This window comes from Trachypithecus francoisi, unplaced genomic scaffold (assembly GCF_009764315.1).
Source record: "Trachypithecus francoisi isolate TF-2019V2 unplaced genomic scaffold, Tfra_2.0 Lachesis_group13, whole genome shotgun sequence".
Classification (NCBI taxonomy): domain Eukaryota; kingdom Metazoa; phylum Chordata; class Mammalia; order Primates; family Cercopithecidae; genus Trachypithecus; species Trachypithecus francoisi.
This window is the reverse complement of record NW_022681458.1, coordinates 79,733,061-80,555,484: the sequence shown is the minus strand read 5'-3', so window position 1 is coordinate 80,555,484 and position 822,424 is coordinate 79,733,061. Positions and strand designations below refer to the sequence as shown.

The following is an 822,424-nucleotide window of genomic DNA, read 5'->3' as shown; positions in this document are numbered from 1 at the left end:
ATCAATGTAGTGGACTAATATGGGTCTGTGGGATGGCAAGATGATCAAGGTCTTTGGAGATTTTAATATGACAGAAAGCAAGAGTTGTCACAGCCCTGGAATAAGATGGTGAAAATACACTGCTGTTCCTTCCAGGTGAAGGCACATTATTTTAGATACTTCTTACTTATTTGACTCAAGAAAAAAGTGTTTGCAGGTGAACAGCTCAGAGGCCCATGTTGTTTGATTCAGTAAAGTCACTCATCTGAAATGACAACTGAGCTATTTTCCATAATCCATCCTAGTTTTGCACAAGCTAAATGTGAAAGTTAATTAAGTATGGGATGGGGGAAACAGCACCTCTGCATCTTTCAGATTTTTACATAGTGGCACTAATTTCTGCACTTAGGGATGCAGTATTACTTTTAGTTTTCCACATTGTTGTGCAGGGGCAGTACCAGGGTCTTTCACTTGGTCTTTCCTACCTTAATGTCCCTTCTTGGGTCAGGGGATACATGAGCAAAGAAAAGTAGGAAGGCTCTAAGAGCTGCAAAAAAGCAAATAGATAGATTCTCCCCTAGTGCCTCCAGAAGGAACAGAGCCTTGGTGATGCCTTGATTTTAGCCCAGGAAGACCTATTTCAGACTGTGACTCCTAGAGCTGTAAGTTAATAGATTTATGTTATTGTATGCCACTCAGTTTATGGTAACTTGTTACCGCAGCAATTGGAAACCTAACATAAAGCAGGACAACAGTGATGTTTTTAACTCCAAAAAAATTGGCACAAACCCAGGGCTCATATTTAATAACTCCAGGGAGGTCTGATAATGTCCCTTTCCATGGGGCATTTTCAAACTTGGCTGTAAGTCATATGTCAGGTGTGTACTGTGACAGCATTTCAGAGTACCTCCTGAAAAGATCTGACCTCCATTTCAAACAAGGCTTTCTGGGTCTATTAACTGGTTTGAGTCTGAGAACTTGGTGAGAGGCCATTTATTACTACTGTGAAAACTTAAGTCAAATATCTGCCCATCACACCTAGAATTACTTTAATTATTTAAATCAAGCTATAATTTAGAATGCTACCTACTGACTTCATTCTTAAGTATCTCATGATAAATGAGCCACCACCATAGAAGTCAAGTGCCCTGATTATCATATTGTTCCTGCCACTGTTTATGGCAATATCCCCTTTAGAGAACCTGAGTCTTGGAGTTGGGGTTACCTAGGGTGAACTGTAGCCTTGAAGGGATTCAGCCACTGCCAGATTGCAGCACAACAAAGCAGATAAAAAGCTTAAGGAGTAAATACCTCAGTCTTTCTCTCTCCTTTCAGTATCTTGCTGGTGCTTCCCATCTGTTGAGCCCAATAAAGACAGAGGACTAAGGAGCCTGGCTAATAGAGAATATATATTCAGGGATCAACCCTGCAAGGCTGTGCAATGCAGGGAATAGAAGGGTGGAGAATGGATAGAGGGAGGGGGAATTTGAAAAAGAGCCACATAACCAGGCAACTCCATATAGTACTTATTATTTGCTAAACTGTCTCCTTATGGGGACTGGAAATGTTCCCTTTATTCCTTTGTCTTCTCATCTATCATTCTCTCCAGTGCCTAATAAAGTGCCTGAAATATATTAGTAGTCAGTAACTGTTGGTTAAATAAATTAAAACATGAAATGATAACTGAAGAAAAGTTCAGATCAAATCCTTCTCTGTGTTCTTGGGGGCTGGAACTGGAAGACAGAAAGAAATAGGATCTTGTATGTGAAGAGATGGCAGGGTGGAGGGTGGGGAGGTAAGGTGTGGTGGGGAACAGGGAGGGAAAGGAACAGACTTACTTCTTGTCCTCAGTTCTGAAGGATTAGTAAAGGACAATACAAAGGTACTTATTTGTTCCTTTGATCAGTGAACATTTGCCCTCCTCCTAATCACAAGTAGCTGCTCTACCTATGTGGGAATGACTTCCTGCAGTCTTAGTGCCAAACCCCACATTTCACCTCCTTTGGACTGAAGATCAAGTCTCACATCTTCCATGTTATCTTCACCATCTGTTTTTGATTTATTTTCTCTTTTCCCTACCAACCATACTCGGGAAGATTACGCTGCTTGTGTTCCAGGTTGAAGCAACCTTTAACAAAATTTATTTCTACCAAGAGATATGTATTAATAGATGGCAACTAGCTAGCTAGATCATCCTATGGATTTTGATAGATGAAAGGAAGTTTCAGGCCCAAGGGATAACACAAATAAGGGCTTGAGTAAGAAAGCTGGAAGATTTTTAGGGAATACGTATTACTTTCATTTTGCCAGGATATAGAGTATTCAAAAAAGTATTGGGAAATGAAAGTTGGTCATGGACATATTCCTGTCTTAAGTTCAATATTCACTATGTACCAAGGAGCCACTGAATTTTTTTTTTCTTTTCTTTTTCTTTTCAGGCAGAGTCTTGCTCTGTCGCCCAGGCTGTAGTGCAGTGGTGCGATCTCTGCTCCCTGCAAGCTCTGCCTCCCGGGTTCACATCATTCTCCTGCCTCAGTCTCCTGAGTAGGTGGGACTATAGGCACCCACCACCTCGCCAAGCTAATTTTTTTGTATTTTCAGTAGAGATGGAGTTTCACCGTGTTAGCCAGGATGGTCTCGATCTCCTGACCTCGTGATCCGCCCGCCTCAGCCTCCCAAAGTGCTGGGATTACAGGCGTGAGCCACCGCGCCCGGCCGCCACTGAAGCTTTACCTGGAAAAGAAACCCAATGAGACTTATACTTTAGATAAAAGCAAACAAACAAACAAACAAACAAACCAGGCAATAGTGTCTGTTGGATGGAATGAGAAAGGGAAGAACTTAAATTGGGGTGAGAGTCAGTAAACTCTTCGTGTTAGAAAATTAATTGGGTAAGTGCCTCTCTGCAAAGTTTGTTGTACAAGCATGTAAACCATGCTTATTTATTCTTGTTGAAATATGACTCTAAAAACTGTTTCTCAGCTATGGTCATGGTGTTTTCCTTGACCCAATTATCAGTGATACCAAATGAGGGGTTTTCTAACAGCACTCCATAAAGAAGTGCTTTTTCTACCTTTTAGACTAGAACCCAGTCGAGGGGTAAGGGCACTTTTGTGCTCCTCTTTGGATGGTATCCTTTGGATATTCTGTGGGTTTTGCAATTTGAAGAATTTGCTTATATTAATCCCTGACTTATGGAAAAAAAATATGACTTAATGAAGAGAACGTGTTTAAAAACCCGTGGAGCCTGATTCCACAACATGTCTGTAGCTATAATGATGTCTTCTCCTTAGTGTTCTCCAAACTGTGAACATGGGCTAGATGTGGTGGCAGGATAGGGGAGCCAGAGATCACGTCCAACCCCCCTGTAGCTCTTATGTTGCTCTTCTAGATTCAGCCATAGAGCTGAATCTAGAAACCAAATTGATATCAGGCAGATTAACAAGAGAAAAGCAAACAGATGTTACTGGTTTTTCATGTACATGGGGATCTTCACAAGCGATTGAAGTCTGAAGTGGCCAAAGCAAGATACTTTCTTACTTTTTAGACAAAGAATAACAAATCTGAGAAGAAATCACAGGACAAAGGGAATCTGACTAAGAGCAGTACATTTCTAGGGGAGTCACTAGGAGATATATGAGGGGAGGATGTAAACCTACTGGAAGATAAGGGCTACTTCATTCAGTATATTTATTCAGGTTCATTGCAGCCTCCGATCCCCAGTCTCTGTTGACAAGGGCTATTTTCTTGCTCCAGTAAGAAAATATTCCTCCCACAGTAAGAAATATTTCTGTTTTCTTGCTCCAGCAAGAAATATTCCTTCCAGAGGAATCTACGGCTTGCCACAAGCAGGAAAAGACAGGTCAACTAGCCCTTTCTGATGCTACAATTCTCCCAATGCTTTCAGCTTGAAATAATCAATATACCAATTTGACATATTTTGGGATGACATATCCTTCACTCCTCCATTTCCCCTGTCTGAAACGTCACTAGTCGTTTCCAACATTAAAAGCTGAGGTGGTGGCTGTGGAAAGAAATGACAAGTTGGTAGCTGTGTCATAAGGATTTCAAAACCAGAAAACAACCAATCTAAGCATTGTTCCCCACATTGCATTAAACCAGCCTCCTAATCCTGGGAAAAGTGCTATCCAATAAAATGGTTTAGCCTTATTTATTTGATAAAGAGTATTTGTCTTGTCTTTAAATGGTACAGATTAGGCTCTATTTGTCCCCAAGGATTTACATAGAAGCAGTGTTCTTCTCTAGTGTTTGTCAATGCATCAAGGACATGGGGATTCTGAAATACAGCAATGGCTATATATCAGCTTCTGACTGGAGTGCTTTCAATGCTTGCATAGAAATACTGAGCTCTCATTCTATAACTATGGAAAGATTTAGAATTGCTTTTTTAATCTCATATACTCCAGTGCTTGGGAAAGAAGCTCTCAATATTGAAAAGAACTTAGAATTGTGATATAAACATGAGTTTTGAATAGTACATCTAGTACATTTGTGTGGTACCACTTTATAAACAAAAGAGCCCAAGTTTGTAATTTGGCTAGCATTTAAAGTAGGGTACCTGGAGACAGAGGTGTTAAATATATGAGTCCACATTGCCTGGACCATCTAGGTGGGAATCCTTCATATACCTTGTTACCACACAAGAAAAAAGGCCAGTATTGTTCACAAATAAGGTCAGAGTGCAATATGTGACACCACAGGTTGGGGTTTATTGCACCTTGTTTTCTAGCATATTGACATCTGCTCACGTCTATCCTCCATGAGTTCTGTCAGTCCATAGGAATGCAAAAGGTTGTGAAATATCTGATATAGGAGGCTGTTCAGTTTTGGCAGCTATAAGGCTTAATTTTATTAAGCCAAGTCAGTCTAGAATTTTGATCAATTTATTTGTAATCTTTGGTGTCTGCTAGCCTAATGAGTCTCCCCAAGTTACACAGGGCTGACTTTGGAAGTTTTTATAACATCTGGTGATTTGGCAAGTGTTTGTATCATAAGAGTCAGTGTCAGAGCTGCTTATGACCTTCATGAAAGGCTGAAGGGTGCCATGGGCGGAATCAAATCACAGGCTTTGACTGCAATGCCTCATTGGTATGTTACTTAAGAAAAGTCCAGCATTATCCCTGCTTATATTGCAGAGGGAAAAATTCCTTTCTAACGACTTTATTAGAGCAAGGACAGTCTTTGAGCTCTTACAGAGATTCCTCTGTGTCCAACTGACTCAATGAAAGGAAAAATAATGTGTTGTTGTTTAGGTGGTGAATGCCATACCTTGACATACATTCATTCTCCAAACTTGATCCACTGGACACTTGAATTGTCAGGAACAAAAATAAGTTCAGGGTTTTTCTCTGCATAATCTAGATGTTGACATAATCAATAGTCAGACTGATTAGTTATCGTAGCCAGGGTTTGGAAGACTGGTACAAAGAGATGCTGCATCTCTGCCTGACCTATTGGAAAAATAGTGAGGGCTAATAAGAGCGAGACACAGTTTGAAGAAAGGTGGTAGTGGAGGAGCAAAGGGAGGATAGGTAGAGGGAGACAGTTTTCAGTCAGCTTTTAAAGTAGGCTATCAACAAATGGGGGTGGGAAGCATTTGTCACAAGGAAGAGATTTTTGTATATTTGCTTGTTTGTTTGTTTTAAGGAAGAGTATTAGGGAGACTTAAAAGGGGGGAGAAAATAGGTGGGAGTAAAATTTCTTCATCCCTGGTCTTGGGAAAAACTGTCTACTTTGCAAAAAATGCCATCTGCTTCTGGGGCCTGGGAATTAGCCCTTGAAATCCTTACTTTACGGTCACCTGTAGCGGTGATCTTTCAATTGACTTGGACGTTTTGATCAGGATCTAGCTTGGGGTCACTTGTTTCGTGAACTCAGGAGGGTTTTTCTTTTAATGGCAGCATAGATAGTCAGCTGTACCTCATAAGGGCCTTCCCAGTGAAATGACAGTGTGTGCTTTTCTCTAAAAATGTTGATGGACTCTCAGTCTCCTGGTTGAAAAGGATAGCAAGGCTTGTCAGTTGGCAGAGGCCACATCCTTTTTACTTGATGGTGATATGCTCCAAGTATATCAGTGAGTGCCTGTACATAGCTAGACATAACATCACATTGTTTACTTAAATCCACATACAGTCTATTCAGTCTAAGAATGGAAGGTTTAGAGATGCCAGTAGGCATAGGGTAGCCAAACACTATTTCAAAAGGGGTTAATCCATATTTTCTATTTGGAGTATTTTGCCTTTTTATAAGGGCCAGGGGTAATGCTTCTGGCAATTTAAGTCCAATTTCTCTAAAATCTTTTTCTAAAGTCCATTTAATGTCTAGATTTGCCTTCAGGATTGGGGATAGTATGGGGTATGAAATTTTAGTGAATACCCCAGAGTTTTTGCAAGCAAGTGGTTTATCTCTGCTGTAAAATGAGTTCCTTAAAATCCATAAAATGATGTGAAAGCAAGGAATAATCTGTTATTCATTTCTTCACCATTGTTGTGGTATTAACTTGTCTAATCCAATAGCATTCAGTCCACCCACTACACATACAGACAATAACCAAACCATGAGAAAAGCCTAAAGCTGGAAGTGAATCTATAAAGTCTATCTGGAGTTCTGCAAGGGAAGTATGAGCCTTGGAGAACTTGCTCAGGAATGTTGGTTTCTTGCAGAGATGTGGTGAGAGTTACAAGTCATGCACTAGAAAGTAATTTGGTCAGAAATTTTGTGGCTCCCAGGGCAATTATAGATCCCAATTATCTTTTAGAACCTAAATCATCCCATATCTGCATATATATATACACACATATATATACACACACACACATATATATATATCCCATCTGATGATCACTAATATCAGCCAAAGATAAAGGCAAGTTTACAAACTGGGTGGAAAAAGAATCAGGGGGCCTGTTTTTGGCTGCACAGTTAACAGCCTTGTCTGCCCTATCATCTCCTTAAGACACACTATCAGTCTCCTTAGTGTGGGCTGGACAATGAACATTGGCCATTTTAGCAGGAAGATGAATAGCCTGTCATAAGGCAGTCAGTGTATGTTCACTGGCAATAGGTGCACCAGCATAGGTTAGCAGTTCACAGAGTGGCCAGGTTGTGCCAACAGCATGGCAGACTCTGAGAGCATATGTGGAGTCAGCGTGGATACTGGCCGTTGTTCCTTTTGCCAGTGTGCACATCCTTCACTCGTTCAGTAGCATGTGTTTATAAGACAGGGATTGGGATCAGGGTGGAGTGGTGGAGCTGCACTGTAGTTGCCATGATTTAGGGAAAGAAGTAGCAAGGACCAGTAGCAAGGACCAGAACAGGGCTGGGGGCAGGCCTCAAACTATACTAAAAAGAGACAGCTAATTTGCCAAGCCAGGGAACACTTATTCTTTCTTGAGTGGTGGATCACATAATCAGAAAACCGTATATAAGAGGGCCTCCTAATTTTTATGTGTGCTGATTTGTGAATAACAATAATCAAGGAATGAGAGTTCGTGCTTATTATTGGATTAGAGTGAAAAATGTCTGTCATCCATTTCTTTTTAAAAAAAATTAGTGGTGAAATACACATAACATTTATCATCTTAACCATTTTTCAGTGTACAGTTTTTTTTTTTAATGAGAGCAATCTAAAGCTTATAATGTAATTTTGGTGAATTAAACATAGAGCTTAAAATTATTCATCTAGGACTCCCCTTTTTCTTGGCAAGATGGCAGAGTATGACTTAACTACTCACATCATATCTCTTTTGAACTGGCATCTTGTTTCTGCTGCTTGAGTTGCTCTTTATAAAGGAAATATAAGAGGGAAAATGATAAATACATGGGAAGTTGAGTCTTCCTAGTGACATCGTATAGTAGCTTTTGCTCCAGTGTATGCAAATACCTTTATTCTAGTGAGATTCCTCATGCTTTGAGAGGAGAAATGACAATAGTTGTAGTCTTTCAAATAAAAACAGTACCAATTGGAAAGATGTTTGGAGAGCCAGAAATTACAAGGCAAATGCAGTCCAATGGGAACGGTCAGATGCTGTTTGGCTCCCGAGCTGAAAAATACAGTTTTGGGTGGAAGCATTTACTTAGGTTCTGCAGACTGTTTCTCAGTGTTTTTTTCTTTTCTTTCTTTTCTTTCTTTTTTTTTTTTTTGGCAGAGTCTTGCTCTGTCGCCCAGGCTGGAGTGCAATGGCGCATCTCGGCTCACTGCAAGCTCTGCCTCCCGGGTTCACGCCATTCTCCTGCCTCAGCCTCCCAGTAGCTGGGACTACAGGCGCGCACCACCACGCCCGGCTAATTTTTTGTATTTTTGGTAGAGACAGGGTTTCACCGTGTTAGCCAGGATGGTCTTGATCTCCTCACCTCGTGATCCGCCCGCCTCGTTCTCCCAAAGTGCTGGGATTATAGGCGTGAGCCACCGCACCCGGCGTTTCAGTGTTTTTTTTTTTTTTTTTTGCTCGTTTGTTTGGTCTGTTTTGTTTCGTTTGTTTGTTTGTTTGTTTTGTTTTTAATTTATTCTCTACACTAACCTCCCTGACCCAAGCATTTTTGTTTTTTATTTTTTTGAGACAGTCTCCCTCTGTCGCCCAGGCTGGAGTGCAGCGGCCCGATCTCAGCTCACTGTAACCTCTGCCACCGGGTTCACACCATTCTCCTGCCTCAGCCTCCCGAGTAGCTGGGACTACAGGCGCCTGCCAACACGCCCAGCTGACTTTTTATAGTTTTAGTAGAGACAGGGTTTCACCATTTTAGCCAGGATGGTCTCGATCTCCTGACCTCGTGATCCACCCACCTCGGCCTCCCAAAGTGCTGGGATTACAGACCCAAGCATTTTTTAGACTTTTTTTTCTCCTGCTCATCCTCCATGAAATTTTAATAGCACAGATATACTCTATTGTATTTATATTTATGCACTATGTGGAATACATATATATATACACACACACACACACACACATATATATATTTATATTTATTCTGTGCTTCACTTGTAGGGAGAGTGATGCTTTTGCCCTCAATAACCAATTTTCATTCCTTGGGGGCAATATTGCCCTTATTCAGAATGCATGCTCTGGAGACACATGCGCTTCCAGCACGAACGTGTCAGTGACTCAGGATCAGCTGAGTATCACTGCTCTTTTAGAGTGCTGCTTCCAGCACATGATAGAAATACTGAATTCATTCTGGGAAAGCGCATCTCTGAAACATTTTTTGGTTTGTTCGCTTGTTTGTTTGAGATGGAGTTTCTCTCTGCTGCCCAGGCTGGAGTGCAGTGATGTGACCTTGGCTGATTGCAACCTCCACCTCCCAGGTTCAAGTGATTCTTTTGCCTCTGCCTCCCGAGTAACTGGGATTACAGGCATCTGCCACCACATCCAGCTAATTTTTATATATTTAGTAGAGACAGGGTTTCGCCACGTTGACCAGGCTGGTCTGGAACCCTTGACCTCAAGTGATCCACCCGCTTTGGCCTCCCAAAGTACTGGGATTAAAGGCACGAGCCACCACACCTGGCCTCATCTCTGAAATCTTAATGCTGAGAGACTGAATATGCAAACAGTCAGTGGCCAGACTGTACCTGACAACTGGACTTTGCCCCACAACCTCTATTGCAATCAGCCCAGAATAGTCAGGATTATAAACTTTGCTTCTAACTCAGGACTAACCAGAAAAAGATTTCTATGCTCCCCACATTCTAACTCAGGACCAACCAGAAAAAGATTTCTATGCTCCCCACACCAATCTCGTCAGATGTCCTGCTTTTAGTTAGCCTACCTCCTATTTCTTATGCCGACAGGCTTTGATCAGAACACACCTGAACCCTTTCCTGTTTTATCTATAAATCTTTCCCCCTGCCCTTCCTGCCTTTGAATCTCTGCCACCTGCTAAGTGATGGTGACTGACTCCCTTGCTACAGTAAACATTGAAAAAGTAACCCTGTTTGTTCTCATTTGGGTGGTTTTCATTTATTTCCACAATGCAAAATGGGGATGCAGCCATGCAAGGTCTCACACATTTAAGACACCCTTGATAATAATTGTTACACTCCAGTGTTGTGGCAACAAACATGTCTCATTCGTTGGTCTCTGTTGTTTTCAACTACCCCTACTGTGTTACCATTATTTATCTCACCCTTTTCAGCCACAGTATTTTAATAATTCAGATGATGTGTCTCTGCTATTTGACTACAGTAGCCATAATAGTCAAAGGTGCTTGGAAATGCAGGAAGTTGGTAAAAGACCTAGTCAAAGTCTTTCAAAGGAAATCCTACACATAGAAACCCTACTACTGAGCTGGTTAAATGCTTTACTTTGATGGTGACCAGAGAAAACACCCATGCTCAAATGTCTACTTTTTGAGGATTTCATTAGAAATATTTGTATATTTATATTTGAGACTTTCTGATATATCCACCAGAGTATTAGGATTAGTATGTTGGCAGATAAACTAAAAGTGGTCTCAGGAGAAGCCGAGGGATGACTCATACTTATTGAGAAGTTACTGTGCCAGGAAATGTCTTGGGAATATTAAGTTGAACAAATCAGGAGCATCTCCAGGATTACAGTTTACAAACCAGTTTATAGTTGTTAATCCATCTGAGCTTGCTAGCGAAACAACACAAGACTAAGTCCCAGATAACTAGGCTTTACTGCCCCCAACCCCAACCCCACATAAGCATTTTTCAGAGGAAGTGGAGGGAGGAGATTAGAATTCCTGGAGGCCACATTAATCCACTGGGCTATGGATCTGATGTTCAGAGTGAAGTGGTCCTCCTGGCTCCATCCTGTAAGTGTCCTGTTTCCCTCCTAGGTCCTGCCATCTCTTTTTCAATGGCTCTTTTATGCCAAGAATCCCCTTCTGTAGTATTTCCTTCCAACCAGTCCCCCTCCAAAGGCCCAACCTCTTCCTCCCTTTCTCTGCTATCAAACTTCATATTCTAACCTATTTCATTTTTTTAAGATTCCATATATAAATGACAGCATGCAAAATATAGAGATAGAGACTAAAACAGTGGTGACCAGGGTTGGGGATGGGGAGAAAATGGGGAGATGTAGGTCAAAGGATATAAAGTAGCAAATGTAGGATGAACAAGTTGAAAGATTTAATATACAACATAAGACCACTAGTTAATACTGGTGTATTGCCTTCAGGATTTTTGCTGAAGGATTAGATATAGCTGCTCTTGCCATGATGGGGATTGGTAACTATGTAAAACGAAAGGATATGTTAATTTGTTCCACTATAGTAACAATTTTACTATACGTATGTATCTTATATTGTATACCTTTTATATACAAAATAAAATTATTAAAAAAGAAAACCATCTATTCTGATATACAGACTTGATGGAGGTTGATAGGACTGACATATGCATTTTATCAGGACTTTTGAGACTGAGAGGCCCTTCCCGATTCTCAAAAGTTGTCCCAAATATGTGCCCTGCTCACATCTCCTTCACTGCCTTGAGCATATTTTATTAAAATGATCTGTTAAGTTTCTGTCTTTCCGACCTTGCTTTGAGTGTGGCAGCCATGCTCTATTGTTTGTATTTCTAGAAACTACACCAGTGCTGGGCTAGAGTAAACTTAGCCATGTGCCAAAGCTTGCAACATGGAAACAGCTGCTTCTAGCAGTCTCTCACCAGGCCACCTGCAAGGCCGTGGGGAGAAGGGAAACGAGCGAAGACTTTACGGTTAGACAAGCCTGGGTCTGCAATCCAATTACATGCCCTTGGCGGTTTTTTAAAAACTTTATTATGTGCCCTTGACTGTTTTTTAAAAAGCTTCTTCCCAGAGTTGCAGAGATTTAATGAGATAAGAACTTAGTCATCTCAGTGACTCCCAAGCCTTCAAATGTATCTCTATGCTGATGGTTTCTGCTTGTATTTCTCTAGCTGGGATCTCTCTTCTGGAGTCTGAGCCTCCGGAAGTTCCCCACCTGGATGACTCATAGGCCTATTAAATCTAATTTAGCCAGAGAGGGTTAATAATTGCCAACACTACTCCCCTATCCACTAGTCACCAAATTAGGTCCTTCTCTATCATGCTTTCCCTCCATGAGAGTATCACCACCACATGGCCCAAGCCAGAAATCCAGGAGTCCTCCTTGATGCCTGCTTGCTCCTTATCCCACACGCAGACCTCTCTAATTTCCCTTCTCTTTGTCCATATCTCTCTATGGTCTCTCTTCCACCTTTGCTCAGGCCTTCCTCTCTTCCAGATCAGGTCATTGCCCAGCCCATCTAACTGGCCTCTCCTCTTGTCATTTCTATCCATGGCAGCCTCTATTACTTTCCTGCTTAAAACTAGTGGCTTCCCCTGCTGCAGGATCAAATCCAAATACCTTATCCTTTTCTGGTCTCTGCTTACCCTTCCTTCTCATGGCTCCTCCCCAACGTCCCGCCACCTACACACTAAGCTACACGCATTCATTTCTAAGAATTGAAATGCAATCTCTGTTTTGCTCTCTCTTTTGCTTTGGAAACTTCAAACACAACGTTCCTTCCACCTGGAGTTCATTCCCTTTGTTTTTCATGTGGCTAAGGTCCTAGTCAATGATTGCAACTCCAATGCCATCTCATCCAAGAAGCTTTGCCCACCCACTGCCCTAGCAAGGTACATGGCTTCTGTGCTCTCCAACAGCCTTGTGCCTCACTGCTTTTTAACAAAGCACTTATCACTCTGTAATGCAGTTATCTAATGTAATAATTACTAAGATTCAGGACCCCATGCTAGGTGCTGGATATTCCCGTAAGCTCTTCACTTGTAATAGTTCATTTATTCCTCATAACAGCCCCATGCAGTAGGTACCTTTATCAGCCCTGCTTTGCAGATGAGAAAATTGAGGTGCAGAGAGGTACATCCTCTTCTCAGTATTACACAGCAAGTATTTGAACCCATGAGGCCTGACTCCAGAGCTGTATAATTATCTACTATTATCCAGTAATATTCAAGGATTTTGTCTCTATTGTTCACTGATGGACTCCTAGGGCCTAGAACAATGTCTGGCACAATAATAATTGCTTATTAAGTGTTTACTGACTCACTGAGTGAACAAATGCTGACTCAATGTGTCATTTCCTTCCTGATGGGCAAAGATTAGACTTTATTCCATTTATTTCCAGCAGCTAGCTTGGATCCTGGACATATGAAAATTGTTAAGTTTGTCTGTCTGCATAGGGTCTTTGCTACTCTGTGAGATCCATGATTCTGTTTTGCCTTTGTGCTCTTCTGAGACCCTGTATTCACCCTCCCACACCACAGCACACTTCGCTGTGTGTCAATTTTTAGTGCGTAGAAAAAAATCTGGTCAGCTGCTGCTTGACAGCTGGAAAAATAGAGCTGTACCTGAGCCAGTTTTGTACCTCAGAAAAGCAAGGGGGAGAGTCTCCTGCCTCACGCGGTGTGTGGGTGGAGGGCTGAATCATCAAGTTCTTTGAGTTCCTTGGAAAAAGATAACTCAAAGGAATATTACACAACATGGAGAAATAGGAGGAAAATAAGCAGAGACACAAAAAATGACTCAAGTGTTGAAAAATATGATCCACACAACTAAAAATATATTGCAATTGAGTTTGAAGAGGAAAAGACTGGGTGTCAGCATTCCAGTGGCCCAAATGGCTGTGCATGAATGGGCTTTGGTTTGAAGGATGGTGAGCAGATGGTCAACGGCCTCACAGAGAAGAGGGGTGTGCAAGAGGGCCTAGAGGCCCTCTGAGGATCTGAGACAAGGGGAAGAGGACAACTTTACCAGGAACAAGACAGTCTGAGCTTCAGCAAAACATTATAAAAGGGTATCCTAGGTTCCATATGACCCAGGCAGAGGGAGGAGTGATGGTAAATCCTGGGGGATTGGTGTATTGTGCATTTTTCTTTTCCAAATGAGCACTTACAATTCCCTGTAGATTAAACAATTTTGTCATAGATTTTTTTCTAGAAACTGAAAACTTTGGGTGGGAAGGGTGGGTCAGGCTTTCATGGATATACAAACAATTCTCATGTTCCATTCTCTGGCTTCTCTAGCAATTGACATTTGAGAGACACGTTGGTGTAGTAGATGGAACATGGACTTGAGACCCATACTTTTCTGTAACCTAGGGAAGTTGCTGCTTCAGGCTCTGCTTCAGTGTCTTTTTTGAGCAACACTTTGCAAATAGCTTTGTAAATACTAAAGAGGTATAGAGAATATCTAAAACACTACCTCAAGGGCACATGATATGCTTAATGAATGAGAATGAAGTTGTCATTAATATAATTTTTTAGCAGCTTTATTTTCTTAATTTCTGAAGTATTGCCCTATCATAAAAAGATTAAAGTAGATCCCCAAATCAGAAGAGTTCTTGATTAGAATGAAGGACCTGAATTGTTTTTCCAGATGGACTCACTTGTTAAAAGGGGATTGTGACAAGTATTTATTCAACAGTTTGTTCCACAGCCGGTGTTTGGGCTATTGGAAAGGAGGTGCTATATAAGTGTATTGTAATAATGAATGCCCTTAGGGAAGAGGGGAATTGTGTAAGGAGATGTATTCTGTAATTCTTTCATGTATATTCATCTTTTCTGTCCAAGTAGAATATACACCCTTTATGGGCAAGGACTACCTCGTCTAATTTGTATTTATAAACTTTCTTTTTTCTTTCTCAGGGCTTTCAAGGACTGAGAATGCACATATGGATAGAACAAATCTAGAAATTCAAGCTACTTCTATTGCTAAACAAGTATAGAGTTTCATATAAATATAATTCGTAAAAGGTATAAACGGCAAGAGTTTCTACCGAAAGATTTTGTGAAACACCTGGTATTCTGGCTACAGTGGCAGATTATGGCATCCCTTAGCCCTTCAGAAACCTCTGTCCTCAGCAGATGTGACTGCCTTCTTGGATCTCAGCAGTGCAAGGGTCCAGTGTGCCAGCATATCTACCTCTGAGGTCCTGTTGTTCTCTCCAGGCCTTCCAGCTGCTTTGAGAGAGAAGTGACCAAAGTATTCTCACTTTTGAGGGGAGTGAAATAAAACCTGGACAAACCAGGTTCTCAAATTAAAATTCATGGATCTTCCTATTTTCCCAAGAAGAGCCTGTTTTTTTTTTTTTTTTCTTTTTCGTATACTCTATTGAAGGCATTGCTGGTGGACAATTTTCAGTAGCGTTTTCTTCTATTTGTTTTGAAAGGCATTGATTAGTAAGTAGGACATTTCTGTTCAGCAATTGCCCTTTGAGGTTTTATTCAAACGTAGAATTTACTGTAAAACAGACCAGTCTTTATTATTTTAGTGAAAATCATAAGCTCTTAACTCAAGCATATACACAATCATATTTCTGGACCTCGAATCTACCCAGGCACCCCTGTGTGAAGTTAATTCTTAGCGATTGGTGAACTACTTTTAACGAGAGTTAAAAAATGATATTGGGGATAACATATGGGATATATACTATACGGATGTTACTTGCTTTAGTTATTTTACTTAATGATTATCAGGCAGTGGTTCCTGATAATGGAAAGGGATTTTAAAAATGCATGGAAATATTAGATTTGAGCCATACAAAACTGGTGATCCTTGACCTTTTTTGACCTACAAAAATAAATATTTAATGTAATACAACCTAATATGTTAAAGTTTGTTCATAAAACAATACAGTCTATATTATGTCAAATATAAAATTGACATTGGAATAGTGGCATAGTACACTTAAGAAGATAAGCTCAAAACTATTTTAAATACAGCTATAAAACGCCGTAATAAGACCGGGCGCGGTGGCTCAAGCCTGTAATCCCAGCACTTTGGGAGGCCGAGACGGGCGGATCACAAGGTCAGGAGATCGAGACCATCCTGGCTAACCCGGTGAAACCCCGTCTCTACTAAAAAATACAAAAAACTAGCCGAGCGAGGTGGCGGGCGCCTGTAGTCCCAGCTACTCGGGAGGCTGAGGCAGGAGAATGGCGTCAACCCGGGAGACGGAGCTTGCAGTGAGCTGAGATCCGGCCATTGCACTCCAGCCTGGGCGACAGAGTGAGACTCCGTCTCAAAAAAACCAGTCATTGATGACAAAATTATGGCTTTTTGTACCCAGTAATTAAATAGAAGCCTTATAATTATGGTAACTGATATAAACGAATATATTTATACCAGTTTACCATAAGCCTTGGAGTCAATACTATTTTATGAAACAACTCTTAACTGTGTTCTATGAGGTTTAGGAACTCTTCCTTTATCTCCCCAGAGACTGTACGTTTGTCTTAGTTCAGGCTGCTACAGCAAAGTACCATGTACCAGGTGGCTTATAAACTACAGAACTTTATTTCTCACAGTTCTGGAAGCTGGAAATCTGAAGTCAGGGTGCCCACATGCTTCAGCTCTGATGAGAGTCCTCTTTAAAACTGCAGACTAGGACTTTTTGTATCATCATGTGGCAGTAACAGAGCAGGTTAGCTCTCTGGTTTCTTCTTGGAAGGGCACTAATCCCATTCATGAGTCTCCCCCTTCATGACCTATTCTCCTCCTAAATGTTCCATCTCCAAATACCAGCACATTGAGATGAGAGTCTCAACATAAATTTTGGGGAACACAGACATTTAGTCCACTGCAATATTTCAATGAGAAATACTGTAAGAACATTAAAACTACCCTGCACATGAATAAAAAGTACTAACATGTAAAATTAATGAAATATGGCTGATAATAATTTGGGTTGACTGTTATAATAAGAACTCCAAGCAATATATGAAATATTTTTGTTTTGAAAAGGTTCTGGCTAATGTCCAAAAGTAATCCCTCCCCTGTTTATATTTTGGTCCCAGGTATAGTAATAATTTACAACTCTGAATTATCCAAAACAGTGAATGCTCTTCTTCAGTCTGTGTGCATCTCATAGACAGTCTTATTAATAAAGGAACTAATTAGTAGCTGATGGCATGGTGCAGCATAAACATAAGGAGACACCTAACAGGCTCACTAATCTAGGGGTAAATCATATCTTGTGGGAAGCAAGAAAATGCAAAATCATAGAATAACTGCATCTTCATCTGAGAGAAAAATGGATTTCCCCTCTGTCAATCCCAGGGTGCCAGATTGAAACTCCCCAACCCCTTCAAAGACAAATATCTTAAAACGCTTGATTACTTCATTACTAGAGATTTTCCCTCTGGATGCTGCAGTTTTTGTTTTTATTTTTTCAATAGAAGAGTTATACTTTAGCACTTATGAGAAATCTTTATTTTAATCACTGGGGAGTGGTCATTTAGAATTGTTTCCATGGCTGGGAGGGGTGACTCACACCTGTAATCCTAGCACTTTGGGAGGCCAAGGTGGGCAGATCACTTAAGGTCAGGAGTTCAAGACCAGCCTGACCAATATGGGGAAACCCCGTCTCTACTAAAAATACAAAAATTAGCCAGGTTTGGTCATGTACACTTGTAATCCCAGCTACTCAAGAGGCTGAGGCAGGAGAATCACTTGAACCTGGGAGACGGACGTTGCAGCGAACTGAGATCACGCCACTGTATTCCAGACTGGATGACAGAGGGAGACTCCGTCTCAAGAAAAAAACAAAACAGAATTGTTTCCATGTGGAGTTCTGTGTGATGGGATTTGAGCTGTATCAGTTGTCTCAGTGTTTTCCTTGCAGTATTTCTGAGGAACGCAACCAACCTTCCTAGTAGCCTACAGTGTGTTCTCCCTCCATCACATCCAGTCGCCAGACTCGGCCTTCCCACATCCCAGTCCCTAGTGCCACTTAGGACTGCAGGTTACCAGCACTTCTCTTAGCTGGGCCTGCTGACTCCAGGATTCTTGCCCACCTCATTTCCTACTGCTCCATCAATTCTCTCTACTCTGCTCCATGAGACTGTCCTCAAATGCAAGTGGGATCCTATTGTTTCCAATCCCTTAAACATGTCTGTAAATTCCTCTGCAATATCGCCTCCACTCCCTGCCACCTTCTTTTTCCTGACCTTTCCTTCATCCCAGGCATTTGCTTATTCAGGATCCTCTTTCAGGAATGCTATCCCTGAGAGCACTCTCAGTTGCCTGCACCTGTATAGTCCCTGTTTGTTTGTAAAGCTTCTGCTTGGATGCTGCTTCCTCCAAGCTGCCTTCCTAGATCTGGAAAATCTGAGTGTCCCTGGTACCTTTAGCTCCTTCCTCCTAGAGCACTAACTGCACTGTATTTCATTGTCTTTTTGCTTTTCCCAGGGCCTAGCACAGTGCCTAGCTCAGAGTAGTCACTGAATGCAGGCTTGTTGAATGAGCAAATGAATGAATGAATGAATGAATGAATAAGGACAGGCCTAGAAAATACGCAATAGTGCTTTGAGCAGAGCTTCTATTTTTGAAGAGATTACAGTCTGCTTTACTTTCTGTATATTGGATGATTATGTGGAATAATAAAAAGAATAACTTTTTAATTAGACCTAGCTTTACAATTTGCCAGTCCTGTCAATTTGAGTAATTTATCCAAATCTTCCTGATCTCAAAATATAAATCAGTACAGGGATAAAAGATGTCCTCCTGGTGGGGTTCTTGTGAACACCAAAGTAAGCACTGTTAAACGTGTGTCATAATAGGTGCTCCAAGATGCTGGCTCCTCCCCTCTCCGATGCACAGCTCTGCTTCCACTTAACTCACATCCTTGCTCACCATGTCAGTGAGCTTGAGATGCTCCTCCATCATTTATGTGACCACGAGCCTACATAATTTTAAAAATCATATTGAAGAAAAAATTAAGATAATTTATATTTATTAAAAACAATATTCATACCTATAATACATTAAAATTACATGCATAGATCAATAACTTATAAATGTTTAAAGCATTGTGTGTCAAATGTCATATCCTACTGAACAGGATAAGTAAACGTAAAATTAGATTTCAAGTCTGGGTGCGGTGGCTCATGCCTGTAATCTCAGTACTTTGGAAGGTCAAGGCGGGCGGACCACCTGAGGTCAGGAGTTCAAGACCAGCCTGGCTAACGTGGTGAAACCACGTCTCTACTGAAATTACAAAAATTAGCCGAGCATGGTGGCACACACCTGTAATCCCAGCTACTCGGGAAATTAAGGCAGGAGAATCACTTGAACCTGGGGGGTGGAGCGTGCATTGAGCTGAGATTATGTCATTGCACTCCAGCCTGGGCAGCAGAGTAAGACTCAGTCCCTCCCCGCCCTCCCCCCATCAAAAAAAAAAAAAAGATTTCAATACGCAGAGCTCAGTTCTATGATGTAGGGTTCAAATTTTAGGCTGCTACTTAATTTTACAGTGCATTATTTTAAATATCATTATAACTAAAAAGTACTTTTACAATTTTATATTTTCAATGGAAATAAAATATATAAATTGGAGTTGTATTTTTAAACATGGTAACTAATGATATAAATTTTAGACTACATTTTTTCTCTAAATAATGATAGTAACTATCTGCTTTATTTCACTATGTAATGAATTAAGAGACACACAGAAAAAAGATAGAACTTCTTCATTACTATTATTTTCCCAGTGAAACTGTATACCCTAAACCAGGACACAACAGAGTGTACTGAGATAGCTTTATTTCCACAAAATTTACAACCCAATGGCTAGTTTTGCATGCTTTTCTCACTGGCTGGATTGTGGCTAATCATGGCCAAGTGTTTTGATGCTGTTGGTTTGGCTCTTAAATGAAACTGGATCCTGACAACAAAGTTCAAGAATTATTGTCGGCTTCTCTGCATAACTTAGAAGCATCTCCAAAGGCATATGTACTATTGCCCTGGCAGACATATATACACGAGTGCAGTGTAACACCTCTATTCTCCATGCTTGGCAAGTTAATGTGGATGTTCATTTTTATAGCCGCTAACTTATTAGCTGTGGATTACGTTGTCACTTTGTGTGTTACATTTCCAAGCATAAGAAGTGTGAGTGAGTTCTAAGACATGTGAAATGAAGGATCAGCTCGCAAAAGCTGGTCTTGAAGGCATCAGAGAGTAGGGATAAAGACTTCATCATGCAGTTCATAGAGCCTGCCAATTTCTTGATTGACAGCTCTCTGTATGGCAAGTCTTGAGGGATTGGGTATTTAAATCTTAATTACAAAAAAGTGTTACAGAATACTAAAAATCATTCAAGGAAACTGGAAAGCTTATAATGTAGCATTCCTCTATTAATCTCTTATACAGAGTAGATTTGATTGACAAGATCCATACAAATAGTGTAAAGGAATTTAGAAAATCAGTACAAAACTGAAGGGAAAATTTAAAACTATGTGCCATAAACGTGTCCTATTTTATAAATTAAATTGCTCCACAATCATGTATGCAAAAATAAAACAGATTAAAACAAACTTTGTTTTAAGATGTGATTCTAGCTGGCCTAATAACTAAAATCTCATTAACAAGATTTAAACAAATAAAATTACAATATAAACAGCTGCTTTGCTTAGAAAAAAATATCACAAGAACTTAATACAGAAAAAAAAGAATTTGATTTCAACAGATAGAAATAAACCAACTACAAGGAAAAGTCATTATAATAAAAATTGAGCAACATTCAAGGACATGTCTTTGCATATCCATGTCATTCTCTTGCTAATTCATTAACTTAATTCGTTAACTCAACAAACACTAATTAAGAGACCTTAATTTAGGAGCCCTAAATTAAAAGTCCAAACCCATTGCCAAGTGCGGAGAATAGGGAGATAACAATGTCAGGGTCATGGTCCAGTGGAAAATGCTCATGAAAACAGGTCATAGCAATAGAATGTCATTGAAATATGAGTTAAAAGTCTGGATACTTTTTTCTCTCACATCCCTGTATCCACTCTCCATCCTTCTCATCTTTGCACTTTTCCTTGGGGAGGCTGATTTATATGACGGTACCAGTGGGTTCTTGTATTAGTCAGAGTTCTTTAGAGAAACAGAACCAATAGGATATGCAGTTGACCCCTGAATGTAGGGGTTAGGGGCACTGACCCTCTGCACAGTCAAAAATCCGTGTATAACTTTTGACTCCCCAAAACCTTAACTAATAGCCTACTGTTGACTGGAAGACTTCACACAACAGAAACAGTCAATTCACACATGTTGTGTGTTATATGTATTATATACTGCATTCTCATGATAAAGTAAGCCAGAGAAATTGAAGTGTTATTAAGAAAATCATAAGGAAGAAAAAACGTACTTACTATTCAGTAAGTGGAAGTGGATCATCATGAAGGTCTTCATCCTTGTTGCCTTCAGGTTGAGTTGGCTGAGGAGGAAGTGGAAGAAGAAGAGCTGGTCTTGCTGTCTCAGAGGTGGCAGAGGTAGAAGAAGAGGTGGAGGAGGTAGAAGAAAAGGCAGGAAGGCAGACAAACTCAGTGTAACTTTTATGGAAAAAAACCGATGTATAATCTCTCTCTCTCTTTCATACACACATACACACACACACACACACACACACGAAGGCCTGAGAACTCTGGGAGTAAGTCCTAGTCCAAGTTCTGAAGGCCTAAGACCAGGAGTGCAATGTCCAAGGGCAAGAGAAGATGCAAGTCCCAGCTCAAGCAGAAAGCAAATTCTTTCTTCCTCTGCTTTTTTGTTCTATTGTGGCCTTCAACAGAGTGGAAGACGCCCGGCTGCACTGGTGAAGGTGACCTTTTCTATTCAGTTTCCTGATTCAAATACTCATCTGTTCCAGAAACATTCTTATTCTGTTTCTGGTAAAACAGTGAGAAATAATGTTTTACTAGCTATGTGGGCCTCCCTTAGCCCAGTCAAGTTGACACATAAAATTAACCATCACAATTTCTTTGCCCTTTGGCTTCTAGTTGGGTTCAGCCAATGGGGATCCTGGTAGCAGATAAAAGGAAAGGAAAAGTGTGAGGTGGGTTGCTGAGTGTGTCCTCAACTTCTTCCACAGCCTATATCTGTTTCTCAGAAGTCACAACGACTTTCTAGTAATGTCCTTCAATTACTCATTGGAATGTGCCATGTGTTTCCTGCAAGGCCCTGACTGATACATTGTAGGAGCATTAAATCCTGCAGGAATTCCAGAAAGACTTCACAAAGGAAGCAGCACTTGAGCTGGGTCTTTATGGAGGAGTAGGAGTTCCTGAGGGCACAGGGGAGAAGCTCCACGGACTTGAGCAGAGGGCAAGTAGATGAAAGGAAGAAAAAAACTAAGATGATTTTGGGTGTGGATTGGAAGGGCTGTTTGGACTTAATATAAAGAATATATGCAATAGGATATTTTGGTGAATTTTTAAGCAAAAGGTAACTGATAATAGTAAAAATATAATTATTATGCTAACCCTTTCAATGAAAATATTTTCGTGGACATTTTCAGGATTGACTTAAATTGTTTTTATTGTAATGTGTATCCTGTATGTGTCAGTTTTAACTAGTTATATATAAATTCATTTTCCTTATAATTTTTACACAACTGAAGAACCAAAATTAACTTACATAAAAGATAAAAACAAAACCATATAAACTCTAAAATCCAAATTAATGTTAACTTAATGCAAAGGAGGAAGTTTTGCTGAAATAAATGTGTGAAAAAATGATTGAGTTCATTATTCGTAAAGGAGTTTAATATGCCTGTTTTAGGATGATTCACTTCTTCCATGTCTTTTCACTGCTGCAACTTTTGTGTGTCTTCCATCTGTACAATGTGCTGTGATGTCATTTGACCTTCATTTAATTTATTTTCTCCCTCAAAAGTTAGCTGCTGAAACAACGACTGTATTATGCTTATGGATTCTGTGAGTCAGGAATTCAGACTGAGAGCAGTGGGAATGGCTTGTCTTTGCTCCATGATACCTGGGGTTTAGCTGGGAAGACAGGTGCTTTGATCTTGACTGTCACCGGGGACCTCAGCTGCAACTGTTGCAGAAGCCTGTACACTTGCCTTTCCATGCAGCATCAGCTTCCTCAGCATCATACCCTCAGGGTAGCCAGACTTGGCTTCCAAATGTCTCTGTTCACAAAGTAGAAGTCTCCTCATGTCTTCCATTCTTGCTTCAGAAGTCACAGGATGTTACTTGCGCTGTATTCTACTGGTTACAGCAAGCCACAACTACCCGGATTTAGAGTGAGGGGGCACCGACTCCACCTCTCAGTTTCTTGATGAGAAAATGGTCAAAGGCTTTTTTGCTACTTTATAAAACTATCATAGTCTGTGATAATTTATCTTGTTAGACACAAATACAGATTTAGGACACTTAAAAAGCATTTTTTTTTTTTTTTTTGGTAATGTGGTGATCATCTGAATGACCCAGATGCTTATACTCATTAACAGTATCATAGTTGGGATTTTTTCCTTAAACTTTAAAAATGGTCATTAAGACCAAAAGCTGAGGACAAATGTGGTGGTAAGTATTTCCCACTTTAAAGGGCTCATCATTAGGCATTAAGTACACCATTTAGGACATAAGAAGTAGCAAAATGACAGTTTTCTCCTTTCTCATGGAAGAGAGAGTACAATGAGGTCTGCATGGAGAAACATATAGTGCTTGCTACTCTGCAAACCACACTGCATGGTCACGTGACCAAGGTGGCACTCTGCCATCTGGACATCTATCTCCTTCACCAGCCAGTTGCAAACCACTCATTCTGGCCAAGGGCCAATACTGAACAGCACTTGCGAATCACTTCAAATCCCCTCAGTCTACCTCTTCAGCCACTGTTGTGGTGAACAGTTCCACGCAGACTTAGCAGCTTCCCTCAGGTACCACCGGACAGCAGCTTTCCTTGAGACAGCTTTCCTCCCATGTGCCTCTTGCTTTCTGCCCCACACTTCTCAGGTGCCATGGCTTTGGGTTCCAGTGAGGACCAGCTTGGCACTCATGCATGCACAGCCTGGAGGTGTGCGGAAATGAACGCCTACAAAGCCATGTCTGATGCAGGAGGTGGAAACTGACAAATCAATGCTTCCCCTTTTTATTGCGTGGCAGCATTCTAAGACACATTTCAGAAGAATCCCCAGAAGGTCCTGTGGATTGAACATCAGTCACCCATAAAGGCAGCCAGTTTGTAAACACATCATTTGATTGATTTTCCCTTTTTCTTGTTTCACTCTCCCAGGTTCTAACCCCTGCACTCTGGACTCATTTCCCTGATAAACTACCCACATGCAAGCCTTTATTTCAGGGTCTTCTTTCTGAGATCCAGACTATGCTAAAGTCCATGGAGCTGCAGGTGGGAATTCCTATTATAGGTGCTCAAGGAACATTGCTCCAACTCAAGACCAGCAGTGAGGGGAAAGAGAGGGTGCCAGGAGAGCTAGGCTGGGGCTCCTGTGACCTTAAGGCCCCAGTCTCTGTCTTCACCTGTACTGCATATCTGTCCGTTTCTGGCTGATGTGCTCATTAGTGGCTTCGAAACTAGACAAGGTGGCTACTCTGTAAGGCATAAATGTATTCTGTAAACTAGAACTTCAATATGATTTAAAATAATTAATATGTGTGGCAATTTCCTTCCAAGGTGGACTCTAATGGTTCTTGTCTCCTCAAAGTCATGCCCTACAGTCCCCTCCCACAGTGGATAAGGCTCACTGACTAATCAGTAGGATATTGCGGAAACAACATCAAGTGTTCTATTCAAGACTAGGTCATGAAGAATACTGTAGCCTCCACTTTGCTCTCTCGAATCCCTTGCTCTGGAAAAACCAGCTGCTAAGTCATGAGAACATTCAAGAAGCCCTGTGGAGATGTCCATGTGGCAAAAAACCAAGGCCTCTTGCCCACAACAACCCACCAGCTGTGTTAGTTTTCTATTGCTACTATAATGAATTACACAAACTCAGTGGCTTGAAACAACACAGATTTATTATCTTACAGTTTTGGGGATCAGAAGTCTAAAATCAGTCTCATCAGGCTAGTCAAGGGGTTGGCAGGGCTTCTGGAGACTCTGAGGGGAGAATGTGTTTTCTTGCCTTTTTCAGTTTTTTGAGGCCACCTTCATTCCATGGCTCATGAGTCTTCCCTTGTATCACTCCAACCTCTTGCTTCTGTCTTCACATCTTCTACTACTCACCCTACTCCTCTTGCTTCCCTCTTAAAAGGATCCCCATGATTACACTGAGCCCACATGGATAGTTCAGGATAATCTTTCACCTCGAGATCTTAATATAATCACACCTCAAGATCTTAATATAATTACACTTGCAAAAACCCTTTTAACGTATTAACAAATTTTTGGGGATTAGGACAGGGACATCTTTGATGTGGCCGTTATTCAGTCTACCACACCAACTATGAGAGTGAACTACCTTGGAGGCAGACCTACCGTCACCACGCAAGCCTTCAGATGATTTGCAGCCTCTGCTGACAACTGGACTGCAAAAATGCCCAGCTAAGCCATTCCTAAAATTCTGATCCACAGAAACTTTGTGAGATGATATAAAGTTTGTATTCTTTTGTTGTTTGTTATATTGGTTTGTTTTATTATTTTGTTTTTTTGTGATTGTTGCAAGCCATTAAATTGTGGGATGACTTGTTACCCAGCAATAGATAACACAAAATGGAAAAGTTTATTAATATTTAAAAGTCTATTTACATTTTCATAGGAAATTTTAATACTAGATTTATTAAGGAGGAAATGACTTTTAGATTCTTTAGATTCTCAGATTCTACATTATAATTTTAGCTGTTGGAAATATTTGATGAGTTGTAAATAAATGAATTTACATTTTTACCTACTTAAAAGAATAAAGTTTTATTGATGCCAAATTCCAAAAAATATAAAGAGAGATTGTAAAATCTTATTCTGGGCCTGGCATAGTGGTTTACACCTGTAATACCAGTGCTTTGGGATGGTAAAGAGGGAGAATCCCTTAAGGCCAGGAGTTCAAGACCAGTCTAGGAAACATAGTGAGACCCCATCCCCACAAAAAAATTTTTGTTTAAAGTTAGCTAGGCTAGGCATGGTGGTACATACCTGTAGTTCCAGCTATTCATAAGGCTGAGGTGGGAGGATTACTTGAGCTGGGGGTTCAAGGCTGCAGTGAGCTATGAGTGCACCGTTGCTCTCTAGCCTGGGCAACTGAGTGAGACTCTGTCTTAGAAAAAAATAAAAATCTTATTCTGGGCTGATGGAGGGCAGTGAGGGAGAACAGGGAGTGAGTGCCAATAAGTATGGGTTTTCTTTTGGGAATGGTGAAAATGCCCTAAAATTAGATTGTGGTTAGGGCTACATAACTCTGTGATATCAAACTTATATTAAAAACCATTGCATTACACAACTTAAATGGACAAATTATATATCATATGAATTATATCTCAATAAAGCTGTTAAAAAATCTTATTTAGGCATAAATAATCTGAAGTTAGAAGTCAGGAAAATGGTTTCCCTGTGGAGGGGAGAAGTGACTAAGGAAGCACCAAGTGGGCTCTGATGAGAGTTTTATTTTATTTTATTTATTTTATTTTTGAGACAGAGTCTTTGCCTGTCACACAGGCTGGAGGCTGGGGTGCAGTGAGTGGCATGATCTCAGCTCCCTGGGACCTCCGCCTCCTGGGTTGAAGAGATTCTCGTTCCTCAGTCTCCCAAGTAGCGGGGATTACAGGCACATACCTCCATGCCCAGGTAGAGAGTTTTATAATATCTGGCTGCTGGCGACATGGATGTATTCATTCTGTGAAAATTATTAGGTACTTACAATTTGCCTCCTCTTCTGTATGATTATTATACTTCAATAAGTTTTACCTTTAAAAAATACACAAAAAAACCAAAATGGCATTATGCAAATCCTCGTTCTCAGTGATGTGTATAGGAGTACATAAAAATCATTGTTCTATCAAACAATGAAGGATATGCATAGAAATGAAAATTGTGACAGGAACGATGACCTTCAGAGTAGGTTTACTCACCGTTCCTGTATGCACATTATTCTTTCATAACAAAATAATTTATTTTAAAACATTAGTATATTAATGTGGAATGTACAGAAACTTATCATTCTAATAGTTATTATTAGAAAAGCCATGTTTAGAGAGTACATGGAGGCACTTCCTTTCAAAACTCTGGTATAAAGATTCTGTTCAAAGAAGCAAACTCCCTTCACTTCTTACTGCATATTTTGAAAAAATTTCATTTGGAAGTTTTACAAAAATTCAATATTTAGTATCCTCTCTCATGCATTGTATTGTGTTTTATCATAATATAATGGCATAATATAAAAATAATGTAATAAATTTTGTACCAGTCCCCAGAAAACCTTCAGGTTCATTCATGATGTGCCCATGACTAATATCATTTTATATGTTTATGAGATATTGAGAAATCTCTAGGACATGGTTTTCAAAACGTAGATGTCAAGAACTATGAAGTATCTGAGATTTAATCTTACTTCAAGCTAGTAGGTCAGCCTGGCACAGTCATAGATGCTGGCAGAAGTCATGAGATTCCTGTATCAGAGACAACAGTCTATTATTCACAACCATAGCAGTAGCCAGAGTACCATCAGTTTTGCACTAAGTTCATGAAAGCCCATTTCCAACATAGCAACATGAAAAGTATCAGGTGATATCTCCACATGCAATGGACTGTGTTATAAGAGAGGAACCCCAAGTTGTGGGAAACAGAATCTTTTATAACGGGTATTAGTCTTTTTTTAAATAAACTTTGTCACAGAGGGAGACATTATCTTTATTTTTATTTGACAGTAAACAAACCTGCCCTTTGCTCTGGAGGTAAATATTGTCTATATTCCCAAGATTGTTCACTATATAAACATCCTTGAAAAGATAGTCTCCATCAAAAACAGTTGGCGCCTATGCTGAAAGGCACACAGAAACATGAGAGATTAATGGAGAATTGTCTCCCAACAGTTGATGGGGAGCTCTAAAGGTCCAGGAGACCTTTACATGGGGACCCTATTAGGCCAAAACTTTTATAATTATGCTAAAATATTATTTTCAGTTTTCACTTTCATTCTCTCATGAATTTACAGTGGAGATTTTTAGAGGCTTACATGAAATGAGATGATGGCTATGTTTTTAAAGTTTCTGTTTTAATTGCTAATACAGTAGATCTCAATAGACATGGCCCACATAAACAAACACTCTTTGAGATCTTCAGTATTTCTTAGGATGGCAAAGGAGTCCTGAGACCAAAAAGTTTGAGAACTGCTGCCTTGAGACAATCAACGGAGAGAGAAGACCTTGGAGTGCTGTTTGTATGAGACTCTCTCTGAGTGGGAAGGGGCCTCCGAGACAACTGCTTCCAGAGATTGAGGGTACCCTAAAGGGAAGAAGAAGGGGAGGCAGTATTTCTTTCCTGAGCACATGCCTGCTTATGTAGTTGATTGCTGAACTGCTACTATGCTAATCCGTGCAGAAAGAGCAGAAATTCGAAGAGAAATGACAGGGTGGTGTGAAGAGCCAACGATGCAATTGTGGGCACTCCTGTTCATTGGTGTGGGAAGGGTGCATGGTTTTCCTGAGCCACGCAAACGCTTTATGCAATAATCAAGCTTCAGTCATCTTGCCAGCACCCCTTTCCCAAAGGGCTGTCCTCTGGATGAAGCTGCAAGAGACTGTGGGGTAAGTCACTCGGGAAAGGAGGTGAAAGCCATGGACATTCCAGTAAGTGCTAGTATATGTTTAACTGACTTTCCAAGAGAAAAAATAAAGTAGACCAGAGTTGTAATTTTTGCTGATTTCTGTAGCATAAATTCTCTCACCGTGGTCGATTTCAAGCTACCAATGGATTAACAACCAGCTCACAAAATTCCTGAAAATTTAACAATTGGCTGATAGGAGCCAACTTTAGTGTATAACTGGATAAAGAGATTGGAATAAGTGGATCAGGACAGCTATCCTATACCCAAAACAATGTGGTGAGTGGGTTCTCCCACAAGAACACACTGTGCCCTAAAGTGAATTTGCACTGTGTCCCCCCAAAGAGCTAGTGTCTTGACTTCTACCACATCAAGAAAGTGTAGCCCAGAGAGAACCATATGACAGCATTCATTAAGCAGGACTCAATTATCCCTTTACATAACTCCTATTCCTCCACCCACCCAGTCACCTAGACAGTGGGGACACCAAAAGAAAGTAAGGACAACACCTTTTATGTCCTTCAGGTTTCAGCCATGGGTCAAGCAGCATGAGCTCTGGGCAGAGGAGGGAACTCTATGAGAATAATGTTTTAACTGGATTAAAATAAATTAGGCTGGAAGTAACCTAAAAGTAACTGGTAAGGAAGGTTTATCCTAGCACAATTGAATGCAGCAAATTGGAGGAGAAAAAAAAAAAACTGTTTTAGGTTTGAACGCTTCCAGTTCAGACTGCTTGATAAACTAATTATGTGCATATTTTATTATTTTGAAGTTCATCACTGAAATAAACACCAAACAAAAACAATCTCCTAGATAACAGCAAGAAAGACACTCTAAATAGACTGAAATGGAGAGGTGAGTTGTGGAAAAGAACCATGGGACTGGCTGAGGCAGAAGAGGCAGGTTCCTACTGTGTCCTGGGTCAGGTGCTGTGGGGACAAATTTTCAGGCATGGCCATCAAAGTTTTGGTTCTTTGGAATCAGAGAATCCCACTTTTCTAAGTTAGGCAATAAGTAACGTGAAGAGGCCAGCACAGAGCAAAGGTTGAATATATGGTCTTCAGGGGCTTAATTGTTCCAATTATGTTTCTAAGATTTATCTGTACTCAGCTGTGTATAGCTGTAGTTCACTCATTTCCCTGATGTGTCTTCCATTGGGTGAATATATCCCTCCTTCTTCTTCTTTTTCCTCTCCTCCTCCTCCTCCTCCTCCTCCTTCTTCTTCTTCTTCTTCTTCTTCCTCCTCCTCCTTTTTGGACAGAGTTTTACTCTTGTTGCCCAGGCTGGAGTGCAATGGCATGATCTCAGCTCACTGCAATTCTGCCTCCCAGGTTCAAGCAATTCTCCTGCCTCAGCCTCTCGAGTAGCTGGGATTACAGGCATGCGCCACCACGCCCAGCTAATTTTGTATTTTTAGTAGAGACAGAGTTTCTCCATGTTGGTCAGGCTGGTCTCGAACTCCTAATCTCAGGTGATCCACCCACCTTGGCCTCCCAAAGTGCTGGGATTACAGGCATGACCACTGCCCCGGCCCTGACTATTCTTTAGTTGATGGATATTTGTATTGGCTTCAGTTTTGTGTTATAATTGTGCATATCACTGTGAATATTGTCATGGTATGTATGTCACGGATGCTATGAGGAAGAGGACAGGTATTTAAAATCTTTTAATTCTGAAGTTGGTGGTGGACTTCATAAGAGTTTATTTTATTGGTATTCTTTATAGTTTTTATATATAAACACCTATGGTCAGGAGTTTGAGACCAGCCTGACCAATATGGTGAAACCTCATCTCTACTAAAAATACAAAAATTAGCCTGGCTTGGTGGCGGGCACCCGTAGTCCCAGGTACTAGGGAGGCTGAGGCAGGAGAATCACTTGAACCCGGGAGGCGGAGGTTGCAGTGAGCTGAGATCACGCCACTTCCCTCCAGCCTGGTGACAGGGCGAGACTCCATCTCAAAAGAAAAAAAATAAGTTATTTTGTATGTATCAAATATTACATTTTAAAAGATAATAAAATAGGGCTATGGAGAAAACAAGTAGAAAGGCAGAAAACAAAATATGATATTATGATATTATTTATATAAAGCTCTAAAGCAAGCAAAACAATGTTATTATCACTAACTTAGTACATTTCACATGCTAAAACATATTCATCAGCTTTAACTTAGTTTATTGTCCAGATAGGACTCTTCCAACTTCAGCACCAATGTAAATTATGTCTTCTAAATTGAGGACAAGCAGCTAGAATCTACAGTCTACCTTAAAGTCTTCATTTTTACCAAGTATCATACTAGGATTCCATGCTTATTGGACATCTTCCTATAGTAGAGTTTTGGACAGCTTAAGTTCCAGAAATAGGTATAAAGATTAACCCTTCACTTTCCTTTTTTCTCAGGATGTTAGTTATATAATACACCATAATTTTTGTTATAAAAGCAATACATGTTCATTACAGCAAATTTGGAAAAATATAAGGAAGGAAAAATCACCCACATCCCAACCACCTTAACTATGTTCATGGGATTCTTTCTAGTCTTGTTTCTGTGAGTGTATTTATATATGTACCTGTGTGTGTATACGCATGTGTATTTTAACAAAGATTGGGGATGCTCTACATACACTGGCTATGTGGTCTGCTGTTTACTTAACTCGAATACTTTCCATTTACAAAGATTCTTTGAAAGCATAGTTTTCTTTTTGGTTTTTTAGTTTTGTTTTTGTTGTTGATTGTTTTTTAGGTACATGGTCTCACTATTTTGCTCAGGCTGGTCTCGAACCCTTGAGCTCCAGTGTCCCTCTTTCCTTGGCCTCCCAAAGTGCTGGCTTACAGGTGTGAGTCACCATGACTGGCTGAAAGCATAGTTTTTAATTGCTGCCAAGTACTTAGTTGTACACAACATTTATAAATCCTTTTGTTATTTTATTTTTAAATGTGTAATCACTTTGACAATCACATGGCGAAGCCTAAGCTAGTAGTCAGGACTACAGCTCTGAATCCAATGTTTATTTAACTATTATAAATACTTGAGGCTAGGTATGATGCTTGTTTGTCCTGGTTACTCACTAAAGATGGTCCCTTAACTAACCACACTTATATTCATATCCTTGGGTCATCTTCTCCCACAGTGAATCTGTGCTTGTCCTGTGTAGTCGATAGAATTCAGTGGAAGGGAGGCTGCATGACTTTGGGCTAGGTTGTAAGAAGCCTTACAGCTTCTGGCTTGGTCTCTGTGCTCCAGAAAAACTTGGAAGACATCTGACTACCTGAGGTTGCCTTGCTTAAGGAAGCCCACGTTGGCCAGGTGCATAGGCCATATGCACAGAGAGAGAGAGAGAGAGAAAGAGAGAGAGAGGGAGAGAGGGAGGGAGAGAGGAAGGGGGTGGGGAGAGGGAGAGAGAGAGAGAAAGAGAGAGAGAGAATGGTCTAGACAGCTCCAGATGTTCAGATGTTTCTAGCCATCCCAGCTGCGGGCACACAAAACAACTTGGATGTCCAGACCAGTCAGGCCTTCATATGCCTCTAGCTCCAACCGCTATATCTTTGTCACTACCTGAGCAATGCCAAGTGGGAACTGTCCAGCTGAGTCCAGTGAATTCACTGAAAGAGCATAATGAATTGTAGTTTTAAGGCATTGAGTTCTGAGGCAGTTTGTTACACAGAAACAGAAAATCAAAACACTGCTTCACTTCTATGTCTTCAGCACCTGGCATGAGGCTGGTGTAGTTGGTGTATTGTAAACACTTCAAAAACATTTGTTACATGAGTAAATAAGCTTACAAGATTACTTGCACACACAAATAACATGTGTGTAATTATGAAATTTCCTTATAATTAAAATGCTAAGAAAATAACTCACTTTCTATTTTGTTATTTCTTGTTTTTCTCAGTTTCATTTTCCACTGGACTGACTGGGTCAATAAACATTGAGTTGGTGTTTGTACAAACACAGTAGAGCCAAATGTCATAAATGGCTGAAATTTTTCCTTTCTCCAGAGTCCCACTTCTTTGATGAGATAGGCAATGTGTTACAGGACGGCCCAGTGCAGAGCAAAGGCTCAGCGAGTATTACCATTTCTTGTTGTTCAGACTCCTTGTTGCAGGAGCCTCAGTGTTCACACAACCACACTGCACAACTTCCAGGGAGATTTCTGCACATCTGAAGCATCACCTAAAATAAAGAACAATCTATGCCACTCAATATCAAAGTCTCTTTAGATGTTAGCGCAGGCCCTGAGATGGGCTCTGTCATGTATGAGAGGGCACCCCTTCCACTCTGAACTTGTACCATCTTGCCCCAACCATTGAGAAATGTGGCAAGCATAAGCAAACCTTAGAACTCCCACAAACAATTCCCATAAACACAAATCTCATTCTGAGGGAAAATTTTAGTAGAAATTACAAGCACCAACTTGAGACTTCTATAAAAACGACATGAAACACATTGGAAAAGGTGGGCCTACATAGGTTTCTGCCAAATTTCTAATTCACAAAGTTTTGTGCTCTTCTCAGGGTTGTTATGGAGTCCTGGCCACTTGCTGTGTACAATGGGAGATGCCTGGAGAGGCTCCTTCTCACTTTAACTTTTTTTCTAACTAATCTAATTCTGATTTCAGCTTTCAACATTTCAGTGCTCAGATTATTCACTTTAAACGGGCAACCCATGGGCTTTCTTCTCTGTTCTCCCAGAAACTGTGGAAGCTGAGTGGCTTTCCATAATATGCGCTACTTGGTCTCACCCTGAAGCAGAGAAGACTTTGCCTTGTACAACTTCAAAAGGCCCTTTGATAAGTTGTTTTGGCTTCTTACTTAAATATAGAGCAATCCAGCTTATTATCACTTCCAGTTTGTTTTTAAAATAAATTTTTCCTTTATCACATCTTCAAATCCATCTAAAGAATGTTTAAGTTCTCTTTAAACAATTAAGAAAAGTCACCCAAGGTATTAGCTGCAGCAAGGGTGAGACTTGTGGTGTGATGCAATGTCTTACAGTGTCCCCTCTGCTCCAGAGTCTTGTCCCTTAGTCTTAAAATTCAGAATATTCAGTTAACTGGCCACCTACAGGGTCTTACTGCATGCAATAATTCACATTTCCTCATAACATACTTTTATTACTACTTTGTAATACTATAGCAGTATGAACGTCCTGTAGGGAGCCTGAACTGTGAATATTTTGATAACCTTTCTTTATGGTCATGCTTGGTTTAATTTGGACATGATTCAGGAAAAAGAAAAGAGAGAAAAAAAAAAGGGCCAGATCATGACAGGCTTATTCTGAATGGTCAAACCCAGCAGGCCCCTCGGTGGAACAGTGGGCCAACCTGAATCATTTGCAATGAATGACAAACCAGGTCAAAGCCCAGAGCAACTGCTGCTAATAGGCATACTCTATCATCTACAGAATATTTATTGTTATTAAGCCTCATATTAGTGTTCCTTCATGTGTAGTTTGAGAAGTGCTGATTTAGACAAAATGGATTGAAACAATATCTTTAGTCTCTGCTTTAAAGATTCAGCTGAGTGTCCGTTGCTCCAGGGAGCCTTGTCTGACCCAGAGCAGTTTATCTCTATTATACCACTATTGTGCAATGCAGTGCTGTGGTTAGATGTCTGTTCCCCCACTGCATTTCTTTCTCCTGTTCTCCTTGAATACACTAATCACAAGTTTGGCTTTGAAGAGTTCATGAATGGATGGATGGATGAATGAATGAGTGAATGTGGTGTCAGATGTGTAATATTGGAAGAGCAATGACCACAATGGTAGCTGTAGAACTCCAGAATTTCTCCTGAGTAGTAGTGATAATATTATCCTTTTTGCAAGGTTGTTGAGGAGTAAAACAATGAGATAATCTGTATTATTTTATTTAGCAAATGTATAATTGAGTGTCTACTTGAAGGCAAATACTGTAAAAATATTCCAAAGTGCTTTAAAAATGATATCGTTTCTCTTTATTTTATAATAGAATTTGGTTGGCCAATTTCTCTAACTGTACATACACCACTAGGCAGGGTGGCTTTCCATTGTTCTCTAACATCCTGTTTTTAGATTTTCCAGCTAGGAATTCACATTTCCTCATAACATACTTATATTACTACTTTGTAATACTATAGCACTATGAACGGTCCTGTAGGGAGCCAGAACTGTGAGTATTTTGATAACCTTTCTTTATAGTCACGCTTGGTTTAATTTGGACATGATTCAGGAAAAAGAAAAGAGAAAAAAAAAAAACAGAAAAAGCAACACTGCAGATTTTTTTTTTTTTAATAATTCAACATAATCCTTTAAGGATGCAATGCTATTTTATTTTAATTTCTTATTTTAGTTTTTATTATGCTTGGTGTGTTTAATTAGAGTGGTTTGGATACAGAAAACAAGTTTGATAGAAATTTGAATTTAACTTTGTTTGGCAATTGGATACCAAAGACAAATGTAAGAAATATTTTCAAAATTTGAGAACATTTTGGTTCTTAAAAAGTATGTATTATGTAAGTTAATGTTTACATGGCTTTGAAATGGTACAGGCACTAATGTATGACTGAAAGGAAAACTTAGAGAAAAAGGCATCTTCACTTAGGAACAGCTGAATTTGGGAACTAACAAGAGCAAAGCAAATAATTCAGTTAGTTGTTGCATGGAATAAATTTACTATGGTAAAAACACCATTTACTTTGAGAACATTCCTATATTTTTCAAAATAACTCATAACATCATTTTGTATAATGGATGAGTTTCTTTTAGTGGTCATGGTTTCATAATTTGTAAAACCTAAAAAATGTCTAACCTTCTAGTTAGTTTTTATTTTTGTACTTCTTTTAGAAGTACAAAACTCTATGCTATGACATATTAATTTGCTATGGATTGAGTGTTTTAAATTCCAACAGATATGGCTTCCAAAGGCACTCAAATAAGCAGGCAGAAAGGACAGAGTCATTGAATCCCAGCAGTTATTCAAGTCAAATGGAGCGTATGTGATCACAGCTTGGATTGTGGTTCTGAACCAAGGCAAAGGTTGAGTTTCAAAACTATGAAGTTAGAGTCTCAGACTCATTTTCATAGGCACCCTGATGTAAATGACACGTAAATTTCCAATTTAATGGGTATGGTTGCTGGAAGGGTAACTCCAAATCTGAAGCTGGGGACTTGTCTCATTGGTGATGACTGTACTTGAAGCGTTGTTTGTAGTATTGAGTGAGTGGTCTCCGTGGTCCTCATGTCCTGAGGCTGAAGCCCTGTGAAGCGAGCTGCACAGCCTCATGTGGAGGACCATGAAGGTTCGATTCTCGAAATGGTGTCAAAGGCAGCAGATGCTTCAGGCAGCAGACGGCTGCAGAGGGAGAGTTTTGGGTTCCGTTGCTAGGGTGTTGTGGTGGTTGTAGTCCAGAGACTTGGAGCAACACTGGGGAAGACTCAGATGGTATTAGAAGACATGCTTGTGGGAGATGCTGCCATGTCAGAGACAGGGCAGATGTGACTGGGCTGCATATCCTTCATAAGTCCTGTCTCTAAGTCATGCTATTCTAGTTACTCGGCTGAGTAACAAGTGACCCCAAATCTAGAGGTGGAAAACAAACTTTTATCATGTTCATGGATTCTTTGGACAGGGTACTGCGAGGGCAGTTTTTTTCTATGAGGCCAGGAGCCATATCCAGAAGACTCAAAGGTTGGGGCTGGAATCATCTGAATGCTTGCTCACTCACATGTCTGGGGGGATGGTGCTTCTGGCTGTTGCTGAGGGCATTTCTAGAACTATTGCTGTGGACTGAATGTTCGTGTCTCCCACAGATGTGTATGTTCAAGTCTAATCCACAGTGGGATGACATTTGGAGGTGGAGTCCCTGGCATGTCATTAGGTCAGGAGCAAGGAAAACTCATTAATGGGGTTAGTGCCCTTATAAGAAGAGGCCAGAGAGCCAGCTCATTCTCCTTTCACCATCTGAGGACATAGCCAAACGTGCCTGTCAGTAAACCAATAAGAGATCCCTCACTAGAACCTGACCCTGCTAGCACCATGATCTTGGAATTTCAGCCTCCAGAACTGTAGGAATAAATGCTTGTTGTTTGAGATACCCAGTTTATGGTATTTGGTTAGAGCTGTCCAAGTTGACTAAGCAGCTGTCAAGTGGAATGGCTACACATAACTCCTCCATTTGGGATGGGCTTCCTCTCAACATGGTGGCTGGTTTTCAAAGACAAGCATCTTAAACAGGGATGGCTTCATGGGTTTGTGTCCTGTGTAGTTACACAAGGCTAACACACAGAAGAGGGCTCTGTGCTTGCCACTGTTTTGAAAGTCTTAATTTTGAATAAGAGGCTGCTCATTTTCATTTTCTCCTGGGTTCCACAAATTTCATCACTGGTCCAGATTAAGACAGAGAGAGAGAAAGAGAGAGAGAGAGAGAGAGAGAGAGAGAGAGAGGAGAAAGATAGAAGGGGGTGGGGAGAGGAACTAGTCAAAAGCTATATTGCCTTCTTTTACTTCATCTAGGAAGTCAGGCAGCATCATGTCTACTACATTGTATTTGTTAGAAGCAAGTCATTGAGGTGTCCCATATTCAAAGGGGAGATAATAGATTCCACTGCTTGATGGAAGGATGTCAAGGTTCTGGGAGAGTATGTGGGAACATAAATATTGCTATGGCCATTTTTGGAAAATACAATCTGCCACAAATGCTCTGCATATATTTCTGCAGGTGCCACCTACTGGGTTAGTTTTTATTTTGTTTCTTGTGTAATAGAGTGTTAAAATTAAAGTTAGAGACTGAGACACCAAGATAGAATTGATGTGATATTCCAAAGCCAGATCACAGTATGTGAAATTTACATTCCATGACTTGAATCCCCTCAACCACTTTCAGAATGGAAAGAGTTGACTTGGAGGAGAATTTTGAAATGACTTATTTGGAAAGATCAGTTGCTCCATTCAGATTTACCCCATGTTTAGTAAGGGAGACCTCCAGGAGTTCATTTGGAAAGTTCTGAATCACCTTCCTTAAAACTAGAAGCAACTTAAGCTGTAAAAAGTCAAAAAGGGTAAAGGCAGGAGGATAAGGCATTATCTTTATTTTTTATTAAAAATCTTGTATGTTATTAAAAGTTTGTATTTATTTTTTCATTTAAATTCACAGCTTTATTTTATTAAAATTAGCATTTTTTTCTTTCTTTCTTTTTTTTTTTTTTGAGACGGAGTCTCGCTCTGTCACCCAGGCTGGAGTGCAGTGGCGCGATCTCGGCTCACTGCAAGCTCCGCCTCCTGGGTTTACGCCATTCTCCTGCCTCAGCCTCCCGAGTAGCTGGGACTACAGGCGCCCGCCATCTCGCCCGGCTAATTTTTTGTATTTTTTTAGTAGAGACGGGGTTTCACCGTGTTAGCCAGGATGGTCTCGATCTCCTGACCTCGTGATCCACCCGTCTCGGCCTCCCAAAGTGTCTTTCTTTATTTTTTGAGACAGAGTTTTTGCTCTGTTGTCCAGCCTCGAGTGCAGTGGCACGATCTTGGCTCACTGCAACTTCCTTCTCCCGAAAGTGATTGATTCTCCTGCCTCAGCCTCCTGAATAGCTGGGATTACAAGTGAGCACCACTATGCCCAGCTAATTTTTTTTTTTTTTGTATTTTTAGTAAAGACGAGATTGTCACCATGTTGGCCAGGCTGGTCTCGAACTCCTGACCTCAAGTGATCTGCCCATCTTGGCTTCCCAAATTGCTTGGATTATAGGTATGAGCCACTGTGCCCAGCTTAAAATTAGTGTTTTTAAAAGGTGATTTAATCAGTAAGGTATTTATTATCACCATATAAAACAGACCCAGATAGGGGACTCCATGGTTAGGGAAGTTTGTAATTTGTAGGCTCAGCTGATACAACATAAGGGTGATAGCAGATTTGACCACATCTACAAAAAATACTCATCTTTCCAAGAAGCCCAGACTAGGCACCCCTTGAGGTCCCTAGGCCATTGCCAAGCCTTCTCAGAGGTGATGGGAAAGAATCTGTTCTAATGGGCCCAGGACAATCCTGAATCCTCACCAGAAAAGTGGAAGGGAGGCCAGGGAGCTTCTTCGCCTATGCACATGGAGATGACCTTCACAAACGTTGAATCCAGGCAGAATGGAGAGCTTATACCTTCAGATTCCAAAGGGTAAAGGAATATTTTCTGTGGACTAGCTCTGTGTGGGGTGATTGGGCAAGTGAGACAGTGTGGGTTTTTTATGAATTTGTCCACGGGCCCTAGATGGTTGAAGGGCCAGAAGCCAGAAGTTGAAGTTAATATCAGATAATTGAGGGCTACAGAAGGACTCATGAGTAAACTCTGACTAACCATTCTGGTTTGCCCGGATCTCAGAAGTTGCACAAGATGTAGGACTTTTAGGCTAGAATGGGAATATTCCTGGACAAGCTGGGATGGGTGGTCACCCTACCTACCTTGGACCACCCATAATAAGATGCATTAACCCAGGACAGGACTGCAGGGCAGGGGCCCACCAGGGACCCTACAGGATGCCCGTGAAAGTGCCTGTGAAAGAAAGACTCGTCTGCAAACATTTGCCAGGCCTGGAAAGCCCAAAGCCAGCACAAGAGGGACATTTCCTGGCCCTTTACCATGTCTCTCTTCTAGCTCTGGCCTTAACCCAGAAACTGACTAGCAAGCTGCGGGAGGGCTTCAGAAGGGAGGAGGGAAAGCACTAGGTGGAGAATAAAGCATAAACCATCCACAGTGGAGCAGCTGAGGTACAGGGACAGGAAAAGGTTTAGTGCTAAATCAGTTTCAGTTTCTGGTTATGTAAGATGTTCTGATTACTGAATTGCACTCACTTGTTACTAAAGGGATTGTAGGATGTTCTTGTCCTCATATACACATCCAAGAGTATCTAGAAAAGTCCTGGGATGCACCTGAATGTTCAAGTAGGGGCAAGGGAAGGTTAACTCCACTGAACACATGAAGGGGAGTGCTGTGATTTCACGATGGGCTGTCCTTGTTCAACATACTTCTTATACTTGAAATTTCAAAAATCCTGCTCCAATGTGAAGTGACAAATGACAGGTCAAGGAAATAACTTGTTTGTTCCTCTACTTTGTAAAGATTATGCACTTTCCATGGACTGTTTAAAATTTCTCAAATAATGAATTTAAGTTAAAGAGGGAAAAAAATCCATCTTTCCCGTCTCTCGCTCAGTCTCCAACAGCTATCAAACATCAAATATTTTCTTCTTCACTAGGCTGGAGGCCTAACAACTCCAGGAACTAAATATCAGATTTTCCACAGAGAATTGTGGGATCATTTATTCTTTGGGATGATTGTCAGATATTACTTGTTTTCCTCTACCTCCACCGTACCCCCTTAATCAGGTGAACCCACCTGCTGCGGCTACCTGTTTCAGCTCAGCTCAGCTCATCTGCTTCTACTGGGGTCCTGACCCTCATAAGTGCCCCTTTCACAGATACTGGCTTGTCAGTGTTGCTACTTATTTCCACCCAGCCCTGTGCCATCCATACCTGGCATCCACTCTCAAGGTCTGATGCTGATTCTCTGATCTCTCTTGACCAAGCCATCAGATGCTTCTGACTCAGTTGCCCAGGATGTCTGTGTTAGAAAGGAACTGCCTGGGAACTGCTTCTTGATTTTTCTGGATCAGGCTTCTAGTCCCAACTCTGTTAAAATTCCGGAATAATCTTAGACAGTTGTTTTAACCTCTGCAAGCCTCAGTTTCTTCATCTATACAATTAGGATAAAAATAGTTGTATTGCTTAGGGATACTGTGAAGAAATCAATTAATAGATGTGAAAACACTTTGTAAAAGTTGGACAGTAAATATATGCATGGTAGTACATATGTATGCATTAGTACAATCTGGTTACCACTGTGGAGTTGGGATTTTTGATATTATTACCCTTATCTTTACCCTTCCCTGTCATTACTGCATCTCTTGGCTTTTTGCTTAGATCCTTGATCTTCAGGACCTGATATGCTGAATGTCAATATCCATCCGTTCACTGAGATAATCTTACCAGGTTCAATGTCTTCTTATCGCTTCATGCAAAGGTCATTTTCTCACTCTCTTTCAGTCCCAGGTGAAACACCTGAGCCTTCTCTCTTCAACTACTTTTCTTTCTGACCTCACGTCCTAATGAATACGGAGACCTGTGCCATTCCAGTTCAACCAACACTCTGCTCTTTTCTGCCTTCATAGCTGTCACACAGAGAAAACCCAAGACAGCAACACGTTCTGGAAGCCAGGTGAGGAGAGATTTTTAAGAGGGAGAGAGTGAAAAATTCTGTCAAATGTCAAATTCTTTTCAAGGAAGGTGAAGCCTGAGAATTGAGCATTGAATTTAGCAATGTGGAAGTTACTGGTGAGCTTGATAGGAGCAAATTGGGGGAAAAAATGAAACAAATTTCAATTAGAGTAGATTCAACAGAGAGCAGAAAGAACTAAATTAGAGGCAATGATAAACAGCTCTTTCAAAGAGCTGTGTTTTGTTTTGTTACTTTTTTTCTTAAGGTAAGGAAAAGAATGGGCAATAGCTGGAAAGACAATAGGATGATGAAAGGTTTTACCAGACAATACAGACAAAAAAGAGAGGATACATTGATGAGACAGGAGAGAAGAAAACTGCTGAAACAATGACTTAAGTAGGTTAGAGCAGATGGGATCCAGGGCCATACTGGAGGGGCTGGCCTTCAGAAATGCAGATGGCTCAACTACATCGCAGGAAGAGAGCTGGAACATGTGTACACACATGCATCGGGGAGGACATGTAGGGTGTCTTCTGATGGCTTCAGTTTTCTTAGTTACACAGGAAGCAAAGCCATCAGCTGGGAATGAGGATGGAGGAGGTGGTGTTGGAATCTGAGAAGAGAGAAGGTAAGAAATAACCACGTAGGAGAGTAGAACAGTAAATTATCTAGGGATATACAGTACAATTGCTAGGCAGTATTAATCACTCTCATAATGTTAATGATCATTAATCTATATTGATGTCATTAGTGGATTTTACTCTAGATATGTTCATTTGTGTGAGTGTAGTCACAGTGTAGGCAGAATGTCCAATTTAACTAGGGTTTGGCTTTATCCAAGAGAGTTTGAGGAACAGGAGTAAGTAGAGAAACTGGGGGCAAATTTAAGGGAGTGATTATAACGACAGACCATGAAATGTAAGCAAGATAATGAGGAAGTGAGTGAGGTTGCAAGGAAAACCAACAGGATCAATAGACTGAAGATGGCAGGATGGATTTAGCCAAGTGACTAATTAAGGAAGAGAGCTCCAGGCAGATTGGAGATGTTTGTGAGGCTGGCCGACTATTGGAATTGGGGTTCAGGAAATGCGTTGAAAAAAATAGCAGTTATCGACCAGAATAGTAAGCTGCTCATAATTGATATTATGAAGGGTTTGTAGTTATGGTAAAAGCACAAGAATTAATCCATGGGAATCAGTGGCCAAGGTAAAGAGGAGAACGAGATCTCTAGAAGTGGGGAGGCCAAGGAACTGAGAGAACAGACATTGGAAATGATCATCTATAGGGATATTGAACTCACTAATAAGTAGAAGAGAATTAGAGGTAGACAGAATGAATCATTAGTTAATTATCTCCAAAGACTAACAAGGAGTAACCAGGAAGTGCTGGTGATAATGGCGGCATGAGGTTAGAGATGACCTCAACAAACCCAGTCACTTCCAGAATGCATACAGATCTGGCTTAAAACGTTCTGGTCAGGCCGGGCGCTGTGGCTCATGCCTGTAATCCCAGCACTTTGGGAGGCTCAGGCCAGTGGATCACGAGGTCAGGAGATTGAGACCACCCTGGCTAACACGTGAAACCCCGTCTCTACTAAAAATACAAAAGAAATAGTCAGGCATGGTGGCGGGTGCCTGTAGTCCCAGCTACTCGGGAGGCTGAGGCAGGACAATGGTGTGAACCCAGGAGGCGGAGCTTGCAGTGAGCCGAGATCGAGCCACTGTACTCCAGCCTGGGCCACAGAGCGAGACTCCGACTAAAAAAAAAAACATGTTCTGGTCATTCCACACAAGCAAGTGGGTAATGAGTGACCGTTGTTTCATGCTAGTGTTCTTATTCTTGCCATTATTCTTTTTCAGTTTTAATTGAGCTTGTGAATAATAGAGAAGTAAGAAAAAAGGGAAGAATGTGGAGTGATGATAATTCAGTTAGTTTAATCCAGCTCAGTAATTAATTTCAAAGTGTGATTTGGGAACTTCCGGGGTTCCCTAAGACCTTTTTTTCAGGTCATAACTATTCTCCTAATGAAACTAAGATGTCATTTGCTGTTTTTGCTGTTTTTGTCTTGGGAGTGTACAGTGAAGTTTTCCAGAGGCTAGATAACATATGATAGCAAAATATGATAAAAACTGAGTACAGAAGCAAACATGAGACTCTGTCTTCTATTAAGTCAGCAATTAGAGATTTCAAAAAATGAAAACCATGCCATTTTTCTTGTTATTTTTTCTGTTTTGGAAAACACAATCTTTTTCATAAAAATTATTATTTATGTTAACTTGTAATGGAACTTTTCTTTTAACTTAAATGAATAAAATGAATATTTAGGACTTTCTGTTTAATTTTGGATATGTTAAATGTTAATAGATATAACCTGAATAGACAAAAGTCCTTTGGGGATAGCCTATTTTTAAGAGGGGCCTGGAGACCAGAGAGTTTAAGAAACTCTGATTTTTGTCACTTACTAGAAGGCGAAGACTGGGAAGGCTGAGAGGTTGGATGTATCTAGAGAAATGGAGGTGAAGGGGTCCTGCATGAGCACTTCTAACCACTGTGACCTGCAACATGTTATAACATCAACTCCCTGAGGCTCTAGTAGGGGACATGCACAAGTCATAAAGTGTCTCTCCTAGCTATGGAAGTTCTCCTTACTTTGCATATCATTAGACATATTTAATGAATTAGTAATTGTTATGAAAAATTGAGCAATAAATCAATCTGTATAAGACAATGGTATATCTTTGAAATTTAAATAAAGCTCAATTGTTTTAAAGGTTTAGAAGTTTGCTTTTCTTTTTTGATTATGAAAGCAATACAAGTCACTGTATAAAATGTAGAAAATTCTGAAAAGCATTAAGAGAATAGGAGTTAGTTATAATTTTACCTCCCAGAGAGAATGAGAAATTGAGCAATAAATCAATCTGTATAAGAAAATGGTATATCTTTTAAATTTCTATAAAGCTCAACTGTTTTAAAGGTTTAGAAATTTGCTTTTCTTTTTTGATTATGAAAGCATTACATGTCACTATAGCAAATGTAAAAAATTCTGAAAAGCATTAAGTGACTAGGAGTTAGTTATAATTTTACCTCCCAGAGAGAATGAGTTAGCTTACTACCTATTTTCTTCTGTCTCTCTTTTTTAAACAAATATGTTATCATGCTGTATATATCATTTGAAATCATTACGTTTAATGGAGCAAAATATCCCATTTGAATTATATAATAATAAATGTAGTCAATCTACCTAGAGTTAGTTAGATGTGAAAAGGTTTCCCTCCATTTTTTTCATGTGTTATAATGTATGCTTGAATATGCTTCTCTCTATATCTCTATATGTTACTTTATTCTGCACAGGTACACACACACACACACACACACACCAAAAACTATGTATATGCAGTTGTCTACATCACTGGTTCAAAGCATTCATTTTGCTGAAGGAAATAAATATTGCAAAGTTGGAACTTCCTTCCAAATTGACTTATATTTATTGTTATTACTACTGTTAAATTTATTAGCAATTCCAGTACAAGTGCCATTGTAGATTTTTTTAAAAAACTGATTAAATAAACCTAAATTTCATTTGGATAAATTAATGGATAAAAAACATTTTGAAAACGAAGACATAATTGAAGATGAATAGTGGTGACAGCAGGTTTTAGAAGGTATTGCAAAACAAAAATAATTAAAACAGCATGGTTTTATAGTAAGGATTGACAGATAAAGGAAGGAAATTCCTAGGAAATATTGTCTAGCATATTTAAAAATTTAGTATATGATTAAAGGCAGTATCACAAATAAGTAGTGACACTAATGAATATTCAATAGCTAGTGCGAAAATATCATTGACTCTGTGGAAAGCAATAAACAAAAACAAAAACGCAAATCCCGTTTAAGTGACTGAGATAATTAGAATGGAAGATGTATGGTGCCATCTAGTGGTTAAACATGTAATTGCATACATATTGTTCTATGTAGAGTCTAATGGCAGAAATGTAAACCTGATGGAGACTTGAAGGGAGGTAAATTATTCATTAATAAAAAGGTTTACATCTCACACTTCAGCACTAATTTAAGAAAATATTTTTAAATACTGACTGTTTCTGAGAATATTATAAACGGTAGCCTATATAGTGATCCTGCATGAACATACAAGAAATTGCAGTTCCAGACATTCACATAAACAAGCATGCAAACCTGTTAGACTTTTTTTAGTAACACAATGAAACAAAAGAACAATTTGAGTAAAAGTATGCTGACTGGAAATTCATACATAAGAGCAGAGCCTTCCAGCAGTTAGAGTTATGAATAAAGAATACCAGGGGAGCAACCTATCCTCTGGCCCATGGGGACTAATGGAGGGCCAGAGCTTGCCCTGGGCCAGTGGCCAGTGCGGTTGGGTAGTTCCTGGTGTCAGTGGAGACCGCACATCTCCCCTTTGGCCTCAGGCACAAGCTGTACACACGCAACCATCTCCACACTGGGTCTGTGCCTCCAGTCTTCCCATCCGTCAATCCATGGAGGCTGCTGCAAGGACACATGGCTCATCTAGAAAGCAGCCCTGCCTTCCATCGCTGGGAACGTACTCTCCTTCCCATTCAGTGGCTGCAGCACCAGCTGCCCTGTTGGAATGCACAGAGCTTCCTGGCCCCAGCTCCTTGGTCCAGAGATGAGCTCCTAGACTAAAGCTGGGCCTGTAAGTCCTTTTCCTTGGAATTTTGAATTTGGAAGCAAGAGAATTGGGCCAGTCTATCTATGGATTGTCAAGACTGGGAGCTTAAAACTCAGAAGCTTTGGGTGTCCATTAGTGTAAGCTGGAGAAACAGAAAGAGCAAGTGGAGAGGATGAAGCCCAAAGAAGCAGCAGCGGGTGATGAATGAGGCAGCACCACTGTGCTCCCCCTCCCTAGCTCTGTTGCTTCGCTCCTTTTGGATGCTCAGTTTCTCCTTGGATTCCTTGGATTCCCAGTATTCCTCAGATAAGCCTTTCCTTTTGCTGAAGCAAATGTAAATGTTTTTTTCTGTCCTCTACATTGAAAAGTGTGCTAATAAATCTTTTGAAAGGACAAATCTGATCTGTATCATTCAACAGCTGCTCATTTCCTGCACATCAAGTGCAAGTTCTTTAGCATGGCCTTTGAGGCCTCTCATGACCTCTGAAGCCTCATCTCTGACTTGCCCTTGCTTTCTCCCTTCTCCCAGCCCCACTCTCTCCTCCCTGTCCGTTCTCCATGCTCCAGCCATATGCCAATGCCTCTGACCTCCCATACTGCTGCATTCTACCAGCTTCTCACCACACTGTTCCCTCTCCATGAAATACTTTTCCACCACTCCTGCTCCCCCAGAAGCACTGATTCGTCCTTCAGATCCCAGCTTAGGCATTATTTCTTCCCAAAGGTCCCCAAAAACGGGGTTGGTTGCTCTTTATATGTTATCCCATAGCACCTTGTTCGTGACTGTGTTATGGCTTTTATTGCTTGGCATCAAAATGGCCTGTTTATTTGGAGGAGACACTAAGCTCTGTGAGGGAGGGACAGTATTTGCCTCATTATTGAACCCCCCACCCCTGCCGCAATGCTCTGTACTTTACCTAGAATACAGTTTGCACCCAAATATTTGTTCAATAAACAAACAAATATATACAGAGAACCATGTCTGTTACCTAAGTGAGAACAACTGAGGCCCAAGTGTGCTGTAAACTTTTTTTCAGGAAAGTGTCCAATCAGCCTCATTTCTGCTTAGACTAGGGTCTGTAAATCTCTAATAACATTTTTGAGGGCTGCTGTCTCAGGCTTCACAACCAGACAAATGCTTTTAATGTATGCAACTTTCTCTTATGCAAAATCAGAGTGAAATGCACATGAATCGATAGAAGGCTTATCTGCATTTTGTGGACATGGGTGGTCCAGACGCCCACAAGGAGATAAATAAATGTTTGAGGTGGGTCCTTCAATGATTTTTACAACGGATGCCAATTTGGCAAGCTTGACTGGGCCCTACCAGTGTGAGGAACCATGATTTTGGTATGATGTTGGGGAATTTGTGGCTTCCATCTGCTGGTTATCTCACAAAATGTAGAGCTGAGAAAAATCACATACTGATTAAATCATAGAATCCCACACTTGGAAGGGACTTCATGAGATGATCTGGGCCCGCCTCCTGAAGGTCAATGCATAAATCATCTTGTGCAGATGGCTGTTTATACTATTTTTAAAGCTCTTTAGGGATGGAGATTACACAGCTTCCCTTGGTAGTCTGATCTTCATGGTCAAGAACTTCCTTTTTTAAAAGCCCAGCTCCTCACTGCAGTTTGGCTCATTTCCTCTTTTTTTCAGCTCTCTGTGAACATGGAGAACACATGATCAATCTTTCCTGCTAATTACCTCTGGCCCACACCTGTCCCCTTGCAATTAATTATTAGGATTTGTGCTATTTTCTCCCTCCCAAGCTACACAGTTGCAATTCCTTAATTTTTTCACAAGACTTATTTTTTCCTCCTCAATAACTTTTTGTAATTTATACTTTTTCTCCTTAGAGTCTGTCCCATAGCTCATTATATAAAACTAGTAATAGCAGCTCTCCTCAAGTCCTAATCAGCTGTAAGTTAACAGCAAAGCTTGCGTCTTATCTTACTCCAGTATCATATTTGCTGTTTAGATCACAGCACTTCCTTTTTGTTTGTGGTGTAGATTAGGTTCCACAATAAACCTCGAGCCTTTTACTGTCAAACTGCTACTTTCTACATGCCATATCTGCGTAATTTGCCTTTGTTTCCTTGATAGACTGAGTAAGGCTTCCCCACCCCAAAGATGTCCGTGTCCTGGTCCCCAGGACTGTGAATATGTTACCTTGCCTGCCAAAAGGGACTTTGCAGATGTGAGTAAGGATCTTGAGATGGGGAGAGTGTTCAGAATTATTCAGGTGGGCCCAATGCAATCACAGAGGTCCTTATGAAGTGGAGGCCAGGAGGATCTGGGTAGGAGAGAAAAGATGGCGGCAGAGATTAGAGTGATGGGCTTTGAAGATGGAGGAAGGTGGCACAAGCCAAGCAATGCAGCTGCAGGAGCTGGAAAAGGCAAGGAAATGGACTTTCCCCTGGAACTTCCATGGAGAAGCATGGCCCTGACTTGCCCACACCTTGATCGCAGCCCATTGAAACCTGTTTGGGTTTCTGATTTGCGAAGCTGTAAAGCAATACATTTGTGTTGTCTTAAGCAGCTAAGTTTGTGGTGATTTGTTACAACAGCAATAAGAAACATACAATTAACTAATGTAATGATCTGTGCTTGTCTTGAACTTCATGGTCTTACTCAACAGAGCATTTTTTGATTTATAGAGGTTTTCTTGATACTGTGTTCTCATCATCCAAAACCACATCAAAATGAGTGGGTATTTTCTAGATTATTGATAACCTTAACTTCTTATCAACTGTTTTAAAGTAATTTATGTACTAGAGGATTCCATTTATTGAACAGGTTCTATGTACCACGTATTTGAGCTTGGAATGTGCTATCTCACTTAAGCATGACAACAAAACCACAAGGCAGAGATTATTATCCGAGCCCCATTCTCCCGGGGCGTGGAGCGGTGCAGCAGAGCAGCTAGTTGCTGACGGAGTTGACGGTCAAGCTCCAGCCTGCTTGATTTTAAAGTCTATCTTCTCTCTACCATGATGACCTGCCACTGTGCTGTGCTCACTTTCTCTAGTGGAGTACAAAATTGTGAAGAATCTGAAGCATCGAATTTTCAAGGAAGATGTGTTACTATATGTAATTTTCTTGAGGAAAAAAAAACTGGTTTCCTAGAAACGCTATGTAATTATTCCAGATGTCAGATTGAAATGATTTCAAACACCAAAACCAAAATTATAATTGTTGAAAAGTGAGAGGGATCACTCAAAAACATTAGTGGGGAAAGCAAAAGCTCCCTCTGTCTTGGCAGGAATCTATACTTTCCCTGGGGAAATATCATTTCTAAGGAGCAAAACTTCTGAATTAGTTTTCAGCAAAGTATGCTTTAAATTCTTCTGTCCTATGAAAGTTTCTGACATCGTGTTATTCTTCAGTTGAATTTTGTTGCCTACATAATTTGACATGTGAGACAAGGAGGGATGCTATTTTGCTTCCATGATCCTCTTCCTTTTCTCGGTTCTCTCTGTTTGGGAGCGAGGAGAGTGCAACTTTATTTTTAATACTAACCTTTTCCAACGACGCTTTCCATGTGGTCTGCTGAGGCTGGGAGCATATATACATTTGTTTTCAAGTCATCTCATTTTAAACTGACCAGCAAATATTTAATCAGCCAACAACCAACCCTTGGTTCTGCTAATTAGCCTTCTCCCTCTCCCTTTTTACTGACCAATTAGTACATTTTCTTAATATCATAGTAAACACTATGCAGATACAGCTTCAATTTCGGCCTCTCTTCCAACCACACTGCTGCACCTATGTCCCTGATACATAAATCTGACAGCTTCCCTCCCTCTTGTACCTCCTGGCAAATCTTAAAAGACCACAATGATCTCTACTGTTATCTGCATCCCTTACTTCCTTGTCTCTTCTTACTGCACTGTAATTCACTCTGCCCCATCATTCCTTTGTGAGACCATGAAACTAGTCTCACAAAAACTTGGGTTCTTGTGGGTGGCAGTGGGAGTAGATGTCAACTTGGTATCTTTTATGTGTCCCAAGCTAAACCTCCTGTTTCCCCTTCAGCCTCTAAAACTCACTCTTTGACCTGTTTTTACCTTTCAGTGAATGACACAATTTTGAAGTCAAGCCAGAAATCTAGGATGTAACCCTATACTGCTTTCTTTTATCCATGTCATCTTCATTACCTTAAAAGAAGTGATTCTAGATCAGGCACAGGGGCTTATACCTGTAATCCCAGCACTATGGGAGGCTGAGATAGGAGGATTGCTTGAGCCCGGGAGTTCAAGAACAGCCTAGGCAACATAGTGAGACCTTGTCTCTACATTAAATAGAAAAATTAGCTGGGCATGGTGGCGTGCACCCATATTCCCAGCTACTTGGGAGACTGAGGTTGGGGATGGCTTGAGCCTGGGAGGTGGAGGCTGCAGTGAGCCAAGATTGTGCCATTGCACTCCAGCCTGGGCAACAGCAGAGCGAGACCCTGTCTCAAAAAAAAAAAAAGTAATTTCACTTACCTCCTTCTGCTCACTCTTGGTTTTTTAATTCAACCCTTCATCTTTTAAAAAAATTAGTTTTGTGGGTACACTATAGGTGTGTATATTTATGGGGTACATGAGATATTTTGAAACACATTAGGATAAATGAGATATCTGTCACCTCAAGCATTTATCCTTTGAACTGCAAGCAATTCATTTATACTCTTTTAGCTATTTTAAAATGGGGAGTTAAATTATTTTTGACTATAGTAACTCTGTTTCACTCTCAATTACTAGGCCTTATTCATTCTTTCTGTTTTTTTTTTTTTTTGTACCCATTAACCCACTTCCCCTCTCTTTCCTCCACTGCCCTTCCCAGCCTCTAATAACTTTCCTTGTACTCTCTATCTCCATGAGTTCAGTTGTTTCAATTTTTAGCACACACAAATAAGTGAGAACATGTGAAGTTTGTCTTTCTGTGCCTGGTTTATTTCTCTTAACATAATGATCTCCAGTTCTATCCATATTGTTGCAAATGACAGGATCTCATTCATTTCTACAGCCGAATAGTACTCTGTGTACATGTACCACATTTCCTTTATCCATTCATCTGTTGATGGACGCTTAGGTTGCTTCCAAATCTTGGCTATTGTGAACAATGTTGCATTAAACATGGGAGTGCAGAATCTCTTTGATATACTCATTTCCTTTCTTTTGAGTATGTACCCATCAGTGGGATTGCTGGATCATATGGTAGCTCTATTTTTAGTTTTTTGAGGAACCTCCAAACTGTTCTCCATAGTGCTTGTACTAATTTACATTTCCACCACCAGTGTACAAAGGTCTCTTTTCTCTATATCCTCTCTAGCATTTGCTATTGCCTGTCTTTTGGATAAAAGCCATTTTAACTGGGGTGAAATGATATCTCTTTGTAGTTTTGATCTGCATTTCTCTGATGATCAGTGATGTTGGGCACCTTTTCATACACCTGTTTGCCATTTTCATGTCTTCTTTTGAGAAATGTCTATTCAGATCTTTTGCCTGTTTAAAAATCAGATTACTAGACTTTTTTACTAGATAATTGTTTGGGCTCCTCATATATTTTGGTTATTAATCCCTTGTCAGATGGGATTAATATTTACAAATATTTTCTCCTATTCTGTGGGTTATCTCTAAACTTTGTTGATTATTTCCTTTGCTGTGAAGAAACTTTTTAACTTGATGTGATCTCATTTGTCCATTTTTGCTTTGGTTGCCTGTGCTTGTGGAGTATTACTCAGAAAATCATTGCCCAGACCAATGTTTTGAAGAGTTTCCCCAATGTTTTCTTTTAGTATTTTCATAGCTTCTGGTCTTAGATTTAAGTTCTTAATCCATTTTGATTTTGTTTTTGTATATGGTGGGATATAGAAATCTAGTTTCATTCTTTTGCATACAGATATACAGTTTTCCCAGCATCATTTATTGAAAAGACTGTCTTTTCCCAAATGTATGTTCTTGGCACCCTTGCTAAAAATGAGTTCACTGTAGATGCTTGGATTTGTTTCTGGGTTCTCTATTCTGTTCCACTGGTTTATGTGTCTATTTTTAAGCCAATACTATGCTGTTTTGGTTACTACAGTTCTGTAGTATAATTTGAAGTCAGATAATATGATTTTTCTAGTTTTGCTCTTTTTGCTTATTATAGCTTTGGCTATTCTGGGTCTTTTGCAGTTCCATATAAATTTTAGAATTTTTTCTATTTCTGTGAAGAATGTCTTTGGTATTTTGAGAGATTACATTGAATTTGTAGATTGGTTTGGGTAGTATGAAAATTTTAGCAATATTTATTCTTCCAATCCATAAACATGGAATATCTTTCCACTTTTTGGTGTCCTCTTCAATAGTCTTTATCATTTTTCAGCTAAATTACTGAAACACTCCCCAAACTGCTAGTTTCCTTTAATTTTTAAGTTTTTGTTGTTGTTGTTGTTGTTATTGTTGTTGCTGTTGTTGTTTTTATGAAACCAATGGGAACTTCTTAGGTGGAGGTGACATAGATATATATGTTCAAAGCAAAAGGCAGTTATGCTATTAAGATGGCCAAAGGAAGAATTTTATTACTATTATTATTATTATTTTGAGATGGAGTTTCACTTTTGTTGCCCAGGCTGGAGTGCAATGGTGTGCTCTTGGTTCACTGCAACCTCTGCCTCCAGGTTCAAGCAATTCTCCTGCCTCAGCCTTCTGAGTAGCTGGGATTACAGGCGCCCACCGCAATGCCCAGCTAATGTTTTGTGTTTTTAGTAGAGACAGGGTTTCGTCATGTTGGCCAGGCTGGTCTCGGACTTCCAACCTCAGGTGATCCACCCACCTCGGCCTCCCAAAGTGCTGGGATTACAGGTGTGAGCCACCGCGTCCAGCCAATAATTTTATTTTTAATGGTCAGAGAAATTGAAATGAGACTGAAGACATGGAAATGTAGGGGACAGCTTTGAAACATATGTGGACTAGTGGGCTCCTAAACACTCACCTTTCAGAATATTATGCTATAATTGAACACCAGTAGATAAAATGTAGTCTATGTGAGCATATATTATTCCATGAATGTTTGTGGTGGTGAGAAGAGCTGAGTTTTTAGAATTGTAACCGGAATCACCTGCTATGGCTTCAAAATAATGAGTTATTATTACTCAATATTATCATTATTTTGTCTTCATGGGTATTTTATTACTAACTTGGAACATGATAGCTTTTTTACTTTTTATTTTTATTTCATTTGTAATTTATTACGATACACTTATGACACGCAAAAATATATAAAGAACGATTAAGCCAGGCACGGTGCTCATGCCTGTAATCCCTGCACTTTGGGAGGCCAAAGCAGGCAGGTCACTTGAGGTCAGGAGTTCAAGACCAGCCTGGACAACATGGTGAAATCTCATCTCTGCCAAAAAATAGAAAAATTAGCTGGGCATGGTGGTGCATGCCTGTAGTCCCAGTTACCTGGGAGGCTGAGGTGGGAGAATCGCTTGAACCTTGGAGGCGGAGGTTGCAGTGAGCTGAGATCATGCCACTGTATTCCAGCCTGGGCATCAGAGTGACAGAGTGAGACCCTCTCTCAAAAAATTAAATAAATAAAGGTAAAAGAATGATTAAGTGAACACTCATTTACTCACCACCAACCTTAAAATATAAAATTCCAAATATGGTAATGATTGGAGCACCTGTGCCCAGTGACCCCTTCTCCCCTGCACTCCCCCTATTCTGAAATTTGACTTCTTTCTCCTTCTCATGTATATTTACTTTTAATGCCCCTATTTACAAGGGCTCTCACTTACCTAATGTAGGATCTCAGCTACTCTACCCAACCATTGAAAGCAGAAACTTAGGCTAATTCTTGTTTAATCACTTTTTTTTTTTTAAATCCTTGGGTGTGTTGGCACTGAGCTTACCTACTGAGGAGAGGCAGTTGTGCACATCTCTTCCCAAATCCACGTTCAGTTTGAGATCGCCATGGTGGGAGTAGTTACATCATGGAAATTGACAAATACTACAAATCAGGGATCTTCCCTGACCCTCCCAGGAGAAAGGTCTTACCTGCACACACTGCCCACTGCTCGCCTTCCACATCCAATTAGTTCTGTTGGTTATCACCCTGATTGTATTTCAGTTCTGCCCATTGATCTCAAATCTATTGCTACATCCTTGGCCAAACCATTATTGGCTTTTTCTTTTTTGTTTTTCTTAAATTAAGAAGTTTCGGCCGGGCGCGGTGGCTCAAGCCTGTAATCCCAGCACTTTGGGAGGCCGAGATGGGCGGATCACGAGGTCAGGAGATAGAGACCATCCTGGCTAACATGGTGAAACCCCGTCTCTACTAAAAAATACAAAAAAAAACTAGCCGGGCGAGGTGGCGGGCGCCTGTAGTCCCAGCTACTCGGGAGGCTGAGGCAGGAGAATGGCGTAAACCCGGGAGGCGGAGCTTGCAGTGAGCTGAGATCCGGCCACTGCACTCCAGCCTGGGCGACAGAGCAAGACTCCGTCTCAAAAAAAAAGAAGAAGTTTCATATATTAAATAAGACATTTATTGAGAGTAGGTAGTATTGGGCCGGGCGCGGTGGCTCAAGCCTGTAATCCCAGCACTTTGGGAGGCCGAGACGGGCGGATCACGAGGTCAGGAGATCGAGACCATCCTGGCTAACACGGTGGAACCTCGTCTCTACTAAAAACTACAAAAAACTAGCCGGCGAGGTGGCGGGCGCCTGTAGTCCCAGCTACCAGGGAGGCTGAGGCAGGAGAATGGCGTGAACCCGGGAGGCGGAGCTTGCAGTGAGCTGAGATCCGGCCACAGCACTCCAGCCTGGGTGACAGAGCGAGACTCCGTCTCAAAAAAAAAAAAAAAAAAAAAAAAAAATTTCTATATTATTTCGCTCAAATTCTTAATATTCATCCCTAAATTAAGTCTATATCAGGACATTATTACTCATTAAGAAATTAATGATTATTCCATAATATTATTTAACACCCAAATTATTTTCAAATTTCCCAAATTTTAACACAGTGCCTTTCTACACCCTTTGTTTGCTATATTTTTACCGTCTCTTGTTTCTGTAACAGATTCTTTCCTTTTTTCTTTTTTTTTTACAATTATTTGATAAACTCAATAATTTGTCCTATAGAGTATTACACATTTTGCATTTGGCTCACAGCTTCCTTGATATTCTTTATTAACTGATATTTAGATTAAGAGTTTCCATTAGATTCAAGTTCAAGTCTTTAGGCAGCACTAGCTCAGGGTGGTGTGTTCTATCACATTACATCATAATTAGTAGGTTCACATATTGCTATCTTGATCCATGCACTACCCAGTTCCACATCAGTTTTTCACCTAATAGTTTTAGTATCTTCTCATGATAATTGTCTGGATTCAGTAATTTTTTTTTTTTTTGAGATTGCAAAATGGTATTTATGGTATTTTGCTAATTCTATAATTTTATTTTCTATTTTGTAGCTGCATTTCTATACAAAAATCTTTCTCTTGCCAACTTTTTAGTTACTCTGAATAATAACTGGTGCAGAAAAAGTATAACAAATTCCTCTCTCTTTTCCTATATGTATAATTTTTTAGAGTAATGAGTTGGTATCTCAGCAATCATCAATGGTAATAAATAGTTTTTAAAAGAGCTTTTATAGGCCAGTCACGGTGGCTCACACCTGTAATCCCAGCATGTTGGGAGGCCCAGGCTGGTGGATCACCTGAGCTCAGGAGTTCGAGTCCAGCCTGACCAATGTGGCGAAACCCCGTCTCCATTAAAAATACAAATATTAGCTGGGGGTGGTGGTGGGTGCCTGTAAACTCAGCTACTCAGGAGGCTGAGGCAGGAGAATCACTTGAACTTGGGAGACGATGGTTGCAGTGAGCCAAGATCGCACCATTGCACTCGAGCCTGGGCGACAAGAGTGAAACTTCGTCTCAATAAATAAATAAATAAATACAAATATAAAAGTTTTTATAGAAAAAAATTAAACCTGAAGAAAAGTTGAAAGAATAGTATAATGAACATTTATATGCTATTCACATTCCAGGTACACCAATTAGTAGCATTGTCACATTAATACCTCTTCTTCCATTGTCTTTTTGAGCACTTCCGTGTTTTCTGGCACTACAAGATATTCCAAACTCACCTTGCACTTTATACATCTTGGAGGATTGAAGCATTTCTTTAAGGAGCCTTCAATTTTTTAGAGGGTTTTGAAACCAGAATTAGTGTGTGTGTATTCGTGTGTATGTGTATATACACATATGTACATACACAGTTACATATTTATTCATACACACACATCTACAGACATATATTCATGTATATGTATGTATACAAATACAGATATATTCATGAATATACATTTATATTAATATCACCAATTCAAATACACATAGCACTTACTCTCACCTTTTTTATTCCATGTATGCTTCTCCCTTCTCCCTTCCTAACAAACTCAATATATTTACTCATTTGTTCTCTCATTCACCACACATGAAGGAGGAGTTTCAGAATTAGTGTATCAATAACACTGGTAAAACCAAACCTATCTTTATGAACTGATACTCATCCTTTTTTTTTTAATGGTTACATAGTTCCCCATATTATGAACATATCGTGATTCATTCAATTAGTAGCCTATGGATGGCGATTTTGATGGTTTCTCAGTTTTCACAATGAATGATCAATACCCACAAAGAATAACCTTGTGTATATGTAGTTTTGAATGTTTGAATGTGCATCCTTAGGGTGAATTTCTAGAACTGAGGCTGCTGGGTAGTTTTGGCAGATACTGTCAAATTCCCCTCCCTGAGCAATTATTACATTTTGCATGATAGTCTTCACTGTTTGGAAGGCTCTGTGTACTCACAGACTTATCAACAGAAAGTATTGTTAGGTTTTCGAATTAGAAATACTATCTCATTGTAGTTTTATTTCATTTTATTTATATAGGGTTTGCGTATTTAAATTTATTTATTAAGGCATAGTTTAGTTATCTATTGTGAAATGCACAGGTCTTAAGCATTAATTTTGTTGCCTTTTGATAAATGTATGGGGTTGCCCAGGTTATCCACACCCCAATCAAGAAATAGAATGTTTCCATCACTCCAGAAAACTCTTTTATTCTCATTTCTACTTAGTTCCACACTTCCTTCTCCCAGAGGCAACCATTAAACTATTCTACCACCATTGCTTAGTCTGTCCTGTTCTTAAACTTTATATGTACAATCTTTTCTACCCATTCTTCTATTGATGGACATTTGGGTTGTTTCTAATTTTTTGGCTGTTATGAAGGCCACTGAGAACCTTATTCGAATCATTTAATGACTATGTATTCCTCAATTTTGTTGATGTAACTTGATTTATTCAACTAGTATCTATCTTACAGATGGCATTTTAGGATGTTTATATATTTGTATTAGTTTATATATACAGGATAGGTGTATGTTTAACTGTATAAGAAATTGTCAATTTTCCTAAGCAGTTGTCTAATTTTATACCATCACCAGGAGTATATGAGACTTCCAGTTATTCTACATTCTTGACACCATTTAGTCTGGTGCCTTATGCAGATTTGATATAAGTATATAATGCATTAATTCCATTTACTGATGCTTTAATGAGGAATAGGTGTTGATTTTTGTCAGAGGTCTATGCAGTACGTGTGAAGTTCATGATAAAAGGTTTCTGCTTAGATCTCTTAATATGATAGATTACATTAATAGATTTTCTAATATTGAGACATCCTTGACAATTTTAGAATACATTACATTTGGTTACAGTGGATTATTAAAAATTTTAATATGCTATTAAATTCTTTTTTCTGAATTTTAAAAGATTTAAAAATCAATATTCGTAAGTGAAGTTAATCCATTTTTCTTTATCAAGTTTAGGCATCAATGTTATACTCATTTTATAAAAAGAGTTAGGACTTTTTTTGTTCTGGCCTCTGGAACGATTTATATAGCATAATTATCCATTCTTTAAGAGTTCGGTAGAGGTTACATGGAAAACCATCTGGAATTAGTGCCTATTTATGAGATAGCTCTTTGGTACTTTTCTCCATTTCTTCTTTGCAAATTGGTTTACTTTTCACTTTCCACTGGCATCAATTTTTTTTTTTTTTTGAGACGGAGTCTTGCTCTGTCGCCCAGGCTGGAGTGCAGTGGCTGGATCTCAGCTCACTGCAAGCTCCGCCTCCCGGGTTTACGCCATTCTCCTGCCTCAGCCTCCCGAGTAGCTGGGACTATAGGCACCCGCCACCTCGCCCGGCTGGTTTTTGTATTTTTTTTTTTTTAGTAGAGACGGGGTTTCACCATGTTAGCCAGGATGGTCTTGATCTCCTGACCTTGTGATCCGCCCGTCTCAGCCTCCCAAAGTGCTGGGATTACAGGCGTGAGCCACCGCGCCCGGCCCCAAAGTTCAATTTTTAAAAATTACATTTTGTAAAATATTTTACCTATTTCTTCTAGATTTTCAAATACATTTGTTCAACATTTTCAATAGTCTATTTGTTTTGATTTTTTCTGTTTCAATGGTTGCTTCCCAATTCATTTTATTTTAGGTATTGTTGGTTTCTTTTTTACCTGCTTAGGTTGACTAGTAATTTTCTCTTTTATTGTTTCTCTTCACAGAATTATTTGATTTATTAGCGCTATTGTTTTTGTTTTGTTTCCTATCTATTTTTTTACTTTTATTATTTCCTTCTGAAAGTTTTAAAAATCATAAATAGGTTTTGAATTTCAACAAATGTGTTTACTTCATTTATTAAGACAATCATATAATTTCATCGTTTCTATTTCTGTTAATTACATCAATCGCTTTGCAAATTACAAATCAGCCCAGAATTTCTGGAATGTACCTTGTTTGTCTTTACTGTATTATTTCTTTTATATATTGCTGGATTTGATTCTTTGATGTTTATATAGGATTTTTCATTTATTCTCATGAGTTAGATTGGTCTGTTGTTTTTCTTTCTTGTAAAATCTGTCAGATTTTTGTATTAAGGTTATCCTGGTTTTATAAGCTGAGAAGTATTATTCCCTTTCTCCCTCCCATACCTTGAAGAGTTTATGTAATATTGGTATTTTTTTTTTTCTCCAAAATGTTTAGAAGAATTCACCTGGAAAGCCATCTGGCCTTGGAACTCTTTTTGCAGAGATATTTTTTAAATAACAGATACTATTTCCATAATAGATAGAGGACTATTAAAATTTTTCTATTTTTTAATCTGTTTCAGTAACATTTTTAAAATAATTTTTTCATTTCATCTAACTGTCAAATTTATCAGGCATATGGTCGGTATGTAACATATTTTTATTATCCTTTTATTGTCCGTAAGATTTTTAGAGATGCCACCTTTATTACGTAGTGACATTTTTCTTCTTTTTTTTCTTGACTAGTCTTGCTAGGAATTTATTAATTTTGTTAATCTATTCAAAGAACTAACTTACAGTTTTTTATTTTTATGATAGATTTTCCCTACTTTATTATTTTATCCTCTTTTTTATTTTCTTTCTTTTACTTTCTGAGATTTTCTGTCCCTTTTTTTCCAAACTTTTGAGGTAGAAGTTTTGCTATTGATTTTCAAAATTTTTTCTTTCTTACCATTGCATGTAAAGCAATACTTTTCCTTTAAAAACTGTATTAGTTGCATTTCAAGTTTGAATTTTATTGCATCTTCATTAGCAGACAGTACAAAAGTATTTTTTAATATTTTCTTTATGAGTTCTTCTTTGACCCATGGGTTATTTAGAAGTGATTGTCTAATTTTAAGCAGTTGCAAATTTTAAGATATCTTGTTATTGCTTTCTAGCTTAATCCCATGGTGGTTAGAGAGCATAGTCTGAGTGATTTCAGTCTTTGAAATTCATTGAAATTTTAAAATCCAGCATAAAGTCAATCTTGGTAAATATTATTTGTGCACATTGAAAAAAATGTTCATTTTGTTGTTATTGGGTATGATATTTATAAATATTGTTTATCTTGTTGATTGTGTTTATTGAATCTTACAGACTTTTCTGTTTTCTCTGTCAGCTATTAAACAAGTTGTTTAAGTCTTCCACTATAATTACAGATTCGTCAGCTTTAAACAATTCAGTCATTTTAAACCTCATCTATTTTTAAAACTATGTTATTTGTTGCATAAATATTTAGAATGATTATTTATTACTGGTGAATTGATTCTTCTATCATTTTTAAATGCTCCTCTTTATCTGTAGAATGCTAGTTTTTAAAAAGTCTACTTTCTGATATTAATATATCCACATAAACTTTCTTGTGTTAGTATTTGCATGTTATAAATTTTAAAACCCTTTTATTTTAATGAATCAATTTTAATAAAAATCCTTTTATGTTTTTATATATATATTTCTTTTAATTGTTGGTTGAATGTTTGTACTCAGTTGACCTTTGTTTTCAATTTGAGTATTTAATCCTCTTATATTTAGTTTACAACAAAATATGTTTAGTTTTATTGTATTTTGGATTATATCTGCCACCTTGCTCTGGTTTCTGTTTGAACTGCAGTTGATCCTCATTATTTACAGACACCATATTTGCAAACTCACCTACTCTCTAAAATTTATTTGTAACCCCAAATCAATACTCAGAGCACTTTCATGTTTACTCACAGACATGTACAGAGTGGTGAAAACTTAAGTCCCTCCATGCACACAATCCCAGCTGAATTAGAAAAAAGGTGACACTCTGCCTTTTTGTTTCAGCTCTCAGGCAATAAACAAGTGTCCTTTGAGCAGTCAGTTCAGTACCACTTTTTCACATTTTTATACTTTCTTTCGTGATTTCTGTGTTTAAAAATGGCTCCTGGCTGGTTGCTGTGGCTTTCGCCTGTAATCCCAGCACTTTGGAAGGTTGAGGCAGGTAGATCACTTGAACTCAGGAGTTTGAGATGAGCCAGGGCAACATGGCAAAATACAAAAACTACAAAAGTTAGCTGGGCATGGTGGTGCACACCTGTAGTCCCAGCTACTTGAGAGGCTAGGGTGGGAGGATTGCTTGGGCCCAGAAAGTTAAGGCTGCAGTGAGCCATGATTATGCCACTGCACTCCAGCCTGGGTAACAGAGCAAGACCCTCTCTTAAGAAAAAAAATAAAAAGGCTCCCAAATGTAGTGCTGAAGTGCTGTCTAGTGTCTGTAAGTGCAAGAAGGAGCTGAATTTGTGGATTCATAAGATGACTGCTAATTTATAAAAGCATAATGGACAGCACTGCTGTAAGGTTGAAAGCTAAAGAACTGTATAGTCACATTACCCAACGTCAAGAAAATGTTAAATCCTTTTTTTTTTTTTTGAGACGGAGTCTCACTCTATGCCCAGGCTGGGAGTGCAGTGGCACGATCTCGGCTCACTGCAAGCTCCATCTCCTGGGTTCACTCCATTCTCCTGCCTCAGCCTCCCAAGTAGCTGGGACTACAAGCGCCCACCACCGCCCCTGGCTAATTTTTTGTATTCTTAGTAGAGACGGGGTTTCACCGTGTTGACCAGGATGGTCTCAATCTCCTGACCTCGTGATCCGCCCGCCTTGGCCTCCCAAAGTGCTGGGATTACAGGCGTGAGCGACCGCGCCCAGCGTTAAATCCTTTGTAGGTAGTCCTGGCTTGTATATTTCAAAAGGTGATATAGCATGAAAAGTGTTAAACTTGCAGGTGAATGAGGGAGCTTCTGCATATCAGGAGGCTGCAGAAGAATTTTTAAAATACCTATTAAGTGTTATGTGGGGAAAGGTTATGTGGAAGAGCAGGTTTTCTTTTCTTTTCTTTCCTTTTCTTTTTTTAGTGAAAAATCTCTAATTCTTTATTTGAAACAATGCAATCAAAAGAATAAAAACACTCAGATTATAGAACTTAAAAGCAAAAACTTGCAAGATTTGCAATAGAGAAAGTAAAAGTATGACAAAACAGCAAATACTGTATACTCAGTCTCAGCAGAAAGATAATAATTGCAATTTAATTTAAAACTCTTGAGTATTCCTAATTTGACCTATCAAATAATATTTTTTTCATGTGATTATGAGAAATAATCCAAGGATGCCGACCAACGGCCTGCAATGAGCAGGTCACCCCACAGCACAAAAACTATGTAGCAAAAATGTTAACACTGGGGAGGTTGAGAGGAGATACTGTCCAGAATATGTCCAACCTCAATGCGTATATGATTCAACTGGGGATCTTATTCAAATGTCGATTCTGATATGGGGCCTCTAGGATGGGTCCAGACATTCTGGGTTTTGTAACTGTTTCCCTGTGGATATTGATGTATCTGACCTGCTGTGTAGTCCACTCTTTGAGGATCAAGGCTGTGGTCTCATATTAAACTCACATGGAAATACTTTGAGGACATCTCCAGCAAGAATCCTATGACATTTTATATTCAAAAATATATTTTGAATATTTTTGAATGTATCTACCTCCTCATTTTCTATTAACAAAATATTATATGTTCATTCAACTTGATTCCTTTATTCCTTCATGCTCATTATTTCATCTCTGTCTGTAACTAAGGATATAAAATGCTGTAAAAGTTTTATGCTGAATATTCTTCAATAATTTGTTTTGTTTTGTTTTTTGAGACAGAGTTTCTCTCCTGTGGCCCAGGCTGGAGGAGTTCAGTGGGGTGATCTCAGCTCACTGCAACCTCCACCTCCCAGGTTCAAGCGATGCCCCCACCTCCGCCTTCTGAGTAGCTGGGATTACAGGTGCCCACCATCACGCCCAGCTAATTTTTGTATTATCAGTAGAGACAGTGTTTCACCATGTTGGCCAGGCTGTTCTTGAACTCCTGACTTCAAATGATCCACCCACCTCGACCTCCTAAAGTGCTGGGATTATAGGTGTGAGCCACCACACCCCGCCTCTTCAATAATTCTTTGTTGGATGCTTTACTTGTATTCCATTCTGACGGAGTCCAGGGTTCTGGAAACCTGCTTGAACTTAAATCAGGCCAACACATCCCCACACTACAAACATGACAGTAAAGTGAGCCCTGGGTATTTCAACTCTGACTGTGGAAATATACCCTTTAATTTTAATTGTCTGCATAATATTTATTCTTTCCCTTGTTCTTACAATAGAATCCTGAATTTTCTATGGGATCCAATATATCCAGCTGAGAGACATTTCCCAGCCTCCCTTGTAGCCAGGATGGGTCATGGGACACATTTTTGGCCAACAAGACATAATTGAAAATCTGTTGGGTATTTTTTGGGAATGTTTTGCTTTCTCTAAATTGGTACATCACCATCCTGGTTATCAATTATCCTTGCCTACGTTTCTTCTCGTTTTTGTCTTTATCTTCTTCCTCTTTCTCCTTCTTCTCCTTCTCCTTTTCCTTTTGTGTCTTCCCTGGAAGGTAGATAAGAGCTGAAGATGGAGCAGCCACATTTCAATCTGGAGTTACCATGGGAGGAAAGCCATTTGTTAGAGATGGCAGAGCAGAAAGAAAAAGACCACGAGCTATCGCTGACATGTTTACCTTTGATCTTCTTGCCTCTGGGCTTCTGATTTTGCGAAACATATAACGCTTTTATCAGTTTAGTCTCTGTGGTTGGATTTATATTACATACAGTCAAACATAACACCTAACTGATATATTTCATTTAATTTCTACACTTGAATGACTCCTCACTCACTTCCTTAGCTTCCTTTTTCAATGACATCCCTTTGTTTGACTCTTGAACTTCAGGACAGACTTATCTTTTCTATTTTTGACCCTTGGCACTCTTTTGGGCTTGACTCACACTCACTGTCTTATGCTGTCCCTTCCATTTACCTCCACTACGTGCCAGTTTTCTTTGTGGACTACCTCCTCTCATTTGTATGAGTGCATCCTTTTCTGAAGGATGATGCCTCACTGCGTGTATCCTGAGGTGTTCTCAAGATTTTGACTTTGGTTTCATGAAAACACACACATACACACATGCATGCATGCATACACACACACAGAGGTATATATTCAGTTTCCAAATCAAATTTTAGTTATAAATGGGACATTTTAGGTCACCTGTGGATAATTGGTATAGGGGTGGTAAATATAACACTTTGCATAAAAGAAAACATAGTGAACATCTGAAAGTTGCCTTGAGCTCCTTCATTGAGAACTGTGAAAAATACTATACTTTGATCTTACCAATTGAATACTTTAACAATCAATGTAGCCATCTTCTACCTAAAAAATAAGAAAATGAACAAACAAAAGCCCTATGTGTGAATATGCTTTTGTAGCCTGTGAGCCTCCCTCATTGAGGTGTTTTGGAGGAAGATACGATGGTTTGGATTCTGGAGAAGCTGACAGACATAATTTTGACACATATAGTGGTAACTTCTGCCCTGACCTGCTCCATGACCACCATTTTAGGATGAATACTTCAGGATGCTATTTTTACTGAAATCTGATTGTAAGGCAAAAAATCAGTCATAATCAAAGACTTTTTAAAGAAATGATGGTGATTGGACAATTTTAACTTTGTATTTTCACATGAGGAACTTAGTTCCAGAGAGTTTATATGACTTGCTCAGGATCCTACAGCTAGCAGTAGCCTTAATTAGACAATTCTGGTCTTAAGATTTCTATCCATTTCAGGAAAAGCTCATCACTATGTAAACAAATAAGAGTGATCATTACAGGTATTAGTTCAAATTCACTACCGCTGATCAAAGTATAGAAGTAATTTGTAAATGTTAGAATCTTATTGGTGGGTAAGTCCACCCTGTGGGAGCACTATAGAGATAGAGAGTTGGCAATTGCTAAATACAGCAAAGAAAAGTCTCAGGCTTGGCAATCACTGTCAGACTGTCCCAAGATATTGGCCATTGCAGGACAGGGAGAAAAGGGTACAAGGCATGATGGGAAAACTCAAATGCCTGCAGGTGCAGTATGCAAGGAAAGTGGGCCAGAGGTAAGTTCCTTGATGTCTCCATCATGTAGGTGGGGTGTGGGAGCATGCATGGGCAGGTGCTGGGGACCTACAGAATCCCGAGAACACCTGATCCTTTAGTAAGAGGCAGCTGCTACTTAGCTACAGGATAGACTTGCCTTTTGGGTCTAATATTGCCTGATGACCTACTTTTTCAGGAGACGCTACAAATCAATAGTTTTCTATGAAAGATCCTGATTTTTCAATGTTGGCTCAAAATGTTAAAAGTTCTGTGCAGCCATTTGAAGCATGAAGTCACACCTGTGCACCAGATTTGACTTGTGGACTGCAGCTTAGAAAACAGGGGTGCTTGGAAGGAGTGGGGCATGAAAAAGGGGGACATAAAGAGAAAACAGACAATGGTAAAGAAGCTTGAAAATTTTATTTAATTGTATCTTTGATACATTGAAAGCTGATTATTTTTAAGACAAAGGTTTCAAGAAGAAAGTTATCTTTCCAGTTTCACCACTGTGGCTACCAGTTCTTCTCTTCTCCTATTATTATAATGCAGATATGTCATGATTGGAATAATCTACATTTATAAATTATATCATAGAAAAATAATTTTATCACTAAATGTAAACAGGTTGGGGTACTTCATCCAAAATAAGAAGAAAATAACAGAATCTAGCACTTTCATATTTTATAGCTGATATTTTAGCAATATTTTCACAAAACTTTATTCCATTTACAATTTTTGGCTACACAACACTAAAAGAAAATTTATTTATTGGCATGTAAAGCAATATGGCCTCAGAATATACCTCTTAAATTTACAGGACTTAACATTTCAAACATCCCACGTGACTGGCAGGTGATGTTGTGAAGATGATCTTGAATAGTGATATAGTTATTTCCTAGAGATTAAAAAAAGAAAATGATTTAACACAATTACAATGAAAAGATGATATGGTTACCTTATCCAGAAAGTATTTCAATGATTTATCTTGATAAAAGTTGTTTATTAATCCCTTTGTCTGTAAATCTCTCCATCCTTTGGACTCTTAAAATATTTTCATTTAAAGATTCTTTATCCTAAAATCTGCCCATCAAAGCTATCAAACAATTATTAATAATTACTAAAAAATCAAAATTCATCAAGATAAGTATTTTTTAGTGTCCAGTTCTCACTACTCTTCTTATTAAGCATGTAATATTGTATATGCTGCATTTCACCACTGTGCTAAAATTTCAGCATGCATAGCAATTTTTAATGCGACCATATGTGAATGATGTAACATTTCCAATGTTTCATTTCTATCTGTGTTTCTAGCTTCTTGACTCTAATAGACACTCAGTAAATGTCTCTGGAATAAATGAATAAATGTATACAAACTGTAATGATACAAAACAAACATAACGATGTACTCTTATATGACTTAAACATGCATAGTTATTTCTTATATAATGAGAGATTACAGACTTTCCCCCTACATGGGGAATAGCTTGTAGCAGTATGGCAATCAGTACTTGTGAAAGTTTGATGGTTTTCCGAATTAGCTAAAAAGCTATCACCTGTCTGTGATTTTGGTCTGAATCAACCAGTTTATAAAGTCCCTGGTGGCAAGATTATCAAGAACCGTGTTCATCTCATCAGAGAAAGAACCATCAGCATGTCTGCGGCCAAGTTCTTCAACAATGGCGACATCTTCTGGGAAACTAAGAAAATAAGGGGTTAAAATTAGCGTTTGATTAGACATTTTAAATAAATGATCATAGATTGTCTACCACTGGTAACATGCACAAGTGTCTTGAGGAAACAGGAAAGGATTCTGTTTTTAAAGGGCATGTTATGAAACACCTGATAAAAACCCACATGGACCGGTGACTGCCCGAAAGAGAAAGTAGTAGAGCTGGGATCTAATAGCAAGCCTGCATAATTTCATGCCCCTGTCAATCTTCCAGGTTGTTTTGAAGATTTTAGTATATTGACAATACAGGAACTATTGTTGAGATAATTAATTTGTCTGTAGTTCAACAAAATATAACATACCCTATAAAACCAGAGATTGCTGGAACAGCCTTACAAAATGCAGTATTAAGAAGTTAAAGCTTCGTCTATATTAGATTTTTCTCTTTCAGTGGTTTACAATTGCAGAATTTTTGCTATCCCTTTAAAACACTACAAAATATTGTCAAGAGTAAGAAACTATGTTACCATTGGTTTTATAAGTTTAATAATTAATGTTTTAAAAACCAACCATTATGCTGGTTCTCTTTCATCTTGAGATCTCTTTAAATTTCAGTAAGCTTGTTTTAAATCTAATTTAAAAATCAGAGTTGAACCTATATTCTCTGTCTCTCATATTTCATCTCTCCAAAAAAATCAGGAGAAAATGAGATGGTTCACGGGTCTGTTTGGTTGTGTTAAGATCCAAGCAAGTAATGAATGGTCTTGGTTGTTTTTCAACTTTGATTGTTTAATATCTATATGACAGCCCATACAAAATTGGATATGTAGTTAAATGTATGGATGTTTTTATCTATTTGTACTTTGAATATCATTTTATCAACATTTTATGTTTGGTCACTTTCAGTCTTCACCAAATTTTTATCTGAATATTTATTAACATATAAATATATGTTGATCACATATGTAAATATTTAAAGTTAAGCTGTAAATATTACATGTTTTCTTTAAACATTGGAAGTTTTCAGCACCGTTTCTTCTTTTTCCTTATCTCTAGCTCCCCTGGAACAGTCCTAGTTTAAACTTGTCTTGGTGTGTTTATTAAAAACACCCTATTTACTCTCAGAGGTGGCCTGGTTTGGCCAAAGATTTAATACCTAATTATAATGCAACTGTAAGGGGGATAAAAATGTAACTTGTTTGGCTCTATTAATACTTAGTACCAAAAACAAAATGGACTCAACTTTTGTATACTGTTTTTCATCAATAGGAATTATTTCCTTACTTTGCAAGACTACTAATTGCTTCTGTAATCCAGATCCATATATAGATAACTGTAGTCTTAAATTTTCTGCATCAAGGCAAAAAATGTCAAATAAGAATGTACAGACTTACTCTCGCCTTCCTCGGCCTTTCACCAGCCAAGCAATGAATTCCTTGGCAGCTTGGCCTTCCAAATAAGAACTTACATCACTGGTAAAGGTCCCTTCAGCATGTCTCTCAAATTCATCGTGACGTTTGGCAATGTTATTCCTGAAAGAAATGTGAAAGTTAAATTGAAGATCTGTCTCTTTGGCAATATGGTTCTCACCTATAAGCAGTGGCAACTTTGAGTTCAGGATTCTATGTAGAAGGGGCTTAGGTGATGAGAGTTGCTAGGGGATTTGTCATGAAGCTACGTTAACGTTCTGGATTGAAATTGGTGGAAGAGGGCTACTAACAATCGGTGGGCTAAAGCTCCCCCTCCCTTCCCAGCATACCCATCTGCAGTCCCCTGCTTGTGCATGCCATTGGTTATTAAAGCTGCCTTACCTTTGACGTTAGCCTCAATGAATACAGGCTATCCACTGTGCTATGTGACTTGCAAGCAAGGCAGCTGTTTATTATTAGTAAGTATGGGGTCAGAGTTAGTTAATTGATTTGAGGGAAAGCAAAGGACCATCTTGAATTGTCACCAAAAGGACCACTTGATAATGGATTAAAGAAAATGTGTGATCTGCTAGCAACAAGGAAAGCAAAGAAGATGACCCCATATCAACATCAAGTATGTGCAGAGCACCGTGGAGGTGAGCCGTCAGCTGCTGTCAGTCTCCCTGGCACATATTACACCATATCACCTCATCTTAAACACGTAGCCAACACTGCTTGAGTGTGAGGATTGCTTTACATCAATTTACCAAGTTGTGGCATTCCGATTCTAGAAAATGAGGGCAGTTGTTTGCATTTTTATAAATTTGTGATTTCTCACCTTTCACGTAGTCCTTAACAGGGACCTCTCCCAGTGTCTGCTCTGACCATGATAACCATCTTCCTGTGGTTGTACCCTCTATTTTAAGAACCTTTGGTTAGCAACTCTATTTCTCCTATTCCTCCTGCTTGCTTGTTCTCTCTCCCTCTCTCTCTGTCTCTCTCTCTCCCTATCTTACTCTCACTCTCTCTCTTCTCCATTCTATCCAGACAAATCTATGTCCTTTTCCTGATTTTTTTGATTGCTTCAGCTACTTTCTATGCATAACTCCCTTCCCCTTGTGGGCCACCCTCCAAAAAAATTGTGAAATTCCACCATCTCTGTGAAACCCTTGCGGATAATTTCCTCCAGTAGCCTAGATGCAGCAAAAAACCCAACACTCGTCAAAGAAAATCCAACATTAAAATGTATGCCTTCCGATAGGCTTGTGTTCTTATTTGCTGCCTTCTCTCTCTATGCTGTGCAGCTAGGCTGTAATTTTAAATGCATGTCTTGGATTTTATTCTACAAGAAAAAGAATGCATCTGTTTCCATTCCTTACCCTTGGCTGGGGGATAATTTTAATGTTGGGTTTGAACCCCACAAAAGAATGTTACATTTGCTCTATCTTTTGGTAGAAATTAGATTGGTAACCTCGTAGGTCCACAAAAGTAAATTTTCACTTTAAGGGAAAGTGAGTAAGCAAGTAAATATTGCTAGGACTACCATTGGGAAAATAGTTTAAAGTCTATGTCACACTGAGGTTGGGTGAGTGGTTTAGAGGGGTGCGGGTTAAGACATTCGGAGGCATAATACAAAGGAGAGCATCCACAACCCAAAGTATCTTCAAAATGATCAGAGCTTATGGACACTATTTGACGAGCATAAGAACTTTATAATGTCAATAGAAATTTTAGACCTATTTAATACATTTATGTGCAAGTTTGAACCAGGTTTAGACTCTTACCTGTTCCTCTTGGTATTCATCAACCACTGCACAAAATCTTGGGCACGCCTAGAGTCCAGATACTTGCTGTAGTCACTGGTGAATGTGCCCTGTGAATGGCGCTTGTCCTCATTCATCTGATCAGGATCACCGAGTGGGTCTGCCTGGGAAGCTGAGAATGATCTGTGAAGAACAGTGATTGGTACAACATAAATCTCTCTTCAAGAGTAGACTCATTTGAGAAGCATCTTCACTACAAAAATACAAGACCATATAAAACAGTAAGACAGGCATCTAGAGTATTTCAATAGGTAGTTTAGAGAGATCTCCTCAGCTTGTCATGAGATCCCATCGTTTTAGTATAGTTGCATACACTATAATTCTGAATTCTAGTAACATGTTTCTCAACTGACCTCTTTTTTTCTGAAATAGGATTAAACAAATCTTTTTCTACTAATTAATCTACCCATGATTATGCTAATAGTCACAGAAGAGAGTAGTGACTTGAATATTTTAAAAGAGTGAAGAATCCCAAATCATTTCTTTGGGCAGCAGATTTATGTTCCCAGTTTTGTTTTGCATATATTAATATGAAAACAGCACAATTATCTAGTTATATGGTGGCTAATAGTGGAAAGAAGACAATTAAAAGTTCAAAGAAAGGCAAGAAAAAGGACACTTGCTAATTTGAAACTGTATCATGAATAATCCATATGCCACTAATCAACAGTTGGTTGGCATGGTAAATACATGGGGAAATAGTCAATGTAATTAATACTCAGAAATGAGATACTATTTTTACCTATGAAATTAGCAAAGATTGAATGCTGAGGAGGATATTATGAGGAGTATTTCTACACTGTTGATGAGAGTGTGCATGCATATGAACTTTCTGGAAAGCAAGTTGGCAAGATATTATAAAAGGTTTAAACTCATTCAGACCCTTTGATACAGTATTTTTACAACTATAAACCTATGTGCAAAAAATAGTAAGAAATGTAGGAAAGTGTGTATACAAAATGTTGTTTGCAACATTATTCATGGAAGAAATTTGAAGACCTCTTAAGCTTCCCAGATAAATAGCTAAACAAATATTGTACATGTATGAGATGAAATAGTATGCAATCATTAAATATCATATGTTTAATAGATATTTTTAATAATACAATAAAATTGTATAATAATACTACATTAAGATATCAAGCATGATACAAAGCCATATAATGAGCCAAGAGATATTTATGTATGGTTTACATAAAACACAGGGAAGTAATACACCAAATTTGTTTACTTTGAACAGCTTTCTTTGGACAGTGGAATTTTGAGTACTTAGTATTTTTTGCATACTTTTCATACTTTCCATCATGAACATGCATGGCTTTTACATTTAGGAAGAAATAATGTTATTTTTTAAAGGAGGAAAAAAGAGAAAAGAGTTGGTGTGAATAATTGAAATAATCTATTATGCAGTGTGTGAGTAATGAATTGACAGATAGAATCATCTGTAGATTTCAAAGGGCTATAATTTCCCATGTAACATGTTTTTCAACATTTCTGTCTCCTTTGATTATAAAAAAACACATACTCTGATCTACACTCCAACAAAGTCTGCTTTTATCACAAGGATACTTTAAACATTTGATCATTGTGCAGAACATTTACTCTAAATTACTGAGACCCTATTCACTATTCATAGTTTTCACAGGCTTTATTCGAACCATATTGATAGGTTAGTTCGAGACTACCGATTTAATACCTGGATTTCTCCTCTGTGTCTTGAAGGGAACGTTGCCAGCTGCCTTGTACCAGCATTACAAACAATCCAGCCACAAAGTAAATGCTTTTCATTTCTGCTGTCTGTCAGAACACAGAATGGGGGTAGGGTAAGGGGGGCAGGCCAGCATTTTTAAACATGTTAGGCTAAATTAGTTAGATTTGACTAGATAAATATCGTAAGTAGAAAGAAAAAGCTAGTGTTATCAGTTTTATTCTGATTATATTTTCAGCTTAAATAGTGGATTATGTTTCTTCCCCAGATTTTTTGGAGGCAAAAAAGGACACAAAAGATGTGTTCCACCATTAAGCTTTTTCATTAATGTAGGGACACTTCTGTTTAATAATTAGAAGGCTCATTTCCCGACTGGAAATTAAAATGTCCACAATCAACATTTAAAATACCCACTGTAGATGATATGCTACATATGGTTAGCCGGAATGGCACCTTATCCATCATGCCACCCCCCTCACTATCAGTCTGGCTTTCAATTAATAGTCCTTCACTTTCAAGCATTTACATTATACTGCATTTCAACCATCTTAAAGCAGCCTCAGGCTACAACTTGGCATACCAGCTGTCGGTTCAGATGTATTATTCATTTATATTTTAAATAGTGTAACTTGGTCTAGACTTTGTAATTATAAAGCGGCCAACAGATTTGAGGTATTTTAGGGTGCTTTGACCTGTTCTAAATTAAAGGGAAAAAATCATTTTACAGACAAGCAATTTGCAACAAGAACTAATGCTTCTGGCAACGTGAACAATCACAACTAAAAAACTAAGAGATTACTATCTAAAAGAAAATTAGAGCTTACTTCTAAAGTCATAAAAGTCCCCAGGTTGTTTTCTAATTGGACTTAGATGAGGACATGTCATTCACAGCTGGTGACACCATAGACTTGGTTATAGGATGCACCTAATTGCTTGTCCTGTGTGTCACAAGCAGATGCCCTGTGAAGCCATAGTATGTTAAGGACATGATGATGCAGTGTGGATGAGGACTGGGACCAATGTGAATGTGGGACAGAGTGTCCCCACAGAGCAAGCTCTTCAATTTTCTGAGTGGGGACATCAAGTCCAGTATTTGTTATGGATCCCTGCTACTTTGAAACCCAATGGTGTTTCCTTTGAGAAGGGGGCATTTCAATCCAAGTTTGACTATGCTTATCCACAAATAATTTGAATGAGTATTTTTAGCAGATGACATTTGGTTTGGAATAAGGATTTCACAAATATTATCATTTTTAAACTATCAATCTTTTCCTTAACATCTTAGCTGTATTTGCTATCACTGGCAACAAAACATAGACACTGTAATACCTGCAGCAGTAACTTTTTTCTTTGAAATATTAAGTTTTTTTGTAGACTGAATGGACGATTAGACAAAGGAACATAATAGGAATGATATATTCACCCTTCTTCATTCATCAACATCAAATTACCATTTGACATTTTGCTATGCTTCAGTTTCACCAGTTGGCAGACTTTGGAAACCTTGCCATATATTTAGGTAGTGTCTTCTGATTACTTCTGATTATAACTCTCAATTGTTATATCCATGCTTTCAGGAATATTTAAATATTTAAGTAAGCACTTCTTTTTACAATTATACCACTGTTGGAAAGTTTCTTGTAAAAGCTTTCAGTCTTTCACAAGACTGAAAAAATACTCATTCCACCCAAAGTCCTAAGCATTTTGCAATATCTCCTATTATGTTCCATTGAGGCAGATTTAGAGCAGAAGGTATCCTGCCACTTCAGGAGCCGATGGAAGAAAAACAACCATAAACAACATAAAGAAGTGAGCGTTCTGTATCTAATAATATTACCAACATTAAATGACTTCCTCTGAAGAAAGAACTGGCTTTAAAAATCTCACTTATTTGTTTGTGAAAGTCTACCAAATTGTGGGAAAAAATAAGAATAGTGTTAATTGTTTGAATACAATTGCTGAGAAAGTAAATATTTATGTTATTTTAGTATCAAAATCTTATTCAATAAGAAAATAATTTCCAAATTTCCCCCTCTTTAGGTAGTCTAAAGAGAGGCTACAGTTTTGTAAGAACTACAAATTTCCACTTAAATTTAAAGGAAAGTATGATAACAATAATAAGTAGGAAGTCTTAGAGAAAGATTAATCTTAGACCTAAAAAAAGAAGACATTATATTCTATTTCCAAATATGTTGGCATTGTAGTCCACATAAATCCTTTTTTAAACTGGTTAGCTCATTTTATGTAATAGGTCTTCAGCATGTATGGAAAAATACACCACTTAATCATTTACTCCATTGAAGATCTTTGTAAATTTGTGTTTTGTCTTTACGAGCTTAATCTAAAAAGACAAATTAAAATTTTATTCCAGAGGGTAGCTATTTTAGATTTTATTACTATTTGTCCTCAATACATAGTAAATAGTTATTAATCTATGACTTCACTCAGATCCATCCAAAGAAAATCCCCAAATAGATACTTGTTCTCCGCACCAAGTATGCTATGTTTTATTTACAAAGAGTAGATTTCATGGACTTTGACTTTCTGATAGATGTCTGAAATTTGAATATTTGAAAGATGATATTTAATTTGCTCTTTTGGAAAACTAGAGATTTTAATTGGTAAAAAGCAATTTCTGTTATAGGCTCCCTAATGGACACATTTCTGCTCACTTTAAAAGACGCCTTCTGTTCAAAGTAGTGTACACATCTATCAAGTCCAAGAAAAATATTTATTCTTCAAAATGTTACCAATTATTTTAAAATACAATTCTCATAACAGTTAAGTATTATTACAAGTGCATTGATTTGAATCTTTGTTTTTCTTTCTATTTTATATTTTTGCATGGAATTATTTTTCCAACTCGCTTTGCAACTTCGCTATATTAAAGTACACGTAAATGCATTTGATATAACCTTTTCATCTCCGTTCCTCTCTGTCTGCTATTAGTAATAAAATCTAAGATGAAAGAACAACATTTTAATTTATAATACTTTGATCCCTTAAAAATACTTAACTGTACCCCAAACAGGATTTCCAGTTTTATAATCATCTTACCTTCCGGTAGCGTGCTGTAGAGCAGAGCAGGTGAAGAGAGAGCAAGCCCTCTTTGGGAACTTTTGATGTGCTCTGTGTTCTAAGCTCTGCACTTCTGCACCAAGGCGCACTGCTTTTATATACTCTCCAGCTCTGTTTAGCCTCACAGATATTACGCTGACAATATAAATTTCTCATCTGTAAATAATGAGTTTTTGTTACAAATGACTTCCCTCGCCCACTCACTTTGCTCATCTGCATTCAACGCTTACATTGGGTGAGAAACCTCAGAGACCTGGAAACTTTTTATACACTCTTGTGTCTTTTTTTTTTTCGGTTGGGAATGGGAAGAGCAGCTTGGAAATTCACCTTCCACTTTCAGTCACGCATGAAAACCACTTAAGTTCTCTAAAGTGAATTTTGATGTTGAAGACAAAAGACCTTGAAATTACATAGCCCATGGCCAGCCCTGTTTTGTGCATGGCCTCATTTGAGGTTCTTGTAAGTCTTTTGGTTTGCTACCTAGCCATGATGAATTTACCTGAATATAACAATCACTTCAGTCATTCGTCTATCCAAATAATGATCATTCATTCAACACGTAAGTATTAAAAATCCTCTCCCTCACTACATGGAGTTTATTTCTGTTGTGTTTATGGAAAATTTAAGGATATTGATTAAACCCCAATGTGTCCTGTTTTAATAAATGGAATTCAGGTAGAAAGGATGGAGCCAAATGAAGATGAAACATCCAAGATAGCTGATGCTGATAGGAAATTATCTGGCATTTTTTCCCTTCTAACGTACATTTAAAATCTAATTTTACTGATAAGAGAGTGGGGTACTAAGTTACAAAAGAATGAGATGAGGAAAACTGTTGAGATGAGATGCACGTTGTCATGTTTCCTGAGTTTTGTGACCGACCACATAGGCCTTTAATGATCTGTAAGATTTAGCAGAAATTGTTCTGGTCACTGCAGAGAAATAGAAAAATCATAAACAATCTGGACAGACAGCATAAGAAGTAGTGTCAGCATAATTCGATTTTAGTTTTCCTGTTATTGACCAGCTGTGTGACCTTGGTCAAGTCACACATTCTCTGTCTCTGCCTCCTTATTTGTAAAATGAGAGGGGTTGGCAAATGTCTTTTCTAAAATAAAAAATGTTATTCCATACTGCAAACTCATCACAATGTTTCCTAACTAGATTCCAATATTCTAATATAACCAACCGCATGATGTAACTGATGACTTGCGTGAAGGTAAATCACTGAGGCAACTGGAGAAATATTCGAAATGAACTTAACTGTTCAATTTGTGTATGAGACCAACGTTTGAATGTAGAGCTACTTAAAGGCCATAGAGATCAGTTTCAAGTCAGACTGGAAGACCTCATTGAGGGGTTTTTGTGCTGGTGATTATTGATGCTAGAAAGCCTTGCTTTGCAAAGTGTGGTCCAAGGACCAGCATCATTTGGGAGCTTGCTAGTCATGCAGAATCTCACGCCCATCAGAATCTGTATTTTAACAAAATCCTAAGGAAATCTGTGTTCGTATTAAAATTTGAGAAGCACAGCTGTATAAAATATCCGTCTCACTTTATCTCCTCATTGGCACTGCTGGTGTCTTGATCTGAGACCGGCTTCTTGGCACTACCAGCAGAGGGGGTGAAAGAGCAGAGAAAGGTGTCACGCCCCAGGTCGGTCTAGAGAGTAACACTTGTAAATACGGTAATAGCTTGAAAGAGTGGATTGATTTAATGTATGATTACCTTGTCTTTCTGTTTGGCTAAAATCTTCACACAACTATTAGCTATATTTTTAATTGTTTTGGCAGATTCAGTTCTATTTTTCCCGTTGTCTATTTGTCTATTTAAGTAGATGTTTCTTTCTATCTCTCTGTCTCTGTCTCCCTCTTTTCTTTTCAGATTGTACTTGTTTGTGAAGCAGCCCTAAGAAAGAAGATCTGCAGATCATGTATATAAAACTTTCAAGAAAGCACTGGCCTTGCAGTAACTATCCTCTTCCAATATTTAACTACCAAACATTTTTCTTTCCCTCCACTCTACTTGCTTCCATTATTCTAGAAGTGACTATCCCTAGTTGTTTCAGAAAATTTCCTGTGACTTTATCTCCAGCCCACTGACATTCCTTCTTGGGGCTCCCAGTGCCATAAGGGTAAGCATTCTGAAGATGTATAAGCAATAAGAACCCCACTGCACTGTGCCCTTCTCTCCTCTCTAGGAGGGACAATCAGGCTTCTTCATGGACACAGCACTGTCAGAAATTAAGACAGAACTCAAGTGCAATTTGGACTTGCAGATCTTCTTTCGATGACTGTTCCAGCATGAGCCTCTACTTGGCCTGTTCCCATCAATACAGTTATTCATTGATTTAGATGTGAGGCAAGGAAAGTGGCAGCCCTGTATTTCTATGACTAGTGTCATATATGATTTCTTTATGATGTTTAGTCCTAAGGACAATTTCCACAGATTTGCAATCTGTCCAGTTGCATGAGGCTGCATGCAGGACCTCATGCTTTCCTTAATACTTTTACCATCTTGAAATTCTTAATAATTTGCACAAAACCATGCCTTGTGGGGTTATTGTATGTTTGTTTTCTGTAGCTGCTCAGAATACTTAGGAATATTTGAGTATGGTAAAGATCCAGGTTCACAGTGAGCTGTGGTGGGAAGCCTATGGTCAGGGAGAACTCTCAGACGTTGCTGATTGGAGTACAGAATATTAACTCCTTTGAAAGGCAGTTTGGTAATACTTATCAAAGTGACAAATACCTATAGTTCTTGGCCCAGTAAAGCTAAAGCACTATTCTGAACATTTATCCCATACATATTGCTATGTAGATATGTAATGATGTAGGTACAAGGTTGAGTACAATAGTAACAGGTGGGAACTAATCCAAGGGGCCAGCAATAGAGCACTGTTTAGAAAAAAAATGAGGATGCTGTCTATTTACCAATATGGAAAGACTCCAAATATACTGTTAGTTGAAAACAGGAAAGTGCAGAATGGGTATGTAGTAGGCTACCTTTTGTTTTAGAAGGTAGAGGGGCAGAAATACATGTTTATTTTTCGTAATTGCGTCAAAAAATTAGAATAAACAAGAAGCTGATGAAAGTGCTTACCTGTAGGGGGCAGTGTGGATAAGTGAGGTGCATGTGGACAGGGACAGGATGCAAAGAATACTTTATATATACCTACTATGTGGTTTGGATTGTTTGACCATTTGATTGAATTATCCATTCAAAACAAACCAAAAAAATGTAGTTTAAAAAGGAGTGACAGTACAACTACTTTGGAAAAAGGTAAAACTTTATAGCTAAATGTACAATTATGCTTTGACCTAGCAATCCACTCCTGGGTATTTTATCCAAGAGAAATAAAAACATATGTCCACAAAATGACTTGTAAAAAAGTGTTCAAATAAGCTTTATTTACAATACTTAAAAACTGGAAACAACTGAACTATCCATCAACAAGAGAAAGAATAAACAAATTGTGATACGGAATTCATACAGCAACAAAAGTTAAGCAACAGCTGACTCAGGCAGCAATGTGGAAGAATTTTGCAGACATTATGCTGCATAAAAGAAGATGGACATGAACAACTATATACTGTATGAATCCATTTATAGAAGTTCAAGAACAGGCAAAACTGAAGTTAAAAAAACTCAGAACTGTGGTTGTTTCTTGGAAGAGGATGGGAGAGGATTGCCTAAGAGGGAACTTTCTGGGAGATGGAAATATTCTATATTATGGGTATGTGTTACCAGGTTTATCCGATTATCAAAATAGTACAGCTAAGATTCGTGATTTTTAATTTATGTAAATTTTACCTAAAAGGAAAAAAAAAGAATAGTTACAAAAAGAAGAAGTCTGAGGTGTGGGTGGAGGTACAGATGACACAACCATGGCAAAATACTGATAATTGTTGAAGCTGACTGATGGATAAACAGGGTTCATTGTGTGATTCTGCTTACTTTATGTTTGAAATTTCCCACATTAAAAAGTTAAAGCCACAATAGAATGATTGTGGAGATGGAGCATTAGCACTAAGTGGTCATTTATCACTTCGGAAGTCAAACAGTTAGACTTTTCAGTGACTGAGGATTAGCTAGGTAAAATAAGTGAACTTCACAGACCCATGGTGGCAACAGAGCCTGGATGGAAAACAGTAGCATAGGACAGGGCGAAAGTAATGGAAAAACAACTACAATGAAGGAAGAGAGAGGAAGATACCACTCAGAGGTAATGGAATCAAAATCACTGCTCCCTTCTTCTCAATGTTATTCAACACCCATCCCTAGGATTTGCCCAGCTCTGTTTGATAAAACTGCAGTAGCAACCAGTCAAGCTTTCCTGATATGCTTGAGGTTTGTTTTTGATTCTTGGACAGTATTTTAATACCCTGTGCTGTAACCTAGGAAGAGCACAGCGCATGTAGATACCACCCAAGGGTCCATAACAAGGGTCTTCTGAAAATAGATGTGAACCTTCAAAAGATCAAAGAAAAATTATGTATAGCATTTGAGGAAAAAAATTTATTGATTAGTTTTAACTTTGAAGATAAAAGGATCAAGAGCCACTTAACAAGAGCATTTGAAAAGCTAAAAATTAAGTACAGACAATATAATAATCAGATGTCCTTCACATCTCTATGGGTGACTTAATGGGCTCAGGGATCCAGGGGTAATAAAAGAAAAACTTTCAGGGGAAGTTCTGAGTTTGCCAGAGGATGTGAGAAATACCCTTCCTGAGAGATATTTAAAAATCAGTTCATGACCCATCCATCTGGAAGGATTCTGAGGAAGCCTACTGGGGTGGAGGGAAGATTCAGTAATAAGATCAACGGATAGTCTTCCTGCCCTGAGGCTCCGAGACCCTGCAGACAGCCCGCTCACAAGTCTGTGCAGGGGACTTTGTGGCATCATGGCTTTGCATTCGTTGATTTTATCTTTTGCAAGATCTCTGGTATAATGAGATGTTTAAAATTGTTCTAAGTTTCAGTTGTTATTTTTATTCCTAAAGGGAACAAGAAAGAGAAAGAAAACAAAATCATATTTGTACAAAAGAATCTTATCTCATAATTTACAAGCAGAATATATATTTATATGTATAAATACATATATATCATTGAATACATGTGTTATGCTACTATTTTTCGCATATTGTAGCTATAAAAAACAAACCATATGTCATTACATTTATCCAACCTCTTGCTCATCTGGAAAGACTTTTTTTCTTCAAGCTTCTAAGAGTCTTTAATGTGAACCAATTAAAACATTGCAATTTTTTAAAGTCTTCTGTAAAAGGAAGTAACTTCAGCCATTAGAAAATTTAAAATTTGAAGTCTGTATGCTAAGAAAATGCAGAGAATGCAAACCTAAGTTATAAAGACTTTTTCTTGTTCATTATACCTTGTAGTAAGATTTGCTCCCTGCCTGAAACCTACTCAGTATTGCCAATTTGTATTTTATCAGATGTATCATCAAGATACGCCCAGTTTTCTGATGAAATTGAAATGATATAATCATAGAAGGGAGGAAAATTCTTAAAGCCATCTAGGCTATTACCCTATTTTAAAGCAGAGCTTTATTTAATTTATTACAATTCATTGTTTGGCTATTTTATTCTTCAAGCCTGGAGAATAAATTTCTACATTTCCAGTTTGCAATAAATGACCAAGATAATTTATTTCTGCAGTCAGAAACATTTCTATGGCCAGAAGTATTTCATATCTGTGTTCTAGTCCTGGCTCTTACTGAAAGGTAAATCATTTATTTGTTGCCATGTTGTCAGAAGATGAAAAAGCTGACTTTTCACATCCGTTTTAATAAAAATTATTTTCTCCTCATAAAGCGCAGTCGACTAACCACAAGTCCTTTCTAAGGCTGAAGAAAGAATCTCCCTTTGTTTCTTATATGTCTAGTCCATGATTGCCAGCATTCTCCTCCATAAACACTTATCAACAAAACTCTAGAGGCTGAAGACCATGGCATTTACACCTTTGTTTGCATTCTTTTCTTTTTCTTTCTTTCCTTTTTTTTTTTTTTTTTTTTTTGAGACGGAGTCTCGCTCAGTTGCACAGGCTGGAGTGCAGGGGCACGATCTCAGCTCACTGCAAGCTCCGCCTCCTGAGTTCACGTCATTCTCCTCCCTCAGCCTCCGGAGCAGCTGGGACTACAGGCACCCGCCACCATGCCCGGCTAAATTTTTTTTGTACTTTTAGTAGAGGCAGGGTTTCACCATGTTAGCCAGGATGGTCTCCATCTCCTGACCTGGTGATCCGCCCGCCTCGGCCTCCCAATTTGTTTGCATTCTTTCCCCAGAAATAATGGGCAAAACTCATAGTAGAAAAAAAGGTGATGCAAATAATATCTTAAAAAATTATTTGATTTATTAAGCATCAATTTGCCTCTAATGTTTTTATGGACACTTGTTCTAATAAATGTATTGTTGAAGACTGTTGACATTGATGCAAAGAATCAAGTAAAAATTATAAATTCAGAGATACATTTGACTAAACACCGGGGGTAAAGTGTAATAGTCATTCCTTCCATTGGTTAGCACATAACTTCAACCAGCTGATTAGCTTATTACTTTTTTGATTTCTCATCTGGAATTCATATAGAGATTTAACTGTAAGCAACAGATTTAAAAATAATAATATGAGCACCAGTATTTTTTACAATTGAGAAATGAGGATCAAGCCCTCTAAGAATAGAAGTAACTACCATTTCCTGAATATGTACTAAAGGCAAAGTTGAGTATATTATTGTCTAATACTCGAAATACATAACGAGTTTAATATTTTTGGCTTCATTTTACAAATAACAGGACAAGGGCTTAGAACAGGCAACCAAGTTCTTAAAGCCATATCTGGGTCCGGATACAGGACACCACTACTTTGTAACCTTTCTAGAGTAAGGCTTTGCAAAGTAGTCCTGGAAGGACATGCAAAATCTCCTCAAATCAGATTTGACTGCTGTCTAAACCTATTCAGAACTTCCAGATAGCTAAGATAACAAGACAACTAAATGCTAAACAATTGGCGATTGAGGTATTTTTGGGCTTAGTTTTTAAAAAATGTATGATTCAATAGTTTTTAGTATGTTCAGAATGCTGTGTCACCGTTACCATTATCTAATTTCAGAACTTTTTCATCATCCATAAAAGAAACCCCATACTCATCAGCAGTCACTCCCCCTTGCCCTCTTTCCCAGCTCTTGACTACTGATCTACTTTTTCTGTATACACATTTGCCTGTTCTGTGTATTTTATATAAATGGAATCACTCAACATATAATCTTTTTTGTCTGATGTCTTTTATTTAGCATAATATTCTCAAGGTTCATCCATGTTGTAGAAGGAATCAGTACTTCATTCATTTTTATGATTGAAATGATTCCATTGTATGTATTTACCACATCTAGTTTACCCATCTATCAGTAATGGTCATCTGGATGGTTTCCACTTTGGGGCTATTATGCATAATGCTGCTGTGAACATTCATGCACAAATTTTTGTCTGGGCTATGTTTTTAATTCTCTTGGGTAAATACCTAGGAGTAGAATCGCTGGCTTATATGCTAACTCTATGTTTAACTTTTTGAGGAACTGCCAACTGCTTTCCAAAGCGACAGTGGAGATTCTGTTTTTTAAGAATCAGATCCACGAATTTTGGATATGTCAAACGATGGACTTTTTCATCCTTTTCAACAGCTACAGATTTCAATGAGGACAATAAAGGAGCATAAGATCGAGAGGTCAGTGGGGGGGCAGGTCTTGGTAAGGAGGAGAGACTTTGCTTTTTGTTTCCTCTAGACTGAATTGGAGCGTCCATGAGAAGGAGGCAAGATGAGGCTGGATGTTGGAAAAAGTCTCCTTGGAAGAGCTGCTCTGTTGAGTGCTGTTAAGCAGAAAACTGAAAGATGAAAATGTAGGGGTCAGAAAAGGGATTTTCTTATATGACAAGTTTAAGCATTTTGAGTGCTCATGGGCTGTAAAATGTAGATCTGGAATAAGTGGCGGGGGTGGGGTAAATCCTGTGGTTTCCTCTGTGCTTTGTACAGAGACATAGTGGTGTGAGTGGCAACTGGGTAAAACAAGTGTAACTTAAATTTAATTTTTTTCTTTCATTGAGAATAAAAATATTCCTGTTATTGGCAACAACAATGGATCACAATAGATTCTTATAATGCACCTAAGAGCCTAATTTTCTGGACTAGTCTATTCTCTTATAACAGAAGCTTTAGTCTATGATCCAGGAATAATGCAATAATTATTATAGATTACTCATACTGAAAATTATTACAAATAAAATTTTTAAAAGAAGTTTTAAAAAAATTATTGAGGTGACATTTACATAACAAAATAAATCCTTTTAAAGTGAACAATTAAGTAACATTTAGTACATTCATAATGTGTGCAATTGCCACTTCTATTAGATACCAAAACAATTCCGTAATTTCAAAATAAAAACCCATATTCAATAAGAAGTTTCTCCTTACATCTCTCTCCCCACATCCAGTGGCAGCCACCACATTGAATTCTGTCACTATGGGTTTACGTATTCTGAACATGTCGGATAAATTGAATCATACAATAGCTTTTTGTGTCAATGCATTAGAGATTCATCCATGTGGTAGTATATGTCAGTACTTCATTACATGCATGGTGCAATAATATTCTGCTGTATGTATGTACCACAATTTGTTCATCCATTCACCCATTGATGGACATGTGGGCTATTTCCGCTCTTTGAATATGGTGAATAATACTGCTGTGAACATGTTTGTACATGCATTTGTTTGAGTACCTCTTTTCAATTCTTTTGAGTATATATATATATGTGTGTGTGTGTGTGTGTGTGTGTGTATATATATATATGTAGGAGTGGAATTGCTGAGTTATATGGTAATTCTATGTTTAACTTTTTAAGGAGCTGCTAAAGTGTTTCCCACAGTGGCTGAAGCATTTTACATTCCCACCTGCAATGCGCAAGAGTTCCAGTTTCTCCACATTCTTGCCAATATTTATTTTTTGTTTTTTTCCGGAATAGTTATAGCCATTTTTGTTGGCATAAATATACCTCACTGTGGTTTTGATTGGTATTATTCTCATGACCAAGGATGCTGAGCATCTTTTCATGTGCTTGTTGGACGTTTGTATGTTTTGTTTGGAGAGATGTCTCCTCAAATCCTTTGCCCATTTTAAAATTTTGCTGTCTCTTTTCTTATTGTTGAATTGTATGTGTTTTTAATATATTCTGGATACTGAACCCTACAAATAAAGTTATATTTGTATATATGTAAATATGTAAGTATATATAGCTATGAGACATACATACAAATATATATAATGTATAAGTTCTTTATAAAAAATGAATAAAATTTTAATGATAAAAATTATACATTTTAATAAGTACATTCATAGTTTCCATGAGTTTACTTACTTTCTGGAAAATATGACACAAAGATGATTTGAATATTGAGTTGCTATTTATAAAGTTTATTATAAAATTGTAATACTTTGATAGTGATAGATTCCTAATTTTTGTTAAGAGAAAAACACATGCAGAAGGCTCTAAGTGTGCATCAAGAAACTGATAGTAGGATTTCCTCTAGCAGGTTTCACTGAGCACGGCTTTTTCATCAAAGAAGATTATGTCAACAATATTTTATGGCTCCTGATACTGTAACTTGAAAAAGTAAATAGCAAAAGTACTCCGGATATGTTGGGAGTACTTTTGCAACCTGGAGGTACGTGTGTGACCCTTTGAAATCATAAATTGATAGCCACTAACTAAAAATGGCGGGGAGACATAAAAGGCTTTTTTTTTTTTTTTTTTTTTTTGAGACGGAATCTCGCTCTGTGGCCCAGGCTGGAGTGTAATGGAGTGATCTCAGCTTACTACAACCTCTGCCTCTCAGGTTCAAGTGATTCTCCTGCCTCAGTCTCCCAAGTAGCTGGGATTACAGGCACGTGCCACCATGCCCAGCTAATTTTTGTTTTTTTAGTAGAGATGGGGTTTCACCATGTTGTCCAGGCTGGTCTTGAACTCCTGACCTCAAGTGATCCACCTGCCTTGGCCTCCCAAAGTGCTGAGATTACAGGCATGAGCCACTGTGCCTGGCCATAAAAGATATTTTACCTGTAATCTTCTAAATTGTACCTTTTTGTTCTTCTAAAAACTTAATCTAGAGGAATAAAGCCTCAGGTTTATACACTCATTGTTCCTTATTTCTGGAGCCTCTGCTTTGGCGGCCTGGGTGCAGTTGGCATGACACACTCAATGCCAGTTTGGGGACCATCCCTGTGTGATATCTTGCAAGTGTCCCCCACTACCCTGACCCATCTATAGTTCCACAGTCATGGTGTGGAAGTTGGCAGGAGAGCAAGTGTGGGAAGACACAGTGCAGAGGTAACATTGGTGAGAAGACATCAAGAAGCAGCAGCAAAGAGTGGAGGAGAGGCCATGGGAAGACTGAAAAGCCAACGCCATTTAGAGTTCAGTCATGAATTGGATTTGCATATTGATTGACTTGTTTGGACATACACACAATTTTGCTGAGGCCAGAGACAAGATGTAGACCCTGTAGAAGTTATTAAGTTATAGAGGGAGGCACAAAACTTCAGTTTCAAAAGCAACCTTCAAATGTTTGTTTAGCAGTCATTTAATGGTGATTTCATTATGTGTACTTAAATTCTAATAATGGCTTATAAGGGCCTGCTATTAGAGTTGTGTTTGTTTATACTCCATTATATATTCATTATTTGAATAATGACATTAATAGGCAAAAAAGCTATCTGAAAAGGCATTCCACATATTTCTTCTAGAATACCTAAGAAGAGACACTGCCACTGTGGTACAGAAACTGTATGTCAATTCAATTGGCATACAGGGAGTAATTGAATTGACGTGGATCTATGGAATCTTAGGTGAGTACTATAACTTACACCTTATTTTCCTAGTCAGAAATACATATATTTTAATTTCTAATTTACAGAGTTTCAAAAATTAAATGGAAGAATATATACGGAGCACCCGGTATACAATTCACATCCAAAAGAAAGCAATCAAATTATTCCTTAAAATAGAAATTGATACCCAAAGCCCAAATCTGGCACACAGATGAGTTTCCTTTACTCATAAATTGGTTGTCAAGGGTTCAAAATTGAGAGGGAATTTACATTTAAAACTCCAGTTTTCCAGTTTCTCTCGACAAAAATCACAATGTCTGGCAACATCATATTTCCAATGGCAGCAGTTTGAGTCAGTAGTTGCTATCCCTTTAGTGCAGTCACCAGCTCATTAGAGTTCCAGCCTTATTTTACCAGGAACCTCCTTGACTCCTTTCTTGGTTTGCTTCATTCATTCTGATCACCTGCCTGGACTCAGTAGTTCTTGAGATTGGGAACTCTACTCCAAGACTCCTGTTACATTTATCCAATACAAGATTTTCAGCTATCAACTTAACTCATATAAAATAAGTTTTATGAAATAAGATGTTGGATGGTGATGGTGATGGCAATCTCTTTGAAAATGTTATTGCCGGGCATGGTGGCTCACTCCCGTAATCCCAGCACTTTGGAGGCCGAGGCAGGTGGCTCATTTGAGGTCAGGAGATCAAGACCATCCTGGCCAACGTGGTGAAACCCTGTCTTTACTAAAAATACAAAAATTAGCTTGCCGTGGTGGTGGGTGCCTGTAATCCCAGCTATTTCGGAGGCTGAGGCAGGAGAATTGCTTGAACCTGGGAGGTGGAGGTTGAAGTGAGCCGAGATCGTGCCATTTCACTCCAGCCTGGGTGACGAGAGCAAAACTCTGTTTCAAAAATAAAATAAAATAAAATAAAATAAAATAAAATTTTATCATATGACCATCAAACAAGGTGCCATGGTGGGCCCCTGCCCTCACTTTTACTGCCTAAGTAGTTAGAGGCAACACTCCAACCTCAGTGTCTCTAAGGGATCTATGGTTGCCATCCAACCAAATATTTCCCACTCCAACCCCATAAACATGGCCTAAAAAGAGACCCATGAGACCTCCATATTGAGAGAAACCACGGTAATCCCAGCGGATGTTGAGATCCAGGAGAGAAAATAGTAAATGAAAACACAGGACTGACTCCTATTATTTAACTTACAGGCCTCCAATTGTGGAAGATGATTTAGGGATCAGGAATTGTTTTGCAGTATGCCCTAAAGGGACACAGAAGAATTCTTAGGGCTTGCAAAATGTGATTTGAAAGCCATGGATCTAGCCCAGTACCTGTGGTATACAGGGAGTAATTGAATCTCAGGAAGAGAAGGAGCTTGCCCGAATTACAAGAATTAGAACTCAGTTCTCTTGAATCTGTTTGGCAACTTTGCAGGCGCACAGGACTACATTCAGTTGCATCAATGGGATACTAGGAAGTTCAGTTCACCCATCTTGAATGATCAACTAAAAAAATATGATCTAAAATGCACAACCTTTATAAGAGACATTTCACTGATTTATTTTTCATGACTCCAAGTTTACCATCTGAATTTAAAAGAACCAACTTTTCAAACCAACCAGACTTTCAGGGTTTGAACATATAATTTGATCACGAGACAGAAACAGAATAAGCATGGGTCTCCTTGCTTTATAATGTAAAAGAAATCACTAGTACTTGAAACATACTTATTAAGTGAAATATATTTTTAAAAACTAGTGTTGTTTTTAAAATAAAAGCTGCTAGAGTAATCAATCACATTCCAGATATTTATTTGTCATTTCCAGCCTGAACATTTGTGCCAAACTTCCTCAGCCTGCAGTGTCCCGGTGGTGATTCATCTAGAGGCAGCAAGTATCTAAGTTAGGACAGTGAAGTAGGCTGTGTTTCCATTTCCTAATCCAAATTATTTTTGTTTCAAAGACTAACTTCTTTTAGATCTCTGGCTAAAATTCATGTCCTCCCTAACCTTATTCTCCTGACCGGGACACTTGCTGCTCAGGGATTTTTCTTTCTCTTTGCTTTGAGGACAATAGCAAGTTCCTATTACATACTAAGTTCCAGAAAGGGCATGATCTGTACCCACTGTCAGATTGCACGTCAGGATTCCAGTTTCATGGGCTCTCTCATCCACAGAATGTGAGGATACATTCAGCAAATATTGATTGAGGTCCTCCTACGTTATTCCAGGTACTGTCTAGGAGACAGAGAGGTGAAAAACAAACAAACAAACAAACAAGATCTCTGCACAGAGGGGGCTTGTACTTGAATGGAGAATCGGGAACAACCAGCATAAACATAAATCAAAGAATTTCTGATGCTTCTAAGTGCTGTCAAGGAAACAAGATTAAATAATGTGGTTGGAAGTCTCTGACTGTGGCAGAAGCAATATGAAATCCAATGATCAGGGAAATTCCCTCTGAGACAGTGACACCTGAGCTGAAACCAAATGAGAAGGAGACAGCCAAGTGGAAAACTGAGAAAAGATGTTCCAGACCCTGGCGCAGAAATAAGTTTGGCCCACACAAAATCCACAGAGGAGACCAGGGTGACTGGAGTTTTGTAGGTGATGAGAGAGCAGTGGGAGACAGGGCCAGAGAGGAGGGCCACTGTGGTGCTTTGCAGTCTTCACAGGAAGGTGGGTAAATTTACTGCCCATGTGCTTCAACTACACATTACCCTGGCTGTTTGTCTTTCTCAAAGGTGTTTCAATCACTGCTATCAAATATTAGACTCCTTAGACAGGTGTTGAGTGAGATACAAGGATGAACAACTCATTTAAGATAAGTACCAAGGAAGATGAGCTTCCTTGGATATGCACGACTTCAATATTGGTTATTCCTAAAAGGCCACCACCTTGTTTTAGAAATAAAGACTCATTAAAAAAATAAAATAAAGATTCATGTATAAATGATCAAGGACACTTACACTACATTCTCTGGTATGGGAAAGAAACTATTGGCTTCCGACTGAGGCTATTAATTTCTTGAGAATTAGTTCATTGAAAATAACCATTAAAAAGTAGTTCATTTTATGCATCTAACAGACACCTACAAAAGACCTACTATGTGTCAGACACTGCTCTACAAATGATAACTATTTTAAAACAACAATCAATTCCATGGGGTAAGAACTGTTATTATCTCCATTTTACATATAAGGAAACTGAAACAGAGAGAACTTATGAAAATTTATCAAAGTTGTATAGCTTATATATTACTGAACTGGGATTCAAACCAGATAGATTCACTTTAACCTCCATTCCCTTACCCACTACAGTGTTGTCCCTAAAATGCACTGTAGTGAACATGTTCTGTTTACAAGAGTGACAAGTGAGCTATGTGTTTCATTTGAAAGAAAGAAATTTATAACATTGCAAAGTATTGCTTTAATCTTCCGAAGGAAATTAGAGAGCAGCATTGTTTCCTGTGGATGTACAAAGCACTTGTATATATATCAAAGCATCTTCACTTTTTAATGATCATTTCTCAAATTTGGAAATTTTGTGTAGTACTAGTGGGGTATAAGGAAATTTCATCACATATCTAAAATGTTCCATTGTGTTCATGGATATCTAAAAGGGTGTTTCAATAAGAAGCCTAAGTCTCCAAATGGGTAGTAGTTTTTTAACATACAAATCACTTCTTCATATTCTACTGTTTCATTATGACACTTATTTCAAAAATTCACCTTCTGTAGCATTGACAAAAGTTCCTGGCCCTAAAAATTAATGGCTAGCAAAGATGTTCCGATCTTTGCTTGTCAACAAATAGTAAATATGAAAGAAGGCACATGAGTTGTCAAGCCACTGTGGCATGACCTTACCTTGACTGTACCTCTCTCTTGTTCACACAATACTGATCCTCTATAACCACAGAGCAAAGGGTGGAGTTCTATACCGAGCATCTGTTAAAATGTATACTGTCAATACAATGTTTTAAGTAAGTAAAAAATGGAGTATTAATTAGAAACCAATGGAATAGGCCAGGCGCGGTGGCTCAAGCCTGTAATCCCAGCACTTTGGGAGGCCGAGACGGGCGGATCACGAGGTCAGGAGATCGAGACCATCCTGGCTAACACGGTGAAACCCCGTCTCTACTAAAAATACAAAAACTAGCCGGGCGAGGTGGCGGGCGCCTGTAGTCCCAGCTACGCGGGAGGCTGAGGCAGGAGAATGGCGTAAACCCGGGAGGCGGAGCTTGCAGTGAGCTGAGATCCGGCCACCGCACGCCAGTCCGGGCGACAAAGCGAGACTCCGCCTAAAAAAAAAAAAAAAAAAAAAAAAAGAAACCAATGGAATAAAATCAGACTGCTCTAGCTTGCCAAAGATGTTACCTGTGTGTCAAAAGAAGTGTTTATGACCAGCATGTTAGTATTGCATGCCAGTAATCTGAGCAGGTGGTCATTAGAGGCTTATGCTAGAAGCCAGATCGTTTTCCCCATGAATAGCTTGGTAAGGTCTAAGCACTTATTTCTTCCTGAATTAAAAATTATTCCACTTCAAATTGCCAAGGTACCTGTCCATAATGCCAGGGAAGTGTTTTAGCAGTTCCCCTTCACAGACTGAGAATGATTTACTGCGTTCAGAATTTTTCAATCTGTTTTATTGGATAAACTCAAAATATCTGCTTTATTGGATAAATTCAAAATCTCTGTTAGGTGCCTTCTTTCTTCTTTACAAACAGCATAATTGAAAGCATTGTTTTGGTAGAATGTTCTCAGAAGACCACATTATCACCATTTAAATTAGCCCCAATTCATTTTACATTTGCTTATTTTACTGTTAACTTTCCCAGAACTATTTTTTTTTACAATTAGAACATCTGAATTTTAATTACATTACCATCAAGAAGCTCATTAAAGTCACTTAATTGGCAACATTTCCAAAAAAACCTTAGCTGGGTTTAATATATTTTAAAGAGTTACTGTCAAAGTATAATTTCACCATTACAAACAGCTTGGCAACAACATTTGCATAAAGATCTGTCAGTTTCTGAAAAATGCTCAAATGTTGGGAAAATCAGATTCGTTAAGTCGCCTTTACTGAAACAGTCTAGAAATGGAGAAACTGTCATATGTATTCATCTTTGTAACCCCTGAAGTACCCAGAATACTACTGTGCACAGCATAGGTATTCAATAAATGTTTTCTTAAGGAAATAAGTAATGCATCTTATAAATAAGGGTAGGTTTAAAAAAAAAACCAAACATTTAAAACTCCAATAAAAGTTCTCTCATTTGTGTTACATTTAACCAAATACTCGATTGCTTGCTGCTTTTTATCTTATTTACTGTAAGAAATATTAGATGCTCATCTAGAATTTTGAAACCTTTAAAAATAGCTCTCAGGCCAGCCTTATGGGACTAAAATTTGAAATAATGTTTAGAAATTAATTGTGTTATGACTTCTCTCTTGCACTAGATTTTTTTGGGGGGAAGTTCTTACCTACAGTACCTAAAATAGTGGCTTGCAATTGCAGTCACTGAATGAATGAATGAACAAACGAATGAATGAATGAATGAATGAATGAATGAAAATCTTGTTTGTCGAACGTGAAGGATGATTATACTTTGCAGCTTTAATTAGGTTATTGGGATACCCCTTTTCCCATGTCTCATATCCAAGAATAAAATGTGGTAAATGATAATTATTATTATACTCCAGCTTCTTATAGATAGAAATGGCAAGATATTTTTAAATCTTTCTTTTAGTTTGGCATTTTCTACTTAAAATCTCTCCCTTTTGTACTTCATGTACCTTTTATCTTTCTAGCCAAAATAAAAATCTAATAAAGCTGCATGAAAGGTGAACACTTAAAAAATTGCCATGCAAGTTGCTGCCTTGCTCTTACTACATCCTCGAAGTCTTGTACAGTGTTTGATATACAGTCAGACTCAGTAAATGTTTGTTGAATGAATGAATGAATACATAACTGAAAACATATGTTTTGAGGAAGACCTGGGAGATTCTACCTGAGGGGGTCAGGGAAGGCTTCATCAACAGTAATGTAGAAAACCTGAATCTTCCATGAACACAAAGTCTTTCATTAATTCAACAATTGGTGACTTTCGGCCGGGCGCGGTGGCTCAAGCCTGTAATCCCAGCACTTTGGGAGGCCGAGACAGGCGGATCACGCGGTCAGGAGTTCGAGACCATCCTGGCTAACATGATGAAACCCCCGTCTCTACTAAAAAATACAAAAAAAAAAACTAGCCGGGCGAGGTGGCTGGCGCCTGTAGTCCCAGCTACTCGGGAGGCTGAGGCAGGAGAATGGCGTAAACCCGGGAGGCGGAGCTTGCAGTGAGCTGAGATCCGGCCACTGCACTCCAGGCAGGGCGACAGAGCGAGACTCCGTCTCAAAAACAAAACAAAACAAAACAAAACAAAACAAAAAAAAACCATTGGTGACTTTCTGTGATATGCCACATTTCAAGACAACGGCGGTGAAGATTTCTCCAGGGTAGCATTAGGAAGATTTTCTCTAAGGTAGCACTAGGGTGTTCAGCAGCACTTTCTGTGATGATGAAAATGTTCTACATTGACATTGTCCAATATGGTGCTGACTAACCATGTGGCTACTGAGCAGGGGAATGTGGCAAGTGGGACTGAAGAGATGAACTGTAGTTTTATCTAATTTTAATCTAACAGTCTATAGAAGCTGGTATCAGAAGAAGGGTTTGGAAAACATGCATGGGGACAGATTGTCAAGGGCTCTTTCTGTCATGCTGATTTTGAATATTATTTTGTAGACAGTGGAGAATCACCAAAGGGTTCTAAGCGGGAAAATGGCACTATTAATTTTGTCTCAGCAGTTCCCTCTGTGGCAGTGGGAGCAAAGGCCTGAGGCTGGAGACCACTTACTGCACATTGATATTAGAATCTAGTTTTGCAAAGGTCACAAAGGCAGAAAATAAGTTGGAGAAATAGGATTTTTGTTCTTTCTATTTGCAATGACTGTGTAGTATCCCTAGATAGAGTATTAGACAATGACTGGTTGTTTTTCTCTCCCTAGATGGGGAGAGTGAATGATGAGAAAACTATGAGAAAATCTCTTGGGCTTGCTTCAGAGGCTGCTCTGTGCAGAACAGAGAGAGAGGTGGTAGCTTACTCTGATCCTGAGGGCAACAGCCATTGCATGGAGGAAGAAAAGACGGGCTGTGGCCAGTCCTGAATCCGGGAAGGTGTTGTCCAGAATTCCTGACCACCACAAAACGTACCTTCCTGATGTGTGAGGTGGAGCTATGTGGCCTGAGTTGGGGGCAATGGTTTCAGAAAGCTGAAGTGGAAAGAATGCTGGATTGGGAAAAGTCAGAAAACTCTAGAGAAGACTGTGTTTGTGCTCTTTGTGGTCTTCCTGCTGCAATGTTCCAGGCCAGGATTGATTCTTCTGGCTATAAGGCATGAGGGGATTCAACCTGCAACTGGAAAGAAAGTATCAAGCTAGGGATGGGGAGAAATTACCCAGGGCAATCCAGTGCTGGGGATCACACAATGAAAAGTCCCTTAGACAGCAGTATGGTGGATACTTCCAACATTCATTCAATAAATATCTTCTGGTGACCTGGTATGGATCTTTAAATTCTGAGGCAGTCACAGAGATGGCAGGTCACCGGTAGTTTCTAAATGTAGGTGGTAGTAACTGGCGATGCGTTGCTTTAGGACTGTAGGCATTACAGCTATTTTTTTCAATATGAACTTTATAATGTAGAACTAAAACCCCAGAAAAACCTCATAGATATAAAATTTTCCTCTCTAGCTATTGATGTCCATTTTATTTATTGATTTATTTATTTTTGTTTGGTTTAATTTGGTTATGGGTTAGCAATCTGAAAGCAGTTACCATTACTAATTCTAAAAATGGATTCAAAATAGGAACACTTCCAAATTAGAAGCATTTTTTAAAAGGAGCCTGAATTCAAAAGTCTGACTTTATCTTTATCAAATGCTTTTGGCAATGTTGAAGAAATCTTCTGGGAGAAATGAAATAAACATTTCTTGGAGGGACAGCATAGAGTGCAAACATCTCAAACGTGATTCACTTGCATTTTCTGAACAATGCTTTTGCCTACTCTGAGCTGTTGGTTCCAGTATTTGGAGTTCTTATGACAGAAATCCAAAACTGCTTCTAGATTCTTCTCCTCCACGACCACCCTAATATTATTCATGCCCTTGCTTTGTACAAACACTTCTTTCTGTGATAGAACCTGGAACCTGAAATCAGTGAATACAGACAACACAATAGCCCTTGAACTTCTGACTTTATTATTTTTCTTTAAATGAACAGGTGATAAAACACTGTGTTCAAAGCAAAATGCGTGACTCCCTTTTCTCTTCTTTCACAGAATACCAGAAAATGTAAACAATATTTATCTTGAACTTCTTAGTCTTCATCATTTTTTTACCAGCCTTTAGAACAACATTCATTTGTTTATACCAGCATTTTACAACATAAAAAATAAAACAAGCAAACCATCTGAGGGATTTATATAAAGTTTTCAGATTCTGATACACGCTTGCATCTGTATCGTTTTTAGTCTGACAAAGAAAAACACTGCTTTAGAAAGTGGGTCATGTGGGTGTATAAGTGGTTCGTGGACAGGCCGGATAAGCCGTGGTTCTGGTCAGAGTACCACTGAAACACAAAGAAAGAATCTTGTTTTATTCCTGCAGTCACAGAATGCATTTAGCTTGGACTCTTTTGTGTTCTCAGGACCTGATAATCTTTCTATTATGGGGAAATTCTATCTAAGAACACTCGAATAAATAAAATAGCTTACATGTAAATATTTACAGCAGGAAGAGCTTTCGTTAACCTCCACTACTGTTTCACATGCTTTAAACATATTTTAGATCTCAGTGGCTGAGATCTCACATCATCCAGCATCCTGGAAGATCAGGATCAGGAATCAGAGTTACCAGAAGTGATGCATTGAGTCTGTTACTTTGCTTCTTTGGAGTTTGGTTTCTTCATTTGAAAAACAAAGGGGTTGGAGCTGATTTTCCCTAAGATTCCTTGTAGCTCAAAAATTCCATGAGGCTTTCAACTTATGAATCTAATTCGTCTCTGTTGCAGAAAATCCACAATATAATGTATTCATATATAGCCATAAATACCCTTTATAGGAGTTAAAAATAGCATTTTAAAAAAGTGAAAGATAGTATTATAACTTTAAACTTCACTCTTGGAGAGATGCCACTAAGATTATTGCTTTCACTGAAAAAAGGTAGCAGCGGTCACGATGTAATAACATACATATTTACTAAGTTGAATTTACTTTGGGATCACAATAAAAAAGGTCAGAAAAAACTCACCTCACTCTTTGTATATTTTTTAACATTTGATATATAATAGTTGTATTATCTTTTGGGTGTACAGTGATATTTTGATAGCTGAATACAATGTGTAATGATCAAATCAAGATAACTGAAATACCCATCACCTCAAACAAATTTCCTTTATGTTGGGAACATTATAATTCTTCTCTTCCAGCTATTTTGAATTATACAATCAATTATCATTGACCATAATTTCCCTACTGTACTTTCAAATACTAGAACTTATTTTTTTTCTATCTGTCTTTTGTATCCCTCATCCGCCTTCTCCTTATACCCCCTCCCCCATTTCCTTGCCAGCCAGTACACTTTTTAAAACAAATGTTGAAAAGATGGGGGTTTCCTTTTCGGGGTTCTTGTTCAACTCAAGCAACTGAGGGAGCATTTGTGAGAGGAAAAGGTAGCTACCAAGAATGCCCCCTCCCCCAACTTTGGCGCTCACCTTATTTTCTTTTCTGGTTCCATTTTTCATTCCTCATGAAACCTGGATTTTACATTTAGCTCATTCATTCATTCACTCAGTAAGAAGCTGAGCATCTGTGACAGGCCAGGTGTATACCAGGGGATGAGAATACATAGGTGAAAAGTTCTCTAACCCCAAATGGAGCCATATGATTTCAGGGAGCCTTGTAGGTTTATGATGACATTCTGCAGCTGCTTCTTCCTGAACAAACAGCATCTTCTAGCTGCTTAAGGATGCTCAGGTTTTGCAGGGACTCTAAACATATAGCTGCACTTATTCACATAGGATTTCAGAACTACTAGATGTTTGAACTAGAAGATCATTTAATCTTGTGAACTCCTTTATTTTACATGACTCAACTGGGAACACGAGAGGTGATCTGGTTTGCCTTGGGTCCTTCAGGAGTTAAAGATCCAAGATTCATTTGCTAATGTTCTGCCTACTCTATCCTGCAGTCTCTTTGTCAGATTTTACTTTAAAAGTTAAAAAAATAAAAATATGAACCCCATCTTTTAGCTTGAGGGTCTAAGGCCATGAACATGAGTAAAACAAAATTATGTACCATTGCCTGGAAATCCACTTGTGCATTAACCAGAGCTTTAGCAATCTGTGCTGAGTTTTGAAAGTGCACATTATCTGCAACAAAGAGAGAGAGTTAAAGTGCGGCTAAATACCAGAAAGCATAGAGTGACAATGTACTGCCTGGAAATGAACACCAACAATTATCTAGTCATGCATTTGACATTGTCAGCAGTGAGGAATCACACTCAGATATGGAAATGTCCCTGACTCTTAGGTACTGACCCTGAGCATAGGCATAGGAGGATGCTTAATGTTTCTTAAACAAAGTGATGCTGGCTCAGTATTTTTATGTGTAAGAGTCTTGCTTAAACCTCACCATCTGCTGTTCCGTGGATGAGAAGATAGTCTACATTTCTGAAATATTCTGCTCTTGCCATCACAGTTGAATTCTGGAAAAGAGAAAAAAATTAACATTTTAGTTGCTGCAAGTTCTAATAGAAAACTAGCTAAATCATTGTGCAATGGACTTAGCACCAATACTGAAATTATGTATTGCTTTGCTTGATAAATATTTAAGAGTCAGAGCAACACATTTTCATCATCATTTGCATTACTTCCATCTGATTCTTAGTTTGAAAAACTGAAAGTTTATGTGTCATATGTTACATATGAGTGAGACCTTAGGCATAAATGATGCCCGCTCAAGCTGTGTAGGGGTTGGGGGTGGGGAGGAAGATTGAGAAAAGAGAGGTTAGGGAAGGGAGGATGGGAAAAGCAAGAACAGAATCCAAAAGGAGTAAAACCCTTTCTAATGATGTGTTTTGCAATTAACAAAAGATTATATTTGCTTGGGGACCCAGAATTAAAACTCTAAACTCTGAACTACTGCTTTTAAATTATTTAGCATATTAGAAATTAATTAATAACCTAAATAAAATGGAAACACTTACTTTATAGTGCTCAAGATTATCATCCTTTGTGGGAAGACCCATGAATCTTTCTGTGTAGACAGACGCTATAAAATACATAAGAATATACATTATTTGCATGTGATGCATGTCATGTCATTAACCAACAAGACCTTCTAGTTTAATAACTGTTTCTCAATTTTCCCATCTTGAGCTCTTGAGGTAAATTCTTGCTTTACTTTGCTGTAACGGTTGGTCTCAAAGAATATGTGTAATCTCTGCAATTTGCCTCAACAGAGCTAGAGAAGTACGAAGGAAGAGATTATGGAAACAGGAGCATCTAAATATTTTCTTTCTATGACTAGTCTTGATATTTTTCACTTCTACCCTCCTAGGGAAGAATGTTGAAGTAAGAATAACCTGTAGAATGGTCTCAATATATTTTAAAGAAAATCACAAAACAAACTATCTTTAGGACTTTTACTGGTGTCTTATTTCATCTGGAATGAAAATATGTTCCCCAAATCCATTCCCCCTACACACATACATAGATGCACACACTGTTTTCCTTAATCAAGATCCCCTACAACTCACAATTGTTTTATATCTACCCCAATACAGAGGAGAGAATCTGATGAAGTTAATTTTTGTATAATTATTAGAGTTCCTTCCAAATAATCATCCTGCATTGATGTAATGATAAAAAAATAGGCACACACAGGAGTATTTCTCCAACAAACTTTTTGTTTCTTTGATTTCTGGGGCAACGGAGCTGGCAATTGCTAACTGTGGCATGGAGGTGAATTGCTTGGCCTCTGGCCTGACCGTGCAGAAGATGTGCTTAAAAGTCAATTATGCTGTAGCTGTGTGCCTGCAAAAACAGAGTTAGCTCTGATTTTAAAGATTTGGTTCGGCAGGGGCTCAAGGTTTCTGGGAGAAAATAAAATATAGTGGATTATGGAAGAAGAGCCTTTCCTCACTCTTGAGGTTTCTTCGATTGTTACAATATGTTTATACAAATGATATAAACAACTTTGTTTATAAGTTATATTTTCCCCAGTGATGCTGGGGTGAATTTTACTGCATAATCCATTTTTCTAGCAACATCAAATATACAGTAATTATGTGTTAAATGCTTTCACGGTAATATTCATGAATGTTTCCATACCGTAATATTCCCAGCTGGAGACTGGAGCCACTGCTATCCCACATTTGAAAAGACCAGTTCCAGATGCAAGGGCCAGTGATGAAACGTATCCTCCATAGGACTGTAGAGACATTGTTATGAGTCAGACTCAGATTTACTTTCATAAGCTTTCCTCCATGTGTTTATAGCAACTCTACTCACAATCCGGACCGAAGGGAGCTGGAGAATGTGGCTAAGGGTGGATTACATGTCTATCTTACATCCTCAGCAGCAAGCTCCAGATAAATGACCAGACATAATGATCGTTTCATCCCTAATGCATTAAAAATACTTGGTGTGCTGATCAGAACAGACCCTCTTAAAACATGGTAGGAGCAGTTTAAGAGATAGAATTTCAATTTTCTTTTGCAAAAAACTTCTCCTTTTTTTCTCTATATCTTTCCAACTAGGACTGTGCTGGAACAAAAACAGGATTTTACTTGAAAGAGATGACTTGAAAGAGATGCACAGACAAGAAAATTACCAAAATTTAAATGTAAGATACGTTCTTGCAGTTTGCAAAAGTCCTGTGAGGCAGAACATGTATCTATGTATTTACTTATTTATTTTCACAACAGAATACCAAAGGAAGGCCATAAGAACTTTTTGGATAATTTAAGACATGGCCATAGTTTGTGTATGACGTAGTGGTACATGTTCTGTTTTAAGGATTTCTGACACAGCAGCTCAAAGGAGGAAAAGTCATCGGTGTCTTTAAAAACCTTATACTTCTTCCTGCAAATTTAAGGAAAAGGAAATAAATACAAAACAGGATGCAATTTGCAGAGTCAGGAGTAGGTTTAGCTCTCATAGATTTCCTTCTCCAAGGAATCAAAAGGTGATTCAGAAATGGGATCCTGTTAAGAGAAAGAGATCTCTGACCATGTCATTTGGAAATTTGAACTTTTTCTTAAATATGAAGAAATGAACAGGGCATCCAAATAAGGTTGCATTGCCTCGTGAGAAGCAAATTTGCTCTGTACAAACATGCTGTGAGAGAGGTGCTTCTCCTGGGAACGTGGACTAAGCAGTTGTCTGGGACATGGACCAAAAAAAATGTGTGCACTAGATGAGGAAGTGATTCTCTGTGTTTATTCTTGCCCTGATGCAAGAACGTCCCTAAAAATCATAAGGGGACAGCGTGACTCTCCAGCTAAAGCCATACCGCGTTTTTAGGACCTTATAACCACAGATTTCTGGGAATCACTTCCCTCAGATCAGGACAGATCATATCATCTTTACCAGAGAAAGTCATTCTTTAGAGAGGGAGAATGAGTGAGAGTGTATGTGTATGTGAGAGAGAGAGAGAGAGAGAGAGAGATGTAGACAGACATGGTGCTGGTAATAGGTCAGTGGCAGGGGTCTATTTTTGATTCATGAATTGAATGGAATGGGAGAATCAGCTAAACAATCTTGCTGAATCTAACAGTTAAATGAAGAATTCTCAAACTAATTTACAGTTTTATGTTTTTAGCTCTGGGGAATTTTATTGAAGACCTTTAGCTACAAAACACAGAATAAAAGAGGGAGCTCCGATTGTACCATGTCCTCTTTTTATTATACTTGGAGGAGAATTGAACCATGTTTTAACAGGGAAAAAGTATATTTTAAAAAAGAAGATACATTTGGGTTTGAAAATCCTTATTGCAAGTGAAAATTCTCTGTCTGGTTTAAACTTTCACTTATAATTTAAAAAATGACTTGTTTTGATTAGCAGGTTTGCAGCAACTACTGCTGAAATGGGAGGGCTTTCCTTCCTTCTTAATTTCAAGTTCAAATGAGAGCAAAGTAAGCCAGAGACCTTTAGAAAAAAAGTATTATCATTTATGGTTTTATTGGCAAAGTGTGTTTACTGCAAATAAAAATACTGGTTCCTGCTTCTCCTTTCCTATGCCCCAGAGCAGGAAATAAAGTGAGACCTGAGATTAAAATAAAAGCCTTTGCATATCCTGAAAAGGTTTTTGAATATTTCTGTTGAAAATCTTAGGAATTATTAATCTGTATCTATTCAGTGATTGGGTGAGAGTGTTGTATTTAAACAAAACTTTCCTGTTTTCAGAATGAATTTTCTCTGGGAATTTGTAAGAGCAAAAGCGACTGTATTAGCAGCACAACAAAAGAAGGTGTACTTTAAATTCTCGGGCAGCTTGGAAAAGCTATTCCTATTGTAGAAGGGAAGAGGGGGAAAAAAGAAAACCCGAGTTGACTTTTTCCTGCCCCCCCTCCATGAGTGGGGCTCCCAGGCAGAGTGGGTGGCTGTTGCAAGAAAAGAACCCACAGAGCAGATTGGCCATGAGAATTCTGGAATTTTGTCCTTTGCACTTAGACGCCTTGCCATTTTGTTTAAATGAAGGATATCTTTAAAAACATTCTTAGAAGGGCACAGGATTTTGAAGGAGGGTTTACGAAATACTCTTATTTGAGGCATAATGCACACTGGAACATTTTACCTATAGGCAATAATAATAACTCGCTAACATTTATGTGGTCAGGGTTATTGCAATGGCCTTTATGGTCTCACACAATCTGTCTCCCTTCTCCCACTTCATTTCTGCCCTTCCTTTCTCTTCCCCTTGCTCCCTGGCTCTCTTGATGTTCTTTGAACTCTCCAAGCATGATCTGGCCTCAGGACGTTTGCAAATGCTGTGACCTTCTGCCTGGAATGTTCTTTCCACAGACACTGGCATGCCTCACTTCCTCTCCTCTTCAAAGTCAAATGTCACCTCAAATGAGCCTTCTTTGCCGTTTTGATTTAAAATTGTACCAACTTGCACCATTCCTCTTTCTTGTTTTGTCTTTTTCCATAGCACTTAATGTCATTAAACACTGTCTATATTTTACATATTTATCTTGTTTATTGTCTTACTCCCCAACCATTCCCAACTCCGTAAGGGTAGATATTTTCATCTGTCTTGTCAATGAATGTATGCTTGGCACTGAAAATATAGCCTGACACACAATAGGAATGTAATAAATATTTGTTGAGTATATGACTTTGCTATTATTATGTCTAATCCTCACAGTGTCTTGGTGAGGAAATTACTGCTGCATTTCACAATGAGGAAACAGGTTCAGAGTAAACTTATAGTGGCTATGGAGTCAGTAAGCAGCAGAGCTGGGACTCAAACCCAGGACACTTGACTCACCAACCCATGCCCCTTCCTCTGTATCCCTATACTTAGGGCAACCTCTTTTGGGGAAACTGTAAGTTCAGAGTCTAATATAGTCTCATTAGAGGTGCATTTGTCCTACTTTTACATCGTTGATCACACATAGCAATTCAAATTACTTATAATTAGTCACTGGGAGAGAAAGGAACTAAGATTAAATCATGAACTAATGCTTATTCAACACCACCTGGCTAGGCCTATATTAACAAAGCGAAGCCCAGAAATGAGGCTGTTATTCTAATAATTTAGGCAAAACCCTCGCTGCTCTTCAATTGTCAGAATAATTGTGCTGAGTTTTCACTGCATATCAGGGTTTTGCAACTCTGACACTATTGACAGTTTGGGATGGATAATTCTTTGTTATAGGGGGCTGTCCTATGTATTGTGGGATGTTTAACAGCATCCCTGGCCTCTACCCACTAGATGCCAGTAGCACTCCCCCAGCGTGACAATTAAAAATGCCTCCAGACGTTGTCAAATGTCCCAAGGAGCAAAATCGTCCTGGTTAACAACCACTGTCATAAACTGATACTTCTTAGGCACTGTGGTGGGCACATAGTGAATATTTATCAAGGAGCTAAAACCAGGGCTAGTGGGCTTTGTTTTATGTGAGCCAGAAAATGAAAGGGGAAGATAAAAAGGTTTCTTCCCTATTTCTTGAACTTGATAATGGAGAGTAATGTGGGATTTGGAGCTTATTGACCAATTGACTCCAAAAAATATTGTTGGGTATGATGTATTTCCCAAACCACTACACTGTCTAAGACTTCATGGAAACACATATATTCTTCCCTAATACAAAACGCAATAAGAGCTAAGTAACCCTTACGGTAGTTTTCAATGTTTTTCTCTTTTCCATCTCCAATTTGCCATAGGTCCCTGCTTATTATATTGTATAAAAGCACACAGAGATATGACCTCTTCCAACTGCTACTTCACTGACTAATTTAGGCCTTTAATACCTGGCCCTGGTATTACTGCTCTTCTAGCCCCTTGGCCCATCCTCTTCCCACATCTCAGATTATCCTCCACTTTGCAGCCAAGATTATCTTTCTAAGACACCAATACCTTGCCCTATTGACTTCAAGAGCACTTAAAAAATTGATGTCCATAGAAAACATTGTCAATATGTGTTCTGGGATGGTGGAGGAAAAAGGAATTATGGAATCAAATACTTTTTGGTAATACTGTGTTAAACAAAACTTGACAGTATTTTTTACTAGTTTTTCTAGAGCCTATATACACTGTTACATAGAATTCGTGATTTGCCGAAGTATTAGACTATAGAACATTTTCCTGAAAAATCTCCTGGTACTAGTGAGACACATTCGAGGGGAGACATTGATTTATAGGATTAAAGTCAGTTTAAACAACATCATAGATGCTTGATGTGGCCAGGTATTGTGCTAAACAAGCACAGTTCTAACTCTGTGCTCAGAAACAAAGCAAAAATGAGACACAGTCCATTCCTTTGATGAACTTACATTCTTATGGGAGAAACGAACAGACAGACAAGATACAACATGGTAATTCCTGTAAGAGAAATACAAAGAGCTTCTGGAACACAAAGAAAATAATATCTGAGTTGAATCTTAAAGAGCAAGTGTGAGTTATCTATTTGGGAGTGAGGAAAAGGTGGGGAATGGAAGACAAGAATGGACACTACAGATGCGAGAAACAGCATGTACAAAACGTGGGAACAAAGAAGCACGGATATAATTTTTCTTTTTTTTTTTGAAATGGCGTCGTGTTCTGTTGCCCAGGCTGGAGTGCAATGGTACGATCTCGGCTCACTGCAATCTCTACCTCCTGGGTTCAAGTTATTCTCCTGCCTCAGCCTCCTGAGTAGCTGGGACTACAGGCGCATGCTACGACAACTGACTAATTTTTGTATTTTTAGTAGAGACGGGGTTTCACCATGTTTGTCAGGCTGGTCTCGAACTCCTGATCTCATGATCTGCCTGCCTCGGTCTCACAAAGTACTGGGATTACAGGCATGAGCCACCGCTCCCGGCCATAATTTAAATTACTTAAGGTACAGGTAAAAGCAGCAAGAGATGAGATTGGAAAACTAAGCTGGAGTCAGATTGCCAAAGGCCTTGCATGCCATGAAAGGTATCTGGGCTTTGTGTTGTAGGCAATGCAGAGTCCTATAAAATACATAAGCAAAAAAGCCACACAGTAAAAATTATTTTGGAATGATAACTTCATTAACCACATTGGAGCTTGTGAGGCCAAAGCAGGAGGACAGGTAAGAAGCAATTAGAATAGTTAAATTGAAGCATGCAACCTGTGCTCCATGGACCCAAACATCAGCATTATCTGGGGTCTTGTTGGAAATGCAGACTCTCGGACCCCACCCCAGAAGCACAGACTCAGAATCTCTGGTGTCCTAACAAGCTCTCCAGGTGATGTTTGTGCAAGCTAACGTTTGAGAATTTCTGGCTTAAATTACAAATGAAGAAACTCAAACTAAGGCAGTGTCAGTAGGGATGATGAGAACAGACTTTGATGTTTAAAGGTAGAATTGACAGAACTTACTAATCAATGGAATGTTGAAGTCAGGAACAGGGGGAGGTTGAAAGCAGCTCTCAGGCTTCTAATTTGGGCAAATAAGTATGTGGAGAAGCCTTAATGAAGATTAAGACTTGTTTTAAAATAGGCCTTAACAAGTTTATCTTAGGCGTAAGTTGAGGCCCATGTGAGACATGTGGGAGAGATAATCAGCAGGCATTTGAAACATGGAGCACAGACGAGAGGTGTGTGCTGGTGCCAGGGACCTGGAAGTCATCATCATCTTTGACACCACAAGCGTTTGCAGAAGGAAAGGAAGACTAATGATGGTCAAGGTGAGATCCAGACCCAGAAAAACACCAATATTTAAATAATAAATGGAGGCTGGTGCCATAGCTCATGCCTGTAATCAAAGCATTTTGGGAGGCCAAGGTGGGTGAATTGCTTGAGCCTAGGGGTTTAAGACCAGCCTGGGCAACATGACAAAACCTTGTCTCAAAAACGATAAAAGGAGGAGTATTAGCCGGGTGTGGTGGCATGTGCCTGTAATCCCAGCTACTCGGGAGGCTGACGCAGGAGAATCGCTTGAACCTGAGAGGTAGAGGTTGCAGTGAGCAGAGATTGCACCACTGCACTCCAGCCTGGGCAACAGAGAGCAATTCCGTCTCAAAAACGAAAAAAGGAAAAAAAAAAAGGTATAACAATCATAGAGGCACAAAAGAATGAAGAGAAAGGTGTCACAGGCATGCACAAAGCCCCCTCTCCTTTAGGTGGCCTAAGAGACTGTCTATTGTCTGTATACTTACTTATTCAGACTCATTTCCTATAATTTCCTCAAGATACTTTAGACTTTCGAAGTTTCAGGCATCCCTGGCCAGCTCAGTCTCCCCATGTGCACCATGCTCTTTAACTCAGGTCCTGGGCAATGTGGTTTTCACTGCCTGGAATGCTCCGTTCCTCAGCTATCTTCACCAATCTCAAATGCTAACTTATTTTGGAATCCTCCCTTAGCTCCCACAGCCATAATTATCCACTCTTGTCCCCCTGTACTCCACAGCAAGTTGCATCTCTCTTAACACTTGGAACATTGCTGAGCCATTGCTTATTTTGTTGTCTGTTTCCCCCACAAGAGGGCCAGGACTATGACTTACTCATCTTTTCATCCCTTAAGGAACCTAGTACAAGACCTTGTAAAAAATGTACTATGTAGATGAAAGAATGAACAAGTCAGTGATTAGACAGATGGATTAATAAACATGTCTTAAACCTGAAGAGCTGATTTTAAAACCCAGTATAGTATTAATGTCTTTATCCACATACTAGTTCCTTCTGCTCAGATGTTATATCACGTGGCAGCCCATTTCTTACTTTCTTTGCTTAAACTTGCTCTCAGAGTCGACCTCACAGTTATCACCATGTTGGAAAGTAAGCAATTGAGGGGTGGGGGTTTTAATGTACTATTTCAGTGGCATTTGCCCAACTAGATGCAGTGAGAATCTATTATTGAAGAATTTCAGGCTGATAGGGATATATTTTTGGGTGATGAGTGGGTTTTTAGAAAATCATCCCACGTAGATGGTTTTCTACCAAACTAATACCTAGAATGTTCTATAAATAAAATAAAAAGTTCTACTTTATGGTTATTTCAAAGCCTGCAGCAAAAGCAAAGTCCAACTCTTAAGAGAAATGTTAATGATTATATGTACATGTTCAACTTAAAATTAGAATCTTTCAAGGATTTGCTTTAGGAAACTTTATAAAAATGGATGATAGGGAAGGTATTATCTGGAATATTTCACTATAGAAATATTTCATTTATTTCTACTCATTTGAATTTCATTCTGTTTAGATATTTAACATTTGATAGTTTTAAGAAGGACCAAATGGCTTGAAGTAACAACTTTCTTCAAATTCCTAACAGCTCTTCATCTGGTCACTGAGCTGAGTGGAGCTGAATCCTGCAGATTCCCTTCAATATTGGGTTTCATTCCCTTCTTCTTGTGCAGGCCGCTCTCAGAGAAAACAGCCAAGAAAAACAACCCAGGCACAAATGGCTGCAAATTGACTTGCAAATGTACAAATTCAGACCAAAAAGTGAAACAGGAAATCTTCTTTGAAGGGTAATTATCATAATTTATAATGGGCAAATTTAAAGTCTTTCCAATATTTCTCTAAACTTTCCAGTGACTTCATTGCCCATAAATGATAAGTTTTGCCACTTCCTTGAAATGTGTATTTTCAAAATATGCACAGCTCCTCAAATGTGAGAAGTTATCTTCATGACCTATAATTAAGAAACTAAATAGTACTTTTCTCCAGTTAGTACAAATGAGCATTCGGTCTAGTAAAATAATTTGATTGCCAAATAAAAAGAAACAAAATTAAACAGCTAAGATATGACTGCTAGGCTAGGTACTAAGGAATTTATATTCTGAAAGTCCCTGTGATTTCAAATTGTAGCTCCGATTTTTATAAAATAGAAATATAAAATAAAAGATATATATTTAACTTTAAAATAACGAAGGAAATTCACCCTCTGATGGATATGGTTCAGTTCAGTATGCTATAATCTAGTAACAAAGACTTAAGTAAAAATATGTCAATTATGAGTTCACTTACTGTACAGGGAAGAAAAGATTGAAAAAAAGGAAGAAACACTTAAAACCACCATTTTGAAGCCCAGATTATCCAAACTGACTGTTTCCATTGACAGATTAAATTATGTTGCAACATTAATATTTCATGAGAAACCTTCTAAACGAACACTTTAGAAAATGATGACTGCTGAACTGAATAACAGGCATAAAAAAATATAAAACAACTCACCCAGCCCCATATGGCTATTCTTTTTTCATCAATGAAACCCATTTCTATGAATTTTCTAAAGTACAAGAAACAAATTTTTAGAATGTTAAGTGTGTACACATGACATTTACTTCATTACACAAGCATATTTAATCCAAAGATTTAATAGAAACACTACATTTTCTTTGTTTAAACACATGCATAATAAGGCTGCATTTACAAATAATTAAAATAATATTATCATGTTTTCTGCAAAGAGATAAAAGGATTCTCTTACACTCTATTGTACAGTTATTGAGTGGTAATCTCAGAGCGATAAGGCCTTGTATTCTAATCGTGGGGGCATACCTGAGACTCAGAGAGGCCAAGATACGGGGTCATAGTGACACAAGAAGTAGCAGTACCATTGAGCAGGACCAAATTTCCAAATCCCCAGCCATCGGAAAGAAGGATTTTGTTCTTGCTGCTTTAAATTATATTAATTTCTTATCATGTTGTTCGTTGAGCTGTTACTGATAATCACCACTTCATTTTGAGTGACATTTGAGAGAAATACACAACCCTCTTCCATTTCATATTTAGGCATCCTCCATTCATCGTGCATGGGGTCATTACATGTGTCTTTTAGAATATGGAAATAATTCCTTTTTAGCTCCATCACAGAAAAGCATTCATTTGAAAACTATTTTGATAATAACTCTTTCCTTAGGAGCAAGGGGCTACACTGAAGGACAACCTTTACAAAGTCATGGGAAACCCTCAAAATTGAGGGTTTCAAGCTAATTTCTAACATGTTGCCCTGAGAGCTAGTGTTCTAGAGCAATTGTGATTTATCTGCAGGTTGATTTCATAAAAACTCAAGAAAATCTCAGAGAAACAGAAGCCGGAGTGGAATGTAGCAAGCTGGATCAGCCATTGCAGTAAACACTGTATGCAACAGTAACAGGAAGGAGGGGAGAAGACCAAAGGGAGACATACAGTCTCTCCAGAAAAATACTATCTTCTTCTTCCTTTCAATTACTGTTAATGACCTTCCTCATCAGTTCTTCTCTGGAAGTAGAACTGAGTGATTTTCATTACTTGAATAATGTAGTTTCTTAAAGGGATTTCACAGCAACCATTTCGCTCTTGCATTGATTCAACATGCACGTTTCCGATGCACAGAGGAGTTGGGCAAATGCCCGGGACAAACAGATGGGAAGAGGCCCCGTTAGTCACAGCTTACCCGACACTGATTCTGAAGGACACTGAGGAGTCTACAGAGAAGAAATGCAGTAGCAAATGGAAAGTTGCTACCTGTGTGGATGCTGCTCATGGTATAGAAGAGAAAATGTGCAGCAAATTGTGACACTTGAGCAATTCTTGCACAAACTTCAAAAACCAAATGAAAGAAGAGAAGGTTCACTTTCTCGTTAAAAAAAAAATCTTGCTACTAGGGCTTGAAGACAGTTCTGAGAAATAAAGTCAATTGTGATTTTATGATCTCCCAGAAGCTAGCAATCATACTGCCTTACATCTGGGGTAAAAAGCAAACAACAGGTGATACATGGGAACAGGAAACTCTTAACAGCTCTCTTCCTAGGTTTATTCTGAAAGGATGACATTTACAGGAAAGGATGGTGCAATAGTTAACATGGAAATGAAACATTAACACTGAATGTGGCAGGACTAGGTTAAAGGTTAGCTAGATAATCTCAGCACTTCCAGACCAATGAGGCACTATAAAATTCACCTTCAAATTATGAAGGGTTTCCCAGAGGGTTGCAAATTCTGTTGATAATGTGGTTATATCAACAAAATGTCAGTAAACAAATGAAAAGGATGTTTTTCTAATTTTGGAGGCTGGATGGACTTTATAACTTTTCTCTCATAAAGATGGCCAGAGGCCAAGGTAAACTTGGAATCCTAGTGATCAATTATTATCCTATTTTAGAAATATTCTTATTCATACCATCTATAAAAGCATGATAGAAAATTTCGTCTCATGTAATTCTTCCCCACCACTAACCCTCAAGTTATATCAAATTTTAAAGTTGTGGGAATATCAAAAATGCCAAATATACTCCAAATGAGCAAAGTTGCCCTTATAACCACCAAAGTTTTAAGGGTCTCACATATGTACCATTTGAAGAGAAACCTAAAGAAAGCAGGTTCCAGTCTCCCTTATGTCTGTAGTTTCACAAGCATCTCCTCTGAAGCATTTTCTTTCATATAGACAGAAGTTATGAGACGATATGACTTCTTTTTTCCCCCTACTTTGCTTTGTTTAAATCTATTTGCTGGCCTTGAGTAGTATTTACTGTTGTTTCCAAATATGTACGTACGATTTTCTTTTGGTATGTCAAAAGCTTAGCCAGACTGCATTTTATAAAATATTCAGGGGACAAATTTTATTCTCTGAGAGGCAATTTAAGGGCTACAGTAGAAGGATTGTAATCTCAATTCCCCAGGTCAGGCATTCGATGTCTGATTCCTAAAACACTTCCTTAGGAGGTATATTGAATCATCCCCAGGATTATTATTCTAAGTCAATCCTATTTAGCTTTTGTTTTCTCAAAGCATTGGATTATAAGGCTTCCTTTTCACAGTTGCATAAGAATGATTTCAAGCAAAAACCAAGGCCAGCTCTGGCTGTCATCTCCACTGTTGTTTATAGGCTTTGCATGAGGCCACGCAGCTGCCCATATTCTCTGGGGTGTTTAAAAGTTTGATCTAACAACAATGTTGTCCCTTCAGAGTGTAGGTGGCTTATTTACTTTTACCAGATTGTAAGCACATTGAAAACAGAGATTGCAAATTGCACAATTTTATACAGAATGTACTGCAATGGCATGTATTAATATTAATATTTGATATGTTGTTAAATGGCTAAATATATGGGTGAACATATGTTTTCCTACATCAGGAAGACTTTCTCCAGATTCCATCCTAAAAATGGCTCAGAGAAAGTAAAGGTATCCAATTACCACCTCTAGTCCGTCTTCAATTCTACATACCAAAGACAAATTGGTGTTACTGCGAAAATCAGTAGAAGGTAGAATTTATGGTTTTGTGTCCTTTGTGTTGAACATCATGGCTCAGGTTTAAAATTTCATTTCATCCAAGGAAAATATTAAGAAGTTATTTCTTCTTAGGTTCAAATGGTGCATTTGTGGTGGTAAATACACGCATAAAAGTATAATCACATATTTTGTTGTTACTGATGGGTTGTGATGATAATGATGACGAAGACAGTGATTTTTTAACCAATGCCAAGATAAACCACTTTTTAGCTCTTTCAGCTTTGGAAAAGATCTAAATAAATTATAGATGAGGCATATTTTCATCTCTGTTTTCATGTAGTCCCCAGGATTACATGTCCTTGATGTTTATTGCATGGCTTAAATGCAAATAGATGTAAGCCATGGTGCTAAAAATAAGTCCCTCATGGAATTAGGCTATAATTCTGAGGATGGCGTTAATATTCTCATTAAGGCACACTACAGTCTTTATATGAGAAACTGAAACCTCAGTGGGGTTTTTCTTTGAACTATCTCCTCCAAACAAGTGAATAGTTGAAAGGCCAAAGTCTGAATCCCTAAGAAAGAGGGAGCTTCCAGAAATTGAGTGATAGCTACAGATTTTAGTGTTAGTAACCTACTTACTAATTTGTTATATTGTACTCAGATAGACTTGGTTTTTTATTGAACATTTTGTGTGTTCCTAGAATGAAAGAAGCACTTGAAAATGTATGGGTTATGGGCACTTTTTTATTTTCAAAAATAATTACTTGTGAGTCTAAACTCTTCTGCTTTGATTAGAGACAAAATTACAAAAAAGTGTTGTCTAGGCCTGGCTCCTGGCTGTTAAATACAATCTTTGTTCTGCATGTTGCAGTGAAATCATTAAGTATTAAGGACATTAAGGAGATAAAAAATGTACTAAAGAAATTTCTAAATTGCTCTTTGCCTGTGAAACAGTGTTTGACCTTTAGATCCGCACATGCGTATATATTCATGACTGAGAGTGCAAGTAGCCTGCTACCTTTTAGATTTACGAACTATTATTCTCTAGCTTCACCTACTCATAACATAATAACAGAAATTCAACAACTATAGAGACATTGCAAGAATTATTTGCATAGTGTTTCTAAAAAAGCCACAATTTTGGTGCCTATGTAGTCCTGTTTCAGGAAAAGATGATTGAACCATAAATCATGGTTGCAAATACATATAGTTGAGAAGAAGAAATCAGATTATGAATCTGTCTTTCCCCTAAATGTTTCCATAATATAATTTCTGTTGTGTGAAATGACTTTGTTTTTGTCAAGCGAAAATAGGCAAACAATTTCATGCTATAATGGTCAACTGATAGCAACTTTAACCACAAATGAATGCCTAACATCTAAAAGCATGTAGTGCTGATAAAATCTTGAGCTATTTCTAAACTTATGAGGTAGAATCCACAATGCTTGAGCAAATTCAGATGTTTGTTTCCCTGAAGATTATCATTAGAGTTCAAAGTTTTTCTATCAATTGTAAGAAATGGAACTAAATTAAAAGATATTAGAATGAATGACAACACTTCAAAAGAGGGTATTTGTGATTTAGCGCTTGAAATCATTTTTCTACACATTTATCAGCGCTCTTCCATGAAGACTTTTTTTTTCATATTTGGCAAAAATACCCCTGTAAGATTAGTAATAATTTTAGACTAAGTTAGAAAAAGAAAAAAAGAAAAAGAATTAAGTCATGAAGAATGGAGAAACACAATGGTGATTGCATGACTTTTGTTGCATGTTGACATCTGCTTGAATGAGAAGGTGCTCACCTGACAGCTGTAATCTGGTCTTCAACTTCATAAACACCCAGCTTTCGATACACTGCATACAGGAGTTTGTCACCTTGGAAAGCTGTTCCTCGACCATCCACCAAGGCAATGACCATCCCTTCCTTACTTGCAAGATAAGATATCCAATTAACAGCAAATACAGACCTTACACTCTGACTGCAGGGACCACCATACCTAAAGGAAAAAAAAAAAAGAATCTTTGATTTCTTTGTAAAACTCTATTTCCCATCCTGGCCAAGCATTGCTTCTAGTAATTCCAGTACAATTATGTGATAAAATAACAATGGCGTTAGAACTGGCTCAAAATCAAGAGGAGTCCAGGCTTTTCCCAGAGGTTTGCTACAAGGAAGTTGTTTTGGGACACAGCCTCTCCTATTCCCCAAAACGGATACATCTAGGGTTGGCATTTCAAGGAATATGTGTGGGTTTTTCGTCATTTCTGCCACCTGCCACTTGCTAAAAGCAGACATAAGATATACTAAAAAAAATGCATGGTGTTTTAAGCAAATTGTGTGTAGGTCAGCACTGATTTTGGGTGTGATTCCACTAAATGTATTCTATTCCTTTATTTCATTTCTAACTCAATTACATAAGATGTGAAGATGATTTACAATATTTTTTTGGCTGCAATTTCTCTATCTCAAAGGTATTCTGACACATTCGGCAAATTGCCATACAAAGGAAATTTAACACAGCCAATGCAAGCAAGTCCAGCTAAAATCTCAAAACTTCCTCAATCTATTTTAAATAGCCATATTTTATTTACTCTGATTAGTTGAAGAATATATAAAAACAGCATCAATAGGAACTGTTACCAAGGAGGATGGTTCATTCTATTTCATAAATGTGTATTTCATCTAACATATTTTCAGTAAATAGTTTTTACACCAAAGAAAATATTACATACACTTGAATTAGCAAGGGATACTTCTTTGATCTGTCAAATTGAGGAGGAAGAATCATCTTGTACCATAAAGCTTTGAGGAAAAAAAAAGGAGAAAAATCTTCATTCCACAGTACTCATAGCATCATTTATTATCTTTAATAGCAATATATGCCATAAAATCAATTTTCAACTACTAAATTGTTAAGAATTGAGGATATATTGAAAGTAACTTTTATTAAATTTTTGTGTTAAATGTATAAATAACTAGAAATCTTGAATTATTATTTGTTCTAGAAGGACACATTTTAAAATTAAAATTAGATAAGCTCTTTTTGAAAAATGTAAATGTGGAAAGGAAGCTATTGAAAATGTATAAGATCAACCATGTTCACAAACATATTAAAGATATTTAGTAAAACTAAAAATTGTTACCATAAGATTATTTTAAATGAAATCCTGTAATATTAATAGATCACAGAATTTGCGCTGTAACGTTCACCGTATGCTTTTTTAAAAGCAAGAAAATTGCTCAGCTTCATATCTATAAATGAGAAGTTTTTAAAAGATCTTACTAATTTCATCTACTTCAAGTTTCTTAATTTCCTCTTTAGGCAGCTGGATATTTTTCAAAGCATTTTCCAATTCCTTGTTTTCTTCCAGGATTTTAATTTCTGAAAAAAAGTTAAATGGTCATTTTTAATCAATAGTATTTCCGTAAACAATTTTTTCCCTTAAAATTCCTTTGACTTCAATATGGGTGAAACTGAAACTGTGAAAAGCTTGCTTAAGAAGTGAAGTTTCATATTGACAAATGTATTTATAATCAGCCTTTAGAGCATAATCAGCCTTTAGGAAGGACATCACATTTTAATCACTGTGTCTTTAACTAATTCTAATAGCATCAAAACACATTTTGAGCAAGATGACAGGAGCAACAACGTTTATTCAATCACGTTTTCCCATCTAAAACTGTTTTGTTTTTAAGTTTAAAGCCATGACCTAAGCAGGTGATATTTATTTTATCATATACTAAAAAAAAATGTAGTGGAAATACAATCTGGATTACTGGGGCCTCAAATTTAAAATAATTAATTGTGTAATTTCAAAATTTGTTTTTTAATTTTTAATGTGTAAAGTTGAATATCATTTCTGTGATTTTTAAAATCTTTCTTTCTTACACTTTCCTGTTGTACTTGATTAATATAAGATATTCTCCTTTTTTTGGAAATTGAATTATTGTGTATGCTATTCTTTCAGATCCTTTCTCTCAAGGTAGTGATATATCTGAGTAAGACAACAATATATATTGTGTATACACACACACACTATGCTCTTTCTCTGTCTTAAATCTTTAAAAAATCTAAAACCTGCTATTTATACTTCAGCTCAGTTATATTTCACACTTTAATATTTGAAAAGGAAGAAATCCATTGATCTCTTAAATCTGTAGATTGGTAATACATGCAAATAGGTTTCTAGCAATAGAGGGCTTTTTATAGACTTTATTTTGAACTTGGGATTGACATCAGCATTTTCTAGGGAAAAGTTAGTCTTTCAAATAATATGTGGAGTTTTAGCTTTATATTTTAAAAGAGGGGCTGGATGACTTGTGAGGTATATTTATTGCTACAAAAGATGTCCATGGACTTCTTGTTTTTATGCCTTTTTGAAAGAGTGGTCTCTGAAGAGAGAGAGCTGGAGGAGTGCTTGTAACTATACTAAGTTTGCCAAACCACTTCTCTTGTAACTCTCAGTTTTCATATACTCATGGCATTTTGCTCCAACATGTTATATTTAATCTTAGCACAAGTATAGATGTTTTGGGTATGATTTGTATAAGATACATAATGAATTTCACATTAACTTTGGGTAATCCATCAGGGAAGAGATACTTGTGACACCTTAAAAGTTAAAACCAAAAAAGTAAAATGAATACACAATTCTAAGTACAGCAGAGCCAACCCTTCATTCTTGCGTGGATTCTGTGTGTGGAGCTGCCATGGATAAATAGACTCCTGTGTGGATCAAGCACACAGAGTGGCTGATTGATTGACTGATTACTATTTGTATTATTTTACCACAAGCACTGGAAGTGGGAGACAGTATCCGGGTGTTGTCACGTGCTTATGGCTTTGACTCTTTCTCTGTTCTGTTCTTAGCTCCCAAACTTTTCTGATACATGGCTTAATGAAATGCCAAATTTAATCTAAATGCTTTTAGGGTTCAGCATTTAGAGTTGCATTTTTATGGATAGTGAGTGGGCAATTTTTCCACCTCTTGGAGTACAAACAGAATCTCACAGGGGGCAGTGGGGAGAGTGACAGTTGGCAGATGGGCTTCTCACTAAGGCTGTGCATTAAAAACCTATAACCTAGCAAGGGGAGTACAGGCCAGACTACACCTTTTACTTTCTTTCATCCATCACTGTATACTCAGTACCAAGCACACACAGCACCTAGTATCCGGCATGTAGTATCTGCTCCACAAGTATTTGTAGGCTCTTCATTGTGATGAAATTGAGTTATGACAGCGATGGACCTTATACTTGATTTCTGTTTGAATCATTTTAAAATCCCACATTGCTCATTAATTTAATTATGGGAAGAATCCATGGAAAGGCTGATTAATAAGGTCATGTCATGAATTAGTTAATTTTAATGAGCATTTTCTGTGCCGAAAGCAACTAAGCTTTAACTGGGCCCTCCCTGTCAATTCCAGCTCTTCTGGATTCCCACAGAATCTGGTTCAAGTACTACCTGCTATGTTCAAATAACCCTCCCCCTCTTTGCAGGGAAAATGAAGCCATTTCACTGTGTTCCAACTTTCATACAATTATACCAACAATTTCTTTATTCTCTCCCATCACATCACAAGAGATTAATCCTCTTATCTGTCTCTGATCTTCATCCTTTCTCAACTTCTTAGGGACCTCCCTCCTCTATGTTTTCATTCCATTTTTTCTCCTGATTTCCTCTATCAACATTCACTCATACTCAAATGTTTATCCTCTTTCAAAAACAAAATTAAACCTACATCAACTTTTTACAGCCATCATCCCACCAATCCCCTCTTCTCATCACACTCAGGCCAACTGGAAATACTGCTTTTTTTTTTTTTTTTTTTTTTTTAACTTACTTATACAGACCTAATTTTGCTTTAATCTGGCTTCCACCTCCACTGCTCCACTGAAATGGCTCTGACCAAGCTAATGTCAATCTCCCTTTTGCTAAGTCCATTAATTTAGAGCAAGTCTTCCTTCACTCTCTGCAGCATCTGGCACGGCTGATTATTTCCTCCTCCTTGAGTTCTTCTCATCCCCTGCTTTCCACAATACCATACTCTCAAGTTTATTCCCCTCCTTCTGTTGCTTCTTGGTCTCCTCTCCAGGCTCATTTTTCTCCTTCCATTTCTCAAGTGTTGATGATCCACACAGTTTTGTTGTAGGCTCACTCCCCACTAACCCTATCCACTCTTGTATTGTCACTCTGCTCATGCCATCCACTTCCAAGGCCTTAGTTACCACATGCTCCATAAACTAATGACTTTCATCAGTATCTTCAGTCCAAACTGATCTTCTGACATCCAGATCCAAAATAATGTCATTACAGAGCAACTCCACTTAAACATCCCATCAGTGCCTCAAGCTCAACATTTAAAACAAAATTCATCATCCTCCCAAAACCTGATCTCTACAGTGAATCCTCTATCTCAGTGAAAAACCATTATCAAACCAATCATCCAAACAGCATCAACACCTACTTCATATTCATGAGTCTTAGGCTTGTGGTAGCTATCATTAGTAAACATTTCCTAATCCCCCAAACTCAGATGAGCTGCTCTTCCTGTGGGCTTCCAGGCTTTCTGTAGTTCCCCTATCTTAGAACTTACCCCACTGTATTGTAACTGCTCATTTCCATGTTCATATTCCTTACTCATCTATAACCTCCTTGAGAACAAGGACATCATCTAACCCAGTATCTCTTTATTTTATAGATAGACCCAGGACCTAGCGCAGTGTCTGGTTTAATGTGGTAGAAGTTCCATAAATATTTGTTAAATGAGATTGCTGACACCAAATGCGATGTAAATAAGAGACACAGCATCTGCTCCAAAACAGCAGTTGAACATTTACTATTAAAAATACAAACTTCCAAGCATAACTTAAGATGTACCATATTAAAATCTTTGGGGAAGGCCTGGGAATCTGCATTTATAATGAACATAGGAGAATAATTTCACATTAGGTAAGTTGTGGAATTGTGCTCTGAAAGAATTTGAATTCTATTTTTTCAGTTAGCACTTATTTAATTACATCTGATATATCTGAGGATGTACCTATTTTGTAAATAGTGAGTGAAATAAAGGAGCTTCAAAATCAGTAAAGAGATCTGCCAGGAATCTAAGAAGGATCTCAAGAAAGTGGAAATTCATGCTATGGAAAAAGAAAGGCTGGCTATTATTTTGAGTCTTGATAAAATGGGAATTATACACTGATGGTGATTTCTATTAAAACAAAACATTGTCGACTTGAAATCAATCTCACTGACTGAGATGGTCAAATTAAGAAACATAATCTGTTATTCTTACAAGTATTTCCTTATTAGACACAAGGTTTAAAAAAAATCTTAAAATGAAACTAAATTCACAGTCCCATTATCACCATGCCTATCCTGTCCAGAGTTCCCAAATTGATTCTGTTTTTTTTCTCATTATTTTCACCTGTACTTGAGCCATTGAGCTGACAGCCAAACTAATCCCAAGGCAGTCTCCTGACTTGTCACCAAAGCTGTCCAGGAGCAATCGCAGGCATGAGTGCTGAAGACAGTGGCATCTGCCTCATTGTCCCTGGCCTCCAACAACTCCAACCCTATAATGTTGTTTAATAGTAAATCAAAAGATAATGGAGAGCCAGCAGGACAGTATCAGAGCAATTAGACACTCGGACAACTCTGTTGAGAGCAAAACCAGTCGTCTTTGAGATGTGAACTATTTTGAACTAATATCACAAATACAGGATAGAGGAGGACTGTCTTGATAGCAGTTGAAAATGGAAAGAGCCTCCAAATTTCAGGGCGTTCATACGTGGCAACAATGTGATGTAGCTGTTAAAACAAAAAAAGCTGGCATGACAGTCACCCTCTGCTCTGAACTGAAGAAGTTACATGTAGAATTTGTTTCTGGTTTGGGATGTTACCACACACATACACACACACACACAAACAACCCCCTACCCCCAACCCCCTGAGCAAAAAAAACAAACAAAACAAACAAACAAACAAACAAAAAACTAGAAATTCTATTTTGGAAGGAAGATCGTACTGAATGTGTTAAGTTTTTTCCCAATTCTAATCTGTGCTTTTTATAAGGCTGATTGGAGAAGATAGAATTAAACACTCTGATATAACTCATCTGTGTTATGCCAGGTTCTCACTGCAAAGAATTATTAAATTTCATAGGATCATGTTTGACCCAAATAATATCCAAATCTGTGCAATAATAAGTGGTGTGATAACAGGATTCCACCGCAGTTCCCTTGGCGGTGTGGAGAAACTGTCCTGCTTTCTCTTGCGGAGCATCGCAGAGAGTTCAGGATTACTTGAAACAAGATAAATAGCATGCAAGAGAGTACCTTGATCAGTGCGTCCATCATGAAGGGTGGAAATGGGGACACCTGGTCCTGTGTGCAGGATGAAAACAAAATCATGGCTTAGTGTTAAAATAACACTTTGTTTTCAAGACGAGCTGCTGGTAGTATTTGTGATTAGTGTCAAGTGCCAGCACATCTTTTAATTCTGCAGCTATTTTTTTCCCCATAGAGAAGAAAACATCACTTTTAAGTTACATTTAAACAATGCATGAGATCAAAGCCCACTCAAAGAACAGCTGTGAGAGAGGCCTTGCCTGTGCACTTTTCCAAGACTAATCCTGAATCGTTAATATCTAATTACACAAATGCACCTCAGAAGCTGCAGTGACAAATGGCCTTCTGGGAAGATGTCACGCTGTATTGGGCCAGTTTTGGCTGTGTCTTTATTATCAAACAACCTTCACCAGTACCCAGATTGTATTTTCAATCTGGTTTCTTGGTTCAATGTTCAGCTTATTTAGATGGGTAAAATCTAGTATTTCTTCCATGCAGTAATACATGCAGAAATCTATATGGGATATACTTCCTTTTACAATATGCTGTGGCAGGTCCCTGGGAAGCAGTCCTGGAAGGAGGTTTGTGGGGGTGGTATTGGGATGCACACTTGTGGGGGAAGAGGAGGAAGAATGGGGCAGGGGAGGAAGGTAGATGTCACTGCCGTCACATAGAGACCCCTAGATGGCTTGGAGAGTTGTCTCCAATGGGGCAACAAGGCCAGCCTTTATCCCCTAGCATGAAGCAGTCATTGGATGTGGCCTGGGAGAAGAGAAAACTCCAGTGTGTTGTGGGGAGTTAGGGTTAGGGGGCTGTTCAGCTGTAAGCTGTCAGCCACTAGCACTTTCAGCAGCTGAAGAAATGACTGAGTCAGTCCTGAAGATGGCGATGAAGGGATCTGGCTGGCACACCAGTGTCCACTACATATTCCAACATGCATTCAGCTTCTCTATGCAGAAACTGGCCATTTTTAGCAAGATTTACAAATAATTAAAAATGAATTATTCCTTATTTGAAATACAGGATCAAATAATGTCTGGAAATAAATCTTTTAAGCATAAATTTGCTCCGTCAGTATGTTAAAAGCAACAAATGTGGAGGTTGGAGGTACATATTCATTTGCCCCGCCTCCCCAGATAGGGTGAGGATGCTACCTTCTATGTGGAGGGAACCCATTAGCGTAGCATGCTTGGCCCATGCAAAGCAGAGGAGAAATGAATTTTTTGTAGAGTTCTGAGAAGACTTGGGTATGAGTAGCTCCTTCTGTCTTGCTTCTGGCATCTTTCTGCCTGCAGAGAACATGCTTTTGATCTGTTCCTCAGTGCTGTACCTGTGCCAGTGCCAAGCCCCATGGAGGAAGATGGTGGCTGCCCTGTCGTACCCATATTTGTGTAAGTATAATTCTGGGATGCAATATTGGGAAACCACACAGCTTTACCACATTTTCCAACTAGCCTTTACAAGTAATAAAGATAATATTTTGGTTTCCTGCCTGAATCCTAGTCTAATTTGGAAATGAGGAAAAAGGATGGTATTTATTAGGCTCCCTCAAGACCCAAAAGTTCCTGTGTGGAATCTCAGAATTTTATAGAATGTTATTGCAGAGATTTTCATTTTGGCCAGTTTTTCATCAAAGTTACGAAAAAGGACAAACATACATATTATATTTCCAGCCAGAGTGCAAAGAAATGAGACATGAATATAAATTTCTAGAGTCTAATCAACCAGCATCTACCCTGTGGAATTTTCATGAGTGTGTAGTTTCAATAATGGAAACTTGCACATCTTTTTTTTTTTTTTTCGCCTAAAAAATGAGACAAATAAATGACTGACTGCATTTGACACTGGACGGAAGGTGTGATCCTAGTGGCCTAAACATCAGTCCTTGAGAAGCCTACCTTGCATGCTTTTGTTCCATCAGCATCATCGATATGATTTTACCTGTTTTGATCCTATCATCTGGGACTTACTAACCATCCCTAGGGAGAGTTTGAAGTTACATAATGAGGCTTTACTCTTAGTCCCGAAGGGAAAGATTTCAAGGTTTTTCCTATGATGGCGCAGTGACTCATTTTACTGGAGCTTCAAAAACACCAGACGATGTGATGCTTCCCACACAGTATATTTTTTGCTAAATGGGAAATTACCATACTGCCGAGGAAGAGTGAGTGGTGGAAAAGTCAGGCGATTCAAGTTCTAGAAAGGACTCTTCCACCAACTTTTGATGAGAGCTTAGGCTTTTATTCTTCATCTCTTCAGTGGGCACACAGGCTCAAGTATATATTAGGAAGACAAACTAATATAAAATGTGAGATAGTGCCTTCCAAAAACATTAAAGCATTATACAAATGCAGAATGCATACACATACAAATGCATGGATGTAAATGTAGTGTCACTGATGCATTCATCAGCAAATACATCAGCACAAAACCAGTTTTTTGTAGACTTTGCAAAGGACAGCAATATTACCTCATATCTATGTTAATTCCACAAGCATTGAATGTCTATTATGTATTAGACATTCCTCTTAATCTTAGAAATACAAAGATTAAAAGAAAGTAGCCCCTGCCTTCCAGGAGAAAAAGATAGATAAACAGATGACTCAGTATGGTTAGTTCAATGATACTATGTGCCTGGCACGTAAGCTTTCAATCTATGTTGCATAAATACATAGCTTAGGTTGAAAAATGTTGCATACAACTTGAGAGGGACATTTAATGCATACCTTTAAATGCCAGTAACCACAATCAGCACATATGGTCATGAACAACAATCTCTTGACATTTCAAAGATGCCACTGACCAAACATTTATAAAAGTGTTATTTCAAACTGACATCTTTGTGCTATCTTGAAAGGAGCATTTGGGTTAAAATGCTTATTCATGTCCACATAGTCAAATGAGCTGCAGCTTAGGTTCAGGGGCCAGGTGGCTGGACTGAAGGAAGTGGCATGTTAGGGTAGCCTTCATTCTGGTTCCTTTATGGGATCTTCAGGACCTCTGCAACTGAACAGGGATATCAAGCAGCCAAAGATTCCATTTGTTCTTTAAGCCACATACCCCCCACCAGGGGAGCTGATACTAAAGTAGGAGGGTAGTATACATTTTGTAATACCTTTTTCCAAGTACTCTAACTCCCAGCCCCAAATTAGGAATAAGCTGTGGGAGGTGACAGAGATTGGAGAATTAGAGATTCCCAAGTCAGTTTTCCAAATCTCCATAATGACTTAGACCCCAATATATTTCATTGATCTATATTGGCCTCTTAACCTAACCTGTTTTATTGTTTGCCACATGCTCAAGATATAGATAAAAGGTTGTGCATAAAATAAAATTATATGGGTAGAAATTATTCATTAAATGTACGTATATCTTAAACAATCAGGAAATGTTTTGTAGATTTTCTTACTTATGGCTTGTTATATTTGAATGTATTATTCACGATGTTTTCCAAATTTAGAAAGGACATCTTGAGTGACAAAGGTTCATTTTCTATCCCCATTGAAATTACAGTTTGAGGAATGATTGACCTCCGAGGTGGGGATCTCAGGTTTCTAAGCCTTTGTTCATTCCCCTGGCTGTGAGAGTTTGATATTTCTCTGGGAAAAGGGGGCCGAGAGTCCAGCAACCATTTTATCAGAGAACATTTCTTTTATTGCTATTGCTCAAATCCTGTGAAGCCTAGATGATAGGTTGCCTCTGCATGCAATCTTAGTGCTGTGGAATGCGGTGGTTAAGAGCATGGGACTCAGAGGCAACAGACCCTTGCTTCAATCCTGGCTGATGTTTAGTCGCAGTGTGGACCTTTGGCAAGTTACTCTGTTTCCTCGAGCTCTATTTCCTCAGCTGCAAAAAAGTGAAGATAATAATACCATCCTATCTTCCTTTCATTTCTTTTTCTATAAGCACAAGATAAGATTCGTACATATAACAAGTGCTCATTAACTGTAGCTAAGAATTGATCAGATAGAGGTGAGGAGGATGACAACAATGCCCGTGGGGATGGTGTGCTTGTGTGAGGTCCGTTACCTACCATAGCAGACAAGTGCATAGTACTTGGCGTAGTCGCTGAAACTTGCTGTGTAATATTGGCACCTTTCTTTCCTTAGATGGCAAGTAACACACTTCTTGCTTGGAGGATAGCTTCCAATGCTAATTCTAGAGGGAAATGAAAATAAAACTAAGCTGAAATTTTGAGATTGTATTTATCAAAATGTACTACTCCATGTAAAGTGACTAATTTACATATTGACATCAAACCCACTCTATTTTTCTGTTGCCAATATCATTTAAAGTAAAGGGGAATCACAGTATTTTGATGTAGCTTGATTTTTGATCCATCTTTGCCTTAATAGGCACAAACCTTGAGGAAGAAGCCCTATGTGGTTTCCCTGGAGTGGGAGAAATATCTAACACCTCAAATGGCAGTGAGGTAGTCATTTCCCATAACCATTCATCTTTTACACTTTACAAAGTGCTTGGGAATGCATAGTTCTTCATCTTCCTATCTCTCTGTTTCCACCCCATGGCAAAACATAGAAGGAAAATCTGGCAGTATTACCAAGAAAAAGTCCCTGTTCTTACCATATATCAGGAAGGGTAAATTAATAATAGGCAAATTAGAAATAAGAAATGACAATTCTAAGTGCCTTCTGTGCCTTCATTCCTTTCAGCAGGAAATTTGGGCTTGTGGAAGCTCAGGCTGGGAATGCCCCCTCCACACAGTCTACACAAGCCAATCTGTGCTGCCCACATTGCCCCCACACTCACTCTGCAGAGTCATCTGTGTGGTTCCTGAACAGGTTGATTGGCTTTAATGTACAAACTCAGGGACCTTATCCTACACCCTCAGAATCAGAATTCCATGTGGAGGAGTTTCGATGATGTCATGCCAACGTCTGGACAGGTCAGGACCCCATGGTGGCTGTCAGGGTCTTCTGTGCCACCTCTGAGTTTCTTCTGCTGTCCCTGACTTTGCCTTGGGCATGGCAGAGAGTGGCCAGGCCAGAGACATTGCTGGACCCAGAGAGTGATTCTTCTTCACACATAAAGTAAGATCACGATCCAGGAGGGAACAGAGAAATATGACAGAGGGCAAATTTCTTATTTCCTCTGTTAGGGTTAGTATGTTAGCACATGTCCCTATTTGGGTGTGACCTTGGAAACATTAGGGAGGCAGTTAACAGCAAGGGCTCAGAGATCAGCATGTCCAGGTACGAATCCTGGCTCCAACAACATTACCTGCCTCATAGTGCTGTAGGAATTAAATGAAATTACATATGTAAGTCAGATTAAAAGGTACCTGGCATATAATAGACTACCAGCATGTAGTAACTATCGCTTTCCTTTCCACATCCAGAAAGGGCTGTCGAGGGCACCATTTCAGTCATCAAGGGGACAACTGGACTGAATTTAAGCACTAATATAGGGACAGGGATGGGTGGTGCCAAAGTGAGCCAGAGTGAAGGAAATCACATATTATCAGAATAAAAACAATGCCTGGTTCATACTGGGTATTCAACAAATGTGTGTTAAATAAAGAAATGTCCTCAATTTAACTATATGTAGTTAAAGTGTTTAGTACCAAAATAGTATTTAGTATTTATATGAGCATTAGAATTTCTTGTTTTTTCCTTTTGAAAACAAATACTTTGAATTGGCTAACATTTTGAGAGTGTGTGTTTTTTATACTGATGTAATATACAACATTCTCCAAATGTTTTCTCTCAATTCATAAATAATTTTTATGATGTGCCACAATTTAAAAATATTTTCCGTCTCCTGGAGATGATGACTTTTTATATTAAAATATCAATATATAGAAATAACAGAATGAATGGACATAAATTACCTGTAGATGTTTCTTCTTCCAGGGTAATCTTCAAATTCATTGCTAGAATAAAACCTGAAAATATATCCAGAAATTATTAAGTATTGATAAATAAGTGATAATAGAATTGTTAGTATTAATACTAATATAGTATCAATATAGGTAAGCATTCATCTAATGAAACTATTTATTAATTGGTGCTTAGGTACACAAATAACTGCTGTTAATAACTGAACTTTGTGTATTTATTCTGACTTCCAAATCATCAGAGGAAGATTAAATTATGCTGAATACTGTTTTTATTACAGGTACATTATACCCTGATTCATTATGAGCCATGCAAATTAACTAGGAAATTGTATTAATATCATACCTTGCCTTTTCCATGATTAAGAACAGTTTACCTGTTTCTCTGTACTATGTTATTTAATTTTATCTGTGATTCTGAACATATCTTGAATTTATTTTATAGAAACCCTATCAATAGATAGGTTTGCTACAAATTGAGGATATCACACTGGATACCACACACAGGGCATGTAAATTTAGCCAGATGTAAAACAAGTCAGAAGAGAACATGCTTGTTACTTAAGTATCCAGGTTCTGATTCTAACCTGTCTTAAAATAGCCATGAAGTGGAAAATTCAGTTTCGTGATGTGGTTTTCACTCTGCTGTACGTTCATCTGAGTATCAGAAACTGTCACTATTCTCCCCCAACGAATGTGAAAAGTTTGGGATAACCGAAGTTTGGTTGAATTCTCAGGACAATTAGGCAGTCCAGTTCTCACTCTGTCCTAGGTATCTTGAAAATCTTATTAGCACCAAGTAGAAGAAAAAAGCAACGGAATACAACTCGTTTATAGCACTAAATTTATCTCCTAAACTAACACCTCTCTACGCATCTTTACTAACTTTGCATGACTCCCATCATCCCTGTCCCTTGCCCTCCCCGCATAACCTCAAACAATCTGTGAATAAAGGACTCAGGGTCTTTCTCCAACAGCCCCCTGCCACTTCCTTGGTATGTGGAAGCTTCCCTGATTGTCTCCCTCTCTAACCCTTGCAGCTGGGTCCAGTTTGTCTCTTTTCTCTCTCTTTTCCCAGACAGTCTCCCTTCGCCAGTCCTGTTTAGCCTCCATCTGTCTTTACTGTCTATTCTGCTCTCTCTTCCATTTAGATAATGTGTATTGAACTCCTCTGTGTCAGGCGCTGTGCTAAGTGCTAAGGACGCAAACAAAGAAGGAGGTGCAGTTTTGTCCTCAGAGCATCTACTGCATTGCCACTATTCTAGTCCAGGTCTCTTATGACCAGAGCTGGGGCTCTCCGCCTTCAGTTTTTCCCCACCTCCTCAACACATCATGTCTGAAATGAATCTCCCACCAGTTTTGAGCATGTCCCTGCCCTTTACTCTAGTGATTTTAATGGCTGCTCCAAAGAAAGTCCAAACACCTTTGCCCTCCATTCAAAGAATTCCAAAGATTGATAATAGATTTCTGACAGGCTTTTATTCCATGAGCCTGGACTAATGGTCCTCACCTTTTTGCTCCTAGAATTTCAGCTAATAGTGGGCAGATTTTCAGCACTAAGAGAGGATCCCTAGATGCAGATTGTATTAGAAATTGTAGAAATAAAGTATACTTTTGTGATTAGAGCAGTTTTATCATAAATGATTATTTGAAGATGGTTTATTTAAATAGTATGCAGAATGGACTGAAGAGGAAAGAACTGTAAGAAAGCAGTCCTATGTTCAGGTTAACAATAACAGCCTTAGATTTAATGCTTTAGGATTGAATCTTAGTCTGCTACTAACTAACTGTGGCCTTTGGCCAAGTTAATTAAATTTTATGAGTATCCCTTTTCTCATCTGCAAACTTAGGATAACCATTTCTACTTTACAGTATCTGGTACACAGTAATTGCTCCATAAATGATAGCTGTTATAAATAATAATGTTCAACTTATATAACAATGAATCACTACAAAAGATGCTCCATATCTATGGGCTGCCCTCCAGGGTATTTTGAAACTTGCTCATTGCTTCAAGTGCTGAAGGGTAAAATTTGCCTTTAGAACCAGATATTATCTTAAAATTTGTATACTTTTTATATAATTACCTACCAAATATCAGAAGAGAAATTACCACCTACTGAAGACTTTTTTCCAAAAGAAAATCATTTTGACTAGTTATTTAAAATGTACAATGGTAAATGAACTCACAACTGTCTGAATTATAGAGTAACAAAAATCTTCTTAACTAAGAGAGTTGTTACAGTATCATTTACGTCCATCGGTGCCAATTAAAACCTGAATGGTGCATCGCGCTTCGTGCAATACTTACAGTGAATCCTGTGTTACTCTGAATATATTTATGGCCTCCCACTTGCCACTTGTAATTTGAATAGCATTTTCCTATAAAAAGACAAACATTATGTTGTGTGAAACCGAGCGTTATTTGAGCAACCTCAAGTGAATGATCTTTGAGGAGATAAATCTTGGAAGAAACGTACCACAGTGTCTTTGATATAGTGAATATGTTTGTAGCCATCCTTGTCACTAAATATTTTGTAGTATGAAATGGCATCATAGCTGAAAACTGGTGTTGAAACAAAGAACTGAAAAAAATTAACAGAGGTTGTGTTCAAAAGACAAACCAAACTAAAACCATAGATTTTGTTTTAATATATAAAAACGTTGTATGGTCATAGTTAGAGGAATCAGAATGTCTTGCCTCCTCTGTCTTCTGTCATTCACATCTGGAATCTCATTCTTTCAGATAAACAGCTTATGTAGTGATTCTAACAGGCACTTGAACATCCCAACCACTGCTTGGCTGCTACTGCATACCCCTGGATTCACAATGCTTAATTTGATTAAATTTCTAAGTCGAAGGTTATGTGGTTTGAAACGGAGTTGGAAGAATCACAAACGAATGTTGATATTTAACCAAACCAAACTTCAAATGAGGTATCTGACCAAAGTCTGATGCTCGTTAAGACTTATACCTCTTTTAATTCTTGATTTGTCTGATGCCAAGCACCTAATACCAATCATTCAATGAAGACATTTTGAAGATGAAAAGATCATGGCTTGCTAGCCACAGTTTTTAATGGTGAGGAGGGGCTTCTGGACTTGAGAGAAAAAGGTTGCCTACGTTGGGTGAGGTTTACTCCTTGGGCACAAGAAGCAGACTGCAGACTGTCCTCAATGCCCTAGTTTGACCTCTAACAGGTAACCCCACGCAGAACTTGCTGGGAACCACTTAACTACCTAAGGCACGCTAGGCTCTTTAGTGTGCCTTGAAACAGAACAAGTCACACTTCAACATTCTAAATGATAGATATAACTGAAATTCTGCAAATGTTCTTACACTAAATTTTAGAAAATAGTTTCATATATTTCCCATTAAAAAATTAATTGGCTTGTCTTACATTTGCTGACTTTTTTTTCTCCATTGGTCATTGTTTGGTGAAATGATGGCAAATCATTAAAAGAATTAGATGAGGAAAGAACTACTCTACATCACGCAGAGCAGATTTAAAGCCAGCTCTCTCTAGTTGGTATCCCTCCACATGAGAACTACATCAAGCAACAGCAACAAAAAGCTACCAGTATCTTTTAGCTAAAATATCTATCCTGGTGAGACCTAACGTGAGACCCATTGTAGAGCAAGAAGAGAGTGGGGGAAGTCACTGTAGGCTCCTTTAATGATGATCCCATATTTGATGCCTTTTTGATACAACCGATCATTATTTCTCATGAAATAATTATAATCATGTGACATTAAAATGCAACTTATTTGATGTGATGTCTGTAATGGACTAAGTTCCCCCAAAATTCATGTCCACGTGGAGCCACAGAATGTGACCATTTTGGAAATGCGGTCTTTGCAGATGTAATCAAGGTAGAAATTGAAGATGTGCTCATACTGGATTAAAGTGGGCCCTAACTCTAACGACTAGTGTCCTCATAGGAGGGGAAGACACAAAGAGACACTGAGAGATACAGGGAAGAAGGCTATGTGAAGACAGAAGCAGGGATTAAAGTGATACGACTGTGAACCAAAGAATGCCCAGGGATTTCTAGGAGCCATGAGAAGCTGGAAGAGACAGGGAGGATTCTTCTCTTGAGCCTTCCTAGGGAGCATGGCTCTGCTGACACCGTGATTTCTGACTTCCAGCTTTCAGAATGACGAGAGAATAAATTTCTGTTGTTTTAATCCACAAAGTTTGCCATAACTTATAGCAGCCCTAGGAAACAAATACAGTACCCTAAGTCTTACCACATTTACCTAGAATCAATAAATCAGTTAAATCAAATAAGCAAAAGGCCATTAACCTGAGGCTGTCTCTATAATTTGAGTTCCTATATAATGAAACACAGCCTTAGTACGTATACAATCCAAAACCTAACTACAAGTCCAGCAAAAGGGTTTCAGCCAGTCATAGGCAGCCATCATATCACACCACATCCAAATAAGGTAGATGCCTCATTGCTCTATGACCCAATAAGGCTGACTCCTAGTGTAGCCAACCAGTGATTTATCTACCTTGCTTCTGTGTTTGGCCTATAAAAGGTGGCTGCTCACATTGCTGGGCAGAACTCTCAGAACCTCTTCTGGTTCCGAGTGCTGCCTGATTTACGAATTGTTTGTGTTCAGATAAACTCTACTACTTTTAACTTGTCTAAAGTTTTTCTTTAAAATGAAAAAATGGAATAATGAGAAACAGCTGTCTCCTTACATGATTCCTGCATTAGTTTCATTAATAATAAGACCAACCTTGGTAGGCTTTTGCATATTGAGACTAATGCTTCCAAGTGAAATTAATAACCAAGAAGCCCAGGAATAGGAAACTCTGATTAGCAATTTTGTGGGTAGAATTTTATTACTATAAATGTTTGACAAAATCCTTCTTTCATTTCAGAATGAAGTTTCATCCTCTTATCTAAATGATAATATACATACTAGTAACCTCTTACAATGTCTCCTCTTTTTTTTTTTAATGGAGTTTCATTCTTGTTGCCCAGGCTGGAGTGCAAAGAGCATGGTCTTGGCTCATCACAATCTCCATCTCGCGGGTACAAGTGATTCTCCTGCCTCAGCCTCCCAAGTAGCTAGGATTACAGGCATGCACCACCATGCCCAGCTAATTTATAGTTGGTCAGGCTGACCTCAGGTGATCCACCCACCTTGGCCTCCCAAAGTGCTGGGATTACAGGTGTGAGCCGCTGCACCCAGCCTATGTCTCCTTCTTATTCCTCATTGTGAAACACAAAATTTGGTTCTACATTGCCTTAATTACTAAAATAAAACCTGAGTCACAATATTTTTTAAGGTACCACAGTAAAAAGAAAAATTGTCTGCAAGCCTGCAGTCAGTTAGTAAAGGACTTTTGAAGGAGCTTTGTTCTAGATTAAAACTTAACATCTCATTTTTATTGAAAATAAAAAAAAAACAGGGCAGAGCATTATGTTTTAAGATATTAGAATCAGGCAAACAGGAAGAATATTTCTGATAAGCAAGGACTGTTATCTTCTCCCCTTTCATTGCACACATTGAAGACAGCTGCTTTAGATGAACAGGTAACTGGGGTGAGGTAAAGAGAGTGTGAAATATGTCCACATTCATTTTGCTAGAGCTAGGCCCATAAAGTGTTCTGAGTTAAGTGCTTCTTGCAAGTCATACCTGGACCCTAGATAAAAGCACCCACATTAAGTTGTCCTCAGTTTTAATGAGGCCCTTACACTGGTTTCTTTATCATGCTTAGATTTTTTGATAGATTACTCATCTCTATATGAAGTGTAAAGCCATTTAAAATATTTTACCTGGAAGGTGAGATTATTTACTGCCATGTAATATCTTGCCATAGCTGTTAAATGACCTAAAGCGGATGCCCTAAACTAAGTGCACATTCAATCAAAAGCACAAGCTTTCAAGCATCAAGAAGAAAATTCATTTTTTTTTTGAACCAAGGGATTTTGCCAGCTGCCTAAAGAAGGTGTAGTGTGTTGCTTAAATTATTTTAAAATAATTGGTGTGACTTTGCAGTCTAAGCATAATGCCTTCAGTGCTTGTTCTCCAAATTTAAGGAATTAAGCACTAGGTTCCTTTGATTAACTCTTCACTTTTCTGTCTGTTCTCTACAGAGCAAAAAAACAAAACAAAACAAAACAAAAAATGTTTCAAAAGCAAATTTGTTGTTATTTTTTCTGATTAAATACCAAAAAAGGAGTTAGGCTTTTAATCCTAAATAAAGAGACTGGATGTGCCAGTGCTGGAGGGAAAAAGTGATAAGTAAAGTTCTCAGGAAACCTATTTGCTAGTTCTGTGCCTGCAACTAACAGATCAGTTACTTTTAACTAGACATTTAATCTCCCTTTTCTAATTCATTAGGTGATTTCTGAGAGTCTTTTTCCATTTTAAATATCTCTGACAAATTCAAAAGAAACCACATATCAAAAATAGCTCTTAAAATTTATACTAATACGACTAGCATGTATACTTTATCTAAAGACCCTATAAATGTTACTTGAACGAATGTCTGAAATACATACACATTTCTAGTTTTTTCTGGTTAATTTTATTAAGCCACTAGTTTCATTGTAGGTCAAAGGAAGCTATTAAATACACAATATAGTATTACATATGAGTTATGGCTATATAAAATTGTGGCCAGACTTTTTCAAAAGGCATGTCAGAACTCACAAAAGCTAATTAATAATCCATTTAAAGCAGGTGCCTTGGGAGGGTGTAAACTTACTCTTGAAAACAATCATTGCAAATACTTTTTGATAATTTCTCTTCTGGAATTTAGAAGTTTTACTGACTACTGAATACATGTGAAGAGATTGAGATTAGTATATAAAAATAAGTTGCTCCCAATAAAATTATAAAACTATGAATATTAAAATGATCTGGCACAAAAATCACATGTCCCAGATAAGTAACTCATTTACTCTCTAGATTTAGTTGGGAATGACTTTTATTTAATACAAGGACCTCATCTTCTCCCAAAGGAGAGGTATGCGCCTCCACTGAGGGTATTTTTTTTTTAAAGTTCTTCAGCTGGACTGGGCACGGTGGCTCATGCCATTTAGTTGGGAATGACTTTTGATTTAGTGTAAGGACCTCATCTTCTCTCAAAGGAGGCATATGTGCCTCCATTGAGGGTATTTTGTTTGTTTGTTTGTTTGATTTTGAGATGGAGTCTCGCTCAGTCGCTCAGGCTAGAGTGCCGTGGCGCGATCTCCGCTCACTGCAAGCTCCGCCTCTCGGGTTCACGCCATTTTCCTGGCTCAGCCTCCCAAGTAGCTGGGACTACAGGCGCCCGCCACCATGCCCGACTATTTCTTTTGTATTTTTAGTAGAGACGGGGTTTCACCGTGTTAGCCAGGATGGTCTCCATCTCCTGACACTGAGGGTATTTTTTTAAAAAGTTCTACAGCTGGGCCGGAGGCGGTGGCTTATGCCTGTAATCCCAACACTTTGGAAGGCCGAGGAGGGTGGATCACGAGGTCAAGAGGTTGAAACCATCCTGGCTAACACGGTGAAACCCCGTCTCTACTAAAAATACAAAAATTAGCCGGGCGTGGTGGCGGGCGCCTGCAATCCCGGCTACTCGGGAGGCTGAGGCAGGAGAATTACTTGAACCCGGGAGGCGGAGCTTGCAGTGAGCCAAGATCACGCCCCTGCACTCCAGCCTGGCGACAGAGTGAGACTCCATCAGGAAAAAAAAAAAAAAGATTTTAAAGCTTTGCAGGCAATTCATTCATTCATTCAGCTCAATTTGATGAGAATGCAAGGTTAGTGCAATACAGATTTTTTAAATTATTAAGATGCTGAAGATGCTTATAAATATGAGCTTTCAAAAGATGCATTCTAAAGTGTTTCAGAGTGTTTTGAACACTGCAGCATTTTCAAAATAAATGTGTACAGATGCTCAAGATAATGTCTTTGAAAGGGTTGTTGGTATCATTGTTGATATAATTATAAAATTACATTATTCATATACCTGTATAGCAAATCTAGTTATATTATCATCTTGGAGAACATAACTAAAGAATATTTTCAAGCACTATTTATTCTCTTCATTCTTTACTAGAAATATTTGTAATGGGAGTGGATTGGTAGATTAACTTTTTTTCCTCAAAATTTCAAATACCGATCTAAGAATTACCTTTCTGAAAGGTGAGAGTCAGAGATTCAGATTGATTAAGAATCCATAAAATTTAGAGAATACTTTTCTTTCACTGAATACTACTCTTTTTTCCTGTGATATTTAGCACAGTAGGAAAAGTGAGGTCAAATAGGAGTGGTTTTTTTTTTTCTCTGAATTACATAGTTATCTTTATTATCTTTTTACCTCAGAATGTAATTTACATTTACTGTATATAATAAAGTAACTATTCCCTAGTTAATGAATAAAACTGCAGTATCTTTTTTTTTTTTTTTGAGACGGAGTCTCGCTCTGTCGCCCAGGCTGGAGTGCAGTGGCCAGATCTCAGTTCACTGCAAGCTCCGCCTCCCGGGTTCACGCCATTCTCCTGCCTCAGCCTCCCGAGTAGCTGGGACTACAGGCGCCGGCCACCTCGCCCGGCTAGTATTTTTTTTGTATTTTTTTAGTAGAGACGGGGTTTCACCGTGTTAGCCAGGATGGTCTCGATCTCCTGACCTCGTGATCCGCCAGTCTCGGCCTCCCAAAGTGCTGGGATTACAGGCTTGAGCCACAGCGCCCGGCAAAACTGCAGTATCTTTAATTAAAGACAGAGTATAAATTAAACAGCATGTAAGCCAAAATCAACTGGATCCAGAAAAGTGTACAATTAAGAGTTTTTAATATTTGAAGGTTATCACTTTACAATTTATCTTTTTCCCAGCCAATTTAAGTTTAAATTTTTATATAATTTATCCTCTTGTAATTGATTTCTGACTTTTTTTTGTCCTTGGATCATGGGCTAATGTGTTAAACCAGGTCTTAAGAGTTTCCTTTTTCGTTGCATAATGCGTCCAAATCTTAGAGAAGTAGCCTTTCATCTTCAAATACTAATTGAATTGAATTATGTGTTTGTGGTAAGTGGCAGCATCTACCAACGTTCACTTACTCTCTTGTCTTAATTTTTATTCTTCATATATGATATAAAATACAATTGGTATTTACCTCAAGCATCATTTTTACATTAAAAATCCTCCTCAATTATTGAATAAATCTGTCCTAAACTTCCAAATATAAATGATCACAAAAAACAAAACACATGTTTTCCTGTTTGTTACCAAATCATTAAATACTGGAAGGAGTATACATATATGAAATTTAGTACATGTTATATGAAATTTAATAAGAGGCAGATTGTCTTTAAATTACAAGGATACCCAATGTATTTATTTTTTTAGATTCAGACGGCTAGTAATTATTAAGATTATTTTAACAGATCAAGAATTTTGTTTCCTTTTGAAAAATGATCTATATTGTATTTGTTTAAAAAGTAATATTAGTTCTAGATATCAAGGATTCAGTTGACAAACTTAAAACTGGAACATGAGGAGTATTATAAGTTATTTTCAATAGAATTCTAAAAAGATGGACATTGAAATTGTCTGGCACAAAATCACTCAAGAGATCACTACCTATATGTTTTATACCTTGCTATGTTTTCTATGAAAATAAGTAGTGCCAGTTTGGGTACATTGCAGATAGTCCTTTGATAGCTGAGAATCTGTCAAATTTCATTTGAAATTTACATAAGAAAAAGATAGCAAAATCATACTCCACCAGCCCATCCAGTTCTGCTTTCTTCTACATGCTCCTGGGTCTAAAAGACAAAAGATCACATCGAACATAGTATTAGGAGAACATTTTTTTCCTAAACATAATCTGGACATTTGGAAACAGTTAAGCTGCCTGATCAGAGTGTACCATTACTAGTCAACTAACTTAGTTGAGTTTAAAAGGACAATATTAAAACTCTCATATAACAGCACTGTTGTATATACATGGGTAATTTAATTGCAGATCCTTAATAATTATGCCTAAACCTTCCATGAGGCAGTGACTTGGAATTATCACAACATCTATGGAGGCCCAGCACAATCCACTTGATGTAGTGTAGGTAAAACAGTGGAGTTTAGGTTAAATTCTTTCTTTTCTGGGTCCCACGAAGTAGCTAAAATTTTAAAATTTGCACTGAATCTTATTTCGGGTTATATTTTAACATAATGTAATTGATTATTTACTGAACAAACATTTAGTAATCCTAAAAGAATGACTAGACTTTTCTAGACAAATAATTAGAAAAAGAAGAACATTCTAGGAAAAATAAATAGCATAGAGACCAGACCAGCTTAGTCACCCAACAGATGGTTCAGTATGGCTGAGTGGAGAGTGACTACAGGAAAGAGTTAGAAGATGAAGGAGAATGCATGTTTATAAGCAAGATCTTGGAGAAACTTTATGGCACCCTAAAAAGTTTCAACTTCTCCTGTTTGGTAAATCTTTTGAAGGTCTTCCAATTCACAATTTGGAAAATAAAATTATGAACATGATGCAGAGGATAAACTAGAAGTGGGTAAGAGGGAAGGAGGCAGAGAGACCAACTGGAAGACTATTGTAATATTTGGGAAAAGAATGATAAAGACTCTAATCAAGCTCAAGGCAGTGAGGATGGAACAGAGAAAATGAAGCCATACATATTGAAAAGTTCAAATCCTCAGAAATAAGTCTGAGAGTTATTGGCAAGTATACTAGAAAGCTCTGGTATAGATTAAAATTACCCAAAGTGAATAAGTACAGAGTTGAGACAGACAGCAGGATGGATAATCAGCAGACCATTTCCTCTTTTTGCTAGGGATACGGGTTGGAAATGTATTTCTCAGCCTTCCTTCAGTTGACTGTGGTTATTTGATAAGTTCCAGTGTGTGAACAGAAATGGGTTGCTTTTGGGCCTAGCCCATAAAAACCTCTCTTACGTTATCCTTCATTCTTTTCTCCATCCCTCAACTGGATGTTGATGCTCAGGTTTGACCAACTTTGGAATAGTGTTGGAAGCCAGTTAGCAGAAATGCCATCACCTGGGTTCCTGAATGACTATATGGAGCAGAGTACACCAATCCCCAACCCCCACCATACCCCACTTACCTGGACTCACTATTGGATGGTTACATGAATGTGCAATAACTTTCTACTGTATTAACCCACTGAATGATTGGAGGTTTTTATTGTTGTTGTTACAGCAGTTAGCCTACCTTGCAAATACATTAACTTGGAGAATAATAAGATTTCTAGAGAAGTCAGAAGAAGAGCTGGAAAGGAAAAGAACAGTCAATGAAGCAGAAGGAGAACCATGAGAGGGTGTACTGTCATAAAAGGCAAGGGAATAACAAATTTTAAGAACACAGTCTGGATTTTCTCTTATAGGGATAGGCCAGTGCCTCAGAGAGAACAAGTAAGATAAGACTTGGAAAAAATGGTGAAACTTTTTGGATTTATTATTTTTAGCCATAAAAGTAAAATTAATTTTAATTCCCTTTTCAGAGGAGGAAGCATAATATAAAAGATGTTTCTTCCCCTAACTACAAATGTCTTGATAAATCTCGCTATTAGAATTTATTACAAGTCGTTGTTATCAGTTTCCTTTGCCTCTTTGTTTTGGGCGTGACTCTCAGCATGAATTAAATGTTGCTGGGTCACTTAACCTTAAATATTGTTTTCATAGTGCGTGCACACACACACACACACACACACACACACACACACATCAGTCATGAGGATGGTTTCTGGGAAATTCAACACTGTTGTTCTCATATCTCAAAATATGTTGCATGTATTTATCAAACTATTTTGAAACAGAGGTGTTTAGAAATTCTAAGGTTATTCAAACATGATATTCTAAATTTAAGCACTGTTTTCTGGCTGTAAAACTAAAGTTTATATTCCAGGGACTTCCACACCTCATTGAATGAGCATCTTAAATGTTCTGTCAGTTTGGATTAAAGTTGTCTCAGATTTTGATAAATTAGAATTTCAGATTTCAAAGCAATCACAGTTTTAAAATTCCTAGTTTTAGAAGCTAAAAACTGTGTTTAAATTATAAATCTCATCATGTTCAAACTAATAAAATTAAAGCAATAGTCCCTAATACCTAGATTCATTGAAAAGTTTAAAGATATAGTCGCCCAAAGCTGACTAATCAGACCAATTGTTTCTAATTAACTAGCATAATCAAGATTAGTCTATCCTTTCTTTGCCTATGATACTGCATTAAAGCCAAAATCTTCCTGCTTTGTATATCAAAATATATATAAGATAAAAATACGCTTCTAGCATATTCCATCAAAATTAGTCAAGCCTCTCACAGACACAGTAGTGATTTAAAAAAATATTTTTAGCCTGAGTAATGTTGACTATTATAGTCCTGATATATTTCCAAACAGACTCATATGACTTTTTTCTTGCAAAACATAATGTCCTAATTTCTAAATGAAATTTAGTGATTTACTTTGATTGTTCTGTGCTTTTCTTTTTACTTTATAAAATATGATTATTCTATATTTGTTTTAATGAAACATTTCTTCATAATTAGAAGCCTCGTGAAGTATACCCATCAAATATCCTATTTAAAGAAAACATTTTGTATCTCTTAGACTCTAATGTGAGTAATTAAGAACAGACTTATTTTAAAGTTTATACATTGGTTAAGCGGTTTTTCTGACTCATTAATTCAACAGATTACATTTGAATTTGAGCAATAGAAACAATTAAAACTCAACAATAAATCTGTGCTTAGTTTTCAAGGCCTTTTTTGCCCAAAATTAGTAGATATCGGGAACTGTCCTAAGATAACCTGATAACAGAATAATTAGGTCTAATATCTTATGTCACATTCTCAGTAATTCTCATTTGATTTTAAAATCAAAATATTTGGGCGGGGTGTGGTAGCCCACGCCTGTAATCCCAGTACTTTGGGAGGCTGAGGTGGGCGGATCATGAGGCCAAGAGATCGAGACCATCCTGGCCAACATGGTGAAACCCCATGTCTACTAAAAATTAAAAAATTAGCTGGATGTGGTGGTGCATGCTTGTAGTCCCAGCTACTCAGGAGGCTGAGGCAGGAGAATCACTTGAACCTGGAAGACGGAGGTTGCAGTGAGGCCAGATCAACCACTACACTCCAGCCTGGTGACAGAGTGAGACTCCATCTCAAAAAAAAAACCAAAAAAAAAAAAAAACCAGAAATAAGAATATCTGGATTTCCTTTGATAATATCCATTTCCTTTATAATTTTTCATTTTTAATATTGAATAGAACATACATGCCCCATTTGCATTTCTTCTCTGGTTCTTTTGTTTAAAACATATATATTTACCTAGTAGACCCATGTTATGGTTTCATCTGCATTATTTTGCTGTTTATTGGACTGCCAATGTTATAATCTCAAAAGGTTGGTTTACCATCATAATTGAGAACCAGATATCTGATTTTCCCAATGTCATGTTGTCCCATTTTTAATTTTTGGCTATTCAATTTCAAGGTTTAAGTCATTGAAGAAAATAAAAGACATCCTATTTATTTAATAAAATGATGGACCCGTGAATACTGAGTGCTTTTTTGCAAAGCAGTTGGGAGTTGAATGCAGTAATCCTGGCTTTACAACATAAAATGTTAGCTATAGATGAATCCCCACTATTGTGCCTTGATCTTCAGAAATATGTATCTGTGATCTTAATATACCCTACCTTTGGACAATCCCATGTCTGCCAGTCTTCCCTGAAATCACATAAAGACAAGACCGAAACATTCTGGACTCTTTTTAGCCACTGCAAACATACTCGTTCATCAGTAACCCACGTGAGCCAACTGAAATAATAATCACTGCAAATAACATAGAAACAGATAATCACAACCATAAACCAGTTTCACACAAAAAATAATTTCTTAATTTTTGTTTTCTGAAGAATATATGTCATTAAGATACAACACTTATTTAATAGCTAAGGAAGAAGAAACATTCCTTTCTCTGGAGAGAAAGTTTAAATAGCTCTACTTACTTAAAAAGTATCTATGAGAGTTTCTTCATCTAATGAAATCATTTCATATGTGAGTTTTCTCCCCGTTTCTGGATTTTAACATCTTAGAAAAGAATTTAAAACATAATGCCAAAGCTACTGATCAATCTAGAGGGGAAACAAAGCATTAAACTGACATTTTGCAACAAGTAAACTCAATTTTTCACCTTATAATTAGTTGAGAGAGAGACAAGTGTGATAAAAGGATAATCTTTGTTCCCTGGCGGATTCATGTTGGAAGCTGTTTTAGCTGTGACTATGGTCAGGTATTGAAATTCAGGCTTGTGGAATGAATCACAGATGATGTATGCGAAGTAACTCAAATAGTGTTTGGCACATACTAGATGTCAGTGAATGGCAGCAATGATTCCATGACTCTGAGGATGAACTAGTAGGTAGAGAACATCAACATAAGATGAATCACAAACTTCTGGAAAATTGATGTAAAGGAAATCACAGAGCTGCAAGGGGCCTCAGGCTCAAATCCGGGCTTTGTGTCCTAATAGTTACATACCTTTAGGCCAGTTACGGCCAGTTACTTAACTATTCTATTTTTATATAAAATCAGAATAATAATATTACCTATTTTAAAGATTGCTGTAAAGATTGGCTGACAGTGCTTAAACCGCTTAAGAACTATGTCTGCTACATGATGAGTGTTCAGAATATGTTTGCTACTACTATTTTATTGTTAGTATTTTACAGCTGTTCAAACAAGCCTCTGGAATCCTTATGTTATGCTCATTTGCCACCTATGAAGAATGACACTTTTAAAAAAATGATGCATAAAGTTTTCATCCACTCGATCAGGGTGGGGGATAGCAGATAATTCAAAAATGTAAAGTCACGTTTGATTATACATGAGTGGACTCAGCAAGGCCCAGTAGAAGCCTCTCTGGGGTTCTTTTAAACCCTATTAATGATCAGTCACTTGATCTTGGCTATTCTTCATGAGGCAGAAGGAGAAGACCCAAGCTTGGCCCACTAGGCATTGGGAAGTGTTAAGAAAGCCCAACAGGCAGGGCCTTGGGCACCTCTTCCCCTTAGCCACTTCAGCCAGAAAGACCACAGTGGACTGACTGAAGGTTGCTGTAATCTGGACTAATCAGACAACGAGACATAGGGCATCATGCTCGGGAAGTGAGAACGCTTCACGTCTCTGCCTGCCTACAGTTCATCTCTAGACAACTCTAAAACCAGATAAATGAGAATACCCTGTTTCATAGTGAAAAATGCTAATTTTTTGAGAGGGTCAGCTTATCTTCTCTTATTTACCATACACATGTGATCCACATAGATCCCCAAACCCTGGCTTGAGATAAAGTCAGCCAAACTTGAAAGAAGCCAGGGTAAGGGCATGCATCATTTTACTATCTGCCTACTTGTCCCAAGTTCACATCTGTACATCTGAGGAAGGTTTCACTTAGATTGATCACTGAGGTGACATTTATATGTGTAAAAGGGCTAATTTTGAAAAACCAATTAAGGAAACTTATTTGTCAGCTTTAATTTTGTATGTCTTTAACTTTGTGTGCAACTCTTATTTACTTATTTGTTTTTGCTTCTAGCATGCACAGCACAAACTCACTAGAATATAGGATAGAAAGATGGGAGGGATCTGAGATGAATTACCTTGAGGCTATCATTGCTGGAACAGGCACTTCCTGGGGACCTACATATGCAGGGTAAGTGGTATCGATAATAAATATCCGAACAACAGGATTCTTAGCTCCGGCCTGCCAAAAAAATTGAGATATATAACCTCCTAAAATTCCAATTATCACCACCATTTTAAAGAAATTGTAGGAATTTAGATATATTTTTCTAAGTGAATAATCTTATGTATATCACTGTGGAATACATTCTATTTATAACATGACAAGGAATTTCATTTCAATTTTACCTGCAGGGCAATTACAAATGTTGCGTCAACCAGAGTGAAAATAGGTGTTTTAAATGCCTAATGAGAGAGCTTTAATTTATAGGGAAAATCATTTTGGATATGAAAGTGCAGTTCTGTGAACTATATTCTCTTTTCTGATTTCCAAGATGGAGCTCTCTCATTTTTATTGTTGGGATAATTATAATAATAATCATATCTCTGTATACCAAGGAGAGTTCAGAGGGGGATTAATTTGAGAGGAGAAGAGAAAGAAAAAATAAGTGAAAGACACTTTTTGCTTTTGCCATATGATTTGGTCTAGGGCAATCACCAAATGCTCAGTCTCCTACTTGCTTGTATTATTACTGCCACCATCTCCAAAAGATGAGGGAAATTTCACCTCCAAATGAAGTATCCATGAGATTTATACTTTTCTTGTTTTGTGCTTTCTGTACTACTGCATACTTAAAATTTACATGACAGTATAGCTCATACCTAGACAGTTTCTTAGAGTTCCTCTGTTATTTTACTGTAGAAAGAGAGAATCTTGCAGTTGCAATAAAACTTAAATTTATGAAATGTAGGTACACAGTATTTAATGACTCAGTGCTGTTTGAATTCATCCAAAGAACTGTTCAATCTCCCTTAGGACCTCCCTGTTTCACTCCCAAGTTTATCAGGGGCTCCCTTAGTTTTTTGGAATTGTCCCACATCTCCACCTAATGCCAGATGTTTTAGCAACTTTAAGCCTCAAGGAAATATGAGAATGTGGGTCCCAACTTCCCAATGAGTGCCAGTCACTCTTCAGTTCTGGGTTCCCCATCTCTTCCTGCTCCCTTAGGTCCTCCCAAAGATCTGAGTTCTTTTACATCTTGGGTCCCCCCAAAATGCTAGGCCTCTCCTAAACATCTCCAGCTTCTAGAGTTTTTACACAGCTTTTAGACTTTTAACATAAATATTAGATTGTCTGCAATTCTATTTCTTTCTCTATGGCCACTTTGGCTTGCTTAGAATTCATTTGTGTGTATGCCACATCCATCCATCTTTGTCACACAGGGACCCACTGTGTCCAGCCATGACAATGTTCCTCTTGGCAAGTAAAAGGAATAGGATCCAAAGAACAAAGAAGTGAATTCTAAAATCGCATCCGATTCCTTGTGCAAGAGGTGAATTTGTACTTTGATTCCATTTTTCTGATACAATTTTTACATTGAAATTAGGATATAATGCTTCTTCACTGAGACATGACCCATTCTCCTACTGCACACTGAAGTCTCCTCCCTCCAGACGTAAGACTGGATAAAAAGAATGTATAACAACTCTACAATGTTAAATATTCAAAAAATTGTGGGCTCACACCATGTCTAATTCCTCCAAGGGAGAAATTGAGACTTACAAATTTAACCTATCTTGTATATCCTGAAAAGATCATAACCCATGCCTGCTTCTACCTGACAGAAACATCAAATTCAACATTTGTATTTCTTATTCTAGTTTGCATTTACATGAGAATTCAAGAGAGAATTGCAAAACAGAACTTTACCCTGAATTTGGAGCATGAAATATGAAAAAAAATTAAAATTAAGTTAAGCTTGTTTTTCCTCCATGATCAAGACCATATGTTTTTCAAAGATTCTGCAATAGATTTTGCAAAGACTACTTCATCCAGCACAACCAGATGTCCAAAGCAACAGATGTCCACATAAATAATAGAGCACAGTACAATGTTTGCCTTACAATGCACAAGGATAGGAAGCTCTCCAAACTTGTTGATCCCACCTTCACTCATGGTAAATCATTGCTCATTTTGATACCAGGAAAATGAAAGCATCTGCTGAAAGTATTCAACATACCTTTGGGTATGGAATATTTATTGTTCTAGGATATTGTTCATCGCCATAATAGGAATAGGCAATAACTGGTATATCTGTATCATTAAATTCCGCATATGCCAAAAATTTTCCATTAGGAGACCACCAGAGAGCGTATTTTGTAGCAAGCATTTCCTCTGAAAAATAAGTACTAAGATATTAACTATAATTACATCTTACTCTTAAAATCATTGTAAATACTTCTGAATAGCTATTTATCAACTGAAATAATTTATTTAATGTGGATGTGACATATGTCATACTTTGGTTATGAAAAAAATTACATAATCTGAGTTAAGAGGAATAGTTTAACCTTTTACTCTATATCAAACATCAATTAGCCTTGTTAGAAAATGACATTAATCAGAAATGTAATTTTTTAAATGAATAATAAACATGTCGGCAATAATTTTTTTCTTTCAGGGCAGCTTCAGGTTTTTTAGCCACCTAAAACAGCCAAAACAGAAAGAACTGTAATTGTACTAGAGAGTGGCATAAGGCCGGGCGCGGTGGCTCAAGCCTGTAATCCCAGCACTTTGGGAGGCCGAGACGGGCGGATCACGAGGTCAGGAGATCGAGACCATCCTGGCGAACACGGTGAAACCCCGTCTCTACTAAAAATACAAAAAAACTAGCCGGGCGAGGTGGCGGGCGCCTGTAGTCCCAGCTACTCCGGAGGCTGAGGCAGGAGAATGGCGGGAACCCGGGAGGTGGAGCTTGCAGTGAGCTGAGATCCGGCCACTGCACTCCAGCCTGGGCGACAGAGCGAGACTCCGCCTCAAAAAAAAAAAAAAAAAAAAAAAAGAGAGTGGCATAAACATTGAAAGTTACATTTCCCGCCTAGGAATTAAAAAAAAAAAAAAAACAGAGTTAGTTTAGATAGATAGATAGATAGATAGATAGATAGATAGATAGACAGACAGAGACTAGAAGTCTTTTTAAAGTCCAGTTAATTCCTGAATTGTACATTACCAAGAATGAGAACAAAATCAACAGAGTATCAGAAAGTAAAAATATTTTCCCATAAGATAACATAGACAGTTGTTTAGTTTTGAAAAAAAAATTTTTTTTCTAAAGAAAAATAAACATGAGAAAATGTACTAATGCAGCACCTGAGGACCATATACATGTTTTTGGATTATAAATCATAGTAATGTTAATGAAAATCAATTCTACCAGTCTTGTGATAACAAGAATTTGTTCTTTTAAAATACGTATGCCCTATTCGTAACCTACAGACAATTTTCAGCAATGCTACCCTTCATGGAAATAAGATACTACTCATCTAAATCTTACTAAATATATGAAATTATTTTAAACTAAAAGCCTAAAGCATTAACAGTAGAAAAGGAATACAGCTTACCTTCATAAACCCAGTCTGGGATTCCATTAAATATTTTATTTTCTCTTCCATTAAATGTTATTTGAAAAGGTGGATCTCCTGGTCTTTGTTTCAAATATATATTGTTGTGATAGACATATGCCTAGAAGTGGTGGTAAGGGGAAATTCCACAACAAATTAAATGAAGGCTGTATATTTGTTTCAGTTATTCCTCTAATACCTTTAAACAGAGTGGTAATAAAGATACAAAAAAGATTCACAACTAAAATATCATTTTAATAGGTCAAAAAATCCAACCACCTTACATTAACATCAATTATAAATTTTAAAGTCTGAATCAAATAAAAAGTAAAGCCTATTATTTTCTTAGTTGTTTCATTACCCCCAAATAAATAATTATGTATATTGACAGAAAGTTGAATAAATCTCTGAATATTAATAGCTAGCCAGATCTAATCTTTATTTAGAGTCCTTAAATAAGAGCTTGGACCAAATTTCATGTTGTCTGAAGCTAGTCTGGGAAACTTGTGAAAACCATATTTTTCCTGAGCTTTCTGGCACAACGCATTCTGGCTGAGTATAAGGATAAAGTTTTTGACTGCTATATTTAAAGAAGTCTATCCATGAGCTTGAGATTTTGCGGAATTCTCAGATGGGTTTCAATTTATCAAAACTCTTCCCGTTTTTAACCACTAAAATAGTCATGAATGTATTTTTTTTTTCTTTCAGGCAGGGAAATTTAACAAAGGCCAAAATCAAATGGCTCCTCTTTTATTTACATGATTAAACACTTCAAAAATTTAAACACTTACTAATTTACTCCCAACAGGCGACCAGCATAAATACTGAATTGGACGAGGAAGCTCATTTCCTCTTACAAATTCTCTAGAAGGAAAGAAAGAAAGAAAGAAAAACAACAAATCTTGCTGTTTAATGCAAAAAAATTAATAATCTGTATAAGCAGAAAAAATAAACAAACAATTAAAATTAAGGCTCATTCCCTCCGCACCTACAAACCTAATGAAAAGAATGCAGGAATGAAGAACTGGAGACATAGGTGTTGATTTCTGTTCTTCCAGTTGTTACCTAAAAGTCACTTAACTTTTCTGGGTGTCAGTTTTCTGACCTTTATCGTGAGGTGAATAGATTAAATACTTACAGACTGTCAAAGTGGAGAACATCTCTAGAAATTATCTAATACAATCCTCTCATTTTATAGAAAGTAAATATGAAGCTTAGAGAGCTGATAGAACTTTTTAAGACCACATTGCTAGTTCTTGGCAGACCTTGAATTAAACTCAAGTCCTTTTAACCCCTGGGATTGTAAAATTTGCACACACTAGACTGAAATGGTCACTGAAGTGCCTTCCAGCTCTGAAATTCTATAATTGTGCTGAAGTTTAGTATGTGCTCTTCTACATTCTCATTCACAACCCCCATCTCTGTGAATGCATATGCATTTCAAATTTTTGAAAATAAGATGCCATTTGACAATCTCCCCAGGGATCTGACTTGAAATCAGAAAAGGAAAGGAACATCTGATCTCAAGCTAAACTGAAAAACGGATTGTATACTGGGCAGTATGCCTTAAGCTTGTAAAGTCCTCCACCCATGGGGAAATTTCAAATAGTCTATTGGCCAAAACTCTCACTTTGATGCTTAGAGTCACTCTGCAAGTATTCAGTTAAGTGACTTGCATTGTGGAGCTTTTGTAGTTCTTCAGCAAGAATGCATTCAGATTTTTATAACTGTACAGAGTCATAGGATGTCATGCTTACTTTTTGACTTTTGTCATCTTGAAGATTGGATTAACAGTTTCATCAAGACTGCCTTCATGGGAAAGCAAAGCAAGACCTGCAGCCCAAGCACAATTTGAAGAGCCTCAAAAAAGACTCCTGCCCAACTCATCCAAAAAAAGCTCTCCAACCTGGACCTAACATGTGCCTGACACTTCTGCCTTTCCCATTCTTTTAATGTTTGGACAGTTGTGAAGATCTGTAACACACACTGCCTTGATGTAACTTTTTAGGTGCTTGCATGAGACCTAGCAAGTAACGAGGGAACATGGCATAGTTTTGAGTAGGGAAAGTGATTCCCGTGGAAAGTGACCATTGTCGCTGCAATGAGAGTCTTGGCCGCCAGAGGGCAGTACATGAGCACCAGGCCCCTGGGTGATCGGGAACACGTTGAAAGGGATGTGAGATCCCGGTTAAGATTGACCCAGGCCTGGCCGGCTCTCTCACGCCAGTAATCCAGTAATCGCAGCACTTTGGGCGGCGGATTACTTGAGGCCAGGAGTTCGAGACCAGTCTGGCCAATATGGAGAAACCCCGTACCTACAAAAACACAAAAATTAGTAGTGGTGGCACAAGCCTGTAATCCCAGCTACTTAGGAGGCTGAGGCAGGAGAATTGCTTAAACCCGGGAGGAGGAGGTTGCAGTGAGCCGAGATCACACCACTGCACTCCAGCCTGGGAGACAGAGCGAGACCCTGTCTCAAACAAAAGAAGAAGATGTTCTTCACCTGGTTCACAATTTGGTCTCAAGCTCATGTTACCTTTGATACTGTAACATTGTCTCAGTTTTCTGCATGCAGTGGAATCATCTATGCAATCACACAGGCAGCAGTAAGCTAAAAATCTCAGCGCATGTCTCAAGCCACCACAGCTGCCATTTTCTGTTTGCTGAGTCACTAAAGGTATGAGAAAAGGCGAGGGAGGATGCTTTACAAAGGCGTTCATCTCCTCAGTTTTGCCTACCTAGCTTGAAACCAGTACTGTCTTGTTTTCTCTATGCTAGATTTTTATAGAGTCTTCAAAGGCATATAAAGACTTGAAATTAGTGGTATTCAGGGAGGCCTGGAATCTCAAACAAATTTGCCATCCATCCTTCACTTCCTAAGTTATGCTGTATTTACCTGACTGCCCCCTCCCCAACTCTGAAATACTAGATAGTTGTGCAGAAAACAAAGAAACAAACAACAAAAACAGTGGTTTGATTAAATTCACTGCTGAGAAACTATTTAATGCGATTTTAGGCCATAAAGCTTATATAATCCATGATTAAAATATTAGGATTATCATTTTTTTGAATGCTGTTCAATTTGGCGAGCCTCAACAAAAGAATTTCAAAATGATTAAAAGAAAAACAAAGACATGATGAGAGCCTTGAGAAATTGGACTGAAAGACTAAGATTCCCCACTCACTAATCGAAAGATTTCTTAAGAGTAGGGCTGGTGCCCCAAGCTCATTTGCATCTCATTGTTATATGTGTTTCACATAGAAGGGGCTCAATAAATATTTTTAAAATTTGGTGATAATATGGATTCAGAGGCAAGAAGGACTCAGAATGCATTAGATGAATCTTAGATTCTACTTTAAGAAGCACTTGCTATTTCTTAATTTGACAGTTTAAGTAGATCAGAGTAATTCTTTTCTGAACATTTGAAAGAAGTAGATAGATAATTTTTTTTTTTAAATTGTGCTCTTGCTAGACAAAAGGGGAAATAGACCAGAAGTTTTTTTTCAATACCTCTTCAAGCCATATAATTATTTCCCCTTTTATATAACAGCAAAGAGGATATCACATTAAGATGAGTAGCTAAGGCAATTTATTGTCCAAACTTAGCCAGGGTGATTTTTCTAAAGTGCAAATCTGATCATGTCATTTTCCATTTAAAACCCTTGAATGAATCCTTATTGTCATCAGAAAGAAAGATCTAAATTCATTTTAATGATTTCCTCATTATTATTTGGCCTATGCTTCCTGGCTTGGCTGTTCCCCAACCTTACACCACCTCCTGCTAGTCAGCAGGCCCCTCCCTCAATTTCAAACAAATTGACCTACTTTGCATTTCCCAAACGCACAATGCTCTCCCTCCCCCTTTTAGGCCTTTACATATTCTTCCTGTTGCCAGAAATTCTCTTCGTCAATCCTTCGCCTATCTGCACATTCATTTAATTTTTTCTTTTAAATGGTAAATGCTTCAAACAGTTAACATATATATATATATATATATATATATATATATATGGAAAATGGTATTTGTCTGACAATTATCTACCAACTAAATTCAAAAGAACATTTAGTAGTTTACATGTCAAATATTTTTCCATTTTAAAAATAATTTTAACATTTTGTCATTTTTATAATAATTGATTTTAAAACAATTAATGGAGTATGTGTTCAGACACAACTAATGCTGCATCTCTCTCCCTCCCTTCCTCCTCCCATCAGTGAAATAGCCGCTCTCCTAAAAATAGTGTCTCATTCCCAAGAATGTTTTTGTGCTTTCCTATATATGTTTTGTCCATAAATAGCACATGTTTAATTTGATCTTCAAAAACAGAAAATCCAAAACAATATTGTGAATAAAGATACAAAATATTAGTCAAATAAAGAGGTGGGTATCCCATATAAGTATTTTCTTGAATTTTGTAAGCTTTATGGGTACATATATACTGTATTACTGAAAAGTAAGAAACATAGATCAGTAAGAAGATAAAGTCTTCTTAACCCCAAATCAGAGTTTGGAATGAAAACATTCTAGGTATTAGATTTAAGTAGTATTGATAAACAGAGGTGATTTACCCATTGCTAAGGTCATAGATGTAATATGTTGCTGTGTAAGAGTATCTCCAAAGCTGTCAGAAAGAAGAAAGACAAAAAACAAATTGCAATTGTTAGAAAGCTTATATCAATAATGTATAATCATATATCATCCAATTCAAAGTTCAGAATTATAAAAGGACTACTTTCACAAGACACAAGGAAGAATATGTTTCAATTCCAAATGAGTCTTCATTTAAAGAGTCTTACTGTGGACTTTTGTGCCGTTTGTGCAAGTTCCAGAACTAATCTCAGCAGTGATTCAACCCTCACTCCATAAAAAGCATACCCAAAGAAATTTCCTAACATAAAAAGCTTATCTTTGCATACTCTATCCCAGAAATTTTCCCTTCATGTTTTACCTGTATTGAAGCAAAACCACAATGATTTCCACAGTCCATAAGGAATACCCTGCACCTGGGTAATTCATTCTAATTATACCCCTTAAAATTGGGTAAAGAGAATTTCATTCAACATGTATTTTTGCTGCAAAATGCTTGCCTTTCTTTGAGTATAGTTTTAAAAATAATAATTGAAACAAATGAGTAAGAATATTTGGCTTATAATTCTTCGTGAACAAAGCTCTTCGTTTTCTTGTTAAGTATGTTTGTGCTGTTGTTAATGAATGATGCAAGTATTATTTTGGACTCTGTTCCTTAAAGTGCTTTCACACTTAAACAAGCTCCCTAAGATTGAAACATGTCTTGCTGAAGATTATTGGTGACCAGGGCCTGAATATTTAGAGGTAAAGACAGACTCTTGCTTTCTCATTTCTCACTTTTTTAAACCACCTTGTGGATTAGTAGGAGATATAATTGGATATAATCAAATTAAATAGTTGATACCTTTGAATAATCACTTTCTAGATATACAAATTGCCGATCAGGTGATAAGCCGTAATTTGAAGCATTCACACTTTTCTGAAATAATGAAGAGGTTGATTAGAATGCAGAAAAGATAACAAAGAGCCATGTAAATTTGTAGTTTTAAAAGAATATTATATTATTAACATATTCCTACATACATAGACTTTCAATGCAATTGAAAAACATATTTTGTGGAACTAAACTATAATTCAAAGAAATTTGCTAGATACTATGGGAGAAGGATTCAAGAGATAGTATATACTTTGTGATTTCAAGAAACTTATGAACTTGTTAAGGAGTAACATACTACAAATTAGAATGTCCTATAAAAGATTCAATATAGCATTGCAAAATTATTAAGAAAGAAATGATTAAACTCAAATCAGAGGATTATTGATTGCAAAGAGAAAGAGCGTATGATCTAAACTTGGTTTTAAAAGATTAGTAGGTTTTTCAGAGTGGAGAGAGTGGGAGGACTGGCAGCCCAGGGGACGGAACAGTTAAGTGCCCATACTTTATAGCTACCACTTATTAAGGACTTATTCTATGTTAGGCACTGCCCTACGCACTTGTAAATATTATTTCATTTAATTCTTTTATTAAACAAAAGAGGCATTATTATTCCCACTTTACCGAGGAAAACACTGAAGCATAATAAGATTCGTGTAGTGAAATCCTTTACCCAAGGTTTCACGACCAGTAAGGGACTGAGCCAGGATTTGAACCTCAATTGGCCTGACACTAAGGACTGAGTTCTTAACTCCTATCTTATGCTATACTATATTCAAAAAAGAGGAAAGATGTTAGGTGATTTAGAAGAAGCCAAAGACAGTAGTCTAATGGGATTAGCAGACAGAACTGGAAGACTCTAGTGGAGTATGGAGGTGGGAAGGCAAGGTGTGTCCACATCAGGTGCTAAGACTTTGAACTCTGTTTCTTGGTCAATGAAGAGCTGGCAAAGGTTTCTGAGGGGGAAGATGATGTTGGATACATACCATGGTTCTGTTACTCAAAATGGTATATGATTGTCCTGTTTCAATATTATAAAGTACTATATTGTTATCTGCAGATTGATGAAGATATTCTTGTCCTTTAAACAAGAAAGAAAACAAAATTTAAATGGTCTCTGTTAACAGGAAATGCATTCCTAACAGAAGAAACCTCTCCTATTTCACAGACCTACTTTGTTTTTCCTCTCTGTCCAGTACACATTGCTTTGTGAAATGTAAAATAGTAGGTTGGTGGTAGAAGGAAGAAGGTAGAATGCTTTGTTCTACTTCACACAAAGATGCCACATTTGCAAACAGCAGTCCTATTTTAGCTGATTCAGGGTGCTTAGGAACACAATTTGGTTTTCTCTGGGTTACAAAGGGGATAAACTAGTTTCAAATGTACATTTCTTTTGCAATAATAAACATAAATTATATTTAGATTGTGTTTGGTTCAACTTAAAACTCACTTTGCATTAATTTTATTTTCTTAAGAGAAAAAATTAAAATATTCCATTTTGTTCAGTGACACAAGATATGCAACTAAAACTGCATAGACTATTTAGTTGATCTCACTATTTATTTGATTAGATTTACTTTATAACGTCCTATTTTGAAAAGCTGTATGAAAATACCGATTTCATGACCCTTAAAGGGTTCATTGTCAGATTGAGATTTGCCTGTTCTCGAGATTATCCAGATTAATAATGGAATTTCTCTTTTGGTAAAATTTTTGTGACTTCTCCTAAATAAGAATATATCTACCATTCTCAAAAGTGATTACAGACGTTCAAATTATTTCACCAATGCTTTTTCAACGTTTCTTTTTCTATTTAAAACCCTATTGGCCTCATTGCTAAGGAGCAAATCCAGTATGAATGGCTTTGTCAAAATAATGGTTTTTTGAGCACTTGAATCATTCAGATAATTGTTCTTTTGTACATTTCAACTGATACGGCTTCAGTTACTATAGAGATGCATTGGCACTGAAATAAAAACCAAACAAAATACATTAAAAAACCCCTAAAGATAAATAATGCACTTACCTGAAATCCAGTTTGGAAAAAATGTTTTGTAAGAAAATGTCCCATTTAAAATATCCTTCAGTGTGAGTGCTCTCATTGTATTTTCTTCAGAGTTATGAACTTTGGGGGAAGAGCAAACACATCCTTATTAAAAAAAAAGGTTAACAACTCAAATAAATTCTAAGCCTGGCCTTCATCTATTCTTTCTTATATAATAATATCTGGTATTTGCTAAGTGGTTGTTGAACTCCTTTTGTAATAACTATTAGTTATTAATAATAGTATCTCCTTTTTTGTAGATAGGATAAGTAAGAATTAGGGAGGTAGTTTCACTGCCTGGAAGGGAAAACTGGCTGGAAACTGTAGGGGAAGATGAAGATTACAAAGGAAGGCCATGCAGAGCATGGTTCTTCAGGCAGTGAAGAGTTGTCAACGTTTTCCAGAAGGAAGATGAGATGAGGTTCCAACAACTCTAGTCTTTGCAGAGCTGGGATTACAGACCAGGTAGGTTTGGCTAAAATCCCACTCTCTTATGCAATTCACTGTATTTCCTCACATAGGTTTGGTTCAGATTTCAACTGATTTATCAATGATGTATTTTAGCATCCCAGTTGATCAAATGAGAATGGCCAGAACCCTTGCCTTCAGAAATCTCAAGAGAGGCATTATGAATATAGGCTATTTTCTCATACTGACTATGGACTTTGAGAAAAAGAAAGCAGGCCGGGCGCGGTGGCTCAAGCCTGTAATCCCAGCACTTTGGGAGGCCGAGACGGGCGGATCACGAGGTCAGGAGATCGAGACCATCCTGGCTAACACGGTGAAACCCCGTCTCTACTAAAAAATACAAAAAACTAGCCGGGCGAGGTGGCGGGCGCCTATGGTCCCAGCTACTCGGGAGGCTGAGGCAGGAGAATGGCGGGAACCCGGGAGGCGGAGCTTGCAGTGAGCTGAGATCCGGCCACTGCACTCCAGCCTGGGCGACAGAGCGAGACTCCGTCTCAAAAAAAAAAAAAAAAAAAAAGAGAAAAAGAAAGCAGATCGAAAGGAAATAAAACCCCTTGATCTGTATAAATATCTTAGAAGTCCCAAGAGTAGAGGGTTTTCTGTAGAAAAGTTAATCTAATGTAGCTCACAAACCACAAACAAATTCAATCTATATTTGAATCCTTCAAAACCATTGTGTTTTTCAAACGTGATCTTATTCTCAGAACAAATATTCATTACAGAGCCCTGAAGCAGTCAGATACACCAGGCAGATAATAAGGCAACCAAATCCCAATGCCCTTTTATATCCATATTGCCATTCTCCATCTCTCCCACCTTACCCCTTCCACAGGCCACTAAAACTTACAGGAGATCCTATACCTTGAGTGCCATTTATGAATCTGGCATTTGCCCAGGTGAAAACAAAACTGTCAAAGATGGGAGTTGTAACTTTATTCTGCTATAAAACTCTTTTTTTGTAGCCCTCCATGACTCTTCCGGTAAAGATCACAAATGATGATCTGGATGGACTACAGGCACTTGCTGGTGTGGGACAGTCTACTCTGTCAGCTCTTCTTGCTCCTCTCTCATTACTTTCTAGACACTAACAAGCCAGGCTTTCTTCTCCTCAAATACTCTTTCTGTAAGGTGTCTACAGCCTTTTCTAGTCTCTCATCTTTACTACTTAATCCAAAAGCTATATACTTCCTCTGAGAAGCCCTTTCTGACCCTCTGGTTTAGATCAGGTTTCCTTTTACACATTCCCATAGACCATGTTCCTTGCTTTTAGAACACTGGTCTTGGTTTGTAATCGTGTGTATATTTGAGTGATTATTTGATTAATGTTTTCCCACAGTTACCATAAGGCCAGGAATCATGTCTTGTTTTTCTCATAGCACATCCCAAGCGTCTAGCACATACAGGTATCTAATAAATAGTTGTTGAATGAATGAATGCATGAAATGAAGCCTGATTGGATGGCCGGATGGCTGATTGGTTGGCTGGCTGGATGAGATGTGTGCCTTTTCTGAATTCCCTGCATGGTTTTTGGTAAGAAGATCTCTGGTGCTTTGGCTTGCTCACCAATATTATGAGGTACTGGACTAGAAGGTGTTGGCAATCTCTTCCAGCTATGCCATGCTAGATTTTGAAATCTGAAACTCAACCTGTTCTATTAACCTTGTAGTTACATTAATGTTCTGCTATGTATGTAGTAAGAGCAAAATAATAAAGTGGAATAATAACATCTTCTGTTGTTTTAACTGATTTACGCTGATGCATGTATGTGCCACACATTTGATTAGGACCATGAGTTTCTTTCTTTCCTTAATTTGCGGCAACTTATTCCATGGCTGTAAGAATAGTGGCTGGTGAACCCCTTTGCAACTAGACACTGAATACTTAATAGAATTGTTATTCTATTTTTTAAATAATTATCTTTCTGTATTATCTGTGCATCCTAAACAAGGTTGTGTACACTATACATTTATTTGTAATGAAATATCTTCTGTTTAATGAAATGGTCTTATGTAGAATTCGTACCATTGATTTTTTAATTCTCATTCAGTGAATAAAAGACCGTTTACTACAATAGCATTAGAATAATTGCCAAGTATTGTATTTAATGCAATTTTATTTAATTTTCCTAAGAACAAGTTGCAATCCGTTTCTAATGTAATAAAGGGAAAATTATTACACTATTTATAGTGGAACTTATTTTCCATTTGAAACGCACTTAGTTTGTGCCTACACAATGCTGAATATCTAGATGGAAAATTTAAAAATGTATTAAGTCCTTTTACTGTGAATACCAAGATCACCATTTTTTTCAAAGAATGTTTTTGATATTAATTCAATAAATGAATATAACCTTAGTTATTTTTTAAAAAGTATGAATAATGCTTCAGTTATGGCTGGTGACATAGTTTTCCCTATTTAAGTATCTTTGCATATAATTTTCCTTACTTGTATTATGCTTAATTGAAACATTTATAGCTGTAATTAATCTTCGTTTTCATAGAAGGCTAAATTAAGTGAGATAATTCAACTAAAACGTCTACCTCTATGTGTGGCACATGGTAGCAGTCAATACATGTTAACCTTTTAGCATTATTGTAACTCATCAGTATTTTTCAAATAAATATTTTAGATCAGTGTTTCCCAAACAGATTTGTCCACTGGGAATTTTTGCTTCTGAATATCTACTAAAACCACAGTTTGAGAAACACAGTTCCAGACAAGGCTATTAGTATATACAATTAAGCTTTACTTTTATTTTAGTTTAACAAAACTCATCAGTTATGCTTGAACATTTTGTCTATTGCCTAGCTCCATAACTGAACTGTTATAATTAAAATCATAAGTGTAATTAGTACTAATATTGTACAATGAATAAATAAAACATAAAAAACAAGAGTTTCAAATTGCTTTTTAAATATCTACTCATTTTCCTTTTCGTATCATTAAAAAGCATTTTGATCTTATCAGATTTCTCAAAAAGATTCTAAGAATTATTTATTCCTTTAAACCTCTAATTTTGTTTATCCAGGAAGGCTGGACTTGATACTATATTTCATATTACTTCCTAGTTAGCAATTAATTTTATATGAATGCATAGTAGCTATAAATGGCAACAATCAATATAGATAACTTAGCATATGACTCAAAATATCTGTAAAACAATTTTAAACATGTACTAATTGTACTACTAATTGTCATAATGAGACTAATCCTCACCATCCCCCAGGAAGTGATGAGCGGATGTATGAATAACATATCCACATGAGCCAGCTACATGTATGTGGGAATGGATTTCAGGCACAGATTGGGCTGGGATGATTACTCCTAACCTCATGTTAGCTTTGTAAACCATATCATATGTCATGTATCCAGGGCTTAGAAAGTGTAATTATGTTGATGTCAGGCTGGGTACATTAAGTTCATCCCCGATATAATCAGAGAAATTTAAATTAGGCATTCTACTCTTCCGGCTAAACATGACCACGTGTTCATAAACACAGTGCAGTAATGTGTATCCTTTGAGATGGTGCATTAAGTCACATGTTAGAATAAGAATAAAACATAAAGATTACTTAGAATTTTCAATCCAAGCTTTGATTCTTTGTACATATGGGATTTTGCTTTCTCAACATTTATCCAAATTTTATCCAAATTTATTGAACATGAATGTTTTTTCATCTCAGTGTGGCAAAGAATTGTATAAGACATAGGTCTCCACCCACAAAAGTAGAAGTAGTGATTGATTTTTCTCACTATTATATGTTCAGCTGCTAGGACAGTCCTTGACATAGCACGGGGGCTCAATAAATATTTGCTGAATAAAAAAATAAACCAACTTGACAGATTTTGTGTTCACTCGTTTTGGATAATTCCCCCGAGAATATATCTGCCCTTACTTTCCACCCTCTATTACAAGTTATAAATTTCATGTGTAGACTCTTTTGCCTTCATTTAAATATTTATAAAAACTTGGTCCTTGGAGCCCCTTGGAGTGTGCTTATATAAAAAGCAGATTCCTAGTACTTATCTCAAACCTACTGAATCCAGATCTCTGGGGGTGGGATCCTGGTAGTTTTAGTTTTTACCCAGCCTCTTTGATGATTCTTCTGCAAAGGTTCAGAATCTCAGTTTAATGATTTCACTGAATCTATTTTGCTCAATACACTCCTGTGCCTATCAGTAGGAATCATTCCTTGACTACAAACTCATTGTAGGTGGGTGAGGCTGGCCTGCAAAGCAATCCACATGTCATGGAGAAGAGATTCCACATAACTGAGTGTTCACCATGGCTTCCAAGGAATGTAAATGGCCTACGTTAATGTTTGTCCCCCTGTTCAATGACCTTGCTCATTGCCTTCAAATGCACTCCTTTTTAAGTATATTCCCTTTCCCACACCTGGAAAAGTGGACAAAAGGCAAGGGGACTGATTCTGCCCTAGACTAGACTTAAGTAAGATTATAGAAAAAGCATTGGGGTCATTATTTTCTAGTGTTTGGAATGTGTGTATGTGTGTGTCTGTGTGTAAGTCAGTATAAAATATATCTCCACAGCACCAAATACACTAAATGTTCTAGTCACCCAGAAAATATTCCATTAATAATTATTAGATGAATAAATGAATTTTCATGTCCTCTTCCAAATAATGTTGTAATATTAAATGTAATTATTAGATGATTTTGGAAGATTAGCTTTGACATCTATACTTTTTAAATTCTAATTGTTGAACAAAAGTAAACATGAATTCTGAAAGCATATCTCTCCTCTGTATATGTTAACACTTACTTGATTAGCTCTTAAGTTTTACCAGTGCTCTTAACTTCATTTTGGCCCATCTTTAGCATAGTTACTTATACATTGCTTAAACACTCTAATTAACTATGCTTTAATTATTTGCATTTTCAACTTATTAAAGCAAAGCTGAAAATTACTTCAATTATGAATCCAAGAAATTACAATTCACAGAAATGATTCACAAGCAAGTAATGATTTACTATTCTCTTAATTCTTTCTTAAAATGTTGTGCTTCTATTAGGTTTCTGTGTCTGTTTCTGCCATGTGATTTTCTAGTACTGAAAAATTAGGAATGGGTGTCAGAGCAGAGACATTGGATGTTAGTTCTAACGTTCAGCATAAACCAAATGAGAAAATTAAGTGGGCATGCAAATGGCTGGCAGGTCCTTTTGTTCTCACTTTTACACTTGATTTGTAATTGATGCATATGAGGTCATACCAAAGAAAGGAACTAGGGTTCCCAGGGAAAACACACCCATCTTCCTGATGGCTCTGCAGAGGTGCTACCTATGGGGAGGTATCATCTCCAATCATCACACTGGGTTTTGTTTGTTTCTGGAGTGAGTACCACAGGGGCAAGGACAGTAAATATTAGGGCAGGAAAGATACTATTTACAAGCTAATATGATCAAATTGGAACAAGACTGACAACTTTGAAAAACAAGTACATGAGGAGGCTTTAGATGAGTAATAGAAAGTGTTATAATTTATAAGTTATTGTACGTACCAAGCACTCTACATGCATAGTCCTGTTAAATCCTCACAACAACCATCTGAGGTAAATACTTTTGTGGACACCATTTTACAGATTAGGAAATGAAAATTAGCAAGGTGAGCTAACTTGCCTAATACATAGAAAAGCTGGAGTTTAAATTCAGTTGCATCTGGTTTTAGATACTTTGCCACTATACTATAATTAAAATGTAAGTGTACACATACAACAACATACAACAAACACAAAAGTAGGCAAGAACCAAGCAACAAACAAAGGGGTAGAATAATTACACCTCAAAACTTAGGTTAAGAGAAAGTGAGACAATTTGAGCTTTTTCAAAGCAAATAGGTTGCTAGCTATTATAAAGCTACTTACTGCTACTATTATTATTGTCTACTTGAAGAATGTCTCAACTCTAATAGCAATTTTCCATGGTTTTCTCTATGAACAGCACTGAGTTACATAAGTTATTCAAAGGATTTGCCGGGATTTAAAAATAGCCCATTTGTGTGTTATTTTATTGTTGTGTTACATTATTTTAATTAGAGTTCATTTATTTTTCAGGATAACTAAGGCTTTCAAAGATCCTAAGATATAATCAACATAATGTTTAAGAACATGAATGGCAAATGACCCTCTGGTGACCCTGAAGATGAAAGCAAGCCTTGTTTATTTTTGAAGGCCTCAGTCTCCTTTGCCAGCTCATTTTCCTCTAATCTCTATTTGACATTTTGTCATGGCTGTTACTGCTGCTACATGGGGCTGGAGAAAGAGCAACTTTCCCAAGTCATTTCATTCTCCCAGGATTTCTACTATATACCCCTGGGCTGAACCACCCCTAATCCCACTATCACACCTGACTTTCACTGGATTGTCTTTTTATCTCCACACATGTCTATTACACTTCCTCTTTAAAATCCTCGCTATATATCTCACAAGCACTTCAAAATCAATATGTTTAATGCTAAGAAAAAAATTCCATGCTCCTCTTCCAAATTTATCCAAGTAAATGGCACCACCTACCATTCATGTAGTTTCTCAGTACAAATATTTTGGTGTGATCCTTGACCTTCCTCTTCCTTAACCAGCACCCAGGCCTGCCAACCCTGTCTACTGCTTGTCTCTATTTCTACTGCACCCCCAGGGACAAACCATTTCACAATCGGTAGGCTTTAATGGATGCCTAATTGCTCCTCTGCAATTTCATTCCTGGTATTTTGTTGTGGTTTTGTTTTGCATTTTGCAGTGTCTAATGGCATTGTGCCTCATTCATGTGCTTATTAGTCATTTGTATATCTTCCTTAGCAAAATGTCTGTCCTTTGTCCATTTTTTAATGGAGTTATTTATCTTTTTATTATTGAGTTGCCAGAATTCTTTGTATATTCTAGATACATGGCCTTTATTGGATATGTATTTGCAAATATTTTTTCTCATTTTGTAGGTAGTCTTTTCACTCTTTAAATGGTATTCTTGGCCATCCTAAAATGTTAAATTTTGATGAAGTCCAATTTATGTATGTTTTCTTTTGTTTCTTGTATTTTTGGTCATATCTTAGAAAATTTGCCTAACTCAAAAACATAAAAATGTATCCGTATGTTTTAAGAGTTTTATAGTTTTTAGCTCTTACATTTAAGTCTTTGATCCATTTTGAGTTAATTTTTGTGTATGGTGTGAGGAATTGGGTCCAACATCTTTTTTTTTGCACACAGATATCCAATTGTTTCACCATCATTTGTTGGAAAGACTTTTCCTGTTGAATTGTCTTGGCATCCTCATCACAAATCAATTAACTAAGTATAAGGCTTTATTTCTGGACACTCAATTCTATTCCATTGATCTATGTATCTATCTTTATGCCAGTAACACACTGTCTTGATTACGGAGCTTTGTAGTAAGTTTTAAAATAAGGAAGTGTGATTCCTCCAAGTTTATTATTCTTTTTCAATATTGTTTTAGCTATTTTGGGTCCCTTGCATTTTTGTATGAATTTTAGGATCAGCTCATCACTTTCTGCAAAAAAAAGAAAACTATCTAGGATTTGGATAGAGATTACATTTAATCTGTTGATAAATTTAGGCAGTATTGCCATCTTAAAAATATTGAGTTTTATGATCCATAAACATGGGATGTCTTTCCACTTATTTAGATCTTTTTGGATTGCTCATTGGGAGTGTATAGAAATACTATTGGTCCTTATACATGGATCTTGTATCCTGCAACCCTGCTGAACTTTATTGTTAGTTCTAATAGTTTTTTAGTGAATTCCTTAGGATTTCTACAAACAAGATTGTGTTATCTGTTAGTAGAAAGAGTTTTACTTCTTCCTTTCCAATCTGGATACTTTATATATTTTTTTCTTGCCTAATTGCCTTGGCTAGAACCACTGATAAAATGTTGAGTAGAAGTGATGAGAGAGGACATCAAGTCCTGTTAATGATCTTAGCAGGAAAACAGTGTGACATTAGCTTTCATCTGTAAGAGTGATATTAGCTATGATTTTTTATTTTTATTTTTTGTAGGTGTCTCTGATAAGGTTGAGGAATTCTTCCTACTCTTAATCCATTAAGTGATTTTATCATGAAAGGGTGCTGTGTTTCGTCAAATCCTTTTTCTGTATCTATTATAATGACTATGAGGTTTGTGTCCTTTTTTCTATTAATGAAATTTATTATATTAATTGATTTTCAAACGATAAACCTACCTTCTATTCTCGGGCTAAATCCTAATTTGTCATGGTGTGTAATCCTTTTTATATATTGCTGGATTTGGCATGCTAGTATTTTGTGGAAAATTTTTGCATCTATATTCATAAGAGATATCGATTTATAATTTTCTCTTCTTGTGATATCTTTGGTTTGGGCATTATAGCAATGTGGGTAATACTGGCCTTATAGAATGAGTGGGAAAATGTTTTCTTTCATTTTTTGAAAACATTTGTGAAGAATTTGTAATAATTCTTCTTTAAGTGTTTGGTGGAATTTGTCAGTGAAGTCATTTGAGCTTATGAAGTTTTTTTTTTTTTTGGTGGGAAGTTTTAAAATTACTGATTCAATCTTTTTTGGTGTTATAGTACCATTCATGTTTTCTGTTTCTTCTTAAGTATTGGTAGTTAGTATCTTTCTATGTGCCTATTTCTATCTGCCTATTTCATTTGTTATCTGATTTTGTTTTGTTTTTGGTGGGGGGTGGGGAGACAGAGTCTTGCTCTGTTGCCCAGGCTAGAGTGCAATGGCACGATCTCAGCTCACTGTAACCTCTGTCTCGCAGGTTCAAGCACTTCTGCCTCAGCCTCCTGAGTAGCAGAAATTACAGGTGTCTGCCACCACTGCTAATTTTTGTGTTTTTGTAGGGAGGGAGTTTCTCCATGTTGACTAGGCTGGTCTTGAACTCCTGACCTCAAGTGATCCTTCGTCTTGGCCTCCCAAAGTGCTGCAATTACCACCACGCCTGGCCTGTTATCTGATGTTTTCTTTTGTAACATACAATTGTTATATCCTGTTCCTTAAGAAGTCCTAACATATCTGTTTTTCCACCAAGTATAAATCATAACTTGTATTCAAAATTTTAATTTAGATACTAAATGATACTATTTTTATTATTAATGGGAATAAATATTAATAAATATTGTAAGTTATTCTGTTCTTACTGCATAATATTAGTCAATTAAGAAGGATACTGGAAATGAAAAATAAGTTCTTGGTTCTCTATACACGAGAAATAAATTAAAAAGAGACTGATTGGGGGGAGGGGGGAGGGATGGCATTGGGAGTGATACCTGATGTAAATGACCAGTTGATGGGTGCTGATGAGTTGATGAGTGCAGCACACCAACATGGCACAAGTGTACATATGTAACAAACCTGCACGTTGTGCACATGTACCCTAGAACTTAAAATATAATAATAATAAAATAAAATTTAAAAAAAGAGACTGATTAGTATTTGATTAACTGTCCTATGAGAAAATCATTTTATTACATGCCTACTGTATTAATTATTGCTTTTTTAAAATTATACTTCAAGTTCTAGGATATATTTGCAGAACATGCAGGTTTGTTACATAGGTATTATATGTGCCATGGTGGTTTGCTGCACCCATCAACCCGTCATCTACACTAGGTATTTTTCCTAATGCTATCCCTCCCCTAGTCCCCCCACCCCCCAATAGGCCCCTGTGTGTGATGTTCTCCTCTCTGCGTCCATGTGTTCTCATTGTTCAACTCCCACTTATAAGTGAGAACATGCAGTGTTCGGTTTTCTGTTCCTGTGTTAGTTTGCTGAGAATGATGGTTTCCAGCTTCATCCGTGTCCCTGCAAAGGACGTGAACTCATCCTTTTTTACGACTGCATAGTATTCCATGGTGTATATGGGCCACATTTTCTTTATCCAGTCTATCATTGATGGGCATTTGGATTGGTTCCAAGTATTTGCTATTGTGAACAGTGCTGCAATAAACATACATATGCATGTGTCTTTATAGTAGAATAATTTGTAATCCTTTGGGTATATACCCAGTAATGGGATTGCTGGGTCAAATGGTATTTCTGGTTCTGGATCCTTGAGGAATCACCACCCTGTCTTCCACAATGGTTAAACTAATTTACACTCCCACCAACAGTGTAAAAGCATTCCTATTTCTCCACACTCTCTCCAGCATCTGTTGTTTCCTGACTTTTTAATGACTGCCATTCTAACTGGTGTGAGATGGTATCTCATTGTGGTTTGGATTTGCATTTCTCTAATGACCAGTGATGATGAGCTTTTTTTCACATGTTTGTTGATCACATAAATGTCTTCTTTTGAGAAGTGTCTGTTCATGTCCTTTGCCCACTTTTTGATGGGATTGTTGTTTATTTTTTTTTCCTTGTAAATTTGTTTAAGTTCTTTGTAGATTCTGGATATTAGCCCTTTGTCAGGTGGAGAGATTGGAAAAATTTTTCTCCCATTCTGTTGGTTGCCTGTTCACTCTAATGCTAGTTTCTTTTGCTGTGCAGAAGCTCTTTAGTTAAATTAGATTGCATTTGTCAATTATTGCTGTATTTTATGGCTCAGTTTGACTGTCTCTGGTTCTTAAGTCCTGATTCCACACCTCTGGCTCAAACTTTTCAATCTGGTTTTCAAGGTATATCTATGACTGGATGTTCTTGTCGAAGTTGTAACTCAATTTGCTTTGGAAATCTCAGACAGGTAAACGCCTCTCCATTATGAGAATCATACAAAGATTTGGATTTCTTTTTAAATTATTTAGAATTTGGCAAAACTCAAACAGAGTTTGCCAAGATTCATCTGTGATTTTAAAATTCACGTGCAAATTAGAGAACTATAAACTGCAAACTTGATTTCTTTATCTTGACTTAAAAACTCTTTTATATTCATGAACTTTCTGAAACTTCTTAACCTTTTAGACTTTCCCATATTTTCTCCATAAGAATAGTGAAAAAATAAGCTTAAAACTCTTAAGATGTTTGAGGGAATCTGTTTCACAGACTGAATGTTGGTCCTGGGAAAATATTTTAACCTTACAACTTACATATTTAAATCTCCTTTGAAGATGATTTTATCTCACTTATATCTTATTTTACCAAAGATGATTGTTGAAGTTATAGTAGTAACAGAATACTGATGGTAATAATAACAACAACAATGAATTTCTGACTAAAGTTCGGACTTCCCAGATGATATTTCTTCTTAAAAAATATTGATCTCTGTTCTATCCAAATTGTCTGTGGCCTTCACATATTTTCTTCAATGCATTATAAAAGGCAGGACTCAGCTAAATAATCACTACATATTATATATATATATGTGTGTATGTATGTAGAATCACAATTACATATGCATATACATATTCTCTTTGTTCATTTGTTTAAATAATTTTGGCCTCATAGCTCTATCAGTTTCCTTTTGGTTTCCTGAACTTCCCAAACACTTTTCTGATATTCAGCCTCCTAAATAGCTGGGACTACAGGTGCATGCCACCATGCCCAGCCAATTTTTGTATTTTTTTTAATAGAGAAAGGGTTTCACCATGTTGCCCAGCCTGTTCTCAAACTCCTGGGCTCAAGGAATCCTCCCATCTTGGCCTGCTGAAGTGCTGGGATTACAGCCATAAGCCAACACAGCCACCCACCCTTTCCTTTTTTACTCTCACTTAGCCTTATTCTCCAGTCCTCCACCCTTCAACTTCTTATATCTTTCTTCTTTCCTTTTGTTTTGCTTTTGCCCTAGAGCCATCAATGTTCTGTATGAGTTCTTCAGACACAAAAGTTTCTGAAACATTTGTTGTTTTTGGTTAAAAAAAAAAAAGTTGGGGATAGGAACAGGGATGATATTCTGGGATAAAAGCTCTCTACTCTCAGAATTAAGACATTTTTGAAATTGAAATACATCACACAGAATGGAATAGTTGCTATTGTTGAGTGTATAAGTATATATTCTCAACATGGAGAACACAGATGCAAAATGCTAGCTATCATTTACTACATGTTAGAAATTTTAGAAAACATTTGTTTTCTAACATTTGTTGAGTATTTGTTCATCATCATGTGGGGAACTCTATACTGAAAAGAATCTGAAACAAGGTCAAATAGCTCCTACAATTTCTTTCTGTAAGCCATGGAAGAATGGTCCAGGTATTCAGAAAATATAACTCATGAATCAAGTTTGTGTGGAATTTACCTGCAAAATTCCGCAACCTCGGTAACTTTTCACTTCTAGTTTTTTGCTTTTGTAACATCTGTTAAATCTCTTGAAACAAGAAAGTATGTATGTTTGTCTTTGGGGTGAACAAAAATAAGGGGAAGTCAAGGAGCCTTAGTTCCCACTCTCAGCCTTGTTGCATATTCACACAGGAAGAGGAGTGATGCTTGTGAAGAAGAACCTCAAAAGAAAAAGTGATTGGAGGTAAGAGAGAGGAAAGAAGTCAGTTGAAAGGGTGTAAGTTGAAGACAAGGACAACCTGGGAATAAGGGGTAGAAGCTCATGTGTGTTTCACACTTTGGCAAAACCAAAAAGGGAATATTTTACAAGTTTTGAAAAAAGTTTTTCCTTATAGTTAATATTTTGTAAGTGAGCTAAATGGATTTTCTCATTTCACTACTACATTTCATATTTGTTCTTACAGTCCAGTTTGATTATTCCTAAACACTTTTAATCCTGAGGCTGGTTCTCCTGGGATGAAAGAGCCTTTCTCTTTTTTTTTCTTTAGACCTGGTGTGAACTAACAGAAATCCTTCTCAGGTATCTGTGGTGTTGACCATGCATCTTCCGGTGCAGAAAGCACTGGATTCTTACTCCCCAACTTGCAGAGGAAATTCTAGACTGTTGCACCTCCATATCCTCAGCAACTGGCATGATGATGGGCAGGGAGTTAGTAGGACTAATACACTAATATGTAAATGAGTGAATGAATGTTTCCTGAGTGTGACTTTAAGTTTCTCAGAAGACTGTTCATACACTGGTTCATGAAATTCTGGGCTGAGGATACGAGGGCACCTAAGGCAAATCTGAGGTAATGGGATTTCTGATGAAGTGTGAGAAGGAGGCTAAGTAGGAGTTCACTTGGCTTTGAATTCTCTGTTCTTTTTACCCCTTCCTCCTTCCCTTTCCTTCCTTGCCATTCAGATCCTATTCTCATAGGCACTGGGCAGATGTGAGAGTGAGGACTGGTCCTGGCACTCCAGACGGGAGATGATTGACGAGTGAGATGTGAGAAGAAAGGAGGAAAGTCAGGAGGAGGCCACCATGCCTAACTTCAGGGCTGCCCGTGGCACTTACTTGACCAGGTCCTGCTCAGGAAAGTAGGGGAATGACTAGTGCCATTCACAAGCTATTTAGCTGACATTCTAAGAAGTTATTCAGCAAATTTAGAACAGAAGGAGAATGATATAGTGGATCAAAAAACAGTAGTTCTCACCTTAGTTATGATTTTTCTATTTCTGAATGAGTACTCAAATTTCATTGAGTACTCGAGTTTAATTTGATTATTTCACCCTATCAAGAAATCACTTTATTCTTTGAATTTTCCTATTAGTTGAAAACAGAGAATTGTATTATAAATTGCATAGGACTTTTATACTGTATATAGTTTACAACATATATTTATATGTAAGCTATACATAACTAAACTTGGAAAGAGGGTAAGGATTGAGATTATATGTGATCACACAAATATCTGTGTATGTGTATCTCTATACATCACTTGTAAATATGTAAATATAACGTATTTCTTTTTAGAAATTATAGCTTGAATTCCATAGTGAAATTCATCCTTCCCTGTGGACATGGAGGCAAGTGCCCTATAAAATTAACAAACTTTTGTTCCAAGAACATTTATTTCTGAGGGTGCACAGTATCAATTTCAAGGTTGAGTTTCTTTAAAAATCAGGAGCTAATTTTTAATGAATTAACATTCAAAGGATCTATATGACCTAATCCACTACCTGACAACTGCTAGTATGAGGGAAATGTGGCCCCAAGACCACTGAGTTGAGAGACGGGTCTGAAAATAATTTTAACATGAAAATTTATGAAAGATATGTACACGCACTACATACCTCTCAACAGCCTAAGAAGAATCTTGTGCTGGCAGAGAACAGAAACAAAGACTGAAATGAACACTGAAGATATAAGCTGACTTCATCTTATGGGTTCACCTATTCTATTTTGTAATTCTGTGAAAATCTCATGATTATTTTCAATTTTCCAAAACATTTTTCTATGTTCTTTTTAATAGCAATAGTTATTCAGGACTCATACATTCTTTAGCTGAAGTTATTTTATTGATCTTCGTTTACTACCAGTTAACTTTTAACCAAGATATTTCCCACATTTGTTATCATAAACTTTTAGCACTTATTAGTACAAATTTTTTCCTTTTCCTAGACACAAAAGACATAAGATCTGTTATTACTGGATTTTTTTTTCTATTTTAGAAGCTTGAGTTTCTCTTCATAAATATTTTCATAAAAAGCTATTCCCCTAATATCACTGGATTATCTATCAACATAGTCCTACTTTATATTTAAACTAGCTCTGATATCAGCCTACAGTACCTTCCAATTTTTAGCAAAGTGAGATCAATGTCAATCTAAGCCTTTTTTGTAAAAGGATACAATTTATGACTGATCATAATGCTTGCTTAACAATGTTTAGTTTTCTAATTTGATGTGCAGTGCTACTACATCTAAAACAACAACTTTGCTTTTTCTATACAGCTATTCCTGAGATCTGTATTCTCAACTTCCTCCCTAAATTTTTGGAAAGACAATTTAGTAATAAAAAAAGTCCATAGATTCTGTTTTAACTTTTCCATTCTTACTCATTTTTACTTTCCACGAGACAAACCTAATAATGAAAAGCAATGTTAGTTAAAAATGTTGTCTCTAAAGGCCTGTCAAAGCTTGTATTTAGCATATATTTTTGGGGGTTGTGGGGGTGATGCAGCATAGTTCTTAGGTTTTTCTGTTGCTGAAATAACACTGTAAATCTCTTCCTACCCATGCCTTAAATTCCTCAGTATTTCTGGTCTTGCACAACAACATATCTGTGAGCTTATATGTCTTCTTAGAAATAACAGACTTACTTTGGAACATAAGCACTTAGGAAATGTTCAGCCACTTGTGATCTTGCATTAGTACATTTTCCAAGCTATTCTAGGCAGATAGAGCAAATCAGAGAAAGTTCTTACCTCTTGAAGGGCGTAAGACAATGCACATCACCAATAAGGCAAGCACAGCAGAGGTGGCAACTCCAAATACGATTTTTACCCAAGTCTACATAAAATAAAGAGAATTAGGCATACACGTAGTTCCTGCTAAATAGTAGAAATGGCAAGATTTTGTTTACACCTAAATCCTATTTCTCTCGCCCCACAAAGCTTTTGATTGTCTTCCACTGATCCAGCTATAATTGCTGGAATTCTTCCAGCTCTGCAAGGACAAATGTTTCTACAGTATATGTGAACAATTTTCCAATCCCAACCCATTCAGGAAGTAAATACGTATGTACAAATCCTCACCTTTTAAACAATAGAAAACTCTGATCACGTTCAATCCAGCCAACCTTAATTTTTTTAACGATACTTGAGGTTGCTTATACTAACCTTCATTTTTCCAGATGTTTTTGAAAGTTAGCTAATTCTGCTTCAGAGCGTGGGTCACTGGATCTGTGAAAACCGTTGAAAAGGACCAAGTCTGTCTTTGTAGTTGGAAGCTGAAGCCAGGACAAGGTTTTTTTCTTTCCACGGACTTTTGAATACCGTGCCAAGTTTCAAAAGATTTCTGTAAAATTAGAAACAGATTTTGGGGGCGTTCTTGGCCCTCAAATGAACTGTGAGTGACTCAGGGGAGGTTTTATAGCTTTCTCATCCTTGTAAATTCTACACCAACATCTGCTTACGTTGACATACAGAGGTTTTTATTTTTTCTTTTTTACAAGTACAGGTTTATGTTGCATTTTCTTCTAGAATTCACTGAGAGATCGCTTTAGAGAGTCGTTGAGTTTTGTATAACATTTTTATTTGCCACTAAAAGATGAATTTAAAATAATGAAACTTGCAGGTCTGTACATTAAACATATATCTACTTTTTAACAGAGGAAGAACATTGAAGCCACATAAGATTTTGTGAGAAATGCACCATATAACTGCACTTTTTTTTCCTCTGGAAGATTATGAGGTATTGCAGACAGAAATGTTTTTCTTTCAGCACAATTTCTTTGTCCATATAGCACCATATGCACTTTCAGTAAATACAGAAGTTTAAAAATTCAACTGTCTAAACCCACGGCTGCTTTACTTTAAAGAAATAAAATGCCATCTGGTGAAATTTAGTATGGGTTAGGTGTGTATGCACAGGCTAGAAAGATGGAAAGATCAGTAAGAATAATTTACCAGCAGACCTTTGGAAGAATGGAAATGGCTTTACAAGAGTGGTATTTTTGCTTTCCTCTCAGAATATCTTCTGAGAGAGGAGAACATTTAGTAATTATAAAGATTTAAAAATAAATAAAAAAGCATCTGAAAAGAGAAGTAAATCTTATGTACAATTTCATTTTGGCTAAATCTACATAATTCCAAAGAAATTGGTCATCTTGACAGATTAGTAAAATGGTTGACTGAATTAAAAAAAATACACATACAACAGTTTCTTGGAGTGTTCTGTCTGTTTTAATGCAATTCACTTGGATAGATTTTGTGGTTCCACGTAAACACAGTTGTTAAATCTACTGTGTCCTTAATTTTTCCACTAATGGTTTTCTTTTTTGGAAGTTTATAATGTTCCCAACCTGATTAAAACACTTCATGGCAACCTTTCTTGGATTGTGCATGAAAGGTAATGGGGAAATGTTACCAAAACATGTTGCTGTTTGCCTTAGTCAACTTGTCTGGCTACCATGGGACACTTTCTCCAGCAAAGAGCAGGACAGTGGCTTGTGAACTTCCTTTCAGACATTCTCCAGACATCCCTCCCTGAATTCCAGCCTTATGAAACTTCTGTTGAGGAAAATGAGTCATTAGGCACTTACTGGCAGAGAACTGTGTTCCTCGTGGCTTGGGGCTGGGCCCTCTCCTTTGCTGTTGGTGGAGTCACCTCTTTACAAACTGAAGTAATCATTAAGAGTAACATCCAAGGTGTGCTATACACTTGTAGGTATCTCCAAGTGATTGTGAAATCCTCAGATCTGAGATAAAAGCCAGCAGCCAGGTCCTGAATGAAGTGTTTCTCTGTAAGTCCTCTCAGATTGATTATCTTCTCTGGAACACACCGTGTTCTCAGAAGTTCTGCCCTAGCCTGCCAAAGCCCCAGAGTACACAGGTACTTTTTAGTGGGTGATTTCCAAGACTTTACATTGTAGAAAGAAACTATAATAAATTATTAGGGTGTAATTAAAAGACCATGCTGAGAGCATATTAGCTCTAGCAATTAAGAATGCACTGACATGTGACTGGTCTGAGCACCACTTAGGATTCTATGACTGTGCGAGGGTGTCCACAGGATACTTATTTAACAGGCACTATGAAGAAGTTGGAGTGCTTTAAGACACATTTAAGTTGCAACTATTAGTAAGGGGGGGGAAATGATGAGAGTGAAACAGTGTCTGTTTAATATTTTTTGTTTTTTCCTTGGAAGGTTGGGTGAGTCAAGCTGTAACTTCTGGAAAATTCTTACTAGTTTGAAATGTTTTAAGAAAAATGAGACTGACTGCAGAAATAAAGATGTCGAGTTTTTCCATCTGATTTCATGCTTTAGGGAGGTATTGTTTTTATAGAGTCACACATGTTCATTCGTTTGAGACAATGTGAATGTGTTCTAATTTTCATCCAGACAAGAACTCCCATAAAATTTGGATTTTTAAAATATTATAACATCTTTATTAGCTTTTTTAAAATTTTGGAGTCAAAGTGAAAATGCTTTTGTTAACTTTTTAAAAACATTTAGGAAACTGACTCTTATTCCTACTTTATACAATTAGTTAACACCCAATCAACATTTTTGTTGAGAAAAAAAAAAGGAATCAGACACAGTGTGTGCCTTTAAGGAACTTACATTCTAGTACAAGTATGGCAGGTACGTTCTTACATACTTGCTTCCTTTTGCTTCCTAAAGCTCTTGTTCAGAAATAGCCTGAAGCTGAGTTTGTGTTTTGTAGAAAGAGTGTTCTCGCTGGTTGGTGATTTCTACACGGACCTGGGAAGAGGACTGGAAAGGACACATATCACATGCATGTAATTCTCAGTTCAAGTCTAACCTTTGTTAGGACTGAGACTTTTCTCAGAAAGCAATTCTGGGTCTATAAAAATGCTACAAAAGCAGAAAGGATGACGATTTGGCATGTACAAAGGTAAGGCCAGCAATTAGGAGAGTAGAGGCTTATCAACTGAGTTCTTTCCAGAGAGGGACCTTGTAAGACTGACTTTGGAATATGACTGCATTCTAGTAAGCCCGCTGGATAAATGAGCTATAACATAAATCCTTAGGTTATAAGGAGGAGAGCTTACTAGAACTATTTATTAATAGCCAATGTGTATCTGCCAAAAATGATTTTAATTTATATGTTTTCCCAGAAAACTCACTCAGCTGTGTATTTCTAGAGTCTGAAGGTAAGACCACGCTGAGAGCATAAGGATGTTATCTTTTTATTTTATGGTGGGGAGATGAAAGAGAGATGTGTTTATTAACCAAAAGCCATGACAAATTATTTAAAGACAAGTTACAAGTAAGGGGAATAATGATAGAAGTGCAGTAAAAATAAGCCTGATTTTATACTCTAAAGTAAAAATTTGCTTCTAGAAAACCTAAAAGCTCCTAACATCCTACCCATTTGATTCCTCAGATTCAATGAATATTTACTGTTTACTGTTATCTACAAAGTGATTTAATGCATTATTTCATTTGATCCATACCAAAACTCATTTTGCTGATTAGGAAACAGCCTAGAAAAACTATATAACTTGCCCAAGATTTTAACAGGACCCAGTGTTGCTATCTTACATTGCTTCTTTGTGATACTTCCTAAAATTTTATTCCAAAGTGATAAATATATATGTCTTAAAATTATAATTGACATTTCACCAACTTGCTATTGGGGGAAACTTTAAGGTTGTGAGAGTAAAATAATTAAGGCTAAAATATTAATGATCTTCACATCTTGAAAGTACCTTGTTACATATGTCTCAAAAGAACACAATTTCACTCTACAAGGATTGTGTTCAAAATATTAATTTGTTTAGAGTTTTTTTAAATTGGGGTCTAGTAATCAGATAATTATTTATACAGTGCCTGGGTTAAAAGCTCTTCCTCCAGGGACTTGCTTAAATCAAAGGATTGATCAAAATACCCGTCAACAAAGAGATTTTTGAGTTCCAAGCTAGAAAGAGTCCTGAGGTCTTCAAAGCTCAAAATAACTATCACATAGTTATAGATCTGGAAGAAATGGCATAATATAGCATCAGTGGGAAATGATATAGCTCAAACTATTTTTTGAATTTGATCTCTTTTCTAAAACCACAATTGTTACATAAGGGAGAGTATAAAGCCACATGACTCCCAGTTTGTAATTGGTATCTGCTACCTTCATAAAAGTTGTAATTAGATGTCAGTGTTTCATTATCCTATCATAACTAGGGCAAGGGCTCCTTGGAGACCCAAAGGATTAACTATCAAAATGGGATTAGAAAAGAAAGAGAACAGAGACACAACCCATTTCTTTGAGTGCTGAGGGCACAAAGACTCAGAAGAGAAATCAGTGCTTCATTGTCATTTAAACAGGGAAATACTACATCTCTTTAGAAGTGGTTAACCAACAAGAAGACTGTTTAAACAGTATAAATAGAATGTTTAAGCACCTATAGACTTTAACATAACTTATTGACACATATTGCTTTTTCACTAGTATTTTCAGGTTAGAGAATATTACTAATACTAGTTAATGTCTACTGAATACTTTTATTGATCATGACATTTCTTCTCAGCACTTTGCATGTGCTATCTCCTTTCATCCCCAGAACATTCATACTTTTATTATCCTCATTTTACAGATGAGGACATGGATGCACAGAAAATCTAAATAACTTCCCCGAAGTCCCACAACTTATGAGTGGTAGGGATGGGATAAACCCAGATAGTCTCACATTATAACACAATTGGATTGACCCATGCTTAGGGCTCTCAGAGGAGGGTATATATTGGTACAGTGATTGGGATGTATGATCCAGCTGGAACTAGGAGGAGCTGAAGATGGAAGGAAAAAATACATGGGCTAAAATACTGGACATTTTAATGAGTTCAAAGTATGAGTCCTAGTAGTAGCTAACAGTAGGATGGGAAATAAAAGAGATTTTTTATCAGATAGCAGCAGGTTGTATTTAAGATTTCAGCTCAAGTTACAACGAGGCCTAAGGTATGGTCACAGAAGTAAGTAGCTGAGATAGAAGAAAGAAGTGAAGGTCCTTAGAGAGATATAGTTGGCAAAGCAGTGAGAGGCTAAGATATCCTTTGGGATGTTCATCTAGGAACTTAATTCACCTCAAATTATGTCAATAATTAAGGGCAGCAGAGAAATGCCCTGAGTTATATCCCCAATTCTGTATAATATGGATGGAGAGATTTCCAGTTTAAGATGCCATATTGAACATATATATTGATCTCTTTGCCTTTGGAAACTCCATTAAGCTGATTGTAAAGGATGAAAAGGACACTGACATGACAATGAAGAGACTGAAGAAGTATCATCAATGGATAAAGAAATAGCAGCTGCCTGGACCATGCCTAGAAAGGAATCATTTTGCCTGGCAGAAGCATGAAACAGTTCCATATTTGAGATGGTATTTACCACCGAGGGTAAGAAAGGGAGATGGGGGCTGAAAAAAGAGTACCGGTTGGAAATCCATACATGGACTCTTCACCTCTGGGTGAAAAAAAAAAAAAAAAAAAAAAAAATCTGCAGCTAAGCATTTATCCTAGGAGCATGTATAGGAGTCAGTACACCAAAGTCAATCCAGTCCTCCAGTTTAATGGCTTTCTGACCTTTATCCTTAAACCCACCAACTGTATACCAGGATCTCTCCAGTCTCACCTCATTCTTAATCTGCAACAAAAATAAGAATCAGTAGACAAGAATAATATTTTTAAAAAAGAAAAAAGAAAAAGAATCAAAACCCCAAAACATGAAAGAAAAAACAATTTTTTAAGCAAGATGAATAAATTTTGAAAATGACCATAGAGATAATTCTGGGAACAGAGGCCTTTTAAAATGTTTGAATTAGCATTCTCAGTGAGATTCAACAAGATATTGCCACAATTTAGAGACCAAGTTTAAAAAATGCAACATTCAAAAAAACTTCTTGTGATAGATAAGTTTATGTGTCAACTTACTGGGATAATAGATAAGTTTATGTGTCAACTTGCCAGGATAAGGAATGCCCAGATAGCGGGTAAAACATTATTTCTGAGTTTATCTTTGAGGGTGTTCCTCGAAGAAATTAGCATTTGAATCAGTATCGAGAAAAGAAGATCAGTCCTTATCAATGTGGGTGGAAATCACCCAATCTACTGAAGGTCTAGATTGAACAAAAGGGCAAAGGAAAGATGATTCTCTCTGTTCTTGAGCTGGAACATCTATCTTGTCCTGCCCTAAGATCCTGGTTCTCAGACCTTCTGACTCTGAAACTTATACCAGGGCCCTTCCCCACTTTTAACCTCTATAATTGCATAAGGCAACCCATAATAAGTCTCCTCTTATCTACCTATCTAACATCTATCTATCTATCTATCTATCTATCTATCTATCTATCTACCTCCCATTAGTTCATTTCTCTGAAGAATCTTGATGAATATGCTCTAAGGTATTGAAAATATGATCACCAAAATTTATTTAAATCAAAATAGGTTTTGTGAAATAAAATCGAGGAAGCCCCTCAGAACAGAAAGGCAAAGTTGGATAATATAATGGAAAGTTAAGAGACATAAAATATAAACTCAGGAAGTTTGAGGATTAAAGGGCAAAGAAGGCAGAGGGGAGGAGGTTATTACAGAATGAATGCAAGGGAATTTCCCCAAACTGTAAAAGAAAATATGTTTTTCAGGGCCCACAAAATATCCAGCACAAAATATGATAAAAGACTTATACCTAAACACATAACTGTGAAATTCTATGATATTGATTATAAAGATAAAATTTTATATTCTTCCTTAGAAAAAAAATAAGTGTCATGTGAAAGAATCAAGAATTGGACTGACCACACACTTGTCACTGCCAGTCAGATTCTGCAAAACAATGAATCTATTTTTCAAAGTTCTGAAATAAAATGCTAATCAAACTAGAATCTACTTAACTAAGACACTGCTAAATATGAGGACAAAATAAAAGATTTTCAGATGTGTGATAAATCAGAGTTTATACTCCGAGGATTCTTTTGTAGAAAGGAACTCAAGGGTGTATTTCAGCAAAATAAAGAAGTAAAGTACTAGAGCCATCACTCAGAGAGCAAATGACAAGACCAGATGCTAACAACAAACGTTGTGTGACTTCCTATCTCCAGCCACTTCTGAAGTCAGATCTATTTTCTTGAGTAAGTAATTTTTTTCTAAGTTTGTGTTGTTTTTCATACCATTTGGAACCAAGAATCCTGGTAGTCACAATAATGTTTGGAGGTACTAGATGGACTGTAAAAGCAGAATCTCTAAGTAACTTCTTCGCTGAACAGCATGGGAATTGGTGCCATAGAGAAAGAAAAGTGATCCTACCAAACCAGTTAGCTCAAGAGCAATGCTTAAGTAGTCATAGTAATTTAAACTGTTTATTGATTTAAAATTTTTAGAAGTCACTGAGACCTTTATAGTCAGAGAAATTGTCAATCTTAACAAGTATAAAAGTAAATGTATGTGTAACCAAAGTTGGGAAGTGAAAGAGAGTGAAGAAAGGTAGGTAAGGTAGACAGAGGGCAGGAAAGCCCATGTCCTCATCTCCCAAAGCAGATAGTGAAGAGATCTCACCTGTGAAGACAAGAATAAGAATTGGAGGCACACATGACAGTCCCTGCCATGTTATCACCAAATGGTATTGAAAGCACATTGTAGGAAGGGAAATACATTCAGAGAAATATAGAAGCCACATGATTTTTAAATGTATTTCAGAACTTCAAAAATAAGTCTACAAACTCATGTGATGGATATTAGGTCTATTCCTAACTAGTCTCATACTATAGATGAAATTTGTGCTTGGTGTCTTTTTCCCTTTTTAGGAACATTTGCTCCACAGTGCAGTAAAAAAAAAAAAATTAAAATGTGGAAAGGACCAAAGCAGGCAGTTCATGCAGGCAAATCCACATATTCACAAAAGTTGAAAACGTAAAATTAAAAATGTTAAATGTTTCAAAATAGGATCATTTTAATTTGGATTATCAGAGATTAAAAAGACTAGAGAACCCTACTGGTAGCAAGGCTGTAGAGAAGCTGGCACTTTCATACTCAGATGGTGGTAGAAGAAGGACTGAAAACTTTCTGGAGGGAAATTTAGGAGTAAATGTCAAAATTACACGTATTTTTTGGTATAGCAAACCTAACTCTAGGAATGTGCTTTAAGGTTAACATGGATAAGTGTACAAAGATGCAAAGTCAAGAATATTTTTTGAAACTTCATTTACAATATCCAGAAATTAAAACTATTTAAGAATTCATCCAGACAAAATTAGACATATAAATTATGTAACACATAAAAATGAAGGATATAGGTCTAAATTGGTTGGCATGGAAAATGTCTAAAATCTGTTGCTTAGTATATATAATATGACTTTATTTTTGTGGAGGGGAAGAAGGAAATATTTATGTAGCTGTGTACATGGTGGAAACTCTGGAAATATATGTCTCAGAGCCATGAGTACCAAGGTGGGGCTTGGTGCCATGGTGTGTCCTGGAAGCAGGTAAGAAAAGCGGTGCAATGCCTACAGTATATTTATAAATAGTAGTAAATATCACTCAAAGTTGGTTGTCTGTTTATTATCACTATGTCCAGAAATTCTAAACTACTTTCAAGATAGAACACTTTTTCGTGCTGAGGCAGATGACTCTGCTCCTACCATACCCCTTCCTTTGTGTGCTATTCCATCAGAGGTCAAAAATATGGTATCCCAGTGAGAAAATAAAATTAGGTGAGAGGGCGAGCTGATCAAGAAAGTTATAGAACATATTTCTTTGTGTAATTAAAAAATACCAGGTCAAGTTTAGGACCTTCCAGTCCTTGCCTGGTCTGCCATGTGGACTTCCTGGACTCCCTGTCCTCCAGTTTGGCCGCTGGCCCATCAGAGGGAGCCTGGGGTCCACTCTCCGCGAACCTGCTGGCCATGCCATAAATGCAGCCTTTTTCTTTCGTAAGCTTGAATGATTTTTTTAAAAGCCTTATTCCCATGGCAAGTTTGAATTTTAAAAGAGAATCACTAAAAATGCCGTGCTTTAATCTAAAGTAATGAATATCTTAACGATGGTGAATTCAGGCAGCATGGCTGGCTGATGGGAAAGTTATGTAACTATTTCAGGAAGTAGATTTTAAGGCAGTAAAGAGTCTGGGAAAGGAGGAGACAGAAATTTGTGTAGCACATCTTACATCATATCATCATATCATACAGTTACCATGAGTAAGGCCAGGCCTCAGGTTTTCCAGATATAAATGAGATACTATCATAAAAAAATTAACTGGCCCTGACTCAAGGTCTGTGTAGTTTTAAGCCCATACATACATAATGTTTCTTTATTTTTTTTTTTTTTTTGAGACGGAGTCTCGCTCTGTCGCCCAGGCTGGAGTGCAGTGGCCGGATCTCAGCTCACTGCAAGCTCCGCCTCCCGGGTTCCCGCCATTCTCCTGCCTCAGCCTCCCAAGTAGCTGGGACTACAGGCGCCCGCCAACGTGCCCGGCTAGCTTTTTTTTTTGTATTTTTTTTAGTAGAGACGGGGTTTCACCGTATTAGCCAGGATGGTCTCGATCTCCTGACCTCGTGATCCGCCCGTCTCGGCCTCCCAAAGTGCTGGGATTACAGGCTTGAGCCACCGCGCCCGGCCTTTACATAATGTTTCTTACGTGTCTGGTAGAAGGCCCTGGGAAAGAAAAAGAGAATGATAGGAACATAAGATTTATGGATGAAAAAATAATAAAGACATTACCAAAATGGGCTAAGTCCTTGCTCGAATGTTACCTTCTAAATTAGGCCCAATTCCCCATTTAAAATCAGCTCCCCTTAGCTTCCCATTTTTCTGATCTTACTTTTCCCCCCCATAGATCTTACCACCATCCAACATCTTATAACATTTATTATTTTTATTGCTTATTGCCTCTTTTTCCTGCATGGAGCTCCATGAGGGCAAGTACTTTTGTTTATTTTGCTCATATATCCCAAGAGTTGAGGAACAATGGTTGGCATAAAATAAGTATTTAATCAGTATTGTTGCCTGAATGAATGAATGAATGGATGAATGTAGGACAGAGAGGATAGGGAGCTGTCCTGCGACCTTCTGTGGCCCAAGCTAGACGACTTCCAGGTCGTCTGGAAGTCGACTTCCAGATGTGAAGCACTTCCAGGTGTGACCAGGAAAGGGTCAAACTCCTTTTTTTTAATTAAACGATTAGATGTTAACCATTATTATCTAAAAATGGTCATTTAATCCTTGTGCTACTGCTTCAAGGGTGCCTTTCAAGATAAATTGCAGGTTTAAAAAAATTGTAATGTGGAGAACTAGTAATAGGAGAGTTTACTGCAGCTATTCAGTTATTTTTCCTGAGAACTGAGGAAAGATTACCAGCTATTTATGAGAAGTATCTGTTTCATGGATTAGTAAAGTGAGAATTAGTTGAACTCCATGTCTACTTCCTTTTGATGTTTTAATTAGTGAAATTTGAATGAATGTATAATCTAATAATACTGTATCCAATGTGATTCTTTTCAGCAATTTGTAGTTTATATAAAAATATACGGTAGTACTAGAATACTACAATTAATTATAAGAACAATCATTTGATTAAATTCTGGAAATGCTAGAAATCTCAAAAAATCCTTGTCAGGTTCATGTGCCAAAACTGTGGAACTCTTTTTTTAACAAGTGATTTACCAGGCTCTTGGGGGATGACTTGGTATAACATCAATTTTAGTGGCAATGCTAAGCTGATGCAGACAAGGAGTTGTCTGGGGGCCTCTGAGCTCTGCAAAGCCTATGGGGCCATCTGGACCATCAGGCTGCTGAGGGATTGAGCTTTCCCTCCAATTGGCACAAACTCTGATGCAGCAAGTTCTCCCTTTCATGCTGCCTCCTCCTCCAGACTCATCCTCTGGAAGAAAGCGTCACAGGGGAGGGAGTTGTGAAGAAGGATGGAGGAAGCAGTAGGCAGGAGAAAGGAAAGCCGGGGAAGGTGGACTCTCTGGAACTGCACAATCTGTTCAGGCATTAATTTACTGTCCTATTATGTGACTGCCACTACCATGGGCAGGACTTTGTGTAGCAGACAAGCCCAAGTTTTAAGACAAAGAGGATGTGATCTCCCCACACCCCATCTTTTAAAGTGTTAAAAGACTACCAGACGGGACTAGACTACCAGTCTAAGGCAGTGAAGAGAGTGTTTTGGGAAAGCAGGGACCCACAGACACCAGCATGGGGTCTTTATATTATGGGGTCATAAATATAAAGGCTAGAAGGGTGGAATTTCCCTGAGGAAGAAGAAAGAAAATGAAGGCAATGATTGCATTAAAAGATGAAGCTACTAATGTCAATGGCAGAACTGCTCTGCATCTCTACCCATGCAGATCAGCCCTGGAGAGTCAGGAAAAGTAAAGACAAGACAGTATTCTTGTGGTGTCAATACACGTATGGGTTACCATATTGTGCCATTGATATCTTTTTCATTTGGGGATATATTTCTCATGCTTTGACCCAATGCTGTTGCTGAACCTCAGTTTTGACCATGCCCTTTACTCAGTTGTCACTTTGATCTTTGGGAAAAATATAGGAAAAGAAAGGCAATGGGAGTGAACAGACATGAAGAGCCAGAGGGTAAGAGTATGTCCTAGCCTTGCTCGCATGTGGGGAAGTATAAGACACAAAAATGAATCAGAGTCTTGTTCTGCTTTTCCTCCCCTACCTCAAACACTGCTAATGATCTTGCCTTGGTAAAAAAGAGACTACTTTATATTCTCTTTTAAACTGAGTTTCCTGGAAACAGATTTTGAGATGAAGAGATGCAAACAGAGTCAGTTTATTTTTTTGGAAGGAGTAAGGGGGAGTTGCTCTTACAAGAGACACCTGTAGGAAAGTGAAGGAAACAGGATGGGGCAGAGTGAAATGCTGAACTGCAGTACAGTGGCAAAGGAGGCCTCTGTCAACCCTTCAGAGACTTCAGGATTTGGACTGTTCCTTCAGAGTTGTCTCAAGTGGAGTAAATGAAACAGACTCATGCCCCTCATCAGTCATTATTTGGCTTCAGGCTACCCTCCAGAGGGCATAGCCTGAGGGGAAGTAGTTCCCCACAGCCTAGGACAATACCCATCAAGAGAGGCAGCTGTGAACTGTCAGCAGCCATATTCATAGGCCCAGGAAGGTGAGTACCTTAACCCTGAAGAGGGAATCTTCACAAAAAATCTGTCTTAGTCCATTCCTCTGCTATAACAAAATACCTGAGATCTGGTAATTTATAAACAATAGCAATTTATTTCTCACAGTTCCAAAGGATGCAAAGCCCAAGATTAAAGCTTTGGCATTTGGGTGTCTGGTGAGGGCCTTCTTGCTGTGTCTTCATATGACAAAGAGTGGAAGGGCAAAAGAAGTCTAATAGCTCACTCCCGTAAGCCTTTTTATAAGGGTATTAATTCCACTCATAAGGACAGAGCCCTCATAGTCTGATCACCTCCTACAGACCCTTCTTAATGCTATCACATTGGGTCTTAGGTTCCAACATGTAAATCTTTAGGGGACACACACTTTCAAACCATAGCAGGACCACAGTGTCCATTATGTAGTCTTACAATTAATTGTTTTATGATATAAAGATGGGAGCAACCAGAAAGAGAAAACTTCAAGGAGTTAAGAGAAAAATAAGGGACTTTAAAGCCAGGTAATAACCCTCAAGAAGAAAACTGGGACTTCATATTTAAACAAACTGTGTCTATGTCTTTCTTAAAAAAATGAAATATCTAGAACTGCACTATCTGGTACAGTAGCCACTAGCCACATGTATCTATTGAGCACTTGAAATGTGGCATATCCAAATTGAGATGTGCTATAAGTGTAAAATAGCACATCACAATAATTTTTAAAGACTTAGTAAGAAAAAAAGTGAACTATCTTATTAATAATTTTTATATTGGTAGCATGTCTATAATATTTTGACTATATTGAATTAAATGACCTATTAAATTTAATTTTACCTACTTCTTGTGACTTTTTAAAATGTAGCTATTAAAAAATTTTAAATTAGTTATGTGTATCCCACCATAGTTTTATTGGACAGAGCTTGTCCAGGATAATCTTAAAGTCTGATAAAGTTGTTATCTCAGGCCACAGACTATAGCAGAGTAGAAATGGAAAAAGCAACATAATGGACATTCTTGTTACGCAACATTCTCAGTAACACATTTCCCTGGCCTTTCTAAGTTGGTAACCTTTTGGGCTCCTCATTTGGCTATTGAGAGGCTGTATTAGCTCAAGCTGCCATGCAAAATGCCAAAGACTGGGTGGCCTGAACAACAGAAATTAATTTTCTCCTCACAGTTCTGGAGGCTGTAAGTCTGAGATCAGGGTGTCAGCATGGTCAGGTTCTGGTGAGGGCACTGTTCCTGGCCTGCAGATAGCCACCTTCCTACTATATAATCACAAGATAGAAGGATGGGGGAGCAGGAGGAGCTCTCTGGTTTCTTCTTTTGCAAGGGCACTAATCCCATCATAAGGGCCACACCTCATTACCTCATCTAAACCTAATTAACTCTCAAAGGACCCATCTCCAAATACCATCACAGTGGGAGTTAAGACTTCAGTATATGAATTTGGAGTTCATAAAAAAAATTCAGTTCAAAACAGAGACCAAGATAGCACCTAGGTCCTGCCACTAGTTTGCCCTCATTGATAGAGCGGCAGTGAACATAGTAAGTACTCAAGACTCATTATGTCACTCTTCTAGGGAACCAGAATCTCTGGGAAGTAAAAAGATTTGCTCTATTCCTATTCAAAAGAGATTCTGAGTTGCTTTAAACATTTTCCTCAGGACAAGAGAATTATATCTGCCACGGCTCAGTGTGGATAGACTATGAAACAGCTGGAGCCCAGTGAGCAAGTTTTTGGGTACAATAAAATAGTTATTCCATATGCCAGGAATATGACTACATTTAGCACTAGTTGATGACCAAGCAGAACTATGAGTCATATTTAGGGCAAAAATAAGGTGATGCAAATAAATTACTTGCATTTGTTTCTATCACCAACTGTGCTATACTTTCATATTTATTTTATTTATTGCCATCAATGTCATGCTAGCCTCCTTTCCCCAGCTCATGATTTTATTTGAACGTCATCCAGAACCACTCATTCCTCCCATTCCCTCTCCCACTGCCAATGACCAAATCCAGATTTTTGTTAACCTCAGCTAGAATGACTGCAACCAGCTTTTTCCTTGATCCTTTTCCTTCCACTTTTTTTCTTCAATCTTTGATTTAGCCTGTTAACTCCTTGTAGGTCATCTTTTCTAAAACATGCCATTTTCCTGCTCAAGAATAACTTCATACTGGTTACCAATCAAACCCAGATACAGTATAACATTCTAGTACACAAGCAAAATGTGTTAGGCTTTCTTCTTCTTTCTTGCTCTTTATCTCTTTTTGGAAAACACTTCTTACTCCTTTCCTATCTTTAAATTATATTAAATATGGATCTAACACCTCATCATTTGAATTATTTATTTATTCTAATTCAGAATCTTTTCTAAAATAATCTAGAACTTCTCTTGATTGATCCCTGACTTTTATAAACTCTACAGTGCCCATAATTTGTATACCATGTTGTTGTTGTATGCCTATATTTTTTCTAATAATTTTATACCTATAATCATTGGACTCTCAACCAATTTGTTAACTCTCCCAGGTCAGAGATTACATTTTATATCTCAAATCAGAAAAGAAAATTAATATTTGTTGAATGCCTCCTCTGTGCCAGTAACTGTAACATGTTCAACATTTGTTATTCAGAATTCTCTGAGTCCACTTTTGTGTGTGTGTGCATGCTCTCCCTTCATCATTTCCACATTGCCCTGCCAGATAGCCCTGACTACTTATGCCAAATAACACCAACCCAAGTAAGTAGCAAGTTTACTAGTGTTTTAGGACAATGATGCTGGAATTTCCACTAGTTATTTCTTCTACTTGGGTTCCAGACTCCAGCCTGTTCCAGGACTTTGTCTTTCTTCAACATTTTCTTGCTTCCTTTCTATCTCCTTCTAAATGATCCTGTTTTGTGCAAAACAGGTAAGCTATTTCTTTGATTCATTCACAGCAGAGTCACAACAAGGTCTCATCTTAAAAAATAAATTCGCCTGTTAGGGAGTTTCTAAAGCAAAGACAGTTTCTCTTTCTGTCTCTCTCTTTCTCTCCCTAAAACAAAGGCAGTTTAGTTTTTTGCAAGCTATAATTTTTTTTATTTACTATGCAAACATTTTCTCATTTAATCCTCCCAACAATCCATTTCACGGCAGCTAGTGATACACATTTAATGCTTATTATGCACCAGGCACTATTCTAAGTGCATTATTCATATTATTTCATTTAACCTGCACTATAAACACAAGACACAGGTATTGTTATTATTCACATTTTACAGGCTTGGAGTGAAGATAAGCACTTTGTCTAAGAGTAAGCGAAAGAGCTGGAATAAAAACCTAGGCAGTCTGATTCCAGAGCCCAAACCCTCGATGTTGCTGTCCCGGCCCACAGAGAAGGAAGCAGACATAAGAGATTAAGTGATCTTCTGTGGTCACTCAGATGGTGACCAATGTTACTGAAGTCCTTGCTCTGTCTGCCGGGGTCTCATGTTCCATTCTTTGCTTTGTTAGGGAAAGCATTATTGTCCTTCCCTTGTCGCCCTCACTCCATTCTTTGCTTTGTTAGGGAAAGCATTATTGTCCTTCCCTTGTCGCCCTCACTTGGCTTCCCCAACAGGTACTTAATGTAACTTAATTGTGTATATTAAATTCACGGAGATCTGAAGGGGAGGTCAGCACTTTTATAAGACTTACCCTCAATTTCTCCTTTTGTTTGATTTCCTCATATCCTATCTATCAACAAATTTGCCACCAGTATGCCTCTTTTCTAGTCCATTCCATCACGATCACCCTATTCCACACAATAGACTTGCCTAGTACCATCTAACTGCTCTCTCGGCTTCTATTTTGTCCCTTTCAACCAATTTGTCAGAGTAGCTGGAGTGCATATCAGTTCTTGTCACTCTCTGGATGAAAATCTCCACTGGCTTCTGATTATCCTCAGACTGAAATCCAGCTCTAGACAGTGGCCAACGAGGCCCTGTGTGAGCTGGCTCTGCCCTTTTTTCCAACCTCATTTTAGGTCATTCTCGTTACTCATCACTCTTCAACCACCCTGGCCTTTTTGCAGTTCCTTGAACATTCCAGGTTTTCTTCACGTGGGACTCAGCCTATGCAGTTGTTTTTGTCTGGGAAGCCTCTTCCCTCCACCCTTTAAGGTGGTCCTTTTCTTGTTTTCCTCTTCTTGTTTTCCAAGTCACCCTCTAAAATGTCACCTCCATTCCGGGTCCTCCCTTAACCTTTATATTCGTTACATGCCATCTCTGTTTCTTATGTAATAGATGGATAAATAAATGGTGAGTAGATCCACTGGAGAATGGGTATATAAAACAGATGATATTGAACAGATAAATAAGTACAATGACTACTAGATCCATTGGAGACATAAAGCAAAAGTACATACAATGACTAGAAAACAAGTTTAAGGTAATATGTAAAAAATGTTTGTCAGTGTGTACAGATTAAAAGCATGATGTATGAGGGAAGCTAAAATAAAAGAGAGAAGATTAACATGGGGCTTACTCAGAGATGATTTATTGGAGGTTGGGAGACTTTGTTGTGAAATACTGCATGGTTTTGGACTGGAGGAAATTTTTATGCTAGAGGGAAACTGTAAGAAACCTAACTTCATAGGATCAGAGAGGTTATGCTGGAAGGTAATAATAATAACAATGTGGGGTCAATTTTTGATGGACACAAAAAGTGACATGTTCATATAGCAATTGTAAATTTATGTTAGTAATTGATTATTATTATTATTTTTTTTTTTTGATGGAGTCTCTCCCTGTCACCAGGTTGGAGTGCAGTGGCACGATCTCAGCTCACTGCAACCTCCATCTCCCAGGTTCAAGTGATTCTCCTGCCTCAGCTTCCCGAGTAGCTGGGACTACAGGTATGCACCACCATGCCCAGCTAATTTTTGTGTTTTTAGTAGAGACGGGGGTTTCACCATGTTGGCCAGGATGGTCTCGGTCTCTTGACCTCGTGATCTGCCTGCCTCAGCCTCCCAAAGTGCTGGGATTACAGGCGTGAGCCACCACGTCCGGCCTGGTGATTGATTTTTTTTAAAGTGTGGTAGAAATTTCACAGTCTAATACTGTCATTGTTGCTCAAAAGATTTTTGAATATTTCCTATGAAATGGCCCAGAGAGTATGATACGCATTTTTTTCTTCAACTTTTTTTTCTCATTTATTTCCTCCAGCAAATTTCTGCTCTTTTGCATTAATGTCATTTTTGAAAATGGACAAAAGTTATGTAGAGCCAAACCCAGTGAATGAAATGGTGATATGCTATTACTAATATCTAGGGTCAAATGTAATACCTCACTCTAATTATATTAATATCTTTATCTATATCTAGCTAGTTTTCCATCTATCTACCTTTGTATCTAGCTATCTATTCAATATGTTAATCTATTTAATATGTCAATAGTATGCTCAGAAGGGTTTACAACTGAAGACATTCCAAGACTTAGTGAGGAAGTTCAGCATAACTGGAATTTGAATATACTTCCCAAGAGGGAAAAAATTTCATTTACAAATATGGGTTCTGGTGCTTTCTTAAAAAATAAAAATTAAAAAAAAACTCTTCCTGCTTTTTTTAAGCTCCATTTTTTACTTAGCTCATAAGATTCTAAACACTTGTATTGCATGCAAATAGGCAGATTTTATAAAAAGAAAAGTGTCATTTTAAAGAATTGGCTACTTTGGTCAAGTCAGAGCTCCCTAAGGGATTTCTGTCCTCAAAGTCACAATACAGTGATTCTTCACAAGAGACGCAATGCTTGCTTTGGGATTCTAAAGGGAACATTAATATGTCTCGTAAAAATAAGGAATTCTTAAATGAATAATTTGTGTACAACACTATAGATAGTGCCTAGCACATATGGTATATTTAGTAAAAATTGGTTCCTTTTCCACGAATCATGGTTTGAGAATTCAATATCCTCTACAGTTTTATTTTACCTCTATCAGTGGTAACCTGCATGTTTTGAACAGGAGCAGGTACAGAAGTTCGGTAACAGGGGGCCAGGGGAGGGAGAGCGTCCAGATAAGTGGCTAATACATGCTGGGCTTAATACCTAGGTGATGGGTTGACAGGTGCAGCAGACCACCATGGCACACGTTTACCTGTGTAACAAACCTGCACATCCTGTACATGTATCCTGGAACTTTAAAAAAAAGTTAAATACAATTTTTAAAAAAACAAGAAGTTCAGTAATATTGTCTTTTATAGAAGATAGAAATTTTTGTTTCCGTTACTAGTATTGCAAAAGGGGTGTTTGGATTGAGAAAATTAAACTATCTTGTTATAAAATCCATTCTGTGATGTTTCTAAATTATTTGGTTAGAGAATTGGTCAGATGTGCTTGAGTCATTTCCTGTGTGAAACTGAATGCTCATACATAAGAGCAATTGGCTCTTTGGAAATTATAACTTCTTATGAAGTAATTCTCATATTTCGTTAGTTGTGATTGAATCAGTCTGAGTCCAGTCTGAAGGGAGAAACCACATAGTAATAGGAACAGATAAAGTTTGATATAAATAATTATGAACTATATCAGTATTGAAGTAACAGAGGATTACCTAATAAGAAGTAAAAATAATTATAAAGGACATAGAAATAGCAGATGTATGAAGCAGCTACCACCATTAGACCTGAGAGAGAGCATGCAAGGCTGAGATCAAGGCGTTACTGGAGAAGGCAGTTATGAGTGTGGGTCACTGAATGGTGGAGAAGTTGCTGTGGTGCCAATGGAACTTGCTGGAAATATTCCCCCTAGGGTGCTAGGGAAAGCTGTTCATAAGAGGTGTCACTTGAGGCACTCAACACAAAACTGCCCGAGGAGGTGCCAGCAGAGTTGCTGGCCACTGAACACTGCTGGCTGCAGTGCACTGTAAGACCTTGTTGCTGGAGAAAGCCACATAGACTACAGGAACTGGATGCTAGAGAAGCCACCCACACTGCAGGAGCTGGCTAAGCAAGCACACAAGAAGCAGGAAGCAAAACCCAACCCTTTTTTCCTGCAATGTCTCTCCAGTCCCTCCCACTTGCAAAGCCTAATATCTTGCCAGGAGGCAAAGAAAAAATATTTAAAGGGCCCAGATGCATTTTCAGAGACCTGACAAAAAAGTTGAATTTGGAGATAAAAGTCAACAAATTGATAACTGGCACTGTTGTTTTCTGATATTGTAGGGACTAAAAATATTAATATGAATATTCACAGAAATTCCCCCTCCCCCTATTCCCATTTCTAAGATATGAAAACCATTTGTGGTTCAGGCATCTATCAAGTCTGGGATACTGAACAGAGTGAGGCAAAGAAATAAACATAGTAAAACCATATTGATTTACATTATGAAGGAAGCAATCAGGGAGACCTTGGGAGAAAGGGCCAGGGAGATAAAGAGCTACACATGATGATTTTAGGAACATAATTTTAAGGAGAAGTACACTAAGAAGTAGTGTTCATGCTATACTAAATGGTTCTTTGGGAAATACAGAGTTAAAATAATTTTTTAAAATATTGTATAATATATAACTTTTCTTTGGAACTTTTTCATTTGCATGTCAGGAATAAACCTTTAAGTTGGTTTTATATTAATTTAGACACTGTTGTTGAGTTTCTTCTAAATACAACTCCATGCTGAGAGAAACCACAAAGAGGCCCAGCTTCAACTGGGTTACACTGATCACAACATTTTAAAGCATTGCAGATCTACTTGAAGGTGAGATTGGAAAGTGCTGAGCCCTATTTATTAATTCATAACTTTTAAATCCAAGTTAAAGCTCAGATGGTAGATGAGGCTATGGGAAGAAGACTACTTTTGGAAAGTAACACTTATGTGTATATATTGATGATATGTATCTTTTTGTTATGTCCATAGAAGATCTGGACATTAAATTGTCCCCCAGCTACACTGAATAGCATATTCATAGCAACGATGTTTCATTACAGATACTACTTACCTTTTTGGGATGAGTCTTTTGAGCCAATCATTGATGAAAGGGAGAGGGCTCCAATCTTGTTTATATCCTACTTAAATGTTAAACATAGATCTAAAATTCACTATTAGTATGCTATACCGTTATCCTATCCACACAGTAGACTTGCCTAGTGTCATCTAACTGCTCTTTTTGCTTCTATTTTGTACTACTGCAACTTGTGTAGACTGTTTTTGAGGTGTCAACAAATATCAGGTTTTTTCATCTATGTTTTTCATAGTAGTAGCTGAGGCTACTACAATTGCTGGTATTCTTCGGACAACTCCTGCTCCTATATTCTATACATTAATTCCTATGAGGTGACAACACCTAAACATGCTCCATGAAATATCCAAATTTTCATTAGAGTCCCTCAAGGTTGATATTATTATAGTTCCCTATGGTCTCAGAGAGATTAAGTGGCTTGCCCAAGTCACAAAGCCAGTGAGGATCCAAACCCAAGTTTGTCTCACTCTATGCTGTCCCTATAGAAAGGCTGTCCCTATAAAATATATAAAATCATCTATCTAGTAAGACTAAGGAGAAATGCACAAACTGAAGAATGCAGAAGAAGTTTCAAATAAACTTCATAAGTCTTATAAGGAAAAAACTAATTTTCTTATTTCTTTATTGTTATGACTCACATAATTGTTAGCCAGATTTTGGGAGTGAGAGTTTTATCACGCTCAGGAGGAGGGAGAGATACCTTCCATACATTTCTCTCCATTCCAGTTTAGAAAATGTGAACGGGCTAGATTCTGGGAAGTGACATTTGGGTTTTGTGTTTGAAGACCATAAAGGGTATCTGCTGAAGAGTTGGCAAAGAACAACTTCTAACCATGTGCAGAGGCACTCATTTGAGAAAGGATAAGGGAGACCAGAAAAGACTATAGCAGGAGCATTTGGTAGAATGTATCAATAATACCCAATAAGCAATTTATTTTGGAGTTGGACAATGCTAATATTTTATCACTCTCTATTATTCTTCCCCACTGGCACATATGTGTGTTTGAGTCTCTTAAATCTTAAAAGCAACAATGATAAGAGAAACTCCAACCCTCTTTGGCTTTATGGTTAACTGAATTGAAAACACCAGAATTCTTTTCTCTAAGGCATAACACTCTGCTGTAGGGACTATTAGACTGCAGAGAGGAATCTATAGCATTATGCACTTTCACAATTACTTGTGACATGCACTAATTAATCATCCTTTGGAAAATCGTATCTTATTTACGTTTGTGTTGCCATAATCAATGCCTTACATTCAAGATATTTACATAAACTCTAAGTTGCTGTATTTTAATTTCATGTGGTCTGAAATGATATCAAACTTTTAGGATTATGCTTTATATTTCTTATCAACCAGGTCTGTCAATAATCTGTTGGTTTGAAAATACTTGTTCTATAATTTCCTGGCACTTGGGGGCCTTTCGAAACTGCCCTAAGACACGTGACTCCAGACAGGGTACCTGTTCTGTGAGATCTTTACGATGCCTTTTAACATACATGAGCTACATTTCAATATGTATTGTACTGGGCAGGTATTTAGCCATGGTTGATATTACTACAAGTAATATCAAGGTCTTAATGAATGGACAAGGTATGAAACTGAAAGCAGGAAGTGAGCCGAAAGCATGGAACTATGAGGATGCTATAGTTGTAAGGGTCCTTTGATATTATCTAATCCAATCTCTCATTTTCCGGGGGAGAGAACACTGTGAACTAAGGTTGTTCAAAGTTACCCACCGGTTGAAGGTCTTTTTTCTTTTTTTTTTTTTTTTTTTGTGAGGCAGAGTCTCCCTCTTTCGCCCAGGCTGGAGTGCGGTGGCACGATCTTGGCTCACCACCATCTCCGCCTCCTAGGTTCAAGCGATTCCCCTGCCTCAGCCTCCTGATCAGCTGGGTTTACAGGTGCCTGCTACCACTAATTTTTGTATTTTAGTAGAGATGGCTTTTCACCATGTTGGCCAGCTGATGTTGAACTCCCGACCTCAAGTGATCCATTGTCTCGGCCTCCCCAAGTATTGGGATTTTAGGCATGAGCCACTGGACCTGGCCGAAGGTCTTATGGAGACTAAAACTCAGGCATTCTCACAGGCTGATGTCTAACATATTCTGTAAGTGACCCTAAAATATCACGAGTATTGAACTGTTCAGTGACAATCAGCTGAAATGCTACAATAATCATCGGTATTTTTTGAATGAAACATATGCACCATAGTTCAAGTTTTCAGGTACCATCACATATTAAATTTCACACTATTTGAAACATGTATTTTAAAACTTTAAAGTAGAAATAACACTTTTTTAATTGAAAAAAGTTACTGAAAAACATAGATGAAAAAACCTGATATTTGTTGACACCTCAAAAACAGTCTACATATGTTACAGTAGTACATTTAGCTATTTTATGCATTTGGTTTCTTGCATAGTTTCCAAAACATTCTAGAAGACAGCAATACTTTAAATGGAGTCAGCTGGAGTTTTAAAAAGTATTTTAAGAAAACTATCAATTATGTGTGTCTTCTTTTGTCCTCCTGTATACCCAAGACATCTCATTGGTTAATATTGATCTCTGCTTAGGCATTATCAAGGAAAGATTCAAAACTACTGTAATATCAACTCAATTAATCCATCAAAGCTTCAGAGGAATGTTCTTTTCACACCCTCCAACATTTTGTTTCTCCTTAGTCACAGGAGGTAACTGTTCCCTTGGAGCAAGCCATCTGTGAGACTTGTTAAGTTTTGGTTAAAATGGTCAATTGTGGCTTCTGTCTGAATCATGCAGCTCTTCCTTATCAAAAGAGGCTGCTTTTCTACTGGGAGAATTGTCCGCAGTGTTCTGGGAGGGGCAGAGGCAGACATTTTTCTCTTTACTCTCTAATAACACTCAGCATCTGCTCCCTGCTAACTCCAGTGTGAATCCTAGAGTGGGAGGTGAATGGCTGTCCAGGGACACGAGTAATCTTGTTGGCATTAATGATCAGCCTGGATTTAGCCACTACTCTGTTGTTAGGTAGTTCTGCAGCATAGTGCTATGTTCGTGGAAGGGAAGGTCTAGGAAGGAAGCCTTAAGCTACTTGATGCTGCTTCTTAACCGGTCTTTGATGGTATTTCATAGTTTTTAAAGTGCTTTCCTATGATATCATTTAGTTGCAAAAACTGGGCAAGTGATGTAGGAGGCAAAGCTCTAAGATTGTCCCCACAATTCCCACCGGCTGGGGTGATTCCCTGAATAATCCCCTTGCAGTGAGTGTGAGCAGAACCTACGGATATGATGAGACAGTCACTTCAATGTTTACAGTTAACCTATCTAAGACTCCATCTGAGCAGACTTGAAAGAGAGATTCTTCTTCTGACCCTGAAAAAGCAAGTATCTGTGCTGGGAAAGAGCCTTGAGCATGCTGTGTGGTAGGGGCATTGCTGGAGCTGAGAGCGATCCCCAATGGACAGACAGCAAAACAGCCATCCTAATCAGACAGCTGCAAGGAAACAAACTGCCAAAACTCTGAATGAACTTGGAAGTGGATTCTTTCCCCAGTGCCTCCAGATGAGAACACAGTCTGGCTGACACCTCAGTTTCAATTTTGTGAGACCCTGAGCAAAGAACCCTGCCCTTCTGACCAACAGGATATGTGTTATAATTAATGAGTGTTGTTTTAAGCCACTACATTTGTGGCAACCGGTTATAAAGCATACAAAATTAATAAAAAGCAAAACCAGGGAATGTTATGACTATTTCATCGATAAGGAGACTGGTTCCGAAAGATGAACTGATTTTCCTAATTGTATTCTGAAAATTAGTGGCAGACCTGAGACTGATACCTTGAATTCTCATTTGTACTTCAGCATTCTTTCCACAGGACTGTAATACTCTACACTAATGAGAATTATTGGTAGATTTTCCTTACCCCTGCCCACCAACAAGATGGATAATGCATAATATATTGTGTTCTTAAAAAGAGTTCAATGCAGAGTAAAACAATCATTTTATTGATTCTTATGCCAGTTCTGTAGCATAATGAATACATTAATCATAATCATATTAAATGTTTAACTGATAGTATTGTAAAAGAATCTTGAGTCAAGTGTTAATCCTCATCACTAAATAAACAGCATTCCGAATAGTCAAGATTGGGAAATGTGATAGGTAATTCAACCCACTTTTTGTATTGTTTCTTTGTTGAATTATTTTTGAAAACTACTACAAAATTCCTTATTTTGAGACAAGGCAAATCTAAGCCTTTGTGCACCATCATTGTTCCCCAAGCCTGGAAAACAAAAGAGAGAGCAAGAGGAAAATTAAATGCACATGCAATTAAACATTTCTTCTGGCTAAAGTAAAATCAGGCCCACAGCAATTTACTCACCTGGCCACATTTGCAGATGATTTCACCATTTGTTTGATAGTCTGCACACTTCTTTTGCAGGGCTTTGTTTTCTCTTACAATGTAAAGTTCCCTATAAGTATCAAAGGGAAAGAATCAGCACAGAGAACTGACAAAATACCAACGTGTAGTTCATGGGTTTTTGGACCTGGAGCTCAACCACATGCCTGTAGTATTCTACATGGCATTCCTTCCTTCCCTCCTGCTTGCCAGGCTTGTTATGGCAACTAAGGCAATGCTTCTCTTCTACACATACCTCTCAACCGGCATGTTGCCTTTTGTAACTTCTTTCAAGTCTGTTGGTTATATTAACTTGAGTTTAGTTGTTCAAAAATTTGAGAACAAATGATGAGCATACAAAAATACATGCCTTGGATCAAAATGGCTTTGGTTCTTACACTTCTCTTTTCCTGCACCAGTGCAGTTTATTTAAAACATAGACATTTAAAATAGGAATATAATTGAGAGGCTAAAGGAGAGGAAGTTGTAAAATAAATGAATCTCATTTGCACTATTTTGAAAGAACATTTACAATGCAACCTGCTTCACCCCTTGTGGAAAAATTTAAAGATGGGTCTTTCTGGACTCACTTGAATTCTGGGGTCATATTGACATGATGCATTTTCTCAATTACATGGATATCTTCCCCAGAACAGGCTAGCACGCTGCAGTTTTTGCAAAGGAAAGTTATTAGTGATGGGTTATTCTTGTAATGCTTGGCAATACTTCTCTTGGTTTTCATTTTCTTTTCCATTATACTTTGCATCTGTAATTCCAAAATCTGGACAGAGAAAGGAATAGTTAGTGGTTTCAGGTTTGTTTTCTTTTCTCAGTTTCATAGAAGTAAGTCTCCTGAAATTTGGAGGTCTTAGTTGTGAAAATATACAGTTAGCTCATGGTCTAGGAAATAAAAATAATGAGGTAATAACCCTCCCCCCAAAGAACTTGGTATATAATCATCTCCTGTAACCATGAAAATATGCAATCTTTAGGTGTTCAAAAAGTAGCCCATTCCATTTCAGAAAAGTTATATTGTGAGAAAGTCCTTAGCAATATTCAACAAAAATTCTCTGTCTAGCCTACCCATTTGTTTTTTTTATTTATTTATTTATTTATTTATTTATTTATTTAGATGGAGCCTTGCTCTGCTGCCCAGGCTGGAGTGTGGTGGTACTATCTCGGGTCACTGCAACCTCCATCTCCTGGGTTCAAGCGATTCTTCTGCCTTAGCCTCCCTAGTAGCTTGGATTCCAGGCACCTGCCACCATGCTCAGCTAATTTTTGTATTTTTAGTAGAGATGGAGTTTTGCCATGTTGCCCAGGCTGGTCTCAAACTCTTGATCTCAGTGATCCACCTGCCTCAGCCTCCCAAAGTGCTGGGATTACAGGCGTGAGCCACTGTGCCAGCCTATCCATTTGCTTTAATTCTGCTCCATAAAATAGGTCTAAACTTCCTCCCACATGGAATCTCTTTACTAAACACTGTTATTACATTACCAACGTCTTCTCTAATCTATGCTAAGCACCTAAATTCCTTTAATCTTTTTTCATGCTTTATAATTTTCAGACCCTTCACCATCTTAATCAGTCTACTGTTTACACAGTTGTGGCAGAAACTGCTAGTTTTGCCCTCAGTGTCCATTTTCCCTAACAGAGTCATAATTTTATTCTGGGTGGAAATATGCTAGCTAAATGACTACATTTCCAAACCAGCAGTCAATGACATGTAAAAAGCTGTTGAGTGGAATTTTCAGAAAATCTTCTCAAAAAGTAGATAGCTGGCATGTGTACCTTTCGCTCTTTCCATTTTCTTCTTACTTCCTGCCTAGAATGAGGATGTGGCAGCTGAAATTCTAAAAGCCATCTTCGACCATGAGAATGAAAGCCCAATGCTATAATGGCATAAAAGAGAGAGAAAAGGCCTGGATTCCTCATAACTTCATGGAGCCAATACTGCCTAGATTCCTTATGTGAGAGAATATGCCCATAAACATCTTTATTCTAGGCTCTGTGACTAGCAGCAGCACTTATTTTATAACAGAAATAATCTAGTTTATGTAACATATGAAAGTTGACATAGGGACTGACCAGTGTTTATACCAACACAACTTCATGGTAGAAAAATCTGGTTCTTGAATAATTTATCTCCAAACTGACCTCTCATAGATGAAATATTTATATTAAATTATGGAGGAAGTAATTGTTTTCTTTAAGACCGAGGGGAAATTTTCAGTAGAAGTAAGTCATCAGTGCAGATGAACAAAGCCCATCTCTTTGGCTCCTAACTCTACATTTTAGATCTCCCTTCAAGGCAGCCACATATAGCATAGAAAAGAGAATAAAACCTTGCAAGCAAGCTCGGAGGCTATATAATAGGTTAATCAGACAAGTACCAGGATGAATTTCCTATGTAAATTATACCAAAATACATTGAAATATTTTTCCCTAAAAGTTAAAATAGGTTACTTTTATAAGACATTTACAGTTCAGTGAGCTGATAAGGTAATTATAGGATCACATACATGTGAGAATTAAGAAATGTGTATGAATGAGTCAGAAAAAAAATAAAGCCAAGGTAAGTGTATGGATTTGTAATCACGACATCAGAAGCTAAAAGACTAACTCTAAAATAGCAAAGGAATTTGAAGTAACTAGAGGGGCAAACAAACAAACAAACAAAAGAACTCATAATAAATATACAAGAGGCACAGCTACAATCAGCCTAAGTCCAAATAGAGTGTAATAATGTAGCAAAAGTTGAATCAATGCTAGAGAAAAACATTTATGATGATCAACTTGCTCCTAAAAGTCTGATTTAATCTTAAGAAGCTCTGTTATGTATAAACTGTGTTTATAACATGGAAAAAAGATTTCATCTTATCTGTCAATTCTCATTATTCATTAGTGGTTGCCTGCAGATTGTGTTGAGAAGGATGCTCAAATTAGAAGAAAGTAAACATCTTCCCAGTAGCAATGTTTTCTACAGGCTTTGAACAGGTTACTAGTGGCGTGTACCCCTCCTTCCCCATTGCCACTCCTATTTTCAGTTCATCTACCCGAAGTCGTTTTAGGAGGGCAGATTTCTTGGCCAAAGGAAACCTAAAAATATAGTCCATTCTGGGGCCTCCAAAGGGACAGTGCCTTATTCTAAAGAATGTCTGGAAGAGTTTGACCCTTAAACTCCAGAGATTGTCCTAGTGTTGACCTCCAAAACATCAGTCTTTGTAAACATCTACTTGATTAATTCTCTTAGAATATTAACTGGGAGGCAGTAACTTTCCAGTGGCATAATTTGGTGACAAAAGTTTGATTTGATACTCTAAAATGTTTGCTTTGGCTTGTATTTAAAGCAGTTTTAAAATAAAGGTTTGTGCAGAAACCTGGTCAGGAAACCTTGGAGTTGGTAACAGCAATGCACACCAATTTGAAAGCATTCCTTTAGTGAAACTCTATTTAAGGTAGAGCCAATTCCAATGTTAAGAAACTAACATTCACACCCATATGCAAGGGTGTGAATTTTCTTCTAAATGGATTGTTTGCTATTATAGTAGTTACAGTCTTTAATTCAGTGGTATGGGGGATTTCCTGAAATACTATAGAAATACATTCTTTCTTCACTGCATTCCTTTGCACAACTCAAATGACTGTGCGTTAGTAAATTGAGATGTAGCTAGATGACATATTCTGTATTTTCTCATCATTCAGATGCAGCTTCAGTGTCACTCCTAAGAGACCTTCCTCAACCACCCAGTTGAAAGTATCCATCTAGTCTATGTAGCCATAAAAAAGGATGAATTCATGTCCTTTGTAGGGAAATGGATGAAACTGAAAACCATCATTCTGAACAAACTATCACAAGGACAGAAAATCAAACACTGCATGTTCTCACTCATAGGTGGGAATTGAACAATGAGAACACTTGAACACAGGTTGGGGAACATCACACACCAGGGCTTGTCGTGGGGTTGGAGGAGTGGGGAGGGATAGCATTAAGAGAAATACCTAATGTAAATGACGAGTTAATGGGTGCAGCACCCTGACATGGCACATGCATACATATGTAACAAACCTGCACGTTGTGCACATGTACCCTAGAACATAAAACATAATAAAAAAAAGAATTTCAAAAACTACAAAAAAAAAGAAAGTATCCATCTAGTCAGTTGTTTCATATCATCCTATTCTAATTCTCTTTACTTATCTTGATATGTTGTATTTCTTGTTTTTTAATGTTTGTTTACTGTTTCTGTCCTCCAAATCTCACCAGGCTCACACTAGAAATATAAACTTCATGCAGCAGGAGTCTTATGTGTTTTGTTTGCCTGTGTTGGCTATTCCTGTAATGTTACCTGGCACACAGTAAGCATTTCATCTACATTTCTGAAATTAAAAAACGGTGCCTTTACAAACAAATTGGGTCAAACCAAAATCACCATGTTGGATTGAATCAGTGAGTTGCAGCAATCTTTCTGGAACAAGGCAGTATAAATTTATATTATCAAAATTTATGGTTGATTTTACTGGAAGGAGCAATGGCTCCCCGATAATTTTCTGCCCACTATGGATCTCGATTCTCTGCATGTGAATTAGGATTAAGCACAGTTCACTAAACAGAAACTTATAATTCAGCACAATTTTTGTCTGGAGAATGAGTCACAGAGATATCAATGGCAACCACATGCCACCATTTTTAAATGAAAGTCAAATTCAGAGGTAGCCAACAATACCTTATGAGAATACTCCTCTGGTTTCATATTTTGAACACAGTGTATAGCTTTATACATCATCTTCTCTCGGAAATCATTAACTGTCTCACGTTCGATAACTCCTGAACCGCTGTGAGCAACCAGGACGTAGGTGCTCTCATCAGCTCTGGCTCGACCACGGGCCTGAAAACACAAATAAATCAAGTAAATGAATTTGTATCACAGCATACTGTGATACAAATCCTCCTGTTTTTTTCTGGGAATGATATTCATTGCTCAGAATGAAATGATATTGGGTTGTTCAGCATGCCAGCCTTTAAATGGGCAAAGTTAGTTATTAATCCATTCCTTGTAAGTCAGCTCTTTGAAACTTAAAATAGGCTTTAATACAGAAACAGTGTTCTAGAGTGATGATGATTAGGCCTCAATGACATAATATCATCCTGTCCAGCCTTTTTGCTCTCAGAAATTCTCTCTCCAACTATGAGAACCATGATCAATGACATGGACTGAGGAGTCATCTTTCTTGGTAGGAAGCTGGGAGGAATGAATGGAGAGAAGTGTCATCTCTGACCTTGACACCGGGGCTGGTGAGAAGGCAGGTCAGTTTCTGGCATCCTACATTACATTCTTAGCACATTTTCCCATGGGAATATGTTTAACATGTTGATAACTTTCTACAAGCCTCTTTAAGAAAGTGATATTCAGGTATATTTTGACTAATAGAAACTTCTGTGGCCTGGCCCAGGAGCCTATCAACTATAAAATTATCCTCAAGGAAAAATGTATTCTAAGTTTTATTACTAAGTTTATCACTGACTTACAAATAAATCCCTGAAATAAAATTATTTGCTAATTTGATGGCAGTCTGGTTATCTTAGTCTTCTATGACTTGCCTTTTATTCAAGGATGCAATTTAAATTATTTTAAAAACGCTTCAGTTAATTTTATAGGAAGAATAGTATATTAATCAGCATAAACCTATGCCTACTCAACAGAAGGTTACAATAATTCCATTAACACAGGTGGGTAAGAGATAACGTGAAATCTGAATGAAAACAGAACATCTCACTCTTTTATTTATTTTTGCATTTATAAGTCTGCCCCCAACCAACATTTTATCATGAAAACTTCTAAACATACAGGAAATTAGAAAGGATAAGGGAGTAAAATGCAGAAACAGCAAGGCTTCCTCAGGTTTGAGCATGTTACTTCATCAGACAATTGTGGGACAGCGTACTTTAGATTCCTTGTCCAGTCGGGGGCTCACAGACATCCTAGGAATGAGGAGGCTGCTTTTGACTCTTACAAATGGGGCTGGTGTCATGGTCCTGGAAAGCCTTAGGGTACAGAAGTAGCCAAAGAGGAGTTGTTGTTTAAACATACAACAGGTATCTGGTTATCATATGAATTTACAGCAATATGAAAGGCAATAGTGCACAGCATTTTTAAAATGCTCTTTTAACAGGAAAAGGGCTTTGTTTTAAAAACTAAAAAGATGTTTTGTGCTGTTTAACTAAAAGAAAGCAATTAAAATAGGAACACACAAATAAAAATTAACATAATAAGTAAAGATATTTGAATGTACCTGGACCATGGCTATTTCATTGGTGACAAGACCATAACGGATAACAATGTTACATTCTTTAATATCCAGACCTTCTTCTGCCACTGTGGTAGCGATAAGCAGATTTATTTTTCCAGTGCGAAATTTACTAATGACTTCTTTTTGTTCATTCTGTAGAAACATTTTAATAAATTAAATTTTGTGATGCTAAACACATTAAAATCTTCTAATTAGAGGAAGAAATAATAAATTGCAACTGGTCAGTGTAAATCAAAGGATTAGATCATACATGGATTTGTTGCCATCTGTTTTTGGCATTGAACAAAGACATAATGGTGAGACAACATTTGATTTCCAATCTGGGATTACCACACAATAACAAAAATATTTCCATCATCCAGTCTGGAGGTGGGAAGACCATATTTTATGCCAAGGAAATAAACTGATGGGTGACTCCAGAGGAAGAAAGGAGGAGCTGTCGGTTGAGAAGATAATATGACAATCAGAAAATAAAATGGGCTTTTCCCCCACTACATTAACTTCAGAATCTTTAATATTTAGAGGATAAGATGCAGAGATTCTTTGATATATTGTTTTCAGTTACAGACAAAATGCACACTGTATATGCATTTGCTCACTTTAAGAACCATTTGAGTGAGAAGCTATGGAATATTCCTAAAAGGACACAAGAGAAACTGAAAACATTGGCTGCATCTAGGGAGGGGAGCTGGAAGACCAGAGGTCAGTGGTATGCCTTGTGCCTTATTAATTTTGAATGAGGTAAAGATATTCTTGATTCAAACGGATAATATAAATAAAAATAAAAGAAGAGGTTATACAACTGTAATTAAAACTATTTTCAAATGAAAAAAGTCTGAATTTTGAAAGTCAATATAAATAAATTAAAATATGCCCTCTTATCCTTACATGGGAGAAATGAGTGAGCACAAACCTAGCTTGATATGGACGATGTGGTTTTATTTTCATAACCACTCTCATCAAAGCTTTTGGTCCAGTTGGCATTTGATGCACATCCACACTGTGTTTTGCCCCCATACATTAAACAAAAATAAAGCTGCCAGACCAAAACTATGTTCTTCCATCCCCTTCCCTTTCTTCTCAGAGGAGCGTGAGTCCTTATTTGACTCCTAACTGTTGGAGGACCCTGTAGAAAGGCCTCTTTTGAGTCTTCTCCGAAAATTTCTCCCTCCTGCCCTCACATCTCCCGATAAAAACTTACATGTCCTTAGGTTTTAGTAGAAGATGCCTGTGTCTTAATTTGAAGGAGTAACTTTAATAACAAAAATTCCAGACAGTGTCAGATCTTCAGGTCACATCACGTAGATGCCTAACACCATTGCTAAGGAGTTTGTCCACCCCAGTTTACAAGGTGAGGATGCAAGGAGTGGGGAAGGAAGGGAATATGTTCTGAATTTTGGCACATAGCCCCTAGGTTTGAAATGAGTAAGGAGCAGAAAGTAGCTTGAACATAGGCTTTTCATTTGCACTCTACGTCTTTTTAAAGAGAAGCTTAGCTGTCTTACAATGAAAGTCATAAGGCTAAAGCTAATATAAAATAAATTTAAAAACAGAACTCATAAGAATCAACACAGACGCTGTGAGACTGAACTTGAATTTTGCCTGCTAGCTTTCTGGAAGCTAAGACAAAAAGAAAAACATACTAAGCAAACTACGTCTCATCAAAAAGAAGGAAGCAAACTTGTTACCTAAGGAAAATAGTACTTTCTCTGGCATTAATTTTATTGGCAGTGCCTACAGGAGTACACGTAGAGGGTATATAAAGAGTTATAGTAACCATTTCAAGAATTTTTTCCCAGCAAACACTGAAACAGAATTAATTTGCTCCATTGGCTTGAATAGTGATAACTATAATAGAAAGGAAGTATTCATTTGTCCAGAAAGACTCAGGTCAATATGACCTTATCCCTCAGAAGAATATTTTACTCTAACAAGACATCATTGCTTTATGCATGCTTGTTATGTCTACAAGTGCCTTTTTTTCTTACCCAAGTGTTTTTTACTATGCTCACAGTAAGCAGCATGTAAACAAAATAAAACAAAACACCTTAAAAAGGAACAGAAAACCTACTTATCAGAATCCCAAATCTCTAATGTATCAAATTCTTTAATTTTTCCAAGTTTCCCTATAGGTCTCATTCTATGTAAACGTATTTTGCATAGTTCTAGTTATAATGCACACATTTTTGTGGGAGTTTGAATTTTCCACTTGATACAACATGGCAATCATTTCTGAACTTTGTTATTAAGTTTACCTGTCACTCATTTTTGCAAGGGAAACTTAGAAAGTTCTTGCAATTATTATGTGGGAAAAATGACTCCTAAAATAACATGTAACCTTTCAAAAACCACAGATTTGGTTGCTATTAGACTTAGATTTTATTTCAAGAACACATGTTTTATCCTGTAAATGTATTTGTGGATAGTGAGAGGATTGGTAGAAAAAGACTAAAAACAATTTGAGAAGAGTAATAACAGCATAAGAAAAGAAGTTCAGGCTGAGCACAGTGCCTCATGCCTATAATCCCAATACTTTGGAATGCAGAGGCAGAAGGATGGCTTGAGCCCAGGAGTTTAAGACAAGCCAGGGCAAGATAGTGGGACCCTTTTTCTACAAAAAAGATAAAAAAATTAGTTGGGTGTGGTGGTGCACACCTAGAGTCCCAGCTGTTTGGGAGGCTGGGGCTGGAGGATTGCTTAAGCCTAGGAGGTCAAGGGTGCAGTGAGTCTTGATCATGCCACTGCTCCTCAGCCTGAGTGACAGAGGGAGACCTCGTCTGAAAGAAAAGAAGAAGAGGAGAAGAGAAGAGGATAAGAGAAGAGAAGAAGAAAAGAAGAGAAAGAAAGGAAAAGAAGTCCAAAAGGATATTTATACCTGTGTCATGGGTTTGAACTCACTGCTGTGTCCAGCTCCTATCAGATGATGGGCTTTGACTCCTACTTCAGCAAATTTTTCATTTTCGGTAATCCATTGGGAAAGTGCATGTGCACTCTGTCGTGTTTTTGTGAAGATTATTCCTCGTGCTGATTCCTCAGTCCTAGTATATTGCTCCATTATGGTATTTCTTAATTTGGTCAGCTTTTCATTTTCATATTCTGGGTTTTCAGCCAGTTTTTTCAACATTTTATTGTTTTCTTTAAGAAATAATTACAGTTGATATGTTAACAAGCTTTATTTAGCCATTCCACAATGTATAGATATCTCAAACATTTTGTGCACCAAAAAAATCCAGTTTTGTTGATTAAAAATTAATTAATTTTAAAACTACTTGAAAGAAAAGTTTAGTAAAGCATACAACAAATTACACTAGAAGGTTTCATGAATTGTGGCTCATCTACAATCTTGCACTATATCTAATAATTAGGATGGTTTAATAAATAAATTCATTACAATTGTTTTGGCAATAAAACTGAATGACCAAATGACTGACTGTGATCATAGGGTAGTTAATCTGGTCATATAATTAGAAATAGTTCCAATCTGAGTGGGATTTCATCTTTCAAAACATATTTCTCTTTTTGGAGAGCTTATGAGAAGCAGTAACTTCATGTTGAAAAGGTAAATGAATGAGACCAGTATATGCTACTTTGAATCTTACCAAAAAATAAAGTCATGAGAAATCTATCTGTTTCATCCAGTTTCAAAGGTTTCCTGAAATCATCCTCATCTTCATCACCATCACAATACTCATCATCACCACCCTCATCACTATCATCTTCTATGACTGCAAACTTCTTATCTTTCTCTTCATTATAGAAAGTTTCAAGATGATTATATGCATCTATCATTCGAATTGTGTCATTAATCTGTAGGGCCTCATTGTACTTCCTCAAATGTTCTGCACAAACACGGTCTTTGCGATTTCCTTCTTTTGCAGCTGTGAAAAAATATATTATGTAAGTGAAATAATAAGCATATAAACCCCCTAAAATTGTGCCATGGACTTGAATATATTTATGTTACTAACTCCAAAACTGGCTTCGTTTTAAAATGGGCAAGTTAAGGCTCAAAATGTGTCCTGAGCTCTGAAACAGGGCAAGTTTTCCAACTCCTAGACTTGCTGCTTGAGTTCTGCCTGAGCAAAAACATGTAGCTGATGCACAGAGGAATGGCATGAAAATATATTAGTTGAGTTTGCCTTTGGAGACACAGCTATTAATATTTATCTCAATACCTTAAATATATGATAAATATAAGACTCTGGAGACAAAGAGAAAATTGGATAGTATTGGAATCTCTTTTCTTAGAAAAGGAATTAGAACATGTTTATTATACTTGTCCTACACAGAACACAGAAATTCTATTTGGAACTACTTTTGCTTTTAATTTCTTGGGGGAATCTGTGATATAGTCATCTGAAATCTTGGCATAAACATGGGATAAACTACGTGTTAGGTCCAAACCTAAATTACCTTTTTTTTCCATTTGAATGGCCCATTGTTCATAGGGTTGAGTTCCAAAATCTGACATTGGACTCATTTGACAATAAGTCTGAATCCTTGTCATTATTTCTAGAAGTTTCTCTTTAAATGGATCCTAAAAATAAAGTACACACTTATTCTTATATATTCTTATTGTTAAAAGAATAACATTACTTTTGTTAAAATAATGTCTAGGTTATAATAAATCTGATTTGGAATCTTTGTTTAGACAAAGTAACAGGTTAGTGTCCCATCACTTGTCTGTACATTTATTTTTGTCAGCTTCTCTTTTAAGTCTGCCATCAAGCCACACCCACACCAACACCTTGTTACCTCTGCTGTAATCTCCAACTTAAAAAGTAAATGAATGATATAAACCTTGTATGTTAAAGGTAACTTAGAAAACACATATTGCATTAATGCCACAATTACTTAGAAAGCTTACAATGTAATTTAAGAAACATTCCCCCTTTGTAAAACTGGGTTTCAGTATTATTTCGACCAAAATAAAAAGTTGAAGTACAGTCTGAATAAAAGCCAGAGATAAAGGAGTGCATGCTATATGATTCCATTTATATAACGTTCAGAATCAGTGAAAACTCATTTTTGTTTGAGAAGTCAAGATAGTGGTGACTCCTGGGGCATGGTGACTGGAAGGGGGAACCAGGAGCTTTTGGGGTACTGGCAATGTGCCGTCTCTTGATTTGGATTTTGTTTACATATGTGTATTCAGTTTATGAAAATTCAGCAATCAGTACACATATGCATTTGTACTTTTCTGTATGTATGTTATGCTTCAAAGTATATAAAAAATTAAAGTAAGTTTAAAAAATGGCAAATTATTTTAAAAATGTACCTGAGAAATGTAGTTTTGAAAATCTTAATGAGTAGAAATACGCATTTAAAATTATCAGGTAAAACCAAATAAGTAACAAAAAAGGGAAAGTGAATAAAATATATTCAACTGTAATAGTACAGCTGGAATAGATAGCAGTCTTTTTCAGAATTAAAAAAAGAGATATACGGAGGCTAGTTACTAACATTGGTTTAGTGCCTACTATATTTCAATCTTGTTTTATCTACTATTCATATATCATATCATTTGATCCCAACATTCTTATTTTCAATGGTATTATCAAGTACATATGGCCAGAATTTGTAACGCTGTCTAAATTTTACAAAATAAAGTATTGACATAATTTACTGGCCATAATGTTCAAATTGACTCTCAGTTTATTTTTATAATTCCTGAAAAATTCATCAGAAAGGTATCATTAAAGTAAATATTTCACTTCTTTACCATTGCACTGTTTTCCTAAGAAAGTAAATATGCAAGTATGCAAATTAGGTAGGATTCCCATTATCATTGCCAAATGTAATTTGATAGCAAAAAAATGGCTCTGTGGCATATCAGAAAATCAATCCTGGAATTCACCAAGAAAATTAAAAAGGCTAAAACGAACTGTCATAACCCCTCCAGCTTAGTTATACATCCCCCTGCTCATCGCCCCCCACTGTCCCTCATAATTCATATGTAGCAAACAATGAATGAGCTATTCCTCATGTAAATCAGCAAACTAAAAGAGGACTAGAGGGGAGAATTCACTGTAGTGCTTCACTGCCTAACATCAATTAAAAAAAAAAACCTGAAACTTGTTTGCTAAAATTTTTAAATAATATTGTTCAGATGGTCAGTATAATATAGCCTTTGTCATCTTTCAACTGAATGTGGTACTGCCAATCAAATAGATATAAAACATTGAGCACATACTTCTCTGGTGTCATCTGCAATTGCAAACTTCTTGCATGGCTCCTGTATTTGGTTTTTCAGTTGATCAAGGTTTTCTTTAACAGTTTTAATAGTAAATGCATCAAGATTGGCACATAGCTGGAAAAGAGACATTTTTAAATATTTATGCAATTATTTTTCCCATTCACTTTATTCAGTGTAGAATTATTTTTCATATAAAAATATGTAGCATTAAATTGTAGTATAAATATGTAGTATAAAATTTCATGCAAGTAATATGTAGCATTGCTTGCTAAATATAGCATTTTAACATTGTTTTATTATGGATCTCACTAACCAACAATCAGTAACATTTGTCCTAATATAGGAAAAAGGAGCTTCTAAATCAACTTGGTGGATAATTCCAGAGAAAAAGGTGTATTGATATTCATTCCTTAAATTCCATTTTCCAGGTGGAAAACTGACATGGAAAGAGTATAACAATTTACCATCATTGACAGAGAATGATTTTGAGATAACCAAGTTACATGAGGTATGTCAAAAATCATCTTGACATCCAAGGATCATACTACCACCTTCTTCTACACATAAAGCAGGCAATGCAAAGCTGGGAGCATCCTTAGCCTTGTTCCTGGATTATTAGACTGGAATTAGTCCTTAATCCCAGTAATAAATTATATTTTGGAGTCTATAATTGCATCTCTGAATGTTGTGTCTACTCTGCATAATTTGTGTTGAATTCAACTTGAAGTAAGGGACTTAAAATTCAAATGCAATTGCCTTGGTACCAAAATACTTCTTGGGCTACTATGATTTATTTAACACTCAAGTTTAACAGTAGTACTGTACTTGGTGTTACCATTTTGGGGCCGCTGACAAGCTCATCTTTAAAGATCTTCATATCCCTATTTCCCTTTGATTTGAATTACCTCGGTTCCTACAATCACATATGAAACACAGAAAACGTAGTTTTGAAACTCTTGGAGTAAGACTTTATCATGTGTGACAATGAGAAACTTTCACAGTTTATGCGTATTTCCATATCAAGTAGATCATTAAGTTTAACTATAAGAGTAGATGTTCAAAGAAGGCATTCTATTTGTCTCAACTTCGCATTAATTATATCACTCTCCATCATTTTTATGATATTGTTTTGTGTTATTGATATTTATTAAGGCATATTCGTATTTTATAGAAGACTGAGTATATGTATTGTACTAAAGCAAACAGATTTCACTTAACTGATGATCACAACACTTGAACTCAACCTTATTGAACAAGACCAAGAAGTCCTGGCATTTGTTTTAGCTTTGCTTTCATTGGTTATACATAAAATTATGACTTACTTTTAAAATGTGTTCTTCGGCTTTAGCTTGCTTTGTGGCCCCTCCAACACCAGGTGAAGCTGTTAGACCCAGTATCTGAGGAAGAGGAATCACTGGTTTGTTTTCTTTCTTGAGTCTATTGTTTTTCAACTTCTGCATCAAATAACGCCTCATGATGTTATTATACACTGCTTCTTTGTTGGTGTGATGACATTCATCAATGATAATGAGGGAAAAGTCTTCAAAGAAAATTCAAAGAGTTCATTTCTCCATACCAGCACACTACAGTGAGAAAATAACTTTAGACCAGTAATTGAGCTGCCTTGGGGATGCCTTCTCTTGGGTAGGACACAAGAGCAATCCACTTGCAGTTTTCAGGAGGGAGATCCAACTACACTAGCACCTGTACACATAGAAGTTCATATATACTAATCATGAAACTCCCTGTTAGATATTCTCCTTCTTTAATAGATAAGATTCAGAAAGTTTGTGGAGCATTAGATGTGGAATTCACATCCTGGCTTATTATAAAACAAATCTCAGGATTATACTTTTGTTCTTTAATAAAATATTTAATTTTAGGTTGGTGAATTTTATTTTTATTACATCAAGTAAAAACCACACTATTTAAAGAGGGAAAATTTTGCCTTGTTTTAACATTGCATTTAGTTACTATAAATTATTTTTACTTTTTTCCCATTCTTTATCCTACGTTCTCATCCTATACCCCACAAAACACAAGGTTTGTATTTTTATTCTATGTTTCCGGGAAGCAGATCTAACAACATTCACTAGCAAATAAAGGAACTTGTCAGAATAAATGGAAAATCCAGCGAGTGCTTGCCTTAATAATGGTATTCTTATGCAGAATAAAGTGGTCTAATTAAAAACTTACTTTTTTTGTTTCCTCCAGGAAGTAGAAGGATTTTAATAAAACCATAAGCAATAAAAGACAATTTAAACCAAAGTTAATTTTTATAAACATTTAAAAAATTAACAAATATAGACTTGTTATCATTAATATTACTATTAATTTTTTTAAAAAATAAACACTTAAACTGACCTGACAATTGAACACCAGCATCTTCTCCATTTTCCAAGTTTAAGAGGGAATTTTCAAGGATTTGAGCTGTACTAATAATAATATCACACGACTTGACAACTTCTGGAAATGATATTTTCAGTTGGGTATCACCACTTAATCCAATAACACGATACCATTTCTTCAAAAATGGTTTGAACTCCTTGCGGAAGAGCTGTTCAACTAACAGTACCTTAAAAAAAAGCGCGAAGATTTTTTAAAAGAGAGAAAGTTAGTCAAAGCCAAAGGTGTGTTGATCAGAGGCTTGTTTGGCATCCAGCAATAAAAAAGGTATTTACATCATCGGTGAATCAGGCATAACAACTTTCTCATCATTCCTTTCATTCATCTGTCAATAAGTATTTATTATACCCTTGTTAGGTATAGGCATTTATGTCTGGGACATAAAGATGTTTAAGATATGGTTGACAACTTTGAGGAACTCTGTCTAGCTGAGCATACAGACCAAGACTAAACAAAGCAAGACAAATTATTACAACACGATGTAATAATGCACCCCTAGAAACACACACAAAGTGACAGTTAAGAGAAGAAACAACTGATCACTCAAAAAAGGGGAATTTGAAGGAATTTGAATCTAGTAAGCCATGAGTCAGTGAAAAGATAAACTGAAGCTAAGGTTGAATAAGAAATACATTTTTAAATTTGTAGAGCAGGGCAGGTTATAAAGGGCTGCAACCATCAAGCAGAGTATTTTACATGTAGTATAACAGTTTACAGGATCCCTACAAGTTGTACTGTTGAAGTGATTTATTCCTGTTGTTTGTTTTGGATTAGACCAGAAGCACCAGGCCCACAGGACTGGAAGAATGAGGGAACCACAAGTGAGGAGTTAGGACACTGACTAGGAGAACAGATGTGAAGTGAAGAAATGAGCTGCTGAAATAGCTGTGATTCCTTTCATTCATCTGAGCAAGAACAAACCCACAAGTAGACCTGGCAAAAGAAGTGGAAACTTCTGGTCCTTTTCAGCTGATTCTGTACATTGTAACATCTGCTAAAGGTAGCTGGGTTGACACCTCAATGCTACACATTACTAGTCACTCAAAATACCTTCTGGATTAGGGGAAAAAATATAAGGCCATCTTGAAGGTCATACCCTAGAAAGATTTATGCAATGGAAGCCCAGCAGTGTACAATATGGCAAACGGAGAGTTGGCAGGAAGAGTTTCAAGGGCAAGCTTCAAAGAATGCCCATTATATTCTTCACTCTTCATATTTCTACTGGAAATGCAATCAGTGGTTATCTTTCTCCTAGTCTGTAGGGTTTGTGGTATTCATCTTTTTACTTGAGGTAAGCCCCACTTAGGTGTTACATAAGGAATGGTTGATCCCCCTGGCTCAAGGGAACACCTTTTGAAGAAAACTGGTTTACATTGTTATTTAGTGGAAATGATGGAGGCTTCCAAAAGTAGATGTCTGGGGGGCTAGAAGAAGGGGTGGGGAAGAGTTAAAATGAAATCCATAAATTCTAATGACGCAAAGTGGACTTAAAATCAGTAATTAAGTTGGTGAGTGGAAAAGAACATTACCTAACCACAAGGTGGAAAGGGTAGAAAGAGTAAGAAGAAAAACTTTCACTTCGTTCGTTTCTTTCTTTCTTTTTTTTTTCCAAAGTAAAGTCTCTCTGATCTACCTATTACAAAAACACTTGAGAAGTTTGGAAAATGCTGACTCCTAAGTCCCACTCAAGAATTACTGAATCTAGGGACCATCTATGGGGACAGAGGCTTGAAACCTTCACTTTAATGACTTTTAAGCCTTTAAAATTTGAGAGTCATGGTTCTACTCTTCTCTCTCTCTTCCACAAAGCCATTCCTGAATCATTTTCTGGAAGTATTCTTTCCATTCCACTTATGCAAGACAGAAGACTTCTGAGGAAAAGAATGGAAATTAAGTTTAGTGGAAAGAGATAGCATGACGGAGAAGGAAGAAAGCCCTGAAAACAGCTACTTTAGCCACTTACTTCTTGTATACCTTGGACAAGGTCTGAATCATCTCAATGCTCTCATTTTCCAGATTAGTAAAATGAGGATAATGTTAACCTATTATAGGGTTGTGAAAATTAAATGAAATAGAGGGTGCCATATTGTCAGTACTAAAATTTCCCTGATATTTCACCCATCCTTTTATTCTAGAAGGAGGGTGCAGTGGCAAAGGAAGACCAGTCGACTCAGAAGATAAAAGTTCATGTCTCATTTCTGCTGTTTCTTGGCTGGATGATCCCTGAATTGCCAATTAAAGTCTTGAAACTTCAGTTTTCTGATAGGAAAAAATGATAATAATAAAGACTACCTTATGGGGTTGCTGTGTAGATTTAATAAGATAATATATTTGAGAGTGCTTTATAAAGTACAATAAAATATTAATTATCATATTATCAACATATATCTCTCATCTCTCTTCTAGACTATATTCCTTGAGGACAAGATCTGAATCTGATTTGTCTTTAAATACACTCATGCTGAATGATTTAATTAAGAATCTCTGTATTATGGAGTGACATCGCACCACAAAATTCTGCCCATAAAAGGTGAGTCAAAAATCTTCAAAAGAAGCAGCACCTTCTGATGTACAGAACAAAAATAAGTTGTCACAGGAGATAGCAGGTGCTGGAAATCCTGATACTTGCTCTGGGTGGTGTTGACTTCCTACTGAAGTACACAGAGAAAGCCAGATGCAAGTCTGACATGGCTAATTGGGAGGTGTGTGGTCCTCTTGGAGCCTTTTCCTGAGATGTGACAGAGTGCCTGCCAAGACTAATCAAACCCAACTGCTACCCACTTCTGCTGAATCATATGGGGCTGCATTGCAGCATCTGAAGGAACCTGGGATTTATCTCTCATGATGTTGAAGCCCTAGATAGGAAATGGAAAGTCTGGGAACACAGGTGGTGTTTTCATTTCTCTCTGCATTCGAAGGCTATAACTTTGGAAAGGACGGAGGAAGGGAGATGAAAGTAAATGGTTTTAAAGAACAGGATTTCTCTTTTCTAGATCAAGGGTAACAATATCTTGTTGTTGGGCCAAACACAGGATTCAGGTTACATAGACTTATTGGGCCAGAGGTGTTCTGACTCAATCAAAAAGAATTAAAACTGAAATTAATTTAAAATTCAAAAAGATGGTATAGTAAACAATTATGACATAGATGGAAGAATTAGTGGAGGGATTTCTAGTAATTCTAAAGAGAGAAACAATAGAAAAGCGCTAAGGAATTAGAGTCAAGTCCCCAGGTGTCCACACAACAATGCAGTGAATGTGAATAATTAATAAGGATCAATTAACATTTAAACATAGCCATAAATGTGCATTCCTAAGAATCACCTAGATCCAACGCAATGAAAGATTCCTGCCTAGAATATAGCATTGAGAGGAGAAGGGAATATTATAGAAAGAAAGATGCATTAGACACATACAAAAATATGAGACTTGAAAAGATCAATAGTTAAAGAAATAAACCTAAGTATTTGAATTTAGGCTCAAAAACTGACTGCACAAAAATTAAGAATGTTCTACTTTAAGAGATTTTCAAATAAAAAAGAACTGCAGATTTTGAATTTATGACAAGGTCCAGATAAGTCTGTGGATGCCAGAGGCAAACACGGTCATAAGCTGAGTGTCACATCTCATCTGTTCTACGCTCTGTACTGGTAAGATCTTATCTGTAGTATTTTGTGCAACTCTGGACACCGCATTTAAGAGTGTCCTAGAAAAATATCTGAAGGAGTATGAGCACTAGGAATGATGACAGGTTTAGAAACCATGTTATGTGGAAAATAGTTAAAGGAACTGTGGACATTTATTCCAAGGGACAAAAAAAAAAAATGTAACTTAGGAGCCACATGATACTGCCTTCTCGATGTGAAGAGCTGTCATTAGGCTGGAAAATTAAGACTTCGTGTGGTTGCAGAGGAAGGAACTCTAACCGGTGATTGTGGGATTGAGAGAAACAGATTTGGATGAATACAAATAGGGCTTTCTAACAGTGTCAGTTGTTCAAAGAATGGCTGTCTTGTTAGAAGGGGGACCTCCTTGATATTAGAAAGTTACCCTGTAGAAGTGAGAGAACCATTCTGCAAAGGAAGAAAACTGAATCTCAAAGCCCCTTTTCAACTCTAGTAGCCTATGACCCCGTGACCAAATAAGGGAAATAAAAGAAGTAGTTGAATTAAAACTAACTCCTAGGTGTGGGGGCTGCATGCTTTGGAGGAGGTGGTATTACTAACAAAGAGACAGGTAAATGGGGAAGAAGAGCCTTTGGGAGGGTAGATGGTGAGGCTGAGTTTGAGAAAATGGCAGATGCTCAAATGATTTCAAAATTATCAGTTTAAGTAGCTTTGAATCCAGTTAATCTGGTTCTTTTCTCTGGACTTGACACTTAAGAGCCTCTCTGATTATGTTACTCAGTTTCATGAGTTATGAAGGTGAAGAGAAAGGAGCAGGAGAAAGCTAGTATTTCAGAGTGAAAGAAAGAGTCATTACTAGGCCATATATAATCCAACTGAAATTTCAGAGCAGGGTAGTTATTATTTCGTTCATTTTACAGATTAAGAAATTAAAGTTAGAGAAGTCACTAATTTGTCTAATTCAAACTACCAGTAGGTAGAAATAGGATTCAAACCTATTTCATTAAAATAAAAAATAATATCCTGTACAAAGGGAATATATGCAAGGTTATTGGCAAACAAATTTGAATGTGTCACCATTACTAGCAAAAGAAATAAAAGTGTTTTAATAGTGAGTATACAAGTATAAAGGAGAGCTCTTTGGACCTAGCAGATGCACACAAAATGCATTTGGAACTACATGATAGAAATCATTCAAATCATGGATTCTAAGTGCTGAAAAACAGGATGTAACTAAAACTTTTAGCATAATAGAAATAAAAAATAGAATATTTTACAGTCTACTGCTTTTTTAAATAAAGGAATAGATAAGAATAAAAAAAGACTTTCTGATGGAGGAAAAGGATAGTCATTTTTGTTCCATAAAATAGTAAATATTCATATCCCCAATTCATATATTTATAAATTAATAACTCATTTATCTGAATAAAGCTCAAATAACTAGATTTTGTTTTACAGGGAAGCAGACATATTTACTTATAAAGATGGCCTTCAAATACCCTAAGATACAAATTATTGAAGGAAAATTTCAGTTACATTTAATGTAATATGTGTGTGTATATATATATGTATATATGTATATACGTATATGTGTGTGTGTGTGTGTGTGTGTGTGTGTGTGTGTGTGTATACACCTCTTGAGCATTTTAAAATCTATTTAACTTGATTTAGACACCAAACATTCACTTAATTTTATCTCCAAACCGCATTATATGTATTCTGGATAAAGAGGACTTGCCATCTTTGACTAAGGGTCAACAGCTAAAGAGAAAGTAAAAAACAATATTTGATCCTTGATTCCAGTGATATTTTGGGGTCATTCATGTTCATTTGCAATGATAAATTAGCCAGTTAACCTTAAAGTATATCTGGGTTAATATAACCTGTGACCAGATAAGGGAAATAAAGGAAGCAGATGAATCAAAACTAACTCCCAAGTTTTGGGGCTGCATAAGTTATAGCTATTTGGTATAATGTCCTAGTTTTATTGGAAAATTTCTATTTTTAGGTTCATCACTTAGATATTACATATACCTAAAAAAGGATTAAAAATAAAATAAAGAGCTTATTTTGACATTACTCTTAATTAAACTGAACATGTGTGAGTCAATGCCACAAATGCCGTCATGTAAAAGTTTCAGAATAATACAATGAAAATGAACAACTAATGTTATATGTTCTTTGAATACCTTATTGACAAGAACTATAACTTTTCCAGGCTCAGATGCTTTTTTCTTCTTGTCTAAGTGATCCTTGGCAATGTAAACGGCCACTCTGGTTTTTCCACTCCCTGTAGGAAGGCAGATGATGATATTCTTCCCTTCCAAGGCTGGTTGGGCAACTTCCATTTGGTAAGGCCTGAGCTGGAGTTCTGGCTCCGGGGATGCTCTTGCTGCCACATTCTCTTCATCTGAAGAAGATCGAAAAGAAAAATAAGAGAAGGGACAACAAAATAACAGAGCTTAGGAAGCCTGAAACTGAACGTAGGCTTCTTGTGCTTTAAACTCCTTTTCACGTGTGGTCCAAACCAATTCATTTTCTCTTTTCTGTACCAATGAATGTCTGCTCTCTACATTTGCAGAATACAACCCAGGATCCCTCTCACAGAAGGAGTCTTGGGGTGTGGGGGTGCAAAGGGAGTCAACTGATTAGAGGACTGGGAAGGAGCAACATGGGGGAGTGTTTTTGCAGAGTGGGTGAAGCCAAGGCAAATCTGTAGAAAGGGCTGTGGTGCGGACTGGCAGGTATGGTTGTGAAGGCATCAGGCTTCCCATTTCTTTGTGGAGCCATCATGCCCTGCTTGTTTCACTTAGCCCTTCCACCTACAAAATCAAGAGCAGCTGAGAAAGTAGGAATCATTAGTCCTCCCAGTTCCGTATTTCCCCTTATTTTTTACTGCAAAGAAGGTATTACGGCTGATACTACTTTCTTTCATTTGTAGAAACTTTATCTGACAATCAAATACCAAAAAGCACACACACACACAAACACACACACACACACACAGACACCCTATCTATCTCAAATTCCTTTTTCCATCTGAGGCAAGTACGTTGTACATAAGTGATATTTAGAGAGTAGGGAAAAAATCTCTCCCTATGCTAGCCTTTAATTGGTAGGTTTCCCTTAAAAGGTAAAATATAATTTTGTTGGTTTAAACTAAATTATGACTAATTTTGCCATTTAGTTGTGAATTGTGATCTTTATTACTTCCTTATGTTTATGGCTCCAGCTATTCCTACTTTTTCTAAAATCCAAAGTATAATATATTGAAAATATTTTCAATTAACATGGATTTTAAATTTAAAATACTGATAAAGTAAGTTCTAACATAAACTTAATGAATATTAAAATAAAATTATTATAATGTATCTTGTTTCAGATAGAATATATTTTATTTAGAAGTGACCATATTAACCTATATTACCAGGGGAAAAAGATCTAAAAATGCATAGCTTATAACGTGAAATGAAGTAAAATAAATATTACACCAATTTAAAAGCCCATCTTATGCCTTATATAATCACAAGAAAAAAATGAAATAACAGTATTTATCAGTATTTCATCACACATGAAATAACTTCTTTTTCTTATCAATGATTGCAATAAAACTAAACTAACATAGTCCCATTAACTTCAAAAAAACTTGCTGATGGCTCCATTTCAGTCCCTGGATAATTCTATTTGAGTGGGTTTTAACTTGTTGTGATAGTACTATCTGAACAGGTAGGAAAATTCACACCAAATTCCACTTAGGATCATCTACTAACCTGGCAGGAAATTTGCCTTCTGTATGGATGAGTAAAAGCAGATGCAATACATTTAAGCTATCATTGGATCATCTGCTGATTCATTCAATATGATTTTTATGAAAAATTCATTTAAAATCACCAGCATTTAAAATAGACCTTTATAAGTTTCCATGCTTGTTTTGAACTCTACATTATTTACCATAAGTCATCTTGTATTATATTTATATAAGGCTCTGATTTATTTAAGAACAATGTTACCCCTCTGTAGCTTTTATAGACTATCAAAACCCTGATATTTCACCTCTATTAAGATCATTTATCACCTAACTTTTCCAAAAGAGCCAGTATATTTGCAAAGGAAGATGCATTATAAAGTGTCTAAACAAAGACCCAGAAATTTACTACCACTAAATTTTTATTTGATCTAGGAAGTTTGTTAAATATATCAATAAATCCTATGTTTAATTTCATCTGAGGTACATTTTTGCATAGATTTTAAGAATACTAATAAAATGCTGCTTCCTTCATAAGTTGCAGAGTAAACTATTAAAAGAGTACATTTTAATGATTTCTCCCATTTTTCATGCTTACGACTATATCCTTGGATAAGAAATATTAACAAGAGAAACATATAGTGATTTCCCAAGTCTCTTTCCCGAGAATATAGAACCAATGAGTAAAATATTAATATTACTCATGCATTCTAAACATTTATTATGCTGATACATTTAAGAAGAGTTAGAATGTTAAAAGGATTATTGTGTTTACAATTTAACTTCAGAACCGAAGTCGTGGGGTTTTACTGCTACTTAAGTAGGCATGTACCACAAATTTATTCTTCAGTCAACATTGGCTGGACACCTATTATGTGCCACGCACTCCCAATAATATAGTTGTTGTCTTGAAGGACTTCAGAGTCTGGGGCACTCTACCGCTGTTACATACACAAAAATACCTGGTTAGACAGATAGCTCAATAATCTTCCATATTTTTGATTTAAGACTAGGAGATTTGATAGGTGGCCCTAAGTTTAAAAAGAAGCACAGTGTGGATACAGAAAAAAATTAGAGTTGGATTCAATGTGAGACTAGCATCCAAAGAATAAAAGCTGGGTGAGTGCTAAATATTCAGCCTGATTCTTGCCTTACCACATCCTCTGACATAGGGATGGAAGAATTTATCCACAGAAGCAATGAAAAGAGTTTTCTCTGTCACCAGAAGGAGAGAACTGGGCTGGTATCAATGAGCCAGGAGCCAATTTCCTTTATAAAATAAATGTTTGGGTTTTTGTTTGTTTGTTGTTTGTTTGTTTTTGGCTTTCTCTGAAAAGCATAATCAATTAAATGAAAATAGCATTTAAAATATGCACAAGCTTGAATAACACTGTGCCCTCCCTCTACAACAAGTATTGATTAAAGACTTAAAATTATATTATACCATATAAATGGTCAAAAAAGAAAATCAAATAAGGCTTAAATAATAATATTCGATTGGAACTACACCATGTGGCAAATTTCATTCTCACATTGATTTTGACAGCTGAGTTATTCTTGGAGAGAAAAGGTCTGTCACTGCATGTGTTTGAAATCTACAAAGTATTCCTTTACCTATAGTATGTAACCACAGAAAAATACACCATTCCAGCTGGACAAATATTAATAGGCATTATCTTGAAATAGTAAGGAAACACTTTCTACATATCAGGCCAATGCGTATTGCCAAAAACATTGCCACTTTTTGAGAGGCAGTATATCTTTCTGAAAATGGGAAACAGAAAAAAAAAGCCTTTCATAATATAATTAGAAAATTTGTACTTTAAAAGTACCGGTAATTATGTTTACTACGGCATAACACTTCCACAAAGGAATAGAATATGATTGCTTTAGGTCACACCTTATGGCCCATATATGACCTCTGGAGGGTGAGGAAGGACATATAGAATAAAGTCCCTTTTGATGTCAACTTCAAAGATGAAAACACAATTGCAGATTCTGTAATATTTTTCAGTGCCTCAATATGTGTTTAACAGTTCACCAATTTATCCAAACCTCCTTTTGAATTGATTCCTGTTTTAGCTTATACCAGGCACTTGTGGGCAAGGAATTTCATAATTTTACCATTTCAGAAATTGACTACCCACTAGGCAAAGTAATTCTTTGCTCCTAAGTACTGATCCATCTAGAACTTCAAGTGGTGTTCTTTCAAATGTGTTTGTCTTCAAAAATGTATTTGCCTTTGAAAATGTATTTGCTTTTCAATAGTAGATTGCGTTCAGATTTATCATGTATTTCATGCCACATTGAGGACTAAAAATCAGCAAATACATTTGTTAACAGCTCTAAATAGGCAAGATGCCCTGCACATATAAGGTACACATTAAATATTTATTGAATGAATGGATATTGTTGAAAAGCCCTTACTTAGATGAATGAAAATTAGCATGATCTCCAAAAACTTTAAACAACCTATAAAGATGTTAAATATTAGCTAGAGTATCTATTTTGAGTTCTAGCATAGCATGTAATAGAAATGTTAATTATTAAATTGAACAATTTTATGACAAGGATAGAAAAAACAAATATAATCCACAGAAATAAGCACATGGCAAGAACTCAATAAACACTGACTGAATTGAACAGAAAATGAATTCACCCTTTTAAATGAAGATTAAAGTTGTGAATGACATTTGGTGAACTGGGTTTCCTCAAACTAATTTGTTCTAAGGGATTCAGGAGTGTCATTGTGATAAAAGGATATATGAAAAAAGAGGTGCTACAATCTAATTTGGAAAACATTTAGGATTGATGACCATCTTTCTATAAACTATTTTGCCGCCTTAGGCCTCTTGTGGATATCAATTTCTATAATTCTTCTGACAATGCAGGATAATCTGAATTATGTAATATATTCTTAGGGGAAACAACTCAATCACAAATGAAGAATAAAGTAATTTGTTTCTTAATTTATCATTTTTCCAATGCTTCTTAGCTGGCCCCTTGCAAAGTGTTTTCTTTTTGTTTGTGATTTGTTCATTTTAATTGTGAAATACTTCAAACACTTAGACAAATATAGAAAGGTATATAATAGACACTCACTAACCCATCACTACATTTAATAATGTTAACATTTTAGCTTAGTAGTCATCATGGAAATACACACTCAAAGAAAAGAAAGAAACAATTTGAAATCTATCAGACTAACAAATCAGGAAAACTGATAACAGAAAGTACGAATGAAGGTGTGGGGAATTAGGAAGAGGCACTCATCATTTATTGCTGGTAGAATATACAACTGATATGGAGAGTAATTTGAGAAAAACCTGGTAAAATTTTCATTTAGTGACTGAAATATTCTGCCTAATATCAAAAGATATTTATACAAATTTGACTTCTTTTACTTATATACAACTTCTAGTTATAACTTCTAGTTAGTCATACTTCTCATATTGATAGTATCAATTTTTTATTAAAAATGTACTTTAATTTAAAAAGTAGAGTTTGGAAGTAAATAAATGTACCAAATTGAATACAGTCTATTTAAATGCAGTCAAATTAATTGAAACAGATCTCATAAATAAAATAGATGACATGACTCTATGGAATGTGGCATATGCCAGATCAAAAAGATATGTACTGGATCAAAATTACAGAGTTCGGTTCTAAGACTTTTGTAAGTTACACTTTTAAAGAAAGTGAATGGCAAAGTTCCAAAACTATTTCACTGTAGAAAAGAATTGCTTTAATTGCATAAATACATTAGGGAGGGTATGAACAGCCCCCATGCTTCCACTATATGGCGTCTTATTTCACACTTTTTAAGGTTTACACAACAGTTAGGCAGTACCTGAATCACTTCCCATGGTGCCTGAATCACTGCCCATGTTGCTGTTATGTCCAAGACTTTCATCTAAGCAGCTGACACTTCCTTCTGCCAAACTTGTGTCTGATTCTGCAAAGGAAAACATTTTAAAATATTTTTAAAATATTTCTGAGAATAAACGTATTTTAACTGCACACCTCTACAGCACACAGTACATACAGTTCAATTCAAGTGGGGAAGGCACACCCAGACAATTATGAATAAAAGGTAAGCGCTTCTGGCAGGCTACATTAAAAAAAATCCACTATGGATGAGCAGCTGCTGGGTAGTGATTCAAATACATATTACCTACTTAAAGTACTACACATCCAATATGAGAGCTAAAGCAAATTCCTAAGGGTTTGTAACTTTTGTTGTCCTTCTACATGTAAATGTTGCCCAAGAAAACAATATTTAGGTTTGATATGTCTTCTAAACAAAAAGTAATACATAGAAACCTTTGAGCTCTTTTCATTTAAAATGATAGGGAATTAATAAAGTACAAAAAATTAATAAAGTACCTGGATCTACTGATCAGTTACGAAAATGATAGTTTGGCAATAAACATAAATGTAAAATCTCAAAGAGAATTTGTTCAAAAAGAATATCACTAAAGTCTGGCATCACAGTTGTACTAGAAGCTCATGTGAGGTTGGAAATAACTGTTTTTCTTTACTATAATTAGACTAAGCCTCTATCAAACAGTTATGGTTAATATGGATGGATGGCAGTGCACATCCTTCATTTATGAATCCCGACGTTCTGTTTTCAGAACTCAGGATCAATTCTTTTTGAAAACCTTCTTTCCCTCAAGAGAAGAATTCTTTTCTTACAGTTTATTTCCAAACACTTACACAATCTCATCCTTAAGCACCAGAACTATCATTAAACTGGTCAAATAAAGCAATGGTGGTTACTAATATTGGCTTTGGAATCAGAAGGACTTGCAAAATTTGCTATTCACTTTGTTCTGAACCTAACAAGTTCCTCTTATTTTAAAATGAGGCTAATCCCACTTACTTCACAGCCCTTGATAACCTTTGAGTAATATTAGATACAATAAGCTCTTGGCACAGGACTTTAATTGCTGGTGATTAGAAAATGAAATAAAAATCAAGAAATGATATATTCCTAGGATAGGAGTTCCACTAATGTTCTTCTTATAATTAAAAATATTTTATAATATTTATGCTTAAATAATATTTCATCCTAAAGCCCCTTAACAGACCAATGAGGTAGCTCTTAGCTATTTAAAACTAGTTTGAGTGTCATATTTAGGGCTGGAAATAAAAATGGATGAAAAAATAGACGCATAGTGTGTTTTAATAAAATTCTCTGAAAAGAGATGATATAATATTCAAAACTGCAAATATTTCCTTTTTCCTTAACTAGTTAATTTTTCCAAGTCAGCCATATTAAGGTATAATTTACTTACTAAAAAGAGTACTCTTTTTGTGTTTATAGTTTGAGAAGTTTGACAAATGCATACAGTTTTGCAACTTTGAAGAGTTTGACATATGTATACAGTTATGCAACTACCATCACAATTAAGATATTTCTAGCACCCCAAAAGTCTCCTCAAGCCTCTTTGTAGTAAATCCCTCTGGTTATCTGATCTGGTTTCTGTTCCAGATCAGATAACCAGTGGCAACCACTGATCTGGTTTCTGTTCCAATAGTTTTTCCTTTTCCAGAATGTCATATGAATGGATTCACGCAATATGTAGCCTTTATGTCTGTCTTTTTAAACTTAACTTATAATAATTGTGATTTATCTATGTTGTTGTGTGTATTACTAATTTGTTCCTTTTTATTGCTGACTAGTATTCCACTGAGAATCTGTGACATTTACATCTCCCATCCAATTTGGATGAGCCTATTTAGTTTAAGAGCTATAACAGAATTATAGCCAATGCCAATCAAATATGTAAGATATCTTTCTTAAAAATTAAAAGTAAGCTGATAAGAAATTTGTAGAAAAATTCTCAATGGACATACATACTGTTTAAGTATATTAGCACAACATAAATATACTAATGTGAAAATACTGTGCTTATCAGTTGTCACAGATTAGTTCTAAAACTCAGATTTGAGGAATCCCTTATGATCACACGGGAAAACCTGCATATCTCACTGAGAGATTTAAAATATGGCACTTTGCAATTCCCAGAGGTATGTCTTGTTAGAAGCTCAGAGGCGAGTGTAGGATAGAACTGTCAAGTAGAAGAGCGTTTTGGGCAGATGTACTGATGAAAAGAGAGTACGATTTGTAAGGAAAAGGCAAGGTGTAAAATGAGATGGAGAAAATGTCATCGTAAGAATAATTCTATATCTAGAAATATAGGCTAAGATTTTTGAGGCAAAAAAGTGAATTTTGACATGCTTTTCATTTGCTGTTTTAAATGTAATATTGAGAACTGAAGAGAATATCAAAATTACTGAAAAATACTAACAATTATCTAAAGTCTAAGACTGTATCATTAAATTTTCCAAGTATAATAGAAATAAAAATTGTATTTGATTTCCACTTCATTTTCTAATCATTATCAGTCAAACTTTAATCTTAAACCTACTTCATCTACATGTAGAGTCAAGATTTCTCCCAAGCTTTGTTTTAACATCCATAAGTTTTGGGAGGGAGCTATTTATGCAATGTGCATGAATAATTGATGAATTGTTTTAAAAGTTGCTACCCCAAATAGGGTATTATTAACAAAGCCTATTATCTGGAATATTTTGATCTAACAGACCAATCAGCAATGTGTCAGGAAGACACTGAACTCAGATGTAATGTAAATTTCATTTTAATCTCTCAACATTCTATGTGGTAGATACCCATTATCTCCTGTTTCATAGGCGAGAAACCAAGGCTCTTGAGAGGTTAAATGATATATCCAGATCACACAGCTACAGTGGGGCAGAATCCTTATTTCTGCATCTAAGTCCAGTGTTCCAGTGCTTTTTCCCCTAACACTAAGCATGGCTGATGATTTGGGTGAAGTTTTGTCAACACAGTGTTAAGAGCTGTGGTGGTGGTGTTTTTTAACAGCAAGAGACATTTTCATTGTATTGTCACATTTTCTATCCATCTTGAAACAGAGCTTATCTTTCCAAGAAAAGAACTTAGAGAGACGATTTTACTTTGCTAACATTTCTGGTTTCGTTGATAGATTTTCACTAACTTTACATTTAAGCGTCCACACTTCTTTTTAAACTTTTTTCTGCACTCAAATAAAAAGAACACCTCTGTTCTTGTTACATAAAATTAATTGCAGTAGAGATTATTATGAAAATGAAAGCGAATGTATAGAGCTCGATTTCTTTGTCATTTTAAGGGTATATAAATCTTCAGTTTCTCCACATAAAAATAATATTTTTTCCTAGGCAGCAAATTCTTATGCATTTTGATATGTTTTTGCTTTCATAGAAATGTAAGTGAAATTTAATAATAAAAGAAAATATAATGTATTTCTTACAATAGGGAGAACGCCTTCCCCAGAGATTTTCCTCCTGCATTCACTTTAAAAAACATATTACACACAAACATACACACATTCCCAAAAAAGCAAGATCAAGAAAGTGCTTGCGTGAAGCCAAAATTAAACCAACCTATTGAGTTTAAATGCCAAGAATTTCTGAAATTGATTTATTTAGGTTTATCTTGTTTTCTTCTTTGTATTTTTCAAACTATCTCAGTCTGGATTTAAGTCCTAATGAATAAAGTCCTGCGTTTATGATTTTACAAGTAGATCGTATGAAGTCAATTGGAGGCAGGCCTTGCCGTGAAAAGAATTTGTGCTTTGGAGTCCAACAGATCAGTCTCCAGATCTGAACTTAGCCACTACTTACAAGCGAATTAACCTCCTGTTTTAAAAAATATATAGAGAGAGGTAGTAGTCTCTATTTTCTCACTTATTGTGAGAATGATTCGGTTAGACCAAGAAAATGAAACTTGAAGAGAAACAAATTTTAAATTCTCATTAGAGGGGCTTTGAATATTGAAGTTATATTGTATAATAAGTTTAGTTAAGTTTTATATAGGTGTCATTTCCTCTAGGGAAAATATCAAAGCTAGCTATGAAACAGATTAGAAGATGATAGTAATTGAACTGTTAAGGAAAAGCAGTTATTCATATCAAAAGCTATTGGAATGAACAAAAATTGTAACTATCCAGTTAAGAGATAGGATTTTCTTTAGTAATTTTGTAAACAACACAAAAAAGAACAGTTTTGCCTACAATGACAGAAAGTGCCTAAGACCAGTCCAAAAGTCATGGAAAAAAAAAACAAACGCCTTATTTTGCAATCACATCTTGAGTATTTTGCTAATAAGGCAGAAATATTAACTGAAATCCAAGAAATTTCTTATTTAACATACTCTAGACCTTAAATACTTTAAAATGTTTTAAAATAATTTAGAAACCAAAAATACTGAAGTTTAAAAAAATTCAAACCGAAAAAAAAAGAAAAGAAAAACCAAGAGGTTGAAGGCCTTTTTAGATCTATTTCAATGTAAAGTCTGCCCTCTGCTGGAGAAAGCTAACATAGCAAGTAGTGGACAAGTAGGTATTCTTTACTCAACGAGCTAAGCTTCATTAGGTAAAATTCAAATTGATTCTTGCTTCTATTCCTACCAGGTAGTGCCTCTCCTACTTTTGGCCTAGAGGCATTTATCACCCCACAGAATATCTTTCCTTTCTTTCCCCTGGCCTCAGTCTATCACACACTATTTTTCCCGAAAAGTGGTTTTGCATTACAGCAGGAAACGTGAGGGGAAAGGGCCTCTGTGCATATTGAGAAAGACCACCATCAACTGCTCCTGTTCTCTTGCAAGTCAGTGGTGACAAGGTCTTTAGTCCACTTTCGCTTTTCATGGTAATTTCATATTTATTCTAGTTCTGACCTTGTGATGCATTTTAGCTTCACCTTTGCAGCTATCCCCACCTTCCCTCCAGTTTCATAATCCTCATGCCTGGAAGGTCCAAGCTACCCTGAAAGCTTGAAACATGTGTGCACGTTTGGGCACACACACACAAATACTGCATGGGCTTCTCAAGTGGGCTTACACTCATACTGCTAATAATATATATTTCCTTTTCTTTTGAAATAACTTAATCTTTTTTGAGAGGAAATAGATCACTTTTATTTTCAGCTCTATGTATATGGATCTACACACACGCACGCGCGCGCACACACACACACACACTCACATTTTGGTCTGTCAGATTTTCCTCTCCGTGCCAGGGAACATGTGTTCCCGCAGAATGGAGAGAAGCCACCTCCACCCACCTTGCATATTCTCTCCTGGATCCAAGCTTCTAGGAAATGAGTTCCCCAAAGAGAAAAATCACTCTCCTAGAGCCACAGGCCCACATGGCTATCCATGGAGCTCCTCTGCTCCTGTTTATAGAATTTCTACTGCTGAAATGTTTCTAACAGAATTAAATTTGAATTGTGTGTAATGAGGTTGGCTTAGACTGTATCATCTATGCCCTTTAGCCTTTGCACTTAGGTTCTAATAAAGAAAGGTAGTTATTAAAGCACAGGTTTCAAGGATAAAACCCCCCCACCAGAATGACCTATTCATTCACTGCCAGTCAGTAATGGAGGCAGAAAGTCCTAGAGTAGAGTCAGTTAAGAGTGAGGAGCCAGGTAACCACATGGGAAGTAAATCTTGGCAATAACAAGGTTTGGAGACGGCAAGGTAGAATGTGAACTAGAAACCTCTTTGGCCAGTAAGCACCTTTCAGGAAAGGCTACAGGAGTTAAGCAAATTTAAGCAGACATGAAAGGACGGAGGGAGATATGATTACATTAAGGGTGCCCAGGTAAATGTTCAACAACTGGCTCTTTGGTGGGGGGAGATGTGATTTTTAAAAGGTTTGTCAATTTCCATGGTGTAAATATTCGCACTGTGGCCAGTTTCCAACATGATGTCCTGAGTGGAGCTGGAAAGAGATGTGCACGCTGGGCTCTTACAAACCAGTAAGATCCAGTTCCAGCATTCTGCTAGATGTATTCCTCTACCTAAGAACTTACCTACAATCATCATCTAAGATGATGCTTGTACACACATACATCACAATACATTGGTATTTTATAATTATCCAAATGATTAATGGTATACTTTTAAAAGTGTGTATGTGAGGAAAAGTATTGTAAAAATTACTGAGAAATTCATTAACTTCCACTGATCTTAGAAGTCTTAAATCCTACTGCCCTCTCCACAAATGCTCTCTCTCATCAAACTGTTCCTCTGAACACATTTTGAGCTTTCTTGTGCCTGTGCTTTTGCTCATGATGTTTCTGAAACCTGAAATGTTGCCTGCCACCTCTGTTTACAAATCCAGCATAGTGCTCTCAAGGTTCAGATGAAATATCTGATATTCCTCATCTGGTAAGCTTTCTCATCAGTCTTCCTTCTTTCACAGATCTTGCATACAGATCTTGCAAGATCTATAATACAGATCTTGCATCTCTTTTACCATGGCTAGATTACAGTTTCTTTGTGGAGGCATGTCACTTGCTTTCCTGCATTAGAGTATAAACTTTTTGAGCAATTCCTCAGTGCTTGGTTCTCTCAATGAGACTATATTATCTGACCAACTCACCTCCTTCTTCCTATTTCTCTGGCTTCTGACCTCATTTGCATCCTAAAATTGTGAAGGGAAGATCTGATAGTCTAAATTAAAATCACTGCTTTTGTTAAAACTCCGCTAAAAAAAAAAGCTTTACGCTTGTAGTCATAAACGGATATCATGAAAATAAATCCAACACGTATTAACTGCACAGTAGGGAGGTTTCTTTCTGTCTTTCTGTCATAGTATCTATGTCCCCATTCCTGAGGTATGAATGGTAATCCTCCTAGAACTATTATGCAACTGTAAGCCATATAACTGACCCAGATACCTCATGCTAGGTTGCAAATAAAATACAAACTTACATAATCCTTTAACAAGTACCAATATCAGTATCAGCATCAGCATCCCTCTCTTTCTCTCAGCTCAAAGTAATATCTGTCTTTTGGATTGCCTCAGTAGTTCTGCTAGTTCTCAATAATCAATGATAACTAAATTTAGAATAATAAAAAAGTAAAGGAGTGTGCTATCTTACTCCAAACCAGTCCTGATATAGCATGAGTGATTCTGAAACAGTCTTATTGTAAACTACTGTATCAATTATTTTTTTCCACTTAGGTTTCAAATGCTATGGTTTTATTTCTAGAGATTCTAAAAATCTCTAGATTTCTAGAGGTTAGTGCTACAGAACATTATTCTGGTCCTCAAGTGCAAGGATAAATTTTGTGGCACTTTTACAGAAATTAGTATAGACCAAATCTAAGATTGGACTTTAGTCTATAAAAAGGCAAAACAAAACAACAACAAAAAAAGTGCTATAACAGATTGGGCCAGGGAGAAGAAGGCTGTTTTATAAAGGTCAATTTTTAAACCCCTCCTACAGAACATGATCTATGCAAAATATATCCACAATATATTCCAAAGCATAATGTCACCGGATAAACCTAAGGAGTGGAACATATGGGGAAATATGAGAAAGAAGGTATTAAAGTCTGAAAACAAGCAGGTTGGTAAGCTCATTAGCTGGGGTGGAATTTTAAAATCTTCACGTGAACGAATATATAAATCAAAATACACACATGCAATCACAGTCATGCGCACTGTATATTCACACATGGCACACTCTACAGTTACATTATAATCTTTCACGCTGAAACAGTGAAATTCCATTGGCTTTATAAATGTAAAGGCGCCCTCTGCTGACCAATCTGAGGCATTTGCACTTTCTAGTTTTCACAATAGGGCAGCTCTAACACAATGATTAAAGAATTTGGGGGGATTTTCTGCTCCACTCTGCATAAAAGTTTACACCAAATGCAATAAAGTTGATTCAGTTTTAAATGTCAATTAATTTTCTTTGATTTTATTGTAATGCATTAATTCCTAAAATAGTATAATGAAAAAAGGTTAATGTGAAGTAACTGCTCCCTTGTTTTGATAAAGCAACAGTAGCAGACAATTAAAGACTGATTGCACAACTAATTTTACTGTAAACTTATAGAAGTCAAATAACCCAGTAAATTATTTGCTATAATTAAAATGTTTTTAATAGAAAATGAAAGCAGGCTTTGTGTCCCTCTGATGTTTCCTAGGGAAATCTGGTCTAGAGAAACACCCAAGTTTTGCAGTTATCTTCTTGTTATAAGACGACCAGTGACTTCAGAAAGCAGAACTATAGCATCCAGCATTAAATTCCCATTAATAGTCTGAGAACTGTTCAAATGTCGTTTAGAAATTTTGTTAATTTGGAAAAGGGCAAATAAAAAAATGGATATATCTTAATTACTAACCACTTTTGTAATGAGAAGCAATTGATTGTAAACAGAGGTGGGAGGAGGAAAAAGGACACATATCAACCCCCAAGTTTGGAGATATGACGAAATCACTCTCTAGAACAATCCACTAGAGAGCTCTGATATGTCACCTCTAGTGCCAAAGAGATATGTGTTTAAAATTAGTTTCAAGGTGGGCCACTGTTACTGATGGTAGTGTGTCTTATCCATCAGATGTGTTACACACACACACACATAATCTTTGCATTAAAGCTATAAATAATTAACAACATTTGCGTAGCTCTAAGACTACTATGCACTGAGAAAATATTTGAGAAACTAGTTCAGAAATAATAATTATAAATATCTTAATTTAAAATTACAAATAATTTGAGTCTTTTCTTTTTACACATATAAAAAATCATATTTACAGACTGTGTGCAGCTTAAGGGACAAGTTCTTTTCAATGCTATCTTGGAAACTATTTGAAACTTTAACCTAATATAATGGAATTCAAAATAAAGACTAAACATTATCAATATCAAGAAGATACACAAAACAAAACCACAAATGCATATTAGAAGATATGGAGTACCTCCACATTTACCTCGATTGTTACTTCTGTCAGAAAATGCTTATGCAGGCAAAACCCTTCCATAGTAAATTCTGCAAGAAAAACTTCAATCAAAAGAACTCCAATAATTTCTCTGGACTAATGGTACTTTATAAGTTATTAATGTCAGTAATTCTTAGTCCTGAAGATAACAAGGAAACAAACAGACACTTGGAATGCCAGCAGCGGTCTCTAAAGCGAAGGTCTGAAGCAAACATGCTACATTTTCATAAATAAGTGACCCTTTGCTAGTGCTCTGGAAAGGGCCAGAATGGATTAAACTAACCTGCTCTCAAATCCACACGTGAAATCCATATATCATAAGGAACCTAAGGACTAGAAGGCCGTTAAGATGTTTGTGAACTGGATGGTTCGTCAGATTACTGTTCGGTTTACTGTATACTCTTACATGCTCTCAGACTATTATATATTTTAATACTCTGTGCTATTCTTTCATGGCACTTACTGCAAGTGTAGCTCTACAGTTACTACTGCTGGGCCAACACCTCCCTTAGTGGAAAATTCCATGGGGGCTGAAGCCATTTCTTTTTTTTTTTTTTTTTTTGAGACAGAATTTTTTTGCTCTTGTTGCTCAGGCTGGAGTGCAATGACACAATTTTGGCTCACTGCAACCTCTGCTTCCTGGGTTCAAGCAATTCTCTTTCCTCAACCTCCCGAGTAGCTGGGATTACAGGCACCTGCCATCATGCCCAATTAAGTTTTTGTATTTTTAGTAGAGATGGGGCTTCACCATGTTGGTCAGGCTGGTCTTGAACTCCTGACCTCAGGTGATCCACCCACCTTGTCCTCCCAAAGTGCTGGGGTTACAGGCGTGAGCCACCATGCCTGGCCTGACTCATTTACTCTTAATTATCTCTTACCATCACAATCTCCAGATAGAGTCAATTAGGCTCCGTGGCCATGAAGCCATTTCTGATATGTTCCTGAGTTCACAGTACACAACAAGGTGCCTGGCACATGATAGGAGATTGGAAAATAGTTGTTAAATTAAAGAAGTGAAAAGAAGAGAGGGAAGGAAGTTAGAGTGAAAGGAAGGAGGGAGATAGAGAGAAAGGAACCCAAGAGGAAAAAAAAAAACATAAAAACCTTTTCTGTCCCTTTTCTGTCATATATATTCTGATATAATGTCTAATATCATTATTAAGATTTTTTTCACAAGATGCATCTTTAAGTTTTATACTAAGAAGTAAAAATTTTAAAAATTGTAAAACTTTTGCCTTTAATTTTGTTCACTAAAAATTCAGAGTAGATTAACTACAAGCTAATGCAATGCATTAGTCTGTTCATCTTTGATGATAAACCCTCATTTAAGATGCAGCGCCATCTCTCAGCATTAGCTCCATCTTCACTTCTTTCTAGTGTGAATTTACAGAAAATGGCCAGTAACTCATAGAGATGTCGGGTAGCCTGTAAAGGACATTTATTAAAACATGAAAACTCCACACTCGGATAGCGGATTTTGGCATTCCTATAGAATCATGATTTCTAAAGGAAAGTGCAGCTGTTCAAATGAAAAATAAAACAACAACAACAGCAACAAGAACAACAACAGCAACAACAAAACTATCCTGTATAAGCTTTGCTATTAGCAGCAGCAGCATCACCAGAGTTTCTGAGAAAGGTGGAATAGCATTACATTAAAAAACAAACAGCAGCTCAAGTCTATAATCCCAGCACGTTGGGAGGCCAAGGCAGGAGGATTCCTTGAGCCCAGGAGTTTCCGGACAAGCCTGGACAATATAGTGAAACTCCATTCTCCATAAAAAATACAAAAATTAGCCGGGTATGGTGGTGCATGCCCGTGATGCCAGCTGCTTGGGAGACTGAGGTGGGAGGATCACTTGAATCTGGGAGGGCAAGGCTTCAGTGAGCTATGTTCATGCCACTGTACTCCAGCCTGGGCGACAGAGAGACAGCAAGACCCTGTCCCTGCCCGCCCCCCTTCCCCCCCAAAAAAAAGAAAAAGAGAAAAATCCACACTCAGGCTAAAAAGCAAGCTAACCGTGAAAACAATTGGTGCTATTTATGACAATGAATTGATATCTTGCATACTTAGGAAGCTCATATAAGCCAGCAAAAAGAAGATGAATACCCTAATAGAAAAGTGAATTTTAAAAGTATTGATAATTAACAAAACAAAGAGAATGAAGTTGTGAAATTCTTTTTCAGCAGAAATAAGAACATGTAAATTCAAATAACAAAATACCCTATTTAATAGCAGCCAAATTGAAAAAGATTGAACATGATAATATTATTCGTTCTCGTAGAAAAGAATTCAGGGAAATAAGCGCTCATATCGCATACTGTTGGAGAACATGTAAATTGGTACAAGTTCCTGGAGTGAGATTTGACATTAAGTATCAAATGTGTTGAAATTGTATAAATCATTTGACCCAGAAATTCCAATTATATAATATGTTTTTAAGAAGCAAACTGTGACATAAGTACAAAGAGAGCTATCGAGGCATTATTTAAATGTTCAACAATTGGTCAATTAATTATACTGCATCCAAATGGTGGGACCATTATTTAGTCATTAAAAACCAGGCTGTAGAAGAATATTTAATGAACATAAGAGAAATGACACTATATATACACATTCAGGTATTTTAAAAGCCCAGAAGCACACATACTCAAATGTTAAGTGTAATATCCATATTCTGGGAATATTGGTGACTTCTTTGTGTGTTTCTGTGTATTACAGATTTCTTGCAATGCATGCGTATTACTTATCTAAGTACAAAATAACAAGACCAGGCGCAGTGGCCCATACCTGTAATCCCAGCACTTTGGGAGCCCAAGTGGGCGGATCACCTGAGGTCAGGAGTTCGAGACCATCCTGGCCAACATGGTGAAACCCTGTCTCTACTAAAAATACAAAAATTAGCCAGGCATGGTGGCAGGTGCCTGTAGTCCCAGTTACTTGGGAGGCTGAGGCAGGAGAATCGCTTGAACCCGGGAGGTGGAGGATGCAGTGAGCCAAGATCATGCCACTGCACTCCAGCCTGGGTGACAGAGTGAGACTCCAGCTCCAAAAATAAAATAAAATATAAAAATAATAAACTTTGCAGTGGTGTGCTACAGTTAGTTTATATGGGCTCACAGGAGCTAACTGGTAACTTTTCAGGAATTTTCTGAGTTTTTAACCGTAGCCATTACAAAAATCAAATTATATTAAATTATTATTATTAAATTATATAAACTTACAATTAAAGAAATTATTTTCAAGCAAAGGTAATAAGGTATTTAAAACTCATTACTTAATCATTTAACTGTCATCTTTGATCTGGAGGCTATCTCCGTCTTTTGCATCTGTACAGTGGGAAAGCTGTACAATGCCGTGCCACTGCACAGCTCTTCCCAGCTTTGTGTTCAGTGAGCTTATGTTGGAGGCTTGAAATAAACCTGAACGAGAACATTCAAACCACAGAGACTGGCAAATGCTACAAACTAGAGCTTTTTCTTTTCCCCAGAGAGCTACGTGTTACATTTACTAGCACACCACAGGCTTTAAGCAACTATTTATTGTGAAAACAGAATAAGGCCTTTTGGCAGAGAAGGCGAGAGGTGGATTATCCTATTAAGAGCAGATTAGAAAGGGAAAAAATAATTAAGTAATTTATTTCTACCAGGGCTGTTTCAGTGTCAAAAAGGTGGACATGGTGGTCTTCAGTCCTCACCGATTAGTTAAGGCAATTCAAGCCAAACCCTAGTTCAGCATCCATTCATCTTCCTTTTTATAGCTTTGATTTTAATTTTTACAACCCAGTTGAATCTCTCTGAGCCATCCCAGTTTAAACCAGAGAAAAAAAGTAATGGCTCTGTTTTATTTTCAGGATTTTGGGTGAATTAAATTGACTGATCTATTTGAAAGTACTTTGAAACCCATGAAATATAGGGCATTCTTATGATACTTATCTTACAATGACTATGGATTTCTTATAAATTAAAATTAGATGCAATTGTGTTCATATTTATACCACATTGATATTGGATTAGTTTTATAAAGCATTTTGGCCAAGAATTATTTTATTTTAATCTCCTCTAAAAAATATTATTTTAATATAAATGTTTACTAACCTTAGTGCCCACATTTTCTCCCTCTGATTAATAGGTTCTGCCCAGTTGGTTTTCTGGAAGTAGTAATTACTGTATTAAAGTATGTATGCGTTTCAAGTACCTGAAACTGCAGAAAAATCTGCAAAAGATGATTCTGATGAGTTATTCTCCATGCCCCAGACCTCCTTCTCCAGATTTGGCTGAACTGTGGTTGAAAGAAGTTGCTCTTCCACTTGAGGACCATCATCTTGTGATAAATTCTCAATCTCTGTGAATAACAGTATTAGAATGCAAATCATAGGGCAACACAAGTTTTTGTAGAGCATACATAACTGTTACTGTTATTTTGAAAACAAACCGGAGGTTCCTAATAGAGGTTGCCTGAATGTTTTTAAATACTTTGAAGTTCTAAACAGAATGTAAATTGTATTACAATGGAGGATTTTATACAATATAAATCGCTGTTATTGTTATTTTGAAAACAAAATGGAGAGCCCCCAATAGAGATTTGCTTTCATATATTGTAATATGTTGATATTTCGAAAGGCTTTGAACGTGCTTCTGTTATGGTACAGTATTTTTAATTGTAATATGAACACAACGAGTAGTTCTTTGTAATGATTAGACTGTAGCTAAAAAAAAAAAATAAGGATTATGCTAATGACAAGAAAAGTGATTTCCTGTCTGACCATCACGTTTAGGAAGTAAGTTACTTATTCAGTGACACAAAGTTACATTTAAGGCTGAATTAATGAAAATGCAAATTTGGTAGTTTTCTTTAGCTTTGCTCTTGCCATTTTGTTTCCTCACTGTGTGTTCTGCATGAGACGTACATCTGCTTTAATGTCAGCCTATACTCATGTATTCTGAATTTCTGGGGATTTTTAAAACTTAATGAAATATTCTGTGTCCTTCCTTTCTTCTTTCCTCCATTCCTCCCTTCCAGCTTTTGCCACTTCAACTGTATGTAATGGGTATTTTATTAAGGGCTTATGTGGGTTAAAAAGAAAATCAAGAGTTTTTGCCTTTATGAAGCTGCAATCTGTCAGAGAAGACTGATGCCATAAGGAAAAATTTCTAACATATCATTTTTTATTATCTCATCTTAAAGAACACAGGGAAAATGTGCCCCACTTCGTATGGAAAATTTCCTAAAGAAAACTGTTGTGACTTTGGACAAGAAGAAAACTTGGCAATGTTTGCAGTTAGATATTAAGTATGTTAGGGACTATTATAATAGTTAATTTATTTTGAACTCACCATATAAATACTTTACATATATTAAGTTATTTAATTCTCAAAATAAACCTACATGGTAAGTAATATTATTGTCTGCATTTTACTGAGGTGATAAGTAATATTATTATCTCCATTTTATTGAGGAGTAAACTGAGGCACAGAGAAGTCAAGAACCTGGCCAAAGGTCACACATTCAAGGAAGGAGCCAGGATTTGATAAGCATCAGGATCTGATATGTATCAGGACCTAGAGTCTAAGCTCCTACATTAGTCTGTTTGTGCTGCCATAACAACAGGACCCAGAGTCTGAGCTCCTACATTAGTCTGTTTGTGCTGCCATAACAAAACACCATCAACTGAGTGGTTTAAACAACAGACACTTCTTTTCTCACAGTTCTGGGCACTGGAAGTCCAAGATCAAAGTGACAGCAGGGTCAATGTCTGATGAGGGCTCTCTCCTTGATTTGCAGATGGACACGTTCTCCCTGCGTCCTCACATGGTTAAGAAAGAGAGAGAAAGAGATGGATGTTTCTCTTTCTCCCTCTTCTTAAAAGGCCACAATTCTATCAGATTAAGGTCCTGTTCTTATATTCTTATGACTCATTTAATCTTTTTTTTTTTTGAGACAGAGTCTTGCTCTGACACCCAAGCCAGAGTGCAGTGGCACAGTCTTGGCTCACTGCAACCTCCCTATCCTGGCTTCAAGCGATTCTTCTGCCTCAGCCTCCCGAGCAGCTGGGATTACAGCTGCATGCCACCGTGCCTGGCTAATTTTTATATTTTTAGTAGAGATGCGGTTTTGCCAGGTTGGCCAGGCTGGTCTCAAACTCCTGACCTCAGGTGATCCGCCCACCTCGGCCTCCCAAAGTGTTGGGATTACAGGTGTGAGCCACCATGCCTGGTCTGGCTCATTTAATCTTAATTATCTCCTACTATCACTATCTCCAGATAGAGTCATATTAGGCTCCAACATATGAATACCGGGAGGACAAAATTCCATCCATAGCATTTTACCATTGGCTTCCCAAAATTCATATCTTTACTACATGCAAAATACATTCATCTCTTCTCCTCAGCCCAAGTGCCTTAGCTCACTGCAGCATGAACTCTAAGTTTAAAGCCAAAGTCTCACCTAAACATTGTTTAAATCAGACATGGATGAGACTGGAGGTGTGATTCATGATGAGGCAAATTCATCACCAGCTGTGAACCTGTGAAACCAGATGAGCTACATGTTTCTTTTCCATAATACAATGGTGGGACAGGCATAGGATGGACATCCTATTCCAAAAAGGAGATATAGGAAAGAAAGAAAGGGTGACGGGTCCCAAGCAAATCCAAAACTTATTAAGGTAAATTCCATCGTATCTTAAGACTTATAAGGCTTGAGAAAAGCTCTGTTTGGTTTGATGCACTGCCTTCCGGGTCCATGGAATAGCAGGTTCACTTCTAGGGCTCTGCAAGACAGCCTGCTGTCTCTTAAGGGCTCCATCCACACAGCTTTCTGTGAGGGTAGCTCTGCTTCTAAGACACTGGGCAGGGTCATCCTGCCCACTAGGCAGAGCTCACTAAAACCAGAGAGACAGGCTTGCCCTTTGAAACCAAAAAGGAAACTGCCTTGGCCCCTGGGCCTGTGGTGGAAGTAGCAACCCTGATGACTTCTGAATCACTTTTGGGGGCATTCCTTCCTTTCCTTGAAGAACAGTACACATTCACAGCCAAATAGCTCTATGGTCTGGTTCTGTAGAATCCAGAAAGTCCAGTATCCTTTTCTCATTCTGTCCTGCCTTCTCTGTCTCCTTCGGTTCAAACTGGAAATGTATTTGCTGGTATAATGTATCTATTCCTACCTTCTGCTGAAATGACTGATTAAGTCCATGAGTGGCACCCATGATCTTGTTATCAATTGGTTGTTCAGCCACACCCTTGGTGTTCTCTTTATAACACAGTTTCTCATTTTTTGCAATATGAATAGGCTGAGGATTTTCCAGATATTTAAATTTTGGTTCCTTTTTGCATAACAGCTCCTTCAATTAACTTCTCTTATTTTGCATTTTACTATAAGCAGTCAGGAGAAAACAAGATGCTCCTTAAACATTTTACTAAGAAATTTTCTCAGCCAAATATCCAAATCCATCACTTGTGAGATCAAGTTTTATGCCATTTTATAAAAGGATCACCTTTCTTCCAGTTTCCAATGACATTTTTCTCATTTCTTTCTGTGACTTCACCAGAATCACCCTTAACACCCATATTTCTACCATTCACCAAAAACTCTTACAGTCTCTATCAATTACCCAGTTCCAAAGCCACTTCCACATGTTTAGGTATTTGTTACAGCAGCACCCCACTTTTTATACCAAAGTTTTCATTAGTTTGGGTCACCAGAACAAAACTGCAATGATTATAATTAATGAATAGTTAACTTTCAATTTGTCTTTCATACGATATTTTTGGAAACACAGGATGCATACTAGGAAAAGAAAATAAGATAGCAGTTTAAGTGAGGTTTACAAATAATGTATGAGAAGGAGTTATAAAATGTTACGTTATTACTATTGTTGAATGCTTTTTAAAATCTCACATTAGGTAATGTTGAGATATATTGACAAAACAATCCTTTTATCAAATGCTTAATACATTGCTTAAAAATGTATAAAATGTTCAGAAGAATATGCAACAGATTTTTTATAACCACTAAAATACTTTCTTCCAAGGTATTTGTGTATATTCAATGTTAAATAATCTTGATAAAAATTTCTGGTAGTCATATCGTTTCTAAAATAAGGTAGTAGAAAGGGTGTTGGTTGAACTAAAAATGGTCTTTGATCAGTTGATTTTTTCCCAGGCATCAATTTCCTCATTTGTAAAGGTGATAAAATAGATCACCTTTACAATGATGACATATCACATACGTTCCACTCTTAAATTTTTGATTCTAAAAATCTTGGTGTTTAGCATTGTGTCTGTCTGCTTTATTGAACTCTCAATCACTAGGCGGAATAAAAATCTTCCTAAGTAAAATTACAAATACCTGCATTGCTTTCTGAGCAATCAGTGCCTGTTAACTCTTGGACAAGTTCATTGTTTCCTGTTTGACGAAGAACATCCAGAAATGGAGAGAACCAGTTTTCTTTCTGCACAATCCTTTTTAGTAGTTCTCTTACACCTGATTCATTTCCGTTGTTTTCTGCAGCAGCAATCTGTTGTAAGAGAAAATTAGAATTAAGTAAGATCAAACGTCTTCTGAATAACCTTAAACAGGAAATACCATTTAGAAAAACTGAGCAATTAAGCATAAGTATAAATAAAGGCTTACATTGAAACATTGAAGAAAATAGCAATGTTACCTGTAGCAATTCTGAAGTCGGCAGGGAAAAAAAAAATCTCTGGACCAAGTGTCCTTTTAAATATGAACCATTTTTTTAACGCTATTGAATTATTCAAACCTGACACCTAGAAAATAAATTTTACCTCAACCATTCTCGAATAAAGGGTAGAAGAGAAAGTATCTTTAGTTTGTAGCTATGTTATGTCTGTTTTCACCAATTTCTTTCTGTATATCTAGGACTGGCTATATTTTTTCAATCTATGGAGTCTGTAAATGGGAAATCAAACATTTCTTATCTAATTCTTCTTTCTTCATGATTATCATTATGAAATAAGTAATTACTACTGCAGATTTATATTCTTTCCTATTTAATATTTGCGCAGTTGATTATTACTATAATCAATTTTTCTCAAATTTATGTTTATTTAATGTGGGAAATTTGTTTTTATATCTTTTTTTGGAAATATGGGGCAGAATTATTTTTATATCCATTCATTAGAGTCTTTAGCCTTCATTTATTTTCTCTTTTAGGTTAATCTAGTAAATTCCTTTTAAATGTGGATCATTTGTGTAATCATTGTCACAGCTCATTTCCTTAGGTCATAATACAGCATAAGGATTTGAAGGAAAGATGAACTCAGGCCATGTTTAGACATGAAAGAAGTTAGGCAGGACATCATTAGCTTTCTGTGGCATTTGGCAATTTACTTCATCTCCCTTGACTTCGGTTACAATATGTGGAAAACAAGGCAGCTGAAAAGAAATTTTGGAGTTTCTATATCTTAGCTGCACATTAGAAACAACCGTAGAGCTTTAAAAAATACTGATGCCTAGGAAACACCCCTAAAAGATACTGATTTATTTTATCTATGTTAGGAACTCAGATATTAAAGAAAAATTAAAGCATCTCATGTGATTCTATCAACCTCCCAGATAAGAAATATTGCCTTTGATATTATCAAAGGTCCTTCTCAACATTTGCCAATCTTCCACAAGTATAATTTGGATTGTTTAGTTCTTTCCTATAAATTTATGTATTTTCTAGTTCTATAAATATATTCCATAACCTTTTATGTCAGAAATTTGGTAATGTTTTTGGAACAATGTCTGGCACTAGCTCAGTGTAAGAATTATTACGGATGACTGGGAAGAGTCATCGTTACAAATACCTCACCTGCACAAGCACATGCAGCATGGTCTCTACCCAAGGGATATTTCCGTCTTAACATCTAGTAGTTAAGAATGCTGTTCTAGGGGACTTGTATTAACCCAGCAGCCCAGAAGTAGGTACCAATATTAACTCATTTACAGATCAGAAATCCGAGGCACAGAGATGTTTAGTTATCTCTCTGAGGTCACAAAGCCAGTAAGTGGCAGAATTAGAATTCGATCCCAGGGAATTGAATTTAGAGGCTGAATCCTGCCTTCTTGAACTATAATTATAGCTTATAATTTTCTCCAATTTTAAGTTCATTTTCTGGCAAGAAGTGGTTAAAAATAACTATTTGAACTCAGTAAATTTCAAGTGAATTCAGTCCATGTCATCACAACATTTTCTAAGCAGATTTTTGCTCATTTTTTACCATTTTTTTTCTAACTCTCTTAGTCTCCTAGTGGAAATTCTTTGGCTTCCCTGGTGTTGTAACATCTTTATTATCATCTGCTAATTTAACAAGTAATTGCTATAGATGTAAATAAGACTAGTTTCAATGCCTTCTTTTAACTCAGCCATTCTCATATTTTATTACCCCATCCTTTAATCAGCTTTAAATATATTTGAAAGAAGCAATCAGGAAGGATTTCCTTAAAAAGAACCAGAGAGGCACTATAACAAATACTGTTATTAAAAAATCCCTAAGCATGTTCTATCCACAAAAGTTTCTTCAACTACTAATCTATTAAGTCAACTTTTACTGTGGAATCATATTTGTCAAGCTTTCTTTGCCTTTATTGAGTCCAAGCATGTAAGGATCATGATGTCATTATTTCCTAAACATATTCTTACAATTTGAATGTGAACTACATATATCTGTGCAATTTTAGCAGCCTCATCAAGATGCTGAATTTTTAAGAAATCTTCTCAGTTTTGGTGCTGGAAAGTACATCAACTCCCTTTGAAGCAATTATATAATTTTAAAAATTTAATCTGTTCTCCTAAAACATTGTAAAGATATTAGATCCCAATATGTAAACACAATTACAGAAATTCGTGGAAGGCAAATATTTAGATTTGAGACTGCAACAAGTCATAAAACGATTGTTACCCATGCCCCCACTCCACTCGAAGTTTTCTCTATGAAGTTAAAAATGGATGGATGTTTTCATGACTATGTAGTCTATTAATACATTGTTAACTAATTTATGAAATATAAAACAAAATTAATTTGGGGATAATACAACTCAATGTTTTCATATTCTAAATTATTTGATATGTTTTTTCTCTCCAACAGAAATCAGTGAAGAAACCCATGACATTTCCATAAAGCACTGGCTTGCCAACACAATTGTACAGTTTAATGCAAATGTTTTCTTCCCTTTATAATAATCTTAGATAGCTATTTAAATATAACAGTGTTTTTTAACCCAGCAGAGTTCAACTCTCAGATAAAAGTAAATCAAGAAGCAAAACCTGTATGTTAAAAATAAAGAATTTTAAAGAACTAGTTTCCCACAAAAAGTTAATGTCTTAACCCAATGAATATTTATTGTCACATTGACATAGCTAATTTCTCATTCATACTTTTTTTTTTTCAAATGAAATTCTTATCCTTCCTAATTTGCCAGACAACACAATATTCTTGGAGAGATTGACTTGGGTACTCAACTTGATGTTGGGAGAACTGGACTGTTTTTAACTGGACTAGTCATGGCATCTTTGGTTCTCCTGTGTAAAAGAAAGGTGTGTGGAGTCTCCAGGACTACAGATGCTTTGTGTTCTGAACTGGCCAGAGATGAAACATGTACCTCCCTTCAGCTGTTCAGCTTGATTATTAAGACACTATGGAAATGTTTATATGATCACTTCCGTTCCCAGAGTTCATGACTGCCTAAGTTGATGGGTGTGCCAAGTTGTAACAATGCCAAGTTGTAACTTAGCATCCTAAAAGAGGAGCAAAGCAGTACAAGGATCGCTTTATTATAATGATTGATAAAATGGCATATATTTATTGCTGAATCTCTAGTATTTAGAATAGTCCCTTGTATACAGTAGACATTCTTCCTTCTTTCCTTCCTTCCTTCCTTCCTTCCTTCCTTCCTTCCTTCTTTCTTTCTTTCTGACGGAGTCTTGCTCTGTTACCCAGGCTGGAGTGCAGTGGTGTGATCCTGGCTCACTGCAAGCTCTGCCTCCCGGGTTCACACCATTCTCCTGCCTCAGCCTCCCGAGTAGCTGGGACTACAGGCACCCACTACCAAGCCTGGCTAATTTTTTTGTATTTTTAGTAGAGACGGAGTTTTACTGTGTTAGCCAGGATGGTCTGGATCTCCTGACTTCGTGGTCCGCCCTCCTTGGCCTCCCAAAGTGCTGGGATTACAGGTGTGAGCCACCATGCCCGGCCTACAGTAGACGTTCTTTCATCAACACTGATGAACACTACAACACAACTTCAAGAAAGGACAAAATAGTCTCTGTGTTTTTCTCCTATCTTTTCACCACTAGCATGGCATCTGGCACAAAGATGCCACTCAATAAATTCAAACTGAATGAATGAATGAATGAATAAGTTTTTGGGTAATTGCTGGACACAAACCTATGTCTAAAGTCATTTTCAGAAGGCCTGCTGGAATAAGGGGCAGGGGCTAGGAAATGGGGTGGGAATCCTAAATCAAAATAATAGATCAAGTAGAAAATGTCTATGGTAAAACAGAAAAAGAATGAAAATACCAGACCATTTTATGGAAGTCTTGATTACTTATTTTAAACCATCAAGAAAGCAAATTTGGAAATCTTATTTTCATCATTCATCCATTCTCTAATGCCTGGCAACACAATTCAATACATCATGTGTTTTCAACACTTATTCCAGACACTTTCAGAAATAAATTCAATCAGTCTATCAATCAAGTAATCAATGCTTATTAAACACCAACCCTATACCTAATCCTGGTTAGGTTCTGGGATGAAAGAGGTAATTTCTTTTTCAAATCAGTATAATCTACGGACTTTAAGAAGTATATCTCAATTGCAACATGGGGAATTTACCTAAATCTCTCAAACTTAAATTTACAAGAAAATGTAATCAGATGAATAGTGATAAAAGTCAACACCATTATCATATCAAATAGCTCTGATTTATAAGCTTTTTCATAAACACTATTTCTGATTTGATGTTGACTGAAATACTGTGAGAAATTTTATGATGTCCATTTTCATGGGTAAATGTAGCATGAGGGAACCTAAATAATTTGGCCCAAAGTAACACATATAGTAAGAAGCCAAGATAGACCTCAGATCCATGTGTTCCCCTTCTACAGTCTTATCACACTTTGATGCTGTAAGGTAAACATTCATCAATGACCACCACCTCAATATAGATTATTCTTCCAAACATAATGCTTCCTTCTCATTGTCCACCATAGCTTATTTTTGGAACTGATAATACATGTAAAATGATGCACACAAAAATTATTCCAGACTCTCACAGAGATACTATTGCTTCCTAGAGAGCCTCAAATGTATAGCTGCTTAGTCTTTCGGGGCCTCCTTTGAAATGTGAATCAGAGGGAGAATTTGGGTTACATTGGCCTTAACTGCTACTAGTACACGAAAGTCCCTTTACTCTATATCTTCTTTGTGTCAAATCCTTTGCATTACTGCTAGCTGCCTCCAAGCTTGCCAGAATCAAGAACTTGGATAAAATCTAGCTGGCGGAAATTCAATCCAGGCAAGACAAAAGTGATGCTGATAGGCAGAAGTATTTAGAGTAAATAGGGAGAAGTGCTGTTTCGCTGGCAATCGGGACATCATACCCACCAAACATAAACAGCTTTGTGGTGTTACTGGACTCTGTTGCTTCTGGACTTCTAACAGCTACTGTGGCTGGAAATGCCATCTTCCATCTCCAGCTGGCTTGAAGGCTGCATACTTTCTTCCAAATTAAGATTCTGCCACAGTGATGTACACATTTGTCATATCCAGCTGGACTACTATAATGCGTTCTAGCTTGTTCTCAATATACAAAACGACATAAACATTACAGACAACAGTGCAAAGTAATTTACTTGTTGGGAAAACTGGCCATCAAAATTAGATGCATGTTTGGGTCTTTGGACAGGCCCTGTGTCTGTCAAGTCTACAAAAGATCACTAACTTTATTCACTAAAGACTAAATTACATCATAGGCTATAGCCAATCAATCAAATGCCCAGAAGTGTGTAATGAATATACAAACAATGGATGAACCAAAAAGAGAGGAAAAAAATGTGAAAATCATACAGTGGTGTAGACAAAGCCTTTGACTTTTAGCCATGGCTTTATTCATCTACATGTCTTCCAAAACAAGACTTTTGACTTGCGAGCCTGAGTAAGTCAGATTCAAACAGGTCAGCATTTATACACGTCACAGTATATCTTCACTTATCAAAAAACAATTCATATCACATTCAATGTAAAGTCATCAGTAAAATTCGCCCTGTCAAAATGCCACCTTAAGAAAAATCCAGTTTCTTCACTAATATGAAAAACTGAAATTAGCAACACATTCTTTCAATGAATTGTTTCTAAATTTTGATTCTCAGAAAATGTAGAAACTTTGATTAAAGAAAGAGAAAAGGGTGTGTGTGTGTATGTGTGTGTGTGTATGTGTGTGTGAGAGATTGCAATTTACCCATTTGGGCTAAGAACAAATGGCACAATGTGTAATGTGGGGCAAAGATTGGAAAACTTTTTCTCTAAAATGCCAGGTAATACATATTTTCAGCTTTAAGGGCACACAGTCTCCATCCAATTGCCTTTGGAGTAGAAAGGCAGCCACAAACAATATGTAAACAAACGAGCATGACTGTGTTCCAATAAAACTTTATGAACACTGAAAATTAAAAATTGAAAAATCTAAAGACCTTCCTTAGCCTGTGGGCCTGAAAAAAACAGTAGCAGGCTGGATTTAGCCTGTGGGCCATAGTTTGCTGACCCCTGCTCCATGGAGCTACATTAAATAAGAAAAACATTCAACACTTTGGGCAAATTATTCAACCTGTCTCAGGTTTCTCATCTGTAAAATGGAGTTAATAACATTAGGAGCCTCAGTGGGTTACTCGGAACATGAACTGTAGTAATACATTTTGAAAATGATACCAAGTGCATATAGTAAATGTTCAATACATGTTACCTGTTAATATACATTACGATTCTAAAGTTAACTCCTTTTTAGTTCAGTGAAAAGATTAGAAAAGTAGTTATTTTGTGTTTAAATTTTCGAAATTGTCTTAAAGTGCCTAGATGTTGTCTTCTCAAAGGAAGAAACTAGATTTGCCCAAAGATGTCAAGCACATTTGGAAAGGGGCAAACGCACAAGGAAACCTGCTTTGCAAAATCTGCCTAAAAGGCTAGCTCCATCTGAACAGACACCTACCCGGTTTCTGTCTTCAACTGTCAACAGTTCCTCCTCCATGCACTTATCCAAGACGTCTCTAACTAGAAGCTTGTCCACCAGAGTGGGCTGAAGGAGGTTCAGCAGTTGGAGACATTCATCATGAGTGTTCTCAAACGATGGAGAGGGCAAGTCAGTGAGCTCAGGGTTCATGTAGCGGGCGGCCAGAGGGCTGCCCGCTCTTCGGAGGGCCTCCACGAATTCCCGAGTCCAACCAAGGTGCCAGACTCCCTTCTCCAAGGTGCTCAGGAGCAGTTCAACTGCCTGCATGTTCCCGGAGGTGGCGACCGTCCTCTGAATCTGCTCCTTCACCTCTGCAGGCAGAAAGGTCAGGTAGTCCAGCACAGGCTCCACCTGGATGTACATTTTCACCCTAGGCCTGAAGCACGAGATGAGATAGCGGAAATTCTCATCTGTGGAATACCCATTCGACATCTTTCTTTCTCAGAGAAGGGAGAGGGTTCTCCCAAGCAGATGGTGCTGTTCTTTGCGGGACAGGTGAGATGTGAGTGCCGCTGTCCGCTGCCCACTTGGAGGAGCAGGGTCTACCTCTCTGTGCCTGACAACGACAAGGTTGCCCGCAGAGCCCTCGGCCGGCGCGCGGGGCTGCGGTCGCACCTGGGCAGGTGGGCAGGTGGGCAGCGGGGAGGCCTGCGGGGCCGCGGGCGCGGCACTTTGGTCTCTGCAGTGTGCACCCCGGGTCCCGGACCGGCACGATCCGGCTGCACAGACGGGTAGGAGCTTCGAGTCCAGCTTTCTGTCAGGCAGTTCTTATAGAGTTTCCCAGACTTTGGTTTCTGTTTCGATTCTCTTCTCAGGACTTTGCAAACGTAATCGGCCTAGAGGGGAGGGAGTTTCCTTAGGGAGGCGCCACCTTTTGGTCGGGGCGGGTGAAGACGGGAGGCTTTTGGTCAAGGACACCGCGGGAAACAGAAAAGGAAAGCGAATTCTCTCTGGCACCAAGACCAAAGCTCTAGCAAAGCTCCTCCTGCGGGTATTTTGTTTTCCCAGCGGGGTTCTGCCTTAACAATCAGGTCCTTTGTAGGCCAAAATGTGCAGTGCACAAAAGCCTGTGATTTGGGACTTTCCAGTGGGAAGTGAACAGAAACTGCCGCAGACCCGGCCATGAACAGGGGATTACCCTCGGCTGGTGAATGCAGCAAGGTAGGCCTGGCTGAGGTTGGTGAGACTGCGAGGGACAGGTGAGAGATGAAGCTCAGAAGACATCTTTGCAGAGATGCGGAGAAGCCAGGAGGAAGTCACCTCTGTGCCCTCCCTAAAATAAACCTGACCTCCCATGGGTTCCCAAACACTAACTTGTTTCCCTGGGAATTTGCAGGTGGGTACGAAAAAGTCAGTAACAATAAACAGTTAACTTTACTGCCTCATATTTAGATTGGTGGTATTTATGCAGCTTTGACCAGAACCTGGTAACAGATGTGGATGGACTTGAACCACCAACTCAGCTTATACGGAAGTCAAGACTGAAGGCTTCCTAGATTCCAGCTTGTAAGTTCCCTATATTCTTTAATATACAACTTTCCTTTAATAAAACAAAACAAAAAAATCCCCCAACAACTTATTTTTGATATAGCTGCCATTCTTTTCTTGGATTCAATACAGCAAGTTTTGGCTGGATCTGCTAGGAACTTAATTAGCAACTAATGTACCAACTTGTAGTAAACATCAACATTTGTCTATGTCATGAGAGAAAAAAACATATTCACACTGAAAAATGGCAGCTTCATTTTGGTACAGAAGCCACATGAATGTGAGTCCTTAAGGTTACTACTCATTTAGGAGGCATTCTGTAGCCACATGTGACTGTGGGTGGTAGGTACATACACACCATAACTAGAACCTCATGGTCTAGAATTATATAAAGGATGGAGAGATCATTTAGGTTATCAAAGAGACATATTTAGGAAAAATAATCTGTTAGCACAGTACATTCAATAAAGTCTGTGTAGGTCAGGAAAACCTGATAGTGTTTTGAACTGGATAATAGAAGTACAGAGTCTTGGTGAGTGTTTACTAGGGGCATACAAAATATCCAAATGAGCACTTTATGGTAAGATGTCTTATTTTATTCTCTAATTATCTTATGTAGCAAGACTTTTTCTACCCCTGAAGGATTGTAAGCTGCTTGAAGAAGGGATATATTTACACAGTAACTAGTACACTACTCACAGGTAGTGGGACCTTGATGATATCTCTTCTGGGAGTTGTATTTGAGTTGACCCCAGTGGCTGGCAGAATGTCAAATACACTGAAAGTTGAAGTAAATGAAACTTTGGACTTGCAGGTAGGCGTGATTTATACTGTTCTTTTCTGTTTCTTCACAGAACCCTACTCCTTTTTCACTTAATTTTGGGAGTTGACCTTGTGCCCAGATAGAGGATAATCCAATTAGATGTTTCTACAAAAGCACTCAAATTATTAATTTTAAGTATTAGGTCTATGAAAATATCTTTTAGGGCTATTGCAAAAACACACTCCTATCCTCCAGCTGCCAGTGGGTTTTATTCAACAAGTTAAAGCACAAACTAACCAACCAAAAAACATCCTTTTTCCTGGCACTTATCCTTCTGTTTCTTGGTTTCAAACATGGGGGAATGAGAAGGGGTTGCTGATTGAATACAGGGAACCAGTTAATGTTATTTTCTTCATACCACTTAATTGTTGCTCTGGAAGAGAAAGGATCAAATGTTTGGTATTTGACCTTTTCACAAACACCAAACATTTAAACCAAAGATATTTAAATATTTGGCATTCAAATTATATCATTCATTATATCATCCAGTCATTTAAAATATGTTTATTAAGTATCTATTACATGACCAGCACTGATCTAGGTGCAGTTAATAAAATTAACAAAGTTCCTACTTTTATGGAGTTCACATTCTAATGGGAGTGCGAAGATAGATGGTAAGTAATGGCTAAAAAATACACAATGTGCTATGTGAGGATAAATGCCATGAAGACCATAGTAAATCTAGATAATAATGTATATTACAATTTCACAGGTAGATTTCCCTAATAGTCATCCTCATCTAACCCTATGAGCATCACATAATACCCAACAATAGCAATTCATATTTTCTCACAAGTAGGAGTCACTCTGCTGGATGAGGTCTGAGTAATGAGGATTAGGTGTGGGTGGGAGGGACTTCTTTTTTAGGAATCTCCCATGGTCTTGATAGGACCCTTTTTGGAGAAAGGAGGTTAAGGAAACAAAAACCAAGACACAGTCTCTCACAATGTATCCTTTTTTCATCTCTATTTTTTGCATCATGATTTAGTTTATTTTCTGTTTTTCACTTGAGTAATTAATTGTTTTCCTCTGTCAAGTTTCTTCTAAGTGGTTTCATTTTAATCCTCTTCACCAGTTCCCAAATGTAAGTTTCTTTTTCCTTTCTCTTTTGAGGTAGGAGATCCTGCTGAACTATGTATTTTCCCATTGTTATGCAACTTTTCATTTGAGTTTTTAAAAAGTAGTAACAATAATAGCTGCCACTACAATTTAATGACCATGCATAGCACTAATGTCTTTTTCAAAGAAAATGACTATAATTTTAGTTTAGTGAGAAACCCTGGAATTGTTCTGTTCCTTTACTTGTTTGCTCATTTGTATCAATAATGAGCCTGCTTTGTGTAATTTGAAGTGTTAGATTCTCTTAACCTGGCAGTGTGGGGTATGGTTAAGCACAGAGACTCTGAGTTCAGGCTGTCTGGGTTCACATCTCAATACTATTTCTTAATTGCTGTGTTTCGAAAAATCACCTCAAATGCATCAGTTGTAAAATGGAAAGATTCTGGTACCATGTCATAACAATTGGTGCTAGTGTGTTACAGTAGCACCAGTCTGGCATGTTTATGTGCCCAATATGTGATTCCAACACACTATGCTTATATAAAAAACAAAGAAGAGATGGTGCGGTGCTAGTCTTCAAAGAATGCACAATATATAAAGGAAAGAATTTAGTTACATATATAATATATATACATGTACATATTAACACTATATAATAGCTAGTTTTAACTGAGACTTTAAGCAAGACTTTCAGCCATTTAACTGAAACAGATAGGCTGATTTAGCAGGAAAGTTTATTAAAAGGATACTGCCATAGCTTTTTATTTCAAAAATAGTATAGTAATCCTAAAATAGAAAAAAATTCTGGCTAAGTTCACTTAATCTTGATAATAATTTCCTAATCACTTTCCCTAATTCAATTAAAATTCTGGTTTTAAGTTTTTATATATAAAAAGTTTTCTACATAGTAGTTTTGGCAAAAAATGAAAGTCACATATCAATAGATAAGTTTTGGAACATTCATTTTTCAAGTACTCCTTTCATAGCTTAAAGTCTTTTCAAAAACAGTTAACTGCAAATGTTTTTGTTAAAACAGTACTTTTACCTCAAAGGCTAGATTGTAATTGTTTTATTTTAAAATAAATGCTTAAGAGCAAACTACAGTCAAATGTAACTAGACTACCGTTGTCTTTATCTTGCAATCATGGTTGACATTTAGCTAGTAGTGAGGTTTGGGTTAGATGTCCCAGTCTGTGTCCATTTTGAGTTGGGAGTGGCTATTCTAATTGCTTAATATCCACCCCATAGAAATTGTTAAATATTTTTATATCACCTCTGCTCATATTGAAATGAGAAAAGTTCCCTTGTCTCCCTGTCAGGGTGTGTGATGGGGGTGTGGCTCGCTTCTTCAGTGCCGCACTACTCAAACCTCTAGGGGAGCATGCAGACGGGCAGGCTGTGGGGCTCCGACCCATGGCAGCGTCTAGGGGTGGATGTTTATAGCTTCCGAAGCCTCAGTGGGCATGTGTTACAGGGTGATCTTTTAGTTTTGCCATCTATGGGTGGCTTGTCTTAACAAGCTCAATTAGACCCTCTACATTGTCACAAGGACAGAGGGTTTTCTGTATCCCAGGTTCTTGCCTTGGTATACTGGAAGAATTGGATCACACCTGGGCTTGGAGAATGAGTGCAAGCTTTTATTGAGTGGAGGTAGCTCAGGGGAAGTCAGAAGGGGGTGGGTGGGAAGCTTTTCCCCTGGAGTCAGACCACTCAGCAGCCTGGGCTCCCCTCAACTGCCCCAGCCAAACTCTGCGACGTTCTACTTCTGCTAGATAGTGGCCTGCCAGTGTGCTGGTGCCTTTTGGTGTGTTCCTCTCGACGTCCAGCCGCCTATGTGTTCTACTGATGTGCTTCTGTCAAGTCCAGCTGCCTCTGTATCTGTCTGCTGGGGTCTTGGAGGTTTTTATAGACACAGGTTTGGGGCATGGCAGGCTATGGTGGTCTTGGGAAATGCCACATTTGGCGGGAAATGCCATATTTGGCAGGCAATGCTTGTCCTCACCTAGGTCCATGAGGGTAAAACCCTAGCTCTCCATCACACCCTCCTTTACCCAGCACTTCCCTTTCCCCTTTCTGTATCATTTAAAGGGACCATGCTCTTCCCTTTCCAGCACTTCCGTATCATTTATCCCCTCTGAAGAGGTACAACTAACTGCCTTTAGAATATGGATGATGACCAGTTTTAGCTGCTTCCTACTGACAGGGGGCATTGTTTTGGTAAAAATGGCAGTCAGACTCCTCCCAGAGGTCTATCTAAGGGTTCCTAGCAAAGGAGAGCCATCGTCTGAGGCTCCAGTTGCCTGACTGTTTGGAATTTGATGGCTTCTAGGCATGGGAGAGAAAAAAAGACAAATTCTATAAGATTAAGTATGCATGGGTTAAACATGTGTATTACACAGGGAAAGAATTTAGTGCCAAAGACTACAGAGATAAGAAATGAAATATACTAACAACAACAACAGCATTGTACCCTGAGCTGTTTCAGCCTGGTGAAAGAAATTAAACCTTGTATGGGAGCAGTTAAATTTTAGAAGGGAGATAACTGTAGTTGCCGTATCCTTAGCAGTTAACAGGTGCACCTGGGGAATTCTGGGGTTTGTGAGCTTGCCTGGTGGCCACTAAAGCTTCTGTTTTTTTCCTGTATTTCCTTTCTCTTTCCTGGACCTCCTTGTCTCTATTTTATTTTATTTTATTTTTTTTGAGACGGAGTCTCGCTCTGTCGCCCAGGCTGGAGTGCAGTGGCCGGATCTCAGCTCACTGCAAGCTCCGCCTCCCGGGTTTATGCCATTCTCCTGCTTCAGCCTCCCGAGTAGCTGGGACTACAGGCACCTGCCACCTAGCCTGGCTAGTTTTTTTTTGTATTTTTAGTAGAGACGGGGTTTCACCGGGTTAGCCAGGATGGTCTCAATCTCCTGACCTCGTGATCCACCCGTCTCAGCCTCCCAAAGTGCTGGGATTACAGGCTTGAGCCACCGCGCCCGGCCCCTTGTCTCTATTTTAAAAGACCAAGGTGGCCATTTTCAGGAGGTCCTCTAATGTACTATCTGCTCCCAGGGCCCGTTTCTTCAAGTTCCTCCTGATGTGAGGAGCTGCCTGAGTAATAAATTTATCTTTTAGGATTAGTTGCCCCCTGACTGAATCAGGAGATAGAGAGGTGTGCTTTATAAAGGCTTCTCCAGGAAGGCAGTGGGATTTTCATCAAATTCCTGTCCTACATAAGCACTCTATTATGCACACCTGAAAGTGTCTCCTCTTCCAGTTGCCCATCTCATCACTGGGATCCCATTTAGGGTCATCCATTGGTACTGCTTCTCTTCCAGTTGGATAATGTTTGCCCCTTTCCCTGACACTATATGTGATACAAAGCTTATCCCCGAATCTCTCTGCGCTTGCTGAACAGCATGTTTCTCAGTGTCTGTCAGGGTCTGATTCAAAAGTAACATAACATCTCTCCAGGAGAGTTCAAATATTTAGGTGAAATTCTGGAAAGCCTCTATATATCTCCCAGGGTCATCTGAAAACTTGCCAAGGTCCCCCTTCATTTGCTTTAAGTCCTGTAGGGAGAAGGGGACCTGGACCTACTGGACCCAAATTCACTGGGCATCAATTGGAGAGGCAAGAGTAAGACTGAGGTTTGTTTAGGGTGAGGATTTCTAGACGGGGGCAAGTGAGAGGCTGAAGCTGGATAGGGAGGTTGGGGTGGACCCAGAGGAGCAGAGCTTGAGGGAGTTGGCTCCTCTGCTGTGGGTGCCTTTGGGACTCGTATCTTTAATTCGCTGGGCTTGCCCCTTGCAGCCTTCCTGAGACAGGAAACAGAAGGGCTGAAGCAACCCTACATTGTCGGCAAAGGTCTGGATTACCTTGCAAGGTATAGAAAGTTTGCACATATGGGGCCTCAGACTATCTGTCCTCAAGTCTACAGAAAAGTTCAAATTGCCAGATGGTATTTAAATGAATGGTCCCTTCCTGAGGCCAAGCCAGTCCTTCCTGTAAATCATAATTTGCACAAAGCTTTGTGCAGAGGGCTGTGAGGCAATTTTCCTCCAGATTCTGAGGGTCAAAGTAGCCCCAATGGCTTAGGATACACTCCAGAGGAGTATAAGTTGGGGGTCGTGAAGAGAACTGGCTGCCCATTCTGAAAGACAGGGAATAAAGGCATCCCTCATTTCCCTTCTTTTTTTTTTCTTTTCTTCCTTTTTTTTTCTTTTTTCTTTTCTTTTCTTTTTTTTTTTTTTGAGATGGAGCTTTGCTCTATCGCCCAGGCTGGATTGCAATGGCACGATCTTGGTTCACTGCAGCCTCCACCTCCTGTGTTCCAGCAATTCTCCTGCTTCCGCCTCCCAAGTAGCTGGGTCTACAGGCAAGCCCCACCATGCCCAACTAATTTTTTGTATTTTTAGTAGACATGGGGTTTCACCATGTTGGCCAGGCTGGTCTCAAACTCCTGACCTCAGGTGATCTGCCTGCCTCGGCCTCCCAAAATGCTGGGATTACAAGCATGAGTCACCACACCCAGGCTTCCCTTCCTTCTTTCAGTGAAAAACTCAGGGTGTGTTGGAGAGAGAAAGCGAGCATCCTCCCTCCACTCTCCACCCCTTATCCCTGAGCTCCAGAGACCTTGGCAGATGCCAGCCATAGGTACCAATGAGGTATGTACCCATGAGGCAGGAAAAACATGGAGAATGGGAATTAACTGCGCTTACCTATGCCTCCCTTTCTCCCTGCTGTCGGCAAACTTTTGAGTTCCCTGGGCCTGTTTATTCCATGATCCGTGGCTTCCTTCCGTGGGGTGGGTTTTAGTTGTCAGGAATTGGTTCTGCCCATTTACACTGTGCCTGTCACCTGGCTTTGGATTCCTCGGGCCCAGTTTTTCTTTCTTGGGCCTCAGTCTGAAGCTTAAATGGAGTTTGGGACCAAAAAGGTATTTTAAAGGCTGTTTATATCTGTTTAGAGTATCTCCTATGTGCCCTGCTGAATTTGCAGTTATCAGCCAGCAGGGGTCGCTCCTCTGTTAACTTCCCTATCAGAAATATTGTGGGGGGCATGGGGAGCTCTCTCACTCGGAAAAGGAAAAAAAGATAAAAATGGTAAAAGGGGCAAAAAATGGGGAATGCTGAGAGAAGAACCCCCTGCTTAGTGCAAGTGGGCCCTTTTAATCCTTATAACTTTCCCATCCTTCCCCCTGTTCAGACCAGGTTGAATTCCCTGGCAAGGGGAGGTTCTGTTGGCATGGCAGGCAAGAAGCATCCTGTAGGGTCCTGGCTATCACCTGTTTTCTCCTGCCCCTCCCCCAACCCCTGGGGCTGTTGGGCTCAGTCTTTGCCTGCTGCAGGCATGCCTAGGCACCCAAGCTGAGAGGGGAAAGGGTAAGGAGAGGTGCCCTGAGCCACGCATGCCTGTGGCTGTCAAGGCAGAGGCACACCTGGCACCTCTAGGAACAGTTGGTCTGATTTGCACCTTTGGTGGCTGGGCCAAATACTCATTTTACTTAGTAACATTGACACAGCCTGTAGCAAAACACTTAACATTATAAAGAAAGAGATGAGAGCCATTTCAAACTGTGTGAGAGAGAAAAAGTGACAAAAAGACAACAGAGGCTTGCCGGGTGTGGTGGCTCCACCTGTAATCCCAGCACTTTGGGAGGCTAAGGTGGGTGGATCACCTGAGGTCCGGAGTTTGAGATCAGCCTGGCCAACATGGCGAAACCCTGTCTCTACTAAAAAAAAAAAAAAAAAAAAAATTAGCCGAGAATAGTGGCGTGTGCCTGTAAACCCAGCTACTTGGAAGACTGAGGCAGGAGAAGTGCTTGAACCTGGGAGGGGAAGGTTGCAGTGAGCCAAGAGGAGCACTCCAGCCTGGGTGACAGAGCAAGATCCTGTCTCAAAAAAAAAAAGAAAAGAAAAGAAAAGAAAACAGAGCCTCTTACTCATAGGAAAGAAAGAGAGAGACCTGGCAGGGTTTCGGAAGAAAGGCAAACCCGACAGTTTCGCATTCACTCACACTCACCTGAGATCCTGGATGCGTCCCCAGTTGAGATGGGAAAAGTTGCCCTGCTGCTTAAACCTCTAGGGGAGCATTCAGACGGGCGGGCTGTGGGGCTCCGACCTCATGGCAGTATCTAGCAGTGAATATTTACAGCTCCTGAAGCCCCAGTGGGAGTGTATTACAGGATACTCTCTTAGTTTTGCCATCTATAGATGGCTTATGTTACCTAGCTCAGTTAAATCCTCTACCTTGTTGCAAGGACAGAGGGCTTTCTGTATGCTGGGTTCTTGCCTTGGTGAACTGGAAAAATCAGAATCACACCTGGGCTTGGAGAATTGAGTGCAAGGTTTTATTGAGTGGAGGTAGCTTAGGGGAAATCAGAAAGGGATTGAGTAGGAAAGCTTACCCCTGGAGTTGGGACTCTCAGTGGCCTAGGCTCTCCACTGACTATCCCAGCCAAACTCTGCATCATTCTGCTTCTGCTAGTCAGTGGCCTGACAGCATTCTGGTGCCTGTCAGTGCGTTCCTCTCCACATTCAGCTGCCTGTGTATTCTTCTGCTGATGTGCTCCTCTCAATGTCCAGCTCCTTCTATGTCTGCCTGCTAGGGTCTTGGGGTTTTTTTTATAAGCACAGGATGGGGGTGTCGCAGGCCAGGGTGGTCTTGGGAATGCAACATTTGGGCAAGAAATGCCTGTTCTCACCTAGGTTCATGGGGATGGAGCCCTAGCTAGGGATCATGCCCTCCTCTACTTAGCACTTCCCTTCCCCACTTCCATATCATTTAAAGGGACCACATTCTTCCCTTCCCAGCACTTCTGTATCCATATTATAGTTGACAAAGTCTTAAAGTAACAGTAGGAAGGCTGTAGAATTAATTAGTGAAATATTGAAATAAATTGAATCAAATTTTTGAACTGCTAAATCATGAAGGGTTAAACTAAGATTTTAAAATATGAGCATTATCAACTACAAGTTTTTTATTATCAATGCACTGAATTATATAAATTACATTTTAAAATCTTAATTAGTTTATCTCATTCCTTACTTTTTAGTTTTTGTTTTATTTTATGATAAATTATTATAGTTGTACATGTAAAGATTTTCTAAATGAATATACATATATTTACTGGGGTCCATGTTCAAATGTTTTTAAAGATAGTGATCAAAAATTTGTATTTTTATTTTATTATAATAATAATTATCATTATTTTTGACTTTTAAGTTCAGGGGTACATGTGCAGGTTTATTACATAGGTAAACTTGTGTCATGGGGGTTTGTTGTTGTAGGGAGACCCTTTGAAACTATTGCTACATAATAAAAGATGAAATGCTCCTGATTATTGTAAATACAAAACTGCATGCAGGATTGTGTAAAGACAATACCAGGTGGGACTGCCAGAATGAGCCAACAGTCAGGGAGGTTTCACATCACCAAGATTCCTATCCCAGAAAAGCAGATGTTCATAGCTCTGGGAATGGAATGTGACCCTTGTGGAGAGCCTATAAACGGATGCATGAGGGGCACCTGTTCATATGGATAAGATAGAGCTATAAATGCCCTCATCTTGCCATGGCTCTTCTAGGCCTCTTTAGGGTTAAGGCATACTCCTTTCTGAGAATTTCTGGTCTAATCGGTTGTCTAGCTTCACATCCTGTTTCTATTGATTGATTGTAACAAGCTTTTGCTGCAACTGTTACTGCTGATTAATATCTTGCTAATCATAAGTTATAGAAAGATTGTGTTTCTGTTTAAAGGCTCTGTTAGAAATTACTGATGCACATACTATATTGTAAATTATTCTCTCTGTATACTGTACTTCTGCATACAGATGTTATGTTAAAGAATTACTTCATCCCCATGTGACCATGTCACCTCATAATCAAAAAACCCTAAATCCCTCACTAACCTACCCCCGCCCTCACTAAACTTAATAATAAATGCTAGTATATCCAGTGCATTGCAGGATCAGAAGGCAGTGAACCCCCTGAACCCAGGTTTCACTATCTTGTGTGTGTCTATTATTTCTTGACCAGCCGATCCTCTTGAGAACAAAGAAAGAGCCCTGTTGCATTGAGGATTGCTGACCAGATCCTGCAATAGTTGTGCAGATTATTTCCTCACCCACATATTAAGCCTAGTACCCATTAGTTATTTTTCATGATATTTTCACTCCTTGCACCCTTCACTCTCCAACAGGCTACAGCGTGTGTTGTTCCCCAACGTGTTCTCATCATTTAGCTCCCACTTATAAGTGAGAACATGTGGTATTTGGTTTTTTGTTCCTGTGTTAGTTTGCTAAGAATAATGGCCTCTAGCTCCATCCATGTCCCTGCAAAGGACATGATCTAATTATTTTTTACGGCTGCATAGTTTTCAATGGTATATATGTACCATATTTTCTTTATCCAGTCTATCGCTGATGGGCATTTAGGTTGATTCCATGTCTTTGCTATTGTGAACAGTGCTGCAACGAATGCATGCACACAGGTGTCTTTACAATAGAACAATTTCTATTCCTCTGGGTATATACCCAGTAATGGGATTGCTGGGTTGAATGGTATTTCTGTCTTTAGGTCTTTGAGGAATCACCACACTGTTTTCCACAATGGCCGAACTAATTTATACTCCCCCCAAAAGTGTGTAAGCATTCCTTTTTCTCCTTAACCTTGCCAGCATGTGTTATTTTTTGACTTTTTAATAATAGCCAATAATTTTGATTTTTGACAGTAAGGCAATGCTACAGTAGGTCAAACCATTTTGTATGAATATTAAAATAAAAGAATGGCTCAAAGAATGCTACCAACTTGCTTTCCAGTTGTTTTATGTACCTAAATACACACATTGGCCTTGAAGAATATCTCCAATAGGAAGTGCTGACACGGCCCATTCAGTCCCTTTTTGTGGTGGCAAAGTGAGCCAAGTGACCACTTAGAAAGTTGTTCTCAGCCTATGTGCAGATTAGACTTACATGGAAACCTGTATAAAGTTATCCATTGCCTCACAGTCTCCATGGTTAGAACTTTAGTGTCAGTTATTTTTCTTTTCAAACCCATTTGTAATTTCATTCTTCTGTCAGAGGTGAGAACTAGGGATTAGGGCTTCTGCTAGCCTGGGGTAAACTGAGGATACCATCGACTCTCATTTTTGATGGTAGTTATATTCTATAAAGTCACTATAAGCACTGAATTTGTGAATACTGAGCCATTGCTTCTAGAGAAAACACAGGGTTAGGTTCCTGCGAGCCCCAGTCACATTTTTGTCTACTGATCAATACATAACCTTGTTTTGTGTGTATTTCTGTTTATAGACATTTTATTTAGTATATTGTTGATTCATTAACATTGAATTCACAACCAATTGCACTGTGACTCATACATGAACAAAGCTTACCTAACATAATTATTTTCGTTTGTGTTCAGAAGTATTAGACCACACTTCAGCATTGTGCTTGGGGGCCATTTTAAACAGTGAAATCACTAACAAAGAGCACAAAAATGTGAAAAATTGGCACTAAATGTACTACAAAAAGGATACTTACTTAGAGTATAAGAGCTGAAACAAGAAGGCAGAGCACTGCCTTGTTTGACCTCAATTAGGAATCTGAGAGTCAGGTGATTCAAATGTTTCATTGTTCTGCACATGTTTGCAAATGACTGTGAAAGGGCCACAACTATTGATTATTTGGGGGTTACAAATAAGTATTAGCAAGTAGCTGAATTCACACATATGAAACCCATGAATAGTGAGTATCAACTCTTTTGTGGTTTGAATTATTGTCCCCTTCAAAATTTATGTTGAAATATCGTACCCAATGCAACAGTGTTAAGAGGTGGGGCCTTCAGGAGGAGATTAGACCATGAGGGCTGTGGCCTAGTGGGCAGGATTAGCACCCTTTTAAAAGTGAGTGAGTTCAGCACATTTTGTCCTTCTGATCCACCATGTCAAGAAATAGCATTCATGGCACCATCTTGGAAGCAGAGGCTGGGGACCTCACCAGATGCTGAATCTATCTGTGCCCTTGATCTTGGACTTCCCATCCTTCAGAACTGTGAGGAAATAAATTTCTGTTCTTTATAATTACCCAGTCTCAGGTATTTTGTTGTAGCAGAACTAACAGATTGAGACAAACTGTATCTATATAGCTTGTTAGCCTAAGCAGGAGAATTTGGAAACTGGATTATGTTTTTTAGATATCTTCCTGAATCATTCATAATTCATTTTGGCTAAAGCTGTGATATAAGTGGACACATATTTTCAGCAATTTATGAAAGGACATGTAGTCTGGAACATTTGTCTGCTAAATTCATTGGCCTAGGCATTGTCACATATTTGCTTAGAACAAATAAAACCTATTATGCATTATAAAAAATATGCAACTTCGGCTGGGTGTGGTGGCTCACACTTGTAATCCCAGCACTTTGGGAGGCCAAGGCAGGTGGATCATGAGGTCAGGAGATCGAGACCATCCTGGCTAACACTGTGAATCCCTGACTCTACTAAAAATACAAAAAGTTAGCCGAGGGTGGTTGCGGGCGCCTGTAGTCCCAGCTACTTGGTAGTCTGAGGCAGGAGAATGGCATGAACCCTGAGCTTGCAATGAGCCGAGATCATACCACTGCACTCCAGACTGGGCGACAGCAAGACTCCGTCTCAAAAAAAAAAAAAAAAAAAAACACACAAAAAACTGTATATGTAAATACAATATTATATATATATATATATATTTTATATCTATAACCTCATGGCAGTAGACCTGTGGGCACTTTAGAGCATAAATCCTTAGCTAATATTTGGAAGAATCAAATTACATATGAATTCAACTGAAAAGTCCACAATGTCTTTAAACTGGAGACAAAGTAACAAGTGCAGGAAATCTGAATTAGAATTACTTGGAAGGATTTTTGCTTAACTCATGCCTACTAACAAGGCCCATAGCAGTCCTTCAACTTGTGGTTCAGGAAAGAGATTGAGGGACTGAAGGAGGAAGTCCTAGATCATTGAAAAACTGTCTTGCTTATAGTAACTGGAGTTTCCTTTACTTTTACCAAAAATGAGGAGGGAAGTTATAGAGACTATAAGGAAATTCAACTTCCACACAAAAATAATGCACAGTCACTTTTATTGCAAGCTTATCATGGCCTAGGTGATTAATATTTAAACTGAGAAGATTTAATGTGACTTAGTTATACATCCCTAAGATGGCGATGGAGAGAGTCTCAATGGGTGGATCACTGGGCCCCATCTGTACTCCAAAAAGAGTACACTTTTTAAAAAAAGTTCATATTTTGGGATTATGCATTTTTGGAAAGGCGTTTGAAAGTCTCTGCTGGGGGATCAAAACATGACGTACAAAGAATTCTCACAAAAATAGAAATATGGTATCAGGGCTTTCTTAGACTGCCTCACATTTATATACACCCAACAAGTAGCAGGATTAATTCAGCGCCGGCAGCTGCCTTTATCAACAGTTTTTCATTGAATCAAATGCTAAAAAAGTTGAGCAAGCTCTGGAACCTGTATACCATTTTGTTGAAGGTGGGAAAGGGACTTCAAATATATTATGCTACTACTGTTATAAATGAAAGAATGATGGATAAAGCCAGTAAATGAATGAAGAGATGAGACACCTATTTATTAAGATCACAAATTATACCATATTTTATAATGTAAATGTATACTGCATATTAAAATATATTTTCTGATATTCCTAAAATAATTAACTTTTTTTTTCCTCTGAATTCTCAATAAATAAGCTGTGTATTTATCTATCTGAGTATTTGTGTTGAGGGTATATAGATTTAACAGCTTTGGGGAGCTTGCATAGTCCCTCCTCATCCTTAAAACTCATTCAAAATTTTAGAACTTATTTGGCATAGATTATTTCATTTCATTCATCCTTTCTCCCTGAAAGGCAATAAGAGTCTCGAGGGACATACTCATAGTATGTGAGAGATTTTTAAATTATAAAGTGATCCGAATTATTTTGTTACTACAAATAATCTATTTAAAAATACTTCAAGATGAAGGATTTATGATTTTTAATAGACAAAACTAAATAAGGCAGCATGCATGGACTATGAGTGATCTCTGATAGATACCTCCGAAACGCTTCATTCATTTCAGGAACAGACTGCTTATGTGCTCACAAATGTGCTGCATGCTGTTAATTACCAATTAAGCATAATGTTAACATTTAATAATTGTGGAACACCCACAGGGAACCCTAGAGAAAACCTGAAACTTATCTCAAAAAAGGAATTCTGGAGGCTGACCAAAGTTCTCAGATGAGGCCAATTACTGCCTAAGGCTCATCTTATTCCCTGGAACCTTGATGATATGGTGTCTCCTTTGAAGAGGTGGCAGGCACAAAGCAGCCCAGGCCAAATCCTAGACATCGTCTTATCCATGCTTTTCTCAGAAAGGTATAAGTGGGAAAGCCTTCCCTTGCTTCCTTCCTGAGGCTTCTCCACACTGCCACTCACAGATGATGTTTCCTCTGCCGCCACCTAGTGGGGCTTTACGAATGAGATCTCAACTGCATTGGAACAAATTGATTCAGTTAAACAAAACTATAACTATGTACAATTATAGATTTTTTTGCCAGTTAACAGAAAAGGGAGATAACCTATATTTCCTACTATGAAGGTAAAATCATGGCTATAATTTAAACTTAAAATACATGTTATAAAGGCAGAGAAGATAACCTTTCTACTTCATTACCTCTACTGCTAGTGTTCTCTCCAATCTTCAGAAAAAAATCATTTAAAAATTAAGCTGCTCAGGGCCCAAGATACTTCTGCCACAGATTCAGGGGATAAGGGTTTAAATATCTATAGATGAGGGAGAAGGTTACATGTATTGAGGATGTTTACAGGGATTGTTTCCATGACTATGCCTATGTGACACCTCCCTGCACCTTTCTTTTGTGATTCGATGGCATCCTGAGCTTACATCTAGCCACAACACTCATCTCACTTTGTTACAATTGCATTTTTACTTATCTGCCATTCCTAGTAAGTTATAAGCTTCACAAGGACAGGCAACGTGTCATGTCTTCATTATTTTTGAATCCTTAATAGTAGTTTAGAGCTTGGCACACAGGAGGTACTCAATGCATATTTAGTGAATAAATGAACATCAAATGCCTACCATGTGCTAGGAGATGTGAGGAAAACAAAGATCTATACCTATGCTTTTCCTGTGCTTTCTATATGTTACTACATTCAATCTTCACAACTCCATGAGTTTATGAGTGGGCCTGTTGTTTTCTCTTGCTCAGTATTCATTCCTTCTGTTTTTGGTAAAACTGCCCCTAGATTTTCTTCTGGAGAAACCACCCATTTCCTCATCCTCAAACTCTCTTTGGGTAGGATTGACCCCTTTCCCAGCTATTGAGCTGGAGCCTGATTAGTTTAACCTATTCAACATATCCCACTCCCTAGCTATAGTGATTAAGTGTGAACATGGAACCTAATTAAAACCAGAGAAATCCTAGCACTTTGGGAGGCCAAGGTGGTGGATCACTTGAGGTCAGGAGTTCAAGACCACCCTGGCCAACATGGTGAAACCTCGTCTCTACTAAAAATACAAAAAAAAAAAAAAATTAGCCAGATGTGGTGTCACGCACCTATAATCCCAGCTACTGGGGAGGCTGAGGCAGGAGAATCGCTTGAACTCGGGAGGTGAATGTTGCAGTGAGCCAAGATCACACCACTGCGCTCCAGCCTGGATGACAGAGTAAGACTCCGTCTCAAAAAAAAAAAAAAAAAAAAAAGGACCAGAGAAATAAAAGTGGAGATTCCTTGCAGCTATTTGTAACAGTGGGTTATGGTTGTGTTAAGGGTTGGGAGGGGGCCTCCCTCTATGTTCTAAGAATGGAGGCAGAACGGACAGCTAGAGAAATGTGGGTCCTTGGAGAAACTGTCTATATGCCAGATGAAACTTAAAGATGCCCAGGAGTTTGAGTTACATGAGCCAATAAATTCTCTTGTTTAAATATATTGAGTTGGATTTTCTGTCATAATATTAAGAGGACTTATTGATCTTCTAATAGGGAGTATCCCCATTTTGCAAAGGAGGAACTGAGATTTAAAGAAGTTGCATTATATATTCCAGTGTCATACTGTGAACAAATGAACTTGGAGTCAATTGTCAACCCCTTCGTTATTTATTGCACAGTTTCTTCTAGAGTTAGTATGGACGATAATGACTGGAACCAATTAACCTAGTCTCTTAAAAACAGAATGTGTGTGTGAATTAATGAAATCAGTATTTAAAAAGTTAAAAAAGTAAAATGTTAATAAAGAGAAATTGTCCCAACTCTGACATTGGTATTACTTTATTATTTGCATAATGTGCTCAGCTGATAGGTAGTTTCCTACATGGATGTTTCCTAAATATTAATGAGGGAAAATATCAAAATTCAAGATCTGAATATCAGCTGATTTTTTCATTATTGTAACACTATGATAGACTCATAGCCTGAAGCTACATGTTTTGCTTAGTTAACAGTTGAAAGTTGAGTTCAATAATAATTTAATTTTTCAAATTTATACATGAAAAGCTATATTTTAGGCAATGCTTTCCAACAGAAATTAGTTTTGTTTGCTTCTAAACATGTATTTATTGATGTGTAGATTTATTTAAAATAATGTACAGAAAGATATTTCACATAGGATATCAAATACATAATTATTTGATATTTGTTATCTATATACTCAAATAGTTAAATGGTTTCTATGTCCCCAGACTTTTTTTAAATCTTCTTTTCATTTTAGTTTTTTGATATCAATAACTACAATTTTCTTAGACACTTTATGAGCAAACTCTAGCCTAAAGATTCTGTTGCTAGGTAACATCCTCCTCTTCCTCCCCGCCTTTCTTTTCTGCTGGTTACCAAAGAGCCACTCTTAATACGTGGCTCAAGCCCTGACTGTAATCCTGGAAGTTGAATAAAAACCTAAGTATCTCTCTCTCTTTCTTTCTGTCTTCTGTATAGCCTAGTTGCTCAGTGAAATATTTGGATTTAATTAAGTACCAGTTAATCATTCAGTATAATTACTCTATAAATATCTACTTTATGCAATTTATCTGGATTTTTGGTTTACCTTACAGAGCAATTTCATGGGTTGAAACTCTTACTGAAGAGTTGTTTGATTTGGGCAGGGTTGGGAATTTAAGTTCTGGAATTTCATTTTGATTTAATTAAATACAGAGTAATCACTCAATATAATTACTCTATAAATATCTACTTTCTGCAATTTATCTGGATTTTTGGTTTACCTTACAGAACAATTTCATGGGTTGAAACACTAACTGAGACTTGTTTAATTTGAGCAGAGTTGGGAATTTAAGTTCTTGAATTTCTTTTTCTTCAGTGTGCTTGACATTTTCCACCTGCCCATAAAGTTCTACTTTTCACCCTTCTCTGCATTGCTCTGTGCCGGGGGAGGCTAACTTTTGTGGATTGCGTCAATGAGCTCCCTTTTCCTCTAGCTTCTGATCAGATTCAGCCAATGGAAGCACTAGCAGGAAAGCAGAGGTGGGGAGAAGAGTGAGGTTTTGGTATTTATTCCTTAGGCTAATCTTAATGCAGGTCATGGTGCATCCGTGTACTAAAAGTCATGTGTCAGGGGACCCTCTTCATACAATAATTCTACCCAGGTTTTGGTAACTGCTTTCTTGCCTTGCATCTTCTGCCTAAGGGTGGTAATGGGTCCTCAATGCAGTTTGCACTGGGACGCTATATCAGGCCTAATTGGTTTATCTTACCTATGTCAACACTTTCGTAAATAGTGACTTTATTACAATCCATCAATTACTGTGTCTGAATGTGCCATCTGCTTTTTTCTGGTGGAAGTGGCAGCAGCAGCAACTGAGCTTTACGGCTAAAAGACAGGCAACAAGGAAAGTGTTGAAGGTAAGCTGAACTGAGCAGATCTTGGATGGTGCATTAATTGGGCTCATTATACCCACCCATAACTGATTATGGGTCCTCATCTACATAAGTAGCTATCACAGTTCTTACCCCTTTTTGTACCAGGAGAGTACTAAGTTTTTTTCTCTTTCTTTTACTTCAATTTCTAATTTCGGATAACTCAAGCAATGAAGTGTTTTATAGCTTGATTCTTAGGTTTTAAGTAATATTAAAGGCTCTAAGAATGGAACTTCATTTTCTCACATTCATTCAAAACTACACACGCACTGGTGATTGTGTAGTGAAAGGTGACAGCACAACAGTGAACATTATGACCAGGGTCTCCTGTTTGCAACTTTCAGATTTTCTGTGCTATTTCCTGAACATGAAAAATAATCAGTTCATGTTTTGTTTTAAAAATATTTTGCAACTGCTTTGATCTGTGTCTACATCCACAATGCAAGTTATTACTACGTTTCCTCTGAAGATGTAATTGGTGCTACTTATTTCACAAGATTGTTGTGAAAGTCAAATGTGATAATGTGCAAAACAGTTGTGAAAAATATCAAGTGCTATATAAAAGAATAAGTTGTAATTTTTAAATTGTTATTTCCAGATTTTATTTCGACCAATAATTTTACAGAAATATGAAGGGGGCACTCTTATTTTACACATACACAAAACACCTGAGGATTAATGTGGAAATGAGATGATCTCAGCATTTAGTTGGCCAATAATATATTTAAGAATTGGGCCATTTTTATGTTTCTGATGAAACTATTTTTAATTTTTTGTAACAGGACTACTCTAACTTAACTGACATACACAGAAGCGAGTTACTAACCAATGGGATAAGCACCAACATAAAAGAATTTAATTGACATATTTAATTTATATATTTCTAGACAGTCAACTTTGTGGGTATATCATCCCATGTTATTACAGAAGCGAGTTACTAACCAGTGGGATAAACACCAACATAACAGAATTTAATTGACACATTTAATTTATATGTTTCTAGAGAGACAGCTTTGTGGGTATATCATCCCATGTGATCTAGGTAGAATCTAAATGATATTCGTAAGCATGCAACTTGGACTTAAAATTTAAGGCAGGTATTTTTCTGATCTTACCTGAAAAGTAGATGACTTTATTGAGGCTTTTAATCATACTGTTGCTGTTCTTGTTCAGCATTAGTTGTGGACATATATTGTGATCAATATTATCTACATATATATAAAATTTCTTAAGAAGTTTTCATTGAATCCAAATTGCTTAATGGACTTAATAAAGTGAGGATGTATATATGCAGAAAGTATACCAATCATCACCTTGTTGAAGAGCCTTGTTAACAATTTTATGCTAAAATGCACTATTATTAAATTGCTTTAGAGTTTGTACTCCTGCCAAAAGAGTACTAGTATTTTCAGAATTAGAAACAGAAAACTGTGTTATTGAGAGGTTAGCTGAAGAAAGGTCAGTTTGTCAAGTGGCTGCTTGAGGTAATAAATGGTAAATAATATTTATTTTTGTCTTAGTTGGCATGCTTATTATTTTTCTTCTATCCTCACTGGTGGGCAGTAACCCTTAGAAAGATATTGAAAGGAACAACTTCAGGCTTAAAATAAAATTATTACTGGATGGCTTCACTTGACACTGTCATATTTTTATGTCTTATGCAAATAACACATATATACCTCCATTATTCCATATTAAAATCACAATGAATAATTTCTGGAAAAGTATGATAATTATTGCATGTAGATCAATTAAGGAAATCTATGCTAAGGAATATTGGAAATTCAATTAAGGAGTACATTTTAGCATAAAATAGATAAATACTAGGGTAGATCAAAGTGACAGCACAACAGCGGATATCATGATCAAGTGTCTCTTTTTTCAGCTTTCAGATTTTGTGTGCTATGAATGAAATGTTCCCCTCCCCAAATTTGCATGCTGCAACCCCAGCCACCAATGGGATGATATTTGGAGATAGGTATTTAGGAGATAATTCAGTTCAGGTGAGGTCATTAGGGTGGGGTCCTCATGATGGGAATTGTGCCCTTATAAAAAGAGGCCCCAGAAAGTTTGTCCCCTCTCTTGCTATCCTCATGCACCAAGCAAAGGTCATGAGAGGACACAGGGAGAAGGCAGCCATCTGTAACCAAGGAGAAAGGCCTCACCAGGCACTGACCCTGCGGGCAGCTTGATCTTGGACTTCTAGTCTTCAGAACTGTAAGAAATACATTCCTTTTGTTTAAGCCACACAGCCTATGGTATTTTGTTATGGCAGCTTGAGCTAACAGACACTGTGTATGTACTTCATGTTACAGGGATTTAGAAGTTGTCAGAATTATTTTCCATATGTAATGGGCTATACCTCTAATCCTCTAAGTCATAAAACTATTTATATTATTAATTTTTATAATCAATGATGCCCAAAGAGGCCTTAATTTCTTAGGCCCCTTTTGCTTTCATTATCAGCATCAGCAATTTGTTAGGGCCATTTTGGAGGAATCCTCCCTCTCTAAAAATAAATTATTTGCCACCTGTCAACAGTATATCACGTGGAGAAAGGTCTGTTAAGATGCAAATGCTGAGTGGCTGATAGGCACCCTCAACAGAAGTTGTTCACTCCAGGCAGCCTCTTAGATCAACAGCCTGACATAGTCACTTAGTATCACAGGCGTCTCAAATTTAACATCTCCAATATTAATTCTTGATTTGGCACTATCCCAAACTGCTCCTCCTCCAGTCTTCACCATGTCATTTAAGGGCAAATCCAAAACACCAGTAAATCCTGCTGGCTATACCTTAAAAACAGAATAATCATCTCACTACTTCTCACCATCTCAACTGCTATACCCTAGTAGGTCACCATCATCTCTAGATTACCAAGATTGCTAACAGATCTTGTTTCTACACTAACCCCCTTCTATTGTCAACACAGCTGAAAGAGTGAGCCTTCCTAAATCGCATCATGTCCCACTTAAATTTCAAACTCTTCGGTGGCTCTATAGCACACCCAGAGTATAAAAGAAAGTACTTAAAATGGTCTGTGAAGCCCTACATGATCTGCTCCAATGTCCCTGCTCTGCAACCACTCCCACTACTCTCCCTCTTGCTCAATCTATTCTGGGCTCACCAGCCTCCTTGTTATTCTTCAAATAGGTCAGGCAGGGTTTTGCTTTAGGACCTTAACTCTAGTTCTTCATGTGGAAATTTCTTCCTACAGATACCTCCAGAATGTCTAACTCATTCATGACCTCTAAGTTTTTGCTCAAATCTTGCCTTTTCAATAAAGCTACCCAATACTCCATTTAGAGATACAACCTACTCTGTCATCTCCCTACCCCTTAACCTTGACTTAGGTTTCCTTATTTTTCAATAGCATTTATCATCTCACATGGTTTATAATTTACTTACTCATCATCCTTACTTAAACTATTGTCTGTTCTCCCTGCTAGAATGTAAGCTCCAAAAAAGCAAGGACATTCCTCCCCTCCTATTGATGTATGTTTTCCACATCTAAAATAATGTTACATTATATATGTTCAATAAATAATTGTTGAATAAATGAATTGTTCTATGTAAATGAAATTTCTTAGTGACATAAAATAAACTCCATGAATGTTGGTTTTCATTAGCTGGTATGTCTTATTATATATATGTATATTATTTATATGAGGGAAGTAGGCTCTGGGGTTGTGACTGAAATTTGCTGAGGAGCTGTAATTCTTTTCTCTCCCTCATTCATATAGTGGGAAAGAGAAAATGAGGTGGCAACAGATAGGAAAAAGAACTGCAATTAATTTATTGTTTATATTTTACTGGTAAATGTGCTGGTTAATTGAATATCTCAACTTATGATAAGACCAATGCCAACAAGACTCAGAAGAAATTCCATAGTTAGACACATAATCCTGTAAGCTTTATGGTCACCAGAAAGGAGGTATCCTGTGTAAGAGAAGTAATTAAATTGGCTAATCTTGGTCAAAACAATGCATTTCCTTGGCTATTTCTCCAGTTATATTTTCTACTGCCATTTAAAAACTTTTCAAGCCTTTTTTCTTTTATGGTGTAAATAATTTTATTATATTCTGAAATACAGCACTATGGTTGGGGATGGAGAGAAAAGGGGACATACAATGTTTAAGAAACCACATTCTGCAGCCAGACTCTCAGATTTGCTAGTTATTATGCAACTGCAGTTGTGGGTAGTGAAATACAATTCTCCACCTGACTTTTCACGTTTGTAAAATGGGAATAATAACATATACCTGATGGAGTTGTTCTGAGAAAGAACACTTCACGACACACAATGCTTGGTACGTCATATTCACTCTATAACCATTTTTATAAAATAAAGGATTTTATTAAAAGAAAATATTTAAAAAGCAAAAGTTTTAAATAGACATGACATTTTCATAAAATGCTATTGTTCATACAGTATTAACTTGACTCATGGAGGCAAATTAACATTACTATTATTTTTTAAAAACTCTATGGCCTTATTTGAGTTTTTATACTAGGATATTTATAATTTGAAAGACCAGTTTTAGGGAGGGAGATGCTATGTTGTTCAAAGTCCTCCTCTGCATCTTCATGGTAGGAACTTTCTTTGGTAGCCCTTTCTCTAAGTTAAGATATATATTGGCAGGAACTACGAAGGATCTGATATTTTACTCTAGTTATAAGCAAACAAGTAGAGTGCCACGATTGCATAGAAATTGGCAGAATGTGTGAGATTCCTGAGTCAGAGACAAAGAACTTTATTACTCAAAGCACAACAGACAGCATGAGCTTCATACTTCCATAGATTCCCCTCATTCTGAAGTCCCACAGGGCGAAGAGGAGCTGCCAGATGGGTGCTGCACATGCATTGCGTTTGTTATCCAACTGGAAGAAGAACTCCAAGCTTAGGAAAGTCCTAAGAAGGCTGCTAGCAAATGTACCCAAACTTCACCCTGGCAGGAAATACTGTCTTTGAAATTAAATGTGCAGAAAGGCAAGAAACCCATGGGGACTTAACTTCCAACTACACAAATGCAGTTGCATCAGTAAGGCTATTTTGATGAAAACAAGATGTACAAAAATTGTGACCACAGAATTAGACTAACATTGTAAATGTAAACACTCAATCCTTTCTAAGCAGTTCTTTTAATATGTAATCAGTTGGAATACAATTTTGCAATGGTTTGTTCTTTCTAGTGCTTTACCACTTGATACCTTCATAAGCCATGCATTTTCCCTCTTATCACGTAGGTTTTACCCTCCCCCTCTATTTATTTATGCCAATAATTTAACCTTAGTGGCTTAAGTATTTCTTACAGCATTGAAGGAAATTACAGACACTTTCCCAAGAGTAGCTTCTACATCAGCAATCTTCCTTTCTCTCTGCCATTTCCTCTGAGAATTGTTTCACAAGGTCCAACATCCTCTTCTGTAGCATAGCTGAACAACAGATACTCAGCTCTGCAAGGCTGATTTCTTTTGTGAATAGTTAACATTTTTTTGATAGCCTTATTTTTAAGAAACATGTTAGCCCTTCTCTTGTTCTTCAGAGATAACTCAAAATAATATCATTTGGTCTATCTGTTCATAAGCCAAAGCTACAGCTGCCCTGTCTTTTTAAACTCAGAGCTACAGAATTCATTTGAGTTCCAGAGATAAATCAGACTTGTCCATTGCTATTACTTAATAAGCCAAAATAACTGAACATTGAACAAGAGTTTGCCCAAAGGCTGAGTCAGATTATATACAAGACACCGTCTGTATTATCAGTGTATAAACAGCAAATAACTTTTTAGTATATGTTCATGTCCTGTGCAATATTTGGGACATACTTACACTAAAAAAATTTATTTGGAAATCAAATTTAACTAGATATCCTGTTTATTTGCCAAATCTCACAATTCAGGTCACCATTTATCTACCGAGCACAATCAATAACCTGTTCGTCCAATGTGGCCTCAAGTGGGTTTTGGCGCAGAAGCGCTCCTTTTGGACTACAGGTGTGGTCCTGGTTGCAAAGTTCTGATGTGACGTCAACACTATACAAAAGTAAATGTAACTGCAAATTTTGAAATTCACAGATGGGTCTTTGAAGTCCAGCTCAAAAGCGTGGAGGAGTAGGTTAAAATAAGTCACAGACTTGCCGGTTTGGGGTTTCTAGAAACAAAAATAACTTGAGGAGTTGAAGGCTTGTGGAAGACATTTCCAGAGAGGGTGGGAAGTTGCAGGAGAAAAGGCTTCTTCGGGATTTAGAAAGCGAGCGCGCGAGAACCTGAGCTACCCAGTAAGAGCCGAGCAGGGACTGGTGGGCTCCCGACGGGGTGTAACCAATCAGGGCAGAGATGGGTGGGGCTAGGCTACGGGAAGGGGCGGACTGCAGCAGAGTTGGCTCCAAAGTGTGGGACTCAGCCAATCGGAACCGGGCAGGCCGGGGCTGGACTGCGGAAGGGGGCGGGTTCGGAGGAGTGTACTGTACGGAGAGTCTTTTAGCCTCACCTGCAGCTTCGCCTCCCTGCACCTGCATCTGTGCTGTTCTCCCAGCACTGCGGACGCGACTCGAGGGTGACGCTTGCTCCGCTCGTCATGGCCTACCCGGGATACGGAGGCGGGGTGAGTCCCAGCCGCTTGGCTGTGTCCCTCTCCCTCGCGGGGTGTGGCGCCCCCTCGGGGGCGGTGCCAGCGTGCCGGGTCCGCACTTGGCGGCTGCTCCTTGCGTCCGCGCCTGGTACTCGGCGGCGCGGGACTCCGGGGGTGTTAGGAGCCAGGGCCGCGGCGAGCATTGAGCCTGGGCTGACTTGGAGCCGTAGGTGTGGAGCCGAGGGAGTGATGTGTGTTTGGAAATTTATTTCCTGGAATGGAGGAAGAAGCCACCCTCTTCTTGTTCCAGTAATCTTTTGTGGTACATCCCTCCCCCGCCCCCCACTCAGTGTTGCTAGAGATCCTGTTTCTGAATTTCCTGACCACTTCTTGTTCTTTAAGTTCCTTATGAATAAATTAAGGTGTACGGTAAATAACTCCTAATCTTTACTGTTATACGAAGGGCAATCTGTTCTAGACTCCCTCCCTCGCCCCCAGGCGGGGGGAAGTTACTCTTTCTTATAACTTTTATCCTATATCACCTTTGGGAGTTGCAAGTTATAGTGGTAGAGTCCTGGTGGCTAGCCCTTTCTCTTCAGAAAGGAACCCAAATCTTTAGTATTGATGTCAGTGATCTGCAAAGTGGGTTGAGCACGCTATGTTAACAGAGTTAACATTAGCTTGATCCATTGCGGTGTGGGTAGAATATATTTTCTATTTTTATTTCTGTTTGTTTTTTACCTAAACAGAGAAACTGTGTTTTACTGATTTTAGCATAGGACTTGACTTTGGGCTATGGTTGTGATCTTCAAAAGAGTTACTCCTACCCCTGGGAGTTCATGGTTGTTGTTGTTCTTGTTCTTGTTTTAGGATATGAATTTCCAGGTCCTCAACTTCCACACATACTTGTTTCTAAAATTGATTTGCTTTACTTAAGACTTGCCTCTATTCCCTGTGGCACCTTCCACTTTGTAATGCATACTCCTCCTCAGTCCTTAAATTTAGGAAGGAAGTTTAAAGTGCCTAAGGAAAGTAAAGCCCCTTAAAGATTAGTCAAGATAGCATAAACCTGTGGGTCTTTAAAAACGTCCCTAGCGTAGACGTATTTTCATTTGGTTGACGCTGTTAGAAGTGTGATATATTTACTCCTCTTGGTATGCTCTTAATTCATATATGTATGGCAGAGTGAGGTGACAAGAGTAATACATTTTCATTCAAATAATTTGGTGCTTCCTTACCCACTTTTGTCAGAGTACTTGAATTTGATGGAGAGTTCCACGACACAATAAAGAGAACGTCTGTATATGTTTTGAACATTTAAATACCGTTTTCCATGAATTTAAAATAAACATCTCTTTTCAGCTGTTCTCATGCTCATTATTAATCGCTGGAAAGAGAAGTACCTCAATAGCTGAAGCAATGTAGATTAGAGACGCTGATTTTAAAAAATGTAATTGAAATATTTTAAGATACATTGGATAACATTTTGGGATAAAACTTACATGATTTATTTACTAGGAGAATATTAATAAGATAGTTGAGACATTTATAAATCATGTTAAATAAAGGAAACCCACACCTTATTAATGTTTCTTATATTCTTTTAACAAAATACAAAATGTCAGCTACTAGACCTAATTGTTTTGATAGTATACTTTTATCTAATTAAGTGTATGATTTATCTCTGTAGGAGATGCATTTCCAATAGATTTTACTTTCTTCTTTTAAGTATTGTTTATAAAAATTGTGTTGTTTTCTTTTTTTTTTTTTACTAATTGTATATGAATAAAAATTATAACGCAATATAAAGGACTTTTTTTGTTTGTTTCTTATTTTGGTCACAGGAAATGAAACAATCTAAAACTTTGTTACATGTTTTTATTTATACATGTTGTATTATACAAGCTTCAGTGTTTTCAATAATAAAAATACATTTTAAGCACAGAAAACTTACACAGAATAGATTTTCACACAAGAAATAGCATACAAAATGAATTCAAAGATGAAGAATCTGTCTTTAGAAATCACTTTTAATCTGTTTTGCCTTCCCAATTTGCAGCATTAACTTTCCCCAATCCCATAATTTGAGAACCTGGTGGTCAGATTAATGATGGTTACAAATTCTTTACCACTCCCCTTATCGAAAAGCACAGACTATTTCTCCACTTCCTTCAATCTGGGTTGGGCCTGTTTCACCTTCATCTGGTAGAATACAGTAGAAAAGGCACCATGGTGGTTCCAGACTTATTATTGTAAGAGAACTGGCAGCTTCTGTTTCTCTCTCTCAGAACCTGACTGCCATACTGTGAAGAAGTGAAAGAGCCATGTGAAAGGGCCCATGTGGAGGAGAACTGGGGCCCCTGGCCAACAAGGTTCATCCCTAAACATGGTTTACATAACTTCATCTTTCAAGTTGTCCTCTTGATAGTTTCAAATGAGTCAAAATTGATCATTGTTATTATTACCACATAATGTGGGTAAGGAAAGGCTTAGACAATATTTTCATGTCTAAGCCTTTCATGTTTCTGTTCATGTTTTTAATCTTTACTATTGCCATTTTGTGAGGGCTTCAGTTAAAACTAGATCACATGATCTATAACAACAGAGAATAAATAAGTCACAATAGGCTGAAAAGAAACAAGTGAGAGGCTAGCATATGGAACTCTCTCTCATCCCTCAGGATACTACCACAACCACCGCAGTTTCTTTAAACATTTTGGTTTCTGCCCCTTAAAAGATTTTTGAAAAACTGTATACCCTTTTCCCATATTTTATATTGACATATAACGTTTTTATTTTAAGTTTAAATAGTTGTAAAGAATACAATACCCAATATATTGCAAATGTTGACACTTAACAAAGTTTCATTGTATTGACACATATATTCTTCTAAGTATGTGTCTTGAGGTTTACTTCTTAGTTTTACTTTAGGTAAAATCTTGCATTGTTTTACTTTTTGTTTACTTCAGTGATGTTGGTAAACATTTTTTTAAATTGTACATGTTCCTCTGTTAGATTAAGTTCTTAGAGGCTAGTAGCTTTCTTTTTTCTTTTACACTTCTTTTAATGTTGGGTAATATATGTTAATGAATTGAATTATGTCTTAATGTAGGACATCTAACATTTTGTAAAGTTTTTGTGATAGGATTAGAAGCTTTTGGTAACTGTGTTTACTTTTTGATGGGCTTCTAATAATTTCTTTTAATCCAACTTTTATAGATAATAGGTAATATTTATATTACTAACCTTCTCCTATTTCACTCTTATAGTTTGGAAATTTTAGCATTCAGGTGCCAGGAATACAGATGGAACAGCCAGTGCCAGAAACAGGTCCAGCTGTACTCCTCGATGAATACTGTGGGTTCCCAGCATTTTCAGACACTTATTCCTCAGCTGGTGACTCTGTGTATACTTACTTCAGTGCTGTTGCTGGACAGGTGAGGTACTAAATTTATTGCATAAATATGTCTTTGAAAATTATTGTTTAAGAGAAATGTCAACTATTTTACTTAGAGTATCATTTTAAATATATATGAAATTTATATTTTAAATTTATCTAGACTTAATTTTTTTCCTGAGATCAGAGATGAGCATAGTCCTAATTATTTCATTTTAAAAGTCTGTTGTTGTGATGCTTGATACATTGTTCATTTGACTAAAAGAGGAAACCTTTTTTTTCATAGTGGGGAAATCTGATTCTTTCTTACTTAGTATGCTTGCCTTACTGAAATTCTTCTACAAGGGGCTTTTCTTACTAGTCACTAAACACTCCACCAAAACTTAGATATTATATCTTCTTATGAGTTATCATTTTTCTATCACTTAAATCTTTTTATTTCCTTCACTCTGTTTGACATTTAGGAGCATCAGACTCTTCCTGAGTGATAGATAACACAAAGCTAAGTAGGTTTAGCCTGCACATTCTTTTATAGCATGCAAAAATGAGTATTGGAAGTTTGAGGAAAGTAGGAAGTATTTTAAAAAATTATAAGGAACAATATTTCTAACTTGGGCCTCACTCCCATTAAAAAAAAATCTCAGTTAAAACCTAAGTATGTCAAACAATATGATTGGAAATCACTTCAGCATGTCATAAATTTATTCAAGTTGAGAAATTACATTTTTTCACAGGTGAAGTTTTGTCATTTATAGTAATTTTGATTTTATATGGCTAGTAAATTTTCCAGATTATCAAAATAATCATGTTGGGATTTATTCATTAAAAATTAAAGGAAATAGTATGTTATGATGAGGTATGGTATTAGGATGTTATTTGTTTCCAGTAAATTTGAGCGATTATTTAAAAGACTGACTTTATTGTGATCAGTAGGGAAGTGTGAAACTGCCAGTTCAAGTACATGAATTCTGTAGGTGAATTGTTACTGATGATAATGTGAATACTTTTGTCATGGGAAGCTTTTCTTTTACTCCTACATAACTGTAATACTATACCACAGTTTATTCTTTTCTTTTTTTTTTTTTTTTTTTTTTTTGAGACAGAGTCTCGCTCTGTCGCCCAGGCTGGAGTGCAGTGGCCGGATCTCAGCTCACTGCAAGCTCCGCCCCCCGGGTTTACGCCATTCTCCTGCCTCAGCCTCCGAGTAGCTGGGACTACAGGCGCCCGCCACCTCGCCCGGCTAGATTTTGTATTTTTTAGTAGAGACGGGGTTTCACCGCGTTAGCCGGGATGGTCTCGATCTCCTGACCTCGTGATCCGCCCGTCTCGGCCTCCCAAAGTGCTGGGATTACAGGCTTGAGCCACCGCGCCCGGCCCAGTTTATTCTTTTCTAAGTAATTTTATATATATTTTTCATGTGAAATTTCAGGGAAAATTAAGCAAAGAGGATATGTATTATGCCCCTTTGTATCAGTTATTAGTTGTATTTGACAGAAGTATTGAGTAAATATTCAAGATCAGAAGGAATACAATATTGTAAGATGCCAATGTCTTCCAAATTAATTAATAAATAATATAGTATTATTTGAGTCAAATTCCTAAAGGTTTTTTCTTTTTTCTTTTTGGCTCTTGCTGCAATGATTCTAAAGTCTGTCTTGTATACTATGTTATTGAAAATAAATATTACATTATAATATATAAATGTATTATAATTATTAATAATTGTGATAGTGTGGTCCTAATGTAAAAACAAACATATAATACTGAAGAGCCCAGAAGCTTACCTGTGAATTCAGTATGTGGTAAAGGTAGAATTTCGTATCAGTGGGGAAAGAATGATTCCTGAATTAACTATCCTGAAATAATTAACAATTTATCTAAAAGTAAATGTAAATCCTCAGCCCATACCATATAGTAGCATGAATTCCAGATATATTAAAGGATTGAAAAGAAGTTGTATTGGTGTTTATCTCCTATTGTTGAAATAAATGAGCTTGACTTTTTTTTTTTTTTTTGCTGCTTTAGTATGTATTGCAGCACCTGCTATATTTGCGTTTTTGTCTACAAAACTTCTTAGAAGAGTCATGAACTAAGATATTTGTGTGTGTTAATGAAACATTTGGGAACATCTTTTTAAGATGTGTGTTTTTTTCTTGATATGTTTCATTTACTTGTTTAACAATTTGGGGGGGGGAATTGAAAGCTCTTCTGTGTTTATGGAATACAGTGGATTGGTGCATGGAGACTGGGGACCAGAGAGGATTTGGAAAAAGAGATCTACATGAAAATCATCTTGAGGGAGTTGGGGCAATGTATCAAAGAGGAGATTTGTAAATTGTGGATGGTTCTGGGACAGGCTCAATGATAAAACAGATTAGGAAAGGGTAAAGAAACTGCCAGAATGGAGGTGCCAATACCAGACTAATGGGCAGAAACAGATTCACTCTTGAGTCTTAGCTGCAGGCCTTGTCTCTTTTCTTTTATAATGGTCAACAAAGATTTATTGATGTAGATAGAATTTTATAGAACTTTAATAACATTTTATTCATTCCCTTGAGTGTTCACTAGCTCTAATACGCTTTTCTAGGAATAGACAGTATACATAGAATTAATAGAGATGGCAGATTCTGTTTTGGCTACTCCAATTTCATTTACATTTTATTTTTTATGATAAATGTAAAAGGTAAAAGGCTAACCTTTTACCTTTTATTATGTATTAGAGGCTGGGGGACTATAATACTCACCATCCCAGATACCTTTGTAGCTACTAAAGGCAGCCATGTGCTGTAGGACTGACCATTGACATGTAGGTGCATATCTTTGGAAAATCTTTCTGCCCCAAATGAAAAAAGCCTTACTGGGAGCAAGCCTTAGCTGTGGCTGTTTTTGCCCCTTCATTCTTCCTGCCTGGAAATGGGACTTGAGGTATGGAGGTGCAGCAGCCATCTTGTGACCCTGAGACAACAGGCTTGAGATAAAGACCTATAGATAGGGAATGTGGAAAAATGTCGAAATTGATGACAAGTCTAAGTTGCCATACAGTCCTGTTCTGCCTAGCCTCAGACCTGTTGTATGAAACAATAAACCCCTATTGGTTTAAGCATCTTCAATAATATTTTCTGCTGTTTGCACCTAAATGGTACCCTAACTATTCTACTCGTTATAGCATTGTCATTTTAAAGGATTATACTGGGAATAAGTATTATACTGAGAATAATTCTGTTATCTCTGTTTGACTATGTAATATATTCATCATATAAAATTACAACTTAAAGTATATGAACTGGACATACATTTGGAGACTTTTTTTGACTTCTGAACTATTTCAGTATTTTAATTGTTGGCAATAAATTTGCTATGTTTGAACTATTTGATACTTTCCTTAAATTTCCCAGTCTTGTGCTTTTGAATAAATAAACTCCATGAAGACAGGGTTCTGGTCGTATTTTCCCTACTTGACAGATAGATATCAGGAATATATAAACATTTAATAAATGTTTTAAATGGATGCATTAACTCTCCCATTTTCAATTTTTAGTCTAAATATTTAGACTGTATTTTTTCATATGTTGAGTTCTACCTAGCTTTGACTGATCAAGTGCAATATCTGAGTTATGTATACTGCTCCTAGAACCCAACTACCGAACTCACATCTACAGCCATATCCTTTTTTGATGGGCCTCATAATTAATGATGCTCTATGAAAAACATCCGATTAAAGGTTTCCACAGTGTTCTTATTTATAGGGTGAATTATTCTAAACAGTAAGGATTAAATCATTGATTAATTCCGGGAAATTCTGGTTTCTGTTTTCAGACATACACACACGTGCATCACAGTAATACCAACAACTTTAACTTTTGTATACACACACTGCTTCTTTTTTGTATACACACACTTTTCCACATAGCAACTGTGATGTGGGCATGACACATGTACCTTTGCATTATAGATAAGTAAGCAGAGACTCAAATTGAGTAACTGAACAAATAGGACTTGAAGTTGGATATTATTTTAAAATCTTGCTGCCTAACCAAAGGCAATTGATTTTTATTAATTCTCTACCTGATACTCTTGTAATTTAATTAGGACATTCAGCTTTCTACCACTAATGCTACCTAATTCAGTTAAGGGTTTATATAGTTAGCCTGATTATCAGCTTCAACTATAGGTAAAGAAATCCAAAAGTATCACTTGGATTTCATTCATGTAGTTTAGGAAGACATTGCTTATTTGTGAGTTAGTCATTAAGATAACATATTTTCATAACATCTCTGAAGTGGTATACTAGCAGAATGCTTTCTGATGGCAGTGAATAACTTCTAGCAAAGCTGTTAACGGTTGTTTTTCTAATTTCAAAAATTCTGTAAAGAGCACATGTAAAGCAGAGTTCCATTCATTGTACAGATTTTTAAATGTAATCCACATTTGAGTGAGAAATTCCAATATTTTTAACCTTTTGAAGTAGTAAATGAACTTGGTCACAAACAGTCAGAAATGCCAGCAGTTTAGCGAAGAACCAGACGTAGTTGTTTTCATTCTACCAAACAACTCACCTTCTTTGTACTAGATACTCTGCTACAGCCTGGGAATACAAAGATGAAGGGAACTGAGACACTGACTCAGACGATCTCTATGTAGCCAGGGAGATACAGACAAGTAGAAAATGATAAGGATGTAGGGAAAGAGGTGCTAGAGGTGAACAGGTGAAGATGATTACAACACCAAGAGTTTGTACTTGTGCTGTTTGCCGAGAACAGCACTGCTCAAAGTAAATATAAGATGAGCCATAAATGCAAAGCACATAGTTTTAATGTCTCACAGCATTATTTCAAAAAGTAAAAAGAAATAAGTGAAATTAATTTTAATGCTTTATTTAACCCATTATATAAAAATCCTAACATTTCAACATTTAATCAACATAAAAATTATCAATTATATTTTACATTTTTTTTTTTTTACTAAATATATGAAATCTAGTGTGTATTTTATACACAGAGAACATTGTAATTCAGACTAGCCACATTTCAAGTGCTCAGTGGAGCCTATGGCTAATGGCTGCTGTATAGAACAGCAGGAGCATAGAACACTCTTCCTTCAGGTATCTGCATAGCTTGCTCCTGTGCCAAAAGACCTTCTCCCATTTTTTAATTTGAGGAAAAATTTCTAACCTGTCCCCGATCTAAAAACATAGCTAATTTTTAAAGGTATAAGTTCCTAACTACAGAATTTCAAATTTAGTAAGCAAGATTCCTAGAAAATACGTGTGACAGAGAAAGGAGCACTTAGATACTCTTGACTAGGTAATGCCATACATGTGGTCCATTGAGAAGAATGCTGCTTAGTATTTTGTAATTTCTATTGGAACAACTGCCATTTTGTAAGGGGTTCTTTTGCCAAAAATCCAGTAGAATATGAGTGCTAATAATATTTCTTAGAAGTAATTTAGAAAAGTTTTTTGTTTTGTTGTTTCTTGGATCTCTTATGAAGTGTATGTTTTAAATTTGCCTCCTTGATCCTTCATCATAGCTGACATTTTGCATTTGTGCCAATGTATGTGATGGTTCCAAAGGAATTACTTATTTTTGTCAAAAACAGGATGAGGTACTGAATCATAATGAGAATACTCAACCTATTTCATTTCCATTGTGATTTCTTGTTTGCATTTTAAAACTTTATTTTCTGTAACAAGTTCAGGCAAGATATGTTTGGGCAGTAATCAGAAGAATAGCTGCAAGATACAGGGGGACTCTAGAATTTTGCTAGGGGTAATGGCAGGGGAAAATATATTTTCCCCTTCCAGTTAAAGCTTCAGTATTATTTATAAATAATCTCTTCCCAAAACAGCATGAGTGGGGATGTTTTTGAGACTTTTCTGAACATATTTTAGGCATTTTTCTCACTGTTTAAAATAGAAGTAGAACGACTCTTATGAGATTATCTTGAACCATTATAGAACAGAATAATTGTGCTATAATTCAGAAGTAGAAGAAATTATGTTGTATGATATTTTATAATATGCCTTTGTTGTCAGTAATTACTTCTAGTATTTTGTAGTTAATTATGGAGTAATGTTTCAAAGAATGCATATGTCTTGATTGGTCTAAAAGAGTCAATTAACATTTTAATATGCTTTTATACAATTGCACATTAAATTAGGTCATAATTATTTTTAAACAGGATGGTGAACTGGATGCTGAAGAACTTCAGAGATGTTTGACACAGTCTGGAATTAGTGGAACTTACTCTCGTGAGCTCTTTTTTCCCCTTTTGTCGAAATTGCAATAGGAAATTTATTTTCTTACTTTTTTGTCCCTGTAATTAAAATGTTTTAAAAGTTATCACAGTTATACATGCACATAGTTTAAGAAATCAGATAACTGTAAAACTCGTTACGAAAATAACTGTTCATTGTGCATTCCTGTCTCCTCAACATTAACTGCTCATAGAGGAGACTTCTTTTAACTTTTAAAAATCTGATTCTTTTGAAATTTGCTTCCATATTTCAAGATAGAATATTTTTTCACGATTGATTTTTGGATTTTATGATTATCTATTGATACCTTGCTATGGAAGATGAGGATTTCACTTTATTTTAACCTTAAACTCTCCTCTGTCTCTGCATTCCACAGAGGAACGTTTCCCATCCTCCTGTCCTTCCAATGTAGTTATAATATATAATAATTTTTGTTAGGTATGTTAGTCTTTATTTTTACTATCTGAATGCTGCTTATAGCTGTATCTTATGATAATGCATGATTACTTTCCTTTTTATATAATGTTTTGCTTTTCTTGAAATCAGTAGTTGTTGGACATTCTTTCTTTTTCATTATCCTAGAACTCCGGGATATGCTGTTTTTTATGCGTAGCTGTCATACTGGGATTCTTTCACCATTATTCTGGAGCTGGTTTCCCCATTTATCTTGAGTTAGATCTCCTTTTTACTCCATCTCTTGTTGTCTTCTTTTAAAAAATTCATTATGTTATTTTAGTGAAATATATAGTTAAGTAGCTTCTTAATAAAAAAAAATATATATATATATATATGACCAGGTGCAGTGGCTCATGCCTGCAATCCCAGCACTTTGGGAGGCGGAGGTGGGCAAATCATGAGGTCAAGAGATCGAGACCACCCTGGCCACCATGGTGAAACCGTGTCTCTACTAAAAATACAAAAATTAGCTGGGCATAGTGGCACGCACCTGTAGTCCCATCTACTCGGGAGGCTGAGGCAGGAGAATTACTTGAACCCGTGAGGCAGAGGTTCCAGTGAGCTGAGATTGGGCCACTGCACTCCAGCCTGGTGACAGAGTGAGACATCATCTCAAAAACAAACAAACAAAAGAATACATGGGAGATAAAATTTTGAGAGCTTATTTATCTAAAAATGCTTTCATTCTACCTTCAGAATTGATTGGCAAGCTATAGAATTCTAGGTTACAATAATTCTCATGTAGAATTTTGAAGGTATTGCTCCATTATTTCTAGTGTCCCTTGTTGCTTTATCTTTGTCCTTCCTGCCTGGAAGTGATGTGATTTGTTATTCCTCTCTGGCAACTTGGGAGATCTTTGTCTTCAGTATTCTGAGATTTGATGGTGAAGTGCCTAGTTGTGTTGTGTGGGGAACTCAAGAGGGTATTCTCAGCCTGGAAACTCCTTTGCTTTAGATGTAGGACATTTTCTTCAATGATATTTTCTGTTTCTGGAATGCTTTTTGTTTTCACTGGGTTTTCTACTTTTATCATCTTTTCCCTCCTATCATTTTTTTTTTCTGAACTTTTTGGGAATTTTCCTCACCTTTATTTCCTAAACCTTCTATTGAGTCTTTAATTTCTGCTTTTCATTAAAATCCAAGAACTTCTGTTCTGTTTTCATGAATGTGATACTGTCCCTTATCTCTCTGAGACTATTAATGTATCTTCAAAGTTTGTTCTTCCTATATAACCTTTGTTTTTTCCAGATTGTTTTTTCTCCTCATTTTGTTTGTTTTGGGTGGTCTTTCATGTTAGGTGCTTTTCTCAGTTATCTGATGATACTGTCTTGCTCATATTTTAACTAAAATACTGATAAGAAGCCCTGATATCATGGTTAAGCATTGATTGTGGGCTTCAATTTATGGTGGTTTGGCTGGGCAGTTTTGTCTTGTAACTCTGGGTGTCGGTATCTTTAGGGATTTCCTTTTGGACTGGGTTTTCAGTTTACCTTCTGCCTGGAAAGGAGAGGTGGACTCAGAAGGGTTCTCAAGTCTTTTGTAAATTGTCCTTTAATTGCCTTACTTTTAGAAGATAGCCCTGTCTCAGCTCGGCTATCTTGCATTTCAGAGACCTCTCCAGAGAATAAAATTCCAGACTTCTGCTGGGTTGGAAGTAGGTGTAGCATCCATCCAATTGAACTGAGGCAGGGAGGGGATATGAGGCTTAGAATGCTCCTTAGGTAGACTTTCAGCCAATTCTTCTGTTTTTGTCTCCACTTTCACACCCGCTTTCAGAAGTACTGCCAATTCTTAGGCATTTGGGGTCTTTTCCAAGGGTTGCTTCTCAGCTTTTCTCATTACAAGTTCAGGAATCCATTTTCTGAAATCTAGGTTGGTTAACTCACATCCATCAACTCTTCAACTTGCAAAATTTTGTTCCTTTGTTTCCTGTCTAATTTTCTTTTTCTCTGGTTTTATGCCTTAAATTAGTTTACTCTCCATTCTAATGGACTATGGGGAGGAAGTGAAAAATCTGTCAACTTTCCTGAAAAGCCTGTCTCTTCACTCCTTGTCCTAAATATTTTTTCTTATACATACACATTCCTATTCTGATATTGAAGATCTGCTTGTTTGCTGATTCGGATTTAGCCATCTATTGTCATTAATTCAGAGTCTCCCACTTTATGAGTGTGTGCCAAGTTAATTGTAAAGCAAAATCGATATCATTTACTTGCCCCAAAGAAGAAATACCATTCCAGAAATTTCTCATGTAATCCCCTCGCTCTGATAGTTTTATAGCCTTAGCTTTATAAACTTGTGAAACTACCTTTCTGGGTCCCAGTTTCTTCCTTTTTAAAAACTGGAACTATTATACGTTTAGCATGTTTATGTGAAATCATGTAACACACACCACCTTACTCATATTAAGAACACATTGAGTATCTATTGAGTTGTCAATTTGAAAATACTACAGCTAACAATTCTAACATCGATACTATATTAAACATTTAAAGAAAATCAGCAATTTTAACTTGTGGAATGTTTTATAATTTTTTCTTTAATGGGTCTAAAATTTAGCTGAAATAATTTTCTTCTTTTATAAAATGTTAAAATGTTATGGATAAAATAAAATAATAATTTTGAAAATTTTTATTCATTCATTCATATTAACAAGCTGCTATTAAACACTTTGTAAGTTTAAACTGTACTAACATGATATTTTCTTTATCAGGAGATGAAATTAGTCTTGGGATATGTCAGCATATTAGTTGAATATAATTGGATTAGAAAAATTAGAAAAGGATTAGAAAAATTGAATTTTATCAATAGGTCATCAGTTGTAGTTCTGTAAATATGAAAGTGTTAATATTTCGAATTACCTCTGGTTTTAAGATAGCTTGTATTGATATTTTCTTCCTTTTTTCTCCCCCCAACCCCTGAGAAAAACCAGCTCTTCAATTCAGATGCTCATTTTTTCTTACTTGGTCTATTACAATAAACTATCAGTGGACTTACCTATTTCCAGTATCATCTCACTTTATATTTTATTCATTGTAAACTAAAGTTTCTAAAATGGAAATTTTAGAATTTCCCCTCTGCTTCTGAAACACTTCAGCAGCTTTTATTGGCCCAAACTTTTTGGGGTAGTATTCAAAAGTTTCATGATTTGGCCCTCATTTGCCTTTCTGATGTCATCATATGTCACTCTCTCCCACGTACTTTAACTCAAGTTTTGTGATCTCTGATTACGTGTCAAACTTCTACTTTAACTGCACTTGTCATTTGTGTTATAAAGACTGGAAGCCTTCCTCTTCCCCAGGCTTGGGTGAAGCCAAGTGCTTTACATACCTGGAGTGTCTTTGTCACAGTAATTTTCAGTTAGTTTATAATTGCTCATTTAATTACCTTAGTCCCCTCACTAGATGTGAGTACTTCGAAGGCAGTAACTTTTTTTAAAACAATGGGTACTTAACATTCAATAATAGCTTGTTGATTGTGGTGATCTTATATATTTTGGCAGTTTTTAAATGTTTTATTTTGAAACTAGAGATTGTCATAATTTTACATAGATAAAGTTGGGCATACTCTAATTTAAATATTGTATATGTTTTACAGCCTTCAGTTTGGAAACCTGCAGAATTATGATTGCCATGTTGGATGTATCCTTGAATAGAAATAGAAAATACTAGAATAAAGAGTAATTGCTTTCTGAATATCAAGCCAGTGGTTAGATTTCAGTGCCCATAGTAAACTAGTGTAGTGAATTTAAAAATACTTTGTAAGATCCTGTTTAAATTCTAGGCTTTTTAGTTTTTATACATAAATCTATTCATATATTGAGTTTGGCTAACTCTACAGAAGCATACTCATGTTTTAGTCAATGATTTAGAGTCAGATAAACTCAGGTATCAAAATTTATTTTTGTTAATAAAACTATCAGAGAGATTACACAGGAAAACTGGGATTTAATGAATTCAAAGAGCTATGGGCAGCTCTTAATGCCTGGAAGCAAAACTTCATGACTGTTGATCAAGATGGAAATGGCACAGTAGAACATCATGAGTTGCGTCAAGCCATTGGTCTTATGGGTAAGAACATTAACATTCTTTAGAATCTATAAAGCTCATCTTTGTTCTTTGATTAGATGAACTTAATTGCTTAAATTTACTAAGTAATAAAGGGATATATTTTTTCACCAGCAAGTTCCTTTGTTTGTTTTCAAGGTTGTAGGTAAATTCTGACCAAAGACCTCAACAAAACCATTTTAATTATGATTTCTTTTCAAAAGATGATCTTCCATACATGCATGCATTTTGAATTTCTTCTGCTGTGTTTAAATTTGTTTCTTTGTTAGTACTTACCACTTATATTGTATTCTTTTATAACTTGGCAGGGTCTCTAATTGGGAGTCAAAGCTTGCCTCTGTCAGTCAAAAGTCTGTACAAAATAGCTTTTCAGCAGTAAAACCTATGTTTTCGTTTGTCTTTTTTTTCTTACATACTACAGAACATATAGCAGGTGCCAAAATACATCAAGATGGAAAGGTTGCATTTTAGAGTAATTTAAAAGTATAAAACTTTATTCTTATCATACCTCTCTCTGATAAGCTGATGTTCTTAGTGTACTTTCAAAATGGATAACATATAATGGTGTTTAATTTGCTTAAAGTTAATGCAGTTTTACATAGCTTTATGAATTGTTTTTATGCTTGTGATTTACACTCTTTTCTAAACAAAATATATTTACATGAAAATTAATTTTTTGGAAGTTAAAATCTGAACCCAATGGAAGTGGACTTACCTCAAATTGCAATTTAAATAAGTCAAATTAGTGATTTGTTTGGTTTTGTTTTATAAATAGACATTTTAATTTAGTAGTAGGGACAGTCCAGCTCATATAAACATATGTAGTTCAATTAGATCCTTGATACCTAATGGATTAAACCTGGACCTTAATTCAGCCTAATGTTGGGAAAGTAATAATCTTTGGCAGAAAAGAAAACCTTCAGAGTTCCAGTTAGGCAGTGGAATGTAAAAAAGGGTTTTCTGGATTGTCCAAATTTAAGGTCTTCATATATATTTTAAAATATTTGAATTATTTTGCTGAGAATACTATGAGAAAATCTAGGAATTTTATCAGTACCGCATTTAGCTCGTAACTCTCTAATATGAAGTTCAAAATATATTTGCATATAATTACATTAGTTTGCATGTTTTACTGCTTCTTTCAATTTATACGTTTCCTGCATTACATTCTATTGTAGCTACATGTATAATTATCTCCTATTGCATTTATTTTGGTTGTTTTTACCTTTGAATGGATTAGTGTCATTTGCTCAAGTCTACAAATCCGGTAATGTATGGGTAATAATAGTGGGCTACTATTCTTCTTACTAAAATGTATACATCTCTTTAAATGCATAGGGCCATCTAAAAGGGTACAGCAAGTAGAATATATTTTTTATTCTTTTTAAATTTTAGATTTTATGTATATTTTAAATGGGAGTAATCAAACAATAATACATGTATAGAATTTAAAATAATGTAAAACATACTGGGAATGAATGATCAAAAACTTCTTTCTCATCGATATAAGTATACAATCAAAAATTTTGGACATCACAGGACTACTAGAACAAAGAACCAAGGAAATCAGTGAAATAGTGAGAAGGCTGTTATTATTGTTACAGTGTGTGAAGAAACACTCAGAATTCCAGGACAAAAAAGAATAATGTTTTTTGTTTTTTCCCCTTTAGAGTAATCATGTTGATCCTCAAATTTCCCTTACTTATAAAAGATACTTTCAAGCAATATGTTCAGTGGGAAATATCATTTGAATAACAAGGATCATTAGTAATCCTTGCATTAATATTCTTTAAGAACTATACAAAGTTACATAATTGAAATATTGAAGCATTAAAACCCATGAAATTAGACATTATTTCAAAATAACAATATATGATAAATTCATAAGAAGAGAAGTGTTTTCTTTTCCTTAGCTTTGACTTTATTACAAAGTTAGAATTGTGATATTTATATACCGATTAACAGGATTAACAGTGAAGCCTTGGTCTGATCAATTTCAATATTAATGTGTTTTGTTTCTAATTACATTTTTGTGGAATGAATTTTGAAAGTTATTTTATGGCTTGATTAATGAGAAGGCATTCTTGCAGTGTTCTTATGTTATTTACATTTAGAAGTTTTAATTTATCTCTTTTTTAGGTTATAGGTTGAGACCTCAAACAATAACTACTATTGTTAAACGTTATAGCAAGAATGGCAGAATTTTCTTTGATGATTATGTTGCTTGCTGTGTGAAGCTTCGAGCATTGACAGGTATTGACTATTTAAAACTAGGTGTACAGTATTATGTAGCTATTTTTCTTGAATAATGTGTCTCATTTTCTCCAGCAAGTTTATAATAATACGTGTTTTCCTCTTTTATTCACTGTTAAATCTAATTAGTTTTAAGGCTTTAAATATTAAGCAATATAAATGATAAAAACTTGTTATATGTTATTTTTGGAAGTTTTTCTTCATATCTCTGTTGCCTGGGCTATTCAATCACTTCTAAGATTTAATTGAATATGAAAGTATTATTTTGTTGTACCTGGGGGCACTAAATATTTGGAACTACGTATTTTAAATTTCAATAAAAAAGTAATTTCTTTGTTTAAAGATTTCTTTAGGAAAAGAGACCACTTGCAACAAGGGTCTGTGAATTTCATGTATGATGATGTGAGTATCCTGCTTTTGGTATTTATACTGCATTCTAGATGCGTTCTTAGTTAGTAAAAAAATTTAAGTGATCCCAAGTACTGGTACTGGAAATAATATATTTTGTATGCCATATACTTTTCCATATTTTTCAGCTTAACACAAATATAAGATTAACATTGGCATAGATGCCAAACAATTTGACTTCATGTTAAATTGTAAATATACTTTTCAATTTTTATGACAGGCTTTTTGAATTTAAAAAAATGAATCACTTTTAAGGGCCAAAACCACCATTAGTTTTAAAAAGGGTAGTTTACTGTAGTGATATTTTTTCTCAGGGAGGGAAAAATTTTAATCCATGACACATTATGAAGCTGTTCATTTCTCATTTCAAATGGTTACTATTAACCTGATTCAGGGTTTTTAAAAATTCAAGCTATAAGACAGTTATATTTTACCTGTGCTTTAATGTTTCAGGGTTTTTGTTTTGTTTTTCTTGTATTTACTGATGAAAGTTATGGGGTCAACATTACTGGTATTTATTGGCTTGAGTTATAAGCCTTGGAAACAAACTTTTCTCTCTTAAGAAAATGCTCTTGTGGAATATAGTCAAAAACAATTAAAAACCATTTTATTCTTAATAGATAATAATGTTACTTATGTATTAGTTTTTGCAGGGCACTATGGCAATTTGAATGTTTAGAATTCTAAACCTGAAGAGACACTGTGAATTCTTTTGCTTGGAAGAAGTGAACTGGACTACTTTAAAACTTTTAAGGGTTTTCCATGTTCTTCCTACCCGTTAAGTCCCTCTTCCCTTTCTGTGTGTTTTTATTTTAGCAGATAGTTCAAAACAATAAAAGATTAAAAAAAAAATCTGGTGTATTACTGCTTTTGGAAAAGTTATCTTGCAAATATGTGCATATTGTCATAAAATATTGGTGTATGATTATTTGATTTAAATAATGCTTAGCCTTAATTTTTAACAATGTAAATTTAGAGGAATGTACTTTACAAGATAGATTGTATAAGAAGCCAAATGATAAAAGCCTAGAAAAAACTAATTTATACTTATCCGAAGGTTACAAATTAGACTTTAAATTTTGTTTGTAGTTGGTGGTGTTTGAGGGCCAACTAGAAATGAAAGCCTGGATTTTGTGCCGTGTTCGTAAGATAGTTTGTTCCTTGATCAAATAATCAGAGAAAAGACACTTAAAGATCTTTGTCCGTGAAGAAGAAAATTATCTCCCCAGTCAAATCTGTGGTGGGATAAGACTACAGAAGGCATTATTTTTTCCTTTTTAATTTTTTGTTGTGTATATTTTTCTTCAATATGTTTTATTGTCTTCTCTAAGCAAACAGTTCTTAATAAACAAAGTATTTCTCTCTGCACCCTATTTCATTAGTGAAGACATAGTTCCCCTAAAATGGCATCCTCCTCTAAATCTAGACTTTTTGGAAATGGTGTATATTTTTGATGATATGTCAGCATTCAAAATTGTCCTAATTAAATTGTTGTTTAAATGTAATGTCAGCTGTTTATAAAGTTAAAGAAAAAAAAAAAAGCAAGTAATTAACCACTCTGATTGCTCAGAAATTATACATTTGACTTATTTGACAATATTAACATTAGTGGTGGCTTTGCTGTTAAAAACCCAGTAAGTATTTTGAGTACATCTATGTGATGTGGTGTTTTGAGCATAGAGGCACCACAGCAACTTTTCTGAGTGGTACTAAAACTGCCGAAAATGCAAAGTAGAATCACCAGATCTTTAGTGTGCAGTATCCCTGGTATAAGATGTTATGATTAATGTAATTTCTTTCTTGGCAAACACCTCATGTCTATCTTAGTGAAGATTTAATAAACCACATATTTTTCTTATGCTTTAAATGCGTGTCTTCCAATCTAACAGTGAGTGACATGATTTTATGACTGCTGACCAAATTAATTTATAGATTTTATAAAATCCCATGTTTCTTAGTGGATGAAGGATAGATGGCAATATCTTGAACAAAACCTTTTATAAACTTATAGAATTTTAAATCAGCTTTCACTTTAAAAAATCCTGGAAAGGAAGTAATGCACTTGACACTGATAATTTTATATAATTTGCTGTCAAATTCACTTGGTCAGTTTTATAAAAATGTGTGAATAAGTAATCCACATAATTTTGTTCTCTGGCTTTTTTTTATGAACATATATTTGATAATGTGAGAGGACATTAACTGAGCTGGTAAATTAAAGAAACAGATTTCTAATTAGAAGTGTTGTAGGAAAAAGCAAATGTAAAAACACTATGTGTCGTTCACGTTGAATGGTGATAATGTGACTCAGCAGCCTGTAATCTCAACACCCAGGTTATACAGATGGTTGTTACTGACCTATTCTGTGGTCAATTATGATTATCTCTCTTACTTGGAGGCTCACAGTTGAGGTAAAACTTTTAAAATGACAAATGGTATTATGCAGGTTTCTGCCAAATGACACTCTGTCTTAGAACTCTTTAACACAATTCTCATCTAAACATGTTCCTATGACTTTTGGTCATAGAAGATCTATGAAGGAGCTTCCATGGCCAAACATATTTAGAAACTCTCGCTTTCTAAAGCTTGATAAGGTATATTAGCATCTGAAAGCCCAGGTTAATAAAATCAGTCATGTTTAATTTTGTTTGGCCCAGTTTTTTCTAAACTTTTTGACCACAGAACCCCTTTCTCTAGCAAAACTAACATTCTATGCTGATCCAACTTAATTGCCAGGCAACTCTTCTGCACATTACATTAAACAGACAAACTTATATTCACAGAAACATTAGGCCTACAGAATATTTTATCAGAGTGTTTGTACTGAAATACAGTTCACTTTTTGATGCTTTAAAAATAACTGATAAAATATTTTTATGATGAACATGACTGCAATATGAATATAGTATAGTAGTTTGCACTGGTTAACTTACACCCCAGTTCTTGTATGATGATGTTAATTATTGAATAATGTACACTCTTAATGTATAAGTGCTTTTATTTATACAGTAAACATGTTTCCATGTCATTTTGAGAATTTTTTTAATAAACATTCAAATAGCTTGCTGTAAAGTTTTGTATCATACAAAATCTGTTACATATATATATATTATGAGATGCTTCAGTTCAAATAACAGTGCAGTAATTCACCTATATCTAAAAGACTGCCAAATGATTAAATGTCAGGTATTGCACTTCTATTTTGAGTGGCAGTTTACACATTTTAAATTACATCAAGGGTAAATCAATATTATGGAAATCTTAATTTGGTCCACTTTAAATGTAATTTCGAGGATTTCTCATTTGATCTATTTACGCATGCGTCCAGAAAAAAGTAACAAAAAATGTAGTCAAGTTATATTTATTTCCAAAAAAGGCATTTACCCTAGAAGAAAGTAGAATCTGTTAACATAGTTTAAAGTCTGTGGCGTTAAAAAAATAACAAAAAATCAATTTGTGATTATTTCTTTAAGTAAAATATAAGACATCAAGTTTACTTGTAATCTTATGGCATTACTAAACTGGACAAACAAATAAATACTCTGTCAAAAATGTGCTCTTCTTTGCCTTTTTACTTTGACAAACTCTTAAATGATATGTTTTCTTCTGCTTTTCTATAGTCTTCTGGGTAATGAATAGAAATAAATTTGTTAATATCTGGTGAATTAAATCCGATGAGTAAATTCCAAGACTTCTTTCAGGCAGGCATATATTCTGTTCCATAAGCTTTAAAATGCAACCATGGGTGTTTTATTACTTTGAAACTTGTGTTAGAAGATCCCAATTTTTTGGTCGCAATTCAATCATTTACATAATGAATTAAGCACATTTGAATAAATACATAATGTTAAAGTATCATCCAATAATATGTCTAGAGTTTATACATAATATTAGATTAAATTAAAATATTTAGAACTGGTAAATACTTAGAAGTTATGAGTGCAGACAGGATTTTAAATGAATACTGCCCAGGTAATTTGAAGTCTAGAATGAGGTCATCATATAGTACATATATTAAACTTTTCCTGTAATTTAGAATTCTGAGCATAAAACTACTTTCCAGCAAAACACTGGGAAACTTAGGAAAAATTGGTCTATCAGCTCATTATTTGAATGCTGGGAAATCTGTGCTTTTAATCATTTTTGCCATATCTCTTTCTACTTGTTTTTAAAAATATATTTTTCTGGCATATAAAGAAAGAGTCTTATATACTTAGCATTCCTTTTATCCAAGTAGCTTGGTAATATGCAGCTTTGTGTATTATTTTGCGAGTATTCAGGACTCAGGTGTGCTTCTATGTATCTGAATAGTGAGTAGACATTGGCAACACTTCTACATCACTATGATGTGCCATACAGTAAGAGAATGAGGAAGCTGTTTCTCTATGTGCTAATTATGTTTTCAGATGTGCCCCTTCTGTAACATCAGCGATGGTGGCAATTTGCAAAGCTTACAGGGAGTGAGAATTGGCCTAGATCATCATTTAATAGCAATATTCAGGGGCACTTATATTGGTAATGATTAGGTCCTAATTCTGACATATCGTGAGAGGTACCCCAATGTTTTCCCTTAACCATAAAAATGTAAGTATGTACAGATACGTGCATACAAATATTTGCATTCTAGTTGACTGTATTATTGAATCAAATTTCATTTTGCTGTAATTACTGAATTTTCAAAAGATAACCCGAAGAGTGCTAGTATGAATATCCCAGAAACATATTTATTAAACATTCATTTTTTGAAAATTATAAGTCACTTTCAAATGATTTTAAGATTTTTCTGAACTTTTGGATGCATATTTAATTTCCCATAGCTATCTGTGGTACCCTCAGATTTATATTATGGCAAGAGATAATTTATCTTGTGGTAAGTTCTAAAATATTTAGCTTCTTCATATTTAGGTTCTCATTTTCTGATCAGCCTTGGTTGTAGATACCAATATAATTTTTTCTGCTATTTGTGTTTGGTTTTTCATTTATCAAAGGAAAATGTTCTCTTGGTGTTTTAAACCTTTAAGATGAAGGTTGGAAAATCTAAGCCATGAAACAGACTCAATAGTCCTTAGCTTACATGCCACATTATGGCCAACACGTTTTATTTACAAGTTTTCTTGAAGGTAGTTTGATATTTTTTCCCCTTAAATAATAGAGAAGAAACGGGGAGGAATTAAGAAAGTATGAAACTCAGGCAAAAGAAAATATCTGGATATTTTCATTCTTGGTTAAAAAATGAAGCAAACATATGTTATAAAAGGTTATTTGCACATAAGTTAAAGCCTGTGTATCCACCAGAAATTTTAAGTAAACAATAAATGTTTTAGTCAATCACTGTTGTGGTCTTAACAGGCAATAATAGGTGAAATATTGTATTTCTTTAATTTTAGATTTAATGCTTTTTGCCACTCAATCTATCTTACTAGTGTCCTGATGGAACTCAATAAAACTGTAGCACTGTTACATGTGATTTCATGAAATAACATCAGCACCACCATGCCTGTATCTAGTACTGTTCCTAGTAAAACGTTGGAAAAAGTTGGCTTCTCTAGTAAAAGTATCCTACTTAGCTAATGAGATTTACTTTCTTTTTCCCCAAAATAATTTCTTTTACAAATTCTTGAATTTTTCATGTATAAATAGATCAGAAATTATATGCTTCATTCTTAAATTATGTATATATACTCTATTTTCAATACAACTTGTACACTTCTTTTAGCTACCAAAAATTTGCAACCATTTTTTACAGGAAATGTACATATTTACAGTTATCTGTAGAAGCTTATTGCAAAACTAGTTGTGCAAGTAGATTACACTGTCAATACCACATACCAATCTTTGAAGAAAATATTTACTAAAAAATAAATATTTCTGCACAGAATATTTCAAAAGCATTATGATTTCATGCTACATTATGTGCATAAAAACTAGGAAATAGTATGTGTTTTGGTAGGTTGTTTCATTTTGTTTAAAGCATTCCAAGGTACTTACTACTTAGCCAGATGTAAGTGAGCTGCTTTGTATTAGATGACTGACATTTTCAAGTGATTATACACATTCTTTTTTGAAATGTATTATTCTGTAACTGGTAAACATTCTGGTGTAATACATTTTCCCACCATCAAAATTATAAAACGCAAATTTCAGCTAAAAAGCGGTAATGAGCCTTTAATTGAAATCAAGGTGGCTAGGAGATAAAAACTAGAGATTCCTCAATATTTCTAATCTTATATAACATTTGGAAGGAAGGTGCCATATCATTTCAGTGGTATTATAAATATAGGGGCATTTGAGGAGACTATGTGGAGGAGTTAATTATAAGATTACTGATCCTTTAATTTTTCCCCTAAATAAGAATGATGAAAATGTTATGGAATTTCTTATATATCCAAACAATATATGTCAGTATAAATAATACAGTTGAAATGCTAACAGTTGTGATTACTTTCAGTATAAAAACATTAAAATACACAAGAAGAAATACAAAGGATAGAGGTTCAACATAGTGCTTTAAAACCACAGGTATGGCCGGGCGCGGTGGCTCAAGCCTGTAATCCCAGCACTTTGGGAGGCCGAGACGGGCGGATCACGAGGTCAGGAGATCGAGACCATCCTGGCTAACACGGTGAAACCCCGTCTCTACTAAAAAATACAAAAAAACTAGCCGGGCGAGGTGGCGGGCGCCTGTAGTCCCAGCTACTCGGGAGGCTGAGGCAGGAGAATGGCGTGAACCCGGGAGGCGGAGCTTGTAGTGAGCTGAGATCCGGCCACTGCACTCCAGCCTGGGCGACAGAGCGAGACTCCGTCTCAAAAAAAAAAAAAAAAAAAAAAACCACAGGTATACCAAATTATTTTACATCATTCAAAATGTAAATTAATGGAAGTCACAGATGTAGTGACCATAATTTAGGGGATTCATCTAATTGTTGACATTAGCTTTTCAAGAATAATGATGTTAATATTGCCACTTCTCATAATAAGTACTATTTTATTGGGAGTATTTCTGTAATCTTGCTATTCTCATTTAAAAGTTTGATCATGAATGGTAGAGTAACGAAATTTGTCAGTTGATTGTATGGTTCTGTGTTCTTGACATTGCATTTCTATAGATGTTTTGATGTATTCATAGTAATAACATGTTTTAAATAACTTCTTGTTAGTCATCTCTCAATCTCCACTTAATAGTTTATATATATAAGCCCCACGGTAATTTCTTTTCATGCTTTTGGTTATTAATAATTCATGTCTTTCTGTTAATTTTCTGTATTTGACATTTCACCAAAGTGTGTTTGTACCACAAATGCATGTGATGAATTATTCTACTCTTGGGCACTGATCAATCACAACACCTAATACTTTACATTTAAAACATGATCCTTTTAGTTTGTAAAGTGGTTTAACATCACATCATAAGTAGAACCACATGAAAAAACTTTGGGAACATTTGAGGAATGAGGGAGAGGGGGATGAGCTATTGCAAAGCTAGAAAACAATCGCAATGCAAATAAGTTTATGAATGGTGGACAAAGGCAATATTTAACAAATATAAGAATGCTATCTACACTGGCGTTCTCCTGCTCTGAGCAACTAGATCTTTGGGAGGCATGTGAAAATGACTTTATAAGTTTTTGTTATACAGTATGAATGTGCATGTTGGGTAAAGGAAAGAGCAATAGAAAGTGTTTTAGAAGACCTTAAGTAGTGCGACTGCACTATCATCATATTCCACTATCTTTATGATGATGCACACGTCACACAATGATCTTGTAGATTTACTATAAGGAATAACGTGCTTTATGGTTTACAAAGCATTTGTACTTACATATTTCAGAGGATCCTCAACACACCCCTTCAAGATATGTTAGATGTTACCACCATTTTTATAATTTTGGATACTGGGGCTTACTCTGGATTTGTCCCAAGAATAAATGGAGAAGGTATAACTGGTCAGGTTTACCACATTGAGTCCCCTGCAATTTCCACCGATCCACACAAGAGCTTAGCCAGTTTAAGACTGTGTAACATATCTGTGCAATGAGAGAGTGGCCTAGGGGTCTGAAAAGAACCATTGCAACTGTAAAATTATATTTTCTGTAAAAATGGAAAATTATATACTATCAAAATTGTATTTTGTAAATGTATTTTCAAATATCCATCTAAGGACTATATCGTAGATCTAAAGAAGGACTTCCACAGTGAGCCAGCCTTTAGAGAATACATTCTAGTGGTACTGATCGACAGATTACTTTCACATACTTGGCATACTTTTACATACTTGATTCAGGGTAGACATGCTTATAATAAGGAGATTGATACTCTCACTATTACTGTAAATAATATTACTTTAAAGCTATAAACCTAATAGTGCAAAATACAATTAAGAGAGATAAAACAATAGCTACATGTAGGTTTCTCTGAATCAAAAACTTTCATCTTGGCAACAGCAATGTTGTTGGAGATACTGCACATTGTGCAAAATCTAAATCTTGGGAAATTGTTCTCCTGATTGTTTTAATGCCATGTTTCTGGATGAGAAACAAGGAACTCAGCATTTTTTGAGCACCTAGTATATGCCAGGCCCTTTACTATATTTTATCTCATTTCTTTCTTAAGCTTCTGTGAGACAGGTATCATTATCTTATTTTTAGAGATTCAAGAAAAAGACTCAGGGAGGTTAATTAACTTGCTCAAGGTCACACAGTTATTGATGAAAAAATTGGTATTGGAACCCAAGTTGGTCTGATGCAGAATCTCTGCTTGCTCTTCTACATTGGTAAATTCTCAAATTGTTAGTGTGTGTAAGGATCACATGAGGGAGGGTGTGTTAAAAGATGATTGCTGGGTCCCACCCCTAAACTTTCTGATTTAGTAGATCTGGGGTGAGACCAAGACTATGCATTTCTGCCAGGTCCCCAGGTGATGCTAGTAGTGTTGGTTGGAGGATGACTCTTTGAGGACCACTGTCCTGTATCATCCTGTCTTCAAGTGCCTCTTCGAACTCACATGATAGAAACATACTTGTTTTACTGTAAAAATACAACTTGAATTTTTGATAATTTATAAAAATTTTGATTTTTATAGATAATTTACATGTTTATCTATTTTTGGTTTTTGCCATAGATAAGCAATTTAAACACTCTGTTATGTCAATGTTGCAATTCATTTCTAATAACTGATCTACAGAATTATTTTTAAATTATGAAAGTCATTTAGAGGAATGATACTGTTGTTATTTAATAATAATAATATGAGATATACCAATAGGTGATACATTTTATCCTTAGACAATATATGATGGGGTTTTAAAATGACATTTGGATAAGAACATTTTTTTCTAGTCATTTTGGAACCATTGCTAAAGTTCAACCTCCAAAAGGACCTTGTAAGCAATTCTTACACAAACATATTAAACCTGACCCCAAGTGCCCTGACCTGCTTCCCATACTTCCTGACTAGAAGAGTAGGATAGTTGTGCTCTGATGACCAATACATTATAATGGACTTAAGAAACTATTCTGTCCCAAATCTGCCCCCTGCCTTCCTATGTTTGTTGACTGAGTGATTATTAATTTAAAAACCCCATGAGAACATTGCTTCATCATTTCTCATTCTTGGTTGTCTCAACTAATTAAAGAATGTGACTCCCCTATTGGGGAGAATGATAAGTCTAAGTTTCAGCTTTTTGCCCAGCAATTAATAACAGCAGGAGATCATCTGACTCAAACAAACTTTAGATTTTAAATGACATTTTATTTAGGCCAGGGGACCAGGTAGTATTATTTTTAGGAGGAGAGCAGAAGGTGTTATGCTAGTGCTTCTAATTACCTAGAAGGAAAGCATTTGCTACAGTGCAATTATGATTGGCTACAGCAGTTCAACCTGGCCCTCAGCATGATCCCTAGATGGAGAGGTCACACTATTTTTGCAATAGCCAACAGCGGGTGATGGTACATTTAGGCATTAGATCTTTGGCTGGGGAAAGGGATGAATTTTGTACATCAAGATCATTGCTTTGGTCATCTGTGAGTCACTTTAGCCATTGAGTCTTGTGATATTTATGCCCAATTAATTACGTCTTTATATTGTCAGTCTCTTTTTAAGCTAATATCCTGTAGGAAGGGACCTTCCTAATCCTGTCCAACTCTCTGTGGGTTAAGATTTTAATATAAGCAATTATGTCAAGGAATTAAGAAAAAGGTTTCTGTTGTGCTAGAATTTAAATAAACTGGATGCTTGCACACCATTCCCCATCTTCCTATTTCTTCACGCTCAGTTTTCATAAATATAAACAAGTTTTATGTGGGAGGTTGGATTTTATGCATGTCATACCAAATGTTGCAGCTGAGGCATTCACTATCAATCAGATTTCAATTCCTCACCTGCCAAATCCTCTCTCCCTACAAATGAACATTCTCTGGTGAATTCATTCTGACTGTTCCTGAACTTAGGCCGGCAATCCTTATGAAATTTGTTGCAGCTGCAAAAATGTGTCCCAATATGGAAATAAAATCCCAAAATAGTCCTCTGAATCAGAGTTAGCCATTTATGGGACTTTCTCTTCCCTGCTAGGTGCCCATTGAATGTTTGTTGAGTGAGGAAGTGAGAGCATCAGTTAGCCCCTAAGTTTGTATCTGCATAACAACAAATGATTTGGGAAGCTGGTTATAATTATTACACTTTTGTGTAATAGTTTATGTTCGAATTGACTGGTCATTTTGAATAATGCACTTGAACATTTGTGTTTTGGTTTTTGAAAAATTAAGCAGGAATAAGAACATGCTTTTGCTTATAGATTGCCTTCCACATGGATTATCAATTTATGTGACCATTTAAAATTATATAGGGGGCAATCTAAGGTCACTTTAATCACATTTTTTAAATAGTGCAATAGTTTTAGTAAATTTAAATAGCTTGCATTTGAAGCTGATTAACATATCAGTGTCAAAGTTTGAATATCCTGAAGGGATAGAAATTAACCCATTTAGTAATGTGCACTGATAAAATGTTCTTAATGGACTAAGAAACTTTCAATAAATTTCAATATTTTTGTTCAGCAAGAAAAGATATAATGGATCAGAGTTCATAAATGTAAAATTGTAATTGAATTGAAAAATAACATTTCTTAACTATAACTTAACTGATCAGAATCTTAAATTGTAACTTTTTTCTTTACCCCAATTTTATGAGCTACATATGCCCCCCACAAAAAATCTAACAGTTGAAGATATTTTAATTGAAAGATATATTTCATTGTATGTTCTGATATTCTGAGGTCAATATATATTCATTCCAATCCATGCATAACAGGTTTTTATTTAATTTTCAATGGGCAAAGTGTTGGAATAACTAAACACAACTGAAATTTTACTGCTGGTATGTGCATTTTCTTTCTAGGCCCATTGGTTTCCCGCAGCTGGAATTAGACATGGAATAACATATACTTAATGGAAACTAGTTTTGCCATGCAAATCCACTGAAATTGCACATTCTTCGAAAACTGTGTTTGCTATTTTTAATTTATTTTTTGAGATGGGGTCTTACTGTATTGTCAGGCAGGAGTGCAGTGGTGTGATTAAGGCCTACTGCACTCTTGACCTCCCAAGCTCAACCCATCCTCCCACCTCAGCCTCTCATGTAGCTGGGATTACAGATGTGAATTACCACACCGTGCTAATTTTTAAACATTTTTTTGTAGAGATGGGGTTTTGCCATGTTGCTCAGGCTGTATGTCCACTATTTTGATCAAATTCAGGATTGCTTTAAAATGTGAATCACAAGAAGCTGTGGGTATCAGTTTGTGTTAATCACAGTTTAGCAGTTCTTAAGGAGACCACACCCTCCCCCCAACAACAACAACAAAAAAAGCAAAATGAGAGAAATTTGTTTTTAAGCCTTCTAGGAAATGTGCCAGTGGAAAATACTTTAGATGGTTTGTAAATGCAATTAGTGATATAATTTTAAATAGAAAGACTTTTGTTCTCATTAATGTTGCCCTACGTTTAATTTTTGGAGATGGTTTCCTATACTGTCAGAGGTTTATAACTCAAACTTTGTATTTTTAGTTCCAGTGTGGAGGAATGAATGTAATTAACTTTAAACATCTTGATGCAGAAGGACCTGAATCTGTTTGTAAAAGTGACTAAGTTTCCTCTATCCCCCTGGAATTCCCATGAGTTGAGGATCATCTGAATCTGAGTTGCATCCATGAACAGTTTTATCTCTTGGTTTCTTATTTGCATGGAAGGCATTTTCATAACAAAGTACTGGTTTAGTAAAAGCAGTAAATAGGAGTCTCCATGCAACAGAAATTGGAGTTTCCTAACATGCATGTGATTTAAAAAATAAAAATAAAAAATAAGGTGCCGTGAGATGCTGGCAGTTTTAACATTTGGAACCAAAAGTTCTTACATATATTTACATCCTAACTGCTCAATTTTACCTTACAAGCTTCAATTTAGGAAAATATACAGTACTTTTGCATATAATGGTATCTTGTGAGCCCCTGAGTCAAGTAGAGAGGATTTAAATAGAAAAAGGAAAACAGCCATTAAAAGCACTTACATTGTATGTGGAGTAAATAGTACAAAATGATTATTTCCCTGGAAGACCAGGATCAGAAACATGCCTATGAAGACCCAAGATTCCTACAGTGCTTAGGGATGAATCTGGCAAAGAAGGATGCCTAATTGGATGAAGGTAAGTTTTTCTTTGCCGCAAGTGAAGCTCTAAAGACAGATCACTGTCTTGTTTTAAAAGTGAAGTCAAGTTGTCTTCTGAAGCTGTGTTCAGATGCACCCCACTTGAAAGGGATTCTTTGGATTTAAGTTTAGATTTTTCAAGGTCTAGAAATTCAGGACACTGATGGAAAAAGAACAAAACAAGTTTTTAAAATTCACATTGATAGTCATTGAAAATTACACTAATAAAAACTTAAGCGTTTTTTTCTCATTAATCTGTATTTGATTAGTGATATTAGCCAACATTTCCCTCCCAAAATGAGTCAAGACATCGGAGATTGGTTATCAGTATAGATAATCCTAACCAACCATTCCAAGAACTTTTATTTAAACCTGGAACTAGATTTAAAAATCAAATTAAAAATATATTACTTTACATTGAGTTTTCCAGATGAATTAAATTCAAAATTTAAGACAAAATTGAGATGAGGAAAGGGATCACTTGATGAATAAGAGGGTATAAGGAGGAAAGAAAAGATGGGAAATAAAATCAGTCATCCCTAGTCAGATAATATTACCTAAACCTACTGAAAACAAAGAACAAAATAGATGGTTTTACATGTCATAGAAAAATGACATGTTTCCCAGTCATTCAAAACTAGTTAAATTGATTTCTGCTTTCAGATTTTTAGAAGTATTGCATTATTTTCCTTCTGGCACATTACCTTCTTTTATTAGTGTAGTTTCATTTTCCAGAACATCTTAAATTAAATTCCCAAACATCTAAAAAAGTTTTACGAGATTATTCTACAAATCTTTATTTAAATCATTGTTCTTAGGTCCAATTTCACCATAATGTTTAACTAATTAAGACTAATCCCCAAAACAGAATTACAAGGAAAGCTAGACTACTCATATTAACATAAATCAAAGACCCCCTTTGAGGGCTTCAGAAGCAGGATAAAGAACTTTAAATTGCTTTTCTTACCATGTTTATCATCCAACTGAAAAAAATTTAGAGATCTCTGGTGATGGGTGGGGTACAGAACATATTACTAGTCTGATGGCATCTGAACCTCAGGTCTAATCTGGCCAGCCTACTATTTCTCCTCCCCTTCCTTCCTGAGACCTCGCCCAGCCTTTGGCACTGTAGAAAATTACAGATTTTTCTTTGAAGCTCTTTTTGGACCCAGATTTTTCTCTAAGCCCTTTTTGGAGCCATGAAGACTATTCCTTAGACTGCAATGCTCTACCACATATAAATTTAAGCAGGTTGATTCTGGAAGAAAGGTTTTCCTTTAAAAAGAAAAAATGCTAATGTTTAGAATCATTATTCTAGCTTCATTGTTCTCAAACTTTAAATGAACATATAAATCAGCGTGGGCTTGTTTAAAATGCAGATTACAGGGCCCATTTCCAGAAATTCTAATTGCGTAGAAACAGAGATAGGGACAGAAATCTCTCTTTTCCACAGCACCCCAAGTGATTCTGATTTAGGTGACCCCTGGAAACACACGTTGAGAGACACACTTGGTTGGATGGTATCCACACTCACTTGTGAGGAAGGGCTGAAACTTCGGTCAGTTTTGATGGATGCTGCCGGTTGACTGGTTCTCAACAGCCGGATGATGGGTCTCTGATATTCAGGTCCTGCTGTTACCATACTGTAGGCTGGGGGGACCACAGTGGTTTGTTTCTGCAGCAACTGTAGGATGGTCTGGATGTCAGTGGTCATTTGGGATTCAAGCCTGCAGAACAGATAGAAGTAGGAAAAGACAGTCCTAAAATAGTCCAGAATTTCAAGAGCATTTAAAAAAATTTCAGCACTACCAACAAACAGAATTATGGCCTTGCTTTAAACAAGAAGGACAGGAGAGGGAGCACAGAATCTCTCTTCTTTCCTGACGGATACTTACTTGTGTATGTCTCACTAATGATTCTGATAAAGACTTCGCTTTCCTGTTCATATTAAGAGTTAACAGAAAATCAGATGAACAAAATAGACTACATGTTTACTAACCTTCATTGATTTCAAAATGTAAAACACACTGATAATTTATGTTTAATCAGTAATTGTCTTTGCTTTTTAATTAGGTTTTACTCAGTTTCTTGTGAACATTTTATTTGCTCTTAAAAAATAGATTGGTAGCACATTTCTTTCATAACTGCAGCATCCCAGGATAATTTCTCATGTGTTTTTACATTTATATTAATGCTTTTTACCTTACCTCTTTCCTATTCATTTTAAGTATTGTATATTATTAATTATATTCTTTCTTTAATGTTTAATGCTGCTTAATGTTAAATTCTTTTTCTCTCTAAATATGTCATGGCCTTTGATATGTAAGAAGTTGACAAATTTGACTTCACTTACTTCTAATTGACCCATCTGGCCTGCAAAATACCAGTCTATTTTTTCCCCAAAGCTCACAAGTAGCCAACTGGCCTGTTAATTTCATTCTCATTTTAAATTAAAATTTAAGGGAAAATAGCAAAATATAATTGGTCAGATTCTCTTCCTTTGCATGTGTTAGCAACAGCATTAAATACAGAGGAAATTTTGTGGACACAAGAACAGAAAATTTGGACCATACGCCTCTTTAGAAAATTCTTGTAACTCCACTTATTTATGCTGTTTTGACTCTGAATAAAGAATGGAAATAAAACAAAAAAATGTAAAATCATAGGATTAATTTTACCCAATTAAATTCATGCTGTATTTGTAGAATTCAAAGTAGAAATTGGCTTTTGATTTGATAGAGAACATAATAAACCTGGAAAACATGAGAAAATATCTTATTTATTTATTTTTTTAGTTTTTGATATTAACACTCCAAATCTTCCTTCTAAGAATCACAATAATGCATTATTTTTACAGTTTTTCTATAGTTAGTAAATATAGCCATATAGCTTTGTGTCTTCTAAACCAATAGCTATGAATTATACATGACTTTGCAAATGTCATTTTTTCAAATGTCAAAACCACACACTGAAAAGGGGAAAAATTGAGTTACCAACTGGTTTATTTATCTACTTTTGATACCTGATGGTCTGATCTAGTTTGTATGCTTCCAACTAAACTAAGCAAACCCATTATTTCACTGTTATATGTTATACACATTTCCTTAAGGAATATGTGTTATACACATTCTTTCATTTCACTCTACAAGTCCCAGCTTATATATTATCTGCACCCAAAAATCTTTCCTTATTTACCCCATTCAGAATTACTTTCTTCTCTGAGTCTCCAAAGCAAATTATACATTCAGATTCATCATAAATATTTATGTAAAAATGTATTCCATTACTAACAGCATTCAGTTGTGAGTGGCTTACACAACGTTTGTTACAATGAATGTAAAAGGATTTGGGGGAAAGACTGGAAGAAGAACTGCATCAATAAGGGAGATTCAAGATCCAAAAGTGAGTCAAAAATTATGGTGATGTTTTTGTCATATAAATCCTTTGCCAAACAGCAGCTGTCTCTGAGAAATAAAATCTCTTTATCATGGATTCTACCTACTTGAATAGTGTCTATGAGAAGAAAATCTATTGGAAGGCGAGGCTTCAGCATCCATACATCCAGTAATTGCAGCCCACTGCCATGAGTGGGACTCAGGCACATGACAGCTCATGTGCAGGTAAAGTGGCTGGTGCAGGGTGAGGACAGAGACTGTGTCGGTATAACTTAGATAAGAGCATAGCCCACCTCTGTCAATATGACATTGTTGTTTGTTCCAGGAAAACTTTGAGAAAAATAAGACTACACTAATAAATAACTTTGCTACTTCAGGAAATTTCTATAAATCACCTTATTAAGACAGTATCAGTTCATCTCAACAAATACTTTTTTAATCAGACAAACTTTATCAAGACTTGCTTCAAGATCCTCAACTTACTGCGTCCATCAATCCTAAAGTGTATCATAAACTTTACCCAATTCCAGGGAGCTCCCCACTTTGAAATACCCAGACTCCAAAGTTCTATAAATGTTCTGCTTCTCAGCGGAATATTTCTGAGACATCACTGAGACTCTGGCCAGATGGCAGTCTTCCTTTCTGCAGTAATTCTGAATATTTAATTTTGTTTTATTAACTAGTTGTTAGATATCTTGGGTAGTCCAACAAAGGGCAGCAGTTTGCTGATAGGTTTTTTAATATGCATAGGGTTGTATTTCAGTGTTTTATGACAAGGGTCTGTTAACTTAATAAGAATGGACTCTTGGGCCAGGCACGATGGCTCATGCCTGTAATCCCAGCACTTTGAGATGCCAAGGTGGGTGGATCACTTGACCTCAGGAGTTTGAGGCCACCCTGGGAAGTATGGCAAAACTCTATCTCTACAAAAAACTACAAAAATTAGCCAGGTGTGGTGGTGTGCACCTGTGGTCCCAGCTACTCAGGAGGCTGAGGTGGGAGGAAGGCTTGAGCCCGGGAGATTGCACCACTGCACTCCAGCCTGGATGACAGAGGACAGAGCCAGACCCTATCTAAAAAAAGAAAAAAGAAAAAGAAAAAAAGCGGACTCTTATACAAGACTAAATAGCCTGCTTTACTCAGGAGGAATTACAGAGAATTTAAAATAAATCCAGCTTGGTATTTAAAACAGAAAATAACATAGTTTTAGAACTTTTTCTTCTGTCAGCATAGTTACAAAACTGTGTAAAGTGAATATTTTTATTCATTCACTCAGAGACCCACAATGTACCAGGTACAATGTTAGGTAGCAAGGTGAGGGAACAACATTATAATGAATAAATATGAAATCCGGTTTAACAGTGCTAGCAGGAACTAAGCACTTAGTAAAGACAAATGAAGGAGGCGCATAAATAACCACAATGCTAGGCAAAGCAATTGTTCAATGCCATATTAGAGGCATGCAGATAAACTGCTCTGTGTGCAATGGAAGGAGTTGCACTAACAATTTTTACTAACATTACTAACAATTTTTACATTTTCTAGGGCTTCCCTACTCAAAGTGTGTGTGTGTGTGTTTGTGTTTGTGTGTGTGTGTGTGTGTTTGAATGGAGTCTTGCTCTGTTGCCCAGCTGGAGTGCAGTAGCGTGATCTTGGCTCACTGCAACCTCTGCCTCCCAGGTTCAAGCAATTCTCTGCCTCAGCCTCCTGAGTAGCTGGGATTATAGGCACCCACCACTACGCCCAGCTAATTTTTGAATTTTTAGTAGAGATAGGGTTTCACCATCTTGGCCAGGCTGGTCTCAAACTCCTGACCTAGTGATCCACCCGCCTCGGCCTTTCAAAGTGCTGGGATTACAGGCGTGAGCCACTGTGCCTGGCCAAAGTGTGGTCTTTATATCAGCAACACTGGACATGGCTGGGAGCTTGTTAGAATGTGGAATCTCTGCCAATTAGACCTATTAACTTGAATCTGCATTTTAATAAGGCCTTCAAGTGATTCAAATACACATTGAAATTTGAGAAGCACTGGTCTAGGATCAAGTCTTAATGATTTACCTAAAGAGGTATATCTGCAGGCATAATATATAAATATAGAATAACATTTCTTATGTAAACCTTTAACCCTATCTATAGGTTAATCAGTCATTAAAGCAGAAAAGAAGTGGTAGCAAGGACCATTCAAGATAGACCATTTTATTTGTTTTTATCATATTTTGTTTTTAATATGTGTATTTGAATGCGACAAATGGTGTAGGAATTCACAGTTCTACATTTGAACAAATGCCAAAGCTAAACAGGTTAGACTCAGCTCTAGAAAGTGTCCTGGGATTCTCGCTCTGCAAAGTAGAAGTCTGAGTTGAGCTGCCTCCTTCAAACATTTTGTATACATTTAACTTCTAGAATAAAGTGGAGGTGAAAGGTTGTTAGAAACAGCAGTGGAGTGAAAATGTAGTATTTTGAATTTTAAATCCCAAACAAGCAAAAAAAAAGTTTGTGAAAATATCAGAGGTAATTAGAAACAAATGTCAAAGGAGATGTAGTATTGGTGGTAGTGTCATCCTGAATAATGAACAGGGGCACTCTAAAAGGAAAAGATATTTATATGGGAATATGCAGCACAATGGGAATATCCATGCCATAGTAAAGTATGTGCTCATTCTGAGAGGTAAAGATGGAGATTTTTAAAGGAAAAATGAGGAAGACTACATAATTGTTTTGAAATGATTATCTTTGGCTACAAAGATCAATAACAAGGGTGACGCTGGTCCGAGATTGGACAGACAGTTGCTGGTCAGATGTCCTTGCAGAAGTATTTTTTGTGTTAGGTTGTAGTGGCCGCTGTGCAAGGTTGTGGATCTTATAGAGCTTTTGTGATAGTTTTTGTTATCAGGCATACACCCCTCTCTTCCTGGCCTTCCCCAGCTCTATTTGTCAGGGATTTTCTAACATTAATGACTCCCTTTTGATTTTGACTACTTTCACAGCAGCAATTCAAAACATATTCAGGAAACACATACCGATATCGGGAACATGTTGAAAGAGATTTAATTGCATTTTGTGGAAAAGTTTTATACAGTAATAATAATATACTAATGTAATAAAATAGCAATAACAATTTTTATTGCTGTTGGGTGATTGCACACCAAATGGATCATAGATAAATGTGCCCTTAGAACAAATGTTTTAAGCAATCATTGACTTACCCTAGCAGCAATGATTGGCACCCATGACAGAGCAACCAGGTGATGCTAAAAATCTCAATTTTAGTTCTGATGAAAGGTCCAAGCCAGGAATTATATGTAGAGTAGGAGAATAAACTCAAATGAACACCAGTAATAGAAGTGAAGTTCCTTGCTAATCAAATTTTACCTATCTGCAAGTACAACATCTTCCATTTTGTATAGTATATGTAGTTCCCATTTACATTATTTTAGTCCTAACAGTAGAATTATGGGTAGGTATGAGTCAAAGTAGGAAATGGAGGGAAATTTCAATGATTTGACCCAGTAATCCTGTAAATCATTAAGTAGCAGACTTAAGACCTTTTCCTATGCTTACCAATTGCAAGTACAGTGATAGGATTGTGCTAAATAAATCACTACTGCTTCTGTCATTCATTAATTCACTTGTGTGTTCAACAACAATAAACGGCATGGACAAAATACACAAAACATTTTAAGCATAGATAATAAATAAATCAGTAGTTTATGTGATATAGGCAAAACTCAGAGATGTGTTAAGTACAGATGAGTAAGCAAGTAGCTTGCTAAACATGGCAGAATTCATAGATATATTAAATAGCATGCTAGTAACCTGCCAGGCATATCAACGATAGAAATATGTAACAAACAAGAGTGTTGCTTATACATAGAGATGGAAAGAACAAATTATTCTCATGTCACCTCTAGGTAAACAATTGTCATCCCAAAATATGGTTACCCATTGGTGATACCAGTATCATTGCATTTTGACTCCACGTGTGCTGTACCTACGAAAGGCTGACGAAACACATGACTGTTGAGCTGGCTAGTTGGAAAGCCGTGCTGAGGTCAGCTATACTATACCTTGTATCCTTGTTATGGAGCAAGTGTGTGCCACTGGCACAGGAGATTATTTTGGTCTGCAGGCCTGCAAACCTCAACTCTGGTCTTGGTAACTTCATTACACTATGGCAAATGCACGAACATTGTTTAAGTCAGAATTGGGGTAGTGCAATCCTTTTACCATGCTTGCGCGTATTCAAAATGTGTTAATTGCCCCATATGGTTTCCCTCTTCTATCCCTTGTGTTTTAAATTGATTTAATAAATCTTGTGATTAGAGCATTTGAATTTAGTCAGTGCAGTTTTCTGTCTGAGACTACTGGAATATCTTGCCTGGTGGTGAGCTAAAAGGCTACTATTGGATCAAGACAAATTCTCAGATGAAACACAATTAGAACAGCTGTGTCATACTCACTCATACATTCTTTTCAATCTTTGTGACCACTTTAATTTTAAGGAAACTACGCAGACTTAGGGGAAGAGATTGCCTCCTCCCTAAACTAAGATTTATTTATCACGTTTAGTGATTTAGATCAAAGGTGAAGGAAACAAGAAACTCTGTGTGTGAGACTTTCAATTCAATTACATTTTTTGACAAGCTGACTGAATAACTAAAAGTTTAAATGTCTTTGTCAGTATTTTTTAAATGCCCTAACACATAACTAAGCTATCAGGAACATCCGAAGAAGTGTAAAAGGAGGATTAAAAGAGGAAGGGTGTTAGTTAAATTAATTAGGGATTATTTTGAGGGGGGAGGAGAGGGTTTTCTAAGGTAGCCAGTGCTGGTGAAATACTAACTGGATGACAAATAAAGAAAAAAAATAGGATTTATGCTGTCAGAAGTATGAAGTGTTCTAAATAAATGCTCCTTTTGACACAAATTATTCTGTCAACTTCTAGTCTTTATTTTATTTTATTTTATTTTTTTGAGACGGAGTCTCGCTCTGTCACCCAGGCTGGAGTGCTGTGGCCGGATCTCAGCTCACTGCAAGCTCCGCCTCCCGCGTTCACGCCATTCTCCTGCCTCAGCCTCCCGGGTAGCTGGGACTACAGGCGCCGCCACCTCGCCCGGCTAGTTTTTTGTAGTTTTTTTTTTTTTTAATTTTTTTTTTAATATACTTTAAGCTCTAGGGTACATGTGCATAACGTGCAGGTTTGTTACGTATGTATACTTGTGCCATGTTGGTGTGCTGCACCCATCAACTCATCAGCACCCATCAATTCGTCATTTATATCAGGTATAATTCCCAATGCAATCCCTCCCCCCTTCCCCCTCCCCATGATAGGCCCCAATGTGTGATGTTCCCCTTCCCGAGTCCAAGTGATGTCATTGTTCAGTTCCCACCTATGAGGGAGAACATGCGGTGTTTGGTTTTCTGTTCTTGTGATAGTTTGCTAAGGATGATGGTTTCCAGCTGCATCCATGTCCCTACAAAGGATGCAAACTCATCCTTTTTTATGGCTGCATAATATTCCATGGTGTATATGTGCCACATTTTCTTAATCCAGTCTGTCACAGATGGACATTTGGGTTGATTCCAAGTCTTTGCTATTGTGAATAGTGCCGCAATTAACATACGTGTGCATGTGTCTTTATAGCAGCATGATTTATAATCCTTTGGGTATATACCCAGTAGTGGGATGGCTGGGTCATATGGTACATCTAGATCTAGATCCTTGAGGAATTGCCATACTGTTTTCCATAATGGTTGAACTACTTTACAATCCCACCAACAGTGTAAAAGTGTTCCTATTTCTGCAAAAGAAACTACCATCAAAGTGAACAGGCAACCTACAAAATGGGAGAAAATTTTTGCAATCTACTTATCTGACAAAGGGCTAATATCCAGAATCTACAAAGAACTCAAACAAATTTACAAGAAAAAAACAAACAACCCCATCAAAAAGTGGGCAAAGGATATGAACAGACATTTCTCAAAAGAAGACATTCATACAGCCAACAGACACATGAAAAAATGCTCATCATCACTGGCCATCAGAGAAATGCAAATCAAAACCACAATGAGATACCATCTCACACCAGTTAGAATGGTAATCTTTTTTTTTTTTTTAAGTAGAGACGGGGTTTCACCGTGTTAGCCAGGATGGTCTCGATCTCCTGACCTCGTGATCCGCCCGTCTCGGCCTCCCAAAGTGCTGGGATTACAGGCTTGAGCCACCGCGTCCGGCTCTAGTCTTATTTTAAAGTAGTAAATGTATAAGGAAATTATGAGATCACGGCAAGGAGAATTTTCCATTTGTAAGGAGTAAAACCGGACCCATGTAAGGGGTTGGGTTATATTCTCCTTTTACCCTGTCACTGCTTATACCTGTTAAGTTGTTCCTGGAGCAGATCTAATCTTTGTTCCACTTCCCCGTAGGTGAGGTCACTTTCGGTTTCAGAGATACCCCAGGCAGCTCGCTGAAGTGCAGATGGACTGGAGTCTTCAGGCTGGGGATGTCCATTTTCTCGTTCCCAGCTTCGCATGTCAGTGATGTCTGTGGAAAATAGCGAGATGGATGTCAACCCTCTTAGGCGCCCCTTTGCGTCAGTAACATACAGATATCCACAAGACAAGCTGAAAAGTGATCGGAGTATAACCTGAGAGACAGAAAACCAAAAGCATTCAGTGATGTGTCCAGGGGCCACGGCCAATTGGTAGCAGGGTCCCACTTTCACCCTGCTGGTCCTACCTCCCATATCCTTTTCCATGTGAACAAAAAAATGTAGCAGGTCCTGAGTATTGATTAGGATTTTGTTTTCTTTCTGTTTGTGCTAAGAGAAGATAAGCACAGCAGAACCAAAACTGATGAGAGAGCAATGAGTCTGTTCTGTTTGCACTGCGTTATCTAGGGTTTAAGATTTTTAGGGCTCTTTCCCACAGGATAACTTGCATATGTTATGACTTAGAGTGGGCCCAAGAAGAGAGCCTTAGAGAAGTGCTGACCTTCAGGGTGATTCCCTTTGGCCAACCCAATTCAAATAGAGCCAAGAAGCCATAAGCCATGAAAACTGGGAAGAATCTTACAAGTCCCCTCGTCGCCAGCTACTGTTTCATGTTTTTATGTTTTCTTGTAGCCGCTTCTGTGCTGCCCTTTACCATAATTATATTGCTTTCTAGTATGTTTTTCCTGTGGCTCTTTATTTTAAATATTGCTATGTTACTCTACTTTAAGATAAACTATTTGTTCAAGTCTACTATTTAAAATGTTCTAAGTATCTATTATGGGCCAGATAACTTGGTAAATATGGAGGAACTAAAGACAAAGGAGACCATAGACCCTGAACTTGAAGAATTCAGTCTAGCACGGTTGTGATCACTTTTCATACAGAGATCCATTTTTCTGAACTTCTTTTAATTTCCTATTTCTCCTACAATCTATATTTTAATCTGTCAATATTCGGGGGCAAATACGTCCTTTCCCTCTTATTTTTGTCTATATTTTAGATGTTTTGCTGCTCTTTTAACCTCTAAGAATGATTAACAGTTTAGAAAATAAAGCTTATGAAAAAATAGACTGGAGCTGGGAATTGACTTTGGAGATGAAGGAGAAATATTTTTCTTCTTCACTGGGAGGGCTAGTAGGAAGGAAGGACTATCTAAAGCTGGTATTCATTTTTGCATAGAAAGACTTGAATTACAGAAAGTGATTTTGGTTTGATAGACTTAAAAAAACTTGACAAGTATCTATGATTAAACACTGAGAAAAGTTATTATGTAAAGTTATGGAATTCTTGGCTATTTAAAAAAATTGGATAGAAAGTAACTGAATTGGGCAGGATTAGCTATGATTTTAGAAATAGGAAGCAAAACCATTGGACTTCTCAAAGCTCCTTCCTTTCCTGCAGTTTCTCCAAGGGTAGTTTAAATGTATCCCCTTTCTCCAAGTAGAAGACAGACATGTCTGTATTCTTTCTTCATGGTTTTCCTCTCACTCATTATCTTTTATCACTGAATATACAGAAATTTCTCAAATGAGATGCCTATAATTTCTGCCTCAACAGGGTGAGGCTTGACAAAGGAATTAGCATATCCAAGGTCAACATTAGAAAAATATAGGATCAGAGTTCCTTCTTCTGCAGAAATGGCTAACATACCTCAGAGGGCTCGCTATGAATTCCAGAAAGACTCTTCCTGACTACGGCTTTGTTACTATAGGGATCCTGGTTTTGTTGTTAAAGTGGTAGTTTATTATTTCTTTTGATATTTTATGAAACATGGCAAAATATAAGCGAACCAAAAAAGATACTGCTGGGGTTTTAAGTCACTTATCTGCAGATTTTCGCTGAGAACTATGATTCGTTATTCACAGACATTTGAACCTATTTAAAATGCAAAACAATAATATCTTAGCAAACTGGATTTTGAAGATTGGGCCAGTAATGCTAAACAAACTTCCAGAATACCTATATAAATGGTCTGGTGATGCTGATGCTTGTCTCTGTCTAGTCTGCTGCTAGCCAGTTAATGTAGGAGTCTTTCTTTCGAGAAGGCAAGAACTGATAAGACTGAAGTTACATGTTATGCTCACACGTTTTGAGCCAAGAAAGCTTACAGAATTTCTGCCTATGTTTAACAGCTCTCTTCTTTCCAAATCATTTATAATAAATTGGTTTTTAAATGACAATGGTGAATCACATGCAATAAATTACGGAGGATTATATTTTTTCTTCAGGGCTCAAGAAAAAATAATTACCTTATCAGAAATGAGTGAAATGTATATCTTAGAGGCTTTCTTGATTATAATTTACTCTTTAATTAAAATCTGAAGATATGTAATGAGCTTGTTTTAACAGCAGTATAAAAAATGAGGAGTTCAAAGAGGAAATTCTGGTTAGTGGTCATAATCAAATGAACATCCTTGTAGACACTTTCTAAATATAGCTTGGAAAGAATCTGCACTTGGTTGCCTTGGAAAATGTTGCTATAGTTGCAAGACACATTTCTGGAAATGGATGAACAGAAAGTAAACTTTCACTTTGCTCTGAGTAGACAATTTTCCTAGAGTCAACTTTTGGCCTCAATCTTAGTAGGAACAGAGTCCATTTAATTTATTCTCTTTTCATTTTAGTTTTGCCTAAATGTGCTCCTCTGTTGGATACAGCATCACAAATGTTAGGAATATGAGTGAGTGAAATTTCCTATTGATGGTGAAACTAAAATTTGCGGGGGTTTAGTAGTTTGAACTGCAGCAGCGACAAGTCACATGTTACGTATTAATGCAGTATGTCATCTTAAAAATCATTAGGGAATGAAATTTGCAGTGAATGAAGTTTTAGAATTCCCCATTGATTAAAGATATTAATTAGCCAGGCTAACCATGTGTCACACTGATTGAAGCTATATGACATAAATTCAATTGACATGCATATTTAGCTATACATTTTCAAGATAATTATTTGAAGAGGAATTGCCCTGTAAATTTTTAAAAATTAGAATATATAGATATTAAATTTGTTAGAATATTGTTTTTTGTGTATATGGAAAAGCTAATTAAAAATAATTGGAAGGCGTAGCAAAGAAAAGTATATGAAGAAGGGCATGAGAATTCATTGTCAGTGAGAGTCATTATAAAGTCAGAAAATCCCCAAATTATATGTTTAATAATTTGCCACTTGAGACTCTAAAACACAAGAGGAAAACAACAAGCATTTTTATTAGGTTCACATTATATTCATCTTTGGAGATAGTAGAGATGGTTCAGCAAGCTCTTCAGAACTCGTGACTTCCATGATACAACCTGTATCTATTTTTAGCACTTCCCAGAATCCATTTTCATAAATAACTAAAATGGGACATTTGGTAATCACATTTAATATTCCATTCTTCCATTGTGATAAATGAGGTACTATTTTCACTCACTTCATCAAGATTTTAGATTGTCCAGAGAACACTTGCATATATTCTTAGCTTACTTCAATGTGGGGTCATGAAAAAAGTGGATGTTACATGATAGGGATAGCAACTCTGGAAAAATATAAGGCCTAAGTATCCTAGATTTAATAAAAGCTTTGTGGCTGAATATGGTACTTTGGAATAATGATGATAAGTAATATTTACTTACTCTGTACTAATGTACTAATTTTGCTATCCTACCAGGCCTAGAACATCCTATTTTTCCTTTTTTTAATATTCTTTTGATGCTTTGTTATGCCTTCCTAAACTTTATATTTTTATACATCCAGGGATATATAAATTATTAAAACTTAAAAAATAAAACCTGTGAGAAAATACTAACAGTTGAGGATTTTATTTCAGGAAAAGTAATTTACATGTTATCTTAATAACCATAACCTCGTTGGTTAGATAATATTATTCCTCTTTTAAAGATGCATAAGCTGAGTCTTGGTGGGTTTGGTCAAATCATTTACCCAAAGACATAAAGGGAGCAAGTGGCAGAGCTGCACTTGGAACCCAAGCAGTCGTTACTGGTACCACTTACTAGCTAGATCTAAAGATCTAGCCTCTGATATGCTAAAATAGTCGTTCTTCCACGTAAGAGTTCTCTAAATTTTCCTGAATTTCTCATTTTGTAGCATGAAATCTGCATCTACTAATCAAGCATTATTACCCAAATCGTGCACATTTTCTACAACAAAATCTGTACATTTGGGTATTCCTTTTGGAAATAAAAATAAAAATAAAATAAAGACCATAGTTTATTTCAGGGCATTTCTCCACTCTTTCTCATATTCTCTGTAAAATTAAATTCTGGTTGGCATGTATTATAGTGTGATTGCATTGGCCTTTCATACTATACTATTATAGGGTTGGCGGTGAGAACTGGGTACAGAAGATACATATAAAGAACCAATTGATTAGCTGTCTTAAAATATTCATTCATCCTCTCTCCCCATTGAAATTACTACAACAGACTTTCCCACAGTTATCTACCTGACATTATATTAAGTCTGGTTGATCACAAAAACCTCTCACGCTATAAGTGTTTGGGAATAATTACCGCTTGTTTTAGAATAGTGCAAACACTTTATAGATGATCTGAAATCTGAACGCTTCGTGAACATTTCATGAAGTTGAAAACGATTCAATTAACATGTGTCAGTACAGTTCTTAATTTGTAAAAAGTCACCATTTTGTGATTAGCACTGAAGAGAGACCACCTGATGTCTAACTCTGAATTACCTTTGCAAGAGTGACTTCTTTTATCTATGTGCATTCTTCCTGAGGTGGGCACTGTTTCTTCAAAATCGAGCCCAGATGCTTTCCCTATTCCTGGAGAAGAATCTACTATTCCTGAGAAGAGCGGCTTTTGTTCATCATCAATGGAGGAGATGAAAGATGACGATCTGCTTTTTTTCTCTTCAAAGTGTCTCCTGGAACTCTGATAATGTCTTATGGTATCTGCAGAGTCTTCAGGATCATTTGTACTGTTTTCTTTGCCAAAATATATCAAAGAAAAGTTATTTTATAGCAGATAATTAAATGTGAGACTGTATGCATATTACACTACCTAGCTATATATAAACTAGCTTTTTCCTACTGAAAATGTAGCTACTTGGATACTTAATGTTTTAAATTCAAGGGTTATTAGATTATCTTAGTGAAATAAAGTATTCATTTCAAAATTAAAAGAATATTTACAATAGTAATAATGTTTATGTCTCAGAGGAAAACTGTATGATAACTTACAAAGTATTTTATATGTTCAACAGTTATTTGTATTCTGAGAATCTGGTACACTCTTTCTTTAGGGAAATGAAAAAGACAAGGGAAAATGTGTCCCAATTTTAAAATATCACCACTACTGCAACTTATTATTTGTTTATTTTTAACCTGCATGCCTTATTATCTGTTTTAGCGGCTCATGCATTGCAAAGGTCAAAATTGGAAGCCTCCTTGTAGTAAAAGACTGGCAGGCTGAATTTCAACCTTAGTCTGATTCATGTAATGGCCTTGGCATTCCAGGCAGTTTGGTTGTGTAGCATAATGCAAAGAATATAAAGCTTAAATACAGTAATTAAGGTAGGTTTTACCTAATTACATTAAAGCTGGTAGTGCATATTGGCTGTTTTATACTGAAATGTCAGGATAATTTCAGTCCTGAAGGTTGTGTTAGAACATATTTCAGCAGGAAAAACTCAAAGAGACACATCCCAGAACTTGTTTCTATTAGTGTCCTGGGGAGACAGTATAATTCTCCATCTGGTTTCTGCTAATAACTAACCAACAAAACTCCAGAAGGTATATCATTTTCTGGAGAAATGGTGAAGACAGTGTCTCCATCCACTCTATGCCTCAGTGTGCTTACTTGGTTATTTATAGAAGGCCAAATGAACTGATGGAAGGCCACGCCAGAGAAACTTCCAACTGTTTTTAAAAATTCCCATATGGCAGAGAAATTCAACAAAGATTTTTTCCCTTTATTTTTTTAAATCATAATTTAAAATATGAAAAGCTAGAAAACAGCCCAAGGTAAAAGCAGATAGAGTTTAAAAATCAGTTTTATGTGAAATTGTTATTGAGGAGTTCATGTTCTGTCAATTAAAATTAAGTCTAGCAAAAGCAGATTGCTTATTTTCTCTAAGATTTCATGCTTGCTCAGTGTCTTCATCATTGCTGAGAAAGCCACAGACCTTTTCGATCTCCAACATTACAAACATCATTGATTACTTACTGTTACTTGTATATCCCCACTCAATCACTAATCTAATTGGTTGTAAATATTCGGATCAAATCTTCTTACAAAAAGCTTTTTCTCTTCAGTGTCATTGGCACAGACCTCCTTAAACCTCTAAAATTCCATCTAGCCATCTTCTTCCCAACTTTCTTTGTTTTTAACTTCTCTTCTCTAAAGGCCTCTGAAAATTTGATCAACATTCTCTACTTTTTGAACATATTTTATTCCTCAAAAAATAATAGCTATAAAGTTTAGGTAGTAAATGTGAAAAAAAGGAAAATTTCATTTTTCTAAATTATCCTCATATCTGCTTAGTGAATTGCACCAATTTGCTCTTCCTAAGTAAACCTTTTTGTAGTCCCTGACTTGGGAACCAGAGATATTTGAATCAACTCAGGCCTCCTATTGTTCTCAAAAATGATTTTAATTTCTACACTTTCGTGGAGTGTTTTCCCATCTGCATCAAATGCAAGCTGAATTAACTATTAATTCATCTGCCTCCAGTCAAAGTCTGGATAATGCTAACATGGATATTTGTAATGAATGTACATCACAAATTAATAAACCATCTTGTATCTTTGGCTGGAGAGGTCTTGGAGAATCCTTACACATGGTAGAATGTTCTGTTCTACCTACCATGCTGGGCTTCAGTCTTAGTTTACTAACTTATGACTTCATTTTGGATGCTTGTGAACAAGATTCACTAGTTAACATACATTGTTAGTTGAATTATAACTTGCTGATTTCACCTTGGACATGTGTTTACAAAATGTGGTCAGTGAGGAATTACTTCATTTAGTTGTGTAGTAAGATGGAGAAAATTACTTCGTATACATAGGACAGAATTCTTTAGCAAAAATTTCAGGTAAAAGCAGAATCAGGTAAAAGAAGAAGACAAAAATTTGATATCCTTGAATTTTCCCCGTTGGTAAGGAGAAGAAAAAAACCCACCTTTATTTCTGTATTCGTTGCTGCTGGACTATCACCCAAACCATATGAACAATTTCTTTGATACAACCCCACTGAAACAACATTTTTTCACTCTATACTAGATAAATTAAAGATTCATTTTCTGTCACATAAAATGAAAGTTGAAATGACAATCTATTTGTAGGTTAAAAATGGAAACTGTTCAGGCTTGGCTGGAAAACTGGCTGATGTAATATGTACATGAAATTGGGCAGTTGAAATGCATTATAATTAGCCTCCAGGTACTTCTAAATTTTGATGAGCTGTACTATTTTTGCCATTTTCCAGTTAAACTGAATTATTTGATAGACATTAAATAGTATCAGGTACTATTTTTTTCTTAATTCTATTTATATTCTATGTAGAAATAATATTCTAAGAAAGGGCAGTTATCTGATTGCATATGATTGCATAATCTTTCCTGTTACCATCATTTTATACAAAGAAAAAGTCATGTCTGTTTAATTAAACCACAAATTTGCCTCTGATTCAGAAGACACAAAACCTTTTTTTCTCCCTTGTTTCTCTAGGCGAACAGTTTATCTCCTCCCCTTTTTTCACAGAACACAATTCTAAAGCATTTGTGACTCGTCTTACGAGTGTCTCTCTGAGTTTAGAATGAATTCAAGAGCATAGAATAAGTGACCTAATGGAATGGCTGACCCATTTATCTTAAGAATGATAATATAAAATCATTCCTTTCAAAAAACCTGGAATAAACATTCGTGCTCACTCCGTCTTTTATGGAGTCTTCCTCTCAGTTGACCATTTTTATTTGTCAGACCCCACAGGGAGACCTAAGCTTTGGTCAAAGACAAGCATTTAAGGTGCTCTCCCAGCATTTGAGTTTTAGATTTCCCACAGGTGACAATTTGGAAATAGGTTGAGCAATTCCCAGCCAAATGCCATGAAAAAAGCATTACATTGGAAAATTGGAGTCTAAAATAAGTATTTTTTCATTTAAGATCACACACTTTAGGCTTCCTATAGTTCTAAAGGATATTGAAAGGGGCCTAGATTAATATGTTTTATACAAATACAAAAATTAACAATTTTATAAATTAAAATAAAGAAAAGATGGATATTGGTTTAAAGGTAAAAAGTGTCAGACATGCAAAATGAATAAATTCTGGAGCACTATTCTACAGTATGGTAATATAGTAAATGTATTATATACTTGAAAGTTGTTAAGAGATTAGATCTTAAATGTTCTCCCCCCAACACACACAGTTAACTATGTGAGTGATGAGTGTGTTAAATTAGCTTGAATATGGTAATCATTTCATAATGTATACAAATATGAAAAAAATCACTTTGTATACCATAAATAGGTACAACTTTTATATGTTTATTATACCTCAATAAAACTTGAAAAGATCAAAAGATACTTTTATAGATCACTAAAATGGATTAAAAAAGCTAATCATTGTTATTGAAGAAGATATTTCAAAGACATACCAAAGTATAATACCAATATATTTAAATAATCTAATAAAACCAGAATAGAATTATCACTCTTCTATAAAAATAAGTTTATCACTGAATACATTAACCCCTTCAATAATTTTCATAGGATTATTTTATTTTGGAGAAACACTTTTAAAACTTACTGGCTTTTGGATGGCAATGGAAAATCACTAAACCATTATTACAAAGTGATAGTGTTTATTGCTATCCTTTGAAATACAAAATGTGGCCGGGCGCGGTGGCTCAAGCCTGTAATCCCAGCACTTTGGGAGGCCGAGACGGGCGGATCGCGAGGTCAGGAGATCGAGACCATCCTGGCTAACACGGTGAAACCCCGTCTCTACTAAAAATACAAAAACTAGCCGGGCGAGATGGCGGGCGCCTGTAGTCCCAGCTACTCGGGAGGCTGAGGCAGGAGAATGGCGTAAACCCGGGAGGCGGAGCTTGCAGTGAGCTGAGATCCGGCCACTGCACTCCAGTCCGGGCAACAGAGCGAGACTCCGCCTCAAAAAAAAAAAAAAAAAAAAAAGAAATACAAAATGTAATGAGTTCAAGACACTTCCACTCTATTTTCTGTAACATTGGATTTTTCCTGTTGAGCATATATTGAAGAGATCATTTTAATAAAATTATATGGATAGGGAAATGAGTAAAGTTTTCTTCCCTACTCTTAGGATGTGTGTATCTCTTGAAAAGCATTCTTGTTTGTCATCATGCATGCAGAACCATCTATGTCCAATCTTTCACCTTGATTTCCATCTCTTCGGTTGTTACAGGTACATCTTTAACACTGTTTGAATGTTTTACTCTTGTGGCTTTTTTTGTTTTGTTTTGTTTGTCTTTTTTGTTTTGTTTTGTTTTGTTTTTCATGTTTGGCAGTTTGTTCTTTACAATGGAGCATATTGTGATAATCTATTAGCAAAAGTAAGAGGGTCTTTGGAGCTCTGATAATTGTTTCTTAGCTTTTGGAAATCAAGAGAGTAAGAATATTTCCAGGTTAGGAAGGACAAGCTCAGCATTCTTTAACATCACAGGTCAATGTCCCTTTTGCTAAGAAAAATTATTTTCTTTCTGATGCAATGATTTTTTCAAGTCCTATATAATTGAGGCTACTTGCTAGCTTTATTCTTGAACATTATCTTTAAGCTTTTGGAAAAGGAAGTAGGAAAAGGTATAGAGAAGGGATATTTGGAAGAGTGGGTTCAGATACTTCTGCAGAGTTCTGATGAGGAATGGGAAACAAAGGAATAAATGCCAAATCTGTTGTTCTGGGAGAGGTGACCTCAGGTGACATCAATGCTTTAGTTAAAACATATACCAATAGGATTTCTCTTAAAATGTATAACATCAGCAAGAACTAATTTTCCCAATGTTTGAGGCGTTTCCACACAATAAAACCAATAGAGTAAAACGTTTCCTCTTCCAGGTCCTCTTTTTTTCTACTCACTATTTGGTACAAAATAGTAAAAATAATTTCTTCAGAATTCTGTAGAAACACTTATTTTTTTATGCTAAATTAACTAGAAAATATAATGAAGATTGAAGAGGGTAAGTATGCAGGCACTAACTACAATTCAGAAGGAATATCTATTTGTCTCCTTGTTAACCAATGAAGAATTTTCTCTAAAACGTTAAGACAAACTTTTGAGACTAAAATAGAAATAAACATGAAAAAACTCAGGGTGCTTAGCACACAGTGGGTACTCAATGACAGTGGACTCCAAATGAATGGGTGATTGCTTGCACCTAGTTACACTGCTGCCCTCATTGGATTATTCTCTGCCAAAAGGTCACCTCCTAATTAACCATTAGTAGCCACTTTGATACTGTATTTTCTGTCAGCAGAAAGCATTGAGCAGAACACTGCAAATATTTCGTCTTATAAGCTCTGTAAGTAAGCATACATAAATGTATGTGTGTAGTGTATAATGGCACATTATATATATATACATACATACACACATATTTATATATTTTATAATATATAAATTATGTATACACATATGTATATTTATATATCCTGTGCCATTATATATGCTATTTTTACAAATATACCCTGTATTTTATACAATGTACACAACATAAAATTTTAGAAGAATTATTACTTCTACAACCTAATGGATCTGGCTCACACTAGAGTAGGCACAGTTCAACTTTTAAGACCACATAAATAGAGATGATTTTTCAGCATTTTTCTCATTTACTTCTCTTCTGCCCAACCATCTTAACAATGCTCATGGCCACTGAGCAGGTCATTGAAGCATCATTTTTATTCTTCACTTTCTGTAATAATAGAGCCAAGGGATGGACATCTTGTCATTTTTTTTTCTTTGAATAAATGTCACTTTTTGAGGCAAAAGAAGGAACCGTGAAAAAAAAATAATATTTTACTTCCATCTCAGGAGCTGTAGCACTTCTTCCTACAATGAACATTGTCATATTGGGGAGGTCCTGGGCACCTCTATGCCAGAATTTTAGGAAGAAAAGATAACTACTTGAAGATGCCTTTAAAAATACAGGGTGCTCTCAAATTTCTACCTGCACTTACAAGTCTCTCCTGTAGGGAAGTGGGATTTTTCCTTAGAAAAAAAAATGTACAGCTCATGAGAACAAGCCACCCTCATTGACAAATTCATTATGTGTTCAATATAAGTATATATTTTATTTTTCAGCTTTCCAGAGGTTCTACATATTTCATTTAAAAATTATATCTTATTCAATGTGAGCTCTTTAGAACCTTGTGAGAGGCACGACTGGAAGTGAAGCGGCAGGTGGCAGGTGTGGATTAAAGCCAGTCAAGTTGCATTGTTCCACTCAGTGGGTAGGGAGTGGCAATGCAGGACTCAACCTGTCTGCTGCTAGTGCCCAGAAACAGTCTTCTCTCTGATTCTTGATGCCACTGCTGATTTGCAGGCAACAGCACTCTTGAATGTCTGCCTTCAAGGTTTCCTTTCATATGAGTAATAAATTAACACTACAAAAATGAATGCATTTCAAGGGAAAATTTCAGTTTCTGTATCCACAAAACGTTGAGCATCAATGATCCCCTGTACTCTGTTCTTTATATTATGTGTATTTTTCTCCTATATGTTGATGCTACATCAATAACTCTATGATGAATGCTCACCTTAAGAGAATTAGATTTGGATGACAGGGACTAAATTGCTTTCAGCAAATTTTATAATTGCCCAGAGCACCCTGGATTCCTAAAGACTTTGGAATAGGCTCTTGAGCTCTGGTTAACTGTGTTTTCACATTGACCAACTCATGGTTACTTACTGGCACAACCAGGAAACATCAAAGAGCTGTAGGCAGAAAATCCCTTAGCATCTACACTTTATATAAAATTGGTCTCATAGACTAAGCCTGTGATTAATGGGATAGTATTCAAAATCAACAGAAATGTCTAGTTACATGAGAACAGTACAAATTGTGACATTGCTCTCAGGGCCTTATCGGGAGATAAAAACATTAGATAATTTAGCTTAAGAATGAGGAAACTGAGGGAGATTGAAAGGATAATTAATAAATCTTCAACTATGTGGAGGACGTTATTATATCGACCACATTGTTAACCTGTTTTTCATTTCCAGTGAGATAAATATAAGAGCTGAATTTCAGGATAAGGGATTTAGATGAACTCCATGGAAGAACTGCTTAATAGTAGTGGTTCTGATTTTAGAAAAAGTCACCAAGAAAATAATTAAAGACCTTGCAGAACAAAATTATCAACTATCTATGAGTAATCTATTGTTCTACAGTCAGCCAGAAGAATCAATGATTAGTCCAATTCAACAAATATTTATCAACCATTGTTTGCTAAAGTAATCTACAGTTTGGCAAAGGTAAAGGAAAAAAATATACCAGTAACCATTGTACAGGGCATATTTTGACAATATAATAAGAAGTAAGTGCTTTGAGAATTCATAGAGAAACAGAAGGTTTACATTTGAGGAGATCCAGAAACAATTCACATTAAATATATCATTGGAGATTGACTTTGTTAAAAAATGTAAGTTTAGTGGATGAAACTGGTGTGGTATGAATTTGTGTGTGTGTGTGTGTGTGTGCATGTGTGTGTATGTGTGTGTTTTTGAGGACAAGGAAGCAAATGAATTAAAGGAATATTATAACCAAAACCACAGAAACAGTGTACATGGAGGATTGGGCAGTTTGTTTTCATTGAAATGTGGAGCAAGCTAAAGCTAGTAGATGATCTCTCCTAGAAAGAGGATTCATTGAGGAGAAAAGAGAGTGAAAAAAAGAACTTGGCATAAGAAGGCAAGAAAAGGGAAAAGAATAAAAAGAAAGATGTTCAAATTCTATTTCATTTATTCTTTCCACAGATATTTGTTGAACATCTGCTGTGCAGCAAGCACTAAAACTACAGGGGGCCAAATATTTTCCACTTCCACAGAACTTATGATCTAGAGGCAGACAACATTGATTAAATAATGATGCAAATAAACCCAGAAGTACACCTGGAGTAAATGTTGCTGAAGAGATGAACTGATGGGGGAAGGAGTGGAGTGATGGGAGTAGTCAAGGGAAGGATACTAGGAGATAAGACTGAAAAGGTAAGTTAAGACCCACCCTAATAAGGATTTAGGGCATAGAATGTCCTTAGAGGGCTTTGAATATGTGGGTGACATAAACATAACTGCATTTAGAAAAAAAATCAACAGAAGTCCAGTGTGGAATAGATGAAAGAGGGGCAAGTTGCACGTGGGAAGGCAAGTTGGAAGGCTGTTTCAATATTCCAGGTGGCAGATTATGGTAGCTTGGTCCAGAGCTGTGGCTAAGTAGTTGGAGAGAAGTTAACCAAAAGGAGACCTAATTTGAAGACTAAATGGAGATTTATTGGAGGTAGCAATAAATAGGACTTGTTGCCAGAATTGCTGGAGAGGTTGTGAGAAGGTTGGCTCCAAGATATCTGGCTTGTACAATTGATTGAATAGAGTCACCATCTGTAGAGGCATGGGAATTGAAGAGGAGACAGGTTTCCAGGGTGCACCATGAGTTCAATTTAGGAAATGTTGAGTTAGAGCTGCCTTTGAGACTTCAGGTAGATGATTTTATAGGCGATTGGATATGTGGGATTGAAGCTCAGGTGGTCTGGGATTAACATGTAAATATGCACATCTCCTATGTGAGGATATAATTAAATGGTGGGCATAAATGGGATCACTCAGAGAAACAGTATGATATAGAATGAGAAGAAAAAGGAACCTAGGACTATGCCTTAAAAGTCTAACAAATTAACACTGGTATAGAAGATAATAATCTTGAAATTGTCTTCAGTGAGTTCATGAAGGTGGGAGGAAAATAGGAAGATTGAAGTATTATAGACACAAACAAAAGAATATTCAAGAAAAAGAAGGGAACTGGTTCATAGTGAAAGATGCAGCTATGGGGCCAAATAAGGTAAAGACTAGAATGTTTGTTGGATCAGCATGAGGCAAGAGTGAAAGCTACTTCAGGAAAACTTTCTCCCATCTGCCAAGAACAGTTAAATGTACACTCACCTGAGCTCCCATTGAGGAATACCTATTCCTGTTACAGAGCCTACTATTTGAGGGTGTGTCTATCTCCCTCTCTAGGGAAGAGGAGGGATGTTCTGCATAACTTATTTCTCAGAATATTGAGTAACTGCTTGAAAATGTGAAATGTTAAATGAATATTTGTTGACTATACGAACAAAGCATAAAGAATAGTCAGAGAGGCAGAAAAACCTGGAGAAAACAAGAAGTGACAAGTGCCACAGAGTCTGAGGATGAGAAGGACTAACTAATGTGGCCTTCATCCATGTCATGCATGCTTGTATGGCATGTAAGAGGATTGAGCTCTTGGCCTGATGTGACAACCCTCCTTCCAGAACACTGTGCTCAGAACGAATTGACTGTCTTTCAAAAATCAATCCACTCTATTTCTTAATCTGTGATGTCCTTGTAAATATCAGATGGGTTTGTTGAATGATATCATTGAGAGCTATCAATCAGAAACTGGAAACCAGATTATTAGCTACTGAATAAAGCAAAGGATCTGCCCTCCTAAAGCCTGAGTAAAATTTATTCTTGAAATCAGAAGTATAGTGAACAGTTAAGTAAGAAGGCTAATTACCACATGCTCTACATTTAAACTTTAGGAATGGAATGAATTACCTTTCTCTCCTTCACTTTCAAATGACAATTTCCTTCTTCGTAGTTTACAGTTGTCTCCTTCCGAATCATTCATGGATTGTGATCGTAGGAGATCAGCCTTTGTTAATGAAACGAAGATAAAATGAAAGATTACTCAATTAGAACATAATGTACTATCAGTAAACTATTTACTATTTCATATTGTTTCAACCATCTTGAGACTTAATTACTAGATTGCAGGCAAACAGCTACAATACCCTGCTCAATACTCGTCTCTTAAATATAAAATACACTGATAGAATAATTTTTAGTACTTTCAACATTTGCTGGGGAAATCATAGTGTAGAAGTCATTTATATGTGAAATGTTTAGGGATGATGTCAACATTTAAAGAAAAAATATTTCTTTATGTGGAATGTGTTTTATGCAACTTGGTAAAGTTAAAATAAGAACAATACAGTTGACCCTTGAATAATACAGGCTTCAACTGTGCAGGTTCACTTATACTCGAATTTTCTTTTTCCTCTGCTACTCTTGAGACAGCAAGACCAACCATTCCTCTTCCTCCTCCTCCATAGCCTATTAAATATGAAGATGATGAGATGATGATCTTTATGATAATCTACTTCTACTTAATTAATGGTAAATATATTTCCTCATTCTTATGATTTTCTTAATAACATTTTCTTTTCCATAGCTTACTTTATTGTAAAAATACATTTTATAAAAATATATAAAATATGTGTTAATTGACTGATTACATTATTGGTAAGACTTCTAATAAATAGTAGGCTATCAGTAATTAAGTTTTTGTGGAGTCAAAAGTTATATGCAGATTTTCAACTATGTGAGGGTTGGTGTTCTGAATTCCCATGTTGTTCAAAAGTCAACTGTAGTAATTTAAAGAACTTTGCATAAATTATAGTATGGCAAAGAAAAATGTATAAACTAGTTAAAATTAGCTATGATGTTTAAATGACGTGGCAATTATCATAAGGTTAAATTTCACAACAATAAATATAGGTTAAATTCCATAAACATTACACTTTGAACCCTTTATTATTTTGCCCCCAGATCCTCCTTCTTCCCTCTCTGGTTCACTCTGTCTAATATTGTCTGCCTTGTAAATAAAAATGGAAGCTCCTGTTTATTTGAGTGCTGACTAAACTTTTATATAATGAAGTTATGAGAGGTAGATACTTGTTACTTTTCAAGGCAAAGTCAGAATGAGGTTGGTGACATAAAACTGAGATTGTGACAAATTACTGAATTAAAACCATTACAAAAACATATGTTCTTAATAACTAGAATCTTTTCCACCTCAATTAAAAAAAATCTTTTCAGTGTTGTAAAAAGAAATAACTATCTGAACTGGTACATCAGGATATTAAATGGCATCTAGGGGCCCTTAAAATTCCTCTTTCTCTTTTAAGCCTCTCATGGTACTTGGGAATGTCTACGACTACAGGAAGTATTAAGTCTACCCCCTTTTACCTAAGTATTGACTTTAGGGTTTTTTTTCCCCCCAGAGAATATATTAGTTAGCATTTAATACACTGGCAAGTATCAGTCACTCAATATTTGATTTCTGATTTAAAAAAGCATTCAGAATTGGAGTGGAGTTGTGAAATTTTGGGGGAAAAGGGATGGAAGAGGAATAACCTAGTAACAAATTTTGGGTTACAATGTAAGTTTTATAGCCATAGAACAGTAATAGCTCATAAGGGCACATTTTCACAGTAGAAAAGAGTACAGAACATAAGAGCTACACTCGAAGTTCATTCTAGGTTAACTTGCATATACAATTATTTAACTATTATTTCTGTTAGACTACATATTCATTCTACACCACTAAAACTGACAATACTGTAAAACCTGACTAATTTGTACTTCTGTGATTTGGAAATTGTATTAAATAGGAAACTAAACTTGAATGAGGTTAATTTTTTCATTACTATTGTGAAGACACTGATTACCAATGTATAGTATAAATAATAGCTGAGAGACTATTCTAACCTCTGTATAAGATAAACTCAAGCAATTTTCAACAGCCTAAAATCACCCATTTCTAGCAAATAATTGGCACAGCATAAACAAAGGCTATTTTAACTCAAGTGTGTCACCTAAGGGCTTCTACAAGGTCAAACTTAATTGAACTACTTGAAATTATTCAACATATTTGAAAGCAATTAGGCTAAATTTCTTTTCTATAATTCAGAAATTTTAATATTCAGCTGGTCTTTCCTTCCAAATATTCAGAATTTATAAAGTTTTGCTGCAATATGTTGCTTGATTTTTCAGAAGCATTTGTGCAATTCAAGAATAAACTAACATGTCAGAAATGTAAACATAAACAGTTAACATATACCTTTGCACTCTCATGCCTTAGGTTGAAAGTCAACTCTAGGTTTGTTAGAAAGTGATCAGAAAACTCAGGATACATATCCAAAACCTCTAACAAGTCTTCTCGCTGAATCTTATGCAAGTCACAGTATGTGAGTGCTCTTACATCTGCATTAGACTTTCCAGGCTTAGCATAAAGATGAACCATTTCTCCAAATATATCATTTTTTCCTAAGAAAATAAAAAGAAAAAGAGGCTGGGAAAAGGAATCCAAACTAATGTTTTCCTTCTAAAAGTAGAAGGGGGGTCACTAAACAATTGATCAATCCCTGAAAACCAGACTTGGGGAGCAACGTTCCAGCACCTCAACTAAATGCACATCCTATGTTTGGTGAGTGGAAATTTATCTCTAAGGGTGATTGGTTCTTTTATTTCCTTGTTTTGGTTATTTGGCTAACCATCTAGAATGTAGCAAACATATCTTCAGTCCGGTATGCCCCACTTTGCTAGCAAAGGGTCTTGCCATACAGTATTTTAAAGATACTTTCAGGTAGGTGTACTCTGATTTTTTCAATCTGGGGATATGAGAAAGGCTGCAGTGAGTCAGATTCACGATCTTTCTGTCTCGGGATGGTCTCTGCAGGTGATGCTGAGCAAGGGGTTATGGTGGAGCTGTTTCAACACTTAGTGGACTGGTGGAACAATTGGAACACACCTTGTTTCCTAAAAACCACATTTGAATTTGCCCTTATTAAATATGCCCAACTGCTTAATAAATCTAGTTATATTTTCTCAACATATGTAGTCCTGCTTTTTGTTATATGGCCTTTGTTAGGGAAATTTGTCCTTCTTGCTGTTCTGTAAAATCTAGGGTTATTTCAGTGTCTAGCTTCTCACAGGCCTTCCCCATCACCTCTGCCTAGCCACATACTACCTGTTTTTCAAGGTCTTATTCCATGACAAGATAAGAACAACAGCAACAGTAACAAATATTTATTGAGGACAAGTAGGTGCCAGGCACTGTGTCAAATGCTTAGGTGCATTGCCTCAATTTATTCCTAAAATAACTTAATGAAGGAATTACTAATAATTATCCATATTTTATGAATACAGAAAGAGCATTAAAGGGATAAACTGATTAGCCTACCATCAACTTCTTAGTTGAATGAAGTGGAGAGAGGGAGAGAACAGCCAGAAGTAAATCCCATGCATCATGACTCCAGAGTCAAAGTTCTTGCACACCTGATACTGTGTATCTAATCTCCTTCCAATGACTTCCCTGAATGTCATGGCCACTTAGATTTTTCTGTTTCTGATTATCAAAGTACTTAAAAATTGTACTTGTGGTATATATACTTAATACATACTGATATATTACTTGATTATATAACTTCTAAAGATAATCAATGGCAATGTAAAATAGTACTCTCTTGTATCTATCCTGAAGCTTCTTTTCATTTTTAGAAAAAACTCCTTGAGTATATGATTTTAGATTTTGGTAGACAACTTCATGTATACCTCACTGTGGAAGCTCTCAAAGACTTTTAAGTAATAAGGTTCTAATTAGTCAAAAAATGCTGTAATATTCTTGTTTTACAAAGGAATTCAATAACGAGAAATCAAACACCATGCCTTAACTATGTAAGAAAAATTGACATTAGGATAGCTGGGCGCGGTGGCTCAAGCCTGTAATCCCAGCACTTTGGGAGGCCGAGACAGGCGGATCACGAGGTCAGGAGATCGAGACCATCCTGGCTAAAACGGTGAAACCCCATCTCTACTAAAAAAATACAGAAAACTAGCCGGGCGAGGTGGCGGGTGCCTGTAGTCCTAGCTACTCGGGAGGCTGACACTAACCACAGTTTAAATAAATATGTATCAGCTTTCCAAAAATAGGATAAACGATCATAATTTAAAAGGATTTTAGGGGCTTACATGGAAATAGGGACAGAAAAGGGGTAATTTCCTGACATTCTTTATAGTTTTGGTAGGTCAATATAGATATTATTGTTTTTAAAAAAGACCTGAACTAAATTAAGCCTGGACTTTGTATTTCAATTACCAACATGACTGTAAATGAGCCAGGATCTAGCCAGTCCATGGATATGTCTTAGCAACACTCTAAAATTACTACTTGATAAAGCAAGAAAGCTTTTCACCTTCTTGTAGAAGCTAGGACTGGCTGATTTGAAGATCGGAAATGCAACAAAGCATCCTCCTTCTCTGGCAACAGAGAACGACAAACTGACCAGGACAAACTGTCTAGGCCAAATCTAGTGAAAACCTAACTTGATTGTGTGGCCTTAAAATGATTTAGAATATGTGTTTATTCTTTGTCAGCTTATTGGTTAGAAAACCAAATTTGGGAAATTAAAAAAAAAAACTAATATAATAAAATCATCAAAATACATAAGAAAATCACTTGAACATCTTTATTCATGTATTTGAGTTCTGTGCCATGCCATACTCTGGTTCTACACAGCAGCAGGGAAAACAGACAACATCCCTGTCCTATTGGAGATAACTATCATATGTGAACATCAAAAGCTGAGAGACAGAAAATCATTGAATTACATGCCCATTATTTAAGTGGAGCTGGATAATCTACAGGGGAAAAAAATGCAGATTTTTACAGAAACTAAGGATAGGCGTTATCACAGGGAGAGTGAGGCTTAAACCTACTGGCTGTGTGGTAGGAGAAAAGAAGAATTGACTGCACTTCTGCACTTTTCTCTGTTTCCTTGCTCTTCCCCAGTGTCCTAACATTATAAAGAAGTACTACAAGTTCACATGGCCTAAATTTATTTTTATTTTTATTTATTTTTTTATTTTTTTGAGATGGAGTCTCACTCTGTCGCCCAGGCTGGAGTGCAGTTGCACGATCTCGGCTCACTGCAAGCTCCGCCTCCCAGGTTCATGCCATTCTCCTGCCTCAGCCTCCGCCAGTAGCTGGGACTACAGGCGCCCGCCACCACGCCTGGCTTATTTTTTGTATTTTTAGTAGAGATGGGGTTTCACTGTGTTAGCCAGGATGGTCTCGATCTCCTGACCTCATAATCCGCCCATCTCGGCCTCCCAAAGTGCTGGGATTACAGGTGTGAGCCACCGCGCCCGGCCCCTAAATTTATTTTTAAAGAGGCAGATTAAACATGTGCTTTCTTTTGCACCCAAACCAGTTGAAGTTATGACTAATTTAATCTCTTCATCACTTCTATCCCTGGTTGTTAGGTTCATAGGTATATATTAATTACCTAGTTAAGGACTGTATGATTCCATTTAATCCGACATGGCAGGTAAAAGTGCACAGTGAATAAATGAAATTCATCAAAACATAAACCCAGTTCATGACAGGGCTTTGGCACATGCTAGCAAGTATTTCCTACAACACATATATTTTATTTTAAGGTGTTGAGGGATCAAGCATGAAGCTAAGATCTTCTAACATAAAAAAAGAATATGCTTACTATTTTCCTATATTTGGCCTCAAATGTCTAGGTAGCTGCCAAGAACTGAAGAGAATCATCGAAGCATTTACACATCGGAGAAAAAGTGAGACAGTTAAGAAAACATATTTTCTGCAAGGTTAATTTGGTTTGAACTGAATTTTAAATACAGTTTTCAAATTACCCACCACTCTTAAACTGTTCTTATAAATACATACATCAGTCTTTTTTTTCCTGATCATTTTAAACTATGCATTACAAGCTAATAACTGAATCTGTCACCATGCACTTCTAAAACACTCACCCAAAATAGCCACCACAATGTCATCTTTGAGAATTTCAATGGAGCCTCTGGATAAGAAATAAAGTGCAGTGAGGACGTCCCCACAGTGAACAAGGGTGTCTCCTGGAGGAGCATGGGTGGTCTTGAACTTCATTGCCAAAGCTCTAAGGCAACCTTTACTTGCCCCCCGAAAGGCTTTGCAGTTTTGCAGCAACGTCTGGTTGAGATGTAGACAAATGTCTGCTTGTAAGCATTCTGGGAAGCCCTTTAGGACCTGAAGAAAAAAAGAAAGAGTTTCATACTACCAGCCTTCTGGGTATCTCCACCTGAAATACAGTCAATTTCTTGCTCACAGAACTGCAGGTGTAGTCATTGTCACGCAGGAGTTCCTACAACTCTTCTACCTCGCCTACCTCTTAATGAATACTTGGTTTGCTAAACATGTCAAAATTTTTAACTCAAATACTTGTTCTCTGAATTAACTGCAGGCATTCAGACTCAATACAAATGCTGTCTCATTAAAATATAATGCCTACAACTTTTCACACTGCTTCTCTTTCCCTGTATTATGTTATGTGGCATACTGTGCACAGATATAATGCAATGTGACAATTAATAAGACATAACTAATGAAAGGTGGTACAACTAGAAAGACAATCAACCTTTTGAAAGAATCTCAAGTCAATTTAGGTTGCCATTTCTGGTATACATTTAAGTTATTATTAGTAAAAATGTTGACCCTGAAATAGCCATGGTATTTGTAAATATCATATACCATAGTGTGCTATTAGTTTACGGTATTTGAAATATTTATGTCTCATATGCACATTATTAACACTAAATATTTTGATAAGCACTGAAAATAGAGAAAAGCAAGGAGGACAGCAAAAACACTTTAAAAGTGTAGTCCAATATTCAGAAATGGAAATTGCACCAGAATTTGCAGTGCATACATAAGCTTCTAAAGTGCTACTGTTTTGACAACCTATTCAGGGGCTAATTTAAAACTTGTTGAACAGATTAAACAATATCTTGTGACAACTGCTACTCAGTCTGAACTGAATAAAATTATTTGTTATTTTCATACAATTCTCAATATACAATGGTTCAAAGACATTCAACTCTTGCTTATCTGTGTCTTGCTATTTTGGGTGTCGTACGTAGATTTTCATTTTTATATTGATGTTCTGCTACCAGTACAAGCAGACTCATTTAAATATGCTTTAAGGTGGAGGAATGGGACATTATATAGTGCAATTGATAGTGCAATGATGCAATGTGGGCATTTCCTATCTTTTTGGATCAACCTTGGTATGCCCTCCAATATAGCTAAAAGTAACCATGAATTGTTTGTAAGGCCAATGCATTTGGCTCACAGAGGAACTTCAAATTAAATCATATGAGAAAAAACATACAGTTATTACTATTGTTAAATATTCAAGTAAGCACAAGGCTCCTACTGTGTATAGGATCACTGTGTAATGCAAGTGGTCAGACTGATATGTTATAAAGAGGATCAATAAGATACCTGAAGCATAATAGTCATGATTTTCTGCTCTTGTTTTCTTCACTGTATAGAATCACTCACATAAATGAATAGGGAGCATTTTAGATGAAAATTCATAGAACTGAATTCTGGTCATGGGTTTGCCCCAGGTTGACTCTTGTACAAGTCACTTCATCAATCTGTGTTTCTCTACCGTAGAATCAGAATCTTTGCAATATTGAATTTAGCCATAATTTCAATAAACTACTCTTAGTGTGTCAATTGTTAGACACAGCCCATCCAGCTCAGTGCTGTTATAGGAAATCAGGTTTTCATCCTGAAGAGTCTGTATTTCCTTGCTCAGGTCCAAAAAAAAATACACCTCCCTTTGATAAGAGTTTCTGGGCACTCATCTGTAATCTCTCCCCTTAACTGTAGCTGTTGGGCTTGGTCTACATGACTGGACTCCTTCCAGGTTCCCTGCTTGAAGGAAGACCTCTCCTACACGATAACTGGCCTAGTCTTTGCCTGTTTCTGCCTCCGGGTGCTGGAGGCCCTTCCTACTCTTTGTTGGAATCTTATATCAACTCAGCTTTTCACATGGAACCAGTTGTCTGGGTCACTGATCCCTTCTACCATTTAAACCACTTCATTGGACTCTTTGGCAAGTGATGTAAAACTGGAGTTGAACTAAATTTGGACACAGCATGGTAAAATGCTAGCCACTTTGCTTTCGGGCCAGCATTTTAGAGTGTTGTGGCCAGATTTAGTTCAACTCCAGTTTGGGGGTTGTATAGAATAAAAATACCCTAGTTTATACAGGCCTGTGCATATGAATTACATCTCCTCTCTGAAGCCCACTGCTGTGGTCTCTGAGTAATTCTAAGTAACCCCATGCAGATAAAGATGTATAAAGCATTACACCAAGTAACAAATCAAATATATCCATCTGTCTTTTAAGATTCACCTGTAATAAAGTACATAAAGTCATTTTATATTTCACATGAGGAAGATACTGCTATGATTATAGTAGTTAGCATAAGAATACTGAGCCACTGAGACTGTAGCTGCTGTTTCTGGCATTTTCCCTTAAGTATCCTTAAGTAAAACTTGGTATAGAAGAAAAATTGTGTGTGTGTGTGTGTTTGTGTGTGCATGCACACACACATACATGTGTATTCAGGCATGCTTTGAGTTGGAAGACAGAGAAGAGATAGAGATGAGATTCTCCATTTCCCTGAATGTGTTACATGAGCTATGGAATCAGACAGGCTTGATCCAAAGTTCTAGCTCCATCATTTACTAGTTTGACTTTGGTCAAATTACTTAACTTATCTGAGAATCAGTTTCTTTTTTTGGGAAAATTAAATTAATAACATGTATTTCACAGAGTTGTGGCCACAATTTAAATAAGAATGTGTGTAAACCCTTCGATGCACAAAAGATTTTTAATAGACAATGTACTTTGGCCTTCCTCTGTGCTTTTGGTCACAAATTTATTGTTACTGAAAAAATTAGTATATTATTTTTAGTTAGGAATAGAAAACCAAAAATCTATTGTGTTTTCTCTTTGGTCTGCCTGATAGGGTATTCTCCACAAGTTTTGTGTTTTGTTGCCTCAGCAGAGTTTAAATGCTTTGTGCATTATTGCATAACCACTTTAAGAATTCTTTTTCCTTGCATCTCACTATAATTCCTGTTTCCTGTTTCTGGCTTGTTATATGTCCTGCAATACTTGAACTTAGGTTGTCACTGTGAGTAGCCCTAGATCCCTTTTGAAATTAGGTAGTTACTAAAATCAATGTACAGATATGTTCTTGGAATTCCAATAGTTTTAGAATCATCCACAGAGCTTTAAGGAAGCTTCAGAAAGTTTTTTCTTATTAAATGTCCCCTGCCCCCAACATTCATTCTATTGGAAGTGACACCCATTGGAAAGGATAACATCAAGTTGGAGGTGCCATAGAGCTGCTGTTGTTACATGGAGAAGATACACAGATGTTGGCATGAACTTGCCTAGGTTAAGGACTTCTCATATGATGCTAGCCCTTAACAGATTTTCTTAATTTTCTTAAGTTAGTCACATAGATCACTGAAGTAAAACTCAATACAATTAAGAGTCAGTTGTTGAATGTCTTATTAGTTCTATAGTTTTAATGTCCCAAATAAGTTAGCAGCTCTAGTATCTGGGTTCTGTCTAAGTAAAAGGACTTTAAAAGGGAGAGTTAAGAGTGGGAGCAATAGTGGAATAGAGGTAGAAGTACATTGAAAAAAGTCTGAAATAAGAGGTAGGCTTAAGAAGATATTTATCCAGGACACCCCTTTCCATTGGCCTCAGCTGTATTGCCTTCTTGGCTTCCAGTACATTGCACGTTTTTGTTTGTTTATTTTTAGGGTTGGTTCCCTTGCTAAACTCTCTGACATAGGACCTCTTCATTTATGACTCAGACGCTGACATTTTACCAGGCCTAGCAGATCTGGCTACAAAGAGTTGCTATGTCAACTGCACAAGTACAAACCAGGACGCATGCTGATATGGTGATTGTTATATCTATTTCCATTATACTATACACAGCTTTCTTGACTGTCCAGCCTTGAAGCTTTGAAGGTACATATCACCTTCCACTGTGCATTTGAAGCCATGGTTTTATTGAGGCAATCTAATTTTAAAGACCAAGAAACACCACCCAGAATCAGTTTCATGGCCTGCAGCTTGAAACAGAAGTTATCATTCTTTTAGCAAATACTTATTAAGTATCTGCTAGATATGGTTTGGATATTTGTCCCACCCATCTCAGGTTGAAATATTATCCGGAATGTCAGAGATGAAGTCTGCTGTGAGGTGTCTGGTCATGGGGGTGGATTCCTCATGGTTTGGTGCTGTCTTCACGATAGTGAGTGAGTTCTCATGAAATCTGGTTGTTTAAAAGTGTGCAGCACCTCCTTCCACTCTCTCTCTTGCTCCTGCTCCTGCCATGTAACATGTCTGCCCCCTTTTCAACTTCTGCCATGACCGTAAGTTCCTGAGGCCTCTGTAGGAGCTGAGCAGATGCTAGTACCATGCTTGTACAGCCTGCAGAAACATAAGCCAATTAAACTTTTCTTTATAAATTACCCAGTCTCAGGTATTTCTTTATAGCAATGCAAGAACAGCTGAATACACTGCTATATGCTAGGCACTATGCTAAGCATGGGAGCATAACAATGAATTAAACATGTCTGAAAATATATCTGGACTTCAAGCCTTTCTCTACATGACCAAATTAAAACAAAAAATTACAGGGATAACCTGAATTTCCCACACTCTACTTTCACATCAAGTTTGGACATTTATACTGTACATTTACAATACTAATGATTGTTCAAAGAAATTCTCAAGGTAAGAATTAATTTAAGGCAAATAAAAAGTTCTAATTTCATTTTTCAAATACTGGCCTGTATGGGGACAGATTTTAAACATTTCAAGTTCCAGAAAATTTTTTCAAGGCTGCTACAAATTCTTTATCTTTATTATGATATAAGGTCACTGGAATATTTAATAAATGAATTAACTTCCCTTGGCTTGAATTTATATGAATACAGCTCTTTGGGACTTTCAAAATCACATCATGACTTACAAATGAGAATTTGATCTTTTAAGTGAGTATGAAATGCTTTCTGTGATTGTTAAATCAATCCTATAGTTAAGTACTTGAGGATCCCAAATTTAAAGCCATTCAAACACAACCCAACAACAACAAAACAAAATAGCATTATTAAATCAGAGTAAAACTCATAAAAGAGATATCACAAAAAACAAAGAGAGAGCAAAAATGAAAGTAGTATTTCATACTAAACATCTATCAAATATGACCAGACATTAATTCAGAAGTATTCAAATTTGTGTAAAACTTCTCTAAAATGTACATACGCTGACACACACTTAATGACACACAATTATAATCTTGTTAATATTTGTAATTAGGTAGTAAGTGAATTCAAATTTTCTTGAGCCGAATAATGAATGCAAAAATCAATGTGTGCCAAAGTTAATATAAGCCTGAACTTCTGATTTGATGTATGTGCTTATCAAAATGACATGTCTTATTAACTTTTAATAAGTAATTATTTAAATTTAAACTTCTAAATTTATACCAGTAAAATAATTATAGTATCTATTTTATGTGTTGGAGTGCAAATGGAAAAGAAGTTTAGCTCAGGCCTATGACAAATTATAATTAAAGAAATATGTCCTAAGTTTCAGTCACTGGAGTCAGAAGGGAGAAATATCCTAATAAATGAAGTTGTTTTTCCTATATTTATATGTCACTCTTCTGTCACCTTTCACGGAGAAAAGATAGATATTCATCTTCTTAATCAAATTTTACTTGGCTGCTGATAAAGATAGCCAAATGGATTTAAATACTCATAATGTATTGACAATAAACTATTACTCTTTCCTCAGATTAAAAGTACAAGATTCAATATTTACTGTTTCTAAGGCCAAGTTCCAGAACACTTATGGTGGTTATACTTTCTCGATTCTGTTTGGATAAGTGTCAGTAATTGAGCTGGTTCCTTTTTATTTTTACATGCCAAAACAAGTCTCTCCAGGCTCCTTCCACAGGATTGTAAACTCCTGTATTTGCTTTCTGAAAAGAATCAAAATGTATTCTCTAATAGATATCCCATATCCAGATAGTGTGAGAAAGTTTATCTATGTTGTAATGAATGGTTTTTGATTTATTTCACTTGGTATAGTTGCAGAGGGGAGCATTCCCAAAGGCAGGCTGAATAAGGCACATTTAGGAAGTCTGAGTGTAGCAAATGACTCCTCTAAATAGTACATTAATCATATGGATGACTTTGGCAGCTGTGATAACTGACATTAGGAAATTTTCTAGGGAAATTCTCTGGGTCATTAAATATACTTAAATGTTGACAAATTAGGATTAATTAAAACACAAATTAACACTCCCTATGAAACACTAAACCTCAAGCATGATTATCAAATAGATGAGTAATATATTAAAAACTTAAATCTCTGTCCTAGCGTAAAGCTTTAATATTTTATAGCATTTCCTGATTCTGGTAAAATTATTGTTTTCAATGTGAGCATTCAGCTTCTAAAAAATCTTTAGCACTTGTAAGATACTAAACCCTGCTTTTTGGTGTTTGTAGAAGCTAACGTCCCAACTTAATGGATTCTGCAATTTCTAGGTCATTTAAGATCATTTTTTTCCTATGGGTTAGCCATTGAGAAATAGGAAACATACGTATTTCCTGTTTGGCAATTGCATGTTAAATACTCCATTTTAACCACTGATCATGATAGGTAGACTCTTATAGTTGTTTTTAATCTTACAAATATGTATTGCCTAGTTTGAAGCCCAAATTGTTTCATCATCTAATTTCTTATTTCACTTTCATGTGGCTGATGAAAAAATAAGGAAAGATTTTATTGTATAAAGCCATCACATAAGGCCAAATTGTTGTCAAAGCAGAGCATTATGGAATCCACAACTGTGGGAATATTTATAAGCATTGAGAGAATAAGCTAATTTTCTTCATGTGACTTTTCAACAATTGGCATATGATTTATATCCCTTAGGGAAAAAAATATGGGCAGAATAAAAACCTGTCACACACAGACAGAGATGACAATGTTGTAAATCCCAAACCAGTTTTGGTAATGGTAAAGAGTCCTTTAAAAATGAAACAGAATTATCCTTCCTATTTCTCCTGCAACTCCATTTAACAGTGCGACTATGATATGTTTCATTGCTTTCAGACGGAAACTTAAACTTTATCCTGATCCAAATTAAGTCAAGGATAGGTAGAAGTGTGGGCCAAGGATGGGTAGAAGTGTGGGTGATGATGTGTGGGCAGAGGGGATTTATTGCTTTCATACACATGTCCTTGTTACCCAAGCTCTGGAGTCCTTCTGTTAATTCTGCAGAAGGCTGACTTAAAAAGGGTGCCTCCGGATTTCTAAAATGAAGTCTCAGGGGAAAACTTGGAACCCATTAAAGTTTCTAAGGGCAACAGGAGGGATCTGCATCCTGAGGAGCAGTTTCAGGACCTCTCCTCCTTGCCCCTGCTCATTTATTTGAGACAGGTAGTCGGGGAAGGGATGAACAGAATATAACCATAGTGGATTCTGTTGGATGCTCTACAAATAGTTCTTCCCAAATGGAGTGATTGTAGATGACCTTAGCTTGCCTACAAAATAAGGAAAAAGGAGGTACAATCTACTGGGTGATGAAAAGAATAATTTAAAAACCAACATGTACTTAAAATACCATCTAGAACTTGAATCAAGTTTTACGGTTTCAGAAACATTTATCATGTATCATATTTTAGCATCAAATTTTTTATTGAGTTGTCAACATTATGTGAGGAATACACATTGGCAATCACCCCAGTTTTCAAATTTGAAAGCAGAGGCAATGCATTGGGAATTTTATTTGTAGAAAAACTAAGACTCCAAACTTAATCCAGGGCTTCTTCAACCATTTTGACTTATCATTGCTGTCCATCAAATTGGATTTCTAAAGTTGATAACAGAATAGTGAGACATAAAATGTTTTTCATTCATCTAATTTTTTGGTTTTATAGAAAAGCAATAAAGGGTAGAAATCTAGCACAGATGATATTTTCACTTTTTACCAGTTGGGTATTTGTTTCTCGGGAATTTTAAGACTGGACAACAATTGTTTTTGAGGGAAAGCGGATGGCTGTATTAGCAGTTATCTAACTTTTTGCAAAATATTGGAAGCTTTCAAAATTGTGGAAGTTCTCTTCCTCTACCTAACAAATTCCCCCCCTATAAAATGTATTGACTGTTACTTAGCACTCTGAATGCTCCAAATACCAATGTATCTACGTACATTTTTGCTTCTACCACTTGAGTCATAAAACAGCTGTGTGTGTTTCAAACCTATTTATGCCAGCTGAACTTGTTAGTGGAATTACATAATTCAATCATATAATACATAAAAGAATAAAATTTTGTCTAAAGAAGGAAAGCAGTGTCTCCTCCCCCTGCCTATCCCAACTATGAAAATAAAGGTGAATGCTTCAGAAATCTTTTATAAAGGTGGGTCATTAAGAAAAATGCAACCAGATTGATTGATTAGGTGTGGGATCTTAAATACTTGAAAAGTAGAAATTTTATAGTCACTAAACTCTGATTATAATCCAAGAAATAAGGAAAAACAATTAAAAAGTAACCATAAAAGAGGAGTACTTAGAAATTAAGAACAATTTTCGATGATAATTTTTTGATAAAAAAGGAAACAATTTAGAAAACAATAAAAATGAGAATATTTCATTTTAATACCTGTAGAACCACAGAAAAACTTGTATTCAAAGAAATATGTATACTCTTTCTTTATTTTTGATACCTTCATTATCAAAAATAAAGGCTCAGACAACAAAATAGTTTAATACAACCATTAAGAATAATAAAGTTATCAAAAAATAAGAAAGAGAGAATTAATGGAGGCAAATGCTGAAAATGAAAAGAATAGTAGCAAGCTAGCTTAAATACATCTAAAGGCTAATTCCTTGAATAAAATCAAATAGAATATGTAAATCTTTCAAAGATCTGCTGAAGGAAAGAAGAAAGAGAGAAAAATATGCAAGTTCAGGAATAAGAAAAGCAGATGCATGCGCTGATTCAGAAAATATTAAATATCTTATAAGGGAAGCCTATGTGCAATTGTACAACTGTGGAAGCCTAGATAACATGCATGAACTCTTGACAAAATGTAAATTATTATATTGACTAAGGAAGAAGTAGAACAAATAATTACCAAGTAGAGTGGGAGAGGTGATTAAAGACCCACTATTAAAACAACCAGACGATTTTACAACTGATTTCTTTCTAACACTTAAAGAGCATATAACCATTAATGAATATCATTATAAAATAGATGCAAAATACTAAACAATTGACTAACCAATAATATCAACAATGTATCAAAAAATCTATAACCAGAAGTCCTACCCAGAGGAATTAGGTAAGAAAGAGAAATAAAAGGCATACAAATAATAAGTCAAACTATCTCTCTTTGCAGACGATATGATTCTGTATCTAGAAAACGCTATACACTCCACCAGAAGACTTCCCGATTTAATAAACAAAGTTAGTAAACTTTCAGAATACAAAATCAATGTACTAAAATCAGTAGCATTTCTATACACCAGTAACACCCAAGTTCGGAGACAAATTAAGAATGCAATCTCATTTTCAATAGTCACATAAAGAATAAAATATCTAGGAATACAGCAGACCAAGGAGGTGAAAGCTGTCTGCAGTGAGAATTACAAAATACTGCTGGAAGAAATGAGAGATGACACAAAAAAATTGAAAAAAACATTTCATGCTCATGGATGGGAAGTATAAATATTGTTAAAATGACCATATAGCCCAAAGCAAGGTACAAATTCAATACCATTCCTGTAAATGTACCAAAGTCACTTTTCACAGAATTAGACAAAATTATTCTAAAATCATATGAAACCAGAAATATGCCTGAATTGCCAAAGGAATTCGAGCCGAAAAGAGCAAAGCTGGAGGCATCATACTACCCAACTTCAAACTATACTAGAAGGCTACAGTAACCAAAACAGTGTGGTACTGGTAGAAAAACAAACACAGACTAATGGAATAGGATAGAGAAACTAGAAATAAAGCCACACACATACAGCCACCTGATTTTCAACAAAGTTGACAATAATAAACAATGAAGAAAGGATTCCTTATTCAATAAATGATGCTGGGATAACTGGGTAGCAATATGCAGAAGATTGAAACTGGACCTTTATGTTTCTCCATCAACAAAAATTAGCTCAAGATGGATTAAAGACTTAAATATAAGACCTAAAAGCAATAAAAACTCTAGAAGAAAGCCTATGAAATGACATTCCTGGCCATATTATTACCAATACCTTTTCAACCTTGGCAAAAAAATTATGACTAAATCCGAAAGCAATTGCAACCAAAACCGAAATTGAAAAGTGGAACCTAATTAAATGAAAGACATTCTGCACAGCAAAAGAAACTATCAACAGAGTAAACAGACAACCTACAGAATGGGAGAAAATATTTGCACACTGTACATCTGATAAAGATCCAATATCCAGAATCTATAAGGAACTTATTAAGCAAACTAACAAGCAAAAAACAAAGAACTCCAATAAAAAGTGGGCAAAGGACACAAACAGATACTTCTCAAAAAAAGGCATACAAGTGGCCAAGAAACATATGAAAAAAATGCTTATCATCAATAATTATCAGAGAAATGCAAATCAAAACTCCAGTGAGATACCATCTCACACCAGCCAGAATGGCTATTATTAAAAAATCCAGGCCGGGCGCGGTGGCTCAAGCCTGTAATCCTAGCACTTTGGGAGGCCGAGGCGGGCGGATCACGAGGTCAGGAGATCGAGACCATCCTGGCTAACATGGTGAAACCCCGTCTCTACTAAAAAAATACAAAAAACTGGCCGGGTGAGGTGGCGGGCGCCTGTAGTCCCAGCTACTCGGGAGGCTGAGGCAGGAGAATGGCGTAAACCCAGGAGACGGAGCTTGCAGTGAGCTGAGATTTGGCCACTGCACTCCAGCCTGGGCGACAGAGCGAGACTCCATCTCAAAAAAAAAAAAAATTAAAAAAAAAAAAAATCCAAAACCAATAGATATTGGTGAGGTTCTGGAGAAAAGTGAACACTTGTACACTGCTGGTGGAAAATGTAAATTAGTTAAGTCACTATGGAAAGCAGTGTAGAGATTTCTCAAAGATCTTAAAAGAGAACTATTTCATTTAACCCAGCAGTCTCACTCTTGGGCAAATACTCAAAGGAAATTAAATTATTCTACCAAAAGGACACATGCACTTGTATGTTTATTACAGAACTATTCAAAGTAGCAAAGACATGAAACCAACCAATACAAGATGCCTATCAATGGTGGACTGGATACAGAAAATGTGGTACATATATGCAATGGAATACTATGCAACCATAAAAAAGAATGAAATTATGTCCTTTGCAGCAACAGGGATGCAGCTGGAAGCCATTATTCTAAACAAACTAACGCAGGAACAGGAAACCAAGTACTACATGTTCTCACTTATAAGTGGCAGCTAGACATTGAATACACATGGACATAAAGATGGGAACAACAGACATTGGGGACTGCTTGAGGAGGGAAGGTGAGAAGGAAGAGTGGTAAGAAAGGGTACCACTGGGCACTATGTTCACTACCTTGGGATCATTTGTACATCAAGCCTCAGTGACACACAATTTACCTATGTAACAAACCTGCATAAGTACCCCCAAACCTAAAATAAAAGTGGAAGAAAGAAAAAATTTAAAAATTTTAAAAAAATCTACGCTCAAGTAGGATGCATTTCATGAGTGCAAGGGTATTTTAGTAGTATTCATCTTAACATTTCTTTAATTAAATCAATTATTAAGATTTTTATTAAAATAATAATTTTATTATTTTTAATTAAAATTTTAAAATTAAAATCAACTTTTTTTTCAAAATTATTTTGGAGATTCTAGAGAACTGAAAACACCCCAATAAGTGGTTGCAATTAAAAATAGAAAATGAATTTATCTCTTTTTGCTGCTGATACGATTGTATGCTTAGAACATCCAATAGTAAATCCTCAAGAGGACCACCCACCATTCAAACAAACCGGAACAAACCAAATTAAGCCAAACTAAAAAGTACTATCAGAATGAGGTCAAATTGAACCAAACCAAAAAGAAGTCCTTCAGAATTTGTTAAAGAAAAATAAATTGACCCAAAACTTGGTTACAGAGAAAACAAATTGAATCATACAAAAAGAAAATTATATCAGAATTTGCTAAAGTGGCTGGATAGAAGATAAATAGTTTTATTCTTTATGATCTATAAGTAGGTAAAAATGGAAATGTATAATATATTTTATTTGATTCACTATGCTATATAAAATTAATAAAGATATTTAACAATAAAGGTAAAAATTTTTAAGAAGAAAATGATAAAATCTTATTGAATTGGATTTTATTTTTTAAGATATAAACCAGTGACTCTCAACCTTGTCTACATATTAGATTTATAAAAATACTGACACAGACTTTAAGCAATTCTGATTTAACTGTTATAAAATATTTCAGATGATTTTAATGTGCAGCATGGGTGAGACTTAATATTTAAATACCAAAGTTATATTTAAATAAGAGTTAAAGTAGACCTACAATCCATTTTCTATATTTCCCAAGAAATAACAGGGAAGAAAAATGACCAGCTACTGACAAGCATTAGTGACCCACTCCTGGCAAACACAGTAAGGGCATTTATTAGTGGAATAGTTCCCATTTATGGAGTATTTTTAGCAGGATATATCTAAATAATCACCTATGATAGGCCAATCTTTCATTAACAGATTTAATAGAACATGACTTTCTGGAAAATGTCATATAAGCTGTGTAATGTCCAGAATGTAAAATGTAAATGTTTAATGACCAAAAAAGATTCTGTTTAAGTGTCGTATAATAACATATATCATTTACAGTCCTACGTTAAATCTGAGCCAGAACTCATACTAATATTGTAAGGAATATCTCTGTGCCTATGCTCATAATTCCTTAATTCTTGAAATTATCAGTAAATCTTGATAGTGGTTGTGATTTCTCACTCTTGGGAGCCATATTTAACAATCCGATCTTTGGGTTAATTCAAAAGCCTAACATGGAGTAAGTTGTAACTGAATTTAAAATGTCATATATTTTTTATAGAAGAATAAATACTCTCAAGTAGCCAGGAGAAATAAGCAAAATAAGATTAGTAAGTGTCGACCTATCTTATCAGATATTAAAATATTATATAAAGCTGCTAAACACAAACCATTTTTTTGTTTGTTTGTTTTTTTAGACGGAGTCTTGCCCTTGTCCCCCAGGCTGGAGTGCAATGGCACGATTTTGGCTCACTGCAACCTCCACCTCCTGGCTTCAAGATATTCTCCTGCCTCAGCCTCCCAGGTAGCTGGGATTACAGGCATCCCCCACCAACCATGACCAGCTAATTTTTGTAGTTTTATTAAAGATGGGGGTTTCACCATGTTGGCCAGGCTGGTCTCGAACTCCTGACCTCTGGTGATCCACCCACCTTGGCCTCCCAAAGTGCTGGAATTACAGGCATGAGCCCTTGTGCCCAGCCAAACCATTCTTATACTACATTGAGTGGACAAATAGAGCAGCCTTTAGAGTCTAGATATGTATCCCAATTATACCCAATGATGTAATGTGTAATGCAGGTGGTATTTTAATTAAATGAAAAAAGGAATGGTTTATTTAATAAATTCTACCATGACTATTTTCTATTCATGTGAAGGAAATAGTTTACAAAAATAGATTTCAAACACATTGTGGAGTTCTCTTTCTAAACATATACCAAATCTTATAAAAAAATTTAGGAAATTACTCATATAATCCAAAGTTTAGTAAGGTTTTTTTAAAACAGGAAAGGATCTATGAGCTATATAATAAAAATTGACCAATTAGACAATATTAAAAAAAAAACAACAAAACTTTTGTATCCAAAATAGTCCTTAAATAAACCAACATACTGAAAAGATATTAGGATCAAATTACAATATGAAAAGCATTAATATCTACAAAGAGTTCTTATTAAATAAAATAATATAGAAAAGATAATTGAAAATATGCAAAAAATGCTATGAATGGGCAATTCATAGAATAAAAAACCAAATAAGGTGTGTGTATGTATATATGAATGAATGAAAAAGGTGCTTACATTTAACAGCAGCTCAGAAAATGTCATTAGAGTAAAAACAAACTTTCATATATCCATTAAACTGGCAAAAATTAAAAAGAACCATAACATCCAGTGCTAGTAAAAGGAAGGGGGAAAAGTACCAACATTGTTGATAGAAATGTAAATTGTTAAGCATTTTTGGAATGTAATCTTATAATAGCTATAAAAATTAAAATTACATATAATCTTTTACTCAAAAATCCCTTATCTGAGAATCTACCCATAAATATAAAAGTATAAATAAGGGAAATATATGTAAGTGGGTTTATTGCAGTATTGTTTGAAGTGGCATGAAATTGGAAATCAAACGAATGCCCAGCAATGTAGCCATTAGTATAAGAGAAGAAACTATTAGTATAATATGTAGCTATATATTATTATATTATGTATTATATATAGTTATAGTATATAAAATAAACTAGTATGGAATGTATGTGCCATTAAAAGGAATAAATTAGTTGTATTAGCCAACTTGGAGGTATTTTCACAAGCTATTAAGTGAGAAACATGGACTGCACATAATTAAATGTTTTTATAGATTAAATTATGCAACTATATGTGTGTGTAAATATGTATATATATATGTCTGCATACATGCAAATATAAGTATAATTATATTAGCATATAAAAAGGTACGGAGGTTTACACACATAGGTAATAGATAATGGGATGAGTAAAGTATAAAAATTGAAGTATAAGAAACCTTTAAAATGTTGCATTTAAAAGTCTCTCATAAAAAAGTAGAGATGTTGCAATTGTATTTAAGTAAAATTTGTGTATATGAGAAGGCAAATAACTTTTTATCTAAGGAATGCAAGCCCCTTTAAATTATGAGGTCTATAGAGGCAATGACATGTGAGAGCAGTCACGTCTTACTCCCCACCTTAAGCTAAGTAATCCACCTGCTATCGGGACTCTAGACTGAGAGATCCATCAATTGATAGAAATTGACCTAACAACGCTATATGCTAGATACCATAAATCATGCCCTATAGTTTAACAATGTATAGCTAATCACTAACCAGTGCTATTTCTGTAAACCAATGAGAGTTCCTGACAAACAACTTTTCTAATTGCCCACTCTACTGATTTGTCCCTTAAAAAATAGAAAAATAACAACAACAACAACAACAACAAAATGAGCAAAACAAAACCAAAAAATCTTTGAGCCTGTCCTTTGTTCTCTGGAGCATTTCCCAGTGTTTCCCAGCTGCAAGTCCTCAACGTCGGTCTAAATAAACTCTCTATATAAATTTTGCTTCAGTTTCTTTCTTTAGATTGACACATATCTATGAAATGTGCACCATCAGAGAAGATGCTTCCCAATTTAAAAACAAATTCTTATCAGGCTATGATAAGTCTGTAAGAGGAAAAAATGGACGTATATGATATGTCACAAGTAAGGTTGCAAGGTGATGTTACATCGGGGTGTTGTCTCTAAGTGAAAAGATATAAAGTACTTTTTAATTACTGTAAAACAAAGTTTTGTACTGTTTGATAATTTACAATGATTCTGTACCTTAATTTGAAAAAAGTTAGGTCTTCCTAATGTTTCCTTTAACTTTGCTTCAGTGATTGGTTAAGATATTTTTTCTCTTTAAGAACTGCCAATATAAAAGCCATAAGCGTATGAGAACCAATCATTAATGTTTAATAACAATTTTTTCAAAAGATCTCAATTCTGTATGCTAAGATGGGTGAGAATGAAAGGAAAGGGAATAAAGCAAGGTGCAGATTTAAATTTCCATTGAATGTTATTCTCATATTTAGAAAACATGAGATACAAATGTTATGTAACCTAGTACTTTTTTTCATTCTGACCACTGTCTACATGCTTCCACTCTGCTTTTACTCCAAGAATGTCTCTGTTTATGATTACTCTAGGCCAGCCTATATATTTTTGTTTGTCTTTTAGAAGTCTGGTGTGTAAAATTTTGCACCATGTAGCTGTTTTTCTGGCATTATACTCGCCTTTGTTCTTTAGATATCTAGTCAAAGAGAATTGCTTTATTACAATTCTCTGACCTCACTGTGGTGTTGCCTGCTATTAAATACTAAGAATAGCTCATACACTGGGCGCAGTGGCTCACGCCTGTAATCCCAGCACTTTGGGAGTCTGAGGAGTGCAGATCACAAGGTCAGGAGTTCGAGACCAGCCTGGCCAATATGGTGAAACCCCATCTCTACTAAAAATACAAAAATTGGCCGGGCATGGTGGCAGGTGCCTGTAGTACCAGCTACTGGGGAGACTGAGACAGGAGAATCGCTTGAACCTGGGAGGCGGAGGTTGCAATGAGCTGAGATCTTACCACTGCACTCCAGCCTGGGCAACAGTGTGAGACTCCATCTCTTAAAAAAAGAATAGCTCATAGACAAAACAGATAAAATTATAGTTAGGCTCTGGGCTAAATCCGTATCTTGGAAAACACATTTTTCTAGCACTCACACCTTTCTATTCACAGCACAGAATCAGATGATAGCTTGAGATTCACCTCTATGATCCAAGTAAAATAATTTAGCCTTTGTGGAGAGTGAGTCTTTGGCTTATTTTCCCACTATGGCCGGTTTTCCTAACCACAGACATGTTTTAGCTTTGTGTGGGTTGCACAGCATACTGATCTAAGAAGATTAACAGAAGAGAGGGCAGAATGAATGACAGTATATATGGAAATGATTCAGCATAGCTCTGGAGTGTTAAAAATGCATCATCACAGGTGATGCCCCCCACCCCAACCCAATAAAGAAAGCTCTTATCAGATGGTCCCTAAGGTGAACGTAAAGTTCTACTGGGGGTGGCTCACCTGGATAATAGGAGCCCAAGATGCAAAGTAAAGGAGATTTCTTTTTAGGTATATCTGGCATGAAACATGTAATGATTATGTATTTTTTCCATCCACGCTCATCCACATGGATTGCAATATGTCTAAACTGAGAAAAACAATTAAAATATATCTAAATTTCTTGAGCTATTGCTGCTTTAAGGCTATATGATAATTTGGTCTAAGATGAATTACATCTGAATGTTTTCACTTTTAAAAAAATGATTATGAAATATGACATATTGGGTGGACCATTTTCATATCCATTTATAACATCAATCCCAGTCCACTGGGTATGTCTTCTACTAAAGAAAATATTGGGCTTTTATTTTTGAAAAAAAATTGTGGATGCTTTGATTCCATTAGATTTAAGAAATGCTGAGTTATTCTAGTATTTGAATGAAGAGAATTAAAATCATATTTCCAAAGAATATGTTATAACCAAACTTTGATGATCTCTATTTTTTATTAATGGCTTAACCTGTGTTGATTATCAAGTGATCTGAAACTGAATTGAGTTGAGTTATTCCTGTGCTCCTAACACTTCAAAGTTTTTTGAAACACATCATACCCTTCAGCATAAGAAATTCCACTCTACAGTTCTATTCAAATAGGAACATTATTTTAAGGACTTAAAAAACAATTTGAGACATCATTTCCACCTTCCAACTACTGTAAGAGTAAAATTATTAATAAACAGAGAAACTGAAGCATCAAAGGAGGTTCACCACCTCAGTGTCATGTTTCTGTAGACTTTTTATAATATGGAAGGCTCTAGGGCATACAGTCATTATTTTTCCAGACTTCAAATGGGCTAAAGGTCAGATCCTACCACTGAAGAACTCACTTTGCATAGAAGCACCATGATTACAACTGTAAATAAGTCCTCCTTGATGATGGTTGGAGACCAGGATGAGGTGACCATCATCACTTGTGAAAGATGAACATGTACCATTTGTGACCTGAGAACATTAGATGCCTGTCTTAAGCTTGACATTGGTCATGTCAGGGGGCTCCAGATGCTGTTTTCTTGTTCTTTGTGATATTTTGAAGCACTGTAGGGTAAGTAGCCTTGGTGTAAAATAGGAAAGGCAAGTGAACTTTGCCTTTTAAAAGCACCTGCTATTAAGGAGCTGGCTACAGTAGCTGATCATGAGTGATAAATTTGTGTGTTCATAGTGGTAGACTTCTTGCCAGTGTGAAATTTTAGTACATTCCCAGTTTCTGTAGAGCCAGGCAATTCCTGTCAACTAATCTGCACGCAGATGACAACATCTTTTTAAGTGCATTGTGCAAAACTATTACTTTAATTCAACTCTTAAATGGTAACTAGGTATTTATTTATAGAAAACCAAAAGGTGTGCCAGTCCTGTGGGTCATTATCATTTAAATGTACGTTTTGGTCAATCTTTATGCCCCCTTTTAAATGCATGAAGGATTATCTGGATATGAGGGCATCATATTTCTAAAATTTTATTACAGCTGAATGATACACATATCAGTCTAGGTCATGGACTGTATTTATCAACGTCAGTAGATTAAAAATCATTAGAAAAAAGTAAGGGAGAGGAAAGCAATACAGTGAAGGCAAGCCATGCTACTTTGCGAATTTTGCTTTTACATTTCTGATGGAGTATATTGTCACAAGGATTGTTTTCATCCGAGTTGCTGAATTGAACATAACTGAAAGAGTTCACCATTACACTTCACTATGGTGTACCAAAACACTCTGTGATCTTAATATAAAGGTCTGGCCCAGATGAAGTCTTTTAAATAAGTGTAGAGAATGATTGTAACACAGTTTTTGATGGAGTAGTGTTAAGACTGTAGATGCAGAGATAAGCTCTGTGTTAGTAGTGGAGGCTACTCTGACAGATCACAGAGAAACTAAAAGTTGTGCAGGTAAAGAAAGTCAAATTTTTATTAAAATGTTCCTTGGAAATCACATCAGCTCCAAGCAATATAAATTTCTATTAAACAGTATACCATTCTTTTTTTTTTTTTTTTTTTTTTTTGAGGCGGAGTCTTGCTCTGTCGCCCAGGCTGGAATGCAGTGGCGCCATCTCGGCTCACTGCAAGCTCCGCCTCCAGGTTGACGCAATTCTCCCGCCTCAGCCTCCCGAGTAGCTGAAACTACAGGGCCCACCACCACGCCTGGCTAATTTTTTTTTTTTTTGTATTTTTAGTAGAGACGGGGTTTCACCGTGTTAGCCAGGAGGGTGTCAATCTCCTGACCTCGTGATCCTCCCGCCTCCGCCTCCCAAAGTGCTGGGATTACAGGCGTGAGCCACGGCGCCCGGCCTACAACATTCTTTATTATTCTCTTTTCCACTTTTAACTGGCTTTGTTCATACGGTCCATTACAGGTCTATACTGTGTCACTCAAAATCTCACTATGATCCTAAGTTTTTTGAAGCCGATTAAGCTAACTCAAAAGCTCCAAAATCTCTCCCTGTCTTGAGCTACACTTCTATCTTGCACTTCCTCCTTTTTCAGGATTCATCTAGTCTCTGCTTGACCTAGGAAACTGAACAATGCAATGGAAGTACCATCAAGTTCACTTCTAACCCTGCGAGCTAATACCTTCACCCTTTCTGTTTTCTTTCCTGCCTGTCTTTAAGAAAAACTTACCTATCCACCCAGATGAGAGTTTATATCTCTTCCTAGGCTCTTATTCCAACCACTTTCTATGTCTTTCTCTCAAAATTTCCTCCATTAATGTCCCAGGCTAAAAAAAAAAAAAAAAAAAAAAAAAAGGAACTATTCCCTTTTCTTACTAAAAGAAATGAAAACTGTTTCTGGATTACTGAGTACCTGAGTTGGGGGATGGGAAGCAGATAGGTTAGAATTGCCATCCTCAAGCAGAAAAGCTCCCACAATAACGGTTTTGCACATTTAGCATATTTGAGTTCTGGTGCTTTAAAAATATTGGAAAACAACAAGTTTGATGAAATTGCAGAGAGGTTAAGTGACTTGTCCAAGAGTAGTGGCAGACTGAGAGTTAGTTTTTAGGTCTTCTGAATCTCTATTCTGCATTTTTTATATTATCTGGGCATTATTTGGTGGGGGCAGAGGTGCTATTTTCAGGTAAGGAGTAAATTCCCCATTAAATGCTCATACAGGCAATTATTCCACGCAATTATAATATTAAATTTAGGAGTAGCCTCTGCCCTAAATAGTTTATTTCTCTTCATCCAGAAAAATATATGGACCATGGTCACTGGAGTCCTTCTCTGTGTGTGTGTATGTGTGTGTGTGTGTGTGTGTGTGTGTGTGTGATGTGAGGCCACTTGATTTTACACTGACATGACAGATGATTTTCATTACTGTGGTAGTGCTGTAACTAAAACAGTGTTAGGTAAGCTCAGAAAGTCTCAGACTATATCAGAAGACAGCTTTGATTTGGAGAAATTCATTGAGATGCTATCAGTCCTACACTGAAAAAAGTATCTCTTCACTCCTATTTAAAAATGTTGGAGGTAGAGGGAAGAGAGTTTTCCCTCTAAGAGAGTTAACTTCTGCACATCTTTCATATGATTTTTACTATTCCTAATATGAGATCACTCTCAAAAGAACATGATCTAGGCCAGGCGTGATGACTCTCGCCTATAATCCCAGCACTTTGGGAGGTCAAGGTGGCAGATCACTTGAGATCAGGAGTTCGAGACCATCCTGGCCAACATGGTGAAAGCCTATCTCTACCAAAAATACAAAAATTAGCCAGCTGTGGTGGCATGTGCCTGTTATCCCAGCTACTCAGGAGGCCGAGGCAAGAGAATTGCTTGAACCCAGGAGATAGAGGTTGCAGCAAGCCTAGACCGCACTGCTGCACTACAGCCTGGGCAATAGAGCAAGACTCTGCCTCAAAACAAAAACAAAAACAAAACAAAAAACTGTGATTCTTTCAGTGGCTTCATTATTCTGGCCCATTTCCTTCTGTACTCTGAACCATCTGGCTCAATTAAAAGGGAATCCATACTTGTTCCCACAGTGCTTTAAGTTTTGAAACATTCTGGCAATAGCTTTTACACCAAAAGGATATGGCCACACTTTTTAGGTCAATTATTTCTTATTTTTTTGGTCTATCAAACAATCAAATGGTTTTGTTCATAAAAATAATTTTAGGTCAATCAATACCGTGTGATTGAGTATCTTGTACTTCATTTGGACATGGTTGAACAGTGAAAATGACCTGAAATGTTTCATGAGAAATTATATGTAAGGTTATACTTAAAATATCATGGAATGCTGATGCAAAATAGAAGTTTAGTGTGCTTTTATGTGTGACAATACATAAATTTGAATGATTTTAAACTGCGATTAAATTACAATTTAGTTGACAATACATAGGGATTTTAAGTGTGGTTTTGGAGGTAAAAAAAATCCATTTTGATTTTTTTTAACCTCTCAATTGTCTAAGAGTATAGTTGTTTTTTCTCTAATCAACTTTGTTTCATAAGTAGTGCTTAACAAGTAAGCATCTTCCATTTGCTGAGTGTTCAGAGTTATCTTGCAGTTCGCTTACTCACTTTGCAGTCACAAAATGAGAAATGTAGACACTGTACACAAACAAGAAGTCCGTGCAAAGTCAAGCTCTCAAAACCACATGCAAGACTCAGCGGCACATGGTTTAGAGCTCACACACTCCAGGACGATGTAATACAGGCATGCAGATGAGAGGAAAGAAAAGCACCTACATCATGAAAATAGAAGATAATGAAAGAGAATGACATTTTATTTATGACAATTATCTAATGCAAACCGTATACCCATAGCCTTTACCAGAGTCGGGATAGGGGCAGAGAAGTGAATTTTTATGGGGACTGGGAAATTGTATATAAATATTGTTAGAGGTCAAGTCGTTGTTAAAGTTAAGGATTTCTATTCTGTACTTGGCCTCTTCCAGGTTGTCTTCCCCAGTTTCTTGCTTTGTATTTCCTCAGCTACGTCATGCAGAAAAGATCAGAACTGACATTGGAAATCATTTAACAAGCTCTAAACCTGACAGATAACAAGGGTGTTCTCCACAATTTACACGAGAATTAAATTGGATATAAATACCTCCTGTTCTTACCGGTGGGTGTTGTGATTCCATTTATTAAGGTGTGAAGCAGACAGGAAAGAGATAAATCTTTCATAAGTACATTGTAAATAGGCAAGTGGTATATAAACCATATTCATAGGTAATAGAGTCAAACAATGAAAGGTAAATAGTTGTCACAAAATAGACTTTATCACAAAAAAAGGTCACAAAACTAGAGTTACATGGAGGGGGGTAAAATAATTGTTTTGCTACTGTTTTTGAAATAATCTGGCAGTATGGAACAACAAAAAATGAGTGATGTGTTTTGATTAAAATTTCTTGACACTGCTTCAGCCAACCCAGCAGCAGAGAGTCCCCAAAAGATTTTGAATGCTGACACCTTTGTTAAACAATAACAGTGATGGAAATATAGAAAAGTGATCAACATGTAGGTGCTCTTTCTTGTGAGATTAAAGTGTTCCTTTGGGGGATCAATTTACAAATGAATTTTCCACAAGGAACTTTGGGATGATTAGAAATGACTCATGGGGTTTTGCGTGAAAAGTGCTCATTTGATTAGCTCTTCAAATTAACATTTTTGTCATGGCATGTCCTTCTCAATCAAATACATCACACACAGCTATGATAAACTTATCCATATATAAATATTACTTTCAAATTGGGTAATATTTGCAGTGCTTTCTGCACCATTCCTGTTAATTTTGAACCCTTCTTTCTTCATTAGAGTATTACCAGTTAAACAGAAAGTACCATTTTAAATTGTACAGGCTCACTTACACAAAAATTGTTTCATGCAATTGACATAATTAAATGTGAGTGCTTTTATTTTCTGAGAAATTCTTAGAAACAGGGTCCTTGCCCAGTGGAGGAGTAGCCATATGGGAAGCCACCATATTTTTATTCCTTTTCTTCTGGCGCTCTATGATACATCATCGAATTTGGATTTGCTGTATAATTTATTTAGCAACCAGCCTTTATAGCCAAATTGCAAGGTAAAAGAAAGTGGGTACTTCTCCTAATCATAAAAAGAGGTCTTTGGACCACATTAATATCATTAAAAGTGTTGATTAATATCATTAAAAGTTTTGAGCAGTGATACAGGAAGGGAAGTTATGACAGGTGATTGTTGATGTTGAATTTGCTTAGAAGGTGAAGGAAAAATGTGAAGGGATCCATATTTCCCCCTTGAAAGGAAAGATGCATTAAACCAGGTGTAAAAGGGCACAGCGTAGATTGTTTAAAATATAGAAAAAAAAATTCTTAAAAGTGTGAAACTTCCTATCAGAAAATGCTTATGTATACTTAAGCTCCCTGACCTCTCCTATAAGTTTTCAATTTCCTGTCTTTTAAAGTGTGTTAACCTGGGATCTCTGTTTGGGGGCATCATAATTATTACTGTTTACTTGCCAAACCTTATTGCAACTGGATCCAACTATTTTTGGGGGGTGTTGGCAATGAGGCCATGCAGTGAAAACCCAAGTCCCAGCTAAAGCAATGCTGTCTCTCACCAGAAGTGGGAACTCTACTACACACAGTTATATCAGTTTGCATCATGTTATAATGCCTTTGCCACACAGTATAACTAGATATAGCACCATGCAATGCCATGAATTGAGAATGAGAGACTATCTCCGGGGGAGAAAATACACATCTGAGAGAAGAAAACAAAAGCAAGGGGTTCAAAGCTGGTGATTCTGGCTTTTATTCCATTTTGGCTATCACTATAATGCCCGTGGCACTTTCATTTTGGAAAACAGACATACATACCATGTTCATGTCAATGCCATTGGTGTAAGTCCATGCGTGCTGGAAATATTCTTCAAGACGTTGCCTCAGAGGGTTGGGGATTTGGTGAAAGCGAATGAATTCTTTTACTCGCAGCATCTGCATGTGGTACCTGGCAGTTCCCGAGTATAGTCTTTGGATAATTGCAGATACATTCCCAAAAATGCTTGCATACATTAGTGCTGGATTGGATAAAAAACAAAGTTACGGGGGAAACATAGGCATGTTATATATTGTTAGAGTATCAAGCATGAGGATTTTGATTATCTCAGTCTAGTGAGGATTTACCATTGGATCACAGAGAAAAAAAGAAGTTAAACTAAAACTGCTTTACATTTCATAATTTTAGTGATAAAGCTGGAGAGGGAAAGTATCCAAATTCATCATGGATTCTAAATGAAAGTGAAAACTCACATTGTTTATAATATCAGCTTGTGGCTGGGAGCATTGACTAGAGAGAAATGCATTTGAAATAAACCCTTTCATTTGAAAAAGAAGGCGTGTCATGGCTCACCATAAATACATTTTCTTGAAAAAAATATGAGGCAAAAGTGTCTTTTAGGGATTTAAAAACCCTTTTTGAATTGGAGTTAACATATTAGTTTTAAATTGTGACTTATTTCTGCCTCTCAGCCTCAAATCTAACTTTGTAGAAGAAAAATCTATTATTAAATTTGAGATTATTTTGAATACATTAGGTTTGTTAAGGGATAACAAATTCTTTTAAGAAACCCAGTTTCCTTGGAGTGTTAATTTGTATACAGTTTTTAATCTATTCCAATTCATTTTCATAGTATTTTTGCATAAGAAACATATCTCTGGCTTAGAAAAATTCACATAGCTTCATTTTTGTAGGGAAAAAATAGAATACATTTTTGTTCTTTCGTCTATGGGAAGAAACTGCTATGAGATCCCTTGCTATATAATCAGCATTTAGGAAGAATATCTGTATTGGTGCTTCTTCCACTAAATCTTCATGATTTAAAATAAGCTCTTTAAGCACTTTCTCTCTTTTTTATATTTGTATTCATATCTAATAATCCTAAAAATAAATGCTATTCTCTGTACAGAAAGTCACATCATGATATAAAATCTGAATATTGATCTTTGGGTATCTATCAGAAACTGAGAGATATGGTAACATATGTTTAAGTCACTGGAATAGCTATATACCAGGGTGGGGAAAACAGCAACAACAAAAGAGTTTGAAGTGTTTAATTAAAGTAAATTCAAACGACACATTTGTTTCCTCAAACAAATTTTACAAACAATTGCTTCTGTAAACCACTTAATCATTTCCAAAGCAGGCTTTGGCCAGATTCTGGCCATGTTTTAAACTAGTATGTTTTCCTGGGCACTTGCTTGCTTTTCCATCTCACCTTGTTTGCTTATCTTATCATGCTTGGTTATCAAGATCCTTATGTACCATAGATATCCCAAGTAAGAGAATGTCCCAGGGAAAGTAGTGACCCCTTGTTTTTATCTATTTAGGGGGATGGAAGTTGGGGAGATGTGGTGGTTAATTTTATATCAACTTGACTGGGCCACAGTGTGCATGGATATTTGGTTACACAAATATTCTGGGTGTGTCTGTGAGGGGTTTGCAGAGGAGATTAGCATTTGGGTCAGTAAACAAGTAAAGCAGTTTGTCCTCCCCACTGTGGGTGGGCTACATCCAACTTATTGAAGGCCTGAATAGAAGAAAAAGGGGAAGAAAGGAGAATGAACTCTCTGCTTGACTGTCTGAGCTGAATATCAGTCTTCTCCAGCCTTTGGACTTGCACTCGGACTCAGACTGAAACCACATCATTGGCTCTCCCTGGTCTAGACCCAGTTACTGAGTACAGATCTTGAGAATTTTCAGCCTCTACAACCATGTGAGCCAATTTCGTCTGATAAATCTCTTTATATCTTTAGCTATATTCAAACACATATGTCTTTCCAATATCTATCTTTTGGTTCTGCTTCTCTGGACATCCAGACTAATACAGGAGATCTCTAGTGAGGCTGAATTGGCATGTATAAGAGACATTAATCCTCTGTAAGGTAGAGCAGATGTTTGAATTGTATCTTCTACATGAAGAAAAGGTGGGCCTAAATTGTTTTTGAGTAAATGAATCGTTCTTTAAATAGATAATTAACAATATTTGCCAGAAATTGATTCCTGTGATCCAAGGACATTCATGTGAAAAATACGCTTTACTTATTCCAAATGTAGTGGGGAAACAATCACATGTGATGTTATGTTTCCAAAATACCTATCACGTGCTCAGGAAGTAGGTTTAATCAGAGGGCACGAAATCAATGCTATTTTTTTTTTTTTTACCTAAACCACACACGATCAAGAAACACATGTTTTACCTAAACCATTACATGATCAAGAAAGATAAGGAAAAAATCTTATTTATTAAATAGATTTTAGCAAATTAGATGTTATTTGGATGGTAGAGTTTTATCTCTACCATCAAAATTAACCAAAATGTTAGTTTAAGTCATAAACAAGCATTTCCCACTAGCTGTCAAGATGAAAAAAAATCTAGATTATAAGTACATAGTTGAACAGATAAGTGACTAATTTATGGTCGGGCGCAGTGGCTCACGCCTGTAATCCCAGAACTTTGGGAGGCCAAAGCAGGTGGATCACCTGAGCTGAGGGTTTCGAACCCAGTCTGGGCAACATGGCAAAACCCCATCTCTACAACAAATACAAACATTAGCCAGGTATCTTGCTGTGTGCCTGTAGTACCAGCTATTCTGGAAGCTGAGGCACGAGAATCGTTTGAACCGGGGAGGTACAGGTTGCAGTGAGCTAAGATCATGCCACTGCACTCCAGCCTGGGTGACAGAGTGAGACCCTATCTCAAAAACAAACAAACAACAAACAAACAAACAAACAAAAAAGACAAAAAGTGACCTGAGATACCTATTTTTAGGAAATTCTGTGATTATGACTTTTTAAATTAAAATAAAGACATTAATCTTTTTCCTATTTTTTAAGAAGGAAATGGAGCTAGAGGTTATAAGCTAGAGAGAAGAATAAAATACTTATATTCTGTACATATTATTTAGTTGATGCCCAACTGGCAAAAATATCAATCAAAAGCAAGTTGACAGACTATGGATATCTAGGCATCTCTCCTTAACTCAATATTTTTAGTTTTATAAATAGGGAGTTCTTTTATCATCCAAATGGTTTGCTTTAGTTTAGGTATTATAGAAATAAAACAGGTGTATCTTAAAACTTCCTTCAGCACACCACACCTTAATTCTGATATAGTAACCATACTAATACATTTGATTGGTCAGAAAATATTAGCTGAAACATGTTGACAAATACACCTGCATTCTTACTACATAAATTTAAACAATTCTGTAACTTAATAAAATAAATTTTATTGATTTTTAATTTATATGTAAGATGCATCTATTTTAAGTGTATAATTCAATTAGTTTTGACAAATATATACACCCCTGTAAACACAATCATGATATAGAACGTTTGCTTCACCCTAAAAGTCTCCTTGTGTTCCTTGGTTGCTTGCAACCACTCACTTCAGACCTTAGACAACCACTGAGCTCCTTTATGTCATTACAGATTAGTTTGCATTTTCTAGGATTTTATATAAGTGGAATCATAATGTACATATTCATTATGTACATTTGTGACTGACTTCTTTTGCTCAACATGTTTTTGAGAATCATTCTGTTGTGTGTATCAGTAATTTTTTTTTTTAATTGCTGAATTGATTTGCATCATATGGCTGTACCACAGCTTGTTTATCTCTTCTCCTGTTGATGGAAACCTTGCTGTTTCTAGTTTTTGGCTATTACGAATAAAACTGCCATGAACATTTGTATACAAGTCTTTGTGTGGGCATATATTTTCATTTCTTTTAAACACCTAAGAGTGGAATTGCTGAGTTGTGTGGTATGTTTAACTTTATAAGAAACTGCCAAACTGTTTTTCAAAGTTGTATCATTTTACATTCTCACCAGCAATGTATGAAAATACTAGTTGTTCCATATCCTCTCCAGCATTTGGTTTTGTCAGTCTTTAATTTTAACCGTTGTAGTGTGTATGTGTAATATCTCATTAGGGTTTTAATTTTCATTTTCCTGATGATTAATAACATTTTTTTCATGTCTTTATTAGTTGTTCATGTATATTTTGTGAATTGTCTTTTCAAATACTTTACCCATTTTTAAATTGAGTTGTCTTCTTATTATGGATTTGTAAGAATTATTGATATATTCTGGATATAAGTCCTTTTTTGATCTTGGTATTGAAAATATTTTCTTCAAGTATACCATTTGTCCATTCCTTTTCTTAATGGTGTTTTTTGAAGTGTAGAAGTTATTAATTTTGATGAAATCCAATTTATCAATTTTTATTGTATGAGTCAGGGTTATTTTTGTTTGTTTCAGTTTTGGTAATGTGTATAATTCAAATAATTTTATCATTTGATCTAAATTATCAAGTTTATTGTTCTTTATAATGTTCTTTTCTTATCCTTTTAATGTCCATAAGACTTGTGTTATTATCTTTCTTTCATACAGGACAGTAACTTATGTTCTCTCTTTTAGTCTAGTTGGAGGCTTATCAGTTTTACTGCTTTTAAAAATTACTTCCATTAACGTTCTCTCTTGTTTTCTATTTTTATTGCCTTCTGCTCTTATATCTATTATTTCTTTTCTTCCAGTTGTATTAGGTTTTAATTTGCTTGCCTTTTACTAGCTTCTTAATATACAAGCTTAGATTTTTTATTTTAGATCTCCTTTTAAAATAAAAACACTTAAAGCTATAGATTTATCTCTAAAAAATGCCTTAGGTGCCCTATACACGTTTTGATACATTTTGTTTTCATTTTCATTAAGTTAAAAATAGTTTGTAATTTTCCATGTGATTTCTTCTTTGAACTGTGAGTTATTTGGAACCTATTTCCAAACATCTGGGGACTTTCTAAACATCTAGCAGTTTTTTCTCCTACTCCTTGTCTCCTTGTCCTCTTCCTCCTTCTCCTCATCTTCTTGGTCCTTCTCCTCTTCCTTCTTCTATTGTTGATTTCTGGTTTCTCTATCATCAGACAAATACTTTGTATGATTTTAGCATTTTCAAATTTATTGAGACTTGTTTTGTAGCCCAGCATGTGGCTTGTCTACTGGTAAATGTTCCATATATGCTAGTAAAGAGCATGTATTCTGCTGGTATTCTATAATTGTCAATATACCAAGTTTAGCTGATAGTATTCTTTAAGTTTTCCATATTTTTATTCATTTGATCTGTTTATTCTATAAAATACTGAAAGAGCAGTGTTAACATTGCCAACTATAATTATGAATTTGTCTTGTGAATTTGTCAATTTTTCCTTTCAGTTACATCAGTTTTTCCTTCATGTAATTTAAAGTTCTGTAATTGAGTACCTATACATTTAGGATTGCTATATTTATCTATTTTATCTTTGGCAATAGTACTTGTCCTAAAGTTAATACCACTACATTGTCTGAAGTTAATACTGTTCCTCAGATTTTCTTATGATTAGGATTTGTATGAACATTGTTTTTCATTTTTTTTTACTCTTTATAAGTATGTTTTCTTTAGACAGCATATGGTTGAACCTTATTTTTTAAAATACTCTCTGATAATTTCTCCATTTCAACAAAAGCATTTAGATCATTTATATTTAATGCAATTATTGATATATTTGGGTTTAAATATACTATCTTGCTATTTGTTTTCGGCGTTTCCCTTTTTTACTCATTTCCTACAATATTTTACATGTGTTATTTTGTTATTATTCCATTTTGTCTTTCCTGTTGGCTTGTTAGCTATAGTTGTAGGATTTATAACATACATTTTAAATTGGTCAACATCTACTTTAAATAGCATAATACCATGTCATGAATGATGTAGGAACCTTACAACAACATATATTTCTATTTCTTCTTCCCACTTTTTGATACTATCATTGTCATAATTTCTCCTTCTACATATGTTATAAAACCTGCACATTCATTGACATTATTTTTTGCTTTAAGGAGTCAATTATTTTTGAAGACATTTAGAAATAAGGAAAAAGTCTTTTTTTTTTTTTTTTAACTCACACATTTACCACTTCTAGTTTTTCATTCTTTTGTGTTGATCCAAATTTTCCTCTGGTATAATTTTCCTTTCACTTGAAGAACTTTATCATTTCTTGTAGTCTGCTCATGAAGAATTATGTCAGGTTTTGTCATTTTTGAAGAGTAGTTTAATTAAACATAGATTCCTATGTTGACAGATTTTGGTTTTCTTTCAGCAATATAAGAATTTTATTCCTTTGTCTTTGGCTTTCATCATTTCTAATAAGAAATCTATCAACATTATCTTTTTCCTTTGTATATGATGTGTCTTTTTTTCTCCAGCAGCATTTAATATTTGATTATGATGTGCACAAGTATGTTTTACACATATTTAACCTGTTTGGGATTCACTGGACTTCTTGGATATGTGGTTTATAGTTTTCATTAATTTTGGAAAAAATTCTACCATTATTTCTGCTCTTATTTAAAAAAAAGAATTTTTTTTTTTTTTTTTTTTTTTTTTTTTTTTTTTTTTTTTTTTGCTTGCCTTCATCATCTTTGTAGATTCTGGTTCCATTTTACTTGATTTTTTTTTTTTCCTATTAAGAATTACATTTTTCTGTTTCTTATCTCTCAAATTTTAAATAGATATTGGGCACTATAAATTTAAACTTCTTCAATGCTTGTAACTTTTTTTGTCTTAAAAAGAAGTTAGATGTTCTTGCAAGAGTTAAACCACTTGGGGATCAGCGTGTGCCTTTTGAAGCTTTCTGTTTAAGCTTTTTTTTTTGGGACAGATTAGCCCTGGTACTACAGCACTATTTTTTTTTTTTTCCTGAGATTTCTACCAAATACCCTGGATGTTCAATAAGGGTTTTCCATTCTGCTGGCTGAAATTTGAAAATCTCCCACATCTATGTGAGCTCTGGAAATTGTTTAGCTTATAGTGTTTCTGGTATTTCTTTGCCGGATTTTGGGGAGTTTTACCCCATGCATTTGTGACTTAGTATTCGTCAGAAGACTCAAAAGGATACCTATGTAGGTTTCTGGGGCTTTTCTTTTCCATAACTACTTCTCCACTTGTCTGTCTTGCAAATTGCAGTACCTTAGCCTCCATGACCTCTGATCTTGTTTTCTTAACTCTGTAAGACTGCTGGGGTCTGCTTAGGTTATTTCTCCCTTCTCTGTTCACTGTGGTCCAGAAAGTGCCTCCAGAAAAAAAGTCAAGATAACATGTGGCCCATATTGTTTGCTTTCCTTCTTTCAGGGATCAAACTTCCCTGTTAATTTTCCAGTGCCTGAAAACAATTGTCTTATATATTTTGATCAGTTTTCTGTTTGTTTTTAATAGAAGGAGAGTAAGGTTTTAGTAACTCCATCATAACTGGAAGCAGAACTCCAGTAACTTCTTTTTTACATGCTACAAAAATAAGAAATTCTCCCAATCAAGATGTTTATCAAGCAGGTCAGAAATGGAGTACATTTGCCTTTATTTTTCTGGCTTATTTTTTTTTTAAATTAAATATATACATGCTATTTATAATATTTAAAATATAAAATTATGCTATATGTTATAAAACATGTATAAACATATGAGCATCACTTACATTTACAATTATTTAATGACTTCACAGTCTTCCTCTTTTATTCTGAGTTATACACACTTTTAAAATGTATTATCTGGTTACTGTAGTCTGTACATGGTCAGCAGTACAAAAACTGTCTGCAAACAGCAGCTTTACAAAATGCATGTAACAATCTATATGCATTAGATATTTACTATTTGCATTTAATGTTTTATTTTTAGTTTCCTTAAATTATATTGCTATAAGATAGAAGGTTGATTGCCTTGTTTTCTACAACTTGGCTTCAAATTTTTCTTTTAGAATAAAGATTAGAGTTAAACTCAGGATGCTGAGAAAGTTCAACCTGATAACCACAATAGTTGTAATTAGCACATACACATTTTTTAATCACATTTTTTGTTATTCTATTTTTTCAGGCTGAAATAAGGCCACTAAAAGGTCTGAGGAGTATGGGCATAGATAAAACCATATCATTTTAGAATATAGTTCGATTGAACTGAGAATATCATGTGCAGATACACCTATATACATCAAATGGGTACATAAATTTTAGTATTCTTATTATTGCCAAATTTCAAGTCTTAATTTTACTCTTTTCTTTATTTATGACATAATAGGTCATGGTGCAGTTCTCCAGGAGTACCTATAAAGTATTTCCTGCATGACATAAAGCTTTACATAATCCCATTTGGATTAAGGTGTATAGAACCAAGTCTTATATTCAAATAAATGATGGTATGTGGAATGTGGGTGTATCCTACTATAACCAATTTAATTAGAGCGTTTTCTTTTTTCTTAAAAGATACAATTCATCTGCAGAAAACACGTATCATTCTTAATATATTAACAGAAATAGTCTAGTGCTATATTAAAAAAGAAAAACAGGAAGGAAAGAAGGACAAAGGAAGAAAATTGCCTAAAATTCCCTGATTGAGGGAATGGAGATTAGGTGTAGAGCAAGTATAGAACTGAGATATCTTCAATTTAAAAAAATCCACATGATAAATAGCACTACGTATTTTACTTAATCCTCACAAGTAGTGTGGATTACTAAGTGGTGAACTGGCTAAACAAGTACATTTTTAAAAGTCTTTCATAAAAATTCTAAGTTTCAAAATACAGGTTCTATTTTCTTAAAAAGATATTTCTGCTATATACGTGTTTAATTAAGACCAAGTTTTTCCTTGTTTGATACCTATGCCACTAAAGCAGATGACCCCTATAAAGTGTTTACTAGTAGTTGTAATCACAAAATGGTTGGAACTGTGTTTGCTCTGTGTTCAGTCTCTCTGGAATACATAGTTCTACTTTATTCTAGGAGATCCAACTTCCATTTCTTTCTGGGTACAATGCTACTTCTGTGTTTGCAGCCTAGACTTGGACTGAATTTGTAGAATGTCTTAATAGTTATTGAAATGTAATGTTATTTGCTTACACAAATGCTACTAAAATAAAAACTTATGAAAAGTACGTTGGATATAAAGTAGACAATAAACTTGGTGAATTTATTTACATTTCATTAATAGGGATTTATCTAAGCACATTTTATTATCATGTTGACATTTAAAAATCAACTATCAGGATCTATTTTCAACTTTCTATGCATTCTAAGGATGATGTTCTTTTTGAATCTTTAGAAATAAACCATGCTTAAAATCCAAAATTTTCCTGATTAAAAACCCTCAACAAACTAGGCATTGAAATATCATACTTCAAAATAATAAAAGCAATATATTGCAAACCCACAGCCAATATCATGAATGGGAAAAAGCTGGAAACATTCCCATTAAGCAGGAGAAACATAAGGATGCCTCTCACCACTCCTATTCAACATAGCACTGGAAGTCCTAGCTAGAACAAGCAGGCAAGATAAAGAAATAAAAGGCCTCCAAATAGGAAAAGAAGAAGTCAAATTATCTCTCTTTGCTGATAATATTATTCTATTCCTATAAACAACCAAAAAGATCCTAGAAATGATAAGTGTCTTCAGTAAAGTTTCAAGATACAGAATCAATGTACAAAAATTAGTAGCATTTCCATGCACCAATAATGTTCCAAATCAAGAATGCAATCACATTTACAATAGTCAAAAAATAAAATAGCTAGGAATACATCTAACCAAGGAGGTGAAAGATGTCTACAAGGAGACCTACAAAACACTGCTGAAAGAAACCATAGATGACACAAACAAATGGACAAACATTCCATGCCCATGAATTGAAAGAGGCAATATTGTTAAAATGGCCATACTCCTCAAAGCAATTTATAGATTCAATGCTATTCCTATCAAACTACCAATGTCATTTTCCACAGAATTAGAAAAAAGAATTACTATGAAATTTATAGAAAGTGAAACAGAGCCTGAATAGCCAAAGCAATCCTAAACAAAAAGCACAAAGCTAGACGCATCATATTACCCAACTTCAAACTATACTATAAGGCCACAGTAACCAAAACAGCATGGTACTGGTGCAAAAACAGACACATAGACCAATGGAATGGAATAGAAAACCCAGAAATAAAACTGCACACCTACAGTCATGTGATCTTCAACAAAGTTGACAAAAATAAGCAATGTATAAAGGACGCCCTATTCAATAAATGGTGCTGAGACAGCTGGCTAGCCATATGCAGAAGTGTTGAACTGGACCCCTATCTTTCACCATCTACAAAAATTAAATCAAGATGGATTTAAGATTGGAATATAAGGTCTCAAACCATAAGAATCCTAGAAGAAAACCTAGGAAATACCATCTGGATAACAGATGATGGTGAGGCTGTGGAGAAAATGGAATGCTTATATTAAGGAATATAAGCATTTATTATTGCTTAAGGGAAATATAGATTAGTCCAGCAACTGTGGAATGCAGTTTGGAGGTTTCTCAAACAACTTAAAACAGAATTATCATTCAACCTGTCAATTCCATTACTGAGTATACACCTGAAGAAAAATAAATCGTTTTACCAAAAAGACACATGTACTTATACGTTCATTGCAGGCGTATTCACCTTGAAGAAGAAATGGAATCAACCTAGATGCCCATCAACAGTAAACTGGATAAATAAAACGTAGTACATATACAATATGAACTATTATACAGCCATAAAAAAGAAAAAAAAAAGTATGTCCTTTGCAGCAACATGGATGCAGCTGTAGGCCATTATCCTAAGTGAATTAATATAGGAACAGAAAACCAAACACCACATGTTCTCACTTCTAAGTGGAGGCTAAGCATTATGTACACATGGACATAAAGATGAGAACAATACACATGTGGGACTAGTAGAGTGAGATAAACGGACGGGGGCAATGACTGAAAAACTACCTATTGGCTACTATGAGCATGATCTGGGTGGATGGGAATCATTCATACCCCAAACTTCAGCATCACACAATATACCTATGTAACAAACCTGCACACATACTCCCTGAATCTAAAATAAAAGTTGAAATTATTTTTAAAAATATGATAAAAAATGAAAATAAAAAACCATCATGCTTTTATGTTTTTGCTAATTGCTGCCTGGAAACAGCAAGTTCACCTTCAGTGGTTCCACGGTGTTATTAAAATATACATGTTAATATTAAAACATCTTTTAACAAAGCTTTTTTAATTCCAAAGAATATCTGTTATGAATGATGCTCATGACATTGACCAGTCACTTAGATCTTGACATAATGTCACAGGAAAAGAAATTTTTAGTCAATGACAGGGGAAAATTACATGTATATTATGTATAAATAGGTACACGTATGTTGCATGCATCTATATTATATATTATATATGTATATATAATATATAATGTATTATATTATATATATATGTATATGTAATATAATATATTATATAATATTGTAATATATAATATATTATACAATATATACATATATAATATGTGTATATATACTACATACTACAATATATAATATATACTATATATGTATATATACTATATATTACTATATAATATACAATATATGTATATATAGTATATATACACATACACATGCATATGAAAGATTAGTTTACAGAATAATTGTTGTGATGATGTACATGGTTAACATTTTTTATATCTATCTATCTATCTATCTACCTATCACGTAGTGTAAATGAGAATTTCCCATTCTAATCTAGCCTCAGCTTGAAATAGAAAATAATCATTGGTAATAAATTACAGATACTGTTTTCATAGCAGTAACACTGGACTGCAAGTTTCAATTCCTGAAACCATGTTGCTCCAATTTTATGCCCATAGTTCCCTAAGGTTCAGAAAGACCATTTTAGTGTCTCCACTTCACAGAGAGAATCAGATTTGATGGAATACAGTCTCCATATATGTAATCCCATTATCTCCTCAATTTTCTGTAATTTTTTCTTTGCCTGACTCTAAATATTGTAGAAATATTAATTTCAAGGTATTATTCTATCCTAATAGACAACAGAAGAGAAAGCTACTTACAGCCAATCAACATGACACAAATTGAAAAGATTTTCTCCGAATTCGTGTTAGGAGACACATTCCCGAATCCTACACTGGTTAAACTGCTGAAGGTAAAATAAAGTGCTGTGACGTATTTGTCTTTAATGGATGGTCCAGAACTTGAGTCACTGTCATTGTAACGTTTCCCAATTTGTTGTCCTAAGGAATCCAACCATCCGATTTTGTCAGTCAGATAAGGCCTTTCTACATTCCCAATCGCATACCAAATGCAAGCCAGCCAGTGAGCAATCAGGGCAAAGATGCACATTAAGAGCATTAGAACAGCAGCGCCGTATTCTGAATATCGATCCAGTTTCCTGGCCACGCGCACAAGACGGAGGAGCCGGGCAGTCTTCAAAAGACCAATTAATGTTGTTGTCTGTAGAAATAAATGTACACAGTCAGAAACAGTTGGTAAACAATTCAAAGTACATTCATGTGAAGCAAAGTGGACAAAAACAGGTTAAGACAATATGGTAGCATTAAGGATAACTGTTTATTTAAATTCAGTATTAAACTTAGTTCTTTTTTTTTTTTAAATATGATACCCGCTTTGGAAAATACTTCGAAAGTGCATGACACATTAATTCAGTATTGTGGCATGCAAGACCCACGCAGAAGAGAATCTGTCTTGTTTTATGTTCTAAGTGCCTTGCATAAGTCCTCAGTGACTCATTTATTCACCAACATAAATTCTAGTGTGTTACTGTGTGCCTACTAAGGCCACACACTGGGATTATAGTGTCTAACAAACAGACATGGTTACTCTCCTAATAGAGACAGTTATTTAATAGACAACGTGTCTAATCTAATGAAGAGAAAACAAGATCGTACTCTACTGAGGAGAGAGAGATTTTAAAAAAATAAATAATTAATTTCAGAGAGAGAAAAGTGACATGATGACAGTAAGCACAGAAATATGATAGAGGGTATTTGGAGGCGTAGATTGGGGTAGAAATGGCTTTAAAAATGAAGACCAAGAAGGGCCTTGCTGAGGAGCTGACATTTGAGTTGTAAAGGATCTGGATAATGAGGAGCCAGTCAAGCCACTTCTTCCCATAACTGTGGGAACACTTATTGGATGATCGCATGCATGAATTAGGCACTACATTTAAATGCATGTTTTTATTCCTAAATGTGCTAAATTGAGAAATTATTTCTTGATGTCCCAGTGATATTATAATTGCATTTTGCTTTTGGCTATGATATGTGTAACTAATTGGGTGATTATTACTGACCAGGTATCTAATAATAGGATACTTCGATATAATAACAGGACACTTAACTGGTTGTTTGGACTTCAAATCTGCTAAGTACCAATTACAAGCTCATTTCTTAGGTTTCCTAAATAATGTCAACTATAAGTACTATATAATTCACAGGGCATATAATTATTCCATAGTTACATGTTTACCAATCAATTATTGAGTCATTTTGTCTGTTCATTGTTGCTGTTTATTTCCCAAAGCCCATCCAACTATGTTAAGAGCACTTATATCTTAATGGAAGAAATAGCACATGGAATAACGACCACACCCTATGTATTAATATTGATGATGACAAAGGAGCACTAAATATTAAAAAAAAACTTTTTCATTAAAATGTTCTGGCTGGGTGTGGTGGCTTGTGCCTATAATCCCAGTACTTTGGCAGTCTGAAGCAGTAGGATCGCTTGAGCCCAGGTGTTTGAGACCAGCCTGGGCAATATAGTGAGACTCGGCCTCTACAAAAAATTAAATTAAAATAAAATAAAATAAAATAAAATAAAATAAATTAGCTGGGTATGGTGGTGGGTGCCTGTAGTCCCAGCTACTCTGGAGGCTGAGGTGGAGGATCACTTGAGCCCAGGAATTTAAGATTGCAGTGAGCTATTATTGTGCCATTGCACTCTAGCCTGGGCAACAGAGCAACACCTTGTCTTTAAAAAAATGTTCTAATAAGTGTCTACAATTTCTTGTGATCACAAGGGAAAGGGGATCACTTAGTCTCTCCTGAATTATTATCTGTTAGTATTGGAACCCTTTAAAGGTGAGAGGAGCTTGTGTAGTTGACACGTATTTATCATAACTGGACTCTGGTCTCTGCTCATTTGGGGATGTTTAGAGAGATGAGTCTTCTCTGTCTCCAATACTGAGTTGTTTTTCAGAGTGGAATGAAGATGCTTGCTTTTTTTCTTCTTTATAGTTTCAAAAGTATATTTCTTCCCTATGAATGAATATAGGTTTTAAATTATTATTGGCTGGATCCCTGAGAGAAAAGCAAACTTTCTAATATATGTATTATTAATATTTAGCTTAGCAGTTATGTGCTAGGACTTTGGAACAGACAAACTTATGTTTGAATTCTGCCTCCATACCAGTGTGTCCCCTTGGACAAGTTATTCATTTAATCTTATACTTCAGTTTCTTCATCTGTGAATATAAATAATAAGGCCAACCTTACAGAGTTATAGATAATACCCAATAAACAGGAACTCTGTGTTTCTATTTAAACATCCTTTACATTTTTCTTTCCATCTATAAGCAGGAACTCTATGTTGTGAAATGGGTTCAAAGAGCTTCCACCCTTTTTAAATGCAGTACTTAGATATCTGGAATCACAAGTGGGGGCCTTTCCATACTGGCCTTGCAGCTCCCCTCAGGAAATGGCAGGGGCATTGAAACACAGGGCCTGCATGTAGGCAAACTGACTGCTCAGATAGTAGGAGTCACCCTGGTTCAACATTTCACCATTTCTACACAACTCAGCTTCCTATGTTTATTTTTCCTCTTAATTCTACGTTCTGTTTACTTATCGTGAGAAATCAGAAATGTTTGAGAATTATTGTTAACATTTTCTTGTTTTTGGAGCAAAATTTCTTTCTGACCCTCAAAGTAAATGAAGTATAATAAAAATTCTCCAAATAGTTGGTTAAATGAAGTGAAAAGCTTTAAAATAAATGAGCTGTTTTTATAACATGTTGTGATAATAAGTACCAATGACTCTGCTGGTTGAAAAGATGGTAGAGTAAAAATGATGTTATGATAAGAAAAGCAATGAAATCTGCTATGCATGCAAGCTTCCTTTTTGCCTTCTTTCCAAAGAAATCTCTGATGATTCTTCTAGCATTCTATCAAAATGAAGTAAAATCTATATGACAGTAAGTTCTCTAAGCAGATAAAACAATATAATGTACATGATAACATACAAGTGATCTCATTTCTGGAGAAAGAAAGTTTAAGATAAATGGGACATGTTGAAATCTCAACATGTATGACAGTATTCATGCTAAATAATTGCAGAAGTAATGAGAGAGCCACAAAGGAGGGGGAAGGGGAAGAAATTACTAAGTAGTAATTATATCTCTCAGTTGCATTGTAAGAACGAGTGAATATTGACTTCAAGAATGAAAGCTATTCTCTTGTAATTCTGTAACATGTACCAGAATAACTACATATGCTGGCTTGACAATGTAACAGATGCCTTGCCTTACTTCTATTGTTATCAAATTGTGGCTAACACACCTGGGCATTCGTTGTTAGCTACAGTTGTGTATAACACATCTTGTAGATGATGCTTAGTATTGTAATAACTCTTTCCTGCTTATTATTTTAATATTGCTTTAAAAACTTAAGGTGTCTTTCCCCAGATTGCAGAATAGAAAGAAGTGATTGCACTAAAATCTAAGAGAGAGTAGACTTAACAATTATCAATCTTCTCCTGCCAATTTGTTCTAAACCCTTAGCCTCATTGTTTAGTTTAATGGGCCATCTTTATGTTACCTGCAAGTGAGAAACAGGACCAACAACTACCTTATTATATTTTGCTAAGATCAGAATCTGAGTATAATTGTTTTCAGAATGCATAATTATCTCCCAGCACATCTAATTTCATGTAAAACCCAGACATTATGAAAATCTCAATTTTATTTTTGAAAATATAATAAATGCAACTATCCATAAATCTATTCACAATAATTGTAAAAACTAGAGATAAAAAACTGTCTCTTAGATGGTATTTCTTGAACTTTTCACTGGTATTAGAAAAATATTGTCTGTTTGTTAGTCTTGAAAGCAACTAAAAAGAGCATAAAAGCTCAGTAGATGGCAAAATGTGGTTATTGTTATAAAATACAAACACATAATGAAAATAAGATATAAAAAGAGGTGAGTCATTTTGCAGTACATTGAAGCAAGGCACTTTGTTTTCTAGTCCTGCCACTAAGTATAGCAAAGGGGACATAATGGACTCCTAACAAGTCAAGTTTTCACCCACCAGCACCTATGCTATCTCAGAACTCAACTCATTTATTGTGATTGAATAATTTTCCAACTCTTTTTTCCAAAATGTCACAGTAAAGTCGGTCTATGTAAGATTTTTATTTTTAATGTATCTTGCCAATATTATTATTTTTAATCTAAAGTAACTCTTTTTCTAAAAATTCAATTATTCATTTTTCTGGGTGGCTGATTAATATCATTCAATTTCAAAACTTTAAAAACATATCCACATCCACTGTTTACTAAAGCCCTAGATAACTTCTTATACTGAGGTAGAAGTTAGTTTCCTTTATTATGTATATTAATTTTTAAACTAAACATTATTTAAATACATACATATATTCTAAACAATTGACGTTTTGTATGTATGTTAGATACTAGGTCCAGACTCAAGAAGACTGTGTGTGTTTTTTTTTTTTTGGTAGATATTTTACAATAAATCAGACAAAATTCTCTCTTCATGCCAGTGGAATTCTTTCTGAAGGCTTGAAATTAGAATAAGTAACTTCTTGTCAGTATTAAACAACTTTCTACTCAAAAATAAATTGTCTACAGTTAAACAAAGAGAGACTCACTAGTAAGAAACAATCTTTTGTTCAAAAATATGTAAAAATTTTTGAAAAATAATTGTACCTTATTTTTTAGTAAACATTTTTAAGAATCTTATATTTAAAATACATTATTTCAGAGATTTACTCTCTAAAACCTTTGCCTCTAAATAAGTGATACAATTATTCTTCTATACATGAAAATATGTAAGTATGTGTTCTTTGGTTTCATATGCAGGTTTGATAGAATGAATGATCACTGAAGTTTTCTATTTAATCCATCATTTGTCCTTTTTGTCAATAAATATTTGGGTGCAAGTGGGGAAATGTTAACACTAGACAAGTAATAAATGTCATTACTCCACAGTCATATTTTGCTTTAGATTTCATTGCAGCTAATTCCTTCTAAGTTCTGGTATTTATATACAGCATTCAATTATTATTTGTCCAATAAATCTCAGTAATATTGGAAACTAGTTTCTAGCCTTTTGTTCAGCTTAACTACATCATTGCAATATTTCTAAGGACGCATTCACTAATACAATCAAAGAGATATATTCTGAATGTGTCTAAAACGTTGGGGAATTACCTAGATTGTCATTTATTTATATCAAACCTCACAAATACTTCTAAAGTATGGCTTTTAAAGAGGATATTTTTACAGCTTTACTGGGAAATTCATTTCAATATTTAATAACCTTTATTATTGAGACACTTTTATTTTTGTTTTGTTTTAAATTAACATTTTATTTTTCTGCAGTTTGAACTCACTTTTGCTTTCTCTACAGTAACAGACAACTGACCATCAAGTGATTCTAAACAGTAGTATGCAAATGTTACAACAAATAAATAACTAGGGATGTCATATTTTTTAAATGATAATTTGACTTGTCCTGAGAAATATTTTACCAAGAGTTATACTTTATGCCATCTCTAGCAAAATGTAGACAATCAATCACATACAAATGAACAAATGATCAACTAAAAGCAAAATAATTTTTCCATTGGGGATCTTATATCTCTTATACGTCATGCCATACATTTTTAGAGGCATGACCAATAGCTCCAAATATAAGCCAATAGAAACTTCTGTCCAAACTCCCAAAAACTATCTAAGGAGACTTAGCAACTTTATGTATAGACATGTATATGTATATGTGTCTGCAAAATGTGATCTGTTCCTAAAAGTTGAACATGATTGTACTGGATGTTTAGAAGTAAACTAAAGATATCTATTATAAAAATCAAGTTCAGCTGTCAAAATGCTCAAAGATTGCATAAAGATATCTGTGAAGATTTTCCTTGCATCCATTTCACAATTCATCTATCAGACTAATAAATCAAACATATTATTATGATCAGAATTCCTCTTTTCTATTGGAATTTTCCCTCAAAGAGCACAGTAGTTACTTAGGTTTCAAAGGCCTTTTTTTACTTGTATTCAGGATTCAGAAAAAATAACCGTGAAGTGTGAAAGGAGAGGGGTCAATGAAGCAAATAATCAATTGCAAGAATCCTAATTTTCTGGGGAGTAAGAGGTTAATGAAGCATGTAATTGAGCAGAGTTTTGTAGATTTCAGCTGTTAATATCTCTGAAATTAAGATTTGTCACAGATGAGCTAAATATGGGAAAATATGAGGCAGATAATCAAAAGTTAACTTTCTGGAGACTGAGCCAATAACATTGTTCCTTTGAACCAATGATACAGATAAAATTTGCCAATGATTGATGTAATGGGTGGTATGATGTTTGCTGATGCAGAAATTAGGAAATAGAGAATCTTTTTATTGTCTCTCTGGATGGCATCATCATCAGGAAGATATTAATGACAAAGGCAAGCCCAGTTATTGCCAGTATTTATTTTCTTCAACATGTTTTTTATTAACATTGTAGAAGATCCTCTAGTTATTGTAGGTGATTTGTAATTATACAAGAAAAAAATTAAATAGTTATTTAGAAAAATATGAACAATTGTGCCATGTCTTTTTTTTTTTTTTTGAGATGGAGTCTCGCTCTGTCGCCCAGGCTGGAGTGCAGTGGCGCGTCTCGGCTCACTGCAAGCTCTGCCTTCCGGATTCACGCCATTCTCCTGCCTCAGCGTCCCGAGTAGCTGGGACTACAGGCGCCCACCGCCACCACGCCCGGCTAATTTTTTTTTGTATTTTTAATAGAGACAGGGTTTCACTGTGTTCGCCAGGATGGTGTAGATCTCCTGACCTCGTGATCCGCCCGCCTCGGCCTCCCAAAGTGCTGGGATTACGGGTGTGAGCCACTGAGCCCGGCCGCGCCATGTCTTCTTTAGTAAAAATGTATATGCCAATATATCCTCTTAGAATTTATTAACACCTGTTACACAAATTAAATAACATAGATAAAATTTCGATTTTTTTCGAAGGGTTGAATGTAAAAAACATTAGCTTAACATTTAGGGAAATTGACATTGACAAAATTACATTTTCTAAGCTCATCTATGATGCTTTGATGGATAGAAAACATTTTAGGGCCAGGCACACTGGCTCACACCAGTAATTTCAGCACTTTGGGAGGCTGAGGCCAGCGGATCACTTGAGCTTGGAGTTCGAGATCAGCCTGGGCAACATAGTGAAACCCTCTCTACAAAAAATATGAAAATTAGCCGGGAATGGTGGCATCTGCCTGTGGTCCCAGCTCCTCGGTAGGCTGAGGCGGAGGATCACTTGAGCCCGGGAGGCAGAGGCTGCATTGAGCTGAGATCACAACACTGCACTCCAGCTTGGCTGACAGGATGAGACCCTGTCTTAAAATTCAGCAATTAAGAAATTATGACTGTTCTTATAATTTGTTGAAAATCACTCTTAATTTGTTTATGTGTGTACTTATGCATTTATTTATGTACTTATGCATTTATTGTGTAGAAATATTCATCTATGAACATATGAAAGCCCTCTCCTGGGATTCCTCTTTATTACAGATATGGCTACTGGATCTTGTATATTTAAACAACAAAATCATCCCTGACACTTAAAAAAGTGTAGGTTTTAAGGCTTTATTTTTGACCTGTCAAATATATGTCTCCAGACCCTTAACAGATCCGCACAGAAAAATGACACATGGTTCTTATATAGAAGCTGATCCAAACAAATCTTTGCCATGATTATATCTAATATTTAATTTAATGGATCTCATTTCTCTTCTTATACTCACATATTATTTTTCTAGGTGCTCATGGGGTACTTTACTCGTCTACATGTCACCTATAGTTGAATAACCAATAGTCATCACAAACTTAAGCTAGCTAAAACAGGAATTTCTTCCCCATGACACACTTTTTCCCCTTAAGGTTTTTCCATCTGAATAATGCATTACCATTTATAATTTTGCTTCAGCAACCCTCCTGCCCTTCACCAAAGAAATGTTTCAATAAGAATATACAAGCAACAAAAAATGTTTGCACCACCCTTAATTCTGCTTTTTCTCCTACTCTTCCATTCAATACTTAATCCATCAACAAGCCTTGGCGCTCACCTCCAAAATATATCCCACATTTATTTACTTTTCTTCATTTCTGTTGCTACCAAGCTGTTGTTTTGTCCCGCATCACCACATGTGGTCTGAACTAGTTCCCTGCTCCTAGCCTGACTCTCCAGTCTGCAGTCTTCAAAATGTCCATCAGATAATATCATTTCTTTTCCAAAGACTCCACTGCAGCCAGAATAAATAAGAAATCCCACATATCTATGTGATTTGGTCCCTGTCTCTGCCATCTTAAACCTTAGCATTCCACCTCTTACTGTGTGGTTCAGCCTGGCAGCCACCAGCCATCTTTCTGTTCCTCTACCATAACAAACTTGTAGCCCAAATGCCACATTTTCACTAGTGTTTTATTCTGTGTGAAATGCTCTCCACAGTGGTCTCCTGTGGATGGTTTCTTCCTGTCAAGTCTCAACTCAAATGGTCTCTCCTGATTGGCCTTTTGTAATTTCCAATTCAAATTAGCCATCCATCCAGGTCATTCTCTAGCACATCCACATGCTTTGTTATCATCACAGCATTTACTCTTTCCTGAAACCATTCTGCACTGTGTTTGTTGGTTTGTTTATTAACTGTCTTTTGCCCTCTGCCATCCCCTACCCCTCTTCCTCAATCCTAGAATGCAAGTTTCTGGAGAACACAAACTTTGTTTGATTTACTTCTGAATCTCTAAACCTAGGATAGTGTCTGTCACTTTGAAGGGTACCCAACAAAATTTTTTTGAACGAATAAAGTATTATATTAGTAACTAAGAGTAATGCAGAAAATAGGACTGAGTGCATCACTGAGCAATTCTAGATTTCAACAGTCTCATCTGTAAAATGGGAATAATAGTACTTTAGCTTCCTAGGCAGAGGATTGAACTAGATGATTACCTATGGTTACTTCTAGTTCTAAGATCTACATTGGCAGCAGTACTAGATTTTAATTTGGGGGTAACACTAACATTATGTCCAGAATTTTCAGGGCATTTTAAAACTCGGATTTTAAAATTTAAAAGATACAACCTTCTTAAAACTTCTCCCATTATACTTTTAAGCTTATCTACAAAATCACTAGTGTTTGCTGTTGGTGAATATATTTTAACTTTTGAAAGAATGAGTTTTTATTTTATTGTTCATCAACATAAGCTGATATGATATGTGTAATGATATGAATCACCCATTATAAGAAACTCAAAGATATATATTAATAAATAAGTATTTCACTTATTTCACTCTCTTGTCTTTTAGTTAAAACCCAAAGTTAGGAGTAGCTAACATTAAAAGTTCAGCTAATTTAAGAACAGCTGATTTTTAAAAAGTATTTTGCTAAGTCACACGTATTATCTCATTAGAGTCTCAAATTAGAAAAAAAAAAAGCAAGGGGAGAAGGTAATATTATTATCATCCTTTTACAGATGAGGGAAGTCAGGTTGGGACTTTGTTTAAAATTGTAGAACCCAGGAAAAATGTATTGTTTCATTGCCCTGCTCTTAACTGACTCAGAGTTCTATCAGCATATTCTATAGGAGAGAGTTTATTTCTAACAAATGAATAGATTTAGAAATAAAATCTTTTGGTTCCCTTGGTCGAGGAGGATTATCTTGTTCTAAAACCTTCATTAGCTAGGAAGCAACCATCTGCCAAGAGGAGTTGGTCTCCTCTTTGTGGGAGAAAGGAGGAAGTTGGTGCGGGGCAGAGTTCTTATGTAGAAAAATACACGATTTAAAAAAATCCAACATATTGAGGTTATCTTTTTCAACCTATTCCCTTGGAACTACTTTTAAGCATTCTGAAAATTTTTCCATTATAGAATCCAGAAAGTTTATAAATGGTAAAAATAATGGAAATTAGATGAAAGGAACTGTAGGAAAACTTCTTTTGGATCAAAGAATCTTTTGAGGAGCTGATTAAAGTTCTGGACCTTCTATCCAGAAAATGCACAATATATACACTTCTCATATTTTCTTAGTTTCCAATTTTATTAGGTAATGGGATACAAAAAAAGTACTTTCCAAGCTGAATATTATTTAAGAAAATGCATTTTTGAATAAGACATTCCAGAAGGTGCCCTCTTTGCATAATTTGAAAAAAACCCAAATCTCTGCTGTCTCAAACCTTAATAAAGAGTTAAGAAAAACAGAGACATACTTAATATTTGACAGTTTTACACCTATGAAGTTAATAAGTAGAGATTTTAAATCCTGGGAATGTGGTGTGTGCTATGGACCACTTGTTTCCAAGTTTAATTTGGTACATAAAGAATGGAGAATCTTTTGCATCTTTTAGCAAAAAGAGAAAGAATTTGATTTGCAATGGCAAAATGGTTTCATTTCATTCTGTAGCATCCCCAATTGAAAATGAATTTTACCTGTGAGATACAAGAAGCTTGCAAAGCAACTATTCTTTTTGCAGTTAAAATAGATTCACTTTTATAATTGCAGTCTTTCAGAAAATAAGAATCTTAAGCAGTTCTTACCTCATCAGAACCTGATCCAAAAATCAGCAAGTCAAAAGGAATTGCTGCAACCATGTCAATCAGGAACCAGCCTTTGAAGTAGTGTATTGCTATTTTGGCGGGATCACTTACCACTTCTTCATTCTGATTTACATATGTTGTTCTGAAGTTTATTAAAATATCTATGATAAACATAATATCCACAATCAAGTCTACCACATTCAAAGGGCTACAAGAATAGCCACATTCTCGTCTTTTCTGTTCTTCTCTGTCATTGAGGAGGAAGGCTGCAGAATAGGGAGTAAATATAGCAGTGTATATGACCAATAGCAGGATAAGCCAGTCCCAGACTGCCTTGAAAGGGCTGTAGTGCAATATCGTAAACTTGTTGATGCGTGGCGTCTGCAGTTTGTATTCAGGTAGGACATCTGCTCCTAAAGAGAGAACCTGAATGTGGAAAAGAAAATCATATACTACATAAATACGCCATTTTTAATCTGGTAAGACTATAAAATATTAAGGGAACTAATTATACAGTAAAATTTATTAGAGAGAATTCATGTAATTTGGAAGTATTTATGAAACACACACATACATTAAATAAACCCATATAAACTTCTATTATACAGTGTATTTGGCTCAAGAAAATCACACTGGCATTTCTTGATAAATATGAATTTCACTGAAAAAATAATAAATATTGCCGCTGAGATACTGAGGAATGTTACTGTTTCCTTTGGAACATAGTACTTCTCAGATGTAAAAATACATGGCTGTTTTTAGAAAATCGCGAAGTCGGCCGGGCGCGGTGGCTCAAGCCTGTAATCCCAGCACTTTGGGGGGCCGAGACGGGCGGATCACGAGGTCAGGAGATAGAGACCATCCTGGCTAACACGGTGAAACCCCGTCTCTACTAAAAAATACAAAAAAACTGGCCGGGCGAGGTGGCGGGCGCCTGTAGTCCCAGCTACTCGGGAGGCTGAGGCAGGAGAATGGCGTGAATCCGGGAGGCGGAGCTTGCAGTGAGCTGAGATCCGGCCACTGTACTCCAGCCTGGGCGACAGAGCGAGACTCTGTCTCAAAAAAAAAAAAAAAAAAAAGAAAAGAAAATCGCAAAGTCGGTTTTGATGCATTAGTAATGCAGTTTTCAAATCTAGGAAAGGATTAGTTGTAATGAATAGAAGCAGTCTACTTGGATCCATGGTCACATTTAATTTACATATATTTAATTTATAATTAAACCTTGATAAATTAAACCCAACTCATTCAAATTTTAATTAAGCAGAATTTCCCACCTGCAATCTGTTTTTAACATTTGGAGAAAAAAGGCAAATGAGATTAAAATGAACACAAAAAAGGCTTTTCCTTAAAAGGTTGAGAGAGTATTTGATATTTTGGGACAAATACACTTTCATTCCAACCCTTCCATCTCATTTAGAGAATTGCAAAAAGAAAATGCTACAAGGAGATGTTCAGAATATTGACCTGGAAATGCTGCAAGATGTTTAGACACCAAGTGGTACTTCACCTCCAAGATCTATTCTCCTTATAAGGCATCAGCTAAACTAAAGCAGTTCACCTTTTAGAGTTTTAGTTTACCTGAAAAAAATGAAAGCTAAAGTACAGTTTTGTCTCTACCAAGTAGAAAAGTCCATGATTTAGTGATTTAAGAGTTTTAGAAACAAAAGTCAAAACAAAAAGGTTACCTAGCTACCCAATAAATATAATTTATTGGGTAAAATGTAAGCCTTAATATATGGGTTTTAAAAAGCTGAAATTTTGTAATGGCTCCACAAATGGCATATAAAGTCTTTTAAGGCCGGGCACAGTGGCTCACGCCTGTAATCCCAGTACTTTGGGAGGCCGAGGTGCCTGGATCACCTGAGGTCAGGAGTTCAAGACCCACCTGGCCAACATGGTGAAACCCCGTCTCTATTAAAATACAAAAAAATTAGGTGGGCATGGTGGCATATGTCTATAATCCCAGCTACTTGGGAAGCTGAGGCAGGAGAATCGCTTGAGCCTGGGAGGTGGAGGTTGTAGTGAGCCGAGATTGTGCCACTGCACTCCAGCCTGGGTGACAGAGCAAGACTTCGTCTCAAAAAAAAAAAAAAAAAGTCACTTAAAAAAGGGAAATGTGGGTTCTAATTTAATGCTATGAATATCTCACGCATATACAATGGCTCTATTTCAAAGTTAACTTCACTGAGTACATGCAGTATATGACTTTCAAAAATCCAAATGAGAGTAATTAAATTATCTGTCATTTTAGAAGTACAGAGTAATAGAACTCTGATCCTATTATGCTTAGTATAGAGAACCAGTGTGTGACATTTTGGTCTGTACAAAATTAATTATGTCATGTTCCTTTCTAAAAAAACAGAACTACTCAGTATATAGAAAGCAAAATATACAGCCTTATTTTGGCTTTCAAAGTCATTAAAGTCATTTAAAATATGGACCCATTCTATCTTTCTAGTCCTTTCTTCCATTAGATTCCTGTGTATCCAGGGCACTCCAGCAAAACAAGACTAAAATTTTTGAGCTGCTGAGATCTTTCCATATCCCTAAACTCACAAATCTCTTTCATAAAAAAGGTATGCAGTCAATCAAAGAGGAAAAATAAGTCACTTTTAATGACAGGTATATTTGTGTGAGTTTGCTCACTGCTTAGGTGACAAACTTCTGATACTGACCTCCCACATGGGGCAATTGCAATACCTCTTTCAGCAGAAGTATAAATTAGAATGCAAGCAGCAATCTTGGTACTGTGGCTGAAACTCTTTCCATCCCACATACAAACACCTTCATTTAACATTGAGATGACCACTGTGCTAAGAGCTGGAGATTGAAACATGGGGAAGACACTGTCCCTGAGATCTTGGAATTTATGGTCTGTTGGGAGACAGATGTGTGGGAAAACAGGAGTCCCCTTGAGGTCCACTTCACTCAGGTCCTGGGATTGGTGATGGTGCTGATGGAGGAGGTGGGTGGTCTTCACAGAGGATTTTTGGGAAAAGATGGCAGTTAAACTGAGACTGAATAGGAGTCAGAAAAGGACACAGCTAAGGGATGAGGAAGTTGGGAAGGGAAGGACATTACAAGCAGAGGGGACAGAATGAACAAGGGTAAGACAGCATAAAATCATGTGTTGTATGTTGGGGAATTGTAAGCAGCCTTATATTTTGCTAAAGAATAAAATGCCAGGGAAGTAGGGTGGAAGATGGCCATGAAGAGGGCCAGTTCCAGGTTGCTGAAGGTCTAATGTGACAGGACAGGGATCTCAGGCTCTGTACTTTAGGTCAACCTTCTCATACAGGAATAATATACAGGCTCTTTTTGAAAAGGAAAGACAATTATTGCAGGATTTATATTATTCTTATTTACAATGTTAGATAAATATATTCAAAAATAAAACCAGATTAGAACTTCTTATGCTTGTACCTCTTAATATGACTTGTGGGTTAAATTGTGTACCCTAAAATAATACGTTGAAGTCATAATTCCCAGTACTTATGAATGTGACTTTATTTGGAAAGAGAGTTTTTGTAGATATAAATCAAGTTAACATGAGGTCACAGTGGTTTGGGGTTGGCCTTAATTCAATAACTGATATCCCTATAAGAAGAGAGAAGTTTGGATACAGAGACACAAAGACACACAAGGAGAATGCCATGTGTTACGCGAGCAGATACAGTTGAAGCCAAGGAATGTTATGGATTGTCCATAGCCACCAGAACCTCAAATAGAGACAGGCACAGGATATGTTTTCCCTCAGAACCTCCACAAGGAAACAACTTTGCCAACATCTTGATTTGAGACTTCTAGACCCCAAAATTGTGCGAAAATAAACTTCTGTTTTCTTAAGCACCTCAGCTTGTGGTAGTTTATTATGGTAGCCCTGAAAAAACTAATACAATGACAAAAATTGAAAACACTTGAAAATAAAATATCTATAAAACCAGTGAATTCAAACTCTCATTACTAACTCAATATTTTACATTTCTGTAGATCAAAAATGATTGAAATTTGGCTATTGTGTATGGTTTAATCTAATAGACAAAACATTTTTCTCTATTCTAATCTTAATGTCTTTTATGAAAAAGTATGTTGTCAGAATAGTATTACCAACTTCAAAGATTTAATTGCCTTATCAAGATAATCTAACCTAATTCTTAATGTGAACTCTGTTCCTATTAGGCTTCAAAAGCCAATTTAAATAGTGTTACTTGAAAACTATACAAACGTTTTTCTTTACTTAAGTTTAGCTTTAGGGCATTATTGAGTTCTACATTAAGTGATTATCTAAACACATTATCTCTTAGTAGTGGGAGTTCATTTGTTATATTCCGGTATGCCCATTGATACAGAACCACTGCAATTTGGTATATTTAACATGGAGTGTGTTTTGACAATGCATTTGTAGAAACCAGTATGGTATCAAATGTTATGGTCCAGGTTCTTTTGACTTCTGCATCATTATGCATGTTTTATGTGATTGCTTAATTGTCTTATGACTTTTAATAGCCAAACAATTTCAAAAAGTTTATTTATATAGCAAGCATTAGCATCGTGAGGTAAATCCAAATGCAGTCATCGTTACTGTAGTCAGGTAGATGGCACTACTTTGTTATTAGGTAATCATCTTAATGATTCAGAAGATTCTTATATTTATTGTTTTACATTTTCACCAAGATATAGGAATTTTAAAGATTTTCCAGGAGAACTCGCGGCCTTCTGAGAACATTTCTTTCTATGGATATCAGTTTGAGAATTATTAAATATTATTAGGCAGAGGAATCAAGGTGGCCAAGTTTGGTTTTAGACAGAGGCATCTGGTAATGGAATGGAGGAAAAATGAAAGAGGATCAAGACCAGATACTTCGAGATCAATTAGGACTTTGGTACTCCAGGAGGGAAATAATGGAAGCCTACACTAGGAACCAGGTGGCAGAGATTGAGAGGAGGGGATATATTTGAGAAATAAATACATCTCAGGGTATAAGGATGAAGAGTGGAGAAATATTTGTTTCTTTATGGTTCCAATAATAGCAAATCTTACTAGACCCAATCAGGTAATATAAATCTTTGAAGGCTCAACCATGTTTGGAATAAAGGAAAGAGCACTAGACCTTAAATTCTACTGTCTGGATTTGAAGTCCAGATATAATTGTTCTGATATGCCATTTAATCTATAGATCTAGTTCTTTTTTAAAAAAAAATCTGTGTAATGTAGATAGTAATCTTTGCAAAAACCACCTATCTATGCAGAGCTACCATAGTACATCAGATATTTTTTATATACAATTAGTTGATAAAATGGGAAGTGTTTACAGATGCATAAAACATTTTCATTATTGTTTTGAGTTCTAGGGTTATCTGTTGAAATCCTGCTTCAAACAAACCAACTCCATCCAAAATGTTTAAAAACTGATTGGATAAAGCTGAACATTGACTGAATATTGATAATGTTACAGAATTGTTTTAGTTATCTATTCCTTGTATCAAATCAAACCAAAACATAGTGACTTAATCATTTTGTTATTTATGATTCTATGGATCCAAAATTTAGGCAGGTCTTGGCTAGGCAATTTTTCTTCTCCGCAGAATGTCAACTGGGGTAATTCAGTGATATTTAGTTGGTGGGGGAGCTGGTGTGGAGAATCCAAGAAGGCTTCATTCACATGTCTAGTATTTCGATGAAGATAGTTGGAAGGCTGGGCTCACCCAGATGCTGGAATGGCTGGGTCTCTCTCTCTGGCTCTCTCTCTATATGTAGATAGATAGTTTGATCAATCAACAGATAAATAGATATGTTCTCTCCTATGGTCTCTTAAGCAGGGTAGTAAGATGTGTTGACTCAGCACTCCCAAAAGAAGTGGAAACTTCCAGGTTTCTTCAGGTCAAGGTCTGGAACTTCTATAGCCTCGCTTATGCCATATTCTATTGGGAAAAGCAGAAGCAGGCCATCCCAGATTCATGAAAGTAGAGGAATGGTCTCTACCTCTTGACAGGGAAATAATATGCATGTGGAAGGGAAGGAATCAATCAGTTATGGTCATCTTGGAGACAAACTACCACAGAAATTATTGACAATTATTATTTGTAGATACAGAAATGATATTGTAGTTATGTGCTTTTAAAAATAGTTTTTACCTTTTCAGAATACAGTGTGAAATATGTATAAAGGAAATGTTATAATATTTGGGCTTTGCCTCAGAACAATCCAGAGCTGGGGGAGAGGAAGGAGAGGGAAGGTCTGAATGTTGGCTGTATATTGATTTTTATTGGAACTAGATGATGGATAGTTACTATTATCTCTATTTTTATGATAAACTTAAAATTTTCTAAAATAAACAGGTTAAGAATTCTAGAATCTTATTCAGAAATATCTAAGATAGTTAAGCATGGAATTTCCTGATTGAAAAAAAGAAATAGGTCTACAAGCATCATAGAGGCTTACCTCTGTAAGAATTGAGTTGGTTCCTTATTAGGCAAATTTAGATTCCTGTTTACACAGCAGAATGTTTACTTTGCCTTCTGTATATCTAGTTCATATCATGTAGATCTGTGTTCAGCCATACAGATTGCACACAACCCCAATTTTGCCCAACCTTGAACTCTTTGACACCAAGCTTCTGTTAGGTTGGTGGCTGGGAAAATCACGTTCCAACATAGTCAGACATGCTAACTGCAGAGGTCCACTGCTTTGAGTATACTTAGCTACATTACTCATCAAGTTAGATTAAAATACAGCCACATTTCAGAGACTCATCACCTTAGGTCTCTTACTGAAATACTTTTACTTTGCTAGAGTTACATATTAAAACTTCAAGCTTTCATTCTGGATTGAATATATAAGAAGTAAATTTTTGCATTTTTCTCACAAAACTGCTACTAAATAAAATGTTTACATTGTTTAATGTCATTTTAATAAATATTTGCATTACATGTTTCTTTTAATATTCATTTCCAGGAAATGATTGGTCTCTCTTGAGGAATTTAAAAGTTCCCTCTCTCTCTCTTATTTTATTTCATTTTTATTTCACCTTGAATTCCAGGATACATGTATAGAATGTGCAGGTTTGTTACATAGGTATACATGTACCATGGTGGTTTGCTGCACCTATCAACCCATCATCTAGGTTTTAAGCCCCACATGCATTAGGTATTTGTCCTAATGCTCTCCCTCTCCTTGCCCCCCACCCCTCGACTGGCCCCTGAGTGGGTGTGTGTTGTTCCCCTCCCTGTGCCCATGTGTTCTCTTTTTTCAACTCCCACTTGTAAGTGAGAACATGCAGTGTTTGGTTTTCTTTTGTTCCTGTGTTAGTTTGCTGAGAATGATGGCTTCCAGTATCATCCGTGTCCCTGCAAAGGATATGATCTCATTCTTTTTATGGCTGCATAGTATTCCATGCTGTGTATGTGCTACATTGTCTTTATCCAGTCTATCACGATGGGCATTTGGGTCGGTTCCAAGCCTTTGCTATTGTGAATAGTGCTGCAATAAACATACGTGTGCATGTGTCTTTATAGCAGAATGATTTATAATCCTTTGGGGATATACCCAGTAATGGGATTGCTGGGTCAAATGGTATTTCTGGTCCTAGATTCTTGAGGAATTGCCACACTGTCTTTCACAGTGGTTGAACTAATTTACACTCCCACCAACAGTGTAAAAGCATTCCTATTTCTCCACAGTCTCGCCAGCATCTTTGTTTCTTGATATTTTAATAATTATCATTCTGACTGTCATGAGATGATATCTCACTGTGGTTTTAATTTGCATTTCTCTAATGATTGGTGATGATGAGTTTTTTTCATATGTTTGTTGGCCACATAAATGTGTTCTTTTGAGAATATCTGTTCATATCCTCATCCACTTTTTGATGGGGTTGCTTTTTTCTTGTAAATTTTAAGTTCCTTGTAGATTCTAGATATTAGACCTTTGTCAGATGGGTAGATTGGAGAAATTTTCTCCCATTCTGTAGGTTGCCTGTTCAGTCTGATGCTAGTTTCTTTTTCTGTGCAGAAGCTCTTTAGTTTAATTAGATATATTTGTCAATTTTGGCTTTTGTTGTAATTGCTTCTGGTGCTTTAGTCATGAAGTCTTTGCCCAAGCCTATGTCCTAAATGGTATTGCCTAGGTTTTCTTCTAGAGTTTTTATAGTGTTGGTTTTTACATTTAAGTCTTTAATCCATTTTGAGTTAATTTTTACATACGGTGTAAGGAAGGGGTCCAATTTCAGTTTTCCGCATACGGCTAGCCAGTTTTCCCAGCACTATTTATGAAATAGAGAATCCTTTCCTTATTGCTTTTGTCAGGTTGGTCGAATATCAGGTTGTTGTATATGTGTGGTGATATTTCTGAGGCCTCTGTTCTGTTCCATTGGTCTATACATCTGTTTTGGTACTAGTACCATGCTATTTTGGTTACCATAGCCATGTAGTACAGTTTGAAGCCAGGTAGCATGATGTCTCCAGCTTTGTTATTTTTGCTTAGGATTGTCTTGGCTATACCAGCTCTTTTTTGGCTCCACATGAAATTTAAAGTGGAATTTTCTGTTTCTGTGAAGAAAGTCAGTGGTAGCTTGATGGCAATAGCATTGAATCTATAAATTACTTTGGACAGTATGGCCATTTTCATGATATTGATTCTTCTCATTCATGAACATGGAATGTTTTTACATTTGTTTGTGTCCTCTCTTATTTCCTTGAGCAGTGGTTTATAATTCTCCTTGAAGAAGTCCTTCACACCCCTTGTAAGTTGTATTCCTAGGTATTTTATTCTCTTCATAGCAATTGTGAATGGAAGTTCATTCATGATTTGGCCCTCTGCTTGTCTATTGTTGGTGTATCGGAATGCTTGTGATTTTTGCACATTGATTTTGTATCCTGAGACTTTGCTGAAGTTGCTTATCAGCGTAAGAAGTGTTTGGGCTGAGAAGATGGGGTTTTTTAATATACAATCACGTCATCTGCCAACAGAGACAATCTGACTTCCTCTCTTCCTATTTCTTTCTCTTGCCTGATTGTCCTGGTCAGAACTTCCAATACTATATTAAATAGGAGTGGTGAGAGAGGGCATTCTTGTCTTGTGTCAGTTTTGAAAGGGAATGTTTCCCGCATTTGCCTATTCAGTATGATATTGGCTATGGGTTTATCATAAATAGCTCTTATTATTTTGAGATATGTTCCATCAATGTCTAGTTTGTTGATAGTTTTTAACATGAAGGGATGTTGAATTTTATCAAAGGCCTTCCCTGCATCTACTGAGATAATGATGTGATTTTTGTCATTGGTTCTGTTTATGTGATGGATTATGTTTATTGATTTGCATATGTTGAACCAGACTTGTGTCCCAGGGATGAAGCTGACTTGATCATGGTGGATAAACTTTTTGATGCACTGCTGGATTTGGTTTGCCAGTATTTTATAGAGGATTTCCATGTCGATGTTCATCAGGGATATTGGTCTGAAGTTTTCTCTTTTTTGTGTGTGTGTCTCTGCTGGGTTTTGGTATCAGGATGATTCTGGCCTCATAAAATGAGTTAGGGAGCAGTCCCTCTTTTTTTGTTGTTTGGAATAGTTTCAGAAGGAATGGTACCAGCTCCTCTTTTTCCCTCTGGTAGAATTCAGCTGTAAATTCATCTGGTCCTGGGCTTTTTTTGGTTGGTAGGCTATTAATTACTGCCTCAATTTCAGAACTTGTTATTTAGTTTATTCAGTGATTTGATTTCTTACTGGTTTAGTCTTGGGAGGGTGTATGTGTGTAGGAATTTATCCATTTCTTCTAGATTTTCTAGTTGATCTGCATAAAAGTGTTTATAGTATTCTCTGATGGTGGTTTGTATTTCTGTAGGGTCAGTGGTGACCTCCCCTTTATAATTTTTTATTGTGTCTATTTGATTCTTCTCTTTTCTTCTTTATTAGTCTAGCTAGTGGTCTATCTATTTTGTTAATCTTTTCAAAAAGCTGGCTCTCGAATTCATTGCTTTTTTGAGGGGTTTTTCATGTCTCTATCTCCTTCCGTTCTGTTCTTACTGTAGTTATTTCTTGTCTTCTGCTAGCTTTTGAATTTGTTTGCTCTTGCTTCTCTAGTTCTTTCAATTGTGATGTTAGGGTGTTGATTTGAGATCTTCCCAGCTTTCTGATGTGGACATTTAGTGCTATAAATTTCCTTCTTAACACTGTTTTAGCTATGTCCCAGAGATTCTGGTATGTTGTCTCTTTGTTCTCATTGGTTTCAAAGAACTTGATTTCTGCCTTAATTTCTTTATTTATGCAGGAGTCATTCAGGAGCAGGTTGTTGAATTTCCATGTAGTTGTATGGTTTTGAGTAATTTCTTAATCCTGAGTTCTAATTTGATTGGACTGTGGTTATATTTTATAATAATTTCCATAATACATAATGGAAATTATAACTTATACATTATACAAATTATAATTTATACATTCTTTATATAATTTCCATTCTTTTGCATTTGCTGAGGAGTGTTTTACTTGTAATTATGTGGTTGATATTAGAAAAAGTGCCATGTGGTACTGAGAAGAATGTATATTCTACTGATTTGGGGTGGAGAGTTCTGTAGACATCTATTATGTCCCCTGATCCAGAGCTGAGTTCAGGTCCCGAATATCCTTGTTAATTTTTCTGTCTAATATTGTCTGTCTAATATCGAGAGTGGGGTGTTAAAGTCTCCCACTATTATCACGAGGGAGTCTAAGTCTCTTTGTAGGTCTCTAAGAACTTGTTTTATGAATCTGGGTGCTCCTGTATTGGGTGCATATATATTTAGGATAGTTAGGTCTTCTTGTTGCATTGATCCCTTTACCATTATGTAATGCCCTTCTTTGTCTTTTCTGATCTTTGTTGGTTTAAAGTCTGTTTCATCAGAGACTAGGATTGCAAACCCCTGCTTTTTTTTCCCTTCCACTTGCTTGTTAAATATGCCTCCATCCTCTCTCTCTTTCCTTTTTAAATAAGACAATAGGTTATTTAATTAATGGTCTCTTTTTTTTCTTCTTGCAGAAAACTGACTTTAGAATTACAGAATTATTATTTGTTTCCTTTAAATTGTTTGAATTGGTCAATTTCAATTTTAATGACCTAAATGCAAATGTATTTTTATAAGGACAACTCTATCTCTTTGAAAGTCACAAATAAGTTAAAATGAATCAAGACAGTTCTTTGGAGCCATGCTTTCTGAAAATGAAGCATTAGCACAGTAAATGTTTTAACAACATGAATAGGATTCTAAGAAGCCAATGACTAAAAAGGAAAAAGCTGATACACAGTCTTACATTTCCTTAAGAAAGTCAACTTCTCCCACATATTTGATAAATAACATACTTTACAAAGATAAAACATGATTAATTGAACTATTACAAGGATTTTCTTTTAAGAGAGGGAGAAAAAAATAAGGAATAAAAAAGGAATAAAAAAAGGGAAACTCAACGGCCTCCAGAAAGATTTATATTTTCTCTTTTCTCAAAGCACTAATTAATAGGCTGTAGAGTTTAATACAGCCTAAAATATAGTTTTCTTTACCAAATAAAATTTTTCTTCATGCTAGAACACTGCTATTTGTTTAACCTCTAACAGTTAAGTGTTACATAAAACCAAAACCTTTATATGAAACAGCACTATTTATTCAATGAAGATCTCCTGTGAAAATTTTGTGCGAACACCAGGATTAATAACTACTCTTCACTTTCAAAAAGTGCAATAGGGAACAATTAAGCTTTCCAAAAGATTATACAGTACTTTTGGCAGCTGTTAAACTCCATGCTGAGGTGTTGGTTGAACCTGCTCATCTGTTATTTATCCTTTACTCGGGACTTACACTTAACTAATAGGCTAGCTGTATTTTTATCTATCATAAAGAGCACTCAGTAACAAAATGAATCAGATAGATTATATAGCATCGGGAAGGACTTAAACTCCCTAGGCTTTTCAGCATATGATTTGTGAAAAACAGTCAGACCTGAGTAATTATCACTGAAACCAGCAATCTCATTGATGATAACCTAGATATTCAAATTGTAAGATGGAAAAGAATCACACAATAAATCAAAGATGTCACATAGGAAGTCATTTTTAATTGAATAAAATATTAAAATTAGGTAGTAGAATCACTGCAGTGTTCGGTATTTAAATGATTTTTCAAGGCTTAGATTAAAATAGATATTTGGCTGTGTGCTTGCGTGCGTGCGTGTGGGTGCGTGTGTATGTGTTGGGTGCAGTAGGAATGATTCTATAATTGGAGTCATTTAGATTCAAGTTCAGCTATATGTTTAGTGTTTTCTTTTGTATATTAGCTATATACGTTAATATGAAAAATACCAGCTTCATAAAATATGTATGAGTCTCAGAATGTGAGAGAAATAGGTTGAATGATATCTTAAACACTTATAATATTTACAAATTACTTCAAATATATGCATATTAAAAAAATATAGTTTCTTCCAGAGCCATAAACTCAACTCCAGGCTACCCACCAGCAACATAATGACCCTTGGTTTTGTCTCCCAGCTACTTGTGGCCCCACCGTGCAGGTGATACCAGGTAGTCTCTAGTCTAATTCTTGTTTCCTTGCATCCCTTCCCCCTTACCTGTCTCTTGGAAACTCTATATGGATTCTTCCCTCCATTTTCTTTATCTTTGTCTTAGTTTCTTTCATGTAGAAAAAAAAGTAGAATTCAAGAGAAGGAACACTTAGCGTACTAGTTTACAAATGTTTCTCAAAAGCACAGATGACAGAGGAACCAGGTTAGAAATGGGAGAGGGAATTAGATGTTTGGCTGGGACGATGTGAGGTAGAGACACAGATGCCAACAGGAGGAGGTTTTTGGCAGGCAGTTAGAAGGTCTAAGCCTGGGCAACATAGTGAGACCTTGTTTCTACAAAAAATTCAAAACAATTAGTTGGGCGTGATGGCATGTGCCTGTGGTCTCAGGTACTCGGAAGTCTGAGCTGTGAGGATTGCTTGAGCCCAAGGAGGTAGAGGCTTCTGTGAGCCAAGATTGCACCACTGCATTCCAGTCTGGGCGACAAATGAGACACTTTCAATATAATAATAATAATAATAATAATAATGAAAAGGAGGTCTGGGATCGAGCTCTCATGCTGTTGGAGCTAGAGATTTTATCTTACAGAAGCAATGGCTGGAGAGGTCTGGGATAGAGCTCTCATGCTGTTGGAGCTAGAGACTTTATCTTGCAGAAGCAATGGCTGGAGATCTGGAAAGTGGATTAATTTTCCAAAAGAGTACAGAAAGAGAGAGTATACATGAAGAAATAACTAAAATGTGGGAAGCAGAAAAAAGGCATAACCAGTATTCCCAGGACTTAGCACAGTACCTGGTATATACATATAATGTATACAGTAAACATACCAAATTCTTGAACACGTTTGCAGCTTAAAGAGAAAGAGGCGTCGGGGAGCAGTGACTCACGCCTGTAATCCCAGCACTTTGGGAGGCCGAGGCAGGTGGATCACGAGGTCAGGAGATAGAGACCATCCTGGCTAACACAGTGAAACCCTGTCTCTACCAAAAATACAAAAAAAAAAAAATTAGCTGGGCGAGGTGGCGGCGCCTGTAGTCCCAGCTACTCGGGAGGCTGAGGCAGGAGAATGGCGTGAACCCCGGAGGTGGAGCTTGTAGTGAGCCGAGATCGTGCCACTGCACTCCAGCCTGGGTGACAGAGCCAGACTCCATCTCAAAAAAAAAAAAAAAAAAAAAAAAAAAGACGCTATGCAAATGGAAGTATAGGAAATTCACAAGAGAAAAGATTATGATATAGACAGCTATTGTGCACCAAAATTTGTTGTTCTCCATTCCTAAAGTAGAGTTATTGCTAGAACGTGTCTATCTTGTGGAGAACTACAGTTCCCAGCTCCACTGGCAATCAGGTATGGCCACGGGTCTGATTAGTAGCACATCTTGGCCAAAGTTTATGAAAAGCAGGTGGATCTTTTCCTGCTTTCCCTTCTTCCTTCTACCTCATGAAGTCAGAAGCTTCCGAGGACTTAGGTCTTTAAGTCTAATGGGATAGTGGAACCTCTAAATGTAGGAAAGCTGGGTCACCAAATTGAGAACTGATGTTAACAATGAATAGCATTATCAATGCGTAAAAGACCAATAAAGCAACATCTATATCCTGCAAAATCATGTGAACTAGATCACAGGTTGGTTTGGTGGCCTTTGCAAGGAAGGTTGGGGTGAATAGCAGTAAAGAAATGCAAAGAGGCTGGGCGCGGTGGCTCACTCCTGTAATCCTAGCACTTTGGGAGGCCGAGGCGGGCAGATTACAAGGTCAAGAGATTGAGACCATCCTGGCCAACATGGTGAAACCCCGTTTCTACTAAAAATACAAAAATTAGCTGGGCACGGTGGCGCATGCCTGTAGTCCCAGCTAGTTGGAAGGCTGAGGCAAGAGAATCACTTGAACCCAGGAGGTGGAGGTTGCAGTGAGCTGAGATGGCATGCCACAGCACTGCAGCCTGGGTGACAGAGTAACACATTGTCTAAAAAAAAAAAAATGCAAAGAAACAGATACACTAAGGCACACTTTGCTCAGCCAGGTTCCTTTTGCCTAGGTGGGTGTCCTCAGAATCATTGCCACTAAACCAAAGGGGAATGGGAGGGATGCTTCTGTGGGGAATGACATCTTTTCTCCAACACCTCCTTCCTTCGAGAGAAAAAGACCAAACTCACTCTGCAGCAGCCACCACTGATGTCTAGGAAGATGCTGAGCTGCCGTATGGTGCCTTATGTCAGCTTACTTTAGTTCTACCTTTAAATAAAAACATTGAGGATGGATGACACTTTAGTCCTTGCTTTAAAAAAAATAAGGATGATGACTTTTTTTTATATAGAGGATGGAATTAGAATTCCAGCTTAGTTCATCAATGCCTTCTCTTTTAGAAGAGAAGAAATACAGAGACAGAAACGCAGGAAGAATGCTTTGTGATGCTGGAGGCAGAAATTGGAGTGATGTGTCCACAAACTAAAGAACACCAAGATTTCTAACAACATCAGAAGCTCAGAGACCGTCATAAAACACATTCTCCCCTAGAAACTTCAGAGAGACAGTATGGCTCTGCTGACACCTTGACGTTGAATTTTTATCCTCTAGAACTGCTAGAGATGAAATATTTTGTTTTAAGCCACCTAGTTCATGGTAGTTTGTTACGGAAGCCCTAGGAAAATAATGCAGTGCTATTGTTTCTTTCACTTTACAGATGTGAAAACAGGTTAGCTAACTTTCCAAGGTGGTTTGGTTCTATATAGCCTGTGTCCTTAAACAACAGCATACCAGTATGTAACTCATTTCTTTGTGGGGATAAAGCCTCTGTTTTCCTAGTATACATACTATTTCCAGGAGAAAAAGAAAATATTTTAAAAGGTATGTGTGGATGTTTTCAAAATGCTTTTAATAAAGTCTTCATCACTTGTGGCAAATGGAGAATAGAGAATTATGTAGAACGACCTTTTTTTCTAGAGCCTAAATGCAGCTTGTTTGGATGGACACAAATGTGAAGAACATAGGAAGGAACAAAACAGCAATGCTAGATAGCCATGGATGGGCATCAACAAAATAAAAACGAAGACAATGTACAAAAATTAGAAATTCAGAATAGGTCAAATATTACTGAAGAAACCAGGCTCTGGAAACCAGGCTCTGGGATATATAACAGGCTCTGGGCCCTGTTAGATATCCCAGCTCTGACTTGGCCATTTAAAAATCTCCCTGAGTGTCAATTTTCTTACTAGCAAAATGGGACAACAATATCCAATTCATAGGCAACTGTAAACTATGTAAGATAACAAATGCATAAAGTTCCACGTATAGTCCCTATCTTACCATAAATACCCAATAAGTGATTATTACTATCATAATAATCAAGTCTTAGAGATATTTAACAAGAATAGCTCAAAATTAAATTACAAATAACATTCAATGCTAATTATAGTTATTGAATGAACCCAGCTCTCTGGTGTGACCTTGGAGCTAGTCAATTATGCAAAGATAGATAATGCAAAAGGCAGATGGTTAGGCCAGTTGGCCATGTGTGTTTGCTAGTAAGATAACAATGTTTCATTGTTTGTGTACATCTCAGTTATATCGATTGGTTTTGGGGCCCATGCAAAGTGGTATTTTAGGAAACCAAGTGTTTTTTAAAAGCCCTCAAACACTTTCAAAGGACCCCATTTAAGCAAGTGATAGCATATGTCCTCATAAAAGCAACGATCCTGGAACTAGGGAACATTTAGTTGGTCCGGTTGAAATACCAATCATAAAGGAAATGGTACATCTGATGGGTGGTCGGAGGACAGAGATTGCATGACTTTCTCTATTTCCCTGCAAGTGATGAAATGGTATTTCTTTAAAATAAAGTCAGTATTTATGGAGTCTCTGTCAGTTTTAAAATTTGAGTAGGTTTTCCAGGGGTCCTATAGAAATGATGTATGTGGCAAAATAAGATTCATATAGGAGATCTCTGAGATTCTACAATTATTTTATTTTTCTTAACTCACATTGTTTAAACAATTGCACTGAATTAGTATGATCTTACTATGTTTGCACCATTTACAGGTCGAGGATTAATGTGTGTTAAGGAAAGAAATCAGAAACACCACCCATGGGAATTCTAGGATAATGAGGAAAAATAAAGGTGTGTGTATGTATGTGAGCAAGCACATAATACTCGACCATGGTGTATTGTCCTGGGGTGTATTGGTGGACTTGAACTCCACAAATTATTTAAAGTAATTTAAAGTGTTTGGTTGCTGTTTATTTCCAAAGGAATACGTGTGATTGTCCTTTATTAAATTTTCAGTCATCTATCACCTACAAGAAGTTAAAAACCCTGACTTAGGACTTGGATTTCTATGGATCTCTGAATGCTTGTGTATGATCACAAACACATTTAGAATCATTAGGAGAGTGACAGCAAGAGAGAGAGAGAGAGCAAGAGAGAGAGAGAGTCAAAAGAGTAAGATTAGGAAATAGAAAATAAAGTATAAAGCAATGCAGGTGGCACTAGCAGGGAATGTATTTAAAGTCACAATGGTCACAATAAAGTCAAGGATGGCAACTTGCCTGAAGCACAGTTAGATGATTCTTCATTATTGACAGGGGTTTTCTGCGTATTTGCAAGGTGTATGGCCTGCAAATTCTCAGGTCTGTGTTTTGCTTTTTAATAGCCTGGCTAGGTGATGGATGTGTTAATTAGCCTGATTTGGTCATTCCACAATGTTTACATATTTCAAAACATCACACTGTATTCCATAAATATATATAATTATTATTTGTGACTTTAAAATAAAATTAAATTTAAACAAGAGGAATACTAGTTTCTCATTCCTGCTAAATTTTCCTATCAGAGACTGAGTAAATTCAGTTACTAAGTAGTCTTAGCAAATGTGATATCTCCATCAAATTAGTAGTTGATGACTCTTACTTGGTCGGGCCAGGTCTGATGGTTAAATCAATTAAGGGTCTGTAAAACCTGACTTTAACCACAGGAATCTACTCAAGTCATTCATTTTAGTAACAGGTTCTTGGAAGGCTGTCATTTGCCTTCTGGACTTGTTCTTTTTGGAGATCTGACAAGCTTCATTAGGGACTCAGAAGCGCAAGGAATAGAAAGTGCCAGAATAGCTATAGGCCAATTCCACAGAGCCATAAGAAGTAAAACAAGCTGTCTTCCACACAGTCAGGTGTTAAATTGTTTATTTTTTTTCTCCTTTCCTCTCTCCTTTTCATCCTTTCTTCCCTCCCTTTCTTCCATTTTTTTTCCTTCCACAATAAAAAAGTTTTAACAGAAGTCAGACTTCTGCTTTATTGTTTCATTTGTATGAAAAGAGGAATTATAAATTAAGTTGTAGAGTTGTTTACTAGATTCTAAACTCCCTGATGGCCTTAACCACGTTTAACATATTTATGTACTTTAAACCACCCCACATGCATTGCTGCCCATATAGTAAATAGTCAATATAGTTTTTTTCTCACTAGATGGCTAAAATGTGACCCACATGGTCAAAAACATGTAAGGAGGATGAAGTTGGTTATTTGAAAAATTAATTTCTATTGTTTTAAATTTAAAAGATCCTTTGAAAAACATCTTTCTAGGACTCAGAAATGCAGTACTCCCTAATATTGTAGGCAAATTGATGACTAAGAATCTCTCTTCCACGTTCAAATAATAAAAAAAAACCCCAAACAACTGTAACAAAAAAGTAAAAATAAAAAAGCATTCCCCTTTTTAAAAAGTTACCAAACAAACCTGTAGAGAAACAATTTGAAAAATATTATATTTTAATTATGGCATATTTCTCCAAGGGAGAAAACAAATCATATATTCTACTGAAAGCCATTATGAATCTTAAAATAAAGTCTGAAACTGATTCTATCATAGTCAAGAAAGAGCTATATCTAAATGTTGGCCACAAGTACTAATGATATAACTTCCTTCTTTTGTTAAGCAACTATCAACCAAAGTCTTTTTTTTTTTTTTTTTTTTTTTTTTTTTGAGACGGAGTCTCGCTCTGTCGCCCAGGCTGGAGTGCAGTGGCCAGATCTCAGCTCACTGCAAGCTCCGCCTCCCGGGTTTACGCCATTCTCCTGCCTCAGCCTCCCGAGTAGCTGGACTACAGGCGCCCGCCACCTCGCCCGGCTAGTTTTTGTATTTTAGTAGAGATGGGGTTTCACCGTGTTAGCCAGGATGGTCTCGATCTCCTGACTCGTGATCCGCCCGTCTCGGCCTCCCAAAGTGCTGGGATTACAGGCTTGAGCCACCGCGCCCGGCCTCAACCAAAGTCTTTTAGCAGCTAATCTTATAAGTAATTTTAAACCAATGGGTACATGAATCGTCTGAAATAAATAAAAATAAATAAATATGGCATTCTTGCTTATTTAAGAGACTTGATGTAGAAGCATAATTTTGTACCAGAGATTCATTAGCTTCCTGTTTTTGCACAACATCTCACAGGGATAACTTCCTAGGAGGTAATTTCTCTTGATTCTAAATGTTCCTGAATTCCATTTTGGCTGATATTATACTATATATCTCATGAGAAATTTTTTTAGCTTTGACATTTTTAGATTAAAAACTACAAAGATTTTTTATGTCTATCCATGTCTCCTAGGGGGAGGCATGAATCTGATATTTAACTGAAACAAAAAGTATTATGCAAGTTACAAAGAGCAAATAGAAATCAAGACAGTTTATGCCTCCTGATGGCAACTATCACTTTCTTTCTAACCTCTAGCCTAATGATTGTGTAATAATATAACTATATCCATGCTCCAGGCTCCTTGATTTCTTTATTCTTACAGCATTTTACATCTTACTGTTAGATAAAATATGCCAGTTTTTTTTTTAAATACAACTAAAACTGCTGCATTTACTTTCTTGTCAGACACATATGAATAACAAAAGGCATGTATTACTCCCTTTGTGACCATTCATCAAATTTTACATGGTAAACAGAAGCAATGTCTTTTAACATAACTAATTTCATAAACAATCTTCCTTACTAATTTTGCCTTACTGATAAATGTGTTTAAACTTCTCATACACAGATAAACCAATGGACTCTGTTCTATATTGGCGTCTAAAATCGTGGTTCCTCAACCTTGGATTTCAAAGTTTTGTAAAATTAAAAAAGAAATAAGACATATTATAGGGTTGCCAACTTTTTACTTGACCAATTATGAATGTTAGGAAATGCAACTATTTTTCTCTACCATGATCATTTCATAAAGATTATGGAGATAAAACATCAGAAAGGGGAACGTCTAGGAATAAAAAGCAATAATTTTAAGTAAGCAAATTCAGCTTTACCAAGACCTTATTATATTGTTTCATCTCTATCATTTTGTTGTGGACAGTATTATCTGTGTCACCAGGAAGCACTGCTCTGAGACTAGCATATGGAAGAACTGTGAAACAAATTATCTCAAGTAGAAACTAACTGGGTTGAGCTAAACAATCTCTAATATCCCTTTCAGCCTTCATATACTCTGAGATTCCAATTGTTACTGCACTATTTATGTCATAACTTATTCCACTAGTCAAGAGTAATCATTGCATTGGTGACATTAAATGCAAGCTCTATGATCAAAAAAAATTTCCTATTAAAATAGTTTAAATTTTATTCAGATTTCCAATATAGAAATGTATTTTTAAAAGCATTCATGTGTCCCCTACACGAATTAGACAGGCAATTGCTGTAGCAGTACAGGACTTAATAATGGCAGGTTTCTGCATACAAAATTTCTACTGGAGTGTCTTTTGTGTTTAATTTAACTGTGCTAGAGTGAAAGCTGCCTCACATCAATCACTTTGGTTGCAAGGATATTGTTTTGTATAGGGACAATTCAGTGAGTCTTGCTGAGTAATGGTGTGCATTGTACTCTTGTTGAGGTTATAAGCAGAATCTGACTGTAGTTAACTGTGCACATCAATATAATACATTTACAAAAAATCCACTAAGTGTCATGTAAATGTGCATCCTGTTGTGCAGTCATGCATTCCCTTATCCAATTTTTATTTTTTCTCTATGAATTTTTAAGCAGCTATGGCTCCAAAGGAGGCATCTATTTTCCCAAATGACAGACTGCCCACCATTAATTACTTTTCAACTCCATCATCAATATTCCATTTTATAGGATGTTGCTTTGAACTAAACTCGACCAGTGAAGATAATCAGAATTTACCCAATATTGCATGTAATCAGAGTTAACATCTTATCTGTATATCGCCTTATCTCTCTTTAATTGACTGCATCTACTTCCTTGCCACTATAAACAGTGGCAGGGTATAAGATTTATAACTGTGTGCAAATAAATATATAAACTTAATACACATATTTATGCTAGTATGCTATGATAGCTAGAGTCTAAAAATGGCACGAGAGACACTATATATTAAATATGCTAGGGAACTCTTGCCTCACACTATTGTATTATGAAAGAAATCTTAAAAGGTACTGTATTAGTTCATTCTCATGCTGCTATAAAGAACTGCCCAAGACAGGGTAATTTATAAAGAGAAGAGGTTTAATTCACTCACAGTTCTATACAGCTAGGGAGGCCTCAGAAAACGTACAATCAGGGTGTAATGGGAAGCAAACATGCCCTTCTACACATGGCGGCAGGACAGAGAAGTGCCAATCAAAGGGGGAGAAGTCCCTTATAAAACCATCAGATTTCATCAGAACTCACCCACTATCATGAGGACAGCATGAGGTTAACCATGTAGGGATTATGGGAACAACAATTCAAGATGAGATTTGGATGGGAACACAACCAAACCATATCAGGTACCAGAAACACATTTCTGTGATTTGTTGTATTTGCCATAGATGCAGAATGATGATTTCTTGAGTTAAATGAGTGTCACCTGAGGCTGCCATTTTGTGTAGTGTTACTTCACTGGTAACTTGTTTGGTTGCTTATTTCATTTGAGGACAGGTAATGGGCTTTAAGTGACTGCCACTCAGCTAAAATACTCAAAATTATCTAATTGTCAGTAAATTTAAGAATAATTTAACTGGACACTAACTTTATAAATAAGATGTGAAATGAAGAGAGGTGATTCACATGTATTAAATGTAAAATAGAGAAGGAAATGATTATAAGAGAAAGGCTCACTTACAAATGAAGAGAGGCATCAATGTAGTCAACCTTTGCTTATATCTGTTCTTGAGGGAATGAGTGGATTGCTATAACCAGCATGTCATTTCCAAATAATTCTATTTGACTTCAGGATGGATTTTAGTTCTTTCCTACGACAGTGGGAGGCTTTGTTCTGGGAATTCACAAGATATTAAAAGAAAAACCATACAGCCTGAAGGATTTCACACTGTCTGAAGCTTAGAAAGCTGTGCGAATTGCTTGTCTTTAGGAAAGAGTTCAGTCAGCAGAAGTTATCTTGTCACTGAGAAGGTGAAGTGATTCTTTCACCTAAGACTGTGAAATCAATATGTCAACTGAGTTCTAAATGTAATTCACCATGCTTGCTATAGTTTGGATATATGATCCTCCAAATTTCTTGTTGAAATTTGATCCCCAACATTGGAGCTGAAGCCTAATAGGAGGTGTTTGGGTCATGGGGTAGATCCCTCATGAACGGCCTTGCACTGCCTCACAGAAATGAGTGAGTTATTGTTCTATTAGTTCCCTGAGGGCTGGTTATTCAAGAAGCTGGCACTTCCCCCCTTTCTCTCCTGCCTCCTCTCTTGCATTGTAGTCTGCACAAATTGGCTCTCTTTTGCCTTCCACCATGAGTGGAAGCAGCCTGAACACCCTTTAGAAGCAAGTGCTGGCACCATGCTTCTTACACAGCCTGTAAACTGTGAAGCAGGTAAACCTTTTTACTTTATAAATTAACTATGCTCAGACATTCCTTTATAGCAACACAAACAGACTAAGACAATGCTCAATCAGCTGGCAAAATCTTACATTTATGTGCTGGGAGCTTAGTCCTTTTGGGCTGCTATAACAAAACGCCCTAGACTGGATTGCTTATAAACCATGGGAATTTATTTCTCACGGTTGTGGAATCTGAGAAGTCCAAGATCAAGGCAACAGCTGATTCTGTATCTGGTGAGGACCTGATTTCTGACTCACAGATGGCACCTTCTTGTTGTATCCTCAGGTGGTGGAAGGGGCAAGGCATTAATATTGTTCATGAAGACTCTTACCCCCATGACCTAATCACCTCCCACAGGCTGTATTTCTTAATAACATCACACTGGGATGTAGGGCTCATCATAGGAATGTAGAAGAGATGCAAACATTTGGACCATAGAACTGACTTCGTCAGAGTGTTCAGGTTTTTTTGATGCCCCCCTCTCCATCTGGGAGTAGTCATCCTGGCACTGGTGGGTTCAGCAGTGGCTCCACTTTTATGTATTTGGCATCTGTTTATGTTAACATGGAGGAGTCTGATTACCGGGCATCTGACACTCTCAAAGTTCCAATCAGAGAAGAAAAACTCTGCAGCATTCTCAAAACATTAAAATAATTGAGATACCAAGATCTAAATAAAAATCTCAATACAATCTGACCTTACGTCTTCATACTAAAGAATATAAAGTTATCAAGAAAACAAAAATTAAATTTGCATATGGTCTAATTTCCATGTTGTTACCTCAAATTATGCAAGATTATCAACAAAATATCTTGGCAGAATAATTTAGTTTTCTTTTACTGTTTCTATATCTTGGGCAAGCTATTTATTCTTTTCCTTCTTTTTTTTTTTTTTTTTTTCTGAGACAGAGTCTCGCTCTGTTGCCCAGGCTGGAGTGCAGTGGTGTGATCTCGGCTCACTGCAATCTCCACCTCCCAGGTTCAAGCGATTCTCCTGCCTCAGCCTTCCGAGTAGCTGGGACTACAGGTGCATGCCACCACGCCTGACTAATTTTTTGTATTTTTGGTAGAGACAGGGTTTCATCGTGTTAGCCAGGATGGCCTCAATCTCTTGACCTCATGATGTGCCTGCCTCGGCCTCTCAAAGTGCTGGGATTACAGGCTTGAGCCACCGCACCTAGCCTCTTTCCTTTCTTTTGAGAAGAACTTGCTCTGTTGACCAGGCTGGAGTGCAGTGGCACAATCACAATTTACTGTAACCTTGAACTCCCAGGCTCAAGTGACCCTCCCTCCTCAGCTTCCCAAGGAGCTAGGACTACAGGTGCATACCATGCCATCTGCTTAATTTTTAATTTTTATTTTGTAGAGGCAGGAGTCTTGCTATGTTGCACAGGCTGGTCTCAAACAATTCTCCTGCTTTAGCCTCCCAAAGTTGTGGGATTATAGGTGTGAGCAACTGTGCTTTGCCTTCATTCTTTGTTATAGTGTATTTGAAAAGTTAAGGTGGCATGTGATCGTTAAACACTGTTAGGAAATTTTATGCTATAATAAAAAGTAAAGTCTTGTCAATTCGTATAAACCAACATATTTGAGAGCAAAATCATATTTTAGTACCATAGCTAACACTTCGGTAAACACCAATTGAACAACTATGGTTTTGAACTAGTTCAGGGACATCTCTGGCAGTACTTCTGGTACAGGGTCAAAATGCTCTTGGGCTGACCTGGGTAGTTTGCATGCAAACCAATAATATTCACCATACGACAAGGGCCAGGCAAGCAGGAGGAACTGACTACTGTGGGACATCTAGGGATCTTTGACAAGGGTACTAGTTGAGTGAATCTTAAAGGATATGTGTTTTTTTGTGTTTGTTTCTTTTCAGTTGGAAATAATATGCTTTTCAGAAGAGTACATTCCACTATCAAAGTTTGGTGGGATGAGAGCTATGGTCCTCAAGCCTTTTTTATGCATAAGGACTACCTAGGAAGCTTATCAAAAGGTAGATTTCCTGCTTTCCCCCCTCTGAGACTAGGTGAAGCCCAGGAATCTGAATTTTAACAAGCATTTAAAGTGACTCCAATGCACTTGGTCTCCTGTGTATATATTTGCATGTTTGTATATGTGTACACTTATGTGTGTGTATGCTTGTGCTTGTGTATGTATGCATGTGTTTGAGAGCAGTCAAAGAGAAAGAGCCCAAATAACAGAAAATCAGGGAAAGAAATATTGACCTTAATTTAATTTGTGTCTTTAGAAATGCATATGAGGAGAAACATGTTCTTTGATCTAAACAACTTGTTTGGGCAGCTTTCTCTTCAAAGCAATAGTTGAAACATCCTTATGCAATCAGGACCTGCGGTGAAGGAATGAGTAAGTGAGTGTCAGAAATAGGATCAAGAAATGAAGAAGGAGACTGCATCAAAAGTCTCCCAAATCATTTATTTATTAGATCATTCTGCCCACATTCATTAAGGACACATTTATTATATGTCAGGCACTGGGCTAGGCCCTGTGGATACAGAAATAAAAGACTCCTTAGAAGGGTTATATTCTAATAGGGACCACAGAGAAATAACAAATGGCAATACAGTGTGATCAGCACCATGATAGGGTTACACATAGGAGCTGAGGGAGTACAGAGAAAACCACTTAGTCCAAAATTGTATGCATAAGTGTGTGCCTTCGTGTGTGTATAAAGTCTTTCTGTAGGAAAACTTAACTCTCTGAATTGAGTTTTTATGAATAAATGGAAGTTCTTTAGATAAAGACAGCTTTGTAAGAGGTCAAAATTGACTCAGCACTGTAGGTTGCTGTGGTTGCACAATATGGTGTGAAATGGCTCAGATAAATGGGGAATTATAATAACAACCTACCCTTCTTAAGGTCTTTCTATGTCCTAGACACTGTGCCAAGAGCTGCATGAGAATTATCTCACTGAATTTTCACAATAATCCTATAAAGTAGCTCTTATTACCATTTCAGGTTTCAATGAAGAAATTAAAGTCCCATGAGGTTAGCAAACTTTCCCAGGGGCATAAAAGTGATACACGGCAGAACCAGGATTAGAAGCCAGGCAACTTGGCTTTAGCGCCTAAGACTTTAAATACCACTTAATACTGTCCTTATGCACTGTATATAAAGGGTCATAATAAGAAGATTAGACATTCTCTTGAGTACAGTTACCAGTTAAATAACATGATCAGATTAGCAGTTTTCAAAGACCACTTTGTCATAGCAAAAATAGTTTCACTGGAGTAGATCAAAATTGGAGGTTCTGAAACTAATTAGAGGTAGCTGTTATAATTCCAGAGAGAAAGGCTGATGCCTTGAATTAAGATTTCTGCCTCCTGGTATTCATGTCTTTATGTAACCCCTTCCTCTTGAGTGTAGGCTGGACTTACTGAGTTGCTTCAGATGGATACAATATATCAGAGGTGAAAAGATCTCATTACTACGTTAAGTTACAAAAAGGCTGTGGCTTCTGTCTGTGTGCACTCTCTCACACTCTCTCTTAGACTGTTGCTCTGGAGGAAACCAGCTGCCACGGTTTGCTCTGGAGGAAACCAGGCTTGCTGGAAGGCTCACATAAGTGAGCCTAGAAGAGTGAGCTCACCTTCTTCCAGCCTTGTGGAAGACCTGGAGTGAGAACACCTAGCTAAGCTTCTCTTCAATTCTCAATCCACAAAAACTGTGGGGTAACAAATGCTTGCTGTTTTCAGACACTAAGATTTAGGTTAATTTGTCACTGAACAATAGATAACTAATTTATCAAGAACTCTTACTTTATTATTATATATACTACAAGGCCCCTGGAGACATGTGGTATACATGTGGCGAATGACACTGTTTAAAGATGCCATTTATGTACAGAATATTACTTAAAAGAATTTTTCCAGGAAGACATTACCATGTCTAATTGATAGTAAAGCCCTAATAAATTCAAGTTGCCTCACAATAATAATCAGTTGTCTCACAAAATATATTTTGGGTATTTCTATAATAATTTTGGAAGATCTGATATTGAACCCTATGCCAAATAGCACGGCACGAAGCCAGAGAACAGTGCTTGCCTTCCCCGTCTCCACCCAAATTGTCCCTTGCTCTGGATATTATGCCAGCTCCATATTTGGGTGTATATAAGAAACCACAAATCTTACAATATAGTTGTTATTATAGCACATACAGTACAGCCAACTGACTGTTCAGATACATACAGTGAATGCTTTTTGGTAAAGATGAGGTTATTATGCCCACCTATAGCTGATTGTCATGATAAAGGATATTTTTACCCCTTAAATAACTGCCTTTCACTATGTATTATCCCCCAAATAGTTGACAAAGAAGAGGGCAAATTTAACATGGAGTCCTTGAAGGCCCCCACCCACCCACCAGCAGTGTGTACTTTCTCAGCCTCATGAGTCATGGGCTGTGTGCATACAGTTGGCTCAGATGAGCTGGCACCCTTGAAACAGTAGCAGCTGCGCTAAACAATTACCCTGCTCTAACTGAGAAAATTTCCCATGGGGGACAAAGAGCCAGCTGGGCATTGCTGGTGCTTATCTGGTGGACGTTTGTTAGTTTATATGAACACTGAAATTCCCAGGGCAGCAATCAATGGGTGAGATAATTCAACCTGGAATACATTAACTCAGAAAACTGCAACTGGAGAAGCCCCTTTTGTTGGGGGCACTCTGTGCCTTCAGCAAAGCAAATTGGCAAGCCTTGTCCAGAACATTTAGAACTCACATGAAGCCTCCCAAGGCCTGCCATCTCATTAAAGGAGTCTGGCGCCCAGTAATGAAATTCATTTTACCAGTACTCAGCTTTCTTGGTGAAACTTGCTGAAATAATGCCCTTCAACTTTCTGGTCAAAATTACACTGAAACTTTATATACAGCTGACTTTTATAGAGCAAACTTCTAGTGTTAATATTATAAGACATATTCATTATACCAGAGGCTGTATCAAAATATTAATATTTGCCTGGCATTACTAATGGATAAAAATACCTCGAGAGCATCTTAATACATTCAGTAATTCAGTAAAACTCATTATCTTGAAACTATCATTTAAACTTCTTATGAAGACAGATGCTCAAACTAGATGATTTTTACAGCAGATATTATATTTTAATGTAACATATTTAAAATAAAGGTTATGAATCTTAAACTAATGAAGTTTTCTTAGCAGTTCATTTTAAATTACTTCCATTTTACTAAGCTATATGTCATTTGCTCTGTATCCTTAATATTATAGGTTCATTAGTATACTTTAGTAAATGTATTTTAAAACATCTTTAAATACAACTAATCTTGAGATAATTGATAAAACAGAGGTCAATCCTGTACTATGTTTAGTAAATAAGAATGGCAGAAAACATCATGTGTCATTACCTAATGAACTGAAGAATGAAGGCCTTTCCAGAAAATAATTGCAAATTTGAAGCTTCGAAAACTAAGATTCCATTGCTACCTCCAGTGGAAACACAGCTTCTCAGATGTTAAAAAGTGGTTATGCATATGATTAAGTCTCATATTTGCAATACAAGCTTTTATATAATAACGATTAAAAATGCATTAGTCAGGAGCAGAAGTTGTAGCCTTGGGTACCAGATTTATTTATGTCTTAGTTACCTCAGGAATTAGGAACTAGGGCATCTAAGGCTTAGGCTAGGCATATAAATGTTGTCATTCAGGCCACCTATTAAAACTGATTTTTTAAGATAGATTTCCTAACTGCAGTAAGAACAAGAGTGAAAGAGAAGTATAAAATTCTTGCCTAGCAGTAAATAATGATTAAAGGCAGTATCTTGAAAGCCTTATGATCATTCTTAACATTCTGCAGATTTTCCTGTCGTGGTATCTTTTCACTTACTAACATGGACTCACCCCAGAGGAGACTAAGGCCCTGAATGCATGCATCACCAGTCCTCAGAGCTCACATGCCAAGGGGCAGGGAGCACAAGAGTCAAAGCCAAGACCCAAGGCTTCTGGAGCACAAAGCTGCCTGGCAGCTTCACCAGCCACCTTCTTCCTTTGGGCTCTCTTTCCAGTTCCTAGGCAAGACTGTTTGAGAAAAAAAAGTCAACAGGGTCTTTCCTGCAGCCTTCAGAGATAGAATAGAGAAGGAGGGACTTTATATGAGGGAAGTTTTATGTATTTATTTTCCAGCAGTCAGACTCTAAAAAAAGCAGGCTGTCATTTCTGTGTTCACAGGGAATAGTACTGAAACACACAAGAAGCAAACATATTATAAATTCTATAAAAATGTTTTCTTCTAATACTTGTTGTTTTCAATAATTTCTATTACTGGATGAAATACTATTCCCCTCTTAAAAGTCAAATACCATAATTTATTTAGAAGGGGATGTGTTAGATGTCTGACTCTACCTTACCTCTTCAAATGAATGCCTACATTTTCTATATAGCCTTCTGTCCACACATTTATCCATCCATCCATCCATCCATCCATTCATCCATCCATCCATTCATCCATCCATCCATCCATTCACTCACTCACCCAACTTTTATTGAGCAGACACTGGGAAAACGATGAGAAACAAAAAAGACACAGCCCCTCTCCTCATGGAACTTAGTCACTAGTGGGGCAAAATGGGTATGACATAAATAAGTACACAAATAAAGATTTCATCTCAATTGTGACATGTGTGATAGAAAATAAAAGGAAGGCACCATGAACATGTGTGACTGGGTGAATTTAACTCAGGTTAAGGAAGGCACCCTTGAGGAAATGGGCTAGGTACAGTGGTAGAACATAGAGGTCAGACTAGACATAGGGAGGGCCCATTAGACAGGGCCTTGGAAAGGTCTTCACACACGTGGATTAACTGCTCAAGGCTCCCAATGACTTGGGTACCTATTGCAAGAAGCTATGTCCATTTTCCATTGCCAATTCCAAGTACTCCACCTCTTCTCAGTTAATTGTTCATTATAGTACCATAGACTGTTACAGGTGGAAGTGGGCAAGTGTATTTTCCAGCACATATTTGTGATCTGCTTGAGGTAAGGGGGCACCATGTATTACCTCAGTGATGAGCATCTCATAGATTTAATCTACTTGTTTGGAATAAAATGTTGTAAGTGTAATAAGAACAATTTTAATTACAATATTGACTCTGTGATTCTTCTAATGTTATTCTGGAAAGTATTTTGTTTGTCTATAATCTTATAGGCAAGATATTTCCCTTATTCATTTTGCAAATTCTCTCCTCCACATCACCTCAACCCAGTTGAGGGACTGCACAAAATGATTTCAAACCAAGTCCTCATCTGAATTAATGCAAATTCAAAGTTATGAAGTCCAAATCAATGAGGTTTTGAAGGCCTTATGACACACTGTATTTTCTCACCTTTCAGTCTAATATAAAGTCATAGAATCACGATTCATTGATGTTTCTGGCACTAATTTAATTTCAAACCACCTGCTTGCCTTCCGTGTAAGGTAGGCCCTCAGGCAGTTAAAGCTTCTGACCTACTTCAGACTTTCTTTTATGCTCTGGAATGCATCCCGTTTTAGAGAGCAGGTTAAACTCCAGAACATGTCCTTAATCATTGTGACTCCCTGGGCTTTCCTGGTGCTTTTTAGAAGGAAGCAGAACGGATCCAAATAAAACATATGGGCAATTTTTATTTTAAAGCTTCAGATCTGTTCACAGAAATCACGAGGGAGGGGAGAGAGGTACAGTACTGCACTCTAAATTTAGGTCAGTGGGAATGACTCAGTTATTGAAAAATTCTACCTCTGACTGATAGAATGAGGCCCTGTAATGAGAATGGAAAAAAAAAAAAAAAGAATGTGAAAGTCTTCTTTTTTTTTTTTTTAAAAAAGTCAATACCTTGAATATATCTTATGTTCATTGATAAGTTGAATACAACTTATTTATCTTAAAAAATAATGATAATTATTTATTTGCTAAAGGATACCCTGAGGATTGATGAAAGGTTTTATTTTTGCCACAGAAATATCAGAGTTTAGATTTCTGGTGAAATGAAAGGCTTGTGAACTTTACATATTCTTATAGATTTCAAGCAAGCATGTTTTTTTGTTGATGAGAGCAAATGATCAGTACCCAAAACACAGTTCAAAACTTAACTGAATGAGCAACTGGCTTTGACAATTTAAGCATAAATCGTATTTGTCCTAAATATATATTTTGCTCCTTGTTTATTTCATTTTTATAGATTAGAAATGAAATTTACATGTGTACTCATAAGATGAAAAGGAAACAATAAATGACGTCTCCTAAGACAAAGGCAGCTAAATTCAACTTGAGATACATTAAGAAATTGTGTGTGTGTGTGTTGTGTGTGTGTGTGTGTGTGTGTTTTGAGATGACTGTATGATTGAAGTACAGAGTGAAATCAGATATCAAAAGCTGAAGAGAAATAATATTTTTACCTACCCGAGGATGCCTTTGGAGAAGCCTTGCCAAGAATCCCTCCTGATGCCCTTTTTTAATTCATTAATCCCTGCCTTTTACTCTTTCTTAGAATGGAAAATAAATGCAGGCTGAATCTCAAGATAACAGATGGAATTTATTTTAATTTCTACTTCATGACAATGTCATCTTAGATTTCATTTGAAGGTATTGCAAATGTAACCTGATATTCCATGAAACATGATTTTGTCAAGAAGAATAGCATTTCTTAAGACTTTAATGAAGCTATTTTTTTTTTTTTTTTTTTTTTTTTTTTTTGAGACGGAGTCTCGCTCTGTCGCCCAGGCTGGAGTGCAGTGGCGGGATCTCAGCTCACTGCAAGCTCCGCCTCCCGGGTTTATGCCATTCTCCTGCCTCAGCCTCCGGAGTAGCTGGGACTACAGGCGCCCGCCACCTCGCCCGGCTAGTTTTTTTGTATTTTTAGTAGAGACGGGGTTTCACCGTGTTACCCAGGATGGTCTCGATCTCCTGACCTCGTGATCCACCCGTCTCGGCCTCCCAAAGTGCTGGGATTACAGGTTTGAGCCATGCGCCCGGCCTAATGAAGCTATTTTAAGACGTTAGGAGAGGAAAGAAAATCTCTAGTTGAAGGCAAGCACTAGATTATGCTACAAAAAAATGGAGTTCAGGTTAGTTACTATAAGAATTCTGGGTTTGTTTGTTTGTTTGGTTGGTTGGTTGTTTTAATTTAAGCCTTACTGAAATACTGCTATTTTAAATAGACATTTGTGGTATATGCATTTTTTTTTGTGGTTTTCCTGACTTATTACTACATCGTAAATGATTCAGTCTACAGTAAACACAGGAAGCTTCTCACAATTATACATTCATTCTCCTCCTTCAGCAGAAGGCTGTTTGACAGAGCCCCTAACTCCTTCTGAAGGTGAAAAAGGGAAATGACTATAGCAATGGCATTGGGAGGGTGCCTAAGGAAGGTGAACTTGTAGGAAATTTGGGAAGATGTCAACCAGAGGGCCTGAATCTAAAACATATCTTTCCTTTCTCCTGTCATCCCTCACCTTCCTCCTGCATGTTTCCATCAATAAAAGATTCCTTTGAGTTAATGAATTTCTCATTCAAGATGCAAATATATCCCAGTGAGAACAAAACTCTCAGTTTGTCATGCAGCTTTTTACACGAGATACTCTCATCAAATTGGTGGCATTCAGAAAACATGGATTTTTATTATGATGGGACCTGAGGGGATTTATTTTTAAACAAACTCTATTTATAATTTTGTATATTATCTGAGAACATTGGACCAGTTTATAAGTCATCCATGATGTGAAGGGAACATTTTGGAATGGAAAACTGGCCTGGGAGAATGGTCTAGCTTATATAGAGCAAGAAGTTACAAAAGTGAGGGGGTTAAGGAAAAAGAGGTGTGAAAAAGGAGGATGGTTAAGAGATCGGAGCTGTCTCATGCTACTCTTCCCACAGCTGCCTCTGGGACTTTGCCTCCCCTATTCACTGGGCTTGAAAATCCCTGTGCTGCTTTTGGTGACTGCCTTGCACACTCACTGATTGAGGCTCCACCCAACTGATATCCTTCTGGCTTCCTTCATGTTTTAACGTCAACATTACTTCTTCTGGCTCCTCCAGACTGGGTTACGTGCCCCCTTTCTGCTCACAGATGGCCCTGTTTATTATAGTATAAACTTTGTCACACTCTGATTTTTCTCTTATTCTTTCTATCTTTTCCCACTCAACTAGATGGCAGGGTTGTGTCACCACTGTAACCAGAGTTTGTAAAACAGCATCCTTTTCAGATCAGGCATTCCATATATATCTGGAGAACAAAAAAAAAATTATTTGCAGTTTTGCCTTGGAAACGACACTAAACTTTTATTGAATGTCTACAACAAAGAAGATATTATGCCTACTTTACAAATTAGGAATCCAAGACAAGTTAAATCAAACAATGCAGTCAAGAACATTGTCAGTATTAAATGATAGGGGTGGGAATTTGAATACAAATGACATTTTCTTATCTTCCCATTTGGAAGCTAATTGAATAAGAGAGTCTCAACCTTTTACAATTCAGTTCAGGATGGTCTTATCTAAGACGTTCTATCCAGCACAGTGTCTCCCCATCATTTCCGGACTCTTTCCTCATCAGTGAAAAAGGAGAGACCAAGGGCGGAGTATATAAAAGGAGGAGAAGAATTAAATTTTATGTATCTTATTTGGCTTGGCTGGAACTCAATAAATGTTACATGAATGAATACATGAGGTTGCCACTCCCTCTCATCAAGGAAGTATTATCAGACATCAGAACCTTCTCTTATGAATGCAGAGAATGTACTATACGCATTAAATAAAATGTGCACTTTATTTAGCTCAATTACCAATTGATGAGTTAGTCTGTTAGGTACTTTGAGAGATATTTTAAGAAGATATTATGATACTACCTCTCAAGGCATAGTTAAGAAAACAAAATAAACTATACAGACACATATATACACAAGTTATGTATCTATCTATCTATCTATCATCTGTCATCTATCTATTATCAATCTATTATCATCTTCTCTTTCTTCTTTTTCATCATCATCATTATCACCATCTAGCTATCTAGCAAGAAACACAAAGCAATACAGAAATAAATTGCTTAGTTGTGTAAAAATAAACTAAGTGCTCTTTGAGTTTAAGGATGGGACAGACCAGTGCAAGCTGGGAAGCCTATTAAATTTACCTGGGGATGACTTGGATCTCAGAAATGAGAAGGCTTTGATATATAGAGAAGAGGATGGCAATATGTCTAGTCTAGGAATCGCTGCAAGCGAATTTCCAATGCTTGTCATGAGTAAGACAAGGGGAGTTAAAAGAAGGCTGACCAGAGCAGGTATGATGTGCTGATGAGGAGTGAGAATACAGTGATAGGGAAGAGGGAAAGTACAAGTAGTGAAAGAGCACTTTGGGGTGAGGAGGAAATACCAAAATGTCTTCTGTGGGGTTTGTGTGTGTGAGTGTGTGCGTGTGTGCATGCGCGCTTGTTTTCCAGGAAGATAAACAGTGGATTCTAAAGGATATATTAAAGCGAATTCACGGGGGTGACAGTGCAATAAAATAATTAACCTATTACAATATAAAAGTTTTCTCTCTAAGACTTGGGAATAGCTGTTGCAAACAATGCCAGTACTTTAAAACAGTTATATTAAGTTTACTGGTTGAACCACAGTCAAGTTATGTGTCAGGTCACTCAGGTTAAGCATTAAGCCAAAGCAAGAGAAGAGAATGATATTCATGTCTGCTGCTTCCTACAGCTATAGAACCTTGGGAAATTGAAAATGTTCCAGAAGTAGGTTCTTCAAATCTTCATAGATTAATCAAAATCTTTCCATCTTTTTCTGGATAGCTATACCAAAAAAAAAAAAGTTTCACATAAAACTGAAAGTGTATTCTTAATATTTTCTGAGCATAAACTGAATGTCAACTGTCAACTGAATATAATTATATGGCAGCTATTAGCAACCTACTTTTTACCTGCTGTAACTGAAAATTCTTGGAACTATTATGTACCAGTAATTATGTTCCGGATTTATTCTCAAAAAGGAGAATGGGAATGAAGAAGGACCCCTATTAATAAGGAATTAACTCCTTATAAGCTAAAGAAATAAAAGTGGAATGCAGGTTAAATAGCAAAGTATATCCCCGATTTTAACATACTCTAAAACTTCATTTTTGAATTTCATAAATTTCTAAATAGGTAATTTAATATTCCACATGGTTGGGAAACAGAGGCGCATATATTAAAATAATGCAAAGGAAATACTTTAAAATCTTACCTTAGACCGATTATTCCAGTATTTGTCATTATAATCCCTTTAGGATCACATAGAATGAAGTGGGTTAATAATGGGCTATACTAACAAAATCAAGTTTCAGGCCATTTCCTCCATCCATGGGACATGTATTTTCATATTTTGCTACATGGTCTTTTGAAACAGATTTCAATTTCACATAGAATGGAAGAGGGATTCTGCAGTGTGGAATTACCATTATTGGCAACATTTAGAAATCCTAATTTTCAATGATAAAAATAATTTCCTAAGGAACAGAAGTTCACTGTATTCTTTATTTTTTTTAATATTCTTGAATATTGTGTTTCTTCTTGACAATATCAATTCTACATTTGAACCTGTTGGCACAAAAGTAGCATCAGATTCTTTTTTTGCTGGGGATATTTTCAGAACAAATGAGTAATAACCCTCTAAATTTTCATTACTATGTTTAAAAATTATTTGCTTTCCTATGACGTTAATTTTCTTGAGTCAGGTAGTTGAATTTTCATCTTGCAAAAATATCTTGTTCAACTACTTGGTTTTAACTAGTTATGAAAACTCACGTCTGCTAGCAATGCTGTGTTTCTTAAAGCATTTATCTTGTAGAGAAGAGGATTGAGACTAGGAGTCAGGCTACAAAGCTGTTGAAATTTCAGCAGTCAGCCACTTTAGGTGAAAAAATAGAGGATACGGGGATTAAAATGGCCTTGCTTTCAAATGGAAGTGCCGAGTGGAAAGAGCACTGGAGTCAGAGTCCAGAAATTAGGTATGCAGTTTACTATTTACAGGACTCTGGAAAGTTCACTTAACTCAAAATTACTATGAAAATAAAAACTTGGATGACTAGAATCAGTGAAAATATATAAGCAGTTTTGATATTGGGAAGCTCAGAATAAATAGTAGAACTAGACCAAATTTATTGAGAGTGCCTGACCTAAACAAATTGAGTCTTTCAACACACACACACACACACACACAGACATACACGCACACACACACAGTCTTAACAGAAAGCCAATATATAAAGTGATGTAGAATGAAGTGGGTCCTGTTGAATCTGGGGAAGTGTATAGCTCTCGATGCTTTGTCTCCTTGGTCCCCATTCTTCTTTTCAGCACCCTATATGCTAAGAAGCACAAGTTTCAAAACTATTCAAACAATTGCTTTAAGACAGTTTCATATGCTGTTGAGGAAATTTCCTCCAAAGTTGCTACAATAATAATGTGGTGAAGAAACTGCAACTGTCAGGATGCATCCTAACTTATTCAGACAATATACAACAATTCATTTTTGGCAGTTAAACATGTACAGGAGATCATTATACTGTGCTATAGTTTGGATATTTGTCTCCCTAAAACTCATTTTGAAATCTGATCCCCAGTGTTGAAGGTGGGGCCTAATGGGAGGTGTTTGCGTCATGGGGGCAGATCCCTCATGAATGGCTTGGTGAGTGGATTATTGCTCTGTTTGTTCCCATGAGAGCTGATTGTTAAAAAAATCCTGGCATCTGCCCTGTGTCTCTCTTGCTTCCTCTCTCACCACGTGATCTCTGTGCATGCTGGCTCCTCTTTGCCTTCCATCATGAGTGGAAGCAACCTGAGGCCCTCACCAGATGCAGATGCCCAATCTTGAACTTTCCAGCCATCCAGAATCATGAGTGAATAAATTTTTTTAAAATAAATTACCCAGCCTCAGGTATTCCTTTAGAGCAACACAAAACAGATTAAGACACATGAAAAGAAAACAGACACTGAGGAATCTATGTCTCTGTTGTTTTCTTTGATTTTAAACAAACAAATAAAGAAACAAAAAAGTTTAAATATTTAGAATGGAACAAAACTACCTCAAAGGTGAGATTCCTTCAACTTTCTTCATGCCAATTTTTTCCCCTCTCTACCTTAGTGACCTATAGTAGTTTGCTTTCAAAATGCAAACAAATGTGGGGGAAACTACATGAGAAACATATTCAAAATCTTAAAATTACTAATCAGAAGTCCAAGCTGAGGGGTTATTTTAATTCATTATTGATATCTAAATATAAAAATGTGATCATAATCTTTCTCTTTTTAGTATTCATCAGGTTTATGTCTTAGTTTTTACTTGCTTTCAAGTAATAGGTTATGTAAAGTGGAAAGAAGTAATACTCGTTTTTTAAAAAATACTTTTGCTTCAGGTAACTTTATACTGAACTCTCATACTTGCAGTGTCCAGTTACTAAAATTAAAGGAAACTCTACACATCAGAAACTCTTCATTCATTTCTATAGAAGGAAATATAGGAAGGGAAGAGAAGTCTTTCTTTATTGAAAACACAAAGTGAGTTGGTAGAATCTGAAGGTGGTAAGAAAAAGGGAGAGAGAATGTATGAGAACTAATACAGCAATCAATTTTAGCAGTAATGTAGGTGCCTGCAGGTAGGAAAATTTAAGGGCCTGAAATCATTATTTTCTAATACAAACCCATGAATAATGGATATAGCTATGGGCATAATTTACAAATGACAGCTTATCACCCCGAAACAGGATTGTACAGCTCAACTGACAGCTGCCAGTCAACCAGGAAAGAGCAGTATACAGCAATATTTTTCTCTATTACATCCTTTTTTTCCCTTTTGACTCAACTCACTCAATCTCACTGAACTTTATTTCCTTGACCTGAAAATTAAGACTGTGTTCCTGATAATGGCATGGAAATTTGTCAGCTTGACTCTTCATTTCAAATGTAAAAAGGGTCAATAGGAAGGAGGAAGTAGACCTGGTTGCAGATCATTTTGTGATATTTTTCCTGCCACATCAGAAAAGAACTGGAAGAGCAACAGAAAAAAGAGGAGCCAAGAAAGTGTGAAAAAGACCATGGTTATATCCTGGTTCTCCTCACACCATAGGCCACTTCACCTCTGCTTGGGCCATTAAAGTGACATCCTTACTACCAACAACCTCAGTTCATTAGGATGAGGGGGCAGAAAAGGAAGGCTCTCCATTTTCAATTCTTTGGACTATAAATGTGGTAGGGGATCAGCTTTAACTACAGTCCCTCCCAGCAGGGAGATTTGGGTTCTTTAATTCTTTTCTCCATTACTCTGCAGCCCACACGTTTCCCTTTCTAGCTAAATGATTTTTAAAAGATAGGCTTCAAAACACAGGTGGACTTGGAACAGGTATATTTAAAGTAGAAAAAGAAATATACGTGGTATTTCTTCAGTTCCTCTAAGCTAAGTTCTATATTTGGGACATGGTTGAAAAAGAAACCTATGTGGGCTTCATTAAAACAAGGAGAAAAAAAATGTATTCCTATTATGCACTTATTCCTAATCCAGTCACTATTACACCATGCCTATCTCAAGCTTTTCTTTTAAAGAGTTTTTAATTTTCTAACATATTCATGTTTGAGTTGCCATATAGCCCACAGTTATCTATGAAAATGTATATTCCAAAAAAATCATCTGTATATTAATTCCTCAGGATATCAATGGATGTTTAATATCAACAAACAAACATAATTAAAAATGGGTTCTGTCATGAAACAAGTTTGAGAAATATTGGTAAATCAATTTTTTATAGATTTATTTAATTCAGGACTTTTTAAAACCTTAAACATGCTCATTTTTCACTTTAATTTCTGGAAGGGATACTATTTGAACTAAGAAAATGTTTCTTCTGGGACATCCTTGGGAGACCCATATTCTGCAGGGAAGATAGTTTAGAGGACTCTGGCCTAGGTAAGTTCTCTTAAAGGGAGCTTCTTTCTTAAAGAACTTTTACAATCATTCAGTATGACAGTAGCTGCCCTCTGGTCTCAGTCTCAAGCTTACAGTCCAATGAAAGTAAGCTTATTTCTCCAGTATGACTGTGTCAATACGAATTCATATGTCTTCACTTTTAACACAAATCTTGTGATTAAAATATCACAAAAACATACATCTAAACTAGTTAATCATTAAGAAATCTACAGAAAGAGCTATAACTTGCAATAACAATCAAAGAAATATAAAACACAAGTCTCTGCTGAATTATCTTTTGAGCTTCTTCAACTACAGAATGAAAAGGTTGTGCTATATTTACATTTCCCAAGTTTGCCTGATCTTAGAAATGTGGCAGAAGGGGTCACAAATGGAATGCAGTTTTTAAAAAAATTCAAGATTCTCAGGCTCTACTGATATATTTCATTTTGGTGGGGGGTGAGTGGGGAGGCGGGAGAGGGAGAGTGTGTTCCAGATGATGCCATTGATCAGGAAATTTTGAGAAACCCTGGGGAAGATGATATCTAAGGTTCCTTCAAATTTTAAAATCCTGTGAAGATGAACTGCTTTTTAATGAACTCTTTAGAAACAATTGAGTTTTAGAGGGTTTATTATCTAACTGCATATTTTTCCATTATAAATACAATCTGCAAAATACAGAGAAATACAGCTAGAGGGGGAAAATGTATTACCCACAATCTCACCACCCAGATAATCAATGAGACCTTTTATGTTATTTTACCTTTTTATATGGGATTTCTTTCTAAATAAGTTCCCAAGTTGGAATTCACTTCCTAACTCAGGAAATAGCTGTAGTCAGTGAAACTTACAAGGCCTTGGGCTGCTTGGATGTGTGAAAATGCCACCTCTACTATGGAATTTTTCCTTGATAAGTGTCCTTTGCCTAATTCTTGCTCTATGATACATGGAATATGTACTGCTTTAGCCCACTCTCATTAGGCAACCCACCTTGAACTATATGTTTGTCCCAACCCTCAGGCCAGGAGGGCAAAGGAGCAGAGAAACTCTCTCCCTGTGCTTCTTTTCTGTCACTGGGTCTGACTTTTATCTCAAGGCTCAGAACAACTGGGGAAGAAAGACCTGAGCCATCCTGACAACAGGTATCAACAATCTTTCCAGGGTCTCAGTTGCCAAAGCAACCAGGTTATTACCGTGTACTCAAGCCAAGTTAAATTTTACCTCTTCTGACCATTTGTATTTTACTTCTTTACTTCAAGCAGCTACTTTCAACCTGATTTTTTGTCCAATAGAACTTTTAAAGGAGATGATATTTTTTTCTTCCCTTAGCTTTAAAATTTGTGATGTGAGGTGAGCAAAAATCACCTGGTGATCATTGAACAGGGCTCGGCTACAAAAACTCCTTATTTGAGGAATTTAGAAGGGAGCAAAGACCACCATCAAACAGGCCATCCTGAGGCAAAACTCCTTATCTGGGGGAAAATTAGAAGTAATTAGACTTTCCTATTATCAAAAGCAGGTAACTTATTCCAGATTTCTTTCCCTCCTAAAAGCTTATAAGTAACAAAAATTTCTATACATCTCTGGAATGCCATGCTGAAACTCATTTTACAATCCTATGCTCCCACTATAAGGTCCATAAATATCCCTAAAGAAAAATCAGCACTCAGTCCGCTCACTGCACTGTTTTGCAGTGTTCTTCCTTTGTAATAAACTTTCCTTTTTCAAACTTATACTATTGCTAGTAATTCTTTTTGCCAACCAATGAGTCGACCACTTCCCAGTGCCAGGGCTCTGACACCGCGCCTGGCATAATGAACATATAAAGCCAAATAGGTACTTATTAACAGAATTACACATAAACACTTCCCCTTCAAGTTATGGTGTTTAGTCAGTTGGCTACCAGGATTTTCATATAGATATATTTATTCATCATCCAGAATATAGAGAAGTGTGATTTTTTCACACTTAATTACCTAGCTAATTCAGTATTTTATACTGAAATAACATTTTAATTTAGAATATATGTCATTATGTGATTGTATTGATATGCATACAGCATTTAGTAAAAACAGAAAACTAATTTGTTGCTTAATTTAAAATTCCACACTTCTCTTTTCAAGAAACACACACTCTTATTTTATATTTATTATCTACATAGCATATGACATGCTTGCAGTAGTCAATAGCCCATAAAATGTTTTTATTTTTCCTCATCATGGACCAGAATCAGGGGTGTCCAATCTTTGGCTTCTCTGGGCCTCATTGGAAGAAGAATAATTGTCTTGGGCCACACACTAAATACACTAACACTAATGATAGCTGATAAGCTAAAAAAAAAATGCAAAAAAATCTCATAATGTTCCAAGAAAGTTTACAAATTTGTTTGGGTCACATTCAAAGCCATTGTGACCCACATGCAGCCCACTGGTTGCATGGACTTGATAATAGAGTATGTTTATTCGACCACAGAAGATTAGAAAACATAATCTAAGATCTCAAAACTCAAAGTCTGTGTTTAATCAAAGGCCCTTGAAGACAATGATCTTACTTACATGTTTTTATATCAGCCATAGTACATAATATTTGACTTATATTTAGCAAACAATGACAAATATTGAATAGTTTATAGACTAAACTCAGAATATGGGAAAAACATTGGATAGGAATTTGTGTTTTGCTGAACCAAGCTTGCTGGTATTCTATAAACAACAACAAGACAATGGAAGCAAAATTAATGTTATATTAAATTGGAATTGTTCAGAAGCAATTTTGTACTCCTGCATTACATCCCAAATTTAATCTGGAATTTTGTGATTACCACTATTTGGCAATTCAAGATGAATTCAATACAGTTTTATTGAAGTTTATATGATATATAAATTGGTTTAGATACAAAATGAAGTTTAGGAGAACACGTTAATCACACTCTAGAGGTATGGAAAGAAGTTAGCCAGCTTGCTTTAGGCAGACAGTAAGGGGAAGGTCCCTGGAGAACCTCCAACCAACCCCACAAGTTCTTACACCAGATGTTTTCTGCAGATAAGGGAATTTGCACAGGAAGCTTGCCCAAACATGCCCTCAGTGGCCTAAGGGACCACATGTGCACTAGGGGGATTAGGTGGAGCCAGCAGTAATTAGTGCCTTATGCAAACAGGGAACCCAGCCCCATCACCTTAGATATATAGAAGCCCTTGTATTCCACTGAAAAGGAAAGCAACCAGGAACCTACTTTCAGGACTTCTCTTTTTGCTGAGAGCTTTCCTTTCACTTAATAAATTCTACTCCACTCACTCTTCAAGCTTCGACATGCCTACTTCTTCCTGGTTGTAAGACAAGAAGCCAGACCTAACTGAGCTAAGAAGCAAAATATCCTGTGTCATTTTGGGGGCTCACCCAGGATGCCTGGAGGGTGAGTAAATGAGACCCAAAACCTTTCACTTCCACTTCTGAGACTTCTAGTCTTCAGACTTTTTCTGAAGGCTGATGCAGCACCAAATCTCTGGTGTGCCAATTAAGAATAAATGGCTACAGAGGACAGGTTGCTAGATAGGACCCCAACACCACCCTGCTTATCACTCTCAGGGTTTGGGAATGTCAGCATCATTCCAATTCAGTCTTTTCTATGGCATTTTCTTTCTTTTTTCCGGGACTATCATGGTACCTCTTTTTAAATAATGTTAAGGGTGTTACTGCAAACTGCAGAGATATTACTATGAAGAATGAGCATTTGGCCAAGCCATAAGATATACAATTCAGGACAATGTGATTTCCATCTGTTCTTAGAGGCACCCCCAAGCCCCACCCAATGGACACAGGTACTTGCTCCTCGCTCCAACCTCCCCTCCCAGCTGGGGTGTATGGCCATATCTGCAACACACACATGCTGCATCCAGTGACCACGCAGGGCAGGAATAAGCTGCAGTTGCTTCCTGGGTACCAAGGCAATCTCAGGGGCCAAGGCCCTCATGCAGCCTGTTGGCCGGCGTTTTCCACTCTCCGACCCGTCCTGCCATGAACCTGTGGAGCCTTTCCTCCTCTGGCCGAGCCAAGGGGGTGCAAAGATTAAGAGTTTCTCTCCCTGGTGGAGAAACACATTTGCACAGAGCTAAAGGTTTTTCAACCAGGCATTGTCCCCATCCTGCACTTAAACTGCTTGTTTTTCTTTTTCCCATAGTGCCAGGAGTTAACCCAGCCCTGTGAATACAGGCCGCTTTTCTATGCAAGAGGTTTTTTTTTTTCTTTCTTTTGAAAGACATTTTACTAGCCCAGGACCCCAATTCACAGGACTTCCTTTCCTCTCCCTTGTTTGAAGGGGACCCAGCTCCACAGCTTTACCTTAGTATGACTGATTCCTGCCAATTAGGCCCCCTTCCATTTCATAGATAGAAGTCATGTTAGTATACATGACATAGACAAGGTCAAGGGAACTCAAAGGTTACCAACAGCAGGAAGGAGTCTGCATGTAGGTAAATGTGGATAATTCCCACCCAGTAGGCCTCCCTGTTAACATGGGTGAAAAGCTGCATTGGCATTCATGGGTGGCACCCTGCCGAGGTTGCCAGGACTTGGGGATATAAGGACAGAAGAAAGAATGGGACACCATTATTTCTCTCCCTCACGTAACCCAGGTATTTGCTAGGAAGAGAAAGGAACTAGGGACGCCTTGTTGCCCTCTTTCTAGATAGGTAGCCGTTCATCTTCAGTCTGTACTTCTCTCAAATGCCTCCTGAATCACCGGGATTCCTTTGGGGGAAGAAAAGCCTTCTTTTTCCTCGAACTCTACCCTATGTCAGTGGATGGATAATTGTGTCCTGTACCACAGGACACTTCCCTTAGATGCATTCCCAAACTGGGAAAAGTTAATTTCCCCAAACCTTAAACTGCTTAGCTTAAATGAGCTCAGGGGAAGGGAACCCAGAAGCCTGACATGCTCTGAAAAAGGTAAAAGTTCTTGCCAGTCAGACTTCTGGTCTCCCTCTCCCTGTGCAAACCAGTTGAATGAATGATAAAATTACTGCTTATATCCTCTGTAAAGTTTTGATTAATGGAAAAAAGGATTTGTGTCCTGTCTTAAGCTGTAGCCAATCTGGTGTGCTTTGTGTAGTGTCTTTCTGTATGGTTCTGTCATACATTCTGGGGTACTTTAGGCTAGAATGTGGGCCTAGGATCCCATAAGCCTGCTGTTAAAGCCGGCCCGGCAAATTGGTCAGTAACAAACTTTGCTACAGGGCTCCGTCTTGTTTTATGTCCTTGGCAGCTTGACCCTGTAACCACGTGGCAGTGCTCTCTTTTGGTCTCTGCCATTTTAATGGCCACCTGGTATCAATCCTGGCTTAGGGAATGACTACTTTCCGGTTAATACCTTTGTGACTTTTACCATTTGCTGATTCTCTTGCCCTCCATGAACAACTTCTAGCTTCCTTTCTTAAATCTTTCTTTCCCTGAGCTACCTATAAACATTTGAGATTTTGTAAAAACTGTTTTCCACCTCTGAAAATACCTTGAACACTCGTGGTTAAGTCATAACCTTAGTTGAGGCTTATTGGTTTCACCTGTGAGATTACTTTTGGCAAAGCTCAAAAGCCAGAAATATTGGCCGCTTTGCATGTCTAAAGACAGGTAATAAGGAATTTAAAAGGATTTTCTTAAAGTGCAGTCAGTTTAATTAAAAATAGATCTCCAAGCTACTATAGGTATATCTAAAAGGACTATATGTTTTTCTCTTCTTGGATCTTGTTTTTTTTTTTTTGGAAAAGGTTTTTTTTCTCAGTCAGCTGAATTACTTTTCTCCATTTTGTCTTGCCACTCTTAATGCACACGTCAGAGGCCCTATGATAACTTCTGATGGCCTGGGAAGCCTAGGGAAAAACAGAGAGGGTGCCCTGGACTCCATTTTGGGAAAAAAAAAATATTTGTTTTCCTCATGGAACCCCAGGAATTAAAAGCAAATATATCCCTCTCAAAATTTGTTTTTGTCTTCCAGGTATGCCTTTTTTTATGGCCCTGGAAACCGCATGTTTTCCTAGCCCTACTTCTTGGAGAGCTATACCCCGAGGCCAATAATCCAATTAGGAGGTAGGCAAATGAAAAATCTTACAACAATTGGATCTTCTTCTGTCTGTGTAATCATATATGTGTTAGATGTGTGATGGTTATATAAAAATAGAGCTCTAATTAATTGACTTAAAGAAAAATAAGCACTTATATAAAATATTTTTTGAAGGAAAAACAAAAGCTATAATGCCTTTTAGTTCATGTGACTTTAATCTTTGAGAAATAAAAGTCTTAAAGATTGTCAGTAAAATACAAATGTCTTCAAAATGTAAATATGTGGTCTAAAATATGCAGGTCAGATACTAGGTTTGCTAAATGTGTTAAGGTTATAAGCTGCTTCTTTGGCCTTTGAAAACTGCTCAACTGCTTTACAATTTTTTAAGGCCTAGGGACATACGGAATTAACCACATCCCTAACTATGCCGGAGTCAGAACTTATCTGTGCCTGGTACATAATTAAAATAACTTACCAGGTTTTACACTAAAATTAAAAATTGCTAAGAGTTGCCATCATAACATGTAGTTGAGACTACCGAAAATAGATTTATATGCAAGCTGTGTAAGGAAAGTAAAATGTGTTTTTAGTAAAAGATTATAAGAAGGCATGAGAATGTAAATTTTTGCTTAGGCTTACAGAATAGTTTTGAAATAGAAAAGATACAGCTCAAGGTTTAAACAAATGGTGAAAGATTTGTAAAAATTAATCTTGCAAAAGAAATTCTGTGTGTGAACATATTAACTAACTTCAAAAAGGTATTATATCATTTTTCCATAAATTGAGCATTGAAATAAAAGCACAAGGTTTTCTTAAGGTATTGATCTGTTCTTTAACAAAGATTTGTAAAGGGTTATAAAAGGTTTACAAGAATCTCACCTCATGGTCAAACTGGTTAAGATGAGATAAAATTATGTTTAAGGTTTCATTTAAAAATTGGGATTGAAGGCCGGGCGCGGTGGCTCAAGCCTGTAATCCCAGCACTTTGGGAGGCCGAGACGGGCGGATCACGAGGTCAGGAGATCAAGATCATCCTGGCTAATACGGTGAAACCCTGTCTCTACTAAAAAATACAAAAAACTAGCCGGGCGACGAGGCGGGCGTCTGTAGTCCCAGCTACTCCGGAGGCTGAGACAGGAGAATGGCCTGAACCCGGGAGGCGGAGCTTGCAGTGAGCTGAGATCCGCCACTGCACTCCAGCCTGGGCGGCAGAGCAAGACTCCCTCTCAAAAAAAAAAAAAAAAAAAAAAAATGGGATTGATATTAATAGTAGACTAATGCAAGTGTAAAATTTGGCTTTCTCTCTCTTGAACAAGATTTTCACGTAATAGTAAAGGACAATGAAATGTTTTTGGCCTTTCCTAAAATTTTTGAGTCATCATTTTAGCTAAATAAATAACTTACGGTAATCTGGAATTCTATTTCATAATATCAAGTGGTTTAAACTTTTACCCTGTTTGTTAGGCTTCACAAAATCAAACTTCAGTTTCAAGGTTGTCTTTCCTGACCCCTAACTTTTAGATGCTAGAGAGGGCCCCTGGAGCATCCAAAAGAGAGGTAAACAGGATTATTTGACATTTTTAGTTATTTCCAAAGTGATGTTTAATCTTCTTTAGGTAATATTTCAGTGAACAACAAGTGTATTTGTTCCAAAATTGTGTGGGATATCTAAAATTCTAATGTCTGAGTATATGCTATCAATCATAATAAAGGCTATTATGTTAACCTATCATAAACTACAGAAATACCCAAATTTCTTTGTCAATCATATTTTTGACAGTAACTATCCTAGATATTTTGTCATTCACAGACAATTGTCTTGCTTGATCCTTTCTAAAAAATGGTTAAGATGGGATAGAATTATGTTTAAGGTTTCATTTAAAAATTGGGGTTGATATTAATATTAAAACCAATTTAAAAGCCTATGTGAAATATAACAATTCTTGTTGTACTTTATGCAGATAATCAAGTCAAGTATAAGACTTAAGTTTATTTTACAAAGAACTCAATCCTATCATGATTTATTTTGACAAAAATGAGGACTGGAGAGAGAAAAATTATGTTTCAAAACTTATCATATACTTGTGATTCAATTCTAATCTCATCAGTTGTTTTCAAGTTTTTGCCTAATTCTGTTTTATTCCTGTTGAACCAACCAGTGATATCCAGTTGCAGCTCAGAAGAAACAAAAGGGATGGGTAATGTAAAAATATGGATCAATATTTTAATTCTGGGCAATTATTCTGCAAATCCTACCCAGGTATAGTAATAAATAGGGTGCCCATAACCTGGAGGTTTTCTTGTTTGGGAAAATAAGACCAAGGGAGTCAACCAAAGTCAAGTCCCATGCACCCAAATCTTAGCAGGGTTAACTATAGCCACCAGTTATCTGGACATGTCTGCAATCTTGGGATTGGGGAGCTGTCCTTACCCTCTTGTTTCATGTTGATATACGTCTTCTGATAACACAAATTGCTTCTTCTCACTAAAAGGCCATTAAACTTCAAGTGGCAATGCAAATGAAGCCATGCATGGATGTGTCATTCTTCCATGGACCCTTAAACAGACCTCAGGAGGAGTCCTAACTGCCACTTTCCCAAAACAGAACTCCCTGTCAGCAGGAAGCAGTTTAGAATGGTGATTGTCTACTTTCCCCAACAGCCACTGGGGGTCTCCACTCCTGAAGAAGGGAATGAAAGGAGTTAGCTTTCTTTAGGCAGACAGTAAGGGAAGTGTCCCCAGAGAACCTCTGACCAGCCCCACAAGTGCTTACACCAGATGTTTTGTGCAGATAAGAGAACTTACACAGGGCGCTTGCTTAAGCATGCCTACAGTGGACTAAGGGCCTGCATGTACACTGTGGGGATGGGGGAAGTCACCTGGAATTCACACCTTATACAAATATGGAACGCAGCCCTATCAGCTTAGATATATAGAAGCCTTTGTATTCAACTAAAAAGGGGGGAAACCGCGAATCTGCTTTCAAAACCCCTCTCTCTTTGCTGAGAGCTTTCCTTTTGCTTAAAAAATTCTACTCCACTCATTCTTTGAGTATCTGTGTGCCTACTTCTTCCTAGTCATGAGACAAGAACCCAGACTAACTGAGCTAAGAAGCAAAAAATCCTGCATCAGTATTGTGAATTTTGTTTTTAGTAATTTCAAGAGTGAAGAATCAATGAGTCTTTATACAAATAATTGTTGAAAATTTGCCTTTTTGGGGCCGGGCGTGGTGGCTCAAGCCTGTAATCCCAGTACTTTGGGAGGCCAAGATGGGCGGATCACGAGGTCAGGAGATCGAGACCATCCTGGCTAACATGGTGAAACCCCGTCTCTACTAAAAAAAAAAAAAAAAAAAAAAAAAAAAAATACAAAAAAACTAGCCGGGCAAGGTGGCGGGTGCCTGTAGTCCCAGCTACTCGGGAGGCTGAGGCAGGAGAATGGTGTAAACCTGGGAGGCGGGGCTTGCAGTGAGCTGAGATCTGGCCACTGCACTCCAGCCTGGGTGACAGAGCGAGACTCCATCTCAAAAAAAAAAAAAAAAAAAAAAAAAATTTGCCGTTTTAAGTATAATTTTAAAACCATGAAATTATTATTGAAAAGTACTGCTATATATAAAATCACTTTTAGTTTGTTGTTGTATCTGAAAGACTTTTCAAATCCTATCATTGAAGAAATTTAGGATTAAATGTATCCAATTTGAAGGAAACTACAGAACATGTTAAGATATTTTGTACTAATATCTACGGCCATACCACCCTGAATACATGTGATCTGATCTGATCTCAGAAATGCAACAAGGTTGGTCCTAGTTAGTACTTGGATGGGAGAAACTTTGTACTCTTAAGCCTGAGATGATAAATAATTTTAAACATTAGCTAATAAGATAAAGTCAATGTTATTTCTTCATTAAAATTTCTTCATTACAAATCAGCCTGCATTCCTAAAGAAGTACTAAATCATAAATACTTGTTTTGGATTTATGTCAAAAAATAAGTATAAATTGAGAGACACTGAGTCACAATGAAGAGATAATGAACCTGTTCATAAGGAACAAAGTTCAATATAAGTAAAAGGCCATAATCTTTCAGCTCCTCTTTAAGTCAGTAACATCAGGGTGGTTTTGCTTTTTCTGTAACTGTGCAGCATGCGACCAACAAAAACCCCCATCCCACTATTCTAATCTGAAACCAGCATAAAGTAGATGGTATATAAATTAAACAAGAGACTGTACTGGAACCTCCATGGCAATGATAGCTTTGCAGGCTTTTTGAAGAGTTAACTAACCATTCAGATTAGGACATTTGGTGTCACAGTCAAATGTTACAAGTATGTCCAACTGCCACTGTAACTCCTGAGGAGATTTAGGGGACAAATGGGGAAACAGAACAGAATCATAAAGAGGATATATTTTAGAGAATGAGAACTTCACTTTTGGAATCAGATTACCTCAGTTTGAAGACTCCGTCCATCATTTACTATGTCACCTAAGCAAGTTGCTTCCTCTCTCTAAGCTTAATTTCTCCTCTATGAAATGCAGATGATAATAATAGCATGATCTCACAGTGCTATCATATAGATTAAAATTGATAATCCACTAAACCATTTACAACTGAGCCTGGCACACATTAAATGCTCAATCAATGTCAGAAATCATTAAAGTTACCATAAATCTATTTTCATGCCAATAATATACTTACATGAATCCTGCATATTGGGAATGTATTATGGCTCTACAGTTTTACATAGACTTAAAGATTATATGGCCTTTTTAATATTCAGAAATTTCTTTCTTGTGACCTAAGTTATTTTGTGATTAAATCTGAACTAATTTTCTTGAGTACTTTCCTTGGTAAAGTTACAGGAAAATTATACTTGTGGACTAATAGTAAATTTTTTCTCATCTTCTGTTCCACAGATCAATACCTTCTGGCTCATTAAGGTCCCTTCATACATCTTATTTCCTGATTATCTCAAAATAGGTTTCCACTGAATTCACCAGACATTCCTCTTAAGTAATAAAGGGCAACTTATAGAACTATTTGGTCATAGTTCGACCAATACTAAATTTAAAAGAAATGTAAACTACCGTTACTTTCATAATATGGCCTTGTAGCATTATTAAATTAGCATGTTTAAATGCTATATACTGTTATTTAGTGTTTCTCCAAGTAATTTATAATGTCTTGAGTATCTATACTAGGTTTTATTACCCACTGCCCAATGTGGACTCTGTGTGTGTGTGGGGAGGGGGAGGGTGTGCACCTGTGTGTGGTTAATGCTGTTAATTTGAATTCTATTTTCATCTCTGCAATGGGCCACTGCTGTTTGATTCTCCTGCTTTACAGGCTTGCTTCTCCCACTGCATTTTTCTGGTGTGACTGTCAGTCAAGGGTCTATACTTTTTCCTTCACAAGGATGAACACAGGATCCAAGATGGTCAATAAGAGTCTTCTTTCTCTGGGAATAATATGGACACTGGAAGAAAGAAGGTCCTTCTCCCCAAATTACTAATTGTGAGCATCAGGTGAGACAGGAGAGTCTGAGGAACTTTCTGCTATTAGGTGGGGATTGCAGTCAACACAGAAGCAAGGGAGAGAATGTTACCAGTTACATAAAAATGTATATAGCTGACCCCAAAGCAGATCTTTCTCTGTACCTTTCAGTAATATGGACCGATAAACTACCCTTCTTCCTTTCATTTTTTGCTTAAAGTGGTTTGAGTTGGATTTCTGTTACTTACATTCTGTCATAGTATTGACTGATACAGTGGCCAGTAAAGATTTGAAATCCATGGTACCATCTTCTTAAACTATTCAGATACACTTATACTTATCCAGGGAGAGTGGTCTAATACAAAACTTGTCAAAGCTGAACATGGTAACAAAATAATACATTTCATCCTAAAAACTGGCACAACATTTGAACTCAACTAGCCTCAGGAATAACAAAATCATAGAAGAGTGTAAAGGTGTGGTTCACTTTTATTTGAAAGGGGGCAAATATAGCCAATAATTTGATCTTCAATTGAGAAGTGCAATTGCTTGGTAAAAGGAGACCTTACCTTTGTTCTCCACCCAACTTTTCTTACAATTCATTGTTTACTCTCCACCACTCCATTGGAATTTGGTAGAAATGGCCAGCCAAGGGCTTGCCTCCCTGAGATGTACACTACTGCACATAAACCTTTACTGGCTGGACTGTAGTGAAGGAAAAAAAAAAACATATATCTTCTGAGAATTATTTTCTCTTTTCTCCAAATACATAAAGAAGGTCAGATGAAATATGGCATAATGAAATATGATATGATGCATTCCAGAATACCAATAAGGCCAAAAGAGGTCTATGGATCCATATTAACAGCAAGAACTGGAGCCTTGCCTAACAAAAGATTTCAGAAGGAAGGCATTTTCTTTGGAGATTTTTGACTGCAGACTTACTCTTGCTTAGTTCCACCCAATACCCTCAGTGGTTCATTTTTGAATCTTTTAAAATGCTACTATGTGTCATGTAATTATATCAGGCACTGGTCATACAAACACCTCATGCTGCATTCATTCTTTGGTACATAGAGATTCCCACATGTGTTTCACTCCAGATTTTTATTCCTTATTTTGGAATCTTCTCACCTTCAAAACACACTTAGGAGTTTATATTCCCCAAACATTATCCCAAACTCCCAATGTAGATAAGGTTTTCTCTCTCAACACCATCTGCACACACTATGTTTACCCACAGAAAAATACTTTACATTGTACTGTAATGCCAATGAACTGTACTTGTCTGCCTCCTTCAAGACTCAAAGGCAGAGGTTTGCCTTTTAACTCTGAATTCCCAGCACCTAGCACTGTGTGTGTTTAAACATTATATATGGATACACATTATACATTATATATAATACATAGACATACATTATATGTTATATACAATACATATAATATATAATGTATATTATATACACACATACTATGTTATATATGTATTATATACAGCACATATAATACATAACATGTATATTATATACACACATAATATATAATATATACACATAATATATATTATACATACACATAATATGTAATACATAATATATAATATATATTATATGATGTATATAATAAATATCAATAAATGCTTTTGAATGAATAAACAAATACATGAATGACCAACGAGTGAATGAATGAATGACCACATAGTCCCTATGGTGAAGAAGGTGACTCTAGCTGAGGAGGCAAATAACTAATTGTCTAATTCTAATTTAATGTGTAATAGAGATAGGATCTAAGTGGTGAGACAGAGCAACAGGAGCAACGATTATTCTTTTCATCTATGCCTTTTTCTCTTGATGACTGCTCTATTGTTTGTGCACTGTAGAGTGTTTACAATTTATTGTTGAATAATCTATAAGCAAAATCTTGACTTCTTATGAAGAAAGAAATACCATACCAATCTATTATGTGAATAAAATAAGAAAGAACATTTGATTAAGAAAATACTATTGGCTGCCTAGAGCAAACATGTTGAAAATTTCCTGACAAACAGAATCTCCATGCAGGCCTAAAAGAAAACAAAAAGACAAGTAAAGTCTTTTGGTTATTACCAAGTTGTTTTTGGTGAGGAGAGGACAACTGATGCTAAAAGTAGTGAATATGGAAATTTCAAAGATAGCTTCAATTAGGAAAGTTCACAAACACAAAATGAAGTATGTAATCCTATAAATGAGTTATTGAGGAGCTCTGCTTTCAAGTGCTTAAATAAAATTTCCAGAGGCTATGCCTGCAGGAGGAATTTCTTGATATTTGATCTCTACATTGTTTGGTTTGACACGTGGACAATTGGAAGGTTTGTCACTAAGAGCTAAAGGGGGCCCCTACAAAGAAGATAAAGCATTCCTACTGATGCCTTTTTCCCCCAGTTTCTTTCTGGTCTCAGCCTTTATTCAATCCCTTATTTCTAGCAAGGACCATAGCAACTTAAGTGTTTTACTTGACTCCAGAATTTCCTTCCATTCATTGTATATTTTACATTGTAAAAAAAAGACAACTTTTATAAAATATGATCAAATTTTGATCTTCCAGCAGTTTGAAAAAACCTTTTGCCTGTATCATACCTCTCCAATCGGGGTACTTTGGAGAGTGGGACGGGGGCACTCCACAATTTGTGGGAAGCATAAGAAGCTTTAGGAAAACTCTGAGGCCTTTCTGTGGGCTTCAGATTCACTTAGTGGTAAGTAGTCATCTCAGTCCATTTGGGCTGCTAAAATAAAATACTCATCAACTGGGTAGCTTACAAACAAGAGAAATGTATTGTCCACATTTACGGAGGCTGTGAAGTCCAAGATCAAGTTGCCAGCCCTCCTGGTGAGGGCCTGCTTCCTTTTTCATAAATAATCTCCATCTTTTCGTTGTAACCTCACAGTGCAGAAGGGGGCCAAAGAGCTTTCTGCGGCCTCTTTTATAAGGACACTAATCCCATTTATGAGAGTGAAAGAGACCAAATGAAATCTACAGGCAGGCAGCCCGGGCGGCGCCTTGAGCCTAGTTAGAAGTTGACCCTACAGGCAGACAGCCCCGGCGGCGCCTTGAGCCTAGTTAAAAGTTGATGCCGGACCTAACCGATAATGTTATCTATAGATTTCAGATGTTGTATAGACAAGCAATGTGAAAGTCCCTGTCTTGTTCTTTTTCTGTTCTAATTACTAGTGCTTGCCATATATCTCTCAACTTCCTGAGCCCAGTATAAACATATCCCACCATATGTCTCCCCTCCATATATCCCTCAACTTCCTGGGCTCATCCCACCATATGTCTCCCTACCATATATCTTTCAATTCAAAGACTACCATATATCTCAACTTTAGAAGGACACCACCTGGAAAATCCCCGATAAGAACACAGCCGTTTGTGAGAGCACGGGAACCAATAAAAAAACTGCTAAATGTATAAACTTAAAATGTTAACCAATTGTAATGCTGTAACCTAGAGAATTCCCTCGTTCCTCTGCAACTTTACAAGTCCTGTTTACATTAGGCTATAAAAGGCAAGCGCACGCATTGTTCAGGGCCCTCCTGTATGTTGTGGAACGGAGGGACCAAGTTCGAACTTGCATTAAAGATCCTTGCCGCTTGGCTTTGACTCTGGACTCTGGTGGTCTTTTTCGGGGAACTAACGGTCTGGGCATAACATCTGGGGGCTCGTCCGGGATTCCCCAAGCCCACCAGACCCCTGGTCAACGGATGTACTAGGATCGATCTGCTAATAGGTGAGCCGGCTCGTCTGTGTTTGCCCATCTTCGTCTTTGTCTGTCTGTGTCCGTTCTGAACCTGCGGCTCTTTAAGTCCGCCTGAGGCTGTTAGCCTGTCTGAATTCGCGGCTCTTTAAGTCCGCCTGAGGCTGTTAGCCTGTCTGAATTCGCGGCTCTCTAAGTCCGCCTGAATCTGTGACTCGCGAGGTCTGAAGCTGGCATACGTCCTGGCGGACGCGCTATAGGACAGCCAGCGGAGACCGGTGGGAGATGTCCCCCGGCTCTCATCTGGTTCTTGTTTGCACTTATTTTGACCCAGATTTCTGGTGCGCGCTTGCGACTGACGTATTCTTGTCTGAACTTGTTGACCCAGATTTCTGGCGCGCGCCGGCGACTGACGTAAACTTGTTGTTGATATTCCAGCAACTCACTTTTCCCTTGCAGGACCTGTTCCAGCAATTCACTTTTCCCTTGCAGGACCTGTTGCAGACGTCACTCCGGGCGCTATTGTTCAAGATGGGTAATACCCAGAGCACTCCCCTATCTCTCCTTACAAGTAATTTCAAGGATGTTAGGGCAAGGGGCCATGATCTTGGTATGGACATCAGGAAGGGAAAGCTAATTACTCTGTGCCGCTCCGAGTGGCCCGCCCTTAACGTAGGGTGGCCACCCGAAGGGACGTTCTGTCTCCCTGTCATCACTAGGGTAAAGTCCAAGGTTTTCCAGCCTGGGCGTGCTAATCACCCGGATCATATCCCATATATCCTCATATGGCAGGATATAGCTGGGAACCCGCCCCCTTGGCTGTCCCCTTTCCAATTAGCCTCTGAACCCTGTAAGGCACTGGTTGCTCGACCGCTAAAATCCAAGCAACCGACTGCCCCCCCCATCCTGTTCTACCAGATAGCGAGGACCTTCTGTCCACAGAACCCCCTCCATACCCCTCCGGTCCCCGGGTCCCAGCCCCCCGGGAGGAGCCGCAGGAGGGAGCAGGTGAACGGGAAGCGGTCAGCGTGCCTGTACCCGCTGAAAGTGAAAGCAACTCCAAAGGGCCGGCAGGGCGAACGCGAGGGCGTACTTTGCGGGTTCCCCCTCCCCAGCCGCCTGACTCCACAGTGGCGTTACCCCTTCGGGAAATAGGGCCCCCAGACGACACGGGAAGTCCTAGGCTCCAGTACTGGCCATTCTCCACCAGTGATCTATATAATTGGAAGACCCAGAGTGCTCGGTTTTCAGACAACCCCAAAGATTTAATGGCTTTACTGGATAGTATTATGTTTACCCACCAGCCCACTTGGGATGATTGTCAGCAGCTCCTCCGAATCTTGTTCACGACGGAGGAGCGAGAGAGAATACAGGTAGAAGCTAGAAAGCTGGTCCCGGGGGACGACGGTCAACCGACTGCCAACCCCGACCTTATAAATGCGACTTTTCCTCTGTCCAGACCGGCGTGGGACTACAACACGGCAGAAGGTAGGGGACGGCTACACCTTTATCGCCAGACTCTAATGGCAGGTCTCCGGGCGGCTGCTCGCAAGCCCACCAATTTGGCTAAAGTATACTCTGTTCTGCAGGGAAAGACAGAAAGCCCGGCTAGCTACCTAGAAAGATTAATGGAGGCCTTTAGGCAATACACTCCTATGGACCCAGAGGCTCCCGGAAGCCAAGCAGCCGTCGTAATGTCTTTTGTAAATCAGGCAACCCCAGATATTAGAAAAAAACTCCAGAAATTAGAGGACTTGGAGGGAAAACAGCTTCAGGACCTCCTTCAGATAGCCCAGCGGGTTTACAATATAGAGATACTCCAGAGGAAAAAATGACCAAGGTCCTGGCAGCGGTTGTACAAAAAGAGCATCTACAGCCAGAGAACACCCAACCTAAGCGGTCCCCCAGATATAACAACCTGAGCAAAGACCAATGTGCCTACTGTAAACAAGCTGGCCACTGGGCAAGAGACTGTCCCAAAAAGAAACAGCAAGGACGGGGACTCCCTAGGTCTACACCCGTACTAGTCACTCAAAATGAGGACTAGGGAAGATGGGGTTCGGTCCCCCTCCCCGAACCCAGGGTAACCTTGCAAGTGGAGGGGTCCCCAGTTCAGTTCTTGGTCGATACGGGAGCACAACACTCAGTCCTAGTTAAAACTGAGGGAAAATTATCCTCCAAGTCCTCGTGGGTACAAGGGGCCACAGGAATTAAAAAGTACCCCTGGACGACACAAAGAACAGTAAATCTTGGAGCCAAGAATGTAACCCACTCCTTCCTGGTTATCCCTGAGAGCCCCTGTCCTCTACTAGGGAGAGACCTGCTAACTAAAATGGGAGCACAGATCCATTTCCTCCCTGAGGGGCCCATCGTGACCGATTCCCAAAATCAGCCCGTGCCCGTCCTGACCATAACCTTAGAAGATGAATACCGGCTCCACCAGGAGCAGGCGGCCCCTGACCAGGACATAGCAACCTGGCTTCAACAATTTCCAGGAGCCTGGGCAGAAACGGGAGGTTTAGGACTAGCAAAGCACCGTCCTGCCTTGTTTGTGGAACTCAAGCCTGGGGCAGACCCCGTTCGGGTGCGTCAATACCAAATGCCCTTAGAGGCCAAAGAAGGAATCACGCCCCACATCCGTAGGCTCCTCGACCAAGGGTCCTTCGGCCCTGTCACTCACCCTGGAACACTCCCTTGTTGCCGGTACGGAAACCTAATAGCAGGGAGTATAGACCTGTACAGGACTTAAGAGAAGTCAATAAGAGAGTTATGGACATAATCCAACTGTGCCCACCCCATATACCCTCCTGAGTACTCTAAACCCCAAACACCAATGGTACACTGTTTTAGATTTGAAGGATGCCTTCTTCAGTTTGCCTTTAGCCCCTCAGAGCCAAAAGCTTTTCGCCTTCGAGTGGACTGACCCTGAAAGGGGCATAAGTGGCCAACTGACATGGACCAGACTGCCGCAGGGATTCAAAAACTCTCCTACCCTGTTCGATGAGGCTCTCCATGAAGACCTGGGTGAGTACCGACGCAAACAACCTGAAATAACCTTATTACAGTATGTTGATGACCTCCTGATCGCTGCCGAGACCCGAGAAGCTTGCCTCCAAGGGACCAAAAGTCTCTTACAAGCTCTAGGGAGTCTAGGCTATCGGGCCTCGGCAAAGAAAGCTCAAATCTGTAAACCAGAAGTAACATATCTGGGGTACCTGCTAAAAGGAGGGCAGCGCTGGTTAACAGACGCCCGGAAACAGACTGTTCTGCAGATCCCCAGGCCACAATCCACCCGACAAGTAAGGGAATTCCTGGGGTCGGCAGGATTTTGTAGACTATGGATACCTGGGTTTGCAGAGCTGGCTAAGCCCTTATATCAGGCAACACGGGGACAGCAGCCATTTAATTGGACAGAAGAAGCCGAGTCGGCTTTCCAACAGATTAAAACTGCCCTACTCTCTGCGCCTGCACTGGGACTGCCTGACGTCACTAAGCCCTTCCACTTATACGTGGACGAGAGTAAGGGCGTCGCCAAGGCGGTGTTAACTCAGAACTTAGGCCCCTGGCGGAGGCCAGTCGCCTACCTGTCAAAGAAGTTAGACCCAGTGGCTGCCGGGTGGCCCCCTTGCCTCCGAGTGATCGCAGCCACGGCCCTGATGGTACAAAATGCTGATAAACTTGTCTTGGGACAAGAATTACGGGTCGTTACCCCACATGCCATCGAAGGTGTACTCAAACAGCCGCCTAACCGATGGATAAGCAACGCCCGGCTCACCCACTACCAGGGACTACTATTAAATCCCCTCAGAATAATTTTCCTGCCCCCAACGACCTTAAACCCTGCCTCGCTGCTGCCCAACCCGGACCTGGACGCGCCGCTCCATAATTGCACCGAGATATTAGCCCAGGTGCACGGAGTTCGAGAGGACCTGCAGGACCGCCCACTTCCTGACGCCGACCTCGTTTGGTTCACCGATGGGAGTAGCTTCATACACCAAGGCCAGAGGTATGCTGGAGCAGCGGTGACTTCAGAGACTGAGGTAATCTGGGCGGAACCCCTGCCCCCGGGGACATCGGCCCAGAGGGCCGAACTGATAGCGCTCACCCAAGCTCTTACCTTAGGGGCAGGGAGAAAACTGACAGTATACACAGATAGCCGGTACGCTTTCGCTACGGCACACATACATGGGGCCATTTACAGGGAGCGAGGGTTACTAACGGCTGAGGGAAAAGAAATAAAAAATAAGCAAGAGATCCTAGCCCTGCTAACAGCCCTATGGAAACCAGAAAAATTGGCTATTGTACATTGCCCAGGGCACCAGAAGCCAACCACTCCAACTGCTCAAGGCAACTTTCTGGCAGATCAAACTGCAAGGAGTGTGGCAAAGGCTCCCAGTCAACTCCTTGCACTCCAGCTCCCTGATCCGGGCCCCCGAGACCTGCCGTATTACCCTGATTATTCAGAACAAGATCTCCAGTGGATCGACAAACTTCCCCTGAAACAGATCCAGAATGGGTGGTGGACTGATACTAAAGACCATATATCCTACCAGAAAAATTAGGACAGCAAGTGTTAGAACACATCCACCGATCCACCCATCTGGGTGCCCGGCGGATGATGGACCTGATTAGACGCTCCAAGCTCAAGATCAGACGCATAGCAGAAACGGCCAGCAGCATCGTGATGAGTTGCAAAGTCTGCCAGCTTAGCAACGCCTATCCCCAATCCCAGGCTGCTGCGGGAACAAGGCTCAGGGGAACCAGGCCCGGTATCTACTGGGAAGTAGATTTCACTGAGGTAAAGCCAGGAAAATACGGATATCGGTACTTACTTGTCTTTGTAGATACCTTTTCAGGGTGGACTGAAGCATTTCCAACCAAAAGAGAAACCGCTCAGGTTGTAGCGAAAAAAATTCTGGAAGATATCCTCCCCAGGTATGGCTTTCCCATCCAGATAGGGTCAGACAATGGACTGGCCTTCGTTGCTAAGGTGAGTCAGGATTTGCTTCCATTCTTGGGGCTAATTGGAAATTACATTGCGCTTACAGGCCCCAGAGTTCAGGACAGGTAGAAAGGATGAATCGGACCTTAAAGGAGACCTTAACTAAATTGACTATGGAGACTGGCGCTAATGGGTGGTCCTTCTCCCCTACGCTCTGTTCCGGGCCCGTAATACCCCCTACAGACTGGGCCTTACCCCTTATGAAATCATGTATGGCAGACCCCCGCCCCTAGTTCCCAGCCTAAAAGATGATCTGCTCAATCTGAAACTGAAAATGTATCTGAACTCTTGTTTTCCCTACAAGCCTTGCAGAAAATTCATCAGGAAATCTGGCCTAAGCTGCAGGAATTATATGAAACCGGACCCCCACCGACACCACCACCCGTACCAGCCGGGAGACTGGGTCCTAGTCAAGCGACATCGGCAAGAAACCTTAGAACCCCGGTGGAAGGGACCGCTTCAAGTACTCCTAACCACACCCACTGCCCTAAAGGTAGAAGGCATCGCGTCGTGGATCCACTACACCCACGTCAAGCCGGTGGACCCAGCCTCCGACCTTCTCGGACCCGTCACGATAGCGACTGAAGCACCGACCACGTGGACTGTGGACAAAGCTAAGAACAACCCCTTAAAACTCACCCTGCGCCGGCAGCATAGCTCACTACAAACATGCAGCTAGGTAGTCTAACCCTAATGTTAGTCGCCCTAATGGCCGTGGGGGCTAACACAAAACCAGTTTCTAATCCCTTTGTTTGGAGATTCTGGCTTTATGAAAACCAAACCCACCCAGGGCAACCTCATAAGCCGGGAAATTATTGGCCAGTGCTGATTGTCCCTCCTCAGGGTGCAGTGCCCCAATTTTGCTGAATTTTACTGGTTTTCAGATAGCCAAACCAGTGGCACCAATGATATGCTTTGAGTTTGATCAGACTAAACACAATTGTAAACACTATTGGTGGCACCAAAACGCAGGCTGCCCCTACAATTACTGTAAGATGCACTCAGTCAGAGGGTGGAACAAGCAATCCGGGTGGAATTTTACCAACAGGGTAGAGGCGGTATCTATACTTGGATAGTTAAGGACCCTTGGGACCCCCGCTGGACCACGTCTCAACATGGGGCTGTACTATTCCTCTTCCTCCACATGGCCTAGTAGTCACCTCTATCTGTGGCGTGGCCTAGTTCAAATACTGCCCCTAGTCCATGGGGATATCCAGCGACAGGAAGACAGACTAACACAAGAATTACGCCCTTTCTCCTGGCTGGAAATATTACAAGAAGGATTAGAGCTTGCCAACCTTATGGGACTTCACAGCTTGTCTGGCTGCTTTCTGTGTGCCACCCTAGGGCATCCACCACTAACCGCTGTCCCTCTGCCCTGGGAATCCTCCACCCAAACTAGGGACTTTCAGAATCTCACGGACGCCCCCATTCCTAATGTGCCACTGTACCAAAACCCTAGTCAGAAAAAGTTTCCCTACTGTTTTTCAGGCACTAACTCCAGCCTCTGTAGCATCACTGTGACGCCCCCTAGTGCCTCCCTAAGAGCCCCGCAAGGCATATTCTTTTGGTGCAATGGAACATTATCTAAGAATCTACCTAGTCCCTCTGTTGCCAGCCTACTGTGTCTTCCTGTCACACTAGTTCCCCGACTAACTCTACTAACTGCCGGCGAGTTCCTGGGGTACACCGGTAACTGGACTAGTACTGCCATTCACCCAATCCCTAAACTGAGACCTACACAAGCAATATTTCTCCCCCTCATTGTAGGAATCTCCCTCACATCATCCCTCATTGCGGCCGGACTGGCAGGGGGAGCCCTAGGTCACACCTCATAAAAAGCAACAAATTGTACCAACAATTTGCCGTGGCTATGGAGGAATCAGCTGAGTCCCTTGCCTCCCTTCAACGACAGCTCACATCCCTAGCTCAGGTGACCTTACAGAAACGGAGGGCCCTAGACCTACTCACTGCTGAAAAAGGTGGTACATGTATGTTCCTGAAAGAGGACTGTTGCTTCTATGTAAATGAATCAGGGCTTGTAGAGAACAGGGTCCAACAGCTACGCAAGTTAAGCACAGAAATGAGAAAACAGCAGTTTGCCTCAGCTGCAAATCAATGGTGGAATTCTTATATGTTTTCTCTGTTGGCCCCCTTCATTGGACCTCTACTAAGTCTACTATTTCTGTTTACCGTAGGACCTTGTGCTGTTAACAGAATTTTGCGGTTTGTCAGAGAGAGGTTTGACACCATACAGCTCATGGTCCTCAGAGCCCAATACCAACCTGTAGATGCTGAAACAGAATCAGACTTATAAGACCCAAGATTGGCTCTAGAGGTACTTGAGAAAGGGAGGAATGAAAGAGACCAAATGAAATCTACAGGCAGGCAGCCGGGCGGCACCTTGAGCCTAGTTAGAAGTTGACCCTACAGGCAGACAGCCCCGGCGGCGCCTTGAGCCTAGTTAAAAGTTGATGCCGACCTAACCGATAATGTTATCTATAGATTTCAGATGTTGTATAGACAAGCAATGTGAAAGTCCCTGTCTTGTTCTTTTTCTGTTCTAATTACTAGTGCTTGCCATATATCTCTCAACTTCCTGAGCCCAGTATAAACATATCCCACCATATGTCTCCCCTACCATATATCTTTCAATTCAAAGACTACCATATATCTCAACTTTAGAAGGACACCACCTGGAAAATCCCCGATAGGAACACAGCCGTTTGTGAGAGCACGGGAACCAATAAAAAAACAAATGTTAACCAATTGTAATGCTGTAACCTAGAGAATTCCCTCGTTCCTCTGCAACTTTACAAGTCCTGTTTACATTAGGCTATAAAAGGCAAGCGCACGCATTGTTCAGGGCCCTCCTGTATGTTGTGGAACGGAGGGACCAAGTTCGAACTTGCATTAAAGATCCTTGCCACTTGGCTTTGACTCTGGACTCTGGTGGTCTTTTTCGGGGAACTAACGGTCTGGGCATAACAAGAGCTCCACACTCATGACCTATTCTCATAGGTCCCACCCCCAAATGCCATCATGCTGGTGACTATGTTTCAACATAGAAATTTTGGTGGGGACACAAACATTGGGTCTATAGCAATATTTTAAAACATTTTAAAATGTTAAAACAAATATTGTTATATTACAAAGCTAAATGTGAAAGTCACAGGGCTTTTAAAGATAAAGTGTGAGACCAAAAAAATGCAAAGCTGCTGATGGAAACTGTTGCATTTTACTCAGACCCCCATGGCACTTAGGTGAAAAGGTAGAAAAGTGTTATTTTGAAGGTAAATTGTCCAGACTAGCCTCTCAACAGCTCAGAAAACCACTTGTTCTAAAAAGTCATATGGACATGAATGCTTTCATAACTTTGTTCTTGTGGTTTTTTTCTACCTGGAATCCTTATCCCTTCCCTTGGCTAACTCTTCCATTCATTTATGCACTCATTTATTCAGCAAACATTTGATGAATTCCATTCTGCCAGATGTTCTACTAGGCCCTCGTGATGTAGGGATAAAGAGATCCTGCAGAGATGGTGAGGAGAGTTGGGGGATCATAGAAGAATATTAATAAACATAATAATGGCCTGACATTGCTTGTTATGTACTTAGTACTAGGATGGACACTTTCCACATTTCTATTTAATTCTTACATCAACTCTGAGAAGTAAGTTTTCCCAGTCCTGAAATTTGCCTTAATGACACACAATAAATGCTACTTGCATTCGCGGCCTACAATAAATGGCTGAAATAAAACACAATCTAGTTTGACTCTGATTTATGCTCTTAAAATTTACTGACTACACAGTTTGATGTGATCTTCTAGATCTGGCTTAAGTGTTTAATCCTATCTCTTTTTTTTCCCTGTAAATTCTTCCCTTACAGTACAATAACTTTCTCCCTAATATTCTTTATTACCCTGCATTTCATTATTGATATTTGTATATATGTTTCCTGTGCCACTATCTGAGAAAGCTCCCAGAGCAGGTGCTTCTCAGATCTCTGTGTGTGTCACGTACTCCTGGCACAGTGGATCTGCTGAACATGGCAGCATAGGATGGTCTCTGTGGTGGACCAAGCACATGAAAGTCTTGCTGAGATCACACATGGCTGCGCACAGGCCTTAAGATGTGTTTTGTTCAGCCTGAAAAAATAGTTCAAAGCAATTTTTAGTTTGTCAACTTTAAGAAATAAAGAGGTTATCTTAAATTCTGCATTTCCAGCTTCCCTTTTAAAATGGAAAGATTTGCAAGCATTCATTAATTGGTCAAGCATTTCTGCCTAACCACAGTTAGCGAGAGCTGCATATCAGCTGTCTGCTTTAGAGGGGGCCTGCACTCCACAGTTCGCCACAGTCCCCACTGCCATGCTGTGCTTCTTTGAATTTTATTTTCTCATGCACTTGCAGGGCCCTGACCCTAATATTTCCAACTTTTCTTCTGTATCCTCTTAAGTCTCTTGATTCCTATATATTCATATAATGGTAGGAATCTATAAATAATAAAACTTTTAAAGTAAAAACAATTGTAAGGAAAATACAAAGCTATCAAAATGATGTCAATACAATGTGCATAACAGTAAACTGTTCATTTACCCATTTTACTAAATATAAGTTAAGAAAAGTGAAATGCTTAGAACAGAAAGCCTCATTACTACATAAATATTAAAATATATAGGAAAGATGCTCTCAAGAATGGCAAGTATAATTTCACCTCTCAAATAAATATAGACTGCACAGGTCTATTTATAACTTGCTCATGGTCTTTTCATAGCTATTTCAGCTCACACATAAGAGATTATCTGGAAACAGTACTATAGTGTGGTTTGTAGTGATTACAATTACAGAAATACTTCATCAATTCAAAAACTTCAATGCTTGGGATAGAGAATGGGGGCAAGCTTGGCTTTATATTATAGAGAGTTTATGCAAAGATTTGCTAAGCAAATATACTGAGTAAATTGTTCGTAAAAGAACCGCTTGCTTGACAAATTTTAGAGTCATGAATTCCCAACAATGTAAGTGCATTGCAAGCAAAAGCTAGGTACTGCTTAGCTGTTATGTTGATATAATAAGTAGAAATCATTTCTATCTACTCTCTGAAGCAGTACACCTGCTAGCTTTTTACCCTAGTTCAAGTTGCAGTATTTATTTGAAAACAATAAGATATTGTTCCAATAAAATGTGTTGTTTCACTGACTTTTCATCATCTCAGACAGCTCTTTTCCCCAAGTTAACTGAACTACATCCGACTCTATTTAGTAAAGTGCAAAAAGGATACCATAGTTCAGAGCAAACCCTAATTAGTCCCCTAAAGCTTCAATAGAAATATCCATTATATTAAAAAAACACGTTTTAATAATGTGAGAGTTGGCAGCCAAACAGTAAGGGTCCAAACATGATGAATAGCAGGTTAACCACCTCTACAAAAGTAGGAGCTACCATGCCATGTTAGCCTATTTTTGCTTAGTCTTGTAATATATAAAATCCTAATATACAGCTTTATGAATCTGTTAGAGAGTTGCCCAACATCTTAAGATAAATAGGAGTACAGATAAATGTCTTACCTCTATTGATAGTCATTTATAAGAAAAAGAATATATTTTAAGGTGCAGAAACAAACCTCTAAAACAGTTGAAATTGATAAGAACATTGTGTCCTACCTGGGTCACTTTCTCTGTCACATTGTGTGTTCGATCTTTAACCTTGGGTGCAATAATGGTTTTGTCTGAAGAAGGAGGAGATGAATTCTTTTTCTCAGTTTTGACCTCTGAAAAATTCAGAGTGAGTTGTGGAATCTTGTTAATGGTGCTGTATTTGTTGAGGTTTGAATCTGATGTGGATCCCAGGAGGCTTGACTTGATATGATTAAAAGGCCCTAAAAAATAAAAAAGGAAAGTATTTGAAAGAGTAATATAAGAAGATATAGAAGAGACAGTTCTGAATACCCTGCTAATGATTCTTGACCAATATGATCCTGATTTGACTGTGACTAAATGCAGCTAGCTTATACCTGGACACAGGGAATGGGTCACCTTGGGCCACATGGAATGGTATGTGGGTATCTGAGAATAAGACTGGGTTCTAGGTGTGCACCCAGAGAGCAAATGGCAGATTTAGCTCTTAATTAATTTCTTTCATTAAAAGCTACAATAAAAGAAAAAACTACACTCTCTGTTATTGGTCAAATTCTACCTTTAAAGTTTCTTATAAATTTCATTTTGTAATTTGAGGATTATTTAAGAAGGACTTACCTATGGTTAAAGTCATATTGGCCATAATTTCCAAATGGATTGTTTGCCCTGCTCTAATTTGTGTTACTCCCCTCTGTGTCACTGAGGAGTGACAAGCCATCTAGGCTCTTCATATGTTTCCACTACCTATATGAGATGCTCCATAGAACTTCTAAAATAGTTAAACCCAGATGAAGGAAGTACAGATAAAGCTTCAGAGGGTGAAGGGCCATTTTTGTGTGAATGTGTATACTCTAATGAAAACTCCAGGATCATATGTGGGATTTTTAGATCCTTTTTTTTCTTTCACTTATGTTTAAGTCTTGACCACTTTCTGAGAAAAAAAAGGTGCTATAAAAACCACACAAGCAGAATGCTCTGGCAAACATAACTTACAATAGAAGTGCCACAGCTAGGTAATAGGGCATGTCTGGGGTTGATAGTACCTAGTCACTTCTCGAAATCTTTCCTACAAAGATAACTTGGCACGGTGGCAAGACTCCTGGTTTCCTTGTTGAGGGAGTAGATTGACCAGCTATATCTTCCTTTGGGATGAATCTGTTGTCTGTTGCTTATAGAGAATCAGGAAATTCTCTGAGAAGTATCTTGTGTAATGAGCAATATTACACACACTGTTATTTAGCTCTTAAAAATTAACAACAGGGAGAATTTTATAAAAATCGCGAGCTCCCTATTTTTGTGCCCCGGGAAGTGGTTAAAACATACAAATTGCATCAATAAACTTGTTAGGCAGCATAGTTGCCTTCTGTTATTTCTTTATCTGTTCAAAATGAAGTGAACCCATTTTCGGGATCAAAATGTACTTTAAGCATCAAGCAAGGTATAAACACTTTAGAATTAGACTTAAAGATTTTGCATTTGGGACAACAATCAATCAACTCGGGTCAGATATAATACTAAGAAATCAATGCTCATCATTTTGTTCATAGTCACTATCGGGGAAAATCACACATACTTTTTCATAAAAGTTTACACTTATTATAAAAGTGTGAAGTAATCTTAATAAATTTTCATGTATTTAACAAATACTGTGTTTCTTGAGTTGCATTTCTGTTGACTCCCTGATTCTTATCCGTGACGATGACCAAGTCCATCTAGAAGAAAAATGTCATGAGCTCTCCAGGAATTTATTGCCTCGTATGTTCTCATTTGCATATAGAACCTAACTCTCTTTTCTATTTATACAAAGATAGAAATAAGAGTAAATAGTGGCAACAAATTCATCTAGCCTTCAGATAGTTCTCTGACAGAAACTCCATTCTTCAGGTCTTTTTGGAAGTCTCCAGCCCACATCACTAATTTATTTTATTGTAATGCACACCAGGATAATGTTTTCCTTTGTGTAGCATTCTGTAGTTGAGTTCTAGGTTTTATATCTTAATATTTATGATTTGTAAATTATGCCAGGATTTCAGGTTTCTTAGATACTGTCTTTTCCCCAACTCCAATGTCATATTTTCACTCCTTAGTTTTTTTAACTAACAAGGATACTATTAACAGATTATAGATAACAGAGCTCAAATATATAGTTAAATTGTATTCAAAACCCTTAAGCTCATCTTTCCACTCTCTTTCTGTGTCATGCTTCTCTATGCTGCATTTCTGTAGCAAACTGTCCACAGAGTTGTTTAAAATTTAGCTGAATTCACGGATCATCATCGATGTCATCACAGATTCGACAATGTTAATAAAGACACTGTTGATCTACTTTAATTGCCCTTGTGACCAGTTCCAATAAACTCCACTGAACTGGCTACACTTATATAAGCAGGTGATTTCAACTATGGTAGTATTTCACTCTAGGGGAGATTTGTGGCAGCATTTTTTGTTGTCACAATTATGAAAGAATTTCAATGTCACAATTCTCCTTGCCTTAAAGAATTACCTTACCTGCCTCAAGGGCATTCATGCAGGTGAAAAGCCTGTTTATTCATGAATTGAGCCTTAAAACTAACTGTTTCACATATAAACACCGCAATGTACTTTTTACATGATTTCCATATAAATTGAAATTTCCAGAGCTACAATTTCCATGTAGAGGTAAGAATATATATTGTTTTATTCAGAACTTTGTCAGAAATCGCTCACCATTTTGGAAAATTATGCCACTTAGAGCTACACTCCTTGTGGCACTTGAGTAGCCAATAGAAAATTTCAGAGTTTAGATTAAAATCTGTGTTTGGATCTGTCATTTGCAAATATGTAAGATAAGAGACTTGAGGGTTCTTTATCATTGTTGCAACCAAATATTGTTAAATTTTCAGAGAATTACCAAAATCACACTAATAAAAGTTCCTTCAAAAATATTTTATATACATATCCTCCTACATATTTAAAATGATATGAGACTATGAAAAGGAACCTATGTCTTAAAAATGAAGCACTTGTAATTATTTATTTGTCTTTGGGTTGCCTGTTGGTTTTCAGTCTCATTCTCAAAACTCCCTGGAGATCTGCCACAACTTCTCTATAATGTCTAAATTGCCATTTCATTTTCCATTCCATCTTTGGTTTCTCCTTACATAACAAAGCATGTGTGCAGGGTCTTTTTTTATGTATTGGAGGATGAATATATGTCCTGACATCTAGTGGGATTTCTTTCTTCTGTGTAATTCACTACTATTGCATTATATCATGGAAAGTATCATTTTGACACTACCATTAAAAGCAAGAGCTAGCTCCTTTATGAGACTACCATACTTCCTTATTTTCCCTTCAGTTTGTATTGATATATCAATCATAATTAAATTTTAGTTACTTCCCATTTTAAAAATTCATGTATAAATAAGTCTGATATAATTCTTGACTCCAATGGTGGTTTTGATTATGCTGCCCATCCATACTCCTGCTGACCATTTTATCTGGTACCTGTATGGAATATTTTCTCATGTACTTAATGCTTTTAAAACCAAATTTTCTTCATATGTCTAATTATTGCATTATGTTTTCTAGTGCAGTTATATTTGAACACTAACATTTTGAAATAAATATTTTATTGCAAAGTGCTTTTCTTTTATTTCTCCTGTGTATTACAGTTAGGGAATCATGTTGATATTTTAGAAATAGGTTAAATTACCTCCGAGTTCAATTTCAGGATAGCAAAATGAGTATAACGAAGTATTTATTGAGACAAGGAGACATTGGATCTGATATGATTGAGAAACTGGTTGATAAAATGTCATACTCAAATTTAGCCTCAGAATTTGCAACTTCATTGCATTCACTATTTTAGCTTCTCTTATTTGCAGGTGGAAAAACCCTCTAAACTCTTACTCTATTCTAGGTTTTTTTTTTTTTTTGGCTCTTAGTCTTAAAGAGTTAATCCACATTTTCTTTTAATCTATATTTTAATTAATTCAGTAAAACTTAAAATATTACTTAAAATAACTTGTGAAAGCTACTTAGATAAGGCATTTAAAATTTATTTCATGCTGTATAAAAAAGATAATTATGCTTCTTTCTACTGATTTTAAAGCAGATGTTTAAATGCAGAAGACTTCTAGAGTCTTCAAGATGATCAGTGTTGACTTAGGTTCCTCTAAGCCCATCAAAATGCAAATGAAAAAAATTTCAACGTTTTAACTAAGGTAGGTATTAACAATATCCTTATTTCACCAATTGTAAACCTAAGCGGACAGAATATGAGGCCAGAAAAGAATAAGAATAAAGAACCAGAATACAGGGTTTCCTACCTCCTAAGTCTATATTCAGAGAGGCCTTGGTTGAGGATTTAAAGGTGAAAGGCAGCCTCACTGAGAGTGATCATGAACAGATGGGATTTGGGATTCTAATGAAATAAAGGAGAATAACCTGAAAAACAAAGTAAATAAATTTAAAGGAAATGAATGGGCAGAAATAGAGGAAAATAAGAGATTCAATAGAAAGTCATGTAAAACTCAAAAGCATAGAGGAGTACTTGATGCTCTTCAGAGAAGCATTTGCAAGATGGATGACCAAGTTACATTTTTCAAAATATTAGGAGAAGGTGGAAAACAGGTGACCAAGTAAACTAAACCAACAGCTGGAGAGTGCTTTAATATATTTCAAGTGTCTGATTAAACATAAAGTAGGCCAATTTCCAGCTGCAAAGAAATACCTACATTTAGACAAGAAGCTAGAGGCTAAAGCAACATCTGGGAAGAATTTTAGATTAAAGATATTTAAAATTTGTATGATGAGGCTATTTAAATTTATCATGAGATATGAGATGCTAAAGGAGAATATATTTTTCCTTTAGATGGTGCTGGAAATACAGCTAAGGGCATCTGATAGATTAAAAGAAAATAATGCTACTTTAAAAAATCGTTTTGGAGGGAAAAATATGATAGGAAAGAAGGAAACCAAACAGAAAAAGGTTGTTTTTAAATCATCAGGTATTTGTACAATATATCTTAGGGCACTGAGTTTATTTAGCTAAAGTTTAATAAAACCCAAATTGCTGAAGTGACTTAACATGAGAGAAGATGCAAATGCAGTGTTTAATAATTAAACTTCGTAAACGAACACTGTCAATAAGTATAAGGCAACCAGTTGAGCACTTAGAAAGATGCGTAAGAAGTAATCATCAAATTATTTTTCTTCATATTGTCTGTTCTAGTGCATGACATATTATTGCAGGAGTAAACTGTTATCTTTGAAAATCAATTTGCAAATCCTCATCAGATGACAAGATACTAGGTAATGGCCAATGCATCCTATGAGAAACAAGTTGTATTAGATTAATTTATTTCATTTATGAGCCATATAGGCTAGAGAGGAGGTAAAAGCTGTAACAAACCTGTGAAGTCATAGGACAGATTCATACACAAATTGGCAATGGAACACACCAATGTCAGAGGGAAGCAGGGTTACTTGGGATAACAAGGAGGCAGAAGCATTAAAGGGGCAAAATTGTGTTATGACTTATTTACGAAATAGGGAAAGTGAGGTAGATTTTTACTGATGACTTGTAAAGCAAAATAGACAGAAAAGCCACCAAGTTTGAGGTAAAAATTAGTATATGAGTGATGGATGTAGGATTAGGTCCTCTCACTTATCAGAGAAGTTGTTAAATTATCATACATATATATAGCAGGATGTGCAATTTATTTGAAACAACTTTTCCACTCTTTGACAATGGTTTACACTTTTAAAAAGAACTTTGAAGTGTTAACTTAAGGAGTCAGAATGTTAAGAAAATTTATTAAAGGGAAATGAAAAAGATCCTAAGAACGAAGATTAGGTGGAAATTAGTTTTAGAAAAAAGACTGAGTATCAATTTGCTGTCTTTTTACTGTGATATTGCATCATGATTAGCAGTAGTTAGCTAGTATCTCTGTCTAGTAGAGACAGACGAAGGGGAAAAAATTCATATCAGAAAGAAGGATTTAGATTAGCTCTTTGTGTAACAGGCACTAACACAGACTTCCTGAGAAAGCTAAAGAATGGCATCCTCGGCCGGGCGCGGTGGCTCAAGCCTGTAATCCCAGCACTTTGGGAGGCCGAGACGGGCGGATCACGAGGTCAGGAGATCGAGACCATCCTGGCTAACACGGTGAAACCCCGTCTCTACTAAAAAAATACAAAAATCTAGCCGGGCGAGGTGGCGGGCGCCTGTAGTCCCAGCTACTCGGGAGGCTGAGGCAGGAGAATGGCGTAAACCCGGGAGGCGGAGCTTGCAGTGAGCTGAGATCCGGCCACTGCACTCCAGCCCGGGAGAGCGAGACTCCGTCTCAAAAAAAAAAAAAAAAAAAAAAAAAAAGAATGGCATCCTCCGCCGGGCGCGGTGGCTCAAGCCTGTAATCCCAGCACTTTGGGAGGCCGAGACGGGCGGATCACGAGGTCAGGAGATCGAGACCATCCTGGCTAATACGGTGAAACCCCGTCTCTACTAAAAAATACAAAAAACTAGCCGGGCGACGAGGCGGGCGCCTGTAGTCCCAGCTACTCGGGAGGCTGAGACAGGAGAATGGCGTGAACCCGGGAGGCGGAGCTTGCAGTGAGCTGAGAGCTGGCCACTGCACTCCAGCCTGGGCGGCAGAGCCAGACTCCGTCTCAAAAAAAAAAAAAAAAAAAAAAAAAAAGAATGGCATCCTCTGGAGATAAATGTACCACCTGTACAAGGTATTTAGCCAACACCTCACCTGACATAAATAAACCAGATGATCTTGAAGACATTACCAACACATTCCTAAATTATTTATTTAATTCAGATAAATAAATTTTTTTGGTTGAATTAAATATTGAAATAATCAATTATAATTACGCATTTTGTACACAAAGTAGGGTAGAAACCTGCATTTTTTTAGTCTTTTATTTATATCTGGTATAGAAGCAAAGCCAAACAAACTTAAAATGCACACTTAATGTATGGTCCCGTACCTAATTAACAAGGTTAATGGCTTTGTGAAAAATCTTAGAGGCAGACACTTAAACATTGTTAATAGTTTTCAAAACCAGAGCTTGAAAAAAGTAATGAAGGCTTTGGAGTGAAAATTTACATTAAATTTCGTTATGTTTGCAAATGTTTTCTCCAATTTGGGGATAGAACTTCTTAAGTATTAATATGTGAAAACTTTCTATATGGTTTAGAGATTTGTAATGCAAAATTCTGACTTTGATGATTCTACCATATACTTTAAATTGTGATTGTAAAATTGATGTCAATCTGAAATCTATGTAATAAATAAAGAATATCTGTATTCAAAGACTACTCCTATTAAAAATGAGAGAGTTGAGAAAAAAGGTTGGAGAGTAAATTAATTATTTTATGATACTAAAATAAAATAGCTGTACTTTGACATACATGTGAACTAGTAGTTTGAAAGTTAAACAAGTCCAATTCTCTATTTGTTGAGAAAAATTAGGTTCATTTATCACTACATTTAAAAATCACTAGAAAATTAATTAATGCCTACTAATTTACTGACAATTGTTAAATTCTAAAGCTAGTTGGCAAGAACTATCTGTATCCTGCTTCTTGAGGTTACGTTCTGAATTATGTCAATGCAAACCACCGCACACAGTTGACACTATTTTCTCCCTTTTAGAAATCACAGTGGACAGGCCAAAAAAAAAAAAAAAAGAATAATGATGTAGGTGAAATCCCACCCCACTATTTGGATCAACCTGCATAGACCCTTTTTAAAGTGCTTACAAAATAAAATTCGGGTGGGTTTCGGGGCATACTGCCATAATTTCCCTGATTTTCAAATTTCCCTAGGTTGCCGACCAAGCATTTTTGGTCCCTAGTCTATTAATTCATAACCATCACCGGTTCTGAGTTATTTTAGGGAAGCAAGTGAGAAATCAATATACAAAATTGCACAGTGGTCAGTGTACCAGTGACATTTAAGAGAGAGTGGTTAAAACAGTGAATTCTAAGTAATGACGGTTACTGGTGGAGACGTGTTCATGCAACACACATGCACAAAATAAGTAACGATCACCATTTGCACACCCACAGCAGCATGCATGGCCTATGCTGAAAGACCAGGCCCCATGGTTTTCAATTTGATGATAATATGGTTATTATATTTTGTGATCCTTGTAGCTACTATGATATAGTAGAAAACAGAAGTGAATTTCAAATTTTTAGCCCAATCCAGATTTATCCAGACTATTCCCAGTTAAACGTAACCCTCTGGGAGTTGTAGGTCATGCCAGTGATTTCAGGCTAATATAGAACACAATTAAAATGATTAAAGTATAACAGAGAAAAACAGAAAATGACTATCATGCATATATAGTTTACTACTACAGTAAGCTGAAAACCATACCCCCTGCCATCCAGGAACGTGAAACTAGTTTTGAGGAAACAAAAGAGGAACAAGTGAAGTGATGCTGTCATGTAGCACTTTGCTTATTTTATTTAATCTTGCACTCAAAATTGTTGTTTTCCTGAAATAGGCTTTTGTGCCTCTGTCACATCAGAATATATTTAGCTTGAGGTTTGTGTTTTTCCAAATAATTTAAATATTTAGGAAGTATTCATTGTCAACCTAGGCTTATAATTCTTGCAGGCAAAAGGAGCTCATAATCATTTTGGTGACGCAGCAGAGAAATAACAATGTCTCTAGCAAAATCAAGCCATGATGTCTCCACCAGGCACCCCGAATAGCTAAGGGCAGCATGAAGATGTTGCATTGAACAGGGCATACAGCAGGCAAGTTAACATGCCGAGTAAAGGGGCACGTTGAGTATCAGATGGTGAAATTTGAGTTTGTACATTACCTTTGACATTGCGACCATTGTCTGGTTTGAGCACATAAGGATAAAAAAAGAGAAATATAAAAAGAAAACTAAAATTATATTATATACACTGAATCACCTGTATATAAACAATCAGAGAAATCAGAATATGATGGAAAATTTCTCTTTAATTGAAATTAACATTGTGTACTATTCCACCAAGTAACACGCATATACTAAAAATAGTATCTGTCATAACATACATTCTTATTTAAATATGTGAAGCATTTATCTCAATTTCAATGGATTCCAAAGTACAGATTTTATAATTATGACAGTTTAGAAATAGACTTCCCCAGCTGCTGCAGTTGTGACAAAACTTTCAACCTTGTCAACAGCCAATTTTAGTGTCTCCTCAACTATCACAGAGAATATACTCAAAGGAAGACTCCACATTTTGCATGTTACGTAATTTTTTGCATATAATTTAACCTAGTATGTTAATAAGGAAAATGTTTCTAAGATAACAGTTTCTTCCCTCCCTCCCTCCCTCACTTCCTCCCTCCCTCTCTCCCTCCCTTTCTTCCTTTCAGGACAAGGTCTGGCTATATCTCTCTGGATGGACTTGAACTCCTAGGCTCAAGAATCCTCGTGCCTCAGCCTCCTTAGTAGCTGGGACTACAACCACACCACTCTGCCTGGCTCCACTGTGCCTGGCTCCAACTTACATTATTAAACACAATTTTATTAACTGCCCTCCTCCAAATGTTCTTAATATATATTTTAAAAATAGCAAATATAACTCAAAGAGTCATTCTTAGACAAAAATAATTGTAAGACGTAAATGAAAGATTAGATTGTTTTAAAAATGTAAACATATTTATTAATGTCACAATGAATTCAGTGTAATTACTAGAATATTGAAAATTTTTATTTGTAATAAAATGAGCTCTTTTAAAATCTGAGTTGAATATTTCTAGATTTATTTTGAGATCAACAATCTAAATGTTGCATACTTGCCACTAACAAAATATGCATTACTAGCTATGAAACACACAGGCTTAAAAGAAATGTCACTGTCGTATCAAAACCATTCAAATATATCCAAGATTTGAAAAATCTGTTCAGCATTTTCCTGATATCTATGCTAACACTGTGCCCATTTAAAATCTTGGAATATATCATAATAATTTCAAAGCTTACAACTGAAGTAATTCTAAGAGTGTGGTGTATTGAATTGCTCATAGACATTGCATTGGACAAAGATATACAAATAAAATTGTGGCCTTAGATGACAACTCCCTTTCCACTTGGAGAGAATCACAAAAAACAAATAGAGATAGTGGAAGAGATCTTGATTACCCAGAATGAATGTGTCTATCAGAAGCTGGGTCCAAAAACCATTAGTAAAGTAACAGCTGCTTGCAAGTAGTTATAAATTACAACTGTACTTATTAAACCTCAAAATTATATATAAAGATTTACCAATTCCGAGAAAACTAACAAAACATTACACTATATAGTTATTACAGCTTTGACCTTCCAAGGCAGAGTATGGCTTGTGCACTGGTCTTAGCTGAGATCTGCTTGTTATCCTTCCATGACAATGTAAGTACAGAAATTGGAGTAAATATTTAGAAATTTTTGTAGCAGTTTGGCACAGTAATTTCATGTCTGATTAATCTAATAATAAAACAATTGGGGTTTATATTTTGTGTCTATTTTTTACATTTCATTTTTCTAATAGTACATTTTTATTGAATTCACAAATGTATTGGTCAGTGATGAATCAGAAAACAAAATTCTGGTCTTCATCAAAGATGGTTTGAAAAGTATGGTTCTAAGGTACTTGATAATGTGAATTAAATGAGAGGATAAAGTAAAATATTATTCATTAATGTATCTGCAAAATATTTAAAGTTCTATGAAGATAGCCTGTACAGGAGAATGTTTTTATTTATTTGAATGAGGAGACAACAATCAGACTTTGAAATCTTGTGCATTATTTCACCTGTTAATCAGTTACATGAATTCATAAAACTAAAATCACGCCTAAAAGTTTTCCATCTTTCCTTATCAATGGCTCTATTTCTAAAATATACCAAATTATAAAGTGTTAGGAAATGTAGTTTCTTTTTTGCTAATCAGTGATTTTGTAGCTAAAATTGCTCTAAAGATGAAGGATAAAATATCCTCAGAATTTATCAATCTGTAGTCACATGTTGACTATAGCATAATCTGTAAGAAAGTAATTCTTTTTTTGAAAGCAGCTCACTTTGGGTGAGGCAGAAAAATCAAGGATGATCTAGCACCAAATGTTTACAGTACCTGTACTGAGAAATCCAAAAATATTAAATCATTCTTTCTCATAATTGTATCAGTAACTGTGCACTAAATGGAGATCATTTAATTAAAACAATGAAGTTAAATCAAGAAATCTAATCTAAACTACTTAGCACCACTGTCCAAACACCGGCTAAGTCAGTACCATGCACTGATTATGTATCAGTTTGATTTTCAAATTTATTGTTTTTGAATTTTACTATACTACTGTTATTATAGAAGTCAGGATCTCTCCAGGGAATCTCTGAAAGGTCAATTTCTGAAAAGTCAGTATGATTGCTAAAAGTGACTACACTAACTAAACCAGCTAAAACATTTGCTGGCCATTTGAATTACCATATTGATTTATTAGTCATGTTTAGCCACAGGACTCACTGATCAAAGATCAAATTCTAGTGGTTTCATTTTGTCAGGAAATATTGAGTCTGCCATTACTGAATGGGATAGGGCCTTAGATGATTACCCAATCTGGGAATTGGTCTTGTATTTTCTTTTTTCCTTTTGACCCTCTTTGGCCCACAGATTAAAAGGATGTGCGAATTGCTCTTGTATCTTTTTCTGAGCTATTGGTTTATCTTTCTTTGAACTTTTTCCTGTCAACTCTTCCTTTCACCTCTCCTGCCTTCTCTGCTTCATGGTGTCCTTTAGATAAAGATCCTCTATATGATTTACTCTTAAGACTTCAGTTTAACTTCAGAGTATGATGGAGCAGATAACTCATTATTTTCTGATCTGCATGATTTTGAAACAGAACTCACAAGCACAGTCCTCTCAACATCACATGGTCTTCTCAATGTCACACCAATATTTATCAAGTATCTGCCATGAAGTAGACAATTGTGCTAGATACTAAGGGTGCAGAGCTCACTATGCCAGAGTGCCTATCCTGGAGGAGCTCAGAGCAACATAATTGTTTGTTTACATATCTGGCAAGAATGACAGACATATAATATACAATAAACATAAAATGCAATCCATGCTATACTATATGTAAATATTGGTTTGCAAACTTGAGTGTGAAATGATTTAATTCTTCTGGTTTGGGAAGAGGGAAATGGATCCCTTACGCTGAGTGGTAGTGTAAGGAGGGACAAAGTGGGGAAGAGTATTCCAGGCATAACAAAGTAATGAAGCAAGAAAACACATGTTACATTTTCGGGAAAAGGAAAATTATATCCGTGCAGGTGTAGAATAGAGTATGTAGTAGGGAAGGGAGTCTTGCTGGGGCTAGAAATGAGGCTGGAAAAATAAGTGTGATCAGCTGACAAAGTACTTAACACCTCACACTAAGAATTAATGTTTTAAAGACAAAACCAGCAGCAGCTTGGACAGCAGGTATCTCAAGAACCCAAATCTATGGGAATCTGAAAAGTGGGTCTACTGTACCCATGCCGGGAATCTTGATTCTCAGACTCCCTGGGGAAAGTCAAGAGATTCAACAGACTCCTCCTATGGCAAGGTTTCATGGAGGAGCAGGAGTGAGGGAGGAAAAATATTACATGAATTTGATTGTAGACTATGGAGACAGGCAGTCCTGAGTTTGAAGCCAGGCTCTGACACTGACTAGCTCTGTAACCTTAGTCTAGTTATTCATGTTATTTATTTAACATATCTAAGCCTCTGTTTCCTCACTTATTAAATGGGGCTTAAAAATGATTCCTAATTTGGGTTTGTTATGACAGTAAAATGAGACTTAATGTGTGTCAAGCACTTCCATTGCCTCAGACATAGTAAGTACTTAACCAATGTTATCAATTACTGTGTTCATGATAAATTGTTTCTGTCATTGCTTTTTAAGTATTCTTAATTTCACTACTGGCTAATAAAAGAATGTGAACATAAAGAGGTCAGGGAGAAATAAATTCTGATTTGCTTTTCCAGTTGAGACCAGGACTTTCAGGATTTTTTTTTCCCTTTACATTTTTCCCCTTCTTCCTACCTACCTTTCACCCCTGTCAGCTTACAGCTTTCTGATCACTCAGTACATCACGGTTCCTATGCTCCTCCCTTTGGAAAGAGTCGGTCAATGAACTAGCCCTCTGATGGCACAAATTCTTTCTTCCAGGGCATGATCATTTGCTAAATGCAGCAAAATTAATTATGCTTGAGATGATAGTGTTCATCACCTAAGCACATTTTATAATAAGCATTAATTAATTAACACTCCATGTGGTAGGCAGATAATGGTTATCATACTATTTCAGAAATACAGATAAAGAAGCCAGAAGAACTAAATTACTCATTAGGGTTCAAAGAGGAAATCAGTAACAACTCTGAGTGTAGGACTCAGATTTTTAATAGCCTTTAATCATATTTCTTTCCCCAATGCACAGGGATTATTGTTGAAATTTAAAACGCTATGCAAATAATCATTTATTACCCGTGAATATATGTTTCCATTTTAAAAAAAATCAAACATACCTTCGCTGGCATGTCGGTCTCTAAATATGTTCTTGGGATGGACACCGAATCCTTCTATATCATGAACTGAAGATGCTCTCCGTATACTACATAAACTTTCCCTTGATCTGGAATGGGACAGCTGGGAACTTGACTGCAGCATGTCAGGGTAGAGTCGGTCCCATTGTCTTTTGGGAGAGGAATGGTCAAGAGGTCCGGATATATTCACCAAGGGAGAACATTTGCTGGGCTGTATCAAAGCTTTTGTGTCATCTGCTTCAGAAGGGCTGCAGCTTTCTTTTGTAGGAGACTTAAAGTGCTTCATGGCTACCGAATCATCACTGTGTTTAGACGAATCGATGACTACCACATCCGGGTCTTCTTGTGGTAAGGACTGCTTTCTGTAAGTGAGAACTCGCAGACCAGGGAACTTGAACCCGAAAAATTTCCCTATAAATGGAGACAGGAGAGAGCATTATTATAAGGCAAATGATATATCTTGTAACAAAAACAAACATTGTTGACTCATTTAAACACCACGTAAAAGTAATTATGAATCAATGGTTATAGTTGGAATAAGGGATATTGTAGAAAACTTCTCTGAGACCAATATGAAGTGTCATATAAGTAATAAGAAAACAGCAAATAATTTTATCATGTTTCTGATGATTAGATCCACACCAGTGACATAAAAGTATTTGGATGACAGGAGACTTTTAGTTTTAATAAAATAAAAACATGCATCCACTATACATCCACTTTTCTAGGGAAATTGAAGGATGAACAGAGTTTTAAGGAAATATGATCGAGGGCATCATAAGTCCAGGGATAGACACAGGAGTGAGTACAGCCTATGTACATGTGTGGGTGATGGAGGGCTAATGTGTTGGAGCAGGCAGGAAGGAAGTGAGGTGAGGTAAAGAATAGACCTTGTATATTTAGAAGATTTGTACTCAATAATATTGTAAGCCAAGTTTCGGTGGACAAAGTGGGGTTAACTGTGTATGAGAGGCTCATCATTCCATCTGGAATTCTTAAAGACTTTTGGTTTTAAAGAGTGATGCACTGTACTGGTAAAGATTTCTTTTTCCTGTTTTCTTTTCTTTTTTTGGCTCCAAAATTGGATAATATGGCATATAATGTTATGTCTGTCTCAGAGTGGCTGATTCAGAAGGACAACTAAATATAAACTTTAAAGAGCAGATGTTAAAAATTAAAATATTAACTATATAACATTAAAATATTAAACTTTAATTGTTAGGTATATAAACTCACTAGTAGTAAAAACTGCAAAGTAAAACAAGAGGATATTATTTTTCTAGTCTTCAATTTTGCAGTAAATGAAAGAAAGCATAACATCTAGTGCTGGCAAAGAATGCTGGGGAGCATTCTGACATTTTGGTGGTGGGATTGCAGATTACTACAAACTCTTTGGAAAGTCTTCAGACAATATCTAGTAAAATGAAAAAACATACACTTTTATTTTGACTCAGTTATCCACATGTGGGATATTGCAAAGGCATAAAAATGAGAAACAATTGGATTATCCATTAGAAGGAGAATTACTGAATAAATTATGGCATTTTTATTATTTGGAATCCTATGATATTCTTTAAAAGGTTGCTCAAATATAATGTTAAGTAAAAAAAAAAAGCAAGTGTAAATTCCATGTGTTCATATAATTTTCGTCAAAATAAAACAACAGCTTATATTTGTTCATATATTTGTATTGAAAGTTTCAAACTTTTAATGTTGACTAGCTCAGTGGGTGGGTTTGGAAGTAGGGAGGTATAGTGTATTGCATTCTTCTTTATATATCTTTTTTTATGTCAAGCATGCATTCGTTTATAAACTAAAAAAACTAATAAAGTAAAACTTTCACTCCTCAAATAACATAAAAACAGAGGTCAAAGCATCCAAACAATAATCTGTCATTTTTATTGTCCCCACAGTAGTCTAGGTCCACATTATCCATGGCTTTACAATTACACACTGACCTTCAGGTCAGTCAACTTGGATCTTTGAGTTGCAATATTAACTACCTTCTTATATTATTTAAATGTCATAGACACCATTATCTTTAATAGATTTACTATGAACTTTTCCTCAATGCATTGAAGATGCTTCTAAAACATGGAAGAACACTCTCAAAACTCACGAACATTTCTCCATGTTGAGTGTACTCTCCCAGTGGATGGTTTTTTTCTACATGCACATATTCAATTCTGTCTTCAGTCCAATGACTCCTAAATATATATCTCCAGCCCAGACCTCTCCTCTGCATTCCAAAACTGTATATCTAATAGATTCATCAACATCTCCACTTGAAAGACACATTACAATCTTATAACAAGTCCAATTTCATAATCTGACCCTTCAAGCCCAGGTTTTTGTTTTCTTCCTTTTTTCTTTTTTTTTGTGAATGGCATTACAATCCATCCAGTCATATAAACCTGAGATTTGGGGACCATTCTAGATACTGTTCTCTCTCTCCCACTCATCCCCAATATTCCATTAATATCAATCCCTTAATTGTGTTCATTTTGCCTCCTGAATGTCTATTTTCATTTTTCTCATCTTCACTGCTGCTACATCTTTCCAAGATACTATACTGGTTCACATGATTTCCTGCAAAAGAATGCCAATCACTCTTCACATTTGTACCTTTATTGTCCACCCTTAAAAATAATAATTTTTATCTTTTAAAAAATTCAGAGGATGGGCACAGTGGTTTATGCCTGCAATGCCAGCACTTTGTGAAGAAAAGGCGTAATGATCTCTAGAGGTCAGCCGTTTGAGACAAATCTGGGCAACAGAGCAAGACCCCCCATCTCTACAAAAAAAATAGCTAGGTATGGTGGTATATGCCTGTAGTCCTAGCCACTCAGGAGGCTGTGGTGGGAGGATAGATTGAGCCTATAAGTTTGAGGCTACAGTGAGCTATGATTGAGCCACTGCATCCTAGCCTAAGTGACAGAGACAGACCCTATCTCTAAAGAAAGAAAAATTAATATATGACTATGTAAACTATTGCACAATTCCACCCTTCCCCTGCTACCAATAACTTTCTCTTTGGGGATGGAAGACAAAACTATCTCCATCCTGCAGCTTCATCTCTGTTCCTTGCTCTCTAGAACCCAGTCATATGGAATTTTAATTCCCCTGGAGGCCTGTGCTTCTTTCAGATTCATGGCTTCTTTCTGTTTGATCCTTTTTACTTCACCTACTGAGCTCATCCGTTAGATTTCAGCACCAAAGTGATTTCATGGAGAAGCTTTTCCTTCCTTCTGAACAGGTTACCACCCCTTTCATAGCTTTCACCACAGTTAATAACTATGCACTTGTTGATTTTCTGTTTAAAATTTTTTTCCATAACTGGACCATAGGCCCCAGAAGGCCAGGATCCCAGGCTATTTTCCTCACCATTGAGTCCCAGCTCTGACCGAATGACTTGGCATGGTAAATGAATTTTCACAAACAGATTCTAAACTGAACTCAGAATGTGCTCAATTTTGACTGTAGGAAAACTAGACTATTTAATTGCTCTGGTCACCATAATTAGAGAATTTTAACCTCCTGGAATTGTACTGACTGACATTTAACAAAAAATATTGATTGAGTAGAACTCAACAGTTCATGGAAAAGGGTGAACTCTATACCATGTCCTCTCTATTTGATTTAATTCATCTATGAAGTTTATGTAAAATACCTGTTACAGAAAATTTGAGAATTTAAGGAGGCCAATTTATTATTATAAGCCTTCATTTGTGGTCTAGCAGTTAATAATGATACAAATCATTGAAATAGAATTAAACATTTTTATTATTAATTATTATGGACATATAGTTGTACACAATTATGAAGTACATGTGATATTTTGATACAAGAATATATTGTGTAATGATTAAATCAGTGTAATTGGGATATCCATCATCTCAAGCATGTACCATTTTTTGTGTCAGAAACATTCCACTTCTACTCTTTTAGTTATTTTGAAATATTCGATAAATAATTGTTAACTATTGTTGCTCTAAAGTGCTACCAAACACCAGATCTAATTCCTTCTATCTAACTGTATTTTGGTGCCCATTATTCATCCCCACTTTATCCACCACGCCCTACCCTAGTACCCTTCCTATCCTCTGGTAACCATCATTCAACTACTTATCTCTGTGGTAGAAGACATGACAATATACAGACAAACCACAAGTACATTCAACATTAAACTCTGGATTAATAAGACAAAGACAAGAGTAACCAATCTGTGCAAATAAGATTAAGTGACAGTTCATTGTGATAACTATTTTGCAAGCATTCTTACATATCTCTACTAATAACTTTTATATGCTCAAGTAAATTGCCAAGTTGAAAATCAGTGAACTGCATCCAAGTCATTTGATTAGTCTTTAATGTACATGAAATTGAGTTTCAAAGCAGTTTACAAATCAATTCTGCAAGCTTATTACAATGCATTGAAAGGCAATGACTACTTTTATTAATTTTTCATCATTTACTTCACACTCCTCCTTTAAAAAACAATTCACTGGCTTTCTTAAATTAATGACCACATAGGCATTTAGTTCATTCCTATAGTTTAGTCATATCCAGTGTGGTACAGATGGTCTTTTCTGCATCACTAGGTTAATAGGACCATGTTATATTGCATTACAGATTTAGTTGTCTAACTGTAGTTCATGCGGAAAGAATGCACATTGAGAATTTTGCTCAATGCTAGCACTTTCAGGCATGAAATATAAAACATAGATGAGTGTAATCCTGTTATGGATCTTAACACTGAAAAACATCCGTGCAAGTTAAGTCTTCAGATTTTATTATATTTGATTTCTAACTTGAATAATTAAAATAGATACTATTTAACCTATTTACTATAATACTCAATAAATGTGAAATAAGAGAAACAGAAAAAGGTTTTGCACACACTTTTACACATTTCCAGAAAGAATTACAAGTACTGGTAAATGACTTACATGATTATGATTTTGTTTAAACACATCCTTTTCATCTAAGAAGGCATACAGTTGTTAATATACATGAATATAATTATAGTAGTTATAATTAACTACTAGCATAATGTCTTTCTCAGGACATGTCATTTTTGTGAAGATGCTGAATATAAATTTAGAGGGCACATCTTCATCAATCCTGTCATATATATGACAACTTTTTAGTTCTCAACCAAGAAAACATAGATATTCCCATCATCTTTCTCTGTGAAAAGTCTATAATTATAACTTTAATGTATGCATGCAAAAATGTTAAATATTTTGCCAAATTCATACAGAAAATTCATGTCAGGTTAGCATAAAACAGCAATTTCCTTGATTTAATTTTAGTTTTACCCAAGGTTTGGTGTTTTCTTGGGTCATAAATAGCCACATGAGAATCTAATGAAAATCCTGATTTCTCTTTGAAATAAATGTAGATAAATGCATACACACAATTTTGCTTATGATTTCAGAAGTTGAATAACTAACGCCCCTTCTCCAACCAAAGTCCTTCAACATTGACCTCCCCTAAGATCCCCCAGGATTCGTTGATTCTTGATATTCCTTTTAGTTTTGAATTTATTTGCTGACATATTTGTGCTAGTCACATTTCTCATAAAATTATAATGATCACAACTACATTTATAACCTATCTCCTATGGTAATGGGGCTTTAGAAATTGGCTTTACTAAACTTTTCCAATTTGAGAAGACCTCATCAATCTGCTGCTATTATTCTCTCCCTCTCCCTCTTTCTTTCTCTCTCTCCCCACTTCTTTCCTGTGTGAATTGATTCTCATCTATTACATTTTGGAAGTAAACTATTACACCCATTTTTGACTTCAAGCAATTCTTCTAACTTAAGACTACATTTAGGGATATTAGAAACAATAATTTTCTTGTGGAAAAACAAAAAAATCTCTGCAGAATTCTCCATCTATTTTTAATCATTGATTTTTCTCACAACACAATGGCAAGTTTCCAATCATTTCCTTCATTCAATTTTTCATCATTTCTATAAATTCTTAGAACCTTGATTATGTCATATTTTTACTGCAAAAACCCAATTAAATATAATTAGAAGCAGTTTATTCCTGCCTGGTTCCGCTAGGTTGAAGTATGGACTGAAAAGTAGAGAGAACCTTAAGTTCAAGTAGTCAAGCAAATTAGAAACCATGGTGAAACAGGAGAGGATCTGTGTGGGGAGTAAAGTGAGGTTTGTTGTAAAGGCCATAAGCAGAGATCTGTCCCCTCACAAAGGGTTGGGGTGGTGGGAGGGTATCTTAGATTGGATTCCTGAGAGTAGATTGTGAAAAGGCTTATTGAGGGAGTACTCTCATGTCTATTATGTTATGTCTATTAAAAAGGTAGGATTAAGAAGAGAAAGTTAAACTGCTTTTCATATGCAGCTGAAGCTTCGGCCAATCCTCCTGGAGCTCAAATGCAGGAATATGCCCTTCAGAGTTCTGCCAAATTGAAGTCAGAGTACCTGGCCTTTGCTTCCCTGTATCTACCAGTCACTGGTTAAAGCCACACCATGGGAAAGGCCATAATGCTGGGTAAGGTAGTTTCCTGCCTTAGACCACAATTTCTAGGGAGGGGTAGCAGTGTATCGGGAACAGCTGATATTTCCAGCAGCTGGGCTGTCTCAGCCTTAAGGAAGATATCTGGGCTTAGGGCCACAGCGTCCAGTACAGAGAGAGAAATGTAGCCATCTTTTGGCCTGAAAAATTATGATCTGAATTAAGCCTACAGTCACCTATTACCACACAAAATAAGGATGTGTGAATTGGTATCTGTGTACCTTTCTGATGTCAGAGTACTTACAAGCCTGACATTAAATTTGAAGCCTTAAAATCAGTGTGAGAATTTTCTCCAACCACATAACTCTGGATTTGCAGAGAAACACGACTTTAACTCCTGAATCAGAGAGAGAAGAAAATCAAATTTGGTGGGATAAACAGAGATAATGACTAACATAGTTGCCTTTTTCTTTTTTGGAAGAAAATTTTTCATAGAGGGATCCTGCAAGGACATGAGTCTCTCCTACTCCTACATATGTAGGAAGGTATATAACGTTGCCTATGAGCTGGTAGAACAACTCAGAATATTGTCAAAGAAGGATGTAGATAGCAGCTAGACTGGGAAAAATTATCATTCAATGTGAACTCAGTTTTAGCCAAGTGGCTACCCTGATTAGTGGGTGACAAATGTTCCACTGTAGCCAGAGCAGGCCTAGTGTCAGTGATAACAAAAGATCACCAGGGAGTCTACTGGCCTAGTAAACTTGAAGCTAGATACGAGATTCTCTAAAGGAGCAGATCAGATCGGCAATGCCATGAAAGGCTAAGAATCCTGTGACATTTCCTAGGGTATTAGATACCAGAGAAAAAAGCAAGATCTCACAGTGAGCAGTAAGGATGGGATCTAATTGGAATCTGTAAGTTATGTGAGTTAAAGGCAGTAAGTGGAGGTTGGCGGAGTCAGTGCTGTAGCAAGGCATAAGAACAATTACAGGAGCTGCAGCAGCAACAGAGCACTTCCGTAAACATGTTCATAAATGTTGAAGATATCTGAGGGACACTACTTGTGATCTGGCTGGGTCATCACGAGAGCAAAGAATCAAGAAACATGAATTTGGATAAGGGGGATAGGGCAGAAGACAGGACAAGGTGGTGGACCGCTTTCAGCCTCTTAGGGTTAAAATCTCTCAGTGAGAGGGGATTGGGAATGAAAGCAAACACAGCAGCATAATATACACGTAATTAAGTTTCTGTGTGCTTAAAATAACAGCTTAGTAAATCAATGCATGCAATACCCATACTTTCTTTTTGATAGATTCCTTCCGCTTGTAAATGTCAAATTAAAAAGTCCATTCAAGTCCTGTGAAAGTGATAACGTCTTAACCAAAATTGAGTATGGATGATCATGTAGTCATCACATAAACAGACACTCTTTTGATGGACTGTTCCAAACACAAATGGTACAGACACCAGTTACCCAAATGCTGTATGAATAGGGACTGCACTGATTGGGTGTTGCTAGGTAACAAAATTTTCCAAATTATACTCACATGGGGGCTCTCTGGTGTGGATATACCAATTTGGGCATTCATTAACATCCATTGTCAATGAGGAAATAATGTATTTTTTTTCAACTACTAGCAATTTTCTTGACCTTAGAAATAGACACTTTGTTCAAACCCCGGGGGTTGGGAAAGGCACATGACATAAAATTTATTGCAACTATGACTAAACTTTCCTCAGATTTGTTTTTTGCAACCATGTCATGTTTCCTTTTTCATCAAATTTAATCTTTAAAAAGAGGAAACTTCCAAATACAGGAGAATAGTAAACATTAGTTACAGTGTAAAACCTTTAATTACATTCATCTGAATAACAGATTGTTTCTATGGTAATGCTTACTGAATGGGAAACTCTATATTACTATTGCAGCTCTTCGTCTTCAAATTAAAGAATGACTTTCAGCTCCAGTGGAGAATAGTAAAAACACTCTAAAAGCACTTTTATAAACCAGCTCTATGGAAAATTTCTTTGTTCCTTAGCTTGAGGTCTAAAAACTGAGATACAAATTTGAGGGAGTAATGTAGCTATTGAGGCAACTGTGTATTTTATGTGTCAATTATCCAGAGTATTGAGTCCAAAGCATATGAATAAAATTTTAGTGGCTTAAATTAGCTAGATAAGTGCCTAAATTATCAATTATATTTTGTGTGGATAGGTTTAGCTTCAGTTGAAGCTTTTAGAAGAATTCAAAATTTTAGTAAGTGTAAAAGTAAAATTATCTTTGATTTGGAAAGTGTAATTTTAATCTTTTCAAAAAGAATGGATATCCTTTATAGTACTTTAATAAGATTAAATGAAAAAGTACACTTTAAAAAAATACTATGAGTATAAGATACTTCAGAAGTTTCAGGTTTTTTTACATTTATTTTCACCTAAAATTATTTTTGTAGTTCTATCTAAACATTCATTAACCTAAACTATGGTTTTCAAACTTTCTTGGACATCAGAATGACTTGAAGTGTTTGTTAAAACACAGGTTGGTGAATTTCTGAGTTTCTGAATCAGTTGTTCTGGTGTAGGGCCCAAGAACTTGCACTTCAAACACATTGCAAGGTGACGTTGATGGTCTCACACTTGAAGAACCACTGATAGGCAATCTGAGTAATACCCATTCAGTAGGAAAAAAGTAGCTTAATTATTAAAGGAAAAAAATAACTTTTTATGTCTTCTACAAATATGTGCTGGATACTTAGTATTTGCAAAATACTAAGTCTATATGAAAGAAAATAAAATGTCCCTACTATGAAGTAGAGCTGTAGGGTTATGGGCCACCTCGAATAAGATAAAGATGTTCTCCAGTTTTCCAGTCTTCACTTCTCTCTATATTTTTTTACTCCTGCCCTTCTTCATTCATGTTACTTGTTTACTAAGCAAACAGATGTGACCAATGTGGTAGTGGAGACAGGTATGAGGTATTATGATGTCACAGGGGCAGGAACATGTGGACCCATGTGGGCACGTTAAGCGTGTGCCACAGATGAAGAGTCCTTTGGAATAGGTATGCTAGAAGAAGGAAAGCATTTTAGTGGAAGGGACACCACATGATACAAATTAGGTGGCATAAAGTGAATGATAGTTTCAAGGAACCCCCATTAAAATATGGGATGTAATGGGAAATTAGGCTGAAGAAGTATCAGAAGCTATATCATGATAGATTGATTGTATTATGCATGCACAGGGCTTTGGAGTCTTATATTTTAGGCAATAGAGGACAATTGTAAAAGACATAGACAGTGGAGGATTATGACGTGATGTACAGCAATATAACATGTAATCCTGAAGAAAAGAAGCTTAAAGCAGGAATACCAATTATGAGACTATTATATCAGTCCAAGAAAGATGTGTTGAGGGTCTGAGTAGGACAATTATAGCGGGCTATGTGAGAGAGATAGTTAAGAGGTGTTTCACAGACTTTGGCTAACCTTTGGTTGGGAGAATAGAGGATTAGATAGAAGGAGTTTAGTATCATGTCCAGGTTTCTGGCTTGGAAGCTTTGGATAATGATTCTATTCATAATTTATGAAAAGGAACAGTTTTTTGTTGGGATGAAATGGATGGTAGCTGAGGATGGAAAGGTAGTTCTTAGCTTGAAATGCTAAATCGCCCAGAAATACTAAAATCTTCTAAATGATATATCTAGTGGGATATATGAGGTTGTAAGTAAGGCTAAAGAAAGATAATGAGCCGGAGATAATGATTTGTGAGAAGGTCTTTACCCTGTAAGTAAAGGATGAGGTTGCCCAAGCAGGGTATATAGAGATGACTAAGAAGGAAGGAATATTAAAAGCAGCTCCCAGGGGAGAAACAAATAGCTTTTAAGAGTAGAGTAAGAGAAACAAACAAATGGTACTGAAATAGCTGTTACAGAGGTGGAAAGACTCAAGGGAATGTGGTGACATGGAATGTAAAAGAAGGGAATCCAACTTAAGTACCACTTTTTGTTTAATTTATGTTCCCCCAATCCCTTCAAGAAATGTTTAGAAAATTAAAAAGTGTGCATGTATCTGTGTGTGAATCCGAGTATGATACTAGGTTAATGCTACAGAAGACATATGAAATTCAAATGTAGTTTTCAATAATTTAAAGTGAAACAAAAATAATTTATCTAAAACAGTAAAAGTGAAAACCTCTTATACTTGATGACAGTTAACTCGGGCATTAATCACGTAAACAAGAACGCATAATTTGTTTCTCCTCCATTTTTCACAAATATTCTTTTGTTTGTTTTTTCTTTTTTTTGAGACGGAGTCTCGCTCTGTCGTCCGGGCTGGAGTGCAGTGGCCGGATCTCAGCTCACTGCAAGTTCCGCCTCCCGGGTTTACGCCCTTCTCCTGCCTCAGCCTCCCGAGTAGCTGGGACTACAGGCGCCCGCCACCTCGCCCGGCTAGTTTTTTGAATTTTTAAGTAGAGACGGGGTTTCACCGTGTTAGCCAGGATGGTCTCCATATCCTGACCTCGTGATCCGCCCGTCTCGGCCTCCCAAAGTGCTGGGATTACAGACTTGAGCCACCGCCCCCAGCCCATTTTTCACAAATATTCTACATCATCAACTATTACAGCTGAAAAGAAGAGAGCTCACTTTTCCATAACTATTGGCTCCTTTAAATGTGGCCCATTATGCTTGGTAGGGAATGCACAATTTTCTCTTTCACTCTGTATTATTTCCATTTATTAGATTGCAAACTTTTTACAGAAGACTTCAGTGAGAAAGTGTTCAATTTCATCTTTTATTTGGTATTTATATCTATTATGTAGCAATTAATTGGCTCAAATTATTCAGTATTTATCAAAATTTGATAAGATTTATCAACATAACACTTTCTTCTGTATTTGCTTCATTTCAGGGGACATAAGTCATCTAATTGTGGCTAATTCCATGTCTTCTACAGGTAATAAGTTTATGAAAAATTAGGTCTTCTCAGAGAAAGCTGCTCACTTTTTTTGTGTAGAGTTCCTGGCTCTGAAACTAGGTATTTGTGCGAGAAATGATCCACCACTTAATTTAATATAAAATAAGTCTCTCAGTTTTCAGAATATATGGAGCCCAATGTATCATAATGCCTTTTTATAATCGAAATTTTCTACTGTGTATTTACCTCCTTTTCTTTTACTTAATCTTCATAATTTAATACCTCCCTATTTTTGAAGCTATGCTTCTTGTGTAGTCATGTCACATCTCTTCCTTTATTTTGCCTCTATTTCAATAGAGGTATTTAAATTTTCAGAAAATCACGTCTTCCCAAACACACGACAACCTTTTTCTTATTACTCTCACTGAAATCCTGCCACTCTGAGGATTTCTGAGACACGCACGTGCACACACACACACACACACACACAATTACAAACACTTTGGTAAGAGAGTAAGCATTGGTTAAAAGGAAATGCCAGTTTAAAATTGCCTTTGTGAATACCACTGTATACTTCTTTGTAACCATACTTTTATTTAAGATCATTTCAAGTGATACAGAAGCTGGTAGTTACAATGTAGGTTTTGAAGTAATAATATTACAATTTTGAAGGTAAGACGTGTCTGCTAAAATAGGTGCATCAGATTTTTCTATTCTTTATTTTTTTTAAAAGTGGCTATCACTGGGGAACAACAGTGTTTGAAATAGCCAATAGCATTATTTTACACTGGTAGTAACATTATACTTCAAAGAAAAAATATCAGCAGGGGTTTGCCAAAGATGAGAAAAAATATGAAGTAGAAATTGGATAGTATCAGAAGGTACAAAGCATAATTTGTCTCTTTTTAACTTTTCTGCTTGATTTAACAATCCATTCTTCAAAAACTGACACCAAGTAAAAGGAAATCTGGGTCATATAATGACGGAAGGGTGTAATCAAAACCGATATACAGGTGGTAAATAATGGGCCTTTGTAATGCTCTGGAATAATTTTGTCTGCATATTTGTACTCTCTCCAATGATTCCCTGTATGAGTGATGGCTAAAACATAGGGAAACCACTTAGGTTCACAAAATAAGAAGCAGAATCTCTACTGCATTTGTTATAACTTGTACATAAGACTTTATTTTAATCACAATATAAAGTTGCATAAATTGTGTATTATATCCCAGAGGCTATTGTAAAGACTATCTTCCATTTAGGAAATCAAGGTTTCAATTCTCCATTTACATTTCAGTTTTAAATAGACACATTATCTTTTTTAAAAGTCCCCTTCTCTGCCATGTTGCTGATGTACCCTCCTCTTTTCACTTCCATCCAATTTGATGGACCATGAAATACAACTATTCAGTGGGAAAATATAAGGATTTGAGAAGACAGTGAAGAAACTAAACAAGGTATCCACCACCTAAACAAATTACATTATTGGTATTCATGACAGAAATAGAGGTTGACATTAGAAGTGTACTCCCAGGAATCATTCATTAATGATTGCATTTGTTAGTGGAAAGTATAAGAAAATCAAAACAGTCATCAACTTTGGGATCAAGACTTTGGGGGTAAGAATAGTATTTTACAGTAGCTCAATTTTTTTCTAAATATGTCATCTGGAAAACTGATGAATTAGTAATTCTGATAGAGTTTTTTCCAAGTGTAATACTGTTCAGGGTAAAACATTTAGAATATTAGAATCACATTACATTAATATATTTGTGCCAATATTGCTTTAAAAGAATATTGTACTGTCATTTAGACACACATAAGGAAAAAATTGCTATTATGAAAAATTATCAGCTGAGGTGTGTTTGATTTGGTATTATACTTAGGTTTACAAAATAGGCTTTTGGGACCATGTTTTTCATTATATGCATATTTTTCTATCTTAATTTATACACAGTGCAACAATTTCCTTTCTCAAATATTAAAGTTTTGTGATAAGGCTTCCAGCTTCCCATAGATAATGACAGATACCTAAATTACCAAATCCTCTTGGATCCCGATATAAACCTTTGAGATTTAATAAAGGAGGAGTCAAATAAAAGTACCCATAAACCACGCCTATGGACTAACTAGAGAAAGACAACTTACAGACTTTTATTTACATGTAGGTGGGGGATTTGCTAATACCAGCAAAATTGGCTCAGAAGAGCACACTGCAATAGAGAGTCAAGGTGAAACTAAATGAAGAAAAGAGGAGTACAAAAGTCTCCCTGGAGTGATGGAACACTTATTAAACAGAGTTCACCTTCAGCAGAAGAGGACCTCACACTGAGTATGAAATCTCAAGATCAGGTCTGTAACATGAGCACCAGTTCCTGGAGAGACAATAGTAGGGGCTTAAAAAGTGCACAGGACCCGGATACCGGAGTCACTTACAATGGATAGTCAAGCAGGTTGACATCAGGCTACTTGTCAGCAACAGTTGATGTAAGAAAAGAATGAAACAATATCTACCAGAGTCAGAAGGCATAGAATATGGACCAAATGCTATGTCATATCTACCTAGGCTCTCCTTCATATGTCAAAGTGATATAAAAACATGTTAAACGCGAGATAACTCTTAAAATATTTGACCCCCACACGTTTCCCAAAGGGGATATACTTCATCTAAGAAGCTGTGTTTGGGGAATCTCTGACAAAACGACAGTCATGAATACATTTCACTAGAAATTTGAGGCCAAAAGAAATGTAAGAAGTATATACACGTTACCTACTTGACAAGCTAGAAATACCATATCCCAACAAAATGGGAGGGAGAGGAGAAGAAAATAGACAAGCTCACTGAGTGCCTTACTGGTAACACATGAGAGTCAAGTGATGTTTTTTTAAACTGACACACTGAGTGGCAGGAGACTAAGGATACTCAGGAGCACAAAGATGAGCCTTAAGAAATAGAATATTGTTGACGAAAACTGCATGGTGGGAAGAAGAAGAAAAGGATTATAAGCTATCAGGTTGGTGCAAAAGTAATTGAGGATTTTGCCATAATAATTTTATTTTTGCTCAAAGTAGGGAACCAAAATGTATTGACTGAGGAAGAGGAAAGAGTTAAGGATAGTATATAACATTTTCTTATAAAGATAACCATTGGAAAACTATAAATTTTTCCCAAATACCAAAAAAAAAAAACCAAAAAACTCCAAACCAGAATCAAAGAACAACAACAACAACAAAAAATCAGTTTTTAAAAGGGCAAAGAAAAGATAACATAATGAAATACTTCAAGAGAGTATATTTAACATAGAATACGTTAATACCAAGAAAACAAACATATCTATTGCATCAATAAATGTAAATATCTATTGTAGTTACAATCAGTTAAAGTATTATTTTCTTATAAGCAATAAAGAAAAGCTTTTCACTGCATAAAACCCGCACACTGTATAAAAAAGACACAACCAAAACAAAGGGAAATCACTAAAAGGTGACTTTAAACAGCAAGAAAATGGAAAAAAGAAAAGACTCAAGTGTCATGATTTAAGATACAGTAGAATTTAGGTGGAAAATTAGTAAACAAAAAATAAGATACTTTGTAATGCTAAATGCTACTTTATACTAATAACATAAGATATATGACTATCTATGAAATGTGAATATCTATGAAATAAACAAGAGCAGCAATATTCATAAAACAGAAATTGCAAGAGATAGAATGAAAAATACCAAGAAATATCCTAACAGTAGAACACTTTAATAAACTTTTTAAAATCCAAGACATATCTGGAGGACAGGAAATAAGTAAGGATATAGAAGACAGCATAATAATAAGGCAGAGTTTTAAAAAGTAGATATCAACTTTTGTAGCTTGATATTCTGCAATATCACTTTCTTTTCATATTCACATGACATAATCATGAAAATTGATCAAATAACAAATATTGGGCAAATTTTAGACAATTACAAAAAGAGAAATAATACAAACAGGACTTTGTGACTGTAAGACAATAAAACCAGAAATTTTTAACAAAAAATAATACTTTAAAAACACTTTTCCTACTGGAAAACTAAAAACTATCTATATTAAACAACTCAAGTTAAGAACTAGGAAAACAAAAGTTGCATTTTTTTCTAGGAAAAATAATATTACATTTCTAAATTCATGGAGTATAGCTTACACAGTGCTTAAGTAAAAATATATAGCCTTTAATCATATACCAAAAAACTGAAAGAGTGAAAATAAATCAATGCAATAAAAAAGAGGCAACAAAGTAAGCTGATAAAAACTGAATTAAAAAACATAAAAGCAACATTTTGTGAGTTTGAAAACTAATAGAATTAATAAACCAATAAAAGTTAGGTCTTTGGGAAAAAAGCTACTGACTAATCAACAATTTTAAATGGAGAAAACAATAATAAAAGAGAAATTTCAAGGAAAAAGCTATAGGAACAGAGGATTTAAAAAAATCATAAAATACTACCTTGCATAATTCTATTAAAACAAAATGTAAATATTTACATGAAATAATTTCTAGGGAAATAATGTCTAGCAAAACTGAAACTAGTTAAGATTGATAATTTGAGTAGACTATTATTAAAGAAGAAAAATAAATTTGTCAAGGAACTACTTCACCAACAAGTACCACAAGTAAGTACCTCGATGACTTTACAGGGGAGTCACACGGAACTTTTAAAGTCTAGATAATCCTCAAACTATTTAAATGCTTCAATAGCGTACAAAAAGGGGAAGAAACTCTCAATTATTTTTTGAAGGAATTATAATGTTGATACCAACACCTTAGAAAATTGCACATATGCAGGAAAAATTATAGATCACTCTCCCATTGGATATTGATACAAACTGCAAAATTAATGTAAGTTAAGAGAACCCAACAATGTTTTACAAAATGAAATATAACATTCTTCCAGGGATGCAAGAATGGTTTATATTAGTAACTTCATTTATAAAATGTATTAAAAAATAAGGAAAAGGATAATACACTCATTTCCACAGAGGCTAAAAAAGGCATCATACAAATTTCAGAACCCATTCTTTTTTTTTTTTTGAGACAGAGTTTCGCTGTGTCCCCCAGGCTGGAGTGCAGTGGCGCGATCTCCGCTCACTGCAAGCTCCGCCTCCCGGGTTCACGCCATTCTCCCGCCTCAGCCTCCGGGTAGCTGGGACTACAGGCGCCCGCCACGTCGCCCGGCTAGTTTTTTGTATTTTTAGTAGAGACGGGGTTTCACCGTGTTAGCCAGGAGGGTCTCGATCTCCTGACCTCGTGATCCACCCGCCTCGGCCTCCCAAAGTGCTGGGATTACAGGCTTGAGCCACCGCGCCCGGCCTTCAGCACCCATTCTTAAAAAATTTAAGTCAGTGGAAACTTTCTTAAAATTATAAAGCACATACAACTCAACTGACATGTCATTATTTCAATTAATGGGGAATGTTTGAATTAAAGGCATTCGCACAACAACCAGAGCCAGGCGTAATGTTCACTATTGATTTCTTTTTAATGATACCTTGGAGGTAATAGCCAGCACATTTTGACAAGAGAAAACTATGAGATGTACAAGAATTGGAAAGGAAATATAAAACAATTTATATTTTATGTGATAGAATATTTGAAAAATTCATAAAAGTCAATGTATAAGTCACTGTAAACTAAGAATTAACTAAGATAGTTGGATGTAAAATTAATGTATTCAGAAAGAAAAGTTACTTTTATAAGAAAATACAATGGGGAAAAAAAGTCCCATTTATAATAGCAGCAACAACAAAAGTTAAATGCCAAAGAACAAAGTAAACAAGTGAGGAGAATTTTAAGAAATTCCTGAAAGACACAAAAATTGGACTTAGAAAATAAAAATACGTACTATATATTTTTGAATAGAATGACAATATTACAGAGACATCAGTTATCTTCAAGTTAACTTATACAATTAATGTGAATCCAATAAAAATATTAAATATTTTTTTCTAGCTGTAGAAAATTTTTTTCTAAAGTTCACGTGGAAAATTAATCAAAAAATAACCTCAACCTTCTGAAAATTAATATCAAATAATAAGGAATGATGCTATATTAGTTATTTATTGTATATATAAACTGTATGATTCTGAAGGATAGATAGACCAACAGAACAGAATAGAAAATCCAGGAGTAGATTCAAGCACATATGGAAGTTTAGTGTATAATAAAGGTGGCATCTTAAATTACTGGCGAAAAGATAGACTTTTTAATAAATAATGTTAGAACAATGAGTGAGCCATTGAGAAAAAGATAAATTAACTGTATACCCTGCACTATACACCAAAATAACCTTACAATGCATCAGAGATCCTAAAAAATGAAATCATACAAGTTCCGGGGAAAGGAAGTGATTTATTTAGAACCTTGGAGTGGTTCAAGCTTTTCTAATTATGTCTCAAAAATTCAGATGCAACAAAGGAAAGAGTTATAAATTTAGACACATTACCAAAAATCACTTTAAATAACAAAAATTATGAAAAAGATAAAAGACACACTATTTTCTAGGTAAGCTATTTGCAGCTAATTTACAAATTGACAAGATAGAGAAAAAACAACCAAAATGTATAAAAGAAATGAACAGTTGACAAAGAAATGTTCTTTGTGCTTAAATATATGAACCTTACTCGTAGAATAAATATAAACTAAACGAATTGAGGTACTAGTTCTCACTTATGATGATGACAATTGTTGAAAAAACTGATTCTGACTCTCTTTGTTGGCAGAGTTTTGGGGAAAATTGCTAATTCATGGCTGCTGGTAGTGTAAAATGGTTTAAAGCACATGGAGGAGAATTTGACAGTACCTGATGATATTATATATATCACCCTTGACCCAGGAACCCCACTTATAGGACCCTGAAGATACATTTGTCCAATAATATACATATGAAAATACATAAGCAGAATTTATTCTGGCATTATTTGTAATAGACAAAGTCTGAAAACAACCTAAATGTCCATCAGGTGTCAGGGGACTGGTTAAATACATTATATTATATCCAAGATAAATGGCTTCCAGAGCAGCCAATAAATTTCTGGAAGGCAAAAGGTAACATGAGCTAATGGTTTACTCATGTAAAATTATTTTACTTCAAATGTAAAGATATTTTGAGAACTGAATTGAAATGAAGACTGTGTTAAAGTGACTACAGTAGCAGAATTATCAAGAGCATTGAGTACACATTGCCTTTTACTTACGGTTTACAGTTTTGACTGGTAATATTGGGTTTACCCTCTCTGTGGTGGCAGCATTTTCATCATCCGTCACATATTCAAAATTAATGATGAACATCATAGCCACACCCTCTTGGTTTTTCACTGGAATTATGTGAGTGTTACAAATAAAAGTGGACCCTAAGGAGATTAAAAATGAATGTTAGTTAAAAATATGCCTTCGTTTTGAACTATCAAGTAACATTAAAATTGAAATATACTCCTAAGGAAATTTGTATCTTAAATGATCCCTGATATTAAAAAATAATTTGATCTTTTTTACTTTGTATTTTATTGCATACCATATTCATTTAAAATATATATGTTTTTCCAGAAAAACATTATAAATAAATTCAGTTACTACATTGTGGAAAAACAGAAATATCAAATTCTATTTGCTTTCACACCCATCCCTATAATAGTTAATTTTTAAAGAGATATATTCCTTAACTTTCTAGAAATAATTCTTCTCATTTTCTTATAAATTTTGATTAAATCTGAATCTCTATAAAATATAGCTGTATAAAAAATGAAAGAAACTCATGTCATCTTGATTTTAACAATAAGCAACTTATGTGCTTTTCTAATTTATTAGACATAAAATAGTAAATTATTGACTCTATCTTATATATGTTACAGTAATTCTTTTCTGTGCAAAATTCACAACGTCCAAATTACAATGGTTTTGTCTGTTTTTTATTCTGTTAGAAAATAAGGGCCGGGCGCGGTGGCTCAAGCCTGTAATCCCAGCACTTTGGGAGGCCGAGACGGGCGGATCAAGAGGTCAGGAGATCGAGACCATCCTGGCTAACACGGTGAAACCCCGTCTCTACTAAAAATAGAAAAAACTAGCCGGGCTAGGTGGCGGTGCCTGTAGTCCCAGCTACTTGGGAGGCTGAGGCAGGAGAATGGCGTGAACCCGGGAGGCGGAGCTTGCAGTGAGCTGAGATCCGGCCACCGCACTCCAGCCCGGGTGACAGAGCGAGACTCCGTCTCAAAAAAAAAAAAGAAAAGAAAAGAAAATAAGAACAAAGTTTTGTCTATATTATTGCGTTAGTAATCTTCTTCATGAGATGATATTCTTCAAGATGATATTCTTCTTCTAAAAGCAAAATTACAGGGCTAGTAAGATACATTTCATTAGAATTATCTGGAAATGAAATAAACGAAGGTATGACTCAGTTTGCAATCAACCACCACCATCCATCTTCCAACAGAAACCCACAGGTCCAAGATACAGAGCACATACTTGAAAAGCAGACTTCTTTTAAATCAGCTGACTGCTGACTGACTCCTTGCAGCTCACTTCTAGAATTCCCTCAAAGCAGTTTCGTCACACTTTTACCCTCTGAATATGCTCTTTAGTCAAGGTAATGGAAATTTCACAGGCTTGAAATTTGTTTCAGTTCCAGCTATTTAAGTTACAAATAAAGTGTTTTTAAAATGCCAAACTTCAGAAAGTGTTCTTAAGCATTTACAAGCTTGTCCAACCCCGTGGCCTGCGGGCTACATGTGAGTCAGGACGGCTTTGAATGTGGTCCAACACAAAGTTGTAAACTTTCTTAAAACACTGAGTTTATTTTATTTATGTATTTTAGCTCATCAGCTATCGTTACCATTAGTGTATTTTATGTATGGCCCAAGACAATTCTTCTTCTTCCAATGTGGCCCAGGGAAACCAAAAGATCGGAACCCCCTGATTTAGGAAATGCATCCATTTTGGCTGCTGTTGTTTTTCACAACTAACTGAGACCACCTTGAATCTTGAGGAGAATGATGGTGCAATGTAGAGACGGGGGCAGGTTGCGAGCAAGATTAGTCTGGCATGAAACATCAGAGGGAAATGTGAGCAAGTGCCAGGACCCCTGGAGGCTGGAGATAGGGGCCGGGCAAACAGCTGAAGGATGTTTTTGGGAACCCTAACATCTGCAAAGGCCAGTAGATGTGAGTATTCCCAAATGGTGACCTATGTAAGCTTTAATAAAGTCAGCATAAGAAAACTCCTTTCTTCTTGTCCTGCATCTTGGCTCCTGCTGCTAGAGCTGAGAACAAAAGCTATTATGGATATTGCTATAATAGATCGAGGACTTCATAGGGAAGGGATTTTGAGGGTAGGCCTGGAGATCTAACAATTATTTGTAAACTTGTTTCTATGGGTAAATATGTTCTAATTTCCAAGGAACTGATCGACAAATATACTTTTAGAAAGACTCTTTGTAAGTTAGGAATGCCTATGTGTTCCTTATAATTCAGATGTGCTAGTCATAATAAAAATGTGGACAGCTTCCCAAATTTGAAATGTGGATAACTTTATTTATAACTAATTTCATATTTTCTATAAATGTGGCAATGGCTTTACAGATGTTGGAAAATATGCCTTAGGAACGGCAAGCTGCACCTTCAGTCTTCAGCTTCTTCAGCTATGTCTCCAATTCTTTTAATAAAATAGTTAGCTAGAGCACTTGTCATGGTTTCCATGGTAACCAACGGGCTGACTTTAGTAAACAGAAAATAAGCAATTTAAGACTGTTCTATTAGAACTAAAAATAGAAGTGCTTCAGGCCAGGCATCACAGTACACACTGGTTAAACAGTCTGAGGAGATGCTAGAAATAGTCATTATGTACTTTCCTAATGAACCAAAATACATATTGATTTTACCATTTAAAATGACATTTCCTGGATCATTTAGAATATCATTGTGAATTCTCACATTTGTTATTTAAGCAGTTTCAAATTTTCCAACACTTGGGGTGTACTGTTGACTATAAAAAACATAAAAAAAGTTTGAGAAATCAGGAAATAAAATATGTGGGGATAGAGATCTAACAGGCTTGTAATAGAGCAATTTTGCTTTTGGTAATAAGGGACAAAATCATGTTTTTCAATACAAGTGTTTGTAAATGTACTGTCTAGTCCTAAAAATCATAAAATTATAGTGCTTTGTATAAAAGTTCAGCTATCTGCATTGGCTCTAAAGCATATTAAATAAATGTAATTAATCTAGGATTTACTGCCCGCTATCATTGTTTCCTGTACATTTCTATTAAGCAATATATTTCCTCTAAAGTCAACTGAGAACTCACATTCACATGCTTTTCTCTTTTAGTTTGGGAATTTAATGTCTCCATCAATCTTTCATAGCCTCCTGGAAGGCAGACAATGAACGGAGATACATGGAATTTAGAGGAAGAGAAGAATAGAATACATCTTATAGAACAAAAATAATTAGCTTGGCTAATTCTGCAAAATCCAACTAAGTTCTGTCAAGATACTACTTTGGTCAGGGGACATTGCCCTAAGAAGTCATCACTCTGTGCTCCTAAATATTTCTTTTGAATGTTGGGAACAAGAGCAATGGAAACCTAATCGAGCAAACATTAGCCAAGCAACAACAACAACAACAAATAATAATAATAATAATAATAATGTGGAAATAAGACTTCTAAACAAAATTAGAAAAATTTCAGACCTTGTTAAATGAATCATATATTCAAATGAAATTAATAGTGTTTGTTAAGAAGCAGATTATTTACAATAATATTGGCCATTATTTATAAAATTATATATGCAATTATACTAATATTGTTAGACTACGGTTCATATCCACATTTTCTCTCCTCCTGAGTGAAAACATTTCCAAAGTGGAAAAGACTGTTTAGGAGGAATAGTACTAATTTTAATAAAATTTTTAGAGTGTGTAATTTTTGACTGCAGCCATAGAGCAAGCAAACTCAAGGTAATCTGAATAATTATGAAAAGTATACTTTATTTTATATGTTGGTGGCATACACCTAGTTGCACTTTACAATAAGATGCTGGGACTCCTCCTTTTGAATTGCTTTAAAGGTATTTTATTGTACTGCATGTGGTTTGTGTTCACAGGGCATCTTATGCCTTTGAGGAACAGTGTAGAAGCCAATGTTACTAGGGCAGTGTGTGGTGGTTGTGGGACAGGGCAAGGTGGGGAGGGTAGGCAAGGTCAAGGGAGAAGCCAGAAGTCACTGGGGAGAAGGCCAAGGAATGGATCTGAAACTTTTCACTATGTTAGACAGGAAGGCATTGGAGAGTTTTATCCAGGAGTTAGCATGATTTGATTTAAAACTTTCCTTCACGTGTGTGTATTGGGGACCGTGCCGGGGGTGGTGGAGAATGAACAGACACAAGAGACAAAGACAAACAGAGAACATGGCGGCCGCGCCTAGAGCCTCCGCCTCACTTTATTTATACTCCATAAATCCCACGTCAGCAAAAATAACACAATGCAAAACAAACTTTCTGCACCCAGATATAATCTTCTGCTTAGTTCCTTGTCTCTAAGTTCTTTCTTATTTTGTCTGCCTTCTTGGCACCTACTAGAGTTCATTAAAAGTTCAACTAGAGATACTGTCCTTGACTACTGGAGTTCATTAAAAGTGCAACTAGCTAGAGATACTGTCCTTGAGCCTTATCTATTCTTAGCATATTATTTTCAATGGCCCCTGCATTTCCCCCTTTTTGTTTTGCCTCAATCCTAGAAAGGTAGCCCATACTTGTTCCTGTGTTTTCCTTTGTTTTTGGATGTGAAGGAGGGAGCATCGGATCACCATGAAAAGTAAACCCAATCTGAGCGCCCAAAGCAAGATACTTCCAGAGATGGTAGAAATCCATGTTTTCGTCTGGGTCCATGGGTTAAGGGCAGCAAAACTTTGACCCAGCTCCTGCAAGGTAGCAGCCCCGGACAATACATGGAATTGTTGTCGAAATGCTTCAGAAATGTTTTGAGTGAGTTCTTGGATGTCCAAACTAATATTTTTATGGCCTATTAATAATCTTTGGATTTCGGTCCAATTCTGAGAAACATTAAAAGGCACAGGTGTTACGCAAAATTGAGTGGAGTTCCAATCACATTGCAATGTTATTCGAGTACTGAGGACAGCGAGCTGATCTCCAAGCCATGTTAAGGCTTGCTCCACGTTGTCCAATCTTTCAGCGAGTTGAGAGTCAATGTTCCGTTGTTGAAGCCACAACCGATGAGATTGCTCATGCCATTGCTGCACAAATTCAGCATTTTGTATGCTTTGATGTAGAGCGAGTCCTGCCATGGCTGCAGTGGAGGCGATGGCGACAAGGCCCATTACCGAGGCGACTATAAGTCCAAGGGCACGACGGGTCTGCTGGAGGGAAGTCCAAATATAAGTTTCAAGAGGTGATGACCCCCACGGTCGCATAAGGTTGACAGGTAGCCAAATTTCCTTATGAGCCCTGAGGATATAAATATCCCCAGTAAAGTTGTGCCACCAGGAATGATTGAGGCAAGACAAAAATGTACACGTATCTGTACAATTAACAATTCCTGTATCATTATCCCATGTTAAATTCCCTGCTAAGGTAAGGCTTTTGGACACAAGCAATAATATATCGGGAGATATTCCGATGTAATTGAATATGAAAGGGGTTATTCGGGTTAGAAAGATTAAGGGACATATTCCCCACAAAAGTACTAATGGCATCACCTGCAGCTAATAACTTCCAAAGATGACTTTGTACTTGTAAAGAGTATCTAAGATGAGGCATAGGTGGCGACAAGCCTCCTTCACACCATACCAAAGTTTCATTACCGTCAGCAGCAATACTTTTATTTACCTGGTGCCATTTCAAAGGTATGTGACTAAATTTTGTTTGAAAATCACCATGCACACTCCAATCAATTACTTGCAGCCCATTATATTCTAATAAAATCCGGGGCTTAGTTCCCCGACAATGTTGCCACTCCAATACCTCAATATTAGGGGAAACCTCTGGAATAGGACAAAAAGGTAAGAAACTAGGAATAGTCTCATTAATATATACAGTATGATTATAATGAAAACTTCTAGTTACAATAATAACAGTATTGGCAGCCACATGGCTATGATTATAGCGAACAGCCCAAGATTCATGCGATTTCCAGAGACAATGAGGACTATTTCCCATGCAAATCGGAAGTCCTTCCACTCCAAATTGGTATGTGCTATTTATTATTCCCATTTCCCGTTCTATGTTGTCCTTGTCCATATAGGGGGATGGCATCCAAGTAGTGTCATTGGTGAAAACCTTAACTTCCGCCTCCCCCCAGGCGACTCCCTGATACAAGAGTGGAAAGGGAATATAAGTCCAATATTCATACAAAGCCTCACTAAGGGAAATAAGTCCCCCACTGAGGCACATCCAACAAAGGAAGAGATGCATGCTGAGTCCAGTTTTCTTTTCAACAGGATTTCAATCGCCTTGTAGGAAACCACTCAGGTCCGCTCCCTGTAAGGACAAGAGCATAGCCCCGTCCCTGTTTTAGAACTTGCCCCTGTGCATACTTACCTTCTTCATTAGGATACCAAACCTTTAAATTGTTGGCGGGGACTATCGCCGAGGGAGGTGAGGAAAGATGAGTTATGGCAGCGGAGTCCTGCAATTGTCTCCATTGATTCAAAAAATTTAAGGTAAACAAAACCTTTAAAATCTGATTTCTGGGGGACTCATTTCCCCCTTTTTGTTTTAGCAGTTGAGTTTTTAAGGTTAAATTTGCACGCTCAATGATGGCTTGACATTGACTGTTGCCCGGGATACCGGTGAGATGTTGAATATTGTATTGCCGTAAGAAAACTTGTAACTTATGAGAAACATAGGCAGGGGCATTATCAGTTTTAAGTATTAGAGGAATGCCCATGATGGCGAAACAAGCTAAGAGATGAGTAATAACAGAATCAGCTTTTTCAGATGGCAAAGGAGTTGCCCATTGAAAATGAGAGAAAGTATCAATGGTATGATGAACATACTTTTTTTTTTTTTTTTTTGAGGCGGAGTCTCGCTCTGTTGCCCGGACTGGAGTGCAGTGGCCGGATCTCAGCTCACTGCAAGCTCCGCCTCTCAGGTTTACGCCATTCTCCTGCCTCAGCCTCCCGAGTAGCTGGGACTACAGGCGCCCGCCACCTCGCCCGGCTAGTTTTTTTGTATTTTTAGTAGAGACGGGGTTTCACTGTGTTAGCCAGGATGGTCTCGATCTCCTGACCTCGTGATCCGCCCGTCTTGGCCTCCCAAAGTGCTGGGATTACAGGCTTGAGCCACCGCGCCCGGCCTGATGAACATACTTTAATCGTCCAAAAGAAGGGTCGTGTGTGACGTCCATATGCCAAATCTGATTAACTTGAGTACCTCGCGGATTAACCCCAGGATGGAAAGATGGAATGCTCAAAGGAGCACAAGAGGAACAAGCTCGAATAAGAGAACAAGCTTGTTTACAAGTTAAATGAAATCGTCGTTGAAGGCCAGAACTATTAGTGTGATGTAGAGCATGTTCTTGTTCTGCAGCCTGTAGGTGGCCAATTAAAAGCGAATCAATCTGAGCATTACCATGAACTAACGGTCCAGGAAGTTGAGAATGAGAACGAAGATGAGTGATGAATAAAGGAGCTCGACGTTGGCTCAAAGTAGAAGACAACAAAGAAAAGAGTTTTTGAAGAGAAGAAGTAGCACAAAGAGGTAGAGTGGCTTGAGAAATATAAGAAGTAACATACACGGCGTATTGAGAATCACTAACAATGTTATAACTGGTGGAAGGGAAATCAAGTAAGACCATGAGAATAGCAAACAGTTCTCCCTGTTGCACCGAGAGATAAGGATAAACTGTAACTTGAGATTGATGAACACTCCAATATCCAGCTTTACCATTGCTACTAGCATCAGTAAAAAAGGTAGGGCCTTGAACAGGAAATAAAGATATTGGTGAGAAAGGCAACACAGAATGCTGTCTAAAAAATGAAAAGATCGGAGACTTAGGATATTGGGTAGAAAATTGTCTGACAAATGAGGCACAAGCAACTTGCCAAGAATCAGAAGTGGCAAGAAGATAAGTAATCTGACTATGAGTGAATTGAGAGATAATGAAGGAAGGATCTCCTCCCCAGAGTTGTCGACAGCGATGCCGTCCTTTGATGATCAATTCAGCTAAACGATCGATATAAGTAGTCAAACGTTTAGATGTTTTGTTGGATAAAAAAATCCATTCTAATGGGCGATTTGTTTGATGAATCATACCTGTAGGAGAATGTAAAGTATGAAATAAACAAAAGGAAAGGGGAACGTCAGGAAGGATATAATGTAGATGATGGGCCTTTTGAAGTTGTTCTTCTAGAAGCTGGAGTTCCTGTAAAGTCAAAGGAGTTAAATGATGTGAGCTGTCCAAGTGACTGTCTCCTTCTAGAATAGAAAAAAGATGTTGTAACTGATACGTTGGTATTCCTAAAACAGGACGCATCCAATTAATATCTCCTAAAAGCTTTTGAAAGTCATTTAATGTTTTTAAATGATCGCGTCGAATTTGAGTCTTTTGGGGTCAAATATTTCGTGCTCCCAAGGTATAACCTAAATATTGAATAGGAAAATCTATTTGAATTTTTTCTGGGGCAATATTAAGTGAGTATAAAGAGAGCTACGTTTGTAAGGATGTAAAAGCATCTTGCTGCTCTTTTTTGGTGGGTGCGGCAAGAAGAATGTCATCCATATAATGATATAAAAGAACAGAAGGATGACATTTTCGAAAAGGATTCAGAGCTCGATGGACAAATTCTTGACACAAGGTAGGGCTGTTTAACATACTTTGAGGTAAAACCTTCCACTGATATCGAGAAAGTGGCTGAGAATTATTAAAAACAGGGACAGAGAAGGCAAAACGCTCACAATCCTTTTGATCCAAAGGAATAGAAAAAAACAATCTTTTAAATCAATAACCATAAGTAACCAATCTTGAGGAATCATAGAAGGGTTAGGAAGGCCAGGTTGTAAGGATCCCATGGGTTGAATACATGCATTAATAGCACGAAGATCTGTCAATAGTCTCCATTTACCATTTTTTTTTCTTAATCACAAAGACAGGGGAATTCCATGGAGAAGTACTAGGTTCTATATGACATAGGGATAATTGTTCCTGAACTAAGTTTTCCAAGGCCTCAAGCTTCTCACGTGTTAAAGGCCACTGTTCAACCCATACAGGAATATTAGTTTTCCATGTCAAGGGAAGGGCTTGAGGCTGCTGAACAGTGGCTACATGTTTAAAGATTTTTCAAGGGGATTGTAGCCCATGTGGAACATCATATTCTTGGCAGAATTAGAGACATGAGGAATAGAAACGAAAGCTCCAAATTGTTGCAATAAATCTTGCCCCCATAAATTTAGGGCAATAGGAACAATATAAAACTGAACTTGGGCCACTTGACCATCCGGCCCTCGGCAATTTAAGGATTGAGAACTTTGATACACCTCAGAGGCGGAACCTAATCCTGTAAGAGAAACAGCAACAGGCTATTTAGGCCACTGCAAAGGCCATTGATCAGAGGCAATAATGGAAACGTCAGCTCCAGTGTTGACCAAGCCCTGAAAAATTTGTCCCTCTACTTCGAGGGGAAACAAGGGTTTTTATTGAGCTACTAAAGTTTCCCAAAAAATATGTTTACCCGTGCTTCCAAAATCTCCGGTTCTTTCTTGCCTCCGTGAAGGAAACTGAAAATAGGGTAGTACAAGGAGTTGTGCAATTCGCTGCCCCTCTTTCAGGGATATAGGTTTATGGGCCTGAGCCATAATTTGAATTTCCCCTTTATAATCAGAATCTATAACACCCAAATGAACTTGTAAACCCTGTAAAATGCTACTACTGCGTCCTATAAGCAATCCAACGGTATGTGGAGGTAATGGCCCAAAAACACAGGTAGCCAATTTAACAACTCCCATTTCTGGGGTGAGTTCAACAGCCTGTAAAATCGCCACACCAGCAGCGGTGCTACCGGAAGTAGCAGAGAAAAGCTGAGCTAATGAAAATTGGGGGTTAACATTGGCTGACTGGCCTGCTGATGCTGGACCCCTGAGCTGACTGGAAATTGCAAATGAAGAGGGCTTGTATTATTGTTGGGGCCCCAAGCTGAAGGGCCCCTCTGCAAGTTTCCCGATCCGGAGGTGAGAGAATTACCGTTTTTGTCCACTTTAGAGTGACATTCATTAGTCCAGTGTCGCCCCTTGCCGCAACGATGACAGGGCTCAGTAGGAAGCTTTCTAAATTCTACTTTGGAGGAGTCACTCCTATTAGATAACTTACGGCACTCCTTTTTAAAATGACTGGTCTTTCCACATTGGAAGCAAACTCCCTTTCTTCCCATGAATGCCTTAGATAAAGCTCCAGCAAACAACTGAGCGTTGTAGGCAGCCCCTCCCACTCCTGCACAGGCTCTAATAAAATCTTCTATTTGTAAGTTTCCAGCAGCCTTTAGAGGATGCAACAACCTGTGACATTCCTGATTAGCATTCTCAAATTTAGTGTGGTTACCAGGATTTGGCCTGCAGCCCCACTACCCACAGTCTTTATTACAGCATCTTGGAGCTGAGCCACAAAGTCAGGATAAGGTTCGTTTGTGCCCTGCAAAATCTTAACGAAAGACAAGGCAGTTTTTCCTGATGGTTCTACTTTACACCAAGCCTTTAAAAAAAGTGCTTTAACTTGTGATAATGCCACGTCCTCAAGTCCAGATTGAGCCGCTACGGTAGCAAACTGACCAGTGCCTGTTAATTGCTCCTCTGTAGGTCCTGGAGGATTTCTAGCGGCATTGCAGCGGGCCTGCTCTTTGGCATCTTCCAGCCACCAACTGCGTAGCTGAAGCCACTGAGAGCGGTCCAAAACAGCCTTCCCCAAAGTCTCCCAATCAAGAGGCAAAAACAAATTCTCAGAGGAGAAAGAATCTAGAAGCCCCATGACAAAAGGAGATTGAGGGCCATAATTAGCAACAGCTGCCTTCATTTCTTTAAGAAATTTAAATTGAAGAACATTATACTGCACATTTATACCCCCTTGAGGAAATTGGTCATTAGGACCAAAAGGTTGCCTAATAATGGGGAACAATTGTAGAGGATCCTCATCCTCTTGAGAATCCAATATCTTAATTACAGCTTTAGCAGTAGAAGCGGGAACAGCAAAAACCGTGCCTGAACAAGGCAGCGTTTCCACCGGCGGTGGTGGTGGTGGAAAACTATCCTCTTCCTCCGCCTTAGGTACTGATGGGGGTGGATGAACCACGGGAAAAGTAAAAACAGGAGTGGGTGGAGGAGAAGGTTGAGGGGGAGATAACTGCAATTGTAAAATTTGTTGTAACAATTGAACAACTGGCTGAAGCTCCTTTTGAATTTCTGATTCCTTTTCATGAGACACATTATCACACAAAGGACCTTCTCCTTCAGTTACAGAATTATCTAAAGGAGGGGAAATGGCTATCAGAGACTTCAAAGACTCCTCATCCCCGCCTTCCCCCTTTTCAGAGTCTGTCTCTAAGAGCTCCAAAGCCTGAGTAATAGAGGCACAAAGGGCCCACAAAGGTGCTGACATTACATCGCCGCGCTTGATGAAGGGTCTTAGCAACCTGTTGCTACTCTCGCTTATTTAATTGTACTTCAGTTTGATATTGAAACCAAGAGCAATGTTGTTCCACATGAGCAAACAATTTCCGCAAAGTTCTCTCTTTTGCATCAACCCCAATCGAAAGTAAAAGCCCTTGTAATAATCTTAAATATTCTGAGGCCAAGGAACTGGAATTCTCCATAATGAAAGCTTAAGAAGGTTCCCCTTAACAATTCCTGGGTTTTACTCGCTCCTAGGGGGGTCCCCTTCTTGTTCCCCACTACTCACCCTGTGCACCCTGCTCGCTGCGCCACTTATTGGGGCCCGTGCTGGGGGTGGTGGAGAATGAACAGACACAAGAGACAAAGACAAACAGAGAACATGGCGGCCGCGCCTAGAGCCTCCGCCTCACTTTATTTATACTCCATAAATCCCACATCAGCAAAAATAACACAATGCAAAACAAACTTTCTGTACCCAGATATAACCTTCCGCTTAGTTCCTTGTCTCTAAGTTCTTTCTGATTTTGTCTGCCTTCTTGGCGCCTACTAGAGTTCATTAAAAGTTCAACTAGAGATACTGTCCTTGACTACTGGAGTTCATTGAAAGTGCAACTAGCTAGAGATACTGTCCTTGAGCCTTATCTATTCTTAGCATATTATTTTCAATGGCCCCTGCATGTGTGTGTGATGAACAGCTTACAGAGGAGGCCAGGATGGAAGCAGGGAGGCCATTTGAGAAAATACTGCAATAGCCTTGGCAAGCCATGATGGTGGTTTGGTCCAGGGTGTTGTTGTTGCAGGTGGTAATGAGGGGTCTGTCTGTTGGGGATGTTTTGAGGTAGAGCTTATAGGATTTGCTGATATATTGGATGGGATATAAGATAATGATAGGGGTCCAAGGTGACAACAAATTTGGTAGTTGAAGAAGTAGCAGAACCATTTATTAAGATGGGGAAGACTGTGGAAGAAGGTGATTTTTGGGATTATGTAAATCCATATGTTTTCAGCATGTTGACTTTGCAATTGTTTATTAGATATCTAAGTGGAGATGTTGAGAAGGTAGTTGGATCCAGGAGACTGAAGTTAAGTTCAGAGATTGGACCAAGCTAGGAATACAAATTTGGGAATCATTAGAGAATGGATTATATATAAGGACTGGATAAGGTCATGTAGAGAATCAGTATAGTTGAAAAACTATGTGACCTGGGTCTGGAGGCACAGTAGAATCAAACAAGGGAAGAAAAAGAACAGCAGAGATTGGGTAGGAGCAGACGGTGAGGTGGAAAGATAGTCAAGATTGTGGTGCATTCAATAGCAAAGACATGGAATCAGCCTAAATGCCCATCAATGATAGACTGGATCAAGAAAATGTGGTGCAGATACGCCATGGAATATTATGCAGCCATAAAAAGGAATGAGATCAGGTCTTTTTCAGGTACATGAATAGAGTTGGAAATGCAGTAGAGTAAAGAAATGCAGAAACAGAAAACCAAACACTTCGTGTTCTCATATATAAATGGGAGCTGAATGATGAGAACACACAGATACATGCGGGGGAACAACACATACTGAGGCCTGTAAGAGGCGGGGAATCAGGGAGAGGGAACATCAGGCAGAATAGCCAATGAATGCCGGGCTTAATACCTAGGGGATAGGATAATCTGTGTAGCAAACCACCATGGCACACATTTACCTATGTAACAAACCTGCACATTCTGCACATGTACTCCTGAACTTAAAATAAAAATTGAAGAAAAAAAAAAGGCTGTGGTGTATTGCAGGCTAAGAGAAGAGGTATTTCAAAAGGAGGGCTTGAGTAATAGGAGGTCATGTCTTGATGGTCTTCTATGTTCTTGAAATTCAGTCTTTTGGCATTGGGAATATAGCAAATTGTTTTAAGCATGAAAGTGTGTTCAGAAGTATTTTGGTGTCCAGAGCACATAGACATGGACTGTGTATTAGTGATGTCTTAAAGAAGAGAAAAAAGTTTAAAAGATATAGGGTCTATTTATTTGACTGAAGAGACAAAAGCACATTTAGAAAGAATATTCTATAACTCTTACGCAAAATCATATCGCCAAAAATAAATGGGATAGACGGTCTGAATGGCCATGTATAGTCTGTTTAGCCTGATGGATTGGGTCCCACTTACATGTGGGAGGCTTATGGCCTTCAGTAGAACACTTGCCCATTTCTCTCATTTTACCAGTCACCTGGTTAAGACTAAAGAAGCCTACTGAAAACAAAAAGGAGGAAGTTATGTGAACAAATAAAATCATTTATATAGAAGCATTATAAACAAAAAACTGAGCTGGCAAAAGGTTGGCAGTGTATCTGATAATACATTAGGTCTAAAGTAACATCCTTAACATAATCTCACACACACCCACACACACACACAAATACAATCACCAACATGATTAAGTTACAATAGTGAATGTATTTAGATTGTTAGATTGTTGATATAGCTGATGGAGTAATATGGGACTAGGATGATCCCTTCAGAATTTCCAAGAGAGATTATATATATTTACCTGTCGTTTAAAAATGAAGAACTAATTTAATTAACACAAACCTGGTTGTCATATTCATGTTCTGCTGTGTGGCAATATTGACAATGACTGAGATGCCAACAGTGTGAATAATTTATTTTCAATTACTTCTTATTTAAAACAATTTTAAACATTCAGAGAAGGGGAAGGCAGTGATATTGAGTAGTAAATTTCTTGGATGTGCAGCTCTGTGTAGCCCCTAGAATTGGACAGGCTTGGCTCTACTATTATTTAGTGAATGATTTTGGACAAATTACTTAGTCCTTCCAAGACTCAGATTCCTCATCTATAAAATAAGGAAGGGAGGACAGAGAGTGTCCTATTTAATACTGTGGGGAAGGTGAAATCAGATAATACATGTAAAGTAGTTAGCAAGGAGCCTGGCATATAAGATGTTAGCAATAAGTTAATAATACTGTTAGTATTATCAACTTGAATGAGAAAAATCAATTTCTCAATTTGAAAGAGTGAGTAAACTTCTTCCAAATATTCAATGATGCAGTTGAGTCATTCAGCCCTTTAGGTGCTTGAGATGAAATCATCAGATTAATTCTCTTGTCCAGATGATAAGGTATATCAAATAGATTTTTGAATGGGAGTGAAGACTTTTATCTTGTAATATCTAAAATATGCCTCCTTTTCACCTTTGCAGTGATGAGGACTTTGGTTTATTTATTGTATTTCTTTTATCCCCGTGGATTGTCCCACTGCCTTTAAAAAGTACAGTGTACACCAAGTAACGTTTATGACAGAATTTAGCTTCTTTCAGCAAGCTCCATAGTCCATGGAATTTGGTATGCAGTAGAAATGTGTGAAACAATCTTTATTTCTGGACTGGCCTAGGTACCAGGATTAGCATTTGAAAGCACATTTCAGGAAAAAAAAGGTAATGCCAACAGCTAACATTTATTGTGTGCCAGCCACTGTTATGAGGGCTATACATGCTTTAATATTATTTATATCCTCACAAAAATGGCAATAGTACCATTATCATCCCCATTATGCAATGGTAAAGTGAGCCATGCATGTTGTCCCTTCATCTTGGGGCACTGTGTGCCCTTTCTGTTTTGGGACAGAATGCTTGGGTTCCAATTCCTTCATTAAGCCAAGACTCTGAATTCCATGACTTTTAAATAAGGTGTATTCTAAGAGATTTTTTTATGTTTCATAAGCAATGACTTGATAATTAGAACTCTTCCCACTTCTTTCTCGTAGTCTTGTCCATTTTTGCCCCACTGTACTCCTAACTTAGGCGTAATTCCCTTCTCCTGCCAACTGAGAGGCAGCAAGACACCATCTATTTGCCCAGCTTTTCTCCAGCCCGATATTTCATTTTAATCTATTCAGTCATACATTGGCTCATGATCGCTTTCCTTCTACCCTCCCTTTCATCGGCTTAAGGCTTTTTAAGAATAAAAGAATTAAAGTATTTAAGAATACTTTGCTCCCTGGATCTCTACATATTATTATTACTACAATTATTAACAACCATGTAATTAAATCATGGCTACTGTTTTCTGAATGTCTTCCATGTGCCACATGTTTCTCAGGAGAAAACCTTATCTCAGAGAATTTTCTCAACTAAGTAGCAGAAACAAGGTTTGAACTCAGACCTATCCTGCGTTCATTCTTTCCCTTGCATCAGTGTTACCCAAAGAGTGAGCTGTTAACAGATGTTACTGGAAAGGGCTTGCTGTCATTAATCCAATTTAGGAAATGTCCTTCTCTAGGAGATGCTCAGCTCACATTAGTGTAATAGAGGTTTTGAGGAATTCTGCAAAAACAAGTAAATATACTTTGTCCAATGCAGCATTTTCTAAGTTTATTTGACTCTGAAGTCCTATTTGAGAGAAGTCTGTGATAACATCTAGCTCCTTGGAATGTCATTGGGAAACACTGAGTTGCATCCTGCTCCTTCCCTATTTCAAAGACACCCTTCTGAGAGGGAGGAAAGTAAATATCATAGGTCACCCAGGTCACCCAAGGAGAGGGAGTAACTACAGGGAACAAAGTGCTGGGCCACGAGAGGAAAGGGAATGGCAAAGACCACTGTAACCGACTGGATACATTTGCTTGATATTGGCTCTGGTCTGAGATCTCAGGAATCTAGTTAAAATAGTATTGTCATATTTGATTATATATCTTGAAGCAATGATTTCCTCATAAGCTTGTTCTAAGTTAAAAGATTATTGCTAAATAAAATATGATAGAGTTTTTCACATCTCAGGACCAATTCATACTGCTTGACAGAGATCAGGTTTTATAACATGAAAGACCTAATTCAATACTCTATTAATATTCTGCACAAGAAATTTTATGAGATAACTCTGACATAGCCAAGGAAATATTCTTGACTGTATTTCCTCAGGAGTTGTTCCCCTTCCTTTTCAAAATATGGATATATGTGAATTTCTAATTAATTGTTGACTATCACCCATCTCATTGACACATTCTCTCTTAACATTAATGCTCAGGTGTTAGGGTCTTTTCATACTTATAAATTTGATTGTTGAGAAAAGAAAGTTCAGCTCTGTTTCATATTTGTTAAACAGTGGATAAATTATTTGATGATTTAAATCAGGAAGAACTCTCACACATTTTTGATGCATAAATCAGAGGCAATCTCTTAAGATGCCCTATGGTGCTTACCCACTTCTCAGCTCTGGTTACTATTTAATTTTGGAACTTTGTGGATTGAATTAGTGTATTGGGAAATACAAGTGTTAAAATAAGCTGAAGCTGATTTACAGTGCTGCACTCAATCTCCAGGCAAACCAAGTCTACATTTATAATCAGGAAGTTTGGGTACGTTTGTGACAATTTTTAATTCTTTTTGTTTTTTCATGCCCAAGCAAATATTTAATCATTTGGTCCAATTTTTTTTTCCCCAGACATATTTATGTTATTAAACCTCAAATGCATTTAGAGCAGGCCCACCCCACTAAACTGCATTTGTTCGGTCAAATTGTTTTAACACAACACTGAACTGACTAAGCTTACTCAGAATATGAGCAAATCTGCATGCTGCCATAGTAAGTGCACACGATTGTGAAGCTCAAGCCACAGTGAGAATCCTGGGGACAGCCACTCACTGTGTGGATGTCATTTCTAACTGAGGCTGGTTAGCTCAGGATGCACAACATGCTGTGTTGTGCACACCAGCACAACATGCCTGGTGTGCTCAGGATGTCCGCATGACTGTCGAAAGGAACCATACACTGTGCTCTATGTTTATAGCTTTGGAGCAGGGAGTTACAAATAATGTGAGCCAATTTCATAGCTTAGAATGAGTAAAATATATTGTAGATTAACAAAATTTAACAAGAATGGGTTAGGTACCTATTGTGTACGAGGTACTGTACCAGAAATTGTAGGAGTTACAAACATGACTAAAAACAGGAATCTTCTATTTTTTTTAAAAAAGAGGCCACTCATGGGGATGTGATGGAGTGTCTGAAGAGAGCACAAGTAATGCCTCTCAGGGATATAAAAGGTTTTGTGAGGGAAGCTGTGTTAGTCCATTCTCACCCTGCTATAAAGATAATATCTGAGACAGGGTAATTTATAAACAAAGGAGGTCTCATTGACTCGCAGTTCTGCATGGTTGGGGAGGCCTCAGGAAACTTACAATCTTGGTGGAAGGGGAAGCAGGCACGTCTTATGTGGCAGCAGTTGAGAAAGTGTGTGTGTCAGTGCAGGAAAACTACCATTTATAAAACCATCAGATCTTGTGAGAATTCACTTACTCTCATGAGACCAGCATGGGAAGCATGGGGGAAACCATCCACATAATCCAATCTCTTCCCACCAGGTCTCTCACTGGGGATTACAATTCAAAGCCTAACCATATCAGTATCATAGTTTAAAGCTGGGTCTGATATGATTGTGATAGGTAGAAATTAGGAGGAGAGGCATCTCAGGCTGAAGGAGAGCTTGAGCAATGTGGAAACACAGTGACTCCAGGGCAATGTGAGTCGTGTGTGGCCCTTTTTCAAGACAACGAATTTTATTGCTCCCATGCCCAGTACATCTGATTTTGATAATAGCTAACTTTTATTAAACAATTGCTCTATGCCAGTTATTATGCTGTGTTCTTTACATTCTTTGTCTTATGTAATCCTCAAAAGAACCCTAAGGAAGTACATCCACTAAATATCCCCATTTTATAGAAGTGGAACTTGAGACATGAAAAAAATAAGTAACTTCCCCCAAGTCACATAGCTAGTCTGTAGGAGACTCAGGATTCTGACCTAGATGGTCTAATGCATGCCAAGGTCTTTGTATAACAGAGGGAAGCCTTCATTTATACCTATTAATAGGTGATGTGAGTGACCTAAGTCACACAAAGCTCTATATTGTCCCAGGGTTCAACTTCTGCACATATCTTCAGGATTCTCTACTGCAGCCAACACAGGAAAAGGCATGTTTTAAAACAACAAACAAATTATTAAAGGTGGCTCAGACCTCTTGTAGGAGTCCACTGCAATAGATACAGAGATCTTAGTGGGGTACAGTTTAGGCTCTTTAGGTATGTCAGGCACAAGAGTGATGATATAGAAACAGAAAAAGGTGAAAGTAAAGGTATGTTTTTCCCTAGGTATTTTAGCCCTCTCCTCACAAAAGTTCATATTCTGTTGGACTATTTTAACTTGGGATTTTTATTTTTTTTTGTGCCTATACTATTTTTACAGAAGAATAAATGGGTAGAAACAATACTCTGGAAAATTAGTGAGAATAGGGCTTTTTCTTCCAGTTGGCAATGTCATGTTTAGCATTGTCCAGCTTCAGTGGGGAGCACCTTCTCCCAGGCTTGGACACCAGGCCTTGCAGCATATAGCTGCTACAGATCCCTGCTCCCTAAGGCTGCCAGAGGCAGGAACCTGCAGCAGATACTTGACGGCAGAGATTGCTTTGCAGTTGCTTCTCTGGCCCCAGATGTGTTCTTCCAAAGATGGTTACAGAAGAGAGAGATGTTTCATTTCAAATTTCCCCAGGCTACATTTACTGTTGCTTTTGTGTCTTACTCATATTAGGCTTCAGGACCTAGCTTAGTACCTTTTCAAGGTAACAGGGTAATGACTGCTATTGTCCGGTTCTACCCTGAGACCACAGAGAAGGATGAAGGATGAGGATGATGTAATTTGTTCACCCAGCAGCATACATTTATCTGAGTGATAGGTTGTTCCCTGTGTCCATGAGAGGCTGTGTAACGTAGAGGTTAAGCTTAAAGCCTGCTTTAATTGCCAGGAGTTAATTCCTGGGTCTGCCACTTCCCATTGTTTCATTTTGGAATAAGTTACTTAACTGCTCTGACACCTTAATTTCCCTATGTGTAAAATGGACATGATAGTGTTACCCACAATAACCCACAGTTACTGTGATAATTAAATAAGCCAGTATCTGTAAAAAGCTTAAAACATTGCCTTGTATATTGAAAAAGTATGAGTTATCATGATCATAAAGAAAATATCAGAGTAAGTTTGAGTTCTGTAGCCAATAAGTTATTTACTGAAAGATAGGGCCCAATATTGATTAACTGGGGAGTGGGGAAAATGCGTTTGTGGTATAAACATTTCCCTTGTGAACATCTGACTGTCTACCCTATCCTGCTTATTTCTGGTCCTATTAGCCTGTAGCTACAGTTGACCTCCCAACACCTTGCCTCTAGAACTGAACTTTTACCAAGTCTTACCCCTTATGAAAATTTACCAGTCCATACATTTATCCAAGAGTCTTGCTTAAGCACTTCCTGACTTCAGAGATGCATGAGGCTTAATTTTAAGATAAGAGAATAAATCTCAGCTCCAGCTTTGGAATTTTTTTTACAGACAATCTCTATGCTCCTCTGGCTTTACCCATAACTAGAAATGTGTTGGATAGAAAAGCTGGGGTTAATTCCATCAGCTGAAGGTTAAGCCATTAGCTTCTCTAAACAGGAACTTTCATCAAAACACCAAAGGTTCCTTCTTTTTGCCTGATGACTTTGAAGCTGATCATTGAATGTGTCAACATGTTACCTCTCTTAGGTAAGTTAAGTCCACTTAATAAGCACTTTCTGAGATAAAGTCCTATATCAGAAAATTTTCTCTGAAGATGGAAATTTCAGTCACTATGGTAAGCCACTGGGAGAGATGTTTTGATGTCAGTGGAGACTTTTTATAATCCCTCAAATAGTATAGAAGAACTGAAAAAAATAGAATGAACACACTGGTAAGATTATAACAGACAGTATAAAACCATTAACAAAGCTGGCCTATCATGTATTATATTTGAAAAGAAAGAGATCAAAACTTAATAAGATAAGAATTAATTTCCTAGATTCATTTTCCTTACTGTTGTTATAAATTGCTAAAGATTAATAAAGCAGATAATACTATAGTATCAATGCTTATAAGAACAAGGGAGGAAATAATATTTGGTTATCTTGTAACATCACTAGGAAAACATAGTAAGAAGGCCATGTACCCACATTTCAGTTGACAGGAAGAGATTGATTTTGTTTCACTGATAATGTTTTAGATGCTGCTGCTTCTCAGAATTGCACCTAAGAAACAACAAATATTCAGAGTCTCTGCGTGGAGTATATGGAAGGCTTCCCAGAGAGGTGAAATCAAGTTGCATCTTAATGGGGAATGTATAGATATTTTCAAACTAATTTCAGAGGCCATAGTGGTGTGGAATTCTTGGCAAAATATAGAGACATCAAATGATATTTTGGAGCCTAACTTAAGGAAAAATAATTGAACCAACACAAATATTTGGGATATGCAACTCCTAAGCCACAACCTCTTCAGGAAAGAATTGCGATGGTGGTATAAATGGTAACATATTTCTGCTGCATTTCCTCAGTTTGCCCTTCTATGTTCACTGTCTATCCTTCTCTTCCTGCTTAGAATAGAGAGAAGGTGCTGCACGGATTTCCTTATTTTCCTGGCTTCCTGTTGGGTTTCAAGCAGTGTGGATTTCCAGCAAAAAACTGGAGAAGAAGGAGAGCCATGTTGGAGTATTTATTCCCCAGATTCAAATCTTATGGGGTTGCAGTGGTTGGTTTCATCTTTCACTGAAGTGTGTAGATACTGTCAACTCTCAGCATATAGCTGTCTCAGGGTTCCAGCATAGTCATTCATTTCTGCTGCTTGCCCCTGGTGGTTCTACACTGTTAGTAGCCCTGGGCCACGGCACCATTCATTTAAGTGTTTCTCTTAAACACCATCTGAGTTCTTGTGAATAGTTCTGTCATTACCTCTCCTCAAATGAGCAAATTTGAGTGTTTCAAAATGTTTGAATCCTGAGTCATACAGGATAAAATTATTTGCCAGACAAAGAAAGTAAATGGAATTTTGGTAAGCAGGCATTCCGTATTTAAAGAATAAAAATGTGGCAAAATATGATGATAATGAGAATCAGCTGATAATGGTAGACAAAGCAAAAATAACCTACAAAATTAGGCTAGATAATAATAATAATAAGGCACTACATTTATCTCTATATAGATTGGCAGAAATTTTAATCAGGACAAAAATGTTGGTGTCAGATATTTGGAGAAGATAAATGACTTTCCAAGATTAAATTCCCTTAGAACTTCAAGCGGGATAAAATATAATAGATTTAGTTCTGTGTGGGATTTAGTTCTGTGTGGTGGTCAAAAGAATGACAAATTATTATTAAGGGTAATCTGCCAAGATCAAATTCAACATTTTAGTGAAAGTGAGGGCAACTAAAAGATGTTCATCAGAAGGAAAGTTCTTAATGACAGAAAGTAAAACAAAGCAACAGCAAAAACTGACAGAGGGGCTTAAAGCATTTTTAAAGCCGGGCACAGTGGCTCAAGCCTGTAATCCCAGCACTTTGGGAGGCCCAGACGGGTGGATTACGAGGTCAGGAGACCGAGATCATCCTGGCTAACCTGGTGAAACCCCATCTCTACTAAAAAATACAAAAAACTAGCCAGGCAAGGTGGTGGGCGCCTGTAGACCCAGCTACTTGGGAGGCTGAGGCAGGAGAATGGCGTAAACCCGGGAGGCAGAGCTTGCAGTGAGCTGAGATCGGGCCAGGGCACTCCAGCCTGGGCGAAAGAGCAAGACTCTGTCTCAAAAAAAAAAAAAAAAAGATTTTTTTAAAACATTACTCAATATTCCAGGGGAACCCTCAAAGTCATTTAAAAGCACCACAATGTGTTTACAAGAAAATAACTTGCCCACAAATCTTGCACAATCAAGTGACAAAACTATATTCATGAATGAAAAAAACAAGCAGTAATTTACGGCTTTTGCTTTTTTTCAAAATGAAGAAATTGTGAAAGAGAATTGGAAAACCTAGCAAGAGTTTAAGTTCAGTTGTAAAGTAAAAACAAAGCCCAGAATAATTTGAGGGGCACTTGAATTTCTAAGCCATTAATTAAAATTAGAAATTATTCAAATATAAAAAAAAAACTAGAGAAGGTGAACTAGGGAACAAATTTGATCACATTACTGAGAATATACTAAGGGAAAAAGAGGAAATTCAGCTAAAAATTATTCTACTAGATATGGGTGAGTTTTAGAACCAAGCTATATAAGCAGAATGTATTGCATGTATTGGACAAAAACATTATAAATAAATCACCTGCCATAATCAATAGTTAAAGTACTCAAGGTATAGTGTGGGTGCCCCAAGTATGTAACATATTATTTTAATGATCAATTTGTGGGTCCATGTGAGTCCCATAATAAGCATTTAAGAGAGAAAAGATTATAATAGCACTTCAATTCCAGGCAAGCTGTTGGCATTGGTGATAAATTGTGAGGGTTCTAAAGCCCACTGAGAGTAACGTATTGGTGGAAAGGTAACATTTTTCTGTAACGCAAAATCTGATCTGACAGATCTATTGAAGATTTTTTTTTTTTTTTGCATTTAAATACAAACCAAGCAGAACCAAAATGGAAAGAAAATAGAAATAAAACAAAGGACAGAAATTGTTAGTTGACCACTCTGGTCCTACCATTGTGGTAAGAATGTTAATACACTCATTAGACAATGATGATGTTCTAGGGAGTAGCAATCATTGTCCCAATTTTACAGTGGAAATGGACTAAGAAGGCTCCATAACTACCTTGCTTACTGGCTCTGGTCTAATAGCTGGTAACTGAAATTCTGACAGTTGCGCAGATATATCTGGTTCTTAGTACTCTGTTTATTTTACCAGTTTTTTAGACTTTTTGAAAAATTTTAATAGATATTTATCAGAAGTTTTAGAAGGCTTTATACATTGAATGACAGTTCAATCGGATAGTTTTACAAAGATAAGGAGCCAAATGAAATATAAGAACAAAAAAAGATAGGAAAATCAGGCATTTCTCTGGCTAGCAATCACTAACAGTATTTGCCAGGCAAAAGTCTAAGATGGTCCTCAAGATTTCATTCCTCTGTCATACAGATTCTGAATAATTCCAGTGGCTGGGAAAATGAAAGACTCAGACTCCCACAAGTAGTTTATGTTATATGGCACAGTTTACTTTAAGAAAGGGAGAGTATCCAGGTGTGCTTACTAGAATCACAGGAGACTTTTAAAAGCAGATATTTTTCTCTTGCTGGTCACAGAAGAGGAAGTCAAAGGTGTTCTTGCTAGCCTGGAAGAAAGCAAACATTCACCTTTGAGCAGCTGATGAGAAGGAAAGCCCCTGGGCACTGAAAGTAGTGATGAATAAACAGCCAGGAGGAAAGTGGGAACACAGTCTTATGACCATGGAAAACGGATTCTGCCATTAACCAGTGTGTTTGGAAGAGGACCTGAGTCCAGATGAGAACCACAGCTACAGAGTCACAACTTGATTTCAGCCTTGTAATACCCTGAGCGAAAAACCCAGCCACATCCAGCCCAGACTTCTGACCTACAGAACTATGATTGATAAATGGTGTTGTTTAAAACTGCTAATTTATGGTATTTTATCATTCAGCAATAGGAGAGTAACACATAGCAAAAGCTACTTCTGGAATTTTTCTTATCTGACATTTTACAAAAGTCCAGGCAACTGAATGGTAAAATGATAGGAAGTTTGTGCATATAGTGAAAGTTTGATCTGTGGGAAGTACAGTGCGTGGAAATGGAGTTATGCTGACTGTATGAACTGGTAGATGTTTCAGTGGGGGCAGTTAAGCAAGGCATTCAAGGAAGAAAATGTAGCTGACATTGAAGATGTGGTCTCAATCAGCAGTTATGATTCACTAAAGAGCCACAGGGGGCACTTTCATCATTCACTGTAGACATTAGCATAACATGCTACTGTTCGGAAGACTAAAACAAATGTCATCCCAGCACTTTCGAAGGCCGAGGTGGGCGGATCACGAGGTCAGGAGATCGAGACCATCCTGGCTAACATGGTGAAACCCCGTCTCTATTAAAAAATACAAAAAAAAAAAAAAAATTAACTGGGCATGGTGGCGGGTGCCTGTAGTCCCAGCTACTCGGGAGGCTGAGGCAGGAGAATGGCATGAACCCAGGAGGCAGAGCTTGCAGTGAGCCGAGATTGTGCCACTGCACTCCAGCCTGGGTGACAGAGCTAGACTCCATCTCAAAAAAAAAGAAAATAAAAAAATGTCTAAGCATTGTCAGGAAAGGTGTTGAAAACTAACTAGAAACAAAAGGTTTGCAGAAAATATGAATATTGTTAATTGTCTCAAAAGATAATGTAAATGGTTATCCTTAACCAGACATCAGGAAATACATAAGTGATAGACAGGGTCCCCACATGAGCAACTAAAATAATCAATAGGTCAAACATTCTTAGGTAGTACATTTCACAAATATGTCCTTTATTTAAAGAATTGAATATTGAGTTATAAACAATAAAATGACTAAATAGAAGGTCTATTGGCAACAATCCTAGAATCTGGTTATTTGAGAAATGTTTCTTCTTTCAGTTTTCTGACATTTCCTCCCATGCCTGGATCAATTCAGTTGCTCATGCAACAGTAGCATGTTAAGCTAATGTTTACAGGGAACAATGAAAATGACCCCTGTGGTTCTTTAATGAATCATACCTGCTAGTTGAAACCCATTCATCATCTCACAAATACCATCTGCCCATTCCTCTGGCAAGAAAGTGTGAATTACTCGGTTGGTAAAATTAAGGCAACATATTGGGCATGCTTGACTCATCTCCTTTACACTTCTTAAGAGTAAGCCTGACCAAAGAGAACACCTTTTCTACTCTGCAAACAGAATATATAAACCTGTATCATTCTGGAAAATATAAACCACAAACTCCATCATAGCATTTTTTAAGTAATAAAGGTGAAAATTTGCTCCAAAAAATGTTGTCCTATTTTTTTTTTTTTTTTTTAATTATTAGCTAGTTTAAAGCCTGGTGTGTTTAAAGCTTGAAGGTTAGAAAATCAAATGGATTGGCAGGGCTACATTCCTTCTGGAGGCCTTAAGAGTGAATTCATTTCCTTGCCTTTTCTAGCTTCTAGAGGCCACCTGCAGTATTTTGTTCATGGTGCCTTCCTCTGCCTTAAAGCAAGCAATGTAGCATCTTTAAATCTGTCTCTCTGACTATGAGCCCTGCTTCTGTCATCACATCTCCTTCCCTCCCTCTTTTTCTGGGTCACATTCCCTTCATTGACTGTGCCCTCCTACCTCCCTTTCATAATGACCCTATGATTACATTGGGACCATATGTGTAAATCAGTACAGTCTCCCCATCTCAGGATCCTTAACTTAACCACATCTTCAGAGTCCCTTTTGCTATGTAAGGTAACACATTCACAGGTTCTGAGGTTTAGGGCATGAACCTTTTTCCAGGACCATTATTCAGCCTACCACATGGAATAGCTTTCATTTATGTGTCTTTGTCTGTAACACTTCTAGAAAGAGAAGACCTTATATGATGATGCTGAAAAATTAAAAGCTTCTATTAACACATTTATATGTATATTTAAATGACTTCATGTAAAAAGATTTGTTGTGCAAAAATATCCAAAACAACTAGCAATTGTGGAAACTCCAGAATTGCAAAATGGATGAGCATAGATAGGTCCAGTTGGCTGAAAGGTGATGGCTAGCACACTTCAGATTTGTCTTTTTGTAGCAAGCTTGATATTTTTACAAGGATGATATATTTATCTGGAGGGCAAATCAAGACCAGGGTCTAAGGAAACTCTTGGAGGTAAATCCTTCCTTCCTCTCCCCCATCAAGACAAACCTCTAGGCCCTACCACTAGTAGCATTCAAAGATTCTGCCTAAAGGGATTGAAGATAAGAGACAGGACAGGCAGGTTTGTCTCCTTGTGTGAAATTTACCAGACTTACACTGATTAAACAATTTCTGCTCTCTTTGACTTTTTATTTTATCCTTTAGGTCATCTCAATTTTCACATGCCAATATATCTCAGTTTCAGTCAGTTTCTTAGAACCTATGATTTGATATCCTTTACACAAAATCTGTCTTCAGATATGTGTGCATATTTGGAATTTAGTATTTACTTTTTAATTAGAAGTTTACCTGTCATAAAAAATTCAGCATGTCTGTTTGTGACATGCTGAATTTAACATTAATGTAGACACTCAAGAGTTTTTTTGAACTAAGTTGTTTAAGAGAGCTGATAATATGGGATCCTTAGATTTGAGGTTTTTCCAGTTCTTATGGTCTTTTTTATTAGTTTCATCAGTATTTGTTATTTGTACGTAGATTAGCAGCCTCTTAGTGTCTATAAATATTTAGAATCAGTAAAATACTTGCCATATAATGATAAGCAAAATATTCTGATCTACTTGAGTAAGAGTCTTCACACATTTTAACAAGATTATTTTTCCTGTTTTTCTGCTTATAAGATCCTGTGTGTTAGATAATTTTGTAAATAAAGATGTTAATTGCAGTGTTTTATACTAGCTCAAAGTGTTTAAAATATAAAATAGAATCCTGCATATTCTTCACAAATATTATATTATTAATAAATTAGAATACAATGTGATTACAAAAATGAATGAGACATAATTCTACATATTGTTATAAAACCATATCCACATTGTATAGTGAATAGTTCAAAAATTGACCTGAAAACTGAGCGTTTATAATTATATTTTTCTGTTAAATATATATGACATATATATATATATATATATATATATATATATGCTTAGAACAGAATCTGGAAGGAAACACACACATCAAACTGTTATTAATTAAAACTAATGTTTGTTGAATACCTACTGTATTCCAGGCTCTGTTCTAAGTGCTTTATATTTACTATTTTATGTAATTCCACAGCAATCTTGTAAACTATTAGTATTATCTTCATTGTATAGGTTTTATACATGAAACCAAATTACAGAGAGATGAAATAACTTGCAAATGATACCTGGTTAGTGAACACTAGCTGAGATGTGACTATTCAGAGGACTCTTACTTCTACTTTGATCATAGTTTATGCTGGGATTTTCAATACCTAGTATGTATTACTTTTATAATCATGAAAAAGAGGAAATGTATATTTAATTTGGGGACAAAACAGATTCCCAAAAAGAGGAAATCAGTCACAGACACCTGGCTGCAATGTATCTGACATGCTTATTTAAAAAGTGGGAGAATGGACATTTGAAAACCCCTCTTACTGAGTCTTTAATATCCATTGCTTTTTAAGATAAATTCAAATGTAATCTCAAAATCATCACACAAATAGGTGGGTAAAACAATCTTTTTGTCTTCACATACAAATTTCATCTTTTCTGAAGAACGGACTTCCACAGTAAATTGCAAAAAGACATGGAGATATATCTACATGTTAAAACCATAGAATTTTATAAACACAGCATTACTATGAGGAAACTACTAAAGGATTTAGTTTAAAAATCATGCTGGTCTCAGTCAAATTGTATTAATGGATTCACAGGAAGGAATGAACGTCAGTTACATTTGGAAAAGTCTTGCAGCAGATCAGTTGGTGTCCTGGTTGTCTGTTGCTGTGTAAAAAATCACCTCAACACTTAGTGGCTCAAAGCAACAATTTATGATTATCTCACATGGCTCCATAGGTAAGTTCTGAGCTAGGTGGTTCCAGCTTAGATTCCTCCATGTTACTGCAATTAGATTTTGGTTGTGGCTGCTGTCATCTGAAGGCTGACTTCAGACATTCAAGACAGTGCACTCATGGCTGGCTGCCATAACTGGCTGATGATTGGGGGATCAGCCAGCAATATGAACTGGAATGTTTACATGTGCCTTCTCCAAGTGGCTTGAGCTTTTCAGAGAATGATGCCTAAGTTTCCAGAAGAAGCATCCAAAAATGGGCGTTCAATTGCAAACTTTCCAAGAGGCAGGAAGCACAAGCTATTGGGCCAATTAAGGTCGAAGCCTACAACCAGCACAGCATCGTTTCTTCCATATTCTATTGGTCAATGAGTCCACAGGGACCACTCATATTCAAGGGCATAGAGAAACAGATTTCCTTTCTTGATGGAGCAGTGGCAAGAGATGGGAGATGTTGGGAGATATTGTTGCAGCTGTCTTTGGAAAATGCAACCTGCTCCAGTTGATTAAAAAGCAACTTTCCCCTAGTCTTTGCAAAATATGTTTGATGAAAAAAAAATGATGTCACTAACAGGGAAAGGCTAAATTTATGAATATTATGAATATAATAATCACTATCCCTTGGGAAGAGATTACCTGGTCGCCACAGGTGATGTCTTCCCAAGGGATAGTGATTATTATAAACAATGTGGAATATGCTACTTTACATTTCTGAAAGTCTTTTTTTCTGTCTCGGTTACTCTTTTGTTTGATAGTTGCTGACTAAAGAATAGAGATATGCAGGATAAAGATAAAAGTAGGCAGTAAAAGAGTGAATCCACAGAGAGAAATTGCTAGTTAATTATAAGACAAGTTTACTGATAATTTCTGTTAATCTTCAAAGTTAATAAACAAAAGAGGGAAGATAATCCTTTCTACATATTTGTGGTAATGTCATACATCTCTGTGCCCTGAAATTTCTAAAGCCCTTTCCCATATATTACCTGCTTTGAGCCTACATAAAACATCTTATAGGTCAGAAAACTAAGGGATAAGTCAGTTATGTGACATCCTTAGAGTCACATAGATAGTAACAAAAATTAATATGTAGGTTTTCTGTCTTCAAGACTCTTTCTTTTGCATTATCTCAATAGGCTTTTTTTTTTTTTTTTTTTTTTTTCCAAAACTGTTTTAAGAACAAATGAAGAAAAAATGAGAACCTGCAGTATGCAAGAATGGAAGCTAGATATGTGATTTGGGGTAAGTTACATGACCTTTTAACCTGGAAAAGAAGTAACATGGTGATGATAATAATGGTGCTCACCTGAATTGTTGGGAAATGAGACAGTATAATGCAGTCAAAGAAGGTGTTTGATAGGAGTTATTTCATACTCCTACTTTGGCATTATTACTATTATTATTACATTAAAAAGACAATACGGTGCAGTTGAAAAAGTATGGAGTCAGTTAGATCTAGTTTTTATTTTTCAGTGTAAATGATAAAAATTGCTACAACGTTTTTAGGCAGAGTTCATCAAATTTAGATTCTTCAATTAACAGATGTAGAATCTGAGGCCAGAGAGTATGAGAAACTATACTGCAGAATAATAGATAATTTCTACAGAACTCTTAAGTACAAGGCCAGGTTCAAAGAGCTCTTATCAAAGAATTCTAATAAATCATGCAGAGAAAAAACAGTGTGAGAGTCAGCTCCGATCAGTAACAGCAGGATTAGTGATAAAGGTGTTAAATTACGCCAGAAACTGCTTCAAATGATCTCAAGGTCTACTATTAATCCTAGTACCAATATTATTATTTGCAAAACTGTTTTATTTTAGAAAGCTTAAAAGCAAGGGCTTTCTTAGTTTACCATTTCTATGACTTCAAAACATGCAACCAAGACACCCATGATCATTTTATATTATCTCCAAGCCCCCTAATTGGTCCTTTTGATCATTACCCTTATCAGACTTCACTGTAACATTTTTACAACTGAAGCTGCAGATGTGGATATAGAATGTAACAAGAAAAGAGCTGGAGACCAATGAAATGATATCTCACATTGATGGGGTAAGGTAGTCCACAAAAATGTGTCTGAATGAACTATATAGCTGAGCTATACTGCCTATGTGAACATTAGAAAGAGAGAGGATGTGGCTGTGTGTCTGAAGTCTGTTTGTCACGAATATTTAATAGATGGAGTTCTGAATTATGTGAGCACAGTTTACAATGTATAGCTGTATCACAAAAATTTACTGGTTAACAAAACAGGGTAGAACATGTTCTCATTTTTAGAAACTAACAACCACAGTGGGCATTCGTATTAGTTTTCCAAAATATTTATTTGCTGACATATAAACTTGACCTATATGTTTGTTTGTGATGAAGTTGTCTCTCTTTGGGGATAAACTTCAAAAAGCAGTGAGGATGCCAACTGCAAGAATAATTCTTGTGTGGCAACTAGCCAGAAAATCGTGTTCCCAGAATTCAATGAAGTAAATGTCAAATTGCATTGCCACAAAATTTATTAATCGAGGAAACAAGTTTTTCCTCTGTGTCTGGAAGTTATTTTTCTGAAGCAATTTTCTGCCGTGTCAAACTGTTTTCCTGAATGTAAGGCTCCAGACTTAGAGATGACTGTGCTAAAAAGCTCTTCTTACCTCCTGCAAGTGGTTAACTTCTAACTGTATCATTGGAACAGGAGCAAAAGTATCACACCATCCTCGACTCAAGGAGATTTCAGAGGAGAGGAGAGGCCATGACTGACAGGAAGAGCCCACTTAGCTAGGCCGGGGACAGCTGGACATCAGAGCAAGTAGGTGGGTGGCTAGCGTCCAGGGTTAAAAAGGGAACAGAGGGATAGAAAACAATGTATAACGCCCAGTTCTGTGTCTATTTCATGTGTAAAAGGCTATGTGCAATAGTCAAGGTTAAAAGTTTTATCTCTTTGAATGAGTGACACGAGTCAAGTATGAAAATGAATTAGGTAATTTTTAGAACCTATAGTTTTAATGTCTCTGTCATTCTTTAGATGCTGAAATTGAAGGAGCACCACATCAAACTGATGTGCTTGCATAAACTGATGTGCTTTCATGAACTGTATATTCAAAATAAAAATAATTTTATTACTACAAATACTTGTGATTTAAAAGTATTGCAGAGTTACAGAAAATTAACAGGGTTGCAATCAAATTCTTTAAAAGGTGACTCTTTAGCCAATGGCTTATCCCATAATTCACTCTTCCTGTAATAACAAAGTATGAAGGCCATTTTCCCAGCATGTTAGTGTCTGCAAAGGTGTCTGATGTCAAAATGGAATTATTCTTGTATGGAACTATAGTAGTTAGACAGCTTCATATTAAAAATACAGAAATAACATTTTTTTACTATCTGGAAATGTTGTTTTTACCGACTGTTGGATTTTACAGAATGAAAAGTTTTGCTCAGTAGAGTTCTCTGAAATCTGAAATTTTTGTTTATATTCTATCAAGATCATAAATATGTATCTAATTTATATAGAACATTCGTGATACATAATGCATATGCTCCTTTTCTTCCTTTAAACTCTTTTCTTTATTTATCTATTCTGCTGTGTCTGTTGCTTTTGCTATGAAGTAGTCGTAGTTGCAGTTGTTGCTGAAAAGAATCAACATTTCATTCTCTTTAAACCAGTTTTTTAAGTTAAAATGTAAACTTTCTAGTAGAATAATTTGTTATCCTTTGGGTATATACCCAGGAATGGGATGACTGGGTCAAATGGTATTTCTAGTTCTAGATCCTTGAGGAATCGCCACACTGTCTTCCACAGTGATTGAACTAATTTACACTCCCACCAACAGTATAAAGTGTTTCCATTTCTCCCCATCCTCTCCAGCATCTGTTGTTTCCTGACTTTTTAAGGATCACCATTCTAACTGGCGTGAGATGGTATCATTGTGGTTTTGATTTGGATTTCTCTAATGACCAGTGATGATGAGCTTTTTTTCATATGTTCGTTGGTTGCATAAATGTCTTCTTTTGAGAAGTGTCTGTTCATATCCTTTGCCCACTTTTTGATGGTGTTCTACTATAAAGACATATGCACACATATGTTTATTGTAGCATTGTCCACAATAGCAAAAACTTGGAACCAACCCACATGCATATCAATGATAGACAGAATAAAGAAAATGTAGCACATATACACCATGGAATACTATGCAGACATAAAAAAGGATGAGTTCATGTCCTCTACAGGGACATGGATAACACTGGAAACCATCATTCTCAGCAAACTAACACAGGAACAGAAAACCAAACACCACATATTCTCATTCATGAGTGGGAGTTGATCAATGAGAACACATGGACACAGGGAGGGAGGGGATCATCACACAATGGGGCCTGCCAGGGGGTGGGGGGCTATGGGAGGGATAACATTAGGAGAAATACCTAATGTAGTTGGTGGGTTGACGGGTGCAACAAACAACCATGGCACGTGTATACCTATGTAACAAACCTGCACATTCTGCATATGTACCCCAGAACTTAAAGTATAATTTTAAAAAACGTAAACTTTCCCTTTGCTTTGTAATATGCAAATTTTGCATCACTTTTTAATAAAAATTGATGGTTGATGTATAATATGAATGGTTTTATTAAAATGGTGTTCATATATAATGTAAAAGTTAGGCGATCGAAACAGGCTTCAGTTGTAAGGATGTGGGCTTGATGGCTCCTTCTGTCTGTGTATATGCCACAGTGAACACTGTGCAGACCCCTAATATGGTGGTTGGGCATCCTGTGTCCTGTTCTGAACTAGTTGCACAGTGGCTTTGGGGTAAGTCCAAGATGCTGTAGCAAAGACAAAGTATAAGAGAGTAGATATTCTTGCTGTTGACTGCCCAGGTGAAAGTACTCGGTCCTTAGCTCAGATGACTGAGGATGGGAGGTGAACTTGCCTCTCACTGGATCCTTCTCACTTGGACCTGGGCTTTGAGGAAGCTGAGGGTGTTGACACGAGGTAGGAGAAGGGTGGCTTCCACCAAAGAGAAGCAGCTTGCCAGCGAATAAAGTGATGGAATCTTGCAAACCAGTTCTTCAATGTCTGTTACTTACTTTGTCTTGCCCATCTTGCTATTCCTGGACTTTTAGCAAGGTGTGATTTAAATGATCTAGCACAAACTCATTCCTCCTAGAATTCATTGTTTGTATTGGGTGTCCACACTTGTGTCACATAGCCCAGTGTGAAAGTGGCAGTTACAGGAGAGAAGAATGCTTGCCCTGGTGGAGAACCTATCACTTTTGCCAAAGTTCGAGGATGAGGGTAGGATATTGGTCTTTCTTCAAACCATCTCTTAGCTGACTCAGAAACACAGAGTCACTTTTCATAGGGCAATTATTTTGGACACTTGTAATTTAAGCAACTGCCACTAAGTGAAAGATGGCACATTCACTGAGTTTAAATGTGCAGTGATAAGTACCTCCCAGGCAAGGACAATGGCCAAGGGCTTGAGTTTGAGCTCTGCCATCTACTAACTGAGCAAACCTGCTTTCTTCATCTGACTGCTCAATTAATTCTAACTCCCTTATTGGGGGTTTTCAGCATGAAATCATAAAATGGCTTATACAAAAGTACTAGACACATAGATGGTACCATTTAGAAAGCAGCAACCGATAAGTGTTTTAAGATAAGCAAGCAGTTGCATTTTAATTACTTTACCTTATATTGTATTTCTTGATTAACACGATATAGGAATTTACATACACATACGCACACACAGGCACACACATCCTTCTTGTGGTGGTTTTGCTTGCATGGCTGAGAACACAAAATGATTATTCTTTTTCTAGCTTATAATAATCTGGAGTGAAAGGGTGCAAGCCTCAGATAAAGAATGCCTTTGCAAAGATTCAATTTCTTGTGTTGTGACCTTGAATTGTCAAATATGACTACTTACCTACTAATCTTTAAAAATAGAAGTGAAAACTGAGCTCAAAATTTACAAAGTGTAAACTAAGAAAACTAACACAGCATGTTGGCTGTGGGTGAAAGCATGTAATTAGAGTTCTAAAATGAAATCCTATTAGATATTAAAAAGTGACTTCATGGCATTGTCTCCTTTTAGTTATAGACAGCATCTAAATCTGACAATCTGTCATCTTACAAAGAACATTAATTTCTAGTTCTTTCTCTTCCTCCTTAGCATTTTCTTGCACCTGGTGTGTACAGCAATGATTTATTGTGGGATTATTTAAGAAATATATTTTCCCGATAAAACTCACAGTTATTCTTCTCAGAGGCTTAAAAAGTTGTTATCTACAATAATGTCTTCATTGATCATTCATTCTTTAATAGCAATAAACTGGTACAATTTAAAATTATTTTCTTTCAAACCTTAAAATGTATGTATTTCATTTTTTTCATATGATTTTCCCTATATGCAATTAACTTTAAAACAATTCTTACCACATATAATTAATTTTTAAGTCACTGAATATGTTGCTCCTTTGATCCTGTTTTTCTATCTCTATTTCCACCCCTCCATTATTATTTATTATTTAAAAAAATCTCCTGCTAGAATCCCTGGATAGCATGGTTAGGACCTGTTCTTCTGTCTGATTTATAGATATGACCCAGAGAGTTTAAATGACTTGACAAAGGTTAAGAAACCAGGCAGAGATTTCACAGTTGCTGAGTCCCAGTTCAAAGCATTAGAGTAGACCTTGAAAGGGAATGTTACATTTGCAGAATTCTTCTCAATGAATCTTCTTACATCTGCCAACATAAAGCAAGCCACATACCCCTGAGGAAATTGGGGTCCGGAGAAGTGAAAGATAATTCACTAACCCCTAAAATTGCTTACATAATTGATCTGTTCTGCTTTTCTTTCTTGGAAAACTTTGGGAAGACTCTCTGTGGTAGATTTAAAGAGACATTTATACAGGTTATTTTGCCTTATTATTTTCCCATATTGCAGAACATTTTATGCATGACCTTGACCGCTAATTCTTTGTAACATCAAGGATGAGAAGGATTATTGGTTTAGGATTAAGGAAGTACAACATAATATTTTTGCATCTGTAAAATTACTACATGGTCCTGCCTCTGAGGTTCATTAAAGGTTAGATCCCCATTCTGTTCACTTTTAGCATGTTCATGTCACTATATCTTCTTCTGCATCAAACTGCTTATTTCACATTTCATGAACTTGGAAAATCATCATTTTTTTATAGTCTCTCCAAAACCCCACTCGGTTAAAAATAACTCTAATGTTGGGCTAGACTGTTATAGGGAGCCATTTTTATATTTAAAGGCTACTTCAGCTCAGAGATGGATTAGTAATGATATATCCCCTTAACCTCCAAAGTAATTTGTTTTTGTGTTTTCAGGTTGGAATCATACCCTCACTATTAATATTTCATACGAACAAGTAGGGGCTCAATATGTCCATCTGCTGGGCTGGCAAAATGCCTGCTACTGAGTCTGAATATTGTCCCTAGGAAGGAGTAACTATTTCCTACCTTCTTCAGTTACCATGGTATGCCTTTTTCTTCCCCAGATAGGTATTTTTTATACAACATTTAGACTTGATTAACATAAAATGTTTATTTCCTGATCATCACTTGTTTAGCAACAATGCAAATACATTATTTTGCTTGAGAAACTTAACTAGTCCTAGGAAAACCTCTATTTACATAAGTTAGATAACACAATCTATGTAAATAAATTCTAATTATTTAGTATATACTCTTACTGGAACATATATTTTACGCATAAATATTGGGAAAATTAGGAGCACACAAAAATATCTAGATAAGTAGTACCAAAGGATGACAGTTTTTACTGAATGGTAAAATAAGATGGAAAGAAAAAGTCAGCATTATGTTTCTGTATGAAAGAGCTCAACCTGTCCCATTAAATAGTCACTTGTTGAATGGTGCTTAGTTCTCCTGATGCTATAAAATGAAGACTTGTTTCCATCATTAAATACATACAAGGACATTGTGAGTCTGATGTCAGCTCTTGGTCTCCCAATATTATTATAAAGGATGTGAAGCTTTATTTACAAGGTTTATTGCTTTATAAAATTTACTTACAAAGTTTCACCATCTGAAAAATTTTCCTGATATATTTTAAGTTTGAGAGCAGGCTAGTGGCTAGGAATGTACTAACAACTTGACTTGCATTCAAATATTAACTTTATTTTGAAGTATGTGACCTTGGCCTTGGACAAATTACTGACCCTTTGTTTTTTCATCCATAAAACACAGTGATGACAAATCACACAGTGATTTACTTTTTTGTGAAGATAAGTAATATAATAGCTATAAGGTACTTTGTATACTAAATACTTAATAAATATGAGCATATTATTTTATGTTTTAAGATATTTTACAGGTTCCTTTCATCTATCTGGGAACCATGACCTGCCACATTAATGCTCATAGTGGGGGACTGAAAGCTTTCAAAAGATATTCACCAAAGAGGCCACTGCCTTTTGGGGAATCTACCAACACCAACCCTTTCCTCCTCCTCCCTAAAAAAAGAGTCTGTTGTTTATTCTTCTGTACTTCCCCTTTCCATCATAATTCATGGAGTTTACCAGCCTCATAGCCAGGATACTTACCTGGGCTTAATGTCTTTTATAAAATCTGTTTTTGTGTAAAGCATGGTTGCTTTTCAATCCAATATTATTTGGGGATAGCATAATATTTTGGGACTTGCAGGTGTTCAATAAATGCTTTGTAACCATGTACACCTCATTTATTTATAACAATGTTAGAATGAGACTTAGCTCACAGACTCAGTTCTATGTGGTCTATCCTGCAATCACAAACTACCTGCTTAAATCAAATGAGTTGTCTTGAAAATATGATTATTAAGTGCAAGAGGGAAAAACAAAAGAGAGTCAACTAATCATCTCATGTAGACAACGTTTATTCATTGATTCATTATTCATTTAATCAGAAAACTCTTATTAAGTACCTAATAAGGACAACGTTTATTAAGTACCTAGTAAAGACCAGGTAGTTTTTGCTTGAAGCTACAAAGACAAGACAGAGTAGTTGCCACTGTAGGGCTTCCATTCTGATTAGCAAAGGTGATGGTCAGGTAGAGAACAAGATTTGTAAATAGCTAAATATCGATTTTTGTATCAGCAGCTATGATAAAATTATATACTGAACACAGGAGTATCCAAAGGAAAAGTGAAACCATTCCACCTGAATAGGTGAGTGTCAGTTGAGCCTAGTCTTAAAAAAAACAGTAGGATTTGATCAGCTGGGTGGGATGGAAGGATTCATGTATTCAAGGGATAAAGTCTATTAATACATGACAACAGTGCAATTTTTCACTGAAGACAGGCAGGCCCATTAGTATACCTGTGTATGGCAGGAACTTAACACATACAAGAAAATAAAATAACTGAAAAAGTAAGATGATACCAAATATACTGTTGAGTTTTCTCCAAAGACAATATTGGAATAAATGTGAATATGGTCATTCCTTAGCAGAAAGAAGATGATAATTATAAAATGATCACTTTAATAGATATGATATTCCAACATAACTCTTTATATTCTATCTTCCAAATGACCTTCTAATAAAAAATTGAAATTTACAAAGCATTAGGAACAAAGGAGATCCCTCTTTTTTACTCTCTTTTCTTCCTGCCTTCCTTTCAGAAAATAACAGTCCAAAAGCCATTTGGTGAGGCTAACAAGGTAAGCGTTCATATGAAATTGGGGGCTGTAAAAGTGAGAATAGTGGATGTCACCACTATCATACATGTTGATTGTCTGTACCCTTGCTAGGAAGTGTGCTTCATGGGTGGCAAGTGGTTTTCAATTTGTATTTTTCCCCCTACAGTGAAAAAGCAAGTATGGCTTCAGTAGAACATCCAAGTGATTATGGCAGGAAATGATATAAAAGCATATACCTTATAAGTTTTGTATATTTATTTGTATTGTTTATCTTTCTTTTCCAGACTGCAGGCTTTATAAGAGTATTTTTTCCCTGTTTTATTCACTGGCACACAGTAAGTGCTCAATAAGTAATTTTCAAATAACAAGAATAATTTGGATAATACAAATGCATGTACGAAACAATGAGTCATTTATGTTAAGATCTTAAAGGTGTTAAATACAGTCATACACCACATAACGATGTTTCCATCAATGAAAGACTATATATAGGATGGTGGTCCCATAAGATTATAATACGATATTTTTACCGCACCTTTTCTATGTTTAGATACACAAATACTTACCATTGTTTTACAATTACCTACAGTATTTGGAAGATGTATTAGTCCATTCTCATGTTGCTAATAAAGACATACCTGAGCCTGGGTAATTTATAAAGAAAAAAGTTTTAATTGACTCACAGTTCAGCATGGCCTCAGGAAACTTACAATCATGGTGGAAAGGGGAGCAAACATGTCCTTATTCACACGGCAGCAGAAGAGGGAATGAATGCAAGCAGGGAAAATGCCAGACTCTCATAAAGCCATCAGACCCCATGAGATTCACTCACTACCACGAGAACAGCATGGGGAGAACCACCCCCATGATTCAATGAGCTCCCCTGGGTCCCTCCCATGACACCTAGCAATTATGGGATTACAATTCAAGATGAGATTTGGGTAAGGACACAAAGTCAAACCACATCAGTAGAGTAACATGCTGTACAGGTTTGTAATGTAGGAGCTATACCATATAGCTTAGGTGTATAGTAGGCTGTACCTTCTAGATTTGTGCAAGTACACTCTGTAATATTTGCATTTGGATGAAATCACCTAATGACACATTTCTCAGAAAATATCCTCATCATTAAGCAATGTGTGACTGTAATTTGTGTAATTTTTATTTCCAGTTGATTAAATATACAAATATTAAAATGAGGTAAAATTGAGTGACATTTTAATATACATTTTTTCTTTGTTAAATATGTATTGTTGAATTGCATGACCAGCAGTCAATGGTACTTATGAGTCAAAGGATGAAGTTAGAGCTGTTAGAGTGGAAATAAAGAGGAAATATAAAAGATATATAAGAAATATACAAAAGAAAGAAGTCTAACTAGAGGTCTAGCAAAAAGAATGCAAACTTTTTAAGCTTTATATAGTAACTTTATATTTTTTCCCAGATATTGCATGTATAACATAAATGTATGACATAAATAATTTTAAAAGATGCTATGACTTTGCGTTCTGTAGAAAATGGTCATGAAATTACAAATACAGCCTAATAATTTTTATATTTGATCTCAATATACCCTGAAACTAATTTCCTCAAGAAATGTTCTGAAATGTGAGGGAAAATCTTTATGCAAATTAACTTAGAAAGTTAAGTAGGATTATGTGTAGAAAAGTCAAAAGGGAAATTATGATAAGAGATGGAGGAATTACAAAATCAAGCCATGACTGGGTGCGAGAACCCGAAGGGTAAGAATAGTAGCTCATTCTTCTTTAATATGACAGTGTCTAACCACTCAAGGGCTGAAGAAGAGAAACTATTAGACATTTGCTGATGAAAGATATACAAAAATGAATAAAAAGTTTGATGTAATAAAAGTAATACTAATAGCATAACTAAAATAAATGAAGATCAGGCATAAAGATTTACATGGAAATACCTTAGAAAATAGCAAGCTATGTAATTACATTGCTTGGAAATTTACAAAGAGTTTATTAATTACATGTTTAAAAGATTCATGATAATACATGTATTATTTTAATATACCTGTAGAGAACATTATTATTTTCTTTAGTCCACCAGGTAGACAAAAGTATTTTGGCCACCTTTTTTTGTATGTGTTTATGTTGCATACATCTAAATTAAGAATAACAAAATTATTCTAGGTACTGCTTTGGAAAATTTATCCAATATGTTGTTATGTTCAATATGGTATACTTGACTGCTTTACAAAATATTATTATACATTCAACTGGCAGGGAGCTTCTAATTTTCAACTTTTTAAGGAAAGTGCAGAGATAGTTGGATCACAGTTTAATACCTATGTAAGGACATTGTGGCGTATAGTTACCAGGAAAAAAATGCTTGTGAGGACAGGTTGCTATAAAAATCATGAATATATTATAAGAAGAACAGAACAAACAAATTTTGAATCATAATTCTTAATTTATCCAAATTATTATCAAATCTTTTACTCTTAAGTAGGTAATTTTTTAGAGTTTGAAATTTGTGTTAAATATTAGTATTTAATTATGTAAAATCATATAATTCACTGAACATCCATTGAACAAATTTATACAACATAGGTGTAGTTTGCATCTCTAAGGCATGGATGTTTATATTTTTCACTGGACGTTGCAAAGTACATACTGTACACTGAAGATTAATAAACATAAATGTTTAATACAATGCAAATGTGACTGCTTGGAGAGTTTGGGCTGTACATTCTGACTTTTCATTAGCCATTCTTCAAGTTGACAGACGAGCCTGTCTCAACTCATTATTTTAGGGCTTTAATAGTCTCTTTTTAACTCTAGCATTTTTTAAAGTATTAATTTCCTCTTCTTTGTAAAAAAAGAATAGAAGAACAAAAACTCAATTATATACCTGTTAGAAATCTGGCTCAATAGAACTGTAATAGTTCCTTTATTATGGTCTCTTAATACAGTTGCATAAGTGCACTTGAAACGTAAGCTTATTTACTTAATAGACTGTAATTACTTTCTGAAGCCCCTTAGAGCCAAAAGAGTTTTTGGGTTTTCATTTAAATATTCAATGTTATGAATGCCACTGGCACTTTCTAGAAGAACAATCCTTGGGTTCTTTAGTAGTGTTCATCCCTTGGAGTTTTGGAACAGAAGTGTAGAAAGCTGGAGCTGAAAGGAGCCTGTGAGCTCATCCTGCCAGACTACACGTGACAAGAGCAAAGCTAGGTAGTGGCAGAGAAGCTACAGTCAGTCCCAGCAGGCCCATCGCACAAAGGTTGCCTTTGGAGATTCAGTTGCACATTCTTTCCTCTATACAGTATTATCAGGTTGTGTAACAAAAGTAAAACATTGACTATTGTTGCTTCTTACATGTATTTCAGCTGGAATGCTAAATGTTAAGGTAGATGAGAATACTAAAAATTGTATGAGCTATCCTTGGCATATGGTACCAAATGCTAGTGGAATATTGGGCATGTGAGGCTTTTATTCCTTCAATGTTTCAGTAATTGTGGAAAAAATATAGAATTTTTACCAGGTCTTGCCTCTGCACAGCCCCAACCCCCTCTTCTCTAGCTAAGTCACTTGGCAGGCAGGCTGAGCCGGGATCTAGAACTGGGAATTTGACCATGCATGGGAGGGTTTAGAGCGTGTAAAGCCTTCTATTTGGGGACACAGGATCAAATCACATCTGCCGCTAGTTTGACCCTGACCTTGTAGATCAAGTAGAATAATTGGCCTTCTGCCTTATTCCTCAATCGTGGTTCTCTTCCCACATTTACCCTACTCTTGCTTTCTTGTCTGAATCCCAGCCTTGCAACTTGTTCCTCTAGAACATTCTTCCACAGGGGACTTCAGTCTGCCTCTTTCTAATGTCTGGGACTCTGTTACTTGTACACAGATTTGCCTGGGGCTCCCTTCCCACCTGCCTGCCTGGAATTCCTGACACTGCTTTGCTGCCAGTCGAGTCACCCCGTTAACTTCTATTGGATCTCCTAATTCCAAATGCTGTCCTGGCTAGCTGGCTCTTGTTTACCCACAAGTTTCCTGAATGTTATATCCTACTATGTTATATTTCTACCAGCACCAACAGCTGCATTTGATAACCCTAAAGACTGACTTTCCCAGGGAACACACAAAATTTCAGGTTCTGGCCACTATTATCTGCTCAGTTCTTCTGCATGTAACTGCATTGCCTTTTTAAAACAAAAGCATCTATTTGTGAATTAACCAGAAAAACTATATATTGCCTTGGAACTAAGGGGATTATGTTTATGTCAGTTGTAGGTTAGTTTTAAAAATTTAAAATTAGCTCACAGAGACATTTTGCAATTTAATTTCTCAGTTTGCCATGTAGCTGTAAAATTAAACCAAACAATTTATTATTTCAGTCCTGGAAACATTATGAATAATCTTTCAGACAGCTGACTCACTTGAGGAAAATGGGGTTTTTCCATGTACAACTTTGAGAACCACATAATTTGGGTTTGATTTAAAAGTGAACCTATGAGTTTTGAAAGAGGTCTGAATTTGGCAAAAGAGCATTTTTTTTTTTAATAGCAACATCTAATCTTTGCATAAAGCAAGATCATGGCTGCATACCAAGTAACTCATATTTATTTTTAATCGATGTGAAGAATTCAAATCCTCTCATGAAATTTTCTAACTGTGATTTTACTAACATTTGGTTTGTTAAACTTTTTTCTTTGACACTATTTGAGGCTAAGAATTAGAAATTCATGTTGCAAAAGACAAGAATAATTGCAGCTCCCTCAACTTCTTTGCAACTTTGCCTGTCATATCACCTTTCTAGCTTTCATTTTCTCATCTATAAAACTCATCAGAGTTTTGGGGATAGTGAGAAGGAAGGAGAAGAAACGTCTCCCAATTCTACTATGCCAAGATTTAAAAAGTTGGAGAAATCCTTGCAATGGGACCTATTCCTTAATGGAATGTTTTCTTTTAAGGCAGAAAACTTGAGACAGCTAATAAAATTAGCCACTCCTTCCTTCTTACCTAATCTTAAACTTTTCTCTCACTTAAATCTATTTTTCCTCAATATGCCTCACACTTTTCCCCCTCAAAAGAGTCCACCTCAACCGCAAAAATGTTTCTAGTGTTTTGAGTTTCCCGGGTTTTCATTTTTGCCTGTTTACAAGAGGGTACAAAGAAAAAAAGTGGTAAAACGTATACTTTTAGATCTGGCAAAGACTCTAATGATGACTAAGAGTCTTGTAATGAAAGAAAGAAGTGAAGAGAAAAGAGGTGACAGAAAGAAAGGAAAGGTAAGTTTTTAATTAGATCTGGTAGAACTATGAAGAATAGAAACTCTTTCAACTAGGGTACTTTATTATAAACTCTTCCTGCAATTTCTTATTTACTTACTTATTTATTTATTTATTTATTTATTTATTGGAGACCAGGTCTTGCTCTGTTGCCCAGGCTGGAGTGCAGTGGAGTGATCATAGCTCACTGCAGCCTTAAACTCTTGGGCTCAAGTGATCCTCTTGCCTCAATCTTCTGAGTAACTGGGACTATAGGTGCACAATACCATGCCCAGATATTTTTAAATTATTTTATTTTGTAGAGATCAGGTCTTGCTCTGTTGTTCAGGCTGTTCTTGAACTCCTGGCCTCAAGTAATCCTCCTGCATTGGCCTCCCAAAGTGCTGGGATTACAGGCATGAGTCAACACACCCAGCTTTCCCTGAAATTTCTCTCCTTACTCTCCCTCATTTAAGTCCATATCAAAGCATTATCTATCTATCTATCTATCTATCTATCTATCTATCTATCATCTATCTATCTATTCATAGGTAGGGGAAGAAAGCAGGGAATCATCTATTGAGGAACCTGAAGAGATTTGGAAACTCGTTACAGGAACTGGTCTTTAATTGAGAAAATAATGGAGGATCTTGGATCAAAATTATTTAACTTGAGGCTCTTAGCACTAGACTCAGCTTCCCCATTCCTGTGATTTTCTTCTGCAACTTTAGCCAAGGCACGTAACCTAATTTCAGTTACTTCTGCATAATTGAGAGAATAAAACCTGTTCCTTTCCTCACAGAGTCATACCAACCTAGATGAGGAAGATTCAAGGAAAAGTACTACAAAAACTTCAAAAGACTATGTCACAAACTTCAAAAGACTATGTCAACATAAAATCACTTCATTTATTTTTTTCTCCATAGAGTGAACTTGCTTACTCCACACTAAGCAGTTTTATTTACAAGACTATTGTTTGCTAGAATTTTCCACACGTTCCAAATTAAATGAGTGAAAACTATTTTATATATTTGCATTTACTAGTGTCAGGCTCCTGCCACATAGGCATTGCTATTTCCATTTTACAGTTGAAGAAAGAGAGCCTAGAGAGATTAAGTTACCTGCCCAAGGTCATAGAACTTCTAAGTGGCTGAGCTGAGATATAATTCCAAGTATGCCTATTTCCAAAATCCATGATTCTTCCACTAGCATTGGATTCCAAGGACTATTGAGAGCAGCCCCTAGGCTACAATGCATACATGAGTCAAATGTGCCCTTAGTGATTTGGGGCATTTTACACAGAAATTGTTTCTATTGTAAGAGAGAGAGAGTGGGTCCTTCAACACTAGCTGAGACAACACCAAAAAGGGGGATATGAAAGTAACACTTATTAAAAATATTTTTTTTAGCAAATTCATATCTATTGAGTCAGGCATTTAGCATAAGTTATTTCAGGGTGTTTCAATATTTATGTTTATTTTGTGCTTTACGACTTTCAAACATGTTTCCACATATATAATGTCAGTCCTTATCATGCTGGTAAAGTAGATATTATTTCTACTTCACAGAGAGAAGCCAGTGACACATCTAATGCATGACAAACCAGCTAGTGACACGGCCAAGGCTTCTGACCTCCAGCTTTGGGCTCACTGTTCTATGAAGGTCAGTTCAGGGCTCAAGCAGGGCAGATGAGGGTAGAGCATGAAACCGGAACGTTAGGAATCCAGGGATGAAGCTTAGATGACCGTGAAAAAGAAAAACAGAAAACTGGAGTATTTTGTCCACTTTAGTGTTTTGCCTTGGGCTGACTGGAAGGTGGCACCTGGAGAGATCATGCTCATTCGTGGCATAGGAACTGAAGTTTGGGGTATATCCATTTATAAATGCAAAGGAGAAAATTAATTCCTGAGTGTGGAAGTGGGACCTATTTCCCTTGTAAGCATCCTTTGCTATCATTGGGAGAATGAACATTTTATGAGGAAAATCCTACCAAATTATAATCATTGTTACCATTATTACTATTATTTTCAGCTCTACTGAAAACAAAAATTAGTTGTCATTCAGATTTATGGTTTTTTTTTTTTTTTAATCCATGGCAAGGAAATCAACTGTATGGTATGTCTACCTATCTACTGAGACACCTACACTTGGATTGATTGAATAATAAAATAATTCTATTTGTTAGTGAAATTCAGGCTTAGCATGAAGAAAAATATGTCAGTTTTTTTTTTTTTTTTTTTCTGAGCTCATTTATGAGGCTTATGGGGTCTCTGGATTCTTGAGTCATATACATAATTTGAGCAGCAAGCCAAGGCATTTCTTACTTGTACCGACTGAGCAGAGAATGGGGCCGGAAGGGAGACTTCACTGCATCTGCATATGAAGTTCGTCTCTCCTCAAGAATCAGGGTCACGCTAAAGTGATCCCTTGGCTCCCTTGTAGGCTGAGCCACTTTGTAGTCTCTCCTGGGAAATAGAAAAGGAGCATCAGTAAAATGCAGGCTTATTCAACTTTGGTTCCTGTAGAGGGAGATGCAGCACATCTTGGCTGATGGAAGTTTATAGAAAGAGCCACTGTAATCACTTTTCCAAGGAGGTAATAATGTCCTTGATCCTCGGCTATGTCAATATGAAACATCCGTTTTCCTCAGTTTCAGTGAGTAGGTTGGAGACTTGTTAACCTACCGAGTGTTTGACATACGGGTTTCAGGACAAAAAACCTGTAGGGCCTCTCATCCTTGGTGCAGTGAAACAGTTAGGAAACAACTCCAGGGATATTGGCAGATAAACTGCCCCTGCAGCAAAAGGGGACAGATGAAAGTACCATTTATTGAACAGGGTAGGTACTTCTAAAATGTAACAAGCCTTCCCGAAAGTCTACATTTCTTATAATGGCAACAGAAGTAGTTGATTTAATGATGAACCCTAGCCAAGACAGGCACAGAGTAGACAGAGTAATCAAAGATAGAAAACATGTTTTTTGTTTGTTTTGTTTTTGTTTTTCAGAAAGCTGACAACGGGAACTGTGGGGAGAAAGAGTTACCTAGAAACAATGATTTCTCATTTCTGAAATACTCTGGTAGTTATTTTAAAATGACCTTTAATGGAAAAGTATAACTTGTTTTCTTGGATTGGAAAAAATAATGGTGACACCCTCCTAAATAGCTGTTGCTAGTTCCTCTAGTAGTTGTCTACCTTCATTCAAAATGGGCTTGACTATAGATCAGGTCACATGTACTCCAGGTTATTCTCTTGAAAATACGCAGAGAATGCAACTCTGTGACCTTTTTGAGCTCGTACTAAAGGCATCATAGCTCACAGTCTGGAAGGTCTTTCTAACTGAACCCTTGTCCTCTGGCAGTGCTAACGTGTTTACATTATTTATGGTTCACAGCATATGTCCATCACTTAGAAATGGTGGGTAATTTGATTCCCAGACCAAAGGAAAAAAGATTTTTCTGAGTGCCTACAAAGTAACAAGAAATGAATCAGACCCAGTACATATCCTTCAGGAAGATATATTGTATGATTCATTTTGTAAATAAAAGGGTATAAATAAAAGCCAAAACATGAAAGAAATTATCACCCTAAGAAGTTAACATTGGGCTCACTTTAAGAATAAAAACAGGGGAGGCTTCAAAGAGGACGGACCCAGCACAAAATTACCCTGTTCCACTCAATCTTATAATACCTAGTCCATTCCATGGCATTCAAGTCAATTTAATTCACGTCAGTTTTGTTTAATGCAACTCAATTCAACATTTTAAAATGACAAGATTTTCATGTGTTGTTGTAGAAAGGAGGTTCCCTCTGAATATCATGTGTCCTGGATGAGCAGTGAATTATTTGGGTTAAGAGAAAGAGGATTGGATAGGAGAACAGATCCAACAATCCCACCCTAACAGATGTCATTGGAGAACCTCTTTTAGCAGGGCAGAGTCAGGCAGGTTGAGAAGAGTGCTTGGTTTGGGGTAGGAAATAGAGGGCACAGACTCAAGGAGAGCATCCCTGTGGGAACTGAGGAACGTGTAGAGAGAAGCCTTCATAATTCCTAGATAGAAATGGTCCCGGGATGTCAAGAGGTCTGGGTGACACAGAGAAAGGAGCAAAACGAACAAAACATTTTGAAATGTGGTAGAGTTTTAAAAATATATTAGCTGCACACAAGGATGGTCAATGAAGTATTTATTGGCATTGCTTTCCTATAATTAAAACTCAGAGAGAGGATATACAGCAACACGATTTTCCCAAGTTTTGAAGAATGGAAATGACCATAGTGGGTAATGGTGGTAGGCTTCAGGCAACTGAAATCTGATAGATCCCTGGATATCTCCTTGATTGCCAAGCAGAAGAATTTCCATGTTAATTTCAAATAATAGTGGTTGCTTTCTGTATTTGTGACAGACTGAAACCAAGAGGCAGATAGACCCAAACTTTAAAAACTGTGTGTTTTTTTTTAATTCCAATCCAAGCATTGCATACTGCACAACTTACTTTGCTAATAATTGCACTTTTGTATCCATAAGTGATGGAACATAATTTAATAAATCAAATAGCAATGGATAGCTATTTTCAGAACTGCATGAAATATATGAATGGCTGAACAATACAACAATCACTACTATAACAGCTGAGCAAGAATAGAGTCATTGTTTTATTATACCAATTACCAAGGTATTTGGGGCACATTCCTTTGGAGGTGAGAGTTTATTACCTTATTATAAGAAGAGGCATTGGAGGTTATATCCCCTGATTGTCCTTTCTAAGCATGGAAAATTACCTTGTTTAACTGCAACTCTTTTAAGATTTTTTTTTTAAGTGTATTTAAATGCAGATTTTCTTACTCAAGATGCAAACTTATTTTATATAATGGTATGCTGTTAGAGCACTAGACTGATTGAAAATTAATATCTATTTCATTGGGTAGTATTTGCACTTATTGGGAAAAATGTGATATCAAATGCCAGGAGTAAAATGACAGTGTCATATATCATAGTTTATTGAAACTTGGTTTGATGTACAGTTAAGAAAACGGCAATAATCCAGAAAGATGTCTGAAACCTTGTTGCTACAAAGGGACCCACCTACCCAAAGAAAGAAAAAGTAGTGATGAGATACTCATGGTAAAAGGATAAACTGCTGAGTTGCACTCCCCCTCAGACTTTTCATTTGAAGATGATAAGCTCAGTGTCTGCAGGAAGAACTGGGGAGATCTCCAAGTACAAGCCAGCTTGCAAAGCAAAATAGCCTGGATAAACTGAAGGGCAATTTAGACAGCGTTGGATAAGCATGGCTGAACAATACTTCCCTGTGAAGTTTGAGATTTAGAGAGAGGTGATTCAAAAAGGTCAAGATTATCCCTGCTGGAATAGGATGTAAGATTCCATTTGTACTTAGCTGTCCACCTAGTTTGGTTTTGGGTGATGTTAAGCTGAGATTTGCTGCCCAAAAACATTAACCACAACCTGCCATTCTTTCTTAGGACTGAAGAGGGTTTTCTGGAGCCCTTCATTAAGATATAAATAAACCCAGGAGGCATTATGACATACTCTTTTATACGAAGTGATATTCTAGCATTTAACCCTTTAGGAGTAAGGAGTGGCAGCGATAAAACACAAAATAACCACTTTAGAACTGGCAGAAACTTTCCTTAAAGAAACACTCCTATTTCATGACTTGGTTGAGACTTTCTGCCCTTTTAGTTGTAGGACAAGGCCAGGAACATACAGCACTTTGACTTTGCAATCTAATTTTTCATGACTCAGCTTTGAAGCCAGACCTGCTGAAGGGGGCCTGACTGAGTCATGCTGTTTGTCCCTGGGCTTGCCCTATTGCCTTGGCACTGGGAGACGATTGATTTGCAAACTTTGGGGCAGATAAGGTCACATCCTCCTTAGATCTACAACACAGCATTTCAAATGATAACAAAACTGTTCAAACAATTGGACTGGTGAGGAAGAGAACTGACTCTGACGCTAATTAGTTGTGTGATCTTCCACAACCTAGGAAACCTCTCCAATCTCACTTTCCTACCCAGATAAGGAGATTGAACCTGATTTTTCTACGATCATTGCTTTGGATATTAGAGGACACCTGTATCTAGAAAGTAAAATCAGAAACAAATGAGAGTTTGATATAATTGCTTGCTCATAAATCTTCCTACGCTTAGTAGCATTTTAAACGTTGTATTTTAGTTGCTTAGTGAGAGTGAGACATTTTAAATCTACTTTTAGCATAGACAATGGAGGCAACTTCTGTGGTAAATGCTAAATTTCAAAATTGCATCCTGGTTGTATTTTTGAAGCTTTAAAAAACTCCAACTATTTAAACAAGGCTGCTTGACTGATAGGTGTAAACTATAATTGGTTATGATATATTTAGGGAAATTTTTATTTACCAGAATCTACAGATACTTCAGGTAGGTGAGCAGATGGTTAGTAGCAAAGAGAAGTTACAGATTTCCAATAGTAAGGAGACTGAGATTTTCATCATGCTTTCCATAAAGAGGAAAATTTAGACATACTTTCAGAGCATGTACAAGTAGTAAAAATTGTTCTTCCTGATACATAACAGGATATCACAGTCATCTTTTACTATTTAACTACATTTTCTCCAGGGTTGTTTTGTCAATCTAACAAAGCTTAAACAGGTTGAAATTCACTAAACTATCACCTTGTTATCCTTGTTTTAGTTATTAAGTATAATGGTAAAGAAAGTTTCTTAACTACGACTAATACATCTATTTTTAAACAAGCAGAGAGAAAAACTCCAAATTCTTCGAGTGCTGACCTATAATGATTTTACTATAAAAGTATGTAAAATATGTGAAAAGACAAAATTCAGAATTAATTTCAAATGTGCACAGTTCCTAATAGATTTATAATCCAAATGCAGTTACAAATTTAATACAACAAAACAACACAATGAAAATGAATAACTATATTTAATATTATGATTGGTGTTGCCTGGCTGGAAAAAACACCAGCAATAAGAATAGGGCACAAATGTCTTCATAAAGCTGTCCTTAAAAGAGCAAACAGGGCACTGGCCACTAATGCAGATTATTTTGTAGTAATCACACCTATATGGGTCTATACATATCTTCTAAAAACACTGGGGCAAGATCTATTTCAGACTTCAAAGGCTTTCACATTTTAGGAAGGGCAGTACCCAATAATCAAGCACATTGATATCTATGCATCAAAACATATGAATGTATAAACGTTCACAGTAAAATATATAAATAAAAGCTGTAAATAATTTTATGTCCATACAGGTCACGCTTTGCATTTATAGTTACTTACTGCATGTGGAATTGCTCTTACTTAGATACATGCTTACTGCATTTTGAAACTACTTACTGCATTTAGAACTGTGGCTACAGGTGTATTGGCCTCTAATACCATATGCTGTGTGATGATGTAATTTATATTTTGTTTTACATCCTTTCACATATCTAAACTTCTGAAATTCTCATGGGAGGGAAACATCATCTATATCTTATGTCTATTTCCATTTTATTTTTATTAGCAGTTTCAATGTGGTTAAATAATTATTATAGAGCATTATCTAATCCCTAAGAATATGTCCTTGAACTTTCAAGAACTTCAGATCTTAGTCTGAGAAATGTACCAATATCTCAAGTTGGGATAATATCTCAAACTTGGGAGCCAGGAAAGTTGACCCCAGGTACCACCTAAAGTGGTTTAGCTCTTGAAATATCAAAAGAATCTTGTTACAAAACAGGGAACATTGATGGTGAGGTGTAAATCCTAAAGCTATGGAAAGGTTGGGATGGAAGTATTTGAGAAGCTATGCCAGGTAGAACTCACCCTTTGGTCTTTACATACATCACCTCACTGGGAACCTATTATAACTGGGGAATCTAGATGTCAAGGTTACACAGCATTAGAGCTCAGAGGCACTGCTGTTGCAAGATTATGCTTTTTCCCACTAATTTATGCTTCTAACTTATACTCCATGTAGAAAGAAAGAAGTCATGGGATGAGCATGAGGCCTAAGTTTTGTCCTAATTTTGTCTCATTTTAATTTTTTTTAAGCTCTGGGCAAGTCACTTTCCCTGATTAAATCCCCAGCTATCTATCTATCTATCTATCTATCTATCTATCTATCTATCTAACTGTAAAGCAAGAGCTCTACCTGTCTTACCAAGTTTTGTAGGACTTACTGAGAATATGGGTGTTTATAAAAATGCTTTGTAAAAAGATGTGCTGTCAGAGTGCAGCTGAATACTAATCAACACCTCACTTCTGGGCAAGAGCAGAGAATAGGCTCCTGCAGCTGGCCTGGGTTCCGAGTTCCCAGATGATGTGGATGGAACTGCTGGGTGTGGGCTCTCTCGTTGTCCTCTCTCCTTGTTCTCCTCAACCAGGGGATTTAAAAGTGGCTAATTTAGAAACATAAATAGGACTACTTTGAAGCCCACATGTTTCTTGATTTCTGTTTTCCTAACATCTTTGCATTTTTTTGTGTGCTTAGATCTTTCTGCTGTAGTTGTTAACTCTTTCTGTCAGGATCTGTTTATTCATCTTTCTGTCTCTTCCAGTCTCACTTCCTCCGCCCCACAATGAGCAAATTGATTTGCAGAAAGCACCAGTTGAATACTTGTGTCTGTTCAACAAAATATAACAAAATGGAACATGTACAAGTTTTAAAAATGTAGTATATCTAAAGACCTACTTGTTCTAAACTGGGATACATCTAATCATGTATAGATTTTTATTCTAATAATACAGAGATTTTGAAAGGAAATGAAATTTAAATTAATCTTCTGATGATTGTTAAAGCATTTCTAAAATATCTTATATAACCAAATGATAGTTTCCATTTAGCATAAATAGACACAGAGGTATAAATCATTAATTTTTAAAAAGACAGACTTGAATAAAAAATTAAATAATGCCCAATTTTCTGTGTCATATTTCATTGACCCAAGCTTAGAGTAAGAATTTTCAGGAGCACTATTAGATTAATATTAAGGCAAATAAGAATTGTGTTGGAGGCCAGGCGTGGTGGCTCAAGCCTGTAATCCCAGCACTTTGGGAGGCCCAGATGGGCGGATCACGAGGTCAGGAGATCGAGACCATCCTGGCTAACACGGTGAAACCCCGTCTCTACTAAAAAATACAAAAAACTAGCCTGGTGAGGTGGCGGGTGCCTGTAGTCCCAGCTACTCGGGAGGCTGAGGCAGGAGAATGGCGTGAACCTGGGAGGCCGAGCTTGCAGTGAGCTGAGATCCGGCCACTGCACTCCAGCCCGGGCGACAGAGCGAGACTCTGTCTCAAAAAAAAAAAAAAAAAAAAAAAGAATTGTGTTGGAGTTGACCATGTTGACAAGTCTTATCTCTACTTATTTAAAATGAATAAATCATATATATTATGCAGAAATGCCACAAATGTGTGAACTCATAAAGCCACAGAATGATTTGTCCAGAATCTCACAATACCTTAAAAAGTTTATCAAACCCTAAAATGGATTTTCACATAATAAAAGCTTTCCTTTTTAAAAAGTTAAATTTTCTGATTTTCTTCCTATATATTTATGATTAGATTACTATTACTTCATCAAAGTAATATCCTCTTAGTTTGCTGATTGTGACGGATTATTAAATGTGGCCATAAATTCTTCCATCTTTATATGCACATTATAGGCCCCTTTACAATGTGACATCACTGCTTTACCCATCGAGGGCTGGAGTCTCTTTCTAATCCCACTCTCCTCGAATCTGGGCTGATCTTGCATCTTGCTTTGTCTGTGCAGGAAGTGACACTGACTAATAGAATGTGCAGGAATTGACGCTGTGCAACTTTTGCGAAAAGACCCAAAAGGCCTTCCTTATAGCTTCTATTTTGTCCTTTGGAACTCTGAGAGCACCAGATTCTGAAAAACCTTAGGACAATGGACCACGTGGGAAGAAAGACCCAGGCTCCCTGGCCATCCCAGCCATCCCAGCTGAGCCCTCAAATCTGTTAGTGGAGCCATCTTAGACAGCCCATCTCCAGTCAAAATCTGATGACTGCAACCCTGGGAGTGATGCCAGGTGAGTCCAGCCAGAGTTACGCAGCTGATCAGAGCCCAAATTGCAGAATCATGAGCAAATAAATGTTTTTTGTTTTAAGCCACTAAATTTGAGAAAGTTTGAAATGCTTGATTAACTGATGCAGTAAATAACTGATACAATAATCGTTTCTTTCCTTTTTTTTTTTTGCCTTTTGTCTCCTAGAAATACAATGTTGAATTTAGAATCAACACAAATTAAAAGTTGTAAGTTTATTATAAAATTAGAAATAGTGCAAAATGTATGAATTTCTTAGTATAATTTTCACCATGCCATAAAACCCATTAAAATTTAAAAATGAAAATAAGAAATATTTATGTCAACTTTACATGTAAAGTTAGCCATACTATACCATTTTTGCATACTTCTATCATCGTCATGACCAAAATTTAGTCAAGACTCCATGTCCAATTTAAGCCCTGATTTATACACTGCAAACATATATTTTTTCCTACAGAAGAAATAGCTGCTTCTTCTTCCTTCACTAATTCTACTGATTAAATGTTACTTGTAAGCAAAACTCAGTATTAAATGAATTCATGTACATGAATTCTGTCATGGTATAGCTGTAATGTTTTTGCTTGTAATTTATGAATTTAATTTTCTGCTTGTTTGTTATGCCATTTACTTCATATTTATGAATGACCTGCCAGTCCCATTAGGAAAACTTGTGTAGACTTCATCAAACACATTGAGTACATCTTTTATTTGGGTAGATATTTTAAAGTTCAGATATTATTTTTCTGGGAAATTGTCATGGGAATGTTGGACACAAACAAAACTTTTAGAATACAGTGCAGTGAGGTTTCCTTTAGAATATAGATTTTCTTCCTCCAGTCTCTATGACATCAACTCACAATAACTTCCTAGAGCTCTCACAGCTTGTTGTGGAAGAACTAATACAGAGTTCACGTTGCAGAAATTGCTGAGATTGCTGTTAGTATCAATTTTATTGCGAAGCCTTTGTCCTTATAGCATTTAGAATTTTAAAAAATATATAAGATAGCAGAAGCAGCAGAAAAAAACACTTTTATATTTAGTTACACGCACACACACACACACACACATAAACACATATTGTGTCATCCCAACCCTCTCTATGTTTTATGAGTCTATTTTGGTTTACGTAGTTTCCTTTTCCCATTTTTTTTTCCAGAAAAGACACTAGCATGTGCCATGGTAAAAAGCAATAAAAAAAGCATCTCCCTTTTTGCCTTGTAGTGAATGGTTCTATCTATGGAATAGTCAAACATTTACTTCTTACCACAATGTATGTCAACTTTCATTTGCTTTGCCTTTGTATCCATAAGAAGCCAAATTCATTTAGCTCTCTGTTTTCTCACACCCTAAGAACACATAATGAGTCAGTATATAGAAGAATACAGGATAACAGCCGACATACCTACAAGTTCTACTGCTTATACCAAACAGGGCATTTCCCAGGAAACAGCCTTATATCTCTAATTGCTGCCAAGAAATGAAAGCCAGTCATGCTATTGAATAGGAATACTGGTGGCGCTGGCAATCCCATGCCTCCTTCCTCCTGTTGCTCCTGCACTGAACTAGCTGTTGAAAGACCACGGAATGTAGACAACTAAAGCACTGCCACAAACTACCACAAGAAAAGAGGCAAGGACAATGACCTTCACATCTCTGAGTGTTAACCACATAAAGATATTGGAAGAAAAGTTAGGAAAAAGATTAAGAAACAGCACAAATATTTCTTTGGTTGTTTTTCTGAAAAAAAAATTCAGTTTTTATACTATCTTCATGTAATAAGTTCTGTTTGATACAGATTCTAGTAGCTTCATTATTAGATATAATGTAAAGCAGATGTAAATGTTTATTAATTTTTTACTATTAACTGATTGATATTTTACTATGCTCCTATGGTCTTTTCCTTATACCCCCTCAAAAACAAAAGTTGGATGTTTGTCAGGTGGAGATGTGTGTAATCAATTTATTAAACTCTTGTTGAAATCAAATTTGTCTCTCTTAATCCAATCTTTATTTGGTATATTCTAGATTCATTTTAAAGTTATTTTGTATAGTTTAAAATTTTATTTTTAATGACAGATAATTGTATATATTTATGGGGTACACAGTGATGTTTTGATAAATATAATGTATAGTAATCAGATCAGAGTAATTATCTGTCATCTCAACATTTACCATTTCTTCATGTTGGGAACATTTGATATCCTCTTTCTAGCTATTTGAAACTATATAATACATCATTATTAACTATAGTTATCGTGCAGTGGTATAGAACATTAGAACGTGTTCCTCCTATCTAGTTGTAATTTTGTGTCCTTTAACAAAATCCAATAATGATATTGTCATTAACCCACCTACCCTCTTTCCTCTCCCTCCAAAGGTGGGTGCGATCCTAGGACTGGGTTCCTATCCTCAAGGAGCACAGCCTGGCTAACCAGGAGCCCTGACACCCTGCCTCACGGCAACCACATTTTCATAAGTAGATAATCTGGGTAGTTAAGTTAGCTCCCAAAACGTGATCTAAATTGTTCACTTTTGAATCTGTGCTAAAGATTTCATGCCCACTTTTACCTCACAAGGCTGATGTAGAAGAAATGCAACTGGAATTCCGAATGCAGAGTGGCAATATGGCCATGGCACTCTGGGGCTTTGTAGACTGAACGACTCCCAGTGGAGATCATAAGCTGAATGAATCACGAGAGCAGTGAGAAAGGTCCAGAAAGCTGGCCTCACTACTTACTGAACAAAACTCCACTTCTGTAGAAGGCAATCTCTTCAATGTTTAACAAGAGGCAGAGAAAGGAACGCTCTTCTTGTTAGCTTAGATGCATTGTCATGAACCTAGGAATGAGGTGTGTGTGTGTGTGCGTGTGTCTCATAATCAGGATTAGTGAATTATAGTCATAAAAAGTAGAACAAATAGAAAAATTCCCAAACCTGATGTTTTAAAGAAACAGAAATTGAATAATTTTTTAACACTGAGGTTTTCAAGTGCATTTTGTAGAGCACAAACTCTCACATGGATAAATATCTCAAGCATAATCATAGGATGCACAGAAGGGGTTGAAAGAGTGGCTCCCCCACTTCCCCAGAAGAGCAGCTTCATCGTGCATTTCATGTATCAGGGATTGGAATCCCACATAGGATTCTATCTGAGGAAGGAGTCCACTGGTAAAATGAGTTTCAAAATAAAACCATGCATTTAACATAAGAAGACACCAAATTTTCAGATTTTATACTTGGGTGGCTTCTAATACAAAAGGTGACAAGTAATGATGATTTTGAAAGCACTATGACTGCTACTAACTGTATTATTGAAGTGTGGAATATCCATGGGTACATATGTTCCCTTAAACAGTTATGTTCTTGTTCAAGTCAGTATGTTAAAGTAAGAACTGACACGTTGAGGAATGAACGGACGAAAATAAAATCCACAAAAAAGAAAACCATGCATGGTATGTGGAAAACTAGATTATTTTAATTCAATCCAGAAAGCATTTGTTAAGGGACAAAATGCTAGTTGAGCTCTAAGTGAGTAACTCTGGGTGCAAGTTGGGGGCAGGAGAGGGAAAGGATATATACAATTTTAGAACATGGAAGCTGGAAAATAATTGGTTTGTAGAGCCTTTTATGTAGAAATACACCTGAAGATAGTTTTGTCCCACCTAAATCAGAGTTTTAGAACGTTCCCAACCACAGCAGGGCAGGAAAGAAGACACCTTGTACTAGGCACTTATCCGAGTGCATCTGAGTAGGAGGAGAGCCGTACCTCCTGAAGCTCGAGCGAGTGCAATCACTGCAAATAGGAAAGAGCTAGAGCAAGTATTTTAAAAACTGCAATTGGAGACAAAAACAGAAAGGGTCATTGAGATTCACATTTTAGCTCTAACAAAGGAATGAGATGAAAGTGATGGACATCTTAATGAATCACCCCTAACTTGACCAGGACTGGAAGGTGACACAGAGCATATCACAAGGGACCTAGACTCAGAATAATAGCAAAGGGAAATAAATGAAAAGCCATATTCTCTGGTCTTCCTCATGCTCAATACAAATACTTTAGAGTTATTGTTTATCATTTTCCCAAATTATCAGCACAAAGTCCCTGGTCCAATCTATCAGCAGCAAGTCTTCTAAGTTAGAGCTCTAAAATATGTAACAAGCCCATCCACTGATCTCAATTTCTACTCCATTATCCTAGTGAGTGACATCTGTAGCCTGGGCGACTGTAATAGTCTCCACTTTTTCTCTTCCTTTCTTTTAACCTATTTCCAAGCACATCTGTTAGAGTAATTTTTAAATATGTAAATTAGAGTGTGTCATTAATGTCCTCCAAGGGCTGGTTCCCAATATACCAAGAATAAAATTCAAACTCTTGTCCACATAAGCACCACGGCCTGGCCCTTGCCTATCATTTGACATCATCTCCTACCACTCAGTGTTTCAGCTACAGTAAATTTTCTGTTCCTGGGATATACTCACCCCCAATGCCCTTGGGGATTTGCTGGTTCCTCCTTTCTGACTGCGTTTCCCCAGCTCTTCGATGTCTGTCTCCCTGTCCACCTGTAGGGCTCAGCTAAACTCTCTTCCCAGGGAAATCTTCCTTGAGTAACCACTTCACCTTTCTCAACAAGGTTATTTTATTTATCCATCACTCAATTTATTATCTATACCACATTTCTTTCATTTTCATTTATTTTTCTTTATTTGTTGTGTGTCTTATCACAATAGAATGTGATTTCAACAGTGCACAGACTCTCCTCCACATTTTTCTCCTCAGTGCTTATAACTGTGCCCAGCATATTATAAGCATATAAAAAGAGCTCAATGATTATTTACTTTTACAAAAACAGCAAGCTAGAGTCACTTCTAACTATTCCTATTCCAGAATTCCAACTTTTATCCCCTAGAATTAAACAGCGACATATTTTGTGGAGGACACAAACACACTCTCACAAAAAAACAGACCCCACGCAAGGGATAAGATAAATAGCAAATACCTTCATAGTGGTGCAATTAATTCACATGCAGCGGCTGGTAGGCAGCTAAATGAGTAACTTTAACTCTCAATGAGTCATGGGGTGACATAGGTCATATAGTTTCATCATGTTACTATGTCAAAAATGGGTAGCTGTGTGTATTTGACTGCCACAAAAAGTCTATAGAATATTTTTGTTATTAAAATTAAAATAATATTTTAAATATTTTCTTCTTATTTTAGAAGTAGCGAATAATTCTTTCTGTGTTTTTTAAATTTAATCCTCATTATTGATTTATGTTTTCTACTCAAGAGTCAACACACTGGTTTTTCCTGTTGGCACTTCCTTTTCTTCCTCTCAGAGATTACATTCTTAGCTCTGGTGTTTTCAGGCAGCTGGTTATATATGTCCAGTTAGTAACTTTCTGAGAAAAATTTTTAGACTTTAAATGTTGAAGTAATCACAAAAGTCCCATGCAGAATGGATGGAAATTCAATCCTCTTTTATTTTCCCTTCTACTAAATTGACCAGAGAGAAGGGGAGGCAGTCTTATCTTTTTCCATTTAACAAAAATATAGACAAAGAAACAGTTAAGAATAAAGTACCAGGTTGTTGGGGTGATTCAAGTCTCCCACAGCTGAAAGGTTACTTAATTCAGAATTGTGCTGAGTTTCCTGATCTATTCCTAGTCTCCTGATAGACAAAGGTTTCACCCACAATCTGCAACCAGCATCAGAGTTATATCAAGGCAAGGAGGCTGATGTGGTTGTAAGTATTTAATACATCACCAAGGAAAGGGATGGAGGCCATCAGAATCAGAGAGAAATCCTTCAGTACTGAAGGGTCCAACCTAGTAAATATCGTCCCCAGATGTGTGTTGTGGGGAAGGATGGAAAAACAAGGAGCACACTCATTTTATGAGGACTTCCACATGACTCTTTCAACCACAAAATCTGGAGGACTTTGAGAAAATGGACTCTTAGCTATAGGCTATGGGCAGGCTTAGAAATTTAGCAGCATGAACAGGTGTCAGGACTTAGGTGATCTGGCTCAAGGAAGCCAAAATAAAAGCTGCAAAAATTGGCCACAGCTAATGCTTACAATCTCTCCCTCCAGGGACCCTCAGAACCTTTGTTTACTTACTAGAGAATTTAGCACTACTTTATTCATATATCCAGGTTAGCAAAATGATGTTAAAATAAATATATAAAGTTTTTATTTATGACTCCTAACTATACTGGCAAAGATTGGCCTTATCAACTTAGTTTCTGTTGATCTGGCCATGTTTACAAATAGACATGTGTATCTGTTCTTGTTATAAAAATATTGATGTAGTTTTGACATCCACTAATCTACATCCAGAAGTGTATCACACCACTTTGTAAATGGAATGAATATCTGCAGCCTATTTCTATTTTCTAGGTTCAGATAGATACATTCTATTTTTATTTAAATCATTTAATTTACTGATAATCAATCATCTAAGTTATATTTTAAAGGAACTGCATCATTTATATCTCTGTCAAGGGCCAAATAATAAAAATATTTTAGGACTTATGAGCCACACAAAGTCTCTATAACTTCATAATTGTGTTTTTGGCAACTCTTTCAAAGTATTAATAACATTGTTAGTTTGAGATTATATGAAAAACAAGGTTCAGGCCTGTAGGCTGAATATGGTCCATGGGCCTTGATTTTCTGATATCTGGCACAAGTAGTGGAAGTTATGTTTAAGAATTTGCCTTGCTTCAATTAAATAGATCCACTTTTCCTCCTCTGTGTAGTGGGGATAATAATATAGGTAGACAGAAGTGACAGGTGTTCTGTATTATAAAAAAATGATGGCTCTCTTGGAGAGTAGGAATATTAAACATTTCCAAATGCTCACAGTAAGCAGAGTCAATCTTAGTCTAGTCCTTGTCTAATCTTAGCAAAAATGTGACCCAATTTAACATTTGTAGGTAGCCACGTTTTTTGTTTTTTGTTTTTTTTCCCTTCCAGAAAAGGCACCGTATGTAATTCTGAAATGCCATCTTCAATATTGTTCTTTGGTTATTGAAGTTGGAATATTCTGGGCAGCAATAAGAATCGCCACTTCTCATATGTGATAATATGGTTTTTTCATCTTTTTTTTTTCCTGCTTTCAGGCTAAATCTTCAGCCTTGATAATTAATCACAAAAATAATAGGGCCACGTACCTATTTGACATTTTGTATTTTGCAAAATTCATTTCTAAATGAAAATGAAGATGATTTCCTTATCATTTTTGTTTCTACAGCTTGAGTATCCCTAATCCAAAATGCTCAAAAAATTTTGAAACTTTTTGAGCACTGACATGGGACTCAAAGGAAATGTCATTGAAGCATTTTTGGACTCATATTTTGCACTTTCACTCAAATGTTGCATATCCTCATTCTAGTGTTATCTTTCCTGTCTTGCAGTTGACAAGCTAATCCTTTCTATAAAGGATGGCATTAGTAGCATCACTTTGTGCAGGGAGTGCTACCTTCCATGAACTTTTGGGACCAGATCTTCGTTCATCTGGGAACAGTTTTCTTTGGTTTCATAGCAGAGTTTCAAATTAAACCTTCCAAATTAAACTTGAAGTTTTGATGAAGGCCTTCAGAATTTGGGGAAAGTGAGGGCATATCCTTTCAAGTGTCTTTAAAAGAACATTCTAGTTTACCTCACAGACATGCTAGTTTATAACCAGTAAATATTCCTTCAGAACCATTGACTTCACACAATTGCTTTAACTCCTTTTAGCCTTTGTCAGTCTCTTTCTCTTTCTCTCATTTCCTACTCTCCCCATCCCCAACCCAAGCAAAGTTTCTTGTGGGAAGGGGCTTTGAGTTGAGGGCAAGGAAAAGAGATTATAGCCAACCCAAATTTACATTTAGAAAAGTTTAAAACAGAAAATACTTCCAAAATAAATTTACCAGGCCAGCATTACTGTAATAACACAGCTAGTTGAAAATACCAGAGGAAAAGAAAATATAGGCCAATATCACTGATAAATAAAGATACAACAGTTATAAAAAAAACACAGCCCTTCATATCTGTGGGTTCCACATCCATAGATTCAATAAACTGTGTATTATAAATAATTTGAGAAAAAAAGGATAGCTGTGCTATGTCTATATTGAACATGTACAGACTTTTCTTGTCCTTATTCCCTGAACAATGTAACAATAATTTACATAGTATTTACATTGTAGTTAATCTAGAGATGATTTAAAGTATACTGGAGGGTATATATAGGTTATATGCAAATACTACACCATTTTATATAAGAAACTTGAATATCTGTGGACTTTGGTATCCATGAGAGATTCCAGAACCAATCCCCCATAGATACCAAGAGACAATTACACTAGCAAACCATATTCAACATTATATCAAAAAGATCATTCACCATGATTAAGGGGGATGTATCCCAGGGATGCAAGGATGGTTGAACATATGTAAATCAATAAATGTGTATATTAGCCCATTCCCACACTGCTACAAAGAAATACCCAAGACTGGCTAATTTCTAAAGGAAAGAGGTTTTATTGACTCATATAATCAATTGACTGGGTAATTTTTAAACAAAAGAGGTTTATTTGATTCATAATGAAAGAAGTTACCTGGTGAGGAGGCCTCAGGAAACTTACAATCATGGCAGAAGGCAAAGGAGAAGCAGGCACCTTTTTCACAGGGTGCCAGAATGGAGTAAGTGCAAGCAGGGGAAATGTCAGGTGCTTGTAAAACCATCAGATCTTGTGAGACTCACTCACTATCACAAGAACACCATGGGGTAAACTGCCCCCATAATACAAGTACTTCCACCTGATCCCACCTTTGACAAGTGGGGATCATGGGGCTTACAGTTCAATATGAGATTTCAGGTGGGAACACAGCCAAACCATATAAATACGATTCATCATATTAACAAAATGAAGGACAAAAACCATATGAACATCATAATAAATGCAGAAAAAGCATTGAACAAAATTCAACATCCCTTCATGATAAAATCTCTCAACAAAATAAGTATAGAAGGAAAGTTTCTCAACACAATGCAGGCCATATATGACAAGCCTACAGTTGACATCATACTCAGTGGTGAAAAGTTGAAATATTTTCCCCTAAGATCAGGAACAAGGCAAGGATTCACTCACCACTTCTATTCACATAGTGCTGGAAGTCCTAGCCTGAGTAATTAGCCAAGAAAAAGAAATACAAGGCATCCAAACAGAAAAGGTAAAAGTGATATTATCTCTGTTTGCTGATATTATGATCATATATATAGAAAACCCTAAATACTCCACCAAAAAATGTTAGAACAGAGAAATAAATTGAGTAAAATCACAGGTTACAAAATCAATAAATCAGTAGCAATTCTATATATTAACAATGAAGTATCTAAAAAATAATTAGGAAAACAGTCACATTTATAATAGCATAAAAAATAAAATACTAAGTGGTAAGGCTAACTAATCAGATTAAAGATCTGTATACTGAAAACTATAAAAATAAATTGATGAAAGAAATTGAAGATGACAAAATAAGTGGAAAGAAATTCTGTGTCCTTTGATTAGAAGAATTAATATTGTCAAAATGTCCATATTATCCCAAGGGATCTATAGATTCAGTGAAACCCCTATCAAAACTCCAATGACTTTCTTCACAGACAGAGAAAAAACACTTTGTAAATTCATGTGTAATTACAAAAGACCCAGATATCCACAGCAAATCTAGAGCAAAAGGACAGACTGAAGGCATTGCACTACCTGATTTCAAAACATATTACTAAGTTATAGCAATTAAAGCAGTATGGTACTGGCAAAATAACAGACAAATCAAATAATGGAATAAGACAGAGAGCCCAGAAATAAACTTATGTAGCTATGGTCAATTGATTTTTTGGACAAAGTTGCCAAGAACACACAAGGGAGAAAGGACAGTCTCTTAAGTAAATGTTGTTGGAAAAATTGGCTCTCTATATGCACAATAATGAAATTGGACCACTATGTCACCTCTTATACAAGAATCAACCCAAAATGAATTAAAGCCTCAAGTGTAAGACCTGAAACTATAAAATTCTAGAAGAAAACCTAGGGGAAAAGCTAAATGACTTTGACCTGGTCAATAATCTCTTGCATTAGACCCCAAAAACACAGGCAACAAAAGCAAAAATAGACAAATGGACTATATCCAGTTAGAAAGCTTATGCACAGCAAAGGAAACAATCAATAGAGTGAAGAGACAATCTATGGAATAGGAGAAAATATTTGCGAACTGTGCATCTGATAAGGGGTTAATATCCAAAATACACAAGGAATTCAAACAACTCAATAGCAAGAAAACAAATAACCCAATTATAACCAGGCAGAGAACCTGAGTAAACATTACTCAAAAGAAGACATACAAGTGGCCAACAGGAATATCAAAACATGCTTAACACTACTATCAGGGAAATACAAAATAAAATCTCAATGATATATCACTTCACACCTTTTGAAATGGTTACTTAAAAAGATGTAAAATAAGCGTTTGTGAGGATGTGGACAAAAGTCTGAGCCTTGTACACTGTTGATCAGAATGTAAATTAGTACATCCATTTTGGAAAACAGTGTGGAAGTTCATAAGAAAATAATAGAATTACCATGTCATCCAGCAGTCCCATTTCTGTGTGATACATCCAAATGAATTGAAATCAATATGCCATAGAGATATCTGTCCTCCCATGCTTAGGGCATCATTATTTACAACAGCTAAGACAAGGAAGCAACCTAAGTGCTCGACAGATCAATTGATTAAAAATGTGGTGTACACACACAATGAAATACTGTTCAGCCTTAAACAGAAACAAAATTCTGTCATCTGTGACACATGGATGAACTTAAAGAACATTATGCTAAATGAAGTAAGCCAGGCAAGAAAGACAAATATCACATGATCTCACTTATATGTGGAATCTAAAAATTCAAACTTATAACAGTAGAGAGTAGAATGGTGGTTATGAGAGGCTGGGGAGGTATGGAGGTGTTAATGGCAGGGTCGGTGGAGAATGTTGGCCAAAGGGTGCAAAGTTTCAGCTAGGAGGAATAAATTCTAGTGATCTATTGCACAGCAAGGTGACTAGAATTAATAAAAATGTCCTGTGTATTTCAAAGTTGCTAAAAGAATGGATTTTAAAAGTTCTCACTGCAAAAAAATGAAAAGCATGTAAGGTGATGAATAAGTTCATTGACCTAATTTTCTCATTCCACAATGTATACATGCATCAGAACATCTCATTGTATCCCATAAATATATTTAATTATTGTCAAGTATAACTAATAATGAAATTTAAAACATTTTGAAAAATTATTTTTTCCTACAAATTGAAACATGGAGCATTTTTGAATATGTACTGAATCAAATATGTAAATTATAAAATGTAAGTTTGAGTTCTGTTTGTATACTATTTCCCAGAGAATCTTTCTACCCCTAAATCCCAGTATTCCTGGCCAATCTCATGTAATTTTGCTTTCCCTTTACCTGCATTTACGCTCTTGTTTATTTCCTTTTTTGTCCTACTTTGGAGATAGCTTATAACAGAGATAGAAAAAATTCTCTCATTTTAAAGGAGAAGTTGCTGAAGCCAAAACTTTACACACAAGTTAAGGCGTTCAAAATCTAGGTGGGTTTTGAGGAGACTTTGAATAATTAATTTTCAGTACGTATGAAGTTAATGTGGATATTACCATCTAGTTTTTCTTTTGTAAGTAAGCTAGGCTATAGTAACAGGGTGAAATCTTGTAAAAAATAGATATTTTCAGGAAATTAATAACACAAGTGAGAAAAACCCCTTTAATTATACAAAGACTAATTTGGTGGATAAGTATGATACAAATGATAAATATCTACATTCACAAATAGTCACTAAAAATTATTTTAGTGTTACATGTGGCAAAAAAATCCCCTCTAGGTATTTAAGAAAAGCAATATTTTAAAATCATAGTAGCATCTATAAAGTAGCAGCTAGGATATGTATTTTATGTGCACTTAAACTAATTTAAAAGATCCAATACTGAGTAATTTGGTCAATCAAAAATGTTACTGCACAATGCAGAGTACTGTGTAGCCATAACTCCTACATTTATAACTATAAAAGTCATTGTTACATTGAATATGCCAAATGAAATTGTTTACTGAGATTAGGTCAAAAGTTCTTTCTAGCATTAAAGTTGCACATATAGTATAAAAGTTTTCACACAAGTTTTTATTGCTTTACACAAGGAAGATTTCATGGGGTATAAGCATTATAAAGGAATGTCACACATTCTTTATGGTGTTCTATGTGGACTAATATTAAAGATTTTAGATTTTATGAAAGAGTTTTGAGGGAGATTTTGAGAGAATATTGTAATTTCATAATAGTTGAAACAGTAAATTTGTAATTGCTTGCTTTGAAAGCTTATGTGAGGACTAGGCACGGTGGCTCATGCCTGTAATCTTAGCACTTTGGGAGACCAAGGTGGGTGGATCACTTGAGGTCAGGAGTTCAAGACCAGCCTGGCCAACATGGTGAAACCCCATCTCTACTAAAAATACAAAAATTAGCCGGAAATCGCTTGAACATTGAACCCGGGAGGCAGAGGTTGCAGTAAGCCAAGATTGTGTCACTGCAATCTAGCCTGGGCAACAGAGTGAGACTGTCTCAAAAATAAATAAATAAATAAATAAATAAATAAATAAATAAATAAAATAAGAAAGAGAAAAAGAAAGCTCACGTGATCAAACAACTATCAGAAATTAGCCTTTCTTCAGAGTGGGAATTTAAACTCCACATAAGTATTTCCCCTTACGAGATGACATTATTCTGGGTCTTCTGCACTGTTGGATCCGGGCAAAGCTGTTAACAGTGTAACCTTTCCTCTATGAAATAATGTTGTGAAATCAAATTAGAATTTATAGCATTCAAGAACATATGTTTTTATTTGTGACCTAAATTCTCTGATACTATTTAATATATATTATTTTCATTCCTTTTGACAGTGAAAAGCTTTGTATTCCAAATTTCCAAATTGTTTTATTAATGCTTCCTAACTTTTTATATTTCCTACTCTTGTAATTATTTATCATTTCTATCTATATCTGGCCCCTAATTTTTTTTAGCTTTTTCATTATTTCTAATTTATGTATCTCATAACTTACTTTGGAAATGTTACTTAATGATTAATCTACTTTTTCATTGGTTTATTAACAAAATTATATACTATGTTTCACAAAAATTACATTACACATTTTATAAAGTCCAAATTACTCTGCTTTTCTTAATTGTACAATACAGAATTATGCTAACTTTCTAATCAGTGAAGCCATGTCAACCAAAGTACAGCTTACAACTCACTAGGTAACAACCAGCACTGAGCTCAACTCATCCGTTTCTAACTTGAATTTGTGCAGTTGGAGGTCTATTTAGTATTTTGCTGCATAGCTGATTGTAGGGAACTCAATTGCATTTGCTTGTAATCATTTTTCAAACAGTTAAGGTCATTTTTAATTCTAGTCCTGTCTTTCAAGGTGCTCACCCATCCTGATGATGTGATGTACTTGCAAACTTAATGACCACTCTCTCTAGCTTGTAATCAATCACATACAGAGATGTTAAATGCACTCAGGACTAATCTCTGCAGAACACCACCTGTTGCGAGCTTAGGGGCAAAAGGTGTACATTATGTTATTTTTACCTTCTGGTGATTGCCTTATTCTCCACACTGGGGCCTACAGCAAGATAAATAGGGAGCTCATTCAATTAAATGAGACCAAGCAGCTCCAGGAAGGTGATCACCGATAGGTCCAGCATCTTCCTTTAGGGCACTTCACAAATTATGGCACCCCACTTTGACATTCACTCATGAACAAACCAGATAATTTGGGGGTGGACAATTTTGTCTCTGCCACAGTTTTACAGGTCTTGTGATTTTCCAAACAGCAGCAAGTCCCCCAGTATTTAGGAACATTTTATCTTGTTGGTTTGAAAAGAATTGGTTTCAGTGAGAAGCCCTTAAATGCACTAATAATTTGTGTAGAGTAGAAATGCTAAAGAAGTGAGCCTTTCAAAGTCAACTCTGTATTAAAACAGATCTACATACACATTTTGGTTCAGAAACTTGGAATATGTGGCAAATAAGATGAAAGTTTTACTTCTTGCATGAATTAACATTTCCAATACAGACAAACTCCATTTCAGGGTTACAGGCTGTGTCTCTAAGCCAGTTGCAAGTAGTTCTGGGTCCCTGTTTTTTTAACTGTAAAATGGAAATTTGACTAGATCAGGTATGGCAGGTAGTTTTACCTGGAGTACCGGTTTATTGCAAGTGGATGCCTTAAATGCTCTATTAGAAATTTTGAGATGCATTCTATGCTTCATGGGAAAGGATATTCCATGGAGTAGTGATGTCTCCCATGGGGACAAAAGAACAGCAGAAAATATGCTATTTATTATCCTTGCACTATATTATTTTTAAAGTTCTTTTTTTGCCCTAAGATTCAATAAGAACTTAGCCAAAAAGAAAGGGGAAAAAAAGGTAACTCATATTGTTTATATCAATACTCTTGAGAGAACAATACCTAGCTGAAGTTTTGTTTCCCTAGCTAGTTGGAGAAGAATATGATTGGTTAATGTATGGTTCATGATGCTCCAGTTTATGAAAATCTGTGGCCTACCAGTGGTCAGTGGTTTATAGATAACAGGGCACATGCTATCAGCTGACTGAGAGCTCCTTCATTTAAGATGAAGCTTTAAATTCACCCATCAAAGTTCTGGGCATTTGGCTCCAAATTCGTTTGCCAATAATCATCTGAATATATTGTATTTGTTCTGACTTCCCAAATTTAAAAAAGTACTTCTTGTTCTTTTTTTGTTTTTCTTACTTTGGTGTTTTTAACATTTCTCAGATGGAACTTCTAAATCAGGACACAAATAACCTTTAATGATCTTGCCATTATTCAATTTGTAGTTAAATGTCATGTTCCCTAACAAACTATAAAATTAATCTCTTTAACATTTTGCTTGGACTATCAATGGTAAAGTTAATTGTAACTTGTCTTCTTTGAAGGTTAATAATCTATACAATTATCTGTGTACTAAACGATGTACTCAGTCCTAGCTGATCAAAGTTAAGAATTCTGGAATGCTTTATCTTAGAAAGTTACATTAAATATTGTAAACACGTGAGTTCAGATGCTCCCTTTCATATGTTAAACATGGACTGCACTTTATTTTCCCTAATAACCTTTTCATGACATGTACCTTATTAACCTTTATAAAGGATGAACAGTTTGTAGCATTTCCGTTCATGTTCTCTGACAAATGGATTAATGTCAATTTTAAGAAGAAAAGTGAAAGTAGTTTAGTTGTGAGTTAAAAAGAAATTATTACAAAATGTTATAGACCAGACATAAAAATTTGAATGCTATGAGTCTCACTGGGAGAGGAACTGGAAGTAGAAATGTCCTTTCGGATATTAGGGTCCTTGCAGAGGAGGGGTGTGGAGTCAGAGTTGGAGAGGACCCACATAGGAGAATCTCCTAGGATATTTTGTAATAAAATGCAATTTCATTCTATTTTACTACATACTTTCAGATGGGTGAGGAAAAAGATCCAGTAAGTTTGGTTAGAGGTGAGTTGGGGGCATAGAAAGAAATTTGCAATAGGTGTCTGCTGAGTGAAAGCCAAACCACAACAGATGAGAGGCAGAAGGTATACAGCTTCAGGGCCTAGATGAACTGGAAGGTTGTTTAACAAGTTCATCCAAGAAAGCCTGAGGAATGGTGGCTGATGGGAAAATCCAAACCATGTTTGAAATTCCACCAAGGTTAGAGATCTGAGGAAGGTGCTAAATATTAAGTTCCCTCCACAGCCTACAAAACCTTAACTAATTTGGCCTCTGCTACTTTTTAAACTTTGTTTTCTTCTCTTTTTCTCACTCACTGAAATTGAGCCACCTCTCTGTTGTTAAATATGCCAAGTCCACTGCTGCCATCACAGGGCCTTTGCACGTCTGTTTCCTCTGCCTAGACCTTCACTGGAATCGCTGCTTCACTTTATTCAGGTCTCTGCTAACACTCTGTTTTTCAAAAGAACCTCCCTAATGTTTTTATCTACAATATTCCAATACTAGTTATCCATTTTTTTCTGAAGTTTTTATAACTCCTACGATCATTTCATATTATATTGAATTGTGGTTTTGTATCAATGAATAAACAGAGGCCAGTAAAGGGGAAATAAGCAGTAAAAGTAAAAGCTGAAAATATCAAAAGCCATTCCAGACATTACAAAATGTCATAACACAAAGAGATTGAGTCAATCTTTCAGAACTAAGACATAAAAATGTGAGGAGGAGGAGGAGGAGGAGGAGGAGGAGGAGGAGCTGGAGAACTTTTTTTTTTTTTTTGTAGTGTTTCTGCAGAATAACATTGAGTTGAGTTTGGAACCACAGCAGGGACTACACAGGGTTGGACTAGTGCAGCATCATACTAAGGAGATACTTTTAGAACCAAACAGGTGAAGATTATGAGTTGGAGATTGAGTTTTGGCAAAACTCTGTGATTTTTGAGGTGTAGGGTCATTAGTTTTCATCTATCCTGAGTTCTAGGACTCAAAAATCAAATAAAGTGAACTATAAATATTCCTGGTCCAACATGTATGCCAGATTATAATTAGACCTTGAGATATATAGATTGTAAGAAGATAAATTATGACCCAATAAAATAAAATAGGGTGGTTTTTACAATTTATTTTTAATTTAAAAAATCTATTTTCTGTAAGGGTATTAATGTTGTTCCCTCATTCTCATTTGTTCATACACTTGTTGAGCTTTGAAAGATTGTTTTCGGTTCCATATAAATACTTTTATTATTTTTAAATATATATATATATATATATATATTTTTTTTTTTTTTTTTTTTTTTTTTTGAGACGGAGTCTCGCTCTGTCACCCAGGTTGAAGTGCAGTGGCCGGATCTCAGCTCACTGCAAGCTCCGCCTCCCGGGTTCACGCCATTCTCCTGCCTCAGCCTCCCCAGTAGCTGGGACTACAGGCGCCGCCACCTCGCCCGGCTCGTTTTTTGTATTTTTAGTAGAGACGGGGTTTCACCGTGTTAGCCAGGATGGTCTCGATCTCCTGACCTTGTGATCTGCCCGTCTCGGCCTCCCAAAGTGCTGGGATTACAGGCTTGAGCCACCGCGCCCGGCCTATTTTTAAATATATTTTTATATATTAATTAAAACAAATATATTTTTATTATATGGCAAAGTATTTCTGTTGTGTATTTTCAAAATTTTATTGAAAGGTGCAAAAAGTGGTTGTGAAAACACTATTCTTGCTTTCTTCAAGAAAGATAACAGAACAGTTTCTAAATAACAAGTAAAAGCTGGGTATGGCGGCACACACATCTTATCCCAGCTACTCAGGAGGCTGAGATGGGAGGATCACTTGAGCCCAGAAAGAAGCAAACCCAGAGAACTGGACATAAAGAAAAAGAAACAAGAAATAATTAAACTATCAGTTTTCAGAAAATATCCTATCTACTTTAAACTACTTTTTTTCCCATTTTGTTTGTGATATTTGCTTGAACACTGTCCTCAGTGTATTCTCCTCCAAGAATGGAAAGATTTAATTCCAAAATTCAAAGGCTAGCTTATTATACCTTAATAAACTTTACTAGTATTACATTTAAAGACATATAAAATATTTGCAGTATTGTTTTCATTTGTTATAGATCATAGACAAATACCTAATGATGTTTAAACATACACCTTAAAAATAAAATCTCAATCTGTAAAGTACTGCAACTTAAATTACTAAGGAAACGTGATGTTTTAATTGCTCTTTGATTGACATAAAAATATGTTACTGGACCCGCCGCGCCCCAGAGTTCTCCGCGTACAGGTGTCTCCTGGGTTCCGGAAGAGCCTAGGCTGGATGTCTTGATCAATAATGCAGGGATCTTCCAGTGCCCTTACATGAAGACTGAAGATGGGTTTGAGATGCAGTTCGGAGTGAACCATCTGGGGCACTTTCTACTCACCAATCTTCTCCTTGGACTCCTCAAAAGTTCAGCTCCCAGCAGGATTGTGGTAGTTTCTTCCAAACTTTATAAATATGGAGACATCAACTTTGATGACTTGAACAGTGAACAAAGCTATAATAAAAGCTTTTGTTATAGCCGGAGCAAACTGGCTAACATTCTTTTCACCAGGGAATTAGCCCGCCGCTTAGAAGGCACAAATGTCACTGTCAATGTGTTGCATCCTGGTATTGTACGGACAAATCTGGGGAGGCACATACACATTCCACTGTTGGTCAGACCACTCTTCAATTTGGTGTCATGGGCTTTTTTCAAAACTCCAGTAGAAGGTGCCCAGACTTCCATTTATTTGGCCTCTTCACCTGAAGTAGAAGGAGTGTCAGGAAGATACTTTGGGGATTGTAAAGAGGAAGAATTATTGCCCAAAGCTGTGGATGAATCTGTTGCAAGAAAACTCTGGGATATCAGTGAAGTGATGGTTGGCCTGCTAAAATAGGAACAAGGAGTAAAAGAGCTGTTTATAAAACTGCATATCAGTTATATCTGTGATCAGGAATGGTGTGGCTTGAGAACTTGTTACTTGAAGAAAAAGAATTTTGATGTTGCAGTAGCACTGCTAAGAGGTACATGTGGATATTTTGGAGTTACTGAAAAATTATTTTTGGGATAAGAGAATTTCAGCAAAGATGTTTTAAATATATATAGTAAGTATAATGAATAATAAGTACAATGAAAAATACAATTATATTGTAAATTATAACTGGGCAAGCATGGATGACATATTAATATTTGTCAGAATTAAGTGAGTCAAAGTGCTATCGAGAAGTTTTTCAAGTATTTTTGAGTTTCATGGCCAAAGTGTTAACTATTTTTACTATGACGTTTGGTGTTTGTGTGGAAATAATCTGCCTGGTGTGTGCACACAAGCCTTACTTGGAATAAATTTACTGATACAAATTAAAAAAAAAAAAAAAAAAAAAAAAAAAAAAAAAAAAAATATGTTACTAGCAAACACATTCAAAAAGAGAGTTTACTAACTTAACTAGATAAAGTTCTGTTTTATACTAGGGATTCCATGTGAAATTAAATTGTTTTAGGAAAAAACTACACATTATCCCTAATTATGGCTGTTGGCTTCATTATCTCTTTAAGGAATACAATATGTTGCTTACACGTGGTCAAGTTGCTTCTGTGATGAAAAAGAAGGTAGTAAGAAGTAGATATGAATACTCCAGAAATTCTACTCTTTGTGCTTTTATTATTTAGCCAAATGTTCAATATGGTTCAATAATGGACTGTTGATGAGTTCTAAAATTAAGAAAAATTTAATAATCTTCCATTTGGAAAACTGGTATAGATTTATAGACTACTGCCATTCTACTTAGCTATTCCCACCCAATCCCATGGTTTCAATGACCTCTTAGGTGTTAAGGATTCCCAGATCAATTTCTTAAGCTCTGATTTCATTCTTAAGCTACTGTCTACGTATCAGATTTCCCATTCCACACATACTTTATAGGCAATATACCCCAACTGAGCTCTTTGTTTTCCCTTCTAAGTCTCGTCCTCTTTCTGTATTTCCTATCTTGATGCAAGTGTCCTTAGATACCTAGTGATTAGCAGAAACAGAGGAGCTAATCTAGAGGTCTTCCTCTTCCTCAGTGCTGTCTTACTTCAACTCTATTTAGCCTTTTGATTTTAATTTTTCTAAATTTGTCATGTCCATCCCTTGCTCCCTTTTTTCATGCTAAGGCATTAGCTGACATTTTTCTTGCCATAGAAAAGAGGAAAAGAACAATCCTATTGACCTGCAAAGCAAGAAAAATCCATGTTCAAAGAAGAAAGAAATATTAAAAACTGGATTTTCTAGTATACAAAAGTGAGTACTGTTAAATAGCTAAAAATACTGTATTTCAGGTATTTGTATTCAAAACTACTAGTACATTAGGGAAAATAACTTCAAATGCTTATTAATTATTTCATAAATGAGTCCTAAAAATCTCATCAATGAGATTATAAATTGTTGAGGTGATAGACAATCATTTTTCTCCCCAGTGGAAAATAGAAAAATATCTATTCTTACACTAACTTGAAATGAGAATTGTGTCGAGGAAAGTTTTTTAGAAGCTTCTTTAAGAGAGATTGAAAGTGTGCAGACATGCCAATCTTTCCTCATCCTGTGTAGTGGAAATGAATGAAGTTCAACACAGGCTTTCCACATACCTAAATTACTACTAGATTTCTTGGGCTGAGCATGGAAAGAAAGCTAAAACAGCATTAATTAGTGTCACAGACTACATGCTAGGCTAGAGTTCACCTTTAGAGAGGAAGATTAATTTTGCTTTTCAATTTAGTTTCCTCTGTAGCTTTGACAAGATAAATCATTTCAGAGAAGATTTGTTAAATCTGATTAGAATTCTTGTTTTAGCAGCTATCAGACTTTTATAATGGTCCAGTGGCCAGCAATAAACAGACACCTAGAGAATCACAACTAAAACTTTTGGGAAAGGAATATTGAATGCATTTTTATTTTTCAAATTGCTAGGGAAAAGTAAAACCTCCACACTTTTGAAAGACTTTTCTTGTTTTGATTTCTAGATGCCTGGAAGGTGATAGATGTGAGCACCAAAATTCTGCTTCAGTGTGAATTCCACAACTATCATTTTGCTGATGGAAAATACTCTAAATATAAGATGATATTCCAGTTGCTTAAAGTTTCATTTTTCAGTGTTGACCCTTTCCCCTTGAAAGCTTGCACCGTCTCTATTATTGAGCTTGATAATTTGTTTTTCTTAGCATTCAAACAGACCCATGACAAAGTCAGAAAGAAATTTTCCACAACTTTTACAAGTTAAAAAATCTGAGTTTCCACCTATGGCTTAGATACAAATAAGGTTCAGAATAATTATTTAATATTTAGTCCAATATGCCAAGACTTTTTGTACTTTTATGTTAGTATATTAGGTGGATGTATTGCATACCTTCTAGTAAACTCCAAATATACTTATACATATATTTATTTATTTATTTTAATAAAATATTTTTTGTTTGTTTGGACAGATTTTATAAGCAGTGGCTGATTACATAATGGAAGATGATTCTTTTTTGTATAAATTTTATTGTTAAATTCTATTCCCCTTAAATTCCCCTTAAATTATATTGTTAAGGATTCATTTCTGTGGCCCATGAATTGTTTTCCCAGAATTTTTGTCTGCTACTAAGTAACATATTTGAGTGAGTAGCCTGGGAGAAACAAAGAGTATGAGTAAGTGAAAGAAAACTGTGACAATGTACAAATCTTCAGTGAGAAAGCTGATTTACGAACTCAAAAGTCAAAGCCAAACTTAAACCAAAAAACTCTGAATTTATTGTGTTAATGAAAATCATCATTTATTTAACCAGCAGTAAATGAAAAGTTGATTAATTTTTAAGTATTCATTCAGTTACAAGGTGACATTTATTATTATTGTTTCTTAAATTATTTTATTCAACTCACTGTTTTAAATCCTAAGTTCTATTCAATTAATTGGAAAGACAGTAAAATAAGGAATAGTTAATAGAAGCAATACAAATGGCTTATAAATGTGAAAAAGCTTCCACCTCACTATGTATCATATCAATGAGAATTTGGGCAGATGACTATTTTCTGCCTACCTGGATGAGCAAGATAAACAGTGTTCAGGCTTACAAACTTCAGTCTAACTTGGTTCCAAAGCAAGCAAACAAAATATCTTGAGAAGAAATGTGACAAGATCATTTTTAAAGTTATATATTTTGGGGGGGCGGAGCAAGATGGCCGAATAGGAACAGCTCCAGTCTCCAACTCCCAGCGCGAGCGACACAGAAGACCGGTGATTTCTGCATTTTCAACTGAGGTACTGGGGTCATCTCTCTAGGGAGTGCCGGACAATCGGTGCGGGTCAGCTGCTGCAGCCTGACCAGCGTGAGCTGAAGCAGGGCGAGGCATCGCCTCACCTGGAAGCGCAAGGGGGAAGGAAATCCCTTTTCCTAGCCAGGGGAACTGAGACACATAACACCTGGAAAATCGGGTAACTCCCACCCCAATACTGCGCTTTAAGGAAACAGGCACACCAGGAGAATATATCCCACACCTGGCCGGGAGGGTCCCACGCCCACGGAGCCTCCCTCACTGCTAACACAGCCGTCTGCGGCGATCTATCCGCAAGGCAGCAGCGAGGCTGGGGGAGGGGCGCCCGCCATTGCTGAGGCTTAAGTAGGTAAACAAAGCCGCTGGGAAGCTCGAACTGGGTGGAGCTCACAGCAGCTCAAGGAAGCCTGCCTGTCTCTGTAGACTCTACCGCTGCGGACAGCGCACAGCTGCAGTCCATTAGGGGAAACAGCGGGGCCGCTGCAGAGCCGAACGACTCTGTCTGACAGCTTTGGGGAGAGCCGTGGATCTCCTAACGCGGAGGTTGAGATCTGAGAACGGACAGACTGCCTGCTCAGGTGGGTCCCTGACCCCTGAGTAGCCTAGCTGGGAGACATCCCCCACTAGGGGCAGTCTGATACCCCACACCTCACAGGGTGGCATCACCCCTGAGAGGAAACTTCCAAAGAAAGAATCAGACAGGTACACTCGCTGTTCAGCAATATTCTATCTTCGGCAACCTCTGCTGCTGATACCCAGGCAAACAGGGTCTGGAGTGGACCTCAAGCAACCTCTAACAGACCAACAGACACTCCTTCTGACTGTCAGACGGAAAACTATCAAACAGGAAGGACACCTATACCAAAACCCCATCAGTACGTCACCATCATCAAAGTCCAGAGACAGATAAAACCACAAAGATGGGGAAGAAGCAGGGCAGAAAAGCTGGAAATTCAAAAAATAAGAGCGCATCTCCCCCTGCAAAGGAGCGCAGCCCATCGCCAGCAACGGATCAAAGCTGGTCAGAGAATGACTTTCACGAGATGAGAGAAGAAGGCTTCAGTCCATCAAACCTCTCAGAGCTAAAGGAGGAATTACGTACCCAGCGCAAAGAAACTAAAAATCTTGAAAAAAAAGTGGAAGAATTGACAGCTAGACTAATTAATGCAGAGAAGATCATAAACGAAATGACAGAGATGAAAACCATGACACGAGAAATACGTGACAAATGCACAAGCTTCGGTAACCGACTCGATCAACTGGAAGAAAGAGTATCAGCGATTGAGGATCAAATGAATGAAATGAAGCGAGAAGAGAAAACCAAAAGAAAAAAGAAGAAAAAGAAATGAACAAAGCCTGCAAGAAGTATGGGATTATGTAAAAAGACCAAATCTACGTCTGATTGGGGTGCCTGAAAGTGAGGGGGAAAATGGAACCAAGTTGGAAAACACTCTTCAGGATATCATCCAGGAGAACTTCCCCAACCTAGTAGGGCAGGCCAACATTCAAATTCAGGAAATACAGAGAACGCCACGAAGATACTCCTCCAGAAGAGCAACTCCAAGACACATAATTGCCAGATTCACCAAAGTTGAAATGAAAGAAAAAATCTTAAGGGCAGCCAGAGAGAAAGGTCGGGTTACCCACAAAGGGAAGCCCATCAGAATAACAGCAGCTCTCTCGGCAGAAACTCTACAAGCCAGAAGAGAGTGGGGGCCAATATTCAACGTTCTTAAAGAAAAGAATTTTCAACCCAGAATTTCATATCCAGCCAAACTAAGCTTCATCAGTGAAGGAGAAATAAAATTCTTTACAGATAAGCAAATGCTTAGAGATTTTGTCACCACCAGGCCTGCCTTACAAGAGACCCTGAAGGAAGCCCTAAACATGGAAAGGAACAACCGGTACCAGCCATTGCAAAAACATGCCAAAATGTAAAGACCATCGAAGCTAGGAAGAAACTGCATCAACTAACGAGCAAAATAACCAGTTAATATCATAATGACAGGATCAAGTTCACACATAACAATATTAACCTTAAATGTCAATGGACTAAATGCTCCAATTAAAAGACACAGACTGGCAAACTGGATCAAGAGTCAAGACCCATCAGTCTGCTGTATTCAGGAGACCCATCTCACATGCAGAGACATACATAGGCTCAAAATAAAGGGATGGAGGAAGATCTACCAAGCAAATGGAGAACAAAAAAAAGCAGGGGTTGCAATCCTAGTCTCTGATAAAACAGACTTTAAACCATCAAAGATCAAAAGAGACAAAGAAGGCCATTACATCATGGTAAAGGGATCAATTCAACAGGAAGAGCTAACTCTCCTAAATATCTATGCACCCAATACAGGAGCACCCAGATTCATAAAGCAAGTCCTTAGAGACCTACAAAGAGACTTAGACTCCCATACAATAATAATGGGAGACTTCAACACTCCACTGTCAACATTAGACAGATCAACGAGACAGAAAGTTAACAAGGATATCAAGGAATTGAACTCATCTCTGCACCAAGCGGACCTAATAGACATCTATAGAACTCTCCACCCCAAATCAACAGAATATACATTCTTCTCAGCACCACATCGCACTTATTCCAAAATTGACCACATAATTGGAAGTAAAGGACTCCTCAGCAAATGTACAAGAACTGAAATTATAACAAACTGTCTCTCAGACCACAGTGCAATCAAACTAGAACTCAGGACTAAGAAACTCAATCAAAACCGCTCAACTACATGGAAACTGAACAACCTGCTCCTGAATGACTACTGGGTACATAACGAAATGAAAGCAGAAATAAAGATGTTCTTTGAAACCAATGAGAACAAAGATACAACATACCAGAATCTCTGGGACACATTTAAAGCAGTGTGTAGAGGGAAATTTATAGCACTAAATGCCCACAAGAGAAAGCAGGAGAGATCTAAAATTGACACTCTAACATCACAATTAAAAGAACTAGAGAGGCAAGAGCAAACACATTCAAAAGCTAGCAGAAGGCAAGAAATAACTAAGATCAGAGCAGAACTGAAGGAGATAGAGACACAAAAAACCCTCCAAAAAATCAATGAATCCAGGAGTTGGTTTTTTGAAAAGATAAACAAAATTGACAGACCGCTAGCTAGACTAATAAAGAAGAAAAGAGAGAAGAATCAAATAGAGGCAATAAAAAATGATAAAGGGGATATCACCACCGACCCCACAGAAATACAAACAACCATCAGAGAATACTATAAATGCCTCTACGCAAATCAACTAGAAAATCTAGAAGAAATGGATAATTTCCTGGACACTTACACTCTCCCAAGACTAAACCAGGAAGAAGTTGAATCCCTGAATAGACCAATAGCAGGCTCTGAAATTGAGGCAACAATTAATAGCCTACCCACCAAAAAAAGTCCAGGACCAGATGGATTCACAGCTGAATTCTACCAGAGGTACAAGGAGGAGCTGGTACCATTCCTTCTGAAACTATTTCAATCAATAGAAAAAGAGGGAATCCTCCCTAACTCTTTTTATGAGGCCAACATCATCCTGATACCAAAGCCTGGCAGAGACACAACAAAAAAAGAGAATTTTAGACCAATATCCCTGATGAACATCGATGCAAAAATCCTCAATAAAATACTGGCAAACCGGATTCAGCAGCACATCAAAAAGCTTATCCACCATGATCAAGTGGGCTTCATCCCTGGGATGCAAGGCTGGTTCAACATTCGCAAATCAATAAACGTAATCCAGCATATAAACAGAACCAAAGACAAGAACCACATAATTATCTCAATAGATGCAGAAAAGGCTTTTGACAAAATTCAACAGCCCTTTATGCTAAAAACGCTCAATAAATTTGGTATTGATGGAACGTACCTCAAAATAATAAGAGCTATTTATGACAAACCCACAGCTAATATCATACTGAATGGGCAAAAACTGGAAAAATTCCCTTTGAAAACTGGCACAAGACAGGGATGCCCTCTCTCACCACTCCTATTCAACATAGTGTTGGAAGTTCTGGCTAGGGCAATCAGGCAAGAGAAAGAAATCAAGGGTATCCAGTTAGGAAAAGAAGAGGTCAAATTGTCCCTGTTTGCAGATGACATGATTGTATATTTAGAAAACCCCATCATCTCAGCCCAAAATCTCCTTAAGCTGATAAGCAACTTCAGCAAAGTCTCAGGATACAAAATTAATGTGCAAAAATCACAAGCATTCTTATACACCAGTAACAGAGAAGCAGAGAGCCAAATCAGGAATGAACTTCCATTCACAATTGCTTCAAAGAGAATAAAATACCTAGGAATCCAGCTTACAAGGGATGTAAAGGACCTCTTCAAGGAGAACTACAAACCACTGCTCAGTGAAATCAAAGAGGACACAAACAAATGGAAGAACATACCATGCTCATGGATAGGAAGAATCAATATCGTGAAAATGGCCATACTGCCCAAGGTGATTTATAGATTCAATGCCATCCCCATCAAGCTACCAATGACTTTCTTCACAGAATTGGAAAAAACTGCTTTAAAGTTCATATGGAACCAAAAAAGAGCCCGCATTGCCAAGACAATCCTAAGTCAAAAGGACAAAGCTGGAGGCGTCACGCTACCTGACTTCAAACTATACTACAAGGCTACAGTAACCAAAACAGCATGGTACTGGTACCACAACAGAGATATAGACCAATGGAACAGAACAGAGTCCTCAGAAATAATACCACGCATCTACAGCCATCTGATCTTTGACAAACCTGAGAGAAACAAGAAATGGGGAAAGGATTCCCTATTTAATAAATGGTGCTGGGAAAATTGGCTAGCCATAAGTAGAAAGCTGAAACTGGATCCTTTCCTTACCCCTTATACGAAAATTAATTCAAGATGGATTAGAGACTTAAATGTTAGACCTAATACCATAAAAACCCTAGAAGAAAATCTAGGTAGTACCATTCAGGACATAGGCATGGGCAAGGACTTCATGTCTAAAACACCAAAAGCAACGGCAGCAAAAGCAAAAATTGACACATGGGATCTAATTAAACTAAAGAGCTTTTGCACAGCTAAAGAAACTACCATCAGAGTGAACAGGCAACCTACAGAATGGGAAAAAATTTTTGCAACCTACTCATCTGACAAAGGGCTAATATCCAGAATCTACAAAGAACTCAAACAAATATACAAGAAAAAACAAACAACCCCATCAAAAAGTGGGCAAAGGATATGAACAGACATTTCTCAAAAGAAGACATCCATACAGCCAACAGACACATGAAAAAATGCTCATCATCACTCGCCATCAGAGAAATGCAAATCAAAACCACAATGAGATACCATCTCACACCAGTTAGAATGGCAATCATTAAGAAGTCAGGAAACAACAGGTGTTGGAGAGGATGTGGAGAAATAGGAACACTTTTACACTGTTGGTGGGATTGTAAACTAGTTCAACCATTATGGAAAACAGTATGGCGATTCCTCAAGGATCTAGAACTAGATGTACCATATGACCCAGCCATCCCACTACTGGGTATATACCAAAGGATTATAAATTACTCTACTACAAAGACACATGCACACGTATGTTTATTGCGGCACTATTCACAATAGCAAAGACTTGAATCAACCCAAATGTCCATCTGTGACAGACTGGATTAAGAAAATGTGGCACATATACACCATGGAATACTATGCAGCCATCAAAAAGGATGAGTTTGCATCCTTTGTAGGGACATGGATGCAGCTGGAAACCATCATTCTTAGCAAACTATCACAAGAAGAGAAAACCAAACACCGCATGTTCTCACTCATAGGTGGGAACTGAACAATGAGATCACTTGGACTCGGGAAGGGGAACATCACACACTGGGGCCTATCATGGGGAGGGGGGAGGAGGGAGGGATTGCATTGGGGAGTTATACATGATATAAACGTCATGCACATGTACCCTAGAACTTAAAGTATAATAAAAAAAAAAAAAAAGGAAAAAAATAAAAATAAAAAAATAAAAATAAAAAATGTTATGTAAGTGGAAAAAAAAAAAATAAAGTTATATATTTTGATTCAATAGTTCTAGAAATCTGTTTCATTGAAATAATCAGCACCTTAAACAAAATACATAAACAAAGATAGCCATCAAAATGATATTTTTAATAAGATAAAAGTGAGAAATGCTTAAATTGTATAGCCTTCAAAGGCAACTAAATAAATTACTATGTTTATAGTTTGAATGTTATATTATCACTAAAATTGTTTCTTGAGAGTACACATTGACTTGGACTAATGTTCAAAATAATGTCCGTATAAAAACAGGTATATATTATAACATGAATTTTTAAAATGGGGGTTTGACAGCATGATTAGCTATCAGCAACACAATTCAGTACTTTGAACTCCAAACAAATTTTCTTTAGTAGGTTTAGCTCACACTACAAACACAGAACCATAAAAAACTCTGGGGTGTAACCTGGGCAGTTCTCATCTGGACCATAGCTGGGCGTAATGTGGGCACAGTTCTATACTCAGAAGTCATTTCTCTGATTTTCTAAGTTAGTATAATTTCCTCTGCCTCCTGGTGGGCAAGTGGGGATTACTTTGTGGAGTTATCAAAATTTTTCTTTTTATTTAGCATTAGGAGAAAGGTGTATTTGGAGGTGGCAAATTTTGTCCAGTGAATCTCTATTCATATCCTGACTTTTGCCAATGGTCCCACCTATCATCTGCTGATGGTTCCATGCATTCTTCCAACTCTGCCTTTAATTACACTGTTAACTGTACTAGGACTAGCTTATCATACTATCCTCTCCACATGTGTTAGTGTAACTCACTTCTAGTAACTCTTGTTATTTAACTAATGAAGCCACAGCATTCTGTCTACCTCATACAACTGGCAATTCACTTATTTTCTGTGGCATCACTTGAACTGTACATTACTGTATAGTTTTATATTGCTACTGAGATGCTTTCCAGCCAGACTGAAATATTATTAGCTGCCTGAAAAGGAGCTGTCGTTTCACCAACTTCTGGACCATTACAAGTGCTATTCCCTTTCCTCAGACCATTATCCCCCCGATTCAATTTGATAATGGCTCTACCAAACATGTACAATACGTAGACACCCCCACCCCCACGACACAAACACACTCTTCACACAGTTCTCAAGGGTTTGCTGAGACATCATGTTTTCCAAAAAGACATTTCTGCCTTCTCCTATGGGATGTGGTTGGGTGCTTTTCCTACATAAACCCAAAGTATCCTCTACATTCTCCATGTGTCCCTTGGTAATTGTTTACTTCATCTATAAGTAAAGCCTAATAAGACTAACAGTTCTGTTATCATAAATGAAAAAATGGATTTCTCAAATATTATTTAACTTTTCTTGCATGGAGGTCTTCTATACTTCATAATGAGGTAATGGGGTTGTGGAGACTAGAGAATGCATTTTTCTTTCTTTTTTTTTTTTTGAGCCTGTCCCCACTCAGCATTTCATACTTAAGGATTTTCAATACTTACAGGATTTTTTAAAGTACTGTATTAGATTTTTCCCTTGCGTTGTTGTCCTTATATGAAGTCACAGAACTCATGTCCAGGAGGGCCCTCAGAGATCATTTAGTCCAACCTTTTTATTGATATTGCTTTTAGATTTCACTGTGAAGGTATTTTAGGTATTTTGGCCCAGAGGCAAGATGAGTTAGTTAAGGGAAAAAGTGCTAAGAGTGCATAAATGAAGTTAAGGCAAACTTCTTACTGCTTTTTCCTCCTTTTTGAAGGGAGAGTTGGCAGAAAGTAGAAGAAAGGGAGGGGAAACTGCGGAGTGGAGAGGCTCCCAAAAGAGACTGAGACACTAATAATAGTGACTCCTGAAGAGTCAAGGATTTGAATGGGTGGAGGGGCAGGAAAAGGGTCTAACAGTGCTATAAGACTCTGGGGACTGGTTTGGTCCTGGGACAAACCTGTCAGCAGATTATGGTCAGAAAGCGTCTGAATCCAAATCTAAATTAAGTCTAATATAGGCCCAAATTGGGCCGTCTCTAGGAGGGTTCAGATTCTAAGCTATCTTTAGGAGAATAGGGAGCTTGGGGAAGATTACACTTACTGTGTGTCTCTTTCTCTCACCAGCACTTTTACATAACACAGTTGGGTTAAATTGAACCTCAGAATGAGCTGGAAAAGAGACACAGTCACACATTACCCAAAGTTGGAAATAAGGTCAAGAGAAGGTGGTATATTCATTCAACATCATACTGGGGCATTGTTCTTAACTTTTTAAAAAAGTACATTATAGCAATATAACCTGAGAGGTTATGGAGAATGGGCAGGCAAGCCTCACCTGAACTCCTGGGGACTCATTTACATTTTAATTTGATGTACCACAGTTCCTTTAGAGAACAGCTAAATAAAGTTTTTATTCTTCCACCTAGGTCTAGCTTTCCACACCATCTTCAAGAAACAGCTCCTATTAAGTGCTGTTCTCCCAAGACCTAGGACTTAGGAACATCATCTCAATTCACTACATGCTAGAGCTATTCTGCCATTGAGCCACAAAATAAAAGTAGTTAGAACATTGTATTTATATGGGTATTTCTGAAGACAAAGATTCTGTAATTTTATTAACTTACATATGACCCACAATTTATTAAAATATCTTCCAGTTTCCTAGCCCTGGTTTTCTGCCAATATTATATAAGCAAAATCACAGTCTACTTAATAGGAGGATAGACATAGGACTGATGATTTAGCTATTTTTATCTTCATTTATCTCATCTCTGCTAAGGTATTGAAATTATAACTAGGTTAATATTCTGAAAATTAGTAATGTGTTTTCCGTTTCGCCTAAGTGCTGGATCTTTATCCTTCCCCGTGGTAGGGAGAGAAGAATGTGGAAAAAATTAGGATTTGTCATTAAAGGTATTAAATGATATCCCAAAAAGGACTGTTCTGTAAGACAATAAATGTGAAAGCCAGGTTCAGTGAAAACACAGTTGTTGGCCTAAATGGGAAGATGTGTTAGATTAATGTGGACAGGAGGACTCCAGATCCTGCTCCCAGTAGGGACACTGAGAAAAAGCCACACTCTTCCTCACCAATTAAAGGTACAGCATATGATAGTAGCTTTATAGGCATAGAAAACTTCAGGCAGTTCTCAGCCACATTGTGTGGTTTAACTTTTCCAAACCATTTTCAGACACGCTTGGCATGGGTGCAAATTTGAGAACTGGGGGCCCACCGTGGGACCTGCTGGGTGGCACTGGTGTGGACCACCAGGCTGAGGAGCAAATGCTGATTATGGCAATGACACAGTATTCCCTAGCCAGAATCAAAAGAAACAAGATCTTGAATTACACAGGCCTTATTCATTATCAAAGAGTTCTAGCAGGACAAGCAACAACGAGGTGAACAAGAGATCTTATTCCATGACATAAGTAGCCAGATAGCATCACACCTCTAGAGTTTGACTTTTGCCTTCTGGTACAAGTTTGTGTAAGATACACTCTGCTCTCCGATACTCAGATGCCATTCTAAGGGAGAACTTTGAATATGAAAATGACCTAAGAAATATAAAATATTAAGAGATGTTGTTTTACTAGACAGAGTGAACATTACTTAGAGGGATTAATTAAAGCAACAGATCTAAAAAAGAACTGAATGGATTAGGTGTTAAGTTACTGTTCTGAAACTAAGAAGTCCATGAGGCTATGGGAAAAGACAGCATTAATAATAAGAGTAAAAAGAGTTTTTATTTTTTATTTTTGCATATTTGAGCATGTCATGAATTTAACTTGCAATTTTACCTCACAATGTACCAGCTACATACTGAGGAAGAGTAGCACCCATTTTCTCCCTTGAGACACCAGCAACTGAGGAGAAATCTAGATATTACTGCTAAACTGATATCTGACTTTTATCCCATATGACAGTTCAGTTTAGGGTGGGATAGTCAAGGGAGTCTTCAAAAGAGTCAGAAACTGAGCTGTCTTAATTTATGGATTGAACTTAGGAAAATGGAGAAAGTCATTGCAGGAAGCATAGATGTCTGGAATAGTCTGGATCACACAGTGTGTGACCAATATAAAGGATATAATTTCATTTCTATTTCAGCATTACGGTATATCAAAAAATTCGAAAAGCCCTATGAATACAAAAGACCTAGAAACATCAGATAAAATATAGAAAACATTAATTTTAGACTCAGAAGTGAGTTTCCAAAAATGGATGAGAAATGAACAGGAATCAATATTAAAAATGCACTAAAATACAGAGGGAAAGGTGATGCAGACATCATGGCATCTTTGCAAGACTGCCAATCTTGGCAACTAAGAGGATTGAATATTAATTGTTATGTAAATTTATATCAGCAGGTATCACATACAGTCAGAATCCCTAATGGATTAGATCCTTGGTGAAAGGTGGACTTGAAAAAACAAGTAAACTCATCTATCCTGACCTGAGCTTGAGTCGGAGAAAACATCCCCTCTAAAAATTACAAATTTTTAATGCTTACAAAGGATTAGCCTCTATTCACATAGATTTAAAGTTCAAATTTGACCTCTCTAGGTGGTCTAGGAGACCCCAAATAATAAATTACCATAAGTAATTCATATTAATTGATACTGTACAGGAACATCTGGCAAAAGGAAATGGCACTTCTTGGAATTGCCAGAGATAAGACCCTTCCAATCATAAACTCAAAGTCCATAATTAAAAATATATGAAGAAGAATCAGCAAAGTGATTAATTAAGATTAGATCCACAAGAATACTATATAATTTAGTGACTGAGTACATAATGTACATACATACATTTGAAATGTTTAGAGAAAAATATATTGAAACACAGAAAAGATCAATTTTTTTTGGAAAAGCATTTATAGAAATAAAAAAATTAAAATGGAAAATCCAATGGAAACCTTAACTAACAGTCTGCACCAGACTTCAGCTGAAAGGATCACTAATTAATTAGGAATATGTTTTGAAAAAATTATCCTGAATTTAGTACAGAGATACAAAATGAAAAACATGACAGAGTTTAAGGAACTTGGAGGGTAGAATAAGAAAATTTAACAGGTATTTACTTGGGCTTCTGGTAAAAAATATTCTATATAATGAGAGAAAGTAAGAGAAATCATAACCACAGATGCTTTCCAGAATGGAAAAGCATGGATACTCAGATTGAGGGAGGCTAATATATTTCAATCAAGTAAATACAAAGGAATCCACAGTCAGAGGTATCATAGTGAGACTGCAGAACACTAAGTATAAAAAGAAAATTTCAGTAGCAGCCTCAAATAAAGGTAGATTTTCTCCAAAAGTCTATAATTAGAGTGACTACCAACATATTGATAGCATCAATAGAAGTCAGGAGACAGTAGAATGATTCTTCAATCTGTGAAAAGAAAATACTGTCACATGGAATTTTATTCAAAGGAAGAATATATATTTTAATGAAAACAACACTAAGAATTTGCTTTAACAAATCCTCAGGCAAATGAAAAAATTCTAACGCACAAAAAGTATCTTAGTTACTAAGCATAAAATTATCCCTGAAGCCTGTTGTTGTAGCCTGTTATTTAAGTTTTTCATTGAAATTTATATTTTAATTGTAATTATTTGTTGTTTCTAAAACTCCTTTTTAAAATTATAACTCTCTTTCAAAAGAACACTGTTCTTTTCTTTATTTCAAACTGTTTTTTTTTTTTCTCTAAAGGTATTGCTCAAAAGGTATTGAAGCAAAAAAAAAAATTGATTAAGGTAATCCAAGATGATCAGGCATAGTATAAAACAATAGTAACTATTCATTTGAAGGGCAAAAAATGAGATTGGAGAGCTATACTGGATAAAAATAACATGTAAGGGGGAGAGGGTAATCGTAGACAAATATGGATGCTGCATATTTGAGGGTGATCTCTAACAGGACAGAAACAGTGTTTAAATTCTACTAGAAAGGAAAAATGAAGTAGAAACTTAAATAATCCTTCCCCAAAGAGAAAGTTTAAAATAAATAAATAAATAAATAAACACAGGGAAAGCCAAATAAGCAGAGTACAAAGAAACTGAGGCTCTTACCCACTTCTAGTGGGATTCTAAGTCAGCACAACTATTTTGAAGAATAATTGGCAATAACTTAAAGATTAACTTGTACATACCCATGACAAAGCAATTCTGTTCCAAAGTGTATAAACTAGAGCAGTACATCTTAAGCTATCTATGGTTATAAAAACCTTTTAAAGTGCCTAATCTACTACAAAACCATAATTTTTCGAAATAAAAAATCGCATGCATGGATGTTGTAGCAATGCCAAATTGCTATAAAAGTTTTCACATGCTTACTCTTGTGGTTATACTTACGCCATCATAGATAACTAACCATTGAGAGATTGACACTCGTCCACAAACCACACTTTAAGTAGCATTGCTGTATGGAAAGTCTTAAACACATGCACAAGGAGAAATGTACCAGAATAATCAGAGTAAACACATGCACAAAGAGAAATGTACCAGAATAATCAGAGTAGCACTGTTTGTTACAGTAAACAAAATGAAACAAAACAAACTAGCTAAATGTCTCTCAAGCAAAAAGAGCTAAGTAAAATGTGGAATATTCATACATCCAATAATATTTAGTGATGTGAACGAATAAACTAAAACTACATATATCAGATTTATCAAAGTGGATAAATATTAAAAACATAATAGGATAGAAAAATCAATTTTTAGAATATATGTCATATGATAGTATTTTAAAATATAAAATAATGCTATGCTTTCCTGAGGAATGTATATATATTTGTATATTATATACTATATATAATATATGAATATATTGTATACTATGTATTATATATAAATATATACTATATAATATAGTATATATATTATGTATAAATACATTATATATACTCTGTATATATTTGTAGTGAAGTATAAAACATGGCAGGAAGGAAAAGCACACAATTTAGGATAGTTGCTTTTTCTAGGTGGTGAGAAGGGAAGAAAATGCTATTGGATAGGGCTATTGAACTGTATTTGTACTCATACTTCTTCAGCTGAGTAGAAAGTTCAAGTGTGTTCATTATATTCATTATATCATTTTTGTATGTTTAAAAGATTTCATTATTTAAAAAGAAAAAGATAAATTTATAAAGTATTTCAGAAATTGAGAGCTTGGAATTATAGCAATATGGTTTAAATGTAAGCCATCATTCAGATCTGCTATCCTCTAACATCCTTGAATAATTTGGTTTTTCACTCTACAGAACTTCAAATTGTGTGCTTTTAATATTTCAAGCTAGCATAGGTATATCACTTGTGGTTTTCGTTCACTTGAACACCTTGTACCTACCTCTGCACAAAGTGTTTTCTAGGCATCAGTGTGCAGGGAGCCTGTAGCCAATCATGGGAGATTTCATATGTAGATTCTAGTAAGCATAGAAAACTGCTGTGCCTCCCACATTGTAAACCAAGATTAACTACTGTATGCTTTTCATTTTCTTATTCAGCACTTCAAACATTGTCTACAAATACGTCCATTGTCAATAAATAGGCAATTGCTGTTCTCTGTTGACTATTTACATAAAGGAAAAGACATTAAAAATATATTGGTCAAGGGATTCAATTAACAACTTAAATCTAGCTAGGCTTTGCCTCAGTGGTGACTTGTGCATTCTTTGTAAGATTCTCCTGAGGCTTAACAAATTTATTAGCGTTCTCAAATGGTAGGTAGCAATGCAAGTCATAAACTGGTCTTAAGAATCATATTACACACAGTACACACATAGAAAGTATTATCTATTGTTACTTTTAATTACAATTACTTATCATTTATGCAACATTGTTTCAATGCAGAGTAATTTAGAGTCATTTTTATTTATTGTTAAGGTGGTAAAACAACGAGGTTATGAAACTCTCCCATCATTTTACTCTATTTTTTTTTTTAATTGTGATCAGCAAAATGTCCTAGCTCTGGGACAGTGTTTATGAATGTAATTATATTTATGAATGCACATGCAAAAATGTACTAATGATCCATACTTTAAATACACTGGCAAGAAAAGTATGACTTTTCTCCTGGATTGCTTATAAGTTAGTTTTCAAGTAATTAACAAAATGATGTCCTATTTCCCACTAAATTAGAAGTTACTAAATTAGAGATAGGAAAATTGCTGAGATGAGTATCCACACTATGGTTTTGTAAACTGCCTTCAAATCGGAAGTGTTACTGGAGTGGAAATCAAGCACATTTATTTTAAAATACAGAAGATTCTGATTGTGTACAGGTTATGACAGGCATGATCCATCAGTCCAGATTTTTTTTCTCATTAGTCTGATCTCCATTTCCAAAGTTCAGTTTATGACTCATGGGATAAAAGAGTGAACTTCATCTCCGTCTAATTCATGTGTATTGAATAAACCTATGTCCCTTACATTGTAATGTTTATAAAGGTTGAAAATGCAGTGGATGACAAAGCTTTCCTCATCTGGCCACTGGATTCTGGGGAGAGATGAGACTTGGGAATACTAAATCTTTAAAGTTAAAGGAAAATAAATCACACAATTAATGTGCCATGTTGGGGGCGGTGTAGAGAAGTAACCTGGACTTTAGAAAATTTAGACTTTTATCCTTGTGTGTCACTAACTAGTTGTTCATCTTTGGCCAAGTATCACTTTTAACTTTCTGGGTCTTGGTTTTTCATCTGTAGAGTGAGTGGGTCAGATTGTATGATGTTTAAATTCCCTTCCAGTTTTCCTGCACCATCAACTGTCCTGGACTCTTTGTCCTTTTATAAAATTTGTCATTGGTCTCATCCTAACCTTCTTTACACCATGTTGAAACTTGGGTTGGGTAGCAGGATGAAAAACAAGTAGCAGAGAAATGCAAATTCTGTAAAAGTCATTAGAGTTTACTTCCATCCTGGGATTTCTCTGTGACATGGGGAAAATGTAAAATGAAAGCATTTGTACAGTTTATATTACAAAGAACATTTATTTCTACTTAAAGATGTACCCTATTTTTTTCTCCAAAATGCCACTTACTTTCTTGCTTGAAAGTATAGAAATTCATTTTAAAGAGGAGCCTTCAGTCATCCCATTTATGCTACAGTGTGTCTTTTAGTTTGTATATAGTCATTCTTGCTCTCTCTCTCAGGCTCTACATACATCAAGTGTAGATGGCTCAGTGTCTACATACATCAAGTCATGTCATAGACTTAGAAAAGTAAAATCTAAGGTTGGGGAGGGGACTGGTGGATCTGAGAAACAATAAGTCAGTTAACAACGCGATTAGAGTAGCCAAAGTTACGAAGAAACACAGCTGAGATGAAGATCTTGGGCAGGTTATCAATTGGCTTCAAGAATTTAGAAAAGCAAAGCAACGTGTCTCCAAGGGAGACTGGATTGGGTCAGACATTAGAGGAATAATGGGTGATACAGACAAACACAAAAACAGTTATATATATAAAGCTGAGCATGAGTTAGGATTCTGGAGACCATGGTTGCTTATCTCAAATCAGATACACAGAAATTGTTTGGAGAAAAAATGTCTGGCAACTGATATTAGTGTAACATTTATAAGGGATTAAATGGGTTATTAATATACAAAAAAATCAAAATATTTTGTAATTTCATGAATTGGATCTAAATAAAACCTGTAATAGTGACTATGAAATCAAATTTCTAAATAGGGGGAATAATTTCATTAAAATGAAATTAAATGATGTGCCATTTAGAATAATTTTTTCTAATTTCTTGTCTCTCTTTAAAGCTCTTGCATAAATCATAGAAATGAGTACTTACAATTTTGGGGATTTTTTTTAACCCTGATAAACATAAAATTTTAAGTTTTGAAATTTGAAATTTTTAAAATTTAGGGAGTTTTTAAACATTTATGTTTATTTTTATAATTAATACAAAATTGCAGAAGAAATGAATGAATAATATTTCCAGTTAAACCTAGCTTTAGTAAAGAGATGTATATTATTAATTTAACCTCTCAAGCAGAGAAATGAAGAAAAAAAGACTCATTAGGTTTCTAAATAAATACTGCATAACAATAGTAAAATGATTATAAGGTCATGTCATCATAGATTATTCCTGCTTGAAGAGTTTTATCTATCCCTTTCTCTTATTATTTAGTTTCAGGCCTCTTTATTTTGTAAATGAGAAATGCCATGAAATAATACTTTCAGGCAGCATTATTATGGTTAGGAAAGATAAAATCAAATTATTCTGGTAATCCTTGATACTGAATTTTACAATATGGATCCTAAAGTATCATTAAATGAGCTAATTATTAGAAAATTTGTGTCTTTGGCTCAAGCCTGTAATCCCAGCACTTTAGGAGGCCAAGACGGGTGGATCATGAGGTCAGGAGATCGAGACCATCCTGGCTAACACGGTGAAACCCCGTCTGTACTAAAAAATACAAAAAACTAGCCGGGCGAGGTGGTGGGCCCCTGTAGTCCCAGCTACTCGGGAGGCTGAGGCAGGAGAATGGCGTAAACCCGGGAGGCGGAGCTTGCGGTGAGTTGAGATCCGGCCACTGCACTCCAGCCCGGGCGACAGAGCGAGACTCCGTCTCAAAAAAAAAAAAAAAAAAGAAAATTTGTATCTTAATGACAACTTAAGAGGACACACATACGTGCTTACCTAGAACTTTAATTTAAACGTATACACAGAAATCACTAGTTTAAGAAAACCCTCAAGTACTGATTTGAAAATAAAACTATATCAAATTTTACTATGGCAAAATGAAATAAACTATTATGCATTTGAAACTTCAATATTTTATAAATTGCCATATTTGGTTAAAACAGTTTTGTGTCTTATTTCTCATTACTTGTGATCTCTACAAATTTATGTTTATTGTTGTGGATGTAAATAAATCGATGGATCAAGTGAATCTTCCCTCAAAATAAATGAATTAGCTTAATAAATATCTCTGATTCTCTATATACACTAGAGAAGATGTGGAAAACTGTCCGACACAACAAACCAATTTTAAGACACACCATCAGATTGATTAATTAAATGGGGATGCAGAAGAATAAATTAGCTAGATTAGGAAACATTAGACTAAGCAGTGTTGCTATGGCTCATTTGCATATTTATTCATGCTTGCTTGATTCATTCTTTTAGCAAATACTCGTTAAAATTTTGGCTTGGGCAAATTACTCTTCTAGACTCAGTTAGAGACAAAGAGGTGAAGTAAAAAAGTTGGTGCCCTTAAGAAAACTATTATCTTGGACAGTTTCCACTGAATGTTCAACTCATCCGCCTGTCCATTAATTTATTCACTCGTTCAATTACTTTTCATTAATTGTGTGTCAGAGCTGTGCTAAGCTATTTAGCCACTAACCATGGAAAGCATAGTTACTAAGAAAAAGGAACACATCTTAAGAAATATGATACACTTCAGGTTTTTTTTTTTTTTTTTTTTTTTTGAGACGGAGTCTCACTCTGTCGCCCAGGCTGGAGTCCAGTGGCGCGATCTCGGCTCACTGCAAGCTCTGCCTCCCGGGTTCACGCCATTCTCCCCCCTCAGCCTCCCCAGTAGCTGGGACTACAGGCGCCCGTCACCTCGCCCGGCTAATTTTTTTGTATTTTTAGTAGAGATGGGGTTTCACCGTGTTAGTCAGGATAGTCTCCATCTCCTGAACTCGTGATCCGTCCGCCTCGTCCGCCCAAAGTGCTGGGATTATAGGCGTGAGCCACGGCGCCCAGCCGATACACTTAACTTTAAGATACTTTAAGATGTGTCCCAAACAAATAAAAAAGGCTTGAATAGATACTAACAGAGGTGAGTACAAGATCAGAAAATATTACAATTTTATTAATTGGGCATATTCAGTGGCCAGTCAGGGCAAAGGACCTAGGGTAATACTGAAAAGTTCTTTGCGAGGTAGTTACATCTTTTATAATTCTCCCCAAGTATGGAGCAATAAGAATTGGTCCTTTCGTCTAGGACACTTAATTGTTCAAAAAATAAAATAGAAGAAAAAAAGAAAAAAGAGAAAGAAAGAAAGAAAAAGAAAAAAAGAAAAGAAAACAAAAAAGCCAAATCCCTTTCCTAGTCTCTCTCCTTCTAGAAAATCTTCCAAAATCAATGTCAGATGACAGCTAATCTAGTAATGATTTCCGTCATGACAGCACAACTTGAAAACAAAACAGAAGACAAGTATAACTTTCTCCCAAAGAGATCATTTTTATAAATAAGCCAATATATATCCCCATCAATGGTGAAAAAAATTATCTGTTCTCTTAAGTATTTGCTGAAAACTAAAGACCTTGCTGACAATTGCAAATTAATCTCCAGATCCTGAAGCTTGCTCCATAGTGATTAAACTCATCTTCTTCTACAAGACCTTACTCCAGAGCAGAAGGCTTGACAACCTAATTTATTATTTATTATTCAACTTTTATTTGTATCCCTTATTTTTAAAAGGACATAAGGTATTTGCATAAATACCTAGATTAAGTATAATACTTGTTGACCTTTAAGCTTTTGGGATTTTACAACTTGTTCTAAGGAAGCATCTAAATTATAATGAAGAGCTGAGTCCAATGTACTGGGACTAGGAGACCTGTGCTCAGTTCTCAGACCCACTATACACAGTATATACATGTATATGTATGAGAGAGAGAATATGTGTATATATATATAAAATAAATGGATAATAAAAAAATCTACCAATAAGTAGAGAAATATAGATATACAGATATATTTTTGTTATGTGCCCTTTCATTTTATATATTAAAATATAGAGAGGAAAATCTCTTTATAGAGAGAGAAATTATTCATAAATATGTATGTATATAAAATTCTATAGTTAAGGTGTTGAACCCCATGATCTTAAAGGTCCCTTTTAGAGATTCAAATGTCAACTTGGTTGTAAGATTCATGCAAAATCACCTATAGGCTGGTGATTTCAACAGTGGAAGTGTATTTTCTGTTTCTTTATACCTTTATTTCTTGGGCATTGGAGCACATCATAACTTCATTGGATTGCCTTTTTTGACTCCTGAATATAGTATTTTAGATAATAGTCTCTTTAAAAGTCTTCTTCCAACATTTCATCCCTGTTATTGACAATGCCATTTCCCCAAACCCCTCAAATTTACAACTTATATCTAAGTAGTTTTGAAATCTTTCATCCTTCATATTTTATTTTAAATCATTTTTAAATTCTGCCAGTTATCTTTTTTATGAGGTCTCATAGATTCTCCTCATTGTTTGTCTTCTGATCACCAAATAACAGTCAATTCAGGTAGATAGAAATGGCAAAACCTCCTTACAGTTTTTCTTCCATTTTTTTTAGGTGCCAAGAAATCATAGAATAATCTTCCTATTACAGATCCTCTGTCACATAATTCCTTTGCTCAATAATGCGGGATATCTCTAATACCTAGCATAAATATGACAGATTATCTGAACTGGGACACATTTGAGAAACAGGAATTCTGTTATTATGCTCAGATGAAAGGCATAAGCTGGGACTGCCCCAGTAAATCGGGACATATGGTCACTGTAAACATAAATGACCCAAACCTCTTTCCCTGACTTTCAAATGCCTCCATCAAATCACCTTGTCCCATTCCGTCTTTCATTTCACACCTTCTTACGGTGTGTGTATATATTCATTTGGTTAAGCAATTTTCTTAGCTGTCTACACAGGATATTGCTAATTTTAAACATTGTGGTTCTATAAAGCAATTCTCTAATTTTATTTTGTGATTTTTTTGTTTGTTTGTTTTTCCTCTGCTTCACAATCTGGGTATCATCATCTCTCTTTTTTTTTTTTTTTTTTTTTTTTTTTTAAAGAGCGTATGAGTTTGCGTCCTTTGTAGGGACATGGATGCAGCTGGAAACCATCATTCTTAGCAAACTATCACAAGAAGAGAAAACCAAACACCGCATGTTCTCACTCATAGGTGGGAACTGAACAATGAGATCACTTGGACTCGGGAAGGGGAACATCACACACTGGGGCCTATCATGGGGAGGGGGGAGGAGGGAGGGATTGCATTGGGGAGTTATACATGATATAAACGTTATGCACATGTACCCTAGAACTTAAAGTATAATAAAAAATAAAAAAAAATAAATAAAAATAAATAAAAAAAAAAAAAAAAAAAAAAAAAAAAAAAAAAAAAAAGAGCGTATGTAAGAGTGACCCATGGCATAGGGATTGCTGAAGACATGCCCCTGCTGGCAAATGAGGAGCCACAACACAATGACTCGCTTCTCAACTGAGAACACTCCTTTTCTCTGCCACACTCAACAATGTCACTCCCTGTGTTCCAACATGGGGAAGAGAAAGAGGTCTGGAACCTTTTAACAGATATTGTAATCCTATACATACTTCTCTGGGGTTTTGAAAATAATTTATGCTTCATAAATTTTCTTGACAATTGATTATGTACCACTTGCTGAGTGGGTGAATAAAACCACATACAATTATTATGTACATTTATATTTAAGTCATAGGCTTTAAATAAATTCAGTAAGTATATATTCAGTACCTACTCTGTGCCAGTGAGTATATGTAGAGAAAAAGCAAAAAGTTTAAGTATTATTGGCTGATTATATTTATCCAGAGGCTGAACTTTTTACATAACACCTTGTTTTATATGGAAGATTGTTCAGTATACAAAGTAACCATTGACTTTTGTTTTAGCAAAATTGAAACAGGTTTATTTAGTTACATTTGTTAAATGATCAGTTTGCATGATTCTCTGTATCATCATTAGTTGCATGCATAGTACAAATATTTCTTTTATAAGAAAATTAACCAAAATGCCAAAAGATAAAATTTTTATTAAAGGGTGGTTTCCTTTTGTCACTTCTCATGTGTCTTTTTAAAGAATATTCAGTCTAATTTCTCGCTTTATATATAGTTTGCTATTCTATTTCTGCAAAATGAGAACATTCTGTTCTAGTCATTCTCCTACTTACTTTTAGAAACTGCAGAAAGGCTTAAATTAAACTCCTAAAGAATTAACTGCCATTCTTATGCATAGTTATCAAATATACAATACTCCTGTGTTGGCTGCCCAGAGGAGCTGTGCCTTGCTGATGAGAATGATCAGCTCTGCATTCACATAAAACATCATGGGAGGGAGCATAAAACTGGGTCAGTACCATCCCTTCATATGGTGATATGCAGGCTATGCTTTTGTAAGCCAGTGAGGGAAAAGGAAAAGGATATTAGCCACCTGATCACAACAAGATGTACAGAACAGAATGGTTTCTTTGGGCCTAACATAACTATTTTGTTCATTCTTTTATTAGAAGTAAATAGCAAGTATCACTAAACAGGTCCTTCAAGGCTGGCAGTGGTCAAATGGATTTAAATTAGTTTCCTCTTAGCACAGAATAGTTATAGTTAAGCAGCTACATGCCAAAGGATAGTTCAGTACTTCCCTTGGTTTCAATTTTGTCCTTTACTGGGGATGGGGTGAAAGAACGAACTGATCTCTGAATTTTCTTCTAGGTCCAAACTTGTGTCTCTTAATACCCAGAGTCGTGAAATGCAATGCTAAATTTTCTAATTTATATTTATGTATGTGCCACTTAGAGGCCAGTTGCAACTGGTTATAAAACCTGGTAGTAAATCTCCTAAGAATAAAAAGTCCTGATTACAAAAGCCCAAAGAATAAAAAACTATTAGGGGATGTGACTAGGAAATAAATAAGAGGTACTGGCATGGAATTTGTGCTATGAGTATTGGCTTTGCCTCTCGTGCATCCTGTTACATGAATTTTTGTGGTTGTTTTTCTACAGATTTCTATTCTGTAAAACAAAGAATAGAATATTTCATATTTCTATTCTATAAACCCAATTAGCCCAAAGATAGGAAAAAAGGAAGTAAATTTTTATTTCAGAAATATTCCTACATTATTCATGGTTGAGATGGGTAGAATACAATACATTTAGACAGAGTATTTATGCTCAAAAACAGTCACAAGGTGGTTTTGAGAATTTTATGGATTATCTGAATTCTGTTTTTCAAAAACAGCGATTCTACCAGGTCATGGTGATTTTCCATAACATTAATCTAGAAAAGTTGAAGATATCTTCTTTCCTTACCTCTGGGTTTCCTTAGAAGCAAATATTTGTCAGTCACTAACAGCTTTACTCTATTTCTAAAATGTTTATATTTCAAAAAACCATTTGCCTGGAGATACTACATATTGTAACTTGCCTTTTGTTGTCATTTTTGTAAATCTATAGTGGTTTAGTGTTAGTAATTTCATATGGTTTCACCTAACAGTAATAATTTATGCTTTGGTAAGATTTATATCACACATTTTCTTATAAAAGAAATAAACTGATTTGACTGAAGAACTGCTTTTTATATGTGGTCTATTAATATCATGGACACACATTGAAAAACACCAATGTAATTAAAGTTCCTCTTAATGTGTGCAGAGATTGAGAGCTTGGATTCTAGGGCTATGCTGCTTGAGTTCAAAGCCTACCTCTGTGAATGACTTTATGTTACCTTGTATGAGTTATGTAACCTTTCTTTATCTCAGTTTCCTATAAAATGGGGACAATACCACCTTATGTACCTGTGATGAATATGAAATGAGCTAACCTTTGTAAAAATCTTTGAGCAGTGAATGCACCTGGTACACATAATATATCTTAGCCTATATCATTGTCTTTTGAGTCAATAATTTGAGGAGTCTTTGAGAGGTAGTACAGTAGTCCCCTCCTTATTTGAGGTTTTGCTTTCCTCACTTTGTTACCTGCAGTTAACCACAGTCTGAAAATATGAAATGGAAAGAACCAGAAATAATCAATTAAAACATTTTAAACTGTACACCATTCTGGGTAGCATGACAATATCTCATGCCGTCCTGCTCTGTCTTGCCCCAAATGTGGGTCATCCTTTTGTCCAGTGTATAAAAACTCTATACACTGCCTGCCCACCTCCTCCATTAGTCATGGACATGGTGTGCTCCTGACAGTCAACCAGCAATATCATCATGACTCAGTGAACCAGGATCACCTGAAGCAGGTGATCATCCTCCTAACCTATCCTCAGAACAATAATAGCCTAATGCTAAGTCACAATGCCTACATCATTCACCTCACTTCATCTCATGTGTAACCATTTTATCATCTCATATCATCACAAGAGGAAGGGGAAAAACAGTATATATAGGGTTCAGGCCTATCCATAGCTTCATGCATCCACTAAAGGTCCTGGATTGTGTCCCCCATGGATAAAAGGAGACTACTGTATAACATATGGATTAGGAGGAAGGACTGATCAGAAAAGCCAAGATTTGAGTTCTTAACCCATTGAAATCCTTTTCCCGTCTGAAAAATGACAAGCAATAATGCCTAGAAATGCACAGTGTAAAACCTGGTCTGCTATCATTAACCACCAGGCAATGCCCTTCTTTTATTACACACTCTTACCTCTGCAAATTTCCAAAGTTCTATTCAAATTCTAGTATTCCAAAATGTAATAGACACATCCTTACTCATTTTAGCTGTATCATCTGTGATTTTGTGGGCTACTATCATATACATCTTTCCAGAATGAGAAACTGTAATCATTTTTAGCAACTGCTTACATGATAGCCCAGTCATCTCCTTTACCAATATGTAAAGCTGTCTCTTAACCTCTAAACTCTAATTCTATTGGCAGTTGTGCAGTGATTCATATTACGCCAACAAAGGGATGGTCTTGGGTGGTTTCAAGGAGCATGGTGGTTAAAAGTGTACTCTTTGTTTGTTTTGAGACGGAGTTTCACTCTTGTTGCCCAAGCAGGAGGGCAATGCTGTGATCTTGGCTCACCTCCACCTCCACCTCCCGGGTTCAAGCGATTCTCCTGCCTCAGCCCCCTGAGTAGCTGGGATTACAGGGAAGCGCCACCACACCTGGCTAATTTTGTATTTTTAGTAGAGATGGTGTTTTTCCATGTTGGTCAGGTGAGTCTCAAACTCCCAACCTCAGGTTATCCACCTGCCTTGGCTTCCCAAAGTGCTGGGATTACAGACGTGAGCCACCGTGCCCAGCCAAAGTACACTCTTAACTCTAAATCTCTAAGTTCAAATCATGTCTCTATTACTTACACGGTCCTATGAGCTGGGGCAATATACTTAACCCCTTGGGGCTTCTACTTTTTAATCTATAAAAGAAGGAAAAGAAAAGCCCTGGCCTCACAGAGTTATTATGAATATTGAGTTAATGCAGGTAAAGCACTTAGGACTTTACCCAGTATGTGATCAGTCTTCAACGTGTTTCCTGTTATTATTTTCTTACTTGAGGCAAGCAGGAGCTAGTAGGGGGTGAACAGGCTAGTGGGGAAGGAAGCATTTTAGGGGTACAGCTGCTTTAGGCAGCATCAGGGCCCAGGCAGCAAGATCCCATTTTAAAGAAAAAGATGTTTTGTAGTTACTGCAAGATTTAAAAAATAGAATTGGGTAAGCACAAAGAAAAGTATCAATATAAGAGTATTCACAATTCCACCTCACCTCACAGGGTTTTGTTGCCTAGCTTTCTAGTATTTGTTACGCAGGTAGGATCATCGGTAGAAAGAGCCGCAGGGTTGGGGATTACATTGTATAATTTATATTGGAAACAGAAAAAGCTATAGTAACAGGAAATCATTAAGAAAAGTAGGGGGGAATGAAATAAAAAGATTTAAATTGAAATGTGTGCGAGGTGAGAAGAGAGAGTCTTTGGTCACCTGGGGGAAAGATACTGCTAAGAAGTCTTGCTTTGGGAATCCTAGTACATATCTGAAAATGTAAAAAAAAAAAAATACATAATTATGCCCATCAAATGGAGTTCACCTGAATGTGATATTGCCACAGAGCTAGGACTTAGGGTTAGATTATGGTTCAACTTTGGCAGCAGTTGCTATAGATTGTGGAGTACTGTAGATGTGGGGAAATTTTATTTATATTAGTATGTAATTGTTTAGCTCAAATTTCAATAAATATATACTATTTTTATGGTATGCAGTTTCAGTTGCACTCTCAAATACAAAACATTTACCGTAGGAAAAACAACTGAGAAAAAAATGTCAGCAAACAGGCGATTTGTTAATTAAGACAATAAATATTTAGACACAGAATACCTACTGAAAACCAGCATATTTGGATGATGAAGGCCTTATGTAAACACAACATCTTTAGCCATTTTAAGGTCATGTTGAAAATCTCATAAAATCAATACAATACTAGAAATAATCATAAAACAAATTTTTGAAAATGGAAGATGCTGCTACTTGGTAGAAAAGAGGATTGTTTGACATGAGAGAAAACTGGAATTCTGAAGGTCATGAAGTACACTGATTTATTCTCTGTGATTGAAGATACAGAGTTTATTTTACCTGCAAAAATAAATGACTGCCATGTCTGATATATGGTAATCTTAAAAAAGTTTGATGAGTAATGGATGCTGTAACAAAACGAATTCAATCATAAAATCTGAGTCAATTTATCTGAACTGTAGGCTAGCAGCATTGGCATTAGGAAGAGGTGCTATCACTGCATAGAGAAGATCAACTATATTCGTTATGGGAGCATTATTAAATATTTAGGTAACACAGGGTTTTTAAAACATGAAAATTAATAACTTACCCTGTATAACAACAAGGTGTAGACATTAAAGGTAGTTAGTTACAAAGACAATTGTTAGAGAGTAACTAAGCTGATGGAACTTCAATTATTCTGCTGAATTATTTCTCCAAAACCCCAGGAGTGAGTTGCCTTTCTTACGCTGTGGTACCAATCAAAGATAAGAATTTTAAAAACATGTTGTCACTGAGTTTCTACATCATGGCAATTTGTTAAGATCATGCTTATAGAACGCACTCCAATGAAACTATTTGTTAATTAGTGAATGAATTCCCTTGTAGTCTTAAGACAGGCTTTTCAGCCATGTGGATTACATCTGTGGGGAAACTGAAGTATATCCTCTCGCATATTGCTAGAGGCACTCAGCACGGGGGAATTCAATTTCTCCAGCATCTAAGAACATCAAGAGTGCATTGCATGCTAGATTTACTTAGGGCTTCCAGGTTCAGATAGCAGCAGCTATTGGAGAAGTCTGTGATTGGCCACTGAATTCCCCATCTGTCTGTATTACAATTGGTATAACAAAGAGGTTGAGATTGTGAAAATAGCATCTCTGACCCGGTGAACATTAACTTATCAATGCCATAGTTAAATATATGAAAAAACTGAATCCATGGAGACTGAAGCAAAATTAATATGTATCTCCTTAAATAAACTTCTTTAAAAAATGCATGTTCCTAAACATGCATTCAAGCAAAAAATTTGAGATAACTGAAAATTTTAATTTGCTTATGCATAATGAATACTAAGATAACACATAGTTCATAGTCAATAGGAATTATTTAAAATCCATGGCTAAATGTTCTTGAATGAATTAAAAACTGAAGGATATGAGACTATGATTGATTTTCATATTTCATCATTTATATAATGAAAACTTTAATACATTTGACTTGGAATCACTAAGGAACTTGTGGTGGCTCAGTGGTTGGCTTGGACTCTGGAGTAATCTGGCCATGACATCTGTCACTACACTGGTTGCCAGGACAGACTTGCCTAATTGAGTGATTGACATAGTCAACATTCAAATTTTTCTAGTGATTATAATCTTTAAGAAGAGAAACTGTATCTTGATTTTCCCTTTAGCCTCATAGTGTTCCAGTGACCTGTGCTGAATGGGCACTTAGTAGTTGCTAGTCAAAAGAAGGACATATTTATTGACTATAAAATTTAAGAAAGTTTTGTCTTTGTTGCCCCTATTGAAAACAAAATATTGAATAAAAATAAAGAATGATGAATTATAGCTTTTATAAAACCAAGAACACTTGGAAGTGTAGTAGAGGAATACGTGTGTATGTATTTATCTAGATAGAATTTTTCATGAGAGTATTGGTATTAAGAGGAAAATACCTTGTTTTCTTTCAACTGGCATAAATTGCATTGTAATTGAAGGTTTTTAAAATAGCATGGTACTGGAGAAAGATAATTCTTCTCCTACTTTGAAATATGCCCTAAAATGAACACATGGAGAAAGGAAATTAGATTTACTGATCTATATAACAAGGAAATTTCATCTCATCCTTTACTTGCTCCAGGAAGAAATTAGTATTAACCAGACAGAAGCAAAGGTCTTCAGGCCAAAGAGGTTTTGTGATGCCTTAGTTTCTGATGCCTTACCGCATCCTTTCCACACTCTCCTTTCCTTATGTAGGGTGAGGAATGCTCATCTTTTCTCCTTGAGAAATCTTTCCTTTTTTTACTTGTACTCCGGAGTACATATGCGGGTTTGTTACGTAGGTAAACTTGTGTCATGGGGGTTTGTGGTACAGACGATTTCATCACCCAGGTATTAAGCCTAGTAACCATTAATCATTTTTCCCGATCCTCTCTCTCATCCCACTTTCTGTCCTTCAATAGACCCCAGTGTGTGTTTTTCCCCTCTATGTGCCCACGTGTTCTCATCATTTAGCTTCCACTTACATGTAAGAACACGTGGTATTTGATTTTTTGTTGTTGTTGCTGTGTTAGTTTGCTAAGGATAATGGCCTCCAGCTTCACCTAGGTCCCTGCAAAGTACATGAACTTGTTTTTATTTTCAATGGCTGGTTAGTATTCCATGGTGTCTGTGTACCACTTTATTCCTAGACAGACTCCTCCCTCACAGCAGATTGTTGGTTTTTCTGAACATGAGGACCAGCATACACTTTGGACCTCAAGTTCATGAATGGCAGAACACATGGGATAATCATCACTCTTGGGGCGAGGTATAAGGGCAGTAGGAATATGGCATTATAGCATAGAGGATTGGGACAAGGCCAGAATCGATCAATTCCAACCCCCCCCCACCACTGCCCAGCCCCCCCACCACCACATACACACAAGTTTTCTGTAAAGCCAGGAACTGTGTGGTGATGTGGTGGAAATAGGAGTCTCCCCCACAGGCTAACAGTGACTTTCCCACCTCACTAGTGGGCTGCTGAATAAGGGAAATACCCTCATGTGGGGCTCTGGTGAGTGGTCCAAAGTAGTTGTGCTTCCATTGGATCACTGGCAAGGCAGACTATGATTGAGGCATTCTAGTGGAAACTCAGAGAATCGCATAACAGAGCCAGCAGCTTCCTTTCTCGGCCATTACTTCCCTGCCATTCCCATTGCCATTTCTTCCCCCACCACTGCTGTCAGAGGAAGTGTAAATGTAGGGCCTGATGGGGTTTGGAATCTGTCATGAGGCAGGATGTAGAGGAAAAAGAAGTATAGAGGCAACAAAGTAGGTTACAATACAGTTGTTGGAGATAAATGAAATACCAGCACAAACTTGCTCAGCTTGCCAGCCTAGTGTTCTTGAAATTCAGCTAAGAAACCTCACTCTGCCCAGGTCCAGCAGCAGTTGACACTAACCTAGCAGTGGTCTTTTACTCTGGGTTTAATATGAATGGTGATGGTGCTGGAGTCACCTTTGCTCACACAAGCTCTCCAAAGTCAATAGTGCACAGTTTTTCCCAATACCACATTCAGTGACGTCATGTTAGCAGCTTGCAATTGGCCATGGTAGGAGTATTTACACCCCAGAAATGAGCAAATGCTATAGATCAAGGGTTTTCCTTTCTGTGAGCTGGTTATCAAATGTTTACCATCACACCACTGTTTGAAGTGAATCTTTAGAGACAGGACACTGAATTACGAATAGTGACAGATATAACAATACTAGAATTTAGATTTACCCAAAAAATATTACATTATAATTGGAAGTAAATGAAGACATTTGGATCGAGTTGATTTTACTGACTGAAATAAATAATTTGTATTTTGGTTTTCAGAGGCAGAAAATGTTCAAGTGATGACAACATCGAAATATTGATCATGGAGAAACTTACCTAAATGAAATGCATATGAAGCTCCATGGAATTAAGGCAATCAAGAAACTATAAGACTTAGGGCCTGGAAAGGTCATCCCATAGGCATGAAAATAACTCAAGGTGATTAAAAACTCATATATGTAAAACTGAGTTAAGTTTTTCAAATACTGAATTGAATTCTCCACAAGGTCCTATAAATAGATAAACAATAGCCAGATCTGTGGATCTAGAGCTTAGGGAGCATAAAGGTTCAAAATGCAATTCTGGGAATTACACTCATTGTTATGACGTGAAAATATGAAGCTAGATGAGATTATCTAGGAAAAGATATGGAGTTAGATGGCAGAAGTACACTAAGGACAAGACCTTCAGGAACATTTACAACCAATAGATGCGGGAGAAAGAGGAATAAAAACTAATATTAAAAAAGACATGAAGAAACAAAGATGCAAGAAAAGTTAAAGACACTGGCTTTAGCAATTAGGATTTCCTTCTTCCTAAAAAGATAGTTGTTTCAGGCAGTGGATTAAAATCAGAGGCCGGGCGCGGTGGCTCAAGCCTGTAATCCCAGCACTTTGGGAGGCCGAGACGGGCGGATCACGAGGTCAGGAGATCGAGACCATCCTGGCTAACACGGTGAAACCCCATCTCTACTAAAAATACAAAAACTAGCCGGGCGAGGTGGCGGGCGCCTGTAGTCCCAGCTACTCGGGAGGCTGAGGCAGGAGAATGGCGGAAACCCGGGAGGCGGAGCTTGCAGTGAGCTGAAATCTGGCCACTGCACTCCAGTCCGGGCGACAGAGCGAGACTCCGCCTCAAAAAAAAAAATAAATAAATAAAATAAAATCAGACAATAAAAACACTGAATACAAAATATCACTTTTGAGTGTATTAATAGATGTTGTTCAAAGTAAAAGCAATGATTAGCAATATTAATGTAGTGCATTAATATATTCTAAGCAGGTCTAAAGGTTGGGTCAGCCAGGGAAAATAGCACCCGTGAGAAAAAAACCTTTAAAAAATAAGATCTCCCAATAAAGATGGAGGTGGGCTAAAGTTTTAATCTTAAAGGGAGAGGGTAAAAGTTGGGTGGGGAACATATAAGCAACTCTGTCTTGGTGTTCTGCCAGCCCAATCTCCTGGATCGGGTTCCAGGTAGCTGGGAGAGTCCTGGTGTGGTTGCTGTGGTTCTGAGGTTCCTTATCTGTCACAGGCCCTAGAACCATCACCGTTCATATTAAACCCAGAGTGAAAGACCACTACTAGGTTAGTGTCAGCTGCAGCTGGACCTGGGCACAGTGAGACTTCATAGCTGGATTTCAAGAACACCAGGCTGGCAAGCTGAGCAGGTTTGTCCTGGTATTTCATTCATCTCCAAAAATTGCATTTTAGGCAATTGAATTTTGTAGGCTGCCACTTATTGTGTTGTAACAGGGTTCTGCTGCACTTTCACCTGTTGAGATGCTTGCCCTCTACCCCTACTAGGAATACCACTGTATTACTGACTCTTTGCATTTACATTACATTTTTATTTCTGTACATTGAGGCAAATTGCATTTTTTTCCCTGTGTCTCTGGGTATTTTTTGATCAGAGCAGATCTCCCTGTGATGATTGTGTGTAACAGGGGTGGTTAAGACATGGTAAAAATTTAGAGGAAAAAAAGGTATCTCAATTGTCTCTTATCAATGGATAGATTCTGTATTTAACTCAAGAGTAAAGTTGAAATAAATTCATATACTATTATTTCTTAATTTTAATTTATAAGATTTTGTTTAAAATATTGAATTACAGAAAAATCTGTGAAGAAAATGGTTATTGCTAAAATCATAGAACAATATGTTTATTCCATTTTATCTGAGTTGGTAAATATAGTTATAACACTCAAAAAGTATCTGAAACATCATAGAAAAAATATTAAAAAGTAACTGTGAGAAACAACACCAGATCATAATGAATCACAGAAAGAAATTAATAGTTTATTGAGAAGGAAGAATTTGAAGTCAGAGTAGAGAAACTAACAGAGGATTAAGAGGGTAAATGTAGTTTGACACAAGAAATATTAAAGCTTGGCAAGAAATTCTGTTTAAAAATGTTATGAATTAACTCCAAAAATTTAATGGAGATTAACTACCAGAAACCCATGCCAAAAAGAATCATTCCTAATGGTTAAATATTAGAAATGGTCCTGCTACTAAATGTAAGAGAGAAAACTACCAGTGAACATTATATGTCGGTCGTATTCATTTATAGAAAAAGGAAGATAAGTAAATGAATGTGTAAATGAAGGGACAAATACTCCAAATCATCAGTATTTGGAGATGATAAGGTTATCTAATAGGCAAATCCACATTAATCAACTGAAAACTATTGAAAGACAAAATGATTCAGCAAGATGGTAAGTTTAACAAACTCAATAGCTTTTCCGTAAAGCAGGAATACCCAATTAGAAAATTTAATGGAAAAATAATATCATTGGTAATAGCAACAACACAGCATAAAATACTTGAGAATGAACTGATAAAGGAAGGTGTATGCCTACATAACAAAATCTGCAAGTTTAACTGATTGTGTAGTGCTGAAAATAACTCAAAGATTATAGAATTATATCAAATTTTAGGATGTAAAAATCTCAGTTTCATAGGATATCAATTTCCCTCAAAATAATCTATAAACTTAAAAAAGTTTTTACCAAACTTTCAACATTATATTTATAGAACCTGACAAGTTGATTCTACAATTCATATGAAAAAGAAAATATTCAATAATAGAAAGAAACTTTCAATAAAGAATAGTGTCTAAAAAGATACCAAAATATGAATCTATTGTAATTATAACAGGGAGGTTAGCTGAGGATTCCATAATCAATCGATGGAAAAGAATCGATTCCAGAAAAAGACCTATAAATAAATATAAATATATGTTGAATAAGCTTTATTTAAAAATATGAAGAAGGGATAGACTATTAAATGGTCTAGTGACAATCAGCTAACCATCTAAAATGAAACAAAATTAGATCATATATAGTGCTCCGTCCTAACAAATACATTTTATATGAATTAAAAATTCAAATATTAGATAAAAATACAGGAGAATGTTTTTATAATCAGATGGAGGAAGTTGTAAGGAGGGAAAGACTTTCTAAATAAAATGGAAAACCCAGGAGTTGGAGGAAAAAATTTGGTAGATTTGGCTAAATAAAAATGAAAGACTTTTCCAAAATACAAGAGAAATAAAGGTCACAGCGAGTAACTGCCTTGGAAAAGTATTTGCAAATTTCTTATCAAAAAGAAATTATTATTAATATTTACAATTCATAAAGCTATATAACTAGGATCTTAACTCCTTTTTGTTTTTAGCCTATCACATCATTTATTATTTTACTATCCTTTAGGTAACACATGGGGTTTTATACATTTTCACATTTGTAATGTTAAACCTGTAAGATATATATTATTTCAAATTTTCGTTTTAAAGATAAGAAAAATAAACTTGGCTGAAATAATCAGGCTAAGGTTGTATAGTTATATGTACCCCAGCCACTATTTAAACCAAGGTAAAGAATTCCTAACTGCAGTACTCTATGAATTTCCCTTTCTTTGTGCTTATGAAATCTTTTTTCACAGTTTATGGTGTATAATTTAATTTTGTTCATATGTTAATGATGATAAAAAGCTGAAAGATTCTGTAGATGTATAACTGTTAATTGTTATCTATGTGATTTAATTTCTTTAAAGTTTAGTATGCTTTCCCTACACCCATCAGATAATATTTTCATCTTATTTCTTAGTGTCATTTTATATAAACCCTTAATCCATCTAGAATTTATTTTTGTTATACAGCACAAATAGAAATGGCAAACAGATTTTTTGCAGGAGACCCTTTTTCTATGTTAACTTATTTTACTAGGGGCCATTTTGAATGCATCCATTTAATTCCACATATTATGTGTCTATTCTTATACCTATATTACATTGTCTTACTTATTTCAGCTTGTAATTTGTTTTAATACTTGATAGGGCAATCTTACTATTCTTATTTTTCAAAATTTTCCTGGAAATTATCCACAAGCCATTCAAAAGAAATATGCTTCTCTCCAGCATTGAATTTTTTCATCCAGGAATAAGGCATGCCTTTGCATTGGCTGAAATCTTTGTACATATTGAACAATTTATGTAAGTTTGACAATTTTCTTTGCATAGATTCTTCCCATTTATTGTTAAATATTTTCCTAGAATATGTATTTATCTGCGTGTATAACAAATGAGTTGTGTGGGAAATTAATGTTACTATATAGTTAATGAGATGTTTTCTGTTCATCGTATCTTCTACTTGTAGCTGTTACTCATGGCTGTGTACTATAAGGACATTGTTTTCCTTTAGCAGCAGCAGTAAAGACTATATTTTTATATTGTTGAAATTCAATAGTCTTTTTAAAGCACTATTAAATACTATTAAATACCAGTCTCTGTGCTAGGAGTATGAAAATATGGGTAACAACAGGGTTCTCTTTCCTTGTATAGGTAATACAGAGACTTCGAAAGCATGCAGGTCCTGGTAGAAAGGCATGCCATCTTTATATCAGCAGCTAGAATGACTTATTGACAAGGGACATATTGACAAAGGGCAGAAAAAATATTGGCACTTAATTATATCTTTCAACATCTTCACAGCAATTAGCACATTGTCTTATCCTAGCAACAACTACAGTAGTATCAGCTACAAGTTACTGTCTTTCATGTGTAAGTGTTGCAACAGGAACTAAGAATATTGCCATTAATCTTCCTACCAACCTATCAGGTGAGCATTGTAATCTCTGTTTCACCGATGAGGGGACTGAGACTCAGGGCCTTAAGGAATGTCTCCGCTGTTACTGTGCAAGTCCAGCAGGTCTGTGCGCTTAGTATTCTTCCATTATGCTTGCTGCAGACAGAGTCGATGATTATAGGAGGGAATAGGCAACAAAAGGAAGTCATTGAAAGTCAATAAGAAAAAGACCTGTCACCTTTCACTAACTTGAAATATAAGACTATTTTTCTTTACTTTGGGTTTCTTGATGAAAGATGATAAATTGGGAGGGTAGCTAGACAATAGCCAAATAATATTAAAATAGTCAGAAAACCAACACCTTCTGTTCCCTTTATTCTTTTGTAAAATATAGCACCACACTATCTAACATGTGGCTACTTAATTTTACATTTAACTTAATTAAAATTAAATAAAATAAATAATGCAGTTCTTCTATTATACCAACCATATTTCAACTGCTTAATAGCTACATGTGGCTAGTAGTTACCATGTTGGATGGTGTAAAAAAGTTTTATTATTACAGAAATTTCTATTGGACAGTGTTGATTTAGCATCTCTGACCCAGAGGTCATATCCTGCAATTGCTTTATAATTTCATTTTCTCAGAAAATATTTAATGTGTGCCAGGATATGAGCTAAACATGGGGATATAAAATAGGTAAGACAGTTTCTTTCCTTAAGTTTTTCAAAATCCAGTGGCAGATAAATGAAATGAAGTTGCTATTCTTGGGAAAAATAATAATAATAAATAGTAATAATAATAGGTTCCCAAGATATTACTATACTTTTTCTGGTCTCTTTCCCTATAGAATTGTTGCCTGCTTCAGATTGTGTAATCATTGCTTATTCCAGATAGATCTGGGGTGGTCTGAATTATCTATTGCCTCAAGAATCTATGTGTTTAGTCCAGATTTTTGGCTTTAAAGTTTTGCAAATCTCAGTGATGATTTTACACCCACCCACGCAGGCCTAAAATTGCTGCCGTGCACATATCTGAATCACAATTCCTGCTAATTCTTTTTGAATAATAACTATGTTGGTCGTGATCTATTCACCTCTTCTTTGTCTTTGTTGTCTAATGAAAAAGACAAAATCTTGACCTAGAATGTTTCTCCATTTTATCTTGTGCAAAATGACCACTGACAAAATTTTCAGCGAGAGTGCAGTTCTTTGCTATTAAACATTTGAAATTTTTAACTTTTGAGAAGCTACTGAAAAATGCTGTTGTTTTCTCACACAAGAAAGCTCAAACTCCCTATGAGTTTTCATCCACAAGCCAGAGGGATTTTTGGAAACATCTTGCTGCCAGAAAAAGCTATCAAATAGCCTCCTCAGTGGGCTCTCTCTTACGAGTAATTCTTTTTCTCACTTTACAAAATACATCAAAAGCTCACTTTACTTCTCTTGGAAGGGCCCATGTCCATTTCATTAGAGCTTCCTTTTGGACACCTACATTGGTTTCAGGTATTTTAGAATCTATGCATAAAATGTATCCCTTCCAAATTGATGTTCAAATAAAATAGTTATTTAGCACATTTTTTTCCATTTGGCAATGAGATTTTATGGGGTGGTATTATTTCACGAAGAAAGCCTAAAATTAGCACTATCAAATCAAGGGTAAATTAGAATCTCAGCCAAAGATAGAAACAGAAAAGAAGAAATTATTATGTGTATCTAAAACATTCGTCTTCTTCTGAGAAAAGATTTGTTGTTGAATGTTGTGTTGCCCAGCATTTACCTGGATCCTTCTGTTTGTAAGACAGTCATTGTAGCTGTTGCCAAGTGCTGTCAACCAGAAAGCCAATATCAGGTCAATTACTGCTTCCTGCTAGTTGTTGGACTCTCACTGTGTTTCCTAATCCATGCAAAATCAGCCTTGGCTAGTTTCTTATGCTCTTTCTTTTTCACTGTCTAGATAAAATTTTCTTTTTTGTTCCCAGGCATGGATGATTCAAAGCACCAGCATTTTAATTCCAAACCAAAAACTGAACATAAAAGTTCACTGACATGACATAGTCATCACATACTTCATATCACATCACAAGTGCACATTTTTTAAAACTGATTATAATCGGTTGCTTTTTGGTATTTTTTCACACAAATGGAAGCAATACATTTCATTAACATGGATGGAAGCAAATGACATCACTGGATTAGCCTATAAATCCCTTGAGGGTAGGAAACAAAGCTATTTATTCTATTTTCCTCCAATGGCCCAGGTTTTGAATGTTGCTCTGCAAGGCTACCCTGACACATTTTACTGAGTAACAGATCTTGCTTTGCCATTTACAATTTTACTGTCAACCCTTTGTGGTTATTCAATCTGTTTCTTCACTTAATCTAGGGCCACTTGGCTGCTTGCCACCACCCTCCCCACCATTCTTTCAAACTATGGAATCTTATAGGACTACCTTTAAAGGAATTCATTAGAGACTCAATCAAGAAAACTCAATATTGGGTTTTTTTTTTCTTCTTTACTCCTCACAATCCCCCATGACTTTGCCTACATCAAAATGTGCCTTCCTGCACCTCTTTTTCTCATCTCTGAAAGTTGATAGTGCCATTTTCCATGTTAATGGTTAGGGGAATTCCATCCTCTTGTTTTCATGTGGGGAATTTCCACATTTCTAGTCTCTTTCCATACCACTTAATCCTTCCCTATGTGACCTGTTCTTCTTTCCTTTCCTTTGCCAGGGCCTGTGGAGTAAGGCAGTGATTCCCCTTGCAACTTTCCACGTAAGTGTCTGCTTGGCAGACTATCCCCTGGATCATCTTGCATTAGTGGAAGAAATATACCCAATAGTTCCAAGTGGCCAAACATCTAAGCCTTGTTCTCTAATCCATTTAACTAATTAGAAAGCTCATATGCTATCAACTGATATATTAGTAAAAGGATAAAACGTTTTACTTAGAAAGAAGAAATGAGTTAGGAGCTGTATTGTACATCTATGACAATAGTTAGAAACAACATATTATATGATTTTAAGTGTTCTCATGATAAAACAAGTATATGAGGTAACACTTTTGATAATTTGCTTGATTTAGTCATTCCATAATGTAGACATATATCAAAAGATCATGTTGTACATCATAAATATATACAATTTTTATTTAAAAAAACAAAACAAAGAAATTGATGTGCTGATCTCTATCTGATCTTGGAAAGATAGAGAAGTGATGGTTGTGATTTATTAACTCCTTCAGATCCAGACATAACATGTTGGTTTACATGTAAGTTGATGAAAAGTTCTAGTGTGTTACATCTCTTAGTGCTTGTGTTTGAATTATCTTTTGATAGTATCATGTGAGAAATGACATTTTAATTCAAAGGGGTTACCATGATTGAGGGAATTCAGACTCAATGGCAAACCTATGGAGGAACATTTTTTAAATAGGATGCACCCCTCACATTTTATTGTTGAATGGGAAGCACACTCTAGCAATAGTATAATACTTGAGGATAAAGTTCTTGGCTAGATTGTTTTTGACATCAAGGTGATAATCGCAACATGATCTGGAGGTACTGCTTGGGCATTTCTAGCTTTACCTTCGAATACCGAGGATTGTGCTGTAAAAGTGCTTATGGTCAATGACAAACCTCATAGGAAGACAAAACAGTCACTGGAGGCACATAAAATTAGATTCTGCCTTAGATTGGTGCCCTTGGGAAAGGATTTATACTTAGTCATCAGTTGCATTTTTTTATACTGATTTTAAGTCAGTTTTTCAAATGTTGATTTGAATATCAATATGAGGTCATTTTATATGCATTGCTGTTTGGAGTACTTTTAACAGAAAATATTAATGGCTTAGAGTTATAACAAATTAAATTTCTGCATTTTGAAAGCAGAAGAGAAATTTTCTAGCACTGTTACTGAACCTTATTGATAAACAAAATGTAACATCATTAACTCTGAACAGTTGATGAAATAGTAATAAAGAGCAAGAGCTTAAAAAGTAGCCAGCATCTAAGATCAAAATATCAAAGTCAAAAGAAGCATTATTAAATGTATTTGATGACTATCAGCAATATGTACTAGAAAAATGGAGTTAGTTATTTCCAAGGAATATGAAATTTCTGTGTGCAAACGTTTACTCTCTGGCTGGTGACCCAACTCAGATCGGTAAGAATAAATTAATAGATAATTGAAAGCACACCAGACTAAGGGCAGTTCTAAACTGGGGAAGACCAATCAATAAGAGGTCCTTGAGAAAGTAGGTTTAGTCCAAGCATTAAACGGGAAACGGAAATTCACTGGTAAACTGCAAGCTATTTTTAACATATTCACACACAGCCATCTATCCACATAAATCAGGTTTGCCAAACTTGGCACTACTATCATTTGAACATTACTAATAATTATTTGTTATGGGGGATGCTGTCTTGTGCATTGTAGGATGCCTAGCACAATCCTTGGCCTCTCTCTATTAGATACTAATAGCACACTTCCCCCTACCACCAGCTGTGGCAACTAAAAATATCTCCAGACATTAACAAACATCCCTTCATATTGGGGAAAGATCATTTTTTTCATCCCAGTTGAGAACAACTAAATACATTCTTATAAGATAATCTTTCATTCGACACTATTTTATCTAACAGTAACAGTAATGATAGCTAAAATTTAAATTCTTACCTTGTGCTAAACATTTTACTGGTGTTATCTCATTCGGTCCGCACAGATAGGTAGACACTTTTATTATCAATTCATTAAAAATATTACATTGAAATTTATTGAACGAATAAATGCCTTGTACCATTTTGCAGATGAAGAAACTGAGACTCGGAGAGTTTAAGAAACTTGCCCAAGGTAACACTACTAGAAATGGATAGAGTGAGGAATCACAGCTAGTTCTGACTAACCCTAAAGCTCATGCATACAAGTAGCACATTACAAGGTTTTTCAGTATAGTCTTTACCTGGCCTGTTATGAAAATTTAAAAAAGCATTAAAATAGCTGACATAATAGCTAACCATAATACAAAATTACAATGTCAGAGAGTCTGAAAGACTGAATGTCTTTCCCCTAAGACTAGGAACAAGGTAAAATGTCCAATCTCACAACTCTTATTGAACACAGTGCTAGAAATTCTAAGGTAATAAGGCAAGAAAAGGAAGCACAAGCATCCAGAATGGAAAGGATGAAATAAAACTGTTCCTACTTGTAGTTCACATGATCGCATACAAAAAGCCTAAGGAATCTACCAAAAATCCCTTCTGAACTAATAAATGAGTTTAGTAAGGGCACAGGATAAATATACAAAAGCCCCATTATATTTACATATACTAACCATGAACCAAAATTAAAAATGTAACACAATTTCCAATCACCACCAAGAGTGAAATACTTAGGTGTCAATCTAACAAACATGTATAGCACCTCTGTGCCAGAAACTAAACGATGCTGATTTTAAAAAATCAAATATTTAAATAAATGTAGTGACAAAATGTGTTTATGGATTGGAAGGCTCAATAGTAACGATTTCAGTTCTTCCCAAATTGCTATACAGGTTTAACACAATTCTTGTCAAGATCCCAGCAAAATATTTTTTATGTAGATATAGACAATATTTCATGAATTTTTATATTGAAAAGCAAAGGAAGTAGAATAGTTTTAGAGCAATTTGAAAAAGATTAATTAAAATGGAAATAATTAGCCTATATGATTTTGAGACTTACTATATAGCTACACTAATCAAGATTGCATGTTATTAGTGGAAGCATAGATGCATAGATCCATGGAACATAACAGAGTACCTAGAAATAGACCCACATGAATATGCCTGCCTATTTTTTTTAAGTTATAAAAACGACAGGTTAAACAAAATGAAATTCGACCCAAACCTCAAATCTTATACAAAAATTAACTCAAAATGTATCACAGGCTTAAATGTAAAATATACGTCTACAAAACTTTCAGAACAAAACATGGAAGAAAATCTTCAGGATCTAGAATAGGCAATAATTCTTAGACTTGACACCCAAAAGATGATACATAGAAGGAAAAATTGGCAATTTGGACTTTGTCAATATCAAAACTTTTTACTGCAACAATTATGTTAAGAAGATAAAAAAGGACAAGATATAGTGTGGGAGAAAATATTCGTAATGACATACCTAGTAAAGGACTGGTATCTAGAATATGTAAAGACCTCTCAAAGCTCACCAGCAAAAGAAACAAACAACCCAATTAGAAAATAGATAAAAGTCATGAAGTGATGTTTCACTGAAAAGCATATTCAGATGGCAAATAATCACATGAAAAATGTTCCATCTCATTAGCCATTAGGGAAGTACAATTTAAAACCAAAATGAGATATCACTATACATCTGTCAAAATGGCTAAATTAAAAAACACTGATAAAATCAGATGCTGGTGGGGATTGGAAAAACTGGATCACTCAGACGTAGATAGTGGGAAGGTAAAATGATAAAGCCATTCTGGAAATCAGTTTGACAAGTTCTTTAAAAACTCAACAGAGAACTACCATATGACCCAGCAATTACAGTCCTGGAACTTATGCTCACATAAAACCTCTACATGAATGTTTATGGTAGCTCCATTTATAATAGCCAAAACCCATAAATAACAGAGATGACCTTTAACAGATGAACAGTTATACAAACTGTGGTACCTGTATATCATGGAATACTACTCAGCAATAAAATGAACTACTGATACATGCAAAAACCTGGGTTAATATCCAGGAAATTAAGTTGACTGAAAAAAGCCAATACTAAAAGATTACATTGTATGTGATTCCTAGGCCAGGTGCAGTGGCTCACACCTATAATCCCAGGACTTTGGGAGGCCGAGATGGGAGGAACTCTTGAGGTCAGGTCAGGAGTTCAAGATCAGCCTCCTCAACATAGTGAGACCTTCTCTGTATTAAAAAAAAAAAAAAAAAAGGCCGGGCGCGGTGGCTCAAGCCTGTAATCCCAGCACTTTGGGAGGCCGAGACGGGCGGATCACGAGGTCAGGAGATCGAGACCATCCTGGCTAATACGGTGAAACCCTGTCTCTACTAAAAATACAAAAACTAGCCGGGCGAGGTGGCGGCGCCTGTAGTCCCAGCTACTCGGGAGGCTGAGGCAGGAGAATGGCGGAAACCCGGGAGGCGGAGCTTGCAGTGAGCTGAGATCTGGCCACTGCACTCCAGTCCGGGCAACAGAGCGAGACTCCGCCTCAAAAAAAAAAAAAAAAAAAAAGATTGCATAGTATATGATTCTTCTTACACAACATTCTTGAAGTGACAGAATTACAGAAGTGAAGAACAGGCTAGAGGTCAGTGATTAAGGAAGGGTTGGGAAGTGATTATAAGGGCAAACTAGCTATGAGGGAAATGTTTTGTATCTTGATTACATAGATGATAATATCTTGACTGCTATCCTGTAGTATAGTTTTGCAAATGTTATCATTGGTGGAAACTAGTTTTGCAAAGTGTTATCATTGGTGGAAATGGAATCTCTCTACATTATTTCTCACAACCGCATTTTTTACAATTATCCCAAAATAAAAAGCTTAATTTAAAAATATGACATAGGTACTGGGGAATTTAGACATTTAATAACTGGAAAGCCTTTCTTAGCCATTTCAGTTTCAGTGGAGCCCCAATGGTCATTTTAATTTTTTTGCTCATAAAGAAACAGGAAAATGATGTGGCCACTCAGAGGACATCTTTCAAATGAAACTAAAGACTCTTCAGCCCAATAAATTCCAATAGTTAAGTACAGAGTACAAGAGTTTTTGCCATGGTTAAATTCAAGATCTCAAGCCTTAGCCATTTTTTCATAATTAAATACTTCACAGAGACTGCTTCTGTCTGGACTCTTAAGGCACTCAATTTGTAAGCTCAACTCAGCTAGTATATTAATTACAACAATAAATGTGTATTGATTATCCTGTTAGGCACTGAGCTAAAACACTGCCTTTACATCATTATCTTGTCATTTAATATTTATTCTTTTACATTTTCATTTGCACATGCTTTTCTTAAAATTTAACATATGAGTTGTACAGCCCTTCAGTTAATTCTTGTCTCTGAATCTTGTCTCTGTATGTACCATGACCCTATTACAAGGTCTTATGTGCAGTAGGCATATTGCACATATTTCTGAGTTGCTTAACTGAAAGATTCTCAATTCAGCTATTCATAGTACTTCCAAAGGAAAAGGCATAGCATACATTGTGGGCTCTTGGAGAAATGTATTGTTGTCAATAGTTGAATGATTCATGGAGGACCATTTCTGCTGTTACAGTGCTTCTTTCATTTATATCACACTGTGGTGACTCCTAGCAGCAAGAGAATACCTGGCAGCAGAAACACCTGTACACGTCTGTTGGAAGCCACAGATGTGCTTTAGGGCTGCAGTGACACTTGCCTAACTCAAAATCCACATCAGCATGCACCTGTGTTCTTGCTATTCCTGTAGAATGGAGGGTGGATAGCCAGGAGGCTGAAGGAAGCACTAAGTAACCAGAAAAGCACTAAGGAAAATACCACAGATTTCCTTCTGTATTTAATTTTATGCTGAAACAGTTTAACCAGGCATAACATACTGGTCAAATTATGGGAACTAGGGGAAATGTAAGATGAAAGAATGCACATGGTTTGAGAATTTTAAGAATATTTTATAGAGTGCAATGAAGATAAAATAGAAATATTTACGCAATTAAAGCTTGAAACTGTACACAGCCCAAGCTATTACTTAGAGAAACCCGGACTTAATAGAATTTCTTCCTTTGAAATATTTTTATGACTCTAAGAATTGCCCTTCCAGTGTTTTATGGTAATTTTCATCAAATAATGCTAAGGCTGTTCACCTTCCAAACTTTTTGTATCAAGCAGGACAGCTGGCTGGCTCAGAGCAGCCCCAGGTGATGATCATTCAGACTATTGATTTCTTTTTAGCTAGCACACTGAGGAATTTATCAGAACCTATTTGCAAAAATAAACAAACAAAAACAGACAAACAAAAAAACAAAAATAAACCTCTCAGAATTTTTTTTTTTTTTACTCTAATTACACAGTAAATTAAGGTAAAAATATTAGGAAAAGTATTTGTGAAAATTTATAGCTGAAATGAAATTGCATTTACATCATAGAAAAAGTAAAATGGATTTAATTGTTTAAAGAAAAATGATTAACAGCCGGGCGTGGTGGCTCACACCTGTAATCCCAGCACTTTGGGAGGCCGAGACTGGAGGATCACGAGGTCAGGAGATCAAGACCATCCTGGCCAACACGGTGAAACTCCAACTCTACTAAAATACAAAAAATTAGTCAGGCATGGCAGCACACACCTGTAGTCCTAGCTACTCGGGAGGCTGAGGCAGGTGCATCGCTTGAACTCGGGAGGTGGAGGTTGCAGTGAGCCGAGATCATGCCACTGCACTCCTGCCTGGTGACAGAGCAAGACTCCATCTCAAAAAAAAAAAGAAAAAAAAAAGAAAAGAAAAGAAAAAGAAAAGAAAGAAAAGAGAAAAAAATGATTAATGGAGCAGACTGATATATTAGTAGGCAAGAGTTGTCTGGACCTTTAAAAATACTGACTCACACTCAGAGGATAAAGGGAACATTATAATGGAAAGTTCTAGCTAGTTATATAGTGGGCAAACACCATGTCCCCTTCAGTTTGTGGGCCTGGTGTCACCACCATACTGCTCTTTTCTACTTAACTATCTTTTCTGTGGTATGTTTCTTTCTTATCTGCGTTTCCCTCCTACCCCCGCCCCTCACATCATCTGTCCATGGTAAAAGGAAGTCCTTTGGACAAATTCAGAAAAACAAATGGACTTGAGAAAAAGACTGCATTGTATCTGTGCTATTTATAATGACTCACTCAGTATCAACAAATAATCTGTTTCTCTGAAAGCAAATTAGCAAGTAAGAAGTCATTTAAATGAGAGGAAACTGATAGTGGTGTGTCTTTTTAGTATATTAAAGGTTTTTTTTAGTAAAGTTGCTCACGTAAAATAGTTAAAAGTGACAAATGATCCCACCCCAGAACAATACCCAATAGTGTTACACATTGGATCTATTTATTTTTATCAGTTAAAAAGCTTCCTTAGTTTTTATCACAACATATCTACAATTCTTTCTGTCCAAAACGGTGTGCTAAGCCATCCTGTCCTGAATATAACCAAAAAGGTACTTCAGTGGTTTGAAATCTGACCAACATTAGGATTTATCCAAAGTCCAAATGTAAGATTTTACCTATCAATACTTAGATAGTAAGAGAAAATAGCCATTCATTTTATTAATAACTTTTAGTTAAGCAGTCACAATTTAGAATAAACTCCTTCTTTTTTGTACTAATGTGTCACATACCTAGGGGGAAGAAACCTCATTGCTTTGTCTTTTCCAAACAAAATGACACTAATTGCTTTCCTAAGAGGTCCTATTTTTTCTTTAATTATTTTAGTTTATCTTCTCCAAAAACCTTTAAACCACCTTATAGCAAGTGAAGACTATATTTAATGCACTGCTTCATTAAATTGCAAACACTGCAAAATATGCAGAATTCCTATATAACCAGGGTTATTTGACGTTAGAAAATAACAATCTTGTGAATAAAATTTAGTCAATATATGTGTGTGTGTGTGTATATATATATAAATGTTTAAAAATCATTACTATTTTGCCCACTTATATTAAACTATTGTTTCTCTACAGTAAGTACAACTTTTCTGCTCTGTTTTGGCAAAATCAGTGTATGTTTGAGAAGATTTATGTTTTCAAAAATCCCCATGGCAGTACTTTGTTTCACCTCTGCTTGACTGAGTTTATATTTACTGTAGCTTTTTTTTTTTTTTTTTTTTTTGAGACAGAGTCTCGCTCTGTTGCCCAGACTGGAGTGCAGTGGTGCGATCTCGGCTCCCTGAAACCTCTGTCTCCCAGGTTCAGGTTCACACCATACTCCTGCCTTAGCCTCCCGACTAGCTGGGAGTACAGTTGCATGCCACCATACCCAGATACTTTTTGTATTTTTTAGTGGAGATGGGGTTTCACTATATTGGCCAGGATGATCTCCATCTCTTGACCCACCAGCTTCAACTTCCCAAAGTGCTGGGATTACAGGCATGAGCCACCATACCTAGCCTATTATAAAATGTAATTTTTAAGGAAAAAATTCACCATGGAACAGAGGTACAATGCTGATCTGAGTTCATTTGAAAATTTAGAATGTATTGAACTCTATCATCTGTATATAATCTCCATAAATGTTAAAATTAAAGAAGACATTGCTCTTTTCAGATTTGTGAAATCTTGGGAAACTTTATCTAGATTATTTTAAGTTATAAGCCATGTGTATATTTCTCCTGTACTTTCCTAGAGAATGACTTCCTTTGCAAAAGAGGGTAAGTCAAATCACTATTTTTTCATTATGCATTGAGCATGGGTAGAATGTACAACAGTATCCATTTCTTCCAGCTCTCTGTCCTCTTTCTCAAATGAGGTCACACGGAGACTTTCTGGTAACACCCAGAGAGTGTATGTTTTCCTAGGAAAGATTTTACATTGCTGTCCAGTGAGAGAATTTCAACTTTTCATGTAATACATCTCTCGGTATACACGAATCATCCTTTTCCCCCAGGTTGATAAGCCAGTCACAGTTATTTGCCCATCTAATTCTAGAAAGTCATACATGATTGGTTTCCAAACACTGTGAAATCTCTAGGGGCTTGAAAAGATACACAATCCACGTGTTCAAATTATACAAGAACAGTTTTGTCAACTCATTGTATACAGCAAAACATGCCATGTTTTGAGGATTCATGCCAGAAAAAACAAGAAGAGAGTTCCAATAAGCTCTTTATATTTGCAAATATATTTATGTTTTATCTGTATATATGGGAACTGAGAATGCCCATGTAGGACAGAGTATAAGGCCTTACTAAAATACAACACTGTTGCATCTGCTTCTCATACATCAATATGATCCATCACACTATAAGAGAGGAGGATGAATTTATCTGGTATATTATGTATTTCAGAGCCCATAACCTATGTTGTCCTCTCTTCCTATTCATTTACTGTTTTCTCTATCTATTCTCCATTTATTTCCACTCCACATTACAGAACGGCCATTCCCCTCAAAGATGTCAGCTGTCATCTCCAAAGCCTGAAATATAATGAGATACCACTCTTGTGATTGTGTTATGTTGCATGGCATAGCTGACCTGAAGATAAGAAGTGTAATCAATGGGCTTATTCTACGTCATGAGCACTCAAAAGCAGAAAGCGTCCTCTGATTGGTGGCTGAAGGGGAAAACAGAGAGATTCAAACTCTAAGAAGGACTCGATGTGCTATTTCCAGTTTGAAGACAAAGGAGACCATGAAAGAAGAAATGTGGGTGATTTCTAGGAGCGGATAGCAGCTCTCAGATGACAGCCATCAAAGAAAAAGGAACATCAGATATACAATTGCAAGGGACTGGATTCTGCCAACAACCTGAATAAACTTGGAAAAGGATTCTTCTCCAAAGCCTCCAGGAAAGAGCCCAGGCTGGGTGACATCTTGATTTTAACCTTGTGAACTTTGAGCAAAAAACCCAGCTAAGTCCATCCAGCCTTCTAATCTACAGAACTGTGAGATAATATATGGGTATTGTTTTAACTTGATCTGATAAGCTTGTGGTAATTCATTACCCAGCAATAGAAAACAAATACATACAGACTTTGTCTAAATACAGTCAGTAGTATCAATAAATACAGAGGGGCTTCAACGGGGGCTTCCCAAGGCCACAAGGTTGCTGGCTCCAAAAAAGAAAAGATAGAGAATCTTAGCTTGTGGTCCACCTAATGGCATGGGTGCCATGTTAATTAGTTAAATAATTCATAGCCCAAACTGCTAAGAGATTTACAGTTGCCCAGGGTGGCCACAGTCTCTAAACTAACTCAACTAGGGCTCTGACATGTTTTTGTGTGTGTGGGTGTGTTGGTGTGTATGTGTTCAAGTGTGTTTTGTGAGAACAGTTATACTTAATAGCTACAGTAAAAAACAGCTAACCCCTATTACATATGAGGCTTCCACAGTATGTTTGATTAATTGTTGAAAACTGTGGGGGTCATCCCTAAATTTGTGTGGCCACATCTATAGATTCTTTATGTTTATATCCTAATGTGGTTTCACTGTGTGCACAACCAAATCTCACGTTGAATTGTAATAATCCCCACATGTCAAGGGGAGGGCCGGGTGGAGATAATTGAATCATGAAGGTGGTTTCCCCCATACTGTTCTTGTGGTAGTAAATAAGTCTCAAGAGAGCTAATGGTTTTATAACTGGGAGTTCCCCAACACAAGCTCTCTTGCCTACCACTGTGTAAGACGTGACTTTGCTCCTCATTTGCCTTCCACCATAATTGAGAGACCTCCCCAGCCTCCCCAGCCATTGAACTGAATCAATCAAACCTCTTTCTATTATAAGTTACCCAGTCTTGAGTATGTCTCTATTAGCAGTGTGAGAACAGACTAATACATATCCCTTTGTAGTCTGTGATCCAGAAAACCCTAAACACCTTGAGAGTAAGAATTATGTGGTATGTATTGTCATATCCTGAGTTTGCCTGTGTTGGGTACTAAATAAACAATTCTTGAATTAATGACGTTCATAAAGATAAGTAAATTATAGGGGTTAGAAAATAGGATCTGGAGTCAAATTCCAGACAGCATAATATTGGTTCATAATAAGTGATCAGTAAATGCTACTAATGCTACCTATTATAAACCTGCAGTATTTTTCCATTAACTAAACATTAACACTGTATTAGTCCATTCTCACACTGCTATAAAAAAAACTACTGACACTGAGTAATTTATGAAGAAAAGAGGTTTAATTGACTCACAGTTCTGCAGGCTATACAGGAAGCATGGTTGGGAGGCCTCAGAAAACCTACAACCATGGTGGAAGGCAAAGGGGAAGCAAGCACATCTTCACATAGTGGGAGGAAAGAGTGAAAACAAAGAGGGAGGTGCCACACACTTCCAAATAACCAGATCTCCTGAGAAGTAACTCACTATCATGAGAACAGAAACAGGGGAAGTCCATCCCTGTGATTCTATCACCTCCCACCAGGTCCTTCCTTCACCTATGTGTTCAATATGTGGATATTACAATTTGACCTGAGATTTGGGTGGGGACACAGAGCCAAACCATATCAACCACACCATGCTAAGCCCTTCATGATCTAGCCTAAAATACGTTTCCAGTTTTCTCTCTCTCTACTTTCTCCATGTGCCTGTTCACATTCCTTGAATACACATCTTTGTGATTTTGCTTATGCTTTTTCTCAGACCAGAATATTATTTTCCCTCCAATCCATATCGTACTTTTTAAGTCAGGGGTCGACAAACTGTGGCCCACAGCCAAATCCAGGTTTCTACCTTTTTTTTATGATTTTGTCTCTGGCCTATAGAGTCTTAAATATTTACTATCTAGGCCTTTACCACCCCCACCAAAAATATTTACTCACTCTTGCTTTAAGACCAATTCAAACACTACCTTCTTTAAGAGCTTACCTAAATTCTTCTGGGTGGTGGGATGTGAGGTGGGGGAAGAGTCTTCTTTTAAGTTTCCAGTAAATGTCTTACAACCATTTTAAGCACTCATTTTACATTTGCTTATGTTTACATATAAAATGCTCAGACATGATTCTCCAGGTTTTGGCTGGACATTGTTTTCACATGTTAATCTTGACAATGAACAATTAAACATACAAGGACCATTTGAATATTATAACTGTTAGTTAATACATGTTAATATTCACAGGTGACAGGTAGGGAGTGAATGTTTATAAAATCTCTATGCCTAGCTGACTTGTATGTACTACATATTGCTAAAACTAGGCCTCTAATTCCAGTACACACTATTGATATGTTTTATATATTTGTAATGTAATAGTACATAAAATACCCATATTTATGATGGGTTAATGATTTGTATACTTTTGAGAATATATAAATCTTATGTTTAAAAGCTTCAAAAGTGTGGTTAGTCACAGAGGCTCTCACCTGTAATCCCAGCACTTGGGGAGGCTGAGGCAGGCAGATCACTTGAGGCCAGGAGTTCAAGATCAGCCTGGCCAACATGGCAAAACCTTGTCTCTACGGAAAATAAAAAAATTAGCCTGTCATGGTGGCAGGTGCCTGTAGTCTCAGCTACTCTGGAGATTGAGGCATGAGAATCACTTGAACCCAGGAGGCACGGGTTGCAGTGAGCCAAGATCATGGCACTGCACTCCAGCCTGGGTGACAGAGTGAGACTTTCTCTTAAAAAAATATAAATAAATAAAAGCTTCAAAAGTAAAAATAGCTGAATCATGTGAAATGACTCAGACAAACCACAAAAAGAAATATTAACAATATATTGGAATCTACATAGACAAATCCTATGATAGGATGTTGAAGATGGATGAGAACACTGCAGAAAGGCAGCCTAGTTGAATATGAGAACAATGGACTGGACACAGTGGCTAACGCCTGTAATCCCAGCACTTTGGGAGGCTAAGCGGAGTTGATCACTTGAGGTCGAGTCCAAGACCAATCTGGCCAACATGGCAAAACTCTGTCTCTACTAAATATATAAAAATTAGCTGGGCATCGTGGTGGGTGCCTGTAATCCCAGCTACTTGGGAGTCTGAAGCAGGAGAATTGCTTGAACCCGTGAGGCAGAGGTTGCAGTGAGTTGAGATTGTGCCACTGCACTCCAACCTCGGTGACAGAGCACGATTCTGTCTCAAAAAACAATAAAAATGAATATGAGAACAGCGAAATTGTTTAATATTGATCAAATAGAAGTACTGGATGTCAATAATAAACAAATTGTTATTGGGAAAGAAGGCTGTAATGTGGAAAACATAATATTATAACTAAGAGACATTGGAGCCCAGAGTTGAATATTTCAAATAAATACAGGAAATGTTGTAATGACAGAGAGGTTTCACTTGGCTTGCTGTTTGCAGGCCAGCTACTTTTCTATAGAGCTGTCCATAAGAAATGTGCTCAAAGAAAAAAATTGCTCTAAATGAGACAGTAATTGAGAAATGTGTATTTACATTTGTGGTGGCAATATTCATTCACTTCCTGAAACAGGCCATATGGGTTTTGAATGCAAAGCCATATAAAGTGTTAATATTTTCTTAATAACTATTAGGACTTGCTACAAAAGTATTTCTTACTAGAGGCTCAGTAAGTATTAGAGTTATTTGCTACACTGACTCCCTAGCTATGATTTTGAAGTTTTTCACACAAAGATACTATGTATTATTTTTGTATGTATCCTAACTGTATTGTCTTTGTATAAAGTAAGTACTTAAATATTTTAAAATGAATTAAAGAATAAGAAATTAGTTAATGAATTTTGAACGAATCTTTTACCACTCTTATTCTTAAACTGAGGTATGTATGTCTTATGGGTACATGATGGTAACAAGGGCATTAAAAGAAAAAAAAAATCACGTAGTGCTTCCTTTCAAAGCTTTAATTTTGTTAAAAAGATTTGGGGAAAAAGTCTCCAAAAGAAAACAATTATGTATCATGCAGTAAGGTATAAACTGCATAATTTTTAAGTTAAAAATCAAAACTTCCAAGAAATACATAGATTGTACCAGGAACTTCTCATCTATTACATGGCAAGGATGCATTTTCATTGTCTTCTGCTATTAGGAATATTTATGTGGGAAAGCTCTAGATGCTTCAGCTTAAGTTAAGCGAAGAAGATATCTAGAGATACCAAACTATATGTTGGTGCCTCTGCAATTCCAAAACATGTAATCCAATTAGAGCTAAATATGATACTGTGGTTTAGAAACCTGGGGTCTCTTTACCATGTCAATGTCAAAAGAGCCCTAGGTCTTGGGGTCAGAAGTTTAGGATCATTAATGTTATTTTAGGCCCAGTATTTATTAACTACATTTACATCTTTGAGCCCTATCAATGCTAGAAGCAAGATTTTTTAAAGTTAATTAGTCAAGTAATGGTGGATTCATAACAAAGTAGTTAAGACATTGGGCATCAGTCATACCTAGTTCAAGTTCTGTCTTTGTCACTACCTACAAGCATGATCTTAAGCAAAATATTTTTATAAACTTTGTTTTCCTTATCTTTAAAATGGGTATAGCAATGCTATATAACTCAGAACATAGAAGAAATACAAGATATAATACTATAGAGAACTTAGCATGGCTCCTGGTATAATGTAAGCACTTACTTAATGTTACCTATTAGTATAAATAAAAATTCCCTGATGAAGAGAGAGCAATAATTCCCAAATAAGCTGCTAATAAATATTGGCATTTTGTTTAGAATGTAGGGTTTCTTTATGGCAGCTGGGTTTTCGCATGATGTTAACGAAAGCTTAACAGCCTTTGAGATGCCTCCAGCTACTGCCTGGCCTACTTATTAGGAAAGGAGCTCCAATATTCTCGCCCTGATAGAGGTTTTGTTTCCCTGGACTGAGGAAATCACATAATTCCTACTTTAGACATTGCTATAGAATGTTTTCAATTATATTAAAGTACTATAATCTGCAAAGTAGATAATTAGTTACTTTTCCTAAATTTATCCTTTCTAGAACGTCGCAAATACCTCAAATCCACAGGGAAAAAATGTAGTAAATAAATTTTTATAAAATGTGTTTGTAATGTGGATATTATTAATAAATCACCCTTTAGAGTAAATCTGTTTAAAATCCGCTACGACAAAATGTTGCAAACAAGATAATATTAAAATAACATAATGCAATTTTAGTCTCAGTTTTAAAAATTTTAGTGCCACACAAATAATGGTGATTGGACCTCTGGGCTCTGTACTATTCAATGAGATCATAATAAGATCAATATAGTCTTCCATTCTTGATACGACATTTTGGAAGGGAAATTGATAGAATAGAACCTCGAAACAAGAGACAACAGAAGATTTAAAATTTGAGGCAAAGTTCATGTGACAAATGAGTGAAAAAATTAAGATGTTCAAGAGGGAAGAGTCTCAAAGGGCCATGAGAGCTGTAATCAGAGTTGAAAGATAATTGTAGATGAGAGAAAATAATTAGTTATTATCGAGGGCAGAATAGAGACGAATAAATGAAAGTTACAAATATCTTTCTTCAAAAACGGAATGGACAGTTTGAAAGCAATTTGGGGCTCCCTGTTATTGGAAGTTCTCCAGCAGATGCCAGATGACCACTTATCTGCCATGTTAAGTTGCTACTTTGTTGGGATGACAGGCTGGTAAAGACACTAATGATTTCTTATAGTCTCTGATTTAGGGGCTCTAGAACATTAGGCAATTGGAGTTCATTTCTTTTTGGGCTTGAATATCTTCAGATGTAAAATAAAAAGGATTGGAAAAGTAGTGGCCCTAGTATTTGGAGATGTTTTTAAAATGTTTTGATTCTATGTTGATTATTTTATAAATTTTATTTTGAAAAAGTGTAAATTTAACCACTTTCAGGGTCATAGTTGTGAATTTATTTAATTCTACCAAAAACCCCACAAGAGCCACTGTCTGTTTCAATGAAATACTATTAGTAGTAATAGCGATCAGTCTCTGAAGCTGAAAAACAAATACTCATTTAAATTAAAATGTGTTGAGCAAGAATATATGATTCCATCATGAGAATTTTCTCTTCAATAGTGCTAATATAGTTCAACTTGAAATTAATGGAGAGAGGTAAGTTTTTAACAAAAATTTTCACAGCAGATACTTTATACTGTTACTAGGAGTTACAGTTATGTCAGGGAACTGCACGCATCAGTATTAGGTAATAACAGAAGTAATACATACAGAGTTCATGTTTCAGGAAGATGGAAATTTCATTAAGACTCTATTTCCACTATCAATTATTAAATAAATTCACCTCAGTATTTTCTTCCTCTATTCAACATGAAACCTCAGAGGAAAAGCATGTTCTTTGTTATGCATGAATGGATTTTGAAATAAAATGCACCAAACTTCTTTTGTATGCTGAAGACTTTCTTAAGATTATATCAGAATTATGTCACAAGGCTTTTTGTTTTGAGAGAAGCTTAACTCCACACAAGTGGTAAATTGTTAGAGAACAAATGTATGCCAAAAATTTGAAAGTGATTTTTACCTTTAGATCTGTAATAACAACTGTCTAGTGCTACACTGTATTCAATGAATTTTTAATATTTACTTATTATTTTGAAGTCATTTAAATATTAACTCTCTCCTGATAAGTCACATTGTCTGTGTATAATAGTACAGTATGTGTTTCCTAGTTCTGTGCGCTGACTCTTAGAGATTTCTCATGAGATCTCAATGAGACAATGGCAGAACCTGAGAACAAATCCTATAGAAACAGGTCTTGATCTCCCATTTCTGCATTGAAAGACTTCTGTGATCTGTTGCCATTGTATACTGGTACCAGAGAGAGAGGGAGAAAGAGAAGGTGGAATTTTCAGAGGTTATTTTCAACTCAGAACATTTACTCTAAGTTAAAAGGAGTTCTTCAGTCTCTTTGTTGGGTCAGTAACAGAGCATAATTAACCATAGCTACATTTACCTTTATATATACACACGACTAAACAGCAATAACAATATATCTTTATTGTAATGACACCAGGTTATTTGATAGCATGTTTACTCATATAAGACAGTTAATATATTCCTAAAACATTGGGCCATTAGGTAAAGCAAACGAATGCAGTAAAGACTGAAGAAAAAAAGTTGCTTCCTGTCATGCGCGTCCGTGTGAAGAGACCACCAAACAGGCTTTGTGTGGGCAGCATGGCTGTTTATTTCACCTGAGTGCAGGCGGGCTGAGTCCGAAAAGAGAGTCAGCGAAGGGAGATAAGGGTGGGGCCGTTTTATAGGATTTGGGTAGGTAAAGGAAAATTACAGTCAAAGGGGGGTTGTTCTCTGGCGGGCAGGAATGGGGGTCACAAGGTGCTCAGTGGGGGAGCTTTTTTGAGCCAGGATTAGCCAGGAAAAGGACTTTCACAAGATAATATCATCACTTAAGGGAAGGACCGGCCATTTTCACTTCTTTTGTGGTGGAATGTCATCAGTTAAGGCGAGGCAGGGCATTTGCACTTCTTTTGTGATTCTTCAGTTACTTCAGGCCATCTGGGCCTATACCTGCAAGTCACAGGGGATGTGATGGCTTGGCTTGGGCTCAGAGGCCTGACAATTCCAGCTTTACATTCTTACAGCACTTAAATAAGCTACAGAGTGTGACCTTTTACATATTACATACTATTTAGCTCATTGCAGTTATAGATCTTCAGTTTGATTGTGGGCTGGCAGCACACGGGCATTATTTTATATTTCTTAGAATCACTTAAGCCTAGAATAATTCCTGGCACATGGTAGTAATTTGGAAGGTCTTTAGATAATTCAACATGGTTAAAGCTTTTCACACTTCTCCATGGTCAAAAATAATGTAATAAAGTTACCTCAAATGTCAATAAAAGTGCTTCATAATTGCCTCTATGATCGGATAGTTTAAAATCATTTTTTTGTGTGAAGATATGTATGAACCCAAAACTTATGATTTTGGTAGTTCATTTGTAATTCTATAGAGAATCTTTTACATAATTTAGGATCCAGGTGTTCAGGAATATTCTTGAGGACTATGTTTCAATATATGATATCTACAAAAGTGTGAAAGAAGCTAGCAAGAACTTTTGGCATGTGCTGCTACCATGAGGGGAAATTTTTCTTTCCTCTTCATTGAATCAAGTCCTATTCATTCCTCACCTAGGTTCAAATGTCACCTTTTCAGCAAAGCCATCTCTGACCTTCCTGACAAGGTTTAATTCTCCTGTCAGGTAGTCTCACAGCACTGGGTAATTCTCCCTCATGGAAACTAACTCAGTTGCCAATTTTCATCTTATCCGTGTGACTATTTATGTGATGTCTGCCTCCTGTGCTAGACATTCAGCTCCACCAGAGCAAGGATTGTGTATGCTTTTGTACTCATTCTCCCAGTGTAATATCTGATACGTAGGAGGCATTCCATCAATATTCAGTAAGTGACTGAGTAAATAAACAGAAGAGCCTGTGAACTCACTGAGGCTCTGTCAGCAGGTAACTACATATAACTAAAGCCACACTCTACCCTCCAAAACTCTGAGAAGAATCACACCATGGGTAGCATTCAGAGATAGCATATTGAAAAACATGAATAATTACTTATTGTCTTGAAAAATGCACACTTTCATATAAAGGAGGATTGCTAAGTTTTTGAAACACTTACGAAGGACTAACATTGCCCAAAGGTATACTGACCATTTTTTTTAATTGGTAAAATGTTCCGTATGCATGTCCAAGATTAATTCTGAAATATGGATACCATAAAAAGTAAGGGAGAAGTATCTTAGTGCATAATTTTTGAAACAGGATTTAAAAAACAAAACTTCGGCTGGGCGCGGTGGCTCAAGCCTGTAATCCCAGCACTTTGGGAGGCCGAGACGGGCGGATCATGAGGTCAGGAGATCGAGACCATCCTGGCTAACATGGTGAAACCCCGTCTCTACTAAAAAATACAAAAAACTAGCCAGGCGAGGTGGTGGGCGCCTGTAGTCCCAGCTACTCGAGAGGCTGAGGCGGGAGAATGGCGTGAACCCCGGGAGGTGGAGTTTGCAGTGAGTTGAGATCTGGCCATTGCACTCCAGCCTGGGCAACAGAGCCAGACTCTGTCTCAAAAAAATAAAATAAAAAATAAAAAAATAAAAAACAAAACTCTTATTTTAGGTTCTGGAGAACATGTGAAGTTTTGCTACGTAGGTAAATTTGTGTCATGGGGGTTTCTGGTACAAATTATTTCATCAACTGGGCATTAAGCCCAGTACCCAATGGTTATCTTTTCCACTCCTCTTCCTCCTCCCACTCCCCACCCAAGTAGACCTCAGTGTCTGTTGTTCCCTTCTTTGTGTTCTTGACTTCTCATCATTTATCTCCCACTTATAAGTGAGAACATGTGATACCTGGCTTTCTGTTCCTGTGTTACTTTGCTAAGGATAACAGCCTCCAGCTCTATGTGCAAAATATACAATCTTGTTTTCTTTTTTTAATGGTTGAATAGTATTCCATGGTGTATATGTTCTATATTTTCTTTATCCAAACTGTCATTGAAGGAAATTTGTGTTGATTCCATGTTTTTGCTATTGTGAAGAGTGCTGCAGTGAACATTCGTGTGCATGGGTCTTTACAGTACAATGATTTATATTCCTCGGGCTATATGCTCCGTAATGGGATTGCTGGGTTGAGTGGTATTTCTGCTTTTAGCTCTTTGAGGAATTGTCATACTGCTTTCTACAATGGTTGAGTTAATTTATACTCCCACCAACAGGGTAGAAGTGTTCCCTTTTCTCTTCAACCTCGCCAGCATCTGTTATTTTTTGACTTTTTAATAATAGTCGTTCTGACTGGTGTGAGTTGGTATCTCATTGTGGTTTGATTTGCATTTCTCTAATGATCAGTGATGTTGAGCTTTTTTTATATGCTTCTTTGCCACAAATATGTCTTCTTTTGAGAAGTCTGTTCATGTCCTTTGTCCACTTTGTAATGTTTTATTCTCTTGTAAATTTGTAAAACAGGATCTTAAAGAAAATGGTTTGTTTCCCATGAACTTCATAGTTATTTTCCATTTTAACTGGGAAAATTACAAAGCAGAGAAATTTGAGTTTGTGATATGGGGGAAAGAGCTGAGATTTAATAATCTAAACGGATAGGTTCAAAACTACACATTAGCAGTGTATTCTTGCAAAAAATCTAAACTTTTGAAGCCTTTAACTTCTCTTCCTGAAAATGGGAATGATAATAATACCATTTAGCAAGACTTTTATGATGATTACATGAAATATTTTGAAAAAAATTATACAGCAGCAGTCCTCAACCTTTTTTGGCACCAGGGACCAGTGTTAGAAACACTTGGATGAGCTGGTGGAGAGTGTGAGAGGGAGGGGTAGTGTGGGGGATGGTTTTAGGATGAAACTGTTCCACCTCAGATCATCTCAGATCATTGGGCATTAGTTAGATCCTCTCATAAGGAGCACACAGCCTAGATCCCTTACATATGCAGTCTGCAAGAGGTTTCACACTCCTACGAGAATCTAATGCCGCAGCTGATCTAAGAGATGATGACCTCAGGTGGTAGTGGTCACTCATCTACCACTCTTCTCTAGGTGTCCTACTGTGTGGCCCAGTTCCTAACAGGCTACCGGTCCATGGCCTGGGGGCTGGGGACCCCTGTTGTACAGTAAGAGTGCACTTTAGATACTTTATAAATACAAGTTCCAATTTCAACACTTTCATAACAACAGATATTTATAAAAAGCTGCTTTTCTCTATAAAGCATATACATTTTTAAAAGTCTTTAAAAGCTGTAGATTGTTTGAATGAAGATAGACGGATGTCAAACAATCTGAAACTGGATAGCACCTTTCTTCGTTTTTGGAGTTAATGTAGCTGCAGATACGATTGAGTGATTCCATTATGCCAAAGGCCTTACTTTTTCTTATCTAATCCTCATGGAAACCCAGAGTTATAATTCTATTTCACTTTGGGGAAACTGAGGCTTATGAGAAAAATCCAACTAAGCTCTCAATTTAGAATGTGTGATGTTGAACCTAGTAACCATGCCACCTAACTACATATTCCTGTTGTTTATTATATTTATCCAGATGCTGTGATGAACTCAACAGAAATTATTGATTGACATATTTATTAAGTATGATACTGAAACTCCTAATCAGATAAATTAGGAAAGAGAAAGAAATAAAAAGCATCCAACTTGGAATGGATGACTTTAAATTGTCTTGTTTACAAAGGACATGATCTTAGATTTCACTAAAATGTTGTTAGAACTAATAAATGAATTCAGTAAAGTTGCATATACAAAAATCAACATACAAAATCAGTAGCAGTTCTATACATGAACAATGAACTATCCAGAAAAGAAATAAAGAAAACAATCTCACAAGAGCTGCAATAAATAAATTTAACCAAGGAGGTGAAAGATCTGTACACTGAAATTTATAAAACATTGATGAAAGAAACAGAAGAAGACATAAATCAATAGAAATATATAGGCCAATGCAATCTCTATCAAAAGTCTAATGACATTTTTTCACAGAAGTAGAAGAAAAATCCTACAATTTGTATGGAACTACAGAAGACCCCAAATAACCAAAGGTATCTTGAGTAAAAAGAACAAAGTTGGAGGCATCACACTACTTGACTTCCAAATATATGGCAAAGCTATAGTGACAGAAATAGCAAGGTACTGACCTAAAAACGGACACATGGACCAATGGAACAGAATAGAGAGTCCAGAAACAAACCCACACATTTATGGTCAATTGGCACAAAAGTGCCAAAAACATACAATGAAGAAAGAACAGTCTCTTCAATAAATTATGTTGGTACAACTGGCCATCCACATGTAGAAGAATAAAATTAGACCCTTAAATCACACCATATACAAAAACCAATTCAAAATGTATTAAAGACTTAGTTCTAAGATCTGAAACTCTAGAAATACTGGAATAAAACATAGGGAAAAAGCTCCATGACTTTAGTGTGAGCAATGATATATATATATATATATATATGAAATGACCCTAAAAACACAGACAACAAAAGCAAAAATAGAAAAATGGATGAAATCTAACAAAAAAGTTTATACATAACAAAGGAAACAATCATTAGAGTGAAGAGACCTATGGAATGGGAGAGAATATTTACAAACCATACATCTGATATGTGTTTAATATTCAAAATATATAAGTAGTGCAAACAACTCAATAGCAAGTAAACAAATAATCCAATCATTTCAAAATGGGAAGAGGATCTGAATAGAAATTACTCAAAAAAAAAAAAAACCATAGAAATGGCCAACAGGTATATGAAAAAATGTTCGACATCACTAATCATCAGAGAAAGGCAAATTAAACCCACATGAGATATCATCTCCTAACTATTAAAATGGTTTTCATAAAAAAGATGCAAGATAATGCATGTTGGTAAGAATGGGGAGAAAAGGAAATCCTTGCACACTGTTGGTGGTGATGTAGATTGGTACAACCATTATAAAAAACAGTGTGGAAGTTGTTCAGACAACTAAAAGTAGAATGACCATATGATCCAGAAATTTCACTCCTGTGTATATATCCGACATAAATGAAATCAGTATGTCAAAAAGATATCTGCATTCCCATGGTCACTGAGCATTATTCACAATAGCCAAGATATGGCATCAATAGATGAATGGGTAAAGAGAATGTGGTATATATACACGATGGAATACTATCCAGCCTTAAATTGAAGGAATTCTTGCCATTTGCAACAAATGGATAAGCCTGGAGGACATTATATTAAATGAAATAAGTCAGGCACAGAAAGACAAATACTACATGGTCTCAATTATGTGTGGAATGTAAGAAAGTTGAACTCATAGAAGCAGACAGCAGAATGGTGTTTACCAGGGACTGGAGAAGGTGAGGAGCAGGATTAGATGTTGATCAAAGACATAAAATTTCAGTTAGACAGGAGGAATAAATTCAAGAGATCTATTGTACAGTTACGTGGCTACAGTTAATAATAATTTATTTTATTATTGAAAAGTGCTAAGAGAGGAGATTTTGTGTTCTCACGAGAAAAAATAGGTATGTGAAGTAATACATATGTTAATTAGCTTGAGTTAGTCATTCCATAATGTATATGTATTTCAAAACATCATGTACGTAATGAACTTATATAATTTTACAAACATATACAATTTTATCAATTAAAAAAATAAATTGATCAATTAAAAAGTTTATTATTCCTCTTTTCAATGTAATAAATATTTTTAAAGATATTGATGAAATTTTAATATTTTTAAAGCATCAAGATTCAAAGTCAGACAGACCAAGGCTTTAATCCCAGCTCTGCCATTTATTTATGGTGAAATCTTGGACAATCTAAAGCTTCATCTGCAAAATGAGGATAATAATATCTAGCTTATAGAATTATTGTATTCATATTTTGAGATAGCATATCAATTCATAGCATAGCTCCTGGCACATCAATAGTTCTCAAAAATGCTTGTCTTTAATAATGATAAAAACAATAACCACTTCTAGTATATATGTCTCACAGGAACAGCTCCCTGATCAACTATTTGGCACAAATAACAAAAATATAATACATTTAAAAAGATACAACTATGTACATCTACAGTCACTTAAAATTATTACTTTATGTGTCAAGCCCTTCAAAAAGATTCCATTGTACTGTACATAAATTTCATAAAGTATGAAAGTCAAACATATTTTAAATGTTCCCTTTTGAAATTTGGAAGATCTGTGTGGCTAGCTAGTCTGTTGTAAATACTGTCTTGGAAGTAAAAAATGATGCCTGTTTTTCTAGAGAAACAGAAGCACAAACAATAAATCCACTGACTTGTTTCTATACAACTTTCATGTTAGTCTTCTAAACATTCTATAAAAAGACTATATAGATCATAAAGTCTGTAAAGACCATAAAATAGTGGTATGTATATATACACACATGCACAACATAATATATGAGGAGTAAGGGTATAGAAATGTGTCTCAAATTCAGTTCTCTGTTGCTCTATCTCCTTGACTTCCCCTAAATTTCTTATCCATCATTTTTGTAAGAAAAGAAATCATAAATTGAAAGCATACAGAGAATATGGGGAAGCATGAAAAGGCATCACGCTGATTTAGTGAAAATGATGAGAAAGGAGAGATGAGCATAAAAGTAGCAAAGTAACTATTCTTTCCACTTCTATGAGACTACACCCAGGGTATGTTATTAGGACACTACATTTTGGTTGACATTTTTGAGGATATGGTAGAAAACAAAGTTTTGGTGATATAGTAGAAAACAAAGTTTTTCAATATGAGCATATTGCATCAATAATGAATTTTATGGCATGTTTACTGTGGAGCATCAAAAGAGAGTAGAAAAATACAAAGGAAAAATGCAGAGATTTGTTTGGCTAGATTTAGCTTAAAAGAAATACTGACTATTGCAAGCTCAAGCATTGCAAATTCAAATGACTACAGATAAGAAAAATGAGAAATGGGCTAAATAGGGACCATGGCGATTTGGAAAGCAGGTCTTCTTAAAGGTGCTAAGGCAGCTTTAGCAGATTGCTGTTAGAAAATGGGATTCGTATGCAAAACTGTCACTTAAAAATACTTTATTATTTAGAGCAATTTTAGATTCACAACAAAATGGAGCAGAACGTACAGAGATTTCCCATATACTCTCTCCCCTCACACAAGTACAGCCTTCTCCACTATCCACACCCTACACCAGGTTGGTACATTTGTTATAATGGATGAACCTACATTGATGAACCATCATCACCCAAAGTCCATCGTTTACTGTTAGTGTTCACTCTTAGTGTATGCACACTTTATAGGTTTTGAAAAGCTATAATGAAAAGTATCCACCACTATAGTTCCATAGAGAATAGTTTCACTGCACTAAATAACCTCTGTTCTCCATCCTGTTCATCTTCCCCCTTTCCCTGAGCCCTTTGCAACCACCGATTGTTTGATTTTCTTTATGGTTTTTCCTTTTCCAGAACGTCTTATGGTTGTCATCTCACAGTGTGTAACTTTTTCAAATAGGTGTTTTCACTTAGTAATATGCATTTAAGTACCCTCTTAAACCATGTCTTTTCATGGCTGAATAGCTTTTTATTGCTGTTTATTCAGCTTTTTATTATTGAAAAATATTCCATCATATGGATGCACTACAGTTTATTTGTCCATTTACCTACATAAAAATATTTTGTCTGCTTCAAGTTTTTGCAATTATGAATAAAGATGCTATAAACATCAGTATACAGGTTTCTGTGTGTACATATGTTTTCAACTCATTTGGGTATATACCAAAATGTATGATTGCTGGATATACATAAGCGTATGTTAGAAACTGCCAAACTGTCTTCCAAAGTGACTGTACCATTTTCCATTCTCATTTAGGTTTACGACTTTCACAATAATTAATTCAAAATGAATCATAGAACTAAATATAAAAGGTAAACTATAAAACTCACAGAAGATAACATATAACAAATTCTAGATGGCTTTGGTATTATAGACTGGAAGTTTGTGTCATTCCTATAAATATATAAGTTGAAATAATCATAACCCCCAATGTTATGGTATCAGGACGTGGGGACTTTTGTAAGTGATTAGGTAAGGAGGGTGGAGGTCTCAGGAATTAGATTATTGCCTATATAAATGATACCCTGGAGAGCACCCTCATTCCTTCTGCCGTGGGAGGACACAGGAAGAAGATGGCCAACTATAAACCAGGAAGGGGGTGCTTACCAGACACTAAATCTACTGGTACAGGCTCAGGTTTTGTTGTTGTTGTTGTTGTTGTTGTTGTTGTTGTTGTTGTTTTTAGTGTGGACGTCCAGTTTGTCTGGCATCATTTGTTGAAAAGACAATGTTTTTCTCCATCATATTGTTTTTGCTCCTTTGCTAAAGGATAGGTGACTATATTTGCACAGGCCTAATTCTGAGTTCTCTAATTCATTGTATGGATCTGTTTGTTTATTCTTTTGTCAATACCACAGTCTTGATTCCTATAGCCTTACAGTATGTCTTAAAGTTGGGTAATGTCAGTCTTAGGACTTTTGTCTTCTCCTTTAATATTAAATATTATTAATATTTTACTTTTACTTTTCCATATAAACTTTTACTTTTCCATATAAACTTTAGAATTAGCTTGTTGATATTTATATCAACAAATAACTTGCTAGAATTTGATTAAGATTGTATTGGTTTCACAGATCAAGTTGGACAATCTTCCTCTCTATGAACATGGGATTTCTCTTCATTTATTTAGCTCCTCTTTGATTTCTTTTGTCAGAGTTTTATAGTTTTCCTCATGTAGAGGTTGTATACATTTTGTTAGATTTATACCTAAGCATTTCATTTTGTGGAGTTAATGTAAATAGCATTATATTTTAAATTTCAAATTCCAATCATTTATCCCTGGTACATAGGAAAGTGATTAACTTTTGTACATTAGCCTTGTATTTTACAACATTACTATAATTGCTTATTAGTTCCAGGAGGATATTTTAGTTAATTCTTTTAAGGGCTCTACACAGACAATAGTGTCATCTGCAAGGAGAGTTTTACATATTCCTTCCCAATTATAAAGTTTTTATTTCCTTTTCTTTTCTTTTTTTTTTTTTTTTTTTTTGAGATGCGATCTCGCTCTGTCGCCCAGGCTGGAGTGCAGTGGCACGATTTAGGCTCACTGCAAGCTCCACTGCCTCCCCGGTTCATGCCATTCTCCTGCCTCAGCCTCCCTAGAAGCTGGGACTACAGGCGTCCGCCACCATGCCTGGCTAATTTTTTTTTTTGCATTTTTAGTAGAGACGGGGTTTCACCGTGTTCTCCAGGATGGTCTTGATCTCCTGACCTCGTGATCTGCCCGCCTTGGCCTCCCAAAGTGCTGGGATTACAGGCTTGAGCTACCGCGACTGGCCTTATTTCCTTTTCTTGTCTTGTTGCATTAGTTAGGATTTCCAGTACATGTCAAAAAAGAATGGCATGAGGAGACACCCTTGCCTTGTTTCTAATCTTAGAGGGAACAACTACGAGTTTCATGCAAGTAAGGATAATGGCAGCTTTAGATAATTTTAGATGTTCATCAAGTTGAGGAAGTTACCTTCTATTGATAGTTTGGTGAGAGTTTTTATCATGAGCAAGTGCTAGATTTTTACAAATGGTTTCTCTGTATCTGTTGATTTGATCATTTAACTTTTCTTTTTTAGCTTGTTGATTTGATGGATTCCATTAATTGATTTTCAAACGTTAAAGTAGCCTTGCATACCGCATACTGGAATACAGTCCACTTGATAGTGGCATATATATATATATATTTTTTTGAGACTCAGTCTCACTTTGTCACCCATACTGGAGTGCAGTAGCACAATCTTGGCTCCAGAAACCTCTGCTTCCCAGGTTCAGGTGATTTTCCTGGCTCAGCCTCCCAAGTACCTGGGATTACAAGGCATGTGCCACCACACCCGTCTAATTTTTGTCTTTTTAGTAGCGACGGGGTTTCACTATATTGGCCAGGTGGGTGTCGAACTCCTGACCTTAAGTGATCCAGCCCACTTCAGCCTCCCAAAGTGCTGGGATTACAGGCGTGAGCCACTGTGCCTGGCCAATAGTGGCATATAATTCTTTTTATACATTGTTGAATTGAATTTGATAATATTTTGTTGAGGTATTTTGTATCCATATTCATAAAAGACATTGGTCTCTATTTTTTTCTTGTAATACCTTCATCTGGTTTTAGTATTAGGGTAGTGATGGCTTCATAGAGTGCTAGAAGGTATTCCAACCACTTCTATCTTCTTGAAGAGATTATAGAGAATTGTTATAATTTCTTCCTTAAATTTCTGTTAGAACTCACCATTGAACTCATCTAGGCAAGGTATTTTATCTTTTGGAAGATATTCTTTTAAATATCCAAGGAATGTGTAATGATATCTCCTCTTTCATTTCTGATATTAATAATTTGTGTTTTCTCAGTTTTTATTTAGTTAGCCTGGCTAGAGGGTTATCGATTATATTGGTCACTTTAAAAAACCAGCTTTTGGTTTCTTTGGTTTTTCTCTATTAAATTTCTATTTTCACTTCATTGATTTCCACTCTAATTTCATTATATCTTTTCTTAGGCTTACTTTGGATTTCGTTTGCTCTTCCTTTCTAGTTTCCTAAGATGGATAATTATTGATTTTACTTATTTCTTCTTTTCTAATATAAGCATTCAATGCTACACATTTCCCTCTAATTACTGCATTCTCTGCATCCCACACATTATGACAAGTTCTGTTTTCATTTCCATTTAGTTCAAAGTATTTTTAATTTCTCTTAAAATTTCTTTTTTGGCCCATGTGTTATTTAATCCTCAAGTACTTGAGGATCTTTCATTTATCTTTCTGTCATGAATTTTCAGTTTAATTTCTTTGTGGTCTGAGAGTATCCTTTTAGTTTAAATGTGAAGGTGTGCTTAATGGCATAGAATGTGTTCTATTCTGGTGAATGTCCCATGTGAACTTTAGAAGAATGTGCATTCTGCTGTTGTTGAATAAGTATTCTGCAGACATTAATTATATTCAATTGGTTGACGCTGCTGTTGATTTCAACTATACCTTTCCAGAATTTCTGCCTGTTAGATTTGTTCAAAAACTCCTAATTTCTCAGTTTAGAAATTAATTCCATTATTTTTTATACACTGTCAAACAAACAAAAAACACATGCTTGAAATATTACAATGTGTTAAATCTAACACAACCTTTAAAATTGTATACATCAAAATAAACACCATGAGAAGTTAAACTATCTGTATATCATACAGCTACTTCAAGGTGGGACTAAGAAAAAGACTTAATTTATTAGATACCAGTAGACCCCAGTATTGTCTCCTCTATATCACGCCTCCCAGTGATTATTAACAAAAGGTTCTGTACAATAAAATAGTACTTTATGTGACAAGGAAACTATCTTACAGTAACTTTTTAAATATTTGATTTATTATTATTTTGAAGAAACTATCACAAATTAAAATTATTTTCAAAATGTTTTGAAGAATTATGCATTCCAATGCAAGATTCAATGTGATAATACTATGATTCCAGTGCCAAAAGCGTACAGTGTTATAGCTCAGTTGCTACCTCCTGCTGCCTATAGAGAAGTGCTCTGGCAATGCAAACTCTTTGGGTCTTTATCTGTTATGAAAAATAAAATCAATTGTTATCCCTCAAATTTGCAGAAGGTTCCCAAAATAGTTCATTCCTGTTTTCAACAGGAATTTGGAAAGGTAGAGAATTCAGTGTGGAAGAAAATCACAGCAAGAAAGAAAGTTTATAAAAGATAAAAGACATATTAAACAGAAAGTGGAGTATTACATCTTTAACAAAATACAGTGAAAAAATAAATATGGTTGGGAATCTTTAATTTTTTGAGAGTGCTATTTATATTTGTGAACATAAAAGGTCATTGTATGTAACAGAAGATTATTTATGAAAGAGTCTGTAAGATGTAAAAACCCTAAACATTTCCCCATATCCAAATGAGGTGTGTCAGTTGTTGATATTGTTGATACCTTGGAAACGCAGTGTCTGTGGTACAGAAAGGGATCTATGAATTCTAATACATGAAAAATATCTCAGTAAGAAGCTATTTTAGGCAATGAAAATATCATAAACTTCATGGGATAAAGGTCATATAATATTGAGAAGGAGATACTACACGTTTAGAAAAGGAACTGAGAAGAAAGAGTGATCCAATGACAACAACAGATGTTTCCAAAGAACTATTGCATCATCTCTTTTTCAGAGTCTGCAGAGGTTATAACAGGTCCTGATGTTAAGTAGTTTTTTTTTGTTTTGTTTTGCTTTTTTAAATAAAGGAGCAATTCCAAACTCTCAGACTACTGTTGTATGATGCTTTTCTCAATTTTAAAGAAAAACCAGGCGCAGTGGCTCACGCCTGTAATCCCAGTACTTTGGAAAGCAGAGGCGGGTGGATCATGAGGTCAGGAGTTCAAGACCAGCCTGGCCAAGATGGTGAAACCCTGTCTCTACTTAAAACTACAAAAATTAGCTGGTGTGGTGGTGCATGCCTATAGTCCCAGCTACTTGGGAGGCTGAGGCAGGAGAATCGCTTGAACCCAGGAGGCGGAAGTTGCAGTGAGTCACAGTTGTGTCACTGCACTCCAGCATGGGTGAAAGGGCAAGACTCCATCTCAAAAAAAAAAAAAAAAAAAAAAAAATTAGATTGCATTAAAATTCTGATTTTCCATGTAGTATGATGACAGTAAAATGCATTCATTGAACACACTACTTACACACTATTGTGGATTTCACATATATTTGTGAAATATATATGCTTCTATTTTCAAATAAGCTTCTTTTAGGAAAAGCAAATTATAGACAGAAACTTGAAATACTAGTCAATTTACATGATCTCTCTAAGTAAAAACACATTTTTATCCTGTGTGCCAAAAAAGTCTTTGATTGTTGTGTTCACTAGAAATTAGCAAATCTAGTCTGTCTGCTATTTCAGAGTCTTTGCACATCTGTCTTACTGGAACATATGAAAGCTCTCCCTTTACAGCTAGTTCCTTCAGAGGTCCTCTGTGATCACCCTCCTTTCTTTGCTCTCAATAAACTTTACTCTTCTTTATAGCCCTTGTTTGCTTGCTTGTTTACAACCGGTTTCACCTAAATGTGTATAAACTCCATTAGAATAAGGAATAAGAATGTTTATTCACCATGATTGTGTGCACAGCTTTTAATAAATGCCTGGCAAATACTAGGTACACAAAAAATATTTGTTCTGAGAATAAGTAAATGAATAAATATGACATAGCATAAAAAGCACTGAATTTGAGGTCAAAAGACTTGGATTCTTCTTACTCCTCTGATGCCTTTCCAGCTATATAAGCCAATTATTTCTCTTGGCCTTGTTTAACAGGTGTGAATAGGGATATAAAAGTAAGGCTTCTCTTACATGGTGGTTATTAGGATGAAAGACAATCAAGGAGAAGTGTAAGCACATAACAGGTTCTTGGTAAACCTAGTTGTTATTAAGATTGTGTAGCCATGGATAATTCATCTGTAAAATCAGTAATTGCATTATTGTGAAGTGACAATATGATTGCTATAAGTTTTGTGCCTGGCACAGAGTAGACACATGGCAGATGTCTGTTGAATATGCATTTTAAGACACTGTATTCTGTAATATTAATTTCAATACTCACATTTTCACTTTATGAGTTTGAGAAAAAAATTTGCATTTGCAGAAAATTTTCTTGTTATGGTTTCATCAACATTTGTTTCTTTTTCATATTTAGCTTTATTTTAGGATATATTTTGATGGTAATTCTTGATGATTTACTAATGACAATAAATTCAAGTTGAATTTCTCTTTTTCACTGTCCTCTCAGAGTAACACATGATTCTGATTATCACTAAATTCTCCTTTTTAATGTAGTGCTGATTAGTTTGCTCTTCTAGAAAGCCATCATTAACTGTTTCCCCACTCTGAAAATTTTCAAGAGAATCAAATGATCAGCTGTCAGAGTGAATAGAAATTGAAATGCAAATCTAAACATTTAACCTGTGTAGGGAAGAGCATTCTGAATAAGCTTCATCAAACCCTAATATTAGTATTGAGAATAAGTAGCATCAGACAATATGATAATATCACAGTGATGAAATGGCTTGGATGTCTCAAAATGGGATAGAAATATCAATGTAAAACATTCATTACAATAAATTGAGCTATGTAAATTGTTTTTAGTATCAAGGAAAGATGAAACAGAAGCAATTTAAAATATAATAGCTTCCCAGGAATTTGTTAAGAATCACTGCCTTACTGCAGAAACCATTGCAAATCTGCAATATTTTCTGTCTGGATTCATTGATTTTTAGCTGACCTCCTCTACTCATTTCCACCAACTCAACCTTCTTTCCAAGACCATGACAATGCTATGGTCTGCTTTCTCTGCAAATTCTGCCCATTGGTTCCTCTGTTTAGTTGCCATCTTTTCCCCTCATCTTCATTTTTTTCTCTTTCCATGTCATTCCCCCTCTGCTTTCTGCCAACTTGTCTTCATTCTTTCTTTCCAACTGTTTTAAATTCAAGACACCCTGTAAGAACTTTACAAATGTCATTGACCCTTTCTCCAGAGAAGTGCATATGTACACTTCCTCTTTTAATTTTAGGGGATTCTTGGATATTCTAAAGCCTAATCCTGGATAAAACTCCAGGTAAATAATTGTGTTAGCAATTTCTTTCCAATTCTCAAAGCAGTAGCAACAGTTACCCTTTATTGGGTAACTGTCATACACCAGGTGCTATGCTGGATGTCTTTTATTCTTTGTCTCTAAAACTCACAAGCCTCATTTAACAGAAGATTAAATTGAATGGTAAAGAAGTTAAATAATTTGCCTGCTGATACACAATTAGTTGATAGTGAAATTGGGATGTGAATAAAAATCTAATTCTAAATGCATGCTGTTCTTGCTGCACTACACTGATTCATGAGACTTGGTGAGAAGAGGAAGGACAGACAGAGAAAATAACTGAAATATCATAGATTACAGGTAATAAATTGGAGTTTGTATAAGATATTAGTTATTCCATATGCAATATATGAGGTGCTTTTATATAAAAGTATTAGGTAGGGATGGGCAATATTGTTTTCAGCTAGTATACAGTAGATATACATACTGATTGTTAAATATGGAAAAAAAGTATTTACCAAAGTATTTAACAGAAAAGATTTAGCATTAAGTTCCCCAAGTGATTTTCTTATAGTTGATCTGACTTCCCAGCCCTTCACAAAGGACATAGCACTATTATAGGGCTAAAGTTTGTTTACATCAGGCCCCAGCTATGGCCAGTTCAGATGTGCAGATATTAAATATTTTGAATATCACTCTTGGTCTTTCTCTACTTCTTTCTTAACCAAGTCATACTCAACTCATTTTTTTATCATTCATTATTAACTTTGAAAGCATACTTCTATTCTCATAAAAACATTATGAAAAGTGAAAAAAAAAGCCTTCGAATTTTGCTCATAATTTTGATATGTATTCTGATCTCCTAAATTTCTCGTTTCTTTTCATAAATTCTGTAAGAACATAAAGTATTTAAAATAATCATTAAAAAAACCTTCTATCACACAAGTCATGTCAAATTGCAATTTGTATTCTTTTATTGTCATCACTATTGAGTGTAAAAAGCAAACAAAATCCTCATTTTTATTATAGATATATTGAATAAATCCAAAGTCACAGTACAGGATTTTGGATTGTCTACAAAGAAGAATGAGCTTGTTTATAATTGAGATGTTAAAAACTTACATAGACTCTAAGAACATAATATTTTAAATATAGCTCACTAATATATTTATTATTTATGTATTTTGATGAAAAGTTATGTTTGACACCAAAAATGTGAAATTACCAGAAAAATGAAATTTGTCATTTAGTAAATGGAGTTATTTTTCTAACACCTCTCTAAAAAACTGATGATAGAAAAATTTTCTAAATACGAATAGACACTGTTGCAAACTAGAAAAAGAGAAACTATTCCTAACCTGCTATCTTGTATAAGCAACTCATTTTTGGGTTGTTACTAAGAAAATCTTGATCACTCTCTACTTCTAATTATCTGATGATTTAATAATCAAGTGTTTTGCTACATGGATCCTATGCCCTGATTAATTTTCTTTAGTCTAATTCAATTCAATTGAAATATGCAGGCAGTCCTCTTTGCTTCCTTGCATATTTTTTTCTCTCCAACTCTAAGTAGCCTCCTTATTCTTCCTTACTCTCATCAAATTTGCTGCTTCAAAGCACTCATTAATGTGATAAGGTATGTGAAAATTAGTATTTGGCACAGCATGGTACACATATAACATGGATAGCAATTAAAGGGTATAGAGAAAAACATTTTTTTCATTTTTATAATTTTATTCTTTATTTTAGTGTAGATTAAGATAATAACAAGAATTACCACATCAAGGACTTCCTTTCATGAAAATTATTGCTTAGAATGAGTTTAGGAGTTTAGATCCTCCCTTACCTTGTGCTCTAGAAGGCAACTAAACTTAAACCAAATAGGGAGGCCAGTTGCCCCTTGGTTTGCAATCACTTCTAAATGCCCTAATTTTCAGCACTAATGTCATCATGTCTCACACTTCTGTTCACCTCCAACAGCGCTAGAAGCTCAACCTTCTTGGATTCTCTAACATGTTATTAATTATCATCTTCCAAATACTACACACAATCCCAAACAAATTCTGCCCCTCACCCCTCCCCACAACTTCCTTCCTATACCATTTCACAACACCTTTTAGAATTCTCATTGCATCCAAAGAATGCTTCCTTCTATCTCCAAACTCTTCTATGATTTTCTTCACTTCCATACTCTTACTGAAAACTTGATCTCTCCTGAGACTATTGTTTCCCTGCTATGTTCAAATGAAACCTAGGGTGCTTTTTCTTTTCTTTTTCTCCCACACCTCATGTGCCTTTAGGACCTGTAGCTATAATAAGTGTTTTATTTGTCCACTACTGCTCCTTCCTGTCTCTACCCTTTCCTTCTTAAAAAAACTACTCCTTTAAAGCACACTATCAAATCTTACCATCCTGTACTTCTTTTTATTGTCATTTGCTAGCTTCTTGATCATGTTATATCATTTATGGATGATGTCAGCAACTAGCTGCTGACATCCTTTCCAATGTTCTTGGAAATTTCCACTGTCCATCCCAAGCCTGGCCTTTTAGTTCCTCTGGTCATTAAAAATTATCTTTCTTTTTTTTTTTGTTTTTTTTTGTTTTTTTTTGAGACGGAGTCTCGCTCTGTCGCCCGGGCTGGAGTGCAGTGGCCGGATCTCAGCTCACTGCAAGCTCCGCCTCCTGGGTTCACACCATTCTCCTGCCTCAGCCTCCCGAGTAGCTGGGACTACAGGCGCCCGCCACCTCGCCCGGCTAGTTTTTTGTATTTTTTAGTAGAGACGGGGTTTCACCATGTTAGCCAGGATGGTCTCGATCTCCTGACCTTGTGATCCGCCCGTCTCGGCCTCCCAAAGTGCTGGGATTACAGGCTTGAGCCACCGCGCCCAGCCAAAAATTATCTTTCTTTTACTTTGATCTTTAGTCACTGCCGTGTCCTCTTTATTGTTGAATACCATCCTTTTTTACTTGCATATTTTCTCTCAAAACATTACCCATTCCACTCTTTTGGCAGAACCATACCTTGTAGTCTATTCTTTTTTATTGCTTTTCAGTCAGGGTCTCACTCCATCACCCAGGCTGGAGTGTAGTGGCACAATCATGGCCCACTGCAGCCTCGACCTCCCATGAGCCTCCTGAGTAGCTGAGACTATAGTTGTGCATCACGATGGCCAGCTAATTTTTCTTATTTTTCATAGATATAGGGTCTCATTACTTTGCCTACGCTGTTCGCAAACTCTTGGACTCCAGTGATCCTCCTGCCTCAGTCTCCTGAAGTGCTAGAATTACAGGTGTGAGCCACCATGCCCCGCCTCCATTCATTCTTCATACATCAGCTAGGTGGATTTTCTAGAAGTGTAAATCAGATCATGCTACTCCCATGTATAAAGCACTCTAGTGGTTCCACATTCAACTTATTAAAATATCCAAATTCTTCACCATGGCCTCTTATATAATTAGTTACACTGCTATATTTCTTTCCTCAAACACTCAAACTAATTTGTATCTCAGAACTTTTGCAACTGCTATTCCTTCTGTTTGGAATATCCTTCCCCTTTGAATGAATTAGGTAGGGGTGGGCAATATTGTTTTCAGCTAGTATAGAGTAGATATACATACTGATTGTTAAATATTAAAAAAAAAAAAGTATTTACCAAAGTATTTACCAGAAAATATTCAGCATTAAGCTCCCCAAGTTCTCTTCTTACAGCTGATCTGGCTTCCCAGCCCTTCACAAAGGACGCATCACTATTATAGGGCTAAAGCTTGTTTATATCAGACCCAAGCTATAGCCAGTTCAGATATGCAGATGTTAAATATTTTGAATATCACTCTTAGTCTTTCTCTACTTCTTTCTTAACTAGTCATAGTTAAGGTTTCACTAACATTTTTAGGTTTCACTAATATTTAACATCTTATTAATTATCAGGTTTCACTAATATTTTACTTCTTCAGACCTACTGGTTCCAATTCCTAGCTAAATCAGGTCCCTTGTCTCAGATAACTCCACTACATCACCTTACTTTATTTGCTTCATGGCACTCATTGGTGTCCAAAGCTACTCTTTTTATGTACGTGTTTTGTGTTTGTTGTTTTATTTCCTCCCAATAGAATGTACTAAGTTCATCGAAGGCATGCATTCTGTTCTGTCACATGATATGTTAAATGCTTAAAACAGTGAGTAGAATGTTGTATATGTTCAATAAATATTTCTTGGATGATTAAAGTAGATAGCATTGTTAGGCTTCAGTTTATTTATATAAGCTAGATTTTAAAAAGCATATAAAATTGATTTCCATTTTCAACAGTATATCAGAAAAACTCTGTGATTAATATTCATTCTTCAAAACAACTAAAAGCTCTTATTGAATTATTTTAAAATATTTTAAATTTTATTGCTGAGATGTCAGGAAAGTAGGAAAAATACCAGGAAACCAAAATAAGGGAAAGGAAAAATCTAGGAAGGTAACTATTATCTGAACTTGACAGTTACCCTGAGGTCATCTACCAATCCATGTTTACGGTGGGCTTAAATTTGAACATTTGCTCACTGTGTAGATAACAAGACATAAAGTCTAGAGTTTACCAAACTTTGAAAATATGACAACATGAAACTTAGAGCCTCAAGAGACTATGCTTCCAGTAAACTACACTCAACAGAAGTACACAGTAAATATTTTTCCTTTAGCTTGTTACCAGGTAGAGGGAGGACAAGACTTTCCATGAGAATTAAAAATTATAAGCCATCATTGATGTAGAGCTGTGACTCAAATTAAGTTACCTGAGCCATCTGTAAAATGCCAAGTACAGAACTAAAGTGATACAGGATTTCACCTAGCTTTCCCTAGGGCTTGACGTATGCAGGAACTACTACTCTTTGGAAAAGAAAATAAATCTTCCACGTAAGGCTCATAATGTTCTCCTAGATAAAGTTCTGTTGACTTGAGCAAACACTCGCAAAACACACACAAGAATAAGGTATCATGAATGAAAGGCAGTAGGGAAAAAAAGGGCAGAAGCTTTACAATTTCAAATATTTTAAGTATTGGAATGACCTGACGAAAACTATAACACAACCGTAATTATTTTGCTTACAAATGCAAAAACTATCCTAAGTACATACAGAGATTTAGAAACTTTAAAAATGGCTGATGAATTTGGAAAAGAACAGTCTTATGGAAATTAGAAATATAATACTTGAAATTAAAAGCTTAATAGGTGTGTTCAATAGCAGATAATGCAGCTAAATATAATTTTTAAAATTAGAGGGTATATATAAGAAATCTAACTAAAAGGCAGCCTTGATAGTCAGAAAGATTTAAAATCTGAAAGAGTTTAAGAATTATAGAGGATAGAGTGAGAAGTTACAATATATGTTCAGGTGGATATCAAGTAAAGGATCATAGAGAAACATGAGTAGAAAATAATCAAAGGGATGAGTTTTCTAAAAGCATTGAAAGATGTGACTGTTTAAACTCAAAAGGTCAAAATGAATCCAATGTAGAGCAAATAAAATGTAGACTTACTGACATTCATTAATGAAATGATGTAACTTAGACACATCATTGAAAAACTGCAGGACATATTAAATAAGACATATTAGCTTCAAAGGAATGACAGTATTTCAAAAGCAACAACAGAAGCCAAAAATTAGTGGACTGAATCTTCAAATTGCTGAGAGAAAACAACTCTTAATATACAATTGTAAATCTAGGAGGTATACAATTTTTTGGAAAGGTTTTTATTTTGCTATTGCTCTCAGAAGAACAAGACAGAGTTTAATAACAAGGAGACTTTTAAAGCAGTGGTTCCCAAACAGGAGTAATTTTTGGTACCCCTATTTGCACCCCTCATTCAGAGAATATGAGAATATTTGGTAATATTTGGAACATATCTGATCATAATAACTGGAGTTATTGGCATCTAGTGTGTAGAGGTCAGGGATGCTGCTAAACATCCTGTATTGTATAGGACAGTCCCCCAACCCAAAGAATTGCCTGGTACCAAATGTCAGTAGTGCTGAGGTCATATCTAAAGTATGTGTTTAAGAAAGAAGACTGGGTGCAGTGGCTCACACCTGTAATCCCAGCACTTTGGGAGGCTGAGGCGGGTGGATAACCTAAGGTCAGGAGTTCAAGAGCAGCCTGGCCAACATGGTGAAACCCCATCTCTACTGAAAATACAAAAATTAGCCAGGTATGGTGAAGCATGCCTATAATCCCAGCTTTTTAGGGAGGCTGAGGCAGGAGAATCACTTGAACCCAGGAGGTGGAGGTTGTAGTGAGCGGGAGATTGCGCCACTATACTCCAGCCTGGGTGACAAGAGCAAAACTTGATCTTAAAACAAACAACCAACCAAATGAAAGAAAGAAGAAAAATGACTCCCAAAAGAATGTCTGAAATGCAAATGCAAGAAGGGATTATTAGAAAAGGTATCCAGTTGGCAGGGCGTGGTCGCTCACGCCTGTAATCCCAGCACTTTGGGAGCCTGAGGCAGGCAGATAACCTGAGGTCAGGAGTTCGAGACCAGCCTGGCCAACATGGCAAAACCCTGCCTGTACTAAAAATACAAAAATTAGCTGGGCGTGGTGGCAGACTCCTGTAGTCGTAGCTACTCGGGAGTCTGAGGCAAGAGAGTCAGTTGAACCCGGGAGGTAGAGTCACAGTGAGCTGAAATCACGCCACTCCACTCCAGCCTAGGCAACAAAAGCAAAACTCTATCTAAAAAAAAAAGAAAGACAAAAAGAAAAAGAAAAAAAAAAGAAAAATATTGACTGTATAAACAATTCAAAGGTAAATAATAGATTTAAATTAGTAGAAAAGAATAGGATATAAATTGGCAGGTAATTACATTTCCATTGTCCTGTTATTGTTCAGGAAGGAGGTGAACATCTATTTTAAACAGAAACAGAAATTTAACTTAAAGACAAAGATTATCAGACTAAGAAGTGAAAATACAAGTTAAATTAAAAGTATACAAAATGTTCAAAAGAAGACACATAAGTGGCCAAGAAACATATGAAAAAAATGCTAAACATCATTAATCATCAGAGAAATGCAATTTTAAACCACAATGAGATACCATCTTATACCAGTCAGATGTTGGTGAGGATGTAGAGAAAAGGGAACATTATACCCTATTGGTGGAAATATAAATTAGTACATCTATGGAAAGCACCATGGAAATATCTCTTAAAACTAAAAAGAGTACTATCATTTGATCCAGCATTCCTACTACTGGATATCTACCCAAAAGGAAATAAATTATTTTATCAGAAAGACACCTGGACTAATATGTTTATTGCAGTACTATTCACAATAGTACTATTCACAATAGCAAAATCATGGAATCAACCTAAGTGTCCACCAATGGATGATTGGATGAAAAATGTGGAATATATATACCATGAATTACTATTCAGCCATTAAAAAAATGAAATCTTTTTTTTTTTTTTTTGCAGCAATATGCATAGAAGTGGAGGACGTAGTCCTAAGTGAAATGACTCAGAAACACAAAATCAAAAACTGGATGTTCTCATTTGTGGGATCTAACCAATGAGTATACATGGACATACAAAGTGAAATAAAAGCCATTGGCAACTCCAAAAGGTGGGAGAATGCAAGGGGAATTGAGGGATGAAATACTACCTACCGATTTGGTACAATGTTCTCTAGTTGGGTTGTGGGTACACCAAAAACCCAAACTTCACCACTGTGCAAAATATCCATGTAACATAACTGCATGACATGCACAACTGTACCACCTAAATCTATAAAAATTTTCAAAAAGAGAAAAAAAAATACACTCTAATAAAAAATGAAAGACCAAGCAAATTGAACCAAAGGAAAGCTGATATAGCTGTATTATTACAAATAATATAGATTTAAGACATAAAACAATATCTAAAGATATTAGAGAAACTGGAAATTAATTGTTCAAAATATATGATTAAAATTTAATTCACTATACAACTATAAACATATATGTAAGTCGTGAGATAGCACAATAAACATAAAGCAGAAATTTACCGAGCTATAAGGAAAAAATTATGTGTAACTAATGACATGTAACTAACATATACTTCAATAAACATAAAGCAAAGATTGACAGAACCACAAGAAAAAGAATGATCAATTCATTATCATTGTGGGACATTTTCATACACAGTATTGATACTTCAAGCAGACAAATATATTTAGACAAAATATTTGACAAAAATAGCAAGTTTGATTTAATGAAATATATAAAACATTGCCAATATCTACATGAAATATTTACAAAAGGCAACTAAATAATAGGCATAAAGTAAGTTTTAGCAAATTTCAAGAGATTGAGTTTATGTACACCACATTTTCTGATCACAATGATTCTGTTAACAATCATTAGTAAAGAAACAACTTGAAAAAGATCAAATACTTGAAAATTTTAGAAACACACATGTAAACATAACTCATGGCTCAAAGAAGAAACAATAATGAAACTTTAAAAATACTTGGAAGCAACCAATAATAAAAATAGTTAAAACTGTGTGGGATACAGCTAAAGCAGTGTTTAGAAGGAGCATCATAACACTAAATATTTTTATTTCTTTAAATAAGATGAATAAACTCAGCAACGAATGTATGAAATAATAACAAATGTTAATGAAATGAAGAGAAGAACAGAAATAAAAGTATTAGCTGATACCCACATAGTGATTACTGTATGCTGAGCATTGTTCTAACTTTTTATTTTTATTAGCTTAAATTCTCCTTACCAGGCATATGATGAATTATTACAGAAAATATTAAAATATGATATTTAAAAATAAGCCCAAATATTATTTAAAATAAAATAATAAAATAGGCACATTCTAGTATTTCAAGAATAAAAGAACCCACCAATAAACAAAAGTAAGAAACAAAAACAGGACAAATATACTGATGTGATAGTCCAAATAACAAGAGGATAAACCAAACTACATTTTGAGAATAAAGTGCAAATTTAGATTCACTGCACTAATTCCTATTAAAATGTAGTTTATCTAAATTGATTTGAGAATAAATGGAGGAAAAGACAATAATAATTAAAAGGTTGTATCAATACTTTATAATAGTTTCACATGCAACCAAGAATGTTTACAAACAATTCTACCAAACTTTAAAATAACTGATATTTGCAATATTTGCAAATTCTATCAGAGTATTCTACAAAAGGATTATGAAAATATTCATTTTTCCTAGACTACAACTGTACTGATATCAAAAGGAGAGAAGGGCAGTAGTAGAAGGAAAAAATAGAGATCAGTATCACTCATGGATATATGTGCAATGGTTTATATAAAATATAGTAAATCATATCTAGCAATGTATAAAGAGGATGAAACAACATTATCAGTCAGGTTAATCCTAGAAATGTTGTTTTAACATTAAGAAATCAATTAGTAGAATCCACCACTACATATCAGATTGTATTATCTAGTCACAATAATTCATTCCTTCCCTACCCTGTCATGCTTCTTAATACCAGGGTCTGGGATTTGGCTACATGATTTACTTTGGCTGATAGAGTGTGAAGAAATATAACACACCATGTCCAATTGCATGATTTGGTTTTCTCCCTTGCACTTTTGCTTTCTGCCATGGGAACAGAATGTCCCAGTTAGAAGTTGCTCATTCAGTATGGCCCCTGGAAAGGGGAGAAATTTGGAGCTCAATCCATATATATTTGACACACAACAATCATGTAACATGAGGAATAAATGAGGGTTTTTGTTGGAAGTCACCAAGACATTGGATTCTTGGTTACTGCAGCAAAACAAATTAAAGCAGCAAAACCTTGTGATAATCTTCAATAGAGCAAAAGATTATTAATATTAACATCTAATTACATTTTTTTACAAAAGAAACTAGCAAATTAGAAAATTCCTTAATGCTCTCTGCCAAAATATCAAACCAAAACAACGAAACATACTTACATAAGTACTTAACACCTTTTTTTAGTGATAAAAGATAAATTTTATCTTAAAGATTGGAAACAAGAAAAAATGTCCACAATCATCATTGCTAGTAAATATCATCTCACTTACACAGTAAGGCAAAGGAAAAATGAACATGAATTGAAAAAGAAGAATTTGCAGATGACACACTTACATACAAGGAAGGTGGAGTGATAAATTTTAGAATTAATAAGAGCTTAGCATCTTCGCTGAGTACATATTAATGTAAAATTCAACCGCATTTATATATACTAGAGATAAAAGTGTTAGAGAATGTAGCAAAAATGATAGTAGCGTAATTTTTAAGTATAATCTAATAAGAGACACGTGAAATCTTTATGGAAAAATATTTTAAATTTTAATGAAAGGCATTTAAGAAGATCTGATTAAATGGAACAATATACACATTCCTGAATAGAAAAAGTCAGTATCTGCATTATGCTACTTCTCTCTAAATTGAACCACAGAATATATGTAAGTACAATAAAACCCTAACAAGTGTTCTTTGTGAAATTAAAAAGCTGATTCTTAGTTTTTTATAGAAATGAAAAAGCCTATGAATGACTTGAACACTGATTTTAAAAAAGAATAAATTTAGGGGATCTATCCAAGAGATATCAACACAGATTTTAAAAAATGAATAAATTCAGGGGATCAATGCCAAGGCTATAATAATTAAAAGAGATGACATAGCAGACATATAAACAAGTAGAGCAATTCAACAAAATAGAAATCACAGAAACATTTCCATACGTAAGAAAAATGTCTATAGAACAGAAAACGCACAGCAGATCATAAAAAGACAGACAATTTTACTCAGAAAAACATCTATATATACTTCAAAGTACACTGAAAAATCAATTGTAGGTAGATTAAAGATCACACATGAAAGGCAAACTGTAAAAGTTTTAGAAGATAATTTGGAAAATATATTTATGATCTTGCAAAAAGAAAAGATTTATTAATGAAGACTTCAAAGGCATTAATCATAAAAGAAAGTATTGATCAATATGATCACCTTATGATACACACCTTTTATTCATCAAAACACAACTCAAGAAATTTATAATGACAAACTACAAATTGGAAAAAAGGTATTTACAGCAAATAACTAACAAATAGTTAAGATTACAATAAACAGCCTAATAAAATAGGAAAAAATGAGCAGATATTTTATAGAACAAGATATATTATATTCTGGTTCTACTTAGAGATGGAAAAACAAAAACATAACACACAAATGATATATTATATATGATACATTAAAATATTAAGATATGATCAGCACAATTATTAGGAAATGAAATGCAAATCAGAGCTCAAATGTGTCAGCATTTTATATTCATTAAGTAGACCCAAAATTAAGAAGCCAAGTAGCATGAAGCATTTATAATATATGGATCTAGAGGAAGCCCATAGACCCCTGAAGAAAATAAATTGATGCAATTACTTGACAAAATAATTTTGAATTACTTGGCAAAATTAAAGCCTACAGGATTGTTTGCAACAGCAAAAAGAAAACTAGAAACTATAAATGTATGTTAAAGAATACTGGATAAATAAATTGTAGTATATCCATACAAAGGTATTTCACTTAGGAGTGAAAATGAATGCACTACTGATACACACATCAATACAAAATAAATCTAACGGTAGTCATTTGAGTGAAAAATATGCAGGTACAAAGTAAGATGCAATATATTACCACTGATATGTAATTCAAAACCATTCAAATGTAACCACGTGGTTTACTGGTATCTTATTCCTTTTTTAAAATGAGAATTATTATAAACACAGAAGTACATCAGGTAGAGAGGACTACTTAAGCTGAGTAGTGGATACTTGGGTATTCTCTGTAACTTACATATGAAAATACTATTTTATACATGTTAATTATTTTACTGAAATTCCAAAAATAAGCAAAATCATGGCAAAAATCATGAAGGTGGCATGCAAATTCTTATAATTAATAGTGTATACAAATCATTTAAGATTCTATGAAGTTTTTGTATGTATGTTTACTACTGGAATTCAATTACTATATTAAATACATAGGTAATAGCATTTCAAAATTAGAAATATGCTGTCTGGACAGAGAAGGATAGATAAGAAGGCAGTGCTGAATCTTCCTGTATTTAACTCCCATGTCCTTTCCGAAACACACCCTCTTCAAAATTTAAGTTAACTTGAATACCTAAAAGCAGACACAGTGTTTGCTTGAATACATTGTAATAGTGATCCTGCTAAAAGGCTATCTTCCATGCAGGCAGGAAGATTTACCTCTACAACTCTGCTTCACTTACAAGAAAGCATGTTAGTATCTAAAAAAAGTTTGTTAAGGTTTTAAAGATAACAATGAAAGCTATGAAGAAATTTCTTGGTAAATCTCATTGACGGTACCTCCAAATTTCTATTGGGTTTAAACAGATAGCAACATTATGGTAAAACAGGTATCGTTCATGTTCTTATCTGCTTCTGAAGTAATTATAACCTTTTTAGCATTTGGGATTCAGAACTTAGGGAACCAATCAAGAGAAATACCAAACTTTCCAATTCCTCTACTTCCATTGACATAGTTGCATTAAAACGGTATCTGAAAAGGGACAAAATAGAACCAATTGAACCTTCCAACTTCTATTTCAATGTCTAGGAGATGTGCAACTGTCAGAGTTGACATCCTCTGGAACTTTTGAGGCAATTTTTAAAGAAATTCAAAACTAAACGGTGTAAACAGAAGTACCTTGGAGAGTTCCAATAGTTACTACAGTCATGGGTTTAAAATTTGAAATAAAAATGTAATCCCCCAGTATAACTTCACAGAAAACCTTTCTCTATTCTGTACTATCATGTAAGGGTTCATTTTGTGATAATCACACTCACTTTCTTGTTTTGTGCGCTTAATGCTTCCCTTGGAAATATTACTCATATCTAGGAGTTTAAGAGGATATCATTTATGAAAAAAATTTTGCTAACATAGCTTAAATATAGAAATGATTTTTTAAGGAATTAGTTTAAATTAGTTAAACTAATAATAAATTAGTTTATTATTTTGTGCTGATTAATATCAATAATCCCTTAACTTGTTTAATTGTTTTAAGGAATTTAATTAACTGAATGTAAAAAGGTTATTTTAAAGGACAGCAATCATAGCAAATCCATGGTGCTAGTAATTTTTGAACAGATTAAATAGTAGAAAATATAGAGATCTGGGAATATATACCTCAAAAATGTTTGTTTAATTGTTTGGTCATTAATTCATTCATTGATTCATACTCATTTTGCCAGTGTTATCACATTATCATTTTAGACATTTTATTAAAGTGTATCACACAGAAAAGTCAGCCAACTGTCATGCATAACCTAGTGAATTTTTTACAAAATGAATATATCTATTTTATCAAGGGCCAAATTAAGAAACAGAGTGCCATCAACCCTGAAGAAGCATCCTTCACACCTCATTCAAGACCCCATCCCTCAGATACTCTTTTGTGCCTGCTTCTTTTGTTCAGCATTACATTTGAGAGAGCCATCAATGCCACTGCATGGAGTTGTAGTTTGTTCATTCTTATTGCCATATAATATTCCACAGTATACTACAACATATTTATCTATTGTACCCTAGATGAGCATATGTAATTTCCAATTCAGGGTCATTATGAATAATGTTTGTATAAACACTCTTGTACATTTCTTTTGGCAAACATATCATGCATTTCAGTGGAATTACTGAGTCATAAAGTACATGTGTGTTTAGCTTAGTAGATTCTGTCAAACATCTTTCCAACCCGGGTTTATCAATTTACAATCACATCAAGTAGTTTGTGGGAATCTTAGTTGCTTCACATTCTTACAAACATTTGGTATCTTAGCCATCCCAATGGATGTGTAGTTGTATCACTTTTTGGTTTTAATTTGCTTTGTCTCAGTAAGTGTCTATTCATTTATTGTCCATTTGAATAGACTCTTTTTAAAGTGCCTGCTTAAGGTTTCCTGCTCATTTTTTTTCTATTGGATTATTATCAAGTTATTTTGAGGATAAATTAAAACACCATAATTAAAAGGATCTTTGTACATTTGCAAGTGCTAGACAAGTATGAAACACTGTAATCAATTAATGTATGTATACATGTATGTACACATATATACACATATGTGTATGTGTCTGTGTGAGTGCATGAAATATTGACAGATGCCCATTTTCTAGATCATGTGAAGGCTGAGAATTTTCCTAATGTGGCATTTTCTTAACAAAATTTCTCTTGTGAGAGTATGAAACTATATATGTTAATTCCCCAGGAGAGAATATGACATGTTGTGCAAGCTCATTACATGATAGTTAGTCTTTTATTTTATTTTATTATTTTTTTTTGAGACAGAGTCTCGCTCTGTCACCCAGGCTGGAGTGCAGTGGCCGGATCTCAGCCCACTGCAAGCTCCGCCTCCTGGGTTTACGCCATTCTCCTGCCTCAGCCTCCCGAGTAAGCTGGGACTACAGGCGCCTGCCACCTCGCCCGGCTAGTTTTTTGTATTTTTTAGTAGAGACGGGCTTTCATTGTGTTAGCCAGGATGGTCTCGATCTCCTGACCTCGTGATCCGCCCGTCTCGGCCTCCCAAAGTGCTGGGATTACAGGCTTGAGCCACCGCGCCCGGCCTATAGTTACTCTTATTGTAACATTTAGTTGACTTGAGTTTGAAGCATTGATAACATTGCTAAGGAATGATGATATCCCTGAACTAGATGGAGCTCAAAATCTAACCAAAGGAACAACTGATAGCTGATCAAAGATTTTCATCAACAATAAAAACATTTCATGTCTAATAAAAATCTCCTCATGGTGACTCCACACATATTGGATAGAAGGGCCTTGAATGAAGTCTACCAATGATCTCAGAATAATCTGAGAAAGATGGCAGCCTAAGGATTATGGCTTCACTGACATTAGACAACATATCAAACTCAAATGAGTATTCTAGGGTCTTTTTCTGTGTGTATTTTGCTTTAGAGTCCATGAGAGTAAGAAACTTCTTTTACCCTTATGATTAACAGATTTGGATACATATGTTTGAATCAGGTGACCTAATTTCCTGTTGATCACAACCCAGAAACTCTTTCAAAAGTCTTGTGATTTGTCATATTTTCCTAGGAGGCATTGAGCATGTTTAGGGAATGGGGAAAGTATTTGCCTTACATAGGATATTTATCCAAATGTAGACTGAGAAAAGTCTGTTGCCTTGAGATTGAATAAAGATCATGATTACACATTTATACTAAAATTGACCAAAGAGTTTGAAATATACACAATTGTCACAAATGCTTTGCATGATATTTGAGTCCACGAGATTTATATTCCAACATGAACTTTCAGAAATGTACATTAATGCTGAGGTAAAATTTGAAATAACAGGTCACAAGTGTGAAACTGGAAAGAGTAGCATGTTATCCTGGAATGTAAGATTTCAGAAACAGGTGACTCTTTTTAGCCAAATTGATGATAAGTTCCTAAGATGTAAGGAAATAGAAGAGCCCCCACGAAATAAGATTGACAAACAATACTTTCTCAGAAGAGCAATGTTGCTTGTATAGTTAGAGTAGAAAGGGTTGCTATCATGTATTCATATCTTCAGTCATCCCAGAGAGCTGTTCAACAATTTTAATATTCTAATATTTTTGGGTTCGCATGAGTAGGCTTATATGTTTGTGTGCATTTAATAATATAGTGAGTGCATTGGTAGATGATTGAGATATATTGTTTTAATTTAAATTATTTGCAGGTTATGCTTTTGGGAAGATGGATTATTAAAGCTTTAAAAACTCCTAGAGTTAAGACTATTATTCTAAACTAATGCATCCCTGATGTGCTAATTACTGAAGCACTCTGAGCAGTTGTTTGAAATATAGGATCAATTTAGAGAGTTAAATACAGAATAACAACATCAAAGTATGCACATCTTGCTTTTCTGTTAAGAGTTTCACATTCAAGTTTTCCTTTATATCATTATCTTATTTCTTATCCATTCATTAACCTAAGAGTCGTATGAAAAATGCTTTACAGAGTTGTTTTTAATTATCTGTCTTTCAGGGTGAAAACCAAGGCAGGGTTCAGCTTTGTGTTAATTAATGTATTATGCTTAATTTATTTCTATACCCCACATTTCTGTTTTACTTGGCCTTCTAAAACATCTTTATGAATTTGAATTAATGTGCTTTTGAAGAACCTTTCTAAAAATGTATTTAAAGTTTGTAATGTCTTTGGAATATACAAATTTAAGGCAATAAAAAAGTTTTGTTTTATAAAGGTGGAACACATGCCATATTTAAATCTGCTGCAGAAACTAAATCAATAAAGAATATGGCATCTTTCTAGATAAAGAATGGCAACATGTGACTGATGTTTTGCAATTTTAAGGGCTTACAGTATTTATCATTTCAGTCTCAATATTTTGTGCTGATTCACTTTGAAGGACAAAAGCAGAAAAAGAAACAATTTTTACTAGAACAGTACCATAATTATTCCCAGAGAAGAGTGGAAGGGTGCATATGATCACCTAGTGGGCCACCCTCCCTCTAACAATATTTTCACCTGAGTCAAAACAGTCTGGAAGTCTTGAAGAGGAAGAGAAGGCAGGGAAGACACGGTGAAGAGCAACATACAAACTGAGTCACGTGAAAAAGCAGAAAGAGATGACACAGATGTTGGGCAAGAATGAGTGAATAGGACTTGTGGAGAAAGAAAAGGAGTTATGTATATGTGATGTGCATATACAACATGGGAGAAACTCAAATCTTTTTATGTTTTTTTTTCCCATTGCACTAGCTGAATGTCTACAAAATGTGTATATAAATTAATAATCAGCCCCAACCCATCTACTAATCTATTCATTAGATACAGACTCAGTTCCAGTAACTAGGGGTTACAGCAGTGAACAAGACACATCTGTGTTCTACTCTCATGGAATGTATAAGCTAGTGGGAAATTGACATTATACTAATAGAAATATAAATACATATTGTTGGAAGTCTGAGTTCTGGAGTCAGGGTCTTGAGTTTGGTTCACTTATTGGTTGTGTGGCTGTCAGTTATCAAATCTTCTAAACCTTCATTTACTCACTTTTAAGTGTCTGTAATACTAGTGTCTACTTTATAAAATGTCCACAAAAAGTAAAGAGCTAATACTCTAAAGAAGGGGAGTTAGGAGATGAGATCAGGAAACCGCCCATAGGGCTTTGGAATTGGTACAGTTTAGCCTCTCAGGTTGCAGAGTAGAGTGTGACTGAGGGTTATCATGCTAATGTATACCACACATATTGTTTTGTATATATAAAATCCTTTTTATTTAATCATTAAAAATAATTTTTAGAAAACATAAGGAAAGTAAGACATCAGTAGTCTTTTACATGGTGATTATCTCTATGGCATAGGATTATGGGAAACTTTATTACTCACTTCTGAGAAGTTATAATTTGTGAAAATGAATGTATATCTATTTTAAAAAACGGAGGTAAAATAAAAATAAATAAAGTGATAGTAAGTGTAAAATATTCATATTCCAGTAATGGACTGTAGAGAGCTGTAAAAATAAAGCTTTCACTGTAGTTTAAAAAAAAAAAAAAAAAAGCAGTGTATGTTAAGTAGCGATAGGGAATGCAGTGGTATAAATATGCCACACACAAAATATGCCACACACAAACTATTCCTGGGTGAACTTTAGGAAGAAGGATGAGGGTGGTGATTAAATTGAGGCACAAGGGAAACCTTAGGGCTTATGGTGATATTCTCTTTTTTGTTCTGGTGATGATTATACGAGGTGTTCATTTGTGATAATTCAGAAAGCCATATGCTTATGAACTATGTACTGTTCTCTACGTATATTTCAAAAACTAAATCAATTTAAGAGAAAATAGAAAACGTTACAGACTTCCCCTTCAGCCCTACCCAAAAACTCATGCTTTAGCAGTCAGTACTATATTCATACTCTTTATGTTGGATGAATTTGGACCAAAAGAAAAAATCATCCCATTAATGCTGCTAATTGAAATGTTACAGGTTTTATAGTTTGTTTGGAGCCAATTTAAATTTAGATTTTAAAATTAAATGTTGGCTACAAGCATAAGAGTAGCTTACAACTAGTTTTAAGTGTACACATGTTTAAATAATATAAAGAGAGTTCAAGTCAAGACTTGGGGTCTGTGATGATTTTTGTTTTTGACTTTAAAAGGAATCCTTCTATTACGTAACTTTCCTAGATGCATTTGGAAAACAGTGCCTTGTAAAACAAAAGTCATGAGAGATAAAGAAATTTCTGAAAATCTTAACTCTTTGACACTTGTCATTTGCTACTATTATAGGAAATTAATTTTTTCTGTGTTTTTTTCAAAAGTAATTTCCTCCTTTTAGAGACTGGGTAAAATGAATTTATTTCCATGATTGGTTCACAAAAGTAAAGTCATAAAGCTCTTATTGACTCTGTTCAATGATGGGTCAGATCTTGGAATACAGTACCTATTCCAATGCACAGAAATTTCATGAAGCCAGAATGGAAGAGCCAGGCTGCCTTTCCTTCCAATTCAAAATTTATCCATTCGTTGAAAAAATATGTATCTGAATGTCCATAGGTGGCAGGTACTGTTCTCAGCAATGGGAGTCCAGAATGGTAATACATACATGTGATATACAGAGCAATAGAAATCTGTCTCTCAAAGTTAGAACCATAAAGCCTTGCTGTTGACATCACCCACTTTCTACCAACTGTAAGAACTGATTCATTAATAAGTTTAGTTGTCCTGAGAGAGAGAGAGACAGAGACGGAGACAGAGAGGGAGAGGGAGAGGGAGAGGGAGAGAGAGAGGAGAGAGAGAGAGAGAGAGAGAGAGAGAGAGAGAGAGAGAGAGAGAGAGAAAGAGAGAGAGATTGTAAAAATTTGGGAAACTTTGTAACAAAATAGTACTCATATCTAATACAACGAAGTCATAGTTTAGATACTCTTATTTTAGAATTTGTGGCAACAGTTATAGGTTGATAAAGTGGCATTTATTTATTTTTCAAAAGACATAGGTATGTCTACCAAATGTTATCCATGGTTATTCTGTGTAGTTGGGTTATACATGATTTTACTTTTTTAATGCTTTCTGTAATTTAAATTTTAAATAGACTGTAATAGCTTTTGTAATCAAAGGGAAAATAGCAAATTGTATAGACCTTGAAACTAGGTTTCAAAATGTACAAAGAGACTTATCTGTATTTGTAATGATCAATATCACAACATTTATATATAACCATGGAGAACCATAATTTCCTAAATGTTGGTCCAGAAAAAAACCCAGACAATAAATGATTTCTCAATCAATACAATTGAACTAAAGAAAGACTTTTTATAGTATTCTGGCACTGAATTTGGCTTGCTTAATATAGGATAGTCTAATTTTTTTTATATTTCTTCTTCCCAAGTGTATGGATCAAAAATAGGTAGAGAAGATGATATTGAAATAGGAAGTGCTAAAGGAAGAGTAAAAATTTTAAGCATGGTAGCAGAAAGTATAATACAGTAATGGTTTTCCTGCTAAATGAACCAGAACTCTCTATTGCAGGGCATGAGAAGGTAATGATGTCTATTTATTTGCTTAGAGACACATTGTGTTTAAGTAGATAGAGATTTATATCCCTCTTTGTGTAGCAAATCAGAATATCCAGTTTCTTAAATGTACATCTCTTATTCAGTAATAAAGCATAGAATTTCCTATTCAGAGAGAGTGTAGATATTTTAAAAATTAACTTAATATATTTAGATCTATGAGATAAAAATTCCTCATTTAGAAAAATTTCTACTTGAAAATTATGGTGTTTTAGTGGTGAAAATAAGCTTTGGATTAATCACCTATAATTTCCTTACTTTTGAAATGAAGGCATTGACATAGGGAAATTAGGTGACTTTTCAGCTCAAACTTTCAAGGAAACTACTCCAGAAAGTCTGAATTCACAAAGGTAAAATAAACTGGAGACATTTCTAATAAGAGACATTGGGTCACATTAGGAAACTGTCTAATTTCCTAAAATAGAAAGACCTTCCCTGTATGTCTAAATTTATTTAGACATCATGTTTCTCAAATTCAATCATAGCATTTTCTGGTATCAACAATTAATTTTTAGTACTTGTTGGGTGCCTGGAAAATTATTCCACAATACAATTAATATAAAAATGTATTTTTGAACGTCCAAAGTAATTTATAAATTCAATGCTATCCCCATCAAGCTACCATTGACTTTCTTCACAGAATTAGAAAAACTACTTTAAATTTCATATGGAACCAAAAAATGGCCTTCATAGCCAAGATGATCCTAAGCAAAAAGAACAAAGCTCGAGGCATCACACTATCTGACTTCTAACTATAATACTACAAGGCTACGGGAACCAAACAGCATGGTACTGGTACCAAAACAGAGATATAGACCAATGGAACAGAACAGAGGCCTCAGAAATAATGTCACACATCTTCAACCATCTGATCTTTGACAAACCTGACAAAAACAAGAAATGGGGAAAGGATTCCCTATTTAATAAATGGTGTTTAGAAAACTGGTTAGCCATATGCAGAAAACTGAAACTGGACCCCTTCCTTACACCTTATACAAAACTTAACTCAAGATGGATTAAACACTTAAATGTAAGACCTAAAACCATAAAAACCATAGAAGCAAATGTAGGCAATACCATTCAAGACATAGGCATGGGCAAAGAATTCATGACTGAAACACCAAAAGCAATGGCAACAAAAGCCAAAATTGACGAATGGCATCTAATTAAACTAAAGACCTTCTGCACAGCAAAAGAAACTATCATCAGAGTGAACAGGCAACCTATAGAATGGGAGAAAATTTTTGCAATCTACCCATCTAACAAAGTGCTAATATCCAGAATTTAGGAAGAACTTAAACAAACTTACAAGAAAAAACAAACAACCTCATCAAAATGTAGGCCAAGGGTGTGAACAGACACTTCTCAAAAGAATACATTTATGTGGATAAAAAACACATGAAAGAAAGCTCATCATCACTGGTCATTAGAGAAATGCAAATCAAAACCACAATGAGAAACCATCTCATGCCAGTTAGAATGGTGATGGTCAAAAAGTCAGGAAACAACAGATGCTGGAGAGGATGTGGAGAAATAGGAACATTTTTACAATGTTGGTGGGAGTGTAAATTAGTTCAACCATTGTGGAAGACAGTGGGGTAATTCTTCGAGGATTTACAACCAGAAATACCATTTGACCCAGCAATTCCATTACTGTGTATATCCCCAAAGGATTATAAATCATTCTACTATAAAGACACATGCACACATATGTTAATTGCAGCACTGTTCACAATGGCAAAGACTTGGAACCAACCCAAATGCCTATCAATGATAGACTGGATAAAGAAAATGTGGCATATATACACTATGGAATACTATTGCAGCCATAAAAAAGGATGAGTTCATGTCCCTTGCAAGGACATGGATAAAGGTGGAAACCATCATTCTCAGCAAACTAACACAGGAACAGAAAATCAAACACCACATATTCTCTCTCATAAGTGGGAGTTGAACAATGAGAACACACGGACACAGGGAAGGGAACATCACACACTGGGGCCTGTCAGGGGCTGGGGAGCTAGGGGAGGGAGAGCATTAGAAGAAATACCTAATGTAGATATCAGGTTGATGGGTGCAGCAAAGCACCATGGCACGTGTATACCTATGTAACAAACCTGCACATTCTGGCCATGTATCCCTGAACTTAAAAGTATAATAATAATAAAAAAAAGATATTTTTATTTTTGGACCATACGTTCTGGGAACTTAGCATCATACTTAAGAGATAATCTGTAAAATTAGAACATTGGTTTGGTACAAGGTAATAGGCAATAAAATCCCAACTGAATATATTCTAGCGACAAGTTGTATAGCAAGAGGATGACTTGTTACACATGCTCGGAAGGAAACACTGGGATTATTGGCAATGGCTCTGTGATGAAATCCCATTCCAAATAATCTTAGTATACCTGAGGTGGTGCTCGGAGATTTGGTAGAGCAATGGAACAGACAAGTGAATGGATATATTACATTTTACAGCAGTGATAGAAGTTCCTGGTATGAGGAACATTTCAGATGTATTAACCAAAAAAAAAAAAAAAAAAAAAGAGCCGGAGTGGGAAGTGGGAAGTTAGGGATACATCTGAGAAGCTATGGTAGTCATTCAGGAAGAAATGTGTCAGGTCCTGGCCTACAGAACAGAAAGATACACAACTAAGAATCGGAGAAAAGTAAATTAAATAGGTTATGAAAAAAACTCAATTTACCTAAACCTTAATAATGATGATTGTTACTCATTCAGTCAGGAAAGAGAACAAAGAAGACAAAACAATAAAATAGATATCTCGCCCTAAAATGAGAAACAGTTATTCTCTAATATTACCGTCCAGACCATAAGCTAGTTTTAATGGAATAAGTCAACCAGGTCAAGGGGATTGAGATATAAAACGGGAAAGTGTATTCATCTGCTATTGAGAAAAGTTTAGTGTATGGTAGAGCAATGGCATTACCATCTGATGGGCATAAATCTGATAAGATTTTGCTGTCATCCTATATACTTCTCTTTTATAGCTGAGGAGTTAAGCACTAACTCATGAACAGCAATCTCCCAATTCAACAGCCCAAATTAAAAAACATGTTTGCTTTCTTTTTTAGCCGGGTGTTAAAAACAAAACAAAACAAATCAAATATCCAAAGTAGTTAACTTCTCGGCCAAGCAGAGAAGTGAATGTATCAATTCATTTCCAATCCTGAGTTTTTGCTAATTTCCCAAACAAATAAAAGTAATTTTATCAGCCAAGACTAGCCAGTGCAAACTGTATTCTATTTATTATCAGAGATAACATTACCAAACTTGGCGAGTAATGGTATAGATGTTTGTCATGGTTTGGTCATAAGGGGTACCCAGTGAGACAATGTGGATCATGTTTTACAAATGTTAGTCTATAAAATATGCAAATTAGTTCAGGCTTTAGAGAGAGTCTGGCAGGGGTTCATCTAAATATCTGAAAAAAGTTGCATGCCTTAAAGAACTGTGGATCTCTACTTGTCTCCTTCGAAATGCTTCTCTATTCCTTTCTGTAGTTGTGTATATTCTTCTATATTCTTTCCTTTTATGAATGTGCCTGTGCCTTTTAGGCCTGAACCAGTTTCAAAGATAAACCAATCAAGGTCAAAAAACTTCTTGAGGGTCATCAGTCTGCCTGGCATGTGAGCTGCTGCACATGAGGTTTCAGCAACTGCTTCATTGAAGATGAACAACTTTCTGTTCATCTGAATACTCCAGATCCTCAGTAAAGTCCATGTTCAGTATGGGACAGGGTTATTTTTAGAAGAAAGTATTTCTATCAAAGAGAAGTTGTGGCTGCTAACAATCCCCAGCATTCCCTCTCTAGATTTGTAAAGGGCATCACAAGCAGCAACACACCAAAAAGCGAATGTCCCTCTATCTTTCCTCAGTCATAAAAATTCCGATTAGGAAAAATACAGCCAGTAACACCCTCAGTCTTGACACTGACTTTGCTTGGTCAGCCTCGGGTCATATTCTCCGCAGTGCCATCTTCATGCCTCACTCCCTCACATTCATAACCTTGACGATTTGCGTTGCCATACAGTCATGGAGAAAATGTGCTCAGTAACAATGGCCTGCTGGACCTGGCTTACACCGGTTCAAACTAGTTCACACTGGCTCTCAAGAAAGAATTTTCAGGACTTTTGCTGGACAGTGGCTAAACATAACTATTTTTAATAATAAAATTGTGTACATTTAAAATTAAATAGATTATATTTTTTAAAAAGGTAACAAATATACAAAAATATTACTTTCTAATTATTGGACAATATTTCATTATTATCTATGTCTTTGGGTTATGTATGCCTATGTATCTGTACAGTAGAAATTCTTTAATAGGAAATAAGGCCTATAACTATGCAATTTTTCCCAACTCTACATTCAGTGATGCCACCTTGGTAGCTTGAGATCAGCTGTGTTGGAATATTTACACCACAAAAGCTGGCAAACGCTACAAATCACAACTCCCCCTGCCCGTTAGAAAGTTGCTTACTAGACATTTATTAGCATACCACTAGTAAAGACTATTTTGACAGCTGAGCCATGGGTCAAAACTAAGAGTACATTAATGCAAATATCAGCTTTTTTGTGTGTGTGAACATCACTAGACTGATTTTCTCTAACAAGAGTACATTCAAAAGATGGGTTTCTAAGTAAAATGGCTCACAAGGCTTTCTAGTAAATAAAAACTATGTGTATGTCCAGTGCAGGTTAATGTTATCGGGCATTTAATCAAGAAATTTTCAACTAAAACATATTTCACTGCATGGTAAAACAATTAAAAAGCAAATTTACTAGTGATAATTTATAATATATAGGACCAATATTAAAGTTTTGAGAATAAAATTAAAAATCATTATGCAATTAGGGGGCATGCAGATTTAACCAGCCTATTTTATTGCATGAGATGGAATACGGGGCTAACTCTATATGAGACACTCCATTTAAAGTCAATTCACAGTTTTCCAATGGAGTTATGATTTATTAAATAATCTGGTTCAACTCATCCTTTAGCTGTTAAGAATTTGAAACATGTAGATATAGTTACCTCAGGAAAAAACACAAACTGTCTCCTGTCATATTTATTTCTGAACATATGTTCACATCCTTTTGTCAAATTTAATTTTAGGAGACAGATTCATGGATTCCAGTTTTTCATCCATAAAGTTCTATTGGCACATTTCCATAACTGCGTGGTTGTACCCTATGCCTAGAGTTCTCTTGTGTCACTCCCAGTTGGACGCTAAAGACTGCATACAGAGATTCCATAGCCTCAACATACAGGGAATACAAAAAGGTTAAGATTTGTAACCATGTGGCTGGCACATGAGAACACAGTAGTCTCTTTTAGTTTAATCAGAAATCATAACATTGAAATCTGCTTTCGATGTGTATGTATGTATAACTCTTTGCACCTGGAATTCACACCGAACTTTGTCCTTGATTCAAGCCACTGAATGACTCTTAGAATCAGGTCTGCATAAAAATCACTGTGGTACAGGTATTTTTAATATAATTCTCTGGTTCTGTGTTATCTCTTTAAGAATAACCTCTCCTGCCCCCATTCGTTTTTTGTTTGTTTGTTTATTTGTTTTTCCTTTTTGGTCTCTGCTGTCTGCATTGCTGTTTAATGACATGCTGTGTTTCATTGTCATTTAACAGGTGGGTGTATGGTCTTGTCTCCCAGAGTTTTATAAGCTGCTACAGTGCAAAGAGCCAATATATGGAGGCAAAATGATCTGGAATGAATCCCTTTTCTGTTGCTTATTTGCTGGGTAACTTTTGAGCCTCAATTTTCTTATCTATTAAAGGGACTTATTTCCTTCTACCTTGACAGAGTTGTAAATCTAAGTAGAAAGGCAATAATGTTGCCCAATTACCCAAGTCACTGTCTGGCACATCATACATCTTCAATAAATAGTATCTATTATTATACTCCCATGATAGTAAAGGCTGAAGACAGTATTTCATTATTGTATTAAATTTAATTATTATTATTACCATTATTATTTTTTGAGATGGAGTCTCACTCTCCTTGCAGGCTGGAGTGCAATGGCACGATCTGGGCTCACTGCAACCTCCACCTCCTGGGTTCAAGCAATTCTCCTGTGTCAGCTTCCCAAGTAAATGGGATTACAGGTGCCCACCACCATGCCTGGCTAATTTTTTGTAGTTTTAGTAGAGATGGAGTTTCACCATGTTGACTAGACTGGTCTCAAACTCTTGACCTCAGGTGATCCACTTGCCTCGGCCTCCCAAAGTGCTGGGATTACAGGCATTAGCCACCATGCCAGCCAAATTAAATTATTATGGTTATTTAGATTTTTCTCATTCAATAGCATAGGAATGTTAAAAATATGTTTTCTGCTGAAAAAGTAAATACAATGCCTAGAATAACTCAATGACTACAATATGCAAGGTTTAGTTAAATCTGCTTATTTTTTTCTGTGAAAATGTACTTAGGCCTCACATTTTAATACGAAACATTTTATTTGATTAATGTTTAATTTAATAAAATATTTAATTAAATTAAACATTCTTCAATGTTTAATAGGAAACAATATAAGCAGATTTAACAGGTATTGAGTTGTAGTTCTAGACATTACGTTTGCTTTTCCAGCAGAAAATATATTTTTAACATTCCAGTGTTACTTAATAAGAGAGAAGCCCAAATAAGAGAAATGTCATTCAATCTAGCAATCCCATTACTGGGTATATACCCAAAGGAAGATAAATCATTCTATTATTAATGCTAAGGACACACGCATGCATTATGTTCATCGCAGCACTATTCACAAGGAAGTGCTATTCACTATTCACTATTCACAAGAAAGACAAGGAATCAACTTAAATGCTCATCAATGATAGACTGGGTAAAGAAAATGTGGTACATATACACCATGGAATAATATGCAACCATAAAAAAGAATGAGATCATGTTCTTTGCAGGGACATAGATGGAATTGGAGGCTATTATCCCTAGCAAACTGGCACAGGAACAGAAAACCAAATACTACATGTTCTCACATATAAGTGAGAGCTAAATGATGAGGATACTTGGACACATAGAGGGGAACAATACACACCTTTCAGAGGGTGGAAAGTGGAAGGAGGGAGAGAATCAGGAAAAATAACTAATGGGTACTAGGCTTATCGGTAATGAAACAATCTGTATAACAAACCCCCATGACACAAATTTACCTATGTAACAAACCTGCACTTGTACCCCTGAACTTAAAATAAAAGTTAAAAAAAAAGTATTCAGTGTCTTAAAGGGCCTTATTGACTCAAGCAAAGGAAATACTGGTTTTACCCATCATTCATTTCTCTGGGATGTTAGATGCACTATTTAGTATACAATTAAATTATTTCTGGAAATTCTGTTTTATAGAGGAAATGTACAAACATCTCAACATGACTTTTAGATTAAAAAATACTTGAGGAGAGTGAAGAGGGTAAGGAGTATGAGTAAGAGAAGTATTACTACCTTATTTATAAGCAATGGCTCTCTGAAGAATTTTTGCTTTCTACTGGCATCCTGGGACTTTTCTCTATACAATCCAACAAGGAGGAAGAGAAGAAAGGGAAGCAATGTCTGTCCTTATACAGTAGAATTTAGTCAACATTTTGTTCTCAGATAATTGGCATGTTAACAGCACTTTTATTTAGGGAGAGAAAACTTGCACCGAAAAGTTCACTTTTTATTTCTACAGGGGAAGCCTATCGCTTATATAATTTTCAGCACTATCCCATATGCTGGAATTTCTTGGTCAGATCCCTGCACTCTTATTAGGTAAATATCAGGTCAGTTCCAACTATCTTTTGCTCCACTTCTCAGTGTTAATAAAGATAGGGAGGAATTTGTCTGCTTCCTGGCCACAGACTCTACTCAGTAGGGCTATTTCCATCCATGAATGATAGGGACTGACTACTAAATTAAACAACAATAACAACAAAGAGATAGCTGTCTAAATATTAAACAGACACCTCTCTAAATATTAAACAGGTATAGCTTTAAAAATTACACTTGAGATTAAATGGCTATACACCTTAACTATAATAGAAAGCATGTCGATATGCCAAATTCATAGAGAAGACAGAGTGGTGGTTTCCTCTGAATTGTTTTGAATTTATTTCTCTAGGACCAGTGTTACGATTTAACTTCATGGACTCCATTCCTATTTATATTTTAGGCTTTATATGCCATTTATTGTTGCTCCAGGTCAATAGTTAAATTTTTTTCTAACCTGTGGAGACGTTTGTTTGAGTGAATGTTTACCTATAAACTCATGAGAACTGATCAAAGAGGCATTGTTCAGCAGGTAGGATAAGAGTGATTTCTGCTAACTCACTTATCTTATGAAAAAATTTATAGTAGCAAATTCTTAAAAATGATGAATTATAGGAAAAACAAGAGATACTTTTTGTAATAACCCTTTTATAGCTGTGGTCAGTCTGTTATTATAAGTTCATGAGTATTATAATTGGTTAGGTCATCTCTGCTCACGAAAATAACAGGCTAAGAGGTTATATTTTCCACACGTGTATGAGGCATAATTTAAAATTCCATTGAAATAAGGCTAAAAACTGCTCCTTGATTCTACTTTTCCTCAGCCCACCCCGCAATTAAATAGCAAACCAAGACTACTTGCACAGTTTGATAACTGCCTCCAAAAATACCTATTAAATTGGCATATTATGTCACATTTTAAAGTCAAATATTGCTGTTACTACTAGTTAATTTTTACGTGATGATATCAGTCCATTGAAAGATTGTGAAACAATTCTGACCTTTGAGGAAGACATCAAACATCAATGTCCCTGAGGTTAAAATTTGGTAATTGTCTCTTGATGGCTTAAATTAAAAACTTACATTTTTCCCCTGTGATTTCTGCTGCTGCTGATCTATTGGTACCATGATATGATCAACTGTGCTTAGTTCTGCAAATATGACAACTTGCACCTACTTATCATTAAGACAATGACATTGGCATTGTATAAGGGAAATTAATGTTGATGCAAACAACATTGAGATTTATTTATTTATTTATTTTTCTTTTATTTTATTATTAACTTTTTGGAGATACAGTCTCACTCTGGAGCCCAGTCTGGAGTGCAGTGAGTGGTGTGATCTTGGCTCACTGCAACCTCTACCTCTTGGGTTCAAGCGATTCTTGTGCCTCAGCCTCCCAAGTAGCTGAGACAATAGGCACACACCACCACACATGGCTAATTTTCTGTATTTTTAGGAGAAGCGGGGTTTCACCATGTTGGCCAGGATGATCTCCTACTCACCACAAGTACAAGGAATTACGGATCTTAGAATCCATAGCAGACTTCTCCGAATGAAATTTCTTGATATACACATATGCACTCATACACACCACACATGCACTTCTGCATCTGGAATGTCAGTGAAAGTGTGTGAGTACTTCAATGAAAAGACAGTATACTAAATTTGAAAAGTCTGTGTGACAGCGAGAAACAGACTTTCACTGCCATATTTTTCTACTGACAACCCAGTAGGTAGAAAAGAGTGTAGATAATTGGATTTTTTTCCTCTATTGATATTTTAGAGTATAGAATGGCACAACACCATGCAGGAAAAAGGCAGTACTTGAGGTGAGCTGACAAGGGTTGAGAAAAGTTCATATTTGTGCTTTATTTTCAAACACTGGAAAAGAAAACAAATATTAGTGCTCAAGAATTTGGGGCCACATGGGAGATCTTAAAAGCCACTTCAAAATAAATGAAATCCAATAAAAGTAAGCATCATAAGGCAGCCAGCACACCAAGAGTAATCCAGCAAGAGAGAGTGTAAAGGGAGAGACTCAGAAGTTAGTGCTGGGATTCCCAATACACCTTCTAAATAATCCAGACAAAAAACTAAAGTAAATAAAGGAAAACTGCATGGTCATTTACTTTGCTTAGTTTGTAAAAAGCTAAATTTGTAAAAAGGAAAATTTGGATTTCATCCACATAGATAATAATGTTGAGTAGTCCATATATATATACTGAATAAATGGAAAAAAGATGTTTTGGGAGAAAGGAATTCTCTAAATAGTTATCTTCACACACTATTTGTTAGGAGTCTTTTACTTGTTAAAATTGCTCATTGAAAAACACATCCCTGAGCCCTTTGGCTTGACTCTGATTCTTCATTACAAAGGAGCTCTTGAGTAAATTGACCACACACAAAAAAATGATCACATCCAGCACATATGCCTCTGTAATACCTAGAAACAGACTGGAAGATAAGAGGTTATAAGGGAAAGAAAGGAGCTAAATTTTCAAGGTGAGTGTGGTGAATAAGTTTAATTTAGTAGTTTTTCAACTACAGCATGAGATTTGTGTTTTTTTCAGACCAGCTCTAATCACACATCAGAAAATGTCATACATTCGGGAAGTATTAAAGATAAATAAGGTGATGTGGAAGAATTATTCTATGTTCAAGCAGCATCAGGAGAGTAGAAGGTTATTTTCAATATGCAATGAGTTAGGGCATTAGCACATATATCCAGTTGCAAACCAGAATAGTTAAGGAAGAGAGAAACCACTAATGGCTGGATGTCTCAGGAGGTTCTGGCAATATTTCTCTTGGGAAGAAAGTTGTCCAAAGGGCAGGAGCTCGTGAACATGTGGTCAAACCTTATAAAATAAGATGTTATGTCTTATTTAATGACTGAAAAGAATGAGGATAATTTCCAAATCTCTGAAAACTGTGTCAAAATAAGCTGAACACAAATATGAAACTTTTCTCATGTTAACAAATATACAAAAAAAGCAAGACTGGCCTCTATCTCAGAGGAAATTACAGATAATAAACAGTCAATTAATATATTATGGATAAAAGAAATAGTATTCTATTGTTGTTAAATTTAAATGGTACAGTGATTTAATAATTTAATGAAAAAAGCCTGTGAAGTTTGATGAGACAGTGTTTTCAAAGTCCCTTAGAGAAAGGTGTTATACAAGTATAAATCTAGCTATTAACAAGTATCTACATATTTTAATGACATGTATTCTCATTCTGAAAACATTCTTGAAGAGCTATAATTAACCACCAGTTTTAAATCTCTTATCATTTAGTAATTTACATAGCATAAGTATTATAAAGAACTCTCACCCGTGCTTCACAACTTGGGAAATAATGAACATCCTTCTGTAGTTTGGAGGTTGGGCTTTTACAACTACTAGAAAAAAGGCATCCGATGTCATTGAGAAAGATATCTGTAATAGATCATTAAAACTTTAACTTCGAAGTCAGATTGTTCTCCTCTACCCTAACTGCTCAGCTTTAAACAGTTCTATTTTACTCTGGCAGAGAGGCAGTGGGCATTCATAGATCTTTGCAATATTAAACACTCAGGGAACCATCTGGTGTGGGTGGGTGTGTGTGAAAGAGTGTGTGTGTGTGTGTGTGTGTGTGAACCTCACATGAGGAATCTGGGCTCTTATGATTCTTTAAGCCCCTCACTCAGAAATCTGATGTCACATTCTCTGGGAGTGAGAATTCATAATCAAAGGTTACCTCATTAGTTCATGCTCTTTCCAAGAATGCACTTCCCCAGGAATGGAGGAAAAGCTTTGGCAAAACTATTAAGAGGAGGTAGGGAAGTAGAAGCACTCCTCACAGCCAGAAGATTGCCTGAAATACAACTTCCAGCTAGCGTAGAGTGAAAAGAAACCTGTACTTTTTTTTTTTTTTTTTTTGAGATGGAGTCTCACTCTGTCCCCCAGGCTGGAGTGCAGTGGCAAGATCTCAGGTCACTGCAACCTCTGCCTCCTGGGTTCAAGCCATTCTCCTGTCTCAGCCTCCCAAGTAGCTGGCACCATGGGCATCCGCCACCATACTGGCTAATTTTTGTATTTTTATAGAGATGGAGTTTCACCATATTGGCCAGGCTGGTCTTGAACTCCTGACCTCGTGATCCACCCGCTTCAGCTTCCCAAAGTGCTGGGATTACAGGTGTGAGAAAGTGTTGGGATTGCAGGTGTGAGCCACTGCACCAGGCCAGGGAATGAGGGCCAACCTGTAGATTGAAATCATTTCAAACACATTTTAAAGTGATAAAGAATGGGCAAGGCTAAATAAACTATAGTGTTTAAGTATACAAAATGGGATGAGAACTCCAAAAAGAAATTCTAATTGATAATATTAATTCAGGGTAATTGTTATTTTGTGGGGAGGAAAGAGAAGGGAGAGAAGAGATTGAGATTCGCAGAGGACGTGGAAAGGGGGGCTTCTGGGGCAAGTAATAGTCCACATTTCTCGACCTGGGTAGAGATAAAAGAATGTCTGTCTTATAACAACTCATAATGCTAAACATTTGTTTTACATGATTTTCTGTATAAGTGCTTTATTTATTAATATTCCAACAAAATAAAAAAAATAACAACCAGATTATTGCTAAAGTGACTTAAGGAGGGGACAACTAGCTTCTGTTTACCTAAGTTGCCTATCTTAATTCCTCCTATTTCTAGTTTTAATTTCTTATTTCTGCCTTTCTACTTAAAAAAAATAAACTGCATGTTATTTGCCTCAATTTCTGAAGAAAGAAAAAGGAATATTTAATTTCCCAAGGTGGACTTCAAATAGTTTGAGTGTGAGATTTTACTATCCCTAAAATTAATGCTGCCCCACTACTCTCCTAGTTTCAGAACACATACAAATTAGATTCAACATTCACCTACTTGATCCAGGAAGACTCAAATTCACAGATTCTAGCTCATCTGTTCTCTAATTACTTCTCCTCAACCTTGAGTCTGCTATTCTCCTGTTTTTACTTCAAATTCATAAAACATTTAATTTTTGCAAGAACATAACATTTTATACATATGAATGGAATACTACCAGTACCAATGAGAAAGTGTTTTATCCTGTTAAATTAATGCCTCTGTCTGGAAATGTTATATACCCTAGCATATATAATTGTGTATTGAAATCCATGGCAACTTACAAGCACTAAATTTCCCTTTTAATCATTCCTCTGCCTGTGACTCTTTTTCTCTGGGTCAGTGAATATATATTTTTTTGTTTTGTAGGATAACTTTAATTGACTTTTCTTTTTTAGCTTACATTGCATGAGTTTTTCTCAGGTTTATTAATATGCCATTTTAAAAAAAGTTTTGTATTTCACATAAAATTTCCATTCCTTTTATAATAGCTACAAATTAGAGACCTCTAAGAAACAACTGTGTTTGAGCAAAACTCAAAGAACTGGATATTAGAAAGAGCACCAGCTTCACATCAAAGAGACCTGTAATTCATTCCTAGGTTCTGCATTTACTTAGAGGAAAAATTACTTTATCTCCTCAGTTCTCCTCAATGAGCCTCAATTTCTTCATCTGTAAAATGGAGACCATAAGATAAACATCATGGGACTACCATGGAGATAAATGAGAAAATGCACCTAAAATATTCAGTGCATTTCAAGTACCTGCTATGTTATAATTACTCTCATTTACCTGTTTTTATTTTCTCAAGTTTACGTTTTATGGCAGACTAGATTTAATTCTGAAATAGTAACTACGTGGGAAAATATTTTCTTTGGTCAGGCATATTTGCAGTTTTCTTAAATTGACAAAAATTATGTATCTTTATCATGTACATGTTATTTGAAATATGTATACATACTATAAATGGCTAAATTGAGACAATTAACATATGCATTACCTCATATGCTTATCATTTTTTGTGGTGAAAAACTTAAAATCCATTCTCTTAGCAATTTTCAAGCATACGACACATTGTTATTAACTCCAGTCACCATGTTGTAAAATAGATCTCTTGAACTTATGCCTCTTGTGTACCTGAAATTCTGTATCCTTTGATCAACATCTCCCCAATTATCCCAACTCCAGTCCCTGGTAACCACCACATATAAGTGAGATCATGTGGTATTTGTCTTTCTGTGCTTGTCTTATTTCACTGAATGTCCTCCAGGTCCATCTATGTTAGCACAGGTGACAGGATTTCCTTTTTTTAATGGCTGAATAGTATTTCATTATGTATATTTGCAGTTTTAAATTTCATTCTATCCTCATTCCCCAATAAATTTATTTTAATCCAAAAGATACAGTAGAAATTTATTGGATATGTATATGGTACTCTATAACCTATTCTACTAAGCAATGGGTTTGTTTTTTTTTTTTTAATTACACTGTAAGTTCTGCGTTACATGTGCAGAACATGCAGTAATGGGTTGTTTTCTTTATTTCATATTGAGTTTCTTGTCAAATATTTATGTTTTTGCAAATTGGTTACCTTTGTGATAAGCTTGAAAGTTGATAGCATGTCTTTTATTTGCTTAACTTAGTAAATGCTGACAAATGGCTCATCAATAATCACCTCTAATAACTTAAATGACAGTTTTTCCTGCTCCTGGTGAACAAATTTTCTTTCTCATAATGTTCTAAAGAAAATGGGAGGCCACCCTTTGAACACCACGGAAAGAACCATTAAGTTCTACATCTTTAAGATAATGCCCTCCCTCTCCCTCCACTCCTTGTTTACTGAAATAAATAAGTGATGAGGAAATAAAGGAAAGCAAACAGCACCTAGGAAATACAACCTAGGAAATGAAGAAAAGAGAAAAATTACTTTTTCTTTTCATTAAAAGAAGCTATGATGCCTTCTGACTATGACCAGAATTTCAAGTTGGCATAGACCTCTGTAGTATGATCCAGAAGCAATGGAAAGAAACACAAACTTGACAAATCTTCATGTATTTCCTTTCCTTTTCAGGAAAATGTTGAGTGCTCCTCCTTAATAAATAAAGGCATTCAGGACATAAGAAAGGTATCAAAAGTTGAGGCTACTAGGCATGAGGGGGCACATAACCCCCCAAAACCCCAGACAAAGGGAGGAGATGAGAAGAGACATTCTGAGTACCACTGTAGGAGAAAGCCAAAAGCAAACACTTTTCATCCGTTTATGATTTTGCTGTGGAACCTCGAGACGCTATTCTGAATCCCTGTTCATGCTGCAAGCTGACTGACCTCGTGACTGGAAAGTCAGAGAGATCCCCTTGGGCCAGCTTCTCTGCTTTCCTTTCAGTGGGAAAGTTTCCACTCTGTAAAGATCATGATTTGAAATGTATCTTTTTGATACGTGTGGGAAAGAAAAAGGGCTGACTTAAATATGATGAGACTGCCATTCCTTGCTCTACTAGACAACCAATCTAGAATTCTACATGAGAAAATGTAAATGTTTGCGAGGAGTCTCTTCTTTAAAAAAAAATCCATTACTTCATGACTGTCAGCATATTTGAAAAATAAAGATCATTTCCAACTTCTTTGAAGCTAACAGAATCTGTTTCTTAGTGATTGTGTCAGAGGTTTAAAAACTGTTGCTCTCAGTTTTTTCCTTAACATTTAAGAATCTGTTTCTTTTTTGAGTCTGTCAAAAGCTTTAAACAAATTGGAAGATTGTTGCTCATTCATTTAGATTTCTTTTCCCCTGGATGAACATGATACAACAAATCTGTTTTGGTGTCTTTAAAATCAGAGTTTTGGCTTATTAAAATAGTTAAATATTGGTTGCTCTCTTTAAGGCTTTGGGATTATTCTTTAGAAATGGAATTATTCTTGTGTTTGCCCTGTATGCCAGGGCACTAGTTTCATAACTAACAAAACCAACAGTTTTTCACATAATCAGATGCTGTTAACAAGGAATGACAATCATATTGCACCTCTGGCCCCTTCATAACTATTATAGTACAGTCAATGAATTGTTACTAAGGACATGGTAAAATATAACGATTCCAAAGAAGGCATTGGGAACAAGAAAAATAAAGTTATTTTCAATATTGTCAGATATAAATAATTAGGATACTCTCATTTCTGTGGTTTAGTTTTTATCTATAGTTTATCCAATGTGAAATACTTTTACTGTGGAACATGCATAATAAAAAGTTTGCTAATCGTGCATCATTGATAAGCTACCTGGAAAATTATCATATTTAGCAAATATATGTATATATGTGTATATATATATAAAATCATAATCTATTTTCTATCTTAGAAGTCCTCATTACACACTTACAGACCACTTTCAAAAATTTATCTCAGTTCAAATTCATTTATATAGTATTTCTCTCTTTTAAAAATAATTTTACTATTTTCAATTCCAAGTGTCCAAAAATAATGAAGTTGACAGAAGGGAACGGATATGATAGAAATGGTTATTTGGGGAGCAGGAGGCACATAACACATTGTATTCAAAACTCTAATCTCATAACACCTTAAAATACTTCTAAAAGCCAGTCACTAGACAATTTAAAATGAGGCTTAAGGGTTAGAGTTTAACTTTATAAACATTTAAGAGCAAATTACAAATTCTATGTTGGCCTGGGCACAGTGGCTCACGCCTGTAATCCCAATACTTTGGGAGGCCGTGGTGGACTGACACAAAGTCAGGAGTTTGAGACCAACCTGGTCAGCATGGTGAAACCCCATCTCTACTAAAAATACAACAATTAGCAGGGCATGGTGGTGCGTGCCTGTAATCCCAGCTACCTGGGAGGCTGAGGCAGGAAAATTGCATGAACTCAGGAGGCAGAGGTTGCAGTGAGCCAAGATCATGTCACTATATTCCAGTCTGGGTACAGAGTGAGACTCTTCAAAAAAAAAAGAAAAAAAAATTCTATGTTGGTGCTCAGGTGCTAATCAGCATTATATAGTTCTGCCAGTTTCAATTTTCTAGAGGGAAATGCATGGAGAAAAAAATTATTTCCAAAATATTAGGTTCTTTTAAAGTAAAGCAAGAATAATGAGAAATAATAATCAGCAAGAATGATAAGCAATACTCAGTATAGCATTATCATTATTACTGATTGTGATAAGCACAATATTCTCTTTAGAAATCAGACAAAGCTAGATCTCTATTTGGTAGCCCCCTCCTTTCTGTTATAGTATTGAAAATCTGAGGCTATTATATCATATTATGCATAGATTAACCACAGTAGTAAAATAAGTTGTATGATATCAATTTGTTCTGTCAAATAAAAGACATATCATAAGGTGGAGACTACAGGTTCTCACCTTGAATATAATGCATTATCACTTTAATACAGTCAATGGAATTACTATGTCTCAAATGTTATTACTCATCATTTGCTTAAATTGCTTAAAAATTATCTAAAAATAATTGCAACAATTATCCCATGATATATTGTCTGTCAAGTAGTGCACTGTAGATGTGATAGGAAAGAATTTAAGACATGTGTTCCAATATTTTAAGAAAAAGAAGTCAAATTCCCAGTTAAATTATTATTCATGCATTTAAAGCAGTGCATCTCTAATTCTTCTTTCTCTCTTAGCACTCTGGTCCTTAATAAAAGCTGATCTCTGTTCCTGGGGATCCTTCTCCTAACTCTTGACTTTATCAAGTGAGTTTCTGTTTGTCCTCTAAACTTTCACTTGAAGTTTACCTCTTACAGGTAACCTTTCTTCATCCTCTCTGGTCATAGTAATTATAAATCTCTGAATATTTTCTTTCTTCCTAATTAGGCTGAATGCTTCCTTAGGAACAGTGTTTGATTTATCTTTGGAAATATAGGGCTCCCCAAGTGTGCTAGATCTTGGTAAGAACACAATAAATGTTTGTGTAAAGAGTGCTGTTACAGCAGTAGTTCAGGAAGGCAGCAAAGACCTCGATTATCACCAGGGTTGAATAAGGGATTTTTTTTTAAATGCTGGATATGATACACATTCACAAGAATGACTAGTTTTGATATTTAACTAAGTATAGTATTTTGATGTAAATAATAATAGTTAATAATAGATATGCCACACAATAGGCAATATTTAATTAGATACCCCCAAAATCCCATGAAGTGCCTACCATTATTATCTCTACTTTATACTTGAGACATCTAAATTACAGTGAGCTTAAGCAATATATCTAAGGTCAAATAGGTAATGACCCATAAAAACTAGACCCCGGGTTCAAATTTAATCCTAGGTATAATGGTATAATAGGGTATAAAAACACTCATGTCTGAACTCTTAACTTTTAGGAGTTATTTCCTCAAAGAGATAGAGTCCATGACTTCAAGGATTTAAGAATGTATACTTTAGATAACAAAACCAGAAGAAATAAAAAATGTCAGAAGAAGAAATGGTTTGATGAATGTATAAAATGTCTATTATTTCATAGATGTGTTTACATTTCAGTCAGAAACCAATTTCAAATACATATGTGCTTAAACACAGAGAATGTTAAACATTATATAAAATGTTTACTTGATAGCTAATCTCTTTTAAGGGGGCAGGCATTTTAAAACTGATTAAAGAATACAGAAATATAAAACTTAAATGTAACGACTTCTCAATTGGACTGAGAACTAACATTGACTTTTTCTAGACAGGCATCCCTATGCCATAGTCATCACATTGCTAGGAGAACAACAGAAGCCATCTGAAGTACTGACAATACAGCTAGATCGCCTAGCGCTTCTGAGACACATTACATGACCTCATCAAAATGGCAGAAACAGAAGTTGCTTGGATCAAGCAATCCACCTGCCAACTGTTCAAAAATTATATGTGATTTTCTTGGAAAAGAGTAGAGAGAAGAATAATATAAAACTTTTTACTAACATAAAAAATGTAAAGGTACAAGAGGTTTGTTTATAGTAATACTGTGATTTCTGCTACACATTTTAAAGGGTTACTGTGAAAACTATAATAGTAGCAAATAACTATATGTGAACTTTTCATATGAGATTGGGTAATATTTCCCAGAGTAGAAATATGTTTTAGATATTCTCTTATGCCTCCCTAGCCACTGAAATTATGTTTGACCTTGAGTAAATCACATAATATTTCCTATGTTTTAGTTCCCCCAGAGAAATGTACCTGTTCCAGAGTGGGCCAATGTTGATAGATTGAAAAATTAAAAGGTGTAAAATAATGGCAAATCATTATTCTTACTTTAATATGTTCAACAACATCAACAACAAAGTCAATTAGAGAAGCAATTCAATTATTGAAAAGACATTATTAACATTATTTTTTCCTCCCATGAGTTTAAACTGACTTGAAACACAACATTTGATTGTACAGAAATCACAGCCTTTATTTTATGAGTTCTATGCTTTGGTTCAAAGTGAAAGTAAATGCTAAAATTCAGAAACTTTTGTCTTTTTGAAGAGCTATTATTTTTAAATATGTGATTCAAAAATCCAGATTTATCCAGCTAGAATTTCTCTTTCCAGCTTCAGAAGATACTATACAAAAAGAACCCTACTGGGCAATGGGAAAGCCAATTTCTTTCCATCTCCTTTTCCAGATTCCCTGCTGCTTTGAGCCTGATTGTTAGCCATCTGTCTCCAAAACCATGACCTCCACTTGGCATCTCTAGTGATTGAAGGCAAAATGGCTATATAGTCAGGAAGAGTATGCAAAGACATCAGAAACCTACATGAATATTTTTTCTCTGCCTTCTTCATCGGAAGTAGTTTGAGATAAGGAAGAAGAAATTCAGAGGGATTCCAAGAGTCTCATATTTTTGAAAATCTGTGCTTTGACAAAATTAAGACGGGTAAAACTTCAAACAAGTGAATTAAGTTTTTTAGCACTTTTAGTGATTTTTGTCATTATGAATTGGGTACATTTTTGTAAATCATAATACACATCTATTATCTTATATTTTTTATAGACTTCAGCTATGTGGAAATAATTGTCATACTATAAAAGAAAACTGATGCAAAATATTTCATAACAACTTGGAAACTTACATCAAATTAGTCTTATAGTTAAAAATGATATACAACTTATAGAATTTACCTGTAGACCACATTGCATATTCCGTCATGGGGTTCTATTGGAATCATAAACACATTCTTTAGTTCTGTTTCTTTTTTTTTTTTTTTTTTTTTTTGAGGCAGAGTCTTGCTCTGTCGCCCAGGCTGGAGTGCAGTGGCCGGAACTCAGCTCACTGCAAGCTCCGCCTCCCGGGTTCCCGCCATTCTCCTGCCTCAGCCTCCTGAGTAGCTGGGACTACAGGCGTCCGCCACCTCGCAGGGCTAGTTTTTTGTATTTTTTAGTAGAGACGGGGTTTCACCGTGTTAGCCAGGATGGTCTCGATCTCCTGACCTCGTGATCCGCCCGTCTCGGCCTCCCAAAGTGCTGGGATTACAGGCTTGAGCCACCGCGCCCGGCTTTTTTTTTTTTTTTTTTGAGACGGAGTCTGGCTCTGTCATCCGGGCTGGAATGCAGTGGCCGGATCTCAGCTCACTGCAAGCTCCGCCTCCCGGGTTTATGCCATTCTCCTGCCTCAGCCTCCAGAGTAGCTGGGACTACAGGCGCCCGCCACCTCACCCGGCCAGTTTTTGTTGTATTTTTAGTAGAGACGGGGTTTCACCGTGTTAGCCAGGATGGTCTCGATCTCCTGACCTCGTGATCCGCCCGTCTCGGCCTCCCAAATCTAGAAACTAGAGATAATATCTGTTTAAGTGAAAGCAGGTATGGAATGTTATACTTTAAAGTATTTAAAAAGTAGCAACCTTGTGCAACTGTAAGGTATAATGGCAATCTTATTATTGCTAGGGTCCTACTCCAGTACAATTTCTAAATCTTGAGTTTATGGAAAGACTGCAACATTATATAACATTTGTCTTTTCAAGGCACTAAAATTGTGAGGTAGATTCAAGTCATTTGCCTCATTTCTCATTTGCTAATTATGTCTGCATATAGGTCTTCTGTGTCTCCTCTGATGTAAGTTCATTACAGTGTAAATTATGAAAACGTGTTAAGCTGGTCTTCATGGATTTCTCCAATAATGATACTTATTGTTATCCTTGAGCTGATAAAATGGACTATTCTATGTTATGAATGACTGGCAAGACCCAACTCAAGTAGTTTCAGATTTCAAGTAGTTTCAGATAGCCTTTACCCATCTAAATCCTTGCTGAGAGGATCCAGCAGAAAGTTGGTACTTGGTAATGAAGTCAGCAAAATATTTTTCTCATCAAAGAATTTTGGAAACCAAATTGGAAAAGACCAAAAAAGAAAATGACTTAAAAATTAAGTTAAAACACTCTAAATCAACTGCCGACTGGTGTTTCCAGCCGGAGTATTCATGATTCCAATTAGAATATCGTAAAGAAAACACATTCTACACAAATGTACTTGATTTAAAAGTCAGACTTCACATTTCAAAGTTCCTGATGTTTCAGTTGAGCTTCTGCTGTGCATGCCCACAGAGGTACACTTTCAAGTCACAGCAGAGTGCTCTGCTAAATGTACAATCTTTTGTGCTCCATTACACAAAGACAGGAGGACTAAGGGAGCTGTGCTGGAGACCGTGGTGCTTTGTTGCAGTTAGGATGGCTTAGCCAAACTAGTAAACCTCGGAGACTTATTTCAAGTTCCCCCTTTTAACCTACAGAAACGTTAAGAAACTAAGAACTTTTCCAATAGTAAAAAACTGGGGAAAATCTATAATCTCCATAAAATGACTTTAGTAATTCAATGACCATGATTGGGATATGAATGATGATGCTGTTGTTGATAATGATGATTTGAACAGTTTTCATATAGTGCCCACTATGTACTTTATGTGCCTTATTACAACCTCATAAAAACTCTGTAAGAGGGACCTTATTTTCCCTATTTTACAGATGAGAAGACTGAAGGTCACAGGCGTTAGGTAACCCCACAAGGTCATGGTTAGCAAACGGCAGAGCCCAGTCAGGAGCTCAGATATGCCTCACTACAATGTTTTTGCTCTTCATATCCTACCATATGACATAATCAAAGATGTTCAAACTCCACCAAAAATATACTAACTGGCACTTCTGTAGCATGTTTTTATGTCAGAAGCTTACAGAGCTCTTGATAAATTATTTACCTCTAATTGCCTTCACCCACAGGGCAGTCCTGGCACCACCTCTGAAATGCAGCTGCCTGTAGGAGGGAAGAGCCTTGGCATAATGCTTGTCCATATAGAAAATAATAATGTTAAAATTGCCTCGCATACTTAAAAAGGCAATAACCACAATTCGAGGTCGGCCTGGTCATTTAAACCAACACTTTATTTTTTACCGTGTGTGTAACTGAGACCTTTAGTGAGTACAGTTGGAGCAGGGAGCTTTCTATTTCTTTTTTTTTTTTTTTTTATTATACTTTAAGTTCTAGGGTACATGTGCATAACGTTTATATCATGTATAACTCCCCAATGCAATCCCTCCTCCTCCCCATGATAGGCCCCAGTGTGTGATGTTCCCCTTCCCGAGTCCAAGTGATCTCATTGTTCAGTTCCCACCTATGAGTGAGAACATGCGGTGTTTGGTTTCTCTTCTTGTGATAGTTTGCTAAGAATGATGGTTTCCAGCTGCATCCATGTCCCTACAAAGGATGCAAACTCATCCTTTTTGATGGCTGCATAGTATTCCATGGTGTATATGTGCCACATTTTCTTTATCCAGTCTGTCACAGATGGACATTTGGGTTGATTCCAAGTCTTTGCTATTGTGAATAGTGCCGCAATAAACAAACGTGTGCATGTGTCTTTGTAGTAGAGTAATTTATAATCCTTTGGGTATATACCCAGTAGTGGGATGGCTGGGTCATATGGTACATCTAGTTCTAGATCGTTGAGGAATCGCCATACTGTTTTCCATAATGGTTGAACTAGTTTACAATCCCACCAACAGTGTAAAAGTGTTCCTATTTCTCCACATCCTCTCCAACACCTGTTGTTTCCTGACTTCTTAATGATTGCCATTCTAACTGGTGTGAGATGGTATCTCATTGTGGTTTTGATTTGCATTTCTCTGATGGCCAGTGATGATGAGCATTTTTTCATGTGTCTGTTGGCTGTATGGATGTCTTCTTTTGAGAAATGTCTGTTCATATCCTTTCCCCACTTTTTGATGGGGTTGTTTGCTTTTTTCTTGTATATTTGTTTGAGTTCTTGGTAGATTCTGGATATTAGCCCTTTGTCAGATGAGTAGGTTGCAAAAATTTTTTCCCATTCTGTAGGTTGCCTGTTCACTCTGATGGTAGTTTCTTTGGCTGTGCAAAAGCTCTTTAGTTTAATTAGATCCCATGTGTCAATTTTTGCTTTTGCTGCCGTTGCTTTTGGTGTTTTAGACATGAAGTCCTTGCCCATGCCTATGTCCTGAATGGTACTACCTAGATTTTCTTCTAGGGTTTTTATGGTATTAGGTCTAACATTTAAGTCTCTAATCCATCTTGAATTAATTTTCGTATAAGGGGTAAGGAAAGGATCCAGTTTCAGCTTTCTACTTATGGCTAGCCAATTTTCCCAGCACCATTTATTAAATAGGGAATCCTTTCCCCATTTCTTGTTTCTCTCAGGTTTGTCAAAGATCAGATGGCTGTAGATGTGTGGTATTATTTCTGAGGACTCTGTTCTGTTCCATTGGTCTATATCTCTGTTGTGGTACCAGTACCATGCTGTTTTGGTTACTGTAGCCTTGTAGTATAGTTTGAAGTCAGGTAGCGTGACGCCTCCAGCTTTGTCCTTTTGACTTAGGATTGTCTTGGCAATGCGGGCTCTTTTTTGGTTCCATATGAACTTTAAAGCCGTTTTTTCCAATTCTGTGAAGAAAGTCATTGGTAGCTTGATGGGGATGGCATTGAATCTATAAATCACCTTGGGCAGTATGGCCATTTTCACGATATTGATTCTTCCTATCCATGAGCATGGTATGTTCTTCCATTTGTTTGTGTCCTCTTTGATTTCACTGAGCAGTGGTTTGTAGTTCTCCTTGAAGAGGTCCTTTACATCCCTTGTAAGCTGGATTCCTAGGTATTTGATTCTCTTTGAAGCAATTGTGAATGGAAGTTGATTCCTGATTTGGCTCTCTGCTTGTCTGTTACTGGTGTATAAGAATGCTTGTGATTTTTGCACATTAATTTTGTATCCTGAGACTTTGCTGAAGTTGCTTATCAGCTTAAGCAGATTTTGGGCTGAGACAATGGGGTTTTCTAAATATACAATCATGTCATCTGCAAACAGGGACAATTTGACTTCTTCTTTTCCTAACTGGATACCCTTGATTTCTTTCTCTTGCCTGATTGCCCTAGCCAGAACTTCCAACACTATGTTGAATAGGAGTGGTGAGAGAGGGCATCCCTGTCTTGTGCCAGTTTTCAAAGGGAATTTTTCCAGTTTTTGCCCATTCAGTATGATATTAGCTGTGGGTTTGTCATAAATAGCTCTTATTATTTTGAGGTACATTCCATCAATACCAAATTTATTGAGCGTTTTTAGCATAAAGGGCTGTTGAATTTTGTCAAAAGCCTTTTCTGCATCTATTGAGATAATCGTGTGGTTCTTGTCTTTGGTTCTGTTTATATGCTGGATTACGTTTATTGATTTGCGAATGTTGAACCAGTCTTGCATCCCAGGGATGAAGCCCACTTGATCATGGTGGATGAGCTTTTTGATGTGCTGCTGAATCCGGTTTGCCAGTATTTTATTGAGGATTTTTGCATCGATGTTCATCAGGGATATTGGTCTAAAATTCTCTTTTTGTTGTGTCTCTGCCAGGCTTTGGTATCAGGATGATGTTGGCCTCATAAAAAGAGTTAGGGAGGATTCCCTCTTTTTCTATTGATTGAAATAGTTTCAGAAGGAATGGTACCAGCTCCACCTTGTACCTCTGGTAGAATTCAGCTGTGAATCCATCTGGTCCTGGACTTTTTTTGGTGGGTAGGCTATTAATTGTTGCCTCAATTTCAGAGCCTGCTATTGGTCTATTCAGGGATTCAACTTCTTCCTGGTTTAGTCTTGGGAGAGTGTAAGTGTCCAGGAAATTATCCATTTCTTCTAGATTTTCTAGTTGATTTGCGTAGAGGTGTTTATAGTATTCTCTGATGGTAGTTTGTATTTCTGTGGGGTCGGTGGTGATATCCCCTTTATCATTTTTTATTGCGTCTATTTGATTCCTCTCTCTTTTCTTCTTTATTAGTCTAGCTAGCGGTCTGTCAATTTTGTTGATCTTTTCAAAAAACCAACTCCTGGATTCATTGATTTTTTGGAGGTTTTTTGTGTCTCTATCTCCTTCAGTTCTGCTCTGATCTTAGTTATTCTTGCCTTCTGCTAGCTTTTGAATGTGTTTGCTCTTGCCTCTCTAGTTCTTTTAATTGTGATGTTAGAGTGTCAATTTTAGATCTCTCCTGCTTTCTCTTGTGGGCATTTAGTGCTATAAATTCCCTCTACACACTGCTTTAAATGTGTCCCAGAGATTCTGGTATGTTGTATCTTTGTTCTCATTGGTTTCAAAGAACATCTTTATTTCTGCTTTCATTTCGTTATGTACCCAGTAGTCATTCAGGAGCAGGTTGTTCAGTTTCCATGTAGTTGAGCGGTTTTGATTGAGTTTCTTAGTCCTGAGTTCTAGTTTGATTGCACTGTGGTCTGAGAGACAGTTTGTTATAATTTCTGTTCTTGTACATTTGCTGAGGAGTGCTTTACTTCCAATTATGTGGTCAATTTTGGAATAAGTGCGATGTGGTGCTGAGAAGAATGTATATTCTGTTGATTTGGGGTGGAGAGTTCTATAGATGTCTATTAGGTCCGCTTGGTGCAGAGATGAGTTCAATTCCTGGATATCCTTGTTAACTTTCTGTCTCGTTGATCTGTCTAATGTTGACAGTGGAGTGTTGAAGTCTCCCATTATTATTGTATGGGAGTCTAAGTCTCTTTGTAGGTCTCTAAGGACTTGCTTTATGAATCTGGGTGCTCCTGTATTGGGTGCATATATATTTAGGAGAGTTAGCTCTTCCTGTTGAATTGATCCCTTTACCATTATGTAATGGCCTTCTTTGTCTCTTTTGATCTTTGATGGTTTAAAGTCTGTTTTATCAGAGACTAGGATTGCAACCCCTGCTTTTTTTTGTTCTCCATTTGCTTGGTAGATCTTCCTCCATCCCTTTATTTTGAGCCTATGTATGTCTCTGCATGTGAGATGGGTCTCCTGAATACAGCAGACTGATGGGTCTTGACTCTTGATCCAGTTTGCCAGTCTGTGTCTTTTAATTGGAGCATTTAGACCATTGACATTTAAGGTTAATATTGTTATGTGTGAACTTGATCCTGTCATTATGATATTAACTGGTTATTTTGCTCGTTAGTTGATGCAGTTTCTTCCTAGTCTCGATGGTCTTTACATTTTGGCATGTTTTTGCAATGGCTGGTACCGGTTGTTCCTTTCCATGTTTAGGGCTTCCTTCAGGGTCTCTTGTAAGGCAGGCCTGGTGGTGACAAAATCTCTAAGCATTTGCTTATCTGTAAAGGATTTTATTTCTCCTTCACTGATGAAGCTTAGTTTGGCTGGATATGAAATTCTCGGTTGAAAATTCTTTTCTTTAAGAACGTTGAATATTGGCCCCCACTCTCTTCTGGCTTGTAGAGTTTCTGCCGAGAGGTCTGCTGTTATTCTGATGGGCTTCCCTTTGTGGGTAACCCGACCTTTCTCTCTGGCTGCCCTTAAGATTTTTTCCTTCATTTCAACTTTGGTGAATCTGGCAATTATGTGTCTTGGAGTTGCTCTTCTGGAGGAGTATCTTTGTGGCGTTCTCTGTATTTCCTGAATTTGAATGTTGGCCTGCCCTACTAGGTTGGGGAAGTTCTCCTGGATGATATCCTGAAGAGTGTTTTCCAACTTGGTTCCATTTTCCCCCTCACTTTCAGGCACCCCAATCAGACGTAGATTTGGTCTTTTTACATAATCCCATACTTCTTGCAGGCTTTGTTCATTTCTTTTTCTTCTTTTTTCTTTTGGTTTCTCTTCTCGCTTCATTTCATTCATTTGATCCTCAATCGCTGATACTCTTTCTTCCAGTTGATCGAGTCGGTTACTGAAGCTTGTGCATTTGTCACGTATTTCTCGTGTCATGGTTTTCATCTCTGTCATTTTGTTTATGATCTTCTCTGCATTAATTAATCTAGCTGTCAATTCTTCCACTTTTTTTTCAAGATTTTTAGTTTCTTTGCGCTGGGTACGTAATTCCTCCTTTAGCTCTGAGAGGTTTGATGGAGTGAAGCCTTCTTCTCTCATCTCGTCAAAGTCATTCTCTGACCAGCTTTGATCCGTTGCTGGCGATGGGCTGCGCTCCTTTGCAGGGGGAGATGCGCTCTTATTTTTTGAATTTCCAGCTTTTCTGCCCTGCTTCTTCCCCATCTTTGTGGTTTTATCTGTCTCTGGACTTTGATGATGGTGACGTACGGATGGGGTTTTGGTATAGGTGTCCTTCCTGTTTGATAGTTTTCCGTCTGACAGTCAGAAGGACTGTCTGTTGGTCTGTTGGAGATTGCTTGAGGTCCACTCCAGACCCTGTTTGCCTGGGTATCAGCAGCAGAGGTTGCCGAAGATAGAATATTGCTGAACAGCGAGTGTACCTGTCTGATTCTTTCTTTGGAAGTTTCCTCTCAGGGGTGACGCCACCCTGTGAGGTGTGGGGTGTCAGACTGCCCCTAGTGGGGGATGTCTCCCAGCTAGGCTACTCAGGGGTCAGGGACCCACCTGAGCAGGCAGTCTGTCCGTTCTCGGATCTCAACCTCCGCGTTAGGAGATCCACGGCTCTCCCCAAAGCTGTCAGACAGAGTCGTTCGCGTCTGCACCGCCCCCGCTCTTTCCCCTAATGGGCTGCAGCTGTGCGCTGTCCGCAGAGGTAGAGTCTACAGAGACAGGCAGGCTTCCTTGAGCTGCTGTGAGCTCCACCCAGTTCGAGCTTCCCAGCGGCTTTGTTTACCTACTTAAGCCTCAGCAATGGCGGGCGCCCCTCCCCCAGCCTCGCTGCTGCCTTGCGGATAGATCGCCGCAGACGGCTGTGTTGGCAGTGAGGGAGGCTCCGTGGGCGTGGGACCCTCCCGGCCAGGTGTGGGATATATTCTCCTGGTGTGCCTGTTTCCTTAAAGCGCAGTATTGGGGTGGGAGTTACCCGATTTTCCAGGTGTTGTGTGTCTCAGTTCCCCTGGCTAGGAAAAAGGGATTCCTTTCCCCCTTGCGCTTCCAGGTGAGGCGATGCCTCGCCCTGCTTCAGCTCACGCTGGTCAGGCTGCAGCAGCTGACCAGCACCGATTGTCCGGCACTCCCTAGCGAGATGACCCCAGTACCTCAGTTGAAAACGCAGAAATCACCGGTCTTCTGTGTCGCTCGCACTGGGAGTTGGAGACTGGAGCTGCTCCTATTCGGCCATCTTGCTCCGCCCCCTGAAATCCGGAGCTTTCTATTTCTGAAAGCCAAGGGGCATCTCCAGTTTCATGGTGTTCTCTAACAGCACACTAGAATACGCATTCACTCCAGCCCAAGAACACAACTTATTAACACAGCTTGTGACAGTCCATTTTTTTCCTCTCAAGAGATTTTACATTCAAAGAACAACATTTGTTCTCTTTGGATTTGGAAATTAAAGAAAGACAATACAAATTGGTGTAACTATAAAGCATCTGATTCCATTTTTGTTTTGTTTTTTTAAAAAAAATCTTAGCTATAAATTTGAGGTTAATTCAGGAAGATCTGACACTTCTTTAGATTTGAAAGAACAAGCAGAATTCATAAATTTTAATAAAAGGTAAAAAGAACTAGGATCATTAACCTTTAAGAGACAAAGCATTAGCATCAGTTGGTAATGGCCAAATTGACTGATAGATATCATTCTACTTACAAGTGTAGGATATTAACTAGATAGTTTCTATCATAAACTACATAGCTAGCACTCAGCTGTATCAGAAAAAAAATTAACTAAAACAATGTTAAATATATTTTGAAAGAAATGCTTCATTTTTAATGTCATCATTTATATAATTTAATTACATTGATCAAGCACATCTGTTGTATCAAAAGAATAAAGGTGGTGTCTGTGAGTTATTTAACCATGAACAAGACTAAATACTACTGTAAGGAAGATGAAATTCAAATAAGGATGTAGGAAATGTATATAAACAGCTCTGACATAAAGAAGTATTAATAACCTCAAAAAATGCAAGGTAGGGAAGGATATAGTAGAAGTGAAAAACAGACATCATTGGACACATCTGACGTCACCTACTGCTATGTTTCTCCCATTTGATCAGTTCTGGCCAGATTGACCTCCTGGTGGTTTCTAGAACATGCAGATACTCTTCAGTCCCAGTACCTCTGCACTTGCTTTCTTTTCTTCCTGGATATCATGAAGTTTAGTTCCTCATTTTCATCTAAACTTTATTCAAATATTTCCTTCTCAGTGATTCCTCCCTCTCTGATCTACTTAAAATTACAACCTCCCCATCTACTTCCCATTTCTCTTGCCTACCCTGTTTTTCTCGGTGGCTCTCTTAATTTCCATAGTAAGATATTTTCTTGTTTATTTAATATATTATTTCTCTCCCTTCTTCCATGTAAGACCCAGAGTGACAAAGAATTTTATTTTGTTTACTGTGAATTTTCCAGACTTTGGAATATTTCTTAGCATATAGTAGACACTCAACAATATGTTGTCAAATAAATATACAAAGTATTGACAAGGTCAGGATGGGGGTCCTTAAGACAAAGGAATGAAAGACTTGAGATAGCATCTAGACTATTGTCAGGGCTCAGAGAAAGTCTTGGTTTAGTAAAGCTAAGGTGAGTTTATTTGTAGACCAGAGAACATGAGGTGAGGTAGGGACTAGAGAAAGAAAAAAGAATTTTTAAAAATGAAAGCATTGAAGATCAAAGTCCTGAAAGTATTGAGGGATGCAGGCCTAGACGTATAAGTAGAGCAATTAGTTTCCTCTCTAGGGGAACACCTCATCTTTTAAGACAGGATCAAAGGAGGGAGAGAGATAGGTGAGAATGCTTTACTGTGAGAAGAGGGAAGCTCAGGAAGCTCATCTTCTCTGAGGCCATTTTCTAAGTGAAAGGATTTAGGGGACGAAATGGGGGCTTCTGGGAGGATTAAAAATTGGAATCATTGTTCAATAGAGTGTCAAAGAGAACCACTAGAGATAAGTAGAGTGGTTAGGAGTAGTGAGAATTTGATGACAAGTATATAACGTGCATCTATAGAAGAATCAACATTACATACACACCCTGTCATCCTGGAGAAAGACTGGAGAAAGAACACTGTAGATGTCATCTAGGTATAGAGACAGGGAAAATCAGAGTTGCAGAATACCAGGTGACACAGCTATGATGTAGAAAAGGTGAATATATCTTTGGAATCATCTAATACTGGTATCAACACATAGTACAGAAGTACAAGGTAGGCACTCAATAAATGATTGCTCTTATCTTGTTAGTGCTACTATTTAAGGAATTATACAAATGAAAGAATCAAGGTTAGATTTTGATGGAGATAACTGGGGCGGTAGCATGCTGAAGCTCATCATGAAAAAGTTGTGTGTAACCCTAATATGCCCTAAGGTTCCAAATATGCTTTAATTTTATCATCTGCAAAATAGAGACGGTAATAGTACCTATCTCCTAGGTTTATTTGATAATTAAATAAAGTTCATTTTAGTCCTGGAGAAAAAAAAGATATTTGGAGAGTGATTAAAAACTGAAATTTAAGACAAAGTATTTAAAACAGCGTTTAGCTCAGAGTAGGCATGATACAAGTATTAGCTTAAGAAAATATAGAACAATAATGTGACAGTGAAGTGCTGAGAATCTCTAGGTTCAGAAGCTCATTCTTTATTGTTGATGATTGAACAAAACCCTGGAAACCAAACCTCTCAATCCAGTGGGCATTAACAGTTTTCCTTTCCCTAAAATAACTGAAAAATAAGATGGGTGATTATCTATAACAGTGGTTTAATAAGGCAAAGCTTCTTAATTGCTCACATAAGATGGTGGTCTGAGTCTTCTGTAGCTATTTCTTATCTATATAGAAGAAACTTTGAACTTCTAAGCTTGGAATTCAAGATCCACTACATTCTGTCCCTCTCTTCTTTTGTAAAATTTTACACCAACCTAACAGATCTGTTCATACTTTTCCCAATAGCCCAAGGCAAACTCTATCTTTAAGCCTTTGTTTTTCTTACTGTGTTCAGAATTCCTTTCTCCTGACTTGCTAGCCATCATTGCCTCTGCAAATGCTCTACTCAAGCCTTCCCTAAGAACTCCTTATCTTCATTAACCTTTAGAAATACTTTTCCTCCCTGAATATTTGTCAAACTTATAATCTGTACCCTTGCAGACTGCCCAGTATGTACCATGTCCTTAAAATTGTATATTGTCACTGAAATTATGAAGGTATACAGCTTGGTAATTTAACAGTAGATGTTGAAGGGATGAGAGTGGATATTGAAGGGAACCCACCATTCTGCACATGCATGAGCATCAAACAAGAAAGTTAAGAAAAAAGAAAAGAACAAGTGGAAGTACATGAATTTTCCAGGGTGACAGCCAAAGACTTGCCAATAATGTGAGCAGAGATGGTCGATGTTAAAATAGCTTTGCTCCATATCATATGAAATAAATCTGACACCCAAAATTATCTCCAAGACTCAAGAGGGGCTTTGAAAGCCAGTTGCTCAGAATTAGCCAGACAAATCTTTTATAGACCCTGAAGCACTGAAATGAGTGTGGGGAATGCCATAATAATTTGAAACAAAAACAATGCTAAGCTGTAAACTACAGAGCATGCATGTATAATAAAATTAGATGAGCTTATTTTTAGATTTTTTTTTTAGAACTTCTATTTTTGTTTCCATTGATCTGCTAATGACCCAAGCCTATTTATTGTTTGTCCTTTGGCACTGGCCCTGTGGAGAAGCTGAGTACACTGTGCAGCAGAATTGCACAATGAGTCATCAGAAACCTGTGTTTATACATGCACTCAGAAAGTGCAAGCAAGTTAGCACTATTGTCTATTAATATTTGGGAGAAGACACATTCGAATTTTAGTGTTTGGTTGGAATGAGGATCACAGACTCAAAAGCCTTCAGGGAAAGTTGTATGCATGACTGCAGTAGGAGGACAGCAGGTATGTAACACATGGACTGTGTAAGGATGCAATAAGTATCAAGGATTCCAGTGAGCATTGGCCAGAGCTCCCTGTTAGCAGCTGCTGCTACTTAGCTTTGGTTGATTTGTGCTGTTTCTGAATGTAGGCTTAGTGCAACCAGACCTTCCAAGTTTTCAGGAGAAGTTGGGCACTCTGACTTTTTAATGGGAAAATAATAGATTTTAAAAGTTGGCTCAAATTCTTCTAATATATTATGGATCAAGCAGAACAGAGGTGTTATGGCCTACAAACTGCCATTTTGCAATTTTGCTTTGGATGCATATCATGATCCTCTTCAGTGTCACTTCAACTCCACAACCACAGGAAAAAACAAAACAAAACGAAACAAAAAACTTACCTATAAGACATTTAAAATAGCCATTATAGGCCAGGCGCGGTGGCTCGAGCCTGTAATCTCAGCACTTTGGGAGGCGGGCGGATCACGAGGTCAGGAGATCGAGACCATCCTGGCTAACATGGTGAAACCCCGTCTCTACTAAAAAATACAAAAAATTAGCCTGGCAAGGTGGCGGGCGCCTGTAGTCCCAGCTACACGGGAGGCTGAGGCAGGAGAATGGCGGGAACCCGGGAGGCGGAGCTTGCAGTGAGCTGAGATCTGGCCACTGCACTCCAGCCTGGGCGACAGAGCAAGACTCCATCTCAAAAAAAAAAATAAAAAGTAAATAAATAAATAAATAAAAAATAGCCATTATACTTTTCATAATACATTTCCATGTGTCTGAAAAAAATATCTATTTAAAAATGATAGGAAAGTGTTTGAAATGATATGTGAAAACCACAAGGCCAGGGGACAGAGTTATTAAGAGGAAATGTAGATTACATGATAGTCTTGCCCCTGTTTTATTCAGTGCATGCCCTCTGGGCAGAAAATATTCCTAGAGCAATAATCTAGATGTCATCATCGGGCCTTTGTATCAGCAGAGCTTTTGAAAGGTACTGTATTTTTAGAACTCTTTCACTGAGGCTGCTATTACCACCATTAATCTATGAGTCTCTGGCTTTGCCAGAAAGGCACTTGAAAACAGTCTCTGACCAGCAACACCTTGATAAAATATAAATGGGAGAAATGGCTGGTCCTTTGGGAAACAGGTTGTACATTTGAAAGGTTTCTGCAACATGCATTGCTCAACAAAAATCACCAGTAGTGCCCCACCTCCATCTTCATCCTGCATTTTCAGTAATAGATTTCAAAAGGAATTTAGTTCTTATTCTTTTCATTGTAAGAATAACTTTGAGCTATTGTGTGCCCGTTCAACCTTGGAGGACCTTTTACTAATGCCCACAAGTCATGTTACTCATTAGCAGTTAACATAACTCAAAAGCTGGAAAGGGTAAAATATGCTCTCAACTTAGAAGTCGGCAACCAGAGTAAGTTCTGAATGCTTCACACAGTAAATGCTTCCTTGTTCCTCTAAAAGGAGGAGCACACAGCTGAAGCCTCAGTTCCCACAGTGAAGCAGTTTTACAATAGCTATTACATTCAGAAGGGCAGGGAAAAAAAGGAAAAGGAAAAGGGAAGGGGCCCAAACAGACAAAGCAAACCAAAAAAATGCTAATGGCAATAGATATGAAAGGATAAAGAGGGAGAAGATGACAAAAGGAGAGCAGTTTCTTGGTCTTCTCTTCCCATCTGTCTTTTTCCCTTTTTCATTGTTATGTGCTTAGAATGTTGCATTTTCTCTTCAAAGCTTCACAACAGGACCCAAGTGCTTTGATCAAAGTGTGCTTTGCCCTCAAGTACAAGACTCTTTACACGGCACTTAAACTGGCTAAATTTTGAAATGTAACATGGTTTTTCCTGTCATATTTTTAGCCAGTGAATTCTTGGTATCTTTAGAATTGAAAAACAAAGTGAAGTTTAATGTCAGCTGAACAAAAGCAGATTTTTGAGAATCACAGAAAATTGCTCCTGTGATGCACATTTTTTTCTCTGCCGTTCTGAGCACACCTGTTGGTTCTCTTTGTGAAAATGTCTCCTGTTTTACTTTATCACCAGCTCCAAAGCCTATCTCTACCTAACTCAATAAAGTTGTTCTCTGGCACTAGCAGAGGGCTCTCTAAGAGTCCTACTCTGCAACCCCTTCCCTTTTCTCTTCTAGCTTTTCATGAATAAAAAGCTGACTCTCTGCTGCATAAGGGGAGAATGGTTCAGATACAGTCATTCATCTAAACTCAGAATGGCTTAAAATAGTGAGAGTTTGAAACAGACAGCTCTCAGAGTGATTTTAAAACAAAGGAAGATGATAGATTAAATGAACAATTCAGTCTCAAAGTGTTCTTGAAATAGGTTAATGTATACTTTCTAAAATATCTATAGTGCCCTTTTTAGTAAATGAATACTTTAATACTGTTATTTTAGCAACTTACTTGCTATCAGTTTTCAACACGTATCATTTAGATGACCATTTAAAAAGTATAGAAGCCAATTTCAGCCTTCACTTTCCAAGCCACTTGTCAGAGCAGTTCACTGAGCTTTACTAGACAGAAGAAAAGTTCTTCCTACTTCATTTAAAGTAAAGGGAGAAAGTATTTACATTTGATTGTAAAATGCCAGTTGGATGCTGTTTTGGAAGTTGTAGCTACCTGGGTGTAATCACTCTTGTTTTCAGTCATGTAGAGGTAAAGATGTGTACAGTGTTCAAATAACTGATTCAGGATGAATCCCTGGGTTCAAGTGATTCTCCTGCCTCAGCCTCCTGAGTAGCTGGGATTACAGGCACCCACCACCACATCCAGCTAATGTTTGTATTTTCGGTAGCAATGGGGCTTTGCCAGGCTGGTCTGTTGGCCAGGCTGGTCTCAGACTCCTGACAATTCCTTATAATTGGAAAAAGCAGACATAGACAAGGTATTTACTGCAAGAGACGACAGGGATGTAGATTCTTTATTTCACCAGCTGAGATGGGAAGAGAGAGCAATTCAACTGGGAAGGCAAATTCTGAGACAAAGAAGTGTTAAGCAAACTGCTGTTTGAGCCATAAAATATCTGATGGACACAGGAAATGTCTTGTGGCTTGTACCTGTGGGCAAAATTGATAGTATTTTGATCCAAACTGTATTGGATACCTAGAAACTTAGTTTAACATTAAGGAAGATAAAAAAATGAGGCTTATGTTTACACTTGATTATGAAGAATTATATAAAATTGCTCAGGCTAGTTTAGTGACTAGCCGAAAATTAAATATATTGATAACTGAAAGCAGTTCAAAACTGAAAGGTAGTATATATAAGCATAATGGTGTGCTTGAGGGTAGATTTTAATTCTGATATGTTTAATTGTTTTAATAAAAATTATTTAATTTAAAAAATAAGGGTGAATTTGAAAATGTGAGCTAAACATTTAATGAACCACACATGTAGAGTAATGTAGTATTGTTGTTGTTTTTCTTTTTGTTTGTTTGTTTATTTTGTTTTTTCAGACAGAGTTTGGCCCTTGTCACCCAGGCTGGAATACAATGGCATGATCTCAGCTCACTGCAACCTCTGCCTCCTGGGTTCAAGTGATTCTCCTGCCTCAGCCTCCTGAGTAGCTGGGATTACAGGTGCCTACCACCATGTCCAGCAAATTTTTGTATTTTTAGTAGAGATGGGGTTCCACCATGTTGGTCAGGCTGGTCTCAAACTCCTGACATCAGGTGATCCACCGCCTCAGCCTCCCAAAGCGCTGGGATTACAGGTGTGATCCACCGTGCCTAGCCAATGTAGTAGTATTCTAATAGTTGTAGTCAGAATATCTGAGTTCTGTGCAGGCTATTCCTTTTACTAGTTATTGTCCACTGTTTCTGCAGGATTATGTCTGTTTGAACCTAAAGGGTAGGTCAGAGCCAACAGACTCCAGCCTAGGGGTTATATTAATAGTTCTTGTTGCCTCTGACGGGAAGGAGAATTGACACATGCTTCCAGGACTGGACTTTTTCTCTAGGAAAATTTTGCAGGCAACAACTAGCCACTAAGGTTCATACCATTTAATGGTCCAAATCTGGGCTACAAGGAGTATAGGGATAGCCAGCTAGTGTGAAGTTGAAATATTAAAACAAAAGAGCTGTGAGGGATGAAAATAAGGTATGTATTAAGCTGACAAAGCAGGTACATTAACAGTATTTCTAGTCAAAATCACATATAATAACACTCCTAACCCTTTCAAATATTCACTGAAGGATCTTAGAGAAGTGACTCAATAACCAGGCTAGACTTCTTTAAAAATGTCTGTTTAAAACCTCAGGAGCTCCACATAAATATTCTGAAACCGGGGGTTGGCAAACTTTCTAAAGGACCAGATAGTAAATATTTTAGGCAGTGCAGTCCACACAACTCTTCTTTCAACTACTCAACTCTGCCATTGGTATGGAAAAGCAGTCTAGACAATGTGTAAACTGAGGATGGCTGTGTTCCAATGAAACTTTATGGACACTGAAATTAAGATTTTATATAATTTCCACATGATACAAAATATTATCCTTAAATTTTAATTCTTTTTTCAACCATTTAAAAATGTAAACCTATTCTTATGGGCTATGTAAAAAGAGATATTGGGCCAGGTGTAGCCCAGGGGCCAAACTTTGCTGACCCCTGTTCTAAAGCTATAGGTTAGTAAAAACAGCTTTGTTATAAATGTCATGCTAATAACGAGAATATCTACAATAACAAAATGTGTAAAATGTATTATACTAAGGGTTTGAAGTACACTATTTCATCCTCACAGCAATGTCATAAGTTGGTATATTAGGCCATTGTGGATTGTTATAAAGAAATATCTGAGAGCGGATAATTTATTTTTAAAAAGAGGCTTAATTGGCTTACGGTTCTGCAAGCTGTACAGGAGGCACCTGTTTCTGGGGAAGCCTCAAGGAGCTTACAATCATGGCAGAAAGTGAAGTGGGAATAGGCATTTCACACGGCAAAAGCAGGAGCAAAGAAGTGGGTAAGTGCCACACACTTTTAAATGACCAGATCTTGAGAGAGCTCACTATCACAAAGGCAGTACCAATCTATAAGGGACCCACCCCCACGATCCAAACATCTCCCACCAGGACCCACCTCCAGCATCAGGTAATACAATTCAACATGAGATATGTGTGGGGACAAATATCCAAACTATATCAGTTGGTATAGTGGACTGATCCCATAATGTCCCCAGATCATCAGCTCTCCCTGTATCTATGCCCTTCACCAAGACTTTGTAGCTTCTTTGAACAAGATGTTGAAGTAAATGATCTTGTCCCGTATTCTAAATTGAGCCATGTTATTTGCTGGGCCAATAGTATGTCAGCAATTGTGACAGAAGCAGTGTTTTGGAAAATGATTGTCAATATCCTGGTTGTGATATTGTACTAGAGTTTTGCAAGTTGTTCCCTTGGGGAGAATTAGGTAAAAGGTACATATATGTCTCTGTTTTATTTCTTATAACTGCACATAAAGCTACAATTATCTCAAAATTAAAACTTTACTTAAAAATAAGTGGAAAGTATAGGAAGTATGTTCAGAATTAATTTTCATTAAAATTGTGTTAAATGTATAGATTAATTTGGGTTGTTCTGATATGTTTACAGTATAGATCTTTCTATCTGGGAGTATGTCTTTGTGTGTGTGTGTGTGTGTGTGTGTGTGTGTGTATGCACACACTTCAGAAGGTCCTTTAACAAATCTTAGTAATTTTTAAAACAAATTGGGGCGAGGGGGAGGGATTGCATTAGGAGTTATACCTGATGCAAATGACGAGTTGATGGGTGCAGCACACCAACATGGCACAAGTATACATATGTAACAAACCTGCACGTTATGCACATGTATCCTAGAACTTAAAGTATAATAATAAAAAAATTAAAAATGCGATTATTCTTTACTTTTCCTTCATTACTATGCTTCTTATTCTAAAAGTTTCAAAATAGAATATCTATCTAGATAAAATAGGTTTAAAATACTGGATTTCCATATTTTAAGTCCTTTTCTATGATGTTATCTTACTTACTATCAAAAGAAATCGGCCGGGCGCGGTGGCTCAAGCCTGTAATCTCAGCACTTTGGGAGGCCGAGACGAGTGGATCACGAGGTCAGGAGATCGAGACCATCCTGGCTAACACGGTGAAACCCCGCCTCTACTAAAAAATACAAAAATCTAGCCGGGCGTGGTGGCGGGCGCCTGCAGTCCCAGCTACTGGGGAGGCTGAGGCAGGAGAATGGCGTAAACCCAGGAGGCGGAGCTTGCAGTGAGCTGAGATCCGGCCACTGCGCTCCAGCCTGTCCAGCCTGGGCGACAGAGCAAGACTCCGTCTCAAACAAAACAAAACAAAACAAACAAACAAACAAAAAAAAACAAAAGAAATCTTCTTCTCAAAGTTCTGATTGGTCATAACCTTTAGTGAAACAAGGCTTCTGTAGTTTATGGCTGCAGATCAGCGCACAAAGAACCCCACCCAAAAATTAATGCTCTAAGTTTTTTTGAAGTATAGTCATGTGACTATACTTTTTGTTCTGAAAATGAAAAAGGCACTGAATTAGGTTTGGTATTTTAAAAATTTACTGTTTTGTCTTCTGTGACTTTTAAACAGACAATATTTTCTCTGAGTCTCAGTATTCTTGTCTGTGAAACAGAAGATAGATTATATGTGTTCTTTCATCTCTGTTTCCTAGATTGCTGAGTGCTTTACATTAGCACAATCTTGTAATAAAACTTTGTCCAGCTAATATAGTATTGTACTTACATGCTACAGTAAAGTGTTTTATATTACTATTTATTAGGGCTTTCTCTATAAGTGAAGATATCATTGACTATTAAGCCCTTTTCAAAAGCTCGTTGGCATTCTAATACCCAGGGGATTTTATGCTATAAGTTTATGTGAAGAAGGGGCACAAGTATTTGAGCAGACCAATATGATTCAAACTGTGACCATAAAATATGATCAAACATTTACCGCAATGTTAAGTCACTGAAAATAGTTCGATTTACTAATATGTAATGATCTTGGAAGGTATTCTGTGATTATAGCCATGATGTATATTATTTTCTTATATGCATAATTCTGGTTGTTAAAAATTTCTTTAGCGAACATTTAATACTTCTGTAATTATGTAAAAAAATCATTAAAACGTTAAGTTGTCTCTTTTATCTTGGGTTGAAGGAGTGTTGCTTTAAAGAAAGGCAGCTAAACCTAAATGTAAATAAATGGCAGCTGTTGCAGAGAGGGTTGAAAGAAATAACTGCATGGGAAGCCCTAACTATGAGGTAGAACTAAAAGGTTAAATCTTTGTAAGGTTTCCCATTTTAATATGTGAACAGACAATGTTCTTTTTTAAAAAAAGATACAACTTCATGCCTCCACTCTTTCTTCATCTAACATGTCATCTTTGATGCAACATGTAAAGTGCCGTACACGTTATTTAATTGGCACATCTATGAGACGGTACTACTGCTTTCCCCATTTAGCAGGTGGGGATCCAAAACATAGTGAGGTTAGGTAAATTGTACACAGATAATATTCAATAAAGCTAGCATGTAGACTCAAATGATTTGACTCCAGGCACTGTGACCGTCATTACTTTCCAAACACCATGCTAAGGAAAGGTCCATCTCTTATCAGCAGACCTCTGCTCACTGCTCTTCAGCCTCAATTTGCACTTTGTCGTTCTTTAAAGTCCTCAGACTCTATGCAATTGTTCCTTCTGGTAGGAAAACATTTCCACTATCTACATTTAGCTATATGATCATTTGTCAGCTTCTCAAAGAGTACTTTCTCGATTAAATTGGCATTCCTTAACACATACTTCTTTTGCTTAATTTTTCCTTATAGCTCTTCTTATCCTGACATTATATTAGTCACCATGTATTTATTTTCAGTTTCTTTCACTGGAGAATAAGCACCTGTTTCTTCCACAGCTGTATTCCTAACACTTGAGTGAATGAATTAATGAGATAAAAGCTGATTATTGAAATGAATTCAGTTTTACTTGAAAAGGACAATTATAAAAACAGTCCCTAAAGAAAAAAAATCCTTAGCTGACATCTAGAAGAAGCCCTAGAAACTCTGGACACCTATATTTGATTTTAAAATCTCATGCCACATTTAACTGAATTTACTGTGTACCTAAATTGTGACCTGATTTTGTAACATATCAGACGAGATTGGATGCGTTCAGGGTGGTATGGCCATAGACTTTTTCTTAACATATCAGGCTGTAACTTCCAAGTAGTGTTTTCATCTCAAAATCAACCTATTGGCAGGTGGTGCACTGACTTCAATGGCCATCATTGTCTAAACACGTTTCTTGCAACTTTTTATAATTATCTTAAGAACTTGTGAAAATTTAACATAACATTAATACATTTAACAGTGAATGTGTTTCATCTCTTTGAGAGTAGACTTGGTTTTGGAAATAGCCAGAAATCATTTAAAGCCCACTGAAGAGAACATGGTATGAACAAAGCAGAGCTTATACATTTTTCATCAAAAATGTGTTGGGACTGAAACATAATGAGATTCTCCTTTTCACTGATGGCTCATAAAGTGGGCTCTGGAAGAAGTTTCAAAATTGGGTTGTGAGTGTCATAGTATAACAAGAGCCATGCTATTGAATGAAACAACACTCATTTTGATATTTATATTATGATATATTTTATGTTTAAAAAGTATCAATTCATGTTTATAGTTAACATACACAAAATTTAGAATAAAACATTTCTTCTCTAGTCTCCACATATCCTTTAATTTCAAAAGTCTCTGATTCTGCATATGGATACCTTTTTAGTTGCTCTCTATAAAGTACTGTTCACTAGGTAAGTGAATAAACTGTATTTTGCCTGATGGATATGTTTCTGACATGTTATATGGCTACCTGATTTTAAGAGTCAGAGTTAAAAATTTTCAGATGCAGAAAATAATTTGGAAACAAAATCTCCCACCTCTCTCTCAGTCCACTGATAATTTTATTCTCTCTGAAAGAAGAGAAATTAGGTGACACGAGCTCTTGCCCCAATTGGGTATATATGTATATATACTAGCTGTACGTTTCAGACAAGATAACAGAGCCTTAGTTCCTAGTAGTGACAATGTGAATGTAGGCCTACTCACTACAGTTCCTTCCATTCTAGCTATTCTTTTATTCAGCTCATTAGTGGGAGCTTGCTATTTCAAAGAACCTTATTGTAAAGTATTGTATACAGTGAATATCTATACTTATTCAATTCTTTTAAGGAAAATGTAGTAAATCTGCATAAAACATGGTATACCAGCATTTATTTTCATTACAGGTATGCTGAATTTGCTAGCTGCAGGGTTTTTTCGTTTGTTTATTCTTGTTGAATGACATGTAATAAATCCTAACTTGTATTCTAAAAGGTAGAAATGTCAAAATACTAACAATGGGTAATGATGACAGGATTTGTTCTAAAGTGAACTGGCTTATTTTTTCTTTTCAAATCTCCACAGAATAGCTCTGATTTCTTAGTAATAAAGTTTTTGTTATGTTTTAGTGAGAAATATTTTATTTTATGATATTAAAATAGAACTCCCAGACTAGGCAAATACCAGTTTTAAACAGATGGAGTGAAAACCCTAATTTTTGCAACCTTGTTTTTAAATAGAAATATGTGGGCTGGATACTAAATACAAAAACATGACTTCAACCTACTCATTATTTCAAATTGTTAGCAATTTTCAATCAACATCCTCAGACTGAAGAAGAAACAAATAAACAAAATAACCTCTGCTAAGTCAGAAAAGGTCTACACGAATTTGCCATGCAGACTTACCCCTCATGTTAAGACTCTTTGTTTAAATAGTTTCCTGCAACCTTATTTATAATACACTCTTCATTTGTGGATATATTTAACCATATTTAAAATACTAGAGGCTGTTAGCTACGGCCAAGAAAAGTCCCCCATCTCAATCTATTTTCTGTTATTTTTGCAAGTATTGAGACAATGATCATGTATAGCCTTTATTGCTGCCTTGAGATAGGTTTTATCAGGATGTCCAGGAATCAAGTATTTTACTTGCACACTTCACACTGAATCCAGTTGGATTTGCATCTCTACAGCAACTGTTTGCTGAAATGCTAGTCTTCATACAGCCCTACTGAAGAAGATTTGAGGTGCAGATTTCTTTCTCTGGCAAGTGTAAGAGATCAACTAAAATCACAAATTCTTTATGAGCCTGCCTTCCTGGGTACTCTCATGTCCTTCACCATCTAGCGATGTGTGATTAAAAAAAAAAAAAAAAAAGAGAGAGAGAGAGAGAGAGACAATGAACCAAAGGATGAACCATAATGTGAGAACCATAATGTGAGAAACCTGCATATGTACATGTACACATATGCAAGTTTACTATGACTTTTACTGATATAAAGGTTGCATAGCACACAATTTAAAAATAATAATATATATAATACTCTGTTGTAAGTTTCAAATAGTCCATTAATTCTCACATAATTCTTCAGTTGAATTTTGCTGAATCCTGGTATCTATAGCCAAAATGGTTGCAATTCATGAATCAGTGTATTTCTGACCTGATTGTTAGTTGATATTTTCACCTATGACAATGAATAAGATGAAAGTGAAGCAAATGTGATATGTGTAGAAACCTCACTTGTTTGTCTTTGACATGAGTGACTCCTTTGTTGAGTTAGATAATAGTTTGTGAATACTAGAAGAATATTTCCTCATTTTTTGTGCTAGTCACAACATAACCACTACAGGCTCTACACACTTTTATTTGTAATTTGCCTTATTAGCATTTTCTCTGTCACATACTTAAATTTAGAAAATCTACAAAACAATAAATCAAATCCTGAGTTGCAGTGCTTGCAGATTTCTGAGGTATAGATACTAACACCATGACTCATCTCAAGCTACCAGCTTCTGATGCTGCAGAACGTGAAACTGAGAAGAGATGCCCAGCAATACATCATTATGTGGCATTTCTACTATTCAGAAAATAGATGTGAATAACCTCAAGAGTATAGATAATAGTAAAATTCAGTAAACTAATAAGGAAGTGATGAGTTGCTTTGAATATAATTTATTTGTAAGTATATAGAAGGTAATTTTTAATATTGGCTGGCATTTTAAAATGACTTTAATTTTAATAATAGTTTTAAATGATTTTTAACAGCTTCATTACAAAATTCCTAAAGATTTAAAAATCAGCTATTGTGGGTCAGCAATGCTGGTAACAGAATGCTACTACATATGTGGAAAGACATCTGAAATCAGAAAAGACACAACTTTTTTATTTTTACCCCAATATCTACATAAGTTAAAGATACTAAAAGATACAGACACTAAGATTCTTCTTCCAGTCACATTGTAGTCTATTTTGTCCCTCAGGTCACTTCCTCTGATCAGCAGTCTTACATTACTTGATGTCAACATTCAATACGGAAGGTGAGAACAATTGTGTAATATATGCATGGTCATGCTTGGATTAACCTTTTGGTTGCCTTAGTCATTTTTTCTTACTGGTCAAATGCAATAACATGTAATTAATGTGCTTTCATTATTTTGTATCTCAAGTGCTCTAAGTAAATTTTTTACACCAAATTCAAAGACATTTTGAAGGCCTGAGGTCTCATTTATGGAAATTAAAAAATTTCAGGTATTATAAAAAATAATTAAGAATTTCAAATAAGTATCTGATTATCTTTATTTAGAAAAGAAAATCAGAGCTATGTTAAATGTTTCAATGAAGGAAAAATGATGGTAGAATAACTCTATAAGTCCTATGAAGTAATTCTACATAATTAAAAGAAACAGTAGAAAGTGATTATGTTAAAATCTTTACAGAAAAATAGTAATATTGAACATGTTTATTCTTGCCATATTAAACTCTAATAACGACATTCTTCTTTATGATGACTCTAGGGGTCGGCATTCAACATTTCACTAGTACATATTACTAGTGTAATAGTCAATACTACTAAGGGGACATGACCACACAGGATGGAAGAAACATATAGATAATTTTTACTAAATGAACCAAAATTATTAGAAAAGAAAATTCAAAACATTAAGAATAACATAGTAAATGTACTCAAATAGTTTAAGGTAGATATAGTGATGAAGTAAGAACAAGAAATCATTAAAAAATTCAAGAATAACTTGAGGAATAAACAATGTAATATGAAATGCATATTAAAGTAGATCAGAAAAGTACAAGATGAAAAAATCCAAATAATAATTTACTGAATAAGAAAATTAAATTGATGTACTATAACAGAAGGCAGAAGAAGGTAATGAGAAAATAGTAGATTTTTTTTTAAACGAAGCAACTTTTGTTGAGAAATCCACTGATGGCATTATGAGGATGTCTTAATATATGACAAGTCATTTTTCTCTTGGAACTTTCAGAATTTTTCATTTGTCTTTTTACAGTTTGATAATAACATGTCTCACATGTAGACCATTTGGGTTCATCTTACTTGTGATATGTTGAACTTCTTAGATGTGAATATCTATTTCCTTCACCAGATGTGGGAAGTTTTCAGTTATTATTTTTTTTGAGTAAGTTTTTGGTCCTTTCTTTCTCTTATCTTGTTCTGAAATTCACATAATATGTATATTGGCCCATTGATTGTGTCCTGTCCCATAAACCCATAAACTCATCATCACGCTTTCTTCAATCCTTTTCATTCCTTTTTTTTTTTTTTTTTTTGCTTCTCTGAGTAATTTCCAGTGATCTGTCTTCAAATTTGCTGACTTTTTTTTAACCCAATCTAGTCTGTTGCTGAACTTTTCTAGTGAATGTTTCAATTCAGTTATTGCATTTTTCAGATCTAAAAATGTTTGGTAAATTTTCATATAATTTCTGTTAAAATCCTCAGTTTATGCTGACCTTGGTATCCTGTTGACCTTGTTGAGCATCTTTATGGAAGATATTTTAATTTATCTGCCATAAAGATGCTATTTTATTTATATATAATTTAGGCAAATTATATATCTCTTCATTAGTATTAGTTTTTGGAGATGTATCTTGTTCCTTGGTTTGGGCCATAATTTACCTGTTTCTTCATTTCCCTTAACTCTCTATATTGTTATATGCATATTAGTAAAAACAGCCACCTTTCCCAGTCTTCATGAACTAGTCTTTTACAGGAGAAAACCCCCACCAATCAGCTCAGACAGAAACTCCAGGGGCCTCTCAAATCCTCTCTTGTGCATGTTTCTTCTCTGGAGTTGTGCTTGTACATTGCCAATTGAAGAGATATCCAGTGACAGATGAATGAATAAAGAAAATGTGGTATACACATATGAAGAAATATTATTCAGCCAGAAAGAAGAAGGAATCCCTGCCATTGATGACAACCAGGATAAATCTTGGAATGTACTACCACCCAATGATGAAGGCAGGGGGCTACCATATTATTTTTGTTTAGTTTAACTTTAGCAACTTTGCTAACCTAATCTACTAACTCCAATTGTTAATTCTATTTATTTTTCTATAAGAGTCACACTGTTTATAAATCCCAATGTTGATTAACTTTTCAATCTTTATACTTCAGTTTCTTTTTTTTGTACATATATGAGGGAAATTCAAATATATTTAAAACCCAAATATAAGAGGCAAAATTATAGTTATGAAAAAATAATTTTCAATGAATATCTTATTACCCACAGGTGGTGAGGAATTCTTTTAAAAAGTGCACAGTATACAAAAGCACATTAATATCTTACTTTTGGGGCCAGAAGTAAGAAGGCTACAATCATAACTAAGGACCAGTATACACAGTTTCAAATATCGGTTATTGTTATGTTTTCCTGGGAAGATGAATTTAACAATACAATTATTGGTTGAATGAGTTAGCATGAAAAGTTTTCTAATACCTGTAGTTTATTATGAATTTGGAAAAGGAGTTAGAGCAAAACAACAACTTTGGAGTAACAGGTAATAATGAAGTACAACTTCTGCCTGTCTAATATCATTTTAGTTTAGAATGAGAGTTAATTGGCTAGACCTGTTAACATAATTAAACCTTCTCTCTCTCTCTCTCTGTGTGTGTGTGTGTGTGTGTGTATGTGTGTGTGTGTGTGCACCTTATAGCCTTAACAATGGGAATAGTGTAGCTTCCAATATCTGCCGGAAATATGTTCTGAGACCCCTAATGAATACTTAAAACCACAGAAAGTACCAGTTCTTTGTATATATTTTTTCCTATACATACATACCTATGATAAAATTGAATTTATAAATTAGGCACAGTAAATGATTAACGATAACTAATAACAAAATAGAATAATCATAAGAATATACTGTAATAAAATTTATAGAAATGTTATCTCTTTCTCTCTCTCGCAAAATATCTTGTACTATACTATACTCACCTATTTTCAAACCATGGTTGACTATGGATAACTGAAACCAGAAGAAAGAAAACCATGGCTAAGAAAGGACTACTGTATAGTCAAATAGATATTATAGCAACTTACTGCATCAAAGGAAAAGGTTACTTCCTTAAATCCTATGCAGTATCCCCGAAAAATACTTTTTCTCATGACTCACTGAAGTGTGTTTTATTTTTGGAATGTCTTCTGAAAAGCTAAGGTCACATCAGCCAACAGCTTGCTGATGAACATTTCTGTAATTTGAAAAAGAAAGTTCCATAAATCAAATTTTAGCTATAACTGTGGTTTTCTCAATTCAATTGTGTTTAGAACCAAAGAAGATTATCTCCAATATTTTGGACAAGATTTAGTTACAACTTTGAACTTGAATAATGCAAACACAAATTTGTTATTCATAATATTCATTTCTATACTTTATATTCACTTTGATTATATGCAATTAAGCATATTCCTGTTGTAACTGTTTAATAAACAGTATAAATAATATCACATTGATAACAATGTCTTCCTTAATTTTTTTTGCAAATTATGTTTAAATTGTAAAAAGAAACATTTATCACCATCTCTGCTTACATTTTTATAGTAAATATTCTTTAGGGCAGAATTTCTCTTTTAAAATACATAATTATAACCAAAAATCTTTAATCATGGGGCAACTGCAAGCATTCTGGAAGATACATTCAGAATATGTTCATACAACTTTTATGCAGTCTTTTTACCAAAGGTACTCTATATTATCTGAAGTTTAATTATCTTGTCTTACTCAATCTCTTCTCACTATACTAGAATAATAGAAGCACTGACAAGTTATTCATGAACAAGACCATCAAAAGGGAGAAGACAAGCTTTTGTTTTGTTTTGTTTTGTTTCTTTAATCACTCTTATTTAGGTCTTGTCTGTTTTCTTCCACAAGTGATTTTGCCCAGAGGGACATTACAAAACTTTTTTGTTGTGGAAAATTTTGAATCTATTCACAATCAGAGAAAATAGGGTAAAAACACCCCATGTAGCAAACACTCAGCTTACATAATTATCAACTCATGGTAACTTTCATTTTGACCCTTACCTACATCCCCCCGCTTCAGATTTTTCATAGCAAATTCCAGATACTGTATCATTTCATCTGCACATATTTCAGCATGTATTTCTAAAAGAATATTTTCTTTCAAAACAAATGCATAATCACAATTCTAATATCATGCTTTTAAATATTAGCCAATCAATACAAAAATTTCTCTGATTTTTAAAAAATTGTTTGAGTTGGGACACTAGTCCACTCACTGCATTTAGTAGAAACAGACCTTGTCTCTTTTGATCTATAGATTTTTTCCTATAAATTTTCTTCTTTAATTTTGATCTATACACTTAGCCTTCTTCTATTTTTCTTTCTTTTTATATATTTTAAAAAGTATTTTAAACTGGGTCATTTTTTCTGTAGGGTTTTCTGCAGTTTGAGTTTTGCTGATTATTATTATCCTCAGATACCAAATAAGGTAAGTGTTTATTTCATTTTACTTGCCAATTTTAAAAAGAATGAGTTGGTTTCCTTGAAGAGTAACAATGAATTTTTTACAAGTATTATTATAAACTCATATACATATTTCAAGGGTTTCAGTCTTGGGATGGAGTCTTGCCCTGTCTCCCAGGCTGAAGTGCAGTGGAGCGATCTCGGCTCACTGTAACCCCCACCTCCCGGGTTCAAGTGATTCTCCTCCTTCAGCCTCCTGAGAAGCTGGGATTACAGGTGCCCGCCACCACGCCCAGCTAATTTATTTTTAGTAAAGATGAGGTTTAACCATGTTGGCCAGTCTGGTCTTGAACTCCTAACCTCAAGTGATCCGCCCACCTCCGCCTGGTCAAGTGCTGGGATAACAAGCGTGAGACACCGGGCCCGGTCTATTATTCTTTTTTTTATGGTCAAATTGCCCCATTTTGGGCAATTTGGGCAAATTGCAATTTTTGGGCAACTGCCCCTTTTCAATTGGCTCCAGTATCTTTTTGACAAGTTCTTGATGGCTTTAATAGTTTCCTTACTTTCTGATATCACATTCTGGACTCTACGTTCATTTGCCACCCTAGACCTGAGTGGTCAACTATTTTCCCAAGGAACACTGATTCATTCTAATGGGAAGTGGTACATAAGAACTACAATCTAAATATTAGGGAGGGGGCTTGTCACTGCTGCTGAATCAGTTTTTATTTTTAGGACTTGTTTTTCAGTAGACAGAGATAGGGTTGTTTTTCTTTAAAGATCAAAATATGTGTTCATACAGATAATTTTATTCAAATTTAGCACTACAGAGTTTTTACTTAAACATACCTATTTATGTCTGTTTCTCCCACAGTGTACTCCAAAAGTCCTGGTTTCCAAGGACAACTTAATAGCTTTTATACTTTATACTATGTACACTTAACAAAATTCTCAGAATAACAATAGTGATATTACTGATAAAATATGCTTATATAAAACAGTTTAAGATTTTTTATTAAGATATTTTTTGTCTCAGGGCACAACATAGTAGAGATGTATAACAAAATTATTTGCGTTTTTAAAGTTCATGTTAATAAAATGTAATTAACATGGAATAATATTGACCCATTTGTTACAGTTTTGACATAGGTTTAAACTCTACCATAATCAATATAAAAATCATCACCATGCAATTCCCCTTACATCTTTTTGTAGTTGATCTTCCTCACCCCACTCTACCCATAGTCCCAGACATTCATTGATGTGCTTTCTGTTACTATAGTTTTACTTGTTAAAGAATTCCATATACATAGAATACTACTGAATATTATTCATAGAGTAATATTTTTTCTCCTCTTTCCCTCAGCACGATGTATTTGGGATTCATCCATGTTGTTACTGTCTCCTTTTAGTAGCTGAATAGTATTCCATTTTATGGATATAGAACAGCTTGTTTACATACTTTCTTGTTGATGAACACTTGGGCTGTTTCCAAGGTTTCGGCTATTAATATATTCACTATAACAATTCATATATCTATGAATATAGATATATGATAAAACCAACATCAATTTCTAAATATAATTTGGACTTCTTAATACTAGGAATAAACAAAAATTGAAATTTTAGCACCAGTGTATGAAATATTTTGGGATAAGTTTAGCAAAATATACGCAAAAGCTGCTCATTGTAAACAACATACATATATTGAGTGTGCATATATATATATGTTCATGAGTACATATGTTTTCATTTCTCTTGGGAGAATACCCAGGAGAGGAATTTCTGGGTCATATGGTATGTGAATAATTAATTTTATTTTAAAAACTCCTTTGTTTTCCAGTTTCATCAGCGGTATATGACAGCTGTAGTTGATACACTCACTTTCCAATATTTGGACTTAATCAGCTTTTTTTGTTTTTTAAATTAGGCATTCTAAAATTTAAGCAGTGGTTTATCACTGTGATTTTAAGTTGAATTTCTCTAGTGACTAATGATCTTGATAAATTTTTATGTGTTGTTTTACCATTTGTATTCTTTTTTGGTGAAATAGCTCTACAAATATTTTGCCTGTAAAATGAAGCTGTTTGAGTCGTGATTTTTATATTTTCTTTATATATTTTGGGTTCGAGTTTTATTGGAAATGTATTTTCCAAATATTTCTCCCAGTACATGTCTTGTCTTTTTATTTTCTTGATAGTGTCTTTCAGAAGAGAAGACGTTTAAAACTTTGATGAGGCTGGGCGGGTGGCTCATGCCTGTAATCCCAGCACTTTGGGAAGCCAAGGTGGGCGGATCATCTGAGGTCAGGAGTTCGAGGCCAGCCTGACCAACATGGAGAAATTCCTTCTCTACTAAAATTACAAAATTAGCCGGGCATAGTGGCGCATGCCTGTAATCCCAGCTACTCACAAGGCTGAGGCAGGAGAATCGCTTGAACCCAGGACGGGGAGGTTGTGGTGAGCCAAGATCGTGCCATTGCACTCCTGCCTGGGCAACAAGAGTGAAACTCCATCTCAAAACAAAACAAAACACTTTGATGAAGCCAAGTTATCAAATATTATTTTAAAATTCATGCTAATTTTGGTCTTATTTTGAACATCTTTACTTAATGCAAAAGTATAAAAATTTCTCCTAGATTTCATGTAAAGTTTATAGTTTTACCTGTCATATTTAGATCAATGATCTGTTTTGAATTGGTTTGTGTACATGATGTGAAGTAAGGTTCAAGATTTAAAAAAATTTTTTTAATAAAGATATGTAACTGTTACAGTGCCATTTGTTTAAAAGACTATCCTTCCCCCATTACATTACCTTGGCACTTTGGTCAAAAATCAATTAACCATACATATGTACATCTGTCTCTCAACTCTATACTGTTTCATCGATCTATATGATTGTCATTTTGTCAATATACCCTATTTTGACTTTTTAGTCAAATTTGAAGTCAAGTAATATATGTCCCCCAATTTTGTTTTTCTTTTTTTTTCTTTTTCCATACTTGTTTTGGTTATGCTACATCTTTTTTATTTCCATATACATCTTAGAATCAGCTTGCCAATTGATATTTGAAAACTGATCTTGGTTTCAACAGATCTGGTAACCTCATTTATCAGTTCTAGTAACTTTTTATCATCTGTATATATAGGCAATCTTACCTGCCAACCTGTATACTCTTAATTTCTTTTCCATGCTTTTTAAACTAGATAGTACCTTCAGTAAGATGTTGACTATAAGTAATAAGAGTGGACGTTCTTGCTTTACATTTGTTTTTGGGGAAAGTATTCAGTATTTCCTCATGAGGTATGATGTTATTAATAAGCTGTATTTTAAGGTGCCCTAAAGTTTGAGAAATACTGTTTTATTGGCAGTTTTCTATGAATATGGTCACTGTGCTATTGGTTGGGTTTTATGCTGGGTGTGTGTTGAATTATTTTGTGAAAATTTTTTTTCTTCATCTCCTGAGATGATCATATAGTTTTACTATTTAGCAACAAAATCAAGTCTATGAAATAAGTAGCTTTAATTATATCACATATAGAATAAGAAATTGAAAACATAAAAAAGAGCAAGTTAATTTGAACAGGTTGATCTTAAAAAATATATAAATACAATGTGTGGAAATTACATTACAGTAATAAAAATAAAAAAAATAAAGAATGGTTTAAATATCATATTAGACATGGCCAAATTAGAAAACTAGAAGATGTTGAATGAAAAAAGATGAAAAATATGAAGGAGAAATTAAGAACCATGGATGCAAAATATATGTAGTAAGAAAACTAGAAAGAATAAATAGAATGGAGAATGCTATGATTGAGGGTTTCCCAGAATTCTTGTGAAACATGAATTCTCAGGTTTATAAGTAAAAGAAATTTCAAGGAAGATTAATTGAAAATTACATACTAGATACTTTGTTATGAAACTGTATTTCCTAAATGGGGAATCAACAAAACTAGGAAATGCACACATCGTATTAGAAGTGAAAGACTCAAAACTAAAGACAGGCAATTTAATAAATCATTAAAGAATACTATTATAAATTTCTACATTAAAATTTTAATATTACTAACAATAAAATAGATTACAAACCTGAATAACAAATGACAGCTAAGACAATGGAAGTAATAGGTTAAAAACTGTTCCTTTCCAAATATCCTCCCTCCAAAACTGGTCAATAATACTCATGTGGTGTGATAGGCAACTTTTACCAATCTTACATAAACCATGGCAGACACTAGAAATCAAGAAACTTACTGATTCGCCTAATCATTCTAGTATAAACCTGATATAAAAACAAAACAGTATCAGTAGAATAAAGGAAAATATGTTCCAGTACCATTCATTCAACAAACTAAAAGTGCTGAGACAACTGGTTATCAAAATAAAGAAGAAAGGAAAGCAGAAAGAAAACGAAAAAGGCAGGCAGGCAAGCTAAACTGAAATTGGATCTATCCTTATACTATACACAAAATTGAATTGCAGTGAATTATTGGCCTAATATGAAAATTAAAATATAAAACAAAGTATAAGAGAAAAAAAATCTTTATTTTATCAGAGCAAAATGGTTTCTTAAATGAAATGCAAAATGTAAGATAAACAACTGTGGAAAACTGACAACAGTAGAAACATCTCTATCAGAAAAAGAAAAAAATCATAAGCGACACGGAAAAAATAAAGTGGAGCCTGAGAAGGCCTTCTACAATGCATTTTGACTCTTAAAGGATTCATGTCCTGCATACATACATACACACATATATGTGTGTATATATATGTATATATATGTGTGTGCGTGTGTGTATGTGTGTGTGTGTATATACATATATAGCTCCTAGAAATCAATGAAAGAGACCACCTTCCCTAAATTGGGCAAATATGCGAATAAACAATTTACAAAAGAGGAAATTCAAATTTCAAATAAACACAAAAAGATGTTCAAACTCACTAATGACATATAATTGTACACCTATAATACAGTACAAGTATTGCTGAGATTGTGAAGCCCTGTGATTTTACAACCAGTCAGTAAAAACAGTAAATTTGTAGCACTCCTGAGAGTAATTTTTCAATATTTAGTAAAATTTGTAGTACAGCAATTCCACTTCTAATTGGTATACACAAAAAATTTTTGCACATGTGCATAAGGAACTATTTCTATAACTTTGAAATATTGAACTAAAATAAAATAAAAGATAAAAAAGAAAACCTAAATGCCCATAAACAGAATATTGACTAAGCAATCCTTGTATATTCATTCTATTGACTCTTATACAATAATTAAAATAAATGAACTTGTGCTACAGTTATTAATTTGGGTAAATAAACAAATAGTGATCAAGAAGTACACAGTGCAGAAAGTAGAGTCATTTTATAGTATTTTATTAAACATGCAATATGATACCTTATTTTTATGGATATCTGCTATGAATGAAAGCACATAAATATTTATGAAAATGATCTACACTAAATTTAGGTTTGCAGATTACTTCTGAAAAAGTTATAAGTTTATAGAGGGCAGAGGAATACAATTGGAGTATCTTTTAAAAACCGAAATAATTGCAGCAAAAGTTAAATTTAGTAAAGCTGGATGGTAGGTATAGGGATGTCAATTATATTACTTTCTGTGTTTGAAATATTTAGTAATTACAAAAATATAAATATATTTTTATATATTTATATATAAGAAGAAGCCTGTGGGCTTAGAAACTTGAACTGTTGACTCCTGGCAGATAAAGTTGGCAGAATTAAGGCACTTGAGTTTTCAGCTAAATGACAAAGTAAGCTAACAGTAAGCAGCTACAGACACTAGGCAGATATTGAGGGGGTCTCTGGAGATACCTTGCTCTCCTCTGTGGCCATAGGGACATCACTGCTCCATAGTGGTGTAGGGAGCAAGATGTACTGGCAGTGGACAAATTCTAGGACCATTTAGAGGGACTACGTGTGAAGAGAGTGGTGATACTCTTCTCCCTTTTCTGTAGCAAGGTGTCTCCTGAGCTGATAATAGTAGTTAAGGGGACATTTGACTCATGATGTGACAGCCTCTGATGCAGGCTGTGAATGAGAGTGCCACCAGTGATCAAGGACCTGAGAAACCAAAAAGTTTTATATAGAAAAAGGAAACTGAGAGTAAGTTAAGCAGGTACCCAATATATAGATATTTTATTCTTTGATCTCTTTCTTCAAAGGGTATGTTACCTTCGAGTTAGTATGTTCATGTGGATAAGGAGTGCTTCACATTTATCCAGTTACTGTTTAAAGATAAAGAGTGAGTGTTTGAAAAGTCACATATTAGGGATCTGGTAGGTAGAACAAAACTGAATGCAAGGTACAACGGAAGGATAATAGAATTGAGAATCCTATGGTCTGCATTTTCAATTATAAGGTGCACTCACATCAGCACATCACTGCTTCTTTAAACCTCAATATCCTCATTTGTAACAGTAAAATTATAATTGTTAATATCTGTCTCAAAGGATTACTGTGAGGTTTGAATAGCATGATGAGATATGGGCAGTAGCTCTTTACAAGTTTCGGGTACTTTTATTATGCCATTAGAAATAGAAATTTCTCCCTTTTGTAAGCTGCTGATTCAGGAAAGTGTGGGTGTCTCTTTCTACGCCTCCATCATTATTCAGAAACTGTGGTCAGTGGGCCAGATTTGCCTGAAACAATGTTTTGTTAATCTGGCAATTTGTTTTAAAATACTTGAATTCATTGATGACATTGGAAATACAAAGATTTTACATAAAATTCCAGATTTACAGCTTGTCTCAAAAATTTGGCATATTTAGCAACAGTGGGAGTCCATTCCTTTCAGACCTGATATATTCTTACACTACACATGGTATTAGAGCTCTGGGGCCAGGAGGTGGGCTTGGCTCTCAGAGCTATGAGTTGAGAATCATCAGCTCCTAGCTTCTTTGAAAAAACAGGTTTGGTGACTGGGTTGCCAATGCTGTGTGAAAGCAAATAAACTAGAGCTGAGTAGTTAGCATGGATCATTCTCAAATTCTCTATTGTCTATATCTTGTGTTCTTTAAACTCATTACTTTTGCCCATGTATATTACATTATTGTTCAAAATATTTGTTAAATCCCTCCCAATTGCAGGATTGTTTCTGCCCAACTCATTGACATCAGGCTTGGCCACATAACTTGCTTTGGCCAATGAACTGGGAAATATACCACATCTAAGCAGAAGCAGTAAGAGCCATCATGTGGCTCTGCCTTCTGTATTTTTCCCTCAGCCAAGGGATCAGGATTTCCCCAGATGGGGGATGATCTTTTAGTCTATTCTCAGAACAAAGATAATACAAAGCAGAGCTGAAACAGACTCATGATGTGCACGTAGCATGAGCCAAAGTAAGTGTTATTGTGAGCCTCTGAGACTTTGGTATCATTTTCCATCACAGCAGAACTTAGCCTAAGCTAACTCATGCATCCTTTCAGCTCCTCTAGCCATTTTGTTTTGTCAGACATCAGCAGCAATCTCCTGCCTGCCTAAAAAGAAGGAGCATTTGATCCAGTGATCTCAACCTGATTTTTTTTTAAGAAAGGGAAGTGAATAGAACAAGATAGAAATATCCACTTGTTATATAAAAAGGCATAAATATTTCCTCCTTAGTTTGTCATCTAGAGTAAACTGAATGTAAATTAATATTAACTGGAGTCTCACCATGTACCAGGTCTTTTTCATACTTTACCTCATTTAAACCACCAGCATTACTGAAATGTATAGTTACTGCTTTTCCCAGTTTTCAGATAAGTAGATTGAGGCTCAGAAATTTAAATAACTGGCAGTGACTATAATCTGAATGGATATATTTTTTGGTCCAAAATTTATGTTTTTTTTTTTCTAAACTCATTTCATTGTTAAATTGTGGATTCTATGAAGTCTTATTCAAAAAGCTCTACATAATAATATGGTAGCATTTTTGAGTAGAGATAATAATTCCTTCATGAATCTGGGATATCACATGATAAAATTTATCTTTTTCCCTCCTAGGACAAAGACAAATAGTATGAATAGGAAAATATGGTGGCTCTCTCTTTTTTTATAATGCTGCATATTATCCTTAAAAGAATTAACAGTTTAGAGAACTATGCTTTGTTTTTAGATTATGACCTTTTTATGTTTTTATAACAATTTTTTTAATGAGAAATTGTAGTGGTCATAGATGTTAATTGTATGTAATGTCTTCATCTGCAAGCACTAAAGCAACATGGTGTCAACTCTCACTTTTTGTCAATATTGAGTTTTTCCTGCCCATATATGATGGGATGTATTTTGAAACATTATGCTGTTTTTTTTCCATCATGATTCTCTTCAACATGAAAGCCCTTCCTCCCGGAAAGATAGTCTGGCACTCCTTGCCTTAGGGGCAGATTTTTAAACAAAAATTGAGTGCATTGTGTTTCAAAACAGACTTTTCAAACTCATGGCATAAATCATTGAAGAGCTTTTTTTTTTAAATTTCAAAACCATGGCTTTAAATATTAAAATCCAGAGCTCAGTAGGACTAAATACATGAAGTTTATGTCATAAAGCATAGTCATAGAAAAACATATGAGTACTTGACAGTGATTTTTCTTGCCAATCCTTTTAACATATGAAAGTAGGGACTGAAGAGAGTGGTGTTAAAATGAAAGCAACAAACTTAGATGTTGATGAGAGTCTTTCAAAAGGAATTTTTAGCCCAGTTTCTTATTCTGCCTTGTATCCAAGCCTAGTAATCTGTTGATCTAAAAAGTTAACAGAATCTGTCTCTTCCTCCCTGGGACATAACAAGGCTTACAGTAAGTTTCACAGGATGAGAAAAAGTAAGCAAAGGCTATGACCTGTCTAGACATGCAAGATACAGTGCTCACCAATCACTTTGAAACTGCCTTTGGAGAATTATAAGTAATGAGAGAAATCTAACATGAGTGCCTCCATCTTGCTTCTAATCTCAGAAGCTAAATTGGTTTTTGCTTAGTCTAGTATGAAAGCCAAGATACTATGAGAGGAATTCACTTCATAAACTCTGAGGCAAAGAAAATTGGACCCTCTCCTTGTTCAGAGAGTGAAGCCACATTCACATGACAAGGTTAAAATTATAATAGGAGCTTGAATACTGCTAAAGAATAAGCATAGTTAAAAAATAACCTGCCATTGCTTTGCTTGCTTTCCTGTAAGTTGCTTAGTGCACCAGTGTCACGTAACCAGAAGTGACAAGATTTATAACTTCCCTAACTACTCCTATAGATAATGTCACTATTGCAAACCTTAAAGAACTGGCCTTTGGGGTATTTTGCAGATGTAGCATTTTGGTAAAACTTCCACCTTGTCCTGAAACCTTCTTCTGGGAAGCGGGAAGTGGCTCGGACTGTGCTAAGACAGTTTAGACATTTCTGTGATTTCATCCCCAGCCAATTATGTTAGTTCCCCAGTTCCTCAACCTTCTGCTCACCAAATTACCCTTAAAAAGCCTAATCTACAGATTCTTAGGGAGGCAGATTTGAGAAATACCTCTTATCCTTCACTCAGGCGGCCATATTATTAGAATACTTGCTATTCTCAGTGCATTGGCTTTTCTGAGCAATGGGCAAGAACAGCCTGTTAAGCTGTGACAATTTTATACATAATAATATGCTCCTTGAGGAGGGCTTAGAGTTAGCTGAGAGAAGGCTGGCAGAGCCTCATAGTCAGGATAATTGAATGTTGAAGTACTTGTATGGGCCAATGACTTGACCATGAATGGAATGGACATTTTAGATAATGTCTGGTGGAACTGATGTTGATGACAAATAATAATAATAATACATATAATTAAAAAATCAGTGCATGCTCTTCCTGTTAACTGACGCCAACCTGGTCAGGAGGTGAGGATTCAGGACTAGGTCTTTCTCCCTGAGTCCATTGGCAAACCTGCAAGGAGAAGAGAAGGATCGCCACACTGACTAAAAATCCTGCTTGGACTAAGAAAATCTTTCATGCAATGAGTTGCTTTTTAAATATAATGGAATCCCATAATCAAAATTAAATGTGACTATAGAAAAATAACTGAAATTAAAGTTATGTTTTTGTATGTATTATTTTAAGAACTCTAAACTTTTCACTCATTATATAGGAGCTTCAAATATCTGGGAACCTGTGGATGTTGATGCCTTTGTGATTCCCACCAGGTATGATTTACATAAAAGTAGTGCCTTTTAAGGAAGAGTGTTTTGTATAAGAAATGACTGAAGGTGATTTGCTTTTATAAAGCAAAGGTGAGAGATTATAGATTGAGGATGATGTTGCTGACTGGAAATTACCCCAAAGGTAAATGATTCATTTGTGACTAAGGCACATTCATACGGCTCGCCTATTATAGATGATGTGATGCCTTCTAATAACAGGGATTGCTGTAATTTATGAGGTAAACAAAGTCACAGAAGGACAAATGGGTGTTGGACTGTAGTGGTTAATCAGAGGAAGATGGAGAGCATTAAGCAGTACCCTCAGAATTTAAAGAATGACAGCAAGAGGCAATGGAGCTTCCTAAAGAAAACGAACCCACTGTAAGGCCACTTCTGTAAGATTATGTAGTTATCTTTACTGTGGTTCTGCACAATGACTAGCAATTAAACCCTTAAAAAGAAAACAAACTTTTTTTTTTTTTTCCTGAGAATTCAGCAACTAAAGTAGCTTTACTGGGGATGTATGTTCTTTTTATTACCCAATTATATTCATAGACTAAGACATCTAAAATAAACAAAAACAAAGTAAAGACTATGTTTCTGGAAAGAACACCCTCCAAAAACTAAGAGAGAAAGAAAATCTCAAAGACCAAGAATTTGATCTTCTACTTAACTCTAAGAGGACCATGTGTACAACTTCTCAGTGAAGCATGAAGTCCATTTCCACCTGCTTACAGAAAAGGTAGTTCCAAGCACCTCTGGGGCTAGTGATCTTCTTGGTCTGTATGAGTTGGCTTTCTCTACCTTGAGTTATATGGAGGCCAAAAGCAGTAGGTAAGAGCTTGTAAGCTCTAAGAGAACCATCTGCTATTGGGCTCAGAGAGGACCCTATTCATGCCTGTAGATCAGAACAGTGAGAGTAGCCTTGCAAAATACAGGGCCAGAAGGAGCCTTGTGTTTTCGGAAGGACGGGGAGACATGGAGACAAAGGCAGAGTGACAGTGAGAGTATTCCAGTATTCCAAGAATTCTCAGAAGTATTTGAGGAAGGAGTCAAGGTTCTGCTATCATTTGGGTGAAAGATAAAATATAGAGCTTGAGTTATATACATTGAATTAAATAAGACCCCTCGTAAGGAATATATATGCATGAAGACTAAAATAAGGCCTTCCAAATCACATACTGTATTTCAGGAAAATTATCTTAATGACTACTAGACAAGAATAATAACGTTTAAAGTAAATCACAAACACACTATGAAACTTTACTGAGTCCAAAACCATTTTGATTTCTCCACTATTAACTACAGTCCCCGGCTGTAAGGTAAAGTGGGCCAAGCACAAGACGATACAGCCTGGAATCTGAAGATAGTTGTGAAAGGCCAGGCGTGGTGGCTCATGCCTATAATCCCAGCACTTTGGTAGGCAGAGGTGGGTGGATCACTTGAGGTCAGGAGTTTAAGAGCAACCTGGCTAACATGGAAAAACCCCATCTCTACTAAAAATACAAAAATTAGCCAGGTGTGGTAGCACGTGCCTGTAATCCCAGCTACTCTGGAGGCTGAGGAGGGAGAATCACTTGAACCGGGAGGTAGTGGTTGCAATGAGCTCAGATCATGCCACTGCACTCCAGCATGGGCAGGAGACAGAGCAAGACTTCATATCAAAAAAAAAAAAAAAAAAGTTGTGGGAAAAAAACTGCTCTACTTTTTGCTACAACAAGATTGAATCTTTCTGTGTAAGTTTCTTTTAAAAATTCTAACCTTAAAAGCTAGCGGTCAATCACTGGTCATGTTCTGATGATATGCGTGTGTGTGTATACATATTTGTGTATGTATACACACATGAATGTCCCATTACTCCTTGTTTGCAAAGGCCCTTCTCCCTCTGTGTATAACTCCTGGTGACTGAGGTCTTAATGACCTATGCTTGCAAGTCTCTGGCAAAGTTCTTCAGCACAGAGGAGCACAGCCCCTATGTATTAAGATAGTCACTGCCCTGATTTGACATTTTTCAAAGGGCAAGTTCACCTTGGTGGTTTTCATTTAATCTGGGTTCTCCAGAATTTGCTGATGGAGGCTTTCAGACTCAGTCAGGAGGTACAGCTTCATATTGAATGTTGCCTAATCTGACCTACTTCTTCCCAGAAAACAAGAGACCCACAGGAAACACTGGAACTGAGTTGATGCTGATAGAGCACATTGGACAAATGTTCAAAAAAAAAAAAGAAAAAGAAAAGAAAAGAAAAGAAAATCAGTGTGTTTGTCCTTTATTCTGGGATCTGTCTGGCTGTTAAGCAATTTCTTATCCTTACTGAGATTAATTCATAAAATTAGGCTAACATCTTCATCTGGGCTCCTTGGAGGATGAATAAAGGAAATAATAAATATCAAACAGCATTTAATACATTGTAATTAGAATCTCTCTCTTGATAGCTCGACAAGTTGTCTATATGCCTCCACCCATATCCATGCTAAACTCTGAGGCAGTGTATGTTTTTAATAGGCAGGGCATCATTTTCCTGAAGTCTAAGTCAGACTCAGCCTAATTTCTAGTTCATAATCCTTCCGCACTGGATCCCCACTCTGACACACCTGCTCTGTTTCTTCTTCAGGGTATTAATCACAACCTGTGCAGGAGCTCAACTTCCCCTGAGTTCCCCATGCCTACTGTCATTCAGGTCCTTCTGAAATACTGATGCCCATCTTCTTTGAGAGCCTCAGACACCCCCTGTGTACCCCATATCTTATAAATATCTTATAAATGAGCTTCTGCTTTGGTTCCCATTTTCAATTACTCTTCTCAAAACCTCCCGTGTATGCCTGTTCTACTCTTAGCGCGAACTTTCCTTCTCACTATATTCACCCTAGTCTTGAGGGCTAGGAACACCATGCTTCAAATTCCTGCTAAATGGCCAAGGACCATCTCCCAGCTGATGTTATTCCTGATGTCAACTGTCTGCCTTCATTTCTGACTGTTGTCACAATGGATTCTTAGATACCTCATCTGACACATTGCCAGCCACCCCACCTGAATGTTCTCTGTTTTTGCCTTATCACTAGGGCATCATGTTTTTTCTACCTGGTAGTTTTGCACCTCTACTAACTGCTTCTGTAGCCACACCAGTGGGAACCATGCTGAGCTGTTGCTGGCCACTGGAATACGTTGCTGCAGGTCCTACATGGGGCCCAGTCATCAGGTGAACCTCCCCAGGATGTTTCTGTCTCCCCCAGAAGCTGGGACTTGCAGTGAGGGCATCCCAGGCCAGGCTTGCTCCTGAGTGAGACTTGATCATTGGGAGGGTTTCCTCAAAATATTTCCATGTAGCTTGGTCTGGCCACAAAGATGGTCAGAGTCCCAGGCCCCAGATTATTGCTCCTAGCTGATTCTACTATGAGAAATACAAGGTCAATAGCCACATCGAAAGATACGATCATTCAGACCTAATGAGAATAGACACATCTATGAGATATGGATATTAGGATGGCAGTAGATGAGTGAGCAGGGCTGAGTATTGATTGAGTCCAAGTTATTACTCATTAAAGCACTGTAAATGGGGAGAATTAATTGGATTGCAGAAACTAATCCAAATAAGAGGAGCCAAGTAGTTCACAGATCAGTGTTCCAAGAGGCCACTATGTCAGAAGTAACGGACAAGCTATGACATGTCAGTATCTAGGCTGGTTCTAGTTCCATGCCTGAGCTTAAAAGCACTGATGATTCATTGAAAGATGATAATGTTAGGTCATCATTGCCCAGGTAAAACCATCCTGTTGTGTCAGGACCCAAGCAGGAGTTAGACACCAGGTATATATGTGTTGGAATAAGCTGGGGTGAAGAGAAAGTAGGAGTGAAATATTCAAAGGAGGCAAAGACTTAATACAAAAATGGGTCTGGAGAAATGTCCTAGTCTTAGGTAAACCTGAGGCATTAAGCAGCTAATAAAGCAGGTATTGTCTAGGAGTTAGGAAGCATTGTGAGTGAAAGGCCAAAGTGAGCCCACGGCTTCTTCCAGGCACAACAGGCACTGACAAGTTTGGTAACCCAGGTGGCTTACAATCAGCACCAGATGGAGTGGGTGGGGAGACTGACCTGCCTCAAAGACTGGAGGGAAGTGAGTTTGTGTCTGCAGGCGAGATTCAGGAGTACATCGAATTAAAGAGAAAGGCACGGAATACAGAAAACTGTATAATAGTCATACCATGCTTAACAATGATAATGATGTCTCAAAAGAAATTAAATTTGAATCCTGAGACTGGTGACTCAGTCTGTCAATCTTACAGCAGATTCAAGTTTTCTTAATTCCTGGCCAGATCTTCAGCAGTTACCTTCCACTCTACATCAGGGAATGCCATCTAATAATAACCCTTGAACTTTCTGCTCTTTCCATCTCTGTGACTTTGCTCTAGTCCGTTAACTGCAATTTCCTTAACTCTTCCCATTACCATTCCAGGCCATGCCAAGTCATTGGAAATTCTACGGCTCTTATGGTCAGTGTGTACCTCTACAGTACTTTTTCGGACTTTCTGGGTTTGGTAGTTTTCTATATGTGAGTTTGTTGTCATCTCAAGGGCTTGAACTTTTCCTTGGTGTTTATTAGGAGTTCTCTATGAATCTTGATTCAAAAATCTTGCCTATGATATAGGCTTCAGAAATACATGATAATTGACTAACTGGTTATGCAGATCCAGATACAACTTAACCTAGTCTTCTCAGTGTAAAATTAAAGCCATGCTTTGGAGAGGGGTAGTTTTATACCATGGCATAGTGATATGCTAGCATTATACCTAATAACATATGTTATTTTCATGTTAAATTAAAAAGCAAAGCAAAAAATAAGAGCAAAAGCATTTTTGTAATATAGTTGTTATGTATATTTTACATTACTATACTATACAATGTTATATACCATTGTATTATATATGATTTGATGTTATATGCTATGTGCCACATACTAAATATTTTATCCATCTATTACCACTGTTTTACCAGCATGCTCATAAATTTTTGTAATTTCATTTTAGTCAACAACCTGGTAATTTATTGCAGGTTCTACATGTCAAGTATGAACATGTCAGCTTTTATAATGTTTAATATTTCCCTCTTAAGAAATATGAATAACTAGCAGTTCAAAACATAAACATAATGATATTTTATGTTTATGTAGAGTTTCATAAAACAGTATATATTTCTCAAGGCACTTTCATACATCATTAGAACCCTTTACAAAATATACAGTCATTTTTATGAAGCAATGTGAGAGATACATAAGATACTGAAACTTTTTAAATGTTAAAAAGTCTTGTTTTCTTGCAGTTAATTTAATTTATTTTGCTTAAACCAGTTATATTTCCTGTGAATAGATTTACAGATTTAGAGAATGGCTGGATTTCTTCATACTTTGTTTTGAAAATATATTTATTGTATCACTTGATGTGGGATAATTAGTGCTCCAAAGCTTGCATGGAGAATAACAAATGTTGTCTTTAAGAGCAGGCGATGATTTTAGGTACAAATTAGGACATCAAAAGTTCTGCACCTGAAGACCACATCTCGAGATATTTGTCTTGTTGATTCTACCAGAAACATAATTTTAAGCAGTGAAAGAACCCAGAAGTGGGAGTGGTATGGATAGTTAAGATCCAGGTGACCTGAAAATGATTCAGAGCAATGGGTGTGATAAGAATGACACGAAGAGTTGGTTTAATTTATCTTTTAATTTATTTACTTTTTCCTCTTTGATTTTATATCTGTTAATGGAGTGGTTGTAAAATGGGTTTCCCCTCACTTCCTTTCTTAATTTTTCCTTTTGTTTCTTTATTGGCTGTAAGATAAAATACTTTTTCTTATTATTAGAAGTTAAATGTTCACTTGAATCTACTGTTCATATAAATATATTTAGCATATTTAATCCACTCTGATATCTATGTTTTTGCACATTATACTTCTTATATTTCATTCTTTAATAAAAATTGAATGCTTTATATTTTGTTTTTTCTCTTGAGAACTAAAAGTTTTAAAAGTAAGTATTCAGAGAAAACATAATAACATGCTAGGCAAATTATCTGCAATTTAACTAACTGTATGATTAAAACAGTACAGATGTTTTTCTTTTAGGCCTTATCCTTTTCACTCTGCATTATAGTATTAACTTTCTACTACAGAAGAGAAGAACAAAGAGAGCAAGAGACCTCCCTATGATATAGATAGTACTCTTGAAGTTTAGCAAAGATACATATTTTGCTTGTGACATATGTTAACGGCTCTTGTGACAAGAATTAGAGACATGCTCCAATGCAGTGGAAGGATTTTTTTGTTTGTTTTGTTTTGTTTTAAATCAAGATGCAAAGTACAGAAGAATAAGAACTGTTTCAGAAGTAATACATTCGGGTTTTAGGTAAACTAGAATGTTATTACTTGCTTTCAGTCACCTGACACAGGCTATGGGGACCCAGCAGAAACTCTAATTGTCAGCCATATTTGGTGCTCAGGCTTCCCTTCTGTGAGTCTCTCACTAGTTACTGCTGCTTCTTATTTCATTAATTTCCCTCTCAACCTACCCTCTCCCCTGTTAGTTGCTGCATACCTCTGTATGACAGAGCCTACCATCTGCATCTCTCTCTGTAACTGGTTACCATGTGAATTTCTGGCAAGTGGAACTGAATGGCCAGGGGTGAGAGCCTTTTTGCATATCATTTTTAGCTTTTTGAATTGTGTACCTTGTGCATTTGTTCAAAAAATGAATAAATTATTAATTTTTAAAAAGCTTCAGAAAGAGCAATTTCTAAGTGGTAACATTAAGTAAAAAAGGGAGGAAAGAAAGAGAAAGAAAATAAAAGATGAATGCATTTAAGACTAAATAAAAGTGACAAACCAGAGGCTATTTTCAAAGTCAAAATTATATTAGATAATGTAGAATGTTACCAAAGAAAAAATGAAAAAATTACAGAACACCAACTTACTAACAGAAGTGAAACTTGGTTAAGAACTGGAATCAAAATGTAGGGTCACTGAACATAGAATGCCAGATTTATCATATTTCTGGTATTAAAAATTAGAGGTATATAAAATGTTTTAATTCAGTGACTCTGTAAATTAATGGACATTGTTAAAAGATAAAACTTCAGTAGTCTAGAGCAAATTGTCAGCAATGACAACAAATATAATAAAAATAAGAAAGACTGATTATAAAGATGTCCTCAAAATTTAAATTATGCCACCCTAGAACGCCAGTTCCTTGGTTACTCACAAAAACCTTAATCACAGAATAAGAATTATGAAACATCATCAAGAAATGCATCTAAAGAGAAATAATATATTTTAAAATATTTCTTCATATATAATACTAGTGGGTAAAAGGGAATAACCACCTTGACAAATTATCTAACAAATTTCACATTCATTTAAGTTCTGGTGAAATGGATTTATTTCAAGATATTTTATGGACACCAAGGGAAGGACTATTTTTCTACTTCAAATCCCACATAATGCATGGATTCGCCATACCCTGAAAATGCTGATGACCTAGAAATCATTAGGGAGGTAGAACAATTAATAAAGAAATAGGAAAGAAATTATCCTTGCAAAAATATCCATTTGTCAGATTATGGAAAATCTGACAAACATGCCTGACTACTTACATCTCAAATCACAGAGCATTTAAAAGGCCATAAAGACCCATCTTGTTAAATACCATATAAATTGTCCCAAAATACTCATTGTCAAGGAGAACTTGATAGCATTTTTATTGTATGAAACAAATGTTAATTTTTGATAATTTCTCTAAAATGTATTGCTGTCAATAAAACCTTTTAAGATTAAGCAACAGCCTTTCTTTTCCCTAATCGTTCTATTATTTTTCCTTGTATGCATTGTAATTAAGTTCTCCCCAGGTAAACAAGCTTCCCTACTAGGCAGGTATTCCCAGTTCCACCTAGTTCTCAAAACTACATTCTCATTAGCGCTGTCCTGACTGTTTAATTCTACATATATAGTTTCATTCTAGTTCACAGGATTTTTAATTACAACTCTAACTTGTGATTCCAGAAACAAGATTGGTGTGTCAGTCCTGCTGATACTCAGACATCACTTAACTTTTTGGCTGGTTCCCACATACAAGTAACCAAACACTTTGCAAGAGAAGTTGGAGACATGCTCATTGGTTTTTGCCTATCTACCTACTGATATTCTGTCAGCCAAAATTCTCTAAGATGCTTTGTCCCTAGAAGACATTAAAACACTGAAATTTGAGAATATCCTTATATTACCCCCTGACTTTTTGTAAACTTGATTAGTAGAGCTTCTAGCGCATTAGAGACAGAGAGAGCATACAGAGGGGTCTTGTCAACAATCATTAAATATGAAGCAATATGACATAGCCATTTGTCAATTCAATTTCAATTCTGTTTTAAGCTTAATTTACCTTAAAAGAGGCTCACCTCTACTCGTTTACTGCATTTGATCTAGGTTTTATAACTGCAGCTTGACAAAATAAATGTCTTTACCTGAAGCCTTTGTTTTTTTTTTAAACTAAAGAACCCATTATTTAGAGCAAATAAATGACAAAGAACATTACATGGAATATCTAGGAAGTGATGTAGGTTAAGCCTTCTAATCTAGATTTTCTTTTAGTTTGAAAATAAAAATCATACCAGATAATTTCAATAACAATTTCCTTTAAACAAGAAAGAGTAAGCATGACTACTATTGCCTTTCCTGAAATAAATTTTCTTTGAAAAATCAACAGTCACCATAGAAGACATTTTCCAATAGGACAAACTTGATATTAAATATAGTAGTATAAAAATACATGGCAGCAAACCACTTTCGACTTTTGAAGTGTTTTTGTTTCATCATAATTTAAGAAAACCAAAATTTAAAAAAAGGTAATATATAATTTATTGTAAGCATGTATTAGATAAAACGTCTCTACAATTCTCTATGTCTTATATTTTTTTCCTCTTAAAAAACCTTTCTGTTTTTTCCCAGTCGATGTTTAGATTAAAAAAAAAAAAGTATTAAGGAGCACTTCAGTGTGTTGATACTTTTATTTTCTAAGCCAAAGTTTGCTACCTCCCAGCTCAGCTAACATATTGATACCGAAATTGATGTAACTTTATAAAGATTATTATTTTTACATATGAAGAATTTGCAAAATGAAACTAATGAACTTGATGTATTATAAATCTAAGGTAAAATGTCACTGTTGTAGTCCCTATATTTGAATATCTTTAAAAATAAGTATATAACAATTATTTTCCTTTACCCTCCCTTTCTTTTGATATATTGATTTTTAGATTTTCAAGCTGGAACTTTGATATAAATATGGAAATTAATAATGTGGAAAATGGGTTTAATAATTGCAAAATTCACTGTGGATTGCAGCAGAATCATTCTTAATAATACTATGGTAAAATTTAAGATATTCAAATAGTAATTTGTCATTATAGCCTGTAAAAAGATGACTGATTTGGACAGTAATGTTTTGAGTGTTAATATATAAAAAAGAATTTAAGTTAGAGGTCAGAAAGTATTTTTACCTTTAAAATATTTATAGTGAATTCAGCTACAGTTCCTATGAGTTCTCATCCCTTGAGGTTTTCTCTGAGATTCTGGCTTAAATGAACCAGAAAACTCAAACTCAAAACTTATCTCACACTGCCAAACTTTACACTTTTTTTTTTCCTGAAATAATAAATCACATTTGAACAGCCCAGACTGGTACAAAATTCAAATTTCATGAAATCACGAAGGTTCTGAAAGTTTAATGAAACCTACTGTAAACCTAAATCAGATATGGAAATCCAAAATCAGATAAAATGTCAATAAATTTACACAGTAAATATGGTGCAAGCCATGAGTAAATCATCTTTGCTCATTTTTATTTCTGCAAAGAAAACTTAGAGATAGTATAATTATCATAGGAAATTTAAATGACAGCATTGTTAAAATGAAAATTGTCCATGAATCCTCTCAAAATTGTCAGGATGAAATAAAAGAGGAAAAAACCCAGCAGAGATTTTTCTCTTCATCTTTCTTGATTTACCATGAAGTTTTAAAAGATCCTTTTAGCCACTGATAATTAAAAATCTAGATTTTTCTGTCCACATGAAAGTGATAAAGGAGTAAAAGTAGCAAAGAGGAAAAAAGTATGAAAATTCTTAATCACTTTGTTGGATAAAGATACAAAAACTGCCTATAAAATATTCTTAATGCATTTATTTTCAGAATTTTAAACTTCAACTCCAGACTGTAGCAGACTGAGTATTCCATTGAATGGAGAAGGAGCTGGATGAAGAGATAAGAAAAAAAAGTCTTAAAAATATGGTAGCAAAAAAGCCATCTGGTGTGAACAGCAGTTGAATGAGTAAGAAAACTGTGACTCTTAAAAAGAAGCTTTATTTAAAGGGGGTTAGGTTGTAGGGTTTAACAACAGTGGGAGTTAAAAATAATAAAACCATCAAGAACTTTGATCTGTTAGCACTGAAAAGGACAGAAGGCAATATCTTGGTTCTTGGAAATTATTCCCAAGTGTTTTCAGAAGCAAGTACATATTCTATACTTTTACTACTGAGAACAAGTGGTAATGCTTGTATTGCTTCTTGTTGATGTGTTTAAAAAATGTTGTTTGTACATTCTAGTTGGGTGTGAGTTGAACAGCTGGGATTTTGTGGAGTGACAGCGAATGTGTAGGCAGAACTGAACCCAGTATTCCACCCAATAGTCTAGCTCAAGAGGGTAGACTGGCTTGCTAGTTGAAATCACTCTACCAGATAAATTGAATGTAAAGGTTTCTTATAAAATGGAGTACACTGGGAAAACCAGCAAAACTAACCAGGTAGTTTGATGTTATGACTTCTATTGTAGAATGGGATTCTCGATACTCATATGCACCCAATACTTATATAATTTATTTTTTAAAGGAAAAATGTTTTATATCATCACCCAGTGTCTCATAAGAACTACTTACAGTACTTCCTACAATTGTCCAGAAAGAAGATGCAGAAATGTCTATAATGTGCCTACCTTCACTACGAGCAAATACTTATTCTGATTTTTCATTCTTGGCTTTCTCGGCAGCCCCTTAATGGTTTACAGATAGTGTGACTGAAATGGTTACCTGAGAGTCAAAGCTAATGGTGAACTTTGAAATTATAATCTTCAGAGATAAATAAGAATATTTTACAATGAAAAATCTTTAAAAAGCACTACACACTAAACATGGTTTATGCAGACTTACTTGGACAAGGGAAATGCAAACACTCTTGGGACCTCATTATTTCATAGCCCTTGGGGAAATCCTGTGGGGTACCCGGAATGCAATATAGAACTCTTTGTACCATAGGGTTTTGTTATGGCTTCTGTGTATGTGTTTTAAGTGTCTTCACTGTAGTTTTAAAATTCCATATGCTACCAAGTGATATCCAGGTTGAATTTTTCATGTTTCACATATTTTTCAGCTAGAACAATTGTTCATTCACTGAGATGAGATGGGCTAAGTTTTTATGCCCTTATCTAGATTCATTTAGTTTCTCATTTTTCAGTGCCTAGTCAAGCTGTTTGATGAACAATTTTTTTGTGTGTACATGTGGAATATGAAATACCTATGCCAAGGCACTAAAGATGAAATGAAAATAGAAGACTTCTCGTGCATTAAGATTATCTAAATGTAGTAGTCTCATTGATTCAGCTGATTCAGCTGGCTAAACAGACATTCTTTTCCTTCCTTATAATTTTTTTTTTTTTTTTTTTTTTTTTTTTTTTTTTTTTTTTTTGAGGCGGAGTCTCGCTCTGTGGCCCAGGCTGGAGTGCAGTGGCCGGATCTCGGCTCACTGCAAACTCCGCCTCCCGGGTTCACGCCATTCTCCTGCCTCAGCCTCCTGAGTAGCTGGGACTACAGGCGCCCGCCACCTCGTCTGGCTAGTTTTTTGTATTTTTTAGTAGATACGGGGTTTCACTGTGTTAGCCAGGATGGTGTCGATCTCCTGACCCCGTGATCTGCCCGTCTCGGCCTCCCAAAGTGCTGGGATTACAGGCTTGAGCCACTGCGCCCGGCCTATAATTGTTTTTCTTCCAAAATTTAAGTTTGCCATATAGAATGGAATGAATCTTCTGATACTAGTTTACAAGTTGCTGTTCTCTTCTATAGTAACTTTCCAATGACTCTAAAGATTATGGAGATGATGACCACAAACAAAGGAGATGTGAAACTAACAAAGCAATATTCCACAGAGTCAAACCTAACAGACATATCTTTAATCTTTCTCCCTCCCTCCTTTCCCCTCCCCTCCCTTCCCCTCCCCCTCCTCCTTCCCTCCCTCCCTCCCTCCCTCCTCCCTCCCTCCCTCCCTTCCTTCCTTCCTTCTTCCTTCCTTCTTTCCTTCCTCTCTTTTGCACTGAAAAGGATAGAAGATAATATCTCAGTTCCTGAGAATTTTTCTGAAGAGTTTTCAGAAGCAAGTACATATTCTAAACTTTCAGGACTGAGAACAAAGTGGTTGTATTTCTTTACTTTTTCCCTTCCTTTGCACCCCCTCCCCTCCCCTCTCCTCCCCTCCGTTTTCCACCCTTTTCTTCTCTTTTCCTCTGCTTTCCTTTCTTTCTTTCTTTCTCTCTCTTTTGCTCTTTCCTTCTTTTGACTGGAGATCTACCCAGTTAGGACTTTTGATCACCTTTTTTTTTTTTTCTTTAAACACACTGCACTAAATGTTAAGGAACATGGAAATGGGATACAAAGCAGAAAATAGATACTATTCATTCATTCAATAACTATTTGTGGAGCACAAATTAAATATTAGGTACTCTTCTAGATTCACAGAATACATTAGTGATCAAAATAAACATCTCTGCTCTTGTGGGGCTTATGTTCTAATTCAGGCTGTAAACAACAACACAATAAAAATAATACATAAGTAAATTATATAACATGTTATGGAAGCAATGTGTAAAACATTCAGCAGAATAAGGGGTTCAGGAACGTGGCAATGACAAGTGTTGGGGGACAGGGTTAATAAATAATTTTAAATTGTAAATTATGTTACATAGCTGACGTTTGACCACAGATTGAAGGAGTTAGCCAATTCTCAAGTCGGTCAATCTCCAAGACACTTGAATTACAGTTGGGCAGGAAGTACATGACAGATAATACCAAAGCAATATATCTCAAGGGCAAATTCATAGAGTATAGCACGTCTCTCTGGGTGTTAAAAGAATGCATAGCATAGAAATGATTAAAATTTAAAGATGATCATAAGAATTGAATGAAAGGAAAAGAACATTCCTGCTGAGAGTCGGATAAAGCATGAAGGTAAAATGAAATCAATTCTATAATAGGAACAGGTAAATCTTTTTAATGAGTAAACTTAATTTTATTCTACTAACAACCTGAAAAGACCTTGAAAGTGGGGCTACTCTGATTTCAAACATAAAACATACACTGGGGACTTTAAGATAGCCTAGGAAGGTTAATCAGATTAATTAAAAGGAATGACAACTCTGGATTCAACACATTAACATGGAGGAGATAAGGATGAAAACTTTAAAATCATTAGTGACAGAAAATCAGCCTTTGCAAAGCCAAGGGGTCCACAGAACACACATGGGCATTGGCTTCAAGGTGATGCCCATCAAGAAGGTAGCAGTGGATTAATGAGTTACAGAGAAAGTGAACAACAGCTTTGGTATGTCCTGTAGGGAGACAGAAAGCACAGAGAAGGCCCTAGAACTTAACTTTTAATCTCACAGAGAAGAAAAAACTCATGGGAGCAAAAATTAAAAAAAAAAACTGGATAAATTTTAGCATATACTGTATAGTAAAAGAAATAAAAGACTTAGCAATTCTGGATAGACTTAAAGAATAACATGCATTTAGAATTGCATCAGCTTCATGTTAAAATGAATAAAATGATTTTAGAATTCAGATAATTAACATAACCCATAAAGTATGTGCAAAAGAATTAATATAAATTATAAAACATTTTCCAAGTTAAGGTTATATTTAATTGATGAACTTGCATGATACACCTATTCTAGAGATAATTTAGAGAGGTATAAGAATTACATTAAGCCATTAATAAAAGTTAAAGAGTAAGTTAATAGATATATTTAACATTGTAAGACGGTTTGATTTATGTAATTTTCAAAAGTATTTAAATTGTGTTTGACTCAGGTTTTTTGGGTGCGTAGAAGAATGTGTCACCTTGGAATTATTTTTGTTCAAATTCTCACACATGGAAACAACAGGGGAAGAAAGTTATACCTCTCAATATTTATATGGAAAATACAGTAAATCTGAAGAAACCTCACTGAATATCTGTACTTCATTTTTCATGTTATAATAAATACATATTTTCAATTCTCCAGTGTTAAAATTTAACTGGCTTTTTTTTCATCTCTGAATTTGCCAGGACTAGTTCCCTTATATTCAACTTCTAGGCCAAGTTAAAAAAAAAAAAAAAAAACAAGTAAACAACAACAACTGATTATTTCCTGAGCATGATTCTTCCCCCAGCGCTCTTTTACAAGCATAGCATGGTCTCAGCATAAGAGTCCATTGGTGTGATACGCAGGCTCATCAGGTTTCTGGATGTCTTGGGTTTCTTATCTCATATAACATTATATTCAACCTTTCCCTTTAGAGGAAGTTATTCATGTTTTTCCAAGAATGGATTAAAATAAAAGTAGAAATTCAGGCTGTGATATATAAAGCAAAGTTATTTTTCACCAAAGTACTATATTATTATATATTGTTCTACTAGAAGAATGTTGTGTAAAAAGGGTAAATACGATAAATTAGAAAAATAATTTACTAATTCACCTTTTTCTGCTTATATTAAATTCCACACTAGCCTTTCTCCTCCTGTCACCTTTTTGCCGTAATTTGTATTTTGTACATCACAGTAAACATTATTCTATTTAACTGATGCTATTTTTTGCCTAAGATGAAGGTTGATTGTACAAATAATTCATGATATTAAATATTATCTCAAAAATATTAAAAAGAATGTACCTCTATAACTCACTGAATTTTCCAGGAGAAAGAAAAAAATAACATTTTTAATGCTAGAATAAAATGTCAAATATCTCTAAAGCCTAATCAACTAATATCTAACTAGCCAGGATCATGGAAAGCAAAGTGATTTTCTAGAAAAAAACATTTTGTTTGTTTTCTCAAGTATTTGTTTGTTTTCCAGTATATAGCTTACATTTAAAAACAAAAATACAAGACAGTTAATGACCTCCTTATTTTTGTCTAATGATTTTCTCATCAATGTTTAAATAAAAGTAATTTTTTAGGTGAAAACACAGGGATAAAATAAGCAGAAGTCATCTAAATACTTTTTCTATGTTCAGACAGGTTCTTTTTTTTTTTTTTTTTTTTTGAGACAGAGTCTCGCTGTGTCCCCCAGGCTGGAGTACAGTGGCGCGATCTCGGCTCACTGCGAGCTTCGCCTCCCGGGTACACACCATTCTCCTGCCTCAGCCTCCTGAGTAGCTGGGACTACAGGCGCCCACTACCGCGCCCGGATAATTTTTTGTATTTTTAGTAGAGACGGGGTTTCACCGTGGTCTCGATCTCCTGACCTTGTGATCCTCCCGCCTCGGCCTCCCAAAGTGCTGGGATTACAGGCGTGAGCCACCGCGCCGGGCCCAGGTTCATATTTTGAAATTAGCCTAGTCAGAGACTTAACTGTGGTTCAGTAGGTATATTAATTTGGAGGGAAAAAACTTTTGGCTCAAGGACATTAAAAATTTTTACCACTTTGTTGTCAATAGAAAATAAATATAGCTTTATATCAACTACAGTGTTGTAGATATCCCAAACCATTATTGATACAAATCATTTCTTTGAAATCATTACCTTAGATTTTCTTATTTAATGTGTTATTGAAGAAGCAAACTTACTTATGTGTCATAAATTTAATATATTTTGAAATTAATTTAACTATCATTTAATTAAATCAATTCATTTCCTATTATTTACATTTTTTTGGATTTAAAAATTTATTCTAAGTTTGGCTTGAAAGCGTTCACCAGAATGTCAAAGAGGCACACACATGGCACAACAGAAGATTAAGAACCCCTGCCAGGTGTGCTGGCACATGCCTATAATCCTAGCACTTTGGGAGGCCGAGGCAGGCAGATCACTTGACGTCAGGAGTTCAAGACCAGCCTGGAGAACATGGTGAAACCCCATCTCTACTAAAGCGACAAAAATTAGCTGGGCGTGATGGTGTGTGCCTGTAATCCCATCTATTCAGGAGGCTGAGACAAGGAGAATCTCTTGAACCCAGGAGGTGGAGGTTGCAGTGAGCCGAGATCACGCCATTGCACTCCAGCCTAGGCAAATGGCATGACAGAAAGATCAAGACAGACAGACAGACAGAAAGAGAGAAAGAGAGAGAGAGAGGAAGGAAGGAAGGAGGAAGGAAGGAAGGAAGGAAGGAAGGAAGGAGAAAAGAAAAGAAAAGAAAAGAGAAAAGAAAGAAAGAGGGAGGGAGGGAGGGAGGGGGAGAGAAAGAGAGAGAGAGAGAGAAAGAAAGAAAGAAACTCCTGACTAATAATAATCAAACCTAGTTTGATTGATTATTTTATAAAGAAAACATTTGAACTTCATCAAAAATATTTTAACAATTACAAGGAAACCCTAACTTTTAAAATTGCTTATAATTTGGCCCTGTCTTTGTTTCTCTCTTACTCGTTTGCTCATCATGAGAATGGATAACATTTGCTGGGGTAGTTTTGATATTTATTCTCTTGTGTCATCCCATGTATTCCTCACGCTATTTTTTTGCTTGTTTAATTTGGCCTGGTTAGATGTGGAAGATACTCACATATAATTTCAATTTCCTAAAGAGATGGACACATACACAATTTTGTCATAATTATTTTCTATATTTAAAATATACCTTATAATTTCACAGAAGCTTATGAGATAGATGAAGAATTAGGACTTAAACTAGGCCATTCAGATGCCCGCTCCCTGGAATCCGAATCATGTGAAGAAATTCTGAGCAGATGGCAAAGAGGCTGAAAACTCTGGGTGTTCTATTCTCTCCTAATGGTGGTGCTAAAGTGAATCCAAGCACAACTCAGGTTGGAGAATGCCACATATGTTTTTCAATAATTTCTTGTTTATGTTAGTTGGAGTCAGTTCTGTTGAAACTAAAGACTTTAATTCTGTAATCTCTCAGTTGGGATCCTAGAGGAGTTGCCACAGATGGGATTATTTCATTTTATAATTTTTAGATTAGTTTGGAACAAGCTGCTCACCCTTCTTTGCTAGTAAGATTTCCTAGATGAATGACTTGGGTCCAAGAATTATTTCCCTTTCCTGTTTAATTTCTCTTTTTGCTTTCTCTTTCTCTTAAACACTCAATTGATACACAGTCAAGTTGTAAAGGACCTATTTGCAGATTAGTAGCTCACATGGGTTATAAGTTGATGGTTTATATTTTCTAATTTTCAGCTAGATTAAACCTTATATTAAATAACAATATTTTAATAATTATAATAATCTATATGAATTATGAATATAAAAGCATTTTGAACAAGACAAAACACTATCCAAATACAAGAGAATAATATAGTTTATTAAATGATATTTGTTACTTCCACTATTATAACCTTAGAAATAGCCTTTTATTTCCCAGAGTGCATAATGCCAAACCAACGCAATGACTTTCATAATAACAAAGGGTGAATTTGAGAAGGAAGAAACTGACAACAGAGAGGAGAGAAAGGAGATTGCTGCGATAGATCAGGAGGCAGCAGTCTGAAACTGTACAAGAGTAGCAGAAATGAGAAAAGGAAAAATGGAAAGATAACAAAAAAGAAAGACATCACAGAGAGTTAATTGACAACTTTGGCAATTACTTTTATAAGAAGGGAGAGTGAGGGTATAAAGATTGTAAAAGGAAAATTAAGATTTCTAACAAAAATTAAATTAATGGATGAGCAAGCAAAAGATTTGAAAGAAAATAGTTAAACTAATTAGTGCAGTTTTCAACAGGAAGAGAGATTGAGGTATTAGTAAGATTTCAATGTGGAACATCCAGGCAGCAGGTTAAAAACCAGGGCTGGGTCTGTATATTTATAAATTACAGAAAAAAAAAAAATACAATTGTTGAAATAAGACCACAGGAGCAAGTCCAGGAACAGAAACTTGGGAATTTACACTGACTTTTAAGAGAGTATGAAATTTAAGAGATGGATTTTAAAAATCACCTAGAAAAGGAGACGGAGAAAACTAAAACCAACAGGAAGCAATGTCTTTAAATCTAAAGCAATAAAATGCAAAGAAAAAATGAAATTATGAAGAAGCCACTGTATTTAGGATTCAGCAAACTTTTGGAGACTGTTGGGAAACCAGCTTTTGTGGAGTGCTTAGAACAAGAGTCACTTTGCAAGGAATTAATTTTGGTCTAAAATAAATATATGAATTTCCTGTCACAAAGTCTACATTGGGCTGGAATCAACTATTCTGTCCTGAATCTAATAACCACCACAATAACACTCTTCCCAGAAATACAAAGCTTCCTCCTACTTTATAGCATTTTTCCTATTTGTGTTTAAGATTCTCTGACACTTTTTTCTCTAGAACAACAGCAACAAAAATTAACGCTTTTTCCAAAAGAATTTATTTCATTTCTTTAGAACAGAGGATCTTTTCTATATGGTTGAGGTTAAAATATGTATTTATGACATAATAATAACAATAAAACGTCCATACACAGTGGCTCACGCCTGTAATCCTAGCACTTTGGGAGGCCAATGTGGGTGGATTACCTGAGGTCAGGAGATCTAGACCAGCCTGACCAACATAGAGAAACCCCATCTCTACTAAAACTACAAAAAAAAAAAAAAAATTAGCCAGGTTTGGTGGTGGGCACCTGTAATCCTAGATACTTGGGAGGCTGAGACTGGAAAATCACTTGAACCCAGGTGGCAGAGGTTGCGGTGAGTTGAGATCATGTCATTGCACTCCAGACTGGGCAACAGAGCAAGCTCCACCTCAAAAACGAAACAAAACAAAACAAAACCTAAAAGTTTACCAATTTATTTAATGGAGTTTGTTTACCTACGTGTTTCACTCAAGAGTGTTTAGTTAGAATCCTTGTGTGACACTGTGTGATCGTGGACTTTATTTTATAGCAAAACATAAGTTGAAGGAAGTACAGTATACCCACTTTAAAGTATGATAACAATTTCAATCCAATACAGACATATTTAGGTACTATTATTTCATTATTGAATTATGAAAACATTTGCCATATTATATATGTTATGATATGAAATATTAACTATGAGCCATAGTCAACATGTATTTTGGGAAAAAAATCATTGGCATATACTTGGTACATCCAAATTAAAATGAGGAAGAAATCTGGAAGTGGTGTATACTCAACCAGAGTGATAGTCCTATTTATATCTGCTTTATTGTGGTTGAATTAGGTATATTAAGATCTTAGTATTATCAAAATACTAAGTTAAGAGAAATAAAGAGCAACAAGTGATATTTTTAATTCAATGTTTCACATTTCAAGGGTTCTACTCTATGTTGACTAAAATTCTGTTTTTGAGTTTTCATAACTTAATCATCATAAATGAGTTATAAAATAAACATAAAAAGACACATTCATTTTATTATTCAGTAAACTTCAAGAGAGTGATATAATTGTATAAATCTTTCATTCAAAGTAAATCAATATTTTAATAGTAGGAGCTAAACTAGAGGTCAATCTCACTTATAGAAACAACCAAAAGAGGTTGAATGATGTACCAATGTTCGAATTCTAGTTAAGGTCATAGGTTTGCATGTAAACTCTATGACTGGAATGTTTGCTATACCCAGAACCTAGGACAAATTCTGCCATATATTAGACTCTTCATTAATGCTGTTGATATGACACTTCTCCCAATTCTTTGATATTACATCTGAGGAAAATTTCAACTCTTTGGCTTCCATTTAAACTTGTTTTTATTTTTACTTTTTGAGACAGAATCTCGCTCTGTCACCCAGGTTGCAGTGCAGTGGCACATTCAGCTTACTACAGCCTTGAACTCCCAGGCTCAGGGGATCCTCCCACCTCAGCCTCCTGAATAGCTGGGACTGCAGGGACCTGCCACCATGTCTGGTTAATTTTTGTTTATTTTTTAGAAAGATGAGGTCTATGTTGTCCAGGCTAGTCTAAAGCTCCTGGACTCAAGCCATCCTTTTGCCTTGGCTTCCCAAAGTGCTGGGATTACAGATGTGAGCCACTGTGCCTGGCCCTGAAATTGCTAATTAAACTAATTTAAAATATTTAGAAGATTCACTTTAAAGGACAATTTAACTTATATACAGGGAGTTTTTAAAGTGAGATTTGCTTTTAGATGACACAAATTCAAAAACAAACATCAATTAATCCTTTAGCTAAATAATCACAAAATTTAAATTAATAGGGCCTGAATCAGTATCAATTTTTTAAAGCCTAAGTTAGTCATCAAAATATGATATAACCGTGGTAAAATTAAGTCCTGTTTACATTTCACTGTGAAATTTACTTTCCACCATTTGGGAGGTTATAAGGAAAAAATCTCTTGGTTTAAAATTTTTTTTTTCTATGTTTAATTTTAGTTGTGCATTTTTCATTTTTAGATTATTATTTTTTGTTTGAATCTGTAAAGCTGTTTAAAAATGTGGAATAAATTACCGAGGTAATCATCTGCTGTTTTACCATTTCCTTCTGGTGCCAGCTAAAATTAAAATGGGAATATCAGTGTTTAGAGATTTAAATGTTAGGCATGATTGAACTAATATCATTTGGAAGAAAGGCTCCCAGACAAATCCACCAACATATATTGAAAAAGCAGCTGCTTTTACTGACTACCCTTCAGGTTCCCCCATTAGTCTGTTTAATGAACTTTTCCTTTTTCAAAAGTGCAGTCTTAATCAGATTCCTGATAAAACAATATAGTTTTTTTTTTGCTAAAATTCAAATCTGGTGAGAAATACAAAACAAAACAAAATATCCCAAGAATGATTATAGAGTTAGCCATTTATCCCTGCAATCCCCACAAAAAAATGTGTATATCCTTAGAAACGTTTGACCACAAAGATATCTCAGTTACCAAACTTTCTAGATAAGGAAACTGCCATGCACAGATACTTATTTCTTCAGGTTCATAATCATGCTATAGAGAATGACATGAAAAAAATTTCCCCCTCTATCCTGGGAGTACATCATATCAGACCTTGGATTTCTCACAAGGCAATAACTAGGGCATGCTTACTGAGTGCAAGTAAATTGTAGATGAATATTTTGTTTCTTGGGACAATTATGGTCAAGTTATCTAGTTTTTTCAATAAAAACTGCCATTGAGTGCTGTATTTTCATATGCACAGCCATCCAATTCATATGAGTTACTACTATGCACAACTGAGATATATTCCTCATTCTCAATGAGCTCACTGCACTTGAGCAGAACCAAAGCTGAAGTGAGTACTATGAGTAATAGTAGATTTATATCAACTCTTAAAGGATATTTTATATGCAGATATGGTCTAACACCAGTTACCAGGAGAAAAGTAAAAACAACTTATTTCTTCTCTGTTGTTTCCATGGGATCTGTTGTCACTAAAACATAGCAAGAGCTGAGTAAATATATGTTGAAGAAAAAGTGGATGTTTTAATGAGCGTGTTCTAGGAAAAACACGAGACCTACTATACCTTGAACTAAGAGGAAAGTCAGGGAAAGTTCACTGGAGGGGATGACAGTTCCCTGAGATCCTGGGCAGATATAAACATTGGGCAGGACCCAGTATAAGCCCAGGCTATATCGTTATTGGAGGATATGTTCTTTAGTCAAACTGAAACACCATTTATTTTTTATATAAACAGAAATCCAAAAATGTTGAATAAACTCTCGCTTTAAAAAGTAACCTAAAGTTTGTAAGTATATGTGTGTGTGTGTGTGTGTGTATACACACACAAACATATTGTTTATATGTATATAACAATATAACTATGGCTATATATATACATATATGTATATAAGCATCTACATTTACATATCTACATATACATATATATGTATTTTTATATACCCATAGTTGTATTGTTTTTAGAAACCAATATATAATCAAGCAAATCTGATAAAGTATTACATTCAGTAGAAATTATTTCCTATACCAAAGCCTTTACCATTGAATCCTCTTATAGGTTTGCCTTGTCTACTTAAAGTGTGAGTCAATTTACACAAGTTTCAATAAAAAGTAGAAGCAAATAAGCAATAACAACTTCATTGCCTTTTAGCTAAGCTTTGAAGTCTCATGATTTGCTATGCACAGGAGGACATTTCAGGGTTCACATTTTGAGGCCAAGGACGTATGAAGGAAAAATCGGTTATTATTTGAGGAAACAAAGGATGACATAAATAATATTCAAACATAGTGTAATTGGTTGATCTAATGAAAAGTCCTTGTTAAAGAATTACCTGAGAAATTTTCGACTCCTCAAGAAGGAAGAAGAGGTACTTTCTACTCTTTCCCAGATAGGATAGCTAAAGATTGGGCGTGGGTTTCTTTCACCTCCAGGAGAAATAATTTTTTGTTTATAAAAATGTAGATCGTGAAGGGAATATTTAACCATATCCTACATAAAGAATAGACTAGAGACCTTGGGACTTCTGGATTGAAAGGTAAGAGGCCCAAGCCAGAGAAGTAAACTGGATTGTCCTCTGTTAATGGTGGAGGCCTGCAACCTTGCCTCACACAGGTCCTAGGAAGTTGTACCTCCCCTAGGGACTAATAGCTGCATGGTATCATTGGAGTCTGGGGAGAATAGCTCAGCCCAACACTGAGGGGATAAACTTGACAGCAGAAAGGTCATCTTTCAAGTAGATCCCTAGGACAAACCATGGTACATTTTCAGTAATAATCACAATGGATTAACCCATTCAAGGTTTCTCAGCCCAATTTCTTGAATGATATAAGTCCTGGGGTCTCCACAACTCAAGAATAGTAAGGGCACATCACAATGATTGCTCTTAGATCTATCACTGATGTTGATTGGAAATAAGTTGCAAGCTAGGTGTGATTAGATTGAGGATTAAATGAAGGAGAGAGGGAGGGAGAGAAGGAAGAACATGAGGCCAGGAAGGAAGGAAGGAAGGAAGGAAGGAAGGAAGGAAGGAAGGAAAAACAGAGGAAGAGAGGAAAGAAAAGAAAAAGAAAAAGAATCCAGAGAACAAAAGCTTTTGGAATTTTTAAAATGAGAGAATTTTGAAACAATTTAAATGTCACAAATTAATAAATAATTACTTTCTAGATGATAATGTGTATTTGCTTCTGCTAATTGTTCTCAGTTTTGCAAAAATTGCCAAAAATTGCCTTTAGAGTCCCACTTATTCAAAAGATACAAAGTCCTGAAGAATATGTAATTTTGCATATAGTGTGTTTACTGAAAATGAAAGATAATAACGTCACTTAAGTGGAAAAGCCTTAGTATTTTCACTATGCTAACCAAGTGTACGGTACGTGGCACATCATTTCTTAATGCTATGAATTTGTGTAGCTTATGATAGCTAGCTAGAATACTTATTTATCTTCAAAAACACTTTGACATAGTTTGAAACTTGACATGTTCACTGGAAATCTAACGCAGGGGATTCAAACATTTTCTAGTTTAATGACCACCTTGCATAATTTTTAAAAAATAATCTCAAGTAGAAAAACAATACTTTGCTCTGACATACATTGGTTAAACAGGACATTAGTTGTCACAAACCATTATTCAGCAAATATTTTAAATTAATTTATATTTTTATAAATCTCAATAAACTTTTCCTTGTATTTGAAAAAAATCACCGTGTATGCAAGACATGTTATTTATTCAATCTTCAGCTATGCTTATTTCTCCTGCAAATTTAGGGGACCCATGCAATAATTCTGCATCCCCTTAATGTCTATGTCTTGTAGGTTTTAAGAATATAATCACTTAGTTACCGTTAAAAGTCCAAAATACTATAAATTTTTATTGTGAGTGAAGTAAAATTAATGTTCCCCTTCTCATTACTCCTATAAATAGTATCTTCTGAGCCATATACTAGTATTCATAATGAGATCACAAGTAGTGAATCACTTTTCTTTAAACCTAATTACACCAGAAATGTTTAGTGTCTGGTATACGTACAAATAAGTTTGGCTTCAATATTTTATTTCACTGCAGCATCTGCTCAACAAGGATTTTCTAAAATATATGCTTTATTGAATATCTAAATACGGTCTTTTGAACAGCACACTTAAGATTTATCTAGATAATGCATTCTAACAAAACTTCCTTAGAAAGATCTGCACAAGGTATTATTCTTTCACTTAGGAACAATACATGATTTACATGTAGAATAGCAACTAATTACAATTGCTCTATCATTCTAGTTGCTCGGCTGTGATTTCTAAGTTTATGAATGCCTTTTAAAAATATTCTACCTAAGAGTCAGGTTGGTATGTTACAGCAAAATAAGCTTGTTTTTATGATTCTGTAAAAACTAATAACACAATTCTCTTTTGGTCATATGACACATATTGAATGTTAACACTTTTGCTTCATCTACATTTCCCCCTACATTTATATCCCTGTCTATATCAAGGAATTGATTAGAAAGCTACTCAAGCAAGCTTAAGTGGGGGAGTTCTATTGTAGGCACTGAATAGATTTGGCTGATATCTATGGTGAGTATCTATTGCTTGGTGTGCTTAGCAACATTTCCACCTTTTCCTCTGGAAAAATCCTTCTTCTGACTTCAAGCTTGGAGTTTCAATGTCCCTATGTCCTTACAACCTGAACATATGATGAGATTATCAGAGGCTTTCTCAAGTTGTTCAAGTTGTTTTCAAACTATGACTAAAGAAAGAGAGTCTCTGGTGACAGCACTATGAAAAACAGTTCCCCAAAGTCAAAATACCTGATTCGATTACAGTGACAACCCTTCACATTTTTTAAGTTCAGACATTCTACTAAGCACTTTAAACATTTAACAGCAACTCTATCATTATACACCACATGTTACAGGTGAGAAAACTGTAGGTTAGAGTCAACGCCCAAGTCTTAGTGCAATTAAGTCATGGTGCTCTTATCTAAGTCAGGCAGTCTAATTTTAATCTGACAACATTTACTTATCACTTTCTAACAGTGGGAAGAAATCTGCCTGAGAGTGTGAGGTGCACCATAAAAGGAGAAGCACAGATGAGGGATTCGATAAGATAAGATGGTGGTATTTGAGTCTACAGATCTAGCTGCTTCTCAGCTGTGCCAGAACTTCTCCCCTTCCTGGAGTTTGACTGTTAAATATTCCTTTAATTATGATATTTCCCATTCTCCTATTAAGTCTCAACTTTTTTCTCCCTTAACCTAATTTGAGTTGAGTTGCTGAATCTCTAAAGAAGGGAAAGATAGTAAAGGTGAGTCCCTCAGGAATGGGCAGAAGAATTGAGAAGCCAACATTCAGTGTTGCTCTCTTTGCCTCTCAAGAACACAAAGACTCCCTTTCTTTCTGCTTCCCTCTCTTTTCTCTAGATCTTGTCATTCTCTCCATTGCTTTTCTCCAACTACTCATTTTATTTTCCCTGACTAGAGATCTTCTTTCCTTTTTCATGACTTTTTTGTTTGTTTTTTCTACACAATGTACAATTTATTTCAAAGGGATCAAGAAATAATATATATATATATATATATATATAGTGTGTATATATGTGTGTGTGTGTGTGTGTGTGTGTGTGTAGGCTTTTGTTATAACATCTTGTCAGCAAATAACTTGAGCTAATGTAAGATCTTGTTGGAAGGAAAGAGAGCCTAACACTGGGGATGGGGAGGGTGAATGAAGGAGATGTGGAGAGAAGAATTATGCTTTTGGGAGCAGTGGGAAGAAAGACTGTGGATTTTAGATCCATTCTGATCTAATTACCAAATGTGAAATTGATAAAGACCATGCTGTGGCACAAACTTTAGAAGAGGACTGGGGGGTGTTCCTGTCAACACTAGCAGCATTGTACACTTCACTCATTTAGAACTCAGTCTATATGTCTTAGGTGTTTGTGTTTTGAAAGTCTGAGCTCCTTAATGGGAGAATCTGAAGAATGTTTGGAGGAGCCATAAAAATTGGATTTTAGTCATAGTATCAGTATATGCCTCATATTCATTTTTATATGAGAATTATAATAACTCCCATCTGCCCACCTTATAAAATTGTTGTGAGACATGAAGTTATATAAATAATGTAAATATGTGTAGGAAACTGTAAAGGTATAGGTAAACATGGGAGGTATGAGTGTTAATCTGTGTTTTATCTAGAACCAGCAATCAATATATTCTATGAAATTAAGAAACAATTATTTAAGCAGTTGTTTAAAATGAAGAGAAAGAAACTTCAGCCAGTAACACATTCATCATGTCATCTTGAAAGCATTTTATAATACAATGGATAGAATAGAGATAATGAGATCCATCACTGCTACTATGATTCTCTCTTCTAAGTTTTGTCTGCTTTTCTATAAGCATTTCAGGAATCATGCCCCAAGATTCCATTTCTTGAAATTTCTATAACTTTGTCTCAACTGTACACATTTACTTTCATAAACGAATGTATGCTACTTTAAGACAGGAGCCATGATTAAGCACCATTCTGAGTACTCAGTAAACACTACAAATATTATTTGAAACATTTTAAAAATCATTCAATTGATGAGTTTTGAACCCAAAAGTCCTGTATCTATATCTATTTGTATCAATTATTACTATGCCGTTTGCTTCCCACTTACGATATACCAGGTAGATATAGTTTGTTAATTGGAAATAGCATGCATATGCAGTTGACTTTCACTATCTAAAACTGCAAATTACTCACTGCAAGTTACACAGTGTGCTTCTTTCTAGTTTCTGTCACCATACTCATACTTAAAATGATAGTAAAGTTCCAAAATTGTTAGAAAATAGCATGGCCGGCCGGGCGCGGTGGCTCAAGCCTGTAATCCCAGCACTTTGGGAGGCCGAGACGGGTGGATCACGAGGTCAGGAGATCGAGACCATCCTGGCTAACACGGTGAAACCCCGTCTCTACTAAAAATACAAAAAACTAGCCGGGCGAGGTGGCGGGCGCCTGTAGTCCCAGCTACTCCGGAGGCTGAGGCAGGAGAATGGCATAAACCCCGGGAGGCGGAGCTTGCAGTGAGCTGAGATCCGGCCACTGCACTCCAGCCTGGGAGACAGAGCCAGACTCCATCTCAAAAAAAAAAAAAAGAAAATAGCATGGCCAGAGCTTGATGCATCCGTAGACAGTAAACATTCAACCAAATTGCGGAGAGAGAAATGGGGTATAGGAATTGGGTTAAGAGAATCGAATGACCAGGGGAAGTTAGAAGGCTAGTAATGCTGTCTTAGTTGGGTGAAATACCTAGTAGAAAATTAATCTGGAAGGAAAGCATTTGCAGTGGGAGCGTGTGTGTGTGTGTGTGTGTGTGTGTGTGCGTGTGTGCGTGTGTGTTCTGTTTTTGTTTTTGTTTTTTTTTACTACTTAAGCTTATTGATTCTTTCATTTGGTGCCTACTATGTATCAACTACTATGGTAGTCTCTGGAGATTAAAAAATTTAGCTATTTTGCCTTTGTGTAAACAGTGTGACAAATACCATAACAAATCGATGTGAGGAATTTAATAAAGATGCTACAGGAGTCTGTGTGTGTGAAATGTGTGTTTGTGAGGTTTTTTTTTTCTCTGCCCTAAGGAAAGATTTTTATCAGTAGGCAGTGTTTTTAAAGTTCCTCTTTAGTATTTCTTTCCTTCCAAATATTTGTCTTTTCCCTTGCTTATATATTTTATGTAAAAATGGGTGTTTCCCAATAGTATATTACTACAACTGTACGATTCCTTAAGGTTTCATGGAAATCTCATGTCAGAGCACTGTAAATCAGGAAGTGGAAAATCAATGGTCAGTATGATGTCTCTGAAAGTTTCATTTTGTAGAAGAGAAATCACAGCAGTTACAAGAAGCCATGATGCTTTGATTTTATGGCTAGCATGATCATAAAAATTCAAAGCACAAGGTGGTCATATTTTATGTATGTATTAAGAATGAAATCATTGTCAAGGAAATATGCCTTCTCTCCATGTAGCCTCCTTCATAATATTTTACACACGGTGTAACTTCCCAATTATCTAAATATTGTTAAAGATGATCAAATCTAGTGTAATCTAGCAATGTTGTTCTAGGTCATTATTAGAAACTACTAGAAATGCAAAAATGATACATAAATCCTCTTTCAAATGTACAGAATAGATTTATTTTTCCAATAGAATTATGTCCAAGCATAAATAATCACTCCCTTTACAGATTACTGCAAGTACAAAAGCCAGATCAAAACTGACAGGGAATAAACAATGTAGGCTTAGATATAGATGCCTAAAAAAATCAATTCATGAGTTATTTTTAAAAAACTAAAGACGTTTGTAAAAATATCCAATGTAAACATAAATATCCTTAAGCAGATGCAGTTTCAACTTTAAATTTATTTTCCCAATTCATGATATTTTAGTATGTTATGAAGCACCATACATACATTTACTCTAGCCAAAATAAATTTACTTTAAATAGGCAAAGAGAGCTCAGCCAACATATTTTGGTTAGCCAACATAATTTTTTAAAGCTGTTATATTTTTAAATTGTTAGACATATATAGCCATATAAACATCAGAGCTCTAAAACCAAATTTTAAAAATATTAAAATGTCACAATGCGGACATGAATATCTACACTGACTTTATTGTGTTGGATATAACCAGGAGAAGGGTAAGGAAAGAGGAAAAAGAATACAAGAAGGCACAAAATAGAAGATCAAGCTGTTACTAACACCAACGTTCAACATAAACTTACTCTTCGGGGCACAAGGTGGAAGCAAAAGAAAGCCTAATTGCAGGGTGCAGACAACGGAAAATGAAATGAAGATGTAAATGTCAAAACTCCACTAATAGATGACACTTTACTGAATCCTGGTAGGTGTACAAGTCCAAAAATGCATACACATGTATCTTCTTGCCTAAATATAACCGTCAGCTTACTTCTGACATTGTGTTTAAGAGTGAGAACCCTGATTGACAAGGATGAGTGTTCACACTTTGAATATTGCTCTCTGAAACAACTCTTCTGCATGCGTTTCAATTCTTTCAATTCTGTGGGGCTTCTAATATAGGTAGGTCCGTTGCTGTGTGCTTGAAGGTTTTCTTCCTAGCGACTAGAGGTGCATATGTACTACTCTGTTGACACCACCACACTGTTCTCCTAACAAGCAGTGTTTGTAAAAGATAACAAAACAAATTTATTGAATTGAATAGAGGGGGTGATAACCACAAATTTAAGTTGTCATATTACTGTCTTTCATGGAGCTGGCTCAATACATAGTGAAGAATGAATATGATCAAAATACAATAAATGAATGAATTTTACTTACCTTGATGACAAAATTCTCCACATTTTTCTCTTTTTTTTTTTTTTTTTCGTTTTGAAATAGGGTCTCACTCTGTTACCCAGGCTGCTGGAGTGCAGTGGTACAATCATAGCCCACGGCAGCCTTGTACACTTGGGCTCAAATGATCTTCCTGCCTCAGCCTCCCAAGTGTCGGGGACCATGCCCCACCAAGCCGGCTAATTTTTACATAATTTGTTTTTAGACATGGGGTCTAACTATGTTGCCTAGGCTGGTCTCAAACCCCTAGCCTCAAGCCATCCTCCTGTCTCAGCTTCCTGAGTAGCTGGGATTGCAGAACTTTTTTTTCCTTTCATAACAAATGCTCTGCTATTCATACTCATTTTCTCCCTTCCTCCACTTTAACTACAAAAAAGCATTTAATGTTTTTGCTTTCCTGTATACTTCATTTTCTTTTTAAAGTATCTGTGTGTGTGTGTGTCTGTGTGCGTGTGTGTGTGTGTGTCAAAGGAAAGAAGGCTTGAAATTACCTGTGCCCCTTATTGATCAGGAAAGTTCAATTTCAGCACTAGTCAGTGTTGCTCACATTTGGCACATGTACCTTGACATGAAACAACAGGTTATGCAAAAGCAAACAAAACAAAAATCCAACTACAAGAAAGGGCTTGTGAATTTGTGAAAGACCTAGTTATCAATAAAAAGAAGGTCTAAAACATGGCAATAGAGTTCCTTTTGTTAACGTTTCAAGACTGTCTGGCACCCCTTTGTTGTCACAATATTTTTTGATAAGTCTAAATTCCAGAAGTGATCAGAAGATCAAGGAGTTCCCCAACAACAAAACAAAAAAAAAGCTTGATTAGTGGAGAACTGTTTGATTCCTATTTTAGTCGTCGTTTTTCTTTACATTTAATGCCGTTGTCTTCCAGTTTTCTGCCAAACATTTGAGCAGCATGGATTAGAAAGCAAACATTTTCATACCATTTTACATCTAGTGATTTTCATATGGGTAATATCTTTAAAAATCAACATATACAAAAGTTATGAAATGAAGTCTGTTTCCCAGCTGTAATGCAGAAACTGAGCTACTTCTCCAGAAAAGTTTTTGATGCCTCTAGTGAATCTGTGCTCTGTGTGTGTGTGTCCTTCCAAAGATGTTGTAAGCACATCACACACACACACACACACATACACACACATCATTTTTATTTCTACACAAAGAGTAGAATGCTCTGTACATTATTCTTTTCTGGCTTTAAAAAAAATTTAACAATTTATCTTTGAGATGATTCCATATAAGTTTATAAAGAGTATCCTCCTCTCTGTCTCAATCTCTCACTCATAATGGCAGCATATTTCCCTATAATATGAATGTAAAATAATATATTTAACTCATATCATATTGATGGACATAAATGGTATTTCTAATCTTTTGCTGCAATGAATAACCATGTACATAATCCTGTCACTCCTAGTATGTTTAATTGTACCTGTAGGACACATTTCTAGAAGTGAATTCACTCAGTTAAAGAGTATGCACATTAAAAAAAATAAAAAAATAAGCAGTATATACATTTACAAATTTTAATGTTATATCGGAATTTCCCTTCATAGAAATTTGACCAATTTGTATTTCCACAAACAATAAATGAAAGCTTGGTCCCCACATCCTTATCAACACCACATCTAATTATACAGATTTTTCCTGAACTTGAGAGGTGGAAAGAGGCTTTTCAGGGCTCTCATAATCTTTCTCCCATAGTTTTAATGCTATTGGAGTTACATTGTTTATATTTAACTCATCTATTTAGAATTAATGATGATGTAAAATTTAAAGTATACATCCGCTTTTTCCCCAGATTCTGCTAAAATGGTGCCCACATCGTTAACAATTAACTCAGCCTTTTCCCACAGATTTAGAAGGCTGTCTTTATTGTATGCTGTAACTGCATAAGCAAGTGGGCCTTTTTCTCAGTTTTATCATATCCCACTGACCTGTATACTCATGGGCGAATACTTCATAGTCTTTTAAATGAAAGTATTAAAACACGTTTAATAACCAATAGGACAATTACCCATGTCTTAGTTTTTAATTCAGGATTTTAAATTAATACAAACAAATTTTACCAGGGTTAGCCCCAGTTAGAAAGCATCATTCAAGTTATTGTTGAATCACAAGGCTTATTTATAAAGTGCCATGCTGTAAATTGAAAAACTCTAGTATCCTACAACATTTTAATCTGCTTGTGATGCTTTCAAAATTAAACAATTTCATCACAAGCAAAGATAAAATATTTAAGAGAAATATGAAATAAATTTATTTGTGTTAGCAAGGTAGTCAGCCATGTTTTGGGTTAGCAGAGTAGTTAGTATGTGGTATCCACAACAAAATATGTTCCACGTTTTAAATTACTGACTTAAAACAAATTTAAGTTCATAAATGATTGACTTAAAGACTAATTTGGGAGTACAAGCAATTAGTAAATTGAAGGCTGACTATCAAAGGACATAAAAAAGTAAGTGAAAGATGTTATTGATTAATCAAAACACAACTATGGAGAAACATTAAAATAGGAATGAAAGGCCTCAAATTGTAATAGTTTTAGACAGATTTTCTGAAGCTGGATTTAGTTTTAATGAATTGTGCCTCTATGTTTTACCATATGGAGGGAAAAAACCCTACAGGATCGATCATCTAGCATCATCCATTTACCTCTGAAGTCAAAACTGTCCTACCTTCCATCCAATTCAACATCAACTCTGGAATCAGCAAAATCCACAGACTTATTTAAGCAATGCCACATTTGGCTCATGAACATGGATATAGGATAGAGAAAAACTGACAAGGCAGAGGTAAAAGAGGTATCATTATATCCTTACTTTATCAAGTCATGAATGAGAGAGGCCAGTAAGATTTGTTTTTTAAGGAGGATGAAGGAAGGAAGGTTTGGGAATCAAGGAACAAAGTGCTCCATAAATGTCGTCAGGTTCTGCAGCCTTTTCATAGGATTTGGCCAGGAGCAAGTCTTCCAGCTCTTGGAAAGTGTAAATGCCGGCTATAGTGTTTACTCCGTTTCCCCATGTGGAATCACCAAGTATCATTTCTGTCCAAGGGCAGTGTGTGCTGGCGCAGGAAAGGAAAAGAAGGAGGGGTAGAGAGGAGAGGTTGGCTAATGTTAAAGGGAGAGCTTTTCCACAGGGTTCTATGGTTGCTATAGTAACAGCTTCTTTTGTTTGTACATATTCAGAACAGCTGCTTCCTTTTGGTTGCTGGTGTCAGGGATATTAGGGAGGTAACAGAAGCAAAGAAGCACCACTCCGAAATGGAAAAGTTTCCATTGTCAGATTATTCTTGTTTAACTGGGTTTAACTTTATAGTAGGGTTAAATGTGGCATTTGAAGGTTGGTGAGTAACAAGATCTTTTAAAAGATGGTGAATTCCAACAAGCAAAGACCAAGGTATTCTGTGATCTACAAAGTATCTTGTGCTAGCTTGAACAACAGACCTCCACTCTCTTGTGGCCTTAAAACTTGAAACACTCCAGTTTATTTCTACCTGGTATGCACATAAATTGTATTGCAAGCTCCCTAAAAGGTATTTTTCTCAACAGGAGGAAAAAAAATACCTCTTCAACATGCCCACTAATCCCTGTATACCTTTCCAAATACTAATTAATTCCTCTAATTAGAGCTTTTTTTGGCTGTAACCATTTACAAAGTTGATTTGCTGCATACAAACAAATTTAATGAATATTCATAAACTAATAATATTCACTGAATTTACAGTCCTCTTGCCCACATACTGCTATTGCAACCAGCTTATAACAGCCTTCTATAGACTATGCTAAGGAAAGGCCATCTCCAAGGAAAAGGTAGAGAAAAATACAGTTTTATTTTAAGGAACAGACCGCCTACCAACTGAATTGTATATACTATACTTTATGTGTATATATATTCTATATATAGTTTATATATATTATGCATACATATATATGTTAGGTTATAAAATGCATGCATATGTTCACATAGATGCATATATATATATATAAAACATGGAATAAAATAGAAACTCTAGGGGTTAATAGCTTTGAAGCAAAACATTAAAAATGGCATCTGTAGGTTGAACAGTCAAATTTTGTAAACATACAAACTTAGGATGCAAATAAGCAAATCAGAAAGCACAGCTGTCCTTATAAACAAATTAATCTTGAACATAGGTGTATTATCATGTTTTCAACCCTTTAGGAGTTTTAGAAAAGTACAATATAAAAGCAAAGCGATGCTCTTGATTTAAAATTTAAATTAATTCACCATTTGTCCAACTAGGAGCTCTTAAACTTTAAATTTTTAGTAATATTAATGAAACAATTGACTGGTTTAATTTGGGCACTGCAGCTATTCACAGGTGCTACATCTTGAGACTGAGTACATGGGAATTTGATTACCTATTTGCCTGATAATTCTCACATCAGTCCACTCATCTTATCCCTTTACTTTATAAATTCTGAATGAACTTATTTTGATGATTCAAAATTTGAAGAAATTTAGAGAACAGTAGAGATATTTAAATTATTTAATTAAAATATAGAGTTCCTGAACATTACTCTTGGATATAATATACATACATATTTATTTTGCTTCTTTAAATAATATTTCAAATCCAAAGATTTTATATTTATATTTATTTCAGTTAACTTTAAACTATTAAAGGTGAGATTTACAGCCTAAACCCAAGCACAAGTGTTCTAATATCTCTGCTTTCAGATTGTAGGCTTTGGGGCAAATGTCCAACCTCTTTGAGCATCCGTTTCACAAACTGCAAAACGATGATACTAACGTGTTTGAGATACGACTTTGAGAGAATCAATTAAGATAACAGAAATGCATGCTGTGAGTCAACTGTGACTCTTATATGATTCAACTTATGTGATTCAACTTATAAGAGTCAACTGTGACTCTTATATGATTCGGATAGAATAATACACATTACAAGAAAGTAATGTTTTGCTTTTCATCTCATGAAGCTTCATTTATTTTCACCTCTTCTCTTCCTCTTATGTTCTTGTGTATTATCAATATGTTGAAGACATCTATTTATATTCTAAATATACTCTTGAATTTTCTTCCAGGCTCCAGACTTGAATTTCCCAAATATTTGTAACTAATGTCCTACTAGTTATCTCAATTGCACTGGATCCAGATCTGAACAATTCATCACATCTTCCTAAAAATTTCTCCTCACTGTCACTCTTCTGGCAAAGGCCTTGTCTTTCTTCTAGTTTCTAAGGTCCAGTCCAACAATCTCAGATTTTCCTTTTCTTCCTATCCAGGTGATGGTTATGTTTTATATCTCTACAACTTGGTACAACCTCAGGAATTTGAGCTCTCATTTTCATTCTCATTCACCTCTGGTTGAGATAATCATGAATTCTTGCTTAGACTATTGTAGTATCTACAGATCCTCAATTTCTCCAACATTCTGCAGACCATTTTCTTTTTCTGAAGCACATTACTGGCTCCTTGAAATATTTTATGGTTTCTGGCTTCTAATTGCAAAGCTAAAACTTCTTAGCTTGACTCTCAGGGCATTTCATGATCAAAATCCACTCTACATGTCATTGTTATTTTCATCGCTCTTATAAAATAAAACTTCTCATGATTCCATAATATTATTCATGTATTTGCAACTTGGCTTTTGTGAGTCTTACTTACTCTCTTTCCCTCCTTTGTGTAGCTTACCTCTATCCCAGCCTCTAGAGATCAAATATCACTTTAGCCATGAAACTTTCCTCAGTTTCCTCCCTCCATGTTAAGGTAGACCTGGTTGCCCCTTTCTCTGAAATTTACATTTGGATTTGCATCATTCTTATTTTTATACATTTTATTGCCTCTATTAGATTTTTTGATATGTTATTTATTTAATTTAGAATTACTATAACAGCTATTATAATAAACATTAATATGAAAAGTATTCCAAATGAATAAAATTTCTACAAATTTAAACAATTTACATGTGACTGTCTATAACTTTTTGATCTATTAATAAAGTCTCAGAGTGAAAGTTGGATTTTTTTCCTAGCCTTTTATCTGATGTCATGTTTTTATATCTTTAGGCTATCCCTGTTTGAAATCTTTATAAATAGCTTTAAATTATTGTGATAATACTATGTAATTCACAAATAAAATTATTGCTAGAGTACACTTAATGGATACTATTTTCTCTTAAAAGGAAATGTGAAAGAACACAATCCCTTTTTCTTTCTGGAGGCAATTGACGCCTGAGACTGAGGTATTTACCTGAGAGCCATTGAAGTCAACAGCTTAACAGGTAAGCCTACAGGCTAAGGCAGAAAAGTATAAAGATAAGAAGAACCTGGATCCACGGTGCCATGGTTGAGCTGTTGAATTACTACTGCTGAATCTGTTCTACCTCCAAACATTTTGTTATATAAGATGATGAATTTCATGTTGTATAACCCTCTTGTAGTTAGATTTTCTGTTATCCTAGGCCAAAAACATCATAAAGAATGGCACAGACATTCAGAGAAATGAGTTGATGACAGACCATGAGATCCCAGGGAGAGAAAAGGAGATAGAGTAATGTAGACTTTTTAATTTTTTATGAAGTAAGCTATACTTTTTTTATTTTTGATTAGTCACTAAGGAATTTTCCTGTACCCTCTAAAATATATCCCTATATTATTTGTATTAGTAAACAGTTTTCAGGTTCTTGTATCCAAATGATCTCTAAAAAAGACAACATATATTATCACATTCAATCCCCATGACAATAACTTGGTAAGTTAAACATTTCTTTCTGCTCTGATTAATTTGGTATTATGTATTTTCTCTTCTTGGAGTATTTATTGAATATCTTCCTTTTTCTCCCTTTTTCCATTGGCCACAAGTGTTAAAGTCAAGTGACCACCAGATCAGCCAGCTCAGATATATTTGGAAACACATCAATCTATTTTAAACTTAAGATACTGAAAGCCCCATTTGAACACACAGAATCAATAGTGGAAGCCAATTAGGAATACAGTTAAAGTAAATATAAATTTAGCTTTTACATCTCCAGCATTTTGCTCCCTCTTTCTTCCTCCCACTTCAACAAATTCAATGCATTAAACATTCATTTAATGTGTACCAATGTGAATACAATATCATCCCTGTGTTTGAGAATCTTATACAGTGGAGGAAATAGACATATATAACTCAGAGAAGAAAAGCAAAAAGGACTAATTTCCACTTTTTCCATAAAAAGGAAAAATCCTACACATGGCTAACCTAATCTCTCTTCTTGAAGCTTTGAACTTATCTTTTCCCAAGTACCCAACTGTTGAAAATTGCACCTCAAATGATAAGTTCACCTCAGTCATGACAGTGATCTTTAAATACATTTTGTAGAACTGTAGTTGTTTAATTTTTATACCATGTCAGAATTCTTCCTAGAGCAAAACATGGCTGTATTTCCTTAAACAAGATAATTTGTAACTGTCAAATGATAGACATAATCTGTCCTCCAATATCAAAGGAATAGAGGCCGGGCATAGTAGTTCACACCTGTAACCCTAGTACTTTGGGAGGCCGAGGCAGGCTGATAACTTGAGGCCAGGAGTTCAAGACTAGCCTGGCCAATATGTCTCTACTAAAAATACAAAAATTAGCCAGGCATGGTGGCATATGCCTGCAGTTCTAACTACTTGGGAGGCTGAGGCATGAGAATTGCTCGAACCCAGGAGGTGGAGGTTTCAGTGAGCCGAGATTACGCTGTTGCACTCCAGCTTCCTTGCAACAGAGTGAGACTGTCTACAAAAACAAAAAACAAAAAACTTATGTCTTGCCAAGTTGAACTAAATGTGCCAGCAAATGACAATGAAAGAAGAGCAAATGAAAATAGTGTTAACTTATGACTCACAAAATGAAACAAAAAGCACATCAAGAAGCAAAACCAAAAACCTACAAAAGCAAAACAAAAGAAAAAAGTGTAAAACTCAACATTTTTAAAACCTATGAAATAACCCGTCATTTTGTAGCTGGCATCAAACTGTAGCTTATCATAAGCAGTGTTATGACAAAAAAGTACTTAGGATAAACCTTTTCTGAGGCTTCATAAATGTTTACAACCTTATTATTATCCATTGTTTTAAATAAAAATAAAATGATATGATAAATGGGATTGTCTTTCTCTTAAAATTACAAACACAAAAATATTTTAATCACTGCTTTCACCAACTGTGACAATTTATTTTCAACACTCAAACTTGATATTTTATTATTTTTTTCTGGTAATAAAATCATTGTTTGTTAAAGAAAATAATTTGAGGTGCTATTTAATTGAACTTCAGAACTCCAGTGTCACGGTTTAGTGATTTCCTTTTTGGGAGAGTAAGTTCAAGGGATATACCATGAAATACCAATCTAAGAAAATCCATATCAGGAAAAGAAACTTTCTACACTTATGTTAATGTCCTTATTACAAATTATTATTTAAAATATATTCTTACATTTATTTTCACTTTAAGCTTATTTTAAACTTGAATCATTTAAACTGGTATTATTTAAACCTTTTATTTTCTTTCCCTCATTGGTTTTATTACTTGCTTTTATAATGATTAGCAAAACATGGGTCAGAAGTGGAGACATCTTATATCCTCAAAAGGGAAGGAAGAGAAAGAAGGAATGGGATAGAAACATTCATTTCTGTGCTGCCTATGCAAAGTATTTCATTCTGGGAGTGGTATTTGGTCCTATTTTACAACTCTTATCCTGTGTGGAGGGTGGGTGACCGTAGGTTTCTTCTAACTTAGAGCAATAAGATTTTGGGCCAAATGTACCAAGAGCAAGCCTGTTCCCAAGACGAACTGGCATGTGGATGCTCTGGGCTTGTGTGTGGTAAGAATTCAGCCAGTCAATAAATTCCTTTAACTATAAACTCAGTGGAAGAATATTGCCCTCAAAAAAATACTTTTTATCACAGAAAATTCTGAATATCAAAATTTCTAAAAATGAAAACTCGTGTATAATTCTACCATGCTGAAATAATGTTTATAAATATTTTAGTGTCTTTCTTTTGAGTCTCCTTTGTTTACGAATGTGTATGCATCCTCACTTGTTTCCTGGAATAATTTTATAGGCATCACTTCAAGGGTAATTAATAATGATATTAATTTTCTATAGACACTTTAGTAGCACAATATTTTATATGTATAATCTGTAATGTAATATTCTCTCATTGATCATTTAAATTACAAAGCATTAATCTGTATAACTAAAACAGTGATAAGCAGCATTGTACATAAATTTATGTGACCCTTGAAATAATTTTTTGAATATAATTTTTGAAAGAGGAGTGAATGAACATTTGAAAGCTCTTGATATATATAACCATATTGTTTGATAGAAATATACTACTCTCCTACTGTATGTCTTCTCTATATCAGGGAATATTGTCTTTTCAAAAGAATGAACTAGTTTAGTAAAAAAAACTTATCTCATTGTGTTAATCTGTGTTTCTTTGATTAACAGTGAGTCTATTTTAATTTGAACTATATTGTACTTTTCATTTCATTTCATTATCTTTGTATTATATATAATATATGTGAATTTTAGAAATTACACTGCCATTGTGACTTGTTATTTGTTGCACAGAAGACTTTCCTCTTATTGTCTATATGTTACCCTTTGAGGAGGCATTGATGAGTTGTGGTTTGGGGCTACGGAATAGAAATTGAGTGTAAATGATGCTTTTAAAAGAGTAGTCATCACATTTAAAAGACAAATGGATATGGATAAAATGAATAATCAAAGTAAAAAAATTGATTATAAAAGGAAGGAATGTAGAGCTATATAACCAAAGAAAAGGGAAAAAAAACTAGTAGATTTTTAGGACCAAGATGATTATTCTCTTTTAGGCATTCATTTGCATTGTGTACCAGAAAACTCTTTGACCTCCTTGATGTCCATTAAGTTGCTGCTGTACAATTTCATTCTCTTATTTTTAATAATAACTACTACAAAATGCTAATATAGACTTGCTTTATATTGTCCAGAATAAAGTGCATGCTGAGAGTGGATTCAGCATACAGGTCAACAGTGTGAATGCCAGTGTTAAAAAGGCTAGGTATGTGCCTTGGCTCTGCTCTTTACTAGATATGTAAACTTGGGCAAGTTATTTAAGCAATCCATGCCTGATTTTCTCATAGGAATATTGTGAGGATTACAGAGTGAATACATGGAACGTGCATCAGACAACATCTGGCTCATAAGCACATCACACATATTGGCTGTCAATTATTAGTAAAGGTAGTAAAGTATGAAAAAACTACACATTTACAAAAATAAGCTATGAATATACTGTTCTCTCATTTATTTGGCAGGTATTTATCAAGCACATACTACATTCCAGATCCATTGCGTGATGCTAGGAATATAAATGATCCCTTCCTGGTGAACCTGCTCTACCTACATGTAGCCTCTGGAGGGGAGGCTTCATGTACGTATTACATGTACACAACCCCATGTGCTCATCTTCAAGCCCAGGGAGGCCAATCGTTGGCCAATACAAATGATCTGGGCCAAATAACTTTCTCTTTGATAAGTGTAGTTGAAATAGTGCAAGACTGGCCGGGCGCGGTGGCTCAAGCCTGTAATCCCAGCACTTTGGGAGGCCGAGACGGGCGGATCACGAGGTCAGGAGATCGAGACCATCCTGGCTAACACGGTGAAACCCCGTCTCTACTAAAAAAAATACAAAAAGCTAGCCGGGCGAGGTGGCGGGCGTCTGTAGTCCCAGCTACTCGGGAGGCTGAGGCAGGAGAATGGCGTAAACCCGGAAGGCGGAGCTGAGCTCAGTGAGCTGAGATCCGGCCACTGCACTCCAGCCCAGGCGACAGAGCGAGACTCCGTCTCAAAAAAAAAAAATAAATAAATAAAATAAATAAAATAGTGCAAGACTGAATTGGTTATCTTTTGGGTGTTCAATTGAAAAGATATATTGATTTGAAGACTGTATTTTGGGCCAAGTATAACTCAAAAAATGGTGGTGGAGACAGAAAAAGAGAGGAGAAAGATGCAGAGGAGAAAGGAAGGGAAGGGAGAGGACAAGAGAAAGAAAGAGAAGGAGAGAAAGGAGAGGAGCTATTAAGGAGATGCATTGGGAGAGGCAAGAGAGGAAAGAGCTTCAGACCATGTAGTCTCTAAAAGAGAGAGTAGCTCAGTCTAGGACTTTATGATTCCTAATTTCCCTTCCAGGGGACCTGACTGTATAACCTTAGGACCAAGATGATTATTCTCTTTTAGGCATTCATTTGCATTGTGTACCAGAAAACTCTTTGACCTCCTTGATGTCCATTAAGTTGCTGCTGTACAATTTCATTCCCTTATTTTTAATAATAACTACTACAAAATGCTAATATAGACTTGCTTTATATTGTCCAGAATAAAGTGCATGCTGAGAGTGTTACCATAACCTTAAAAGGCAATGGGATTTACTCTCATATCTTTATAATATCTGCTCTCCTCCCACTCATTTTTATCTGAGATATTAGGTATATTTCTGCTTCTCATTCCCCAGGGAGCTCTAACTGGAGTAATGTAGAGAAGATGAACATGAAGTAACTTTCTGGCTTGGGTAGAGATTGGTCATGAGACCAGTTTTCTTAGTCTATAAGAAGTTTCATACATAAGCCCTCTAACAACTTTTAGTTCTTCTTCACTCTTTTCCTGTTCTCAATTCTCTGTTACTAGAGTTGGTACTTGGAGTTCAGCGCCCACTCACCATCTTTGACTAGTACATAAAGGCTGTGATTTAACATCAATAGAAACTCTGAGAGAAGTGTTCCAAAACTCCTAAAGGGTTTCCTGGAATCCCTAGGATTATTCTGCTGTTTAACAAGTCCCACCAGTATAGTCCAGACATCACTCGGTATCCATGGAAGATTGGTTTTAGAAACCCCCACAGATAACCAAAATCCAAGCATGCTCAAGTTCTTTATTAAATGACATAATATTTACACATAACCTATGCATATCCTGCTGTTTTCTTTAAATTATCTCTACATTACTTATAATACTGAATACAATGTAAATGCCATATCAATAGTTATTATATGGTATTGCTTAAGGAATGATGATAAGAGCAAAAAGTCTGTACGTGTTTAGCACAGACACATTCTTTTATTGTCAATATTTTCGACCTGCAATTGGTTGAATCCATGGATGCAGAACCCACTGATACAGTGTGCTGACTGTAGCCTCTACTTATGGTAGTAAAAGTATAAGAGTAAATATTGAAGTTGAGGAGACTAATATGTGTTGAGCATCTCCTATATAAGCCAAGCACTATGCTAAGTGCTTTACATATACTCACTGTATTACAGTATCTCATTGTATTCTCCTAATAACATTGTGAGGTTTTAATCATCCTTGTTATACACAGAAGAAAACAGAAAGACTCAGCAAAGTGAAGCACTTACCAGCCTCATGGCAAGTAACAGGGCCAAGATTTCAACCAAGGTTAAAATGCATGACTCTGACTATGTCATAAGAGAGTACTATATAATTTATTTGGTCCCTTGTGTGAAACAAGGTAAACTATTGATATAAATTGAACAGTAACTGCATTATCACATTGAATATAATAAGTTGAAGCAGATTTTACATAATTTCTGAGACTGGTTATTATCATTTGTTTTTTTAAAAAGGCTAACTTTATCTGATATGGTGACCCTTTTTGGAATGTGTGAGGTAAATGAATGATTCTCCAAATAATAGCAATTCAATCAACTTTAAGTTCCTATTTTGAATACAAAGATGGGAAAAACAGAGATCCTTCTTTCTCACAGAATGAGGCTTTGTAGAAAAAATTATCTAAAGAGCCATAAATCAAAGAAAAATGGGAATTTCTCTTTATTAGAAGTCAATTTATTTTCTGGAATTCATCTCAGTGCTCTAGATGTACAATTTTTCATTTAATCTTTGTTACAATGAAATTGATATTATGTTATTTATCTGATAAAGAAATTGATATGTAAGTCTCTTAAGGTCAAGGATTTTTACCTGTTTTAATCATTTATGTTTGTCCAACACCTTAAACTATAGTAGGCAGATGGGAGATTCTCCATAAATATATTTTGAATAAACGGAGAATTAGAGAAACCCATTAAACTGTCAAGTAATGCAATCTATAAACAGCATCTTGAGTTACCAGACTAGTCTAAATCCAAATCCTTTATTTTCTCATTACTCTACAATATGAGGGACGGAACTCTGTATATTTTTCTTGATCTTACTATCAGTGCCTGCACAGAACCTGGCACATGGTAGATAAGCAGTGAATGTTCTTGAATAAATAATCTCACACGGTTCTTCCCTATATGCAATAAATATCAAAATATATATTTTATCATATGATTTTAATACTTCTTTTACAATTATTAAATCATGTAAAAAGAGTTGATAGTAAATGGGTGTTATTCACATTTACCTCATTATGAACATTTCATTGTTCAATTCCCACCTATGAGTGAGAACATGCGGTGTTTGGTTTTCTGTTCTTGCGATAGTTTGCTGAGAATGATGGATTCCAGCTGCATCCATGTCCCTACAAAGGACACAAACTCATCCTTTTTTGTGGTTGCATAGTATTCCATGGTGTATACGTGCCACATTTTCTTAATCCAGTCTGTCACAGATGGACATTTGGGTTGATTCCAATGGTCTCGATCTTTTGACCTTGTGATCCACCCGCCTCAGCTCCCCAGAGTGCTGGAATTACAGGCGTGAGCCACCGTGTCCGGCCCTTAAAAATTTTTATACATCTTTTTATACATGCGCACCCAATATTACACTTTTTTCCTGTCCTGTAAGAGCTAGGTTGTTATAGGTGCTTCTTGCTATAACTTCTGAATAGTTGCTCACACACTTCTTTCCACTTTTTAATCCAAAAGCCATTTCATTTTTACCCTCCCTTTGGTACCCCACTTCTAATAGCATCCAAACTGTCTTGGGTTGATAACGCCACCTGGTGGTAGAACACTGTCTGAGCCAACCATGCTCCTTCATGGTCTCTTCCCTCAGAATAATTGTGCTCAACTTCGTGTCATTGTACATAATCACCGGACACAGCAATTATCTCGCTTTAATTAATTTCTTTCTTGCATGTGTTCAGACATCCTTTTAAATCCTCTTACTTTTCACCCTCTCAATTGCCTCCACTTCCTCAAGGTACATGTGTGTTTTCTCCTTCACTCTGTTGCAATCAAGTTTTCACAAAAACTTTCTGATGCATGATCAACTGGTATAGCAAGAATGCTAGTGGTGTAAATGAATTCAAGGAGGCGGAAAATACAAAGTTAAATCATTTGCTTATGAATTATCAATTTGATAAAGGAGAGCAAAATTCTTCTTGTCTCTCTTCCTTGTTGCCAGAAAAGTAATTCCTTTCCTTAAAGGTAACAATAGTCAGTAGTAACCCACAGACACGTGCATAGAGATGTTATTTTCCTCCACAAAAAACTGTAGCCTATTACTCAAACCTTTCTGCATCTCCTTTCATTTCCATGATGATATATCTTAGTGGTGTGTTCGGGTGAGTACACAAAAGGATATCTCATTCTTTTTTAAGGGCTGCATTGTATTTTACTGCATGATTGTGTCATCATTTATGCAACACATTCTATACTGAAGCATTTGTAGGGATTTTTCCCTAATCATTTACTACCACTACAAAAAAGGATGCACTCAATTAACAGTGTGCCAGTCAGTGCTGGGGTAGTTGTGCAATCAATATCTGGAAACAGAATCCTTGAGTTCTAAGGGTAGAGGCAGAAATATTATTAAAGATAACAACCCAGTGCCCTAAGTTTTCTGACAATGTCCAAACACAACTTTCAGACTCTGCAAAATCATTTTTATTTACCCTCTTATATTTTACTAATTGAACTAATTTTTTCTCAAGCATGGCGACACAGCCCCCATGTCTAACCTTATGTAAAGTTAGTTATGTGTAAAATGTGTTAGAGTTCCAAACAATTGACTCAACAACTTTTAGGATAGAATGTACTTATAAGTATGAGATTTCTTGTAGTAGACATTATTTTGACTAGTTTCTAAACAAAAATGACTCCATTCGAAAAGTGTACTGTTTAGAATTAATATGATTTGATCCCTTTTAAGGTTGGAACAGCTGTCACATAAAAAGACTGTACTAAACTGGTAAAATTATATAATGTTAAATTACCATCATCGTTTAATTAATTTAAGAAATAATTCACTAGGCTCTCTGCTCCTCCTGTTCCAGAGTCAGCCGCATCTTCTTTTGCATCGCCAGCGCATCCCTGAGACACCAAGGGGAAGGTGAAGGTCAGAGTCAATGGATTTGGTCGTATTGGGCGCCTGGTCACCAGGGCTGTTTTTAACTCTGGTAAAGTGGATATTGTTGCCATCAATGACCCCTTCATTGATCTCAACTACATGGTTTACATGTTCCAGTATGATTCCACCCATGGCAAGTTCCATGGCACCGTGAAGGCTGAGAATGGGAAGCTTGTCATCAATGGAAGCCCCATCACCATCTTCCAGGAGCGAGATCCCTCCAAAATCAAGTGGGGCGATGCTGGTGCTGAGTACGTCGTGGAGTCCACTGGCGTCTTCACCACCACGGAGAAGGCTGGGGCTCATTTGCAGGGGGGAGCCAAAAGAGTAATCATCTCTGCCCCCTCTGCTGATGCCCCCATGTTCGTCATGGGTGTGAACCATGAGAATTAAGAAAACAGCCTCAAGATCGTCAGCAACGCCTCCTGCACCACCAACTGCTTAGCACCCCTGGCCAAGGTCATCCATGACAACTTTGGTATCGTGGAAGGACTCATGACCACAGTCCACGCCATCACTGCCACCCAGAACACTGTGGATGGCCCCTCCGGGAAACTGTGGCGTGATGGCCGCGGTGCTCTCCAGAACATCATCCCTGCTTCTACTGGCGCTACCAAGGCTGTGGGCAAGGTCATCCCTGAGCTGAACGGGAAGCTCACTGGCATGGCCTTCCGTGTCCCCACTGCCAACGTGTCAGTGGTGGACCTGACCTGCCATCTGGAAAAACCTGCCAAATATGATGACATCAAGAAGGTGGTGAAGCAGGCGTCAGAGGGCCCCCTCAAGGGCATCCTGGGCTACACTGAGCACCAGGTGGTCTCCTCCGACTTTAACAGCGACACCCACTCTTCCACCTTCGACGCTGGGGCTGGCATTACCCTCAACGACCACTTTGTCAAGCTCATTTCCTGGTATGACAACGAATTTGGCTACAGCAACAGGGTGGTGGACCTCATGGCCCACATGGCCTCCAAGGAGTAAGACCCCTAGACCACCAGCCCCAGCGAGAGCACAAGAGGAAGAGAGAGGCCCTAACTGCTGGGGAGTCCCTGCCACACTCAGTCCCCCGCCACACTGAATCTCCCCTCACAGTTTCCATGTAGACCCCTTGAAGAGGGGAGGGGCCTAGGGAGCCCCACCTTGTCGTGTACCATCAATAAAATCCCCTGTGCTCAGCCAAAAAAAAAAGAAATAATTCACTAGAGATTATATCCTATTTTATATATCCAAATATGGCCACTTACACACCCAATCTATATATTATAGACTTAGAATTATATAACTGAAATAGAGATTAAAGATACTCTAGTTTAATTTTTAATTATATTTCTAAGGAAACTGAGAACCAGAGATTTGAAGTATTATATACCAATTGTATATTCACACTTATAAATAATGATATTGATAATAACATGAATTTAGTGTGCATTATGTCTACAGCATTGTGGGAAATGTTTTGTATGCGTTAACTCATCCTCATAAAGGCCTCTTTAGATAGCATCTATTATTATTAATTTTTTATTTAGTTTAACAGATGAAACTAAGAGAAATAAAAAGAATTCACAATGTCAGGCTGCAGTAAGCAATAAGGCCAGAGACTGAATTCAGGTTGTTTATTAACATTCATTTACATGTTTATTAAATCCCTATGTTTATTAACCAAATCCCTGTGTTTATTGGCTTTCAACTTAATTTATGCATATTCTGATAATCTAAGAGAATGAAAACAAATACACCTAGTGGAAGAGAATGAAGACGGTGAAAATTAGATTGAAAGTGGGAAAAAATATGAAAGTAGTAACAGGGGAGAGAGCAGTGATGTGGTAAGTAAAGGTGTTTTTGGATTTCATTACATATATTATACTTTTTTGAGCATGGGGTCCTTAAAGATTAGTGTCGACATATTGACATGTAAGAAATCAGCAAATAAATCTAGATACTTGGTTTTAGACTGTCTTTCCCATAAGTCACTAAGCTCAATCCTTAATATTTCAGGGGGTCAGTTAGAACACGACTAATTCAAGCCTTCACGCAGAGAACACATTGCTTAAAATGTTTGAGAAAATTTGCTTTAGTGACTGGCTATTTCAATACCCTGCACAAAAGAAATTATGAAGCTAGATAAATTCCATGGATATTTCTTCACATTGCAGGTCTCCCCACTAGTGAGATGAAAATCAGAATGAAAAACTGACTAAAATTTAGTTTTTTCTAGTGTTATTAATTTTGAAATATGGCATTTAAAAATAGACCTTGCATTCATAATACAAAACTCATACATAATTCTTATAAATAGGTCAAACAATTTTGTAACTCTATTTTATTAAATACATTCAACACATACTAGTAACATTGCTACTGGATTTTGTCCACCCTCATATGCCATACATGGCAGTAAACAAAAGAGATGAAATTCTCTCTCCTTACTGAACTTATGTTCTAGTATGCGAGAAAAGATAGCATACAAAATACATATATAATACATTGTAGTTAGATAATGAAAAGGACAATGGGAAAAAAATAAAACAGGAAAGGTGAAGAGGAAGTAAGGAGCACAGTTTTAAATAAAACTGCCATGAAAGGCTTTTCTGAGAATTCGACATTTGAAGAAAGACCAGAAAGGGGTGATGGAATGAGTCATGTGGCTATTTTGGAGAAAGGCATTCCAGGAACAGCAACTGCACAGGCACTACAGCAGAGCATGTCTGACATTTTCAAGAAACAATGAGAAGGCCAGTGTGGCTGGAGCTGAGGGAAGGAGAGAGAAAACGTTGGGAGACAAGACCAGAGACCAAATAAATAGTCCAACCTTCAAACTTTGTGGGTCATTGTAAGAACTTTGGCTTTAATAATGAGGGTAGAAACAGAGCCACCAGAGAGATTTAATGAAGAAGAGAAAACATCTGAGTATCAAGAAAAGCAATGATTCTGAGTATGTTTCTGTTGCACTGTTCTGACAATAAAGTTAAAAAGCTTCAAAGGGACACTGAAGGATCCTCACCAAGGCCATCCATGGAACAGGCATCAACAGCCTGTAGGATGGAGCACTATATATCTGGTTAAGCTGGAAATCATGTTTCCCCAAATCTCCTCCCCTTCAAATTATTTTAAGTTGACGGTAAGAGGAGCATGTGTGAGATTTGGGAGGTGAAAGTGAGTAGTTGAGTAGCAATTAGTCTCTGAGGGTCGTCACAGTCAGATGTTGTGATGGACAGATGCAGAGACACCTGGTGGGTCCTAGCCCATCATAACTCTTCTGTACTACGCATCCAGCATATTTCTGTTATCCAGCAGTGCCTAGGGCCACCACATAGTGCTTCACTGTGGAGCCACAAAGGTAATAACATATCAGAAGCAATAGTTTCCTACAGATGTCTCTACAAGCTTTCCTTGGCAGACCCACCTGGTAGCTGGATCTGCTTGGTTTCTTAGATTGCTTTTCTGATGATCAAACTATAATAATAGTTGGGCTTCATTTTCATGTCTCCTTCCAGAGTTGTGTAAGATATAATTGTGATAATAAATTCCTTATCCCATGACACTCATTAGTGACTCCCCCTGCTTGGACCTGCCTGAAATAGTGCATTTGCAGAAAAACATCCATTTGCTTCAACGTTTGATAAACTTGGCAAATATGGGCAAGTTTGGAAAATTGGAAAACAAACTTACATCCTTTGTAGGACATATTTGGCTCAGGCCAACAATGTTTTGAGATGTTTTCAGGAAGACTTTTCTGTAGCAGACGGAATGTGGTTTTATAGCTTGATCCAAGGTTTAAGAATAACATTTAATCCCAACTTCTGCTTCCGAATGCTGTCAATTTGGAAAATGAGAGCAGATGTTGACAGAGATATATTTGCTAGTCTGATGCCTTAGCAAACACTCTCTGAAGGAAAGACAACGTGAGACTAGACTGATTAAATATTCTCTCTTAAATTTGTTTTGCCAATCCTTTTAGCAGTATCCTCTAGAGACAACATCTCTAAGATGACGAATACAAAAAGATGTCATTAAAACTCAACATAGTTTCCTTTAATACCTGAGTCTCGAACATAAGAAACCTATATTAAAGAGAATATTTCTGGATGTTTCAATTTGAAATGTTAAAAAAAGTCTGCTTATTCTCTGGTGATTTCTGACTTCAGGATTTCTCCTTTCTAAATGTATTGAGTCCACTCTAGTTGCAGTTCAAAGAGTTAATAACTAGATGTCTGAATAAAATATATGTTGATATCCTTTAAAAAAAACAAGTTTCAGGAATTCTCATGATTTTGATTTATGTAGAACTCCCATTTAGTCTGAATTTATATATGTTTTATAATATAGTATTTGGATTTTGTAAAACACAGACTGCCCGTAGAAGGGCAGTGGAAGTCTTCAGCAAATTAAAAATGAAAAACATTTATGCTACTTAATACTATTGTTTCAAAGTCAGCAATGATTTATTGAACTCATCGATGTTCAAGATTCCCTATCACATTGTTTTATTTAATCTTCATGATCATCCTGTGGGCTGCTTTTATATGACCTGGAGGCTCCAACAGGTTAAATAATTTGACCACTTCCTCAGAGCCAGTAGCTGACTGATTTACAGTGTGGACCCTGGCATATTGACCACTAGTGTTCCTTCCTTCAACCTCTGTCATGTTAGGTATAGAAATAATAATCCTGACCCCAATATTTTATTATTTAATCCTTACCAGAGATGTATTAATTCACCTATCACTAACTATATAGCCACTGAAAATAAGCACTGAAGAATTAACTTCTTGTTCAGCGGTTTTAGGTTAAATTTTCTTTTTTTCCCCCTAATTTCATCAAATAGTGGAAGGAGCTTAAGCCAGGGAACTCCAGGTTCAAGAACCACCGCTTGCAAACTTGCCAAATTTGGGCAAATATCTCTCTGAGTTTCATTGTCTTCATCCACAAATAAAGCCAAGATTTACTTCACCTACAGAATTGCAGTAAGGATCAAATGGAGTAAGATATTACGTGTTAGATTCCTTTCCTTTCCTAAAGATCGTAGAAGGTAGCACTACTTTGGATACACTATTGTTTTGGATAATTTCGGCAAATATTTAATGGTAAAAGAAATCTTTGACAAAATTTTCCCATACTAGTCACCGTAATATTTTAGAAGCATTTAATTTATGATAGAGTTAATTCTACACTATCAGGGGTTGTAACGCTTTTTAACTGCTAGTTAACCTCCACAGCAATTATGACCAGACCACGAGGGTCTTCATTTTCCTCAATGAAGGATGACGAAAAGGGAGCCATTGTGGAGCTGTTTTGAAGGGAGTTGTTATTCCTTAGACCTCTCACAACTGGAACTCTCAATCTGCCGGTGATAGCTGACATGAGTCCAATAAGGATGGTCTCTTCTATTCAAAGATAGGTCCATACTATTTCCTAATTTAGTTTTCAGAATCAACTTAAAATGTTGTTAACTATACATATATTACACTTTTGAAAGAAAATATTAGCTTGTCATCAAACAGGATAAACCAAGAGACATCAGTCTTTTTGACTGATATGAATCACATTTAGCTAAATACACCAGTTAGCAATGTCTGTTCTTGAGATTGACAGTCTTAAATATAATGCTTTAATAAAGCTCTTACTTTTCTATTTGTTTCTTTCTATTCTATCATTACAGTTCTTGCTAAGTATTAGTGTTTACTATATCATGACCACTTAATATTTTACATCGGAAGTTTTACAACATTTCACTGACTTTACTTTTTTTATAATAATTTGCTACTACTGGGCTGTCTTGATTTTCTTCATTGGAGTTTTTTTTTCAGTCACGCAAATCTAACTTGCTTTAAATATTCAAATAAGTGAATTAGAAAGGAAGACTTTCTGTGTTTTGGATTTTCTCCTGTTTTCCACTATTACTCCTTATTCAGTCTGCCTGTGGAATTGTTTTTTGTTTTTTGTTTGCAGTTGGGGGTGCATTTTTGTTTTATTTTTGTTGTTGTTGCTTGTTGACTGTTTTGATTGTGTGGTTTTTGGGGGCAAGTTTTCAGACAAGAGTCTACGACCAGTGCTACTTACCATCTCCTGAGAATGGACACTGAATTGTAACTACACCACTCTTATTAGACTATTAATTTTTCAAATTATTTAATAAACTCCCCCTTTCCATGGTTTGACAAACTTGAGTTAAAACTAGTAGTATGGGCTGGGTGCAGTGACTCACGCCTGTAATCCCAGCACTTTGGGAGGCTGAGCTGGGCAGATCACAAGATCAGGAGTTCAAGACCAGCCTGACCAACATGATGAAACTCCACCTCTACTAAAGATGCAAAAAAAAAAACAACTAGGGCATGGTGGTATGCACCTGTAATCCCAGCTACTCGGGCTCAGGTTGGCGGGGGGAGTTTATCCAAACAATAGTGGATAATTTGAAAATATCCAAAACAATAGTGTATCCAAAGTAGTGTTACCACCTGTAATCCCAGCTACTTCGGGGGAGTGGGGGCGCTGAGGCAGGGGAATTGCCTGAACCAGAGAGATAGAAGTTGCAGTGAGCCGAGATCACACCACTGCACTCCAGCCTGGGCAACAGAGTGAGAATCCGTCTTAAAAAAAAAAAAAAAAAAAAAAAAAAAAAAAAAAAAAACTGCTAGTATGAGCCAACATTCTTGGAACACTTACTGTGTGCCAGGTACTGTTTCATGAGCCTGACATATGTCAACGCCTTCTTACTTAAACTCCATTGTGTAGCTGCAATTACCCCCATCCTACAGATAAGAGAACATGCACAGAGGTAAGCCAGTTGTCCAAGCCACACAATAAGCAAGTCACAAAGCGAGATATTGGACCCTGGGAATATGACTTTTCGAGCTTGTACTTCTAGTATAAACAAAACAAATTTTAAAATGCATATGATTTTTATAGATTCTGTTTAAATAAATGTTGGTGTAATATCTTTGAAAATGTTTCAAAAAGTTTCAGTGTATTTAAAGCATTTTTAATTATGCCTTCAATTATAAAAATTCTAAATGTAAGCTGCTGTCTAACACAAGCATGCTTAAATTTACTGAACATGACCTAGGTTAATTTGGGGAGGTATTCAGATGTTCAGCATTTTAAGCTGCATGATTTAAAAACAAATAAGTAAGAAGAGGGGTATCATCAGTAACATGGTAGAATGGGAGTTTCCCCTCACAAAAATATCCATTTGAACAACCATCCACACCTGAAAATACCTTCGCACTCTCTATGGAACTCAGGTGAAAGATTACAGCACTTGAGCGAAGCACAAGAATAAGAAAAGATGCACAGCGGATGGTAAGGAGGACAGTTTTATATTACCTGCATCAACCTTCCCCCAAAACCATGCAGCACAACATGGAGAATTATACCTTTTGCATGTGGGGAGAAGAATGGATTGAGCAATGACTCCATAGTGAACCTCAGTATCAGGCCTTCTCCAGTTAACCCTGGAGCCAGGCTAGGCCCTGCAGACCCAAGCAATAGGCCTGCCCTAGTTTCAACCTGGCCTGGGCAGTCCCAGACTCCAGCCTGGCACCTGTGTATTTAGGCTCCATGTGTACGATATCCTCCATGGATTCAGACTCCAGGCCAGTGCCTACAGACCCAGAACTCAAGCCCACTCCTCAGACTCAGGCTCCAGGCTCACCTTAGTGTCAAGCTGGCTCCTGCAGCCCCAGATTCTAGCTGGCGCCATGAACCCAGGCTCTAGGCCCACTCCAGTGCAACACCAGACTCAGAGGCTCCAGGTGGCTTCTATAGCCCCAGGATCCAGGACCAACCTAATGCCAGGCCAGCCTCTGTGGCCCTGAGCACCAGGCTGGCATCCATGAATTCAGGCTTGAGACTGGTATTCATGGATCTTGGACCTAGTTCCACACACATAATCACAGACATCAGGCCAACCCCTCTGTATGCAGATGCCAGCACTACCACAATAGACTGCAGTGCCTGGCAATTCCACAGACTCATGATTAAGTCTTTCCCATGGATCAAGGCAGAAGACCTGGCCCAGGGCCAGCCCGGCCCCCATTGACTAAGACTACAGGTCCAGCTAACATCAGTTCAGATGCTATATACTCAGTTTCCAGGCCCATCTCAGTAGACCCTGGTGTTAGGCTGGCATTCACAGACCCACAGACTCACAGGCTCCAGGACCACCCACAATGACCCTAGTTCCAGGCCTACTCCAGTGAACCAAGGCTCCAGGCCCACATGCTTGCTGACCTAGGCACCAGGCCAGCCACCTAAGGACTCCAGCAGCAAGGTTATCTGCAGACACTTCAGCCTATCTACCTAGAATCTTTGGAAAGGCTGACTGGTGAAGTGCTTTCTTTGCCAAACACAATATGTAAAGAGTAGAGGAGGACCCCAATTCTTCAAATGGTCAGATACCAAGGGGAGGCCAAAAGGATTGCTTATAATCATGGAATCATGACACCAACAAAGAAAAAAAAAATTAAAGCATCCATAGCCTATCCTAAAGAAATGAAAATCCATGAACTGTGTGGCAAAAATTAAAAATACAAATAGTCTCTGACTTATGATGGTTGACTTATGATTTTTTGACTTTACAGTGGATTGAGATATTACATGCAGTTTTGACTTATGGTAGTTTTATCAGGACATAACCCCATCATAAGTTGATAAGCATCTGTAATCATTTTAAAGAAGTTCAATAAGCTACAAGAGAACACCACTACCTGAAATAAAAATCAGGAGAACAATAAAAAACAAAATTAAAAGTTCAACAAAGAGACAGAATCCATATAAAAGAACCAATCAAAAATTCTGGAGTTGAAGAACACAATAGATAAGATTGAAAATTCTTTAAAGAGCTTTCAGTAGGAGACTTGATAAAGCAGAAGAACAAATTAGTAAACTCAAAGACAGGTCATTTGACCTAATTGGAGAAACAAAAACAAAAAGAAATAAAGAAAAAGAGGGAAGAAAGTCTAAAGGGCTTATCGGAGACCATCAAGTGAACCAATTATGTGTAATTTAAGTCCAAGAAGAAACAAACTAAAAAAAAAGAAATAGGTAGAGGGATTCTTAAAAGAAATAATGACAGAAAACTCTAAATCTGGAAAAGGAGATGCATATCTACATTCATTAAATGTAAAATACCCCAAATAGATCAAATAGAAAGAGATTGTCACTGAGACATATTACAGTCAAATTATCAAAAGTCAAAGACAAAGAGAGGATTATAAATAAGCAATAGAAAAGCAACCTATAACATACAAGGGAACCATAATAAGACTATCAGAAGATTTCTCAGCAGAAACCTTGATGCCAGAAAATGATGGGATGATATAGCCAGGTACTGGTAAAAAAAAAAAAAAAAAAGAAAGAAAGAAAAAAAAAATCCAAAACTGTCAACTGAGAATATTGCATCTAGCAAAGATTTCCTCAAAAATGAGAGATACTTTCCCAAACAAACAAAGACTGAGGGAGTTCATCACTACAGTTGCTTTACAAAAATGCTAAAGTGACTTCTTCACGTTGAAACAAAAGCAGACAAACAACATGAAAATACTAAACTCACTGTAAGTAAGAACATAATCAAATTCAGAATATTATAATACCGTGATGGTGGTGTGTAGATCATGTTTGACTTCAATATAAAAGTTAAAAGACAAGACCATTAAAATTCATATAGCCAACATCATTTGCTAACAGATTTACAATATTTATTGAAGCACCTAAGTATATACAGCAAAAATTGACATAACTGAAGGTAGAAATAAACAGCAATACAATAATAGTAGAAGACTTTAGTAACCCACTTTCAACAATAAACAGATCATCCAGGTAGAAAATCAATAAGTAAACATTGGATTTGAACAACACTATAGACCAAATGAACCTTAACAGATATATATATAAAACATTCCATTCAACCACAGTGGAATACACGTTCTTCTCAAGCACATATAGAACGTTATCCAGGATAGATCATAGATTAGGCCACAAAACAAGGCTTACCAAATTTAAGAAGGTTGAAATCATGTCTAGGATCTTTCATGAACGGAATGGTATGAAATTAGAAAACAATAACAGGAAGAAAATTAGAAAATTTTTTAAAAGTTGGAATTAAACAACATACTCCTGAATATCCAATAAAGAGGAAAGCAAAAGAGAAATAAAAATATCTCTAGACAAAAATGGAAACACAACATATCAAATCTTATGCGATATAGCAAACCAGTTCTTAAGAGGGAATTTTATAGCAATGAACACCTACATCAAGAAAAAATAAAGATTTCAAATAAGCAACCTAACTTTACACCTTAAGGAGCTAGAAGAAAACAGCAAAACAAAATTAAGCCAAACATGAACAGAAAAAAATCAAACTATATTAGAACAGAGATAAAATAAAGACTAGAAAACAACAGAGAAGATCAATAAACGTAGGAGTTGTTTTTTTAAGAAGATTTAACTAGATTACCTAAGAAAAAAGAGATGACTTAAATAAAATCATAAATGAAAAAGGAAGCATAACCACTGATATCACAGGAATATAAAGAATTACAGGATACTATTTGCATAATAATTCACAAACAAATTGGGTAACTGAGAAGAAATGGATAAGTTTCTAGAAAGACACACCTACTAAGACTGAATCATAAAGAAAAAGAAAATTAAAACAGAACAATAATTAATAAGAAAAAAGTTGAAGCAGTAATCACAAATCTCTCGTCAAAGAAAAATGCAGAAACCAATGGCTTCTCTGGTGAGTTCTACCAAACCTCTGAAAAAAATACAAATTCTTCTCAAACTCTTCCAAAAAATTAAAGAGAAAATACAAACTCATTTTACAAGGTCAGCACTATCCTGATATCGAAGTCAGACAAGGACACTACAAGAAAAAGATTATAAGCCAATATCACCAATAAACATAGATGCAAAAATCCTCACCAAAATACTAGCAAACTGAATGGAATAGCACATTAAGAGGATCATTCATCATAGGAAAGTGAGATTTATGCTGAGGAGGAAAGGATGGCTCAACATACACAAATCAAAAATTGTGATACACTACATTAACAGAATGAAGGATAAAAATCATATGATCATCTTAATATATGCATAAAAAGCATTTGATGCAATTCACAACTCTTTCATAATAAAAACTCTCAACAAATTAAAGAAAAAAATGTATTTCAACCACAAAAAGGTTGTATATGACATATCCACAGTTGAAATCAAACTCAATGGCGAAATGCTGAAAACTTTTTCTCTAAGACCAGAACTAAGACCAAGAGGCCCATTCTCACCACTCGTATTCAACATAGTATTAGAAATCTTAGCTGGAAATATTAGGCAAGGAAAAGAAATAAAAAGCATCCACATTTGAAGGGAAGAAGTTAAATTGTCTCTACTCACAGATGGCATTATCTTATATAAAGAACACCCTAAAGACTATACCAACAAATCTGTTAAAACCTAATTTAGTGAAGTTTCAGAATAAAAAAGTCAACAGACAAAAATCAGTTGCATTTCAATACAGTAACAACAAACTATCCAGAAAAGAAATTAAGTCAGGTAGCATGATGTCTCCAGCTTTGTTCTTTTTTCTTAGGATTGCCTTGTCTATTTGGGCTTTTTGTTGTTGTTGTTCCATATGAACTTTAAAAATAGTTTTTTTCTAGTTCTGTGAAGAATGTTGATGGTAGTTTAATAGAAATACCATTGAATCTCCAAATTGCTTTGGGAACGATGGCCATTTTTATAATATTCTTTCTTCTTATCCATGAGCACAAAATGTTTTTCTATTTGTTTGTGTCACCTCTGATTTCTTTGAGCAGTGTTTTGTGGTTCTCCTTGTAGGGATCTTTCACTTCCCTACTTATCTTTGTACCTAGTATTTTATTCTTTTTGTCACAATCATGAATGAGATTACATTCCTGTTTTGACTCTCAGCTTGACTGTTGGTGTATAGGAATGCTAGTGATTTTTGCACATTGATTTTGTATCCCAAGACCTTGCTGAAGTTGCTTATTGGCTTAAGAAGCTTTTGGGCTGAGACTACGGGATTTTCTAGATATTGGGCCATGTCATCTGCAAACAGGGATAGTTTGACTTCTTCTCTTCCTATTTGGATGTCCTTTATTTCTTTCCCTTGCCTGATTGCCCTAGCCGGGACTTCCAATGGTATGTTGAATAGGATTGGTTAGAGAGGGCATCCTTGTGTTGTGCCAGTTTTCAGGGGGAACACTTCCAGTTTTTGCCCATTCAGTATGACGGCGAATGTGGGTTAGTCATAGATGGCTCTTATTATATTGAAGTATATTCCTTCAAAACCGAGTTTATCGAGTTTTTTTTTAACATGAAGTGGTGCTGCATTTTAGTGAAAATCTTTTCTGCATCTATTGAGATAATCATGTGGTTTGTGTCTTTAGTTCTGTTTATTTGATGAATCACATTTATTGATTTGGTTATGTTGAACCAACCTTGCATTCCAGGGATAAAGCCTATTTGATCATGGTGGATAAGCTTTTTGATGTGCTGCTGGATTTGGCTTGCCAGTATTTTGTTGAGGATTTTTTGCATCAATGTTCATCAAGGATATTGGCCTGAAGTTTTCTTTTTTGTTGTGTTTATGCCAGGTTTTGGTATCACAATGATGCTGGGTCATTGAATGAGTTAGGGAGGAATCCCTCCTTCTCAATTTTTTTGGAATAGTTTCAGCAGGAATGGTGCCAGCTCTTCTTCATACATCTGGCAGAATTCATCTGTGAATACATCTGGCCCTGGCTTTTTTTGGTTAGTAGGCTATTTATTACTGACTCAATTTCAGAGCTCATTATTGGTCTGTTCAGGGATTCAATTTCTCCTGGCTCAGTCTTAGAGTGTATGTGTGTCCAGGAATTTATACATTTCTTCTAGATTTTCTAGTTTATGTGCATAGAGCTGTTCATAATATTCTCTGGTGGTTGTTTACATTTCTATAGGGTGAGTGGTAATGTCCCACTTGTTGTTTCTGATCCCCCTTGTGTTTATTTGAATCTTCTCTCTTTTCTTCTTTATTACTCTAACAAGCAGTCTATTTATTTACTTAAAAATAAAACCCAGCTCCTGAATTTGTTGATCTTTTGAACGATGTGTGTGTATGTGTATGTGTGTGTGTGTGTGTGTGTGTGTGTGTGTGTGTGTGTCTGTCTCAATCTCCTGCAGTTCAGCTCTGATTTTGGTTATTTCTTGTGTTCTACTAGCTTCGGGATTTATTTGCTCTTAGTTCTCTAGTTCTTTCAGTTGTGATGTTAAGTTGTTAACTTGAGAGCTCTCTAACTTTTTGATATGGCAATTTAATCTTATAAATTTCCCTCTTAATACTGCCTTAGCTGTGTCCCAGAGATTCTGGTATGTTGTATCTTTGTTCTCATTAGTTTTGAGCAACTTTTTGATTCTGCCTTAATTTTATTATTTACCCAATGTGGTACATATACACCATGGAATACTATGCAGCCATAAAAAGGAATGAGATCATGTACTTTGCAAGGACATGGGTGGAGCTGGAGGCCATTATCCTTAGCAAACTAACTCAGGAACAGAAAACTAAATACCATATGTTCTCACTTAAAAGTGGGAGCTAAATTATGGGAACACATGGACACCTAGAGGAGAACAACACACACTGAGACATATTGGAGGGTAGAAGGTAGGAGGAGGGAGAGGATCAGCAAAAATAACTAATGTGTACTAGGCTTAATATCTGGGTGATGAAATAATTTGTACAATAAACCCCAATGACACAAGTTTACCTATATAGTAAACCTGCACATGTACCCCTCAACTTAAAATAAAAATAAAAATATTAAGAAATCAATCACTTTACAATAACATCAAAAAACTTTAGAAGTAAATTTAACCAAAGAGGTAAAAAGATCTATATACTGAAAACTATAAAACATGGATAAACGAAAAGATATCCCAGGTTCATGGATTGGAAAGTTAATATTGTTAAAATGCTCATTCTACTCAAAGTTATCTATAGATTCAATGTAATAATTATCTAAAAAAATCAAGTTCATAGAAGCAGAGGGTAGAATAGTGGTTGCCAGGGAACAGGGACTGGGAGGAATGGAGTGATGTTGCTCAAATGGTAGAAAGTTTCAATTATTCAGGAGAGAAAAGCTCTGGAGATCTATTTTTTATTTTCTATTCATTTTTTAACTTAGAGTTCATTTTGCCTTGTATGGAAATCTAATGTACAGCATGAAACTGTTGTTAACAGTGCTGTATTGTATACTTGAAATTTGCTAAGAGAATAGATCTTAAATGTTCTCACCACAAAAAAGGTAACTATGTGAGGTAGTAGGTATGTTAACTGATTGTGATGATTACTTCACAATGTATACATATACCAATACATCACATCTCACACCTTAAATATATACAATATTTACTTGTCAATTATTCCTCAGGAAAGCTGAAAAAATAAATAAAATTTACTTGTTTCTCATTTAGAAATTTGCAAGAATATTTCCGGAACTTAAAAAATAGTATGTATACTGGCTAGAACTTGATAGTAAAGTCAAAATACGAAAGGAAAACAAAGAAGGAAGGAAGAAAGGAAGGCAGGAAGGCAAGAAGGCAGGAAGGCAGGAAGGAAGGAGAGAGAGAAGGAAAGAAGGAAAGGAGGGAAAGATGGAGGGAGTTGATCATTTACATGCCAGGAACTAACTCAGATGTATCGTATACCTGATAACTGAGCATGCAATCTACTTCTTGTTCTTGCCCGTGATCTGTAAGTGTGCTGCAGATGGCATCAATGCTTTTCTCCTAAAAACAACTCAACTCAGCCCTGGGCTAGAATAAGATGCTAAAACATTGGAGAAACTATTAGAGCTGTGGCTTCTGTATATTCACTTGGTACTTATACATTAACTGCTAGAATAACTTCTGCAAATATTTAACAATCACTGTCCTTTTAATGTTTACTCTTTCTCTTTTTCTCTTATATGTATGTTCTTAAAGACACTTACACTGTAAAGCCTATTCCTATTGCTCATAGAGTAAAAGAAAGTCTCAGACAAGTTTTACTTGATTGAATTACTTGAAGTTGCTCTATTAATTAGGCTTACTAAGCCAGTTTTTATTGTATAATTTATACATTCCCATTAGTAATATATGATAATGCCTTCCAAAAATGCCTAACTTCAAACTATAACGTAGCTTAGACTTAGAAGAATTTGACATGGAAAAATGACCTTATTAATATGTACAGAAACACATCAATTTTATTTCTTGATATCCTTCAATTTTAATAGTTTTAAAAGTTCTGATTCATGACCTTGAGTAAAATACATATCAGAGCCAATGAAATTATACTACATTTTTTAATTTCAAGCTATGCATACCACTCTTAACTATTTGCCTAGTTGGTCAGTGGTTAAGAATATGCTTTAGTTTTTAATATATTTAAAATGAATAAGTATCCACAAAATCTATATTCTTAGGTATTTCATTTCATAGATACAAGCGGACTCATTAATTGTATATTGAGGTTTGCCTTGCATATTTTCAATGATTTAATATTCTATGATTCAGTAATTAGGCATTGCAATTGCTTTCTATTAAAATCTTTTTTATCATTACCAAATTCAGTGGATAAATTGGAATAAAATTGTTGAAGACTATACTTTCAGGGGAGTTTGATGGTGAAAGGGGAGAGAAAATGGTATGGAAGGAAGGGTCAGCAACAAATGAGGAATCTAGGTTATAATGGTGTTCAAATTTTTTTTTTTTCCATTTCAGGGACACCCTCTTTTTAAAGGACATTCTATTCAAATGTAGCTTCTCTGGTTAAAGTATGGTGAAGTCTGTCCTGTGGGCACTCCCCATTGACTCCTAGCAGCTCTTGAGCCCCATCTTCAGGATCCATACTTTGGTAGTCACTGACCATTAACTCTGAAAATCTCTAGTTCCAATCCTGTGAAATGAGAAGAATGTTGAAGCTATAAAGGAAGTCTTTGCCTGCATTTAGATTCTGACACCAAAAACTCCTCTGATTATACTGAAGTATGTAAGAAAACCTTCTCTGGAAATCAGGGACCGTTTCTGTTCATCTTGTCTTGAGTTACATCCCAAATAGGAGTACACATATGTAGGATTCAATAAATAATTTAAGATAATTGTGAACACCTTGCTCTGGCTGGTTCTATTTTTACATTCAGAGAGGAAAGCATCCTGTATTTTCCCTATAAACAAGTCTAGGAACATAGGGTCATGGACATCCTCTGTGCACAGAATTACAGTCTGATGTTGGGTATCTTTCTCCTGTGAAGTGAAGGGAAATAGAACAGTAAACAAAGAAGACCACTGTATAAGATATCACCTTAAAATATAAACCTGAAGACAAGAAAAACCAGGCTCAAGGAACAAATGAACAGGAAAGTTAAAATTCTAGAATATATTTGTTTTATACCAATATTATTTACATCTTTTTTAAATGAAAAGTTGTTTACATACCAATGGATGACAACAAAGAAACAGCATGGAAACTGGAATCAGAGGCCTGTGTCTGAATTTCACGTCTACCATTGAACAACTGCATGACACTGGGAAATTTACTTTGTTTCTATAGACCTCATTTTTCTTATCTGTAAAATGGCTTCCACAATCTGAAACTCAAAGGTTTCTTGACAGGATTGAATGTGATAATGCATATAAGGGATCAGGACGAAACCCAGCACATAAAAGACTGCAAGCCAACACTGTTTACAAACACTGTTTCCAAGAAAAAAAAAAAAAAAAAAAAAACCTGCTCATTGAAACTGAAGGCACCAGTGTCTGTTGGGTTCAGCATGTAGCGAGATGCTCAACTATCTGCCTCAGGTAAGCTTAGTGCGCCTACATACTTCACTAACGATAGCAAGTTTAGAGGTTCTTTGCTCATGTAATGCAGGTGATATAATTGTTCTATGGTTATGCCCTTCTCACCTTATCTTAAATAGTGCAAAATATGTGATACCATTACACATTTCTTACCAGGAAAATATTTCAAAGGACAGGAACTGTCTGTAGTTCCTTAGTAACAGCAGCTACGAGGAGCATCTTCTGTATTATGTTTAGCATGGTGCATATATGAACAAGTAATCACAACTCCTACACACCAGCAACTACAGAAATGTAGCTTCTATAAAATAAGTGGCATTCATATTTGTTTGTTGGCTATTACCTGGGACTTTTTAAGAACATGTTTTTGCTTAATCTTGTTTTCTTTTTAAATTCTAAACCCTTTTTTGTGTAATGTTGTAGCAGAAGCGAGGGTCTCAGAAAACATCTCCTGTTCTGATCTGGCATAGTTCCAATTATATGGACAACCTTCCATTTGTAGAGCTCTGAAATAAGTGTCACAAGGATACATATAGTTAAGATACAGGTCCACCTAGAAGAAGTACAATCTGGTTAAAGGATGGTGGGGCAATAAAACAAGTACATAACTCACTTTGTTACAAGGCATAATACGGTAAATCCTCATCTATTGGGACTACCCAGTTTGACAACCCCTGTCTCTCATGTCTTATGGCCACCAATGACTGCAGTCTTTCATTGTGAACTTGGGTTTGGTCTCAGAAATCTTCTCAACACGATGCTCTGTCAAGCCAACAATGTTTGAGCAAAGTCAGTCATTTATTTAGTATCTCTGGATTATTGCATTGGTGATTCTTACTGAAAACACTCAAGTCACCTGAGAGAACTGATCTGTTTATTAATAGCTTTTAGGATGCCAACATTTCATAGTTGAACAGAGAAATCTAACATTACTTGACAGAAAACAGGAGTGGTCATAGGAATGAAAAATTCACTTATCTTTAGGAACCAAGTTATTATTATAAATGAGTGTCATGGACTGGATAAGAAAACAAGAACTGGCTGGACCAGAATTATAGGAGAATGCAGACACAAAGGTATTTAAATTTTAAAATTCTAAGAACAAAATATAACTATAGTAAAGAAATCTTTGGACTATTTTTGGCTTATGGATCATGGTTTGCAAACTCTTGATCTGTGACATAGATGTTAAAGGTGGGGTAATGAGGTTGTGTGTGCAGATCTCCAAACGCCAGAGCATCACGGGCAGCACTAACCTTCATGGTGCCCATAGGAGGGCTATAAGCCAGAAGCAAGTTCTCCATTCTGCCCTAATCAGGCCTGACTATACCAAGGTTTATAACTGGAGATGCAAGCCAAGTCATATCCCTGATAATTCAGCAATGTCCAGAGAAATATGGCATGAATTCATACAAATTAATCAAGTGCATAACATTAAGAAATTGCAATTTTGAGTTGTTGTGTATGCTGTTTATAGTGGCCTATTTCTAAATTAAAAGGAAGACTATTTCTGTTTTTCTCTTTCTGCACTTGATAAAATTAAGAAAAATGTGGACAATGACAAGAATAATAATAGAATTTGTAATATAAGTTCAAGCCATCCTTAAATAAATATATATTTTTCTGCTTTCAGTGAATGAAGAACAAAGGTGAAAAGCTATCTCTTTCTGTGTCCCATGTAAACTATATATAGTTATAGATCACTTATACCACTTTCCTGTTTTCCTTAGTAGAAGCATCCTTCCTAGAAGCAGAGTATTTTAAGAAGAAAATGAAAGTAGTAGTTTGGCCTAAGGTTTTTTAAAATTTACATTTTATTCCTTGTGAATTTGCTGTACCAGAGAATTGCTGAAAGAAGAATTAGGGAGCTAATACTTTTGAAAAAAATTCATATAAGAAAATCTTTCCCAGCTCTCTGACCTACATTACAACTGGTATTAATATGGTAGGATTCTTAGGAGATACACATTAATTTTAGAAAATTATACACAGATATTTCAAAATCTTCAATACATATTCTACATATTAGGTGATAGAATCTTGAACAAACTCCTAGGATTCATTTTCTAAGAATTTTGTTGTTCTCCTGGTCCAAGAATATTAGTTACACATTCAGTCCAAATGCATTATTGGTGAAATTTTGGCTCAAATCAATATAGTCAGCAATATTTATTGAACACCTCATGTTTGTGTTTGATTCTGTCACCTTCTAAAAAAAAGCAGTAAGCATAAATCCACCACTCAAAATGTTTTTTAAAAGACTGCCTTAAAACTGTATCTTAAAAAGACTCATATATAGTGAAATGCCCCATAGAATGTTTTGATAGAGACCTTTAACAAATTTTACACTATCTGTTTTCCTTATCAAGTGTGTAGTGCAAACTAGGCACAACACTATGAATGAAAAGTGACCCCCCACCTATAAAAAGAGTCCCCAATTCAATAAGGGAGACAGACAATAAAAAACAATTACAAATCTGCTGCAAAAGACCAGACACCCACTGTCATCTCACATACTGTATATTTTGGATTGGCTAATTCCTGTGCAACACTTCTAGACAAACTCTAAATGATCACTTATGATTAATTCTAGTGTATTCTTGGTGAGCAGTGTTTGCGTAGGGTCAGTTATGTGTCTATTACCAAAGACCCTCTGTGTGAAGCCCCACTTGAGAAATATCTTTTATTTTTTTAAGTAATAGGCAAAGCTTTGCTTCCCACGAGAAACAGATGTTTTCTCCTTTTTAACTGGCCCTTTGTACATTTTCTTTAAGCTGTGAAAAAATTCAATGCCAAATTCAATGCTCAAATATAGCAATGATGGGGTCTGAATGGTCCCTATATTGTTTTTAATTTTTTCTCCCTAAATTTTCTATTTAATTTAAATTTCTTCTTTAAATTTTTGGAGAAATATTTTACTATTGAATTGCATACATCTTTCTAAAACAGTAATATATTCCTTGTGGAACCACATGAAGCATAGGTAATAATCAACTAATATTTTTAATAGATGAGGTAAATATTAATATATCAATCATTACAACTCAGACCTTTAATATTTAGAAGACTGTTTTATGATCATTATAAATATAAGTAATCCTCATTTTCTCAAATTGTTCTGTCCAAAAAACAATATTCATAAAATTAGAATTTATCTAACATCAGATTGACCAGTACATATATGATCAAGTTCCCCTCCCCCACCACTTTTCAAATTCTACAACATTTTGAGGCTAAAAGTATACCAAGGGCAAAATTCCAACCAATTTGCAAATCATAGAAAAACACAGGTGCAACTGGAACAAACTGCTGTCATGCAAAAGGACATTTTCATTTTTGGTAAAACAATTTGCGTTCCTGGTTCGCATTTCAAAGCCTTAGAAAGTCCAGGGCATCATCAATTATACACTTCTCTTTTCTGTATTTCTGTATTGCTGTCTTAACAGAGCTTATGGAAGTTTAAGAAAGGGACTTTGCATTATAAAGTACTTTGTTTTACACACACACACACACATACAGGCGCGCCCACACACAGGCGCGCGCGCGCACACACACACACACACCCCTCTACTCAGAATTGGGTGCACCAACTCAAAGCTGTTGAATACAAGACAATACAAATATACACATTTTATCTTTTATAAGATAAAAGATTTCTTATCAACCTTCCACCACAACAAACAATGGGTATTCCAGGGGCAGATCATAGGGCATCTACTGAGCCTTCCAAAAAAGAAAGAAGGACTTATGGTGAAGGAACTTTAACCCGGATAGAAAAATAACCAGGTGTAGCATTGTAGAAAATGAGTGTAAGTGAGAACTGCTATTGCTGCCGTGATTTCAGCACCCTAAATATTTAAGTGTAAATATTTAAACTGAGATGGGAAATATTTAAGTTAAAAAAGAAAGCTTTTCTTTTTCATATTTTAAATCCCCACTAATACCTGGGGATTTGCCAGGTCTTTTTACTGAAAGTCTTGTACAACATCAGTATTTTTACATTTGTATTGAGTATATTATTATCACCTATGGTAATTTGTTTGTTTTTTTATCGATCATCTCCAACTTAAAAGCTTTGATGAAAACAGTAACGTCACGATACCTCAAGCTCTAATTCCAAATGTTTCATGAAGTGTCCTTTGAAGTGTTTAGCCCACTCTTGTGGTAAAGAATATTGTTTCTTTATTACCCACTCACATGATGCATGATTACTAAGTTTTTAAAAAGGCATTATTCATGCACATGTACAGAACATCACTTGTTAAAACTAATGAAAATAAAAACTTCAAAGGCTTTTATTATTCCTTGTGCTTTGAATGCTAAAATACAATAATAATCAGTGTTAACCATTAATGGCAAATGCCAATGTGCTAGGCCTTTGACACCCTTATGATGTTGCAGAACTCCTACCTTTAGAGCACTAAAAGTAATCCTGTGTTCTTGTAGTCTTATTTGTTTTTTAGTTTTTTATTGGGTGTCAAGTGTTAGTATTTAGAAAAACAGATTAAAGTGATGGTAGTTATCAGAAATCTCTTGCTGGCTTTTCTCTCCTTGTAAGAAAGGAAAAATGTACTTAAATGCTACATACAAATATTGACATTTATTTCACATTTTACATAAAATTCATGTTTTTTAAAGCCATGTTTACATTTATGCAAGGATAAACATAAGGGTTCTCTGTTTTTAGAAGAAGAAAAAATTATGTATTCTGAACTAACGTGAAGAGGGTAGAACTACTTGGAAAACAAGTGCATATTTGGTAAAGTAAAATAACGCCATTCTAAAAAATAAATAATAATGGAGCAAAGGTATTAGTGGGGATTTAAAGTATGAAAAAGACAAGCTTTTTCAAGCATAAATATTTCCCTTCTTAACTTACATATTTACACTTAAATATTTAGGGTGCTGAAATTAACAGCAGGAATAGCAATTCTCAACAATTGTCCATTTTTAATTTACACAAGCAAATTTTGGAATAAAAAATTAGTAGGATTCTGAAGTAATTTCTTTTTTCTCAAATTCCTTTTTACCATTTTTGGAAGTAATTTCTTGAAGCAGCATTTTTTTTTTTCCTTACTAAGAATGTCATATCTAAAATAATTCAGCACCACAAAATGTTACATAATCATTCTGATGTTCTCAAAAGGCAACAGAATCATTTTTCATTACAAATAGATGAAGGATAGTGGGATGCATTTAAACTAATATCACATTCAGCAATTCTTCTGTGCTATTATGAAAAGTAAAAGCATTGTGACGGATTAGACTTTCTTGTATCACAATAAAACAGAAGTTATTTGAGAATGCTAAGCAATAAACTCCATTAAGAACTCAATTAATAATAATAAAACCCTACACAAGGAAAATCCTCATCTAGAGTTCTTCCTGAATACTAATGATTTAATGCAAGAAGTTATTGGAAGAGGGAGCCATGCTTGTGCTTTAATGAGTTCCTTAAAGCCTCAGTACTTCATATGGCCCTGGAGTTTGGTATTCACTAAATACCTGTTCACGTACTAAAATCTCAGTCTATTAAGCAAATTTCATTCATCAGTTAGCAAGAATATGATATATTCCAATAGGGTGGTTCAAAACCTTTAGTGTACATCAGAATCACCTAGGAATCTTAAGCCACAGATTCCTGGACCTCGTTCCCAGAGTTTCAGATTCAGTAGGTCTTGTGTAAGGCTGAAAATTTGCATTTGTAGTAAGTTTGGCAAGTGATGCAGATGGTGTTGGTTCTAGAACTACTTTGAGAACTTCCCTGTTATTTTAATAACTTTCTAGTTTCTTTTCAAAGAAAAGACTGATAATTTCCTAATATTATCAAATATTATCAAAGTTTCCCAATACTCAAATGGGCTGGGAAAAACCTACGCTATTAGTCAAAGTGGTCAGTGGTACTCTAGCTGATGAACAGTTTTAAATACTAGTTGCTAGGACTCAACTCCACGTTAGCTTCTGAATTAGAACTTTAAGAGCAGACAACTTTTGTTAAACTTCTGCCAAAAGCTACCTTCTCTCTCGGGTCATATTCTAAGTCTGCTTGACTTACATGAGGCCTGAAATTAATTCTCAGTGGGGTATTTAAATTCAGAATTGAGTAATTTTACCCCAGCCATCTGTCTATACCAGTATTATCCAATAAAAATGGAATGGGTGCTGTAAGTATAATTTTAATTTTCTGGTAGCTATAGCAAAAATGTAAAAATAAACAAACAAAATAAATTATAACAACATATTTTATTTAATCCAATATATCCACAAGAGATAGACTTCTCGATAGACTCCTTCAGAAGGGGAATATTTTAATTATTTAAAATGTATTCCAATTTAGTTTAATTTCCATAAGTGAGGAATTAACTTTGATTAAACTAGCAATAGACAAAAGAAAAAATATTAGTTTGAAAGTAACTCTCGATTAGCTGCCATTAATAAACTAACTGTGTTTACAATAAATTTGTAGGCATTTTTGTTGATCTATTAAATAGTTCTGTGAAATATTTTAATTGTATTGTAACATTGGATTTAACTCTCCATTCACAGAAGTTTATCATCCCTATTTTACAGATGAGGAAAGCGACACTTAGAGTATATAATCTCCCCAAGGTAACACAGCTCCTAAATGATTCATTTTTGTCTGTGGAGTAGCCTAAACGCTTTTTACTGTACCATGAGATAATATAGAATTTTACTTTGTAAAAGTCATTATTCATAGGCTAATGATCTGGCAGTCAAAATGATTGGCACATATTTCTTTCTAATGAGAGACTCGCCCCTGGAATCTGAGTAACTGCAATGAATAGTTTTTACTTTGGTATGTAATTCACAGTACAATATTTAGCATAAAAAAGGAATAGGAACATTTACTGAAACATGGAGTTTGGCTGGAACTTCACTTCAGATGATTGGGGCCCCCTTTTCTTGTGTTTAAATTTTTTGCTTACAGGACCTGTGGACAATGACACATTCTGTACACTATTCCTGATCATTATGACATGCTTGAGTGTCTCCAATTATCTAAAAAAAAATCAAGAAATGTCCTCCAAAGTATTTTAAAATCAAATTAACTTAATTTCATTTTTGAAAATAAGAGTATATCTGGCACTGTTAGTAAAATTAGAATAATGCTATTTCTATGAATGTGAGAATGGATAGTTGACGAGCAAAAACATTAAGTATATCTAAATTCACAAATATGAAATGTTCTAATTCACTGTCTCAAGGAACTATGCAGATGTATAAAATCATTCTAAGCATTCTCCCTAAGAACAGAAACAAGACAAGGACTCCCACTTTCACCGCTTTTATTCAACATAGTACTGAAAGTCCTAGCCAGAGCAGTCAGGCAACAGAAATTAAGGGCATCCAAATAGGAAGAGAAGTCATCGAACTATCACTGTTTGCTGATGATATATCTAGAAAACCCTACAGACTCCTCCAAAAGACTTCTAGATTTGCTAAATGAATTTCAGTAAAGTCTCAAGTTACAAAATCAATGTACACAAATCAGCAGCACTGCTATATACCAACAGTGATCAAGCTGAGAATCAAATGAAGAACTTGATCTCTTTTGCAATAGCTGCAACAAAACAAAACAAAACAAGCAAAAAACAACCTAGGAATGTACTTAACCAAAGAGATGAAAGATCTGTACAACTAGAACTACCAAGCACTGCTGAAAGAATTCATAGATGACACAAACAAATGGAAACACATCCCATGCTCATGGATTGGAAGAATCAGTACCGTGAAAAGAGTCATACTGCCCAAAACCATCTACAGAGTCAATGCAATTCCCATCAAAATACAAACATCGTTTTTCATAGAATTACAAAAAAGTCTTAAAATTCATATGGAACCAAAAAAAAAAAAAAAAAAAAAAAAAGAGCTCAAATAGCCAAAATAATGCTAAGCAAAAACAACACACCAGGAAACACCGCATTACTGGACTTCAAGTTATACTACAAGGCCATACTTACAAAATAACATCTTACTGATATAGACACATAAACCAATGGAACAGAAGAGAGAACCCGGAAATAAAGCCAAACCCTTATAAGCAACTCATCTTCAACAAACATAAACTGGGGAAAGGACATCTTATTTAATAAATGGTGCTGGAATAACTGGCTAGCTATATGAAAAATAATGAAACTGGATCTCTATCTCTCACCCTATACAAAAATCAACGCAAGGTTGATCAAAGACTTAAATCTAAGACTTGAAACTATAAAATTCTAGAGGAACCCTATACAAAAATCAACGCAAGGTTGATCAAAGACTTAAATCTAAGACTTGAAACTATAAAATTCTAGAGGACAGCCTTGGAAATACTCCCCTGAACACTAACCTAGGCAAAGAAATCATGACTAAAGCCCCAAAAGCAAATGCAACAAAAATAAAAATAAATAAATGGTACCTAATTAAACTAAAAAGTTCCTGCACAGCAAAAGAAATAATGATCAGAGTAAACAGACAACTCAGAATGGGAGAAAATATTTTCAAACTATGCATCTGTCAATGGACTAGTATCCAGAATCTACAAGCAACTCCAAAAAATCAGCAAGAAAAAACAATAATCCCATCAAAAGTAAGCAAAGGACACAAATAGACATTTCTCAAAAGAAGATCTACAGATGGCCAACAAACATATGAAAAAAATGCTCAATATCACTTATCATCAGGGAAATGCAAATTAAAACCACATTGAGATATCACCTTTCTCCTACAAGAATGGCCATTATTAAAAAGTCAAAAAACAATAGATGTTGGGGTAGGTATGGTAAAAGGAGAATGCTTATACATTGCTGGTGGGAATGTAAATTAGGATAACCTCTATGGAAAACAGTATGGAGATTCCTCAAAGATCTAAAAGTAGATTTACCATTCAATACAGCAATTCCACTACTGGATATCTATCCAAATGAAAAGAAATTATAAGAAAAAGACATATACATGTATGTTTGTTGCAGTACAACTCAGAATTGCAAAGATGAGGGACCAACTTCAGTGCCCATCAGTCAAAGAGTGGAAAAAGAATATGTGGTATGTGTACAGCACAGAATACTACTCAGACATAAAAAAGGAATGAAATAATGTCTTTTATGGCAACTTGGACGCAGTTGGGGGCCATTATTCTAAGTGAAGTAACTCAGGAATAGAAAACCAAATACCGTATGTTCTTACTTGGGAGTTAAGTTATGAGTACACAAAGACATACAGAGTGATATAATGGACTTTGGAGACTCAGAAGGGGGCATGGTGGGAGGGAGATGTGGGGTAAAAGCTATATATTGGATACAATATACACTACTTGGGTAATAGGTGCACTAAAATCTCAGATTCACCACTGTATAATTCATCCATGTAACTGAAAACCACTTGTACCTCAGAAGCTATTGAAATTTTAAAAATTAAAAGATAAAATAAATTTTAAGCTTAGCTTAGCTAACTCAATTTTAGGAATAACAGCTTTTCTCTCCATACATCACCTTCAAAGAGGAGCTTTTGGATGAAGATAATATCATGCTATTTATAAATTACAATTTATTTTTTACTATGTTCTCTGTTCTGTGATGCCAGAAAATAGTAAATGGCTTTGAAGGATAACTAATACACACTATTACTATAATTCATAGATTTCCTTATCTCCATAATTTCTGGGCAGAGAGCAGGCAGTTACCAAAAGCTGTCATTACAGTTAAAAAAACAGAAAATGATTTGGCCTTCTAGCCCTCAAATTCTGCTACTCAGTGTTACAATTTACATTGTGCGTTAGGGTATTCTCTTAAATTCAGCAATGGAAGAAATATTAGTAGTCTCAGACAATAAAAGTTGTCCTAATCTGGCAATGATAACTCAGTATTACATTAGGCATTCACACCACTAGCAATACTGGAAATTTAAATGGAATTTGTGGTTTCAGTAAATCTGAAGTTGTGGAAGTAAGGAGTGGTGAATTTTGTTTTTGTTTTTGTTTCTTTATTAGGTCAAACAGGGAATTCTTTTTTAAAAAAGATAATTTGTAACTAGATTAACTCAAAGTATAACAGAAACTAGCTGGTTTGACCATTATATAGATTAGTACATAATCTATGCATTTAAACAGTTATGTTGGAAATCATTAAAATAAGAAACTATAGCAATAGAAATATAAACTATGGTATACAAATATAAAGTAGAGTAATAAAAATACTACTGAAATAGAAAATAAGAAACTATAATATCGAAATCCTATTGATGACCATTAGATACCCCTTTGCAAAAAACAAAAACAAACAAACAAAAACAACACTAGGTGTGGTGGCTCAAGTCTGTAATCCCAGTAATTTGGGAGGCCAAGGCGGGTGGATCACTTGAGGTCAAGAGTTCAAGACCAGCCTGGCCAGCATGGTGAAAACTCGCCTCCACTAAAAATACAAAAAAAAAAAAAAAAAAATTAGCCAGGTGTGGTGCTATGCACCTGTAGTCCCAGCTACCGGAGAGGCATGAGAATCACTGGAATTCGGCGGGAGGAGTTTGCAATGAGCTGATGTGTTGCCACTGCACTCCAGCCTAGGCAATAGAGCAAGACTCTGTCTCAAAAAACAAAAAACAACCTGACAAAACAAAACTCTAAAAATATTTGCCTCTGAGGGCTAATTTTAATAGGAAGTGGAGATTCTGATACAAGTTTGTGGCTTTTTGTATTTGAAAAACAGTCTAACATCCCTCTGCACGCTGAAAAAGAATGACGTGAAGTGGAAAAGTGATTTTTTCAACAGTTTATAAACCATTAGCCTTGAAACTACGTACTATTTATAATCTTTTCATCCATTTATCTGTTCTTTTTTTTCTGCAAATATCCTTTAATGCCTGGTACAGGGATTGGTTCCATAGACCCTATGGATACCAAAATCCAGGGATGCTCAAGTCTGATATATAAAATGTCATGATATTTGCATATAACCTACACACATCTCCTGTATACTTTAAATAATCCCTAAGTTACTTACGAAACCAATGCAATGTAATGCTATGTAAATAGTTGTTACACTGTATTTTTCAATTTGTATTAATTTTTCTTTTTTTAAACATATCTTTGATCCATAGTTAGTTGACTCTGTGCAGGCAGAACCTGGGGATAGGAAGGCCAACCGTTCCATAAATGCCAGACACTGCGCAAGGCTCTGGATCTATGGTGAGACTCTTTACTCCGCAAAATTTTTAGTATGGAGGAAATTCACCAGGAGTTGTCACAAACGAGTTCATCTCTGCGGAGGAGAACTGAGCTTCAAAGGGACAGAAGAAAGAGTTGCTTTTGACTATATACTATATAGTCTGTTCAAATTTTGTTTTACTAAATTTGTATTAACTTTTAAGTGATTTATTAATTTTTAAATTTAAAAACTGTCAATCCACATGTTAAGACTAGGTAAAGAAGAAATTCAACAATGGAGTACAAACTTCAAGGGAGTTTAAAAATATGAATCACCGTGTTGATACTCTATTTGTTCAATTTACTTCCATTTTGGAATGCACCATACATACACATGCACACACACATACATATGCGACCTGTGTTTTCATATGATATATATACATATATATACACACACATATAATAAAGGATATTAATTATATTTTTCATAATGAAATTTTGGCATTACTTTTCAGTCCCTAAGGACAAGAAGCTACACAATAGAAAACAAAAGGGAGAAGGGTTCCAGGTGGTGCAAAACAGTCAGCTGCTGCTGAATTTTGGCTGAGATAAGTAATCATGTTAGCTCTAACTTGTACAGTCCAGTGTTTCTCTGCAAGCTTCAGGGTTTGGAGGGTGAAGACTGTTCCATACACATTTGTGATTAGCCAGTATCCACTGATAGACTTTTCTAACTTATTAAAAATTGAATTTTACAGATAGAAATCTGAGTCACAATTTAGATGGAGTCATTTTCATGATTCTTCAACTGAGAGTTGGTTTGACTTGAGATAATTATTTTCATTGACAATACAACATTAAATATATATCGTGATATAGAATTAAGACATTATTAAACCCTGTATTGTGGAAGACAGAAAGTTGAAGACAAAAATTTACCTAGCAACTGTCCCCACCCTTTTCTTGAGGGAATCTGAATAAAAACATTAAAATTATATATCAGTTTAAGTCATAGGTCTGTTAACATACTTCAGCTTCTTGTTTCTTTTGATGTGAATTTATGAAGAATTAGATTATTCAGAAGATGCCGTTTTTTTAACTTGCAACACTAATAAATATCAAAATGACATTTTAGACATTATTGTTCTGCCTCTTCCTCCTACAATAATATCCAAGCTTTATTGATATGTAACCTAAACTCACTGAAGGTAAAGCTTTATTCAGTACTTTTGATTCCCATAATAACTATCATTGTGCATTTTAGTAAAAAAAAAAAAAAAGTCAGACTTGAAATATGAGAAATACATTTTGCTAGAAATATATTTTGCTAGAAATACATTTTGGGAGAACAAGACCATTGGAACTTATAAGAATTAAAGTTTTATAAAAATATCTTTCTTTTAGGACCAGGATAACACAAGTATAACTTTTTCATTTCACATAAACATTTCTAGGTATTCTAAAGATAGTAAATATATAAGCAAAAGATAATTTTCAAATTTCCCATATTACTGACAGGAGCAGAAGTACTCTGACACTAGAATAACATTAACTCATTTATTTGACTTCTAAAAGTTTTTATAATTTTGGTTGCTATCGATTTAAAGATTACAGAATTCTTTTGTAATCATATGTTCTCATGTATTCTTAATATAATATACATTTCTGATCAAATAACATCTATAATGATACTCATTTTGTAATCAAATAAATTGAAACCAATAGAAGTTATACTGTACATATACAAAGGAAGTTTATTGCACTGGGGATACACTTCTGAAGTGGAGAGAAAAGTGAAGAAGTGAATGAAGATAAGGACTGGGTGTCAGCAGAAATTCTGTCAGGAATTTGGCATCATACCATAGGATACATGCAACACACATAATAGAAACCAAATGAAATAGGAAAGAGAAATGTTTTATACTGCATTTGGTTTGAGTAGAGGTCATCCAATATTAATAAGAAAGTTATGTTTATATTTATATTTGCATTTCTCACCTATCTTTAGCCTTTAGATCTGCTCTTGGTCCCCATTACCTTATGCCATCTAACTGATGTTAGATAATTTATGCCAGAAAGTACCCCTCTTGGGAGACTTGGTGAGTAAAAAACTATTTTTTAAAATTTAAAATGCTTAACAGACATGATTTTATGTGTGTCACTTTCTTTTTAATCTGCATATATCACAGTGCAGAATGTTAAAAATGAATTTAAATTTAGTTCTAAAATCTGATGCAATATGTGCCTCTAAAACTTAGTGTCCTAGTTAATCTTAAAATACAAAACCTTCTATTCATAAATCAAATAAAAAAGCATATCACATTATAATTGGTCAAAAAACTCATTATGGTAAAGACCACTCCCCTCAAAAGAGAGAAGTTAGCACAAAATATTTCCCTTTTTATTTCAGAAATTTTTCTATTTTTAAATAACACATTTTAAATCAATTCAATTTGACATAATGAGCCTTCAGATTTGGTGGCAGCAAATCTTATGATGAATGGCTCTTCTACAAAGTAAATAAAATATAGATGCTGGTCTTATGTCCCTTTGCCCTCTAGAACATTAGAGTCATGAATACTACAAAGTAAGACAGGAATCTGAAGGCATGTATATGTTTCCATTTATTCTTCATTAGATTTTATTTAAACAAAAATTTTTAAAAATCTGTCTAGCAAGTAATTGGAATAATCAGAAAAGTGTAATAAAGAGGACTGGAGAAAGGATTGTATTTGAAAATATTATAAACAAATAGAAAGAAAACTAAACAACGTTATGAAAAGGTTGAATGCCAGGGACAGTATATTTAACACCAAACATTCATTAGGTGTCGTATTTGCCAAAGGTTTCCATGAGCCATCTAGGTTCCTCCTTCTGGCAATTTTTTGAGACACGTTTTAGGGTTTCTATTTTACAACTAAGGACCTTACCCAACATCACATTACTCAAAAATATTAAAGTGAGGATTTGTATCTAGGCCTCGGAAACTAAGTTATTTTTGTTTCATCACATAAATCCGGCAGTTTGAAAAATAGGAAACATAGGGCTATTTTCAATGAGTTTATAAACTAGATAGAAAAGATACAATTTACTATTATAAAACCATTTCAAAATCAGCAGAGGATTAGAGGTCATCTTGCATAGCACAATTGTCCTTTGAATGAATTGGGGATTTTTAAGAGCTAAAGTTGGCAGAGAAGTCTTTATGATTAGAAGAGACTTGAACTAGAAAAATATGACTGAAAACTCAGAAACTAGCACTGCATGGTTACAGGGCAGGCATAGACTCTTCCGGACAAAGTAGATGGGATGAGGTATAAAGGGATAAAAACATTAGATAAGCTGGGCCTCTTCAAATCACGGGCTCATGACAGGAATTCAATATGGGGGCTCATGTACTTTATATTTTTAAAGAAATAGAATAGAATAAATCTTAGTGTAAAGATTGTTTTAAAAAACTTGTTTCAATTATGTAAGTGTACAGCACACTGTGTGTGTGTGTGTGAGCACATGTGCACACACACTAAATTGAAATATAAAATATATTTTATCTGGTCACGGTTTCAAAAGTTTGATAAATATCAGGATGCAGACTAGAGGTAATGTATGGAATATCTGGAAACTTAGCATCGCAGCAGAGAATTTAGACAGGAAGCAGAAAGAAAAGAGAGGCCCCTAAATATTTGAGGAAAAGTGGCACAGTGAAAACATGGCCAGAGTGAGATATTAGACTGGTAGTTAAATATTAATACAACATAACTGAGGGATGCAGAGACTGGCACCTGCAGGGACAACCAGGAGGCTGGTGCAGTAATCTAGTGAGTGATGGGGATATAGATCAAGGGTTATGGACAGAAAGAAAGCAAAAGTAGAGGCTGGCTTTTCAGAGCACAAACTCACAGGATGATAATTGCCTAAGTAAAGGAGGAAGGCAAGCAATAAATTAGAAAGGACATGAATCCCCTGATCCTATATGCCAAGAGGAATGGGACTTTTTGGGACCAGTTTAAGGTGAGGATTATTCTGAGGAGAAGACAAACATGGTTTTAGCCAAGTTAATCTTGCAGTGAAGCTGAAATAACCTTTAGACATTAGGATATAAAGTACTTCACTGTGAGCAAAGAAACGGTTCTACAGGTAAGGTTCGAGAAGTCAAACTACAGATGAGAAATCAATAATAATAAAAGAATTAAGATTCAAAGACAGTAGGAAGTGAGAATCAAAAAAGCAATTGGCGGAAAAGGACATTGTAATATCAAGAAGGCTAAGAAGGGAGAGTTGACCAGAGTGTGTTTGAGGAAGGACTAGATGACCTTGGAGTAACTGGTGACCTTTCAAAGTGCAGTTTCACTGGAATGGCTAGAACTCAAAGATTCCTGGAACTTGAGGATGAAGAATGGTGAGCAAATGCAAGGAGAAGATGAAAAAAGTTAAGAACTTTTACATGGAAAGGAGGGGACAGGAATCAGAGTAACCATCAGGAAGATAATAAACCTCTCTATTCTCCCTCTGAAATTTAGAAAATATATTTGCATGTTCAAAGTAGGATAGAACAAAGACTATGGAGACAGGGGATTGGAAATGTTGAAGGTGAGAGGCTAAGTCAGAAAATGTGTGTGTGTGGTTAACATTAGATTACTTCTCTCCAGAACCCAAGCAGGCCCAGGAATGGTCGACCCACTTTAACCTTCAGTTCAAAGAAAGGTGAGACAATCATGGATAAAAAGGAATGCCAAATGTGTACTCTTCTGCCTGCCAGAATCGGACACATTGCTCAATCAGGTACACTCCTCTATATTTGTGTACACAATGGTGGTGTCAGTGAAAACTAGGGAAGAAAACTTTATTAGAGGAGCTGTAAAATATCAGACTGCGATCTGGGGTGATTGGTGAGGCTCATTAAAACTTGGTGAAACTTTTAAAACCTTTGAGTTAGCACTTTACCTTCATCATTCATTCTCTCCCAATTATTGATGGGGAAAGCTATAAAACCACTGAGGGACTTAATGATTTTTTTATCCATTATCAAGCACTGTTCACACAGCTTTACAAATTTAACAATTCACTCAAATTTCTACTAAGTCTATCATTAGGAAAACTTCCTTTTAATATTTGTATTCTCTTTTACATTTTTACACACTGAATATCACAGAAATATTTAATAAACCATGCCCTAGCTTTATTTAGGTTTAGAAGAAATGAGTTCCAGTGAACTGTATTGTCAGTTATATTGTCACTTACTTCCAAGACTACTAACTTCTAAATTTCATTTAGTAAGAAACCTCTAAGTGAACATGATAGAATAGTTCATAAAAATGCCAAAGCTTATTTCTTTGAGTAGCTGATATTGAGACAAACAAACTCAGGTCCACTATAGTAATATGTCCACAGTAAAAAAATTTGTGAATCATTCCATTAATACATTCGGATTTTTAATAAAGAATTTGAAATGCAGAAACCTGGAAATTGGACAATGTGGATCCTGGTTCTGATGCCAAGCGACCTTGGGCAATTACTTGGCCTTGGTTTCAACATTTATAAAATAAAGACTGTTGAAAGAAAAGAGAAAGGGGAGGAAGTAGGGGGAAGAAAAGGGAGGAAAAGTTCAGAGATACAAGCAGGTTTGCAGGAAAGATGGTTAGTCAGGTGGCATTTAGGAGGCAGCTACTCTGGGCCAGAAACCATTGGCACACTTCCTAGAAAACATAATAGATGACTCTAATTCCTTATCATCTTAAAATTTTGTGATTCTGCAGCATTTCATCTTTGGATAATATTGTTTTCAACTGACTCAAGAATGGAAATGCCATCATTATCATCATCTTGTTTTCTATGAGACTTAATCTAGTTACTTCATCAAAGAGACAAGGTGTGGAAGGCAAAATAGGCCTCAAGTCTTCGCTTCTACTTCTGGAAAAGTAAATCTGTCATTTGGAACAAAGACTTATTATCTACAGAGTGAGAGCTCTTTCATTTGTGTAACTGTCAATATATGGCTCTCACACAATAAGATGTAATGAATTCCTGCGCTTCTGCCTTTGTTAAAGAGACTATTAGAGTGTCCTGCTATCAATTATTCATCACTCTTGCCTCAGTTCCAAATAGAACAGTAAACAGATCCAAGGAATAAATATTCTTCACACCGAAGAATTCATCCTTCTATGATCATGGTGTGTAGCTTCAGATAACCCTCTTGAACTTATGCTTGTCAGAGATTTCATTGGCATGCTCTCTTTTGGAAGGAGTGAGTGGTAGTCTTTTTGTTGTTGTTGTTGCTATTGCTTTTTAAATGTTCTTCTATTATTCCTTCCAATCCTTCTACTAAGTCTGTCATTAGGAAAACTTGAAGCAGTTTTCCTATCTACTCACTCTCCACTCTAAGACCACGTACTTATTTTCCTTACACCTCAGGGTTTTGTTTTCCTACATTTGAATTCCTCCTCCTTTTTTTCTGCCTCTGCATTTGTCTGTTACTTTGCTTCCCCCAATACCTAAGTAGCAAATATGAACTTTGTCTCTTTACTCCAAAAGTCATATTTTTTCATAGAATGAGTAACCTCTTCAAATATTTCAAATTTAAAGACAAAAAGACATATTTTTTCATAGAATGAGTAACCTCTTCAAATATTTCAAATTTAAAGATCACACATCTTAATCTAATGTTCAGTATAATTAAAGGAGAAGATATTTTACCCCTCAACTTATTCTAAACATTCTTGTTCAGTTTATAATAGGAGGAAAAGAATTATTAAAATTTAGCTTTCTATTGAAACTAGGGAAGCGTTAAAGACTACAAATAGATATAAGTAATCAGAGTAATATTAAAAAATGAGACATGTTTTTTCAAAAAAATAAATATGTGTTCAATAAGCTATAATGACTTACCACATAACACAAGAATTAGGACGCAGTTCAAGCACTCCTTATGAGTAAACATTTTGTCATTATAAAAATCTTGTGAAGTAATGCAATTGTATGTGCAGTAGGCTTTAGATGTGATTTTGAATTGATTTTGAAGCTATTAAACACAAAGAGTAAAAGAAAGTGAGAAACAATAAAACCTGGTTCAGGAAGCCCTGATGGGTTATGCAGACTGGAAAGCAAGAGGCAGACAGACACTGAGGAACACACTTTATGTCAGTCTCAAACGTCAATAAAACGTTAATTTTGCATCTCAGATATGCTTGTCTCAGCTCTAGCAGCCACAAATCAACTTTTCTTTTAAAACATATGTATAAATACAACCAGTACCATCTCTTGGGCGTAGCCGTATTAATCCCAATTTAACCATACACTTAAACATGCTTTCTTTCAGTCTTCCAACAAAGTTCTGACATCTAAATTTCAGGATTATGGTAAAGAAGAGACCCATCTGACCACATAAGTAGCACACATGTATCTTTTGGATTACATAATTAGATTTCCTCACAACCTTATCCTCCAGTTTAAAAAAATTTACTTAGAAATTTGCCTTATGGCAGGGTGCGGTGGCTCAAACCTATAATCCCAGCACTTTGGGAGGCCAAGGTGGGCAGATCACCTGAGGTTGGGAGTTCAAGACCAGCCTGGCCAACATGGAGAAACCTGTCTCTACTAAAAATACAAAATTAGCCAGTCATGGTGGCGCATGCCTATAATCCCAGCTACTCTGGAGGCTGAGGCAGAAGAATCGCTTGAACCCAGGAGGCGGAGGTTGAGGTGAGCCGAGATCGCGCCATTGCACTCCATGCACTCCAGCCTGGGCAACAAGAGCGAAACTCCATCTCAAAAAAAAGAGAAAGAAATCTGCCTTACATTCCTATCATTTCAGTTTCCTTTCTTCACTGGTTATGTGTTTTGTTTTAGTTGAACTCTGAATCTGCATCAAAGAAAAACTGACTTTCATTAAAATGGTCATTTCTGCCCTTTCCCATAATAGAATCTGGAAAAGCACAAACAGAAATCAATAGAAAGTACCCTACCCTGAAGGGCTCAGAGACTATTGAAGATCTATTTGCCACTTAAGAACAAAAATAATGCCCCTAAACAAAACTTGATACATCACTTCCAAACATAGGAAAGGATTAAATGCAATTAGCTTAGATATAGTTTTAAGAGGATGAAATACTGGATTAAAAATTATGATTCACCACTGTTATAAGAAATAAGTGTGGACAGTAAACATGCCAGTGTGTAACAAATAGATTTAGTTTGTTTGAGATGTTGCTAAAATCTGAAAGGAAAACTGGGAAAAATAAACTAAACCAATGGCTGATCAGTATGAGTACCTCTGATTTCCTAAATCATGAAAATAAATCCTGGCTAATATATCAGGATATTTCTAGTATCTTTCAAGGTTGAAAATTTTTTTAAAAATACAAAAATGAATTGTAGACTGCTATAATGAAAACTCAACTAATAGACGATTAAATACAAGCCAATTTTCCTATACATAAGAGTAAAAGCCCAGAATTTCAAGAATGTATTTTTCTTTATGTGCATTTGTTTGTCTTACTAGGTCTGGGTAATGATCATGTGGTTATAGAAAAAATAATCTGGCCCTGAAAGTAAACAGTGACCTTATGGAGTAAAAGTTCACAGACAGTGAAATGCAAATTTATACAATGTGTTGGATTTGAACCAATGCATAGACTCAAGTAATCAATACCCAATCAAGATGTAGAATATGCCTTCACTCCCCAAAATTCTTGTGTGTTCTCTTCTAGTCAATCCTTAACGCCCTGTCCTAGAGACAACTACTCTTTTGATTTATATCACCATAGTTTAGTTTTGCCTAATCTTGAGCTTTATGTAATTAGAGATATGCAATGCACATTCTTTTGTTTCTGGATTTTGTGCTCAACATGTCTTTGGAAATCATGCATTTTTTATATCAATAGTTTATTTTTGTTTATTATTGACTGGTGTACCATTGTCTGGCTACACCACAACTTAATTTATCTATTAACCTGCTGATGATAGACTTTTAGGTTGTTTCCAGATTTAGGCTATTATAAATGAAAACCACTATAAATATTTCATATAAATCATTCATGGACATATGTTTTCATTTTTCTTAGATACAGACCTAGAAGAGAAATCGCTGGATCATATAGATGTATATTTACCTTTATAATGAAACAGTAAACAGTGTTTCAAATGTTTATGTCATTTTTTAATCTCACTGGCAATACATGAGTCTCAGTTGCTCCACAGCTTCACCAACATTTGGTGTTCTCAGTCTTTTTAATTTTACCTATTCTAGTGAGTGTTAATAGCATCTAAATTTTAAATTACACTTCCATTTTCATGTGCTTATTGCCCATTGTGTATCTTTCCTTGGTGGAGTGTCTACATAAGCCTCTTATACCTGTTTTTATTTGGGTTGTCTTTTCATTACTGATCATAGACACACACATATATGTATATAGAGACAGATATGGACATATTTAATATATATGCATATACCTGTAGAAAACAATTTCTTTGTCAAACAAATGTATTAAATATTATCTGTCAGTCTGTATCAGTTTTTATTTTCTTAATGGAAACTGTTTATATATACATACAGTTTTTATTTTCTTAATGGAATGCTTTGAAGTACATCAGTTTTTGATTTTGATGATGTCATATTCATTATTTGTTATTCTTATGGTTAGTGCTTTTTGTATTATTTCTTTGAAATATTTACTGGCTCACAGTTACAAGGATGTTTTTGTTTATATCTTGAAAATTTATAATTTTAACTTTTATATTTAGGTATGTAATCTAAATCAAATTAATTTTTGTGCACAGTATAATTAAGGGGTCAATATTTATTTATTCTCATATATTTTCCAGTTAATCTAGCTCATTTGTTGAAAAGACTTACTTTGGTGCTTTGTCAAAAATTAAATCATATATGTGTGGATCTATTTTTGGACATATCCTGTCCCATTGATTATTATTTATTTATATTATGCTGATACCAAGCTGTTATCATGACTATGGCTTTACAGTAATTCTTAAAATGAGGTGCTTTGAGTCTTCAAATTGTGTTCTTTTCCATGTTTCTTCGGGTTATTCTAGATTCCATTTTTATACAAATTTTTGAATCACCTTTAATCTGCTATAATTTTGGTAAGGATTGCAAATCAGTTTGGGAAGACTGGACATCTTTTCAGTATTTCAAGTTCCAATTCATGAATATGGACTATTACTCCTTTAACTTATTTGCTCTTTAGCTTCTCTTAACCATGTTTATGATTATTTTATGATATAAGTTCTTGCACAGTTTTGTCAAACTTATTCTATTGGTGCTATTTACAGAGTATTGTTAAATTTCATTTTTCAAGTTTTTGTCACAACATGTAAAACATGGCATGACAAGTGACCAAAGTTAACCCCACCAATTACGGGACAAACCAGCATCAAGTGCTTCTAGTGATGCTCAGAGTAGGACACATCACTTATTTATTAAACCTTACAAAAACCTACAACTTAAATCACATCAAGAGGATTCATCAAACAAATCCAAACTGAACATTCTACAAAATAGTGAACCCGTACCCTTAAAGAATATCAATGTCATGAAAGACAAGAAGAGCTGCGTAAGTAATCCAGATTAAAGGAGACTAAAGAGACATGACAACAAACAACAATATGATACTGCTTTAATCCTGAATTGTTAAAAACAAATGATCTAAAGGACAATATGAGGAAATTGGAAAAATTTATAGAGTCTATTAGATAATTATATTGTATCAGTGTAACATTGCCTTAATAATTAAGTTGTGGTTATATTAAAGAATTTCCTTATTATTAGGAGATAAAATATTGAAGCATTTAAAAATGAAGGGTCTGTATCTGTGTAAATAAATTCAAATGGGCCAGCAAAATAAATAAGTAGACACAAAACAGCAATGTGTATATACATAGATGACACAGACAAAGTGTTCAGAACCTTAAAGCAAATGAGGCAACTTGTAAACAATAGCTGAATCTACTGGAAGGTTATAGGAGGGTTTATTGTAATACATTTGCAACTCTTCCGTAGGTCAGAGTATTTTTTGAAATAGAAATTTTAATTAAAATGATAGTAGTAAAGTTAGGTATATGGATCATTCCTTCCTGTAATTTAGGAAGAACCATGCTAATCTGGTTGCCACTTGAAAGACAGTAGATTTTCTTTTGAGTTGCTAAGGATTTCTACACTCCTTGGCTTGTTATGCTTAGTTTGGAGGCAGGACAATTTTTCCCTGGAATAGAGAGTTGGGGGAAAAGGCAGAGTAGTGAACAAGAATAAATGGCTCCTAAACTAAGAGTATCCTGTGCTATTCTTTTCTAATAATATTCACAAAGGCTAAACTGAAAATAATGGCGAATGAAAGTCTATTTGCTGTTTTTTGGATTTTGTTCTGGTTTGGTTTATGTATCATCTTAGTTTATTGAAAGGAAAAATCACAACATTTTTTAGTTGCAAATATAAGCACCCACAATAATGCAATTTCCATCCCCATACATTACATAAATTCTGCAACGTGTATGTTCGGGTATTTCTTTATTCCACAAACTGCAGTGGCGCTGTCTCGGCTCACTGCAAGCTCCGCCTCCCGGGTTCACACCATTCTCCTGCCTCAGCCTCCCGAGTAGCTGGGGCTACAGGCGCCAGCCACCGTGCCCAGCTAATTTTCTTTTTCTTTCTTTCTTTCTTTTTTCTTTTTTTCGTATTTTTAGTAGAGGCAGGGTTTCACTGTGTTAGCCAGGATGGTCTCCATCGCCTGACCTTGTGATCCGCCCTCCTCGGCCTCCCAAAGTGCTGGGATTACAGGCGTGAGCCACCATGCCTGGCCTATTCCATAAACTTTTACTGAGCAAATACAAAGTGAAAGGGACACCGTAAGTCAACAGGAAAATAGGCAATTAGGTGTGGAAGGTATAATTCCTTATACCTCCATTGACTTTGCCTATATCTTCCTGGTACTATTTCATCACATACAATGACCTCAACATTCAGGGGTAATTTAAAAGAAAAAGTTAGTTGAATCTGCAAGGGAAGAGAAGGGAGAAGATTTATAGTGGCTAACTCGTGTTTGTTTTCTTTCTTTCTTTCTTTCTTTCTTTCTTTCTTTCTTTCTTTCTTTCTTTCTTTCTTTCTTTCCTTCCTTCCTTCTTCTTCCTTCCTTCCTTCCTTCCTTCCTTCCTTCCTTCCTTCCTTCCTTCCTTCCTTCCTTCCTTCCTTCCTTCCTTCCTTCCTTCCTTCCTTCCTTCCTTCCTTCTTTCCTTCTTTCTCTTGGATTGTAACTCTGCAAAAGCTAAATTTGTTTACAAACTCAATTTTCACAAAGATAATTTCCCTTATGTTTGTATTAGATCTGCAAAAATAAGAATATGAGTATACCAGCTATATCACTTTCCTTTAACTTTCCTCTGAGAAATAATTTCTTATTCCTTAATTTTGATTTTTTGATATCTGCACTTTTCTCTTGAAATTTGAAGACATCATTTTCTACTTAAACTCATTAGAACTAATGAATTTACTTTGTATTACAAATCTGAATTAATTCATTATTCTTTATTGTTTTTATTAGAATGTTAATAACTTGCTGCTTTAATGCTAGCAGCCCCAGCTTTTTCAGGGGTGTCCCTCCTACTTAATAAACATCTTTTAGACAACAAAGGTTACACGCAATACAAGGCTAATTTTATCACTGGATTACAAATAGACTAACATATATGACTAAGGCCTAATGGAGAGCCCAGAAAGAAAAAAATGGCTCTACACATACCCTATCCACACCCACACTTTAACAGATTCCAAGATAAACATCCTTTACAAAGTCAAAGATATCCTGTAACGGACTGTTGCTATTCAACAATGAACTCAATCTTTTTACCTTTAGTCCATTGCTGTGCTCAGGACTTACTATGGTTCACAAAATGGTTAAGGTTAATTCTCTTTACTAAGAATCTTCAGTATGGAATTTACAGAGGGATTGGTTGACAGTCTTATTTGAAAGAGGTCAGAAGGTACCATTTATTCTTTAGAGGAATTCTGACTCATTTCTCCAGATTGCAAGATAATGTCTTTGTCTACACAGTAAAAATTTTAGGCATCACAAGAATGAGTGGCTACATTTTTAAACTCACTGGTTTGGAAAGCCTAAAAAATGTTCATGAAAAGTCTGTACTGTAGAATGGCATACATTTTGAAAAATGTCAGATATAGTTTGTATTCGGTGTCTACACATCCAGTTTGCCTGGAATGGTCCTGGATTTTTCCTAGCCTCTTGGTACAATTTGTAAAAACTTTCCTCTTTCACATTAAAAAGAATCTTCCTTGGATAATAAATCATATGATCACCTTAACTGTGGTGCTTATATTTGGACATTTACATCTACATATTTTTTTCAAAAGATAGGTTTATGATTATTTTTACATCTTTACTTTCAGTAAAATTTATCTTGGTTCTCAGCAAATCCTGGGGAGCGGAGGGTTGGTCTGAGTTTACACCTCACTGTGTGAATTGAGGAAATTTTGCTTTCAGACACAGTGGTTTCTGGAATACCATTACTAAAATTGTTGTAATATAGTGGAAAGACAGCTGTACACAGAGAAACTGTGAGTCCAAGTTGTCCCAACTGCTGATATTTTCAATATAGCCACACCTAAAGTGAGTTTCAGTGTTCAAAATTAAAAACAAATTAAATTGTCCAGAATTTGATTGAGGCCATAATCTCCACAATAAAGCCCCTAAAATTTCACATTTTAAATTTTCAAAAACTGCTGCTAATTTCTTCTTTGACCTATGATGTCAAAATTTGTTTTACATTATTTTACTCAGCCACAGATGTGTGTGCAAATTTCATTTTGAGCACGACACTCAATAGGAATATCAACTTAATATGTATTTTAAACCCAATTCATTATCACATTTTAAAATTATTTTATTTAGCACTTCTATTGCATTTACTGGGTACCTGGAGCTGTTTTAAGTGCTTTTACAAATGTAAACACAGTGAGGACAGGGCAGAAAGTGAGGACAGGGCAGAAAGTGAGGACAGGGCAGAAACACAGTGAGGACAGGGCAGAAACGTAACATATCACACAATGTGTGTGTTCCAGATTTGGACCTAGGCAACATGACTCCAGTGTTCACAATTTGAAACAGTAGACTATGCTCCCTCCTTATCATGCCTTTCAAACAGGCAAGGAACTACTTTCACGTTATCAAAGAAGTAACTAATAGATCAAATGGAAGCTTAGTTAAGAGAATGTGTCTAATATTTCAATTCATTCAATTATTTAAAGATACTATTTATTGAGCAGCTACTCTGTGCAAGGAATTGTGGGAAACAGAGGTGAATATAAGTTATTTCTAAAACCTCCAGAAGCCATATGTAATCAGATCATCAAATAGCAATGGTTTTTAAACCTTACAGTGCATGGAAAACACAGATAGAGCGCTGAGCACACAGGCTCTAAAAGAAGACAGTCTGCACTCGGATGGTAGCTGCTATGTACTACTTGTGCAGTGCTGAGGAAGTTATTGAACTTCATCTTTTCAATTTGTAAAACGAGAACAATAAAATATTTCTTAGGATATGCTAAAAATTGAAAAAAAAAGATTTTAGAAGAGTATAGTCACATTGTAAGTGCTCAATGATACTTATTAGTAATATTATTTAAAATGTTCAAACCACACTCCATTATTTATCTCCAATTATAGAATTTCATGTTTCCACAGAATGATTTAGCCCAATCCTTGAAATAATTAGCAAGATACTAGTGTGCATGAATGTAAATAAAGAAACTAAAATCAACAAAAATAAAAAAATTCCAGGATCTGATTTCTGCCTTGAGTTATAGTTAAAGTTGCTGTGGTAATGGGGGTGGGGTTGATTATTCCATTTCTAGAACAACGAGGTTAGTGGCAAGAAAGCTCTGACTGGTTATATTATAACATAGTCTTTATTACACTTCATAGTATAATAAAGTCTTTATTTTTTTAGAAAAAGTCTCTGGTCTTTTTTAGTCCATGTTTTTTGGAATCTTTAACAGAAGTTAGCATACATAACTTTTGCTGGAATGAAAATTCAATGCCTGAGATTTCTTTTGTCTTTTCCAGGAATTTCACCATGCAACTATAGTGGTTAAAAGAATAGGCTTCATCTTCATTCTTTATATTTTATATTTTAAATTTATAGATTTTTAAATGCCAATAGTCTAAAATCTCTAATTATCTTCTGGAAAAGAAAATTTAAATGTTACCAGTTATTTTTTAATTGCCATATAAGAAGTACCCATGAAAATACTTTTCTCTATTCTTTTACACTCAAAATTAACTTTCATTTCTGTAGCAGAGCATTAGCTCTGCCAACATTTAGTTTTATTTTCTATGTCGTAGAAAAATATAGTATTTCTTTTCTATATTTTATTTCTATTTTTTTCTAATATTGAAGAAAAATCAAGAATGATATTATAAAACCTTACTTGGTAAAGATGTAAAGCTGTAATCAGGATTCTTCATATTTTCAAAAAGTTTAGATTAATAACAAAAAGTATTAACTCTTTGAGATGAAGTATTCTTCAGAGGAAAATTCATCATTGAAATTACTGAGGGAGCCAGTAATTAAGACAGAATGTTGTGTAACTCACACCATACACAGTGAATATATTTAAAATAAACAATGTTGCTGGGTATGACATTTTACTAGGACACCTTCTGCTTACTCTGGAAACATGACCTGCAAAGAAACAACTTCTGCAATTTTAGAATGAATAGATGCCAGCTAATAGGACAGTTGAGGTTGTGCATCATTAATGGCATTTTTGTGTAGTCCTTCATTGGGGGGCAAATTCTGAGAAGAGCAATCTGGGAATCCATAAATCCTACTGAGCCTTGGTTAAGTGACATTCATTATAAAGAACACCTGGAGGGAAGACCTGACAATGAGTCACAGCTAGAAAGATCAGATTACCAGAGCTCTGCATGTCTTGGTTAAGTAAGGCAGCTTAGGAAGAGAATAATCCTTTGCTGCATTTGTTTCAATACTATTATATTGGAATAAATTTAGCAGTTTATCTAATACTGTGTTATAATTCTGTTGCTTATATCTTTCCTCACATATCATATGTAATTTTGAGCATTTCATGTCAGTATAAGTGGCATTTCATAAGTGCATTTCACTTCTGTTACATGATATCCTAGAAGAATGTTTATTTATTATGACTTTGCTAACTTTCCTGGCCATCACTTTGCATCTCAGCAAAACTATATATATATATTTAGCATATTTTAATCGGAATATATAATATATATACATATATTCAAATAAGACCACTGAAGAAAAGCTCTTTCATTAGTTATAATTTTCATCATAGTATATTTAGATAATAAATAAGAAATATTGAAATATATAATACTGAAAATAACTTAAAATCCAACTTATTCCACATAGAAAGGAGAAAAAGTTCAAGGAATGTTTGAACTTTTAAATAGCAAATTATTTAAATAGTGAAGACTTGGTATCAGTTTCTGAATCTAAGGCTTGGAAAAATGCCAGCAAATTACTGAAATGAAAATGTGAATGTGAAGAACAGTTTTTAAAAGAGTGAAGCTGGTGTGAAGTGGGGGCATCCAGCGAGGATACTCAGCTATTCAAGATATCCTCATTGCTCCTAGGTTTCAAAATACTTAGCATGTTTTTTAATAGGAAAATAAATTGCCTCAAATATTTTCTACACGTGTTTTTCAATAAAAATTGAATTGCAAAATTCAACAAATTTCAACAGAAATTGAACTGGATTACATTTAGTGATCAGACAATAAGGTACTCTTTCTACTGGATCAACAAAAATTAAAAAGAATGCCAAGTTTTATTAGACACATAAAATGTGCAGTTAAATACATTCCTTTTTGGAGTTATAGTTTGACAAGAAGTATCAAAAGTTTTAGGATAGGTATACCGTTATGTAGTAATTATACTTCTAAGAGTATTTAGTAAGGAAAAAAATTACAGGTGGTCAAGATGATTGAACAGACTTTTGGTACATTTGTACAATAGTAAAAAGTTAGAAATAGTCAAGTGCTCAATTATTATTAAGTAATAATTATTGGTAATATTCTGTGGATATTAAAACAATTATGGTCTGTGTATAAATGTTATGTAATCATTAAAAAAAAATAATCATGTTCAGCAGAAATTTCTCAGTGAGGATAACAAGCCACAAACTGTGATATATGTAGTGCTGTCCTGGTCTTGCTAAAAACATGCATGAATGCTCACATGTGTGTATTTGTGTAGAAAAATTATAGCTGCACTACATGCCATCATTGTAACAGTGGGTATCTCTTAGTCTTAAGATTATGGGGCTTTTTTTCTATTTTCTCTCTGTATTTTCTAATTTTTCAACAGTGAAGTTAAATCACTTTGACAGAGACAGAGAGTGAGTAGAGATACAAGTCCTTGTTGAAGTGGCGAAATCCTGTATCAGGATGTGACTGATGAAGTGTCTTCTGATATCATACAGGCCTTACAATCTCAACCCATGACCCAAGATTTGGAAAAAAGAATGAAATGTGTTGTGAGACCAGTGTAAGTATGAAGCTGCGTCCAATGTGTGGAGAAAAATAGCAGAAAAATACATCAGTATAATTGCAAGGTTGAGTAAGTATTTTGTGTATTTAACTGAGGAGATCCAGGGAGGGCTGGGATGGTTTGTAAACGTGCACGTATTATTATGAGAACATGTAGAGATATTCTCCCTTTTATTGAACTTGTGGATGTTCCATCAGAATCAGTCAACTGTGTTGGCATCAGGGATCTATCTGAACTCTTCTGACCATTCACCTTTTCCCTAGGCTAACTAAGAAGAGTTATTTGTTATGTATTTTTATAATGAGTTACAGGTTATTAAGTATTAGAATAAACTGCTTTATAATATATAAACCATATGGCAGCAAGTTAATAATTAATTTCTCAGTTAATAAACAATGTAAGTTATTGATTTTCACCATTCTCATAGCAGCAAAATGACCAGCACAAGATGGTGAATGAATGAATGAATGATATCTTTCCAGACTCTGACACCTTTCACACATATTCATCTGTAAATGGGTGTATTGCTGGGTTCTCGTAAGTCTGTTCTTTGCTCTCCCACCATTTCTTTTACTTTTTAATAACTGCCTTAATAAGTCCCTTCAAAATATTCAACATAGAGTTGGAAAGACAGAAATAGAAACAAATTAATACAACACAATTTCATAAATTTTCCAATAGAGAAAAGGAAAATATGCGAGAAATGTGGAGGAGGCTGCCTGAGGGACTTAGAGACTTAGAAATGAGCAGAGATTGAAGTCATACAGAATTTGCTTAAAAGTGGAGGAGAGTTGATGAAGGGTGCAGGGAGGGGACATTAAGGCTATCTCAGGAAGAAGAAACCCAGTGGTCAAAGGGTGGAGTCCTGATGATGATGGCCTTTAGGAGGAGCTCAGGGAAACGAGTTAGTAGGCTGTGTAACAGGAAGTGAGTGTGACATTTGGCTCAAGATGTAGAAAATTGGAGGCGTTTTAAATAAACCAGATGCTCTCCACACAGTATATTTATGCGTTCCCTTTAAAATACTAGTGGTGAATTTTGTTACATCACGTAATCTTGCCAGGAAATAAAACTTTCTTGTGGGAAGCAGAGGGGAAAAGGACACCATGTATGGCCCTGCTACTGAATCATAATACTCTTAGGAAATTTCTTCCTGATTTCGTGGATGAAGACTAGACATATAGTAACTGAGGGGATCTTAACCAAAAATGCCCCCAAAATCTAAGTCAGTCATACAATATATAGTCCAAAACTGAGACACTGTAAGATCAAAAAAGAATACCATTTAAAATGATGTAGATTATAAGCATATACTAGCTATCCTCATTCTACTAAAATCTAACACTCTGCCTGATATTCATTTTTATTAATAAAGTTCTGTTAAAAATGCAAAATGCCTTGCTTTATTCACTCTTTGATGTGAATTAAGTTAATCAGATTTAAAACTTGGATAATCGATAGAATCTATGGTTAAGAACTGGAACTAGGAAATACAGAATAGAGTAGGTTGAGGTTTAAGAGGTATCATTTGGAGGCAATGTGGTAGAGTTTGCAAGCATAGATAAATGTAAATCATAAGCCACACTTCCACATTGCTCTGTGATGGTTAGTACTTAACTTCTCTGAACCTCAGTTTAACTTATCTGTAAAATGGGATAATATCTGCTCCTAAAACAGTTAAATTAAAGCAATTTGTATGAAGAACCAGTCACTGACTTGGAACTCAATGTTAGACCTTTGGGAGAAGATCTATACTGAGTAGAGGGCTGGTGTCTATTGCATGCAACCACAGAAATTAAAATCTGAAGAGCACATCTGTTGCATGTAAACCCCTTGAATAAAGGTACAGCTAAAGATCAAATGATTAATATCATTATTAAATAAAACAGATGGTATACATATACTTTTTAGCAAACCAAGAAGAGATTTTAATGGATTTAGCTAAAAGAGGTAAACAGAAACTTCATTTAAAAGTATTCACACACCATGCAACCTTGCATAGCTCTAACATTGATTTTGTCCAATTGATATAATCCTAATTAGTATATGCAAATGCCTTAAGATTGTGTTACAACATGTAATCTTTTTTAGCACGAATGGATTTTTATTACTTTTTCTTTGTTACTTGTTATAAAACCACCACTAATTTGTATTTTAATGTTTGTCATCATGCCCATCATCTTAAGTCATTGATACAGACTTCACTGAATATAAGTAAGAAGAGTGTTTTGAAGCTACAAGACAATAATCTATATGATGGGCAACAGACATTTTAAGCTGTCTTGAACTCATGCAGTTATTACATTTTTCTCAAAACAAATGTTTCCAGAAATGCAGAAGAATTAATGTCCTATCAAAATTAAGAAAGAATGATAAATAAAAACACTCCTAAAGATCTCAAAATAAAAGGGAAGGAACAAAATAAAAACAGAAAAAGGAAACAAGAAAACCCACAATGGTGAGAGTCCACTTGCTGTTACACTGTATTCTGACTCATCTGGAAAGAAAGCGCAGGTAAGCAAAAGCCGTGTGGCTCGGGGAACCTCACATGTCCCGCCCGGCACAGTCTAGTTTTAAATCATTTTACAAAATGAGCCAACTAAAGGCAGAAATGTACCCACAGTCCTCTCTCACTCCTCCCTTGAATTCCTGCCCACTGAGCACCAGCCACAGCTGTTTTTACCCATTTTCTGAGTAAAAAGTAGTGTGAGACATTCTACAAAACAGTGGGAATCATGAAAAGGACAAGTTTGCACACAAGCAGGCCTACTTTAACTTGGGAAAAGTCATAGAAGACGCCTCAGCCATGATTCAAGCTATCATGGAAAGAGCCCTTTGCTTTTCTTAATTAGATATTTAATGTAAATTAAAGGAGGATGAGGCAGAGATTATGGAATATTCAGTCACAGCCATGAGAACCTGGAATTCTATTTTCTCATAACCCATTAACTTTCTTAATTGTTCAATAATAAGACATATTTTCTCACTACTATAATTAGTGCCTTATAGCTACCTGACTCTATTGCTTCTTGGTAGTTCAGTACTATTGCTAAATGCAGACAGCACAGTAAAGAGAGATAAAATATTCATTTGGCAATTATAATAATTAATTATTAATAACCTAACTTTATCATTTTACATTTTACATTGCCATTATTGTATAACGCTGAAATCAAGCTTCATTACTGATTAAGAATTTTCAAGAAAACATGGGGAGATAAATAGTTGCACTAGATATAAAATGCCAATAGAGTGTGTAACATATTCAGTTAGTTATATAATTGCGTCAACCACAGCAAGGAAATCAAGTTAGAAAAGAACAGAAGAAAACTCTGGTTTGGACTATTAGAGATTGTTGGAGACACTAGTAAGTCATTGGTGGGGTAGCAAGTGATTGACACTTAGATAATAGGTTAATAATTTATGGTGAATAGATTATAACTGTTCACTAAATATTTTTCTAGCTATTCATATTCATATATTTTCAGGCTATGAGGATGATTTAATATCTTAGATTACTAAACAAAACATATGGCCATTAATACAATTAAGGTAAAAATTGTTTTTAATATTTTAGAAGTATTCTTAAGAAAATGAAAAAAAATCAAAGCATTACACTTTTCCTATAACATACTTTCCCCCAGATCTTATTAACTTAATCTGGTTTTTTTTTTTTTCTAACTGTATGGTACCATTTTTCATCTTCTCTTCATTCTTTAAGTGAATACTAACAGTGCACTCACTTCGTACTAGTTACCCTACCATATATCCTGGACACAGAAATTAATAAGACTTGCTATTTTCTCTGAATAAACTAAAAATAGACTAAATTGACTACAATAATATGTAATAACAAGGAGCACACTTCAGAAGCTACCCTGGAGTCTAGAACCAAGTGCTATGAGGAGACAGGGTGCAAATAGTGGGAACATCAGGAAGGACTTCACAGAGAAGTCTTTTGATCTGTCTTTGAAAGAAGAATGATGGCTTCTTTAGGGTAAGAAGCTGAGGGAAGGGCAATCCATTTAGAAAGTCTTTGAAGTATTCATTATAGGTAAAGAAAAACTTCTAAAGGTTAAACAGAGTCTTAGTAGAAGAAAAATACATTACTTTTTAAAGAAACTCTGAGCAATGAAGAATGACTGGATCATAAGATTTGTGGGAGAGACGAAAGTGGCAATATATTCAACTAATTGATATTTATTGAATACATTATGGAAACTATGCCAGAAATAATGCTGTGTTCTTTATTGTATGAGACGCACTCAATAAGCCTAACAACATAGATGATATTCTCCAAATTGTTATCAGTAAAGAAAATTGAGGCATGAAGAAGGTAAACTCCAACGAGTTCATCTAGTTGTTATCAGAGATGGGAATGCAACTGGATTTTTCTAAACGTACCTATGATGGTTTGGATGTATGTGTTCCTTCAAAAATTTATGTTGGAACTTCAACCCCAACATGAGAGTAGTAAGAAGTGTAGATTTTGGGGTGTGATTAAGTCATATGGGCTCCACTCTCCTGAATGGGATTAATGCCTTTAAGAGGTTTAAGAGAGCTGACTACCCCTTTTAGCCCTCTGCATTCTGCCATGTGAGGCCACAGCAATAAACTGCCATCTTGAAAGCAAAGAGCCAGCCTTCACCAGTCCCAGAGTCTGCTGATGCCTTGATCTTGGGCTTCCCAGCCTGCAAAACTGTGAGAAATACATCTCTATTGTTTATAAGTTACTCACCCTAAGGTATTTTGTTATCACAAAAGGAAAAGAGTAAGACAACACCATACTTGAAGTCCAAGTGAATTCAATTCTGAAGCCAGCCAGTATCCTGGTTTAATGACTGAAAACAAGTTTGATATAGGTACATCGAGCAGGAGTAAGACAAAGTTGTTAAGGGCTCAGACTCCACTGTGCATGAGTTATGTGCAATTTGGCAAATTATTCAGTCTCTCTGGGCCTCAGTGTTATTTCCACAAAATGGGAATAATAAGAATATATATTTTATGAGATGGTTTGTATCCACTTTTCAATATATAAAATTTACTTTCAGTGATTCTTGGCGCTAATAAGCCATCAGCATAGGTGATTCGTGTTTCAGGAATAGCTCTCTCTCAGCATATAGAGGATGAATCGGAGGAGAGAAACTAGAAACTTGAATACTTCAGAAGGACAGCAAGCTTTCATTAGACCACTTCGAAGTGGTTGGAAAAGTGGAGGTAGAATTGAAAGATAGTTCTGAAGTAAAGATTGAAAGGATTTGGTGACTAGTTGGGTTTAGGGAGCTGAGGGATGGAGAAAAATGGAAAATGACACCAAAATTTCTAGTATAGATCACAGATGAATGATGACACCTGAAAACTTCATACCCCAACTGTTACTTCCCTGTGGCTCAACTAACCAGGGACTCTCCTGGCAGGCTAGATTGCCAGCAATGGATTCGGAGGTTATTTGTACCAAACAACAACAGCAACAAAACCAAAACAACCAACCAACCAACCAACCAACTAACCAAAAACCTTTGGAAGCCAGTAGAAACAAGTTTCTCCTGTTAAACTTATCCTGTTCCTTCAGTCCTAAACCGACCTGTTCTCAAGCCCCTTGGGTGTGAAAATAACTAAGAAGTTCTCCCTCAAGCTGGCTGACAACATGGCTTCTTGTTGGCATCAGAATTTCTTAGAGGTATGATGTTGGTGAATGGTGAAAAGTAACTGATAAACAGAGCTCAGCCACAGTTTTAGGGCATTTGGTTTCACTTCGTACAATACTGAAATAGTTTTCAAATTGTGGGGAAGAGCATTCCTTGATAATGCCTATTTTATCAACAATTACACCTGATCAAATCTGAATTCTGGATGATATGCAAAGTTGGTGAGATGATATAAAATGTATGCACATAAGGGAAAACGAATTTTAGGATTACTGTTGTTGCAGTAGTCTACTGAATAGAATATAAAAATGTATAAACAGAAAGTTAAAATGAACACCCAAGCAAACTCTAGGCAAGATACGCTCTGAAAATCTTTCTCATTGCTTGAATCACACACACACAAAATATATTTTTGTTCTTGTCTAAAAAACTACCATCTGTATGTCTTCTACACAATCCAAGAATTAAGAGAGCTGAATGTTTTATATGCCATATAACTTATATAAAGCTATTATGAAATTTTGTGAAATTTCTGTTTGTACTAATAAAATTTTAACTAAACTTCATTGCTTCTTTAATACATTATTATGTATACATGACAATGGTGAAAAAAGATACACATAAGCACGTTTATTTTAAATTTGGGGAATAGAAGGAAAATAGCAATTAATAATAAATTTTGCAGGTTCTCTATGCAATTAACAACCCCATAGTCCAAATACTCTTTTTCCATTAAAAATAATTTTATGCAAACAGCTGAGATTTAGAAGATGAAAATGAACATTAGTCACTCTGTAATACAAATGTCCTGCAAGCAGACATCAGGTTGCATCTTCCTTTGTATCTCTTCCTACTGTTCTTATGGTGCCTGGTATGTTATGTGAGAGAGAGGAGGCACTCAGTATACAGCTTCACCTTGATTCACAAAAGCAGAGCTGTTTCTAGAAGATCTTTCCACATAATTTCCAGACATAGTAAATTCAATGTTGTCAAACCAAGACCTCTTCTGAGTTTAGTTAATCAAACTCTACCTCTGAAACTTTGTACTGATATCTGACTGGATTAGGCAAGGACTTCTCTCAGTCCCTTATCCTTCTTCAGTTCTTTAAAAGCAGTGTGAAGATAAGAAAAGTAGCACTATATATTTCTGATTTGTTAGCAAAATTGCTACTGTAGTGTGCATGAAAGCATAATGGCAAAAATATAAGAATGCTCCAACTTCAAAAAATAATATATTTTAAGTCCTACTCTCTTACTGAGTAAAGACATTTATTTCTCCTGGAGAAATATACTTTGTTTTTTCAAATGCTTAAAGTTGCTTGATAATTTAAGGTCAAAGTCACATTTCTAAATATGCCTGAAGGGGTTTAGCACTTAAACTAGCTAGCTCTATTCTATGACGTACTCCAAACCAGATGAGGGATAAACTTAGTTGTGGGGCCTAACTGAACTATTATTTTTCTATTTCCTTTCCATTCGCATCATCTAAAACTATGAACTAGTTAATAACTGAAGTCTTTGCTATTTTTTAATCTTTGTTGCTGAAAAGTGTTTTTAAATGAATGTATTATGCTATTAAAATACATGCCCATCCTTATATAAGTCATAGCATAATTATAGTTTTGTATAATTAGAGTTTTATGTCAAAAGATTTACAGCTTTATCACCTCAAGCAATACTTCACAGCTGCCAAGGATGATTTATGCAATAATGACTTAAACTGTAAAATAGAATCCTCAAAGGAAGAGCTGTCAAATATTCCTACTGCAAATAACTAGGTTTTTAAAAATTGATATGCTGATAAACAGCAAGTTTAATTGTACCTAGCACAATCACATACAGAAGCATAGTAGGAAATGGTGTTGCAAAATGACGATCATGCAGTTCACCATGAACCGCATCAGTGTGAACTCATTGCATAGATCACGGGTTTAAATTGCTTATAAAGCCTCTGGGCCACTTTAGAGAACAAGCTTTCCAAAATAATGCCTCGGTCGTATTTTTACTCCTTCAGTAAGAGCAAATGGAAGAAATGGAAACAGAATATATAAACTTTCTGTTAATTTGTTCATTGGGCTTATTACATCACTCTTCATATTCTTGTGAAATGCTAAATAAAGAATAAGTAAAAGAAGCATTTACTATATACAGTTAAGAAATAAAAAAACTCAAAAGTCAATGACATAATAATAAAGAATTAAGGAAACTTTGAGAAACAAACCAACAAATATATTGGTGATTTTCCCCCTTCCCGCTTTTGTAAATGTAGAGAAGCTGGCAGTAGTCTTATCTCTAAGAGATGAGACTGTCCAAGAATTTGTATCTCATAAGCTCTAACTAATTTTGTAGTTGTCATATATATATAACTAAGATACACTGAAGATTCTATTAGCAGCCAAAACACAATGTTATTACATTCAAAGCAAACAAGTACAACTGTGTCATCAGTATCTAAAAAGGTCATTCAAATTAATATTTTTCTTAAAATATTAAATAAAAAGAAAATGCCTGGTCCATTATCTCATGTTTTCCATACCAATCAAAGCAAAATAGGTAGATTTTATAGTTAATGCTAAAGATATTTAAATCCTTGAAGACTGAGTTACACCTGAAAAGGAAGTCAACAGAATCAAACGTTTTACCAAAGGTTAATTTTTTTATACCTAAACAATCCTCCAAATCAAAAGTCCTTTTCTGAAAACAAGGGAGTTTTAATGCATATAACCAAGAAAATCATTCAAATAGAAAGATTTGTATTTGTCAATGTACTAATATGTTCAACACAGAAAATTCAATAATTTAATAGGAATTAATCATATTTGTGATTCTTATTAAATTGCCATTTTACAGTGTTTTGAGATCATTTTACACACCCACATTTCACAACTTTCAAAACATCATCATGCCACTTGTGCTATAATAGATAACTTCTACTTGAAAACACTCTGAAAGATATACCTGGTATCTGAGCAATTTGGACTGTCCAGATTAATGTCATACTTAAATTCTAGGAGTTGGAAAAAACCCTGAAATGGTCTACAAAACATAATGACCAAAGATGGACCAACATTCACTGAAGTTACCACAATATAGACTGTGTTGGCATCATAATAAATATTCAATAGGAAAAAATGTCAGACATTCAAATTATTCCAAAAGTCCAGATTGTTGGCATCAGATACTCGAAAGACATGAGTTACATTTGGGTAGTGAGAGCTCAATCCAATAAATGTTTTCAAGACAACAGAACAATTAGGCTATTTCTAGTATGCCAACACTACTCATTGAAAAGTATGAGAAACGTGGGAAGAACTTTAAAACCAATTTCTATCTGTTTGATAACTATATAATTGCTTTCATTCCAGATTACTACAAAGTTATACAAACCTGTTTTTAGTAATGTTTTGTAACCACTGAAGTTCATGTTAAGGAAAATGTAATAATTAAGAATTGTACATTGTACATTGAATTATAAGAAAATAAGAGTAAGAGTGAAACCTTTTCCTTGCTGTCTTTTTTTCTGTCTAGTTTACCAAATGATGAGTCATTATATGATATAGGCCATGGCACATTACATATTTATCAAAATCTGAAGAGTTTTCTAAAAATCTGAACAGCTACCCCTCTGCCTCAGTAATTTCTGTTAGTGGAATAAAAAGAAATAGATGATGATGAAATATCCACAAAATTAACTATAACATTCAAGTTTTAAAAATAATTTTACCTTTAAGCCCCAAATTGTCAAATACCGTTATAGATATAGATATATAGATATTCAGGAATCTGATATCTATATATATATACACACACACACACACCTTAAAATGGGCATATCTGGGTATTCATATATGTGAGTTCATTTACATATCTATTGTGTATTTAAGGCATGCCTATCTATTACATGTGCAGTTTTTTAAGAGAACTATTGTATGTAACTCTTATTGCTCTCATAGCAAGTTTGACAGAAGGAGGTGCTGCCCTTGAAGTTGAGGTATGACCTTAAGTTTAAGATGCCAGTTTTGCTGTAGTTATAAAAATCAATACTAATAACTCCACAGTATCATAATTTTTTCCTCATTTCTTAGTTTAGGACAAATCTTGACTACATAAACAGCCTTTATTGTTTGAAAATACACAGGTTAACTGGATCAACGTATAAGTACCTATTTATCATCCTTAATCTTGTATAAGAAGGAGGAAAAGAAACAAGAGGTGTTGCCTATCAACTAAAGCTAAAGGGCCAAGAGACATAACTGTAATAGTTTTAGTTTTAGATATAGTTTTCAACATAAACTTGCTTTGTGGAGTATTTTAAAGTTCAAACAAATAACACTGTATCTGTATTTCTCACCTACCAAATGCATACCAATGCAACAGTAAATTGTTGATCTTTCTATAATTCCTTAAAGAAAGTAGCATCTAAGACTGATTTGTAGCATTTTTAACCTGAGTGACATTATATTACTGTACTTTTGAAGAGATCACAGTAATCTTATTCAAAGAAAAAATTGTTTCTCCCAGATCACTAATCAGAATACCCATACATGTTGGATCTCAAAATACTATAAGGAAAGCATACATCTACAACTGAACATTTTGGGCTTCTTTGCATATGAACTTTTAACAGTCAAAATTTCTTTTCAATGGGATCAAATAGAAGGAATATTAAATAGACAAATTTTACCATTTTTGTGATAGTAGGTGACCTCCACTTTTCTCTCTTCTGACCCCAGCAATGCCTGGGCAATTTGGGCAATATCATGCCTCTTGGTCTCAGGTCCATGGAGAAAGTCGCAGGTGCATGGCTTTTGCATGACATCTGGCCTGGAGAAGCCAGTCATCTCACAGAACCCATCGTTGCAATAAATGATGGCACAGTTCTGCACTCTGGCATTTGCGATGATAAATTTTTTATCTGTAATAAGAAGATAGCATGGCATCTTTGAAAAAGCTTCCACAATATTCTCCATAACACTGAAGCAATTTGTTGCATAATAAGAGCTCTGAAATGCAGGTGCTTCCCCAAATTATTAATTTCCCTATACTTTATGAAAAAAGAAACCCCAGAAACTTTAAATGTGAGATTAATGATCCTAAGTAATTTTAACAGAAAGTATTAAGAAACCACTCTTCAAATTGCAAGAATAGAATTTCCCAAATAGTCTAGCTCTCAAGCCCTGCAACTGCTGAGGATCCTAGTGGGCCCTCAGACAAGCAGCTGCCCATTGATATTTTCAGAATGTCATTTGATTGTAATGTAAATATTTTCAAAGTCAAACAGTGAAACATTTTGTAGTTGTAAGATTTCTCATTTCAACCTTGGCCCTTTGAATACAACTTTCTCAAAGTAGTTATTATTCTTTGGCTTCTCTCTATCTCTCTTAGGCATGTTACACACATCATGTTAAAAACAAAGGCAACTAGCTTTAGTAATGAAACTACTTCATATTTAATAGCAATTCAATAAGGCAAAGGTTCAACTTTTCATAATATATATTTTCCAAAAGAAAAATATTTACACACACTCAGTGAATATCATGATAACACTTTTTACTTTTACTTTGGGAGATCCTTTTTTTGTGTGTAGTAGCAGGAATTTTTAATACAAAAAGCTTATTAATTTATATCACAGATTGTATTTACTATTTCCAAATACATTGTGAAGCAGGATATACAAGTTTATTTTGTACGCAAGGTACCAGATCCTCACGTCACTAAATGCAGTGTTGAAATAACCGCAAAATATATGGCATACAAATGTATTAATATAGTTTTAAGAAAAGGTTGAAGATAAGTTAACAAATATAGGATTTTAAATTAATATACTTATATAGCAAAAATGTATTCCCTATATTTAGTCCACATGAGAACATTAAATTTCTGTGCATTCAGTCTTTGTGGGATTTACTTATTACACTTCAATTTTTAAATTTCTAGATAGAAATGTTAAGGGGATAATAAAAGAATAGAAATATTATTTTGAATAATGAGCCATTTGCATTGGAAACCAGCAGAGATAAAAGATACTGCTTTTCCAAATTATCCTGCTTAGGATATATTTGCATTGATTCAATACAACATTTAGCTTCTATAAACTAATAGCAAGCAAGTATCCGTGTCATACCACTGCCTTGCAGTTTAACAAAGGTAAAATATAGTTTGCATAGCCATTTACATCGCTACTACCATTTACATTCTCTTGTTCGAATAGTGTGGTCTGCTCTGCTTCCGACTTTCAAAAAGTCTACAGTAAAACAATCTCAAAATATAAACCCATGTTATCCTAGCACGTTCCCTTTAAGATAGTAGAATAGTAGGACATTAAGTAGCAAGGCAGATAATGGAGCAGTGGTAGAGGAGGATCAAATTGCCTTCTATAATGGAGACCGTAATCTAAAATGTAAATCAAAATTAATATCAGAAGAATAACACTCCCGCTGCCACTCGAACCTCCTGGCTCGGTTTCATAGCCTCTTAACTTGACAGAGCCTGGAGTTGCCGGTCTCCCCAGCTTGGAAGCGGTGGACGCCAAGTGCACTATCAAGGCAGAAAGCGAGGGCGAGAGAAGAGAACAAATGAACTTACTTTGCCCTTCAAATTTCCGAATGATGGTCCCCAGAAATGTATTTTGTGGTGCCACATGGCCCCTGCGCACAGGCATGTTGGCCCCAGTCTTCCGAGGAGCGGTCTCCCGGAGCTCTGGAGTTCTCCCGGGATCTCTCCTCGGCTAGAGCCCAGGCCAGCGCGCGAGTCGCTCTTTGTGGCAGAGCATCCTCTTTTGAAACCAGAATTCTCTTCCCATTAGCACCACTTCTAGACACCCGCTTTCCCCACCGGAGTCCAATCCATTCCCCTCACCTTCCGGAGGGGCCTCGCACCGGACTGCCGCGGGTGAGAGGGTTTGGGGGTGGGGAACGGGAAGGAGGCGGGGTGAGGGGAGGTGGCGGGGGAGGGAAGGAGGGAGGGAGCGGTGGGGGTGGGGTGGGAAGGGGGCGGGGAGTCACAAGGGCAATCGATCTGTTTCTCTTCTCCCAAACAGCGCCAATTTCCCAGTGCAAATGGGCTTAACCTGGCGGTTGCCCAGAGCAGTGAGGAATGGCTGAGGGGGGTTGGAAGACTTGTGCGGCTTTCGCAGGAAGGAGAGAGAGAAAAGGAGGCTGGGGGTCGGGGGGGTTGACGTTTCTATCCCCGCCCTCTCCCCCTAACACACACACACACACACACACACACACACACACACACACGCTCCCTTTATCCTGGTAGCTTGGGCGCCGCCACAGCTCGGATTACTCAAGCGTGCTTTAGCGGAAGCCAGCCAAGAAATCTCCAAAACTCAGTGACAAACAGCTACTCTGGGAAGGTGATCTCTGCGGCCACCAGCCACAGGGCTCCGTCCCTGAGCTCCTCACGCCGCAGTAGCTAAAGCACCCTTAGCTGCAAGGAAAACACAGGTGGGAAAGCAGTTTCTTAATGAGGAATATTTGTAAGCTCTGTTGGCGCTCAGCAAGTTGAAGATTGAGAATGAACCACCTAAGGGTGCAGAATTAGCCTCAGGGTGCAGCTTGGATCCCTGGGTTCAGCGGAGGTGGGTGCCGAAGCCCGAACTGAATTGACACGCGGGTCCCTGCCCAGCGCTGAGCCGCGCCTCGGAAAGACTGAAAGCTGCCCGTGCCGCTGAGCATGCCCAGTTTCTGCCTGAGTCCCTGGAGGGTTGCAAGATTGGGGGTTGATTTGGTCTCCAGGTGCCGTAGGCTGCGAGAAAGATGAGACGGCCAAAGACGAGAAGGCCAAAGATTGCGAGCGACTAGTACAAAACAAGGAAAGAGTTTGAAATAGGTGAGGCTGAGCGCCAAGGGGAAGGAACAAAAGGTGGGTGGGGCTAAGAGTTACCAGCCTTGGCTGTGACCTCCGATGCCACTCATCTCCGGAACACACTAGCTACATTCTGCTCTCCTCCACCATCTCTAAGGAGCCATCTCATATAGGATAGAAAAGGGTTCAAGGGGCAGAATAGAGTCCTCTTCCTTCTCGCTTCTCAAAGGCTGACAGAGAGGGAATCTCAGGGTATACAGACACTTCTGTTCAAATAGTCCTCCTGGAGACTTAGGAAAACAAATGTGACAAGCTATGCCAGGAAAGCGTGTTTCTGAAGTTGTTTTTCTAGTTTTTCTTTATTGTTTTCCCTTTATTTTTGTTATCTCTCCCCCACCCCCTTTAACCTGATAGCCCCTCTCCACGCCCCTTTCTCTAAATGGAATTTGCTACGACTTCAATCTACTCAAGCAGAACACAGACGAATATCTCATTTCCTGCTGGAGATAAGGGTCGAGAGATTCCTGTCAACCCATGAAGTTGCATGATATAATTTGGGGGATTCTTGCAGCTCATTAGCTTGCTATGCCTTGAGTCAGCTGGGTTCTTATTTTCTCAGTTACAGCTTCAAATCTGAAGTGAAATAATGGGAGTGGAACTGAGAAGGGCCGTGAAGCAGGGTTAGTTTAGGAAGGTGAATCAGGTGGGTTGCAATAACCAGGAAGTAAGCATAACAACTTTTATTTTATGTTCCAAAACAACAACCCCCAAAATCTAAACAAAAACAAGAACCGAAGTAATTCCTCCTCTTTAATATCAGAGTAATTAAAATGAATCAAACGGAAGACGTTTCTAGGAATGTTGAATTTTATGGCTAATAAGGTTTACTTTAAAAATAAGCAACCTATGACAACCTCTAGGCTCTTCTAGTAGCTTGAGCTTTCCTAAGTCTTTATGGTTGCCTCTGCGGGAATATAAAAGGCCATACATCACTAGTGTGTAGTTTTATTTTCTTCTGAAAAATATATATAAGTCGATCATTCCGTCATACTGTTCGCTAGCTGCAGCAGTGCTCGGGAGACGACTAGAGTTTCCCTCCCAGGTGCTGAACGCGTGGAGCTATCCATGGTTCTGAATCCGACTCAGCCTTTGGCAACTGTTCTCTGCCTACAACCAGCCACAGACAATAGAACTACAAACTCAGGCAAGTGGCCCTAATGTATCCACATGCACCACTCTTCTTCACCAAATGCCCAAAGAAATACAGAGTGCTTTTTACACCCATTTCTAAAACACATTTCTTCTCTGCTTAGCGTCTTAACTAAACCCAAGTTCACCTTCCTCCCAAAATGCATCAAGGACTCCAGAAAAAAAATGAATAAACTGCATATTGTGTAGATTGTAATTAAAGTTTCACGTATAAAGTTGTATTTTAATTAAGATTTCATGGCATAATAATATAACAATAAGTTATATAAAGGTCATATAGCTAAACATTTTTAAAATTACACATAAATTTAGTGAATGAATACTGTTTTAAAGTAATAGGTATTTCCAAATACATCTGGAAACACAAAGTTTATCTGTCACATGACAAGATATATTGACATGCAGAAGGTAACTGTGGATAAAGTCTCTAATTATAAGTCTGAAACTAACTTTCATAGGATATTGATTCTGGAAACCCTTGAATTCCACTTTCCTTCTTCAAGAGAAAAAGTGGCTTTCTGCTCCCTGAAGTATTCTCTCTTTCTCTGCAACTTTCAGAGTGGTCTCTGTTTGTTTGGGTTGGTTAATTAAATATGTGATGGCTAAAATTCCATTGTCTTTGTTACATATATGTGAGCTCTGTGGACTTTACACTTTTCCTAATCTCATTTAACTCCAAAATTAGTTCTATTAAGGATTCAGTGTAAAATCACAGAACATTTTATAACCTATGTATTGTAATTGATTGACTGAGCAGAAGATTAAAGGCATCCTGTTTCTAAATTACCCCAGTAATCGTGTTCATACATTATACATTGGAACAGTGGAGAAAGTACATTAATCTATATTCAGCCAATAGAATAAAACCAGTGGATGGTAATCATGGCTGCTTGTTGGCTGGAAAATTATCCTCCCCCACTCCACTCCCTATAAAAGCTAACTTTATATTTTGTGTGAAGACCCAGTTTCACAAGTTTTTAGTATTTTTGGACCCTTTTGGAAGTCCAAATATTGAACCAAGCACACAAATTCAACGGTTGAAATCCTATCATGTATACAGCTTAACACTCAATACAATCTACTTAAGGCAAGGATGCAGGATAGATTGTATATTCTTAAAATTACCTAATTATCCATATTACTTTAAAATTAAGTCATTTAGTATTTACATATGTAAAAATATTTTAAATGCCTACCGTATAATAACAATTCAATAAATTTTGCACACACAACATTTTCCAGAGAAGCTCACAGAATTAATGAAATTCTGCTTAAGAATTCTACATTAGAAATCATTCAAGCAGCATATATTATTGCAACCATCACTATGGGATATTTAAGTGGCATTCATGTATTGGTATAGAATAGAAACTTTTTAATATCAAATTAAATAATGTGATTTGATTCACATTTTTGAGATACTGTGGAATATAAATCAATGAAATTAATGTAAAGTTTTCTCAATTTAGCAAAACTAGTTTAATGATCTGATGACCACAGTGCACATTTTTATTTTTCTTATTTATTTAATCTTTTTTTTTTTTCTTTAGGACGATGTCTTGCTCTGTCACCCAGGCTGGAGTGCAGTGGCATGATCTCGGCTCACTGCAATCTCCGCCTCCCGGGTTCACGCCATTCTCCTGCCTCAGCCTTCGGAGTAGCTGGGACAATAGGCACCCAACACCATGCCCGGCTAATTTTTTGTATTTTCAGTAGAGATGGGTTTTCACTGTGTTCGCCAGGATGGTCTCAATCTCCTGACCTTGTGATCCACCCGCCTCAGCCTCCCAAAGTGCTGGGATTACAGGCAGCCACCGTGCTCAGACTATTTAATCTTTTTCTATAGATGGATTCCGGTTCTGTCATCCAAGCTGTAGTGCAGTGGCATGATATAGCTCACTACAGCCTCACACGCCTTGCTGACCAAGTGATCCTCCCACCTCAGCCTCCTGATTAGCTGAGACTATAGGTACAGGGCACTGTGCCTGGCTAATTAAAAAAAAAAAATTAGAGATGGGCTTCTGCCTTGTTCCACAGGCTGGTCTCAAACTCCTGGCTTCAAGTGATCTGTCCCTCTTGGACTCTCAAAATGCTAGGATTATAGGCATGAACCATTATGCCAGGCCTAATGCAGCATTTTAATGGCTGTTTTAATGTAGCCTTGTATGGGGATCCTGGGTATCATTCTACTAACTGGGTCACATTTAACTGCAGAAACATCTGACTTTACAGTTACAAGTCAGGAAAATTTCAGCTTGTATTATCATAATGTAGCTTTAGTATCTCAGAAGAGGCAGAAATTTTGAGGCCATTTATTAAAACAACAATATTGCTGAGCAGCATAGAATAGGGGCAAGTGCAAGAAAGAAACCTGGTGTTAACTTAACATTGCCATTTTTAGGAGAAAATAATGAAGATAATTCAGCTATTTTGCTCATAGCTTTATTTCTAAAATCAGTATAACAATTTCCAACATTCAATTTTGTGAGAAGTAGGAAAATAGATATACAGTGATTAGGACAAAATCTTGTATACAGTGAATATTTAAGTATCATATATCCTACAATATAAATGTTCTACATTTTGAAAATCAGTAAATTAATAACATTTACATTAACATAGAGTATTTAACTAATTTAGATTAAGGGTGTCCTAGTGTTTTGGGGGAGGGGGGACGAGAATAAGGTATAGAATAGTCGGTGAATCATGCTCATCCAGGCAACATGAACTAATACCAATGACTGTTCCTAATATATTAACATAAGCATAGTTAGAAAGTTGAATTTTACTTCAGAAAATGTAAAATACCTTTCTTATGCTATACTTTATATGTTAGTTCTAATCCAACTAGTCACTTTACCTTGGATACTTTGAGACAACATATTCTGCATGTAAATTTTTATCCAAATGTATAAGATTTGGCTAATCTTGCTGATAATATGTAAATCTTAGTAGAAGAATAAATTCTTCCCTGTAAGGTATAAGTTATTGGCTGTCCTTTTCCTAAAAATGAATATTCTTGCAGAAAATAATTTGTCCATATGTGTGTTGTTAATATCATACATTCATCAATAACTGACACATAAGATAGCTAGGAACCTAAAAAACTATTATATTTTATGAAAAAATAAATATATACACCTATAAATGTATGCTTGTTAAAATGAAAAATTATATAGGTATTCTAGGTGAAGATTTCACAGAGTGCATGAGTAAGGCTGTTTTATAAGATGATTTATTTACTAAATGTAGTAAGTAATTTAGCACATGGGTTAAAAATGAGCTTTGTTGCATATAGCTTTATCGAAGGCTAAGAGGGTATATGAGACACATTTATATCAGTAGACCTTAAAATTGTTGTATTGTTTTGGCTGGCATATCTACTTTTGTAATTATGCAAATTAATGAATTTGTGGTATTCATTAAATCAATTGATTGGTCTTTGCACCTTGTGGAAATATGCATATGTATATATAGATGAACAGATAGATATAGATACAGGTAATACAGATAAAGAGATTTCAAGTTACACCAAATTGCATTGTTTCTTTTCTGGACAAAATGCACAGTTGCTTTTATTTAAAATGTGATGGTTAAATTGCCTCTATCTATGGATAGGTTTAATTTGATTACAGAAAGTCTATATTTAGTATTCAGATAAATCTGTACACAGAGAATTAGCTTTTTTCCAAACTTAAATAATTTGGAAGTCATATTTTGTGGTTCTACATCTATCTGCTCATGATAAAATAATGGAGTCAGGATTTAATGCCTCACATTTAACAATTGTATAATTGGACAAAATAGAGAAATTGAGGTGCTTAGACATTGAATAATAAGAAGTACATGAGAATATTTCCTGAAAGAAGAGCAAAACCAAGATATAGCCTATAATTTACACATATTGCTGGCTAAAAAGCTCTTCTAGAGCATAGTGCATGGAGTAAGAAACCAAACAGAACTCAATGGACTTAACTGAGGAAACAACGTTCTCAACAGAGGGAATTGCACAGAAAGAGAGGTCTAGGTATCTTCATAGGGTCAGTGAAAGTCTGTCTGAGTATTGATTTGCACACGTGTGTGAGGAAACCACCCAAGACTAGGGGAAGAAACTAAGGAAAATATTGTCAGAACAATTAGCAAAGCTCACACATGTCTGGAATTAGTTGCTATTCTCGCCACCTAAAGTGAATAACCTATGTCCTAAGTATACATAGGGTCTTCATAAACATATTGCATTAATGGAGGGGGTGAAATGATAAGTAAAGCTTCTCTGTCAAACTCAAAAGGAAGTCTAAAAAGAATTATACTGGTATGCTAATTTTGTCCTAGAGAAAAGATCAACAATATTTAAAATAATATAACAAAATCAAGCATCACATGACATATAATTAACAAAGTCCAGCAACGAACTAAACATCATCAGGCATGCAATAAAGTAGCAAAGCCTAATCCATAACCAGGAGAAAAATCAATCAACAGAAACAGACCAGAAAGGACACAGATGTTTTTGAACCAGTAGACAAGGACATTACAAAGTTATTGTAAGTATATGACATATGTACAAAGAAGTAGAGGAAAACATATATGTGATAATGAAAAAAATGGAAGACATAAAAAGATTCAAATCAAACATGTAGGTACCATAAATATAGAATCCAAGAAAAAAATACATTGGATGAGAGTAAGAGTAACTAGACACTAAAACAAAAATTCAGTGAAACTGAGGACATAGCAATAGAAAATATTCAAAACAAAACACAGAGAGAAAAGAACTGGTCAAAGAAAGAACAACATTTGTCACCTGCAGGACAATATCAAGTGGTCAAACAAACATATAATTGGGGCCCCAGGGGAAAAAATGAGTCAGAAAGGGAAATTGTTTCAAAAGTAATTCTAAATATTTTCAAACTATAATAGAAAATTTGAATTCAGAGATCTACAAAGTTCAACAAAGCCCAAACAGAAGAAAAATGAAGTCACAACAAGACATATCATAATCAAATGAATGATGACTTTTAATAGACATAAAAAGTCTTAAAAACAACAAGTTAAAAAAAGAGACATAGTCCATATAATGGATAATTTTTATCAGAATCTATTATAGTAATAATGTAATTCAGCAACATGCATGGAATAATAAAACAAAAACAAAACAAAAGAAACACTTATCAGCTGTCAATCTAGAATTTACTATGCAGTAAAATTTATCATTCACAAATTAAGGTGACATAAATAATTTTTCAGACAAACAAACCCAAGAGAATTCACTAATCACAGACCTATAATAAAATTTGTGTTAATTTAGAAAAAGAAGGAAAATCAAACCAAAAGAAACATTGGATTAACCCAAAGCAATGAAGACCTGTGGGCAAAATACATTTTTTTTCGCAAAACATTCAAATGAATGTTTAAGATAAAACTAACAGTAGTGAATTGTGAGGTGCATCATAATATTGAGGGGGAACTAAAAGTATACACTTGCAAGTTTCTTATAATAGATGTGAAGCAGTATATTATTTGAACTTATAGTGTAATACTCTAAAATGTATTTTATAAACTAAGGAAACCATGATACAGATCAATAAAGATATATCACTAATGGACTAATAGTAGAGTTTAAAAAGGATTATAAAAAATCCAAACAAATGCAAAAGAAGAGAAAAGAAATCAAGAACAGACAGGACAAAAAAAAAAACCTATATAGTAGATTTAACTCAACCATAATTATATTGAGAAATAATAATTATATTAAAGGTAACTAATCTAAACGTTCCATTTAAAAGGCAGTTGGTCACCCTAAAACCAAGACCCTCTATCAGTTGTCTAGAAGAAATCGACTTTAAATAAAAGATGAAATTAAGTTTAAAGTCAAATTATGAGAAAAAGTTTAACATGCAAACTCTTATTTTTTTAAAAAACTGGAGTTGCTATATTAATATTAGACAAAGTAGATTGAAGAACTAGAACAATTACCAGGGACAATGAGGGACATTCTGTAATGATAGAGATATTACTCTTTCATGAGGATATGACAGTCGTAAATGTGTATTCTCTTCTAATGGAATTTTAACACACATGAATCAATAACTAATAGATGTTATATATTCATACAATGGATATTACTAGGACATAGAAATAATAAAATACTAATACATACTACAACATGAATGAACACTGAAACCATTATAGTATGTGAAAGAAACTAGACACATAACACTACATATTCTATGATTCAATTTTTGTGACATGCCCAAAACAGGCAAATCCCTATAGACATAAAATAGATTAGTGGTTGCCAGGGGCTAGTAGAGAGAGGAATGGGGAGTAACCTCTAATGAGTATAAGGCTTATTTTTGTGGTGATGGAAATGTTCTAGTATTAGATTGTGGTGATATTGCTCAAATCTGTGAATATATAGAGTCATGTGCCTCATAACTACATTTTGGTCAGTGAAGGATTACATATATCCCTGTGTTCACAAAAGAATATAATATTATATTTTTACTGTACCTTCTCATGCTCAGATCCCCAAATATTAATACTTACCATTGTGCCACAATTTCCTACAGTATTTAAAAAAGTAAAATGCTGTATAGATTTGTAGCCTACGAGCAATAGTCTATACCATACAGCCTATGTTGTCATAGGCTATACCACCTGGGTTTGTGTAAGTATATCCTATGATGTTCACACAATTATGAAATCACCTAACAATGTATTTTTCACAATACATTTGTATTGTTAGGCGATGCATAACTACTAATAAAACTCATTGTGTTGTACAATTTAAAAAGATAACTTTTGTGATATGTAAATTAGGTCTCCTTAAAACGGGTCCTTAAACAAATTTTAAACAAAAATTTGAGAGAAGGAAAAAGATAAATAAACAAATCTAACATTTAGTTAGAATTTTTAACACTTGTTTGTCGATAAAAGATAGAACATTGTATTAGTCTGTTCTTACATGACTCTATAAATACTACCTGAGACTGGGTAATTTTTAAAGGAAAGAGGTTTAACTGACTCACAGTTCCACATGGCTGGGAAGGCCTCCAAATACAATCATGGCAGAAGGTGAAGGGGAAGGAAGGACCTTCTTCATATGGTGGCAGGAGAGAGAAGAATGAGGAACAAAAGAGAAAGAGCCCCTTAAAAAACCATCAGATCTCATGAGATAAGTGGTCCTCATGAAAGCCCCTTATAAAACCATCAGATCTCTTCAGATCTGATGAGATCTCATCATCAAGAGAACAGCATGAGTGAACTGCCCCTGTGATCCAATCACCTCCTATCAGGTCTCTCCCTAGACATGTTGGGATTATGGAGGTTACGATTCGGGATGAGATTTGGGTGCGGACACAGCCAATCCATACCATTCCACCCCTGGCCCCTCACAAATCTGATATCTTCACATTTCAAAATCAATCATGTCTTCCCAACAGTCCCCCAAAGTCTTAACTCATTCCAGCATTAACTCAAAAGTTCAATTTCAAAGTCTCATCTGAGAAAAGGCAAATTTTCAAAACCATTCATGCCTTCCCAACACTCCCCCCAAAGTCTTAACTCATTCCATTATTCAATCAAAAGTCCGAGTCCAAATTCTCATCTGAGATGAGGGAAGTCCCTTGTGCCTATGAGCCTATAAAATCAAAAGCAACTTAGTTACTTCCAAGATACAATGGAGGTGCAGACATTGAATAAAACCTCCCATTCCAAATGGGAGAAATTTACCAAAACAAAGGGGCTACAGGCCCAGTGCAAGTCCAAAATCCAGAGAGGCAGTCATTAAATCTCCAAGCTCTGAAATAATCTCCTTTGACTCCATGTCTCACATCCAGCTCATCCTGATGCAAGAGGTGGGCTCCCACAGCCTTGGGCAGCTCTGCCCCTATAGCTTTGCAGGGTACAACTCTCCTCCTGGCTGCTTTCACAGGCTAGCATTGAGTGTCTGCAACTTTTCCAGACACAGTGTACAAGCTGTTGGTGGATCTACCATTCTGAGATCTGGAGGATGGTGGCCCTCTTCTCACAGCTCCACTATGCAGTGCCCCAGTGGGGACTCTATGTGGGGTGCTCCAACCCCTCATTTTCTATCCACACCGTCCAAGCAGAGGTTCTCCATGAGGGTTCCACCACTGCAGCATATTTCTGCCTGGACATCCAGGCATTTCCATACATCCTCTGAAATCTAGGTGGTTTCCAAACCTCAGTTCTTGAATTCTGTGCACCCACAGTCCCAGTACCACATGTTAGGCACTAAGGCTTGGATCCTGCACCCTTCGAAGCAATAACCCAAGCTATATCTAGGTCTTTTTGCCCCAGCTTCTGGGACTCAGGGCACCAAGTCCCTAGGCTGCACACAGCAGCTGGGGCCCTGTGCCAGGCCCAGGAAACCAATTTTTTCTCCTAGGCCTCCAGACCTGTAATGGGAGGTGCTTCCATGAAGGTCTCTGACATGCTCTGGAGACATTTTTCCCATTTTCTTGGCTATTAACATTCGGCTCTTTGTTACTTATGCAAATTTCTGCAGCAGGCTTGAATTTCTCTCCAGAAAATGGGTTTTGCTTTCTATCACATTGTCAGGCTGCAAATTTTTCAATTTTTATGATCTGTCACCTCCTGAATGCTTTGCTGCTTAGAAATTTCTTCTGCCAGATATCCTAAATCATCTCTCTCAAGTTCAAAGTTCCACAGATCTCTAGGGCAGGGGCAGAATGCCACCAGTCTCTTTCCTAAAGCATAGCAAGAGTGACCTTTGCTCCAGTTCCCAATAAGTTCCTCATTTCCATCTGAGAGACCTCAGCCTGGACTTTGTTGTTTATACCACTCCACGCTTTCCCACATCTTCATGTGTTCTTCTGAGCCCTCCAAACTGTTCCAACCTCTGCCTGACACCCAGTTCCAACATTGCTTCCACATTTTCAAGTATCTTTATTGCAGTGCCCCACTCCTGGTACCAATTTACTGTATTAGAATGTTCTCACACTGCTATAAAGATACTACCTGAGACTGAGTAACTTATTAAGAAAAAAGGTGTAAGTTTCCTGAGGCCTTCCTAGTTCCATGTGGTAGAAGGTGAAGAGGCAGCAAGGACCTTCGCAAGGTGGTAGGGGAGAAAATAATGAGGAGTGAAGGGGGACGAGCCCCTTACAAAACCACCAGATCTTGTGACAACTCACTATCATGAAGGCAGCATAGGAATAACAATCCCCATGATCCAATCACCTCCTACCAGGTCTCCCTAGACATGTGGGGATTATGGGGATTACAATTCAAGATGAGATTTGGGTGGGGATACAGTCAAGTCATATCAAACATGTAGACCAGATTTCAGTAAGGATATAGAAAATTTAACAAAAAATTAAAGCTGTTTTACATTTATAGAACACTTCACCAAAGGATTACAGAAATCACATTTGTTTTAAGTAGTTATGGAAAAATTACTAAGATAAAAAATCAGTAAGATAAGCTCTATAAATATAAAAAAACATAGAAATTATGCTCTCCTACTAAATGGAATTAAATTAGAAAGTAAAAGGAAAGATTCATATAAGTCTCCAAATATTGAGAAATTTTAAAATATACTTCTATTTTACCACTGAGTCAATGTGATGACCAGTGGTTTGAATGTTTGTGTCCCTTCCAAAATTCATGTTGGAATTTAATTCTCAATGTGAGGTGAGGCCTTGAGGAGGTGATTAAGCCATGAGGACCCTGCCATTAGGGATTTGATTAGAACCTTATAAAAGGGTGGAGGATAACTAGGCAGTCCCTTTTGTGCTTGCTTTCCTTCCACCATGTCAGAACACAGCATTCAAGGCAGCATCTTGAAAAGAGAGATGAGGCCATCACCAGACATCGAACATGCTGGCACCTTGATCTTGGAGTTCCCAGCCTCATAATTGTGAGCAATAAATCTATACTCTTTATAAATTATTGTCTGTGGTATTTTGTTATAGCAGCATAAATGGACTAACGCAGCCTGTTTGTGTATTAACTTGGCTAGGCTATAGTTCCAAGTTATTCAATCAAACACTAATCAAGGTATTGCTGTGAAGATATTTGGCAGCTGTAATTAAAGTCTATAGTCAGTTTAAGTAAGGAAAATTATTCTGTATAACAAAGATGGACCTGATTCAGTCAGTTGAAAATCTCTCAAAGCAGAATTAGGCTTCTCTGAAAAAAAAATCATTTTGTGGACTACAGCTTCAGCTTGTGCTTAAGAGTTCCAACCAATCTTCTTGACTGCCTGCCCTACAGAAGTAGGAGTTGCTAAGCCAGCCATCACAATCATGTAAGCCAATTCCTTTTTCTTGCAATAGATTTATATATATATTGATACATAAATCTCTCTCTCTCTCTCTCTCTCTCTCTCTCTCTCTCTCTCTCTCTCTGTATTTCTGTATCTCTGGTGGAAATAACAAGTAAAATTAGAAGTTAATTTAAACTTTTTGAAAAAGAAAAATGTGACATATGAGAGTTGCTGAGATGAAAATATAACAGGACTAAACAGGACATTTATGGCATTCAATGCTTAAAAAAAACCCAAATCTGTCAAATCAATAATCTAAGCTTCTCATTTAGGGAACTTAAAAAAAAGGGCGCGGTGGCTCAAGCCTGTAATCCCAGCACTTTGGGAGGCCGAGGCGGGCGGATCACAAGGTCAGGAGATCGAGACCATCCTGGCTAACATGGTGAAACCCTGTCTCTACTAAAAAATACAAAAAACTAGCCGGGCGAGGTGGCGGGCGCCTGTAGTCCCAGCTACTCAGGAGGCTGAGGCAGGAGAATGGCGTGAACCCGGGAGGCGGAGCTTGCAGTGAGCTGAGATCTGGCTAGTGCACTCCAGCTTGGGTGACAGAGCGAGACTCCGTCTCAAAAAAAAAAAAAAAAAAAAAAAAAAAAAAAAAAAAAAAAAGAACAGCAAAACAAAATCCCCAAAATTGTGCACAAAGAAGAATATATCAAATAATAAAGATAAGAACAGAAATATCAAACAAAAGCTACAGAGAAAGTCAGTGAAAACAATAAGTGGCTCATTAAAAGAATCAATATGATTAATAAACCTCTAGCCAGATAGATTAGGGAGAAAAAGAGGATAAACACAAATTAACTACACCAGCAGTAAAACAGGCATCAATGGTTCAGATCCTACAGTCATCTGAAAAATAATCTTAAAATTTATGAAAAACTTATGCCAACAAATTTGTCAAATTAGATAAAGTACACATGTCCTTGAAATAAATTAAAACAATTTTCTAAAGAAGTAGGTAGCCTGAGTAGCCCTCTAATTGTTGAAGAAATATAACTTGTCATTAAAACATTCCTAAAAATAAATTCTAGTTGCAGATGTCTTTATTCCAGAAATTTAAAGAATAATACTAATTCTAAGCAAACTAATTCTAAGATGGAAAATACACAATCACAAGAATAGTAATCAGACACTAAAACCAGATGAATAAATTACAAGAAAATAAATCTTACAGTAATATTTTTATAAACATAGATACATCCCTCCTCCCCCTAAAATTTAGAAAACTTAATGGAGTTTGAAGAATGTAAAGATGGTTTAACATTTAAAAATCAATGTAGTTCACCATATTGACAGAAAAAGATGTATATGTATACATACACACCACACACACATATATATATTCACACATAAATTTATAAATATATATACACACACATATGATCTTCTTAATACATGCCAAACTAATAGTAATGTTGAATACAAGTAATATTGAATACAAATTTATCATTTTAAAAATGCTCTGTTAAGCTAGGAGTGCCAGGGAATTTTCCTCAATGTGACACAGGGCACCTATGAAAAGCTGCTTTCAAAATCATACTTAACTACTAAAAAACTGAAATTTTCCTCTCTAAGCTCAGGAACAAAACAAAAATATCCACAGACAACTTTTATTCCATATTCTATTGGAGGTTGTTACCATTGTAATAAGGTAGGAAAAATAAATAAAACATACACATTGAATATTAAGAAGTAAAACTGTTGTTATTAACAGACTAAATGATTGTTTATACAGGAATTTCTAATGAATTCACACAAAATAGTATTATGACTAATAATTAGATTTTTCAACCTTATACAAGGAGAATTTTAAAAATCAGTTGTATTTTTATATGCTAGCAATTAATATTTAGAAATACAAATTTAAATACAACACCGTTTAAAGTAGTTTAAAATTGTAGAAATCCAGAGGGATGCATTTAAAAAATAATAAAGCTTATACACCAAATGTTACTAAACATTGCTGAGGGAAATTAGAGACATAAACAAATAGAAAGATATATAATGTTCATAGATCTCAAGACTTAATATTGTTAAAATTTCAGTTATCCCTATAATTGGTCTATGGATTCAATATAATTATCATGAAAATCCAAACAGATTTATTAAAGAAATTAACAGGCCAATTACAAATTTATATAAAATTTATACAAAATTTATATAAAATTAAATGGTCCAAACAATTAGTGTACACTTAATAATGAATGTTAAAAGAGAAGTGAGAGGACTTATATTATCTGATTTCAATACTCAGCATACTACATTAATCAAGACCATGTGGCATGTGTAATAATATAAACATAGATGATAGAAGCAAAGGAAGAGTTCAAAAGTAGACTCAGACATATATGAGTAACAAATAATGATTTTCAATGAATGAGCCTAGGTAATTCAATGGAGAAGTAATACTCTTTGGTAATAACTGATGCTAGAACAATTGGAAGCCATATGAAATAAAACGAGATACCTCAACCCTTACGTTACCACCATATACAAATTTATCTCAAAATACATGATACCCCTAAATATCAGAACTAAAAATATAAAATTTCTAGAAGAAAGCATAATCGAATCAAAAGACTACACAAAAAAATCCCATATTATAAAAGAAAAAAAATGATGATTGGGAATTCAATATAATTAAATCTTTTATTCTGTTAAGAAAATACAATGGCAAGGCAAAGATTGTGAGAAACTATTTACAAAGCATCTTCCCAATAAAGAACCTGTATTCAGAAAAGTAAGCCTGCTTGAAAGTCAATAATAAGACAACAAAAATTAATTACAATGAGTGATATATTGGAATAGACACTATATTAAAGAAGATTTGCTAAGAGCATAACTCTTAAGAGTTCTCAGGAAAGAAGGATGGAAGGAAAGAGGGAAGATAGAAAGAAATAAATAACTATGTGAGGTGATGGATATATCAATTGCCTTGCTTGTGCTAATCATATGACAATGTAAACATGTGTCAAAACATCAAACTGTAGACTTTAAATCTATACAATTCCTATTCATCAAGTATACCTTAATAAATCCAAAAAATAATTAAAAAGATATAAGAAAGGTAATAAGTACTTGAAAATATGGTCAACATTTTTTCTCACTAGGAAAACACGAACCAAAACCACAAAGCAGTACCACTTTACCAACAATAGAATGACTAATTAAAAATATGTTTGACAATACCAAGTGTTGATGACAATGTGGAACAGCTGAACTTTTCATAAATTGCTGGTAGCAATAAAAATGGTACAGCCACTATTGAAAGAAGTTTCTTACAACATTTACGAAGTTTCTTACAAAGATTTATAAGGTGAAGTATATAGTTTGTCATGTGATCCAGCATATGTCTATAGAAAGACTTGTATGTTAACCTTTATGGAAACTTTGTTCATGATAATCCCAAATTGGAAATTATCCAAATGTCCAATAACTAGCAAATGAATAAAAGAATTGTGGTTTATTCACACAATTGAATAAAATGGAAAAACTATACTGATACACTTGACAATATGTGTGAACCTCTAAGGCGTTATGCTAAGTAGGTTAGTCACAAGAAAGTACAAACTGTGTGATTCCATTTAAATAATATTCCTCTTAAAAAGGCAAAAGTATACTAATAGAAAGTACGTTGGTGGTTGTTAACAGCTAGAGAATGAAGAAGTAAATTAAATACAGAAAAGACAGGAAATATTGGGGGATGGTGGAACTATTTTATGTCAGAATTGTGGTGGTTACATTTATCTGGGTGTAGAAATGAAATTTAAAACAGGAGATATATTGAAGCTTTGCAACTCATAAAATATCGTCTTATATATACAAATTTGCATGTTTCATAAACCTAAAACAGTATGTATTTTTCATTGGCTAAATGGTGAGCAGTCTGAAAATAATTATGTAATAAATGTAGTAAAAGATAACAATGTATGTTTAATATATTTTCACTAAAAATGAGTTCCTGAGGAAAAAACATTAAAGTTGAGGACAAATAATAATATGTATAATAGAGCCTGTTAACTAACCATCAAATCAACATATACTCCCTTCATTAAAGAAAGCATCACCAGATCATATTGTTGTCATTCATTCAATAATGTGTTAGGTTAAATTATTCTACTAAATGACATATTTAGTTTATCTGCCTTCACTGTATTTTTTTGGATCCAAACATCAAGGTTTCAGAATTTTATTGCCTAATTTCTGGATCATCACGTAGTCTCCTAAATTCTTTCCCCTTTTTCTAAAGAATATTATCACTCTAAAGCATCCCACTAATTAGTATCACACTCATAATCTTGAAAACATCAAACTGTAATTGTACCCATATTGGAAACTATTTATAGTTTTTATTGCTTCTTCAACAAAATCTAAGTTCTACTTAGTCTACAATTGCATACTTCACCTATCCATTCTCATCTCCCACAACCATATATTAATAGATTCAGTTCCTTATATAGTCCAGTGCCAAACATCCTCCCTTGTTATTCATGTTTTTTATTTCCTTTACCACCTCCTTTCTCCACACGTAACTCAAATCCTACCATCTTTATAATTCTGGGACTCCTTTAATCATCGTTTTACTATCTTCTCATGAATCCCCAGGTATATTTGCTTTTTGCCAGCCATGAGGTCATTTTCTTTGCATTGCTATATAAAACTTTAAAAATCATTTAAGCTTTATAACTTATGAGGTAAGTAGTTTTATTTTCTCTGTTTTACAGGTGTGAAAACTAAAGTTGAAAAGAGTTAAGAAACTCAACCAAGACTGCAGAGCTAGCATGTGGCAGAACTATGGTAAGGTCTGCAAAAGCATGGATGTTGTTTTGTAATAATTTATTAGTTTCTGCAATTCCTGGCACAATGTTAGCATTAAAAAGTATTTGATAAATACATTTTGAGTTGGTTGAGTAGGGGTTATTAAATTTATCTTTTATTTTGAAGGAGGCATTCTAGTTTGTGTCTAACTGGTTTGACCGCATGTTCAGGTACTTCTTACAAAATAACGGGGCTGCCTTACAAAAGACTATTTGTGAGAGGGACTGAGGAGCCTTGCTGGGGGAAAACATTCAACCTAAGTGGAAAATCATGAAAAGTTGATTTAGTAGTACAAAATCTTGTCATGATGAGATACATAAATGTTTCAGACTACTATATAAAGGTCAAGGACTAGACTCATAATAAAGTAATTTAGACCTTTTTAAAAAATCAATTATATTGAGGTATAATTCATATGAAATAAAATGTACTAATTTAAAGGGTACAATTAAAATAAGCATTTAAAAAATGTTTTATCCTTTGGGTATATACACAGTAATGGTATTGCTGGGTCAAATGGTATTTCTAGTTCTTGATCCTTGAGGAATCGCCACGCTGTCTTCCACAATGGTTGAACTAATTTACACTCCCACCAACAGTGGAAAAGTATTCCTGTTTCACCACATCCTCTCCAGCATCTGCTGTTTCCTGACTTTGTAATGATTGCCTTTCTAACTGGCGTGAGATGTATCTCATTGTGGTTTTAATTTGTATTTCTCTGATGACCAGTGATGATGAGCATTTTTTCATGTGTCTGTTGGCTGCATAAATCTCTTCTTTTGAGAAGTATCTGTTCATATCGTTTGCCCACTTTTTGATGGGCTTGCTTTTTTCTTGTAAATTTGTTTGAGTTCTTTACAGATTCTGGATATTAGCCCTTTGTCAGACAGGTAGATTGCAGAAATTTTCTCCCATTCCGTAGGTTGCCTGTTCACTCTGATGGTAGTTTCTTTTCCTGTGCAGAAACTCTTTAGTTTAATTAGATCCCATTTGTCTATTTTGGCTTCTGTTGCCATTGCTTTTGGTGTTTTAGTCATGAAGTTCCTGCCCATGCCTGTGTCCTGAATGGTATTGCCTAGGTTTTCTTCTGGTTTTTTATGGTTTTAGGTCTAACATTTAAGTCTTTAACCCATCTTGAATTAATTTTTGTATAAGGTGTAAGGAAGGGATCCATTTTCAGCTTCCTACATATGGCTAGCCATTTTTCGCAGCAGCATTTATTACATAGGGAATCCTTTCCCCATTTCTTGTTTTTGTCAGGTTTGTCAAAGATCAGATGGTTGTAGATGTGTGGTGTTATTTCTGAGGCCTCTGTTCTACTCACAATAGCAAAGACTTGGAACCAACCCAAATGTCCATCAATGATAGACTGGATTAAGAAAATATGGCACATATACAATATAGAATACTATGCAGCCAAAAAAAGGAAGAGTCCATGTCCTTTGCAGGGACATGGATGAAGCTGGAAACCATCCTTCTCAGCAAACTATCGCAAGGACAGAAAACCAAACACTGCATGTTCTCACTCATAAGTGGGAACTGAACAATGAGAACACTTGGACACAGGGTGGGGAACATCACACACTAGGGCCTGTCGTGGGGTGGGGGACTGGAGGAGGGATAGCATTAGGAGAAATACCTAATGTAAATGATGTGTTGATGGGTGCAGCAAACCAACATGGCACATGTATACCTATGTTTCAAACCTGAACGTTGTACACATGTACCTTAGAACTTAAAGTATAATAAAAAAATAAAAAAGGTTTTATCTTGAGATCATTATCAGCCCACATATAGTTATAAGAAACAATATATAGTGATCTTTTATACTTTCACTGGTTTATCCCAATGGTGTCATGTTCATAAGTATAATATAACGTGTGGTCTGTAGAAAGTACAGGAAAATGGGTAGGCATCTCTTGGTATGTTGGGGGTCCCTAATAACACCCTCAGGCTTATTGATCACTAGAATGACTCACAGGACTCATAACATTGTTATAGTTTATTTCAGTGAAAAGAGTAAAGATTAATACCAGCAAAAGGAAAGGTACACAAGGGAAGTTCAGGAGAATCAGGTGTAAGATTCCAGATGTTATCTCCCAGTTGAAGCCACATTTAGACAGGATTGATTTTCTCAGAAATTATGTATTATCACACACGTGAAATGTTGCCTGCCAAGGAAGCTTACCTGAGACTTGGTACTTAAGGTTTTAATTGGAGATGAGTAAGAGAGGTGTGCAGTACCTGTGTGAATGATATGAATGACCTCAGCTTTTCAGGCTCTAGATCCCCACATGTCAAACTGATACAGAATAATCAAAGGCCTCAGGCACACAAACACAAAAAAAAAAAAAAAAAAAAAAAAAAACCTCTTATCAAGTAGGATGTTCCAAGGAGTCAGAGATCGATTCCCAGGATCCAAACCAAGGGCTAGTCCTGACAATGGGCCTTTTTTATGGGTGGTAGGGGGACGGTCGGGGGGAAGAGCAGGCATTGAGGAACCCAGGCAGGTAATCTCTGGTGCTTGTCTAATCCAAGGGTTCTTTGGAATGAATTTTCTTATGATATTATTATGGACTATTCCTGAAAGAAAAAACGGAGATCTGCTGACACACAGAGAGACAGCAGTTTTTAATGGTTGCGATAACTTCTATCACAATGTATCACTATGGAGGAGGGGGATTATTGGCTGTACTAGATACCCGAAGTGGTCTGCAAAAGTTAGTCTAGAGGGTAGAAATTGAAGATTGTGCACAAACCTCATTAGTCCAAGCCATACCTCTTTCTCCATAGTCCTCTGTATGATTTTACTAAGATGTTTTAGATTTTCTCTTTCTTTCTTTCAGACACACTTTCAGTTTCTTGGAGATCATGTGTTATTTATTTCAGTATTCCTAATATTGAGTTGCCATCTGGCACACCTCAGGGTCCAATAAATGTTGTTTAATGAAAGAAGAATGAAAAGCAAACCTGGTAAATATATGAATGGATGGATGGAAGGGAGGCAAGGTGGATGCAAAGAAGGAAGAAAACTAAGCAGGATGGATGATTGGAAGGCAGTTATGGCAGATGAGAGGGAAGGAAAAATAGGAGGCAATGGGAATGAATGAGAGAGAAAATGACAAGAGAGAAAAGCAGAAAGAGGAAGGATGAAATGAATGAAGCAAGGGAAGACAGATAGAATGGAAGGAGGAAGAGAAGAAGGCAGAAATAAAGGAAAAGACAAGGATAAAGAAAAAAGTAAAGGAAGTTTGAATGAATGGAAAAAAGAAGAAATAGTGAAAAGAAGGAAAGATGAAAATGAAGGAAGGAAGTAGAAAGAAGGAAAGGGAAAAGAAGGAAGAAATTAAGGTAACCATGAGCCCACTATAACGTTTATGGAAGATGGCCATCCCTACTACTACACACTCTAATAACCAATTAAAACAGCACCACCCCAAATCCACACCAACACCCCCATCTCACATGACATGAAAGAACTACCTAATTTCCAAGAACCATTAAAAAACACTATTCCTAAATAAACATAGATATGCTTCATTCAAATTGATTACAATCACAGCCTATGCTTGGTAGTATAAAGGAGTCTAGAAATAATTTCCTACAAACTGACATCCATTTTAATGACATTACAAAGAAGAATAAATATGTATATAGAGTAAAACAGCATGCTTATTTGCAATACAAAACAAATCCCATCTTGAAACTGCTAAATGGAAATATGTATTTGCAATTAAATACCTTGTGCTTGACTATATATCAAAGATAATCATATTGGCAAGTGGTTGTTATTGATGGTAACAGCAAAACCTAGGACTTACACATGCAACTGCATGTGCATTTCTATTTGTTTTTAGTGCCTTTTCCTCTGCAATCTTCTCTGTATTGACTTTAAAGGGGACTTTGTGTTCACAGAGGGAGACAGGTGAGTGAACAACACTGTTGTCTCTCTCAGCTCAGTTTTATAACTAAGACAATTGAGATCCAGAGAAGATTTGCTTTAGGTTACAAAAATGAGTTCAGTTCAGTTCATTTCCCAGCCTTGTAACTAATACATAAATCTCATGCCCTTCCTAACTGCTAAAACATACTCCTTCTTCTAAATCTGTTAAATTTCTAAATTGGATCACTAATTTGAATGTTTCTTTTTAACCAACACTGCATATCTAAGCCATACTGCACTTTCAAGTACATTTTAGCAATGGTTTACAGCACTTGGATCTTGAAATTCTTTGAGATGTTTTTACCCAATGAGGACATATTTAATCTTTTCAAAGATAAATTTTCATTTATCTTTCTGTAATTCGTGCTAACTAAATATTCTGCCTCTTCTTGGTCAAAATATAATTATAAAATGCTGTCACCCTAATATTTTATTTCAAGCCTTCTGCATTAAATTCTTTTGCTGAATATTCTTAATGTGTTTTATAAATGGAATTAATCTGAATAACAAAACTGTGGTGTCTGCCCTCCCTTGAATTAGTCATTAACATTATTAGCTCTGGATAGAATTAAGAGTTAGAAATAATGCCGATCAACGACATACATTCTTCCTATTGTACTTTTGAAGATTTAATTTCTTACCATGTTTTATCTGAATTAGTATTTCATAGCATAATGTCACATAGCTGCAAATAATACTGGATCATTTTCCCTGGCAGATCATTTGTCACTATCATTTCTTGTTATGCTATCAACCATAATCTAAAAAATGAATTCAGGTCAGAAATTCCTCTTTCAATTCTTTTCACTTTTGTTTCATGACATTTTGTCATTCACTATTATGGCTCAAAATGGGGTTTCTTATACCTTTGCCTGGCAGACACTACATTATGAAACATGCTGAAAATAAGACTAGGAGAAAAGAGACATTATACCAATACAAATCCTTTGTTCTAAACTAAGCTGGTCCAACCAGTGGTTCACGGGCCACATGTGGCCTAGGAAGGCTTTGAATGTGGCCCAACACAAATTAAACATTAAATTAAAACATTATGAGACTTTTTGGCACTTTTTTAAGCTCTTCAGTTATCATTAGTGTTAGTGTACGTTATGTTTGGCCCAAGACAATTCTTCCAATGTGGCCCAGGGAAGCCAAAAATTGAACACCCCTGTCGAAACAATTGCTTACATAGTGAAACAAACCACCTTGGGCATTGGGTTCATGTGTGGTATTTTTTGAGTAAGTTTCTGTAATAATAATTCAGCATAGTTCTAGAATCTGGCACCATTATAAAGACTTTCAACATTGGTGCCTATATTAAGCAATTAATATTGGCATTGTCAGCTGAGATAACCTAGAAAACTTCAGTTTCTCTCATTGACTTTGGCACTGATACAAGATTAAGTGGTAGAGGAGGGAGTTCCTTTCATGGTGTACTTGGAAGTGTACCTTCTAGTATTGTACTTGACTGCAAGCAACCCAAAATTCCATTCTAACATACTTGACTCAGAAAGCCTGTCAGTCTTAGGCCGTAAGAGTCTTTGTAAGTCCTGGACCAGACAGCCCAAGCTTATGCCATTAGAGACACAGAGTTGTTCTATCTTCTGCTTGACTCTCTTGCTCATGTTTCCTTCTTCCTGGCTGCAAAATAGCTACTGTATTTCCAGGCTTCCAATCAGTATTCCAGACAAGGTGACTTAAGGCAAGAAGAATAAAAAAGAAGGGCAAAAGGGCAGAAAAGGATATTAAAGTTGAATCTGTCTCCTTTTTCAAAATTCAGGAAAATCTTCATATTCTCAGAATTCCTACCCAGCAAACGTTATTTTATGACTCTTGGTCAGAACTATGCATCACAGCCGCCCTCAATTGGAAAGTGGCTAGTTACTTTAACAAGGTTTTCTTGATATCTGAAATTATTTCACAGAATTTTCTTCCTCTCTCAAATGCAAAGGTCTTAAGAAAATGTATACATGCTCAGGCAATAAAATATCCTCAGTCCATACTCTTCCTCACATAACTCCTCCCCAAAATACTTTGACAGAAACAAAGATGTTTAGCGACCCAATATTCTGACCATTAGATTTCTAATGTTTAAATCAAAAACATGGCTGCTAAAAGCAAAATTTAAGAAATATACTAGGAAATCATTTGGAGGAAACTCTATTTTTCTAATGTCCCTCAAATCATACTACCCCAACACATACAAATAGGACTACTTCTTACCTAGATTATGATTTCCAAAGAGTTTCACTTTCTTTCATTCTTTTTATGTCATACCAGCATAGCATAATGACTCCCTACTATTCTCACCAAAACTCAGCATCAAAAGTTTATCAGTCAAGGGTCCATCACATGATGGCTCAGTTGATATGACCAACATTTTGCTACTTTTTCAATCATGCTGAGTTGAACACAGGCCATGATTCTCTAATCAGAAAATATAACTATAACTTGGGAACAGAAATATATATATCATTATATATATAATGCTATCTAATTTTATTGTTGATACATATATACTGATGCAAATGTTTCACCATCTATAATTGTAAATAAGCCTCTTTTGTTGTTTAGTTGTGTAGCATTAAGAGCCATTACTTTTTCAGTGATAAAGATGTCATTAAACTTATAAAACATTTGCATATCTCTATGGCAGATTGTTGGAAGAGAGTAACTCGGTAGCATATTACTATTTTTTTAAATAATTTTTACAAAGCTGTTCATTCTCACAAATAGCTTGCTCTGCTTCAACTTCTTTGTTTTAATGGCTCATTTAGTAGAGTCATAACTTTAAACTACATTATTTGGGAACAAGTAGTTCATAAATGTGCACAAATTATTAATGGGAGACATTCTTGTGTTAGGATATTTCACATGAAGCAGTATATTTTAAAATGTAAATAAAATTTTAAGTAACTTGTTATTTATATTTTCTGACATGCTTGAAGAAAGACTCCATTAAATAGAGTAATAGTGTTAAAATATTTGCTGCACGTAAACACATATTATAACATCTGAACAGTTTACAAATGTGCATCTAAATGAAAGGGACTTCATTTAATAGACATTATTTAGCTTAACGTAGTACCTATGATTGATCATTAAAATTCACTTTATGATTTTGGGTATTCAAGGGGTAAAGGAAAATGAAATTGTTATGTAATTTTATTGCTTGATATATAATTTAATATTTCAAGATAAACCAATATCATTTGGGTATTAAATTCTAAAATTAATATATGGTTATTTGTCCCGGGACCATGCACAAATGGCTATAAAAATACAAAATAAGAAGAAGAAAATTTTGACATAAAGATAGAGAAATAAGTCCATGAAAAATTAACAGAATTTTGATGAGTAGAGAGGGACAAAAATTTTACAATTTTTTAAATAGTTGCTATTTCATATTTCATCAAACTCTTTATCAATTACATTTATTTATTTGAAATCATTCATCTTTTAAACTATGATATTTTAAGAAGATTCAATTAAATGTAATTATTCTGGCTGCAAATGATATAAAAATGTTCAGATTCAGTAGAAGCAAGTGGTTATGGAAATGTTCCTCAAAGTCTCTTGCTGATGGACAGAACCAAACATGTATTTGTCCACACAAAAATTTGGATGATCAAAGGCCCCTATATATTATAATATCTGTTTTTCTGTTGTGCTATTTTCTTCTCCTGAAATGTTATCTTCTCCCATCTTAGACAAAGAAACAAAAACAAACAAAACTTCATTCTATAGGGATCAGTTTAAATATTTGTTACTTCCCATTGAAACATTTCTTATTTATGTATGGTTGGTTATCTTCTTAAATTTCAATGTTTAGATGCCTCAGAATTTCATTTTGTCTTGAGTTGTAGTTATTTCACCTATGTTTCTTCTAGGATTGGATTAGAAACTTCTTAAGGACATTTTCTATTACCTGTATATCTCCTGGCTGCCCACAGTACCCAACATAGTTATATATATGTATTTGATACATGATAATAATAAGCTATCTGAAAATAATTGATAATAAATGTCTATGCCTGAGATCTTGTCCATTAAGATTCATTCTAAGCCCTTAAGTGTCTTTTAATTCTGAATGTTTAATATTTTGAATAGTAACTATCTTCTGACCTTGGATATCTTGATGAAAAGGATTTAGGGAAACTTACAGGGAAATTGAGAGTTAATTAGGTTTGATAAAAGGAGCCTTTCGAGATACTCATTATGGTACCGAAAGTTAGTGCTTTGAAATGAGAATGAAATTAATGCACTTCTCATATTTAACACTTAAAAAATGTTACAATCCCTGTTAAAGCCTTTGGCCTGTCATGGAACTACCTAAAGAGTCTATGTTGTGTATTAAAATTGAAAGATTTAGTACCTAATATTCCCAACCTTCCCCACCCCCAAAAAATATATATTAATGATGTAATGCAGGGGCTAAACTAAGCTGGAAGTTCACTGAAAACTGGAGTACCCTGCATCTTTGGAATTTATTTGCATGAAAATTCAATCACATTTATTTGGGCTGTATGGCCAAGGGCTCTCATATATAGACAGAAATCTATACATGTTCACCTACTATTAAGAAAACACAATGGAGATTTAGACAAAGACAAAACAACATTTTAAACAATTTGCTATATTTGTTTTTACATTAAACTTTTAAAATTCCATATATAACTTTTAAAGAAATTAATTTTTTTTTCAAGTGACCTTTGTAAATTAATAAACATATAAGGGATTCTGTTATCAGATTTGAAATCTATTTAAATGAATCTTTCACATATAACACATTCTTTTACAGCTCTGGCATATATACTTGCTATATGACATGTGTCATCTTTGTGAAGCTGGGTGTTTTAAAATTGTTTGTATTGTTTACCACTATATCCTCAGGACTTGAATAAGCATGCTTATCACAAGGTGGGTGGTAATAAATATTTATATAGTTAACTAACACAATCACATTGCTTCTTTTTAAATATTAAACTAAATATAATTACCAAGTATTTATAAAGTGGATGTTTATATAGTATCCATATAATCCTGCCAGGACCTATGAGTGCTATGAATGGTACTAAAGTCCTTACTCTGTTTGTCCCTATGAATCCATTATCCAATATTTTCCACCCTGTGCTTTGCCCTAGGAGGCTGAACCACATGGACTACATCAACAACATTCCCTTGCCCTATGATTCTGATTAAGTTTATCAATGAGTGTACCGACCAGAGAGTGACATCAAACTATTTATTCTCTTGCAAGATCAACTAGGGCTGACTGTATCTCTCCACCAATGGTCACTGCTCTTCTCAAAGTAGTTGATAAGCAACTGTATTGGTCGATTCTCATGCTGCTAGGAAGAAATACCAGCCTGTATTTAAAAAGAAAAGAGGTTTAATTGACTCACAGTTCCACATGGCTGGGAAGGCCTCAGGAAACTTACAATCATGGCAGAAGGGGAAGCAAACATGCCCTTCTTCACAGGGCAGCAGCAGTGACAAGTGCCATCAGGGGAAATGCCAGACACTTATAAAATCATCATATCCTCTGAGAGCTCATTCACTATCAGCAGAACAGGATGGAGGAAAACAACTCAGTGGTTCAATTATCTCCAACTGGTCCGGCCCTTGACAAGTGGGGATTATTACAATTCAAGGTGAGATTTGAGTGGGGACGCAGAGCCAAATCTTATCATTCCATCCTTGGCCACTCCCACATTTCAAGTCTTTACATTTCAAAACACAATCATACCCTTCCAACAGTTCCCCAAAGCCTTAACTAATTCCAGTATTAACCCGAAAGTCCAAGTCCAAAGTCTCACCTGAGACAAGGCAAGTGCCTTCCGCCTATGAGCCTGTAAAATCAAAAACAAGTGAGTTACTTCCTAGATACAATGGGGGTACAGGCATTGGGTAAATATTGCCATTCCAAATGGGAGAAATTGGCCAAAGCAAAGGGGCTACAGGCCCCATGCAAGTCTGATATCCAATCGGGCAGTCATTAAATCTTAAAGTTCCAAAATGATTTCCTTTGACTCCATGTCTCACGTCTCACATCTAGGTCATGCTGATACAAGTAGTGGGCTCCCATGGCCTTGGGCAGCTCTGCCCCTGTGACTCTGCAGAGTACAGCCCCACTCCTGGCTGCTTTTATGAGCTGGCATTGAATGTCCATGACTTTGCCAGGTACACAGTGCAAGCAGTCAGGTGGATCTACTATTCTGGAGTCTGGAGGATGGGGGCCTTCCTCTCACAGCTCCACTAGGCAGTGCCCCAAAGGGGAGTTTGTGTGGGGGTTCCGACCCCATATTTCCCCTTTGCACTGCCCTAGCAGAGGTTGTCCAGGAGAACCTCTCCATGAGAATCTCTGCTCTGCCCCTGCAGTAAACTTCTGCCTGGACATGCAGGCATTTCCTTACATCCTCTGAAATCTCGGCAAAGGTTCCCAAACCTCAATTCTTTGCTTCTGCGCACCTGTAGGACCAGTGCCATGTGGAAGCTGCCAAGGCTTGGGGCTTGCTCCCTCTGATGCAATAGCCTGAGCTGTACCTTGGTCCCTTTTAGCCATGGCTGGAGTGGCTAGGACACAGTGCACCAAGTCCCAAGGCTGCACACAGCAGGGAGACCCTGGACCCAGCCCAGGAAGCCATTTTTCCCTTCTAGGTCTCCAGGCCTTTGATGAGAGGGGCTGCCATCAAGGTCTCTGACATACCCAGGAGACATTTTCACCATTGTCTTGGTGATTAGCATTTGGCTCGTCATTAATTATGCAAATTTATGCAGCAGCTTGAATTTCTTCCCAGAAAATGGGTTTTTCTTTTTTATCACATGGTCAGGCTGCAAATTTTCCAAACTTTTATGTTCTGTCACCTCCTGAATGTTTTGTTGCTTAGAAATTTCTTCTACCAGATACCCTAAATCATCTCTCTCAACTTCAAAGTTCCACAGATCTCTAGGGCAGGAGTTAAACACAGCCATTCTTATTGCTAAAACATAGCAAGAGTGACCTTTACTCCAGTTCCCAACAAGTTCTTCATCTCCATTTGAGTCCAGCTCAGCCTGGACATCATTGTCCATATCACTATTAGTATTTTGGTCAAAACCATTAAACAAGTCTCCAGGAAGTTTCAAACTTTCTCACATCTTCCTGTCTTCTTCCGAGCCCTTCAAACTGTTCCAACCTCTACCTGTTACCCATTTCCAACGTTGTTGCGTCCACATTTTTGGCTATCTTTATCCCACTCTTTGTGGTACCAATTTACTGTATTAATCCATTATCATGCTGCTATGAAGAAATACCCAAGACCAGATCATTTGTAAATTAAAGAGGTTTAATTGACTCACAGCTTCGCATGGCTGGGGAGGCCTCAGGAAACTTACAATCATGGCAAAAGGGAATCAGGAATCAGGAGGCAAAAGGGAATCACAGGGAAGCAGGAGAGAGAATGAGTGCCAAGTAAAGGGGGAAAATCCTCTTATGAAACCATACGATCTCATAAGAATTCACTATGACGAGAACAGCATGGGATTAACTAC

General features: G+C 36.3%; 8 protein-coding genes and 5 long non-coding RNA genes across 16 annotated transcripts; 9 read left to right on the top strand and 4 right to left on the bottom strand.

Moving 5' to 3' along the window:
• The first annotated feature begins 33,612 nt into the window (after positions 1 to 33,612).
• LOC117094945 lies at positions 33,613 to 95,206 on the top strand. Its single transcript, XR_004441737.1, has 4 exons — positions 33,613 to 34,646; positions 83,567 to 83,698; positions 84,777 to 84,878; positions 91,932 to 95,206. It is a non-coding gene; the product is annotated as an uncharacterized LOC117094945 (long non-coding RNA).
• GCG (glucagon) lies at positions 64,677 to 74,188 on the bottom strand. Its single transcript, XM_033231299.1, has 6 exons — positions 73,942 to 74,188; positions 70,873 to 70,973; positions 69,138 to 69,299; positions 67,339 to 67,476; positions 65,829 to 65,972; positions 64,677 to 65,170 (listed from the first exon to the last, which is right to left on the bottom strand). The coding sequence occupies exons 1-6, from the start codon at positions 74,179 to 74,181 to the stop codon at positions 65,164 to 65,166; spliced, it is 792 nt and encodes a 263-aa protein (XP_033087190.1). The 5' UTR covers positions 74,182 to 74,188; the 3' UTR covers positions 64,677 to 65,163.
• Positions 93,159 to 165,999, bottom strand: FAP (fibroblast activation protein alpha). 2 transcript variants are annotated; one of them, XM_033231297.1, is made up of 26 exons: positions 165,765 to 165,999; positions 165,351 to 165,435; positions 149,669 to 149,767; positions 148,629 to 148,723; positions 147,613 to 147,687; positions 146,750 to 146,802; positions 142,971 to 143,043; positions 142,180 to 142,300; positions 140,799 to 140,953; positions 138,696 to 138,799; positions 136,734 to 136,869; positions 132,770 to 132,814; positions 125,515 to 125,619; positions 125,346 to 125,416; positions 123,029 to 123,082; positions 121,211 to 121,335; positions 117,166 to 117,213; positions 112,109 to 112,207; positions 111,558 to 111,627; positions 110,630 to 110,824; positions 105,842 to 105,896; positions 97,314 to 97,413; positions 96,188 to 96,252; positions 95,614 to 95,686; positions 95,278 to 95,351; positions 93,159 to 93,551 (listed from the first exon to the last, which is right to left on the bottom strand). In XM_033231297.1, the coding sequence occupies exons 1-26, from the start codon at positions 165,768 to 165,770 to the stop codon at positions 93,450 to 93,452; spliced, it is 2,283 nt and encodes a 760-aa protein (XP_033087188.1). In that variant the 5' UTR covers positions 165,771 to 165,999; the 3' UTR covers positions 93,159 to 93,449. The 2 variants fall into 2 exon arrangements, with proteins under 2 accessions (XP_033087188.1, XP_033087189.1); XM_033231298.1 differs by lacking the exon at positions 132,770 to 132,814.
• A 23,679-nt stretch (positions 166,000 to 189,678) lies between these two features.
• IFIH1 (interferon induced with helicase C domain 1) lies at positions 189,679 to 241,246 on the bottom strand. Of its 2 annotated transcripts, XM_033231293.1 has the most exons (16): positions 240,427 to 241,246; positions 233,561 to 233,729; positions 229,409 to 229,555; positions 216,231 to 216,335; positions 210,825 to 211,045; positions 204,969 to 205,179; positions 203,927 to 204,144; positions 202,602 to 202,718; positions 200,822 to 200,945; positions 200,008 to 200,286; positions 199,284 to 199,543; positions 196,391 to 196,540; positions 194,824 to 194,985; positions 190,687 to 190,877; positions 190,079 to 190,169; positions 189,679 to 189,979 (listed from the first exon to the last, which is right to left on the bottom strand). In XM_033231293.1, the coding sequence occupies exons 1-16, from the start codon at positions 240,877 to 240,879 to the stop codon at positions 189,800 to 189,802; spliced, it is 3,078 nt and encodes a 1,025-aa protein (XP_033087184.1). In that variant the 5' UTR covers positions 240,880 to 241,246; the 3' UTR covers positions 189,679 to 189,799. The 2 variants fall into 2 exon arrangements, with proteins under 2 accessions (XP_033087184.1, XP_033087185.1); XM_033231294.1 differs by lacking the exon at positions 229,409 to 229,555 and having other exon boundaries at positions 240,427 to 241,019.
• Positions 241,247 to 266,163: 24,917 nt separating this feature from the next.
• On the top strand, positions 266,164 to 284,718 carry GCA (grancalcin). The gene is made up of 8 exons (XM_033231296.1): positions 266,164 to 266,345; positions 269,582 to 269,749; positions 275,890 to 275,959; positions 280,019 to 280,062; positions 280,344 to 280,491; positions 282,628 to 282,741; positions 283,085 to 283,143; positions 283,794 to 284,718. Exons 1-8 carry the CDS (start codon positions 266,319 to 266,321, stop codon positions 283,818 to 283,820), a joined length of 657 nt encoding a protein of 218 aa, XP_033087187.1. The 5' UTR covers positions 266,164 to 266,318; the 3' UTR covers positions 283,821 to 284,718.
• Positions 284,719 to 295,239: 10,521 nt separating this feature from the next.
• KCNH7 (potassium voltage-gated channel subfamily H member 7) lies at positions 295,240 to 793,703 on the bottom strand. Of its 2 annotated transcripts, XM_033231287.1 has the most exons (16): positions 793,380 to 793,703; positions 791,479 to 791,709; positions 469,860 to 470,015; positions 451,215 to 451,643; positions 446,493 to 446,513; positions 437,691 to 437,905; positions 373,421 to 373,846; positions 362,622 to 363,021; positions 350,497 to 350,696; positions 326,591 to 326,843; positions 322,869 to 323,074; positions 320,522 to 320,618; positions 310,430 to 310,681; positions 305,615 to 305,783; positions 297,379 to 297,571; positions 295,240 to 296,004 (listed from the first exon to the last, which is right to left on the bottom strand). In XM_033231287.1, the coding sequence occupies exons 1-16, from the start codon at positions 793,453 to 793,455 to the stop codon at positions 295,738 to 295,740; spliced, it is 3,591 nt and encodes a 1,196-aa protein (XP_033087178.1). In that variant the 5' UTR covers positions 793,456 to 793,703; the 3' UTR covers positions 295,240 to 295,737. The 2 variants fall into 2 exon arrangements, with proteins under 2 accessions (XP_033087178.1, XP_033087179.1); XM_033231288.1 differs by lacking the exons at positions 295,240 to 296,004; positions 297,379 to 297,571; positions 305,615 to 305,783; ... (3 more) ...; positions 326,591 to 326,843; positions 446,493 to 446,513 and having other exon boundaries at positions 350,408 to 350,696.
• LOC117094937 lies at positions 414,956 to 447,475 on the top strand. The gene is made up of 3 exons (XR_004441733.1): positions 414,956 to 415,157; positions 441,760 to 441,868; positions 447,044 to 447,475. It is a non-coding gene; the product is annotated as an uncharacterized LOC117094937 (long non-coding RNA).
• LOC117094938 lies at positions 460,725 to 464,986 on the top strand. Its single transcript, XR_004441734.1, has 3 exons — positions 460,725 to 460,782; positions 462,629 to 462,673; positions 464,803 to 464,986. It is a non-coding gene; the product is annotated as an uncharacterized LOC117094938 (long non-coding RNA).
• LOC117094939 lies at positions 498,988 to 500,614 on the top strand. Its single transcript, XR_004441735.1, has 3 exons — positions 498,988 to 499,064; positions 499,774 to 499,874; positions 500,506 to 500,614. It is a non-coding gene; the product is annotated as an uncharacterized LOC117094939 (long non-coding RNA).
• LOC117094934 (retinol dehydrogenase 14-like) lies at positions 540,690 to 541,809 on the top strand. Its single transcript, XM_033231290.1, has one exon. It carries the CDS (start codon positions 540,787 to 540,789, stop codon positions 541,345 to 541,347), a length of 561 nt encoding a protein of 186 aa, XP_033087181.1. The 5' UTR covers positions 540,690 to 540,786; the 3' UTR covers positions 541,348 to 541,809.
• On the top strand, positions 723,500 to 752,107 carry LOC117094940. The gene is made up of 3 exons (XR_004441736.1): positions 723,500 to 723,683; positions 726,454 to 726,552; positions 751,365 to 752,107. It is a non-coding gene; the product is annotated as an uncharacterized LOC117094940 (long non-coding RNA).
• Positions 735,510 to 735,992, top strand: LOC117094936 (glyceraldehyde-3-phosphate dehydrogenase-like). The gene has a single exon (XM_033231292.1). It carries the CDS (start codon positions 735,699 to 735,701, stop codon positions 735,990 to 735,992), a length of 294 nt encoding a protein of 97 aa, XP_033087183.1. The 5' UTR covers positions 735,510 to 735,698.
• Positions 735,527 to 736,787, top strand: LOC117094935 (glyceraldehyde-3-phosphate dehydrogenase-like). The gene has a single exon (XM_033231291.1). The coding sequence runs from the start codon at positions 736,095 to 736,097 to the stop codon at positions 736,578 to 736,580; it is 486 nt and encodes a 161-aa protein (XP_033087182.1). The 5' UTR covers positions 735,527 to 736,094; the 3' UTR covers positions 736,581 to 736,787.
• Positions 793,704 to 822,424: the final 28,721 nt, after the last annotated feature.

Excerpts from the sequence above, each read along its gene's own strand:
- LOC117094934 (XM_033231290.1), top strand. The coding sequence starts at position 540,787 with ATGAAGACTGAAGATGGGTTTGAGATGCAGTTCGGAGTGAACCATCTG.
- LOC117094935 (XM_033231291.1), top strand. The coding sequence starts at position 736,095 with ATGACCACAGTCCACGCCATCACTGCCACCCAGAACACTGTGGATGGC.
- IFIH1 (XM_033231293.1), bottom strand. The coding sequence starts at position 240,879 with ATGTCGAATGGGTATTCCACAGATGAGAATTTCCGCTATCTCATCTCG. Across the intron at positions 200,287-200,821 it reads CATTCAAATGGAAAAAAAAG|CTGCAAAAGAAGGAAATCGC; the intron begins GTAATTTAGGTT and ends ATTTTTTCACAG. Across the intron at positions 196,541-199,283 it reads AGTTCAAACCCATGACACAG|AATGAACAAAAAGAAGTCAT; the intron begins GTATAAATATCC and ends ATGTTTCTACAG.
- GCG (XM_033231299.1), bottom strand. The coding sequence starts at position 74,181 with ATGCAGATGAGCAAAGTGAGTGGGCGAGGGAAGTCATTTGTAACAAAA. Across the intron at positions 69,300-70,872 it reads GACACAGAGGAGAAATCCAG|ATCATTCTCAGCTTCCCAGG; the intron begins GTATTAAATCGG and ends TGTTCTTCACAG. Across the intron at positions 67,477-69,137 it reads ATGAATACCAAGAGGAACAG|GAATAACATTGCCAAACGTC; the intron begins GTAAGAGTCTAA and ends CATTTCTTTCAG.
- FAP (XM_033231297.1), bottom strand. Across the intron at positions 136,870-138,695 it reads CCAGCAATGATAGCCTCAAG|TGATTATTATTTCAGTTGGC; the intron begins GTAATTCATCTC and ends TGTTATTTGCAG. Across the intron at positions 95,352-95,613 it reads CATCCACGGAACAGCAGATG|ATAATGTGCACTTTCAAAAC; the intron begins GTGAGGTTTAAG and ends TCTTTGTTGCAG.
- LOC117094936 (XM_033231292.1), top strand. The coding sequence starts at position 735,699 with ATGGTTTACATGTTCCAGTATGATTCCACCCATGGCAAGTTCCATGGC.
- GCA (XM_033231296.1), top strand. The coding sequence starts at position 266,319 with ATGGCCTACCCGGGATACGGAGGCGGG. Across the intron at positions 269,750-275,889 it reads TCAGTGCTGTTGCTGGACAG|GATGGTGAACTGGATGCTGA; the intron begins GTGAGGTACTAA and ends ATTTTTAAACAG. Across the intron at positions 283,144-283,793 it reads TGAATTTCATGTATGATGAT|TTTTTGCAGGGCACTATGGC; the intron begins GTGAGTATCCTG and ends CTTATGTATTAG.
- KCNH7 (XM_033231287.1), bottom strand. The coding sequence starts at position 793,455 with ATGCCTGTGCGCAGGGGCCATGTGGCACCACAAAATACATTTCTGGGG. Across the intron at positions 451,644-469,859 it reads ACCAGTCAAAACTGTAAACC|GGAAATTTTTCGGGTTCAAG; the intron begins GTAAGTAAAAGG and ends CTCCATTTATAG. Across the intron at positions 437,906-446,492 it reads CAATGGTCGCAATGTCAAAG|GGCCTTTTAATCATATCAAG; the intron begins GTAATGTACAAA and ends TTTATTTTTTAG.